Here is a 1,128,102-nt window from a genome sequence, read left to right on the forward strand (position 1 = left end):
AGAAGCAAGAAGTCCTTTTCCGTGCACTGGGTCAGTGCTGAGGGCTCGCTGGCATGTGTTAGTTAAGAGAATTGCTGCCGAAAGCCCATGGCTCACGCCTGTAATCCTAGATACTCAGGAGGCTGAGTTCTGAGGATTGTGGTTCAAAGCCAGCCCCAGCAGTAAAGTTTGTCCACCTTTTATCTAGAACTAACTGCCAGGAAAGCTGTCAAAAGCTAGAGCACCAGTCTTGAGCACGAAAGCTGAGAGATAGTTCCCAGGCCCTGAGTTCAAGCCCCAGGACCAGCACCAAAAGAAAAAGAGAGACAGAGAACTTCCTTCCGGAAGCAAAAGACAACGAGCAAGTAAAGGATGTGGAGCTTTTGAATATTATGAATTTCTGTTAGTAAAAGCTGGTCTTTGGTCCTAGATGTTTGGTTTGAAAGGGAGAAAAATGTAAAAGACTAGCAACAATCTCTGGAAAAATCTCTCTCCCCACAGAGGGACTCTACCCAGAAAGATCTTGAAAGATCTTCATGGAGACCCCCAGCTCTGGGCACTGGCCCTCAACGTTAGCCCTGAGTGTTCTCGTGGGGAAAAAAAATTCTTGACTAAGTGCAACTGGTACCATTCCAACTTCCATCCACTGAAAACACCTCCATTACCTGTTTTGCTCCAACTCTACCTGGCCCCTACCATCCATTAAATCTGACTCACAAACGCTCTGGATTTAGAGGCCACTGGGTATGGTAAAAATGGAAGTGAAACGTCAGTTACTATCGCTCCTCACAGCGGAAGTCATGTTAGTTGGCAGCACTTTTATTTCTAGACACATCTGTGACTAGACAGATTCTTTGAAAAACATCTAAAGCAACATGCTTGGCAGAGGTGAGGGACCATTGACCGGTAGCCACACACACACACACACACACACACACACACACACACACACACCCCTCCTCCTGTCCCCTGGAGACGTCCCTGTGTCCACAATGCAGCATTGTGGCCTCAGTGCAGACACAATCTCACCAGGTCCCCTGGGCTTCCGATGGCATGTTAACAAGGCTGGAAGAGCCTTCACTGGCATGGAATTTTGAGCCCTGCTCACAGCTGTGGATAAAGGCCATGCCCCGGGGAGGTGACAGCAGAGGCAGAAGCCACAGCCCTCCCCTGCCTTCTGTCTTGTATGTCTACCATGCCTGTACATTCTTGGCATCCTAATATTTGGGCCTTTGTGGAACTTCATTTTCAAATCGTTTTCTCTTCTCCATATCCCATCCACTCTCTACAATCGAGACACTTGTCCTCTCTGGACAAACCTTGGCATCCCACACATTTCCTGACATACACTAAGGAGCCCATACATGGTGGAAGGGCAAGTCAATGAATAAATAGCAAAACCTCCAGAAACTTCCTGGACACTCAGCAATGGCTTACTGTTGCTGTCTTTAGTGGAAAACCATTACCTAGTTCTCTGGATTTCTTTGGGAAGTCCCAGCCTCCTCATCCCTGCAGCCCTCTCTCTGCGTGCACCTCTCCCCCACTCACGCCTGAACTGCCTCATCCCCTTTCCAGGCCTCTTGCCCTGTGGTTCTGGTTGTGATATGCCAGTATCACCATGTCATAAACAAAGCTAACAGGAAAGTTCTGCATAAGCTTCTCAAGATGCTTTCAGAGACATCTGATTCTGATTCTTGGAATCAGAATCTTATTCGATATGTATAAATATATTCCCTATATATATTCTATATATGTATGCATATAGTATATATATATCTTATTTAGAATATATGTATATACATATATACATATATATTCAGTTAGTTTTTCATTAAATAAGTGTACATATTTGAGTACTTCTGTTTCTCTGTGTGTTCTTTTCCTCTTTGTTTTCTAACCCTATACCTCATATTCTCTCTCTCTCTCTCTCTCTCTCTCTCTCTCTCTCTCTCTCTCTCTCTCTCTCTGTCTCTCTCTCTCTCTGTCTCTCTCTCTCTCCCTCTCCCTCCCTCTCTTGGCTCTACCCCATTTACTTGTTCATCTAGTACTAAAACTAATTTAATTACTTACTCAACAGCTTGCATGTTCTCTATGCTTAGCAGTCCCAAGAGAGGAAAGTGTTTATTCATATTCAGCATGCGGGATCTAAACCGAGGAAACAGAAATTTGCCTGGTGGGTGTCTCATTCCTCCCCCACTTCCCTGCCACAAGTGTGAAGGAAAACAAAGAACATCTACAAGTTCCCCCTCCTTTCCAGAAACACCTGCAGCCCTGGAGAACCATCTTTCTATGTGCTTCACCAAAAAGGTATTTAAGATCTAATTTAGTTTTAACTTTCTCTTTTAATTTGTCTGTTTCCAAGCTGAATCTAATAAGTGGTAGTAATACAAGTAAGAGGTAGTCTCAAATTTTATCTCAATTCCCTAGAAATTACAAAAATAATAAGACAGGATCAGATAGATGTAGTCTTCATTTTCATAGCCACAAGAATCAGTTAGCTATATCCAACATCATTTAGACCTAATCTAAACAGTGAAAAATCTTTTTTAACTTTTTAATAACAATTTTATTAAAAAATCTCCTATAAAATGTTTTATAGCAATTTTTTAAAGATTCTTCCAAATGTGAAACATCTTTCTTTTTAATTCAACTTACTTTTCTGTGCAAATTTTTAGGATTTATAATTCTTTTGACACCCATTTCATTTTCTTTTCTTATATTGATCTTTATTTTCTTATAATTCTTATGCCGATTCTTACTCAACAGGTTATTCTTCATTCTAGAATTTCCTTAGGATTAAAGTAAGGTGGATCAGAATTAGCAAATAAAATGCAGCAATTAAGTCTGAATTTCTGATAAACAACTAGGATTTTGGTTTTTTGCATATTTTTTATTATACATATGGTCCTTGCAGTATCTTGGATATATTTGCACTAAAAGTTATTCAGGAACTTAAAACAACAACCAAATTATTCTCTCACATATTGAGGGGCCAGAAATCTGAACTGGAGCTATGAGCAAGGCTGGGTACAGGTCAGTCTTTGCAGGGGGAGGGGGAGAGGGAGGAGGCAGAGGAGGGGGAGGGGAGAAGTGGAGGGGAGGGGGAGGGGGAGGCCCCCTTATCTCCCAGTTTCTGGTTACTCCCTGGCCTGGCTTAGCTGTGGCTGCATTACTCTGAGATTGCTGACATTCTCCTGTGAGTCTCAAATCTCCTTACCAATAACAAGCTTTTCGTGTTTGATTTCCTGTCTACCCTATTATTCCTGGTATTTCTCATCTGGAGATTTAAGAGCATCTGAAAGATTCCTCTTTTTTTTTTAGCTACTGGGACATGACTATAAATTTAGGGGATGAGTGTTGAAACTATCACAGAGGAGAATGACTAAACGCCAAACTCCAGATGAGGGTGATAGATTCAGGACAAAACTACATATGCTGAGCACAAACTCAGCCACATCCATGGAACAGGGAGGGGGGATGGGGAGGGGGGCAAAGCAAGCTTCACTCCCTGCCCCCCCCTCCCCCCATGTCCCAACCCCCTCCCCCTCAGCTCCTCGCCCCTCACTCCCATGCAGTCTCCCCATCATGGACATGAGAATGATTCATGAGAGACATATAGTACTTCCAACTTCATTAGTTAACAGCCACTCAAAAATAAATCAAGGAATTTTCTTTTTGGGGTGCCAGTCCTGGGGGTTTAAACTCAGGGCCTGTGTGCTCTCTGAACCCTCTTTGCTCAGGACTAGTGCTCTACCAGCGCAGCAACAGCTCTACTTCCAGCTTTTTGCTGGTTAACTGGAGATAAGTCTCACAGACATTCAGTCCTCAAATCTCAGCCTCCTCTGTAGCTGGGATTATAGCATGAACCACCAGGACTTTTTTCCTGTAACATTTCCGTCAACTTTGAAGGGAACAGTATTCCTAAATAAGAATTTGTGTGACAATTAACAAAATTAAAGTGATGACAGGTTTTTTGTTTGTTTGTTTTAGAAATATGTGCCATGGCCAGGAGTGTAGCCTAGTGGTAGCATGCTCACCTACCATGCATGAAACCCTGGGTTTGATTCCTTGGTGCCACATATTCAGAAAAAGCCAAACATGGCACTGTGGCTCAAGTGGTAGAACATTAGCCTTGAGAAAAAAAAAAAAAAAAAAAAAAAAATATATATATATATATATATATATATATATATATATATATATATATATATAAAGTATCCAAGAACAGTGCCCAGGCACTGAGTTCAAGACCCAGGACTGACAAAAAAAGTAGGAAAAATATGTGTCGAGCTAATATAAATATATATGATTCTTGGAGACATCAATATTTTGATCACATTAATGCAATACTTATAGAAGCTGGCCAAAACAAATGGCTTAGAAAGTGGCTTTCAACTGCATGGGGCTTGCGATGCTTCTGCTTGGGCTGTGGTGACAGCAGCCAGGACCTCACCCCACTGCGCCACACCCAGCTGACTGGGCAGTGTGGAGGAAACAAGAAAGGTGGGAGAAGGGTGTGGAGGCGTGAAGAGAAGATTCCCAGAAAAGATGGCGCTGGTGCTGGGTGTCAAGACACGCAAGGGGGCCAGTCAAGAACTGGCTTCCAGGATAAATAACTCCGATGTGCCCAGTGTTATTTAGGAACAGGTGACAGTGTCATGCAAGCCAGAGGTGGATGGACAGCAGCAAGTCCCCGCCAGGCCTAATGATTCACAGTAGAAGACAACGCTGAGCATAACAAAAGAGAGTGCTGGAAACATAGAGCTCCCCTAGGACCCAGCAATTCCACTACTTGGCATTTACCCAACCGTCCAGAAACCAGGACATACTAAATCACTAGCACAACGATGTTCATTGCAGCACTATTTACCATAGCAAAGATAGGGAACCAACCCAGATGCCCCTCAGTTGACCAGTGGATCAACAAGATGTGGTATTTGTACACAATGGAATTCTATGCTGCTGTCAGAAAGAATGACATCGCCCCATTTGTTAGGAAATGGAAAGACTTAGAAAAGATCATACTAAGTGAAGTAAGAGATTCAAAGGAACTTAGGCTCAATGCTTTCCCTCATTTGTCAAAATCAGTAGAAACCTTGGGCTCTCCTAGCAGAGATTTACAACAGAACAAAACCTAGATACATAAGGCCATATAGTATGACGCTAAATGAAACAAAAGCCATATAATGAGTGATTGTTGTCTTTAATGGACTATGTTATCTCTCATCTCTTTTGCTGTCCCTTGGTTATCTCATATTGTTACAGTATTTCACCTTGTTATCTGATATATTGTATATATGTTTATTTGGTTATTTGAAATAGGATAGGAAGGGGGGAAAACAAGATGAGGGGCAGGGGTGGGGGGACGGAAATGGGGACCAAGACATGAAACAGGGTATCAATGTTTATGAAGTAATGCACTTTCTATCTGGTAAATATAATATAACCCTTCTATTAACTACAATAAAAAATAGGCCAGGAGTTTGGCCTAGCAGTAAGAATGCTTGCCTAGCATGCATGAAGACCCTTGTTTGATTCCTCGGTACCATATACATAGAAAAAGCCAGAAATGGTGTTATAGCTGAAGTGGTAGAGCCTTGAGAAAGTCCAAGGACAATGCTCAGACCCTGAGTTCAAGCCCTACGACTGGCAAAAAAAAAAAAAAGTTAAAAAAATATATGAAAAGAAGAGAGTGAGAGAGAGAGAGAGAGAGAGAGAGAGAGAGAGAGAGAGAGAGAGAGAGAGAGAGAGAGAGAGGAGAGAGAGAGAGAGAAAGAGAGTGCTACTGGGCCCAGAGGCTCATACCTAGAGTCCTTGCTATTCAGGAGGCTGAGATCAAAGACAGCCCAGGCAGGCAAGTCAGTAAAATTCTTACTATCAATTAACTGCCCCAAAAGCTGGACATGGAGCTGTGGCTCAAAATGATAAAGTGCTAGCCCTGAGCAAAATAAGCTTAAGGACAGTGCCTAGGCCCCGAGTTCAAGCCTCAAAACTAAGAAAAGAAAGCTGAGAGCGGTGGCTCACGCCTGTAATCCTAGCTACTCTGGAGGCTGAGAGCTGAGGATCAAGGTTCAAAGCCAACTGGGGCACAAAAGGACCTGAGACTCTTTATCTCCAATTAACTTCTAGAAAATGGGAAGTGGGGCTTGGCTCAAGGGTAGCCCCTTAAAGAGCTCAGGGACAGTGCCCAGGCCCAGGGGTAAAGTGGTAGCCTTAAGATGAAGAGCTCAGGGACAGCACCCAGGCTGGGTTCAAACCCCATGACCCACAAAAATAATAATAATAATAATAATAATAGAGAGTAATTCATAAACTGTAAACCGATTTGTTTAAAGGTGGCTCCTTTTTACAACTACTTAAGGATGGTAAAAATACAATTTTGCCAGATGGACCATGCAGGGTGGTTGGATGGTGGAAGACAGTGGAAACCATCTGAAGTTGAACAGCAAAGACGAAAAAATGACACCACCAATTTCAGGGCAAAAGTCTTCATGGTGAAAATCTCCTAGGCCTGATGCGATGCTCCCTGTAATGAAATGACACAAATCAGAGACCTGGACAAGCTAAGTAAATGAAGTAATAGAAGCAACTTCTCGGTCACATCCCTGGAAAAGAGGCACTGGATTCCTCTCTCAGGCTGGGGAAGGAAGGCCCTGGGCACACTATCTCCAGTCCTCCAAGCCTCCTGGGGATGGTGACAAAGCTGCCCCGGGACCCTTGCATGGTCATAGAGCAGGGCCTGCTGCCTTCCCTGAATTTCCAGCCTGTCTTGTTCTTCGTCATGTGAGGAAGAAGAAAGATGCCGACATCTCAATTAAACACTCACATTTGTTGTGTTTATACTTGCTCATGTGCTAACCCAGGGTAGATATTTTTAAGTGGGATATACATTATTGACTGCATTCTCCCCCTCTTCTCTTCACCCCCCTCCCTTCATCCCACCCACCCTTTCCAAGAATTCCCTTCCTGGTGTTTATTTTGCTAAACTTTGATTTTATCTTTTTGCCAAATACTATTTGAGATCTCCCTTGAGTCTACTGTATTTCAGTTAATGCATCTGTATACACTTGCGTACCAACCAAGGAGCAAGGTCGAGTGGAGGGGGGGTGAGAATGTGGAAAGGGGTGGCAGTCATCAAGAATGCAGTGGTGTTCATAAACTGCTTGATTCGATGGCAACCCCTGCCAGACACCAGTGGCTCACTCTACTCATCCGAGCTAGTCAGGAGCCTGAGTTTCAAAACCAACCACGGCAGGAATGTCTGTGAGACTCTTGTCTCCAATTAGCCACAAAAAAGTCAGAGATAGAGCTGTGGCTCAAGTGGTAGAGCACTGGCCTTGAGCATAAGAGCTCAGAGATAGTGGTGAGGCCCTGAGTTCAGGTCTAGAACCTGCAAATAACTAATAAAAATCAATAAATGGCAACTCCTTCAAAGATAATAAAAATAGATTACTTAAAGCTAATAAAAAATGCATTAATTTTAAAAGATAAGAAGGAAGGAAGAAAAAAGATACTTTAATATAAATTGTGTCACTTAATACTTATTTTTACGTGTGCTTGGATGCTGCTTTCATGTGGAATTAGTACAGTTATGTTGAACTGTAGTCAAAAAATATATAATTGCATCTTATTTTACTGAAAGCAAGTTAAGCTCAGACAGAGCTGCTCTATTGCTCTTCCGGTGGCAAGAAAAATAAGAATGGAAAGAATTATACCTTTGAAAGTATGGGAGAAAAGTAATCACATTCACAGTGATCCTAGTTACATATTAAGCCTGTTCTTTGGTTTATATTGGATTAAGCAACAATGTTTTATTGACTCCTTGTCACTGTTAAATATAATACAATTACAGACCATTTAAGAAGTATTCCTTTAATTATGCTGCCTTACACAGCAAGTTATAGAGTATTTCTCAGAGGATAGTAATGTATCTGGCTAGTATTTGCAAAGTATTACCAAGTATTTAAACTTGAGATTGAAAAGAACCTTTTCGCATTTGAATAATCCTGCCCGGTATCATTAACCTTTTGTGAGTTGAGCGAGTTATGAAACTCTGAGTCACTCAGGATCCCCCATCAAGCAAAGAGCAAAGGCCAGACTCCGCCAATGCCCCACAGGTCAGGTCTGTGTGTTCACACCTGCTTACAATCGCGATCCCTCCCTGCACCGCCCACCGGGCCATTCATTCACTATGAATCTTCAAAATTACACTGGAAATGTTCCATGGCTACAACTGAATTTTTCACTGTGAACACCTCTTCCAGTTCTATGTTCGGGAACTGAAACGTGCAACGAGCAGAAGAAAGACATAGTCTTTAAATAATCCCAATCTTCTTCCTTTACTTTGCCTACTCCACACTAAGAATTATGAGATGTGGAGACAAGGCCTTCCCTTGTTTCCATCTCTCCACTTTCCATCCCTGTGTGTGAGGCCCTCCATCCCTCGTATTCTCTCACTTTTCTCTCTCTACTGACCTCCATCTGCTCCTCTCGCTGGTCTTTGCAGCCAGGGGTTCACAGTTGGTCATTTCCATAGCTCCTTATTCATCCCCTTTTACCCCGGGCGCTCTCCAGCCTTTGGCCATTGGAAGTTCTCAAGGCTTCTAAACAGCCAGTGTTAGCTGAACCAGCACGGTTCCTTCCCCTGTGAGCTCCAGGAACGCAGCAGGCTCGTGGGGTCCACTCCACCAACAGCAAGCACAGAGGAGCATCTGCAAGATGAGCTCAGAGCTCTGACACGAATGATGCTGCCACACTCCTGATTCTGGAAGAAGTCACCGTCTCCGGTCCTAAAGCGTCCTGGAGACTTTTCCACACCTTAGTCTCCAGTGTCTCGTCAAGAAAACTGGACATCACTAGCCTGCGCTTCCTCTAAATCCTCCTCTCCTCTCCTGAATCTCCACATGTTGTCAGGGAGAGAGAGACAGAGACACAGACACACAAGATCAGGGGCTTACATGGTCATTGAATTGAGGGGCTGGCTAGGAGATCAGACACTTAAACAAGAGTTGTTATTGCTGTCTCAGATCCAAAAGCATGTCTGAAGTCACAATCCCTTCTTTGTCAGCTAACCTCACTCCTTGCTCTTAAGGCCTTTAAGTGACTTTGATAAGACTTTCCCTTCCCATACACACCCAACCACCACACATACTCTTCAATCCACTTTACCCAGAATCCACAGATTTAAATGTTAATCACACCTTTAAGAAACACCAGTAGACCAAACATGTAGGTATTGTGGCCTTGCCAAGTGACCATATACAATTATCCATCAAAATTGCTCTCTACACAATTGTTTCTTTCCTCAACACAGATGCTCCAGAGGTGCGGGGAGGTAGGTACATGACTGGAGGCTGAGACAGGAAGATCCTGACTTCAAGGCCAGCCGGGACCACATGGCAATACTGCCTCTCAGAACAGAGACAGAGAGTGAGACAGAGAAATGAGGAAGGAAATGAAGAAAATAAAAGAAAGTGTGCCGCTTCCCCGTGCACACTCATCTTCCCTCTTCCATGGTCTCCTCACATTTGCGGGTAGCCCCACCCTCTTCTACCATCTGTTTCTCCATTCTCCTTCCTCCCTCTGGGCTGCAATGGTGACTCTTCCCTTAATCAAATCCCTTGTAAAACTGGTTTCCTGCCTTTGTCATTCTACTTTGACCCCCTCGTTCCTGCTCACTTGGCTCTCTGACTTCAAATGTTATCAACTTTATGATGCTGCTACATTTTCCTGTTGGGGGATTCTTAGCCCATTCCTCTAGAAATGTACTACAGGCTGGATCTCCACATCTTCTCATCCCCTCTCCCCCCACACTCCACCCCCATTTCTAATGCTCATTTACTACCATGTTACTGAAGGGCAGAACCCATAATCAGGAAATGTGGAAGGGAAAGAAAAGGAAAAGGATCAATGACTCTGAAAGCTTGAAAATATTGCCCCAAATAGCACCAGTTATATTGTTAAGGGGAGCAAAGACTGGCGCTAAGAGCTCCCCGCCCATTGTGGAAGGCCAACAATGGTAAAGCAGCCCAGCCATCTTTGCCCTTCTAGGGAGGGGCAACCTTATCCCAATGCCCCCCCATATGAGGAGGGATATCAGCTTGGTTTGGGGGGCGGGGCCTGCTTTGTGCAGAGACAGGCCAAATTCCAAATTCCTGTGCCTATTCCGACTAAGGTGACAGGTGAATCCGAACACTAGGCTGTAACCCTACTGCCTCCCTGCCTGTGGCTGGAGCTGGCTGTGGTCCCTCTGTGTATGTGACCATCCCACTGGCCCCTGTGTGTGGCCAGGCTTGACCACATGGGTTTTACCCTTCAAACCCCAGCGTGAGAGCCGCTCGGGGTCACAGCGTCAGCTCCGAGTCTGCACTGTGTCCCTGGCCGGTCAGTCCACCCTCTGCTTCCCCAACACATTCCCTTTTTCGTATGAGACTCGCTGCGTGGTGGACTCTGGTGTGCCGTGGAATCCCCTCCCCGAGTCCACCACGCAGAGACAGTCTCATACAAAAAGGGGAATTTACTGGGGAAGCAGATGTGAACTGTCCAGCCCAGGGACATAGGGTAGAATCCCCTCCCCCTGACCCCATAACAATATTAATTATACTTGATTCAGTAGGATAAATAATCTTTGATGACTGAGTTAACCTCTCCAAGATATTACAGAATATACAGTTTACAGAATGATTTGCAAATGGTAGCTGTGACTACAAGCTGAGTGGCTGTTTCTGGGGATTCCTTCAAAACCTAATGATAGACAGATCGTCTACCAGGGGACCAGGGGACGGTCTGCAGCCAACATCAGCAAATAAGTCCATATAAAGAAAATCTGGCCGGCTCTCACATGTAATCCTAGCTACTCAGGAGGCTGAGATGGGAGTGAGGAGCGTAGACAATATCTATATATTTTCTATAAACCTATGATTAGCCATTTATATATTTTTTTAGCCATTTATATTTTTATACTTGTATTCATTTGTATCTTTATACTTGTACAAGGTTTTCTCCACTGAGCACATATTGGGTCTGTCCCTTCACCCATTAGCCAATCAGTTCAAAGCATGACAGCTTGCTAAACCGACCAATGACTAGTCACGACCCTCTTCCCGTTTTGTATTGCGCCAATCATTTAATGGAATCTTGGTGCCAGTGCTTACTGGGACCTGCCCCCTACCAAAGAATGTATTAAAGGTGCTGTAATTTTGTGCACATGGCCTCTGGTCTGCACTCGACTATCAGTGCGCAGAGACCCGTGCTCGAGCTCATCAATAAACGACTCATTGCAATTTGCATTGATCTTTGGTCTCTGGTGATCCTTCGGGGGGGCTTCAAGTTTCTGGGCATTATATTAGGATCCCAGTTTGAAGCCAGCTTGGGCAAGAAAGTCTGTGAAACTCTTATCTCCCATTAACCACCAGCAAACCAGAAGTAAAGCTTTGATTCAAACTGATAAAGCACTAGCCTTGAGCAAAACAGCTTAGAGACAGCACCCAGGCCCTGAGTTCAAGCCCCATGACTAGCTAAAAAATACAAATCTATCCAGAAGATATCCCTGATTAACATACACATCAGAGAAGATGCCTATAGTTAAAAACACAGCAAAAAAGAGCTAACGCTTTTCCCAAAATCAGATCATAGAGGTCAACACCAAAAATTCAATAGTTGCTGAAATTCCCAGAGGTAAACTTTTTTTTTCTAGTCCTGGGGACTTGAACTCGGGTCCTGAGCAATGTCCTTGGGCTTTCTCAAGGCTAGTGCTCTACCACAGCACCACTTCCAGCTTTTTCTATGTATGTGGTACCAAAAACTCGAACCTGGGTCTTTGTGCATGCTAGGCAAGCACTTTACCAGTAGGCCAAACCCCTGGCTTGCAGAGGTAAACTTTTTAATAGCTTTCTCTTTGGGTGCCAATACTGGGATTCGAAATCAGGCCCTCACATTGGCTTTTTCACCCAAGATTAGCATTCTACCACCTGAGCCACACCTCTCTACTACCACTAGCCTTTTGCTGGCTAACTGGAAATAAGAGTTGCACAGACTTTTCTTCCCTAGCTGGCTTTGAACCATGATCCTCAGATCTCAGCCTCCTGAGAATACAGGTATGAGCTCCAAGACATCGTCGCAATCTTCCTCTCCATTTTGAACTCAGGGGTATCATGAGAACAATCAAGTTCTTTTTCAAAGGGGAGCTATCCAGCAATAAACTGATGGCAGGAAATCAGTGTCCTATTAGACACCCAAGTTCACTGTGGGAGTCAAGTAAAGAGCTATTACAGGTATGCTGGTAAAAATGCAACCATTTTATCCAACACATTCTGATTCAGAGGATGTGGCTTGAAATAGCCAATACTTTGCAAATGAATCATTTATTAAAGCTCCAGTACTCTTTTGGTAACATAATTTAAACTGAATCCATGACAGCATAAAAGGGAAAAAAAGAATGTACTTCAAATTCATCATGAATTATCAGATAGTTTTGATTTAAGGTGATCTAATAACCAGTCTGGTTCATTGCAACACACCGGTCAACTGCCTGCTTTGACACAGCCAATGTGCTTCTCAGAACTTGGAGTTCAAAGCAGCTTGAACAAACTCAGCTAAGCCAAGATCTAGTTTAAATTCACTGTAAAAATAAATGAGATCAAACACTGGCACAGTTCTATTCTAAACGACATTTTGATTCTAGATCAAAGAGAAGACTTAAGTACCAACAAGAACTGAAGCTGACGGCGCCTACGTAAGCCTACTGGACTCTCATTTTTATTTATTGTGTCCAAAATGACCTCCCTTATGCCTCTCTCATTCTTATTTAAAAGTATATACACTTATCTTATTGACATTTTGTGAAATGTTCTGCCTGTATTGTGAAAGTTGAATGGTTTTGTCTTTATATAATTGCTGTCTTCTACATACAGCATGGTTTTACTTAATTGAATGCTAATGTATAATATTTTCTTCTTATAGAAGAGACCATGCCCTTTTGTATGACATGTTTTAATAAATGTTATCTGTCAATTTTGTAAAAAAAAAAAAAGGTATATGTGCTGGTTAAAGGCTCCTGTTAGGTAAAGGCAACACTATGGAGCTGGAATGTTTGTTCACAGGGCTATGTCTGACATGCCTAGAGCAGAATGGAACGAAAGCAGCTTCTAATGAATAAAAACGGATCAAATAAAACAAAGCAGTTTCTAATAAATACATCAAGACAAAACAGCTTCCAATCCATAAAACAAATGCAAAGGCTGTGGATATCAGACTATGTTCTGCTTATCCTCTTCCTGGCTGCTTCCAGCGCTCATTCTTACCTGTCACATCTCTGTGTGGAATTAGACATGGAGTTTCCACCAGTGGAGCTCTACACTCTGAACTGACTTCATATATATAACTAATTACATACACACATATATGTATATACTACACATACACAGAAATGTTTTCCTGCCGAAATTTCTGAAACTCCCTGAGTTATATATTTGCATATGTATACATATTTGTAAATGTATATACATGTACAAATATATATACATACGATATTTATATACTCACAAAGACACCTTTATTCCCAACACATTGTAAATTATACACTCAAAACCATGTCTACATTGAAGATCTAGGTCATTTATTGAGGAAAGCAGAGAGGGTGAAGGAAATGAGCACCAGAATGAAGTTCGTGGACAAGACAAAGGAAGGCAATACATATGTGAGCGACAGCTCCGTCCAGCAGGTATGGAGCATGGCCCACACCTGTAATCTCAGCATCTGGGTGGCCAAGGCCACAGATTGGCAAATTCAAAGCCCTTAGGGGCGTCAAAGCAAGATCTTCCCTTGCGAAACCAAACAAACTTTACAAAAAGAAATAATGTTCCAGCACATTTTCCAGGCTGATACTTCAGCTGTTTTGTTTGTCCTCAGGTGTGGGGCAGAATCACAAAAGTGAAGCCCTCAAAACAGGAAGGACTGGGGCTGGGAGTTTGGCCTAGTGGTTAAAGTGCCTGCCTAGCATGCACCAAGACCCGGGTTCGATTCCTTGGTACCACATACTTAGAAAAAGCCAGAAGTGGTGCTGAGAAAAAGCCAGAAGTGGTGCTGAGGCTCAAGTGGTAGAGCTCTAGCCTTGAGAAAAATCCAAGGACAGTGCTCAGGCCCTGAGCGTAAGCCCAGGACTGGCAAAAAAAAAAAAAAAAAACAACAACCAGGAAGGACTAATTCCTGCTGTGGGCTCCCCTGCCCCAAGGAGCCAAGCATGGACTCTGCCAGCCCACTTGGCCTGATGCAGCCAGTTTTCCACGCGCCTTCTCATTGCAGAATTTCCTTTACTCTGATCCTCACCGAGGCTAAGCTCTGAGCAAACTAAGACGGGGGGTGGGGGCAGGGTCCTAGGCTTTGGCGTCTGAGCCTCAAAGGCCCAAAGCTACCTCAGAAGTAAACCAATCCACCCTCTGCAGCTTCCCCTGCCTGAAATGGACCAGGCAGCGGCTGGCTGGCCATTGTCCACCCAATCTCCCGTCACATCTTCTCTCCTAAGTGAGGACAAGGCTAAATTCCTCCTGTGCCAGCTGCAGGCTGGCTGCCCACCTCCTGTGGGCTCATCACATTCCAAGGTACTGCATTCCCTCTAGATAAACTGACTTTCCAGAACCTAATTGAAACTCTCTTTTAAAAAAAAAAGTGAGAACACTGATGGTCACTTAGGTAAGATTTACGGAAGGCAGCTTTTCCAAGTCGACGCCTGGATGTGTTGGAGAAATGGCCGCTGTCAGTAAACAGGGAAACCCGGAGACCGGCGTGTTCCTACTAACACCGAGAGCTACCCAGATGCTGTTCTCTGTCCAGTCACTGCACACACACGTCTCCCATCTCCACCTTTCTCCTCACAAGCTTACACTTCAAAGAAAGTGTTTTCTCTTTTTCTGTGCCAGTACTGGAACTAGAACTCAGGCCTGGGCACTGTGCCTTGCTGTTTTGCTCAAAGCTGGCACTCTACCACTTGAGCCACAGCTCCGCTTCCAGTTTTTTTTTATTTGAGTAATGAATTGGAGAACTTCGATCCTCACATCTCAGCCTCCTGAGTAGCTGGGATTCTAGGCATGAGCTACTTACTGGTGCCCGGCTTTATAATGTTTATTTTTATACACTACTTCAGCTGATGTGTGGAAGGTGGACAGTACCAGGGCAAGAATGGAAGCAGAGATTCCCCTGGGAAGTTAGCTTCATCCCGGGAAGACAAGCAAAGAGTTTCCCAAAGTGTATGTTTGAGGACTCAATAGATTCTACAGTAGTACCCCGACAGGAGGAACCCAGTATAAAGAGACTCCCTGAGACAATCTCCACATAAGTCTTTACAGTATATCATTATGATTGCTCTCTTATTTGTCATTGATCTCATTTGCCTAACTCATAAATTAAGGTTAGCATGGGTATGCGTGAGTAGGAAAGTCCATCATATGTATAAATATGACTCCATCTGTGGTTTCAGACATCCACAGCAAGGGAGGGTCTCAGATTACCTCCCCCCTTGGAAAGGCAGGGCTACATCTACAGAGAATAAATGAAAATAAAAAGTCAAGTGACCATATATTGGAGAAGACTCCAGGTGGCTAGAGATTTCTATGCAGTCAAGAAAATTTACCTTTCACAGGAAAAATCTTCCCAAAGTCCTTCTAACTCATCCAACCAACATTACATTAACACCATAGCCATCCCCAAATGGCTGGCAGAATGATTTAAAAGTGTGGCTTCCAGTTTCAGAGGTTTCACCTTGGCTGGCTGGCTCCGTCAATTCTGGTCATGGTAAGCAGAGCCTGGGACAAGAAGCACCGTCAGTCACCTCTGGGCCTGGAAGCAGAGAAGCAGGGAGCGGAGACCAACTGTAACCTTCAAAATCAGTGGGAGAGTGACCTCTTCCACTGAGTCCCAAAGTTCTAGCACCTCCCAAAGTAGTCCCCCAGATGGAGATCAAGATTTCAGTTCATGGGCTTTCTGAGGGGGTACTTTTTATCCAAACCATAACAGACACCTGATCACAGGGGGACAGAAGCCATGACGTGTGTCTGTGAGAGGCAGAGGTAAAAGGATGACAACTGAAGTTTAGCATGGGCACAACATGGGAGCCCTTATCTGCAAAAGAAATAATAAGTAAAAAGGCTCAAGTGATGAAGTCTTGATTTCAATCCTCAGTACGGAAAATAGATGATAGCTAGGCAGACAAAGAAAGAGAAGGGTGGAGATGGAAGGAGAGATGAACAGCTTCATAATGAATATTGCCTTCATAAAAGTGCCTCATGAGAAGGCACAAATAAAATCAGAGCATGCCAGTGTGTTAAATGTCATGATCAAAATAAAGCCAAGGATGGTTGTATACCAGGTTCCTCTCATGTGGAGACGCCTCAGCTTTAGCAAGAGCCCTTGGGGGAATGGGAAATAAGGATGACTGTTTGGGCAATAAATGAACAGCAATCTGTGCCATCGTAAGGTGCGGGCTTTCCGTGAAACACAATGCTCAGCGCTCAGAAAGAACTCAATGCACTTTCAGGGAGGAGAGGCAGAAAGAAAGGCGCTACTCCACACATCAAATTCAGCAGAACCAGAGCGTGCAGGCTCGCCCTCAAGCAAGCCCTTCACCTTCTGACTCACCTAGAAGACCAGAAAAGAAAATAAGACATTTTTATCTCCTTGAACCACTGGGTCCTTGTTGGACTCACTCACAGAGAATTTCCACTCTCCTTTAACATTTGCTGCGATTGCTTCTCCCTGGCTTCTTTCTTCTTTCTTCACTACATTCCCCCCCTCCCCCCATTCATTCATCTATCCCTCTCCCCTGATCTCACTCCCCCTCCTCGTTCTGCATGTACCCATTTTCCCAGTGCTTATTTTGTTAGACTTTGTCTTTTTTCCAACTTCATTGAGTTTACTAATTCATTTGTAACCACTTGCCTAGCACCACATGCATTCACTTATAGTTTCCCAGGCATAGGCATTCCAGTTACCACACATGAGGGAAACCATGGAGCCTTTCTTTCTCTGGACCTCTCTTACTTCACTGAATACAACTTTTTCCATGTTTTTCCACTTCCTTACGAATGGTACGATATCATTCTTCTGGTAGATGAATAAAATGCCATGGCACATACTTCTCAAAATACCAGCAAAAAAAGAAAAATCGCTGACTACTAAAATAAAAACTACAGTTTAGCTCTCAAACCAAAGTCACTGAAATGAATCTCTCTGATCAAAAATTAAATTCGAGTACATTGAAACAGCTCCTCTTCTGCCAGCAGGAAAGCATCTCATGAAATAGCTACAGGTTTCCTACTGCTAAATCCAAATTAGACGGACGGATTAAAGACACCAGAATCCAGTCCTGATAATTACAATAGAAACTGTTTGCATGACTTGATTGGAAAATGGGATGATATCAAAAGAACATTGGGAGACTAAAATACATCCAAATGTCTCATAGATTTTTTGTGTCTATCTGTATATTCCAGTAATGGGGTTTGAACTCAAGGCCTAGGCACTGACCCTTAGCTTTTTAACTCATGGCTGGCATTGAGCCACTCCTCAACTTCCAGCATTTTTGTGCTTTCTTGGGAATAAGAGTCTCTCGGACTTTTCTGCCTGGGAGGATTCCAAACTGCAATCTTCAGATCTTAGCCTCCTGAACAGTGAAGATTCCAGGCAATAATCCACACCCTGCTAAGATCATAGGTTTTTGCTAAGTAAAATTTAACTTAAGGTTGTATACTGGTACTTTGGCTTTAAAGTTTGTATTTCCTTTTAAAAACTCAACAAGATATAACTTTCTATATTTCCTAATATTCTCTAACACAGGTAGAAAAAAAATCTGTCTACTAAATGTTTATCCTTTGGTCAACATCTCTAAATCCCCTTTTTGTTTCCCCCACTGTGTAACCACTGCAATGAAGACATTATTTTACTTTCTCGTGGGCTAAATATATCAGCCCCCAAATGACACTGAAGTTTTGTTCTCTGAGGCTGTTGTATAAAGCAAATGTTGCCATAGAAATAGACATCAGATATATGCCTAACTGTTACCAAAACAAAGAGAAGCAATAACAATTTTTCAAGATGATTAATCGGTCATTTCATAGTATTACCATAATCAGAAAGCAAGATGCTTGATAATCACCATCACTAATAAGTAAGACTGGAAAATCAGTTTCTGCACTTACTCTCTTATTAAAAAAGACTTAAAATTCTATAAGGTAAAAAGAAGCTTTTAAGTCTACCTATGATAACTTCAAGTGGAATTCTGTCTAGAAATAGCATTCATATATGTTTCTTAGCCTTAATTTTATTTCAAATGATGTTATTTCAAAATTAAAACTAATTTTTCTTGGAAAACTTACACAATCAATGACTATTTGAAAAAGTGTTTTCTAGAATCCTAGAACTTGCAGCTATGATGTAGGACAAATAGTAAAAAAAAAAAAACCAAAAAACCCAATTGGCTACAAAGCTGAGGGAGATGACTCGAAGCCCCTAGGAGAAAACATGCCTGAGTCCAAATATGGCCAGTTGTGGTCTTATGGCGAAGCACACCCACTTCCAACCAGCTTTTAGCAGGATCATAACTCCTGCTCAGTAGACGAGGAAGAATACTCTTAGAAACCATCAAAGCCAGGCCTGGTAACTCATGGCTATAATACTAGCCACTCACAAGGCTGAGACCTGGGACATTAAAGTTCAAAGCCAACATGGGCAAAAAAGTCCTTGTGACTCCGTCTCCAATTAACCAGCAAAATGCAAAAACGAAAGCCTAACTCAAGTAATAGAGTGCCAACCATGACCGAGAAAATTGAGTAAGGGTCCAGGACCTGAGTTCAGGCCCTGGTTCTTATACCCAAAAATGGAAGGAAAAGAAGAAGAAGAAGAAGATGAAGAAGATAGAAGAAGAAGAAGAAGAAGAAGAAGAAGAAGAAGAAGAAGAAGAAGAAGAAGAAGAAGAAGAAGAAGAGGAGAGGAGGAGGAGGAGGAGGAGGAGGAGGAGGAGGAGGAGGAGGAGGAGGAAGAGGAAGAGGAAGAAGAAGAAGAAGAAGAAGAAGAAGAAGAAGAAGAAGAAGAAGAAGAGGAGGAGGAGGAGGAGGAGGAGGAGGACGAGGAGGAGGACGAGGACGAGGACGAGGAGGAGGGAGAGGAGGAGGAGGAGGAGGGGGAGGAGGAGGAGGAGGAAGAAGAAGAAAGAAGAGGAGGAGGAGGAAAAGGAGAAGGAGGAGAAGGAGAAGAAGAAGAAGAAGAAGAAGAAGAAGAAGAAGAAGAAGAAGAAGAAGAAGAAGAAGAAGAAGAAGAAGAGGAAGAGGAGGAAGAGGAGGAAGAAGAGGAAAGAAGAGGAAGAAGAGGAAGAAGAGGAAGAAGAGGAAGAAGGAGAAGAAGGAGAAGGAGGAGAAGGAGAAGGAGAAGGAGAAGAAGGAGAAGGAGGAGAAGGAGAAGGAGAAGAAGAAGAAGGAGGAGAAGGAGAAGAAGGAGAAGGAGAAGGAGAAGAAGAGGAAGAAGAAGAAGGAGGAGGAGGAGGAGAAGAAGAAAAGGAGAAGAAGGAGGAGGGGAGGGGGGAAGGGGGAAGGGGAAAGGAGGAAGGAGGAAGGAGAAGGAGGAGGGGAAGAGGAGGAGGAGGAGGAAGAGGAGGAGGAGGAAGAGGAGGAGGAAGAGGAGGAGGAAGAGGGGGAGGAGGAGGAGGAGGAAGAAGAGGATCTAGGCACTGGTGGCTCGTGCCTGTAATCCTAGAGACTCAGAGGCTGAGATCTAAGAGTGGCAGGAAAGTTTCTGAAACTCTTATCACCTCCAGTTAAGTACCAAAAAAGCTAGACGTGGAACTGTGGCTCAAGGGTTAATCGTTCTAGCCTTGAGCACAAAAGTTCAGGGACCAAGTTCAGGCCCTAAGTTCAAGCCCCAGTACTGGCACAAAAAGAAAAAAGAAAAGAGAGAAACAAAGGGAGAAAGAAACAAAGAAAGGTGGGAAGGAGGAAGGAGGGAGGAAGGGAGGGGAGAAGGGAGGGAGGGAGAGAAAGAATAGCTGTGGGTATAGCTCAGGTGGCAAAACACATGCCTAGAAAAGTCCAAAACCCAATACTGCCAAAAAAGATGTAAACTACCAAAGTTGCTGCAGTTTACTTAATCTACAGAGACCATGATAAAATCAAACCTAACTAATCGCCCAGGACAATTATGAAACAACTTTCATTGTCTCTTAAAATATATTTTAGCATGAGCAAAGTAACCTATATGTGATAACATAATCATGTGTACCTGTTGGTAACTGCACCAGCATTCACTGAGTAGACCACCGCGTCTGCGCAGTGCATCCGAGAGAGAGGAGCAGGCAGGGACTTAGGCCTGCGGATGCCATTGGAGATGCAGTGGCCTCAGAAGATATCGCTCACTTACAAATGAGAGCATTGAAGGGTAGACATTTCTGGGGCATGGTGGCTTACACCTGTAATCCCAGCTACTTAGGACTCAGAGGTAGGAGAATCATGGTTGGAAAATAAGCAAAGTTAAGGTCTATGGGAGAGGGGGTGGCTCAAGTGCAAGGCCCTGAGTTCAAACCCCAATTCTCTCTCAATTCTCTCTCTCAATTCTCTCTCTCTCTCTCTCTCTCTCTCTCTCTCTCTCTCTCTCTCTCTCTCACACACACACACACACACACACACACACACACACACACCCAGGTGCAAGTGGCTCACACCTGTAATCCTAGCTACTCAGTAAGCTGATATCTGGAGATCATGGTTCAAAGCTAGCCTAGGCAGAAAAATCTGTGTGACTGTTATCTCCAGTACAAGCAAAAAAGCCAGAGGTGGAGCAGTGGCTCTACCAGCCTTAAAGTATCACCAGCCTTGAGTGAAAAAAGCCAGTCCATTGCATGAGGTCCTGAGTTCAAGCCTCAGTACTGACACCAAACAAACAAAAGGGTGTGTGGAGTGGGGAGATCTGGGAAAGTTTCTAACTCATCTTTTCACCATCTTTTCTACTTTAGTGTCAAATCTAAAATCAGGAGGATGGGAATGTAACCTAATGGTAGGGTGTTCTCCTAGCATGCACGAAGCCCTGGGTTCGATTCCTCAGTACTACATACTCAGAAAAAGCCAGAAGTGGAGCTGTGGCTCAAGTTCTAGCTTTGAGCAAAATGTGCCTAGGCCCTGAGTTCAAGCCCCAGGACTGGCAAAAAATTAAATTAAATTAAAATGTTTTAAAAAAGAAAAAACAAAACTAAAAACAGGTATTAACATTAGCCCATGGGTCTCCCTGCTGGAACTTCCTGTGTACATAGGCACAATAGCGCTCAACTGATCGTAGATTAAAATAGCCTGAAGACCAATGGAATAGAACCGAGGACCCAGATATTAAACCACAGACCTATGGCCACCTAATCTTTGACAAGGGAGCCAAAAAAATAGAATGGAAGAAAGACAGCCTCTTCAACAAGTTGTGCTGGCAGAACTGGTTAAGCACCTGCAGAAAACTAAAGCTGGATCCTTCTTTGTCACCTTGCACTAGAATTAACTCCAAATGGATCAAAGACCTGGAGGTAAAAGCTGACACACTGAAAACTCTACAGGAAGGAATAAGAGATACACTAGGCCTCCTTGGCACAGGTCGAAACTTTCTTAATAAGGACCAAGAATCACAACAAATCAGAGAAAGGCTGGATAAGTGGGACTGCATTAAACTGCAGAGCTTTTGTATGGCAAAGGACATAGCTAGTAAACTAATCAGGAAGCCTACAGAGTAGGAGAAGATCTTCACCAACCAAACAACGGACAAAGGCCTCATATCTAAAATATATCAACAACTCAAAAAATTGAATCACTCCAAAACTAACCTCCAAAGTAACAACCATCCCATTAAAAAATGGGCCAAAGACTTAAAGAGAGTCTTCTCTGAAGAAGAAACAAAAATGGCCTATAGACACATGAAGAAATGCTCAACATCTCTGGTCATAAAAGAAATGCAAATCAAAACAACTCTAAGATTCCACCTCACTCCAGTTAGAATGTCCAGGATCAGGAAAACGAATAATAAATAACAGATGCTGGAGGGGATGTGGCCAGGAGGGATCACTACTACACTGTTGGTGGGAGTGCAAACTCGTTCAACCACTATGGAAAGCAGTGTGGCAGTGCCTCAAAAGGCTAAACATAGAACTCCCCTATGACCCAGCAATTCCACTACTTGGCATTTACCCAACCATCCAGAAACAAGGGCATACTAAACCCACTAGCACAACAATGTTCATTGCAGCACTATTCACCATAGCAAAGATATGGAACCAACCCAGATGTCCCTCAGTTGATGAGTGGATCAACAAGTTGTGGTATTTGTACACAATGGAATTCTATGCTGCTGTCAGAAAGAATGACATCGCCCCATTTGTTAGGAAATGGAAAGACTTAGAAAAAATCATATTAAGTGAAGTAAGCCAGACTCAAAGGAACTTAGGCTCAATGATTTCCCTCATTCGTCATAATCAGTAGAAACCTTGGGCTCTACCAGCAGAGATTTGCAATAGAGCAAAATCTTGATACATAAGGCCATATAATGTGAAGCTAATTGAAAGGACCTCCAGGATAGTGAAACAAAAGCCATATAATGAATGATTGTTGTCCTTAATGTACTATATTGTCTCTCATCTCCTTTGCTGTCCCTTGGTTATCTCATATTGATATAGTATCTCACTTTGTTATCTGATATATTGAATTTATTTGTATTTGGATATTTGAAATTTGATAGGGAAGGGGGGAAAACCAAGACGGGTGGGGGGGGTTGGGGGGGGGGAAATGGGTACCAAGACATGTGAAAGGGTATCAATGTATGTGAATTAATGCACCTTCTATCTGGAAAATATCATGTAACCCTTTTACTAATTACAATAAAAAATTTTAAAAAAAAAGAGCCCTGCTGGGCTCTTTCCAAACCAAAAAAAAAATATATATATATATATATATAATCTCTGTGACATAAAGTGGCATAGAACCACATTTTGAGTTCAACCCTGCATTCCTACTTTCCCAGAGTCCCACGGTTTACGAGAGGTGGGAGCCAATGAGCTCAGGATTCGGCCCTTCCTGCTGACCTGCTCCTGGGCTTCCAGCAGTGGGGAGCAGCAAAGCCCTCCTTCCTCTGGCTCCCAACTGCGTGCCATGAGGCTTCCTCCATGACGCCTTGGGCCATGTGAAATGATGGAATTCGGTCTCAGAATTCACCGAGGAAAGGCCTCCCCCGGTACGAAGCTCCCACACAATCTGAGTTGCAAGTTTCCCAGTCAGTATTTCTGTCCTGTCTCTCCTGCACGCATCTATTTGTCCCCACATTTCTGTGCACCACCCGGGGAACTCCAGCAGGACAGGGAGGTCCCTATGTAAATCAGGACCCCAACCCTTCTTTATTGTTCAGATAATGTCTAGGGCCTCAGATGGAGTTAGGGCCCTCGCTGGGAGTGCAGTTATATACTACCATGCTTACCTTATTTGCTGAGAGGGGTTTCACTAACTTTTTGCTGAGCTGGCCTAAACTATGATTTTCTTGATCTCCATTTACAGCTTGCTGAGATTATAGGTGAGTCAGCTACAAAGCCCATCAAGGTACTTTTGGGGTGATATATTTGATTTAATGTGGTCTAGAAAATAAAGAAGCATGGATTATAGTCAGGGAAATTGCTAAGTAAGATTAAAACCCTTTGAACTCACAAGACTAAGATAGGTAGAAAAAGAGCCATCAGAAATACATCTCCTAGAGGGCGGCTCGTGCCTAGAATCCTAGCTACTCAGAGGGCTGAGATCTGAGGATCCTAGTTGGGAGCCAGCCTGGGCAGTAAAGTCCATGAGACTCTTAGACAATTAACTACTCAGAAAAGGGCAGAAGTGGCACTGGGGCTCAAGTGGTAGAGCCTCAGAGGCTCAGGGGCAGTGCCTATGCCTTGAATTAAACCCCAGAGAGAGAGAGAGAGAGAGAGAGAGAGAGAGAGAGAGAGAGAGAGAGAGAGAGAGAGAGAGAGAGAGAGAGAGAGAGAGAGAGAGAGGTCAACTTTAAGGTACTCAGAAAAAAATGACCCACTAAATATCCAAAAGAACTGAGCCAGGAATATATTTGAATCCTACCCAGCAGAGGGGTTCAGGAAATACTAGGGACTTCCTAGAAATGTGTTCCGATGGATCATAAAGCCATGCACATGGAAGGGAAAGGTGACAATTCCGTAATCGAACTATTTCCTAAAGCAAACAAGCAACTCTCACGAGAGGAAGATAACAGAGGCAATGCACATAGTGCTGTCTATAAAACAAGCTTTCTCTTGATCAGTGTAAACATCATTTGGGAAATAAGATCCAGTGAGCTTGCAAATGTAACAAAAGAAATCCATTCTAAAGGAAGAGAAAAACAGGCAGAAGCCAAGCACTGGTGGCTCACACCTGTAATCCTAGAGCCATGCAGGACGCTGAGATCTGTGGATCAAAATTCAAAGCTGAACCAGTAGACAAATCCATGAGACAGTTATCACCAATTAACCACCAAATGTCAGAAGTGGAGATGCTGTTCAAGTGGTAAAGTCCATACCAGCCTTGAGGGCAAACACTCAGGGACAGGGTCCAGGCCCTGAGATCAAGCTCCAGACTGACTGGCACAAAAAAGAAAAATCCAATATAAGATTAAATTAAACTAAATTAAATTTAAATTTAAAAAGAAAGATCTGTCTATCACATTAACTTCTATGCTCAAAATAATAAGGATACTGGGTCTAACCAATAGATGATAGGGAATTGGGTTTAACTGGTGCCATCTTGTCAGCATGGTGGTGGAAGGTGAACCCCCGTCCCCCAAAGTGATGGGCGTGCCTGGATTCCTACAGGCAGGGGCAGGGACTTGAACAATAGGTTACTAGACCTGCCAGTCATGTGCTGTGAGCTCTGGAGACTCTCCAGCTTCCTGTGACTCTGCCTGTGGACCGTGGCCCTATTTAGGCCCTGGCTAGCTCAACCACCATTTTGTGACATGCCTCAGGGCTCCTGCTCTCCTCAGGTCACCACAGCATCCCACTTCAGCTTTCCACTGGAGTTGATCTGCTTTGTTGAGATTGTTTTTCTGCTCTCTTTACTCTGCTACCCTCGTGGCTCTGTTTCCTAATCGTGTTACATGTATCCGAGGTTGCAAGTCTTCTGAAGCCCTGAATCCACCTGCAGTGTCTGGCTTTCTAATAAAGACTCTGGATTTGCTCTCTCAGAATGTGGCTTCTCTGTATCTTGCACACAGATTCCTGTGTAACATATAGACTACTTCCCTGAATGACAAACCCACCACCCCAGCACACAGGGCAAAGTTTTTCCTCTGCTGAAAGTTACTGTCTCATCAAACTCTCATCCACTTAGACGGGAGCCTTTCATCAGAGCACACACACGTCTACCAGCAAGTCCCTTGAATATCAAACGTTTCTGCTCTGATAATTCCTTACAGCCTCTCAGGAAGGCAGAAAGAAATCCCAGCTGGGGTTTGCCAGGAGACAATGTCATCTTCCATGGAAAGAAAGCTGCTTGCCTTAGAAAGGGCTGCATTCCTACCCAACATCACAGAGCCACTGTGCTTCTTCCCCTCTTCCCCTCTCCTCCCGTCCTCCCCCCTCCCTTCCCCTGCCCTGCCCAGGTAACCTGCTGTGAGCTGACTGTCTATCAGGAATGCTGACCAACTGGAAACTGAAGAAAATGTCTTCTCAAAATAGAGGATTAAAGTCGTATTCTAAAAATGGCACACAGCTGGTTGAGCTCTCCTAGTACCCTTCAGAACTGCTTTCCACACGCGGCCCTGCGTGGGGTCAGGCTGGCCTTACCACACAGTGTCTCGGGGCCAGGCTGGTGCAGCGCTGGGCACCTCAGGGTGGTTATCAACAGTGCTACCATGGTCATGGGGGCCTCGTGCCTGTGTCTCCCCACTAAGGCCCAGGTGGGGCCCTGGGTCAGGGTGGGGGGTGAGGGCTGTGGGGACCCGAGGGCCCCAGGGCCTCTCCTGATCCCTCCAGCACTATGGCCTGGCCCTGATTTCAGAGCCTTGGGCACTTTCTTGTCCAGGATTCTCAGGTCTCAGCCTCTGAAGATGCTAGGATTACAGGCGTGGTCCCTGCCCCACTTGTATTATCCGAAGCTGAGGGCACCTGTGAGCCTGGGATTATAGCTGGACAGTGCATTCAATGCACAAAGAGTGAATGCACACACGCACACACGCGCACACACACACACACACACACACATACACACAGGTGCTCATCCAGATAGCTGCCTTGTTCTTCCTCTCATTTCTTAAAAGGCCAGGTGATGGGAGAACCTTTTACATTCCTGTATCTATTTCTCCATACTTCTAGTGAAATTTCATATATTGTGCATCAATATTTCAACACAAACTCATGTAACAGAATGTCAGATAAGATCATCTTTTCCTAGAATTAAGGCTAAGTCCCCAAGCAGAGCAAAGGAAATACTAAGTGCCTGGAGTGGATGGGCTGAACCGATCCCCACAGGGGATTATTGAGCTTTATCAGGTCAGAAAAGCCCCAATCAAGAAACAAACACTCTCACTCCCCACGATGTAAAAGGAATCCTGGAGAGACCTAAGTCCAGCCTAGTAAGGCAGACAGCCCCTGCGGTGAAATGCTCTTACTTCCCTCCTCACCGCTGGAAAAAAAAAGAACAAAGAACAAAGAACAGGTGATCCATTTTCTCACCCTGGGCTGGGTAAAGGGGGCTCTGAGACGCCCATGAGGGAAGCTGGAAGAGCCAATACCTGGCAGCTTGCCTCTGGAATGGGAGCCTGCGCGACCTCCCAACTCACCAGCCCTGTTGTTGTGATAAATGACACATGGCATAGAGTTTCCACCGGAACCACTACCGAGTGTGCTGCTCCTTAGCATCAATCAACACCAGCTAATGCCTTCCTATGGAAGTATATTCAGAGGTGAAGCTGTGGCTCAAGTGACAGGGTGGTAGCCTTGAGAGAAAAAGCTCCAGGATAGTACCCAGACCCTGAGTTCAAGCCAGAGAACTGGCAAAAAAAAGAGAGGGGGGGGAAGGAAGGAGAAGGAAAGGGAGGAGGGGAGGAAGGGAGGAAGGGAGGGAGGGAGGAGAAGGAAAGGGAGGAAGGGAGGGAGGGAGGAAGGGAGGGAGGGAGGAAGGGAGGGAGGGAGGAAGGGAGGGAGAGGGCCAGTCAACAGTGCTCAGGCCTGTAATCCTAGCTACTCAGGAGGCTGAGATCTCAGGACTGCAGTTCAAAGCCAGCCAGGCAGAAAAGTCCAAGCAACTCTTATCACTAAAAAGTAGAACTGTGGCTCAAAGTGGTAGAATGCTAGCCTTGAACGCAAAAGTTCAGGGAAAGCGCTAAAGGAGGGAGGGGGAGGGGGAGAGGGGGGGAGGGAGGGGGGAGGGAGGGACAGGGGAGGGAGGGAGAGAGGGGGGGAGAGGGGAGGGAGGGAGGGAAGGGGGAGGGAGGGAGGGACGGAGGAGGGGGAGGGCTCTGTCTTGGGTCTCCTCCACGAGAACCCGGCAGAGATCCACGCGTGCAGACCGCAGTTGAGCCGCGCATTCCGCCTAGTCTTGGAGGCCGCAGGGCTGTGGCGCCGGCTGGCTGGAGGACGGGAACCAGGGGCTCCGTGGAGGTACTGGAGCCGGCAGAGAGATGAAGGCTGCGGGGGGGGGGGGGGGGCGAGTGAACGCACCCACCGAGGTGTGAGAGGTGTGGGCCCAGAGCGAGTCCTGGGGTGCGGGTGTGAGCCCAGAGCGAGTCCTGGGGTGCGGGTGTGAGCCGCCGGGCCCAGGCCCGCCTGGAAGCAGCTTCTCCGGAGGGGGCCTGGGGCCGCGCAGGGGCTTCAGCAGACCGCGCTTCTCCCCAGACGCGGGGCTTGAGCTGCCCTGCTCAGTAAACATCGGAAAGGTGCAGGGTTCTAATGAAGGGGGGGGGGGGACAAGGAAGGGAGGACGGGGGAGGGGGAGGAGGGGGACGGGGAGGGGGGAAGAGGGAGGACAGGGGAGGGGGAGGAGGGGGACGGGGGACAAGGGAGGGAGGACAGGGGAGGGAGGAGGCGGGGGGGGGGGGGGGCGGAGGGAGGCCCCTGCCACGCGCGTCCTCGCCCAGGCGCAAGCTGCTCCCCGGCCCATCCAGACGCGGCCCGCGCTCCTGCTCTGAGCCACACGGCCGTGAGAGGCCACGCGCCAGAAGCTGCCCACGGACCCCACGCGAGTCCCCGAGCATCCACGGGCCCCACGCGAGTCCCCGAGCGCCCACGGGCCCCACGCGAGTCCCCCAGAGCGCCCACAGCCCCACGCGAGTCCCCCGAGCGCCCACGGGCCCCAGGCGAGTCCCCGAGCGCCCTCGGGCCCCAGGCGAGTCTCGGAGCCCCGGAAGACTGGCCGCCCAGTAAGCCCCTTCTGTAGCAAGCCCTTCCTGGCTCCTGAGGATTAGGATGTGTTTTTTAAGTGTTCAAAGACTAGTACACAAAGGTCACTAGCTAATACAAAAAGCTGCCCCTTCAGATAATTGTTTCCTTTTATTAAACAAGAACACCTTGAAAACCTACCTAGTATCTGGTTTCTTCACAGAATTATGAAACCAGATTAGAAAACTAGATGATTTTAATTTTTAAATCATCTATGCCATTGGAAAACATCAAAAAGCTTAAACCAGAAATAATAAACACAGTTCCTAGAGTCTGGATCCCTTTCTCAGAGTACAAGTCCTTGATTCTGAGGACCCCACACAACAGAAAACAATAAGAATTAATGAACATAAAGACTAATTTCATAAAGGACGCCTCTAGTATCATTTATAAATAAAAATTGCTCCCCTAACAGACCTGCTTTTCCACCTTCAGACTAAATTATTTACTGAGACTTAGCTTTCTGCTCCCATCAGGGGAGACGGCGCGGGGCCCAGAGAGCTTTTTATGAGGTGCTTTTCCACATTTACACACACTGAGCGCCCTCTTCCATCAGGGAATAAAGGAGGAGAAATATTTCACTGCAGGATGGGAGTGTGGTTTAGCAGTCGAGTGCTTGCCTAGCATGCTTGAAACCCTAGCATGCATGATTCCTCGGTACCACATACACAGGAAAAGCTGGAAGCACTATTGCTCAAGTGGTGGAAGCTCAGGGACAGTGCCCAGGCCTTGAGTTCAAGCCCCAGGACTGGCTAAACAACAACAACAACAAAATCCATTCAGAAATTACTCAGGCTGAGCCAAGCTGTCTGTCACAAACCTTTGTGTGTGTGTGTGTGTGAGAGAGAGAGAGAGAGAGAGAGAGAGAGAGAGAGAGAGAGAGAGAGAGAGAGAGAGAGAGAGAGAGAGAAACTCAAATAGAGCTAGGAACCAGTGGCTCACACCTCTTATTCAGGGGCTAGGGTTTGAGGACCCCAGGTACCCAGTGAATGTGAACTAAAAGTGTGAGCACTTGACTAAGAGTCATTTCAGCAGAGGGACAGGCCATGGATTCAGCAGCCATGCCTCCTCAGGTGAGAAGATTTCAAAGCCTGGCATTTGTTCTACCCCTCTGAAACTGAGCCCGCCCCTTTCACCCTCTCTCACTGGCACTGGTGACCCCGTGAGTCTCCTGGGAATTGATCCCCGTACTTGACTGTGATACATCTAAGCTTTGATAGCAGAACAATGTCCTTCTGAAAGAAGCAACTGGGAACTAAACGGAGGAAGACAAAGATGTGCCAAATAGAAATCTGCACATGCTTGATCTTTTGTTTGATTTTTGTGCTTTTGTCAAGGCTGGTGCTGTTTAATTGAGATAAGTCTCACACTTTCCTGCCCAGGCTGGCTTAGACCCTTGATCCTCAGAGCTCAGCCTCCTGAGTGGCCTGATGATCTTGTTTCCTTCAACAAATATCTAGTGTACTTGAAATAAAATGTTGTTCTTGAGACAAGCAGTCAGGGTCTCCTGTCATGGAGAAATGGACATTTCAGATCGGTTGTTCTAAAATACAAAGGAAGGCAAAAGCAAAAATTGGGAGCACTGAGAAAATGTTTGTAGTCAATCTGTAATCTTCCAGATGAGCTAGGCAGGGCATAGGCTTAGCCAGCCAGAACAGGGGGCCAGGTCTCCACATGGCTTTTGATTAGAACAGAATACATACTACTAAAATCATTTTAAGATGGAGAACAGGTAAGAGGGACGTGAGAGGAAAAGGTGGGAGGGAGAGGATGAACACTTGAGGACAGGCCCACAGGTGTTCTCCACGCAGGAAAACAAAGCTGTCCGGAGCCCCAAACCAAAGGAGAGGAAGTCAGAGGCAAGAGAACCCCGCAGACCCCACCCTCCCCACACACTACAAACACAGCTTCGGCTTCAGAATCCAACAGGGCCTCGCAAAGGAGAAACAGCCAGGAGCTGGTGGCTCAAATCGGTAATCCTAGCGACCCAGGAAGCTAAGATCTGAGGATCATGGTTCGAAGTCCAGCTGGGGCAGGAAAGTCTGTGAAATTCTTATCGCCAATTATTCACAGGAAAAAGAAAGCCAGACGTGGAGCTGTGACTCTAGTACTAGAGCACTAGTCTTATGCAAAAGGATATCCCACCCAGAGTTCAAACTCCCAGGATCACCGATCAGTCAATCAAACCATGCAGGAAATGCAACTGTGGCTCAAGTGAAAGAGCACTATCGTTGAGCAAAATACCTGAGCAAGGGTGAGAGACACCAAGTTCAAGGCCCAATACCAGCACTTAAACACTGGATGTCAGGATTTGGGGGTGCAGGGGGAATCATCTTTTCACTGCTCTTATGTGATGTTCCACCATCACCCCTGCGCCCCTCCCAGCATTCCTGTGAAACACTGGAGGGCTCCCTGGCCTGGGCAGGGCCTGGCACACCTCACAGCCAGAGCCCCACATGATGCAGAGGGTGCTGATCTGAAAGCAAAGCCAGAAGTGTCATCTCGTCCACACCAATGCTCAGGCTGCCCCAGGCCCGTCTGCAGGCTCCAGGCAGTGTCCCATGTGGTCACATCCAGGTCCCTGGCAGGAGGGGCACCTCTCAGACCACACTAAAGCATCCCTGAAACTCCCTCCCACTGTGCCCCAGGCAGCCCCGGGCCCTCCTCACCAGGCAGGTGAGACTAGAAGTGTTTCCCACTCAAGAGCCAGAAAGGGTGGCTCAAGCCTGGGTCTTTGCCACTTGTGAGGTGGTGACCGCAGGATCTTGATTCAAGGCCAGTCAAGGCACAAGCGCTCTCTTGGTCAGTGGCTGTCACCCCAAGCTGTAAGGAAAGCACAGGGGCAGGCTCACCAGCATGCACCTTCCTTCCCAGCCACAAAGGGAAGACTGTAGATCAGACCCACCTGAGCCACAAGTGAGACCCCATGCAGGCAGGGACTGACCGAGAAAAGGTCAAGGATGCACAAGACCCTGAGTTCCAACCCCACTACTACCACAAAAGCCTACTGGGTTCCCACCCAAAGAAGAGGAGGGCCCCCCTTAGAGGACAGCAAGGCTGGTTAATGAAATCTTTTGCCTTTGGTTTGATTTGCTTGTGTTTGTCCATATTGGGAATTGAACTCATGGTCTCAGTGTTCTCACTTGGCTTTGTCACTCACAGTTGAAGCTCAACCATTTGAGCAATGCCTCCACTTCCAGCATTTTGCCGGGCAACTGGAGACAAGAATCTCAAATCTCAGCCTCCTGGGTTGCTGGGATTCTAGTCCAAGAGCCACCAGCATCTGACTTGAAATAACATTTTTCTCCTATTTCACCAAAAAAATAAAGGAATATTGAGAAAGTCTACTACCAAGACAGCATCCTTTGGAAGAATGTATCTGTTTGTTAGCCTCCTGCCTCAATATCTATTGACATGGCCCTTCTCCTGTGACCCCATCCCTGAAGAATTCAGACCTGGAGTGGGGGACCAAGAAGAGGCAGGCACCAGGAAGCATGCCAGGAAAAAGGAGGTGTGGAAAATGAGAGCGATCACTGCTGGCCACCACAAAACACATGGATGCAGAGCTGCGGAAAACAGCATGGACTCAGTCTTGCAGAAATAAGCCCCCTCTGTGCCCTCACACATCTCTCCCGATGAACTAAATGCTGAGTCGCTTTCCTCAGACTGGCATTTGGCCTGTGCCAAAGCAAGCGTCGTCCTCTCCCTGACTTCCTCCCTGGCTGTGACCCATGGTGGCTGCATTCTTTGTGGATGGTTCCTGTCAGGACAGCTGGGTGGCAGGGGAGGTGGCGTCCTGTCCACAGCCGTCCCTCCCCAGAGAATACAGCCTTGGCAATGACCTTGTTGGGTGTTGAGGACAGCACATGCCATGCAAACCAGAAGTGATTTATACGTGCAGTTGTGTAAACACTTCCAATCCGCATCACACGCAATGAGACACAGCAACAGTATCACACATTTGTGGATACTGCCACAGAGGACACAAAACAAAACGAAATCCTTGAGAAAAGAAATAATGGGAGAAAAATCAGCTCTGAAACACAAACTTCTTCTCACTTCCATGCTCCCCCAACTCTCAGAACATTCAACCCATCGATCTGAAGATCTAATAATGCTTTGGTACTTGTAAGTAGCAAAAGCCATCATATTCAAATCCAAAGTCAGTGTCTTCTTGGATGTACTTTGTAGCCGGACAACACACCAGCCAGCAAAGTGCGAAAGGGCTCATAGGTAAAGGCACGGGAGAGGGGAGGGAACCAGGAGACAGAAAAGCCACCAGCAGAACCATGTTCATGGCAGTACTGGTTGCCATAGCCAAGGCCTTCAGCCCAGATGCCCCTCAGAGGACGAATGATAGTGTGCCATTTGAAAAGAAATGGAAAGACCTGGAAAATTTATCGTAAGTAAAGTAAGTCAGACACAAAGAGACAAAGGACACAAGTGGAAGCTGGATTTAGCTTATATACATAAATACGTTGGATGTATGCAAGTGTATACAAATGTACTAAGCAACATGCAGTAGATTCCAGGGAAATCTAAGTAGTGTAATTCCTTACAAAGGCAAAGTCAAAGTTCGCATTTTATTCACAAGTTTCTACTGAATGGTGACTCATTTTTCAGGCCAGGAGTGTGGCTTAGGGGTAAAGTGCTTGCCTAGCATGCACAAATCCCTGGGTTCAATTCCTGGGTACCACAAATACAGAAAAAGCCGAAAGTGGTGCTGTGGCTCAAGTGGTAGAGTACCAGCCTTGAGAAGGCTCAAGAACAGTGCCCAGGACTGGCAAAAAAAAAAAAAAAAAAAAGATAATTTTTTTCAAGTTGCGTTACAGGCCCTTGCAAGGTTCCTTATTTGGACACCCAAAAAAAAGCAAACAATGTTAGCCAAAAATGAAAAAAATGCACAATAATAGCTCACAAGCCATTGCTAAGTGACATATTCTGAAACTGCCAGTCTCCCATTTGTTTTTATGAGGCTTCCCCTTTGGAATCCATGGTTAAATGGAGAAACCCTGAAATGAGTTACTATCATTGCTAGATCTGTTGTTACCAAGAACCAAACCAGCACCAAGTCAAGAAGTGAGAACCTGAATGTAGTGCCTCTACACAATGGAATTTTATACAGCCATTAGAAAGAATAAAATAATGTCAATTGTACGGATATGGGTGGAACTACAACAAGTCATGTTAAGTGAGATAAGCCAAGCTCAGAGAGACAACCGGCACATATTATCTCTGATATGCAGAAGTTAGATCTAAAACACACCAGGATATGACAAATGATACACAATTCTAGGTATCCACATACAGTGAGACCAAAAGAAGACAGTCTTTGGAGAGAATCACAAAGGTGCAAGGCCTAAGCACCTCTTCATATTTACATAAAATAATAAACATAATGAAAGAAGCTCCAAGATCTGGAAACAAAAGACTTTTTTTTAGTTTTTAGTTTTTGATGATTCTGTCTTCTTCTCTTTGTATATGGGGTATTCATGGGTATGTCTTTGGCGGGGCACAGAACTCAAGGAGAAAAGCACAGCTCACAGGACACAGAAGAAAGTCAACTATACAACTCAGGGGTGGAGACGGGAAGGCGGGACTGGGCGAGAATGAGGGAACAGAAGATACTGCACGAAAGGAAATGTGCTTATTACCTGACTCATGTCATTGTAATCCCTCTATATATCACTTCTATCATAACAATAAAAAAATTAAAAAGATGAGACAAAGGACAAAGGGTGGAGCAGTGTGTAGGGACATTCATAAGGCAGCATGTTGGAAATGAACTTTACAACTTGGGAGGGGAGAGAAGTAGGGAAAGGGGGAGAACATGGAAGGGGGTAACAACGTTTGAGAAGTAATGTACTCACTACTTTATGAATGTAACTAACCACTCTACACATCACCCTGACAGTAAAATCAAAATTAAAAAACATAAAAATAAAGAGAATTGGCCGGGAGTTTGGCCTAGTGGTTAAAGTGCTTGCCTAGCATGCGCAAAGACCCGTGTTCGATTCCTCGGTACCACATACACAGAAAAAAGCCGGAAGTGGTGCTGAGGCTCAAGTGGTAGAGCTCTAGCCCTGAGAAAGTCCAAGGACAGTGCTCAGGCCCTGAGCTGAGGCCCAGGACTGGCAAAAAATTAATTAATTAATTAAAAATAAATAAAAATAAAAATAAAAAGAAGTGAGGATTCAAGGCAGGCCTTGCCTCCCTTCTGTCCTCCCAGCAATGGAGCCTCTTTGCTCTGAGGCCTCTGTTACTTCCTTTCTGTCCTCTCCCACCTTCCTCCCCACTCCTCCCCTCTTTCTTCAATCTTCCCGGATGGACTTCAACCCATTTTCAACTCCATTTTCTCTTCCGTATTGGCTTACCTATAACCAGGCTTACATAGTTTATCCTTCCTGTCCTCTTTTTGTTTCCATATTTCCTGGGCCAGTTTCTATTTTGCCTTTTGGCCTTGTGGTGTTTAATTATCCCTACCAGCTCCTTCTCTTTAATGCTGCTTTTTTGCTACAGTCACTTTGCTGTGGTTCTTTTAATTATATGTCCCCATATGGTCTCCAAGCCAGCCACCCAACCAGCCACACCACACAGCTATTTTTCCCTGCCAGCATTTCTCTTCTTCAGTACAATCCACCTGGACACCTCTGCACTGCGCCAGCTTACCTCAGCGCAGGCAGAAGCTGCCCATGCCCGATTACATCCAATACAGAACAGTGCTGGATGAGTCCAGACTAGCAAATCGCATGTGACAGCCACTGTACCTGGAGAAGTAATCTACACGTGCACTTACAGATTTCTTTAGGAAAAGGAAAGTTCAGCCAGATGCCAGTGGCCTCCGCCTAGAATCCTAGCTCTAAAGTGGCTGAGATCTGAGGATCCAAGTTCTACACCAGTCCAGGAAGAAAATTCTATGAGACTCTTATTTCCAATTAATCAGAAAAAGGTAGGACTGGAGATGTGGCTCAAATGGTAAAGCAACAGCCAGGAGTGAAAACGTGGAGTGAGAATTCAAGGCCCTGAGTTCAACTCCAGTACCAGCATGTGGCACACCTGTAAAGTCCATGAGACTCTTTAGCTCCAATTAACCTGCAAGGAGCTAGAACCTGGAGGTGTAGCCCAAGTGGTAGTACACTATCCTTGGGTGACAGAGCTAAAAGACAGCACAAGGCCTTGAGTTCAAGGACTAAAACCAGCACAAAAAGAAAGAGGGGTAGGGAGTTTGGCCTAGTAGTAGAATGCTTGCCTCACATGCACGAAGCCAGAAGTGGTGCTGAGGCTCGAGTGATAGAGCTCTAGCCTTGAGAAAGTCCAAGGACAGTGCTCAGGCCCTGAGCTGAAGGCCCAGGACTAATTAAAAAAAAATTGAAAAGAAAGAGAGAGGGAGAGAGAGGAGAGAAAGAGAGAGCGAGCTGAGGGAGGGAAGGGAGAGGGAAGGGAGGGAGGGGGAAAGGTCCACCTGAAAGGATGGACATTTCTTTGTGTGGCTGGGCGGTGGGGTGGAGGTGGGGTGGGCACCTGGCCCTTTCTTTGTGTTTTCTATCTGAATAATTAAGCAACCAGAGCATCGTGGGTCTTACTGATCTCTTACGCCATGACTCAGGATAGCTTACGCTTCATTGTGTTGTTTCAAACTGCAAACGGAGTCTTCTTACCTGAGGAACGTAGACATCTCTTTCAACAGAAAACTCCTGCTCTTTTTGACATTATTCTGGCCTCATCAACAACCACTAGAACACAAGCTCCAAGAGTCATTGTAATGAGCTATGGTCGCCGTTCATTGGTACAGAGCTCCTGCCGAGGGACTGGTGACTTTACTTACCTCGAAGGCCCCGCTCTGATGGATTTCTGTTTAAAGGCGGCCTGGTGAGATGGGTGGGAGAGTAGCCTGGCTCAGGACTCCTGGCAGTTTCCCTTTCAAACCAGAATCATACAGAATGGAGAAAGAGACGGTACCAGGCAAAAGCAAACGAGTGTGTTCAAGTGAGGTTCCCGCCTTTGGGAGACTGAGGCCGGAGGATGGTGAGTTCTCTGAACTGCATCCTGTAAACCTGTCTCCAAATTTAAAAACAAAACACACGTGAAGCCTGTGGCCTGTGGCTCCTCCATGGGTGGCCCACACGTGCAGAGCTGGCAAATGAAGGGGAGACCCCTCAGCTCTTATTTGGATTTGTGCTCTGTATTTTCCGTTCCAACACAAGAGGGGAAATTGAAGAGTGTGGCAAAGCTGACCTGCCTACAGCCGGGAAATCCCTGTGTGGAGGAAAGGCAGTCAGTCCCTACTCTTTTCCCACTGCCTTCAAAGGCCGCCTTGCCGGCTTCTCCTCTTCCCTTCTCCCCTCTGTGCCTGCCAGATGGCTCAGACCCTGGCTGCCACCTGAGCAAATAACTCTACCGCTAAGCCTGCACCCTCGTCTGTAAGCCAGGGGTGAAGTCCACTGCGGAGCCCCGGGTGAACCCACAGAAAACACTCAGCAAAGCAACGGGGATAGCACAGGGAAACAGCACTATTTATTTAGTTAGGCGAGGCCTAATCTGCTCTTGATCGAGGCGCTCACTGATAAATATTTCATTGAACTCTGGACCTCCTGTTTGCCACACACACTGCGAGCCACACACTCCCACCAGCTCTCTTGTTGCTTTATTTTTCGGGTAGTATCTCCATTTTTGCCCAGACAGCCTTGATAATGATCCCCCACTACATCTCTCTCCTGAGGAGCTGAGATTACAGATTCATGCCACCAAGCCTGACTCACGGATGGACGCAGAGCCATGCTAATCTTTTACCTTGTTCCGCCTTGAACTACAATCCCTGTTATTGTTCTCTCTGGGGTAACTGGGATTACAGGCACGAGCCCATACCTATCCAATTAACACTTTCCAGAAATATCGCGAGACTTCTTTTCACAAAATGGTGAATGTATGTGCTCTCTTAAATGTTGCTTTCTCCCTCCCTGTCGTGTTCCCTGTGGCTGACATCTCCCCACCAGTGGACAGTGGGCTCTGTGCTGAGCCAGGAGACTGGCTTGATGATTCTTCACCATCAGGCCTCCACACCGAGCCCTGCCAGGCACAAAGGCAGCATTTGAGTAGGCATTGTAAGAGCTGACTTGACGTAGGAGACATTTGTACCTCTGCCTGTTCTGACTCCACTGAGATCTATGAAATCAACACCATCAAGACAGTGTCCCCTCCCCTTCCCATCCCATCCTTCCCTTCTTCCTTTCCCAGTCCTTCTCCTCCCTCTTCCTTCCTCTGTTCTCCCCTTTCCCCCACTCTCTTTCCCATAACTTTAAAATAACCAACTAGTTTCTTGTCCATTAGAATTGGGTAATTCTTTTCTTGGACGTCAAGAGCTGATGGAAATTGTTGGGAAAGCTCAGTGGTACTGAAATCATGCTTGTGACACTGCTTGATTAGACGTCAAGAGCTGACGGTGATTGTTGGAAAAGCTTTCTGGCACCCACAGCATGCTTGTGACATTGCTTCACTGCAGACAGTTCCCAGGATCATTGGCATTGATATATTCGAGCAAAAAATATGGCCAAGTGTAACAGTGATAGTCACATGACAATATGTTGGAAATGAACTTTACAACTTGGGAGGGGGGAGGGAAAGTCGGAGAAAAACATGGGAAGGGGAAACAATGTTCAAGCATTAATGTACTCTCCACCTTATGAAAGTAACTGCAACCCCTCTATACATTTCCCTGCCAATCAAGCGAATAAACAATATGGCCACACCTTCCACACAATAGCTCTGATTCCCATTTGACACAGGTGAAACTCTAACGCAGTAAATCCCCTGAAGAGGGGAGTGGGCACAAGGCATAATATAAATACTGGCAGTTCAGACTGTAGACTAGATGGGGAAGTGAATCTGTTGGCCTCTGGAGTAGTAACTACAGCAATCCAAAACTTTATCCAAAGAGGAAATGTTACATTAAAGGATTCAAACGATTCTTCCACGACGTAAACCTAAGGCACAAGGGTTTCTTCTCATGTTGGGTGACAGTCTGCCAAGGCACAGGAAATGTGAGTGAGAGATGGCAGGATTAATAGCTATGCTGTAAAAAGCCGCCATGGCCACCTGTGCAACCAAACCCCGCACACGGGCCTGCGTTCACTTCCACGGCCGTGGGTGAAGGAAAGTGCATGCACAGCACCAGCCTGGGCTGGGAAAGAGGCCACAGCCCAGGAGACAGGACGGGCACCACCTGGCCCGTCTCTCACGCCAGCGCCTCCACGCCCAGCAGGTTGGAAGTGCGTTCTGATGGGGAGGACTGACTCATGCACCGGAGCCCAGACACAACTGAAACACCAGCAAGTACCCTGCGAAAATGTCAACACTAACTAAATAAATGTCCCTTCAAACGATCCTCAAAAAGAAGAGAGAAAATGGAAGCAGACCTCATAAATCGAACCTTACTAATGACACTCTGCTGAAACCTGCTGGAAAAAAACCACAGCCCCTCGCCGTGGGGTCCAGAACGGCGACAGCGTCCTTGACCACCCTCCCCGAAGGCAATCTCTCCAGGAAACGAAAGACACCGTGTACAATCACAAAACCAAATTGTAGCACTTGGGGATGCAGATATCAGCTTCCAGCTGCCTTTTTGTTAAGACTTCAACAGACTTACCAGCTAGCAATTATAGTTCGTACTTGTGCTCCCTTCACGGCCCAGGCATTCTCGCAGTGATTTTACATGTGCCATTTCTAATTTTCAAAACAGCCCTCCAGGTGACTTATTAATTGCATTCATTTTACAGCTAAGGAAGGTCAAAACAAGAAGGCTTTACAGGAGGCCGGAACTGGAGGGACTGCAGTCTGTGTCCTCCTCAAATTCGGGTGTTGAAGTCTCAGCAGGCTTGTGTTATCATCTGTAGACACAGAAACAGAGCCATGGAGAGTAACTAGGTATGAGTGAGTTTGTGAGGGTGGGGCCCTTACAATGAAATGAGTAGAAAACACACGGCTCATTCTCTGTTTCTCTGTGTGTCTCTTTCTGTCTCTGTCTCTGTCTCTCTGTCTCTCTACCATGTGAGGATACAGCAAGAAAGTGTGGACCTCTGAAAGTCAGGAAGAAAGTCCAACAATGCTGATGTCCTAAACGAAGCTTTCTCTAGAATTGTGAGCCATTTAAAATACACACACACACACACACACACACACACACACACACACACACACACACACACTTCTTATCACGGAAGCTACCTGACAAGCTACCTTGTTCGGACAGCTCATAACAAGGACGCAACCCCGTCTCTGAGTCTGTCTTTCTCTTTCTTTCCTTCTTTCCTTCTTTCTTTCTTTCTTTCTTTTTTTCTTTCTTTCTCTCTCTCTCTCTCTTTTCTTCATTGTTCATGGGGCTTGAACGGAAGTCATGGGTACTGTCACCGAGCTCTTTTGCTCAAGACTAGCACTCTACCACTTTGAGCCACAGTACCACTTCCAGTTTTCTGGTAGTTAATTGGAAATAAGAGCATCGCAGGCTTTCCTGCCCAGGCTGGCACTAAGTGGACATTCTCAGATCTCAGTCTCCTCATTAGCAAGAAGTAGAGGCATGAGCCACCAGCATTCAGCTCCTAAACATTTCCTTTTGTGGAATTGAAATTGTATTGTAAAGGTGAGGTACAGAGAGGTTACACTTACATAAGTCAGGTGATGCGCACATTTCTTTTTGAACACTGTCACCCCTTCCCTCCTTTTCTCCTACTTTTTTCCCATCCTGGCCTCACCTCTCCTCCACTCCTAACATTTCTTCAAAGATGCTTAGCAATAGTTTCCACAAGTAATACAGAAGCAGGAAGTGATATTACAGCTATCTCTAGCATGTGTCTGTACGCTGCATTGGAAATACTAAAATAAAAAAGTACTTCTGGCTGCACACCAGTGACTTACACCTATAAGCCAGCCTCGCTACTCATGTAGCTGAGATTTGAGGATTGCAGTTCAAAGCCATCCAGGAAAGACAAACCAGAGAGATTCTTATTTACAATGAATTAGCAAAAAGCAGAAGTGGAGCTGGTTCAAGTGGTAGGGTGCTTATCCGTCAGCAAACAAGCTGACTACGAGTTGTCCCTGAGTTTAAGCCCCAATACCAGCGCACACACCACACATGCACATGCACATGCACACACACACACACACACACACACACACACACACACACACACACTTCAGAAGACTTCTCATTAAGAATGCACAAAAAGGCCTTTCTGCATCAGAAACCAACTAAAAAATAAGAGATCAAATAAAACAGGATAACTAGAAGTCTGACCGAAAACTCCATATGGAGCTCACACTGTGATCAAAGAGGCTGCAAACGCAGTGATGCTTGACTCCCCTCTTGGAAGAATGCAGATTGCAGACCCCGGGAGCTGTGCTCCAGCAGTCCTGGATGTCTTCATCGGCTCCTTTGCTTGGCTTTGAGTGAGAGCTGCAAGAAAGGCAACCATTTTGTCCAGGAGCAAATCCATCATTTCACACGGCGGATTCCAAGTGACTCCTCAGAAGACAGAGTTTCCCAGTGTGGCACGAGCCCCTCCCCATCCAGCCTAACACTTCTCTCCTCGGAACCATAATTCCATGAACTGTTTACTTCTATTGAACAACTTGCATGATTCCAGGAACTCTCCAGGTAATCATAGATAACAGTACTCGCACCAAAAGGGTCCTTTGCTGCTCTTTTCTGCGTGTGCATATGTGTGCATGTGTGGATGTATGTGTGTGTGTGTGTGTGTGTGTGTGTGTGTGTGGTTGCATTTGTGCTGGTTCTGGGGCTGGAACTCAGGGCCTGGGTGTTGTCATTGAGCTTTGTTGCTCAAGGCTAGTTCTCTGCCACTTGAGCCACAATTCACTTCCAGATTAAGTCAAGACCTGGGTCTCCATGACTAAAGCTCACAGTAATAAAGTTTGTGCATCCATGTGGAGAGGGGACAATATGGAGGAGCGGAATTGTGACATTTGTTCCATTTGATTCGTAGCTGACAGGAAGATTTCCAGATACTAAGCTTTTTGGCAAGCTTTAAACATACAACATTCTTTTGTGTTTTGGTCAGTTGTGGGGCTTGAACTCTGGGCCTGGGCACTGTCCATGTGCTTTTCAGCTCAAGGCTACCACCCTACCTCTGGGCCTGGGCATTGTCCCTGAGCTCTTGAGCCCACTGCTACCGCCCTACCCCTGGAGCCACAGCCCCACTTCTAGCTTTATAGTAATTAATTGGAGATAAGAGTCTCACAGACTTTAGTGCCCAGGCTGGCTTTGATCTTGATCCTCAGATCTCAGCCTCCTGAGTAGCTAGGATTACAGGCGTGAGCCACTGCGCCCAGCCAACATAGAAAACATTCTTGTTGTTACATTCTTTCTGGCTCCTCATTCTTCTACAGTCTTTCTTTGGGCCTCATTTTCCATGAAGATTTTCTGCGCTCACCTTCTGAATCATCTGCCAAAATTATTTTTTTCAACTCTAATTTTTCTCTCTGTATGTTTGGTAACATCTCCCGGGACATCGACTCTGCTCCATCTACGCTGAATGCCATGGGCTGCACAGGCCTTGCTCACAGTCACAACCAGGACACCATGGTCCCAGGACAAAGGTCTGAGGGAAGGTCATTTGCTTACATTCATACAGCTCTGCCCTAAAATTAGGAACTCTGTGTTTAATTCATTTCCATAATACATGTCTTTGCACTAAAATAGTTGGGGGGAAAAAAGTCGTGCACTGGTAACTAATGCCTGCAGTCCTAGCTACTCAGGAGGCCGAGATCTGAAGCTCAAAGCTGGAACGAAGCCTGCCCAAGCAGGCCAATCCATGGGACTCTTATCTCCAATTAACCAGCAAAAAGCCAGAAGTACAATTGTGGCTGAAGTGATAGATTATCATCAGTCTTGAGTGAAAAAGCCAAGTAAGAGGGGGAGGAAGAAAGGGAGGGAAGGAGGGAGGGAGTCTGATGTGTATTAAAATTATTTTAATATAAAATGCATAAATATTACAGTTAAATCAAGTTCAGCTTGGGAGATCTGCCAAATACTCCGCGAGTTTCACCACACGCGTCTACTAATAAGTTTCCCACTTGATCAAAAAGCTCCTTTTTGTTATAAAAGAGGAGGCATATAAATGTCCCTTTCCAGAGTCTATTTCACATCAGAACTGATTTCAGATAATGTTTTCATAATCCACATGTATGCAATTATAGTCATGGAGATTCCTAACTATTAATCAAGGGTGCTTAAGTATGTAATAGTTCCCACTGATTTGCATTTGACAGGAAATGTCATTTTACGTAAAGGCTGTGGCAGTGCAATGTAGTTATTTCCCAGAATCTAGTTGTTTTAATGTTTTTGTCCCCTTTACCCTCCCTCCACCCCCCCAATCATCTTGTTTTCCCCCTTCCTTCCTTATTTCAAATAAACAAATAAATTAATATAAAATATACCAGGTACCAACATCACCTATATTACCCACATGAGATTAACCATAAGAGGAAAACAAGAAAAAAACAAGTAATTGCACATACATTAAGAACAACAATCATGGGGCCGGGAGTTTGGCCTAGTGGTAGAGTGCTTGCCTAGCATGTACGAAGACCCGGGTTCGATTCCTTGGTATCACATGCTTAGGAAAAGCCAGAAGTGGTGCTGAGGCTCAAGTGGTAGAGTTCTAGCCTTGAGAAAAAAAATCCAAGGACAGTGCTCAGGCCCTGAGCTTAAGCCCAGGACTGGTAAAAAAAAAAAAAAAAAAGAACAACAATCACAAAGATAAACCTCTTGTATCCATATCCTAGGTTCATTTTTAGTCTCATTCTATATGACCATAGGTACTTAGCTTTTGAGCTATTGTGATCCTCTGCTAGCAGAATCCTAGATGTGTACTAATTATTACAAATGAGGGAAACCAAGAGGCCTATGTTCCTTTAGGTCTGGCTTACTTCATTTAATAGCATTTTTTCCCAAGTCTTTCCATTTCCTTGCGAATGAGGTGATGTCATTCTTTCTGATGGCAGCATAGAATTCCATTGTGTATAATAAACACCACATCTTGTTGATCCACTCATCTTCCGAGGGGCATCTGGGTTGGTTCCATATCTTCACTATGGTAAATAATGCTACAATGAACATCGTTGTGCTAAAGGCTTTAGTATGTCCTTGTTTCTGGACGATTGGGTAAATGTCAAGGAGTGGGATTGCTGGGTCATAGGGGAGCTCTATGTTTATCTTTTAAGGAACCGCCATACTGCTTTCCATAGTGGTTGAACGAGTTTACACTCCCACCAACCCCCTCCAGCATCTGTTGTTGTTAGATTTCTTGATCCTGGCCATTCTAACTGGAGTGAGGTAGAATCTTAGAGTTGTTTTGATTTGCATTTCTTTTTATGGCCAAAGCTGTGGAGCATTTCTTCATGTGTCTCTATAGGCCATTCTTATTTCTTCTTCAGAGAAGTCTCTCTTTAAGTCTTCAGCTCACCTTTTATTGGGATGGTTGTTTCTTTAAGGATTTGTTTTTGAGAGATTCAGTTTTTTTGAGCTGTAGATATATTTTAGATACGAGGCCCTTATCTGTTGTATAGCTAGTGAAGATCTTCCCCTACTCTGTGGGCTTTCTATGTAGCTTGCTAGCTCTGTCCTTTGCCATACAGAAGCTCTGCAGTTTAATGCAGTCCCATTTGTCCAAACTTCCTTTAATTTGTTGTGTTTCTAGGTCTTTATTAAGAAAGTTTCAACTTGTGCCAAGAAGTGCCAGTATATCTCCTACTCCTTCCTGTAAACTTTTCAGGGTATCTGCTTTTACCTCAAGGTCTTTGCTCCATTTGGAATTCATCCTGGTGCAGGGTGACATATGAGGGAGGATCCAGCTTCAGTTTCCTACAGGTGCTTAACCAGTTCTACCAGCACCATTTGTAGAAGAGACTGTCTTTCTTCCATCCTATTTTTTTGGCTCCCTTATTGAAGATTCAGTGGCCCTAGGTCTGTGGGTCTTAATTCTAGTCCATTGGTCCTCAGGCCTATTTTTGTGCCAGTATCAAGCTGTTTTGATTACGATAGTTTTGTAATAGAGTCTAAAGTTTGGTATTGATATCCCTCCAGTCCTGTTCTTTCTGCTAAGGATTGATTGTGCTATTCAGGGTCTTTTATTATTCCATGTTAATTTTTGGATTGCTTTTTTTTAGGATAATCTTGTAAGATCATAGGAGCTAATAGAATAAGTAGTTACTTCAGGCAGAAGAGGAAAACAATTCTTTCTGGAATGTTGCTTCATTCTCTGGAACATTCATTGACCTTTGTGAAGCTGTTTACTAACCTGCCACTGACCTTTCATCTGCTTTCCAATTCTTGGCCATTATGAGCAATATTGTAACACAAACCACACTTTACTGTGGGCAAAAATTTCAGAGAAACTGGGACCATGACATTAAATTCCCATGTTTTATTTAAGTAGTCTAGAACATAACTTTTCAAGTACATGATAGAGGCTGAAATTTTAAAAAGACAAAGCAACTTTAGTAAGAGGACAAAAAGCAAAAGCTAGATAAGTGAATCTCTGGTGATACAGTTTTCTTTTCTTTTTACTAACTCAAGGTCCACCCAAGTGCATTGAAATCCATGTCAAACTGACCCAGAAAAATCGGAGTTAGGCTCAGTGTGATTCCTAACAATTCGTCGCAAACCTAGCTTCTCATCTCCCATCCATTTTCTTTCCCTTTGTGCCAGCCTTGGAGCTTGAATTCAGGGACTGGGCACTGTCGCTTAGCTATTTTTACTCAAAGCTGGCACTCTCCATTTCCAGCCTTTTGGTGGTTCATTGGAGGTAAGTGTCTCATGAACAGTCTTTCCTCAGCTGTGCTTTGAACTATGATCTTCAAATCTCATTCTCCTCAATGGCTAGGATTACAGAGGCAAGCCACTGGTGCCTGGCTTATAGATTGGTTTGGATTGGTGAACAAGTCTAATACTTTTTTTGGTAGCATTGTTTCTTACTTCGGGAACTACTTGAGTGTAGATACATACTGATCAGTTGGTTTTCTTTGGGGCCTTCTTCAAGAGAAATGCTGTTTTTCATCTCTTGTCATTGCCTGCATGCTTGTGCATGCCCGCCTCTGGTTTCTATGTTCCTCTGAGCCTGCAGCGTGTTAAATCCCTTCCTGACATGCTCCCTCCTGGGCTGGTATTTTGACAAGCGCCTGATGTTCTGTAGCTCTCAGCATCCATTTCTTATGCAACAAAGGAGTTAGAGGGGCCCCAATTCTGCTGGTCCTTCTGTGTCCCTCCTGAGATTTCCTGGGACTAGGGTTTAAGGAGAAGCATGCTACCAAACAGCAAATGCTACTTGAAGATTCCTTTAAACACAATTTCTCTTGCTTTTTCCTTTTTCCCCCCAGCCAAAAGACTTCCTTCCCAATCAAGCTTTATCTGTGCATTCATCATTGTCAGAAAAGATGAATGGCAAAATTATCACACAGAAGATTAAAACTCTGTGTTTGAATACTTTTACAATCGTGTTCTATTATTCTTCCTGGAAACATTCATTAGGATCGTGGGTGCATGCCAACAGTAAAATTCTGCTTTGATTCAAATTCTGGATTTTCCACTTCACAGCAACCTTGTACAAGCTATGTGTGTGTGTGTGTTCTGTCTTGGTTCCTCCCATCTCATCAGGAGGACAATCTAGTTCATACCCATAAAGCACTCAGAGACTTCACTGAATTAGCACTCAATGAATACCTTCACTCAATGAATACCTATTAAAACATATATCTGAACTAGGAATCCCTACAGAGTATGAAACTGTGGAACATGCTAAGAAAAACCACCTCTCAGCTGGACCCTCATGGCTCTCAGCTGTAATCCCAGCAACTCAGGAGGCGGAGATCTTGAGGGTCATGGTTTGAAGCTAATCTGGGCAAGAAATGTCCATGAGATCTTTATTTCCAATTAACTACCAAAACGCTACAGTGGAGCTGTTGCTCAAGTGGTAGAGCAGCAGTTCTAGCCAGTGAAACAGCTAAGCAAGAGCATGGGGACTGGATGCGGGGAATGGAGGAAGAGGGAGGACAAAGACAAACCTGTGAAGCAAGCCTTGGGCCTACAAGTGGGTCCTGGAGCACTGGCCCTGCATAATGGGAGGCCATTTCTTCAGGAGACATAAAATCCCACCTACCTCGAGCCAGCCTTAACTTCCACCTCCCTCACCACAGGCAGAACAAAGAGAAGGACATACGCGCCCCTGGGAAACTCAATTGCCTGGCTCCTCTCACTCTCCCAAGCCCTTGTGGGAGCCTTCTGAGGGTTCAAGTTCCAGGAGTGATGTGACTGACTTGCACTGCCAGTGTTGGCAGCAAGGCCTGTGGCCTAATTTACCTTCTCTGTTTCATTCTCCTTTGCCAGGTTCAAGGTCCCAGTTCTAGCCAGTGATGAGAATCAAGAAGGAGGAGAAAAGATACTGAGTCCTGCAGGCCAGAGCGAATATTATAGGGCTATGAACCCACATGCCAGGAATCCCTCATTCTGTTTCCTGTCTCCAGACAGAGTCCTCTACCCTAGTGAGGGGTGAATGCCTCTATCCTAGTGGCAGGTGCCCCACAAAGGCCAGGTGGACAACTCATCATGCTTTCTATAAGTGAATGTGGAGTAAATACTTTCAAAAGACTATTCTGGGTTTGGTATACCAGTTGTACTTAGAAGTAGAGAACTTAAGGCCCTCACCTGTCCTCCCCATAACCCAAGTCCTTCTGGCCACCTTGTCACGCTGATGAAGAGAGGCAGGAGAAATGGCACCGAGACTTCTCAGCAAGTGGCACACCTGCCTCTCTTCATCCCAAACTGGGAGTCAGGGGATCAAGGTGTGGCACCAGCCTTGGCGAAGGAAGGAAGCAGACGATGGGAGGACCCTTCAGGGAGGCCTACAGCAGGAGGGCCGTGTCCCCAGCGGGTGCCGAGGTGGGGGGCAAGCAAGACCCAACCCTAAGAATAGCAGAAACCCAAGGCGGTGGTAGCTGAGCAGGTCCCCCACCAGCCTAGCAAGCTCAACACCCCAAGTTTTAAACCCAGAACCATCACAAAAACAAAAAAAGAAGATTTCCAGCCAGGTGTTGGTGGCTCACACCTGTAATCCTAACTACTCAGGAGGCTGAGATCTGAGGAGCGTCACTCAAAACCAGCAAGAAATGGACTGAGACTCCTGTCCAGTTAATCACCAGTGCTCAGGGACAGCACTCAGACCCTGAGTTCAAGCCCACAGTCAACCAAAGGGGGAAAAAAGATTTCTAACGAAATAGAATAAAAGCAATATGTGCTTTGAAATTCATCTCTACCCAGCCAGCTTGAAGATTTAAATTGACATTTTTTTTTCTCAATGATAAAGGAATAAACGTGGCATTTAAAACACAGGTTACACCCAGATTTACATTTGGCTCTTTTTTTTTTCTTTCATGAACAATCCATTTTCATTTCATTACTTGATTTTTTTTGCCAATCCCAGGGCTTGAACTCAGGGCCTGGGCACTGTCCTTGGGCTTTCTCAAGGCTAGAGCTCTGCCACTTGAGCCACAGCACCACTTCTGGCTTTTTCTGTGTATATGGTATCGAGGGATCAAACCCGGGTGTTCGTGCATGCTAGGCAAGCACTCTAACACTAGGCCAAACTCCTGCCCCCTCCATTTGCATTTAAAAGAATAAGAAGGGGCTGAGAACACAGCCTGGTGGTAGAGTGCTAGCATGCACTAGATTCAATTCCTCGGTTCCACACACACAGAAAAAAGCCAGAAGTGGTGCTGTGGTTCAAGTGGTAGAGTGGTATCCTTCAGAAAGCTCAAGAGCAGTGTCAAGGCCCTGAGTTCAAGCCCCAGGACTGGCAAAAAAAAAAAAATTAAGGGCTAGGAGTTTGGCCTACTGGTATGAGTGCTTGCCTAGCATGCATAAAGACCTGGGTTCAATTACTCAGTACATATACATATCAAAAAAGAGCCAGAGTGGTGCTGTGGCTCAAGTGGTAGAGCATTAGCCTTGAGAAAAAAGCTCAAGGACAATGTTCAGGCCCCGAGTTCAAGTCCCAGGACTGGCCAAAAAAAAAAAAGAAAGAAAGAAAGAAAACTTGGACTCTAGGATCTTTTCCCAACATAGTTCATTTGTTATTGAAATCTGAGTTTTAGTGAAGGACCCAACACAGGTGGATAATGTGAGAAGTATCTCCATTTTACCAACTGAGGCAGTGCCAGTGCCCACGCTGGACTGTGCTGAGGCAACTCAACCTGCATCCAGATCTCAGCTCAGAGACAAATCAATGGCTCCAGCCCCTGCTTGCGAAGACTGCCAATAACATAGCTATTGCAAGAGCAATTTGGGAGATGAAGGCATTGGTCTATAAGAAATTGGATTGAGAACAATTTATTTTACACAATATCCAGCCATCAAGCAATATAATTCAATCTCTATCAAGTCATGACAGAAGTGAAAAATGCTTGAATTCCCTTCAGAATAGAAATCTAGTCCTTATCTAGCTACAAGGGGTCTTTTTCTCTTTGAAAAATTAGGTTTTTTACATTGGAATATCATGTAGAGTGAGAGTCTACTTTAGAGAGAATATAGAATATGTAAATATCCTACAACTTTAGGATTTACAGTCATCAAATTTTTAAGAAACTATACAGAAGTTATTATACCTTGCTTTAGGTGACTATTTAGAATTGTTACCCTTCAAAATTTGAACTTCTCAGCCGGGTGTGATGGCTCACACCTGTAATCCTAGCTACTCAGAAAGCTGAGATCTGCGATCAAGGTTCAAAACCAGCCTCTTATCTTCAATTAACCTCTAGAAAATGAGAAATAGGGCTTGGCTCAAGGGTAGGGCAGTCACCTTGAGCTGAAGAGCTCAAGTTCAAGCCCCATGACTCCCTGCCACCCACCCACCCTCGCTCTTGATGCGGAAACTGCTCCCTGTGGTGTGTGCTGTGGGAAGAGCCAGCAAGCTGCTCTACATTATACATACGTAAATACACATACTATGTACCATTCTACTTAATATCTACCCATTAGCTGTATGATAAGCTCAGGTAATATATAATATATGTGAACCAGTAAGAATTTTTTATTATTATTTTTGGGGGGCCAGATCTTGGTCTTAAACTCAGGGCCTGAGCACTGTCCTTGGGTTTTCTCAAGGCTAGAGCTTTGCCACTTGAGCCACCACACCACTTCCAGCTTTTTCTATGTATATGGTATTGAGGACTCAAACCTGGGTCTTCATGCATGGTAGGCAAGCACTCTACCACTAGGTCAAACTCCTGGCCCAAAAAGTGGTTTTCTTTAAGGCCTTAAATCTTTCATTTTTACTATATTTTTTTTCTATTTTTTGGAGGTTTTTTTTGCTACCTTTGTCACTTTCTCTCTTTCTGATAGTCAAATCCTTTTATATTCTCTCTCACACACATATACACTCTAGAGAGTGTCTCTGTCTCTGGTATCTCTCCGTCTCTCTCTTACACACACACACACACATGCCACATATCTGTAATTACAGCTACTTTAGAGCTTGGAAGAACATAGTTTGAAGCCAGCCTAGGCAAAAAAACTAATTCCATCCTTACTCAGAATTATCCCCAGCTGCAGTATTATATTCCTATAATCCCAGATTATACAGGGGACTTAGGAAAATTCCTTTACCAATAGGTAATGACTTCGTTTCCTCTAGTTAGTTATAGCCTGAAGTCTGCCTTGTCACAAGTGAGTTTAGTTATCCTGGCTTACTTTCAGATTCAATTTTCCATCTGAATATCATTTCCCATCTTTCCAGTCTCTGTGTGTCTTTCTTGTAGGCTGTACGCAGTTAGATCTCAGCCAATCTGAGGTGGTTTTGTTGCATTTTTATGGTAAGTCTCGGGGCTTGCACTTGGAGCTTGAACTCCGGGCTTGGGTATCACTGAGCTTTTCTGTCAAGGCTGGCATGCTATCACTTGAGCCACAGCTCTACTTCTAGCTTTTTGTGGTTTACTGGAGATAAGAGTCTCACAGACTTTCCTGTCCAGGCTGGCTTCAAACCAGGTACCTCAATCTCAGCCTCTTGTATAGCCAGGATTACAAAACCCAGCTCAGTCTGAGTATTTGCATTGGAGAATGGAGACAATTTGTATTTAGTAATGAAATGAAAAGGTCCCAAGGAATTTCCTGTTTTCCTAATGTTTGACTATTTCCTAATTCTCATTTGCCAATTCACTCTGGGAGCAGGATTTATTTCTTCCTGTTCTCTTGGTTGTGTTTACTGTTCTCTTCTGTGTGTAGTGTTGCTTTGAGCATCTTTGGCAATCCTGGCATGGTTGGATGGCGTGGTTGGCAATCCTGGTGTGGTTGGCAATCCTGGCGTGGAAGGTCTTTTTTCCTCTGTGGATTCTGAGGGACAATGTGGCTATAGCAATGGAGACGGGTGCTATTTCCTCTCAGAGCCTCCATGCTGTCACCCCACACTCCTGGGAACACTGTGAGATGGGCTGCCACCCACGGGAGAGCAGAGCTTCCCACGCGGGCCGGCCAGCCTCTCTACAGCCGTCTCCCCGCTGCTCCAGTCAGTGCACCCCTGGGGCGATCACACAAGCGTGTGGTCAACATCTCCACATCTACATCTACATCTGCTCTCGCTTCTTCCTGGAAGTAGGCCGCCATGTCCTCAGCTGGTTTTGGTGGCTTTCTCTGGGTTTGGTGACGGTGAACTGAATAAAGCTCCAGTCCACAGTCACAGAACTGGAACATCAACTGTCCTATCAACGGTTCTCGATCTTTTTTAGACCTCAGAGGACACAGCTTCACAGGAGCCCAGGCCAGCGCCACATATCTAAGCCACCCCTGGAGTCTTCGCTCACAGAAGTTGAATGAGACAACAACCACTTATTGTTGTAAGCTGCTAAGTTTCAGGGAACGATGGTATGCAGGGAGAGATAATAGTCCATTCTGAGAATGACTTCTGAGCATATGCTGATCCAAGCAGGACCCCCACTAAACATGGAATCGAATGGTGCACAGCACAACAGGAGTATCTGATATCCTTTTCTTTTTTTTTTTTTTTTTTTTGCCAGTCTGGGCTTGAGCTCAGGGCCTGAGCACTGTCCTTGGACTTTCTCAAGGCTAGATCTCTACCACGTGAGCCTCAGCACCACTTCTGGCTTTTTTCTATGTATGTGGTACCGAGGAATTGAACCCAGGTCTTCATGCATGCGAGGCAAGCACTTTAACCACTAGGCCAAACTCCCGGCCCAATCCTTTTCATTTCTGCAATTTAGCCTCATGTCAATATTTCCTGATAGTTGTCAAATTTCCTTCTAGTGCTTCCAAAGATGAGTTTTGTTTTTTTGTTTTCTTATGAGACAAGTGCTTCAGAGATGTGTTGATACCATGCCACGGGCATGCTGAAAAATGGGGCACATACTTCCAGATTCTTCTTTAAAACTACATTTCCAGAGCGAGCTGTCATATTTGTTCACTTCGACACAGTTAGAAATTAGTCGGGAGACTGGGAATGAAGTCAAAGACAACAAAACATACAATGGGGACACCTGTCCTCCAGGATTGAACCACACACACTTTCCCCATAATGTGCTACAGGGAATATGTCCATTAAAATTAGACCTTTGGCAAGGAGCTTTGAGCTCAACAACTTTGATTTCTCTCCCTTGCAGACAAAGTCACCAAAAAACAGGCAGCACCCAAGTGAAATATAAAAGATGTAGCTGGAAAAATTTGACAATTAGCATGACATATTGACTGCTGAGTTATAGAAATGAAAAAAGAAACATCTAGGATGAAAGTTCTCAAGAAATCTCAACTACCTCGTTTAAAGTGATCTTAATATGACATGTCAAAAATATTCAAATGAAACTTCCCTTGTTGAGACTTTTTCTAGAGAGACTGTCTTCTAAGGCAGAAGACATTATTTTATGACAGCTGTGTGAAGTTTGTTTCATCCCATTTAAACTTTCCACCAAATAAAAACTTTAAACATTTACAAAGCAATTTAATGAATTTACAAAGCACTGGTGTTAAAACAACAATAAAAACAATGCCAGTGGTCCCTGCCTATAGCTTCTCAGGTAGCTTAAATAAGAGGATCTTTTTAATAGTGAAAAGACAGATTTTAGGATAAATCCTCAAAGCAACTTCTATGTAAGACCCTGGTACTCAAATATGACTTAGACAGAAATAAAGCTGATGTGGGGCCAGGACCGTGGGCTAGTGGTAGAGTGCTTGCCTAGCATGCACAAAGCCCTGGGTTTGACTCGCCAGTACCACAAAGCTGGGAGTGGTACGGTGACACAAGTGGTAGAGCGTTAGACTTAGAAAGCCCGAAGACAGTGTCCAGGCCCTGAGACCGAGCTCCAGGACTGGCAAAAATAAAAATAAAAATAAAAATAAAAGGAAAATAAAAATTGATTTGGGCAGTCTGTCTTATGTGCTATAGAATTACTCCAATACTGTACATCTGAGGCTCTCAGTTATCACAGCTAGCATCTTTGGTGTCACATGCAGCCTTTGGTGTTATAATTTAATTAGTTTAAAAGGGAACAGAGAACACTATGTGAAAGGAAATATACTTATTACCTGACATATGTAAAGATAATCCTGCTGTATAACACCTCTAAAACAAAATTAAAAAATTGTTTCATGCCAGGTATGGTAAGCTCAGTCCTACAAGCCAAGCTACTTGAGAGGCAGAGATTTGAGAGTATTTAAGTTGTAAGCCTGCCTAGAGAAAAAGCTCATGAGATTCACCTCAAGCAACAAAACTGTGGACACAGTAGTGTATGCCTGTCACCCCAAGTACACAGGAAACATAAATAGGAGGATCGCAGTTCCAGGGTGACCCAGATAAAAAGTGAGACACTATTAAAAAATAACCTTCTGGGGGAAAAATGTTCTCCCAAAAGCAGTCCCCCTTCACATTCCTTCTCAGTGCTCTTTGAAGCTGCACACACACACACACACACACACACACGCAATGTGACTAAGACTGAACAGAGAGCCAGGTACCACTGGCTCACTCTTATGATTCTAGCTACTTAGCAGGCGGAGATTTGAGCATTTCAGTTCAAAGCCAGCCCAGGCAGGAAAAGTCCATGAGTGTCATCTCCAATTAACCACAAAAACTGGAAGTGGAATTGTGGATCAAGTGGTAGAGGTTTAAGCCCTGAACAGAAATGCTCAGGGACTTCCCCCAGGCCACAAGTGCAAAGTACAGACAAAAATTAAGGTAAAAAATTAATAAAATACACACTCCAAAGTTGAGTACATTTGCTTTGCCAATGCAGAGGCACAGACAAATGCACACAGTAGGTTGGAGAAATGGCTAAAGCTGCTTTTGTTTCCATCTGCCTCACTCCTTCACAGCAGCCTTCTAGAAAATGGTTCTATTGAGAACTTTATTAAGCCAACTGCTGAACTCCACATTTCTAGGCTGATGCCAGATAATAAAGGGCAGCTTTGTTTTTGCACATTATCAAGAAATCAGATCCATTTCTTAGAAACGCCTGTAAAGAGTGGCATTATTGAGCAAAGGGACTGCATTTTTTTCCCATCGCCTTATCTGACAGGCTAAATAACAAATTTAAAGTATCCTTCCAATGCTTCAGTACAGGATATTAGCATGACTAAGTAGAATGTAAGCAAATACAAGCCATTCGTGCTTTCTGGACTTTTCATTTTTTTTCTTCTCATCGGTAACTCAAAAGAGATTGTATCACCTTCCTCTTATGGAAGCCTGGAAGTCTTTAGACAGGCTCTGATTGTTCCGCACTGATAACTCTAGAAATTTGATGTCTGTCATTGAAGGAAGGTTGGTCGTGCAGAAATGTGGCGAGATGTTAAAATTTAAAAACTGGGGACTTCAGAAAAGAATTGAATCGCTGGGAAATTCCAAAAAAAAGACCCCAATCCCCATGGGTACCAACGGGCGTGGGTACCGTGAGTGTCCAGGGCAGGCGCTGCCCAGCTCGGGGCGGGCCGGGAAGAAGCAGGGTGGACGGAACTGCCCCTGAGGCGTGGGGTGAGGCTTCATCCCCAGGACCTGAGTGCCATGGAGGGGCCTGCCAGCTGGCCCCAGCCACGCGGGCTATGAGAGCCTCGGCAAGTGAACATGGCATCGATGCCGCATGCAGAGCGAGGGGACAGCAGGACAGGTGCACACGTTCAGACTGTATTCTGGGAAGTTTGCACTGAGCAGTGACCTTCTCTACCCCACCCACAAGTATAAAGTACAGTCCTTGGAGGCTAGGAGCTCAGAGCCGCTGGGGCAGGACCCAGCCACTCAGAGGCCTCGCTCAGCGAGGGACGAACCTGCCCGCCCCCCAGGAAATTCACAATGCTGTCACACTGGAACCAGATTGTGTTTGCAGTCACAATCTCCTTCGGACTTGGGTTTTAGTGTTTCAGCAAATACCTTACAACAGCTAGTGAACTGGAGGCAAGTGGAACAGTTGTGAAGGCGTCTTTCTCTAGTCCACTGACACAATGGGTGCATAGCAAGTTCTGGATGTGCACAGAATTGTACAGAGCTGTGGTGAGAGCTCCACTCAAGCCACTCTATGTTGCACACACTAGCCATCACCACAGACTCTCTTAAACAAACTCTCTCCCCAGGCTCATGAAGTCTTTCCAGTTGTATTTTCAGGAAGTTCTACCAGAAGCTTCACTACGTGCACAGTGCTCACATCTCAGGTCTTGCAGGGGTGACCAAGGAGCTGCAGACGCCTGCCTCAATGCAAGGTAATTCTAATCCATGCTCCTTCCGAATCCAGCCACCATGGACTCACGGGATGCCACAGCACACAGGTGGGCGCCTTTGTCAGCCTATTTCATGAATAGACATAACGGCAGAATTAACCCACCGTCGCACTCACATTTCACAATGGAACAGCAACTTTCCTCGTCCAACAGAATCACTTGGGAAATGGAAAAAGGCAACAATTAGTAATAATCTTAAAATAAGGACAATATTGGGAAGTGTGACGAGCTAGCTGGTAGGCAGTAGCCTTCCTTATCTTCTAAATGGTAAGCACACCTACTCCTAGGGCTCTTTAGTGAGTGAACAAATCCAAGGACACAAGTCTACGTGCAAAGCCATGCTAGGGGAGGAGATTCACAGTGGAGCCTCAGGCTGTAATTGTAAGAAGCTACGTGTGTGCAGGGCGCTGGGGCACAAAAGGCCCTCAGACGGATGTGGAGACTCCAAGCAGCCTTCAGGCTGTCTTCTTTGGATGCTGTACTCTTTGAATGCATGGTTTCTGCACATTGATGCACCATCTTACCACTTCCTGGAGTGGACTGGCTCCTAACATTTGATCTTTTGCATTCTACCATCATGAAGACTTGCTTTCTGTGAGATCACTTCATCCTTCCCTATGTTAGGAATCTTGCCAACACTATACTCCTCCATATCAATGTTCTCCTAGCCAACTCATCTACGACTTCACTTATGATTAATTGGAATTGAATTTTCAGTCTTCTACCTGTGTGTACAAGGACTTGAACCCGGGGCCTCAAGCTTTCACTTGATCTTTTCATTCACAGTTGGTGCTCTACTACTCAAGCTCTGTGTCCAGTCTCAGTCTTGTATTTCTTTTCTACAAGTGCAATGCACTTTGTAAGCAAAGCTCATCCCTGAGCCGGGTGCTGGTGGCTCACGCCTATAATCATAGTTACTCAGGGGGCTGAGTTCTGGGGATCAAAGTTTGAAGCCAGCCTGGGCAGAGAAGTCTGTGAGATTCATCCTCAATTACTCACAGGAAAGAAGAAGGAAGAGGGCCGGGAGTTTGGCCTAGTGGTTAAAGTGCTTGCCTAGCATGCACGAAGACCCGGGTTCGATTCCTCGGTACCACATACATAGAAAAAAGCCGGAAGTGGTGCTGAGGCTCAAGTGGTAGAGCTCTAGCCTTGAGAAAGTCCAAGGACAGTGCTCAGGCCCTGAGCTCAAGCCCAGGACTGGCAAAAAAAAAAAAAAAGGAAGAAGGAAGAAGAAGGAGGAGGAAGGAGGAAGAAGGAAGAAGGAAGAAGAAGAAGGAGAAGGAGGAGAAGAAGAAGAAGAAGGAGTGACCACCACCACCACCACCACCACCAGGGGCTGTGGCTAAAGTGGTAGAGCGCTAGCCTTGAGCCTCAGAACTACTACAAAAAGAAAGAAGGAAAGAAAGAGGGGGAGGGGAGGGAGGAGGGAAGAGAGCAGAGGGAAGGGAAGGGAGGGAGGGACAGAAGGAGAGAGGGAGAGAAGGAAAGGGAGAGAGGGAAAGGAGGAAGGGGAGGGAGGGAGGGAGGGAGGGAAGGAGGGAGGGAGGAAGGAAGGAAGGAAGGAAGGATATATTCATCTTTGTTGAAAAAAATTGTAAAATGTCATAGGAATTGATCATGGAGAAACCAGAAGACAAAGAAACACACATCTTGTTTTGTGTCTGAGTAAGAAATGTGTAGTGACAAAAGGTGAACAGATGCAGCAGCGTCTTCACTAGCATGCTGACCGTGAACCAGATAACTTGTGGGTAGGATGGGAGGGAAAAACTGGGGAGCAAGGGAAGGGGTGCCATTGTTCAAAAAGAAATGAGCAACGGTCGATCACTAAGACTTTCAAAGAAGGCACTGAGCACTGCACACGATGCACATCTGCTTTCATGTCACCACCTGGGCTCTGGACAATCAGTGAGGTTCAGCTGTCTCATAGGTCATGTGTCATGACAACTGAAGCTGGAGCTATGGCAAGGGGAAGCAATCTTATTGAACCATGCAAAGGAAGGGATGCCTCTCCAAATTCAAAGATTAAAAAGGAGTGATCCTAGCTACTCAGGAGGTCGAGATAGGAGGATTGTGGTTGAGAACTGGCTAGCCAAAAAATGTCCATTTCCAATTAACTAGTAAGAAGCTGGAAGTGAGTCAAGTGATAGAGCACCCACCTTGAGCAAAAAAGTTGACTGAAAGGACAATGGCCTGAGTTCAAACCCAGTAGAGGCTCCAAAGCAAAAAGAATCAGTATTAGAAAACAGAAGAAATGAGCAGATACTTCACCAAAGAGGATACACAGGTAGCATTTTCCATTCCTGAAGCCCAGGCCATCATTTGCCATTTGAACATATTAAATCATCCTGCTATATCACAAAATATGTGTTGGACGAGGTAATTTAGAAAATAATTCTGGGCCAGGAGTGTGGCCTAGTGGTAGAGTGCCTGCCTAGCATGCACCAAGCCTCGGGTTCAATTCCTCAGTATCACATACACAGAAAAAGCCAGAAGTGGCACTTGGCTCAAGTGGCAGAGCACTAGCCTTGAGCAAAAAGTGTCCAAACACAGTGCCCAGGCCCTGAGTCCTATCCCCAGGACTGGCAATAATAAATATTTCTAACAGTATCAAATGTCCTGGCAAGAATGCGAGAGAGCTGGCTGCAGCATACACACATGGGAATGGAGATACAAACTGGAAATATTAAGTGCACCTACAATCAGTATCACATTTCCAAGACACACATCCCAGCAAGACTCATGCCCACACATTCAGACATCCTAGGCTTTTACCAAATATCCTTCACTAGGTGAATGGGAACAAACTGGTCCACCCATGTCAGAAATAGGAGCAATTGTTTATGCACACACGGATGGCTCTCCAGGAAACTGGGAGTGGAGAAAGCCAAGGTCAAAGACTTTGAGCTGTCAGATAAATGATCACAGTCTCCAAAGACAACATAACTTCCTCACTTTGATAGGGTATGGTGTCTGCACACCACATAAAGGAACACATTCTATTCCTCGTGGTCTCAAGGCTAGCCACACCCACTCTCCTATAGCTCATCACCACCTAAGACACAGTTCCTCACCCAGCTTCTCCATTGCTACAAAGGTATAGCCAAGGTTCTCCTTGACTGAAAGGCAGCTTGCCACTGGCACAGAGCATGTAAAGGAATGTTTGAAGGAAGCATATTTCCCCCAAGCTGCCTGGAGCCCACAGTCCTTTCAAACTAGTAGAATAATCTAGTAATACCTGTGCCTCCTGAGTCTTTTTCCTCCCTCTGGCTCCTCACTCCTGTCAGTGCCCTGGATCTATCTCTGGTGTTTTCATGTGTGTTGTCTGAGTTTTGATTTTCTTGAGATGTGATTGTGGATCACCCAGCGGGGCCGTCTCCTAGCACGTTAACACTTCATACAGTGAATGTTCTCATGTGATGCTCACCAGCAACTCTTTCATCACTCCATTCTGGGCAATCTTACCAGAGACATCCTTTCTGTAAGTCTCCCCTGAAGATTTCCCTCTGGTTACCCATCCTCCCTTTGGCTCAATATGGGATCAGGTAGGCAGCAATCAAGCCCTGGTTCCAAGTGCTAACCACAGGCCTCCTGCAGGCCTAAAGGAACACCATGGGACTAAGCTCTGCAGCCCTGCGAAAGTCGTCCTCGTATGTGATGTGGTGTCCCTCTGCAAGGCCTTTGCTGAAGGCTGGTGTCGCAGCTACGGGTCTACGGGCCCCTGGGATTCCAGCACTCAACAGTACTCAGGCAGACTCCAGAGGACGTGCAATCTACTGCCCACTGCAGATGAGGAAAAGAGGTTGGAGGAGAGGGAGTCGAAACACACCTGAGCCTAGATCCCCATCTGTGCCCACCTTGAAAGGTGAGAAAAGAACAAGTTTTCCACGTGAAAGGAAAAGATGACACAACGCCTAGAGAGGTGTCAAGAGAAATGTACAGGGAGAGGGCCGATGACTGACAGGTGACTCAGCCTGTGACAGAAGAGAAATCATACTGATGGCACGCCTACAGGATGTAAGACAAGGTGCTAAGGTGTCCCATGGCTGTTTCCTCTGCTAAGAAGAGGTGGAGACAATGGGGAAAGTGGGGTCCCAGCAGGTCACACCTGAGAAACTGAGGGAAGATCTGTAAGGGAAGTCATCCAACAACCAAAAATCCACAGTAGGGTTTACTGGTGAGAATAGCGGCAAACCCACCACACGATAGGAAAAAGTGACACCATCCTAAGAATTCAAACCAGAAGAAAAAGGAACGTCATGAACACAGGAGAACCCGCAGGAAAAATGAACCCTTCCCCATCACCAGTATCTCCAAGGATTCCTTTTGCCTAGCACCTGCAGTCAGTTCAACAACCACTCTGGATTCTGGTGCCTAATGCTATTAGATGTACACACAGCTAACCAGTGACTCTGTGTTGGCCCTTAATAAAAGCTGAAAAAGAAAAAGCCAACTCCCAGTCTGCCAACAAAGGCTTTCCAGCTTCACAAAGCTCCACAGTCTGCAGAAATGGCAACAAATAGAAAAAGTAGCTGCACATGAAAGCAAGAGGAAGTGGGCAGCCTGGCAAAGCTCAAGTCTGCTGCATGTTACTAATTTATCTTAAAATTCAGTTTGTTCTTTCAATGTAACACTAGTTTGTGGGGTTGTTTTAATGTTGGCCTTGGTCCTTTAAAGCTCATACAATTGCCATCTTGTTGCATCTTCAGGCCTCTCCCTACTCTTGGCATTCTACTACTGAAACGTCCACCAGTAACCATGACTCACACATCCTTGACTCATCTCAGAGATGGCTGCCTCCTATCCCAGCCACCTCCAAAGTCTCCATTTCTACCTCACCGTCCTGATCACCCCCTCATCTATCTCACCTCATTAAAGCTTGCTGTTTTCACCTCTGCCACCTCCTTCCTGTCTTGTATTCCTCTAACTGATTAGATCCCACCTGCTGGTTCACAAATCACCTTGGAAGCCAGGTGGGCCCCTTAGGGGCTGAAGTCTGGAAGTTCAGTAGGAAGTCTTGAAGAATCCATCTCCAAGTAACCAGCCAAAGGCTATACTAGAGGCATGGCTCTGTGGTAGAGTGCCAGCTGAGGGTAAAAACAAGTGGAATGAGAGCATGAAGCACCGAGATCAAGCCTCAGTACTGTCTACCACACACACACACACACACACACACACACACAAAGGAAAAAAAAAGTTACCAAAGTCCTCCATCCCCAAGAACTGCTTTACTAACTGCAACCTCACACACCTGCAATTAAACAGCTTGATGTGGCTGGAAAAAACCCACACCAGAGGTTTGCTTCAATCCCCTGAAGTTCACAACCACCCCAGGGACACAGCTCGGACTAAATCCCTCCATTTCCCCTTTCCACTGTCACCACATAAATTTCTTCTCAAATCCTACCATCAACTTGCTTGAGTCTTATACTATTTTCAAGTTCTGCTCATCACTGGCCTTAATTTCTTTGTACTGAATAGTATACTGTGGAATAAAGACATTACACTATGTAAGAATATGAACATTTCCCAACTGCTTTAGTCAAAACTATTGCAAACATGTGATGTTCAAATGTGCTAACAACTGAGAGAGCCAACCAGATCTCTCCCAAACATGACCGACCCACTTTAAGAGAAACCTTCAGTGGCTGGGGTTGGAGCTTAATGGTAGAGTGCTTGCTTAGTATGCATGAAAGCATGGATCTGATTCCTCAGCACCACATAAGCAGAAAAAACTGGAAATGGCGCCGTGATTCAAGCGGTAGAGCCCTGGCTTTGAGCACAGAAAGGCTCAGGGACAGAGCTGTATGACTGGTAAAAATAAAGGAGGAGAGGCAGGGAGAGGGAGGGAGAGGGAGAAAGCCTTCAGATGGTTTCATTCTAAAGAACTGCTTATCAGTTTGAAAACAAAAGGGAAGTATCACTGCCACAGTTTTAACAGTGCAACTCCAGGAAGACAGCTATCTGGAACCCATGATCAGGTGTGTTCACACAGTGACTGCTGTGTGACTCCAAGAGCTCATACTTGGAACTGGTTGGCAAATGAAGCACAATCCAGCAAAAATATTCAGATGAGCTAACAGACTCTCATGATCTCCTCCCTAATTTAAAGACCAGCTTTGGATGTTACAAGGTTTACAAGTAATTATCAAAATGCAAAGGGCTTTCTCAGGGTTCCTTCACAATGTTGGTTTGTTTTTGTTTTTGCCAGTCAGTCCTGGGGCTTGAACTCAGGGACTGGCCTCTCTGTGCTCAACGCTCTATCACTTGAGTCACAGCACTACTTACGGCTCTTTTTTTAAATAAGAGTCTCACAGACTTTCCTGCCCGGCTGGCTTCAAATTGTGATCCTCAGATCTCAGCCTCCTGAGTAGCTAGGACCACAGGCGTGAGCCACTGGCACCCAGCTTCCTTCTCAATTTCTCTATGGCCATGTAAGAGAACTGAAAGTCTTTCAACTCTCCATAAACCCAGATCTGTTACACAGTAGGTAACAAGTGTTTCACTAAATGACAGGGGAAAAAGGACTCAACAACGTGCTATCTATATACTAGCATCTTTGAGATGGGGGGGGGAGGAGCAACAGTACTTATCTTCTATTGTAGTTATGCAGATACTCAGCCAAGAACAGATGATCAAGAACAGAACAGCAGAATAAAATATGCATTTAATGGGCACTTATTAAGAGAAAATTAAATTTGAATATGGCCCATTAAATTCCTTATTAAAAAAATTCTGTCACTGAAGACTCACACATCATTGGCATTTCCAATATAATATTGCAATAACTTGATTAAAAGGGAGTATAGTTTGTTTTGAAATTATAAAATGTTAAAATCAAGATGCCCAAATGTGGCAGACACATCTATAATACTACTAGGTAAACAGCGTAAGAAATTTGACTACAAGTAAACAGTTAAGTTCAACAGATTATCCAGCTTACTAACCTTTAGTAAGAAGAACTAGTCTCCAAATTATTCAACTCATTCACCAAAAAGGAGATGGCAAATGGATTTAACTTCGGAGTTTTCAAAATTAAAATTTTCCTTTAGTTTCCAAACCAAAACTATATGCCTGGCCAATCAATTCACATAAACATAACATCCCAATCCAAAAGCGTCTTGCTCTCCCGGTTTAGAAAGACCCTGACACTTTTAACATTGAGTAGTACAATTTTTTTTTTTTTTTTTTGCCAGTCCTGGTGCATGAGCTCAGGGCCTGAGCACTATCTTTGGGCTTTCTAAACTTGAGCTCTACCACTTGAGCTACAGCACCACTTCTGGCTTTTTCCTGTGTATGTGGTACTGAGGAATCGAACCCGGGTCTTCATGCATACTAGGCAAGCACTCTACCACTACGCCAAACTCCCAGCCGAAGCAGTACAATTTTTTTTGTTGTTTTTTGTTACTTGAGGGGCTTGGACTCTGGGCCTAGGCGCTGTTCCTGGACTCTTTAGCTCAAAGCTAACACTCTACCACTCTGAGCCACAGTGCCACTTCTGGTTTTCTGCTAGTTACTTGGAGATAAAAATCTCCTGGACTTTTTTGCCCCTGGCTGGCTTTGAACTGCAATTATCAGCTCTCAGCATCCTGAGTAGTGAGCCTGGCAGTAGTACAACTATTGTATGTAAAACTAAGCTTGAAATTTAAAAATCCACCCAAATGGAATGAGAACTTTTTACCAGGTCACAGTTTGGCCCCATCTCAACTGGACTTAAGAATGATTTTGCTGGGGCAGAGCCGGTGGGTGGGTTAGCACCAGCGCAGAGGTCACAAGGAAACCACTAGCCCACACTGCCTACGGAGAGACCAACAGCTCAGGGGCTTTTTTTTTAAACCTCTTAGTAAATCTGAAGTAGATAAAAATGGAATTCAATGACAAGATACTTGGAGAAAGAAGAGCTTTGCTTAAATCTGACATGTCATCCCACTTCTAAATTTGGAGACTACAACCACTTTTATTTCATTAACTTTAGTCATATAAAAATGCATACTATATTTCAGCAAATGGCATATTTATAATTTCCATCATACTTAGAAACACTGCCTAAAAGAATACACACAGACCAAAAACATGATAGAACTAAATGAATTCTTTACACTTCTGCTACACATCTTCAAATCTTAAGTTTTGACACCAATGGATGAATACAAAACCATGGAAACAGATATGGCAGAATATTCTGAGTCTAGCATTTCAAAATTCCTAATCAGATTTTTAATTTAGTCCTTTTCCCCCGCCCTGGTGCCAGTTCTGGGGCTTGAACGGAAGGCCTGGGCTTTGTTCCTGCACGTTTGTACTCAAGGCTAGTGTTCTACCACTTGAACGACAGCTCCACTTCAGGATTTTTTGGGTCATGGACTTGCCTGTCCAGATTGGCTTCAAACCTCGATCCTCAGATCTCAGCCTCCTTAGCAGCTAGAATTCTAGGCATGAGCCACCAAGGCTCAGTCTTCCTTTTTATTTCTACATAACGATTTGAATCTCAAATTTGACTGAGCTGACAATTCAACCTCAGTAATAGTAAAGTCAATATTAAATAGCAGCTAACAACTTTTCAGATGAAAATAAGTGCCCACAGTACACATTTTAGAAATTATTTTTCTTCAACATTGCATCAGTTTTAAGCTCCATTCTGGCTCCACACCTATTCCCTCCCCCAGTCCCTTCATGTGTGTATGAGTAGGCATTAAAAAACTTCTCGGGGGGGGGGGGGGGAGGACTACTAAACTACTCTTTCGACAAGTTTAGGGTTTGTGGTGTAGGCTTGGATGAGTACCTGTCTTCAAAGGACAATACTCTAGCTTTGAATCTAATGCTGAAGCAAATGCTAAACAAAAATAATATCTACAAAGTCTGGAGCCACTTTCTAAGCTGTTAATTTTGACTAGATTTTGTAATTACTATATTTCCAGTGTTGTAGTGTATCTATTAACTCGCCAAAGAATTTTATATATTACATCAGTTCAACAAATAATCCCTTCCCACCCACCCTCCAAAAAAGAAGACTGGCATCACTTGAACTTTGGTAGGAGTCACAAAAAAATTTTATTTAGGAAAAATATTCCCTTCAATGTTTATTAGATAGTGAATTTTATTTAATAATTTGTTATGCATAGGCCAATTAAAACGTATGCCTCTTTCCTTTCATAAGCAAACTATCTCACTCTGCATGGCAGATAAGAAATTATACCTCTTTCTACTTTGAAAATTGGACTTCTCCTCATTATGAAGTAGGTATTTTTGCATGGACGCCCGTTGCGCTGCTCCTAAAAACAGTCAAGAAAACATGGACACATGGGAAAGAAACAAGAAGCGATCATACTAATTAATAGTGAGCTATATTAAAAACATTGTTTAGTCATTAAACAGAAAAATACTTCTAGGTTAAATAAATTAAGATTGGAATTTGTCATTGAAGAATCTAGGCCAATACCTCCAATACTGGGGAGGGTCTAGTGTTTAATGTTTAAACATCAAGCAGCAAAACACGCCTAGATGAAATTAAGATTGGAATTTGTCATTTGGGGATCTCAGCCAGTACATCCACTACTGGGGGTGTGCTAGTGAAAGGAGGCTCATACCACACATACAAACAGAGAGGAGGAAACACACATTAACACTGACTGCTGTTGTTTTCTGTAACACATCAAACCAATGATTGTCACTCCTTCCTGCACACTGAAAGGACACAGAGAACTTTTGAAAACAATGATGAGCAGTTCTCACCCCAAAGCAGACAGAGGCAGAAACTCCCCTACCAACTGATTCTGATGTGCAGTCGGGGTTGAGCCCTGTTGAAACACACAGGCTTTCTCCTTACTGCTCCTGGACTCAGCAGAGTCTGAAGCAGTAGGAACTAGAGCCTTTCATTCCAGAGAGGGCAGTATGGGTGCCTCCAGTTAACGGCAACCCATTGGTGAGTCAAGTTTATCAACGTGCATGTTGTTTTCATTAGATGAGCGACGTGTGCCTCCTTGTTCCCTGGAGATCTGCATTCTCAAATTCCAACACCAAGTATAGTCCAACTACTTCTAATAATCCAGTTAGACTAGAAGCACACAATTGATCCATGCATATATTTACTGAACGCCTACTAAGTGCAAGCACTGCTGTAGGTGCTGCTGTAGGACGGTCCGAGAAAATGATTAGCTTAAGAGTTTGGGTTGATTTTAAGTAATGGATGTAAAATTAATTACATGGACCTAATTCCTTCATTCTTCCAAACTGAAGAAGAAATCCAATTACTTACAAAGGGTCTGATTTAAAAACACGTGGTATAGCATATTTAGAGTTTATCTCACGTTCCATACAGTATTTCCAGACGTTTTTGAATACACATAAGGCAAATTTAAAATAGAAAAATAAACCTTGTTCAAAGTAGATGTTCGTTTTAACCACACTCTGCATCAAGTGAATTTCATATACAAGTATAAATACCAAAAGTCTTTATGGAAAGGTAGTTCGCATCCACTGCAGTAGTCCTAACAGGTAAATGTACGTGAAAATACTCCAGAGTCTATCCCTGACAATGTCCACATGGAGAAAGTTTATACAATACATAATTTGAGAACAGATTTATATGCTGAGAAATTCTAATGTGAACAAAGTGAGTTTTCTTTTATTCAGGAAGAAGGAAGTGAAAAGAAGGAAAATGTAAGCACACTGTTCAAATCTTACAAATATACTAAAGCCTAGTCATTTGAAATGCTGACTGCTTTTCTTCTGAAGTGCCCTGTGAATTCCATCTGAATTAATATCCATTTGGTATAGATTTGTATGGTTGCTTGAAAAATAAATAATGATTGCTTCTAAGCTTTATAACAGCATTAAATTCCAAAAGAAGGTTAGCTAATGTCAGCTTAGTAGATAAGAAAGAGCTAGCTGTTTAAAAAAAAAAGCTAGCTTAAGAGTCAGTAGGGAGGGAAAAAAAAAAAAAAAAAAAAAACTAAAAGCAAATGGACAGCAGTAGTTCTAAGGGCAGAAACACGGTGGGTGGGGAAGTTCCCAGCTGTCTTACAGCAGTGGAAGCTGAAGTCAGGACTCAAGGAACTGAACTAAGCTGCTCCTTGTATCATGAACACAATGCTGCCTGAAGCAGAGAAATAGTCAAATATTCCCTAAGTTAAAATATGTTTTATATTTGATAGCATATTGATACATAAAAATACCAGTGTTTCCCCCCCCCCCATCTTGTTTCTGTTCAGACACTTGAGCAAATATGTTCTTTGGTGCCTGGGAGTTCAACAGTATTTAGGGATAATGAAAGGTAAGACCAAAACTGATGTGCCTAGAAACAGAAGACTTGAAATCCTATACCATATAAAGTAACCATCAAAAGTGGACTTATGAGAAACAATAGGAAGTTAAAGATACACTGCAATAGGACTGATACACATTCTTCCTCAAATCATACTCTAGCTCCCCAATAAAAACCCCTACAAGCCTATTATGTTTCAAATCTGTTTTGAGATTTTCCAAATGGAAAGGTATCCCAGATAGAAATATATCATTCTAAGTTTTAAAATCATTAAAGTCAGTGAGAAGAATGTACATTCATTCAATATATTCATTTATATTTTAAAAAAAGGCTGAACAGTTCAACCAAAGATGAAGAATTGTTCTTGATTTTTCATTATTCCTTTTTAAATAGAGTATAGATGTAATATACATATAGGCTGACATTTTGATCCATTCAAAATAGTCACATCCCTTTTATGTGTTTTTGAAGTCCCAAAGTCTAAAATTTAATACCACTCTTTAACACAGTATTTTCAGTCGAAGGGATGGTAGAGCAATGAAAAATCAGAAGCAAGATGGCTTGGAAGCCTTATAACCTCTAAATATACACACATTTATAACCTGTATTTATTTCTAAAGAAACCAATTTTAAGTAATGCTAATTTAACCAATAGAGAAAAAACTTCTATCAAAATATACAATTTCCATTACAGACTAGAAGGCTAATATTAAAAAAATAGTTGTAAGCCAAAAGGTTTGCCGACCCAGATGGGGCCCCATCCCTCTGCCGCACACAGCGGCAGACCGTCTCAGCAGACTGCAGTGACCTTCCCTTCCAAGTTCACCCCCAGGTCAGAAAGCTGAATCTCAGTCTCTGGGCCAAGGTGTTCCACACTTCTTTATCCAGCTTTTGAGAAGAGGAGGCGACAAGTAACTTAGAATCTCAAGTGGGATTTATGCTTCACCATGTACCTGAAAAACAGGAAAGTAAAGTAAGGACAATGACAGCAGTCACTGAGCAGGAACTCGACTCACAAGAGTAGTTGAGAGGAAGGTAAGCATTAAATTTTTTCACCTACTTCAGAGGTCAATGTATCCAAGATATTTGTAAACTTTCTATTATATATCAGCATCCAATTAGACAATATTAGAAGAGGGAAACTGGGTAAGATGGTTCACAAATTTATGGAATTTAAAATGCAACTGATGAGACAAAAAAAAAAATCAGTATAATATGTAGGTCAATGCATTTTAAGACCAGAATTACCTATCCAATGTTTCCCAGAAACGCAAGAAAACTGGTCTGTCCAGATGGCGTTTATGATAGCTGAGCTCTAATACTGTGACATCCCATTTCTGAACGTTTGGATCTAGACGAACTTCATCATACTTGAGGTGGAAGGCTTTAACTATAGGAGGCAAGAAAGAAAAAGAAGTCTTTTCTAGTCAAACTGTAATCAGAATTGGGAAAATATCTGTAAAGTTGGTGTGTATATATCCATTGTTCTATTAACAAGAAAACAAAAATGGAAAAAATTCAAAAAGTTAAAAAACCCCTCAGTCTTCCTGATCTCAACTGAAGTTACATACTCATCAGAGTTATCTTTTAAACGGATGCTAAGCACTGTACTATTGTCAAAAAGAAAGTCAACTACTTAGTGAGCATTTATACAAGTCAGCCACTGGGGATTAAAAATGAAGAATAAGGTAAAATAAAATGCAAATAGCTCAATGAAGGATTTAAAAAAAAAAAAGAAGCACTATTCATACAGTAAATATAACAAGGGTAGTCAATGTCAGACTCAAAATAGTACCTTACCTAGACTCTGAATCCCAAAAAGGCTTGCATAGGAAGTAGTGTCTAATCTAAGACAATAAAGGTCAAGAAAGAAATAAGCAAGCAGACAATGCAAATGATCCAGCTAGCACAACGAGCAGACAGTTTGGTCCAGGAAACAGAAAGTATGTAATCCCCTTCTGAAGCATGTTATACAGAGTGATACACACAGGGGATAAAAGGCTAAGAACCCAGGGGTTCCAAGCAAGACTGGACTTCTAGCTTCATCACAGTATTCACTTTTGTTCAACTGACATGGAAAAATCATTGTCTAGTATTTAACAGAGTCTGCTACAATTTAGTAATCTAAAAGAAGGAGATGGATTTCTTCAACTAGGTAGAAATTATACAAAAGAGAAATATTCAAGAGAGAATTGGGGAATAAGAACAGGATTAAGTACAAATGACGAAGGGAGAAGGAAACATTCTCTATGAAAGACACTGAACCCTGGAGTGACTCACACATACATGATGCACTATTATAGACACTGTGGTCACACTGTGGATACAGTGTGATCAAAGCCAAGTGTTCATCACAGGAAGAAGACATTCCACAGCGAATGCTGGAAAAACAGGTGACATTCAGGTAGCCAAAATGCCACTGAAGAAAAACAAAGCAGGATAAGGAGATGAGGTAATACATGTGGGTGAGGAAGTTGACTAGAAGGAGGTAAATGAAAAGCATGTCTTGCAAAGACTTAGGAACATTCAGGAAGGAGTAACAGCAGCCACAAAGGTCCTGAGACACATGGAGAAGCTTGGAATAACAAATAGTTTTTTTAGGTCATAGTCTATGTGCATGAATCTGAATTTTATTCCAGAGGTAAGAATAAGCCACTGAGCAGCTTAGATCAACAAGGTAACATGGTGTGGTCTTCATTTTTATAAGACAAATCATGGTGGTACATGCTTGTAATTCCAGCACTTCAGAAAGTGAAGCAGGATAAATTCCAGGCCAGCCTGGGCTACACCGTGAGACTCTGCCTCAACCAATCCATCAGTCAGTCAATCCATAAAAAGCCACAAAATCCATATCACCAAGATCTGGGCAGATATAAGACATTAACAGACTTTATCCTGGATAATCCAGGGGATACACCCCAATTAGTTTACTATACTATACTTGCAACCCGTTTCTTCCCACGTAAGCTTTGTTTTGCATGTATATATGAAAAATGTTTAAAACCCCCCTCCCCAGATTTTATGATTACTTTACTAGCATGTAATTCATTAATTTATTTATTTTTACTGTCACTAGCATCACCCAGTATTGGGTTTTTAACAAGGAAAAAAAAAGTGACATCACTGAACATTTTTGATCGCTATTCTATGAACTGCTGCTCCATAAAGAATTCTGGCATACTAACATTCAATTCTTGATGGAGTTTAAAGTCTCCTGTGCCCAGGAGAAAAAGTACACACATGTTGTTTCTAAATTATTTGTTTTTAAACAAATCCTCTTCAACAGAGACAAATTATTCATTTAAGTTAACTAAATCAACGTGCTATATGCGATGCAGTTTGGAAACCCATTCTTAAAGTGAAAAATCGTCAATGTTTAAAATTATTAAAATTTTTGGACTAACTTTGTCACAACATTTTGCTTTTCCTATTGCTATGGTGTGCTTTTTAAATATAGTTCCTGGTTTTCTTTAAATGATTGTTTAAAATAATCTGTCAAGTGCCCATGGCTCACATCTGTAATCCTGCTACTCAGAAGTCTGAGACCTGAGGGTCACAGTGCAAAGCCAGTCCAGGCAAGAAAATCCTCCGACTCTTATCTCCAATTAGCCAGAAAGCCAGAAGTGGATCCACTCTAGGCTCAAATGGTTTTGAGCAAAAGAAGCTCTGGGACAGTGCCTGCTACTCAGCCATGAGTTCGGGCCCCAGGATCAGCACTTAATTAATTAACTAATTAAAATAACTTCATTTATAAGACTGAACTTGAAAACAAAGGTCTGCATCTTCCTTAATCATTTCATTAGATTCATTTTTATTGGCATAATTTTTTTCTACTAGAAGAGATAACTTTTTCAATTTAAACTAGTATATTAAGTCATTAATACTTTGTCATAATGAAATGAAGATTTCTCTCAAAGTGTTTTGTATACATGAACAATAGTTCCAAGTAAACTTATACCAAATATTGCCATAAAATCCTTCTTGTTAAAAAAATTACAAGTTTTTAAGTGCCTACAAATAAAAAAGATGCCAGTTATATGCTGATACAATGAATACTGAAGCAAAATATTTCACATGGCTTAGAATTGCTTCCTTTTTTTTTTTTTTGAGCGAAATGCAAAAATCCTACCAGCACTTTTGGTGGGGAGCAATGAAGCAAAAGAAATGGAAAAGGTGCCCTTTCAAATAATGTCTAGATCCACTGCCTATGGCATGAGAAACCCTGGCTACTGGATTCCACTTCCTTGGGCAGAGGCAGAACCCTGAAACCCCAGACGGCCAACAATTAAGATAAAGGCCCCCTACTTCCCTCACCCAAATGCTCACCATCTATGCCTGGAGGAACACTGAACCAGAATGGCCACAACACAGCATGCATAGCATCTGCCCTCACCTTCTCAAACAACAGGCAAAACGGCCAAGCTAGAATCTTAAGAGGAGGAGATTTGGAATCGGGGTGCAAGGAAGGGGGGGTAGAAAGAAGCTAGCAGGACTCCATCTCACTCTGCTGGACAAGGTGGTATGTGCACTACTCGGTACATCAACCTTATAATAATAAAAGATCTTAAAAAGAGTTGCCTTGAGCCAGAGGCTGATGGCTCACGCCTGTAATCCTAGCTACTCAGAAGGCTGAGATCTGAGGATTTTGGTTCAAATCCAGACCAGGCACAAAATTCCTCGAGACTCTTATCTCCAATGAGCCACCAGAAAACCAAAAGTAGCATTGTAGCTCAAGCGATAAGAGCGCTAGCCTTGAGCTGAAGATCTCAGGGACAGTGCTCAGGCCCAGGACTGCCCCCACCCCACAAGTTGTTTTGAAGCAGTTGGAAGGAAAAACAAGAGTAACAATATATTATTGTATTCCTAATGAAATCCATATAGCTGAGGATATATTTTTATATGCTGAGGGATTTTTTTTTTTAAATAGTATTCAATGAAGCAAACCAAGTATATAAGACAGGACATTTGCATTCACTGATGTTTCTGCTTTCCTTCCCCCCCAAAAAATAAATTCCTTTTAATAAAAACTTATTTCAGATACACATTGACTTTTCATGTACATGATGAGGAAATCTGATCATTAAAATATCAGTGTTTAGTACAAAAAATGAATTTTAAATGTTTACTAATACAGAAAGATTAAAATGTTACTTTTCCTGCTTTTTTAATTTTTTATTATTGGGGTAATGTACTATTTATTATTGGGGTTACATTTGCCAAATAGTAAGTACATATTGATACCCCTTCTCATGCTTTTGTCTCCATTTCCCTCCCCCAACCCCTTCCCAATCATCTCGTTTTGTTTTACTTTCCTTTAGTTTGCAATCTCGCTACATATTTAACTTCTATTTACCAATTCTCTAAACATTAATGATAACATAAGGAGCTATAACAATTGTAGTACTGTAACTTATTTTTACAAATAACAACTATTCTGAGTTGGAGTATTCGTGGCAGAATGGTGTACCAATCACAAAACTGGTTTGCAGAAAAGCTGCTCTCTCACTGTTTTGCCATGTATATCCATTCATCATAAAACTCCAGAATTGTTTTCCACTAATTCTACTAATGTTACTATTTTAACTGCATCCTCCAACTAAATAATCATTTCAATAGTCCTTTCAAGCAAACAGACTCATCAACTTCGTTGTCAGTGGATACCAATGTATTTAAAACTAAGACATTCAATCCACATACAAGGCTGTGCATGGAGGAACTTATTGCAGGTACTCTTAATGTGCTGAGAACACAGTGTGGAGGGAACAGCAAAAGTGTCTGAGGTGGTGGAGCTTGCATTCCAGCAACAGAAGGTTACGGCAGAGACCTAAGTACTGAGTCCTGTCAAGTAAGTAAAATAGCTGAAAGGGATAGCAGGAGATGGTCAGAGAATTTGCCAGACAGAACACTTGAGCTGAGGTCTAAATAAGGAGAAAAGGCCAACTGTATTACAATTATGCCATATGGTGGGAATAGCTGGCAAATGTCATAGAGCATTTTGAGCATTTGATACTATAGTTTTGGTCAGCAAAATTAGCCCAAATAAAAACTGACTTCGCCAGGCAATGATGGTCCTCACCTGTGGTCCCACCCACTTGGGAGGCTTAGATTAGGAGGCTCACAGGTCAAAGCTAGCCTGGAGAGAAGAGTCAGAGAGATCCCTTTTCAGAGAGCAAGATGCAGTGCTGTGTGCCAGATATCATAGCCACAAGGGAAAGTGTAAAACAGGATTATTCCTGCACAGGAAATCTTGAAAATGACCAACACGATAGAGGGCTAGAAGCCTGCCTATCAAGAGAGCATGATGCTCTGAGTTCAGCATTATTAATTTAAAACACAACCAAAAAAAATTTTAAAAAAATTAAAAAAAAAAAACCTCATGATGATTGGATTCATGTGTGGAAACATCAGTGAAAACCACTAACTTGTACAAGTTATAAAATGCCAACATCAGGAATGGTGGTGGACATCTACAATCTCAGCAGTCAGGAGGCTCAGGCAGGAGGACAGCAAATTTGAAGCCAGCCTGGGCTTCAGAGCAAAACCTTGCCTCCAAAAACACACAAACAAAAAAACAAGTTATGAATTTTAACAAAAATGTGTAGACATACAAACATATTAATGATTCAAGTGACCTGAAGGAATTATTAATGTTTCAAGATAACCAACACTCCCTTCTATATATAACCACACATAGGAAAAGCTTAAAAATATTCACAGGGAGTTATAGGTTACTTACAGGCAATCCTTTAATGTACTCATTTTGTATGCAGAGCCACATGTGGCTCTTCCTCAAGAAAAACATTTCTATATAGGAAAAGCAGAGAACATACAGAGAACCTTACTTTTAGCAAATATGTCAACTGGTGATCCGTCAGGCAAAAGCCATGGCCAGCCTTTGAACTGCCACGCAGGACCCTGAACAAACACTGCTACAACTCGGTCCCTGTAAGTACAAGGTGGGTGGGGGAGAAACGCAGAGTATCTCAACTGAGCTTCAGGTACTGTAAACTGCTAAGAAAATAGTCCACTGTTATTCACATGACACAGTCTCGTAGGAGGCCTCCTGGCTGGACAAACTTCTCAACATGCTGTCTCATCACAGCACATGGTGGCTGCAGCCCCTCTCAGGCTTGTTTTTTTTTCCCCCTTCTAAGCTTTTGTTTTGTTTTGTTTTTAATTATAGTAGCTGCAGAAAGGTGTTATGAGTATAATGCATCTTGGTCCATGTCACCTCTTTCTTCAATCTCCCCCATTTTCCCCTCCCACCCTTACCCCCATAGTTCGTTTTATATAGTATACATTAAACTACATTTGCTCACCTTTCCTGCCTCCATTCCTGTGTCTCCCCCTCACCCCCCAAAGTATGTTTCTACTTCCTGGTATACTTGTTGGGATAAAGAGCACATTAGTTGTTCACAGGAGGTACGTCTCTGAGCTCCTCTCCTGAGCATCCCTCCTTTAGCCAGTCTGTGTGCGTGTTTAGTAAAAGCACTGCACGCTGGCTATGTTACCATGCATTGCTGCTGTACTTTTTATCTAGCTTCCACACATGAGAAAACAGGCACCAGGCATTGGTTTTATGCACCTAATAAGTCTTTCAGACATATTCACCCAATAGTTTTAAATGATCTTCTTTTCCTTTCCATGAATTGAAGTAAGGGTGTACTTTTCCAATGAATAGGAATTACTAGCTGATTATGAACTAAAACATTTTGTTTAAAAGGAACTAACTTAAAATTCAAATATATATAGCTGGGCCTGGTAGCTCATGCCTGTAATCCTGCCTACTCAGGAGGCTGAGATCTTAGGATTGAGGTTCAAACCCAGCCGAGGCACTAAAGAACCCGAGACTCTTAGCTCCAATCAATCACTAGGAAATGGGGAGTGGAGCTGTGGCTCAGCGGCAGCCTTGAGCTGAGGCGCTCAGGACAGTCCTCAGGCCCACAGTTCTAGCCCCACGACCAACCAAAAAAAAAAAAAAAAGTTCTACTACATCCTCAATATTTTGCTTTAATTAAAATAAAGTAACTCAACAAGCAACTGATGACACCCAAGACCCTATTTTCTAATTCTTCAGATCTTCAGAAACCATCTTGACTTTTCTTTATTCAAGTGCTTCATAGACCCTGTATGTTGTACATTCGCCCCCCAATTCACTCCACCCAAGTCCTGGGCCTGAACCCAAGGTCTCCGCACAAAGCTAGCACTCTACCACAGAGCCACAATTCTATTTTTGGCTCTTTGGTAATTTGATTGAACATAGAAGTCTCACAAACTTTCCTGCCTGGAGTGGTTTTGAACCACAATCCTCACATCTCAGCCTCCTGAGAAGCTAGATTAGAAACATGAGCCATGAGTGCCCAGCTATATTTTTTTTGGGGGGGGAGGGTGGGTCATGGGGCTTGAACTGAGCACTGTCCCTGAGCTCTTCAGCACAAGGCTACTACCCTTCCCCTGGGCCTGGGTGTTGTCTCTGAGCTCTTCAGTTCAAAGCTATTGCCCTACTCTTGAGCCAAGCTCCACTTCCAGTCTTCTAGAGGTTAATTGAAGATGAGAGTCTCAGGTCCTTTTGTGCTAGGCTGGCTTCCTTGATCCTCAGATCTCAGCCTCCCGAGTAGCTAGGATTACAGGCGTGAGCCTCCACGCCTCACCTGGCTGTAATTTTTTAAAGTTGTTTTTCCAAGATTCCAACTGCTTTTCCAGGACAGAATTAATCCTTTCTAAACCCTCATACTTCATTGTCTTGTACAATATTGTTGACAAAGTATCACAAGTACTTCCATGAGTAGCTTAAAGTGGAGCTTAGAGAAAAAAAACACAGGATGGCTAACATCAGTAATGAAATATAACTAAAGCCAGTTCTACATTGGTCACATACATAAACTGAGTCTTCAAAAATCACCTATAGAATCTAATACTACTATTCTTCCATTTTCAAATGAGGAAATGGAAATGCCTTAGTACACAAGATAACAATCCAGGAAGCAAAGGTAAAGAGGCAGGAAGGAAACCAGATAATAAACCCTGGGAACTAGGGGTATGGATGGCATGGTTCCTGTTTAAGGATTAAGAGCAGCCACTCAGTCCTCAAACCTTACACTGCAGGGGGTAGGGTCTTGGAAACGCCCAGAGACCTATAGACTCCTTCCTCATAGCCACTGAACACACTACACTGTTGAGGAGAACTGCAGCCTTTAAATTCTTTACCATGCTCTGGATTTCTAAAGCTAAAATTAAACAGTAAGAAAAAAAGAAATTTTCATTCCATGGGATACATGCCCTAAACTGTCAAAAATCATCTTCAGTACTGCAGCACTGTATTACATGAATTTTGCAATGTAATCTACGCCATACACTAGTTGAAATACTATAATGGTACCATTACTGATGACTAAGTTAACAGCTACATAATCATAGTTTTCAAAAATAATACATACTGGGGCCACGAGTGTGGCCTAGTGGTAGAGTGACTGCGTAGCCTGCACAAAGCCCTAGGTTCAATTCCTTGTTGTACACAGAAAAAGCCATAAGTGGTGCTGTGGCTCAAGTGGCAGAGCACTAGCCTTGAGAAAGCCCAAGGACAGTGATTAGACTCCGAATTCAAGCCCCAGGACTGGCAAAAAATAAAAAACAATACACACATTCACATGGCGCACGGGTACGGGCACGCACGCGCGCGCGCACTCACACACAGAGGCTCTCTTACCAGTCTTGAGGCATAAGTTTAAGGGGCTGGTCTACCACTCTATAAGGTACTGTGACGCTAATGGCAGCACCCCCTGGCTGCATCTGATCTTTTCTTCTCTGTATCAGAGTTTCATTTTCTCGTTGACAACCTTGTTTCTTCTTTTCATCTGATGGGACAAACCTTTGAGTAAACAGAAAAAACAATATATCAAATGTATTCAATGTGGTGAAATTAGGAAAATACATTTTGAAATAATCTTAGAAGACTGATGTTATTAAACTGAAAATATGATACTAAATCTCTTATGCATATATAGATTGTGCTTCCTGTAAAGCATGGATCTTTCCTTTGTCAAACTCAGGTTTCTATTCATTTCATTATTGTGCAACATTTACCATTTCTACTACAGAAAACTTTATGATAAAAGAAACTTTATGGGGCCGGGAGTTTGGCCTAGTGGTAGACTGCTTGCCTAGCATGCACGAAGACCCGGGTTCAATTCCTCGGTACCATATACATAGAAAAAAGCCAGAAATGGTGCTAAGGCTCAAGTGGTAGAGCTCTAGCCTTGAGAAAGTCCAAGGACAGTGCTCAGGCCCTGAGCTCAAGCCCACGACTGGCAAAAAAATAAATAAATAAATTAATTAATTAATTAATTTAAAAAAAAAGAAACTTTATTAAATATCAAAGAGGGACTCAGGTGGCGAGGCTAGATAGGCTTCTCCACTAGCTAGCTTAGTCTGTGTCAAATCTTAACACAAGTCCACCCTTTATCACAGTTCTATGCTTAAGAAAACTAGGAAAATGCCATAAAATTTCAGTTGCTTTGAAGATTTTAAAGTAGGGAAATCAATGTATACAATAGCCCATTTTAGTGAATATCACATTAATACTATCAACTTAACCTAAATGGTTCAATTCTCTATGAACTCCAAATGGACCTTTTAAAAAAAAAAAAAAAACAATTTGGCTGTTGCGGACATCTGTTTTAAACAATCTTTTCTTCAAAATAAACATAATCCAAACAAACAGTTGAAGAGTCTTTCCACTGGCATTTGGACAATACAATCAATGCACAGAGATCATTCTGCAAGGGTGAGAGTGCTGAGCTGTGTGAGAGCTTGCTCCCTGGGGAATTCCTTGAAAAGTATCAGAGTCACATGTTGTATTCATCATACAATATTCATAACAGTCGTATTAATCAACTCTGCAGTCATTAAAGGTTTTAATACATGATGGTGATCTTACTGAAGTTTGTGTCTAAACTGACTGATTTCATATCCTTTTGAAACCTGATGAAAAAAATCAAGGTATTTATAACATCTTAAAAAAAAATGTCTCCTGTTCAAAGCCCAGTGGCTCACAGCTGTAATTCCACCCAGTAAGGAGTTAAGATCTGAAGGACTGCAGTCCCAAGCTAGCACAGACAGAAAAGTCTATGAGCTTCTACTTCCAAATTGATCAGGGTTGGAGGTATAGCTTAAGTGGCACAATGCCAGCCATGGGCAAAAGGCCAAGGGAGAACATCCTGAAGCCAAGCCTCAATAATGGCAAAAGGCAAGTCATCCCAAATAATCAGCTACTCTTTACAGATTTTGGTTTTCTTAAACTCACACAGAAAATGTCAAAAATACTAATATCCTGAGATAGATAAAATATACTGCTAAAAACAGAATTCAAACAGAAAGCTACAACCCAGAAAAAGTGCGTGTGCGTGCGTGCGTGCGTGCGTGCGTGTGTGTGTGTGCGCGCGCACGCGCGCGCAATTGAGTTCTTATACTCTTCTCCTTCCCACCCCTATGGGTCGTGGGGCTTGAACCCTGGGCCTGGGTGTTGTCCCTGAGCTCTTCAGCTCAAGGCTCCCACCCTACCCTTGAGCCACAGCACCACCTCCGGTTTTCTAGTGGTTGACTGGATATAAGTCTCATGGACTTTAGTGCCTAGGCTGACTTTGAACTGCGATCCTCAGATCTCAGCCTCCTGAGCAGATAGGATTACAGGTGTGAGCCACCATACCAGATGCTCTTGAACTTGCTCCAGAATAAAAGAATCTCACAGAATAAAAGGATCTGTCAGAAAAAGAAAAGGATGCTTTTCTGTAATTTGTCTGTATCTAGATAAAGTGAAAATTTCTAGATCAAGTGAATAGTATATGTCTAGTGTATGTCTAGATCAAGTGAAAATATTTTCATTCTTGGGCTCGGAGTGTGGCCCAGTGACAGAGTGCTTGCCTAGCATGCATGAAGCCCTGGGTTCAATTCCTCGGTACCACATACACAGCAAAAGCCAGAAGTGGTGCTGTGGCTCAAGTGGTAGAATGCTAGCCTTGAGAAAGCCCAAGGACAGTGCCCAGGCCCTGAGTTCAAGCCCCAAGACTGCCCCCCACCCCAAAAAAGTCATTCTTAAATGTAATACTAGATTTCTCCCTTTGGCTTCTGAAATATGATGAGAAAATATAAAATTTTTAATCTTTAATAATGAGTCATAAGATAAATACAGGTGAAAATATATTAAATACCCAACTAAGTCTACCGAATGCCTAATTCAACTTCTGCTGCCTAAAACGTTGTAAAGCATCTCCATGTTTACACATTGATTGGTCTAAATTTTTATTAGAATTACATAGGTTTGCAATTAAAGACAGTACTAGAATTTTTCACATATATACTATTCCAATCAAATCAGGATTAGTTCCTTAGAATAGTATAAACACTATTAGAAATAAAACACATTATTTCAAAATGCTTTTCAGTCTTGATCAGCTGACAACTTAAGGCAAACTGAGTACTTAAACTTAAATCTACTAAAAAGATGAGTATTCTACAAAAGACCAACATAAAATGTACCTGCTCACTCTATAGTAATTGTTCAGATTTAATACCCTATTCACATTATAACACTATGAAAGAAAATGACTGCCAGTTAAACTTTTATTATTATCTTATGCCCCTGCACCAAACTGGAACCATCATCCTGGAAGGAACTGGTTGCTTATCCTGACTGGGACTCCCTGTTTGGTACTTAGACAGGAAATTCTTTTGTTCTCAGAAAAAAAAGTCAACAGAGGTTCACCTAGTGGTATAGGTTCTACATAGGTACAACTACTTCATTCCATAAAATATTTTTTTAATTATTTATAAACATTGATTTTTACATCATACTTCAAATGTCATGTTTGACAAACAAGTATTCAAGAAGGGAGTCTCTATATACAATCACTGGCACATAGATTTTAGAACATAATTAAAATTAAGCTGAGGGTGAACATTACATAGACATAAAAAACTATGATGGGCTTTATACTCTATAGACATAATGTTTTATTACATATATTAATTTGTATCTATAAAATACTTGTTTTATAAGAAAACATTGAAATCATTCCTACAAGGAAGAATTCACAAATACCAAATTTATACTCCACTGCTTCATTTCAGTTCATTTTTGTACAAGCAGCACTTTTATTGACATAAAATTTACATACTATGAAATGTGCAAGTTATTTTGTTTATTTATTTATTTTTATTTTGGGGGTGTGTCATGGGACTTGAACTTGGGCTGGGCACTGTACCTGAGCTCTTCAGCTCAAGGCTACTGCCCTACCCCTGGGCCTGGGTGTTGTTCCTGAGCTCTTCAGCTCAAGGCTACCACCTTACCCTTGAGTTAATTGGAGATAAGAGTCTCAGGTTCTTTTGTGCCTGGGCTGGCTTTGAACCTTGATCCTCAGATCTCAGCCTCCTGAGTAGCTAGGATTACAGGCGTGAGCCACCGCATTTCGCTGCAAGTTAGTGTATGTACCATACTAATCACGACAAAGAATCTAACACATTAATGCATGCAATGGCCATATGCACCTGTCAGGAGTCCCACCCTAATATCTGTTTGCAACAGGCAAATACTGCTTCTATTTCTGTCACTATTCATTAATTCTGCCTGCCCTGAGAATTTAGACATACAGTAATACGGAAGTATTCCTTTGTACCTGGCTTCTTCCAATCAATTTAATGTTTCTGATATCCACCCATGCTGTGGGGCTTATCAGTACTTCATTCTTTTATTGCTGGGTAGAATCCTATGGTAATAATATACCACAATTTATCCATTTCCTGCTTCTGGGTATTTGGGTATCTTGGTCTATTTGGGATGCAATAACAAAAATACCACAGATTAGGTGACTAACAAACAAGAGAAAGGCATTCTCACTGTTCTCCAGGCTGGGAGGTCCACGGTCAAGAGGCTGGCTTCTCCCAAGGCTCACAAGGACCTGCTTAGTGGTTCAGACAGGTGTTCCTCGTTGTGCTCTCACGGTGAAAAGGGGGAAGGGAGCTAGGGATTCACTTTATAAGAACACTAATCCCCCTGCTTTCGGGGGCATAGTTTCCCAGACATAATCTTCAATGAATACCATCATACTAGAACCAACCTTCAACACACAAAACTAGGAAAGAGGTGGCGGGAATAACAAGCATGCTATGTGTTCCAGAATGGTTGCAAGTATGGGTTCTGCAAATAAAGCTAATCTTAAGTAGTACTAATATGTGCATTTATGACTTTTAAAACGTGCTTTCATATGTCTTATATAAACATGGTGTGTTTAGCTTTACAAGAAACTATGAGGACGTTTTCCAGATTAAGATGTTTTTCCAGTTTTAGTTTTTCTTTTTTGGCCAGCCATGAAGCTTGGGCAGTATCCCTGAGCTTTTTCACTCAAGGCTAGCACTTTACCACCTCTGGTGGTTCTTTGGAGGTAAAACTCTCCTGAACTCTCCTGACTGGGCTGGCTTTGAAACATAATCCTCAGCAGCAGGAGTAGCAAGGATTATAGGCCTGAGCCATAATCATCCAGCAGTCTTTTCCAGTGTTTCTGAAATACTATTCCATTATGCACTTACAGGATATTTGTATACTTCGTTCACAAAGTCTTCTGCTCATGCTAATTGCCTTTTTAATGTTGATATATGAGTCGTTCACATATTCTAGCCCAGACTGTTAGAAATATGCAATGATAGTATTTCCAAACTATGCCAGGAATATCACCTAGCCCTTATAACTCTTAAGATACCATCAACTGGCTGGGCGTGGTGGCTCACGCTTGTAAACCTCTACTCAGGAGGCTGAGATCTGAGGATCAAAGTTCAAAGCCAGCCTGAGACCAGAAGGACCTGAGACTCTTTATTTCCAATTAACCTCCAGAAAAGGGAAAGTGGGGCTTGGTTCAAGGGTAGGGCAGTAGCCTGCTCAGGGACAGCGCCCAGGCCCAGAGTCCAAGCCCCATGACCCATCAAAAAAAAAAAAAATACCATCAATTAACATTATATACCCTAATTTCAGATACATTACAAAATTTAAAAAAATGCCTCTCTTAGAAACAAAAGTACACAACTACCCAAGGGCTGGTTTGGCTACTCTAGGACATCTGTTACTCAGTGAGTAACTCCATCCACAACTTGCAAAGATGGGCTAATAATGATAGCAATAGGCAGATTAAAATAAACGAAGTAAACATTAAGCCTTGTTGCACCAAGTCTTAATGTAACACACAGTACTACTTATTTTACTCGTTGGCCAAGAAGTGTGAAAAAGTAAGTACTGTTCTCTCTACATAAATGACTGGCATTTTCTAGTCTATAAGAACAAACAATACCTCTGACATTTAAATATGTTGACATAACTTTGGTTCCCTAGCCTACTAAATTTAATTGTATCTCTGAGGATGGATTTAAACTTACTTAATTCTAAATTTAAACCGTGTGTATTATACCTTGAATCTATGAATTTATCACTTCTATTGAAAGTAGCATGTAATTTTGTCTTTTCTTTTCTTTTTTTTTTTCCAGTCCTGGGGCTTGAGCTCAGGGCCTGAGCACTGTCCTTGGACTTTCTCAAGGCCAGAGCTCTGCCACTTGAGCCACAGCATCACTTCCAGCTTTTTTCTATGTATGTGGTTCTGAGGAATTGAATCCGGGTCTTTGTGCATACTAGACAAGCATCTACCACTAGGCCACACTCCTGGCCAGTGTTTTACTACAACAATTTTCGTTAAGCTGTCATTTCTCTATCAGACTTCAGGCTTCCGGAGGACGTGGCAGCATGAAGCTCACACCAGCTGGTGTGCTGCCCCGGCTCTCCCCAGGTTAACGTGGAAAGTCAGCTTCAAAGAATTACACGGAATCGTGTTATTTAAGATTCTACTCATGAACTGTGACAATTGTATTTTTACACTCATTTTGAAAAAGATTTAAGAAGCAATGGCTTGTGCTAACATTACCAAATGATCTTTTTCTTTGCTTTTTGTTATCGTAGAGTTGATATAGAGGGGTTACAGTTATATGAATCAGGTAATGAGTTATGAGTAAAATTATTTGAGCCAAGTCTCCCCTTTCATAGCTCTCTCTCTCGGTCTTTCCCTCCCCATCTGTAAGATATCCAGTTCACTTTCCACAAAGTATCTATTGAATATCACTCCTGCATATGTCCCAGTATATAGGAGATATATATATATATATATCACTCAAAGTGTTAACTTGTAAATTTATAGGCACATTCTAGTTACTGCAAATGAGAAAAACTGTGCAACCTATGCTCTTTTGGTTATGGATTACTTTAATACAACTTTTTTCAAGTCTTTCCATTTCCTTATAAATGATACATCATTCTTTCTGATGGATGAGTAGAATTCCATTGTGTGTATATGGGGGGAGGGGAGGGGAGAGTGGGAGAAGGAGGAAGAGGGAGGGGAGAGAGGGAGAGAGAAAGAGGGAGAGGGAGAGAAGGAGGGTGGGGAAGGAGGGAGGGGGAGGGGAGAGAGGGAGGGGGAGGAGAGGGGGAAGGGAGAGAGGGAGGGGGAGGAGAGGGGGAAGGGAGAGGGAGAGGGAGAGGGAGATCTAGGTGGATTTCACATCTTGGGTATGGTAAACCAATTCTGCAATGAACCTGACTGTGTTGGTGGCTTTATTATGGACTGGTTTATGGACCATTGGATAAATGTTCAAGAGTGAAACTACTGGGTCATAGGGAAGCTCTATGCTTTAAGTCTTTTAAGGAACCTCCATACTGCTTTCTAGAGTGGCTGAATATCACCAAGGTGATATTCCTACCAACAATATAACAGGGTTCCCCTTTTGGCCACATTCCCACCACCATTTATTGTTACTTTTCCTTATATTGGCCATTCTAACTAGTAACTAGGTCTTTTTTTCTGCTTCTTATATGATAATATGACAAACTCACTAACTGGAATAATGCCTCCAAAAAAACCTTGAAAGTTATTACTAAAGTACTTCAAGATTTTTAAAAGCAACCCAATTCTTAGCAAAAAACTGTAAAGAACATTTAGGTGAAAAAGAGAACTCGGAAGTGACTCCGTGCTTCACTAGGCATAGCAAGCATTTGCAAACCAATTAAATCTAGGCTTGGTTTCCCACATCTCATTGGGCTTCTTCTAGTATGGGAAACAAAGCTCAAATCTTACCACACGCAATCTAGTCAGGGTTCCTTTTCTCATAAACAGACTCTCTGGGGTTAAAATTCAGCATAATAGTAGTACTAGAAATAAGCCCACACTTGTCTTCCTTTCTTCCCTTTCTCTAAGACATAATCTTCACATTGGCAATTGCAAAGAAAACCCGAATGTCTCAAAACTGAACTTGAAGCAAAACCAACAATATCAGGACATTTAAACCTCAAACTGGCTGGTGGCAAATGTCTTTAATACCAGCTACTTAGGATTTGGAGATGGAAAAGATCATAATTCAAGGATAGCTAAGGCAGAAGTTAGTAAGATACCTCCCCCCCCATCTCAACAAGCCTGTGATGCAAAACACCAGGGAAGCAAAAACTGTGGTCCATGACTGGCCCCCTGGAAAAATGTACAACACAACTGAAAAATAACTGAAGCAAAAAGGGGCTGTAGATACATGACAAAGTACCTGCCTAGCAAGTTCAAGGCCCAATATTTCCAACCGATTTACTAGCAAAACAAAAGCAAGACAGCCGCTCAAATGGAAAAGTTAAAGGGAGGCTTCAGGAGGTATTCAGTAAATCTTCTCTGGAGTACTCCTCACATCCACTGAAAATTCAATTTCCTCAGAAAAAATATTCCAAGGAATATCTATGTGAAGAAGCTGCAAAGGTCTTCAAGCTTCTCAGAATCATGATCGGCAATAATCCACAGATTTAATTCTAACAAATCCCAAATAAGAACCATAGGAAGGACCTCTAAAGGAAGGCCATCTAAGAACAGCCGGTGCATTTTCAAATTATCTTTAAAATAATCACACAGGGCAATTTCACTCCAACAACTAATTATATCTCAATGAAGGCTAGCTTATCATCATCAATTATGGACCTAGATGCTACTGCAAAAAACCCCTAAAAACTGTTGTATGACTTTCCAAGCCACTCTAAGTGCCTGTGGTTGTAACATGGACAGTTCCCATCATGTGAGCTTCAAGAACTGTCCCCATCCTGCCTGCTTCTTTTGGAGACCTCAAGTAGTTTCCTGATAGGCAGGAATGCAAAGGGAACCCTCTCCCGAAATTCTGAGCATTCCCTGTGCAATCTCTTCTCTGTGGACTCTGCCATCACACCCAGAACAGACATTCTACCTGGTACGTTAATTTAAAAATAATCTACAACACTTTTTTCAGGTCTGCTATTTAGGATGCCAAAAATTTAAGCCTAGTTGTATTTTTTGTTTCATTTACTTATTGATTGGAGGGGCTACAAAATTGAGGAGTCCACAATTTTATATAAAACCAAACCGAATCTAGCCAATTTGAACCCTGAGTTAAAGCCAATCCTAAAATTGTATGGAGGAGGTTTCAATTATTCATTATTACATAGCAAAGCCTCCAGCTGACTCAAGCAGTAGGGGAAATGTAAGCTGCAATGAGGTGTTAAACAATGAAGGAAATGTTTTGCACTTTGAAGAAAACTATCATAATCTACCTTCAAAATGTGGTCTATTTAATTGCTTTGCTTCTCCATATCCAGGGTTTTAAAGAACGACATTAAAATGTACTTTGTGATTTCTTTCACTATAAATACTAGATTTGTAATATATTAAGATAAAAATTGCAAAGGTTCTAATAACTAATAACAAAATTTTTCTTTTCTTGTTTTGGCCAATAAATGCTTTTTGAATCAGAAGTCACAAGCCACAACTCCTTTGCTGTAAGTCATATAATAACACCAATAATACATTGCCAGCCCAATTATGCCAGCAGATCCTTTTCATTCCATTCTCTGCACACACACAATTCTCTCTGGCCATTCATGGACATTCACTTCTCAAAGTGCCCAATAGGTCAGGAAGGGCCAGGTAAACAAGGAGGTGCAGCCTTAGGAGTCGACCAGAAGGGGTAGCCACAAGTTGCAAGTGTCCCTGGGCTTGGCCACACGCAGGCTCAGCTACAAGAGTCCAAGATTCCCACCTGTTTCTAATTAGATACCAGAATTGTTTGTATGTTTAAAGTACTTTCACTTACTACTTATACACAGGTTTTTGACCATTTTAAATATGTTAAGATAAGATAAACAATCAGAAACAGGGAAATTTCCATCGAAATCCAAACTATCTCCAGCAATAATATAGCTTCGGACATAACAAAAGCCAACAAAAAACATTTCTGCCTTGATAGTAAAAATTTTCTTGACATTTCACCAACTTACTGTGAATGCTTGTGACAAGTACACATAAAAAAAATTCATCATTGATTACTAAATATTGTAAGAAGTGAAAATCAAATTACCAAATCATGAAAATGACTTATAAGCCTCAAAGATCATCAGGCTCTAGCTACTCAAGAGGCTGAGATCTGAGGATCACGGTTCAAAGCCATCTGGGCACTAAAGTTTCTAAAGTCTGTGAGACTCTTATCTCCAATTAACCATCAGAAAACCAGAAGTGGCACTGTGGCTCAGGGGGCTCAGGGACAGCGCCCAGGCCCAGAGTTCAAGTCATACAACTGACCAAAGAGGGGGGGAAAAAGCTCATCAGATCCAAAAACATAAAGTATAAGAAACTAAGTTTCATGTTCTAAGGGTAGTCATGATATACATCAACAAAGAAAATTAAACATCATGAACTGATACAAACCATAGCACACACACTCGTGTTGATCTATTAAGTAGAAGAAATGGTTTCCTAGATAATTTGTAAATCAAGGGCAAGAGTCACTATAATGGCATCAACTCTGGACTGAATTTAAATTTGTATTACCCTAGGGGGCTAGAATTCTTTAAACAGAGAATTTAAGACACACCCCTCAACAATGTAAAGCTTTAGCTATTACTGACACCCAAAGTGGTGCTGTGGCTCAAGATGTAGGGCCCTAGGCTTGAGAAAGCCCAAGGACAGTGCTCAAGCCCTGAGTACAAGCCCCAGGACTGCCCCCCCCAAAAGATTAATAAACCACAGTCCAAATTCATAACAAACATCAAGATTAAGTCACCAGGTGCATGGTGCAAGTGTATAGCATAACAAGATCTATTTACACTGAGACATGCTGAGTATGATGGATGAAAACGTTACAGCAGAAAAAGACAGCTAACCCTTTCCCTACAGCGAGTGTTCACACAATGCACTTCACATTCGTTCCATTTTCTTTCCCCTATATGACAAGAAGCACTGGGACAAAAGCTATACCAGTGTGTGCTGATGCGCATAAAATATGCACCCTTCTCGGCAATCAGTGTATCTGGGGAGAAACCCAAATGGGAGATTCTCATTTTGCCAGGCTCATTCTAATTAATTTGACAGCATTCTGGAAGTCAACTAAACACAGTTCATTTTAAATTTTGCTATTTATGTATCAATCACTAAAAATTATTTAAAACAACTTCCACACTACCCATTTTTCTACAGAGAAAAAGTACAATCAAGTATATAAACATAAAAAAGTACGTATGAGTGGTACATGTGTATTTGTCAACATAAAGAAAAATGCTATTGAACACATGTAATCATCCTACAGTTAAACTTAAGTCTGAGGATGGCTGGAGATAAATTTATTTTATACCTATTTACCACTGTTTTTTTAGAACAAAATGAATTGTAACTCTTTAAAAAGGAAATTCTCACAGGCCAGGAGTTCGGCCTAGTGGTAAGAATGTTTGCCTAGCATGCATGAAGATCCAGGTTCGATTCCTTGGTACCACATACGTAGAAAAAGCCAGAGTGGTGCTGTGGATCAAGTGGTAAAGCTCTAGCTTTGAGAACGCCCAAGGACAGTGCTCAGGCCCTGAGCTCAAGAACAGGACTGGCTAAAAAGGGGGGGGCAGAGGGGTTGGGGGGAATTATTAGAAAAGTGAAGAATTTCAAAAAGGTAAGCTGATGCTGATGATTATGGTATATAGTTTGGATTTTATTTCTTGAACTTAGATTGCTGTCTAGGTTAAGCATCTACTCTTTTCATCCTCAGGAGAAAATAGCTGAACTTATTTTAAAATTCCTTAAGATCTTCAGAGAAGAACAAAACAATTCATTTGAAAAGAATAATGCCTTTTCTTATAATTTTAGAAGTTTCTGTAGCTTCCTCTTAAGGATCCACATATAAAAGAATGTACTGAGTGGGGAGTGGTGGCTTGCACCTGTAATCTAGCTATTCAGGAGGCTGAGATTGCAGTTCAAGCCAGCCCAGGCAATAAAGCTGGTGAGACTCTTATCACCAATAATACTCAGAAAAGGCCAGAAGTGGTGCTTAACTGGCAGAGCATTCGCCTTGAGCACAAAGAGGCTCAGGACAGCACCCAGGCCTTCAGTTCAAGCCATAAGAACAGCAAAAATAAAAAATAAAAAATAAATGACAGCTATTAAATGAAAGTTTATTTTCTCCAATTAAATAATGCTGACTCAATAAAACTAACTTCTCAGTGACATCTCAGTGTCCTAGGGAAAGAAGCTTCATAATGCACTTACTTCAGATCCTGTAGAAGGTCTTTCGCATTAAGCATGGTTATTAAAGAAGTGGTAGCAGCAGGTATTATGATAATGGGCGTCCGTGATCCTGTAAAGACCAAATTTTAAGCACAGCAAGTATATTTTTATTAGAAGCAATTATCCTTGCTCTGTCCACAAGAAAATGAAATTTTCCAAATGTATAACTAATTCTTTAGAGCTTAAAAAAATCGCGGTTTTAACTAGCAATAACAGGAAAAATATTTGTAATTGGCATGTTTTGGACCTGGACCAATCAGAAAAGGTACATACACGAATGGCACCAGCACCTGCTTTATAATCTGGTTCACCCACTTTTACTTATTAAGTAACTTTAAAATCTTACCTTTCTTCTGATTTGGAGGAGGTCTTGCTTGAGAAACTGGGGGAGAGGGGAAGAAGAGAGAAACCACATCTGTTACAAAAACCATATTCTTATCTTCAAGCTTTGACAACAAAGGCCTAAGACTGCCAGTATTCACATTACTAGCTAGAGGGCTGGGAATGTGGCTTGGTGGTAGAGTCCTTGCCTAGAATGTGTGAAGCCCTTGGTTCGATTTCTCAGTGCCACATAAACAGAAAAGACCAGAAATGGCACTGTGTTCTAGCAGTACAGTGCTAACCTTGAGCAAAAAAAGCAGCTCAGTGCCAGTGCCCAAGTCCTGAGTTCAAGCCCCCAGACTGGTATAACACCTCAGTTCAAGACCCAGTGTAGAGGATGTGTGCGAGCATGTATGGGGATATTCCACACAGACTGAAAAATAAAGATCAAAGGTTTAGCGGTAAAATTACAAAAGAGAATTAAAGTATGTAAGCACCAAGACAGGGGTGCTGTGACCCTCAAGCAAGCTTATGTTAAGCTCGATTCAAAGGAGGCAAAGAGATTAGGCGACTGTGTGCAAGAGTATGAGTCTGGCTTTTTTTTTGTTTTTGTTTTTTTTTTGCCAGTCCTGGGCTTGAGCTCAGGGCCTGAGCACTGTCCTTGGACTTTCTCAAAGCTATAGCTCTACCGCTTGAGCCTCAGCAGCATTTTCGGCTTTTTTTCTACGTATGTGGTACCGAGGAATCCAACCCAGGTCTTCGTGCATGCTAGGCAAGCACGTTACCACTGGGCCAAACTCCCGGCCCCTGGCTTTGTATTTTTTAGCGAAGATACCAGAAACCATGCAGAAAAGCTGAAGGCCCCTTCGTAGCAAGGGTCTGCATAATGCATATGACTTAAATGCATATTCCCATTTGCCACTGTCAGGAAAGTTACCATGGCAAGCTTTCCTCCTATACACAGGAATCATGGTAAGTAATTCTGACTTAAAAAAATAGTAAGTTCTTAGCCAGGTCATGATATTTATTTACAATATACTGGCCCTCCAGCTAGAGCTGATGCTAAATGTTGTTGCAGTGACTCTACTACATAAACAGAGTGATTCCGATGGCAAATCAAGAAAAAGCCCTAAGTAAAACCACTGCTGCTGCTCTGTTTGATTTAAAATGACTGCACCCTCCATTTAAGTAACATTTGTACAGAACCTATGTACAAAGCCTGTTACTATTAAATGGAAAGTAAAATAGTAGTTAAGCCTCTCTTTCAAAGGGTTCTCAGAAGACTAGGAGAGACAGATCCTATGAATAGCACACACAACAAAAATGTATTAAGGAACAAACTAAATGTGTTCAGCAAAATGCCTTTTAGATAAGAGATTTCGAAAAGGCCTCTCAATGGAAGTGACATTTCGGCTGGAATTTTTGGAGGATAATAAGGCGCCAACGCGCGAAGAACTAGTGGGTGAACTGTCCATAGGAATGTTCGCAAATCCAAGGGGCAGGAAGAGTCTGCTGTGTTTACAACCACAGAGGAGGAAAGAAGAGCAAGAGATGAACTTACATATGGAAGCAGGAAATCAATTCTCACAGAGACTCTTGTGCAACATTAAGCAAGTCTGAACTCCCAGACCCAAAGTAACCTTCTGCCTTCAAGGAGCTGAGGCAATAGGAACATAATACTATACCATTCATAAAGATGGAAGTGGGGAAAGAACAAGTAAGGTGTTTTGAATTCAGGACCTCTTGCTTTATTAGGCAATGGCTCTAATACTCTACTGCCCCCAGCATTCTTGATGTTTGTTTTAAACAAAAGTCTCTGTGTAGCTGGAATCACAAGTATGTACCATCCCTGGATTGGTATTTTAGGACTATCACAAATCCTGTAACTTCTAATCCAGAAAATGACGTGATTTGATTTTTCAAGTCACATTTTCTACAAAAGAATATAATGGATTTAAGGCCGGTAGTTTTGCCTAATGGTAGAGTGCTTGCCTAGCATGCACAATGACCAGGGTTCTATTCTTCGGTACCATATACATAGAAAAAAGCTGGAAATGGTGCTGAGGCTCAAGTGGTAGAGCTCTAGCCTTGAGAAAGTCCAAGGACAGTGCTCAGACCCTGAGCTCAAGCCCAGGACTGAGAAAAAAGAAAAAAGATAATAATGGATTTAGAGAAGAGATCAAAAGAGGAACAGTGTGAAAGCATGAAGCACAGTTAGAACAATTACAGTAATCTACAATGATGCTCCTAAATCATTTGTGGCTTAAGGACAAGAGGCTTTTTCTCTCTTTAGATTCCAATCTAAGACCAATGAATTACTTTTAAAAAAAAGGATGATTGAAGTGCTTGAATAGTATGGCAGCAATTTTCCCTTAATCTCTCTTATCTTGCTGAGGTCCAGAAACAAAAGACAGATGAACTGCCACTAGTCTGCTCACCACAATTTAAGATATTCTGATATAGATATATGATGGGTCTTCAGTTGAGGAATGAAGATGAAGCAAAACAGGTGAAGTAGATGAATGCTGTAAAATAACCCGAGAGAACCCAATGACAGACAAAGAAAGGAGTAAAGAAACATGAAGAACAAAATATGCCTGTAAACAGGAGATACTATTATAAAGGAGCAAAAAGAGAATTGAAGGGAAAATAGTTTTACAAGGTCTGTGTCACATTTAAATGGAAACATGTTAATACATAGGTTGGAGAGTCTAACTTGGATACAAACTTGGAAGTCATCAGCATGGAGATTTGAAACTACACGCTAAATGTGCAAGTATGTCAACAGTCCATAGGTTATGAACTGTATAGCTGAAGAGAAGAAATTTCATGGATCATATTAGAGTATCTATGAGCTACAAGTAGAGAAGAAAGGCTGGAAAAGTTAAGTGTGGAATGTGCGTCCATTAAAAATAATGTAGGGAAAAAACAGAGGTATGTGCAATAGTTTAAAGAGATGGGGGAAAAAATGATTGCCAGCTGCCAGTGGTACACATCTATTAAAAGTCAAACCAACAGTGCTCTGCCCTAGGTTCAAACCCCAGTATTGACACTACTCAAAAAAGAAAAGGCAGTGATGACTACAGCTTATCAAGACTTGTACTTCCAAAGTTAATGGGAAACATATGTCCATTTTTAGTTATACCTCCAAAGGAATTCTTTAAGATTGAAAAGTTTTAAATTTATCCAGGAATTTGCCCAGTACTAAATAAACATCTGATAGTGGTAGAGTGCTTGCCTATCATGCACAAAGCCTGGGGTTTGATTCTTCAGTACCACATACACAGAAAAAGGGAGAAATGATGGATGTGGCTCAAGTGGTAGAGTTCTGGCCTTAAGAAAGCTCAAGGACAGTGCCCAGGCCCTGAGTTCAAGCCCTAGGACTGGCAAACAAAACACAGGAATGAATGAATGAATGGTGAAATAAAAATTTTGAGCTGCTCAAAACTGGAACTATCAGACTCCCATTTCCAAATGACATAAAGTCTACATACCAAGCAGCAGTTTCACCATATTACATATTTACTGTCAAATGGATTTTTGATATGTGGGATTTTTCAGATTTAGAGAAATCATATAGGTGAGCACATCAAATATTAAAAGGAAATTCTTCTAAGCCAGGCAACATTACATAAGCAAATACATTTATTTTTCCAGCTGCAACACTCATTGAAATTAATTCTTAATATCAAATGAGTGCTAAAAACCAAATTTCTTACAGAATAGTAGGCCGAACTAAGGCCATACAGGAATTAAGAAGGAAGGTTTCACATGACTAAGATTATTATAAGATACAATTTTCATCACAGATAGCTTACTAGTGATATATACTACGATCAGTCTACTCACTTTGGCAGAGTAAAAGTCTAATGAGTTATTAAAAGCTGAAATGATTCTCTCCTTGATGTCTTATTCCACATTTCACTTTATCACAGAGCACACTAGTGAAAACAGCTTAGATATGAGCCTTCCCTACCCCACTACTTTGTGATAATTTTACAAAAACCTGGGTGGGTTGTAATTTTTTAATCCTTTACTCAGAAACATTCTGATAATTTTATCTCTAAATCTTATCTCCAAGTAGCCTCCAGCTAGAAGTGAGGCTGTAGTTCAAATGGTAGAGCAAACCTTAGCACAAAACTCCAAGACAGAGGCTAGGAGCCAAGCCCAATGTACTTATTATCTGATTTACGTAACTGTGACCCTTATAATACCAATTTAAAATTTTTTTTAAATTTATGTCTAAGGCCAATGTAAAGCCAGGAAATCATTCTAATTCAAGTGTCAAATAATTTTAATGCAATTTTGGAAGCACTTCCAGAAATATCTAATACTTATCATGTACAAAGTTTTACATATTTCTTGTACAGGAACATAAAAAAAATAAAAAAGGCAAATCTGCATTGTTGCTACTACAGACATTTTGAGGAATATCACCCAAACTCCTGTCAGTGCATTTCCAAGTCTTTTCATTTTCTTTATAGTCACAATGAACAGTACAATCTAGGAAAAGAGGAGAGGAAAAGGAGAAAGAGAGGAGGGGAAGGGGGGAGACGGAAAGAAAGAAAAGGGAGGGAGGAAGGAACAGAGAAAGAGAAAGAGAGAGTGGGGAGAAAGAAAAGAGGGGCGATGGTATAGGCTAGGACTTAAGTTGGCAAAATAGAAAAAAAAAAAAGTCAAAACAAATCCTAAACACTTAAATGTAGTATTGGCATCTCCATGTATCTATCTATAGACACTTTGTTGGAGAGTTAAGGTAGTAGAAAATAACTCTAAGAATACCCTTGCTTAACATATTTTAATGAAATTGCAAAGTTTTAAGTACTCTGTAACAGATATCTGAAATTCTGTATCAAAACCAAACAAATATCAGTCTATTGAAATTATGATGATGTAGTTATTTTTTTTTGGGGGGGGGTGGTCAGTCGTGGTGCCTGAACTGTCTGGCCTGGGTACTGTCCCTGAGCTCTTCAGCTCAAGGCTACCACCCTACCCCTTAAGTCACAGCACCATTTCTGGTTTTCAAGTTGTTAATTGGAGATAAGAGCTTCACATACTTTAGTGCCCAGGCTGGCTTTGAACAGTGATCCTCAGATCTCAGCCTCCTGAGTAGCTAGGATTACAGGTGTGAGCCATCACCTGGTCAAAATTTTCTTTTAACTCTTTGCCTGTATCTATTTGTTCTCATGATAACTTTAAAACTCATTATTAAAAAGCATAGTGCTAAAGAACCTATGCTAATGTAAAACACTGTCAAGTAATCTATTTCTTCAATGAGCTTTAAACCAGATTAAAGAAAATATTATTTCAGTAAAGAGTATTACAACATCCAGGTAAGCTGTTCAAATATGGTACAGGAAAAACAACAATATGCTTTTCATTCCATTATGGTTTTCTGATAAGACTATTAAAATTTTTACTGACACTAACCAAAGTTGAACAAGCATACCTATAAGCACTAAATTTAGAGGTCTGTGTCATACTGGTAGTTTATTTAAAGAAAACTGTCCTTTAGTGTGTTCTAAGTAAACTTTCAGTATCTTCTGTTATTATACATGCAATTGAAACAGAAAAAAAGTCACCGTAATGATTATGTAGAGGAAAAACAAAAATCAAAGTTTTATATTTTTTACCTGGCCTTGGTACAGGCTGGGCTGCAGGAGTTTGAGTCTTTCGGGCAGACGCACCTTCCTAGTAAAAAATAATAATAATCATGTAAGACATTAAAGTTTCTTTACATGATAGTTAAACACTTAATTACTGCCAAGAAATCCCATACTGCTCTCATTCAATCATTTGTCTAAACTCTAAGGTTTGGATGATTAAAACTAAATAAAACTATCATTAATATCATTGGTCCTAAGGTACAGGAATAAAAATTGTCAGTGAAAAGTAAATTTAAATTGTTACCATGGAAAAGTAGTTTTTAATGATTTGCTTAATTGATGACCATTTTAATATTCTCAGAAATGCCATTACCTGCTTTAAAAATCAAAAACTGGGTGGGGTGGCTCATACCTGTCATCCTTGCTACTCAGGATGCTGAGATCTGAGGATTAAGGTTCAGAGCCAGCCTGGGCACAGAAAGATCGGAGACTCTTATCTCCAATTAACTCATATCTCTAATTAACTCAAGGTAGGGTGGTAGCCTTGAGCTGAAGAGCTCAGGGACAGCACCCAGACCCAGTTCAAGCCATATCTCACACACACACACACACACACACACACACACACACACACACACACACACACACACACAATCAAGTCAAATAATTTTCCTCTAAAGAGTTCCAAAATGAATAAATGGTATAAAACCTCATATCAGCAAGATATAAGCAATGTTATTTTAATCCATTTTTAAAAACATACAAACATTTTGAATAAGCACCTTTAAAAGCAGATACAATTTGTTCTATTTGAATTATGAACTAATAACTTATTTTAACTAATGAGTGAGCAGGTAACATACAACGAAATAAGCTACAGGTTGAATTATGTCAATTATATACTCAGAAACAGATGCCTCTAAAATGTCTGCAATCACTGCAAGCAAATCCACGATTCATGGAGAAAACTCAGGCACAGAGGACTGACTGAAGATAAAATGCTAGAACAGGTAGAATATTAGTAATATCTTTAACACCTCCCATCTGGTATAATGTTCTGAAAGGTATATTTCACCTCTAACCATTCATTAAACACCCCTCCCCACCACTCTCCACACGGTACATACTCCCCTTTTTTACCTCAACTAGTTAACCCAAATTTCCGCCAGTCACATCAGATTTTTATCTAATAGATAAATGTATTAGAGGTATAGAACTGTCAAGTTGTCTGAAGTCACTGAGTGTAATTCTGCTTAATTTTTGAGATAAAAGGAAGACAGTCAGAGACAACTGACACAACCATAGACTATAAACTCAGTGATAAAAAAAATTATAAAGATTTTTGTTAATACTCGTGTTATTTGTTTATGACCAATTAGTTATAAAAGCATATTCTATTGTCATCAATTAAAGTACACAAGTTACTACATGAGGGACCTCAGAAAATCATGCTTTCATTGAATCTATTCCAAATAACTAATCTTGGAAAAGGAAATCAAAATTGTAAGACTCCATTTTCCAAATTCCAAAACTTACTAAGCTACAGTAATTCAAAACAATGTGGTCCTGACATATAGATCAATGGAATGGAAAACCCAGAAAGAAATATATGGTCAACTGATTCATTGACAAAGATGCCACAAATAGTGCTGGCAAAACTGGATAGCAACCATGACAAAGAATAAAGTTGGACCATTATCCTATCATGAATAAAAACTAATCTCTAAAGATTCAGGCTGAGTTCAAGCCCTGGAGGGGAGGGAAGGGGCGGAGAAGGGAGGGGAAAGGAGGGGAGGGGAGTGGAGGGAGAAAGGAGGGGAGGGGAGGGGAGGGGAGGCTGGCTGGCAAAAATATGTAAAGGGCTGGGAAAGTGGCTTAGTGGGAGAGTGCTTGCCTAGTATGCCTGAAGCCCTGGATTCAATTCCTCCGTACCACATAAACAAAAACACCACAGAAGTGCTGTGGTTCAAGTGGTAGCAAAAGCAGCTAAGGGACAGTGCCCAGATGCTGCGTTCAAGCCCAAAAACTGGTCATAATTTAATAAAATATGTAAAGAATCTCTATACATACACACACACACACACACACACACACACACACACACACACACACACACACATATGCGCGCGCGTGCACAGAAAACCAAAAAACACGCTCAAAAATGGGTAAAGTAAGCTGGGAGTCTAGCCAAGTGGTAGAGTGCTTGCCTAGCAAACATGAAGACCCAGGTTCCATTCCTCGGTACCACATACAGAGAAAAAAAAATTGAAGTGGTGCTATGGATCAAGTGGTAGAGCTCTAGCCTTGAGAAAACCCAAGGACAGTGCTCATGCCCAGAGACTAAGCACAGGACTTGCCCCCCCAACCAAAGAAAAAAGGTGGAGGAGGAGGAGGAGGAGGAGGAGGAGGAGGAGGAGGAGGAGGAGGAGGAGGAGGAGGAGGAGGAGGAGGAGGAGAAGGAGAAGGAGAAGCAAGGCCAGGAACAGTGGGTTATGCCAGTAATCTGGGCCTCTCAAAAGGCAGAAACCAGAAGGATCCATGTTCAAGGTCAGCCTAAGGAAAAAGTAAAGACTGCCAGATGCAGTGGCTCATGCCCATAATCCTAGCTACTCAGAAAGCTAAGATCTGAGGATCGTGGTTCAAAGCCAGCCTGGGCACTAAAGAACATGAGATTTTTACCTCCAATTAATCACTTAACATGGGAAGTGAGGCTGTGGCTTGATGGTAGGGCAGTAGCCATGAGCTTCAGGGACAGCACCCAGGCCCAGAGTTCAATCCCCATGACCCATCTCTCCAAAAAAAGAGAAAAGAAAAATTCTGACTCCCATCTCAACAAAAATACTGCACAAAACCAGCCACATAGGAAACAGTTGGGAAAACCATGCTCCCAGGCTGGTTCCTAGGTAAAAAACAGAAATCTTATCTAGCAAACTAAGAGAAGGAAAAAACAAAAACAAAAAACAGGGTGGAAGTGTGGCTCAAGTGGCAGAGCACTTGCCTAGCAAGCATAAGGCCTTGAGTTCAAACTCCAGTACTATAAAGTATAAAATAAAAACAAAAAAAATGACTTAACTAGATATTCCTTCAGAGATTATATACAAATGATGGGTTCACTATCACTAACCTTTAGAGAAATGCAAACCAAAAACCTTAGGGTACTAGGGCAAAACCATTATATAGTTATTGTCAAAACAACAACAAAAACCCTGACACTAACAAGTGTAGATGAGAACCTGGAAATTCTAAAACACTGGAGAAATTAAAATACTTTGTAAGGGTGCTAACAGTGTAAAATGCACTTTCCCTGTACATCATGTGGCAGTTATTGTGACAGTACTACAAAAACAAATCAAAATACACACACACACACACACACACACACACACACACACACACACACACAGAATCGCCATGGGTCTGCGTCTGTGCTTGTGAACAAATACTCAAAAGAAGTGGAAGCTGAGCTTCAAACAGCAACACTGTTCACCCTAGCCAAGAAGTAAAAACCCAAATGTCAGCACTGACAGATAAAGGGACAAGCAAAATGAGACATGTATATAACAGAATGACACTCAGCCTTGAAAAGAATGCAATTCTGAACGCACAACATCCAGAAGCCTTGAAGACACTATGCTCAACAAAGTAAGTCAGACACTGAAAAACAACTAAGCAACTGTTTTATAATTCCACACTTATGATATATACTCACAAAGACTGAAGACACAAGAAAATTGGGGAGGTGTGAACACAGAGTTTCAATTTGCAATGATGAAAAAAAAATATTTTTTTGCTGTTTTTTTTTTGTTTCTTTTGTTTTGCTTTGTTTTTGGTGGGTCACGGGGCTTGAACTGAGCCTGGGAAGTATCCCTGAGTTCCTCAGCTCAAGGCTACCACCCTACCCTAGAGCCAAGCACCACTTCCCATTTTCTAGAGGTTAACTGGAGATAATATCTTGGGTCCTTTTGCACCTGGGCTGGCCAGATCTCAGTCTCCAGAGTAGCTAGGATTACAGGCGTGAGCCACCGTGCCCGGCTATGGAAATGTTCTGAAGATACATTTAGTGAAGGTGGCAAAATACTTTCAGTGTAGTTAATGCCACTAAATTACGTACTTTAAAACTGTTAAAATTTCACAATCAAAAACAAAAAACAAGCTGGGCACCAATGGCTCATGCCTGTCATCCTAGCTACTTAGAAGGCTGAGATCTGAGGGTCACAGTTCAAAGCCAGCCCAGGCTACAAAGTCAGCCCAGGCTACAAAGTCCATGAGACCGTTGGCTCCTCTAATAAACTACTCCGAAAAGGCCAGAAGTAGCACGGTGGCTCAAGCGGCACAGGACTAGCCTTGAGCCACCTTGAGCCAAAGAAGCTAAGGGACAGTGCCCAGGCCCTGAGTGAAAGCCCCAGGACTGGCAAAACCAAAAATACAAAAGAAGGAAAAATTATGCTTAAAGGCATAAACCAAATTCAAGTGGCAACTCAGTGGGCTTGGTGGGGATGTCTACTCCGAGCATGACCTTCCCATTGCTGAGAAGGGAGGGTGGGACCCCACATGTGATGACATGGATGTGCTACACTTACCCAGACACAGTTCCCCCCTGAAAAGCCACAGTGAAATGGGAGAGAGCCAGATGGAGTACAAAGGACCAGAAAGCTCATAGACAGATGCAAAAAAATGACAAGTAATCATGTAACATCACAGAGAAACAAGGCAAGTTTCTGTGATTTCTGACAGCTTTCCAATTTTTCAATGTATTCTTTTAAAAGCAAAGATACAATTCTTGGCTTGAGATTTTATGAAATATTCTTATAGTATTATAGTGGATATATTTTTCTTTAACTGAATAGTTTTCTGATACCTGAAAATTGAAAGTACTGTAATCTCAATGGAAGAAAAATATTTTATTGCAATCCATTTCTATTTATAGTGATTAAAACTTTGACCTGAGGTGGGCACAGTGGCTCATACCCGTAATCCTAGCTACTCAGGAGGCTGACATCTGAGGGTAGTGGTTCAAAGCCAGCCTGGGCACTAAGAGACTCTTATCTACAATTAACCACTAGAAAACGGGAAGTGGGGCTATGGCTCCACGGGTAGGTCAGTAGCCTTGAGCTGAAGAGCTCAGGGATAGCACCCAGGCCCAGAATTCAAGCTCCATGACCGAAAACACACACACACACACACACACACACACACACACACACACACACACACACACACCCCGAAAATTGGAATACACAGTAACATTACAAAGAATCAAGATATTGATTAAAAACCTAGAATACTAGTTTTTTAATTCATCATTTAGCATGCTTTCTTGGTTTGAAAATTAACTGGTTCAACAGTAAATGATGCATCATACCAAAAGAGAAACAAGTACAAATAAACTTAAAAGAATGTTTAAAAAGACAAAAAGGGCTCATGAAAACAATCTCAGTCATTAAACACATTCTAAAATGTTTGGTGAGCCAGCACCATTTTTTATATGTGTATATTCCTCTAGTTGGCAGTAAAAGGAAGACGACTAAGATGGGGAATTGAGCTGAGTGCTGAGGGCTCAAGCCTGAAATCCTACCTACCTAGGAGGATGAGATCTGAGGATCTTGATTTGAAACCAGATAAAGCAGTAAAGTCCAGAATGATCTTACCTCCAATTAATCACCAAAAAGCTAGAGGTGGAGCTGAAGCTCAAGTGGTACAATGCTAGCCTTAAGCACAAAAGATGAGGACCTGGGTGCTGTCCCTGAACTCAGGCTCCAGGACTGGTTCCTTCTGTCCTCCACTCCACCCCTCTCCCCTCCAAAATACCTGGAGATGAGCAGACTTAGTGACTGCCCCACCCAATCCACAGTGCACCTGAACAGGAAAGGCAGACAGAGATAGCACTCCTCTGACTTCTAACAAAGAACCCATTCGATCCACCTCCACGTTCCACAGAACTCACAGTGCTACAGCTCTATGTACTCAGGCCTTAGGAGCAGAAACAATACCATTGGCTCATGTCTGCATGCAAACTGTAGACTCTGTGCTTCTAAGGCTCCATAACCATGTGAGCCAATTTCAAAGTACAGAGATTAACAGTATACTAATCTGAAATGCTCCAAACTCTTGTAAGGGCTTCTGAAAGTGTTACAGCTATTTCATGTGACAAATTTCATCAAAATACAGGGACATTAAAAGTATAAAGTAACATTATTCTCCAAAGAATATATATAATGCACACATGAAACATAAATGAACTTGTTTAGGCTTAGGTCCTATCCCTAGAACATGACATTATGGTCATATAAATATTCCAAAATCTAAAATGTGAAAAACTTTTCAGTCATTACAGAAGAGCTCTTAGGGAAGAACTAAAACTAGAGCAGCACTGGTTCGGGACACTTAAACTGGAGCAGGGTGCCTCCTGCTAATTAGGTCTCAGACAGATCCTCAACGGGATCTTTGAACCGAGCTGAAAATTAGCAGTTGGTGTAAACTGGGCCTTGAAGCACTGGTAACTTTTGTAACCTGTGCAATGGATCCCTTTCCCTTACACATAGACTCGGGGAACACCTAATCCCTCCAATCCCTTTCCTTTCATTTTTGATTCTGTTTTTGTGCTGTTCCTGGGGGTTGAAATCAGATCTGAGCACTGTCCGGAGGCTTTTCCATTCAAGGCTAATGTTCTACCTCCACTTTTAGCTTTTTGGTGGTTAACTGGAGATAAAAGTTTAAGAGATTTTCCTTCCTGGGCTGGCTTTGAACCACGATCCTCAGATGTCAGCCTCCTGAGTGGCTAGGATTACAGGCGTGAGCACAGGCACCCCATTTCCAATTCCTTTCTGAACAAGACAGTGTTCCCAACTCCTAATGTCTAACACATGAGCCTAACATACGCACAACTCTATGGTTTAAATCCATTTTTTTTTAAAAAAGGCAAGTAAAAAATATAGCTAACATTTCAGAAAACATTTGGAGCACTTTTCAGGATGACGGGAACCTGTATTTTCCCAGACCTCAATATTAGTTCTAAATAAATGTAATTTTCTTTGTTCTCAACTAGGTTGATTTTATTCTCAATATAATCTATAATGCATTAACAATGTGGCTTGTTACATAAATGATAAACATATAGAAACAGATCCTGTTTATTTCCTGCTTATTTCCTATGGAGAATGTTAGACTAAAATAGCAATTAAAATTGGGACAAAGAGAGGAATAGAAGAGCTAGGTGTGTATAATTAATATCAGCCAACAATTTCAAATAACAGGGAAGGGGGGTATTTCACTCAACTCAGTGGTAAAGGTTTGCTTAGCCTACTTCTTATCTCGGGTTCCACGGGTGGGGGAGTGGTGCAGGATTGCTGAGAACAAAAAGGAGTCTCTTAGTGGTTGAAAACTTGCATCCACATGAATGAAACTGAAACATTACATTACAAAATGTAATCAGCAGTCAGGAGTGGGCTGTTGGTTCACACTTTACAAAGCAGGTGCATGATATCTGGACAAATGATTTGTTCCCCGACCCCTTTCTGATGTACTAGAGCTTGAATCCAGAGCTTTATGCTCTTGCTTGGCTTTTTCACTCCAGGCTAGACACTCCACCACTTGAGTCACACAACTTCTAAACAATTCTTTTGCAGGGTTGGCTGAGGATTAATAAAGGGATTATCTTTCTTCACTGAAAACAGGATTCTTTTATGTTTACAGTGGCATGGATTAGGAAGGTTCACTGAAACAGTGTGTAGTTTAATGGGTCCAAATTCATGATGGAACTAGCAGGCACTGCTGACTACGCTGAAGAAACCTCATTTACAAATCTTGAGGTAAGAAACTAAAATGAGGGCTAGGAGTGTGGCCTAGTGGTAGCGTGCTTGCCTAGCATGGACAAAGACCTGGCTTTGATTCCTTGGTACCACATACCTAGAAAACAGATGGAAGCGGTGCTGAGGTTCAAGTGGTAGAGCTCTAGCCTTGAGAAAGTCTAAGGACAGTGCTCAGGCCCTGAGCTCAAGGCCCAGAACTGGCAGAAAGGGAAAGGGAAAGGGAAAGGGAAAGGGAAAGGGAAAGGGAAAGGGAAAGGGAAAGGAAAAGGGAAAGGGAAAGGAAAAGGAAAAGAAGGAAAAGGAAAGGAGGGAAAAAGAGAGAGAGAGAGAGAGAGAGAGAGAGAGAGAGAGAGAGAGAGAGAGAGAGAGAGAGTGAAATAAGAATTGCTGTTATAAATAACATATATATATATATATATATATACCCTTAAAATAATTTATCATAAAACTATGCAAATCTAAAGATAGGTCACCAAATAGGATTAACTAGATGCTAACACCTCTACATAAAAAACTGGGGCCAGTGGCTCACACCCGTAATTCTGGCTACTAAGCAGGCTGAGATCTAAGGATCACAGTTCAGTCAGCCCAGCAGGAAAGTCTCTTAAGACGCTTACCTCCAACTAATCACCAGAAAAGCCAGGAAGGGGTGAAGTGGGGCTCAAGCAGTAGAGCAGTGGCCTTCAGCAAAACTGGAACACACACGCACACAAGCACACATACGCACACGCACAAACACACATACACACACATGCACACACACACAGAGTTTAAGTCTCAGAACTGCCACAAAAGAAGGGAAGAAGAAAAAAGTGAGTACAGTAATTTCACAGATGTGCTGTACTAGTGAGTCAATTGCTATCAGTATCATTGGTATAACATGACTTTTGTGAAATGGTGAACTACTGGCAAAGTTCAGTACAGCATGAAGAAAAAAGTTCAGTGCATTCTGTTGTGAAGTTGAACTGAATAACTTAACATTTAATCAGTTAAACTTACCCATTGTGTCCCAGTAACATCTTATGTTCATTTAATTATAAAGGTTTTTTACTCATGGGGATATCCAAAGAGAGACAATCAGGCATCCAACTGAAGATAGGTACAGTGATAACACAAACCTGTAATCCTGCACCTGGGAGGTAGAGGCAGGCAGATGGTGAGTTCAAGGCCACCCTAGATAACACAGTGTAGGACTGTCCCAAGGACTACAGGATTACCACTTCTCTAGCCAGTCACTAATTTTAGAGATACTTATATTTCCCGTTAAGATCCTTAATTAGTATATATGAATTAGGCATCTGTACATAGTTTCTGAAAGGAATATATGTGGCCTTATTTTTTAAGTCAAAAGAAATTCCTAAACAATATGAGTATCAGCTCAACAACTCTGTGAAAAGTGAATGAGAAAAATAAGACAGCCAACACTGACACCTGTGGCCATTCTAAGATAGCTGGTCTGCAGTTGGGCTAATTCATCCTTTGTGAACTCAAAGTAAAAAGTGATGCAAACATCATTAATGGGCTTCTTAATACAAGGGGTAATGAATTCTGAATTTTCCATTGGGCATGTATTGTAAGATTAAAGAGCAGACTTACTGAAGTAGAACTACAAGACATTTTATAACTATAAAACTTAACCAAGTACCTGTGAGTACCCGTCTAACAAGGCAACCTGTCGTATCTACCGGGTTGATTTAACCACAGAATTAAGTTTGTCAAAAGAAACTGAAGGGGCCAGGAGCATAGCCTAGTGGTAGAGTGCTCACCTAGAATGCAGGAAGCCCTGGTACTATATACACAGGGGAAAAACAGCCAGAAGTGGTGCTGTGGCTCAAGGGGCAGAGTGCTAGCATTGAGCAAAAAAGTGTCCAAGAACAGTGCCTAGGCCCTGAGTTCAAGCCCCAGGCCTGGTGGAGAGAGAGGGGGAGAGAGGGAGGGAGGGAACTGAAGGTATTAAGTATAAGATTTTTTTTTTCTTACCATTTCTCTTGACTAGAAAGAAGCAAGTTGCTAAAAGAAGTTTTATCTCATGTCTGCTCTGTTTTTTTTAAACTTCATATATAAAGCTGTTCATCAGTTTAACTTAATTTTATTATAGATGTAATAAAATTTTATATACAGTCTGACCTACTAGATAGTGTGCTTTACACAGTACCTTTCAATATACAGAGGTAAGAAAACAGCACTGTAATAGTAATATTTCAAGGCCTCAATCTAATACTGAAGGCAATCATTAAGGAGCAGGTTAACAATCAGTTCTCTTTAAAAACTAAGATACAAAGTCGGGTGGCACTGGCTCACATCTGTAATCCTAGCTACTTAGGAGGCTGAGATTTGAGGATCGAGGTTCAAAGCCAGCCAGGACACTAAAGTCTGTGAGACTCTTATCTCCAATTAATGACTAGAAAACTGGAAGCGGTGCTGTGGCTTAAGGGGTAGGGTGGTAGCCTTGAGCTGAAGAGCTCGGGGACAGGCCCAGGCCCAGAGTTCAAGTCCCATGACTGACTCAAAACAAAACTAAGATACATAATAACATATCCAGATAGACATCTACAAGTCCACTCAAAAGGACTGACAAAGAAAGGTGCAAGCACTGGTGGCTCAGAGCCTTATCCTACCTACTCAGACCTGAAGATCACCGTTCAAAACCAGTCCAGCCAGGAAAGTCTGTGAGGTTTCTTGTTTATCTCTAATGAACCACCAAAATGCCAACAGTGGACATAAATTTTTTAAGTATTTTTGAAGTATTAGCAAAAATTATTTGTTGTAACACAGTATAAATAAGTGAGCTGTATCAAAATATCCTATGTATAACTAACACAAGCTAATCAATATTATCTCCTTTCCTGGAGAAAGAACAGAGAATTTATCTGAATCATCCTCATACTTTTAACGTTAAAATGCTGTCGGTAAGTGTAAATGTTAGTATACAGTAGCAGATTTACAGGTATTTTTTGAAAAGTGAAACTAAAAATACCGTGGCATCGAATGATTCCCATAAATGCTGTGTCGGGCATGGGAAATCCTCCGTTTCTCCAGCGGCTATGTCATCTCAATATTTAAGAGTGGATTGTAGGACCGGGAATCTAGCCTCATGGTAGAGTGCTTCCCCAGCATGCACAAAGCCCTGGGTTTGATTCCTCAGTTCCACATACACAGAAAAAGGTAGAAGAGGTGCTGTTCTCAAATGGTAGAGTGTTAACCTTGAGAAAACCCAAGGACAGTGTCCAGGCCCTGAATTCAAGCCCCAGGTCTGGCCAAAAAAAAAAAAAAAAAAAGACGGGCCAGGAGTTTGGCCTAGTGGTTAAAGTGCTTGCCTAGCATGCAAGAAGACCCGGGTTCGATTCCTCGGTACCACATATAGAAAAAAAACCGGAAGTGGTGCAGAGGCTCAAGTGGTAGAGCTCTAGCCTTGAGAAAGTCCAAGGACAGTGCTCAAGCCCTGAGCTCAAGCCCAGGACTGGCAAAAAAAAAAAAAAAAAGAATGGGTTATAAGAACAAAGAAAATCTTGCTTTGAAGCTCAGAAAGACCTCTTTCTAAATCACTCATTAGCTGACTCATTAGGCATTACCTCCTCACCTTTAAAATAATATAAACTAAAACTATCATATGGAACAAAGGTCTTTTTTTTTTTTTTTTTACAATCTTGGGACTTGAACACAGGGGCAGGGCACTGTCCCTGAGCTTCTTTTTGCTCAAGGCTAGCACTCTACCACTTTAAGCTACTGAGCCACGGTGCTACTTCCAGCTTTTTCCTTTATATGGTACTGTGGAATCAAACCTGGGGTTTCATGCATGCTAGGCAAGTGCACATCCCTAGCCAAAGGCCATTTTTATAACAGTTCATACAGTAAAAATGACTTGACCTTTGTTCCTCCATGATAGTTTTACTACACATAAAATAAATTGAATAAATGGGCAGTGCCGTCGATCTCACATTCAAATCCTATAGGAGGAGTCACTGTCAAACATTAATTTACAAAAATCTATTTCTACTTGTAGAGAGTCAGTTAAGTATGTTCATAAACAATATTCTCTTGCCTAGCTTGTCTTATTGCTATTTAAAAAAGAACTGGTAAGTGTTGGTAGTGTGAGTGACTATAAGAACTAAATGCCAGGGCTGGGAATGTGGCTTGGTGGTAGAGAGCTTATATACATGCAAGAAGCCAGGGATTTGATTCTACAGCACCATATAAACAGAAAAGGCCAGAAGTGGCACTGTGGCTCAAGTAGCAGAGTGCTATCCTTGAGCAAAAAGAAGCTCAGGGACAGTACTCAGGCCCTGAGTTCAAGCCCCAGGACTGGCAAAGAGATGGGGGAGAAAGGGAGGAGCTAAATGCCAAGGCCTGGGTTCTAGTCCTTAAAATTCAATCCAGAGTCGGGCACTGGCGGCTCATGCCTGTAATCCTAGCTACTCAGGAGGCTTAAATCTGTGGATTATGGCTCAAAAGCCAGCCCTGGCAGAAAAGTCCATGGACTCTGGTCTCCAATTAATCACCAAAAAACCAGAAGTAGAGCTCTGGCCCAGATTGGTAAAGTGCTAGTTCAACTCCAATCCCCATGACCAAAGGAAAAAATTTCAACTAAGAAAAACAAAGCTTTAGACTATGTTTCCAGTTTATAACATTTTCTCTTTCATAATAATCTTTCCACAATTTCTAGAAAAGCCACATAATAAATATTAGGATAAATTAGTTTGACATCTTTATTCAGTTGAAATAATAGGTCTTTTGTGGAGACAAGTGAGATGAAAAATATGTGTAACTACAAACATATAGCCAAAGCTCTAGCATTTCAATTTCTGAGAGCTATGTCCCTAGAGTATCAGAGAAAAACTGAGAATTTATTATTTAAAATACAAAAAAATCTGTCACTGTGTTCACAGAAAAACAAGAAACAAGTTACCAAATGCTCAGGAGACTAACCACTAAGTAGGAGTTCAGAGGACCTAATACAAAATCTATCTGTTATAGCAGGATAAGTAAACATAATTGGGTCAAATCTCATCACCTAGACCATGTTTCAATAAAAGTATATCACATATATTATTTTGTTCAATTTTATAATGCATGTACTTGTTGTTTTGTTTTGGTTTTTTTTGGGGGGGGAGGGGGGGAGTTCAGTCGTGGGGCTTGAACTCTGGGCCTGGGCATTGTCACTGAGCTCTTCAGCTTAAGGCTACCATCCTACCCCTACAACTTCTGGTTTTCTAGTGGCTAACTGGAGATAAGAGTCTCACAGACTTTAGTGCCCCAGCTGGCTTTGAACCTGGATCCTCAGATCTCAGTCTCCTGAGTAGGTAGGATTATAGGCGTGAGCCACTGTGCCTGGTTGCATGTTCTTTTAAAGAAAGAAAAAAAAAAACCAAACTGTTGATCCTAAAAAGTGATTAAAAGTAAACTTTCTTGCCTTCAAAACCACTATGAACTACAGAGAACCAAATCAGCAGACTGTCACAGTACACATGGAGCGATTCTTGACAGGCCATTTATATAAACTGCAGAATACAGAGGAGAAAAACCTAGGTTACTAATGAACGACAAAATTGTCTATGAGTATTAACTTGAACCTTATCAAAATCAGAGCACTTCAAACAAACAAACAAAAAAAACACACTTTCAAGGCCAGGCATGAACTGAAGGGGTTAACTTATTCAGCTTACATAAAAAAGTAGATATTGATTATACCTTACAGAAACTTGTATGAAACATGAGAGCCACCACCTAAGACAGAAAATATTTAGAAAGCCTATGCTTTATTTTTCAAAGGGAATTAAACTGTAAGAAAAATCATAATCCCCATTTCATAATCATTCCATTTTCATATTATCTACTCATCACTACACTTGTACTAAATATATAGGATTTTTCACATACAAGCAAAATGTCTAAGCCTCTCCCTACCTTAGGCTTTTAGTCAAGATGAATGCAAACAATCACGTGGGATCCAGCCAAGCAGTGACGTTAAATTCTGCTCTGTCAGAGAGAGCATCTGTCAAGCCCACATTTAAACTGCTCCTGCCTGTGCAGCAGCTGAGGACGCGTGGATTTCATCTTACAGCCTAAAACCCCAGCAAAACTGCTCAAAAATCCTTCCTGCAGCTGCCAGGCAACCAGGAAAGGAGAGGAAAATCCCGTTCTTTCTCCACACACCCGGAGCACCAGATTCGGCTCTGCTGCTTCCCAGTGCAGCTCAGGGTTATTACTAGAAATATGGAAACTGAGAAGAGAACACAGCACTGCATTGTCCAGCCAGGAAAACAACAGAGGTAAAAACCTTCAATGCATCAACTGTCGGAAAGAGGCAACAGTGCTCTGCTTCTTTTGTTTAACAAAGGAGAGGGAAAATGAAAGAAAGGGAAAATCTCAGAAGAGGAGGATCCATATGAGCCAGGAGGCTATAACAGATGCAAAAAGCTTCAATGCATCAACTGTCGGAAAGAGTCAACAGTGCTACAAATAGAACGGACAACTCTGGCTCTTTTGTTTAACAAAGGAGAGGGAAAATGAAAGAAAGGGGAAATCTCAGAAGAGGAGGACCCATATGAGCCAGGAGTCTAACTAGAAGACACACAGACACTGGACACTGGACACTGGAAAGCGATCGCAGACTGTGGGGGATGTGCGCATGTTCCATCGCATCGTTCTGCTGAAGTGATGGCGTGCCAAAAGTATGTTCAGTGGCATAATCCTCTCCACACAAATGGCCCGACCAAGGAAGGTACGTGGATATCTTGTATACGATACTCATTTAAATGTGTTGCCTTTTTATGGCTCTGAAGGCACTGATACTTGATAAACAAGTTCAGACAGTTCACTGCCCTTGAAACTATGAAAGGATTCCAAAATATATGATTTTAAAATCTGTTTTGTTCAGAAAACAAGCTGTCCCTGCTTTATTCAGCTAATAGATAGCTGGAAGTAATTCTGGAGTATTAACGCATGAGAAAATAAAATAAGCAGATATAGCTAAAGAATTTTCTAAGGAAATAAACTTAAAATCTGTAGCCCTTTACAGTAAACATGGCAATTCTCTATCAAATTAGGTCAAATTGAATCCTATTCTAGTAAATTAAAGAGCACTCTTGAAAATGGCTATCAAGAGACAATGCAGTGAAATTACATTAAGCAGTATCAAGTATGGTCTTTGCATTAGAAGCCTGGCTGCGAAGTCCTTCTGAAACAACATCTCAATAGTTCATAGTAATGAAGTCTCCCCCATAATATCCACCACCTCCTCCAATAAAGAAGATAGATAATAAACACAAACTAAGAACATGCTGACAAATTTTAGGTATTACTGAGCTACAAGAAAATACTAAAAGGAAAACATTAGCACAGGATCACATAGGTTGTGTGAGTTTATGCACAGCACACCACCACAGTAGTCACATGTTATTCCAGGTCCACGAACACAACTTTAAACAAAGAGATGTCAATAATTGTTCGGCTTTTTTAAGTACCCCATTTATCTTAGGTAACAGATTTACTTTAAATGACCAAATCTAAGATTATTTCCGGAGAGCATGTTAAACGTAAAATTATAACATAAAAACACTTGGATATAAAAGAAATCCACTACTAGCATTGCAAGATCAAAAAAATTCACATAAATGTAGCTAATGTCTTCTAGGCTATATTAACACACAGTAATAAACTACTGCTGTAAAAATAAAGATAAATCAAACTATGTTAGCAACAATCCTCATAAAAAAATAGGACTCAAGAACTCAGATACTATATTAAAATTTTCCAAACATATCAAATCTTGATTTTTTCCTGGCTTCATGCAATTCACTACCTTAATACTTAATTACAAAGGGCAAACATTTTAAGACACTTTAAACAATGTGTTCCAAAATTAAGATTAAACAAATTCAATATTCTCATTCATAACCACGAATGTTTATCTTAATAAAATTTAATATCAGATACTATAAATAAAAACATGGTTCTAAAAATTAAGTACTTCTTGGAACTTGATCAATGTCATAGTCACCAATTAAGCAGTTTAGCAAGCTAGCTATCTCAAAATACAGGCTCAGAAGTTTTTCTATAAAAGTAGCACTTAAATCTAGATCTTTTTTTTTTACCGAACTAAATACATTAAGTTCTAAAAGTCAAATGATTAAAACTCTGTATGTGTGAGAGAACCACATTTTATAACGGCATGCTTCTTAACTTCATAAGATATAAATACATACTGATATACTTGGAAATTTTCAAGTCTAAAAGATAAATCATAACTATTTCTATTCTAAAAAATACAAAATGCAAAACTGCTATTTTTGTATACCAAGATATTTAACTTTCACTTTGCAAGATTTAAAATACAATAGGCATTAAGTAGAAAATAAGGAGAAATAGTTGCTTCAATTTTGCTTTCTCTTTAACAGTAAAATTATGGTAAATACCTGAAAAACTTCTAACAAAACATTTTGAAGGCTAGAGTTTCACTTGAGTTTCATTGTATCAGTGGGAGATTAACAAAAAAGGCTTATGTGGATTTCAAGCCTCTTCAGACTATATTAGTAAAACAGTATGAATAAGATACATGTTAATCACATGATGCAATACAATTATATTCGAATCATAATTATACACTTACACTAAGAGTACACCTCCATTTGCTATTTTCTGTAATAGGAAATACTTTGGGACTTACTACTACTATGGTATCTTCACTAACTTCTTCAGTCTTCTATTTACTCAAATATCTGATCTTATATTTACTGCTTCTTAAAAAATTAATTTACACTTTTAAAAGACACACAAAACACCCTCAAATAGGTTCTAAACACTGCGATGACAGAAGATAGAAAGCTGATACATATGTTATGTTTAGAATACTTGAAGCAGATCAAATAAACCTGTTTCTTTTCCGTTTTAATACACAGCCCTCATATGTTCCAGTCTCTTTATGAAGGGATATCATTACTATTTACAAGACATGTCATTTTCTAATAAAAGCTTTAAAGTAATTTCCTAGTCTGGACAGAATGGTCAGGTAGTTACAAGCATAAGTAGGAAAATAGGTAGTGTTTTCCGCTTACTCGTAGCATAACAATAATTTTTGACAGACTATCCTTGGTCTTTATGATACCAATGGACTACTAATTTTTTTAAGTAAATTAATGAACAGTGAATTACTTTTTGAAACTCCAAATTTTGAAAACCGCACTATACACATTTATCAAAACTTTCCAGTAATTTTTATATTTGTTAAATATTATAATTGCTAAATGCACAATTTACTTTCAAATACTAGAAATTATCAAACGCTGGTGTCTGCTGTTAAACACTTTGGAGATGTATTCAAATTCCTACCTACTTGCTCCTCCTAGTGGCTACTGCTAGAATAGCACATTCATTCATCTACATCTAACACTTCCAATCAATATTTTCAAGATGCCTATCTTTATGCATGGGAATTTTACTCTACAATTATTCAGAGATACATGAATTTACATGCCACTGCCTAAAATAACTAATCTCAAAGTTTCATATTTCATTGAGCATGAGTCAGTATTTATTACAGGCTAACCACATTTACTTTCAAGAATAATTTCAAATAAACTAATGTTCCCATATTAAAATCTCACTAATTTCTTTTGCTCAAAGAAATAATTTTCAGTACAAAATTCAAATTAAAACTACGCATTTTTAGTATCTATCCCAAACGTTTGCTTCTCTTTCTTCCACGAAGTCAAATTCCAGATCATTTACCTCTATTACCCCACCTCAAGTTCTTGAACCAGAAAGTCTAAGAATGCAGAGAAAGAAACTGAAAACAAATTATAGACAAGTTTGTGCTGCACAGTGTAAAAGCTTTTTTTTAAGTATGGGACACCATGAACCTACCCCATACTGAATTTTTTTTTATTAGCTATTTTTAAGCAGTCTACAAAGAAGTTGCCATTTCTGACCTCTGGTAATTTGCTTTAAATATACAGTGCTTTACATGTTAGTCTACAAGAAGACTAAAAATTAACAAATTCTGCATCAAAAGACAACTTAAGAATGTTTTAAAATGTACTTTTGTGAAAATTTGATGTCTAAAACCACAGATAACTAAAGATAATCGCTTGTTATATTTTAAAATAAATCTTCAAATGCAAGGACAATGAGCTTTATATACTTCATATCTTGTTGTGGAAGGTTAAATTAGAAGAGTACTCCAAACCATTAATCATTTACTACTGTCTAAAAATCCCACCCTGAAGTTACTGGACCCTGAAATTCATTTTGACAGGTGCATCTTCTCATTGACTTTCTCAGCACAGTGGGGGCCAATGGGAAACATGCCAAGCACTGTACTGTGACTAACAGAACTCTGCTATAATCAACCTTGCACTGTTTGTCCCACGAATGACACATGACCATTTTACAAAGAAGGCCGCTGACAGAGCACCATACCATCAATGGTATGTCAAATCAATTTTAATTAATATCAATAAAATTTCCATCTGCTCTTGAGGCTTTCCTACACAGCCTCTGTCAGGAAGCAAGTAACATTTTTCTTTTCTACACACACACAACTTTTAAATCTCTAACCAAGATCAAAGGTATAAATGTCCCGAGTTCCTAAAACAATGACATAACCAGAAAAAAAAAGAGGGGGGATATTAATACTGTCCTCAGTGTGTTGCAAAAAGAAGCAAATTCCAGGCTCTGCTTCTGGGCTAGCCCACGTTCACAGCTTTAAAAATCCCTTCCTATTTGCCTTAGTTTTATTAGTATTCAGAAGCCCTTTCAAACCATTTTGAGAGATCTAGCATATTTAAACCTTTATACTTTGTCTTTACAGAATGACTGCAAGGGACACGTGACTGAATCAAAACCAGATGACAAAGAGCAGCACTGACACAGGAGAAAAAGCAGTATTCAGGACCACCAATATTTCACACACCACTACTGGATATTTACAACATGCTTCAGTGGAGAAGACGACACTGCTGCTTTGTAAAGATGACCTGGAATGCTAAGAGGTCTCTGTTCCGAACCCATCTTATTGGGGTACTTTCTCTAGTGTTTCTCTTTGCTATGTTTTTGTTTTTCAGTCATCATGACTGGCTGCCAGGCAGAGCTGGATTCAAAGAAAACCCTGTGATGTACAGTTTCCGGGGATTTCGTTCTACAAAAAGTGAGACAAACCACAGCTCTCTACGAAACATTTGGAAAGAAACAGTCCCTCAGACTCTAAGACCCCAAACTGTAACCAACTCCAACAACACAGACCAGTCACCACAAGGAGTTACGGGATTGGAGAATACACTCAGTGCCAACAGGAGTATTTACACTGAAAAGGGTACTAGACATCCTAACACTTATCACTTCAAATATATCATCAACGAGCCTGACAAATGCCAGGACAGAAGCCCTTTCCTAATACTACTAATAGCTGCAGAACCTGGACAAATAGAGGCTAGAAGAGCGATCCGGCACACGTGGGGCAATGAGAGTCTAGCACCTGGTATCCAAATAACACGGATTTTTTTATTAGGCCTAAGTATTAAGCTAAATGACTACCTTCAACATGCAATATTGGAAGAAAGCAGACAGTATCATGACATAATTCAACAGGACTACTTAGACACATACTACAACTTGACTATCAAAACATTAATGGGTATGAACTGGGTTGCAACATACTGTCCACACAGTCCTTATGTCATGAAGACAGACAGTGACATGTTTGTCAACACCGAATACTTGATACATAAGTTACTGAAGCCAGATCTGCCTCCGCGGCGTAATTATTTCACTGGGTACCTAATGAGAGGCTATGCGCCCAATCGAAACAAAGATAGCAAGTGGTACATGCCACCAGACCTCTACCCAAGTGAACGCTACCCTGTCTTCTGTTCCGGAACTGGTTATGTTTTTTCTGGAGATCTAGCAGAAAAGATATTTAAAGTTTCTTTAGGTATCCGTCGTTTACACCTGGAAGACGTGTATGTAGGGATCTGTCTTGCCAAGTTAAGAATTGATCCTGTACCCCCTCCCAACGAGTTCGTGTTCAATCACTGGCGAGTTTCTTATTCAAGCTGTAAATACAGCCACCTAATTACCTCTCATCAGTTCCAGCCTAGTGAACTGATAAAATACTGGAACCATTTACAACAAAATAAGCACAATGCCTGTGCCAACGCAGCAAAGGAAAAAGCAGGCAGGTATCGCCACCGTAAATTACACTGAAAAAGAGGATTGTTTGCTCAAGTGTACAATCTGTAAATATTGCTAAAAAGCATGTATAGTTAAGATCAATGACATCTATAGGACAAGGTTTAGTAAAAATTCACCACATAAAAGAATTTGAATTTTTTTAATTTCTGAAGGTAATTCTTAACACTTCACTGTTATGATTTAAGTACCCCAGAAGAATCTATTTTTTAAAAATGTATAAGGGGATTCTGTGTATTAACATGCAATAACAAGCATGCATACATCAAATGGGTCAAATCTTATGTTGGAGCCAATGAAAGGTATCCCCATACATTTTCCACAAAAATTTTCATTTAAAAAAAATAAAAGTCATGTAGACTTAACTTCTCATTTGAATATAAAAATTAAATGTAAATAAAACACTACCATCAATTTTAAGAAAACTTTGTAATTGTGTAAAGGACAAATTCTCAGACCTATAACAGTGTTCTGAAGATCAAATTCATGTACTAAGATTTAGTTATTTCATAAACTCAAAGTTCAGGATTTACTTTTTTTAATAATTAAAATACTCAATCTTAATTTTTTGTTAATACTCATATTTGGGGAAAGTTATTTAAATATGACATGATAAAATGTGAAAAAATGTGTCTCAGGCTCAAATTTTTATTTTAAAAAGTTATTAAATGCTTCAAAACAGATAAATTTTCTTTCTTCGTTGGTATTAAGGGGCCACTCTAGTGCTTCATGAGTTATTTGAATAGATCCAGTACTGCAGCCTTCAAGAGTACCATTATTTAACTTCATCTCTACCTGATTTCAAGTATGTTTGTAAGAACCAATCACATTCCTCAAACACACAAAAATAATCACTTAGAAAGCACCAAGAGGATATAGTGTTGAAGAAAGAATACAGTAGCAGTTTCATTCAGTATTCTGACACATATCTAAAAAGCTGCAAAATACAGGAAGTTTCTTTACTGGTGATAGGTATGCACATGCCATATTTATTTTATGGCACTGATTTCTTGCTCTAAGAGCCAAGTTTACAAGCCTAGAGCTTTTAATTTGGTAGATGATAAATATTTTACATCATGAATTAAAAGCTTCTGGAGAAGGATGGGGAAAGAGTTTAAAATGTTTGACGAGCACTTGATTCTTGGAAGGGCAATGTCTACAATGCACTTTTATCAAGATTTTAATAAAAAAAAAGTTAAAAGAGCTTTTGTTGATGAGTGTCATGATACAAAGGCTTTCACAATTTGTTTGGCTTCATTATGAATTTTAAAAATCAAGACTTACGGCCAGGAGAGTTTGGCCTACTGGTAGAGTGCTTGCCTAGCATGCACAAAGACCCGGGTACCACATACATAGAAAAAAGCTGGAAGTGGTACTGTGGCTCAAGTGGTAGAGCAATAGCCTTGAGAAGAGTCCAAGGGCAGTGCTCAGACCCTGAGTTCAAGCCCTACAACTGGCAAAATTCAATTAATCAATCAAGACTTACTAGCCTACTAACTCTCAAAAAGCATTTTTAACCCCTATAAGGACACAAATTTCTCAAACTTAAGTCAGGATCTCAATTCTAGCAACAATCACTGGTTGTATTATGTATTATACTATGGTGGCACTATGTATTTTAGCTTATAATCATGAAAATGTGTAAATATTTACTATTTAATATGTTAAATTTTACTTCTATTTATCTCTTATTTTCTAATCAATTGCCAAGTGGTCTAGTCTACATCAAGTAATTCAAAAACAATAAGCTGTGAAACTCCCAGCTACTGATTCAAGCCTATTTTTCATTTAATTTTAAATACTGCAGAATGACCAATATTACTAAGCAAAACTGATACATACAAGGATAACCCAATCAGGTCGGTACTTACTGAAAATCAGAAGACTCTATCAGTATAGAAAAATTCGCTCAGCTGGGCACAGTGGCTCACACCTGTAATCCTAGTTACTCAAGAGGCTGAAATCTGAGGACCGTGGTTCAAAGCCAGTCCAGGCACTAAAGAATGTGAGACTCTTCAATTAATCACTAGGAAACGGGAAGTGGTGCTGTGGCTCAAGGGGTAGGGCAGTAGCCTTGAGCTGATGAGCTCAGAGACAGCACCCAGGCCCAGAGTTCAAGCCCCATGACTCATAAGAAAAAAAAAGGAAAGGAAAAAGAAAATTTTCCTTCTCATTTATATCTGAAAACTTTTTAAAAGGCAATGTGTATGTGTGAGTGTATACAGGTATGTGTGTGCAGGTGTGTAAGTAGAAATAGAATGCACGTTTTATTTGTACAAAATATGATCATAATAATACAGAATCTTTTAAGAACAGTATTTTTCTTCTGTAAAAATTCAGGCTTAAGGAAAGACATAAGTCAGGTGCAATGGCTCAAGCCTGTAATCCTAGCTACTCAGGAGGCTAAGATCTGAGGATCACGGTTCAAAGCCAGCCCACACACTAAAGTCCGTGAGACTCTTATTTCCAATTAACCAAGGGAAAACCTTAAGTGGCACTGTGACTCAACGGGTAGGGCAATAGCCCTGAGGTGAAGAGCTTAGGGACAATGCCCAGGCCCAGAGTTCAAAGTCCTACAACCAACAAAAAAAGAAAGGACTTACAAAAATGAGACCAAGTCCAACATAAAAAACTAGATATGAAGTGCAAGCATAGTATCTAGTAAAGCACAAAAGTATGAGTTCAATACCCTTCACCATAAGCTTAAAAGCAGACATGAAAATCAGAATTCTTAGCAGATATTTAAAATTCTTTTTCAGATATAAATTTAAATCATTTTTATGTTCCTAATAATTCCATCTTGAAAAACAAGGGTAATGTGCTGACATTCTGAGTACTTGAAAAGCATTCGACTAGTGAAGTTTCTCAGTAAAGCCCAAAGTCCTTCATTTGCAGTGTGGTGGTGTATGCCAATCATCCCTGCACTCAAGAGGCCCAGGGACAAGGGTAACGGCCAAGCTCAAGGTCAGCCAAGCTACACAGCTATATCCTGTATCTCAAAAAAAAAAAAACTTTATTTTATATAAAATAGTCTACAATTTATTATGAAACTTCACTTTTTGCAATCTCCAAACTAACTGCTTGAGCTAAGAAAGCTAATATTTAAATATATCACCAATTGTTAACTGTGTTTTCTTTATCCTAATACTATGTAATTTTTGTATGCATAAAAACATAATTTTAAATGACAACACTGGATTTAAAGAAAAAGATTATAAAATCAATTATGTATGTTATGCTCAGAATGTGAATAGGTATTTTAGAAGGAAAATATCAAAACTTTGTTTACAATGTTAGTTTAATAAGATTAGACATAATGAAATTCTGTATCACCTCAATAACTCATACTTCTCATCTTTTTTGTATGTAGCATAATCATATATGCTGTAAACTAGAACCTTATTTATATCTATTTCCAAGAAATTCTACAAAACTAATACCAACAACCACAGAAAGACTATTGACAAATTATGCAAACAGTGTACTTGTTACTATGTTATACAGGACCTCATATAATCTTCATAGAAACACTAAGAAGGAGTCCCGAGATTGTCTTAGTGGTAGAGTGCTTGCGCCTAGCATGTACAAACACTCAGGCTCAATTCATTGGTATCATATACATAGAAAAAAGCTGGAAGTGGTGCAGTGGCTCAAGTGGTAGGGCTCTAGCCTTGAGAAAGCCCAAGGACAGTGCTCATGCCCTGAGTTCAAACCTGTGGACTGACCAAAAAAAAAAACCACTAAGATTGGAAAGACTCATCCAAGAGGTTCAAGCAAAGCTAGTAAAATCAGATTTGATGAAAGCCATGTCAAAGATTATGCTGTTAGTCGCTGCACTGTTCTATGCCACATCTCACATATGACGGCTCTGAGACAGTCACAATCTACAAAGCTAAGCACAACAGCCTAAGCGTTCCTCTAGCTCCAATGCCCTGTTCATTCTTCATTCTTTGCCAAGGATCTCCAAGCTTCATAGCTATTCACATACTGGACTATGGCACCAGATGTTAGGTAGGTAAGTAAGAGGAAGGAAGGGAGGGAGGGAGGGAATCTGTAAATAGCAAGTACGTCTCAGAAATTATAAAAGGTGCTTCTTTTGAGGTACTATTGGCTATTTTAATAGCCAAAATAGTACATTTACCCATTACACTATCCAATCATTTATCATGTGTGGTGAAGTAGTTTTAAAGCCAGATAGCTAGTTCAGGCCAATACCCCCCCATCTTGTGCTTACTGCTTGCCTAGAATATTTGGCCAATTAAAGACTTAACAAGAAAAAAAAATGGCATCTTACATAAACTTCAGTATTGTATAGACATTACTTGCAACAGACATTGACAATATACTTCAAATACTCAAGTGTCTAGACACTGTGTACTTCACAAAAAAACTGGTCATGATACAGTCCACCAACACACATTCCCTTAAGGGATACCAGGGCTGAACTACTCTCAAGATACAGAAAACGACTTCCTCTCCTTCACCCTACAAATGACTGAAGCACGACTGAAGTACCCACTTGCCTCCACATATTTACTATTTTATTTTCAAACTAAACCTCATTTAAATCTCACTTAAAACAGTATCCTAAATCCTGAAAAGAGAAAATACCAATAATCAATAGCATCACAGACTACTCAACAGAAATCTGTAACAAAATATGTAAAATCTTATGTTTTCATAGCATGTAACATAATGCTTTCAGAAATGACTTTTAAGAACTAGGGGAGTGTGGCTCCATGACAGACCATTTTTGCCCAGCAAGGTCCTGAGGTCAAACTCTCAGTACTGCCCCCCCCAAAAAAAGAACTAAAAATAAATTTCAACAGGAGTTTTAGTACTAAGTGGCCAGACTAAGACAGTCAATGGTGTTCTAGAACTCTGCTTTCATCTTAACAGCACCTCCACTCCAGTCCTGGGGCTTGAACTCTGGGGGCCTGGGTGCTGTGTCTAAGCTTTGTGCTCAAAGTTAGTGCTCTACCACTGTGGCCACAGCTCCACTTCTGGCTTTTGGGTGATTAATTGGAGATAGGTGACTCACAGCTTCCTACGTAGGCTGGTTCTGAACCACAATCCTCAGATCTCAGCCTTCCAAATAGCTAGGTTTACAGGCACGAACCACCTGCTCTTTTTTTATACCTTAAATCAAGTCAGGCCAAATCAATGTTCATTTAAAACTGGAACACTAATAAATACATTAATGATTTTTAAACGGAAATAACCACAGAAAGAAAAACAATTTCTTACTATGAATCAATACGATCAACTAACTTGATAGACAAAAAAAAAAAACTCAGAAAAATCAGCCAAAAATAAAATTAAGATAATAAACCACATAGGAACCTATTGCACTGTATGGATACAATCTAATAATTGAAGTGATGACATCAACCAAGATGCACTGCACTCAAAAATCGGCATGCTGAACTGAAACATTTCTGTACAACTACATGATGTTTAAAAGAGAAAAGAGGGGCTGGGAGTTTGGCCTAGTGGTAGAGTGCTTGCCTCGCATGCATGAAGACCCGGGTTCAATTCCTCGATACCACATACATAGGAAAAAAAAGCCGGAAGTGGTGCTAGGCTCAAGTAGTAGAGCTCTAGCCTTGAGAAAACCCAAGGACAGTGCTAAAGCCCTGAGCTCAAGCCCAGGACTGGCAAAAAAGAGAGAGAGAGAGAGAGAGAGAGAGAGAGAGAGAGAGACAGAGAGAGAGAGAGAGACAGAGAGAGAGAGACAGAGAGAGAGAGAGACAGAGAGAGAGAGACAGAGAGAGAGAGACAGAGAGAGAGAGGGAGAGAGAGAGAGGGAGAGAGAGAGAGGGAGAGAGAGAGAGGGAGAGAAAAGAAATATGACAATGAGCAATGAAAAGTTGCACTATTATAAAAATAAGATTCCAGGAGACACACTATAACTATCAAATACCAATTATTGTTAGGTTTTTGAATATGAAAGTCTCAGGAAACTAATTCATCACATCACAAAGCCAGAAAACAAATGTAAAAAAAGATGGGGGGAGAGGGAAAAAATTTTAAATAAAAAATTTTAAAGATAATTAGAATAACAATTTCTCCATCAACAAAATGCACTTCCACTAAAAATAAAAGGCCAACGGAATACATTAGGGCCTGTCATCTGAGCTACTCAGTCGAGGTAACAGAATCACTTAAGACCCAAAATTTCAGATTATAGGAAAGAGAGGAAGATTTTTCTCCAATAATGTTTTTAAAGGGGGGGGGGAAGAGATACAAAAGGCAAATTCTCTCTATTGAGAAGATAAACTCTTATTAAGAATCCCAGTTGGAAACTGGTGGCTCACGCCGGTAATCCTAGCTACTCAAGAGGCTCGGGAGGCTGAGATCTGAGCATAACCATTCAAAGTCAGCCTGGGGAATGGAAAGTCTTGTGAGACGCTTATCTCCAATTAACCACCAGAAAACCTGAATGGCAAAGTGATGCTGTGGCTCAAGGGGTAGGGCGGAAGCCTTGAGATGAAGAGCTCAGGAAAAGGCCAGAGCTCAAGACCTAGGACCAACAACAAAAAAATAATGATACTCATGATCCCTAATCTATAATCACATATACCCAGAAAATAAAAATATTTTATTTCTAAAAATCCATAATTTGTCTTATTCTTTACATTTTGGTATTTTTAACAAGCCAATGAGCACCTATCAGTTCATCTATACCTTTTACTATTATTATGTTCACTGCTCAGCAAATCTGTAATTTAATGAAATGTCAAATAAATTTAAAATATTGTACTTATCCTGCTTAGAACTAAAAAGCAAAAATCCTAATAAAGTTGCAAAAATAGACATTTTTTTGTGTGCAGGTCCTAGGATGCTATCCTTGGTTTTTCTGTTCAAGGATAGCACTCTACCACTTGAGCCACACTTAGAGCTTTTCTTTTTTGGGGGTGGAGAGGTGGGGATAGATTATTTAGAGATTGAGAAAGCCTTTCCTGTTCTACCTGGTTTTGAACTGCAATTTGGAGAACTTAGCCTCCTGAGTAGCTAGGATTGTAGGAGGAAGCCACTAGAGTACAGCTTAGACTATAAAATGTTTAAAGAATTCTTCTGTTACTCATCCAACATTTTTTAAAGTGACTACAATTTGCCAGATATTGACATCATAATGAAGGCCAGATAAAATATGGTATCTTTAGTAAGTGAAATCTGTATAACAACCATATGAAAAATAAAACATGTGTTGGCTTAACCATACATAAGAATAATTTCCACTGGTGTGATGGCTCACACCTGTAATCCTAGTTACTCAGGAGCCTGAGATCTAAGGATCGAGGTTCAAAGCCAGCCCAGGCATAAAAGGACCGGAGACACTTATCTCCAATTAAACTCTAGAAAATGGGAAGTGGGGCCTGGCTCCAGGGTAGGGGGATAGCCTTGAGCTGAAGAGCTTAGGGATTAAGTCAACTCAAACTGTATACCCCCATTACCTTTTCTTCAGGCTTTCTCTTTGCAATGATGTAAGTAATGCCACCCTTTGAGGCAAGCTGGGATGCCAGCAGCCCACTTCCCCAGGCACCACAAGCCTGTGCCCTACAGCCCATCCTCTGATAAGCTACATATTAAAGGTGAAGTCTACTCAGCACCAGAGAGCCCAACTACAGATCAGCCTTCAGTGACTTACAACCAACAACTTCCCACAACAAATGCAAATGTAATATGTAGTCCCAATATGACACAATAACAAGCATGTTTTCTAAGGCCCACTATATTGTGATCTTTATGCTGGGACCTATAGAACATTTCAAAAATACTAAGACCTAGTGGTCATTAGCAGTACTGTCAGGTGCAGATGAGGCCTAAAAGAAAGACTGGAGTCCAAGGCTAAATCTGGGCACACAAAAATCCATAATACCCCATTCCAAAAGACAAAACCCACTCCCGCTAAAAGAGAAAATGAAAAGCTACCTATAAAATACAAGTTAACTTTCATTAACTTCTGAAACATCAAAGAATTCCTTGATTTTAGTTCTCACATTTGACATATGAAACATTCTAAAAGTTGGGGGAAGGGTCAGTACTAGGAATTAAATTTGGGGCCTCCAAAGCATTCTACCACTTGAGCCACATTCCTCACTTACCTTTTCTTTTTCTCTCTTTCTCCCGTATTTGTCTGAAGCAGCTTTAGACAAAGACTCTCCCACCTCGGCCTCCCGAGCACCTGGGATCACAGGCCTCTGCCACCACACCTGGCCATTCCAGAAAACGGCACAGCAACGACCAACCCAACAAACCACTGGAGACTGAGACTTCTATCTAAAAGGACTCAACTTAAGGAAGTAAATATTTAAATGACTAGTTCACAATCTGATTTTTAAAGACTAAACCCATTCTTCCTAATGTGTAAAAAAGTTTCAGACTAAGTCTATATTTGATTTTACATATTGCAAAAAATATAAAGAACCTAAGTTTTTTTCAACAACATAATACAATACAAGCACCACAGCGACATGACTTTTATCACACACAAAAGATTTTTTTGCCAGTCTTCAGGCTTGAACTCAGGGCCTGGGCACTGTCCCTGGGCTTCCTTTGCCCAAGGCTAGCACGCCACCACTTGAGCCACAGAGCCACTTCCAGCTTTTTCTGGTACGTGGTACTGAGGAATTTAACCCAGGGCTTCATGCATGTTAAGTCAGCACTCTATCACTAAGCCATCTTCCCAGCCCCTGTCACAATTTTTTTAAATTAATATCTTAAATTTTTCCCATTCTAGGCATTTCAAATGAATGGCTCCAATTTATTTACAGCAAAGAACCATCCTAAAATTTTAAATAAAAACTTAATCTTCTAACGGATTTGTCTAGACCAAAAGCAAAAGTTTAAAAATAAGTATTTAAAATAAACATGGGAACAATCACTCACAGAGGAACATGAGAAGCAGGAAAGACAAGAAGAACAACACTAAAAGAAACATCCATCAAGAAAAAGACCTGGAAAAGAAACCAAAACTTAGAATTAAAGATCAAGTGAGGCTTGGTAGGACGGGGGAGGGGAGAAAGGAGGAGATGACCTAACTGGACAACTCCAAAAATATTACAAGTACTAACACAAAAATTAAAATAATAATTTGCATATAAGAATTACATAAAAAACTGAAAGCTCAATGAAGATTTGATTATGAAGGCATAGAAATTGATAAAACCAAGTGAAGCACAGCCTATGAGAGTGACTGAAAAGTATTCAGGACTTATATAAACACAAAAATATAGTATGTCATTAAATATACTGGAATTTTTCCTATGAACAAAAGGGTCAGGATCTTCTATCATGAAATATTTTAAAAATATAAAGATTCATATCTATTCAAAATAATAAAAGTAAATATAATTAAAACATTTGTATGTTAAATAATAGTAACAGTCTAAAAACAGATGGAAGTGGGAACTGTAATGTGATGAAATGTTTAACACAAATACTAATCTCATTAAAATTAAATTAAATAAATGTGTATCAATGCAGGAAAACAGAAAGAGACTAATAAACATTCAGGGGAAAGAGTTAACATAAAAGAAAATTAGAGTCAGGTGGCTCACTCCTATAATCCTAACTATGCAGGAGGATGAGATCCGAGGATCAAGGCTCAAAGCCAGCCAAGGCACAAAAGAGACTCTTATCTCCAATTAACCTCTAGAAAATCGGAAGTGGGGCTTGGCTCATGGGTAGGGTGGTAGCCTTGAGTTAAAGAACTCAAGGACAACGCGCAGGCCCAGGGGTAGAGCGATAGACTTGAGCTGCAGCGCTCAGGGATAGCCCTACTCTGAGTTCAAGCCCATGACAACCCCGCCCCCCAGACAAAAAAGGAGGGGGGGGGAATTAGCAGGGCAGCAGTGGCTCACATCTGCAATCCTTCCTACTCAGGAGGCTAAGATCTGAGGATCAAGGAGCAGAAAAGTCCTTGAGAGTCTATCTCCAATTACCACCAAAAGAAAGAAAGAAAGAAAGAAAGAAAGAAAGAAAGAAAGAGAGAGAGAGAGAGAGAGAGAGAGAAAGAAAGAAAGAAAGAAAGAAAGAAAGAAAGAAAGAAAGAAAGAAAAGAAAGAAAGAAAGGAAAGAAAGAAAGACACACACAGAAGTAGAGCTGTGTCTCCAGTGGAAGAGCATTGGCCTTAAGCAAAAAAGCTCAGGGACAACACCCAGGCTCTGATACAAACCCCTAAGACAAGCACAAGGAAAGAAGAAAAGAAAAGAAAAGAAAAGAAAAGAAAAGAAAAGAAAAGAAAAGAAAAGAAAAGAAAAGAAAGGAAAGGAAAGGAAAGGAAAGAAGAAAGAGGAGGAGGAGGGGGTAGGGGAGAGGGAGGGAAGAAGGAGGAAGGAGGAGGGAGGAGGGAGGGAGGAGGGACGAGGAAGAAGGTTTACTTTTGCTTTTGTACAATTCTTGAGTCACATGCCTTTGTACATCACCTTTATAAGGACAATCTTAAAAATTGAGGGCTGGGAGTGTGGCCTAGTGGTAGAGTGCTTGCCTAGCATGCACAAAGACCCACATTCGGTTCCTCGGTACCACATATATAGAAAAGGCCAGAAGTGGTGTTATGGCTCAAGTGGTAGAGCTCTAGACTTGAGAAAGGCTAAGGACAGTGCTCAGGCCCTGAGTTCAAGCCCCAGGACTGGCCAAAAAAAAATTTTTTTTGAAAGACTGGCCAGGAGAGTGAGCTAGTAGTAGAGTGCGTGCCTAGCATATACAAAGATCTGGGTTCTATTCTTCTTTACCATATACACAGAAAAAGCAACAAGTGGTGTTATGGCTCAAGTAGCAAGTGTCAGCCTTAAAAAAGCTAAAGGGCAGCCAGTACCCAGGCCCTGAGTACAAACCCAAGGACTGGCAAAAAAAAAAGAAAGAAAGAAAAAGATTCATACAAACACAATTAACAAAATATTAGTATAATCAGATTCAAATTCCATAGCATATGTTTTATGCCATTAGTATCATTTTCTATTCTCATAATAATTAATATTAAAATATTCTCAGTCACATTGATCTCAAATTTATAATTACAGCTTATCAACTGTTTTCAGATTATTCCTAGAATATGTGCCTACAATAACTTTGTTTTCGAAGTATCATACCATTAACCCTGTGATAACTGGCAGGTTATACTACACTTATTACTGAAATCATTACAACCTAGAACTAGGGTTTTCTTTTTCTGACCAGTTCTGGGGCTTGAACTCAGGGCCTGGGCACACACACACTCCAAAAGACAATCAAGTTTTAAATCTTACAATACCAGTCTAAATGTAAATCATAGAAAAGTAGTATTTCTATTTATCATGACAATTATCAAAATTTTAAATCCTAATGGTACAGTTTTAGAAAAGGCTAATAACCCAAGCCATTTCATCATTTGCATAAGAACTTCTTTATCCTGCACATGCAAGTGCGCGCACGCGCGCGAGCTCTTTCTCTCTCTCTCTCTCTCTCTCTCTCTCTCTCTCTCTCTCTCTCTCTCTCTCTCTCTCTCTCTCTCTCTCTACGTGTGTGTGTGTGTATGTGTGTGTGTGTGTGTGTGTGTGAGATGGGACTTGAACTCTGGGCCTGGGCACTATCACTGAGCTCTTCAGCTCATGGCTACCATCCTACCCCTTGAGCCACAGTGCCACTTTCAGTTTTCTAGTGGTTAATTGGAGATGAGTCTCACAGACTTTAGTGCCCAGATTGGCTTTGAACCACGATCCTCAGATCTCAGCCCCTTGGTTAGCTAGGATTACATGCTTGAGCCGCCATGCACTGCAGCTGTCTTCTCAAAGTTTTCTTCTTCACTTAACATTCAAGCTACAGCAAAAACATCAACTAGTTCTCATATAACTTTGACACTGTATTATTAAACAAGCAACAGTAAATACATTAATGAAGCTACTGCCAATGTTTACATTTGAATCAAATTTATCCTGATTTATACATTATAGTTATAAATCTACAGATTGATCTAGAATCATAAACTCATAAGGCAATCATCACTTGTTGAGTCCTGGTTTTTTTTTCTTTTTCTGTGTATGAGGTACTGAGGAATTGAACCCAGGTCTTCATGCATGCTAGGCAAACATTGTACCACTGGGCCAAACTCCCGGCCTGAGTCCTGTTTGTGTTAAGCATATTTACACATTTTCTCCTCTATTTTTATTATAAATTACACAAAACCAGTAGCAACGCTGGGATTCAGAGCCAAAACCAAATAGCTGGCATTGCCTTTCTTGAGATCAGGGATTTGAAACTCACAGTATGTATGCAGGGAGCATACATAAACCAAGGGGAGATAAAAAGAAGCAGAGGGGTAAGACCTCTGGCAAGCTAAAAAGCAAGGACAGGTGCTCAGGTGAAAAAGTGGCTATGGTTGTATGAGATTATATAACCATTAGACACTCACACTAGGTAGCTTCTTGAAAGAAACTGGAAATTCAGACTGCTGTGTAAGCAACAATTATGAAATACTTGTAAGTAAAAGGAAATTTTAAATGAGAATGACTAGCAAGTATGCTCAGCAAGACACATGGAACAACACACTGATTCCTAACTCAGAAAAAATTCTGCCAAAACTGCACTTTCAAATCTTTCCAGTTGCCATGCTCTTCCTACAATCTCAGAGCTTTTAACGTTTCTGATATTCCTAATACAGTTTTCCTGCCATCTTCAAGTTAACCCCTATGCAAATTAAAGATCTGCCTTCAAATATTACTTCACTAATGATGTATGTTAATTCCTGCAACAAATCCCCCATTTCAGGCTCTCAGGGCAAATATCCCTGCTCACACCACCGCAATTTCATATTCAAGTCACCACTAAGGTAGGTGCCTGTCTACTCTCCAACAGACCACAAGGAAACCCTGGAGGACATGTCTGCTTTTAGTCATCTCTAATGTCCCAAATTCCAGGAGAGTGAGTGGCAGGCACAAGCAGCTACTCTACCAGTACAAGTGTGTGCTGAAGGAAGAGAGGAAGGAAGGTCAGATAGAACACTGCTGCTACTACGGTTCTATAGTACTTCCACAACAGCAGAACTGAACAACAAACTCTAAACAAAGCTGAAGAAAGGAGACCATGATGAGGGGACTAATGCATGTGCTCCTGCTTTAAAGATTACAACTTGAAACCAGATGCTGGTGGCTCAGACTTTAATCTAGCTTCTGAGAAGACTAAGATTTGAGGACCGCAGTTCAAAGCCAGTCCATGCTGGAAAGGCTAGGAGACTCTTACCTCCAATTAACCACCAAAAAAAAGCCCGAAGTGGAGATATATGGCGTGGTAAAGCACTAGCCTTAAACACCAAAGCTCTGGGACACTGCTTAGGACCAGTATACATACAAATTCATACACACACACACACACACACACACACACACACACACACACACACACACACACACACACACGATGCTTAGGACCAGTATACATACAAATTCATTCACACATTCACACATACACACACACACACACACACACACACACACACACACACACACACACACACACACGATGCTTAGGACCAGTATACATACAAATTCATTCACACATAAATACATACACACACACACACACACACACACGGGATAGCACTTTAGCCCCTGTACCAGACCAATACAAACAAATAAAAAAAAAAATAAGTAACACATTTAGGGTGAAAACTACCAGCTAAAAAAAGCTCTCTAGGGGGGCCGGGAGTTTGGCCTAGTGGTAGAGTGTTTGCCCAGCATGCACAAAGACCCGGGTTCAACCACATACATAGAAAAAACCTGGAAGTGGTGCGGAGGCTCAAATGGTAGAGGTAGAGCTCTAGCCTTGAGAAACTCCAAGGAAAGGGCTCATGCCCTGAGCTCAAGCCCAGGACTGGCAAAAAAAAAAAAAAAAAAAGCTCTCTAGGGGTTCCAGGCTAAATTCAGTTGGTAGAGCACTAGCCAAAAATTGAAAGCAGGAGATAATGAGTTCTTCAAGTCTTGTTCTTAGGAAAAATAAGAAAAAAGACTGGGGGAGGGAGGGACACCAGGAGTTTAGCCTACTGGTGGAGTGCTTGCTTAGCATGCACTAAGACCCAGGTTCCATTCCTCCATACCACATACATAGAGAAAAAAGACAGAAATGGTTCTGTGGCTCAAGTGGTGGAGCTCTAGCTTTGAAAAAGCCCAAGGACAGTGCTCAGGCCCTGAGTTCAAGGCCCAGGACTGGCAAAAAAAAAAAAAAAAAAAAAAAAAAGAAAAGAAAAGACTAGCTGGGCACAGTGGCTCACACCTGTAATCCTAGCTACAGAGGATCACAGTTCAAAGCCAGCTCAGGGAACTAAAGTCTGTGAGACTCTTACCTCCAATTAACCACCAGAAAATTGGAAGTGGCACTGTGGCTAAAGGGGTAGCCTTGAGCTGTACAGCTCAGGGACAATGACCAGGTCCAGAGTTCGAGCCTCACAACCAACAGAGAGAGAGAGAGAGAGAGAGAGAGAGAGGGGGGGGGGGGAAGAGAGAGGGAAAGAGAGAAAGAGAATGCTCCCCAATAACTCAGCCATCGCTACCTCCATTCTTTTTTTTTTGACAGTCCTAGGGCTTGAACTCAAGACCTAAGCACTATCCTTGGGCTTTTTCCTCAAGACTAGCCCTCTGCCACATGAGCCACAGCACCAATTCCAGCTTTTCTATGTATGTCGTTCTGAGGAATCAAACCCAGACCTTCGTGCATGCTAGGTAAGCACTCTAGTACTAGGCCAAATTCCCAGTCCCCACAGTCCATTTTTTTTAATTAAAATTTTAATAAAAGTTGACCAGATGTCAGTTATAACAATATACGCTTTTGGTCCCAGCTAGTTGGGAGGTTAAGACAGGAAATTCCCTTGAACCACACACGAGCTTAAGGCCACGCGAGACAACAAAGTAAGAGACTCTATGTTAAAGGAAAAGTCAAACATATTAAAACTACAGAGATTTGTAACTTTAAAGATACCTAGAGCTGGATGCTGATGGTTCACACCTGTAATCCTAGCAATTCAGGAGGAAGCCTAGGCAGGAAAGTCTGCAAGACTCTTATCTCCAATTAATCACCAGAAAACCACAAGTGGAACTGTGACTCAAAATGGTAGAGTGCTAGTCTTGAGCAGAAAGAGCTCAAGGACAGAGTCCAGGTCCTGGTTAAAGCCCATGACATCCAAAAATAATAAAGAAATCTAGAATTCTATCCTTACAAGAAATTAATAAATACTACTTTTATATTACAATACCACCTTGCCTGGGTGTTTCTATAACACACTGCATGATTTTTATTAAATTGTTACTAAAATATTGATATAAAAATTGTCAATTTGGGGCCGGGAGTTTGGCCTAGTGGTAGAGTGCTTGCCTAGCATGCATGAAGACCCAGGTTCGATTCCTTGGTACCACATACATAGAAAAAAGCTGGAAGTGGTGCTGAGGCTCAAGTGGTAGAGCTCTAGCCTTGAGAAAGTCCAAGGACAGTGCTCAGGCCCTGAGCTCAAGCCCAGGACTGGCAAAAAAAAAAAAAAAAAAAAAGTCAATTTACTAATTTAGGCTTGCATTTATCTCTGATACTAAACTTATAGGTTAATCCTGGTGCAGAATACTCCAAACTTCATTAAGTTTGTACATCAACAAAGTATGTAACTCTAAAGGACAATAGCAAAATAAAATAAGCACAGTGTTTTAAGCCACAAAGCCTTTCAACAGGCATCTAACAGCTTTGTGCGTCTGGTTAGACGCTATGATACATGGTCTCCCTGCATAACACAGGCTGGCCTGAAACTCACAATGCTCCTGTTTGCCTGTGAAAGTATAGCTATGCACCAGCATACCCAGCAGCCCTGTAACCCTGTAACCAGAGAATAAAGTCAGAATCTGGTAAAACTCACAAAGTCACAACCAAGTTAAAAAAGGGGGGGAAGAAAATACTAAATTGGAAGCTTAAATTTGAGGTACACGTTTAAAAGGAACAATTATTTAAAGTTTTTAAGTCAATGAAAAGGGTAGAGTGGGTCAGAGGGGAGAATGCTAGACAAATGAAGAAGGGGAGAATGCAATAAAAAATTCAATGTATATCCTACAAAATTAAGAGATAATAAAATAGGTCTTATAATTAAATAAATTTCTCGGCTTTTTTAGAGGCATTTGTGAAAGTAAAAACAACAGTGACAGTAAAAAGAAAAAAAACGGGCCAGGAGTTTGGCCTAGTGGTAGAGTGCCTGCCTAGCATGCATGAAGACCCAGTTCAATTCCTCAGTACCACACACATAGAAAAAGCAAGAAGTGGTGCTGTTACTCAAGTGGTAGAGCTCCAGCCTTGACAAAAGCCCAAGGACAGAGCTGAGGGCCTGAGTTCAAGCCCCAGGACTGGCCAAAAATAAATAAATAAATAAATAAATAAAAGACTAAAAAAATTGCAGGGCAGGTGGCTCACACCTGTCATCCTAGCTACTCAGGAGGCTGAGATCTGAGAATCAAGGTTCAAAGCCTGCCCGGGCACTACTAAAGACCACGAGATCTTATCTCCAATTAACTACCGGAAAACTGGAAGTAATGCTGTCAATCAAGGGGTAGGGTGGTAACCTTGAACTGAAGAGCTCAGGGACAACGCCCAGGCCCAGGGATAGGGCAGTCAGTAGCCTTGAGCTGAAGAGCTCAGGGACAGTGCCCAGGCCCAAAGTTCAAGCCCCGTGACCGACAAAAAAAAGGGAAGGGTTTGTGAAGCACGTCATTTGAAATATGATGTAAAAATCAATGTTAATAAATTCTTTAATAAAAAAAAGGAATGAAGGAAGGATGAAAGGAAGGAAGGAAATTAACTTTGATGGGAACTTTTAGTTCCCCAGTAATTCACTTGAGGAATAATCAGAGGCAAGTTTGCTGTCCTCAAGAAAATATCACTGAATCAGGTAAGAGTTCAGTGAAATATTGTAGCCATGAACTATAGTTCTTCATAAAAGCAGATCCCTTAGGGTGTATGTATAGAAACAGTTACCACTTTTGCTCTCTAATCACAAAACTGAAACTGGAGGCACTAGCCATCTTGCTCTAATCTACTAGTAACCGATCTTACCCCATTTCACTTCTCAAGATTGCTCTTCTGCTGGAACTCAATAGTCACCTGCTAGAGAGGGTCTGACTACTCTCTCACAACTAAACAATATTTGGTAGGTACTTGTTGAATGAATTAATTTCAGTAATAAAAAATGGGATGACAATTTAAAAACAAGTATACATATTAACAAAACATCTGATGCTCAACCCAATTTGAAGTCTACAAAAAGAAACAAAAGTTCTAGCTTTCAGGCAGGGTCTCGCCATTTATTCTTTCTGCTCCTGGAAATGAATGAGTAAAGCATGGCAAATTCCAAACTTATATGAAGGTGTATCTTAATTCTGACAAATCACAGCAAAAATATGATTCTGTGTCATATGCAGTTTGTAAAGATCTGGTGATGCACAAGTAAATACAAAGCTAATTTTACTATTAGTAGGTTGTAAAACTAAATATAGCATTAAATATAGCTTGACAGACATGTAGAAATAAAACAAAAGAGGATCCAGCTGGGCGCAGTGGCTAATGCCTGTAATCCTAGTTACTCAGGAGGCTGAGATTTGAGGATCACAGTGAGTCTGAGAAAGAAAGGTCATTTGAGCCAGAGTGGCCAGAATGGGCAACACAGGGAGTGAGGACAAGCTGCTAGTGGAGAGCATCAGGGAGAAAGGGCAACAAGAGAGGGAGCGGAGGAAGTAGGGAAGGCACTCGTGGACATCAAGGGCATGGTTCTGAGACGCGAGTACTGTCATTATCACCCCAGCACCACCACTGCTCTTCTACACTTTTCCTTTTTCTTTTTTTTTTTTTGGTTGGGGGGATACCAAACCTGGGGTTAAAACTCATGGCCTGGGTGCTGTCCAAGACTCTTTTGCTCAAGGCTAGCACACTGTCACTTGAGCCACAGCACTCCTTCTGGCTTCTTCTCATTGGTTCATTTTGGAGTCTCATGGCCCTTCCTGCCCGGGGCTGGCTTTGAACAGCAGTCCTCAGATCTCAGCCTTCTGAGTATTAGCCAGGATTACAGGAGTGAGCCTCCAGTGCCTGGCCACGCTAGCTTTTTAAAAAGTGTAATGTATTACATTCAAAAGAACAAGAGATACTGCAGCCAAGAGCTCAGCGCAAATGACTCTAAAGCTCCTGAGTGAGCTTACAGACTACAACCATATAGCACTGCCCTAGTCCCAAGCTACTCCCAAAGCTTTTATCTACACATACTAAAGCAGAAATAGAACAACCAGGAATCAAATAATAACCACAGAGACCTATCAGCACCTCATCATTAAGTATACACATTCTGAAGAGGAAACATTAGAAAACAAAAATTCTCAACATCTGTTACTCACATAAAATGCCTCAAGCAGTGAGAATAACTTACCGTTACAGACTTCAGTGTCATGCCATGGTAGGTGCCCATTGTGTCGATTTTAAAGCCTTCCGTTTCTACAAACAAAAGGGGGGTTGTTATAAAGATTATTTCATGAAAGATAAGAAATCTCAAGTTAGCCAAGGACTGGTGGCTCACAACTGCAATACTGGCTACTAAGAAAGGCCTGAGATCTGAGAATCATAATTTGATACCAGCCCAGGCAGGAAAGTCCTTGAGAATCTTATCCCCAATGAGCCACCAGAAAACCAGAAGTGGCACTGTGGCTCCAAGTCGTAGAGTGTTAGCCTTGAGTAAAAAAAACCTCAGTGACAAAGCTGAAGCCCTGAGATAAAGCCCCAGGGCCAACTTAAAACACACACATACACACATACACACACACATACACACACACATACACACACACACACACACACACACAGAGCCAGGTGTGGTGGCTCACGCCTGTAATCCTAGCTACTCAGGAGGCTGAGATCTGAGGATCATGGTTTAAAGCCAGCCTGGGCACTAAAGACTGTGAGACTCTTGTCTCCAATTTAACATCTAGAAAAGCAGAAAAGATGATGAAGCTCAAGGGGGAGGGCGGTAGCCTTGAGGTGAAGAGCTCAGGGACAACGCCCCAGCCTAGAGTCTGAGCCCATGGCAGACAAAAAAAAAAAAAGCCACAAAGTCTAAAGTTATCTGAAATTATACGTGAAAGTCAAACATTTTTACTGAACTATAACACTGAATCTATTATGTATAAAATTTTTAAAGACACTAGCCTCAAAAATATATTTTATAGGGCTGGGAGTTTGGCCTAGTGGTAGAGTGCTTGCCTAACATGCACGAAGACCCGGGTTCGATTCCTTGGTACCATATACTTAGAAAATGCCAGAAGTGGTGCTGAGGCTCAAGTGGTAGAGCTCTAGCCTTGAGAAAGTCCAAGGACAGTCCTCAGGCCCTGAGCTCAAGCCCAGGACTGGCAGAAAAATAAATTAAATATATATATATATATATTATACACAGCAACAAGCCTATTGCACAGAAATTGGTTAAGACTACCTCTCTGACTATGTTCAAAAATTAGATTTACTATTCTGAAACCCCAAATTATTTACTAGCAATAATAATAGTACCACTAGAAAAAGCAGTATGAATAGTTCTAAAACCATAAAAAGTTGTGTCCCAAAGTTCCAACATGTTATTTATAGTTTGTAAACAGCAATGCAATCAGAGCCCCAGAACACTGCCAAGCATTCCTTGCTTGAAAAGGGTGATATCGCAAATATTTAACACTTTGCAGGCCACACTGTCACTATATCCAGTTTTGCTATTATAATACCAACACAATATAAATAATATTTTCATCTACACAAAATAGGGCAGGTATACCATAAATGGTTGGACCCGTTCCCTGGGCTGCTTTTCATGATTCATCCATAATGAAAAATTGCAGTGTCTTCCTAAATAGATTAACATCAATACACAAAATTCACCACAGGAAGGCAACAGAGTCTTTAAAGAACACTAAATAGAGATTACAGATTTTTTTTTTCTTTTTTTGTCGGTCATGGGGCTGGAACTCTGGACCTGGGTGCTATCACTGAGCTCTTCAGCTCAAGTCTAGTGCTCCACCACTTTAGTCACAGCATCCCTTCAGTTTTCTGGTGGCAAATTAGAGCTAACAGTATCACAGTCTTTAGTGTCTGGGCTGGCCTTGAACCATGATCCTCAGATCTCAGCCTCCTGAGTAGCAAGGATTACAGGAATGAGCCATAGCACCTTACCTCCATGAAACTCTTACATCCAATTAACTACCAGAAAAACCAAAGTAGCACTGTAGCTCAAGTGGTAGAGTGCTAACCTTGAGCAAATAGAGCTCAGGGACAGAGCCCAGGCTGTGAGTTCGAGTCAACTGAGATTGAGAGACAGACACACACAGAACTAGTGTTAGTAATAGCAAACAAAGGTGTTAGTAATAATAAATATTTGTAGATCGTTTCATATCAGACACCTTTTTAGAGATATCATCTTTATTAAGTTTACTTCCCAAGTATAATCCTATGAGATAGGGACTAATGCTACACACACACAATCTTTACATTAGGAAACAGAATACAGATAAAAAATAATACTAAAATTTTACACAATATAATGAACTATAACACAAGCTATCTGCTTCTAGAATTGAAGCTACAATCAAGGATTAATTTTTTTTCCTGTTAACATACTATTTTTAAGCTTTGCTTCTACATATTCTGTCTAAACAACTTCAATTGTGCTATCAAAGAACTAAAGATAATCTATAAATGAATCAACATGCCAAAAAATTTATTTACAAAAATATGAGTGAGCCAGGCCTGGTGGCTCACACCTACAAGCCTAGCTACTCAGGAGGCTGAGATCTGAGGATCAAGGTTCAAAGCCAGCCTGGGCACTAAAATCTGTAGACTCTTATCTCCAATTATCCTCTTGAAAACCAGGAGTGGTGCTGAGGCTCAATGGGTAGGGCAGTAGCCTTAAGCTGAAGAGCTCAGGGACAGTTCCCAGGCCCAGAGTCCAAGCCCCATGATCAACAACAACAACAAAAAAGTGAGGGCCATGAGTGTGGCCTAGTGGTAGAGTGATTGCCTTGCATGTACGAAGACCCAGGTTTGATTCCTTGGTACCACCTACATGGAAAAGCCAGAAATGGTTTTCTGTGGCTCAAGTAGAGCGCTAGCCTCAAGGAAAAAAAGCCCAAGGACAGTGCCCAGGCACTGAGTTCAAGCCCCAGGACCCAGGGTGAGGGGAGGTGGGGGAGTAGTGAAGCAGATTTACCCTGCAAAAGAGACTTCCCCAATTTTAATTCTTAAACATCAGGACATACTGCCTTCGAGGTCATCATTACTATAGTAAGAGGAGGGTAAGAGCAAGCAACTTGCCTTCTTTCCCTTTGAATCTTTCCTGGTCGTATCTGTTGTAGGCAGCTGGGATAGGCTGCTTAGTACGCAACGTAGGATCCTGTGGAAAAATAAATTATGAGTTACATTAATATTTAAAATACTACTTTAGTACTTATAGTTAAAGCGGGTCCTGAGGCTTGGGAGCAAAATGTCTTCAAATTACAATGCACACCAATACTTTCATTAAAATTTCTATGTATAATTGTACAAAGTATTAATGTTTTGACAAAGATTTAAAAGTAATGGAATAGTTTTCTTCACTGATTATTATGACTGCTTTACAGGGCCAATAAATGATGGTATAGCCAGAAACAAAATTAACTTATTTCGATAGAGTGCCTACGTGAATGTTAAACTATTTTGGAAATTAGGTGCTCTGATACATTATTTTTCTTCCAACTTCAATAAAAATATTTTAGTGCTGCCAAAAAAAAAAAAATGTACATTACATTCTTACCACGGGTGCTGCATTAGGAGCTGGTCGCTGTTCAGGGGCCCGCCCTTCTTCTCTGGCTTTTACAGACTGAAGAATTGCAAAAATATTCTTGGAAAAGTTCTACAACACAAATGAATTCTAGTTAACTCCAGCTAGGTACACAAAGGCAGTCAGCAGTTGGTACCTATACTTTCTTCCTCCCAGTTCTTTCCTACTGTAGCTCCAGGTTTTATCACAAATGCTATGGCTAGGATGTGGCCTGTCTCCACAGCATCACAAGCTGGAGGCCTGTTTCTCAGTGTGGTGATGCTAAGGTAGTGGGGCTTAAAAAAGGTGGGGCCTGGCTGGGAGTTTGGCCTAGTGGTAGAGTGCTTGCCTAGCACGCACAAAGCCCTGGGTTTTGTTCCTCAGTACAACATATACAGAAAAAGCCGAAGCGGTGCTGTGGCTCAAGTGGTAGAGCACTATCCTTCAGAAACTCAAGGACAGTACCCAGGGCATGGGTTCAAGCCTCAGGACTAGCATAAAATAAAAGAGGAGGAAGAGGAGGCTGTATTCTCTTATTTATTTCTCTTATTGTTTGTTTTGTTCTTGTCTTTTCCTTTTTGATACTGGGATTCGAGGATATAGCATTTGCCTAGCAAATGAGCTATACTCCATTCTATTACTGACAACAAATATTGACAGTTGTTTTCCTTGAAGAAACACTTTCTTCATTTTCAAAAAGTATCTATCTGTCAAATGCCCAAGTCTAGTTACCCGAATAATAAATGAGTTTTGCAAGAAAGAGAGAAAGGGTAAGACTGAATGAAATACATTGTAAATAGATGTGGGAAATTAACAATGAAATTCTTCCCTATAAGACTAATGTAAGCTAATCAAGAAAAAATATACCAAAAGAAATGTATTTCTAGCTGCTGGGCATGGTGGCTCACACCTGTAATCCTAGCTACTCAGGAGGATGAGGTCTGAGGATCACAGTTCAAAGTCAGTCGAGCACTAAAAAGTCCTTGAGAGTCTTATCTCCAATTAACCACTATGAAAAAAAAAAAACAAACAAACAAAAACAAACTGGAAGTGGCACTGTGGCTCAAAGTATTGAGCTGAAGAACTCAAGGATAATGCCCAGGCCCAAAGTTCAAGTCCCATGACAGACAGACAGATATATATATATATATATATATATATATATATATATATATATATATAGTGTGTGTGTGTGTGTGTGTGTGAAATTACAATAATAATTTCACAAAGTAGCTGATTCCACTAACAAATCAACCACTATATTCTGGTGTGCAGACCTGTTTTAGCCATTCCAATTGCATCACATAAAATATTAGAAGAAACAAATCATCAAGATTTAACCTAACTTCACTGAAGCCATTCCAGTGGCTAAAGAAACAACGACAACTAGCCATGTGGTACCACTGCAGGGATCCATGCCACAGGCCAGCCAGTACACCACCCCACATCAGTGAGAAATGCAATACAACCTCACTCTATTGAGAAAACTGAAGAAAAACAAATCTGCTTTACAAACAAACTGAGAGACACATCACTAGAAGAATCAATGAAAACATCATCTGCTACTTCTGCATGGTAGAATTATAGGTCATTACTTTCTTCCTTTACTGACCTTTTCCATGATCTTTTCAACAAACATACACATCTATGGTTTGAACAAGTCCTACAAAATATGTTCAATGCAACAGTCCTGACAGGTGAAATCTTGCAGAAGTGACTGCTAAGATGGCTTTAAGTGGTGACTGAGCAGGTTAAGTGGTTCGAAGAGTACCTCCTAACAAAAGCATGAGTGCTGTTTCCTTTCTTGATCAGGGGAAAGTTTCCTGTCCAGCCAGTGTCCTTTCTTTTGGATTCCACACCTCCAGAACAATGACCCATAGAAAATTCTGATCATCACATATTACTTATACTGTTATAAATAATATAATTTAATAGCATTATAAAATTGGGTTGCATTATTTGGGGTGTTTTAACATAGGTATACTAAAGAATGTATTTCTATTTCTCATGGCAATTTAAACCTGTCTTCTGTCCCTGGAACATAGAAAATAAAAAATAAAGTCCTGATCACCAGGAAGAATAATGAAGGTCTGTAAGAGTATAGTTTAACAGAAAAGAAAAACAGTATACTGAGAGATGATAAACCAGAAGTATTACTTTCTTTACAAATGTTAATACAGAATCAAACCTAGATAGCAATTATTAAACTATTAACTTATTTTTAAGTATAGTGGTAACAGAAACATTAAATTTGGACCACTAGGCTTTTGAATTGTGGGGCAATCCTGCCACCTAGAGCTTAAAAAAAAAATATTCATCTCAGTTATTTGAAAATCTACTGTTTGAGGGCTGGAAATGAGGTTTAGTGGTAGAGTGCTTGCCTACCATGCATGAAGCTCTGGATTCAATTCCTCAGCACCACCACATAAACAGAAAAGGTCGGGGGGGGGGGGGGAGAAGGGGGGAGACGTTCAGGTGACAGAGTGCTAGCCTTGAGCAAAAGTTCAGGGACCAGTTCCCAAGCCCTGAGTTCAAGTTCTAGGACTGGCAAAAAAAAAAAAAAATGCTGTCCAACGTAAAAGAAAAATAAGAAAACATCAGTTGCTTTATTTCTGTAAATTTAAAATTTCTAATAATTATCAGGATCCCTGTAACCCATAGTATGTTTCAACAATTAATCATACTATGTAATGAAAATGAATGTGCAGATCATTTGATTGTAAGTAAAAGTGAAAAATGCAAATTTTCTCAGCATCAGATTTCATTACAGTTCTAAGCTCTGGAGAATAATTCTTTACTCATAAGTCATGTATGATTCTTTACTCAAAACATCATTTATGGAATTAAAACACCCTTGTACAACTAATTCATATAAAAATAAGTTGAGCACCAGTGGCTCATGTCTGTAATCCTAGCAAATCAGAAGGCTGAGATTTGAGGATCAAGGTCCAAAACTAGTCCCGACAGTGAAGTCCATGAGACTCTTATCTCCAATTTACCACTAGAAAATGGGAAGTGGCGTTGTGGCTCCAAGGGTAGGGCGGTAGCTTTGAGCTGAAAAGCTCTGGGATAGCATCCAGGCCCAAAGTTCAAGCCCCATGACCCACAAAAGGGGGGGGGGGCAGGAGTTTGGCCTAGCAGTAGAGTGTGTAGCATGCACGAAGACCTGGGTACCACATACATAGAAAAGCCGGAAGTGGTGCTGTGGCTCAAGTGGTAGAGCTCTAGCCTTGAGGAAAGCCCAAGGACAGTGCGCAGGCCCTGTGTTCAGTCCCCAGGACTGGCCAAAAAACAAAAGCAAAAAAAAAAAAAAAAAAGATGTTGAAAGTAAGAAAAACAGAATTCTTTGTGCACTTGTTAACGGTTTATTCAGTTTGTGTGTCTACATCTTTCTTTGGGATGTTGTCCCTGAGCTTTTATTTTCTCCCTCAATGCTATCACTTGTGCCACAACTCTAATTCCAACTTTTTGGTAGCTGTTTGGAGTCAGGAGTCTCATGAACTTTCCTGCCTGGACTAGAGTAGCTAGGTTTACAGGTGTGAGCCACAGGCACAAGACGTAACAGCTTAACTCTTACTTATATGATCCAAAGAATTTAAGACTATGTGGACAGGAGGAAAAAACAGAGAGCAAAGGAAGGGGTGACACTGTTCAGAAAGAAAGGTACTCATTACTAAGTTGTGAAACAGTAACCCCTCTGTAAATCACTGCTATAATAACAATAAAAGATAATTTCTTTTTTTAAAAATTCAGGGCTCGGGCCGGGAGTTTGGCCTAGTGGTTAAAGTGCCTGCCTAGCATGCACGAAGACCCGGGGTTTGATTCCTTGGTACCATATACATAGAAAAAAGCCAGAAGTGGTGCTGTGGCTCAAATGGTAGAGCTCTAGCCTTGAGAAAGTCCAAGGACAGTGCTCAAGCCCTGAGCTCAAGCCCAGGACTGGCAAAAAAATAAAAAATAAAAAATAAAAAAATAAAAATTCAGGGCTGGGAGTTTGGCCTAGTGGTCGAGTGCTTACCTAACATGCATGAAGACCCTGATTCGATTCCTAGGTACCACATACATAGGAAAAAGCTGGAATTGGTGCTGAAACTCAAGTGGTAGAGCTCTAGCCCTGAGAAAGTCCAAGTACAGTGCCCAGGCCCTGAGCTCAAGCTCAGAACTGGCCAAAAAAAAAAAAAAGGCTGGAAATGTCGCTGTGGCTCAAGTGGTAGAGTGCTCAGTCCCTGAGTTCAAGCCCCCAGACCTGGCCAAAGCGCGGGGGGGGGGGGGGGGGGGAATTTAAGGCTAAAATCTAAAAATTCAACTATCAAAACCAGTCTGGACTAGATGCTAGGGCATATGTCTATACTTCTAGTACTTGTGAAGTAAGAGGAAGATCAAGGCTTCAAGGCCAGGCGGGGCTAGAAAGTGAGAACTGTCTCAAAAAAGGGATATATACTTTTTTTGTTTCCAAGTGTTAATCCTTTGGCTTTATAGATACAAATGCACAGAACTGTATCTTGTCCCTTAATACATAATTTCTAACAGTGAAAAGAACAAAAAGGAAGAAAGAGAAGGATAACAGAAGAAAAGTGGCAAGGGGGCACAAAAAAATGAACAGAGCAAAGTAAGACAAACTTCAAATTCCTGGGGCAAAACAAAGTAATATCTCCATTAATAAGGAACTAATAAATGCCTACCATTTCACAAGAGAACAAAACATCTAAAATAAAGACAAAAATATTTGCTGACTGATTTATGAATGTCCTCTATATGGAAAACAATTAATGCTGATTTCAGCTCTCTGATGATTCAGAAAGCCTGCAATCAGTATTCTACTATATCAAGTTTAGACAAAACTCTAACTCATCATTAAAATTAGGCCACAGTTTGATTTGCAAATGATGCATGAATCCTATTTTTTTTCCAGCTTATTCTATACTGCCCCTTGAAGATTTATATTACTACTGATCCCTTAAAGACATATAACTTGAACACTCCAAATCCAATTTTAAGCAATTCTGTCACTAAGGTCTGAGTAACATGTGTTAATTACCTTTCCTGTGCTCTGTAAGATAGTTGTCCGTGTCCTCCACACCCTCTCTCTGCTGACAATATCTCGAGTCACATCCACCTCTGCATCCACAAAACTCCTCTGTTTAAGGGCAGTTATATCATCATCTAGATCAGTCTTGATAGTAGATCTTTTCTTAGCCATAATTTTGGCTTTGATTGCAGCAATTTTTTCCACTGACATAGCTTCAGACAAAGACCTAAAAGCAATTTATTCTTAAATTTTTCCCACAGAGATTCCTTAAATATGTTTTCATATATTCATAAAATTTTAGTAAAAAGTTTAAATAGTAATTAAGATTTTCTTATCTGTAAAATTGATACACTTGATGTTCATGTAAGCACAGGTGACTTATGCATATAACTGTAGCGACTCAGGAGGCTGAGATCTGAGAATTGCAGTTTAAAGCCAATCCTAGCAGGAAAGTTCAATAGGCTCCTATCTCCAATATACCACCAAAAACTGTGGCTCAAATAGAAAGAACACTAGCCTTGAACAAAAAAAGTTCTGGGACAGTGCCTAGGCTGAGTTCAAAAAACGTTTGTTCTTGAGGTTTCAGGTAAGAACAAGAATTGTCTAAAATTGGAATAAAGGTTTTTTAAACATTGTAGCAAAGACTTCCATGCTCCCAGACTTTGAATGAGATTGATTTGAAAAGTAATAGACTAAGTTGACAAATACCTGTAACAGCTACTTGGAAAACTAAGAAGGATCAAAGCTAGCCCAGGCAGAAAAGTCCATGAGACTTCCTGTCTAATTTAACAAAAACATGCCTAATTGGAAATGTTTTCAGTGACAAAACACTGGCTGCAAACAAGTAAGCAATGTACAAGAATGCAAAGCTTAAATTTACATCCCAGTTATACTTAACACAAAAGACTGGGGCCAGGAGTTTGGCCTAGTGGTAAGTGCTTGCCCACCATGCTCAAAGACCAGGGTTCGATTCCTTGGTACCACATACACAGAAAAGCGAGAAGTGATGCTGTGGCTCAAGTGGTAGAGCACTAAACTTGAGGAAAGCCCAAGGACAGTGCACAGGCTCTGAGTTCAGTCCCCAGGACTGGCAAAAAAAAAAAAAAAAAAAAAAAAAAAAAAAAAAAAGACAAAAGTAATAGACTAATCTTCAGAGGAAATTGTAAGGAAGCTCAGTATAAAGACACTAAGGCTACAGTGTTTAGCCAAGTTAACAGAGAGAACTGTGAGCAAAAAGACTACAAAGTTCTGAAAAACTTGAACTTCCCTAAAAAATAAACTCATATGATGTCAAGCTATGGCGCAGGATGTCAACAGGCCTCCTTGACATCTACTTGATGTTGTTTCTGTAAGCATACATTATCCAAGAAGAGCTAAGGCGGCATGGAGACTTCCCCCCCAGTTTCAAAGAAAGGCCTGGGAGGTCTAGCAACCTGTGGCAGGGTCAGATCTCTGCAAACAGGGAGAGAGGGCAAAGCACAGAACAATGAAGGCAAAGCCAAAGACACAATCTCCAGAAGTTATGGAGATGCCAGGAATATGGAATGCTTGCTGCACCGCAGGCAGTACAGAGTGGCAGCCTATATGTAATATAACCTGCAAGTGGCCAGACCATCCTAGTGGGTTATCCCAGACCACTGGGGCTCACTTCCTGACACACCTACCACTGAGCTCAGACATGGCTTTGGAGGATTTAGTATTTGCCCTGCTGAGTTCTGGTCGTGCTTTGGTCCCATTCCTCCTTTCTATATCCACACTCCTTTTCATTAAATGTTCAGAGTATACATTGTGCTTTTGAAATGTTAGGAAGGCTCATTTTGAAGCGTTTGCTCTGAGTCTCAGAAGAGTCTAGAACTTGCACATTTGACAAATGGTGACTTTTGGAAATGGACTGAATTAAATTTATAATACAAAACCTACACAATGAGGGCCAAGGGTGAAAAATTAATAGTTTAATTATAAAATGACCACAGCAGATTCATGTAGTAAAGACCCGATCCCCCTCAACAGGATATTAAGGAAAGGGGAGGATTATAGTTCAAGTCCAGCCCAGGCCAACAAGGCATGCATTGTAATTCATGCCTTAAATCCCATCTATGTAGGAGACAGAGATGGAAGGACTATAGTTCAGGAACAGCCCAAGGCAAAATACATTAGACGGTGAGTGAAAATTAAGCAAAAAGAACTAAAGGTGTTGCCCAAGTGGTAATGCACCTGTGCCAAGCAAGCTCAAGGCGCTGAATCCATTTGCCCAGCACTGACATGAAAATAAATATACAGTAAGGGAATACTATGGTTGTTTGGGGTGGGGGGGGTTGTTTGGGCTTTTTTTTTGGGGGGGGGGTCCATCATGGGGCTTGAACTCTAGACCTGGGCCCTATCCCTCAGCTCTTCAGATCAAGGCTAGCACTCTACTACTGGAGCCACAGTGCCACTTCCAGTTTCTTGTGGTTAACTGGGGATAAGAGTCTCATGGACTTTAGTGCCCAGGCTGGCTTTGAACCATGATCCTCAGCTCTCAGCCTCCTGAGTAGCTAGGATGACAGGAGTGAGTCACTAGAGCCTGGCAACATCCTGTTATTTTATATTAAGGAACAATCCCTGAATCTTCTGAGAATAGCAACACAGGTATATAACGAATGAAGAAGATAAATGTAATGCAGATAGCATTTTCCATACATACTTACATATAACTTACTTAACTCATCTCCACTAAAGAAACCCTTACCTGATCTGCTCAGTCTGTACAATTCCTTCTTTATGGCCCTCCAGCCGGGCAGCCAATCTCTCTTTATCAAGGCGCACACACTCTTCATCCTGGAAATAATCACCAGTAGTGAGTAAACTTCCCATTTTTATTCAATTTTGAACAAGAGAAATCACACAAATTTTTCTTACCAAACATTCCCCACTTTGCAGTTCCAGATATTCCTGTACTTAAGCCAGTATCAAGACTGTTTGGTCACATAAAGACAGGTCATTTACGATGGACACAAACCACAGATGTTCCTTAAGAGTGTGGTTCCATTCTGATAAATCCAACATAAAAAAAAATACTAACTACTCTCAGGAGGCTGAGACCTGAGGATAATGGTTTAAAGCTAGTCTTGCAGGAAAGTCCAAAAGACTCTCATTAATCACCAAGAGGCTAAATAAAAGTAGAGCTGTGGATCAAGTAGAAGAGTGTCAGCTTTGAAAGTAACAAGGCCCCAGCACAGAGGGACAGACATGGACGGGGATACACACACACACAAGAGTCCTAAGCCAAAAACTGTTCAACCTACCTATCCTACTCCCAGCTTGACACATATACCAGTCCACCATTAGACAAAACGGGCTAGCAAAAGTCCATTCTGTGATAAAGAGGTAGGCAGCTCTTACAATTTATCAAATACCACACCAAAAGTGAAACGCTTTGTAATGAATATAGGCCCGTCAATTTTTGTACCACCTAAAAGCAGAAGAACCATCCAGACACTGGTGACTTGTGCTGTAATTTTTCCTCCCGGTTCTGGGCACTATGCCCGAGCCTCTTTTGCTCGAGGCTAGCGCTCTACCACCTGAGCCACAGCACCATTTCTGGCTTTGTTTATGTGGTACTCAGGAATCAAAAATCAAGGCTTCATGCATGCTAGGCTAGCACTCTACCACTAAGCCACATTCCTAGCCAATGCCTATAATCTTAATATCAGGAGACTGAGACCCAGAGAACCCTGGTTCAAAGCCAGCCTGGGAAAAAAAAGTTTTAAGTGATTCCATCTCCAATTAACCAGCAAGAAGCTGGAAGTGAAAGTGTTGCTAACGAGTAGAGTTCTAGCCTTATGCAATCAAATCAAGGGGTACAAGGCCTAAGTTCAGGCCCCACGTGTACGCATAAAATCATGTGCACGCATGCACACACATACACAAACACAGCACCTATCACTGACCATATATAAAAGCTTATAAACCTTTTTGGACACTGTCTCTCATTATGTTCATATTTCAGGAAACTAGAATTCATATCAATGTTAATGAAGTAACTCTAACAAGCATTTAGTGCTCAGAGCTGATAGTAAAGACAAACCCCACCGCTGCACTCCACTCCAAAAGTAGGAAACCATACCCAAAGCCCACTGCCACTGCCAAAGCTGCATTGGACCAAGCTACTATCCGGCTGTGATGGCTTTCATGGCACAACAGAGTAAAGGAGCTGTCACAGATCATGTGGCCCAGAAGAGAATATGCACCACTTCTTTCCAAACTTCTACAAAATCTAAGCCTGTATGTTTGTGTGGAAGTACTAGGGATTAAACCCAAGGTCTTTTGCCACTTGGATCACACCCACAGCCTTTCTGGTTTTACTATTTTTGAGCAAGGGTCTGACTAACTGTCCAGGTGAGCCTTGAATTCAAATCTTCCTGCTTCTACTCCAAGTAGCTGGGACTGCAGTTATATACATACTACCACATCCAGCCAGAAAACATCCCAACCCCAGATCTAATACCCTATGTTCAATAAAGGCAGAGAGAATACAAGCATTTGTCAATGGTACTCACTAAACACTTAAGCAACTTATAAGTAGGGATAGGAGAGAAAAAATAGGAGAAGAAAAGGTGACACTGTCCAAATGTACTCATTATGTGATTTATGTAAGTGTAACCCCTCGCGCCTTGATAATAATCATTTAAAAACAATAAAAAAACAAAATTTGTCTATTGCCAAGCTTGGATGTGAGAGCTGTAACTGTTTAAGCTATATGCTCTTTCCAGAAAGAAAGAGCTCTTAGAATTACTAGAATTACTATAATTCAGGTAACAGTATAAATTGGCTTTAAAATAAGGTTGTATTACCTCAATTCGTGGTTTCTTTGCTTCTGCTAAAACTTCATCTGAAGCTCGTTTGACTATTTTAAAAAAGGGGGGGGAAAGTAAATAAGTGAATGAATGTACAGCTTTGGACTGGGATTCTGGACCTTGAAAACAAAAATGTGACAAGCGTACCTTGAGTGGATCTCTGAAGACCTATTTCCAGGGGGGCACTTCTGTCTATACTTGCCGATGTTGCTGGAAAATGTAAAAACAATTTACATAAGCACATCACTATTTGAACACATATATTAGCTATTAATACAACTGCAGGGATTTCCCTAGGTAAAGTAAGCTTGAGCTAGGCACCAGCGGCTCACACCTGTAATCCTAGCTATTCAGGTAGCTGAGACCTGAGGACTACAGTTCGAGGCCAGCTGGGGCAAAAAAGTCCACGAGAGGGCTGGGAGTTTAGCCTAGTGGTAGAGTGTTTGCCTAGCATGCAGGAATACACAGATTCGATTCCCCAATACCAGATACACAGAAAAACCAGCAGTGGTTCTGTGACTCAAATGGTAGAGCACTTGCCTCAGGAAAAAGACAGTGCTCAGGCCCTGAGCTCAAGCCCAGGACTGGCAAAAAAAAAAAAAAAAAAGGGCAATTTTTGGTTATTCATGATCAGCAGAAAACTTTAAATTATCTTTTCTATTTACTTAGTTTATTTACTGCTTATCCTGGGGCTTGAACTTAAGGGGTAGGCATCGTCCTTGAGCTTTTTTTTTTTTTAAAACAAGTCCTGGGGCTTGAACTCAGAGCCTGGGCACTATCCTTGGATTTTCTCAAGGCTAGCACTCTACCACTTGAGCCACAGCACCACTTCAAGCTTTTTCTGTGTATGTGGTATAGAGAAATTGAAAATCCAGGCACAGCTTCATGCATACTAAGTAGGTACTCTACCACTAGGCCCTTCTCCTGGCCTGTCTCTGAGTTTTCTGCACAAGGCTAGTGCTCTACCACTTGTACCTCAGCTCCACTTCCATTTTTTTTGTTGCTGTCTTTTGTTTTGATAGTTTAGTGGAGATAAAAATTTCTCAGATATAGCCAGACGTGGTTGCTCACATCTATAATCCTAGCTACTCAGGAGGCTGAGATCTGAGGGTCCAGATTCAAAGCCAGCTTGGGCCCTAAAAAAAAAAAAAAAAATAGTCCATGAGACTCATCTCCAATTAGCCACAAGAAAACCGGAACTGGTACTGTGGCTCAAAGGGTAAGGTGGTAGCCTTGAGCTGAAGAGCTCAGGGACAGCGCCTAGGCCCAGAGTTCAAGTCCTACAATTGACCAAAAAAAAAAGTTTCACAGACTTTCCTCCTGGGGCTGACTTTGAACCACAATTCTCAAATATCAGCCTCCAGAGTGGCTAGGATTACAAGTGTTAGCCATTGGCACCTAGCTCAAATTTCTTTTATTTTTTAATGGACCAACATAATAAAACTATAAAAACCTACATCAAGGGGCCAGAAGTTTGGCCTAGTGGTAGGAGTGCTTGCCTAGCATGCACGAAGACCCGGGTTCGATTCCTCAGTACCACATACATAGAAAAAGCTGGAAGTAGTGCTGTGGCTCAAGTGGCAGAATGCTAGCCTTGAGAAAAGCCCAAGGACAGTGCTCACTTCCAGCCCCATGACTAGCAAAAAATAAAAAATAAAAAACCTACATACATTGAGCCAGGCATAGTGACTCACACCAGTAATCCTAGCTACTCAAGAGGCTGAGATCTGAGGATCATGGTTCAAAGCCAGTCCAGGCATTAAAAAGTCAGTGAGGGCCGGGAGTTTGGCCTAGTGGTTAAAGTGCTTGCCTAGCATGCATGAAGACCCGGGTTCGATTCCTCGGTACCACATACATAGAAAAAAGCCGGAAGTGGTGCTGAGGCTCAAGTGGTAGAGCTCTAGCCTTGAGAAAGTCCAAGGACAGTGCTCAGGCCCTGAGCTCAAGCCCAGGACTGGCAAAAAAAAAAAAAAAAAAAAAAAAAGTCAGTGAGACTCTTATCTCCAATCTCCAGAAAACCAGAAGTGGCACAGTGGCTCAAATGGTAGGGCAGTAGCCTTGAGCTGAAGAGCTCAGGGACGGCACCCAGGCCCAGAATTCAACCAGGACTAAACAAAAAAAAAGCGAAAAAAAACAAGCCTATTCGGAGATTTCAAAAAGTCCAGGCATTGGTAGCTCATGCCTGAAATCCTACTCATGAGGCTGAGATCTGAGGATCTCAGTTTGAAGCCAACTGGGCAGGGAAGTCCATGAGACTCTTATTTCCAATTTAGCACCAAAAAAAGCCAGCAGTGCAGCTTTGGCTCAAGTGGGAGAGAGCTAGCCTTGAGCTCAAGAACTCCTTGAGCTCATGCACATGCACACACGCACGCGCGCGCGCGCGTGCGCACACACACACACACACACACACACACACACACACACACACACGAGAAGACCATAAAACAACTAAAGACAAACGAAACAGGGTAAGAGTAGTCGAGTCCAAAGTTGTCTGAGTCATAAAAAGAAAAAAGGACTTGGGGATAGAACAGAAGCAAGATGTCAGAGAAACCAAAGATTTCACCAGAATTTGGGCTTAAGCAACTGCACAAATAGAGTAGCATTACTTGCTAATATAGAATGGGCAGACTCACTTATTCTGGGGTGTGTGCATGTGGGTGCAGATGGGAAGGAGACAGGACTGAGCATTCGACCTGGGACATACTAAATTTCAGATGCCTGTTAATCAGAGGAAAGGTGTAGCAATGAATGTATAAACATGGAGCACAGAAAATGGTAGATAAATGCAGTTGACACTTGAGCAACATAGGAGGCTGGGGACTTCATTGCCCAGCAAGTTGAAAACCTTTGTATAAAATCTACGTGCAGAGCCAAGAGCAGGGCCTAGCGGTCGAGTGCTCATGCTCACCTTGCATGCATGAAGCCCTGGGTTTGATGCCTCCATACACATCACAGAAAAAGCCTCAAGTGGTACTGAGCGGTGGAGTGCTAGGCTGGAGAAAGCCCAAGGATAATGCCCAGGCCCTGAGTTCAAGCCTCAGGACTGGCCAAAAAAAGAGAAATCTATATGTTGCCTACCAAGTTGAGTTTGAAAGTTTTCTACTTGATTTCTTGCTCTTTACACACTTGTAACCCTAGCTACTCAGGAGTTCAGCCTGAAGATTGTGATTTGAAGCCAGTCTGGGCAGGAAAGTCTGTGAGACTCTTATCTCCAAGGGATAATCACCAAAAAGCCAGAAGTGGAGCTGTGGCTCGAGCGTTAGAGATCTAACCTTGAACAAAATAATTCAGGAGCCAGGCCCAGTGACTCACGCCTATAATTCTAGCTGCTCAGGAGGCTGAGATCTGAGGACTGCAGTACAAAGCTAACCTGGGCACTTAAAAGTCCAGGCACTAAAAAGTTCGTGAGACTCTTATCTCCAATTAATCACCAGAGAACCAGAAGTGGCAGTGTGGCTCAAGAAGGAAGGTGGTAGCCTTGAGCTCAGGGACAACGCCCAGGCTCAGAGTTCAAGTCCCACGACCGACAAAAAAATAAATATAATAATAATTCAGGACCAGCACACACACACAAAAATCTATGTCCAAGTTTGACTACCTAGAAAGTTGACACCTTATTTACTAGAGGTTCCTTGAAAACTTATTAACACATTTTATATGTAGTACATATTACATATGGTACGAAATGCATAAAAACCAGACCTGGTGGCTCACACCTATAATCCTAGCTACTCAGGAGGTTGAGATCTGAGGATCAAGGTTCAAAGACAGCCTGGGAACTAAAGTCCCTGAGACTCTTATCTCCAATTAGCTGAAAGTGGCACTGTGGCTCAAGTGGTAGAGCGCTAGCCTTGAACTGAAGAGCTCAGGGCACTATCTCCAATTAATCACAATAAAAATGCAAGTGGCATTGTGGTTCAAGGGGTAGGGCAGTAGCCTTGAGCTGAAGAGCTCAGGGACAACGCCCAGGCCCAGAGTTCAAGTCCCATGACCAAAAAAATAAATAAATAAAAAATACACAAAAACCTGAGATCACTTTTTCCTGCAATACTATTTTAAGCAAATACAAGCATTGAGCTCATCACAGTAACAACTGGAAGCAGAAATTATATACTACACTTAATTTTATGTAGCTATAATTAAACGTATCTTTATGCTTGTTTACATTTTTCTAGACTATAAATGGTAACATATAGTAGTAAATACTAACGTGTACAAATTTTGCTAAGTTTAGGTATGTATAATCGAACTGTGAATACCTTACAGTAAGTTTAGGTATGTATAATAGATCTGTGAATACCTTACAGTAGTAAATAATAAACTAAAATAAGGCTATACTCCACATTTTTTTTTTTTTTTTTTGGTCAGTGCTCAGGGCCTGAGCACTGTCCTTGGACTTTCTCAAGGCTACAGCTCTACCACTTTACCCTCAGCACCACTTCCGGCTTTTTTCTATGTAAGTAGCACCGAGGAATCGAACCTGGGCCTTACTGCATGCTAGACAAGCACTCTACTGCTAGGCCAAACTCCTAGCCCAATTACCCACAAATTTTTAAGCAATTATGAAATAACATTTTCTTAACTTTCAGTACTTCTAGACACATGGTTTATCTGTCATTTTTTCAAACTGTCATAAAGTTCAAAAAATACTCACACAAAGTGAACTTATACAGCTCACACCTATGTTATTCACAGTTTACTAAAAGGTACAAGGTATTCAAAGCATAATAATGGAAGAGATCACCTAGAAATTTTAGAATTAAGAGAGAAAAATAGAAACTTCCAAACTCAAGATGATAGGCACAGAAGCAATCAAAACACAATGAGGTGGAACAAGTAGGTATACAGACAAGTCTGGTGGCCCAAATGCAAATAAAGTAATGTTTTCAAAAGAGGAAATCACCAACAGTACCTAATATCATGACGGGTCTAGAGAAATCAAGGATAAATCAAACTTTAAGTCAGGTGGCCTTGTAAAGAATTTTAGTTAGATGAAAAACTAGACAGAAGTGGCTTCCAGAAAGAAATGGCAGGCCATGTACTACTAGCTACTCAGGAGGCTGAGGTCTGAGGATCATAGTTCAAAGGCAGCCAGGGCATGAAGATCCATGAGGCTCTTATCTCCAATTAACCACCAGAAAACCTGAAATAGCATTGTGGCTCAAAGGGTAGAACGCTAGCCTTGAGCTGAAGAGCTCAGGGACAGGGCCCAGGCCTAGAGTTCAGGCCCCATTATCAACAAAAATAAAATAAATTGAGGAAGGGAGGGAGGGAGGGAGGGAGGGATCTACACAGAAGTGGTGAACTGATGAATGGGTCATGGTTTAAGGTCAATCCAGGCAAAAAATTAGCAAAGAATACATAAAAAGGAACAGACTCCATCTCACAACAAGCCAAGCCTAGAAGGACATGCCTGCAGTCATAGCTAGAGGGGATGGGAAGGAAAGGGCAAAGTTATAAAAGGTAACAGTCTAGGCAACAATGTAAAACTTACCTGAAAAACATAGCAAAAGCAAAAAGGAACCAGGATTGGGGAAAGGTGATTCAAGGGGCACAGTACCTACCTAGCAAACACAAGGTCCCAAATTCAAACCCCAACATTAAAGAAAAGAGTGGGAGCAATTTAAAAACTACTCACATGCTTCACCATTAAGATAGCCAAGGAGGTCTTTTCGGTCAGGTCTTCTAACCACAGGGATATTTTCAGTCTGGAGTCAACATTTGAAAGAATTATTAAAAAGATAACTACATGAAACGTCAAAAAATGCTAGATTAAAAATGTTAAATACTGAAAAATAAAAAATGTTAGACTAGAAAAAACTAAAAACCTAGAAAAAACTAAAAACCATTTTAAATGTGTTCATTGTTCATAAACTTTTGAAATTCTAGTAAGTTATAAAAGATAATTATTCAAAAAGAAGCAATGACTATCCCTATTCAGAGTACCAATCCAGTCCTTTTTCCCTTTAACTTAGTCTAAGTATTTATTCTCTAACTTCACGAATAGTAGTATTTGCCTGGAACTAACACCTTATTTCCTACTGTCGCAGTTCATAAAGTATGTTAGTATGTTCTCATACACAAACCAGACATCAAAATATTCAACTTGACCTCTCCAAATGAAGTAAATTATCCACCAAAACTAAGCTTGACAATGACAGATTCATACTGTGTTCACATAAAATAAAGTACAAGAGATTATACAGGAAAATACTAATAGAAGTGGTCATGTACCTTCTACATCAAATAATTCTTTTTACTTTTTTTATGTCCGTTTTTAGGGCTTCAACTCAAAGCTGGCAATCTACCACTTATACCACAGACGTACTTCCATTTTTTTTTTTTTTTTGATGACTAATTGGAGTTAAGAGTTTCACTGACTTTCCTGCCAGGCTGGTGTGGAACCGTGATCCTTAGAGCTCTGCCTCCTAAGGATTACAAGCATCAACTACTAGTGCCCACCGTCACATAATTTTCCTTTTTTTGGTGGTAGTCATGAAGGTTGAACTCAGGGCCTGTGTGCTGTCCCTTAGCTTTTTTGCTCAAAGCTGTCACTCTACCACTTGTACCACAGCCTAGGTGGCTTTGGGGATGTTAATTGGAGATCAGAGTCTCAGAAGCTAGCTTCAAAAAGCAATCATCTCATCTCAGCCTTCTAAGTGGTATTACAAAAGCGATCCGCTGGTGCCCGACTTACATCATTCTTTTTATTTCTTAGTGTGAATAAATTCTGTAAGCAGAAGAAATACTTTGAAAAATTAAGTCTGAAAAGAACATATGCATCTTAGAAAACTGGGTAATTTTCCTGTAATTACCTACATTAGCAATGTGTAAAAAGAGGAATAAAACATTCACAGCAAGCAGCAGCAAGCCAGCTTTGAGCTTCTGAGTATCTTTGTCACTCTCTCCATGTCATTTTTCTAATGTAAACAGTATACAATGTAAACACAGTTGGAAGTTCTTCATCATCTAAAATGACAATTATCTCATAATAGCTCCCAACATCTACACTTACTTCTTTTTTGTGTGTGTGGTTTCCATTATTTATTTATTTTTGCTTTCTATTATTTCCTTTTTTTCATATATTTTTTATTGTAATTAATAGAAGGGTTACATTATATTCACCAGATAGAAGGTGCATTACTTCACATACCCTTTCTCATGTCTACACTTACTTCTTATTGACTTGTTGAACTATTTTATCACTTGGAAACTAATCTCTAATCCTTTTTTTTTTAAATCAATTTTAGTTTCTCCTTGTACGCCTAAAAGCCCATAAAGTTTTTCTTATTTATAAGAAGTCCGCATAGAATGCTATAAACATCTAAATTAATTTTCTTTAAATTTGTTTCTAGTCTGATAATGCACTTCATCATTTACTCATGACTGAATTATATATATTATGGCCATAGGATAAAGATGTTAAAATGGCACTATAGCTGAGTACCAGTGACTCATGCCTAATCCTAGCTACTTAAGAAACTGAGATCTGAGGAATGTGGTTCAAAACCAGGCAGGGAGTCATGAGAGTCTTATCTCCAATTAACCAACAGAAAACTGGAAGTGATGCTGTGGCTCAAAGTATAGAATGCTAACCTTGAGTGAAAAAGAAAGGAAAAAAAAAAAAAACAACAAAGGCACTATAGCTAGGCATCAGCAACTCATGCCCATCTACTCAGGCTAAGATTAAGATCTGAAGATCCAGGTTTTCAAAGCCAAGTGGGACAGAAGAGTCTTCAAGACTCTCATCTCCAATTAATCAACAAAATGGTGTAGCTCAAGTGCCAATCTTGAACAAAAAGCTAGAAGTGGAGCTGTGGCTCAGGCGGTAAAGTGCTAGCCCTAAGCAAAAGCAGCTCAGGGACAATACCCAGGCTCTGAGTTCAAGTCCCAGGACTGGTAAAAATAATAATAATAATAATAATAATAATAATAAAAATAATGATCATAATATTTATTATTCTGAAAATGTGACTGTTAATATTATGATTTTTTTTAAAAACTGTCCTAAAGCCAGTTGCTAGTGGCTCACGCCTATAATCCTAGCTACTCAGAAAGCCAAGATCTGAGGATCCAAATTCAAAGCCAGCCAGGGCAGGAAAGTCTATGAGACGCTTATCTCCAGTGGACTACCAAAAGCCAGAAGTAGAGCTATGACTCAAGTGGTAGAGCACTAGCTTTGTGCAAGCCCAAGGAATGGCACGAAAAATGAAAAAAGTATCGATATCCAAGTTGCAGAATACCAAGATCATTCCACGGACTTTATATACATTTTAAACATCTGTGTAAGTGTCTGTAAAACTGCCACTGCTATCAACATTACCAATGTATTACATTGAAGAAATCCCAACTTTAACATTGTACCAATCACACAGCAGCAATAATTCTGATCCTCTAAGAGACTTTCGCAGACAGGAAACCAAAGGAAAGGAGCTATCCATGGTGAAAACATGTCTATTTATCAATGAAGTAACTGAACAAGTTTGAAAATGAGTTCTACTTACAGCTGCACGTCGAACATAAACTGGATGAGAAAGGTGCACATTATTAAGCAGAAATAAGATGGAATCCAACGTGTAGTATTCTCTGGGCTGGCCTTCTTTCCCAGTCCTGCAATAAATAAGGCAAGATTTTTTTTTTAATTAATTTATTGGCACTGGTTCTGGGGCTTAAACTTAGGGACTGGATTTTTTTGCTCAAGTCTAGCTCTTTTCCCTTTAAGCCATAGCTTCATTTCCAACTTTTTTGGAGCTTAATTGGGGATAAGAGACTTATAGACAGCCCTGTCCAGACTGGCTTTGACCTGCGGTCCTCATTATCTCATCCTATTGAATAATGAATAGCTAAGATTACATACATGAGCCACTGGCACCCAGAGAGGAAAGACTTCTATTCCCAATTCACATTCTCTTAGCTATACCCATGCAAGCTATCTAAAAATGTATTTCACATCTAAAAATACACATAAATTATAGAACCTAATAATAAGCGGACTGTCTATAGGAGAAAAAGAACACAAAGGAAGACAAAAAAAACTCCTTTCACAACTACTTAAAAACCACTTTTTTACTGCCAGGCACAGTGGCCCACGCCTGTAATCCTACTCAGGAGACTGAGATCTGAGGACCATGGTTCCAAGCCAGCCCAGGCACAGAAGTTCCTGAGACTCTCATCAGGGGAAGTGGCACTGTGGCTCAAGGGGTAGGATGGTAGCCTTGAGCTGAAGAGCTCAGGGACAACGCCCAGACACAGAGTTCAAGTCCCACAACTGCCAAAAATAATAATAATAGTAATAATGATAACAGTTTGGAAATGGCACTGTCGCTGCAAGTCGTAGAGCACCAGCCTTGAGCAAAAGAGCTCAGAGACAGCGTCCCCCCAACCAAAGAACGAAGGAACTACACTTAAGGCAGGTGCCAGTGAGTGAGTCATCACTATAAACCTAGCTACTCAAGAGGCTGAGACAAGAATTGCAATTAGCAGCCAGCCCATGTAGGAAAGTTTGTGAGACTATCTCCAACTAAACACCAGAAGTGGTGTTATGGCTCAAAGTGGTAGGGCACAGGCCAGGAGTTTGGCTTAGTGATAGAGTGCTTGCCTAGCATGCATGAAGACCCAGGTTCGATTCCCTGGTATCACATACATAGAAAAGCTGGAAGTGGTGCTATGGCTCAAGTGGTAGAGCTCTAGCCTTGAGAAAAGTCCAAGGACAGTGCTCAGGCCCTGAATTCAATCCCTCGACTGGCCAAAAAAAACAAAAATGGTAGGACACTAACCTTTGTGCTCAGGGACAGCACTCAGAAGGAGGAGGAGAAGGAGGAGGAGGAGGAGGAGGAGGAAGAGGAAATTTTATTAAAAAGTAGCAAAAATACAATAGGAAAAGTAAATAAACTCATCTAAAAAGTATGATACACTTCCTAGAATTGGACTGAGGCTCTACTCAACAGAGAAAGAAACTAGCCAATTACACATCGGAAAATATCCTTAAAAGGATCAAATCATTAATATTAAACTTAGAAGAAGTGTATTCTATGGCTTTTTAAATATAATACTGCTGAACAACATTGTTAATAATAAAACTGTTACAGTAAACACAACTTCACAGCCTGGACTCATGGCTGGAACCTGTAATCCCCACAGCTGGAGAGGTTGATAAAAGATCATGATCCAAGGTGCTCCCCCAGGTAGAGACATGAGCTGTCACCCAAACAATAACTAAAGGAAAAGGGCTGGAGGCCTGGCTCAAAAAGGATCCCCCTGTCTAGCCAACTCCAGGCCCTGAATTCAAACCCCAGTATCAACATAAAATAAAGATCAAGGTTATCTTCAGGGTGCGAAACTTTCTATTGCGGGTACATACATCACTCAAGGTTCCAATCACCATTCCTTCTACAACATAACCCAAATTTATTATCTACATACAGACCACTATAAATCAACCTCAGGTCTACTTTTCTGTTCTCTACCAACACTTCTCCTGAAAGTCCATGTATTTCAAACCACAGATCATTTGCCATTTTTTGTTTCGTTTTTTTTCTGGTGTCTGCACTGGGGTTTAAATTCAGGGGTAGTGTGCTTTCCATTATCTTTTTGCACGTGGCTAGTGCTGCTACCACTTACACATCTGTCAATTATTGTATCAAGTAATTTAAGCAGGGTTTTAAAAAATAATATAGCCTGCAAAAAGGTATTTTTAATGTTGTACTATCCATGCACCAGTGTACACCGGTACACATACACACAGAGAAAGTGAAGTTCTGTGGGAATTACTGCCCACAAAGCCTGAAAATCGCTGAAGATTCCTTGTCCACCGGCACCAATCAACTGCTGTCAAGATGTCCCCTCCAACGCTGGCCCCTGGAAGACAATTCATCTTCCCATCACCTTCCCACTCATGCACAGAATTCTTGCCCATTCTGTGTGTGTGTGTGCTGGCGGGGAGGGACGCTGTCCCGGAGCTTTCCTGTGCAAGGCTAGCACTCTTCCACTTGAGCCACAGTGCGACTTCCAACTTTTTGCTGGGTAATCGGAGGTGAGTTTCAGACTTTTCTACTCGGGTCGGCCTGGAACAGCGATCCTCAGGTATCAGCCTCCTGAGTAGCTGGGATGACCGGTGTGAGTCACCTAATTCGTTTGGGTTTTTCTGTCCAGTCCTGGGCTTGAACTCCGGGTCTGAGCACTGTCTTTGGGCTTTTGTTCTCAAGGCTGGAGCTCTGCCACTTGAGCCTCAGCACCACTCCCAGCTTTTTTCTATGTACGTGGTATTGAGGAATCGAACCCGTGACTTCGTGCATGCTAGGCAAGCACTCTACCACTGGGCCCAACTCCGGGCCTCTTATTGGTTCTTTACCGCTCATTTCTTCTCTTCGTTAGACAAGCAAACTTTGTGGGATGCAAACATCCAACCCACCGTCCCTAAGTACCCAGTAGGGTGCATTTATCATCAGATGTTTCTCTTCTGCTCAAGAGTCCTGCTTCTCAGATGAAGGTATTTTACACCTTCACGACACTTTTACCAGCACGTAAGATACACATAAAGCCAATGCACTCTAATCCCGACTGTGCAATCCCTTTACGAGGGAAGCCCAGAACGTCATTCACTCGAGGTTTCACTCAACAGTCACCGGGCACGGGACGGGGGAGGGCGGAGGAGGGAGGGACCCCCCCCGAGGGACCCCCCCACATTCTCCGTCCCATTCTTTTTCACTGACTTTCCGTCAAGCCAGGCTCCGGACCGAGTACACCCGTGACAGCGACACCCCGGGAGTGGCCCCGGCCCCCCGGGGAACCCGACGCTGGCTCCAGCTCGGGCGGCGGCGGGGGGGGGGGGTCGTCCGCCTCCCGACGCCGCCCCCCCTCCCCAGCCCGGCTCCCCGAACCCGGCGGGAAAGTTCGCTGCACCCCGCCGCCAACTTTCTCCCGGAGGAAACCCGGGGCCGGTCGGGTCCCGGCCCAGCGGTCTCGTCGGGGGGTGGGGGGGGCACAGGCGTCCGCCCCGACGACGCGGGGGCCGAGGGGGCGGCCCCGGGGGGCTCCGCACGCCCACCGCGCCGCGCCCACCGCGGGCCCCGACGGTAACTTTGTCCGCGCGCGCGCGCCCGCCCGCCCGCGGGGCCCGGCCCGACGGCGGGGACGCAGGCCGCGGAGCCGGCCCGGCGCCCGCCCGCCCCGCCGCACTCACCCCCACACCACGTAGTTGGTCTTGACGTTCTTGGGCCAGGAGAACTCGCCGAAGATCACCTCGTCCCCCTTCACCACGATCTCCTTCTTCTGGATGTTGTACTGTCGCAGGACGCTGAGCACGTCCGCCATCTTCCCCCCCCTCGCCGCCGCCGCCGCCGCCGCCGCCCGCCCCGGGCGCCGCCGCCGTCACCGCGCCGGCCGCCGCCTTCCCGCGTCGCCTCGGCCTCGGCCTCCGCCGCCGCCGCCGCCGCGCCGCCGCCGCGAGCCAACAGCCGCCGCACCAACAGCCGCCCCCGTCAGCAGGGGCAGTCGCCGCCCAGGCCGCCGAGGACCCCGCGCTGAAGGCGAGGCCCCGCCGAGGGCTGCCCGCCGAGAACGCCTGACTGCGCGTCCGTCGCCAGCGCCTCACGCCCGCCGCCAGGAGGCGCTGCGCCCGGCCTGGGGAAATGCCCCTCCCACACTCCCACGCGGCGCAGGGCGGACTCCCCGCCGAAAGCCACGCCCCCACCGGCGGCACGCGCGCGCTCTCTCCGGGAGGCGCTGGCCGGCGTCCGGCGCGCGCGCGCACGCACGCACGCACGGGAGGAGCACGTCCTGAGGCGACAGGTGCGCTAGCGTCCCGGGCGCGCGCACGGGGGCGACCCGGGGTCCCGGGGCGGGAGCGGCGCCTGGGAGGCGGGGAAGCCGGGCTTCCCGAGGGGATGCGGCGCGGGCGGCGCGTGGGCTCACGTCGTCCGGGCCGGCCGTCCTCCCCGGGGCTGCAGGGGAGCCCCGCGGAGGCCTGGTGCGCGAGCGCGGGTGAGCCTGGGGCCTGGGCCGCGGGGCCCCGGGGGCTGCCGGGGGCTGCCGGGGTGAGGGTGACCGGCCGGAGCCTCCGGGCCCGGCTGTCTGCCGCTCCGTGAACTGTGATCGGCACTGAGGCTGGGAGGGAGCCTGCCTGGGCTCGATTCCCCGGAACCACACACCGGGACAAGCCGGAAGCGGTGCTGCGGCTCCAGAGAGGCCGAGGACAGGAGCTCGGCCCTGGGTGCAGGCCCCGGACTGGCAAGGAAACAGAAAGGACAGGTGATGTCGTTACAGGCGGCGAGGGAGTCAAGATTTAGCTCGTGGCTTGCTGTCGCAGGAGGCCCTGTGAGTATCTGCAGTCACATCGGACTTCAAGTCTGATCCCCAGTGTGGAAATGTTGAGATTGCGCTAGACTGCATGAGAAGCTTCAGAAGCCACAGCACTCGTTTGTATCTAAAAACCACTTCATGGCTGTGTGGGTGACAGTCACCCTGGCACTCAGGTCCTCCTGCTCTTGCTGTAGTTGTTCTCTCGAGAAAAGCTATACTTCCACTTCTGGATTTGTTGTTGTTAAAGGAAAGCTCAAGAACCACTGAATTGTCAGCCCATGCTAGCTTTAAACTGTGGTCCTTAAATCTTAGCTTCCTGAGGATTAAAGATGTAGCAGTAAGCTGTTTAAAAAAAAAAAAATCTTCTAAAGGGGCCTGGAGTTTGGCCTGGTGATAGAGTGCTCGCCTAGCATGATGAAGACTCGGGTTCGATTCCTCAGTACCACATACATAGAAAAAAAACTGGAGGTGGTGCTGAGGCTCAAGTGGTAGAGCTCTAGCCTTGAGAAATCCAAGAACAGTGCTCAGGCCCTGAGTTCAAGCCCAGGACTGGCCCCCCCAAAAAAACTGTCTTACAGTGGATCCTTTCTGATTCAAGCAGGCCAAAAACAGAAGCCAGTCATGGTGAGAATGGTGGTCTTGCTGTAAGTTACAACAGATTCCGCAGGAGGGTCCAGCACAAACTCACTACCTACCTCCACCCATCACAGTGTAGACCTGCAGAGCCCGCACCCCCTGAACAGATTCAACCAACCTGTTTACCAACTTGGCTGTTGCTTTTGTGTGTTCATTAGGCAGTAGTGGTATCTGGCCAAAACCTGGCCTCAAGGCCACAGTAGTGCTGGCACCAGTGATTCAGGATTATACAAACATGCAGATAGAGCTGAATTACACCGAGTCCTTGGGCAGTGAAGGCCCAACGCTCTCTGGAAATCACGATGGGGAAGCCTGATTTATTCTTCAACCATGCTGGGCATGGTAGCTCAGACCTGTAATCCTAGCTACTTGGGAAACAGAAATTAGAGGACTGAGATTCAAGACCAACCCAGGTAAAAAGTTTGAGAGACTCCATCCCAACCAATAGCTGGCACCGGAGGCATACACTTATTATGTCAGCTACACCGACCACAATGGCTGGGCCATCTTCCCAGTGACATAGGGAAGCACAAGGATTGCACCCCAACTCTTCCCCAGCATAAAGTGAGACCTCCTCTTGAAAACAGCCGAGGCAAAGGGGTCCAGGGGTATGGCTCAAGTGGTGCAGTGTCTACCTTACAATCACAAAATCCTGAATGTAATCCCTCAGGAATCACAATTTGTTTTTTCCAAAAGTTGTGCAAAAATGGTCATGTAGGGCCAGGAGTTTGGCCTAGGGGTAGAGTGCTTGCGTAGCGTGCACAAAGACCCGGGTTCAATTCCTTGGTCCCACATACATAGAAAAAAAGCAGAAGTGGTGCTGAGGCTCAAGTGGTAGAGCTCTGGCCTTGAGAAAGTCCAAGGACAATGCTCAGACCCTGAGCTCAAGGCCAGGACTGGCAAAAAAAAAAAAAAAAATGGTCATGTAGGGAGGGCTAGTACTGTAGTCCAGTGATAGAAATTAGGCTTAAAGTTCAATCCCAAGCATCTAAGAATAAAAGGAGGGAAGGAGGGAGGGAATAAGGAAGCTGACTTTGGCAGCGCATGGAACCATAAGGAGAAGATTAGCATGGGCCCCATGCAAGGATGGCACACAATTTCATGAAGTGGTCCTCAAGAAAATGTGACATAAATAGACCGTGGAATTTTACTCACTTATGAGGAAAAGTGATATTACATCATCTGCAAAAGAAATGGTGGACATGGAGAGATTATGTTAAGTGAAGTAACATTCACAGGAATTCACATTTTCTATCATATGTGGAAGTTAGATCTAATTTATAAGTATATATGTAAACAAATGCACGTTGTATTGTTGTATGGGAATTCAGTAGTGAGAAACAGAGAAGCCACATTTTTTTTTGCCAGTTCTGGAGCTTGAATTCAGGGCCTGGGCACTGCCCTTGGACATACTTTGCTCAAGGCTAGCACTATGCCACTTGAACCCCAGTGCCACTTCCAGTATTTTCTAAGTATGTGGTACCAAGGAATCAAACTCAGGGTTTCGTGCATTCTCCCACTAAGCTACACTCCTGGCCCACACAAAGCTTTTAAAGACAAAACTCATATGTTCAGGGTGATGGGCTAAGCCCAACAGAAGCTGACCATACATGGAAAAGGTGAGGTACAAGCAAAACTTTCCATGTAGGTAGCTCAGGAGTCAGCTAAACTTACCATATAGGGAGACACTTAGAGGTGAGCAAATCAAACCATTTAGGGAAACAATCAGAGATAAACTGAGCAAATCAAACCATTTAGGGAAACAATCAGAGATAAACCATTCTGTGTAGCAAAGCGCTCCGGGGGCAAAACAGCATGACATCTGCAATTCAATAAATGGCCATTTCACCAGTAGAATTTTGAAGTCTCCCCCCACCACCCATCACTTAGCCAGACACCAGGATGGCTGTGAGAACAAGGCAGTGTTGCTTTGACCCAGTCTCCTTATCTCATTCCCCCACTGGTTTTATGTACATGAAATCAAATCATTTGTTTCTCAGATGGCTGCTTTGGGCCTTGGGACCATAAGCTTAAATAAGGTACTTTAAACAAACTTTATAAAGAGGCTATTCTTGTACTAGGCCTGTTCCACTGGCATAAAAACATGTTTTACCCCCTTAGGCTGTACAAGTTTCCTTTAGTTTTTGCCTGAGCTGTCTCCTCCTATAATTTAAAATCTCCAACAGTCAACGTTGGCTCTGTATGACTGATACACCCTGACTGATGCCATCAGGAGGCTTTGAGCTAAAACACAGCCAACAGTCCTTGCCCAGGTCAGGCTGAGTAAGGTTTACAAATCTATGTCCCCCAGCAAGAGTGTCACAGAAAGGAGGATCCAGGAAAGGAGTTAACAGAGGGTGACACAAAAGTCATAGTTCCAGCAGATCCAAAGTAGCCTTCCACCAGGAATTTGCCCCATGTGGAGGCGGGGGTTCCGTTCTACTTTCACCACAATGGGGATGGTCAGGTTGAACATGTAGGGTCACTTCCAGGAGGCTCTGAGCATGTGCTTCACAAACTTCTCAATCCAAGCAGAGTCTCCGGGTTGGAAGGGATGAACTGGATCCAAGCTGGGCGCCAGTAGAGTCTTCCTGACTGTTCATATGTCTCCTCTGAGTCACCTGCAAGTTCTAAACTTAAGTGAACTTAACCTAAGGCTTGGATGGAAAGCTAGCACCAGAAATAGTCAATAAAATTGTTTAGGGGCCCCAAGAGTTTTAAGGGAGCTTTTAGGCATTGCCTAGAGCAATGTATCAGGCCAACAACTCTTCTTAACCAGATTTCCTCTTGTAAGGCTAGGATTTCCTGATGAAGCTGGGGTTTGTAAGCTTACTACTGTTTTCAGGCCTGCTCCTTTCATCTATCCTTCCTCGTTTTTCCAGAAATGACTTTGGTCCCTTGATCTTAAGGAGAATTTATGAGTGAAGATCCATCTATTGTCACTTCTTCAAGCTGCCGAGGGTGCTGGCCCTGCCTATCCAGAGACCTAAAGCCCTAGCTTATTTTACCAAGGGATTGCCAAGGTCAGATGTCGTTAGGAGCAATAATTTTTTTTTTTACTCACAACTGAGAATTCTGTACAACATTTAACTTTTTACAACTGCATAGTGTTATTCTGGGGCTAGAGTACTACAACCTGTTTAGCATTCTGGTTTGTAATCTGTCCCTCATTTAACAACCTTAGCTTTTTACTGCCCACTATAACAGATGACTGATAGGTACAATTGTAAGTTCATGACCAATTAGGAAGTAGATAGGTGCCGGGGCCAACCGGCAGCAAACCAGGGTTCGCAGATTGGGGTTCCTGAAATAGGGGACAAGGACTAGGAAGAAAAAGAAGAGAGACAGACACACTAGGTCCGGGATGTCCGCAGTCCAGGCAAAGACTGACTAGACTGCCGCGTTTATTTTCCCCTCCCCCTTCTTCCCTCCTCCTCTCCCAGGGAACCTCCAGGTGTTACATTCATATGGTAATTCTCAGGTCATTTACATAGAATAGGGCCAGAAAGCAATAAGACAATATAGCCATCATCTGATGCAAGTCAAGGTACAGTTTGATTCCACTCTGGCTCCCAACATGTCCCCCGTTTTTTATTTTAAAAGAAACACAAGTGCAATTTTTACTCTTTTCTATACCCCTAATTTATCCTGTCACATTTTCCAAAAATGACTTTGGTCCCTTGGTCCAACGGGGATTTGATGGGCGGAGATTCAACTTCCGTGACTTCTTCAAGCTGACTCAGGGGCGCCGTCTCCACGCTTGACCAGGGACCTTAAGAAGCCTAGCCCGTTTTATCAAGGGGTTGCAAGGATTAGACACCAGGAACAACAATCTACTCCAAACTAGAAATCATACTTGACATTCAACAACTGCACAAACCATCCTTGGCCACAACAGCGCAGCCTACCTAGCACCCGTTTGCAAAGGCTTTTTCTTGATTGTCTGGGGAACTAAATTTCTGCAACCTTAACAATGCTTCAGTTGTCAGATCTAAACAGATTAATAGAGACACAAGCTTCAGATCCACAAACTTTTCCTGAATTTGTGGCTGGTGTCAAAAATAAAAAAATTCGCTCAATTAGGACTTTAAACTACCCACTATCACAGAAGATTGACAAGTTCCTGCCCAGTTATGAAAGGCACGGGCATTAGTAAGGCATGCTTACAAACTATTCTATGACCTCCCGGCTCTGATTAATTTGAATGGCCAAGCACAAGTGACTCTAAGATCTGACACCAACTCTGCCATCCAAGCAGAGGCTTTCCTGTCCCGGTAGTGTCTCTCCACACAGGGATAAACATCCCATTGGCATTTCACTTTGTTGGTTGCTGGATTTGAACTCAGGGTCTGGGCGCTGTCTCTCAGCTCTCCAGCTCAAGGCTAGCGCCCTGCCACTGTGAGTCCCGAGCTTGGTGCTTGAGTGCTTCCCCCCAGCTTTTCAGCTCAGAGCTAGCACTCTGCCACTTCGAGCTCCAAAGCAACTCTGTCCCAGCATCCTGCTGGCAGATTAGACACCACAGTCTCACAGGGACTTTGCTTTGCCCGGGCAGGCTCAAAACTGTGGCTTTCAGATCAATGAGTCTACAAAAGGCCACTTTACTCCAATTAGAAGCAACAAGGTGGTCAATACAGAAATAGTCTCTAAGCATGATCTTACCTGGAACTTGGTGAGGGCCAAACTTACATCTGAATGAGGATCTGCTGTCCTTCTCCATGGGCCTTCTGGAGATTGCTATAAAGTAACTTACAAGAGTAAGCTGAAATAGCAATTAAACAATTACTTTGGTAGTCCTGATTTTCCTTTTTTCTCTTTCTTTAAACATTTAAGACAATTTCACTTTCAAATATTGTTTAGAAACCCATTTCCAATGTTCTTAAAACTTTTGCTGATACTGGCTTAAACAATCAACACCTTAGCCTTTATTTGCAATTGAAAAACCTTTAAGGGCACAAAGAACTCCTTCTGCCTTCAGGCCCCCTAGGGCTCAAGTCACTCCTCTTGCCTTTTAGAAAAGGGCTTTTTTTTTTTTTTTTTTTTTTTTTTTTTTTTTTTGCAGTTTAGATTACTGTCTTAAACTCCAACAACAATTTAAACTCAAATAACAGTTTTTCCCTAATGCAAGAACTATAGACATCAGTGCACCAAAAGTCTAGGTCTGGACTTAGTTTCCTCTCTTTTTTTTTTTTTTTTTTTTTTAAATACACCCAATAGCATGGAGATAAACCTTTAAACATTCCTTTAAAATACTAATCACATTATCCACATTTTACCATCAGATTTGCAAGAAAAGACAGACAGGCAAAATTTCTGACGTTAATGAACAATTTCACATTTAAATCTCTAATACATGTTTCCAAACTTTAACTTAAAGTAATAAATCCCAAATTCCCTAACATCTCTGTGCTAAACAGGATACAATGTTTACAATGTAAACAGTTGTATGCCTTGCAATAAAATGCAGATTTCAGGATCTAGAAAAATATTTACCAGTTTTTCTTTAAGACAATGCAATAATCCTTTGAGACATAGGAAACATTCAAACCTACTAATTTTCTTGAAGTTTAGACTTAGATTTACCCAATTGCTTTTGTGTTTCAAATGAGCTCAACCATTGTTTTATACAGCATGCTGACAATTTAACCTTGAACATGTTCACTCACACCCATTCGTACACACATTCATACTCAAAGATCTTAAAGTGCGCAAAATTAATATCGGCCGTTCATTTTCCGGAAATTTTAGTACCATGAGGGTTTTTTTTGTTGTTGTTGTTTTTTGTTGTTTTTGTTGTTGTTGTTTTTGCAAAGCTTATTCTTGGAGGTGACAACCAGGTTTTTTGTTGTTGTTGTTGTTGTTTTTGTTTTTAAACAAAGCTTTCTAACAAGGCAACTTAGCTGAAATTTATTCTTCCAGAGTTTGTTTCTGATATCAGACATATTACTTTTTGCAGATGAAAGTTGGGTGGGAGTCTTAAACCTAGGAGAACTAAGACAAGTCTGTGTCCTGTCACCAAGTGTCTCTAGACTGTCACTTCAGCAGGTTGTAGGAAAAAGGAAACTGAACGAAGCCTGCAGCTGCTTTGTCTGGCCTCTGCTCACCTCAGCTGCAGCGGATTGGGAGGGGCCATACCAGGCCCAGAAATGTTCAAATAAATAACAAGGATGTGTGCTTGAGTACGCACAGAAAAACCATAAGGATCCATACTTAGAAATGGTACCAATTTTAAAGACAAAACTGGACAAGGAAAAATATGTAACACGAACAAGACAAACAGAGACTTTTAAATAATCAGACATTGACATATAACAAGAAAATTGGACTCAATCAGATATACTTAACACAAAAAACATGAGCTCAAATGAATGTTTTCACCAAACAGTTATTTTTAGATTTAGACATGTCTTGCTGGTGGGACTCTCAGGTATGCCTTGTTATTGACAAGAAACTCAGAAGGGGAGGGGGGGTCAAGGCGTCCCTTGACCACCCAGGCCTCTGTTTTAGGCCCACAGTGCACCTTTTCAAACAAACAAACAAAAATAAAATAAAATAAAATAAAACGCTGACATACAAGGGGGTCGGCCGACTTCTACTTACCTCTGGAGGCCTTTGCTTTTCACCTGGGCATCTTTTACAAAAAAGGTTATTAAGAAGAGGGCTGGTAAAGACAAAATAATGTCACATATTAAATTGTGTAGAGTCAATAAATATGTTAAAAGGTCCCTACATAATAGTAAAAGGAGGAGAAACACAGCTCATATGAATGTGTGGAACAAGTGGATCAGTAGCAGTCCCGATTGACATGCACAAATAACTCAGGTCCTTCCCACGTCGCAGGATGCACCACTGGAGGGTTGGGGGTGTAGGCCCAGTGAGTCACTGCTTGGATGGCCACTGTCACTCTCCACGATCCGAACGCAGCGTTCAGGCAGCCAGCGGGCGTCATTTTCTCCTTGTGAAAAAACACATACATGCCCTCGACCCCAGGTTAGAACAGGATCGGGTCCATGCCAAGCACCAGTTAGGGGATCCTTCCATTTTACTAAGGCAAAAGGACGCTGCGCTCTTTTTTCCCAGAATCGCTGAGCAGCAGATAAATTATTTGAATCCAAATTCAAAAAATTTAAAACAAATAAAGCATGATTAAGTATATTCACAGGGGTAGCGGGATATGACTCTCCTTTCTGTATTTTAGCAATTTGATGTTTTAATAATCCATTAGCTCTCTCCACGATGCCTTGACCTTGAGGATTGTAAGGAATGCCTGTAATATGAGTGATATTATAGGAATGGCAGAAGGATTGAAATGCTCGGCTTGCATAGCCAGGGCCATTATCTGTTTTTATTTGCGAGGGAATCCCCATCTCAGCAAAGCATCGAATGCAGTGAGAGATACAATGTTTAGTGGCTTCCCCAGCAAGGGGGGTGGCCAAGATAAAATTAGAATAAGTATCTACAGTAACATGAACATATTTTAATCGGCCAAATGATGGAACATGCGTGACATCCATCTGCCAAATGTGATTAGAAAGCAGTCCTCGTGGATTTATGCCTAAATGGGGGGCTGGTGAAAAAGGGACACAGTTGGAGCAAGTCTTAACTATTTGCCGCGCGGCTTCTCTAGATAATTTAAACTGTCGGCGCAAGGCTCGACTGTTTTGATGATGGATGGCATGTGACTGCTTAGCAAGTTCAACCTGAGTTAAGTAAACTCTGGTGGCGGAGTCAGTAACTGCATTGCCCTCACTTAAAGGGCCAGGAAGATTAGTGTGAGCTCGAACAAAGCCAAAAAAACAGGGGTGGTTGCGAGAACAAAGCAAAGTTTGTATTTGGCGAAATTGGGTCTGAATATTGGAGTTAGTAGTTCCAATAAAGGGAACAGTTTCTATGACTTGAAGAGCACGAATTACATATTGACTGTCTGAGTATAAGTTAAAGGGCTCGTCTTGTAACAGGACGAGTGCTTGTAAAACAGCCTCTAATTCCACCTCTTGGGCGGAGGAAAAACCTGTAACCCAAGATTGAGTTTTCCCATTAATGGTCAGAGCAGCCGTTCCATTTGAGGATCCATCTGTAAATACCAAAGCGGCAGAAGATAAAGGCGAGGCCTGTACTATGGAAGGAAATAGAAATGTATGACACGCAGCAAATTGGAGAAGTTTGTTAGACGGGTAGTGATGCAAAATTTTTCCCGTATAATTGGCCCAAGCAATGGCCCAAGAATCGCAATGGGCGAATAGCCAATCTTGTTGTTGTAAATTATATGGGACACAGATAAAATGAGGTTCCTGACCTAAATATTTACGGGAATCCACTCGGCACATGTGTATCAGATTAGCTACCAATTCATAGTAGGGGGTCAGCACTTTGCCGGGTGTTGATGGTAGATAAAGCCATAAAAGTGGGCCATCCTGCCACAATACAGCAGTTGGGGAGTGAGAAGTAGCTAAAATATAAACTCCCCATGGTTTAGAATAGTCACAATAGGTCACTTGTTGCTGGGAAATTGCCTTTTCTACAATTTGGATGGCCCTCCTGGCGTCAGGATTTAATTCACGCAAGGATGTAGGGTTGGTATCTCCTTTTAAGAGATCAAAAAGGGGTTTTAACTCTCCTGTGGAGAGCTTTAGATAAGGCCGAAGCCAATTTATATCTCCTAAGAATTGCTGAAAATCATGAAGAGTTCTTAAGTGGGAAGTTTTTAATTGTATTTTTTGGCTTTTAAAATAGTGTGGGCCTAATATATGGCCTAGATATGTAAAAGGGGGGTGTTCCTGAACCTTTTCAGCTGCTATTATAAGGCCAAAGAGGCTCAGATCTTGCTTTAGTTGTCCAAAGGCTTGTCGTACGACGATAGGGTCAGAACAAGCCAACAAGATGTCATCCATATAATGAACAATATAAACAGAAGAAAATTTTTCACGAGTGGAAGAAATGGCTCTAGCTACAAAACTTTGACATAAAGTTGGGCTATTTGCCATGCCCTGTGGGAGCACAAGCCAGTGATATCGCTTCATGGGTTCTTTAAAATTAACAGAGGGGACACTGAAGGCAAAGCGCTTACAGTCTTGAGGCGCCAGGGGTATAGTATAGAAACAATCCTTCAAATCTATAATAATCTTATAAGTATCCTTTGGGATTGCCATGGGTGAAGGCAAGCCAGGCTGTAGGGCCCCCATCAGTTCCATTGTGGCATTTATTTTTCTCAAATCCTGTAACAGCCTCCATTTACCTGACTTTTTCTTTATAACAAAAATTGGAGAATTCCATGGAGAGTTAGAAGGGGCCACATGCCCCAAGTCCAGCTGTTCCTGTACCAGCTGCTGTACTGCAATGATCTTTTCTAGTGAAAGAGGCCACTGTTCAACCCATACCGGTTGTTCAGAGAGCCAATTTATGGGATCAGCATGAGGGGGAGGGCAAACGACACCTCCCGTCAAGGGATACCCCAATCCTTGTCTCGTAGGGTGAGACTGGGGTTGGAGTGGCTCTAGCTCCCCCTGTGCTGCTCGGCCTAGTCCCCTAAAGGGGAGGAGGCCTTGATCAAGTAACTGCTTAGTGACCGCAGCACTAGGACTAAACATATACACTCCCATTTTTTCCATGATATCACGACCCCATAAATTAATTGGCAGATGATCCAAGACAAATGGCTGAAAATGACCAGAGTGCCCTTCCTCATCTCTCCAAACAAGGATCGCACTGCTCTGCTGTGGGTCAGTTGCTTGCCCAACCCCCTGTAGGGAAGTCATAGAGGTTGTCAGGGGCCATTGGGCTGGCCAATGTTTTTTAGATATCACAGACACATCTGCTCCAGTGTCTAATATTCCTTTAAAGGGCTTTTCTTGTATAAATATAGTCATCTCAGGCCTCTCTTGTTTTATGCTTTGTACCCAATAGATATCAGAAGATCTAAATCCTCTCTGTCCACATGGGGAATTAGCAGTCTCCCCGGGAGGTAAAGGCACAAGTATTAATTGTGCTAATTTTTGACCGGCTGGGATCGATACCACGTGTTTCGGGGCAGAGGCCATAACTTTGATTTCTCCAGTAAAATCCTGGTCAATTTTGCCAGGTGTAATCTGTATCCCTTTAAGGGCTGAGCTACTTCGCCCTAACAGCAATCCAGCCACTCCCGGGGGAAGGGGGCCGAAGACCCCCGTGGGGAGAGCTTGTGTCCCCATCTCTGGGGTCAATACTGAGCAGGTGGAGGAACAGAGGTCCAATCCTGCACTTCCTGGGGTGGCACGGAGGAGGCCGGAGACTGATCTTGGGGGGTTGTTAGAAGATGCACTTGTGGCCGAGAAGAGGGAGGGACTGCCCCATGGTTTTGCGGAGCCAGGGGCTGGCCCCTCCTCCAGTTTCCCGAAAGCGGGCGGCCATTGCGATCTGTTCTTGACCTGCAATCTTTAGCCCAGTGCTTCCCTTTACCACAGCGTGGACATGTGCCAGGTGATTTTTCTCTCTTTTGCCTGGCCTGGCGTGGGCATTGCGTCATCCAATGTCCTATTTGTCCACAAGAGAAGCAACGCCCTGGGGGTCTAGCATCCCGAGAATGCCGCTGACCTCTATATTTTAGAGACTCACTAACAGTCTTTCCTTGAGGAGCGGCGGCTAAAGTAAGGCCTTGTACATGGGAGGGTCCAATATCAGCACACAGTGAAATAAAGTCCGTGATTCCTCCCTTATTCCTATGGGGTCTGATAGCTGCCTGACAGGCGGCGTTGGCATTTTCATAGGCTATGTGTCTAACTATAATCTCCCTTGCATTCTCATCTTGTACTAGGCGGTCTGCAGTCTCCATTAATCGAGACAAAAATTCTAGATAAGGCTCATTTGGTCCCTGTTTAACTTCTACTAGATTTTTTGTACGATTGGAATTGCATAACTTTTTCCAAGCCTCTCTCGCCGCAGCATTTATTTGTAAATAGGCCTCCTTTGCATAACCCAATTGATCTTTGGTGTTTTTATAGGTTCCCTCTCCTAACAACTGATCAACAGTGTAAGGCAGGTTCTTAGACCTATTTGTTTCAATTTTAGCCCGACACTGTGCAGTGAACTCTGTCTCCCATAATAAGTACTCTCCCGCACTAAGGCATGCTCTGGCAAGCCGCTTCCAGTCATTTGGGCATGCAATACCAGCACACGCGGCCTCCAATATTACTTGAGTAAAAGGGGCAGTTGGCCCATATTGGGAGCAGGCATTTTTTAAATCCTGTAATAGTTTAACAGGAACAGGTTGATGGTATACTTGTTCATCATGATCAACTAAACTAGGGAAGCATCGAGGCCCTGAAATACCTTCCCTCTCTCTAGCAGCCTGAGTCAGGTTTAATTGCGATTCACTGTGCCTGGTTGTAGTGCCTGTTAAAAGGGACTTGTTGCTAGGGCCTTTAGGCTTGCCTAAAGGTTGAGAAAGGGATTGAGGCCGTAAGGCTGCAGCCGGAGGCGGTGGGTGTGAGGGGTAAGGTTTAGAATCAGACACCATAGTGGCCTGAGGGTCATATTTCTTTCCTACTTCTGGGGGGGCTCTCTGCTCTGTCCCCATTTTCGATAGAAAATGTAGGATTTCTTCTAACTTCTTCTCCATCGTAGCCATTCGGCCCTCCATTGACTCATCATAACTTTCCTCCTTGATATTCAAACCTGAATTCTGATACTTAATATCTACTGGTTGTTGTTCCCTTTTCAAAATCTCACTTAGACTCTCTTGGGCTGCGGCATATGGCTCAGCCTCAGGTTCTTCAGAAGGGTCCTTTAACTCATAAAGTTCCCTTAATTCAAGATTAAGTTCAGCATCTTCATGTAGAGGATCTATGTATTTACTTACTAAATTCCATACAGTAGTAGTCTCTACTGGGGTCTTTTCGGGGCCATATACATCATAATAATCTTGAATTCTTTTTCCTATCCGCTGCCAGGCTTTTTGGAATTCCTCCTCTATAGACCTCGGGCATGCCTCCTTGAGAAACTGTAGGAAGCTCTGAAGCACCCCCTCTTCCACCCACGTTCCGTGGGCTTCAAATAGGCCTGTTAAGATCGGTAGAAATAACCCATGGCTATTAGCTTGACCCATAATTTTTACTCCTGACTATACTCTCTTAATAGTCCTACGATGTGTTACTCACCACAGGGAGGGGTCCTTCACCTTCGTCCCAGATTTTCAGGGTCCCTGTTCGGGCGCCAGATGCTGGGGCCAACCGGCAGCAAACCAGGGTTCGCAGATTGGGGTTCCTGAAATAGGGGACAAGGACTAGGAAGAAAAAGAAGAGAGACAGACACACTAGGTCCGGGATGTCCGCAGTCCAGGCAAAGACTGACTAGACTGCCGCGTTTATTTTCCCCTCCCCCTTCTTCCCTCCTCCTCTCCCAGGGAACCTCCAGGTGTTACATTCATATGGTAATTCTCAGGTCATTTACATAGAATAGGGCCAGAAAGCAATAAGACAATATAGCCATCATCTGATGCAAGTCAAGGTACAGTTTGATTCCACTCTGGCTCCCAACAGATAGGCATAAGGTAGACTTGCTGATGAACTATTTTATTATGACTTCCTGGCTCTGATTAATTGTGAAGGGCCAAGCACAAGTGGCTCCGAGATCTGACACTACTCGCACATTTGAGCAGTGTCTTCCAACTATCTCTGGATGTTCCATTATTGCCAGGAAAAGTTTTATCCCAGTAGTGTCCTCTCCTCCTTAATCTGTCACTGGTCTGGAACTCAGGGCTTGGTTGCTGAGCTCTCCCACTCAAGGCAAAAAAAAAAAAAAAAAAAGGAAAAAAAACTTTTGAACGCAAATTACATATTTTTTCTTAAAGTAAGAATTACATGTATACTGGCACTGGTACTGTACTGAGTCCAAACTTAACAAACTTAAAAAATCTCAGACCTTTTTTATTTTTTATTTTTTTGGCTTTTCCAAGATGCATCGAATTGCAAAATAGTATTGACATTTAAAGTTCCATTTTTTAGTCCATGGCACTGTCATACTAACTTATACTAAGATCAAATAACACTATACAAGGGGTAGGGGTGGGGGGAGGGAAGTGGGGACTAAGACATGAAAAAGGGTATCAATGTATGTGAAGTAATGCACCTTTTATCTGGTGAGTATAATGTAACCCTTTTATTCATTACAATAAAAATATATGAAAAAAACAAATTACAGTTCTTTTTAATTCTCCTTAATGTTGGTAAATTCTTAAATAAAAAAATTTTCTAATTTTTTAATACATCCCAAAGGGCAGTTTTTAAGGATACTAATCACATTACCATCAGTTTTTCAATGTCCATCTGTAAGGAAAAGAAAGAAACAGAAGTGAAGATAGGCCACCGTCCCTTGCAATAGAATGGACGAACACCCAGCTGACTCCCTACTGCTGGATGAACAGCGCCTTTGTGCCAACTCATCCCTACCCCTTGAAAATAGGCACACTCTATCCGTGGGCATCTGCAGAGGACCTGAAGCAAACCAAGCTTTTCTCTTTATTCCTTTCTGAGATAAACACAAAAGTAGTTCCAGACAACCAGAAAGGACAATACCTTTATACTTGAGTTTCTGATACATATCCCGAAATTTTAACAGTGGAAGGAAATAAGCCATAAGTCCTACAAGATTTACCTTGAACTCAGGGCCTAAGCAATGTCCTTAGACTTTCTCAAGGCTAGAGCTCTACCACTTGAGCCACAATACCACTTACAGCTTTTTCTATGTATGTGGTACCAAGGATCGAACCCCTGTCTTCATGCACTCTACCACCAGGCCAAACTCCCAGCCCCAAGATTTATAGTTTTACTAAGCTAGATAACTTCTAATTACAGTGCTAACAGCTTTTTTTTTTAATCTTGAACATATTCACATACACATGCACAAAGATCGTTAAGCACACAAAATGAATATTGGATGTAAATTTTCTAGAATTCCAGTGGCAAGAGATACTTTTGTCAACAACCAAACAAAATACCTTAAACAAGATCTAGATGTTGAGCAAAACTTTGCTTATAAACTATGTTAGCATCCCCCAGCCTCATTTCTCCAGGTCTTGTGATTGTTAGCAAGGTACATTAGCATACCAATTGACCTTTGAATACCTTTAGATGGAAGAAGGTGGCAGTCACCTCAAGCTAAACTCTGAAGCCATCTGGTAGCCTTACTCTGTCCTTTACCAGTTCTACATGGCTAAGTTTAGCTAGGGGTCTGAACCAGGCCCTTAGCTACCCACACCCCACCTCTGACTGCAGCTGAATGGAGGGGACTCAGCCTAAGGCCTGTAACTCCAGCCTGATGCAAGGCCTTTGATTTCCCCCGTGGGAATGTCTAAAGGACAAAGAACAACAATTCAGAAAAGAAGGATCCACATTACCAATTGGTACCAATCATTAAGAAAACAATGAGAAGCCGGGAGTTTGGCCTAGTGGTTAAAGTGCTTGCCTAGCATGCATGAAGACCCGGGTTCTATTCCTCGGTACCACATACATAGAAAAAAGCCAGAAGTGGTGCTGAGGCTCAAGTGGTAGAGCTCTGGCCTTGAGAAAGTCCAAGGACAGTGCTCAGGCCCTGAGCTCAAGCCCAGGACTGGCAAAAAAAAAAAAAAAGAAAACAATGAGAAAAGATCAAGACAGAAACACAAAACCAAAGCCTGGGCTGGGAGTTTGGCCTAGTGGTTGAGTGCTCATCTAGCATACATGAAGGCCTGGATTTGATTTCTCGGTACCACATACACAGAAAAAGAAGTGGTGCTGTGGTTCAAGTGGTAGAGCTCTAGCCTTGAAAAATCCCAAGGACAGTGCTAAGGTCCTGAGTTCAAGCTCCAGGACTTGAAAAAAAAAAAAAGTCTGCTGGGAAGTCTGATTGACACCTGATCTTCTTCCTTGCAGAGCCCCAAGAGTGCTGGGCAGCCTGACTTGGGATCTTCTTCCTCAGCACCCCCAAGCCCTCCGTTCTCATCAGTAATCTAAACAGCCTGATTGGAATCTTAAGCTTGTTTGTTCCCCTTCCCCAACAGTTCCAGATGGATCAATCACCAGAAAACAGGAAAACAAACAAGCATAAAACAGGACAAAGAAAGAAAAGAGCAGAAACGTATTCTAGAGGTCTCCTAGTGACTCCAAAAATAATGGTGGCCAGTCAGGCATCCATGAGCTAGCATCCCCCCAGTCTAATTTCTCCAGGGCATGCTTTGGTTAGCAAGGCACATTAGCATGCCAGTTGACCTTTGAATACCTTCAGATGGAGGGAGGGTGGGGATCAGCTTAAGCTAAACTCTTAGCCCACCAGGTGACCTATCTTTTATTTAATTTTTCACTAGAGCACTTTACAATTTCACACTGCCAAGATTAGCCAGGGGTCTGAACCAGGCCCTTGGCTGCCCCTGCCCCACATCCTACTGCTATTGTTGTTGCATGGAGGGGACACAGGGGGCCGGTGACTAGCCCCAGTCAGATGCTTAAACTTTGATTCCCCCCACAAAGACATCTAAATGAAGAACAACAATATAGAAAACAAGGATCCACATGAACAAACTGGAACCATTTTTTTGTGGGCGAGGGTCAGTCATGGGGTTGAGTTCTGGGCTTGGATGCTGTCCCTGAGCTCTTCAGCTCAAGGCTATTGCTCTACCACTTGAGCCACAGCACCACTTCTGGTTTTCTGATAGTTAACTGATAAGAGACTCATGGGTTTATTATGCCCAGGCTGGCTTTGAACCATGATCCTTAGATCTTAGCCTCCTGAGTAGCTAGGGTTATGGGTATAAGCCACTGTCACCTGGCAAACTGGTACCATTTTTTTAATTATTATTATTTTTTATTGTAATTAGTAAAAGGGTTACATGATATTCGCCAGATAGAAGGTGCATTAATTCACATACATTGATACCCTTTCACATGTCTTGGACTGGTACCAATTTTTAAGAAACATGACAAGACCAAGACAGACACACAAAAACAAAATTGTCTGGGTGGGCCATTCCCAGCCTGAGTGGGCCTCCCACTTCAGCCACACCAAACTCTCTATTGTCCTGGGAGCCAAGACTCACAGTATGAGAGCTGGCAGAATTGGAGCCTCTTCCATTATAAGTGGGCCTCCCACCTTAGATGTACCACCACCACTATCCCCGCATCGTCACAGCCCTGTGGGTCAAGGGGTGGGTTTTGAGTGTGTCCACTCCCCTTTCCTCCAATGTTCCAAGTGGATTAATCACCACAAAACAGAGAAAAAAAAAAAAGAAACTTGCTCCGGAGGTCTCCTGAGTGATTCCAAAAATGAGGTGGCTTTGTCAGGCATTGTGAGCTAGCTGTCAGGCAGCACCAAGACCAGAGGGCCTGGCACATCCCAGCCCCTGACCTGTGGGAGTTTCCATCCCTTGGCAGCCAACTCATCAATGCCATCCACCAATGGCTTCACGTAAGCCAGGTGCCTCCCTTAGCACTGGGATCTCACTGAGGCCTCCAAACGTTGTACAGAAATTCAACTGTGAGAAACAGAGAAGCCACCTTTGGAAGATTGAATTGAAAGTCTTTACTGGAGAGCCGGCAACGGCAGATGGATTCCTGTCTCAAAGATCTGCAGCCCCTAATGGGGCTAGCATAAAGCTTTTAAAGAAAATAAATCACATATTTGGGATGGAAGCCTAAACCCAACAAAAGCAGACCATACAGGGATATCCTCAGGTATAAGCAAAACTTTCCATCTAGGGAAGTAGCTCAGGGGTCAGCTAAACTTACCATAAAGGGAGATAATCAGAGGTGAGCAAATCAAACCATTGAGGGAAACAGTCAAGGTTGTTGGGGGCCTAGTAACGCCAAGTCTAATAGCCTTCTGCTGAGAAAAGGCAAGGCGCAAAAGGCAGGGCACAAGACTTGGTTACAGATGTGTGATTGTTGATTACTCCCTGCTGGGACCTAGAGTGAGGGGATATTAGCTGGAGGGACTGCCTCAGGAGGGGGTTTTTGGAGAGAGAGATTTTCCTGCCTTGATGAAGCTGTGTGGCGTCTCTGTGCTCCGGGGAAGGAAGGCTGAGTGCGGGAGGACAGTGGGTCTCTCCTCTCACAGCTCGTCCTGATGGGGCGTGTTTTTCCCCATCCCTCCAACTAGTCGAGAAGGACTGGGGACAAAGGACCCCGACATACTGGCGCCCAACATGGGGCACGAAAGGGGCACAACTGCGAGTTGAGCCAAGTGAGAGATACATGGAGGAAAGACTGAAAAACCAGAGAAACTTGAAAGGCACAAAGAAAAAGGAGGGACTGAAAGGCCAAGGAAACCTGAAGGGAAAATGCAGGCTGAAGTTGCTCACAGGGAAAAAGAAAAAGACAGGGAGGAAGACAAGGAGAAAGAGAGGGACAAAGAGAAAGACAAAGAGAAAGAAAAAGAAAAAAGGTGGTAAACAAGAGAAAGGGGAGCAACTACCTACAAAAGTCAAAGAAGTAAGAAAAATTCCTCAAAGACTATAAAAATCCAGAGAAACCTGAAAGGAAAATACAGCAACTACCTACAAAAGTCCAAGAAGTAAGAAAAACTGCAAGACTGAAAAACCAGAGAAAAGACAAAGAAAAACCCAAAGATAAGGCAAAAGATAGAAAATTGAAAACCAAAAAACTCCTCCCAAAGCTAAGGAGAAAAAAGGCAAAGCTGCAGCTGTGTCAAAGCAGAGAGGCAAACACAGCAGAAGCAGCTAGGTGTTTTAACAGTAAAAGATTTTAATGATCATTCCCAGATCACCTCCGAAGCGCAGGTCAGTTCGGCATGGTGGAGAGGAGCCTCAAGGGAGTCTCTGGCCAGAGAAGTATAAGGGCGAGGCAATAAGGGGTTCGGAAAAAGAATCGGAATAAGGAATTTTAGAATAGAACCGAAATGAGTTCAGACCAGAACGACCGATATTAATTTTGCGCGAGTAGCATGCTAAATAATATACTTGAAAAACAAAGGCATTTGGGTAAATCTAAGTCTAAACTATGGCAACTTATACAGGAGTAAACAGTTTAAGAACAGGTGAAAAGCGTAGAGAAGCTTGGAAAAATACTTCAGAAAGAATTAAGTGGTAGTGATTTAGAAAGCCTGTGCTTGGGTGCAGAATTGCAAAATAGGGAGCCACCGCCCATAGTTAAACAGTCTAAAGCTTTTTAGGGTCCCTGGCAAAATATAGAGACAACGGCCCCGAGTCAGCTTGAAGAAGTTACAGAAAATGGATCTTCGCCCATAACCCCCTTAAAATGAAGGGACCAGAGTCATTTTTGGAAGGTGAGATAGGATAAGTTAGAGACATGGAGACAGTAGTTTAAAACAAAAAGGTGTGTGTGGGGGAATTGGAAGACTCTTCTAATTCTTCCATTGCCCTGCTATTCCCTATGGCTTGTGTGATAGTCTGTTTTTTCTATTGGCTTCAATAGTGTTGTTTTCTTAGTTAATGTTGGAATGTTTCCCTGTTTTCTCTGGCTGTTGTAGTCAGAGCCCCTCAGTATATACCAGTGCCTGTAAGGCGAAGGAGAATGCTTTCCCGCTCATCAGTAAAGGAGACTTTGGTATTTTCCTGGCCTTGGTAGTGACCATTGCCACATCTGTAGCTGCCGTAACTGCCGTGAGTATTGCCCTTGCCACTGTGGTTCCTACAGAGAATGCGTTGAATAAGCCGCACAAATAATCAGACACATGTTAATATTCTAACTTTGGGTGATTGGTTACTTGAGACTATTTTGGGACTTGAGCAAAGATAGGCAGGGTTGATCGGTTATTTTTATGCGCTAAAATTGTAATATTGCTTGCCTACAAAGTCAACACAGAAAGTGAATGCTAATGCGACAGGCATCTGCTTCCATGGAAATAGGTGCATCCCCTCAGGTCTGATTTGCTTAGATGGACGGCTGTTAGCCTATCAACCTAAGACAGGAGCCAAGTAAAAAGGACTTTGTGATCCCATGACGGGTAAGAAGATGAGCGAGCTTGGAGACACCTAAGACAGACACAGTCGATCTGATATGATGGAAGCCCCACATACCCTAGGTTTTGTCTTTTTTTCTAAAATAAAAATGGGGAAGCTGTTGGGGGCCGAGTAACGCCATGTCTAATAACTTTCTGCAGAGACAAGGCAAGGTGCAAGAGGCAGGGCGCAAGACTTGATTACCATTGGTTACAAATGTGTTATTGTTGATCACTCTCTGCTGGGACCTAGAGTGAGGGGATATTAGCTGGAGGGACTGCCTCAGGGGGGGTTTTATTGGAGAGAGAGATTTTCCTGCCTTGATGAAGCTGCGTGGCGTCTCTGTTCGTGCTCTGGGGAAGGAAGGCTGAGCGCGGGAGGACAGTGGGTCTCTCCTCTTGCGGCTCGTCCTGGTCGGGGCGTGTTTTTCCCCATCCCTTCGACTAGTCCAGAGGGACCGGAGATGAAAGACCCTGACAAAAGGTGAGAGTTCTTGGTAGCAAAGCTCTCCTGGGCTGAAAAAGCATAATATCTGCAATTCCATGAATGGCCTCTTGCACCTCTAGGCTTTTGAAGCTGGGTGAAAAGCCCCCCTCACCCAGTCAGACACCAGGATGGCTGTGAGAACAAGGCACTGTTGCTTTGACCCAATCTCCTTTCAGTATGCACGAGTTCAGAAGCATTTTAACCAAAGTATGGTACATGCAGGCGTATTCATGGTGTAACTCCTTAACACAATGATCTCACATCCTACAAAATGAATACCAGGCTACTGAGGTGTGGGGGGTGGAGGTCAACGGGAGGAGGCCATGCAAATGAAAAGAGGAACAGGAAAGTGCAGTGAAAATATTCAATATCTATTCTAAGAAACTAGGAAAATCGAGGGCATGGGTGGGGTTGAGTGGGATGAAGTAGAATGACACAGTTGACACTGATCAAGAAGCATTGTACTTATAAATGGACACATGGAATTGTGAACCCTTTGTACTACTACTCAGACAATAAAAATAAAATTAGGGGGAAAAGGGGGAGTAAGGAAGAGAGACAGAAGAATCGTGGACCAATTTGCTCCCAGGTTCATTACAGGAGTCATTTTTATATCCAAAAAGATTCCTGAGTGGTCTTATGTTGCTTATGGTCATGTGTGCTTCCTTTGATTGTTGATGCCCTGTGAAATACTCAGCAAAAGACCATGCTCCAAAAGGTGATGCCAGTTGATGCCATTAATGACGAGCATGCCTTTCTCTGTCTTGAGGCGTGGGGTTGGACAGGTTCATCACAGAGGCCTTAGTAGATTTACCTTATTTTTTTTTATTGTAATTAGTAAAAGGGTTACATGTTATTTGCCAGATAGAAGGTGCATTAATTCACATACATTGATACCCTTTCACATGTCTTGGTACCCATTACCCCCCCCACCCGTCTTGGTTTTCCCCCCTTCCCTATCAAATTTCAAATAACCAAATACAAATAAATTCAATATATCAGATAACAAAGTGAGATAGTATAACAATATGAGATAACCAAGGGACAGCCTTTTGAAGTAATCAGCTTGACTAGTCTTCTGTGTTTGGGCTTAATAATGTAGTAGAGAGTTGATGACACAGAAACTAGAGGGATGTAGTCAAATCTCAATTCTGCATGTGTACATGTGTGTGTGCCTATGTCAGTACTGGGGCTTGAACTCCAGGCCTTGGCACGCTTGCTTTGCTTTTTTGCTCAAAACTGGTGCTTTACCGACTGGGAATTTGGCCTGGTCGTAGAGTGTTTGCCTAGCATGCTCAAAGACCCAGGTACGACTCCTCAGTACCACATACATAGGAAAAAAAAAGCTGGAAGTGGTGTTGTGGCTCACATAGTAGAGCTCTAGCCTTGAGAAAGCCCAAGGACAGTGCTCAGGCCCTGAGTTCAAGCCCCAGGACTGGCAAAAAAAAACAAACCTGGGGCTTTACTACTTGAGCAACAGCTCTACTCTGGCTTTTTGGTGGTTGATTAGCCACAAGGGTTTCATGGATATTTCTGCCCGCTTCTTCAAACCGAGACCATGAGTAGCTAGGATTGCAGGTGTGGGCCCCCAGCATCCGCCATTTTTTCTGTCCTTGGACTTTCTCAAGGCTAGAGCTCTACCACTTGAGCCACAGCACCACTTCTGGTTTTTTCTATGTATGTGGTACCGAGGAATTGAACCTGGGTCTTCGTGCATGCTAGGCAAGCACTCTACCACTAGGCCACACTCTTTGCCCAAGCAATATTTTTTTTTCATTGTTATTGTTTTGCTTTTTTAAAAACAAACAACAGTACTGGAGATTGAGCTCAGGGCCTCTGCCATTTTAGCCACACAGGGTCTGATAGGAATCTGTGATCTCAAAATGTGATCTGAAAATGTAATTCCCCAGCTAGCAGGTGGCCAAGGTCCTGGAAGCAGAACACACCTGGCTGAACCAGACCTGGTCACTGGGTTTGCACAGACTCTGGAACCAGGCCTGCATAAATCATTCTAGGCTGAAACTGCAAACTTGGAAAGCACATCCTGAAACCATTTGTACCTTGCAGCCACCTTCAACTCCACCTCAACCTGGGACTCTACTTAAGCCCCTTTCCTCCTTCCCCCGGTCACATGATGTCCCTTTTCGATTCTCATTAAAGTTGGTCTGACGTGTTGAGGTCGGTATCTTTGTCTGCCTTTGGCCTTTTTCCTGACTTGGCACTTTGGTTGAATGTTTTAGTATGTTTTTCAGATTTGGCCTTGCATTAACTTTGCTGCCTTTGATTTCCCTCCCTCCTATTACCTGAGCCTCCCAAGTAGCAGGGATTGCAGGTCTTCACCACAGGTCCAGCATTAAATAAGTTTATATGTGTGAACCATTCAAATGCACTATCTGATAGACCAGTACATATGAAATCGTTTTCTCCTTTGATAATTTGATGCTGCCACCTATTTAGAAAACATATTTGCCAGTCACAGTACTTGAACTCAAAACCTGGGTACTGTTCCTGAGCTTTTCTGCTCAAGGCTGGCACTCTGCCACTTTGAGCTACAGCTCTACTTCGAGTTTTCCTGGTGGTAAATTGAAGGTGAGAGTCTCACAGAGTTTTGTCCCTAGGCTGGCTTTGAACCACAATCCTCAGGTGTCAGACTCCCACCAGCACCAGGGTAGAAAATGTTTTCTTTTCACAATTTTCCTTAAATGATGCACTTAAAAACTATCGGCTCCTGCCTGTTGGGAGCTGAGTGCAGGGTCAGGCTGGCCCGTGAATCTGCATCACTGAGTAAAATAACCACACAAAGAAATGAGCTGTCATGTGTGAACGCCATGCCTAACTTTGACCTACATTGTCGGCATTGGGAATCACTTTCTGCTGAGACTTGATTACCATTGGGTACTGCCGGGGCCTACGGGCAGCAAATTGGGGTTCCTGAAATAGGGGGCAGGGACTGGAAAAAATAGAAGAGAGACAAACACATCGGGTCCGGGAGGTCTGCCGCCCAGGTAAAAACTGCAGCCTCATTTATTCTCCACTCCAGCTTCTATCCCTTCTTGAAACCAGGGAACTTCCAGCTGTTACATTCATATGGTAAATCTCAGGTCATTTAAACAGAATAAGGCCAGAAAACAAGACAATAAAGCTATTGTCTGATGCAAATCAAGGTACAGTTTGATTCCACTCTGGCTCCCAACAGAGTACGGATGTGTTATTGCTTTATCACTCTCTGCTGAGACCTATAGTGACAGTAAACACGTGGACCTCCGCCCTGCCCACCTTTGTGCTGATAGGCTCCTGCTCTATATTAGCTGAATGGACTTCCTCAATAAACGAATTCCTGCCTTGACGGGTCTCCCTGATGTGTCTCCTCTGATCGTCTTCCGGCAAGGGAGGGCTGGGTGTGGGCGGTCAGTCGGTCCTCTTTCTTGGCTCGTCCTGGTCGGGGCGTGTTCTCTCTATCCCTCCTGCGGGTTGGAAGGAACCGAGGACTAAAAACCCCGACACCTGCCTGTTATGCTAGTTACTAAGGAGACTGAGATCTGAAGATCACAGTTCTAAGCCAGCCTAGACAGTTAAATCTTGGATAGTCTTAGCTCCAATTAGCCAGCATCTTGGTTGAACTGTGGGACACTGAGCTGATATCAGAGAATTGGATTACTGGATGTTTCAAAAAAAAAGTCTAGTCTTTAAAGTTTTCCTATGAAATAACATTGTGTTGTAATGTCTGTGCTTGTAGAATGAGAAACTCTATGATAAAAATCTTCCAGTGAGGCCAGAAGCAGTGGTCCACACCTGTAATCCTAGCTACTCAAGAGGCTGAGATCTGAGGATCATGGTTCAAAGCCAGCCCAGGCACTAAAGACCGAGAGACTCTTAGAAAACCAGATGTGGCGCTGAGGCTCAAAGGGATAGGGTGGTATCCTTGAGCTGAAGAGCTCAGGGACAGTGCCCAGGCCCAGAGTCCAAGCCCCATGGCCCACAAAAACAAACAAAAAACCTTGCAGTGAAACTCAGTAATAGTTTTAAACTAGTACAATTTCAATTACAGTGGTAATATATTTTGTGGGCAAAACATAAAGATAAGTTCAATAGAGGCTGTCAAAGTTATTTAGTGAAGCAAGGCCTGGCAAGGACTGCACCTACCTAGACAAGGGTGTGGGCACTGTAGTGGCAGCTGAGCGAGCGTTCTTCCATCAGGGATGTTTATAACATGGAAAACAGGGCACTGGAGTTATGCATTCCTTTAGCTAAGTGCTTCCTTGCCTTGAGAACCTGGTCTATCCCCAGTTACTCCTGTTGCAGTAATATTCTGACATCCTCAGTTCAGCCCAGACCCATTATATCTGAGATGCTAATTTGGGGATGCTTGCGATGTAGATTTCTGCTTTGGTGACTTTTAATGGCCACCTTTCAGATCAAAGGAGCGGGGAGGGGCCAGGCAGTTTCCTGGAGGTGTGCATGGCTGATCCCAAGGGCACAGTAAGGACTGTGAGAAAGCCTTTACTCTGTCTGGAGCGGGTCCATCTTTTCTGGCTCTTATTGTTTGTTGTTCAATGAAGGAGTGTGAAGTTTAAGAAAAGTGTGTACACTTCTAATAAGTTAACAGGAACACAATGTCTTTGCTTCCTTCCTGTTCTTTCCCCCCTCTTCCCTTTCCCCTTTCCCTGTCTTCCTCCCTGCCCTCCCCTTTTCTTTTCTTCACAGGAGGTAGAGATTCTCAGAGGATGGAGGTTTGAGAGCAACTTGGGCAAAAAGTTAGCCAAGTCCCATCTCACCGAACAAGCTGGGTCCCCATTTTGATGCTATCACAAAAAGTATAGGTTGGAGGATCCTTATCTGAGGTTGGCCTAAAAAAGCTGAGATTTTATATGAAAAATAATTGGAAAAGTGGAACGGGCTGGGATCACTGTTCAAGTGATACAGTATGTGTCCAATAAGTGTAGGGTCCTGAGTTCAAATCCAGCATGACTACCAAAAATGACAACACCCAAAATCTCTCCCTCAAATCATAGATAACATACCTTTAGTTTTTAAAATTGAATCTGTAAAAAATGATTTTGCCCCATTAGGTACTTTTTTGTAACTATCTTTTTAGGAAATAATGAACTGTAGCCCACTTGAGAGAAAGAAAGGAGGAGTGGCTGAACCAGACATCATCGTTTCCTACTTTGACAATATGAATCTTACTGACCTCCACAGGACCTTAGTGTCCAGCCAGTGCTGGCGTGGATTGTCCTTGTGATTGTTTAGCTGTACCTTTCCATCCTGGACTTAAACAAGTCGTTTCCATTGTCCCAGGATGCACAGAGAGCAATGAGAACAGTCTATTTATTATCTTGGATGAGGGGCTTGGACAAGATTTTGTTATGAGGCAAGGTGGCCCATTCTCAAAGCCATGAGGAAGTATCTCTGCGCTATTTTATTTTCTCATTTTTATCCCCCACCCCGCCTCAGTCTTGGGGCTTGAATTCTAGTTGCAGTCCCTGAGCATTTTTTACTTAAGGCTAACATTCTATCACTTGAGTCACTTCCAGCTTTTTATATAATTTATTTGGAGATAAGAGTCTCATGGACTTTTCTGCCCTGGCCGACTTTGAACTGCGATCCTAGGATCTCAGCCTCTTGAGTAGCTAGGATTCCAGGCATAAGCCAGCAGAGCCCAGCACATTTTTATCTTGAAAACAGTCTTTGTTTGCTTTAGAAGGAACACTCCATCCATACACTGTATGTAAGGCTGGTGCTCTACTGCTTGGGCCACAGTTCCCCTCTACTTCCGGCATTTGGGCGGTTGCCCAGGCTCTCTTGCCTAGGCCTGCGTTGAGCCCCACCCAGCTGGCCCCCAGGGCGGATGGCTGCCCCCAGGGTGGACACCTGGCCCCCAGGGTGGACACTTGGCCCTCAAGGTGGACACCTGGCCCCCAGAGAAGATGGCTGACCCTCAGGGTGGACACCTGGCCCCCAGGGAGGACGGCTGGCCCCCAGGGAGGACAGCTGGCCCCCAGGGAGGACGGCTGACCCTCAGGGTGGACACCTGGCCCCCAGGGAGGACACCTGGCCCCCAGGATGGACACCTGGCCCCCAGGGAGGACACCTGGCCCCCTGGGCGGAGACCTGGCCTGCGGGCGGGTAACAATTTCCAGGTGACATTCCGGGTGTTATGTCACACAGGCGCCTGTCCGGCCGCCATGCACGCTGGGGCAGGCCCCGCACCCTGCGAGCCCGCGGCCGGCCGTCTTCCCTTCCTCCCGGGTCAACGGGATGCGCGCCCCGTGCCCGCGCTGCCGCCCCGAGACCCGGAGGCTCTAAGAGCGCCCGCAACGCCCAGGGAGCCAGGAGCGAGGCTCGCAGAGCGGGGCTCGCCAGGTGAGCGGGGCCGCGGGGCCGACGTCCCCGGTGGGCGGGCCTCACGGGAACGCCGGGGTCCGAGGTCCAGGAGAGGCGCGCTCAGCAGGCCGGCGGCGGCGGCGGCGGCGGCGGCAGCGCGGGGAGCCTCCGAACCGGCCGCGCGCACCTGGGCGGGGCTGCACTCGACGGGCGTGGCTAGAGGGGGCGTGGCCGCCGGCGACGCGGACGACCAAGGGGGCGTGGCCGTAGATGAGTAGCGCGACCCCCGCGGAGGCGTAGCCAACCGCACGGCGAGCAGCCTGAAGGGGCGGGACGTGGTGCGCGAGGGCGGGGCATCCCACGATGGGGGCGTGGCCTCTGACGGCGCGGGCCTAGAACGCCAGGCTCGCGGCCGCGGGGACACCGGATCATGTACCGGTGCCGTGTATCTGCTCTGGCTGGGACCGGGCTCGTCTGGAGCGGGAGAAGCTCAGCGGGGCGGCTCGGCCGGGCGGCGGTGGCCGCCCGAGCTGCGTGGAGCACGGCCTCGGGGTGCGCAGCTCGGGGGCGGGATGGGCCCTGCAGGCACCGAGTCCCCTGGTGGGGTGGAGCGGGAGCCGGGCGCGGGAAGCCGGTGTCGCGGCGCTGGCAGGCCGGGGCTGCTGAGCGGGGAGCGCCGGGGTTTCCGGGGCGCGGCGACGGCTGACTGCTTTAGGACCGAGCTCTGCCGTTTGCATTCAGTCGTCCGGTGCGGTCCGTACAGGGCAGCCTCCGCGCTTCCGTTCACCCCGCGGGTTGGGGAGGCGCGGGGCCGGGCGAGGGCCCTGGTGGCGGTGCTCGCAAATGCGGGCTACCGGGCGCCGATCGTTTGCGGGGCCTGGAGACCCAGTGCCGGCGTCCGAGGGCCGGGCCCGGTTCAATGACCGCGTGGGGACGTGGCCTCGGCCGGGTCCCGGCGCCCCGCGGCCTGCAGCCCTGGGGGGAAGCGAGGCGGCCCGGCGCGCCCCGTCCCGGAGCCCCCGCGATCGTGCGCCCCGCCTGCGTTGCCAGACTCCAGAATCCTGGATTCGCTTTCCAGCCCGAGCCGGAGACTGACCGGCTGGAGACCGGCTGGAGCCCCGCCGGGGAGCGCCCTGGCCCCGGGCGCCCCGGGACGGGCCGGGCCTCCGCCTCGCCGCCCCGATGGGGTCCGGGGCGCTCGGTGACGGGAGGTGCGGACACGGGTCGTGGCGGGTGTGTTGTAATCCTCGTAACTGCGGCGTTAGAAAGGCACTGCTTCCAGTGTTCATTTGAGCCGGTAGCCGCTCGGGGAGCTGCAGTCCGAGGATCCCTGTCCACAGCCAGCCGGGTCGGGAGACTCCGCTCCGGTTTCCGCCCCGCCAGAAGCGCCCAGACAGCCCCGCCCGGGCCGGAGCTCCACAACTAGCACCAAGTCAATAAGTTGTTTATGTAGTTCTGGTATGGAGGCCTGAAATCAGGAACTGGGGCTGTTTGTTGTGTGTTTCTGGTCTTGAACTCTGGCCTGAGCTCTTCAGGTCAAGGCTGCAGCTCCACCCCGGGGCCCCAGCGCCACTTCTGGTTTTCTGGTGGTTAATTGGAGATAGAGTCTCAGGGTCGTTCAAGTGCCTGGGCTGGCTTTGAGCCCTGATCCGGCGGTGCTGGTTAATTTTGATCCAAGTCAGACACGTACCCGTTTTGACCGTGACCGTCACATTTCAGCCTCGAATAGCCAGTGTGGCTGCCATGAGCCACTGGCACCTGGTTTAACCTTTTCTTTTGTGGTTTAGGCTTCACACGTTCATCCAGCTCTTTTTCTGAAAGCCAGCACATCCAACTGGAATATAATTTCCCTCACTTCTGAGGACACGGGTCTTGTAATGCTTTTCTTGCTGGTCTGTTGGGAATCATCGCTGATAAACATTGGGTAATTGTAAAGTTTAGGAACAGTAGCTCCTCTAACTTGTGAAGCAGGTATATGTTACAGTTTTCTTGTTTTGGTGGTGGTAATCGGATCTGAACTCAGGGCTTCAGACTTGCTAGGTAGTAATTAACTGCGGAAAGATGCTTATTTTTGTATTTAATAGCATTTGAATTTTAAGTACAGTCATAAACAGTATCAATTTGGAGGATTTTTTTCTACCTGAGTTTTGCCACAAAAGTATCTTTCTAAAGATATTTAACCTTCATTTTCTTCTCTCTCTTTCTCCCTCCCTCCCTCCCTCCCTCCCTCTCCCTTCTCCCCTCTCTCAGCCTTGAGCACTGTCAAGGCCAGAACTCTACCACTTGAGCCACAGCACCACTTTCAGCTTTGTTTTTTCTGTGTATGTGGTACCAAGGATTTGAATCCCCGTTTTTGTGCATGCTAGACAAGCACTTTACCACTGGGCTAAACTCCTGGCCCCAACCTTCATTTTCTTATATCCTTAGACATTCAAGTAGTTCTCTTTGGAAGCACCTATTCCCTTAGTAAGAGAATTAATTTCGGGCGGGAGTTTGGCCTTGTGGTTAAAGTGCTTGCCTAGCATGCATGAAGACCCGGGTTCGATTCCTCAGTACCACATACATAGAAAAAAGCCGGAAGTGGTGCTGAGGCTCAAGTGGTAGAGCTCTAGCCTTGAGAAAGTCCAAGGACAGTGCTCAGGCCCTGAGCTCAAGCCCAGGACTGGCAAAGAAAATAAATAAATAAAATAAAATAGTTCATACTTGAAAAAAAAAAGTCTCAAGTCCTTTAAAAAAAAAAAGAATTAATTTCCCTCTATAAGACTCTTTCCCCTCTCCTCCCCTCCCCAAAAAAAGTCAGTCCTGAAGCTTGAACTCAGTCCTGAGCCACTGTACCATTTGAGCCACAGAACCACTTCCGTTTTGTTTTGGTTTTTTCTTTTTGGTGGCTAACTGGAGATAACAGTCTCACTGGCTTTTCTGCCAGGACTGGCTTTGAACCGTGATCCACAGATCACAGTCTCCTGAGAGGCTAGGGTTATAGGTTTGAGCAACTAGCTATCAGCATATATATGTATGTGTGGTAGACTAACAGACATAGACATACATACATACATACATACATACATACATACATACATACAGATAGATAGCCAGGTCATCAATAAGCAAAATATTTGAAATTTAGTGGTTATACATTTTCTGGAGTAATAGGGTCCCAAACTTTGAACAGAGTGGCTGATTTTGATTAAATGATTAAGAACGTAGAGCACTGATTAGATAAGCACACAAGTCCTTTTCATTTTAAGAATCAAGTACTTTGTTAATTGGTATCTTGTATGGATAAATGTTTTTCCAATTTTGTACGCTTGGGTATATTACTATTTGTTTCATTTGAATGAGACTCATTGGTAGATTATTATTCAGCTTTCAGTACTTTACCTTTTGGATTTTTTTTTTTTAAAGGATGGGGAACAACACATCAACACCTTTGGGGAAGTCAGCAAGTACTCCTGTGAAACTGATCCAGGTGAGTGACAGGAGAATCTAATCTGTGGAAAAAGAGTTGCTTTATACAAGTAATTGTCTAGACTGCGTTCCACCTTGGCGTGTTTAGCAAATGCCTTCCTAAACTAAGTCATGTGCCAAGTTCTGTCTCGTTTTTTAATCAAAATTTATGACATTTATTGTTAATGGAATCGCTCCTCCAAGTTGCATCTGTGAGATTGCTTTTCATTTTCCCCACTGTAAGTCTGCTGTTGATGCCTGCCAGTCAAGCTGGCCCTAACCATGGGCACTACTTGATTTTGGTCTGGTTTAACAGCTTTCTACCCTACCACAGAAGCTCTGTGCAGTAGTTCCTCCATGTTTCGCTCAGGGTTGTGGTATTCCTCTTGTGTTGATGTTTTTTCTTTTGGAATTTGAACTCAGCACCTCAGGCTTGCTAGAGCTACACTATACCACTCTAACCAGGCCTTCAAACTGTGCTTTGGGCCTGTTATTTTGAAGTGCCTAGGCTGGATTTGAACTATGATCCTCCAGATCATAGCTTCCTGAGTAGCTAGGATTATAGTCACGAGCCAGTGGTACCAGCTTTGCTTTCCTGTTTCAAGCCTTTCTACTGACTGTGCTGCTTTGATCCACCCCTGACAACCACCTGGAGTGTTGATTTGGTTCCAGACCTAAAATTTCCTGAAGGAGAGATGCTGAGAAAAAAACAAACTTCACAGGCTCTGCAGACACATAGAAAAATTCATCTCTTTTTTTACTGTTTTATGATTTAAGTGGGGGAAGGTAATGGGACTTAAATCAGAACCTGGGTGCTATTCCATAGCTTTTTTTTTCCCCCAAGGCTGCTCTACTATTTGGGCCACTGCTCTGCTTATGGCTGTTGGATGGTTAATTGGAGGTGAGTCTCAAGGATTTGTCTGCCCAGGCTAGCTTCGAACTGCATTCTTCAGATACCATCCTCCCTGGTAGCTAGGATTACAAGTGTGAGCCACCACCCTCACCAAACCCATGGTTTCCTCTCCAAAACTGAATGTTGAGAATTAAATCGGGTGTTCACTTTTGTTTTTATTTCAGCAAACAATTTCTGACAATTGTGTGGTGATTTTCTCAAAAACATCCTGTTCTTACTGCAAAATGGCAAAAAAGATTTTCCACGACATGAATGTTAATTATAAAGCTGTGGAATTGGACAAGCTTGAATATGGGAACCAGTTTCAAGACGCCCTTTGCAAAATGACAGGGGAGGGCACTGTGAGTACCTTCTCAGCATACTGGTGATGCGGGCAGTTCCCCACAGAGCAGCCCTTCAGGGTAGGGAAAGCAAGATCATGCTCTGTGAGGATCTCTTAATTGACAAATAAATGGCAACTCTAGAACTGGATTCTGGGAACGGGGAAGAGCAGAGTTAGTTCATCTCATTTGTCCATGTGGGTTGGAAGTAGCATTGTGTTCTCATAGGTGTCGCTTGTCTGAATCCCTTTGGAGTGCTTTCAAAATAAGAGACTGTTCTTCTGTTATGGTGCTAATACAATGCCTAGTGTTCTTCCTTCTGGATTCTTGAGTTTGTAGCTTGTTCCATAACATGCATAATCAGTCTTGCTGCTGCTCCTTGTTGATATGTGCATAGGAGTCTGCAGGGAGTGCATTCTTCCCTTCTAGTAAATATACAGAAGAACGCTATCACCCAGTGCTGGTTGCTCACACCCCAAATCCTGTCTCCTGAGAAGGCTGAGGTCTGCCAGCCTGGGCAAAAAAGTCTGCCAGACTTACCTGCAATTAAGCAAAAAGCTAGAAATGGAGTTCTGGCTCATGCACAGCACTAGCCTTGCGCAGAAAGATCCAGGCTAGAATTCAAAGTCCTGAGTTCAAGTACATGCAACCATTCTTACTAACATTATTAACAGTGACTATTCCATCTTTATATACTGTAGTGATGAGGATCTTGGGCAAGCTACACTCCCTCATCTTCCTCCAAAATTGCATTAAACTTGGGCTGGGAATGTACCTTAGTGCTTGCCTAGCATGCATGAAGCATGGGTTTGATTCCTTGGTACCACATACATAGAAAAAGCTGGAGGTAGCACTGTGGCTCAAGTGGTAGAGCTCTAGCCTTGAGTGAGAGAATCTCAGTGACAGTACCCAGGCCTGGATTTCAAGCCCAAAAGGACCAACCGCCCCCCCCCCCCCACCAAAAAACCAAAATGGGGCTAAACTTAGTACCCAGCAGCAGCTTCTGCCTTGTGGAGGAGTGGTTTTATGCCGGTCACTAAGGCCCAGCCTCCTGGTTTTGTTGTTCCACAGGTCCCACGAATTTTCGTCAATGGAACTTTTATTGGCGGCGCAGCTGACACTCACCGGCTACACAGGGAGGGGAAACTTCTGCCAATGGTCCGTCAGTGTTATTTAAAGCAGAGTAAGAGGGAGGAGCGTCCGTGAGGCCGCGCCCTCGCATGCTCTGAAATCCAGTGGTAATACCATATCTCCTCTTACATGCTTCAGGATGTTTGTGAATCACCTTAATGAACAGTGAAGACAACCAAAGATAAAACTGTTTGTGGAAATTTTGTCTTCCTGTCGTCTTTCGGGGCAGTAGTTGAATTTGAACCCATGACTTTAAACTTGCTATAGTTTTTCTACCACTTGAGTCATATACCTTCTGCCTTTTCAGGTAGGGTCCCAAATTTATGCCCAAGTGTGGCCTCTGGCTGCAATCCACTTATGGCCTTGTGTAAGAGCACAGGTACAAAATGTCATGCCTGACTTATTTGTTGAGATTGGACCCTGCTAATTTTTTTTTTTTTTTGCCCAGACAGGCCTTCAACCTTCCCCTTTCAAGTAGCTGGGATTATAGGTGTGAGTTTCCATGCCCAGCTTTGCCAATTCTTTTTTTGGCCAGTGCTGGGGCTTGAACTCAGGGCCTGAGCACTGTCCTTGGGCTTTCTCAAGGCTAGCGCTCTACCACTTGAGCCAAAGCACCATTTCCAGCTTTTTTTCTATGTATGTGGTACCGAGGAATCGAACCTGGGTCTTCGTGCATGCTAGGCAAGCACTCTTACCACTAGGCCAAACTCGTGGCCCCAGCTTTTTTTCTATGTATGTGGTACCAGTGAATTGAACCCAGGTCTTCGTGCATGTGAGGCAAGCACTCTACCACTAGGCCAAACTCCCGGCCCAAGGGATTATATTTTTATTATGCCATTCCTGGGGCTTGAACTCAGGGCTGAGACACTGTCCCTAAGCTTTTGCGCTGAAGGCTAGAGCTCTACCACGCTGGGTCAGTTCCACTTCTGTTATTCTAGTAATTAACTGGAGATAAATCTCGTCCAGCCTGGGCTGGTTTTGAGTCGTGATCCTAAGATCTTAGCCTCTTGTGTAGCTAGGATAACAGGTGTGAGCCACTGGTGCCTGGCGAAGAGATGGAATTTATGAAAATGGAATTGTATCGAAAAGGAAAGAATGTTTAGGAATTTGTGCCTGCATTTTACAAATAAGAGCTAGGTTTCTTTTTCTAAGAGTAATGTGTGGCTTTCCCCAAATTGCAGGCTGTTATTAGTTGTGAATTAGGCAGGATTATCCTACTGGTACAAGCACCAGCACCCTGTCCTCTGCAGAGCGAGAGAGAGATATTTGGGGTGAAATTTATCTTAGGGAAACTAGATTACTCACTGGATGACTCCCTGGTTCTGGGGAATGGAAATGGACCTATGCACAGAAGGCAAAGTCACCACTGTCCAAGGATGACCTTTGCAAACAGTCCAGCACCACGATTTGTTATTTCCTGTGGACTTGAGCCTTCCAGGTCACGCTGAATGGAAATTTAAGGGAAGTAGGTAGTTTAAGTTCAGACTCAGTGTTCCTGTTAAGGTCTGACAGGGTCTCCCAGAGTTCTTCTGATTGCTGCGGCTGGGTTGGTAAGTAATAAGGCCATGAGGGTAGATGGACGAGTGCTGTTACCCAGGGAGAAGGTTCATTACTGGAGGACAGAGTGCTGCTGACAGGATCTCTCAATCACATGGCCTGCTGGGATGGGATGCCCTGAGCAGATGCAGCCCCTTTGATCTTGCCAAGCTAAGAAGAAAACCTGTTATGCAGCCTCAGGCATTTGTTACAAAGTGAAGACAGTCCCATTGTCAGTCCAATGTCCATATTCTCTTCACTGAGTGGAAGTATGATCCAGGTGGATTTCATGCAGGATAAACTTTACAAGATATAGCCACCAGGGAGCCTCACGTTTTACAATACTTGAAAAGTTTCAAAACTTTTATTAATCAAGTCCTATTTCCAGATTCCTAAGAAAACTTCAGTGCCAGCTAGGTATTTTTCTAGTTGACTTCCAGACTCCGTGGGCATCAGGGGGCACCTCTGAGGGCTTCATCGGAGGGACACATTTCCATAGGAGAGGGCTCACAATAAGCATTTTAAGCCCATCACCATGAGCCAGCTCATTCTAATTCTAGTCCCTCAGGAAGCTAAGATGGGGAAGATCATGTGCTGGAAGCCGAGTAACGCCATGTCTAACTTTGAGCTATATCATCGGTATTGTGAATAACTTTCTGCTGAGAGGCAAGGGGCAGGGCACAAGACTTGATTACCATTGGTTACAAAGGTGTTATTGTTTATCAATCGCTGCTGAGACCTAGAGTGGGGGTATATTAGCTGGAGGGACTTCCTGAATAGGGGGGTTAGATATTCCTGCCTTGACGAACACTCCTGACACATCTGTTTGTGCTCTGGAGGAGGGCTGGGTGTGGACGGTCAGTGGGCCCTCTCCTCTGTGGGCGTGTTTTCCCTATCCCTCCTTCTGGTCCAGAGGGACCGGGGACAAAACCCCCCGACAATCATGGTTTAAGGCCAACCCAGGCAAAAGAGCTAGGGAGATCCCTTTTCGACAGAAAAAAGCTGTGTGGTGGCGGTAGAGCTGTGATCCCGACTAAATAGCCAAGTCACATTCCCAGGCAACATGGCCATAAAGCAGTACTTCGGAGGGAATGGAATCCAGTGTTTTCCTCAGAGACTTCCCTAAGAGTTAGTAGTTAAAAATGTTGCTGGTTTTCATGAAGAAATGTAGTTCATCCCAGAACTGTATTTGTTTTACACTGTGGACTTTACATAGAGAACTGCGTTGGGCTTTGACGGGTGCATTCTGGTGCCCTCTGCTCTCTCCTGCCACAAACCAGCACTGAAACAAAACATTTTCTCAGTTTATTTTGTGTTAGAGCATTTAAGTTTTTTTTTTTTTTTGTGGATGTACTGGGCACTGCCCCTGAGCTTTTGTGTCCAAGGTTAGTGCTCTACCTCTTCTAGCTTTTTGCTGGTTAATGGTAGTCATGTATTTTCTGCATGGGCAGGTTGGCTTTGAACTGTGATCCTCCAGTCCTCTGCCTCCTGAGTAGGTAGGATTATAATAGATAGGAACCACTGATGGGAATGGAAACCTGGTTTCATTTTCCTATTTTGTCCTCAATAGTGCTGCTTACGATCCATCCCATGAGAAAAACCTAGAGGGATGCTTCGGGGCTTGATTTGTGCATTTAAAACTTGCCTGACATAGACCTAAATCTGCCATCTGGCTCTCCACATTCTTAGTCTTTTTGCTCAAAGCTGCTACTCAACACTTAAGCCACACCCCCACTTACACCTTTTTGCTGATTAACTGGAGGACCATCTGGAGAGTTGTTCTGTCTAGGCTAACTTCTGACCTTGGCCCTCAAATCTCAGCAACCTGAGTGTGTGTAAGATGACAGGTGAGTCATGGGTGCCCAGCTTGGAGTAAATTTTCAGAAAGGAATCCTGTTATGACCAGATGTTGGGAGTTCACAGCTGTCAACCTAGCTACATGGAGCTTGATGTTTGGTGGACCCAAGTCCAGGCCAGCCTGGGCAGAAAAGCCCAAGAGAGCTCATCTCAATGCAAAACAAGTAGCTGAGTGTGGCGAGTGCACCCAATTTCTCAGATACAACAGGAAGCAAAACCTTTTCTGAAAAATAACCAGCCATGACAAAGGGCTGAGGGGCTAAGCAAAGCAAACAACAAACAACAAACAAAACTAACAGAAGTGGGGGCCGGGAGTTTGGCCTAGGGGTAGCGTGCTTGCCTAGCATGCACGAAGACCCAGGTTCAATTCCTCGATACCCCACATACATAACAAAAAGCTGGAAGTGGTGCTGAGGCTCAAGGGGTAGAATGCTAGCCTTGAGAAAAAGTCCAAGGACAGTGCTCAAACCCCGAGTCCAAGCCCAGGACTGGCAAAAAAAAAAAAAAAAAAAAACTAACAGAAGTGGGCCACAAGTGGCTACATCTGAGGATCACTGTTCAAAGCCAGCAGAGGCAGGACAGTTGGTAAGACTGCAATAAACTACCAAAAAACTGATAGTGGAGCTCTTCCTCAAGTGGTCTAGTACTAGCTTTGAGAGAAAAGCTTTTGGCTCTGAGTTCAAGCCCTGGGGTGGGTGGGGGGCGAGGGGAAAGAGAAGAACAAACCACAGGCTATACTTAAATGTCTATGTGCAAATCTGAGGCATTAAAACCTAACTTTACTTTGAGATTATTAGAGGCTTTAGATATAAGGGATACTATCAACCCTAAACCTCTTACTTCTTAAACGAAATAGACAATTCTTTGATGTACATAGGATTTATTTAGTACACCTATCAATTTTTGCAATAAGCTGGCCAGAAACAGTTGTCTTGCTCACCTGCAGTCTAAGTGCAGCGATTTACAGATGGAACAAGGCTTAATGAGAAAATCCAAAGCCTTACATGCTCCAGAGTTGGAACCCTTTCAAGTGCCAGCTGATGGGAAACCCACACCTGACCTCACATGACAGACAGCTTTCAAGTCAATGTGCACATACCAAAACACAGTTGACGGTCAGGTGTGTATAAAGTGTGCTGGCATATCCCCAAGGGCTCTCACATGTATGTGCAAAGAGCTCCAAAACCTGAAACCTCCCAACACTCCTGGTGCCAAGCATTTCAGATAAAGGACACTCTACTGGTGTTCAAAGTATTATGCAGTGTTAGAAAGAAGAAAACGATTTCACAGTGTTGGTGATAATTTTTATAATGATGTCAATTTAAAAATTAGAACATTCATCTATTCCTGATGAGAACACAGCAAAATTACATATTGAGCTGTCTTACTTACAGTGAAACTTGGAAGACTTAACACAACATCAGTCGGGGGACCGGCAGTCCTGGCAAAGCCCTGGAGCCTGGACTTACTGGCAGGCTCCGTTCCTGGGAAATGGAGTTTCTGTAACTGTATACCTTGCTCCAGCTTGACAACTGAAAGTGTGGTTTTCTTCTTCCAGTTTTATAAGACATTCCTACTTTGAAAGGCAAGGTAAAGATGTGATGGCAATTTTAAAAACTACAGGTCTGTATGCTTTTTGATGCAGTCATGTCAGTGTTCTGGCTCTGTCAGAATTTGCTTGTAGACTTCAAACAAAAGACCTGCCTTTTGTCTTGAAAAATTCCCTTAAAAAGCCACTATTTTTGGAACCATCATTCACAGTTAAATATGCAAGTTGGTTCTTGGAGGTCATGATGTAAGTTCAGCTTCTTGGATAATTGGTTTGATGTAAAACAATAAAAAGAAAACTACCATAAAAGTTACTGATGTTATATACAACGTAACAGTGCACCCAGATTATTCTACCCATGTTTAAAGTACTAAAGTACAATCAGATTTTTAAACAGTTAAAATTCCCGTTCTTTATGAAATATTAAAAGCTTGAATGACCCTTTGAGTTCTATACGTCCTAACTACTAGAACACTGTTAAGGCATTACCAAATGACGACCCCAGAGTCAGAAACAAGTATGCCTGTGTAGGAGAGCTAGTCACATATTAAGGCAGAGAGTCTTTTTAAATTTTTTTTAAGGCCATTAAGATACTTAAATTGATTCTATGCAGACATTATTCAGAATAATTTAAATATCAAGTGGCAAATCCTGGAAATAAAAGCCAGTACACAAAAAAACAGACCTTTCAAAAAGTGTTAAGTTTCCCTTTCCCAACTTTAAAAGGAAGGTGATTTCTGATCACATTCATTGGAGAGTTGATAATTAGAAAGTGGCAATACAAGGAAGACAATTTAACTCTTATATTACAAAGGAAGTCTACTCACACCACATCAGATATAGTTGGTATTTGGATTAAGAATGCAACCAGGTGCTGGTGGCTCAAACCTGTAATCCTAGCTACTCAGGGGGCTGACATCTGAGGCTCGAGGTTCAAAACCAGCCCTGGCATGAAGTCTGTGAGACTCTTATCTTCAATTAATGACCAGAAAACAGGAAGTGGCATGTGGCTCAAGTGGTAGAACACTATAGAGCACTAGCCTGAGTTGAATGAAGAGCTGAGGGACAAGCGCCCAGGCCCAGACTGACAAAAAAAAAAAACAAAACAAAGTGCAAAAAGACGTTTTTTCATTTCTACACAATCAGGTGTTTATTTTAAATCTAGCTTCTGTGTAAAAACTTTATACTGCTGGGTAGGGGAGGGAAATGGGAACAAAAACATAAGAAGGGGTATCAATGGATGAGAAGTAATGCACCTACTATCTGGCGAATATAACTCTTCTATACATTACAATAAGAAAAAAAAACTTTATACTGCAAACAGAGCCTGGTAAATCATATAAATCCGCTGTATTGACAGAACTTTTTTTTTTGTGCTTGAACCCAGGGGTCTTGGTGCTGTCCCTGCAAATATTTGCTTAAGGCTAGTGCTCTATCACTGAGGCCACAGCTGTACTTTTGGCTTTTTGGTAAGTAACTGAAGATTAACTTTCTTGCCTGGGGCTGGCTTCAAACTGTGCTCCTCTAATTTCAGCCACCTGAGTAGTTAGGAATATATAAGGTGTGAACCACCAGCTAAGCTCAAACATTTTAAAATTAAAAGTAGAGTTTTACTCATGTTCATAAAGCTAATATATACATGCCTAAATTATAGGCAAAGGGAACAATAAACCTACTTTCGAAACAGCTCTGTTCTCATTGTAAATAGTCACCTTAACTTCAGTAATAAAATTTTGAGGCTGGGAGTATAGCCTAATGGTAAAATGCTGGCCTAGCCACATAGAGCCTTGCGTTCAATTCCTTGATATCATATACTCAGAAGCGGCCAGAAGTGGTGCTGTGGGCAAATGGCAGTGCAAGCCTTGAGTAAAAAAAGAAGTGTCCAAAGACAGTGCCCAGGCCCTGAGTTCAAGCCCCAGGACTGGCAAGAAAAAAAAAAAAGATTTTGTAATCTATTTTCTATTATTTTCTAATAGATGTTGCTATATTTAGGGTTTAGGAAAATATGTCATTGTAGTTTAAATAGTATGCTCAGTGTACATCATTAGTATTTTAGGTAGAAAATATCAAGATTTCCCTTTGTGGTTAACTGCATAAGAATTTTTCTTTTTCAAATTTCAAATGTCATGTTTAACAAACATAAGATTTTTTCAAAAGAGAAAATAAGACACTTACTAAACACACTGAATGTCAATACAAATTATTTACAAGATTTCTCACTCTGTATGCTTTGTGTGTGTGTGTGTGTGTGTGTGTGTGTAAAAACTCAGGAAAGAATAAGCCAAAAATTCTGATAGTAGTGTTTGCAATGATGGAAACAGAAGCATGGAGAATGATGTTTCAGAGCATGCCTGCCACTCTTCCAGGAATGCTCACTTAGAGAAGCACCTTTCTAGACCTCTGATTGAATAAATACACCTATAAATGCTAACAAAGGCTGGATGATTGAGTTACTGCGCAGCCATGAAATGTCTGGACTATGCAGTTTAACTTGATTAGGGAACAGAAGATACCAATCCAGTTATTATTGCAAGATACCTACCCACTTTCAATCCAGAAAAAAAAATAATTTTAATTCTGCATAATACAAAAAAGGCAATCTTTGGATTGCCAAAGACTCACACCTGTAATCCTACCTACTTTGGAAGTTGAGATCCAAGGATTGCAGTTCAAAGCTAGACAAAGGAAGAAAGCCAAAAGTGGAGCTATAGCTCAAGTGGTCGAGTGAAAAAGTTCAGGGACGGTGCTCAGGTCCTCATCCAAGTCTAAAAGTCTTCAAGACTCTAATTTCAAACCCAAATCTGGGCAACTTTCCTGTTAATCACTTTATTACCCAGGGAGATTAGACTACAAAAAGGACAAAAGTGTGAGAAGGAATTTTTTTTTAAAACAGAAGAATTGTCCATGAAATAAGAGATCAGTACCATTCCAGGGAAACACCATGTTCCCGCACTGCATCTCCGTGTTTACACTGAGGCTCTCTGACAATTCAGACTTCAGTTTCATTTTTGCATACCTTTACTAGGCAGCACCCAGGACATTTCTGCTGTTATCTTTAGGTCGAATTAAAATAAAGGAGATAAAAATGATTTAGCTTTTATCTACTTAGATGTAGCTTTATTATGCTTTTACGGGTATTTCTCATCTAATTTTCTATACATATATATATATACATATATATATGTATATAAAATTTCTAGGTAAGCTTCAGAATATGTATGTATAGCAAAACCTAGAAAAGGAGAAAAAAAATCCTGACAAGTGGCATTATTTGTAAATGTTAGTTTAAAACATTAAGCTTTTCTTTTTTAATTAGTTGAGTTACAATTTTTTCTAGGTCTACCCAAGAGGATCTTTGATAGTTTATATATAGAAAATGGGGACACTTTAGTATCTTAACTGTGAAAACACTTTCCTTTTCTAACACAGTTTTTCAAACTGTTAATAAGAATCCTTTCCAGTAAAACATACTTTAACTTGAACTTAAGCCCTTTTTCAGTATTTTATAGACTTCAATCACTGACTCTTCATGACCCAAGCTTCTGGAGACAGCCAGATTCCATCTCCAGGGTGGGCTGGTCATCTGAAGTCTCGAGGGATGCTGCAGCATGAGACCTCCAGCAGGGGGCATTGAATTCCAGGTCCTGGCACACTGCCTGTAACAGCCTCATAAGAGGGCTTCCATGCTAATTAATTCATGTTTTAATAGATGTCACTAAAAAGGGTAAGATTACAGAATTAGGTTTTTGTTTACTAATTATTAATTAAACTTTGAAATATATTTATATTATCTAAGTAATGATGTTTATTTTTCACAGGCTTTTTATTTATTTATTTTTGCCAGTCCTGGGGCTTGAACATAGGGCCTGTGCACTGCCCTTGGTCTTCCTCAAGGCTAGAACTCTACCACTTGAGCGTCAGCACCACTTCTGGCCTGTTCTGTGTATGTGGTACTGAGGAACTGAACCTGGAACTTTGTGCAAGCTAGGCAAGCACTCTACCACTAGGCCAAACTCCCGGCCCAGGCTTATAATTATTATTTTAAAGAACAGTTCCTCAAATAATAATGTAACAGTAACTCTAAAAGTAGTTCAGAATATGAAACATCACTTTAGCATATTCTCTTTATAATGATGTAAAGACTTTGTTTTATTTTTTCTCTAGGACTATGTTATATATATAGCAACACAAGCTTATTAAAACATTTGTTGTATTTAAAGATTACTATGAATTCTAAAAGTATATACCTTCACAATCTGCTTTCCTACTCCTATAAGCAGTCATATTTCCTAGCACCTAAATAAAAGTTTTACAGTGTGGATAATGTGTTTCCCATGTTGTGAAACAAGAACACTGAATGGAAGGGAAGGGATGGGAATGGAAAGGTCGACATTTTTTTTGCCAGTCCTGGGCCTTGAACTCAGGGCCTGAGCACTGTCCCTGGGCTTTCTGAAGGCTAGAGCTCTACCACTTGAGCCACAGCACCACTATTCTATGTATGTGGTACCAAGGAATTGAACCCAGGTCTTCATGCATGCTAGGCAAGCAAACTCCCATCCCGAAAGGTCGACATTTCTAAGCAATGTTATCCAGGCCATACTGTCAGGACTCTAAAAAAAAAAATCAAATAAATATTTAAAGTTTCTTAGGTTTTTTCCAACTTTGTAGTTCCGTGCCTTGCAAATAACAATTACCTGTGGCAATGGCTTCTTTTCCTTTTCCTTTCTTAAATCATACCCTAACTCATTTAATTAGATCAATCTAAATATTTCAAAGAGGTATCACTAATTTACTTTTCGGGTGGATTCAATACTGGGTTCTAAACATGCTGCCTAAAAGTATTTTAAACAGTGTGTAATTGATGGAAATAAAATTTTACATTCTCCTTAACATCTCCATTAGGCGTTAAGAAGTTAAATCATGTTATAATTTTAGTTTTAGAAGATCCTGGATTCAAAGAATTCCTAAGTTCATATAATGTTTAGGTTCTTTAAATTGACTCAATTTCACCATACTATTTTGTGTCAAATTGACACAAAATGTTAACTTCCATGCTTGACAAATAGTTAAAATGAGAACAATCACAGAAACAATGCATATTTGACATGGACGGTACTATCTGCTTTGCCACACACAATGCCATAGGTAAATAATTATTGCTATCAGTTGCCTCCAGGCATGCTTACATGTCACCTCTAGCACTAATGTGTCGAACATATGTTTGTGTGTGTGTGTGTGTGTGTTTTGCCAGTCCCGTGTTTGAACTTTGGGCCTGAGCACTGTCCTTGGGCTTTTTCCTCAAGGCTAGAGCTCTACCACTTGAGCCACAGCACCAGTTCTGGCTTTTCCTATGTATGTGGTTCTGAGGAACCAAACCCGCAAGCACTCTACCACCAGGCCAAACTGTACTCTACCATTAGGCCAAAGTCCTAGCCCTGTGTCAAATATATCTGAAAAGAACATTTTCTGATTATTATTAGAGCCTACATTTCTGATGAAACAGAAAGAAAATACGTACACAAATTCTCACACTACCAAAGCCTTTTCCCCATATATAAAAACCTTAATCTCCAGGCACACACAAGGCTTTAATTTACACTAGTGTCTGACTTTTCATGTAACAGTGAGAAGGGTTTTACTACCCTCTCCCTTCCAAATCTCAATTAATACTGGAAGAACAATGTACATGTAAGTTATCACTGGCTATCATTACAAAATTAAAGGATATTGGCATCTTAAAACCTTCCAATAAAGAAAGAATACTTAAGAAAAGAATGCAAGCCCGGCGTAGTGGCTCATGCCTGTAATCCTCACTACTCAGGAGGCTGAGATCTGAGGATTGTGGTTCAAAGCCAGCCTTGGCACCTAAGTCCATGAGACTCTTACTCTTTATCTCCAATTAACCACTAGAAAACTGGAAGTGGTACTGTGGCTCAAGGGTTTAAGAGGTAGCCTTGAGCTGAAAAGCTCAGGGACAATACCTAGGCCCAGAGTTCACGCCGCATGAACCTCCCCCAACCACACACAAAGAATGTAAGTATAATGAAATTTTTTTTTTCTATAGACTTTTAAAATTGCTTTTTGAGGATCTAGCCTGGTTTTGGTTTATGCTATCAAAAAACATAAATGAGTAGTGGACAAGAGAGGCCAAGAACATGTTTACAAATGAGAAAATAAAATTACAGCAATTGTTATTTTAAGAGTAAGGAAAATCCTAATCTGATTATAATTGAGATTTGAATCTATTTTTTTGTTTGCCAGTCCTGGGGCTTGAACTCAGGGCCTGAGCACTGTCCTTGTCACAAGGTTAGAGAACTCTACCACTTGAGCCACAAAACCACTTCCAGCTTTTTCAATGTATGTGGTACTGAGGAATCGAACCCAGGTTTTCATGCATGCTAGGCAAGCATTCCTACCATTAGGGCAAACTCCAGGCCACTGAATCTTTATACTTTCAAGATTATGAATAGGGAACTTAAATGCGTAAAACATTTGAAGTTATTTTCATCTATCAACAGGACAAAACCCTGTGAGTAGAGAGCTAGGCTGTTGCTAAGAAGAAAGCACTTTCTTCTTAGGTGTTTGCTCCTAACAATAAAATACAATGAAATGCATCCACCACCCACACAAACCATTGAAGATTCTTGTCTTAGAGGTTCTATTACATGTTGCCTAAGTATTAACAAATTCTACAAGAAAATAAAACACAAGCAATAAAGTGTCTTTTTACTGAATAAGCTGCTCTTTATGTGATCTTAGAAAGTCTGAATTTGTAAATCTCAATCATAACTTAATCCAATGTTTTACTTTCTTTTCTTGGACCCAGTGGTATAGTAAGTCTGCAGGAGCCTTACCTCCTCTCACAGTTACATGGTCTAGTGCACTGCAGAGATTTTGGACATTATCAAGGCTGTCTTTTTCCAATGAAACATTTAAGAAAACAGTAAGCAATTCTCAAACAGGTGATATGATGTGGAATTGCACAAACTTTTAGATCTCATCTCTTAAGTACAAATGTTTGACTATTTGACAGTGTCTACGTCAAAACAGAAGTTCTCTATTATATAGAGGAAGCTACAGTATCTTGAACCTACTTCCCAAGTGCTAACCTAGTACACAACCTTGGACACCTCTTATGTTGTTCCTTCTCTCCTTTTTCCCCTTTGTGTGGGTGAAGTAAGTTCCCATTCTGCACATACTGGACCATGGTCAGTGCACTGCTATTAGCAGGGCAATAGTGACTGTTTGTAGGAGTCAAGGAGGGAAGTGGACCTCTTAGGCCACACTGGTATTTATGGTTAAATCACATCTAATGTGAAATTTCGAATTACATCCAGAGCGCCAGTGTCAAAGCCACACATATCCAACATGCCTCTGTCATCTGGGTCTGCAATAGTAAAACCATTTGATGTCATTCCACAAACAATCAGTTTAGCAGGAATATCCATTTTCTGTGGGGAAAAGACATAAAAAATAGTAAATATAAATAACACTCCAAAATTAAGACTCTACGGCTGGGATATAACTCAGTGGCAATGTCCTGGGTTCAATCGCCAGTACCAAAAAGACAAAGGGAAACTATAGTTAAGAAAAAAACACCTAAGACTCTACCAAAACTGAATTTTAAGTATTGTTGTGATTTTTGGTGCTGGTTCTGGGGCTTGAACTCCAGGACTTGGTCTGTTTTTGAGCTTTCTGTTCAAGGCTAGCCCATGCTACCACTTGAGCTACAGCTCTGCTTCTGTTTTTTGGTGGCTAATTGAAGGTAGGAAACTCATTGACTTTCCTGCCTTGGCCTGCCTCTAACTTTCATCCTCAGCTCTCCTTCTCCTAAGTATCTAGGATTACAGGCACAAGCCACAGGAGCCTGGCTCGCAAGATTTTTTATTTGTTGGTCAAAATTTTGGGTCCAAATATCAACTGCAGGAGAAAGCATAATGATAAAAGGATTTGCCTGACATTTTCTTGCTCTCCATTTCTGTTTTATGGGCTGTAGACTACAACCTAAGCAGCCTGAGGGCTTTGTGAATCAAAACCGGTCAGCATCTGCAGAATGCTAGTCATTTTATTGAAATGTCAAATGTAGGGACTGTGAAAGTATTTATCAATGTAAGCATGTACTTCTCTAGATTACCAGCATTTGCTTTACATTTTGACATGTAAAACAGAGCTTGTAACTGGAGGTCACATTTTCTTTTTTATATTTGTGCTGAAGATTGGAGCCAGTATCTGACATATGCCAGACAAGCATTTAATCACTGCATTGTAGCCACAGTTTCTTTATGACTACTGCCCAACCTCTGAACCTGGGCAGCTCAAGGCTACCAACCTACCCCTTGAGCCATAGGGCCACTTCCAGTTTTCTAGTGGAGATAAGAGTCTCCCAGACTTTAGTGCTGAGGATGGTTTTGAACCACGATCCTCAGATCTCAGCTTCCTGAGTAGATAAGATCAGAGGCATAAGCCACCATGCTTTGCTAAGAAAACTGAATTTTTGAGAAAAACTAAAAAAGGGAATTCTCAAGGCACTACAATGAAGTCTTTAAATAATGTATACAGTGTTCTTTTTGTTTGAATACACAGCCTGTGCCTGCTAAGTAGGTGCTCTACTATTTGTGCCACTCTAACAGTCCCTTTTTTTTTTATGGATCATGGGGCTTGAACTCAGGGCCTGGGTGCTATCCCTGAGCTCTTCAGCTCAAGGCTACCACCCTCCCCTTGAGCCAAGTCCCACTTCCCATTTTCTAGAAGTTAAATGAAGAGTCTCAAGTCCTCTTGTGCCCAGGTTGGCTTTGAACCTTGATCTTACAGGCATGAGCCACTGCACCCAGCTCCACCAGTCCCTTTTTATGATGTGGTCTGGCTTAAAACCTAAACCAGTATGGACTTTGATCCTTCTATTTGTGCTTACCTTTGCTGCTTGGGATGACAAGCATACACCACTGGAACAAGTTACTGGGCTTCCACTGAGGGTTTTAAGACAGGTGCAGGAAACTGCATCCAGTCATTGGCTGAGATAAGGTTTGTCTCACAAGCTTTTTTGCCTGGGCTGGCTGCACACCTCTCACCTAGTTCAGCTCATCCGCCAGGCTCACCATACTGGGCTCCTCTGGAGCTCTGGATGTCATTTATGTTTCACATGAATTGTGCCCTCCACTCTCACTTATTTTACCACACCTTTCGATACTCCCTCAGAGCCACAGCAGGGTGGACACCTCCAGCAAAGGTCTCGTTGTCAGTGAAGACGATGAAGATGTCAGCAGCTGTGCTTGTCTTCTGAGCCCAGATCATAGGGAGAGCGCAGTCAGTGCCCCCAGCCGGGATCTAACTCAGAGCACACACAGGACAGAATAAAACAGTATTCCTCCCTGTCCTGATGACATGTCTGCAACAATCCATAGTTGCAAGGACTAGTACTATTTTTTACATTATAACATTTTTTAAGAGCCAACAGATAGGCCTTCCTTAGCCTCTACACCTTTGATTTTGTGCTACTTTTGGAGAAAAACCAATCTGCATGATATAAAATTAAAATTAGAATACAAGATAACTACATTTAATAGATACTTACTTGATTCATGGCCACTAAAACTTGCTGTAAGGTCATGTCTGTAGTCACTGGACATGGCACCATTTCATCTGAAAAAGCCACTATGTAAGAATCTTTCTCTGTTCTTGTGACCACCTGAAAAATGAAATAAAATATTTTCAGCAGATATGGAGAAAATGAATATGGTCTCTTGATGTTTATACAACTTGATCATCATCATTATTATTTTGCCAGTCTTGGGGCTTGAACTCGGGGCTTGGACACTGTTCCTGAACTTTTTTTGTTCTACTACTTGAGCCACAGTGTCACTTTCTTCTTGTTCTGTTCATACGGTGCTAAGGAATCAAACCCAGGGCTTCCTGCGTGGTACGCAAGTACTCTACCACTAAGCCACATTCCCAGCCCACAATTTGAGCTTTAAAGAAAGACACTAGTCAGGTGTGGTGGCTCACACCTATAATCTTAGCTACGCAGGAGGCCGAGATCTGAGGACTGTAGTACAAAGCCAGCTGGGGCACTAACAAGTCTATGAGACTCATTTCCAGTTAATCACCAGAAAACTGGAAGTGGCATTGTGACTCAAGGGTAGGTTGTCCCTGAGCTCTGTAGCTCAAGGACAATACTCAGGCCCAGAGTTCAAGTCCCATGACTGACCCGCCCCCGCCCCCCCCCCCCCCCCCCCCCGCAAAAAAAAAAGACTGATGCTTCTAATTTGCTATTACTGTGTATGAAAATATAAAGTCATAGCAAAATAGCTACCAAAGTTCTTTTGACCAACTTTTTTTTTTTTTTGCATGTTGTAGGGGTTGAACTCAGGCCTGGGCCGTCTTTGAGCTCTTTTGCTCAAGACTAGCACTCTACAATGTTGATCCTTAGATCTTAACCTTCTGAGTAGTCACCACCACCTAGCTGCTTTTCACACTTTTACACATACACATACACAAAGTTCTACAATAATCCTTTAAGGTAAGGAAAGGTTATGATTTTCTTCTATTTTATTACATTAGGAATAAAGCTAGAATTAAGTTATGAAGACTGCCTCACACTAGGTCTAGAAAGTTTCCTGACTCTATGTATCAATCTCTAGACCTTTCAACTTTTCTGCCACCAAGTAATTTTCTTAAGCATTATTTACTTCCTAACAAATACTATTAATATTTAATGTGCTATAAAATCTAAAAGTTCAACTCTTATTTATTGGATATGCTTTCAATGTAATGAAAGCTGTTCGTTATAAAACAGTCATCAGATATAGAACAGTAATGGTTCCCATAACCTGAAATGGCAAAAGTGAAACACAAATTGCCGAGGCTGCTCCGCACGCCCTCACCATGCACATGGCCGCGGCAACTGTGCTAGCATTCAGAACGCTGCCCAAGACTCTCTGGTTCATAGATGAGCTGACGTCAACAGCCAACAAAAAACGCTTTCCAGTTGGCTCAACTGTCTGTTACACAGGAGAAAACAAAGTAAGACAAGCATTAGCACAGAAACGATGTCGAGAAAATCCCAGCACATAATATTCCCTTATTTTATTTTATTTTTTGTCAGTCCTGGGGATTGAACTCAGGGCTGGACACTGTCCTGGAGCTTTCTCAAGGCTAGTGCTCTGTCTCTGAGCCACAGCACCACTTCTGGCTTTTTCTGTGTATGCGGTACCGAGGAATCAAACCCAGAGTGCTAGGTAAGCACTCTACTATTAGGCCAGTTCCTGGCCCCTCTCTTATCTTTAATTAAAAAAAGACTCTAAGCCAGGGACGGATGGATTATTCCTGTAATCCTAACTATGTGGAAGACTGAGATCAGAAGGATCATAACGGGAGGTCAGATTAGGCAGAAGAGTTTGAGGGCGCCTCCCTATCTCGGCCCATGCCTGAGAGCAGCTGCACATATCTGTTATCCCAAGCTAGGTGGGAGGCTGAAGATTAGGAGAAGTGTAGTACCAGGCCAACCCAGGCAGTTAAAGACCATCTCCATGGAGGGAAGTTGGTTCAGTGGTGTGTCATTCCACTGAGAAGGTAGATGAACCACTCACTGCCCAGTGTGTCTTGATAGCAGAAAGAACCTATACTAAAAATAACCAGTGTAAAACAGCTGGAGGTGTGGCTTAGCATTATCATGCAAGCCTGGCAAGAATTAGGTCCTGGGTTCAAACCTCAGTACTGCCAAACACACACAGACATACACAAATGGGCCAACCAAGGTACTTCACTTAATAATTTTATTGAAATAACTCATTATCCTCTCCTCATTCTTTTTTTTACCGGTTAAAAACAAAACAGTGGCATTAGGTGTATTCAATATGTACCATTCCCTCCTTCCCTTAGTTCTGTACACCCTTCAATCTTACTTTCCTGCTCACTAAGTAGCCTACTTTACATACTTCTTTCCGTGGATCATGGGGCTTGAACTAGGCCGGGCACTGTCCTTGAGCTATTCAATTCAAGGCTAGCGCCCTGCTTCTGGGCCTGGGCACTGTTCCTAAGTTCTTCAGCTCAAGGCTACCACCCAACCCTTGAGCCAAGCCCCATTTCCCATTTTCTAGAGGTTAATTGAAGATAAGAGTCTCAAGTCCTTTAGTACCTGAGCTGGCTTTGAACCCTGATCCTTAGATCTCAGCTTCCCAAGTAGAGGATTACAGGCGTGAACCACCACCCCGGCATTTTTTTTTTTATCATGTAATCATATAAGCCTTGTGTTTTTTTTCCCCCCCACTGTCCTTGGGCTTTCTCAAGGCTAGCACTCTACCACGTGAGCCACAGTACCATTTCTGGCTTTTTCTATGTATGCGGTAAGAAGGAATTGAACCGGGTCCTCTTGCAAGCTAGGCAAGCACTCTACCACTAGGCCGTGCTCCTGGCCCTGGTAGAGTGCATTACATGATTCTCATCTAACTGGCACCTGTCTCTAAAATTATAACTAGGTGCTAGTGGCCTATAATCCTATCATCCCAGCTACTGAGGTGGCTGAGATCTGAGGACAGTAGTTTGAAGCCAGCCCAAGTAAGGAAGTTCATGAGACGTTTTTCCCCCCCAGTCCTGGGACTTGAACTCAGGACCTAAGCACTGTCCATGGGTTTTCTCAAGGCTAGAGCTCTACCACCTTAGCTACAGCACCACTTCCAGCTTTTTCTATGTATCTTGTACCAAGGAATCGAGCCCAGATCTTTTTGTGTATGCAAGGCACTAGGCCAAACTCCTGGCCCCTTTTGCTACAGACTCTTACTTTATAAATATCTGATTGTAACCTACAGTGCTGTATGCTTAGTATTCTCTTTCACAGGTCTCTTAGTAACCATGAAACTCTTGTCTCCAATAAACTACTCAGAAAAAGCCAGAAGTGGCGCTGTGGCCCAAGTTGTAGAGCACTAGCCTTGAACACAAAGAGACTTACAGACTCACATTACCCTAAATCAAAGTATTACCTTAAATGTTTTATAAAAAGCAGCATCCAATGCTTTCAAGATTTCCGCATCAGGGCACCACTTGAGCTTTCCTCTAAGCCCATGGCCTGCTTTGTAAGTTTCTAGTGCAATCAAAACATGAAAAGGATGTATATGAGCCTGGAAACAAACAAAAAAGACAAAGTAAATGCAAAATTCAAGTGATAATAATTATAGATTTTAGATTTTTTTTGTTACTGTAGCTAATAAAAATACCTAGCAAAACAGTGTAACCTTTTTTTTGTTTTTGCCAGTCCTGGGCTTGAGCTCAGGGCCTGAGCAGTCCTTGGACTTTCTCAAGGCCAGAGCTCTACCACTTGAGCCTCAGCACCACTTCTGGCTTTTTTCTATGTATGTGGTACCAAGGAATCGAACCGGGGTCTTTGTGCACGCTAGGCAAACACTCTACCACTAGGCCAAACTCCCGGCCCCAAAAGTGTAACCTTAAAAGTCAAAATGCAATTTGATAAGTAGAAGTCTCAGAACAACTAAAAATTCTGAGTTCCTAAGACTTTGGAATCCATTAAAAAAAAGACAACTGATAGTTTATTCTTTCACTTTCAAATTAAGAAGTTGTATAATGGGTTACAATTCCCTAAGTAATGTTGTAAGTACAATGCTTCTGGAACAATGTTATCCCTTCCTTCATGGGGGGGGGGGAGGCCCACAAATGACCGGGCTCATTTTTTAAATACAATGGTCCATTTCTCACCTTTCCTTCCTCCACTCCTTTGGTCTCCTTGCTCCAAAAGACATTTCCTAGTATTCTTTTGTTTTGTTCTGTTTTTTTCTTTTTGGTCCTGGTCGAACTCACCAGGCTTGCTGTTATCCCCAAGCTTCTATCTGCTCAAGGTTACTGCTCTACCCCGGGAGCCACAGTGCCTCTTCCAGTGGTCTGATGATTAACCCGAGCCAAGAGCCTCACAGACTTTCATGTCCCGGCTAGCTTTGAACTACGATCCTCAGTTATCAGCCTATTGAGGAGCTAGGATTATAGGCATGAGCCAGTAGTACCTGGCTGGCTTTTTTCTTTTAAGAGTAGTTAATTTTGGCCTGGAGTGTAGCCTAGTGGTATAGTGCTTGTGTAGCATGTATGAAGCCCTGGGTTCGATTCCTTGGTACCACAGATAGATTTTTTTTTAAAAGTAGTTAATTGAAAATTCTTATGAACTTTTTCACCTGGGCTGGCTCTGAACCACGATCCTCAGAGCTCAGCCTCTTCGGTAGCTAAGATTAGAGATGTGAACCACTGGTGTCTGGCTCCATGCGTTCTTTCTGATAAACAGTAATTTGCTCTGAAGAGTTACAACTTTGGATTCCTCCAATTATGTTTTTCCTTTGGTCAGTTTGTGTATGTATACATGTACAGAGCTGTGTATATTATCATGCCTAGCTATATTTCCTATCTGGCTTCCACATGTGAGAAAAAACATGAGCTGCTTTGTCTTTCTGAGCCTGGCTTACTTCATTTGACATCATTTGTTTTAGGTCCATCCATTTCCCTGCAAATAACGTAATATTCTTTCTGATGGAGGCGTAAAATTCCACTGTGTATACGAGCCACATTTTCTTTATCCACTCATGGTTGTAGGAGCTCATTTTTCAAATCTTTACTAACCATGGCCACTGTGAATGCATACCTTTTTTAATAGTTTTTCATTACAGAGTTTTTCACATACTAAAGACACTTCAGAATTCCCTGGTTCAAGCACTGAGTTAGCAGTCATCTTTCCGAGATTCCTTAATAATGCAGTAAGAGGCATTTCTTGTAACAATGCCTTCCACACCTACAGGAAAAAACAGAAGGAATTAAAGGGACTCTGAGAGATATAAACAAAACTATGGGAAATGAATTAGGACAACATAGCTATACCACTGATAATATTTTTAGCATGTTCTCTAAGGTTCAGGAACTTCCACACTCAAAGCAGCTAACTTGTTCTTCGTTAGAATACATTAGCTGGAGTACAGCAGATGACTGGTGTCTGTTGTTTATGATTGCAAGGAACCAGTGGTGAGGAGAACCACATGTGCTCAGGATAGAAAGAGTTTACTATTGCATTGCGGATATTTGATTAATTTTTCCTATAACTCTGCCTTTCAACAAATCTCAAATTTTCACTTTACAATGTAACTGGACATGTAACTAAAACACATTCACTTTTTTTTTTTTTTTTTTTTTTTGCCAGCCCTGGGGCTTGAATTCAGGGCCTAGGCACTGTCCTTGGGCTTTCTCAAGGCTACAGCTCTACCACTTATGCTAGAACTAGAGCTACAGCACCACTTCTGGCTTTTTCTGTGTATGTAGCACTGAGGAATCAAACCCAGGGCTTCGTGCATGCTAGGTAAGCACTCTACCACTAGGCCACAGTCCTGGCCCCCATATTCTTTTTTTAAAATATTTTTTATTGTAATTAATAAAAGGGTTACATGATATTTGCCAGATAGAAGGTGCATTACCCCATATTCTCTTTTACCAGACTTTTGGGACACTTACCTCCTGGGGTGGGGATAAAATTAAGCACAGTGCAACCCACAGCAGATAATCGCCATTTAAATATCACTGGCAATGTAGGATGAGTTACAGCTATAGGATCAACTGAGCGGAGCTGTGTTAAAGTTCCTGTGTGTACAGGAACTTTAAAGGTTTTATTTTTGAAATAAGCTAGAGCTCTACCACTTGAGCCACAGCCCCACCTCTGGGTTTTGCTATGTATGTGTTATTGAGGAATTGAATCTGGGTATTCATGCATGCTAGGCAAGCACTCACCAGTAGGCCAAATTCCCAGCCCTAGACAACTTTTTTTTTTTTTGCCAGTCCTGGGCTTGGGTCACCTCCCAGCCCCCTACACAACTTTTTAAATGCAAAAGATATATTTTCTGGAGTGGAGCTAGCATATCATGATAATTGATTTGGGTGTTATATTAGGCTGTGTTTTATTTTTATTTATTTATTTTTTGGCCAGTCCTGGGCTTCAGCTCAGGGCATGAGCACTGTCCTTGGGCTTTCTCAAAGTCAGAGCTCTACCACTTGAGCCACAGCACCACTTCTGGCTTTTTTCTATGTATGTGGGACTGAGGAATCGAACCCGGGTCTTCGTGCATGCTAGGCAAGCACTCTACCACTAGGCTGAACTCCCGGTCCCTTATTTTTTTTTTTTTTTTTTTTTGATCAGTTCTAGGGCTTGAACTCATGGCCTGGGCACTATCCCCGAGATCTTTTGTTCTAGGCTAGTACTCTTACCATTCTGATCCACAGCTCCACTTCATTTTCTGGTGGTTAATTGAAGATAAGAGTCTAACGGACTTTTGTGGCCAGACTGGATTCCAACTACAAACCTCAGATGTCAACCTCCTGAATAGCTAGGGTTACAGGCATTAGCCACCAGCATCTGGCTTGTTTTGAGTTTGTTTGTGTGTGTGCTTTTTTTTTTCCTATGTATGTGGTACCAAGGAATCGAACCCAGGTCTTCCTGCATGCTAGGCAAGCACTCAACCACTAGGCCAAACTCCCGGCCTTGTTTTGAGTTTTGAGGCAGGATCTCCTTGCAATTCTATACCAGCCTTTTTGCAATGATAGGTATGTGCTACCATCCCCAGTCATGTTACTATTTTTAATAAACATTTGTTTCAAGACCTTTTTCTTTGGTGATGCTGATATCAAGCCCAGGGCCTTACACATGAGTTTTCTCTCATGATTTACTCACCTCTTTGGACTTTAAGTGGTTTGTCAGCAGATGTTCCCTCACTAATCGATGCTCTTCTATTAGATGAATGACTTCAAGTTCATCTTTTGTTCGCTTCACTCTCTCTACAGCCTCCAGATACTTCAGTAGTTTTTCAGACTCCACAGGGAGTGCCTTTTCTTTGTATAATTCATGGACTTCTTTCCAGCCCTTTGTAATATATTTGGTCACAATGGCAAGCCCTGTAACAAGATAATGAATTAAAAAGGCAGGTAGGATTACCAAGTAAAAAACAGCACGTGGTTCTGGAGGATACATCATGATCCGCTTAATAAGATACACAGGTAAACTCTCTCAAAGTAGGCTGCTGCTTTCTGCATACAACAAGCACACTACGTATTTATGCATATTAGTAGAAGTGAACAGAATAGATAGGTCCTTTTTTTTTTTAAGATAGGTTCTTTTTAAATTGCTCGATAATTTTCTTCTAATAGCAGCAAGAGGCTTGGGGTTAAGGAAATATGGTTGTAGCCTACAAACTGTCAGCAAACGTTGCTCTTTTGAGATTCTTAAGTCTCTATATCTGAAAGGTATGGGTATTTAATTCTCAAATTCAAATACTTACGAGGAGAAAGTCAGTAGGACTATGGTAAACTGAGAAACATGCACATTGCCCTGTACTGTTGCCACATATTGGCTTAGCACTGTCAAAAATTGTACTTTAAGAGAAGTCAGAATATAAAACATAAGGTAGGCACCAGTGGGCTATTCTTGTTATTCTAGTTATTTAGGAGGCCGCGACTTAGAAGACTGTGATTCAAAACCAGCCTGGACAGAAATGTTTACCTGACTCTCCCCAAATAACCAGCAACAAGTAGGACTGAGTTGGGTGCAGTGGCTCATGCCTGTAATCCTAGCCATTTAGGAGGCTGAGATCTGAGGATCAAGGTTCGAAGCCAGCCTAGGCACTAAATGTTAGACTCTTATCTCCAATTAAGCATCAAACTCAAAGTGGGGCAATGGCTCAAGTGGCAGAACACTAGCTTTGAGCTAAAGAGTTTAGGGACAGTGCCCAGAGTTCAAGTCCCATACCAAAAAAAAGTAATTAAATTGGGAGAAGAGCAATGAGCTAATAATACATACCCCCAAAGGTACAGCATATGAAAAGATGGGCCATGACCCCAGAACACAAATGTCAAGAACAAGGTGCCATTCTCTTCACAACAGCCCATTCAAATGCGGGGAATTGGCTACTTTCCCTTCTATGTGTGGATTTTACAGTTATACATACATACTTCTTTGCATATTTTCACTGTAGGGTTTTGTTTTTTTGCCAGTCTTGGGGCTTGGGCACGTTCCCCGAGCTTCTTTTGCTCAAGGTTAGAACTCTACCACTTGTGCGACAGTGCCATTTCCAGCTTTCTGTTTAGGTATACTGAGAAATGGAACCCAAGGCTTCATGCGTGCCAGGCAAGCACTCTAGCACTAGGTCATGCTCCTGGACTCTTATAGTACTTTTAAAATAGCATAAAAAGTGATACTAATTAATTAAAATCAGTACAAGACCAAACTGTGCAATATTTATACAGTAATATATGAGCAATGTTTTTTTTATTGACCTGAAAAACAGCCATTCTGGGGCCGGGAGTTTGGGCTAGTGGTAGAGTGTTTGCCTAGCATGCATCAAGACCAGGGTTTAATTCCTCAGTATCACACACATAGGATAAAAAGCTGGAAGTGGTGCTGTGGCTCAAGTGGTATAACTCTAGCCTTGAGAAGGTCCAAGGACAGTTCTCAAGCCCTGAGTTCAAGCCCCAGGACTGGCAAAAAAAAAAAAAAAAAAAAAGCCATTCCTAGCTGGGCACAGTGGCTCACACCTGTAATCCTACCTACTCTGAGGTAGGATCTGAGGATCCTGGTTTAAAGCTAGCCAGGGGACTAAAAATCCACGAAACTCTTATCTCTAATTAACCACTAGAAGACCGGAAGCGGCCCTGTGGCTCAAAGGATAGGGTGGTAGCCTTGAACTGAAGAGCTCAGGGACAATGCCCAGACCCAGGATTCAAATCCCACAACTGAGCTCTTCAGTTCAAGACTACTGCCCTACCCCTGAGCCACAGCCCTACTTCTCATTTTCTAGGGTTTCTAGTGATTAACTGGAGATAAGAGCCTCAGGTCCTGTTGTGCCTGGGCTTGCTTTGAACCATGATCCTCAGATCTCAGCCTCCTGAGTAGCTAGGGTTATAGGCGTGAGCCACTGCGCCCGAAAAAGCCATTCTTTTTAAGGGAAAGTATGATTTTTGTAATATACAGTAAATATAAGTAGGAAAAATGCAATAATTTATAAATGTCACGTACAGTAATTTCTTTTTTTGGTGCGTCATGGGGCTGGGACTCAGCCTGGGCGCTGTCCCTGAGCTCTTCAGCTCAAGGCTACCCCTCTACCCTTGAGCCAAACCCCACTTCCTCTTTTCTAGAGGTTAACTGGAGTCCCAGGTCCTTTAGTGCCAGGGCTGGCTCGGAACCTAGATCCTCAGATCTCAGTCTCCTGAGTAGCTAGGATTATAGGCGTGTGCCAATTCCCCGCCCACCGCCAGTGACTGCTTCTTAAGGGCAGAACTCATACTTTATCAGTTTTCTGTAGTATTTAACAATATTTAATAGTTCAGACTTACTGGGAACTTTCTATCTTCCTGTCTCAGAGTTCTCTGCCATCATGCCCAGTGTATTCAACTGGGCATTCAATAATTAGATATTACTGGAAATCATGTCTAATTAAAAAAATGTAGTGTGCATACATAAATATATGCAATGCTGGGTATGGTTGCTCACAATGCCAGTAACCCTATCTACTCATGTGGCTGAAATGTGAGGATTGTGGTTCAAAATCAACCTAGGCAAGAAACTGAGATTCTTATCTCCAATTTCTCACACAGAAAGCCTGAAGTGGAGCTGTGGCTCAAACCACAGAGTGTTAGCCCTGGACAAAAAGCAGATTAGGGACAGTAACTAGGCCCAGAAAAAAAAAAAAAAAAAAGACAAGAAGAAAAGAATAGAAACAAATATCTGCAATGCTTTATTGCTTAATTCCACTGGTAAGAACATTTCCATTAAATCTTGATAATCATGGATTATGGAAGATTACTGTATACTGTATACAATACACACAGAAGAGAGAGGGACAAAGGGATGGTAATTCATTCCAGGAACTATGCTGCCTAAGTATTTTAACATACATTTCATCATAGCAACTCTAAGTGTAAATTACTTCTCTTTGTCCCTCATTTAATGAAACAGATTATAAGACCTTAAGGACACAAAGTAATGAGCAGAACTAAAATTTGAGTAGCAAAAAAAAAAAAAAAAGTCAAATTTTGAGCCTACTGACTTTCGTAGAAGCTGAAACTTCAAGTTATTCTTTCTCAGGTCTTGTTTCTAAGGACTAGTGATCACTGTAGATGCCAGTACTTATGGGAATAAAAAACTGCCCCAAGTTAACACAAATGCTTGCTAACAACCTCCTGATTAAGTCCAGCATGACTTCACGTGGCCTTCAGGCTCCTTGGCAGTTATGTTCCAGGAAGCCGGAAGGGAAAAATGAGAGACTAAGGCGGCATAGCCTTGCCATCTGCCATGTACTGACAAGCAGCTACATTGCTACAGCTTTGGTCTGTGTGGCATTCAGAACCTATGGTTACCTATGGTGGCCATTCTAGTTATTATCACAGTGACATTTAGCATGGTAAATCTGCCATGAATCGAGATGCATGTGTGAGATCTTTAGTTACAGATTGACATTAAATGTGTTTGAATTAGACAATAGATCCTGGGAATGAAAGGTAGTTCTAGAAAATAATTACACAGTATTACATGAAAATATGAGACCAGTATACTACCTCTCAGGAGGTCTTATGCTTACCTTCACTGGAAGGTTTAAGATGCGACAGTCTTAAAAGATCTTTGTGAGACCAGCCATTTCTTTGTTTGTATTTTGTAACTGCTAGCGCAAGCGCCATGCCACCTTTCTCATTGTACCAGTCTGCAACTGCCTTCCGAAGAGCACGACCCCACATTCCACATCTCATGCTCTCCTTCAGATCTTTCTTGAACTGGATAAAGGTAAAGAGATGGGTAGGGATGCGACAAACTTCAGCAACAGCTTTAAATGCTGCTTGTTTTGTGCTGATGTCAGAACACTGGGAACAAATAGCCAGGGCAAAGAGCAAAGGCTCTTGCTTTGCTGCTCTGCCTTCTTGACTGAAAGACTTTATTTCTTGTATCACTTCAAATCCTCTGCCATCTTCGATCAGTCTAATTAGCGCTTCAGCATTTTCCAGGCCCAGCTTCTGTTCTTTGATATAGTAAGTCCCGCCTTCAGAGCCAAAGCACAGGAACCGATGCAGGCGATTCATGTCAGTGACTTGCCACACACATCCACCTTCAGAGTTGGCAATTTGCTTCTCAATCAGTGGTTGCATTTGGTTTACTGACGCCTCCATTTTTCCTGTCTTTGAGAAAGCCTATGAAAAGGCAACATATTACAAGTAAACATTTACAATTACACAAGAGAAAACAATATTTATTAACTTATGCTTATTAACATTATGAAATCTTTTTCTTTTTTTTTTTTTTTGCCAGTCCTGGGCATGAGCTCAGTGCCTGAACACTGCTCCTGGATTTTCTCAAGGCTAGACCTCTACCACTTGAGCCACAGCACCACTTCTGGCTTTTTGCTATGTATGTGGTACCGAGGAATTGAACCTGGGTCTTCATGCATGCTAGGCAAGCACTCTACCACTAGGCCAAACTCCTAGCCCACATTATGAAATCTTTTTAAGCTAAGTTATCTTTAAAACTCAGTAAGTCTTTTAGTACAACATCAATCTAAATGGCCTTAAAGAAAAATTTTAAAAGGTAGGAAAAAAATTTTGACCAAGCAGAAATGCCTACTAGCTTAAGGTTTTGTTTTTTTTTTTTTTTGGTCAGGGGTGTGGCTTAAACTCTGGGCCTGGGCCCTGTTCCTAAGCTCTTCAGCTCAAGACTACTGCCCTACCCCTGGAGCCACAGCTCCACTCAGCCTCCTGAGTAGCTAGGATTCCAGGAGTGAGGCATCTTGCCTGGCGAGTTGTTTTTAAGTGTTTTCCTGGTTTTATAATCTATTTTTTTGTATGACAGTTCTGGGGTTTGAACTCTGGCTATGGATGCTGTCCATGAGCTTTTTCACTCACCACTTGAGCCACAGCTCTACTTTTAGCTTTCTGGTGGTTATGGAGATAAGGGTCTCATGGACTTTCCTGCTGAACAATTCTCAGATCTCAGCCTCCTGAATAGCTATGATTACAGACATAAGCCACTGGCACTCAGCAACTTTCATGCATGTATAATGTAGGGAAATGCAAAATACTTTAAAGCAAAAACAAAACAAAACAAAAACAATAAACCCCCTGGATTACTGCCACAGTAGCAAAGTAATCATTAATAACTCTAGTCACATTTTTCTTTTCTTTTTCTAGGTCTGAGACTGGGACTTGAACTCAGCACTTGACACTTTCACTCACTGGTTCACACTCTACCAAGTGAGACAAACTTGTCCTATCTTTGAAGAGTAGGACATAGCTTTGGATCTGCATGTCTTGAGGCCAGCCCGGACAGGGAGAGATCAAGGCGGAATAACTTGAGCACAAGTAGCTGACTGACCAACAGCTTACTCCCTTCAGAACAGTGAAGACACTTTTGGTTGCCTGCCTATCTAATGTCCACTCTTTTCCTTTTCCCTTCTTTCTGGCCTTGAAGTCGTCACTCAAAAGTTGAGAGAATTCATCAGGAACGACAAATGAGGCTAATTAAACTTTGTATGCATCAAAATTACCATAATACTAGTTCATACACAAGATTTGGAGGTTCACCTTAACTCTTGTATGACTGAGAAAGCTTCATGTGAAGTATAAGCATGTGTTCTGTTCCCACGTGATGCTGCTGCAGGACTCAATACTGCCACTAGCATGTCACAACTCACACAGCTGATGCTAGCTAGCTTCTTTTGAGGTTTTCTTCAGACCTCAGTGGGGGCTTAGCCTCTTAAAAACAATGTTTCTAGTTTCTGCTTTGTAGGTGATACTTGGATTGGTTACAGCTACTTTCAGACCACTAGTTTATGAAAAGATGCAATGTATAAGGATGGCAGGGCAGAAAAAACTAGAAGGAATCCTGGCCCTGAATATCAATGAGTTCTCAAAACTTGCTTTACTTATACATTTCCTATCACAGACTTTTTGTTTTTGTTTGTTGATAGTGGGGCTTGAACTCTCGACCTGGACGCTATCCCTGAGCATTTCAGCTCAAGGCTGGCACTCTCCCCCTTTGAGCCACAGTACCACTTCCAGTTTCGGGGTGGTTAACTGGAGAAAAGAATCTTGCCGATTTTTGTGCCGGGGCTGGCTTCGAACCATGATCCTCAGATCCTAGCCTCTTGAGTAGCTAGGATTATAGAAGTGAGCCACTGGTGCCTGGCATTATAAATGTTTCTTTATTGGATAAACCATTAAGGTTTTTATGTTATGTGAAATTAAAAGCATCCTAAATGGTTAGCATCCAGTTAACTGTGCTCACTAAAATATGACCTCTAGCAACCTTCCCTTGCCCACTTGCATCATCTGTAAAGCTATTAGAGGTAGCAACAATACCCCTTACTCCTCCTGAGCAGCAACCCATTGTCATTCTCACTAGAGCACAGCCTAAATACAACAGGCCAACAAACTGACATTTGGTTATTTGAAATTTGATAGGGAAGGGGGGAAAACCAAGACGGGTGGGGGGGTTTAGGGGGGAGGGCAATGGGTACCAAGACCTGTGAAAGGGTATCATTGTATGTGAATTAATGCACCTTCTATCTGGCAAATATCATGTAACCCTTTTACTAATTACAATTAAAAAAAAAAGATATGAGAAAGACTTCTGTTGATTTAAGTTCCTGTTCTAATAGAAAGCACATTCATCTGTGGAGGTAGAAATATGGAGTGAGTATAATCAAGTGATATGGTAGAAGACTTTTCTGTATGAGCAAGGACAAAACAATGCTCTCAGTAATCTGAAAGATGATATGGAGAATCTGATTGAAAACCTGACAGAGGTTTGTGAAATACAGCCCTGTATCTTCATAGTCTAGGGAATGAGCTGCTTATGTGTACGTACTGGCATAGCTGTACAGATGTGCTGACACAGAAGACAACTCTTGCTTAAGAACACATAGTAAAAGAAGCTCTGCTTTGAAGATGACACACATGGATGTACGGTGGAGAAAGGCTAACGAGGGGCATGGGATCCTGGGTGACTATTACAAATCAAAAGTAAAGGAGAGAAAGTCCTTCAACACAGAGTTAAAGGAAACTACGGGAGGCATTACAGGCCACAAGAGAGCGCATTTGAAGGAACAAATGGCTGGTAATGCCAAATGCTCAGAGATTAAGTGAGTAACTGAGGGCCTGGGAACTGTTCCTGAGCTGCTGCTTTTGCTCAGGGCTAGAACTCTACCACCTGAGCCACAGCCCCACTTCTAGCTTTTTCTGTTTTTATGTGGTACTGAGGAATCAAACCCAGGCCTTCATGTATGCATACCACTAAGCCACATTCCCAGCCCATAACTGAATTTGTTTTTTGGTGGGTCATGGGACTTGGAACTCTGAGCCTGGGTGTTGTTCTGAGCTCTTCAGCTCTATATTTTGAGCCAAGCCCCACTTCCGGTTTTCTGATGGTTAATTGGAGATATGAATCTCAGACTTTTATGCCCAGGCTGGCTTTGAACCCCGATCCTCAGATCTCAGCCTCCTGATTAGCTAGGATATAAGCATGAGCCACAGCGCTCAGCTCCAAAAAAGAGACCAATGTTTCACGAAACAGAAGTTTCTAGTCCATCCGAGTCAGCCAGCAGTTTCCCTACTTTAACCTAGAAGAAAATAACCCTAAATTAACCAGCCAGTTTTATCCTATTGTTTTGTTTCTTCCCTTCCATCTCACTAAGTTACACCTCAACTAATGCCCAATAACGACCACTCAAGTTATCATACAATAACGTGTTTTTCAATTCCAGAATTGCAAATAAAAGACTAAACAGAAGACAATTACCTGTCTGTAACTCCAGCTATTCAGGAAGCAGAGGCAGGAGGATCTTGAGTGTCAGCAAAATTTACGGAGACCCTATCTCAAGGATAAAATACATGGGCTGGGAATGTGGCTTAGTGGCAGAGTGCTTGCCTAGCATGTGTGAAGCCTGGGTTAGATTCCTCCATACCACAGAAATAGAACAAGCCAGATGTGGTGCTGAGGTTCAAGTGGTAGAGTGCTAGTCTATTTTTTTCCCCATTTGTTTTTCTTTCATTTATTTGTTGCTTTGTTTTTGCTACTCTGTGCCTGGGTGCTGTTCCTGAGCTCTTCAGCTATTGCCCTACCCCTGGGCCTGGACATTTTCCTTGAGTTCTACAACTAAAGGCTACCATCCTACCCCTTGAGCCACAGTGCCAAACCGGTTTTCTAGAGTCTCACGGTCTTTAGTGCCCAGGATGGCTCTGAACTGTGATCCTAAGATTAGAGTACAAGTGTTTAGCAAAAAGAAACTCAGGGACAGCGCCCAGGTACAGAGTGGCAAAAACAAAGCAACAAATAAATGAAAGAATAAAATATAAAAGGGCTGGTGCATCTAAGTTCAAGTCCCAGTGTGGCAATATTAATAAATGTTGGTAATAATTTACAGGCATGCTCCTAATGGGAATATAAATGATGCAGCCATGGTTAAAATAGTGTAGCAGCCCCTGCAAAGGCTATATACAGTTCCCATATGATTCAGGAATTATCCTATGTACTCAATAAAAATGGACACAGGTGTCGTTACAAAAACTTGGTAAGATGTTCTTATCAAAACTATTCACAATAGCAAAAAATACAAATTTCTATCAACTAAGCGATGGATTAAAAAATGTGGTATATCCACATTACTATTTGACAATAAAAAGGGACAAAATGCTGGATGCCAGCGGCTCACATCTGTAATCTTATCTAACCAGGAAACTGAGATCTGACACTCTTATCCATAGTTAAGTGAAGCTATGGCTCAAAAAAGCTAAGTGACAGTACTCAGGTCCTGAGTTCATTCACCAGTAACTGCACTGAAAAAATAAAAAGTGGGGCTGGGAGTTTGGTCTAGTGGTAGTGCTTGCCTAGCATGCATGAAGACCTGGGTTTGGATCCTTGGTACCACCTACATAGAAAAAAGCCGGAAGTGGTAGAGCTCTAGCCTTGAGAAAGACCAAGGACAGTGCTCAGGCCCTGAGCTCAAGCCCAGGACTGGCCAAAAAAAAAAAAAAAAAAAAAAAAAAAGCCAATGTATTGAATTCAAAGTAACTATTTTAAAATGTACTTTAAGATAATAAATTTAATACTGAAATTTTAACTTTTTAAATTAAAAAAGTGAACATAACCAGGTACACCTATACTACTAGCTGCTTTGAGGCTGAGATTTGGGAGGATTAAAGTTCAAGCCAATCTGTGCAAAAAGATGAAGACCTCCATCTTAATCAGCAAAACAAAATAAATCCTAAACACAGTGGTTCGTACTGTCATCTGAGCTGTCAGGGGAACGTTCTCAAGGAAGAGGGTGATGCAGGGGGAGTAAGGGAAGTAGTGGCAGAGGAAAGGCGGGGCTCATGCAGTACAGTACCAGGCAAGCAAGCACACAGCCTTGAGCTCAAACCTCAGTACTAGGACCCCATACATGGCAACAAGAAAAGTAAGAAGAGAGCCAGGAGATGGGCCCAGTGGTAGATTGCTTGCCTACCATGCATGAAGACCCGGGTCTGATTCCTAGGTACCACATACACAGAAAAAGCCAGAAGTGGTGTTGAGGCTCAAGTGGTAGAGCTCTAGTCTTGAGAAAGCCCAAGGACAGTGTTCAGGCCCTGAATTCAAGCTCCTGATTAGAGGGGAGTGGGGAGGAAAAACAAGAAGGGCCAAGGACATGGCTCAAATGACAGGACAAAGACCCAAGTTCAAACTCTAGTGCCCAAAAAGAAAAGGAAAGAAAAAAACAAAACGAGAAGTGTGTGATGTATATTTGGAAAGTAATTTAAATAAATAGCAGTGTAAGTGGGAGCAGTATAATGATACATTATAACTTTGTATGATACAATGCATTATGATATTCAGCTGTGTGTATATCTTTTATATTAGCCTTTGGAAAGTAATATGAGATACATACAGAAACTTAAGTTCTTTCTGGAGCTGTCAATATTGTTCTCTCTTGAAAGCTTAAGCTCCATACTAGTAGTTTTGAAGGCAGAAAGGCACTGAGTAAGGTCAAAGACTGGTTACTGGCTAATCCACTACTGAATAATCAAGGATTGCAAATGTATGTTAACAGCAATAAAAATACACAAAAACAGTTAATTCTTCTTTGTGTTGCTCTAAACTCTTTAAGCACATTTTTCCCACAGAATTTTTAAACAGTCCATATGAAACAAAACTTTGGTAACATTTTCAATATTTAATAATTGTCCGTTCTTTTCCTTGATTTAACTGAAAATGCAAAATGATGGCACTAGTAAAACACACTTCATAAAAATGGAGTTTCTGAATCAAGTTCATTAGGATTCCAAGAAATTTAGTACCGACCAGCAGTACTAACATAATTTTTAATGATTCCCTTATTTTTCTAGAATTTATACACATGAGCAGCTTTCCAAGGCCTCTCAATATTTGAAAATACTAATCTCCAAAAACCCAAATAATGTGCAGCTTAATTCTTTTGCACTGATGTCAGGGCTGACTTGCATGGGTGAGTGAACAGAAGAAGGTATGCTACAGAAACAGGAGCCCCAAGTTCAAACACCTATCCTGTGCAGCTGCTCATGGTAAAGGCAATCAGGGAGACCCTGGGCTCCTCAGGTAGGAGCAGGCCAGCTGGCTGCCAGTGGCTGTGGGCCTGGTGTTATCTGGTCTCACTTTTTCCAAGATCTACTGCCGGGGCCAGCCGGCAGCAAACCAGGGTTCGCAGATTGGGGTTCCTGAAATAGGGGGCAAGGACTAGGAAGAAATAGAAGAGAGACAGACACACCGGGTCCGGGATGTCTGCAGTCCAGCAAAAGACTGCCGAGACTGCCGCGTTTATTTTCCACTCCAGCCTCTTCCCTCGAGACCCAGGGAACTTCCAGGTGTTACATTCATATGGTAAATCTCAGGTCATTTAAACAGAATAAGGCCAGAAAACAATAAGACAATAAAGCCATTGTCTGATGCAAATCAAGGTACAGTTTGATTCCACTATGGCTCCCAACAATCTACAAGCCAGCTTTTCAAGTAAATTTTTAGTATTGATTTAAGTTAACAAAATGAGGGAAATTTTAATTTCCCTTTCTGATTACTTGTAGCCATTGTCCCAACTTTTAAATTTTCAGTATGCTCTTTCCATTAACCATGTGAAGTTGGACATCAAATCATTTACTTTGTCTTTAGTACAGATTTTTAAAGCACTGCACACGGCTCTGAGATCTGATGCGAAGCATTCTAGGATTGGATCATAAGGAAATCAGGCTAGGCCCTGGGAGCTCTCCCCACTTCTCGGATCAGGTATCACAAGGGTAGACTTTTAAACAGGTCCCACCTCCGCCTACAGGTGTGTTCCTTCAAGCTTCATGCAGTTTTCTTTGGTTTTAAAACAAACCTATTTTGCTATTTGGTCTCAGTAACAACAACAACAACAACCAATTTTCAACGGGTGCCCAGACTCACACCTGTAATCCCAGCTACTCAGGAGGCTAAGATCCGAGGATTCAGGTTCGAAGCCAGCCAGGGCAGGACAGTCCATGCGACGCTTATCCCCAGTAAACTACTCAGAAGGAGCTGACGGTGGCTCTGTGGCTGGGGTGGAGCCCCAAAGACGCTCGGGGGCAGGGCCCAGGCCCCAAGCTCAAGTCCCAGGACCGGCAGCCAGTGGTTACCTGTTCGAGACCCGTGTCTGGTTGAGTTCGTCACCCAGCCTTCGAGTCACCTTAACATGTTTCTAGCATTACAAGTCCGCGCTCGACCCCCTTCCGGCCACCGCACCCCGCACGCGGGCTGCGATCCTCCCGGTCGCTCCCCCCACTCCCTCTCCCACCAACGGGCCTCTCAACTTCTCACAAAGCGCCTCCGCCCCAAACCCCGACGCCGCGCGCGCGCGCAGCAGCCGCGGCTGGACCGAGGGGGACGAGGGGTGGAGGGGCCCGGTGGCCGGGCGCCCGCCCCGCGGGCTGAGGGAGCCGGCAGGGGCCGGCGTCGTCCGGTCCGGTCCAGCGTGGACTCGTCCCGGCGGCCCGGCCCCACAGCGGCGCCGCTCCCGCTCCCCGGCGGGTGGGGCGCGGGGAGGCTGGCGAGGCGTCGGCCCCGGCGGTCGCTGCGCGTCCTCCGGGGTCTCTCCGACCGCACAAAGGCCCCCCCCACACCCCGTCCCCCAGCTCGGCCCCCACACTTTCCTCACCTGTGCCCGGCAGCCGGCCCACCAGGCCCGCGCGACACGGCCTCGGCGCAGCGACGGAAAACGACCCGCGCTGCCGGCCTCACCCCCGCCGCGCCGCCCGCGGATCCCTCTCGCGGCGAGCCCCGCCCCTCCCCGTGAGCCCCGCCCTCTCCGGAGGAGCCCAGGACCCCGGATGCTGGCTCCTTGCGCGCGCGGAGTCCCCGCCCTTTCCCCTTAGGCCCCGCCCCTTCCCGGTCGGCTACGGGTCCCGCGGAGCCCGGAAGGCCTTTCGACGGCTCTCGGGTGGCTAGAGCGTCCTTCCGCGCCCCGGCGCTGCAGGAGGCGGCGCCCGGAGGCTGTCGGGAAGGAGGCGGGGTGACGTGGGGCTGACGAGTTCCGCGGCGGGTTTGCCGAGGTCGGTGGCCAGCGGCGGCGGTCCCGGCGGTGCCGCTTGGCGGAGAGGCGGCGGTGGACGGGCCGGTGTGTGACCGGGGCCATGACGAGCAATGCCGGGGAGTGGTGCCTTATGGAGAGCGACCCCGGAGTCTTCACCGAGCTCATTAAGGGATTCGGTGAGAAAACCCGGGGCCGTCCTGGGCCGGGGGACGACGCGGGGGAGGCCCGGGGCCCCGCGCCACCGCCGCCCGCGCGGGCGCCTGGCTGCGGGGCCCCGGGGCGGGGCCGGCTCGAGCCCCGCCGTACGCCCGCCTCCCGGACGCCGCGCCCCCCCAGCGGTCCCCGCGCCGCCAGGTGCGGCGCCGAGTGGACGGGGCCAGGGAGCCCGCCGCGGCGCGTCCCCTCCGGGGTGGCGGCCGAGCCCCGCGCCGCTCGGGAGCCCGGGGTCCGCGAGGCGCCCGGCGGCTCGGAGCCCCGCCGACCCCCGAGGGCGGGCCCGGTCCTCCGAGCGCGGCGGCTTCCCGCGCGGCTCCGCCTCGGACGCCACGTGCTCCGTCCTCCCGCCGCCGATCTTCCCCTTCCCCCCGGTGCCCTGCCTCGCCCGGGGAGGGCGGCGGGCGCGGACCTTTTGTTGTCGTTCGTCGCATTTCCTCGAGGACTGTTTCTAGCTGTTTTGTGACCACGCGTCCCTGGAGTAGCGTTGATGTAGACGTCCGTCGTACACGGATGAACGCGTAGCACAGCACTTAGCTTATGTTGCTCACCGCGGGCATGCTGGTCCGGGTTTGGGCAGTTTCATCGTGAGTACTGTTGGGGAGAACTGACAGACCAGAGTAATTGTTACGTTAAGAGCATGCAGAAAACAGTCAGAGAACTCAGGTCTTGGAGGCACACGGGCCAAAGGAAGAGCTTAAACAGCGATGCTGTGTGTTCCACGTCTACCTCGTAGGATGCAGCAGAGGTCAAACAAACTAAGGTCCTGGTCAGGAAGAGCAGCTGGATCTGAAGGTGACAGGGTAAACTGAGGCCGTCTACCCTTTGGATTACCCTGTTGTCACTGGGTACTTACCATCAGAGGGATCTGGATGAAACTGAAGTATTTTGAAATGAGATGGCTTTCGAAATCAAGACACGTTATGGGTGTGGTGTGCCTGGAGTGAATGAACAGGCCGAGCTGCTCACTGCGTAGACTAGAATAGTCTCTTAAAGTGGTGAGAGAAGTGGCTGGACCGTAGGAGTGGAGTGGAGGGGACAGTGTAGACTCAGCACTTTGCCGAGATTCCTTCCCCTCTTGCATGTGGAAACGCCTCTCCATTCTTTTGGAGCAGGAACACATCCATAACATGCTACATTGAAGAAGGAGTTCTCAGGGCTGCCAACCTTCCAGTAGAGGTTGAGTAGTAGTATATTTCTCCTACAGCTAAGGAAAGAGAAATTAACAGGACTACTGAATGGATGTGGGCAAGAAGTGAAAATGACTCTGGCTTCTACCTTGGGTGCCTGGTAAAATATAGTTAGAAGAAAAGGCTCAATTTTGGGGTCAGTTTTGGGCTTAAACTCAGTTTGAGATATTTCTAGGTTTAACCAAAATGTTAGCTGCTAGGGTATTTTCGTGGGCATTCACAAGTATTATAACAATAAGTTTATTTTTTTTTAAATTTGTGCATTTATTGGGTTCTGGTGGCTTAGGCTTGTAATCCTAGCTACTCAGGAGGCTAAGATCTGAGGATCACAGTTCAAAGCCAGCCTGAGCACTAAAAACCATGAGACTCTTATCTCTATTTCAGCCATAGAAAACGGGAAGTGGGGCTGAGGCTCAAGGTGTAAAGGTGTAGGGGGGTAGCCTTGAGCTGAAGAGCTCAGGGACAGTGCCCAGGCTCAGAATTCAAGCTCCATGCCCCACAACAACAACAAAAAGTCTCAGTTGGGCACAGCTACTCTGGAGGTTGAAATCTTTGAGGATGAAGGTTCAAAGCCAGTCAGGATGACCATGAGATACTTATCTCTAATTAACCATCAGAAAACCAGAAGTTGTGCTATGGCTCAAAGTGGTAGAGCAGTAGCCTTGAGCTGAAGAGCTCAGGGACATCCAGGCCCTACACCTGACCAAAAAAAGAGTCTCAGGGACCTTACTGCCTGGGCTGATTTTGAACTGCGATCCTCAGATCTTAGCCTCCCGAGTAGCTAGGATTACTGGAATGAGCCATAGCACTTAGCTTAAAACTTACTTTTTTTTTTTTCTTTCTTTTTTTTGCCAATCCTGAGCTTGAGCTCAGGGCCTGAGCACTGAGGCTTTCTCAAGGCTAGCACTCTACCACTTGAGGCCACAGCACTGCTTCCGATGAATCGAATCTGGGCCTTCATGTATGATAGACAAGCACTCTACCACTAGGCCAAACTCCCTGCCCAAAAGTTACTTTTTAAACTGAGATGCTGACACATTTATGCTTTAATTGTTATGGTGCACATCCACAGAATACATTAATAAAGATTGCCATTATAAACTGCACTAATGGGGAGCAATGAAGACTAGGTTTCCTCATAGACAAAAGGCTCAAATTTCATTTCAGGAATGAGAGAATGAAGAACACATTGAACCTAGATTAAGCAGGTGGAAAGAAATAATAAGAATCAGAATTAAAGTGATTGAAACAGAAGGGAGAAAAATAGAGAAAATCAATGAAACAAAAACAATTTCTTTGAGATGTGGTGAACCTCTAGCCAAATTGGTCAGATCGAAAGAAATCATAATGCATAGGAGTGAGAGAGGTGACAACATTACACACTCTATAGACTCCATCTCCAAAATAGCTAGCAAAAAATGAAGATGGAGGGCATTGTTAGAGCCGTGGAGTACCAGCCTAGCAAGCTAAGCTAAGCAAGTACGAGACACTGAGTTCAGCTGGTACCAGCAAAGGAAAGTAATAATGTGTCCATTTTAGGTCTGCCAGTTGGGTTCATATAATTGTGTGTGGCATTGTTTTAGGAGAGATTGAGGGCTGTCAATCCATTTTTCTCCTGTGGTCATATCACCACCATCCAAAAATCATTTGTTTATATCAGCCTGGAGCTTGAGGTGGGGGAAAGCATCTGGAGGTTTTGTGGGATGTGCAGATGCTGGGCCACCCTATTTTTTTTTTTTTTTTTTGTGGACTTCGTGAAGGGAAGTCGAATTGTCAAAGCTCTCTGTTGGAAGAGAGCTTACCTAGTTTAGTACATTGACAACAGTCTGTGAGAGTCCCTCCCAAGTATTTTTCTTGTGCTAGTCCTGGGGCTTGAAATCGGAGCCTAGATGATGGTTATGAGCTTTTTGTTTGAGGCTAGCACTGTATCACTTTAAGCCACAACTCCACTTGTGGTTTTCTGGTGATTAATTGGAGATAAGAGTCTCACAGACTTTCCTGCCAGGGCTGGTTTTGAACCATGATCCTCACATCTCAGCCTTTTGAGTAAGTAGGATTATAGATGTGAGCCCCCAGTGCCGAGCCCAGATACATTATTACTCACTGTCACAGGTGTCACGCACTGTGAACCCCGTATTTAAGAGGTTGAAACAGTAGGATTGTAAGTTCATGTCCAGCCTGGCCTACATACTGAGCGCTTAAAATAAAAAGTTGTGTGTCAATAGCTCATGCCTGTGAAGTCCTAGGTGCTTTGAAGGCTGAGTTTAGGAGGAATGCAGTTCAGAATTAAATGTGGCAGAAAAGTTCTCAAGAGCTAGATGCATTAGCATGGAGCTGTCATTCCAACAACAACTGGAACCCTAAAATCCGTTCCAACACGTGTGCAGTTTCTGCAGTTCTTTTGCTTTTACATTTTTTTTTTTTTTCAAATAGGTTCTTGAGCTTTATTCCTGTCAACCCAAGCCCCAGATTCGCCTACCTCTACCTCCCTAATGCTTAGGATTGCTGGCGTGGTACATGCCATATGGTAACCACACCTGGCCCCTTTGGTGCCTTTCTTAACTAACATACAAATGGTTCAAATTTATGAGTTTTCTTTCCAACTTGATATGTATGACCATGTATCATTCTCTGTTAAGAGCTAGTCAAGTTTTCTTTAGTTCACCATTTAAACCGGTGCAGTAACTCTTTGTGCATACATCTTAATATCAGAGTGACCACTTGATACCTGTTGAATAGTTCAAGCAGCAACACAGGATGATGTCAGTGCCTACAGCCTTGGCATTATTTTTTTTTCTGTGTGCATGTGTGATGCTAGGGATTAAGGCATGATCCCTTGAATCTTAGCTCTACTACTGACTGACAGCCTGATTTTTCTTTCTTTCTTTCTTTTTTTTTTTTTTTTAGAGCTTTCTTTGTTAGAGCTTCCAAAGCTCTCATTTAAAAGTAATCTGAATACCGTAGCCTAGTGGTAGAGTGCTTGCCTAGCATGCACAGAGCCCTGGCTTCTCTTCCTCAGTACCACATACACAGAAAAAGCTGGAAGTGGAACTGTGGCTCAAATGGCAGAGCGTTAGCCTTGAGCAAAGTGTCCAAGGACAGTGCCCAGGCCTTGAGTTCAAACCCCTGGACTGGCCAAAAAAAAAAAAAAAAGAGTAATCTGAAATATTAGTGCCTCAACTTTGGGATCAGATGTGGGTTTTCATTTCCTGGGACACAAACTAGCTGTAATACATTTAGTCAAGCTGTTCTAAATCCTCTTCATTAAATTGCTGCCTTGCAAGGGTTAAGAGAAAATGCATTTAAGCACTTTAGATAGAAGAGACACTGGTAAATGTAGTCATTGTGTTGTCTTGTGTTATACGAGCTAGCATTTAGTGGGGCCCCTAGAGTGAGGCACTGTCTTAATCTCTATTCTTTCAGCAACTGTGAGTAGAGGGAATGCAGAGGTGAATGGTCTTGGGCTAGTAATGGAGCAGGCGTGATTCAAACTGGTTTGAGGTTAGTTGCATTTTACTGCCTGTTAACTGGATTTTTTAACTTTGATCGGCACCATTCACATTTTAAGCCAGGTAATATTTTTTATTGTGAACCAAGGTTTCAGTGTCTGTTTCACTGTGTTGCCCAGGCTGGCCCAGGACTCCTAGGCCCAGCCAGTTCTCCTGCCTCCACCCACCGACTACCTGGGACTACAGGTGTGCATATCGCTGCCCCTAGTTGGAGCGCTTGTGAGGGCTGTCCAGTGGTGTGGAGGTCTCTACTCTCTAGATCCCAGCAAGCAGACCGTCCCATTCCTCCCTCTAGTGACACGAATAAGAGTGTCTGTGCACATTGCTACACGTTTTCTGGGGAAACACGTATACTTCCCACCTGTAGCACCTGTCCCAGAAGCAAAGCTTATTGGAGAGGGAGAAGTTTAGGGTACCTTGTAGTAGTTGAGAGTATACAATCAGAGTGCATCCGAACTGAAGGCATGATTTCAAAGTAATTACTGGTGACTTGCAAAAGAGAACTATATCGTAACTTTTAAAAGAGGGCAAGAATAAGGTAGGGAAAGTTTAATAGAGGAAGAAGAGATAAGGATTGAAAGGGAAAAGAAGAGGGTGCTAATGTAATGGAAATAATGGAGTTGTGAATAATAGAAGAATGTGATAAGTAATAGAATATGGCCATGAGCCTTATCACTTCTCACATACTAGTTTGTATGTCTGTGTGACTTCTTGCTGATTGTTATTGTAAAGGTGCTATACGCAGGGGTTACAGTTAAATAAGTCACGTAGTGAGTACATTTCTTTTTGAACAGTGTCACCCACTTCCCTCACTATCTCCCAGTTTTTCTCTCCTGACCCCCTCATACCAAGTTGTATAGATTTTTTTAATATTCTTTTTTATTGTAATTAATAGAAGGGTTACATTATATTTGCCAGATAGAAGGTGCATTACTTCACACATTGATACCTGTTCTCATGTTTTTGTCCCCATTTTCCTCCCCCCACCCGCTCCCCTCATCTTGTTTCCCCCCCTTTCCTATCCTATTTTGAATAAACAAATAAACATATACAATATACCAGATAACAAGGTAAGATACTGTAACTGATGAGATAACCAGGGACAACAAAAGAGATGAGAAATAGCATAGTACATTAAGAACAATAGTCACACATTATATGGCTCTTGTTTCCATATCCTGGAGGTCCTTTCATTAAGCCTCATCCTATATGGCCTATGTATCTAGGTTTTGTTATATTGTAAACCTCTGCTAGGAGAGTCCAAGATTTATACTAATTATGACAAGTGAGGGAAACCATTGAGCCCATGGTCCTTTGAGTCTGACTTACTTCACTTAATGTGATTTTTTTCCAAAAACAGTGGTTAGATGCCATGAAGTAGGTGGCAATGCCTTAACCGTATGCATATTGCCAAGCCCGAGGGCCTCTTCCATCCTTGTCAAGGTGAATGCTAACCCTCTCTCCTTTCACACAACACCCAAGTTGTATAAGTTTTTAACGTAGTGCCTAGTGAATATCTCTGCTGCATTTGTTCACCCTTTGTGGCTTTTAAAATCAATGCTGTATTAAATGATAAAGGAAAATGTGAATTCATTTCTTTTTTTTCTTTATTTTCCTTTTTTCCTGTCTTGGACTTGTGCTCAGGGCCTGAGCACTGTCCTTGGACTTTCTCAAGGCTAGAACTCTACTATTTGAGCCTCAGCACCACTTCTGGCTTTTTTTCTATGTCTGTAGTACCAAGGAATCGAAACCGAGTCTTCATGCATGCTAGGCAAGCATTCTACCACTAGGCCAAACTCCCGGCCCATGAATTCATTTCTTTTCTAAAGAAAGTAATTTTTTTTTCAGGTTGCCGTGGAGCCCAAGTAGAAGAAATATGGAGCTTAGAGCCTGAGAGTTTTGAAAAATTAAAGTAAGTAAAATGCAAGTTGTATTAGAGGTAATATTTCCATACTTCAGACTTAGGTCTGAAGTGGCTTCTTTGCGTGTGTTTTTACTGCTAAGGATTAGATGGCATTCCAGTTTTGTAGCCATGATACTGAAGCTTATGGGTAGGTAACCTGCCAGGACCATCCATCTGTGAATACTAACATCACAATGTACTGGCTGGATGATTTTTCACAATATCACTTGTAGGTAAGTAGTGTTAGGATGTAGAACAACACATTTTATCATAAGAAGCATGAATTGGGTCAGGCTGCAGAGGCATATTAATAATGGCTTGTTACAAAAGTTGTAGAACAAGTTCCACCTGTATTGACAACAGGAAGTATCATCCTCTTCCCTATCACCTCTCAATTCTGACTTCCCTGGACCTCCATATTATCAAGCCTTCACCCTGCAGCCTACAGATGGCAGTTCTCTGTGAGGAGTGTTCTTGGGTTCCTGGAACAGGGACAGAATAGGCTTTTACAAGGACGCATGAGGATCTTGGCAAGGTGGCTTACAGTGCTCAGGATAGCATAACAACTGTGGTTTAGGCCAAGCACTAATCCTAGCTACTCGGGAGGCTGAGATGTGAGGATCCTGCTTCAAAGCCAGCCGGAGCATTAAAGTCTGTGAGACTTATCTCCAATTAAGCCACCACAAAACTGGAAGTGGTGCTGTGACTCAAAGTGGAAGAGTGCCAGCCTTGAGCTGAAATGCTCAGGGACAATGCCCAGGTCCAGCGTTCAAGCCCCACGACCCACGCACACACAAAAAAGAATTACGGTTTAAAGCCAGCCCAGCAAAACAATTGTGAAGCTCCTTCTTAGTTATTCAAAAGCTAGGCTTATAGTGTTAGAGGGGTGTCTCAGGGGATAGAGTGCCAGCCAGTGATGGACAGCAGTAGATACTGAGTTGAAGTTGCAATCTAGGACAAAACCAACCAAACTGTGTTTGATGTTATGGCCTATCATCTCATCTGTGCAAATTGAGCAAATTGAGACCTGGTTCAAAAAATAACGAAAACAAAGCCGGGACCAGTAGCCCACACCTGTAATCCTAGCTACTGAGTGGGCTGAGATCTGAGGATCAAAGTTCAAAGCCAGCCTCAGCACAAATGGACCTGAGACTCTTATCTCCAGTTAATCTCTAGAAGATGGGAAATGGGGCAATAGCCTTGAGCTGAAGATCTCTGGGACAGTGCCCAGGCTGAGTTCAAACCCCTGTGACCCACAAAAAAAAAACAAACACATACACAAAAAAACCCGGAAACAAAAGAGCCTGAGTGGTAGTATTTCTGCCTAGGAATTCAGACTCTAGTAATGCCACAAACAGAAAAGGAAAGTGATAACTTAAGTGTTACTGTTTTTTGTTTGTTTTTTCCGGTCTTGGGCCTTGAACTTTGGCCCTTGTCACCGTCCCTGAGTTTCTTTTGTGCAAGACTAGCACTCTGCCACTTGAGTCACGTTGCCATTTTCTGCCTTTTCTGTTATGTGATACTGAGGAATTGAACCCAGGGCTTCATGCATGCTAAGCAAGTGCTCTACCACTAAGCCACCTTCCTAGCCCTGACTCCCTCTATTTGATATGTGTGCTGTCAGCTGTTCATTTGTAAACATTCTGAAAGAACTTTACATATACCTTGGAACTCTAATTAAGATTAATAGCTTCTGGTGCTGGGAGTTTGGCCTAGTGGTACAGTGCCTAGCATGCACAAAGACCTAAGTTTGATTCCTTGGTACCATATACATAGAAAAAAGCTAGAAGTGGTTCTGTGGCTCAAGTGGTAGAGCTCTAGCCCTGAGAAAGCCCAAGGACAGTGCTCATGCCCTGAGTTCAAGGATTGGAACTGGCAAATAATAATAATAATAGCTTCTAGCTTTGCTATTATATGTTCTTAATTTCCTACTTTTAAGTGAGGTATTATAAGGTAGAAATGAATGATGTGCAGCTTTGAGGATAAACTTTTTCTACCATTTCTATTTGAACTTAGTTGTACTAGCTTCTAAGGCATCATTCTTGCGATTGACAATAACAATCATAATCGTGGATCGTGGAGCTTGAACTCAAGACCTGGTAGCTGTCTCTGAGCTTTTTCTGCTCAAGGCTGGTGTTCTACCTTTCATTTTCTGATGAATTGGAGATAAGACTTTCAAGAACTTTCCTGTCCAGGCTGGCTCTGAACCATGACCTTCAGATCTCATCCTCGGAATAGCCTTTGAGTAGCTAGGAGCTAATATGATAATGATGGTGGTGATTAATTTTTTTGGTGTGCTCGTCCTGGGGCTTGAAGTCAAGGCCTAGGTACTATTTCTTAGCTTTTTTGCTCAAGTCACTTGAACCATACCTCCACATTTTTTTTCCCCTCTGTGTCATGGGGCTTGAACTTAGCCAGAGCTAGCGCTGTCCATGAGCTCTTCTTTAGCTCAAGGCTACTTCCCTACTCCTGGGCCTGGCCACTGTGCCTGAGCTCTTCAGCTCAAGGCTACCACCCTACCATTGAGCCAAGCCCACTTCCTGTTTTCTAGAGGTTAATTGGAGATAAGATCTTAGATTCTTTTGTGTCTAGACTAGCTTTGAACCTTGATCCTCAGATCTCAGCCTCCTGAGTGGCTAGGATTACAGGCATTAGGCACTGATTAATTACTGGCTGTAATTAATATGTTAATAGTTTGTGAAAGATTTGATGCCGCTAATTTTCCTTTTTGTTTTCTAGGCCTGTTCATGGATTAATTTTCCTTTTCAAATGGCAGCCAGGAGAAGAACCAGCAGGCTCTGTGGTTCAGGACTCTAGACTTGAAACCATATTTTTCGCCAAGCAGGTATGGTCTCTTCACAGTCTCCAGAGCCCAGGGACTTTGTACTTTTGGTGTGGCAATCAAACTTTTTGTCTTGAAGTTCTTTTACACACTTAGAAATTGCACCAGGACCAGGAAAGTGGTCTAGTATATGCTGGCCTAGCATACACAAAGCCCTGGGTTCAATTCCCTGGAACCAAATACACAGAAAAAGTTGGAAGTGGCATTGTGGCATAAGTGGCAGAGCACTAGCATTGAGCAAAAAATTGTCCTAAGACAGTGCCCAGGCCCTGATTTCAAGCCCCAGGACCGCCCCCCCCCCAAAAAAAAAAATTGTACCAAAGAGCTTTTATGCGAGTGTATGTCAGTATTTATTATATTAGAAAGTAAAACTGAAGCATTTAAAAATATTGATGACTTAATAGGAACAAAGAAGTTTTACATCTAAGTCAATAGCCATTTGTGTGTGTGTGTGTGTGTGTGTGTGTGTGTCAAATGAAGGGCTGTATACACAGTAGGCAAGAGCATTATCACCCACTAAGGTACATCTCAGTGCTAAAGTAACCCTCTGAAAATGAATTATAGACTCTAAAACAAAAAGGTTGCCTTGTTTCCAATATTTTCAAATTTCTTCCATATCTAGCTTCATAGTACCCAGCTGGCTTCTCCTCTCTGTTTCTTCTTTTCATTTAAAAGAAATCAGCTTGCATGCAATAGAAGGCCTTGAGACTTGCTGTAGAATTAAAGATAGATAGCAGAGGCTTTTGTGGAAACTATGGGAAAGTACACAATGTACCATAGATAGAGAATGGAGGTGAACAGATTTCAGCAAGTCATACTTCAGTATTGGAGTAATTAGCACCTCTAATATATAATGGATTGAATGTGAGAATGGGAGAGGAAGATATATCGACTATTTTTTCCTTAAAAGTAGAATTATTACTGAGTGCCAGTGGTTCATACCTGTAATCCTAGCTATTCAGAAGTCTGAAATATGAGGATCATGGTCTGAAGCAAGTCTGGTCAAGAATGTCTCCAAAAAGCTCAAAGGAGACCTAGAGTTGAAATGGTGGAGTATGGTAGCTTTGAGCAAAAAAAGCTAGGGATAGCACCCAGGTCCTGAGTTCAAGCTCTCAAAATAAACAACAAAAATCTTCTAGAATTATTATAATTACTGTATCCTTGTATTTATTTGGCTAGTATTGGGGCTTGAATTCAGGGCCTCCCACTCTCATGGCTTTTTCACTCAAGGGTAATGCTTACCACTTGAGGCACGCCTCCAATAACATATGTAAGATTGAACCAGATAAAGTATGTTTTGTATATTTTTAGAGACTTTTTGCACTTAGTATTAAGATTCATATGTAAGTTGTTCCTGGTGGTTCATTTACTTTGCATGCTGATACCAATTTTGTGACCATGTTGTTGTGTACTTTCATTTGAGTTTTCCATTAGAGTATGGGAAATTTGTGCTCTAAGTATTGTGAGCCCCGTTTCCTTTTCATTGCCTATCTTCTGTATACCCATAGAAGTAGAGTTAATTCTGTTAAAATTTACAGTTACACTAGCAAAGTGTGAGAGTTCAGAGTTAAATATTACAATACTTTTAGGTCTGCATAAAAGAAATGGCCCCTTTCCTTGACTCTCTCCTCTCATACCCTAGAAGTTACCAGCCAGCACCTGGAACCCAGTCAGCTAGCATGCTTGGGGGCAGTGGGCGGCCCTCCTTCCTCGGGGGTCTTTTCCTGTCCTCTGAGGTCACCTCTGCTTCCACTATGTCACTATGTCTACTTTCCTACCCGCCTACATAATCTTTCTCCTCCCACCATAATCCCTCTTGGATTCCATCTTCTGTGTTTGGAGATTTCTGGATAAACCCTCTTCTCTTGAACCAAGTGGGAGTTTCAGCAACCCTCACAAATATGTGATACTGTTGAGCTTTTAAAATTTTAACCAGCTAATTGGTTCTGAAATGGTATGTTGTCTTGGATTACATCTGCCTGAGCCACCACCACCCTAGGCTATTATAATTATCATTTGAATTCAATATAAACTCATCGTTTTGGGGTTATCAACAGATAAAGCATTTTTCTAGCTCATGCCTGTAATCCTAGCTACTGAGGAGGCTGAGATCTGAGGATCAGAGTTCAAAGTCAGCCCGGGACTTAAGAACGTGAGATTCTTATCTCTCTGGTTAACCACTAGGAAACCGAGGTGGGGCTGTGGCTTGGGTAGGGCGGTAGCCTTGAGCTGAAGAGTTCAGGGACAGCGCCCAGGCCCACAGTTCAAGCCCCACGACTGACCCCCCCCCCACCAAAAAAAAAGGGGGGGAAAACATTTTTCTAAACGAAGTCATAGCAAATTCACATTTCTGTTTTGTAGGTAATTAACAATGCATGTGCTACCCAAGCCATTGTGAGTGTGTTACTGAACTGTACCCATCACGATGTCCATTTAGGAGAGACGTTATCAGAGTTTAAAGAATTTTCACAAAGCTTTGATGCAGCTGTGAGTATGATCGTCTACTTATCCTTTTAAAGTGACCTATTTATAATAGGTCTTTTTGTTGTTGTTGTTATATTTATCTTTTTTTTTTTAACCTGTCGGTATAATGTATAGTGGGAATAGGTCTTGTCTTAATAGACTACTTTTACAATCATTTTAGATGAAAGGGTTGGCGTTGAGCAATTCAGATGTGATTCGACAAGTGCACAACAGTTTTGCCAGGTAAAAGCCTTGTGTTAAATATATTCTCTTCTCTCTACCTGTGTTAAATAAGTTCTAGTCTCTCCTTTGTTCTGTATTTCTTAATTTTGTTTGATCCTTTAGGTCTGTGTTTTCTTTACTATAGACAGCAGATGTTTGAATTCGATACAAAGACATCAGCCAAAGAAGAAGATGCTTTCCACTTTGTCAGTTATGTTCCTGTTAATGGAAGACTATATGAATTAGATGGATTAAGGGAAGGACCAATTGATTTAGGTAATCTGGTTCTCTTACCGAGTGTTAACTGTTATTTTAACTACAATGCTGCTGAAATTGTAGAGGTGAAGTTACTGTGAGGAGGTAGTATGATAGGATGGCCTTAAGCTGCTCACAAAGTAAAATAATATATATTAGAAGGACATGTTGACATCCACATTATGATTGAGGCCTTTAATTTTCACCTCTAGGAGAGGTGAACCCATAACGTGTATAGTACACATTTTCTAGGTAATTTAAAAACTGTTCTTAATGGATTCGTTGTTCTTGTCACCTTTAATTTAGTGATAAGAAGTAGTTAGCTTTTGGGGGCCGGGAGTTTGGCCTAGTGGTAGAGTGCTTGCCTAGCATGCACGAAGACCCAGGTTCGATTCCTTAGTATCCCACATACATAGCAAAAAGCCGGAAGTGGTGCTGAGGCTCAAGTGGTAGAGCGCTAGCCTTGAGAAAGTCCAAGGACAGTGCTCAAGCCCTGAGCTCAAGCCCAGGACTGGCAAAAAAAAAAAAAGGAAATAGTTAGCTTAAAAAAAAAAAAAGCTTATCATTTCTGTTTTCTTTTTTCTTTCCTTTTTTTGTTAGTCATAGGGGTCAAACTCAGGGCTGTTTCTGAGGACTTTTGTGCAAAGCTAGTAGTTTACCATTTTGAGATACAGCTCCACTTCTGGATTTTTAAGTGGTTAATTAGAGATAAAGACTTTCATGGGAGGAACTTTTCTGACCAGGCTGACTTTGAACCATGATCTTCAGAACTCAGCCTCCTGAGTAGCTAGAATTACAGGTGTGAGCCACCAGTGCCCAGCGTCTTTATTTCTTACCATCATTTTGCATTATTTTCATTCTGTTTTTTAGTTTGCTAAATATTTTCTTAATCAAAACTTTTATTTTAGTGTTGCCTTTTGTACCAGAACAAGAATAGATTTCTTACAATCACATTCCCTTTTTAACCTTGAGAAAAAACGGTGAATGATTATTAGAGGGTGGAGTCACAGTCTATGATTCTGAAATGTTACTGAAGGAATAGAACTACTAAGAATGTGTGAGTGCCAGGGATCAAGCTCAGGGTTGCGTGTGTGTTGTGCTGCTGAATGACATTCCCAACTCCGTGCAAAGGATTTCAAAAGTACTTTTTAAAAATTTGGATTTAAATCTAACAAAATTGGTTTCCTTGAATGGCATGTTACATCCTTGGTAATTTTATATGTGTTACACTTTTGAGCCAGCGCTCACTCTTGTGTAATCCTAGCTACTCAAAGGCTGAGGGGGCTGGGAGTTTGGCCTAGTGGTAGGTAGAGTGCTTGCCTAGCATGCACGTAGACTCAGGTTTGATTCTGTGGTGCCATATCCATAGAAAAAGCGAGAAATGGTGCTGTGGCTTAAGTGGCAGGGTTCTAGCCTTGAGAAAGCTCAGTTCCTGAGCTCAAGCCCAGGACTAGCAAAACAAAACAAACAAAATACCCGCTGAGATCTGAGGATCATGTTTCAAAACCAGCCCAGGCAGAAGATCTGAAGGTCTATGAGACTCTTATTTAACCACCAGAAAAATGCTCGAGTGGTAGAGTGCTGTCCTTGGGTACAGAGAAGCTTAGGGACAACACATAGGCCCTAAGTTCAAGCCCCAGAATTGGCAAAAAAAAAAAAAAAAAAAAAAAAAAGGTGGGGGGAGCAGGAGTATAGCTTAGAGCTAAATTGCTTAGTTAGATGCTTGAGGTCCTGGGTTCTTTGTTTCATCCCTTGGGGGAAAAAAGTAAAAATGTGCTCTCATCCTGGGGCTTGAACTCATGACATGGATACTTTTGAGGTGTTTTTTTTTTTCCCTGTCGAAGCTAGTACTCTACCATTTGAGTCAGATCTTCTGGCATTTTTGGTAGTTAGAGATAAGAATCTCTCAGACTTCTCTGTGCATGGCTGACTTCAAACTGTGATTGTGCAGCCTCTTGAGTTGTTAAGATGACAGTTTTGAGCTGTCAGCATCTGGCTTGCTCATACTTTTAAAATAAAATCTTGCATGCAGAATCAATAGTCTGTCTTGTGCAGATCTGTGTGCTTTTTTATTTTTTATTTTTGGCCAGTCCTGGGGCTTGAACTTGGCCTGGGCACTGTCCTTGAGCTTTCTCAAGACTAGTGCTCTACCACTTGAGCCACAGCACCACTTCTAGCCTTTTCTGTACATGTAGTATTGAGGAATCAAACTCAGGGCTTCATGCATGCTTAGCAAGCACTCTACCACTAGGCCACACTCCCAGCCCTTGTGTACTACTTTTATGTTTAAAAATATTTATCTTAGCAGGTCACAGTGGCTCACGCCTGTAATCCTAGCTACTGAGGAGGCTGAAGTCTGAGGATCACGGTTCAAAGCCAGCTCTGGCACAAAAGCACCTGAGACTCTTATCTCCAAATAACCTCTAGAAAATGGGAAGTGGGGCCTGGCTCAAGGGGTAGGGTGGTAGCCTTGAGCTGAAGAGCTCAGGGACAGCACCCAGGCTGAGTTCAAGTCCCATGACCTACAAAAAGAAAAGAAAAGAAAAAAAATCTTTTTATGTTTGACATTTATTTTTCTGTGTCTGAAAATTATTTCAATTACATTTCCTATTTGAGTCATTGGTCTGATCTCTGCATGATTTCTGCTGACTTCATTCTTGTTAGCCATTCTTAATTCATTAGAATCATAAAATATGGAAGAAGTTCTAAAACATTAGCCAGTTTAGTGCAACTTTGCTGTAATTTCTTGGAAAGAGATGGTTGAAGCACTTGAGTAGAGTTGATCTTACATTATGGCTGGATACATTATGACTTAGTTGACAAGAACTCACATTTAGTACCTGCTACTTTAACTCACTGGCTGTGGCCTTACTTCCTTACCCATGCCTCCAGCCTTGTCTTTTTCCCTTTTTTGGGGGAGGGGGGGTTGGTGGTGGGACTTGAACTCTGGGCCTGGGCACTGTCCCTGAGCTCTTCAGCTCAAGGCTGTTGCCCTACCCCTTGAGCCACAGTGCCACTGCTGGTTTTCTGGTGGTTAATTGGAGATTAGAGTCTCTGACTTTTGAGTGCCCTGGCTGCCTTGAACCATGATCCTCAGACTTCAGCCTCCTGAGTAGCTGGGATTACAGGCGTGAGTCACCATGCTCAGGTTTGTACTGATAGTGACTGACGTTTTTCTAAGCCTGAGTTTCATCATTTGTAAAATGAAGATCCTTAATTTCAGAGTTTGAGGTTTCAATGAGAGAACATTTTACTCATTACTTTCTTAAATGTTTGTTTCGTGTCTAAGAAGTCACATGATAATATGACAGTGCAGGTTAAGATAACCTCTTTGTCCTGAATGTTGAAGACATGGTGGCTCATGCCTGTAATCCCAGCTCTTGGGAGCCTGAGGTAAAACAAATATGTGTGTGAGATCAGGCCGGGAGACATCGCAGGACCCTGCCTTGAAACAAAAAGGGAAAGAAGAAACTTACACTGTCCTGAATTTGCTAAAGTATTTGAAAAACATATCTCAGATAAAACTTTTGAGAGAATGTTAATACTGCTTTTTGCTGATTTTGTTTTAACTGTTTTTACATTTCTTTCTAGGTGCATGTAATCAAGATGACTGGATTAGCGCAGTAAGGCCAGTCATAGAAAAAAGAATACAAAAGTAAATGCTCTCTTAATGTAATTGGCATAGCATTCTGACTTCTAAGTTTGTTTTTGTTTTTACTTGATTCTTTAACATTGTGTTTAATCGTGTACTTGATTGGACTAATTCATTCAGGAAATCTATTCTTTTAAGATAGGACTGCATTTTACTAAGCAGTGTGGCGCCTTGCTGGGCACGGTGGTGATAATCTCTGTACTCTACATTCGGGAGGCTGAGGATGGTGATAATGTGCTAGAGGGTGGTGACTGATGCGACACGTTTCTGCTCAGGCTGGCATCAAGTGTTCAAGGTGTTAGCTTTGTGAGTTGCTAGGATTACTAGTCACTGCCCTGCTCATTGGCTTTTGTTTTGGCTGTTGAAACCCTCGTGTCCTTTTTCTACTGTAGATGATAGACCCTGATGAGACTCATTGTCTCCAGATAGTCTCCTCCAGGCGAACATGTCCTCTCACCAGTGCCAAGTCATAGTCCTAATGCAGTCCACTTTACCTCCCATTTCCTCCTGATGCTTCTGTAGTCACATTGCTGTTATTTTTGGCCTGTGCCTACATGGTATTTTTCAGTTTCCTTGTTTGTTAGTAGGTGCTTAGAATCCCATAAAGGTTTTTGTATTTTAAGTCTGTCATCCATTTTGAAGTAATTTCATATGCATTTTTTGTGGATATGTTTATTTTTCCTTACGCATACTCATTTCTACCATTTAAACATGTCCCATGCTCCAGTGAATTCTTCTGAAATCTTTGTTAGAAAAAGACAAACAGGGCCTGAGTGGGTGATTTTTCTCCTGGGTTCACTATTTTCCTCAGATCTCAGCCTCCTGAGTAGCTAGGATTACAGGTGTGAGCCACTGCGCCTGGCACCATTTTTTTTTTTTAACTTTTTGTATTTCTGGCAGTGATACACTGACTTGATTACTGTAGTGAGTACTTCCCAACAAGAGCTAAACTAGGGAATGCTACTTCATTTCATTCTTTCAGCTTACTTTAGTTATCACTAACTTGCATATGAACTTAATATAAGCTTAATGATTACATACAGTAGTTTAATTCTGCCCTTGTTTTTAATTCTTTTTTTTTACTTCTCCATTTTCTTTTTCCCATTTTGCTGTGGGTTACTCGAAACTTTTTTTTTTAAATCCTGTCTTTATCTGTCATATTTTTTTTTTCCCCCAGTCCTGGGCTTAAGCTCAGGGCCTGAGCATTGTCTTTAGATTTTTCTCAAGGCTAGAGCTTTACCACTTGAGCCTCAGCATCTCTTCTGGCTTTTTCTAAGTATGTGGTACCAAAGAATCAAACCTGGCTCTTTGTGCATACTAGGCAAGCACTCTACCACTAGGCCAAACTCTTGGCCCCTATCTGTCGTATTTTTTAGTGTTGTTTTCTTTTCTTTTTTTGAGGATTCTCAAGCATGTCAGTCAACATTTGACCAATTTTAGAATAATGAGTGTAACCTTATCTTCTTTCCCTTAAAACACAATTGTCTCATTATTTTCTTTATATTTTAGAACATCACATAATACAGTTTTTGCTGAATGTCTAGAGGACACATACTGTCTTGATACATGCTTTTACTCTTTGCTAGTGCTTTAGGACTCCTCCCTTCATGGTTTTCCCATTAGAAACTGTAAATGATGTTGTAGCATAGGTCTTCCTTTATCTGCAAATCCAGATTTCTCCCTCCTTCCTGGCACATATTTTCAGAGGATGTAGAATCAAGCCTGACAGTCTTTGTTAGTTCTGTTCCTTCTCTCTGCCATCATGGTTTCTGAAAATAAAGCTCTTGTCATCTTCCTGTAGATCTAATGTTTCTCATGCTGTTTCAAGGACATTTTTGTTTCAGATGTCTGTCCTACGTCTTCAACTCAGTTGTAGCTGGGGCATTGTCTTGGAGCTTTTGTGCATAAGACTGGCACTCTACCACTTGAGTTGCAGCTCTACTTCTGCCTTTTTGCTGTTTAATTGAAGATGAGAGACTTTATAAGATGCCTGATTATCTTTGAATTGAGTTCCTCAAACCTCAGCCTCCTGAGTAGCTAGGATTACAGTCATGAGCCAGTAGCACTCATTAAGAATTTTTTCTTCATCTCTGTACTGAGTTCAAAGCTATAGTTACACCACACTGTGTTTTTCCTAGCAAATAGATTGATGAGAAACTCTTGAAGAGAAACTTAATGCAAAAAAAAAAATGCTAATATCTTTTATGTGTTTTCATCCATGTTTTATGGATACCTTTCTAAAGTTCAGTTCTTACCATAAATAAGCTTTTGCAGTGAGGGATTATTCTGGTTTAAGAGTAGTGGAAATTGGAACAGGGGCTTGGCTTAGTGGTAGAGTGCTTGCCTAGCATGCATGAAGACCTGGGTTAGATTCCTTTGTACCACATGCATAAGCTGGAAGTGGTACTGTAGCTCAAGTGGTAGAGTGCTAGCCTTGAGAAAGTCCAAGGACAGTACTCAGGCCCTGAGTTCAAGCCCAGGACTGGCAAAAAAAAAAAGTGCTATGTATATATGCTGGGTCCTGTGGCTCATGCCTTTAATCCTAGCTACTCAGGATGCTGAGATCTGAGGATCAAAGCCAGCCCGGGCACTAAAGTCCAAGAGACTCTTACAACTCCAATTAACTATCAGAAAACCTGAAGTGGTGCTGTGTATGGTTCAAGGTGTAGGGCGGTAGCCTTCAGCTGAAGAGCTCAGGGACAACTCCCAGGCCCAGAGTTCAAGAACCACAACTGACAAAAATAAATAAATAAAGCTGGAAATGGAGCTGTGGCTCAAGTGGTAGAGCTCTGACTTTGAGAAAGCCCAAGGACAGAGCTCAGGCCCTGAGTTCAAGCCCCAGGACTGGCCCCCAAAAAAGAAAATACAGTGTGAAAATCAAATTGAATTCTAAAATGTTATACAGTTTATAATGATAAATCATGTGAATTTTTATAATGTTTTATGCATCTGTAACATAAATATAACTATATTAGGAAGAAAAGCTACATAATTTGGAAAAAGATTATGAGTCTCAGGATATCAGTATATTAGAACACTGTTAGATGAAAAACCTATGTAGCCAGCTCAAGGCTCCAAGTGCAAGCCTGCACTGCCAAAAAAAAAATAGGCATACAGGGATGATAGTATAATTAACCCCAAAATGTTGGACCTTAGTTTCTGAGTTCTAAGTAAATGAATTTTGTTTCTTATAAATTTAGGGAAAAATAATGGAAGTTAAATTTGCCATTTCAATGAAGTACAATTAACATTTTATGATATTTTAAAATAGTTGTGAATGATAAAATTTATTTATTTGTCAATCCTGGGCCTTATACTTGGGCCTGAGCTCTGTCCTTCGGCTTTCTCAAGGCTGGTGTTCTATCATTGGAGCCACAGCACCATTTCCAGCCTTTTTCTATATATGTGGCACAGAGGAATCGAACCCAGGTCTATCATGCATGCTAGGCAAGCACCCTTACCACTAGGCCAAACTCCAGACTCAGATTTATTTTTTGCTTCACATACTCTCATATATAGACCTTGAAAAGATCAATTTTTTAATATGAACCAATTGGTAGATTTTTGTTTATCCTGAATTATATGGTAATCTTAGGGAATTATAATGGTGGCTCTATAATTTTATTACATTGTAATTTTTAAAATAACTTTTCTAGGTACAGTGAAGGAGAGATTCGGTTTAACTTAATGGCCATTGTGTCTGACAGAAAAATGATATATGAACAGAAAATAGCCGAGTTACAAAGACAACTTGCAGAGGTTTGTGGCCATATTTTGTTTTTTTTTCTGACCATTTCTTGTGTGACCATATTTAATTTTTCTACCGGGGAAAGTATTTGCTATCTTTTTCGATATTTTTTATTATTTATTTATTTATTTTTTAGGGTCATGGGACTTGAACTTGGCCAGGGTGCTGTCTCTGAGCTCTTCAGCTCAAGGCTACCACCCTGCCCTTGAGCCAAGCCCTACTTTCCGTTTTTTAGCGGTTAATTGGAGATAAGAGTCTCAGGTCCTTTTGTGCCCGGGCTGGCTTTGAACCTTTGATCTGAAGATCTCAGCCTCCTAAGTACGTAGGATTACAGGCGTGAGCCACCGAGCAACCTTTTCTATTTTCTAAACAGGTATAACAAGGTTGGGATTCAGGATGGCCTTGGTTGGGAGTCTGGCTTTGCTGTTTTCTGTTAATGAGCTTGTGGCAGGAGGCTAGTAGCAGTGACTGCTCAGGTCATCTGAGGCTCGAAGGAGACCTTGCATGTAAACCACTGGACACAGTGATTGGCAGGTGCTAAACCAGGGTTAGCAATGAAGTGTTCTTGTGATAAACAAGATAGAACACGATAGAACTGAGTATACTGTGTATATTTACATTTGCATGAAATCTTTTTTTTTTTTTTTTTTTTTTCCCTTTCTGGGGCTGAACTCAGGGCCTGAGCACTGTCCTTGGGCTTTCTCAAGACTAGCACTCTCCCGCTTGAGCCACAGCACCACTTCCAGCTTTTTGATGTATGAGGTTCCAAGGAATCAGAACCAGGTCTTCCTGCATGCTAGGCAAGCACTCTACCATTAGGCCAAACTCCCAGCCCAAAGATAAGTCTTTTTAAACATAAAAGTAGCACACAATGGTTACTTTTATGTTACCTTTCTGTAGTAAATATGATTAGAAAGCAGAACTAATAGTAGAACAAAACCATGCTTTGATTACATTTCTTAAGTGAATACCAAAATTTACTTTGTAGCTTAATAGAAACTATAGCAACATTGTATGTTACAGTCCAGTATATTCTGGGAGATAGATTTGCATTATACCAGGAGTCTGGAAAGTACTATTTATGACTTGCTCCTTTAATTTTGCGATTACTAGGCTGACACTCTTGTCTCTAATGTGCAGAGTAGGAATTGGAAAGCAGTTGGTTGCTGTGAGCCATTTCAGTGTTCTGGACTTAAGCTCGGTCATTAGGGTGTACCATTTCCTTTTCCCAAGGAGGAGCCTATGGACACTGATGAGGGCAGCAGTATGTTAAGTGCCATTCAGTCGGAAGTGGCCAGGAATCAGATGCTTATTGAAGAAGAAGTACAAAAGTTAAAGAGATACAAGGTATGATTTTTAAAACTACGTTCCTCTAATGTTTTCACAAAAATACTGTGATTTGAGAGAAGGTTTGCTGATTCCTTTGTGGCTTTTCCTCCTATAATTTACCGATTTTCAGAATAACAATTGATTTTCTGATACTCTACAACAGTAAGTAGTGTGGTTTATTTTGGTTTTTGTTTTTTGTGGTTGTGAGCTGGGAGCCAGCGATTTCTAACTGTAACCCAGTAACTACTTGGGAAGCTAAGATCTAGGATCATACAGCCCAGCAGGAAAGCCATGAGACACTTCTCTCCAGCTTATCCCCCCAAATCCAGGAGTGGAGCTGTGGCTCGTGTGGTAGAAGGCTTGCCTTGAGTACAGAAGTTCAGGGACAGGCTGGGAATGAGTACTCACCTGGCATGCATGAAGCCCTGGACTCAGTTCCTCAATACTAAATACACAGAAACGGTGGGAAGTGGTGCTGTGGCTCAAGTAGTAGAGCGCTAGCCTTGAAAAATGAAGCTCAAGGACAGTGCCCAGGCACTGAGTTCAAGCCCCAGGACTGGCAAAAAACAAAACAAAAAAGGATAAGGAGCTGGGCAAGGTAGCTCATGCCTGTAATCCTCGCTATCCAGGAGGCTGAGATCTGAGGACTGCAGTTTGAAGCCAGTTTGAGCAGGAAGGTCCATGAGACTCTTATCTCCGGTTAACCATTGTGAAACCAGAAGTGGAGCTATGGCTCAAGGTCATAGAGCACTAGCCTTTAATGAAAAAGGTTAGGGACAGTGCCCAAGACCTGAGTTCAAGCACCATGCCCAACCAACCAAATAAAATAGATCAGCCCAAACAAAAAATGACTGTTCTCCCCTCCTACTCACAGTCTCAACCAGTAAAAACCTAGAATGGTGGAACCTTGAACATAATATTCAAGGCAAGGACCAAGGTGTAATAATAGCTGGTTCTCAAAATAATGAAAGTAGACGTGGTTCAAGTGGTAAGAGTGTCTTCCTACCATCTATGAGGCCTTGTTAAGAAAACAACTGGGGGGCTGGGAGTGTGGCCTAGCATGCACAAAGTCCTAGGTTTGATTCCGCCATACCACACACAGAGACATTGAAGAACAGTGTCCAGGCCCTGAATTCAAGCCCCAAGACTGGGGCAAAAAAGGAACCAGAAACAGATGGGTCTTTACCGGGAAACCTGGTGGATGCTAGACACCAGGAAGCCAGGCTCATGGTAAGAAGTAGGGGTGACAGCTTCAATTGGTACTTCTCACATCACATATTTATCCTGGGACTTGAACTCTGGGCCTGAGCACTGTCCTTGGCTTTTCTCAAGGCTAGAGCTCTACCACTGGAGCCACAGCACCATTTCCAGCTTTTGTCTTTGTATGTGGTACTGAGGAATCAAACCTGGGTCTTTGTGCACGCTAGGCAAGCACTGTACCACTAGGCCAAACTCCCGGCCTCACATCATAGTTTTTATACAATTTTATTATCTGTACGTGGATGTGAAAAGGGATTTCAGTTCAACATGTCTGTTTTAGTTTGACAAAAGCCCCAGCTACTTGTTAGTTATACATATTTATAGTCCTCCCTCCCTCCCTCCCTCCCTCCCTCCCTCCCTCCCTCCCTTCTTCCTTCCTTCCTTCCTTCCTTCCTTCCTTCCTTCCTTCCTTCCTTCCTTCCTTCCTTCCTTCCTTCCTTCCTTCCTTTTTCTTGTCTGTCATGGGGCTTGAACTCTGGGCACTGTCCCTGAGCTCTTCAGCTCAAGGCTACTGCCCTACTCCTTGAGCCACAGTGCCACTTCTGATTATCTGGTAGTTAATTGGAGATAAGAGTCTCAGGTCCTTTTGTGCCCAGTCTGGCTTTGAACCTTGATCCTCAGATCTCAGCTTCCTGAGTAGCTAGGATTACAGGTGTGAGCCACTGTGCCCAGCTATGGTTATTATCTAATTTAAGCAACTACCTGAAATAAAATGTAAGTTCTTTTCAGAATCTAATAATGTTAAAATATTTAGAAAAGCTTTGCTCTAAGATTAGGGTAAAATGGTTCTCATACTCAAAAAAATGATCATGTTAGAATTTAACTTAATTAGTCGTATATACACCAGTGACTTATGCCTGTAATCCAAGTTACCCAGGAGGTTGAATTCTAAGTATCAAGATTTGAAGCTAGACCAAGACAATCCTTTTTTTGTGTGTGTGGGTAATGGGGCTTGAACTCTGGCCCTGAGCTGTTCAGCTCAAGTCTACAACCCTACCCCTGGAGCCAAGCCCTACTTCCGGTTTTCTAGTGATTAATTGGAGGTAAGAGTCTCATGACTTTAGTGGGCTGGCTTTGAACCATGATCCTCAGATCTTAGTCCTGAATAGCTAGGATTACAGGCGTTAGCCACCGGTGCCCGGCTTTATTTCTTTGTGGCCGTATTGGGGCTTAAACTCCGGTCTTTTTTTCTTGCCAGCCCTAGGCCTTGAACTCAGGGCCTGAGCACTGTCCTTAGGTTTCCTCAAGGCTAGAACTCTACCACTTGAACCACAGCACCACTTCCAGCTTTTTTTTTGTATGTGTTAGGAATTAAATCCAGGTCTTCGTGATGGCCATGCAAACACTCTACCATTAGGCCAAATTCCCATCCCCCACTTTTTTTTTTTTAAATGTAGTACATTTCTGTTTTAAATTACATGGAAAGAGTAACAGAAAATAAGCAGAAATGTAATTAGTGTAATTTGACGTGTTTTATTTTTAGATTGAAAATATTCGAAGGAAACATAATTACCTGCCCTTTATTATGGAATTGTTAAAGACTTTAGCAGAGCATCAGCAATTGATACCACTTGTAGAAAAGGTAAGTATCTTAATGTTAACAAGTAATTAATATGGAGATAAAATTTCTTGAAACATTTTTAGTTTTATTCTTTAGCATTTACCTATTATTTTTGTAAAATATGAGAGAATTAGTTTTGCTTAATACTGTGAAATAAAAATAATTACCCAACAATTTTAGCCAACAATTTTAGCATTAAACTAAAATTTAAAACACTGTTATTTGAATAAAATCTAAATTTAATGTAAATAGTTTAGATAGTAGACTTTTCATCTAGTTTGGAATACATTTGAATTGATATACCTTTTTTTAATATCAGAGTTTTAAACTACTGGACATGGTAGGATCCTACTTATAGGGCTAACACAAATGAGGGGAAAAATGATTTCTAATATTTGTTTTCTTCACTAAATGGCACTTAATAAAATATTTGCGTGATAAATGAAGTGCAGTTAAATCGTTTTACATTTATACTGTGAATCAGCATTTCTGAAAATGACCGTCACCGGGCATTCTTTAAAATACCTGTTACCTGGCCCCTTCCCAGATACTCTGATATTAAAGGAATCATTAATAAGTTCCCCAAGTGATTCTAATACAGCTGATCTGAGAACCACATTTTGAGCCACACTTTTGAGAAGACACTCCTAGGCAAATAACATTCTGGACCTTAATTTAAAGACCAGAACATATGGTAGGTATATTTTCCTTACTAATTTTTAAAAGTATGAAAGCAAAGCACGTGTCAGCTGTTTCCTCTGAGATTTGAATTCTTTTAAGATTTATCTGTTACCTGTGTCATGTGTTCCAACTTTTACTAATAGATTAAAAATTTATTGTGAAATATTGCTAAATCTTCTCTTCTCCACATGGTCTTGTTGTTTATGTATCTTAGAGCATTCCAAGATGGGAAACGGACTTAAGGTTTTAAATGAACAATTCAGCTCCTGTGATTCTCTGAATTGCATAAACTGTTCTTTGTATAAAACACTATGAACTGTTTCTCAGTGAAAAAAAGGACCTCATGTGCAGAACTGAGTTGAATAGGATTTAAGATTTTCTGTAACTCTGATGTCGACATTATAAATCTTAGAATTTCGCCTTAAGATTTTTTTTTTTTTGCCAGTCCTGGGCTTGAGCTCAGGGCCTGTGCTTGGACTTTCTCAAGGCCAGAGCTCTACCACTTGAGCCACAGTACCACTTCTGGCTTTTTTCTATGTATGTGGTACCGAGGAATTGAACCCAGGTCTTCATGCATGCTAGGCAAGCACTCTACCATTCGGCCAAACTCTTGGCCCCAAGATTTGTCTTTGCTATTTTTTTGTGCAAATTAGAAAAAAAGTGTTAATTTTTCATGACAGTGTTTACACTAGTATTTATTGATTGATTGTTGGTTATGGGGCTTGAAACTCAGGGCCTGGGCACCACCACCCCGAGCTCTTTTGCTTAAGACTAGAAACCTATTACTTTGAGCCACAGCTTCACTTGTTTTCTGTTGGTTATTTAGAGATGAGTGTCTCACAGACTTTCCTGCTCTGGCTGGCTGTGAATCTGAATCCTCCTATCTCAGCCTTCTGAGTCGCTCGGATTACAGGCCCCAGCTGGGGCAGTGTTTTGAGAGCATTCAGAGCAACAGATTTTCAGCTTTGTTAGAACCATAATTCGGAGGTTGCAGCCCTTTGGACACGAGGTGGAAATGTGTGATACCAAATGTTACTATGGCTCCAGCTTCATTTGTTCCTTTGCCTTTTAAACCCCCCCCCCTTTTTTTTTTGAGGAAGTACCTATTGACCTCTTTGCCTATTTCTGGAAACCATTTTGTAATAACATTGTAGAAGTGAGTGAGACTCTCACTTTACATATGTGTGTGTACAGTAGCGCCTGTTCCTCCTGGGATCTGAAGGACTTGAGACTCATCGTTAGGAAGTAATTTTTAGTACCTAAACTGTTGGGTTGAACTCATTGATGAAATACGCAGCAGTAATGTAGGATTATTTCCTCTGAGTAGCATCGATTTCCAGCCCTGCAAAGCAGTACTTGAGAAGACCCTCAGCAGATTTTATTCTGTGCTCTAAAACATCCAGCTTTTTGTAATAGATTACCTTTAATTGTTAGGCAAAAGAAAAACAGAACGCAAAGAAAGCTCAGGAAGCCAAATGAAGTGGAGGCTCTGGGATGTGGATCCTGTTGTGCGCCGTTACTCACGGAGACCTCCAAGGAACTCGGAGCCCAGTCCCGACAGACTAGTGCACGTTCGCCAGCAGTAGCTGTCTTTAATGCATGGATTCCAATCTCCCTGCCTGCATCATCTGAATAAAATGCTATCACGAGTGCTTGCTCACATTCCTTCTTTGACATTGGGTCGGGATAACTGGAACTGCAGTCATGAACATAGCACATCTTCAAATCACACTCTTCCTGGAATTGTTCCAATTAAGCCTATTGATGTATTGGTTTAAATATTTCTAATTATGACAGGTCTTAAACCAGATCACTTACGAGAAAAATTTAGTTTTTGTCTTTGATATGTTTTGAGAATCTTAAAGCCGGATTTTATCTGATTATTTGGTATTTGTGTAAACCATTGTAAGAAAAACTAAAGTACAATTTCTAGTTACTTTTTAACTTCTGCCGGCAGAAAAAGTTATTTTTTAACTGCTGCCAGTTTTATTGTAGCAAACTTTCTTCAAATGTTTGGAATTACTTGTTTGTTCTGTTGTAGAACTATTCTAGGAAATCTGGATATTATACAGATTTCAGGTTAAGAACAAAGTGTAGGCTGGAGTTTGGAGACTTTGAGTTGAAACCCTAATATTGCCCCCCCCCCAAAAAGAAATCTTAAAAGGTGTGCTGTTACTCTCAACTTGACTTTTTTCCAATGTATTCTTTATTTAAAATAATCCTGACCATGTTCAACCTATGTGCTTTAAGAAGGAAAGTGGCAGCTGCAGTAGAACTTTTATCCTACCTGAGTAAATGTAGTTCAGCCACCAGTTCCATGAGCCTTAGACAATTTGTGTACGACAGATTTATTTTTTCCCCATTGGGTTTTAAATTGTACTGTGATTCTTGATTCTATCCCCCAAAGGCATAACACTTACTCTTAAAAAGAAAGTAGCCTGTTTTGTCAAGCACATTTTGGGGGCTGATAGATGATTTTAATATTTTATTATAAATAGAATAATTCATTTTATTGAATCTGTACTCTTTCCCCCCCTCCCAGCTTCACATGAATTTCATAGGGTATTTTAAGGCATACTAATCATGATCCTGTGTAATCACTCTGAACTCCCTAGAGCAGCTTGGGACAAAACAGTGGGAAAATCAATGAGGTATTGCTTCTCCATCTTTTCAATTGCAAGTAACGAAGAATCTGTTTTTTTATTTGTTGGTGGGTGAAGTGATAGATGTTTTTGAAGCTGTGGTACAGTTTAAATTTTAAATAAAAGTATTGAGGATTATCTTGGATTAATTTAGACTTACATTGATATCATTTCTGTGCTCAGACTCCCTAAAGCAGTAACAAGGCAGGATTATTACAGAGTAGTAAGCATTCAGTAGACTAGAGGGAGAATCTGAAACCAGGTTCACATGTTATCTGATGACTTCTGAGAGAAGGAGCAGAACAGCATTCCCAGCAAAGAAGTCAGAGAGAAATTTAACAGGAGAGTAGCTGAGTATCAAAGGGGAAGCTAAAAAGAGAGATGTTTTACAGAAAACAAAAATCTGGTTTTGTTTATATTACAGAAAGCAATAACCACAAAAGTTTATCAAAACAAAAATCTTGTCATTGAAAGAGTAGTATTAAATGATGCTTTATAAAACCTCTTATAAAGTATAAGGATTTGTCTTCATCTAATTCTGGTAAAATTCTTTGATAGGCATTTCCTTACTGTAAGAATGGCTTATTTTTGTCTGCAGCTTCTTTCATAATTACAAATGCTTTGTGACACTTGAAATCACTTCTTGTGAATAAAGATTTATGTTTTGTCCTTGGCCTGCTTCATATAGTGTGGCTTTGAAATGTTATTAAGTCCGTGCTAAATACATACGAAGGATAGAAAAACAGTCGTGAAATAGAAAGTGGATGGTTTTGAGGGAATATCTCAAATGTTCAGATAATCCAGAAAGCTTTCCTGAAGAACCAAAGCTGACTAAAAATAACCTTCTGAAGGTGCACATTACTTATGTGAATTATATTTAATTTGCTGTATTTAATCTTTTATATTTTTCTTTAGTCAAGATAATAGAATGGTTCTTTTGCCTTGGAAAGTGGTTTGTAAATAGTTATGTGGAAAACTGCTGAATATTAGGATTATAGAAGAAATAAAATATCTAATCACTGTATAGTTCCAGAAACACTTTATTTAAAAATGGAGTTGTAAATGCATAACAAAATAACATAAGTAATAAATGTAATAAAAATAAATAAGGAGAATAACGTATTATATAAAATAAAAACAACATAGCAAAAGGTCAGATGTTTATAATTGAACAAAACTGTAAACAAACAATAATATACGCAGAATAGATTCTAATACTTTCTGAAGTCCTTACCTTCTACTCCCACGTGGATATGATCAGTACCCAAAGATTAAATAAAAGAGGGAACAGTGATGATTAGCTTAACTTTTTTGAAATGGACTGATCCTGTTTTCATGTTATATTTGTTCCTTCAAAGCATTCATCTTTTCATTCTTTAAAATCTTTTTCAGTATTCCTTTATTAGAGTGGGGAATTTAGCTTTACAAGGAGAACAGTTCATTTACCTTTTCAATTTAAATAAAAATACGAAATCCATTATACAAGACTTTTTGTACATCACTACAAAATGATTCCGCATTTTTATTAAGTGATCCAACAGTAAAGGATTTCTTAAAATCCTGTTTAGATTTAAAGTGTACAGCTACTTGGTTTATTAAAACAAATGTAGCACAGGTATTGATTTTTTAAAAAAAGACCATTTCATGAAGTTGCAGTTTAACCATTATAGACTGATAAGGTCATGGGGTGGGGGGTAAATCCAGGTTTACTAACAATATTGGAGAGAAGTAATAAGATTCACCCAAATTACAGTGCTCTGGAAACACAAAGATATCACTTTCTTTTAAACTCATCCAAATGAAATGTGAACATACCATGGGAGGGGGGTTGGGGGAGAGAGGTATGGGGGGGGGAGAAAGAGAAAAAGAAAAGCAAAAACCCAAGTGTAAAAGATCTCCCTTAGGCTTTTTTGTTTAGCAGCATATGCCTAAAGCCTTGGTCATGGTCTTGCAGGGTCCTTATATGTATGAAAGACTGAGACAGGATTTACTACCAGGTCCTATAGGAAACAAGCAATTAATTCATTGCTCTGGAGTGAAACTATCAACTAATCTTATGACTACTGGTTCTCCAAACTTCCTAGTGAGGAAAATTTTGCCTTCATGATCATTTCAAAGGGGGAACTTTTTTTTCCAACTGTGTCATATAAACTTGGTAACACAGGGCAGATGTACATGTTCTTAGTTTTAAAAAATACTCCACCTAACCTATTTGTCTAGCTTAATGTTTCTAGATAATTGTTGAATCTAAAACGAGAGACAAAAATCTTCCATTAAAAAAACTGGGAAAAAGTGCCAAATAGACCTTTTTGAAAGCGGAGTAAAAGAATGGGGTTAAAACAAAGTTCTACCAATTTCCTATGTACACAAAAGGCCTACAGACAGGTCCACTTGTCACTGCCAGCACGCTGCAGTGTGCACACCATCGTCTCTGCAACCCTGCAACCCAGGACTGCTGCCAGCATCTGCTTTCCAGCGGGGCTGCGTGTCCAAGAGCCCCAGGGTAAGGAGTGAGGAGGACAGAACTCTTCTCGCTAGGCAGCAGTGGCGTGGGGGAGCGAATCGTGAGGTTGGAGAGAAGCCCATTCAGGGAGCAGTTGGCACAGGGGACATGGGGCTCAGAAATGGTGTGTGGTTTGCTTGAAGGTCACAGCATGGCTTAAAAAAAACAAAAACACAAAGATCTATGAGGGGAAAGGCTGCAATGATGATTAACTGAGTTTGAAAATCACAAAACCACAAAAGGCAAAACTGCCACAAGCTACTTTCTCCTAGGTGTGCTTTGAGTGGTTTGAAAGGTTACGTCTGACATTATTTTATAGGTACAAAATAAATAAAATTAAGGAGACAAGGATCACAAGATTGTAGTTGACTAAGCTGTCTTGTTTTGTACGTCAACGCTATGCTACTCCAACATTCCTCGTCACTCCACAGGCAGTTATTTCTGAATCGAGAGAAAGTCATTCATTCCTGCACTGTAACGTCTTCCTCTTCCCCCTCCGGGTTGAACCTATTGAAATGTATACTGAAATCCGCCTCCGATTCGGCATTGTCAAACTCAGCTGAGACTGAGAGTGCAGCAGGAGGCAGAGCCCGAGCTTCTGGCTGGCACAGTGTGGGAGTCTGACCCGGGCTGCTGTGGTTATTCACAGGGCTGGACTTCTGTTTTGGTGGAGATGGCAAAATGGCACTGGGAAATCCCATGTTGTTAAGAGCCTCCAGCGTTCCGTCCGGGTCAATCATGGCATTGATGGCTACAGAAGAGAAAACACAAGGACAAGGAAAGAAAAGGAAAGCTGTGTAATTATCCACCTGCGGCTCAGCTGAGACATGGACATCGTCGCTGGCTGATGCGGGAGAGTAGTCCTCCCTCCGCACAGCTGACTCCACCACCCTGTGGGGATCTGCACCGTCGACCGCACAACCGCACAGACCTGAGGGCTCTTCTAGGTCCCTTGGTGTCCTTCAAGAGCAGGTCAAACTCTAAGACTAGTGGTGTTTGAGGATACACACACGATTCAAGAAGACCCAAGATTTGCTTTCATTATCATGAATCATGAAAAGATTTGAGTTTGACTGTAATGTCTACACCCCTGTTTATCATTCATACATATAATTCATATATAGTTCTGTTTTATCATTCATGAAATAGGCAGTAACAGACTAAGGCAGGACTCAGTTTCCACAGGCTGTTGGGCTCAGAACTCTAGTTTTGAATGTTCTGCCCACAGTGGGCTGTCATTCATACTGGCTGGGTCTTGAGGGGGACCTCAAAGCTAAATACTGACATCCAGGGAGCTCCATGGCCACAAAACCCCACCACCTCTCTGGGGGAGGCGGTCTCAGGTGCCCGTTTCCAATTTGGCATTGGACAGGATAAAGAATTGGGAGATGGAAGCACTGTAGATGTGAGAGTTATTCAGGAGTCTTTTCAAAAATATACCCCAATTCTATCACTGTGTCAGCAAGCCATTTTTTTTATTGACCCCCCCCTTCATAAACAGCATTGCATTTAGTCAATATTGTCTCAGTATTTTAAAACTATCTCCTAGAATGCACTAGCCCTTAGCTATTAGCTCCTTCTGTCTTTCCTTTTTTTCCTCCCCCGCTGCCCCCCGCCTTGTTTTAGCTCCAGGAGAATTTTGGAGAGCCTCAGGCTCCTCAGTGCTGGGACTGTTGTTCTGGGCTACTGCCCAGTGGTAACAGTCATACTCTACCGCTTTGGTAACAACTTTACCTTGTAATTGCTTTTCAACTCTTTTAAGTTCCTGTAAGATAGAAGAAATCTCCTGCAGAGAAAGCAATAACAAATATTAGCTTACTATATTACTTTCAATTGACAAAGCTTTCCAATCTTTTTTTTGTTGTTGGGGGGGCATTTTGTACTGGGAACCACATTAACAGTAATATGATATGAAATAATTACGACATCCAGTGAACAGGATTCAAATTTAGAATTTTTTTTTTTCCCCAGTCCTGGGCTTGGGCTCAGGGCCTGAGCACTATCCTTGGGCTTTCTCAAGGCTAGAGCTCTACCACTTGAACCTCAGCACCACTTCCAGCTTTTTTCTACATATGTGGTACTGAGGAATTGAACCCAGGTGTGTGTTTGTGCATGCTGAGCAAGCACACTACCACTAGGCCAAACTCCAGGCCTGAAACTTAGATTTTTTTTTTTTTTTTTTTGCCAGTCTTGGGCTTGGGCTCAGGACCTGAGCACTGTCCTTGGACTTTCTCAAGGCTAGAGCTCTACCACTTGAGCCTCAGCACCACTTCCGGCTTTTTTCTATGTATGTGGTACCGAGGAATCGAACCCGGGTATTCGTGCATGCTAGGCAAGCACTCTACCAAACTCCCGGCCCTAGATTTTTTTTTTTTTTTGCCAGTCCTGGGGCATGAACTCAGGGTCTGGACTGTCCTTGAGTTTTCTCAAGGCTAGAGCTCTACCATTTGAGCAACAGCACCACTTCCAGCCTTTTTGGTGTATGGAGTACTGAGGAATTCAACGCAAGTCTTCATGGTTGCTAGGCAAGCACTCTATCACTAGGCTATTCTCCTGGCCCAAATCTAGAATCTTTAACCATGTAACATCGTAATTTTGTCAATGACATGATAAGGTTACAAAGTACAAGATAATTTACTACTGTGGAAGGAATGATTTTGGAAAATATATATTTGGTCACTTAATAGGTTTGTAGCAAAATGTCTACAAATTTTCTTTGGAGAAATGTATAAACTACAACCTAAATACTTCTAGAAAACAATCTGTACAAATTCTTAAGTATGTTATTAAATGAAAATAACTCATCAGTTTGATATTGAAACTTTGTTTTCATTTTGAACTGTCCATTTATAATATACAATTATTGTAAGAATAAGATAGGTCAAAGTAAGAAACACAAAGGTTCCTCCTTCAGACCCTTTGCAAAATAGTCAACATTTTAGCTCTGTGAATAGTCAGCTAAAGAAATAATATCCCTCAAATCTGTACAATCCTTAAGTCACAATGTAAAGCACTAAACATCTTTCTACATTGCTGCTAAAAGGTGCGAACTTCTTCAAGGAATGGTGACATACCATGCTGGAGGTTTTCACAATGGGGACCTCGCTTTCAGCTCTCAGTTTGCTCTCTATTTCATCCCAGTTCCGATCTTTGTCTTTAAATAATATCCTGTAAATAAAAAAGCCATAAGCATTTAATGTTTCATATTTTAAAGCTCTATCTCATTTTTGTTAATATAAAATTAATGTCTGATTCATTATCTTAATGAAAATGCCTTAACTTATGTCTTAACATTTAATCTTTATATCTTTATATCACATCTTTGGGCACTGCTGATGTTTGAACTGAGATCCTTGCACTTGCAAAGAAGCATGCTAGCCATGTTTCTTTCTAGTCTTTTTTTCTTTTGGTGTCAGTCCTGGGGTTGAAGTCAGGGCCTAGGCGTCCTCTCTGACCTTTTCTGCTCAAGGTCAGTGTATTTAAAAAAAAAAAAAAAAAAAGAAAGAAAAGATGTGCTTAACAATAGAAAATATAGGGTTGGGAATGGAGGTTGGTGGTAGAATGTGGCTAACCTTTAACAAAAGAAGCTAAGACCCAGGACTGGCAAAAGTAAAGATTTTTAAAAATGCATGGTTAAAGCCGGGTGCCGTGGCTCACGCCTGCTAGATATTCAGGAGACTGAGATCTGAGGATTGTGGTCCAAAGCCAGCGAGAGCTCTAAAGACCATGGGGGTAGGGTGGTAACCCTGAGCTGAAGAGGTCAAGGATGGTGCCCCCCCCCACAAAGAGGCATGGTAAGACAGTACACGTTAAGCATTAAGCTCCCCGGTTCTTACCCCCCACTTATTAGCAGTCCTAGGCTTCAGCTCATCAGGTGTTCTACTAGTTGAGCTACACTAGCAGCCATGTTTTGCTTTATTTGGGGCCACCCTTGTACAGTGATTCTTATATTACCATGCTTGGCTTTGGAAAGACAACACAGTGAAGAGAGGAAGTAGTATAGTTTTAAGATATATAAAGATATAAGCTTAACTCTGGGCACTAGAGTAATCCTAGCCACTTAGGTGGCTGAGACATGGAGGATCAAGGCTCGAATCACCTTGACCAGATTCTGTCTCCAAAATAGCCCTTAAAAAGCTGGGCTTGAGGTATCGTTCAACTGGTAGAATGCCAGGTATGCAAATTGAGTACGCGTCCTAGGTAAAAAACCAAACACAAGCCAAAAATGATAAAACAAACACAGAAAACACTAGCTAAGAGGTCTTGTAGTATTTTAAGAGGTGGTTATATAATTTCCTGAGTCATAAAGAAACTCATATACTACCTTTCTACCAGTAAGACAAAAGTGAGTTCTTATGGTAAAAGTAGCATTTAGATTGTTATTTTACTATACTATTATTTTGAGAAGAAAATGTTCCTTATGAATAAAATTAGTCTCAGTGATTACAGCCGATAATTCTCACAAGGCTCCCACTGACTACGTCTGTCTCATGTCTGTCTCTTACTTGTGCCTGAAAAGCAAGGGACAGAGCACAGAATTGCTGCAGCGTTTCTACTGCTTCCTCCCAGCGGCAAGCATGTCTTTTCTTTTTCTTTTTTGGGGCTTGAACTCAGGGCCTGGTCACTGACCTTGCACACATTTTGCTCCAGCGCTTTGCCATATGAGCCACAGCACCACTTGCAGCTTTTTCTATGAATGTGTACTGAGGAATCAAACCCAGGGTTTTGTGCATGCAAGGCTAACACTCTACCACTAAGCCAAACTCCCAGCCCAATTTTTTTCTTATTTTAGTTTTTTTGTTGTTTTCCTCTTTCACCCCAATTCCTGTCACTGTCTTTGATTTCTATACTCTTTGTCTTCTAAGTACATTTATCTGATTTAGGAAAAGGAACGGGAAGCACAGAAGCATGGGACAAAGTGAATTAATTCAGCAGTGATGGATACTGAGCTGGAGGATGAGGTGGGAGGAAAAATGGGAGAAAATAAGGGAAGGAATGACACTGCTCAAAAAGAAATGTGCTCAGTATCTGATTTACATAACTGTAACTCCTCTGTATATCATCTTCACAATAAAAAATTAAAAAGAAACTCCGTTGTACAACTAAACACAGTAATAATAAAATTTTAAAAGTAAAATAATAAACAAAAAAATAACCAAGATGAGTGCAACAGCAAGTACCTGATTTTTCCAGCTGTTTTGTCAATGGACTGTCTTATCTTTCTAGAGAACTGAAAGACAGAGGACAGCAGGAGATTATCTCCCATGACCTGAAACACACGAAGGAAAGAGTACATTGGCTTCTATGAATTTAGTCATAGTTACTTTGCTTTCATCTTTATGCTAACTATAACTAAAAAAAATCAAAACAAATAATCAGTATCATGCTACTAAATTGAGTCAGAAAGAAATATTAACTAAGGACTTCTTTGTTGAACAACTTATGAAATTCCCATTCTTATGGTTTCCATTACTTACCCTTCAATTATTATCATCCTCAAAATCCAATCAGAAAAAGGATAATTCAAATAACTCTGAGATCTAAACTTAATATTTATTCTTTCACCAAGGAATAGTCACATAAAAATTAAAGAAACACAATGCTTTTTTGTTGTTGGTGGTGGTCATGGGGCTTGACCTCTGGGCCGGGAGTTGTTGCTGAACTCTTTCACTCAAGGCTACCGCCCTACCCCTTGAGCTGCAGCACCACTTCCCATTTTTCAGTAGTTAATTGGAGAAAAGAGTCTCATGGACTTTCGTGGGCTGTCTTTGAACCATGATCCTAAGATCTCAGCCTCCTGTGTAGCTAGGATTACAGGCATGAGCCACCACACCTGGCTGCAACTGACAATGCTATTTTTCAGACAGAGTTTAGTTGGAGAGGAATTTTCAACAATTTACTTAACACAGTAAGCTTTCACGATGGGACTGGCGCCAGCTGCTGAACCATGGACAGGAGTCAGCCCGCTCTACAAAAGGTCACGCAGCTTCACAGGGCTGTGGTCTCCCTCCGATCAGCCTCCCTGCACTGTGGAAGAACTGCAGGCAGTATGAGTGGCGGTGGTGTTATTAGGAAAAGAAAAGCAGGTTAACTGTTGGCCTCTCAGGCTGCAGTGTGTCAAGTTCTTGTCTAAATCACAGAAGGGAGAGGCACTATGGCATTCTAGAAAAAGGACTGACGTTGAGTATAGATATGGGCTCCAAATCAGCTGTCTATGTTGTAAGGACCATAGCCTGACCATAAGAAAACCTACAAAGATTGTCTTAATAGCTATGTGCTACTTGTGAGGAAGTGAGAAATCTTGTGAGGCAGTGCTATAAGAACTGTAAGCAGTTAGTTCAGTAAGGGTGACAATACAAAAGAGGTCATGGGAAAAATGGGAATAAATGACAAGAATATGAATTCACTGAAGGACAAATGGTTTACTTAAGATGTGAAAAATAACAAAAAGAAAAGGATACCTAAGTTTAATGGTATTTATGTGTCTTCAAGTACAAGTGGAACGTGGAGTTGGGTGTAGTACATCACATGGGGTGGCAGAGATCAAGTGGATCATGGTTCAAGGCCGGCTTAGGGGAAGAAAGCAAAAGCCAATCTCAACCAAGAAGGCAGACATTGTGGTATGTGCCTGTAATCTCACTTACATAGGAAGCTAGAAGTAGGAGGACCACATTCCAGGATGTCCCCCGCAAAAATTCATAACTGTATTGAAAAATAAAAGGCAAATGGTGGCGGGCTGGCTCAACTGGTAGAGCACCTGCCCATCAAGTACAAAGCCAGTTCAAGCCCCAGTACTGCAAATTTAACTAAGTCAAAGACATTCTCAAACTAGGAAAGAATGAGAAAGAGAAGGCCAATTTAAAGAAAGACTTTAACACAGAATGTGATATTTTTCTTTTCTGTTTCATAAAGCTTAGTTGTTACACTTATTACATAAACTTCTGTTGTTATCTTGTGATACCTATCAGTCTACATACTTTGACCCTCTTTGAAAAAATATAAACTTTTTAATAAATAAAACAATTTTATTACAGTAACAAGAACAGTCTCTGAAAGTCCCAGCACAGAATTAGTGAAGTAAGATTATAGAATGAGCCCTTTTCTGGAAATCAGGAACAAAGCCCAGGTGTCCAGGACAGTGAATGCATGGTGCACATGTGCCCGTGACTGGAGCTGCCCACACTTTCCCATTAGGGGAAAGACACACATCTAACACACGAACTTTCGAACTCTGTGTGTGTGTGTGTGTCTGGAGCGTGAAATCAGGTCCTAAGTGATATTCTTGAGCTTTTCTGCTCAAAGCTAACACTCTATCTCTAGAGTCAACTCTACCACTAGAGTTATGGCTCTGCTTCTGGCTTTTTGGGTGGTTAATTGGAGATAAGAGTCTCAAAGACTTTGCTGCCAGGGCTGGCTTTGAACTGAGATACTTATACCTCAGTCTCCTGAGTAGCTAGGATTACAGGCATGAGCCACATGTTCCATTCTTTGAAGCAGGAATCTTGAAGTATCAATCTGGGATTAATTCCTCTTTCTCACCTCTTTTCCTATGTACTCTTTTCACTATTTTCCTCTTGATCAATGCAACTAGTTCTGCTATTGCTGGTCATTTAAGGGGAGTCTAGTGAACTTTTCTGCCTGGGCTGGCCTTGAATCACCATCTTCCAGATCTCAGCCTCCCAAATAGCATGAGCCACTGGTGTCTACTGTTAAAAGATTTTTGTTTTTCCGAGGGTCATGGGGCTTGAACTCTGGGTCTGAGTACTATCCCTGAATGTTTGTGCTCTACCACAGCTCCCTTTCAGGTTGTTTGTGTGGTGAACTGGAGAAAGGAGTCTATAGGCTTTGCTGCCTGGGCCAGCCTGAAACTTTGCTCCTCAGTTCTCAGTATCCTGGGTGCTAGGGGCGTGAGCCACCAGCATCTGGCTAGAAGTATATTTTGATAGATAAAAGTCTTTAGTTTTAATATATTTAAATCTTTTTTTTCGGTTGTTGTTGGTTGTGAGCCTTGACTTCTGGGCCTGGGTTCTGGGCCTGGGTGCCGTCCCTGAGCTTTTCAGCTCAAGGCTACTGCCTTACCCCTTGAGCCACAGGGCTACTTCTGGTTTCCAGATGGTGATTAATTGGAGATAAGAGTCTCACGGGCTTTGTAGTGCCTGGTCTGGCTTTGAACTGTGATCCTCAGATCTCAGCCTCCTGAGTAGCCAGGATTACAGGCCTGAGCCATGGTGCCCAGGTTCAATTTGTTTCTTTTAAGTAAATAATTTTGGCATTTAACAAATTATCCCCTATTAGAATGTTAAGAGATATTTTTCTGTTCCGTCTACTACATTTTTATGGATACCCCTTGTTCACTTAAGAGAGTAATTCTTTAGAGTTAATTATCTGTGTGTGATGTGAGGTGCAGATTCAGTGCCTTCTGTCTACAGGGTAACCACTTTGTCCTCATCCCACGCACAGGGCATGTTTCCTTTGCCATATTAGGGCTAATGGCTGACTTACTTCATCCCTGCTCCAGGTTCTCCGTCTTGTTATGGTGAGGTGATCAGGAAGCTCTGCTGGTGGAGGCCTCGAATCACCAGACCGACCATTGTTTCCTTCTGGAGTCTTAGAATGAACTAATGGAGGGATTTTTCGGAAGTTGAGACTTTCGTCAAAAACACGATCAACCAACTAATGAGACAAAAGCAAACCCTGATGAGAACAGAGTGACTTTGAAAAGCTGAGACACTAATATTATAATTCTTAGAATTTGACAGAAGTTACTCCATTCTATAGTAATAGAAACATACCTTCAATAAACCAATTACTTTTGAATAAGTACTTCAAAGTAATTCCTTAATAGATGTTCAGCTACATAGATTTTATTTTCAGAATCCAACATGTGTAAATAGGCTAAATCCCATTCTTCTATGAGTAAGATTTGCTTTTTCAACTCAAAAACACACTACCAACAAAACACCTAAGCCAAGGACAAAGGTGGGCAAGAAAGTTCACTTACTCATACTGTCTTACAACTAATACTTCTTTTTTTAGTTTTCCATCTTGTTTGGCCCAATTCAAAATCAAGTGCCAAATTTCTTTATAAGACACATATATTGCATATCCTAATTAAGTTTACAAAAGGAAAAACTCAAACATTTTGTTTTTAGTCAAATAATGACACAAAAAATATGCCAGTAAAAATAATATGCTATTTATCTACAATGCCAACCAGACACAGGACTAAGTAAGTCAGGTTTACTGAAGAGGGGTGAATGCTAACATTCTGAATAAAGCAGAAGAAGAAATGGACTGTAGTGAATGAAATGCTTCATAATCTTACGGGGTCTGGGTGAATGTTAACCATGTTAGGGAAGCTTTAGTTAGAAAACAGAAAATAATATCATTCAAATGTACCAGACACATGTGTATGTCTTGTCACCAAGGAGATTTTCTTTTTTAACCAATAAGGATTTACAGTTATAGTTGATCAGGTGGTAACAAAACTCTACACAGACTGATGAAATATCACTTATTAAGTTAGACAACATATGAAAAAGAGACCAAAAGTGATTACTAAAAAACTACATGAAAGAAGAAATATGACAAAAAGCAAATGAAGAAAACAGTTTGTCAGAAGGAAACATCAGTAAGGCTAGCTGTTTTTGGCTACTCCTTTTGAGTAGTAGAAGTGTCTTCAGGATCACGGGCAGGCAAATGGTTTGTACATGACAAATGGAATCTTGGGCTCTGCAGCCAGCATTTTTGGTCTCACAGGTCTGTCCAGTCAATGGTTAATCAACTGACCATGCTATATGTAATAAGAAAACTTCAGTTATGGACCCTGAAATGTGAATTTCACATAATTTTCATAGTATGATTTATTATTTTTTTTCAATCACTTAAAACCATAAAAATGATTTCCAGTTTTTATGTCATATGAATAAAAGCCATTCATTTATTTATACATTTTTGTTGTTGTTGTTTTAAGGTTTGGCTATGCAGCTAGGCTGGCCTGGAATTCACAATCTTCCTGCCCAAACATTGGGATTAGAGGCTCATTCACAGTGGGCACACTTTTGGCAAGTGTAATACCACTTGAGCTCTGCTTCTAGACCTTTCAATTCTTTTTTTTTTTCTTTTTTTGCCAGTCCTGGGCTTAAGCTCAGGGCCTGAGCACTGTCCTTGGATTTTTCGCAAGGCTACAACTCTACCACTTGAGACTCAGCACCACATCTGGCTTTTTCTAAGTATGTGGTACCAAGGAATCGAACCCGGGTCTTCGTGCATGCTAGGCAAGCACTCTATCATTAGGCCAAACTCCTGGCCCTACTTTTTTTTTTTTTTGCCAGTCCCCGGCTTGAGCTCAGGGCCTGAGCACTGTCCTTGATCTTTCCTCAAGGCTAGAGCTCTACCTCTTGAGCCACAGCACCACTTCCAGCTTTTTCTATGTATGTAGTACCAAGGAATAGAACCTGGGTCTTTCTGCATGCTAGGCAAGCACTCTACCACTAGGCCAAACTCCTGGCCCTCAATCCTTTTAAATGTCAATTCTTTGGTTGTATTTCTGCAGGATCAAAATTGTCCATGTGGCCAGAGTACAGCGGCTACTGTGAATGGAAGGTGATTGAGATGGGAGAACACTGCATGTGCATAGAACTTTCTCTTTCATTCCCTGGTGACACAGGAGATCATCTCCTTACACAGTACTCATACTGCATTTGTATAGTGGGGGGAAGGCCACTGCATTTGATATGTGGGGTGGGAGTGTGGCCTAGTGGTAGAGTGCTTGCCTAGCATGCACGAAGACCCGGGTTCAATTCCTCGGTACCACATACAAAGAAAAAAGCCAGAAGTGGTGCTGTGGCTCAAGTGGTAGAGCACTAGCCTTGAGAAAAACCCGAGGACAGTGCTCAGGCCCTGAGCTCAAGCCCAGGACTGGCAAAAACAAAACAAAACAAAACAAAAAAACAAAAAAAAACCAGTTTGATATGTGACTAAATCACTTTCTGTAAGAGATTGAGTATCATTGGATTTTCATATCTGTAGGAAGAGGAGGGAAATTCTATTGACATCAAGGAATAAGAGACGACTGTCTGATTAGGTTTATGTAGCAGAAACGTTCTGGAACAATGCTATCCAGACAGTGCCCCTGAATTTCTACTGTACAAGGCCTTGTTGTGGGCTGGTCAACAGTCAACTATGCTAACTTATGTCCCATAGTTTACAGAAATAATCTGAATAGGCCGGGAGCATGGCCTAGTGGTAGAGTGCTTGCCTAGCCCTGGGTTCGATTCCTTGATACCACATACACAGAAAAAGCTGGAAGTAGCACTGTGGCTCAAGTGGCAGAGCGTTAGCCTTGACCAAAAAGTGTCCAAGGACAATGCCCAGGCCCTAAGTTCAAGCCCCAGGGCTGGGGGAAAAAAAAACAAAAAACAACAAAAACAGACAGAAAGAAAGAAAACAGAGTTTGAGTATTTATGTATATATGTATAAATACATTGTTATAGAATATCTTTGGTTGTATATATTGGTATTCATCAATAGGATTATTAAAGAATTGAAAACTATAACATTTTTCACTTTGTGATTAAGATATATTGCCTTGTGAACTAGCAAATGGAACTGGAGTTTTATTATAGTCAAACTTGGCTGAAACTGTTCATTCGTCAGATTTTGGTTTGCTTTTCAGATATCACATATATTCACATTTCAAGTATAGTTATGAACCACGAATTAGCAGGCAAAGTGCATATACTAATGGCTTCCTATTTTTATATTAGAAGTAGCCCAAATGTTAGCTGTTAGCCTTTACTAGTTGTTAGGAAAACAAAATGAATTTGTTAAAGCAAGTTGGAAAATGTGGAGATTCATGCAAACAGGAAGGATGGACATAAGTAAAAGAAATTAAGCAAAAAGCTAAAAGCAAAAGAAATAAAGAAAAGAAAGAACCTTATGCATTTCTCCATGAAGATCTCCTACCTCTTCTCTAGTGTCTATGGCAGAGCCAGGGGTGGTGGCAGCAGTGCTTACTGTGGTGCTAGGGGCTGTGCCCGACGATGTCACCGAGTCAATCTCTCCCGCCACGTCGTTGATCTCCCGAGCAATGAGAGCAAGATCTTGGCTGATCCTGGTGGTAATTACAGAAAGAAGTTTAATTCCTTTTAAAATTAGCTTGAGAAACACAATCATTCCAGAACTAGTTGTGGAATCAAGGCGTATGCTTCTTTGGAAGTGGTTCTAACTATTCTAATACTAAAAAGTCTTAGACCTTAACTCCCGCAATTAATGTTAATGAAAAGTACATTCTGAATAATCTACAAGATGACACCTTAACACTCTGAAGTAGACACATATCTTTAAATATATGTAACATGTTAATGACTAATGATGCTATCACAGGGAGGTGATTTGAGAGAATTCAGTAAGTTTCTGAACCCGGTTGAGATGAACCAATCATATTTTCATAAACCTGTTGGTAACGGATGCATTTCTTTCCATTACAGATACAGGACTAAACTCCAGGGGTGGGAGCAATATTGGTGATTTTTGTAACCCACAGAAATCACATTATAGTCACTACACTATTTATCTCAGACTTCATTAGGGCCACGAGTTCTTCAAACTTACTAAAGTCATTAAACTTGCCATACTGTGTTAATAAGAGAGCCTATGCTATTATAACACCTGAAATAATTTGTTAACTGTGACATTCAAATTTACTTAGAAATCTAAGGACTTTGTTGATGCATTTAGAAGCATCTTGAGGTAACTCCCCGCTTTTCCCCACCTGACAGACAGCAAAGGGACACACGGCTGCAGGCTCTCTGCGTCATGCACAGACAGCACTGTCTACTGTGGGTCTACCATCTGACTAGCCACTCCTTCTAAATCTGCCAGAGGAACAAATTATAAAAGAACACAACATGGGGCCGGGAGTTTGGCCTAGTGGTAGAGTTCTTACCTAGCATGCAGGACGACCCGGGTTTGATTCCATAGTACTACATACATAGAAAAAAGCCAGAAGTGGTGCTGTGGCTCAAGTGGTAGAGCTCTAGCCTTGAGAAAACCCAAGGACAGAGCTCAGGCCCAGGACTGGCAAAAAACAAAAAAAAACAAAAAAAAAACCCAAACCCAAAACAGAACATTTTCACTCGTGGCTAAAATTTATTTGCTTCCTTTATAATAATTTCTGTGTGTGTGTGCGTGTGTGTTTCTGTATGGGTATATGTGTGTCTTGCATGCGTGTACGCTAATAATGAGGTTTAAACTCGGCCTGGACAGTGTCCCTTAAGTTTTTCACTCAAAGCTGGTATTCTACCACTTGAACCATATCTACATTTTTGGTTTTGTGGCAACTAGAGATTCAGTCTTATAGACTTTTCTGATTGGACTGGCTTGAAACCACAATCCTTATCTCTTTGCCTCCTAATTAGTTAAGATTACAGGTATAAGTCTGTAATTGGCAGCTGTTTGGAAAATAACTTTTGGAATAAATCATGCGTCTACCTATAATCAACTTTCTTTTTTTTTGTAGGTCATGGGGCTTGAACTCCGCCTGGGCATGTTGTCCCTGAGCTCTTCAGCTCAAGGCTACTGCCCTACCCTTGAGCCATGACCCACTTCCTGTTTTCTAGAGGTTAATTGGAGATAAAAGTCTTAGATCCTTAGATCCTGGCTGGCTGTGAACCTTGATCCTCAGATCTCAGTCTCCTGAGTAGCTAGGATTACAGGCGTGAGCTACATGCCCAGCTCAACTTCCCCCCCCCCCCCACCACTTGAGCCTCAGCACCGCTTCTGGCTTTTTTCTATGTATGTGGTACTGAGGAGTTGAACCCAGGTCTTCATGCATGCTAGGCAAGCACTCTACCACTAGGCCAAACTCCCAGCCTCAACTTTCTTTTATCAGAAAATACTACATACTGCCTCTTCACAGTTGATGCTCTTTATAATGCAGACTTGACGTTATCTTGCTCTTCACAATCTGAAAAGCTATCACCAAACACACAAAATATGAACACCCAAGACCTGGCATTCAACAGCTCCCAGTATTTGGCTAGCTTTGTCCTGTTTTTAGTTAACTCACCTGGTAACTGAATATTTTTGTACTTCTTTTTTGGGGGGTCGGTTGTGAGGCTTGAACTCTGGGCCTGGGCGCTGTCCCTGAGCTCTTCAGCTCAAGTCTAATGCTCTACCACTTAAACCACAGCACCATTTTTGGTTTTTTGATGGTTAATTGGAGATGAGTCTCATGGATTTTGGTGCCCATGCTGGTTTTGAACCACGACCCTCAGATCTTAGCCTCCTGAATAGTTAAGATTATAGGCATAAGCCACCAGTGCCCGACATTTATACTTCTTTGTTTGAACAAAACATCATACATTTCAAGTCTCTAGCATATGACAACACAAGGACACATCAAACACATATATCTGACTCATCTTCATGGTCTCAGGCTAAGCACTATAGGAGTGCTTATAAATTCTCTGTTGAGTTGATGGGAACTATGTGTACAATATGTCTAAGTATATGAAAGGTGTATATGTACTTGATCGGGAACGTGTGTGCATGTATGTATGTATGTATGATCTATCAACCTATCTATCGCTTATGTCCAAGTAAATTTAATCAAAAACAGTTCTGCATGAGAATGAAAACACAGGCTACTACTTTTGCAAGTAACGCTGTCAACCCATATAAAGATAAAATACTATATACTGACTTTATCTTTTAAGCATACATGTGTATAGAATATGATTATACAGAATAGATTTCTCACATTTTCTGTTTATGATTTAAAGTATTTGAAAATAATTTTTTCTCACATAATGTTAATTTATTTACTGCCTAAATAAAAGTGTAAAATAAGTGTTGCTGTGGCTTAAGTGGTAGAACGCTAGCCTTGAGCTGAAGAACTCAGGGACAGCGCCTAGGCCCAGAGTTCAAGCCCCACAACTGCCAAAAGAAAAAAAAAAGTTAGGAACAGCTGGGTGTCGGTGGCTTACACCTCTAATCTAGCTACTCAGGAGGCTGAGATCTGAGGATCGCAGTTCAAAGCCAGCCTGGACACCTGAATCCTTGAGACTCTTATTTCCAATTGACCACCAGGAAACCAGAAGTGAGTGCTGTGGCTCAAGGGGTAGGGCAGTAGCCTTGAGCTGAAGAGCTCAGGGACAGCACCCAGGCCCAGAGTTCAAGCCCCATGACTGACAAAAAAAAAATTAATATTAACTTTCTTTCCTTCTATACTGTATCTTTCAGTTTCCTCTTCATTTTCCATGAAAAACAAAACAAAATAGGTCTCTGGTGCTACAATATGTGACTGAAAATATAGTTTGAAAAATTAAGATTTTGAAATTTGCTGCTGGCACATAGAGGGGATACTGCATGCCAACTGGCTTGTTTCTAGAGCCCTACAAGACAGATGACATGTAAAGAAGGTAGACGTGCAGTGCACGGAGCAAAACGAAATCAAGTAAACACAGTTTGGTCACTACTCACTCCTCCTTCCCTTTGGGTACCTTCTCAGAAGAATGAGGCCCTGAGCCTTTCTAGTGGAGGTACGGTAGAGAGAACCTGAGGAGTGGGCTGAGACAAGACAGAGAGTCTCATTTTCTGGGCCCTCCATGATCTTGTGCAACTGGTTATTTCCTCACAGGAAAGAGAAAAGGTGCAATAGAGCAAGATCTGTTATGAACAGTTATGCCCAGTTTTTCTCTACATTTTGTGGGTCCATGATGATCTATACATCCCACAGCCTTTTTTCTAACTACAGCAACTGACATAAAAAGGTTTACTGAATATCATAAAGATCCATTTTTTTTTTTTTGCCAGTCATGGGCCTTGAACTCAGGGCCTGAGCACTGTCCTTGGGCTTTCTCAAGGCTAGAGCTCTACCACTTGAGCTACAGCACCACTTCTGACTTTTTTCTATGTATGTTGTACCGAGGAATCGAACCCAGGTCTTCGTGCATACTAAGCAAGCACTCTACCACTAGGCCAAACTCCCAGCCCCTAGATCCATTTTTTTTTTAATAAAACAAAGATATTGTATTAAAAGTTAGGTTCTATAAAAAGTAGAGCAGAGCAAGTGAACAGTCATAAAACATAGTGGAACTAAAGACTAATGTACCAGAAAAATTTTCACAGAAGTCAACAAAAAGACATTGAACTGTGGTCCAAGTTTGTAAACTCATCTGTGGATTATTAATATATGCACGTTTACAAATACTGCCCAGCATTAAACTTAATATCCTAAAGGAAGAAGTAATTTTAGCATGGAGGCAACAAAAATGCTTAGGTAGAATAGGACATACTGCAGTAAATTTAGTATCTCATGAATATTAAACACAAATCTTACATTTAAACTAGGATTACATCAGCTTGATTATAACTACTGTTTATTATTATTATTTTAGTTTTTACATCAATTTTATTCTCAGAGCACCCCATATGAGTTAACAAACTACCACATTACCAACTACTGTAGGGGTCACACTCTTCTTCATCCTTCTCCTCCTCCTCTTCTTCCTCTTCTTCTTCTTTTTTTGGTTTGTCGTGGGGCTTGAACTCTGGGCCTTGGTGCTGTCCCTGAGCTCTTCAGCTCAAGGCTACCATCCTACCCCTTGAGCCACAACACTACTTCCAGTTTTCTAGTGGTTAGTTGGAGATAAGAGTCTCAAGGACTTTAGTGCCTGAGCTGGCTTTGAACTGTGATCCTCAGATCTCAGCCTCTGAGTAGTTAGATTATAGGCGTGAGCCACTGCGCCTGGCTCTTTACATGTGCCAAAATCTCATACTCAACAATGAGTTCTGGGTTGCAAAAGAGTATTTACTGTTGGCACCTATCTGTAAAGCTTTGTTACAAAATAAACAGCAGTAGCATTTGGCTCTTTTTCTTTTTCTGTCAGTCTTAGGGCTTGAACTCTGGGCCTGGGTGCTGTGCTTGTACCTTCAACTCAATGCTAGTGCTCTACAATTGTGAGCCACAGTGCCACTGTGGCTCTGGTGGTTAACTGGAGATGAGACTCACAGACATTCCTGCTGGGCCTGGCTGTGAACCACGATCCTCATCTATCAGCCTCTTGAGTAGCTAGGATTATAAGTGTGAGCATCTGGCACCTGACCATAGATGCTCTTTAATGTTCAATCAAAGTAGTTACTAAGCATATCTGTAGTATGAATTTTACTTTTTTGGTATATAATCTAAAAGTTAGATCAAAGTCATTTAATACTCTGAACATTCATATTTTCAAGTATTAAAGTGTTGAGCTAATTATACTTAATTCATTAAAGTGTAACAGAAGCTACGTGTGGAGGCATACATCTGTGTATTCCAGCTCTTTGGAGGCAGATGTGGGAGGATTATACATTTGAGGTCAACCTGGGCTACAGAGAAAGACTCCCCTTCTTACACACAACAACAATGAAAAGTACAAAGTATAAGAACAAAGGGAAAATGTATCTACTCTACTTTCCCCAAGAGAATAACAGCAAGGTATCTTACAGATTATTACTGTCTTGGAAGTTAAAAGAGATCAGCTTCCAGTAATGTTCTTAATTAGATAGAACTGATACTACCTTTCAAAAGTTTCACTTGCTCATCATCATCTCTATTAGAAATTTTAAAGGGAAAGAAACCAAAACCAGTTAATTGTACGGCAACATGTTCTATAGTGTGTTGGTAGCATAGTGTTGAAATATTTGAAAACAAGGAAATTTTAAAAACAAAGGGAAAAACCTCATGGAGAGTAAATGCCCCCAATATGCCTGTCCATACCTGTACACCTCTCTCCGTCCCCCATAGTGCTTATTGCTAGAACAAGTCAAGCCAAAGCTAAATCTTGTTGAATCAGTGTGGAGGGATACCAACCTGGCTATCTCTTCTCGATGAGCAGTCCAGTCGCGGATGTAGTCTTCCTGTTCTTTAATTCGGTGCTTGAATGAGGAATTAGCAGGCATTGCGGATCCAGCGCTCTGCAAGCGAGTGGTTTTCAGGGCTGGAGAAGTACGTAGACGGGTATGTTTAGGGGAATTACGGTTTGATCCAAATTCATCTTCTGAGGTGGAAGCATAATCAGTAGGAAAGCGCCTCCATCTTGAATTTACTAAATTAGTTTAATTATTAAAAAAAGAATTATTATGTTATCTTTTAAAGGAGATAAAATAAGTATCATGATTTCAAAACCACAATGAGTGCACACACAGTACAGTTGCCAGTAACTGACACACATACCTTCACATAAACTGTAAATCCACTACTCCTTAAAGATACAATGAATAATTAAAACAAAACTGAAAGACTGTTTTCTATTGTATAGTGAACAGACATTCAGATGAAAATTTCACTGATGATGAACAACTAAGCAAGCTCTAATCAATTGCAAATATTCTCATTTGCGTGAAAATATGGATGTTTTTAAAAGGACAGCAACAACATCAACACCAACAAAAATAATAACTGGGGAAAAGACTTCCTCATGCCACATGGACTTCCAACATGGAGATGGTAAAAACCCTCTTTTCCCAACAGACAAATGTGCATAATTCCTGTGGTGGAAATTATGCCTTTATGGCAGGAAAAAAACATTACCTCTGTCATTCAACATCCTGTTATGCTATGGTTGGAAAAAAGCTTTTTTACATAGTAAAACAACAACAACAACAACAACAAAGCATCTTCAATAAAACTTTCTGCGGCTTGGACACTGAAAGCATATGGTCAAAACAAACAATGGTGTAAGAATCCATAGAGTGCAGCCTGTGGCTATTTTCACAATCACATTGATGGCACTGTGAATAATCACACTAAAGAAAGTGGTTATCACTTTCTTATTTTAGGTTAGGACTTTCAGAAATGGTATTCCTGACACATTTGAAAAATTAGAAGACGATTATGTGGACATTTTACTACCGTTGATAGGAGAACCAAACATATCCAATCTATGAAGCATAAACAGAGGTAAAAAACAAGATGGCTAACTCAGGGTAAACCAGGGCAGGAAACCTGTAATCCACTAACTCATACCTAGTAGTTAGTAAACCACTAAGTATTCTTTTTACATTTTATTTTTGGTGGTGATACTTAGGTCCTGGGCTGTCCCTTAGCTTTTTATGCTAAAGGCTAGAGCTCTACCACTTAGGTCACAACTCCATTTCTGACTTTTTGGTGGTGAATTGGAAATAAGAGTATCATGGACTTTTCTGCCTAGGCTGGCTTTGAACTTCAATCCTCAGATCTCACTCTGAGTAGCTACAATTACCATGCCTGGTGCTTACAAATACTCCCAACCTAATGAGTTTCTGGATGTACTGCATTTGCTTTTCTCAAGATAAGATGCAGCATGAGATAGTTTAGGTATTTTAAGCGACAGAACCTTGGCATTGCTACTAACACGGAAAAGCTTTCTTTTCCCTCCCTCCATGTGCCTGTCTAGCCAAGACACTCAGGACCTTGATCTAAGTTGCACAGCAAATTGGTCAAGTACAGAATTCACTTGTCCGTCTCCACTATAAACTGTTATACTCTCCTTACCTTTTCTTTCCCCCTCAAAAATATATTTTTTTGCTTAGTACTCTCTGAATTAGCTTATGGAATAGAGAAATAAATAGCAAGAATATGCCATAAATCAGGACCAACCCAACTGTTCTAATTCCCAGTTCTCCTTGGAACTAGATTTACGGAACAATGAACCTATGCAAAAACCTCATGGCTCTCTATAAAAATGTATGAAAACATATAAACAACTTTAGGTAATCACAAATTTTTTTTTGAAGTAAGACTAAAATGCAAGTTTGGGTTTCAACAATGTAAGATAATATTACATAGTTAATACCTTTACCGTGGTAGAAATTTACTCATTTCCACACATATGAAAACTCTTATAAAGTTACTTTGACACTTGAAACAACAATTTTATAAGAAAGTTTGTAGATTAGAGCAAGAGGTTAAAAACATGGCAAAAAAGTTTCTACTTTCCACTAAAAGCATTTCATTAAATATGTGTTTATTTTGATATCTTATAAATAAGAAAAGGATTTTTTTGGTGTGTGTGTGGGGGAAGTCATGAGGCTTGAACTCAGGACCTGGCCACCACTGTCTCTGAGCTCTTCTGCTCAAGGCTAGCACTCTACCATTTTGAGACACAGCTCAACTTCCAAAAGGATCACTTTTTTTTGTTGTTGTTGTTGTTGTTGGTCTTGGGACTTGAACTCTGGGCCTTGGTGCTGTCTCTGAGCTCTTCAGTTCAAAGATAACTTCCTACCCCTTGAGCCACAGCACCACTTGCGGTTTTCTGGTAGTTAATTGGAGGTTCAGAGTCTCATGGACTTTAGTGCTCAAGCTGGCTTTGAAACACAATCCTTAGATCTCAGCCTCCTCAGTAGCTAGGATTATAGGCATGAGCCACCGGTGCTGGCCAAAGGGATCATTTTTATTACCTCATATATCCTGTTTTATAATTTGAAGCCATGGTAGACATATCTACAATTGAAAACTGTATTGGGAAAAAATAAACCCCAATAACATTAGAGTTTTAATAAGTTGCGCAATAAATGAAAATGTGAAGAAGTATGAATCGAGAAAATAGGGTACTTTAGAAAGAATGGCATCAATTAATAGTTGGTGAATTTCATGTGTGGCTGAGTATATAAAAGTAGAATGAGAAACTGAGTACCAAGTCCTACTCATGACAAAACAGAGTACCTTATAGAGCCACATTCAAATTAACTTTTAATAATGTGAGTACCCAGATTTATAAAACAATTAGAATTTTGAGGATGAAGAGAAAAAAACAAAAACAACAAAAAATTTTATTATCTCTGTGCTTTTCATGTGTGCGCTAGTACTGGGCCTTGAACTTAGGGCCTCACACTCTTACTTGAACTCTACAACTTGGCATTTTCGCTGGTTACCTAAAAAGGGCGTCGTAAGGCCTTTTCTGTCTGTGTTGGCTTTGAACTGCAATCTCTAGGTCTCAACATCCTGAGTAGATAGCATTACAGGAGTGAGTCACAGGCATCTGATTTCACTTAGTTTTATAGATCTACTTAGAAGTTTTTAAGAATACTAAAATATCTAGTATTATCTTTTAAAAAACAAACCAAAAGAAGAAAATATATATTTTAAAATTGGAAGACCATCTTTATAATTTCACTTAGGGTAAAATGAGAAGGTGAAATATTCTAAAACATTATTCCAAGATATTAGAAATGTCAACTATCAAAGACACTTAATTACCTTATTTATACTACCTACTATATGCACCTACTATAATACTTTATCCACTAAGTGAAAGATTATGACTACTATCTTTCTAGATTGAATACTATAAATCAACACCTGAAGAGAATCAGAATTTATGCTCCTCAATCATAGTGTGGCTTTAGGCCCACAGAGTGGAAGAGAGGATATAAACTAAAACAGCAGACTTGCAAAAAAAACTTAATAGTACAAAACTGTGATGCTGTATATTAACCTTATATATACTTTTTTTTTTGGCCAGTCCTGGGGCTTGAGCTCAGGGCCTGAGCACTGTCCTTGAGCTTTCCCAAGGCTAGCGCTCTTCCACTTGAGCCACAGCCCCACTTCCGACTTTTTCTGTGTATGTGGTACCAAGGAATTGAACCTAGGTTTTTGTGCATGCTAGGTAACTACTAGGCCAAACTCCCAGCCCACGACCTTACATATACTACTGGTAATCCAACAGATTTAAGCTGTCTTCCAGAAGCTGGCAATATATTTCTCAGAGTTCAGAGTGAGCGTGGTAGCAAGCAGCAGGCTAGGGATGAAAAGCCCTGGACCCTTGCTCTACCTGTCAGTGCCTTCTGGACAGAGCAAGTCCGTTCATATTCTGGTATCTAACAAAAATATCCTTCTATTTCTTGCAGTCCATGGATGTAATTACTTAGTATATGACTAATATATCATTTGTACACTCATAAACTTACTGCATCTCAATTTTCCTTAAGGAATTTTATTAAGGAATTCAAGCTTCTTTTTGGACACAGAAAATTTGTTAACAATTTCTGTAAAGAAGTAGAATATAAAATTAATTTTTCTATGTAAATTAGGACCTAATGGTTCTGAAACTTACTAAAGCAATCATAGTCTTGTCTTACATTAAGCAGTGAGGGAAAAAATAACTAGCTCATTTATGCAAGAGCCAGTCACCTAGTACAGATGGAAGAACTAGTCTACATTACTTGTTATCAAATAATTTATGAAGCAGCTTATGATGGGATGGAAGAATACTGACTATTTGAATGCACTGGAATGGAAGTAAGGTGATAAAACAGAGAGGCAGGAGAAATGTACAGGGAACACATCATAGAACGCAGCACAAAGAGAATGTGAGGTGAAGAGGTATTAGAGCCATAAGAAACAAAGGAAACATTACTAGATAAACACAAACCAAAGCACAATAGTTTTCAAATACGTGACCATAAATTTTTAAACAACCAAAGCTCGACATATAGAAACAAGGTTAAAGTAATTTTAAAAGTCCACAATTCTATGTTCTCCAGTTCCAGCCTGTATCCACTCCTACCAGAGTATGGCTACCATTACCAAACCCACTAGCCAACAGAGAAGGAAAGCAACAGTGAAGAGGAAGAGCAGGAACAGAAAGAGAAAAAAATACACATTCAAAATTACCTTTAGTTTTGAGTCTTGTATGATAGGTTGTAGTAGATGTAAATCAAACAAAAATAAAAGATAACTCTTAATTCAAGACTGGGCACTTAAGATGCTGTTGACTGAAAATAATAATAAATCTCCCAGTTTTATAACAGGTGAATTTTTCACTGGCCTTTTGTAGCCACACCCACAAACAAAGCTGCTTATGAAGTAATAAGGAGCATGCTTACAACATACACATCAAAATCTACCTCACTTCTTTGGTCACACATGTAACTAAATATGAAGTACATAAACAGACAAATACACCAACAGCAGTTAGATTATGGGTGTCAGGAAGTACTTTTTGGAGTTATTATACTCAATTACGGTTACAATGAAATGACAGAGTACCAGTACTTGTGACAATGTTCACAAGTAGTTAATTTCTACAGCCCAGTTTGAGCCACGGGCCCTTAGTGACCACCCATGATGTCATCTTCTTTTCATGAAATAAGTTAGTTTTCACCTATCGAAATGTTAGTATAAAAGACATTTTAAAATAAATAAAAAAACAGATTTTTATCTCTCTGAAAAGACTGAGTGTATTGTGCTTCTCTTCAGGTCTCTGAGGGCTTTGAAGTACCTGCTTTTAGAAGCACATTGTTAGTTTCTATTATGTAAACCACTGAAGGACTAACGCAGTTTTGACATAAATCCACCCATGTCACCAAATGAAAAACTGAAACTCTTAACTCAATTGAACCAGTACTTTTTGGAAGTGTACTTCTAAATTTTCCATTCACTAAGCTAAGTAGTATTATTTTTAGAGGAAGAACAGTAACTGAATTTTAACCTTTATCTTGACTATTCTGTAAAGAATCTTAATTCAAACAGAACAGGTTTATGCTATTAGAAATCTGGATCCCATTTACCTGAAGAAGAGCCATGAGATGAGGCCATACTTTTGACCTTGGAGTCTGATAGTCGAGAGATACTGTTAGCTCTAATTCTAGGAGAAAATTTATCCGATGGCACTAATCTGGCTCCACTTCTAATGATGGCTTCTGCAGTGCGTGAAGAGGCACTACTTCTGGATATTGTTGCTTCCGAGTCACTCCTGGCTGACAGCGAGCCAAGCCTTGTTCTACGAGGCTGAGCCAATAGGTCAATCCTAGAGATGTTGCGCCTTCCTGTGGGGGGTTTAGATGTGGAACTTGTGGTGGACACTTCAGAAGCAACAGATGCCTTGTCAGCATCAGCAAGTTCGCTGTCTGAAGCCTCACCAAGCCGTGCTCTGCGCAAGAGGGAAGTCCTGGTGGGTCGAGGCCTTGGAAGAGTGGTTGATTTACTGGATGAACCGGATGGTACTGGAGAAGTCTTAGACTTTGTTCCCTTGCTTCCATCCAGTTTGGAATGTATGTGCTCTTCAGTGGACGTAAGCGGAGTCCTTCCATGAGATTTGCAAGAGTATGTTTCCTGGTCAGATGACATGATATCGGAGATAGCAGAATGAGGTACACTGGACGTTTGGTCATCGTCCGTTAAGTCTACTGAAGGCTGCCTTATTCTTCCACTCGATTGTACAAATTTTCGACCATCTGCTCTCGAACCTATATCTGTGGAACGACTCTTGGTTTTCTTTTCAATTTTCTCCCGAGCACCTGAAGATGAAGACTTTGTAACGTCTTTTGAAGGAGAGCTCGTGGAACACCTATCTTTGTACAGGCTAGTGAAACTTTTCCGCTTTTGAGTGGACTTTCTTTCTGTCTCTCCAGTGACAAGACTGATTGTACTAGCTGTATCCACGTCAGATTCCGGGGAGATGGAATTGTCTCTATTATAACTGGGTGTGTCTGGGCCTTCATCTGTCTTATTATCTTCCCGTAGTTTAGCTTCTAGAAAAGCCATCACTGCTTCTGTGTCTTTCAGGATAAGAGTTGTATCCATACTGGAATCAGTCTCCACAGAGTCACTTCTGTCTCGAAGTCTGCTTGCAGACGTTAACGCTAAGGAAGGTGGGGTAGATGCTGACTGTTTGTTTATGTGGGGAATAAGTTCTATCGGGATGTTTGGGCTAGGTTTTTCTATAGTGAAGCTCCCTTGTCGAACTAAAGGCTTGGAAGATTCCTTCCTGTCTCCTCCCTTCGAAGTCTGACTTTTCAGGATTTCCTCAGCTTTTTTTCTCTTGCTCTCATTTTGTATTATCCTTTCTCCTTTGCTTGTAGAAAGTCCTGAAATTTTGTCTGGAGGCGGGGACTCTTGTTTAGCAGTTTCCTCCCTACATTTATCTATTGGACCTGATACATTTTTTGATGACAGCTTAGTAGGTGTCCACTGGGTCTGTTCCTTCTGTTCCTGTTGCTGCTGGATTTTAGCTAACGTTTGCTTTACCAAAGAACCTTCTGAATCACGTTCATTCTTCTCCTTCCCAGGAGAGCTGCCTAGGTGAAGTGAGGTTTTATTATCTCCACCAGTTTGAAGGATTTCACCATTGACTCGGTTCATTCTACTGAGGGTCCTGTCAGCATCTTGTCTGTCTTTCTGGTGTACTTGTGTAGGTGCTTCCTTCTCCTGCAGTTCTGTGTCTTGCTTCTCTCCTATCTCTGACCGGTGTGTTGTAACCTTTGCTCTGGCACTCTCAAGGGCCTTTTCCTCATTTGGAAGCTGGGGAAGAGTTCGCCTCCTCCTCTCTCCCTGACCAATCAAGGATGAGGTCGAGCCAATATTTCGCAGTGACATGCCTGATTCACCAGTATCTGTCTCTGTAAGATAAAAGCCACAAACAAGGAACCCACTGTGATTTTTTAAAAAAAGTAAAAAGTGTGTATCATGTTATAATAAATTTAGGTTTTAAGCTAAAAAATGATTTGTCAAGGTTGGAGGAATAGGAGCCGTCAATGAGCATAAAGAGTTAATTATCAAGTTCAAGTCCCAGTCTCAAACAACAATGAAAATGACTGTCAACTGCAAACTAGGTGACAGTGGTTAACACCTGCATTCCTAGTTACTCAACAGGCAGAGATTTGAGGATCGGGCTTTAAAGCCAGTCCAGGCTGGAAAGTCTGTGAGACTTTTACCTCCATTGACAACTGGGAAAAAGCTATAATAAAGGAATGTTTGCTTATGCTTTTTACTATACCAATTTAGTCTTCAAATACTGATTTATGACTGGCAAAAAAAAAAAAAGAAGGAAGGAAAGGAAATGACCATTTTCTAAAGGAAGAGATGTAGATAACTCAGTTCTCCTGTCTTCTTGATCATGCCTTGTATGATTGGCAGCCAGACTAGCCCACTGTGAAACCCAGCGCTTGCTTCCAGACGATGTGCCTTCCTAAAAGAGACAACAAGAGCATGAAAGAAGGGTCTGGACATCTCTGATTCTCACGAAAAATAATTTCGTTTAGTCATAATTATCATCATACTTTCTATAAACAAATACTGTGTTCAACAGAAAGCAGAATAAAATTCCTCCAAACCATGGGGAAATAAACATTACAATATAGGAATTGCTGTGCCTTGACAGTTTACAGGAAATGGCAAATCATAGAGGTGTCATTTCATCATCAATAAGCAATTATATGTAGGTCTCTTTACATGTCTATGAAATATGTTGGTTGCCAGATGTAGGACTCTTACTTGTAATTCAAGGAACATGGAAGGCAGAGATGGGGAAGGCCACAGTCCAACGGCAGTTTGGGCAAAATGTTTGCAAGCTACCATCTCAATCCCCTTATCCCCCCCATAAAAGACGTTGGGCATGGTGGTACAACCTGTCCTCTCAGCTATGTGCAAAGTATAAATAGGATTCTGGGTACACCAGTCCGGATATAACCTGAGACCCTCTTTGCAAAAAAATCTAAGCCACTTATGGAGGTTTATGCCTGCAGTTCAAGCTACTGAGGTGGCAGAGATCTGGAGAAATGGTTTGAAGTTAGTTTGTGGAACAATGTCTGCAAGACCCATCTCAATCAACAAAGCTGAATGTGGTGGTGCACACCTGTCATTCCAGCTTTTGAGAAGTGCAAATACAAGTACTGCAACACAGGCTGGCCTAGGCACAGAGTTATACTCTATTGGAACAAAAATGAAAACTAAAAAAAGTTGGGGGTGTGGTTTAAGTGGTAGAGTGCCTATCTATTAAATGTAAGTCCCTGACTTAAAATCCAGTATAGCAAAAAATTTTACATTTCATACAACTATAAATAAAATAAATATAAGTAAAATAGATACTTTTATTTCTTTTTTATATTTGGTATTATTTACCATTCATATATCATGAATTAACTTTTTCTGAAGACAGTTAGCATATGAGTATGAGAATTAAGAAATCAGTTTCAGATCCAGAATCTGATCCCACAAGCAACTTGGCCAAGGTGAGCCAAGGTGAGCCAAGGTGAGCCTGTATAGAGACCCTGTAAACTTCTACTTTACTTATCTGTAAATGTCACACTAAAGGCTTCCACTGAATTTTACTTTCTATTATTTAGAGGAATAACTCCTTCTGATCTACATAGATTTTTACATTGCTTTTTTGACACATAAAATGGATAGGAAATCTGATGTCACAATTATCTTGAGCAAGTTATCGTTAATCTCACATTATTTGAATGACATCCTAGCTTGTTCTACCCTGACTTATTGAGGTATGTAAGTTGTATGTATCAGAAAGTGCCTTTCACACATTCCTGGTGTAACAGATCTTTCAATTCCAGACATACACTTTCTGGGAAGTATAAGTAGTGTATATTTCTGGTTTTGTCTCTTAATGCCATTTAGAACAATGAGTATGAAAGCTTTCTTTCCCTTCCTAACAAAAGAATAATGATTTAAAAGACTAAAATCAGGAGGACTGCTGTTTAAGTACATCATTGCTGTCAGCATGAACCAAGAGTTTGCAAGAACCATCTCAGTTAAATAACAGTGCTTAAGTGTTTGTCATCCCAGCTACATAGGAAGCATAAGTAGGTGAATCATGGTTTGGACCCTCATAAGGAAAACACGCAACTCCATCTGGGGGAAAAAACGAAACAAACAAGGCTTGGGTGTGGTTCAAGTGATAGAATGCCCACCTAGCAAGCACAAGGCTATGAGTTCAAGCCAACCTACTGCAAAACAGACATATAAAACTCCTAAAAACCACAACTAAAAACAAAGCCAACATTGCTTTAGATTTTCATTTGAAATAAAAATTAGTGAAGATTTAGATTTTAAAACTGCTTTAAAAGGGGATATATCATTATTTAATGTAAGTGAAAGTAATAAACATTCATACTGTGGGCATATAAAATGTTAAGTACACAGAAAATACCTCAGAGCTGTGAAATCCAGGTGTGCTAAGTGGCTTTCTTTCTTCCATTCCTACTGAAGCTGAGCAGAGAGCCCAATCTTTTATCAGATCTTTATGCTTTTCATTGATAATGGGCCTATTATAATCCTGATTGTCATCTACTCCAAACACCTATGAGGAAAAAATTATTTTGTAAATGAAAAGTCTGAGCATCAGATTAATAATTTGGATGTTATCAATAACTCCAGTGGCAAATAAAAATACTCTAAATTAACTGTAATGGGGATTTCAATAACAAGGAAAATTTGTTTAATGAAAAGATAACATCCAACTGGAATAGTAGCTGGAGAAAACAGGCAGTTGTGATTTATGTCCAAGTAATTACTTTTTTTTTTTTTGCCAGTCCTGGGCTTGAGCTCAAGGCCTGAGCCCTGTCCTTGGACTTTCTCAAGGCTAGAACTCTACCACTTGAGCCTCAGCACCACTTCTGGCTTTTTTCTATGTATTTGGTACCGAGGAATCTACCACTAGGCCAAACTCCCGGCCCAAGTAATTACTTTTTTTTAAAAAAAAAAGAATTAGTAAATGTCTTTGTCAATTAAAAAAAAAGAAATATTCAGGGAATCTCCTTGATTTGTTGAAAGAATAGTATTGCAAAACATGACAATAATTCAGAGTTAGGAAAGAGAACCTCTTCAACATGTCTTCAGCTTGATTCTCTGCTCTATTCTTTTTGACATGCTGGGTTTGAACTAAATGGCCTCAAATCTGTGAGGCAGGTGCTCGATCTACCACTTGAGCCACATTCCAAACAACCCTTTCTCTCTGTAATTATTTTGAGGGTAGATTTTGAGGTTTTGCCTAGACTGGCCTATGATCCTCCCACCTATGTCTTCCACATTACCAGGAATCACAGATGTGAACTACTATGGCTGGGCTTAACACCATGATCTTCCTGATCTCAATCTCCTAAGAAGCTGAGGTTACAAGCGTAAAACCACTGTGCCTGGCTCTGCTCTATTATTTTTGAGACCCATGTTGAACACAATAAACAATAAACATATAACTGTTCATCTATATCATTATGTTTAACATTTAAATGAGAGTTAAATTCATATGCATTATTTTCAGTTTTGGGAGAAAAACTGTAGGGCACTCTTTACTGATGAGCTATACCTCCTGCACTAAAATTTTCTTTTTTATTTTTGAGACAAGGCTTTGCTTCCTGCCCCATCTGCATCCTCCTTTGTTAGGTTTTCTGGAAGCTAGGAAACAGGTACATAGCCAATGAAACCAGCTCTTCAGTGAGACAAAGTCTCTTGGAATGTCTTTCTGCTGGGGTTGGCCTTGAACTATTTATTCTAACCATTTCAGCTTCTGAAGTATCTAGGACTTCAGGCATGAATCAATGGTACCTAACTAAATTTATAAGTATAGTTTTTGTGTTTGTGTGTGTGTGTGTGTGTGTGTGTGTGTGCTGGTACTGGGGCTCGAACTCAGTTCCTGGACAATGTCCTTGAGATTCTTTGCTCAAGGCTTGCGCTCTATCACCTGAGCTCTATTTCTGCTTTAAATCTTTACTCAAATGTCTTTGTTTTAAGTGAAGCGTTAGGAAAAGTTTGAGAATTAAGGTGGTCACTTGGAGAAGTTCTGAATAAAAACACAGATATTCTTTTATTTTTAAATGAACAGATCCCGAATTTTACTCTTTCCAGGCACTTAAAATGCCCTAGAAATTCCTTTTAAGGAGTCAAGAGACACCTATACATATTTGCTAGAAAAGCAGTAATTTCTTTTCCACGCAGGTAGCAGGAGAGGTAGAGTAAAATACAGGGAAAGAAAAACTTCACATTTCATACGTTTTCTTTGTAATATCTTGGAAAACTTTGATAGCAATGACTAGCTTGAAATCATATTTGTTCAGTTCTGTATTTAGCTATACAAAAATATCTACTTGTGACATATTTTGAAAACAAAGCCTATGAACATTATATACTTACACAGACCTAAAAGCTAGCATATTCTTCACAATTAAGAGTACCTGCAACCTGAGATATTATCTTGAATACTCATCAGAACAAGACATAAAATTTTTTTCATCTTTCATTATAGATTCTGTCCCTAGAGATTTCATCCAAATGGAAGTCTTCATTTACTTTTCTGATCAACAGTTTGCCTATCTGTTTTCTCTCTCCCTAGTTTGTTAGTGCTTGGGTCATTATTCTCTTCCCTTTCTCACCCTGGTCAGGTCTCAATTAAGTTCCCAAACTATCAGCACAAGATGTGGGTCTCTCATCTAGCCAGTTACTTCTTCAGGATGGAAGTCTATTGTGTGGGAGAAGGTATGAAAAAGCAACAAAAAAGAGGACTTAAAAAAATTTAAACTTTCTATGTCTCCCTTCCTCCCCCCTGCATCCCAACCCTCTTTATTTTGAAAGTTTCAGGTTTGAACACAGGGCCATGGGTCATTAGGTGGGTGCTTTATCACTTGAACCACAGCCAAAGCCATTGTATTTCCTTTCTTCCCCCCTCCCCCAAGTCCTGGGCTTGAACTCAGGACCTGAGCACTTCCTTGGATTTTTTCAAGGCTAGAGCTCTACCACTTGAGTCACAGCACACTTGTGGTTTTTTCCATGTATATGGTACCAAGGAATCGAACCTGGGTCTTCATGCATGCCACGTAAGCACTCTACCACTAGGCCAAACTCCTGGCCTCCAGCCATTGTATTTCTGAGCCTTCTGTGCAGCTGTAATGACAGGTACAGGCCAGGATATCTAGGAGCTTGAGGTTGCTGAGACAGTCTCACACACTTGTTGTCCAGGCTAGTCTAGAATGGCTGTGTGTTTTCTAGTGAGGGAGGTGTGGACCACTGTGCCTAGCTAATGTCTTTCCCCTGCCCCCCTTATTTATTTATTTATTTATTTATTTGTTTATTTATTTATTTATTTAGTAGTCAGTCAGTCTTGGGGCTTGAACTCAGGTTCTGTGTGCTGTTCTTGAGCTTTTTTGCCCAAGACTTGTAATCTTATAGTTTGAACCACAGCACCACTTCCCATTTTCTGGGGATTAACTGGAGATAGAATCTCAAGGACTTTCTTGTCCAGCCTGGCTTCAAACCATAATCCTCAAATCTCAGCCTCCTGAGTAGCTAGGATTACAGGCATAAGCCACTGGCAACTAGCCCCTAACTTCTCTTTTAAAGAAAAAAAATTCTTAGAGTGGAGTGAGTATAATACTCTATTTTTTTCTGTTTGAACCAGCACAATACTCTAATTTTTAAAAATTGTATTTTATTGTATTTTATAGAGGGGTTATAGTTACATTCATAAGGTAATGGGCACGTCACTTCTCGAAACTTGATGCCCCTTCTCATGTTTTTGTCCCCATTTCCTTTCCCCCTCACCTCTTCCCAATCATCCTGTTTTCTCCATTTCCTTTCCTATTTCAAATAAACAAATAAACATATATACAATATACCAGGTAACAAAGTCAGATACAGTAACCACATGAGATTAAGCATAAGTGGAAAAAAAAGAGAAAAGAAATAATTTCACATAGTATATTAAGAACAACAATCATGGGGCTGGGAGTTTGGCCTAGTGGTAGAGTGCTTGCCTAGCATGCATGAAGACCCGGGTTCGATTCCTCGGTACCACATACATAGCAAAAAACCGGAAGTGGTGCTGAGGCTCAAGTGGTAGAGTGCTAGCCTTGAGAAAGTCCAAGGACAGTGCTCAAGCCCTGAGCCCAAAACCAGGACTGGCAAAAAAAAAAAAAAGAACAACAATCACAAAGATAAACCTCTTGTTTCCATATCCTAGAGTTCATTTCCTTTAGTCTCATCCTGTATGGCTATATGTACATAGCTTTTGAGCTATTGTGATCTTCTGCTAGCAGAATCCTAGATGTGTACTAATTATTACAAATGAGGGAAGTTAGGGAGCCTATTACAGAGCTATAGTAATCAAAACAGCTTGATACTAGCACAAGAATAGGCCTGAGGACCAATGGAATAGAATTGAAGACCCAGAAATCAACCCACAAACCTATGGTCACCTAATCTTCAATAAGAGAACCAAAAAAACAGAATGGAAGAAAGACAGCATCTTCAACAAATGGTGCTGGCAGAACTGGTTAACCACCTATAGGAAACTAATTCCAAATGGAGCAAAGACCTTGAGGTAAAAGCAGATACCCTGAAAACTTTACAGGAAGGAATAGGAGACATACTAGGACTTCTTGGCACAGATTGAAACTTTCTTAATAAAGACCCAGAAGCACAACAAATTAAAGAAAGTTTGGACAAATGGGACTGCATTAAACTGCAGAGCTTCTGTATGGCAAAGGACATACTAGCAAGCTAAATAGAAAGCCCACAGAGAAGATCTTCACTAGCCATCCAACAGACAAGGGCCTCATACCTAAAATATATCTACAGCTCAAAAAACTGAATCTCTCAAAAACAAATCCTCAAAGAAACAATCATCCTATTAAAAGGTGGGCTAAAGACTTAAAGAGAGACTTCTCAAGGGGGGGGGGGAAAGAGTTCTCTGAAGAGGAAATAAAAATGGCTTATAGACACATGAAGAAATGTTTGACATCTCTGGCCATATAAGCAATGCAAATCAAAACAACTCTGAGATTATACCTCACCCCAGTTAGAATGGCCATGATCAAGAAATCTAATAATAGATGCTGGCAGGGATGTGGCCAGGAGGGATGGCTACTACATTCTTGGTGTGAGTGTAAACTCGTTCAACCACTATGGAAAGCAGTAGGGGCATTCCTCAAAATACTGAACATGGAGCTCCCCTATGACCCAGCAATTCCACTACTTGGCATTTACCCAAATTTCCAGAAACAAGGACATACTAAAGCTATTAGCACAATGATGTTCATTGCAGCATTATTTACCATAGCAAAGATATGGAACTAACCAACCCAGATGCCTTTCAGTAACTGAATGGATCAAGAAGATGTGTTACTTATACACAATGGAATTCTATGTTGCCATCAGATAGAATGACACAGTCCTATTTGATAGGAAATGGAAAGACTCAGAAAAAAATTAAGTGAAGTAAGCCAAACACAGTGATTTTTATATTAGATGTTCAATCAACATTTAAGCTTAAAATTGTTGAAAGGGGCTAGGATAAATATTATATAATTTACCAAAATATACATATAACATAGAAATAGATCCATATTCATAGCTCCATTCTTTATAATGGCCAAAGTTTGGGAGAAAAAAAACCTAAATAAAAAAAACCAAAAACCTAAATGTCCGTGAATAGATAAAACATGGTTTACTACCCAATTAGTATTAGGCCATAAAAATGATTATTATATTGCATTACATAATTCTTGGAAAACTTTTAAATGACAGCACCTAGCCATTAAAGGACATACATAAATGATACTATTCATATGAAGTGTCCAGAAAAAGCAAACACAGAGAGGCAGAAAACAGATTACAGATTGCCAAGTGTCTGAAGAAGGAAAGAATGAAAAATTACTTGATGAGTATGAGATTTTTTTTTTTTGCCAGTCCTGGGCCTTGAACTCAGGACTTGGGCACTGTCCTTGGGCTCTTGGCCTTTGTTAAGGCTGAGTTCTACCACTTGAGCCACAGCACCATTTCTGGCTTTTTTCTATGTATGTGGTACAGAGGAATGGAACCCGGGATCTTTGTGCATGCTAGGCAAGCACTCTACCACTAGGCTAAACTCCTAGCCCTGAGTACGAGATTTTTTAGTGCAATGAAAAATTTCTAGATTTAATGTTGACCATTGTACAACAGTAGGAATGAAGTAAAAGCCACTGAATTTTACTGTACAACAGTGGGAATGAAGTAAAAGCCACTGAATTTTACTGTATACTCCAGATTGGATTAAAATTCCAATTTTCTTGCCTTAGCTTCCTGAATGCTGAGGTTGGTGTGTACTGGGCTATATAGTTAATCTCTGTGTGTGTGTGTGTGTGTGTGTGTGTGTATATGTGCATGTATGCACTCCTGAGCACTTGAGCCACTACTCCATTTTCAGTTTTTTTTTTTTTTTTTGAGGTTAGAGATAACAGTTACATGGATTTTCCTGCCTAGGCTGGCTTGGAATGGTGATTCTCAGATCTCAGGCTCCTGACGGGCTAGGATGATGGCATGAGCCACCAGTGCCTGGACAGTTTGCATATTTTTAGTGACCAGAGTATCCGGTTTTATGCTATGTGAATTCTTTCTTTCTTTCTTTCTTTCTTTCTTTCTTTCTTTCTTTCTTTCTTTCTTTCTTTCTTTCTTTCTTTCTTTCTTTCTTTCTGGTGGGTCATGGGCTTGAACTCAACTTGGGTGTTGTCCCTGAGCTCTTAAGCTCAAGGCTACCACCCTACTCTTGAGTCAAGCCTCACTTCCTGTTTCTAGATTTTCTAGAGGTTAATTGGAGATAAGAGTCTCAGGTCCTTTTGTGTCCAGGCTGGCTTTGAACCTTGATCCTCAGATCTCAGCCTCCTGAGCAGCTAGGATTATAGGTGTGAGTCACTGTGCCTGGCTATGCTATATGAATTTTATTTCAATTTTTAAAGATATCACTTCACTGTATCACCTCCTTGGGACTTCTTTCTGTGTGAAGTATGTTCTCAAATCATTTTCCTCTTTTTTTTTTTCTGTCATTCCTGGGGCTTGAACTCAGGACCTGAGCACTGTCCTTGGGATTTCTCAAGACTAGAACTCTACCATTTTAGCTACAGCACCACTTTTGGCTTTTTCTACGTATGTGGTACTGAGAATCGAAGCTGGGTGTTCGTGCATGCTAGGCAAGCACTCTACCACTAAGCCAAACTCCTGGCCTCACTTTTTCCTCTTAACAGATTTTGTATCCTTGATTCTCCTTTTGTCTTAAGAATCTCATATTCACTTTTCCCTATCATTTCCCACATCTTTTTCTAGTTGTTCATTCACTTCCTATATTTTCATCATATTCTCTTACAGTCACTTTCAATACTTTCAAAATACTCTCATTTCATCTTCCTTATAAAATAACAACATTCCGTTTTTCCTTTTGATGGCTTTCATTTGGTCTGATACTCTGTTGTTCTCATATCCATCTTATTTTAAATTTTAGCAAGCTTTGGATATGTTGCCTTTGCCTTTGATTTGGTCCTCTCCACATTAGTTTTGATATATCATGGTTCTCTTGGCTCTGACTCGGACATAATTGAACATTTTGCTGTGACCTGACCCAGGATACACATTCTCAACAAGGACTTTTTTGGGCGATGATTTGCTGCTATAGATGTTCTCTGTGTTGACTTTCTAGTTTTACTACACTCTGGTTCTGTATTTTCCCACAAGCTGAAATAGAACGGGTACAAACTATATTCCATGAGGGAAGAGAATGTGTTAGGAATAGGTGTTTTCTGTTGGAAGGTAGGTTGGCAACAGTGGGTAAGAACCAAAACATAGGACAAGGAAAAATGCTAGGGATAGGTTTTTCTCTGATAGGAAATTTAAGAGCGATATTCTTGGCAACATCCCTACAGTGATTCACACTTTTTGTCTTCATGAAATGTTTAGCTTTCCATTCTCACAGTAGTTTCTCTTGTCTAGCCTAGGAAGTAGAAAGCAGGAAGGTCTTCCTTGCTCACAATACTAAAGAGGAGTAGGAAGAAGAAATCGGTACTATGATGGGCTCTCTGGGGAGGTAGATATCATAGAAAGGTCAAGATAGGGAGAAGTGTAGGAAACTATTTTCATGGGAGGAGATGACTTTGTTTCCATTGAGGCAATAAATAACACTTTAAAAATTACTTTTAATAGGGCTGGTAGTTTGGCTTAGTGGTAGAGTGCTTGCCTAGTATACACGAAGACCTGGGTTCGATTCCTCAGTACCACATACATAGAAAAAAGCTGGAAATGGTGCTGAGGCTCAAGTGGTAGAGTGCTAGCCTTGAGAAAGTCCAAAGACAGTGCTCAGACTCTGAGTTCAAGCCCAGGACTGGCAAAAAAAATTCCTTTTAATAATAAATAGTATTTTTCCATATAGGTTTTGGTGTAAAACTGACAAAGAAGTTTTTATAAATATCAGGCAAATATTAAGAATATAAAAGCCAAGATATGATGAGGACACCTGCATGTCTATGTTCGTTGCAGCACTACTCATACTAGCCAGATATGGAAACAACCCACACACCCCACAAAAGATGACTGGATCCCAAAAATGTGGTAGCTATATACAATGAAATTTTACATAGCCATTTGAAAGAATAAAAGATCTGGAGGGAAATGGATGAATCTAGAACAAATCATGTTATGTGAGGTAAGGCAACATCAGGGAGGCAAATGACATGTTTTCCTGCATGTTGAACCTAAAATGCCCTGGGATATGACAAATGACACAGAGTTCTAGATACCCACAATATAGTGAGTCCAAAAGAGGACAGTCCCAGTGACATTTCATAGTTTCAAAAGTCCTTGCTGCTCCGAGAAGTGTAGATTCTAGTTTAAAAAATTACATAGTCATAAAAAAAATTGTGTTTGAGTTTTTTTTTAAGCGTTCGTTTCCTTCTTTTTAAGGTGTGGTATTATTGGTTCTACGCTCCCTGAAATATTACCGCTTTGTGAAAATCCAGACTGAATGCAGCACCATTCGTGTACCAAGTATGTTTCTGAACCTGGGTCTCTCATATTTTTTTGCATTAGTTAAGAAATTTGGTAGCTCAGTTAGAAGGGGACAGGAAATCTGCTGGTAGAAATGTCTGAACTAAGTGCCACACTCGTCTGGGTAAGATTTGGGAAACAAACCTCTGTACTTAAAAAAATAAATAAATAAAAAAACCAGTTAAACATCACATAGTATACAGTCATTAAATTATAAAAAAATTAATTTATGAAGAAAGACCTTTTGTACAGATTGAAAAAAAAGATTTTCATAGAGATATCTACATGATCAAGAGAGTTAATTTTTTAGTTGTGTTTTACTAGTGCCACAAACTTGCCGGTGGTAACTTATTTGTCTGGTTCAAGATAAATCTGTAGTTTTCTTTCCTAGCACTTGTTAAATGCCAAAACACATTTTTGAACTGTACATTTGATCAGATTGTTAGCTTTTTCTGTTTTATTTCTTTTGAAAACCTTTGAATAACAAATATCTAAAACTAAAGAAAAAAAAAAGAGGACAGTCCTAGGAGAGAATCACAGGTGCAATACCCAGCGCCTCTTCATATGTATATAACATAATACACATACTGAAATGAACTCTAAAAATATGGAAGCAAAGGACTTTTACTATTTTGCTTTTTCTTAATTTGTTATTTCTTTTTAATGACTGTACTCTTGCTTCATATATGGTGTGTTCATGTGCCCATCTGTGGGAGGGTGGGGGAGCACAAGCATCAGAGGAAAAATAAAGAAAAAGTACAGCAGTGGAAACAGTGGCTGCACTGGACATTGATCGAAGTGAACTATGCAATTATGTGGGTAGAGAGGGGAGGGAGGGAATGAAGAGAGTGAGGGAACAGAGGATCCTATGTGAAAGGAATGCACTTAACACGTGATGTATGTAAAGGTAATCCTGATGTATATCACCTCTGAAGCAACCATAAAGTGAACTTGAAAAAGAATATAAGAAGTAAATTTGGGGACATAAATAAAATGAAGTTACATAACAAAAATAAGAACTCTGTTGTAAGAATCTCACAATACAAGAGTAGGGAAGACGATCTCTCAACATCTTAACTGTTGGTATCAGAAAAGAAATGACACAGCATTTAAGATGGCTCTTTATATCATGAGCCATTCTTGTCCACTCATTTCTTTTTTGATGCCAAAATGGTATTTTTTCATAGTTTACTTATCTAATCAGATCTATCAGTCTTCTTTGTCCATTTTCTTTCCTCACCAATGCTAACATGGCTACGAATTTCACATTTTCTCTCTACTCATTCTATCCATTTGTCTAGCTGATTTCATCTCCTATATTCAACTTCCCTTTATTTTCTTTTAATGAGGATAATGGGGTATAAACTCAGGGACTCGTCCTTATTAGGTAGGTACACTACCACTTGAACACTCCCATTTATTTTCTATTAATTTGTAAACCTGTATTTTTTTTTTTTTGGTGCATATATGTAATGTTGTTCCTGGGGCTTGAACTCAGTGCTGTCCCTGAGCTGTTCTGCTCAAGGCTAGCATTCTGCCACTGAGCCAGAGCTCAACTTCTGGCTTTTTGGTAATTAGAAATGAGTCTCATGGACTTTTCTGCCTGGGCTGGCTTTGAACTGCAATCCTCAGATCTCAGCCTACTAAATACCTACGATTACAAGTGTGAGCCACTGGCGATATATTTTCAATCTAGATCTTTTACCTGAGATCCAGACTCTATTTTTGACTTTTCTATCGTCTAATCCATGGTACATACCTCTGACAGTAATTTGAGTGTCATTATCCTACATAAAATTTGTTTCCATGATTATCCACTACCTTCAGCTTAAAGGAAAAAAAAAAAGGAAGAAAGAAAGAAAAGGAAAGAAGAAGAAGAAAAAAAAAGACAGCAAGAAAGCCTACAACTGTAACCCAAGCTGCTCATGAAGTTGAAAACTGAGGATCACAGTTTGAAATCAGCCAGACTGTATCACTAATTAAATAGTCCCCTTCCTAAAAAAGACTGGACGGACTAGAGGCATGACTGATGTGATACAGTGACAAGCCATCAATGAAAAAGCTCAGTAAGAATGTGAGGCCCCGAGTTCAAGGCCTTGTACAATCATCAACACAAACAAACAAAGTAAAGTCCATGGTACCTTTATTTGTATTTTTTTGGTGGATCTGTGGCATGAACTCAGGGCTTGTTTGACAAGGTTCTTTACGACTTAAGCCAGGCTCTCAGCTCCTTCTGATTTCATTATTCCAAGGCAGTCTCACATTTACACTTAGGCCAGTCTTCACCTCAATTCTCCTACTTATACTTCTTTTAATTTTGTTGATTGAGTGATTGATTTTTAGTATGAAGGTGATGTACAGAGGGGTTATGGTGACTTGAGAGACATGAGAACATTTATAATTCTTACACAGTTATATAATAACAGGTATTCACAGCTATGTTTTCACTGGTTAAAATCGGGCCTCACTACATTTTGCCCAGCTAGACTGACACTACCATATTCCTCATCCTAATCTCAGGAGCTTGGATTACAGGTATGAACCACTGTGCCAGGCTCATATGGAATTATTTACATGTGAGTCAGTCTCTGAAAGAATCATGTAGTGTCCCATATTTTAGAGGAACAGCTTTCAGATTTTATTGCTGATGGTCATAAATGGTGTTTACTATGCTAATGCATATTCCTCCACAACTAACTTGTCAGGAATTTATTTCATAAGAGGGTCTCACTGAAGATGTAGAAGCTTTAGCAAGGATTTACTTTACTATAACAGGATAAAGTAGAGAGAGGTGAAACAGAGAAAATGCTTCTTATTCCCCAGAGGAAATAACAGGTAAAGACTCTGTAAGTTATTAGCTTGGTTGTTGTTGCTGCTGCTGCTGCTGCTGTTGTTATTTTTATTCTTCTCATTCTCATTCTCATTCTTTTCATCATAAAGGTATGCTGGATTTGGGGAGCCAGGAGTTTAGCCTAGCGGTAGAGTGCTTGCCTAACAAGCATGAAGACTTGGGTTCGATTCCTTGTTACCACACATACAGAAAAAGCTGGAAGTGTTGCTGTGGCTCAAGTGGTAGAGCACTAGCCTTGAGAAAGCCCAAGGACAGTGCTCAGGCCCTGAGTTCAAGAGCCAGGACAGTTGGATTTTGTTAATGCTAGGCTTACAGGCTTTACGTCACTATGTTTGACAAGTTCATATTTTTTGAAAACGCTATGTGCCACATCTACTATGTGATTAATTACATCAGCTAAGAACTAGCTCACTGGCCATTAAATACAGTGTTTATTGAGGAGACACTAAGTTTTTCTGTGATCATGGATTTGACATTTCCCTGTCTCCTCCTACCCTAGGAAAAGTAAGGAAACAAGAACATAAGCAGCAATGTATGTGAATTAATGCACCTTCTATCTGGCAAATATCATGTAACCCTTTTACTAATTACAATAAAAAAAAAGAAAAAAAAAAAAGAACATAAGCAGGAAAACAGAACAATGACAAGGCTGTGACCACAGTGGAACAGGCTGATGGCAGTCACAAGGAGTTTCGAGCAGATGCCTAAACAAACACTTCTTCTTGGAAGCTAGTAAAACATTTCCTTAAATTTCTATCTCACTGTATACTCATTCCTCATACACAAAATCTAGCACATTACTAATGACAAGGCAGTTATGGAACAAAAACGGATACACCATGTAGAAATTTCCAGACCAAAAACCAAAAACCATTTAGGTTTAGATGGACAACATCTGCCCCAATTTCTACCTCTCACACCCAAACTTCACAAGGACAAGAAGAGATGACAAACTCATAAAGCACTTTGATATGATGTCAGAATTCAGCCTGCAATCCTAGCTACTCAGAAGGCTGAGATCTGAGGATCAAGGTTCAAAGCCAACCCAGGCACAATAGGATCTGAGACTCTTTTTTTTTTTTTTGCCAGTCCTGGGCTTGAGCTCAGGGCCTGAGCACTGTCCTTGGACTTTCTCAAGGCTAGAGCTCTACCACTTGAGCCTCAGCACCACTTCCGGCTTTTTTCTATATATGGTACCGAGGAATCGAACCCGGGTCTTCATGCATGCTAGGCAAGCACTTTAACCACTAGGCCAAACTCCCGGCCCGTTCTGAGACTCTTATTTCCAATTAACCACTAGAAAACGGGAAGTGGGGCTTGGCTCAAGAGTAGAGTGGTAGTCCTGAGCTGAAGAGCTCAGGTACAAAGCCCAGACCCAGGAGGAGGGCAGTAGCTTTGAGCTGAAGAGCTCAGGGACAGCGCCCAGGCTAAGTACAAGCCCCAGGATCTACATTGAAAAAAAAAAAATGCAGTCATGTCTGTCTTAAGTGCAAATTCTTTAGATACTAATGTGTGCCCTTGGATAAATTAACTTTTTTTTTTTTTTTTTTTTGCCAGGCTTGGGCTTGGGCTCAGGGCCTGAGCACTGCCCTTGGACTTTCTCAAGGCTAGCGCTCTACCACTTGAGCCTCAGCACCATTTCCAGCTTTTTTCTATGTATGTGGTACTGAGGAATTGAACCCGGGTATTCATGCATGCTAGGCAAGCACTCTACCACTAGGCCAAACTCCTGGCCCCGATAAATTAACTTTTTAAACCTGGGTTTCATTTGTGTAAAATGGGAGAAATTTAATTAGGCTTCTAAAATAATTTTTTTTTTGCTAGTCCTTGGGCTTGAACTCAGGGCCTGGGCACTGTCCTTGGGCTTTTTCAAGACTAACAGCTCTACCACTTGAGCCACTTCCAGCTTTTTCTATGTATGTGGTACTGAGAAATCAAAACAGAGTCTTTGTGCATGTGTTATGTAAACATGGTATCAGTAGGCCAAACTCCCAGCTCAATGCGTGCATTCAGGTTTTGTTTGTTTGTTTGTTTGTTGTTGTTGTTGTTGTTTTTGGTCATGGGGCATGAACTCTGGGCCTGGGCACTATCCCTGAGCTTTTCAGCTAAAGGCTACGTACCCTACCCCTGGACCTGGGCCTGGGCCTTGTCCCTGAGCTCTTCAGCTCAAGGCTACTGCCCTACCCCTGGAGCCACAGCACCATTTCTAGTTTTCTACTGATTAATTGGAGATGAGTCTCACAGACTCATGCCAGGGCTGGCTTTGAACCTCAAGATCCTCAGATCTCAGCCTCCTAAGTAGTTAGGATTACAGGCACGAGCCACCGTTCTTAAATGCTAAAATCTCTCTCTCTCCATATATGTATATATATATACATATATATGTATATGCATATATATGTGTATATACATATATACGCACACACTCTCTCTATATATATACACACATACACTGCAAAATATAAAGATGGGGGGCGGTCATGGGGCTTGAACTCAGCCTGGGCATTGTCCCTGAGCTCTTCAGCTCAAGGCTACCACCCTACCCTTGAGCCAAGCCCCACTTCCCTCTTTCTTTTTCTTTATGGTGCTGGTACCAGGGCTTTATTTTAATTCTCTCTTGGCTTTCTTGCTCATGGCTGGGGCTCTACTGGAGATTTTTGCTGGCTAATTGGAGATGGAGTCTGAAGACACAAGAGTAGCTAGGATTACAGGTGCTAGGATTACAGCCCTAGGTGCCTGACTAAAATAATCCTTTATGGGACAAAATTCAATCATTATGAATGAAATATTTGTTTCTTTTAAACTAATGTACTCTTCAATAAATAAGTTTAGGAATTTTGTATGTACACAACATGGTAATACACTGAATACACTACAGGATACACTCTAAAATGGTATGGTTTAAGTGGTAGAATGACTGACTGCCTAACAAACAAGAAGCCTTACGTTCAGACTCCAGTAAAGCAAAGAAATAGGAGATAAAGTGAAACAAAAATCCTAATTTTTTTTTTTTTGTATCCCAAAAGGTTAGACACCGTGTCCATTTCCTGGGCAGGATCATTCTGCAAACTAATCAGCTAAGCTAGAGCATCTCAAATATTAATGTGCATAGGAATCACCTAGCTATCTTGCTTATAATTCAGATTCTGATTCAGTATGTTTGGAGTGGTCCTTCTAAGTGATGTTAATATTGCTCACCATTGGAACACACTTTAAGTAACCAGAATTTAAAGAACAGATTTTTAGCCAGGAGGTAAAATACATAGCTGGTTCTAAAGTCAATTTTTCATTAACACCGTCAAAATTGAGGAAAATGACTCCTTAAAATCATAAAATGACCATCATAATCATCAATAATGTCAAAGAAGTATCTGAAATGTAGATAACCATTAACACTCAGTGTAAATTTGTCTTAAATGGGTAGAATATACTCATTGTCTACCACCAGACAAAATAAATAGGAATAAAGAAAATAAAAATTAGGAGAAAGTTCATTAAAACAAATGTAATGTCATCTGCTTCCACCATCATAAAATCAGTATGCAGTAAACCTGTAGCTATTAGGTTTATTTCAACATAATTATAGTAACCGATTTCATTGCTTAATTTGGATAGAAATGACGGCAAAATGAAAATTCCAAAATATACCATTTTTAAAATTTATCTGAGGCAAAACTCAGACAAATGCAGATTATTAGCTAAAGGGAAAGTAGAAAGCATTTTTGCTTTACTATTAGTCTTCTAAATCCTAACAACTCTAAGGTTCTAAGACCACTGACTGCATAAGACCATTTTATTTTGAGTCTCCAGTAATTTCTACCAGTCATATATACCACACAACAACTAACATCATGCTTGCATTCAATTATTTACCTTGTCAATCATTTTTCTTGCTTCCACTTCCTCACTGTTGGGATTCTCTAACTCAATGGTATAAGTACCCTTGTCACTTTGATCATCATCATTATCCTTTTCTGAAGTGGCAGAAGTAGCTTGATTTTTTAACATTTTATCCATCTCCTGGCTTGGTCTGTGCCCAAGACTCCCTGAACTTCTTAATAATGCAGTTTGTAGAAAGGGAATTGGCACCGACGGCTCCTCTGATTTCTGTTTTAACAATTTCCCATGTGGCACACCATGCCCCCCTCTGTGATGCGCAGAGCTAGTCTGTAAAGACAAAGAAACCACTTTGGCATCTGCTGTTGTTGATTTTGCTTTTTCAAGTTTTGTATGAGGTGCTGAATAAGCAGTTTCCTGACAAAGGATCCCTGTACTTTGAGTAAAGAATGTGACCTTTTTCTGGAATTTTCTTCATCAATAAATGCAATCATGCCTGGCTTCCATGGCTCACACCTGTAATCCTAGCTACTCAAGAGGCTGAGATCTGAGGATTGCAGTTCAAAGCCAGCCTGGGCAAGAAAGTCTGCAAAACTATCATCTCCAATTAAGCACCAAAACAAAACAAAAAAGCCAGAAATGGAGCTGTGGCTCAATGGTAGAACTGGCCTTGAGCTGAAAAGGTCAGGGTCAATGCTTAGGCCCCGAGTTCAAGCCCAAGGACTGGCACTGGGGGCAAAAAAAAAAAAAAAGGTATTAATAAAAGCAGTTTGACTTACAACAGGTTGATCTTGATGTCTTTCAGTACCCTGGACCTTCTGTTGCTTTTTCTGTTCAGAGTGGTGGCGTCTTAAGTGTTCCTCCAGAGTAGCACGCTTGCTACAGCGCCTGTGCGCCCCAATATTCTCTGAATCACTCTGTGTACCATCATCATGTTTATTTCCTGGGCACAAAAGAGAAATCACATAATAGAGAAGAAAAGAGCCCCATGTAGAAAATTAGAGGCATATACAAAAGTGCTATTTGTTTTGGCTCCCTCCCCCTTTTCTATCCAAAGTCATCTGTTCTTTTTAGTAACAGGCTCTGCAAACTTCCCTCAATGGCAATGGCTACATTCAAATTTTATCAACCAACAATGAAGTCCATTATAAACAACTGAATCAGATTACTTTCCTTTCTCCAAATCTTGTCTTTATAGTTTCACCAGTACCTTAACAAATAAGCAATGTTCTATCACCTGTCATCCTTTGTATTCATAACTCAACACACTGCTTCTGCCTTCAAATCTTAAATATTTCATAATAAAAATTAGATTCTAACATTAGAAAGCAAGAAAGATAAGATAGAGGGTGATAGTACTAAAATATTATGAAAAGAGAACAAATCTTTGTGTGTGGTAATGTTGAACATTCTGAGAAGTCTTTAATGCAAAGATTCAAATTTATACTTCTTACTAGCAATAGCACAATTTTTGCATTTTTCTAAGTGTAATTATCTTGAAAATTACATTTTCAAAGCTATTCTAATGGCTAGAGAGGGCTTAAACAAAGGATGTTAAAAGGTGGTCTATCAAGAAAAAGAGTAACTGCTGGGTGGCTCACACCTTTAATCCTAGCTGCTCAGGAGGCTGAGATCTGAAGACCAAGGTTCAAAGTCAGTCAGGGCACAAAAGAACCTGAGACTCTCATCTCCAATTAACCTCTAGAAAACAAGAAGTGGGGTTGGCTCAAGGGTAGGGCAATAGCCTTGAGCTGAAGAGCTCAGGGACAACACTCAGGCCCAGGAGTAGGGTGGCAGCTTTGAGCTGAGAAACTCAGGGACAGCACCCAGGCCAAGGTCAAGGCCCACAACCTACAAAAAAAAAAAAAAAAAAAAAAGAAAGAAAGAAAGAAAGAAAACTATGACAGCTCTTTCTTATTTCTTCCTCCTCCTCCTCCTCCTCCTCCTCTTCTTCTTCTTCTTCTTCTTCTTCTTCTTTTTTTTTTTTTTGCCAATCCTGGGCTTCAACTCAGGGCCTGGGCTCTGTCCCTGAATTTTTTTTTTTTTTCACTCTACCACTTGAGCCAAAGTGCCACTTCTGGCTTTTTCTGTTTATGTGGGACTGAGGAATTAAACCCAGGGCTTCATGCATACTAGGCAAGTTCTCTACCACTAAGCTACATTTCCAGCCCAACTATGGCATCTTCAATCTTTGCACTTATGGGCAAACAACACGGGGTAAGTGTAAACAGACATCTTCAACACAAAGCATCTACAGTCAAATTACAATATTTGAATTTAGAAACATTCTTTTCAGGTTTTGCTGTATCAGAGCAAGTAAAAACCAGTAAGTAATTACTTTTAAGAGTTACTTTAAAGACTAGATATAACACTATGAATTATTTGATCTTTTATTGATTTAACTTCAATTTAAAATTTTTCTTACCTAAGTAATAATTACATTAGAATAACCAGCTGGGTATTGGCAGCTCACTTTTCTAATCTTAGCTACACAGGAGACTGAAATGTGAGAATCATGGTTTGAAGCCAATCTAGGCAGGAAAGGCTGTGAGATTCTTACCTCCAATTAGTAACCAAAAAGGTAAACATGAAGATGTGGCTCAAGTGGTGAGCTCTAGTCTTGAGCACAGAAAATGAAGGACAGTGCCCAGGCCCTAAATTCAAGCCCTAGGGCTGGCACACTGAAAGATAATCATAAATCAATGTTTAATGACTTCATTGAGCTACAAAGTCTTGTACATGGGAATGTACATTGGAAGCACATTACAAATCTTCAAAAACTAAAGATAATTGTTAAATATCTCTGGGTTATAAGCTTTAACTCAAGTGAATCCTTATTCAATAATGATAATTATTATTTTTTCAATAATTATTATATCTGACAAGATAATAGGCAGAAGTGAAAGGCTGGGAGAGATGGAGGAGAAAAAAATCCTGTCTAGGAAAAACATTGAGTTTTACTGTTCCTGGATTTGTTCCTAATCAGGTTAGAGGTTACCAACTAGTAGTAACAGAAAACAATTACCTGCACAAAGAAAGGAAAGAGGAAACTCACCAAGGAATAGCAGAAAATGGTGATGGTTTAGAAATGTAAGAAAAATAAAGATAAAAACTAAGAGACTTCGGGAGAATTCTTACCAAAGTGAGAGTGATTAAAAAAATCAAAATATAACAAAATGAAAACTCTTTGAATCATTATTCAAATTCTAATATGCAACGAAAAATGTGCTTAATTAATGAAATCCCTGCTGCAGATAATCTAGAAATCATAGGGCGCAGAGGAAAACAAAACTCAAATATAGCCCTAATACAAATACAAAATTCAGTGAGAACAGCACATTTTACCACTTACTTTACTGTTGCATTGGCTATAATGCAAAGGAATCCAGCTTGTAATAGCCAGAAATTATAAAATTCCAATTATTTCCTATATAAGACCAACATAACTCATAAGAAATTTCCACTTAAATATTTTAATGAAAAATATGATCGTGATAGAATTTACATCTTACTCCAACATAAGCAATTTTCTTTCTTTCTTTTTTTGCCAGTCCTGGGACTTGAGCTCAAGGCCTTTGCTGTGCCTGCTAGGCAAGCACTCTACCACTAGGCCACCCTCTGGGCAAGATAAGTCATTTTCTACAGATTTTTTTTTTTTTGTCAGTCGTGGGGATTGAACTCTGGGCCTGAATGCTGTACCTGAGCTCTTCAGCTCAAGGCTACCACCCTACCCTGGAGCCACATCACCACTTTCAGATATGTCATTTTCTATTTGGACCACTCTTTCTGTATCAGGGAAGATAACTGAATAGAGCTACAATCTTCTGTATTCAACACAAAGATCACTTAGAAACTCTTTCCCAGTCTCTCCCCTGCCCCTGCTGTCATTAACCATGCCTAAACATACTGAAGTTCTTTTCAGTTAGGTTAGCTTAGATGTACTTAGTCAGTAGCTATAGCTAAAAGAAGCTGCAACTCTCCTAAAGGGTGAAAGTGTATGGGCTTTGTGAACATTATTTTCCTCACTGTCCCAAAGCACGTGCACTTTACTCTTGTAGGAGCAAGATGTTTTGTTTTGCATACTTTAATTTTTTTAAAGAGGTGAAGTATAATTCTTGTAAAATTGTTACTACTTGCTAATTGTATTTATCTGGTGTCTGAAGTATATCTTTTGACATCCTAAAAATTTAGAAATGATTATTTTGTAACTTGGTAAGTAAATAACTTTGTTTAATGTAGTGATATTGTATGTGTGTGTGTGTGGACATCAATGCTTATTTGAAATTAATAGTCACAAATGTGCCCTTTCTGAAGAGCAGACAATGATAGATTTAAAAAATGCAGTGAACCAGGCACTATGGCTCACACTTGTAATCCTAGCTACTCAGGAGGCTGATATCTGAGGATCAAGGTTCAAAACCAGCCTGGGCACTAAAGTCCTGAGACTCTTATCTCCAATTAACTACCAGATAATCAGAAGTGGCACTGTGGCTCAAGGAGTAGGGCAATAGCCTTGAGCTGAAGAGCTCAGGGACACTGCCCAGGCCCAGAGTTTAAGCCCCATGACTAAAGGGGGGGAAAAAAAAAGTAGCAAATGCAGAAATTATAATAACGAAAAAAGGATTTAACCTGTATCTTAGAAAACGATATTTCCTTCCTTCCTCTCCTCTCCTCTCTCCCCCTCTTCTTTCTTTCTTTCTTTCTTTCTTTCTTTCTTTCTTTCTTTCTTTTTATTTCTTTCTTTCCTCCTTCCTTTTTTTTTTTTTTTTTTGCCAGTCTTGGGGCTTGAACTCAGGGCCTGGGCACTGTCCTTGGACACTTTTGTTCAAGGCTAGTCCTCTGCCACTTGAGACACAGTGCCACTTCGGGATTTTACTGAGTATGTGGAACGTAGGAATTCATGCATGCTAGGCGAGCACTCTACCACTAGGCTACACTCCCAGACCCTCCCTTCCCCCTTCCCTTCCTCGATCTCTCCCTTTCCCCTCTGTCTGTCTGTCTGTCTGTCTCTCTTTCACCAGTCCTGGGTACTGTCCCTGAGCCTCTTTGTGCTCAAGGCTAGACCTCTACCACTTGAGCCACAGTGCCACTTTTGGCTTTTTCTAAGTAGTTTATTGAAGAGAAGAGTCTCATGAATTTTTCTGCCTGGGCTGTCTTCAAACCATGATCTTCAGATCTCAGCCTCTTCACTAGCATTATAGGTGAGAGCCATCAGTGCCCACCTTGAAAATGGTGTATTCATAACGGATCTTTTTAGTTTATTTCTTATGTAGTTAAATGAGGTTTAAAAAAGATTTTCAACATTGTCACTTCATACTAACACTTATGAGCACCTTATGATGTTATACAGTTTTTAGTTGTCAGCTTTAGTAGTTTTCAATTATGTATCTATATTATCTAGTAAAAGTTAAAAAAACATAAAATCTGAAAAATACATATACCAGGTAATTGTGATGACAACAATGAAGTATTTTAATAATCAGAAAGAATTAGGAAATTATATCATTTTAATATTTTGAAATGTGTTAGAAGCAAATCAGGAATAAATATAAGGTTATCATTTCTTCATCACTTCACCAAAATCCTAGGATGTAAGGTATGAGTTATGTCAGTACAAATCGTGTCATAAACAGTGAAGTCATTCATTGTGCACTCAAATTACTCAATATCTATTATATGCTCAAGTCCCAGAAAAAGTGCTGTTATAAAGTAAACATGGCTCTTGACTTAAAGAATATGTTCTTAAAAACCTCATGATTTTTATGAAAATATAGAACAATCAGATTTACACAATTTGTTCAAAAGCATTATTTTATAGGTAGCTTATTAAATAAGTGTAATAGAGTAACATAAAAATCAGTGTTCAATAACTGTATAAAAATTTCAAGTGACAAAACTAATGGGGAAAAACTGATCATTTGGTACCATCAAAGTACAGATAGAAGTTTTTGTTTTTGCTTCTGTGCTTACCTTGGGGCTTGAGCTCAGGGCTATACACTATTTTCTAGCTCAAGGCTAGTGTCCTACCACAGGGGCTGGAGCTCTACTTCTAGATTTTTTGGTAGTTATTTGAAGATAAGAGTTTCATGAACCTTCCTGCCTTTGCTGGCTTTGAACTGTGATCCTCAGATCTCAGCCTAATGAGTAGCTAAGATTATAGATATGAGCCACTAGCATTTGGCAAGGATAGGATTTTTAAAAGTATAGTGGTGAAGTATTATAGTAATATGGAACATATAATAATTTCGCAAATGAACATTAAATTGTGATTATCAGTCTTAATACAAAGAAAAATTTAGATTATAGATACCATACCCAGTATTTCCAAGTAAGAAGTTACATTTTATGAGTAACTATTGAGAAATAATTTGACATAATCAATGGTGTGACTCTTTGTAAAAGTAGAACTTTTGGATCAAAACCAACAGGTTAACATTTTTTTAGAATCTAGGTATTTTTTTATAGAAGCAGTATATTGAGAATAGAATTGTATGTATCTTTTCCTTAAATCAAGAAAATGATGGTAATTATTGTCTAGGGAAGTCCATTGGTGAGCCGAATAAGTTTTATATTTCCACAGGAAATATAATTTAATGACACATTGAAGTCACAAAACCAATTTGGTTTTGGCAAGAAAATGATGAAAGACTATTTTTGAATAAGTTGTATTATGATCGACATGGATTGCTTCTGAGCTTTCAATTAAATGTAAACTTGGAAAAAGCCACTTCTATGATTCAAATATCTAATACTTTGATAATTATGAAGGTCAAAGTTTTTTTTTTTTTTTTTTTTTGCCAGTCCTGAGCTTGAGCTCAGGGCCTGAGCACTGTCCTTGGATTTTCTCAAGGCTAGAGCTCTACCACTTGAGCCTCAGCACCACTTCCAGCTTTTTTCTATGTATTTGGTACCGAGGAATCGAACCCGGGTCTTCATGCATGCTAGGCAAGCACTTTAACCACTAGGCCAAACTCCCGGCCCCAAAGTTTTTTTTTTTTAATTAGGCAATATATGAAGTTTTGAAATGATCAATTCACTTTACCTTTCAACCTTTTCAAGTATACTGGAACATCACTTTTAATACTTTTAGAATCCTCTTCTGTTCTTTCCCATACCATTTGAGGAGGGTTGTTTTGTGCTAGCCAGTCAGCTACTTTGTTTTCTGGTGCCATCATCCCAGTTTGAATTCCCGGCAAGTCTTGAGTTCCAGGAGAAGACTTCTTTGACTTGTGGCGCTGATCAGAAGCAAATTTTGTCACATGGTCTCTAATAGTTACCTTTCCTGGGGTACTGTCATCAAATTCAATGGTAAATGAAGCATGCCCTGCACCTGTGGTATGGGAACTTGGTGTGTCTTTTGTTGGGATCTCATGAATAGTGCTCTCTGTAATTTGTGATGGCTGCTGGAATTCTTTTGTAGGGATTTCAAAATAACTTGGTTCCCTACAGAAAGGAAAAAGTACTTCTTCATTTGCAGCTGCAGACTGTTCCTCAACTTGCTTGGCATTTACGCTGCATCCTAATAAGAAAAATAAGAGAGAATTCAAAATATTTGGGGGCTTCTAGTATTTGAGGGACATTGGTAATGACCATTTGCATTTCTCTCAGAGAATTAGAAGGCTGATTATAGCCTCGATGAACAGTGGCATTTGTATCATAGGAAAAAAAAGTGGTAGAATACTTGTCCCTAAGTTCAAACTCAGGTATCTATTATCAGAAAAATAAAAGTAACAGAGAAGAGGGAATCTGGATTATGAACATGGGAGAGAAGCAGCAGCAATGGCCAAGGAGAGCAAAAGTAATGGATAGAGGGACCTTGCACAGATAGCTCCACCATTTTTCCAATTTGATCTAGAAATTATCAAGATGCAAAAGACTTGAAATCAAATGGAGATGAATAGAGGTTCAGAATGAATATCGCTGGATGAATAGAAAAAGCAGGATGAGATACGGAACTCTATGAACAAATGTAGTGCTTCCAGTAGAGAACAGGTACTCAAATGAAGATTCGAGCATGAAGAAAAGGGTGAGCATTGTTTGGGAAGTAATCATCACACTTACCATTCTTTGCCATTACATTCATGATATTATGTTTAGCATGCCAAAAATAATATTACTTCTTACGTTTTATAGAGACCAAAGAATGGTTAGAGAAAATATTTCATTTGTTTGCAGCATAGCAATTGAAACAACAGTATGAAAGAATATAACATTAGAAAATTCATTTGCCAGTCAGTAATACTGAAAGAAAATTGCCTTACATTTCTACATAGCACGATGTGCTAGAGACAAAAAAAAAAATCTTTGAAGGAAAGCCAAACTGTAAACCTCAGATGAGTAACAGCTGGAAAGAGGAGCAAGCAACTATGTCTTTGTGTTGCCTGTAGACAGAAAGGCATAAAAACAGATGATTTTACAAGTAAGATACAGAGAAGTATGTTAGTGAAATAACTAAAAGGCCTTATATTGTGTGTTGTTTGTTAAGGCAAATGCACAAGAAAAAACTTAAAGTAAAAAAAAAAGTGAAAGAGCCAGGCACTGGCTGATATCCTAGCTACTAAGGAGGTAGAGATCTGATGACTGTGGTTCACTGCCAGTTTAGGTAGAAGAGTCCCCATGAGATGCTTATCTCCAATAAACCTCTCAAATGCTCGAAGTTGGGCTATGGTCCAAGTGGTAGAGCCTTGGGCAAAAGGGTTCAGGGACAGCGCCCAGGCTCTGCGATCTAGCCCCTCAACCACCACCACCATCAGTTCCAACAACAACAACAAAGAGTGAAAGAACTGTAGCTATTATAATGAAAATCTGTTATTAAGAATGAATTTAAAGGGCTGGGAGTTTGGCCTAGTGGTTAAAGTGCTTGCCTAGCATGCAGGAAGACCAGGGTTCAATTCCTTGGTACCACATACATAGAAAAAAAGCTGAGGCTCAAGTGGTAGAGCTCTAGCCTTGAGAAAGTCCAAGGACAGTGCTCAAGCCCTGAGCTCAAGCCCAGAACTGGCAAAAAAAAATAATGAATTTAAACAATGTATTTTTCCTTTAAATCCACTGTATTCAAATAAGATTCCTAGGGAAATCAGTTACAAATAATTTATTAGAAAGAAAAAGGAATAGAGAAAACTACATTGTTTCCAAATTATTTTTTTCATTAACTAAAGTCTTTTGGGTCCTGAAATACTTTCAAATATTCAGTATCTTGTTGAGATTCATTAGGTGCAATAATTGATTTCTTGACAGCACTCTGAATATGAGACAATTATAAAATTATCTGGTTAGGCTAGAGAAGAACAAAATTAACATCCATAAAATCAAATGTGTGGGATATAGTATAGAAGGCATCACTTGCCATTCTTCAAATAATAAAAGCAAATATATATTATAAAAAAAATGTAGTCTAGCCAGGTGCCAGTGACTCATACCTGTAATCCTAGCTGCTCAGGAGGCTGAGATCTGAGGATTATTGTTCAAAGCCAGCCAGGCACGAAAGTCAATGAGACTTTTTTTTTTTTTTTTTTTGCCAGTCCTGGGCTTGAGCTCAGGGCCTGAGCACTGTCCTTGGACTTTCTCAAGGCTAGAGCTCTACCACTTGAGCCTCAGCACCACTTCCGGCTTTTTTTTTCTGTATGTGGTACCGAGGAATCGAACCCGGGTCTTCATGCATGCTAGGCAAGCACTTTAACCACTAGGCCAAACTCCTGGCCCCTCAATGAGACTCTTATTTCCAATTAATTACCAGAAAACTCGAAGTGGTGCTGTGGCTCAAGGAGTAGGGCAGTAGCCTTGAGCTGAAGAGCTCAGGGACAGTGCCCAGGCCCAGAGTTCAAGATCCATGACTGACCAAAAAAAAAAAAAAACTAGCCTGGTATGATGTATCTTGACCATAAATCCCAGCTACTGAGAGACAGAGATCAGAGGACGGTGGTTTGAAGTCAGTCATTAATAAAAAAAATTGTGAGATCCCTATCCTAACCAATATAGCAGTACATGTTTGTCACCTCCTTTGCATGGAAGATTGAGAGAATAAGATAGGAGGATTAAGATTCTGAGGCTACACTTAGGGAAAAAATAAGGTCCTATCTGAAAAATAGCCAAAAGCCAAAAAAGGCTAGATGCATGACTTAGCAGTAGAGTGCATACCTAGCCTTAGTTCAAACACTACAAACCATCATCAAGAAAAAAGGAAAAAAAAATCTAAATAGAAGACAGAAGACGAAGAATATTTCAGGACAATAACTTAATATACAGATATTATTTTCGAAATGTATTCAGTGGTTGAGTGTTTGCCCTAGACTGAGTGCAAAACCCCAGAAATACCACCAATGGAAAAAAAGCTGAAGAAAAGACTAAGAATATCTCAGACATAATTTTTTTTTTTTTTGCACAGTCCTGGGACTTGAGCACTGTCCTTGGGCTTTCTCAAGGCTCTACTACTTTAGAAAAAGCACCACTTCTGGCTTTTTTTGTGTATGTAGTTACTGAGGACTCTACCACTAGGCCAAACGCCCAATGCCCAGCCCCTCAGACTTAATAATATGAAAATTACTAGTTCAAAATTTGTTTTGTTTACCTTTGGAAAATGGAAAGATTAGATTTGGAGATAAAGGTAAGACCAAAAAAAAAAAAAAAAACCCATCTATCAAGCTGGGTGTGGTGGCTCACACCTGTAACCATAGCTACTCAGAAGGCTGAGATCTGCCCTTTGCTTAAGAAGATAAGTGACATATGTAGTATATTTTAAAGAAAGAAAATTATTTCAACTTTTTAAAAAGCTAGTTGTAAAAGTAAATTAATTCAATTAGTGTAAAACATTCATTATCCTTTTCCTGACCAAAAAAATAAGTACTAGAAACATGGTCCTCTCCCAAGTGTCTACTAGAAAAGTTGTTACAGACTATAATAGAAAAACATCCTTTCTTAGAACACTGAGAACATATTCTGTACTTTTTTAATTTACATCATTTCAACATATTTTTGTTTGTGCCAAAGGAAACATACATGCTATTTGCTTATATTAAAAGCTCATTACTAATCTTAATTATTTAGATTTAAAAAATTACTTAGTAACTGGTTATTGCCAGAATTAACTATGTATATTTTATTCAAAGAGAATCAGTTGGTGATAATCTGTTTATGTTCTTCAGGTATTTCATGACTGTGTGACTTTCTAGGAATACTTGTAATATACATTACCCACAGAAAATGCCTACTGCTCTATGCTAAAACAAAATGCTAAATCAAGTCAAGGCAACGAAAACTGATTATTATGACTTACTCTGCTTCAGACACCCACACTAGTCCAGTTGAATACCTTTAATTACAGATACTGTTAAGCTGGCCAAAAAGGAATTTCGATCTGAATTTTTAGCTCTATTTGTTCAAAATTAATGTAAGGGAAATATACTACGTACGATTATGTGCCTCTATAAAATATACTTACATTTTAATTCCTTAATTGTAATGTAAATGAATGTTGAGAATAAGTCAGCAAGTAGAAGAAAAATTGCAGCTACATAAGTTGAGGATAAATTTTCTGTAGTAGTATTCAAAATATAAACATAATTTCTGGACAACTTTATTACTCTAAATATTTGCTTTTAATATTTTTTAGGTTATGTGGCATGTTCAGGACACTGTGGATACACATAGACCCACAGAGGGGACAAAAAATGATTTGGTAGTAAACACTCTGTTATTCTTTCTAGAATATTCACCTTTTCATAGTAACAGTAAGTACAGTTTTTAAGTTCTAAATAAATCAGTAATCAAGAAAGAATTGTTTGTTTGTTTTTTCCTGAGTAGTGTGATCAAACCCAGGGTCTCCTATGTGTTGGGCAATTATTTACTACTTCACATCTCTAGCCCAAAACTCCTATTTGTTTTTATTAAAAGAGTATCCTTAAAAAGCTGGAAGTGGTGCTGAGGCTCAAGTGATAGAGCTCTAGCCTTGAGAAAGTCCAAGGACAGTGCTCAGGCCCTGAGCTCAAGCCCAGGACTGGCCAAAAAAAAAAAAAAAAAAAAAAAAAAAGAGTATCCTAGAGTATAAGTTGTTTTTTTTTTTGTTGTTTTTTGGTCGGTTGTGGGGCTTGAATTCTGGCCCTGGGTGCTGTCTCTGACCTGCTCAGCTCAAGGCTAGTGCTCTACCACTTGATTCACAGGACCACTTTTTGGAGAATAAGTTTTTAAAGCAATGTCATGTGAAATACTAAAACTATTTAAATTCTTAAAAAATACTGTAATTTCAAAATGATCAAAGGTATACATTTCAAATCCTACTCTATAATATCTGCTAAATTCAGAAATTATTACAAGCCAATAAACTTTCTTTTCCATTATAAACTTAAAATAACTACAAATTATACATTAATACTGTCAGATAATAAATATGAGGAAGCAAATAAGACTCAATCAACAACAGTTAATCAGCTGAATTTGACCACTTTAAGACTATTTAACACAAAACAAATCACTTAATTTCTTATTATTCAAGACATTCACAATTTTTCTTTTATTTTTGTTGACCAATGGACTTGAACTTGGGGCCTTGGGCACTGTCCCTAAGCTCTTCTGTTCAAGGCTGGTGCTCTACCATTTTGAGCCACATGCCATTTGCAGTTTACTGGTTTTAACTGGAGAGAGTCTTATGGACTTTGGCTGGCTTTAAAGAGCAATCCTCAGATCTCAACCTCATGAGTAGACAGGATTACAGGGGTGAACCACCAATGCCCACCTGACAATCACAATTTTAAGAGAGCTTTTGATCATCTGGAAAAAATGACAATGCAACTAATGCCCAATCATTTAAAAATTTAGAAAATACTGTTATATACACCACAACTTGAAAATTGTTATATTATGCTGATATAAAAAGGATCCATTTTCGACATCTGTTTTTGGAGTTTAAATCTTTATCCTTTTTTTTTTGGTCGATCATGGGGCTTGAACTTAACACTTGAGCCACAGCGCCACTTTCTGTTTTTAGTGGTCAATTGGAGACAAGAGTCTCAAGGACTTTTGGACTTTCGTGCCTGGGCTGATTTTTTTTTTGTTTTTGCCAGTCCTGGGACTTGAACTCAGGACCTGGGCACTGTCCTTAGACACTTTTGCTTAAAGCTAGTGGTCTGCCACTTGAGCTACAGCACCACTTCTGGTGTTTTCTAAGTATGCGGTCCTGGGGAATTGAACCTAGGGCTTCATGCATGCTAGGCGAGCACTTCACTACTAGGCTACGCTCCATGCCCTGGGCTGTTTTTGAACAGTGATCCTCAGATCTCAGCCTCCAAAGTAGCTAGAATTACGGGTGTGTGCCACTACTGCCCAGGTCTTTGAACCTTTTTTCTTTCTTTCTTTCTTTTTTTTTTTGGTGGGTCTTGGGGCTTGAACTCAGCCTGAGCGCTGTCCTTGAACTCTTCAGCTCAAGGCTACCACCCTACCCCTGGGCCTGGGCGCTGTCCCTGAGCTCTTCAGGTCAAGGCTACTGCCCTACCCTTGAGCCAAGCCCCACTTCCCATTTTCTAGAAGTTAACTGGAGTTGCAGGTCCTTTTGTTCTCAGGCTGGCTTTGATCATCAGATCTCAGCCTCTGGAGTAGTTAGGATTACCGGCGTGAGCCACCTTGCCTGGCTCTTTGCACCTTTCTAAACTGCATTCTTTTGAATTTTATATGTATATGTGTATGTTTATGAGAATAATATGTCACTGAAATTTTAAGTGCTTGTTAAGAGACTGGACCCGGAGCTTTCAACCAGAGTTCAAATCCTAGCTCCATTATGTGCTAGTTTGGTAACTTTGGTGAGTAAATAAACATGACTGTGTTTTAGTTCCTTTATCTATAAAATGAACACAAATAACATTATTATCTTTAGGTAGTGCTATGAGTATCCAATGTACAGATATCACTTAGAAGAGTATCTACATAAACTAAGTATCACTGAAGTATTAGCTAAGTCATGGTTTTGTCTGTATAATATACGGTTGCATGGTTGCTCTATCCTTCCAATTCAATGTCTTTTTTTTTCTCTTTCTCATTTTCCCCTTGTTGCTCTATCCTCCCCCCATCCCCCATCTCTTGGTACTTATAGTGCTTGAACTCATGGCCTGGGCACTGTCTCTGAATTCTTATTACTCAAGGCTAGTGCCTCTACCACTTGAGCCACAATGCCACTTCTGGCTTTTTCTGTGTATGTGGTACTGATGAATCGAACCCAGGGCTTCATGCATGCTAGGCAAGCACTCTACCACAAGTCCACATTCCTGGTCCATTCTGAGTTTTGAATATTTACTTAATCACTCCACTAACAGATTTCCAGTTTACTCATCTGAACATTAATCTGACCCAGAACTTTATTCAGTCTGGCTGCCCAAGCTTATATTGCTATTACATCCCAACAAACTTAAGACCCTCAGGTTTTAAAGAAGTTGTCATTTTATACCACATTTCTGGACATAGTAGAAATAAATAATTCATATTAACATGTGTATGTGCGTCTGTCATTTGTACCTATTGTCACATTCATTTACCAATATGTTTTATTCGACATAAAAATATCCAGTTGTATCATTAATCTGTAAGTTATTATGATTTCACACACTGGGAAAAACTTTAAGTGCAAGTGTTATACAACATATTGAAATTAAGCCAGGTGCCAATAGCTCATGCCTGCAATCCTAGCTGCTCAAGAAGCTGAGATCTGAGGGTCACTATTCAAAGCCAGCCTGGACATAAAAAGTCTGTGAGACTCTTATTTCCAATTAACCTGAGAAAACCAGAAGTGGTGCTGTGGCTCAAGTAGTAGAGCGTTAGCCTTGAGTTGAAGATCTCGGGGATAGCACCCAGGCCCAGAGTTCAAACCCTACAACCAACAAAAAAAAAACAGAAAAAAAAAAAGAAAAAAAAGAAAAGAAATTAATATTTTATGTGAGAATCATAATGAAGACTTAAGAATAAAATTTCTATTAAAATAACAAGGCAAAACATTCATTGGGTTTTAAAATCAAGTAACAGAAGAATAGATCAACCCTCAGAAGTAGATTTTTAATGAGATTATAAGTGCTTGCTAAAATATTCATTAAATGACATTCATTGAATGACAACCACTGAGATATTTTACCTGATGTTCCAGTTTCATGACTTTTCTCTTCACACTTGCCATTGGACTTGAAAGTTCTCTGTTCATCCACTTCACCATCACCCCACCAAGATGGCTGCCCATATAATGGAGTGCCACGGGGCACAGCAGAAACATCTGGAAGGTGAAAAAAAGTCTGTCTAATATTGATGAAACACCACACATTTTTACATAATGCTAGAATTGTTCAGCTGGTTAAAAGTTCTCAACATTCGACAAAACTCAAAAGATTTCTGCTATGTCTATAGTTAAGAGTTTTTTAGTGTACATAACTGAGCTGCTTCTAAACCTTTGACTTTAAAGGACAGACAGAATGTTTTTCAGTGTTAAAACGAGGCATTTGGCCAGAGAAGAATGAGACCTGCCTGACCAGAAGTGCCATTAGGGCTAAATGCAAAAGGTGATGCAAAAATATATTTTTCCATGACTAGTTATTTTCTAAATGTTATAAGCATAGAGTTACACTAGCTGTTAAGCAAATACCTCTTTAATTTGAGCAGCTGTGATAATTCTATTAATTTGAGAAACTGATTTAGTTAAATATGCAAAACATTTTTTATAGTTCTTACAACTGTACTTAATCTGATGACAGGAAGATGATGCAAAAATGATTAGATCTAAAACTTTCCCTTACGTGACAGAAGAGTAAAATTACAGAGCAATTTCTTTGATAAACCCAGATGCAAAAATTCTCAATAAAATACTTGCAAAGCAAATTCAACACAGTGAAAAGACCATAAAATAGTTCCTTTTAATTTCAATGATTATAATTATGAAGAATGCAAACACAAAGTATTGATTTCATTTAAATATTTAAAATACAATTATTTTCCTAAGTATTTAAGAATATTAAGCATACCTACATACCATTACAACAATTATGCTATGTTTTCTTTTTCTTTTTTTTTTTTGCCAGTCCTGGGCTTGAGCTCAGGGGCTGAGCACTGTCCTTGGACTTTCTCAAGGCTAGAGCTCTACCACTTGAGCCTCAGCACCACTTCTGGCTTTCTATGTATGTGGTACCGAGGAATCGAACCCGGGTCTTCTTGCATGCTAGGCAAGCACTTTAACCACTAGGCCAAACTCCCGGCCCCTATGCTATGTTTTCTAACTTTGTTTTTTTGTGGTAATGAGGGTTGAAATCGGACCTTGAGCCACGCCCCTTAGCCCTTTTCTCTAGATTTATTTTGAATAGGGTTTTGAAAATTTATCCTGGAAGCTGTATTAAGATACACTGTGGAATCGTCTTCATTATAAATAATTTTTGTAAGCATACAGCCAGTTTTTTGAGAACTAGTGTACTTTCTTCCAAGACAAGTAACCTACAGTGCTTTTCAGGAGACTGGCTTACCTGTGGATTTTTCCTCAGCCTTCAAGGCCTCTGTAGCTTTGTGTGGCACTTCTGGAGCAGCATCTACAACTTTTGGATCCACACTTTTGGCACTTGCAGATTTTGACAATTCTGACTCTGAAGATTTCTGAGACAACTGAAGCTGAATAGTAAACTTCTCATGCTAGGAAACATTTAAAAATTGAGGTGATACATCGTGCATGAAACAATGCCCATAAATGTTATGTTTGTGAAAAAAGGGTGAACTTTTACCTTAAGAGCTTCTTCAGGGACCCTCAGCTCTCCTCGAACTACAGTGAAAAGATTTGTATGTAAACAGGGCTAAGGAAGAATAGAACTCTGAAATCTTGGAAATCAGCTTAAAACTACTTTAAAAGACTAATTTAGTTCAAGGACTAGTACAGTAGAATATGAATATGAAACATATTTACACACTTACAAATATAAAACACAAATATAAAAATTCATCTTAAGTACTCTAAAAATCCTTAGAGCAAGTATTTCTAAATCTTAATATTGGTTTTAAAAATAATTAGGCAATTATTCAGAGCTCAAACTTTTTAATTTTTATAAAATGACATATTTATAATGAAAAGACACCTATAATTAAGTTATAATGATAGCTAATCATGAACATGTACAAGAAGTCTGTCCTAAGTTATTACCCAACAGCAAATCCTGAAGGAATTTGATTACTCTGATTTTCATGTGGATAAAAACTAAGTTCATTTTACAAGTGTAAAAGAAATGCATTATGACAAACACAGTCACTCCTTTTACCCATGTACTGCAAACCAGGGTCACATAACATCATCAACAATAGATTCCATATAGATTACAACAAAGAACTAGATATGAATGCCTTCATTATCATTCCCCAAGAATAATGGCTGTGTGCATTAAAAATATTTACTAATGAGTAAAGATCTTATTCCCCCTCCCATTACTTAACCTGTGAAGAAAGCACCTTTAAACCATGCAATGTGATCTATTCTTTTTTTTTTTTTTGCCAGTCCTGGGCCTTGAGCTCAGGGCCTGGGCACTGTCCTTGGGCTTTCTCAAGGCTAGAGATCTACCACTTGAGTCACAGCATAATTTCTGGCTTTTATCTACGTATGTGGTAATAAGGAATCGAACCCGGGTCTTCGTGTATGCTTGGCAAGCACTCTACCACTAAGCCAAATTCCCAGCCTGCGATCTATTCTTTTGTACTAATTTAAAAAAACCCATCAATCACTTTTAGGGTAGAAAACTAATTACCATGACTACTTGGGAGAAAAAGGCAACTTTCAAAACATAAGAGAAGCAGTAAACTTATTAACAGAACTTTTAGAATTGTGATAAACTTTGGAGAATAACTATTCAAATCTGTTAATCTTTGTTCTTGTTTTACAGATAAAGAATTTGGATAATGGAGGGAGAGAAGCCAAAACAATAATGTAGTTACAGAATCCAGCCCAGAGCTTTCCTACCACTTTATACTGCTAATAGCTTTGAAATACTCAAATTTTCCTTTTCTGCCAATTACATACACTGTTCTATATCTGCTAGTATATATGAAATACACGCTTCATAACTAAAATATTTAATAAGCAACTTTTAGTACTATTTTACCCCCAAGAAATTTAAATCAGTTGGAAAAGATTCACAACATTCCTACCTTTTCAATGAAAATAATAGCATTAAAAACTGATAGTGAGCAGGTACTGGTGGCTCACACTGGAAATTCAAGCTACTCAGGAGGCTGACATCTGAGGATCACAGTTCAAAGTCAGTCCTGGCAGGAAGGTCTGAGATGCTTATCTACCAGAAAACCAGAAGTGGCACTGTGGTTCAAGTCGTAGAGCACTAGCCCTGAGCTGAAGAGCTCAGGGAAAATGCCCAGGTCCAGAATTCTAGCCCCAGGACTGACTAAAAAAAAAGGTAGTTGTTTGTTCTCCATAGGAAACAAATGTAAGTAATTCTAGTATGTTGTAAAGGTTTACCTCCTGGTAATATGAGGGTTACTGTTTAGGGCTGGTCTGAGGCATCCTGAAATCTAGACCTGTTTAGGTCAGAGAGAAACTAAGTTCAAATACTTTGCCGGCAATAGGCTTCTAGACTGTGAAAACACAGATATCTCAAAGGTTCTTATGTATGTCATGAATTTATCTGAGAACTTGAGACACTCAAGAGATTTTGAGAGAGCTTAAGCCCAATCCTTTCCTTCAAAGCTTATGGTGCTGATCTAAATTGTTTCTGATGATCCCCCGCCCCCCTAAAAAAGTCATCTCAAATGAATGATATCAGTTACCAACTAATAAAAAACAAAGGAAACAAAGATACTACAATGCATATTAGAAAACAGAATGCTGCTGGTGATAGTAGTTCACACCCATAATCCTGGCTGCTCAGGAAGCTGAGACTGGAAGTTTGAGGCCTGAAGAAAACCCAGGCAAGAAAGACTAGAACTTTCTAAGATTTGGATTTTTTTGTGCATATGATGAGTTTGGTTTGAAAATGTGGACATTTACTTGAGTACATGGTTTTAAAAAAATGTTTAAGCCCTGTAGTTAGAAAATCCTAGTTCTAATCTCATTCCTAGTTCTAATCTCATTCCATGATAAAGTTTCTTTTGAGATAGTTTTTTTTTTTTTTTAATGTCAGTTATATGGCTTGAACTCAGAGCCTGGGCACTCTCTTGGAACTCTTGCTCAAGTCTAGTGCTCTACCACTGAGCCACAGCTCTACTTCCAGTTTTTTTTTTTTTGAATATTCATTGGAGATAAGAGTCTCATGGACTTTCCTGCCTGGCTTTGAACCTTGATCCTCATATTGTAGCCTTTTGAGTAGTTAGGATTACAGGTGCAAGCTGCTGGCATCTGGCTTTGATATAACATTTTAATCAGTATATTTTAACATGCTATGCTTTAAGGCATGTAAGTTTCTAGGTTGGTTATTAAAATTAAATTTTATTTTATTTTTTGTTTTGAGATGAGGACTCAAACGCAGTACCGGATACTTGGCTTGGACTCTATCAATGGAAATATTCCTCTAATCCCCAAACTGAATTTTATTTTATTTATTTATTTTTATTTATTTATTTTTTTGCTAGTCATGGGGCTTGGATTCAGGGCCTGAGCACTGTCTCTGGGCTTTCTCAAGGCTAGAACTCTACCACTTGAGCCTTAGCACCACTTCCAGCTTTTTAATATGTATGTAGTACCGAGGAATCGAACCCAGGTCTTTGTGCATGGTAGGCAAGCACTCTACCACTAGGCCAAACTCCCGGACCCCAAACTGAATTTTAATAATCTTAGTCTAGTACAGTTAGTGCAGTAATAAACAATCCCCAAATTCCCTCCTAATAGTAAAATTTCTGCCACTGTAATAACTAATGCTTATTTATATAAAAGGTTCACACTCAATAATCAATTTAAGATAAACTAAATAGGCCTCATCTGCAAATGTTTATAGCAGTTGTGGCTCTAAGACTCTGCACAACCCCTAAGAAAGTTGTCTAGTACGAAACATTTTCTTTTAGCCAATTTTAGGTAAGATATATTGTGAGTTAGTGCAGAAAAAAATCTGCTAGTTTACTAGTAAGAAATTACTGGGCAATCTGTATAGATTATTTCTTAAATTTCTTCTCTTCTTTCTTCTGAGAGGTCCTTAACTTCTGTCTTCAGGGCTCAAGTAATCCTCCAGAAATGGGGACTGGAGACAGGTGTATACTACAGTATCCGTTTTATAAATTCCTTTTCCTTTCTTCTCTCTCTTTTTTTTTTTTTGTGGGTCATGGGGCTTAAAATCTGGGCCTGGGCACTGTCCCTGAGCTCTTCCGCTCAAGGCTACCACCTTATCCCTTTGAGCCTCAGCGCCACTTCTGGTTTTCTAGTGGTTAATTGGAGATAAGAGTCTCTCGGTCTTTAGTGCCTGGGCTGGCTTTGAACCGAGATCCTCAGATCTCAGCCTCCTGAGTAGCTAGGATTACAGGCGTGGGCCACCCTGCCTGGCTCCATTTTACAAATTCTTATTGAATTTGTATCCTAAATTAATTTCTACAGTTGTGTTTAAATCTCAATTTTAGTATTTTCCACATCTGTTTCACTAATAAAACTTAATCTGGTTGAAAACTGAACATTCATGAAGGCTTACCTGCTAAGTCTTTTAACATTATTCTTTAATGTATGTATTTTTTGTATTGGTTTATATCAGTTATACAAGGGATGGAACTCATTATTACATTTCTACATGCTCAATGCATACAATTATGTAAACATACATACATATATGCATGTACGTATGTACACATATATACATATATACGTATATACATATATGTATGTGTGGGTTGGTAGTGAGACTTGAACGCAGGAATTTGAGCTTTTTTTTTTTTTTTGCCAGTCCTGGGATTAAGCTCAGGGCCTGATTACTGTCCTTGGACTTTCTCAAGGCTAGCACTCTGCCACTTGAGCTTCAGCACCACTTCCAGCTTTTTTCTATGTATGTGGTACCGAGGAATCGAACCTGGGTCTTCATGCATGCTAGGCAAGCACTCTACCACTAGGCCAAACTCCTGGCCCCGCCTTGAGCTTTTGTTCAGCTTTTTGCTCATAGTTGGTGCTGTACCACTTAAGCCATGCCTACAGTTCTACAGATATGTGTCTTGGATTTGTCTGTCTTGACACTGATCCTTAGACCTCAGCCTCTTAAGTAGCCAGGACTATAGGCATGAACCACTGGTGGCTGGTGATACATGTAAAGATTTTAAGTATACAACCAATAAGGATTTAAGGGGTTGATATTTATATATTCATTTGGATTTTCAAGAGTAAATGAAAGATGTGCTACCATTTTTTTCTAACTTTACATTTAAATTTTTAGGATTTTACATTTCAAAAATTTTGTGTGAGTACTTTATAAAATCTAAGTGCATTCACTAAGCACCATTTCTCTAGTGGATACTACGAATTTCTCTACTAGTGATAAAATTCCATTCAACTTGCCAATGTTCAATGCATTTTCTTTTACTACTTAAGTTAAAAAATAATACAATTAGAAAAAGTTAAGTGGGTGCCCATGGCTCATACCTCTCTATCCTAGCTACTCAGTAGACTGAGATCTGAGGACTGCAGTTCTAGGCCAGACCAGACAGGAAAGTCTATGAGACTCTTAGCTCTACTTAACCACTTGAGCCACAGCTCAAGTGGTAGAGCACTAACTCTGCACACAAAAACTCAGGGGCAGTATCCATGCCCTCAGTTCAAGTCACAGGACCAGCATAATGTAGAATACCCACATTTAAATTAAATACAAATAAGTCCTTTGCACAAAGCTGCCTGCCTTGTACAAATAGGAATTTTTAAAAATAATTTCCAAATATACTTTTAATGTAAAGGTAAAGACATTTTTCTCCCATCTTAACTGTTTGGACTTGGAAGTACAAAAATAGAAACTGATTTATGAGAAATGCTTATTTTTTTCTCACTAACATATTATATAATACTATTTGAAATACAATGTAAAATCAATGCTAATAAATTCTTTAATAAAAAAAAGACAAGGAATGTTTAATTCTTCAGTAATATTCCTTTCTACTGCTGGAGCTTGTTTAAGCTACTCTATGTAGAATAATATGATCCAATCTCTAGTCAGCTATTAGACTTGGAATTTGGGGGTGAGGAGATTACTAGCATTTGAACTCAGCTCCTTGCAGTTGTTACACAGGTGCTTTATCATTCTGAGCCACATCTCTAGTCTTTTTGGCTTTATTTTTCAGGTAGGGTCTCATATTTTTGCTAGGATTAGCTCCAGACTGCTAACCCTATCACCTTCTACTTCAGCATAACTAGCATTACAGATATACAACACAATAGGCTTACGAACGGAGGGTTGTTGTTAATTGTTTCCCTAGGCTTGTACTGAACTATAAGCCTCCAGATCCCTGCCTTCTAAGGAGCTAAGATTATAAACAGTGGGTTTGCCTGTGATTTTTAAACTACAGAAATTAAAAAACAGACTAAATGTCCTGAGTATTATTACTAGAAGGCAGGTGATGATGAGTTTGACTTAAATAGGTAACGCAGATATATGCTTAAAAGACTAAGGAGAGAGATGGAGGAAAGATGGGTTGATATTCAAAACACGAGAAGGGTATCAATGTACGAGAAGTAATGCCCCTATTACCTGACAAATGTAACTGTAACCCCTCTATACTTTATCTCGACAATTAAAAAAATAAAGATAGGCTGAAATTCTTACACTCCCTCCAGGGGATTGATATGGTACCATCGTAATCTACCTGAGAATTCCTGAGCTGAATAAAAATGAAATGCTCACCAACTCCTTTCTCCTTTCTTTATGTCCAAATTATATGTGCAATAGTATGCAGGGAAACGGCTGGTGAGACTACACGAAGAGTAAGAGGAGAAAAAACCAGCTGATTCTATCAACCTTTCCACCATGATTTTTAGAAACATAGTAACTAAAAAAATTTTTTTAAAAGACGTATTATTTTAGCATGGGAAAGGATCCAATATATTTCTAATATACTTATCTTAATAATCCTTATATCTCAAAAATGTTAATTTATACCAAGCAAATATTTTGAATATATTTAATAAATGCACAAGTCATAAGGATATCATATCCAAATCTCAGCTTATCTTCAAGTTTTAAAGTGATATAAGTCTGTTCTGGAATCCTTACATCATTCACAAAAGTCTGCAAGGAAAGAAGATGTTTGGTTACATACGAAGTAGAATTTCACACGTTCCATACCATCAAGTTCTCAAACCTCATATATGTCATATTGCATACATATCATATGGTAGCCAACAGAACATGTGCATCTACCTTCAGATGCATCAGGGAGCCTACAGTATGATACATTATTCTATAGCAATCCTTTCTCAGTATTACTAACAACAAAGACCATGGTGCTGCCAAGATGAATAGGCCATTCTGAAAAATGATGCTAAGGAAATGGCGTGTGGCTCAAGAGGTAGGGCAGTAGTCTTGAGCTCAAGAGCTCAGGGACAAAAGCAAGGTCCAGAGTTCAAGTCCCACAACCAACAAAAATAAATAAATAAAAATGAAAAATTACGTCAAGAAGGGCCAGAGGCGTGGCCTAGTGGTAGAATGCTTGCCTAACATTTACAAAGCCCTGGGTTAGATTCCTCAGTACCATATACATAGTATAAATCCAGAAGTAGCACTGTAGCTCAAGTGGTAGAACACTAGCCTGGAGCGAAACAAGCTCAGGGAGAGTGCCCAGGCCTTGAGTTCAAGTCCCAGGACTGGAAAAAAAATGAAGCTAACAAATTATTATTATTATTATTATTATTATTATTATTATTATTATTATGTGAGCTACAGTGTGAGCCACTGGTACCCAGCTTAAAGTTATGTTCTTAAGTTTACCAAAATAAGAGTATAATTACAAAACCAGAAAGTCTAGGAAAACAAAAGCATAAAAATATTAATTCATTGATTTCTGTATGCAGAAGATAAGCAAGTAGTTAGGAGGAATGCCACAGTTTTGAGTCAATTTTATTTAAATCTATCTCATGGTCAATCAAAAATACTTTTACTCAAAAGGCCTAAACTAACCTATCAGATCCATTTAAAGTTTGATCGTTCAACTCTCCTAAATATAAAGCATCCATAGTGTAAAATTATCTACTGACCACTTTTCAGAGATCATGAAATGATTTTTAACATGAGGTTTGACATAAGTATTCCTTAAAGAAAGAGCTAGGAAATAAGCCAGACAAAATTTTAGCTCATGAACCTCCAGGACATGGAAGCAAGAGCTTAATTATAAGTGACTGTTATTCTTTATGTATTGTGTTTTTCTCCCTTCTCTTGTGTTGCCCTTTGGTTAATCTCATATTGTTACTGTATCCCACTTTGTTACCTGGTATATTATATAGATGTTTACCTGTTTATTTGAAATAGGAGGGGGAAAATGAGGGGAGGGAGTAGGAGGAGGGAAATGAGGATAAAAACATAAAAAAGGATATCAATGTGTGAGAAGTAATATACCCTCTATCGGCGAATATAACTGTAACCTCTATACATTGAAATAAAAAAAAAAAATTAGCTCACAAAAATGTAAGTGAAAACATCTGGGAGAACAAAATCTCCTGCGGGTCTAAAATTACAAAAGGAAGACAGAAATTTTCAAATAGCAACAAAGAAAAAGTAATTCTAATAAATCAAGCAAGAAACATGCTAATAAATTACATACAAGAAGCTAAATAGGATTTGTTTCTATAGCCATTCCATCACATCTTTCCCTCTCTCTGTATATAGGTGGAAGAAATGGGGCACAGAAAAGAGGAGTTATAAGCAAGACCTCAGATTCTAGAACAATGATTCAGACTCAGGTCTCCGAACTACAGCCCATGTGCTGGTACATAAAGGAAGCATAAGCTGTGAGAAATCAACTTACCCCATTCAGGCTGCCTAAATCTTTCACCAAATGTTCATCTGCAGCAGTATCATAATTAATTACAGCATGTTGCTTATCCACACTGCGAGACTGAAAGGAATTTTTAAAGTTAATAAATATAATTAAATATTAGAATACTTCCAAAGAATTTAAACTAGATACATTATATTGTTAGATTAGTTGAGAGAACAGGGAAATACGAAACAAAAATGCATGAAATGAGATTAAAACTGGTACTGTACAATACAAATTTGGAATCATTGCCCAAAGAAGAAATTAGCAAAATTAAAAATAAATTCTACTCAATGTACATATTCTAATTTTGAGAAATTTTAAAGTAGCAGACTTTGTCAAATACATTGCATTCATTTAAAATATATGAAATTTTTACGTAGAAATCACAGAACTTGTAATCTTTTTGTGTGTGTGTGTGGGGGGGGGGGGTTATGGGGCTTGAACTCTGACCTGGGCGCTGTCCTGGAGCTCTTCAGCTCAAGGCTACACTCTACTCCTCGGCCTGGGTGCTGTCCCTGAGCTCTTCAGCTCAAGCCTACTGACCTACCCTTGAACCACAGCCCCACTTCCCATTTTATAGTGATTAATTGGAGATAAAGAATCTCTTGGCTTCACATTGCCGGGGCTGGCTTTGAACCTTGATCCTCAAATCTCAGCCTCCTGAATAACTACGATTTATAGGCCTGAGCCACAGCACCCGGCTTATGTTATTTATTATTATTATTATTATCATTATTATTATTTTTCCAATCCTGGGCTTAAGCTCAGGGCCTAAACACTGTCCTCTCTACCACTTGAGCAGAAAGGTTAAAACAAACATCTACCACCACCACAACAAAAACCACTCAGAATGAATACTTTAGTACTCTGGAAGGCCACAAACCCAACCAAGTTTGGAAACTTATCACAGTATTAAACAATGCTTTGCGTCCATACAGATCTTTTCACACCAAATGAGGCACCAGCCAATGAATGAAAGTGTGAGATAGAGTTCAAGTCTCAGTTTCAGATCAAAAAGAGAAAAAGTATACAATTCTTAACCAACTTAACCATCAGGGAAATGCAAATCAATGTTGTGGACATATAGAAAATAGTGTTGAGACTTAAAAAAAAATTAAAAATAGAACTACTATATGACCCAGCGTTATGTTCTAGAATATACCAAAAGAAATGAAGCCTACTGCTCACAGACATTTCTGCACTGCCATGTACACTGCAGCATCATTCACAATAACCCCACTATGGAAATAAGGTAAAATAAAATGGCTCCATGCACACAATGGACAATTATCCAGTCTTAAGAAAGAGTGCAAACTTGCCATGCATGGTACTACTACATGCATTGTAAGTGAAGGATATTATGCTAAGTGAAATGAGCCCAACATACACAAATATTATATGATCTCACTTCTTTGTGGAAACTTTTAAGAACTACACACATATAGACAGAAAACAGTTGTTAGCTGAGCAGTAGGGGTAGAATCAGGAAATGTAGGTCAGAGGAGACAAAGCTGCAGATAAGTAGAAGGAGTAAGTCTAGAGATCTAATATACAATACGAAGACTATGTTACAAAATTGCACTGCATTCAGAATTCATACTAAAAATGAGATTGTGGAAGCTATATGAGAGGATGGATGGATGTGCTAATTTACTTCAACATATTAAATACCTTATATACAAAAAATATATTTCATTTCCAAAACCCCCAAAATCTTTAATTATGTTCAAGCTATAGTGGCATCATTCTAAAAGAATCAATGTAACTGAGTTTAGTATCTTTAAATATAGGTTAAATTCAGTTTTACTTCATGCTATATCTATTTTATACACTAATTACAGGGCTTATTTAAGTAATGTGCAACCTGAAATGTGTCTGTTCCAAGACATCATTTTAAAAAATACAATTCTCAAAATTTAAAACTTGTTTATAGATGACTTAAGGGCAAAAAGATGATGTTGGAATTAAAAAATGAGACAGAGGGCCAGGAGTTTGGCCCACAGAAAAAAGCTGGAAGTGGTGCTGTGGCTCAAGTGGTAGAGCTCTAGCCTTGAGAAAAGTCCAAGGACAGTGCTCAGGCCCTGAGTTCAAGCCTGGCAAAAAAAAAAAAAGAGAGAGAGAGAGAGAGAGTTTACAAGTAAACACTGTGGCTCTCTAGTCCTATCTAAGTGAATCTCCTATCTAAGTGAGTAAGATGGCATTTTGTCTTTTCTGGGGTGAGTAGTAGCATACAAAAGACAGAAGCATACCTGTAGCATGAGCTCGCAGTCATCTCTTCCAACAAAAATCATTTCCCGAGGCAGCCTGTGGCGAGTGCCTCCACTGCTTACCAAAAACCAGGATGTTAAGCTCATTTTCTGCTTAGCGTCTGAGTCTTTGGCAAAGCTACGTCATCCTGCAATAGGGAAAGAAACACACATTCAGATATACTTAGCTATAGTGTCTATTCACAAATCCTGTAAGTAGGCCTGGCCACAGTACTGCAATCATCAACCTTTATACCCAATATATATTTAGTTGTCATCAGTGATATAAGCTCACACATTCCACTGAGTCCAACTAAAAAGAAAAGGATTAAAAAAAATAGGTAGTCAGTAAAGTTTTACCATATTTCTGAAAATATGCTGGCTTTAAAATAGCTATGAAAGTCTATAATCTTCAAGTAAATGTCCACCTTAGTACAATGTTAGCATCAGAAAATAGCTGTGCTGTACAAATAAATGTCTATTTCATAGTTTTAAGGAGAATAAATTCAAACTAAGTGTACATATCTAATTAATAACTATGGAGGCCCAAAATGGACCATTAGCCAGGCACAGTGGCTACTACTAATTCTACGTTTTTTTTGACACACAGATCACAGGATTGCAATTAAAGACCAGGTGGGTCAAAAAGTTAACCAGCCCCCATGGCAGTCAATAGCTAGAGATAATAATATATACCTGCTGTCCCAGCTACACAGGAAACACACATACAACGACCATGGTACAGCCTATCATGAGCAAAAGTATGAGACTCCATTTAAAAACAACAAAGCAAAAAGGGTATGAGAGATAGTTCAAGAGGTAGAGTGTCTCTCTCAAGAAATTTTGATTCAACCTCTGTACACCAAAAGAAAACTTCCCCTCTTATTTTCTGCAAAACAACATCTAATACTCAAAACGTAAATTTGTTGTTGTTGGTTGTGGGACTTAAAACTCTGGGCCTCGGGCCAGGAGTTTGGCCTAGTGGTAGAGAGCTTGCCTAGCATGCATGAAGGCCTGGATTCTATTCCTCAGTACCATATACACAGAAAAGGCCGGAAGTGGTGCTGAGGCTCAAGTGGTGGAGCTCTAGCCTTGTGAAAAGTCCAGGGACAGTGCTCAGGCCCTGAGCTCAAGCCCCATGACTGGCAAAAAACAAACAAAACAAAATAAAAAACAAAACCAACAACTCTGGGCCTATGTGCTATCCTTGAGCTCTACAGCTCAAGGCTACAGCCCTACCACTTCAGCTAGAGTACCACTTCCGGTTTTCTGGTGGTTAATTGGACATAAGAATCTCATGGACTTTTGTGCTCAGGCTGGTTTTGAACTGTGACCCTCATATCTCAGCCTCCTGAGTAGCTAGGATTACAGGTGTGAGCCACCTCACTCAGCTAAAATGTAAAATTTTAAATTCTTTATTGGGACTTGAGATGATGCAGCAGCTTCAGTTCTGTAAGTGGGAATGTAATATAAAACTGCTGTTTTTTCATATATTTTTATTGTAATTAATAGAAGGGTTACATTATATTTGCAAGATAGGAGGTGCATTGATTCACATACATTGATACCCTTTCTTATGTCTTGGTCCCCTTTCCCTATCTGCCCTAAGAAAGCCTTCCTGCCACTTCCTCTGTTTTAAAATTCTTTTTATATACTAAATATTACTAAGACCCAGCATGAATAATACCACACCTGGTTGTTTTTTTGGAGATGCTAAGGTATGTCCAATCTAGATTCCTGTAAATGATAGAAGAAGCCCAGTGCTGGTGGCTCAGGCCTGTAATCCTAGCTACTCAGGAGGTTGAGATCTGAAGATAATGGTTCAAAGCCAGCCTGGGCAAGAAAGTCCAGACTCTTATCTCCAATTAACCACCTGAAAAATGAAAGTGGTGCTGTGGCTCTAGGGGTAAGGCAATAGCCTTGACCTAAAGAGCTCAGGGACAGTGCCCAGCCCAGAGTTCAAGTGCCACAATCAACCAAAAAAAAAAAAAAAAAAAAGGAATAAGAAATAGAAGAGACCTTTGGTTTGAACATGTATATGACACAATCCAAGTTTCACTGAGATGTGAAAAGAGTTATATTATTTTTTAGCTTTCACATTAGTCAACAAGATATGGAAGTTACAGTATACTTTCTGCATTAAAATTATAGTCATACTTCCTATGTGACTGTAATGCATATACATACACACACAAAATATCTGTGATATGAGATTTTATAATACATAACTATATAGTAGCAATATATAATTAGAATTTATAATATACAACTAAATAATCTGCATTATTTTTGTATATAGAATGCTTCTACAATTCAGGTAGTTTATCAATAAAAAGGAAGAAATCAATCAAATACACAGAATTAAGAAAAGAGTAAGATGTAACTACAGAAAATATCTGAAGAAACCATTTTGGAATTTTGTATTAAAATTAAGTTTCAGCCTTTTCCATAGCAATAGTTACTATCATGCATTTCCCATCCACTATGCCAGTAATGACAAGGACTCTGGAGACAAGACAGGAAATAAGGACCTAGTCTTCAAAGTGCTGATCCTGGAACTTGATCAGGGCTGAGCACTGTTCCTGAGCTTTTGTGCACAAGGCTAGAGCTCTAGCACTTGAGAACCACAGCTGCACTTCTGCCTTTTTGGATATGTCTCACAGATTACTGAGGGAATGGCATAAAGGCTGGCCACCACTCTTCAACCATGATTGGCTTCTGTAGCACCCAAGGGATTCATAAAGACAGTATGTGTTCATTTTTCTTTTTCTTTTTTTTTTTTGTCGGTCATGGGACTTGAACTCTGGGCCTGGATACTGTCCCTACACCTTGAGCCACATTGCCACTTCTAGTTTTCTAGTAGTTAATTAGAGATAAGAGTCTCACAGACTTTCATGCCCAGGCTTTGAGCCCCTATCCTCAGATCTCAGCCTCCTCCTGAGTAGCTAGGATTACAGGTGTGAGCCACTGTTCTTCAGTTTTCTTATTTTGGAGCATCTATTAAATAATCTTTATTAGTTCACTAGCTGAATGAAGAGATAGCAGGCCAAACTTTACTGATGACACAAAGCGATTATGCAGCTAAGATGATGCATAGGCCATAAAGGGAGATTTCAGGCCTGGGTAGGGTGGCTCACGCCTGTAATCCTAGCTGCTGAGGAGGCTGAGATCTAAGGATCAAGGTTCAAATCCAGCCCAGGCACAAAAGGACCTGAGACTCTTATCTCCAATTAACCTTTAGAAAAGGGAAGTGGGGCCTGGCTCCAGGATAGGGTGGTAGCCTTGGGTTGAAGAGCTCAGGGACATTGCCTAGGCCCAGGGGTAGGGCAGTAGCCTTGAGCTGAAAAGCTCAGGGACAATGCCCAGGCTGAATCCAAGCCTCATGACCCACATAAAAAAATAATAATAAAAAAATAAAATAAAGAGGATTTCAACTTTTAAATAAGATTCAATAATAGTTGAAGATTCTATGGGAAAAAATCTAAATCTGATTCTTCAGATACATATTCAGATCATTATACATCTTGAAGAATTTCAACAGAACTCCAAGAAGAAATAAACTCAGAGATCCCTACATGTTACAAAGTATCAAAACCTTAAAAAAAAATGAAACTTTGAAAACAGAACTCTAGGCACCAGGGACCCTCAGTAAGACCAACAGATTTCCTTTCATAAACTATGGATTTCACAAAGGAAAGGAGATGGCACCCACAAAGTCCTGAAAGAAGTGATTACCAACCAAATTCTAGATCTAGCAAAGTCATCTTTGAAAAATGAATCAGAAATTAAACCAGAAGTAGTAATTCATGCCTGTAATCCTAGCTACTCAGGAGGCAGAGAATGAGAGCACTGCAGTTTGAGGTCAGCTCAGCTATGATAGCAAGCTAGATAGGTCTGGTGGCTCACACCTGTAATCCTAGCTACTCAGAAGGCTGAGATCTGAAGACCAAGGTTCAAAGCTAGCCCAAGCACAAAGGGACCAGAGACTCTTACCTCCAATTAACCTCTAGAACACAGGGAAGTGGGGCTTGGCTTCAGGGTAGGGCGGTAGCCCTGAGCTGAAGAGCTCAGGGACAGTGGGGCTCTGGACAGTGCCCAGACTGAGCCCAAGCTCCATGACCCACCAAAAAAAAAAAATAAAAGGTGAGCGCAGCACCTACTTTGAGTCAAGCCCTAAGACTGGCACAAAGATAAATAAAATTAAGATATTTCTAGTGAAATAAAAGATTGAGTTCATTAGACTTCCTTAGGGGGAAAAAATGTAAAAAGGAGACATTTCGGAAAAGCAACAACAACAATAAAAATGAGTAACCTAAAACTACAGAAAAAAGTCAGTTAAGTATAAGAAAGTATAAAATAAAGTTAATACGGGCCAGGAGTTTGGTAGAGTGCTTGCCTAGCATGTATGAAGACCTGGGTTCGATTCCTTGGTACCACATACATAGAAAAAAGCCGGAAGTGGTGCTGAGGGTCAAGTGGTAGAGCTCTAGCCTTGAGAAAGTCCAAGGACAGTGCTCAGGCCCTGAGCTTAAGCCCAGGACTGAGAAAAAAATAAAAATAAATAAAAATAAAGTTAATAAATACAGTGTTGCTGTATGTTTCTTTAATAAACTTTCTTTTTTTTTGGGGGGGGGTCATGGGGCTTGAACTCTGGCCTTGGTGTTGTCCCTGAGCTCTTCAGCTCAAGGCTACTGCCCTACCCTTGAGCCACAGCCCCACTTCCCATTTTTTAGTGGTTAATTGGAGGTAAGAGTCTCACAACTTTGGATTACCAGCTTTGTATTAATGGACTAGCTTTGAACTGTGATCCTTAGATCTCAGCCTCAGTAGTAGCTAGGATTACAGGCATGAGCCATTGGGCCAGCTAATAAACTATCTTTTTAAGCAGAGCTAGGGACAGAACCGAAGGCTTCATACTAGCTAGACAACTACCACTGAACTATACCACCAGATCTGTGTTACTGCACTTTGGACATAATTTGTAACATTTCTTTTTTCCTGAATGATTTGATAAAGGCAGAAAACAGAAATCATAAATTGATTACTTGGTAAACAATCTATAAAGTTAAGCCCATAACAACTGCAATACAAGGATAGAATAATGGATACACCCAGAAATAGAGAATACTGAGTTGATATTACTTAATCTTGGTTTATAACTTTAAGATATTAATTACAGCATGTAAGAAAAAAATCCAAGTTATTAAGAAAACAACTAAAATATACAGAGAAAAGTGAAACAAAGGAATAAAATACTAAAGTACACAATAATTAAAAATTTTAAAAGGCAATAATGAAATTTTTGGGAAAACTGTAACATTTATAAAACTAAACAAAATTGAGGTAAAACCTTTATCAGAAATCATATTAAATAGAAAATTTTCTACTAAAAGACAAAGACGGAATAAAAGAACAGGTTCTATTTATACACTGCAAAATTTACTTTCTGGTTTCAATTTCAGTTAACATGGTATTCAAATATATAAACTGGAAACTTTCATAGACCAACACTTCAGTTTTATTTTACATGTATGTATGCATGCATGCATGCAGGTATGTATGAATAACATACATACAGGTCTGGGAATTGAACTCAAAGAGTAGGCTCTGTCCCTGAGCCTCTTTGTGCTGCTCAAGACGAGTACTCTACCACTTGAGCCACAGGACCACTTTCAGTTTTTTGGTGATTAACTGGAATGAGTGTCATGGACATTCCTGCCTGGGCTGGTTTCATGCCAGGATCTTCAGATCTCAGGCTCCTGAGTGGCTAGAATTACAGGCATGAGCCACTGTTCATAAGTTGTAAATTACTAGTGTGCTGAGAAACTTGGTTTTTCTCTTACTTTCTCCATCCCCTGCATCATTCACCTTACCCATCTTCTCACACAGGTACTGCAGCATCTTACACACCACAGGGGAGGGCAGGACACAACACCTGACTGACTATATTCACATGATATTTTCAACAGTATATTGTTAGAGTTGCTTTATTAGAAACTTGAAAGGTTCTAATGTATAAATTAAGCTTTATGCCATGTATGTATATATAGGAGAAAAACACAGAATAGGAAGTGTTTGATACCCTCCATGGTTTTAGGTATCCAAGCAATATCTGAGGATATATTCTTCACGGGAAAGGAGCACTTCTGTATTTTATGGCAGTTTCAAACATTTTCATTTTTTGTCACTGGAAGTTTGAACTCAGGGTCTTATACTTGCTAGTCCCGCATAATACTGCTAAAGCCACAACTCCAACACTTCAATGTAGTTTCTAAAAAAGTCACTCAGACAGTCTCTGCTTTATTTCTCTATTTTTAAATAAGGTATGTAAAAAAAAAAAACCAAAAAATCCACCCTCATTTTGTTTTCTATCATTTGATAATCCACTTATAATAGGGAAACATGAACTTTACTATGTTCAAACATGCATACATTCAACATGAACTATACTTTGACTTTGGAGATTTTCCTACAATAGCGATATGCAGTATAATTCTATCTATGATCAAGATGCATTCAGTAGCAAGATGCACTTTCAGACAGCTCTGCCACACTGAAACAAACAACTGAGGTTAGAGAAAAAACACGTGATTTTTGCCTTACGGGTCTCTTCAACTTACTATGAAATTAATCTTTAGGTGAATACTATGAAGTGTATTTATACAAAGACAGCTACAATAGCACCAGGCAATACAGCATTAAGGGACCATCACTGCATAAGTAGCCAATAATTGACAAAATGTCATTATTTGGAACCAAACTTCATGTGTTTTTGTCTGCCTTAGCACAAGCCATACTAGACACTTAAGAGTTTCCTGAAACCTAACAGTTTTCTCTAAATTAAAGACGAAGTATGGTTTAATAGAATTTTCTTTCTTTCTTTCTTTCTTTTTTTTTTTTGGTTGGTTGTAGGGCTTGAACTCTGGGCCAGAGTACTGTCCCTGAGCTCTTCAGCTTAATGCTAGTGCTCCACAGTTCCAGTTCAGGTTTTCTGGTGGTTTACTGGAGATAAGGGTCTCATGAACTTTTAGGCCTGGGCTGGCTTTGGACTTCGATCCTCAGATCTCAGCCTACTGAGTACCTGGGAATACAGGTGTGTGCCACTGGCGCCCCACTGGTTTAATAGAATTCTGTTGGACCACAGACATACTTCTCACTTTACAAAGGAAGAGTTAAACAGATTAACAAAGGCTATTAAGCTCCAAAGCCGAAGTGTGTATAGTACAGATACCAGTTTTCAGTTTTAGCACTTTGGGTAAAATAATTTTGAATACATTTTATATTTATCTTTTCAACTCAAAATAATGAATTCTAATAAATTTTATTAGTGGTTCATAATCATTACTAACAACCAACCTATGTTGTAAAAAACAAACTCTACGTGACTTCCTCAGAAATTAATATGGAGTAACAATGTACCTATCCTAATTATATATTCCATATAATTATATACAAGATACTTTACTTGTGTTCTTCATGGTTTTGCTTTCCTCTCTTATCAGCAGATTCATTGTAACAGCCATGCTTCCTCCTGCAATGCCTGAAAAATATATAAATGTACTAAAACTAGACCTACAACAAACAAATAAAACCCAAACACATTTTTTTGTCGTTTAAATTACAGGTTGGGCATCCCTAACCAGAAAACAGGATTTCCAGCATGATTTTCAAAGGGTTTCATATTTTGGAGCACAGTTTCAGATTTTAAACTTTCAGATTAGGAATGCTTCTAGACCAAAAGTCCCAAATCCAAGAAATGCAAACTGGAAACACAGTGGTGTTCAGTATTTTGAATAAGGGATATTCAGCCAGTATATGTAGTCTCACAGGCTGTTATGACATAAATATTGCCACTCTGATGACTTTAGGTGTGCTATTTTTTGTTCTTTAGTTGGTAGGCACAATTCTAGAGGTGAGATGTTATTGTAAAAACAAATGTCACTCTTCCAAATTAAGTAAAAAGATTTACTGCCAGGAGTGGTGGCTCACACCTGTAATCCTAGCTGTTCAGGACACTGAAATCTGAGGACTGAGGTTCAAAGCCAGCCCAGGCACTAAAGTTGGTGAGACTCTTACCTACAATTAACAATCAGAAAAGTGTAAGTGGTGCTGTGGCTCAAGGGGTAGAGCAGTAGCCTTGAGATGAAAAGCTCAAGGGTAGTGCCCAAGCCCAGAGTTCAAGTACCATGACTGACCAAAAAAAAAAAGATCTACTAAATTCAAGTAAATGGATTTGTTGTAGTATCTAGGGTACTGCTTTTGCTATCTACTGCAACAGAAGAATTTTATGCAATAAATAATTTAGGAGATTAAAAAATAGCCCAAAAACTTTAAATTAAGTTTCGGGATTTGAACCACATAGTATTGACTCATTACTCTTTAAAATTAATCCATGGGGCTGGGAATATGGCTTAGTGGTAGAGTACTTGCCTAGCATGTAGGAAGCCCTGGGTTGATTCCTCAGTAGCACAGAAACAGAAAAAGCCAGAAGGGGCACTCTGTCTCAGGTGACAGAGTGCTAGTCTTGAGTAAAAGCAGCTCAGGGACAATGTCAAGGCCCTGAGTTCAAGTCCCAGGAATGGCAATACATCTGTGTATGACTTAGAATGTTAACTCTAAACACATGCAGGGTCTAAGAGTTTCATAATCTGTGTTTATATGTGCATATGTATATGTATGTATGTGCATCCCTCCTCCTTCCCCCCCCCACTACCCCTACTCTCTCTGTACAAGTCTGGGATCAAAAGGCAAAGTACTCTTGACTCCATGGCTTCAGCTGAGTTCAGTTCCTGGGCTTGACAGTGGGTCACTGGAGTTATGGATTTTTGAACTGCCATTTGTCAGATCCAGTAAGACTGAAATCAGCTCTGTACCTTGGACCAGCATAAAGCAACAGCTTTGATGTCTGACCCCACCATGCTTCAACAGCTAGGTGAATGTACATCTTTATCAACTCTAGTTTTCACCTAGACAGCAAGATCTCTTAGAACTCTAAGGTGATATTAATTCTTCGTAGCTTCCTGTGGCCTAATATTATTACTTAATGTCAGTAATTAACATTGGAATAAAAGACTGCCATTTGGCTGATGGCTATCAAGCAAATTAGTGCCAACAAAATGCGTGTGCATTTATTTGAATTTCAATAAACTATGATATGGTAGAAAGACACAAGTACATCCATCCATTTATGTTTTCCACATAGCTTACTCAGAACAGATGGTACCCCTCCAAATTAGAAGAGGGCTGACATACAGACATTGCATCTCTGTATTTTGGAGCTGACAGCAGTATCACCCATGCCAATATTGGACAAGCTATTTTTGAGGGGGAAGGATGGTGGGCCAAGTAGCTTGAACTCAGTCTGGGCCTGGGTGCTGTCACTGAGCTTTTCCGCTTAAGGCTAATGCTCTACCACTTGAAGCAACTGTGCCAGTTCCGGTTTTCTGATGGTTATTTAGAGATAAGAGACCCACAGACTTTCCTGCCCAGGCTGGCTCTGAGCTATGTTTCTCAGTTCTCAGCCTCCTGAGTAGCTAGGATTACAAGTGTGAATCAACAATCTTTTTTTTTTACCCCCTAGTCACGGGGCTTGAACTCAGGGCCTGAGCATTGCCCTTGGGCTATCTCAAGGTTAGAGCTCTACCACTTGAACCAGAGCACCACTTCCGGCCTTTCTTATGTATATGGTATTGAGAAAGCTGAACCCAGGTATTTGTGCATGTTAGGCAAGCATACTACCACTAGGCCAAATTCCCAGCCCCCACAAAGCTTATTTAAATGGATGAATGAATAGTTCTGGAGTTGATACATGTCTGGAAGTTCGGATAACCTGAACATTTCTAGAAGCAGGTTACCAACCCTTTACAGTTAATCTAGCCATTAAACATTAAGTCACAGACCTCTTGGAGCACTCCTTTATTTATCTCTTGAGAACATAGGCTTTCCCTCATTCAAAAAAAGGAAAAGTTTAAAGCTCAACATTTAGAGTTCAGACAAACATAAAACCAACACATTTTCACTGTTTCATTTCCATGTTCCTGACATGTTTAATAATTAACTCTTCTTGGAATCACAGTACACTTCAGTTAATTAAAAGTTTATTATTTATGTTTAGATCTAAAAAGAGACGAAACGAAATCCATGTAGTTGTTAAGCAGAGCAAACAGCTTTACTTACACTCTAGGTTTTAACAATGTGTATTTTACTGCTTTTATTTATGTTAAAGAATATTGGTTTTGGTCATATAATTCAAATTGAGGAATGATGGGAAAAGGGGTTTGATAATAATTAGTGTAACTTTAAAGTTATGAGACAGGTAATGACATTTCAGCCATGAAATACTGGATTACAAAACCCATGGCAAAAAAGATTACAGACATGGTTTGTAGAACAAATGAATACAAAATCAATGTATTCAATTCCTTGAGCTGAATCACATGTTAAAGACAGTCCACTCTTAAAATCAGCTGGCTGACTCATAAGAGGGCTTTACAAAGAATAAATTTCTTAGACCGTTATTTCTGCTACTGCACATTAAGACGTGTTCTCACATTAGAACTCTTAAGTGTACACAGTGGAAAATACTTTCTTATAACCTAGGTATTTTTATTTTAATAAAGTATTATCTACTTCTGCATCCATGTGACAACTTTTCTTCTTTTCCTCTGGAGGCAGGAAAGAGTGATAATGATCTCTACGTATCTGGCTCAAAGCTTACCTCTATTTCCCAAATGTGATTTTCCCTAATAAAACAAGTAAAAATGTAAACAAAGGGAAAGAAAATGATAAATGTTGTCATTTCAGCCAGCAATAGGACTTATAAATCACAATAAGCTCACTGCTGAGCACTGGTAACTCACACCTGTAATTCTAATTACTCCAGAGGCTGAGATCTGAAGTTCCTGGCTTGAAGCCACCCAGGTAATCTGAGATGTGGCTCAAATGTCAGTGTATTAGTCTCGAGCAGAAAAATCTAAGTGATAATGTAAGGCCCTAAACTCAAGGCCCAGTTCACTGCACATGCATGTACACACACGCACCCAAAACCCTCTCTTAGAACTTCATGAACTTTACAAGTTTTTATAATTTCTCTTCTCTCTGGTTTTTTTTTTTTTTTTTTGGGGGGGGGTTGGTCCTGGGCCTTGAACTTTGGGTGTGGGTGTTGTCCCTAAACTACTTTTGCTCAAGGCTAGCACTCTACCATGTAAGCCCCAACACTACTTCTGGCTTTTTCTTTGATTAATTAGAGATAAAAAGTCTCATGGACTTTCCTGCCCCGCTGGCTTCACATCTCAGTCCTCAGATCTCAGCCTTCTGAGCAGCTAGGACTACAGGCATAAGCCATAGGCACCCAGTTTGTACTGTCTTTTTAAACCAAGTACCTAAAAAAATAAGTGAAAAAAATTTAAATGTGTATTTCAGAATTTCCATTTCACATTTTCCCCATAGTAAGTCCTTAATAGAAACTATCCTTGACATTAAACTTTATTTTCTTAAATCATGTTTTTGTTAAAGTAACTGAGGTTACATTTCAGCATGATAAATGTAGATCACATTGTAAAAGCAAACATATAGTTTTCTGTAACCCCTTTTAATCATATATATGAAGGGAACATATGTTTACTATTTTATGCATAACTACATAATTGTTTTTAATTAAAATTATGCAGTTCTTGGAAATGAATATAAATATTAAGCACTAATTACGAAAGATTCCAGTGTTATACAATCATAAAATGAATTAATCCATTTTCATTCATTTATAATTACTACACATTACAGATATCAGGGAAAGGATAAAGACCAATATAAAAAAGTCGCTAATTTCAGGAAAGCAAAAACAGACAGATAGTTAAATAAATGACCATTCAGTGGCACTGGAGAGGAAAAAAAAACAAACACAAAAAAACAGAAAAAAGGATGACATTGTAGCTTAGGGCAGTGCTCTTTAGGCTGGATGGTCAGAGGGAATGTCTGAGAAATTGACATGCTTAGAATACTTGCAAAATTCATCTTTGCTGTATCATTAACTTGATCTGGGACAGATAATGAAATGTTCTCCTGGGAAAACTGGTTTGTTTCTATCCCTGCCCTCTTCTGTACATCTGAACAGTTACTCCCAAAAAATAAATTCACAGCTGTGCTTGTTTTGGATTTCTACCAAGATTTATACTCCATGCTAATGTGAACAAATTCAGCACTGGGGAAAATTATGTGCTCATATAGTCATGATAATTTTGGAATAATTGTTTTAGAGTGCTTCAACTTTTTACCTTTATCATCTGTCATACACACAATTTTTTTACAAAGTAGTTAAAATGAATGTATCAATAAGAAATGGAATTTACAGTTGAAACCTGTAATAGCATTAATGCTAAAAAAATTGCTTCTCATAAAAAAGTGAACGTGACCACTTATTCCATATCAGCATGGCAGTTTTACAATTCTTAAAAAACAGATTTGATGAAACTAACAATGTAATGAAACATTTTTCATAAAAACATTGAAATAAAATGCTTAAAGAAATTATTTTAGGGGAAAAAAGTTACACCAGGACTGGCAAAAAGAAATTCCTTTTATAAAGACATCACAAATGTACGCTGCTGTATAATATGTTGCTCATCATTAGCTTAAACTATGAAAATTTTATTACTTACAGACAAATTATAATGTTTACAAATAGCTTTATATTTCCCCAATGCAAGACGATGGAAATGTTCTATGTTGCATAGTCTTATAAGTTGACCACAAGCCACATGTTAACTATTGAATACTTGAAATACGCAACTGAGATTTGTATTTTATTTAATTTTAATTAATTTGAACATGCAAGCTTACACATGGTTAGTGTGTACTCTAACGCTATACAAATAGAAACCCACAGTTATTTACAATCAAGATGGCTTGGTAGAAAACGTGCTTTGTCTAACTAAATGAGAAAGGTAGCATCAGGATGATTTACAAAAAAAAAAAACTAGTTAACAATTAAGTCTTACTTTTTGGTTAAAATTTTTCAATAAGCACTTCAACTGTTATTGAATTTTTAAGTCTATTCTTTCAGAATACTTTGTTATCCTCATTGAAATATCAGGTTTGTCCTTCCCAGAATACCATGAGGCATGTAAAAATTCACTGAGTACATTCTGGAGTGTGATTATTTCTAATAAAGTGCAATACATGAATTCTGTCAGTGAAGATCACCTCCAGGCATAACTAGCCTGAAGAATTCAGATATACATACCATTTTCTTTGGGAAAAAAAAAACTTCTGTAATTTGTAGAATAAAAAGTAGTTATAATAGCTAAAAGATTCCTGGTATCATCAGTGTGACATGAGGAAACAATGCAAATGTCTATGTATGGACTATTTTTTTTTCAAAGTGAGATAATGTAACAATTTCCTAAATTTCCTAAATTGTGTTAACTATTATAGACAATATAGAGATGGTTTAAAACATACTGGGGGATGTGGATAGGTTTTATGCAAATACTATCCTTTTTTTTTGACTGTAAAAGTTTTATTATTGCAAAAGTGATGTACTGAGTGGTTACAGTTATGTAAGTCAGGTAAAGAGTATATTTCTTTCTAGACACTGTCACCCCTTCCCTTTCTGTCTCCCACTATGCATTTGAAAGAACTGGGTATCCAATAATTTAATCTTCCTTGAATCCTGATGGGATGATGAGGACAGAGCCCAAGATCTAATCTATGCTACGTACAGACTCAGTCATTGAGCCCTCATCTGCCATATTTTTACTACTGCCTCAAAAAGCTTCCTACCAAAAGCCATCTATTTATAACCAATGTTTGTTTTTTCACCAAAATAAGTATTTTATACTTTACGCCATATCATCAAGTAGGTTCCATTTCCCCATCCTATGGTTTCCTCTTGTCAGTGTTTTAGATGGCTGCCTTGAATTCAAGAGTGCTAATCAGCTTGTAAGATTTGAGTTTGTACATTTTCTTTTTTCATGTAACATTTTATAAACATTTATGCAATACCATCCATAGAAAAGTCTGTTAAAACAGAAACATTCTTGTTGATCTACTTAAAAAAAAAAAAAGAAAGAAAGAAAAACAGAAGCAAAAAAATCCAGTATGTGGGCTTTCTTACTTTTTTACTGTCTTCACTTTCATTATTTAGACACTGTTTAGAAGTAAAAAGAGAGTTCAAGATTGGAGGAAAGTGCTATCTCAAAGCTTGGTTTTTCTTTCCCTCTCCTAGTATCAGGCCTTTTGCTCTACTCCCAATTCTATAAAATGATATGCAAAACTGACTTGGACATGGAATACACAGGATGTAAAAATGATTTCTACGGTCAGAATGAAAAGTATTTTTCTCACTATAGTCAACACAGTTCTTTAACAATAACATTGATGAGATAATACCACATTTGGAAAAATAAGGTAAGATCCCTATCTGTAATTATCAATCTCATTTGGTCATCACAATAAACCTCTAAGGTGGTTTCTCTACTATTACTACTTTTAATTTATAAATAAAACAGAGCTGAGATTAAACAACACAGTCAATACCACACAACAGTAATACTATGTCAGTTCCTGATAAATTTTTATGAACTTTACAGCCTTCCTGTTGAAATTTCAGTAGCAGCCACTGGCCATGTACAAAGGAAACCACAGTGACCTATTTATGAATACAACTTTGCTCAGGCTTTTAGATTTAGGAATTTCCAGAGAAGAATAATCGAAAATTCCTGTTGATAAACCAGAATGAAGAGCTTTCTCAGAGACCACTGACAAATACACCTTTCTTAACAATAATTCAGATAACTGGGCACAGTGGCTCACGCCTGTAATCCTAGCTACTCAGGAGGCTGACATCTGAGGATCCTGGTCCAAAGCCAGCCCAGGCACTAAAGACCGTGAGACTCTTATCTGGAATTAACCACTAGAAAACCGGAAGTGGTGCTGTGGCTCAAGGGGTAGAGTGGAAGCCTTAAGATGAAGAGCTCAGGGACAGCGCCTAGGCCAGTGTCCAAGCACCATGACCATGACCACCACCAACAACAAAAAGAATAATTCAGGTGATTATAGTGATGGAGGTGACTTACCTACCAGTCCTTCTCTAAAAGTACTTCCTTTTTTGGCTTCTGGGGCACTCTTTCTAGTTTCTTCATACCTTTCTGCTATCTTTCAGTCTTTCCTGATGGCTTCTTTTGCTACTTTTTCAATGGAATCAGGTCTCAATCCCTTAAAGCCTCTTCTCAAGTCTACAGGTAGCATTTAAAAATCTGTCTTCAACCTGAATGTCACCTCTGAAAGTTTATATATCGCATTGCCTACTTGATATTTCCTCTTGGATGTAAAAACAATTTCTACAGTCAGAATGAAAAGTATTTTTCTCACTACAGCCAATAGAGTTCTTTAAAACTAACACTAATGAGATATTCCTAAACAATCTGAAACAATCACCATGGTTGTCCGCTCTAAACAATGTCCTAAGTCTATAGCAGTCTAATCATTCCTTAGCTCATTTCTCCTGCACCCCTGTAACTTGCTATCCATGAAAAGAGCCAGAGCCATCCTTCAAAAAGCTTTCAGTGAACTCTATCAGCACTTACAGTTAACCAATAAACTCTTTACCCATTCTCAATTGCTACTCTTCTCTTTGCTTACTTACCAAACTCCAATCAACTGTAGCCTCTACTCTCTGAATTCATTCAGCCATCCATATGAATAGAAATTCTTCACTTAGTTACACAGAGAATAATCTCCACCTAGATACATACATGTATTGTCAACTTTTCCAGTATAAATGTGCTAAATATTATCTGACAGAAGATAGGAGGGGAAGGAGGGAGAGGAAGATGCTCCCAACCACATGAAAATAACAGATGTAGAGGCAATCTTTTCTGTGAATGAGGAAAGAAGATTTAAGAACACCTGTTTATTTGCATTTGCTTGAACTGAAGGATCTAAAAAAATAAGTTACTTATTGGATCAGGAAAAAAGGTCACTGGGTCACTTAATACAAAGAATAGGAGTGGAAGGAATTTCATTTTGTCTTTTAAGAAAAATGAAATTTTTTTGTTGCAGCAACTTCACTGAAAGTGAAAAGAATAGACTCTCAGTTGAGAGGGGTTTCAAAAAGTGGACCTTTTGAATCATTTGACTGTATCAACCCCCGCCCCGTAGACAAAAAAAAAAATGCAGTTTTCCATCTTTCACTCTTACTCTGAATAATTTTTCTGCACAGCATCTATTTCTACTTAACTTTAACTTTGTATCTAGAATATGTAATTTTACATAGCACTCAACAAAGATGTTTCCTTTTCTTTTTCTTTTGGTGGTATTGGGCTTTGAACTCAGGGCCTCACTTGATCCAGGTCCCCACCCCTGAGGTCTTGCTTGCTGCCTAGTTTTTAGGTTTCTTGTTGTTGCTAGGTCATAAGTATGAAGCACAGTGTCCAGCTTCTCTATGGAGATGGGAGTCTTAAGAGACTTTTCTGGCTAGCCTCGACTGGAACTGTGTCTGTCCTCTGAGATTCTGTTTCCTGCATAGCTTGAACTGTCAGTAATGTACCACTATGCCCAGCTGTGAGTTGGAAAGGTTGTTATGAACTTTTTTGCCTAGGCTGGCCTTGATCCTCTTCCTGACCTCACCCTCGCAAGTAGCTAGGATTATAGGTATGTGCTACTTGATGATTAGCTAGCATGCACTAAACTTGAAAAAAAAAATTCCCTCCAAGCTTTTAATTTCATCCAGGTCCTTCACTATTAAGAGAATGTAACAGTTTTGTTCTTAACCTTATATAATAATGTGATTATATATCACCTACTAAACTTTAATTTCATCCAAAGTTAAAAGAATTTTTAACTATTAGAGGATACAAGAATATTATTCTTAAATAAAACAAAGCTATACAAATGATTTTCACTATCTTTGTATCACATCCCTCCCACTCCCCCAGTATGATTTGTTTATATAACATTTGTTCTATTTATAAGTCTGCATGGTTTTGTCCTGGGCTATATCCAGTAGGCCACCAGGATGAAGACATTAGAGATCTGGCTTGTTAAATTTATAAATGTCAAAAGGGCAGGAAGGGAAGCTAATCCCTTGGATGACAATCATGACTCAAAAAGATCTCAATAAATTTGACTGTGGCTACATTCAACAAGATGAGAAACAGTGGAGAATAAAGGTAAACTATGGTTTCAAAATATAATTTAAACAGAATGGGAGAGATCTAAGTAAATGAGTACTTCTTAATAATTTTTTCTAAAACCAAGGTGGGAACCATCATAAGGTGCTTCTAATCTGTGATTTAATACTAAAACCTTGGGCGTGGTGGCTCACACCACTAATCCTAGCTACTTAGGAGGCTGAGATCTAAGCCAGCCCGGGCACAAAAGTCTGTGAGACTCTTATCTCCAATTCAACACCAGAAACTGGAAGTGGCACTGTGGCTCAAGTGGGAGAGCATTAGCTTTGAGCTGAAGAGCTCTGGGACAGTGGCCAGGCCCAGAGTTCAAGCTCCATGGCCAACCAAAAGCAAAAACAAACCAAAAAGAAACACCAAAGCAAAATAAAAAAATGACAACATCAAAAGAAGCTTACTACTTGCTAAAAATATAATTTCATAAACATGATAGCTCCTGTTTAAAATCATAGTTACTGGGGAGGCTGAGATTTGAGAATTAAAGTTCAAAGCCTGCCTCAGCAGAAGAGTCAGTAAAATTCTTATCTCCAATTAGCCAGTAAAGAGCAAGAAGTGTGGCTCAAGTAAAACACTAGCCTTGAGCAAAAAAGCCAAGCAAAAGTGTGAGGCCCAATTCCCAGTACCAGCACATACACACAGGAAGTAGATTTCCACTAGAGAAGCATAAGCAGAGAATCTAAAGAAAAAAAAAATCCCTAAATACATAAATTTAACTTGGAAAGCCACAGAACACTTTTCTCCTCATTGTTTTTGCTAAGAAGTAGGAAAGACATTCTTTAGACTGTAAACCCTAGTGTATGGCTAGAAATAAGAGACAATTTCAGGGCTGGGAGTTTGGCCTAGTGGTAGAGTGCTTGCCTAGCATGCATGAAGACCCGGGTTCAATTCCTCAGTACCACATACATAGAAAAAAGCCAGAAGTAGTGCTGAGGCTCAAGTGGTAGACCTCTAGCCTTGAGAAAGTCCAAGGACAGTGCTCAGGCTCAAGCCCAGGACTGGCAAAAAAAAAAAAAAAAAAAGAGAGAGAGACAATTTCAGTACACTCTGCATTCAGGCCATAACTACAAAACAAAAAATATAGAAACTAGATCATAATAAAGAATAGCATTGACCAAAGTGACTGGCTCCAATTACAGAGGTAAGAAAGGCAAAGGAAATCATAGTATATGAAGTTGCAATATTTAATAAGGTAAGAAGTATTAGTAGAAAGCTAATATACTGAAGGGAAAAACATTCTAGTGATAAAACTGCTACAAATGGGAAGAAGTTGAGCAGAAAAACAGTACCAGCTTAATTTAAGTAAGGTTTTGTAACAGGGATGCCTTTGCTCCCCTTGAAGGAACCAAACAATTGGACCAACTCAGATTATGTTCATTGCCTGTTCAGAGTCCTTCCTAGTTTATCTTACATACCAGGAACAAAACCTTTGCTACTGAAAAGAAAGGACAGAAACTTAGCTGCCCCCCAAGTAATGATGATACTCTTGAGTCAGCAAAAACCTAGTGGAAGCCAATGCTCAATCAGCACACAGTCAGACCAATACTATGTGACTATGCTTGCTTCTGCTTCCCCTACCTTCCTCTTTCCTCTACAGAACCTTAGGACTATGACCAGTAACCACAAAGACAGGACCCTGGGATCCTTCCCAGAGTAGCCATCGGAAATAATTCTTTCTTGCTTCATCACCAGTCACTACTCTTAAGTTGACAGATAGCTGAATCTAGTCTGTTGGCAAGCCATCAGTCCTAATGCTCTAGTAACATTTTTTTTTTTCATTAACCTAAATGGGCTTTCTCTCATGCTCAGGGAAAGAATCACGATGAAGCCACATTCAAAAACATCTCTGGAGCAGAGGAAGGAGGAGGAACAGTGACAGAGGGGGTGAGTCTGATCATAGTATATTGTATGCATCCACGGACATGTCAAAACAAAATCCCCTTGATTGATCAAAAAAAAAAAATTCCTGAAGAGAAAAGTATCAGGAATAGTAGTGGGTTGCAAGTTGTATGAGCAACTTGTAAAGTTTCTTCCAATTCTAACTTTGAATCAGAGGAAGAGAGTAAGTATTTGCCCATTTAACTTCTAATGAAAGATGGGTAGAAACTTGGCTTTGGTCAAAACCAGAAAGGTTCAATTATAACTTGGTAATATGCCACAGAAACAATATGCCACAGAAACTTATTCAGTAGCTTTCGTGTCTAAAATCTGTTCAACTTCAAATGTGTATAACATACATAAATAATGACTCGTTTTTTGCTATGTCTGACTTGTTTTTAGATCTATGCTTTTTGAGAGATTCTTTCCCACTTCTATGTAATACTTATTGGTATATAAGTAATTTTTATGACATTTCCTTTAATCTTTTCTTTTTTCAGTTTCTTTTTTTTTACCTTTGATATAAAAGTAGGCTTTGCATATGTATTAGCTATTCTTTCATGTTGGCTTTCATGTATAATTATTTCAACCAAACTGGCCATAACCAGTTTGATTAGCAACTTATTTTCTTATTCTTTTAAATTTTTTGTTATTATAAAGGTAATATACAGAAGTTACAGTTACATAAGTCAGGTAATGAGTACATCTCTTTTTGGACAATGCCCCTCTCTCCCCCCTGCAAACTATAGTTTATTTTCAATAAAATAGTGAGAACCACTGCTGTATATGTTCACTCTTTGTCCTCCCATTTCTGTGCCTTTCCTTTCTTATTATTCTTTTTATACTTCAAAATATCTAACTTGTTGCTGAACACACTCCTCACAATATATTTAAGTAAATAAATCCCATTTAACAAAGGGTGGTTATTATCACAAATTCCCATGACTAACAAGTTTAATTTTTAAAAAGATGATCTGAGTTTTCCTCATTAAGCATAAACCTAATTTTTACCAAAACAGATGAATGTTAATGATCACAATGTTACATCACCTGAATGCTAAAATAGGACACTGAAGAATACTTATTATTCCATCCAAAATAATTTTACAATAACATGGGATTGACCAATAAAATACATCTGAATTCTGACTGAATATGTCACATATATAGTTCACAGAGTATGTTCAAGTTGGTTGAAATAAGTTCTACAGAAAATGCCTAATACAACTTAAAAAGAGTCTTCTCTGAAGAAGAAACAAAAATGGCCTATAGACACATGAAGAAATGCTCCACATCTCTGGTCATAAACGAAATGCAAATCAAAACAACTCTAAAGATTTTACCTCACTCCAATTAGAATGGCCAGGATCAAGAAAACTAATAACAACAGATGCTAGAGGGGATGTGGCCAGGAGGGATCACTACTACACTGTTGGTGGCAGTGCAAACTCGTTCAACCACTATGGAAAGCAATATGGCGGTTCCTCAAAAGACTAAACATAGAGCTCCCCTATGACCCAGCAATTCCACTACTTGGCATTTACCCAATCGTCCAGAAACAAGGGCATACTAAATCCACTAGCACAATGATGTTCATTGCAGCACTATTTACCATAGCAAAGATATGGAACCAACCCAGATGTCCCTCAGTTGATGAGTGGATCAACAAGATGTGGTATTTATACACAATGGAATTCTATGCTGCTGTCAGAAAGAATGACATCGCCCCATTTGTAAGGAAATGGAAAGACTTAGAAAAAAATCATATTAAGTGAAGTAAGCCAGACTCAAAGGAACATAAGCCCAATAGTCTCCCTCATTTGTCATAATCAGTAGAAACCTTGGGCTCTCCTAGCAGAGATTTACAATAGAACAAAATCTAGAGACATTAGGCCAAACAGTAAGACACTAAATGTAAGGACCTCCAGGATAAGGAAATAAAAGCCATATAATGAGTGACTGTTGTCCTTAATGTACTATGTCATCTCTCATCTCTTTTGCCATCCCTTGGTTATCTCATATTGTTACAATATTTCACCTTGTTATCTGATATATTTTATATGTGCTTAATTGGTTATTTGAAATTGGATAGGGAAGGGGGGAAATCAAACTAAGCGGGGGAGGGAAATGGGGACCATGTCATGAGAAAGGGTATCAATGTTTGTGAAGTTATACACCTTCTATCTGGTGAATATAATGTAACCCTTCTATCAATCACAATAAAAAATTATATTAAAAAAGAAAATGCCTAATACAGTAAAGTATAGCATTAAAAGGCTAAAATCACACAGGTCAACATCAAGAAACATTTTATTGTGAAACCAGCATAATTTAAAAAATAAAGCTATGTTTTCTCAAATGTAAACCCTGGTTTAAGTTGAAAGTCATATATATATATATAATTTGTTAATTGAAGAAAGATGAATATTATGACTTCTGTCTTGTGGACATTTTAAGTTTGCAATAATTTGGTTACTACTAAGTGGTGGAAGCCTTCCAGTAGATAGTTTTTTAAGAAAAGCACAAATTAAGAACATCTTTCTTTAAGTTACTTTGTAAAACTACATATTCTACTTCACAAAGACAAAGACTACTTCAACACAACTATGTGAATCAAGTTCAAGGATATCAACAACTTACTGTATCAGCATAGCTTTCCCTACAATTTTACAAATGCAAGACTAGAGGAGACAGACCTATGTTTCATTTGGCTATGTTTTCTCAATAGTCTGGCTTGCAAAACTTTCAAACTTTGTCTTCCTCTGTCTCTGCCAAGTACACTTAAGACTATCTATCCTGTGGCAGGGAAGAAGGGTGCTGCCTGTAATCCAGACCCCAGGGAGGCTGAAGTAGCAGGATCGTGAGTTGGGAGGCTAGCCGGGACTACAAGGTACAAACTGTGCCCCAAATGAACAAAAAGAACAAGACAAACAACACCAACAAAAACCAGACTAAATTTCAAACTTCTACAGTACTTACAATGTCAAGAAGAACTAAGGGCACTTTAGTTCCTTAAAAAAAAAAAAAAGAAGAAGAAAAGAAAGAAAGAAAAAGAAACCCAGGTTGGGTTGAAGCCACACGTTCCAGAGGCGAATCCCCCAAATCTGTGAAGCATAACTAGGTAGGATTATATGAGAGAAGTTGTAGTAGAGACTGTATCACCCACAGTAACTCTCAGTTCGCCCATTATTCTTCCACCTGCCCCTCCCCTTTCTCCTCCATCCTCTCTTCCGCTTGCTTAAAGCAGAAACGTCAGCAAAGGACTGTTAAGCATTGAAAGCCTCATTTTCAAATCATTTTAAAAGATGCCTTTCCAACCAAATATACCCATTGCTTTTTAACAAATTCCCCTCAGATGGCTGCATTTTCATGAACAGAATAAAAAAAAATAAACTGCAGAAACAGAAAGAGGCCAGACCTATTTTTTTTTAATTGTTTTGATTGCTTAGATAACGAAAGGGAAAGATGTTTCCTAACCTATTCCCTTAGGAACAAGAACGGATTCGATGGGGGGGGGGGGGAGGAAAATAATGATTGTGCTGCTTCATTTCCCTGCTGCACAACAGCCTGTCAGCCCCATTCCTCCTTCTGTCTTCCACGTCACTTAGCAATCTTGCATCGATCACCTTGATCTCTGCCTTCTTTACATTCTTGAAAAATACACCAGTAAAGCTCTGGCTGGAAGGCAGGGAACGGGAGCAGGAGGTTCCGGATCTAAATCCGTCTTCCCGCCCAGTGTTAAGCAGCTGCTATGTATTTTCCGCCCCCCAACCCCCCGAGCATAAAATAGCAGAGAACTGTACCGAACCCTACACGGGAGTCTTAGGACAATGCAGCCGCCAGGAGACCCCGTGTCTCCCCCGGCCTCGCGTGCGAGGCGCGGCCTCCCGGCGGGGTGCGTGACGCCGGGGCGCCCGGGGCCCGGTCCTCCGACCGCGCGGACGCCGGCCGTACGAAAGGGCCGGGCGCCGGGGTGGTGGCCGGCGTCCGGGACAATTCCTTTCCGCAGCCGCCGCAGCGGCGCGGCGCCCGCGCCCCGCACGCAGGGCCACGGCCGAGGGGGCGCCGCACAAAGCGCGGGCCGAGCCCCGGGCCGCCCCACCCGCCCCGCCCCGAGCGCGGGGCGTCCGGAGGGGACCCGCAGGGTCGCGGCCCGGCCGGGCGGGGCGGGGTGGGGGAAGGGAGCGCGGCCCTCCCGGGCCGGCCGGGGGCCCCGGGGTGGCGACCGCGCGGAGCGTCCGGGCCGCGCCCCCCGCCCGCCCGCCATCCCGGAGGAGGAGGAGGAGGACGACGACGAGAGGCAGCGGCGGCCGCCGGGAGCCACCGGGCGCATCACTTACCCCTCGCCGTGGAGAGGGACCGGACGGGGAGGCGGGGCGTGTCGCGTCCCGTGAGTCGCCGGCGCGCCGTCCTCCCCCCACCCCGGCGGCGTCGTCGGCGTCGCCGCTATCGCCGCGGCCGGGTTCCGGGGCCTGAGGCTCCGCCGGGCAATAACGTTATTCCACACACGCCCCACACATAGCGGTAACGGCAGCGAGCGGCCGCGCAGTGCGCAGGCGCCGGGGACAGGGCGAGGAGCCAGGCCCGCTCCCTCCGCCTGCCGCGGCCCTGCGGAGCCCAGTGCGCAGGCGCCGGGCCCAGACAATGGAAGGGGGCTTCGCCGAGGGTCTCACCCCCGCGCTGCTCCGCTGCCCACTGCGCACGCGTGCCCAGGGCTGGCTCGAACAATAAGGCCCGTCCCGGCCTGGGCCCGGGCCCCCGAGCGAGGACTGCTGCAGCTCCCGCTGGAGGCTGGCTGGCGGGGCTCCGGAGGACTGCGGGGCCGGCCGTCTTCACGGCCGGGCTGTGGGGAACATTCGGAAATCCTTGTTGTGGAGGATTTGGCTGTTTGGACAGACAGCGCAACTAGACTAGGGCTCCGGCGCTTGTGATGGGCGTTCTCGAGGGGCCTCCGGGGACAGCTGCGTGGCCGCACTCCGGGAAGCGTCAGAGCCGCCCGAGGGCGAGCCCGGTCCGTCCCCCCGCCGGTGGTCCGGTCTTCAGGAGGACGGGTGGAAGGCGGGACTAGGCCAGGCTGTGCTGGAGGGAATTGGCGCGGCCTCCTCGCCCGTCTCCTAGCAACAGGCTTCGGCGACCCAACGCCAGTGCGGGGCCCGGAGCGTGGAGCCTCCTGGGAGTAGTAGTGTAGCCGGAAAGCCCCGCGTATCCTCAAGGCTGCTGGCCTCGAGCCTGCGGACTACAACTCCCGACGTGCACCTCGAGGGCCAGTGGTTAGGAAGTGCCCCTGAGCTGGGTTCGGGACTCCGGGTCCCTGGGTGACAGCGGCGTTACAGAGCTGGCGGGCGTCGCTCGGTACTAGGCCTGGCCTCCGAGGGGCGTGCACTGGACTTTCCGCTGCACAACTCGCACCTCTGGGCCCATGGCGAAGTCCCCAGGGCACTCTGCCCTGGAGGAGAGTCTGGGGCAATACCAGCGGAGTCTCCGGGGTGAGTTGCCCCGGTACCCAGGGCGCAGCGGGCGGGAGCGGACAGGTGTCTTTCCTAACATCTTATTTTGGCTCCAGCCGGGCTGCCAAGGCAGGAGAATGCGGCCCACACGCTTTGGACTTGTTCTTAGGGTTAAGCTGTTTCCTCCGAGTCTCCCAGGTCTTGCCCTGATCTTGGGGATCCTTCTTAAGTGCCAGCCAAGATTCTTGGACCACCCAATGTCAGTTTTGTCTTGTTTCATACTCGGTGGTTAAATACAATCAGTTCCCAATTCCCACTTGCATATTCAAATCATGGAGTAGGGGGTCCAGTGTGACTTACAAGACCAGCGGCAGAACACGAGTCATTCTTGGGACATAGCCACTTCTATGGGTTGGGACTGGCTTCTTACGTACAGTGGATACTTTACAAATTACAACCACCTTATGAATATCCCCATTTTACACCCGGGGAGGCTAAAGCTCAGAGTGGTTAAGTTATATATAGGCCAAAGCCCACACTAACTGGTTAGTGATGAACCAGATATGCAATTCAGGCCGGTCATTCAAAGCCTATGTTTTCCTTCATTGATCAAGTCAAAGGTATTATTTCGTTATTTCAAATTTTCTCAGGTTAGTACTCATATGAATGATTAACTTGGAGAAGTGATATCTATATTTAAACGTTGCTATCTCCAACAATACATGTATCCTTTAGAAATGTCCATTCTTGATATATAGAAATTGTACGTTCTGGGCTATTAGAGAAACAAATGTGTAATGCACACAAAGCAGCAATTTTCAGACTTGTGACTATTGTTACCCATGGTAAAAAAAAGTCAAGACTGCTCAGCGTTGAAACACTCACCCAGTACTGAGAAACAAAACAAACAAAACGATTTTATGTGGGATACATCATGTAAACCAGAAGAAAAGCTTCAGGAAGGATTTTTTAAAATTGTAATACCATGTTTTCTATTCTGTTGTGTTTTGGTAACGTCCATAAGTTGTGACTAACAGTAAAAACTGAAATATTAAAACTCAAAAAATTCAGCACATATTCATTCAGTGCCTACTAGGTGTTAGTTTTACCAGGAATGAGAGTAAGGAATAAGATAAATTCCCTGTGTTGTAAAGTCTCCAGGTTCATGGGAAACAAAGATCAGAGGCAAAGTAATTACATATAACTGATAGCAAAGGTAAAGATCAATACTTGGTACATACATGCTCATTAATTTTTAGCTGCTGTGTATATTTGATACTTGCTGCAGTATGAAAATTTTGAGATTAATAAGTATGAATGACTACAAAGTTTATAAACTTTGTGGGATTTATGGTAGTGCTATAATTGTCAAAATTCTCAGTATTCGTACTATAAAAGTTAAAAGACTAGGTCTTAATTAGTATTTGTGTTGCAAGAACTTTACATATCGAAATAGCCACTTTTCATTTGGAAGCAAAGGCATTGTGCACAATGCTGTGAGTGAATATATTTACTCTTTTTAGTCTGTTAATTTTTTGTTTCTCTCCCTCTCTCCTTCTCCCTCTCCTTCTCTCCTCCTCCCCATCCTGGGGTTCAAATCCAGGACAATGCACTTCCTAATGAACAAGTCCTTTTCCACTGAGCTACATCCTAGCCCTTTATGTCTCTTTTGATCTTTCTTCTCTGACCTTATTTTATTTATTTATTTATTTACTTATTTATTTATTTTGCCAGTCTTGGGCTTGAGCTCAGGGCCTGAGCACTGACCTTGGATTTTCTTAAGGCTAGAACTCTACAACTTGAGCCTCAGCACCACTTTCTGCTTTTTTTTTTTTTTTTTCTCTATGTATGTGGTGCCGAGGAATCAAACCCTGGTCTTTGACATGCTAGCTAGGCAAGCACTCTACCACTAGGCCAAACTCCTGGCCTGTCTGACCTTATTTTAAATCTGAATGTATTCACTGTATGTACTAATTTAATAAAATTTTTGTGTTTCTGGTGATTGAACCCAGGATCTTGTGCATTCTAAGCAAGCATTCTTCCACTACCAACTTGATGTAATTTTTTTGGGAGGGGGAGTGGTGTCATGGGGCTTGAACTCTGCCTGGTCACTGTCTCTGAGCTTTTCAGCTCAAGGCTACCAGCCTTCCGATTTCTAGAGGTTAACTGGAGATAAGAGTCTCAGGTCCTTTTGTGCCCAGGCTATCTCTGAACTTTATCAGATCTCAGCCTCCTGAGTAGGTAGGAATACAGGCCGTGAGCCACCGCACCCTTGCGAACTTGATGTAATTTTATAGTAATATGTATAATGCCATTAATACTGAATTTAGTCATTACAAAGTTTTCAAAGTTAACACTTTACAATAAGTTTTAAATTGAAACTTAGTGCAATAACTACAAATTAGTCAAAAAATTTTACTAGTAGCAAATAAAGAAAAATGATAAACAATGAAATGCTTAGACAAAATTTTAATAATGAAACACAAAGTCAAATCTGACATTTTTATGGGTTTTTAGGATTTGTTATTTTTAGTAGCATTTTGTTTTTACATTTTAGTTAATATAAGACCTTCTAGAAATAAAATACAATGAATTCTGAATTTAAGCACATTTTTAAATAGCATAGTCTATTTAAAATAAAAAGCTGTGGCCGGGCGTGGTGGCTCATGCCAGTAATCCTAGCTACTCAGAAGGCTGAGATCTGAGGATCAAGGTTCAAAGCCAGCCCAGGCACAAAAGGACCTGAGACTCTTATCTCTAATTAGTCTCTATAAAAGAGGAAGTGGGGCTTGGCTCTAGGGTTGGACTGTATGTAGCCTTGAGCAGAAGAGCTCAGGGACAACGCCCAGGCCTAGGGGTAGGATAGTAGCCTTGAACTGAAGAGCTCATGGACAGCATCCAGGTGGAGTTCAAGCCCCATGACCCACAACAAAAATAAGATAATAATAAAATCAATAAAAATAAAAAGTTGTTCCTTAATAATCCAAGTATGGTAGATTTGGTATGTTGAGCCTCATTACTTTGTCCTAACAATTGTGTTGAAAAAATATTTTGCTTAATTCATACTTACAGAAGGCTAATAATGTGTTGGTCTTTCCTTACTTTTTTTTTATTTAGAGAGTACTTTATTCGCTTCTGTAATCCCATGGAAATAAGATCTTACATATTTAATACAGTATATTTACTCCTGTACAATGGAAAAAAATAAGTTTAACGTTTTAGTTATTTTATTTAACATTATAGCTGTTTTATTCCTGTGAAATTTTGCTAACTCAACACAGTAAGTTAGGATACTTTTTCAAAGTTGATAGCACAGCTGAAGTTTCTAAAACTTCACATATGTATGCATGCACCAACAAAAGTATTCTCAGACTTTTTTTTTCCACACAGGAATTTTTCGCTCCCTCCAAAGGTTTCTCCTTTTTTTGTTTGTTTGGAGTATCTGGCAATACTCACCACTCCATAAAAAAAGATTGTGTGTTCTCAGACATCAGATACTTTGGGTTGCCTGTGCCTTTTGCAAGAAATTGGAGAAATTAGCCAGGCATAGTAGATCATGCCTATAGTTTGAGCATTAGCAAGATTCAAACAGGATGATAAGTTTGAAGCCAGCCTGGACCAATAGCCAGACCCTATCTTAAGAAGAAAGGGAGAATAGGTTAGGTTAGGATAGGATAGGATAGGATAGAATAGAATAGAATAGAAACAGATGGGGAAAAGTCAAAGAAAACATTGATTCTGAAGGAAGAGACAGAAGGAGAGAGGGAAGGAGGAAATGGAAGAAAGACATGTAGAGAAGGAATGAAGAGTTGAAACAGAGGGAAGGAAGGAAGAATCAGAAGAGAGGAAAGGAGGGAAGGAAGGAAGGAAAGAAGGAAGGGAAGAGAGGAAGGAAGGAAGGAAAAGTTGGAGTAAAGCATGGTTCTCTTTCAAAGTGAGAGTTCTGACAGAAAACAGGAATGGGTTCGCTGCCTGGAAGATGGGTAATAGTATTCCAAATAGTATATGACCTGGAAGTTTCCAATGTAGTGAAGTGTAGGTTATGTCCTTGGTGTTGTGGGAGGCAAGGGGTTCAATTCAGGACTAGAAGTGATTTGGGAGTCTCCTGGCAGTATGATTAGATGTACCTTTACTCTATGGGGAGTAATCATTCAAAACCTACTGTGGCTGAGAAATATTTGTAATTGGGAAGAATGGTAATGCTCTCTAATTTGAGTGTACAGAGACATAGTTGGTAGCGGAACACTGTCTAAGGAGAGCAGGGCTCTGTGTTTTATCCCTAGCACCAACAAAATACATAAATTCATAAATGCATCATTTTACAAGTCAGGAGACATTCTTGACATGTTGGATCTTCACAGCTAGAGATGGAAGAGACTGCCACTGACATTCAATAAATAGAAACCTGGGATGATGCTAAACATACGTAATTGAATCCCTTTCAACAGAGTTATCCTGTGTGGAATGTCAATAGCACTGAGGTTAAGAAACCATGACTTAAAGCCATAAAGACCTTGTTCACATCCCTTGATTTTCAGGAATCATGCTTGATAGTAATTGCACTTAAGGATATAGACTATATTGGCTGGTGATTTTGCCCACCGTGTTTTAGCAGCCAATGTAGCATTAGTGGACGAGACAGGTATAGATGTTCTATCAGCTGGTGCAGAAGAAAAGACAGGTGTAGCCCATGAATGGATATGGATTGTCCTTTGCATTTGCTCCTTCCACTTATTATTAATGATCTTAATGATCTTCTAAACACTGCTTTTTTTTTTTTTGCCAGTCCTGGGCTTGAGCTCAGGGCCTGAGCACTGTCCTTGGGCTTTCTCAAAGCTAGAGCTCTACCACTTGAACCATAGCACCACTTCCAGCTTTTTTCTACGTCTGTGGTTCTGAGGAATTGAACCTGGGTCTTTGTACCACTAAGCCAAACTCCTGGCCCCTAAACACTGCTTTCTCAACATGTTTATGTTCTTGCTCAGATTATCTTTTACTTACGATGCCTACCACTTTAATATGTCGTCAGCTATTAGAATCTTACAATAGCATCCTCAATAGTGTTTTCACTTCTGTAATTGCTATTTACAGAGTTGGCTTTGTCTCCCTCTCGGTTATGCTGTTTTACCTTGATTTTGCTATCTGCCAATCTTCTAGGAAACCGTGGCAGCAATAATTAAAATAGGCTGTGGTCCAGTCAATAGCAGATAAACACATGTTGCTCTTTTCTTACTGTTGTCTTATTTTCCTGCTTGTATGCTATTGTCTAAGCTGATATCCAAAACAGTAGTACATCTCCATTTTGGCCTAAGGGATAGTTTTCTCAGAGACAGCTGGGCACTTTGGGAGAGTGGCTCCCTTTCGCTGTCACCAGGGCCATTCTCTTTCACATCTTCCAGAACAGATGGAGAATGTAGAGATTAATAATTCATGCTATGTATGCAGTTGGTGATCCTTCCTAGACTGAAATATACCTACATTTTGTTAGAAACTTTCATCTTCATAAAACTTCACCCATGGTGAGAATAGGAAATGGATGGAGAAAATGGATAAGTGAGACTTAAAGTTTGCCAGCATTCATAGCTCAGTAGCCTTTTAAGTGCTCATTGTGCTGATTGGTATTTGGGTAATGGACTAGCAGAAATATTGTTTACTTTCATTTATGTTCATGTGATCTCTGGGACTCACTGATGTTCTGTTTGTATTCATACTTATAATTGCTTATTCAGTCTGTGGTTGGTGCTGTGGAGAAGTCAGGATGCATTCTGAAATGTGCTGCTGTCCTCCCTGGGGAGAAGAGGAAGTGAGTGTTCTGTCTCTTGGTTAGATAAAGCTGTGTTCCATTAGCAGTGGAATGGGAAATAATTTTAGAGCCTCCTGTCAACTCTGATTTCCTTAAGCTTCAGCAGCAGATAATGCATCTGGACACTGGCATTCTTCATGAGGCGCAGGGTGGGTTCCGTTCTAATGTCTGCAGTTGAAGAGTGGTGAGATTTCACCTGGAATCTTCTGAATGTTATTATTATTCCTAAGGATTAACTCAAGTTGTGTGATGGTGTATAATTATGTTACTATGCATATATCTGAAGATCACTTTGCATGTTTTGAAATGTAATGAAATGGCTTTAAAATGTCATTTACTTCCTTAATTTAAGGTGCTTCAACTCTGGGCCTGGGCATTGTCCCTGAGCTCTTCAGCTCAAGGCTAGTGCTCTTCTACTTGAGCCACAGTACCACTTCGAGTTTTCTGGTGGCTAATTGGAGACAAAAGTCTCATGGAATTTTCATGCCCAGGCCTGCTTTGAACTTCCATCCTCTACCTCATGAATACCTAGGATTACAGTTGAGAGCCACTGGTGCCAGCTTGATCTTGTATAACATAGTTCTTACGGATTCTGTCTCTTCTCTGATCCTCATAACTCAATCAGTAATTGAAAAAAACCTTCCCTCCCAAAAGCCTTATATCACTTTTCTTTGAGGGTAGTTGCTATGTTCCATAACTCATTATAATATTATTTTCTTAGTGAAATTTTTGCAGGCATTCTTTGAATGTTATGAATCCCTAAAGATTAAATAAAAGTATTAGAAAAGGAATATTAAACTCTGCCATCAGCCATTTTGAGTCTTTAACTCTCAGTTCCTTTCTGGGGAGGAGGGTATATTTTTCTATTTCTCCCTACTTTAGCCCTATAAGACTCAAATAACTTGCTTAAAATTAAACAAACAAACAGAAGTTTGTCACCAGGCTGAGGTGCAATGCATCAAGTGGTTTGGCATTTGTCCAATATTCACAAGACCCTTGGTTCAAAAACTAGAGAAGCCAAGCTCTGGTGGCTCCTTGAAATCCTAACGATTCAGGAGGCTGGGCTCAGAGGATCCCAGTTTAAAACCAGTGTGGGCAGGAATGTCTGTAAGACTTTTTTTTTTTTTTTTTTTTTTTTTTTGCCAGTCCTGGGGCTTGAGCTCAGGGCCTGAGCACTGTCCTTGGGCTTTTTTTCTCAAGGCTAGTGGTCTGCCACTTGAGCCACAGCACTACTTCTAGCTTTTTTCTATGTATGTGGTACCAAGGAATCAAATCTGGATCTTCATGCATGCTAGGCAAGCGCTCAACTAGTAGACCCAATTTGTGGCCCGTCTATAAGGCTTTTATCTCCAGTTATCCACCAGAAAGTTAGAAGTAGAGCTTGTAGCTCCAATGGTAGAATGCTAGCCTTGAGCAAATAAGGCGAAGGACAAAACCTAGACCCTGAGTTGAAGCCCCAAGCACTGGACAAAACCATAAAGCATCAACCAATCACTGTCATCACCACCACCCAAACCCTGTTATCATTACAATCCGATGAAAGGACTCTACTGATGGCATTTCCAACTATGCAGTATTCATTCCAGATTTCCTCTCTTTTTCCTAATATAGCTTATTAAAGTTTAGTCAAAGTACGTATAAATAAGTAATTATCCTTTGTCTTAGAGGTGAAGTCAATTGATAGCTCATGGAGCATACTCTTAATGTTAGTCAACTCTGTTTCTGTTCTAATGGATGTCATAAGACAAATGAATTCTTCATAGATTTAAGAGCATAAATCTAAAGCTCTGAATTAAATTGCTTATCATATAACACTTTGCTTTTCCTTTTCTATTGATAAGTCTCTCTAGAAAATACTGATTTACTGGGAAACAATTTCTGCTATTTATACCATTTATTGACCAAAGTTGGAATGTATCTTACCTGCTCTTCCTTTAACTCAGAATGAGGAAGTGGAGTGGAAGCTTGGTTAGTACTCAGCACCACATTTGTGTCAGAAAGATGTGTGTGAAAATAGCATTGGAATCAAGAAAAATGTAGTAATAAACTAAGTCTCTTGAGTAGTCAAACAATAGAATTATATTGTTTAATCTAGACTTGGAAGAGCTCTTTAATTAAAGTAGAAAATGAGTTGTTATCGGTAAAGAAAAGATTGCCTATTTTCTGTTAAGTAATGTGAATATTGTTTTAAATTTTGAAATTAATGAACTGAGAGAAAATTGGGTCTGTTTTTCAAGGTCCTGTAGAATATATGTTCAAAATATATTTTTATCCATGAAAATCATTATTGATTGGTAATAAATTGGTCCTTTTTCCTGCAACCTCATGTACTGGAGTCTTCTTGGGCTGCTGGACTAAGTGATAGAAAGGAAGATTGTAGAATGGTAGGTAGCAGCCAGGACTTTTCCTTCTCTGGACAGTCTCAGTGCCTCAGTGTACATGTCCTCCCCACAGGTCTTTGCAGCAGAGTGGCCAGCTTCTAAAAGTAAGCATTCCAGATCAGAGAAAGCAGAAGTAGTCAATCCTTCTAACCATGACGTCGGGTTCATGGCCGAGCTTCCATTGCATTCTGATGTACAGGCCTACTCACTTTCCAACTAGGAAGTGAGACTGGGTGCATGGAGCTATGTTTAGAGATGAATTGTCACGGTAAAATTACCTTGAAGGTGGGCCAGGAGCGTAGCCTAGTGGTAGAGTGCTCTCTTAGCATGCACAAAGCCCTGGGTTCGATTCCTTAGTACCACATACTCAGAAAAAGTTGGAAGTTGTGCTGTGGCTCAAGTGGCAGGGTATTAGCCTGTGCCCAAGGACAGTGGCTAGGCCCTGAGTTCAAGCCCCAGGACTGGCAAAAAATAAAAATAAAATAAGAAAAGTCCTTACCTTGAAGGACTTTGTCTTAGGAAGTTTATATTATATGTGTGCTGGCAAGTTTAAGCTTCTGTTCAAAAGGTGGTCAGCTGCTTTCACCAAGAATCAGCACATGATCAGTGGTCAGTACAGTACATAAGCAACATTAAGTAGAATCTGCCATCATAACCTGTTCAACTCTTGGTCAAAACTAGGCCAGAGTGGTGCGCCCGTGACTCTTGCCTGTAATCTTAGCTACTCAGGAGGCTAAGATCTGAGGATCATTGTTCAAAGCCAGCCCAGTATGAAAGTCTGTGAGACTCTTATCTCCAGTTAACCAGTTAACCACCAGAAAATCGGAAGTGGCACTGTGGTTCAAAATGGTAGAGTGCTAGTTTTGAGCTGAAGAGCTCAGGGACAGTACCTGGGCACAGAGTTCAAGCCCCACTATGGTCTAGAGCCCAATGGCTCATGCCTGTAATCATATCTATTTTGGTGGCTGAGATCTGAGGATCATGATTGAAGCCATCCTAACCAGTAAAGTTCATGAAACTCTTATCTCTAGTAAATTACCAAAAAAAGCCAGATTTGGAGCTGAAGCTCAAGTGGTAGAGTGCTGGATTTGAGCAAAAGAAGCTCAGGGACAGTGCCCAGGTTCTGAATTCAAGCCCCAAGTCCACCAGAAAAAAAATTAGGATATAATAATAATAATCTAGACTAATTAGTTTGATTTCTTTTGGTGGGGCAGTGGGGTATTAGGTTCTCAGAGTCAGTGAGGCTTTCCTATGCCAGAATTTGTTGTGATCTTCCTTCTGGCTGGTTCTACCACTCACCTTATGTCAACAGGTGGAGTTAGCACATCTTAAAGCCCAAGGGGAAGCAGAGTGCATTGGGGTGGGAAGAGCTCTGCCATTCCAGCCTCTGGACTGGTGGTGCCATACAGAGTGATTATCAACAGTTGTAGTGACAGGAACCATATCACAAAGTCTAAAAGTCTAACCTCTAGCAAGTGTTGCTGGAAACGTTTTATCAGCTCAGACTTTTATTTCGGGTTTATTTTTTATTTTTTAAATTTTTTTTATTTTTAGAACGTGCCAATAGAAGCATTCACCAACTGAAATGTGCCTTTAGAGAAGGTGAGGTCACTGTTGAAGAAGGTACACTGGATCCCTCCTTTAATGTCACTGTAGAAAATGAGGACACTGGGGCGGCTTGGCATGAGCTTCAGCACAGCCATGCTGGTGAGTATGAATGGTGAGTGGTGTAATGTATTTTTATGAATTCACAGAAAAATGACCTCATCCATTCTCCATTCTGCTGGTGGAATGTTATTTCTGAAACACAAAGCAAGTGATATTAGTCCCTGATTAGTGGTTTTTGTTTTTGTTTTTGTTTGCCAGTCCTGAGGCTTGAACTCCAGGCCTGAGCACTGTCCCTGAGCTTCTTTTGCTCAAGGCAGCACTCTACCACTTGAGCCATAGTACCACTTCTGTTTTTTTCTGTTTATGTGGTGCAACATTGAACCCAGGGATTCATGAATACTAGGCAAGCACTCCCACTAAGTCGCATTCCCTGCCCCCTGATTAGTTTTTCATATTTGATGCCCTGTCTAGGGTCCAAATTCTTTAGGAAAAAAAGTGTTTTTCTAAGATTACTGCAGCCTACCTCCTCATACTGTCAAGTTGTCCTAACAGCTCTTTTCATAAACCATGTTCTTGTCATAATAACCTATTTGTGCCTTTGGACTTGTAATGACTCCTGACTCACCCTTTGTGGCCTGGGGAACCTCTGTTCCTATTGTTGCTGTTAGCTCCTCAGTGCAAACAAGCACAGTTTCATGTTTCCCCATCTTGTGGCACTATGCATACCTATTAAGTCTGCTTAAACGCATTTAGGTGATACTTGGGTTTGAATTGTCATGGCCTTGTGCTTGCTATGCAGGCATTTTCCTGATGAGTTATGCCTCCAGACCAAACTTCTTATACAAATAGCTCTTTACTCTCTTATTCTTAGCTCTTACTCTTATAGCTCTTTCTATAGCTCTTTTGCCCACTGAATTCTTAGCTCTTACAAGGTCTTAATGCTTGGCCTTGTTTTTCCAGTCATTGTCATAGTTGTTGCTGCCTAGTAGTAATTTAAATTATTTCTGGGATGCATAGAAGGATGAAAAGTTGATGATAAACTTGTTAGTCAGCTTTTCATTACTGCAGTAAAGATCTGTGATAAATAAATATATAAGAGAAAGGTTTATTTGGGCTCACAGTTTTGGAAGTTTCAGGCCATGATGAATTAACCTTGTTGCTCTGGGGCTTGCTGAGAGCACATGGAAGAATGGAAATTGGTTTGCCTGGTTGGGAATAGAGAAACAGGGCAGAGGACTAGGTCTGTCTATTCCCCTCAAAATCATACCTCTCATTCCCTGAAGATTTCCTACTTAACCCATCTCTTGAAATTCCCATGACCACCTATAACACCAACCTAGGGAGTCAGTCTTTGACATATGGTCCTTGGGGAACATTTGTGATCCAACCTGTAAAGTAAACCATGGATTCAGTCAAGCCAGTTAATAAGTCCATTGGGTTTGCTTTGCAGTTAATCAGCTGAAAGCCCTGCTGCGCCAACAAGCCAGTAAGGAAAATGAGGTATCTCCAACAAGAAGACGAAAAATGTCTCCTTTGGTATGTATCAGCTTTTGCAAATTGGACTAAAGCCTTTATTTTCTAGTTTTTACAATGTTGTTTAGGAGTGCATGTTGTACACTTTTCTGATCACAGTAATAGTGCAAAGCATGAGAAGAAATTCTATCCCCTCTTGAGTGTTTTGGCTGAAGAGAAAGGTTGTCGTGGTGAAGGGAATCTTGATACTTTCTATTCCTTTGCATATAAGTAAGTAAGAAAACAGCTTGGAAAATTCATTTTGCTACTGATAGCAAATGTACTAAAAGGGGAAGTAACTATAAAGCATAATGTTTTATTTCCTTTTTAGAAAACCATGTCTATATTCCATCACTTTTTGGAGGTTTTTAATGTTTTACAATACTATTGGAATGTTCAACTGAAGCATGTGCTATTATTCTACATGTAAACATTTGTGGTTCTAAAATGTTATATGAGAAGCTATGCTCTATTGCTGAGGTCAATTTTCCTTTTCCTCCCTCCCTTTCCTTTTGCCTTTCCCTTTCCCTTTCCTTTTCCCTTCCCCTTCCCCTTCTCCTTCTCCTTCTCTTTCCACTTCCTCTTCTCTTCCCTCTCCTTTCCTCTCTTTTACCTTCTTTTCCTCCCCTTCCCTCTTCTTTCCTCTCCTGAAGTCAGGGGCTCTCACTTGCCTACCACTTGAGGCACACTCCAAGTCCTTGGAGTTGTTTTTTTGTTGCTTTGACACAATGTACTCATGATTTCAAGAGTAAGGGGAAAAAGTGTATCATAGTCTAGGCTTCAGCCCTGCATAATGCCTGGAACATACTTGAAACAAGCACCATTGTTCCTGTCTCATAGTCACTTTGCCACCATACTCAAATAGTACATATTTAGAATCCTTTAGAAATTCATAGCAGCAATAACCACCTTCCATTTCTAGTGTGTGACAGGTGGCTACACATCCTATATGCTGGGAACAGTGAAGATGTGTCACTTGCCTTTTCTTCCTTCTAAACTGTCATATTAGCTCTTCATTCCAGCTTGACAGATACTACTATTCTTAATTCCTATTTTAGAGAAACGTATTTTATCCACACATTCAATATTTGTAGATATAGATGATAATTTTGATAAAACATTTTATTGTTCAGTGAACTTATTGCTGTTGACATCTGGTTTCTAGAATGCTCTTAAACATACAGTGGGTGGAATACTTTAAAATCTATTCCTGCATTTGTTATATGTTCATTTATGCTTATTGGATTTTAAAATAAAATTGAGCAGTGTCATTAGAGAACTTAGTGAATCAAGATAGGTAAGAAGGCATCCATTACAAGAATCTGTTTAGTACATATGTGTGTACAAATGTCAGGGTCCTTCGTCCCCGGTCCCTCTCTACTAGTAGGGGGGATGGGGAAAAACACACCCCGACCAGTCCACGCCACAAGAGGAAGGGGCCCAGTTCTCCCGCACTCAGCCTTCTTACCCCAGAGCTCGAACAGAGATGCTTTGCAGCTTCATCAAGGCAGGAAAATCTCTCTTTCTCTATTCCCCAAATCCTTCCTCCTTATATTGGGAGCCTATCAGTATAAAAGATAGACAGGACAAAGAGGTCCACGTGTTTTATCCCTATTACAAGCCTCAGCAGAGAGTGATCAGGACATGGCTTTACACGGCTCCCAACATACAAATATACAGCCTTATTTATGAAGATATGTGAAAGAACAGAACTTAGACTCTACATGTGTATAGCCTATCAGCATTTTTTTAAGATTGTATCTTTAAAATGCACTCTCAGTCAATATGACATCTTAGAAATTCATAGGTGTATTGAGACATGAAATGGAGGCATTGTTAAGAAAAAATATGCAATTATTATTTTAATATGTGAATTTCAAAACCATCCAGAGTATGTATAAATTGTTTATGAGCATTTTCTCCACAGTATTACCTTGAGATTTTTTATTTTTTAACTGATTTTACTTACATATGCATAGTGATGTTGTCATCTTTCAATATTCATTAAACTTACTTCCAGGACTCATTTGGATACCAAAATCCATGGAATCTCATATCCCATATACATATACAAAAGGATGTTATATTTGTCTATAACCTATGTGTTGTGCCCTAAGACGGGGTCCCCAAAGAAAACTACTGAGATAGAGGCGTCCGAAATGCAAAAGCAAGGTTTATTGTGGGTTACAGGCCAGGCAGGGAACTAGTCCACATGCAGCCAAGGCAGTGAGGTGGGAGGAGGAGTTGTTAATCAGGGTTTACACAGTCTTTTTAAAGGTAAAAGTCACAGGTTTACACCCATCAGGTGGTGGAGTGAGATGAGATAGGGATTAGGGAGCTTCCCAGGCTGGTGGAAACTGATGGAAAGGTCTCATGCCAGCTGTCAGAGAGTAGTTTTATGGTTTGGGAAACAAATCCTTCTGATTTTGACACAAAATAGGTTAGTTCCTGGAGCTTATGGACACCTGTGTGAACAATGGCTGACTAGGGTTCAGAAGTTCCTGTTTGTGTAGCTTCTGGGTTTACTGAAGGGGGTGGGTCCGGAGATAGTTATCTCTACATATTCATATCTTTTCACTTGCTTTAAATGACCGGTGGATGACTTAAAATACCCAATTCAATATAAATGTTGTATAAATAGTTGTTACATTGTTTAGGAAATAATGACAAGAAAAAGAGCCTGTACAACTTCAGTACATTCTTTTTTTTTTTCTCTTTGTGGGTCATGGGGCTTGAACTCTTCCTGAGCACTGTCCCTGAGCTCTTCAGTTCAAGGCTACTGCCCTATCCCTGGACCTGGCATTGTCCCTGAGCTCTTCACCTCAAGGCTACTGCCCTACCCTTGGGCCTGGGTGTTGTCCCTGAGCTCTTCAGCTCAAGGCTACCGCCCTACCCTTGAGCCAAGCTCCACTTCCTGTTTTCTAGAGGTTAATTGGAAATTAGGGTGTCAGGTCCTTTTGTGCCCGGGCTGACTTTGAACTTTAATTCTTAGATCTCAGGCTTCTGAGAAGGTAGGATTATAGGCATGAGCCACTGTGCCGGCCTTCAGTACATCTTTAAATACTTTTTTTTTTTTTTTGCCAGTCCTGGGCTTGAGCTCAGGACCTGAGCACTGTCCTTGGACTTTCTCAAGGCTAGAGCTCTACCACTTGAGTCTCAGCCCACTTCTGGCTTTTTTCTATGTATGTGGTACTGAAGAATCGAACCCAGGTCTTCATGCATGCTAGGCAAGCACTCAACCACTAGGCCAAACTCCCGGCCTTAAATACTTTTTTCATCCATAATGAATCCTTGGATATAGGACCCACAGATACAGAAGACTGAAAATACTTAATTTATTTTCCTACCTTCTGGATCTTGTTAATGTAAGATGATCACAATTGCTTTCTGCTACCACAGATAGATCATTTAATTACAACTTTTTTGGAACTGGGAGTAGAACTCAGCGGCAGAGTTCTTGTTTGTGATGCATGAGGCCCTGGGTTGATCCCTAGTAAAAAATATATATATATAGTTTAAGTTACTTTGGCTTTTAAATTTCTTAAAATGTCAACAAAATCTCAAAGCTCTGCCATAGGAACTTACTCTTTGAGGACAGTTTTGGCAAAAGATTCATGAGACCCCCAGGTCAATCCAAGAGTGTGGTGGTATATGCCTATCTTCCCAGCTGCACAGAAGGCTAAGATCAGGAAGACTATGGTTTTAGGCCAGCCCCCGGCAAGAACATTCACGAGATCTCATCCTGACATAAAAGGCTGGATGTGGTGGTACAGACCTCTCATCCCAGCTATAGTGGCAAGTGTAAATAGAGGGATTGTGGGCATAGACAAAAAGTAATGTCGTATCTCAAAAAGAAGCAGAGCAAAAAAGTGCTAGAGGTTTGGTTCAAGTGGTAGAGTATCTGCCTTGCAAGCATGAACCATGAATTCAAATCCCAGTATTGGAAAAAAAAAGGCATATATGATATGATTTTATAAACTATTTCACAATCATTTCAAGGTAAAGTAAGGTATGTATTAAAGGTCACTCTAGGAATGCTGTGGAACTAAGTCACATTGGAACTCCTTCTGAGATATCTTTGGTGGACTCTCTAGAGTTTATCTCTCAGGTTTGAGTGGCTCTGACTTAGAGATCTAGTCTTCACTGTTCTGTGTACCAGAATAGTAATAGTTTTCAATGCCTGAATACTAGGTCAAAAATGTAAACAAAATTCATTTTAATATGAAAAAGAATTCACCTTACTGTCACACATTTAGCCATATGCCCTGTCTAGGAAATCTCTTTCTGTTGAGTGTGGTGGCACTTCCCTGTAATCTCAATACCTTAGGAGGCAGAGGCAGGGAGATTATGAGCTTGAGAACAACCTGAGATACAAGGTGAGATCCTATCTAACAAAAATCAAAACAACCTCAAATATACAAAAAACAAGCGATATAAACCATAGATGTCTCTAGCGAGTTGACCTATAGTCTCGGCTGGCAGCCTTCTTCCATGGGTATTGTCCAGGAGGGACTTGTCCCCTTGTCCCTCAGCATTTCTGAGTGTTCACATAGACAGTCCAAGCCAGTTCCACTTGTATGTGTTTCTCATAACACTATCTTTTAAAAAGTGATATTCATATCCTGAGTCTTGTATATTTGTGGAATTTAAAGACTAGAGATATAAATACTATTAGCTACTCCGATAGCTATCCTGTGTTTATATTATGTGAGCAGTGCACTTGAGTGTTGAGAGAGTTGTTGCTCATTGGTGCTTCCTTTGTCCTTTCTGCCTCAGAGGTCGTCAGAAGGTGAGGAGGCCAGCGCACCCACACTGAACAACCTGGTTCCCATCATTAATGATCAGTCTCAATACATTCATCATTTGGAAGCAGAAGTCAAGTTCTGCAAGGTATGTGGTATGTCTTTCATTAAAAATGTGAATGTCAATGAATTAAAGCTTATACCAATTACCTCATGTAGATATTTGCTATTATTGTGACTTCATGTTTATAACAATAACTGAAAATATTAATTTATGTCAGTACTGGTCTTGAACTCGGGGCTTACATACTATCACTGACCTCTTTTGTTCAAGGCTAGCATTTTACCACTATTTGAGTCATAGCTCTGCTTCTGGCTTTCTTTGGGTAACTAATTGGAAATAAGAATCTTATAGATTTTTCGTACATGGAATGGTTTTGAGTATGACATATCTGATTGCTTAATTCCTGTTTAGTCCATTATACTTTAATGATTTCAGACTGTGTTCCAAGTTTCAGCACTTTTCTTTTCTACTTCAGTTACTATAGAATATATAAATGTTTTGGAATTCTAATACCAGTGATGCAACCTCTTTGTCGTTTCAACCTATGGAGCTAAGGTACCACAATCAGCAATTCCAAGCTATAGACTAAATTTGCCTCAGTATTTGTATTAAAAGTCTAACCATGACTGTGAATACCCATGGAATACTCACTGTAGATAGTAATGATCAAGAAAACTGATGCACACCTATAGCTTGTATGCTACATATAAGTGATTTAGATTATATTTCTTCATTATATTCAGTTTTTTCATTATCATTGCATAAGGTAGTATGATTATATTTTATTTTCTTTTTGTTTCTTTTAATGCTGCAGATTGAGTTGTATACTTTGTGGGTTTTTTTTTTGTAGGAATTGATACTTTTTGTAAGACTGTATTATTAACATTTCAGTTGGTCTCCTAAGGTATAAGGACAGTATGTAATTTAATGATTTATCTAGAGTTTATAAAAGAGCTCATGATTTAACATGTAGCTTTCTACTTGTTCTTGGAGGGCATAATCATTACATAGACAGTTATTTTATGATTACCACTAAAACCAAAATGATATCCTATAAATCATCAAGAAGAATCTGTTAGCTGGGCACCTGTGGCTCATACCTATAATCCTAGCTATTCAGGAGGCTGAGATCTGAGGATCATGGTTCAAAGCCAGCCCGGGCAGAAAAGTCCCTGTGAGATTTATCTCCAGTAAACCACTCAGAAAACCTCGATAGTAGCGATAGTGGCGCTATGGTTCAAGTGGTAGAGCGGTAGCCTTGGGCACAATGGAGCTCAGGATCCTGCCTTGAATTCAAGCACTACAGGCAACTAAAAGAAGAAGAATTTGCTAATCATTGTAGTATGTGGATAAAACTTAAATAATAAATTTACCATCTGGTTTAGATGACAGAATTATTACCTGTCTTTTAGTCCATGGTATAACTCTAAATTTAGCATGATAAGAAAGTTGTGAAAAGCTCATATCTTACAAGTATTTTGTTTATATTTGTTTTTGTTTTGAGACTGTGTCTTGCCATGTAGCCCATGCTGGTCTTGAACTTGTGGTTCTCTTTCTTCTTATGGCTTGTTGCTCCAGTAAGTTCTGACCTTCAATATTTGCCTGTCTCTTTGATTTGGGAGCAGTGGTTTTCCCTGGGGCCACGATTAAGATCTTGGCTTTTCAGTTTACAAAACATGTTTCTTGTTGCAAAGATGAAATTGATGCTGCATGTCAGATTGAAATTTGAAATTCTGAAATATGATTTTATATTATACATTTCAAGTACAGCTCGTTCCTTTCTTTGCTTTTCTTTTTCTCTTTGGCAACTGGAGTTTGATCTCAGGACCTTATACTTTCTTTATAGATGATCTATTGCTTCCCCCCCCCACTCCCCAGCCCTTTTTACTTTAGTTTTCATATAAGGTCTTGGACTTTTTGCCTGGCTGGCCTCAGAGCACAGCCCTCCTCCCTGTGGCCTCCTCTGTGTGGCCCGCTGTGTAGGAGGAACACCAGACATCTATCCTGGTGGTTCCAGTGCAGGCTGGCTGATAGCTGGGATTTCCCCCTCCTGGGTAGCTAGGGTTTTGTTCCTAAAAAAGTAGTTGCTAGGAACTTGACATTACATAACAATTTTTTATTACACTAGTAGTGAATATTATTTTATTACCTTAGTAATTAATACTCTCAAAATAAGAATCGTTATATTTATTGATTCTTCTTGAGTAGTGGTATTTTGGTTTGAACTCAGAGCCTTCTACTTTCTAGATAAGTGCTTTACTATGCCAGTCTGCCAGGTTTCCATCCCTTTTTGCCTTTTATTTTCCTAGATTGGCTACAATCTTCCTACCTCTACTCTACATAGTGGGGCTTACAGATGTATACCATTCTCCCTAGCTTGATTGTTGCGCAGATGATTTCTTGTTAACAGGCCAAAGGAGAGCTAAGAACTTTCTACCAAACTGCTTTTCTTACAGTTCCTTTCCATCTGCTACAAGTTCATTAAAAAAATATCATCACACATTTTAATGCTTTAATCTCACAGTCTCCCTCTGTTCTTTCAAATTACTGACATTTGATCTTAAATAATAATATATCTTAACCTTAGTGTTCAGGAATTATGTACTACATTCTTAAAAATGTCTGAGATAGGGCCAGGAGTTTGGCCTAGTGGTAAGAGTGTTTACCTCGCATGCGTGAAAACCCAGGTTCGATTCCTTGGTACTACATACATAGAAAAAGCCAGAAGTGGTGCTGTGGCTCCAGTGATAGAGCTCTATCCTTGAGGAAGCCCAAAGCCAATGCGCAGGCCCTGAGTTCAAGCCCTGGATCCGGCAAAAAAAAATATGAGATAACTCAGACCTTTTTAAAAAACCTCACTCTGTGGCAAAGGAATTGTCAGGATCTGCACACTTTATAATAGACATCAGCAGAGCCTCACCCAAGCCTTCTCTTTGTTATCTAATGTTTATATAATTTTCCTCACCTACATATGATTTCAATATTTTAGGAACATGATAGCATAAGTCTTCCATACCTTATATTGTTCTGGATTGTCTAGTAATCAATGTTTAAAAATATTTAACAACATATTTTGATTTCTTCTTTTTATAGGAAGAACTCTCTGGAATGAAAAATAGAATACAGGTGGTTGTACTTGAAAATGAAAGTCTCCAGCAAGAGCTGAAGTCTCAAAGGCAAGAGGAGACAATGAGGAAACAGTTGCCCCAGGATGCATCTGTGAGCATGTTCTCTAACCAGAAATTCTATTTTCCTTTGAGTGTTCCCTTCTGCCCTTCCTCCCAGTCTTCTGAACTGCTTAATTCTCTCCTAGAAGTTTGGCCAAGGTACTGTGCTGGCCTTTGCCTGATGCCTCAAAAGTCAGAATTCACGGTGGCAGAATAAATCATGCTGTGAAAAGGACTGATAGTTACTCTCCTTTTTGAATGGTCCACTTGGCCTTTGTCAAAAGTTATATAGAAAAGTCTTTGTTAAATCTAGAAACTGTTAAGAACCTTACCTTAGATCTCTGTTGTTTGTCCTTCCTTCCTTCCCTCCTTTCTTCCCTCCTTCCTTCCTTCCTTTTTTTCCTTTCATTCTTTCCTTTCCTTCCTCCTTTGTTTCCTTTCGTTCCTTCGTTCCTTCCTTCCTTCCTTTCTTTCTTTCCTCTCTCTCTCTCTCTCTCTCTCTCTCTCTCTCTCTCTCTCTCTCTCTCTCTCTTCCTCCCTCCCTCCCTCCCTCCCTCCCTCCCTCCCTCCCTCCCTCTCTCTCTCTCTCTCTCTCTCTCTCTCTCTCTCTCTCTCTCTCTCTCTCTCTCTCTCTCCTATACATACATATGTATATATTTGTCCTAACATTAGTGGCTAAAATTTCATCTTATCTATTTTAGTGTCAATTTGAAGAAATCATCATATAAAACTACATAGCTCATTTAAAAGCATATTTTTTTGCTTTCCTTGTAAATATGTAATGACCTAAGGGTGAGTCAATTATTCACAAAAGTGGGATATAGGGGAAGGGAACTGAGAAAGGAAATTGGGCAGACCAGTGAATCACAGGGCAGGGGAAGTGAGGGAGCAGAGGAAATGGCAGCACAATCTCCTTGCAGTGTGTTTGGCAAAGGGACTTTGTCAGAGAAAACTACAGTCCTAATTGTAGAATGGACAAGGTTACAGAGGGGCCCTGTTGTTGATCTTAAACATTCATTTGGAGTTGAATGTCAGACAGTAACTAAAATGATAGTTGCTGCTAGATTAAGTGATTTTGATATTTAATTAATATTAGTCTTAATTTGTTTTTTCCTTTTGCCTGTCCTGAATCTGAACTCTGGGCCTGGGAACTGTCCCTGAGTTTTTGTGTTCAAGGCTAGTGCTCTATCACTTTAGCCACAGTTCTACTTCTTTTTTTTTTTCTTTTTCCCTTTTTTAAAAATTTTTTTTATTGTAATTAGTAAAAGGGTTACATGATATTTGCCAGATAGAAGGTGCATTAATTCACATACATTGATACCCTTTCACATGTCTTGGTACCCGTTTCCCTCCCCCCTCCACACCCCCCACAGTTCTACTTCTTGTTTATTGGTAATTAATTGGAGATAAGAGTATCAGGACTTTCCTGTCTAGGCTGATTTTGAACCCTGATCCTCAGACTTCAGCTTCCTAAGTAGCTAGGAAGCCACCGATGATGACCAGCGACTTTTGTATTTTCATTATTTTATAACTGTACTCCCACTTTTTACCTTTATAGTGAATTGATGCGTTTTATAGACACAATTTTATATACCTGCTATTATATTGGAGATTCAGTATAAGTAAAACTTTTTAGAGTATCTTGAATATAAGTGAATCAATCAATCAAGAGATAATACCTTTTTTGTTAAAGGAGACTTTAAATGACTTGATTTAGATGTTGTCTATTATCAGTGCTATTACATCATTTGAATATATATATATATATATTTTTTTTTCTGGTGAGTTGTGGGGCTTGAACTCTGGGCCTGGGTCTTGTCCCTGAGCTCTTCAGCTCAAGGTTATGGCCCTATCTCTTGAGCCACAGGGCCACTTCTGGTTTTCTACTAGTTAATTGGAGAAGAGTCTCACAGACTTTTTAGTGCCCAGGCTGGCTTTGAACTGCTATCCTCAGATCTCAGTCTCCTGAGTAGCTAAGAATACAGGTGTGAGCCACTATACCCAACTTGAATATATATATATATATTTTTTTTCTAGTGTCTCCTAGTGTCATCTTTTTGAAAAACTAGCTTTTTGAAAAACAACCATAAAATCATAAGGAACATTTATTTATGACCTCATGGTTATATGTGTCTGCTGTTTTGTCAGGCACATTGTTTACACTGTATTTGAACATTGTCAGAGCAGACACACAAATCAGGTGTTACTATCTGTTTATTATTACAAGCACAACAGTAAAGGAGCCTAAAGAACTGGTCTAATGACACAGATCTATAAATTGGTAAAGCAGTGATTTAAACTGATTCTCTGAGTCCTCAAATCCCTTTACCTGCCCTTTTGCCGAAACTAGAAAGTTAATCAGTGTTGAACCAAACAGTTTTTCCAGAAACTTGAAGCTTTCAATCAGAAAAAATATGGACCTGATACTCGGTGTCTCTCACTGTTAACTGTGAACTGGGAGGACAGCCAGCAAGATTTTTTTGGCTTTTGGCCTCATTTATAACCTAGATGTTGAAAAAGGAAGCTGATTATTTTTTAAACAAAAAATTTCCAAATATATTTCTTGTCTATTTTCATTTTTCATGGCTTTTTTTATTCTCATGAAATTTCTCTTCTTGGAAAGCTTCATCTAAAATTAAGAATTTTAGCCAGGCACTGTGGCTCACACCTGTAATCCTAGCTACTCAGGAGGCTGAGATCTGAGGATCACAGTTCACAGCCAAAGACCACTAAAGACCACTAATGACCACTAATGACTGTGAGACTTTTATCTTCAATTCCTTCCAAAAACTGGAAGGAATCAGGGGTAGGGTGGTAGCCTAGAGCTGAAGAGCTCAGGTACAAGGCCCAGGCCCAGGAGTAGGGTAATAGCTTTGAGCTGAAGAGCTCAGGAACAGCACTCAGGCCAAGGCCAAGCCCAAGGACAGACCAAAAAAAAAAAAAGAATTTTTAGTAATCCTAAAAATGTGCCATTTATCAGAGATGCTGGCATGTGTACTTATTTAAATATCTAGAAGTTAGGTGTGTGTGTAGTCAATTGGACATAGGAGTATCACTAACTTTCCTGCCTGGGCTGGCTTTGAACTATGATCCTCAGCTCTCAGCCTCTTGAGTAGCTAGGAGTATAGGCATAAGCTATTAGCACCTGACGTTAGAATATTTTTTAAGTTAAATTTTATTTTATTATTAGGGTAATATATGGAGGGGTTACAGTTACATTTGTTAGGTAGTGAGTGCACACATTGATACTCTTTTTCATGTTTTTGTCCCTGTTTCCCTCCCCCGATGTGGTACCAAGGAATTGAACCTGGGTCTTCCTGTATGCTAGGCAAGCACTCTACCACTAAGCCAAATTCCAGGCCTTAAGACATTTTTTTTAAGATTCATAGATTTAATATTTTGTAGTTTTTAATATTATGTAGTTATACAAAGGGATATGAATTCAGTAAGTCAGAATATGAATAGATCAATATCACCCCTCTTCCTCATTTTCTCCACTTTCCCAGTCTTATTTTTAGTCTCAAAATACATAGTACCATTCTTTTTTTTCATATATTTTCATTGTAATTAATAGAATGGTTACATTATATTCACCAGATAAACGGTACATTACTTCACATATTGATACCCTTTCTCATGTATTGGTCCCCATTTCCCTCCCCCCACCCCCAACCCTCATCTTGTTTTTCTCCCTTCCATATTCAACTTCAAATAACCAAATATGCATATATACAACATATCAGATAACAAGGTGAAATACTGAAAAAATATGAGATAACCAAGAGACAGCAAAAGAGATGAGAAATAACATAGCACATTAAGGACAACCATCACTCATTATATGGTTTTTGTTTCAATATCCAGGGTGTCCTTTCAGTTAGTGTCGTACTATATGGCCTTATATATCTAGGTTTTGTTCTATTGTAAATCTCTGCTAGGAGAGCTCAAGGTTTCTGATTATGACAAATGAGTCTGGCTTACTTCACCTAATATGATTTTTTCTAAGTCTTTCCATTTCTTTACAAATGGGGCAATGTCATTCTTTCAAACAGCAGCAGAGAATTTCATTGTATATAAATACCACATTTTGTTGGTCCACTCATCAATTGAGGGACATCTGGGTTGGTTCCATATCTTTGCTATGGTAAATAGTGTTACAATGAATATCTTTGTGCTAGTGGATTTAGTGTGTCCTTGTTTCTGGACAATTGGGTAAATGCCAAATAGTGGAATTGCTGGGTCATAGGGGAGCTCTATGTTTAATCTATTGAGGAAGCCCCATACTGCTTTCCATAGTGGTTGAACGAGTTTGCACTCCCACCAACAGTGTAGTATGATCCCTCCTGGCCACATCCCCTCTAGCACCTGTTGTTATTAGATTTCTTGATCATGGCCATGCTAACTGGTGTGAGGTGGAATCTTAGAGTTGTTTTGACTTGCATTTCTTTTATAGACAGAGATGTCGAGCATGTATTCATGTGTCTATAGGCCATTCTTATTTCTTCTTCAGAGAAGACTCTCTTTAAGTCTTTGGCCCATCTTTTAATCAAAAGATATGAGGATGGCAACTCCAACCTTTTTGTGGGGGCCGTTAGCTTGATAAACTTTATTCCAACCTCTCACTTTCAAAAAATATTTGTTTTTTTGGGCAAGATGTGTCTCTTAAGACAGCAGAATGATGGATCTTGCTTTTAGTTCCAACTTCATAGTCTATGCCCTTTAATTGGAGAGTTAATTCCATTGATATTGAGTGTTAGGATCGAAAAATATTTACTAGTTGCTGCCATTTTTAAAAGCTTTCATTAGGGCCTGTGTCTTGGCAGTTCTTGTGGTACTTAGCTGGTATGATTTTTAGGTGCCATTTCTGTGTCAGTATTATGTTTGTATTGGTTTTCAATGTGTAGAATATCTTTGAAATTTTTCTGTAATGCTGGTTTGGTTGGTAGGTAATGTTGCAACTTTTCCTTGGAATGGAAGATTTTTATTGTTCCTTCAGTTATGAATGAGAGCTTAGCTGGGTACTCTATTTTTGCCATTGACTGTTCCATTGCCCCTTTATATTGGGTGCCTAAGACATTTTTTTAAGTATAAATTTTCAGAATCATTTCTTTGTGCTTGTTCACATTTCCTCTACTACCAGTAGTCTTCTGAATAAAAAATAAGGGATTGTAAATGATATTTAGGGATTGAATATTCATACTTTAAAAAAAATCTTGGCTAAATATACCATTCAGGTTTTTAAACACTATCTATGGAAAAACAGTGTTCGTTGGAACAGAACGTTTTTCTAAACAATAATAGTACTGAGTTATGAAATGTCAGCCCCTCTGTACAACATCCTAATAGCAATAAAATTATATTAAAAAGAATAGGGCCAGGAATGTGACCTAATGGTAGAGTGCTTCCCTAGCATGCACGAAGCCCTGTGTTCAATTCCTCGGTACCACATACACAGAAAAAGCCAGAAGTGGCACTGTGGCTCAAGTGGTAGAGCACTAGCCTTGAGAAAAAAAGGGTCCAAGGACAGTGCCCAGGCCCTAAGTTCAAGCCCCAGGACTGGCAAAAAGAAGAAGGAGGAGGAGGAGGAGAAGGAAGAGGAAATGGAGGAGTAGGATGAGGAGGAAGAGGAGGAGGAGGGGGGTGAGGAGACTTTATACTATAATCCAGTAATCTATGGTCTACAGTATTTCTCCATACAAAATTTGTATTCCCATTCATTTTGACCTTAAAAGCAAGTTTGAATGCAATCCAATGTTGAGAGATTTGACCCTGCCTTTGGAATCAAGTACATGTTCATTGGCATAGCATGCTGTGTTACCCTTACTACCCTTATTTGAGTATCATGCTTCTTGTTCTGGCATGCATAACATAATTTCAACTGAAATAATGGGGGATTTCCTGTGATCCCAGCAGTCACTATGCTCTTCCACATTTCTGAGGTTCCTCTTTCCCCTCTAAATAGTACACGAGGGCCAGAACTTCTCCAGAAAGTTTACATTTTGATTCTTCTGGCCTAGTTCTTTATGCACATCACTGACTGGCTTTGCACAGCAGTTGTTATGATAGTATTTGTGTATTGCACTGTAAACAAAGTATTCATTAAATTCCACTTACCCTGCCTCTGTGACCATCACTAAACTGTAAGGGAATATATGAAGTAGTATCTGGCACATAGCAAAGAGCATGCATGCTTGAAATTATTACTGTTATTAGCTATGCAGCTCTGAAATGTGGGAAATGACAGACAAGACAAGGCAGAGAATGTGTTCCAAAAGTCTGTGTCTTCAGAGGAGTAAGGGATAACCACTATGTTGAATGCTCTAATATCCAGCCCTCTTAGTTCATATTTGACTTCCTAACACCTGCTGTGCAATATGACACTAATAGCCCCAAAATGTAAAATGAGTTCCTGTAGGTTAGAATCTTATGCTTTCTTCTCCTTCCAACATGCATAAAAAATCAGCATTCCATTTATAAAGTCTGCATGCTTATTTAAAGTCAAATGCCATTTATAATTACTAGCACATTTTTCTTTTAGGGAAATATGGAGAATTTGTGGGTTAAGACAGGTGAAGATTCTAGGGTGGATAAAGCTGCCAAGAGACCATTTTCCCTGGGAGATGCAGACATGGGCGCAGCTGCATGTGCTGGGGAGGCTGGGAAATGGATGCCGGAACTGGTGAGTCCTGATACATCTCTGTCTTTTTTCTCTGTACTTTTTTTTTAACTTGTAGGAAAATACACTCAAATGTGAAATTTGTCATTTTAAATGTTTTCAAGTGTATATTCCAATTTGGTGCAGCCATCAACACTGATTTCTGTAACCTTTTTCATCATCTTAAGTATAGTAAAACCCTATCCCCCCTTTTCTCCCAAACCTTAATAGTTGGCAGTTTATTTTCTATTTCTGTCAGTTTGTTTATTCTAGGTACTTCACCTGTTTGGAATTAAACAATATTTATCCTTTTGTGTCTGGTTTATTTCACTTACTATAGTGATTTCCAAGTTCAACATGGCAGCATGTGTTAGAATTTCACTTCTTTCTCTGAACAGTACTCTGTTATATGTTCATGCTACCTATGTTTTCATTCATTAATTTGCAGCCCTAGGGTTGTTTGAACCTTTGGGCTCTTGTGAATAGTTCGGCTGTGAACACTGGAGTAGAGTGTCTTTTTTTTTTTTTTTTTTTTTTTGCCAGTTGTGGGGCTTGAACTCAGGGCTTGAGCACTGTCCTACTTGAGCCTCAGCACCACTTCCAGCTTTTTTCTAGGTATGTGGTACTGAGGAATCGAATCTGGGCCTTCGTGCATGCTAGGCCAAACTCCTGTGTCTTTTTAAGTGCTTCTTTTGAATTGGTGGATAATGTGATCATTCTTTTTTCTTTCTGCTCTTTACATTCGATCATTTTGGTTTCCCATCTCCAGTGTGATTGACTCTGTTCTGTCTTCTCACATCTGTTCTTGAATCTCTTTAAAAAAAAAAAAAAGATTTCCTGCCTGGCATCGGTGGCTCACACCTTAGCTACTCAGGAGGCTGAGATCTGAGGATCATGGTTCAAAGCCAGCCCAGGTACAAAAAGGTCCCTGAAACTCTTATCTCCAGTTAACCACTAGAAAACCGGAAGTGGCACTGTAGCTCAAGTGATAGAGCACTAGCCTTGAGCTGAAGAGCTCAGGGACAGTGCCTAGGTGCAGAGTTCCAGTCCCACAATGAACCCCCCCTCAAAAAAAATTCCTGTCAGTTTATTGCAATTTTTTCTGTCTCAGACTTGCTGTGTGGTTACTTTTTTATAGTTAGTTTTCCTGATTTCCTATACTTTTTCTTTTAGCTCTTTGAGGATATTTGTCAGTTTATTCTGCTCATTACCCTACATTTTTGATCTTCTTCATTCCAAAAATTTCCCAAACAAATTTTTTATTCATGAAACATTCCATTTTTGTTTCAATTGAACTTTAGCCCCTGAAGTCAATCTGTTCCTGTGTGGTGTGTGTGTGTGTGTGTGTGTGTGTGTGTGTGTGTGTGTGTGTGTGTGTGTGATCACTGGAGCTTACCTTTGGGGCCTGGGCTCTGTCCATGAGCTTTTTGTTGAAGGCTAGGGCTCTACCACTTGAGCCACAACTCCACTTCTGGTTTTTGGGTGGTTAATTGGAGATGAGTCTCTCAGACTTTCCTGCCCAGGCTGACTTCAAAATGCAATCCTCAGATATCAGCCTCCTGAATAACTATGATTACAGGCATGAACCACTGGTGCCTGGCAGCTGGGTGTTTTGTGTGTGTGTGTGTGTGTGTGTGTGTGTGTGTGTGTGTGTGTGTGTGTGTGTGTGTGTGTGTATGTGTGTGAGTCATGGGGCTTGAACTCTGGGCCTAGGTGTTCTCCCTGAACTTTGGCCCAGGGCTACTGCCCTGCCCTTTGAGCCACAGTCCCACTTCCCATTTTCTAGTGCTTAATTGGAGATAAGAGTCTTTTGGACTTTATTGCCTGGGTTGGCTTTGAGCAGTGATCCTCAGATCTCAGCCTCCTGAGTAGCTAGGATTACAGGCATGAGCTACCGCACCAGGCTTATTTTTTTTAATTTATCTTTCTGCATGTGGCAGAAGTTTGTTCATTTTCTCTGGTGTGCCTACTGTATGAATGTCCCACAACTTATTTATCTATGCACCGAGATGAATGTTTATGTTGTTTCTGATTTGGAGCTATTGTGAACATTGCTGCTGTGAACACTTTATATCTATTAATTGATATGTTCACTTATATTTCTTGGGGTAAAATTCTTGGTCATGGGATATGTCTGTGTTCATACGCATTGTCAGTATTTTAAGGTCTTACTAACAGCATGAGTCCCACTGTCATTCTGTGTCCTTGCCAATTTTTTTCTGATGAATTTTCAGTTCTATCTTGTGATTTTCTATTGTGTTTCTTTGATTTCACGTGTGATTAAATATTTTTTCATATGCTTGTTGGGCATTTGCTTATCCTTTTTCTGAGAGGCCCATTCAAATTTCTGTGCCTTCTTTTTCTTGAAGTGTGTGATACTGGAAATTATCCTTCAAGTACTAATTCTGTGAAGCTTTCTTTTTGGCTTGGTTAATTAAGTGTATGTAGGTCTTTCTGAGTTTGTGTAATCTTCTGCATACCTCACTATTGCAAATGCATGTAATTGAAATTGTTCACTTTTCTTTCTACTCTTCCTAGAAGATAAGTTCCTCAAGATTTGAAAGTCCTTTGATTTAGATATTCAGTAAATATGTGTTGAAGCAAAGAATAGTTGGAAACAGCAGAGGCTGGTCATTATCAGGAAGTTATGGTTGTTTTTTTCAGGGGTAAGACCTACAGTGTGCAATTTTGAAAGAAAAAAAAAAAGATCAGTTGTTGCCATTTGATGATTAAGTAGTTCCCTGGAATCATGTATACTTAGAGCAAGCTCGAGAAAATCTTTCCTGAAATGTAAAAGGAGAAGAAAAGTTTAATATGTATTAATAACTTTATGTAGAAACTAAACTTTTGTTTTTTTTCTAATCTATAGGAAAAGCTAAAACTTATGTATGAGGCTAAGAGTGAAATCCTTGAATCTCAGTTGACGTTTTTGAGGTAAAGCGAAATCCTCTATTGATAATTACAACAGTAGCATTATAGCCTTAAGCACACATGAATGCTTAGTGTTCTGTGAGTTTTGTTCAATATTAGAATTCTTGATAATGTTTCGTATGCAGTGTAAAAATTTCCTCAGATTACTAGTGGGTGAATGAAGACCAAATAGTATTTTCTATGTGTGTGGTACCAAGGAATCGAACCTGGATCTTCGTGCATGCTAGGCAAGCACTCTACCACTAGGCCAAACTCCCGGCCCTCATATTCTTTTTTTTAAATATATTTTATTGTAATTAATAGAAGGGTTACATTAATAGAAGGTGTATTACTTAACAATCATTGCTACCCCTTCTCATGTTTTTATCCCCAGTTTCTTTCCCCCCACCCCTTCCCCTTATCTTGTTTTCCCCCCTTCCTTATGTAAATCTCATTTTCTAAATCTCAGCTAAATTGTAAATTCTATCCCATTGTCAGTTATGTTTGCTTGTAGATAAAAGCATTACTAGCTGTTCTTGTAAGTTATTCTTTTGTAGTAATATGGTGAAAATGGAGTACTTCACATCTAATTTTATATTTGCAGCAATAATACTAAAGTTTTTATATGTGTGAAGAATTTGATGAATGTTCATATACTTTAGTAAGGACTAAAGTATCAATCTACAACATATAGGTGTTATAAATCTCCATGTAGCCTATTTATTATAGATTAACCATTAATGATTTATTTGTACTTAGAGACTTGTTTTGTTAAAAGTTATTTTAAAATAGTGGTACTTATAGTATTTTCAGGATAATACTTTGTAATCTCAATAGTATTTTCAAATTAAATAGTTTTATGATTACATTTTAATAAATCCAATTTAAAATAAGTATTAAAATCTTGTAGCCCATCTCTCCCAACTAGCTACAACCAGAAGATAAGAATTAGAACTCATAGCTAGAGTCCTAAGACATCTAAGATTTCCCTAACCCTTGCCTATGCTGGAATCAGATTTTCTATTTTCTCGTCTCTACTTCCTGAGTAGCTGGGCTTATATACTTGTGCCTCCATGCCTGGCTTGATGCACTCATTTTTTTTTATGCACTCATTTTTAATGCACTTTTACACTTTTCTTAGTTTTCTCTGATGAGTTTGAGGATTTTGTTAGATGTTTTTACTTTTTCATAAAGAAACTTAACATTTTAGAACAATTTAATGTTTACTTTCTTGCTTTCATATTTTTACTTCATTAGATTTTAATACTTATTGTGTTTTGACTCTTCAGGACATATTTTGTCTCATTCAGAATTCAACTGTCTCTTCTTTAGTTACATTAAAATACCAGTTTGGAATTAATTATATTTTTTCTGTATTCTTGAGTTTATTTTCCTTTAGCATAATTTAAGATTATTAAACATTTTCTTAAAGAAAAAAGATGAGATCACTTTTCCAAAACTCTGGCTCTTCTTTTTACTTTTTCAAGTTTGCCATGTCCACTAACCGAATCTATACAAATCTGAACTTGACAGAAAAGAAGTCCTTTGGACTTTGGAATTTGCTTCCGAAGTTAAAAACATATTTTTTGAAAGTCAAACTTCATGTCTCAGATACTGAAAAGGAAAACTCACTGTGTCAAAGATGCTATCTTGGAAACTGGGCAAAAACTCTTCCTCTTTTATTTCAACTTTCCCCCCAACTTTGAACTGTCACTATATTAGGTTTGTCCTTTTTTTTTTTTTTTGTCGGTCATGGTGCTTGAACTCTGGGCCTGGTCTCTGTCCTTGAGCTCTTCAGCTCAAGGCTACCACCCTATTCATTGAGCCACACTGCCACTGCACCACTTCTGGTTTTCTAGAGATTAATTGGAGATAAGAGTCTCACAGACTTTTTAGATGTTTTTGTGCCTGGGCTGGCTTTGAACCTCAATCCTCAGGTCTCAACCTCCTAAGTAGCTAGGATTACAGGCATGAGCCACCACTCCAGGCTTAGGTTTGTCTTTGAACTCTTCAGTTTCCTGGAGCTGCTAAACCCATATGTTGCAGATATTGTGTTGCAGCCAGCTGTCTTGGTTTTTGGCTCCTCAGCAACAGTGCCCTCTGCATCTCCCCTGCATGGAGGGGGATCCTTAGGGAACTTGTAGTGGCTACCAAAACAGTCTGAGAACTTACAGCAGTGCATTTTCCTTAGCTAGGGACCTGGCTTTTAAAAAATATTTAGTAAGAGCAAAGCGATGTGGTCTATACATGTAATCCCAGCCACTTAGGAGGCCAAGGCAGGTGGATGGTGAATTTTAGGCCAGTCTGAGTTGCATAACAAGACCTTGTCTCTCTCACACACATGAATATACACACAGACACACACAAACACATACACACATGTAAACATACTTTCCCCCTACACACACACACACACACACACACACACACACACACACACACACGAAAGGACATCTAGGCAATGAAGTTCAGTTCCTCAAGTTGATTGGAAGGAGAGGAGAATATGGCATAGGGTTATTCAATTCTTAAAAGTCTATGGATAAAATTGCATGGGGGGTTCAATCATAAAAATGAACAAAAATTACATACCCATATTTGCACATGAAAACACAATTTTCTAGCTTTTAATTTCATATTTCTCCATAATAGTGGACAATAATATATTAGTCATGTTCTTTTTGTGTATGTGATGGTACTGGATTTTGTTGTTGTTCAGTCATAGCTGACATTCTACCATTGAGCCATGCCTCCAGTGCTGGTTTGTTTTTGTCTAGTTGATTGAAGATAAGAGTTTTTTTTAATTTGCCTGGACTGACTTTGAATAGTGAACCTAAGATCTCAGCCTCCTGAGTAGCTGCTAAGGATTTTAAGTATGAGCTCTCTGTGCCTGGCAAAATCCACATTTTTTTAATGTTAACTTCTTAGACATTCCCTATAAATTTTATGGGCTAACACTTGAAATAAGTATATCCCTTAAAGAATACTGTGTTATATGGCCCTGCTCCTTTGTTATGATAAATTATTTAAGATTTATATTTGGACTTTTACTTTTGTGAGTAATAGAATGTTAACAGAAGTAGGATTCTATTAAAAGATAACTAATCTGTATTAAACTCTTACAAGAAATTGAATTAGTAAGTACAATTAGGTCTCTATATTCAGTGTCAACTAGAATAACCACAATAATCTTTCAAGGTTGTGGGAAGAATTAATAAGACATTGTATAGAAAGCACCTCATAGGTTAAACACCCATAAATGATCGTAGTAGTCATATACTCTCATCAGGCCATGCCTTCTTTTTAGAAAGGACTTGGCTGAAAGTCAGAAGAATTGTGAAGATCTTAAGGGACAGCTGAAACATAAAGAGTCTCTACTTGCTGCTAATATTCCCAGCCGCGTTGGTGGGCTTTGTTTGAAGTGTGCTCAGCATGAAGCTGTTCTCTCCCAGACCCATAGCAACGTCCACATCCAGACGATTGAACGACTGACCAAGTGAGTATGCATCCGTGCGTGGAATCTTTCCAACCAGAAAATTATGTCTTTGGAGGGCCTGTGCTCTTCTGTCCCATGCTGACTCACATGTGAAGTAAAGCTTACATGAAAGAGGATTTTGAAGATTCCTTCATTGTAGCTGCCTTGAAAGAATGGGGATGTTCTCCCATCTGTAGATAATTATGTAGCTTTGAACCAATACATTTTTTTCTTTTGCCAGAATTGGGCTTTGAACTCAGGGCCTTGCAGTCTTGCTCAGCTCATGACTGGCATGCTACCATGCAAACCATGCTTCCACTCTGGCTTTTTGTTGGTTATTTGCAGAGAGAGTTTTAAAGACTTTTTATTTATTTATTTATTTATTTATTTGTCAGTCCTGGTCTTTAGCTCAGGGCCTGAGCACTGTCTCTTGAACTTTTCTCAAGGCTAGAGCTCTTTCACTTGAGCCTCAGAACCACTTCCGGCTTTTTTTTTTTCTATGTATGTGGTACCAAGGAAACGAACCTGGGTCTTTGTGTATGCTAGGCAGGCACTCTACCACTAGGCCACACTCCCAGCCCTTGAAGACTTTTTTTGCCCTGGCTGTCACCAGATCTCAGCCTCTTGAGTAGCCAGGATTATAGGATTGAGCCACCAGGCACCCAGTTTTGACAGATATTCTTTTTAGTCTCTTGGTTTTAGTCTCTTCTTGAAGTAAGAGAATCAAAGTCATTTTTTTTTTATTTGCTGGATTTTGAACTCAGGGCTTTGAAGCTTACTAGGCTGGCATTCCACCCTGGTAAGGGCTGTGCCTCTGGCCCTACTTTTTGCCTTTTTTCTTTTTTTTGAGATGGAGTCTAGTGAAGGTTACCTGCTTGTCTTGGAATTATGATCCTCTAGATCTCAGCTTCTTGAGTAGCTAGGATTGCATGTGTGAACCACCAGTACCTGGCTAAAGTATATAATCTTTATAGTTTAATTCTAGGTCTCTGTATCTCCCTCATTTATTTGTTTGTTTGTTTCTTTGTTTGTTTTTTTAAAACAGGTTCTCATTAGGTAGTGCAGCTGGCCTGGAACTTGTAATCCTGCAATCTCAGTTCCCCAAGTGTTGGGATTGTAGGTGTGGGCTACAATACCTGGCTCTCTGGCACTATTCCTAAGAAACTGAGTATGCTAGAAATAACTTTGACTTTACCATATCTTGAGTTTCCCTCCTCTGTTCAGATAGAACGTGTTCCCCATCTTTATCATGTATCTGTCATGAAGAATCCTAAGAGCAGACAATGAGAAGTAGTGATGCTATGGCAGTATTACTGTTTGAGGGTTGCTAAGGACTAATTATAAGCATGCTTTCAGGCTGTCACATTTTCATTGGGGCTAAATTACTGCAGCTCTTTGTTTGCTCTTCTTTCTATTTTCACTCTGCCAGGGAAGCTGTGTCTGTGGCAATTTTGTTCAGGGGAAGTTGAAAATTATTGTTTTGTAATACAATCCAAAAGATTTGGGGGTGTTCTCCTTTATGCCCTATTTTTCTCCACCTTCTGTTTTGCTCATTTCAGTAACTCAAACATTATTTCCTCTTAGAAGTAGTCTAAATGTACTAAGCCTTGTCTCACTTGCTCCTTAGCCAGCTTAGATCTCTTTCTGCTGTGATTTCATAACATCATGTATAGCAAACTGTATTTTTTTTTTTTTTGCTGATCTTGAGGCTTGAACTCAAGGCCTAAGGACTGAGCACTGTCCTTGAGCCTCTTTGTGCTCAAGGCTAGTACTCTACCACTTGAACCACAGGGCTACTTCCAGCTTTTTCTGGGTAGTTTATTGAAGATAAAGAGTCTCGCAGACTTCCCTGCCGGCTGGCTTTGAACTGTGATCCTCAGATCCCAACCTCCTGAGTAGCCAAGGGTTACAAGCCATCAGTACCCCGCTCAGCAACTGGATTTTGGGTGCTCCTGCAGCACACAGTGTTTATATTTGCTGTGAGGAAGCATCTGTAGCTTCACAGTTAGAGAACCTTCCAACTGAAACCCATGAAGAAGCGAGGAATGTCTGTAGACCAGTATTGCTTATGTCTTGACCTTCAGACACATTACTGCTCTCAGATTTCTGCTGTTTGGAGATGTGATAACCCATCTCTTGATGATATATTGAAACAACTTCGTCTTGTGATCTGGAGCAGCACGTGTGTGTGTGTGTGTGTGTGTGTGTGTGTGTGTGTGTGTGTGTGTGTGTGTGTGTGTGTGTGTGTGTGTGTGTTGGTCCTGAGTCTTGAACTTAGAGCCTGAGTGCTATCCCTGAACTTGTTTGCTCAGGGAAAGCACTCTACCTACCACTTAAGTCACAGTTCTACTTCCAAATTTATTGGAGATACAAGTCTCATAGACTGGCCTGCCAAGGCTGGCTTTGAATCATGATTCTCAGATCTTAGTTTCCTGAGTAGCTAGGATTGCAAGTGAGTCACCAATGTCCATCTAGCACTGGCTTTTTAAGCAGACTACTTGATTCCAAAGCCTCCAGACTCCAAGAAGAGTCAGTGTATCAGGTAGCTGTGGCAGCCACAAATGAATAACTTGGTTGCTATATGAAAGCTGGATTTCCAGTATAGACTGATTGATAGTTCTTAGGCTCTATGCAAAAATGTTGCATTTTAAATTTATTAAATGTTAAATGTTGCATTGTTCAAAGTATTTAAATTATTTTTATATATATATATACATATATTCAATATAACTGATAAGTATTGGACATAAATGAACGATATTTTCACATCTAGCTATACGTAGTGAGCACTCACTGTTTGATAGGAGTCATGCCATCAATTTAAAAACAATCTCTTCTAGTCCTAAGCATGATTATTACTGTGTTTATATTAGAGCTAGGGAAACTAAGGGCCAAACAAGTGAAAAAATTATTTTTATTTGGGAAAAGAATTGAAGTATAAAAAAGAAAAGACAGTTTTAAAAATCAAATATAATTCAGTCTATAAAATATTAGAAGTAAATTTAAGAATTATATTCCAAGCTTTGATTTCTTTTTTTTTTTTCTTTAGTTATTTGGAGGGCCTGAACTCTGGGTCTGGGCACTGTCCCAGAGCTCTTCAGCTCAAGGCTAGTGCTCTACCACTTGAGCCATAGCGCCACTTCCACTTCCAGTTTTCTGAGGGTTAATTGGAGATAAATGTCTCAGACTTTCTTGCTGTGGGCTCATTTTGAACTGCGGTCCTCAACCTCAGCCTTCTGAGTAGCTAGGATTAAAGATGTGAGCTACTGGCACTGGCTGAGCTTTGACTTCTTATGGTTTTACATGTGTCAAGTTTGAGTCCTTTATCTTAGACAGAAACAATGAATAAACAAATTCATGAATAGGCATGGTAGCGTAACCTGTATGTAGTTCCAATGTTCAAGAAGCTGAAGCAGGAGGAGTAAGGGTTTAAGGCCAGCCCAGGTTATATCACAAAAACCTGTTTCAAAACATCAAGGACTAGGGCCGGGAGTTTGGCCTACTGGTAGAGTGCTTGCCTAGCATGCACGAAGACCCGGGTTCGATTCCTCGGTACCACATACATAGAAAAAAGCCAGAAGTGGTGCTGAGGCTCAAGTGGTAAGAGTTCTAACCTTGAGAAAGTCCAAGGACAGTGCTCAGGCCCTGAGCTCAAGTCCATGGCTGGCAAAAAAAAAAAAAAATCAAGGACTAGGATGGAGCTCAATGGCAGAACATTTCCTGTGCCTGAGGCTTTTGATTGATTTCCAATATTGCTGAATGAAGAAATGAATGAAGGAATGAAATGTACCATAATGATAGAGCACTTGCCTAGCATGCCCAAGGCTCTGGGTTTGATCTTTCTAGCACTGCGAGAAGTTAATTTATGATAAAATAGTACAAATTAATTTAAAAGATTAGGAATAATGTTTCTATCAAAACAAGTGGTTGGTACCATATATAAAGTATTGTTTCTGAAACAAATAAAAATGGCAAACAGCCCAGTTGCACTGTGAGAGTAGGAATTGGGAAGAAACAAAAGAGGAAGATGTCAGCGCAAGAAAACATTTTAATTTTGTTTGTATTCAAGGAAATCCAATCTAAAGCTAACTCAGAATATTGGTGAAAATAAAGAGTATTGATGATTCCAAATGATGATGAGGTCATGGAATAAGGAGTGTTTTCATGCCTGTCTGGTGAAACTGTCACTTTGTGCTTTGGGGGTAGTCACTTTGGGCTTTAGCACTATCCATTATTATTTAAATTATATATAATATTTAATGTTTGCCCTAAAGAAAAACTCTGATGTACAAGGCATGTGCTTTTGTAAAGCATCATTTGTGAACAACTTATTTGTCTATAAAGGAGAGTAAAGTGCTTTGGTTTGGGATGTGGCTCAGTGGCAGAGCAGTTGCCTTGCAAGAATGGAGCCCTGGGTTCGGCCAGTATAGCAAACTAAACTGTGCTTTGGATAAACTATGATATGTAATGGAGTATAAAAAACAAAACAAAATAAAACAAACAAACAAAAAAACCTTTCTGGGACTGGGAGTTTGGCCTAGTGGTAGAGTGCCTGCCTAGCATGCATGAAGACCTGGATTTGATTCCCTGTTACCACATACATAGAAAAAAGCCGGAAGTGGTGCTGAGGCTCAAGTGGTAGAGCTTTAGCCTTGAGAAAGTCCAAGGACAGTGCTCAGGCCCTGAGCTGAAGCCCAGGACTGGCAAACAAAACAAAACAAAACAAAACATGGGCCGGGACTTTGGCCTAGTGGTTAAAGTGCTTGCCTAGCATGCATGAAGACCCGGGTTCGATTCCTTGGTACCACATACGTACAAAAAAGCCGGAAGTGGTGCTGAGGCTCAAGTGGTAGAGCTCTAGCCTTGAGAAAGTCCAAGGACAGTGCTCAGGCCCTGAGCTCAAGCCCAGGACTGGCAAAAAAACCAAACCAAAACAAAACAAAACCTTTCAAAATGCATTTTTAAAAGAAAATAACAAAATGGCTAAAGTAAAACCGTATGAAATCATTTGTGTTTTCTAACTCCATCTCTACTATTTTTTCTAGGCTCATGCATAGGCATAGAAAAAGAAAGATTTGAAAGAAAAAGATAAAAAATGTAACAGTGATTAACTGGGTAGGTAGAAAAAGGCATTTAAAGTGAAAAAGGGGGAGGGGGCTGGAGTTTGACCTATTGGTAAAGTGCTTGCCTAGCATGCACACAGACCCTGATTTGATTCTTCAGTACCACACAGAAAAAGCTGCAAGTGGGGCAGTGGCTCAAATGGTAGAGCTCTAGCCTTAAGAACGCCCAAGGAAAGTGCATAAGCCCTGAGCGGAAGCCCAAAACTGGCCATAAACATAAATAAATAAAGTGAAAATTTGTGTTGCAAATGTTTTTAACCATGTTGACACCTAATTTTGCAAGGAGAATATAATGAAAAGAATAGTTCAAAAAAGGAATAGCATTCTATGTTACATGATTTTTTTAATTTAAATTTTATGTTACATGATTTTTTGTTGTTGTTGCCAGTCTTAGGACTTGAACTTAGGGCCTAGGCACTGTCCTTGACACTTTTTGCTCAAGCACTCTGCCACTTGAGCCACGTACCACTTCTGGCCCTTTTGGAATGTGTGATATCAGCGAATCCAGTCCAGGGCTTTGTGCATGCTAGGTGAACACTCTACCTCTAGGCTACACTCCCAGCCCTATATAATTTTTTTTTTAAAGGCAGTGTTTAAAACTAGGAGGATAACAAAACCAAGAAACTAATAAAATCTATTTTTGACCCTATCTTATCTTGCATATTTTCCTAGATCATCAGAAAAAAACCCAGATATCTGTTTTTTTTTTCTTTCTTTTTTTTTGTGGGTCATGGGGCTTGAGCTCAGTCTGGGTGCTGTCCCTGAGCTCTTCAGCTCAAGGCTACCACCCTACCCTTGAACCAAGCCCCACTTCCCGTTTTCTAGAGGTTAATTGGAGATAAGAGTCTCAGGTCCTTTTGTGCCTGGGCTGGTTTTGAACCTTGATCCTCAGATCTCAATCTCCTGAGTAGCCAGGATTACAAGCGTGAGCCACTGTGCCCATCTCAGAAAAAAAACATTTTAAAATGAAGTTACAATATTTACATTGATCCCAAATCTGGTAGTCAGTTGGAAATTAGATTCTTAGTTATGTATTCTTTTGGCTCCCTTCTAAATTCGATCTCAGCTGCTTTAAGACAGTGTCAAGTCCACATACTTCCCTTTGCTGTGTCAGCATACTTTTGTCTCATGTTCTGCTTTAATAACAGAAGAGTGCAAACTTTGTTTGCATTATCAAAATTTTTTTTGCCCATTTAATTCCTTTGGCTTAAGCTGGCATTCAGGTCTGTCCAATACTTTTTAGCTTTGGATTCATATATATACATACATATATATATATATATATTCTTGTTACTCCCTCTACCCCCCAGTAATCTGCTAGCATAGTACTGACTGCAGAACCAGAGCTTTAGGGAGGAAGTTTTAATAAGCGTATCCTACATAAGAGAAATGAACTGCTGGCTGTTTTTGGAAATGTGGTATTTATGACACAGCTCAAAGCTGTCCCATTTCACCCTCTGGCATGTGTTTGAATTTGTGGTACAGAATGACCTTGTGTCATTGACAAGGGGTTCAGGCAACAGCTTGGTGACCAGACGATCCTCACATAAGTTTGTGGCATTTGTAAACCCCTGGGGCCTCATTACTGATTATTAACAACTGCTGCTGATATTCAGTATCGTTTAAGGTTGATTAAAAGTGTTTTAGAACCTCTGTCTTCCACTCAGGGCTCTTTATCCAGAGTTTCTTCAAGTGACAATCTAGATGTAACTACTCTATGTTAAATTCCTTTTGATAGTTCACAGTGACTCTGAGAAATGATTGCTACCTTCCTGCCCTGAGACTGCAGTCAGACTGGTGATTTTTGAGCTAGTTCATTGTCAGTGTTGTGCACTGGTGTTAAAAGACTGTATCGGGAACTTCTCAGAAATGAGGAACAAGAAATGTTGTAGTCAGCCTTCTAAATTTTCTTTTTAAAAATAGTAATTGGGCCAGGAACATGGCCTAGTGGTAGAGTGCTTGCCTAACATGCACAAAGCCCCAGGTTCCATTCCTCTGTAGCCCATAGATGCACAGAAAAAGCTGGAAGTGGTGCTGTGGCTCAAGTGGTAGAGTACTAGCCTTGAGAAAGCCCAATGAGTGTGCCCAGGCCCTGAGTTAAGCCCCAGGACTGGCAAAACAAATAAAAAACACTAACAATAATAATAATAATAATAATGTATATGCATGGTGCTTTGTAATGCTTAAAATTGATAGTAATTTATGAAGTAGAACATTTTGTAGGTACTCCATATTTCAAGATCAAGCTTATGCCAATGATCTCTCCTCCTTAAACAATCCTCTTTTGCTTAAATACTTGATTGGAATTATTAAGGAATCCAGGATTTTTCCTGCTTTGATAATTGGACTAAATTCCTTAAATGTTAGTGTACTTGTTTTTCCAGCTCAAAATGGACACGCCTGCTCTTTTCATCATCTTTCTGCTCAGTAGCCTTTCATCAGGCCATTGGAATGTTGAGAGGTCAACACTGGTTTTCTTTCTTTCTTCAAGAAACTTCTTAAAACAGGATGGTTTTAAGCAATTGACAGAACTTTTGCCTTGGAAGATAGTGATTTGAGAACTTCTTTCTGATCACATCTGTACCTTTCCTGTTCTGAGAGTCTCCTTCAGGCCTGGCCCTAGGCCCTAGGCAACAGGTCTCGAGCAGGGCTACAGCGGCTGAGGAGGGAACCTGGCTGACTGCATTGGATGACTTACAACAATGTGAGGGCTATGTGTGGGGCTGAAAAGTGAGAGCCAGATGAGCAGGGGAAGGGCCATGGGAACAAGGTCAGATGTGGATGAGAAGGGCTGCCAGAGGCTTTGGAGTGTTTGCTCCTTGGTGTGCAGCTTGCTAAGTGTCAACAAACCAAAACCTAAAAAACGTAGTGTGTAAGTGGAAGGTCTTCAGTGGCCAGAGCCATTCCAGAGGGCCAGTGCCTGACGTGTTCTGTCACATAGAACGCGCAAGTGGATCAGTCCAGTGGCTACATACACTTACAGTCTAATTTTTTTGTAGTCTACAGAATGATGGGTTTAACAAAATACGTTGGGGTTTATTTCTAATCATTTTTGTCTGCTTCAGTAGTATAAAATATGAGTTTATACTTAAGACATTTCTGAGCCAGCGTAATGAATTATTTACTTTCCAATTCTAAGTAGTCATATGGTCTTTTTGAGTTAGAATATTAGAATTGCGAGGGTTCCTCACTTATAGTGTCCTCCTTTTGTGCATTTATTTATTTATGTTATTTAGTTATTTATTTTGTGGAACATCTACTATGTAGCTTGTATTAATCCTGATAAGATGATATTCTAGAAAGATTACATTTTCCAAGAGGGTGAGCTGTTTCTGACTTTGTGATTTGTCATAAATACTGAGCTAGTTTTTTTTTTTTTGAGCTAGTTTTTCTACTTTTTTTTTTTTTTTTTTTGGCCAGTCCTGGGCTTGGGCTCAGGGCCTGAGCACTATCCTTGGACTTTCTCAAGGCTAGCACTCTACCACTTGAGCCTCAGCACCACTTCCGGCTTTTTGCTATGTATGTGGGGTACCGAGGAATCAAACCCAGGTCTTCGTACATGCTAGGCAAGCACTCTACCCCTAGGCCAAACTCCCGGCCCATCTTTTGTTTATTTTTTAAACAAAAAGAATTTTTAATGAAACATATGATGATTGTAACATTGTTCAGTTTTACCTTTTTTAGCATGTGGCTGGTTTCCAAATATCACACATAGTTTATTATTATTTTTTGCACTACTTCCAGCTTTTCTGGATGTGGTACCAAGGAATTGAACCCAAGTCTTCATGCATGCTAGGCAGGCACTCTACTACTAGGCCAAACTCCCGGCCCAAATTATTTCACTTTAAAGATGTTTTTAGATGGAGTCATTGGTTAATTCAGGAGTTGACTAAACTTCGTATTCGTTTCATTTAATTTTTTGTAGGTCATGGGCTTTGAACTTAGCCTGGGCACTGTCCCTGAGCCCTTCAGCTCAAGGCTACCACTTTACCTTTGAGCCAAGCCCCACTTCCTGTTTTTCTAGAAGTTAATTGGAGATAAGAGTCTCATGTCCTTTTGTGCCCTGGCTGGCTTTGAACCTCGATCCTAGATCTCAGCCTCCTGAGTAGCTAGGATTACAGCTAAACTCAATAATTATAAAGTACACTATAACTCTAAAGTTGGATGAGTTAACAAATCAGACCTCTTTTCAGATAGATTAGAACATGACAATTAAAACTACAACATTTTTTTTCAGCAGAGTCTGAAATTAAAATTTAACTTCTTTAATAGAGCCTACGTAGCATTTAAAATAGTCTGAAGTACTTGTGTTTTTATTACTTTATCAGCTTTCTGCCTGACCGTACTTTTTTTCTGTCTTCTGAACATCTGTACTCAGATTTGGTGATGTTATAAATACCTTGGAAATTTGATAGGGGCTTTTTGTGTGGGTCTGTCAGTTGTAGGGCTTGAACTCAGGGTCTGATTCTCAAGGCTGCTACTCTACCACTTGAACCACAGTTCTACTTCTGGCTTTTTGGTAGTTAATTGGAGGTTACAGTTTCGTGGATTTTTCTCTCCAGGGCGGCTTCAAACTGTGATCCTTACATCTCAGTCTCCTGAGCAGGTAAGATTCCAGACATTATCCACCTGCAATACCCAGGATTGCAGTTAGCTTGTAAAATTGGATCCTTACTTTTTTATATCCAAAGCATTTTGGGCCTGACACTGATGTCTCATACCTATAATACTAGATACTCAGGAGACTGAGATCTGAGGATTGAGAAGCCAGTCTGAGATTAAAGCCAGTATTACTAGCAACCCTTTATTTCCAATTAACCAAAGAAGCTAGCAGTAGAGCTGTGGCTCTGCTGGTGGAGTACCAGCCTTGAACAGAAAAATCAAAGGAACAGTGCCAAGTTCCCTGAGTTCAAACCCCTATATGGTCATTAAAACAACAAACAGGGGTCGGGAGTTTGGCTTAGTGATAGAGTGCTTGCCTAGCATGCACAAGGTCATGAGTTTGATTCTTTGGTACTATGTACATAGAAAAAAGCCAGAAGTGGTGCTGAAGCTCTAGCCTTGAGAAAGTCCAAGGACAGTGCTCAGGCCCTGAGCTCCAGCCCAGGACTGGCAAAAAAAAACAAAAAAACAAAAAAACAAAAAAAAAAACAGTTTGGTAATTGTTTTCTTCGATTGCCAGTTAACAGTGTGGCTTAAAAGACTTGTAAGAATTGCTGAGGAGGGGTACAACTTGGCCACAATGAAACCCAGTAGGTTAAAATTGTTCAAAAAATATGTGCAAGGAGCCAGGCGAGGATTATGCCTATAATCCTAGCTACTCAGGAGGTTGAGATCTGAGGATCAAGGTTCAAAGCCAGCCAGGGCACAGCACAAAAGGACCTGAAACTCTTATCTCCAATTAACCCCTAGAAAATGAGAAGTGGGGCTTGGCTCAAGGTAGGGCGGTAGCCTTGAGCTGAAGAGCTCCAGAGGACAGCATTCAGGCAGAGTTCAAGCCTCAAGACCCTCCCCCCCCCACACAAAATTACTCTGTGTGTGTGTGTGTGTGTGTGTGTGTGTGTGTGTGTGTGTAAGGTCTCAGCACAACTGAAATAAAAGTCATGAAAGAATGAACTTCTGGGTTTGATTATCAGTAGGTGAAAGAAAAGGCCAAACAGGAATTGTAGAGGAAGATAGAAAGCAAATGGCATATAGTACTTCTAGCAAATGAGAGAGGACTCAGTGCCATAAGCACAGCCTTACTAATTCTTTAACAGTACAATGGTATACATCTTCCCCCCCTCCCTTTTTCTAGTGATTAATTGGAGATAAGAGTCTCAAGTTCTTTTTTTGTGTGTGTGGATCATGGGGCTTGAACTTGGCCTGGGCACTGTCCCTGAGCTCTTCAGCTCAAAGCTACTGCCCTACTCCTGGGCCTGAGTGTTGTCCCTGAGCGCTTCAGCTCAAGGCTACCGTCCTACCCTTGAGCCAAACTCCATTTCCCTTTTCTAGAAGTTAATTGGAGATTAGAGTCTCAGGTCCTTTTGTGCCTGGGCTGGCTTTGAACCTTGATCCTCAGATCTCAGCCTTCTGAGTAGCTAGGATGACAGGCGTGAGCCACCTGCCAGGCTACATCTTTATCTTTTACTTAGTCTTGCCTCTAAAATGATGGCTTCTACTTTGAGATTAAATGCCCATTTTTGTACTATGTTGCTTTTTTTTTCTTTCTAGCTTCTTTTTCCTTTTTCTGACTAGTTATTCTTTTCGGGGCTTTATTTAAGGCCTCACTGTGCCAGTTCTGTCCACAATAGGTTCCTGTCCCACACAGATGAGGCCTGGCCAGGAATGTGCTCAGCCTTTCTGGCTTCTCCGCCTGCCACCCGCTTAGTGAGAACAGAGGGTCATTCTCTGAATTGTGCTTTAATATATGCTGAGCTAGCCTCCCTGGCTCTTTTCCTGGTGCTTACTATTAGTTTTTTTCCCCCCGCACTCCTGATTTATGAGTATATTCACTTGATCATCTCTTGTTTTGAATGTTCTTTTTGTGCTGGCAGAGAAAGAGATGACTTAATGTCTGTGCTGGTTTCTGTGAGGAGCAGCTTGGCAGATGTGCAGAAAAGAGAAACAAGTGCCTATGAACAGGTGAAACAAGCAGTGCTAATGACTGAAGAAGCCAACTTTGAAAAGACCAAGGCAAGTCTAGGAGGATGAAAACAAAGATAAGAGAATTGCCTTTCCCCCCCTGAGTATTTCCTTGGCTGCATTATAATTCAACCCTTTTCCAAACACACAAACTTAATGCCAATCTGTTAGTGTTGACTTTTCTAAATTTTTTTATTTGGAGGATTTTTACTCTTCCACAGATAGACTTGTTATGTCACTATGCAGAGATTGTAGTACAATATGGCAAAGTACCTGGATACTTTTTGCCGTTATGAAAATTTTAACACCTATGGTTGTTGGTTTGTATATGTTTACTTATGACTAAAAGCAAATGCTTTTTTTTTACCAGGTGTGATGTGGGAAATTCTAAAAACATATAAATATGGGGAAGGTAATGTTACATGTATATTTGGTAGCATCTTTGGTCAAACATGATAGTGCTGTCAGTGGTGGAGGTGGTTGGCTTGAAGTGATGGGGCAGTGTTAGTTAATCTAATTGACACACTGGCCATCCTCCACTTGCTGCATAGCTGCAAGTAGCCAGTAATGGCCAGAGAAGTGAGTGCAGATGTGGAGCATTCTTGTCATCACCCAATATGGATCGACAGTTTGAACATGAACTGCACTAAAAGCTGAAGTGCAGTGAAATCTAAAGTGCACTGAAATAGGAAACTCTCACTCAAAAAGTTTTGGATTTTGGAACATTTTTGACTTTGAATTTTTGAATTAGTGCTCATCTAATGAAATCTATGCAAATACTATATTTCAACATACAGAAGCCTCCAAAATCTGAAGAACTTCTACCCAGACATTTTGAAAATTGAAGAAATATTCAACCTGTAGGAACATCCCTGTTTTATTAAAATATTAGAGTTGTACAATTCTCTATTCTCTTCATCATCATCTATTTTTCTCTGTTCAGTGCTTCTGTACTCTTCCAGATCATTTCATTTCTAACTTAATTACCAGTTTCTCTGTTTTTGAAACTTCTGTTTGGTTCTGAGCCTTCTCTGTACCCATAAACACAACTAATTTCTCCATTTGTCCTAAGCTCTGTCTGTCCTTTAGTGTTGGTATGAACCTCAAAATCTCCAATGGAAATCCCTTTTGCAACTCACAAGGCTATGACAGAGGAGTCAGCATTTGTTTCCTTCTTACTGCCTTTGGCACCTGCTTCTGGTTTTTGTTACTCTTTGAAATCTGGTTACCATTCCTTTTGCAATCTCATTTTTTTCCCCTTCTTAATCTTAGTGAATGAACTCAGTCTAGACAGTTTAAGAGCTCTGACACCTGACCCTTTCTCCCTCCATTCTGTTTCCTTGTATCATTCCTAAAACTTTCAACATCCATGTGCCAACATGTGCAACACCAACTGTCTTTGGCCTTCTTAACTCTTCATACCTTCATCCTACCTATTGTAACTCCCACTTAAACCCAAGTGTCTCTAAGATTTCCAAAAACACATACTCTAGCACAAGTCTTTTCTTCTTTTCCCTCTTTCACTTCCCATTCTGTTTTGTAATCTTCTCCAAGGTCTCATTCCTGCCTGAAACCTCTTCTCTTCCTGTCCTTTGCTCTGTTGTTTCCAGGTTGGATTTCAGCACTCTCTCTCTCTCTCTCTTTTTCTCTCTTTGCCAGTCCTGGACTTGGGGTCAGGGATTGAGCACTGTCCTTGGCTTTTCTCAAGGTTTGAGTTCTACCACTTGAGCCACAGCTTTACTTCTGGCTTTTTTGTATGTATATGGTACTGAGGAATTGAACCCTGATCTTCGTGCATGCTAGGCAAGCACTCACTAGGCCAAACTCTTGGCCTCTCCAGGTTGGATTTCTTTTTACTTTATCATGGGTTTTGTGGTTTGAAATAGAATTCTTTATACTCTCTTCTAAACTCCCCCAGCCCTGGCTGAAAGACACCCTTCCCCATGCCCATCTAGACTGGGTACCTGAGCATCATTACCTCTTCCTAAGTGTAAGTCAGACTCAACATTTTTTTTCCTCACTAACACTTTTCTCATGTGGCAAATTTACCCAAGTTGAGGACCCCCTCCTATAGCAGCTATCAACAGTGAGGGCTCGCCCCAGTAGACTTGCTGTTGAGTCACGTGGAACTAGTGGGACGCCTATTCCTCACTGGTGTCCAGAAATGTCTACTAATAGGACATCACTTCTGTTTTCACCAGCACTTGAGGATTCCTTGGTCCTGACTTAACTTACTTTTCTAGTTGTGAGGGAGCGTTGAGCCCAATTACATGTCAATTGTTCTTTTGCTGTTTTCATCCTACCAGTCATTGCTGAAGTAACTAGCTGAACTTCCCTGTAAGAATTCCTCCAGTGATTATAATGGCTGCATAACCCTTCTTTTCTCTGTGGTCAGCTACACTATGTACTTACACTGCCCGTGGCTCTATACTCACCTTCCTGCTTCTTCTCCTCACATGTATGTGACCCTTCTCCTGGAGATCTAGTCAAAGGCTAGAGCCCCCTCTGTGCTTCCCATCCCTAGATGTCTTTTCTATTCTTTTCCCTCCCTTCTCTTCCCTTCTCTCTTCCTTCATTTCTTCCCTTCTCTCTTTTTCTCCTTCTCTTCCTTTCTGGTCCTCTTGTTCCCCAGTTGTTCCACAGTCTCTAAGTTCTTGGAGTCCTAGTCTATTTCTCATCAGTTGCTCCACATTCCTCCCTCGTCTTTCTGTCTGTATGCCAGACATTTTTCTTTTAAATAGAAAGCAGGTTTCACACAATCAGCTTCTACTCAACTTACCATTAGTTCATTCTTTTCCTGGTAGATTTTGCAAACAGTTGTCTGCCCTGGTAGCTATCCCTTCATTTGTAACCACATTTTACACTAATTTGCCCTTGAATTCCTCACTTCCAAACGAGTATCCTCATTGCAATCTTTATAATACTCATGCTCTGTAATTTTGAAGTCATAGTTCAGATTGCTACAAATGAATGTAGCTTATATGAAAGCATGAAGTGAAAGACAGTTAGAACAGAGCCAGACTGAAAGATTTGGAAGGTCATACTAACACCTTTATTTTATCATATCATGACATATATCATATATCATCTCGTTTTCTTGATTTAAGTGATATTTTTACTTGTATGGATTCCCTTTTTATGGCTGTTGTCTACTTTTGGTTTACCTTGTTTTTCATATCCCTTGAGTGGAGACATTTGTGAATGCTAGTTCCTGGCCCTCCCCTCATGCTGCCCTGTTTCCTGGCTCATTTCTCCACTCATGTCAAACATTTATCTTTGTTTGGACAGACCCACATTGTGGCTTTCTTAAGCTCTAGACCTACTTTATTGTTGTTGTTGTTATTATTATTATTATTATTATTATTATTATTATTGCCAGTCCTGGGGCTTGAACTCAGGGCCGGGGCACTGTCCTTGGATACTTTTTGCTCAAGGCTAGTGCTCTGCCACTTGAGTCACAGCGCCACTTCTGGCTTTTTCTGAGTATGTAGTACTGAGTAGAACCCAGGGCTTTGTGTATGCTAGGCAAGCATTCTATCACTAGCTATGCTCATGACCCCTAGACCTATATTTTTTGCTGCTGCCAGAACTCCTTAAAGTAGATTATGTTCTGTCCCCTACTATACAACTAAGTTGTTAATTTCTCCATATTCCTTTCTACTACTTCTTTTTCCATCTACTATTTTCTGTATTTAAAAAAAAATAAAGACACCCTTATCTTCCCAACAATCTTGCCTTATATCCTTTAAATATCTTAGTTCCTCCTCCTCAGTTAGTCTTGAAATCAAATCATTTGCCAAGAAATCTCCTGTTTTGCTGCTGCTTCCTACTCCCCAGGCCCTTCCTGCTCTGCTGTGCATGTTCATGGGCTATCATGATGGCCTTCTGATTGGCTGCCCTCAGATTTCTTCCAGCTCCCCATATCTACCATAGTGCTGCCTTACACTTCCTGGATTGTAAATCTCTCTGGTCAGGTAACTTCTGTGGTACAGCAAATAACACATAAATCCTTAGAATTGTTTTCTAGATCTTTCAGTCTAGCTCTGCTCTAACTTTCCTATAATTGTCTTTCACCTCACTCTCATATACAATGTGTGCTCATTTCCAGTGCACAAACTGCAATCAGCCATTTTCATGAATCTGCTCAGCCAGTGCTAATCTCCTTTTGTTCATGTGTGAAGTACCTATTCAGTAAATGGGTCTCCATCATTTCTGAAGTTACCCTAGTCTCTTTTTCTTTGTGTTACTGTTTCTCCCCTGAATCCCCATTGACACCCCAATGGGTGTGTACATCACGTCTCCATGGAAATCAGATCTGTGACATCTATCACTATATCTCTTACATAGCCACTTATGTATTAATTACACAATGTTTGCTGAAAACAAATTTGAATATTAATGTAAAATTTTATTAGTGCTTTTTCAAAATTATCAGTAAAGAATGATCAAAGCATAGCATATTATGAATCTATCATTTTCACTGGATTAGTAATAATGAATGCAAGGACTGACTACAGAGCAGCTTATGAAATATAATTCAGGTCTAGCAATTTTATCTTAAAAAATGAGAGAACATATGTATTTTGATTTTGGAATCTTATTACTGAGCTAGGATACTTTGTTCTTTAGTTTCTTGACATGTTTCGCCACCTAGTGTTCTATTTGTGTCTTGCATGACAATTTAAAAGGACCTCTTTGTGTTGTACTGTATTGACAGTAGTGGTGGCAATGCCTGAGGATTTTATAAGGAGGTAAATGTATAATATGAGAAGGTGATGATGTTCTTCCTAGATGCTTTTATGGTACTGCTTTAGACCAGATCACTTGGACAAATTATTTTAAAATGTTCAAGCCCTGGTTTCTCTAAGTGATAATAATAATTTTTTGTTTGTTTCTTAAAAAAAATTTGTAGGAGGGCCAGGAGTTTGGACTAGTGGTAGAGTGCTTGCCTAGCATGCACGAAGACCCTGGTTCGATTCTTAGGTACCACATACATAGAAAAAAGCCAGACGTGGTGCTGAGGCTGAAGTGGTAGAGCTCTAGCCTTGAGAAAAATCCAAGGACAGTGCTCAGGCCCTGAGCTCAAGCCCAGGACTGGCAAAAACAACAACAACAAAAAAAATTGTGGGAGTATTTATTCACATAATTTAATTTTTCTTGATAGAGCTAACTAATTAATCCATGTAAACCATTCAGCAAAATATCTAGCACATAGTAAAGTGCTAGATAACTGTTACTATTTGGAAATTTCAAGTTATTACACTAGTAGAAAGTTTTATAGTGTCATTGGTAAAGCCACAAGAAACAGGGTATAAGGGGAACTGGCCTTCTGCTGCCTGCTTATGTTGAAGAAAAACCGGAGATGTCTACTAGAGGACCTTTCTAAAGAAAGTTTACAAAACACCAACCTGAAGAGTTAACTATGTATCTCCCCTCCCGTTTCCCCCAACTCTGGTGGCTCACACCTGCAATCCTAAGTACCCAGGAGACTGAGATTTAAGTATCAGGGTTTGAGGCAAGCCTGGGCAGGAGATCCTGTGAGACTCTTTTATCTCCAAGTAACTCTTATCTGAAATTTAACTACCAAAAAAAAAATCTTGGCCTGGACCTGGCTTAAGTGGTAGATCTCTAGCCTTGAGCAAAAAAAGCAGAGATGGAGCCTAGGCCCAGCCTTCCAGCCCCAGGACTGACACAAACAAGCAGACAGCCTTTGTCCCACTTGTATTATCCAAGTTAATTCGGGTTTTTTTGTTTGTTTGTTTTTCAGTAGTAGAATCAGAAAGACAGGAACTAGAAACTTGGAGTAAAAAGAAAATCAGAAAAAATTGAACATTGATTGTAATCACAGACATGGAAAAAAAATGAATGCTCCTTTACATATACATTATCTGCTACAGAGTAAGAGCAACTTTTAAAGTACAGCAATATACCTCATAACAACATTTGGTCAAGGACAAGACCACATATACATCAGTGGTCCCAAAGATTGTCATAGAACCACAATACCTACCACTTTAGTAAGGACATAATACAACACATTGCACACTTGTTTGTGGAAACAAACCTACTAGGCTGCCATTTGTATAAAAGTATAGCACATACAGTCCATAACCCTTGATAATTTTTATTGGTTTATATGTTTACTACACTGTGCTATTTATCATTATTTATGAATTTATTCATTATGTCTGGCTCCCGTGGCTCATATTTAGGATCCTAATATTCATCAGACCTGATGATTGCAATTTGGAGCCAGGCTAGTAGACAAATTCTCAAGACTCATTTCTGATTAGTCAGCAAGAAGCTGAAAATGGAGACACAATGCAAGTTAGAGCACCTGCCTGAGTGACAAAGCCAAGCAAGAATTCAAGGCCCTGTTTATATTTATTATAACTTTTATCAGAGGGACTTATACAACTGTGGATAAAACAGTGCATACCTCCACCATTTCCCTCTTTATTACCAGCAAATGTGGCTGTCAAATTTGTGGTCACATACTGTGTAGTCATAGACCTTGGCATTTTTAAGCATTGTGTTTCTTAAGTCCTATTCATTAGGTGGGTATTACTCACAAAATATTGTGAATATGGCCAAAAGAAAGTTGTGATCTCTGAAAAGTGCAATTATGAACCTTTAGCAATTGGAAGTTGAGCATTTTGAAGCTTCATAAAACGAGGTAGTGCATTCTCTTTTGTTACTTATTTATTTACTTATTTTGCCATTCCTGGGGCTTGAACTCAGGGCCTGGGCACTGTCCTTGGAACACTTTTTGCTGTAGGCTAGTGCTCTGCTACTTTAGCCACAGTGCTACTTCTGGCTTTTTCTATGTATATGGTACCAAGGAATTGAACCTAGGGCTTTGTGCATGCTGCGCAAGCACACTACCCCTAGTCTGTGCTCCCAGCCCCCCCTTTTAAATTTTTCTTGCTTTGACTGAAACTTAATTTTTACATGTATGTTTAAAAAGAGAGTAAAGTAAATCTTAGTTGTATTGAAGAAGTTATTGACATAGTGATAACCAATAGATGTCTTTGTGTAGTGAGATATAATATTCAATATATCATTAAAATATTTAATCTTTATTATTTTAAGTGTTCAAGTAATTTTTAATTATGAGGAGAGAAGGAATCAGTTAAGGTCATACATTGGATGCATCGGGATCATGACATGTAATTAAAAATACAAGGGCAGCTTATTTTTTTTAGCGTCTTTCCAAACTGAAGCAAGATCTGCTCCTGGAATTTCGTAGCTGACTAGTTTATATACCCTTCATTGTGACTGTTAAATATGTGAGTACCTGTAACATTTGGATACTGTTTTAAATCATTCACTGAAACCGATAAACATAAACTCATTCTCATAGACTTTATAATGAGTCTTAAATATTTTAAATAAAAGTGAGGCTTAAGTGTATCATTTCTCCTTTATTTTTCCCCCAAATATAAACTTGTCTTTCATCTCTGTTCCTGGCAGGCTCTGATCCAGTGTGAGCAGCTGAAGAGTGAGCTAGAAAGGCAGACAGAGCGACTAGAACGAGAACTTGCATCTCAGCAAGAAAAACGGGCTTTTGAGAAGGAGATGATGAAAAAAGAACTAACCAAAGAAAGGGAGGAGGCGGAGTCAAAGGTATGCTGGCCTTACTCTGGCAGCCAGTAGCAGAGCTGTGCTGGAGGGAGCCACTGTGTGGTCATGCTTTTTAACTACTCACGGTTTGTGATGTTGTTGTTGGTTTGTTTTTCACAGTCCCGGGCTTGAGCTCAGGGCCTGAGCACTGTCTTTGGATTTTCTCAAGGCTAGAGCTCTACCACTTGAGTCTCAGCACCATTTCTGGCTTTTTTTCTATGTATGTGGTACTGAGGAATTGAACCCCGGTCTTTGTGCATGCTAGGCAAGCACTCTACCACTAGGCTAAACTCCTAGCCACTAGTCATGTTTTTGTTTGTTTGTTTTGTTTTTGTAATTTAGAGTTCATTAAGAGTGGCCTATTTTTCCACATGTTTGTTTCTCAATGAGGCATATTCTCTGACTTTTTAAAGTACCTACTTAGGTACTATATTATGAAATTCTGCAGGAAATCTCTGTTTTTATCTTTCTCTCTTTCCCCACTCCTTTTCCTCCCTTCTCCCTTCTTTCCCCTTCTCTCCCACTTTCTCACACACATTGGCCAGAGGAGGAGGCATACTCTGAAGATAACCAGATTTTATATGAACTTTGACCAAATGAAAGAGAAATGACTCCTCTATTTTATCCCCTTCCCCAAATTAAGCTTGCATAAGATAGTGTGAGAAATTGATTAGGCAAGGTAAACTGAATATATACACACAGTATGAAATCAATTCTGACATATTACATGATGAAAATAGCCAGAACCACATGAATAACTAAAAGGCAAAAGGAATTAGGTAACCTGAAATTTGTAGTGTATTAAAGAGCACATACTAGAATTGTGCTGAGAGTAGAATCCAGCTTTAAAAGTGTTGCAATAGAATGAAATTGAGCAAAAAGTAACCAAAACAATTCTTTTATGTTTCTTTTAAAGGGGATGCAAGGCTTCTTCCCTAAATGCTGCAATAATATGGTGATGCGTGGTAATTATTAGATTCCATAGCAAATACATATGCATGTCTGCTATGTTCAAGGCAGTGTAAAGAAATTTTAAATAGAAATCCCACAGCTTCTGTCCAACCAGCTTTAACTCTGATAGGTACACTGAGGTATTTACTATACATTCCTACCTCTTATCCTTTTAAAAAGTGATAGCTGTCTGAACCCTATGGTAGCTCAATCTAACTGCTCCTCTCAGTGGCCTGGACTAGTGATCTCAGTGGGTGACAATCCCTAGCAGGTAGCGGCTATGCACACTGGGGTCCTCAGTACAGCCACACAGTCCTGGACTTTCATACTCTTCAGCAGAGATTATGGGCGGGAATAGGGTTGTGGTAGTCACAGTCCAACGTAATTTTCTTCATGAAGCTGGCATAGTCTTGTGAGAAGTAGACTTTGAACCAGTGCTTTCATCAATGGCTTTCGTCATAGTTGTGAAAAGTCTTTGAAGGCTCAATAGAGATACTTCAAGACTGTGTATAGGGAATCTGACATAGCTTTAGCAGTCGTGACAGACTTTCCATCACAAAGAGAGTTTTGAAATGAGAACTTTAAGGAGGAGGAAGAGAGAAATTTTCATGTACAAGGAAAAAAAATATATGTCCAAGACATGCTCGGAAGCACTGTGGTTTCTGGGAAGGTGGAGAACACTGGGGCATCCGGGACCCAGAGAGGGAGGTGCTGAGCAGTGCAGGGCCAGCGAGGGCACGTACATAGCTGCCACAGCATAGATGGCCAATGCACAAACTTAAATTTGGTTTAAAATTTCATCCAAAAACGAATGGAAAGCCATTGAATGGATTGTACCGTGAGTCTTCCCTTTTATTCTTCCTTGTTTTGGTCTCCAGTCTCCTCTTCTTTCATTTTTCTTCCTTACATCCCCACTATTCCAACTTTCTGTACTTCCCTAAATATACAAATAGGTCAAAACCATGTGGATTTTCATGCATAGGTGACCTAACATCCTTATTCTTTGGATTATTTTTCTCACATTAAATCTTCTCCAAGATATGTTTCTTAGACAAGTGAGGGGATGACATATAAGGAAGAAAAACAGAGGGCCTCATGCTGTTGGAAAGACAAGACTAACAGGCAGAGAGTGCAGAGAACTGATTCTTTTTTTTCATTAAAGAATTTATTAACATTGATTTTTACATCATATTTCAAATGACATATTTAGCGAACAAGTCTTCAAGAAAGGAATCTCTATATACAATCACTGGCACTTAGATTTTTAGAACATAATTAAAATTAGGCTGAGAGTTTGTATGTCATAGATACATATTAATCTATGTTATAAAACATTGTGTCTATGGAGTCATAGATTTTTATGTCTATGTGGTTGTGTTTATATTTCCAATACCATGTCCATAGCATTGGGTACGCAAATATTGAGTCTTTGCTCTTGTACTGTGTGGATCTAATAGCCACATATTAAGGATACCATGCGCTTTTTGTTCCTTTGGTCTTGACTTGTTTCACTCAACATGATTTGCTCTAGATTCATCCACTTCCCTGCAAATGCCATTATTTTATCTTGTCTGTTGGCTGTGTGTGTGTGTGTGTGTGTGTGTGTATATCACATTTTTTGTATCCATTCATCTGCAGTAGGGCATCTGGATTGTTTCCATCAGAGAATTGATTCTTTTGTGCAGAAGAAAGTGGAAAGATTTGAAGACAATAGGATTTAGAAATAAGGACAATGGTAGAAAGAAGCTGCTCATGGCTAACCCAAATAAGACATAGAAGGAGATAAAATGTGGACTAGATGTACTGTGTGAGGGGATGGTAAATTAGCAAGCAGAGGCTATAGCAGAGTTTCCTTTGAGGGAGTGCTTAATGGCAGCCATTAAGCTTGCTAGGAAGTTTTACAACATAAAAGTATGTTAATGAGGCTTCCTGATAAGAAAGGCAAAAAGGATATGGCTGCCCCTGTATCAATTGCATTCGTATGTAACAGAATCTCTAAGACTGCCAAGTATTTCATGAATAAAGGTGGCAACTAAAATAGAGCATTTTGGATCCTGAGACATTTATGTATATTTTGTCTCCCTAAAGCTTTGGTGGACGTTTGGACCTAACATTGGAAAGATATGTGAGTAAAGACTTGGTATTGGCACTAGCACTTAGGCAACTGTTCCCCTCAGGGAAAGCAGCTTTAGAGAAGAGGCATTCTGGCTTGAGTCCAAATTGACCATCAGGTGACCTTGACCCCCCCCTTTTTTTTTGTCTGTCCATGGGGGCTTTAACCCAGGGTCTGGCTTCTGTCCCTAAGCTCTTCAGCTCAAGGCTAGTGCTCTACCACTTTGAGGCACAGTGCCACAACCAGTGTTCTGGTAGTTAATTGACGGTAAGAGTCTCAGAAACTTTCCTGCTGGGGGTGGCATTGAGCCTTGATCCTCAGATCAAGGGTAGCTAGGATTATAGGCATGATCCACCAGTCCCCAGCTTGACACCTAAAAAAAAAAAGCTTCTGTATGCTTCAGAAGAATGAAATTGAAAATACTTCAAGGACTTCATGAGATTAATGTTTTGTAGATTAGAATGCTTGGCTTAAAGTGGGTAGTGAATAAAGTTCAATTTGTGGCTTTCATTGTTATTATTATAGAGAAAGACAGAAACAGCTTTATTGACTGGCTTCTTGGACCTTCATGTTAGTAAAAGCAGATAAATTTAAATATAAAGCCCAGCTCTACCATTAATTATTTTAAGTAAACTTGAGTTTATGCTTAGTTCTTGAAGCTCATTTCAGCTGAACTGAAAATTAATCCAATATAAGTATATACTTCAACTATATTCATATCAAGTTGAATCCAACATAATTCCTTCTTTTAAAGAGAGACTCTCTATTACATTGCCTAGCCCCAGAGCAGTCCAGTAGGGAGGCAGATTGATTACCATAACTAGCTGGGTGAGGTTAGAGCAGGCTACCCTGCTCTCCTGACAAGAGGATCAGGACAAATATTGAGTGGCATGGATTGTCTTTCTTTCTATGTGTGTTTTTTTTCTTTTCTAATATTCTCTCTCTCTCTCTCTCTCTCTCTCTCTCTCTCTCTCTCTCTCTGTCACACACACACACACACACACACACACACACACACACACAATATTTGTGTAGAAAGCTCTAGCAGAGCATGGACCTTCTCCATGCCCAAGTTTGCATCATCTTGCCTTTATTACTTGCTGCGAGTTTTGTCTGGTGCCTTTAGTAATGATCCCATCTACACCGAGCTTACACAGGTGTGTTAGTTCATTAGTCATTCATCATGTATTTATTTGACCACCCCCTATGGTCCACTCATTTTCTTAGTTGGTTGTTTTGACATCAACACATTACTAGAATTCTTAATTCTTGTATCCCTTCTATAAGAAGTACAGCTTCATACCGTATTCAGTACACAGGAGACTTGCTTTGCAGAAATTCCTGTCGAGCTTGCCCAGCCTTGGTGTCTTTGTCTTTTCTTTGCCCCTGTCAAAATATAAAGAACTTCCCTGATGTCAAAGTCCTGGACATCCAGCCGTGTTGCAGCTGTCTGTGCTCCTTCTGGCTCGGCAACAGATGTGGATGGAGAAGCTCCTGCAGTGTTATGCTGACATCCAGATGGTGGGCAGGGGGACAAGAAGGCAGGACGACAGGAGGGAGCCTCCAGAAGTGGAGGGCCTAGGAAAGAGGTGACGGTGGCAGTGGAAGACACTCCGAGGTCAGGGGAGCAGTCAGGTAGATGCCTGGGAATAGCAGTGGACTCAGAATTTATCCTTAGCCAAATAAATGTCTGCATAGTTGCTTGAAAACTATAGGCACTGTTCATATTAAATGTAACTACCAGGTTTGTCTCCACATTAACATATCATATAATTTTTAATAGCAGGTCATTAAAATTTGTTTCTGTTGTAGAGGTCCAGTAAAACCTATAATTATACATTCATCATGAACTTGAATTTGAAAATTTAGGAAATTAAATTGATACTCATAATTAGTTCCATTTATCTTGTTTTGACCTTTGATTTTAGATTCAAGTAGTAATTATACACAATGAAACTGTATAGCTTAATGTTACTAAAACTAATTTTATGTGAAAATGAAATTTATAAACAACCTTATAATGATAAGGACATGCAGACAACCCTAAGTCAAATATGGCATTTATCACAATTTTCAGAAATTAATTTATTCATCTGCCTAAATTATAAAATAGCTACCACGATCCATCTTTTTCACACAGGTCAGCGTTAGCTATTTATATAATTCAAAGACAGCTCTTTTTGTTTTATTTCTGTGAAACTTGTAATTTATCAAAACTTTGCCTCAATGTCTTATTTTTTACTTGGTCCTGGACTTGAACTCTGGGCTTGGATACTCAAAGCTAGTGCTCTAGCACTTAAGTCACAGCTCTACTTCCAGCTTGTTTGATAATTAATTGGAAATAAAAGTCTCATGTACTTTCTTTTTTTTCAGATATTTTTTATTGTAATTAATAGAAGGGTTACATTATATTCGCCAGGTAGAAGGTGCATTAATTCACATACATTGATACCCTTTCACATGTCTTGGTCCCCATTTCCCTCCCCCCACCCCCACCCCTCTTCTTGTTTTCCCCCCTTCCCTATCCAATTTCAAATAACCAAATACAAATATATCCAATATATCAGATAACAAAGTGAGATACTGTAACAATATGAGATAACCAAGGGACAGCAAAAGAAATGAGAGATAACATAGTACCTTAAGGACAACAATCACTCATTATGTGGCTTTTGTTTCTATATCCTAGAGATCCTTTCATTTAGCATCATACTATATGGCCTTATGTATCTAGGTTTTGCTCTATTGCAAATCTCTGCTATGAAAGCCCAAGGTTTCTACTGATTATGACAAATGAGGGAAACCATTGAGCCTATCTCGTGGACTTTCTTAAGCCCAGTCTGGCTTTGAACCTCGGTCCTCTGATCTCAGCCTACTGAGTAGCTAGGATTATAGGCATGAGGTTCTAGGGCTTGCATCAATGCTAATTTTTATCCCAGTTTAGTTTTTACTTCATTGATAAAGCTGAATTTATATATGACTGGGTCCAAGTACCATTATTTCTGATTACTCTAATTTTAACATAAAAAAGTTAATAGATATCCCTACATGTAGGTTCACTTAAAAACTGCTAATTTAACTGAGAAATTAAAGAGTCCAGAAGAAAAGGAAATTGAGTAGAACACATCAAAATGTAATTATAAATAAAAACTATGAGAGATAAGTCATAAGACTTAGGAAGCATTTTTTTTTTCTTTTTGCCAGTCCCGGGGATTGAACTCAGAGTCTGAGCACTGTCCTTGGGCTTTCTCAAGGCTAATGGTCTGCCACTTGAGCCACAGTACCACTTCTGCCTTTTTCTATGTATGTGGTACTGAGGAATTGAACCCTGGTCTTTGTGCATGCAGCACTCTACCACTAGGCCAAACTCACGGGCCCCATCATTTTTTTTTCCAGTCCTTGGCCTTGAACTCAGGGCCTGAGCACTGTCCTTGGGCTTTTTCATGGCTAGAGCTCTACCACTTGGGCCACAGCACCACTTCTGGCTTTTTTCTATGTATGTGGTACTAAGGAATCAAACCCTGGTCTCTGTGCATACTAGGCAAGCACTCTACCACTAGGCCACACTCCTGGTCCTTCCCCCAGCATTTTTAATCTGAGAAAAAAAGCCCAGTATTTGATCTTTACAGAGTTCCTCTGCAAAATCAAGTATTCTGATTATTTATTCACCCATTCCTAGCATATTCATTGGCTTTTAGTGAGCAACATTTAGCTAGAGAAATTTAGACTAAAAACAGTCTAAAAATTAAAAACAGTCTTAATTCAGCGCTATGGTAGAGCCTGGGACCGTGTTCTAACCTGTAATCTTAATGACTGTGGAGGTAGGGGCAGAAAGATTATGCATTTGAGCCTAGTCTGGGCAAAAGGTAGTGAGACTACCTCAAAGACAAAACTAGAAACAAGGAGCTGGGAGTTTGGCCTAGTGGTGGAGTGTTTGCCTAACATGTATGAAGACCTGGGTTCAATTCCTCAGTACCACATACACAGAAAAAGCCAGAATGGTGCTGTGGCTCAAGTGGTAGAGTTCTAGCCTTGAGAAAGCCCAAGGACAGTGCCCAGGCCCTGAGTTCAAGCCCCAGGACTGGCAAAAAAAAAGAAAAGAAAGAAAGAAACAAGAGGTAGGGTAGGGTATAGCTGAAGGGGTAAAGTACTTGCTTAGCATGTCCTGAGTTTAACAGCTCTGTACTGAAACAAAAAAATCAAAACTTAGTAACTAAGAGTGCTGTGATAGAGATACCCTGAGGCTGAGGGTGGAGAGGGCGCATTCTAGGGTGTGAGCAGTGGGGCACGGCAACAGTGCTTAGTGTCTGCGAGCTGCAGGCAGAGGCCTGAGCGCCTGGCACCCGAGCTGAAGGCCAGCCCAAGGAGGTGGAAGGCCACCTGTGTGCTGGGAGCTGATGTCAGGGAAGAGTCCTCAGAGGAGAGGTGACAGTGACAGAGGACAGAGGAGCAGCAGATAGCATGAGGACCAGTGGAGGAGGACGAGGAGCACTAGATGGCATGAGGACCAGTGGAGGAGGGCAGAGGAGTATTAGACAGCGTGAGGAGTGGTGGAGGAGGACAGGGGAGCACTAGACGGTGTGAGGACCGGTGGAGGAGGACAGGGGAGCACTAGACGGCGTGAGGAGTGGTGGAGGAGGGCAGGGGAGCACTAGACGGCGTGAGGACCAGTGGAGGAGGATATGGGAGCACTAGATGGCATGAGGAGTGGTGGAGGAGGGCAGGGGAGCACTAGACGGTGTGAGGACCAGTGGAGGAGGACTGTGTGAAGGCAGGTGGGCCTAACCAAGGAAGCCACAAAGAGCCCCTCTCTGTTTTGAGGGAAGGAGGATGACTATAAAGCTGTCATCCTCGTGCATTCTTCCATCCGTGCCTTCGTGCTTTCCGGGTGGAAGAGCGTGTCTGATTTCTCCAGGCCTCATGTGAAATGCATGCCTGAATCCATTCCATAACTTCCTAGAGTGTCTGATATCTGTCATTTTGGGTCTTCAACCAAAACGTAGGTTCATCATCTTGTACACGTTCTGTAGTAGGTTAGAGTTCAGAGGAGGAGAGGATGAGCTGAGGGAGCAGCGGGAAAGTGGACGTCCCCACCCTAGAAAACCAACGAGCCCAGTAGCTGTGCAAGACCACTAAAGAGACAAGGTTTTAGACTGTGTTTGGCACTTTCATCTCCCTGTACAGATGTTGCTCCTGTCTCAGAATATTGCTCAACTGGAGGCTGAGGTGGAAAAGGTTACAAGGGAAAAGATTTCAGCTCTTAGTCAACTAGAGGACGTTCAGAAGCAGCTTTCTTCACAAGAAATGGACGTCACAAAGGTACACAATGATTCCATAATTCCATTATTACTTACATGCATATTTGTGTTATTTCAATACTAATGCAAGTTTACTTAGTGATCACCGAGCAGATACTCACCTGCTAGATACAGCATATAGGGACTGCAGACTCAAAGATGCCAATTAGATTCAAAGAATGTCTTCCATTGGCTTATGATTTAAGTGCCAAAGGCAGACATGTAAATACGCGTTAGATAACTCCAATTATTGAATATTTAGGAAAACTTGTATTTCTGAAGTCTTTCCCCCACCCCAGAGTAGGGTTACTCTTCATAGTAATTGTCAAAGGTATCTATTTACAGTTTGAAAAGTATTCTTAACATAAACGATCTCTTTTCCACTTATTTTTCATATCTGCCCAGATTCTAGTGTCATTCTCGTTTTATCACAACACCACAGAATTTGTGCTGTGTGTATCACTGACTGGTGAATAAAGTACTAGATGTTTAGCGGGTTTAACTGGACAAGACTAATATATAACATTCCCGTTTTTTTAAGAAACACCACAAATTTATCTAGATTTCAAGTCTATTACTTTCAAACTAAGAATCTAAATGAGATCATGCATAATATAGTAAATTAAAGCAACTTATTATTCTCTACTACATACACAGTTTGTGTAAGATACGTGTATCTCCCAGAGTTTCCTAAAACTTAGTTCTTTTTTTTGCCAGTCTTGGTGCTTGAACTCAGGGCCCGGGGCACTGATTGGAATGGTGATAATTAAATGTAAATGGGGTCCCTTTAATCTCTTAAATTTCTGTCACTACAAGTTGCAATATTTTGGGGGGTGGGGCGGTCCTGGGGCTTGAACTCTGGGCCTGGGCACTGTCCCTGAGCTCTTCAGCTCTAGGCTACCTCCCTACCCCTGGAGCCTCAGCCCTAAATCCCATTTTCTAGTGGTTAATTGGAGGTAAGAGTCTCACTTTCTTTAGTGCCCGGGCTGGCTTTGAACGTGATCCTTAGATCTCAGCTTCCTGAGTAGCTAGGATTACATAAAAGTTACAAATTTTATAATAAAATTATACAACTAAAGGATTTTCATATTTATAACTTGTTTTGTCTTTTTTTGGGGGGGTACTGAGGATTGAATCCTCAGGATATTGCACTTACTAGGTAACTGAGCTATATCCCAGCCCTGTGGTTGTAACTTTTTTTTTTTTTTTGGTGGGTCATGGAGCTTCAACTTGGCCTGGGCACTGTCCTTGAACTCTTCAGCTCAAGGCTTACCACCCTACCCCGGGGTCTGGGCATTGTCCCTGAGCTCTTCAGCTCAAGGCTACCACCCTATCCTTGAGCCAACCCCCACTTCCCTGTTTTCTAGAGGTTAATTGGAGATAAGAGACTCAGGTCCTTTGGTGCCTGGGTTGGCTTTGAACCTTGATCCTCAGATCTCAGCCTCCTGAGTAACTAGGATTATAGGCATGAGGCACCACACCCAGCTATGCTTATAACTTTTTGACATGGGAGAATCAGGTCAGAGGTTGAAGACAGCTTTCTAGTACAATTTTTAAAAAGTATTTCCTTCTCCTTTTTGATGGCCATTTGGGAAAAGCTTACTGACTTTATCTCTCCTTGTCATGATACTTTTAAACTCCAGTCGCTTTATTTTTTTATTTTATTTTACTTATTTTTTTTTGCCAGTTCTGGGGCTTGAACTCAGGGCCTGAGCAATGTCCTTGGGCTTTTTAAAGGCCAGATCTGTACCACTTGTGCCACAGCACCACTTCCAGCTTTTTCTGTGTATGTGGTACCAAGAATCAAAGCCAGGGCTTGTGCATGCTAGGCAAACATTCTACCACTAGGCCACACTCCTGGCCCCACAATCCCTCTATTTCTTTAAATACAATATTCAAACACGTTTCTACGAAAAAATCATATAGGCTCTATATCTTAGCATACACGAATGCCGCATCAGTGATGACACTAATTTCTAGAGTTTCAAAATCATTTAAAAGCAAAGTAGAGAAATTTCAGACAAGTATAATTAGTAGATATATATGATGCTTAAAAGTCTGTTATAAATTATCTTGTGATTTAGTTGATCTCTCTAGAGGTTCTCAGTAATTTCAAAAGGCCCATAATTTCTTTATTTGGATTTATCTGTTAATTGTACTGTCAAAGTATATGTCTACATTTGTAGGAAAAATGCAAATTATGTAAGTAATGATAAACAACATTTGAAATGTTTTCTTAATAATATATGGAAATGATTTCATGTTAGATACACATGTTCTTTTCATAAGTGCTAGTCTATGACTTTTGCCATCATATATTTCTTGACTTGAGTGATATTGTATACTTACTAATGTAAGACTGATGTTGTTTGGACAGTAAACACTACTACAAACCAAAATACCAATCAGTCTTCCACAGGAAACTAAGGCAGAAAAATGCCTGTATAAATTTCCTTACATAAAAGGTGTTGAAATCTTCAAAGGAACATTTTTTAATATAGAGTGAATACTAAACCAGAAAAATTGGAAGGAGAAAGAACATATGTGAATGTTTTAATTATTCATTTTTACCTAAAGGTTTGGACAATAATTTTAGTTGATACTATTCAATGGAAACTATTTTACAGAAAATAATCTTTGAGAATATCACTTAAATTACTTAGTTATGTATTTCTTTATCTTTATGTGAAATAATTAGATTTAACAATGCAGAGCTTACCAGGCTATATTATATTGACTATTCTACTAGATATTCTTAAAGAAAAGCCTGTTGTCTTTCATACATATTGCCTCTAGGGGGCACCAAAAGATCTAATTGCGGACATTAGAGGATTCCAGTGGCTATTCATTTACTTTTTCTGATGGAACAGGTGTGTGGAGAAATACGCTTCCAGTTGAATAAAACCCAAATGGAGAAGGATGAGGCAGAAAAGGAGCACAGAGAATACAAAGCAAAAACTAAAATGGATTTTGAAATTAAAAATAAGGTAAGGAATGACACATTGTATACGCAGCGATCTAAGATATAAGTAATGTTCTTTCTGAAGTTGGTTCAGAAGTTATTATTTTGCTTATTATTCCTAACTAATATTGTTCCTAACTAATGTGTTGATTCAGTTTACACTATTAAAAGAGTTTCATTTATAGTTGCTTAAAATTATCACCTTTCATAGGGAAGTAGTGAGACTACAACTGTATGCATATAAAATTCCAATATGACAGGTCATAAATATACATTTGTATATGTGTATCTATTACTTACAAAAGTTTAAAAAAATGTTCTAATGCACAGTTTGAACCTAAAATATACGTACATGAAGTTTTTGAAAGATGACAACTTGCATCCAATTTTAAATGAAAAAGTTTAAAATTTGTAAGATGAGATGAGTTGATATGTAAATATGTCAATCAAGTTGATTGTTGGCAGAGTCAAACCCGTTTTAACTAAGATAACCATGAATACGTTTTCTCAGGAAGCCTAAATACAGCAAAATTTAAAGTGCTTGGGAAGGAATGGTGCTTGCTTTAATTTCAGTTTGAACAGATGTTTTACATTGTAACTTGGTTGAGCCATATAGATGCTCCAATTTTAATTAACAATATAGATAAAGTTTTTAGAAAGCAGTTCGAATAGGCTAATTGGTTCTTTTTTTATATTATAATACAGGCCATTGAAGGCTTACTTTTTTTCTTTTTAAGCCAAAGGCGGCAAGTTGTTTATTCTATTAAAATAATCAGACTGAGTTCTTAGTGTATTTTAAAGAAATATGTATAATTCAGATGTGGATGGTTCGCTTCAAATACATTTTTCAAACATGTTTCCATTCAAGGCTTTAAAAAAGTCATATATTTCAATCTTTTTTTCCACTTTCAACCCAATCAACTCTTTGTTATAAATGCCATAGAGACAATTGGGAAAGTGTTAAGAGATTAAATGATAATGAAGTTTAATACAAAAAAATTCCAAGTCATATTTAAAATCTTTAGTACTAAATTAAAATCCAGATCATTAGAATAAAATTCTGCTTTTATACCACCCTATTCAAGATGCTACAACCAATTTTACATTTTTAAAAGCTTGCTCTTTATTAACTTGTACACATGAGGAAGCTACTATTTCCTCCAGTTGGGGGCGTTCTTGATAGTGGAATGGGAAAATCTTCTGTTGGGCATGAAGGCCCAGGACTAAGTCAGGTGCAAGACTTTGTTCTTTTCTGACATTCTGCAATTTTTTAAAAGCTGTACTGGCTTACCTTCTACGTTATTACTTTTTATATGACGATACAGTCTTCTGGAAGCATACTATTCTGGACTAAACTGGGAAAAATTCAGCATCAATGATTCTGAGTAATTTAAAAGGAAATTATAATGTTTTAGAAGAAAACAACCTCGATCAGAATAATAAGAATGAATCACATGTTTAACACTATTTGTAGTACTTTTCTTTTAGCACTGTATCTTTTGTTAATTAACCAATAATAGTTGAAGGCTTAGATTGTGGTAATCTGAAGGAGTAGTTTTCATTTGTAAGTATTTCCCAGAAATAGTGAAATAGTCACAGTTTTCTTAATGATTTTTTAGTGATAATTAGATTCTTAGACAGTCTAGTAATTCTTGAATTCTTTTTAGAGGGCCACACTTATTAGAAAGAAAATCTTCGAAGAATTACAAGATGTTATTAATTACAAGATATGCTCAACTTTTTACCATTTTTGCTTGGGCAGGCTGAGGGAATTTTACAGATATTCTTTGTAATTACTTTGGTTTTAGGAAAGTGGTGGGGTCTTAGTCTCTGGATAACTTGGAATGGCAAAGCAGTCATTGTTCTTTGGTCTTTGAGCCATGACCTGACCTTTTGCTGTAAGACCAAAGAGCTATTTTGCTTGGCCCCCATCTGCACTCAGAGAGAAATCTGCATTTAACTTTTAAGAGCTAGACATATTGAACATCGATTTGAAATATCTATAAAACATGCATATTTAATTTTAATGTGTTATATAATTGAGCATAATGAGAAGGCTATCTCTTGGTTTGCAAGCAGGTGTTCTTCATAATATAGTCGTTTTATTTCTATTTTAGTGACTCTGACAACTTGATAGATTTTTAAGTAGGTGGGAAACCGAGATGAGAATGTGCTGAGCCCGAGAGCTTTCTGATGTATACAAAGCATGGCGAGCATCTGGGCCACGGCGACATGTTTCCTTTCAGCCTGAACCCTGACTCTGGCCTGGTCAGAAAGAAAGGTTAGGAGAGTGACAATGGCAGTGTCTCCCACCCATGTTCTTCCTTTCTTTTTTCTGTGTGTCAGGAACTTCCTTCTCATCAGCTCTTTTGTATCTTTTTAGCTTAAAAAACTGTCAGCTACCGAGGATACTTTGTGTACCCATAAAGGGGGAAAATGATTTAGCGGGTGGGGAAGACATTTGGTATGGAGGAGAGTGAGGCATTTCTGCTTTAATTTTTATTAGAGATTTTTTTTTTGTAGGCTGTATTCTGCACACATACAAGCACACACACACACACCACCACCACCACCACCATGTGAATTTATACACAGATGAGGGTAGGACAAAGCTATTTCTTCACCTATGTCCACCATTTGCTGTGTCAATCCGGCTGCACCTACTTTACATCTTTTCTCTCAACTCCTGCGGCTTCATTGTTGTCATCTTCATCTTTTGTCATCATCTTTTTCTTTTCCATTTTCCTCTTCTTCACTCTCTCCTTCCTCTACCTATTCTCCTTTTGAAGAAATATTTAAAGTATATCTCAGACATAATGCTTATTATTTTACCCACATATACTTTAGTGTGCATCCCTGAAGAATATTTTGTACATAATTAGTATGCCATCATCATATCTAGCAATACCAACAATAATTCTTTAATAGTAAATAATGCTAAACCAAGATTCAAATGTCTTTATCTTAAAAATATTTTGAAGTTGCTTTATTTAAATTAAGAAAATATATTTTAGAATATATATACATATATCTTAGTATTCCACAGTTATATACTCTTTTAAAAGGAAATAAAGAGACTGTTACTAAAATGTCAACTTTCTTTGTTGTTAAATTAATATGAATGTTTTCATTGTGCTTTGTAGTTTCAAGTGACTTTTTATCATTATAAAGAAATATGAATGAATCTCTGGCAAACTATTTAAAGAAAATGACTACCCCAGCCACTGCTGATCATCATGTCTTAAAAGTAGCTCTGTAGAGCCCTAAACCCAAACCTATGGTTTATAGCCTTATATTTCAGGCTAGGCTAGCCTTGGAACTCACTACATAGCTCAAGATGTCCTTGAACTTACCATCTCCTGCTTCAGCCTCCAAAGTGCTGGAGTTCCAGGCATGTATTACCATTTCTCATTAACCTGGTCTATGGACCTGTACTGACCTCGCACTTGCCATAAGTGCAGGAAGGTGGGGATCTGCAGTGCTGGTGCACTTACAGACACTCCTGCCCGAAGGAACAGACATTTACCTCTTTGCTGTGCCCAGGCACTGCATGCCCGGGGCCCATGCATAGAGTCCTCACGAGATATGGAGGATAGGAGCTTGTGGCCAACCTTTCAGAAAAGCTCATGAGACTATGTCTCATCTAATAGCTGGCCATGGTGGTTTGTACCTGTTATCCTAGCTCGGGAAGATAGAAGATAGAGGCCATCCTAGGCAACAATGTGGAAGGAAGCTAGTCACAGTGGTACAAGCCTGCTCTCAGAGCTACTTGGGGAAGCAGAAAGATGTTATTGCAGTGTTGGTATGTTCCTGGGCAGGAATCAAGACTGCATCTCAAAATAACAGCACAAAGAAGAGCTGCTGGCGTGGGTCGCAGCATCCCTGATGCTGCAGGAGGAGGTGCAGCAGAGGCCATGCAGTCCTAAGAGCCTGAGATCTCTATTATCTCATCCTTCTCTGAAAGAGCTTCTAGACTCTCCCTACGCATGGGATGTAAATTTCTCTGCCTTTACTGGAATGGAGAGCTTTGATCTACCATTTAGTTTTAAAATGTTTGTGGTAAATGTGCTGCATTCCTGATCTTTTATTCATCTAATGGCATTGCCAAATGAACATATTCTGGCTATAGTATCATAGTTTTATTGTGTCACATATGTCATGACTGGCTATTGTGTCATTGCTTCTTTTGTGGCTTGGGTGAGAGTACAAATATGGCATTTACACATTAGTTTTTAGTTTAGTATCAACTTTTCAGAGAGTATTGTGCATATTATAACTTTTGAGCTTTGGAAAGCAGCTGAGAAAAAAGCACTTATCTTCAAAATTTCTACCCTGGTATGATCAAAGTAGATGCTTAAGAGTAGCATATGGGGGGCCAGGAGTTTGGCCTAGTGTACCACATATATAGAAAAAAGCTGGAAATGGTGCTGTGGCTGCAGTGGTAGCACTCTAGCCTTGAGAAAGCCCAAGGACAGTGCTCAGGCCCTGAGTTCAAGGCCCAGGACTGGCCAAAAAAAAAAAAGTAGCATATGGGGGCTGGTAGTTTAACCTAATGATAGAGTGCTTGCTGAGCATGCACGAAGACCTAGGTTCGATTCCTCGGTACTGCATACACAGAAAAAGCCAGAAGTAGTGCTGTGGCTCAAGTGGTAGAGCTCTAGCCTTAAGAAAGCCCAAGGGCAGTGCTCAGGCCCTGAGGTCAAGCCCTAAGATTGGGGGGGGGGGGAAGAGTAGCATATCTACAAAAGAAATAGATCAGAACATTTTGCATGCAAAGGTTAAGGCCAAAAAGACCCTGGATTTGAGTGGCTCAAATCCACAGCACTGTGACAGGCAATTTCAGTACAAGCAGAAGCCTGCAGTGCATGGGCACAGAGATTCTTGACTAAACTCTGTTGACTCACTCAGGCTTTTGAAAGAAGGGCATCTGTTTTGTACCACTTTGTGTAAAAATGAGAGGAAATCCCCAAGTCCTAAGAGTCAATCAGGCCAGAGAAATAAAATGAATAAAGAAAAGCTTAAGAATTGAACCTTTTCATTTAGAAAAGACACATACACAATGCTTCACTGTCTTCAAGTATTTGACAGATTTTTCAAGGAGAAAGTTACCTGATCTTTTATCTTCTACATGGGAAGAATAGGAAACAAAGCAACTTATAACAGCAACTAGAAACTACTGCAGTCTGAAGGAAGAATTTTCTAATAGTAAGACGATCAAAGTAGCTTCTGCAATAGGCCGTGGGACCTTATTCCCTGAATTTTTTAGTTTTAAAAAGTACCAACAGTATGAGGTCCAGTGCCTTCTATTAGACTCTGAAAACATCCTTGCAGTGGATCACCATATCTGTTAGTATTAGTCTTTTCTACTTGTGACTTGGCACCTACAGTAGATTAAAATCTTGGGAAGTTCTGTTCTGTGCTTTGTGTCTGCAAAGCTGTGTGCTCTTGGGCAGGCGGAGAGAATGGGTGAATCTTGAGAGCTAGACTCCAGACAGAGCCTTACCCAGCTACCACCTGCAGTCTCACTTCTTTCTTTCCAGTCTCTTCTCGGGGAGGGCCACTTGGGCATGCCTGTGGCGTGTGTAATCACTCGGTCCTGGTGATGACAGAGCTTCTCTCCAGCACTCTTCACACCCTCCCCCACTTCTGTAGGTTTTGCACATTCCCATCCCTGCTCCTGTCTTAGATGAGAGCTTGACTTACCCAGACCCTGGTAGGAGACTCTGGAGTGGGGCAGACTGGAAGACCAGGCCTTGCCCTTAGGGAGTTTATATTCTAGATGAGGAGTTGGGGTATACATTTGTACATGCCCAAAGAATACTTGCAAAGCAGCATATCGACAAGTGCAAATTAATGTAGTGTGAACTTCATGCTGGCTACAGCCCACCAGAGGGGGAATCTGGTTCCATGTGTGTGATGCAATAAAGCTTTTTCTTTTCTTTCTTTCTTTTTTTTTTTTTTTTCATACCATCTTCTCTAAGTATGCCCTAAAGCATTGTTCAGCATACTTAGAGGAATTTGTGCTCTTATCACAGCCTAACCAAGATTTCTGAGAAAATTCTTCAGCCTGGCGTATGGCTTTAACTCAGCATCTTTTGTTCTTGTCCTTTGTGGTGCTTGAGTGTGTCAATAAGATTTATTGGACTATACAAATAATTTAAAATATATTCACTTAATAAAAGTCTTGGATTATTGTACTTTCCCCCCCAAGTCACCATGTCAAATTAGTTTTTTCATTTTGGTCATTGTGTTGGTTAAGTCACAGAATAGAAAAAAAATAAGTTCAAATCTTTTTCCTCTCCTAAGGAACAGTTCCCAGTAAATGCAGTGAATATTAGCAAGCTACAGATATTCAGGGCATGTAGGCTCAGTAGCTTAGCAATAATTTGGGCAGGTTTTTTTTTTCTTTCAGTGTATTACATATCAATTCATATGCTCAGAAAAAGAGTCTGGTAGTTCTTATTTGTAATCTGATTTTTCTGAAAAGATGATAATTCTGTTTTTTGTGATTTATTTTTTAAAAATCAAAGCAATGAGCAGAAACAGTATCAAGATAATTGAAAATGTAAATTTAGGTGTGTTCCCCCCAGAACAAATGCAAGAGCACAAATGCAAACAAAACATGCCAGTGTACAAGTCTTGTGCCTTGTGGGATGAACAGCAAGAAGAATGTGGGGTTTTTTTTGTCTTTGGATAGGAATATTAAACTAAACTGAACTCAAAGAATATTTTCATGTGTCATAAAATTCTGCTACCGTCTTAAAAGAAGTTTCTGTACTTTAAATTGGTGATAAGTATTTCAGTTATTAGGTTTTTGGGGACTTTTTTTAAAACATGTTTACCTTGGCTTTAAGTGTGGACACACCAGGCTCACTTGCAGCCTTGCAGAGCTGTCTGCAGAGTGTCCAGGTCTGCTGTGGTGCTGCTCTGGGGTTTCAGTTGTTCTCGGAATGTGTCCCTGTGTGCAGGCAGGCTCAGAGAGACATCAGACACGGGCTACAAATGCTTTTCCTTTTCCTCCTCTTTCCACTCTTCTTTCACCTTTCTCTTCTGCTTTCTTTTTGTGTGCTGAATTCAGGCCCTGAGTAGTATCCCTGAGTGTTTTTTTCTCAAGGTTGGCACTCTACCATTTGAGCCATAGCTCTACTCCCAACTTTTTTGTTAATTGGTGATTAGACTTCATGTTTGAGCTGTCATCAAACCATGATCCTGAGGTGGTAGTCTCTTAAGAACTTATGATTACAAGTGTAAGCAACTGGCACCTGGTTACATATGTTTTTCCATAGTCCAGAAAGATTAGTGCCAATATCCAGTATGAATATTACTAATTCAGATGTGGGTATACACTGAAAAACAATGTTTATTGTATAAACATTGCATGTTAACAGGAGCCAATACTTTCACCATATAGTAAAACAAATTGTTTTCATCTTTTTGTTTTACCTTTCATTTTCTGCCCATATGCATATAGAAGATTTGCAAATAATAAACATACCCTGGAAAAATTTTTGTTTTTATTTTCTTGCCCAGTGGTATCTTAATCAGTTTTGTTTGCTACTTATTTACAGTGATCACTTTAATATGAGTGTTTGCATATAATTTTAAAGGAAAATGGCCTCATTTTTGCTGGTACCAGGGTTTAAACCAGGCCTCATGCTAACTTTCCCTGCTTGCTTGCTTGCTTGGTGCTCAGTAACTTGAATCATGCTTTGAGCTGATTATTTTGGAGATGAAGTCTTACGGGCTTTTCTGCCTACTCAGTCTGTGAGCCATGATTCTCTGGATTGCAGCCTCCTGAGTAGCTAGGGTTACAAGAGTGAGCCCCTAGAATCCAGCTAGGAAAATGATTTTTTAAAGTCATATTTTGAAGAAAGCAAATGTATGACAAATTTAGAACTCTACCCTGAACTTCATTGGTTGTTTTAATTTAACATCCATATATGTGTGTACAGTATGGGTCTATAGTGAATTTTTGTCAGAGGGGAATATGTAAGATAGATATGCAAATAAATTTAAGTCAACATCAATAAATGTAAGGAACATAGTGAGTATCATACAAGTGTCCATGGATTTACAAGAAGGATGGATGGCCTCCTGTCAGGGTGGTTAGGATGAGAGCACATAGATAGGAGAAGGCATTTGGCTAAAAGGTCCACCATGGTGGATTGAGCAAAGAAATCGGGGCCGTGAGAAAAGACGCACTTACAGAGCACATGCTTCTTTTGATTCCCTAGTACTGAGTCACACACAGAGAGGTCACATTCTGTTCTGGGAGTATTTTCTGATGATCTTCATTTCCTTTGTGTTATTTTCTGGGAAGACATCCATTCAGTGTAGGGATTGAACGAAGACCTCACACACACGGGCAAGCACTCTACCACTGAGCCCTCACACCACAAGAACCCTACTGCGTTGCCCGGGCTGGTGCTCCTAGGCAAAAAATGACCCTCCCACCTCAGCCTCAGAGTAGCAGACCATAGTTATTTGCCACCATGCTGAGCAGAACAGTTTTAGATTTTTCAGGTAACAAACTATATCATTTTATTTGCAGTCTTAGAGTCAAACAGGCTTTATTTCCTAGAAAGAACTGAGTTATTTTCAATCATGGAAGACTACCACATGATTCATAAGGGAAGATAAAACATAGATTATGCAAGAGTACAACTTTACTATGCACTGTGAGTTCAAAGACAGCTCAAGTTTTTCTCTACGATTTTTCCTCCTTGCTTCCATCCTTTCATTCTCCCTTCTTTCTCTTTTCCTCTCTCTCTCTACCTTGCTTTGTCCTTCTTCTTTCTCCACAGTAATTCTGCAGGTTTACATTAGCCTGCCCAGGTGTGATTAGAAGTTTCCTTTAGGGCTGAGAGTTTGGTCTAGTGGTAGAGTGCTTGTCTAGCATGCACGAAGACCCAGATTCGATTCCTCGGTACCACATACCTAGAAAAAAGCCGGAAGTGGTGCTGAGGCTCAAGTGGTAGAGCTCTAGCCTTGAGAAAGTCCAAGGACAGTGCTCAGGCCCTGAGCTCAAGCCCAGGACTGGCAAAAAATGAAAGTTTCCTTTAAAGGTAATGATTATATAGTCATGGAGATATTGGCAGTCAAGGGAAAGAGGGAGGTAAGATAAACATACCAGGAGGGCTTGAGTGAAGAGAAGAGGAGGACTGTCACTCCTCTGGGAATGCCGCCTCTTTTGTTGGATTTTTCTTTGACTTGCTCAAAGAATTACCTGCATAGTCATCTAAGTCTACTCATACTGAAGATGAGTGTCATAGCCTGGTGTGTATTTAAAAGAGTATCACTTTTAACTTCTTCCTCTTCTAGTAGAATAATAGGCTATCCAATGTATACAGTGATGTAAGCCTTAGAAGGGTTTGCATAACAAGATTTAGACATGTATTAGACACAAGGAGGAGTGAAAGATAGATAAAGATAGAAAGGTTTGTTCTGGCTCAGTTCTGGAGATATCACCCCATGGGGAATAAGCTCTATTGATTTTAGGTCTGCAGCAGAAAGCACAGAACGCTGGGAGTGTGTGAGGGAACAAAACAGGAAGAAGAGAGGGGCACTGGGGTCCTCAGCGATCTCAGGGCTTCTGTTAGAGATCACATCTTAGATGGAAGAGTGCCAAAGGTTCTGCCACCTGTCAGTAGTGCCCTAGGCTGGGGATAGGCCTTTACCCAGGGAGCTCTGTGGGATCTTAGAATCCAGACACACCAATGAATAGACCCAATACCATCTCTAGATAGATGTGTCTATCTATATACATTATTGGTGTGTAACCAAGAAGGGAGACATACTAATGACTTGGGGGGAGGGGGCTAAATCTACTGTTTACAGTGTCTAAATGCTGAATTTAACATACTTCCGACAGCTCAACAGCCAAGAGAGCAAGAGAACTCTAGCATTCCTAGATCTAAAATTAAGAAGAACAGAGAAAAAGAAAAAAGTGTAGCAAGGAGAAAATGGGAACGATTTTAGCAAAGAGGATACCAAGAATATGTACCCTAAAAACAAGAATTAGGGCTTGGTCACTATTTTTATTTCTTCAACATTCAACTCTAATTCCTGCGAGACAACCATGACCACAGAGCCATCACTGTAATTCAATGTTTTCCGAAGGGAGCTAGAATAATGGATTTATAAAAACTATAATTGGTATAACTCCTTTCTCTTCAACTATTGCTAATTAAGAACAAATTCATATATCTTGGCATTTTTTCAGAAGATGCTTTTTATTTTTTATTTATTTTGTATTACCATAGTTATGTATAGAAGGGTTACAGTTACATTTGTAAGTTAGTGGGTTCATTACTTCTTGAACAATGTTACCACTTCCTATGTTTTTCTCCCATTTTCCCTCCTCTCACCCCTCCCAAGTTGAAGAGTTTATTTCCAACATATTATCTTATGAATATCATTGTTATACTGGTTTATCCTTTGTCCTTTGACTCATCACCTTGTTTTTCCCCTTCCCTTCCCTGATTCAAATAAGCATATATATATATATATTTGTATATTGTGTGTATATATTGTGCACACTGCACCAGGTACCAAAGTCAGATACAAGAAGATGCCTTATAAACACATGGCAATAAAGTTTATGAAGTGGGAGAGATATGTGGCCTAGAAAATTTATCTTTAGTCCTTTTTATTTCATTCTCTACTTAGAAAGGAATAAAGAAAGCTTCTCATATAATCATGAACAATGCTTTAGTGGGTCAAAAATGACCAACCAACGTACTCTACCCTACCATTCAATTCGTGGATTAGAACTCTGACCTGGGCACTGTCCCTGAGCTCTTCAGCTCAAGGCTACCACCCTACCCATGGATCCACAGTGCCACTTCCTGTTTTCTAGTGGTTGATTGGAGATAAGGGTCTCACGGACTTTAATGCCTGGGCTGGCTTTGAATCACGATCCTCAGATCTCAGCTTCCTGAGTAGCTAGGAATATGGGTGTGAGCCACCACACCCAGCACTTACCTTATTCCTATGCATCCATTTCTTGAACTGCTATGTCATATACAAATAAGCCTAAGGATTGCAATGAGAAATAAAACACATGTGCTGTTCTTGAAGTTCTCTTAGTTTGAGGAGTAACAAATTTAGAGAGCATTCAATGAAAGGTTTGGCTTGCTATGGAGGTAGTGAGTTCAGAAAGTTTTTATAGAGCTGAGTGTTATTGTTCACATCTATAATCTCAGCCACCTGAGAGGCTGAAACAGGAGAAATATGAGTTTGAGGACAGCCTGATATATAGCGAGATCTTACTGTGAAACTCAAGAAGATTATTGGGAGGGAGTGGGGGAAAGGGAAAGAGGGACAAAAATATGAGGTGTATCAATGCTTGAGAAATAATGTACCCACTACCTGACAAATGTAATTATAACCCCTCTACACAATACCCCAACAATGTAATACAATAAAAAATTTCTAGACATTGTAGCAATTAATTTTCAACAAGATCAGGGAAAAAACTCAGTAAGAAAACTAATAGTCTTTTCAACAAATGGTACAAATAAACAATGAAGCTTGGGGAGTTAGAGTGTATTCAGTGACAGAGAATATACTTGGTGGGTATGAGGCCTTGGCACCAAATTAACAACAAAAGCACAAACACATGGAGTTGGGTTCCTGTTCTGACTTTGGATTAGTAATAGTATTTTTAGATTTAACCTCAAAAGCACAAGCTACATATACAAAATAAATCGGATATTATCCAAAAACTGGAGCTTCAAAGGACACTATTAAGAGAATGAAAAGACAGTCAACAGAATGGGTGAAACTTTTAGTAGATCATGTATTTTTACCTTGTACCTAGGACACGTAAAGTATGTTTACAATTTAATAATTAAAAGATAATCCAAGCTGGGAGCCGGTGGCTCATGCTTGTAATCCTAGCTACTTGAAAGTCTGTGAGACTCATCTCCAATTAATCATCAGGAAGCTGGAAGTGGCTATGTGGCTCAAGGGGTAGGGTGGTAGTCTCAAGCTGAAGAGCTCAGGGACAAAACGCAGGCCCAGAGTTCAAGCCCTATGACAGACCAAAACCAAACCAAACCAAAACAACAACAACAAAAAAAAACGCCCAACTTTAAAATGGGCAAAATATGTGCATAGATCTTTCTTCAAGGAAGATATCCAAATGGCAAATAAGCATGAGAAAAGACAAGATGTCATTCTCTATCAGAAGAAACTAAAGCAAAACCAAAATGAGATGATAACTTTATACCTAATAATGATGTTTCTATTCATAGGACAAGTGTTGGCAAGGGTGTGGAAATTTGAGATCCTTATGCATGCTGGTAATAATATAAAGTGAAATAGCTGTTTTTGAAAAGGCAGGCCATTTCTTAAGATGTTCAGCACAGTTATTATATGTCCCAGCAATTCTCCAAGTGAAAAGTGAAAACCTGCCTGTCCAAAAACTTGTATATGAAAATATAAGCATAATGTACAGCATTTTCAAATACTGGCATACTCATGTCCCTGTCAAATATGAATGAATAAAGAAAATATGATCTATTTGCCTGCATATCTATTTATCCAATTTAAAAGTGAACAGTAAAGTGCTGATACTTTTTGTAACATGGATGAAACTTGAAAACATCATGCCAAGTAATTGAAGCCAATCACAGAGGCAGCATGTTGTTTGGGTTTATTTATATACAATTTCCAGAGTAGGAAAATCTATACAGAAATAGTGGTTGCGTAGGATTGAAAGGATTGGGGGCAAAAAAGAGAAACTGCTAATGGGCATGGAGTGGGAATGACAAAATATTCTAGATTTGTTTGTGGTAATAGTTGCCCAATCTATTAATATACTGAAAATCATTCAATTCTGTACTTTAAGTGGTTCAATTCTCTAGTCTAACTGATATCAAGAAAGCTGTTATTTTAGGGAGAAAATAGTGACTGTGAATTTCACTTAGCACCAGGCGTCAGTGGCTCACACCTGTCATCCTAGCTACTCAGGAGGCTGAGTTCTAAGGATTGTGGTTCAAAGCCTGCCCAGGCAGGAAAGCTCATGAGACTCTTATCTACAATTAATCACTAGACAAACTGGATGTGGTGCTGTGGTTCAAGTGGTAGAGCACTAGCCTTGAGCAGAAGAGCTCAGGGACAGTGTCCAGGCCCTGCGTTCAATCCCCTGGATCGGCATAAGAAAAGCATTCATGTTAGCCTAATGCGGCATGATGGTCATATAAAAGAGAGACTAGGCAAAGGCACTATTGTACTGGACAGCACAAAGGGACTCAACAGATGAGAATGGGAAACGGAGCTCAGAATCCAAGGATCACTCACCAGAAGCATCTGTAGCGCACTCTGGAGTCTGGGTCCATGTCTATTCTTTGCTGTGTCTTTAGTGATCCCTTCCCTGGCTATCATATTTTAAATCAGACAGCATTTCTACCCTCTTTCTGCATTATTTTACTCAATCCTAAGACATTAGTGTTGTTTATTATCTGTCTTATATCATCACAACGTGAGCTTTGTGAAGGCATGTCCTCTTCAGTCCATACTTGACATATTTGCAAAAGCAGAGCGTTTTTCCATTTAATTTCAGGATAGCACTTAGAAACCTTATGTCCATACTCCTTTCCATAGTTTATAAGACCCAGTATAAATTGACTATTACCTGTCCTTCCACCTTTCTCATCCAATCTTCCTCTGTGTCTCCACTCCCTAGAGTCTCATTGCTTTGCCTTGACCTTTCAAATGTGCCAGAACCTTTGGACAGTCATCTGTCTTCTGTTCTTCCTATATTGGTTCTTTCTTTTAATGTTCATGCAAATGTCTCTATTTCTCTAACCACTGGTAAATATTTTACCTTCATTATTTTATCATTCATAGTACCTTGTTTCTTTCCTTCATTGAACTCATTATAATTTAGTTGCTATTTGACAATGGAAATTGACGACAGGCACCCATACCTACCTATCTTAAGCACTGTTGTAAAATCCTGGGCTCCAATGCCTAGCCTGTGATTTGTCATAGGAACTTGGGTGGATGGATGAGTGGATACGTAGCCAAGAGTCCAGACCTCTGAAAGACTACCTGATTCTCATTTTGTGACTTACTGCTTACTTAACTCAGAAAAACTTCTTAATTATGCCCAGGCTTTGGTTTAATTTTATGTAAAATGAGGATGGATACAATTCCTCTTTCTTAAGGTTCTATAGAACTTTGGGGCAATCTGTGTTAATCTTATAGTACAATTCATCCCATATAATAATAGTTCAATAAATGTCAGTGATTATAATTTTGTCAATTTTAAGATTCTTATTGTTCACTCTCTTTAGTGTCATCTCTCTCCTGTGTTCCTGTCTAGTTAATTTCCAAGTCATGATAGGAACTCAATCTGATACTTTTGATATGACCTGAGAAGAAGGTATCACTCAAACTTACATTCACCTGCTTTCAGATGGTACATTCAGTCAAAACCCCTAATAATCCTTTTCTGCTGCCTCCTATGGAGAGGAACATAGAAGTGGACTACCCCAAATTCAAAGTTTTCCTCTCAATAATATATAACCGAGCTAAATTAGAAATTTAGGGGATTAGAATCTGTCCAGCTATCCCTTAAGGTTTCTTAAAGTGTTCTTCCCTAGTCACTGTCTGAAATCTATTTGTTTTTTGTTATTTATCTTTAGCAAAATGAGTAAAAGGAATAATTGTGTGTTAATTTTCGCAGACTATATATTTGATATGTATATAAAAGTTTTATGAAAAGCTATAATAAATGGTCAGATAATTGAATGGATGAGCTCATGCTTTGTGTGTGTATATATGCTGTTAACTTAGAAGAATTACCCTTAAAACATTTCATTAACTAAAGCAGAGACTTCATGCTTGGGAACTGCTTGCTAAAATTAGCTTAAAAATAGGTCACTTTTTTAAAAGTTAAAACTAAGTGCAATAAAATCAAGTTCCTCAAATAGAATTTACAGAAATATTTATATAACCCATAGCTAAAGCGAATTCTCTAAGAATTCCCCATAAGGTGAGATCACATACACTGTGTTTCAATACAGAAGGATTTTTCCCCCAATCAGTATGTCTCTAAAAATAAACCTAGTTTTGTTGTTAAAATTTGCTGTTTCCTCTTCACATATGAACAACTCGCTAATTTTGGCAAAAACCTTCCAACAAAGCAGGGTTAAATTGTCCAGTGTTTCAGTGGAAGAGGATCCGTTTTGTGTCACCAGTGAACAGGGTAACAGCCAAGAGGTGAGTTGAATACATATGTGCTGTCCAGGTGTCAAGATAGTTTGAAGCTATTCAAGAGTATTCAGACAAGAGCCTGCAGGCTCAAGTTCTTTCGGTATGCTCTCGTAATGTTCTCAGGCTTCTGCTGTTGATCATTTACAGAAGAGCATTAGTATGGATGCCTCCTGCTGTCCGTGGGGACAGGCAGAAGCAGGCACTGGCTGGGTAGAATGAGTGGTGACCTCAAGAGAGGTCCAGCATGTGTATGTGTAGAGAAGAGGAGCCACTACACTCCATTCTCTCTTCCTTCACGTCTCCCAGACAACATAAATGGGTTTCATTTTTCTCCTCTGATGGATTCAATAACAAATGAAAGTATACTTTCTTACAGTATAAAAGCATTCAGGTTGAAGTGGAACCCTACAGATCTTGAATGGGTAAAGTGCTGCAGGTTGTCTTGCTTTGAGAGAAGGAAAAAAATATTTAACTCAGCTTCTGCATCAGATGGAGTTTTGATTTAAAAAAAATGAAACCCAAGAAAATGTATTTTTTCTTAATTAAGAAATAGCATATATTGTCTTAGGAAGTTAACTTTAAAAAGTCTTAAATTTAAATCACTCAGATTATAAGAGACTGACAGAATTTAACAAAAAGATACACAGAGATAAAAGAAAAAAATTCTTGTTGAATAATATTTGTCACAGGAGAAACAGATGATGTGGTTTCTTTATTGCATTTAAAAATTAATTATTGCCAGTTGAAGCTTGCTTATACTTGTGACTAAGTTACTGTTATTATTTGGCATTATTCTATATTTGAAGGGAGATGAATATGACCAAAATTGGGAGACTGGTTTTTAGTGAGTGATTTGATTTAGTTGGACACTGGAACTTTTCATCTGCAAAATGGAGGGGAAGGGGTAGATTCAGATAATGACTGAAAAATGATCAGATCTCTGGGCTTACGCTTTCTTCCTGCCATTCCTGCTTCCCTCTCCCTTCTCTTCTTCCTCCCTTCTTTTTTGTTTTGTTTTGTTTTGTTTTGTTTGTAGTGCTAGGCATTGAGCCCAGGGAAAATATATATGCTTGGCAATGTATGGCCTATTTTCAAAGGCCTATTTTTTTTTGAGGGTTGCAATTTTTATTAAACAACCACACAAAATCTTGATAGAGATGTCTTGATAGAAATGTCTTACAATTTCACTTTAGAAAAAAATATAACTAGCACAACATTTAATAAAAAGTCATTTTTTTTCTTTTCTTCTCTTTTTTTTTTTTCTTTGGTGGGTCATGGGGCTTGAACTTGGCCTGGGCGCTGTCACTGAACTCTTCAGCTCAAGGCTACCACCCTACCCTTGAGCCAAGCTCCACTTTCTGTTTTTTAGAGGTTAATTGGAGATAAGAGTCTCTGGTCCTTTTCTGCACTGGCTTTGAACCTTGATCCTCAGATCTCAGCCTCCTGAGTAGCTAGGATTACAGGTGTGAGCTGCCATGCCTGGCTAAAGTCATTTTCTTTTTAAAATTTTTTAATTTTACTTTATTGTTATTACAGAGATGATGTATAGAAGGGTTACACTTATACATGTCAGGAAATAGGTACATTTCCTTTCATACAGTGTCATCTGTTCCCTCATTCTCTCCATTCATCCCCCCATGTCCACCCACAAGTTGTATAGTTCAGTTTTATCAAAGTCCAGTGCGCTCCACTGCTACACTTAGAAAAAGGCATTTTTATTTGCCAAATGGAAATGAATATACATTGGATTCCTGAAAGTTAAGTGTAAAAATAACCCAGAAGTTTTTTTTTGTATTCCCTTTAGGAATCAGAATATTTGACTGATTATTATTATATTTTTAGCAACCAAGACAATATTTATTTAATTTTATCCAAATTCAGGTTTTAGGTCCCTGAGAAAAATTATAAAGGCTTTTAACATCCAATCACCTAGCTTGTAGAAAGTGACCTATGTATGTAGCAAATCCTTAAGTGTTCCAAACGTATCTTCTCAAGTCCCCAGGCTGAAAGATGACACAACAACAAAAACCAGTACAAAGACTTGGATGGGAGCATGTGTCAAGATTTAACTGATTATTTTGCAGACAGCTAGAAAAGCTGAGTTTTAGTTTATGGTAGTAGAAAAGTAATAAAAATGTGTGCATTCTGTAGAAGACAAAATTATTTTGCCAGAATAGCATGTTTTACTGATGAAGAACAAATGATCCATTTTGTTTGTTTGTTTTGTAAAGGTTTCACTATATAGCCTAGAGTGGCCTCATACTCTCTCTATCCAAAGCTGGCCTCAAACTTATGATCTTCCTGCCTTAGTCTCTGTAGTGGTTGGATTACAAGACTGTGCCTCCATGACTGGCTTCCAGTTTCCTTTTTTCTTTCTTTTTTTTTTTTTTTGTAAACAGTAATTTTTATTTTTTAAATGTTTAATTTATTTATTTTTGTTGTCATTGGGCATGAACTCTGGGCCTGGGCAGTGTCCCTGAGCTCTTCAGCTCAAAACTACTGCCCTATCCCTCCCCTGGAGCCACAGCCCTACTTTCATTTTTCTAGTGATTAATTGGAGATAAGAGTCTCACAAACTTTAGTGTCTGGGCTGGCTTTGAACTGCAATCCTCAGATCTCAGCCTCCTGAGTAGCTAGGATTACAGGTGTGAGCCAATGCACCTAGGTAAACAGTAATTTTTAATAGCTGACAACTGAAAAACTGTACTAAGTGGATGAGTGTTAATTTCATTTTCTTTGGAAATTGTGATATTGTGGCTGCTGGTTTTTTTACATCTATATTAAAACTCTTTGAAAAGCACTTTACACTGATAAACCTATTATAGTATCAAAGAAAGCATGACATTTGCAGCATGAATGAAAGTGTAGTAAAGTATTTAGGCTGCTATTTATTTTCAAGTTTAAAACTAAATGACTTAAAATTACAGAGAACATCCTTGCTGCCTTGTATGTATTTTTAATCTCATTATGAGAAACTGAAAGTCCTGTCAGTAACATTAACTACAAAGTTATCTTCAAAACTGGCAATATTAAAATTAAAAAAATTCGTATGTTTAAATTTACCTACCAAGTTTTTCTATTGCAAAATCACATATAATGTTTGGAACTGCAATATTCTCATTTCAAATTAATTTTCTTTTAATAAATAGTGTGAACAAGCCTCAAAAATTCCCTTCCTACTCTTATTCATAAAGTTGGTTAGTATGGTTTTTATACTCACGCTGGAAACATTTCTACACATAGAAGATGCTGTAGTAGCATCACTGTGACTCATTGTTGTTCTGCTCTTCTACTTCGTTGTGTTTTCAATTGAATTTTCCATTGGAAATTATTAATAGCCTTAATGGAGATATAAAATGAATATCCTAAAATGTAGTATACTGTAAAAATGATGGGTTTTCTTCATCTAATATGATTTCTAGAGCCTTTATTCATATTTATATTTCTGCTATAAAATTATTGAACAATTCTGTTCAATAATTTCTATTTACTGTGATCCAGATTTGAGGAAGAAATAAGATAAATGACATGTAACACTGAATTTGCTTTCTCATCAAAATGATAAGGTATCTGTTTTAATAATTATTAAGGATAGTAAGAAAATTAAATATTGCACATGTATGTATGTGTATATATGTTTATATGTGTGTATAGAAAATTGGCCATTTGGAATATGCGTGTGTGTGTGTGTGTGTGTGTGTGTGTGTGTGTGTGTCTGTGTGTGTCTGTGTGTCTGTGTCTGGTAAGAGCCACATAGTATGTATTGAGAAACGTGCTGAATTGTGGGTTTGCAAAAGATTATTTTTCTTTTATCTAGAGGCTTTTTCCTTATTATAGTGTTCATGTTTAATAGAAATGAAAAGCCCATGAAACAGTTTCTTGATCTTTGAAAATACCACCTTTTATTTGTTCATTTGTTTTGCTAGTACTGGGACTTGAACTCTGACCCTAGACACTGTGCTTAAGCTTTTGTCCTCAAAGCTAGTAGTACTCTACCACTTGACCCACTTCTCCACTTTAGGCTTTTTGCTGATTAAGTGGATATAAGAGTCTCCTGGGCCTTTCTCTCCTTGCTGACTTCAAACTGTGATCCTCAGATTTCAGCCTCCTGAGTAGCTAGGGTTATGGGCACAGTCTTGCAGTGCCTGGCTGAAGAGATCACCTCTCATACAGATTTGAGCCACTGCGCCCAGCATTGTCTTTCTTTTCAATCATAGTTTGTGTTGCTGTTACCAGCTAACCTCTGCCTCTCTGCCAAGGGATGGTGATCCCACCCAAGGGAAGCATGGAAGGGGTCGCAGCTACTTCTTGGCTCTCTCTTCTCTCTGTTGTCCCAAGGGCTATTAAGTAGCAAAAGTCAAGCTGAGTATTTTTATATATGGTTAATGTATTCATAAGTATATAATATGTAATATGTATATTTAAATATATGTTTGTTTTGGATATATATAAATATATGAGTATAAAGTTAATTTTTTGCTAATCCTGGGCTTTGAGCTGAAGGCTGGAGTACTGTTCTTGAGTTTTCTCAAGGATAGAGTTCTACAGCTTGAGCCACAGCACCACTTCTGTTTTTTTTCCATATATGTGGTACTGAGGAATTGAACCCAGGTCATCATGCATGTTAGGTAAGCACTCTACTACTAGGCTAACCTCCCAGCCCTAAAGTTAACTTTATATTAGCATTTTAAGTATAAAATATTTTCTTCTTTTATTAAATTGGATTATAAATACATTGCTGGTATATAATTTCTTTCTGGAGAGAGATGCAAAACCTATGACCTATTTTGAATCTTTCTATGTTTTACATGTACTTCAAGTAAAGAACAAAGACTTAGCTGGGCAGGCACGGTGGCTCACGCCTGTAATCCTAGCTACTCAGGAGACTGAGATCTGAAGATCAAGGTTCAAAGCCAGCCCAGGGCACAATAGGACCTGAGACTCTTATCTCCAATTAACCTCTAGAAAATGGAAATGGGGCTTGTTTCAAGGGTAGCATGGTAGCCTGGAGCTGAAGAGCTCAGGGACAGTGCCCAGTCAGAGTTCAAGCCCCATGACCCACAAAAAAAAAAAAAAAAAGAATAGTGATCTGCATTAATCATGTTCATTATAGTCACTCTACAAATACAGTTGTGTGACTGACATATGTAATTGTTTCAATACAGTGTTTTATGGAATGTGAAGTAGAATAAATGCCATAGGGTCACCAGCCCTGTAAAATAAGGAACTTCCCCCAATTCTGAGTGTTTTTTTTACTAACCCCATTAATAGGGAACTTACATTGTGGCTATGGACAAAGCTTAGAGTTGTTCTCTCGGGTGGTTTGCACCAGGACTAGGACACTTTTGATTGTAGAAGCATTAATCGGTGATTTTCTAGTAATCAGGCATCACTGCTTTTGTACAAGTGTGTGGGGGGTGGGGAAGGGGTGGGTCGGAGTCATTAGAATGCTGCTGTCTTTGTAGTTATAGCTGGCCCTTGACCGTTGTGGAGAACAATCTCAAAAGGTTTAAAGGTTTATTTTGTGTTGGTCTTAATGTACTATGTTATTTCTCTTCTCTCTTTTTTTTTTGTCCTTATGGTTAATTTCATATTGCTACTATATCTGACTTTGTTACCTGGTATATTGTATAAATGTTTATTTGTTTATTTGAAATAGGGAAGGGAAGGGGAGAAAAACAAGATGATTGGGAGGGGGTGAGGGAAGGGAAACAGGGACAAAAACATGAGAAGGATATCAATGTGTGAGAAGTAATGCACCTACTACCTGACCAATGTAACTGTAACCCCACTATATATTACTCCGATAAAAAAAAAATATCTTCACAAAAGATGACAAAGCAAAGAATTCCTCCTGTTAAGTATTGTAAACTACAACTGACCCACTTAACCCTTTAGATGTTTGTACATATAGAACAAAATCACTTATTATGCCATTGAAGTACATTTACTAAAATAAAATCTCATTATAGTGAAATGTCATTTCAGCAGAGGATTATCTTTAAAATTACCCTTTAAAGGTCAGTCTTCCATATGATCAAAATTATTCTTGAAAAATCTCGTAAGTTCCTCATTACTTAATAGTCTAGATGAGTTTGTATGCATTGATTTTTTATGTGATTAGTGTCATATATTTTTCTTACCACATCAATATTTAAACCCTTTCTCTAAAATTTAAATCTACCATCTTCCACAGTTGACATTGATTGTTTGTTAGACTACCAGATAAAAAAGATTTATGTTTGGAAATATTTTTTGTATGAAAAATATCTCTGTGTTGTTGGATATGGTGGTACATGCCTGTAATCACGGCTTCCTAGATGGGTGACAAGAAAACCTATAGTTACAAGCAGCTTGGGCAAAATTAACTCAGCTCTATCTCAAATAAAATAAAAAAAAACACAAGGTCAGGGACATGGAGTGGTAGAGTACTTGCTTTGGTAGTGTGAAGCCTCGATTCAGTATTCACACACGCACACACACACACACACACATTATGCCTGAATCTTTGATGACACGGCACTTAGTATGCTGGCACACTCACACCATGTGAATTTGTATGACTATCCTCAGGCCCAGCACACATGTCTGCTTAGTTAGGTTGAATGTTGAGCTCTCATCAGCACTTTGTCCATTTCTCTCTCCTTGTTACAACTCTATTGCATTCTCCTGTAGCAGTGATGCTCCTTACAAGCCCAAAGTGGAGATAAGAATAAAGTATAAACCAGGCGAGGTGGCTCATGTCTATAATCCTAACTACTCAGGAGCCCGTGATCTGAGGATTGCAGTTCAAAGCCAACCTGGGCACTAAAGACCAAGAGACTCTTATCTCCAATTAACGCTAGAAAAGCGAAAGTGACACTGTGGCTCCAGGGGTAGGGCTGTACCCTTGAGCTGAAGAGCTCAGGTACAGCATCCAGGCCGAGAATTCAAGCTCCATGACTGACCAAAAAAAAAAAAGAAAGAAAGAAAGAAAGAAAGTACCACAAGGCCAGATGTGAGCGTGCACTATTGAGGACCATTGCCAGATTCTAGATAGAAACACGGGAACTTGGGCTGGGAGTGTGGCCTAGTGGTAGAGCACTTGCCTAGCTCACACGAAGACCCGGCTTCCATTCCTCAGTACTACATACATAGAAAAAGCTGGAAGTGGCTCTGTGGCTCACGTGGTAGAGTGCTCGTCTTGAGAAAGCCCAAAACAGTGCTAAGGTCTGAGTTCAAGCCCCAGGACTGGCAAAAAAAAAAAAAAAAAGGACACTTCAGTTTTAAAAAATAAACTTTATGTGTAGCCTGATATTTTGTCTAAGATAAATAAAAACTTAATCTTCATGAGAGGAAAGAAGCTGTTCCTCATAAAGCATTTCTTAGCCAGTTCAAAAACATAGGGCTCTCTTATGAACTCAAGTAATCTGATCACTAATTACTACTTTTGTCCTGCATCTTGTGACATAACAGACCGTGATATAAACTTGGTTTAAGCAAATAATCTGCTGTATGGTCACAATATAATACAATCAATGTCCTATCAGATGTCTTGAAATCTTTTCTTCTTTAGACACACGCTTTTAGAAAAGCACTTCCTTCCTGCTGGCAGCCCCATATCATCTGCTCTTAGTGTGTTTTGGCTTAAAGAAGTGCTTTTGAGTGATCAGTTGATACTACTTCTGTTAACATCATGCAGAGGAAACAAACACATTTCTCAAATGTCTTTAAGTGATATGTGCCTGTAACAGTAGCTTTCATACATGATGGCTCAAGTGTGCAATCCTAGCTTCTTGGGAGGCAGAGATTGGGGGTCTGGCATTCCAGGCCATCCTGGTTAAAACTAAAAGTTCCCCAAATTTTCATCCCTAATGATGGCCAAATGCTTGTTATCTCAACTACAAGGGACATGTAATGGATGCATATGTGGCCTGATGTTTAAGCAGCATAGAGAAGTATAAATAGTAGAATTGCAATACATGCTATTTCTGGGTATAAAGGCAGACCAATTTTCAAAATAACCAACACAAAAGGGGGTGGTGGACTAGTTCAACGGGTAGAGAGCCTGCCTAACACACACACACACACACACACACACACACACACACACACACCCAACACAAAGAGAGAAAGTAGGGGAGTGAGGGAAAGAAGAGGAAAAAGCATTGGAAATAGATTTTCACAAAAATATCACGTTTGATTGAGGCTAACCTGTCCCATGTTTGGCTCATTCTGGTATGGATATTGTAAAAAAAAAAAAAAAAAGTTGACTATGAAACCTGAAACCATTAACCATAAAGTCTCAGAGACTTAAAGTACTTCCTCAAAGTGTACCCTGCCGTGGCTTCGAAGAGGGAGATTTGGTCCAGGCCATCTGGATTACCTCTCTCAATGTTTCTGTTACTTGTGACTTCTACTTATGCCAAATTATAAACCGGGTGAGGTTTTTGAAAGCAGACTATATGTCATTTCCTCATTATTTTATGTTGTATCTAGGTTTGTTTGGGTAGAGGATATGGTATGGTAGAAAGATTATGAGACTTGAAGGCAGCCTAACCCAGTTTTGAATCCCAGCGCCGTCACTGTATAATCTTATATAAGTTACTTAACATCTGTGAGCTTCAGTTTTCTCATCTGTAAAACAGAAATAGAATACTTATTTTTACAAGGTTGTCATGAACACAAAATGAGATTTTAAAGTATGAAATGTTAAGACAGTGCCTGGAGCTCAGTGAGCATTCAGAAATCATCCATGGCATCGGGATGGCCACTAGGCCACAGTAAATTCCTGTCAATTAATGTGCTGTGCCACTACCATGACCTGTGAACAGGAATGCAAGAGTGTCCAGTAGCTTCCTGCATCCACACCCCTGGATCAATTGGTAACCTGCTTGCCTAGCAAGCATGAGGCCCTGAGTTCAATCCTTGGGACTACAATAGGTAAATGAATGGATGTATGAGTAAATGACTAAATAAATAGGACAAACCAAATTTCACCCTTTCAAAAATGATTTAGTTACAAATTATAATATCATCTCACATAGGCTGGCTTCCTAAACTAGTTTGGAGTGTTATGCTTACGAATAAATATGTATGTATTGAACACCAATAGACTTGTCATCTAATAGAACTTTATATGTGAGGATGAAAATATTTATATTTTGTATTTGTACTGATCAGTATGGATTACTCATCCTATGATTAATGCCACTGATAAATTATATTCTTTATTTTGGCTAGCTGCAGTTTATTTTTTATTGTTATTTTAAAGGTGATATACAGAGGGGTTATAGTTTCATAATTCAGTTAATGAGTACCTTTCTTTTTGTACAATGTTACCCTTTCCTTTGATCTCTCACAGTTTTCCACTCCCATCCCCACCCAAGAGTCTTCATTTTCAACCTACTGTCTTGTGAATACCACTGCTGCATTTGTTTACCTTTTTTTTTTTTTTTTTTTTTTTTTTTGTGGGCACTGTCCCTGAGCCCTTCAGCTCAAGGCTACCGCCCTACCCTTGAGCCAAGTCCCACTTCCCATTTTCTAGAGGTTAATTGGAGATAAGAGTCTCTGGTCCTTTTGTGCCCAGGCTGGCTTTGAACCTTGATCCTCTTATATCAGCCTTCTGAGTAGCTGGGATGACAGGCGTGAGCCACCGCATCTGGCTCCACTTCTAGTTTTATTTTTGGTTAGCTACAGATAGGAGTCTCTCAGATTTTTCTATCATGTCTGGACCCTGAACAGTGATCTTCAGCTCTCAGCCTCCTGAGTAGCTGGGATTACAGATGTGAGCCACTGGTGCCTGGTGCAGTGGGTATATTTGTTTTTAGCCCACAGAACTTCATAGGAACTTCTTCCCTAATGATAGGTTGTTATGTTTCAATTTTCAGTATCACATGCAGTCTATGATCTCCTTGGTTTCTTTTTCTTTTTCTTTTTTTTTTTTGCCAAGTCCTAGGCCTTAAACTCGGGGCCTGAGCACTGTCCTTGTGCCTTCTCAAGGCTAGAACTCTACCACTTGAGCCACAGCACCATTTCTAGCTTTTTTTCTCTGTATGTGACACTGAGGAATTGAACCTGGGTCTTTGTGCCTGCTAGGCAAGCACTGTACTACTAGGCCAAACTCCCAGCCCCACAAACATTGGTTTCTAACTGGTAAATTCACTTAGTCAATTTTATTGACTTCAAAACCATAATTCTTACTAATTTTTCCATATTATAGCCATGAACATGTCATCAGCCAAATGAAATCATGTGACTAATCCTAAAGTCTTTAGGGAAAGATGTTATGTTCTAGTACCTGTAGGAAGGGAAATAGGTGAGACTATTTAGTAAATGTAGTCTAAACTATCATATTGCACAGAAGTCATTAGATGTTCACCTTTGTCTACCACCTCCAAATATGAAAATAAAATATGTGTTTGAACATAATGGACTGTCTAAAATAGTTAAATGGCGTGGGGAAAGGGAAGCTTGCTGTGTTTTGAGAGTCACCTTTAGTGGTTTATGCTTTAGGCACTCATTCCTCAATGTGACAGTGTTGGTAGAGGGGCTTAGTGGTGATGATTGGATATGTGCCTTTCTTGCATGAGTTTGCACTATGGTAGAACTGTCTTGTAGCTGCAGGAGGGGGTCATTAGAAAGCAAGGTTGCCCCTAGGCTGCTCATGCCTCACTTGCTTCTTTACTTGCTGCCATGAGTTGACACAACAGTAGTGCCTGAACAGATGTGGCTGCCATACTTGGATTTCCTCAATCCGGAACCATGGGCCCGAATGAACCTCTTTTCTGTGTAAATTACCCAGTGTTAGGAATTCTACTTCATTGGAGACAAGGGGTTAAGACAAACCTGGAAAACAGTGAGAAAACACTGAGGATCTGAGGATGATGGAATTTGTTTGTTTGTTTGTTTTGTTTTTTGAAGCTAACCCCGGCAGACAAATCTCAGAGACTCTTATCTCCAGTTAACCAACAAGAAGCTGAAATTGGAGGTGTTGTTCAAGGGGCAGATGGTCAGCCTTGACCAACAAAACTGACCAAGAGTATAAGGCCCTAAATTCAAGTCCTAGGAAAAGCGCGCGCGCGCGCGCACACACACACACACACACACACACACACACACACACATGCGCACGCACGCACATGCATTCTGATATTCTGACACTCGTAGTACTTGATTGACTTCTTTGTTGTTTCTTTCTGGAAATAGTGATTATCTCTTTCCTCAGTCCTTTTGTAATGTTATGGTGATGGACCTTGGAACAGGCTCCTTTTCTTTTTTTTTTTTTTTTTTGCCAGTCCTGGGCTTGAGCTCAGGGCCTGAGCACTGTCCTTGGACTTTCTCAAGGCTAGAGCTCTTCCACTTGAGCCTCAGCACCACTCCGGCTTTTTTTTTGTATGTATGTGGTACTGAGGAATCGAACCCAGGCCTTTGTGCATGCTAGGCAAGCACTCTACCACTGGGCCAAACTCCCAGCCCTCCTTTTTATTTTTCATGCTATGTTTTCTATAGATGCTTTCCAATCTCTAGGCTAATTTCTTTGAAGATTTTTTATTACTATTTTACAGTATTTTGGTGTCATACAGTTCCTGAAAAGCAAAAATAAAATAGAGAAGCGAATGTCGTGTGTGTCTGTAGTCAGCTGCTCAGGAGGCTGGAGCAGCAGGTCACTGAGTGTATAACCAGCCTGGTCAACATAATTGAGACCCTCTCCCGTCTCAAAAGACAGAGAAGCCCTGTATAATCAACCCCAGAAATATTGAAGTAATTTATCAAAAGTAAAGAAAGCAATGCTTCTTTCTGTAGTCAGCAAATGTTCCATAAACATAATGTAAATTAGCTAGTAATGATTGAACGAAAATTCTCCTATAAGAGCATGAGTTGGCTAGGAGTTGGATAGTGATGTCTAGGCCACAGTGAAACGCTTAGGCTCAAGTTATCCTTCTGCCTTGCCTCCTAAGTATCCCAAACAACAGGCACACACCAGAGGCTGCCTGCCACTAGATAACTCACGAGGCTCAGTATACCTGTGAGCGTGCATGTGTGTATGCTCAAGGTTAGGCTCTTCCACTTGAGCCACAGCTCTACTTGGCTTTTTGGTGGTTAATCAGGAAGAAAAAAAGTGTCATGCATGGGCTTTCCTGCTTAGGCTGGCTTGATCCTCAGATCTCAGCCTCCCAAGTAGCTAAGATTATAAGCATTAGCGACTAGCACCCGGCTGATTACATTTTTTTAATTAAACAGCACCTGACACCTTACATTGCAAAATCAAGAAATAGCAATATCAGTATGTGATTTTATAGTAGGTTCAGTGTCAGGACTGCTGAAGTACCTTAGGGATTCAATTTGGAGATAAATATAAGGTAGGACTTGGGCACTGATCTTCTTTGCTATGATCCTTTGAATATTATTTGACTTAAATTAGGTGATTACATTGTTAAAAACATTTAATCAAGAATAAAATAAGGATATCTATATCTGTGGTTAAAAATGTCTTCATTGAAGTCTATTGTTTTTCATGTCTCTGCTACTATTCTTCTGAGGTAATTTTTTTAGATTGTCAGGGTGATGAATAGAGGGATATATATCTACACCTATATCTATATCTATATATCTCTCTCTATATATTTGGGGCTTGAACTCGGGGCCTGGGCACTGCCCTTGGACACTTTTTGCTCAGGGCTAGTGCTCTGCCACTTGAACCACAGCACCACTTTCAGCTTTTTCTTAGTATGTAGTACTGAGGAATGAAATCCAGGGCTTTGTGCGTGCTAGCTGAGCACTCTTACCACTAGGCTACGCTCCTGGCCCATGAGGTAAATATTTTAACAGCTTCTACTTTAGTTATTTTGGTGGTTATGTTTATTTGATTTTATTTTGTTTTGGTGCTGGGGTGAACACCCAGGGGTTTTGCACATACCAGTGGATGGTTTTTCAGTGCATTATACCCCTCATCCCTGTAGTCCTGGTTTGAAGTCTGTTTGTTAAGGTGTGAAGCTATCTGGCCCTGCTTTTGCCCAGTTGGCCAAAAGATGGCCACCTCAAACTACTTTGAAGCCATGCAGGTTCACAGTGTGCTTTGAGAGCAGTGTGCAGTTGGCCTATGGCTGCTGTGGGTCTTTCATCCCTGAGCCACAGTAGACAGCCAAGGTAGCAGCCCTGACCTACTTGGGTGAGGCAAAGGGTTAGCTTGCCAGTGGGAGCATGGCATTTCTGGCAAGTGATTTCTCTTCTAACTGTTGGAGTTGATGCCATGGCAGATTTTCCTGACTCGGGAGTAGGTGTTGAGTCCTGGTCCAGCTGGTTAGATTATTTGTTGGTTTTGATTATCTGCACCAATAAGCCCTTTTGCTGGCTCAGATAATCAGAAGCAGGGAGTCATTTTCCATTTTCCCAACAAAATGCCTTCTTACATTTTGAAATTACAATAGAAAAAAAACCTTAATTCCATTTCTACCAAGAGACTGTTGTTTAGAGAAGGGGGAAATTGTATTGAATTCAATCCACAACTTTTTGTTGGTTTTGATTTCCGGCAACATTGAGATAGAACCTAAGGCCTCAAGCATGCTAGGCAAACACTCTACAACTGAACTACATCAGCCCTAATTTAGAAGACTTTTGAGATAATCAGTCATATATCTTTTGATAGGCCAGCTTTCAACCTTCACAGGAATGCTCTCATCTGTGCCAGGCACTGAGGAGAAGGGCATCGTCTGTGTGGTCTTCAGAGCAGTCTCGGGAGCATTTGCATTAGTACTTTGAATTGAGGCAGAAGACGCTACAGGATAGTTGGGTGACTTGCCCAAGATCTTGCAGAAAAAAAGTGGCAGAGCTGAGTGTGCAGACTTGACTTGTAATCCTCCTCAACGTGGGCTTTTTACCACATGGTTAGCTGTCTTCTTAATCAGCCTCCGGCTTTTTATTTCATGAAATAAGAAAGCAGCTAATTTGAACTTAAAGCCTAGTCATGTCATTAGTGGGTAATGCTGACAAGAATTATAGTTATTCTTTGTAAGAATGTTGAGGATTTTCTGTTTTTTAATTCTGTCATTCTTTTTATCCCCTGCTCAGTTCAACATTTTGGAGTCATTTTTGTTCTCCACACATCTTTTATTCCATAAAATCACACATTCTCTGGATATTTTGGTTTTAGGTCGTTCTATTCCTCCTGTCTAGATAATTGCTGCTGGCTTTGCATGATTTTCCTTCTGTTATCCCTTGTCACCTGAAATTGATCATGTACATTGATCCAGTCTTTTGAAGCTCGGCTTTTGTCTCATTGCATATCTGTGTAAGCCATTAATGTCTACCACTATTTGTAATAAAAATAAAGTTTTATTAATCTCCAAATCTTTCATGGTGTGGTGTAATCTGTTGTTCCACAAAGTACTGTGGCCTTCTCTTCTTTCTCACTCTTGTCCATGCTAATTTATCCCTCCTCTGGCCACTGAGCTGTGGATTTTCCTTACAATTTATTTGTTGTGTATGTATTATATTTTGATAGTTTTTAAAATATGTGTATGTCTCATTTGTGCAGATGACTTATAATTCCTGAGTGTAGAAGTATCCATTATTAACAAAATTTATAGTAAATATCACTTTGAAAAAAATAGAGTAGATTTTTGTGGTTTTAAAATCAGCATACAATTCTAATTCTATATATCTTTGGTATTGGTAATTTCATAAAGGTTGGAAAAATACAACAGACCTTTCTATTATATTTTCCATCTTTAATTATATTGAACTGTAAGATTGGAAATATTAGCATGACTGCAATAACAAAGTATGTTAAAAATAAATGTTTGTATGTTTTGGTCTGAAGCACACAAAAAAATCTCCTCTGAATCAAAGTCATTATTCATCATGAGGCTTTTAAATATAAAACAATATTTGAGAATTTATAATATATTGTTTTATTATACTGTTGGTAAAGTAATTGAATATAATGTTATAAATATATAAATTATGATTTGTTTATTTACATGGTGATTTGAACAGAGTTGGAGACTGTTCAGAATATCTGGTAATGACATGAGGGAATTAAAAATATATTTGAAAACTAAGTTTAAGATGATCTGCTTAGATACACTTTTATATCAGAATTGCTTAATGTTTTCTGGTTTTTGAACTGGCAAAATACATCTGCCCTTCTTTCACTCTTGTTTTACACATGCAACTCATATTTTGTTTTGTGTAGTTTTGCAGATATTTTATGATAAATAAATATTCTATGTTAATATGTAAGCAATTTAAAATATGTTCAGTATAAGGCATTTTTGCTTTGAAATATTTGAAGTTTAGTAAAATAGGTAAATTTATTTCTGAGACCAAACAATGCTGTCATAAAATTTCATATATTTATATACTCTTATTTATTTGTCTTAGAGTGCTCTTGTTGCCTTTTAAAATTAAGATATCATTATATTATTATTTTACTTCTGAAATCCATGCACTTTTAAGATTAAAGCTTCTCATGAGTAGTTTTCCCTAAATTACTTTGTCTTTCGTATTTCACATTTTTCCAAGAGATAAATTATTTTTTCTTTCTGGTTTTTTTTTTTTTGTGACATCCAGTTGGGATCATAAATCTTGCCTATTTGATGAAAATCACTGCATGTATCTAATCAGATCTCTTAAAACAAGAATGTTATCTTTTAAAGGATGTGGCATTTTAAGTTGTGATGACTTTTTAAAGGGCACAAGCCTTAGAATGAAAGTCTGCATTTGGACTACTCTCATTTAATCATTTTCTTTTTAAAAATCAGACTTCATCTTACTTAGGCACCCTCACTAATGTGCTTTTGTGGCTGTGCTAATCCCTTTTGTCATAAGGCAGAGACTAGCCTGAATTTCCTGCTAGCTTTTCATTATGTTAACATTTATGGCAGAAATAAAAGTGAGCTCATTTTGAATTCAAGCACATATATTTGACATGGATATTTTCTCCTTCTCTCTCCCTAAGGAAATGGAGAAATTGAGAGTGGAACTGAGCGAGAGCCGGCAGCACGTGGAGGAGGAGCAACAGAAGGCAGCCCGGGCCAGAGAAGAGTGCCTGAAAGTCACCGAGCTGCTGGGGGAAGCCGAGCGCCAGCTGCACCTCACCAGGTATGCCGGGGTCCACACGCTCGCACCGTGCCGGCACCAGGTCCTTCCACTGCTCTGTGCCACAGGCTTCCAATCCGTCAGTAGACTGAGTCTTAGCCGTGCAGTTGACACGCAGCTTTCATGCATATTAAGAAAAGTGGGGACGTGGAAAGCAAAGCACCCAGACTTGTGAAGGCTAAGCGTGGCAGGGGATTACTGACACATTACAAAACGGTTCCTTCACAGTGCTGAAATGTTGAGGCGAGCCTCCATCAATACAAGGAAAACGGCATATTCCTCCCCCACTTCCACTACCTCTCCTGTTTACCCTATGTCTAATACAAATGTCGGAATGGAGGATCTAATAAATAAAATGGAGAAAATTTTCTCAGTGGAGAAAATTTGTCAGTGGACAAAATTAAAAGAAATTCTAAGACACAAATTGAAATGCAGCTGATATGAAATAAGCAGTCAGTATCCTAAAGAGATGTCAGATTTAGAGACAAAATAATTGATTGGCCGGCACTGTTCATATTCAGATCATTACCATTAGCATTACTTCAGGTTTCAAATTGCAGTTTGCAATACGAGGTACTTCCAAGTGATCATCAGAATATAACACAGTCATAAATAAGACTCTCTAGATTGGTATCGCAGTGACTTTGCTGTATCAGAAGTATACATGCACATAAATTTATACACAGCAAGAACAATCCACATGGAGCTAGAGATATTTCACTTTACTGTGTAAGTGGCATCTTCTCATTTTGAGTTTCAGTGCATTTTTTTAGTGTTCAAATCAAGCCTTGAGTTTTCCTCAGCTCTTAAAGTTTTTCAGTTTTTAGATAAAATTTTGTTTAAATACATATGTAAGTTTATGATGTTGGATTTAGTTTATAAAGTAGGAAAACACTGGTCTTCCAGTTACAGAGCTGTGTTGAATTTAAACTATGAGAGGGGACTGATCCCTTGTACATTAAATATGACAATGTAATTCTGAGCACGGTATGATAACAGATGGAGAAAGGCACCACTCGAACAGCCTGCATTTTGGAGAAAAAAAATATTCTAGAGGTTGGTGAACCTCCCAAAGTTTTGGGTTAGTGTTAAGATGCCTCTAGTTCTGTTAAAATCAAACTTTGTTAAAGCATTTTGTTATGATAATACTCCAAATGGTTTGACACCTTCCTGTTTAAACAGTGAAAGTAAATGAGAGGGAAGAGAAAGAGGGAAGAGAGGGAAAAGAAAGCATTATGCATATGATATCTGGAAAATCTCCCAGCAGTTAAGACACTTTTATGAGGAAAAATTGCTTAATACTGCAGGATAATAGCTGTTCTTTTAGTGCCTATTTGAAGTGTTGTCATTGTGGAACTCAGAACACAATATTAACGTGGTTCCCGTGGTGATTTAATCTTAGGACTATTAGAATTTGCCTTCATCATGATAATGTTACTAGTTTTTCTTTTCTGTCAGACTTCTATTGAGAACCAACCATTTGTGTGCTAAGCACTAGTAAACCACCGAAATAGGACAGCTTTTAATGTCTCCCTGTGGCTGAGCTTCAGCAAATAAATATTAATGCTGAGTTTGCCCCTTTTGCAATTCTGTCTTATTCAGAGACTTAATTTCTGAAGTCAGAGTCTGTAGTTTTCTGAGCAGGATCAATTTGTACTGTTTGACAAGATCCATTTCTTATAAGTAGAGCGTATTAAGATGCAATCACTGCTGAAAGCAACGAGTGGTAACCAGTTCCTTTGTTCTTAAGAAAACTGTTTTGTTAGCTTCCCTAGAAAGCTCTTTTTTTTTTTCCTGTTGAGCTTTATTTACCCCAGTTCTGCAAAAAGTTAAACCTAGGAAGTGAAAATGAAACTTAATCACCTATTTTCTAAATGTTGTGCTTTTGTGTAAGCATTATGCTTAATTTTATTTCATATTTTATAAAATCCACATTCATCAATTTACAAGTGACCAAAATTCAAGGAATTATATTTTATATAATATATGTATACATACACACATATTCAATATATGATTTGATTGTTGAGCTGTTTCTTTTTTTTGTTTGTTTAAGAGTTTGCTAACTCTCACCATTTACTGATGGAATATACTCAGGTGTGTTGCTGGAAAGTATTCCCTTTTTCTTTCTTAGTGTATCTAAGCTGAAATATACAACTCCTATGCACACAGCACCACTCTATTCAGCGTCAGATATTTTGAACAACATAGTGTAAACTAAACTTAAAATGAAATATGAAAACTATGTTGTAAGGTAATAATGAAATAAAGGAGCTAAATCCCTAGGGGTAAAACAAAGTTAAAAACTATAATAGAAATATAAAGGAAAAATACTGTTGTATGCTCTGATGTTTTTTCTTATTTGGATCTAAATTATATTTAAAGTTGGAAAATAGAAATTCAGCATTTATTATGAGACTCAGTTGGTGAGTGTAACTGCCACTTAGTCAACAAAATTATTGAGCACCTACTGCCTTTTCTTTTTATTAGCATATATTAATTCCACAAAGGGGTTTCATTATGATATTCCTATGTGTGCATGTAATGTACTTTGATCAAATTCACCCCATGACTTTTTCCTTCCCTACTTTAAACTTTTTAAAAAAAACATTCTGTTATTCATTCACTCATTGTTAATATATGTCTATAAAGTAATTTGGCCATATTTCTGTCACTCATTTCTTAATCACTAGATTCTGAATAAGAAGGAGAATGTATGATATTTCTCTTTCTTTAACTAGATTATTTTGCTTAAACATAATCTCCGATTCCATCCATTTTCCTCTGACTGATACTTTATTCTTTTTTATGGCAGAGTAATACTCCATTGTGTATATACCTTCTTTTTTTTTTTGCCCCTTCAGCGATTGATGGGCACCTAGGCCGAGTCTATATACTGTGAACTAACTTTGGGGTACTCTCCATGGCCCTAGGCTTAGAGAAAAAAACTAAGACTCAGCTTCCACATTTAGGTTAGTCAGCTTTTACCCTAAAGCTCACACTCAACTGAAGGGAGTGATCTCCACGTGCAGTAGTGCAGGCACTGGAAGTAAAGATAGTCACTGAAGCCCAGAGGAAGGGAATGGTTTTCCTGCACTGTAGATGTAGAGGATAGTCAATCAAGGAAAGCTGGTAAAGACAGTGGTAGTGAGATGGCTGTTGTGTAGTGATCTTGATTAATGAGTTTGGGGGTAGGAATTTTAAAGGTGGGGTAGGTACCCCAGGTGAGAGCCTTGGTCTATGCATACACATAGAGATGGGAGACAAAATCAACTCCATAGTCAGGTCAGGTGTTTGGTAGGTGATAAGAACGGAGGAAGGGACTTGTAGGCTATACTCTGTAACTGAGTCATTCTGGGAGCAATTGGTTGTTCTTGATGCATTTTAAGCAGGCTGCCAACACAGTGGGCTTTCTGTGTTGGGATTCTGGCTCAGGCAGCCATGTGGTAAGTAAACTTAGAGAGTTGATAGAGGAATTAAGAAGACCAGTTAGAATAAGGCAGAAACCAGTGGATCTCATCAGCTGTTTCTGTTAGGATCTAAGAATGAACTTTTTTTTTTTTTGGTGGGTCATGGGGTTTGAACTCAGCCTGAGTGCTGTCCCTAAGTCTTCAGCTCAAGGCAACTGCCCTACCCTTGAGCCAAGACCCACTTTCTGTTTTCTAGAGGTTAATTGGAGATAAGAGTCTCAGGTCCTTTTGTGCTTGGGCTGGCTTTGAACCTTGATCCTCAGATCTCAGCCTCCTTAGTAGCGAGGATTACAGGTGTGAGCCACTGCATCTGGCAGAATGAACTTTTATATTCTTTATTAATTGAAAATAATATGCAAACCATAGACTATATAGTTTTGTGTGATCCCACTATGATCATCTTCTTTTGTTTGCTTTGACTCTACCACAGCTAAATTGAATGTGGTCTCCAAAAATCTAAGCTATTTATTAGCTGACCAGTTCCTTAGATAGGAGGTTAGAGATAGAAGAAACTGAGAGACCCCCAACATTAGCAAGTTCAAATGTGTATCAGAAGATTATTTCTTTTAATAGACAATGGAAAAACATTGTGAAAATAGGTTGGTGATGGTTCCAAGGCTCCATTAGAAGGGAAGCACAGTGTGAGGAAGTCCTGGGCCCTGGTTGTGCCAGCTCAGCCAGTCGAGTGGTTGGGAGGTCGTGTTCAGAGACCCTGAGAGCAGCAAGTAGGAGAACACAGAATTAAAGGTGACTCCAATTTTCAGCCTCAATTGACCGTGTAATTCTTTAATCCAACTATGGAATTTAAAAGTTGTAGAGAGTGTTAGTGAGTGCTGGCGTGAAAGATATTCAACACCTGAAGTATTATATAACTGTAGCCCCTCTATACATCCCCTTTACAATAAAAATTAAAGTAAAAAAGATGTGGCTGAGAAAAGTGATACATTTTAGAGATGTCCAATATAGATTTTATCTGAGGAGAAAGGTCCTGTCCACAGGCTAAGTTCTGGCTGCTTTTAACTTGGAGGCCTGCCAGGAGGGAGCAGGTTTTTCAGGATGCCTTCTGCCCACTTTGAGGGACATTTAAGGTTAAGGAGTGAACCATCTTAATATCTGCCAGGGGAAGAAGAAGAAAGGGAGTAGCTGACAGGTGAGCAAGTGTTCTGAGGCAGTGCTGCTTCCAGGAACAGAGGGAATGCTTTCCTGTGTCCTCTGGCAGTTCCTCTAGATGCAGACTTGCACTCTCCCTGGTTCACAGCTGAGGCAAGTAGGCCTGAGAAGTAAAATGAGTCATCTAAGGTCACCCAGCTGATCTATGATGGGAGCAGCAATTTGCCTGCAACACTTATCCCTATCCATTAGGCTGTAATTCTATGTAAATTGCTGGGGAAATGGATTAATGTGATTATTCTCCAGAAGACAACTGGGGAAATGAGTACCATAGATTTGTAATAGAAGTGTTAGCTATTCTTTAATATTGATCAAGATACACGTGGGTGAATTTTGGTCTGTACTTAGCCGTTTCCTGTGGCCCTTTATTTGCCTTAGTCTAATGTATTTTATGCACAATATTAATGACCAGCACAAACAACAGTCATTCTCTTTTACTTCCTTGTTACCAAGAGGAAACAGGCTTTTATAGAAAAGTGGCTGTTGCTTTGCAGATTTGTTTTTAACATGTACAAACATCTTTGGGGCCATAGCATTTGCATGCCTCTCACATGACTACCATTTGCATACATGGTATAGGTTAATTTATGATCTAGCTCGCTAAAACACAGATTTCTGAATATATGAAGTACTTCTCCCACAAATCTATTGTACTTGTATTGGAATAGATTCTTTCAAACCCAGCATCCTTTTCTCATAAATGATCAGGATGGCCATGATTGTGGAAAACCATATTTTCTGGAAAAGTTAGAATTATCTGAAGTGCAAAAGGAAGACCATCTTGTCATTTAAACTTGAAGGCTTCATTTTCTTCTTGCATAAATGATCTTTTCAATAATGTACTTCAAAAAACTTCTCAAAGTGGGGAATTTAAGCAAGAGGCCACAAGAAGAGTGTTAGACTATGGCCTACTTTTGAGATCCTGATGGGAAGATCTGACCTCTGACTTAGAAAGGTAGCAGACTGAGATACAGCATTTGCTCTTTATGAAAATGAGGTAGGACACACCAAGGGAGTCACAATGTTATCCTCTTAAGATGAAGAAATGCATAGGCAGAGGAGATAGCAGCTTTGTTTCCAGAGCATTCCAGGACATGTAGCTTCTCTGTGGTCACTATCTGAAATCCTCCTTTGAAATTCTTTCTTTGATCACTCAGACTTCCAGTTTGAACCAGAATTTTTATTTTTTTGGTTGAGATGTCAGAAACCTTAAAAAGAGGACCTGATTAGTTTTTATCTCCAGATTATGATTTGCCTCAGTGCAGCTGATTTGGGGGTTTCTTGAACCAGGGAGTCACATCAACATGAGTGTCCTGTCAAAGTTGAACTTTCTATCACAGAGCTCCACTTCTGTCTACATGCTGGCTCATCATCTGAGATTCTTCCATATCATGGAAGAATCACACACCCTTTAGTCTGAAACTGAATATAATGGAGATGCCTCTAATTTCAAAATGTGAGAATTGGATTTCTTCTCTCCTCCATCTCCAATGTAAAAATCTTTAACTTTAGGTTCACCCCTTGGAAACAAATCAAGTCATGCATACATGTGCCCTTTGGGGTGCTACGGGGATTTCCCCCATAGCCACAGGTGGCAAGAGAAGAGAATTCTGCTTGAGAATGTCCAGGGCAGCAGACAAAAAGACCAATAGGCTAATTGCTGTTATCACCCCTGCTATTTTAAAAGAATATAAGTTTTCCTTTGGCTAAGAAATGATTTAGAGTAGAAAGAGCAGAAAAAGAACAACTAAATTGCATGTCAATGGATCACACCTGTAATCCTAGCTATTTGAGAGACTGAGAATGGAAGGATTGCAGTTCAGTGAGGCTGGTTGAGAAGTCCAGAAGATTCCACCTCAATGGAAGAAGGTAGGTATTGTGGGCATACCTATAATTTCAGCTATAGTAAGAAACCTAAATAGATGTATAGGCAGCAAGTAAGATCCCACCTCAAACTAACAGCCAAGAACAGCACTGGAGGTATGGCTCAGCTCAGAAGTAGGCCACCTGCATAGCAAATATGAGGCCCTGAGTTCAAACAGCAGTATTGTTAGAAACAAAAACAAAAACACAACACAGCACTTTTCTACATGTGTGTATTGGAGCCTAACAATCCTGGATGCAGCATGGTAGAAGTCCCAGGAGGCAGGGTCCATTTATTGTCTACTTCAGAGAACTCTGAGTATAAAAAGAGGCAGGTGAAGGATGAAGGATGCCTGGAGGGTTCCCCATGGAAGTGCCAGCTGAAGTCCAGGATAGGTGGCAGCTACTCGTCTACTGTGTCAGATTGCTTATTTATATATTTATTCATTTATTTAGCACATGCTACCTCTAAATTAAACCCAGCTTCTATATCAATTTTACGTTGCTACAATTTATAAGCGTACTGTCAGAGAGCTTTAGAAGGAGAAATCTTAAAAAAATCATTTTGGTATAAAATTCATTTGCATTGCGTGTTACAAAGCTAGGCTTTGCAAAGGATCAGAAATTCAAAGAGGTTTATGTTTGACTACGAGATGAGTGTACTGCTCCATTTCTCAGTGCTTGTGGGAGCTGGAGGTGAGGAAGTTGTGTGTAGAAGGTGAAGCCTGAAGCCACACAGCCGTGAGAGAGGAGAAGAGAGTCCATCCGATACCATAGTCACACAAAAACATGGAAAAATGTACTTCAAAACTAGATAGATAAACTTTACGGGTTGTAAAGTGTCAGTTCCTTGGCCAGAAAACAGGGTCCCTACCCCCCACCCCGACCTGTATCCTCAGCACCAAGCTTGGCACATGGCATTTAGCAGGTTTTCTAGAATTGCTGAATAAATTTGCCTCGGCTATTTATTGTTAGGGAAAATGAAGAACAAGCTGCCTTCATCAATTACCCTGGATCAGAAAACCCAAACTTGGACTCACTCTGTTCTTTGAAGAAGATAGTCTAACCCTGGAGTGCTTTCCTGCTATTCCATAGTGAACTTTATCTGTTTTTTTCCTCCTGAGTTCTATTCAAGAATTTTTAGCCTAAAGTTTCCATTTAAAAGTTAAGCTCATTTTTTCCCTCTTGTACTCCTTTCATGAATAAATTAAGCAGAAAATGTGTCAAAAATAATTTTAAATGGATATATGTGCAACCAACATCTTCAAGGCTCAAAATAGATGGCCTTGGTGCTGTTATAAATTGCATCCTCTTTTCCTTCCCTCATCTACTATCAGAGAAAAACAGACTGTCAGAGAGCCAGGAAAGAAAAGCACTTCCTTTTGCTCTGGTGGACACTGCTGCCTGTGCCCGCTCTGCTCCACCTGCTTGTCAGGCGAGGCACCGTGGCCTCCTTGTGGCCTGGGGCAGAGAGGTTAGCATCAGAGGCTGCCAGGAAATGTGTGTCTGTGGGTTCTGCTTAACGGTCCCTGGCTCGTCTCCCCTCAGTGCTGCAAAGCCCAAATGTGTGTGCAATGAAAATCTACACCGGGGAGGCTCTCTTCTCCCCTGCCACACAGGCCCACAGCCTGGAGCATGGTGGTGGCAGCAGCCAACTCATTTTCTGAGGAAACTAAACAAGTATTGCCCACACCATACCATTCGCCCAGCTCAGCAACAATGAGTATCAAGTTCAGTAAAAACAGAAGGGAAAAAGACAAAAACATGGAATTCCTACCAGAATAGACCCATCAATTTTCTAAAAGAAAATTCTGTTCTACCATATTATTTTAATATCAACTTAATGATATTTCATTTTCCCATAACCCTGTTGTCCTAATTGGGTGTGTTTGTTATTTAATATTTCCTTGATAACCACAGTTTATTACACAACAAATTAATGGTTGATAGAATCATTAAGGATCCTGAGGAAGTAAACCCCTAGGAGAATATCTGATCTCCTCAATGACACATCCAGAGGCATGCCTCCGGGGAACCCATTCAAGTAAACTCATCTGTGTCACTGCTGATAAAAAAAAAAAAATCACTGTAGGTGGAGGTCACAGTAGGTACCAGGTAGGCTAGTATAAGCTCATCTGGGCTCTGTGTGGCCTCTCCCCAACAGGTACAGTCACCTGGGGAGGGCTGGGCATCTTCTGCCCCAACCAAGCCATGGACTAGAAAGTGAGAGAGAGGAGGCTTTGTCTCAGAGTGTCAGAGTTTCTTCCTTCTCCAGAAAGGGCACCCGCCTATAAGCAGTGTAGCTCCCAGGCACGTTGGTGTGTCTACCAGAAGACTGTGTCTGACCAGACATGACAAAAGTATATACCTAGAGTTAGAGGAGCAGTTGTAAATGTAATTCCACCAAAGAAGACATACACATGGTGAAGTAAGAAGTCACTGTTGGACTATGTGAAGGATGAGAGTGGGGAGTATTCAGCATGAAGCACTCTTGTCTCTTTTCTACTTATAGTTGTCAAGCATGGTTGGTCAGGCTGAGTGTTGCCTGATCCTGACCCTCGTCCCAGTCTGTTACCTGGGGAAGATAATTCTACCTTACTTTATTTCCTGTAATTCTTAACTAAGATTTCATGAGGATCTATGCCAGTATGTACAAGCACTTTAATGCATTAAGGCTTCTATCATTGTGAAGGGACTCCAGTGACTTTAATATGAATTAATGTAAAATAAATTAATCAGCTGTCACAATGCATTGATCAATCTAGAAAACTTCAGGGCAATTGAAGACATGACCCAACTAGTACTTTCCCTTTTTGGCAAGGTTGTGCTGTTGACAAATTAGGGGCACAGAGTATATCATTAGATACATGACTTCCTATTTTCTACCTCCCATGTGGTCCTCTTTGTCTTGAGAGAGAAAACTGTCTTGCTGTCTTGCTATTCTTGATGCTACCTCTTCATCAAAATAGTATGTAATGTTGACAGACCTGCAACTAGGGCTCCATCAGCTCTGCACCGTGCACTGGTAGCCATTCTGTGCTTCAGCTGCTTCTGAAAGCAGGCATTTCTTCAGATCATTTGCTGTGGAGTTGGTCAGCAATGTTTGGGCTGAGGAAAGATGATATATTAAGACTAAGGTTCCTCTATAGTGAAAGGAGCCCTTCCCAGAGCTGTGGAGGGACTCAAATTCAGATCCTGTGTCTAGGGCAATTTGAGAAAGAATTATCTATTCAAAGTAGAAGGAAGAGTGACAGCATGAAACAACTCGGTAACTAATAAACTTTTTAGATGCCATTTCATATGTTTGCTTTTCATTAAATTGAGGAATGGTTGCGACTATGTTGTTGTGATTCAGTCAACATTTATTCCTATCTGTTTTTCATATACAAAGGCGTAGGGGTGCCAAAAAATAAACTGTTAACGGAGAATTAACTTCTTTGGCATGATTTCATACTTATCTTCCAAATTAAAGAAAATGAAATGGGCAGAAACAGAGTGTAGATTACCTCCTTTTTGTCAAAAATGGTGGGAATTTGAAAATTAATAATAAAAAAGGGAACAGATGCAGTAACATGCCAGAGGGAGATTAATGTGGAGAGTAAAATCTGCGAGCAACAAAACTGAAGCAAACTGAATCAGTGGGAGGTGGTTGTACAATCAAAATCAGGATAAAAGAGAAATTACAAACAACCCTGCACTTGTCAAAGTAGTAGTAATGAAATCCTGACTCTGCCAGCAGTGAGAACCTGTGTTAGCACTTTGGGGTAAGGATGGTAGCCGGGTGCCAGGTAGGAGGGCAGTGTTAGGTTGCTGGGCAGCAGCCATCTTGTATAGAACAGATGGCACCGAAAGCTGGCAGGGGAGGGGCTCCTTAGCAGAACTAATCAGACAGTAACAGATAGGGCAGCTGGGAAGACTGACCACAGAGAGGGAGTCTGCGGGGTAGCCGAGTGCCATGATGTTTGCAGTGGTGTGCCCATTGGTCTGAGATAAGACCTTGCAATGTCTTTCCCATGTATGGAAGAGTGGAAACTTTTGTGTGAAAAGGAGAACTCAGTTGAATTGTGTCAAACTCAGAGGATTGTGAGGGGCGGGGGGGGGGGAGGGAGTGTTAGCCGAGAGACTGAGAAAGGAAGATTTGTCCATCTCTGGGTTTCTTCTGGGAGTTTTCAGTCTCAGCTTCCAAGGAACTTTGATTTTTTTTCCCTGCCCGTGTGGCTCTGCCATTCTGGTATATAGTGTGGCACATGGAATGATCACTTTGTGTATTTTATGCATCAGAGAACTTGCAATATGGAGGCTATAGTTAGAATTAGAAAAGATTTTTTTAATGTAATTTCTACCACATGTCCTTCACAAGTGCATTTCTACTTAATTCTTTGTAACCTAATTGATGCTCTTTGATTCACAGCAGCCTGCCCTTCCTTTTTTACCCTGTGTAACTCTGGATGAAACTTCAAAATATATGTCCAATTTAGAGTCCCAAACTATTAAGTGAAAATAAAATAATTCTGCAAGAAATGAAAAGCTGACCTACTAAATTTAATTACCTATTAAGGAGCTGTTGTCCTTTAAATATAGAGTTGGGACATTCATGCTAAAGCTGAGACTGACAAAGAAATCCAGATCTCTTACATCTGTTTTTGAACTTGTGTATTTGTCTTTCTTTGCATAAGGTTTATAGCTTGGCTCAATTTATTCATTTTGGAGGGGGAGGGAGAAACATTACCAGGATTTGCAATAGGTGGTATAACATAGCCATATGCTATTTATGCAGCAGTTTCTGCAATAAATCTAATTTGGTGCTGTCAAAAAATTAGACTTATTTGATACAGCAGCACATTAGTAAATGATTGTGGCAGATTTAAAGTTGTCATTTAATCTCTTCATACTCTTAAGAGAATCGAAAATCCATCCCCCCACCCATCAACACTAAGAAATATGAAAAAGTCTCCGTTCTTTGTCCTGCAAATATTTCCACATCTGAAAGAAGATCTTGCCTGAGGTAACTGAGGACCAGACTGGGGGAAAATGTGTATCCTCTGTGGTTAAAAGACATCCTGAGTATATCGGCAGACAAAAATAAATAAGCCAGAGAAAGAGAATAACAGTTTCCTCAGTTGCAGTTCTTAGAAGTGGGACTGTTATGTTAGTCTCATTCAGAAAGTGGATAAATTAAGGCCGGTGCCTTATTAATGAGCTCTTCCATCCTACATCCATATGCTGTTTTAGGAGCACTGGTATTAAAGAACGTGAGCCACAGCAGCGCTCATCCGCACCTTGCAGTGCCCTCCGAAACTGCTTTCCTCTTCTGTGCTGTAACCTGGCAACATTACCGCAGTGCCTTTTTTCTTCCAGTAAAATTTGTGTTTCAGGTGTTGATATCAAACTACACTTTTTCTTAGTTTTCCCGTTGAAAAGATCAAGTAAGCATATTACACCTTCAACAGAACACCACTCGTTTTCTCTGAGTTCCTAAATTAGTCCATGTGTGGAAGTAATCATGATTCGCTCCCCTCTTCTTTTTCTTATACGTTTACGGAAGGGAATATGTGTGTATGTGCACCCGTGCATCCGTGTGTGACTGTAAGTGATGTTAGAACTGAGTGGTTTTTTTTTTTCTCCTTCATTTGTTTATGTTCTTATCAAACCAATTTCCAAAAGAAGGCTCCAGTGTGTTTTGGAAACACAGTTTAGTAAGAACGGAGAGTTCTTTCACGGTGACTTACACTGGCATTTTGCTAATGCTTCTTTCATGTAGCAAATCAGACACTAGAAGTGATGAAATTACCAGCACTCTTTCAATGCCATTCAGAGCAAGGGGTCTAGCTGACCAAACTATTATCAAGCTCTAAGGGAAAAATATCCAGCATAATATTGACAAATTTGCTAGGTAAATTACATGGAACTTTTGAGATTTTCCTCAAAATGAATAGAAATTATTTTTAAAAAGAATATACGTCTTTGAATCTGTATGTTAAGGATAAAACTATATATTAAATTGAATTGCATTATATATTTTACAAGAGGGATTTATATGGAATAAAATATTTTGAAGGTTAATAATAAAATGAAAATTATGAAAAAGAATATTTCTCCACTTGGATTTTAAGCTGTAGAGGTTTTTTTTGTATTTAGTATCACAATTTTATCAAGTGCAAAAAAAAACTGCCTTGATAAGAAAATTTAAAATTATGAATATTTCATTAATTAGAAATCTCAGATTTAAAATTAAAATTCCATGTTTTCTAGACTGCTTTTATTACTGAAACTAGCTGTCAACTTTATGTTTTCATGAAAAGCCTTTATTTCTATTTTCTAAAAAGAAATTAGAAAACTTTACAAACCTCATGGATTTTATTTATTGTAAGCATAATATGCTTAAAGATTAAGATAATCTTTGCAGTCTTAAAGCAGCCCATGAAGGACTTTATTTATTTTATTTAAAGTATGCATTTGTGATAAGATTAAATTTGAGGATAATTTTACAAAATGTTAAATCAGCCTTATTCATGAACTGCCATTAAGTCACATTTAGCCTCATATTTGTATCAGTTAAATTTTTATCATGTTTCTGCTTCTGAAAAATAATCTTTTCTTTGGAATGTCAGTTGAAAAATTGTAATTTTAAGTCATTGATTTTTCCTTTTCCTAAAGAATATAATTATCTTAAAGTACTGACAAATAATTCAACATAATTTTTTGTCTGCTTTATGAAGTAAGTACCTAATAGCTGTAGATGATACTGAATAAATTCACTTTGAGAGCATATATTTCACCTAATTTCTAAGAATTGTTTTTTCCCCCACAGACCTACTGATGGAACTTATATTTTTGTAGGTAGATTATATGGATGTTTTTGGCATCACATATTTAAATATTTCTTATGTAGTACCTCCCTTTTAAATGTTGGAATTTAAAATACACATGATTTTATTTGTATATTATGAGTTAAGTTTTTCCAAAGCAGTAATGGAACCGTGTGTTAATCTATAGCTTATAATTGAAATGGTACATACATATTTGTACATTTTAAGCCTTTCAGACTAAAATTTCTTCATTGGAATACTCTCTCCCTTGGCTAATTCATTAGTGAAAATATTTATCCCTCATGTTAATGCTATAGAGTATCAAGCAATTTTTACACAGTGTAAACTTGTTTGTGATATTTTGATTTCACTTTAAAACTTTTATTTAGCTTCTTATACATATAGTTCATACCCAGTATAATGAGAAGTGCAGAGACACATGAAGAAAATACATATCAGCTGTCTGGTTTTACAAATGATCATTAAAACAACCATGCTTTTACTACTTTGACTCCAAATTATTGTCTTCTCGAACCCCAAAGTAATTTTCACAAGTACATTACACAACAGAACTTCATCTTGTGCTGGTTAGCAGTAGAGGATTTAAATCCATGCCGACAGTTCATTTGACAATGACCTTGAGGGGCTTTGCTTCTTGAAGAAGAAAGCAGAAGCTTGCGGTAAACAAAGTTCACTTCTGACAGATGGATTGAATGACAGAAAGGTTGCGAGTGCCAGAATAGCCCTGGCAGAGGAGGAAATGTTCAGTGGAATCCAACAGGAGAGGAGGTGTGAACAGGTGCAGGGTTGCTGACGGAAGGGGAACCAGATGGAAGGAGCCAGAGCCAGTTTATTTAAAGGAAAAGGCAGAAAACATTGAAAGGCTGTGCGATCAGTGGCTAAAAGTGTTCATAGAGGAAGGTAAAAATTCACAAAGCAAAACTGCACAGTGGGGTAGCTAACACTTAGCATAATGGTAGTAATTTGTGAGTTTAGTTTGGAAGTTGCAATTGAATTACATTCATCTTGGCTCTTGACACCATCAAGTGTAGATATTTGAAAGTTGTTTATTTTTTAAGTTCCTAAGATTTTTTTATCCATCCATTAACTTATTTTTTTTTTCAAGCTAGAAGCTCTGTTGCAATAATACTAAAATTGTGTCGTCAACTAGGGAAAGGAAAAAATTAAAGTGAAGGTTAGCATTCCATTCAGATGGATCCTGTGATGCCTTGATTTTGTTCACATGTGGGAAGCAAAGGCACACACTGTTTGTTGGATGACATCTGTAATGTCTAAGAAATTTGCAAAGTTAGAATAGATGCTGTTGGTTGCTTTTGTCATTTTGAGTTTGTTCATTTTGAGCTGTCCAGTGTGATCACTTCAGTAAGAAGAATGTCCCTGCCATGACCTCTCTTCAGGTTAATTCTGCTGACACTGGCCTAAGATTCATGGCCTGGTAGTGACCTGCCTCCTAGCAGACACCCGCAACGACACATAAAATTTACACAAGGAGTGGGCAAGAAAAGAAAACTTCCTTTTTTCCTGAGACCTAGTAAAATTAAACTTTCTCCTTTGCAAGCCAAAGGCAATTATCTTTGCCGGGTATCATGTGCACATCACCTTTGGGGGCCCTTATCACTACGTTATCCTTGGAAAGTTTTCTGTATTACAATACCAACAGGAGATGACAAAGGAAAGATAACCATTAGGAAGCAATTGCTAAGAAAGATGATTAAAAATGCACAATTTCTTTTGAGTTTTTTAAGGACCTGGTAATGTACCCTCAAAAGTTTCCTTACCCTTTCACAGAGACTAAACATGTGGAGGAAAGTAAGTGAGCATCCTTCCACACACCCCCTGTCTCAGAGCCTGGATCGGTCTTCCATTAAAACTGGACATTTTGCATTTAGAGATGATGTCTGTCTAGGACCCTTGACATGTGTGTGTCATGGATATTAAGAATTGGAATCTGATTAGCAGCTACAGAATATGTGTATTTGATTCTATTTTTTTAATGAAGGTCAACATTTTTAGTCTTTTTGTATTTGTTTTTGTAGTTTGGGTGAGACTCCATATAACTGTATTTTAGAGGAAATAGTATATGGTTTCGTCAATAAAGGAAAATAATAACTTCTGTCTTAAAAGGTCCTCTGGAATCTCTTTTCTCCCACTTACTAGGTTTTCATCCAGTTAACAATTCTTACAGGTCTAAGGTTATACTTGAAGTTGATTGGAGCATACTTGCTTCAGTTGTAACAGACTGATTTTCCCATCTTCTGCGGTGGTTATTAAACACCCTCATTTACTGATGACAGGAGTATGATGCTTCTTTTCTGTGTAAAGTAGCAGCTCTCCTCGGCTAGGGGACACACACTAAAAGGGAAAAGCCAAACCTTCCGCAACAAGTAGTGTTATCATTTGACATCCACACAGATTTAATTTCAAGAGCATTCTAGCTAGAACCAGTAGCTTCCCAGAAATACATAAGTTTAGTTGTTCTCAGAACAGTGCCTGTCATTATAGGCCTGTTGCATTGTTTTCAATGAAGGGACAGTGGTCTGACTGCTGTTAAATAGGTATTCACATCTCATGAACTGAGCCTGTCTATCCCAGCTTAACTCAGATTAGTTGACTGGATGAGCAAAACTTTTCCAGTGCCACTTTTGTTGGTTTTTTTTTTTTTTTTTTTTTTTTTTTTGCTCAGGCTGCTCTTGAAGCATAATTCTCCCTTCTTTGTCCCTAAGTAGTTGGGGTTTGTGCCATCATGCCTAACTCACCTGGTTACCAGTTCCTGAAAGAAAAAGAGGAGCTTTCACTTGCTAACAGCATTTACCAGACACCGTCTCTGGAACACTCATTCTGAAAAGGGTGGTACAGAGGCTCCCATGCACTGTTGCTGGCTGACAGGTAAGTTTCCCTTGCTAACCCTAACCCTAACCCTAAGCTCACATCATTCCACACAGCACTGCCAGCTGGTTTTCTCGTGAGCTCTCTCTTTACAGAGAGGCAAGCCAAGGCAGACAGAGGTCAGTACCTTGACCACTGTCCCTGTGCTACTCAGTGGTGGGATTGGTTTTGGAGCCTGGGCTATCCTGCTCCAGGCCACAGTCTTGTTACCCTTTATGACTGCAGTATACTTCCTACAGTGGATGTGGCACCACCACCACCACCAACAACAACAAAAAAAGGGTTTTGTATTTGTTCCTTCTGGACGGTTCTTTGACAGTCGAAGCAAGTTCTTCACCATAGGACTTCTCAGAGCCTTCAATGAATGAGTGCTCATTGTCAATCTCTTAGAGAGCAATTTAGTTTGCAGTGTGTCCCAAATTTAGCTTATGGAAGCCTTTCCATTGAATCTCTGCACCTGTCTCAGGAGCCAGGGTTTTAGAAACATCTGAAAATTGTCACACGGGTTGATTCTTATACCTCATCTGTGCGTCATACCTTCTGTTTCTTTCTGTGGACTTTACTTTTAGGGTAGTGCTCATGGATCATAAAAAGAGCAGGTTGGTATGGAACATTAAATTGAATCCATCCTCTGCAAAGGGCTGAAGGGTGGAAGGAACATCTCTGACCACTGTCTGAAGAGTGCCTCCTACTTCCCTGGGTCAGTACAGGGTTATCACCTCTGCCATCCCAGCTTTTCTTTTGTGTGTCAACAATCATTCTTAAAGTAAATTAACATTTAAATACTTAGAGGTCAACTTCTTAATTGAACTTAACCAACAACTTTTTCAAAGTCCAAATAAGATTGCCTAGATTAAGATATTAGTATGGGTACTTACATATATAAACCCTTTTAGACAATTTCCTGTCAGGAATTATTGACCCAGACTTAACTGTAGGCCCCTAAATGAGATAGTGCAATGGCTTTTATTTTCTTCGAACTGTGCACATGCCATTCTTCCTTCTTCCTATGTGGAACCTTCCTTCTTCTCTGAAGGAGTGGAGCAACTCGTGGGCAGGAAACTCTAGAAGTGGAAAAGTTTCAACACTTGTGATGTGTTAATCTTTCTGCATGTATAATTTTAATTATTTCAAGCCGCTTAGACCAGTGAGGTTTTCTATAAATCGCCATCTTGTAATGAAAACAATTAGTGTTGGGATTCTCAAAGGAACTTACTCTGTGTTGTCCTTTTCTACATACTCTGTTTTCTGGAGTTTTAATTTCTATTTTTTCCAAGAAATCATCACCAGCAATTTTTATAGAAGTTTGAAACCGTCTTCTTTCTATTCCTCAAGATGCAGATAATTTTTGCATGGAATGAAAATTACAAAAGCAATAGATTAACTCAGATTAACTTATCTCACAGTTTATTAACTGACTGGCAGATTAACTATGTGGTTTTTTGAACTTTGAAAGTGTTAGTTTCTTACTAGAAATAAGTAATGAATGAAAGGAATATGATAACTGGAAACTGAGAAAGAAATTCATGGGAGGGAATTTCTCAGATAATCTTTTGTTTCACATTTTTAACTATGGAAAAACTAGTGATAAAGATTTTCCAACTGTGTTAGGAGTTTGTGATCCATGTATACAACTGGGTATTTGTGCATAATTCACTGTAATGAAGTAACTATTTTTTTCTTTTTTTTTTTTGCCAGTCCTGGGCTTGGACTCAGGGCCCGAGCACTGTCCTTGGTCTTTTTCTCAAGGTTAGACCTCTACCACTTGAGCCTCAACACCATTTCTGGCTTTTTTCTATGTAGGTGGTACTGAGGAATCAAACCTGCGTCTTCGTGCATACTAGGCAAGCACACTACCACTAGGTCAAGCTCCCAGCCCATGAAGTAACTTTTTTTTATAGGCTTCCTAATTTAATTTTAAATATTTTGAGAGTTACTTCAGACAAGATTTGAGTTACCCAAAACAAAAAAAAAGATACCATTTAGTCCGTGTGTGTGTGTGTGTGTGTGTGTGTGTGTGTGTGTGTGTGTGTGTGAGCGAGCGAGAGAGCGAGCGAGAGAGAGCGCTTCTGGGAATGAGACTTGGTAAGAGCCTCTGAGCTACACTCCCAACCTTCTCATTTATTTTTCTTTTAAACTTTTTTTTGGTCTTTTCTATGTAGCTTTGGTGTGTCAATATCTTGTCAGAATTCTTCTCCTTTGTTTCTTTTTAAAAAATCATGACTGACTTAAGTGTAAACATTAATGTGATTTGAATTGGCTTTGCTTTTGTTAAAACTAAGATTCTTTTTTTTCCCCCCAGTTCTGGGAACTCTCAAGGCCTGGGCACTGTCCCTGAAATTTTTCTACTCAGTGCTGCTGCTCTACCATTTAACTAGAACTCCACTTTTAGCTTGTTAGTCTTTAGTTAAGATAAGGATCTCAAGGACTTTCCTGCTTGAGCTAGCTTTGAACCACAGTCCTTATATCTCAGCATCTTGAGTAGCTAGGATTACAACACTCAACAAAACTATTGATCTTTGCTATCTTGAGGAAGCATTGGAACTTAGTAACTTGGTACCCTAGTAATAATGATAGCATTATTTTTATTTGTGGACCATCAGGATTGAGATGCTGTGGTATAGATTGATAGATTTGTATTCAGACCACTGCTAGCCAGTAGAAATATAGTAGAAACCCTGAAATGTAAGCCACACATACAACTTACAATTTCCTACTCACCACTTTTTAAAAGTAAAAGCAAACAGGTAAATTAATTTTAGTTTATCTAATCAATGTGTAGAAAACAATGTAATTTCAACATATAATCAGTGTGACAAGTTCTTAGACGTATCCTTGACTCTCTTTCCTCTGTCTGTGCTCACATTTCCTACTGCACTTAACAGCACAGTCCTGGTTCAGTGTGGCCACATTGCAGATCTGTGGCAGCCTTCTGTGTCCAGGGGCCAAAGTAGCTCCAGTTGATTCTCGTGAGCCTAAACTCTGATTTTCATGCCAACCACTAGGAGAATCATTAATAAACAATGGATAAAGGGCAGGCAGGTAAGCTTCCTGGTATAGGAGACTCTTATCTCTTGCTGTCCCACGTCTGAATATTAGGGCTGGTTGAAAACAAATTTGAGGACTACAAAGCCCATGACTTAAGTCCATGGTGATGCAGGCCAGGCAATGTGGCTACTTTGTGTAGGTACTTCTAGAACCCTGAGAGTGTCACTGCACACCATCAGACACTGAAGCTGACACTCAGATGAAGTTCTGCTTCCACATTATACTCGCTGGTCCATGCAGAGCCAGGACCTAAGCACAAATGCACCATGCCATACCACCTCCCACCTCCCCCATGGAGCTCATAGTGCAAGCCAAGCATAGTTTTAAATTTTTCCTTATGGCTGATGGTTTTTGAATTATTATATTGATTGGTTTACTTTGAATGGCTATTTTCTAGAAAATAATTAGAAATGTTGGTGATTGCTGGTTACCATTTTAGAACTTACCATGTGGTGATTTTTTTTTTTTTTTGATCAGTCATGGTACTTGAACTTTGGGCCTGGGTGCTATCCCTGAGCTCTTTAGCTCAAGCCTACTGCCCTACTGTGTGGTGATACTTTACCAAGAACATTTTATGGGCATATCCTCTCATCGGTAGAGGTACGATAGCTAACCCTCTTATCCATTTGAGGAAATTCAGTCATAGCGTTTGTGGCTCACTTGTGGCCTGGAGCCAGTAAATGGAGGAATGGAGGAATTGGGACTTAGATGCCAAATCTAGTGGACAGCAGTGCTGTTCTCTTAGCATCTGCCTTCTCCCAGCTTTCTGTATATATAGGAGCCACACCACCTTACTAGTGGTGAGATAAAGGGACAGTGGCCTCAGGTACGCCTTTTTTTTTTTTTTTTTTTTTTTTTTTTCCTGAGATGCCTTAAGACATCAGTTGCTTATCTTCCTTTATCAGGTCATGGCTCCCTCTAACTTGAATATGCCAAGTGTTAGGTGCCTTGAGGAAATGAGTTTAAAGCTAGATTGAAGATAAAGGAAGAAGTAGGCCATCAGCAAAAGAACAAGTATGCCTCAGTAAGAATGGTGAGGACAACGACTGAGAAATAGCTAGAAGAGGAAAACCCAGCAAGCATTCATACAAATGCAGACAGGAATTATGACAAACAGGAATTACAAAGCCACATGTTAAGTACATTCATTCTCAAAGTAACTCAAATGCAGAATGTTCTGATGATGACTGAGACCTGACTATTGTGGCTGTAACAGTGGCCTTCTCTCCTGCAAGAGTGAGAGTACTGCTGTGAGAAGAACAAGCTCGGGTCAGTTTTCTATCTTGAATTGTAGCCCTCTTTACTTCCATAAATGGAGAGGTGACAGACATGTCTAATAAGCTTTTAAAATGACTTGCTATTCTTGTTACTAAGTAGAACACAACTCAATTCTATACTCAAGCGGATGGGATGCCTGACCTACAGTGCTCCATTTCTGCAATAATGACTACTGTCTTTATTATAGCAATACCCACTTACTCATACTAAGACTGTTGGCTTGTCAGTCATTTGAAACATAACTGTTAACTGGTTCATAAATTCAAAAGCCCATCCATAAATTCAAAAGTACATTAGTGGTCAATGTATGTGAATTAATGCACCTTCTATCTGGCAAATATCATGTAACCCTTTTATTAATTACAATAAAAATATATAAAAAAAACCCATAAGGATATAAACCTATAAAAAAAAAAAGTACATTAGTGGGGGCCGGGAGTTTGACCTAGTGGTAGAGTGCTTGCCTAGCATGCACGAAGACCCGGGTTCAGTTCTTCAGTATCCCACATACATAGCAAAAAGCCGGAAGTGGTGCTGAGGCTCAAGTGGTAGAGTGCTAGTCTTGAGAAAAAGACCAAGGACAGTGCTCAAGCCCTTTAGCTCAAGCCCAGGACTGGCAAAAAGAATAAAGAGTTATTAGCAGACCAATGTGCTTCTGTGTTTTTGGTTCTGTTTAAAAAGCATCTGAAACTTTTCTCATAATAAATACTATCGAGTAATTTATGTTTTTAGTATGTTAGGAATTAAAGACAAAATAATGAGGAGGCATGGTGGGTGATACATGCCTGTAATCTCAGAACTTGGCAGCCTGAGGCAGGAGGTGTGAGTTTCAGGATAGCCTGGGCTATGTAGCCAGACCCTGTCTAAAAACTCCATACCTTTCACAGAAATGTTTGAAAATATATAAAATAAGGAAAGCAACAAGACAGAATAGCAGAATGAAATAGCAGAAAGAGGTCCTCAGATGCAACTTTTGGTCCTTGATGTCAGTGAGAGTTGTTTTTGATGTAGTTTGCTTAAGAAGGTAAATGCAGCTGATATATATATATATATATATTTTATCCTGGGTCACAGCCCCACTTCTGCTTTTCTAATGGTTAGTTGGAGATAAAAGTCTCTCCGTCTTTAGTGCCAGGGGCTGGCTTTGAACCTCAATCCTCAGATCTCAACCCTCTGAGTAGCTAAATTTATAGGCATGAGCCCCCGCACCCTGAACAGCTGTTAATTTTCTATTGCAAATGGTCAGAACTCTGTTGTCTAGAAGCTTTTCTCATGTGAAGCTCCTGTCTCCTAACACTTCAAGCAAATGAAACACTACTCTATCATATTGAAAACATATACTACTATAAAATTATAATTATAAATTATAATTTATAAATTATAATTCTTTCTCTTATAGCATATTGCTCAAAAACTTGATAGCTACAAAGAAGCCAATATCCCTCCATCCCGTTAGTTACTGGTTTTATAAATTAATTTCAAGAGCATTTCAATTCTCCATCCAATTAGTGTCGGAAGCATACTCCATGACAGGTACACATCAGTCCTACTGAGGTCTGATTTAAATTCCTCATCAGAAGATTTGAGTACTAGGGTCATATAAATTGATACTTATTTCAGAAAAGAAAGGCAGGAATGGTCTAGTCCTTAGTTTCTATAGAGAAATCAGAGATAGAAAATATGATTTATTTGACAATGTGCAAATACAGGGGTAAAATTGCAATGTGTGGTTTTTTTTAGGCCTATTAGATATTCAAAGCTAGGGAAAAACCATAAACTAAAGGTAGAAGATGGGAGAAATATGTGTTTGATGGCGGTTCAGCCTCCAGGTCTACCTGAGCCTCTCCATAGCTAAAGAACCTTTGTAGAAATTGCTCTTACTATTGCTGTAGTAATAAGTGCCTTCCTTGCTTCTAATGTTGTCCCTTCCCCATCTGTTCCCAAGCTGCAGCCAGAGTGATCTTTCTCAAGCATGAGTGTGATCACAACACTCCCCTGCTTAGAACCCTGCGTTGGCTCCTATCTCTCTCAGGATGAAGGCCTTAAAAATAGCTTCAAGTTCTGGCTCCTGCCTCTATCTCTAGTCTCATCTCTCATCAATAATCTCCCCTCCACCAACTGCTCACTACTCCCCCTCCCCATTCCAGCCTCCAGTCATACCACAATTATTGCAGTTTTCCAATGACACCTGGCTATCCCTACTTCTTGGGTCTTTGCACATGCTGTCCATTTATCGCAATTTTCTTCTCAACCCCACTCATATTTTAAGCCTGTAAGTTTTTAGACCTCCTAAAATCCACCCCACCCCCACTGTCCCCAGCTGCTCCTTTACTCCTCTCCTATCCACCTGGTGACAGCAAAAATTTAACCCTAATGTAATGTCTTCCGGACTCTAATAGTTGCCTTTTTTGTTTTGAAATGCCCTTATTTAGTTCAGTGGATAATAAACTGTGTGGGAATGGTATGTAGCTTGTGTACAGATACATCTCTATACTTTCATGGTTGGCACAGAAGTAGCTTAAGTATTTGTTGTATGGACGAGCATTACACTTTTGGATTAAACAAAGCCCCCATGTGAAACAGTACCGTGGGATAAAAAGAACACTGGACTTGGAGGGAGAAGACAGGTCTGGTTCCAGCTCTGTCACTTACTTACTGTGGCTCCGAGCAAATCTCTTAATTCCCTGAGCTTATGATGCTCTCTGAGTCACACGGGGATGTCTGCTACACCTCCCTGCCTCCTGGATTTGTTTGGAAGACAGGAGAGGTCAGTGCATTGGAATGTGTGAAGGATTAGGGGTGGGAGGGAGAGTCTGGGGGTGTAGTTCAGTGGCAGAGCTCTTCCCTAGTTGGATGTGAAGCCTGGGATTTCCTACCTAGCATCTAAAAAAATGGCTGGAAGTAAATACGAGTTGAGCAGCTGTGATCAAAACAGAAAATACCTATGCACACACCCGCTTCATGTACATGCCTTTGAAAGAAGTTGGCCTCCTTTTGGCTTTCTGTTTTCTCTCTTAGACATGACTCATGCTGGGAGCTGAGATCTCATATTCCAACATAGCACGTAACGTTCCGACATAGTTTGCAATGAAGAAAAATAGAAGTAATTGCCTCTAGGAAATATGAATGATGCCATTGAGTTTTTTTTTTACAGTATTGAGGAAGTAGGGGTCATAGAACCTGACTCCTTTTCCTGCTTGTTCCTTCCCAGTGGCTCTGCATTGGCTCGAAGATGAGAACATAGTCCCTCCTGGCAGTAAGCAATCCCAGGATACTTGGTTCTCAGCATGGGAAGACATCACAATTATTTTGTATTGTTATTTTCAGTGATAACTAATGTAACTAAATTCTTGGCTAAAGTAGGAATTTTCTCTTGTAGCCCTTAGTCAGAAGGCTGTATCTATGGGGTACATAGGAATCCCTGTCTCTTAGTAGCTATTCATTCATTTGGTTCTTTATTCATCACCCATTTATTGACTGCATTGTTGCATGGCAGCTGCTGTTCTAGGCTCTTGGGTTCAAGATCCAGATTCTCCAGGCATTTGCATTGTAGATAAATGCACATGCTTCATCTTTCCTAAGAGTCTCTGGGCAGTTTTAAGCAGATGCATTTGTGGTTCCTTCTAATGTTCTTGCAAAGTTTATCCATTTCTTTGAGGAGGATACAGCTGACCGTTAGTGTCAGGGCAGGAAGAAGAGATCCAGTAGCACATGGGACAAATGGGAAGGAGAAAGGTGACTGGTTTGAGGTTTGGCCTTCTAGTTGGATGCTGAACACTTAGATAACTGAACACTTAGATTTTAACCCTCACTTACTTCTCTGCATCTCTTGTAAGTCAGAGATGAAAGCAAAGTGTTCAGTGTGTAGACGTCAATCAGAGATCCAGGGTTTCTTGGCTACATCTTTAATAACTTGGGAACTTGTGTAGATTGCACAATTTCCTTCAGCTTTAGTTTCCTCATTTACAAAGTGACACTAGTAAGACAACCTAGCTTAAAAGATTGGTAGGAGGGTAAAGAAAAGAGCATATGGAATATGCTTCACTTATGGTAAACATTAATAAATTGTGACTTAGTAAAGTGATCTAGCCTTTAAGATTTTGTTTCATTTGAATAAAGGACGTAAGATTAAAAGGATAATTTCGCTGGCCCGTAGTCATGTAGATAATAGTCAGTGTTCTCTGGGCTCTGGCTGTGTGAGCTGTGTATTGTTCTCAACTGTCTTCCAAGACCGTTTTCCAAACGTGCAAACAGAATCAACTGCAAATGGTATGTGTGCATTTGTAAAAAAGAAGGAAGCAAAACAAAACTATAAATTTTTAATTCTAGTTACTGGTGGATTTGCCTTCTGTAGATGAGAAATTTTAAAACATTTTACAACTTCCAAGTTTGAACAAGTAAACATATTGAAGAGACTAGGAGTCAAGTTTCTTACTATTGAAAAAGAAATTTACAATTTCCATAATTTTCTGTGTTGTTAAATTATAGTGGAAAGTATTAGTATAAATGTATATGTCTCTATATAATGTTTATATTTGTATTCCAGAGCCTAGGCTCTGTCCTTGAGTTTTATTGCTCAAGACTAGTGCTTTACCATTTGATCCATAGTTCCAGAGGCTTTTGTGGTGCTTAAATGGAAAAAGAGTCTCAAAGACTTTCCTGCTTGGGCTGGATTCAAACCTGCAGTCTTCAAAGCCCAGCCTCCTGAGTAGCTAGGATTACAGGTGTGAGCCACTAGTGCCTGACTATATTTTACTCTTAAAATGACCTAGAAGTAGCATATTCACAGTAGCAATGAGCAGAAACTATTATTGGCTTCTCCAATAAAATGCACAAATGGACAAAGGCTGAGTTCAAACCTGGTGCATGTGGTAGTCACAAATTGCACAGGAGATATACCACAGGAATCAGTTGGAAAAGGTCTGTTTTGGAGCTTGCAGATTCCAATATGAGTTGAACATTAAAATTTTTTCTACTGCTGTGTGTCAGTGCCTCATGCCTGTAACCCTAGTTACTCATGAGTCTGAGATCTGAGGATCAAGGTTCAAGGCTAACTCTTACTAACTACTAAATTAACTACTTTAAAAAAAAAGCCAGAAATGGCACTGTGGCTCAAAATGGTAGAGCACCAGCCTTGAGCACAATAGCCCAGAGACAGTTCTAGCCCCAAGTTCAGCCCTAGGACTGGCACCCATATGCACGCATGCGCACGCGCGTGCGCACACACACACACACACACACACACACACACACACACACACACACACACACACACACACACACACACCAGACAAACCCTGTGGATCATAATGGAGCATAACCCATTAAACAAAAGAAGAATGAAGAGCTCTATGCTGATGATAGTAAATTGTTAAATGAGAAAGTAATATTCTTCCATACAGGACAATGTTAACTAATGTAAGGAAAAGAATGATGGAATGAAAAGTAAATGATCACTAGTTGAGAGTGGAGTAAGATGTTGGTATATCAGCCTCTTCTAATAAGTTACCTGTCAGTTATAAGGGGTAGCTTCATAGCAGTAACTTCACAGCAGAGAAGCCTAGCAGAGTTCACCTGCCCTCCAGTGTACTGGAGCTGTGCCAATCAGCCTCTCTTGCAAATAATGCCTTTTTCTTTCCAACTTGATGTTTAGTGTTGTCACTTTGGTAGTTTAGAACAGGAGAATGATGGAAAGAATGACACTGGCCAAGAAGCATTGTACTGATTCGTTGAATTGAAACTCCTTCGTACAAATACTGAAAGATAACTTTAAAAAATGACTATAATGGAAATAGCTCTACTTATCACTACAAAAAAGGGATTAGTTGACCCCCAACCCCTGAGACTTGTTACTAAACACTTCTTAGCATGCTGGGGATATCAACCAAGAGATCAAAGGTAATATAACCAGAATTGGGACAATTGAACTTCATGTTATCATATGCCTGAAATCCCACAGCTTTCTCTCTATTCCTTCAAGAATAGTTTTCAGCTAGTATATTATATATCTCATGGAGGTTTACTTGTTTAGTAGTTGTAGGGAGGGAACACTGATCCTTGTACATTCTAGACAAGCACTTTACCACTAAGCTACACCCCTACTCCTTTTTGCAATTTTGGTTTGTCCTATAGGTAGGTTAATATGCAAAAGTGATATGAATGATATTTTATGAATGAAACACACTTTATGGGTTACTTGAGTAGCAGCAGCAGCACTTCCGACCTCAGTAAAAAAGTGAATAGAGGCCGGGTAGGCGGGTGGAATGCCTGGTCACCAACACTGCCACTTGCCCATAGTGAGCACGTTGAACTCAAACTAGAGGCATTCAAGTATTCAACAATAGTTGAACTTGAGGATCATCAAATACTCTTGAGCCTTCAATCTAGCTATAAAATTTAAAGTAAACTTTAAAAATCTATCCAACGAGTTATATTTGCGTTGTTACCTAGACATTCTGCTCTTGGTTTATGCATATGTCTTGGGGAGCACTCACTGGCTCTTTTGTTGCTGGAGTACTAGTACTGTCTTCTAAGACTATACTACAGTCTCTTTATCCATAGGGGATGGGCTTTTAGCTTGTTTGTGGTTTTGCACCACTGTGACCCATTTTAATAACTACCCACTATTCCTCTTTACCTCCATTGCTTTATTCTGATTTGTAAAACAGAGCTAACTACTTGCTTGGTCAGATGCAATTATCAGTGTGTTGACTGAGAACTAGAGGTAAACCAGTCCCAGGAGATTGGCCTTATGGCCCTTCTCTAGGTTCCCACACAGGGTGGTCTCTTATTTTCCTGCACGTTGGTAGTTTTTCCCTTATACCTGTCTTGTTGACTGTTTTCCCATCACCTCTTTTATCTGTCTGTTTATCCATTTTGCACATACTAGTAGGAGCAAGGATTATACCTTACTTTTATTTAACCCAGTGCCTAGCATGGTGTCTTTTACATAAGAGGATCACAGTAAATACTTAATAGATTGATTTGAATTCTTTTCTTGTCCTTTCCTTGGATCCCGATATTCCTTTTCTTTTTTGGTTGCTTGGTGTTTGTTTTGTGCTGGTTCTGGGCCTTGAACTCTGGGCCTCCCACTCTCACATGGCTTGCTCAGTCAGAGTTGGAGCATTACCACCTAGTCATGCCTCCAGCCTAACTTTTTGCTGGCTAATTGGAGATGAAGTGTGGAGGAGTTTCCTGTCCATGTTGGCTTCGACCTCGATCCTCCAGGTCTAAGCTACTGAGCAGCCAGGAGTAGGTGTGAGCTACCTGACTCAGCCTCTAATTCTTTCAGTCTATCATTATATCACCTTTAGAGTGTTTTAAAACTGTTTTTTTTTTACACAGCCTATGAGTGGATTCTAAATTCTTTATGGCCGTTGGAGCTTTAATGTGCCTGTTTGTTGTCGCTCAACTATAAAGTTAGGAGGTTGGATGAAGCAAATTTGAGATTCTCTCTCATTTGTAACATTCTGAGGTTTTATGGAAGTCTTTCCAGGCAGAAAGAGCCTGCAAGGGGAGAAGGTAATATGAGAGTGGAAGGCAGAGAGAAGCAGGTCAGAAGGAGTAATATGCCATGTTTAGCTTGGCTTCATTTCTCAGAGAGAATGTAAAGAAGAGTAGGAGAAACACAAGGTTATGTATGACTCAGTACTTGTGGACAGAGGACTTTGAATTGGTTTTATTTTATAAGTACTCCTTTTTTCTAGTAGATTTAAAATGTTTCAGTGAGACTAGCAGCACTTTATGTTGGGGATCTGTAAGTCCCAGTTTGTAGCTGATAGTCTCAGATCTGACTATTATTTTGGCATAATTATTAATAGTACCTATTTCCCTTTCCAATATATTAGTTTTTTGGACAGTGAATTTTATGGTTGCCCAATCATGAGGGATCTCAGAGCCTCTCCTGTTCTCTTTGCCCATATGCCCATATGCACTAGCTACCCAGTGGATGCATATACAGAGTTCCTGTGAAGCTGCTTTCTTCAGCTACAGTATCTCCAGCTATTAGTGCTCCCCTCCCAAAAAAAACATCTTGTGCAAACACTCATGTGAGGTATGTGAAAAATTTTGCTCCTGTCATGTAAGTCTCATGCAGATTTTCCAGGTTCACTTACTCTGCACCCTTCTCCCCTATGGAAAGGGCATAGGAACATCCAGTCATTAACATTCATTGCCCATGCCTGTATGCTACATACTGACATGGGCTCCAGGTAGAAAGATCAAGGTGACAAAGGATAAACATCTTTGTAGGATGTTATAACATGTATTGAGGTCACTAAGGGAAGTCAGTTAATTCTGGAGGAAGAAGCAAGGAAGGGCAGAATTTCGAGGAAGGCCCTAAAGGAATACCATACATATGCAGAGGCTAGATCAGTGGGTGAGGGCATTCAGGAAGAAGAGGAAGAAGAAGAAGAAGAAGAAGAAGAAGAAGAAGAAGAAGAAGAAGAAGAAGAAGAAGAAGAAGAAGAAGAAGAGGAGACATGTGCAGTGATCTCCAGCCAGACAATTTGTGGTGTGATGGGGAAGGCAAAAAGTAGCCTTGTCTGACTCTCCATTTGTTGCAATATACTGCTTTGGAACTGAGTGTGAGACAAGACCTTGGACCACTTCCAGGGGGGTGTTGCTGTTAAAAGTACCAGAAGGGACCTTCTTTCACATTTAGCATGGACCCCTGATGATTCCATTTGAGTGAGGTGTGGGTGTATTTTCATTCTGGAATTTTACACTACAACATTACCACATGCATTGACCAATTTCAATACAGGCTTTCCTTATGTTGCTTTATAATTAGGAGCCAGTGAATTGAAGTTCCACAGCGGTACATAGACTGGTAGTGATAGCTTTATGGAATTGTTTATTTTTAGTTTGGCAAAGGCTAGGCAGTAAATATCTCAATTAGTAAACTAAAACAGCATGGTTGAGAAATGCCCACAAGGAGATCAGGAGTTAGAAATAACTAAGTCCCTTAATTGAAGGAAACCCTCCTATCACTTTCTCATGAATAGAGCTTGAAGAACCAACATGGCACGTGGTTGCTGATGGCCTTCCCCCTTTAGGAGCCACAGGGCTGAAGTGTGGATTGGCAGGCTAGAAGTATGTCCTACCTCCGTGGACGGTGGACTGGAGGCTGTCTCTGATTGGGAAGCTTCTCACCCTGCCATATCTGTTATCACCATCTAAAGAGAAATTTTACTGGGAAGTGTTACAGGCATCTTTTGGTTTGTATCTTTGTGGTTGTATTGTGTAAGCCTGATGTGTGAAAATACTTTGTGCACACACACACACACTCACACACATGCACCCACTGCAGAACCACTTGCTGGCCTCTAGAGAGGGAGGGTCTCCTGCATGGCAGTTGAGATTCTGTTCTGAGTGTCAGAGCTGTCTCCAAAGCTTAGTTTTAGAAATCTCAGTTTTCCTTAAGAATTTTGTTGTGTTATTTCCAGAATAATCTTTAGGAAATATTGACCACTCAGAAGAAGAAAGATTCATTGCTAGTACATAACAGTAAGAGTGTTACAGTAAGAGTGTGTGTGTTTGAATTGTCATGTTTTCTTCACTCTATAGCTCCGTCCCTCTTGAGTCAGTTCTGCCACGCATCTCTGGCTGCATGAGGAAGCCTTGGATTTCTCTCCCTGCCGGGGTTAGGAGAGCCATGGAGAGAGAATTCTTATGTTTAACAGTTCTCTTTCTGTCCACTCTTGTGGTCTGCAGGGCAGTGCGTAGGTCTGGCACCTGCAGATCCCATTTCTGTGTCTTCTCTCTGTTTTGCAGACTGGAAAAAGATAGCATTCAGCAGAGCTTTAGCAATGAAGCAAAGGCCCAAGCCCTTCAGGCTCAGCAGCGAGAACAGGAGCTGACACAGAAGATACAGCAAATGGAGGCGCAGCATGACAAAACTGGTGGGTGGTAGGGAGCGATGAGAGCCTGGGCATTGGCTCACCAGCCAGGCCCACGCCTTACTGTGAAATGACATCAGGAACACCTGTAACCTTTGGCTGGCCGAAGGGAGCAGATGCTAACTACACCGGAGATTCCGAATTACATATTAGTTAGCGTTTAAAAGAGAAAATGGAAAGTAGTGCCCACTGTCTGTTGATTTCAGAGTGCTGCTCACACATCTGTTGCACCATCTGGATTATGAGTTTATTTACCTGTGTTCAAGAAACGTAAAGCTGAGAGAGACCACAACAAAGTAGAAAAACAAAGGGCTTGTTTTTGGCTGGGTTTTCAGGCACACATGTTATATAAAGAAAATAGCATCAGAAGCTCTGCGGGAAATGCTCTGAGCTTACAGTTAGAGTCTCCTGAATAGCACTGAACAGTTCCCACAGTACACACATTATAGCTACTCTAAAAGCCTAATGAGTTTGCTTCAGCATCCAAACTGGAGAAAAGCTTTAGCCATTAATCGGTTCTTAATTCACTGTCGCAGCTGGATGTAATTCAGTGGCTCCAAATTGATATGTTCCTTTATTTAATCTTTGCAGCTTCGTACATTTTTAGCATTTGTATGATTTCCCCACCTCCCCCAATCCAATCTCGAGTGATGTTTAATCCTTTGCATTCTTCAAGTTCTCACAACTGCTGTTAAAATTCACTAATACAAGGCACTGACCACAGCTGGCAGCTTGGCGAAAAATTGCCATCTTTCATCACATTGGCAATGTTCTGCAGACTGAGTTGGCCAGTAACTCTTTACCTTTAATTTGAAAGTAAAATGCACTTTGAAAATAGGCGGTTTGATTTGTTCAGTCGGAGCATTCTGTGGTTCCTTTCACTTTTGAGTTGTGTGTTCACAGACAGTGTTAGTCAAAACACGACAGTGTCAGTCATTATAATTCCACACCACATTTTCTATGCCGTATACTATTAAAACAAAAGTTTAATTGATCCTGTCTCTTCCAGAAAGATGTTGCTTAATTTTAGTGTCTTGATTTATTTTGCTTTTGTATATTACATGTTTTTTGCCCGTCATTAGCTAATTACTTAGAGGTAATTTTCACATGATGTAATGTACATTATATTCATTGATATATTAAAATATTTCCTCTCCCATAAGTGAAAAATCACTAACATGAATCCATTAAATAATCTATTTACTTATAAAAAGCAGATGATATAATGACTCTTCAGCCCTTGCAATGGAGATTTTTTTTTTCTCACAGTATTTGGCCAGAAAAAATGAAAAATCACCAGATTTAGGAGCAGTGTTTCCACTAACAGTCACAGAAAGGAAATTAAAGGTTAAATTTGCCTGCAACCACCAGAAGAATCCTAGTGACCCCAAGTTTATGGGCAAAATATGAGCAACAGATAAGAGGTTTTAGCTGCTAAAATCCTCTCAAGAACACTTCCTATTTTACTGTGTGCACACAACAAGTATACGTTTTAGTTTTTTAACCAAACATTCATTGTCTTGGCAATGACACAGTATTGACAATAAAGTCCACTGTAAGATCATGTATTTCACCTTCATAATTTGGAAAAGTATGTAGAATTCAAGGAGGGATGGTAGTAAATTTTGTGCAAAAATGAAACAAAGTGTGAGTTATAATCTCAAAGAGAATTCCTTGATGATTTTAGTTCAGAAGTATCTAGTTGTGAGAATTTTGACACTGTTTATAGTAAAATTGTCAAAGTACAAATATAATATCTTGCATATTACAAAGATATAAGTATCTATGACTTCACTTGAGGTATTTGACAATGTTATGAACAGGTTAAAATGCTGTATAAGCTGATATGATCAGAAGCGTTGCTGGTATATAATTTTATTATGAAAATAAATGTCTCACAAGAAACAGTGTCTTACCACATGATACGTTCTTTAACTTTGGACACTGAAAGAAATGTAGTGGCTTCTAAGAAAAAGGTTGTGTTCAAAAACTACTTTACTCTTGTGGAAGTCAGGACACTGCACAGAGAGAACCTTAAATGTCTCATGTTGATATGTTTATTGTTATTTCCAGAAAATGAACAGTATTCATTGTTGACCTCCCAGAATGCATTTCTGACAAAGTTAAAGGAAGAGTGCTGTACATTAGCAAAGAAATTGGAAGAAATCTCCCATAAAAGCAGGTAGGTACTGTGTTACATAATACTTTGAGTACTGCTTGCTTGATTACTTAATTTTTCCTTAAAAATAGCATTTATAGTGTGTTCTCATCTATGTTAAAATGAGTTATCTGCTGATGAAAGTTTCCTGTGCATATTTTTTTCTATGAGAACATTTTCATAACTATTCATGTAGACACATTTATTTGTTTGTTTTCTAGTGTGAGGTGTGGAACCCAAGGGCCTTGTATGTGGTAGGCAGGCTCAGCCCAGCCTAGAAGTTTTTCAGTAATTACATATGCATACTGTTATCTGACTTTTTTATTTTCAGTGGATGGATAATCCATTCTTCTGATGAGGTACAATGGTGGTCTGTTTCTTTTTCCTTTTCTTTCTTTCCTTTTTTTTTTTTTTTTTTTTTGTGGGTTATGGGGTTTGAACCTGGACGCTGTCTCTCAGCTCTTCAGCTCAAGGCTACCACCCTTGTTATACCAGATAACAAGATTAGCTACAGTAACAATATGAGATTAACCATAAGGGCACAAAAAGAGAAGAGAAATAATATAGTATGTTAAGAACACCGGTCACACCAGCTCTTGTTTCCATATCCTGGAGTTCATTTCATTTAATCTCATCCTATATAACCTTCTGTACATAGCTTTTGAGCTTTTGTAATACTCTGCTAGGAGAGTCCTAGATGTGTGTTACCTGACTTTTAATGTTTAGAACTGAAATGATAAAATATCAGAAAGCAAATATCAAGATGGCAGTTTTATTATAATAGCAGATACAGAAATCTTCTGATAATAGAGTTAACATATTTTAATCTATTATAAGATATCTTTAGGTCAAATAATTAGAGAAATTGAGACAAAGGTGTTTCATACATGCATTACTTAATTCCCACAGTAGCTTGAGACAGGAATTATATTCTTTTATAGGTAAGGAAACCAAAACTGTTTCAACAATAGTTGGTGAGTAGGTCTATCTAGAGGTCTATCTAATCTAGGTAATTCTAGTTCTATGTTTGTAGACTTTCTTACTGTAGTATATTATATTCAGTTCTGCCAGAGGTAGAGAAATGAAGCCAAGCTCCCAAATCTTAAGAAGCTAAAGCAGAAGTTTGCTTGAGCCCAGGAATTTGAGGCCAGCCTGGGCAGTGTAGCCAAACCTCTATCTTTAAGATGAGAGAGAAAAAAAAAAAGGAAGAGGAAAAAAGAGAAGAGGACAGGAGAGAAGAGGACTGGAAGGAAGGACAGGGGAGGGGAGGATAGAGAAGAGGTAGGGGTGGGAGAAGGAAAAACTGGCTACAGTAGCTATGTGGGAAAGGTTAGGAAGGGAAAATTAACCTTTCAAGCCTGTGGAGAAGTAGTTGTTCCTGGCATGCAATGGTTGCACTGTGAGCCAAGGTGAAGCTCGAGTCTGTGCCCTTTTCTTCCCTTAGACCTCTACGGATAGAGAGAACTTGAATCTCCATGCCTCCTGTTCCTCTTGCTTTTGATTCCTCCAGCTACTGACCACTACTTTGTAAACTTAACATGCGTCTTTGTATCTGACACATAGATGGCACCCAATGCATGTTTATTGAATGAATGGTGAATGAATGAAATAAACAGGTGTGCTGTTATACCCCACATGCTGATCTGATTTCTGATGCCAGCCTGTTTCTTTCTTGATGACAGACAGGCTACAGAAAAGAACTCTTTGCAATCCAAAAATAAGGAGAAAAGCATATATGTGTGTGTGTGTGTGTGTGTGTGTGTGTGTGTGTGTGTGTGTGTGTGTGTGTATGTATATATACACATCTCCCTGTGTGCATGCGTGCCTGCATACCCTGCCATCTTGCTGTATCCACAGGGGATTAGTTGGTTCAAGGACCCTAGGATACCCAAATCTGCAGATGCTCAATCCTTTATATAAAATGATGTGATATTTGTATCTGTATGTGGCTTAGACACATTCTCCTTTATGCTTTGTCTTCTCAATTTTTGCTATTTTTTGAATGGAACCCATGACCTTAAACGTGCTATACAAGTGATCTACCATTGAGCTACTTACTCAGTTCTTTCACACATACTCGAAATCTATCTCGATTGCTTGTAACACCAGATGCAATGCAAATGCTCTGTAAATAGTTGTTATTCTGTGTTATGTAGAGAAGAATGACCCCAAAGAATGCATGTTCAGTAGAGACTTGGTATTTTAATCCACGGTTACTTTCACGCATAGGTGCAGAGCACAGATGTGGAATGCCAACTGTGAGGCACCTAGCCCAGTTTTTACCATGTAGCAATAGACCCTGTGCTGTTGTTGTCATTGGTTCTCTTATGTGAAGGGCCTTAACTGGCAATTTCTAACTCTTCACCAAGCTCACATTATTTTGGCCAGTGAAGATCTGAGTGCCATTTTCTCACTGACACAAAAGCCTGTGTATCACAGTGAAAACCTTTTCAGGGGTAAAGCACCACTAGAAAGAGGTAGATGTGGTTGTGGTATACCTACTTTACTAAGTCTGATGACTTAAAACAGGCAGCTACAGTAGGTGATTAAAAACTAAGGCCTGGGCCAGGAGTTTGGCCTAGTGGTAGAGTGCCTACCATGCACAAAGACCCAGGTTCAATTCCTCAGTACCACATACATAGAAAAACAAAAGCTGGAAATAGTGCTGTGGCTCAAGTGGTAGAGCTCTAGCCTTGAGAAAAGCCTAAGGACACTGCTCATGCCCTGAGTTCAAACCCCACACCTGCGTGTAAATTACTATTTACTACTTTTTAAAAAAAGATTTTATTAACACTGATTTTTACATCATATTTCAAATGGCATGTTTAACAAACAAGTATTTAAGAAAGGAATCTCTATGAAATCATTGGCACATAGATTTTACAACATAATAAAAATTAAGCTGAGGGTTTGTACGCCATAGATACTATCATTCTATAAAATATAACATGCCTATAGAGTATATTGCCCATCATAGATATTTTTGGCTTTTTTTGGGGGGGGGCCAGTCCTGGGCTTGAGCTCAGGGCCTGAGCACTGTCCTTGGACTTTCTCAAGGCTAGAGCTCTACCACTTGAGCCTCAGCACCACTTCTGGCTTTTTTCTATGTATGTGGTACCAAGGAATCGAACCCAGGTCTTCGTGCATGCTAGGCCAGCACTCTACCACTAAGCCAACTCCCGGCCCCTTGTCTTTTTTATTGAAGAATTTATTGACATTGATTTTTACATCATAGTTCAAGTGTATTGTTCAACAAACAAGTATTCAAGAAGGGAATCTCTATATATAATCACTGGCACTTAGATTTTAGAACATAATTAAAATTAAGCTGAGGGTTCTTATGTCATAGGTACATATTAATATATGTAATAAAACATTGTATCTATAGTATATATAACCTATCATAGATTTTTATGCCTATGTAGTTATGTTTTTATTTCCAAGACCATGTCCATAACCTTGGGTACCCAAATATTGAGTCATTGCTCTTGTGCTGTTTGGATCTAATAGCCACATATTAAGGATACCATGCGCCTTTTGTTCCTTTGGTCTTGACTTGTTTCACTCAACATGATTTGCTCTAGGTTCATCCACTTCCCTGCAGATACCATTATTTTGTCTTGTCTGTTTGCTATGTAGAATTCCATTGCTTGGCTATTGTGAATAGTGCAGAGATGAACATGGCTGAGCAGGTGTCCTTATCATATCTTGGGTTATGATGTTCAGGACAGATGCCCAGGAGTGGTATGGGGGGAACGTAGGGAAGGTCTATTTTCAGTTTTTTAAGAAACCTCCAAACTGCTTTCTAGAGTGGCTGAACTAGTTTACATTCCCACCAGCAGTGCAGTAGGTTCCTCTTTCTCCACAACCCCGCCAGCATTTGTTGTTGTCTGAGTTCAGAATATTGGCCATTCTTGTTGGGGTAAGGTGGTATCTTATGGTTGTTTTTATTTGCATTTCCTTTATGACCATGAATGATGAGCATTTTCTCATCTGCTTTTCTGACATTTTAACCTCTTCTTTTGATAAATCTGTCTTTAGTCCCCTTGCCCATTTAGTGATTGTTTTGTTGGGTTTGCAGGGGATTAGTTTCTTGAGTTCCCTGTGGATACTGGATATTAAGTATTTGTCTGATGTATTATTGGTAAATATCTTTTCCCAGTTGGTTGGCTGTCTTTCTACTTTAGTAGTTATACTTTTATCTGGGCAGGAACTTTTTATTTTTAGGTAGTCCTATCCATCATGGATTTTTATGGCTAGGTAGTTATGTTTGTATCTCCAAGACCATGTCCATAACCTTGGGTACCCAAATATTGAGTCATTGCTCTTGTACTGTTTGGATCTAATATCCATATATTAAGGAGAGTACGCATCTTTTGTTCCTTTGGTCTTGATACTTTTTAAAACTTGAAGAAGTTCGTAAAGTTTTCAAAAGGTGCATTTTGTGTGCCTAACAAGAAAGAAGAAGTAGTATTGTTGGTTTGTTGATTTCTTATCAAAGTCTCAATTCTGTCTAGTTTCCTACTATGTGATAATTCCAACAACTCATTCATGCCAAATTTAACATTCCATTTTGATGTTGCTGTCTCCTATAAAACCACCTATAAAACCTAGAGTTCAGAATGTTTCTTTATGTACTTTTTTAACTTTAAATTTTATTGTTATTGTAAAGACATTATACAATGGGCTTACAGTTACACAAGTCAGGTAATGAATACATTTCTCTTTGAATAGCATCATCAGTGTTTCTATTGATGATTAAAAATTATAGTAAGCCTTAGTAAGCCCTCCTGTATACTAAACATTGGGCTAAATAATTTCTACTGTGCTTCGATGCAAGGAAAATCTTAGCACTTTGTCATTGTGAAAACTCGGGTCCAAAATCATTATTTTATCCATATGGTAATTTGGGCCCAGATTTTCTTCCCAAGTACAGTGAACTTTTTCCTGAAAGTAGGTATATTTATTTTATATTGGTTACTAATTCAAAACACATTTCCTTTGCCTCCCTTTCCTTACTAACAACACTTCTGTGAGCATTTTTTGCTATTCAAGTGACATACTAAACAAATGGATTCAGACCATAGCATTTTTTTTTTTTTTTGCTCTGATCTGGGTATATCGCTGGAGAAACTGACAGCCTGGGCTCACTGTGTCTGTATACTCCTCCTCTCCACCCAGCCACATGTAATGCTACTCTATGAAGTAGTTTGAAATGGTACCGTGTGTGTGTGTGTGTGTGTGTGTGTGTGTGTGTGTGTGTGTGTGTGTGTGTGTGTTGCATGTGCTTTCTCTCCAAGAAGGCTGGACGTTGCATTGAGAACTGCTTTTGCTCTCATGCAGCCTTCTTAATGATTAGCACAGAACCTTCTGCCCTGTGTGTGCTCTGCACTCTATACGTAGTTGTGTCTGCAACCTAGGGGGCTGTGAATGGCATGTCACACACTGAAACTAAAAAGGACCTGCTGATTCTGTGTTTCTGTAGCTCATGTGTGATCATCAGGCAAGAGAATGAATGCCATCTTGTCTGTAATTGGCACCAGGCAGACGACCTGGCTGATTTTAGTCAAAGCCACATGAACTTTAGCTCTCCCTTCTTTTGCATCCCCAGTACTCTGAAAGCTGATTGCAAATATGAAGTTGTCCTTGGGTGAGCTCAGTGCAGATATTTAAGTATCTTTGTTATATCTTTACCAAACTGAAGGCACTGCCTCCTCTCCCCAGACAAGATATTAACAGTATGATTTGCAGTGGGATCTAAAACCCGCCTTGAATGTAGCTAGACAAGGCTGATGGTGACTGGGAGAAGTTCCCTACCAGCCTGGAAGAGGAGCAGCCTGGCCCTCACCCACAGGCCAGGTCATACCCATGCTCATAGGCACACCGAGAGCAGTGGCACAGAGCTCAGAACCAGGGCCGAGTGGTTTCGCTTCTCTTCTTCCCTGTCATTGTCACTTTCTGGGTTGCTAAGCTTACAGATTGATGTCTAACATCGCCCATTGTGTATTTGTGATTTGCGTTTTGTAATTAAGAGGAACAATGGGAGTCCATGGGGTCTCGTTATATATAATGGTTGGTTTAATTTGTTTCACTTCTATCTTGTTAATTGTAAATTGATCATTAAGATTTGAATTCTAATCTGTCACCAGGGTTGTGAGCATTGAGGCTAGAGCAATCATCCTGGTTTTAATCACTGATGATGAGAAACAAATTTTATAATTTTGGTACATATTGCAGTTCATATATTTTAACACTGTATTTTATGGTGTTATAAATATTGTTAAATGACTTTTAGTGTAGTTTTACTGTGTGGACTATAATGTATAAATTATATTACTGTTTTGGCAGCAGTAGGTCTCCAACTGTGTGAGTTTAATTGAAGTAAAAGAACATACACCCGGTTGAACTGTTTTTTGTTTTTGGGTTTTTTTTTTCTCCCTTGCATGGTTAATGACGTTAGGTTGGAATACTGCAAAAAATATATTACACAAGAGAAGAGTGATATCAGCCTTATGCTAATTGTTACCAAAAATCAAACTATTATCCAAAAGAATAAAAAATGAAAGTGTCACATTTGTTCTTTAAAAGAAATGATTATTGTAATCTGAATTATAGTAGTAAAATGTCTTACATTTCATGCAAATGTAATTACATATAGCTGATTTACAAAATAAAAGGCAGGGGTAAGTTCATGCTTCTATAAAGCCAGAAATTACCTAGGAAAATACATTACAGTCAGTTCTTCTTTTATAGAATACAAGCATCAGCATGTCATAATGTATCTTAAAAACTAACCTACAAACTTGTAAGTTTACTTTGGGGATTCTACAAGTTATATGATGTATTGTGAGCTCTGCACAGATGAAAGATGGCATGTATGTACATATGCCAAATTGTACTGAACAGTAGAAAGTGATATGCAACTTCCCCCATTTTAAATAAGGGGAAAATGCAAAATTGCAAATAATGCAAGAGGTTGTTAGAGTAATACATAGTATATTAATGAGTACTTTCTAACAATAGTTATATTTTGTGATTAGGTAAGCCTTGCTCAATGTAGAGAATTTGATAAATATAAAGAAGAACTAAGGAAACATTTTCCTGTGATGTTACCATCCTGAGATAACTGCTGTTCCCTTTTGACACATTTCTTTCCAGTTATCTTTCATGTGTATGCAAATATGTTCCTTTTATATTGTGATTGAGATTATGCTACAAACACAGTTTTGCCACTACTTTATTCTTGATGCTATCTTTCTAATTAACATAATTCTACATCAGTAAATACTCAGGAAACAAAATTGTAATTAAATAAGTATGCATTCATGATACATTAGATATTTACAAGTTTTAAAAAATTTTTATTTACTATAAATGGCAATGTGAAAATAGCCTGATAATCCCCTTAGTAGAGATGTCTAGAATGGATCTCTGCTCCAAAGGCTCTGAGTTTGCCTAGGGCTAGTCACAAGGACAATGCTAAGTTCTGCTCAGTAAGTATTTGCCCCTCTCAGTGTGTGACATCCAAAGCTGAAACACTGAAGAGGAAAAGGAGAGGTAGTGTTTCAGATGGGGCAGGATACTCCTTCAGGCTGGTCTGGTTATTCACTGTTTGGGTCACCTAAGGCAAATATCTAAATAGCACATTTACCTCATACAATGAACAATTACCCTCTAGGTCAATTGAAATCATTAAAGGACGAATTCTACTGTTTGGATAGGCATATGATAAATATTAGACAGTAGTATTCGGTTTTATTTTGCATTTATTTGGATGAAATTGGCTATTATATAAATATATTGGCCATTTGTATTTCTTCTGTAAATATTTTTTATAATCCTTGTACTCTTCTAAATTGTAATTTTGTTATTGGGATACTTTATTTAATGATGCTATTAATCTTGGGTTGTTTTCTCATATTTTTGTAAATATTTTCTTAGTTCTTTGTATTTTTAAATTAATTACTTTATTTTGAGAGCAGTTTAGTAGAAAAGAGGAAGAATTGTTACATAATCCCTGTTCTCCACCACAACTTCCCCCACAACTCATTATATTTAGTTTTAATATGAATTTTCTTAAAATAAAACTAATTATTAAAGAAAAGTACATCAGGAGGGGAGAAGGAAGAAAAGTGTGATATCAGTCAAGATGCACTGTGTTTGTAAACTGACTTGCTAAAAGATTGTCCCTTTGTACAGCTACTTAAAAGATAAGAAAAATACTTTTTTGTGTGTTTGCCAATCCTGGGTCTTGAATTCAGGGCCTGGGTATTGTCTCTGAGCTTTTTTGTTCAAGGCTAGTCCTCTACCACTTGAGCCACAACTCTACTTCTGGATTTTGTTTTAAAATTAACTGGTTCATTAAAGATAAGAGCCTCACGGACTTTCCTGCCCAGGCTGCCTTTGAGTGGTGATCCTCAGATCTCAGCCTCCTGAGTTTCTAGGGTAATAGGCATGAGCCATCAGCTCCTGGCTAAAATACCAATTTTAAAAAAGGTTAAAAAAATCATTACATGTCCATTGTAAAAATTCATAAAACAAAAAAAATTCCTAATCTTTCCACCAGAAATAATCAGTACTAATGTATCTATAGCATATAGGTCAAGATAATTAAATTATGAAATTACATTATGCAGACTCAGTATTTACCATTTCTTATAAATTAGTAACAAGGTCACTTTAAAAGTCAGTAAATAGACTAATCAGCTCTCGAATTACAAGAACAATATCTTGGTGTCCATTATGTAAGCCATTTAACCAGTTTACTTTTTGTAGATTTCTGGGTTAAGCCATCCTCTGAACAACTTGATTTTTTTTTCTAGGAAAAACAAACCTTACAAAGAATATTCTCACATAAACATGAGTTTTGGAACTATATGACTTCTATATGTGAATGCTTTACATTTTTATATTGTAAAATTTTTTCTCCTTGTAATTTTCCTTTTTAAAGTGCTTTTTCTTGGAAAAGACTTGAAAGTAGATAAAGGTTCTTTTGAATTTTTTTTCCTATTTTGATTTGAGGATTTTTTCTCCTTTTATTTGTTTTTAGTATAAAATGGGGAGAAATGCTAAATTAAAATTTAGCATTCTTGTAAATTCTTTTATACTGTAAATGGTTCTGAATTATAAGTCATTGTTAGCTCATTTAGACTTTCAAATTGGAGTGTTTTCTTATTAGGAGTATCAAGTACAGATTATTTGAGCTGAGTTTAAAAACGAGATAAGTTGGGGCCAGGAGTATGACCTGGTGGTAGAGTGCTTGCCTAGCATGCATGAAGTCCTGATTCCATTCCTCAGGACCACATACACAGAAAAAGCTCAAATGGTAGGGTGTTAGCCTTGAGAAAGTCAGTGAGAAAGGACAGTGTCAAGACCCTGAGTTCAAGCCCCAGGACTGGGGAAAAAAAATGTGATGAGTTTTGTTCTTACATGTAATCTAGCAAAAAGGTAACGCGAAGACTACAATTCACAGGAATGAACAGTAGACTAATATATGCATAAAAGCTAGAGGATTTAGTGAGATCTGCAAACTGAGACTTGAACAAGCTTCTTTTGGAATGACCCTTGCTCTAATATGAAAAGAAAGTGAGAACAAAGAGAACTGAACTTGGCCCTGCCCCACCATGCCCTGTTTCTTAATCTTCAGGAAACAAACAGATACTTGCGGTATTATCATATAGAAGGACTATATACTTTCACTTCCACTTAGCACAACATTAGGGATGGTGGCAGCGACAACAATTTAACATTTAAAAGAAAGATACAATTTTCTTGAATAGGACTCCCTTTTGATCTGCCAACTTTGAGATTTGAAATTGTCCTCTAAGACACTGAAAACACAGCATATGTCTGAAAGGACCTCAGTCATCAGCCGAGGCAATGGTGATGCCAGGAGGAATGGGTGAAAACAGAAGCAGGGCAAAATGACGTTTGACTGGAGAAATGTCTGAGTTTACATCTACAGAGAGGAATAAACACATGTAAAACAATCCTATTTGAGCTGGGTGCTGACTCAATGCCTGTTATCCTAGTCAGGAGGTTGAGATCTGATGATCGAAGTTCGAAGCCAGCCCAGGCAGTAAAGTCTTATCTCCAGTCACCAGAAAATGGGAAGAGGTGCTGTAGCTCAAAATGGTAGAGCACTACCTTGAGCAGAAAAGCTCTGGGACAGCACTCAGGCCTTGAGTTCAAGCTCCGTGACTAACCAGCCCATCAGCCAAACAAACAAACAAACAAAAACCTAGCTAATCTGCTGTCAGAATCCCAAGAAAATTTAGAGAATGGGGCAGCACTAAAACCCAAACCCACTATTCCACCTTCAGTCCTTGCAGCCAGGCACTGCTTTTGTTCCGTGAGGAAGACTCTGGCTTCCTCTCTGAAGAGACCAAGCCAGGGAATGCTGACTGTGCCAGGGGCACTGGTGTTAGAACAGAGGAATTAAGAAAAGCCTGGATCCTGAAGTGCAATATTCCCACCCCCCTGTACACTGGCTCATAGACCTTGGACAGCTACAGGTTCCTCCTCTGGAGAAACAGTGACCAGAGGAAAGCATGTGGGAATCAAGCACTGGAAAGGATGGCTTGCTACTCAGTCAGCCTAGTCTCTATTATGTAGAAGAGATTGAGCGTACTCATTTGTACCTATAATCATAGTATTTGGACAGCAAAGACCAGGTGTTTATTGTGATGTAACTACTGGTCTTAGTTGAACTACAACTGAAATATTGGTATTTACATTGAAGCTGGGAGTGGGGGAAGAGCTCTGGGAGGGAATTCAGGCTCTCTGTCAGGTTAGCAGAAACATCTTAACTAATGGAGTAAGAACTAATGATATGAACACATCTATGAATATGGAGGCAGTTGCCAAGAAATATCTTTATAAAAGCTAAAAGTATTTGTCACTGAATGGTTTGATTATGGAGTCACAGGGTAGGAGACTTCTATTTTTCATTATTAGTCTTCTGAAAGAATTCATTTTAACCAGGGTTCTCCAGGGAAGAACTAATAGGATGTCTTCCATTGGTCTACTGATTGGTCTATTGATACAGATCTACATCAGTCTAGGTCTAAATAAATGGAGACTTCTTTTGGCCCACTGGAGAGACCAGGAAGGGTTGTAACTCAAGTTGAAGTCCAGTCTACTGGCAGTAACCCTTTTTTCTCAGAAGTTAGTCTTATTCTCTTAAGCACTTCATCTATTGGAAGATAACCTGCTTTACCCGGAGCCCACCAAGTTAAAATGCAACCTCATCTTTAAAATACCTTCAAGAAACACCTGTAATAATATGTAGCCAAATACCAGGGTACATGGTCCAATCACACTGACACATGAAATAACCAGTATAGAATGATTTGATTTTAAGGCACATGATGCTAAATTGGTTACACTAACTAAAGGAGATTGTGTTATAAAAAAAATTAGTCCTAGGGTTTAGCAGCATGGGACTGGGCTACAGTAAGCATATAACAATTGTCTTTTAAAAGAGATTTGATCAGGCCGGGAGTTTGGCCTAGTGGTTAAAGTGCTTGCCTAGCATGCATGGAGACCCAGGTTCGATTCTTTGGTACCACATATAGAAAAAAGCCGGAAGTGGTGCTGAGGCTCAAGTGGTAGAGCTCTAGTCTTGAGAAAGTCCAAGGACAGTGCTCAGGCCCTGAGCTCAAGCCCAGGACTGGCAAAAAAAAAAAGAGATTTGATCATTATCACCTGTTTCTTATTGCTTGAACCATTTCTAGTAGAGTATGTTGTTCCTATTCCTTGATCCCTATAATGTACATATCCCTTTGCAGGGATCTTCTGAAATATTCTCATATATAATGCATATATTAAATATAGTACTTGGATTTTATTACATAGTTAATGTTTAAGTATAGAGCTTGAGATAATGCTATACAACAAAAACATGCCCTTGATGTAAAAAATTTGCAAGACCCCACTTCTGCTGATAACAAAAAGCTAGGCATGTGGCAGGCATCTGTCATCCCAGTTACTGTGGAGACATAAATAGGATAGAAGGATCATATTGGCTCTATCATAAATAGAATAATCTATTTTAAAAATAGTAAAAAGAAAAAAAGAGGGCTAGGGTGTGACTTGAGTGGTAGAGCACCTACCTAGCAAGTGGAAGGTCCTGAGTTCAAACCTCGGTACTGCTGAAACAGCATTTAAAAATTTATTTAGAGCTGTGCACTGGTGGCTCATTCCTGTAATTCCAGCTACTCAGGAGACAGAGATCTGAAGATCACAGTTCAAAGCCAGATGACACAGGAAAGGCTGTGAGAGTCTTATCTCCAATAAACTACCAAACTACTGGAAGTGGAGATGTGATGTGGCTCAAGTGGTAAGAGCACTAGCTTTGAGCAAAATGAAGCCCCAGAACAACAACAACAACAACAACAACAAAAGTATATTAGTCGTAAGAGCCTTGACCCTCTCTTATTTCTGTGTTTCTTCTTCTAGATCTGAAATAGCTCAGCTGAGTCAAGAACAAAGGTACACATATGAAAAACTGGAACGGCTGCAGAGGAGAAACAGTGAATTGGAGGAGCAGTGTGTGCAGCACGGCAAAGTGCATGAGTCCATGAGGGAGAGGTAACAGATGGGCCATGGTCAGATGTGCTCTAGGTATGGCAGAAGCCGTGCACTAGGTGACAGTTAGTGTCACTGGGCTGTCTGAGGGGTGGGGGGAAGAATACCAGATCATTGCATTTAGAGTGTTCTTTTTTTTTTTTTTGGCCAGTCCTGGGGCTTGAACTTAGGGCTTGGGCACTGTTCCTGAGCTTTCTCAAAGATAGAATTGTGCCCTTGAGCCACAGCACCACTTCTGGCTTTTTCTGCATGTGTGGTACTGAGGACTAGAACGTAGGGCTTTGTGTATGCTAGGCAAGCAGCTCTACCACGAAGCCACCCCCCTGGCCCTCTCTTTCTCCTTCATACAGAATTGTGATTCACAAAATTTCCCCTGAAAGATGTAGGTTTAAGAGCACATAAGCGTATAGAGGGAACCGGGCCCTGTCTCCGAGGTGTTGCCTTGTTGTGTTCTCTTATCTGGCTGTGTACTGTCTCCAACCTGCAGTGGTCCTTGTTGTGCTGTCACTTGTACCCATCTACATTGTTTTTATTTGTGTATTTGTTTTTGGTAGTACTGGGGTTTGAAATCAATGTCTTGTGTTTGCTAGGCAAGTGCTCTACCACTTGAGTCACATTCCTGGATCCAAAACATGCTTTTCTGATATACAATGTTTTGTGTGAATGATGTGCATAAAAAGACCTTTGTCCAAAAACATGAAGCTTCTGGTTGAAGTGAAACAAGCTAGTAATAAATGTAAGTTTGGTAATTCTTCTATAAAGTAGTCTAAGGATGAGCATTACCAAATCCTTGCATTCTGATTATTCTAATGGAAATTTTATCCTTCATAAGACAGTGTGAAAGAGAAAAGGTTGTTTGGCTCTATGTTAGAGGTTTCATTCACTGATTGGCTGGCCCCAATTTGGGGGTCTGTGTAGACACTTGGTATGAAAGTTTGTAGTAGAGGGGCTCAGCCTGTGAGGGCTGTTGCAGTCAGCGTTTTCACCACTGCAACAAAACAGCTGAGAAAAACAAGAAAGAAAGATTTCATTTTAAAGGAAGAAGATTCAGTCTGGTTCAAGGTTTCAGTCATTATTGGGTAACTCTTGCTTTGGGGGCTGTGGTGAGATAGCATATCATGGCAGAAGGATGTGCCAGAGAAAAGCTACTTAGTTTGTGTTTCCAAGAAACAGAGAAGGGAAGGATGGATGGGGCAAAATTTACCTTTCAAGGGTTTTGCCCTGGTGATCTACTTCCTTCACCTGGGCCTCCCTTCCTTCTGCCTATGAATTCATCAATGGATTGGTGTATTGATGAGGCCAGTGCTCTCATGATCTAATCACAGTGGGGAAGGGAAGGAAGACAGAGAAATCAAGCAAGAGAGAGAGGAAGGGAGAGAGGGTGGGAGGAAGGAAGGAAGGAAGAAAGGAAGGAAAGAAAGAGGGAGGGAGGGAAGGAGGGGAGGGAAAGAAGGAAGAGATTGAAGAGAAGCAGCTGGGAATTCGTTCTTTGCGTTGTGACTTGCCTCTGTTGACGTGACAACCTCCTACTAGGCCCCACGACTTTCCAATAATGGCAGTCAGGGTCCATGACCTTAATATGGGTCTTACAGGATACTTTGTTTAGATTTGAACAGCATGTCAAAGCATGTCAAGTAGCCTTGGAAACCCCCGAGGACAAGGAAGGGGAAGAATGTCTAGAGACTGCTGTCCATTGGCAGTTGGATGTCCTAGATGTTTTCCTGATTTCGTGTGCACTCTGATTTCTAGTAAGCATAGATCTTGCTGATGTTAGGTTTAGGATAGTAGTATTAAAAGCAGAAAACCTGTCCCTGAGATAATTTCTTGAAAGCAGAAGCGTCATCACAATTAGACCATAACTCCTGGGTAGTGATGAACAGGAGACAGTCTCAATACTTACGGACAGATTTAAAGCCTATTATGTGAACATTTGCAAAATAAAATTTGGTTTTTATAAATCAAAACAACTTACTGAAAATGCTGGTATAATATTCCATTGGCTGCTTCTTTGTCTTAACAAGCTAGTATGATTTGTGGGAAATACATTTAGTTATTATATTATCAGTGTTATACTGAGAATGTTTAGGTTTTCAAATGCTGCTGTTTTTGCTTTTAATTACAAATTTAGCTTCATCATAATAATTTTGTTTGTTTTGGTATATTTTGTTAACCTCCTCCTGTAGTGCAGTATTCCATTCTTGTTTTAGCCATGAAATAGTTTTCTGATAATGACATTTCAAATTCAGTATGGATTATGATTCAGAAATGAATCATCTGTATCTCTAGCTAAAGCAGATGGGTATATAATCTTTGCCTCCTATTCCTCCATATCACACATTTTCTGAAGAGAGGAATTCCTTTTGTGATATGCCACTTGCAAATTGCTTTTATATATGACAGCATACTAATAGAAGGAAATTTTTTAAAATGACTGAGTTTAGATTTATATGCTGTCATGATATAATATTACTTCTTCATTACATGTAATGCTACATTTCTTCGCTGTTACTAGAATTTATTTTGCTGGCCATGGACTAGTGTGGATTAGGTCAGATGCCTCATCTGCAGATTCCAGCAGCTCAAGCACAGTCCAGGCCCTGAGTTGAAGCCCCAGAACTGGCCTGGAGAGGTTTACGCATCTCCCCCAGATCATACATAAAGTATACTGTTGAGGCTAACCATCTCTTCTAAGCATTCAGGGCAATGCAGATAAGCCCCTAAGAAGACTGGGAGCTCTGTGTTTTTGTTTGTTTGTTTGTTTTGCCAGTCCTTGGGCTTTCCTCCAGGTTAGTGCTCTACGATGTGAGCCACAGCACCACTTCCAGCTTTTTCTTTTTATGTGGTACAAAGGAATTGAACCTGGGTCTCTGTGCATGCTAGGCAAGCACTCTACCACTCGGCCAAACTCCCAGCCCTGGGAGCTATGATTTACTAGACTTTACTGCTCTCCTAATAATACAGGAAGTTTCCACCCTATGTATTAGCTAGTAAGTTATTTTAAACAGCCCATATTCTGGAATAACAGAGAGGAAGGGAGGGGCCCAGAGTCCCATCACCCTCTTCAAGGACGTGCCCCCAATGACCTCTCCACTAGGCCCCCCTCAGAAGGACTCCACCATCCCGGGTCCAGCGTTTAAGACATAGGCCTCTGGAGGACATTGAAGGTACAAACTATAGCCACTGTTGTGTGTCAGATCAAGAGCACTGTGGGAACGCACGTTCTGCTATGAAGCCCTAGAGTGGAAGCTAGAGAGACTGTGCATTGCAGTTAAGAGCATGCATCCTAGAACCAAACTTTCTAGACTTTCCATAGTTGACTGCTTTCTAACCAGGCAGTCAGGAACACATTTTTAGCCTTAAATTTTATCTTCACCACTTTCTTTTCCTGAAAAATGCTACCTTGGTTAAGTTATGAAAATTCCTTAAAATCCGTAGAACATCTTTGGAACAGCACTTGGCACAGTTGGTCCTCAATACATGTTTCCCACTATGACTGCTTTGAAATCCTTCATTCATGCAGTATGTAGCAGAGCTTCAGATTCTCTCACTAGAAGGTTGTGTACTTACTCAATAGGTCAGCTATTGTCCCTCAGAATATTATTTCTGAGGGGAAAATGCCTTATGAAATTTTGACATAACTTTTGATTTTAAACATTTTGGAACATGACTTGGACTATGCCTGTGATGTTGTGAGTGTGTGTGTGTGTGTGTGTGTGTGTGTGTGTGTGTATGTGCACATATTGAATGTATTTTATGTCTATAAGTGTAAACCAAATACAAATAAAATTTCAAAGTGGATACATTTATGTGTTCTCACATTTTTAGGAGTATTGAGCATTAGGAACACATTTTTCCCCCTTCAAAGACTTTAGTTTTCAGAGCAGTTTTAGTTTTAGCGGAAGTGAGAGGAAGGTGAGAGTTTTCTCATAGACTTGTCCCATGAGAGTAGCACAATTTTTGCAATGAGTCGGCCTGTCTTGGCATCCATGTATGTTAGGGTTCACTGTTAGTTTTTCTGTTCAGTGGGTTTTCCTGCTCAACTCTAGAATCAATTTGAACATCTTTACTGCCCTGTGAATTCATCCCTCATCAGCCCCAGCTTCTGGCTACCACCGATATATCCTCCCCATGGCTTTGTCTCCAGAATGCCATCCACTTAAAGTCAGGCAGTAGTACATAAAACCTTTCCAACTGGCTTCTTGTACTTACTAATGGGCATTTTGGTTTCCTTTCACAGCTCAATTCCTTTCAGTGCTGAACCAAACCCCATTGTTTCTATGTACCATAACTTATCCATTTCCCTGCCTCTTGGTTGCTTTCATGTTTTGGTAATTGTTAATAAATATAAGCATCTGTATGTAAGTTTGGGTGTCTTACTCCACTATATAGTGTATGGTTAATTTTATAATCCCAAGCTGATTTGTGGTCGCACCATTGGCTTTCAGTGAGCAACAATGAGTGGAGTTTCTGTTGCTTCACTTCCTCTCTAGCATGTTGCTGGTGTTTGTAGTTTCTGGGCTGCTGTCACTAGTTCTAGTGGCATACTGGTTTCTTATCGCTGTGGTAAGTGGCATTTGCCTCATCACTGTGGGGTGGACCATCTTTTCATGTGTTTTTCAGTGTTTTCTGCAGGTAAGATTAAGATCTTTTTCCTTCAAAAGCATGAGAAGGGGTATCAAGGTTCGAGAATTAATGTACCCATTACCTGACGAATATAACTGTAACCCCTCTATTCATTACTTGACAATAAAATAAAAAAAGTCTTTATCCTTTACTTTTTTGATGCCAGTATTGGGGTGTGAACTGAGGGTCTTGTGCTCTTGCATGGCTTTTTACCACTTGAGCTACAACTCTGCTTTTGCCTGCTTGTTGGTTAGTTGGAGAAAAGAGTTGATCCGATTTTCCTGCCCTGGTAGGCTTCAAATTATAGTCCTCAGATCTCATCCTGCTGAGTAGCTAGGAACACCATCAAGATGTGAGCCACCATTGCCCAGCAGACCGTATGGCTTCGTACGGTTGACATTTAAGAGTCCTTTGTATAGTTTGGATTAAGGTCTTTATTAGATGTGTCCCAGTCTACAGTATTACTCAATAGTTGAGAGTATGCATTTGCAAGACCCTGTGTTCATTCTCTAACATTAGGGGGAAAAAAATCAAACAAGTAAACAAAAGCTTTGTAAAATTCAGATATTGCCTTTGGAAATATTTCTCCTTAGTCTGTGGTTTGTCTTCTAATTCTTTCGGCATTGTCTTCTGCAAAACAGTTTTTTTAATTGTCATGAAATCCAGTTTATCAAATCATTTTAAAAATGGATTGTACTTTTGATGATGTATCTCAAAAGTCATTGCCATATCCCTGGTCCTCTGGACATCTGTTATCTTCAGATGTTATCTAAATTTTTGGCAAACCATCTGTAGCTACCCAGTTTTAATGGTTTTTATAGTATTTGTCATTTTTGTTGTTGGTATTATCTTTTAGATGTTATGTTTGGTGTCTTACATTTAAGTCTGTGATCCATTTTTAGTTAATGTTTGTAAAAGCAGTAAAGTCCACGTGGAAATTTCTCTTTTTTCCTTTTCCTTCCTTCCTTCTCTCTTTTTCTCCCTCCTTTCCTTCCTTTCTCCCTCCCTCCTTTTTTCCCTCCCCATCCCCCCCTACATATGGATATTCAGTTGTTCAAGCACTATTTGTTGTAAAGACTGTTTTTGCCCCATTGGATTACTATTCCTGATTTTTCAAGGCAGATGACTACTCTATTTATCTGGGAGAATTACCTTTTTTTGATCATGGAACCACTTGTGTAAAGCATGGTATTTCCACACTCATACACAGGGTGCTTTGATCATATTCACACCTCTATTATTATATCTTTTGGTTTTTTGCCAGTCCCGAGGCTTGAACTCAGGGCCTCAGCACTGTCCTTGGGATTTCTCAAGGTTAAAGCTCTTCCACTTGAGACACAGCACCACTTCCAAGGTTTTCTATTTATGTGGTATCAAGGAATTGAACCAGGGTCTTTGTGCATGCTAGGCAATCGTTTTTACCACTAGGCCAAACTCCTGGCCCCTCTATTATTATATCTTATAATAATTCTCTCTCTCACATTTCTCTCCTCCACTGCCTAATAGCTTACCTTTCACTCTCAGGTCCTTGCCCATCACATTCTACATCTGAAAGAACATATCATGCTTGCCTTGGTGAAAGAGCCTCATTTTGTTTAACATTGTGCTCTTCAATTCCATCCACTTTCCTGAAAGCAGCACGGTTGTATTCGTTTTCTGGCTGTATATAGTCCACACTGTGTTTAAACAGACATCTGCACATGGACACTTCAGTTTTTTCCCCAAACTTGGCCACTCAAGGAGTCCTAGCTTCATTTACCCTTTTCCTTAGAAACAAATGCAGCTAATAGAGTTTAATTTCAATTTTCTGAGAGGGAAAACATTATAACATTTAAAAATTAAGGAGAAAAAAATGATAAGAACATAAGGTACTAGGAAATAACTAATGCCTGTTTGGAGGCAAATTTTTTGACAAACCATCTGTAACCAACCAATTTTAATATTTATAATATTTGTTATTTTTGTTGTTCATATAATTAAGCTTAGATAATAAACAGTGTTCAGCTAGTACTAATGAAAGTCATGGGTATAACTCAGTGGTAGAGTGCTCACACAGCATGCATAGTGCCCTGGGGTCAATTCCAAGCACCAAAGGGCCATCGTATCTCATGCTGGGATGACAGCTACTCTAAATATGGAGATTAGGAGGATTATGGTTCAGAACCAGCCTGTGCTAAAAGTGAATAAGACCACTTTCAACCAATAAAGCTGTGTATGTGTGTGTGTGTGTGTGTGTGTGTGTGTGTGTGTGTGTGTGGCACCTGAAATCTGAACTACTTGGAAAGTTTGAGTAGGATTTGCTCTCTGGGTTGACCTGGGCATAAATGCTAGACTGTATTTGGAAAAATAGTTCCCTCTTTCCCTTCCCTCCCTCTCTCTCTCCCTTCCTTCCCTCTTTCCTTCCTTCCTTCTTTTGTCTGATTTAAATCAGAGTTTGACTAGTACACTGTCAATTGAGTCACCCTTCCAGCCCTTTTTTGCTCTGGTCATTTTTTTTTTTATTGTCGGGATAATGTATAGAGGGATTACAGTTACATTCTCCAGGTAGTAGGTGTATTATTTCTCACACATTGATACCCCTTCTGATGTTTTTGTCTTCATTTCTCCCTCCCCCCTCCCAATCATCTTTTTTCCCCCTTCCCTTTCCTATTTCAAATAAACAAATAAACATATACAATATACCAGGTAACAAAGTCACATACAGTAACAATATGAGATTAACCAAAGGGTAAAAAAAAGAAAAGAGAAATAACATAGTACATTAAGAGCTCTGATCATTTTTGAGATTTGGTTTTTTGGTTTTGCACAGGCCAGCTGGGACTGTGATCCTCCTGGCCACTCTGACTCCATAGCAGTCTTGGCTGCTGTCCTCCTATATGCTTTTCTAGTGGCCATTTACTCTTTGCAGTGCCCAGGGGAAGGTAAATGGACTTCATTATTTTGTCTTGAGGGATATATGCCATGTTTGGGCATTTATTGGTTATCATGCGACCTCAGATTTCTGATTGTCTTAAGAAAAATTATGATTTGGGAAATTATCAGGCCTTTTCTCATTCTGAAGATGAGAGTGACTGATGTGTATATCTATGTATGTGTATGTATACCTGTATACTTCTACAGTCTGAGAAGTAGAATCATTAGAAATTCAGTGTGGAAGTCATTCTCTTGTTTGTTTATTTATTTTTGAGGCATTTCTCTAAATATCCCTGAAAGGCCTTGAACTCTTGATCCTCCTGCCTTAGAAAAGTTGTTTCTCTTGAATTGTATTTTAAAAGATGCTTAGAGTATGTTCAGAGCACTGTGAAAGGGATCCATTGAAGAGAAAAGAGGCATTTTGTGCTAAACTGGCCTCGTACTAGGAGAGCCTGCGTAGCTTCTGGTACCATCCTATCTGCCACATACCATCTGAGTAACCACTTCTCACCAGTCAGGTTACTTATAATGCCCTGTGCTTTATTGCTTTTGTTACGTTTTTTTTTACAGTCATTTTAAGATGAACTAACCAACGAGGTAGGTGATTCCAATGAAGATTTTGCCAACATCTTCATTTCTGTTATCGTTGAACCCGAGCAAAATTCAGGGCCATTTTCTTTTTCAGTCTGTGTTCCTCGGGTACACAGTGGGAGGAAAGTAGATGGGGCTTAGGAAGATGGAGGCAATGTCAGAATATGGTACTGCATTGACTGTGGTCGCACTTACGCCACCAGGCCAGACCTTACAGTTTTGGGACTGGCTGTCCCTGGAACTGTGCCTGTAAACAGCTCCCTGGAGAGAGAAAAGGAGAGGAGGTTGATATGCCCAGGTCTTCCCCTAGCCCTAAGATTATGTCAACCTTTTGGTGCTCAAGTCAGAAACTGAATCCTCAATTCTAAGATTTGGCATATTCCAAGTGACAGGAGAATCTACAACCTGAAACGTGCGTGGGGAGCCTCAGGTGGCAGAGGCAGGGAGACCACCAGGGAGTCAGTGACCACCGCAGTGGCAGCGGCGAGGACTTGAGGACCCAAGGACCTAAGATAGTTCAGTGCTCAGTGAGCGTGGTGCACCTGCTGCCGCATCAACCAGTGCTGTTTCCCTAAGGGCCAGCCCTGGAGACCCGATCCTTTGTGAGCATCCATATCTCTCCAGTGCTGCCTCTGTGCAGAACCAGTTCCCCTCCTCTACTGTAAGCATTACTGATGATTGCCTTTGGTAACTATCTGTTTTCTTTACCTCATTCTTCTCCTGAAATCTCTACTTTGACTTTTTCCCAGCTCCAAGCAACCCTGACGCCACATTTTGAGCCTTGGCACAGGCTGTCAACAAATACCCATCAGAGAGAGCAGTTATTTCTCTGAGGATTACTGTTTATCTACTATTTCCTGCACTCATATATATTTGCATTGCAAGAGCTAGCGTGTCTTTTATGGAGCTATGGCAAATTGTAATAAGAAGAAACTCAGATCAGTAACGAAAGCTTTGAGTTTCTGAATGAACCATGTCCCTTGCTATGCCATGATCTTGTAAATGTTTAGCCTAACTTCATATTGATAAAATTGGGACTGAACATTACTGAAACGTGCCTTCTGGCTCTCCCCTGGGTATAGCCAGACTAAACGAGCTTCTAGAAGACTTCTTAGTTAGTAGTGGAGCAGGTGGTACTTGCTGGTGAAAAAGTGCCTTTTCTGCAGTCTCTCCCTGGGTTCTGACCCCAGCCCTGCTCTTGACCTTTGGCAATTTACTTCACCTCACAGTGTGTCACTGCCTACTTTGTGAACAGAGGAAAGGAGAGTTTTCACTCAACTGTGTTGTCTAAAGGTTTAAAGAGCTTATCAGCACGGTCTAGGAAAACAATGCATGCTTTTACTAAATAAAGTGATGTTACTGGATTTTGTGTTGCAGTTGCAGTAGTACTAAAGGGAAAGAGAAACAGGACAGGACTTCAGAAGTGTTACTTTTCTAGGGAAATACAAACTTTTTCCTAAGGTCAACTTTTTCCTTTTCTCTCTCTCTCTCTCTCTCTCTCTCTCTCTCTGTCTGTCTGTCTGTCTGTCTGTCTGTCTGTCTGTCTCTCTCTCTCTCTCTGTCTCTCTCTGTCTCTCTGTCTCTGTCTCTCTCTGTGTGTGTGTGTGTATGTGTGTGTGTGTGTGTGTGTGTCTGCGTGTGCATATGAATCCTGGAGTTTTAACTCATAGTCTATACGCTGTCCCCAAGCTTCTTTTGCGCAAACCTAGTGCTGTACCACTTGAGCCACAGCTTTACTGCCAGTTTTTTTTGGTAGAGAGTTGGAGATAAGAGTGTCACAGACTTTCCTGTCAGGCTGGCTTCAAACTGTGGTCCTCAGATCTCAGCCTTCTGAGTAGTTAGGGATACAGGTGTGAGCCACTGACCCTTGGCAAGGTCAACCTTTTGTATCTGACTAGAGGAGGAAGATGGCACTCCATGCCTGTCTGTGAGCCTGTGGTCCATTCAAGGACTAGGTGAGGTCTAGAGAGGCTTTGTCTTGGTCTTGGAGCCCTGGGCACTGCCTGGCTGGCTTCAACAGTTCCTTTGCTCTTTAGCTTTTTGAAGTTACACAAAAGACTGAAATCCAAACTCACCAGAACACAGTGAATTACGTCCTTTGTGGGATGCTGGGCCTTTTGACATTTCTTTGGTGAGTTTTTTGAACAAAATAACTTCTGGGGGAGTTCCACCGGGCAGCAATGTCTTCAGTGCTTTTCACAAGAGTTTTTCCTTGTCTAGTTGAATGCTTAGATTAGGGAAAAGCAATTTGTGGCATTGTATTGGGCATGTATAATACAGGTTTGCAGATAATAGAAGTTTAGCAGATTAAGGAGCCTGGTTTTATGACAATATCTTGATATATAATATTTTGAAATCTTTTGTTTTCTAGAAATTAGTTGGTTTAGAAAAGGCTGTTATCTATAAACTTTTTTTGTATATGAACACAGGAATATGCAATTTTGCCTTATAAGTCATTCAAAACACACAGCAGTATAAAGAGCAGGTATTTTAAGAACATTTTTATGAATGTCAAAACGTGTTTGAGTCACTAAATGTAAATTTTAAATGTAAACTTGCATGCTAGGCAATGCATCATTTTAAGAAAGCAGGCATCCATTTGGCTGGTCTTCGGCCAACCCCAGGTGTGAGGAAAGACCCATGCAGTCCTCTGCAAGTTGGGCTGAGGTGGGCACTGAGGAGTTAACACATCTGGCCTGCTGTTCGTGCCACACTGTTTTCTAGCTAGCTAGTTCTACTTACCTGCCATTTCTTTTCCTCCTCTTTGTCTGATGTTTTCTTCACATTCTTTCTTTCCATCTTTGTTCATGGGTCTTTTGGTTTTGTTCTGTCCAGAATCTCCACTTGGTTTCCAGAATGAAGTTGTGGTCAAATTTATACTATCATACAATAGAATGGTACACACTGGATGTGACATTCTATTAACTTTCATGCCAGCAGGCTTTTATCCAAAATCTTATTCCTGCTAACTTTGAAATATGCAATTTTTACCAACCAACTAATTGCCAGAAAATTCTGTGTTCTTTAAAAAAATACCTAGATATATCATGTAGACTTTGGGCTACCTTAACAGTCAAGTTGTTTTATAGAAGCCAGCTCAGCACTTAGGAAGAGATCAATCATAATTATCAAAGATAATAATTCATATCCTCTCTACATTTTCCCAACTTTAGTATAGAAAGAAATGCCTTATATTTAGCTTCATTATTAAGCAATATAAAAATTCATTCAAGAAAGTTTGATGGCCCATGAAAGAAACCTTATTTTAACTATCCAAATGTTAAGTTGCAATCAGTATATTGCATCTATATGTAGGTCTGTATTAAGTTTTCTATGTCAGATAGAAAGGCTCTGTCAAGTCTGGAATTACCAAAACCTTATATTTTCAATTCCTAAAATATCTCACACTGATAGCAATAAAAATAGACCCACAGTAGTGAGTAGCGAAAGTATCAGTTGGACTGTACAGTAAATGGTTTGTCCTGGGATACTAAAGGTGATTTTTTTTACTCTTAGATAGACTATATTTCTTGATACTGAGGGTTTGTGGGGAAAGAAATCTTAAAAGGCTGGCAGTGTGAGGCAGATGTGTCTATACCTCTGGCGTCTCTGGATGTAATTTAACTCTAGAACTGTTGCAACCGTCTGGGTAGCAAAGTATCTGAGGTTTGCCACAGCCTGCAAACTAAGTGTGGACTTCATAGATACTAGACTTTTATAAAGGCCATTGTCAAGCAATAACTTTGTAGCATACGGTGGCCTGTGGCTGTAGCCAGCTTCCTGGGGTGGCCTTTCCATAGATAATCAAGGATAGCGTTCAAGTGTGTCACAATGCCACTGGATTTTATGTCAGTTCTCCCTTCAGGCTAGCGTCCTGATTTCATGGTTAATCTAATCTGTAGGGGGAAAAAATGAAAGAAGGAAGAGGAGCCACATAGCCTTTTCTACTAATTTGTGAATCTTGCCCCCCCCATTTTTTTAAAGAAAAATAAACAATTCAGAGTATCAAATTTACTACTATTGAAGGTTGAAGCTGATTTTTCTCAAGTTGGAGAAATGCTTACAAACCTTTTTGTCCCACTTTAGGATCAATTCCTTAGACTATTTGTCTTTCTGATTTGTGTAAATGTTTGGCACTATACCTCTAGTTAGAGCTATTAGAGTTTTTGCTGATTTGCTTGGCATATCTCCAGCAAAATAGGCCATTTAGATTCAAATCCTTTCCCAATAATTGAGACAATCAATTTACGTTAAACAAGGCACAATTATAATTTTTGTACAATTTAAATTCTATAGAAAATAATCAGTGTGCAGTAAAGAGAGACACTTATTTTGATGCAGTGGGATATTTTTATAGTCCGCACTAAGCAAATCTTTCATATTTTCACAATAGTCCCCTCATTATCTGTGATGTGGAGCAGCTCCATTGTGTTGTCTTGAGCAGGATCGAGTGTGTATCCCAGGCTTCATGTTTGATCAGCCATATGAATTTCAGTGGCATTGACATGGATAGGGTGAAGACAGAACAAGGAAGTGCTGCTTGATTTTGAGCAATTCTTACAAAGGGGCAGACGGAGCCTGTGCATGCTAAGTTAGTTGCCTTTGTGACAGCGTTAGTGCAATGGGCATCATTCATTCAGCATTGCCCTGTTGTCACAGACTAGGTAGCCATTGCTGCCAGGCCTTCTGTCCTGTCTTCAAAAGATTGTTTAAGGGGCCTGGGGAAAGAAGGCATGAGACAGGGGTGAAGTCCCTTGGTAGGGTGTCTTTGTGTCAAAAAGTTGGCTGGGAAAGCTTCAGATCCCTGTGAGAAGCTCCCCAAGTAGTCAGCCCCTCCCCCCACCTCACCCAGTTCTCCCTTGTAAGCTGTTAATGAGATTAGTATGGTGATCAGAAAGTCTAAAACACTGGAGAAATATTATTAGGAAGAATACAGTAAAAGTAATGACAAGATAGAAAACAAATCCCTTCAGAGACCAAGACTATATTTGGCTTCTGCTTGCTGTGTCTGTCTGTTGCCATAAACAGTCCAGAATAGAAACCGGATGTTTAAAATGATTCTCCCTTCCACATGCTCTCCTCCCCTCCTGTCTTCCTTCCTCTTCAGTATTAGTAGACATACTATTTTTATTATTTTTATTTATATTCCTAGTTTTCAATATTTTCCATTTGTGTGGATAACACATTAATTTTTAATGAAATATTTTCAGACTCTTGGAACTCTTGGAATAGTTGAATCATAAAAGAAAACTTGTAATTTGATATAGACTCTAAGGCAGCATATAAACTGAAGATGATACTCACGTTGCTTTTCCTACTCACAAATGGAAAGTGATTGTTTTAAAAGATTACATGCATTTGGATGTAAGTCTATGATCTTACCCAAGTCTAGTTTGCTTTATTTTGTGGTATAATGTAGGTACTATTTTATTAATAATTAAAATGAAATAGTAGAGCAATATGCTAGCCTCCAATAAGTACCGTTTTTTTTCCCTAGAAACATACATTTTGATAAGTTGATAAAACAGTTCAGTGGGGTTTAAATTGACCTTTTTCCCTCCTTTTTATTCTGGTACAGGTTAGGTACTAGAGATGAGTGTGTTAGACAACCATTGAATACACCCCAAATCTTCTAACTTGAGTCTTGGGTTTAACTTACTGTTTTTTTTTGCCAGTCCTGGGGCTTGAACTCAGGGCCTGAGCACTGTCCTTGGACTTTCTCAAGGCTAGAGCTCTTCCACTTGAGCCACAGCACCACTTCTGGCTTTTTTCTATGTATGTGGTACTGAGGAATCGAACCTGGGTCTTCATGCATGCTAGGCAAGCACTCTACCACTAGGCCACATTCCCCGCCCCAAACACAGATGTCTTAAGGAACCCTACATAACACACGTGAGCCAAGCTGTAGAGAATGGCACGTTAGAAATCAGCAGAAAGCCATCGAGTCCACTCCTGCTCTTGTCATCTATGTCTACTGCTTTGCAAGTGGGGAATCTGAGATGCAAGGAGTTATATTCTATCTTTTCTAATTTCTGGTCTCATGCTTTCTACTGGACTTGCTCAGTAATTTGTATATTCCAGGACTATGGAGGCAGCCAGCCTAGCTCTATTGAGCTAAAGGAACATACTGAATGGACACAGGACAGCTTCAACTGAAGTTATCTATCTTATACAGTAAAGTTGAGACCAGTACTTGGATTGTTAATTCGAAGCTTAGGAAATCATTAAAAAAGGATGCATACATTGGACCAAAATGTTTTCTTCGAATCTAGATAGCCTGTTTGGAGTACCCTCCCTCTTTTTTTTTTTTTTTTTTTGAATAAACTGCACCCAACTAGCACCTTTGGTTGCCCCGACTTTGATTTCCCTAAAAGCACATAGACACACCTGGACAGCAGCATCCATGCAGAGTATCCTCAACAAGTCTCTCCCAATGTACCCTATTTTGATCGGCTAATTTCGTGTGTGGGGAAATTCAATTTTGTTGACTCTTTCTAAATCAATTTATTTTATTTTCATAAAATCAGTAATGTTTTCTAAACCTTTTCCATATTTTGTGTGTGTGTGGTGGAGGTCATGGGGCTTGAACTTGGCCTGGGCACTGTCTATGAACTCTTCAACTCATGGCTACCCCCCTACCCTTGATCTAAGCCCCACTTCCCATTTTCTAGAGGTTAATTGGGAATAAGAGTCCTTTTTGTGCTGAGGCTGACTTTGAACCTTGATCCTCAGATCTCAGCCTCCTGAGTAACTAGGATTACAGGCTTGAGCCACCATGCCCAGCTTCCTTTTCCATGTTTTTGAGAGCCCTAAATATTTATTTAGATTTACAGACATAGTGTGTTCCTTGAGAATAATAATGTAACTGGAGGGAGCAAACAACACCTTTGTGCTCTGGAGCAGCAGTCAAGGGCCCTGAGTTGCCAGTGTATTTGTACTCAGAGTGTGCCACCAGCTTCTTTCAGTCTGATAGAGAGGAGACAAACGTTGGTTCATCAGGAGAGTGTGGTCCATTTGAGCACTGTTCCTGCACTAACTCTGTTACTGTTATTCTACTAGAAGGTGTATCACCACAGTTCTGGTCAGAATGAATAGAGAGTAAGTGCCCACCTATCATCTTCAAAAAAAGCTAATGGGTACTCAAAAGGGAATTCTGTGTTTCTGTATTATTCCTTCTCAGAAATCGAAATCTTTTTCTAAATATAAATTGAGAAGAGGAGATTCATGTCCCTTCACTTATTAGCTCATTCCTTACTGCTTTATTTATCTTATGATATTTACTGAATTCTGACTATGGTAAGACAGACTTATTGAAGACATCGAGATTGAAAAGATACAGAAGACAGGCCTGCCTCTTGAGCGTCCCACAGCCTTCATTACCCTCCCCTTTGCTGATTGAAGAGAGACCTTGTATCTCATGTCTCAGTAGCTACCTTCCTCCTTTGCTTTCCTTGTCTCTTTGATCTTGGAACTTACTTTTGAACAGCTAGCCTGGAACTTGCTACATTTCACATGCTGGGCTTGAATTCTGAATTTTCCTGCGTCTGCCTCTTAAGTATTGAGCTTTTAGAACTGAATCGTCATGCCTGGCTTATTTGTTGAGATGGGGTCTTGCTAATTTTTTGCTCAGGCTGGCCTTGAACTGCAGAATGCATGTTCTTTATCTCCTAAACAACCGGGAGTTACAAGTGTTCATCACCACACTCAGTGCTGTGTGTCTCTTGCATGTAATACAGGGCCTGGCACTTAGAAAGCACTCCCTAGATCTACTAGTGATGTTTTATTTTATTTTTTTAATCATCTTTTCTAGTCTCTTAAAATTCTAAGTAAAAATGAGACAGAAGCAGAATGTGCTAAACCTACCCACTGTCTGTGTATGTAATTACTATCATTAAGTAATTAAGCTCAATTTGATTGTATAATGATGTACACCCAGTAGGCCCTCAATTCATATGAACAACTATTAAAGATGCTTTGGTCTTATTAAGACTGTCCTCTCTATACTCTGTACTTTTGGTCAGGGCTAGTACTCTACCACTTGAGCCACTTCCAGCCTTTTCTGTGTATGTGGTACTGGGAAATTAAACCCAGGGATTCATGCATGTTAGACAAATACTCTACCACTAAGCCACACTCCCAGCCCTGTGTGGTTTTTTTCAGCTAAATTTGGTTTTTTTACGTAAGGCCTTTGCATCATAGATGGAGATATTGTAGAATTGAGCCTTGGAAACTGTCTTTTACTTCACTAGGAAAAATGACCCTTTGAAGGTGATCTTTGAAAAGAGATCATCATATATTCACCTTTTAAATATTTTAATTTTTTAATGATTAAAAATATACTGATCACAATTTATGGATTAGTTAACAGGTATATATATATATATATTATATGATTCCAACAGACTGGTTATATTTAAATCACTAGCTCCAAAGAAGCCAATTAGAAAACTTCACCTTCTATAAATTGTAAAAAAAAAAAGAGGTGTTATTACATTTTCATTACTGAGAAATGGAAGTGTTACCTGTCTGTTCATTCTCCTTTATGGAAAGCTTTTTTTTTATTAACATTGTACAAGGGAAGGGTTTCATTGCCATGTACATGTACAATGTATAATGTACAATGTACTCTGACCAAACCTGCTTCCTCCATCCATTGCTCTCAGCAGACTTCTGTTCTGTTTTATATAAACATAGAAAATACTCCAGCCATACTCATCCACCTTTCCCCCTTCTGTTGACCCTCTTTCCTGCTGGTGTTCTTATTCAAACCAGGAATCTTGAACTTTTGTATCTCTTCTACTGTAAAGTAATTATTTTTGTGTGCCAGTATTTCCTCATGACTGTTAGCACATTGTGCTAATGATATGTGTGCTCTATGTTTCTCACTTGAATCATGCCACTGTGTCCATGGGCAGGGCTAGCTGCTGCTTAGCCCGTCTGGATCATGAAATTCTGCACCTTTTTTGGCTTTTTGCCTGGACTAGCAAAACCCAAGAGGCTGCAAATAGGGCAAAACTCAGGTAGCCCTCTGGCCCTTTTCCTTCCTCCCATCTTAGGCTCCTGCATCTCCCTACTTGAATTCAGGTAGCAAATGACTGTGTGGAGAGGCTGGATGCTGTTGGGCTGAGTGCTTGTTACTCCTTGAGAGCTACAGTGTCACATTGAAGTCTTTCAGGCCTATTTGTGAGGGGAGGGTTAACAAAAACTTGAGTTCTTAGGCAGTACCCCTTGACTCTACAGTGTTGATAACTTCCTCTACTTCTAACTCATGACTTCATGGTCTTTTGTTCCTTCTGTTCTGGGTGAAATGAGAATTTTCCATAGAAAGACATGTGTTACGCATTTCCACAGTCCCAGTATGAGAAACTGTATTGAACCAATGAGTGGACATTGCTTTCATTTCAAAGTCGTTAGGGAGTGAGTTAATATAGGTTGACTCCTGTGTTTCTTTGATTCCTTTGGAATTTGAACTCAGCTAGCCTTTTCTTTAGGCCTGGGTGCTGTCCCTGAGCTCTTCAGCTCAAGGCTAGTGCTCTACCACTTGAATCACAGTGCCACTTCTGGTTTTCTAGTGGTTAATTGGAGATAAGAGTCCTAGAGACTTTAGTACCCAGGCTGGCTTTGAACTATGATCATCAGATCTCAGCCTTCTCAGTAGCTAGGATTACAGGTGTGAGCCACCAGTTCCTAGCAAGTTACAGTAATCTATTCAAAACCAAAACAAACCCCAAAGTCAAATCCCATTCGGTGACACAAATTCTGCAACACAAAATTAAATTAAGTGCTCATTGGCTCCCAAGAATTCTTGTTCTCTGAGAGGACAAAGATAGGTGGAAGGGCCTTCTGTGCCCCCCTGGCCCTAACCTCATCAGAGAGGCTCACGCAGCAGAGGCACAAACCCGGGTTTGCAAGTTTGGGGAAACGTCTCAAAGGTAGAGAAGCTGCACTCTGGAGGACATGCAGTGAGGTGTGCCCGGAGGAGTGGAAGGCTCCTCCTCTGAAGAAGAGGACTGGTCCATGCAGAGTCTGTACAGGGCCATGTTGGTGGGGTGGAAACAGAAGCAGATACATCTGGAGAGCTGTGTAGAGACCTGGCCCTCCATACTGCAGGTACTGGGAGAACAGGGGAGGATTTTAAATAAGGCCTCCCAACAGATTTTCACTTTGAAAAGTGCACTGTGGCAGAAGCATGCAGATGGATTTTTGAGAGCAAGATTGGAAAACCATTGGACGGAAATTACAATTACTTGATTTTTGTTGTTGTGCCAGTCCAGGGCTTGAACTCAGGGCTTGAACACTGTCCTTGGGCTTTCTCAAGGCTAGAGCTCTACCACTTGAGCCACAGCGCCACTCTTGGCTTTTTCTGTGTATGTGTACAGAGGAACTGAACCCAGGGCTTGCTAGGTGAGCACTCTACCGTGCTCCTGGCCCCAGTGCAGTGTGTGTCCTTTTTTGTTTTTTCCGTGAATGCTGGGCTTGAGCATTGTCTCTCAAGGCCACAGCGCCACTTCCCGCGATGATTTGAAACCAGGAGGAAGAGGAGGGACTGGAGAAATGTTGAGGAAGTAGAATGGTCTTACCAGCGAATGGTACACGAAGGTGAGGAGTTCAGTGGAATCCAGTGGTTTTGTTTTTCTAGTGACATTCTCTATGTTCCTGGGAATGAGCCTGTAAAATCCCTTCATAGCCAATGATCTCAGTCTAATATTTGTTGGTCATGACACGTGAGTCATTTGATTTCGCTTTTACTGAAGCAAATCTATGTTTTCATTTTCACATGTATATATCCCTTATTTCTGTGGCTAAACTCAGTTTATGGACTTTACAAGAAAAATCGTAAACCCCAAGAAATGGGTATGAAGAACTATACCAGAAGATGCTCTGGCTCTGGCTCCTGCCAGTGGCCATTCACGGCCCCTCACTCTCAGCCAGGCCCCCCGCCCTCCTGACAATGCAGCGGCCACTCCTTGTGCACTTGGCCACTCTGGGGACTTGGTACTAGGAGACACATGAGCTCTTACAGGGCAGGAGCATAAACAGGCAAGAACATTTTGTGTAAGAAGGATGTTAACATGCCTTTTTGGCCAGGTATACTAATCCTTGACTCCCAGGATATAGCATTATTTCTAAGAGGAGAATACTGAAAACATGTAGATGAAATTGTAAACATTTGCTTTCTTTTTTGCCGTCCCAGTGCTTGAACTCAGGACCTGAGCACTGTCCTTGGGCTTTCTCAAGGCTACAGCTCTACCAGTTAAGCCACAGCACCACTTCTGGCTTTTTCTATGTATGTGGTACCAAGGAATCGAACCTGGACCTTCGTGCATGCTAGGCAAGCACTCTACCAATAGGCCAAACTCCTAGCCCTTAAAAAAATTTTGAATCAGGATGAGAAGTGTAAATCAATGGTAGAGCCCCTGCCTACCAAGCACTGGAACCTGAGTTTAAATCCCAGTATGACCAAAAAATTAAGACTAAAATATTAAATAAAAATGATTAAAATGTATTATACCAAGAGATTACGTCCACAAGCAAATTATATAATTTTCCTTTAGTTGGATTCTAAAAGATCTAGAAAGTTACCAGTTGAAGAGTATTTTTTGATGTGACAAAATATTTTAAATATGTGTTCAAGGGGAAATAGTCTGAAATGAATACATCTATTTTACTCCACTGTTTTGTGCACATAAAATATAGATAGATGACCGCAAATATTCATGTTTTGTCTTCTTCATCCTCCAGCTTTCACATCACACATGTGGACTTAGATTTCACCCCATAATGGTTTGCAAATAGATCTCGTTTCAATGAGCTCCCAGGAGATTCCCTGTGCTCCAGAATGCTGCTAATCAGAATGGTCTTCTCTGAAGTTACTATGGGAGGTTGTCATATCACACTTAGTTCACAAGCAATTTGACAATGTCCCTCCAGACCCAGTTCTTGCACTGTAGTCCATTCCTGGCTCTTTATCTGCTCTGGAAGTTTATCTCTCCTGCTCACCCTTTACCTGCTTTCACTTAGCTACTCTTTGACATCCCCTTTTTTTGGAACTATACATACTTTATAGTCCATATGCAGAATGATATAACTCTACCCTTGCTCTTGCCTCAAATATGTTTACTCAAAGTCATGTGTGTTCAAAGTATCTTGGGACATAGTAGGAGGTACATTGGGCATCGAAACATGGTACACATGCTCACATGTGCAAATACATGTACACACACCGATATTCATACCAGAAGAAAGTTGAATGAAACAGTTCTTACTGAAATGTATGTTTTCTCTATTTATTAAAAAGTTGATGTGGCCCACTATCTTAATTTTGTGACATACCGATGTGCCATCGCCGAGAGTTTGCAAAGCTGTGCATAGACACTGCTTGATGACTTTTTAAGTACTCTTGTGGAATCTCACTTCTCAGATTACCAAAATATTTCCTCCAAACACCTGGTGAGTACAGTTTTCTCCATCTTATTACACAAGCATGCGCATGCACATGCATGCACATACACACACACACACATGACAACACGCACCCCAGGATGCAGAACATTAGCAAACTAGGCAGGGGAATTATTGGCATGTTTTCTCTCAATGCAATTTCCAATGATTTGTAAGTTTTCTACACTGAGCACATGTTCCTTTGGTGTAAAGTAATGTAAATAATAAAAAGCAGGCTCAGTCAAGGCTTTGCTCTTCTAGGAAGCCTTCCCTGAGTAACCCACCCAGTAGGTTTTCTTTTATCTTTTTGACATTTTAATTTCTCTTCAGCTCTGAGTATACATTGTTGCCTTACAACAGTGTTTTTAAATCATGTTTTCTTCCCAGTTCTTGATGGCTTAGGTAGATATTTTCGTCACTGAAATAGACTCTCTCTGCATCCTGAAATGGGATTCTCAAGCTGAAATCAATAGATGAGCGTTTAACCTTTGGAACTGTGTGCAGAATTTCATGTTTTGTTCACTTCTTTTCTAGGAAGAAAACAGACCTAATTATTTTCTGAGTATTGTGCCATGCCAGGATCTAGGTCTGAGCCTTCACAGCCAATGGAGACATCTAAGAACTCCCGAGCCATCTTTCTCTAAACACGCCCCCCCCACACTAATGTGCTTTTTGCCTCTAGAATTACACTACAAATGAGCCTTAGGTGAGGACCTTGCCCACTTAGCTTAGCAAGGGTTTTCTGGTGCCTAGAATTATTCCTGGAATGGATTGTGTACACTGTGTTGAGTGGGCACTGTGAGGCAGAAAAGCCATTGTGTTAGTCTCACTGTTCATACTTGATTAAATATCACTATGTTATGAGAGAAAGCAGGGAACAATCAAGAGCATCCAAGACTGTGGGAATTCAGAGCTGGGGGTTCTAAGTTTGGTCTTGGAGCAAGATTTCCTTTGGCATACCAGTGGGTGTCTGTCTCCTTGTCCTACAGGCAGGACTGTGGGCACCCAGGCCCTTTTTGATTCCAGTCACACTGTTCTTGGCTGGCCCAAGGCCCTGGCAGAAGCCTGCAGGGCCAGTGACTCTTGGGTTAGAGACTGTGGCAGCGTTCCTGGGTTAATCTCCCTTGGCTTCACTTAATGTGGCTCATTCTGTTTCAGAAGGTGGTTTGTTCCATAGAAACCAGACAGGGTGTTGTTGAAATAGTAGGCTGATGTCTCAATGTAACATATTGGCCCACTGAGATCTGCAAGGGTGTGAATCACAAGCCCGCCTCTGTACATCTCTGGTGTGGTGTGAATGTTCTGATGCGGAAGAAAATCCTGTGAGGCATGATCAGGTTATCTCATTTTGCCACAGTCGTATTTTGAAATGTTAAGTTGATGGAATAACTGCTGTTCCTGGCCAACTAGATTCTCTCAAGCACAGAAAAATAGTTTTTTTAAACCAGGTAATTGAACCTCTAATCCAAATTGTACTTGGTTTGTTTTTGCAGACTCTTCGGACTATGTATTTAAAGCTCAGCTCAGTGTGTGGTTCTCCTGTGGTGATTCAGTACATAAAGTAAGATGATTACAAAAGCCGACCTGAGACTCACACTCTGCAGCCATTCAGCAGCAAATCTCCACTTTGGGTATTTAACAATAATTGTGAGCTTTCTATTGGCTTTACATAAACTCAGATTAGTAGTAAAATCTAAGTACCATCCCATTTGGCAAACTCTTACACTTCAGGCAGTTACAAATCTGCTTGTGATTGTGCTTTTCATTCTCACCTAGCTCAGATTTTTGCCTGATGCTTTTTTAAATCCTCTGATTTACATACTGTGGTAAATTTAAAATGAGAACAGATGAATGCTGCTAAACTTTTCTATTTCACTGATGAATATGGTATTTTGCTTCAACTATCTAGCTGTTATATATTCAATGACCTTTAAAACATGACATAGATACTTCATTTTATATATACTATGCAAGATGGATTATTAGTATTATCTTGATCTTGAGATTCTAATGCTAAGACACAGAGGCTAAACAAAATGTCTGAGAACTAACTTCCACAGGACTGACATTCAGAGTGTCCTCTTCATGAAGCCTATACCTACCTCGTCATCTGGGCAAATGCTCATGTGTGGCCATCTTGGAGATATAGGAAGTGACGTGTGTGCAGTGAATGCATGTCTCCACACCCTGCCGTCCCAGATGTTTGTGTTACTGAACCCACTGCGAGAGTGCTCTGGATTAAACACTCCCTAAAGGCCCATCACATACTGACAGCTTACTTACCTGTAGTACTGCTGGAACGTGGTGGGACCTTTACGCTGTGGAATCTAGTGGAGGACTCCGGGTCATTAGGGCTGCATTTCTGACTGGGTTACTGAGACCCCAGCCTCTTCCTCATTTTCTCTCTTTGCTTCCTGGCCATCATGAGGTGAGCAGCTTTGCTTCAGAATATGCTGCCTGATGTGATGTGTAGCTGGGCCACAGGCCCACAGGCAATGGGGCCCAGCACTCAGGGACCGAGACCTCTGAAATCCTTAGCCAAAATTAATCTTTCTTTTTAAAGGTTGATCATTTAAGGGGCCGGGAGTTTGGCCTAGTGGTAGAGCGCTTGCCTAGCATGCATGAAGACCCAGGTTTGATTCCTCAGTACCACATACATAGAAAAAGCCGGAAGTGGTGCTGAGGCTCAAGTGGTGGAGCTCTAGCCTTGAGAAAGTCCAAGAAAGGTGCTCAGGCCCTGAGCTCAAACCCGGGACTGTCATAGTAACAATGCAGACTGTTAGTGCAAAGATGGATAAGAAAAGAGATACCATTCTTTGAGTGGTCAATCTGATTTGGCTCTAGCTGACAATATCATTGTATATCATTTGTTACCATTATTATTAATAATAGTATTTTCCTCCAAAAGAGCAAATTAAGACATGGGGACATTCAGTAAGTGAGACACTTCGAGTCCATGTTCTCTCAGTACATGCACTGACTCCTCGTGACCTGTCACGCTCCCTTCTTGACAGTGACCTGCTTCTTGCATGGTAAGCAGTGAGCACTTCACAGCAGATGGTCGGTCAGGCTTCAGTACACATGATAATGTGCCATCCACTGTGCTGGGCACCTAGGTGGTACAAAGGCAGAAATGAAATGCTTCATGAAGTAGAGAGGGATCTGCTGGGTTTGGTGCACTCCTGTAATTGCAGCTCTTGGGAAGCCGAGGGAGGAGGATTGTAAGTTCAAGGCCAGCCTGGGATACGTAAGAAGACCCTCTCAAACAAAGACATCTAAAAAAAAATGAACCCACAACTCATCATCTCATAATTTGGGGGCGGGGGCGGTCATGGGGCTTGAATTCAGTCTGGGCGCTGCTTCTGAGCTCTTCAGCTCAAAGCTTCCACTTTGCCCCTGGGCCTGGGTGTTGTCCCTGAGGAAGGCTATGGGCCTACCCTTGAGCCAAGCCCCATTTTCCGTGTTCTAAAGGTTAATTGGAGATAAAAGTCTTAGGTCCTTTTGTGCTTGGGCTGGCTTTGAAACTTGATCCTCAGATCTCAGTCTCCGGACTAGCTAAGATTATAAGCGTGAGTCACTGCACCGGACTCATAATTTTTTAGTGTTCATTTTGGTTCCAAATCCCTGTTACAATTATACTTACTACTTAGATTTAAAATGCCATTTGTTTATAGAACGAGAATAATCTAAAACATTTTCAAACTGACATACAGCAGTTTTAAAAGGAAGGAATCTTTAATTTTGGGAGAGGTATTACCAGGGTTTTGAAATTAAGCCTTCATGTCTGCTACATAGCACTCTATTGCTTGCACTTTGTCTCCAATCCCAGTCTTTCTATTAAAAAGGAAGGACTTAATTTTTTTAAAGCTTTAACGGAAAAATTTCTAGGAGATTTTGAGATTTTATTTTACCCTGCCATTAAAAGGTGGACCAGTTGCTAAACACTTAATTACTATATTTCTATCAACTTGATCACACTCAATTATGCTAAGACACAAAGACTCTGAAACTTAATAAATGATCCTAATTCAGTGACTGACTCCAAATCCAGCTAGATAGAACATCAGGCTCTTGCCACTCTATTTCACTTCAAGCAAAAGCAATATATTAAATTGAAATTTATAAAATGGATTAGTTAAGTGGTCATTCTTCACTTAGCAACCTAATTTGTGGTAGTAAACGTCCCCTGTAATGTTTATAAATGGGGATCCATTTATTAGATCCATCAGTATTTGCCACGTTCAAGATCAAAATAGATTGAAGTATTACCAACAAAGCAGCATTTCCTGGAAAGCCCATCGATGGGTCTGTGCTCAGGCGCACGCGTGTCCAGAGTGGGGGTCCGGTGGGATAGGGGTGCGCATGGCAGGAGCTGAGGCAGCCGAGAGCAGGCAGCTCAACGCAGGCTCCCTCCGCTGTTTGTGTTGTCCTGGTTTTCCTTGTCTTCCAGCTCCCTATCCATTGAATGGACCAGGAGGTGCCTGGTTTGTCAGGGTGGAAAGCCCTGCTCCTCTGCACTCCGTCCATGGTTGTGGTCATGGCTAGGGAAAGCCTGCAGGGATCAGGGCTGAGTCCGAGGGGGAGGGTTTCATCCTGATCCCCTCCACAAGCACACAGCAGTACCCGTGCCTTGTTTGTTCTGAGCAAACTCCCTGGATCCCGTTACCTTACTGAAGGGTCCGCCTAATGGGACTGCTCAAATAGTCAGACCACAGCTAGGAAGATGGAATGCTAGAGTGAATAGTTTTTAGAAAATGAATGTCTCCAATTATACTTATCATAGTTGATAAACAAGTTTTGGAGAACTGGCAGACTGACCTGTTTATTGTGATCATAATTATCATGTGAATACATAAGGAAAACTAGTCTTTCAAGTTTTTTTGGTTTTTTTTTTTCCTGGGGCTTGAGCTCCAGGGTCTGGACACTGTCCTTGAGCTTTGTCAAGACTAGGGCTCTACCACTTGAGCCATAGCACCACTTCTGGCTTTTTCTGTGTATGTGGTAGAAGGAATGGAACCCAGGACTTCCTACATGCCAGGCAAGCACTCTACCACAAGGCCACACTCCTGGCCCTTAGTTGTTATTTTTATACTTGTTTGTCCCAGTCATAGTAGGTCACTGACACGATTTAAAATACAGGAACATAGTTTCCTTGTTTATTTTTACTATGGGGAGTAGGTTGGTTGGTTGGTTGGTTGGTTTCTTTCTTTCTACCCTGAAGCCAATCCTCCATCTTTCTCTCTTAAGACTTTCTCAATACACATTTCGTAGGCCTTCCATTCCAATCATAATTAGCTCTCTATTGGAGAACTGAGCTAGAAAATCTCAAATCACACCAAAGGTCTTCAGGTAGATGCTATATTTAGCAAATGTTTAGTATCTTCATGACACTGTTCATAGGAACATTTATTTGCTAAGCTCATTTATCTGGGGAATAAAAAAGCAACCAAGTCTGTTTTAGTTAAATTCAAGATTAGTGGGAGCAGATTGTCACAAAACACACAAAAAGGGAAAAAAAGGTAGAGAAAGCATAGGTGCTTTTCACACATGCTAGAAATAGAAATATTAGTGCTTTCTGAGTAACAAATGAACTGTCTAGTCTCTTTAGGTTGGATGCATCCTATTTTGCAGTAGTTGACTTGTCAAGTAATTTATAGTTTTTTCTTTATGGAAAAAATAGAAAATATTAAGACCCAGCTTGCTTCTCTCCTGCTTTCTTGTTTATTTGCTTGGTTATACCAGGGTTTGAACTCATGGCTTTGTGCTTGCTGAGCCACATGTCTAGCCTGTGTTTGTGCTGGTTGCTTTCCACCTAGGGTTTTGCTTGCTGCAGGTGTGTGTCTGGATACAGTTTAGGTTTCTCATTATAGCTAGGGTTACTGACACACGTCACTGTGGCCAGCTCTTGGTTGGCACGGGGGGGTCTCACCAGCTTTTTCTGCCCAAGCTGGCTTTGAACCATTATCCTTCCAATCTTAGTCTCCCAATTAGCTAAGATTCTAGGTGGGAGCCTTCAGCTCCTGGGTCTCTGATTTAAAGATGCATGAGAATTTCATTCCCAGTGTCATCTCAACAGAGAGAGATCATCAGAAATCCAAAAATGATGCCTTGGAAAGTTCATGCCCAATAATTGGTTTTAGATTCTAAGCATAGTTCTTTCCTTTTAAATCTATCATTCCGGATAGTTATTTTGAATGTAATATAGGATTCCTGTAAAAAAAAAAATTACATGGAACGGATACATTTTAAGTAAAAGGGTGTCTGGTTTGCTCAGCCCATCAAGTCTTTATAGTCACAGCAGCTGGCTGGCATCATGCCTTGAGGAATACTTCTTCAAATGCATTGTTTATTTCTGAACTCGCTGCTGGTAGCAGTTCTTGTTTAAACCTGATGTCTGTAACACTGATGTCTATGTACAGTACTGTAAGTCCATTTTTAAAATTTCAGTTTATGAAGCTTTTGCCCTTAATCTATTGATTTAAGCCACTGAGAATTTATTCTTAAAGGAGGGATGGCTTAATGCATTTCCATAATTGCAACCTCAGGCACTCATTCTCCATTTCAGCCTGTACCTTCCGGCTCTGCTGCTCCTAAGTGGGTGACAAAGGTGGCTATTCCTGTTTATGACACAAGGAAACCAAATCTTACTGATCTACCCCAGCTGGCCTGGGAGGAAGCACTGCTGTTATTCTGTTGTCATGTGCTTGCTTCTGCTTTCTAAGTAGATGACAGAACATGGCTGTGGTGCCTAAGGTACCTGTTCTTGTCAGAAGACCAACAAAGAGCCCTCACCCTTCGTCCTCACCGTCACCCGAACGACCCACCAGACCATCCCAAGTGAAGGCTCAGGAGCCAGGACACTGAGTTCCAGCTGTGCTTGCTCTTGTGGGAATTACTTACTGTGGGAGTGTTGTTATGCCGACTGTCTGAAGACCTTGCTGTCAAAGAAACTTGACGGTACTTTTAGACGCTCAAGACCCCGCCCGGTTCATAGGACAGGAAGGTGTTCACATGTGCCCACTGGGCAGAGGTGAAGGCAGAGTTTATTGGGCTGCCTCAATGTGGAGCTGGCCTGTCAGCTAGTCCAGCCCACAGTAGCTTTGCATGATCTCCTTAGTGAGGAATCAGGCTGTGCTGGGCGTGTACGATGCAGCAAGATAGAGGCCTAAGGCTCAGCAGGAGCCAGAGTCCCTGTAAAGCGTAAGCAGTGTCACAAGAAGGCCAAGTGGAGTCATCCATAAAAGGAAATCAAGCAGTTCACTGCAGGAAAGAGTGGGAAAGAAGGCAATGCATTAGGAATCTGGTAAGGTTCTGATTAGTTACCACGTGCTTTTCCATGCTGGTATTTATGACCACTCCCTGATGACACAATAATTGAAACTTTTTAGAACCTACTTGGTAGTAGGTATTCCAGTGACCCTAGGGTCTACTGCCCATGTGTCTGCTTTTGTTTGTTCTTTTAACGCTTCTCTGCTTTCCTCCTTTCGGTTACCACAGCAATATGAATGACTCCAGTCTGGGTGAGGTGGGATGCTCTAGCCCTTTGGTGTACACAGATGTATAAGGGACCTGCTCAGATCGTTATACTGGTTGTTAATAGGCACAGATCCTCTCATTTGTCAGTAAATGTCAGTAAAGATGTTCCTCTAACAAAATGGAAGGATTCTTTTTTTTCAGGCACAAAGATTGGGAGCAAACCCTGCTTTATAAGGCAGGTGTGGTGGGAAGGGTGCACAGCAATGTATTGGGATTTCTCTGAGGTGAACTGAGAGGACAGAACCCTGGGCCAGGTGAGGCTGCTCCAAAAGTGGACATTGTGAGTGAGACTGGACATTTCCAGTTGTCAGGCAGGTGAAACGGATCAGCCTTGAAAAAAACACCTGGCTGGTCGTGTGGCACAGATGAAGGGGACTCTGAAGAGGAAAGCTAACGGGGCTGTGAGGAAGGAGGTGGGCCACGGAGGTGAGAGACTCCCTGTCTGTCACTGATGCTTCACCTCCCTGGCCTCTCCCTCCTCCTGTCTGTACGCGCCTCCTCCAGATGAGTCCAGCAGTTTCTACATCTCAGGTGGTGCAATCTGTGGCCCCTTGTCTGGAGCCTCCAGCCCCCCCGGACAGGAACCAGCATTCTCTGCAGGGCATTGCCTGTTGTGTCTTTGTGCTTAATTATTATACCTTTTTAATGCTACTTAGAACATTGTCAGCTGTTGAGAAAAGGTAATTATCACTAGTCAAATGAAAAGCCCTTTCCCGGCTGCCTTCTGGATACACATTTTATTGGTACCTTGATACATAATGAAGCCTGATAGCAAAACTTTTGCTTGTCTCTTCTTCAAGCCACAGCTGTTTCCCTGCTAAATTCATCCCATCTGTCTTCTCTTCCGTAAAGCTGTAGGCAGTATAGCATAAGTACAGAAGCAGTTCAGTGCTATTTTGGATAAACATAGCTGAAATTTGAATCTTTGCCATTTGCGATGCACACATTTTGTTTTACTGCTGTAAAGAGAGCTGTCAAAATACAACTACATGGATAATTTACTAAAATACAGTCAAATATAAGGTTGATCAAAAAGAATGTCCCCAGGGTCAGTCTGACCATTCCCGTGTAAGCTGTGAAGGGCACGCCTGGCCTCAGATTCCCATGACATCCGGCTGGGGCAAGCGGCACCTGAAATTTGTGTTCATTCTGTAGCTCTCAAGAGTTAACAGTTCCTTGTACCTGCGTGTGGCGTGATTTGCAGTTTCTAAGACATTCTAAAAGTCTACTGATTTTAGTCTTCAAAATGATTTGCATTAATGAAAAATGTTTTCTTCTTGGTGCAACCTGGCAGTATTATTCATATGTTTTGAAATTAATTGCATCAAAATGTTTGTTACCAGTGAGTCCTAATCCTTATTTCTGGGTTATTGGAGTATCTAAGGGAAGGGTGCTATTGCATTTTTTTTTTTTTTTGTAATGTGTGTGTCAGTCCTAGGTCCTGGACACTTACGACTTGAGCTACAGCTCCACTTCCAGCTTTTTTAAAAAAGGAGTTTATTGGAGATAATAATCTCACCAACTTTCCTGTCTGGGTTGATTTCAAATCTTGATCCTGAATTCACAAGTTTCTGAGCAGCTAGAATGACAGGCATGAGCCACCAGTACGTGGCTACACCAATTTTTTTAAATCAATAGAAATAGTTGCTTGTATGAATTTATTTCCTGAATTTGAAAACTGCTCATTCTACCTAGACTACTCCTGTTACGTATTTTCTTCCTTTCCCTCCTTTGGTGTTGGGAACCAAACTCCGGTCCTTTTACTTGCTAAACAAAAGTTCTTCTCGAATCGAAATCCTCAACTCTTCTTTTCCCTGTGGGTGAAGCCTTTTTCTAGACCAGGTAGGCTGTAATCTCTTGGAGTAGAGGTAAACAAAGAATCCAATGAAATCATAGATGTATCTTGTTTCCTCTCAGCCATGTCTCACCAAGCAGTAGAGGGAAGAGGAACGGGGTAATGCTGGAGGCCAGGCTGGTGCAGGTCACCACAAACCCCACGTTCCAAAGAACCCTCAGAGCAAAAGGCAATTTAGGCATAGAGAGAGGAGACAGACAGCAGATGCCTTTTAAGTCAGGGACTGTGGGTGTCGAAAGTGGGGACTTCTGTAGATGCATCCTCATTAACAACTCCTACAGGGAGTGAAATCTTGTCTTCTCCAGTGTAGCCCTGTACCTAGCAGAGAGCCATTGTAGGTGCTCAGAATGTTCGTTAACAAATGAAAGAATGAAAAATCGGTGACACCGATGTGTTTTTTCCATACTCGCCTTAAAGCTCCTGCCTTGGAGTCTCATCTGTACTGTCCTGCAAAGTCCCCAAGGCATTACCCTCTTCCGTCCAGTTTTCTTTTGGGGAGGAGAAACCCATGTTCTTCAGAAGGCAAAAGCAACATGACAGCCCCAGACACAGCCAGCTCTTCTTCAGCGGAAGGTAGAACAGCTTTGTCAATGGTTCTTTGGAAGCCATTTATGTGAAAAAGAAAACCAGATCTGCACACCTCCCCGCTCTGTACCATCTGGTGGAGCGCCAGGAGGTGCTTGACAGGCCCAGTCAAGTCTATGTGAGCCCATCGTTAACAGGCACCGTTTACTCAGCATGTCCACTGTCAGGCTGTGTGCTGGGTTCAAAGTGCCGCCTCATAGTACAAGGTATGGAGAGAGCCATAACATGGGGAGAAGTTACATAGGGAGGACAGGGAAGGCTCCCAGTGGCCTCTGACTCCTAAGGAGGAGTGCAGGGTGTGCAAGATGGGGAAGGCAATTTTCTTTGAATTGCATATTTTAGAAACTCCCTTTGGATTTAAGACCCAAGGTAAGGAAAAAAGTATGACATTTGCCCGACTCCCCTTCTATGTTACGCTTGGTTCTGTGCCACCCAGGCCGAGGACTGTCCGTGATAGTCCAGGGTGAGGGAGAGCAATGCGTATAGCAAAAAGTGCTACATAGAGTAATGCATTTTTCAAGCATTTCCCAGTGATATCTTAACATGTTCTCTGTGTTAATGATAAAACCTGGTCCCTGCTTTGAGTTCATTTGCATGGACTCACATATTCTTGGCCACATCTGATTGGGAGGGCCGTTCCAAGGGGCCCATGTGTAGGGGCTGTTTCCACAATGTTATGTACCATTCCTAGGAGAGACAGCAATGGGAGAACAGAGCCCTGTGTGGAAAGTGGGGTTGCCACTCCCAGGGCCCCTTGCTCCCCAACTATTAGCATGGTTGGACAAAATAGTGGTTGCTGAGGAGAACAAAAGTGGCCACTGAGATCTAGCATGCCCCTGATTCTCAGAGTGGTATTTGGTCTTCATAAATGCTACTTTTAAAGCCTGTGGTAGTATTTTAAATTATCTTTTTTTTTTTTTTTTTTGGTGGGTCATGGGGCTTGAACTCTGGGCCTGGGCGCTGTCCCTGAGCTCTTCAGCCCAAGGCTATTGCCCTACCCTTGAGCCACAGTCCCACTTCTCCTTTTCTAGTGATTAATTGGAGATAAGAGTCTCATGTTCTGTTCTTTAGTACCTGGGCTGGCTTTGAACCGTGATCCTCAGATTCAGCTACTCCTGAGTAGTAGTTACAGGCATGAGCCACCACACCCAGCAAATTATCTTCTCAATATTATTTACTTAGACTTCCCAGCTACGCTAGCTGAGTTGATCTTCAACCTATGCATTTGATATGCACCAGAGGTCACAATCTGGTGCTTTTACTCTTTAAGTTCAGTATACTCATCGAGCATGAGGTAGATTTGGAAGAGATGTAGATCAGTTTATAGTTGTCTGAGCTTATACTTAGTATTTCAGTGGGCAAATGAGTCAACCAGCAGCCAAGGAGTTCCTAAGAAACCTAGCAGGCATTATTAAACATATTTACACAGGGAACTGTTTCAAACCAGTAATTCTGGATTAAAGACAAAATAATACTGTGTATTTACATAACACCATAACACCTTTCATTAGGAAAATCTCAAGCCTTCACTAACTAACTAAACTGTGCAGCACCCGGGAGGTGTGGAGGAAGGTAAAGCCGTCAACAAGCTGCTGGAGGAGGGGTGGGGCAGGCATGGAAGGGAGGAGGTTTCTGGTGGCCCCTAGGCATTCAAGGTGGCCCACAGGCAGACGCCCGAGAGGAAGAACTGGGGAGCATCAGTGCCTCTGGAAGTTTGGGTTATTGTACTTTCCCTGGCATTGACTAGCCAAAGGTTCAGGGTTGAATTCACCTTGGCCATTTGATCCATTGCTTAGCCTCACGTAAGCACAACTAAACACAATTTTTCTTCTTAGCCAGAACTTTTCACTGAGGTGTGACAAGTCTATTTTCTAGAAATGCTAAGAATGATCAGATACCTTCTGGTCAATGGGAAAGGCATGAGTGGATGTGATCTTTTCTAAGATGGGTAGGGTTGATGAAGACATATTTGAGTATCAGGTCTGCCTCTGTGGCTCCTAGGCCCAACACCGTCTCCCACAAGCCTGGCACAGCCCAGTGAGTACAGAGAACTTAACCAGAGCTGATGAGGCCCACAAGCAAGCCTGAGGTCCGACGGGCATCAGTGTGAGCGCAAATATAGCAGGGGAGCAAGGGGAGTCGTGGCTTCTATATTTGGAATTTTTAAATGGCACAACAGCCCTTGAACTCAGTGCTCACTAGGTCACACGCCCCATCAGATGTATTCACCTGATCCTTTGGAAAACACGACAAAATAAGACAAGCTTCCTCTCCATCTTTCTCACAGTGAAGTCTGTATTTTGGCTTAACCTCTCAGATTTTCAGATAATTTAGGTGTCACAGATACCCAGTATAACTGGTTTTCAGACACTATAATTTAAATGTCTCTGAAATGTAATAAATAGAGCTTCGTCTGGGTTTGGAGAAATAATGTTGTCTTCCCAAACAGCTGTTCGTTTGTATTAACAATTTTTTTCTGTCTCTAGAAGCCAGGCAGCGTGTCTTTTCATCTATAATGTCTTCCTCCTTTTTCATCTATTCACTGCGTTCAGCCTGTTGTATTTTTCATATTCCTGCAAGTGTGCGCACATATCCAGGCTGACCACAGGGCCTTGCAGACGACTTAGCTCTTGTTGGGGCTCTCATGTAGCCCCTTTGCCTTCTGTGCCATGGGCTGGCTGCTCATCGTCTTTCCATTCATCTGAGGCCTTTGATAAAAGCAGGCAAATGTCAAATGCAGTATGAACAAATTGTCATCCTCTCTTTCATTGGCAAGCCAAAGATCCTTGATGTTTTACTCAAGGCTCCACTTAGCACCCAAAGGATGGCAGTGCATGTGGCTGTGATGGCACCGGTGATAACTATTAGGAGAAGTGGAAGAAGGAATAGGCTAGACTAGTTCTCCAACAGGCGTGGGCTGTTTATTGAGGCACAACAGCAAGTGGCACAACTTTCCTGCAGGCATGGAGGTTGTGCAGGGAGGTGGGGTTGGAGTTAAGCATTTATGGGGTCTGAGCAGGGAGACAGAGGTTACTTTAGTTCAGTACAGGGGAGGCGATTTAAGATGTGAGCAAAAAATAGGGTACATGTACATAGTGATAGTTAGCTTCCTTATCCAAGGTCTCAAGCTCTTTAATATTCAAACAGTTCTATATCTGTTTTGCCTTAACCTTCTCAGCCTCTGGCATTCCAACCTCTTAACCCTTTCCTGGTCTCACAGTTTGGCCTCAGAGTTCCCTACAGGTTAGATCCCTAGTGGAATGTTTACAGTCAGGCCTAGGTGGATTGCTCTGCCTACCTGGGGTTTTGCCTCATGTCCCCATGCACCTGGGATAATAGGGTGGGGGTCAATCCTTCAATAACTAACACTTAGTATATATCATATCAATATTTGACAAATGTGGTTTCCTCTCAACCTGTGGGTGTCCTATCGACTTAGTGGGAGAGGTATAGTCCTGGACTCTCTAGCCTATAAACTCCATGAAAGACAAATGATTTTAAAGGTCTGCCTCTGAGACAGAGTAAGTCTCCAAGGGATAGGAGGACTGCAGATCTCTACCCGGGATGGGGTCCAGCTTAGTAGTGGTGCATTCCAGAGCCTTCAAGATTGTGCCCTAGAGATTGCAACCCTGGAATGCCTTGTACTTAAGCCAGCCAAGCTTCAGGCAATCTACCTCCCTTCGTCATCTCCTGGGCTCAAGCCCCTTTCTGGAAGTTGCAACTGGTGGTCTGATAACAAGAGCACAAATTTATAAATTTGGAAATATGAGAGTGACAGCAAAGGAGTTGGTTTGTGCATTTGTTTTGAGTCCTTTCCATGTTGGACAGGAATGGTGTGAGTGTGTGGTCTCAGGACGTGGGCTGACATAGGGAGGGAGAGAGAACAGAGTAAAAAGAAAACCCACCTGAGATGGCAATCTCCTCTTTTTTTTCATATATTTTTTATTGTAATTAATAGAAGGGTTACATGATATTTGCCAGATAGATGGTGCATTAATTCCCATACATTGATACCCTTTCACATGTCTTGGTCCCCAGGCAATCTCCTCTTCTCAGAAATAAGATGGAAGTTCAAAAGAGCAGTGGTGGCTTTGTCGGGAGAGTATTCTTCAGTTAGCACATATGTGAGCCCTTAATCCAGGTCTGAGCCACTCTGCTCACTGCTGACTATTATCATGACAGGCAACTAATGACTGTTTGCAATGTTAAATCAGATTCTACACCTTCGGACAGCCTTGCGCTGTGTGTGTGTGTGTGTGTGTGTGTGTGTGTGTGTGTGTGTGTCTGTTGCAGTGAGTCCTAGTGCCTATGTCATGCTCTCCTATCTTGTAAAGAATGCCACCTTCCTTTTTAATTGTCTTGAGAGCACTGAGCATGCTGGCTGTAGTCAGGTGTGTACAAGCATGCCTCTGGTGCTTGACTCAAGAACGTTGGAGAACTGTGACACTGTCCAAAAAGAAATGTACTCTTTACCTGACTTATGTGACTGTCACCCCTTTCTACAGCACCTTTACAATAAATATTTTTTTAATGCTGGAGAATTTGCAGGCATGCACAGGAATTTAGTAAAGCAGGAATTTTTGTGCTAGGAATCCTTGCCAGATGCCCAGTAGCTTTCAAGTATTTTCCATCAAAGACAACGTAGTACAGACAGAAGAGCACTGTATTTTAAACAAAGTTGCCTTTTTATACTGTTTTCACTATTTTCCAGCCATTTTAGTAGGTTGTAACTTGTGCTCCCAACGACTGCAAATTTAGGCAAAGTTTTGACAGTATCTATTAGCCTCTGTCTTGTTACCTGTGAAAATGAGCATTACAATCAATGAGCATTATCATCAAGATCCAGGGCTACAATTTAAAATGTCTACAAGTGTTTAGCACAGCCGCTGCATGTGGAAAGTGTTCGTTCAGAGCTGGGTGTGGTGACACACACCTGCAGGGGTGACTACTTGTGAGGGTCAAGCAGGAAGATCCTCTGAGCCTGGGAGCTGGAGAACAACCCGGGAAATAGAGTGAGACCCTATCATCTCCAAATCAAACAAACACAATGAGAAGAAGGAAAAGAAAAGAAAAAGGCTTCACACCAATTGTTTATTGCCTCAGTCATTTTTGATATTGAATCTCAATTACCTCATTCATTAGATAGAAGAAACACTTCCTGCATTAACAGAGCTGCTCTCAGTTGAATGAGCTAATAGAAAAGCACTTTATATGCTCTGAAGCACCCTATTAAAATAATAACGATAATCCATTCATTTATTGAAGATCTACTAGTGCCAGGCACTTTAAATACTGTCACTAATCCTTACAACACTCCTGTGAGACACATAGGATTATTTTATATTGCAAGTGAAGAAACAATCTTACAAGAATTTGCTTTGGATATTGCTCAGATTCAACCTAGGCCTGCATGGTTTTAAATTCAAGTTCATTATTCTACATAGCTACAGCGCCATGTTGTACTTTCTTGTTCATGTTCATCCCACCATTTGACTCCCCATGTCCAGTTCAGGCTGCGTTACAATACAGTAACATAGTAAGTGTGTAATTTTGATGAAAGTCACTGAGTGCATACTCATTCACAAACTTGACTGTGCATCTAACTATAGAACAAGGGAAATGGCATTTGCGTAGGCCTCAGGCAGTGAAAACAGCTCCAAGAACTTCTTCAGTCCCGGTGTTTGAAGGGCAGCATGTGTGTATAAAGACACATCTGTATGGATATGTGTACTCTATGTGCCTATGTACTGATCATCACTTCAATAGTCAGCGTCTCTGAGGTTAGACCTCATGGTTTTCATTTCATTCACATGAATTTTTATTTGTTTGGTCAACTGTAAGTAAACTGAATTTGTTGTTTAATGTCCCTGCCTACATACTGACAATGGCTGGCTTTGTGCTCAAGAACTGACAGCATCTGATGGATATATTGGATTTGGGATACAGCTGTGCAGTGTGTATCTTTGAACAGCTATTCCTGCATCCTAGGACCTAGTGTTCTGTCCAGAGGTAAGCATAGTTTTGGGGGGGAGGGAGGCAGTTGGGGGGCTTGAAGTCAAGGCTGGGTGTGGTCCCCGAGCCTCTTTGTGCTCAAGGCTAGCACTCTACCACTTGAGCCACAGTGGCACTTGCAGTTTTTGAGTGGTTAATTGGAGATGAGAGTCGCTAGGATTACGGGTGTGAGCCACCAGTGCCAGGCAAGCATGGCTTTGGAGTTTGGTCCTTTGCTAGCTCTACCACTTTGCTGATTTTTTTTTAACTTTTAAAGCCTCAGTCTTCTCAGACACTTACATTCATACATTTTAATTTTTGTCTGTTCTTTGTCTAAAAGAGTAAGGCTTTTGTAAGAGTGAAATATTTGCTTTTCATTTGACTGTGTCATAGTTCAATGACATGGAAACCCATGTTGGTCCAAACTGATTTACAAGAAAGTCTGAGCTCTCCACCTGAGGTGAAGGAGGGGGGTGGGGGTTGCTGAGAGAGCCAGACAGCCAGCTGCCTCTGATGTGGCTGAGGCATAGTGCATCTCTCCCCCCTCCTTCCTGGCCTCCCTCTCAGTCTCCTTCCCTCCTACCTCTCGTGTTTGCCCCTGAAGCCAGCCTCTTCCTTCATCTCTCACATGTCTACCAGGTACAGCAGTTACTTCAGAAGAAAGCTGCAGTTTTAACCTGTGTGTTCTGACCTCCAGTCTGATAACAATTTTTCTAATGTACCCCAATTCCCGGACTGCTCCAGGTTGCAACTAGCCAGACTTCAGTCATCAGAAAAGAATGCATGATTTTTGCAGCCAGACTTCAGTCATCGGGAGAGTAGAATGCATGATTCTTTTTGTCTCACTGGGGGATGGATTCCAAGGAGGCAGCCCATTTGCTCACAGGCCAGGAGAGCCAGGATTTTTAACAGTGTCAACAATCTTTGCTCCCCACACTAAAAAACCCTGTGTCTGTGCCGGCTCATTAGCATACAGCCGAGATGCCTGGCTAACAAAGCAGTTTCTGAGTTCTGCTCCTTTCTCAGCTTGTCTGTTTTCCTTGACCAAAAACTGGAGAAGAAATGGCTTCAGGCAAGGGCTCTGTCCCTTTCTGGTAGAGAGAGCTTTAAAGCGTTTTAAAGTGATCAGCCTTTGGAGAAAAGAGCTTTTGTTTTTCTGATCTTGTATCAAATCGTCAGCAGAATCCCGCTGCCACCCCCTCAAACAGCTATGTCGTGTTCATAAAAATTATTGAGCCCAGAGTGATTCCTGGTCAGCTCTTTTATCTCCTTGTGTTGGGAGGGTGCTTTGGGAGACCTGGCCCTCTGGGCAGGGTGCACAATGCCCTCCTCCAGGGCTGTCTGTCTCCCGCCTTTGTTGGGGGATGGCGGGAAGGAAGACGGCACAAGCAGATGTGCTGCTAGATCTACAGGCTTCTGCCAACCATATGGCATCTTAAAGAAAGATGGTTGGAGCGTCTGGATTAGCAGAGTCGGGATGGGAAGCCATGTGTCGTGTTGGTACAGGCAGTTGTTTGAGCTCCTCTAAATGGCTTCAGGAGATTGTGTAATGGAACAAATGGTCCTGCAAGCAGGGAGCAGCCCGCTGCTGCTGGAGAGGCGATTGGCCCTGGGGCGGGGCTGCTCCCCCCCTGCCCTCAGCAGTGCGCATTCTTCTTTTCATGTTCTTTGAACTCTGAGAAGTCACTAGAACTTTCCAACTTATTATGCCTAGTGAGCTGTCCTGCCCCCAGGTCCAGTGAGCTCTTCTCTCCCCCACTCTGCTTCCAGGAGCTCAGCAGACTTCCTCTGTGTGCTGAAAGCCTGTAAGAACACTGGACAGGGGCTGCTTCTCCACTGGAGGAGCTGGGGACGGCAGCCTGAGAGTCTTACAGGGTGTTGGGCATAGTGCAAGAGTGCTTTACTCTGTTTTAGACTTCCTGTGTAGGTTTTTAAAAATCATGCTAATTGCATAATAGTGAGCTCATTGAACTCACTGGACTATGAGACTACAATGCATACAGAGAACAATCCGAGCCCCCAGATTCCTCTCCCTAGGACACGCTTGAAACATGGGCTAAGATGTGAAGTGTGCTCGCCTTGAACAAAAATGCTCAGAGACCACACCCAGGCTGTCCCCGGGTGCTGTCCCTGAGTTCAGACCCTATGACACACAGAAAAAAAAGGCAAGCCAGTCTTGCCATTACCACCACCACCACCACCAGCAGCAGCAGCAGCAGCAGCAGCAGCAGCAGCAGCGCAGCAGTCATCAGCGGTCAGGTTCTCAGACCGCTGCAGGGGAAGCCCAGCCCTCCTGGCTGGCCCGCATGGAGCTGGAACTTCAGTCTTAGACAAGGCCCTGGGGCATCTCAGCCGCCTTCCAGGACAAACACATCTTGTGTGGTGGTTGTTTCAAGGCCATCGCGCACATGGTGCGGTATCTTCAGTTGCTAGAAAAGTTAAATCTGCATTCTTGGGGACCGATAACTCCAGGGCCACCCAGTGTGTCATCAAGGGTGGTTAACGGATGGTAAAGTGGCTGACGGATCAGCCTAAGATCCATGCCTGAAGTAGATGAAGGGAGCCTGCGGGAGCCCGCGCCACCCCCCCTCCTCCGCCCCCCTTCCTCCCCCTCCCCCCTCCTCCTCCCCCTCCTTCCCCCCCCCCCCCCAGGCTCAGCTCCCGCTCTTCGGCGAGGCCACCCACGCGCCCCGCGGGGTAAGGAGGAGCCGGCGGCCGGGGTGGCCGCGGGCGGGCGGGCGCAGGCGCTGGGAGCCCAGGCAGTGCGCTCGCTCGTGGAGGTGCTGAGCCCGTGCACAGGGAGCGCAGCCTGAGGGCGCCCGGCGCCTCCCGCGCCGTCCTCGGCCTGCGGCGGAGGCTCACGCGGTCGGCACTCCTTCCCCTCGGCTTCGCTCCCCCACCGGCCTCCAGGGCGTCCGCCTCGGAGGCTCCCGCGACGGGGCAGCCGAAGGCGACCCACTTCCGGGCGCTCCAGTCAGTCCTCCCCCGCGCCCGGTCCCCTCCGTCCGCCCTGCCTGTCCGGGGTCGGCTCGGGCTCGCTTCCCAGCTCGGCGGCTGTGCCTGGGAAGTGAGGCGGAGCCGCGCGGGCCCTCGAGCCTCCCGCCCCTGCCCGCCGGACCGGGGCCTCGCTGGGTGAAGGCTCCGCCACCGTCCTTCCTACGCCGCCCCCTCGCTCTACCCCGCTCCCGAGTCCGGCGGGGGCCAGGAGGTTCCCGGGTTTCCTGCTTGGGGCCGCCCTGGGCGCTGCGCCTCGGCGGGGCGGGGGCGGGGTCGGGGCGGCCGGGGGCGGGGCCGGGCGGCCGGGGGCGGGGCCGGGCCTCTGGAGGGGGCGGGGCCTCCGGGGAGGCTGACCTCCCGGGGCGGAGCCGGGTCTGCGGGCGGCCCTCCGCCCTCCCCTGCGGGGTGGAGGGGCCCTGCCCGGGGCCCCTTGGCCCCCATCTGCCCGCAGCCCCCGGCGGGGGAGCCGTCCTCATGCGCCCCACCGCCTGCCCTTTACTGACGGTGTCCGAACCCAGAGCCCTGCCCGGCTCCTCTAACCGTGGGGCCGCCGCCTCCCCGGCCCGGCCCGCACTGCCACTGCCTGCAGCCAGCAACCCAGGGCCTCCGGTGGGGGGCCTCCCAGCCCGCTCGGCAGGAGGGGCCGTCAGGGCCGCCCGGGCCCCCGCCTGCCGAGGCCCTGCGCCGCGCGTGGACGGGTTCTGCTGGCCGGAGACCCGCGGAGGGATCTCCAGAGCGGCCTAGAGGGGCAGGCACGGCGTGAGTTCATGCCACTTGAAAAAACAGCAAGGACGAGAGCCGGACGCCGGCACAGATAATTTTGCCATTCCTAAAGAGCCACATTTTTAGGCCAAATGTTTTTATTTCAAATGCCTGAGCTCCTTGCTTCTCCCGACGGTGTCACACTGAACAGGATCTGGCTCTTAAATCAGAGCCCACTGGACACCAAGCAAGCCTCCAGCAGGCCTAACTGCTGACCTGCCACGCACCCTCATATTTGTGCTAACACTCACCAGCACTGCGTGGAGGTCCCCCTTTTACAAGTGAGTTATTTCTCTTAGCAGAATTCCTCTGGCTGCAGATCTTGTTTCAGCTCAGTTGGTCTCCTTCAGTTACTGTGGTAACCAGCAGATGGGGGTCTTTGACAAGGGTCAGCAGGGAGACTGCCTTGGTAGAGCCTAAGAAGAGCTAAATAAAAAGCTTTCCTCAGTGATAGTTCTGTTGTAGATGGCTAGGAGTTTTTTTTATAAAATTATTATTTTTAAATCAAATTGTTTGCATTAAAACTTAATTAAGATAGGTGCCAATAAATGGCACCATAGTGACTGTGTACTTGGCTGCCTCGGGCTGGCTCTTTCCAGGTCCTACCTGTGTGGGCAGTTGGCCACGCAAGGCCAGTGCCCCGTGAAGGAACTTGCCGAGGCTGACATGATGCACACATGGAGGACTGTAGTCTCTGAGAGCAGCAGGAGGATTCCGTTAGACTGGCATCTTCCTGACAGCCCAGGACTGTCCCCCAAACCCAAGGCAGCAAGGGAGTCCCCCACCTTCCTGTAAGATGGCAGAGGGGTGAACTGCAAAGAACATTTATCCAAAGGAAGTTTGTCTTTAGCTGCCCTGGACTAAAGAAATCCAAAGAGACTTGGCAGCTTGGCAAAAAGGATTTTTGTCTGGAAGGGCCAGAAAGACAGTGTTAGTTCAGTTGACAGCATTGGAGTTCAGTAGTCAGGTAAAGGTATCGGAGCAGTACTCGACTTCCTGCAGTTGGTACTTTGCTAAACTAAGGTTTTACAAGACAGGAATGGCTTTGCCTTGAGGAAACTCATGGAGCAGCAGCTAGAGGAAAGGGCACTGGGCCAATCGCTGTCAATGGCTCTGAAAACAGCAGAGCGGAGAGAGGGGCCAGTGGATAAGGCCTGCCAGGTGCAGCAGTGCACCTATACCAGCTACTGGGGGGGGGGGCTGAGAACACAGGATCAACTGAGCCCCTGGGAGTTCAGGACAGCCCAGCCAACAGAGCAAAACCAGCACCGTAGTAGCATTGGTGTAAGCTGGACATTGTCTCCAAGCACACGGTTAGAAGCCTTTTTTAAGGACTGGCTTGGAAGCGGCTGGGGCCGGAATGGGGCGTCAGCAGAGCAGGTGCTCTTGCCACTGCTTCTCCAGAGCTTTGAGCCCCACACAGGCTGGACTTGACTCCAAAATCCTGATTTTCAACAGCCATTTTCCGCTGCTTTTTCTGCACAAGATGCTGTGCTCATTCCAGTCCTGCTTTTTAAAGAGAGCTGGTTAAGATGAATTCAGATTTGAAGCAGGTGGCCTTCTGGGGTTTTCAGAGTCGCCCTCAAATTGCTTTGTGCAGGGCTGGGCTGAAACACAGGGCATGGGGTGCTGAGTGCACATGTAGAAGATGGTTCTGATAAACTATCTTTAAAGGGCCTGGGCTGAGCTGGGGTGGCCAGGGCTTTGAAATGCTCCATGGAGCTTAGATTTTGACTGGAGGGACGTGAGCTCACGACAGGTGCATGGCATCTGGGCGCCACTCGTACTCTGTGCTTCTGATGCCCCTTAGCGCTGACGTGACGTGACTTCTTTGGACAGAAGGGCAGGACTTTTCCCCTTCACTGCTCTGAAGCCTTCCAGCTTTCCCTCTGTAGGCACAGGCCTCAGAGGGGTTCACGCCAGTGGAAAACAAGAAGCTGCGCAGGGAGGGACACAGATTTTCTTTACTGAGGGGTGCACTCTGCACCATCTCATGTTCCTGTCAAAATTAAATGGGGACTCTATGAGTAAGGGTTGTGTGAACGACAACTGAGTGAGGAATCCACAAGGGAGGACTCTGATTGAGGACTGTGAGTAAGGAGTCCAGAGGGAGGATTCTGTGAGTGATGAATGAATCTCGGAGGCCTCGGAGAATTCCATCAGGGAAGACTGCGAGTGAGGACTGAATGAAGATTCCATGAGGATTCTGTGGAGGAGGACTCCATGAGGGAGGAGCCTTCAGTGAGAACGGAGTCCAGGCTGAGTTCCACACTCAGAGCGCATGCCTTAGTCTCACTGAGTGGCTACAAGCATGACATGGAATTGTGCAAAAGGCAGCAACAGTCTTTAAGTATTAGGACAACTTGAACCTAGCAAAACTAGTTACCTAGTATAGTAATTGGGGAAGTTGGGTCCCTACCACTTGAAATGGTGTGTTTTAAGTCTGTGGCAAGTGACATTGGGAGACAGTGACACCGTGAAGTTCTGTGAATCTGTGGACTGTGGGGTGAGAAGAGCCACTTGGTCTTCCTCGACCCAAGCCGGGAAAGCTTGCTGTCCACGGCCTTGGGCCTTGTTTCAGGTTTGGCTGGAAGAGCTCTGCTGCAGCAGCCACTTGACTGAAGGGCATCGTGCACACCACAGGGGCGGGGGTTCACTGACAGCTTATGTGGGTCGTGCTGGCCGGGTTTCAGTGTTCACAGATTAGTCCCCTGACTTCTCAATCATTTAACAACTTTTTTTTTTTAAATAGGAAAGCTGTTCTCACATGCAGAAAGTACAGAAATGAACAATGGGCCAGAATGCCTTGTTGATTGGTTGGCTCGATAAAAAATGGAAAAGTATTCTTTGGCTTCCATTTTGTAAGCACAGCTGAGAGTGTGAGACAAGGTGCTGTGCTCCTTACCCAGAGACCTGTCGGCAGTGCCCGACGATGTGTGCAGACCAACTCTTCTAGAGCCAGCGCTTCGGTGGAGGTCACTGAGCTTTGCAAATACAGAGCCTGACCCGAGATTGCTCAAGGCTGTGGCCTCAGATAAAATAGTCCTGATGTGACAGGAGTTTCAATCCTCTCCAGCTAGGAGAGACTTTCAAATTTAGGAAAGAAATGCAGACAGGATTGTAGAAGGAGTTCTGAAGGTGTGGAGGGAAGCTGAGCCATGGTACTTTGAGAGGCCGAAAGGAGGCAGGTGAGAGCAAGAGAAGAAGCCAGCCTTCTGTGGGGAGGCAGGGGCAGGCTGAGCACAAGGAGATCAAGGAGGTGTGGGAGGCGAGGAGATGGTGGAGGTGTGGTAGCTAGGAGATGGCGGAGGTGTGGTTGATGAGATGGTGGAGGTGAGGTAGTAGGAGAGGGTGGAGGTGAGGTAGGATGAGATGGTGGAGGTGAGGAAGGTAGGAGAGGGTGGAGGTGAGGAAGGTAGGAGAGGGTGGAGGTGAGGAAGGTAGGAGAGGGTGGAGGTGAGGAAGGTAGGAGAGGGTGGAGGTGAGGAAGGTAGGAGAGGGTGGAGGTGAGGAAGGTAGGAGAGGGTGGAGGTGAGGTAGTAGGAGAGGGTGGAGGTGAGGAAGGTAGGAGAGGGTGGAGGTGAGGTAGGTGAAGAGATGGTGGAGGTGAGGTAGGATGAGATGGTGGAGGTGAGGTAGGTAGGTAGATGGTGGAGCTCTCTTCATGAGGTTTGGTGGCCATTAGGGCAGAGGTGAGCGGGAAGCTGGAGGTTAAACCCAAGCCAGGAAGTCAGGGTGTTTCCCGGCTTCCATTTTCCTGGTGTGACTGGCCTTCTCTGCCTGGCCTGTAACCACGGCCCTGAGTCCTGGCTCTGGGGTTACATTGCTGGAGCAATGCAGAAGCCCCCTGGGCACCCCGGAAAGGCTCAGGTCACATGGGGAACCGAGGCTCGCGTGTTGGTCACAGATGGCACCCTGGGTCCGTGGGCTGTGTGGAATGTGTCCTTTCCCGGGTGTGTCCCCGTCCTGTGTCCACGCGTGCCCGTGTGCTCGAGGACACGGATCTGAAAACATCTCAGAGCCAAGGACATCCGCTTCCCCTGTCCCCTTTCGGTCGAACACACACAGGGTGCAGTGCAGGCTGTGTGGGGTGGCTGTGTCCCCAGGGGCTGTTCCCGAGAGGCGCGGCCCTGTTCACTTGGCAGCCGAGCCTCGGCCGCCGTCCCCGGCCACGCAGACACATTTCCATGTCTCACAGGCGACATGCACATTTGAGTCTCTGTGTTCGCTGCTTTCACAGTGTTCATAGCAAATGAATGTCTGAAGCCCAGGACCGAGCTGGCAGCCTGCGCTGCTTCTGCTTTGCATATTTCCCAGCCCACTCAGCTTTGTGATGTCGTATGTCACCACTTGCTCTGTCTTATCTGGAAACTGTGTGTGCGCGTGTATGTGCCTGCGTGTGTGTTCATCTGCGTGTGTGTCTGCGTGTGTGTGTCTGTATGTCTGTGTGTGTCTGTGTGCCTGTATGTCTATGTATGTCTGTCTGAGTGTCTGTCTGTGTGTGTGTGTCTGTCTATATGTATGTCTGTGTCTGTGTCTGTCTGTCTGTCTGTCTGTGTGTGTCTGTCTATATGTGTGTCTGTATGTCTGTCTGTGTGTCTGTGTCTGTGTGTCTGTCTGTGTGTGTGTCTGTCTATATGTGTGTCTGTGTGTCTGTGTTTGTGTGTCTGTATGTCTGTCTGTGTGTCTGTGTCTGTCTGTGTGTCTGTCTGTCTGTGTGTGTGTGCAGTGCGGGTTCTGACAGGGCGGGGGGTGTCGTGGTGCAGGGGCCCCCCTGGAACCCCTGTGGGCTCGTCTGGCCCTGGCCCTGTGGCTTCTGCGGACCTCAGCCAGCGTGGACCGCCGCTGTCCCCTCCTCCCCCCCCCCTCCCCCCCCCCGGGCTGAGCCAGGTCCTCCAGCCACCCCACGGTGGTGCCCAGGAGAGGAGGGCGGGAGGGAGGGGGGAGAGAAGGGGAGAGGGGGGGAGTCAGGGGGAGGGGGAGAGGGAAGGAGAGGGAGGGGGAGAAGGAAGGAGAGGGAGGGGAGAAAGGGAGGAAGAGAGGGAGAGGAGAGGGGGAGGGAGGGAAGAGGGGGAGGGAGGGGGGAAGTCAGGGGGAGGGAGGGGAGTCAGGGGGAGAGGGAGGGGGAGGGGCCGGGAGCCCGCCGCGTGCCCCGCCGCCTTCGCCGCTCCCCATCTCCTCCTCCGGGAGCGGGCGCGCTGGCCCCGCGCGTGGAAGAACGCCGGGAGTGGCGGAGCTGGAGAAGGAGCAGGACGGCGCTCAGCCCGGGACCGGGCGGCGGGAAGCGCGGGCCGGAGGCCGCCTTTCCCGAGGCCGCCTCGCCGAGGCCTCTGCGCGTGCGCCCGGCCGGCAGGGGGCAGGGCCAGCGGGCGGGGGGCGGGGCCAGCGGGCGGGGAGGTCGCGGGGTCGGGGGGCGGAGGTCGCGGGTCGTCCTGAGCCCGGGCTCCCCGCAGGCTGCAGCAGCTGGACGCGCACAGCCAGGCAGCGGCACGGCAGCTGGCGCAGCTGCTCCGCCGGCAGAGCCAGCGACTCCTGGAGGGCGGTGTCAGCGGAGGAGGAGGAGGAGCGGGAGGAGGAGCAGGCGGCGGTGGCGCGCAGGTGAGCTCTCCCCCCCACCCCTAGGACACCGAATTCACTTTCTAATTTGACTTCAACTCCTGCCTGCACCCAGCCGCCATTCAAGACCTCGACGCGCCTCCTCACGCCCTAGGACTGGGGCGGAGCTGGGGAAGGAGCGGGGGGGGGGGGGAGGTGAGGAGGAGGCCTGGAGCCGTGGGCCGTGGATCGGGGGCCGGGGGACGTGGGGACCGGCGTGGGCCGGGGATCGGGGCCCGGGGCCGCCTACCTGCGGGGCAGATGGCGCCCGGCTAGAGCCGCGCGAACCCCGAGCTGCTCCTGAACCAAGATTTTCTGGAAGGAATTCTAAATAGATGAAAACAAACAATTTGATCTCCACCAAATTGTTGTTTTTTTGTTTTTATCCTGATTTTCACCCGAATTGTCAGCCTCAAAAATAAACACTGATACATTCCCAGAAAATATTTTTCAAATAAAAACTGACTCTGTTAAAGTTTGCCCTGATTCTTTCAAAACTGTGTACGAGACACTGTCAACCAGAGTGACTTGCATATTTTTTTAAATAAACGTGAACATATGCAGCTAAAATGTCATTAACTCCCTGCTGCCGGGGTGATTTTAGAGAGTGACACGGGGGACCCCGCGCCGCGCGCTCACGCTCGGCTCCGCGACCCCGGGGAAGGCCGGGAGGACGAGCGGTGGCGTCCACGGCTTCCCGTCCCACGCCTCCCGGGGGTTCGGGACGATGCACGGCGCAGTGCACATGCACAACCGGGATTGTGCAGGGAGCGCCCTGCTCTAATCCAACTGGACAAGGGAGCCAGACGCTGAATCTTAGATGCCGCGGCGCAGACAGGACCAGAGTTCCACCACCCCGCACCCCACGTGGCAGGGCTGCCTCCGCTGCTTTCCAGCCCAAGGCAGCCAGCGGACCAGAGGAGCCGCTCCGGGCTGCTGACACCGCGTGTCCCGTCCACCACGGGAGACCCAGACACCTCCTGTGCAGAGCGGGTGCCCGGGTGTGGGTGTGTCAGAGAGAGAGAGCTGGGGGAGAGGGGGAGGAGGAGACGGGAGAGGGGAGAAGGGGGAGGGCCTGGCAGCACAGGTAAGGGGCGCTGGTGCCGGCGGGGGCCCAGGGCACAGCCACACTGCAGCCCTCCCCTGTGCAGTGTGAGGCCATGGCAGGGCCAGAGCTGCCCGTGACCAGGACTGGCTCTGTGTCCTGGGACTCTTCAGACCAGGGACTTGAGCCATTGAGGAAGGTGGCGACCAGGACGGGACACAGGTGAGGGCAGCGCCAGGATGGGCTGGGCTCCTCTGGCAACAGAGACCAGGCGGGAAGGGGCACACAGGGAGTTGGCCGTGGGGGTTGACAAGGGCTGCACAGGCCAACCCACCTTGAGAACAGGACACAGACCCGGGTGGGAGGGCTTGGCAGGGCTGCGGGGGTGGGGGCACTCAGCCCCCCGCCCCGGGGGCCACATCCCAGGGAAACCCCCATCACCAGGGCCTCCAGGGGGGCTGCAGTAGTGGTCTTGGGGCGAGATGGGAGGCAGAGGCCTGGGAGATGGTGGCCAAGCTCAGGTGACAGCTCCAGTGGGTTTCACCCTTCCGGGCAGGGTGGAGGCCACCGCTCCAGACAGCAAGAGGGATGGCCCGGACCGCAGGGCTGGCTGGTGTCATGGGGAGACCATGCGCTGAGATCTGCCAAGCTCAGTGTAGCACGGTGAGGCTGTGGCAGCCTGTCGGGGATCCAGGCGGCCCAGGGGACCTGCACGGCTGAGTTCTGTCATGTTACACGCAGGCAGCAGGGAAGGTGACACTGACGATGCTGCCGCCACTGTTAGCAGTGGAGATGATGGCAAAGAGGAGGGGGATGACTGGGCAGGTGGCCTGGCAGCGCAGGGCACAGCAGGGTGAGACCTGTCTGTCCTGGAGCTGAGCTGAGGCTCTGCCAGGCCTCACCCCACCTCACAGCGAGGCCTGGGAGACGTGAGGACTTCTGCCCCAAGCCACTAAGAATGTGATGCATGCCTGCAGTGCCTGCTTCGCCTCAATCCGTCAGCTCAGACTCCTGTCTCTGCCCCTGGTGTGGAAGGCATGCAGTCGCTGGGCTGGGCTCTGTAGAGCACAGGAGCCCGGGCTGGGGTAGGTGAGCTTGGACTTGGCGGCTTTGGCCGGTGAGGCCGGGGAGGGGTCACCAGCCTCAGCACCGAGTGGACCCGGCCACATTGTCACCAAGTCCATAGTGCTTGCCCACACAGCTATCTGAGGCTGTCAGGAGCAGATTTCAGCCTCATTCACTACATGTGGATGTCTTTGACAAGGGACTCCATGGGGGTTCCAGACCCAGGCTCTCTCCTGAAGGTGGCATCTGCCACAGAGCTGCAGCTCTGCACCCGTGCTTGTTGACCTGTGCGGTGGCTCAGGCCCAGCTTAAGAAAGGAGGCAGTCCTGCAGCACAGGACAACCGCTCCACCACGACCCCATGCCCGGCGGCTTCAAGGGAGCAGCCAGCCTTCCGTCTGCTGCATGCGCAGCCCCCCCCCCCCACTTGTTTTGAAATGATGCATCTGTTTAAAACCACGCGGCACTTTCCTTCCTTCACCTGGGGCGTTGGGGGCACTCTTGGTCTGTATTTTCCACTGTAATAGATTCCCACCCGGTCAGGGTCTTCATGGGAGTAGGGACAAGGCCTTTGGCCTCAGAGTGTCACACACCCATCAAGACCAAGCTGCCACTTCCACTTCAAACTTAACCCCAGCTTGCATCCGCTGGGGGGGGGGAGGGAGGCCTTCCACATAGTGGCTCACAGGTGTGTGTGTGTGGGGGGGGGGGGAGAATGGACCTTCCACACGGTGTCTCACATATAATTGGGTTGGAACTCAGACCTTCCAACTCAATTTTTTCCACATTTTTAACAACCAAAGTTTTCCCCTAAAACTCGTAATAATCCTCGAATGAGAACCAGTGAATGAGAAGACATATCCGCAATCTACTTAAACTTGCATTTTATTATCACGTTTTCCAGTTACCCAGCATGCCACAGTCTGATAGCCGACCTGGATGAAACGGTGAAATAATGATTTACAAAGAGATATTTACATTCATCTGATGGGTACTGAGCAGACCACCACACGTGGCGACCCTGGCAGGCAGCTCCCGCTCGGGACGGTCATCACGCCACCGGCGTTCCTCCTCCTGGGATCAGCCCGAGCGGACATCTGAGCCAGAGGAGGAAGCCCCCGGGTTCTCGGAAATGGCTTGAAGTTACTGTTCTTAAGTCTGCTGCTTTGTATGCTAAGTTATACGCAGGAATTTGATTAAATGGTCTTTTTTAAAGCCTTGAATTGTAATGTTTCCTTTCAACCTTGTAGTAGTGAACAGAACACACCAAAAAGGCACATATTTTAACTAGGCGTATTAAGGACCAAACTTTTCTCCTGCCATTCAGTGTTCATTCCCTCTGGGTTACCTCATCCTCCCTCATTATCTACCTTAATACACATCCAGTGTCCCTCCTCTTACTGACGTGCACTCAGGAAGCACTGTGGTTTGTACTTTCCACTCTGTGAACAACAGACCAAAAAAAAAAAAAAAAAAAAAAAGCATCTTTGGCTCAAGAGTGTCAGATTCTTTTTCCAATAGCAGTATTTGAGACGAGCCTAAAAATGTACACAGTGAAGTTAGAAAATTTAGTCTACCGAATGTCTCTGCAGAGATGCGCCTTTGAGTCCACGCAGTCCACCTCGGAGGCTCCACCGGCATGGCGAGGCCCTGGCTGAGCCCAGCACGGCAGCTGCCCGCCGGCACCTCAGCCCGGCGGCTGGGACACGCGTGGCCCGCGGGGGTGGCGCGGTCCAGACAGGGACCAGGTCAGGGGTTCAAGCCAGAGCCAGCAGCCCCTGCTGCGGATGAGGTCGGGTGCGCTGGACCCAGGGCTGCCATGCCTCGATGACACGATGGTCTGGAAATAATAGCACCTGGAGGGAACGAGGGCGGCCACCCACCGGCCTCGGCCTCCCGGGGTGGTGGGCAGAGGGTCCGCGGCCGCCGCGGGCTTCATGAGGTAAGCTCGGGGATTCGACCACAAGGAGGACCGGGCGCTCTGGAGCTGTCTGCGGAGGGGCGGAGGGACGCGGCGGGCCGGGCCACGCGGCGGCCCGCGCGAGGCCGGACGGCCGCCACTAGGACGCTACAGGGAGGCGACGCGACCACGACCACCGACCCACGTGGAGGCTCGCGTTTATTTAATAAATACTTTACACTTCATGCTTGCCTGCCCGACGGCGGGGAGGGGCGGGCGGGCCAGGACGCCACGCGGGCCGCCCCGCCGGTCCCCCCCCCCCCGGGCCAGTCCACCCAGGACAGGAGGGGGCTGGACACCCGGCCCGGCCGCCTCACGCTTCAGGAAGCGCCCGGCCACGGCCGCCACGCGCGTGGACGGCGTCCCGCGTCCTCCTCCTCCTCCAGCAGGTGCCAGGCGCGGCCGCGAGGACGGAGTCCCGGCCGCCCGCGCGCGGGCCCCGGCCGGGGGGCCCCAGGGCCGCCACCGCCAGCAGTGGCTCTGGAGCCTCGACCCCACGCTGCAGCCGGAGGAGGCCGCGCCCCGCCCGCCCCGCCGGCCGCCGCGCCGGGAACCAGAACCCACGCCGCGGCGCCCGCGCCTGCTCCGGGATCGCCAGCTCCTAGCACCGAAGGGATGGCGTGAAGAGGCGGGAGCCACGCGCGGGGCGGGCCTGGCCGGGCCGCGCTCCTCGTCACTAACCAATAAATACTACTGCCGCGGAGGCGCCGGCCGGGCGGACGCTGCCCAGCGTGGCCGCCTCCCACGCCGCCTCCTTGACGTAGACACAAGTCTCCACGCCCAGCAGCGCGGGACGGTACCTGGAGTCACGGCGTCCCCGCGCCCCGGAGGGAGGTCCCGCACACGAGGAAACTCGTGGACGTGGCGACAGCAGAAGCAGCAGCAGCGGCGGCAGCAGCAGCGGCAGCGCGCGACCGCGGACGGAAAGACGACTTCATGCAAAAACAAAACCCGGTGCACGCGCGTGTGTGCCTGTGAGCGCGCGCGGGTGTGCACGGGAGCGAGCACGGGAGCGAGCACGCGCGCGGGGCGAGGTGGCGCGGAGAAGACCTGGGCTGGGCTGGGCTGGGCGGCGGCGGAGGGCCCGGTCCGGAGCGGAGTGGAGCGGACGCACGGGGAGGGAGGCGGCGGCGGCGGCGGCGGCGCGGAGGAGGCCCGGTCTCTATTCCCGTCCACTGGCCGAGTAGGAGAACTGAGGGAAGTGTGGCCGCCGCTCGCTGTCCACGCCGTCCATGCCGTCCTCCTCATCTGTGGACGGGAAACAGGCAGCTCAGCGTCCCCGTCGCCCGCCCTGACAAGGGCCCAGCCTCCCCCCAGACTCCCCCCACGGGGCCCAACCCCCCTCGACGGTCCTCCCCCCGACGGGACCCCCACCTCGACGGGACCCCCTCCACGGGGCCCACCCGCAGAACCGACAGGCGCTGCTCTGTAAACCAGGCACTTCGCACCGACACAGGCTGTAGGAAGCAGCAGCCAGTGGGCCCGCGGCCTCGCAGCGCACACCGGGAGAGCACTCCACCACCGGCCACGCTCCTGGCCCCGGGGCTTAGGTGTGACTGAACGATTCTAGTTTCCCAGGCCAGCTTACTCAACACGCTAACATCTTCCTCCATGGCCTGTTCTGTTTTCCTATGATTCAACTTCCAGCCAACACAGAGTTTAAGACGAAGCCTAAGGGAAAGCGGGGAGGGAGGACCCCCTGAGCTGCTCCATGCCTGCCTGCCCCCACAGAGGCCTAGGCGCTGCCTCCAGGGAAGCACTCCAGTCTTTCTCTCCTGGTGCTCTCCCATTCTCTTCTGCAGGCATTATCTAGGCTCCACCACCAGGCGCACCTGAGCAGGCCCAGGAGCAGAGGGGCTGCCCCTGCCCCTGCAGCCCCGCGTCAGCAGCAAGCCCCCCACACGCCCTGCACGGCAAGTACTCTGAGCAGTACTTCTGCCTAGGAGAGAGCCAGGAGTTGCTGAGGCATGGCTGGTGAGTTAGGAGAGGCACTGGAAGCCTTGTTCAGATTCCGACCTGTGCCAGTCACGTGCTTCACAAGCAGTTTGCCCGCTGCCAGCTTCTTTGCTGAGTTTGAGCAGCAAATATGCCACAAGCTGTAACAGCGTGCAGGAAGCCCCACCGGTGCCACCACAGCCTCTGCAGGCCTCCACCAGGCCACCTGGCTCTCCACAGGGCAAGCTCTAGAGGGGGGGTGGGGGGGAAAGATTGCTGGTGCCAACTAAGATTGGTGGTGAGAACTAAGACCACCTTCCCTGTCTTGCAGTAACGTGCTTATCACACGGCTGACTGGGAGCAAGTCTAAGCTGCACAGACAGAAACCTGTGAGCACCTCACACGTCCATATTCTTGCACAGGTGGAAAACTTTTCTCCTGCCAAGCCACTTAGATACTTCCAATGCCTTCTGCAGGCCACACATGGTTATCGGCCCCGGCAGACGCTCTCCAGCAGCTGGGAGAAGCGTATAAGGAGCGCGCATGCCCGATCCCACTCCAGGATGTGTGTGGGCCTTATGTGCTGGGGCCTGATGTCCCATCCCACAAGGCAGCTCCATCCCTGGTGCGCCAGCTCCTCTGTGCACCCAGGCGTGGTGAGGAGGGGGAGGGCACGAGCTGAGACTGGGGAGGGTACAGGGCAGGGAGGGGCAGGGGCCTAACTCCTGGCATGAAAGGCCAGGTGTAAAGGTGATGGTGAGATGAACGCTATTTATTCCACACACCCTCTGCACTGTGCCTCAGCCTCTGGTCCAGGCCAACTCAGGGGCCGCTGTTCTTAGTGCATTTAACAAATGTAATTAGATGGCAACCAGATCTTAGAGATATTCTTTTTCTGTAGAGGAAGGCAAGGACCACTAATGGATATAACAAAAGACAACACATTCCAAAATCTGTTTCATTAATTAGCACCGGGAGGACAATCTGGTGTCACTGCAGCTGCTCTAGAAAATGAAACATTTGCTTTTCTTTTATAACTGCTGATGTGTTCTGAAAAATAACTCAGTTCTGCTTTGGAAGGGCAAGGTGGTGAGGGAAGACACTAGCTCCCGAGCACTCGGGGCTGGACTCAAGGTCTTGAGCAGCTCCTGTCCCCAGAGGCCACAAAAAGCAGTGGTATCCAGTGGGCCTGGGCCAGGCCTCACAGGCTCTCCAAGTGTCCCTTAAGGAACTAGAGTGGCCCAGGGCCTCACACCCTGAGCAGGGTGCTGGTGGTTCACACCTGTCATCCTAGCTAGGCAGGAGTCTAAGATCTTAGGATCGCAGCTCAAAGCCAACCTGGGCAAGAAAGTCTGTTAAGACTCATCTCCAATAAACCAGGCAAAACTCAGAAACAGAGTTGTGGATCAAAGTGGCAGAGCACTAGCCTTGAGCAAAAGAGCTCAGGGATAGCACCCAGGCCTTGGATTCCAGCCCTATAACCTACCAAAAAATACGAAACCACATACAATGAAAATCAGGCCTTCAGGCCTGGCAGAGTCTGCATGCCCACTCTGCAGGTCTTTTCCTCCAGCAGGGCAGGGGAATCGCCAGGCCCTGTGCCCCATTCTTACTCTGAAAGGCACAAGCCACACCGTGAGCTCCTGCCACACAGGGGCAGGGCTTTGGAGGTCACTGCAGGCACACAGACAGCCAGAGGCTTTCCCACATGCCCTACCTCTGTCTGCAACTGGGCCTGGAGTCTTGGAAGACCCTGACCATGTTCAGCGTGATGTGTCTGAAATGGTACACCTTCCTTTACAACCTCTACTAATAAAGTATGACATGCCTGGAAAAGTACTTGGATGGCTTTTATATTATTGATTAGTGAGGATGATGGAATTGTTTCCAATTATATTATGGAAACAGTGCTGAGGAACTTGGGCCATTCTCAAACACTTCAGTTTCATCCAAAATTTTAGAAATAGAGTAAAACGCAAACTCAGACTGGGGTGTGTTGGGGCCTAGCCTCCATCCCTGAAGCCTGATTCTGGCTCAGCTGCAATTAAAGGGCTTTGTCTAGGCATTCGGTCCTTTGCATACCTCTCTTAAGGCATCTCTGTGTACGTGACTCGATTGAACCCCCCGCAGTTTCGCGGGTCTCGCAGCAGCTCAAGTCTCGCGAGCTTTCCTACACCTGTCCTGCCCAGTACCTGAAAGCCCCACCCAGACCCTTAGTGGTAGCACAGAGGCCCTCCTCCTATTGGCTAGCTTCCCAGTGCCCACCTTCTCCTACCCTAACAGTATATAACTAATTGACGCAATAAAGGAGGAGAGCATCAGAGAGAACGAGAGATCAGCAGAGATCAGCAGAGAGATCTGATGCGCTTCCATGGTTAACACTGCTTCTGACTCAGCGTGGTTTTTTCTTCCCCGGTGATTGGGGGAGGGCTGGGTCTTCGACACTTACCATCTCGCTCAGCTCCCGGGGGACTACAGGCTGGCCCTGTGTGTCCCTCCCCGTTCCCGTGTTGCTGCCCCGGAGAGGAGCAACAGGGGTGCAGCTCGGTGGTAGAGCACTTGCCTAGCATGCATGGGCTTGGGTCTGGGGACAGCTGTGAGATGAGCTGTTACCATGTCCTGTCCTTGGCTCACGGGCTGCACACTAGAATCGACAGGCTGCATCACGAAACGACTGACCTGCCTGGGAGCTGTGCACATGCACTGACCAAGTACAACCGGGCTTTAAGCCTCAGCTTTCCAGTGTCAACTTGCTAGTGTCACTCTCCAGTCAGTCTCTTCCTCATAGCCTCCACATACCCTCACAGGCTCCCCCCAGGCCAGTCTCTATCGTCCACACACCCTCACAGCCTCCCCCCCCCCGGCCAGTCTCTATTCTCCATACACCCTCACAGGCTGCCCCCCCAGCCTCCATCCTCCACACACACCCTCACAGGCTCCCCCAGGACAGTCTCCATCCTCCACACACCCTCACAGGCTCCCCCAGGACAGTCTCCATCCTCCACACACACCCTCACAGGCTCCCCCAGGGTGATGCTGGCATTGGGCTTATCTAGCCCTTTTGTGCAGCTGTCTCCCTCAAAACCAACTCTGAGGGCCAGTTAACAGGTGATGCTGGCCTTGGGACTTCCAGGTCCTTTCCTAGAGATGCTCTTCAGGCACCTGGGGTAAACAGGTGGCCCTAGAGATGGTCTAGCCCTCCGTCTTCCTCTCCTTTCTATATCCCAGAGTTAGGGAGTGGCGGGGAGAGGACAGGAAGCAGTTTCCTGGCCAGGACCCAAGGCTTTCCATGTTTCCAAATTGAGATTTTTGCCTTTAGCCTTCTGACATAAAGTTGTCTTCTCACAGCTCTATACACGATGTCAATCTACTTCTGTGACTCCAAAATAACACGTCCTAGAAGCCCAAACCCACAAACCCCACCGCTGTTTAAGATAGGATATTGGAAGAGCTCAGGCCAGGACCAGAGATATGTCATGGCCTTCTAACCATGCTTGACAGACAAGCTCATGAGTTTAAGGGGAGTCCAAGCTATTTAGCAAGACCCTTCTAAAAACCACAACTGCCTTATCTGAAAGTACACTGGGGATGCAGAGTCAGCCTGACCAGGGCTGGGAGAGACAGAGTGGGGCCCCAGGCCCTGAGCTCCATGTCTCCTCTCACCTCCTGTTTCTTGGACATCTTCCCTGGGATAGGACCAAGTGAAGTGCCGGCCACACCATGGTCACAGAAGACCCTTCCTCTCAGAGCCACTGTATTCTAGCACAAAAAGAACACACGGAACCAGAACTATACTGGCAGGCAAAGGGGCTCTTAGAAGACTAAGAACTAAGGGTGTGGTCCTAGGACTGGAAAGCCAAAGGCAGCTCTCCACGAACACACAGAACAAGGACATGCTTGGCTGAGGAACAGCAAATACCCAACTCGAAGGCACAGGGAGCCCTGGCAGGTCCACAGTGCAGTTGGAACACAGGACAAAAGCAAAAGGAACCAGGAAAGGCAGGAGAGCTAGGCAGGGCCTAGGTGTGAGAGGCAGGAGAGGCAGGCAGGGCCGAGGTGTGAGAGGCTGGGAGAGCCCCAGTGACCAGGAAAGGCAGGAGAGGCAGGAGAGGCAGGCAGGGCCGAGGTGTGAGAGGCTGGGAGAGCCCCAGTGACCAGGAGAGGCAGGAGAGGCAGGAGAGGCAGGAGAGGCAGGAGAGGTAGGCAGGGCAGAGGTGTGAGAGGCTGGGAGAGCCCCAGTGACCAGGAAAGGCAGGAGAGGCAGGAGAGGCAGGCAGGGCCGAGGTGTGAGAGGCTGGGAGAGCCCCAGTGACTAGTTTGGATGTGGGGCACCATGGGAGTGTCCAGAAGGTGTTGAACTAAAGAATGAGGTGATTACCATCAGTGTTTCATCCAAATGGCAGAGCCCAGGCATAGCCAGGCAGGGTAAGCGGACTCCATGCCGGGCCTGGGGCCAATGCCTGTGCCCAATCTACATCTACAGCTCTGTCCTCACAATGCCACAGGCTCTCTGATGGTTAGACTCTGGAATTCTACCCACAGCACACACGCTCTTCCAACAGGATGACAGCACAAGCCGCTGGGCACCAGCCTGGTGGCAGGCCCTGGGTGTGGGACCTTCAAGTAGCCCATTCTCTTTAGGCTTCAACTTCTTCACTTTTAAAATGAAACGTTAAGAGGTTCTTAACTTCTTCTGAATTTAAAAGAAAGCAAAGAAAGGCAGGCACATAGGCACCTGCAATTTAATCTTCAGTCTCATAGTACACACAATCTTCTTGTTGCCAGGGTACAGACCCAGATTAAGAACTCTTAATTAAGAATTAAGAATAACCTAGGTACTCCAGAAACTGAGATCCAGGTTTGAAGCCAGCATAGGAAGACAAATCCAATTAACTAGAAAGAAGTCTAGACTTGAGGTATGGCTCAATTGAGAGAGCCAGCCATGAGTGAAAACAAGAGTGGCCATCCCCAAGTTCAAGACCCACTATCAACACAACAAACAACAACAAACTCCTAGTTCAAGTCTCGACACTCAAGTCCGTTGAGGACGATGACTTAGGGAATAGCATTTCATTCCCATCTCCTTTTCCTAGATAGCGTATGTGACTGCACATATGCAGAGGGAATCAAAAGGACAGAAACACTAATATGAGTGGGGCGTGGTGGCTGTAACCCAGCTGGAAGCGGGGTGGAGGTGACAGAAATCAAAGTTCAAGGCCAGGCCAAAATGGCATAAACAAAGAAATGAGGGCGAGGTGACGTGATCAAGTACCTGCCTAGCAGGCTCAGTGCCCTGGGTTCAATCCCCAACACCACAGAAACAATCAAACGAAACCCCACTAATATGAGGCTATGTACGAGCCCCATGTGCACTTTGAAGAATTCCTCTGGCTATCCAAACAGCACCCCAGTCTCGATTTTGTCCTCATTCTCACATCAGCACAGAGCATGTTAGCAGGGGACCACTGTAGCTGAAAACAGCCTGCTTCCTTCCACCCATCCCACTTGTTCATGCCATTTCTCAAATGTGGGCACATATGATGGGGACTGATTTGCAGAAATGAATGAATATACAGTTTAATAAATTTATACTTCAATGTATATGTACCAAAAATTAATAGCAAATGAAATTATGTCTTCATAGATATAGGTATTTAAGCACAAGCTACTTTAAAGGAGTAACTCAACTTAAAGTGAACTCAGAAACTTCTAAGTGAGGTGAGGAGGGGCAGATGGCTGGATGGCACGAGAAAGGGCAGGCTTGTAACGGGGACATCTCCTGATTCAAATCTTCTCAGCCGAGTCCCACGAATCTACTGCAGAGTAGTGAGAGGGACTAGTTACACTGTGGTTTGGTTTACAGGTTTTCACATGTAGTTTTTCTGGTCTAGCCCCACCCCCACCCCATCCTAAGTCCCCTCTGTCACATCCACTTAGCTCTAATTTTTAACACAATGCCAGTGACCATCGTATGCCAAGTTGCCAGGGTCACTCACATCTCTCAGGCGGCGTTATGGTGATGGTTTGTGCTGTGAACTCCTCATCGAAACACCTCGTGTCCGTCTCAGAGGTCACCTGAGGCTTAAAAGGAGGTACAAGCTGAAAGAAGGAAGAAAGAACACCATTAAATGATTTCAGGTCAGGAAACTGCACTTCTAGGGAAAAATGCAAGAGTGACCTGGAGGTGAACAGTGCCAAAGGCTAGAAGGCAGATCACTGAGCCCTGTGAGGACAGAGTTGTTTGGTGCCCCAGTCCAGTCTAAAGACAGAATGGGAGTGCATAAAGCTGGAAACATTAGGTGAAATGGGATACAACAGGGAAACTAGACGTGAAGGTGGAGGAGGATACTGAAAGAAATCTGACCCAGGTCTTCTACTTTAGCAAGCAGACATGCGGCTTCCCATAGAGGCCAACCACCACTGTTTGTCCCAGAAAACAAAGAGGGCCCTTCCCAGGGTGCTTACTCACCCACCAAAACACCAGCGTGGTTAAGGACCCGCTCACCTCATGCGTCAACTACCAGTCCTGCTGCTCTCTACATTGCCCTTTCTGCTCACACCCAGCAGTATTCTTTCTGCATGTGTGTGTGTGCGCGCACACACACACCCTACCTACATCACTGCACTTCCAATAAAATGCAATTTTTTTTTTGCCAGTCCTGGGGCTTGAACTCAGGGCCTGAGCATGGTCTTTGGGCTTTTTCCTTAAAGTTAGCACTCTGCCACTTGAGCCACGGCACCATGTCTGGCGTTTTGTATGTACGTGATACCGAGAATTGAACCCTGGTCTTCATGCATGCTAAGCAAGCACTCTACCACTAGGCCAAACTCCTGCTCAAAATACAAATGTTTTGAGGCATGAATGACACCCACTACTTGTATACAATTTATACATTCATATCCATGAAACTGTCTCCACTGTCAAAATAGCAATCATGTTCACCATTTGCAAATATGTATGTGCATGTATACACACACAAATGCACGCATGCGCGCGCGCGCGCGCGCACACACACACACACACACACACATATTCGGCAGTGCATGCATGCTAAACAAGTGGTCTGTCACTGAGTCACATCCCTGGTCCACATCTGTGTCACTCTCTCCTCTCCTATTTCCCTACAGTGATTCACATGCTTGCTATTGTGAGAAATTCAGCTGTTATTTCCTAGAATTTTATGTCTTTTGTCTGGCTTCTTTCATCCAACCTGATTACTCTGATGTCAACCATGGTACTGCATTCATCACACGCTATACCACCTGACTGCTGGGTAATATCCCACTGTTCCGACACGTCACGATGGATCCATGTCTGTACATAGCTATGTTAACTATAGTTTGCAGCTACTACAAATAAAGCTTCTGCATAGCTTTATGTAAAAGTTATTGGTAGCCAGACACTGGCGGCTCACACCTGTAACCCTAGTTACTCAGAAGGCTGCAATCTGAGAATGGTGGTTCAAAGCCAGTCTGGACAGGAAAGTCTTAATTATCTTTGATTAATCTAAAAAAAGCCAGAAATGGAGGTGTAGCTCAAGTGGTAGAGTGCCAACCTTAAGATGACAGCTCAGAGATAATGTCCAGGCTCTGAGTTTAAGCACCCATGACGAAAAAAGTCTTTATTGTAGTTCTAACACTTACTTTGTTTTAGACAAATACCAAGGACTGGAGTGGCTTTCAGCAAAACTGCTGAGCTGCTCCTGAAAGATTTCAGCACTTCACATCACTGCTAGCAGCCCAGATTTCCTGCAATGTGCCCACGATGCCCTAACAGCTTTTCAACATGTAACACTTAACGTGAAGGTGCCTTGCTGTGTTTTTGAACTCACAACTGTCTGGTGAATAATGGTCACGAATGCCTTTTCTACAAGTTTACTTTTCAGATGTTTGCCTTTTTGTCCTAGCCATTAAAGGTACAGCATCCTTCATATACCCCGCGTGACTATTCTAGCTCAGATTTGTAATTGCAAACACTCTTCCAGTTAATACAGCTTCTCCTTTTATTTCCTTCTTCCTGCATTTGAGGAAAATAAGTTCTTTATTTGGATGAAGTCTGATTTATCAGTTTTCCTTAATGAATCATGCTTTTGATCTTATTTTAAAAATATTGGCAAAACCCACTAATGCTGGTAGTCTCAGACCTCAAACTGTATTACAGAGCTATAATAACAAAAACAGCTTGGTACTGCACAAAAGTAGACTCAAAGATCAATGGAATAGACTGGAAGACCCAAATATAAAACCACATACTGGGTGGGGGGAAGGGAAATGGGGACCAAGGCATAAGAAAGGTATCAATGTATGTGATATATGAAAAAAATAAAAAAATAAATAAAATCACTACAATAAAATAAAAAAACCACATACTTACATTAATCTGATATTTGATAAAGGAGACAAAGATATATGTTGGAAAAAATATAACCTCTTTAATAATTGGTTGGGAAAACTGGACATCCACATGCAGGAAACTGAAAGTGGATCCCTGTCTGTTACCATGTACAAATATTAAATCAAAGTGGGTCAAAGGCCTCAATGTCAGACACAAAACTGAAATTACTGCAAGGAGATTAGGAAAACACTAGAACTAATAGGCACAGGCAGAAACTTTTTGAAGAGTCCTAGGGTACAGGAGATAGGAAAGAGATTTGACAAATAGTATTATATCAAAATGAAAAGCTATGCGCAGCAAAAGACACACTAAACGAGACAGATAGCTAATGGACAGGGAGAAGATCCCTACCAGCAACATATCCAACAAAGGTCTATTGTCTAAATACACAAGAAACTAAAAAAGCAAAACCAGGGCCAGGAGCATGGCCTAGTGGTAGAGTGCTTGCCTAGAATGCATGAAGAGCTGGGTTCAATTCCTCGGTACCACATACATAGAAAAAGCCAGAAATGGTGCTGTGGGTGGCTTAAGTCGCAGAGTGCTAGCCTTAAGGAAAAAGCCCAAGGACAGTGCTCAGGCCCTGAGTTCAAGCTCCAGGACTGGCAAGAAACAAACAAACAAAAAACAATCATTAAATGAGCTAAGGAGAAACTTCTCAGAAGAAGACATAAAAATGGCAAACATGATGAAATGTTCAACATCTCTGGCCATAAAAGAAATGCAAATCAAGACAACTCTGAGATTCTATTTCACCACAGTTAGATGGGCCAACATGAATTCAAACAACAACAAATGCTGGCAGGAAAGTGGGGGAAAAGGAGCCCTATTGCATTGTTGGTGGCAATGTAAACGAGTAGAACCATTCTGGCAGCAGTCTGGAGGTTCCAGCTAAATACAGATCTACCCTATGACCCAGCCATACCACTCCTGGGCACCTACCCAGCACATCACAAGCCAGGATACAGTAACTACACTTGCATATCCAAACTTACTGTTGCAGTATTCACAATAGCCAAGTTATACAAACAGCCCAGAGGCCCTACAGATTTCCTGCCTGGATTGGCTTCAAATCAAGATCCTTAAATCTCAGTCTCCTGAGTAGCTAGGATTAAAGGCACTAGCCACCGGTATCAGGAATTGGTGAGATTCTTTTAAAGAACCATCAAGTTATATTTTTCTTTGAACCAGATTTTAAGGCAATTTTCAAAGCTTACATTATTTACATTTCATAACATAGTTTATGTTAGTTTTGACATTTATCTGTATCCTTTTATAGTTTAACTAAACTATTTTATCAAAAGAAGACATTACAATGTTTAACCATCTGATGTCTAGACTATAATTTTTATTGGACACTACTATCTTTGAATTATAAATTTTAAAGACCTTTCTCTTTTCTGCTAGTTTCATTACATGAAAACATTAACAACCACTAACGTCTGCATGGCAGCCATCAACCACCAAATAAAATAAAAATTTTAGCTGGTTCTACTGTAACATCTTTACCATGCTTCACTTTTGATATATCTTGCAAAAATATGTCCTTTTTTGTGTCTTTGTTAAGGACAAAACACTTGCAAGCACTCTACTACTGAGTTACACTGCCAGCCAGCTTTGACTCTGGACATGGCTGTTTTCCAGTACTTGGTTTCTGTGCTCCTATTCTTTTTCCTTTTCTACCCACTTGTTATCCTCCTTCTAAGGTTAATCATTTTCTACAACTCTAATTAAACTCAGTCACATTCATTTCTGGTATCTCACAAATGTTGGTGTTGTATTTCTGGACCTTAAACCATTTTCCTCTGGACTTCAACAGTACCCAAGCCAGCTAAACCGCCCTCCTCAGGTTCCCAGCTCACTTCACCTAGCACATCCATGGAACTTGCACTTGCTCTGTTGTACTTATCAGCAACGTAACATATAACATCACAGAAGGTTTTGTTTTTTCCCCCCCTAACTCTTTTCCCCTAAAACATGCCACCAAAATGTGAAGGGTTCAGATACAGTGTACCACTTCCTCCCTTCAGGAACAGCACTGCTCTGGTGACAGGATCCAGAATTTGTGGAACCCTGGCTTTCAGGAAGGCACAGTGTACTAACAAGCCTCACAGGGCTTTCTCCATTCCCTTCCTTCACTGCAGACTCTGGGGGCCCTCCCATCATCAAAGCTTCATGTGTGTTACTTATTACTACTTTATTTTTTCTTGCACTGTTCTCCTGTTCTTAAATATTTCAATTATTTCCAGTCCTGTCTTTCCTGAAATTCATTCTTCTTTTCTACAAATCTCTCTGCACTGAAGAAGAGCAGAAGAAGCCTTAAGAGAAAGGCCACTGTAGATCATTAAGGAAGACTATTCTGGTGCCAGGTCAGTGCCTGGGCCTGTATAAAGGAATGCAATGTGCTAGAAATGGAAAATACATAGCACTTTTAGTCACTTTAAAATATAAGTATCTAAGCCGAGCGTGGTGGCTCACGCCTGTAAATCCTAGCTACTCAGGAGGCTGAGATTTGAGGATCAAGGTTCAAAGCCAGTCCAGATACAAAAAGATTTGAGACTCTTACCTCCAATTAACCTCTAGAAAATGGGAAGTGGGCTTGGTTCAAGGGTAAGGTGGTAGCCTTGAGCTGAAGAGCTCCGGGAAGCGCCCAGGCCAAGTTTAAGCCCCATGATCCTCCCACCCTAGCCCCCAAAGTATATGTAATTATCTAGGGCTGAGATGTGACTCAGTGGTAAAGTGCTTGCTTTGCATATTTGTAAGGCCCTGGGTTCATCTCCAGCATTAAAAAAATGAAAAGCTAATATATAACAAAACCAAATTGTGTATAATGTGACATATACTGACATGTGAGAGAAAAATGATAGCATAAAATGGAAAGAGGAAACACTAAGAACAGTGAACATGATGTAATTATATAATTAATGATGGTAAATCAACAAAAGATGTACAGTTCAAAGTCTAAACACAACCCCCAAACAATAAAATAGATATACAGAGTACCAGGAAACAGAAACTATTTTGGGGAGGAAGAGAAGTAGGAGCACAAGAATAGAGGGAGGATGGTGAGCAAATGCAATCATTATATTCTGTGTATATTATGTGAAGAATGAACTATGTAACTTGAGGGTAGAGATGGAGGGGACACATGGGAGAGAATGAAAGAAGAGGTGACACTGACCAAGAAGCATTGTACCCATAACCTAACTTATGAAACTGGAATCCCTTTGTCCAACCACTTAATAACAGTAAATTAAAAAAAAAAACAAAAAACCTCTGCATAGGCTGGGAGTTTGACCCAATTATAAGAGTGCTTGCCTAGCATGCATGAAGACTGGGGTTCGATTCCTCAGTACGACATACATAGAAAAAGCCAGAAATGGTGCTGTGGCTCAAGTGGCAGAGTGCTAGCCTTGAGGAAAAAGCCCAAGGACAGTGCTCAGGCCCTGAGTTCAAGCACCAGAACTGGCAAAAACAAAAAACAAACAAAAAAACCCTGTGCACATGCCCAGGAATGTGGCCTAGTGGTAGAATGCTTGCCTAGCATGTACAAAGACCTGGTTAAAGTCCTCAGTACCACATACATAGAAAAATCTGGAAGTGGTGCTGTTGCTCAAGTGGCAGAGCACTAGCCTTGAGAAATCCCAAGGACAGTGACCAGGCACTGAGTTCAAGCCCCAGGACTGGGAAAAAACAAAACAAAAAACTTATGCACATAACTTATCAGATAATAGAGAGCCATAATTCATAGGAAATATTTCTCTACTATCTCTCTTACTTTAAATAATACTAACATAAATTTTGCTGTAACTCAACAAAGGTGATAAAAATGAGCCATTAAAATATTCAATAAATCACAACAAAGTAGACAAAGAAAAATAGATTAAAGTAACAGGAAGATGTGTAATTAAACCCAATCATGCCAATGAGAGCATTAAATGAAAACAACTACACATAACATTTCAGTAAATCATGTACTAGCTAAGAAAAAACTACAGAAAGTCCACTTGACTACAATTTATATGGATAAATTAAAGTAAGATGATGAGGAAAGACATGCTACAGAATATTTATTCTATATGTATTCATCGACAACATCAAAAGACAGCTGAGTGCTGAACACTTCAGAAACAACAGTTAGTGCCATGGCAGAGGGAAGACATTGTACAAGAGAAGCAAATCCACTGAAGATACAGAACCCCAACTGCACATGCAGTGGAGCCGCTGGAGCTCTGAAATGCACAAGGCAGCTGCTGACAGTGCAGCTTGGTAGTGAGCTCTTCCCTAGAAAACGCAATGTCCTGGCCTTGCACCTTAGCACAGGGGAAGAATGACGCAAACTTGAAAAGTAAACACATCCCCAGTAACAGTTGAAGATCACAAAAATCTCTGTCAGTAGCTCACAGTAAATTAGTCAAGAATACACAGAAGCTTGGTAGGATATAGACACAAACTATACCATCTGCCATCTTGACGGAAACATCTTGGTTATGTGTTCCTCAGTAAATGTTGAATCTAGATTCTTTTCAAGGTATAGAGAACACATACCAACACAGAATACCTACCAACATTTCCTGGACCATAAGAGAGATATTTATATATATTTAAAAACATTAAAATCATCTACAAAAGCGTTAAGCTAGAATCAATAATGAAATAATATGTGAGAAGTTCATTTACTTAAAAATTAAACATACTTCTAAATATCCTTCATTAAACACCAAGGTAATTTCAAGTGTCAATTCATATAAAAACCTGAGTAACACTGATAAAGCTGTAGCCAGACTGATCAAGAAAATGATGGAAGACATAAATTACCATTATTAGGAATGACAGAAATTATCACTATAAAAATGAAAAAGAACAATAATGGGAAATTACAAATTGTCCCTGCCAATAAATTATAGATGTACAGGTCAAATACCTTGAAAGACATAAAATACCAGGCAAGACTCATTCCAAAAGAAAGGGAGCCAAACGAGGTGGCTCACGACTGTAATCCCAGCTACTCAGGAGGCTGAGACCTGAGGATCATGGTTCAAAGCCAGCCTGGGCACAAAAGTCTGTGAGACTCTTATCTCCAATTAACCATTAGGAAACTGGGAGTAGCCCTGTGGCTCAAAGGGGCAGGGAAGTAGCCTTGAGCTGAAGAGCTCAGGGACAGCGCTCAGGTCCAGAGTTCAAATCTCACAAGAGACAGAGACAGAGAGGAAAGAGAGACAGAAAGGGAGGGAGGGAGGGATGGAGGAGGAGGGAGGGGAAGAGAGGGGGAGAGAGAGAGAGAGAGAGAGAGAGAGAGAGAGAGAGAGAGAGAGAGAGAGAGAGAGAGAGAGAGAGAGAGAGAGAAATTCACAATTAAATTCCTCACAATAAAGTAAAAAAAGTTAGGCTCAGACTGGTAAATTCTACCAAACAAGTAAGGGATGAATAAGAGAACTCTAACACATACCACCTTACAAAGTTGAAGAGAAGGGAGTGCTTTCCACTCCTGGAAAAATGGCCCCTTTCCCAGTGTTCTTCCTGGGGGCACATATGGCCCCTTCCCTAGAGCCCAGACCAGCATTCCTAACACAGATGACTGGCCGCACCAGGGGGGCAGTTACCTCCCCTATCTCATAGATCACATCCTGAATTTCCCCAACGCACCTCCTTCCCACAGTGACTCTGAGGTCTCATCCATATCTCATGGCCATACCTCCTCCCTCCTCCTTCCTGTATTAACCCCAACCCTGCCCCCAATCTTCACAAGCTACACCAAGTATGGGCTAGCAGTTGGGAAACCTCTGGTACACTTTCTTCTGCTTGAGGATCTCATGGTAGACCCTTCTGCAAACCTTACCTGTGGTGCAGAGCACCTGAGGAGGGGGCAGTGTCAGGAGTTGCTGGATCCCTTCTATGTTACACTTACTGAGAGCTCATCGATGGATTTCTTGAGCACCACTCACAGACTGCAGCCTTTTAACCTCTCCCTAGAGGCCCTTCCTACTCTCTAGAGGCACTCCCCCTTGCAATGGGTCCTCTGAGACATCATCTCCTAGATGTCCTTTGGCTCAAGGTCTCTATGAAGTCAAGCACTTTATTTTCTATTGGCCAAAAAGACCAGATCAGAGATTTGGATAGATTTTGCCCTGGCAATGACAGGGCTCTCCTTCCCTCTGCCAATCCTGCCCAACTTTCTCTGTTCCGCCAGCATGTGGGCAGCCTACCCCTGCCAAGTCACTGGAGATCCTTGAGGTTACAGAGACACAGTGCAAGTCCGGCTGAGTGATGGGAACAGGCACATCCCCGGCAGCTGCCCACCGGACTCCTCAGAGAGGTACACCGCATAGGCCATGCTTCAAGGGAGGCCAGGAAGGTCTCCCAGGGAAGCTTTCCCTGCTCCATGATCACTACCTGGACCCTGCCCATAGACTGGACAACTGGGACAGTGAGGAATTAACTGTCCCTCCATATCGCCCCAAGGTAGGCCAGTACCTCCCACATCCCACCCTTGCAGGGAGAAGACATTCTGCTTGGCTACAGAAGACCAACAAGTGTCAGGGGCCAGTGGTCTACAAGAACATCACAGTGGAAGAGCCCAGGGTGTCTTTTCAAGTCGCTAGTAAGCTTATATCCTTCCTTTTGGATATGGAAGCCAGTTCTCCAGTGCTATATCTCATTATACAGGCCCGACTTTTCTCTCCCAAATCTCTCTCTCTCTCTCTTTTTTTTTTTTTTTTTTGGTTTTTGGTCCATCTTGTGGGGCCTGGGCACTGTCCCTGAGCTCTTCAGCTTAAGGCTACTGCCCTACCCCTGAGCCAGAGAGCCACTTCCCATTTTCTAGTGATTAATTAATTGGAGATAAGAATCTCACAGTCTTTAGTGCCTGGGCTGGCTTTGATCAGAGATCCTCAGCCTCCTGAGTAGCTAGGATTACAGGTGTGAGCACCCAGCTTCCCTCCCAAATCTTAGTGGTGGGCATAGACAGCCTTGTAAGATAGAAAACGTTCCTTTTTCCACATTCTCCTAATCTTACCCCACTGCTCCACACCCCTCCTAGGGACAGCTTGTTCTCCAAATTCCTATTCTTTCTCTCATTCCATATTCCAACACCTTATTTATTTATTTATTTATTTATTTATTTATTTATTTATTTGTCAGAGGCTCGAACTCTGGGCCTGGGCACTATCCATGAACTCTTCAGCTTAAGGCTCACACTCTACCACTTGAGCCACAGTGCCACTTGCAGTTTTCTGGTGGTTTTATTTATTTATTTGTCAGAGGCTTGAACTCTGGGCCTGGGCACTATCCATGAAATCTTCAGCTCAAGGCTCGCACTCTACCACTTGAGCCACAGTGCCATTTGCAGTTTTCTGGTGGTTAATTCAACTTTTGTGCCCAGGCTGGCTTTGAGCTGCAATCCTCACATCTCAGCCTCCTAGGTAGCCAGGATTACAGGATTAGAGCCACCAGCACCCAGCACCTATGCTACTTTTATCCTTAGGTGAATCTCTACTCCTAACCTCCCAGCCATCTCCTGTTGAAAGGTACCTTCCCTTTCTTTGTGGAAGTTTGATCTCCTCTCTCCTTTCTACTCTCTCCCTTTCTCTTTGTCTCTTCTCGAGAGCACCCACAGTGTCACTGCGTGCCCTGCCTTTCTGCTTGTTTGTCTGCTTGCTTTCTTAATGAAGCTCTACTAAGTTTTCTTATCTTCTGGACTTGGTTTCTGCCATCTTATATCCACATGGTAGGTTTTCTTGGGACCCCCCCCCACCCCTTCTAAAATGTGTTCAGAAGTCAAGTTGTATGCTAATCCAGAAATCTGACATCTTGGCCACGTGGTAGCCATCTGCCCAGGAAGTGTTCAAAGGATGATTAGGAAACATAAGAAAAAGAAAGGAATTGGAACAAAAATGGTTTCTTTGGAAAAGATTAGGGAAGTAAGAATTGTCTTATGTTATTCCAAGAGCTTATGAATAAAGTTAGTAAAGTTGGTATGTAATTAAGTTGGTTGTGATTTAAATTTGGTCAAGATTAATATACTGACGTAAAACCAGCATCTCATTCTCTATGTTCATCTATGAAAGTAATTGTTTGTGTACTGATAAAATTCGTCAAGTTTTTAATATGTTTCCTAAGTATGTTAGCCAACCTGGATACAGAGCTGACAATGGTTTCAATCTTAAAGTGGTATCCTAAAGTGCTATATTTAGTTAAGTAGTTACTATTTTAAAACTCTACTGAGTTTTGTCACTGCAGACTTTACGCTCTGCAGCACTTAATCAGACCTACAGAGATACTTCTCTTGCAAATCTTCATTGGTCATTCTTAACAAGTTTCAGGTAATCCCTGCTTAAAAACTATTTCTAGGTGATTTTTTTCCTCTGATTGAAGAAATAATGATATCCTGAACTACCAAAATGATAAGGAGGAGGAGGAGGAAGAGGAGGAGGAGGAGGAGGAGGAGGAGGAGGAAGAGGAGGAGGAAGAGGAGGAGGAGGAGGAGGAGGAGGAGGAGGAGGAGGAGGAGGAGGAGGTGGTGATGGTGGTGGTGGTGGTGGTAGTGGTAGTGGTGGCAGAGGAGAAAAGTAAATCCTTTGACAATATGGAATAATGATTCAAGAGGCATTTCAATTATATAAGAATTTGTGCTAAGGAGTCTGCTGGTCACTTAAATGCCAACAGTATAACTGTAGAAATGCTGTAATCTCCTGGAGTTCTCTTTCCTGAGTTTGTAGTCAAAACTCATGGCAGAAGCAGGGTGTACCCCTACCCCCACAACTAGGCAAGCCTACCTTTTTGTCATACACATCCTGCCAGTTTACTCCAGAAAAGAAACTGTGTCTCATGATTTCTTTTGCATCATCTGGTCCTCCCCCAAGGCTGTGAGGACAGAAACAAAGTTGAATGAGTATAAGGCATTTTTAGAAGAAACATATTAAAAATCTTTTTTGTGGAAATACAATTTTCAATGTGATAGTCTTTTTTCTTTTGATAAATAGTCCCCCAAATAAAAAGCTTTGCTATAAGATCTAATTTTCTCAATATGCTGCTAATAAAAGGACAAATCGAAAAATGGCATGGGCAAGTATTACTGGCATTTTGGAGAAGTGTGGCAACAACATGGGCTAAAAGTCAGCATTCTCATTTTTCATTTGTAGCATGGGCACATCCACATCTTCCCAAGGTAATAGAAAGAGTTAGAAATAGAGGCAGTACTGAGCAAACAAATGGCAGCCATTATTACTATTAATCATCTAAAAACAAATTCCTTTCAGGGTAACTCAAGTAAAAAATGTACCTTTGTTCACTTAAATTCTGAAATAATTTGTGGATCATTGCTAATGAAAAACACTCATGAATTATTTCACATTTCAAGATAATTAAACAGGAATCCTATGTTAGTCTATGAAACAGCATTAGAATGTAACTTGTCATACAACCCACACCAATGAATAAAAAATTTAAAAATGTGCCTCTGTCTTTGAAGATATTCTTACTTAATTAGTATCTGGCATAATAGGAATGTGCAAGTCCTTTTTGACTACCTCTGTTTCATTAAGTACCTTTGAGTCAATAAAGAAAAACTAGGAAAAGCAAAGGAGAGAGGAAGAATGGGGAGTGAGATGAAAAAAAAAAAAGATAGTTAAAAACAAGAAATGAGGAAAAGTAAGGCAAAGCCAGGAGCTTAAATCTAAACTTAATGTCAGATTTATTTTAGCTGCTCATGGCAAGAAATTATGTGTGCTGATAAATACATAGAAAACCATGTGTGGGTGATACAAATTATTATAAAGTAATTGACATAGTTAAAATTAAACACAATTTACAAAAATATATTTCTGCTTTAAAACAGAAACTCACTAAAAACTTGTGGTAGTTTTTGTTCAACTCTAAAAAGTACAGTGGAAACATCCTGTTTGATGTTTTGGTTTGTTAAGGTCACTGATGAAAGTGACACAACAGAGACATATATCAAACTTCATTTTTTAGTTATGTGAGTGACTTCTTTGATGGCTAAGTAAGTTGTGGAACAGGGCAAGAATATGTAATGTTTTTGTGCCATTTTCAATGTAACAGACACACACACACACAATATACTTTAAAATTTTATCCGAACTGTTAACATGCTCTCCATCACTTTCTTAAACCTAAATCGAAACAATAACCCTGACTTACACTAGTTCTGGTGTTACATATTTTCTTCACCAGGGCTAGTTTCAAGCTGTTGGAGTAGCTGTCAACACAGCCTCCATGAAGGTGGACTTCAAACACAGAAAACAGCAACTAATGCAACTAAGCTAATAGGGAGTGATACATTTTGAGTATTTAGTACTTCAATTCACTCTTCTTGGTTTATGAATTTATATAATTTAAATTTTAATAATCACAATTATATTAAACATCTAGCTTACTACATTCCTGAAGATTTATCCATTTGTTTTCCTAAGCTCCTACCTATTAACTATAATACACTACTAGGAGAAGGGAAACCAAACAGGTCATGGAAAATGGACAGTTACTTCTCAGGAATTCTATTGTCAAGAGTAAGAAATACAGGATATACTGTCACGATAGAAAATCAGATAACCAGTTAATTATTGGCTATCTGCTAATGAGCAATTCCTACAGAGGGGTCACTGCTATACCCTAGATGGAAACCTCCTAATGAACTATATCACAGAGACAAATTTTAAGATCACTTCAGGTTACAGCTGTCATGCTCACATCTGGAAGTTTTTGTCTGGCAATTCTCAAAGCATTATGTTCCCTCTCACTCTATCTCAGGTAAGCTTATCTCTTACAATAGGTTGGGGACTTCTAGGATCAATGATCAGTACTGGCTTACCCAAAGGTGTTCTAAGTCCACATGAGGGAAAAGGAGAATTACCAAAGCACTTGTTTCTGAAAATAACTGAATATTTCAGAGCATAAAACAAGGGAGGCTGTATGAAAAAAGTCAGAACTCCATGTACTTTCTGACACAGGGTCACAATTTTACTGATTATAATACTACCTGCATCTGATGTGTGCTCGACATCATACAGGAGGTGAGAACTGAGCACAGAATTGCAACCATTTCATAAATGACAAGTTTTAGTCTAGCTTGTTATTCATTTTTGAATAAAACCCAAGTTCTTTGGTAATAGCTTTGTTTGGGATATAGCTAGTGTAATTTACCAATATATACATAAAATATTGCTCAAAAACATGAGCAAAGGGACCGGGAGTTTGGCCTGGTGGTAGAGTGTTTGCCTAGCATGCATGACGACCTGGGTTCAATTCCTCGGTACCATGTACACAGAACAAAGCTGGAAATGGTGCTATGGCTCAAGTGGTAGAGCTCGAGCCTTGAGAAAGCCCAAGGATAGTGCTCAGGCTCTGAGTTCAAGGCTTGGACTGGCAAAACAACAAACAAACAAACAAAAAAACCCCAAACCACTAACAAAGTCTAAGATTATAAACTTTGATTGATTTTTTTAGAAACAGAATTTTTTTTGTTGTTTTCAGATGATTGGGAAGGAGTGGGGAAGGGAAATGGGGACAAAAACATGAGAAAGGGTATCAATGAGTGAGAAGTAATGCACCTACTATCTGGTGAATATAACTGTAACCCCTCTAAACATTACAATTAACAAAATTATAACAGAGTGGCACTGTGGCTCAAGTAGTAGAGCTTAAGCCATGAACAGAAAAGCTCAGGGACAATGCCTAGGCCTTGAGTTCAAATCCCAGTAAATGAAATAATTAAACAAGGAAAAAAAAAAACTTTTGTCAGGCATGGTGGCTCACACCTGTAATCCTAGCTACTCAGGAAGCTGAAATCTAAGGATCAAGGTTTCTAGCCAGCCCCAGTACAAAAGGATCTGAGCCTCTTATCTCCAATTAACAGCTAGAAAATGGGAAGTGGGTCTTGGCTCAAGGGTAGAGTAGTAGCCTTGAGCTGAAGAGTTCAGGGACAGCGCCCAGGCTAAGTTCAAGCCCCATGACCCATTAAAAAAATTATAATAGACAAAAAAAGAAACAGGAGACATTCATTAGTACAACTTCAGAATATGAAGCCTTTGACACTCCCAAACGTCAAGAGCTAAGGTACAGCTTAAGACTTCAACATAGTATCAAAACATGTACCAGGCCAAGACATTTATTTTCCCCCAAAACATTAAACTTCAATATCAGAATATCAAACTAAATCCTTGCGACTTATAAATCTATTTTTTTTTTGGGAGGGAGGACCAGGGAGAGGGAGAGGAAGTACTAGTGTTTGATACCTTGATCATGAATTTGCCTGCCACATGGTTTACTGATTTAGCCATACCTCCAGCTCTTTCTGCTCTAGTTTTCTTCTCTCAGTTTTGTCTCCAGCTGGGCTGAACCATGATCATCCACCAAAAGCCTCCCACATAGCTGGAGTAACAGGTATGTGCCATCTCTTAGTAAGATGGAGTCCTGCTAACTTTTGTGCGGCTGTCCTGGAACTGCAATCTTCCCTGTTGTTTCCTCCTGAGAAGCTGAGATTATAGGCATGGGCCACTGTGCCCAGCCTATGTATACTTTACTATTAAAAACACCACAGATTTCCTATTTTCCTAGTGTACTAGATGCAGATGAGGCATGTTTTTCCTGTAAAGTGCAGGGGAATACAAAAGATTAACAGAATGTTCACAAAGTAACAGAGAACAAGAAACTTAAGGAAATTACTGTATGATAGAAATGAGTTCCATCCTCAGCACCATGCAAGGAAGAACACCAGAAACACCAGGCTGAATGTAAAGATCCTGACCAGGAAAGGAAAGCTGTTTGTGGCACTGGTATCTGTTGATGTTCCTCAGACCTCCCAGGGAGGGTTCCCTGATGGCTTTCTTTTCTTACCTATAAGCTTGGACATGGCCCTGAGTTCTGCCTAGGCCCTCTTCTCTCTACAATGTTCTTGGTTCTAGGTGCCTCCAAGGGAGCAATGCATTCAGGACTGGTTTCTTTTAAGTGCTGCTATTATCCAGCTGCTTGCTTGTGGTTAGCTCTTCAGTTTACTCCAGAGGCCTCAGACTTGGTGTCAGTTTGTGCTCCTTGAGTTAATAACTCCTCATTCTCTAAACTAATCACCCTGAGAACTTCTAGCTATCCCTGACTCCACCAACTTCATCATTTCTGAATAATCATTTACATTCAGGAAGGACTCCAATATTCATTATTATTGTTAAGGGGAGCTGGGATTTGAACTCAGAACCTTGTGGCTTGCTAGGCATGTACTCTAACCTATGGGTTACTCTTCCTGTCCTTTTGTTTTTAGCTAATTCTGAAATAGTATCTTGCTTTTGCTCTGGTTATCCTCATCTTTTTTTTTTTTTTTTTTTTTTTTGCCAGTCCTGGGCTTGAGCTCAGGGTCTGAGCACTGTCCTTGGACTTTCTCAAGGCTAGAGCTCTACCACTTGAGCCTCAGCACCACTTCCGGCTTTTTTCTATGTATGTGGTACCGAGGAATTGAACCCGGGTCTTCATGCATGCTAGGCAAGCACTTTAACCACTAGGCCAAACTCCTGGCCCTGGTTATCCTCATCTTATAGCTCACTTTTTTATCTGAAATGACAAGCACAATTCACTATGCCTGGCTACTGAGAAGGGGATCCAAGTAGCTAGGATTACACCAGCATTTATTTTCAGAATTAAACTTTTATAATACAAATCATCTTTTGCTTTACAATACCTCCTTGGCATCTCACCATTTTCTGAATAAAGACTAAATATCTTCTAAGAAACATAAGGTTCTTATAAACTAGTATTTCAGCATCATCTCTGATTGCTGAACTTCATCTGCAACCCGGCTGTACTTTACATGTGAGTTTATCTTCTGGAATGTCATCTCTCATCCTACCTCTTCCAGACCTCACTGACTGTCCTGACAGCACCGAGCCCCCGCCAGTGCACACGGGCACATCTTAACCTCACCTTTGTACAGCGTCTATGGCAGGGCCCTGCTCATGCTGGGTCTATGTCCTGGACACTGCACAGCTACACGGTGGGACCAAACACATCTCTTCTTTTTACAAAGTAAAACAGCAAAAATGGGAAGGCCAAGGGAATACTGTGTGGAGGGCCCTCCTCACAGCTCAAGGTCAAGTAATGGACAACCGGGAAACTGGTCATACAGAATGTGGGCATTTTGTGAGCCCACATACAATTTCTACGAGAAGAGACTTTTGTGAAATTTCTAAATGATCTATTTTATGCAGTTAAAACAATTCATTATCTCAGTGGGAAGATGTCGACACTGAAAACATTACCTCTTGGAGTTAGTTTTATTTGAACTGACTTTCATATATCGCGATTTTTTTAAGGTGTCAATCAATTTAAGAACTATATTCCTGAGGGTCTGGGGATAGGGCAGGTGGGTGTAGAGTGCTTGCTTAGCGCACACAAGGCCCCAGGCTCCATTCCCAGGGCCCCATGGATCAAGTAGTAGGACTCCCAGTGTCCTCATGCAAGGCAGGCGGCACAGTTTTCCCATCATGCAGATGGAGAAGCTAAGGCTCAGAGGCAGGCAGCCCACAGTGAGATGACCCACCACGCTGGTCTTCTTGACCTTAGCTGAGGCTCAGAGGCAGGCAGCCCACAGTGAGATGACCCACCACGCTGGACTTCTTGACCTTAGGAGCTCACCTTCTAGGAGATTCTACCACCATATATCACGATTTTAAAACTATACTCATCAGTGATGCAGCATGATTTGAAGCTTACCGTTTATTTGGATCCTTTATCAAGAGCCCTGAAAGCAATGATTTTGCATCTGAAGAGAGTGTTCGAGGAAATTTTATATCTTCCATTAGTATTAGCTCAAAAAGTTTCTCATGATCTTGGTTGTAGAAAGGTAACCTTCCACACATCATTTCATACATGACAACACCTAGGCCCCACCAATCCACTGCTCTGCCATAGTCGTTATCTTCCAACACCTAAAAAGAAACCAGCAAAATGATTCATTATTGACTGCATGCTAGCCTTTCAAAGGACAGTGAAAAAAGCAGGCTGGCCAGAAAGTGAGCCCCAACTTTCAAGGCTTAGATACATCTAATTCTAACTCTTTTTTTGAAAAATTAATTAATTTATTTATTGTGATTACTAGAAGGGTTACATTATATTCAGCAGATAAAAGGTGCATAACCTTTAAATTATGATACATCCTATAGAAGATGTAATGGCAATAAATAAGTGCCATATTATAGAAACTGTCAGTATACTATAAAGGGAATACACACACACATACACATGCACACACATGTACAACCTTGAAGTAAATGTGCATATCCAAGGATAAGTAAGAAAATGCACCAGCAAAGCTATATATGTTTGCTAAGGTTGACTCAATTTTTCATTCTGAGTCTTACTACTGTGGACTTTAACAACTTAAATTAGATACTGCTAGAGACAAAAATTGAAGAAAATATAACGATGTATTTTTTGAGCTGTAACAAGTTTTATCAGTCTCAATAACTCAAAACAAAAAACCTCAAAAAATTAAACAAAACCCAAATCCCAAACTTATAATCTGTGTGGTATGTGTCCTTACATTTGTTTCTCAAAATATGTAAGATGCACTGTGTCCAAGTAACTCATGCCTTTAATTCTAGTTCCTCAGGAGGCTGACACGTGAGGATCAAGGTTCAAAGCTAGCTAAGCAGAAAAATCTCCGAGACTCTGGTCTCCCATTAACCAGCAAACAAAAACAAAAACAAAAATCTACAAGTGGGAGAGCTCCAGCCTTGAACAAAACAAACAAACAAAAAGCAAGTAAGAGTGCAATTGGCCCTGAGTTCAAGTTCAGTATTGGCAGACACAAATACATCAGATGTAGAAGTTTTAGACATTAGCCAAATATCTGTGGCTCATGCCTATATTTCTAGATTCTCAGGAAGCTAAGATCTAAAGGAAATTTAAACTAGCCTGGACACACAAATCTAGAAAAACCAAAGTGTAGGTGTGACTCAAATGGTAGTGCGCCAGGCCTTGAGAGGAAAAAGCCATGCAAGTGCAGGAGCCCCTGAGTTCAACCAAGTACCAACTCCCCTCACCCAAAACAAGACAGTAAAGAAAAAAAGAAGTGACATGAAAGCATAACTTTGGTTATGTTAGAACAATCTATTCAAATCAGAACATGTTCATTTATAATTTGCCTCATTCTTCTGTTATTTGTTTCTTACTCGATGAAATATTCCTCATAAGTAGACAGTTTCAAGTAGTTTTAGATGAGTGTGCTTTAAAAATGTCTAAGCTTACTTATTCAAAGCTTTAAGGAAAATCAGATAAAAAAATCACAAACATGAAATTACATCAATTAAAAAACATCCTTGGTTTTTACTAAAACTGTTGAATTGAAAATAGTTTTAACAGTTACATCACTGTAACCTATAAATATACTGAAAGGCATCTTTGCAGAGAGAATCAAGATGAAGACTAAGATCTCAAGAGACAAGTATGTTACTTAAAGATCTATTCAGTAAGCATTTTTGGAATAATGTAATCTTTAAGAATTCAGTGGTGAAAATGTTTCATGGCTAAAAAGGTCTAGGAACAAATGCAGCAATGGTGATCACTAGCCACTGTTGAAAATGGATTAAACGCCCTGTGGGTGGGGATGGAAGGGAGAACCTGGGAGGGAGCGAAGAAGCAATGTTGTCTAAAAGGAAATGTACTCTTTGCCTCACATAACTGTAACCCCTCTGTGTATCACCTTTATAATAATTAAAATATAAATGAAAGAGGCTGGGAATGTGGCTTAGTGGTAGAGTGCTTGCCTAGCATGTATGAAGCCCCGGATTCAATTCCTCAGTACCAAATACCAGAAAAGCCAGAAGTGGTGCTGTGGCTCAAGTGGTAGAGCTCTACCCTTGAGCAAAAGAAGCTCAGTACAGTGCCTAGGCCATGAGTCAAGCCCCAGAAAGACTGGCGAAAAAAGAGAAGCATATGAATATGTATGTATATATATATATAAACACATACATACACACATGTATATGTGCACATATATATTAATATATATAAGATATATACTTATTTATATATTTATATATATGTGAAAATGCCTGTAAGTCTAGGAAATACATTTGTCACTTAGACAAGTCAGGTTACTGTTTATGAAGAGATTTTTTCAAAACTAAAAAATATTCTGAAGTAACAAGAAATTCTAGTTTTCATCACTGGCCAAAACATATTTAAAATTTCTATTTGTTTGAAATGAGAACATGCAGAAATCAAGAAATACCCTAAGATGTGTAAGGAACTCTGCTCTGCTCATCAGTCACAGGAATGCTGTTATGTATCAGTAGAACATCAGGCCTGACTCATGGTCAATTAGTAGAATGTACTGCTTTGTGAGAATGTATATAACATGACACAGGATTCTATCTAGCAACCAAACAAAAAATTTAAATCTAAGTAATCTTTAACTGCATCCCTATAACACCAACAAAACAGTGGCACACACAAAAAGAAGCCAAATATGGGTTTTAACCTCTTTTTTTCACACAAGCATAAAAGCATAAAAGCTGGACTAACTGCCTCCCAAACCTACATTTCAGCAGCCGGGTTCTCATCCCCAGCTGGCAAAACTGGCAATCCATTATTTTTGTTTAAATACCTGGTCTGCAGCCAGAAGAGAAAGTGAGCACATAAAAAGAGACTTTTTATTTCTAAAGAGAAATAAGCAACAGAAAAATAAGAAAAAAAATCTATTTTTTACGATCAACTGTTTCATGTAGTTCTGTAAAATAATCCGATTCTCACAATAAGCAGCTTTGTCTCTGCACATCCCTGCTTCAGTGGGCATACACATACACAGGACTGTCTGCTGAACCTTGCACCTACCAACACTGACGCAACAAATGCCTACAACCCAGCCATGCTCTCGACTTAACAGATTTCGCTCATCAATGAGAAATAATGATTTGTATTCAACTCCTATCTTCTGATAGCTATATGGAAGGTGAAATTTATAAGAAATAATAATAAAACTGACTACAACATTTCAGCTTTTGGAATATAATAGGAACCTTCTTCCCTCTACTCATATTATTTTTTCTTTGTCCTTAAATCTAAATTATTTCAAAATACAGTATTATGAAATACTGTGAAAAACCCCCAAATCAAATTATTTTAAACCCAACTGTCCATTTTGTGTTAGTTTCTAAAATTATTATTGTATTTCATTAAATTGTTAGTATAAAGGTGATTTACCATTTCATAATTGAGGTGATAAGTACATTTTTGGGAGACAATGTCACCCCTTCCTTCACTCTGTATATTAGCTTTAAAAAATTACATAGCTGTACAGGTTGAGTACATGCTTCCTCATTTCTCCCACACCCTCACTCACAAAGTTCATTTTTACATAAGGTACATGAGCACAAAGACTATACTTTCTTACCCTTTCTTCATTCCTGTGCCCCCCACTTTTAGTTTTAGAAGATAACGTTCCTCACTGAAAGGACTTCTAAAATTATAGTAACATGTACATTTCATCTTCTTGAATGTCAGTGCTGCAATTCTTTCCAATTGTTTTTCTTAGTGAAAAGGCCCTTTTTCTCATTGTTATAAAGAAAGCTGATGTCAGGGATAAAGTAGAGGTACAAAAATGGTCACAATGTTAAAGTCATTTCAACTCTATTAAAATATCATTTATCATATCATTTGGATATAAATAAGATGAAAACATGCTTCTAGACAAATCAACATACTAAAAGACATCTTGATGAATTAATAAAGTGTCTCTTCTCTGTAAATTCAATGTTTTGGGCTTTCAAATGCAGTTCACAGCATTATTATGAACAATGACATCTGATAATTTCCTTCTTTCTCTGTTGTAGCTAGTGACCCTAGACGTAGGTCATACTTAATACCAACATTTAACACAAACGTCTAAAGGACAAGAAAGAATTTGTAACACTAAATGAAATGCTAATGTTATTTAGACATGAGAGTCACATGGAATAAAAAACAGTACAAACTTCAAGAAACAGGCTGTTTTGATGTTTTCTACCAGGGTCAAGAAATTGCTTTACTTCAAGATATAGAAAAGACCCAAATCTAAGGAAGACACAGTGAGCATCAATTAATGCTCAATATTATGTAATATTTGCTAAGTTTATTTGCATAAAAGTAGGTAAAAAAAACCCTAAAACACCACGAATGAACTCCTGACTGTTTCCTAGTTTCAAAGAATGATGCTACATAATAAAATATGTGTTTTAAAATGAGACTCTCAATTAAAAGTCCAATATAAATATTTATTTGGTAATAGGTATTTCAAAAACCATTTTCATCCAACATGCTTTTACCTGTCAGGATGTGCTGGGAGACTGAGGGACACCTTTCTTAGCTTGTACCTTAGGCCAGCAATTATAGGAGGCTGTGTGCCCTGGAGTGGCTCACTGTTCAATCAGTAAGCCTGACAGAACAGATGGGGGAAATTAAACATCTAAATAAAGTGTCTACACACCTACGTCGTGAAAGTAAACTGCGAACTTGGATGAACCAGTTTATACTAATTTAAGTGTTTTTCTGGTTTACACTTCAGGTAAATAATATCTATGTGCTTTATATATAAATGTAACTATTAGTAGTACTTTATACTTTATAGAATCCTTTTGTAAATTCTTAACATCACAGGTATTTTCTAAAAAATAATAACTTGTAATTTTGCCAATTCAGATTTTAAAATAGATTGACCTTCCAGGGGAAAATATATGTCAGGCCTTGAGATTTATACATTCCTTGTTTCCTCAATATTTTCTTCATAAATGTAACTGTTTCTAGACTGATGTACTAATTCTTCAGAGACTAACCTCCTACATTCACAAATGCTTTGTAGTCAGCTAAAATCACAATCTCTAAAGCAATCTTACCTAGAACAAGAAAAATTCTCGAACAAGACAAAAACTAAAAAGGTATCACCATGGTAGTAAAATCACACTTAGACATACCTTCCTATAGATTGGTGTGCTTTTAAAATCATAAAGTAATAAACATTGAATTCTAAGAAACTGGTTTATTCTAACCCAAGTAAAAGCCACCCTAATAAAATAGTACAGGCCATTATTAGTGTTTTCAGTTTATCTAAGTTTTTAAACCCATTCTCAGGATCCAGAGGGTTTAAATTAAATTTTGTGCTTTAATTGGAATCCAAATCCATCAAATCAAATATTCTGATCACTGATGCCAAAAACCACCGAAGTGTATGTGACAAATAGCTACTCTAAGAAATTATAGCCCTCTAAGTAAGTAAAAGCTACTTCTTACATTAATTCCTAAGACATTAATTTCATCTTAGTTCACATTCAAACATCATCCAATTATGGGACAAGATGGAATAGCTGCTAATGTCACCCAAAAATACTATAAAATAGCTTTACAGTAAAGAATTAAATTAAACATCAATGAAATAGTAAGCCACCAAGCTTTTCAACGTAAGTTCGAACTATGACGCAGGTAACTTTATTTGAATTAATTACTGGACCCTCAAGACCCCTCTTAATATTAGTGGTGAGACCTCTCAGAACTACCAGGAAGATGGAGGCTTTTAAAAATTACCTTTGGGGAAACAGGCATAATATGCAAGTTATTCAGCTCATTTTCAACATAGTGTCCAGTATCACAAGCATTTTAACAAATAAAAAGTGTTGAACACTGTTTTTGAAAGTGAGTAAAATGACTCTTAATAAAAGCTTAGAAGTTTGAGATTAATATCATAACCAGAAGCAATACAGCAGAACTTTGTCAAAGATTTAATAAAAATATAACTATGTTACTGTTTTACCTGTAAAGGGAAAACTATGTGTAACATTAGCCTCTTTTACTTCTCTTAAGATTTCTTAAAGAAAACAGGCAAAGAAACTACAAAATGACATATTTTACATTTGCTCTTTGTTAGTGTGTTTCAATCACATTAGTCCTAGATACCCTCTATTTACATACATTACTCTATGCTTTCTTCAACTTCATAAGAAATTAATGTGCATCCCTGATGTGAATTTTATAAAGAATTAATTTCTGTTTGTGCTTTGATTTAGCATAGTGAAACAAATCTCTGTAACAAAATAGTCATGAAAATATTCAGATGTTATTTCAGATATTTGCAATGTTATATATGAGATGTTAAATTTAGATTTCAAAAGAAAATGAACTTAATAATAGCAACTGAGTGCTTTCTAAATTAGAAATGGAATTCTAAAAACTAAAACAAATACATCAGAAACTGCATTTTACCTACAGGAAAAATTATTTTTTACTCAGATAAAATTATATACTTCTTCCACAGCAGTTAACACTAGACAGTAGGTACTTCTCAACAATCAAGTCATTTTTAACCATCTTTTTGTTAGTTCTAACTTGATTATCAAATAATTTTTATTTTTTCATGATTACAGAAGTGCATTTCTCTAGGTTTCCAAAACCACCTTATTCAACCTTCCCCATCTGTCACCATCTGCTTCTTTTTAGCGTGTACTTTTTGTGTGATCACATAAGCATGTGAAAAATAACTAACATTCAGATGATTATCTGCTGGTACATTTGAGGACTGGGCATAATAAAAGTGAACTGCCAAAACGTACTTAACACTTTTAATTTTGTTGGGTCTTGCATGTAAGCTACATTTGATTTTCAAACTGTTTTACAGTTGGAAAGTTGATCAAGTACTGCTAACTCAAGAGCAAAGCTGAGACTTTAAATAATTAGCACTGCATAAAATGGTTTGGACTCAACTGGAGCCGAATCAGATAATAAAATTTAACAGTGAGAGTTTATATGTGACTTCTAATTTCTTTTCTATATTCTAGGTGTGAAAGCACAGCATAGTCTGCAAAAACAGATTCCTTTCAACATAGCTTATGGCCTATAATTTATTAGAGGATTAGTGCTATTTCCTTCTAACACAAAAAAGAAAGCAGACTCATTTATACATATGCATATAATGCATTTCTAAAGATATAGCATCTCAGTGCAGAACATGCCTGCTAGGACTGATCACTGCAATCTCTCACCAAAATCAAACAAAAAAACTAAATCGAAAAATGACCCAGTATATATTTTTTCTTAGCAATAATGACCCACAATGCTTCATAATAAGAAAATTTCATTGTGAGCCCCATGCTTTATCATAAGAGGTAGAGAGAATACATTAAAAAAGATTCTTTTTTCCAACAAATGGTACTTTACATGAGAGATTTTTTTTTCCTGGTGGTGTTTACCACAGTAAGCAAGCTGAGCAGTTTATGTACAGATCTGCTAGGAGTTGAACATGAAAACCATTTAGTAAACTGGCTCTGTGGCTTTGAAATTTAACAGCACACCTTTCTTACCCGAGTCAAACAAGTGTCAGGTAATGGTGAACTGGCGCTAGATGAGTAGGGGCTACAGCCAGATCTCTGCTGGCAGTCACCAGACCCTCACCAGGGCAGAAGGGAGCTATTCACAGGGAAGCAGTCAAGAATGTCTTCGTCTAGGTCTCAAACATAGCTCAGGCTTATACTGCTGCTATACAGAAGAAAAGACTAGCAATAAGAATGGTGCTCACTAGAAATTTCAAGGTTTAAAAAGCGACAGACAGGGCTGGGAGTTTGGCCTAGTGGTAGAGTGCTTGCTTAGCATGCACGAAAACTTGGGTTTGATTCCTCAGTACCACATACATAGAAAAAAAGCCAGAAGTGGGCTGAGGCTCAAGTCGTAGAGTGCTAGCCTTGAGCAAAAATAAAGTCCAAGGACAGTGCTCAGGCCCTGAGCTCAAGCCCAGGACTGGCAAAAAAAAAAAGACAGGCTGGTTTCAGACTTGCCTGTTCCTCCCTAATCCTGACCATGTCAACTGCTTTAGATAACCTCCTTGCTTGAAACTCACATTGACTCCTACCCCAAGATACAGCTAAATGCAGGCATTCTACTCCCTCCCCTGATGACGTCTTTTCTTCCACAGTAGTAATGCATGGTAAGCATCACTATCTGTACATCACCACACTGGACTGCACAGCCATTGAGAACAAGAATGGCTTTTTACTGTTCTCCTATGTGTACACTTGATAAATATTCAAAAAATAGTACTTGAATGAACAAATGAGTGGTCTTCAGTGAATGGCATGAATTAAAGAAGATGAGCTATTATAAAGTACAAATACTGAAATTAAAATTAACTACATTTATTACTTTTTATAGAAATAAGGTGTCAACATTTTAATTCTCAACTAACCTGTATCATCATGGATGGAGATATATAACCAGCTTTGAAACCAGACCTATATGATATTTACAAAAAACTATAAAGAAATGTTCTGTTTTTAAAATAAAATTGATAATTTCTTAGGAATTGTAAACTTTCTATTAAGAAACCATTGGAAATTTTCTTGTATTAAATTCCCGGTTTTGTTCTTTAGTTGAAAACATTTGCATGGAAAACAGGTGATTATCTGTTTCTGAAATGAGACCTAGTTATCTTCAGAAATAACTTCCCTAATTGTGACACAACTAATTTTGGTACTCTAAATATGGCACATTACCATTCACAGAAAATATAGGCAGAGTAACTGAACACCGAGAAACAAAGAATTTGTTGGTTATGACAAAATAATCCTGGTTCTAGAAATTATGATCTTGTAGTTGAATAAACAAAGAATAGTGTTTCTGAAATTTTACCTAATCCATCCACAAAAGTAGAGAACTTTAAGCCCTAGGCTACTGTATCAGAGAAAATGATATTTTGGCAAGATAATAATGACTGAAAATTCATGATATTTTAAATACTAGCATTTATTTATAATGACAACATCTTTGAAATGTAAGTTTAATTCCTACTTGAAAAATACAATTATAATTAACCAGAGTGAGTTACTTTGTAGATGGGAATGTCAGTATGGATGTGAATTTATTATTCTTCCTAATTTCTTCTGACTACCATTTCCCATTAAACATTTGTAAGACTTCTAAAATTATAATCACTTCTGCAATTATCCTTGAATATAACTTTCTTGGGCAATTATGCATGTAATTATAAATGTAAATGTGGGCTTTGTGGTCAGAAAAATCATCTCTACCACCTCCTAGTACAGATTACTTAAAAAAAAAGAACATCTAATATTTTACCTTTCAAAACCAGATCAGGTCTGCTATACAAATCATAAGACTTTATTCTAAATACCTAGTGAAATAATCTTTAATGGACAAGAATTTCAATGTAATGAAGCATTCAAGATTACTAGTGTCTTCATATATGATTCCAGCCACAGTAAACCTTCTCCTTAGCTGGGAACTGCATTCACAGAGGAGCACACCAGGCAGGAGCTCTACCACGTATATCACACCTATAGCTCTTCTGTTTGTGGTTTTACATTTTTTTTTCCGGGGTTTGAATCTGGGCCTGGGTGCTATACCTGAGACCTGAGCTTTTTTGCTCAAGACCAGCATTCTACCACTTGAGCTACAGCTTCACTTACGGAGCTAATTGGAAATAAGTCTCATGGACTTTTCTGCCCAGACAGATCTCAGCCTCCTGAGTAACTAAGATTACAGGTGTCAGCCACCACACCAGCTGTATTTTGCTTCTGAAATAGGAGTTCTCTAATTCTGTCTGGGCTGGCCTCAAACTTTTGATCCTCTTACTAATGCCTTCTGAGAGTCTGGGATTCCATGACTGGGCACACTAACCTTCTTGCAATATGAGGGAAAAATCAAATTGTTCTGGCCTCAGTTTTCTCACTGGCTGCTCTCTCTGCATGCCCACTTCTCCAGTCTTTGTGTGGCTCACATCTCTGATCATCACGGACAACCTCTTTCCTGCTGTTCTACAGTGGGAGGCAGAACCTTACTTCTACCCCTTAAATTTGTGCAGGCTGGCAACACCTTCTAGCAGTGTGTCTGTGGCAAAAAGGAAGTATCACTTCTGAAACAAGGCCACAAAAGGAGATGCAAACATGAATGTTTACAACAGCATAAGTTGTTAACAGCCAAAACTGAAATATCTTCCAGCTACTGAAAGAATCAACATGATGTGGCTAGACAGCCATCTGAAGGAACATTATACTGCCATACAGAGAAATGAAGTGGCAATCACAGGGCACAACAGGGGATGAGCACAGAAGACAATCTGGTGAGTGAAAGAAGCCAGGCACAGAAGACCCCACGCCCCACAACTTCATTTATACAGAATGTACCAGGCAGGATGCAGAACTGCAGGAAGTACACTAGACACTGCCATACTGCGCCGGGGGGAGGGGGGGAAGGGGGCACTAATTGAACAAAGAAAAAACCAGACCTGTACATATTTATAAAAGAATTACAATAAAATCATAAGACATAGCCTATGAAAACCTCCGGACAGTTTAGCTTCTAACTTGTTCCTAGGCCACTTACTGTTAGAGCTCAAAGCCAAAGCACTGGGTTGTCCTGGTAAGGAACCCAGGCCACATGGAGAGGCCTCATGGGAGGCCACATGAGGAGGCAGTATGGAGAGGCCACAGGGAGAGACTACACGGAGAGGCTGCATGAAAAGGCCACACAGGGAGGCTGTATGGGGATACCGTATGGGAATGCTGTATGGAGAGATCGTATGGAAAGGCTACCTGTAAGGTTCCTGTCAACAGCCTCAGTGAGGTGACAGAGGAAAGAGCATTGAGGGGCATCCTGCAGCCACCTCCTCTGTAATCGCATGTACGAGTGGTGAGATTTCCAGGGGCTCCTGACTCTAGCTAGTCACCTCTCACTGCCATCTCTCTGGCTCAGGTGACCTATACAGGCACATACTGTCTCACAACTCAGATCCAAGTAGCATGGTGTCCCTGCACACAGTCTCCATGACTTCCATTCTCCCCACAACCCCATGATCCCACAGCCTCCTAGTCCCTATGGCCTCCACAGCCTCCAGAGCCCCCGCAGCCTCCAGAGCCCCCACAGCCTCCACAACCTCCAGAACACCCACAGCCTCTACAACCTCCAGAGCCTCCAGAGCCCCCACAGCCTCCAGAGCCCCCACAGCCATCAGAGGCCTCACAGCCTCCACAGCCATCAGAGCCCCCACAGCCTCCATAGCCACCAGAGCTCCCACAGCCTCCACAGCCATCAGGGCTCCCACAGCCCCCACAGCCCCCACAGGTTCTTGCATGAGCAAGAAATAAGATGGACAGACCAAAAGTAAAACCTATTTAACAACTTTAATTAGGGAAATCATAGAAAGTTTATACCTTCAGGTATATTCTCTAGTCTGTCATTAGCCAGCCAGGCATACTGGCTAACATCTGTAATCACAGTTACTTGGGAGGCAGCGATCAGGACAACGGTGGTTTGAAGCGAGCCTGGGTAAAGACTTAGCAAAATCACATCTCAACCAATAACGTGGGTACACACATGCATGTGTACCATCCCAGCTACCTGGGAAGCACAAGTTAGAAGAACCCAATCTAGTCCAAACTGGGCAAAAAAACATAGGACCCTATCCAAAAATAAACATGGTAATGACTAGCTCAAGTGGGAGAGGATGGAAGAAGCAAGCATGAGACCCTGAATTCAAACCTTATCCTACAAATGAAACCAAACCAAAAAACCACACTAAACAAGACAGAGCAAATAAATGAAATTCAGGGTAAAGTAGCAATAAGTACTGTAAATGCTTTCATGTTCCTATTTGTAAAACACTGTACTACTACTACTTTTCATAACAGGAACTAAAGCCTACCTCTGGTGCCAGGTACTCTGGTGTGCCACAGAACGTCTTCATGGTAGCTGCATCTGTGATCCCTTCTTTGCAAAGTCCAAAATCTGTAATTTTTATATGGCCATCTTTATCCAGCATCAAATTCTCCAACTGTATATTAAGAAGAATGGAAAAAAAAAACCCAAGTTATTCTACAGTTTTCAAGTATAAGAAAATGCTATTGTGAAAAATTCCTAAATGTTGAATAGGCTATTTCCAAAAGGGAATACACTTTTAGCTCACAGAACTTTTAGTACTTACATATCTATAGCTTTGCATATAAAGGAAAACATGTTCATTTTGTTGATCGGTTAGTTTGTTAATTTGTTTATCTGTGCTGGTACTAGGGCTTGACAGGGCCTCCTATTCACTTGATTGACTTCCTACCATTTAAACTAGATTTTTGTTAATTGGAGATGGAGTGTCTTATATCTTTCTGATGAGGCTGGCTTTGAACTTTCAGCCAGGCCACAGCCTCCTGAGTAACTAGGATTTAAAGGAACCCTCAGTGCCCAGTTAAGTGAAATATTCAACCAAATACTTCATAATGATAAAATTATTGGAAATAGTGATATAGTTTTATATGTACAATTATTGGAAAACAGTGATAAGTTTTTATAATGGTATAATTCTGTAGAAGTACAGAATGAATCATCAGAGACAAATTAACAAGTGGGTGCGGTGGCTCACGCCTGTAATCTTAGCTACTCAGGAGGCTGAGATCTAAGGAGGATCTCCATTCAAAGCCAGCCCCAACACTAAAGTCCACGAGACTCTAATCTCCAATTAAGCACTAGAAAACTGGAAGTGGCGCTGTGGCTCAAGGGGTAGGGTGGTAGCCTTAACCTGAAGAGCTCAGGGACAGAGCTCAGACCCAGAGTTCAAGCTCCATGACAGACTGTATGCCTCCACCTGCCCCCCCCTCCAAAAGACAGATTGTCTAAGTTCTGAGAACTAAAGTTTAATCAACTTTTAGAAGCACGTATCAACCTCTTAGCTTTTTTTTTTTTAAAACAATACATGATTAAACAAGACCCCAAAGATGCATACAGTATGTATACAGATGCATACAGTCTTGTAGATGCATACAGTATGTTTTCTATAGTTTCTCCCAGGGAGCTACTGCAATAAGACATTTATTTATTTATTTATTTATTTGCCAGTCCTGGGCAAGCCCAGGGCCTGAACACTATCCTTGGACTTTCTCATGGCTAGAGCTTTACCACTTGAGCCTCAGCACCATTTCTGGCTTTTTTCTATGTATGTGGTACCGAGGAATCGAACCCGGGTCTTTGTGCATGCTAGGCAAGCACTCTACCATTAGGCCAAACTCCCGGCCCAATAAGACATTTATTTATAGAAATGCTTTTTAGTGGTGGCTATAAATAGAACCTAAATCTCTTTCTGTGAGATGGAAAATCATTCAAAAGTTAATGAACACTTGCCTTCAATTTGAAGCCAAGTTATGATTATCATTACACAAAGGTATGCATGAATTTTAAACTGTGCTCAAACAACATTATACAGAAGAAATACACAAAATGTAAAAAGTACATATAACCAGATGAGGCTTAGTTGACTTTTTCTAAAGGAATATTTATTCTAGTCTCTAATTTAAGGGTACTTCCAAGTGTTAACTTCAACTCTGAAGTAAACAGCAGATTTACAGCCAAATGTAAACACATCAGATAGCAATCACGAAAAGTATAATGATAATATATATATTATCCAATGTCTTAAAAAAGTAGACAATGTTGGTAAGACCTAAGACCTGACACAACATTTCCACATACTACCTAAAATCTAATGGAACTAAACATTCTAAAACATATTTCAGTTGTGGCACACATCAGAAATGTCAGTCTTTAGTCTACAGAAAGCTGAATGAACTGTGAAGTGGTATACATCATTCACCACTTCTTTCATTTTTGTCAGTCTTAGGGCTTGAACTCAAGGCCTGAGCACTGTCCTTGGGCTTTCTCAAGGCTAGAGCTCTACCACTTGAGCCACAGCACTTCAGGTATTTTCTATGTATGTGGTACAGAGGAATCGGACCTGGGTCTTTGTGTATATACTAGGCAAGCACTCTATTACTAAGTCATACTCAGGCCTCTCCTTTACCACATTCAACAATACAAGTTTTAAATTGTATCCAAATTCAGATGTCTCCTATCTTTTTTAGGCTTTTCCACCAATTAGATTCTAGAAATCAAGACTAATCTGCACAAATGATGGCAAATACTAAATCCAACCTAAAGCATCAATAAAGATTCTCTCTTATTTTTCCTGTCTTTTCCTCTTCCCTTCTTATTCTTCAAGTCTTTCATTTCTCTCCTTTTCCAAGTGTTTCAAATACACTTCTTTCCTTAATTTGCCACAATTAAGTACAACAAAACCTTACATTGAAGCTTGTATTCTTGTGCTTAATAATAATATGCTCTAAAATTTTAAAATATGTTTATTATTTTAATGTAAAAATGCCACCTCCTAGCCATGTGCTAGTGCCTCAAACTTATATTCCTAGATACACAGGAGGCTGAGACCTGCAAGATTGAGTTTTGGGGCCAGCCTGGCAGAAAAATTGGAGAGACTTCATCACCATTTAACCAATAAAATGCATGGAGGTATGGCTCAAATGGTATACATTCATTCCTAAACAAGTTTATGCCTTGGCATTAGCACAAAAAACCTCTCTTTTGTTAACACACAAACATTTGTATATAAGCTTCCAAGAGCACATACTAAATAAGATGTACTGACATGCTTCATGTGTACGTAAATCTATGGCACATAAGATCTCGCCACTTTCTTTCTTTTTTTTTTTTGGCCAGTCTTGGGCTTGGGCCAGAGCACTGTGAGCCCTGTCCTTGGACTTTCTCAAGGCTAGAGCTCTACCACTTGAGCCTCAGCACCACTTCCAGCTCTTTTCTATGTATGTGGTATGGAGGAATCGAACCCTGGTATTCGTGCATGCTAGGCAAGCACTCTACCACTAGGCCAAACTCCCGGCCCAATCTTGCCACTTTCTAAGAGCTATTTTGAATGGCTATATGTAAAATACATGAACAATGATTTTTTTAAATATTAGGTAAAGTATATGTTTAAATAATCCCAACTTGAACCTAATTATCTATCTTTGTAGCTCAGCTCTGAACCTTATAAGACTAAAAGATGAGGAATAAAAGAAAGAACAAGAACAGGGCCATCCAAAAGAAATGTACTCATTCCTGACTGTTACCCTCTGGATAACAGAGGGCTGGATAAGAAATAAGATGTAGCCCACAACTGTTCTTAGATTGTCCACAGCTGAAGGAGGGTCTTTCTAGGACACAGGACTTGAAAGTGGTCTAAACAGCAGACCTGGGCAACCTAAGACACTTGGTCATCCTCCTTATTTTGTAAGTCAGCTAAAAAAAAATTACAATGATATAGTAAGAAAAATAAAGTAAGCCTTAGAGTAATTAAGACCAAGTATGGGTCATGACAATGGGAGGCAGTAGAGAGTTAAGTAGGTAAAGTATATAGGTACAAACCTGAGGCTTACACTAAATTTACTAAATTTACACTAATCAACTGTGTGGTAAGAGGTAACAACCCACGAAGAAGCCGAAAGGAGAACTTTAACTGTAAACAAGAAGAAAATGTCAAGAGGGCTGGGAGTTTGGCCTAGTGGTAGCGTGCTTGCCTAGCATGCACAAAGACCCGGGTTTGATTCCTTGGCACCACACACATAGAAAATAGTCAGAAATGGTGCTGAGGCTCAAGTGGTAGAGCTCTAGCCTTGAGAAAGCCCAAGGACAGTGCTCAGGCCCTGAGCTCAAGCCCAGGACTGGCAAAAAAAAAAAATAGACATAATTATAAAAGGGAAGCCAGGCCCCCACCCATCTGCAAATTCCCTATTCCATGAAATACAATAGAATTAAACATATGTAGGACTTTTAGAGTTTAATTTTATTCTAGGCACCAGCAGAACTGGCAGGGTCCTAATTTTAGTGATTTATGATTTTTGTCCAGAATACAGAGGACAAGATTTCAAAGTCTGCCATTACTTCATATGTACACTGAGTTAAGATCTCTGTCAAGTAGTGAATGCCTATCTGCCCACTTTAAACTCTATTGGCAGGCCAGGAATAATTAGGATTATAGGCATGAGCTTCTAGTGCCTGCCTTGAATTGAACTAGGTTATTACACTAGCAATGTTTTCATCCTAGTAGGGGGACTGAACACAGGAAATCACATCTTCTAAGCAAGTGTTCATCACTGAATGACATCCCCGGTTTATTCTTTTTTTTTAATTTTTCAATGTATTTATTTATTTATTTTTATATTATATATTTTTTATTGTAATTAGTAAAAGGGTTACATGATATTTGCCAGATAGAAGGTGCATTAATTCACATACATTGATACCCTTTCACATGTCTTGGTCCAAGGTTGGCTTTTAAGGAAGTAAGACTAGAACATTTAGAATTTGTTCAAAACATGCCACGATGCATGGTACAAATGTCCTTAATAAAGGACATTTATAAAGGACTCATTTATAAGAGTGATGGGAATTATTACTAGCTTACAACATTGTGTTCCAGGGATCTGCAAACTATGGTATGTACACCAAATCTAGATCATTACCTGTATGTATGTATGTATGTATGCATTTATTTGTAAGTCCCAGGGCTTGAACTCGGGGCTTGGGCACTGTTCTTGGGCTTTCTCGAGACTAGAGCTCTACCACTTGAGTCATAGCACCACTTCCAGCTTTTTCTGTGTATGTGGTACAAAGGAATCGAACCCAGGTCTTTGTGCATATGCTAGGCCACTAGGCCATACTCCCAACCCCCCACTACCTGTGTTTGTAAATAATGTCTTATCAGGACATAGACAAACATATTTAGTTACATAATGTATACAGAGCTGAGTGGCTGCAGCATAGACTTTGTGGGGTGGAAAGATGAAAGTATTTATTATTTTTACAGAATGTCTGCCCAATCTGGGCTGTCCTTGGAATCTTATCCTATGAAAACTTAGATCAAAGCTCTTATTATCAATAAAATACACACTATACTTTTATGAATGAAAAGCTTAATGAAGAAAAATAGCCTATATTAAAATGCATCTGGTATTTAAATCTACCAAAAAGTTATTAACTATAGGCAAGGTGAATACTTTCCTTCTGTCTTATTTATTGTAAAAGCTCCTTTATAAACACTAAAGGATTGTAGAATAATGAAACTTATTTGAAATAGGAAAGGGAAGGGAGGAAAACAAGATGATCAGGAGGGGGTGAGGGGAGGGAAATGGGAACGAAAACACAAGAAGAGGTATCAATGTGTGAGAAGTAATGGACCTATTATCTGGCAAATGTAAGTATAACCCCCTATATAAGTTGCCCCGACAATAAAAAATAAAATTAAAAAAATGAAATTTGTTTGAATATGTCACTTGCAGACTTATTTGACTTTTACTGAGATGTTCAATTTTTTTTCTCCTTGCCAGTTCTAGGGCTTGAACTCATGGCCTGGGCACTGTCCTTGAGCTTTCTCAAGGCTAGTGTTCTACCACTTGAGCCACAATACCAGTTCTGGACTTTTCTTTGAATGTGGTACAAAGGAATTGAACCCAGGTCTTTATGCATGCTAAGCAAGCACTTTACCACTACGCCACACTCCCGGCTCCTCAAAAAAAATTGTAACATGTATATATAAATGAAACTACTGGGACTGGGAGTTTGGCCTAGTGGTAGAGTGCTTGCCTAGCATGCACCAAGACCCGGGTTCAATTCCTCAGCACCACATACGTAGAAAAAAGCCGGAAGTGGTGCTGAGGTTCAAGTGGTAGAGCTCTAGCTTTGAGAAAGTCCAAGGACAGTGCTCAGGCCCTGAGCTCAAGCCCAGGTCTGGCCAAAAAAAAAGAAACTACTATTGGTAGATCAGTTCATCAGAATCATCAAGAAGAAATTATTTTGCATACCAAAAAACTCAAACATACAGAAGCCCCATGCACATTAGAAAGTGGAATTTCCTGTCAAAAGTAGCAGGACATTCCTAAAGAAAGCGCTTTTTTTTTAAAAATTTTCTGAACTAAATCTGCTTTTCTCAAAATTGTGTAACTTTTTAATTACTTTGTTTGTCCCTATAGTCTTTACAGACAACAAATTTTGATTACATTTTTTTTTTACCTTGAGATCACGGTACACAATCTTTCCAGAATGTAGATAGTCCAAGGCAGAGACAATTTCTGCACCATAGAAACGTGTGCGGTCCTCAGAGAACACTCGCTCTCTCGACAAATGGAAAAACAGCTGCAGGGTAAACAGCAGGGACAGGATTGTAATAATTACTGATTTAGTGGGGGAAATTAACACAAACATAAAACACTTCTCACTGCCATATTGTGATGATAGAGAGTGTACTCTCCGTGGACACTCAGCACTCTTACACAGCAGCTGGCTTGTCTTTCCCAGGTTTCCAAAGGGAAACCAAGAGCTGTTAAATCAGCCTTTTAATCAATATACCAATCTTGTTTAAGGCATTCTGCTTGCTACCCATTTAACCTTTACTTATCAGAGGAGAAAAGCATGCACCATTAGACTGTACTTCCTCTCATTACCCTGCCTCTTTACTCATACAAGGAGTAGCTACTGACACAGAGAGGAAGGAGGAGGGGAGAAAGCAATTCACCATTCAATGCATAGCCTATAAAACTAGGAAAACTGAGGGCAGGAATTGGTTTGGAGGGATGGGGGAGAAATGTACTTATAAAGTGATTTGCTGAATGGTAACCCCTTTATACAACTACGAAAAGATAATAAAAATATAATAAAAAGTAACAAGTAAACATTACGCCTATACTTGTACCCATTTTTAACAGATACAGAATCTGATGTTTTAAATCTACTTGGAGAATGTCCAATGTGAACTGAGAAGCTCTGTTATTCCTGTTATGATCTTCAATACAGTCATTAATTTTCAATGTCTATACCAATTTATCTCTTATCATCATTTAAAACTATTTTCAACTATTCTTTCATTATCTACTGTTCACTTGGAAACTTACTGTGTCCAAGTACCTAGATCTCTACTTCCTGTAAAGGCTGGGAGTGAAATGCCTATAAATTCCAGTTACTTCAGAGGCAGGAAAGAGGAGGACTGTGGTTTGAGGCCAGTCCAAAAATAAAGCTAATGACACCCCATCTCAACAAATAGACCTGGTGTAGTGGCTTTATAGATGTAAGAAGAGAAGGTAGGAGGATCATAGTCTGACATTGGGCAAGAGTGTGAAAACTTACCCTCAAAAAACTAAAATAAAAAAGGACTAAGGGCAGACCTCAACTAGTAAAAAAAAAGTTTGCCCTGCAAGCACAACGTCCTGAGTTCAAATCCTAGTAGTGCCACACCAGAAAAAAAATGGAGGGAGGGGGAAAAGACAGACAAAAGGAAATGTAGATGTCTTCTCTTCATTTCTACCATGTACAAATCTGGTATCTTGACTGGGGGTGGGGTAGTCTTCTTTCCTAACATGCACAAGGCACCTCAAGGAAGAAGAAAACCCCAAACCACATCTCATCCTTCAGTCTGACAACATAATAGAGAAAGAGCAGAACTGGGATATCTGGAACTCAGGAATTACACACGAACTATCAATCCTTGGTCTGTTTCAGTGTATTAAGAAACCTGTCAAGAACAAGGAAGAAGTGTCACAGTGCTAAATAGACTTCTAGCTGTCACTGAGGTACTCAACATGTGTCTATGATTGGAGAAGAAACAATAAATGTAATGCATGCTAGACTTCAAGTTCAGAAATTCATAATACCTTCACATGCCTCCATAAAACTATTAAAATTTTTCACACAACAAATTATCATCTGAAGAATAACATTAAAAAGTTCACTACGTGATTTTTGTCCTTAATGTACTATTATCTCTCATCTCTTTTGCTGTCCCTTGGCTATCTCATATTGCTACAATATTTTATCTTGTTATCTGATACTTTATCTATATATATTTATCTGGTTATTTAAAATAGGATAGGGAAGGGGAAAAAACAAGATGAGGGGGGAGAGGGAAATGGGGACCAAGACACGAGAAAGGGTATCAATGTTTGTAAAGTAATGCACCTTCTATATGGTAAATGTAATGTAACCCTTCTATTAATTACAATAAAAATATATGAAAAAAGTTCACTACAGTTTCCTTCTTCTCTTTTTCCCATTACTTAATAGTCTATTATTGTTTTCTTTGTCGGTTTTGTTGGTGTTAAGGATTGAACTCGGCTCTGCACCACCTAAGCAGGTATTCCCATTGCCTAAGCCTTGCCTCTAGTCCTTTTTGTTGAGAGGGTCTTGTTTCCCCCTCCCAGTCTGGCCTGGCACCACGATCCTCCCAATTTCAGCCATCCAGGTAGCTGACAGGAGAAGTGCACACCCTATACCTAGCTATTGATTGAGATGGGCTGCTGCAACAAGGAGCAAGACCCTTCCAATCTCTGGTACTGAGTGGCTGGGATTATAGGCAGAAGCCACTGTGCCTAGCTATTATTGTTTTAATACAAATTTCAATGCATTCCCTATTAGTTCCAGGAAAAAAATTGTCAAAAATATTTGAATATTATATTAGAATTAAAATATCAGACATATATTCTCTAAATTTTAATACTTACTATCTTGTTCCCAAAATGCCACCATATTTTGGCAACCTAAGGTGCTCAATTGATTCTGAGTTACGATTTTATGTAATACCAAGGAAGAATGTTATTAACTAAAATTACAATACATTCTGTAATAAAAATGCATTTTGACTGCAGAATGTGCTGTCTTATAAGCCACAGAATGCCAAAAATCAAACCAATTTTTACAATTATTCAGTGACAATAATTATTTTAATGCATTGGCATGTGCAAAAGAGCAGGGAGTAGAAACAAGCATGGGTTATCAATAAGCCACTGTGAACAACTTCTTCTGTCATCTAGATCACTGGCTTCGATGAAGGAAGCCCTATGGTGGCTATCCAGAGTTATGGTGATCTTCTAATGGGAGAAAGATAGTGATTAAGTATCTACTTTTTCTTAGAAGAAGGTTACTCTAACCACGGTTCATCTACTTTAGAAAGGGGCTATAGACCCTCCCCCACTAAAGTAGTATAATATATTCATGATTCTAGGTCTTTATTTAGATTATGTATCTTCAATTTGTCTTCCAGCCAATTTCTATAAAAGTGTCAGCTAAAATTTTAACTTATAGAAAAATTCTACATGCTTCTCAATCCACTGCCATCTGATGTCTACTCTTGCTACTTTATGGAACTTTTCTTTTTTCTTTTTTGTTGCCAGTCATGGAGCTTGAACTTGGGGCTGGGTAACTCTTGAGTGTTTTTTGCTCAGGACTAGCATTCTTCTATTTGAGCCACAGCTCCACTTCTGCTTTGTTTTGGTGGTTAATTGGAGATAAGAGTCTCATAAACTTTCTTGCTCTGGTTGTCTCAAACTACATTTCTCATATCTCAGCTTCCTGAATAGCTAGGATTATAAATGTGAACCACTGACACCTGGCCATGTCCATGTTTATAAGAGCATTATGAACATGAGCCAAAATATGGAATCAATGTTTAGGGGCCCATTAGTCAATGACTAGATAAGGGAAATCTTACATATATACACATGTACATATGTATATATACCTATATATACATATACACACAGAGTAATATTCAGCCATAAAGAAAAATAAAATTATGCCAGGTATAGGAAAATACTTGCAATTAGAGATCATCATGTTGTGTGAGATTAGCATATTAAAATAAACGTTGCCCAGTTTCTCTTATATGCTGACTTTAGATGTAAAAATTAATAATATGGCATTATTATAGAATGTCGACAGGTTTTTTAGGGGGGAAGGTGAAAAGCCAGTAGTATGGGTCAAAGAGAGAAAGGAAAAAAGAGGGTGATAAAGGTGAATATGACAGATACATAGATGTAATATATATGAAATAGCACAAATATATTCCATTAAACCTATTTTTAAAAGGTTGGAGATCAAATATAAAAGATTAACAGAGGTATAAATTTAATCAAAGTATATTATATGCACGTACATATATATAGAGAGAAATATCACAATAAACACTTTATAATCAAGCTTTACTCCTAATTAAAAAAGATTAAGAATCACTTGCTATGTGTGAGGCCCTAGGTAAGATTCTTAGCTTTGCCATCCCACCAAAAACGGACCAGTGGCTCATGCCTATCATTCCATCCACTTGTTATTTAGAGACAGAGCAATGGCGATTTAAGACAAGGTCAGGCAATGGGTTGGTGAGACCACATGTCAGAGAAACCATGTGTCAAACAGTCTGTACATATTGTTGTGTAACTTGTAACCCCAGCTATGTTGGAGGCATAGGTAGAGGATTATGGTTTGAGGCAAAAGTACTAGAACCTATTTGAAACTATAACCAAAGCCAACAGTGCTGGGGCTTGAGTAGCATTGATAGGCAAGTGCAAGAGCTGAGTTCAAACAATGAACAAATGTTTAAAGGTAGGAAAAGGACAAAGAAGAAAAAGAAGTAAATTGAACCCAAAGTAACAAAAAATAACAAACAATAAACAAGACAAATAAACAAGAATTAACCAACCAGGCAATTCAAAATTAACAGAGGAAAAAAATCCTGTGAAATTTAAAACTGGATCTCTGATAACATCAATAAAAATGCCTAAACTTCAGGTGAGTTAAACTCAATATTAGAAACAATGCAAAAGTTATGTACATCTCCTACAAACATTACTGAAATGAGAGACCGTATTCACAACCACATGTACAAGCTGAAAAATCTAGATAAAATGTACAAATTCCCAGGTATAAACAAACAATCAAAACTAACTCCACGAGATGAAGTACATGGCTCAATCTATGCATATATTTATAAATTTAAACTTGTTAAAATATTTTCCCACAAGGACAATTCTTACTAACAACATTTGTTGGTGACAGTGTACTTCAGTGGCAGTTCACTTGCCTTGCCTGTCTGGGGCCTAGATTCCTGCAGCCAGACATGCCATACACACTCTCCCTCTCCTGCCTCCCTTTATTTCTCTCCTTTCCTCTCTCTGAATGAAAGATGCCAGAAAGTAGTATAAGTAGTGCTTCTGCTCATTTTAAGAAGTGGGTATTATCCCAACTCCAATCCCACAAACATTACTCTGGACAAAGGAAAGATGCTCACAGAACAATCTTCATAATCATCACTAGACTCACAATTCCCAACAATATTTTAACAAGTGGAAAACAATATTATCGAAACGGAAGTGTTTATAACCAAGTGGAGTTTACCCACGAAATGAGAAGTTGATATTAGCAATGATGAAAAACATGACAGATACAGAAGGAAGTCCTTTGACAAAAATTAACAACTTCTATGTCACAAAATATAAGTCCACAAACTAAGAATAAAGGGGACTTCTTCAACTTCATGAAGAGCGCTGATGACAAACCTTTAGGTAACAGCACACTCCAAGTTAAGTGCACAGATGCTTTCATTGTTAAATCAGGTACAAGGAGGTCATCTTCTTTTCCAGCAACTGGTGATGCTAAATTACTACATATATTGATGAATGAAGATGGGGGTGCAGTACCAAGTACAATGTGCATCCTACAAAATCTTCACTCATATTCAGAAACATGAGAGAAGTGGGGGTGGGGGGCTGGGAGGGATAGGTAAGAATGATGAAAGGTGTGACACTGATGAAGATGCATTCGATTCATAAACTGCTTTCTTGAATGCCAGCTCCTTTTAAACTATTAAAACTATTTTAAAAAGAATCTATACCTAAAATATATAAATTCTGACAAGTTGATATCAAGAAAATATCATAGACAAAGAGCTAGGCACCAGTGGCTCATGCTGCTTGTAATCCTAGCCACTCAGGAGGCTGAAATTCAGAGGAATGCAGTTCAAAGTAAAGTCCATGAGACTTCTCCAAAATACAATGTTGCTGAGCATAAACAGAGGAAGTATTATGGTCCATCTTTTATGTGGAACATAAAAGACTAAATCATGTGGTTTTTGACTACAGTTTTAAATACTATTTTGTGTCAGTATCTTCAATCATATGTGCGGTATATGTTGTTTGTAGCTTGTTGAAATGCTTACTCTGAGGTAAAATACCCTCTGTTTGAGAGGTCTAATTATTAATAACTTGCTGTTCTATGCTATAACTAGAAGAGAGGGAGAGAAATCATGAAAAAAGTTGCTGATTGGTACAATTCCAGGAAACTCATCTAAAAAAATACATTTGAAAACATCTTACACATGGAGGCAGGTTGAGTTTTCTCATGTTGACTTTAATTGTAATGAGATCTTGGTTTTATGATTCATTTTAGGAACTGGCCTAGAAATATTATACAATTATAAACTAAATATGGCATATAAAATAAAATTTTAACTTACTTTGGCTTGAACTTTAGATGCCAATGTGAATATTATAATCTATCTTTCTTGGCTTGGAGAATTTTGAAAAAGATTGGGGTGAAGGCAATTGAATTTTGATATACCCTACATAAAAGTTTGTAACTGACGCCTGACAATAAAGATATTTATATACCTATAAATTTAGTAAAATTTAAAAAAGCATCACTATGAATATGAAATGAAGTGTTTTAATGTAAAAATCACCCAAATCACACCTCTATAAATTAGTAAGTGAAACTCAAATGCTGACTGCCGGCACTTCTGTCTTATGTGAATTTAAAATGAGATGATTTTGGTTCATAGAAGACAAGATGCTAGCCAAATAATAAGAAATCTGAATAAGAGAAGATTTCAAGAATGACATGAAACTGAAATTCATATGCAAAAATCTGAATTTTATCAACGAAATCATGCAAAGACTATGTAGTATTAAGCGAAAATATTAGGTTCATTATACCTATATAAATAATATAAGTATGTATTTGTTAGGTATATAACAAGTCTACTGTAGTTTTCCTTCATTCCTTGTGAATCTCTAACTTCTAGAAATTTTCAAACAGGTAAGAGATCATAGAAATACAATTTACATGCTCAAAATATAGATGTGAAAAATATTTTGGGGAGAATTTTAACTAGGGACTTTCTAAACCAAAGATTTTCACTTGCAACCCTGGACATTGTTCTGCTTCTGATGCAAATTTAGTAACATCAAAGCTATTAAAAGAGTGGCAAAATGTGTCAGTAGCAGTGTGAGTGATCACATTATTAGAAATATTTTATTGCTGATTTACTGCCCACAAAATTGCACTGAACTTACTTTCCTGAATATTCCATAATAATTTTGTACATTCTATACTTTATCCAAGGGACATGCCTTGCACCAACTTACAGAGAGCACATGTGTGATGCAATTCTCCATTATTATTCACACAATGCTACTCCCCTTAAATTCTAAGGCTTCTCCTGTGTAATTCCTTCTGCCCTGTATCTTGAGTGAGAAACCATATACAGTCTGTACATCTAGCAGCTCTAGTACCAATACAGCATCCTAATGCAATTTTTTTTTTTTGCCACTCACTCCTGAGGTTTGAACTCAGGGCCTGAGTACTGTCGTTGGACACTTTTTGCTTAAGGCTAGCACTCTGCCACTTGAGCCACAGTACCACTTCCGGCTTTTTCCTTTGTATGTGGTACCAAGGAATCAAACCTAGGACTTTGTGCATGCTAGGTGAACATTCTACTACTAGGCTATGCGCCTGCCCCCCTAATGTGATTTCTTTTCAGTAGCCCTGATTCAAGTAGTGACTCTATACCAGTTTTTTGCAATCCGATTGCTGAAAACCTAAGGTATAGGCCTCCTAGTATCTTCCCTGATCCCATTTTTTCCTCTTTAGTTTAACCAGGTATTTCTAAACATTTATTCCAAGAAATTCTCCCATGATGACCCTTCTGCCTTCAGGATAAAACCTAAACCCCTCTGTAGAGAACTAACCCAATGTGGCCCTGACTTGTGATATTCCCTTCCTGACTAGTCTGCAAGGAAAGCACCTGCTTGCTTCTGCACATTCTAAAGATTTTGGGAAGAGTTTTAACTAGGGACTTCCTAAACCAAAGATTTTCAGTTTCAACCCTTGACATTTTTCAAACCCAGGTTTGAAGCTAGCCCAGGGAGAAATGTCTTATTTCTAATTATGTACCAAAAACTTGGAAGTGGAAATGTGGATCAAGTGGTAGATCACCAGCTCTGAGAAAAAACTTAAGGGATAATGCCCTGAGTTCAAGCCCAGTACCAGCACTAAAATGCTGAGCTGGAAACATGGTTCAAGTATTAAAGAATCAGCCATGTAGCTAGTTCTGGGCCCTGAGTTCAAACCCTGCTACTGGCAAAAGAAAGGGGCAGGGGGCAGAAGGGAGGGAGGGAGGGAGGCTGACAATGACTATGATAAAACACACTGATAAAAGCATACTCCTTTTTGGTGTTGGACAAACTAACCTAACACAAAGTACATCTGTTAATCTTAAAAGAATTTTTTAAAAATCATGAGATTATATACATAAAGAAGTCCACTTATACTAAAATGGTTCCTCCCTTCCCCTATATACAGCAATGCTGTAACTCTTACCTTTGCACTTCAAAATAGTGTCAGATACCATTTTTTTTTCTCCAGCTTCAAAGTAAGAAATAATTTAGTCCTAATCTATGGCCTATTACCAAAACAAAAGAAAGCAGGGAAGGAGAGGTAAGTAGAAAAGGCATAAGACATGTCAAACGAGAAAAATAAAATGCTTTTTTAATGCAAAAGGAAAGCATTTGGCTTGGGTTGGGAGATTGGCTTAGTGGTAGAGTGCTTGTCTAGCATGCACGAGGACCCAGGTTTGATTCCTCAGGATCACACAGACAGAAAAATTCAGAAGTGGTACTGTGACTCAAGTGGTAGAGTACTAGACTTGAGAAAGCCCAAGGACAGTGCTCAGGCCTTGAGTTCAAGCCCCAGGACTGCCTAGAGAGAAAGGAGAGAGAGGAGAGAGAGAGGAGAAAGGAGAGAGAGGAAGAGAGAGAGAAAGGAGAGAGAGGAGAGGAGACAGAAGAGAGGAGAGAGGAAAGAGAAAAGAAAGGAGAGAGGAGAGAGGAGAGAGAGAGGAGAGAGGAGAGAGGAGAGAGGAGAGAGGAGAGAGAAGAGAGAGAGGAGAGAGGAGAGAGAAGAGAGAGAGGAGAGAGGAGAGAGAAGAGAGAGAGGAGAGAGGAGAGAGAAGAGAGAGAGGAGAGAGGAGAGAGAAGAGAGAGAGGAGAGAGGAGAGAGAAGAGAGAGAGGAGAGAGGAGAGAGAAGAGAGAGAGGAGAGAGGAGAGAGAAGAGAGAGAGGAGAGAGGAGAGAGAAGAGAGAGAGGAGAGAGGAGAGAGAAGAGAGAGAGGAGAGAGGAGAGAGAAGTGAGAGAGGAGAGAGAGGAGAGAGAAGTGAGAGAGGAGAGAGAGGAGAGAGAGGAGAGAGAGAAGAGAGAGGAGAGAGAGGAGAGAGGAGAGGGGAGGGAGGAGAGAGAGGAGAGAGAGGAGAGGAAAGGGAGGAGAGAGAGGAGAAGAGAGAGAGGAGAGGAGAGAGGAGAGAGAGGGGAGAGGAGAGAGAGGGGAGAGAGAGGAGAGGGCTCCCTTGGTGAGCCATGTATGTACCTATTTTAAATTATTAAATAATATCTGCACATGGTACAAAAAATAAAAGCTAAAGAATACATAATTGAAAAATAAGTCTTCCTACTACCCTGCTTCCAGCCACTCCTATTTTCTACCCAAACACAAACTGTAATACCTGTAATACCCAGTGCACAATCAAAGATAATGCACATAACAAACATACATGTATATACACATGAACATGGGCTTATTGTCTTTTAGCACAGTACGTCAAACTTCCCATCTTGCTTTTCTCACTCTTATTAGTGCAGACTGAGCTGCCTCATTGTATTTAATGGATGTTGATTCAGATTCTACTGCATGGATTCAACACTATTTACCTAAGAAGTCTTCTTATGGAATATTCATTTCAGGTAATATAATGTTGCAGTGAATGCATTTATTTATGGATCATGCTATGCTATATATCTAGATCTATAAAGAAATGCCTGGAAGTGAAACTGCTGAGTACAAAATATGTGCATTTAAAAAATCAAAATACTGATATAAATTAAATTAATGAAGTATCCAGAAGTTGTTATCCTCTTAAGTAAACTACAACCTCCATGGGAATGCATCCCAAACTTGTATCCTGCTACTTAATTTCTATTCTGTGATACTGCCCCCCCCCGGTGTGTGTGTGTGTGTGTGTGTGTGTGTGTATACACACATAATTTTTTTTGTTCAGCTGTGGGGCTTGAACTCTGGGCCTGGGCATTGCTCCTGACAACTAGTGGTTTTTAGTGCTGGGCTGGCTTTGAACTGTGATCCTCAGATCTCAGCCTCCTGAGTAGCTAGGATTACAGGCAAATATACTGCTAAGAGAAAATTATAGATTTTTTCATGGCAAGGGTAATGTCTTCAAATATTAGGACAAACTCGTACTCCCTACACATTCAAAATGTGTTTAGTAAATGAAACCTTCAAATAAAGTAATTCCTACATTAAAAAATGTCCATGAAAGTATTTATTTTGGTAAATAATAATATCCATGAGATATGGATCTCTATATAATAAATTTATATCAGAAAACTCAATATAAAATATTTCCAGTTAACCATTTGAATAAAGTGCATTTCCCTTATATTAATTTTGTTCAAAAATATGGAAGAGAAAGAATAAGAAAACAAATGAAATGTGCTAACAGTGACTGATTTCTCTTCAAAACTGAAAGATCTCTTACATCTCTTAAGTTTGGTCATAATGCTATAACTGCTATACAAAAGAAAAAGTTTGACAATTTACCTAGAAATACTGCTCTTAGTTTAAAATAGGTAAAATAACTTACTAACATAGAAACAAGTTTCACAGCAAACCTACTTGATGAAAAACCTTATAAAACATAATAAATTTTATATTTCTGGTTTTCAAAATTTAATAACAATTCCAAAAATGATATTGTGAGAAGACTTTATGATAATTATAGGAAAAGAATAATTATCTTTTCCAATATATAAATGTATTAATAAAAATCACTCATAATACTTCATTAGAAATTATTAAAGTTTCATACTCAAGAGAAGAGAGAGTGATACAAGTCTCTATCAGTTAGTGAAGGACTATGACATCTATTTTAAGTAATGTTTAAAGCTCTAATGAAAATGCTAGGTTGGCTTTTGACTCACCTCTCCTCCATTAACATATTCCATCACGAAACACAAACGGTCTTTTGTCTGGAAGGAATATTTCAAGGACTTGAAATGAAAAATAAAAAAAGTTATAAGCCTACATTCTCATCATTATAATAGTATAAAAAGAGAACATTTAAAAAAGGCAAGCATAACTGATGAAACAACACTGTTTAGGAAACTGACAAGGAGCATTTGGAATTAAGGAACATGACGTTCCTTCACAGTCTACTGTGGTCTTACAGAAAAGCTGATAAGAAACACAAAGCAAATTGTGTATGGTCAGGGGAAAACTAAAATTATAAATAAAATTAAACTGACAAAGACAACTGCTCAATCCATTACACCATCTATCTGAAACTGCTGACAAAGTTCTCATCCATGTAACCTCAACATATGGCCTACAAATTACTCTAGGAAAAGAGTTCCTGTTGACATGTTGGAGTTTCTAAGGCTGTAACACTGGACAATAAACACGTAGTAATGGGACACTCTTGAAAGTTTCTATTTCAGATATTTCTAAATCTTTATTAAAAGATTTCTGAAAGTCTATCATTCATAATCTGAATGAACTTCACTGAAATCATGAACACAGAGAACTTTGTAACTGTCCTTGTATCACAATTACATGCATTAAGGTGTATGCATTAAAACACAGCTCATACTTTGTCAAGGGAAAAAACTGTATGATGACTTATCAACATTTAATATTGGCATAATTTATGATTTCTGGCTTTTGTATTTGAAGACAATGTTACCAGATCATTCATTTATCTGAAGCCAATAAGCAAAAGAAACAAAATCTACGTTTAATATTTAAAAGCTCTTTTTAAGTCTACCATTGTACCAGTGAATGCTGTAAAATGCTACAACCCATCTGCTCTTGGTTATTATTTTTTTATTTCTTAATGGCAAAGATAATCATGAGAGGGAAAATAGTTTCAAAAAGGAGCAGTAGATAATGGGAATGATTATATATTTATACATATGATAAACTTAACCTATGTATTCCAACAATTTAAAAGACAATTTATGGTCTTTCTACACCTAAATAAATGTTATTTACAAAGTCTGGTATCCCCAGGCACTTACGGTTAAAAATGGATGCCTAGTGTTCTTTAATACTCTACTTTCAGTTAGAGTGTGTGCCACTTCATCCTAAAGAGAAAAAAGCGATATATTAGTACATGCTGTAAGCATTATCACCATTTTTCCCAAAATCAGAAGCAGGTATACTCAGAGGTACAAAACACACTAGCATACTTCCACTGTTGCACGTAAGAATCACCACCTTTCAAAGCACAACAGTAATAATGTCAGAAGAAACTCACATCACTCACCCATACTTGAGCAAAGTATATTAATAATGATATAAAATAAACACCAAAAATATCATACACAGAGAAAATGAACTAGCTAATATTTGAATATGGAGTAGTTAGTATTCCCTTGCTTTCAGGGGACACACAGAATGTAGGTTAGTAAAGATATCCATCTTGTAAGTCTATGGAAGAGAAAAACCAGCTATCGAAAAAGGGATCACTGAGTATACACAGAAGACTTAATCCTACATTATTCATTTTACAAATAGTAACAGCTCAGTTGTTACTTAATTAGATGCTTTTATTCTGCTTAATAATTTTCTCTAATCTGACCACAGGTCTACAGTGATAACAGTCTTTCAGGGGTTGACTGAAATATATATATATATATTTATATAAATATATATATGAGATGTTTTAAAGCATTTGTCTCCTTTATCTTTCTAAATCAATAAAAAGGAGACTGAGTAGAAGAAGGAGATGAGTTCAAGAGGGCAGCACACTTATTTCATTGGTTTAATGTCTCTACAAGCCAGTGTACATCATGGAAAATGATTATCAATACCAACACCTATAGATTGGCATATTGGCATATTCTGTCTCTTAATTCTGGCAATAGTTTCTGTTGAAATGCAAAAAATATTTTAATTTCCTTCATTTCTCTTCACCCATTCTTCTGTTTACTTGCTAGGCTACTGAGGTCCTACTGAAAAACTACTTAATTATTTACACCTATATCTTATAGTAGTTTTAAGGTTTCAAGTTTTACATTAAGATTTTTGATCTGCCTGGAGGTGATTTTTGTTCAGGATGGGAGATACAGGTCTAGTTTTCTGCATGCAGATAACCAGTTTCATGAAAACTTTTTGTTGAAGAGGTTGTCTTTTCTTCAGTGCTTTGGGCTCCTTTCAAAAACCATACAGTTAGTTATATAGTTTTATTTCCGTTATATTGGCCTTCCTATCTCTTTTGTACCAGTACCATGCAGCTTTTGTTAATATGGCTCTGGAGTATAACTTGAGGCCAGGATTGTGCTCCCTCCAGTTTTGTTCTTTTTTTTTTTTTATTGGGGGGGGGGCGTCGGTCGTAGGGCTTGAACTCTGGGACTAGGTGTCGTCCTTGAGCTCTTCAGCTCAAGGCTGCCATCCTACCACTTGAGCCACAGTGCCACTTCCCAATTTTGGTCTTTTTGCTCATGATTGCTTTTAATATTTGGGGTGTTTTAAGCCTGATATGAGTTTTAAAACAAATTTTTCCATTTCTGGAAAAAAATTAACATTTTGATAAAGATTACCCTAAATCTCTGGATTGCTTTCAGTACAAGGGCCATTTTCACAGTATTAATTTCACTAATCCATAAACATAGGTCTTTCCATTTTCTAGTGTCTTCTACGGTTTCTTCAAGGTTTTATACTTTTCATTGTAGAGTTCTTTCTGCTCCTTGGTTAAATTTATACTCAAGTAATTTTTGTTTTCTCTAGGCTATTGTAAATAGCATTGTCTTCTTGATTTCTCTACCAGTCTCTGCATTATTGATGTATTGAAAAGCTATTAATTTTTGTATGTTAATCTTATATTCTTCTAACTTGTCAAAGTTATTTATGATTATCTTGGAGGTTTTGGCAATATCTTTAAGGGTCTTTTAAGTAAAGAATTATATCTGCAAATAGATATCACTTGAATTCTTCCTATTTGGACCCCTTTTGTTTCTTACTCTTAGTTATCTGGCTAGGAATTCTAATACTCTATTGAACAGGTGTGGAGAAACTGAACACCCGTATCTCATTCTTGATTTTAGGGGAGTCAATGCTCAATATCCTAACATTTAATAATTCTATATTATTTTCAGTTTCCAATTAGAGAAAGTAGAAACAAAAATTTCTTACATGTATCTTTGTGTGTTCCATATTTTAAAACATTTTATTATTATGTATTAGTACCTTCAAATCACATAAATTAAATGTTCTTGCAAAAAGCTCAAAAATGCTGACTAGAAGCAATCACTAGACTCTTGAGCCAGAAAATTTCCAGACACATAAGTACAGAGAGACAACTACTGGCTCGCTCCCAGACATAAATGGAACTTACTTGTATGACTAAAGGATAGAACAATCTTATAACCTGAGATACCTGCAAGTCTTAAATAATATCAAAGAAATAAGGAAAACGTGTTTCAAATATTTCCACAATACTAATTAGCTTAGCAAGAATGTGCTGCTGGAGAAACACCAGATGATTCTCATGGTGTTCAAGGGTGAGGATTCCCTCTTTTAATTCCTTCCAGTAATGAAGCCAACGAGAGTCCGCCATACACTGTCACCAGGTTCCATGTCCCCAGGAAAAGCCCTACGAGTTCTCAGCTGTCAAACCAACACAGTACTTTGTGGATGGAGGAACATCAGTTCTGTGACCGACAACAACATATTTGGAAAGCTTCCACACTTTGATTGATAATATAAAAAACTAACAATATTTAAGGGCACTCAAATGTACGCTGTTTCTGCACAGTGCTAGGAGAAACAAAACACGGATAAACAGGTGGCCAATTTTCAGGTTGCAATGAATGGATAGAGGGGGCTATCCTGTAGTCCTAGTCCAATTTGGGCCAGCCTGTGCCTTCTGAAGGTGAAAGGTCTTTACTATAGGTATCTGTAAATTAATTACCTGGTGCTGATATGGCAAATTATTAGCAACCTGATAGGAAAAACATGTATTCTCTGGTAGATCCGGAGACCAGAACAAAACAAGACTTTATCTTCAACTCTTATTATCAGTTACCTTTGCAATTATGACTTCTTTCTTCAGAATCTTCATAGCATAATATTTGCCACTTGCCTTCTCCCGAACCAAAATTACTTTCCCAAAAGTGCCTTTACCCAGAAGTTTCAAATAGTCAAAATCATTCATTGTCTGAAAAATACAAATTAGAAAATCTGTTATAAATTATTTGATACAAATATAAATATATATGTGTAATATACTGTAATATATGTGTATATATACACACATATTCATATATATATACATATATAGTAAATATATGTGTAATATACATTGATCCAAATATATATATATGTGCAATATCCACTCAAAATAAGTTTTACCCATTTCTAAACAATCGTAAATAAAAAGAATCAGACTGCCACTGGCTGTCTCAGCAGCAGTTATGGGTATAAAAAATAAGTAGTTCTCAAATACTGGACAAAATCATTTTGAACTTAGAATTTCTCAACAACAAAAAATTTTCAGTAAGTGAAAAATTTCAAAGACTCAGGTTTTCAAAGATTTAGTAATACTGATGCCCTTAAGAACATCCCACACAATCACGCCTAAAGGGACAGCACTTTGGAAGGAGATATGTGAGTGCATACTCCAGCAAAATAAAGATGGCATCCAAGAAAGAAAAACATATTTTAATATATGTTGAAAAGATCTGGAGCTCAGTGGAAAGTTATCTAACCAAGATAGCAGTTGTGCCTTCCTAGAAAACAACTTGCAATGGGTCAGCAGCCCTAGGCAATATCTAATAAATTTGCTTTTTTTCAGCTTTATCATTAGGATGTATAGGAGTCAGGTGATTTTTGAGATTTTTGCCAGGTGTATCTACTTGCTCTCTACAGCTATTTCATCTGGGTGTGTGCCTGCTTTACAGATCAACGTTTTTCTACAATTGTCAAAAATTTGAGCAGTATGTATGTCCAGTAATAAATACTCTTTACACTCTAATTTTCAGTTTTGGAGTCTTCTTGAAATTCTGTTACTATTATTTTAGTGAGCTTTTTGGCTACAAGAGAATATTTATTGTTCACTTCCTTAGTTTTGAATTCAATTTAAAGGTTTGTGAATACAGATTAGGCATTTGAGTTTTATCCTACAAAGTGAAATCGTTAATATCATAGTAACCTGCAACTTTTATTTATCAAGCATCAGAGGTAAATATGTCAAATAAATTGAATTCCGCTTCTGCTTCAGAAAACAAAGAAAAAATAAATTAATCCCTAAGAAATAATAAGAAAGGACATGCTAAGGATTCAAGTAGTAAATAAAAAATGTTTTTAAGAGCAAAAGAGTACAGAAAAAGCAATGAAACCAAAAGCTAGGTTTTTTTGGCAGGTCAGTAACAATTGATAAATTTCTAGTCATACTGATTAGAAAAGTAAAAAGATACAAACTACCAATACCAAGGATGAGAGAGGCAAAATCATTACAGACACCATAGATAAGCTTGTTAGATGAAAGAATCTAACAAACTATTTTAAGCAGGCAAAATGGCCACAAGAGAAAACAAGCAAATTCTTTACACATATCAAATGACCAAAGTTCACTGGAGAAGTAATGGATAATTTGAATAGCCCTACTTTTATAATTAAAGAAAGAAGTGAAAAGAAAAAATACCTATCAATTCATTCGAAGAGAACAGAATTACCTTGATTTCAAAATGAGACAAATGTATTATAAGCAAACTATAAACTAGAATTTTTCACATATATACATGTAAAAATTCCAGACAAAAATGAAAATTAATACCTATATTCATTTTCATCATAATTTGCTGTCCATAATTTTGTTTCTCCAAATATCAAGCTCTAATATGTTAACTATTCAGTATTATTTTGAGTTCAAAGAAAATGGTCAAAAGCAAAAAGGAAAAACATGACTTTAAATATTAAAAAATTAAGGAGGTTGGGAGTTTGGCATAGTGGTAGAGTGCTTGCCTAGCATGCATAAAGACCCAGGTCTGATTCCTCAGTACCACATACATAGAAAAAGCAAGAAGTGGTGCTGTGGCTCAAGAGGTAGAGCTCTAACCTTGAGAAAACCCAAAGGCAGTACTCAGGCCCTGAGCTCAAGCCCAGGACTGGCAAAAAAAAAAAACAAAAACAAAAAAAACCTGGAAGTGGTGCTGTGGCTCAGGCACTCCAGCCTTGAGAAAGTCCAAGGACAGTGTCCTAGGATTGGCAAAAAACAAACAAACAAAAAAACAAAAGGAAAAGTTGCTTTCAGTATTTGCAGCAGTGGAAAGCATTTCTAATTCCTCCTAACATCAGGTGTTCCTTATTCTGGAGCGCTGTTTTTCTCTTTAGCTCTGCAGCAGCCACATTCAGATGACGAGTGGGGCACAGCTGCCCAGCACTGCACAGGGAACACAGGGGAGCCTTTCTACTTGGGCTTTCAGCAGAATACAGAATGTCAATGCAAAAGGATAAAATATTCAGGGAAAACATTCGATTTCCAAGTTCATAAAAATGAAAACGAGGGGAAATGCAACTTATAAAGCTGATCACTGCTGATCAATTATTTGGTCTAAATGAAAGGAGTTTTAGGTTGATGTGGATAAATCAATTCCATACATGTGCATCTTAAGAAAAGTGGGTGGCGCTCCCTCTCAAATAGTTTTTTTTTATTGTTTTTATTTCCATTTCCTGGAGTTCCAACAGCAATTATACCCTATTTTACCTCAACAAATGTATTCAGAGCATTAAGATGCCACTGTCTTGTACCTTTCTTTTGTGGTGGGTTGTAGAAGCATCCATCTCTTCTTCTCCTATATTGTCAATCTGGGACGTTGGACTACAGTTCATTCTTTCCTCTTCTTGCCTCTGCAGTCTGTCTGCCACAGCCTGGATAGCTTCTGTCCATTCTTCCCTACAGAAAGGAAGGAGTAAAAGAAATTCTCCATGAAATGAAGATGAAGAATGGTGTTAATATTTTATAAGGATACCATATTTAAATCAATAACAAAAAAGTGTATTAACTGCATGGCTCTTTGTGTTCTTCCCCTATCTTTCTTCTATTAGTTCAAAGAGGAAAAAGCATTTTGACTGTAGGTCTAAAATCAAGTAGCATTTATTTGAAGGTATGTTGAAAGAAAAGTGAGGAAAGAATTATTCTTAAATCCAATTAAAAGTCACTTGAAAGAACAGCCAAATTCTGTTTGTGCATATTCTATCTATCAAATAAGCTGGTCCTGAAAAGTCTGTTACACTTTTTTTTTTTTACAAGTTTTATTTAGCCACTTCAATCCATCATAGTCTTTTTCAGGATCTTCATGTTACATGGCTCAACAGAAGTTCAAATATATTATTTTCCAATTATTATTATCTTTAAGTAGTTGTACAAGGAGTTGTCACTTAACAAAGCAGTTTATACATCCCAGGCAATGTCACCACTTTCAACACTCTCACCCATCCCTCCTCTACTCCTTCCCACTCACTGAATTATTCACTGCATTCTCTCCCTATTCCTTTCTCCTTGACTCTACTCCATTCAAGTAAAACACCCTTTCCCGATGTTTTATTTTGCTGAACTTTGATTTTGGCTTTCTAAGGAATTACACTATTTGAGGTTTCCCTTAAACATACCCTATTTCAATTAATACACATGTATATACTTGGATATCACCCAATGTATTTACTTATAAGTTGATAAGCTAAGTCTAGTTTCCACATATAAAACATGCATCCTTCGTCTCCCTGTCTTGACTTACTTAATTCAATTAATAAATAGGCTAATGAGCTAAAGCAAATCTTCTCAGAAGAAGCAAAAATGGTCAATAGATACATAAATGTTCAGAATCTCTGGCCATAAAGGAAATGCAAATTAAAATATTTAGATTCTACCTGACCTCAGTTAGAATAGCCATTATCAAGAAAACATATGGTGGCAAGGATGTGGCCAAAAAGAAACCTTGTTGGCAGAAATGTAAACTTTGTTCAACCACTCTGGAAAACAGTGTGGACTTTCCTCAAAAATTAAACATAAGGGCTGAGAAAAATGTGTATTTTGTACATATTAGGTGAAATATTTTAAAGATGTTTTTAAGTACAGACGATCTGTAGAGTCATTAAATCTGACGTTTCCTTGATGGGTTTTTTTTTTTTGAATCAGGATTGTGAGAGTAGTGCACTAAAGCAAATACTATTATTGTGTCAGGGTTTGTTTTTGCGCATATATCAGTACTGGGCCTTAAACTCAGGGTCTTACATTCTTACATGGCTTTTTAAATCACAGCTGGTACTCTACCACTTGAGTTAGACCATCCAAGTCCAGGACTTTTGTTAGTTACCTGGATATAGTCTCTTGGACTTTTCTGCCTAAGCTGGCTTTAAAATGTGATTCTAAGATCTTGGCCTCCTGTACAGCTGCATGTATCAACATTTGATAATGTTTAGAATTTTTGTATCCTCCAGATGGACAATATGATATGATCCTTGTCTTTTCTACATAATTTTTGTTTGAAGACTTCTCTGTCAAATAGAACATAAATATTTCACTGGCCTGCATTTGCTTGTAATATCCTTTTCCACACTTTAAGCCCTTGTTTGTCTTTGTCAGTGTAGTATATTTTCTTGTAGGCAACAAAGGCACTAAGGTGTATTTTCTGTTTGTAATCCAATTTTTGAATGAAGAGTTAACACTGGTAACACTCAGTTGTTATTGAAAGGTATTTTGCTTTTGTAGGGCTTTATTCTTCCCTATTCCTCATTGGTAAAACTATCTAATAAGATTTATTTCCCAGATGTTCATGGCTGTGCTTATCTTCATCTTTTGTGTGTAAGATTCCTCTAAGTGTCTTCTGTTTTTTTTTTTTTGGGGGGGGGATTCCTTTGATTTGTGTGTATCACATTTTAGTTTTTCTTTATTTAGTTATTTTGGTGGGTCACAGGTCTTGAACTCTGGGCCTGGGCACTGTCCCTGAAATCTTCAGCTCAACGCTATTGCCCGCCCTTCCCCTTGATCCACAGCCCCATTTCCCGTTCTCTAATGGTTAACTGGAGATAAGAGTCTCATGAACGTTAGTGCCCTGGCTGGCTCTGAACCGCAATCCTCTAATCTCAGCCTCCTGAATAGTTAGGATCACAGGGGTGAGCTACTGTGCCCAGCTCTTCTTCAATTTAAATTAAGATTTGCTTTCCTAGACACAAGTAATATAGGTTGGTAGTTATTTTATTTTTAACACTGAAATGCATTATTTGATGCCTTCCTTGATTTTTTTACAATTTATGTTGAGAAATTTGCTGTTAGTCTGATAGGTTTACATCTCTTGAAATTTTTCAATATATTTTTCTTTGCTTTGTTTGACTGATAATTTAACTATATTTGTTATTGGCAGGAGGTGGGAGGGAGAAACCTAGGGAGGAAGGAAAGGAGGGAGGTTGACTGGTTACTTACTAAGTCAAAGAACACAGTCATGACATGCTTGTATGAAAGACACAGATATATATATATATATATATATATATATATATACAAATCAGTATAGACAGAGAACCTACCTACCTAGTCTACAGAAGTCAGCTTTTTGCGGGGAAATTTACCATTTAAGATCTGAAAGACTGATGGGAAGAAACTCGGCCATGATTCTTGACCTTGTTACATGAAGGGTGCAGTGCAGATGAGGAGTGGGGGAGAGTGGGAATCAGGCAGGAGTATGGAGGACACAAAGCATGCTATGAATATCAGAAACACAGAAGAGAGGAAATTACCATGCTAAACTCAGTTACAGAATTATAATTATGAATAATTTCTAAATCTTTTCTATTTTTTTCTTTTCTGCATTTTCTCAAGTAGTCAAACATTATACTATAATCATTATCAAGATAATGTTTTAGAAGGAAAAAATAACTTTAGGTAGATCTAGGAAGAACAGTTGTCTTTCATGTGCAAAATCCTATGCCAACCCTTAGCTCTACAAAAAACAAAAGTAAATAAATGTTATCTTGAGATTTCCAGATTATTTTTGACTTAACTAAAATCTTAGAAGACCATTATAAGAGGGTGGAAATGTGGCTTAGTAGCAGAGTGCTTGCCTAGCATGCCCTGGGTTTGATTTCTCAGTACCATATAAACAAAAAATAAAATAAATAAATTTAAAAACAGAAGCCTATTATATTTGAAAATGAGGCATTTTACTTGGACAACTAAGATCCAATATAATAACGTATGTGCAGAAAATCATTTTGTGTTTGCAGTCCCCAGACCTAAAGCGTGAGTCTGCCAGATAAGAGAGTAGTAAGCCAGAATTAGAAGGAGGGAAGGTGTTTGTCAACTCTGAGTGCAGATCAAGAGGATGCAAAAGGACCTGGCAAGTCAGTGAGCTGGTTGTGAATGTACTACAATTCAGACCAGATAGTCATACTAGTCAGGCTTGCCCTCCCCACAGACCGCAAGACCAACCCCAGAAGGCCTGTCAACTCCAAGCCGACACTACCATTAATATAAAGGGGCTGGCTTCTTGAAACTCTCCACCATTCTATTTTCCTACACAATCAAGTCTATGATTTAGGAAAAAGTTAGTTTAGATAATGTCCTACTTTCACTGAAGAATTCTATCTTACATTATGCTGAGCAATTCTGGTTTAGCATTTTTTAAGATCCAGGGTTTTTTATTGTATGATACAAGAAATAAAACACATATTTGTAATGAATTCAAATACAAACACATCTTTAGATTGCTGTTTTCATGCAACATGGATAAAACAAGTCTCTTACCTTTCCTCTGGCGTATCAACATGAAATGTTCTCTCTATAACAGTGGTCCACTGTAGACATCTGATTATAAACGTGTTTGGCTTTGGTCTTTCTGTTTTCATTAACTGGCATTCTAGAAATAAAACAAAGAATTTCTTTAAATATGCAAGTACGTCAAGCCATGAGTTAAACTCTATGCTATACAAAACAGTGCAGCCTCACAGCTACAGAAATCTTAAGAGTTCCTTCCCTTCCACTGTAACTATTCTTCCCAGTTCAACCAGCTAAACTGTATGATTTTCCCCACACACATCTTGTTTTTCCTCATATTTAACTTTGGCTATTTATTTAGCTATATTTAACTCCAGCTGTTACTGCTATGTTTAATGCCTCTCATTTATTTTACTCCCACCCACATACAATCTTTATCTGTCAAAGTAATCTTTTGAAGTCTGTATCAAGTCCCACCCCTTCCATGAAGCTTTATATAAACCTGGGTCCTAAACTAACAATTTTTTGTCTATTCTTATTTGTTGTTACTTATCCCTTATTGGGCACTTAGCACTGTATTAGGGTACTCTTTATCATTTTAAGATAATCCATTTATCTCTACCATGTGTGGGTGTGTATGTGTGTGTCACACATGTGAGCACCAATCCCTAGGGCTTGAACTCAGGGCTTGGGCTCTGTCCCTGAATTTTCTTGCTCAAGGATAGCCACTTGACTCTACCACTTGACTCTACTACAGTTCACTTCTGGTTTTTGATGACTAATTGGATATAGTAAAAATCTCACTGAATTTTCCTTCCTAGGCTCGATTTGAACCCTAATCCACAGATCTCAATCTGCTGAGTAGCTAGATTTAGTCATGAGTCATTGATGCCTGGCAATTTCTACCTTTTGATATCATACATTGCCTGTAATTCCTAATAACCATATTTAATATGGGACTTCTATCAGTGAACATCTAAGACTTCAAAGTTAGTAAATGTATGCACTCTGACACAAGTGTACTAGGATTTGATTTTTTTTCTAGTTATAAAAACTTGGATAATGTCATCTTTCTAGCTTTCAGAAGTTGAATGGGGAAAATGCAACAAACTTGATAGATAATAGTATTTATTATATTTAAATGTTATAGATAATGTTACATACTTTTGAATTAAGAAAGTTAAAAATGCTGGGGCTGGGAGTTTGGCCTAGCAGTAGCATGCCGAAAACCTAGGATCAATTCCTTGGTACCACATACATAGAAAAAAGATGGAAGTGGTGTTGTGGCTCAAGAGGTAGAGTGCTACCCTTGAGGAAAAACCCAAGTGCAGTGCTCAGGCCCTGAGTTCAAGCCCCAGGACTGGCAAAAAAAATAAAATAATATTAAATATGGTATTCTAGTGTGTAGTGCTTAATTAAACATGGAAACTTTAAGATACCAGAGGTATTACACTAACTTATACCAATCAAGAGTGACTTCATATGGCACATCTTATTCTTCCTAGTAGTTTTGTTTCCTTTGAACACTATTTATTATTCCTTCCCATCCCTCCCCCCCCCCCAAAAAAAAAGTCCTATTAGATGTCCTACTAGCTCACCACTCTAGGGGTTGGGGATTTAGCTCAGTGGAAAAACACTTGCCAGCCAAGTGCAAGGCCCTGAGTTTTGTCTTCCACCAAAGTAACCAGTTCTGTCCTAAGTGCTTGAGCTCCTAGTTAGTCACTTTAAAGGGAAGAATCCTGTGACAGGATACCAAGGACATAGTAAATAATGACTAATCCATTGACTGACCAGCATTTTAATGCAAAAACAAAAACAGACACACCCAAGAAGAGAGGCAGGTCTGACAGAAATATTTCAGAAGGCATAAGCAGTGAAGAGCATTAGGGAAAAAATGAAGGATGGTGCTCAGTCTATTCTGGTTTTACTTAAAGTTCTCTTTTGATAAGATGTAGGTAATTACGGTGAGAAGCTCTGAAATTGAACTATCAAACTCAGATCCAAGTCTATGCCTACCATTAGCTATGTAGTCCAGCCCCCAGATTTCTCATCTTTAAAAGCACTATAAGGAATTAAATTAACATTTCAAAGGGTATATATCTTCAATACCAAGCTAAATAAAGTTAGAATATGTGCAATTTAAAAAATTTCTTAGATTCAAAGGTGTGGCTCAGATAGAGAAAAAGTGAAAGATATCAAGTTCTAGTTCTAATCTTGAACAAAAAAATTTAAAAAAGATTTTTCAAACCTAGAATTTTTACAGCTATTTAAAATATTATATAGTCAGATTCCAAGTGGTTATAAGCTATAGTGATTTTTGAGAGAGACACAAAGAGAGAAAGGGAGAGAGAGACAGAGAGAAAGAGAGAGACAGAGAGTGAGTGAGTGAGTGAGAGGGGGCTGAATGTTGAGTGCTGTTTCTGAGCAGGTTTTGCTCAAGGTTAGAATTCTACCACTTGAGGCATAGCTCCACTTCTGGCTTTTGAGTAACTAATTGGAAAGTCTGTCTCATGGAGCTTCTTGTGTGGGCTGACTGTGAACCTCTATCTTCAGGTAGCAGCTTCATGAGTAGCTAGGATGATAGGCAGGAGACACGCGTGCCCAATCTTAATTGTCATTCTTAAACAGACCATGGAAAAGAAAAGAAAAAAGCACTTGTATTTCTGTATGGAGTATCTTAGGAAAGTACTAAAGTAACAATGGGATAATCAAAGTACTCTGTACAAACTAACCATTTTGAATAAATTTATTAATTAGTCACAGACCCATAACATATGAAATATTAATATTCAAGTACTATTCAAGATACTGAGCACATAAAATGAGGAAGAATCTGAAAGTTTACAGAACAACCATATTCTACTACTTATCATTTTAACATATATAACTTTAAATATTTGCTAATGTTCTAATAAATCAGGTTTTCTAATAACTATAGTCTAACAAAAATATTATATGCACTTATAAACAACTCAGAATTTATCAGTCTTAGCACAAATCATTATGTTAAATGAAATTAAGTCAGGCTTAGGCTCAGAGAGACAAAGGGTGCGTGTTTTCTCTCACATGTGTGAGTTAAATCTTAAGTTGTAAACAATATATACAGGGCCTAGATAGGCAAACAAACTGACTAAAACATGGTAGGTACAAGGGAAGATTCCAATGGTGTAACTTCTTTGAACAACCAACTTAGAAGTTTAACAAAATGAATTCCAGGAAACTTTGTCAGAAGAGGGTGAGGACAAAGGGAGTAGAGTAGATGAATGGAGAGGGGAAGGGAGGGTAAATACAGTCATAATATTCAGTGTACATGTGTGGAAACAGAAACAGGTAAATTGAGGGGATGGGTGGGGTTGGGAGAGATGGAGGGCTGGAATGATGGAAAGGGAAAAACTAATCAAAATTCATTGTACACATAAACTGACATGTTAAATTGAGACTCTATGTATAACTACTTAAATGTAATTTTTGAAAAAAGGAATCAGATGCCTCATCTTATTAACAAAAGGAAAGTAGGTAACAAAAAGTCCTAAAGCCTTATCACTTGCTAATTAATATACACCATATAAACTAGTCATATCAGTCATTGGATTCACTTATTCAAAGAATTTATTGAAATAAATCTTTATAAATATTATTTTGCTTTCAGATTTAAGTACTTTAACATAGCAGAATTAATTAAAATAGTCCAATTTTCTGGGAAGTAATGCTCTGAAAATATAAAGGCATTGAAGTTGAATTGCTTAAGCATGTTTTCTCAACATTTATTTCTGTCAACTTGCTTCCAACACTGAATTACCATAAAAATATTCTACCATGAATTATGTTTTAAATTAATACCCATTAGATTGTGACTTTATAAAAGAAGCAGCTACTAACACATTCAAGTGGTAGCTGAAACATACCAAGATAAAAAAATGTTCCAAGTGGGGCTGTGGCTCAAGGGATAGGGCATTAGCCTTGAGCTGAAGAGCTCAGGGACAATACCCAGGCCCAGAGTTCAAGTCTCACAACCAAAAAAAAAGTTCTGTCTCAGGGTTTGTGCTGTAAAAAAACAACCACAAGTGAAAGAACTGTATCCAAATATAAACTGGTTGTGACTTTAAAATTCCCATGATAAAATAATTGACTAGGAAACAGAAAATGGAATCATGAATATCTCTTACAGCTCTGTAAAATGAAAAAAGTGAAAACTGAGAATGTTTGTGACATACATCAAAATAGTCTGGAGACTTCTTAGTGAAGCCGATTCTCAAGAACACGATAGTTAATAAGTAGGATATTCTTTGAAAGAATATTTTCTTTTTAGTTAGGTAAAGAGTCCCCAAACAAGTCAAGTCAGTTTAAATCTTAGTAACAGAAGTAGAAGCTTTGTATAGAGATTTAAAAAATACTAGTCAAACAAACACAGCCTATTCAATTATTGGTGCTGGCAAAACTGGGCAATCACATGCAGAAAATTAAAAATTGCTCCTAGCCTTTCCCCATGCACAAGCATTAACTCAAAATGGATCAAAGTCCTCAATATCAGACCTGAAACCTTGAAACGGTTACATGCTAGAGTAGGAGAGACACTGGAACTCAGCACAGACAAAACTTCCTGAACAGAGTCTCAGGGTCATAACAGATTTGAGAGAGACTTAACATATGGGACTATCTAAAAATAAAAAGTTCTGCACAGATAAAAGCATAGCTACTAAAGTAGAAAGACAGCCAAACCAACTGGGAAAAGATATTTACCAATAACACATCAGACAAATGTTTAATATCCAGTATCTACAGGGAACTCAAGAAACTAATCCCCCCTAAACCCAACAAACCAATCACTGAAAGGGTAAGGGAACTAAAGAGAGACTTATCCAAAGAAGAGGTTAAAATGGCAGAAAAGCAGATGAGAAAATGTTCATCATCCATGGTCATAAAGGAAATGCAAATAAAAACAACCCTAAGATACCACCTTACCCCAACAAGAATGGCCAATATTCTGAACTCAGACAATGACAAATGCTGGCGGGGATGTGGGTAAAGAGGAACCTACTGCACTGCTGGTGGGAATGTAAACTAGTTCAGCCACTCAGAAAGGTAGTTTGGAGGTTTCTTAAAAAACCTAAAAATCGACCTTCCCTATGTTCCCGCCATACCACTCCTGGACATCTGCTCTGAGCGTCATAACCCAGGATATGATAAGGACACCTGCTCAGCCATGTTCATCTCTGCACTACTCACAACAGACAAGCAATGGAAACAACCCAGATGCCCTACTGCAGATGAAAGGATAAAAAAAATGTGGTATATATATATATATATATACATTGGAGTTCTACATAGCCAACAGACAAGATAAAATGATGGCATTTGCTGGGAAGTGGATGAACCTAGAGCAAATCATGTTGAGTGAAACAAGTCAAGACCAAAGGAACAAAAGGCACATGGTATCCTTAATATGTGGCTATTAGATCCAAACAGTACAAGAGCAATGACTCAATATTTGGGTACCCAAGGTTAGGGACATGGTCTTGGAGACAAAAACTTAACTACATAGACATAAAAATCTATGATGAGCTATATACTCTACAGACATAATTTTATTACATATATTAATATATATCTATGACATAACCCTCAGCTTAATTTTAATTCTGTTCTAAAATCTATGTGACAGTGACTGTATATAGAAATTCCCTTTTTGAATATTTGCCAAAATGACATTTAAAATATGATGTAAAGATCAATATTAATAAAATCTTTAATAAAAAAACTAGTAAAAAGTTTCTGAAGTGATGGGTGATAAATGGTTCTTACATAAACTGTAGGTAACTCCTATTACATGGTGTAATACTTTTGGTATTTCCTCATTGGTACTTCCATTAGACAATTATACAAGTTGCACTCCTGAGCAACTTGGCTAAATTTCAAACATTCTGCTTACAGATGACAAAGTTTATTTGAAACTGTAATTACTCTGCAAATGTGAAAGCCAGTCAACAGGACTGCATGATGCCAGATCAAAAAATACATACATACCCAAGGAAATTTTTGGCGATCATATATTCAGAGTTTGTTAAAAAGTTTAAGATTTTGATTTTCTTTTTGTCAGTCTTGGGGCTTGAACTCAGGGCATGTGCACTATCCTTGGGCTTTCTCAAGGCTAGAGCTCTATCACTTGAGCCACAGCACCACTTCCGGCTTTTTCTTTGTGCATGTGAGGTAAGCACTCTACCACTAAGCCAAATTCCCAGTCCCTAAAAAGTTTAACATTTTATCGCAACTTCTTTAACCTTTTAAATACTAACTTTATCTTTAAAAATTGATTTTATTATAAAAATGGAAAAGAATAAAAGTTTAAAAAGTATAATGTAAAAATAATACATTCTACTTGTAATTATAACTTATGATAATTGCAAAATAATCCAAATCATAAGTTATAATAATTACAAATCAAGCTTCTTTTTTAAGTTCCTGAACATAGACTATTAGACACTCTTGCCTCTGCTGCAAATTCTTAAAAGGGAGAAAAAAAGTACTTATGCATTGGGTCATTGCATTTCTGTGACCACAGGCCCTTGTATTTGTTAGGCAAGTATTCTACCACTTGAGTCATGCCCCCAGCCAAGAATATCAAGAATTGCACTTCTGGTGGTACAAGGGTTTGTGCTTAGGGCTTCCTGCTAGCTAGGCAGGTAGGTATTCTACAATTTGAGCCGTACTCCCTTTCTTCTATTTCATGTTCTCACTACACAGAGACAAGAAGTATGCCTAGCCCAAATAAGACACAAAACATCAGCCTTAAAGGGATCTTGGGTTAGGCCGTGCTCTGACACAGCACTGCAACATGAGATCAGAGGACTGGCATGTATAGACACTATACTCACAGTTCCTAAATGGTTCCTGTTTAATTCAGAGCCCAAACCTATCATCCAGCTTATGAACAGGCAAATTTGTAAGATCAAACAGGCCAAGTTACTTGCCACAAAACTCAGGTTGTAAGAAACTGTAAAAATTTTACTCCAGGTCTATCTAAAGCAAAACCTCTTGTTCCTTTGAAAAAGAATACAGGAGGAAGAAAACTACTTTAAAAATTTAGTAACCTCTGAGAGCAAGTCTTTCCTCTATGCTTTTCCAGTATTTTCATCCACCTGTGATCCCCTTTCCCTAGGACGAAATTCAAGAGGCTTCCCCAGTGAGCAGCACCAAGGGTGGAGAGGCATAGGGTGGCTCTGACCACCTGCTCACACAGAGGCTTATCAATGGACACAGAGTGAAGCAAACAGGATTCCTACTCTCAATTGTAAATACAAGCAAGAACTACCCAACAGGCAAAACCAAGGCCCATCTTTAATCAGCTGTCTTCAATGCTGCTTCTCCTCTTAGTCTCCTCTTCTTCCTCTTCATTTCACTAACTCAAAAACCATTACATATATGAGGGTCCTTTATTTGTTACCTATTTACTTGATCAGTGAGGGAAGTAGTGGTCTCTCCTTCTCATGAGATATTTTCTTTCTTCTCACCTCCATTTTATTACACTTGATGATCTTGACTGATTTTACTATGGAAGTTTTACCACGCACTAGCTATTATTTAGTCTTTCTTAGGGGCTCTTCTTCTAAATGGAGCTATTTCCATAAGCTTCAGTTTTTGTGCTGTGTTTTCATTTTGTGATAATTTTTCCCTAGTAAATTTATAAAATAATTGAGCAATTTATTATATCACTGAAGAATGCCAGGGAACAATCCAAATAAAAAAGTCTTTATGTTTCATGCAACATATTTTATTGAACAGGTGATTGTTCAAGTAATAAATAGGTAAAACAACTTATAACATAGGTACTCGTCAGTACCATACTGTGAAAAAAATCGTAGGAAGGACAATTTGTCAGGGTGACAAGGATATTGTACTTTTTTGGTCCTTCTCGGAGCTTCAACTCTGGGCTTGGGTGTTGTCCTTGAGCTCTTCAGCTCAAGGCTAATAATGCTCTACCACTTGAGCCACAGTGCCACTTCCAGTTTTCTGGTGGTTAATCAGAGATAAGAATCTCATGGATTTTTGTGCCTGGGCTGGCTTTGAACTATGATCCTCAGATCTCAGCCTCGTAGGTAGCTAGGATTTACAGGAGTGACCACCAGTGTCTGGCTATTGCACTATTTTTGAAAGACAAGGAATGAATGGACAAGGGGCCAGGACATTAGCTTAGTGGTAGAGTGTTTGCCTAGGATTCACAAACACCCAGGGTAGATTCCGCAGTACCACATATATAGAAAAAGCCAGAAGTGGTGCTATGGCTCAAGTGGTAGAGCTCTAGCCTTGAGAAAGCCCAAGGGTAGTGCTCAGGCCCTGAGTTCAAGACCAGGACTGGCAAAAATGTGCTTGACAAAACAGGCTATTTCTTTTTATGAGTAAGTGTTATGCCTTTGGGGGATAGAATCAAGAATCATAGTACATGATTTTAGGGATTAGTTTCAGGACCTTACATAAGCCCTTTATCATTGAATTATATCTTCAGCCTTTTCTGGAATTAGTACTACCTTGGAATTTAATTCCAGCTGTTTTCTTCACATGAAATTTGTCTTCTTTATCTTTATCCTAGTTATTTCAGGTTTTCTCTCATTTTTCCACTCTAAACTCCATGAAGGTCTACTGTGCTGTGCATCTATGTGTTGATGGAATAGTTTATGTTATGATTCTATCTCATGTAGATCTCCCTAACTATACTATAACTTCACGGAATTTGGAAAAATTCTCATAGGTTCTTTTTAGTCCTCACACAATTAAGTATATAGAGATTGAATCTTAAAAAAGATTTCAGAGACTACTTCCGATACAAGGGGGAAAAGGAGAGAAAAGATAATAGAAAGGGAAAAGAAAAGGAAGAAGGAAAAATGGGAGTGCAAACTATATGGACAGGATAGGGGGAAGGAAGGAAGAGAAGAGAAAAAAGATGGAAAGAATATGCTTTAAACATGGATAAAAATATTATATATTGATATATAATAATTATATATGTTTATGCAAGCTTCAAGAGCATAATTTGAAAAGAAATACATCATATTTTTCATTTCAGAGTATCAGTTCTAACATTTAAGAAACACTCTTCTCTGCGTAGAGAAAGATTTAATTTATGGAGTTTTTTGCCTTTGAAGAAAATAGAAAGTAAATGATAAACCCATCTATACACAGAAAACTGTAGAATTGATTAAACAATGCATTTAAAGAATTATAAACAAACTGAATGCCATTAAAATTATATTAAAAAGCCAAACAGTCATTATTAGGATCTGACAACCCTAGAAAACTGCTAGATGCTTTAAGAAAGAATAGGTGTGTGTGTGTGTGTGTGTGTGTGTGTGTGTGTTTAAATGGAAGTTGTTAATTTTTTAAAGCAAATAGCTAAAGTAAGAATTGCTAATAAATTAGAAAGGAAGGTTCAGCAAGACGTAAGAGTAAATTGTAGAACAGTAAAATGATTTTGTATTCATATAAACAACAGAAGAAAATTTGTTTTTGTTTTTTATTTACTAGTTTAAAAAAAAACAGGAACACAGTCCACTTTATTTTCCAATAAAGTTCACATAAAATTAAATGAAGAGATTATTTAGAATAATCAGCTCATTTGTTCATCTCTAGAATACAAAAATAAATTTCTTATCAAATCTTTACCAATTTAGGGCAGTAAGGTAATTGCTTGCCCTTGTATTCAGGTCAAAAACGAATTTTTAAGTAATTATGCAATATGTAATTATTTTAGCATATTATTACTTACTTCATCACAACATTAAGACTTCATATACATGCCGGGCATGATGGTTCATATTTGTAATTTCAGTTATTCAGATAGCAGTGAGTGGGAGGATTGTACTTTCAAGCAAGTTGGGTACCCTTCAAAAGATTAGCAAGACTCTGCTCAATTACTAAGTGGGTAATAGTGATACTTACATATAATCCCAGCCAGAGGGATGTCTCAATAAAAATGTGAGAACCTTCCTGTAAGATAACTAAAGCAAAAAAGACTGGGACCTAATTCAAGTGGAAGAGTGGCTATCAAGCACAAGGCTCTGAGTTCAAACTTCTCATTTAATCTTCAATAAAGTTCTACAGTATGGCAGAACTGGTTAAGCACCTGCAGAAAACTAAAGTTGGATCCTTCTTTGACACCCTACACCAGGATTAACTTCAAATGGATCAAAGACCTCGCGGTAAAAGCAGATACACTGAAAACTTTATAAGAAGGAATAGGAGATACACTAAGTCTCCTTGGCACAGGCGGAAACTTTCTTAATACGGACCAAGAAACACAAATCAGAGAAAGTCTGGATAAGTGGGACTGCATTAAATTGCAGAGCTTCTGTATGGCAAAGAATATAGCTAGCAAATTAACCAGAAAGCCTACAGAGTGGGATATCTTCATTAGCCATCCAACAGACAAAGGCCTTATCTAAAATATATCTACAGCTAAAAAAATTGAATTACTCCAAAACTAATCTCCAAAGAAACAACCATCCCATTAAAAGATGGGCCAAAGAGAGTCTTCTCTGAAGAAGAAATAAGAATGGCCTATATGGGCCGGGAGTTTGGCCTACTGGTAGAGTGCTTGTCTAGCATGTACGAAGACCCAGGTTCGATTCCTCAGTACCACATATGTAGCAAAAAGCCAGAAGTGGTGCTGTGGCTCAAGTGGTAGAGCCCTAGCCTTGGGAAAATCCAGAAACAGTACTCAGGCCCTGAGCCCAAGCCCAGGACTGGCAAAAAAAAAAAAAAAAGAATGGCCTATAGGCACATGAAGAAATGCTCAGCATCTCTGGCCATAAAAGAAATGCAAATCAAAACAACTCTAAGATTCCACCTCACTCCAGTTAGAATGGACATGACCAAGAAATCTAATAACAACAGATGCTGGAGGGGATGCCGCTAGGAGGGATCACTACACTGTTGGTGGGAGTGCAAACTCGTTCAACCACTATGGAAAACAGTATGGCAGTTCCTCAAAAGACTAAACATAGTGGGGTCCCCTATGACCCAGCAATTCCACTACTTGGCACTTACCCAATTGTCCAGAAACAAGGACATGCTAAATACACTAGCACAACGATGTTCATTGCAGCACTATTTATCATAGCAAAGATATGGAACCAACCTAGATATCCACTCATCAGTTGATGAGTGGATCAACAAGGTGTGGTATTTATACACAATGGAATTCTATGCAGCTGTCATCGCACCATTTGTAAGGAAATGGAAAGACTTAGAAAAAATCATATTAAGTGAAGTAAACCAGACTCAAAGGAACTTAGGCTCAATGGTTTCCCTCATTTGTCATAATCAGTAGAAACCCTGGGCTCTCCTAGCAGAGATTTACAATAGAACAAAACCTAGATACATAAGGCCATATAGTATGATGCTAAATGAAAGGACCTCCAGGATATGAAAACAAAAGCCATGTAACGAGTGATTGTTGTCCTTAATGTACTGTGTTATCTCTCATCTCCTTTGCTGTCCCTTGGTTATCTCATATTGTTACAGTATTTTATCTTGTTATCTGATATATTGTATATGTGCATATTTGGTTATGTGAAATAGGATAAGGAAGGGGGGAAAACAAGATGAAGGGTGAGGGTAGAGGGAGGGAAATGGGAACCAAAACAAGAGAAAGGGTATCAATGTTTGTGAAGTAATGCACTTCTATCTGGTGAATATAATGTAACCCTTCCATTAATTACAATAAAAATATATGAAAAAAAGAAGAGCACAATTCTGTGGCATTCAAGGTGTCACATTCAATTTTTCTTGACATTTTTCATCATGCTCCAATCCAACCTATTCTTTCTAATTTTTTAAGAAGTTCAACCTGATATTTCCTTAATCACTAAGAACGATAATTATTTAACACTATTTGTTTCTCACACAATAAAATAACCCTATCATTAAAATAGGAGTTTATGCTAAAAAGATATTTTTGTATTGTTAATTATAAATGGGATTCTCACTGTTTGTGAATCATAATAAATATAAACTCTTATTTTAAAAAAGTTCTATGGCATTTTCATCATTTCCAATTCATGATATTTTATGTTGTATAATTTTTTATTTGCCATTTATACATCTAACAGGACTAATAACCAAAATATACAGGAGCTCAAAAATGTTAAAACTAGCCAGGTGTGGTGGCTCACACCTGTAATCCTAGCTACTCAGGGGGCTAAGATCTGAAGATCACTGTTCAAAGCCAGCCTGGGCACTAAAGATTGAGAGATTCTTATTTCCAATTCACTACTAGAAAACCGGAAGTGGTGCTGTATGGTATCATAAACATGTTTAAATTGAGATGTAGAAAGTGGTAGTGGTAGTGGTAACAAATAAAAGTGGGCAAAAATGATGAATATGACCATTAGATGAATATGACCACTATATTCTATGTGTAAAAGAAACAAGAAAACTCATGGAGACTGGTTTGGGAAAGGGATGAATAAGATGGATGGAAGCAGTATCTCTGATCCAGATGCATTATATCCATCAACAAACAAACTAAAATGGAACACTCTTATACAAATAATTTATGTTAGTAATAATTTTAAATCATTTGTTTCAAATCATCAATCAGTAAAATTTGAGTCTCAAATTAGGTTTTCTAGCTCTAAATTTTTCATATGCTGTCTTAAAAATGTTGCTTGCTTATAAGACAGAGAATAATGTTTTATTTCTTTATAACAAGCTTTATATATTTTATTTGCTATTTAAGGCAAATAAACTGAAAGTCGATACATATAGTATTGAAATATTTTCTCCCAGATAAAGCTTCATCTTTGCCTTAGCATGCATGAAGCCTCTGGGTTTGAAGCCAGAAGTAGTTCTGTGGCCCAAGTGGATTATCCAGGTTAGTTTAAGCCAACTATGTTCCTTAGTCATACAAAAAATTCAAGAGTAAAGAGCCACTGATAGGAAAGAAATAGATGTATAATTTTGTAAGGTTATAGAAATTTCAAAGAATTTGTAAGATAAAAAATGAGTCTGTAAAAATCCAGCAGGACAAATGTAAAATATCATTTCTCTATGTGACTTTTAAAAGGAATAATGCAACCCAATAATAAAAGAAAAAAGAAAAAAGGAATAATGCATATGAAATAATAATGTACGTTAAGTTATAAGAAGACCCTATAGAAACAGAAACTTACCAGTGTGCTTTTGGAAGTGATAACTGTTGCTAGTTGGACAATTTAATTATCATGAACTATTCTGGCATGTTTCAAAAGCACAGGCATTTTACAAACATAGAAAATGTCTAAAAATGCAACCATAGTAATAGATTCTGGGTGCATGGGTTGGGGTTGAGGGAGAAAGACAATGACAAATTGGTCCAAAAGGACACTGAGACTTTATAGTTGGAAGACCATTGTGCTGACAATTAGTAACAGAGGAAGCAGAGTACAAAACAAATGAATGAAAAAGGCTGAACTTGCAATGAAAGACCTTATTATAGTGCAAAAACATCATTGTAATGAAGAGGCAATGTACTCTCCTCTGCGAAACTTCCAAACAGGCACACCACACTCTTTTCTCTTTCCCTGCATTTCATTTTTGTCATTAGCATCTGCTTGATTATGCACTATTTCCAACCCACAGCAATTCCTCTACATCTCTAAACTCCAAAGATGAAAGGCCTGCTTCCTTTCACTTTGGCCTTATGCCTTGTTTAACAGTATGGAAAATCTAACAAATGCCTTTTTAATAAGGATATAGAGGAGAAAAGTCATAAAGATAGCGATTTAGTATTAACAGCTCAGAAGAAGCAACAAAATGCAATCCTTGAGTCTAATTTGTTAAAAATGGGATAATTGTATTTGATGAAAACCATCCAGATGACCTTAACCTCTAATAATTAGTGTTTGTACTATACTCTGTTATATATAATTAGAAAATCAGTGCTCAAATTGTCATATACTAGTGATTCTTCTATATTAAGCTTCAGTATCTTTACTCAAAGTAACCCAAACTTTGAAATATATCTTAATGTCTAGACAGAAAGACAAGATCTGATCCATGATACTGACAAACTAGACATAAAGGCCCATACCTTCTAATTGCTCACACTAGAACAGCTTTCACCTAGACCCTCAAGTAACTAGATATAATTTGATTTGGCATGAGGGGGAAAAATGTTGGTCTCAACGTCTGAAAAAAATGTAGGCTTTGCTAGAACCATCTCTTAGGATATATGCTAGGAAATTCCATGAGCTAATTTCTCCAGCTATAGAATAGATCATTTCTTAGCAAAGATGTCAAACAGATTAATAGTATTATGTATACAGTACATAATAGTATTCATGTGTAGAGCTGGGAACAGAGCCTAGAGATAGAGTACTTGCCTAGCATGCATGAGGACCCGGGTTGGATTTTTTAGTACCACATACACAGAAAAGGTCAGAAGTGGTGCTGTGACTCAAGTGGTTGAGTGCTAACCTTGAGGAAAGCCCAAGGATAGTGCTCAGACTGTGAGTTCAAGCCCCAGGACTGGCAAAAAAAGCATTATATGTATATAACACCCAAATGCTCAACAAGTGCTGACTTACTATTAGTACTTCTCAACACACTGAATAATTAAATTACTGCTGGTAAATTACTAAATTTCAGTATAAAGGACTTTACAGACCCTTCAATATCTTTTACATATGAGAAAACTGAGTCTCCAGATAGTTTCATTACTGGCTCAAAACTAGGTACCACATCTATATTTGCCCTGCTTCAGTCCAAGTATGCTTCACTGTATACAAAATAAACTATTAAGCCACTGTATACAGCACCTGGCTCCCCATTCTGTTTCTGTAAGTATGACCTCCGAATTTCTGAAGAGAACTGTCATCTAACTCACACATGATTGAATGCATTCAAGCCAGCTATCACACCAGAGCTGTGTGTGGAGGGAGAGAGGGGGTTGCACACATGTGTACCATTACTGGGGCTTGAATTCATGGCCTGGGTGCTGTCCCTAAGTCTTTTTGACCAAGGTTAGCATACTGCAGCTCCACTTTTGGTGTTTTAGTGGTTAGTTGGAAATGAAGAGTGCCACAGACTTTCCTGACAGGACTGGTATCGAACCACCATCCTCAGATCTCAGCCTCCTGCACAGCGTGGATTACAGGTGCAAGTGAGCAATGGTACCTGGCTTCATGACCTCACTTTTTTTTAAGTAGATGACATTTGTTTCATACAGTTCTTATGACCAATGTGCTCTTAGTACATAGTAGCTTTCTGAAAAGGCCATACAAATCTTTTCTCTTGCTTCTGAAAAATCCCTCCTTCTGCCCATATGCTACTCTCAAGATGGGGCTAAAGCACTACCTACAATAATGGTTCCAATTACAATGGTATAAAGAAACTACATAGACGGGCACAGGTGGCTACACCTGTTATCCTAGCTACTCAGGAGGCTGAGATCTGAGGATCATGGTTCGAAGCCAGCCTCAGCAGGAAGGTCTGTGAAACTTTTATCTCCTATTAAATCACAGAAAAATTGGGAAGCAGTAAAATGCTAGCCTTGCATAAAAGAAAGAAACTATGCACTCTATTTCCTAGATACTAACAGTTTAAAAATGATTTACTGAGAAAAAATAACAAGAAATAAATCAGGTTGGTATCTACATTCCACAAAGAAAAGATGTAGATATTTAACCAGGTCACAAATAAAAATTATAGGAAAGACACACAACAGAATTATTTTTACCATTCATCCATGAAAGGCTGTCATGGAAGATTTAAAGTGGTGCAGTCAGTAGTAAGGTAATATATAATAGGAAGTAGCGTTGTGGTACAAGTGGTAGAGTGCTAGCCTTGAGCACAAAAAAGCTTAGGGACAGTACTCAGGTCCTGAGTTCAAGCCCCACAACCATAAAAACAAAGAAACAAACAAAAACCCGGAAAAGAAAAGATAATGTAACAATACCAGGATCATTAGCATTAGCCTGGAGTCAAAGGCCACCTTTAAAATCTAAGGTACACTGACCTATTAGTAAACAATTCAATGCAAACATATTTTACAATAAATCGATCACCTGAGCCCTATCACACACAGGGTACAAGTACAAACCCTTCTACCTCTCCTACAGCAAAAGAGTAAGGCTTAAAAGAGATCAAGTGCTTGTCACCCTGAAAGCCACATTTTAAAACTTTTTAAAATATAAATAATTGCCTTTATGGTATGATTTTAGATAGATTATTTGTGTAAAAAAATGTTACATTCTCGGGCTGGGAGCATAGCCTAGGTACTGTAGGGTTCAATTCCTCAGTACCACATACGCAGAAAAAGCCGGAAGTGGTGCTATGGCTCAAGTGACAGGGCATTAGCCTTAAGCAAAAACTGTCCAAGGACAGTGCCCAGGACCTTAGTTCAAGCCCCAGGACTAGCAAAAAAAAAAAAAGTTACATTCTTTTATAAGAGAAGATGAATATCAAGGTTTTTATAGAAACTACACATAAAACATCAGGTGAACCCGGTACAGTGGCTCACGCCTGTAATCCTAGCCACTCAGAAGGGTAACATCTGAGGATCTCGGTTTAAAGCCAGGCGAGGCACTAAAAAGATCATAAAACTCTTATCTCCAATTAACCACTAGAAAACCAGAAGTGAGCCAAAGAAAGAGCTGAAGGACAGAGCCCAGGCCCAGAGTTCAAGACCCATGACTAGGAAGGACGGGGTGGGGGGAGGAACCATCAGGTGATTTGTAGGCTTTCTAGTGCTGAACTTTGACCCTAGGAAAAGCAAGGTATCTGCTATGATGAAAGCATTCTGTTAATTATTGTTAATTATTTCAAGGGCCACATTTACTTCTTTCATGTATCCTCCTCTCCTTTCTCCTCTGATATTTTTTCATTCTATATAGGAACCAGGAAATAACATACCATCTGGAGTTTTCATTCATCCCTGAGGATTTCATAAGCATCTAATTCAAGAGGAAGATAGCCAAAGTTTCACAGAAATGGTTTTTTAAATTAATACTCTCAAAAATTTAATGCTCTCATTGTTAACTGAAATCTACTTTATCTTTTGACATATTTCTATTTTTCTGAACAATCTCAATTTTCTAAGATGCTTTGGGTCTGGAGGAGGTTTTATTCAGTAATAGGGTTCATAGTAAGATTTTAATTTTAAGGAAAGCATGCATATTAGATGCAGAGTTTGATGTAAAGATGAAACCTTTAGGCCCTTCCTTCAAACTGTAGACCTGGGAAGCCATAAGTGGCGTCTTCTGTTTTAGGAGTGAATTCTCTTCTCAGCAATTTCTTTCTGATCAAATCCTTTTACCTTTATTCTCCCTGTCTCTATTCAAGAGTGGGGAACTTTTGTTTTCCTTCCAAGTTACATTTAAGAATTATAACATCATCTGTAGGCTTTAATTTATTAAATTTCAAGTCCCATCCTTGGCTGCAAGGCAGGGCCAGAGCAAATGATCTTCCAGATCTACAAGGCCCAAAGCTCCCAAAGAAAAGTAGAACCATGCACATGTAGAGAAGATGTAATCTCCTTCACCTCTTCAGACCTCTTCATGGTGGAAGAAAGGGAGTTCTTATCTAAGATTCTAATATGGTTAGTAGTCTTATGCAACAAGCTTGATTACTGTAATCTTTCTTGGTTGACAAAACCTAAGACTTAGTAGGACAAGCCAATGGCAGTGGCTCACACCTATAATCCTAGTTACTCAGGAGGCTGCCATCTGAGGATCCCAGTTCAAAGCCAACCCAGGCACAAAAGTCTGTGAAACTCCTACCTCCAGTTGACCATTAGAAAACAAAAACTGGTGCTGTGGCTCAAGTGGTTGACCACTAGACTTGAGCTGAAGAGCTCAGGGACAGTGCCCAGGCCTAGAGTTAAGGCCCATGATCGACAGAAAAAAGAGAAAAGACTTACCACGATAAAGAATAACAGCAGAGGTTTTTGGAAGCAATATTATACTACCATTTCTCTAAGGTCAGAATGACTGACTGATGATAATGCCAAGTCAAAAGTTTAACTACAAAGTATTTATAATTTTTCTGAGTAGAACCTTTAGCCGTATTTCTATAATTTTAAAGCATTACCTGAGATATAATTTTAATACACTGGATAATTGGAAGAAACTCAATATTAAAATTGAGATGCATTTTCAAGTAGATGTCCGTTAAAAATAGAAAATTATTTTGGGATCAGTGTGTGTGTGTGTGTGTGTGTGTGTGTGTGTGTGTGTGTGTGCCTCTTTAAGTGGCTACCATACAAAACTCAAGAGCATACAAATTCCTCTTTTTGTCATGAAAGCGACTTTAGTCATATAAAATAATTTCCCTTCAATTTGCACATTTGTAAACTTTTCAAAAATATTAGCAAATTGAAGTTATGCTTCTCTGGTGGGACACAATTAAATGACTCTATGTTGGCTGTGTTATGTTTGATGATCAAGACTTAAGACTCAAAGTATTTTAAAGGCATTATTTCTAGTATAATAGGCATGAAACTGATGAGATCCACAAATTAATTAATTAACTTCCTTCCCTTTTTTTGGTCAGTTGTGGGGCTTGAACTTATCCTGGGCACTATCCCTGAACTCTTCAGCTCAAGGCTATTGCCCTTCACCGTGAACCACAGTGCCACTTCCAGTTTTCTAGTGGTTAACTAGAGATAAGAGTCTCATGGTCTTCAGTGCCTGGGTGGCTAGATCTACAAATTTCTGAGCACAGCCTGTAAATGCTGTCACTTTTTGTAGTTTAAAATGTATAGTTTGGCGTTTTAAAATTTACGAAGCTATAAAAGTTGTCCAACTAACTAAAGAAAAACATGAGATATGTTTAAAGGAGGGACTGGAATCTCCAGAAGACTAGTATTTTTTCTTCTAATTTTAATAATTGAAATGTCTTCCTTAGTAAATTGTTATTCTTAATGTACTATGTTATTTCTCTTCTCCTTTGTTGCCCTTTGGTTAATCTCATATTGTTACTGTATCTGACTTTGTTATCTGGTATACTGTATATATGTTCATTTGTTTATTTGAAATAGGAAAGGGCAGGGGGCAAAACAAGATGATTAGGAGGGAAATGGGGACAAAAACATGAGAAGGGGTATCAATGTGTGAGAAGTAATGCACATACTATCTATCTGGCAAATATAACTGTAACCCCTTTATTTATTACCTCGATAATAAAAAATGGGAGAAAAAAGGAATAGAAAACATGAAAAAGAAAGTATTTAAATATGCTTACTGCTCATTCTGCTAATTGTAAAATGCTTAAGAACTGAAACCCCTTGGGTTATAACTACGTAAAGGTAATTATTAAACTTTTAAAATTAAAATTAAAAAAGAATAAAATTTTGCTGAGCACTGGTGGCTCATGCTTATTATAGTAAATATTCAGAAAGCTGAGACCTGAGCATCTCAGGATGAAGACAGCCTGCAGGTAGACAAATCCTCCAGAGACTCTTTAATCTCCAATTCACCAAGAGAAAGTTGGAAATGAAGGTGTGTTTCAAGTGGCAGAGAACCACCTTTGAGTAGAAAAAGTAGGGCCCAGAGTTTAAAATTAAATACTGGTGTGCATGTGGGTGTGTGAATGCATGGGTGTGCACGTGTATGCGCATACACACAGAAAAAATAAAGGAAAGAAGGAAGTAGTAAATCAAAATCTATATATTGACTTTTTAAAATCAATCTTGAGGTTGAAGTCCCATAATTTTCTTACATTTCTTGGAAGAGGGAGAGAAATAAATAGGAGAAATATATATAAAGAAAATATTTCACTTCATTTTGGGAATGACCTCGAAATGCAGACTGACCTATGTTTTATAAGACAAAATAAAAAGAGGCTTTGGAGAAAGCTATTTTAGTTAGGCCAATATTTTGTAGCATATAGACAATTCAATTCTAAAAGGTGTTCTTGGGGCGAGGGCTGGCATATCTCCCTTCTCTCTCTCTGACAGAGAGGAAAAAGAAATCTTTTGGAAACAGAATGAGTCCAAAGACATACAGGCAAGCTCTCAAGTCCCCCATAGAATTATATCCCACTTTTAGTTGAGCAAGCTAGGAATTCAGGGAAAAGAGAGTAACTGTCAAAATGTCAGAGGCTACAACTACTGAATAGTATAAAGCCATTTGGTTCAAAGTACCTTGAAGCACAGCCTTGAAATAATATGCACATCCTACACTACTTTTCCATCAAAAACTTTGTTTTATGTATAGCAATGATCTGAACCTACAATCATTAGAGATTGCCAATGCCATACATGTGGTCAGAGATGAAGTTTCTCTCTATGTATAAGGTACATATAGAAGGCATCTTCTCATATGGTTCATAGTGGATCTACACAAAAGAAGGATAAAGGCCAAATAGCTATAATTCTGTAGTACTTGGAAAGTTTCCCATTCTGCATGCCAAAGGGTACTTAGCAACTCAAGTGTTGGAGATTTGACCTGAAATCAGGTCTCATTACTCTAAATCTGTGATCATTATCTGATGCAATTTGCATCTCAGAAGCCCCCCCAAAGGCTCACATGCTGCACACACTGTCCATAGCTTGGAGCTCTTGGGAAGAGCTATAAACTTTGAGATGGGACTAGTCAGAGGTCCATAATTCACTAGAGGAATGTCCTTGAGCGGAGTGTGGTTCCCTGGTCCCTTCCTTTCTCCTGGTAATGAAGGAACCTGTTCTGCTTTGGCACATGCTCACACCTTACTGTCTCACCATACTGCAAAAACAAGAGAGCCAACTAGAGCCAAAATATCCTTTTTCTCTTCTCATTATGCCTCTATCTATGTCTTTCTCTTCCTCTTCTTCTTTGAGGTTTCACTACATACTCATGATGTAGCACATGCTGGCTTCAAACTAATGATCCTCCTGCCTCAACTTCCTGAGTGTTGGGAATATAGACATATGTTGCCATGCCTGGCAACCTTTTCTCTTTATAAGAGAATTATCTTAGCTGACTAACACAATGCCATTATATGAAGACAGGAACATAACATTTAAATGGCAACAGAGTAATATAAGTTTTAATCAAAATACTGAACTACCTACCATTACATTAAATAAACCACTGACTTTCCAAATGTCTCAATTTTTCTTAGCTAAAAAGAAATGATTTTAGATATTCATTCAAGAAGAGATATTAAAGGCTGGGAATTTGGCCTAGTGGTTAAAGTGCTTGCCTAGCATGCATGAAGACCCGGGTTTGATTCCTCGGTACCACATACATAGAAAAAGCCAGAAGTGGTGCTGAGGCTCAAGTGGTAGAGCTCTAGCCTTGAGAAAGTCCAAGGACAGTGCTCAGGCCCTGAGCTCAAGCCCAGGACTGGCAAAAAAAAAAAAAAAAGAAGAGATATTAAAGGCATAATATGTTGACATTAGGAGATATAAGATAAATAAGACTAAGATCTTTTCCCTAATAAGGATGGAGGATTGTAAAGTGGCTCATGTGGTACAATGCCTGCCTAGCAACTGAGAGGCCATGAGTTCAAATCCCAGTGCCACCAGAAAAACCCAAACCAAAACAAAACAAAAGATGAATGGATAAGATCTAGGCATGAAGATGATAATCAAAAAGCAATGTGATAACAACAGAAGATTAAAAGCTTTGAGGGAAAAAAAGGTATCATTTAGAAAGAATGGGGAGAAGAACTTAAACTGAATTAAATCATGGATGAATGGAACTTAAAATGTAAGACAAAAAAGAGACAAGAAGAATACTCTAGGCAGAGAGAAACCAAGACTGAATAGAAAAGCAGCTACGGTTGGATATTAAATCACAAAGTACGGTGCTTCTGAAGCAGATCTGCAAAGCAGAAGAGACATGAAGCAACAGTTGAAAGAAGAGGCCAGATTGAAGAGATCCTTATATATTAAGAAGCTGGACGTTATCCAGTAGGCAATAAAGTTCCAAGGCAGGGCTTTCGGAGGCAAGTGGCATAGTTAGGATGTAATTTTAGAAAGATCATTTTGACAGCCATGCAAAGGAAGAACATGAGTGATACAAACTAGACACCAAGAATCTAGTTAAGAATCCACAGCAGAGATGACAAGTACTCATTCCAGGGTGATTATAGCAAAAGACATAACAGTTTGAAAAAATAAGAAACCAATCAGTAGGACCAGAAATGGATTGAAAGTGGAGTAAAGACGTGACAGGAAAGAAAAAGAATGGAATAGATCTAAAGTTCTGCTTATACATACAGAGATAGAATGATACTGAATATAAGGGAATCAACAGAAAAAATTATCCTGAATTCAATTTAGGACATGTCAATTCCAAAAAGTCCACAGGATGGTGAGGTGGTACAGTCAGGTTAATACGTACCCTAATGCTCAGAATGGCAGCCTGTCTGAGGAAGCTGCACACTGTTACTGAAACATTAAAGCAGTTATTGGAACTACAAGGGAGAAGCTATAAAAAAAAGAGAATGTAGGATTCCTGTGCCACTGAAAAGGAAGAAAAACTAGATGACAGCAATATAGAACACAGAAGGAGAGATCATCTCAAGAAGCAGGTCTTCATCACCAGGGTAGGCTATGGCCTGGGTGTAAATCAGGGGAGGTGGGGGAGAATAGGGGAGTCAGGGTGGGGGAGGACCGGGGGAGTGAGGGTGGGGGAAGGAAGAGAGGGAGAGAGGGAGAAAGAGAGAAAGACAGAGAGAGAGGTAAAATGAGAAAACAGAAGAAGCAGGAAGGCCCTTTTCATCTTCCTCCTATCCATTTCCTCTAGTGCAGGTCACAAGACCTAGGAGACTTTCCTTTGCAGTAGGTATTAGCTCTTCATTTGAATGTTATATTTACTGCTCCCAAAGGAAAGACTAATTCTTTTTCTCAGATATTTTTATTGTAACTAATAGAAGGGCTACATTATATTCACCAGATAGAAGGTGCATCACTTCACAAACATTGATACCCTTTCTCATGTCCTGGTCCCCATTTCCTTCCCCCCACCCTTACCCCTCATCTTGTTTTCCCCCCTTCCCTATCCTATTTCAAATAACCAAATAAGCATATATACAGTATATCAGATAACAAGGTGAAATACTGTAACAAGATGAGATAACCAAGGGACAGCAAAAGAGATGAGAGATAACATAGTACATTAAGTACAACAATCACTCATTATATGGCTTTTGTTTCTATATCCTGGAAGTCCTTTCATTTAGCGTCATACTATATGGCCTTATGTATCTAGGTTTTGTTCTATTGCAAATCTCTGCTAGGAGAGCCCAAGGTTTCTACTGAGTATAACAAATGAGGGAAACCACTGAGCCTATGTTCCTTTGAGTCTGGCTTACTTCACTTACGATGACTTTTTCTAAGTCAGGAAAGATTGATTCTTATCTGAAGGCACAGAAAAGGAACACACAGAACTTAACACTGGCCTTACTAAGTTCCTCATTAGTCACCACTGCATTATAACCCGATTCCAGTCACATGTCCCATGATTATCATTACCCCTAAGTTAAAGAGTTCTGCCCGGTGGGATACTATGACCCACCAATGGGAGAGGAGCTGGTAATGGGCAAAAATCATGAGATTCTACCTGAAAAAAAATGAGTGAGTAAAAAGGGCTTGGGTGTAGCTCAAGTGATAGAAAACCTGCCTAGCAAGCATGAGGCCATTGAGTTCAGTTCAGATACTGCCAAAGGGGCCGGGAGTTTGGCCTAGTGGTAGAGTGTTTGTCTAGCATGCCCGAAGAGCAGGGTTCAATTCCTTGGTATCACATACACATAGATAAACCCAGAAATGGTGCTGTGGATCAAGTAGTAGAGATCTAGCCCTGAGAAAGTCCAAGGACAGTGCTCAGGCCCTGAGTTCAAGCCCCAGGGCTGGCAAAAAAAGTGGGTTCCCCAGTGGTCTAGTTGGGGAGGATTCAAATACTGCTCAAATAAACATACCCCCGACCCTGTACCAACACAGAGTAAAGAAGGTTAAGGTAAAGGTTAAAGTGGCACTATTGGTGAAGTAACACTGTTTTGTCCCATATGCTATCTAAAAATATTCTGTCCCAAAAAAAAAAAAAAGGACCCTAATGTTTGCAGCTGGGAGCATGCCCTGGTGGTAGAGTGCTTGCCTAGCATGCATGAAGCCCTGAGTTTTTGATTCCTTGGTACCACATACATGAAAAAAGCTGGAAGTGGTTCTGTGACTCATGTGGTAAAGCACTAGCTTTGAGAAAGCCCAAGGACAGTGCCCAGGCCCTGAGTTCAAGCCCCAGGACTGCCAAAAAATGATAAAACTAAAAACAAAAACTAAATTCTGTTATCTGAACTCTCATTTCCACTATTCTGATGAAGGAATTCAAGCTAATGTCTGTGAAAGTCATTCTTACAACTTGTGCTACAGTTGAAGCTTCACTAATATCATTCCCCTGAGTTCATTATTTCCTTAGGTTATTACTAGTTTTAGAAGAATTTATGATCATAATACATTCAAGCTTTAAAATAATAAAATAACTTACTTACTCTAAGATTCACCCTTTAATAAGATTGAAAACTTTGTTACCCTGAGTCAAGTATGATATTAGTTACAGAAGTCAAGACTACAGATGTCAACTAATATATATTTTGTAAATCAGATGACTGTCAGTCACTGCACAGGATCTCTCCCCAAGAGTACAGCATTTATTTCAGCCTCTGCCAGTGGAAGTGTTAGAGCAGATGTTGGCAGACTGTGACATACAGTCTGTCTTTAAAACTTGTTGGGGTGTGAAATTGCATAAGGTCAAGAAATGTTGCGTTTTAATCAGCAGATACAGGCGTTCTCTACAGTTATAAATGATTTCAGACAAACCAACAGAACTGCTTATAAACTAGACAAACTGAACTAGACTAATATATGCTGCTAATATTTCCAGATAATGATTATGCAAAAGACTTTTAGAAGGAAAATAGGTTTTAAAATCAATAATGAATACAAGATACTATTTCAACTATGAGAAAGATTTTATAAGTTTCCTACTGAAAAAAAGCCATTACTATCTACTAGTAGATAGTAAGGGAAAGATGTTCTCTTAAAATATACTTAGGAGATGGGTTTATTATCTTTAAGTATTTACACAAAGAGATTTCAATTCAATATGTCAAGTTATGAGTATAAATATATCTTCCAGTGCCTTTCCTTCTATCTTTCTCCTTTCTGTCCATCCTAGCCTGAACAGGATCTACTAAAAAACAAAATTTTCTTTTTTTGCTAGTTAAGAATCCACTTATATAATCATGACCATTCAATTAGTTCTATAAAAAAGTTTAGTTTATCTTAAAAATCATTAAAATAGTAATAAAAAAGACTTCTGGCTCTTACAGTAATATGAAAATTTTGACATTCAAACATTATAGTTTGTAGGATTTGGTTTTTATTTAACTGAGTTTTTAAAAACCTTCAATTTTCTAAAATATTTTTCCAAACATAATACCATATCCAAAATAAAAATTAAGGTAATTCATTGAGTTACACTTTTCATCTAAATTACACAGTTAACAGAAGTTGAGTTAACCTGAACTTTAAAAGTGCTTTACTTCTGAATTAACATAGAAAAGTCCTTTTACTGATGAATCAGTAGATCTTAACAGTGTTAAGAGGCCTGGGTGTTACATAATTTTAATAATTGTTATTATCAGTCACCTTCTAGTTAATTTGGGCTATGTTTAAGCAAACACAATATTTTTAAAAATAACGTTTTTGTTATATATTTATAAGTGTAACTACAAATACAAAATCTTTCAAGAAAATAATTTCTAATGATTCTTTTCCTTAGACTTCTCAGACATCACAACATATTTCACATACAAAATTCTAAGAAAAAGTAAATGTGAGGTGAATCACATAACAGACTTACTTGCCACTGAAAAGTTGTTGAGGGGATAAGGTAAGTCCACATCCTGAGGTTTCTCTTTATATCCTATGAATGAGCCGTCTGTCTTCAAAAGGAAGTATCGTGGCCTCCAGTTTTTTATATATTCTCCTACATGTGGAAAACACACGTGTTAATGGTAAAAGAAAATGAGTAGTAGCTTTCATATGAAAAGTAAGTCATGGTACAATGTATGTCCTACAACATTGGCCTCCAAAAATTTAGCTAGGCAATTTTCTTTCAACTAAGCTTACAAAAGAAAATACATAAACCTACAATTAAGAGTCAATTAAAACCCAAACATGTTTTGTTTTTAATAATTCCACACTTTGATAATTCATTTGCACTATTATTCCTCTAGAAATCATTCATCTGAGTAAGCATTTTGTTTGGTTTTCAGTTTATCAGATGATTGTTAGAGTACATTACATTTCCCAGCAGTTTAAAAAGCCTTGGTAAAATCAAGCACACAATATCTATGGGTTTTGGTGAAAAATATTTGTAAGAGTAATAATTAATAGGTATTTCTCTTTCAGGTACCATTGACTACTTGTGTTATTTTTTTTTTTTATTAAAGCCAAAAAATTATGCTGGTGTTGGGTCCTAAGCTTAGGGCCTAAGCTTTTTTGCACAAGGCTAGTACTCTACCACTTGAGCCACAGCTCCACCAAAGAGGTCAGTTGGAGATAAAAGTCTTTTATAGACTTTGCTGCCTATGTTGTATTTGAACCATGATCCTCATAACTCAGTTTCCCGAGTAACTGGGATTACAGGTGCTTGAAATCTAATAGCAATATCAACTATCCAGTAGAGGACTAGAAAATGGAACCAGATGGCCATGCAGTTCTTGTGGTCTCACAGAGCACCTCTGTTGCTTAATGTTAGCAAGGTCTGTTTGGGTTGGCTACCTGCAAGTATGTGTAAATCTAAAAACATACACATTTATTGAGATATATCATGGTCCATTAAACTGTGTTATTAATAATTGTATCTTTGTATGTGTATTTGTATATAGTTTTAAGCTATATTTAACCTATGCTCTTTCATTTTCTTGACTTATAGTTTTTATTTATGAAACATTATTTCCCTATTAAGAGTAAGGTTTAGTCAATATTTAACAATTAAAATTGTGCACGGAAGCCACACTGTCATCTCGTACTTGCGAGGCTGAGGCAAAAGAATCTGAAGTTGGCCGAGAGTTTGGCCTACTGGTAGTGTGCTTACCTAGCATGCTTGAAGACCAAGGTTGGATTTCAAAGTACCACATACATGGAAAAAGCCAGAAGTGGTGCTATGGCTCAAGTGGTAAAGTTCTAGCCTGGAAAAAGCCCAAGGACAGTGCTCAGGCTCTGAGTTCAAGCCCTAAGACTGGCAAAGAAAGAAATCAAGTTTGGGCAATATAGTAAGACCTGTCTTAAAAAAAAATTAAGCTAGGCACCAGTGGCTCATGCATGCAATCCTAACTACATAGAAAGCTGAGATCTGATGATCATGGTTCAAAGCTAGCCCTGGTGGGAAAGGCTTTAAGACTTATCTCCAATTAAAAAGCCAAAGTAACCAGGCGCTGATGGCTCATGTCTATTATCCTAGCTACTAAGGAGGCTGAATTCTAAGGATTAAAGTTCATAGTCAGATCAGGTAGGAAAATCCCTTACACTCTTATCTCTAATTAACCACTAAAAAGCCACAAGTGGGGCTGTGGCTCAAGAGGCAGAATCCTAGCCTTGAGCAAAAGGCTCAGAAAATATGCCCGGGACTTAGTTCAAGACCCAGAACCAGTACACACATGTACGTACACACACACACACACACACACACACACACACACACACACACACACTTACTTCCTCTTCCAAAGTTATTCTAAAAACATTCATCAATATACATCCAAAATTTGTCTACACTCAAAAACAAGTAAGCACACTGTGACACTATAATCAACTTTCTATACATCTTAGCAGGTGTTCTATTTGTTTCTTTGGCTGGACGTTATTTAGAACTACTTTATCAGCAATACCACAATATACCATCATGTGCTTAACCGCAAGAAGTATTCTGAGAAAAGCATTTTTAAGGCAATTTTGTTGTTGTTGTTTCTGTTTTGTCAGTCCTGGGGGTTGAACTCAGGGCCTGAGCACTGTCCTTGGGCTTTCTCAAGGCTAGAGGTCTACCACTTGAGCCACAGCACCACTTCTGGCTTTTTTTTTCTATGTATATGGTACTGAGGAATAGAACCCAGGTCTTTGTGCATACTAGGTAAGCACTCTACCACTAGGCTAAACTCCCGGCCCTTTAGGCAATTTTGTCATTGTATAAACATTGTGATACAGCTTGCACACATCTAAGCACAGGTTTGCTGACTATCACACACAAATAAGGAATGATTTGAACTCTGACTAAAATCTTAGCAGACAACAGAAAATTTTAAGCTGCATTATGATCTCCTGGGACCATTCTTCAATATGGGGTTGGTCACTGACCCAATCCTCATTATGTGTGCATAACTGCATTTCATAGCAAGGATTTTGGTAGTGTAGCATACAGACTAAGCTAAATGATGCATCCTACAAAGAACCATTCATCCTAATCTTTGGAACATTATTCTGGTAAAAGATGTGATTAAGTTAAAGATTTTGAGAAAGAAATTCTGCTAGATTATCTGAGTGAGCTCTAACCCAGCTTTAAATGTATGTGTATCACTGGAGTGATACATAGAAAAAAGGTAATGTAACCATGGAGGCAAAGGATGGAATAATACACTATAAGCTAAGTAATGTACCTACAGCCACCAGAAGCTGTAGGAAATAAGGAATTGAACCCTAGAGCTTTCGGAACGAGGTCCTGCCACACCTGGTTTTCTAAGTTTTAGTCTACACAAGGACAGAATCATGAATTTCTGTTGTTTTATTCCATGTACCCTGTTATACTTTGTTACAACCACCAAGGGAAATACAACTTCTAATCACTGTAACAGAACAACAACAACAAAAATCTAATTCAGGGGCCAGGAGTTTGGCCTAGTGGTAGAGTGCTCGCCTAGCATGCACAAAGACCCAGGTTCAATTCCTCGGTACCACGTACATAGAGAAAAAGCCAGAAGTGGTTCTGAGGCTCAAGTGGTAGAGCTCTAGCCTTGAGAAAGTCCAAGGACAGTGCTCAGGCCCTGAGCTCAAGCCCAGGACTGGAAAATAAAATCTAACTCATTAGTTCTTGTCATGGAATAATATACAAATTCACTTTATATCTCCTGAATGAAAAGGGCAAAATCCTTACACCTTCTATAATACTGAGAGAATCTAATATGTGAAATGTGGAGTTGAAGGTGGTTTTCTAGAGTGCAGAGTACTACTTATAATGACTAGAGTTTGGACTTTTGCCAAGTTTTCCACACTAGTTAGAATTCATTAAAAATAAACATATGGTTTCTTTTAAGGCTAGGTTGTGTTGAGTCATAACTCTAACTTCAAGAGAAGTAGAAAGCTAGATATGAGATGAACTATGTACAAACTGCTGTTTAGTTCATCTATTAGAGACCTACTCATGTATTAGAATCCTATGCTAAACTAGACTATGCTAAAATCATAATTAGGTAGATTAACTTATATTTTACTAGAAGAAGCACAAACATAATCCATATGACTATGGGTCCACATTTACGTACTTATGTAGACAAAAGTCACTTTTTTTTTTTTTTTTGTAGATCATGGGGCTTGAACTCAGCCTAGGTGCTGTCCCTGAGCTTTTCAGTTCAAGGTTAATGCTCTACCCTTGAGCCAAGCCCCACTTCCTATTTTCTTTTCTTTCTTTATTTTGTTTTTGCCAGTCCTGGGCCTTGAGCTCAGGGTCTGAGCACTGTCCTTGGACTTTCTCAAGGCTAGAACTCTACCACTTGAGCCACAGCATCACTTCTGGCTTTTTTCTATGCATGTGGTACCAAGGAATTGAACCCAGGTCTTCGTGCATGATAGGCAAGCACTCTACCACTAGGCCAAACTCCCAGACCCCACTTCCTATTTTCAAGAGGATAACTGGAGGTAAGAGTTTCAGGTTCTTTTGTGCTAGGGCTGGCTTTGAACCTTGATCCTCAGATCTCAGCCTCTTGATGGCTAGGATTATAGGCGTGAGCCATTGGATCGGCAAAAGTCACTATACTTAAAATATGTTACTTGCTTAAATAGAAAATAAAAGATCCTAGAGAGTAACATTTGTAAAGCAACCAAACTGAAATTTTGAGTTTTCTAAGATGCATGGAAAATAAAGGTTTTTAAACTACTGCTGGCCATTCACATTTGTTATAGGTAACACTGGATTTAAAAACTAGTTACCCTATAAGGAGAAAAGTATAAACTTTCTCAAATGTTTCTTCTCTACTCCACCTCATAGTTTAAGTTCTCTTATGTAGCCAGACATGAGGGTATACACCTGTAATTCCAGCACAGAGGAACCTGAGGTAGAAGGAAGGAGCGAAAGCTGAAGACAATCTGGAGTACATAGAGAGAACATATAACACATGTGCTAGAACTCTTGACTTTACCACTGATTAACAGCATGAATGCATCCACTCTATTATATTTACCTTCTTCATCTGGAAAATGGGAGTCATATCATACCTACATAAAGAGTTTTTGTAAGGGCATACTGTCAAAGTCCTCAGTATATCATATTTAACAAAGTGTTTAATTCTTTTAATTAAATGGAATTGCGAATTATGATAATATAATTTATAGTAGTATTGTGATTAGTCAGCAGTATTTATATATGTACTAAATTAATAAAAATAATCCACCCCCTGGCTGGGTCTAGGGACTCACATCTGTTATCTTTGGAGGCTGAGGCTGGGATGAGTGTTATTCGAGGCTAGCCCTAGCAAAGTGTTCATGAGACCACAACGTCAACAGAAAATGTTGTGCGTAGTGGCATGCTCCTGTCATCCCAGCTACAGCAAAAAATATAAATAGGAGGGTATAGACTAGGCCAGCCCGGCGAAAATGAGACCCTATCTCCAAAATTAAAAACATAAAGGGCTGGGGCACGAATCAAGTGATAGTGCACTGAATGAGGCACTGAATTTAAATTCCAGTACACTCAAAAAAATTTAAGACAAATAAATTAACAACTGGCCTTTCTGAATTTTTACTAATATACACCAATGTCATGTACTAAGAAAGCAGAGCTTAAAACCAGAAAATGGTAGTGTTCAGTAAAAATAAATGTAAATGCTTTATGAACCTATCTATCTTCAGCAATACTCTTAAATAAAAGTCTACTTTAGACAGATTTAGTATCAGTATGAAATCAAACTGATTTCAGATTTCATACTTCACAATATAGTAAACATTAGATATTTGTTGCCATTTGCCAACCAAGTTTACACATATGATACCTCAATAAAAACATGGCTGGCTTTTTCCCACTAAGTGACTTCATAAATAAACAGCACTACAAACAAATGCTAAAATATAATTTGTAATTGTATATGATTCCTTATATTAAAACCAAATATTGTTACAAAAAGGCATAATAATAACTATAGTAAAACACCTTAGATCTTTAAAGCTGCCTGGCATATTTTTATAAAGAGGAGTCCTCTAAGTGCTAATGGAACCTGTTCACATCTCTCAGAAAGCAATAGGAACATGCTTTTCCCTGTACTGATTCTATTTGATACATGTCTCAAAATTAATACTAACATTGTATCTTACACCGTTTATACTGAACTACTGTAATACTTTTTCATTTGCACCAAAGAAATATGAGATGTAACTTTAAAAAGGTGGAAGTGCTTTGATCCTTATTAAAATATAGGTGATATATACATATATGCGTATTTGTCACATATATTAGTGATATGTATGTAAAATATGCAGCTTCTGTGAACTTACATGTTTAGATTATCATTTATTTTTCACCAAGTCCTTCAAATATGTCCTTTTCTTTCCCTTCATTCAGTTAACATGCTAAATTCTGCTGTGGTATTAATGCAATGTCATTGACTATCATCAGCCAGTTTTAGGTATGCTGCTCTGAATCACTGAATCACTGAAAATTAGGAGAGGTATAAAACATACCGATTCCAAGATCACTCATTCAAAGACGCTGCTGAATGAACATTATAGGTCAAAGAATATGTGTTTAAAAATACACATTAAGAATTGAGGAAAGCTGGGCACGGTGGCTCACGCCTATAATCCTAGTTACTCAGGAACTGAGGATCAAGGTTCAAAGCCATCCCGGGCACAAAAGGACCTGAGACTTTTATCATCAATTAACCCCCTGTGTGAACTGGGGCAGCCCTGGGTGACAGCGGATTTGCTATCCTTGGCATTTCTCTGTGCCTGGAGAAAAGGGCATGGTTCCCTTGTACAGAAGGACTAGGCAGATAGCACATAAGATCCTGCAGTACTTCAAGATGGGGTATTTCCCAGCCCTCTTTGAGAGGTCTGCCTGCTACTGAACTGGTCACTATCACCCCACAACTGGCCACATGGAAGTCATTTACACTTTTGCCAATCTGCATCTGTGCTTCCTTCCAAGATACCTTAAAAACTTTCCAGATGTAAACCCATTCTTCTGTTTACCACATGTCCCGTCATGATTCTTTTGAAAGGTGTATCATAGTTAAGAAATTGCTCCACTACATAATGCATGAACCTGTCATTTCTACCTTAAGTAGCTTTCATATTTACTTCCTAAAGAAGGCTGAGGTCCATGTTTTCCTTTGAAGCTGATGCAATGAAAAGAAAAATCTATACATTGAATACTACAAGATGTAAGAAGCCAACTTCTCAGTGTAACTGGTCTGTCAATACTTTCTCTGCATTGTCATTTCCTTTTACTTTCCTGAAACTTCATAATTTACTTTCTACTTTAAGCATTCTGGTATTTGTTTCAAGATATTCCACATGTTTTTAGGGAGTATTAGACAAATCCAAAAAGTGTTAGTTTTATTCTTTTAAACACAGCAACACTGTTACAGAATTATAGTGTCAAGTTTTACTCTGGGGGAAGAAAAAGCCACATAGATGGAAAGAGGAAAAAATAGGGATGGAGAAAGGGAGGGAAGGAGGGAGCGAGAAAGGAAGGGAGGGAGACAGAAGAGAGAAGGGAGAGAAAAGAGAAGGGAGAGAGAAAGAAAGAGAGACCAGGAGAAAGGGAAGGAAAGAGGGAAAGAGGATAGGAGGGGGTAGAGGGAGAGAAGGAGGGAGAGAGGGAGGGATGGAGGGAGAGGGAAGAATGGAAGAAGAGAGGGAGGGAGGAAACGGGAAGAAGGAAGAAAAGGAGGGAGAGAACATAGAAACATTCACACAAATCAGCCAATGGAAAACAACATCCTGGCAATTTGATGAAGAATAAACCATGAGATTAGTTTACATAGCAGTGGATATGTTGTGGAGAATTACTCAATCTGTACTCAGCTTCCTGCTGGGTAAATGTGAGCTAAATTATTATTTTGCTTACATTTACACCCTTGTAGGTTGTGAAAGCAAAGCTTTCTTTTTAATCTGCTTTCTGCATAATAGTAAAGTCTCTGTTTCTACATACTACACTTCAATGAATATGAAGTCATTTCAACACAATTTTAACAAAGTGTGAAGTATTGAAAGAGACAAACCAACTTAAAATTTTACTTTATTCTCCATTTATCACACCACATTCTCTGAATATAAGTAAATGTAGATTATTACATTATATAGAAACTGCAGCTGATAATCTTAATATCAAATGCAGAAGCAATGTGTCCACAACTGACCTGACATGTATCTCAAGTACCACAGGAAAGACGGGCAATAACCACTATCTCAATAAATAAATACCACTACTCAAAATTACAAGAAATTTCAAGCAGAAATCCCACTATAACACATTACTACAGCTTGATTCACTTTTTGTGTATGGTAGAGAGTAGTGCAGTAGGCAGTGTGAGGACTGGCCAACAAGGAAGTAGTCCCTGCTCATCAAGAGGTCTGGTGCCTGTGTAACAAAAATTAAGGGAACAGAGTAGGATTAATCTCTGATTCTTATCAAGAGGTCTCTCCTATCATACGTTCGGTTCCAATGCTTTTGGATCCAAAACAGATACTGCATCAAACCTATGGGCTGATTATTCTAAGAATAACTGTTTGCCTTAGACAGTAACTAGAGACTTGCACTACAGCAAGTTAAAGGTGAAAGGAAGAACTGGTGTGGCTGAACAAGAAACAAGTCAGCCCTGCCCTGTGCTCAGGCTTTAACCACAAGAGACCCGCTTGCTGTAGCACTGGGGGAGGCAGGTGCCTCAGGATCCTGAGACCCTCAGACAGCGAGCAGTCGAGCAGTCAGTCAAAGGCAGAGTTGAGATGAACACAGGCCATTACACTGCCCTGCCTTGGCTCAATATCATGCAGCAATAGGGAGTGCAGTCTTCAGACAAACTGCCCAGAATCAAACGCCATTCTGTCACTCACTAAGTGTGTGGGTATTAGACAGGCATGCTCTCAGTCTCTAGAATCCTCTTCTAAAAACTGGAGGCAATAATTATGAAATTAATATTTATGAAACACATAGAATAACATCTGGCTTGCATTAAGTATTATATAAATATTTGTTAATTGAAAAAGATATAGTATGGTGAAGGAAAGCTAAGATTTAATGAGTGCCTCATAATATAACAGACTACATTAAGAGTACAGCTTTCAAAATAAAATGAAGTTTGTTCATCTTCTTCATTAAAACTTCCCCATCAGTTGAACAAAGGAGAAATTTTTGTGGATAAAATTTTAATTTTTGTCATCCTTTTATTTATGGCTGCTTTCAACTACCATTATTGATAATAATAAATTGTTTCATGATTGGTGGCTCACCCCTGCAATCCTACCTGCTTAGGAGGTTGAGATCTAAGGAGCACAGTTTGAAACTAGTTTAGGCAGGAAAGTCCAAGAAACTCCACAAGTGGTAGGATACTAACCTTAACAGAAAAGCTCATGGACAGCATCCAGGTCCTGAGTTTAAGATTTAATAACAGGACAAAATAGTCCTAACATAATGATGATGGGTAGTGGTGATGATGATGACGACAACAACAATGATGGTAACCAACTGCATCTTTCTTACGCTTAAGCAGTTAAAATTGCTACTTAAAAACAGACAACATTCCCTGAAATCCTCTTTCCTAACTTAGCTATGATTCTTTAAAAATTAAAAGTACTTAGGGGCCAGGAGTTTGGCCTAATGGTAGAGTGCTTGCCTAGCATGCACAAAGACCAGGGTTCAATTCCTCGGTACCACATACATTAAAAAAAAAGCCAGAACTGGTACTATGGTTCAAGTGGTAGAGCACTAGCCTTGAAAAAGACAAGAACAGTGCTCAGGCCCTGAGCTCAAGGCCTAGGAGTAGCAAAAAAAAAAAAAAATTAAAAGCACTTAAATTGAATTTGTTATTAAACACTGTAGTATTTCTTTCAAACTGTCTCATGAAAAAGTAAGAATAGAGAAAAAGACATACCTATCTCACTCACTCTTTTTCACTATACAAGTGGATCATCACTTAAACTGTTAGATATACTAAGCCACACACTACTATACCACTACTAAGCGTTTTAAAAGAGAGTAACAGTGTAGTTCAATAGGTGATATATTCATATATATAATCCTTTACATATCCAGTGAATTATTCTTGTTTTTCTTTTTTGCCAGTTCTGGCCTTGGGCTCAGGGCCTGAGCACTGTCCTTTTGTTTTCTCAAGGCTAGAGCTCTACCCCTTAAACCACAGCACCATTTCTGGATTTTTTCTATGTATGTGTTACTAAGAAATTGAACCTGGGTCTTCGTGCATGATAGGCAAGCACTCCACTACTAGGCCAAACTCCCAGCCCAGTAATTATTCTTTATTCACATTTTAAAGATATAATTAGAGAATATATGCTTCCATCCCAATGAAGGCTGCTAAATATTCAAAGGTAAGACTGTAAACATTTTTAACTATTAGAATATTACTAATAAAGAGAAAAAAACCCATCCAAGTAAAATCTTCTTATTGTCTCCAGATAATTTTCTTATACTCGTTGTAAATCAGTCATTATGGTCAGTCAGCTGCTAATCATTATTTTAGAGAACTAAATGTGCCTAAATGGTGCCATCAAATTCAGGTGCACACATACACTTAACAGTTTAAAAATAATTGGACATATGAAAGAAATGCAACCAAAAATCAAACATTATAACATTATTCAATTATTCAAATAAGCCCATTCTCCTCTCCAAGCTTGCAGATCAGTTAAGTAACAGCAACATTACTTCTCTCAACGTTAAAAATGAACTTACTTACCTTGGCCCTCTGAGGGCAGTGTTACCTAACACATAACCAGAAATTTTAGACTGCAACCTACCATTCTAATAAAAAATAGTAATTCAAAAGGTGAAATAAATCTTCTCACTACACATAAGCATTTCTAGCTTCATGATTATCTGACTTCCACAGGGATAACAGTACTTATTTTCAAATGGTTCTAATACTGTTAAGAGAAAATATTCTTAAAACCAAGACATTTGAAAGGAAAAAGCCTTCAAAGTCTTAAATCATGGAAATCATCCAAACTGCCATGAAGTAAAAAGTTACACAAATCATTCTATACTGCATAAACATTTAAAAAATATCTAATGGTGTATTTCTTGTATAATAGTGTATATGCTTGAAAATTTTTGAAAAAATCAAAATGTTCAATCATGAATGAAGGAAGGCTACTCCTAATTTTGTTGTTGTTGTTGTTGTTGTTAAAAGGTACAATTGGGATCATTTGTTACAAACCACTTGTTAGTAAAAAAAAACTAATGCAAATAACACACTGGCAAATATGCAGTAGTATATACCCCTAGTTTGCACAACCGAGAGTATGAAGTATTTGTCCAGGGCCTTAGTTATCAACTTTCTGTCTATCATTTGCCTCATGCACAGAAAGTAGAAAACAAGTTTTCTGCAGTTTACTTAGTCACCATTTATGCCAAACATAGAGTAACTGGCAGTGTATTATTCAATGGTATGACAGACTTTTCATTGAAGAACATAAAAAGTGCTAATCTCCCTGTCAGAGTTTTATATAGAAGTAAAACTGGTGATTATCCAAGTCTAAACTTCATATCACTAACTCTTTACAAAAAGAAAGTGAAAAATATACCTCAGTGTAAAAAATGGATCCATCAGAGAGAAAAAATTTTTCCAAGGAGGTAAACATCAGACTTACTTTTATACAACTGCTCTGACATATGGCTGACATTTAATCAAAATGTACTTTTATTTAGGTTTCATATGATTTTTAAAGTCTTGTGTCTAAAACTTAAAATATAATTCACTCAAAACTGTCATTATTTAGTATAACTTTGAGTAAACCAGGTGTTTATATTTTATTATTGTAATTAAAATTTTTATTCTTTTTTTTTCTTTATTAACGTTGATTTTTACATCATATTTTAAATGACAGGTTTAACAAACGAGTGTTCAAGAAAGGAATCTCTATTTACAATCACTGGGACTTAGTATTTAGAACTTAATCAAAATTAGGCTAAGGGTTTGTATGTCATAGAAACATATTAATTTTAGAAAATAAAACATTATGTCTATAGTCACAGGTTTTTATATCTATATAGTTATGTTTCTATTTCTATTACCATGTCCATAGCATTGGGTATGCAGATATTGAGTCCTCGCTCTTGTAATTTTTATTCTTTTAAAAAATAAAAGCATTCCTATTAAAAAGGCTACACATTTTCCACTACAAAAGTACAATGAGGTATGTTAGCAGTCAGCTGACCCTAGAGCAAATGCAGAAAAGGTCATCTTATAAAACTCTTGGGTATAGTTTGTATACTTAAACTTCAATATCTTTTCAAAACGATGCCAAGAAGCAACAGCTGCTGTTCCACACACTTTCACTTAAACATATATAATCATGAACTTGATGCTGAGTTCCAGTCTCAGACAAATAAGTGACTTCCTTTGCCGAGGGAGAGCGAAAGAGAGAGCGCGAGAGGGAGAGAGAGGGAGAGAGAGGGAGAGAGAGGGAGAGAGAGAGAGAGAGAGAGAGAGAGAGAGAGAGAGAGAGAGAGAGAGAGAGAGAGAGAGAGAGAGAGAGAGAGAGGCGCACACACACACACACACACCCCCCCAGCTCCTTCATGGTATAATGCCTTTTTTGCCTTTGTAGCTTAATCATCTTCTGTTCTAAGAAGTGCTCCCAAGTTTACCAACATCTTTAATCAGATTTTCAAGAGTCTAAAAACACATTAAAACTTTTAAGCCAAAATATGTCTGAAGCAAAACGCCTTAAAGAATATGTCAGACAGTGAAATATTCTTCTGTTTTCAACATACTGGCCAATATTTTTTTTAAAAAACTCACTACTCATACAAGATTATTCTGAGGCACAACTCAAAATATATCTATATACTATGAAAGCTAGAAGCTCCTAGGAGAGAGGGAGAGAGGGAGAGGAAGAGAGGAAGAGGGGGGAGAGGGGGAGAGGGAGAGAGAGGGAGAGGGAGAGGGAGAGGGAGAGGGAGAGGGAGAGGGAGGGAGGGAGAGAGGGAGGGAGGGAGGGAGGGAGGGAGGAGAGAGAGAGAGAGAGAGAGAGCGAGCGAGCGAGCGAGCGAGCGCACAAGCTAAAGGGCTAGAAAGATCCTGATAATATGCTAAGTGCAGTTTCATTCATTTGTGAAACTATCCTCATAATATTTTTAGATACTTTTATCCTCACCTGTTACACAACAGTTCATAGGCTATGGCATATTCCTTCTTGTTTATTATGTAAATTGTTTTTAGTAAACATAGTATTATTACTTTTTAATTAGACTGTAACACGGATTTTGGCATCTGTCAAATCATTAAGTATTAAAATATCCTTCAATGGAACTAGTACTGCATTCATTTTTCTAGTATTACTGGTCTACTCTTTGAAACCAAAACGGAATTCCTCAGTAGATACTCATTTCTGTGATTCTCTTAAATGCCTAACGAAATAAGCTGCAATCCCAGGTGCAACATCCCTTGACATTTCTTTCTATACTGAATAATACTGAAAGCTGAAAGCTTGACAGAAACAAGTTAAAAAGAAAAGCTTTAAACCACCAGCTACATCTGTGTAGGAATGAATTATACTCTGTGCTGAATTTACTGATGGCCTCAGGTCAATCAAAGCCATCTACAGATGACTCCTCTAGGAACATACTTCTGTTTGTCTCAGCAGTTCCTGTGGGAACTTGATCAGTGTTTTCATTTGCAAAATAAAGATTCCTAACAAATAAACAATGTTTTACAACTTTCTGAGATGAAATACTTTTTAGTGTAATTTGCTTACTCATCATCATTACATTTGCTGTTTTAAAATCTTACTGTAAAAATAAATTCAACTTAAAAATAGCTTATGTATTGGTCATAACAGAGAAATGGAGCTCTAAATTAACTGAGATTAATTCTGTAATCATATTTTTAAGTAAATTTTTAAGTAAAATATATTTTATAGAACATGAAATCACCAGTAATCATCACAATTCAAAATGTTTATATTCAAGTTTTGTCTATATTCTTTTTAAAAACTACTTCCTTCCAGATTTCTGAAACAATTTTAACTTATTAAACTGTTATTTTGTTATATTCCTTTAAAACAGTCTGTATAACTTTGCATGGTCACTTTGCAATAGTCAGAGTATTATATGAACACTCCAGTTTCAACAGTGACAGGCTTGAACTAGACTTGCCTAACAAAAATGGAGTATCATGAACTGCAAATGAATTTGCTCCATATGATCTAAATACATTAGCTCATTTAGTTCCCTCAAAATCCTCTACAGCAGTGACTGTTCACCTCTTTAACTAGATAAATTCATATTTAAAATACTCTCATAGCTGTCATAGGCTGTTTTCATAGCTGCATAGGTTGTTAACTTTAAATCTTCAGACACCCTGCCTTCAGTATTACCGTCATCTTACTATGTATGTATGTAGATACGCACGCACATATGTAAATATATTTACTTGCCCACAATTAGCAAATACTGCTGACAAAATGAGAGTAACAGACACGGGCTGTCAAGTTCGCTTTATTCCAGCAAGCTTTGTAGCTGTTCATAAACATGGGAGCCACTCTCACTTCAAGGAAAACGGTGCTTCTCTCGCTCTGCACATGAAAGGGATATCAGGACTGACTACAAAGCAGTATGTACATTATTCTACAAAAATATGGACATATTTATGATTTTCCAAATAAAAGGAAATAAGTGCATAAGACAAAAAGGAAGTCCAGTGAAACAGAAGATTCTCTAGGACTGTCAAACAACTATAGGTTCCAGTCACTGAAGAATGTGAAATAAAAAGTTTTCCTACATTACATTTGTCTTTTTGAAAAGAATAAAATAAAATAATAAATAGTAATAATAAAATAATTAAAAGACATTGCACCTTTTACCAAGCTCTGTTGGTACACTGGTATTTCAATTACATTTTGAGTATTTTTCCTTAATAATCATGTAACAAACCCTTAAACATTTTAGGGAAGTATGAATAAGCAATTGCTTACCCAGAGTAAGAAATTTTTAATTCTTTTTTTTCCCATTCAGCCAAGGTTTATTGAGTGTCTCCTATATACAGGCAAGCCTCCAAATACTGGAATTTATTTATGAACAACGTGGTAAGCAATTTTCAATTCTGTACACATTTTCTTTTTTCTTTTTTTGGTAATATAAATCCAAATGAAAAAAAAAAGGCAACAAAATCCAGAGCTTCTCATTTTCTTTGGGTTTAGCTTTGGAAGTTTTACAAAAAAATGAGCATATGTTAGGAAATCTTTACCTAACATCATTTATTAAAATAAAGGTAAAACAGAAAAATTAAGTATTTACCTCTATCTAACTATAAATGTTTCAACATTTAAAAGCACTCCAGGTACATCAAATATACCCCCAACACTTAATGATAAAAATGGACCAGAAGGAATTATACAACTCTTCCACACTTAATGAAAATGTAGGTCTGTCATTAGTAGAATCAAGAAAGAGATTAACCAAAACGGCCAGGTTACCCCAGATAACTTACAACTATAAATATGTAAGTTCAACTATCAAGGAGCTACTTAACAAAATAAACTTAGTACTCTGACCCTTAGCGGAAGTCTATAACAAATCATTTCACTCATTTAGTTCCAAAAGATAGTTTAAGAACTAGTTGAACTGTTCATGTAAGTATTTAAAGGCATGACAGTTCAATTGTTACTTAACCAAAAGTTCCCAGTGCATGTTAGCAAACCATATCTAACATTAACTGAATGACCTACCATCTATATGGGAAAATAAAGTTGGTGTTGCAGTTTAAGAAGCTGCTTTCTGAAACTAGATGTATACAAGGGAGGGAAGAGGAAGTATTAAACTCCTAAACTAATTAAGGAAATATGTGGAGGGGGCATGCAGGAAAACAATGATAATTAGTATGTACCCTCGGTTAACCAAATCCACACACACATTCATTCTGTATATGCACACACAGCAGCAGCATCATAAACCGTCTCAAGTTCTAGCCATTATTCAGTTCGACATCTGCACATGTTTATGCGTCTCTCCAAACAACCTCTTGAACACCCTGCTGGAGCTGTCATTTTTTTCTTCTCCCTATCTGGCAGATGGCAAGTCAACAATCGGCATCAACAGCAGCCGAGTGTCTCCCCCTCCATGGTACCCCCCCCAAACAGACACAATAATAACTTCTTTGTGCTTCCCTACAATGCAGCTGCTTAAACCATTTCGCTACAAGGCTGCTTTGCCTTAATAAAAAAAAAAATCCCTTCTGTCAAGTCTAAAAAGCAGCATAATGTTAAGCAAGCTAAAGCCACAGCACAGCTGCAAGCGGGCAGACGCATTGACAGCTCCTCCCTTAACAAAGCCCTGTGAATTGAAGGGGGTTCATCTGAGGCTCACACAGTAATTAGTATAAAAAAGTCCCACAGCCTCTATTATGCTAAGGGAAAAAAAAAACTGGACAGAACTGGGCTGCTGTTTTGCGTCAAGAGTTCTGTTGCAGAGTAGATAAATCATGTTGGGTTTTTTCCTCTCTTTTTAAAGACAGTAATAAGGAGGATGAGAGAAGCTAATTTGAAAACTTGGACACAGTAATTGTACCATATGGTGAGCATTTATCCTTTCTGAAATGCACGCTAACAGTCACTTACATGCACATTGCTTTGTTTTACAGTTGTTATTCTCTCTACCGTATTCATAAAATGGATTTGAATATCTGATAGTCAAGAGAAGTTGGGTGTAATTAGCCTTAAGTTTAATTTATTGGCCTTGCACTACAATGTAGTAAAATACAAAACAAAATTAAAACACTGTCCACTTTGTAAAATGGTTTTTTCCGTAGTTCAATTAAAAAACCTAGTGAATCTAGGTTCACAGGAGGGTTCTGAGTCATTAATATTTTTTAAAGTTCCAACAGAATAAACTATGACTGTTAATAAGACTTCTGAGATATGTACTTATTCCTAAGGTGTGTGCATGTGTGTAAACATGGTTTTATATGTGCCCTAAAGCACTTCTCAAGAAATGCTGTCAACTCAACAGTTATTAGGAACGTGTGCCATGTATTCTGGAAGGCATGGCAAAGATGAGGCAATATAGTAAAGTTTTCAAATGTATTTAAAAAATTCTAAACATGAACTGACAATATTTTTGACAACTCCAAAATTTAAAACAAAATTTGACTACTATCTGAAAACGAAGACTTCAACAGTATTACGGCACCAAGACCAATATATACCAAAATAACTTTCTGGGAAAAAACCTGAGTTAGTTGGATAGTTTAAACATCATCTTAATGTCAATGGTATTGCCTTTTGGATCAAACTGTTGTATATCTACTAAATTAGGTGTTGACTACTCTGACTTTCAACCAAAACTTATAGAACTCCTTGAAGTTTCATGTGACATAAATCATTAACCTTTTATTATTCATGTGTAGTAGAAATTGAAGACAGTGAAAGTAATTTAAGAATGTCAACCTAGAGATTAGAATTCCAAATTAAGTTTGAATTAATTTGTCTTAATAAACATATATATGAACAGTAAAAGTATCTGAACATACCTCTAGAAGACTGAGACCGTGCTTCCCCAAATCAGAAATAACAACATTCACATGAACAGGAAATCCCATCCAACAAGTACTTTCTATAATAGCTGAAAAGAAATGCACTTTATCACCCACTACTGGCATAGTGGCTTCCCTCAATACTACTAGGATTAAATTATGAGACCAATTTACTTCAAAATAATTTGGTTTTGTATACTGCTTTACAGTTCACTGAAAATCTCATTATGTTGGATCAGGATTGGTTTGACATATGCAGATGTTCTGTTTGGAAAATATTTAGCCAGTAACACATGTCCAATTCTGTAAACTTTTAAACCAGGTAAATCCTACCATAATAACAAGTCATGACACAATCCTATCATAACAAGGTCATGATACTATGACACTACATACTCTTAAGCAAAAAAGAACATCTATCTACAGAAGGTGTAAAAATCTTACTAAAAATGTGCTATTCTAAAAATTCTGGTTAATGAGAAAAAGGAGAGTTGGCAATGTTTAAAAAAATGGGTTCATACTGTTACAGTATGTTACCTTGTTATCTGATATATTGTATATAAGTTTATTTGGTTATCTGAAATAGGATAGGGAAGGGGGGAAACAAGATGAGGGGTGGGTGTGGGGGGAGGGAAATGGGGACCAAGACATGAGAAAGGGTATCAATGTTTGTAAAGTAATGCACCTTCTATCTGGTGAATATAATGTAACCATTCTATTAGTTACAATAAAAATAGATGAAGAAAATGAGTTCAAAGATACAACAAGAGGGGGGTAACAATGTTCGACAAGAAATGTACTCATTACCTTACTTACATAATTGTAACCCTTCTGCACATCACCTTTACAATAAATTTTTTTAAAAAATGTAACAAATGATTGATCTCATCATCACTATGATGACTTTCAGAAACAAAAACTTGATTTTATTTTAAAAATCATATGGAAGATATGTATTTTTTCTGAAAGCTCCATTTAGTTACATGTTAGGGTGAACTACTATAGTATTTAAAAATTTAATGGAATACTGATAGACTTGACTTCTGAAATGGTTTTGCTGTCTCATTTTCTATGCCCCATAAAATTATGTTGTACTATGTCAATGGCTTAGTTGCAAATTTAACTATCCATCGTGATGAATTCATATTTTAGAATTTTCTTTTAATAAGAAGCACTTATTAGGTTAAGCTTTATGTCTCAGTTATAATCTCAGCTACCTAGAAGGTAGACACTGGGAGAATTGTGATCCAAGGTTAGGTGGAAAAAAGTTAGTGAGACTCATCTTTTCAATAAATAAGCCAGGCATGGTGGTAGTTGTCTGTATTATCACTATGTGTGAGAGGCCCAGAAAGGAAGATCACAGTCCAAAAACGATCCAAGGCCAGCCCAAGTAAAAAGTATGAAGTTCATCTGAAAATAATTAAAGCAAAATGGACTTGGGGATATGGCTCTAATAGTATACTGCCCTGAGTTTACCATCCAAAGAAAAAGGGAAAAAAATGGCACAATTAATTTTTAACCTTTTTTGACATTTTAACATTTGACAAATAATTTTAAGAAGAATATGGCCTTCATATAATCACAATCCCAACATTCTTTATATAAAGGATGATGAAGATAAATCATTTCTGATAGAGCAAAGCTGTAAAAAATAATAGTAACAAACATGACTCTAAGTGGTGCTGTAGCTCAAGGGATAGGTGGTAACCTTGAGCTGAAGAGCTCAGGGACAGCACCCAGGCCCAGAGTTCAAACCCCAAGACTGACCAAAAAAACAAAGCAAAACACGGCTCTTGGTCTCACAGCATTTCCATTCTGATTTACGTATAAGGAATCTTTTAAGAGCTAATGTATCTTACAAAAGAATAAATCTGATGTTTTCTTATTAGATGTGAATATCTGAAATTCTCAAAAGATGTGTGCAAGTACAAAATGTATGACATACTTAAAAATATGTGGTCAAAATTGTGATAGCACTAAGAAAATAATGCAGTGGTCTACTGGCTTACTACCACATGGCTTCCTGACACACACACACACACACACACACACACACACACACACACACACACACACACACACACACACACACACACACTAGCAAACTCCCATGAACTTCCTCAGGAGAAATTCAAGCAAAGTAGCAGCTGACTACAGACTTTTCATTTCTATAATAAAAAGCAAAGTAACAAAGAGGGTAGTTAGATTGCTGGTATTTGTGGTGCATCATTCCAAAGAGATCTCTGTGGAGGAAAAAAAATGGACTCATGACAACCAATTTAGATGTACTGCAGATGCTGAATTCATTGTTCCCAACTTCTGCTGCCACCTTTCAACAAATCTCATATTTTTACCTACAACTGCAATTAGGCATGTTCACTTGCATCTTGCTTTTTGATGGTCTTCTTTTCCCAAAATGAAGGGTAAGAAAAGGAAAAGGAGCTCACACAACAATTTCAACAAAACTGATGATAACACAGGTCTGACTAAAACGTCTCCACAATAATTGAATTGCATTATGTATACAGTGGAATTAAAAATGCTTCTTTTTGAATTTTGGGGGATAATTTTTTTTTAAATAAGTAAGATCCTACTAACATTGTAGTGACAAAGAGATGTGCAAATAAGAGATTCATAGTCCAACATGGCCCTAAGCTTAACACAAGACCTTATCCCCAAAATAACGAATGTAGAAAGGGGCTGGTTCAAGTAGTAGAGTACATACTTAGCAAGCATAATGCCCTGTGTCCAAATCCCAGAACTTCCAAAACAATAAAGATATAAGAGAGAAAAAGAAAATACACTTGTCAATAATAATTGCTTTAACTGGAGAATGAAGTCACTTTAAAAGGTAATCTCTCACCCTCCCATTCTCCTTCCCTTCTTTCTTCTCTTGCCTGGGTCCTGTCCTAAGCTTTCTGACTCAAGTCTAGCATTCTACCATTTAAGTCACAGTCCTACTTTCAGCTTTTTGGTATCTTAATTGGAAATATGAGTCTCACAATTTCCTGCCCAGGCTGGCTTCAAACTATAATCCTAAGATCTCAGCCTCCTGAGTAGCAAGCATTACAGGTGCAAGCTACTAATCCCAGCATGAAAGTACCATTTAAAATTACAAATCGGATAAATGTTAAAGGTTAAAGCAATCTAGGGCCAAAAAAGTACATTAGGTTTTTGCTCTTTTCTTTTCCATCTATATCTTCTTAGATGGTCCAATCTCTAAATGTTCACAGCATACCTCGGAAAATGAAAGCATGCTAAAGTCAACCTTAATTTTTTAATTGGTATTATAAAGATGATGTTCAGAGGGATTATACTTAACAATGTAAGTCAGGTAATAAGTACATTTCTTTCTTTCTTTTTTTTTTTTTTTTTTTTTGCCAGTCCTGGGGTTTGAACTCAAGGCTTGAGCACTGTCCTTGGGCTTTCTCAAGTTAGAGCTCCACCACTTGAGCCACAGCACCACTTCCAGCTTTTTTTCTTTGTATGTGGTACCGACAAATCGGAACCAGGTTTTTCATGCATTCTAAGCAAGCATTCTACTACTAGGCCAAACTCCCAGTCCCGAGTACACTTCTTTTTGAACAATGTCACCCCTTCCCTTCCTCTCTCTCCCAGTTTTTCCATCTCTTCCCTATCTACAAGTTGTATAGTTCATTTTCAACCTAATATCTATTGAACAAAGTCACTCTTTTAAATTATGTGCCACAACCCATTAAATGGGCAAATTGGGCTGCCTGATACAAATTAACACTACCCTTATAATTCTTGAATTTTCTCTTTTTTACAACATGGCAAGAATAACCTGGGAAAATTTTTTAATGTAATCCTAACATTGATCCTTCCTATTATCAAAATCAAAGAATATCAGTACTATAAAGAACAGACACTAGTGGAGAATAAAATAAAATTACTGTTGTTCCAGGACAAAGTAAATCAAAGGTAAGACTGTCCTCAGATAATTCTTTTTGTTTAACAATCCTAGGGCTTGAACTCAGGGCCTGGGCACTATCCTTGAGCTTTCTCAAGGCTAGAACTCTACCACCTGAGCCACAGCACCACTTCAGACCTTCTTTCATTTTTTTTTTTTTTTTGTATTTGTGATACTCAGGAATCAAATTCAGGGCTATCTGTATGCTAGGCAAGCACTCTATCACTATGCCACACTCCCCGCCTCAGCTACTTTTCTTTTTTTTTTTTTTTTCTTTTTTCTTTTTTTTAATCACCAGTCCTGGGGCTTGAGCTTAGGGCCTGAATAATGTTCTTGGGCTTTCTCAAGTCTAGAGCCCTACCACTTGACCCCAACACTACTTCTAGCTTTTCCTATGTATGTGGCACAGAGGAACTGAACCCATGTCTTCGTGCATGCCAGATAAGCACTCTACTAGTAGGCCATACTTCCAGTCCCCTCAGGTAACTCTTTTTATAAAACAAATTAGAGGTTAAGATTTCCCTACATTCTTTTCATGAAGTAAATCATAGGTAAGATTGCCACATGATTAAATATTTAAAGTAGACTAGTATGATCTGGTTTTTGTTGTTGTTCTTGTTTTGTGGGGATAATGTATATATAGTCAGGTAATGGGTGCATTACTTCTCAAACCTTCATATCCCTTCTCATGTTTTTGTCTACTCCCTTCCTTTCCCCCCACCCCCTCTTAATCATCTTGCTTTCCACCTTCCTTTCCTTATTTCAAATAAACAGATATACAATATACCAGGTAAGAGAGTCAGATACAATAATCACATGTGATTAACCATAAGGGGGAAAAAGAGAAAAGTGATTACTTCACACAGTACATTAAGAACAACAATCACAAAGATAAACCTCTTGTTTCCATATCCTAGAGTTCATTTCATTTAGTCTCTAGTATGATCTTTTTACCTTGTGTAGCAAATATGAATTTCTAAGATTTCATAAGATATCCAACAAACAAAGTAAACATTCCAAATAATTTCTAAACACATTTCAGAAATAAGTACACTTCAATTTTATTAGTTAATAAAATTTATACAGCTTAAAGTTCATATATTCTACATTATTTTATTATTCTTTTTTTTGCATTTTTTATTGTAATTAGTAAAAGGGTTACATGATATTTGCCAGATAGAAGGTGCATTAATTCACGTACATTGATACCCTTTCACATGTCTTGGTACCCATTTCCCTCCCCCCCCACACCCCCCACCCCTGTTGGTTTTCCCCCCTTCCCTATCAAATTTCAAATAACCAAATACAAATCAATTCAATATATCAGATAACAAAGTGAGATACTATAACTTTAATTGTATTTTATTGTCAGGTGATGCATAGAAGGGTTACAGTTACATTCATCAGTAGTGTGGGTACATTACTTCTTGAACACTGATACCCCTTCCCATGTTTGTCTCCTGCTTTCCCTCCCTATACTCGTTTCCCTACATTATTTTAATGTGCCAAATGTTTAAGAATAGTTCAGGCTGAAAGTGGTGCTATGACTTAAGTGGTAGAGTGCTAGGCTTAAGAAAGTACAAGGACAGTGCTCAGGTCCTGAGTTCAAGCCCCAATACCAGCCACCCCAAGACCAGCCCCCCACCCCCCAAAAAGAATAACTCATACATTTTGTAACATCTTCTATACGTTTCCATATTCCAAGCATTATACTGATGGCTTAAAATTTTATTATAGTATATTCACATTGAACTAGTTACTGTAAGAATATACATTTAAAAGAAAAACTTATTTGTTATTTGAAATAGGATAGGGAAGGAGGGAAAACAAAATGAGGGGCAGAGGTGGGGGACCAAGACATGAGAAAGGGTATCAATGTTTGTAAGGGAATGCACCTTTTATCTGGTGAATATAATGTAACCCTTCTATTAATTACAATAAAAATATAAAAAAGATAAACAGAAAAAAGAAAAACTTATTCAAACTGAAATAGCAGCAGCTTAAATTTACTTAATACAAAGTCATTTTGTAAAATGGTACTACCTGAATTTTGGCATTTCTAAAATGCCTTTTAAAATGCTTATTTGTGAGTATGTGTATATGGATAAAAAGCAAAGGAGAAAACAACATACCAAATATTGTTTTACAAAGGATATTCTCATCACAAAACGATAACTGTTTTCAGTGATCATCACCCCACCACCAAAGCCTAAGATCCTCAAGATCCTCACACTACACAATTTGTCAACTTACTAGTTATCAAATTCTTTCAGACTAACAAGTAGAATAAATTCTAAACTAAGAACCCTGGATGAGAACAATCCTCTCAATTTCTCCTGGAAAATGTAGATTGATTGATTGTTTCCTTCCTCTTCTTTCTTTCATAGTACTAAGAGTTTGAATCCAGTGCCTCACACTTGTTAGGCAGACATTCTAACACTACCTAGACCTTGTCTGTTGTTTGTTTACTTTGTGCAGGTATTGAGGCTTGAAGTCTCGGCTTCATTCTCCAGCTCAGCATTTTTTTTTTCTTTTTTCTTTTTTTTTGCCAGTCCTGGGCTTGAGCTCAGCGCCTGAGCACTGCCCTTGGACTTTCTCAAGGCCACAGCTCTACCACTTGAGCCTTAGCACCAGTTCCAGCTTTTTCTATGTATGTGGTATGAAGGAATAGAACCCTGGTCTTTGTGCATGCTAGGCAAGCACTCTACCACTAGACTAAACTCACGGCCCCAGCTCAGCTTTTTTTATTCACAGCTGTCATTCTACCACTTGAGCCATATCTCCAGTTCTGGCTTTTTGCTGGTTAACTGGAAATACGGGTCTTAAAAATTTATTTACCCAGGTTGGCTTCAAACCTTGATTCTCAGATCTCAGTCTTCTGAGTAAAGATTACAGGCATGAGCCACTGGAGCCTGGATTTTTTTTTTAAAATAGGATCTCCAGGCACTTCCCAGATGTGCACCTAGGCCACCATCTGTCTTCTTGAGGTTTTCTGTTAGTGGCTGGGGTGACATGAGCACAGTACTATGCTGAGCCACTGGTTAAAAAGACTCTGGGGTCTTTTTTCTCAATGTGGGATGACCTTGAATTACAATCCTCTGATCTCTATCTTCTAAGTAGCTGAGATTTCAAACTTTAGCTGTCACATACCCAGCTAACACTTATTTTCACTTAAAATGTTCATGGCAAAAAAATTGACGTGTATATATTCTCTAAAAAATAGATCAGTTTACAAGAAATAACAAGATCAAAATAGCAATTTACAAAAACATATTATGCTCAAAATAAACCATAAATGTTTTACTTAGCTCTTATCAAGTCCATTACCAAGAAGTAGTATTGCGAAGTAGTTGAAAGTTCAATCTGAATATAACAAAAGTAATGCTGGCTGGCACAGGAGAGTGTTGGAAGTACTTTCTGAATACCTCAGTCTCACACTCAGATCAGAAGCATCTGTCCACCAACTGTCAGGGTAACATCTAGCCTAGGAGTTTTTCTAAATTCATCACTATTCATACATGCCTGTCACTACTCAAAAAGAGGGAGGGGAAGAGAGGGAGAGAGAGAGAGGAAGAGGGATAGAGAAACCATACTTCTGAAATTTTTATTTTCTATATGTTCTATGAGATATGAATACACAATTTATTACTTTAAAAGCTAGCCTACTCTGAATCAAGTGTCCCTCCATCTCCAGGTCCAGAAATCCAAGTTCAATGAAAAAAAAAAAAAACTGAAGATCACTTATCATGATGCATTGTATTTTTTAATCAGTACAAATTCAAGAATCTGATTCAAAAAACTCTTGGTTCAAGAATCGGATACCTTTATTCAAAATACAATCTAGCCATCAACCCTCTTATGGAGAACAATGCAAAGAAAAATCATTTTCATTGGATGCTTTTTTAGGTAACACTGCGAAATTCAAGTTAAATGAAGTTGTTTCCCATAAAACATCCTTTAAAAAGTGAACCCTATAGGGGCAGGGAGCATGGCCTAGTGGTAGAGTGCTCACCTAGTGTACATGAAGCCCTGGTTTCCTCCATACCACCTCCACAGAAAAAGCTGGAAATGGTGCTGTGGGTCAAGTGGTTGACAAAGGACAGTGCCCAGGCCCTGAGTTCAAGCCCCAAGACTGACCAAAAAAAAAAAAAAAAAAAAAAAGAAGAGAAACCTGAACTCTACAAAACATAAACCCTTAGTTTCTAAGTCAGATGCAACAAATCCCATTTTATAACCCATACATAATCCTCTAATTACTGTGCATAAAAGCTTTTCTGCAACATTTGTAAACATCGCTATTCAAGACAGAAGAGAAAAACTGGAGGTCTGATTCCTGAAGTCCTTGAAGAAATGTCTACCCTAAGAAACCACAAGACTGGTAGGGGTGGAGGTCAGTGGGGGATGCTTCCTGAATGTGTTCACGGTCTGGGTTTGATTCCTAGTGCCTCAGTGAAAAAGGTAAAGGAAAAAACAAAGGAAATATCTGAAATAATAGAAGACAAGGAAAAAAGCAAAAGAAATGTGGTCTTTCAAGAACACCACTTTTTGGAGTGTACACAAATGGTATTTGGCACTTTACAAAGTAGCCAATTCAGCTGGTTTTAAGTTTTAATTTTAAACAGACAAACATAGGTGTGCATGTGTATAGACGTGCGTGTGCTCGCACATATACAAATTAGCAATCAAGCTGGGTACTGGCAGCATAAGCCTTTAATCCTAGTTATCCAGGAGTCTGAGATCTAAGGATGGCAGTTCAAAGCCAGCTCAGGTGAAGAGAGACTCTTACATGTAATTAACAACCCCCAAACCAAAAGGAGAGCTCTAGCTCAAAGTGACAGAGCACTAGCCTTGGGCAAAATTGCTCAGGGACAGTGTCCAGGCCCAGAGTTCAAGATCATATTCTGTGAATCACCAAGGTAATTTTCAAAGATATATTATTTCAAATATAAGAGGGATTTTCCTACACTATAAAAAGAGTAAAGTAACATTAGTTACATTATGATAAAAATGTGTTTTAAATACTTATAAGCTGAAATGCATTCATTTGAATTTTCATCACAACTTAAGCGAGCCTTAAATTTTATAACTTACTATGTGTACTTAATATAAGTGTATCCATCTTCCAAGACTCCAAATCTAGAAATTCTAATTCTAGTTTCTGAGAAATTTTACTTTTAATAATAAGCATTCCAGGGGATTTTGAGATGCATGGCCTATAGGCCACTCTTTAAGAAACACTAACTTGAGAGAGGAAAAAAAAGAACAAAACTTCAATTTAAGTTAGAATGTATATGTTAATCATTTAGCAAATCTCTGGTCAACAAAATACTTATAAGGAATGGGTGTGAGGGGGCTGAATGAAAAGAAATTACTATTCTAAGAGTTTCCAGTATAGATGGTAAAATTGTATGCACAAGTAACAAAGCTGTGGTACACATAATAGGAAAAGTTCTGACACTTCTGGGTTAACTGGTTATTTTCCTATGAGAGCAAGGGAGAAAGATAAAAGAAACAAAACATGAAACTGCAGCTATACTTTGAAGACTAATGGATAGGTAGGACTTCACTAGCTGACAAGAGTAGAGTAAGTTTTCCATCAGAGGACACAGATGCAATGCAAAAAAAGTTATGCCATTCTTGGGGAAAAGGTGACACTTTGTTGAGTTAATGGAGCAACAAAGAACAGATTTTTTTTTCATGGGCCTATACAATACTGCTTATAGCCTGGGGTGATGATTATAAGAGCTGAGGGCAGACACAGGACCATGGAATCAGGTCTTCCAACAGCAACTAAATAAAATGCTTCAGAGCATGTACCTGAAACTTCTGGCTTAAAAAAAAAGCATGTAAGTACAGATTTATTTTAATTCTTCCAAAATCAATGTCAAGAAAACTAAATAATGAAAAGCATACATACACCACATACAATGTGGCCAGAAAAGTCAAAATTAATTCAAAGAATGCAAATAGGAAATATTTATTTACAATTAAGTAAAATGCTTGCCTAAAATTTTATAAGTACTAAGCATTTGAAATACTTGGTTATAAGTTCAAGATAATAGGTACCATGCAGGCAGGAAGTTTTTACAATCACTCATATACTAGGGAAATTATGTCCTTGCTGAAAAAAATCTGCAGAGGGCAGGTGTTGAGTTTGACACATCCAACATCATGTATGCTAACAGTTTTCTCATCTCTTATTTTTATTTCTCTATTGCCATACATGGTAACAGATTTTTAGTTTCAGGAATTGCAAGTTACAACTTGAACACAACCCATTCCTCAAAATAAAAGCCAAATCTATTTTTAATACTTATAAAAGGTAACAGAACAAAACTGATTTACTATGTATTAGTACATGATTAAATAAATTCCACTTGCAAAATGGTTTAAACTATGGGAAAAAAGTGAGGTTAAATCACTTGACTTTCCTATACAATGTAAAAACATTTTATACAATAAAATGAACTGAATTTAGGAAACGCAAAAATATAACATATATATAATAAAGTCATGTAGTTATATATCTAAGTTACAACAGTAATTTCTTTCATATAGCAAGTATCAAACTTCCTGAAGACAGGCTGTGTTTGCCCAGCTTTGCCAACCATACTGTCTTTGTCATGCCAAGTTCTTTACAGACAAATCTTCAGTACAGTTTGACCTCTTTCACTGTTCTCATTATCTTTGAAAAAGCAGGGAATTCCCAAGGGGGAAAAAAAACTGGAAAGGATTTGATAGACATAGGTTAGAGAAAGCAAAAACAAAACTTGTTTCACTCTGACATCCAGCTCTAGCAATATAAAGTCAAAGTCAAAGTAAAGCCATTATGTTTCTACCAATCTAGTCTTTAGGCGGTGATATCAAGCGGCCCGCCAAGGCTCCCAGCCTGCTGGAGGGATGTCAGCATTGAGCGAAACCTGCCTCCTCAGCCTTCCAACACCACAGGTTATGACAGAAAATGTGCAGTTCATGTCAGCACAACTCATATATGACTATATACTTCTAGGCATAGCTGGGATGAGGCAGCTCAGCCTGGCACCCCATATGAAGGGAGGAATAGGGAAGGGCAGACAAGGAAAGAATTCTAACTGGTGGTCAGTTTGCACCAGTCTCCATTGGTAGGTAGACCAGTGTAAGGGCTCCTAATCATTTACAACTGCTGAAAATGCAAACCTGAAAACCTTAATCTTCTACTTAAAACCAAATTTCACATACGAATTTCATGTAAGATATTGCATTATGTAAAAGGAAAAGAACCTCTACCTTTATCTACACTTATATTGAAAAGCCTTGTACTGACCCCCTTCACACAGAACTAATTCTCAAAAAGTAGAGCTGTGCTCAAGTAGTTGAGAACAGCCTTGAGTGAAAAAGACAGAATGTGAGGCCCTGAATTCAAGGCCTGGTACCAGCAGAAAAACACAACCCTTTGGTTCTCAGAATATATTGTTAGATTTCACGTATACAAACTATGTGATTCACAGAACACACACACAAAAAAAAGAACCCTAAGTATTAAACACATCTCTAGACGGTAAAACCACAAATTTAGTTTCATCTCTCATATATTTTCAGTATCTACCTCCCTGCTTATCTCTTTCTAAGAGCATTCAACATTTACATGTTTCACAGCTTTAAAAATATCTGGATAGTTCATTTACTAATTTATATCAAAAATTAAAAACAATCAACTTGTAGCCAAAAGAATTCAACGTCCTACTGTAGATATTATAGAGTAATTCATTTGCAATCTTTTTTCCATCCATTTAATTTTGTCAGTGCTGGGATTTGAATTAAAGGTTTCATTTAAGCCACATCTCAGCTTGTTTTTCAGATAGGATCTCATACTTAGAACTATTATCTCCTATCTCCACCCCTAATGATCCCCTTTACCAAAACTTCACATAACTGGAATTACAGATGTAAATCACTGTGCCTGGCTTATATTTTGAGGTACTGTCTCATTTTTTTTTTACCTGTAATTGGTTAAACAACCCTTCTCCTAACTATACCCTCTCAGTAATCTTGGATTTCAAGGGTGAAATTACATATCTGTACTTTCAGCAACAATAAGGCAATACAGAATAAAACTCCAAGAATTCAGAGAACACTTGTTATGCAATGCAAAGAACTGAGGGCACAGGAGCGGAATCAGAAAGAGCTAGTCCCTCTGAAGGATGCCCTCAGTAGAGTGGCCAAGAGGGGAATACACAGACACAGACTTGGATTAGCTGCCACCGTCTTTTCAGTCATTAGGGAGATTATCTAAAATGGCTGTTTCATGAAGAAAAGGAGAAAAAAGAACTCAAGGCAAGAGAGACAATTTTATACTTCAGTTCACTTGTAAAGGTAGGGTTTTGCCTTCAACAGTAGTATCTTTTGAGTCGGAAAGCTCTAGGCTGGAATTCTTGCACTAGGGGTTGCTAAGTTGTATATCATAACTCAATGACCACCCTATCCTCAGGACCTTCATTTAGTTTGAGTTATACTAGTCCTATTTGTAGGACTGTAGGAAAATAACATGAAATCAGAAGACAGAAAGCTGTCAGAACTGTTTTAGCTTCCTTTCCTGTACTTCATTTACTTATCAGTTGCAGTCATACCCACATCACACTTGTATTATATAACAATTAACGATTTCATTTATATATAGGCTTGCATTTTTTCCAAAAATCAATTTTGTTTTAACTTAATGACTCTCAATGAAAGAATGAATATTGAAGCAAACAAAAGCTATATATGATACAGAACCCTGACCCATAGCCAAGCTGGAACTGGCCTGAAAAGCCAAACAAGTTCTACAGTACCAAGCATTTACAGCGGCCAAGTCCAAGGCTATAGCTACTAGCTTTCAACTCAAGATCAACCAGAGAAAGTGAAAGATTCTCCCCAAACCAGCCACAGAAGATGTCCTATCCCAGCCTCTCCATGCTAGTGGACTCCTTCCCCTTACTCCAGCGTTCCCCTGCCTTACCTCTGTTTCTACCAAAGTGAGGCCCTTATGTGAGCTCCAAACAAGGAGATCTTGTCTCTATTGTTGTCCTCACTTTGACAGGGCAAATTGGATTGGCTATTTATATTCTACCACCATATAAAAAAAAACCATAAAATTTACAATGCTTCCCATGAGCTACCTAAAATCTCACCCACTATTCTGTGGGAAATGCTGTGCAGTACTGGCCTTATAGACAAGACTGGCCAGCCATGTGTAAGATTCTCAAACTGGCCAACAATATCACTTCCTGCTAAAATTCAGTAACATCAATACATACATACAACACATGATGCCTACTTGTAGGTTATAAAAGGTTAAAAAAAGCTTTTCAAATCCACATAAAAGGGTCTTCTCACTGGAGACTATATTAAAAATGAACTATACAACTTGTGGGTGGGATGGAAGGGAAAAACTGGGAGAGTAAAGAAAGGGGTAACACTGTCCAAAGGAAAAGGTACTCTTTGCCTGACTTAAGTAACTGAAACCCCTGTGTTTTAAGCACGTGGCGGGGGAGGGGGGGAGGGGGGAGCAGGAGGAGGAGGGGAGCAGGAGGAGGAGGGGAGGCAGAGGGGGAGGAGGAGGAAGGAAGGGTCTTTTCCAGTAATATTGCCAAAGTAGTTTCTTAGATTTGTCGGTGTTTGGGAATGCTTTTTAGCAGTTAGAAGGAAAACCACACTGAGGCTCTAGAATCTACTTTATTAGGGTCAGGCATGGAGCATGAGTGTGGTAGAAGCAGGAAAGGACATAACCTTAGCCTTAAGTTTCCAATGTATTACAAGAAGCTCAAGTCTGAAGTTTACATAATCCTGCACTGAACAATCTGAACTCATACTATAACTGTAGGAAATACGGTTTACAATGTGGATCTGTAGGTCTTACACCTATAGTTATGGTTTTTTGATGTAAGAATATTCATTGCAGATTGAATTGAGTTAGCCAGAGTTTGAATGTTTCTCAACCTTTGAAACTACTAAATATGTCAAATGTTTCTTAAATAATTAACTCAGACCCCTGGTCAAGAAATTTGAAACATTAATTAATGGTAAGTTACTTGGAAGAGATGCTAAATAAAGGTCACTAGAAAGAACAAAAGTTTGTGTACTGACAATGAGAATGTAACTGAAATAACTGAAGTTTAGAAAATTAAAGAACAAACACACGAACAGTCACTGCTTTCAACAACTCTATGGATATAGGTGATCTACCTACTGCTCTGTGTATTTGTCAACCAGTATTGTTCTGGTTAGACAAAGACTCCAGTGCACCAGACTGGAGCTAATTATGTATATTCAAGTGATTAGCAAGCACTTGTTGCCTCTTTCACACCACCCTCCAAACAGCAGCCTTTGAGAGGAGAATAGACTGCAAATTTATTGAGAACACACTGTTAATCCTCTGGGGAGAATGTAAATGTAAACAGGACTACTCCACATCAAGGTGCTTTGACAACAACAATCATCTGCATAAACACATGCTCAACAACAAACAGGTGTTCTGTTTCACAACTCGCACCCATTTGATGCTTTCAAGTAGGCATTATGCACAAACTGTTAGAAGTACTTTGAAACCAGCTGCAATTACTATAATTAGCTGCTTTCCTATACTTTATTTCCCTTTACCTGCTCAGCACTGTGCTATGACAATTCACCACTGCAAGCACAATGACCAGCTCAGAACATTCACTCTTAAGGCACAGGAAGAGTCCATCCAATCAGAATCATCTTTCTGCAACTAGCTGAAACCAAAATGTTGAAAGAAAAACTCAGAACTTCTGTTTTAAAACTTCTACGTCTTTTTCTAAAGTTGTCTCAAGTGTCTCAGAAGATAAACATTATTATAGAATTGACTGAATAGAAGAGGAAAAGGACAAATATCCTAAAAGAATGCCAACTGAAGAGTAAGAAAATTGGAGTGCTACATGGCCATATATGGAATAGTATGCGGTAGTAAAAAAGCATAGACTATCAATAGCTATAGTTATACCAACATAGCATGAACGGAGGATATAGACATACTATGAAATAAAATTTCAGATTGCACAAATGCAAAAGCTAACCATCATAAAATATACGCAGTACTCAAATAATTTATGTAACCACAAATTGGGAAGTCATGATTTTTTTTTTTTTTGGGCCAGTCCTGGGCTTGAGCTCAGGCTTGAGCACTGTCCTTGGATTTCCTCAAGGCAACAGCTCTATCACTTGAGCTTCAGCACCACCTCTGCCTTTTTTCTATGTATGTGGTACCAAAGAATCAAACCTGGGTCTTCGTGCATGCTAGGCAAGCACTCTACCATTAGGCCAAACTCTCAGCCAGAAGTCAGGATTTTTAAATGCATTAATACAACGCAGAAAAAGTACAAAAGTCAAATACGGTGTGAGCTCTCAAGAGGAAAAATAGGTTGGTCCAATATCCAATCCATTGACAAGATACACCATCAAACCCTGGAGGATGGGACTGTCATTCATATGTGCACTGTATCTCCTATACCTTCCCAGCCTACAGTAAGCACTAAGTGCGTCACTGATAAAGGATTCACAAAGGAGGAAGGGTGCTGTGGCTCTAGCAGTGGGGCATTGGCCTTGAGCTGGAGTGCTCAAGGACAAGGCCCCACGAGGTAGCCTTGAGCTCCAGTGTTCAAGTCCCACCCATGACCAACCAAAAGAAAAAAAATTCATGAATGAGTAGTAAATATGTCAATGAATGCTAACAAGCTGAAACCTGCAATATTGTTTACAAAAACAATGTGAACTAGAAAAAAATTTATTATTCCATTATCTAAAAATATTTATGAAAATATAATTTTATAGAATATTCAAAACTTTTAACCACAGAATAGTCATATTGAAAAGAAATAAGCAATACTATTATGGTTGTTGTTAGTAATGCTGACCTCATAAATACTAGCCAAACATTCTACCACTGAACTATATCCTAGATAAGAACAAAGTTTTATAGTTCAAAACATTATTTTCTTGTGTTCTTCTCCAAATACTTAAAAAATTTCCACATTACTGGAGACTACTATAGCATATCCAGCAACCAACCCCAGCATGTGAGTGGCCATGTCTTACCATCACTGTCATCAACATTATTGTCCACATGTTCCTGTTATTATTAGCTGTTCAGCAATCTCCACCCTTTCTGTAATATGTTGTACCAAGCCCTGAGTTCAAGCCCCAAGCAGGTGTGTGCACACATGCAAAGAAAGAAAAGAAAGAAAGAAAGGAAAGAAAAAAAGAAAGAAAACAAAAGAAAGAAAGAAAGAAAGAAAGAAAGAAAGAAAGAAAGAAAGAAAGAAAGAAAGAAAGAAAGAGAGAGTGGCGAGGGAGGTCTGGAGGGAGGAAAGAGAAACAGAAAGAAAGAGAAAAGAGAAAGAAGAGAGAGGAAGGGAGGAAGGAAGGAAGAAAGAAGGGAGGGAGGAGAGAAAGAAGGGAAGAGAGAGAAACAGAAAGAGGGAAAGAGAGAAAGAGTAAGGGAAGAAGCAGAAAAAGGAAAAAAGAAAACAGGAAAAATTAATTCAAGTACAAGTGGAAAAAACTTATGATCTAAGTAAAAAGTATGTATTTTGAAGTTAAAATACCTAGATTCAAAGCTGGGCACTGATGGCTCACACCTATGTTCCTAGCTACTCAGGGGGCTGACATATTAGGCTCATGATTCAAAGCCAGCCTGGCACAAAAAGTCCATGACACTCTTATCTCCAATTAACCACTAGAAAATAAGAAGTGGGGCTATGACTCAAGTGGTAGGGCAGTAGCCTTGAGCTGAATTTGCTCAGGGACAGCACCCAGGCCCAAACATCACGCCCCATGGTTAACCAAATAAAAAGATACCTACAACCAAATTCCAGCTCTGCCATTTATTATCACTGTAAACTAGACAATATTGATCCTTCTGAAACTTTATACTATATATTTCACTTCTTTTATTACAAAAATTGAATAAATAGGGCAGACACTGGTGGCTCAGCCTGTAATCCTTGCAATCAAGAGACCAACACCTGGAGGAATAAGCTTACAAGCCAGTCTGGGCAAAAAAGTCCTGTAGTCTATTTCCAATTAACTAGAAAAATGCCAGACTAGAAGCATGGCTCAAAGTGATAAACCACCAATCATGAGCAAGCAAGCTAAGTGAGAGTGACAGACTCTGATTTCAAGTCCTGATACCAGCACACACAAAAATAAAAAAAATAAAAAGGCCAAGCCTGGTGGTTTAGATCCTTAATCTCAGACGGAAGAAGATTCAGGCTCAGGCCTGTCAAAGATGGCCAAGCCAAAGCATGAGGGTCTATCTGGAAAGCAAACTAAAGCACAAACGAGAGCAGCTCTAATAATATAAGGCTGACTGGGGTCTGGGAGTTTGGCCTAGTGGTAGAGTGCTTGCCTAGCACGCATGAAGACCCAGGTTCGATTCTTTGGTACCACATACATAGAAAAAAGCTGGAAGTGGTGCTGAAGCTCAAGTGGTAGAGCTCTAGCCTTGAGCAAGTCCAAGGACAGTGCTCAGACCCTGAGCTCAAGCCCAGGACTGGCAAAAAAAAAAAAAAAATATATATATATATATATATACATATACACACACACACACATATATGTATGTATGTGTGGATGACTGGTAAGCCTGAGACCCTGAGTTCAAAACTCAAATGCCACCAGAAAACAAACAAAAACAAAAAAGTCCACCAAATAAAGCTATGTTAAGGTTTAAGTTTTATTATATATTAGCAATTGGTATACTATTTGGCATTTACTGTAACAAGTAATCTTTATAAATTAGAAATTATTATCAGAAATCACTAAGTAACTGTAATAATCAGCCTTCAGATTCTAAACAAAACTCTAGGTCACAAAAAATCACAAATGGTCTTAAATGACTATTTTTTGCTCAATGCCACTGCAATTAACTAGACCAAAAACCAAACAGTAAGGTATTAAAAGAAAGTCAAAGGAAGCTACCCTGGAAGATTCACAAGTTAGGATAACAAGAATGGCATAGCTATTTTGTGCTTATAGCTATTTTAAAGGCAAAACAACAAAAACAAACAGAATGAGAAATATAGTACTACAGGGCGATCATCAATAAAACAGGAACCCTATAAAGTTCTACATGCTAACTAGGGGTATGCAAAGTCAGGGTATATCCCCAAACTGCAAACTAACAAAACGAACGGTTCCAAGGCTTTGGTTTAGACTCATCCACTTTTAAAAACCTCAGTCCATCAGACTTCATTCAGATGGACTCTACTACAGCATGCTACTTTCTTTCCACTTGCCAACAGAGTGGACTCATGTAATTGCACTTTATAGACAAACAAGTATTAGCTGGCAATACCGTAGGATACTTAAATAGCAAATGTAAAATATTACCTGAAAGCAAAGCAGCTTCCTCACACGCTCATTTCTTACTAGTCTACAAACCCATCTTCCCTCCAGAAAAGTGTGCTTCCTCTTTCTGTTTAAGTAACTTCACTCAGCTCAATCGCCACAGCTCTTCAAAGCTCTAAGTGGCTCTGTCACATACAATGTTTATGAACTTGGATAGCCATCACTTCTCTGTGCCTCAGTATTCTCATTTGCAAAATGGGGTAATAGTATATATACTTCATAAAGCTGTAGTAGAGAAGTGAGAGAATTATTATAAGGTATTTAAAACTGTGCTTGCCACATATTAACTACTCAGTAAAAATATGGCCACTAATTTTAGTCTCTAACATCACGAAACACTTGAAGTATTTTGGTCTCCCTTCCTATAAATTAGCTATTCACTTTAACTTACAATAGCATTATGAACAGAGATTAAGATAACTAATATACTCAAATTGTATCAACTACATCTAAGGCCTAGAGAGGTTAAATAGAAGAAACAACAGTGAATAGACTCTTCACTAAAAAAGGAATGTTTGTTTTGCAGGTTAGCTCCCCCATTTTTTTCTACATTTTTTTCCCCCACCTACTACTGTCTGTTCTTCTTTCTCTCTTTTCCTACCATAGCATATACAAAAATATAGACTCAGGGCCAGGAGTTTGGCCTCGTGGTAGAGTGCCTGCCTAGCATGCACGAATACCCAGGTTCGATTCCTCGGTACCACATACATAGAAAAAAAAAAAAAAAAAAAGCCAGAAGTGGTGCTGAGGCTCAAGTGGTAGAGTTCTAGCCTTGAGAAAGTCCAAAGACAGGGCTCAGACCCTGAGCTCAAGGCCCAGGACTGGCAAAAAAAAAAAAAAATGTAGATTTACACACACACACACACACACACACACACACACACACACGCACTTATTACTGAGGAAGATGAGAATATAGCACACAAAAACAAAGAAACAAAACAAGATCAGGCCCTGATGGCTCATGCCTGTGATCTTAGCTACTCAGGAGGATCCAGGTACAAAAGCCAGCTCTGGCAGAAAAAATCTGTGAGATTCTTTACCTCCAATTAGTCACCAGAAAACAGGAAGTGGTTCTGTGGCTTAAGGGGTACGTCATTAGCCTTGAGCTGAAGAGCTCAGTGAAAGCACCCAGGCTCAGAGTTCAAACCCCACAAACAACAACAAAAAAGAAACAAAAGGAAAACTGGATACTCAGGACAGATTAGAACAAAGAGAAAAAAATGCAAAGGGGATTTCCTTCAGACATTAGAAAATACAACTCAACTCTTGTTTTAAGGATTTTAGTAGCTCTCCTCTTTAGTCTACAAAGATTCTTCACTAAATATAACATGTCCATGACAGTCCACTGGAAAATATGATTCAACAGCAGGGTGACAATATTTTGTTATAAATCAGATGAAATAACATCAAGAGGAAAAGGAATGCTCCATCCTAACTGGGTTATATGAATATATATAAAACCTGATCTAGACAACAAAGTAGGAAACACTTAGCAAAGAAGATCACAGAACACTAGAAGTACTTTGGTTTCTCTTCCCACAAATTAGCTGTTCATTTTCAACTAACTTATAATAGCATTATGAACAGAGATTAAGATAACTAATATACTCAAATTGCATCAACTACATGTAAGGGCTAGAGAAGTTAAACAGAAGAAAGCAACAGTGAATAGACTCTTCACTAAAAAAAAGAAATGTTTGTTTTTGCAGGTTAGCTCCACCATTTTTTCCACATTTGCATCCTAATAGTTCTACTTGGTCTCCCCATTATGCAACAGTCCTTTACAAGACAGCCAGCTCCCCTGACAACTGGGCTCCCCTGCCAGGGTGGCTTTGTCTAAATCCTAAAGCTGTGTTTGGCTCTGCACTGAGCCCAGGGCTGGCCTGTGATCTGAATGCCAATGGAGAGCACAGACCCTGCTGGCTAACGAGCTAAGAGACTGAAAGGTCTCTCTGGGGTCAACAAACTGTCTCGACTACTTTCATAAGCTTAAGAGCCTGGAAAATGAAGCTAGAAATGCATCTTTCTTTCTTAAGAGGACAACAGAGAAGTACCAAGCATTTAACAAGCATCAGATACTTTAGGGTTCAGTTTTCAACAGGGAGGAGCCTCATAAAGCTTCCCATGTAAACACTATTTGTTCTTTTAAACATGAATATACTTACTCTTCACACAGAGAGTAAAAGTGAATAAACTCCACAGTATTAAATTTGAAAATGTCTAGCTAATTTATGTTTGGGGAAGTATGGGAGTTCTACTTGGAAACTAGTAGGAAATGGGCAGATAATGACAAAGAAACAAAGATGGTAACCATCATACTCTAAGATGTTATATGCACTTACAATCCAAGATATACAAAATTTAAATTACATAAGAGCAAACCAAGGTGTATAACTATTAAAAAGAAAATACTAATACTAAAGGAAAATTCAAACAGTAACTACATTGTTTTTATTTGCAGTGAAAAGTGCACCACTTGCTAGTTTGCATGCCTTAATTTGCTATTTCGCTACGACACACTTCCTTGTATTTCAGTGCTTAACAGTTCCCTTTTGCCCCTTATGAGGAACTCGCCCACTGTCTCTTGAAGCAAATGCCCAACAGGCCTGCTTCCAATTCTCTGGGCTGTGCCACCCCACATCCTATCAGGATATCTCTGTGGGCAGTGGGACAATAGATATACAACTTCACCAACAGTTGTAGTTTAGAAGTTCCTCAAACTAGATGCTTCAGTTAGACTAGGAAAACACAACAGGTAAACACAAATTGAAGTATTTTATTGAATCAAACATCTAAAACATGATTGTTTCAACATGGAATCCATAGAAGCATTTTAGATATTTTGTCTTCATATAATGAATTCAAACTTCATTGTACCGTTTACATCTACAGAACAGCTCCATTAATGTCAACAGCTAAAGTAAAAAGCAATTCTATCAAATTAAAAAATATTTTAAATTGTTCCAAATTTTAAATTCAAATTAAACAATATTTATGACCTTGTTCTTTAATCATACTAGCCACATTTCCAGAGCTCATAGATTCACGTGGCTCATGGTTGCTTTTCTAGACAATGAAACTAGAGGGCTAATTCTTGCCTCTTCTAACTCAGATCCAACATATGAAAAGGCAAATTATTCAGATCTTAAAGACTTTAAAGCCCATCAACCCCTTCTCATTAATCTCCTGGCAGACACCTCTTCTCTTTGAGCCTCCACAGACCCCAATTGCGCTTTTTCCTAGGAATAACAATTTATTAAGTCTTTCTATGTTGGGATGAATTTCTGCATGTTTATTCATTCACTTGCAAACTCTCTTTTTAACCTCATCCCTTTCAGTAGGCCACCAGCTCACCCCTCAGGTTTCAATCTTCTCTTCACCTGCAAGCTCAGATGAGAAGGGCAGGAAAAAATGCTGCTCCTGCTCACTGTTGCAACCTCTGCTTTATCAAAATGCCTGGCATTCCTGACCCTTCAAAAAAGAATCAACAATTCTCAGTTCAATCTGACAGTAAGCCATACTGACAGCATATCTGAACATCACAGGTAGCAAGAAATTGGGAGATTCTAGTATCACCAGCTAAAATGGGCTACCAAAAAGGAAAATTGTCAGAAGTGATACTCTGATACCAAGACTCACAAAATGAACAAGGCCACACTAAAGCTACCAGCACAACCATGTTCACTGAAGCACTGTTTACAACAGCCAAGATACGGAATCAGTCCAGATACCCCTCAGTAGATGAATGGATCAAGACAATGTAGTGTATATGCACAATGGAAATTCCATGTTTCCATCAGGAAGAATGATACTGCACCATTTGTAAGGAAATGGAAAGACTTAGAAAAAACTATACTCAAAGAAACGTAAGTTGCATAGTTTCCCTCATTTGTGGGAATGAAAATGTGTCTATAAATCTACAAGTAAACACAATGGATGGTAGAAGACAAAAAAAATAGATTTGGATATGGTAAATTACACAGGACTTTAATTCACACAATGGACCAAGGAGGATACCTGTTATCCTCTTTTGGATAGGATCACAAAGGTTCAGTAGCTGTGTGCATATGATCATATAAATTGTTTATCAAAACGAGCTCCAAGAAATGGAAATAAGTTTTTTTTTTTTAATTTCTGGTTACTTTCGTGCCCCCCCTCTCTCCTCTGTCTCCTCCCACCCTTCCCTCACCCTCTCCCTCTCCCTGATTACTGTACCCTTTGTCTTATATATGTTTATCTGTTTTGGGGAGGGTAAGGGGGAAGGCAGAAATGGTGAGACAGAAGATGAACAAATGCAGCAGTGGTACTAACTAGACAATTATGTTGAAAATGAACTATACAACTTGTGGAGCAGGGAAGCTGGGAAGGGAAAGCACTGGGAGAAAAGGACACTATTCAAAAAGAAATACACTCATTACAGAACTTATGTAATTGTAACCACTTTGTACATCACCTTTACAATAAAAAATAAAATAGGGGGAAAACATTCTCAAAATGGAAATATAAAGCATGAACTAACACTTTATTGCCATAGATTCTTTTGAGTCCACTGAAAGGGCAATGTATCTGCATATCAGACTGTCCCTTATGTCTTAGAAGGGAAAGTTAATTAGTATAACTCCAAGTTTCTATGTCTTTATTCAGTGTAATTCTGGGGAGACAGGCTATTTCTATTTGGAGAGAAAAATCATGTGCAGAACTGAACTCAGATCCTATTCTTCCTTTTGAAGCTAACGGGATGCAGAAAACAAGTTTGCCTTTGTTCCTTAGAGATCAGCAAACATACACAAACAAAACAAAACTAGAAGTTTGTATTTTTAAATAAAGTTTTATTAGAACATAGAAATACTCATGTTATCTATGGCTATTTTTTTGTATTACAATCACAAAGATGGGTAGCTATAATTTCAACAACAAAGCTATAATCTGCAAAGATATTTAGTACCTGGCACTTTACAGAACAAGACCCTCAACTCTATCGTACGGTTTTAACTTATATGGTCTGCAACACGCTTGGGAAAAGTCTGCCTGATTTCATAATATAACAGCAGGTCAGAAGGTTGTCAGTACAGTATCAGTACATTTATCCCCTTATACATGGCTTTAATTTCCATGGAGAAATACATTTATGCAATTTATGCTTTAAATTATATACTGTTCTGATACATGTTAAACTCTTTCACCACCTGCCTATCCATCCAAGACATAAATCATGCCTGCTTATCTAGCCAGGATGCAAGTTTTCCCTTTGTCCCATACATCTTTACTGTATGTACAACACACCCATTAGTCCCTTAGTACCTATTTCAGTTATTCTGCCAACTGAAACACATTTTTATATCATGGTATTGCAGTGATAACCGTTGCTCAGTACCTAATATCTACAGTATTCACCTTGCTTCAACTTCATCTCTGTTGGAGACATGGCATCTTCTCACATGAGTACAAAAATGACAGACAACATAACAAAACATTGTGACACCACAATTCTTAACATAGTACAGTATTTATTATTAGTTACTGGAGCTTAGCTTTCTTTTTGGTGAGTCATGGGACTTGAACTTAGGACCTGCGGTTATTTGCTCAAGGCTAGTGCTCTACTGCTTCAAGCCACAGTGCCACTTCCAGTTTTCTAGTGGTTAATTAGCGATAAGTTTCACAGATTTTTCCTGCTTGGGCTAGCTTTGATCCCAGCCTTCTGAATAGCTAGGACTACATGTGTGAGTCCACAGCACCCACTGATTGGTGCTAATTTCTAAATTAAACTCTCATAGGTAGTAAATATACAAAAACAGTACCTCTACAAGCTTCAGGACTATCTGTAATCTCAGCCCTATACTAGGTGTCTCAGCAGATACTGGCCATGGAGAAGGTGGCAGCTAAGAGTGTACTGGCCTCTCTCTCCCTCTCTCCTCTTCATATTGTATCTAGTATTGTATACAAGACAAAGCAGAAAGAATAAAGGATGTCCTCCAGAAACCACAGTAGTACTTTTATATAAACTCTCCAAGCATATTTATTAAATTTTCGTTCACAAAATCTAAAGAAAAAGGTCTCAGTCATACTGTGAGGTACTTGAAATATGCTTTTTGAAGAAAATGTCAGCCCTTCACTTGGAAAATTTAAACCACACATATAAAACTGTATTTCTATATACTGATAAGAAAGAAAACAAGTAGTATAAACTTGGCCTAGTTCTTTGTATTTTCATGTTAGGTCTTTTGTTTCATGAAGACATATGTCTATATTTTACTGTAGAAATTCTGCTGGTATTCTAACACTAGGGTTTCTTTCTTTTTTTGTAATGGAACAGTACTGGGATTTGAACTCCTGGCCTTGCACTTGCTAAACGGCTGAAATAACATTGAGCCATGATTCTAGCCCTGAGGTTTGCTTCTAGAATGCCTCTGTTTCTTCCTAAGTATCTTCCTGTTATTATACAACGGAGATTATGAACTGAAGCTTATTTTGGGTTGTTCAACTTCTCCCTAGAACAAAATCAACTATAACATATAAACAAGAAACTTTTAATGAACAATACTGTTATTCAAAAAAACAAAAATGAGAAAAATTTGAAAAGGATTGTATTTCCCTAAATATTTTTCATCCAAGTTAGCTATACTTTGTATTCAATGTCCAAAAATGCTTACAGAACACAATCTTTTACATAACCCTCAGTCATATGCCTCCCTGTGACAACTGTCCCTTTCCTAAAGGAAGAAAATACAAAAAGAAAATGGAACTAAATATTTGAAATGACTTAATGTTATGAAAATTATGAGATTTAATGAATGTTATAAATAAGAGCTATTCTCATTTTTAGTAGTATAATAAAGCAAACTTTTGTTCTTTTTATTTTCCTGGTACAAACCAGTTTTTCCCCATATTCTTAAATCTTGTCTTTAAGAAAGGCATCAAGCCAGGATTATAAAACTCATGGACATAAAATATTTTAAGATTTCCAGAATGTCTTTAAAAGATACACATACACATATGTAGACCATTTACTGAGATGAAACGATTAGGTCACTTAAATGAAGACTGCTACAATAGACAGTAACTTAAACACATAAAAATTCTAGAGCACTGACATGTTCACCAAAACAAAGTAGCCAAGAGAAAGATCACCAGCTCTTACATGCCTCTTACATATTTCATAGACCACTGGTCAGAAATTAAGTACACAGAAAGGCAGTAGATGTGAGGGCAAATGGAGAAGTCATATGTGTCTACTACAAAAACACTGCCCACAGAAGCTCAAAGTAGTGTTAAAAATAAATCTGTAACTGATAACTAAAACTAAAATTAATTAAAAAGAGATCTAGCTGAAATTATCCTCTCTAAAATGTTTAGTAACATTTTCCTGATGGGAGAAAAACAATTTGTTTAAATTACTTCATTTTATTTTTCAAATATAGTTTCAATAATATAACTCTTAAATATATAGGTATCTGAAAATAATTTTGTTCAAAATATAGCAAGTAATAAGACTTCTCAAAGAACTTCATCATTAAGTGATTAAGCTAAATGTTTAAAACAGTATCTAATCTATCATGTCTCTTCTTGTCTGTCTGTCTGTCTACCTACCTACCTACCACCTACCTACCTATCTATCCAGTGGTATTTTTGGAGATCCAATCTAGGGGCTCCTGCAAAATAAACACACATTTCATTCAGCTATATCACTAGCACAGGCTTAAAATCTTTTAATGCAACTTCTATACATTTTAGTATTCTAAATGGCAAATATATAATGGGCTCAATTTTATTAGTCACCAAGAAAGTACAAACTAAAACCACAATGCCAGTCTGACAAGGTGGACACACTTTTAATTTCAGCACCCAGGAGACTGGGCATGAAACAGAGCCTGTGATGACAGCCTGGGATACATAGCAAGATACTGTCTCAACACACACACCCATACTGACACACACACACACACACACACACACACACACACACACACACACACACACACACCCACCCACCCCATACTGATCTCAATGCCTTCATGCTTTCTCACTACAGATCTATTTAAATACCTGGAATGAAAAGGATAATCATGTTAGTAAAAAAAAATGAAAGAAGTCCATAAACTGCTATGGGAACTTCAAAAAGTTAACACTTCAGGAAAGCATCTAGCAGTATCTGTAGATGCTAAAGATACGCAGACTCAATGACTCAGCAGTCCCATTTCTAAGTAGACACCTGGCAGAAATGTGTGCACGTCAAGACAGTCAAAAGTCTAAGTCAAGTGCCTAATGGTAGAATATATAAATGAATTAGGGTCTAATTATAAATGGAAATATTATATAGTGATGGGAATGCATGAAGTACATACAACATGGGCAAATCTTACAAACATAATACTGAAAAGCCAAATGAGTCCATAATCTGAAAATAGGCAAACAAATATGTGTATAGTATAGATATTGTCTTGTTAGCTTGGTGAAACCCAGCAACTACAAAAAGGAAGTGAATGTTTGTAAGATAATGAATAGTATTATTCTGTTGGTTTTTTTTTTTTTGTAAATTGCTTTTACCTATTTAACTGCTATACTCACTGTGACAATTTAGAGAGTCACAATCTATGATTCTTTTACTTTTTGAGTGCAGCTCACACTTCAACAGTCTGCCTTAAGAAATTATAACAGAGATGGAATTTCTTGGTTGCTCTGCTCTGCAATTCCAGGATTCTTGACTGGGCTACAGTCACTTTTGACATGGCCATTCTTTTCACCACAGGAGACTCAATCAAGCTGAGGAGTGCTCAGGAATGCTTGCTCATTAATTTCCTTTAATTTGTCAAAAAAATGTTCTTTTGCAAGTATAGGAGAAGTTTTACATTTTTCTTCTTACTTTTTGGTGGGGTTAAAGCCTAGCCAGGGGTCAGTAGCTAGCCTTGAGCTGAATAGCTCAGGGACAACACCCAGGCCTAGAGTTCAAGCCCCAAGACTGACAAAAAACAAAAACAAAAAAATAAAAAAAACCCTAGGGCCTTACACATACGAGGTAAGAACTCTACCAAATAACACCTGCAGTACTAAAATGTCCAGTAATGTTCATGCTAATGGGTGCAGTTCTAAAATAGAAACAAGAAACATCAGTTTTTATGAAAATAAGACATGACAACCAAATAATATTAATTTGAAAAGAAATTTAATTATTTTAGAAATTATTTAGGTCTCCCTCTTTCCTACCAAAACAAATGTAGAGAGCTTGCTTGCTTTTACAAGAAGGGCCTAGTAGATCACACCAGCCTGGAACTTACCATGTGTAGCCCTGGCTTGCTCTGAATGAGATCGTCCTGCCTCTGCTTCCCAAGTACTTCAATTATAGGCCTGCACCACCATACCTGGTTTACTTTTCCTTATAATAAGGGCTGTTTTCCTATTTGCCACTAGCAATATAAATGTAAGTTTTATTGTGTGAAGGAATTTTCCATAACCTCCTTTTGAGATTGGATTTAATTAATTCAAGACACATAATTATTATATAAAGTAAGCATCTGGAGTACTGATAGTATTCATTCTGAAAATTTCCCAAAACTATCCCCAGCTCCCACCCCTACAGTGTTTTAGGAAGAGTACTTCAACAATTAATTCAATAATCTCTGCACTGACTCTGGAATACACGTTTAATACAAGTATCAACAACTGTAAGAACACCATGTTCCAATGTAGAATCAAAATGATCATTCAGGTTCATCCAGTTGTATATAAACTTAGCCTTTTTTAATTTCCATTTAACTCTATTTTGATGCTTACTTTACTAAACTAAAATATATATTCTAACATGTTATACACAGACACAGACATACACACACATATATGTATACGGACACACATACAGACACCCATATACACACACACACACATTAGTCTCATATCTTTTTACCTCTTTCTCGATCATAGTTATTATATATATTCATAACATCTAATTCATATCCAACTTCATTGACAATTTAAAATATATTATATTTTTACATTTCACTAAACATGCTTAATTTTGAGCAATTGTTCCTTTAAATATTACTACATACCTTTCTTTGATAAAAGCTAGTTAATGCTAAAACAAAAACTTGGAAGAAAATTTGTCAACCAGTATGCCAATAAATAGATAAGTCATTAATTGCTACTTGCTTGGATTATTTGTGCCTTCATTTTATTAACAGAGCGCAGGTGACACACACAATGAAATTTCCAAGATTAAAGAACTAGATCATGGGCAGCCTACATTTTTAAATTTTTATCTATTATCAACATACTCTTTTGAAAAGATGAGTACTGATAACTTCAACAAATTTAATTCTCTGATATCTGAAAGTTCGTAGTTTTTTGTTTTTAAAATAAGAAGTATATTGGGAAAGTGAGGGGGGACTGATGTTTCTTTTGACAGTCACCAGTAAGCTTATGAATATGCTTGATGCCTAGAACGAAAATGAATTCAGAGGAATAAAGGACAAAGAAGGCATCAGCAATCTTCAGCCCTGTGTGTTACCTCTGGAGAATTCTTATTGTCATGAAGAACATGAACGTGAGAGCTGGGACGGCCAGTACAGGGAAGGAACAACTGCAAGCTGCCATGCTGAGTTCAACAACAATCATCAAAAGGGGCTTTGGGAGCTCACCAGCTGCAAAGTTTTTGTACTAGGCTGTGATTCCACTGGGAGGATGGGAGCTCCTAAATAATGATGTCAAAAGGGTTTTCACATGCCCACTATGCTATTTCAAGCAGACAAAAATCTACATTTGTTCCTAATGGAGGTTAAGGCCCTGGGGATTAGAGATAGAGTATAGACTTGTATTATCTAAATAAATTGATTGTTCTTAGCACAACAAAGGAATATATTCCCCAAAAGAAATATGTAATATTTTCACTGTAAAACTTTAGAGAAAGAAAATGAAAAATTTCTTTCTCCAAATAAAAAAAATGTTAGAACAAAGCTTCATTTTGAAAGTTACTTCACAACCTGAACTTGAGAACAAAACAGGGCATACGAAGTAATTTTGAGAGAAATTTCATTAATGAACAATTTCTGAACTACACTTTAATGCTTTTTCTAAATCAGTCTATAACTTAATGACAGCATATTATATATAGTGTATATATATACTAATGTATACTAATATACACACGCACACTATATATTGTCACTGTTTATACAGTATACACACATACTATATAGTACAAGTATATATAGAAATAGGTACTTAAATACCTTAAATTTAGTCCTAAATGTGATGAAAAACCAAGTGTCAAGTTAAGGAAGACTTTTATGCAATGTGAAGGCAAATTTCAATGGCATCTTCTGCCTACTACAGTTATTCCAAACAATGCGTGTTTTCTTTTCACTGTAGCTTATCAATCTGGGGCATAGCTTCCATGTTTGAAGCAAAGAGATTTCCTGATTAGCATTTGTTTTTATATAGACTATAATAAGCAAGTAACTTTCTAACGAAAAGACAACGCATATTGGGAGACACCACAAAAAAACACCTAAAGTAAAGTATAAACTACCTTTGTATGTAATCACAGTAAAAATGAAACGGAATACATTATGACAGTTTAGAAGAGGCAGTTTTTATTCCAACCTGACTACCAGATCATAATGACAGAGCATTAAGTGAGTCAGCAATGACAGTAGGCATGTAGAAAACACTAGGTAGGGTATGTGGCTAGACACACCACAGGTGAAAACTATAGCAATATGCTACAAATTGTCTTATGTCTGCAAATTGTTTTATGTTGAAACTCAACCATTCTAATAATGCCACATAATCTCACATCTATCCTGTATCTGAAGAAGAAAAATTTAACAAATGAAAATATAAGGATATAAATATACAGTTTCTGGATAGTGTTAAAATACATTTCTAGGGAAGTCAATGTATTTGTCTGTTTTGTGTAGGTGTTTAAATGCAAACAATTCAGCTGGTCACACAAATGGCTCATGCCTATAATCATAGCAATTCAGGAGGCGGAGATCTGAGGGCAGCAACCCCAGGAAGGAAAAAGCCTGTTGACACTCTTATCTCCAATAACCATCCAAAAAAAAAGCCATAACAGGCGGTGTGATGGCTAAAGTGATGGAGAAAGAGGAGAGACAGGGCAAGGAGGGAAGAAAAGTAATGGGGAGGGGAGAGGGGGAGAAGGGGAGAAAGGGGGAAACATTGAAGAGGTGAGAATATGAGGAGTAGGGAAAGAAAGAGGGGGAATCAGGAATAGTGCTCAGGCCCTGAGTTCAAGCCCCAGGACTAGTACACATATACACAAAACAAACTGTTCAGAGGCTTTGAAAAAATGACTGAGAAACTTGCTGGTAGCAGGAAACCTGTCAAGCTTTTCTAAACATGACCCTTCGTAGACTTCTTTCTAATACAGAATAAAATATGGACTCACAGATTTGATGTGGATATGCATAAGCTTGACTACTTAAGAAGTGAGTGTACCTTGATAACTGCATGCAAAAATTTCTTAGTCCTCATATAAACAGAACAAATTTAACAGACAAATAATTTAATATGAAAATAAAATTCATTGATATAGAACTTTAGAAATTAAAAATTAAAGTTCAAAGGAGTAATAAATATTACTATTCATGTGATTAATATAGTAAAAAAAAACCACAAAGGCAATGTCAATCACATGCACTTTTCGAATTTGCTCGCTTATTTTCATTCTAAAACAGTAGTTCTCTAAAAGAAGTTGTATAGCTGATAGGTCAAGATAACAAAGTGCATAAGCCCTTAGTGATTACTAGTAACTGCCTGGATAGAATGAGCAAAGCCTGGAATCTTAAGGTTAGACTGACCGTGTGAGTCACAGTGACATCTAGTGGCAAATTCACTGAACAGCGAGTACTTTATATTTCATTTCTTGTAATAAAATGGTTTCCCTCATTTGTAATGATTATTACACATCTAGGACTCTCCTAGCAGAGGATTACAATAGCTCAAACTTATGTACATAAGATCATATAGGATAAGAGTAAATGAAAGGATCTCTAGGCTATGGAAACAAGATCTTTATCTTGTGTGATTGTTGCTCTTAATGTACTATTTCTCGTCTCTATTGTTGCCCTTTGGTAAATCTCATATTGTTACTGTATCTGACTTTGTTACCTGGTATACTGTATATATCTTTATTTGTTTACTTGAAATAGGAAAGAGAAGGGGGAAAACAAGATGAGGGGAGGGAAATGGGGACAAAAACATGAGAATGGGGTATCAATGTATGAGAAGTAATAATGCACCTACTATCTGGCAAATGTAACTGTAATCCCTCTATACATTACCCCCGACAACAGAAAATAAAATTTTAAAAATGTAAAAAAAATGAACACTATCTAACACACACTTCATTACTGTTGCATGAATAGTCTACCTTTGACACTTTAGGCTAATACTACAATTTCATCACTCCAAATCAACTTCTCTTTCTTTTCCTTACCACCTTCAGTCCTTTATTCTGTTTCTAGCTCATTTTCATATCATCAGCCTATACATTTTTTTCATTTACTCTTTCTTGCATTGTATCCATATTTTAAATCCTCAACCTAAGTATATATAATCGATTTTCACTGTTACTCTTCTAAGTACTGCTAAATTAAAAAATAAAACTCGAGTTAAATAAACGTATCTTAATTTATGCAACTCTGGAAGTATCTCGAGGTGACTTAATCACATGATTATTTTCCTTTAGAAAAACATGCCAGATCAATTTCACCTTACTCAAAATCTTCCTTCTATATCATTACCCTACCTCCCTGGAGAAGGAAAACAATGAGTCTAATTCCAAAATTTTAATTCCCTATTTGACATACTCCCTTCCTCATTTACATTGTCCTTTTCATATACTAAATCCTTTTCTGGTCTCATTTTATTGTTACTTTTCTCTAGGATTGGTTATAGCTGATTATATCTTTCTGGAATCTTCCCTCTGCATTCTGCTGCCTTCCCTACAACCTACAAACTTGCTCAACATACTTCTACTCCAAAGGATCTCCCCCCTCCTCTTTCTCTCTCTCTCTGTTTCTCCCTCTCTGGTCTACTGAAGTATATTTTCTTTCCTTCTGTCAAAAAATATCTCAAAAAAAGTGTCTGCAACAACTGTTCCCATTTCTCCAACATCCTTTCCTTCCTTAGTTCCTGGCAAACTGTTCTATTGGCACTGATCTCTAGAGTAGCCGATGAGGTGGTATCAGTGGTTTCATTCTCCTTACATGAGAATTATTTCTTTCCCTTGGCTTCTATAGTATAGTCATCTTTTTATTCTCTTCTTACATCCTTTCCAACTCTTCTTCATGGTCTTCATATAAACTTTAGCAAAATAAGGTAGCAAAGATGTATTTGTATAAAAAAAGCAGTTCAGTTAAAAACTAAAAATTAATGTCTTATAAATTTAGCCAGAATTTATATTATAGTAATTAATCTTTACTTCCTTCAAAATACTGCTTTAAGATACTTCATTTAAACTTATCCTAATTTTTCCAATCATAATTCAGTGTTTCTATTACACTTTGTATTTGCACACATCTTGTCAATTGTAGATGTCCTAATATCTTTTTAATGTTATACCATGTTCACTTGCAAATACTGTATGCCCTCTACCCAATCCAACCTCAGTATTTTTCAAGGGAATCAATCCTATGCACTTTTTCTCTAATTCTAGGTATTTCTTCAAAATGGTCTCAACTGAAACCTTCTTCCTTTAAAAGAAAAACTCATGGCCTCATACATGTTCAGCTTGCTCAGCTGGTATTCTACGATGCTAGCCCAGTTTTATGCTGATACTTTGGAGATGGAGTCTCTCACTTATCTGCCTGGGCTGGTTCTGAAGATCACAGCCTCTGGAGTAGCAACCATTACAGGCATGAAGCACTGGTCTCTAGCTAAACAATAAGCTTTTTGTTTGGCTGTTTTCTTTTCTTTTCTTTTTTTTCTTAGTCTAATGAAGCAAAGGTCTGAATATTCTACATGGGTATAGAGCACTGGCAAATCCAGTCCACAGTTAGGGGACACTTTAGATGGGAAGAAGCCAGATTCAGAAATGCAACATGGGTAAGGAAGAAACATTTATTGTTGAATGAACCTTTGTCCAAGGCATAGGCCTGAGGCATGCATGGAAGAGTTAAAAAGAAAGCCCAGCCATGAGAGAATAGGACTTGCAGAGGCAGGAGGGCTACAAAGAAGAACAGAAAAGCAGCACAGTGACTGAGGTTCAATTCTTAGGTATTGCAAGAGTTCTAGGAGGCTGGCTGGCTGAGGAACTTCAGCTTTGGAGTTATAACTGTTTAAAGACAGTTTGATTAACCACTCTGCTACTTGCATTGATTCTGTCTCCAACCAAAGCTTCACTAACAATAGGAAAAGGTAGGAGAAGCTTCAAGTCTGAAGAGCCATTCAGACAGCTGCTGAGCTGGGTGAGTGCTGTGTACAGGAACAGTTAAAAGACTTCCTTATTTGACACAACTGAAAGTATCTCTTACTTCTGGTATAAAACCAATAATCATTCATTGGGCAAACATTTTTCGTTAATTCTCAATTCTGAAAATGACAAAAACATGTATATATCAAAAGTCAAGCATACATGTACCTGAAAGGTGCACCCATTTAAGTGACAGGGCATTGTAATTTGAAATATCTTGAAACAATGAATGTGGTGCTTGCCAAACAGCTTTGGTTCCAAAAGGAATATACTTTCTATTTGATAACACTAATCTGGCCTTCTGGTGACTGATTCCATAAATGATACAAAAACTGTATACTATCCATGTTCATTATCTAAATTTCACATAATAGGCTTGTTAAATTAATTTTACCTTAAAATAGATAAAACAATTATTCCTCACTAACAATCCCTACCAAATCTAACTTTTAAAACAATCTTATTTCAATTATATATGTCTCATCTGGTATTTTAGCTTTTATTACTTCATACTCAAATAGAACTTAATTTATTTCCTATTGGTGGGTAGTAATGGGGCTTCACAGTTGCCAGGGCAAGTGCTCTACCACTTAAGCCAATCTATCAGTCCTTTTTCTGATTTGGTTATTTTTGACTGATACCAGTTTTGTTTTAGTAACCAGAATTAGGGAAGTGTGTGTGTGTGTGTGTGTGTGTGTGTGTGTGTGTGTGTGTGTCTAAATATATCCCTAATTTATATATAAATATATATACGGAATCATACTTTACTTTCTGTACCTATATACTGAAAACTAAGTTAGCATCAATACCTCATTCCCAACCAACACCAACAAGTTATTCTAGCTTTCCCCCTTCTTATTTGTAACTTTAAGTGAGAAACTGAGATCGTTATCTGCAATTCATTATTTATGTGATCTGTCTCACGTTTGTAACCAAGCTCTCAGTCGTGTTAGCCAAGTCTTTGTAGTACTTCCTTGGTTGAACTTAAATCCTTGCCCTCTGCAGTGCCTGCAGCTGCCTTTTTTCTTTTGGCATCAAGCCTAAGAGTACCAGGAAGAAAAGAAGCATGTCACATTTCAGCGCAAATATTGGAATTCAAAAGCTCATGCCTTAAGGAAACATTTAAAAAAATTAAGAAAGATCAAGAGTGAAGGTAGTATGAAGGCCTTGAAACTGGTAGTAAAAGATTATGGGAGAAGAGTATGCATTAGGGGCAGGCAGGAATTCTGCCAAAGGCATGTCTGTCCCTTTCAGGCATGTACTCTAGACCAGTTCTGTGCCTGAGGAATGGGATTACAAACCTGAACACTCTTCCCTTTCATTGTAAAGTCCTAGATTTAGGCCTGACACTGTAGCCCTAAACCTGATACTAACCAGCTTTGTTTCGATTAGTTAAGTAGATCTTTGTGACAGTTCCTTCAAATTTAATAACTATAGCAGCATTGTCTAGAACAGAGAAAAGCATTCTGAGTGCCTAACATGCTATTAGTCAACTTAAAGATCAGACCTTTCATTATAAACTAAGGAGCTACCTGCAAAGTGTGTTTTCTTTTTCTTTTTTGTTTTTTTGCCAGTCCTGGGCTTGAGCTCAGGGCCTGAGCACTGTCCTTGGGCTTTCTCAAGGCTAGAGCTCTACCACTTGAGCCTCAGCACCACTTCCAGCTTTTTTCTATGTATGTGGTACTGAGGAATTGAACCCGGGTCCTTGCGCATGCTAGGCAAGCACTCTACCACTAGGCCAAACTGCTGGCCCCCAAAGTGGTTTTTGATTACTGAAAAATTTAGTCCCACTAGCAGAATGTGAGACAATCCACACATGAAAACATTATCAATAAAGACTGGTCTGGCAGGCACAGGCTTATAATCCCATCACTTAGGAGGATGATGAGCTCAAGAAAAACGTATATTACAAAGATAAACAAAGGTATTAGCTCTATGATGTTGCTGCCCAAAATGTACAACCTTTATTTAAACATGAAGAAAGATCAGTCAAATTCTGAAAGGTGGGACATTCTATCAAACAATTGGCATATAATCATGAAAAGCAAAAACATCACAAAAGATAAATCGTGTCATTACAGTTGAAAAGAATAAAGAGCTCTGGCAAGCAAATGTAAGATACTGAAGTAGAATTCTGCAATAAGGAATAGAAAAATTTTAGAGTCTCATAAACACATAGCAGTGATTTACCTATCAACACTAATTTCTTGCTTTAGCTCATTTACTCTTCTTTCTTTCTTTTTTTTGTAGTTGTTTTTTTAAGTCCAAGACTGGAACTCAAACTTGGTACCTGATGCTTTTTGCTCATTGCCTTAGTATTCTACCAACTGAGCCATGCCTCCAACCCCACACTCTTCTTATATGATACAATATCCTTCCATGCAAATGCACTAAAGTATTCAGGAATAATAAAGCATCTTACCCTAAAATGAGTAAGAAAAAAATGATAGTCTCGCAACTTCTAGGTATAAAATTATTTAAAGGGCAGGAGGGAAAAACTGGGAGAAAATGAAGGAGTGACACTATTCAAAAAGAAATGTACTCATTACCTGACTTATGTAACTGTAACCACTCTGTACATCACCTAGTCAATGGAACTTTAAAAAATTATTTCAAAATACAAATTAAAAATAAAGTGAAAATGTCTTTACAATTATATTGTACATTTTCATTTTATGCAGATTTATCTATTTCACTGTTTAAACTCTTTACAGGCTATGATAGTGTATTTCCTTCTTTCACTTCCTATCCATTCAACAAATATTAAGTGCCCTACTTTTTTACAAGCACTAGAAGCATGGCAGGGGAAAAAAACAAAACAAAACAAAACCCCTGCTCCCTCAGGTTCATCTTTTGATGGAAGGCAAATGAGTAGCATATTTAGGATGTTAAATGCTAAGGAGAAAACTATAAAATAGAAAAGAAGTGAATGTGAAGCTTTGGTAAGAATCCAAGTTTTAGATTACAAGGACATCAAGGAAATCTTCAATAAAGATTAATGTCAATAGCATAGAGAACTTTCCTATATAGGAAGTAGTGAAACTTGGAGATGGGGAAAATGCTGATGTGTCCCAGAACACAAAAGAGCTAGAATGGTAAAACACAAAGAACAGAGAAGTTGGGAAGAAAATGAAGCCAAGAAAGTGATGATGGGCCAGATCCTTTGGACATGTGGATCCCAGAAAAGGCAGAGTAAGATAGTAAACAGGGGTTTGGGGACAGAGCAGCTGCATCCTCTAAGTTTAACAGATCGCTGAGTTGCTGCCTAGAAAACAAAATAAAAGAAGAGAGGGACAGATTCATTAAGAAAAGAGTTAACAATGACTAATATCAACTTATCCAAGATGCCCAGTCTCATTAAACACAACAGAAGAGTGGGCGAAAAGTGTTAACTTAATGATTAGTCCACGTTAGTACAGGCCTTGTTTTCAATACCCAATAAATAAACAAAAAATTAAATATTAACAAAATATTAATATAATGTTTTGCCCAGAACTGGGAGCAAATGCCTGTAATCCTAGCTACTCAGGAGGCTCAGAGTTTAAAGTCAGATCAGGCAGAAAAGTACACAAAATTCTACCTCCAACTAATCAACAAAATTCTTGATCAAATATATGGTTCAAAGTAATAGAATATCACCTGTAAGCAAACAAGCTGAGTAACAGTGTAACCCCCTGAGTTTAAGCCACAGTGTAGGAGGCAGTAGGCTTAGGGGTGTAGGGGGGTATCATTTTGTACATGAAAAATGTCATGATGTCACTAAAAAAAAATACCAAGTGAGCTGGGGTCTAGTGGCTCATGCCTGTAATCCTAGCTACTCAAGACAAAGATCTGAGGATGTGGATCAAAGTCAGCACAGACAGGAAAGTTTATAACACTCTTATTTTCAAATAACCACACACACACACACACACACACACAGCCAGAAGTGGCTCAAGTGGTACCTGTAAGCCTTGAACAAAAAGGCTAAGAAGAGCCAAGGCCCTATTTCAAGTCCCAGTAGTAGCCTCCCCACCATCTCCCCCCAACAAAGTACAAAGTACATAACACCACTGTACAAGCAATACTTGCTCATGCCTATAATGCTAGCTACTCAAAAGGCAGCCCAAGCTTAAACATGAAAAGCCACTCAGTCAGTAGACTGACACAGTGGCACACACCTGTCATCCCAACTACTCAGTAAACAAGTGGATGTACTCTTGAAACTCTGTTCACAACATAATGAAGGCAAATAAAAGGGGGACTGGGATATGGCTCAAGTAGCAGGAATCCCTATCAAGCAGATGGAAAGTGCTGAGTTCAATCTCCAATACCTAGAAGAATAACCTCCACATGTAATGTTTTACTCCTGACTAGTGACTCTCAGTACAAGAAGCTTATGATGTGCCTTATGCAGAAAATGTATGCTGCTTAAATGAGCACCACAGTCATCAGTTACAGTGGTGTTACCATATATCAATATTATTGGATAAATAATATTAATTAAATAGCGACAAACATAACACGAAGTTATGCATTGCTCAGTTAATGAAAATGCGGAATCTCACCCAGAATTTCTTCCAGAAGCCATCGTTCAGTATTCATGGCAATTTATATGATACTATGAATATCAAGAATCAACAGTATTTATAAACAATACAGAACAAGCGAACACCCCAGGAGTTAAGACTCATTAGAAAAACTACAGAAACAGACCTACAAGGACTTTAGACACTGAAAGCAAAAGCATTAGATACAGAATGTAAATAAAAGCAACTATGTTTAATTTGTGCTTAAAAAGATAAAAAGCCAAACATGAAATTTTCAACAATGATAAAACTGTGAGTTAATAAAAAAATACAAAAATAAATTTGAAAACTGAAAAACATTATGCCAAAAACCAAGAACTTGATAGACAAATGCAGTATATATGAGACAACCAGAGAAAGAGAAACAGTGAACTGAATAACTGAAAGTACAGAGGCTAAAACACAAAAAAAGTTGTAAGAAAATGAAAAGATTAAAAAAAAAAACATATTGAGTGAAGTAAGCCAGACCCAAAGGAACAAAGACTCCATGGTTCCCCGCATTTGTAATCAGTACACATTCAGAATTCTCCTAGCAGAGGATCACAGTAGCTCATAGCTCAAAAGCTCTGTATATATGGTCCTACAGAATGAAACTACACGAAATAAACTCTAGGATATGCTACAAGAGGTTTATCTTTGTGATTGTTGTTCTTAAGTACTATGTGAAGTTATTTCTTTTCTCTTTTCCCCTTATGGTTAATCTCATATTGTTACTGTATCTGACTTTGCTACCTGGTATATTGCATATATCTTATTTGAAATAGGAAAGGGAAGGGGAAAAAAACTACATGATTGGGAAGGGGGTAGGGAGGGGAAGTGGGAGAAAACCATGGGAAGAGCTATCAACGTTCCAGAAGTAATATACCCACTACCTGATGAATGTAACTGTAACCCCTCTATATGTTTCCCCAACAATAAAATACAATAAAAAAGAAAATAAACAGGTTTTCTTTTTAAAAAACACACAAAAAAGTTTAACAATGAAATTCTTCCCTATAAAATTATGTAAGATAATTTTAAAAGCAACAACAAATATGGATACAGAAGATTATCTAGATAGAGTACACATATAGGATATTTTACAAGTTTTTAATTGTCATCCTAGATTGGAAAGAACATAGGTTAAAAAAATTATTTAAAGAGTTAATGCCTATGAATTTTCTTTTTTTTCATATATTTTTTATTGTAATTAATAAAGGGTTACATGATATTTTCCAGATAGATGGTGCATTAATTCCCATACATTGATACCCTTTCACATGTCTTGGTCCCCATTTCCCTCCCCCCCAACCCCCACCCCTCATCTTGTTTTCCCCCATTCCCTATCCAATTTCAAATAACCAAATACAAATATATCCGATATATCAGATAACAAAGTGAGATACTGTAACAATATGAGATAACCAAGGGACAGCAAAAGAGATGAGAGATAACATAGTATCTTAAGAACAACAATCATTCATTATATGACTTATGTTTCTATATCCTAGAGATCTTTTCATTTAGTGTCCTACTATATGGCCTTTTGTATCAAGGTTTTGCTCTATTGCAAATCTCTCCTAGGAGAGCCCAAGGTTTCTACCGATTATGACAAATGAAGGAAACCATTGAGCCTAAGTTCCTTTGAGTCTGGCTTACTTCACTTAATATGGTCTTTTTCTAAGTCTTTCCATTTCCTAACAAATGGGGCAATGTCATTCTTTCTGACAGCAGCATAGAATTCCATTGTGTACAAATACCACATCTTGTTGATCCACTCATCAACTGAAGGACATCTAGGTTGGTTCCATATCTTTGCTATGGTAAATAGTGCTACAATGAACATTGACTGATAAAAGATATCTATATGTTAAAAGATAGCTAATGAGGGGCCGGGAGTTTGGCCTAGTGGTAGAGTGCTTACCTAGCATGCACGAAGACCCGGGTTAGATTCCTCGGTACCACATACATAGAAAAAAGCCGGAAATGGTGCTGAGGCTCAAGTGGTAGAGCTCTAGCCTTGAGAAAGTCCAAGGACAGTGCTCAGGCCCTGAGCTCCAGCCCAGGACTGGCAAATAAATAAATAAATAAATAAATAAATAAATAAATAAATAAATAAATAAATAAATAAAGATAGCTAATGAATACTGAGCATAAATGGAAAAAAAAGCAGCATAAGTAAAGGAGCTAGAGAATATCTCCCAAGGTATAACAATTATTTTTACAGTTAACAATTCAGTAAGCATACTAGTAACTAAATTACAGGGGTGACATCCTCAGGGAGTATAAGAAAATAAACCCCAATTTAGACCTCTAATGGAGGCAAAGTGGGGCATTGGTGGCTCATGCCTATAATCCTAGCAATTCAAGAGACTGAGTTCTGAAGATCATGGTTAGAAGCCAGCATGGGCAGAAACTCTTATCACCTATCAACCACTCAAAAACTGGAAATGAAGCTGTGGCTTGAAGTAGTTAAGAACTAGCCTTGAGCCAAGAAAACCCCCTCAGATCCTGAGTTCAAGACCCCCAACTGACAACAACAACAAATTTCGGCAAAATAAATACCTTTTCACACCAATAAAAACTAAAAGACATTTAGGAATGAATTGAAAAATAAAATGTGATACCTGTATATACTTGTATTACTCAGCTTTAAAAACACTCTTCTTCCTCCAATGTGGGTAACTTTGAAGGCATTATGCTAAGTGGCTTAAGCCAATAATAAAAGGTCAAATACAACAGGAACCCACTCAGCCATCTAAACAATTACATATAAATAACACAGCACAATGTCTGATAAGCAGTAAGGAGTGAATGAATGGAAGAAGTAACAGTTCACTTAAATGCATTTGATTTTATAAAAATAGCATAAATGCAATAATTCTAATGTATTTTAAAGAGCATAATACATATGTACTTTAAGAAATATAATCAGTATTTTTTGTCAAAGCAAAAGTAAACACAATTTTTGTTTCTTTATCCTATGAACCTCTCTGTTGTCTTATCTACTGACAGCAATCAAAATTTTCTACCTTATAAGAAATTATAACTCTAAGATATTTCTTAAAAGTCAAACAGATTTTTTTTTGGAGGGGGGAATGCCTGTATTGGACAAGAACTCAGGACCTGGGCAATGTCCCAAAGTGAGTCAAAGCTGTACTTAGGCTTTTCTGGTGCTTAACTGGAGGTAAGAGTCTCACAGATGTTCCTGCCTGAGCTTGTTTCAAACCACAATCCTCAGATTTCAGGCACCTGAGTAGCTAGAATTGCAAGCATGAGCCATTGGCTCCTGGACAAACTGATAATTAAAAAAATTATTTTTATTAGCACATACTATTTGGACACAAAGGTGTTCAGTCTCTTCACTATTTTCTTCTATTTTTCTGGGCCTGAAATAAGGGCCCAGCTTTTTTGCTCATGGCTGTTGCTCTACCACTTGAACCAATACCTACAGCCTAGCTTTTTGCTGGTTATTTGGCAGATGGAGTCTTGAAGACTTTTTACCTGAGCTAGTATCAAACTGTAACTCTCAGCCTTCTGAATAGCTAGAATTACCGGCACCATTAACACCCGGTGGCTTCTGCCCACTCTTAATATGGCAATAGAATTCCTGGGCAGAGCAATAGGCAAGAGAAAGAAACAAATAGGACTCGAATAGAAAAGCAGAAAGTCAGAAACATTTTTTTCAGATATCTGGCAACTATAAATGATTAAAATCAACTAAAATTCCCCCTAAACTTCTGGGGTAAATTTAATTTTCATAATAATTAGAGCTTTTGATTAGTTTGGCATGTATTTAATAACTAAATCATGTGACATAGATGGACTTAAAATGTGTTTATTAAAACTAATCTTACATTCCTAGAGGGAAAAATAATCTTTATTCTCAGATTAGACTGTGGATCATCTGTTCTTAAGTTTTTTGTGTCAACAGCAAAACTAAAATGAAATCATACAAAATACATGCAATATGTTTTTAATTGCTCTATTTGGATGCCTTTCTAATATTTTCATCAAAGTAATGTTTTATAAAACACAGTACTTAGGTAACGAAAGATAATATCAAAATTATCTTTTTTATCTAACTAACATATAATCAATGATCTGTCCACTACAGATAGCTATAAAAGCATACAGAAACCTGCCTCTCTATGACAGTGCATCATGTGCCACACAAAATGAACTGCTTCCATACTAGTAAAAACATATTTAGAATGCTTTCTCTCAAACTGTTCTTTTCAACCATTAAATCCATCAAGACATACAAAGTCATTTCAGAATTGACCTTGGCACATCCGACAACATAAATGGCAAGGTCAAGAACATTTACAGGTATATGTAAAATGTATATCTATTGTCCCTCAATTTACTTCCTGTTCCAGAACTTTACCTACAATGAGGCCAAGTGCTTACAGTGATTATCTTTCACATTGGCTTACAGACCTGACACTTGTCATCTACTAAGTGTATGACATAACGACAGACTTATCTGAATAAAAAACATTCAAAAAACTATGAAAGCAAAATGATCTTTAAATGAGGATTTCAAATGTGAAATCCAACCTAATTTATTTCACTGTGCCTCTGAATGGTTGAAAAGTTTACATCTTTATATAACATATAAGTTTAAATTTATATTATGATGACATAAGAATTATATAACAATGTATTAATACATTCTGAACAAAATTTTATTATATTATATATTATTGTAATTTACTGATTTGTTACAAAAATGTATTAACACATACCATAAATTATATACATATAAATTGAACATTATAAATATATAACATGTTATATTACATATTGCATATTTGCAATATATTTTAATTTATACTATACATTTATACATATGAAACACTGAAATTAGAAATGTAAAATCCAACCTTTACAAAATAAAAACAAACTGTAAGTCAAGGTGTTATGGTATTTCTTTGGGCAAAATTTTTACTTCAAACTATTCTTTACCAAGGTGTAAATATAATAATAGTATAAAATCATTTTGATTCCTTTTTAATTGGTTGTCTTTATCAAGCAACAGTCAAGAAAGATACATCCATGCTAATGTATCTCATTCAAGAAGGAAGCAGTATAGTGACTAAATATAAGTCTGTTCATTTAATACTTAATTGTATAAGTGCAATACTCACGTATACTGGAGATAAATGGTTGCATTTTTTTTACTAAAGAATTTATTAACATTTTTACATCTACTTCAAATGACAAGTTTAACAAACAAGTGTTCAAGAAGGGAATCTCTATATACAATCACTGGCACTTAGTTTTTAGAACATAATCAAGATAAGGGTTTGTATATCATAGATACATATTAATTTATGAAATAAAATATGTCTATAAAGTCATAGGTTTTTATGTCTATGTAGTTATATTTATATTTCCAATACCATGTCCATTACATTGGGTATGCAAATATTGAGTCCTCGCTGTTGTAGTGTTTGGATCTAATAGCCACATATTAAGGATACCATGCACCTTTTGTACCTTTGGTCTTGACTTGTCTCACTCAATATGGTTCACTCTAGATTCATCCACTTCCCTGCGAATACCATTATTTTGTCTGTTAGCTATGTAGAATTCCATATACAATCTGTTTTGACTCCGGGATTCTGTTCAGGAATCTATTGCCTGTGCCTATGAGTTCCAGTGTCTCTCCTACTCTATCGTGTAGCAGTTTCAAGGTTTCCAGTCTGATATTGAGGTCTTTGATCCATTTTGAGTTAATGCTTGTGCATGGCAAAAGGCTAGAGTCAAGTTTTACTTTTCTTCATGTGGCTGCCCAGTTTTGCCAGCACCAATAATTGAATAGACTGTGTTTGCTCCACTGTATATCTTTGGCTCCTTTGTCAAATACAAGTTGACTATAGGTATGTGGTTCTATTCTGTTCCACTGATCTTCTGGTCTGTTTTTGTGCCAATACCAGGCAGTTTTTGTTATTATGGCTCTATAGTAGAGTGTGAAGTCTACTATAATACCACCAGCATTGCTCTTCTTGCCTAGAATTGTTTTGTCTATTCTAGGTCTTTTCTTGTTCCATATGAACCTTTGGATTATATCTTCTATTTCAGTAAAGAATGTCTTTGGGATTTTGATGGGGATTGCATTGTACTTGTCTATCAATTTTGGCAGCATAGCCATTTTCACCATGTTGGTTATCCCTAGCCATGAGCATGAGATGTCTTTCCATTTCCTAGTGTCCTCTTTAATTTCTTTCGTTAGGCTTTTATAGGTTTCGTTAAATAATTCCTTTATATCTTTAGTTAACTACTAAGTATTTTATTCTTTTGGGGGCTATTGCGAATGGGATCATTTTCTTGATTTGGCCTTCGGTTTGTTTATTTGTTGGTGTACAAGAAGGCTACTGACTTCTGAAGATTAATTTTGTATCCTGCCACTTTGCTAAAGTAGTTTATTAATTCTAGGAGCTTGGGAGTGGAGTTTGTTGGGTTACTCAGGTAGAGGATCATGTCATCTGCAAATAGGGATAGTTTAATTTCTTCTTTCCCTATGTGGATCCCTTTGATGTCCTTTTCTTGCCTTATTGCTCTAAGGGTTCCAGCACTATATTGAAGAGAAGTGGAGAGAGTGGACATCCCTGTCTAGTTGCTGATTTTAAGGAGAATGGTTCTAGTCTTTCACCATTTAGTATAATACTGACTATAGGTTTTTCATATATGGCTTTCACTATTTTGAGGAATGTACCTCTTATTCCTATTTTTTCTAGTGTTTTCAACATGAATGGATGTTGTATTTTGTCAAATGCCTTCTCCGCGTCCAGAGAAATTATCATATGATTCTTATCCTTAGCTCTATTGATGTGATATGTATTACATTGATTGATTTGTGAATGTTAAACCAGCCTTGCATGTGTGGGATGAAGCTTACTTGATCATAGTGTGTAATTTTTTAAATTTGTTTCTGGTTTCTGTTGGCTAATATTTTATTGAAGAGTTTTGCATTTGTTCATTAGAGATAGGTCTGTAGTTTTCTTTTTTCATTGGGTCTTTCCCTGGTTTGGGGATGAGAGTAATATTGGCTTCATAAAATGAGTTTGGTATTGCTCCTTCTGCTTCTATTTCTCAGAAGAGTTTCAAGAGTGTAGGTGTTAATTCATCTTTAAACATCTTGTAGAATTCCGCAGTGAAACCATCTGGACATGGGCTCCTTTTGGTTGGTATTTCCGATTGCTTCCACAATTTCACTCTAAGAGATTAGTTTGTTCAATTTGTTTACCTCTTCACTGTTCAGTGTGGGTAGCCTATATTTAAGAAATCATCCATTTCTACTAAATTTTCTTTGACTATAGGCCCTGGTAGTACTTATTCATGTTATGGACTGAATTTCTTGGATATCAGTTGTGATTGTTCCCGTGGGGTCTCTAATCTTGTTTGAGTCTCCCCTCTCCTTTTTATTTTTTTGATTAATCTTGCCAGGGGTCTATTTTGTTGACTCTTTCAAAGAACCAACTTTTTGATTTATTAATTTTGTGTATAGTAGATCTTATTTCAATCTCTGATATTTCTGATTTTATTTTTGCTATTTCTGTCCTCCTAGTTATTTTAGAATTAACTTTTTCTTGCTCCTCTAGCTGTTTCAGTTTCTTTTTTGGGTTATTTATATGCTCTTCTTCTGTCTTTTTAATATGTGCTCCTAGTGCGATAAATTTGCCCCTTAGAGCTTCCTTTGCTGTTCCCCATAAGTTCCTTTGTGATGTCTCTTGATTGTCATTACATTCAAGAAGTTTTGAATTTCTTTTCTGTAAAACAGAAGTTATTCAGAAGTGTGTTGTTCAGCTTCCAAGTGTTTGAATGTTGTTTGACTTACTGCATTGTTCAGAACTAGTCTGACTCCACTGTGGTCAGATAGAATGCATGGGATTATATCAGAAAGCAGTCCTCTTGTATCTGCTTAAGTTTTTTGTATGAACTATTACATGATCTATTTTGGAGTGTGTTCCATGTGCTGCTGAGAAAAATGTAAAAAGTTTCGCTGTTGGGCGGAAGACTCTGTGTATATCTGTTAAGCCCAGCTGGGCTATGGTGTCGTCTAAATACATGGTGTCTTTGCTTAACTTTTGTTGAGTTGACCTGTCATTTGTTGAGAGTGATGTCTTGAGGTCTCCCACTATGATTGTGTTTGAGCCTATCTTGTTCTGTAATTCTAAGAGTTTGTTTGACGTATTTGGGTGCTACAGTGTTGGAGGAATAAATGTTTATAACTGTAATGTTTATACTGTTTGTACCCTTTACTAATATGTAGTGGCCATCTATATCTTTATGTACTGATTTTACTGAGAAGTTAATTTTGTCAGAGATTAAGATTGCTACTCCTGCTTTTTTGCATGGTGCATTAGAATGGAAAATTCATTTCCATCCTTTCACTTGGAATTTGTTTCTGTCTTTGGCAGTGAGGTGGGTCTCTGGGAGGCAACATATGGATGGGTCGTGTTTCTTAATCCAGTCTGCTGCTTTGTGTCTTTTGATTGTTCAGTCCGTTCACATTTAGGGAAATTATGAATAAGTTGTCAGTGTCCACTGTCATTATTTTTACTTCTAAGTTTCTTTCTCTTTTTTCCCCTTTTGTGCTTAGTGAATTATAGGTAATTGCTTCTTGATGGGGGCTCTTGATGTTCTGCCATTTGTTCTCAATTAATTAATATTTTCTGTAATGCTGGTTTAGTGTGCATGTATTCATATAACTTCTCTTTGGAGTGAAATATTCTTGTTTCTCCCTCAAATGTAAATGCTAGTTTTGCTGGATATATCAGTCTGGGTTGGCAGTTGTTGGTCTTCAGGACATCAATGATCTTTTTCCAAGCTTTTCTTGCGTTTAGGGTTCACGTGGAGAGGTCTGCTGTTATTTTAATTTTTTCCTGTTGTAGTGTAGCTCTTTGTTTTTGCATCATTTAAGATCAATTCCTTGGTATTCGGGTCTAATATCTTTACTATGATGTGTCTAGACGAGAACCTTCTAGGACCTTGCCTGTTTGGGGTCCTGAAACCTTCAATAATGAGTATTTTTCCTTTTAAGGTCGGGGAAGTTCTCTGCTATGATTTAGGTGAATAAGGGTTGCATTCCTTTGTCCTGGAACTCGGCCCCCTCATCGATCCCTATTATACGAAGATTAGATTTCTTAGCTGTGTCTGCCAGGTTCTGGAGTTCTCTTTGGTGAATTCTGACTGATTTCTCCAGACTGATGATTCTTCGTTCCAGCTTTTGTGTTCTATCTTCTATTCCTGATGTCCTATTCTCCATCTCAGTCAATCTGTTGTTTAATGCATCCATTTTTGCTTGAATTGTGGACACTAAGCTGCTCATGTCTACTGAGATGGTATTAATCTTTGCTTCCATTTCTCTTTTGAATTTGAGGAGCTCTTTGGTAATTTCCTGCTTATGTTCCTGGAATTGTTTTTGTAATTCTGCTTTAATTTCTTTAGTCATGTCCACAATCATTTCCTTGAATAGAGTCATATTTCATGTCTCTTCAGGTGTCATTTCTTGGGATGGCGACATCTCTCTCATCTCCTTGTTCTTGTTTCCTTTTGGGTTTTGTGTGGGACTTTATTTATATATGTCGTAATATGTCGTTGTGCTTTCTGAGGCATCAATGACTGTTGTAGGTTCGCTCTGTGGTCGATAGGTGGCGGTCTTTACTTGGTTTGGGACTGTTGGTTCTGGGAATCTTTGTATACTTGTGGTTTTCAGACAGATTGGTTCCGCCACTGACCAGGTCAGAATTTGTAGCTTTTAAAGGTGTTCGGCCTATTCCCAGAGGCTGTGTGCAGCTACACGGCTAGGTTTCAGCCCAACCAGTGCCCCCACAGTGGGCCGTAGGATGGAAACGTGCACTTCAGTCTCAGCTAGCCCGGCAGATGGCTAGTTTTCCTGGCCTGTTCCCACGGGCAGGGCCCAGCCGAGGGGATGGGGTTTGGGATTTTCTGGTAGCTCTCAGCTAAATCTGTCTGAGTGGTTTCTGCCCCATTCCCAGGGCCTTTCTGGCTCTCAGGGGTCAAACTCGGCCCCTACTGGTCTGCCCTTCAGTTCCCCGCTGTGTTTCAGCCGCTTCAGCAAAGAGTCTGTCTGTGACACTGTGGGGGCCCCTGGTGCTGTCTTGCTGTAGACTCCCAGCAGGAGGGTGCCTTGTTTAGGTTAGTCAGATACTGGCTCCCAGACTCCCGTACACCCCCACCCGCTGTTGGAAGGCAGGTTCACAGTGCCCCTTAGTCTCCAGTTTCAGTGGCCTGAGAGAGAAGGCTGTTGGGCAGGTGCGAGTAGGGACACCTCTGTCCCCTTTGGTAAGGTGCTGGGTCTTAGCTCCCACCAGCCTGTCAGTCTCCAGTCAATGGCCTGAGGGAGGGGGCTGTTGGGAGAAGGGACAGGATTCTGAATTCCTTGCTCCCTGCACTTGCCAGTCTTTCTTGGGTGGTGTGGAGGGGTCTGGGTTAAGTTCTGTAGCTCGCCACCAGCTCTGCTTTCCCAATGGGTTTGGGGGAACCCACTGGGCTACTTACTGACGGAGTTAGATGTGAGCTGCTCTGCGGTATTGGTGGGTCATTCGCTTCCCGTCTGGTCTCCGCCCCGGTCTGTGCAGATTCCTGTGTCTGGGTTCCGCCTCTTGCTGGCATTGCTGGAGTTCTGGGTTTCCTGGGGCCGGCGACCTCTGCTGCGCCTTTCGTGGCTTGGAGCTGGAGGCGAGGGGTGGGGGAGGGGTCCTCTCGTTTTGGATTCTTTGAGAACGTTGGATATAAGCTTTATCTGGACTTCTTTTCCGGTTTGAGTATTTCTCTGCTGCTTCTTGAATTTGTGGTTGTGGATTTCTTAAGGTAGTTGGCTCGTGGGATTCCCTGATTCTCTCTTTTTGTGGGAGAGAACTAGGCTGGGTCCCTATTGTCATGGCACCATCTTCCGACCTCAAATGGTTGCATTTTTAAAGAAAATTCCACTGTGCCAAATTAAAGAGAATTACGTATTCATGTTGCTAACATTTTAAGTATAAATTGTTAATTCCTGAGTACTGACCTTTAGAAAACAGTTACTTTTAAAATACACAGTAACAAAGAATAATAATGAAAGAAAAGAAACCAAAAGCCTCTCCTGCACTGGTGTTCAGTCATTAGAAAGGTGCCCATAACCACCATATGTTCCCCAAATATGTTATCACACCTACAGTTTCATCAGATGTCTCCCAAGAAATTAATTAGCTCTAACTTTTTCAACTTTGACAAAAACGTCTGCATCAGTCAGATTACTAGCTGTTGCAAACATTTCAAAATTCAAAGCTTTCTTCAGCTTGTATTTAACCTTTTAATTACTATTAATCATTTAGCAACATTTAGAACAGCATTCATTAGACAGATGTCTAATTCTAGAATTCTGAATAATGTAAATTCATTGACACATGTATTTATTTTTGGTGCATATCTGCTTAGTGATTTAAAAAAAACAAAACCAATCTAAGGTCTAAAACTACTTACTGATACATCATTTCACAGCTGTATTTAGACTAAAGGAAAAAATACTTAAAATTTTTACTTTCCAAAAATACGGGAAAAATTATTTGTTTAGATCATATAACTCAATGGTTATAAAACTCAAATTTAAAATTAGAAACCCAAGAGAACATGATAACTTCCAAAGACTACAAACTACCAGCAATATAAAAAACAAAAGTGACTGTGAAGGACATTTTCATAAATCCTCACTGACCACCCAAACTTGCAAGCAATGAACAACCTATCTGTTTTGATTCTCAATCAAAAGTCCAGGTGTCCTCAACAGTATAAACAAACATCCACCTCTACCATTTCACATTGTTATGGCTACGGAGTACTTGGTACATGTTCATTTCACAAGTATTCAGACCAACAACTTAGACAAAACTCCTGCTCATGCACATGCTAGTGGGATTAGAGAGAGAATATAAGCATGGTAAGTCTATTACACAGTATATATGGTAGCTCTAAGTACTAGTGCCTCCTCAATCCCTGGCTAACCAGAGTGTAAACAAGACTTGCCCTGACTTCTGTAAAGCCATTAGAATGTTACTTAATCTTTCTTTGATTACCTCTGCTACTAAAATTGGGGATAAACAAGAAATAATCTCTACGCAGTAAGGAATTACATTTAAATTCCCACACTACTAGTCTAGCTAAAGTAACTGTTGGCAGTAGCTCAAAAGGAGGCATCCTTAGTCAGGACAGTCAATACATTCCAGCTGATGGCTCAGTCTTGTCACTGCAACCACCCAGGTTTTCCTTACTGCCACAGAAAATGGTGCATACAACTTATGATAGCCTTAGAGCTATCATAGTCCTTCACTTCTCCAAAGAGACAAACATTTCATTCTTTACTTTCTAAATTCTATAAACCTTTGAGAGTACTTTTATTGTGTATGCACATACTGCTACCCACTTGGGGAGGGCCAGCCACGCATAGCCAATACATATTTGCAGAGCCAGTAGGAATGATGTTATTTCTCTTTGTATTCACCAAACATATTGTAAGTCTATCACAGGAGTTTGTCTGGTACTATTTTAGAAAGATCAGTTTTGTGCCACAAGAGAGTAAGAACAACAATCTATAGTCTGTAACGTTTGTTTTGTTGTTGCTTTTTTTTTGTCGGTCACAGGGCTTGAATTCTGGGCCTGGGCACTGTCCCTGAGCTCCTTGGCTCAAGGCTACCACCCTAGCCCTGGGCCTGGGCAATGTACCTGAGCTCTTCAGCTCAAGGCTACTGCCCTAACCCTTGAACACCACTTCTAGTTTTCTAGTGGTTACCTGGAGATGAGTCTCACATTCTTTAGTGCCTTGGCTAGCTTTGAACCGTGATCCTCAGATCTCAGCCCCCTGAGTAGCAAGGATCACAGACATGAGCCACTGCATGCGGCTAGTCTGTAACCTTTGAGAGTACTTATATTGTGTGTATGCACACTGCTACCCACTTGGGGAGGGATATCCACTCATAACCAGTGTGTATTTACAAAACTAGTTTATATTAAATATACAAAAATGAGTACAGCTGACAGACCCTGCCATCGTAGGGAAGAAATCAAAAGAAAAAAAGAAATGACTTTAAACTGACATTTTTTTCTATTAGAGAAATTATAGGGCACATTCACAAAAGCTCTTACCTACATTTGGTTTCCAAGATATTAAAGTTACTCTATATAAAATTCACTGAAAGGGAAAGATAAATGTATAAGCAGATACATTATAATATATTAAAGTAAAGGTGGTGGTTCAATTCAAATAACATGTAACAAATATTACAATGTTCCAAATAATATGGCACAAGCCTCTGAAGAACTTGAACCCTTATGAAGAAAGACATGTAGGTTTCATGTGGTGGTATATACCTAGAATCACAGATATTTAAGAGGCAGAGACAGGAAGATTAGTCTGCAATTAGACCTGTGCAAAAACATAAAGTTTTACCTGAAAAATAAGTAAAGGAATACGAGTTGGAAGTATGGCACAAATAGTAAAGCACCAGCCTAGCAAGCATACGGCCCTGATATGAAACCACAGTACTGACAAAAAGGGAGAAGATGAAAGGAGGGAAGAAAAGAAGAATGGAGAAAAGCATAAATCAAAAAAACAGTAAATGCCTCATCTTGACTGTGGAAAACACATGTGGTTTATGGAATGAAAGAGAAAAAAAATTAGCCAATGAAAAACATGTTAACTTTCTTAAAGGAAGAAAAGGCCCAGAATAGGCAGATGTCTGAAAATGCAAAGAACTTACACAACATGAAGAAATACAAAAAGTACAAGAACAGCACATACCTGTATGGGAGGAAGTAGAAGGTAGGAATGTTGCCAAGCAGTGATTTGCTCACATAGATGGTCCCATTTTTGAGAATATGTCCATGGGAAAGGGGGATCCTTTCATTTATGTGTTGCTACAGCTGCACAAATGGAAAGCCCCCAAAGGTCCCTGTGTTACATGCTTGATCCCCATGGTGGAACTTTGGGGAGATACTTAGGAAGTTGGGGCCCTTAGAAGGTCCTTGTGTCAGTGGGGTGCCCCCAGAAAGTGAATTGTAGGCTTCCACTCTCATTAATTTAACCACACTTCCCCACCATATATGCTATCCTCCTGACAAGAGCCCAGAGCAATATAGGGCCTAGTCTTGGACCAGAGCCTCCAGAACATGAACCAATATAAACCTTTTCTCCTTATAGGCTTATTGCCTCCAGTGTTTTGTTACAGTGACACGAAGCCAACTACTACACTACTTTAAGAAACATTTGGGATTCAGTAATTCACACACAGCATGTATAACCAGGACATAAGAGCTAAGAATCTACACACAGGACAAGAGATACTCTAGAACAAAGTAAAGGTGGGAAAGCCACACGTTATGAATAGTAAAACCAATTAATAAAACAGCACACTAATACAGGGATGAATTAGACAAGCCCAAAGAGCTATGCTTCAATAAGAAGTCAGTAATCAATAATTGTCAATAACAGTCACACTCACACTTGGAAGACAAATTAAGAGTGTGGTGACTAGCTGGGCATGGTGGCTCACACCTGTAATCCTAGCTACTCAGGAGGCTGAGGTCCGAGGATTGCAGTTCAAAGCCAGCCAGGGCACTAAAGTCCATGAGACTCATCTCCAATTAACCACCAGAAAGTGGGAAGTGGCCCTGTGGTTCCAGGGTAAGGTGGTAGCTGATGAACTCTAGGCCTGGGTGCTATCCCTGAGCTCAAGTCCCACAACCAACAACAACAACAACAAAAGAATATAATGACTACCAATAGAGATGAGTTTTCATACCTAAATCCCAGTTATGTCACTGTCATGGGATATGCAGAAAGGCTAATTGTAAGCCTTGGCATGGCAGCTCACCACAAAATCCTAGTCAGGAGGACAGATGAGTCAGGTTCAAAGCTAGCCCACCCCACCTCACAAAAATTTAAGATCTCATCTCAACTAACAAGCCATGCCTTGTGGCTCACATATATAATCCTAGCTGTGCAGGAGGAACAGGTAGAAGGATTGTAGTTGAGGCCAGCTGGGCAAAAATCTTAAAAATAACTTAAGAAAAAAAGAACTGAGGGGTCAGAAGTTTGCTTAGTGGCAGAATGCTTGCCTAGCATGCATGAAGACCCGGGTTTGATTCCTTGGTACCACATACATAGAAAAAAGCCAGAAATGGTGCTGTGGCTCAAGAGGTAGAACTCTAGCCTTGAGAAAGCCCAAGGACAGTGTTCAGGCCCTGAGTTCAAGGCCCAGGACTGGAAAAAAAATTTTTTTTTAAAAAGGACGAGGATGTACATTAAGGGATAATACAATGTTTGCCTAATAAACATAAGGCTCTGAGCTTTTAGTATTAAAAAATTCCTAATAATACATAAACCATACTTGCATGGGATCAATTTTATAATTTTATAAGCACACTTAGTATTAAAAGAAATAATCAACCCCCCGGAGATTATGTGAATTGCAATGACTATTTCTATAAATAAGTGATTATTTGAAGTAACCTTTTCCCATAAGAAAAAGGTTCCAGGTTCAAAAAGTAACAGCCTATAATTTTTACAGAATTTTTGTCAATTAGAAGGGAAGGAGGGTAGAGAAGAATGAAAAAATGAAAGGGGAAATGTTGTCATAAGATTCAATATATAGCATAGAAAATTAAGAGAACTAAGGAAGAGTGGAGTTGGAGGGATGGGTGAGAAAGATGGAAGGGGTGACATCAGTCAAGATACACTGGATTCAGAAACTGCTTTGTTGAATGCCAATTCTTTTGGACAACTACTTAAAGATAACAAAAATATAATTTGAAAATAATGCAAGCTGGGTGATGATGGCTCACACTTATACTCCTAGCTATCCAGGAAGCTGAGATCTGAGAATCAGTGTTTTTTGTTTTTGTTGTTGTTGATATGGGGCTTGAATTCCGGGCCTAGGTGCTGTCCCTGAGTTCTTCAGCTCAAGGTTACCACCCCACACCATGAGCCACTCTGCACCCGGCCTGAGAATCAGTGTTTAAAGCCATTCTGAGCAGTAAAGTCTTTGAGACTCTTTATCTCCAGTTAATCACACTGAAAGCTGGAAGATGAGCTATGGTTCAAGCAGTAGAGAGCTAGTCTATGGTTCAAGCCCCAGAACCAACACACACTAAAAAAATCCAAAATGATATAATGTCTGAGATTTGTTGAAAAATAGTCTGGGGTAAAGGAACAGGTAGAGAGATTAAGTAAGGTTGGGACTGGCCATAAGCATGAAGATTTTGAAGTTCGTGATAGCTGCATTGGCTGCATGGTTATACCACTATACCTCTGTGCTTGTTTGAACTGTTTCTTTACACGTTAGCTTTATTTTGGAACAGGGTCTCTGTGTACAACCCAGGCAGTCCTATTACTATAAAACCCAGACAAACCCAGAAATCCTCGTGCCTTGGCCTTCCAAGTGCTCAGCTCTGGGCATCATAGGAGCCCATCTGAGTATTTTCTTAATAGAATGGTTTATGACCTCACAGCAAACAGATGTCATAAACAATGCTTAACTAGGTTCTGAAATGAACTTCAAAACTGTCAAGAGGAATGCAACTGTGGAATTTCTGTAAGATGAAAGATCAGAAACTTGGCTTATAAAATATATTAACATAGAAGATTTTAAAAAGTCTAGAATCCTGGAATTCAATTCTGGTTTCACAAAAAAATTTAAGTTATAGGGTGACAGTCTCAAATGCATATATAAAGAATATAACCACCCCCTGTTCTTCCCAGATACTATGACAAACACTTCTCATAAGTATAATCATATTGCTTTTGCTCTCCATAACATAACTAACTTAATTAAAGCCATAGGTCTGACAATCACACAGGGTTACAGAAGGAACACTTACACCTGTTACAACTAATGGGTTGCTGTTGTGCTGGTTTTTCACCTTAAGCAGGTCTCTGCTGCAACACTATCTAGTTCAACAGTCTCTCCAATCCTATTCCACGCCACACTCAATCCTGAATCCAGTCACAGAACCTTTCCCTACAGCCATCATCCCAACAGTTCATTTTACTTAAGCTCCCATCTCTTTTTAAAGTTGAGATTTAATTCACATTTCATAAATGTCATCTCAAAGCATACAATGCAGGATTTTTAATACACTGATGTGTGTGCATTATCACCATGAATTTTTTCATCATTGAGCACTGTATTCTTCCAATTTCTCTACTCCTCTTCCAACACTATCTTTTTTCTGCAGTAGTCATTCTAGCAGTAGTGTACTATGTCAAGTGAACTGCTATGAACAGAATTCTCTGTGACTAATGGTGTTGGGCATGTACTCCTGTACTATTTGCTATATGTACTAAATGTATATAGTATTTGTACTATTATGTATGTATCGTCAGTATGGAAGGACTAAGATCCTTGGCTCATTTTCAAAGTAGGATGTCTTTTTATTGTTGATTTTTATTTTTAAAATATTCTCTATACTCAACTCTTTCCAGGTAATGTCTCATGTTTTTGCCTAGACCAACCTCAGATTGTGATCCTCTGGTCTACAGCCTTCTTCATACCTGGACTCACAAGAGACATAACACCAAGCCCAACTTATTGAAAGAATCAAAGGTCTCGTTAATTTCATTGCTTAGGCAGACCTAGAACTGAAGTCTTCCTGATCTCCACCTCTTGCTTACCTGGCATTACAGGACTATCCTACGGAACCTGGCCATTTGGTGTCTTTTGTCAAACAAAAGTTCCTAATTTTTACAACTTCAGTGCCCTTGATGCCAAACCTAAGAAACTGATACATAATCCAAGTTCCCAAAATTTACTCCTGTATTTTTGCTTCCAGTTTTATTTTAGTCCTTACAAATTATGTCTGTGATTCACTTATATGAGCGTAAGACAGGATTCCCAACTCACCCATTTGCATGTAGAATCCAGTTGTTTCACAATTATTTATTGAAAAGATGATTCTTATTAAATAGTCTGGTCATTTATCTAAAATCAATTGATCATATATGAATACGCCTATTTTCTGAACTTCTGATTCTGACCCAATGATTTAGGTATATCCTCTGTTTTTCTGATTGCAGATAGTACAATATCTGAAATAGCTCAATAAATACCTGAAGTCCTCAATAAAGGTTTTCGGTTTAATAACCAACCCTGAACTGAGAAAAGCCCTAGAGAATATTATCCTTTTTAGTAACACAGTAACAATTTTAGGAAGTGTCTGATTTTTTAATTTAATAAGTAAGAAAAGTGAGGGCAACAGAAGTTAACTAATCAGTTCATGGCAAGGAACAAATACATTCAGAATGGGATCAGAATTCAAGGCTCCTAATTCCAGTGCAGGCTCTTGCCACAGTATCCTGTTGTTTCTCAGGTAAAACAGGGAGTTTCTCTGGTAAAACAGACTTTTAAGATCAACATGTGCCTGCCTATGAGAATCTGTGAGCACATGGAAAGATAAGGAAAGGTAGCATGAGTGCTAGAACACAGTAGAACCTCTCATAAGCACAACTCACCAAAAAGCCTTATAATACAAACCAGACAGAAAATAAAATATCCCAGAAAATGTTTTCCTCATACAACTATTCCCTAATCTCTAGATCAAGAACCTAGGATTTCTCTTCATCTTCACATCATTCAAAATTAAAGAAAACATTTATAATAGTAAAAAATGGTAAAAAGTCATCAGGTTATCTGATGACTTCTATTAGCCTGGTATCTTCTGCATCTCCTACCACAATTACAGTCTATCACTCACCAAAAAGTGTCTCAAAGAATGAAGAATTACCATCCAGTGTGTTTTGTGAAAAATTATCCAGGACTCTAGATATTCACATAGTGAGACCAAAGGAAGATACCCTTAGAAAAGGATCATAAAGGCTCAATCAATAGCTATGGGCATATGATTATATAAAATTATATTTATGGAAATGAATTCCAAGATATGGAATTTATTTTTTTTGCTTTGTTTTCTTATATATGACCTGTTTGGGGAAGGGTGCATGTTTATCTGTTTGGGGAAGGGTAAGGAAGGAGCACAGAAATGGTGGCAAAGGGTAAACAAATGCAGCAGCGATACTAGACACTATAATGAAAATGTACTATACAACTTAGTGGAGAGAGAGCAGTTGGGGCCGAAAAAGAATAGAAAGGGAGAAAGGGAAAGAGTGACACTGTTCAAAGAGAAATGTACTTATTACCTGACTTGGGTAATTATATGCCCTCTTGTACGTCACCTTTATAATAGCAATATAACAAAAAGCATGCAGAAATAGAATATTCCTGATTCCAGACACTAGGAAACTACCAGCACAGGTAGGAAAATCTATGAGACTCTTACTTCCAATTAGTCACCAAAACAGCCAGAAGTGGAACTGTGGTTCAAGTGGTAGAGTATTCCCTGAGCAAAAAAACTCAGGAACCACATCTAGGTCCTGAGTTCAAGCCCCAGGGAAGGCATAAAAACAAAGACAGACAAGTAACAGCATCAGCAGCAACAATAACAACAAAAACAACGTTAAGGCCACACATGGCATAATCCATGTTATAGCCCCTCTCTTCTTCTTCAAGATATAGCAATTAGGATTCATGTAAAAGTGAGATATGCAAATTGCTAATAATATAATGAACAAAATATTGCTCAACAGTATACCTGCAGGCTTTCCCTTCTTCATTGTATTTCCCTTTTTAATGTTATCACATACTCTCTACTAAGGAAGAGTAACTTTTTTCCAATACTCTAAGCAAAATTGATTATGATTATGATGATGATGATAGGCTAAATATATCACTTTTTGTATTTCAGGCATAATGCTGCATTATATCATAAAGTATTTTGAAGGAAATATTAGTGGTGTAAACTGAATGCTTGTGTTCTTCCAAAATTCACATTTTGAAACCTAATCTTTAACATGACTCAGTCAGAAATGGAACCTCTAGTCTGACACCATGGTAGGTAAGATTATGAAGATAGGGCCCTTGTATGGGGTTTGTGCTCTTAGAAGAAGTGGTCTAAGATAGCTTCTTCTCTTGTGAAAGCAGAATCCATAGCCCTCACTGGACAGCTCTCATGCTAGTAGCTAAGTACTGAGTATGTTTTGTCATTTCCTCATCTTACAGACAAGGAAATTATAGTTTAGACTAAATAACTTCTTTAGAATGAATCAAGGAGACAGTGATACAGGCAAGATTTAAATCTAATTTGTGTATGTACATGTACTATTAGAGGAGCTTAAACAGACACTTAGCACTGTCCCTGAGCTTGGTTGCTCGAAGCTAGAGCTCTACCACTTGAGTTCCACTTTCAGCTTTTTGGTAGTTAAAGGAGGTAAGAATCTCACAGAATTTCTTGTCCAGTCTGCCTTCAAACCATGATCCTCAGATCTCAAGATTACAGGCATGAAGCACTGGTACTCAGCTTCAAATTCAACTTTTAATCAACAACTCTTAGATGACTGAGCACTTACTTATCTATGTGAGCTTTTTAAAGTGGAACAAATAGAAATAAGTTTGCACCAAAGGAATTCAAAACCTAATTAAATAGTACAAAGTATATACTGCCAAAGAATGAGTTTCTTAGAACTTAGAATCCAAGCAATTTTTATTGAAATAAAAGTACCATCACATAATGATGATGTGGTAAGTGGTAAATAATTAGATCAAAGCAAATAACAAAGGTTTGTAGGAGGGAGCAAGTAGCAGACAGTTAAATCAAACGAAGTTTTAAAGAAGTTATAAAAGAAATAAGTCAGGTGCTGGTGGTTCACGCCTATAATCCTAGCTACTCTGGAGACAGAGATCTGAGGGTCAAGGTTCAAAGCCTGCCCAGGCACCAAAATCGGTGAGATTCTATCTCCAATTAACCATCAGAAAACTGGAAGAGGTGCTGTGGCTCAAGTCATAGAGCACTAGCCTTGAGCTGAAGAGCTCAGGGACAGCACCCAGGCCCAGAGTTCAAACTCCAGGACCAACCAAAAGAAAAAAAAAAAAAGAAAACAGAAATAAATACAATGCAGCCAGAATGAATTCCTAACACATAAACTGTCTTTTGAAAGATGAATAAAATTTCATTGTTGGAATCAGAGAATTCTAGGTTGAAGGGACTATAATGGGTAAAAATCAGGCAATTTTGAAAATGTGCCTGCCCATTTGTATTTAATCCCTTATTCAACATTATAGTTTACAATACTAAATGTCTTAACATGTGTTCTATCTCTTATCTTCTCCTTTTTAAAAAATTATATAAAGCTTTATAACGGTAATTAATCTGGAACAGATCAGATCATCTCAATTGTTTGTTGAAAAATATCCTATAACCCTATTCTGCCTATGGAATAATATTTAAACCCTTAAACTGGAATGTTAGACATCTCACAATCTGTCCCTGTTTTTCCTTTTTCCCCTGATTCACCTCTAGTCATGAATCCTCTATGCAGAAAAGATCCCATATTACTTGCTGCTTTAAACAGACCATTAAAATATTCCCATCTGGATTCCATGCCCACCTTGAGGACTGTCAGACTGTCTCTGAAGATATAACTATGTCTATTATCTTAGTCCTTACACTGTATCTTATAGTACTTCAATTCCCTCATTTCTCTCTCAATTTAAGACTATAAGCTGAAAACAAGTTAAATACAAAATTTTAAAGATCATGAGCTCCAAAACTTAGATATGTAAGGCCATACAGGATAAGGCTAAATGAAAGGACCTCCAGGATATGGAAACAAGAGCTATATAATGAGTGAATGCTGTTCTTAATGTACTATGTTATTTCTCATCTCTTTTGTTGTCCCTTGGTTATTCTCATCTTACCTTGTAATTTGGTATATTGTATATACATTTATTTGAAATAGGAAAGGGAAGGGGGAAAAACAGTATGAGGGGAGGGGGTGGGGGAGGAAAAGGGGGAAAAAACATGAGAATGGGTATCAAGGTGTGTGAATTAATGCTCCTTCTATCTGGCAAATATAACTGTGACCCCTCTATTAATTACAAGAAAAAAAAAGAAAAAAAAAGATCATGAGCTATTTGTAACATGGCACCTCTCCCAAGGCAAACATATCCAAGAAAACAGAAGCAAGTACAATAAAAAACTTTTACAATACAATATGACTTAAAAAAAAAAGATGAGACAATAACTCAACTTAGTCTCACAGAAACCCAGGACACATTTTCTGGGAAAATGACTCTTGCATATGGCTGGGCTCAGATCTGAAATCCTAGCTACTCAGGAAGTTGAGATCTGAGGATCGAGCTCAAAGTTAGCCCAGGCAGGAAAATCCTACAGGCCTTAAGTCCAAGTCTAAGACCAACATCAGAAACAAAAGAAGAGTATGACGGAAATCATTTATTGAAGTGAACAAAATATGCAAAAGCAATGTTCTGTGCAGAGAAGAGCTGCAGGAAATTTAAAACCAGTAGAATGTCAAGGGTAGAGCTACTAGGGCTATTACTTTTGTGAGACAGATAATGATTTTACTTAGTAAGTTAAGAATATTATACTGTAGACTAGTGATTTGGAAATATAAAGCATAAGTGTATGCTGCATCACACTAGGTTAAAATTGTATTGAATTAAATGAACAGCTAGCACATTTACATGTCAAGAACCAAACATTAAAAAGCAGATAATAAAAACCTTATCACACTTCTGTCATTCACCCAGTTTATATTCTACTTCTTTTCCCTAAGTAAATTATTTGTTTTTCCTTTCAAAGTTACTTCATAATCCAAAAAACTATGTAAGTGATTCGTTCCTCCTTTATCCAAAATTCTTCAAAATGTCTTTTTTTTTTTTTGGCATGGGTCTTGAACTCTGGGCCTGGGCACTGTCCCTGAACTCTTCAGCTCAAGGCTACCTCCCTACTCCTTGAGCAACAACACCACTTCTGGTTTTCTAGCAGTTAATTGGGGATAAAAATCTCATGTTTTTTAGTGCTCAGGCTGGTTTTGAACCGCAACCCTCAGATCCCAGCCTCCTGAGTAGCTAGGATTACAGGCGTGAGGCACTGAGCCCAGCCGAAATGTCATTCTTAAAGTACTAAATATTTAAGAATTCCTAAAGCCAACAATAGTGATGTTTGGACAGTTAACACTAAGGATTTTTTAAAATGTTTCTGTATTACACATTTTTTTGTGATAGACACTATTTCCTCATTTCATTAGGAAAAAGAATCAAATTTTTATATTCTATGAAATAAGCAAAAATCTATCAGGATTTTTCACAGAACTTGGCAAAACAGATTCCAGAAGAAATTGTGTGTGTGTGTGGGTGTGTGTGTGTGTATTAAAATAGATATCAACCATTCCTCTTCTAATACTCCTTTAAAGACAAGAGTACCAAGTATCAAATATGAAAAACAAAATGGTGAGACTTTCCTCGGGAAGACCAAAAGCTGTTATAAAACAGCATAATTAATATAAACATAGGCTAAAGGGAATGTCTTGAGTGTTTGGGGCACCTGTAACAAAAACTCCATAAACTAGGTAGCTTATAAACACAGGGGAAGAAACATAACCATTATTCACAGTCCTGGATACAGCCCAGTATTCAGGTATCCAAAGATTTAGTGGTAAAGAACTGGTTCTTGTAGCTGGTGGCTTCCTGTTCTACCTTACTGAAATGGAAGGAGCTAGTCAGCTCCCTGTTTTTTAAGAACAATCTCATTCATTAGGGGTCCTTCCTCAGGACTTAATCTCTAAAAACACTGCCTCTTAATATCGTATTGAGGATTGGTTTGAACAGAGACATTTCAAAGTTGGGAAACACAAATGTTCAGATTGCAGCAGAGAAGTACATACCTCAGAAATAATCAATATATAAATATCAATAATCAATATATAATTGGAAGAGTGGTGATGAATTACACAAAATCAGACAATTATATCTTTAGAAGAAAATACTTGATTCCCTTATATTACACATACATGCACACCATTCCAAGTACATTAAAAACCTACATCTTAACAACCCTGAAAGAATTACACAAAAACATGAAAGAGACAGAGCGACAGAGAGACAGAGACAAAGAAACAAAGTGACACATAGACTCTGGCAGCTAGCTGAAGCCTGTGACACAATAGGTACTTATCTAATCTTCATCCTGGCTACTAGATTCTTAGCCCAGAGTTCTCTAAACTCTTGGAATTTCCTGAGTGTTAAGAACCTCTTTTATCATGAAATTTGGCCTTCGTTACCTTTTCTAACATAAGGGACCCTTAAAATCTCCAGAGATGACTCATGGCTGGGGTCCCCTTAGGAAAATATGTCAGCCATGTGAACACACTGCCCTTAGAAGCAAATCATCTAGCAAGCCTTAAACCCTGAGATGACATATGCCCAGGTTGATAGCTCAACTGCAATGTCCCAAGAGATCAGGACCTATGTTACTTAGTTCCATTGTTCCTATCTTCCTGACTCACAGAAACACACAGGAATAACAAAATGACATTGCCTTCATCAGAAAAGATAACTTGTTTTACATCAATAAATAAATGCTTTGCATCAATAAATAATTTTTAAATATATCACCATAACCCTCAATGTAGAGAAAGGAGTTATTAAATATAATACCAAAAGCAAAACCATAGAGGTAAATAGGTCTGCATTAAAATGAAAAATTTTCAAAGACTGAATAATAACCTAAGAAAAAGCCAGAAACTGAAAAAAGCTATTCACCACTCAACAAATTATTAACATCTAAAATACCTGAAGAAGCCTACAGAGAAATATGAAAAAGACAAATTTCCCAGTCTAAAAATGTTATGGAATTGGGAGAAAAATGCTAGAAAAATAGCAATGTACAAGAGGAATCAAAAGGCAGTAAAAAGAATGACTCCACCAGTAATGAGTAAAATGCAAACTTAAAACACCAAATACCATCTCACACATCAGACTGAAAAACAGTATGTACAAAATAAAATGATGGCAAAGTCTCATCAACTGCTGGTAGAAGTAAATGGCAGCAAGTATTTCAGAAATCATTACAGAGAGACTAGTAAAGTTCCAGTGCAACATACCTTAGTACCTGGAAATTTCCTGTATACAGGAATTTCTTGTGTATAATGATGTACAATACATGTGTGTATGTATACATGTGTGTATGTATACATATGAAGTATGTATGTGCATGAACATCCATTGTACAGGGGTGAAAAGTGGCAACCACCTAAAAGCCTCTCAATAGAAAGACAGCTGAAGTGTATTTTATCCCAGCAATACCACACAAATATTAATCAGACAGGAGTGGTAGCTCAATGACAGAATGCCTGTCTTAATGTATATGACATCCAGGGTACAATCCTAGCAAAACACACACACACACACACACACACACACACACACACACACACACACCCCATTCATACAAATTGATAAGTGGGCATCACAAAATAAAAACTGCACTGGTGGGATAAGGGAGCAACTAGGTAAGAAGGATTATACACCCACCTATGTAATCCCAGCTACAAGCAACAGAGATTGGGAGGACTGAAGTTCAAGTTCTGGCTAGGGAAAAAGTTAGTGAAACCATCTCATCCAACAGGCTAGGTGTGGTGGTGCATGCTGTGATCAAGACTGTACAGACTGCATCCACCTATACAGAAGGATTATGGTTTGAAGCCCATACAAAAATGTAAGACCCTATGTTAAAAAAGGCTCTAGTGCTATAAATAGTAAACAAGTAAATAAACTAATAAAGTACATGACAAAACGTCCAAACAAAAGTCCTTAGCAATTTCTTATTCAACAAATATCTGCTGAGTTTCATATGGAACAGGCAGTCTCCTAGGCTCTTGTAACACAGCAGTGAACAATACAGATCTCAGATCCTAAATTCATATGCTAACACGTGGAACAGGGAATAAAAACAAACAAAAAGCAGGATGGGAGTAAACAACACGAGAACAAACAGGCAGCAGACTATATTAGACTGTTCAAGGACATTTTAGAAATCTATCCTGAGACTTGAGTGATGAGAAGCTAAGGAAAGAGTATATCAGGAGTGAGAGGCTAAAGTATGCACCAACACATCAATGGAGGAACAAAAGACGAACATGTCTGGACTTTGGGGATGAGAAAAAGCATGAGACAGCTAATGCAGCAAATTAGACAATTCAGAGCGATCCAGGTTTCAGTTCAACTATAATCTTATACAAAAAGGGACACAAAATTATGAAAAAAGAAGCTGATTCTTAACTTCAATATTTATTTGGAATAGGAAAAGAAGCTACATCAAAGTACCAATATTTTTCTGTATTGACAATCACATCAAAATATTTTTAATAATTAACTCTCTAACACTTTATTTTAATTGTCAGGGTGATGTACAGAGGGGATATAGTTACATACATAAGGTAGTGAGTACATTTCTTCTTTAACATTGTTATCCCCTCCCATGTTTTTCCCCCACTTTCCCTCCCCCAACTTCCATCCTCCCTCCAAGTTGTAAAGTTCATTTCAACATATTGTTTTGTGAGTATTGCTGTTATACTGGTTCATCTTTTGTCCTTTGTCTCACCATTTTGCTGTTTCCCCTTTTTCTCCCTAATTCAAATAAATGTGTATACAATACACCAGGTACCAAAATCACATATAGCAATGATAAGGGGTAAGCCATCAGGTTTTTGAACAAAAAAGAAAGAAAATAGAAATAAATTCATCTAGTTCACTGAAAATAAGAACCACAGAGCAAAGCCTCTTGTTTCCATATTCTTGAGTTCATTTTCACCTAACATCATCTTATATGGTCATATGTATGTAGCTGTTGAGCTATTGTGATATTCTTCTAGGAAAACCCTAGGCATATACTAGATATTACCAATGAGGGAAACCATTGAGCCTATGTTCCTTTGGGTCTGGCTTACTTCACTTAATATGATTTTTTCCAAGTTTTTCCATTTCCTTACAAATGGGACGGTGTTCTTTCTGATGGCAGCACAGACTTCCATTTGTAATACATTTTCATAACTTTCCCAGTACCTGACTTCTTTTTAGTATGTCAATGGTTTTGTAATATAATTTTCTATAGCAAGACTAGAGAAAATAGTCCTCATTTAGAATGAAATTGAAAATTTACTTTTCCTTACTAGTGGACTTAAACTTATCTAGAGTTTTTCCAAACTTCACAACTACTTATGAAGTGGTGAAAACTGTTTCAAATTACTCAATTTGTAAGAACCTTTCCATCTCTTTCATATTTGTCAATGGTGACTTTCACATGCTTCCTGTGCTAACCGGAAGGCTTCAGATGACCTGGCAGAGCAGAAAGATATGAGGTTCCTGGATCAGCTACCAAAAACTACTACAGTGAACTCAAGTGACTGAAAAATTCATGTCAATGTATCTCACTTCTTTTCTGCTTAGGAGTCTCAAGCAGCTTGTGCCCATCTCAACACAACCTGAAGTGACAGGCGGAAAGTTAAGGTGTGATAGCGGGGAAATCAGATTTTAAAAACTACAGTGAATATAACCCTGAGATCCAGCTTCAGAAAGGTGCTGTGTGAGTGACAGGCCTTAGCTTTTTACCTTTGTAGGAAATCTATGTACCTCTGTTTTGATCATTGTGAGCTGCAAACAGTTCAAATTCTTTTCTTCTACCCGAGGTGGGAAAAAAGAACCAAAACAAAACAAAACCAAAAAAAAGGTTTTAATCAAAGAATTGAAATTGCCTTTTACTAAGAATACACTAAAAGAATGCACTGACATAAGGCTGCCCTCTAGGGTTAGTCAAGCACAAAGATGAACAAATACCTATCCTTTTATCTCCTGAAAAGTATGAACTATCATTTTCTACCTACCTCTGGATTTACAAATCTTATACCTCAGCCTTTCCCCCTAATAACTTGTATTTGAAAATAAAAGTATCTCAATCTATAATATAGTAGCTAATCAATATAGTAAAGAACAGCAACCTTCAATAGCAGGATTCTCAAGTTACTAATCACTCCTGTTCAGTTATTTTAGAAATAGAAGTATTTGCAGGGCATCAGTGGCTCATTCCAGTAATCTTAGCTACTCAGGAGGCTGAGGTTCAGAGGATCATAGTTCAAAACCTGATCCGGCAGAAAAGTCTATGAGACTCCATCTCTATAATAACCAGTAAAAGGGAGAAAAAAGAATGGGAGAGGGAAAAGCAGGGGGGAGGAATGAAAGGAGGGGAAGGGATGGGGTAAGAATGGAGGGAGGAAGTAGGAAGGGGGAGAAAGGAGGAAGCGAGGGACGGGGAAAGGAAGGAGGGAAGAAGCACAGCTGCTAGCTATGAAGCCCTGATATAATTAGCCTAGCCTCTCCACAGGTTCAGGGATACTCTCAGTATCATCAATAAAACATTTGTGCATAAATTAACAAAACTTAACACCATTTTTATAACCAATTAAGAACTCTGAATCTGGTAAGTATGTGGTAAGTAATAGTGGTTCATGAGCCCCACAGCTATTACTTCTGGGAGGTGCAGATGGAAAAAATAAGCAGTAAACCAAAAATGCTGGAGGGTAATGACGCTCCTCAACCCCTGCACTTGTGCAGGGTCTCCCTTCTGCTTGGCCCTTGTATCTACAGTTGAGCAGATTTGTTCTAAGAGAAGCACAACAGCTTCTCTCTGCAGCTATCCTTGCTACTGAGAATGCTACAGGCACAGTTAAAAGGACAAAGGAAAGGCTCAAAATGAAATAAAATAAAGAGCTCCATGTAAGAATTGATTTGTGACCATTTCATGATGTAAACCACATGGAACAACATAATGCAGACAGAATATTTAAGTTTAGGAATAGGGAACACAAAATAAAAGTATTGCTGGATTAGGTTATTTGATTCAAGCCTTGGTCCCAGAGTGGTTGACAAACACAGACTGCCAGCCATTCCCTCATTCATAAGATCTTCCTAGCTAAAAGATAATAATGTAGATTGACATGTTTCAAAATCAATAACACTGTGGCCTCAAAGCTTTTTTTCTAATCTACAAGAAGGAAACAAGTGTTACACAAAAGTCCTCTCTCCAACATTCCATTCCTCCCAAAAAAAGCTTTCTCTACTTTAACTAGCGACAACCTAATGTGAAAGTAAGTTTATCTGTTTCCTAGGTCTAGAAGGTCTACACACATCCCCACCACATTTCAATATAGTTTTATCTTAACTTTTGAATAGATCAGAATTTAAGGTTTATATGATTATAACTGCATAGAGTATTCAAAGCTGAGCTAAGCAGTAAACATTAATTCCTCTTTCTTGAATATTTTGTTTTCCTCAGAATAACTGGTCTCTCATTTCATTTTCTATACACTTGTCCATCTAGACTTATCTACTACTACATAATTGAGTCAATTCATCCCAGACTCTCTGGTCTGAGAAATTTCCTTTGCATTTATTCATCCCTGTTGAGTTTCTATGGATTTCATCTCTTGGAGGAAGTGCCTTCCATCTTCTGACCTGCTCCTGCCTGGACTAGGAGAGGTCAGGTGCACAGCTACCACCTTGAATGTTCCCCTGGCCACTCTTCTAGATCTTCCTCCCCATTAATAAGATTTCCTAGTTTTGACTGACTATATTTCTTGACTTCCTGAGGTACTGTAGGGGATGATTTTTGAGATCTTGTCTCTCTGATTCTGGTGGTATGTTTATTCTACTGTACCTTGATTGATAGTATACTAGTTTGGATAACCTTTTTTTTTTTTTTTTTTTGTGGGTCATAGGGTTTGAACTCCACCTGCCCGCTGTCCCTGAACTCTTTAGCTCAAGGCTACAACCCTACCCTTGAGCTAAGCCCCGCTGCCCATTTTCTAGAGTTTAACTGGGGATAAGATCCCAGGTCCTTTTGTGCCAGACTGGCTTTGAACCTTGATCTTCAGATCTCAGCCTCCTGAGTAGCTAAGATAACAGGCATGAGCCACCGCGCCCATATACAGCTTAGTTTGGATAACTTTTTATCAGAATTCTCTAGGTAGTGTATACTGCTTCTACGGAAGTCAAAAGTCAATCTGAGTCCTGATTTTTCTTCAGTGGGTGTACCTAAATTTAATAATGATGAACCTTCTTGTGGGTCTTATTAACAATCACCAAGTGAACCCTTTCATTTTGAGAAAACATACATTCTTTAGATCAAAATACCTTGATTTATTTCACTAAAGTTTCCCCTGGCTTCTCTTGGTTTCTTTAAAGTCTATCTTTTTAATTTAGAAACTTCTATACTAGTTTTCTAATTTGGTGGGGGGGGCTCTTTTCCTTTCATTTTTCTATCTCTTTTCATTCTACCTCCCATAAGATGTTTCTACTTTATCTTCTAGCCTCTCCAATTATTTCTAAGGTAACTGGGTAAGAATGGAATAATTTAGCATATGAAAACTTACAATGTCTGGTATACACAGATCTCTTGATAGTTCCCATCATAACATCAAGTAGAATAAAAGAATAACAACACAAGAAACTCCTGACACCAATCATGTTCAAATTCTTTCAACATTTATTTATGTTGCTGAGTATGACCATGATAACTAAATCCTACTAGTTAATACATGTCAACTAAGTTTTATCTACATTATTATTTAAACCTAATAGATTAATACTTTTCATGGACCACATTTCTAGTACATAAAGTGCACACTTAGAATTCAGATTTGTCTAACTGGAAGAACACAAGCTTTTAATCACTGAGACAAACTACCACATAAACACCAACACGTTTTCATAGGCCTACTGCCTAGATCCCTAGTAGTCAAATAGGGATATCCAAATCCTGTGGATGAGATCAGAAATAAGCAGTGCCACTTCATGATGGCCCACTAATGTATCTCCTCTGGATGGTCTTCTATGAACTGTTTTCCTATTTTGGCCTTATGCATATGAGCATGTTAGTAGGAGCTACTTGCAGAAGATGGTGGAGCCATAAGATAGAATGAGCCTAGCAGTCAGTACCACCATGCTTGGCTTAGATTTTTTGAGCAAGAAATAAAATTCCAATTAAGTTACCCATTTCATGTTAAAGAAGCCAACCTTAACAGTCTACTGTTCCAAGAAACATAAGGTAAGTAAGGTATATTAATAACTATCACAAATAAGCTGCACCAAAAGAGTAGAATAAGGTTCTATGCACAGAGAAAAATTACATGCTCAGAGAAAATAACCAAATTATTACATAATTTAAGTAACTTGTGTTGATGGGTGAAATTTAGGCATATACTTATATGACCAAAAGATAATTAAAAGTACAGAAACTGTTGGGTGCTGGTGGTTCATGCCTGTAATCCTAGCTACTCGGGGGAGGCTGAGATCTGAAGATCAAGGTTCAAAGCCAGCCTGGGTAGGAAAGAAAGTCAATGAGACTTTTTTTGTTGTTGTCAGTTTTGTCTGTCATGGGACTTGTACTCTCGGCCTGGGCATTGTCCCTGAGCTCTTCAGCTCAAGGTTAACACCCTACCCCTTGAGCCACAGTGCCACTTCTGGCTTTCTGGTGGTTAATTGGAGATAAGAGTCTCACGGACTTTAGTGCCTGGGCTGGCTTTGAGCAGTGATCCTCAGATCTCAGCTCCCTGAGTAGCTAGGATTACAGGCTTCAACCATTATAACTGGCTAAGTCCATGAGACTCTACCTTCAATAAACTCCTTAGAAAGATCTGGAAGTGGCACTGTTGCTCAAGTGGTAGAGTGTTAGCCTTAAGCACAAAGAGGCTTGGGCGCAATGTACAGTTCCTGGGTTCAAACCTCAAGACCAGTCTCCCGCTCCCAAGCCCCCCAGAAAGTACAGAAACCAAGTAAACTTTTCCTTAGAAATGATATATGATTGTATCCTTTGAAAAGAGCACATCCTATCAATTAAAAAGTAGTGAAAGCCAGGCATAGTGACTCATGCCTGTAATCCCAGCTACTCAGGAGGCTGAGATCTGAGGATCAAGGTTCAAAGCCAGCCCAGGCACAAAAGAACCTGGGGCTCTTATCTCCAATTAATCTCTAGAAAATGGGAAGTGGGGCTTGGCTTAAGGGTAGGCAGTAGCCTTGAGGTGAAGAGCTCAGGGACATCACCCAGGCCAACTTCAAGCCTATGACTCACAAAAAAAAAAAAAAAAAAAAAAAAAAAAAAAAAGGTAGTGAAGTCTGAGACTAAAAAGAAGTAAGATGTAGGCAGGGAGTTTGGCCTTGTGGTAGAGTGCTTGCCTCGCATGCACGAATACCAGGGTTTGATTCCTAGGTACCACATACATAGAATAAAGCTGGAAGTGGTGCTGAGGCTCAAGTGGTAGAGCTCTAGCCTTGAGAAAGTCCAAGGACAGTGCTCAGGCCCTAAGCTCAAGCCCAGGACTGGCAAAAAAAAAAAAAAAAAAATGGGGCCAGAGTATGGCCTAGTGGTAGAGTGCTTGCCTAGCATGCAGAAAAACCAGGGTTGGATTCCTCAGTACCTCATACATAGAAAAGCCAGAAGTGGTGCTGTTGCTCAAGTGATAGAGCGCTAGTCTTGAGGAAAAAGCCTAAGGACAGTGCTCAGGCCCTGAGTTTAAGCCCCAGGACTGGCAAAAAATAAAAAATAAGATGTACTAGTGTGTGGCACTAGGACATTTGGACTACTTTCCTAAGCAGACTAAAGGAAAATCCAATAGAAATCATATTGCCACATAAATAATAGTAGTAGAGCATGGAAAAGAGCAAAGAATATAAAAATATGTACCATATACATATCACTGACATGATTTAAGCACTTGGTAAATATTACTGGTCACACACTTCCGTGAATTTAAGCCACATGCCCACATGAGTGAGGCAGGGCAGAAAGCTAATAAAATCTTAAGGAAAATAAAGGCAGTATTTACTCATAGCAGCTGAGCATAGGATTGTGTGAAACAAATGAAAAGGTCAATAAAGATTGTTCAAGCTTAAGTACCTAGAGAAGTAAAACTGCATACTGACAGAAAAGCTATAAGGTAAGACTGGGCATAGTGGTAAAGGCCAGTAATCTCAACTACTCAGGAGCTGAAAAGTAAGAGAATAACAGCCAGCCTGGACACAATCAACATTAGGCCCTCACTGAAAAATTAACTGAAATGAAAAGGGATGGACTATGGCCCAGAGTTCAATCCCTAGTACTATAGGAAGGACAGGGAATCTAGAAGGCATACATTACTAACTGCCTTGAAAGAAATGATTAGTCTGCTTTGAGACAGGCTGAATTAGGGTGAAAGATTCCACTTCTTATGTTTCAACCAAAAGACCAAAGCCAAATATGCGACATATTAAAGAATAAGAAGCACAGACAGTCCATAGCAAATGTCGGACTTCTGAAACAGCATTCAGAGGGATGAGGTGGATAATAGTACATCAGCCCAAATCCTCAACCTACATATGTTGATACCACTCTCTCTCCAGCAACTAGTCCCCTCATAGCCCAACCCAAGTTTCATTGGGATGGAAGGATACTCCAAATGTGTAAAATCTTGCAAAATATACTGATTTTTGAATTCTACAATATAAACTTTTTATACAACTACAGCTGAACTAAAGAAATTCTCAACTACGTTTGAACTAAAGAAATTCTCAAATTTCAATTTTCTTTCATCTAAAACTAGTAAAAAAATAGTTTGGCAAATGGTACACAGGACATTCACTACTTGACGGCAGGAAATGTCAAGCTTATGGCACAATTTATGCTGAACCATACACTTCCATATACAGGTTTATTTAAGAATAGATGCCACATATCTTTATTGTATTCTAAAAATACCTCAACATACGAAGAATCACCTTACCCTAAGTTTATGATGACAATTTATAAAAAGTCCATAAAATACTGGCCAGGAATACAGCCTAGTAGAAGAGTGTTTGCCTACAATGCAGAAAGACCCGGGTTCGATTCTTCAGTACCACATACATAAAAAAGCCAGAAGTGGTGCTGTGGCTTAAGGGGTAGAGCTCTAACCTTGAGAAAGCCAAAGACAGTGCTCAGAACCTGAGCTCAAGCCCCAGCCTCGCAAAAAAAAAAAAGTGCACAAAATATCATAAACTCATTCTATGTGGCTATACCTATTATCCTAACTCCACGTCTCTTTGTTTCCATAGTTACATCTAGCCTCAAAGGGAATACTTTGAAGACACCTCTGACTTGTTACATCTTAAGCATAGTACTCATAACAGAACATTAAGCTTTCTATAAACCACAAAGTAAAACATGAAGGTAAGTCAGGTATTGAAGATTCATACCTGTAATCTCAACTACTCAGGAGGCCGAGAATAGGAGAATAGTAGTTCTCATCCAGCCCAGGAAGAAAATAAATTACTGGACACAGTGGTACATACATGTATGTCATCCCAAGCTACGAAGGTGGTAGAGATGGAAAGACCAGAACAGCTCAGGCAGAACAAAGTCAAGAGATTTTTTCTCAACAGTGAGGAGCTGGGAGTGACAGTGTAGCTGTGATCCCAATAATAGAAAGCCTTTCAAGTAGGTAAAGTCTAGCTCTGAGCACAATGGGCAGTAAAAAGATATACTATGCTGAAATCAACCAGCGAAAAATAGGGCTAGAAGCATGGCTCAGCAGTATGGTACTGACCTTACTAGTAAGCAGGAAGCACTGAGTTCAAAGCCTGGTACCACCAAAAACAAAAATGATGGTTAAGTTATACTATTCAATATGGTTATTATAGTATGAGCACAGGTGGGGAAGCATATGCTTTATACTAGCAACAAGAATTAAAACAAAGGATAAGTAAATGGTGAGGAAATCCTCTTCCCTGCCCTCAACAATTTAGGTGAACCTAAATAAGGAGCGTCATTTTTTCCAGTCCAGTTGGTTCCCTTCGTAGAAACAAGAGGAAGAAAAACATGCTGCCAGGGGCAGGATAAAGAACAATCTGTGCCCCTCCAGGCTCCATTCAGTAGCTATGGGTCAAATGAACCAACATGTTTATCTGGTAGTACAGCCAAGCGCATTTTAAAGTGCTGTGCACTTGAAAACTTAAAAAAAAAAAAGGCAACTAGCAAAAGTTACAAAGATTTTGTTTTTGTTAACAAATTCATTAGGCTCATCTTTTATGAATGCCAAAAATTAAGGAATAAACCTTCTTTTGTGCCACAATGTTGCTTCTCAGTTAAAGAAGATTTAAGGAAACTCAGGCTCTAAAACATTTGTCAAGGACAGTCTGACTTGTTAGCTCTGCCAACAATTTTTAAAAGTTGCTTCCTGTACTAGAGAATGTCCACTGTTCTTGCTCAAACAACAATAAAAGTCATTTATACAACCTTGATTTAGTCTTCCCTTTTAAGTTCACTGTTCAGTAAAAGCAAACATTACAATGGTAACCCGAATAAGCAGGTTGAGGTTTTTCCAAACTTTTTTTTTTACTATTAATTGCAAGAGAATAAAACTAGATTTCATGGCTAAGACTATTATTATTATATAGCCAAACACCCACTATCATTCCAGTAATTTCCAATTATCTCAAATCCTCCAAACATTAATTTGAGCATGTAATAGTAAAATTATCAGAAGCCTCAATATCCATATGTTAGGCCATAAAAAAAAAGATATCTTAAACTTCACAAAGATCAGGGTCATAAATGCATGGTCAGGGCCATACAGAATCTAAAGACAGTTATCATCTTATAATTAAAATTCGAATTTGCGGGGCCAGGAGTTTGGCCTAGTGGTAGAGCACTGGCCTAGAATGCATGAAGACCAGGATTTGATTCCTCAGTACCACATAGAAAAAAGTCGGAAATGAGGCTCACGTGGTAGAGCTCTAGCCTTGAGAAAGTCCAAGGACAGTGCTCAGACCCTCAGGAATAAGACTCTAAACAGAGAAGTTCCATATAACACATCATTCATCTCGCTTCATAGCCTGACCTCATTTAACTCCCTATGATCGTCCTACCAGCAATATGATAGCACATACACTGATAATGAGAACAATGTGCTGGGAATAAAGCAAAATTAAAAACACTTTTGCAAGGTGCTAGTGGCTCACACCTGTAATCCTAGTTACTATGAAAGCTGAGATCTGAAGATCAAGATTCTGGGCAGGAAAAACTGTAAGGCTTTTATTTCCAATTGACCAGTAAAAAGCCAGAAGTATAGCTGTGGCTCAAGCAGTACAGTGCCACCCTTGAGTGAAAAAGCTTAGGAAGAGTGCCCCAACCCTTAATTCAAGCCCTAGGACTTGAAAAACAAAACAAAACAAAACAAACAGTATTCACTTTTAACTGGACTGCATGTGCTTCAAGACATGATGTTCCCCCTTTAACATATGCCACCATGTATTAAATAAAGAAAAATAATATTTATTGAAACTCCAATGGGTCTGAGTTAGGGTAAGTGGTTTCATGATTTGATTGCACTTAATTACCACTGCAACTACCTTCCAATTACACACTGATACTCATCTTACTAAGATTAGATAATGTTAAGTAATCAAGCAAAGGATATGCAATAGAAAAATGGCAAGCCAGGCGCTGGTGGCTCACACCTATAATCTTAGCTACTTAGAAGACAGATCTGAGGTCTGCAGTTCAAAGCCAGCCCAGACAAGAAAATCCTTGAGACTCTTATCTCCAATTCACTACTAGAAAATCAGAGGTGGTTCTGTGGCTCAAAGTGTAGAGCTCTAGCTTTTAGAGAAAAAGCTCAGAGAAAGCACTCAGGCCCTGAATTCAAGCCCCATACTGACAAGAAAGAAGGAAAAAAAGAAAGAAGGAAAAAAAGAAAGAAAGAAAGAAAGAAAGAAAGAAAGAAAGAAAGAAAGAAAGGAAGAAAGGAAGGAAGGAAAAGAAAGAAGGAAGGAAGGTAGGAAGGAAGGAAAAGAAAGAAAGAAAGAAAGAAAGAAAGAAAGAAAGAAAGAAAGAAAGAAAGAAAGAAAGGAAGGAAGGAAGGAAGGAAGGAAGGAAGGAAGGAAGGAAGGAAGGAAGGAAAAGAAAGAAAGAAAAGACATTTTTCCTTCACAAGAAAATACAAAGTAATCAGAGCTTCCTGAGATGTCACTAGTGTTCATTTAATTGCTGATGAGATCTTTTAAAGTTTCACTTGGGAATCTACCATTTGTTACATTCCAAAAAGAAGTACCAAGTAATAATGACTATCTCATTATAAACATTATTCACTTTCTCTTATTACACATGTAATATCCATACCTCTTTCACTACCATCAGCTTCTTGAAAATGTGCTTTCACCATAACTAACTGGCTGTCAATCCTTTACCACAGTAATTGCTTTCTCAGCAGTCAGTAAGGAGTGCCACTCTTTGTCACTCATCATACTGCCCCCATTTCCTTTAACTTCTACACCTTCTTTCAGATGACTTAAAACTATGTTCCTCCTTAAAGGATGAATGGAAGGGGGGAAAAAAAACCCAACTGTGATGCCAAAATCTATACTGATTACTTAATGCTGAATAATAATTTATTCCGAAAGTTAGCATTTAAAATACAGTAAACTTGTACAGTTACTGTAGGACTGGCTGACTGTACAAGTTTTTTAAAAGATTTTGGGCAATTTATTGGCTAAGCTATAGTCATAAGGCTCTACTTGGGTTGGGCCTGCTCTGAAGATGTCTTAATCACAGAGCTAAAAAGTTTGTGATGGCTTTTGGCTTACTGTAATTGTATTTGTGATTTTAAAGAAAAGAGAGAGGAACTGAATGCCCTTTCCATCCTTACATAGATCAGGATAAAGATTTTTTTCCAAATGTTCATTAGATTAATACTGCTGTCAAGCTTACATATCAGCTTGTTATCCACAACAGTTTTAACGAAATATGAGCAACTTCACTGCCACTTAATGAGTAACACACAAAATTGTGGTAAAATGATCAAGAGCTGAAGACACCTCAAAGAGGGATACTCTGACCCTTTACCACTAAACTAGTCTCAAGGTACTGATGTCAAAAACAGAAGGTGGTGACACACCTTATTGGTTCTGACACTACTTTTATCCCTACTAATAAACCTGTAATTTATGTCCTCAGGAAAACAATCTTTAAAAATTAAGAAATATAAAGTATCAAAAAGAAAGCTAGAAAAATAAGAACAGCAGAACTAACCCCAAAGTTTTTATGAAAAGAACATAAATGTGAGTAACTGAAAAGAAGACAAACCATAGCTTGGTGTGGCAAGACACACCTGTAATTCCAAGCTTTGTGGGCAGAAGGAGGAGGATCACAAGTTTGAAACCATGTGCAAATTTAGCAAGATGGGGGAGGGGGAAGGAGGAGAGAGGAGAAGAGGGGAGAGGAGGAGAGAGGAGAAGAGGAGGAGAGGGGAGAGGAGGAGAAGAGGAGAGAAGAAAAGAAGAGGAGGAGGAGGGGGAGTGGTGGAAGGGGGAAGGGGGGAGGGGGGGAGGGGGGAGGGGAGGAGGAGGAGGAGGAGGAGGGAGGAGGGAGGAGGAGAGGAGGAGAGGAGGGGAGGAGAGGAGAGAGGAGAGAGGAGAGAGGAGAGAGGAGAAGAGGAAAGAAAAGAGGAGGAGGAGGGGAGGGGTGGAAGGGGAGGGGGAGGAAGAGGGAGGGGAGAGAAGGGGAGAGGAGGGGAGGGGAGAGGGGAGGAGAGGGAAAAGGAGAGGGGAGGGGAGAGAGAAGGGAGTAGAAGACTATAAAAGGTGACAGAGGAGAGAAGGGAGAGGGGGAGAGAACAACAGGGAGATGGGAGATGGGAGAGGGAGAGGGAGAATGCACCCTGGGGGAAGGAGAGAGGGAGGGAGAGACAGAGGGGATAGAGAGAGGGAAAGGGAGAGGGAGGGGGAGACAGGGGGAGAGGAGAGAGGGGGGAGAGAGGGGGAGGGAGAGAGAGGGAGGGAGAGGGAGGGAGAGGGAGGGGAAAGAGGGAGGGGGAGAGTGGGAGAGGGAGGGAGGGAGGAAGAGAGGGAGGGAGGGAGGAAGAGAAGGAGGGAGGGAGAGTGGGGGAGAGGGAAAGAGGGAAAGAGATGGGGAAGGGAGAGAGAGGGGGAGGGAGGGAGTAGGAAAGAGAGCAAGTGAGCAAGCAAGCAAAAAGGACTGGGAGCAAAGCTCAAATGATAGAGCACTTGCCCAACAAGGGCCAAGGCCCTGGGTTTGATTCTCAGCACTACCTCTACTCCACACAAAAGATGACAAACTAAAAATTCAGGGAAAGGGGACCAGGAGCGTGGCCTAATGGTAGAGTGCTCACCTAACATGCACAAAGCCCTGGGTTTCATTCCTCCTTAACACATACATAGAAAAAGCTGTAAGTATAATGTGAAGCTAATTGAAAGGACCTCCAGGATACTGAAACAAAAGCCATATAATGAATGATTGTTGTCCTTAATGTACTATGTTGTCTCTCATCTCCTTTGCTGTCCCTTGGTTATCTCATATTGGTATAGTATCTCACTTTGTTATCTGATATATTGAATTTATTCGTATTTGGATATTTGAAATTTGATAGGGAAGGGGGGAAAACCAAGACAGGTGGGGGGTGTGGGGGGGGGAGGGAAACGGGTACCAAGACAAGTGAAAGGGTATCAATGTATGTGAATTAATGCACCTTCTATCTGGCAAATATCATGTAACCCTTTTACTAATTACAATAAAAAAAAAAAGAAAAGAAAAAGCTGTAAGTGGTGCTATAGGCTCAAGTGGTAGAGCTCTGGCCTTGAGAAAGCCCAAGGACAGTGCGCATGCCCTGAGTTCAAGCCCCAGGACTGGCAAAAAAAAAAAAAAAAAAAAAACTTATAAGGAAATCAATGATATGAAAGATAGTCTGCAAACATCAGTATGCTACTGCGATGGACTAAAAGTGGCAAATTCATTGCTATTTTTCCTAACAAGAAAGGGACTCTTGCAATCTTGATGAGTAGCTCATGAATTTTTTGCTCAACAAAACTATTAGAACAATGCTGTGCCATTTTTCAAACTAGTGTTTACAGAGGCTAGTAGCTTCCACTCCAGACATCTATCCCATGATCCACTGCACTGTCCTGTGGGTTGCTCTTCAGGGAAAATGCAACATGGAAGAAAACTGAGGCCCTCTCAAAATGAAAGCACACGTTCTAGAATCTGCCCATTCACAACCAGCTACCTTAGTCAACCAACAGCAACCCTACTTGAGATCAACAAAAGAACCATGGAATTAAAACAGAATCATGAAAAATAATTAATCATTGTTCTTTTAAGTAACTGAACACTGGATGATTAATATAGTTACAATGATCTATAATACTGAAAAAATTAGTGTCCCTCTAGTCCCTATATAACGTACATTATATAATGTAAGATGTTTGTATCATAAGACAAATATGCCAAGGGTTGGGGCATGGCTTAAGTGGTAGGGTGCCTACCTAGCAAGTTTGAGGCCATGAGTTCAAACTCCAGCACCACCAAAAAGAAAAACAAAACAAAAAACGAAGTATGAAAATTTCAATCTTAAAACAATTTAAAACAAGCTTATTTCAAAAAACCCAGCTAAAGGCAATAGCCTTTCTATTTCTATTATTCACTTACTATACAAAGTATTCAAAAATTGTATTTGTAGATTAAGTCAAGCATAAAAACATTAATGTATCCTCAAATTTTGCTAAAAGATGTTTTAAGTAGTTTTAATGGAGGTTGGGAATGTGGCTTAGTGGTAGAGTGCTTGCCCAGTATGCATGAGGCCCTAGTTCAATTCCTGCAAACCACATAAATAAAATTAATAAAATAAAAAAGAGCTTAAAAAAAGAACAAGAAAGGAAAAGAAACAGTCCTAAAAATTCTGCTTATGAACTAAGCACCAGTACAGTAGCTCACATCTATAATCCTAGCTAATCTGAGGATGATGGCTTGAAACCTGCCCAGGCAGAAACATCTGTGAGACCCTTATCTCCAATTAACCACCCAAATTGAAAATGGAGGTGTGGCTTAAGGAGTAGCACACCAGTCTTGAGTGAAAAAAAAATCAAGTGAGAGGGCAAGGCCCTGAGTTCACGCCCATACATCACAGGCACACACCTATGCATGCATGCATGCATGCATACACACACACACAATCCTATTTGTATTCTTATATTCATTCATTCATGTATACTATAGCTTTTGAGGACTTAACTATACACTAAGTATCAGAGTGGAAAAGATAAATAAGGAAGCTATCAAACAAAACTCAGAGTAAGTTAAAATTTTATGCTTCCCCTAACTTCCAAAAAGTTAATTTCTGGCTTGTCTGTATTTCTTTTTTCTTTTTTTGGCCAGTCCTGGGCCAAAACACTGTCCTTGGCCTTTCCTCAAGGCTAGTGTTATACCCTGAGCCACTGCACCACTTCTGGCTTTTTCTGTATATGTAGTGCTAAGGAATCGAACCCGGGTCTTTGAGCATGCTAGGCAGGCACTCTACCACTAGGCCAAACTCCTGGCCCCCTTGTCTGTATTTCTAAAGCACTTTATAAATATCTCTACTTTGTAGAAATAATAACAACACCACCTAACACTTATGGAATATCAACTAAATATCTGGAATAATTTTAAGCCTTTTCTATTACCCAGTGCATCCACATAACCTTCAATAAAGGAGCTTGGTGCCTACCTCATTCCTTCCCTCCCCACTTCACAGACAGAGGACGTGATTCATCTTAAATCTTTTACTCTAGGGAGACTAGATGTGTAAGTAACCAACCTGTCTCTGCATCTTGGTATCACCCCTCATCCCTTAAACATGTTTCTAATAAATACAGAAAATTGGTTAGAAATGGGTATGCTCATTTACTTTGCAAGAATGATTTTCATTCTCTCTTCAAAAGCATAAAGCAAACATAATCTTTTTGGACTTAAAAAATAAAGAATAAAAAAAGTGTCTCCAACTGGTAAAAAAGAGGATAAAAGTGTATCAATTCATTGGTCAACACTATTATTAAAATCTAACTTTTAAAAACAAGTCTATTCAAAACAACTAATGTACTGTTTATCAAAATGAATACACGGAAGTGGAAACATGCTTTTGGGGGATGGGCAAAGGGTGGACACAGGAATGAAGGAAGGAGGGGGTGAGCAAATACAGTAATATTCAATGTATATTATGTAGAAAATGGGGGTAGGGACAGGAGAGGGAAAAGGGGAAAGACTGAAGGAAGGGATGGCAGAGACCAAGAAGCAGCACCACTGCTTAATAATAATATAAAACAAGCCTAGTTTGATAGTAATGTATTCCATTCAAAGCTATCTCAAGGTTAAAGTCTAAAGTACCACAATGACAACTATATAAAATGCATCAAGTTTTTGATGTCTAGACAGAAGAATAAAATACCTATTAAAATAAACAGATTTAAGAAAATATTAACACCAACTTGAAACTAATTTTGGTGTCAAGGATTCATTCAGTATTGCTACATTGGTGGAATTGGAATTATCAGCTATAAAAGCTCTGACTTACTCATGTTGTTTCATTTTCTGAGTTAAAAAACTCTTTCTCACAGGCAATTATGGCCAGCTCTGGACAATAGGACATAAAAAGAAGTACGATAGTGAGCTTCTGAGAAAGCTGTGGCTTTCCTGGTATTGAGGCAGTGTAGCTGTCAGGAGCCATTTCTCAGGTAAAAAAGTATTGCTTGCTACTGTTACAACTTTGCAGCAACAGGTACAATAAAAAGCCAACAAAGTTAAAGAAGGTATATCAGGAAGAACAAGCTTAAACAGTCTTGATCTCCTAGCTCACAGATTAACTGCCCATCTTTGCCCTCAAATGAAAACAAGTAAATTCCTATCTGTTCTGTTACTGCTGAGTGAATTTCCTATTTTCAGCAAAATGCCAAACCTTAAATATTTACAAACATTTAAAGAATATAGTGCACAATTCCTGTAATTAAATTGTAGTTCTAAATACAGGCACTGGTGGCTAGGCCTATAATCCTAGTTATTCCAGAGTCTAAGGACTCAGCATCACAATTCAAAGCCAACGTGGGCAAGAAAGTCTGTGAGAGTCTTATCACCAATAAACTACCAAAAAGTTGGAAATGGAGCTGTGGCTCAAGTGGTAGAGAGGTAGCCTTGATCAAGAAAAGCTTAATCAGTGATAATGCTCAGGCCCTGAGTTCAAGCCCTGGGACCAGGACACACATATGTATGCACTTGCACGTATACAACATACTCACAAATTTTTATACTTTTACATATAAAAAGTATAAGTAATATATATTTTGTATAAATAAAAATAAGTCATATTAGTGTGAAATAAACATGACAAATTGAGTCTAGGAACTCATAAGCATTTTCCCTTGATAGTATTTTTTTTTCACAAAATGTATTTATAAAATGTATTCATATTAGGAATCATACAAAACACTAAAGAATATTACACAAAATTTTTACTCTCTAGAATAAGCACTTTTAGTATTTTGATATCTTTCTATCCAATCACTTTATACACATATTAATTCATAAAAGTATTATTTTCTTCAAAATTAGGACATGTAAAATAGACTTAATTACTAATGTGTAGACAAAGTAGAATAATACACTCAGAAGAATATGTAAGATAAGACGTAAAACTAAGAGTATTGTCCACCACTCATATACAATGAAGAATACAGAAAAAATGCTAGAAATTGGAACTTCAATAATAATTACTGCAATGTAAAATTTTATGTTATAAAAGATGAGGCCCAAGTTAGAGAGCATAATATACAAGACAGCAGAAACAAGTATTAATTTCAGTTTTATACTCATTCTCTCCAAGTATGAACCGGAAATGAAAACACTGAAGCCTAAAGTCACTATGTTAATTGATTCCTGTTAACATCCATAATCTTTAATCAACACAAAAACATCAATTATGAAAAGAGTACATGAGAATATAGCTCAGTAGTAGAAGGCATACCTGGGATGTATGAGGCACTAGGTTCAATTCTAGCACAGCAAAAACAAAACAAAATGAAAACAAAAATAATTAAAATTAAAAGTTAAAAGTTTTAAAAGGACAAATATCCTAATTTTTATGGAAGAAAGTAATGAATCAATATACTAAATTTACCAATAAAAATTTACTGCCAAAGCTAGTAGTATTCTTTTAATAAAAATAATAGCTACTGTTTATTAACTAGTAAGTTTCATACACTGTACTAAGAGATAATTATATATTATGATCTTTAATTCTTATGACCATATAAACATGCAATACCACTCCATGACACATAACAAACCTCAGGTATACCAAGTATTCTGCCCAGGGTCACTAGTAAGTCACTAACAAGTGCATTTCAAAGACACACACACACACACACACACAGCTTGAATTTTTAAGCTGATGGATGAGAACATATTCACTAAGAGCAAATAATGTTGCACTAGCCACTTCTTTCGAGATATCATATTAAAAGAACAAATTTCTAAGACATGATGCTATTTACATAAAGCTAGACAAAAAAGACAAATGCTTACATAGAATAAGGTAAACAAGTCTCATTTCTTAAATTATTCCCTCTTCTTGGGTCCTGTCTAATCTCTTTAATCTCAATTTCCAGCACAAGGTGATTACTCTTTAAAGATTTGACCTATTTTTCTGATTCTTATATACTTAAGAAAAATTCTGGATATTTATGTATCACATTTCACAGAAATTATTTCTGAAAAATAAAAACAAAGAAATCACCAGCATACTTTGTATATTTACTATCTGCACTTTTTTTTTTTTTGCCAGTCCTGGGCTTGAGCTCAGGGCCTGAGCACTGTCCTTGGACTTTCTCAAGGCTAAAGCTCTACCACTTGAGCCTCAGCACCACTTCCAGGTTTTTTTCTATGTATGTGGTACCAAGGAATCGAACCCGGTCTTCATGCATGCTAGGCAAGTACCACTAGGCCAAACTCCTGGCCCCTATCTGAACTTTTCCAGAGAACCTAAAATAGTAATTTAGAAACAACAGCAGAGAGGAGATATTAAATGCTGCCTTTAAAATTGTAAAAGAGACAAAACTATTACTTCAGAAGTTCTATATGCAGTAAAAAAACATCCTTCAATAATAAAGATGAAATGAAGACATTTAAATCTTTCCAGTGAGTATAGTGCTCACCAGTAGATGGGTTCCAAGACAAGTGTGGAGGAAAGTTCTTCAGATTCAAGAAAATACATCTCAGAAACAAATCTTTGGGAGAAATTTTTTAAACTTCAAGTATATAAATATAAAAGATTATATTTCTCCAGCTGGACACTGGTGACTCATGCTTGTAATCCTAGCTACTCAGGAAGCTGAGATCTGAGGATCGCAGTTCAAAGCCAGCCCAGGCATAAAAAGTCTGTGAGACGCTTTATCTCCAATTAACCACCAGAAAACCGAAGTAGCACTATGGCTCAAGTGGTACAGCACTAGCCTTGAGCTGAAGAGCTCAGGGACAACACCCAGGCTCTGAGTTCAACCTCAGGACCAACCCCTCCCCCTCCCCCCAAAAAGATTATTTTTCTCCTGTTCTTAAAAAAAATGTGGCTTAAGTAAAAATGATCTTATGTGGTTTGTAACATGTAACATCACAAAGCACTGAAGAAGTGAGGGCAAATCTAACAATAGTGTAAGTAAAGGTTATATATTCTGAATAAAGTAAAACAAAAACTAAATATAAACTAATAAATTAAGAATGTATATTGTAACCCCAAGAACAGTTTCCCAACCTTTATCAATACTGACATTTTGAAGTGCAAAATTTGTTACAGGTGACCAAGACATGAGAAAGGGTATCAATGTTTGTAAAGTAATGTACCTTTTATCTGGTGAATATAATATAACCCTTCTACTAATTACAATAAAAATGTATGAAAAAATTTAAAAAGAAATTTAAAAAATTTATTACAGGTAACTATTCTGTGAATTACAGAATGTTTAATAGCACCCCAGTCTCTACCCACTTGATGTTAATAGCAACTTCACCCTCACATCATGTCAATCAATAATGTCTCCATACACTGTCAAACACACCTGGGGACAAAAGCATCTTGCTTGAAAGCTATTATTTAGAAACACTTTAAAATAAAAGAAGCACAAGTTAAAATGGTAGCAAAACAAAGTTAGTCTAAGTTCTGTCCATATTTCCGACCTAAGGAATCTCTTTAGACTTTCTCCCTCAATCACTCTTCCCTCTAATCATGTCTACGAGTTCTTTGGGTATTCTCCAAGAACCAATTACAGTTTTGGAGAATTCTCGCTCACAGTGAGAACATATACTGAGAGAAAACTGTGCTTTAAAAGAAAATAAAAAAGTGAAGCCATGGAGCTTTTTGCTACTAGGACTAACAAAATAATTAACAGTAGATCAAGTTACAGTTTGTTCCTAAAAGGCCATTCATTAAAGGCTAGGTCACTAGTCTGTGGCCCTACTAGGAGGTACTAGGTTAGGAAATGGGGCCTAGATAGGAAAAGAAAGCTAAAACACTGCTAGTGTTTCCTTGAAGGGGACTTTGGGACCCCACGGCTCAGTCTATCTCTCAGTCTCACAACCATGATAAGGTGAGCAACAGCCTTTTCAAGGCCTCCTACCACAGGCTCTAATGGTCACCGCAGGGATAAATTACCATGGACTGAAATCTTTGAGATCTGAGCTGGCATAAATCATTCCTAGTCTTAGGTTGATTTTCTCAGGTAATTTGGCATAGCAATGGAAAGTTCGTTGACACAAAACCTAGACTCAATTACAGCAATAATAATAAACTCAAAACAATATTTAAAAAGCAACAGCATAACTGACAAGCAAATAGTTGACACCAAATATTGAAATGATATTAAGTCATTATAAGAAAGCAGGGAAAGGAAACAAATAAGAAATGCCCCAAGTAGGAAATTGAGTCATTAAACATGAATGACCTAATTAAAAGCTGACTTTCAAATTTATTTTTAAAAGCAGGACCTACACACATGTAATCTGTAAGAGAAACAGTTTAAATGAAAAACACTGAAAGGCATTTTTTGCTCGCACTGTAAAAAATGCAATGATTTTTTAAAATCTGGAGTGGCCCTACCTACTGACTTGACTCTTGCATTTCAAGACTGCCACTAAAAACAGGATACATGGAAAGAGCTGATTGTGGTGGTGAATACTTGTAATGTCACTTATCAGACGTGGAGGTGGGGAAGATTTTGGTTCAAGGGCATCCTAGGAACAAAAAGTGAGTCTCACATATCTGTTAATGCCTGCTACTCAGGAGGCATAGGAAATAGGATCTGGATTCAAAGGCTGGGATACATTGTGGGAAACCACAATGGCTAGACACTCAATACATATCTGTCATGTCTAGTGACACAGGAAGCACATCCTAACCTAAAGCAGGCCCAGACACAAACCAAAACACAACCTCAAAAATAACCAAAGTATAAAAGGCCTAGAGGTATAGCCTTTATGTAGCAAGATCAGCAGCCTGTGATAAATACAGGATATTAGGAGTTTTTTTGTTTTGTTTTGCTTTTAAGTTTAAAAACGTCATCTGGGCTGGAAGTTTCATAGAGTGCTTCCCTAGCATGCACGAAGACCCGGGATCGATTCCTCAGTTCCATATACATAGAAAAAAGCCAGAAGTGGTGCTGAGACTCAAGTGGTAGAGTTCTAGCCTTGAGAAAGTCCAAGGACAGGGCTCAGGCCTTGAGCTCAAGCCCAGGACTGGCCAAATAAATAAAAAAGAAAAGTCATCTAAGTTGCTAACTAAAGAAGTCAGAAAAAAAATAAGAAACTAAGATCAAAAGTAGTTACACAAAAACAAAGGATAAAGTTAATAAAGCACAAAGTTGGCTCTTTGAAAGAATAAGAAAACAAACTCCTGAAAAGATTATTTTTTTAAAAAATCATAATATACCAATACCAGTTATAAGAGAATATTAAAAGAATATGCAAAATTAAAAGGATAATGGAATATTAAGTAAACCTTTTTAAAATAACAACTTTATGTTCAATACTAACATAAGCAACTTAAATGTAGACAATCTTTCATAAATACAATTTGCCAAACTGACACAAAAAATAGAAAATATAACCCATTTATGTATGTATGTATGTATGTATTTATTTTTGCCAGTCCTGGGCTTGAACTCAGGGCCTGAACACTGTCCTTGGACTTTCTCAAGACTAGAGCTCTACCACTTGAGCCTCAGCACCATTTCCAGCTTTTTTCTATGTATGTGGTATCAAGGAATTGAACCCAGGTCTTCATGCACGCTAGGCAAGCACTCTACCCACTAGGCCAAACTCCTGGCCTGCCCCCATATTTTTTAAAGGAATAAAATGTATTATCAAAACCCTCCCACAAAGGAAACTCCAAAATTTAATCAGAAATTTAAAAAGAATATACTCTAAAATACATCACCATTAAGTTATTCCAGCAACGACTATAATTCATATTAGTATATCAAAAGATTCTAAATTAAAAATTGGTTATTTCAGCCATCCCTGGTGGCCCACACCTGTAATGCTAGCTCTTCTCTCCAATTAACCACCAGACAACTAACTGGAAGTGGCTCTGTGGCTCAAAGTGGTAGAGCAGTAGCCTTGAGCTGAAGAGCTCAGGCACAGTGCCCAACAAAAGAAAAAAAAGAAAAAAAAAAAAAAGATGATGACGATGAAAAAGAAGATGTAACTTTGGAAAAAAAAAATGAGCAACCACTTCACAAAAATCAGCAAGTCAGCCAGACATGGTGGCTTATGCCTGTAATCCTAGCTACTCAGGAGGCTGAGATCTGAAAATTGTGGTTCAAAGCCAGCCCCAGCACTAAGTCCATAAGACTCTTATCTCCAATTAACCACTAAAAAACTGGAAACGGCACTGTGGCTCCAGGGGCAGGGCAGAAGCCGGCTGAAGAGCTCAGGGACAGCGCACAGGGCCAGAATTCAAGCCTCACGACCAAACAACAACAACAAAAAAAAACAGAAAGCCAAGAAGGAAGCTTTTCAAACAAAAGGTGTTCCTGAAAAGGTGTTCATGAATAGGATATTTAGTGGCAAAATAAGTGTTTTCCCATTAAGATGAGAAATAAAAGAAACCATGTCCATTCACCACTTCCATGTTATGTTCTACTAGAAGTCCCACCCAGAAAAAAGTAACCAGAAAAAGAAACTGTAAGTGCAAGGATTGGATGGAAATACAACTGTGGCTCTTCAGAGGCAACCTGAAGATCTATGCAGAAAAAATTTAAATAACTAATATGAAGGGATATTAAAAAAGTATTTCCTTCAGAATGGGTTATTATACACTACCTGTTAAATCTGTACCACTTTCAAATGAGTAGCATTATGAGCTAACTACTAAGATGTTAAATTTTGTTATCAAGGAACTGACCACATTAGAAGATACTCCTTAGTGCTATGGTTTAGGTGTAATGAGTTGTCTCAGAGTCCTTAGTGCCCTGGGTGGCTCTTAGGGGAGTTCAAGAAACTGCTGGGGAATTGCACCTATAGGGAAGTCTTTGGATCCACTGAAGGCGTGCTCTTAGAAGATCGTTCTTAAAGAGGATTATTATAAAAGGGATAATCCTGACCTCTACTGTGATGGCTTGTGCTATATGCTACCTACCAGCTACTAGGGGACCTTCACCAGAACTGGATGGCATCATGTAGGTGCCATCCCTTGAACCTCCAAAACAGTAAGCTGAATATACTTCTCTTTATAAAGTATCTTCACTCAAATATTTTATGATATAAAAAAAACAGACTAGTACATTTAGGTTTTGTTTTTAAAAAAATATTAAGCAAATTAAGTTTCACAAATTAGTATATACCTTTAATATTATTGCAGTTCACTGAATTCTATCATTTAGAATTTGAAACTGGTGAAATGTGAAATGTCCTGTTTTATTAACAAACTAAGTATCTTCATAGCAAATATCACCTATAGCTATGTAAAGCAAAGAAAACTAAGGAAGCAAAACACGCATGCTCAAAGAGAAGCAAACAAAGTACTTTCCACATTAACATGAATCTTAATACAGTCACTGCAGTGTCTATAAAATTAAATATATACTTCTTATAAAGTTAAACATATACTTATCATATGACCCAACCTCATTCCTAGATTGTTACCCAAAACAGATAAAAACATACCGTTCATACCATACATGAACTCCAATGTTCAGAGAAACTTTTAACAATTTGAAAACTAGAAGCATCCCAAACATCCAACTGTTAAAAAAATAGTGATATATCTAGACCTGGGAATCCACTGAATGATAAAAAGTAACAAATGATCTATACAACCTGAATGAATATTAAAAGTGTTATGCTACGGCAAAACAAAAAAACTAAGACAAATAAAGACTATGGATGGATTTCATTTAATTGAAATTCTAGAAAAAGAAAATTAAGAGTAGAAGAAAGCAGATTAGTAACTGCCAGAGGCTGAAGGACAAACACAGGAGTAAAAGAGGCAGGAAAGGAACTTTGCAGTGATGAAAATGTTCTATATACATTTTCATTTCATTTGTTTGTGACTCTACTGTAAACACGTGACACAACTCATTAAAATAAACCTAGAATTATTTAATTTTGATGTATATGAATTGTAACTCAGTAAGGCTGATTTGCTCAATAAATGCCTATATTTGATTTATTGACAAGTTTTAAGGATAGGTATTACTGTAGATCTTTAAATCACATTTAAGAGGTAACTTTTAACCAGAGGATATACACATAGAAAGTAAAATGTTCTGAGACTAAAAGGATTCTCATCCTACTTTTGGCCACATGGGTAAACAATGGTTGCTTAGCAACTAATCAAAACTCTACATTCTACACATTGAGCATGTAAGCAGGTGCCCTGACAGATTATCAACTAAGCTTTACAGTAAAGATTTCTTTCTTGAATAATAAATATGTATAGTTATTTATGTAAAATAATATGAACAAAGTATTAAAATTAGACAATGAAAAATTTAAATATGAAATCAATATCACACACCTACTCCCATACCCACCCCCCCCCACACACACACAAGCAAAACAGAAAATCCTGCTCCTTACTTGGCTTTTTACCTCAGAATTTCACTTACCTAATTTACTGTACTAGGGTTTGTAGGTAAACCTTCCCCCTTTACTATTTCAAATCCTTCCCTACCTACCCAAACTACCTTAACCAAATACTTTTATTTGCATATTTTTGTTATTAAATGTATACAAGTGACTTTTCCTAGATTTTAAATGGTTCTCAAGAGATCCCTCTGAATTATAAAATCTGAGGATACCACAGAAAATATACCAGTAACATGCATAGGCACAACATATCAGAGTAAAATCTACTTTCATAACTAGATTAATAAATTATTGTTGTTAACTTTGAAATGCAAGGAAATGCCTAAAGAAGCAAATCCTTAAAATACATATTGAATATAATTTCTCTCCTGCATCACAGTTCACTTTAACAGCATCAGAAAAAGTATCAAGACACCAATCACTCACTGTTCTGCATTCCTACCAACATTACTTTCCGTTTTCTTGAGCACTTACCCCGCTTCTGAACCCAACCTTCTTTCACAATGGTCACATCGCTCATGATGGCTCCCGGCTGAGCCCCAACTGAGGAGAAACCAGCTTTAGGGTTTGAATTCTCTGCTGCTGCCCTTCCCGCTCTCTAGTGATGACTCAGCCTGGAAGGAAGTATTGAAGAAAGAAATTTCTTTTTTTATGTTCCATTCTTGCAACTCACATAGCAATAACACACAACTAATTCTTTGTAAATGTCTTCCACCAAAGTCTGGCTCTTATTTAAAGTTCTAAATGGATGATTTGCTCTGGTCTTGAGACAGATTTCAAATGACAGTGAAACTTAAGAGATTACACTAAAATGTATCTTAACCTCTGTTACACTTATACAAATAGTACAGAAAATGTGTGAGTCTGAACTGAAAAGGGAAGAAAATGAAAGTTAAGTACTCAAATCCCTATAATTTCAGAAAGAGTTATGTCAAAGCCACTGTGAATATTTTAATTGCTATACTTTATGTAAAATACAATGTGCCAAGAAACCAATATTTATGTATTCTTACTCTGATTTGTTCCAAGAAATATTTTAGGTAGATTACATGAAGTTTATAAGATTATTTTTGAAAGTAGACAGAGAAAGTGAAACAAATGGAATATGAAAGTAGAAAAGAAAATTAGTATCCAAGATGAGCCAAGAACTGTTTCCGGTGCTTACCTCTATCTATCTCGTCTTTAACCCTCTCAGGTACTATTCACTGCACTCACAGAGAGGAAATCTGAGTCTCACAGAGACCAAGCAATCTGATAAATTTCAACATAGGGAATTCAGGCAAAATGTGAACCCAGGCTAAATTACTCCAGAGCTTTTTTTTTTTTCTTTTTTGACAAACTGGGTTTGAATTTATAGCCTTGTACTTGTTGCTTAGCTGGTATTCTACCACTTGAGCCCTCCAGTTAAGCTCTTTGCTTTTTGAACATAAAGTTAGCAACCATTTCTGTCTGGGAAAACCTTGAAGCAAACTCCTCAGATCTCAGCCTCCACTGGTACCTGGCCAGAGCCTGCATTCTGAATTTCAAAAGTATATACAAAGCATTAAGAAAAAAGGGAGCTAAAGTAAAACTTTCCATATTTCTCAAAAATGAGCAAGATATATGTCATGAAGTTTTCAGGAAAATGATGTAAATAAGGAAACATGTTAAGTTTCAATATTTACAGTATTTGTAATCTCAAAAAGAAAAAAGTTGTTCCAAAGAAATATAATGATTCTGATCATAAAAACCAGACATTTATCCTGTGGGTCTTCTTAGGATATCTATAGTATAATAAAAGCCTCAAAGCAGACATTGGATCTAATATGACTATTCCTTACTGTCTCCTTCAATAGAAAATGGTACGAAAAAAGTCAGTGAGAATATTTCTACATTTCCAAAAATGTCCAGTACATACACCATGTGGGCCAGTGACCAAGGCATAGATTTTAGATAACCAGAAAAACAGGACTATTCAGTCAACAATGCACAGCACTAAATTCAAGGTTAAACTTCCCCAAAAGTCCTACAGTTATTACAGGTCTTTTCCAACAAAATTATGGATGATAATGCTCTGTGTAATTTACATATTAGAATCAGTACTAATCATCCTCTAAACAGCCTGACAAAGACTCAACAGACAACCCTCAGTTGGTCAGGGGGCAGAGGCAAATGCCTATAGGCAAGGCTAGGTCAATTCAAAAATCATTAGAATTCTGCTAGTACAGCAATATAGGGATAGTGCTATAACATGTGCCTACCATATGCAAGGCCCTGAGTTCCATTCCCACAAGAAAATTAGAAGAATCTGGGTTATTTTCCCTGCGTATGTTTACTTCACAGGATACTGAATTAAAGAAATCTGAAGCCAGGTGCCAATGGCTCATGCTTGTAATCCTAGCTATTCAGAAGACTAGGATCTGAGGATTGCGGTTCAAAGCCAGCCCAGTCACAGAAGTACATGCAACAATTATCTCCAATTAACCATCAGAAGTGGCACTGTGGCTCTACATGGTACAGTGGTAGCCTTGAGCTGAAGAGCTCAGGGACAATGCCCAGGCCCAGAGTTCAGGCCCTACAACCAAACAAAGAAAAAAAAAAGAAATTTGAAGAAAAATAAAGCTGAAGAAGAGACATTCTTTGTTGAAATTTACAAAAATTTTACAAACCATGTCCTTTTCTTGAAACATTTTTACTAACGTATTTATCTGAACTAAATAGATATAACCTAACTTATCCCAGCAAAGTCTAAATACTTCCATAGGAAATGGTCACATAAGATCATGGCTATATAAACGACATGAGCCATCTCCTTATTCTGCATCAAGAGTTGTGCGTTAAATCTGGGGAACACTGTAAAATGGTGTCCTCAGAAGACCTGCACTGGAGCCCTTCTCTCTGGCGACACCTGCAGCAATATACTCTACATCTGTTTCTTACTATGAGAGTATATAACATGAATAAAAGAATTTATAGCTTTGTTCTTGGTACAAAAGTGGAATAGAGATCAGAATAACAAAAACATAAACTTCTTATTAAGATGATTTACCTTATGATCTCCTTATGAGAATAGTAGGGGGGAAAAGTATTTTTAAAACATCCCAATTCTTAAATGGATATTAACATAATCTTCCAGCTTGAGGGACCTATGCTTTGTAACTAAAATAGAAGCCAAGGGCTGGGAGTTTGGCCTACTGGTAGAGTGCTTGCCTAGCATTTCCCAGATTCAATTCCTCAGTACCACATATACAGAAAAAGCCAGAAGTGGTGCTGTTGCTCAAGTGATAGAGCTCTAGCTTTGAGAAGGACAGTGCTCATATCCTGCCCCAGGACTTGCAAAAAATAAAAATAAAAGGAAAGAAATAGAGGCCAAGACAAGACAGATGGAATAGCTTGCTAAAGACCACAAAGCCTTGAATGGATAGCAAAAGGAGACCAGACATCAGGTATGTTCCCTCCATCCACTGATCTCACTACTAAATACACTCAGCACTAACGATACACCAAAATACCCCACCAAACCAATCAATGGATTTTTGTTTTAAAATGGAACTATTTCTGAAAACAAATTCAAAAAATTGTCAATGCTTATGTATTAATATTAAACTCTTAAGTGTATACTAAGTAGGAAAAAACTTATTTTAGAAATGATTTTATCTATTTGAACCTTAAACTATTACCAAAAACTATCTATAAACAATCACAATTTTCATCTTTCAAAATTGTTCCTTGATCTTTTTGCCTAAACTGATTCCTTCTTTGACATCTAAAATATGTCATGTTATGGATATTCTATTACCAACAGCTTTATAATAAATGCTGTCTTTTATATAAAAAACCATTGATCCCCTGAACAGTAATTCATGCTGATTTAATTTTCCAAAATGGCAATGCTCTTGCTCCAAGTCATCTATGCTTTCACTGTCTTCATGTTTACTTACAACACCAGTCCAAAAGATGAGCTGAAATTCTGCCACTGTTCTAAGGCAGAGCAAATATTTCCTTCTGCAAACTCGTCTAGAGATGTATTCTACCCTGTGAGTTACAAAAACAAATTGGTTTTTTTTAAGTCTTTTGTATTAAAAACACTTATTTTCCCTTTTTTATTAAAAAAAATGAACAGAAAGCCAGGCACTGGTAATTCATGCCTCTAATCCTAGCTACTCAGGAGGATGAGATCTGAGGGTGTCTTTAGATTCTTATCTCCAATTAACCACTCAAAAACATAGTAGTGCTGTGGCTTAAGTGGTAGAGTGCTAGCCTTGAGCATAAAGAGGCTCAAGGACGGTGCCCAGGCCCTGAATTCAAGCCCCATAACCCAAACAAAACAAAAAATAAACAAAATTCATAGCAGACTCAATTTTAAGACAAGTGCCAATGGATCAATTCTAGATACTTAGGAGGTAGACATCTGATGCTCATGGTTCAAAGATAGCCCAAGCAGGAAAGTCTATGAAACTCTCATCTCCAATTTACCACCGAAACTCAGAGGTGGAGCTGTGCACCAGCCTTGAGCTAAAAAGATCAGAGAGGACAGTTTAAAACCCAAAGTCAATTTTTAATTTATACATTTATGTACACTAAGGATAACTTCATTCACTACTTAAGATTTTGATGATTAAAAACTGTATTTGAATTATACTATCCAATGTACAAAATATTTCACATCTTTAATTCTAGTCAATCGCATAATATAAATGATTAAAGCACTGCACTTTGTTGTTTAATAAATCCAGAATGAATGAAACACAAAAGGAGCAAAGATATAGCTTTTAATAACTAACAGAATAAGCTAAGCAAGCAAATCATGTAAATCAACAAAGAGAAGAATCTTGTACTATGTTAAAAGCTCAATTTAAACATTAAGGAGGTGTTAATACATAAATAATTAACTCTAGAGGTAAGAATACAATTAAAATTATAATATACTTCCTGTCTGTTTAAGCATATTACTTCAGATCACCATGATTTCCAAGGATTAGGATACATTCAAACAGTCTATTTTTGATGCTTGTGCCAGTACCACAGCATTGTACTCAAGACTGGTGCTCCACTCCTTACCTCTACCTCACGCTCTTTACTACTTAATTGGAGATAAGAACCTCTGGGATTCATCTGCCTTGGCTGTCCTCAGATCTCTGCTTCTAGCTAGGATCACAGAGGTGAGTCACCGGCACTGCACAAAATTTTTTTTCTTGACTTTTTGTGTTGAGATCATTAAGTATCAACTCAAATAAAAACTATTATTCATTGTGGGAAGAATGGAACAGTAAGGTATTTTAATACTTCAAAGAACTTTTTAAAAGGTATTTGCTTACAACCATCAATCATACAATTTTAAGGAAAAAACTAAACGGATGGACGGACACATCTCTGTGTATGTGTGTGTGTGTGCCAATAAATATATGATCGTCTACTCTATAACAATAATGAATTACAAGGATATAAGACAATGTTTTTTGTTTGTTTGTGCCAATCCTGGGGCTTCAATTCAGGGCACAGTAGCTATTCCTAAGCTTTTTTGGCTCAAGGTTAGTGCTCTACCACTTGAGCAACAGATCCATTTCTGACTTATTGGTAGTTCTGACTTATGAGACGTGGGGAGTCTCAGAGACTTTCCTGATCTGCAGGTCTGTGTCCTGAGTAGCTCAGTATTAGTAGCATGATAGGTGTGAGCCACTAGCACTGGCAAACTAAGTATTTTAAAAGAATTTTAAAATCCTATAGTTTGTTATCCAAGAGCTTTTTACTTACAGCACTTTGACTCTGACAATAATCTATATAATAACTAACAGCCATAGTCGCAATACTAGAAAAACTCTGACCATTCACTACCAATGAGAACACTCTCCCACAGCTTTCAAGTCAAGTTGGTAACAAGCAGTAAGAATGACTACTACCACAAATAAGATTTCCTATCAGTTTGGTATGTTCCCTAGCATTTACTCTAGCATGAACTCTCAAATATATGTAATTATCACTTGCAAATACTTATGAACATTTTCTCTGTTATGTTACCTCCTAAAAGTCCAGGAAAGCAAAGTGTTTTAAGGTAGTATATGTGAATACATATGTGTGTTTATGTGTGTGTGTGTGTGTGTAAATTAATGTGTCACAAATGAAATCATAAAAAGAGAAAACCAAAAGTATAATTGATATAAGTTCAAAAGTACCCAGCAGGGGCCAGGAGTTTGGCCTAGTGGTAGAGTGCTTGCCTAGCATGCATGAAGACCAGGGTTCAATTCCTTGGTATCATATACATAGAAAAGCCATAAGTGGTGCTATGGCTTAAGTGGTAAAGCACTAGCCTTAAGGAAAAAGCCCAAGGACAGTGCTCAGGCCCCAGGACTGGCAGAAAAAAAAAAAAAGTACCCAGCAACTCTTTTCAAACAAAGAACAAAATTCACAAGTTAATAATTTCCTACATGTTAATTCTAAGTTAAAAGCCAAAATATAACTTTCTCTGAACTACAGACAAACTCTGGATGCAATACTGTATACCACTTCTCCTGTTCTTCAAGTAATTCTAAAGCGGTCTATCCTTTTTAAGAGTTGTAGATCTGTTCAAAAGAAGAAATCATACAGAGACGTAAGCCACCTAAACTACCAGTTCCTTTTTTAAATATGTGTGTATGTCAGTCACACATCTTGAACTTGGGGCCTGAGCACTGTCTCTGAGCTCTTATTCAAGGCTTGTGCTCTACAACTTTGAACCATAGCTCTACTTCCAGTTTTCTGGTGGGTAATTGGAAATAAGTGTCTTACAGCCTTTCCTGCCAGGCTTGGGTATGAACAGCAATCCTCAGATCTCAGCCTCCAGAGTAGCAAGGATTACAGGGATGAGCTACCAGTGACATGCCCTAAATTGTCAATTCTTAAAAACCAACTTTATCAACCTGAAAATCAATCAATAAAAACGCACCACTTAAGAGTATCACAGTGCCATTTCAAGCACATGTCTTTTACTAAAAAGAAAAATTAGTATACTATTCTAATCTGAAACACTAGGAAAAAATGCTTAACAGATGCTTACCACCTAACCCCCTAAACAAGCTACTGATAAAATTTTAAATTATCCCACTTCTCATATAAACGTCATCTCTATGTGAATTCACCTATAACATGGGCCGACTGAAGGCTGGAAGAAAGGAGGGACAGGGGGTGGAGGGGGATAGAGGAGAGGGAGAAGGAGAAGAGGGAGGCTGGAGGGGGGAAACACATTTACCTGTGGTCTACTGAATGCCCAGCTTGACAACTTTTATCTCACTTAAGCAGAGAGTTAACCAGTGGGTCTAGAATCCTCTAACAATTATCATCTCAAAGATGCATTAAAAAATGCAACAGAGGGGCCGGGAGTTTGGCCTAGTGGTTAAAGTGCTTGCCTAGCATGCATGCAAACCCGGGTACGATTTCTTGGTACCACATACATAGAAAAAAAGCCGGAAGTGGTGCTGAGGCTCAAGTGGTAGAGCTCTAGCCTTGAGAAAGTCCAAGGACAGTGCTCAAGCCCTGAGCTCAAGCCCAGGACTGGCAAAAATAAAATAAAATAAATAAAAAATGCAACAGAAAAAGATGAGGGTGGGGGAGGGAAATGGGGACCAAGACTTGAGAAAGGGTATCAATGTATGTAATGCACCTTTTATCTGGTGAATATAATGTAACCCTTCTATTACTTACAATAAAATATGAAAAAAAAGATGAGGGGCGAGGGTACGGGGAGGAAAATGGGGACCAAAACATGAGAAAGGGTATCAATGTTTGTGAAGTAATATACCTTCTGTCTTATGAATATAATGTAACCCTTCTATTAATTTCAATAAAAAATATGGAAAAAAAGTTCAACAGAAACCTGAGTGCCAGTGGCTTACAACTGTAATCTTAGCTACTCAGGAAGCTGAGATATAAAGGATCACGGTTTGAATCTCTTACCTCCAATAAACAAGTCAGAAAAAGCGAGAAGTGGTGCTGTGGCTCAAGTAGTTAAATGGTAGCACGAAAAGACTCAATGGACAGCACTCAGGGCCTGAGTTCAAGCCCTAGTTCCAACAAAAAAAGAAAAAGGCAAGAAAGAAGAAAAAAAAAAGAGCAATAAACAGAGCAAGAAACTTGTTTGTCTGTTCACAACTGTCCCATCCACAGCAATATTACATAAAATCCCTTTAATTTTCTGTACCACAATTTCTTCAGCCATTAAAAAAAAAAAAAACAAAAAAAACCTGTATGTGGTAGTGCATGCCTCTACTCCCCGTATTTAGCAGGCGGAGGCTAAAGCAAGAGGATGAAGAATTTGTGATCAGCCTATTTGCAAATTACAGGCCAGTTTGGGATACAGTATGAGATCCAGTCTTCAATAAAAAGGAAAGAAAGGGGGCCAGGAGTGTGGCCTAGTGGTAGAGTGCCTATCATTCATGAAGACCAGGGTTCGATTCCTTGGTACCACATACACAGAAAAAGCCAGAAGAGGTGCTGTGGCTCAAGTGGTAGAGCACTGGCCTTGAGAAATCCCAAGGACACTGATAGGCCCTGAGTTCAAGCACCAGTACTGGCAAAAAAAAAAAAAGGAAAAGGAAAAAAGTGAAAAGAAAAGGAAAGAGAAAAATGAAATGTTTCAATGCTTTATAGCTCTCTTCTAGAGCTACTATTTATGATTCTTCAAGTTAAAATCTGCTGAGTACTTCATATACCAATGGCACCATAGGTAAATTATTACACATAGTTCCTCTCCTCCAAAGTTTTAGTTAGGAAGATAAAACATTAAAAGATTCACCTCAGACAAAATGTGAGCGAACTCTATTACTAGAAAAACATTTCTTCAGTTGCCCTCATTCTACAATCACCTGATTATAATAAGAGCCTATTTTTACTTAATATAGAGGAAAAAAATCTCATTTAAACATTTCCCTGAGTTTTCTAGTAAACCTTCTCTTTCCATTCTTTGCATCAGTAAAATATACCCATTTAGAAATGTGAAAAAACCTGTATTTGATGGTAAATACTGAAATATATTGAATGTTTAAATAATTAGTGAAAAGAATTAAAAATACACACATAGATCACGAAGAAATCAGAGGACATTTACATCCAACTTAATAACAGACTAAGATGATACAATAAAGTATGTAAGCAGCTGATATATAAAACTAATTAAATGAAAAAGGTTAACCAACTTTTTTTTTAACTTGATTCTGTGGAACTCATTGTATTACTCTACCCAAATATAGCATTGTCTCAGTGAGCTCTAAGAATAGGCACAAGTAAAACACTACAGAAAAAAATGTGTTTCACAATAAGAAGAGTTGACATGTATTTCTGTGCCCTGAGAAGTATTTCTCTCATGAAAACCACATTCCCAAGTGTAACAAGACTTATAAAGATTAAATTAACCAATACATGGAAAGCACACCTAAGAGTGCTCACCAGGCCGTGGTAAGTATCAATGGCAGCCAAACCCAATGGCACTGCATCCTATTGTTAACATCAAGAACATGCAGATTGCCTTTCCAGAAAGCACAGGCTGCATTCAGGACACCAGCACCGAGTACTGACCCAAATGCTGACATATGTAGGAGGGAGCAATTTTAAATGACGAATGTTTTAAACAAACTTCCAAGTATTATTAATTATTAATAATTACATTATTAATTAACTTAAAAAATTCAATTCAGATTACAAGACTGATTTGATCAAAGCAAAATGAGTAGCATTTTCCTATGCTTATAGTCGGTTGTTCAAATCTAAAATAGCATTAAATCATTTTTCAGTGCTATAAGCAACTACTATAAATACAAAATCCTAGCAAATCATGGTAAAGATCCAGTTAACACACTGGATCTTGAACTAGAAGTTAATAACAAGAAAAGTAATATCGGAAGTAGCGCTGTGGCTTGAGGAGTAAGATGGTAGGTGGCCTTGAGCTGAAGAGCTCTGGGACAATGTCCAGGCCCAGAGTTCGAGTCCCACAACTGACAAAAAAAATTAAAAAAAGTAAAACCATGCAAAGTTTTAAGTAAAAGTTTTAAGTAAAAGTTAAACTCCCATTAAAAATAGATACCTACTTTTAAAGAAGCCCAAGTAATTGGAAAAGTCTATATTTTTAATAAGTTCTATTTTAAAAATCTTAAATTCCTATGCTACCCACAATGTACTAAGCACAAAGATCTCATGACAAGTTTGACCAGCCCATTTATTTAGATTTGCCACAAACTCTTTCAAATGACAGTGATATTCTGAATGAAATGTAAAAATTTCTTACTCAAACTAGCATCAATACGCACTTGAATATTCGCTAAATAGATCAACTTTAAAATAGAAATACTGTATTTATAAAATTACATAGACAAGGCTTGCATAGTGGCACACACTTGTAACCCCAACACTGTGGAGGCTGAAGGTAAGGATTATGAGTTTGAGGACAAGAAGATACTGTCTCCAAAAAAAATTAAAAAATTAAACTGCATAAGTTGAAAACAGAAGAGTTAAGTGCTCTGACAATCACAACTTAAAAGAAATATTCATTGTCAAGATTAAACTAAAACTAAAGTTGCAAAACAATTCAAAAATCACTTTTCCCTAAAAACCTAAAGGGCAGAATGAACACAATTACTATATCAACTTTTTTGCAAAATTATTTAAAATACTGTTAGAAAGCATACCACTTGTAAATACAAAATACAAATTTCTTAATATGGGTCAAAATTGTATTGACAAAGTAAAAAAATTCCAGTCTTGATACATATATACAAGTATATATATGTGTGTGTGTGTGTGTGTGTGTATCTTACATAGTATGCATTTGATCATATATTACTCTAAGAAACTTGGTATCTAAAAAATAAATGTTTAATAAAATCGTTTTAGACAACCACCTCCTGGAATATTCTGTTTCATTTACATATTTCAGATTTTCCATGAGTTAGAGCATTATTGTTCAATTTAAGATCAGTAGTTTAACAGTGCTGACAATGATTCTAAGTTGTACCTAGATATTTACAAATCCTAGATCCCTACTTTGTACAAGACTAAACTTACTATCATACAGCAAGTTTAAGGAACAGATTTGCTGTGATTCTAAACCACAAATTCTTTCTCATGAGAGCAAGCTCAATGATACCCAACTTCAAGACTAATTTTCATTTCCTTAACTCATCTTTTCATTTCCCTAAACTCTTACAACATTTGCTTTTTTCCAACTTTTTCCTAGGTGAATATAAAACCTAATATATAATGAAAGGGGTTTTTTTTTGTTTGTTTGTTTTACCAAAAACAAAGCACCGTGGTTATCTCTTGATAGAGCTCTACTGGAAGTTATAAAATGACTAGTACTTTTCCAAACATTTAATATTAAACATGTTTAACTAGTGAGATGTGACAACCAGCAATGCAATGACTACGAAGTCATTATTTTACGCCCTTTAGCTTCAAGGCAACCTAAAAACAAAGGGTGACCGTTTGTTTTATTAGAAGAAATTGATCGATACAGATGTGTGTGTTTCGTTGTTGGAATTCTAGTTGGAAACTTTTATCAGTTGACATCCACTGGGATTTCAACCCAAATATCAGGCTAAGTGGCAAGTGTTGTATTTTCCTGACATTGTTTGGATGGAGAAATGCGACTTGTGGGTGAGGATTTCCTCTGCTTTCACAAGATAAACAGTCAACACGATGCTGAGAAAACCTGGCCTGGGTGCAGCTGCCCGGGAATCCCACGCGCGAGGCAGGCGAGGCAGGCGAGGCCCCCGCCCCCCCCCCCCCCCCCCCGCCCCGAGGCCCCGCGCCGCGGCCGTGCGGAGGGGAGGCGGGCGGGACGGAGCGGACTGTTTACGCGGCGGCGGCGGCGGATCCGCCGAGCCCAGCATCTTCCGCGCGGTTCTATTCTTAGCTCCCGCTCCCGGGCGGCTCCGGCCCCGCTACCCGGAGAACCGCAGACGGCGGCGCGTCGCCCACCTCCCCGCGCACCCCGGCCTGCAGCGCCGTCCCCGGCCGCGCGCCGGCGGCGGCGGGGCGGGGCGCGGGGCGGGGGACGGAGACCCCGGGGTGCGCCGAGCATCCGCGCCCTCGCCCCGCCGCGCGCGCGGACCGCCCCGCACCGGGCGGCGCAGCCCCCTCCCCCACCCCGCCCGCGGCCGGCGGCGCCGCGTTACATAACCGGGCCCGGCCCGGCCCGGCGGCGCCCCCTCCCCACCGCGCGGCCCGGCGGGCGGAGAGGGAGCGGCGCGGGCCGCACGGGCGCGGGAGGCGCCCGCCCCCCCGCCGCCCCCGCCACGCCGCACCGCTAGGCCCGGCGCGCCCCCCCTCCCGGCCCCGCGGAAGGCGAGGGGCATCGGCGTCGCCCGCGCCCGGCGTCCGCGGACGTCCACCCTCACCCCCGCCGGCCCCCGCCCCGGCGCGGTGACAGCCCGAGGACCCCGCCGCACCCCGCCGGCGCGCGGGCCGGGGGAGCGGAGCTGGGCCGGAGCCCCGGGGCGCGGCGGGCGGGCGGGCGGGGGCGGTTACCTGCAAAGGCGGCGGCGGCGGCCCCGCAGCTGCTCGCGCGGTGGCGGAGGATGGAGCCGGGGGGCGGGGGGAGGAGGGGGCGACTCGGGGGTCCCCCTCCCTCCTCTCCCCTCTGTCCTCCCCCCACCCCGCAGAGCCTCGGCCCCAGGAGCCCGGAGCGGCCGGCGGGAGGGAGGCGCAGGGCTGCCGGGAGGAGGGAGGGAGCCGGGCGGGCGGCGGCGGCGGCGGCGCTGGAGCGGGCGGCGGGCGGCGGCGCGGGGAGGAGGGGGCGGAGACTACGTGGGAATCGGATGCTGGCCACACACTCAGTTCATCCCCGGACCGCCGCGCTCCGGAGGGGGCCGGGCCGGGCGGGGCGGGGGTCCACGGCCTCCCGCGCCGGCCGCCGCTCCGCCCGGCGCCCAAGGGGCCCCGGCGCCGCCGCCACGCCGCCCCTCCGCCCTGCTCCCCGGCCGCCGCCGCCGCCGCCGCCGCCGCGGGGCTTGTTGTTGACTTTGAGGAAAACTCCTGACGTCAGGGCGGGCGCTCGACGCCTGGCGGGAGCGGCTTCCCCGCGTCCCGGCCGGCTCGGCCCGGCCCTCGTTCGCAGGCTTCCCCTCGCCCCCCGGGCCCGCCGCGCCCCCTCTGCTCTCGCGAGAACGGCTCCGGGCGGGAAGTCCCGGGCTTTCCCCGCGCCGCGTGGCCCGCGGCGAGCCCCGAGGCCGCCGCCTCTGCGCGTGCGCGCGCTCCGCACCTGAGAGCCCGCGCGGGTGGGGCGGGTCTCGGAGCCCCGCGCCGCTGCCCCCGCCGCCCCGCGTCTTTTGACGCTCCTGGCCCCTGAGAGCCCTCGCCGGGGCCCGCGGCCGGAACGTGTGCGCGTGCCCCCAGGCCTCCCCGGGACGGCCGTCTCCGCGCAGCCTGCCACGTGGCCCAGCCCGGCCCTTGAAGCCCCTGCAGGCCCGCTCCTCCCATCCCTTCCCTCCGGGAGTCTGGGGAGCCAGCGCAGCAGCCCGGCCGGGGCCCTGCCCGGCCGCCTTTTGCTCTACTTGGGTGGAGAGCCCAGTAGGTGAGTTCTGCGTCGTGCTGGGTGCCCGAGGCCCAGAGGCTGAGGCGGCGGGCTGCGAGGCGGCCAGCCTGCTAACCGGAGGCTTCCACGCCGGGGCTAGAGGCCCGGCCCAGCCCACTCGGTGCTCAGGTGCTCGGTGGGCGCAGCATCCGCTAGCACCACGGTGCTAGGAGCTTGGGTGTCTTCACCTTCCACCCTTAGGGCCTGCGGGTTCCCTGGAGCCCTGTCAGCAGCCCTCACCTTCTGCCTTCCCTGACCGGCCTTCCTCCCAGGTCTTCTCAGCAGCTTCGAATGCTAGGACCGCCCCGGCTGCCTCCTCTTCCCGATGCCAGGTTAGCCCCCCAACCCATAATGACGGTCATAAGCAGGCAAGCGAAGATCATTCAAGAAGCCCTTGATTAGACCTGGTGCTGCAGCCAAGGAGAAGGTCTGCTTGTTGCTTCATAAATGACCTATTTGTGATATTGCTGGTAATGCAAATGAAATCAATCATGGACAGCTGCCTAAGGGCTAATCACCAGTCCTTACTGAATTATTTAGGAGGAGCTCCCTTTGCCATCTTGATTGAGAAAAGCTGTAGAGCTATCTAAATTTCCCCCAAGCAGAGGCCACTGTGGGGGTGCTGACCTGGAATCCCAACACCCCAGAGGGTTCTAGGGCAGCCTGGACTATGTAGCAGAACTCGGTATCATGAGTTTTGGGGATGCGGCTCAGCAGTACACTTCAAAGGCCCCGTGTTCAATCCCTAGCTCTACAAAATAAAATTCCACCGAGGTTGAGGCCATGATATTTGGGGCAAGGCCTCCTGAAGCAGGCATTCTGGGCTTCAATTGCAGTGTTTTGTGCAGCTGGGTTTGTAGCCTTCTCAAGGCAGGTGTCAAAGCAGCCAGGCTGCCATAAGGACAGTCCCACTGGTCCCCAAAAGAAGGGCTGTCCAAGCTCAGCAGTGGACACAAGGGAAGAGTTTGGCAGCTGTCAATCAAATGGTCAATTTGCTTTTCCTCCCAACACTTAGGTCATTTGAAGGGAAAGTAAACATTAAAGCGGGTGCTTACTAAAATAAAGCCCTGCCATTAACATTCCTAACACTATTTAACAGTGTTTAACTCCTTACAAAAATGCCCCTAGGAGGACTGAATCCCTCAATAACCAGTCTCAGCATATCTCTTTTTCTATTGGGACTGTAGACAAGAGTAGAAAACCTACTAAGAAACAAAAAGGTTTCTACTTTAAAAATTAGGATTTGCCATTTAGAAATCAAACTTGTTTTGCCTCTATTCTAGAACAAAATTTGGCATTTTAAGGCATACCTCAATGACAGAGGATGTATGTGTGCAAGGCCAAGTGCCAACTTCACAAAAATAATAAACAATGCATATGCGAGCATATGTGCAGTCCTCCATTACTGCCTTTCCCTTTTTCACATATTTCACAAGGAAAGGCCACGTGCTGACTAATAAACACAGACTAAGTCCTAATTCTATTCAGTTTGCATATAAAATATGCACGGTTTGTTCCCATGATTATTAGACCTCTAGCTATAGCTGTTGGCAAAATCGTTGGGTTACAGGTTTCTTGCTATGAACAAAATAATGGGTCAGAATTTTATTCTAAAATAGCCAACCCACTTTTCTATCTTTTTTTTGAGTGTGTATGTGTGTGCTAGTCCTGGGCTTGAGCTCAGGGCCTGAGCACTGTCGTTGGTCTTTCTCAAGGCTAGAGCTCTACCACTTGAGCCTCAACATGACTTCCCGCTTTTTTCTATGTATGTAGTACCGAGGAATCGAACTGGGGTCTTGGTGCATGCTAGGCAAGCCCTGTACCACTAGGCCAAACTCCTGCCCCCACAACCCACTTTTTAAGAAAATAACCCATTAAGAAAATAACTCGTGCTGTAACAAGTGTCAATCTTTTACTTGTTTAACAGAGTTGTGATGCTATGAATTATCGATGAGATCTAATCACTGGCGGATTTGGTGTGTGATGAAGGACTACCTTCCTGACTGAGAGTGTCTTCTCATGGTATCATCAAGGAGTAACCCCTCTAGGGCTTTGTTTTGGCATATAATCTAATACTGTATCCCAGCTGGGATTATAAGTATATGCCATTACACTAGGTTAGGGGCAGGAGGGTGTTGTTGTTTAACTATAGGGAACAAAGCCAGGGCCACTAGCTAAGTGAGTGCTCTTCCACTGAGCTACATGGCCTCTTTATAATCCCATTTGTAAGAGCTCCAGCCTTATCACCTTTGGGATGTCAATTTCAACATATAAATATGGGAGTATCATAAGAATTCAGAATATCAGGTAAAAATAAATAGTATGCTTCTCTTGACTGAATTGTGAGGAAATCTTGTCCAAGGAGAGTGTGGCACAAAAATTAAAAAGCACAGAGTAAGTATTTTAAAAAATTGATGAATGAACAAATAGAAGACAAATGAATCTATTCACTAAGTGCAATATGCATAGTATTTTTCTCTTCAAATACAGCATGGTTTGTTGCAAAGAACACAGATGCTTTGGAGACTCGAAAAGTTGAGTCTACACTATGTGTCATCTCAGGCAAGTTAATTTTTCTAAGTCTTCATTTCCTCATTTGAAAGATGGGAGTAACAACTGCTTGAACAATTTATGTGAATTAAATTTTATGAAATATTAGCACCCAAAACAGACTAAGTAGTTAACAAGCCAAAAATTCTTTACTGTAAATGTTAACATATTCATATTTGTGCAATAATAGCCATAGCAACAAACAAAAATCTACCATAGAACAAGAGAAGTATATTTCTCTTTCCTGTAAAATCCTGAATAACAGACACATCTCCATGGAGAATTTATTGATGGGTACAACTTCCTATTCGAATTCTAACATATCTAGCACATAATCACAACCTCAAGGGAAAAAAAATGTGGATGAAGGCTCAAAGAGCCGAGCACTGGTGGCTCAGGTTTATAATCTCAACTACTCAGGAAGCAGAGATCTGAGGATCATAGTTTGAAGTCAGATTGGACAGAAAAGTTTGAGAGACTTGTATCTCCAATTAACCAGAAAAATAAAACTGGAAATGAAGATGTGGCTCAAGTGGTAGAGTCAGCCTTGAGTGAAAAAGCAAAATGTGAGCATGAGGCCCTGAGTTCAAATCCCAGTACACCTCCCAAAAGTAAGAAATCTCCCAAGCCATCAAACTACAAGGCAAGCCACGAAGTGGAATTTGGGCTCAAGAAGAAGATCTTGGCCTAGGTATTAGTCTTCCAAGCCTCCAGAATTATAAGAAACAAATGATTTAGAGAATCATTAGTCAGTCTCTGAAATAACCATCTTAAATCTACAGCTGTAATTAATGATTAAATGATTAAAGAAATTTTGAAAAGCATAACTCAGGTAGAGGTACAAGTAAACTGCTGGATGCCAGTAGCTCACACCTATAATCCTAGCTACTCAGGAGGCTGAGAACTGAGGAGTGGCTCAATGCTACCCATGTAGGAAAGTGTTTGAGACTCATCTCCAATTAAATACCAAAAAAGATGAAAATGGAGCTCTGGCTTAAGAGATAAAGTACTAGCTTGAACAAGAAAGTTCAAGGACAGTACCTAGGACCTAAATTCAAGTCCTAGAACACACACACACACACACACTTGCGGATTTTTGTCTCCCCAGAACTCATATTAATCTTACTGTGACAGGAAGTGAGGCTTTGGAATGCCACAAGGTCATGAGAGTGGAGCCCTATGACTAGGATTAGTGCTCTTATAAGAACAGACACCATGGGAGCGTACAGGCTTTCTCTTTCTCTCCCATGAGAGATTATGACAAGAATTTTGCCATCTGCAAGTAAAGAAGCCAACCCTCACCAGATACTGGGGGAGCTCTTGGTCTTCCCAGCCTCTAGTACTGTGAGAAACAAAATTCTAAGTCACCCAGTCTAAAAGACTTGTTATAGAAACACCAACTAAGACACAATAGAACAGTCTATTGCAATAATTACTAGTTATACTTGTCCTTTTTCTCTTCTTTACATATTTCCTTCTTAAAGCATCAGCCAAGTGCCTATGTGGGAACCAGATATGATACTAACCTGGTGCTATATGAAACTGATATGCCTACAATCTGTGAAAACCCCTCTTCATTGTCAGATTCTTTTGCCCAGCTGTATTAATAGAATAGGAATGAAATTTTTCTTTACTATTTCTCCCCGTACACACATACACACAGAGCTAAATCTGTTAGCAGCTTAAGTAATTCCTAAGCAATCCATTTTCTATTTCATGACACTTAGGTCACAGAGAGTTACCGACCACAAGTAAATAACTGCTTGTGAAGCTTCCAACTAGAAAGCGTGTTCCAATTCCAAAGTGGCAAGCATACATAATTATTATTCCTCACTGTGCACCAGAATCATGGTATGCAATAAAACTAATGCATACATATTTTGATCCCAGAGCTTCTTTTTATTATATAATTTTATCTTTCTGAGTGGTGCGCATTTCCAGTTGCTTGAAGTCTGCTCTATCCAACACAAGTTATAGTACAAATAACACTAAATTTCCAACCTCCACCTGGCTGATTACCTTATCTTTCTTCAGTTGTCTAAGATAAATAGCAGTCCTATTCCGGAATTTTTTGCTAATAAAACTGAATGGAAAGAAAATGTGATTTGAAGTTAGAAAGTTTCAAATCAACAGGTGACTTTTTTAAAACTCTTTTTACTTATTATAATGTCTTTCAAATGCTGGCTATGTGCTATTGCATTAAATGATATGGCTGGATGTTTTTAGCAGAAAGTGTAAAGCGCAGGATGTGTCCTCAGAGGCTTTCAGGCTGGCCTGGTCCTGAGTTACTACACTGTTGTCGTCATCATGGTCATCATCTTCACCATCTTCATCAGAGAGTACCAGAGTTTAATAGAATTGGCAGTGCTCAGTGTCTTGCTCTTACCTAGCAATTGTTCTGCCATATGAGCCATGCCACTAGCCTCTGAGTGATTCTATCTCATAAAACAGAAGCTTTCCCAGAACTATAGTTTCCAAGTGCCAGTTGTAAGACAGAATGACTTGGTAAATCATTTGGGCAAGTGAATGCTCAAAAGATGGACTCACAGGACTTACTAGGAAAAAAGTCACTTGGCTTACATGTCACTATCATATGGTCACTTATTTATAAAAAAATTACCAACTTAACAAATCAAATTAAGTGACAGGGATTTGGATGCATGGATGTATCAAACCATATCAGAAATACTAGACCTCGCTTGTAAAACACACCAAACTAAGCATGAAAATCTGTATTTGCCTCAGCTGCACATATATGCAATTTGGAACAATACAGAGATTATCATGGCTTCCACACAAAGATGACACACAAATTCATGAAGCATTCCATATTTTCATATTGATAAAGATGCATTATATTTATAGACTGCTTGGTTAAGTGGCACCTCCTTTGAACAAGTACTTAAAAGATAATAAATTTTTTTGGAAAACTATGCAAACCCTTCACCCAAAACATATAAAAGCAAGGGCCCCTCAGACTACACATGGCAGCACATACCTACACACTTATTCTCTTATCAAATCACTGTGTATATTAATCACCAGATTGCCAGCCAGCTAACCCCTGCCTCCTTCTTGGCAAGGCTCACTTAAAAACTGTAAAGCATCCTGATCCTGCCTACATAGCACTGTGACCTGCTGACTCTGCTTCCAGTTGTTAAGCCCTTGTCTGACCATCTGAAATGACTGCCTTTGTATCAGTTCTCCATCCTTGCCTCTTTAAATCCTGTGGCCATTTTTAACCTTGTTTTCAATCTTTCTATTATCTATATAACATGTATGGTCTGAGTGTTGTTATGATTAAAATGGAATAAAGAACTTGGAATTGTCATGTTGCAGGTTATTGAGCAAAAGCAAGAATACTCAGCAAAGTAAAAGACAATGAGGCTACCACAGCTTGAGAAATTATTCATATTCAATAAATTATATGCCCTTCAATAAATGTATTGGTCCATGTTTCTGGCATAACTTGCTCATAATAGAAAATCTAGTCTCAGAATTTTTCTTTTAACCTTTAGTTATTAGACAGAACAATGGCCACTTTAGGATGTAAACACAATATCAACTGGTTAATGAGATTTCAATCACACTTCTATCTTAGAATTTGAGTTTTCTTTAGGCTAACAGAATTAAAAGAAAGGTATGCATCTTCAGCTCTCCCATTTCTCCATTTTGATTTCCTCTTCAACTGCAAAAGCCAGTCTCTTCATGAAAGATGAAAAGTCCTTACCCCGTTGGTACCATTATTACATTCTTATCCAAGTCTTACCACTATTAGCCTGGTTCTACTCTCTCAGCCTGGCATATGGAGTTACAGAATTTCAGGGCCTAGAGTAAAGGGAAAATGTCAGGTGCCTTGCTAGACAGGAATTAGGAATTTCAAGGAGAATAGAGAGAGTGGACATCTTTGTCCCATTTCTTATTTTAGAGGAAATAGCTTTAACATTTCATTAAGTATAAAAGCTGGCTGTAGGTTTGTCATATACAGCCTTTATTACACTGAGGAATGTTCCATGGATTCCTAGCTTCTCCAGAGTTTTTATCATAAAGGGGTGTTGGAGCTTGTTAAAAAAAAAAAAAAACTGCTTTTTTTTTCTGCATCTATTGAGATGATCTTGTGGTTCTTGTCCTTGCACCCGTTGATGTTTTGAATTACACTAATTGACTATGTATATTGAACCACCTTTACATCCCTGGAATGAATCCCATTTGATTATAGTATATGGCTTTTTTGGCTACTTGTTGAATTCAGTTGGTCAGAATTTTATTGAGAAGTTTTACAACAATGTTCACCAAAGAGATGAGTCTCTTTCTTTGATAAGTCCCTATCTGGTTTACGGATGAGTGTTATTCTGGCTTCAAAGCATGAGTTTGGTAGTGATCTTTCAATTTCATTAAAGAGTTTGAGGAGTATTGGAGTGAGTTCTCCTTTGAAGGCCTTGTGGAATTTGACTATGAATCCATCTAGTCCTGAGATTTTCTTGGATGGGAGGTCTTTTATTGTCTTTCCATTTCATTACTTACTATGGGTCTAGTTAGTTGGCTTAAATCTTCTTGGTCTACTTTATTTGTTCAACCACTCTGGAAAGCAGGAAAGAGGTTCCTCAAAAGTCTAAACATAGAGATTCCCTATGACAGAGCAATCCTATTCCTAGGCATTTATCCAAATGACCACAAACCAGACCACACTAAAGCCACCAGCACAACCATGTTCACAGCAGCATTGCTTACTATAGCTAAGATACAGAATCAAGCCAGATGCTCCTCAATGGATGATTGGATCAAGAAAATGTGGTATATACATAATGGAATTCTATGCTTCCATCAGAAAGAATGGCATTGCCCCATTCATAAGGAAATGGAAAGACTTGGAAAAAATTCTAAGCAAAGTAAGTCAGACCTAAAGAAAAATAAGCTACGTGGTTTCCCTCATTTGTAATAATTAGAATTTGTCTATAAACTTACAAGTAAACCCAATGGATAGTAAAAGGAAAATAATTATACTTGGACATTATTAATTAAACAGCATTCCATAAACATTCACACAGTGAGATCAAAGTATTATATTCTTAGAAGAGGCTCACAAGGGCTCAGTAGCTATATGCATATGATCATATATAGTGATGGTTATCAGAATGAACTCCAAGAAACGGAAACAAGAGGTTTTTACCTATAGTGTTTGCAGTTATCATTTTTCTTTGTTTATATCTTCGTTTCGGTCTCTTTCTTTTTCCTTTGATTCCCTTTTGTTGCTGTTTTTGATTTCTGTACCCTTAGTTTGTATGTAAATTTATCTGATTTGGGGAGGGAAAAGGGAAATCACAGAAACAGTGGGACAAAGGGTAAATCAATTCAGCAGTGATATTCACTAGACACTATGTTGGAAATGAACTATACAACTTGGGGTGGGAGAGGAGTCAGCAGAGGGAAAAACTGGGAGAAATTAAGGGGGGGGGAGAAAATATATTCATTACCTGGCTTATGTAACTATACATCACCTTTACAATAAACTTTTTAAATTAAAAACAATTTCAGATAGTGTCAACCATGCACCAAGCCAAGTACAGGACGTTGTTCCCTGCATGTGCACAAAGTAACTGGCATGTGCCTAAGACTGCTTTAGAATGTTACTCCTGCCTCCTCTCCTTGCAATCTCTATGACATGGATGTTGTGCTTCTTCTAGTTGTATACTGCTCATTGCCCTCAAGCTTCAGTTTCCTTAGCCTGTAGCAGTCTTCTCACCTCTGACAGAAGTTCTTATACAAGATTCAAGATGGCTCCAGGCCATCTCTCTTCTCCTTAGAAGTTGATCTGGGCCACAGGAAACATTAAAACAACATTTGTCCCACAGGCCACTTTCTCCCTCTCTTGTTACTACTTCATGGCAGCATTTAAGCAGCTTATTCCCCAACTGCCTGATGGGAAGTCAAGATCCCAAACCACAGAGCAGCTCCACTGCAGGAGATTCAAAAATTCTCCACATTACGTTGTGAAAGCCAATGGAACTCCTCTATCTAGAATTTTCTCCACAGATATTCTTAAAGTAGGTGACCACATTTGGGTCAAAATCTAGGGGTTTGAACTATTTTCTTCATAAGGGATACTTTTTAGAATTTGATTTGAAACTTTAATTTTAAATTCCTGTTGAAAAACATATTCTACCTGGGCCATACATATTTTCTCATTTATTATTTGGTTATATCCTTGAGTGTATAAAAATTAGAAGCTATTATGAACAAAATATGTTTAGTTTAACAGGTGTTCAATGCTCAAAATTAATTAAAAGGTTATCTGTGTATTTGTATTTTTGTTTGGCAAATATATATATATAAACAAATTTCCTTTTTTGTATATTATTACTTATATTAAAGGCTCTTGCCCTTGACTGATTTCTCAAAATTTTCTTAAATTTTTTTAATTGAACATGATGAAATCATCTCTGGAGCTCCTGAGACAAATGCCAGAAAACAATGGGTAAACTACAGAATTACAATCTATAAGCAAGTCAGTCACTTAGACAAGGATTACATTGAGTCATGAAAACCCCTCACATCTGCATGAATCAGGTGGACATATGAAAATGCAACAAAAGACTATCTTTTCTATGATTGTTAACAAGGAACTACCTTCCTTTGTTCCTATATCAAGATATTAAAATTCAAAAGGGGCTGGAAGTATGGCTCATGTGGTAGAGAACCTGCGTATCAAACACTCTTCGTCCAGACCTAAAACAAAGCAAAAACAAAATGTTCAGGAAATGATTTGTGTTTAAGTGTTTTATTATTCCATCTGTAGTGCAACTATGAACCCTGACTACACATACAACATTCAGAAAATAGTAATTTATAAAACAAATATCATGCTTGCATATTTCAGGCCCCCTTCTGCCTCTCTTTTTTCTGAAATGTTGCTTCTAGCTATGGCCTTTCTCCAAATATCTGAGAGGCCTTTATTTGTGTGTAATGTAATCCAGAAATACTACTTAAAAGTGAAGCTTCTGGATAATTCTTTGGGAAAATTTAGAAAGATGGGTTAAAGAGGAAATCTTCCACTTCTGTTAGTCCTAACACACTTTCTCCTTAAAGATGGGTTATCAGAACCTCTTCTCTCAAATCTCCAGTCAATGTTTCATAAAACTTATTTGCATATTTACCTAGTCCCACTCACTGTCTTCCCTGATAACAAGTTTCAAGCCTAAGACCATCTGGTTCATAATGTAACCACTCAGACCTTAGTTCCGTAAACTTAATTCCATAAATATTTATTTTCTTCACAGACAAAGACCTAGAAAGAGATCATATCCTGCAGTATGGTTACAAAGCCTATTCAAGATGTTTCTTCTATGCAAGAAATCCAAATAAGTAAATAGCTACAATATTAATAAGGGATATGAGAACTCTCGATAAGGAACAATTATAAGTAGGATGAGAAGGACAGAGTCAAACTAAAGAGATTCTAATGACATTTCAGATGAATGTGTGAGGTTAGAAATCAGAGCAAAAGTGGAGGTATACCAAGGACTCTAAGAAGACAAAATGCATACCAGGAAGGTTGCTGTGATAGGAAGACATATGACCTGGACTTGAAGAATAATCATGGGTGGAAAGAGGAGACTGTGAGTGCAGAAGCAGTGGAGGTGAGAGAAGGAAGCCTCCAAAATATGTCTTAGAATTCAGTAAAAAGAGGATTGAAAGATGGTACCTAGAATTATTCTTCTCAGCACTGGCAGGAAGCATGGATGTGGAGAGAGACAAGGAGGAGGAGGAGGAATAAGAAATAGAAGAAGTGAGAATGCAGACAATATGGTATTGCTTATTTTTGATAAGTTATCAAGAAGATCTATATAGATGTGTGTTAGGGAAGAAAACACTTTCATGATAGTAAACACTAGACTGGAGAATGAACATGCATGCCAACATTCAGTGAGCTTGTGAACACTTCACCCAGAAACCACAATGTAGCCTCTTTGTGTATGGAAGCAGTCATTCTGGCCTACCTGTTCTCCTTACACTGGAAACTCTGAATGGGCTAAGTGTCTAGTTCATTCCTAGCCCCATATACCCCACTGATACTCTTGGAAATAAGGGAATGAAGGATGAGAGTGTCAAGGAGTCTAGCTTTGACACACATGGAAGCAGAGGGCGGGAAGAGTGAAGATTGCCCCTTTCAGAACTATTCATTCACTGAAGTGGCTTTCCCTAAGCCTTCCCTCTTTCATTCCTATGTTTCCAAGTTGCTGGGCTTCTCTTGGGATCCACATGAACAGTGGGGAAGAGGGACTGATTTTAGTCTCCTAGTTCTACTATGGAACTTCTGGAAAGCAAAGCAAAGACCATGTAGTGTTTTGGTGGCTCTTCAGGGTGATGAATGGCAAGTTAAGAATGTCAAGGAAAGCTAGGCCCCAGTGGCTCATACGTATTATCCTACTTACCTAGGAGGCTGAGATCTGAGGATCCTGGTTCAAAGCCAGCTATGTATGGCAGGAAAGTCTGAGAGACTCTTATCTCCAGTCAACCACCAGAAAAATCAGAAGCAGTGCTGTGGCTCAAAGTGATAAGAGTGCTAGCCTTGAGCAAAAAAAGCTTGAGGAGAGCACCTAGGCTCTGAGTCAAGTCCCATAACCAACCAAAATAAGAAAAAGAAAAAATGCCAAGGAGGATAATACAAAGAAAAGCACAGCAGTTTCAATGGAGAAGCGTATAGCTCTGGACCTATAATGCAGTTCCTGCTTAAGAAAGAATGAGTCACAAATGGAATCTATCCTGACTCCCAATCACTAGATTCAAATAATTTTTCCTTTATTCCCTGAATTTTGAGCTTAATTCAAAAGATTCATAAAGAACCAAGAATGTTGGCTCTGTTACAAAGAAGAATTGCATCAGCATTTTGCTAAAATCAGTTTTACCATTAACTTATTACATTTTATTACTAAAAGATAAGTATGCTAAATGAATCTTGTATCAAAATATCTATTATAGGTTTGTAGTGGTGGTGTTCAGAATGACACTATTTTTTTATTAATGCCTATTTTAAATTACTTTAATTTGACCTTATCCTTATTTTACCCCAAATTATCCTTTGAAATAAATTTTCAAGCTTAATATCGTCTTAAGGACGGCCCTGAAATTTTTCAATAGCAAGAAGATAGTTAACATTTAGTTTGATTTGAGAAAGAAAAGCTGAAGAAAAATGTGCCTCTTTGACTAGTCAAGTGTCACATCTTACAAATTTCATATTAATACACTTCTACTTCGGATCTTAATTCTTCTTAACCAGAAATAATAAGGTTTTCAGACTACACACCTTTTCTCATCCGTTTGAATCAATGTTAGCAGTTTTTTAAAACTCATGACTTCATGCTTGCTAGGCAGGTACTCTACCCCTTGAGCCACACTGCTGGACCTTTTTGTGCTGGGTATTTTTGAGATAGGGTCTCACTTTTTACCTGGATCAGCCTAGACCTTGATCCTACTATTTTATGCATCTTGCTGTAGCTGTGTTGATAGGCATGTTGCCACCATACGTACTATTTTTTTGTTGACATGGGACCCAAAACCTGTTTTGCCAGGGATGGTCTAGAATAGCAGTCCTCCTGATATCAGCCTCCCATGTAAACTGGGATAACAAGTATATATCACTGAAATGCTGGTATTTTTTTTAAATTGTATGAATCCACCATTACTTGTCACTTGCCCAGCGTTCAGCTTATCAATAAAGTTTTTAGGCACTTACTCTAGATTTCATACAAAAATAGAAGCTAACTCAGACAATGACAGTTGTTGGCGGGGTTGTGGAGAAAAAGGAACCCTACTACACTGCTGGTGGGAATGCAAACTAGTTCAGCCACTCTGGAAAGCAATGTGGAGGTTTCCTAAAGAACTGAAAATAGACCTTCCCTATGATCCCACCATACCATTTCTGGGTATCTATCCTGAACATCATGACCCAAGATATTATAAGGACACCTGCTCAGCTATGTTCATCTCTACACTATTCACAATAGCCAGGCGATGGAAACAATCCAGATGCCCTATTGCAGATGAATGGATACAGAAAATGTGGTATATATACACAATGGAATTCTACATAGCCAACAGACAAGATAAAATAATGGCATTCGCAGGGAAGTGGATGAATCAAGAGCGAATCATGTTGAGTGAGACAAGTCAAGACCTAAGGATCAAAAGGCGCATGGTATCCTTAATATGCGGCTATTAAATCCAAAGAGTACAAGAGCGAGGACTCAATAACTGCATACCCAAAGCTATGGACATGGTAATGGAAATACAAACATAACTGTATAGACATAAAAACCTATGACTCTATAGACATAATGTTTTATTTCATAAATTAATATGTTTCTATGACATACAAACCCTTAGCCTAATTGTGATTAAGATCTAAATACTAAGTCCCAGTGATTGTAAATAGAGAGTCCCTTCTTGAACACTTGTATGTTAAACTTGTCATTTAAAATATGATGTAAAAATCAACGTTAATAAATTCTTTAAAAAAAAATAGAAGCTATGCAAACGTAACTTTTCACTTTTTATAGGGGCAGGAAGAAAGAGGCCTTTACTGCCCCCGCCTACCCATTCTGGGGCATATCTGACATACAGTAGGTAGTAGGTAACAGAATGCTTGAATGCCCTGTGCTCAGAGGTGATGATGAGTTTGCACTGAGCTATTGACACTCATACCTGGGCCTCTTGTGATCAATGACATTCAATTTGGAGATGGCTGACTGGGGTTAATGGTGCAATCTGTGACTTGGAACAGAGTTCTTCTCAATGTGAGACTAATTGGCCCATATGGGGATTAAACTGGTAGCAATGTCCTCATTTGTCAGCACATCTACTCAGCATTTGACTCCAATTGTGGCTGAAGACTGCTGCAAATTCAATCAATGTCTTTGCAGATCACCATAACTTGGGTGAGAGAAATAGGCAGGTTTTAAATATACAAGTTATTTATCAACCCAAATAACACCAAGAAAATTGTTTTACAATAGATAACAATTACTTATAAAGGAATATCTTGTGCTGTGGAACAGAGGAGGTATGTCTATGTACCATAAAGTACATTACTCCACCCCTAAGTCCAAACTCACTTCCAAAATTGTCAAGACATACTTTCAGATACCCCCCACTGAGAGACGACTGGTCCCAACCCTGCCACGCGAGCTGCCCAGCTTGTCACCAAACATCAGACTTAGTGAAACTAGACTTTCTTTCCTTTACATCATTTCTCCCTGTTTCTGTATTCCCTACAGATTTTCTTTCCTCTTGACTTATAAATATTTTCTAAGTCCATTTACCAATTAAATGATTAACATCTTGACTTTGCAGAAGAAAAAAACAATACTGCATTAGCCCCATAATAGAAACCCACTCTTTAGCTCTGACTTAAAAGGTGCTTCTCAAAAGTGCAACAAATTCAAAATTTTCTGTTTCCCAATGCCCTTCTCTAATTCAATTGATATTAATATTTGACTGGCAGTAAAACCAAGCCCCAAATTACCAGTCAAGTGTGCTGTAGTAGAGCATATAGTAGAATGGAAATGAACAGCTTAAGTAGGAAGCCAAGTGGGAACTGTGATAACACACTCCTATCCAGCAGAAAAGTATTTATCATTTCTCTGTGTCAGCCTGACTGGATCACAGATCCAATATATTGCTAAACAGTATTTCTGGGAGTGCTTGTGAGTTATTGGAGGAGCACATCAAAGCAGATGGTGCCCTCCCCGTTGTGAATGTGTTCTACCCAATTAAATAAAGGCTTTGAAACAATAAAAAGTGGAGGGAAAAGGATTCTGTCATTCACTGATTTATCACTTGATCAGGATTATGACTCCACACTCTAGGTCCTTGGACTTTCTGACCAGGATTGGAGACTACACCATTTCTCTGCTCAGAAGATCTTATACTATGCCACTGGTCTTCTTAAGTCTCCAGACTGCAGAGTGTAAGTTGTGGGACATTTCAGTCTCCAGATGTTTCATAAACAAATAACCTAGTAAAGGAAAGAATATGTTCTGCAATTAGTGTGCATAACATGTTATATTGAAAAGTGACATAGATACACAGAAACAGACACATACAAAGCAAATTGATATATATGAAGTTTGTAGAGGTTGGAGGTATGGCTCAGTTGACAGCGTACTACTCAATGAAAGAAAATTTCAGGTTCTGAGTTGAGTCCCAGTCTCAGATCTAAAACAAAACATGCCTGTACACATGAATTTTTAAATTCTGTATTGATTTTTTTTTTGTTGGTGGTGGTCATGGGGCTTGAACTCTGGGCATGGGCACTGTCCCTGAGCTCTTCAGCTCAAGGCTACCACCCTACCCCTTGAGCCACAGCCTCACTTCCAGTTTTCTGGTGGTTAATTGGAGTTAAGAGTCTCATGGAATTGAGTGCCTAGGCTGGCTTTGGACTGCAATCCTCAGGTCTCAGTCTCCTGAATAGCTAGGATGATGGGCATGAGTGACCATGCCTGGCTTCTGTATTGATTTTTTAAATAATCACTTTTAAGAATTGTGAAGGGGCTGGGAGTGTGGCCTAGTGGTAGAGTGCTTGCCTTGCATGCACAAAGACCTGGGTTTGATTCCTAGGTACCACATATACAGAAAAAGCCAGAGGTGGTACTAAGGCTCAAGTGGTAGAGCATTAGCCTTGAGGAATGCCCAAGGACAGTGCTCAGGGTCTGAGTTCAAGCCCTGGGACCGACAAAAAAGATTGTGAGATGTTGGTACTTAAGCAGAAACATAAAACATACATGTATGTTTGCCAATAATTTTAAAATAAGCACATATATAAGTATCCATTCAGGCCCAGAAAGCTAAATCCTGCTTGTCTTTCCAGTGACAGCCCTTCTCTCCTCAGGAGTAACACTGCCCTGTGTCTGGGATAATCCCTTCATTATGGTGACATTCAGGATAATTTTCATGGTGTTTCTTACAATGGAAGAGTCCACAGGTAAATTTATGTTTGGCCTTTCCTTATTTTCATTATTGTATATCTAAGACTTACCTATAGCAACTGTATATCATTTATTCCTGCTGTGTGATATTCCATTGTATGACTATATCATGATGGTGATTATCACCGGCTTGTAGAAAAATTAAATAATATTTAATTAAGATACATCACTGAACAAATTTGGTATATAAATTTGGTATGAGAATAGGGTCTGAATATTGTTTGTTGACCCTCCCATTACTCTAGGACAGTAAGGGTCCTAATATACATTAGAGTTCAAATTTTGTATGCTGTAATTTCTAGTATAATAATAAACAAAATTAATTTCCTTATCAATAGATAACCAATGATTTTTTCAAACTGATGGGTTAAGAGGAAGTTATGAAGAGAGTCCGGCTAAGGGGAATGCACAGATCCCAGGTCAAGGTTGCAAAGTCAGGCTCATCAAAGAAACTAAGAGAGACAGCAGCTGAAAAGCACCACCAGACTCCATTTCTTGCCATTCCACGAAAAGACTTGCTGGAGGAGCTATGCTCTGGTAGAAGCACCCTTTCCACATGCTTATGAGGGAACTGGAAGCAGGCAGGGTCACTACAAAGTAGACTTTGTCTAACAGGAGGGACTTCCTAGCCGAGGCGGTAGCTTACTGAAAGAAGAGTTAGTGAAGTGGCCGATAGCATAGAAGCCAACTGAGGGCATTTGCCAGAGGCTTTTTGTCTTTTCATTGAGCCACGGTCTTCCACATGGATATCTCATTCAACCTTAGACAGTGGAGGTGGGAATCATCTTTCAAAGAGGAAGAAGGGAGAAGAGAAGAGAAGAGAAGAGAAAAGGAACAAGTAAACCACAATTTTTGTATTAAATGTAAATGAACAAAATCCTTTACTTAAAAGGTACAATTGTCAGACTTCACTTTTAAAAATTCATGCAAAGCGTAAGTGTACTGAAAATGAAAATCATTCTCTCTTTTTTTTTGCCAGTCATAGGGCTTGAACTCAGGGCCTGAGCGCTGTTCTTGGACTTTCTCAAGGCTTGAGCTCTACTACTTGAGCCACAGCATCACTTCTGGCTTTTTCTGTGTATATGGTACCGAGAAATCGAACCCAGGTCTTTGTGCATACTAGGCAAGCACTCTTACCACTCTTACCCAGCCCCATGAAAATGATTCTCTAAAAGTGAAAGAATTAGGAAAAACACTGCATGGAAATGGTAACTCAAAGAAAGCTGATACAACCACTCCATACAAATACATTATGTCTATATATGTGATAACCAGGTATGCATGCATGTATTCATTTATATACAAAATATTTTCATCCATATAGGTATATATCTGATGATGTAACACATGTCTGATGATGATGGTGTTACAAAAGAACAAAGAAAGAAACCCTGTACAACCAGTTACATAAAAACATTCCACACGGGCTAGGGTCTAATTTAGTAGTTCAGTGCTTACCTAACCAGCATGAGACTCTGGACGCCATCATCCCTTGCACCACTATACAAACAAACAAACGAATGAATGAATGAGTATATAATACACACCATTAAGAACAATACTTAATACCTGATAATAAACCATTGCCACTACTGAAGTTCTAACCTACTATGTCTTTATTTGAGAATACACTCCTGCTGGTAAACCAAAAGCTTACTATAACACCACATGCATCCAATGTTTGCCAACTCTTGATCATATCCTTTTTGCTTAAACTTGATCAAATCTCATGTTCTGTTTGTCATGGCCCGGGGAGCAATTGGCTCTCTCACACACAGACCCTGTGTAGCCTGGGGAGGTAGTAGATTCTCCCAGCTTGGTTTATGCACACATGTCCTGTGATGTTCAGCTCATGATGAAACAACACATTTCTCAGACCCCAATCTCTTAATGACGAGCAACTGTGCCTTTAATATGAGACAAAGCAGATATTGTGGTCAAAAGCACTACTGGAGATAAAGAGGGCCTCTTCAACATGACAGAAGGTTAAATTTACCAGGAAGCTACAAGAATTATAAATGAGTATGTTTATAAAAACATATCTGTAAAATACACAAACTGAAAAGTGATAAAACTTCTTTAAAAGGACACAAATTCCTAAGGATCAGAAGGCGCATGGTATCCTTAATATGTGGCTATTAAATCCAAAGAGTACAAGAGCGAGGACTCAATAACTGCATACCCAAAGCTATGGACATGGTAATGGAAATACAAACATAACTATATAGACATAAAAAACCTATGACTCTATAGATATAATGTTTTATTTCATAAATTAATATGTTTCTATGACATACAAACCCTTAGCCTAATTGTGATTAAGTTCTAAATACTAAGTCCCAGTGATTGTAAATAGAGATTCCCTCCTTGAACACTTGTATGTTAAACCTGTCATTTAAAATATGATGTAAAAATCAACGTTAATAAATTCTTAAAAAAAGGGGGGGGCGGGAGTTTGGCCTAGCGGTAGAGTGCTTACCTTGCATGCACGAAGACCCAGGCTCGATTCCTCAGTACCGCATACATAGCAAAAGCCCGGAAGTGGTGCAGAGGCTCAAGTGGTAGAGGTCTAGCCTTGAGAAAGTCAAGGACAGTGCTCAGACCCTGAGCCCAAGCCCAGGACTGGGGGAAAAAAAAAGACACAAATTTACCTCAGAGTGAAAGGTCTTCCTGTTCCTCTCTCAAGGTTTGACAGGCTATGCAGACAAAAATTGGTGAAGATATATGTTCATCCTAAGATATGGGTGTATATGTGTGTGTTGAGACTTGGGCTTCAACTCATGGTCTGGCACTCTGCCATTCAAACCCTACCTCCACTTCTGACATTTTCTCACTAATTGAAGGTAAACATTTCTAAGATTTCATCCTATGAAGCTTAGGCTGGCTTCAAACTCTGATCTTCAGATCTGTTATAAACGTGAGCCACCAAAACCAGGAAGATCATGTAATTTTTAAAAGAATATCCTAGTGGATATATACAGAACAATTTATATCCAACTACAGTAGATATATCCCTTTGAAACACAATTATAGATCTTCATAAGAATTAAGCAAAAGTTGGTCGGGACTTTGGCCTAGTGGTAGAATGCTTGCCTAGCATGCATAGAAGACCCAGGTTCGATTCCTAGGTACCACATACATAGAAAAAAGCCGGAAGTGGTGCTGAGGCTCAAGTGGTAGAGCTCTAGCCTTGAGAAAAATTCCAAGGACAGTGCTCAGGCCCTGAGCTCAAGCCCAGGACTGACTGGCAAAATAAAATAAAAAAAAAATGGGCTGGTAGTTTGGCCTAGTGGTAGAGTGCTTGCCTAGCATGCATGAAGACCTGGGTTCAATTCCTTGGTACCACATACTTAGAAAAAAGCCAGAAGTGGTGCTGAGGCTCAAGTGGTAGAGCTCTAGCCTTGAGAAAAATCCAAGGACAGTGCTCAGACCCTTAGCTCAAGCCCAGGACTGACAAAAAAAAAAAAGAATTAAGCAAAAGCTTAGACATGAAAGGAAGCATTGCTGTATTTTTAATTTTGAATCTAGTATATAAAGAATATTTCCATTTGGGGGAGTTAAGAAACAGAATTCGAAAAAAAACCATCATAGTATAAACATCATTTTAAATTAAGAGGCAATGAAGATAGTACATTTAAAAGTACATGAGCCATTAGGAAAACATTGTAAAGCCTTGCATATACACTGAAAAAAGAAAAAAAGCTAATATAAACCTGTTAATCATTTATCCCAAGAAGTTACAATCACAACCAACACAAACTGAAAAATGAAAACAAGAACATGGTAGTAATAAATACATTACAAAATAAAAGTAGCAAATAAAGATAGTAACTACCCTGATGTTATACTTAAAAACCCTGGAAAAATGGGCAAATCTCTGGGCAAGAGAGAACAAAAGAGAAAACGAGCATAAATATTCAATATAAAAAAAGTGAAAAAAGAGGAACATTACAGAATCATAGACATCAAAAATGAGAAGATACTATACAAAGAAACAATATTTATTATGATGATGATGATGACGATTAGTATTCGGTTTTGAATACAGGGTCTCACTAAGTAGTCTGGATTGCCTCAAAGACATGATATCCTGCTCCCATTTGCTGTCTGCCTTAGTGTTAACAGATCTTGTCCATCACACATTCCCCTCGTGAGGTCTTGTGCCTCAATAGGCCCAAAGCACTAGAAACTGAAAGCTCTGAATCCATGAGCTAGAAGACGTTTCCTTCCTTAATGGCTGAGTTTTCTCAACCATTAAGCTAACAAGTTTCTCAGTAAATTTTGACAAAGCACACCGACTGATGCCATCTTCACCTAGTTCATTCCTAGAAGATGTCCTCTAACCTCCCTAAAGCCATCACCCTTCTCCACCAAGCTAACAGCACTCCTAACACCATAAACCAGTGTTGTCTGTGTATAAAATGCATGTAGCTGGAATCTGGTGCTTGGAGCCTGTGGTAGCATTGCATCTCAGGTAGAACATGTAGTGGGTAAGTCAGGTCCACCTCATGGGAGCCAGAAAGAGAAAAGAGAAAGGACTAGGGCCACACAATCCCTTCCAGGGCACATTTCTGAAAACCTAACCTCCTACTAAGCCCCGTCTTTTTAAGGTTTCACCATCTCTTATTAGCACCACGCCTGGGAACCGAGTCCTCTACCCAGGGACCTCAGGAAAACATTATCCAAACATATTACAACACATGACTATATACTACTCTTCTTTAGAAAGGTGTCATGTTTAAATATAAAATCCAGATTACTGAAGATGGCCAGTTAAACTGATTCCACTTTGGGACTGTTAAAAAATAATACTTCTGGGGCCGGGAGTTTGGCCTAGTGGTAGAGTGCTTGCCTAGCATACACGAAGACCCTCCTTGGTACCACATACATAGAAAAAAGCTGGAAGTGGTGCTGAGGCTCAAGTGGTAGAGCTCTAGCCTTGAGAAAGTCCAAGGGCAGTGCTCAGGCCCTGAGCCCAAGTCCAGGACTGGCAAAAAAAACCAAAACAACAACAAAAATAATACTTCTATGAACATCCTGAATGTCATTTGGTACACATATGCATGCATTTTTGGATAAAAAATTAATAATGGGAGTGTTGGCCATAAGATACGTGTACTCTCAACACTGCTGCTAAAATGTCCTCAAGAGGAAACCTGTCTCTCCTGGAAACTGGAACTTCTGCTATTACTTTGCATTTTATAGCAGGAGCCTCTCTTTTTTACAGAATGATTACTAATGCATACTTAAAAATATATTCCGAACTTCAATATAAATTTTGTTAAACTCTAAATTTGTTTTGAGTACAGTAACTCTATAGCACATATGTGTATGCATATTTATGAGTGTAACAATTTACAGATAAATTGTTATATTTGTCTTATTAGTGAATATTATTTTGCATTATTTTGCCATTTGATGAGGAACTCCTTTTCCAGTAACTCAGTTTCACTAGTGTGATATGGAATGTTTTTTCTGAAGATAAATACTGGCTAATAATATTATTTTTTTCTTTATACTTTTGCTGCTGTCAGGGCTTGAACTTAGGGCCTCACACATTTGCTCAGCTTTTAAAAATAATAACTGGCACTCTAACATTTGAGCCATATATCCAACACAGATTCTTGTGCTGGTTAACTAGAAACAGAGTGCAGTGGATTTTTTTTTTGCCCAGGCTGACTTCAAATCATGAATCTCAGCCTCCTGAATAGCTGGGATTATAGAGGTGAGCTATGAGGGTGTACCTTATGCCTTCATTCTTTACAAGATCATGGAAATGAGAACCTTAGCAATGTTACACTTGCTAACAACATGTGGTATTAAAGAGTGAGAAATTCAGTGATCCACAATGTGTCCCTCCACTGAAAAACAGATACAAGAAAATGTGGTACATATACACAACAGAATACTATCCAGCCACAAAAGTCTGTCATTTGTGACAACATGAATTGAACTAGAGTTCAATAAGTATGTTGAATAAGATAAGACAAAAGAGTATTGCTATCTCATTTGCATATGTAATCAAAAATGTCAATCTTATATAAATTGAGAGGAAAAAATAGCCATTACAAGAGTGTAGGAGAGGTAGAGAGGAGGTTAATCAATGTGATTACAGTTAGGGGAGAGCAAGAAGCTCTGGTGTTGTAGTCACAGTAAAGTGACTGGAGTTACCAGGAATGTACTGCATATTTCAAAAGCCTGAAGGAAAGGACTTTTCAAGTTTTTACAAATAAAGAAATCATGTGTTTGACCTCATTTAAAAATTATATAATGTGCACATGTATCAAAATATTACACTATTAATGTTTGGTTTTGTTTTAATATGTTAATGTAATAGCTTTATGTTTTAATGTACCATTAAAATAAATATGGGTAAGAAATAGGTTTTAAAAGAAGTAAGAGATTATAATGTTGTGATTCTTAAGGATTCAACTTGGAGTAGGGAGAAAATTTAGGAAAGACATCAAAAAAAGAAAGGTCACTAAGAACTGGATTTAAGAAGGGTATTTTACTACCAATAGACTTAAGGCTACAGCTGGCAAACAATGGCCAGGAAGGGCATGATTCTTGTCCTTTGCTCATAAATTTCATCAGAGTTTGGAAGAAGAATGAGGATTATTGACTTATTTTCCAGAAAACTCTATAAATAATTAAACAGCAGAGTAGGTTAATAAAGGATTTAAAGAATTGGAATTTGTGGTTGACTCCTTCATTTTTTCTAGGAATCTGGGAAAAATCTTGTCATCTGTAAAAATAGAGAAAATATCAGTACTTAAACCATGACTGTTGAAAAGTTAAGATGAGAAGCTTCTCAAAGTGCTAGGCATGAGGGTCACTTTTCATGTGTCAGCTTGACTGGGATAAAGGATGTCTAGATGACCACAGAGCATTATCTCTAGTATTCCTATATGGTTGATCCCAGTGTATACTCAGTAGAGTGGATCTTCACTAACATGCACAGGCAGCATACAATCCTGCAAAGGCTGACTGACTTAAAAGTTGGAGAATGAGAAAATTCACTCACTTATTAATTCTCAGGTCTTTAGACACAAAGACTTACACCAGCCTCCCTACCCCTGCTCCAAGCCTTTCCTTGCCAGGCCTCCAAGCCTGACTAGGATTTGCAACTTTAGTTCCAAGGATTCTCAGGCCTGAAGACTCAAACTAAATCATCTCACTGGATTGACAGGCTCTCTAGTTTACAGCTAACAGATTGGAGCCTGCTGGATTTCATGATCTTTCTGGGAACTTGACAAATATACTCAGTAGACAACAGAGCAAAATTCTAGGGCAGATATCTATTATTATGCTCTCCAGATGTCAGACCTTTGACCTTCAACTCCCCAGACTCCAGAACTATAAGATACAAACTGCTGTTCTTCATAAATTATCCTAGAAGAATGAAGGAAGGGAGGAAGAAAGGAGAGGAAGAAGGAAGGAAGGAAAGGATGAAGGGAAGGAAAGGAAATACTTTTAAGTTTTCTTATGGCTAAATACTCATTTGATTCTCTACTTCCCCAAATTCCAAGGTGACTATACATAAATAAGACATCTAACCTAACAAGACCAATGAAAAAGAAAAAAAAAAGATAGAACGGGGGGAATTGATTCCATACTTGGAGAGTGGAAAGATAAATGACAAAGGTAATAAAGTGTAATTGACTAAAATGTGGGTAGAGAGGGACCTACCAAAGTTGTGGATAATTTCCCACAGGAGTATGGAGAGCTCTCTGCTCAAGCTTGAGAGTTTATGACATAAAGGCATAAAGAGAAACCTTGGATCCCATACTCCTCCACTGTGAGACAATGCCAGTTGTCTAAAACTGCTAAGTTAGGGGAAATCTTCTTATCCATTGGTAATTAATGCATAAAATCATGCACCTGTAGTGCAGCTGTGATAATAAACCCTCCACATCTGGCTTATTTGTTGAAATGTGGTCTTTTCCCCCACCCTAACCTTGGGCTGCAATCCTTCCAATCTCTGTTTCTGGAGTCGCTGGATTACAGGCCTGAATCAGAGGGCCCAGCCTATTTTTGTTTTTGTGGATTCTGTCTGCCTTTTTTTGCTTACTCTTTGGTCTTTGAATAATAATTATTTATGTATTTATATATCTCTCACTGACACATGAGCTATTTATTAACAAAAACAAAAGGCTTAGGCAATAAAATTAATTTTATTCCATGATCCAATGGTGGATTTTTAAATGTGGACACATTTTAATATCGTAAGCCTATTCAAGTAACGGTTTTAAAAAGCGACATTTGCAGTAGGTGAGAGATTGGTCTGTGGCATAAAAGCAAAGTGGGGGTGCCGAGTGCGCATTCGCGTTCTAGAGTTTGCAAGCGCTGGGCTTGCAGGGCGGCCCGGGAATCACCCCGTCCTCTCCGGGGCCGCAGGCCTGGTGGGCTGCGCAGCACTCCCCTAGGTGACCCCGGGGACCAGACGGCGCACAGCCCTCGCCTTATTTCCCACGCACTCGGACAGACGTACAGTAACGCGCGTCAAATTAATTCTCCGCACGTGGCAGCTGCCTCAGAACCAACCCGGCCAGGAGCTTCCCGGCTGTGTGTGCGTCACCGCGGCGGCGTGGCGACGTCACGGCGGGCGACGTCACGGCGGGTGACGTCGAGGCCCTGGCGCAGCGTGAGCGGCCCACAGACGCGGCGCGGTGCGCGCGAGGCCCGCCAGTATGCTCGCTCCTGCTCTCGCTGATTGGTTCCGTGCGGGGTGGACCGCCGAGCCTTCCCGTCTCCGAGGTACGGAGCTAGGCCCCAGCCCAGGATACGAGAAAGACGTGGGTGCGCAGTGGTGGGGCCTGGACTCGGGGCTCTTCCGGTCAAGGCTGACGCTTCGCTCCACTTCCGGTCTTCTGGAGGTCACGTGGGGATGGGAGTCCCTCGACCTTCCCGGCCCGGCTGGCTTCGGACCACGAGCCTCCTGACAGCTAAGGTCACAGGCATGAGCCACCCACACTAGGCCAGCTTATAAAGATCTTAAGTTGAGATTTCATTTCCTTTTTAAAGGCGGTGTTGCTCTGGAATGATAAAAAACTTATTTCCACTGCTCACCCTCATTGAACGGTTCTCAAGATTTTGGTGCATTTGGGGACCATTATCCTGATTGGAAGGAAACTGTACAATTTGTTCTGTATTGCCTTCGACCTAAGTGCTTCCTGGCCATTTTTTCAGGAGGAAAACACTTTCTGGTTTTCTGTTTCATTATGTGTTAGTTGGATTGCATGATTGTCAGATAATTCCTTGGGACTTACTGAAATTTGCATTGTGGTCTAAGAAATGGTTGTTACTTTTGTGAGTGTTTGAGAGCCTAAGAACTAGGAATTGATGTTGATTTTGGTAATTAAAAAGGTGCCGGTAAAGCCACCTCATTGACTTTGGTCTTGAGGTCTATTCCTTTCCTAAAATGTTTAGCCCTTTGACCATGGTTTGAGAAATCTTAGTTTCAGAAATGATTGTTGAAAAAAGGTGTTTAAAAAAATATGACAAAATGAAAGATTTAGAAAAAAAGAAAATCAGGGTCATGAGGGTGTCCTAGTGGTAGAGTGCTCGCCTAGCATGCAAGAAGCCCTTGGTTCGATTTCCAGGAACCACATGCACAGAAAAAGCCAGAAGTGTTACCGTGGCGCAAGTGGCAGAGTGCTAGTATTGAGCAAAAAGTGTCCAAGGACAGCGCCTAGATCCTGAGTTCAAGCCCCAGGACTGGCAAAAAAAAAAAAAAGAAAGAAAAACACTGAGGAAAAAAGCAGGAGGAACACTTAATAAATCATGCTGTAGGAGATGTGGGAGATGGAAAGTGAAAGTTTACAGCTAATTTTAAAGAAAGGACAATGAGAATTTGGAAGAAAGGTACACAGAGACAGTAACCTCCTCCCCCCCCCCCGAAAAAACCCCAAAACCCAATACGATAAAAGCATTAAAACATAGAAAAATACTTTATAATGTCAAAGGCAATGATCCCAGTGGAGTTGTAACAGCCATTAATATTTATGTATTCAATAAAATAGTAAGGTTTTGCATGTACCAGAAACCACAGGCTATAAAGACAATAAAGAGAACATGTAAATAATAGAAGAATTTAGCAGATTCTTTCCTTTCCTTTCCAAGTATAACATAGATGTTCTCTTTATTTGCTCTTGGATCCTGATCTATTTGGATTTTCTGTTTACCATTTTATCCCCAGGATTTGATCTTGTAAGAGAGATTTTAGATTATTCATTTTGAGTCTATAAGACCCACACTGCTGCATTAAACCATATTTGCACCATTAGCCCTTGTTACAGTGCCACCTCCTTGTACTTATTCACCTCTCTCTTTTCTGGAAGCTTCTCTTCAATTCAGCTGTTCTTAGATTTTTGTGGTTCTTGTTGTGTGAGAGCTACTAGAAAGCTCATTTATCATTGTTCTGTTTCTTCTAAGCCTACTAGTGACATTGCTCAGACCCCTGAGTTGAGGGTGTTTTATACTCAGAGGATTAGGGAGATACTTTATCACCAGGTTTGTCACTAAGATCACTTAGAGGTCTTTTATTTGCTAACCTAGTGGCTCTTTTTGGTTTTAGGGGAAATTAGGGAAGTTGAATGTGCTGGTTCTGCTGCCACTTTCTCACACATTCTTGTTCTTTCTAATGTTCCATTTGTGCCATCTTAGACCAGTGGAAGCATATTCAATCAGGCTTCTCTTTCATTTACGCAGGATGCTATTAGTTCTTTGTAGTTTCTTTATGACACAAGAGACATTTGAGGCTTGTACATATTTGATCCAATCTTTGAATAGGCATTTCTCTTTGAAGAACCCATTTTAAAATTTAAAAATCCAGTATCGAAGTTTTTTTAACATTAAATTTACTCATTGTTGAAGGCAGATAGGGTATGCATGCACAGGAATGTGCTCTGGCCTGAGAAACTCCACTGTAAAACCCCAGATGTCACACATCTGTGCTCATGTGCTGGCCCTCAAACTAAGATAATGGCCTTATGTGCTTTCAGAGCTCACTCTGCAGAAGGCTAAAATGGAAAGGCAGAGACCATCAAATATCACAGCCAAATAGTACTTCTCACACTAGGTAGGCTCTGTACAATGGCCACATTATCTGAAAAGAGACCATAGGAGTATCCACTAGGTTGACATTACATTATGATTCCATTACACTGGAAAAACAACAAAAACCATCAAATTCCCCACAGCTTCCATGCAATCAGTCTTTACCTAAACTGTCCACTTCATCCCAGAAGGTATGATTCTGCCTTCTTACTAAATATCACTATTTACAATGTTCTTAGTCTTTGTGGTTCTTTTTGCTGCACTGAAGACAACATAATAATCTTAGATGTTGTACTCAAGACTAAGGACCATCTGGACCACCATCTGAAACCACCTGTAACATACCTGTTTAGACTATAAAGAATTATCTGGAAAAACCTGAACAGGTCCTAAGAAGGTTTGTTGTCACAAGAGGGTAGATAAGGGCTTTCTGTAACTTCCCAGTTTCCATACAGAATCAAAGATCCTTGAGATCCACTCTTGAAAAGCAATTCAGGTAACTCTCCAAAAGGCTCTCACAAGGTTAAAGTTTTAGCAAGGATTTATTCTAGTACAACAGGATTCAAGTAGGGAGAAACAGAGAAATGTTTCCTGCTCCCCCATAGGAAATGGGACTTAAACACTCAAAAAAATGGTCATTCTTACTTTTAACTTATATATTTTCTGAGCTAGGCAAACAAAGGCATGTGATCTAGCAACTGGTAATCCTTAGACAATAGTTTGGGGTGTAGAAAATAAGTGAGGCCCACCCAAAACACAGGTCATCTTCAGGACTTCCCTTTTGCTAGATTCACCTCTTACAAGAACACTCATCCTATCATCTTTAATCTTGATTAGCTCTTTATAAACCCTATCACCAAAGACACTCAGATTAGGAGTTAGGGCTTCATTGTATGAATTTTAAGGGAACACAACTCATTCAGAAGCACAAAATGGGAGTCCTGCCCCTCCCCTATGCCCCTATGCTGGGACCCACAGGGAAGCATCTCACTGTCCCTGAAGGAAATGTGACACCCCTGGGGAATGGAGAGAAGTACCCTTCAATGACATTAGGTTATCCAGGTCTTGCCTGATCAGAATGTAGGAGAGACATGCCGTCATGTTGTGAGAGGGAATCCTGGCAAGGAACTGTACTTGGCCCCTGCTTGTCCATAGCTACCCTGCTGATAGCAAGCAAGAGAAGGGAGCCTTCGTCCTCTCACTGCAAGCTCCCAGTGAGCCAGGAAGAGGAGTTACAGAAAGGAACGCTTTTCTGAACCTGCTCACACCCTGACTGCCACCTTGTAAGACTCTGAGATCAAAACTCAACTAAGCTTGCCTGAACTCCTGACCCACAGAAGGTGTCAGATAATAAATATGGTGCTTTAGCCACCATTGTTGATAGTCTGTTACAGTGCCATAGAAAAATATAACAACTCCAGTTTCTAAGTCTTTCCTTAAACAAGGGATACACAGAAACATTTTTGGAGTCTGTTTAATAATTTCTTTACAGTAAAACATTATTTAAAAAAAACAGTGCATCGCTTGCCATATGAAGTAAGTAAGCTTATCAGAAAAGTCTCCTCTGCCAAAGTTGGAGGAATTAACAAAGGGTAATAGAATTTAATATGGGAGGATTTGGGAACAGATGGACTGTAGGCTTTTAAAGATGACTGGAACCTCTAAGGTGAATGAATCCTTTATAACTAACTATGGAAGACAGGTTTTGTAAGTATATAGAAAAATGGCAAAGTTGAACTATCATGAATAAAATTGAAAATAAAAAAGTTAAAAGGCACACATCTATGATTAGCATCCTAAAGTACATCTGTGCCAAGCAGCTAATCAAAGAATAAAATAAAACAGTTTTAATAAGGAAAATAGTAGGAACGAAATGTCTTCAAATTAAGAAACACAAAAGGCCAGGCAAAAATCACTATGAAGCAAATAATGATAATGCTGGCATGGGTGCTAAAATACCACCGAAGAAACAAGTTTCCAGAAGCACAAATATGCCAATCATTTCTTGCCCATTTCAAAATTCCAAATGAAGTTGGGTCCAAGATACAGCATGAGTCTCCTGCTAGCCAAACATCATATTATTTTCTCCTCAATTAAATCTTCTTGGTGAGCTACAAATGGTTCTTTTGTCACTAACCACTCCAGGTGGGCCTTGTTAGCTCCCAGTTTACTGCCAGATTGTTAAACCCACTGCTCAGCTGAGTGCTGTCACTTCCTCCACTTCCTGCATTTTCTACCTCCCCTCCTCAATCACAACTGCTTAGCACTCCCACGCTTCCCTTGTAGGCCACCTCCTCGTGTGCACCCACACTCACATGTCCCTGCAGGCTGGAAACAGCCTTCCCTCACCATCTGACTTCACCTTTCCTGCACCCCTCCCCGAAGCTCAGGGCTTCTCTGAATGTGTTTTGATGACAAATTTAAGTAGCATAGAATCTTCTGATCAATATAATCTCTCTTTGATATGAGAGATCTCAATTCTCTCCTTAAGCAGAATTTGCTCCCTTCATCGCTCTTTGGGTCTTGATCGCTGAGCAAAACTGAATTGTGAGTTTAAGAGATAGACACGATGCTAGCAGACCTAAGTCTGTCTTTTGCCGGAGTGGAAAAACCAAGGCTTGGGAGACAAGAGTAGATGGAAAAGAAATCTGTTGTATTCAAATAAATCGGTTTTATTTGAGAAGGTGAGTCGTGGGGAATCACTGCTCACCAAAAAGACCACCTTTGGAGAACTCAGGCACATAAAAGTTACTGTAGAGAGAGAAAGGGGATGCCTTGGACACTGGGAAGGGTCTTCTTTATCCAGTGTGTATCTCTTTCTTTGAAGGGACAGTCACACTTGATCTTAGGCGTTTCTGTAAGCCAATTTGAATATGTTCTAGATGGCAGCTCTCCTGTGTTTGGAGAAGAAAAGACGATTCCTAGCTAGCAGGGGAAGGACAGTCTCTAGTTTGTTGATTCAATAAATGCATCTTACATTTTAATTACATGATAGATATTGCTTAGTGCTGCTTGTACAGTTGGGAAACACAGTGGGCTTGATCTCGAGGCTTTCTGTGAGCTGGGTGTGTATTCTACCATTGAGCTATATGCTTCCTTTCCTTACTGTTCTACCATTGAGCTACACCTATCTCCTTTCCTCATTGTTCCGGTTGTTTGTGAATAGGGTCTTCTTGCTGCCTGGACATGCTCCTGGACCTCACTCCACCTATTTGGCTTGTCCCGAGGCTTGAACTCAGGGCCTGAGCACTGTCCTTGGACTTTCTCAAGGCTAACACTCTACTATTTGAGCCACAGAACTACTTCCAGCCTTTTCTGTGTATGTGGTACCGAAGAATCAAATCCAAAGCTTTATGCATGCGAGGCAAGCACTCTGCCAGTAGGCCACACTCCCTGCTCCTTGTCATATTTTTATACAATGCCTTTTTTATTGTGGTGCCTTTATACATTTTAAAGGATAATACAGTTGGGCCATACTAGAATAAAACGTAAAGAACTGCACCCAACTAAATACAGTGTCTTTGTAATTAATTGTTTATAAGCTTTTTCACTATTCTACTTTTCCTTCAGAATTCAAAAGGGAAGGAAATCAAGCCTAGTCACATCTCTTGGTGTTAGATTACTTCTATGAGAGTTTGAGATTTTCAGATAGGTTGGCACTAAAAGATTTGTTTTTTCACTTGAAAAACTCAACAGTCCTCAATTAAAGGTGATGTTATTAATCTGTCTGATTCCACTGTACCTCTGTGTAGGTTTGCATTAAATGTTTGTGGGCACTGACATGACTGTGAATTCAGCTGCATTAGGTCCCTGTAGACTCTTTCAGAGCATCTGATGATACCAGCTTTCAGCCTCTACGTTGGTAAGGTGTTTTCCCAAAGAATTTTAACAACTTTCCCTTCAAACTTAAAATTTTATCTTCAAGAAAAGATGTAACCACACGATTAACTTCCAAGTTTTCTTTTCTAGAAAAGGTGGTAGCCACACTATTAACTTCCATATGCTAGTCACAAGAATCTTGATGCTTTTCCCCTTTGCAATTAAGTGTTTTGTCATTGGTCTGACTTCTTGTATTATTCCTAACTGTCTGTCCTTTATAATTTCTGGTTTGTGCACTGTCCTGTTGGTGGCCATCCTTCATGCTTACATGGAAAAACTTCAGCATGACATTCCTGTGTTACATCTGCTGGCAAGCCACCACTGCCTTGGATGCAAAGAGGACTTTATTTAGTCCCCACAGCACTCTGAAGCAGGCTGGACACAGTGTACTTGCTCAAGAAGGTTTGCTAATCATTAAATAATGCCTATGCCTATCCACTTGAGGCCCTCTATGGTACTATACCTTCACCTTACTCAAAGTAAGATCTGCTTGATGACCATAGTTGACACTTGCCAAACTCTAAAACAATCTAGGTAGTCACTTCATTGTAGTTATAGTTTAGTAGATGATATTTAACCAGAACAATTTTCTGGTTTTAAAGATTGTGTTAAATATTGAAATAGTTCAGAAGAGTGACACTAGAAGGTAGCAGTCAGTTTGTGTTCAGGTAGTGGAGCTTGAACCCAGGGACTGGGCACTGTCCCTGAGCTTTTTTTGCTCGAGGCTAGCACTCCACCACTTGAGCCATAGCTCCACCTCTGATTTCCTTGGTACTAACTGGAGATTAAGAGTGGAGTGGTCTTTCTTGCCAGGGCTGGCTTCAAACCACAATCCTCAGTTCTCAACATCTTAGGACTACAGGCATGAACCACTGCCACCTGGCTCTGTGTATAGTTCTGAGTAAAGTAGATTTTGCAGCATTGCTTATGTATATGTTATCTGTTTCAAATTCCACTCCTTGGCAGTGACTTAATATTAAACCATCCATGTATAAACCCTATGTCATACTAAAGAGTTAAGATTTTTTTTTGTGGGTCATGGGGCTTGAACTCTGGACCTGGGCACTGTCCCTGAGCTCTTCAGCTCAAGGCTACCACCCTACCCTTGAGTCACAGCCCCACATCCCATTTTCTAGAGATTAATTGGAGATAAGAGTCTCAAAGCTTTGTAGTGCCCTGGCTGGCTTTGAACCTTGTCCTCGGATCTCAGTCTCCTGAGTAGGTAGGATTACAAGCATGAGCCACCATGCTCGGCTAAGATTAACAAAATTTCAGCACAAAATTATTAAGCTTTAATAAATATTTTAAAATACAATATAGTCTGAGAGGAGGATAAACTTTATTTTTCATTTATTAGAGTGATGCACACTCACTGACTCATGGTTCTAACTTCCTTAACTGATTTGGAAAAATTAGTTTCTCTGTGGTGACTTATACATTACAACTAAAGGTCTCAGGATTTGATTTATATATTAGTGAATATTGTCCATAAATACTAATATTTTCTCCCAAGTTGGAAATTATTTGTATGATTATTTGTATGATATATGATTATTTGTATGATATACTTACCACCCTCTCCATGCTGCCCAAGATGGTCTGCAGCGAGGGATTGGTTACAAATCTGGATGACAGTCCGATGTGCAGTGGGCTTCCTTGTGATTTGCCTCTCTACTTAAGCAGAGAGAGTTTTAATTTCAGGAGAAGTGTGTACTGGTGTTTGAATTTAGGATCCTATGCTTGCTAGGCAAATACTCTACCACTTGAACCACATCCATATCCCTGTTTTTTGCTTTAGTTGGTTTTCTGAATGGTCTTGTGATTCTTGCTGCCTGGGGCAGCTCATACCTCACTCCTCCCACCTTTACCTTCCAGGTAGCTGGGATCATAATCTTGAATCACCATACCCAGTTTATAGGTTGAGATGGGGGGTGTCCTATTAGTCTGGCCTTTGAACCTTACAAGTAGCTGGGATTCTACATGTACTCCACTATACCAGCTCAAGCAGAGAATTTTATTGGGATAAAATCTGAATTCTTGAATTCAAGAGTAAGTTTTTGGCTAAGACTGTTTTCCTTAACAACATTTGAGATATCTCACTCCCTACCCTGCTCATATGCCATTGCTAAACAGACTTTCAGAGAGGTGGGAGCTGTCCTGTCCATAAATAGTCCCTGGAGATGTGGACATCACAAACAGTAGTTCCCACATACTTATTTTCCTTCTTTCAACGTGTGTGTGTGGGGGGGGGCTAAGAACCAGGGCCTTGTGCAAGTTAGGCAAATATTCTACAGAGCTACATCCTTGTTTTTTGGGTTTTTTCCCCCTAAATAGTTATTTCCCTATGTTAGGAGTGTGGAGGGGAGGGTCTTCTTAAGCTCCTCACATAAACAATTTTAAGCATAGAAACATTTTTTCCTAAATTTCAAATCACAGAATTTCCAGGATAGTCTTCTTGAAATTTTATTAGAGCTGTTCAATGCTGGTGCTTCTTAGAAGCCCTTACCACCCACCATGTTATGGTGGAATGGATGAGGGAGTGAGTAGGAAGGAGGAGGGAGAGTGGAGGGGGAGGGAAAAGAGGGAGAAGAAGAGCAGGGAGGAGGGAGAGAGGGAGCTGTTTCTCTGAGCAATATGGGTCCAGAAACTAGATTTCTAGCAGAAAAAGGAAGGAATGAAAATTCAAAGTGGCTGACTTTGACCTGGGGGAGCTGTGGGCACAGCATTGGGGACCACCCGCTGCCTACTTACCAGCCTCTCCATGCTGCCCAACATGGGCTGCAGCGAGGGATTGGTTACAAATCTGGATGACAGTCCCATGTGCAGTGGCTTCCTTATGATTTGCCTCTGAGGGACTTTAAGGGTGTGGAGCTGAACTCCTGAGGGAATTCTTCAGCGGTAGCTGCCTTCTGGTGTGAGCAGAGCCACTGTGAGTCCAGTAGCTAAAAAGTAGTTGCCAAGAGCCTTCATGCGCTAAGTCTCCCTGTCACAGACTGGAGGCCAGAGGACCACTGAGAAGGCAATCCAGTCACAACATCCAGGAGAGGGCTTGGTGTTGCTTGCTGCCTGGTTCCAGGTGGATTTAGGGTTGTTAGCTGTTCCTCAAGCAGTACTTATTAATAGTGAATGGCAGAGCAGTAAATGCTCAGGGTGGATAGCAGTTGAGGAAGTGTGCAAGGGCAGCAGAGGTTTATCAGGACCAGCTGGGCTGTTTGTTCTTTCTCTATCCCTGGGGAAACAGATGTATTGATCTGATGTTTAGATATGCACAGCCTGTAATGGGCTTCCTGTGCTGATGGGCTAGCTGGCCAAAGGATGATGAAATACTGCTGACACCGGAGGCCAAGGGCAGGCTGTGACATGGAGAAGGCAAAAGACATCAGGGTTGGGATCTGGCTTCGATTCACATAGCATCTAAAGTAGTGTTGATGACTTTGTGTATATATTACTCAGAATCATTATAGTCTAGACTTAAGGGTCACTGATGAAGAGTCTTAAAAGATTAGCCACCTTTTCCTTCCTGGTCTAACACTGTAAAGGTGACCAAAGGTTAAGAACATTTGGTACACCTATGAAATTGACATGAAATGTACTGATGGTTAAATAGGGAATGAAAGGCCATGCATTTGTATGTGTGCAAACTGACATTTCCTGCTCTATTTTTTTGCTCTTGGCTAACCCTGTACATAAGAAACACACAAGTGGGTGTAAATCCAGAAATTGAATTTATTGGCTCATACAACTGAGAGTTTTGGGGTCTAGCTTCAGGCTAAGCTGGATCTAGCTGAATGATGTTACCAGGATTATTTTTCATCTGTTTTGTTCTGCATTGTCTTCACTACTGATGGTTCTGAGCAATTCTATATTTTCAGTCTTAACATAGTAACTTCCAAAGAAAGCACCCTGCTCTCTCCCAGTGGCTTTAGCCAAAGTCCTGAAGTGAATCTCATTAGCCTGACATGGGTCTGGGGCTCATCCCTGAACCAATTACTGTAACCATGGGGATGGAACGTGTCAGGCAGGGTCTGGTCCAAGTGTGCATACATCCCCAGAGTGAGGGTGACGGAGAACAGATAAAGGGCCAGTTCCCAAAAGGACACCAGCACTCTATTTTGATGGAAGGAGATGCTGAGCATGAAGACAACAGGCTTCTACTTCCATAGGTAAATATATTTTGTTTCTGTTTTGAACTCCAGGGCTTGAATAGGGCCTCATGACTGCGAAGCATGTGTTATACCACTGAACTATATCCCCAGAATTATGTTCGTTAAAGGGTAGAGTCTTCTTTTTAAAAAAGCAGTCATTTGTGGGCCGGGAGTTTGGCCTCGTGGTAGAGTGCTTACCTTGCATGCACGAAGACGGGTTTGATTCCTTGGTATCACATACATAGAAAAAAGCTGGAAGTGGTGCTGAGGCTCAAGTGGTACAGCTCTAGCCTCGAGAAAGTCCAAGGACAGTGCTCAGGCCCTGAGCTCAAGCCCAGGACTGGCAAAAAAAAAAAGCAGTCCTTGATAGTCAAATACAGCTTAGAAAGCTATCTGCTTATTTAACTTAAGTTGTCTTTGAAACAGTGTGACTCTTGTAACTCCTCTTTTTGAATTGCCTCTGAAGTTTAAAAGCCATAAAATAAATTTCTCTCATTAATTCACAGTTGCACAATATTTTAAACCAAAATATCCTCCTTTGCTCTATAGATCAGGAGTGTGTTCCACTGTTTTGAGAATGACTGTGCAAGACAAGACAAAAAGGAAATTTCAAAGATGTAATTTTTAAAAATTATCTCAATAGAGGAATGGTTGGGTTAAGAACAGAACCTCCATGGCACTATTTCTGAAGGCACACATTTATTTGCAGAGACCACCCATTCCTCTACCCCCACCCCCAAGAAAGCTTGGTTTTACTGTGTTTCTCACTGTATATGCAAAAGGATCCAGGATTTTGATGAGCTTGCTTTTCAGACGGAGCTGCTTCCTGTGTTTGTGGGGAATGGACTGGTTAAAGATTATGGACCGACCTGTCTACCAACATCAGCATCAAGAGTGCTGGCTCCTCCACCCTCAGCACTGCCCAGATTTGAGAAGGGCGGCCCTGAGCAGATGGTTTGACAGACTAAGGCATTCGTTTGCTGATCCTCTGTGCTTGCTAATTAATTCTTCAGTTTACTGGGGTTTAAAGTGATTGTTTAAAACAAGACATCTCTGAAAAATAAATGCTAGGTGAAAGTCTCAACATGGTATTGATGATTAAGATAGCTCAAACACCTGAAGGTTGTCAGTAAGGAGCAGAATCGCCCAGTTTTCTCTGTTGGTTTAATCAAGCTGTTTTCAGTTTGTAAAAAGATTGTCTACAGTTTTAATATGCATGTACTTCTGGATTGTGTTTTTCAATTTTTGATCTAAAATGGTAAACAGAATTCTCTAGTAGCTTTCATTTTACAATTCAGAGATATAATATACTTGGCATTTCTTACTAGGGATATGAAGGAGCTCTGTATTGTGAATTGAATGTTGTATATCTTAGCATTGACACAGCTGTTTTCTGTGATGCACGTAGCAGCAAACTTCTGTGCTTGCCCTCCTGCCAGGAAAGTAGGACTCATCACCTACCTGTCTTGTTCAGAGAGAGAGAAAGAGAGAGAACCATGTGCTCTGAAGGATGTTGAGATCTACCAACACTCTACCAAAGATTATGAAAGGAAATGGAAGGGTTAAGATTTTTATTGTATCAAATTTTAAAAATTTATTAAAGGGCTTTTCATATTGGAATCTTAATAGTGGAATTGGGTATGGACCATTATGAACCATGCAACTGTTTATTTACAACACTGCAGGAAATCTCAAGTGTATCTCTGTAATAAGGCAGGCTCTTCACATGTATATCATTTTCTCACACTAGCAAGTACACTTCAGAGATGTTATCATTTGGACAGGTTAATGCTTTAAAAGGAGCACAACTACTTAATAATAATAATAGTAATAATTTAAAAGGTATTAGGGGGCCAGGAGTTTGGACTAGTGATAGAATGCTTACCTAGCATGCATGAAGACCTGGGTTCGATTCCTCGGTACTACATACATAGAAAAAAGCCAGAAGTGGTGCTGAGGCTCAACTTGTAGAGCTCTAGGCTTGAGAAAGTCCAGGGACAGTATTCAGGCCCTGAGCTCAAGCCCAGGACTGGCAAAAAAAAAAAAGGCATTAGGGTAGTAAAATTGGCAGAATCTGGGGATGTGATTGGGTTTAGGATGAGGAAGCATAGCTTCTAGATAGAAACAGGCTGGTTCTTTCTAGGAATAGATAATAAATTAGTAAGCATCAGAGAAGAAGAAACTGATTTGGAAGGCACTGCTGACTCTGGATATGTTTGGTATTTTGATATCTATAGGACCCCCAGGATTGGGCTAGCAGGCAGTTGGATAGCAGGTCCAGAGGAGATAGAGATTGGCTCCAAGGACTGGTAGACTTTAGGAACAAGGGGCCTGAGGGAGAATGAGACAAGAGGTTAGCCAGGACTGGGCCAAGGTAGGTAGCCAGTGGAGACTAACATGACATCACCAGGCAGGTGTGTCCCTGGGAAACATCTGATGCACTTAAGGCACTCATATCTTATACATTCATGAGACAGTTTGCCTCTCTAAATATACTTAATACTGCATATATTTGCATCTCAGATTTGGATGTATGTCTGACGGCTAACTCTGTGAGTTGTTTGCCTCTCTATCTCTGGGCTGTCACAGGTACAGTGTGTAGGCATGGCTGACAGAAGTAAAAAGGAACAAGTACAAGCAATCTTATTTAACCATTTCTTCCACCAGTTCTTCATCTATTCATTTCTTTTGCCACCATTTGCCATACTACCAAATCTATTAGTGGGTTATTTCATCATTTCTAAGTTTACTACTTACATCTTAGTAATGTCTTTTCTTCTGAAAGTTTTTTCATATTTTTAGGTGCATTACAAAACAAGAGCAGGACATTCCCAGACCACCATTTCTTATGTTGTAAATTATAATTTAGTTCTATCAGATTTGAAAATTTTAAGCAAAATAGAATAGAAAATACTTCAGCATATCACATACAGTAAGAGCTAGTTTTGTTAAAAAATGTATTTTAGCTATGTTGACTGCCTGACTGACATGTATGTGTGCCTATAAGTATGATATTGGGTTATAAAGTCTATTTCCTGTGTCGATTGTAATTCAAAAGTTTTGGCTCAGTTGCATCTGGGTTTATCCATACTAACTTTGACCCCATCTTAGACCTTACCATACTGTGAAGTCTTTTGCCTATCTAGGTATTTCCAGATTTTACTACAGTGCCTTACATGGAAAAGACATCCAAAAAATACCCATAGAATAAATAACTGGATGAGTGGTTGAGTTCTAGTATTAGCATAGCATGGGTTAATTTTCTCTGAACTCATTATCCTACATTTGCTGGATAGGCTGTGATACAGCGAGAAAATAAGGACAAGAAATCAACCCAGTCCCTCCAGGAGCTTTAAAATAGGAAACCTGATTTAGACAGAAACCATTATTACACATTTCAGCCACTCTACTGGGCAAAGAATGCTTGAAATGCTAAATGGAAAGGCTATGTATAGCACATTTATAAAGTTTTCAAATATCATACAGCCACAATCCTGTTCATCCTATTTATAGGAACTACATCACTTAAAAAAACAATCTTCGTTCTTTTAAGAAGCCATTTATCCTGGTTGCTGAGCGTTTTGCCTAGTGAGTATCTAATGATGGCCAGGACAGAGTCAGATATTCTGATGCGGGTTTTCTCTTCCACGGTGAGCAGATCTGTAGCACTTGCACATCTCAGACACTTAGGTCATGCATGAGGCTTTATCCAGTGACACCTTCCCAGGGGGGAGTTGTTCTTTCTGTAATGAGCTAAGTTTAGTCAAGTCCTCAGGTGGAACTGGAATGCAGAGAAACTCACAGCTAATAGAAATGGAAAAGAGCAGGTGAATCCCACACCTCCAGCAGAGAACAACTGAAATGACTTGTGCTCCATCCTGAGAAATGGAACACACACTGGGGGGGGGGGGGGGGATTATATGTCTTGGGTTTTTCTGTTAGCTGTTTAAAAAAGCATTGTGTCATAACCAGTGCCTGAAGTTAATGGTAAAAGCATTAGAGTCTTTCATCAAAACTCTTAAGCTAGGGCCAGGAGTTTGGCCTAGTGGTAGAGTGCTTGCCTAGTATGCACGAAGACCGGGTTCGATTCCTCGGTACTACATACGTAGCAAAAAGCCAGAAGTGGTGCTGTGGCTCAAGTAGTAGAGCCCTAACCTTGAGAAAGTCCAAGGACAGTGCTCAGGCCCTGAGCCCAAGCCCAGGACTGGCAAAAAACAAAACAAAAACAACAAAAAAAACCCTCTTAAGCTGTGCTAGCTAGTTTTGAAAATGCAGAATTATGTCTGGCTCACAGGTGGCTGCTTGCATTTTCCAATGGAAAAGCACTATTTGAGGCTACTATTTTACTTGGTTTATGCAATAATAGTGTCTCTAGGTAGGAAGAATTTACAGATCACCATAAGGTATTGGTACAACACTGAAGGAATATTTTGTCTTTATTCTTTTTCTTCATCTTCACTTTTCTTTCTTGCAGTATTGAGGATTGAACTCAGGGCATTGTTCTCTTGCTAGGCAGGTGCTTGAGCCCATATCTATAGTCCTTTAGTTTTTATTTTGTTTTTGAGACAATTTTGCTAATTTTCCCCAGGCTACCTTTAAACTCTTGATCCTCCTAACTTCACTTCTTAAATACCTGAGATTACAAGTGTGCACCAACATACATGGCTTCCATTTAGTTCATAATTTGCAGGACTGTTCTTTGGCCTGACGGATTATAAGTCTTATATTGTTTATGTACTTACCCATTTATTTTTGGTCTAAGACCAGCTTGAACTTAGTACCCGATACTTTCGTTCATTGGCAGGCACTCTACCAACTGAGCCATGTCTCCAACCCTTATTCATTTTGAGGCTGGGGATGGAACCCAGGGCTTTCTTTAGGCTAGGCAGATGCTTTTCCACTGAGCTACATTCAAAACGAATCTCATTCTGTTGGTGTTAACTCTCTTCATTAAAAAAATGAAATGACAGTGGCAGTTTATTTATTTTTTTATTTTGGGAGAAGTCCGTTCTTAAATAGAGACAACTGATCTATTCTAAGCTTTGAAACACTGCCTCAATTCCTTGCAGAAGCAAAAAATGTTCCATTCCAGGGGACCATGCATCTGGAGAGACCCTCTCAGATCCTGCCCGTCAGTGTCTTTTAGGTCATTCCAGCCCTCACTCTTCACTGAGCAGGGACTTTCTCCAAGTTCGCCATAATGATACGATTATGAATTTTGTTCCTAAGAGGAAATAGAAAATATGCAGAGTGGTTTCTTTTTTTGATAAGGCTTTCTCAAATATGCAGTGTTCTAGATTATTTAATGATCCTCTTTACAGTGTGTGTGTGTGTGTGTGTGTAAGAAAATTGTTAAAAATGAACCAATCTCTGTTGAACCAACTTGCTTCCTGTCCATGCAAATGACTTTTTTTCAGTTCTGAATAATTCATCCAATGAAACCAAATCCCCACAGGAGATAATTGAAGCATATTTTGAGTTTATTATAACAGTATTAACTTGTACTTGAGAAAATAGGTTGACAGTAATTTCAAGCGGCCATCCTCTGCACTGTGATCTTTAATCCTGACATGGTGTTAAATTGTCATCATAGTTACTAATCCCTCCCATTGTAGAGTCTTTTACAATATACAAGGCTGGTTCATCATGGCCTTGATTAATCCTTGTGATAATTCTGTGATATACTCAGGGCAGAATTTTTAGACATGGTAGAACAGAACTGAAAAATGGCAAATGATTTGCTTATGCCTCAGCAAATTGGAAGCACCAGGACCAGAGTCCTGACGGCAAATCTAGAGCTTTCCCACCAGACCAGGATAGCCTCTATTCAGGCACCAGAATTAACTCTCTTCAAGTCTGCGAACATCTGATGTTTAATCCACTAGAGAGAAAGCACATCAAAGAATACCTGACCAATGTTAAATCTCTGGTAAACAAACTTGTCCTGTCTAAATAGAGCCAAACAAACAAGGCAGGCTTTCTGCTGCTCTGTGCATATGATCTCCGCAGTAAATATTGTTGGCAGAGTACTGGGGCACAGTTAGCATGTAAAACATACAAGAAAAGCATGATACTTCCTACCTGATACAAACCCAAAAGCATCTAGGAAAATTCTGTGTGCGTGCGTTTGTGTGTGTATGTGTGTGTGTGTGTGTGTATACATTTGACTCTGTGTATTAGTGGCACATAGAATTTTTTCACTTATAATTTTGAGTGACCAATTCAAAATAAGCTTTCCTCTCAGTTTTTTTTCTTTCACAAGAAAGTTCAGTCCAGAATAGTAATGGCAGTTAGTATTCTGTGAGCAGCAACCCGGTTTCCACTGCAGCCAGACGCCATATGACATGAACTCATTCTTTTATTTATTTATTCTAAATGCATGTGGTGTCTGCAACTCTATGGCTCAGGATTGTGGTTATAAGGGTACAGTGACAATATCCTCCAAGGAAAATGGTCACTTTGCTTAGCTGAACTGTGAAGCTACTTAAAAGCAGGCTACTATGAAATACAGAATTAGCTTATACTTTTACCTGCTGGCTCTAGCAAGTTAGCTATGTTCAACAGTTTCTCAAGGACAGAGAGAATTCATTTTGGCTTTATATCAAGCAGATGACTCCAAATAGAGAAGAGAAATAAACGCAAGAGCAGAACCAAGAGATAAAAGAGCCCTTGTTAGTGGACCAAAGTGGTTGCTACAAATAGGACAGCGGAAGGAGAGTTGGGAGGGGGAAGAGTGAAGCAAGGTCAAAGAAGGATGATATCAATAGAACATCTCCAAATAGCACAGAATGCAGCAAGAAGTAGCGGCAGATGTCAGTCCAGCCCAGTGTCAGCCCCCGTAGAGCTATGTAGAAAGACTTGGAAAGAAACAGCATCGCTGCTGTTGGCATTAAGGGTAAAGAGGCAGCAAATGACACCTTTCTCCCTGTGAGTGGAAAGTTACGACTTGTCACAGGTCATAGCCTCATCTCTTTCCAGACCAGCCCCACTGAGGCGTTTGTTCCTCCCCCCCCCCCATTTCAGATCTTGACTCCCTCCTTTTCTTTTGGTTTCCTTCCCTTTTTCAGGTTCTGGCTGCCAATTCTGATTCTGATCCTCACCCCGCTGTCTGCTTCTTGTCTGTGCCACCAGGTACCTGCTTCTAGATGCTAACCCTGGTCTCTACCATGTTCCAGAACTAAGGATGCAGCACCCAAAAGATTCCCATCGTGAGTGTAGACATTGCTGGCATGGATTGACTTTCATAACTGTGGAGAAAAGCCAAAATGTATAAAGGAAGTCTGTTTTCAGAGTTCCTATCCCTTAATTTTAGTGAATGAATGTGGGTGTGTTGAAAACTTCGTTTCTTAAGAACTGCCTAAATTTCATAATTATTTCATTTTCATCCGCTCACAGATGGCTTTGCCCTGGGTGTAAAAATTGAAGAGCCAATGTAAAATGATGCTACCTTTACTCTGGCAGTTACATTTTAAATTTCAAACCTTGATTTTCAGAACCTTGGAGAGCATCAAGCACAGCTCTCCACTTCCCTGACTGGAGAGAGCAAGATGTAGGCTGAATTATTTCTCCTGTGAAAATGAGAAACGGGGAATAATGAGAGAAGTTGACAGGAAGATTATGAACTTCTCAACAGAAATGTTTTCTGCAGTGACCTATATTTAACATTGCAGGGAATACATTTCGTTGTATTTGCTGTGCCATGCCCATAAAGGTAAGCGTGTTGACAGTAAGACATAGGTTCAAAGCTAGATGCTGCTAATTCCTCACAGTATCATCTCGGCAAGCCCACCTTCCTAAACCTCAGGTCTTTCCATCTGTAAAAGTGGGGATACGAATAGTAGTTTCCTTTCTTCCTACTCTTTTCCCTCTTTTTCTTTTTCCTTTGTTTTTCTTCCTTCCCTTTCCTCTCCTCCTATCTTTCCTCTCTCCTCCTCCACTAGATCATATGTCTACTTATTTTTTTTTGTCAGTCATGGGGCTTGAACTCCAAGCCTGGGCATTGCCCCTGAATTGTTAGCCCTCCAATATTTGAGCTACTGTACCACCTCCTCTACCTCTCCTTGTAATTACTGATCCTTACCCAGTGCTTCAGTGGTTTATCACTTCTTTCTGAGTGTACCATCTACTGAGTCAAAAAGAAGCAAGACATAGTTGCTGCCTGCAGAATCATGTCTTTCTTACAGAGTGGGATGCAAAATTGCCTGTCTCTATGATAGACAGAATATAGGTTGAGAACATCAGGTTTTGAACTCATTTTGCAAATAGAGATGTAAAGGAGCTTCATAATTGTTCCATTATTTTCTTCTTTCCCCTCCCCCCCTCTCCTTCTTTCTTTCTTTCTTTTAATTTTTTTTGCTCGTCCTGGGGCTTAATATTGGCCTAGTCACTGTTCCTGAGCTTCTTTTTGCTCAAGGCTAGCATGCTATCACTTGAACCACAACACAATTTCTGGCTTTTTCTGAGTAGTTTATTGGAGGTAAGAATCTCATGGACTTTGGGCTGGGAGTTTGGCCTAGTGGTAGAGTGCTTACCTAGCATGCACAGAGACCCATGTTCACTTCCTCGATACCACATAAATAGAAAAAGTCGGAAGTGGTGCTGTGGCTCAAGTGGTAGAGCTCTAGCCTTGAAAAAGCCCAAGGTTAGTGCGCAGGCCCAGAGTTCAAGCCCCTGGGCTGGAAAAGAAAAGAATCTCATGGGCTTTCCTGTTGTACTGACTTCGAGCCACAACCCTCAGATCTCAGCCTCCTGAATAGCTGGGATGACAGGCATGAGCTGCTGTCACTCATCTTGTTCTGTTCTTTAATCTGTGCATTGACTCTAGGCTAAAGACCTTCTTGTAGCAAGATGAGTCTGTGGTCCCCAGAGATAGAAATTGAGGCAAAGTCAGCTAATGACTGATTAAAGACCACAGTGATAATATGATGGAAGACTGAGGATTTGAACCCACATCTAACTGACTTTGAGCAGTTACTTCTAAAACCTATGCTGTCCCTTATTTAAAAAAAAAAGAGTGAGGACTCCACTGATAGTGCCATGTGCTGATTGCATGAAATGATGCCTATAAAACCTATAGCAGCTAGTAGGTATTCACTGCTTTCTAAAGAGTTGCTTTCCAAAATCCTTTTGCAAAGCCTCAAAGAAAACAAAATACCTAGGAATTATCTTAACTAAGAATGTAAAGGACCTTTTTGATGAAAACTTTAAAACCCTGAAAAAGGAAATTAAAGCCGAACTGAGGAAATGGAAAAACCTCCCATGCTCCTGGATTGGAAGAATCAACATCATAAAAAATGGCAATCTTGCCAAGGGCTATCTACAAATTCAACGCAATACCCATCAATAACCCAATGTCATTCTTTAAAGAAATAGAAGAGCCAATCCAAAATTCCATATAGGATAATAAAAGACCCCGTATGGCAAAAACACTTCTTAGCAGAAAGAACAGCACAGGAGGAATTTCAATACCAAACTTTAGACTCTATTACAGAGCTATAATTATCAAAACAGCTTGGTACTGGCACAAGAACAGGCCTGAAGACCAATGGAATAGAACTGAGGACCCAGATATTAAACCACAAACCTATGGCCACCTAATCTTTGACAAGGGAGCCAAAAAAATAGAATGGAAGAAAGACAGCCTCTTCAACAAGTGGTGCTGGCAGAACTGGTTAAGCACCTGCAGAAAACTAAAGTTGGATCCTTCTTTGTTACCCTGCACTAGAATTAACTCCAAATAGATCAAAGACCTTGAGGTAAAAGCCGACACACTGAAAACTTTACAAGAAGGAATAGGAGACACACGAGGTCTCCTTGGCACAGGTCAAAACTTTCTCAATAAGATCCAAGAATCACAACAAATCAGAGAAAGGGTGGATAAGTGGGACTGCATTAAACTGCAGAGCCTCTGTAGGGCAAAGGACATAGCTAGTAAATTAATTAGGAAGCCTACAGAGTGGGAGAAGATCTTTACTAACCATATAATGGACAAAGGCCTTATATCTAAAATATATCAACAGCTCAAAAAATTGAATCACTCCAAACCTAATCTCCAAAGTACAACCATCCCATTAAAAGATGGGCCAAAGGCTTAAAGAGAGTCTTCTCTGAAGAAGAAACAAAAATGGCCTATAGACACATGAAGAAATGCTCGACATCTCTGGTCATAAAAGAAATGCAAATCAAAACAACTCTTAAGATTCCACCTAACTCCAGTTAGAATGGCCAGGATCAGGAAAACGAATAACAGCAGATGCTGGAGGGGATGTGGCCAGGAGAGATCACTACTACACTGTTGGTGGGAGTGCAAAGTCGTTCCACCACTATGGAAAGCAGTATGGCAGTTCCTCAAAAGACTAAACATAGAACTCCCCTATGACCCAGCAATTCCACTACTTGGCATTTACCCAACCGTCCAGAAACAAGGGCATACTAAATCCACTAGCACAATGATGTTCATTGCAGCACTATTTACCATAGCAAAGATATGGAACCAACCCAGATGCCCCTCAGTTGATGAGTGGATCAACAAGATGTGGTATTTATACACAATGGAATTCTATGCTGCTGTCAGAAAGAACGATATCAACCCATTTGTTAGGAAATGGAAAGACTTAGAAAAAAATCATATTAAGTGAAGTAAGCCAGACTCAAAGGAAGATAGGCCCAATAGTCTCCCTCATTTGTCATAATCAGTAGCAACCTTGGGCTCTCCTAGCAGAGATTTACAATACAAAAATATCTAGAGACATTAGGCCAAACAGTATGACACTAAATGTAAGGACCTCCAGGATAAGGAAACAAAAACCATATAATGAGTAACTGTTGTCCTTAATGTACTATGTTATCACTCATCTCTTTTGCCATCCCTTGGTTATCTCATATTGTTACAATTTTTCACCTTGTTATCTGATATATTTTGTATGTGCTTAATTGGTTATTTAAAATTGGATAGGGAAGGGGGGACATCAAGATAAGTGGGGGGAGGGGGAGGGAAATGGGGACCATGTCATGAGAAAGGGTATCAATGTTTGTGAAGTTATGCACCTTCTATCTGGTGAATATAATGTCACCCTTCTATTAATCACAATAAAAATTATTTATAAAAAAAACAAAAAATAAAGAGTTGCTTCCCTTGTTAGCAACAGCCATGAGCACCAGTACAGAGGACGTGGAGCTCTTTGCTTTGGTCCCTTGCATGGGGATCTGGAACTCTAGGGGAAGTGATATTGCCAGGCTTAGTTGTGTCAGTCACAGCTTTGTACTATAGGATAGGAGACTCTGTTTGGACTCACGTACTACCTAGCATATTCACTGAGTATTCATTTGTTTGCTTGTGTCCATTGAATTATCAGGTACAATTATATTTCCTTGCTTTTTCTTGTAACCTTCTCAGTAAAAGATGGATTGTATATGCAGTTGCTTATTAATTTCATATATATTTATAAACATCTACTTTCTGTTCAGTAATTTGCTAATGTGTAAGAAGAATGAGTGATAAGGAGAACATTTTTTTCCTCCTAGAAGGAAACCCCTCACCCACCAGAATATTGGTGCATATCAGAGCATCCTGCACCCCTTCAGGGATCTGAGAGGCTGGATCATTTCATAGTCTTCCATGTAGCTGAGGCTCTGGCTCAATCTAGATTCAAAATCAGGCTCAAGTTAGACTGGACTGAATCAAGATGAGACTAATCTAGATTCAAAATTCACTTGCCCGCCTCTCTGATCAGACATGTACACAATGTGAAACCAGCTTGTTCGTGGCTACAGTGATAGCAGCCAATCTCAATTTCCAGGGACTCCAGGAACATTGGTGTTGGCAGCAGGGTCTAACCCAGTGTTGACGATGCTGAGGTTCCTGTCTGCTATGACCTGCCCTGGACTAGCCAGGCTGATTTGGTGGCATGATTTGGGCTATGATTCTGTCTGCATAGTCTCCATTATTTCCTCATGGCCATTCTTGTGTCCCTTCTGCAGAGTCTATTCACACAGGTTCTTCTTTTTGCTAAAATTGCCTAGTCATTTTAGTTTCTCAGCTAAGAGTTTTGACTACTTTGCCAGAGCCTGCAATAATTCTAGACTAGTATTTAAAAGTTGGTTGACCTTGGTGCATGACTTACTATCCCTGAGTCTCAGGCTTTCCACTGCAGCAAATGGGTAACACAGAAAGTGCTTCTCATATCACCTCTGGAACATAGAAAATTCACAATATATCAATAAGCTCTAAAGATAACAAAGACAAGAGACACAGAAAGGAGATAAACTGTGAGTGAATATCTTGCCTGTACAGTATATTACTTGGTATAGTTTAGATTTTGAATGTCCTCAAATGCATTAAAGGCTCAGTCTCCAGAGTAAGTATTGGGGAGTCATAGAGACTTTAAGGGACAAGGCCTAACAGGAGGCCTTAAAGTTACTAGAGGGGGCTATGGAACCCTGGCTGCTATTCTCTCCCCCCCCACCCCCTCTCTCTCTTTCTCTGTGATGGGCAGTTTTGCTTTGTCCTCTGTTTTCTCCATAATGTACTATTTTGTCATAGGAAAGAATACAGCAGTGCCAAGCAGTCATGAACTAAAGACTCTAAAATGATAATCCAGAATAAACCTTACTCTTCAAAAGTAAATTAGCTCAGGCATGTTTTTTATATAGTGATGGAAAGTTGACACATACTTAAATCAGAGATAAAATCCTGGTCACAATTCTTTTAAATCATTTCAGAATGATTTGAGAATATAATTTGCTATAAAGAGGAAGACAAATTTTATACCAATAAATTTTAATTTCTTTCTGTGTTCAGAGCATTAAATGAAGTCTTGTTTTTTTAAATTTCATATACAGAATATATTACAATGCTTAATTGAGTTTTATAATTGCAGCTTGGTATTTAAATAACACACATATATAGATACAGAATCTTGTGTTATCACAAGATTACAAGAGCCTGTGTTTCTCTAATACAGTTCTAAGCATTCAAATTTGCCTTTGCTGTTCATCAATGTCTACATTTGTGATACACACCCTTTCGCCAAAAGAACTGAGTGTCCGCTGTTGTTTCAGAGGCTTCTGTAGTAGTCTGTGATTACTCCTATACCTTCTTATTGGAAACGTATGTCTTATGTCCAAGCTAAATCTTTTTTATAGCTAACAGAACCCATGTGTTTTGTACTATTTATGAGCAAAGTCAGTTTGGCCCAAGAAATGTTGGTCTTCTAGGATGTTACTTTATGAGAACCATAACGGATAACAGAGATAGAATTTGTATAATAATCTTTTGCACGAAACTAGTATCTTGCAATTAAAAAAATCTATAGTACAAAGTATTGCTTTGTTTTTTGGCATAGCTGTTTGTTTTCTTGAATTTTTTAACCTAAGGATCTATATATAGCAAAAGTAGACTCCTATACTTATCTATATAATTCTTCAAACATTTTATATACATGCCTAGAGCTTAGGCGAAATTACCATAGTATCAGTTCTCCCAGAAGCATCTAGAAGTATCACATTCTTACTACATGCCCAATAGTCTTCAGTCAGATTAATTTCTTTTTCGTAGCTAGCACTAGGTCTGAAGAGCTTGGTTAGTGCACACTGGAAGATAGATGAGCTGTAGAAAGCATGATTTAAAAAGCTGGACAAGGGACATGGAATGAAAGTTGTTGCTTATTGTGCATGTGTAGGTGCTTCTTGCCTTGGTCTCATGAGTTCAGGCACACATTATGACCGAGAGAGTTTTTCAAAGGATGAAGCCTCTGTGGTTGTAAATTTTGCATTACTATGACTAGATCCCTGAGAACAACAGCTTAAAGAGAGGAAGGTTTATTTTGGCTCATGTCCATGTACAGCTAACATTAGCTCATGGTGAGGCAGAAGGGCATGAGGGAGCAAAGCTTTTTACCTGCATCAGCCAGGAAGCAGGAGCAAGAAACGCAGGAAGGTTTCAGGGCAACATATACCTCCACAGACCCTCCCATAGAGAGCTACTTCCTTGAGCTACGGCCTACTTTGCAAGGTTTCCAGACCCTCCCAGAACAGCACCACTAGTCCCTTAACACTTGAAGGATATCAATCTCTCAATACACAAGCCTTCTGGGAGACAGTGCATATCCAAACCATAACACTGCTGTTTTAAAATATCACTTTTCTGCCAGGTGCCAGTGGCTCACACCTATGATCCTAGCTGCCCAGAAGGCTGAGATCTGAGGATCATGATTTGAAGTTAAAGGGCTAGGAAAGTCCATGAGACTCTTATCTCTAACAAACTACTTAGAAAAAGGCAGAAGTGGTGCTGTGGCTCAAGCGGTAGAGTGCTGACCTTGAGCAAAAGAGCTCAGGCCCTGAGTTTAAGTACCATAACCAAAACAAAAAAAAGCAAAACAAAAAACCAACCCCACTTTTCCTACTTTGTTAATTGCATCATGATATTTAATACTCTTAGAACTGCAGAAGAATTTTATGCTCTTAGAACTATATAATAAAATATAAACATTTATAAGAAATGTCTACATTCCTATTTGCCATGTTGTAGTATCCTCTCTTAATCTCTGTATATTTTTTTAGGTTTCTTTTATTCAGGTGTTATCTCTTTTACTCCAAAACCCATTTCTACCATTATTCCTATTTTCAATAGTGTAGCTTGAAAATACCCTCTTCTTTTAGACAAATTAGTTTTTTCAAGCACAAAAACTTCTCTGGGGCGGTGATCTATCAAAACAGCATATAGAGGTAAAAGCTTCAGGGTATTATTTATTAATGGGACCTGCATGTCAACTAGTATAGGAAAATTTAATAATTATCCTTGAAGAACAGCAGGAGTTTAAGCTAAATTCAGATAGGAATCCACATCAACACAGTTTTCTTGGAAAGGATTCAGTCAAATGCAGTTCTACAAGAAAGAAAAATCCATGTAATAAAAATACTGCCTATTCTGTGAAGGATGCAAATTAATTTTGGTTCATGCTTCTAATCTCAGCTACTGGAATGGTTAAGATATGGAAGATCACAGTTCAAGGCCAGTACAGGTAACAAAATAATACGATCCCTTCTCAACCAATAAAAACTGGATATGGTAGCATGTGTCCCAGCTATGGGAGAATCATGAACTGAAAGGCTATGTCAGGGCAGCTTAGGCTTAAACCCTATTCAAAAAGTAGTGCAAAAATGGCTGGAGGCTTGGATCAAGTGGTGGAGCACATGCCCAGCAAATATAAGGCCCTAAGTCAAACTCTAGTAATGCAGAAAGAGAGAGAGAAAGAGAAAGCATGCAGAAGGCTTTATTACATTTGCCATTAAAGATCATATGACATAACAAGCACACTCTAAGGAACCGTAACACTCTCAGGGCTTCTTTTTCCTTGGGGGATGAGGGTATGGAATAGTGACAAAAGGAAATGATACTAGAAAGGGTCTGCAGTGTGACATCTACTGTTGCCCAGCTTTCACAATTTGTAAGGCAGGTACTGTTGCCTCTGTGTGCAACCCAGATCTTTCAGAAGGAAAGACCTAAGGACTAGTACATGGCAGACCCCCTCATTCCAAAATCAAGACCTGTTCTGCCTTACATGTCGGACCTGGACCTTATGTTTATTTTTATTTTCTTCAAATGACTTCGTGCATGCAGTGTTCTTTTCTGTGATTTAAGGTGAACCCCTCATCATTTGTGTCCCCACTGACTCTCACCAGTGTGCTGCCGAGGATGGAAGGAAACTGGAGGAGCATGCCCCTCCCAGTGGGGACCCTTCTGAGGGATAAATTTGCATTATTTCTATTAGTCTTTGAGTGAATCTGTGAAGTAGGTGATTTGAGCATTTATGCTTTCAATATATTTTATTGATGACCTATGTGTGAGTGAATGAGATAAAATTCTTGCCCTCACTCAGCTCAGGTTCTGCTGAAGAAGATGGACTAGAAACTAGCAAGAAACTATGGTTACAAAAGTTACAGGTGGGAAATATTCTGTGGGTGACATTGTTGTGGATGACAGAAAGATAAGGAAGTAGAAGCCAAATGAGGCTTTGAGTAGGCCAGCCAAAGCCATGGGTGGCAGCACAGCACCCAGTCAGGGGAGCAAACCTAGAGTGGTCAGGGACAGGATGTTCCATGAGGCTGAGAGTCGGGTCAGGGGGAGATCCAGAGCCGTTCAGGTGAAACATGTACATCTTGATACATAGGGGTACAGGAATGTTGACAGACCCCTAGGTGTTGTTGTCATTGGTGGAGTAGACAGTAGTGAAGTTATCTACTGAGAAGTGGTTGATGAGGGGAAGTAGACTTGGAGAAGAAGACCCAAAGGTGTACTTATGGGTGTATTCCCTCTGAGACTTACTAGACAGTGAGTTATTGGTGATGATTCAAGGTCCTTAGGCTCTGTGATTCAGGAGCTTGGAGAGGAGGTTAACACTAAAGATAGTGTATGTGACAGAAAGATTGAGAGATATTATATACTAATACGTATGGATTTAGCAAACGATTTTGAAGACACAAGGAAGCATACATTCTCTCTGGAGATACCTGTAAAAATAATACAATCCAAAAATATCTGTGGTTTCTGTTGCTGAAATAGATATAAGTATTGCTGCTGTGATTTTTCACCCAGTTGTATTTCGGTTTGAATGTGAGAATCCTCCATAGGTATATGGGTGAAGGCTTGATGCCCAGCTGATGGGAAGTGATAGAGGTGGGTCCTAGTTGGAGACTGTAGCTCACTGGGGGTGGGGTATTGTCCTATAAAGATATGCAAGGTCACCAGCCTCTCCCTGTAATTCCTGGCCACTTCTTGGTAGCCATGAGAAAATCAGCTCTCCTCCACAGGCCCTCTACCACATTCTACCTCACCACAGGCCCAGAAACAATTCAGTGAGTCTGCATGGCTTCAAACATCGAAGCCAAAGTAAATTTTTAATTATTTCAGCTGCTTATCTCAGGTATTTTGACACAGGGACCTTCTCCTCTCTCCACCCCCCCCCAAAAAAAAAACCCACAAGGTATAATATTTCCTAAGTTCCTGAATTCTCTCCTTGAATGCTTTGTGTGTCTTTGGACCCAGGGTAGGAAATGTAGGGTTTTGTTTGTTTGTTTGTTTGTTTTGTGGGTCATGGTGCTTGAAATCTGGACCTGGGCGCTGTCCTTGAGCTCTTCAGCTCAAGGCTACCACCCTACCCTTGAGCCAAGCCCCACTTCCCATTTTCTAAAGGTTAATTGGAGATAAGAATCTCAGGTTCTTTTATGCCTGGGCTCACAAAATGTATCCCTCTACCTATTTCTTGTTACTATTATTTTCTATTGTTTTAATTATAATTTTATTGTCAGGGTGATGTAAAGAGGGATTACAGTGGCATACGTAAGGTAGTGAGTACATTTCTTGTTGATCATTGTTAGCCCCCCTCATTTTCCTCCCATTTTCCCTTTCCCCAGTTCCCTCCCCCATCACCCAGTTGTTATTATTGATGATGATCAAATCCAGAGCTCTAGAAGGTAATGAAACACTGTTTCTTTGGTCTCTGCCTGTACAATAGGTAGAGTAGGGCTTTGCCTCTCTGCCCCCTCAGTAGCTCCTGGGAACTGGGGGAATTTTTTTTCTTGGTCATTCATGGGGCTTGGACTCTGGGCCTAGGCATTGTCTCTAGCTCTTCAGCTCAAGGCTATGGCCCTACCCCTTCAGCCCTCAGCCCCACTTTTTGTTTTCTAGTTGTTAATTGGAGATAACAGTCTCACAGTTTTTAGTACCCATGCTGGCTTTGAACCGTGATCCTCAAATCTCAGCCTCCTGAGTAGCTAGGGTTACAGGCATGAGCCACCGTGCCTGGCCAACTGGGGTGATTTTTATCAAGAAAGTAAATATGCACAATATAAACATATGCAGTAAGGATTGGTTATTTATTTATTAATGGTCCTGTGACCATTTCATTGAAAGCTGTGCGTTGTGAGGAATGAACCTGTAGCCGCCGGCATGCTAAATAAGCATCTGTGCTACCATTGAACCACATTTTTAAAACCCCTAATTTCATTTGTTTAATCATGAGCTGAATCACTTTCCCTCACCACAGTTTTCAGCCTAACATGCTCCAAAAGTCTTAACAGATTGGTCTGTTCTTCTGAACTATGAAGGTATTCCCAGGAACATGGTATAGTACATCAGGCATGTCACACAATACCAGGGTGACACCCTGTAGACAATCCTTTCTTCATCCATGAACTGAGATGGATATGTGCTTTTTGAAGCTTGTCTTTTACTGCATGGTGTTTTAGTTTCATGTAGATGCTTGACCAGTTACTCTCAGACTCTGAATATAGATTCAAAGTAGCCCTCCTACTTGCCTCAGTCTTCTCAGTAGCGGGGACTGTGGGTTTCTAGCTATTGCCTTACTTTCAAACCTCCCTGTAGAGGGAACTTCTGTTTTATTCTGGTGCTGGTCCTGGGGTTTGAACTCAGGGCCTGAGCACAGTCCCTGAGCTTTGCTCAAAGATAACCCTTTACCATTGAAGCCACATGTTACTTCCATCTTTTTTGGTAGTTTAGTGGAGATAAAAGCCTCATATACCTTCCTGCCCTGGCTGGCTTCAAACTGTGATCCTCAGATTTCAGCTTCCTGAGTAGCTAGGATTACAGGAATGAGCCACTGGAACTGATGTAAAGGGAACTCATTTAGGGGAAGGTGGAACTAGTGAAGGGATGGAAGCTATCCTTGAAACAAGAGACCTTCTGCCCTGGAAGACTCTGCTGCTGAGTGTACTTTGGTGAAGACTGAGACAACTCTCTCCTTTTCTCGATTTGGTGTGTGAACTCCCAGTTAGAATGGGAATAGATGTGTTTGTTTAGAATGACTTCCTGTGCAGGCTAGGAGGGGCCTGTGCTGCTGACAGCCACAGCAACATGTGATTGCAGTGAAGAACATGTGCTTGGTAGCCTCCTTTCCTCCAGGGCCAGCCAGCCTCCTTCGTTCCTCGTTTCCACATCTGTAACATGTTCCTGCCACACAAGGATGAAAGTGCTATCTGAGGGCTGGGATGTTGCTCTGTGATAGCAGGAGTCGTTGAAGAGCAAGCACCAGGACATGGGCTCAGTCCCAAGAACCACAAGAAGGTAGTGCTTTTTGTAACAAGGGGAAAGGAAACAGCTGGTGTAGAAAGGTTTAAGAAATGAGGACATTAGGATTTTATAGGAGTGAGCAGGAGTGGGTGGAGGAGGCAGGCAGCCCCCCTGGTTTCCACATACAGCCAGCACCACCTGGTCCCCTTTCCCACACTGTGCTTCCGCAGCCCTGCCCCACTGCATACACCCCCTCCTGCAGTACCTGCACGTGGAGATGAGGGTGGAGCCCCTTGTGCCACACAGGGCAGGCAGGCTCAGGCAGGGCATTGTGCCTGCCAGCTGAATGGAGCTGGCTGCTTGGGCTCGCCTGGCTTAGCCTGCTTTCCCATGAACTACAAAAGAATGCCTGGATCTGGGATGCTGGTCGCTCAGGGCCCATGGCACCAGAGCTTCCCGGCTTGCTTCAGCCTTTTCTAGTGTTTTTCCTAATCCTTCCTGTTTACACCGTGAGCCTGTAGGCAGCCGGGCTGAAGCTCTGCACTTCAGGCATTCCTGAACAGCTACATCTTCTGTGTGCTTTCTCTTTTTTCTGTTTTTTTTTTTCTTTTTCTTTTTGTTTTTTGGAAGGAACACCAATGCCTCCCATTTTTTCACCCCTGCATCCTCGTGTGACATACCTTTGTTTTATTTCTTGTTTCTCCCCACAGTCATCTTATCCTCCTGTGTGAAAAGAAAACAAAGGATTTTCTGGATTGTATATTCATAATTGTTCAGACATGTCTAATCAGATAGCTCAGTCTCAGGAAAAAAAATGGCAAGTTTCTTTAGGAGATCTAGTCACTGTAGATCTCTGTGAAAATGTACTTAGGAACCTCCAGGTATCATCTGAGGAACACTCTGCTTATGGGGAGGTGCAAGGGAAAAGGAGTGGGACAGGCAAAATTCTAGCCATTGCTTAAGAGTACACAGAGGGCCAGCTAGAAGGCCTGAGCAGGGCTTCCAAGAGCAAGGGGCACTGAAGTGTGTCAGCAGTGCAGCCCGTGCTTCGAGTGCTTGGAAGGAACCTGGTGCTTGGAAGGAATCACTGAGTCAGGAAACCCCCATGCTAGGGACCAAACCCAAGGTTTACCACATTCCACACCAGTATTCTGTCTCTGAGCTACACTCTCCTCCCAGAACCCATACTGACAAGTCACTTAGCCGGGTCCATGGTGCTGAGCCAGGTCTTTGGTCCAGATTAAAGCATATACAATGGTGGTGGTTGGGGGAGAGATGGTTTGGGGTGAATGGGATAGCATTTACAAGTAGAGCAGGGCTGACAGTTCTTATTTGACCCAAAGGTAAGTAACTAAAACAATTTGTCCCCAAAACATATATATTGTATTTCTGAAACAACTATATAAAGAGCCTTTACTACTAGGTTATCATCTTTGCTTGATATTTTTATTACCCTAATAGAAATCAATTTTATTGCATTGGGAAAAACATACCACAATGCTTGACTTTTGACCCCTTTCCAACAATACACACACACACACATGAACCCTCCCCCCCACACACATTGCATGAATGTATCTAGTTACCATAATGACAGGTACCTGATTTTTATGAAATGTCTCATGCAAAGTCTTAGGTAAAAGGTAAATTCTTATGCTGGACGAAGGCTAATATATTTAGCAATAGTGTGCTTTAAATGGAGGGCTGTGTGCTTACTTGGCTGGCACTGGGCCAGTTGAGCCATACCTCCAGGTCCCTTCTCTGCTGGCTATCTTTGAGATAGGGTTACCCCTTCTACCAGGGCTTGCCCTTGGCCTGTGACTGGCCCAGTTTCAATTTTTATCGTTATGAGAATCATGGCACATGTTACTATCTCAGCTTCCTGCAGTGGCGATGGGGTCTCATGGACTTTCTGCTAGGGCTGGTCTTCCATGTAGCTTTGGATGACTGCTTCAGGGTTGTGCCACTGAGCCTGGCTATGAATTGAGGCATCTTATATGCATTTCTATTCCAGCTGGCCTCAAACTGTGATTCTCCAGTTATCTTTCAATTAAGCTAGGATCACAGGCATAAACCAATGCACAGGTAAAAACTTGCAGATACATTATAAAGATAGCCAGGTCATAAGACTTTTCATGCAAATCAGAATGACAGAAAAATGCTTGAGAGCCAAAATTATTGTACCAGACAGGATTTTAAGCAGCAGAGACTTTCCATTTGAAGTTTTGTGATGAGCTGCTGATACTGAGTGCTAAGAATGGGGGCACTTACAGGGGGAGATATTAAAACATTGTTTTATTTCATAACTAAGACTTCAAGCCTTCTGACAAATACAGATGTAATATGTTATCTCTTCCTTACCCACAATTCATTGCTGATTGTTTTAAAGAAGTAATTTCCCTGTCTGTGTTATGATTTAATTTCACACCTGCATGCAAAGGTTTCCTAAAATTTGGGCTGAGGTGTAGCTCAGCACTAGAACATGTGCCAGCACAAAACCAACAAAATACTCACCTCAAATCTAACCTTCCAGAGGAACCTTTTCTATTTAGTGTTAAGGAGCTTTAGCTGCATCTTCAACAGTTAGATTTAAATCTTTCTCTCAGTAAACTTTTGGACCAAAAGTTCACAATTGCTCAGATTATAACTCCATTAGCATATTCAAATGATATAAAATAGTATTTATCAGTAGCAATAAATATTAAATAGCATAAATATTTAATAAATAGTATTTTTATAATGCCTTCCCTTTTAGACCCCTAAAAGTCCTATTTGTACTGAATTCTACAATGCACATCCAGAAACTGAAGTAACATGAAGTACATGAAGTAACTCAAGCATGTTTCTCAAATACACATGCTTTTTCATAGATTGAAAATCTTTTGCCCTCTTATCAGTATTTTTTGCATGAAAACTCTTGAATTTCTTTTTTTTAATTCTGAAAATCACGTTTATTATAGTGGGTGGGGGGAATTAAAAACTCTTGAATTTCTTGAGTGGTGAATTTCTGGTGGTGAAACTCCATGCAGACTGCCTACATAGAATGTGTGAGGTGCTGGATTCAGTCCTAACACCAAACTAAACAAATAAGCAATCAAATGGAAGGAAGCTGTTCAGTGATCCCTTTGTGAATCACCTCCTTCATTGGTTTAGGACACATGCTTTTTTACCAAAGGACATGAGGGCTTAGCAGCTATATACTCTGTTGGATCTGCCGATAGGGACTTACCTACACCTTTTGTGATTTGTTTTATCCCAGAATCTGTAGCTTTTGCTTGGCTCTAATATGGCTCCTTCACTGAGCAACTGTTGTCTATGGAGTATATGAGAAGTGTTGAAGGTGGAGCTAGGGGTCTCCTTTTGAGCTACTCAAAGGTGTACATCAGTATCCGTAACACACAGTGAAGACTTGATGGGACAGTCAACACATGAAAGGGAAAAACTCTGATGTGAAGCAGAAAGGACAGTTAAGGATGCAGACGTAGTGTTTGAAGGACAAGGTTGTGTTCAGCTGTGGGGAGGAATAGTATGAACAAGTGCAGGACAGGGAAGGACAGCACATGGCTGCCCTTGGATGTCACTGATGAAGCGAGACTCCAGAAAGAGCATGGCAAAGTCTGGAGGCTATTCTTCTCAGGATTTGCTTCCAAAGGACCAGCAGTGGCAGGTGAGGGAGTCTGGTGCGTGTTGCCTGGCCTCAGAACAGGGTACTGAGTAGAGATCTCAAAGTGTGATAACGTACAGACAGTATCACCAACAGGCCTCCAAAGAGGCTACCTCGTCTGTCCATTCTTACCACAATCAAACTTACATTTGAAGAACAAGAATAATCGAATTTTTTTTCCTTTTCTTTGATGGGATCTTGCTATGTAGCATAGGGTAGCCTTAAACTTTGGATCCTCCTTCCTCATCTCCCCTGGGTGCTGAGATTACATTTGTGCACTACTCTACCCGGCTCTAGTTTAGTTTTAAACATGTCTTTTCTCTTTCAAAAAACTTAGATATTTTTGGAAGCATCAATCTGTGGTCAAGAAGAAGTTGTCTAAAATTCAGTGATAACTATCAGCTTTACTTCAACTTATTTTTCCTAGTTAAAATTCAAGTAAAATTTAATGTTTTAAATAATGTAACACAACTACTTCACTTTTATTACTAGATTATTGCTTTCTATCTAATTCTCCATTCTATATCCATTACATAATTATAATTATGGCATGAACAATGTTAATCAATTGTTAATATGGTTGGTTCTGGGCACTGGGATTTGTGGTATTTGTTATTTTTCCCCGTGCATTTAAAAAACTGCTCTATTAAAACTGATTTTCTTAAAATGTAAGAAAATGAGTATACATCATCTTGATAAAAACAATTTTGCTATTACTTAAATATATATCTGGTTGGGGCTGGGACTGTTGGCTACTGGTAGAGTGCTTGCCTAGCATGCATGAAGCCCTGGGTTCCAGTCCTCAGTACCACATAAACAGAAAAAAGATGGAAATGGCACAGTGGCTCAAGTGGTAGAGTGCTAGCCTTGAATACAGAGAGGTTCAGGGACAGTACTCAGGTTCTGAGTTCAAGCCCAAAGACCAGCAAAAAAAAAAAAAGGTGTATCTAGCCAAAACATGATGGAATCATGGGATCAAAGGCTATTTAAAAATACAAGAAATTAACTTATCTAATGATCAGTTTGCTGATAGAAAATCCAGGCTAGGGGAAGGGAGTTTGGCCTAGTGGTATAGTGCTTGCCTAGCATACACAAAGATTCGGGTTCTATTCTTCAGTACCGCATACATAGAAAACACCGGAAATGGAGCTGTGGCTCAAGTGGTAGAACTCTAGCCTTGAGAAAACCCAAGGACAGCACTCAGACCCTGAGTTCAAGCTCCAGGAATGGCCAAAAAAGAAAGAAAATCTGGGCTTGCTTCTTCCTAGTCAATATTATAGCCATTAGATTGCATGTTTTATAAAATTTTCCCAGCTGGGTACAATGGCTCACATCTGTAATCCTAGCTACTCAGGAGGCTGAGATCTGAGGTTTGTAGTTCAAGCCAGCCCAGGCATGAAAGTCCCTTAGACTCATCTCCAATTAACTACCAGAAAACCAGAAGTGGTACTGTGGCTCAAATGGTAGAACACTAGCCTTGAGCTGAAGAGTTCAGGGACAGCACCCAGGCCCAGAGTGGTGCACACTTGTAATCCCAGCACTGAACAAGCTGAGGTAGCAAGACCGTGTTTCAAACACACACACACACACACACACACACACACACACACACACACACACACACACACACACACACCAGTGACCTTTTATGGAGGTCCTGCAGAGCCTGGAGGTAAAAGCCACCACATTAACAAGAAAGAGCAGGAAGAAGGAAAGATTGGACTCCTGATTACATAGACCTGGGTCTAATCACTGATGAATCCTAAAACTCTTCTACCTACAGTTTGATATTTGGATAATAAACACTGAAAAGCATAAGGCTCATTTAGGTATGTTCTCTGCTCCCAGAACTGATGCTTTCTGGCACATAGGGGCAGAAGGGAGCACTGTGATGCACATATCAGACTCTGGGGCAGAAAATCGCATGGTTCTCTTCTGCAGTTGAAGCCTAGGAAGAATGAGAGAAATGTTCTGTTTTTCAATTTCATGAGTTCCATTTTAGCCCTACCACCAGGCAAAGAAGGCTGTTGTTTATGAAAAACACACTCTGTGCTAAGAACTTTATAACAGCAGTCTCTGTAACAATTGTAGGCCTCCCAGCATGGAAAATCTGAAGCACAGCAATTTCAGGGCAAGATCCTGCAAGGAAGTGGGGCAGCCAGGATGCAACATGGGTTAAAAATTCATTCCACACATAAGGCCATATAGTATGACACTAAATGAAAGGACCTCCAGGATATAGAAACAAAAGCCACATAATGAGTGATTGTTGTTCTTAATCTACTATGTTATCTCTCATCTCTTTTGCTGTCCCTTGGTTATCTCATATTGTTACAGTATTTCACCTTGTTATCTGATATATTGTATATATGTGTTTTTGGTTATTTGAAATAGGATAAGGAAGGGGGGAAAACAAGATGAGGGGTGGCGGTGGGGGGAGGGAAATGGGGACCAAGACATGAGAAAGGGTATCAATGTTTGTGAAGTGATGCACCTTCTATCTGGTGAATATAATGTAACCCTTCTATCAATTACAATTGCAATAAAAAATATATGGAAAAAAATTCATTCCACTTGCGGCCATTGCTTCTTCATTGTAGATTGTTGAGACATGCTGCACCATGTATCCATGAGCCATGTATTAGTGATAGCAAAACCTGAGCAATGGAAGAAACTTCACAAAGGCAGATTCAGGACTGTGTGCATAGAGTCACTCCGTGCTTGCTTTCTGCTGGGAAAAGTGTGATACTCTTTCTAGCACTTAGGGAATGGTGTCTACCCTGCCTTGTCCCTCTTTGTGCTCCACTCCCCACCCCATCTTTAGGAGAGAACCATCACAGCAGGTGCTGCAGGGTGTACTGTGTCCCCCTGAGCTCATGACTTGGTGCACTGGGAGGTGGGGGCCTTTCAGTCATGGGAGCACGGCCTCGTAGAGCTTCTGCTCTCCCCTCCCCTCTGCTTGTATTTTTAGCATGATGGCCATGTGCTCCTGCTGTGCCATGTTGTGCACCAGCACAACGCAATGGGCCACTTACTCATAGACTGCAGCTTTTCAACCATGAGCCATAATAAGGCTTTTCATTTGTAAGTCGGTTCTTGCAGGCGTTTCTTACAGTAGCAGAAAGCTAACACCGTGGAAGAAGCTTGAACATCCTGGAAGGATGGTGTTAGGAACACAGGACCCTTGCTTCCAGCTGGAAGCTAGAAATACTTAACTTACCAGAGCTCACTACCTAATTGAAGGGGTTCTGGTATTGTGACTTCAAAATGAAATCTGTAGCCTGTGTGAAAACTCACAACAGTTCATCCACACACATACAAGAGTTGGTGTCACCTGGTTATTCTACAGCACAAACTAGAGCATTGCCATGGTGTACAGGGCACCAGGTAAGGATAGAAACTGGCTTTCTGGGTGCCATGGCACAGTTTCTGTGATGAGTACATAGAAAAAGGGCTGAGCCCCAGGAAACACAACCTGGCTTTTCCTTAGCTTGATACTACCCAGATGTAACATGTATCCAGAATCCTCAGTTGCACCCTGGAACTCAGCCACATGTTAGAGGCCCTCAGCACAGAGCGAAGAAGTCTGGGGCTCCGTAAGCAGGCTGAAACCCCTTGGAATGCAGGCATTCCATAGACTATTCCATGGTTTTGCTTTTTCCTGCCCTCTGGAGGAGCTCTAGGTCACATTATATAAACTCAATGATTTTTGCTGGTTTCCACTCTTTTTAAAGACTGTGGTAAAAATACTTAATATAAAAGCTCCTATTTTAACCATGTTTAAGCATACATTTCTGTGCCGCTGCATGCATTCATTAGTCATGCGTCCACCACTATCACTCACCAGAACTTTCCTATCACTGAAACTCTGGTCCCATTAACAGGAGCCCCCTCCTCCTCCCCAGAAGCTATGGCCGCTGTTCTGTTTTGTGTCTTAGTGGAATCACACAGTACTCTCCTTCTGTGACCGGTTCATGACTCAGCAGGACATGGTCAAGGTTCACCAATTTTGTAAGGTTCACCAATTTTCCAAGCCTGAATAATATGTTGTTGTAGTGCACATCTTATTTCTCTGTGCAATCTGTAGATAGATGCTTAGCTTTCTCCTGTTTTTGGTGTTGATGAGTAATGCAGCCATGAATATGGGGGTACAGATACCTGTTTTGAGGAGATACCTTTTAGAGTGTTGATCTTTCGAGTTCATATCCAGAGTTTTGGTGGTTTCTTATTAGATGCTTTGGGCTTTCCTCTGCCCTCTGTAGAAGCCTGCGGAGGCGGGATATGCTCACTCATTCTCCCTTTGCTTCCCTTCTCGCTCTCTTTAGCGGCGGCTTTGGCTCCTGGTAATCAGTAGGCTGAAGCGCTGGTCTGGGAGTGGAAGGAGCCGGATAACTTTCTCTCAGAACCAGGGTCTATCAGTGCTTTGCCTCTGGGGGCTTGTGGCACACCATACTCAGCCCCGGATGCTAGCATTCTGTTCCTGGGTGGGGACCAGGCAATACCAGCAAGGGGGAGGGGGGTTGGCTCTTTGGAGGTAGGGCTCGTTCTTTTTTAATGACAACACTAAACTGGCCCTTGGGAGCTGATGGAAGTGCAACTTGCTCCTTTGCAGTCTTTCTTCTCTCAGGGCAGCCATCTCCAGTTATCTCCTGTGTTTAGATTTGTACCCTGGAGGAGCCAGACACCAACCCCAATTTCCCTGAAAGATTTAGAAGACCCACATGAAACTAGCAGGGAGGAATTTGTCAAGTTTCTTCTCTCTCCTGTCAGTACTGGGGGTTGAACCTAGGTTCTCTTGCGTGCTAGGTATACTACTGCCAAGCCATGCTTCTAGTTCTTGTGGTGTCTCCTCTTAGTTGCACTTAAAGTGGGGCAAGACCTCTCTTCTCACTTGAGCTGCGTGATCATCAGTGACTTTCTCATCTGCGGTTGATTGCACCCCTTTTTACCTCCCTTATATGCCCCCAGATTTGTGATGACTAAGCTGGTGCCGTCAGCCCCACGGACCCTGTCTTTCCTCAGAGATGGGTTAGAGTCTTCCACTAGGGCAGTGTGTCTTCACCACAGTGCTCCGGACACTTGAGGCTGGTTGGTTCCTTGCTGGGAGCAGTTCTGACTAGTAGCACAGCAGCCCTGGCCTCTACCCACTCCACTCAGTCTATCTTCTCTCCAGCGGGGACAGCTAAAAATGTCCCTTGGGACCTTAATCGCCCCTGTTGAGCATGGACTGCTTCAGTCCAGGAAGCTCTGAGCTCTCATCACCCAGTCGTGCTGCAGCTGGCTTCCCACCTAAGAAAGCAAGGCCACGGCAGGCTAGATGTGCACTCCAGGAAGACCTGTGCTCAGTAAACCGTCACCATGGCCATTTCGCTTATTCCCTCCTTATTGTCTCTTTAGAGAACTCTCTTTCCCTTTCTCTTACTCTTTCTCTTTCTCTTTCATTCCTTCCTCCCTCCCTCTCCCCCCACTGTTCTTTCTTTCTTACATGGTAATAGGTTTGAAGTCAAGGCCTTGTACTTGTTAGATGGTGCTTGGCCATTGACTCATGCTGCCAGTTCTTACTTTTCTTTTGTGCTTTTTTTTCAAAGTTTTAAGCTATCTTCAGATAGTTGTACAAGCTGGGCACAGTAGTTCACACCTATAATCCTAGCTACTCAGGAGGCTGAGATCTGAGGACTGAGGTTCAAAGCCAACCCAGGCACTAAAGTCCATGAGGCACTTATCTCCGATAAATCACTAAAAAATGGGAAGTGGGACTTGGCCAAAGGTAAGGTGGTAGCTTTGATCTGAAAAGCTCAGGGACAGAGCCCAGGCCCAGAGTTCAAGCCCCATGACCCCACAAAAAAAATAGTTGTACAAAGCATTTCAGTTCAACATGTCAGCTGATGTATACATCATTCTGCTGGTTGTTTTTTTAGATAGGATCTCACTTCCTTCTGTCAGGGTCCTTCATCCCCGGTCCCTCTCTACTAGTAGGGGGGATGAGGAAAAACACACCCCGACCAGTCCAAGCCATGAGAGGAAAGGGCCCACTGTCCTCCCGCACTCAGCCTTCTTACCCCGCAGCTTCATCAAGGCAGGAAGATCTCTCTCTCCATTCCCCAAATCCCTCCTCCTTATATTCGGTGCCGTAGCCTATCAGCACAACAGGTGGGCAGGACAAAGAGGCCCACGTGTTTACCCCTACTACAGGTCTCAGCAGAAAGTTATTAGACGTGGCGTTACTCGGCCCCCAACACCTTCCTACAATATGTGGATCACAGTTCTAGACCACCACACCATACCTGTATCACAACCCGCCAGTGCTGGAAACACAGGATGTCAGTGTCAGAAAAACATCGACACAATACAGGAGAGACAAGGGGGATCTTGTTCTACCACACCAGCCTTCATGGACTTTCCTGCCAGAGCCAGCCTTCCCTTCCCAGCTTCCCAAGTATCTAAGGCTACAAGTATGAGCTCCCGGTGTCTAACTCAGTGAAGTCTTGTGTATGTGTTGCCCATGGTCTCGGCTGTCTTTAAGGTGTGAAGAGGACGGTGGAAGTATCACAGTCTACTGACCAGCCCCAGATTGTGAGGACCCTGATCCTCAGCAAGCACCCATGGGAAGGAACATGCGATCTAGGTTTCAGGAGTCCACCGCTTCCTACACAGAGGACTTCCCTTCTTCTTCAAGTCAGGACCATCTGAGTTTCTCTCTTTCTCCTTAAGAACTTAGTGGCTTACTTAGAGTGTTCTGTAAGGATCAGAAAAGCAGTACAACTCAAGGTATAGAGCAAAGAGGGTTTAGTGAATTCCACCTCAAGTTAGAGTCGTCTCTGACCCTGAACAGGCTGGCCCTGCCATGAAGCAGGCGAATGGAAAGAACTCAGTTCTTGGGGGAGCTGGCCAGCTGAGAACCCTTCTTTCAGTGTAATTGCCATTTAAAAACTCATTGCATCTGACGATTCTTCATGGGAGCTAAGTGAGGACGGAACACTTGTGAACAGAAATCTGACTGACTGCACAGCCTATCATAGGAGCTCTGAGTCCTGATCTCTAGCCTTTCTGCTTCACTCTTGCTTGCTACTGAGAGAAATTGCCCAAGACATTAGTCTTGCTGTGGCAGCTCCAGTCTCAGAGACTAAAGTCACAGCTCAAATTGTTGACTACACTCACTTGAATTTTTAACATTTTTCGTGAGTGTATATATATTCAAGTGGAATTCTTCAAACATGGGAGATGACAAGAGAGAAGGCTCAGAGAAAAGCATAAGTAACAGAAATGCTGTCAGAAAGATGAAACACAGAAGAATGAAATAATAGGGAATGCCTGGAAAAACAAAAATGAGATGGATTTTCCTTATAATACCTATCTGTTTACAGCTATTTTACACTTCCCCAGGATGGGACCTGGCCTAAGAGGTGTATAATTGAGACAGTTTCCTTTCCTCTCCAGTATCCATCTGCCCATATCCTCCCCACTAACAGCCATGACCCATGATTGGCTGATTCCCCTCCCCTTTTTTTTTGTTTAATGAATGGACTAGGTGGATCTAAGACTTACTGTTGCCAATAGGATTAAAAAAAAAAAACTAGTAAAGACCAAACCTGTTATTACCTCTGTCCCTTTCTTGTATACTAGGACGTCAGTAAGATAATGTGATGCCAGAGCTGTTATTAGCCATGTTTGGATTCTGAGCTGGCAAATATTAACACGAAAATAAAATATTCATAGTATAGTGAGACAGGAAAAGAAGAGCCAGGGCCTAAGAGGGGTGAGCCTCCATCTGGGAGCCACCACCTTCCAGGCTCCAGAGAGAGTATCTGGGAGTCATATCTGGTTGTTTTACTGTGCTGGGAATAGAATCCTGGGTCCTCTAACCACCAGGTCATACTCCCAGCTCCATGGCTTAAGCCAAGGTAAACTGTTTTCTTCCTCATGACCTAACATGGGAAGAGGATTCTCCAACTCCTACATGTTATGTTCTTTTATTTCGTGTGGTTTTCTTTTCAAACTTAATTTTAACTGGCACATAGTAACAATACATACTTGAGGGCACTTGAGTGCAGTGCATAATGACCAGATCAGGGTAATTGACATATCAGTCCCAGCAGCCACTTGTCATTTCTTTGTTTTAGAAACATTCAGGATCCTCTCATAGCTATTGCAAAAGATCGAATTAGTTGCTGTCAACCATGATTCTCTTGCTGTGCTATAGAATGTTTCCTAGTTCTTTAAATGGCCTCTTAAACCAAATTCTTAGGAAATGACTTACACTAAAAAAAAAAAGAACAACAACAACCACTTAAATCCCAAGAGCTGAGTAAAAGGATTTGGAAAAATAGAATTCTTTATAAAAATAACATGCTTCATTCTTGTTTTGCTTGGTATTGCTTAGAGAAACATTGTATAATATCTGGTATTGTTGATCTTGGAGTGGTTTTCTCATACCCTATCCAATGATGCGTCCCCACTGAGAAACAGTATGGACTTTTACCCCTTCTTGTTCTGATGATGTTAACAATCTCTTCTTAACCACAGACACAGAAAGAAGGCAGGGGATAATGGGAGATTCATTCAACTCACATAAAGATTTAATGAGTCAATCTAAATTACAAACCCCTCCCTGGCAAGGTTATACCCTACTTCCATTATTGTGTATTTTCTCTATGCCAACACAGTGGTCACTGGCTTTCGTGTGACTTGTTGTTTGTCATTCGAAGTTTAGTGGGATCTGAGGTTTTGTTCTAGTTAGGTATTTTCATGCAGTTTAAATTAATAAAGTATGAAAGAATTTCCAGTATGATGCGTGTGTTCTTTGCTCTTTGAGTGCATATTAATTATATGCATACATCTCCCTTCCAAGAATATGGAGTGACACAGCTCTAGGCTTTCACTTGTGGACCAGGTTTCCTCTTGACTCTTCCTCTAGTTTTTTCTCTTAAGGAGAAAAATAAAGTTAGGGACCAGAACTTCAATTTTTGTTGTTGCTGGTTACAGGAAGGAGCAAGGCTGGCAGAGCTTGGGACTGAAGGTCACGCTGCCTGGCTTTGTGGGGACAGATGGTCATCGCTCATCGTGTTAGCAAGAAGCTTGAAGCGCGCTTCTGGCCATCAGATGCTCACTATGTATACTAAGTGATAATTTAGCTTCAGGTGGCCCTAGCCCTGGTGCTTGTCTGGCCTGCCACCTTAATGGAATATGTTTGGACAGCAATGCTTCCTTTCTTGTGTCTCTCTATGAAACAAAATCAGGCTCTTCTACATAGCAAGTGAGGATAATCCTCAGTGCTATCACACTCCATTGCTAGGACTTAAGCTTTGTCAACCAGTTATTCTGAATGTAGAATCATGAATTATTTGGAAACAGAAGTCAAACAAACAAACCAAACCAAACCAAAATGAAGCAGTGGTGGCCCTGGGTGGTGCAGGTAGGAAGGGGCAGAGCGGGGCAGGGTTGGGGAAATGCAGTGTGCCATTACTTGGCTTCAGATGAGTATTCATTTTCTTTTTTGCTGTGGTCTTTCTGTTACATCCCCATTTTTTCAGGAGGTTCCAACTGTAGCAATACAAAAACCTTAACTAATACCAAATGCCAGAGCAAGCTTCCAACTGCAAAGAGCAATGTCTACAAGTGACTGAAGTCACCCCTCTGCCTATGCCAGAGTGTTCCTTGTAGAGGCATTTCTTCTAGAAATGCTCCTGCAGAGGTTAGATTGTCGGTTATTGGCTCTACAGTTCCAGGGAAGCATTTGTTCTCAATTCTCCATGTTTCTCTTCCCTGTGCACAAGGATCTCAACTCAGCCATCCATGACTGTTTTCCTCAGACACTCCCTTTTAAAAGCTGGGGGTATGGGCTTCTTGAAAACCTCATCATGATAGCTACACAGACTGGACCTATGCAGTGTCCAAAGAGACAGTTGAGATCTTTAAGTACAAAAGAGTTGCCATTCAACAAAGGAGTCCATGAATACAGTGTGTCTCTTTATCAGTGTCAGCCTTTCCTTACTCTCACCCACCCCTCCCAACTGAACCCTTCCCTCACTTTCCTTAATTTTTCGAATATGTATGTTTTTAGCCATTTAACAAAGCAGTTTATGTATATAATGCATCTTGATCTGTGTCGTCTCTTCATCTTCACTCTGCTTAGACCTACCTCTTCCCTTATTTTTCTCAGTTCTATGGTATATACAATGTATTCTTGTCTGCATTCTCCTACCTTCCCCTCCATTCTTTTACCCCTCAGCTTTTGGCCCCACTCCCTTCTTGCAAGTACTCTTTTCCTGGCACATACCTTGTTGGGCTTTGACTTAGGGTCTTCTTTGGCTGTTTCCATGCTTGACAATGGAATAGTTTTTTTTTTCTCCTTAGACCAGAAAATTAGACAGAGAACCAACATGATGCTTAGTAATTTGTTTCTAAGTTAAGAGGGAAACCTGTGGGAGACAACCTAAATTCAGTGGCAGAAGAAAAAACATTATGAAAGGGTGATGAGGCCTACTTGCAGTCAGAGCTTTTCCAGTGTCCTATAACACATAGCAGGGGTGGAGGAGTCTCTGAAGAGTTGCCATGCACATGGGTGCCTTTCCAAGGAGATGGGTGTAAGGCCCCCACTCTGTAGCGACTAGAACAATGTGAACATATTTTTAGAAAGTACTTTCTACTTTGCAAAGAACTTGACAAACACACTTGATTCTCACGCCATTCCTGAAAAGTTGACAGTGATCACCCCTCATTCTTGATAAAGAACTCGAGGCTTGGAAAGATGGCAACACTTGTCCAAGGAGTAGAGTTAGACTTTACCTAAACAGCTCTGTTCCCAAGGGCGTGGCCACTAACACGACAGAAAAAGAGCAGTACCCAGTAGGGCCTCTCCATTCAGTAGATTCTGGGGTAGATGTTGTTCAGTATAGAGCTCTTGCCTTGAGTTTGCCTTGCACATTCCATCCCTGCACTCCAATGGTTCCACCACCTGCATTATAGGAATAGTAACATTGTATATCTCTCACCCAGAAAACTGAGGGGAGTGAAAGGAAGGATGCCTTTGAGAGAGTTAACCAGAGCTGGTTGCTGCATTAGTACCCTGGGAAGGTTGATGCAAACCTTCAGCCCGTAGAACACTCCAGCAACAGAAGATTCCACCCGAACTTCTCTGTTCTCTTACTCCCCAAGTTTTGGACCAGTTCCTGTCATCCTGAGCAAGGAGTCAGTCTGAGAGCTAATTCCCATTCTCTGGCATGGGAACTCTTGGGTTCTCACTGTTATTTGACCAGAGGCACTTTTCACTTTTAAGGCTCAGGAAGTGTTTTGCTTTACTGACTGGAGTGGGATGGGTTCCTGTTGCTTTCTCAGGCCTCAGCCCAGGCTAGGTCCTGTCCTTCTTCTTCAGAATGCATCAGTGCGCTTGAGCAGAAGAGTGTGGGAATTGTTACCCTGGGCTTTGTGTGTGTGGTGGGTGACCCACTGGAATCCCTGCCTCCCACCAGGGCTGTGGGGAGCACACTCAGAGACACAGGAGCTCTGGTCCCTGAGCTCCTTGAGGATGGCCCTAGTGGAAAAAGAGGCAGAGGCTGGAGAAAGTTCTGCTCTTACCTCGTCTCAATTCTCTCAAGCCTTTGAAGACCTCCTCCCTGCCACCCCAGCACTGGAAAGCTGCCCCAGTGGCAGGGGGGCAGCTCCCCAGTAGCCGGCGTCCAGCTCGGCATGGTGGCCCAGCCCTGCTCTTCTACCCACTGGGACTTGGGAAGGGAATGCTGGGCTCATCCTCCCTTTCTTGTGAATGTTTGAGGCCTGGCTAGGTGCAGGGCATCTGGGCTATAGTACTGCATGGGTAAACACTTTCGGGAAAATGCAGAAAGAAAACTCCAAGCCGTGTGGGTTTTTGTTTCCACAATGGGATTGTTTCTCTCCCAAAAGCCTTTTGGTGACTTGTCTTCTGAATAAGAGTAGCCGTGGACCCAAGGCCTTGCAGGCACCCTACCCTATCTGTCATCTCACAGGAAAAGGGACTGAATGGAGTATGGGTGTGACTAGAATCTCCATCTCCTGCTTTCACTGGCAGCCACAAGTGAGAAAAAGCCACAAATTTGGATCTTCTATTTTTGTTTTAGTTTATTCTTTTAGACAGTCTCATCATTTTGTCCAGACTCAAGGTACTTCTGCCTAAGCCTCCTCAGCAGCTTCTCCTCCATGGTGTCCACAAAGCCTTAACCAGCCCCGCCCCATACACACTGAGGCAGATACTCCCAAAGCCAAGGTCCTGACTGGACACCATGGAATCCTTTCCTACAACAAAAAACAAAACCAGCTGAAAACTATCCTCTAGGGTTTGTGGATAGGGGGATCTCCTTTTCTGTAGAGCCAGTAATAAGACCTCTTTCTAGTTCACTTTTCCTAGGGCTGCTGATTAGGACCAGGTCAAAGAGATAAGAAGGCTGCACCTAGTGGAGACCCTTTGTGGAGAGGCAGCAGTTCTCAAAATGTAATCTGAAGCCCTTGGCAAGGGGTGGGGATTGGGCCTGAAGCCCTTCTGTAGAATCTACAGACGAGCTCTTTGTCACAACAAAACTGCAATATTATTTCTCCTTTTGTATTGTACAGTAGTCCTTCCTTATCCACAAGGTTCTCTTTCTATACTTTGGGTGACCAGTCAGCTTCAGTGCAAAAATTCACTGGAAATATTTCAGAAGTAAACAATTTATATCTTTTAAACTTCTACCATTCAGAGCATTATGGTGAAATCCCACACTTTCCTGCTCTAGCCTTCCATTCATCCAGCGTGTCCGCATGGTTTCATGTCTATAGTGTCAGAGTGCTAACATGATAGTGTCATCCTGATTCTCTGTTTATGCTGTTCATTTGGTCTCATCTTACACACATTGTAGTGTTTTACACCATCACAATGAGAAACATAAGTATAGTACAGTTAGCTTCAGAGAGAGAGAGGAAGAGAGAGAGAGAGAGACATTCACTTATTTATTATAGTACATCATTATGATTGTTCCATTTTATTATTATTGCTTGTCCTTTATTGTACCCACTTTATAAATTAACTTTATTGTAGTTGTGTCAGTACCCAGACATCCACTGGGGCTTTTAAGAGCACATTTCCCTTGGATAGGAGGAGCTGCTGAATTGATTTTTACATCCACAAATAAACTGGGTGAATATTGTGGGGGATAAAACTGCTTGTACCTCAGCAAGAACCAAGTAATGGCATCAAACTGTCCCAGAGACTCTGTGTGCGAGTGTGCTTTTCACCACACACGCATCGTTAATACAGCATAAAAATTAAAAATCACTTATTTCACTTGATGATATTGATATTGTTAATACAACATAAAAATTAAAAATCATTCATTTCACTTGATGATATTCTTGATGAAGCAATGAAAGTTATTTTGAGCCAGACTTAGTGGCACATGCCTGTAATCTCAGCATTTGGGAAACTGAGGCAAGAGGATAATGAGTTTGAAGCCAGATTAGGCTAAGTAGAAAGACCCTGTCTCAAAACAAAACAACAAAAGTATTAATTTTATTAAACCTCAACCATTGAGATATACATTGTAAAGATATTTTTCTATGAAAATGGGAAGCGTGGATCTGGGGATATGGCTCATGTGGTTCAGTGCCTGCCTAACAAGCACATAACTCTAACATCAAACCCTAATGCCAGTGAAAATAAAAAGAAAGTATGTAAGTCAGATTTCTATTGCTGTAGCAAAGATTTGAGATAAACAACTTACAAACAGTCGAGGCTTGTTTGGGGCCAAGTTTCAGAGCTTTGAGCCCACAGTCAGTGGTGACGAGCCTAGTGGAGCAGAGCTGCTCATCTCATAGGATACAAAGAAGAGAGGAAGAGAGAGAGATGGCAGCTGGGTCCCTTCAACATCATCTCACAGCACCTAGAGGCCCCTCCTCTCCAGTAGCAAAAGGAGCTGTGGACTAAGCCTCTAAACAAGCATTTAGGGGGACATTCTAAACTGAAGTTGGGAGGATTAAAAAAGCACTTTTACTAAATATTATGATACGATATGGTATTTTGGTATGATATTTCAGGAAAGTACTTGTATAATTATTTGAGTTGCCAACTAAACTGGCAGCATTTACAAGTAAGCCACTTTTGCTTTTACAAGGTAATAGATGGAAAATTATTCTATTGAATTGGATAGTTGGTAATTTTTTTTAAATTTTTATTGTCAGTGTAATGTATAGAGGGATTACAGTTACATTCACCAGACAGTAGATGCATTACTTCTTACACATTGATACACTCTTCTCATGTTTTTGTCCCCATTTCTCTCCCCCTACCCCCTCCCCATCATCTTGTTTTCCTCCCTGCCCTTTCTCATTTCAAATAAACAAATAAACATATATACAATATACCAGGTAACAAAGTTGGATACAGTAATAATATGAGATTAACAATAGTTGGTAATTTTTCTCAACAATAAGAATGAATGAAGCAAGGTTGTTATTTCAAGGAAAATAATGGCAATATTAATTGGCAATAATGAAATTTAAGCTTGCAGGTGAAAAATTAAAATTTTAGAAAACTTTTATCTTCCATTTTGAACTTGACAAATTGCTCTCCTATTCTGATAAGGTCAATGTTGATGTTAATGATAGTTTTTTTTAATGAAATCTGGTAGAAGTGTCAACATTCAAGAGATCTGCATAACTCTGTGAACTAGAATTTTTCTACATCATCAATGCATAGTGTTACAAAATCAGAAATGGGTAAAAGATCCATTCCAAGTGTCTTTGTGCCAATGGATTTTAATGCACTCAAGTAGAAAAGTACATCAATGCAATTTCAGATTCCACATTGACACTAATGGTTTGAGGAAGATTGAATATCAAATGTTAGTAGAATAGCAAAGAGGAATCATTACAAGTCTCTGAAAAGGGCTGTTATCTTTTCCCAACTATGGAACTGCACACAGCCAAGTTCTTTTCCTTTACTTCAACCAAAGCACTGTATCCTATCAGACTGAATGATGGTGCTATGAGACTATTTTCTCTCAGGCTAGACATTATAAAGAATTGCAAAGTCATAAACCAATACCACTCTCTTCACATTTGTTTTAGACAAATTTAGTCATTTTCCATAAAAATATATGGTTTATGTTGGCATGTAATAAAATTTTATTGTTATTTGAAATGAAAGAGCAAACTTTAAATGTTTTCTGTTTTAATTCCTTATTTGGGCATATTGGTGAATTGAGCCCACATAAACCAAAAATCTGCCTTTTTAAAGTATATCTGAGGAGAGAATGTGTGTTCTGAGATTCAGAGAAAGAGTACTGCCTGAAGGGGAGTCCAAGGGCAGAGGGTAAAGGTGGCAGGGCTTGACATCTGCGGTGAGCCTGGCAGGCACACAGGTCTGCGGTGCTGCTTCTCTTCGGTGAAAAGTGCACGTGGAGCTCCATGGCATAATGCCTGGCTCAGGGGGTGAGGCAAACTCCCAATTGGAGGCAGGTTGGCCAGGCTGCAGGGCAAGGGGCTGGACGCTGCTGCGAGCAGCACGGATGCAGACTTGGCCACTGGCAGCTGTGCCATGCCACTGGGCAGCTCAGTCACTCACGTGCAGCTCTGTCTCTGGTTTTTCTTCTAGCTGTTGGACTAGGTGTCCAAAAAGGCACCTTTTGGCCCTGGTTCTCACAATGATTTTTTTTCATTCATTTCATTGTATTTCTTTTATGCTATTTTTTATTGTCGGGGTAATGTATAGAATGGTTACAGTTACGTTTGCCAGATATTGGTGCATTACTTCTCACACAATGATGCCCCTTCTCATGTGTCTGTCCCCATTTCCCTCCCACCAGTCCCTCCCAATCATGTTGTTTTCCCCTCTTCCCTTTCCTATTTCAAATAACAAATAAACGTATATACAATATACGTGGTAACAAAGTCAGATGCAGCAACAATAAGAGATTAACCAAAGGGCAACAAAAGAGAAAAGAAATAACATAGTACATTAAAAACAACAATCACTCAGGATAAAGCTCTTGTTTCCATAGCCTAGAGATCCTTTCATTTAGTCTCATCCTATATGATCTTATGTACCTAGGTTTTGAGCTATTGTAATCCTCTACTAGGAGAGTCCTAGATGTGTATTAATTGTTACAAATGAGGGAAACCATTGAGCCTGTGTTCTTTTGGGTCTGGCTTACTTCAATTAATATGATTTTTTCCAAGTCTTTGTATTTCCTTACAAATGGGATGATGTCATCTCTCTGACAGCAGCATAGAATTCCATTGTGTATAAGTACCACATCTTGTTGATCCAATCATCTCCTGAGGAGCATCTGGGTTGGTTCCATATCTTTGCTACGGTAAATAGTGCTGCAATGAACATCATTGTGCTAGTGAATTTAGTTATGTCCTTGTTTCTGGACGTTTGGGTAAATGCCCAGGAATAGGATTGCTGGGTCATAGGGGAGCTCTATGTTGAGTCCTCACAAAGATTTCTTTACGGATGCATTTCAGACAATGTGGAGACCCAGTACCCAGCCCTATGCTTGCATCATCTAAAAGCTTGGTGAAGAATGACTGAGGGAATTGTGTTTAAAGAAAACATAGTATTGTTCCAGGTATGATAATGTATGCCTGTCACACCATTACTGGGGAAACTGAGGCTGCCTGTGCACTGCAAGTTGAATGAAGAAAAAATATATATATACATATATATATATATAACATACATGAATCAACAAGATAAAAAGATTCGTCATTTGGAAAGACTAATCAAAAGACATAAAAAAATCAGGAATCAAAAGGGGACATGACTCTATATCTTCACATATTAAAAAGAAAATAGAGCCACGTACTAGTGGTTCATACCTATAATCCTAGCTACTTAGGAGGCTGAGATTTGAGGATCACAATTCAAAGCCAGCCAGGAGCAGAAAACTCCCCATAAGACTCATATTCCAATTAACCACTCAGAAACCAGAAGTAGGGCTGTGGCTGAAAGTGATAGAGCAACCTTAAGCCAAAGAGCTCAAGGACAGTGCCCAGTGCCTGAGTTCAAGCCCCAACAACAATTAAGCAAGTAAATAAGAAGAAAGGAAGGAAAGAAAGAAAGAATAAAAGAAAAAAGAAAGAAAATAAGCCAAATGTGTGGTGGTAGAGTCCTTGGGGGGTTGCCCAGTCCTGAGCTTTGAGCAGCCTGGATTACATAGAAAGACCCTGTGTCAAGCAGCAAACACATATCGTGTTCCATTGAATATCCCTGTGATTCATACCGAGTCTGTGGAGCCCAGAAATGTGTAGTTAGAAGTACCAGTCTGTGTCCTCACATCCCCAGACTTGATTCTAATAAATCCAATGAAGAAGATAGCTTTAGTAATTATTTACTGTAGTTATATATTACTTACTTATATATTACTTGTGGAAAGTATAAATCTTTTTCTTTTCTTTTTTTTTTTTTTTTTTTTTTTGCCAGTTCAGGGGGTTGAACTCAGAGCCTGAGCACTGTCCTTGGACACTTTTTGCCCAAGGCTAGCACTCTGCCACAGCACCACTTCTGGCTTTTTCTGTGTATGTGGTTCCAGGGAATCAAACCCAGGACTTTGTACATTCTAGGCAAGCATGTTACCATGGGGCCATGCTTGAGGCCCAAAAGTATAAATCTTCCAAATCTGCTAAGTTGTTTAATTTGCTTTCATGAAAACACATATGGATTACCAGTAGCAATTTCTCAGGTGATTTCTTCTTTGACTTCCTCACTGAAGGAAAAGTGAACCATTGTTTTCATTTTGGAAAAGTGAACCATTGTTCCGTGCCCTGAGATAAAGACGGCCAAACTCCAGGGTGCTGTCTGTACATTTGTAACCACACTATATTTTCTTACTTTATATGGATTGTCTTAGTGAGGTTAGTCCTGAGCAGTGCTGTACTTAAGAATGGGTTCAGAACATCTTGAGCCTTGGGGCTGCCTGAGAGAAGAAACATTTTTCTATAAGCTGGTATGAGTATGTGGGGAAAAATTTAGTCCCCATTCTCTCACGCTGTGCAGCAGGATGACAAGAGGGAGTGAATATCACAAGAAAAGAGAGAGGATAACATGTTTCTTGCAACATGGTGTAGTAGTTTTCTGGTGATGCTGGGGATTGATTGAGCTCAGAATCTCATATTCACTAAGTGAGCAGTCTACCATTTGAGCCACACCCCTACTACCTCTTTGCATGTTATTATTTTTTTTTTGCCAGTCCTGCAGCTTGAGCTCAGGGCCTGAGCACTGTCCTCGGACTTTTCTCCAGGCTAGCTCTCTACCACTTGAGCCACAACACCACTTGCAGCTTTTTTCTATGTATGTGGTACCGAGGAATCGAACCTGGGTCTTGGTGCACGCTAGGCAAGCACTCTACCACTAGGCCAAAGTCCTGGCCCCTTTGCATGTTATTTTTGAGGCCGATTCTTGCTTCATGCCCAGGGAGGCCTCGGCTGCCTTCATCCTGACTGTGCTTTACAGGGGATGACACGCTTGAGCCCTAGTGCATGCTAACATGCCGTCATCTCGAGAAGTCTTAGTCATTTATTTATATTTCTGTCCATCCCAGGGCTTGCCCCATGCTAGGCATGAGTCCCCCTACTGAGACTCACAATATTTGCCAATAACACTGTTTATCTCTGTGTTACTCAGGCACTCATCACATTTTTGGCAGTGCTTGGATTTGAATTAATGGCATTCTGTTTTACTTAGCTGGTATTCTACTATTTGAGCTATTATTCTAGTCCTGCTTTTTGGAGTCTCATAGAGTGCGTGCGTGTGTGTGTGTGTGTGTGTGTGTGTGTGTGTGTGTGTGTGTGTACATTCATGCGCACACATGCGCGCTCCTGTGTGTATGCCAACTTGAACTTGGGACGCCACGTTCTTGCTCATTAGCTTTTTCTGCTTAAGCCTGCTACTCTATCCCTTGAGCCACATGCCTACTTCTCAGAGACTTTTGTAAGAGGCTTGGCTTTGAACCCTAATCCTCTGGATGTCAGCCTTCTCTGAGTAGCTAGGATAACAGCCACTGATGGTGGCCAGCTCAGCCCGTTTTGTGTATGTCATGTCGGGGTGTGGGGGGGGGGTGGAGGGGTCATGGGACTTGAACTCGGGGCCTGGGCACAGTCCCTGAGCTCTTCAACTCAAGGCTACAGCCCTACCTTAGAACCATAGTGCCACTTCCAGTTTTCTGGCAGTTAATTGGAGATAAGTCTCACAGACTTTAGTGCCCGGGCTGGCTTTGAACTTTGATCCTCAGATCTTGCCTCCTGTGTAGCTAGGTGAGCCACGACGCCCAGCCAGCCCATTTCTTATAAAATTTCCTTCTCTCTTTGTAGACAGTTTTATTGCATTTTTATTTTTGTTTTAGTAGAGTATTTCCTTGTAGGTTTATAGAAAGAGAACAAAATAGAATTTAAAAACTAAGGAGGAATATTTTATAAGAATTCTCACATAATAAAAATATTTTTAGTTTGCTTCTCATATATTAAGAACTTATTGTCATGTAGTAAAAGAATAGATCATCATTTTTTTCCTAGAAAGTCTGAAGGCATTACTCACTGATTTTAAGTTGAGGCTAGAATGATACCATCATGTTTTCTTCTCTATAAAAGGCAAGTGCTGTGTGGCAATGTAGCTTGGTGGTAAAACACTTGCCTGGCATGCATGAGCTCTTCTGAGTTCGATTCACTGCATTGCAGAAAATAAAAATAAACATAAAATAGGAATGCTGTCTTATATGAGAGTTTTAAGAATTTTTATTCTAAGGAAAACTTGTCTGGAATTTTCCAAGTGCTGTCTGGAACTTTTTGTATAATGCATCTCTCAACTTCTTTTTGAGAAGTTAATATTTCCAGTAAAATGTTTAAGTAATTTGAAAATAAACTTAAATGTGTTTAGAAAGAGCCTGCCTCTAAGACATTATCTTCCCAAGGGGTCTAATGATCTTTCTGTTGGTTTTGCTAGTGGTATTGGGGGTCACACCCAGGACCTCACACCTGCTAGGCCCATGCTCAGTGATCAAGTCACTCTCCTGCCGTGTCCATGGCTCCTTACTGGGACCATACTGCTCTGGATTGAATCTGTCCTTCATGTCAGCCCACAGGGACAAGGGACTCAGAGTGGGCAGAACACCCATGCCTGGGAAGAGAAAATGCCTCTCAGAGGGCATCTTCCTCCCTCCCATAAGTTGTGCTTCCTACAGTCCTTCTGTCATGAAGGAAGCAGTGGGGCTCATCTATCCTTGTCTTCTTTGGATAGACAGAGCCAGGAGGTACCGCAGAGACTTGGAGTTTAGTATAAAGAAGAACATACAATTTGTGGTCCATTTATTTTCACTTCATTCATTCTCAGGGATGCCTGGTTTTCACCTCATTGGCTTTCTGGGTTCATTGACTTGAAGCCTGCTGTTTATGGGAGGTCGCGTCTACCCAAGCCATCTTTCTTGCTGCCTTTGGCTGCCCTCTGCCTTTGCTTGAACTAGTTTGAACTAATCCCAGTAGCTTACCTACTAAAACGACAATTGCCTTTTTTATTGTATTTTATTTTTAGGGCGATGTATAGAGGGGTTACAGTTACATTCATCAGGTAGTGGGTGCATTACTCCTTGAACATTGATACCCCTTTCCATGTTTTCCTCCCACTTTCCTTGCCCCCATCCCCTCCCAATCATCTTTTCAAATAAACAAATAAACATATGTACAATATACCAGGTAACAAAGTCAGATATAGTAACCACACGAGATAAACCATAAGGGGGGAAAAAAAGAAACGAAATAACTTCACATAGTATGTTAAAAAACAACAATCACAAAGGTAAACCTCTTATTTACCTATCCTGAATTCATTTCCCTTAGCCTCATCCTATATGGCCATATACACACAGCTTTTGCCCTGCTATGATCCTCTGCTAGGAGAATCCTAGATGTATACTAAATGTTGCAAATGAGGGAAACTATGGAGCCTATGTTTCTTTAGATCTGGCTTACTTCACTGAATATGATTTTTTTCCAAGTCTTTCCATTTCCTTATGAATGAGGTGATATCATTCTTTTTGATGGTAGCATAGAATTCCATTGTATATATAAATACCACATCTTCTTGATTCATTCATCTACTGAGGGGCATCTGGGTTGGTTCCATATCTTACCTATGGTAAATCAGGCTGCCTTCATGAACACTGTTGTGCCAGTCAGTGGCTTTAATATGTCCTTGTTTATGGACATTTGAGTAAATGCCCAGGAGTGGGATTTCTGGGTCATAAGGGAGCTCTATGTTTAGTCTTTTGAAGGAACATCATACTGTTGACACTTACCATTTGAGTAAAGTGTTGTATGCTGTAGATTCTCTTTTATAATGTTAAGATATGAAGTGATCTTACAGTTGATTCTGTAGTCTAGTTTTTTCATATGAGGATATCAAAGACTGGGCAGTTGGGAAATCTGTCCATGGCCACATAATGCAGCTAGAAATGTGGCACAGCTAGTACTTGCAAATAAAGAAAGAATGGGCTGGAGGTGTCGCTCTGTTGGTAGAGTGACAGTCAGTGAGCAAAGAGTCGGGTGTGGAGTTCAAATCCAAGATTTGCAACAGAAAAGAAAAATAAAGCACAGAGCGGGGAGGAAGGGCAGAGGACATCAAGATACATCAGCTTGGCTACTTTGAGCGACAAGTCTTTGGTCATCGTGTACACCAAGGAGGCCTGAGGTAGGACTGGCTCCAGGTAGACACCTAAGATTAACGCGTGGGCTCCACTTCTTGCTCCTAGGGTTCTACACCCTTCGGTCTGCATGTGTCAGAAGTAGAGGTACGATGCACTGCAGTTTGTGGGGAAGAAGAAAGTTGAAGAGTTGGGAGGAGCATTCTCATAGCTCCCCTCTCCAGACCGATGGAGCTGACTGAGTCAGACACAAGCCCCTAGCAGACTCCAGTTGCTCGAGGTGGCCATCCTCGTAATTGGCATTCCTAGACTAGTCTTCGCTCTACAGTTCATTCCAGTCCATCCGTACCTACCTTTGGAAAGGGAGGGGGCCTGGTTTCCTAAGCATAACTTGAATTTCGCAGAGGAAATCTGGATGGGGTGCTCAGGAAGGAAGACAGGAGGAGTGGCTGTGGTGGGGTGGCAGTGAAGCATATCCTCCGTAGCAGAAACCATGAAGCAGTCATTTTCCTAGGTAGAGCACATGGTTACAAGCCTGCGCTCAGTGGATGTGCACACAGTAACAACCATCTCTGGGTTCTATTCTGTTGGCTGTTTCTAAGAGCCCAGTGACTTGTGGGTAACTATATCACTTGGATTTTACCTGTACTGTTGAGGAGGGGATAAAATGGGAAGGGGGCAGGCCATACCTTCTCCTTCCTGTAGAAACTATCCTATGATGACAGTGACCAGAACGAAAGCAAAATGTGGAGGCATCTGTATCTTGTAGAAGAGTACCTGTCATGGGTCAGGGTGGGTAGGAAGCCTGCCTGGTGGCCCAGGCAGAGTAGGAATGCCAGTGGGAGCTGGAATCCTACTGCCTGGAAGGGACTTTAGGGCTAGCACAGAACCAAAGAAAGATTGGGGGATTCCTCTGAGAATCCTCTCCTGAATTCACCAAAATCCAAAACACAAAGAACAACAACAATAAAACATGCCCTTTCTAAGTGAGGCTGGCAGCATGTCACCTGTCAGAGTATTGGTAATGATAAGATTAATCCCCTATGCTGTGCTTTTGGTAATGATAAGATTAATCCCCTGTGCCGTGCTTTCTCCTTCTTTCTGAAGCTTTTATTTATTACTCTCATGAAGGCTGGTCTAGGGGCAGAGTCCCCCCATCAACTGCAAAGCATTGTTTTGACTTCAGGCTGCTGCTGGAACTTTTTACTATTCGGAACACTCATCTCAATTTATAGTCCTGCCTTCTGGGGCTCCTCCACTCTACGGGTTTGGTGGGGAATGCTTTGAGGTCTGAGAAAAGCGTTTTTTGAAAAACTTGCAGTTAGGTAACATCACTGATTTTGGTGATCCCTTTTTAAGCATTGCCACTGTCTACATTAATCATCCTGTTTTTGATGCACAGACAAAAGCTGTGGAGCTGTTAGTGGAGGGCTTGGGGCGGGAGGGGCTGCTTCTAGGAGCCACTTCACTTCTCCCAGTCTGGAGAGGCGGCTTCAGGCTGAGTTGTGGGGGCGGTGCAGAACAGCTTCTGGCTCCTGAATTACAATAAGGATTTGAATCAAGAGAGCCCACAAAGATTCTGCCCATAAAGCTGTTTCACTCTCATTTTCTTTTTTGGGAAGTGAGGGCCCAACTATTAATGTTTTCTCCCCACTGAATACAATTTTGTATGTGGAGTGCAAAAAATAAGGGGGGTCTGAGAAAGTATTCTCCACCCCCCTCCCCTGCTGAATCTAACTTTCTTGAGCTCTCAGGATCTGAGTTAGGCAATTCTGTTTCACACCTGTGGGCTCTGTCATTCCTCAGGTTTGTCAGGAGAGCCTGATGGCCTGTGAAGTCACTGTTACCATCCTGCTGCCTGATGGCCTGTGGTCTCTGCTGTCCCGGGTACCACTCTAAGTCCTGGTGATGGAAACATGTCAGCAGTCCACAGACCCAGTCACCCTGAGAATGAAGTCAAAATGCCTCCATATTCAGAATGCCCTGCTGCACCAACCACATCTGCTAACTTTCTGTGCCATCCCCACCAATGTCCTTCACTGGTAGCCAGCTCCAAGGCTAATCCTGTTCTCGTGAGCCCTGTGACTCAACCCCCAGGGGCTTCCTTCTTTGTTCCTGCACCTGATCCTCTAATGGCCTCTACTGAGCAGAGTCCTTCCCTGAGCCCTAGCCTGCTTAGTGGATTTACCCATGCTGTATGTAGCTTTTGCTGGGCTTTCTCCCTGGAGCTAATCCATGCCTTTCCCTCCCTGTACTTGGTCAGCAGTCTCAGCATTCACTTGGTTTCTGATTCCTGAGGGTGTAACTTCTGCCTGGGTTTGTCACTGCATGGAGCAAACCATATTGACAACTGTCTGCACCTCGCTGAGTGTCTAGTCCCTTTGACCAGTGGTAAGGAGCCAAGGTCTGTCACTGCTGGGACAGTGCTAGAGTGTTGCAAAGGAGACAGGCATCCATCTGTCCACCGAGCCTTGTCTGGACTGAATGTAGAATGTCTTATATAAATACACTCATTATATTTTGAAAATGTGTGTGGATGCTTCTGTGTCTAATTTAATTAGACATAGATCTGTTTCAAAGCATGACTGAAATTTTAACAACTTTTTGCCATGGCATATCTTCTCAATCAATCAATGGATACCCAAAATACCAAGTCCAACACAGGATTATGTTGAAGTCTAAGAAGAGCTGCTTTAGCGGTCTTTCGGCCCTTGCTTGCCCTTGCCAATCTGCTGATTCCCTTGGGTTGTGGTACTCTGCCTACAGTGGCAAAACTCTGAAGGAACAGGTGATTGTGCATTAAGACAAAGCTTTGCTAGGAGTATTTCCTGCCAGCTCTAAGGAGGATTGTTGAGTTAATAACCTTTCTTGGTGGTCTCCATAGTGACCTCAAGGAACTTTAGTTACAGAGATGACCTGGCCTAAAAGGCACTGGGCCTGTCAATGACACCTCAAGGTGACAGTACTCTTAGCTGCTTGTTGGAAATGTTCCCTAGCTTCTGGTTGGCATTGTTCCTATTTGGGAGGGTCATTCCCAGCATCTGGTGGTACAGGGAAGTGGAACCATTAAGAGGTAGGAACAAATGAGAAGAAGCTAGACCCTCAGAAGCATGTCCTTGAAGGAGCTCTTGAGGCTCTGTGCCTTCTCTCTGGGTCTCCATGTCTGTCTGTCTGTCTCTGTTTCTGTCTGTCTGTCTCTGTCTCTGTCTCTGTCTCTGTCTCTGTCTGTCTGTCTGTCTCTCTCTCTGTCTCTCTATCTCTCTGTCTCTCTCTCTGTCTCTCTATCTCTCTCTCCATCTCTCTGTCTCTCTCTCTGTCTCTCTCTCTGTCTCTCTCTCTGTCTCTCTCTCTGTCTCTCTCTGTCTCTGTCTCTCTCTCTCTCTCTCTCTCTCTCTCTCTCTCTCTCTCTCTCTCTCTCTCTCTCTATCTCTCTCTCTCTCTCTCTCTGTTTTCTAACCACCATGAGGGAATCAGGTCTCTGCCACTGGTTCCCCCGATGATATTCAGGGCCCACAAGACCTAAAGAAGCAGGGCAGAATGCCCACAGACCAAATCCTCTGAACCTGAGCCCCAAACCCTTGTCCTCCTTTTAAATGAGTCAGGTGTTTTGTCACAGTGACTAAAATCTCATGAGCCTTTACTTCACATCAAATTCTGAGGAGCTCCATATCTTTAAAGGCTAATATAGGCCCGTGCTCCAGAAAGTCCCAGGACACATGGGAGCCTCGCTTTGTTTCCACTCATCTAGAAAGGGAGCTGCACCTTGAAGAGACTCTAGCCAGCATTCATCTAGTTATCCATTTCTCCTGGGATGAGTGGAAGGAAAAGGAAACCAGAACAAATGACTTCCAAATTACTCTTCACCAAGAATAACCAGATTGAATGAGACTGGAAATTCCTGAGGGAGCCTGGGACTCCCCTTCTCCACCTATATCCCATCTACCCATGCCCATACTGGATCCCAAGGGAAGTCCCTGAATTCTGGGTTAAAGAGAAGCCTGGCCTGGAATCAAATACCCACTTCTAATGGATAACCTCAGAACCACCGAGGCCATCCTACTGGTTTGAAGAGGTGACAGAGGAGATCCATCAGGGGGCTGAGCCCCAGGAACCTTAATCAACCCCAGGACATAAGTCTTCAGCCTCATCAGCCTTAGAGGAGCTGTCCTGGTGATGACAAACCATCTGGCTGGAAGAGCTGTGTCAACAGAGTCTGGGGACTCCCTTGTCCCTAGTGGAATAGAAGTGGGGCTCAGGGAACCCCTCTGTGTGCAGGGCCCTTGGTCAACCCTACTGAGCAGGATGAGGACAAGAGCCTGCTGGGGAGCTGTGGGTAGGAGAAAATGTGGGAACATTGGAAATTGTACCAAGTGACCTGAGAGCGTCAGGGAAAGCTCCTGAACTCTGAAAGAGACAATGATAGTTATGTTCTTTGCTTCTGCGTGGTTCTGAAGTATTCCAGAACAAGTCTAGGACCAGGGTGGTCTGATCTCTGTGTGCACTATGGGAAAAGCCATCCTCTCCTCTGCACTCTGTGATGGCCATGGTGCCTACCTTCGTGGGATTTGTGATCTAAAGAAGGGCACTGAAAAAAGAGAAACAAATATATCTGAAATTGCGTGCTTGCACAGAAAATGATAGCAGATTTCCTTTAGGCACTTAAGAGGATCACTTATAAAGAGATCATATTTAGTACTGAGTTGTGAAGGGTAAGAAGGACTCAGCTTTACTCGTGGATGTGGGATAAGTGCTTTGGGCTGGCGAGGTGAGGTGGTGCTCCTGTATTCCGAGCACTGAGGCAGGAGGACTGAGATTTTGAGTCAGCCTAGACTACATAGTGAGACTCTTTCTTAGAGAACCCAGGGGGGGAAAGGTGCTTTACACTGAGGGATCAGTGAGTTCAAATGCCCTGGGGTATGAAAGAACTTGCTCCTGGCATGAATGTGAATAGTTTCTCAATGAGATGAAGTCAGAAGGGTGACTCTCTCATCACTGCCCTGTGGAAGACGATGGAGTAGTGATGGGCTGAGTTGTCTCAGTGAATCCATTGCTAGGGACATGAAACTGCCTAGGAGTCTCTTCTCACCGACTCTGAGTTCTGTCTAGATGTTTTTATTGTAATAGTAATATATAGAGGGGTTACAGGGAATAAGTGAGGAAATGAGTACAATTCTTGTCAAGCATGTTACCCACTCCCTTGTTCCCTCCCGTCCCTCCTCCTAGACTCCCCTCCCCTCCAAGTTGTAAAGTTAATTTCCAATATAGTGTCATATGAGTATCACTGTTGAATTGGTTCTTGGGCATTTACTCAAATGACCATAAACAAGGCCACACTGAAGCTATCAGAACAACTATTTTCACTGTAGAATTATTTAATGAATGAATCAAGAAAAAATACACACACACACACACACACACACACACACACACACACACACACACACAGAAATTCTATGCCTCCATCAGAAAACGATGACATTGCCTCATTCATAAGGAAATGGAAAGACTTGGAAAAAATAATATTAAATAAGCCAGGCCCAAAGAAACATGGGCTGCCTGGTTTCTGTCTAGATTTTTTATTAAGACTCAGTAGTGCTGAATTTTTTTTTACTACAGAATAGAATTCTACTTGAATCATGACATTGTGCCTTTAAAAATAGAAGACAGCTATATTCTCAGTGGAGGGAAGTGTCTGGAAAGAGGATGTGTCAAGACAAAGAAGTGAGCCAAGACAGGGACCAGGCTCTTATCTGCACAACCCCAGATTCTAGTCAAGAAAAGCTGAGCAAGATCAGAACAGTCTTAAACTGTGATTAGCAGAGGCAGAGGCTGAGGGTTGCTGTATGTGATGAGACTGGGAAGAGCCTAAGAGACTGGATTTGGGGAGTGGAATTTTCTAGGCCAAGTTGGGCCACCTGGCACCGAAGGTAGTCTGAGAAGGACTATGATTGTATAATAGTTCCATCCAAGACCAGAGAGAGACACTAGTGTGGGGACCAAAGGCTGCCGAACGTCTGTACGTCACATGAAGAACATGACACCGTGGCCGGTGTGACCTGGATAAGCACCCTTCCTGAGCCTCAAAAAAGTCCTGGGCAAGCCACGGACCCCAAAATCCTGTGTCTGGTTTACTTCCATGTCCCTCTGCCTGTGGCACAAGACTCACTTCTGCTTGCATAAGATCCTCATACAAGGCCATATGCCAAGAAGTAGAAAACAATGCATTGACCCTTGGTCACTGAGTGAGTCCCTGCTTTGGTGGTGGCTAAGACAAAGAATGGCACCATCAGAGCTGATGACCAAGGAGGCCACCAGGGCGAGGCTGGAATTGGCTACAGTGGAGAAGAATGAAGAGGCTTGCTTAGACTCCCCAGGGGATGGGAATACCTTACAGCACCAAGTACAACGTGTGATGAAGTCTAGAAAAAACAAACAATATTAACTAAACCAGGCACAGGCCCCTCGGTCCCGTCTGGCTGGATGAATAGTGTAGTGACAGGAGGCCCTGGTTCTCAGGGCCTGGCCTTGGCAGCCCGGTGTCCTGGGCCATCATCTCCCTATGGACATCCAGCCTGTGGTCATCCTGCAAAGCCCCTAAACTCTAACGGGGAGGCCTGGTCCATAAGGGTGTTTTCTGCCCTGAAATGCATGATCATAGAGGTCTTTGTTATGGTATTCATTTACTTATTGTAGTTGTTCTTTGGAGAAGATAATTCACATAAGAAATCAGACCCATTTCCTCACACAAAAGTACGTTGAGAGAAAAGTGAAGTACTGGAGAAAAGTGAAGGCAGGGATGACGTTTTTCAAATCGGAAATGTGAACTGTTAACCTCTCTGCACAACACCTTAATAATCACAACAAAATTATATTTGAAAAAAAAAAGCAGAGCTGTGGCTGAAGTGGTAGCCTTGAGTGAAAAAGAAGCACAAGGACATTGCCCAGGCCTTGAGTTCAAGCCACAGGACTGGCCAAAAAAAGGAAGGAAGGAAGGAAGGAAGGAAGGAAGGAAGGAAGGAAGGAAGGAAGGAAGGAAGGAAGGAAGGAAATATAGGAAGTGGGTAGTTTCTATATGTCAATTCACACACTCAGTGAGAGTCCACTAACTCAGATCGCATGAGGAATAGCAAGTAACTCATTTGAATGACTTCCGCTAGAAGTACGCATGAGAATTTCAGTTAAGATTAGCTTAGCAGAGGTATGTGTTGCCATAGGTGATGTAGCAGGATGCTGTCCAGTAGGATTGGAGAGGACTTAGATTGGAATTATGTCATACTTCATGGTAGAAAAATTGACTGCCAATTTATTCTTGAGTTCTGCTTTGGTGAGGAGCAAGGTACAGGAATGCTGACTTTGAGAAAGCCAAAGACTGGCTGTCCTCCATGTTTTGCTTTTGGACTATCCAAGTGCCTTTCTATCAGCAACAGTCACTCAATAATAGCTGGAGAGTTAGTGATATCTGTATTTCAGAGGGCCATAATTCATTTGGTTCACTCAAGTTCCAGTATCGATGAGAAAAGGGAGGATTATAACTGTGGAAGTCCAAACAGGGTATGGGCTGGAGGAACAGAATGTTCCATGTTGTTTTGAAGGCATGGATATAATGCAAGTATTAAATAATACATATGTGTATTCTATAATGTATAGTATGGATATTATCTGCATGTTATAATGTACATATATGTATATGTGCAATACATATAATAAATACATATTATATGATACATATGGAATGTATATTATACCATAAAACAATACAGTATTTTATTTATTTATTGATGGACACGTAGGTTGATTCCATGACCTGGCTGTTGTATAGTGTACCAGCAAATATGGGTACACAGATATCTCTACTAAGACACACACACACACACACACACACACACACACATACACACACACAAACACACTCGCATGCATTTTTTATTACAAAGAATGAAATCCAGAAAACTGCAGCTTCCTTTTGCTCCCCCTGACTCCCTTACCTCTCTTAGGTTGCTTTCTTATTTAGAAGTAAAAGGGGTCACAGGTGTAGCTCCAGTGACAGAGCTGGTACTTGTCATAGATGAAATTCTGATTCTGTTTCTAGCACAAAAATAAATAAATAAGGAAACAGAAGAGAAAAGTAAATAGGATCTTTGTAACTGAGATAAATGGAGTAGGTAATACCATTCTAGGTTAGAACGGGCCCTGGCCCAAAGATTAGTGTCCTTAGGAGAAGAGGGCAATTTGGACACACACAAAGCCACAAACTGAGGCACGCAAAGGATTTCTGGCAGTCACTAGGAGCCAGGAAGGCCGGAAACATCATCCCTGGCACCTGCGGAGGAGCATGGCCTCATGGACACCTTGAAACGAGACTTCCCAAACTATGAGAGAAAAATCTCTGTTGCCTTAAGACGTTGCGCTCGTGCTGTCACTGCAGTCCCAGGCACGTGTGCACTCTCGTTTCCCTAAACTTGATCGTGAGATACCGAATCTCTGTGAAAATAGTTACACTCCGATGGAGGTGCTGGTGTTAAGCCCTAACAAAAAGTAAAGGTGGTAGCCTGCAAAAAAGGAGGCCTGGAGTGCATGCGCCAGAAGGTGTGGCGAGAACGGGCAGGAAGACTGGCAGGTACAGCTTTCACCAAGGTTACAAAGAGACCCTCTGCCGGGGTACCTGTCCAGCAACTGCCCATCCAGCCCTGGACAGGGGCCACCTTTGTTACTGACCCTCATATCTAAGGACATGTGTCCATCTGCAGGAAGACTCACTGCGACACGTGCTTCCCCACAGAAGGCTCTCTGCCCCTTCTGATGCTGATTGAACCTATCACAGTGCTGTGTGGCCCAGACAACAAGGAATTCCAGGAGAAAGTCAGTCAGGAGAGTGCAGCCTGTTAACAGGGTGGGGCCCAGACTTCACAGTCCTGCTGCCCTGAGTTTCCACCAAGGGAATTATCTGGTCATCCTGGAACACCGTGACGATTCTGTGCTCACTTAAGGGGCATCAACAAAGGCTGTCTTGTTTATCCCCAACTAATAGCGCTCCTTGGGTTAGCCCCTGGGTCAGTGACTTCTATAAAGGAAATAGTGGTGAAGTAGGGAGGTCAGGTCTGGCTGGCGCCCTATTGGCCACATGCTGAATAGTAGGGTGTGGCATCTCGTCTTCGTGCTGGTGAAAGGTGAAACCACCACCTCCTAGATGAGGGGTGTGCCTGGATCCCTGCAGGCAGGGGCTGATGGGTTATTAGGTCTGTCAGTTCAGTGCCTGGTACTGGGGGTTTTCCTGTGACCCTGCCTCCTTATTTGACCAGCTCAGGCACCATTATCCCATGCTACGTGTCTCCATGTTCACATCTATGTCCTGTCTCCTGGCTGTTCTCTGGTCATCATGGCATCCTATTTCAGCTCTCTGTTGGAGCTGAATTGGCTTGTTGGTATTGTTTTTGTTCTTTCTTTCCTGTTTCCTGTGTTGAGTATTTGCAGGCTGCAGGTCTTTGTAATAACTGGTTGCTGGTGGACGACTAGTACTCTAATAGAACCCAAGATGGGCCAGGAGTTTGGCCTACTGGGAGAGTGCTTGCCTAGCAAGCCCAGGAATTTGGCCTACTGGTAAGGTGCTTGCCTAGCAAGCCCAAAGACCTGGGTTCAATTCCATGGTACCACATATGCCATAAATGGTGCTGTGGCTCAAGTGGTAGAGCTCTAGCCTTGAGAAAGCCCAAGGACAGTGCTCAGGCCCTGAGCTCAAGCCTCCAAAATCTGACCTCTCAAAATATAGCTTCTTACAGCAGTGACACTTGGCATAGTTTTATTGCTTCATAATTTGTGATTCCAAGTTTCACCCATCAGGAGACCCATTGTGTCTCCCCACTCACACCCAAGAATGCCCCGCACCATTAGCATAGGCTATGACATGAGGGCGGGAGTCGCCAGTGGTGTCACCACTGAAATGACTCATGTTCTGTACGTACAGTAATACTTTTTTTTTTTTTGGTGGGTTGTGCAGCTTGAACTCTTGGCCTATGTGCTGTCCCTGAGATCTTCAGCTCAAGGCTTCTACCCTACACCTCAGCCACAGTGCCACTTCCTCTTTTCTAGTGATTAATTGGAGATGAGAGTCTCACAGTCTTTAGTGCCTGGGCTGGCTTTGAACCATGATCCTCAGATCTCAGCCTCCTGAGTAGCTAGGATTACAGGCGTGAGCCACCGCACCCAGCTACAGCACTACTTTCGAAAGATAAATGAATAAATGGTTTGGAGACACACCTCAAACCTGCTTGTTTAGAAAGCTTCACTAGTGGGTGGTACTGACATTTAGGTGGTTTGTCAAGCTGGAAGCCCTGTTCTCATTCATCACTGCACCAAGCCAGCTTCCTCTTACCTCCCTGAAACAAGCACAGATGTCTGGTCTCCCACAGTTCACTGACAGCATTGAGTCAGGTACAACCATTTCAACCTAACAGATCTACTGGAAGAAGCTGCTGCCCTTATGTGGTCTCTGATGGTCTCCAGGTGTCAGAGCTCTCTGCCCCAGGGAGGATGGCACTGGAGTCTGTCTGTGTACTAGTCTTTGATCTATAGGCATCATACTCAGTATATCTGAGGAAGAGGAAGCCCCTTGATGAAGTCAGGGTACTGAGAGGGCACTGTACATGCTTGGCTGTGTTTGTTTTGTAAGTTGTTAATTTGTTTAAATAAAGGCAAATAGAATCCAAATAAGGTCCTTATCACACAGTACAGCACACTTAAGAAAGCAGCTGCATCCTAACACCTACGTAGGTGCCTCCTGGCAGAATCTTAGGCCAGTCCTCCAAAGACCACAGGCCTTTTCCCAGTGATACCATTGGCTAACACACAGACTGTGGTAGAAGTACTTTGGTTCTCTATGAGAGTGGCCCCTTCATGCTTGCCTGTGTGGAGTTATAAACTTAGTTATGGATGGTACTCTACAGGGAGGAAACTGGAAACCATCTGGGGATTTCTTCATGTAATTCATTATTATATTAACTTACTCAGAGATGATATCTTTCCTCAACATTCTGGAGTTGAACAAATACTCTTTCTGCTTTGAAGCAGTGGACTCCAGAAGGAGGAATGATTGTCTCAATGTTTTCTTCAAAAGCATCAAGATCATGGGAGGATCTTAATTGGCCTTACTTCCCATTATGGAATTCATTACATAAAATAGAATATGTATTCCCATTTTTTTTTCTAAACAGTGGCAGCTTTGGGTTCTCCCTGGACCTACAGAAGCCTGCTTGTCACTTCCCAGAAGCTCATCAAGATGGGTCACCACCTGCCTGACCTTCCAGGCTGGCAGTGTCTCACCATCAAGCAGAAGGCCAGCACTGTGTGAGGGGCTCCTCTGCATCCCTGGATCGGCCCTTGCCTGAGCCTTTCTCTCTAGCCACTGGACCGCTTCTTAACCAACCACTTTGAGATCCTCCCAGGCCTGGAACCGGGCTTGTTTGTTTACAGAAAAGAAAAATAACACATGAGGCCTGGATGGTGGCCCACACCTGTAACTCCACATCTGAGGCAGGAGGATCACAATTTCTAGGTCTGTTCAGCAAGTCTTTCTCAAAAAGTCAAAGTAAGTAAATAATGGCTGTGGAAAGACTGCTCCAGATTAAAGACATTGCAGAGACAACCAATTAATTATAATGAGATAGTGTTGTGGTGCTCATAACTGAGCCCAGGGCCTTGTGCACGTTGGACAAACAGTCTACCTCTGAGGTGCAGGGCACCAGCCCGTGATGGCTCCTTAGGTGGGATGAAAGTAGTGCAACTGTGTGAGAAAAAGCCTCATTTTTTTCCTTAGGAGTGCATGAACATGTATGTAGAGATAAAGAGACAAGTCCCACAGAGCCAAATGTAAACAATTCGTAAATGTAGATGAAGGGGCATTTATACTTATTGTATTATTTCAGCTTTTCAGTAAGGGACAGTTTGTTCAAGAACTTGCTAGATAATTTGTTACCCAATATTTTTTCTAAACATAAAAACTTTTTCACAAGAACAGATTGGAAAATTTAACATAAAAATCAAATCTTCTTGATAAAAATTTTATATTGGTAGCGTATGTTCAGACAGTACTGTTCTATGATTTGGACCATTTTAAAGTGTTTTGTGCACTCTCGCTTCTACTTCTCTGATGGTAATATTCCTATGTTATGATGGAATTACTGAATAAACAAACTTTCTATATAAAATTCTTGGCAATTAAAGAAAAATTCTGATCTTGCAAAAAATGTGCTAGAAACAAAATACTATCATTCCCTTCTTTTTGTGAAATTACAAACATAGGTGATAATTGTTTCATATAAAATACTTCCTCTTTTTGAGACAGGTCTCACCGTGTAGTCCAGGCTGGCCTAGAACTTACAGTGCTCCTGCCTCTTGTGTGCTGGTACTACAGGTGTATGGCGTCATTCTTTGTGTGTGTGACCGTTCTAGAGATTTGCACTGCTCCACGGCTTGGTGTTTATTGTTCTGCATGCTCCATGTTCTTTACCACGAGGCATGTACAGAAGATTGGATGTATGTGCGTATGGTCAGTGGGCTGAGGCTGCTAACGTCTGAAGGCAACTAGCCCAGCAGCTCTGGCTGCCCCTAGAATAACGGGGTCACTCTCTTGGCACCCTCACAAGCCATCTGGGCTGCACAAGTGTGCCATGGTCCATAGGCGAGGCAATTCTTCCATGCAAAAGAAATCGCCATGCATAGCTTTAAACATGATTTGAAGCATTCGCCTGTGAAGCGTCGTCTGTAAGCTATGGAGTGCCACTTAGGATGGTATGACAAGGTTTAGCAAGCACTGAATACTTGTGATTGCACTGAGTCCCTCACAGTGACCATCTCTCTGACATGCTTTTGTCTGTGTCATCACTCATCCAACACTTGTAATGATAGATCTCGAGTTGTAACCAGGCTAGCAATGAGGCAGACTCCTGCAGCAGCATATGGAGCTCAGGGGCTAATGTTGCATCTCTGGCTTTGGTGATTCAGTCCAACTTGAGTGGATTGAGGTGGAGCAAGAAATGCCTGGGGAACAGAAACCTAGACAGGAGAAGTTAACCCAGTTTTATCCAAATCTTTTAAGTAAAGGAACATTTCTGGTCCAAAGCTCGATAATCTGAAAACCTAAGCATTTTACATGTTTTGCTACTTCGCTGTTAGGAAACTGCTTTTTGCTGTTGGCAATGGTGCTGAGGACAGAACCCAGGGCCTTGTGTGTGCTAGGCAAGTTCTTTACTACTGAGCTGCAACCCCGCCATAGGATGCTTTGGTGAAGAAGAAATCCTGATTAGCTTAGAAACAATGTTATTTTAACCCTTCTTGTATATCAGAGTAGCACAGTGAGTTCTTATAAACACAATATCACTGGGGCTCGAGCGTAGCTCAGTGGTAGGCACGTGTTCAGTATGTGTTTCAGGGTTTGAGTCCTAGCACCCCAGCAAGCAAACAACCTACACAGACCTATCTTCATCATTCAAGGATTCTCATTCAGCTGGTCTGATATTCTATTTATAAAGTTAATTGGGTGCTGGGGATTGAGCCCAGTACTTAGGCATGTCCTCTGATAAAGCATGCCTCCAGCCCCTGACAGTCTGGTTTATAAAAGTCCCATACTCCATTGACTCTATTGAGCCACAAAATACTGACTCAGAAGGCAATAATAGAAAACTGAGAGACATTAACTGTTCATATGGGATGGATGTGTAGTTCAGTCTACAGAACTTACCTAACATGCTTGAAGTCCTGGGTTCAATTCCATCCCCAGCAACACACACACACACACACACACACACACACACACACACACAGACTTTAGAACAATGAGATAGTTTTTTGCTGGAACTGCTATAATTGCTTTCTGGTTTTAGTTTTCCCCTAAATTTCCACAGTGACTAAATTCCTGTGGTATTCTCCTTTCTACTGCTCAACAGGAACTCACATACCTGTGGTTAGCCAGAAGAAGTATCTGGAAAGTACCTGTATAAGCACGGGTGAAGGTGCTATTGGTGGAGAATGTACTTTCTTTCTGAAGCCAGATAGCAAAACTATTGTCTAATTTATGAGTCTAACTCAATCATAGCTCAGCTTTCTGCCATTAACTTGGGCACCTTGAAGTTGTTGTAAAAACAAAAACCTGCAAATAAGACGGTTCTGTCGCCTAGAATAAAAGCATGGCTTAAAATTCATGCTAACATATACAAGACTTAGGTAGCGTGCTCTTGGAGAAGTTCAGATCATGGGTTCAAGTATGGCAATTCTGATCCCAGGCAAGGCCTGCTGATGTGGAGTGTTTACCGCCGGTAGACCCCATTCTGTAAACTTCATTCCTGCTCCCTCACTTAATGCTCACAACTCTAGATTAGACTGATATTATCACTGAAATTTACAATTCTAGGCTTGATTTGCCATTATTCGTCTGTGTATACTTGGAGTCTTCAGTTTCTGGTTGGATTAGTGGACCTATCTTTAGGACTTGGTGGTTCAGTTCAGTGTCCTTTGAGTCACAAATTCTCTTTGTTTCATGTAAGAAAGACAATCTACTACTTCTGCCCACTGATCTTACTGGTTTGGGAAGTGACTTTTTTTTTTTTTTGAGAATCCTACAGGCTGAACTCAGGGATTAGGCACTGTCCCTGAACTTCTTTTGCTCAAAGCTAGCACTCCACCTCTTAGGGGTTTTTTTTCCTATCCTTGCTTTACTTTGTTTTCTGTCCATCTCTGTCCTGCTCCCTCAAGCTTCTCTACATTTTAACAGGCTTCACGATGTCGATAGCTTGTCTATATCTAGCAACTCCAGGCTCTAGGACTGCTATGCCAGAGCCAGGTGCAAGTCTTGGAAGTCTTGTCATCTTCCTGAAAAAAAAAACACACATAGAACTGGGTGAGAAAATGGAGAAATCAACAACAGTAGCCCAAGTACCCAGTGTGGCCAGGACACTTGAATAAAGAATATCAACTGTGCAATCACTACCTGTGACTCAATGAGAAATAAAATAGTGTACTGACCACAGCTGATGATGTCACAGGCAAAGTCCATAGTTTCTTCTGCTTCCAGAATTGAGAGTGTGAACAGTGAGGCTGGGAAAACAGGGAGACATGGTCTAGGCACTCAGGAAGACTGAGGTTCCGTTTACATCAGACAGCTCGGTGAAAGGACAGTATTTCCATAAGGTGCCTTTTAATATCAGAAAAGAGATACCTAAAGGAGAAGTTAATTGTAGTAGAATATTTCAAAACACTCAGGTCTTCCTCTCTGCTCTGCCCATTGCAGCCCTGAATATGTGATTTTCTGTGGTTTATCTGCAAATCTGAAGGTTCTTCTGGTCACCATATTAAGCAATTACATAAAGAATCCAGCTAGATGATAAAAAAATATTCTGAGCTGTCTATGCCCACCTGGCATTTTGAGCACTCAACTCTATTTTACATGAAGTTTGTGGATTCTTCCAAGTGTTCAAATGACTCACACCAGTGAAGGCGGTAAATATGTTGGACCAAAACACCATCGGAAACATCTTTGTCAGCAGGGAGCATAAGTTACATTAATTAAAATGTACCAAGGACTGTACAGGGTGCACTCCCAACGAGTCACAAAACTATTTTAATCCTAATTAAGGACGTTCATTCCTTCCTGGCATCTTGAGGCACAGGGAATTGGAATAAAAAAGTTGGTGGCATTTCTAGACATAGGGTCGGCAGATTCAGATTCTATCTCCCTAGGTAGATTGGGCATATTTTGATAGAAAGCTACCATTATCATGAATGGATACTTATTCACCTCTCCTGGTTCAGAGTAGGCTCAGAAAGTGTTGAGAAATGGATAAAAATTGGGTAGGCCAGTGAAAGCCTTGGGATATGGAGAGATAAGTATTGGCTCTGTAGAGTTTGTGGGATGGTGAACCACCAGTTCCTGGTACCCTCATTCTCATGTAACAAATGCTGTGCTTATTGTCCACGTCAGAAAATGACTCAAAAGGGTTTGAGTTAAAAATCCGGAGATTAAAATTAGGGTTTCTTAAAAAGACCAATTGGAATGACAAAAGAGAAAAATGTTGTGGTTTGTGGTAGGGTAGAATATTGAAATTATAAGTATGAAAATACTTTTATTTTTCAATTTTCAGGCTGGAAGAGCATGTGAATAAGAATGGTTTGTGTTGGCACAAGTGGAGTTGACATTTGGGAGAGAAGAGAGAAGCTAGATTCTAGCTGGCGGACAACCTCCTCGGTGGCTGATTTCTACCAGAAAGTGGAAAGTAGGTAGGTCTCGCCTTGCCACCCATGTGCACCCTTGGTTAACAGTCTCTAGAGCAGAACCCAGAAAATGGGAGGACGACATGGACATTAATCCGCACACATAATTCTGTCAGTTAAAAGACCAATAAACAGGGCTGTTTAATAGGACACATGCCAGAGAATGCTCTAATCGGCTTACCATATTGATTTCTGAGCATTCTCAATTTGTTTATCAGAACAAAACTCATTCTTTTTTAATCACTTTGCCAATGTGTTGCTGAGCTCCATGGCTTTTGCAACATATAGTTTTACATTTTAGGAAGTTCTCTACAGTGATTGTGTGGACGTGGTTACCATGAGCTGGTTTAGCACGCTGAGAATGTTGACCAACATCACATTATTAGATGGAAAGTTGGGGTTGCAAACAGGATGGCTAGATGGACATGGCATGATGGTAAGGGGCATTTTGTTTTTGTCCAGATTCAATCTAAATACATCTCAAAAAATTGTAAAATAGAATCTACCAGCTAAAACTAATGAGCACAAAACTGCATTGATTTGGCCCTGGGTGGACAAATCGAACATCTGGCATATTTGGCACCAGTGACACAGCTGGCATTGTTGGAAACGTTTCTGCAGAAGGTACAGATGCAGAAATGGGAGAATTGGTACAAACAGTGCAGATGGAGCAGTTGGAACAGATGACAGTGGGCAGAGCTGGCGATGCTGGCACAGGTGTCGTAACCTCAACAGCTGGCACAAGTTGTGACAATCCTGGGATTTCTTAGTACAAGGCACATGTTCATTTTGGCTTTGGCTGCAGAGAGATAAGAGCATTTTATAATTAGTAAATGTGCCATTTAAAAAAGAACTTCTTTCCCCTCCATCCTTAAGGACATCCACCTCCAACTGTTAAAGCTTGGAAAGTAGAGCATTTTTGCAAATTAGAATTTCCCCAAGAAAGTCATAATTGATAAATACAGATTTCATAGAAGAGGCAATTAGGGTTTTTTTTTTTACTCTCATATAGATAAAATTCATGAATGGAATTTCTTCATAGGAGTTGGGAAATAAAGGTCAGAATTTTGGAAGTCAAAGTGCGCTTTGCATTTAAATGAAATTTATTTGTTATCAGATTAGAGGGTTATTTGTTTCTGAAGAGAAGCGAATATTTCTCATTCATATGAAATTTCCCATGGAATCGCACTTGAAGATAGGGTACAGAATTGGAAACCTATCTACAGAACAGGTTGGGAAAAGAGAAAAAAATACTGGAGTATAAAATATGGAGAAATCATGATGTTGCCACTTAAAAATACCATAGGGACTTGACTCCAATTGCATCAAAAATGCTATAATTTGGGGCTTGAATTAGAAATACAATATCATTTAATCTGAAGGTCATAATGTATAAGGCTAGATGGAAAGCTGACAGGACAAAGCAACATGTCTGTGTCACAAGTCATCTTTTACTCCTAATATTTGTATTGTAATCAAAGCATGCTCTTATCACAGAAAAAATTTAAAAACTACTCCCTAACCATAAAGTAATAAAACCTTACAAGGGATTAAATCACAGACTTAAAGAAAATTAAACTTGTCTTTTTGAACCTAGTAGTGGTCCTTAAATTCTTGTTGGATAAATGAATAACAATATTCAGAATATTTTATATGCAATCATCATTCTCAAGATTCATGAATAATCTTTTATTAAGGGAAAACAAAGCAAACCAGGGCCTCAGATTTTCTAATAGTAAATGTGTGCATGTACTTTAGCTATCTTCTGTCTCCAGAGAGAAATCCTGAGTGGATGAAGCTGGTTTGCTATTGCCTATTCTTTCTCCCTCAGGTAAGTCCAGAATTCTTTAAGGTTTCCAGCTCATCCTGAACTAAAATTAGCATAGTAAATAACTTCACTTCATAATCAGTGCAGCCCAGAGAAAGGTTTGTAAGAATTCTGAGATTTGGAGGATACCATTACAGGAAGAGTTCATTGTTTCTCTCTGGATATCAACTTGGTGACCATTAAAAACATGTTGGCTTTGTTCCCGGACACCACCGCACATTTTTACCTGTTCTTTATAAAAGCAACTGTTTAAAGTCCTTGTACCATATATGATTTCAATTTCTCCCCACTTCCACTTTGTAATAACCTCATGTTGAACTCAACTGCACTATTCTTGTTATTCAGAACTTTAATTCTAGCTCAACTTTAGTTCCTTTTTTTTTTACTGAGCTGACAAAAATGTTTCTGCTTAAAACAGATAAAATGCATTCATGTGTTCCCTGTATTTTTGTGACAAAGAGCAGCTAAGAGCTGGCGGAGGAGGCAGGAGGGCTTACTGTTCCCTCTGTGCACAAAGATGGTGACAGATGGGTTAGTTCACAGAACAGGCTGCGAATGTCCGTCTTGACTTGGTTGAAACACCACTTCGTGGCTGAGACTCAGCTGAGCATTGCTTCTAATCAATAAGTACTTCGTGAAAAACAAGCAACTCAGGGGTGTAGCAAACAGCGATATTTCTAGGCTTTGGCATTCGAGGGATGGGCAAAAGTTTTTCTGAAGGATAAGGATGAGAGTGAGTCATTCCTTTGAGCCTCTGCCTTCTTTAGGAATTAAATGAAAATTAAACATGAAAGATGCAATCTGTTGCAGCGATTTGTTTCCTCTGTCGTTGTACCAGGCTCAGTGCATCCTAAGCACATTGAACTTCCCAGTTTTTTGGCGTCACATCTAATATAAATATCCTTTCCCTTCTCTTAGCTCCAGGACATCAGGGGGTGCTTTTACATCCACCTTCAAACATCTCTCTGCATTGTGTCTGTGTGCTCTCCTCCAGAGCTTTGGAGGCTGTGAGCACCAGGGACTTCTGGGATAAGGGTGGGGCAGGGGTTCTTTCATTTAGGGTACATGACACCTTGAGATACATATGTTTCTTGGGCTTAGAAAGTAGCTGTTATGTTGGGGAGGTAGCAGTGTCAAGCAAAGAAAGAAAGAAAGAAAGAAAGAAAGAAAGAAAGAAAGAAAGAAAGAAAGAAAGAAAGAAAGAAAGAAAGAAAGAAAAGGAAGGAAGGAAGGAAGGAAGGAAGGAAGGAAGGAAGGAAGGAAGGAAGAAAGAACCTAAAATAAAACTATTTACAAGTATGAACAAAATCCAGGGGAAAATTATACATTAAATTTAAAGCTGGGGAGAATTGTTTTATTCAGCCATAGCTTCTTCATTTCAGTGGATTCTCCAGGTGGGTCAGCCACTGGCCCTGCACTCTCTCAGAGGCAGAGCCCCAAGGTGTGTCAGCAGTGAGCTTATTTGTGTGCAGGCAATGCGTTCCCGCCCTCATTCCACCTTAGAAGCTGTGCCGTGCCCAGGGCAGTAATGGTGCCATTCATGGGAAAGCACTAACTAAAAAAATCACCCACTGACACCGTGCTGACCACTCTTGTTGGAAGTGGGAAAGGCAGGAAAGAGAGACAGGGCGAGAGTTAGGTGTGCAGCTGGTCTTCTGGTAGTAACCAGAGTAGGCCTGACTGGAGATGAGTGACAGTTTCAATAGACTTGAGCTTACTATTGGTGATTTGTGATCCAGGCCATGAGGTAAGGGGCAGGGGGAAGGGCAGGACTGTACTCGTAGTACTTCAGAGGCTGAGGCAAGAGGACGGTGAGTTTGAGGCCAGACTGGGATGCTACACAAGGTAATCGCATGCTCCATGTGTCCAGATCTCAGGCCATTTGCAGGTTGACTAATGAGAAACAGCTTAGGTCACTAAATGATTAGTTAGCAACTGTGGAACTCAGAATGAAAGTTTGTGGTCTGGCTCTTTTCTGTTACATTTGCCAATACACTAGGCCAGTTCTTCATTGGTATATAACCTGTGCACAAGTAGTTGGTACAGCTGACTTTACTGACATACTGTTATGCTGTTCCCTGCTTAGTCATTCACCATTGTGGTTGTCCAGTGTTTCAGGATTTCAGTACAGCAGATAGTACATCACTTGGGTTTTTTATTATTTTTCATCACTGGCAGAGAAATAGAATATACAGGAAAAAATACAGAAAAATATTTGGGAGCTAAATGATAGGGCAATTCTAAAGTACAGACATCTAGTCTATGAAAAAAATAATGAAGCCAGACACAGTGGCTCAGGCCTGTAAGCCTAGCTACTCAAGAGGCTGAGATCTGAGGATCTTGGTTCAAAGCCAGCCTGAGCACTAAAGCCCATGAGACTTTTATCTCCAATTAACCACCAGAAAACTGGAAGTAGCACTGTGGCTCAAGGAGTAAGGTGGTAGCTTGGGCTAAAGAGCTCAGGGGCAGCTCCCACACCCAGAGTTCAAGCTCTACAACTGACAAAGAAAAAGAAAATTTTAATAGTAGAACTATATTATATATTAAGACATTTAAATTATTTTAGGTGCTAAAGACAAACCCCAGGGACTTACGCTAAGCACATGTTACATCTCTGAATTACATTCCAAAACTACCAAATATTTTAAATTGATACTTGACTAGGATGAATAAGTACAACACAGAATCTTTCCTCAGAAGAAAAAGCAACCAGTAACACACATTATAGTTTGGGGTGAAATGAAGTTTAAGATGTAAGTCCCTCCCGTTCTTTCATTTATCCTTACTGCAACCTGAGGAGAGAAGATATTTGAATAGATGAGAAAACTGAGAGTCAAAACACTCAAGTACCTATGGGTAAAGATTGACACAAAAAGGCAAAGCCAGACCCACTTGTACATAATCTCTTTTGTTATAGGGGAAACAGTTACCTAACTTTTACCTGCAGATATTTGGGCACTATAAAAGCATCCAGTTTGAACCTTCTCCACCTGCTTTATGGTTACAGGAAGCTTTTAACTGTCCAGATTCCCACGATTAATTCCAATCTACTTGGCAGAGGACACATTCAATTGACTCCGTAGTCTTACCTCCCTTCGATTCTTTGAAAATCCCTATCTATAAACCACCCACACTTCTGCTCACTCAGAGGAAAGCTGGCATTATGCATGGGTTTATCTTGCTTTGTTTTCATGAAAACAGGACTTTGGAGAATAGCAAAGTGCAACATACATATCAGGTCCACTCCTGTGATTCTCTTCTCCCAATCCTCTCCTTTTAAGAGATGGGTTTCTTTCTCCTTCCTGAGGTTTGTATAACCTCTGCTAGGAAGGATTGCTTCATTAAACACCACAAGTTTCCAATGTGAGTTCAAACAACTAGAGACTTGTATTTTTTGTAAAGAAAAATTGCCTTTCTTATTCTCCTTCTCCCATCTTTAAGCAAACACATTTAATTAAAAACATTCTGATTAAATGTTTATTTAAAAATGGAGAGGCATATTGCTATGCTTATGACCTTTTCTTAATCATATGATTCAAGAACCATGCCTATTAAACTTTAGAAATAATGTTGTCTTATTGATTAGTTTCCCATTTGGAGCCTTTTTTCCGGGTATGGAAATGAGACCATTGCTACAGTGAACTTAGGAAAAGATTAGGCCCAAAGCAGAAACACTGTAAGGACACTTTTGTGTCTTCACAAAGGCTCTTCATGACTTTGTGGTTTGTAATCATTATCAAATCAAACTTGAGGGGATGAGTAGGGAAGAATAGAAAGGATTAGGGGTGAGGGGATGAGTAGGGAAGAATAGAAAGGATTAGGGGTGACACTAATCAAGACACATTGACATGCTGAAGTGGAACCCCTTTGTACAACTGTTTAAAGATAATTGAAAAATTAAATAATGACAAATACGAACCAAAGTTAATATATATCAAAATCATGTTTTAGGGAGGGAACTATTTAAATCTTGACAACAAAAAACTGAAGTAATAACAGGAAAAACTTAGAGTAAGCTTAGAGTTTAAAAATCATCGTGTGAGAAATTGGATAGGGAATGGGGGAAAACAAGATGAGGGGTGGGGAAAGGGGGAAGGGAAATGGAGACCATGACATGTGAAAGGGTATCAATGTGTGGGAATTAAGGCACCATTTATCTGGCAAATATCATGTAACCCTTCTATTAATTACAATAAAAATATCTTTAAAAAATCATAGTGTGAGAAACCCTTGGAGTCTCTAGAAAAACCCACACCACTGGCCTTGACCATTGGGTTTTGAGTAGTGAAAACCACAGGAGAGGGCTGCAGGTTGCCGGAGAAGCAGGATGCAGCTTGGACTTCTAGGACTGTCTTTTGCATGCCCCACCCTCTATTCCAGCCCTCTTCCTCAGAAGAGTGGAGACCTTCTTTACCATGTAACTAAATTTGGGCCATTTATCTTTCCTTTTTCCTTTTTCATCCTCCATCTTTACAATGACAGACTGCATTCAATAATTGCTGTCTTTTGTAATTGTTCTATCTCCAAATTGGCTGATTAGGAGAGAGACACAGCTGTCCATCAAAATGGTGTGAAGCGGCTGAAGCATCTATTCCATGAGCTGGAGAAAGTTAATTGTACTTTTTGAGGCTACCCCAGTAAGGAGGATCCAAGAAGATGCTGGGTATTTTTTTCCTGCACATGTTCATTTGTAACCTGGGAAAAATATAGTAGCTATCATGTTAATTAGATTTAGAAATGAAATTAAATCAGGAAGCATTGGAAACATACTAGTGAATAGAGAGAAAGGCTACACAGGGTTTTGGAAGTTTAAAAATATGGAAAGGATATAATGCCATGCTTTGGAGAGGGGGAAAGTTACCAAAGTATACAACAAGAAAGAAAAATCCAGAACACAATGATGCCGGCGAGACCAGAGGGTCAGTAAACAGCAAATCAGACGTGCTCACAAATGCCATGAAAGCTGATGTGATTTGGAGCTGTTTGTGTGGAGACACGACACCACCAGGGAGAAGTGGAGTAATTTGGCAAAACACACCTAGAATATTATGTCCAGCTCTCCCTATCTTGGGAGCAGGTAGATATAGAGAAGGGAACTAGCCGGAAATCAGCAGAAAAGAACAAAAGAAGCTAGCTTGTAATGAGCTGATTCATTGGGAAAAAATGACTGCTTGTCCTGGCTTAAAAAGAGTGAAGAAATAAAGCATTCTTGACTCTTCCTTAAAAAAATAAAAACCTGGGCTGGGAGCATGGCCTAGTGGTAGAGTGCTTGCCTAGCATGCACAAAGCCCTAGGTCCCATTCCTCAGTACCACATACACAGAAAAGGCCAGAAATGGTGCTGTGGCTCAAGGGGTAGAGCACTAGCCTTGAGAAGGCCCAAGGACAGTGCCCTACATACCCTAAGTTCAAGCCCTAGTAAACAAACAGAATAAAAACCATCCTGAAACAACTAAAGCAGAAAGGGGCTGGGGGCATGGCTCCCGTGGAGAGCACTGCAGTTGAAGAGGGAGTAGAGTACGTGCTATGAGGTAGCCATGAAAGGCGAGCCATGGGGGGAGGATGCCAGTGTGCTTTCTGATCATACTTTCTAATCCAAAGCTGGCAGATGGGCTCCTGGTCACCCTCGACAATAAGCATTAAAAGGAACTGCTCTGCTTAGAACCCCGGATTCTCTACAAATTTCCCCTCAGTGAGAGCTGTTTTACTTGGTCACCAATGGCTCATGCCTATCCTCAGGTGGCTGAGGTCTGAGGATTACAGTTGGAAACCAGCTTGAGCAGGAAAGCCCATGAGACCTATCTCCAACTTACTACCTAAAAGCCAGAAGTGGAACTGTGCCTCAAGTGATAGAGCACTAAGCTTGAGCTCAAAAACTCGAGAGGGCCAGAAGTATGGTCTAGCGATCGAGTGTTTGCCTAGCATGCACGAAGACCCAGGTTCGATTCCTCAATACCGCATACATAGAAAAGCTGGAAGTGATGCTGTGGCTCAAATGGTAAAGCACTAACCTTGAGGAAAGCCCAAGGACAGTGCTCAGGCCCTGAGCACTGACAGGAAAAAGAAAGAAAAAAGAAAAAAAAAACTCAGGGGCAGCACCTGGGTCCTGAAAGCAAGCCCAGCCCCAGGACCACACACACACACACACACACACACACACACACACACACACACGGTTGTAGCTTTTCTTGTGTAGATATTCTTGATGGCTGCAGAAGGCGGTGACCTAAGAAAGTCATTGGTGTCTGGTATAGTATTTGAGGTGCTGGGAGCTGTCATTTTATCTGACTGACTTCTGGTGGCAAAGAAAGGATAACTGCAATCGAAAAAGAAAAAAAATCAGAGTAATAACTGGAGGAATAGCATTTTGTAAGCTAATTAGGCTAATTTGTTCTTAAAATACAAATTGTTTTGCTTCTTCAGTTAAAATTCACTTCCAGTGTGTAAACATAGAAGATATAGCTGTGGAAGTTAATTCAATGCGTGCTGTTGAGCTTTGATTTATCTTTCTTTACTTCTGATTTAGAGTCCATTTTAAGAGATTATTATTCCAGAAAGTTGGGGAGAGTGGTACATCCTGGCTTTGATGATTTGGAATTATCATGAGAGAGTGAATTTTTTTAAAATCAGCCCTTTCCTTCTTCCTGGGTAGAGGTTATATTATAAAAGATGTTGTGCTAGAGATTGTTCATGACTTGGGATGTTTTGATCTCATCTGGAAAACAAACTTGGAGGAGTATATTGCTTTCAAAGTAAAAATACAGTGATAAATACTCTATTAATGTCTCAATACTTAATTAAATCTGCCTGAGAAAAGGTTCTTATTCCCAAATCAAAGCATGTCTTCTTTCTGCGCACAGTGGTGGGCAAAGGGATTGTTCTGTGGTCTTTCTACAGAAAATCAATATCCTACTAAAATGATCAGAGAAAAATCTCTAGATAAAGCAAACAATAAGGGGAAATACTTGGCTGGATGCTGGTTGCTTATGTCTATAATCCTAGCTCCCGAGAAGGGAAGATCTGAGGCTCAGGATTCAAAGCCAGCCTAGGCAGGAAATTCCTTTATCTTTTACTCTCATCCTATGAGACTCTTATCTCCAGTTAGGCAGCAAAAAGCCACACTTGGAGACGTTGCTGAAGTAGTAGGGCACCAACCTTAGATTAAAAAGCTAAGAGATGGTGCCCGAGCCTTAATTCAAGCCCCGGTACTAGTACTAGTACACACACACACACACACACACACACACACACACACACACACACACCTCTTCAAAAACTAGGTGGCATTTATTTTCTAAATATTGATCTCTTAGTTTTTAGTTTTTAAAATAGCAATTTGGGCCACCTTCTAGAAGAAATAGACACCCTCTTAAAACAGGCTGTAACACTAATGTTTATCTGACCAGACCTGTAGGGCAGTCATCTGGAATCACACGGTCTGGGCCAGCTGGGGGGCTCACGTCTCTCCTGCACAGTCCTGTGAGATTCCACGTCTTCATAGTGGACACATGGCTGCCCTAGCCTTACCTCAATTTAAGACCAGACCATGGCTCAAGGAAAAAGCTATAATAGTGAAACAACTGATAAATCATTATTTTTACTGTAGGTGTAACACACTAATTTTCCCCACCTACCGATTGTCCATGTGAGCTGAAAGTCACAGGTCCCTCAGACCCAGGTGGGAGTGGTGAGAACCACACCTACCCCAGCAGCAACAAGAGACATAAGGCAGGTAGATTCTGTCCCTTCTCCACGCACGTTAAGCGAAGAGAGGGCACACTAGGAAGGATAACGAAAGCAACTTGGAACAGCAGGGAGGCGCATTGGGTACCCCACTCACAAGACAACAATTGTGAGCAGAAGCCCAACAGGATGACACAACCTGCTCAGCGTAGAAGGAAGTAGAAAGGCATGGGCCCTGCACACCTTGAAGGAAACTCAGCATGTCCGCAACATGTCCACCTCCACTCAGTGAGTGTGGATACGGGAACCTCTATCCTCCTCCATCCACCTCCACGCAGGGAGTGTGGATACGGGAACCTCCATCCTCCATCCACCTCCACTCAGTGAGTGTGGATATGGGAACTTCCATCCTCCATCCACCTCCACTCAGTGAGTGTGGATAGGGGAACCTCCATCCTCCTGTCCACCTCCACTCAGTGAGTGTGGATACGGGAACCTCCATCCTCCATCCACCTCCACTCAGTGAGTGTGGATACGGGAACCTCCATCCTCCTGTCCACCTCCAATCAGTGACTGTGAATACGGGAACCTCCATCCTCCATCCACCTCCACTCAGTGAGTGTGGATACGGGAACCTCCATCCTCCTCCATCCACCTCCACTCAGTGAGTGTGGACACGAGAACCTCCATCCTACATCCACCTCCATTCAGTGAGTGTGGATAAGGGAACCTCCATCCTACATCCACCTCCACTCAGTGAGTGTGGATACGGGAACCTCCATCCTCCTCCATCCACCTCCACTCAGTGAGTGTGGATACGGGAACCACCATCCTCCTGTCCACCTCCACGCAGTGAGTGTGCATACGGGAACCTCCATCCTCCTCCATCCACATCCACACAGTGAGTGTGGATAGGGAACCTCCATCCTCCTCCATCCACCTCCACTCAGTGAGTGGGGATACGGGAACCTCCATCCTCCTCCATCCACCTCCACTCAGTGAGTGTGGATACGGGAACCTCCATCCTCCTGTCCACCTCCACGCAGTGACTGTGGATACGGGAACCTCCATCCTCCTCCATCCACATCCACACAGTGAGTGTGGATACGGAACCTCCATCCTCCATCCACCTCCACTCAGTGAGTGTGGATACGGGAACGACCATCCTCCTGTCCACCTCCATTCAGTGAGTGTGGACACGAGAACCTCCATTCTCCATCCACCTCCACTCAGTGAGTATGGACACGAGAACCTCCATCCTCAATCCACCTCCACTCAGTGAGTGTGGATACGGGAACCTCCATCCTCCATCCACCTCCACTCAGTGAGTGGGGATACGGGAACCTCCATCCTCCTCCATCTACCTCCACTCAGTGAGTGTGGATATAGGAACCTCCATCCTCCATCCACCTCCACTCAGTAAGTGTGGATACGGGAACCTCCATCCTCCATCCACCTCCACTCAGTGAGTGTGGATATGGGACCCTCCATCCTCCATCCACCTCCACTCAGTGAGTGTGGATACGGGAACCTCCATCCTCCTGTCCACCTCCATTCAGTGAGTGTGGATACGGGAACCTCCATCCTCCTGTCCACCTCCACTCAGTGAGTGTGGATACGGGAACCTCCATTCTCCATCCACCTCCACTCAGTGAGTGTGGATACGGGAACTTCCATCCTCCATCCACCTCCACTCAGTGAGTGTGGATACGGGAACCTCTATCGTCCTCCATCCACCTCCACCCAGTGAGTGTGGATACAGGAACCTCCATCCTCCTGTGCACCTCCACTCAGTGAGTGTGGATATGGGAAACTCCATCCTCCTGTCCACCTTCACTCAGTGAGTGTGGATACAGGAACCTCCATCCTCCTGTCCACCTCCACTCAGTGACTGTGAATACGGGAACCTCCATCCTCCATCCACCTCCACTCAGTGAGTGTGGATACGGGAACCTCCATCCTCCTCCATCCACCTCCACTCAGTGAGTGTGCATACGGGAACCTCCATCCTCCTGTCCACCTCCACTCAGTGAGTGTGCATACGGGAACCTCCATCCTCCTCCATCCACCTCCACTCAGTGAGTGTGGATACGGGAACCTCCATCCTCCTCCATCCACATCCACACAGTGAGTGTGGATACGGAACCTCCATCCTCCATCCACCTCCACTCAGTGAGTGTGGATACGGGAACGACCATCCTCCTGTCCACCTCCATTCAGTGAGTGTGGACACGAGAACCTCCATCCTCCATCCACCTCCACTCAGTGAGTGTGGATACGGGAACCTCCATCCTTCTGTCCACCTCCACTCAGTGAGTGTGGATATGGGAACCTCCATCCTCCATCCACCTCCACTCAGTGAGTGTGGATACGGGAACCTCCATTCTCCTCCATCCACCTCCACTCAGTGACTGTGGATACGGGAACCTCCATCCTCCTCCATCCACCTCCACTCAGTGAGTGTGGATACGGGAACCTCCATCCTCCTCCATCCACCTCCACTCAGTGAGTGTGGATACGGGAACCTCCATCCTCCTCCATCCACCTCCACTCAGTGAGTGGGGATACGGGAACCTCCATCCTCCTCCATCTACCTCCACTCAGTGAGTGTGGATATAGGAACCTCCATCCTCCATCCACCTCCACTCAGTGAGTGTGGATACGGGAACCTCCATCCTCCATCCACCTCCACTCAGTGAGTGTGGATACGGGAACCTCCATCCTCCATCCACCTCCACTCAGTGAGTGTGGATACGGGAACCACCATCCTCCTGTCCACCTCCACTCAATGAATGTGGATACGGGAACCTCCATCCTCCTGTCCACCTCCACTCAGTGAATGTGGATACGGGAACCTCCATCTTCCTGTCCACCTCCACTCAGTGAGTGTGGATACGGGAACCTCCAACCTCCTCCATCCACCTCCGCTCAGTGAGTGTGGATACGGGAACCTCCATCCTCCTGTCCACCTCCACTCAGTGAGTGTGCATACGGGAACCTCCATCCTCCTGTCCACCTCCACTCAGTGAGTGTGCATACGGGAACCTCCATCCTCCTGTCCACCTCCACTCAGTGAGTGTGGATACGGGAACCTCCATTCTCCATCCACCTCCACTCAGTGAGTGTGGATACGGGAACCTCCATCCTCCTCCATCCACCTCCACTCAGTGAGTGTGCATACGGGAACCTCCATCCTCCTGTCCACCTCCACTCAGTGAGTGTGCATACGGGAACCTCCATCCTCCTCCATCCACATCCACTCAGTGAGTGTGGATACGGGAACCTCCATCCTCCTCCATCCATCTCCAGTCAGTGAATGTGGATACGGGAACATCCATCCTCCATCCACATCCACTCAGTGAGTGTGGATACGGGAACCTCCATCCTCCATCCACCTCCACTCAGTGAGTGTGGATACGGGAAGCTCCATCCTCCATCCACCTCCACTCAGTGAGTGTGGATACAGGAACCTCCATCCTCCTGTCCACCTCCATTCAGTGAGTATGAATACGGGAAGCTCCATCCTCCTGTCCACCTCCACTCACTGAGTGTGGATACGGTGACCTCCATCATCCTGTCCACCTCCACTCAGTGAGTGTGGATACGGGAACCTCCATCCTCCTCCATCCACCTCCACACAGGGAGTGTGGATACGGGAACCTCCATCCTCCTCCATCCACCTCCACTCAGTGAGTGTGGATTTAGGAACCTCCATCCTCCTGTCCACCTCCACTCAGTGAGTGAGGATACGGGAACCTCCATCCTCCATCCACCTCCACTCAGTGAGTGTGGATACGGGAACCTCCATCCTCCTCTATCCACCTCCACCCAGTGAGTGGGGATATAGGAACCTCCATCCTCCTGTCCACCTCCACTCAGTGAGTGGGGATACGGGAACCTCCATCCTCCATCCACCTCCACTCAGTGAGTGTGGATACAGGAACCTCCATCTTCCTCCATCCACCTCCACTCAGTGAGTGTGGATACGAGAACCTCCATCCTCCTGTCCACCTCCACTCAATGAATGTGGATACAAGAACCTCCATCCTCCTGTCCACCTCCACTCAGTGAGTGTGGATACGGGAACCTCCATCTTCCTGTCCAACTCCACTCAGTGAGTGTGGATACGGGAACCTCCATCTTCCTGTCCACCTCCACTCAGTGAGTGTCGATACGGGAACCTCCATCCTCCATCCACCTCCACTAAGTGAGTGTGGATACGTGAACCTCCATCCTCCTGTCCACCTCCACTCAGTGAATGTGAATACGGGAACCTCCATCTTCCTGTCCACCTCCACTCAGTGAGTGTGGATATGGGAAGCTCCATCCTCCTCCATCCACCTCCGCTCAGTGAGTGTGGATACGGGAAGCTCCATCCTCCTGTCCACCTCCACTCAAGGAGTGTGGATACGGGAACCTCCATCCTCCTGTCCACCTCCACTCAGTGAGTGTGGATACGGGAACCTCCAGTCTCCTGTCCACCTCCACACAGTGAGTGTGGATATGGCAACCTCCATCCTCCTGTCCACCTCCACTCAGTGAGTGTGGATACGGGAAACTCCATCCTCCTGTCCACCTCCACTCAGTGAGTGTGGATACGGGGACCTCCATCCTCCTCCATCCCATTCTACTCAGTGAGTGTGGATACAGGAACCTCCATCCTCCTGTCCACCTCCACTCAGTGAGTGTGGATACGGGAACCTCCATCCTCCATCCACCTCCACTCAGTGAGTGTGGATACGGGAACCTCCATCCTCCGTCCACCTCCACTCAGTGAGTGTGGATACGGGAACCTCCATTCTCCATCCACCTCCGATCAGTGAGTGTGGAAAGGGGAACCTCCATCCTCCATCCACCTCCACTCAGTGAGTGTGGATACAGGAACCTCCATCCTCCTGTCCACCTCCACTCAGTGAGTGTGGATACGGGAAACTCCATCCTCCTGTCCACCTCCACTCAGTGAGTGTGGATACGGGGACCTCCATCCTCCTCCATCCACTTCTACTCAGTAAGTGTGGATACGGGAACCTCCATCCTCCCGTCCACCTCCACTCAGTGAGTGTGGATACGGGAACCTCCATCCTCCTCCATCCACCTCCACCCAGTGAGTGTGGATACGGGAACCTCCATCCTCCTGTCCACCTCCACTCAATGAATGTGGATACAGGAACCTCCATCCTCCTGTCCACCTCCACTCAGTGAGTGTGGATACGGGAACCTCCATCCTCCTCCATCCACCTCCACCCAGTGAGTGTGGATACGGGAACCTCCATCCTCCTGTCCACCTCCACTCAATGAATGTGGATACAGGAACCTCCATCCTCCTGTCCACCTCCACTCAGTGAGTGTGGATACGGGAACCTCCATCCTCCTCCATCCACCTCCACCCAGTGAGTGTGGATACGGGAACCACCATCCTCCTGTCCACCTCCACTCAGTGAGTGTGGATCTGGGAACCACCATCCATCCTCCTGTCCACCTCCACTCAGTGACTGTGGATTCGGGAACCTCCATCCTCCATCCACCTCCACTCAGTGAGTGAGGATACGGGAACCTCCATCCTCCATCCACCTCCACTCAGTGAGTGTGGATACGGGAAGCTCCATCCTCCATCCACCTCCACTCAGTGAGTGTGGATACAGGAACCTCCATCCTCCTGTCCACCTCCATTCAGTGAGTATGAATACGGGAAGCTCCATCCTCCTGTCCACCTCCACTCACTGAGTGTGGATACGGTGACCTCCATCATCCTGTCCACCTCCACTCAGTGAGTGTGGATACGGGAACCTCCATCCTCCTCCATCCACCTCCACACAGGGAGTGTGGATACGGGAACCTCCATCCTCCTCCATCCACCTCCACTCAGTGAGTGTGGATATAGGAACCTCCATCCTCCTGTCCACCTCCACTCAGTGAGTGGGGATACGGGAACCTCCATCCTCCATCCACCTCCACTCAGTGAGTGTGGATACGGGAACCTCCATCCTCCTCTATCCACCTCCACCCAGTGAGTGGGGATATAGGAACCTCCATCCTCCTGTCCACCTCCACTCAGTGAGTGGGGATACGGGAACCTCCATCCTCCTGTCCACCTCCACTCAATGAATGTGGATACAGGAACCTCCATCCTCCTGTCCACCTCCACTCAGTGAGTGTGGATACGGGAACCTCCATCCTCCTCCATCCACCTCCACTCAGTGAGTGTGGATATAGGAACCTCCATCCTCCTGTCCACCTCCACTCAGTGAGTGGGGATACGGGAACCTCCATCCTCCATCCACCTCCACTCAGTGAGTGTGGATACGGGAACCCCCATCCTCCTCTATCCACCTCCACCCAGTGAGTGGGGATATAGGAACCTCCATCCTCCTGTCCACCTCCACTCAGTGAGTGGGGATACGGGAACCTCCATCCTCCTGTCCACCTCCACTCAATGAATGTGGATACAGGAACCTCCATCCTCCCGTCCACCTCCACACAGTGAGTGTGGATACGGGAACCTCCATCCTCCTCCATCCACCTCCACCCAGTGAGTGTGGATACGGGAACCTCCATCCTCCTGTCCACCTCCACTCAATGAATGTGGATACAGGAACCTCCATCCTCCTGTCCACCTCCACTCAGTGAGTGTGGATACGGGAACCTCCATCCTCCTCCATCCACCTCCACCCAGTGAGTGTGGATACGGGAACCTCCATCCTCCTGTCCACCTCCACTCAATGAATGTGGATACAGGAACCTCCATCCTCCTGTCCACCTCCACTCAGTGAGTGTGGATACGGGAACCTCCATCCTCCTCCATCCACCTCCACCCAGTGAGTGTGGATACGGGAACCACCATCCTCCTGTCCACCTCCACTCAGTGAGTGTGGATCTGGGAACCACCATCCATCCTCCTGTCCACCTCCACTCAGTGACTGTGGATTCGGGAACCTCCATCCTCCATCCACCTCCACTCAGTGAGTGTGGATACGGGAACCTCCATCCTCCTGTCCACCTCCACTCAGTGAGTGGGGATACAGGAACCTCCATCCTTCCTCCACCTCCACTCAGTGAGTGTGGATACAGGAACCTCCATCCTCCTGTCCACCTGCACTCAGTGAGTGTGGATACGGGAACCTCCACCCTCCTCCATCCACCTCCACTCAGTGAGTGTGGATACGGGAACCTCCATCCTCCATCCACCTCCACTCAGGGAGTGTGGATACGGGAACCTCCATCCTCCATCCACCTCCACTCAGTGAGTGTGGATACGGCGACCCCATCCTCCATCTACCTCCACTCAGTGAGTGTGGATACGGGGACCTCCACCCTCCATCCACCTCCACTCAGTGAGTGTGGATACGGGAACCTCCATCCTCCTGTCCACCTCTACTCAGTGAGTGTGGATAAGGGAACCTCCATCCTCCTCCATCCACCTCCACTCAGTGAGTGTGGATACGGGAACCTCCATCCTCCATCCACCTCCACTCAGTGAGTGTGGATACGGGAACCTCCATCCTCCATCCACCTCCACTCAGTGAGTGTGGATACGGGAACCTCCATCCTCCATCCACCTCCACTCAGTGAGTGTGGATACGGGAACCTCCATCCTCCATCCACCTCCACTCAGTGAGTGTGGATACGGGAACCTCCATCCTCCATCCACCTCCACTCAGTGAGTGTGGATACGGGAACCTCCATCCTCCTCCATCCACCTCCACTCAGTGAGTGTTGATACGGGGACCCCCATCCTCTTCCATCCACCTCCACTCAGTGAGTGTGGATAGGGGAACCTCCATCTTCCTGTCCACCTCCACTCAGTGAGTGTGGATACGGGAACCTCCATTATCCTGTCCACCTTCACTCAGTGAGTGTGGATACGGGAACCTCCGTCCTCCTCCATCCACCTCCACTCAGTGAGTGTGGATACGGGAACCTCCATCCTCCTCCATCCACTTCTACTCAGTGAGTGTGGATACGGGAAACTCCATCCTCCTGTCCACCTCCACTCAGTGAGTGTGGATACGGGAACCTCCATCCTCCTCCATCCACTTCTACTCAGTGAGTGTGGATACGGGAAACTCCATCCTCCATCCACCTCTACTCAGTGAGTGTGGATACCGGAACCTCCATCCTCCGTCCACCTCCACTCAGTGAGTGTGGATACGGGAACCTCCATCCTCCATCCACCTCCACTCAGTGAGTGTGGATACCGGAACCTCCATCCTCCGCCCACCTCCACTCAGTGAGTGTGGATACGGGAACCTCCATTCTCCATCCACATCCAATCAGTGAGTGTGGAAAGGGGAACCTCCATCCTCCATCCACCTCCACTCAGGGAGTGTGGATACGGGAACCTCCATCCTCCTGTCCACCTCCACTCAGTGAGTGTGGATTCGGGAACCTCCATCCTCCTCCATCCACCTCCACTCAGTGAGTGTGGATACGGGAACCTCCATCCTCCTGTCCACCTCCACTCAGTGAGTGTGGATACAGGAACCTCCATCCTCCATCCACCTCCACTCAGGGAGTGTGGATACGGGAACCTCCATCCTCCATCCACCTCCACTCAGGGAGTGTGGATACGGGAACCTCCATCCTCCTGTCCACCTCCACTCAGGGAGTGTGGATACGGGAACCTCCATCCTCCTGTCCACCTCCACTCAGTGAGTGTGGATACGGGAACCTCCATCCTCCTCCATCCACCTCCACCCAGTGAGTGTGGATACGGGAACCTCCATCCTCCTGTCCACCTCCACTCAGTGAGTGTGGATACGGGAACCACCATCCTCCTGTCCACCTCCACTCAGTGAGTGTGGATCTGGGAACCACCATCCATCCTCCTGTCCACCTCCACTCCGTGAGTGGGGATAAGGGAACCTCCATCCTCCCTCCACCTCCACTCAGTGAGTGTGGATACGGGAACCTCCATCCTCCTCCATCCACCTCCACTCAGTGAGTTGGATACGGGAACCTCCATCCTCCGTCCACCTCCACTCAGGGAGTGTGGATACGGTAACCTCCATCCTCCATCCACCTCCACTCAGGGAGTGTGGATACGGGGACCCCCATCCTCCATCCACCTCCACTCAGTGAGTGTGGATACGGGAACCTCCATCCTCCATCCACCTCCACTCAGTGAGTGTGGATACAGGAACCTCCATCCTCCTGTCCACCTCCACTCAGTGAGTGTGGATACGGGAACCTCCATCCTCCTCCATCCACCTCCACTCAGTGAGTGTGGATATGGGAACCTCCATCCTCCATCCACCTCCACTCAGGGAGTGTGGATACGGGAACCTCCATCCTCCATTCACCTCCCCTCAGGGAGTGTGGATACGGGAACCTCCATCCTCCTCCATCCACCTCCACTCAGTGAGTGTGGATACGGCGACCCCATCCTCCATCTACCTCCACTCAGTGAGTGTGGATACGGGGACCTCAATCCTCCATCCACCTCCACTCAGTGAGTGTGGATACGGGAACCTCCATCCTCCTGTCCACCTCTACTCAGTGAGTGTGGATAAGGGAACCTCCATCCTCCTCCATCCACCTCCACTCAGTGAGTGTGGATACGGGAACCTCCATCCTCCATCCACCTCCACTCAGTGAGTGTGGATACAGGAACCTCCATCCTCCATCCACCTCCACTCAGTGAGTGTGGATACGGGAACCTCCATCCTCCATCCACCTCCACTCAGTGAGTGTGGATACGGGAACCTCCATCCTCCATCCACCTCCACTCAGTGAGTGTGGATACGGGAACCTCCATCCTCCTCCATCCACCTCCACTCAGTGAGTGTTGATACGGGGACCCCCATCCTCCTCCATCCACCTCCACTCAGTGAGTGTGGATACGGGAACCTCCATCCTCCTGTCCACCTCCACTCAGTGAGTGTGGATACGGAAACCTCCATCCTCCTGTCCACCTCCACTCAGTGAGTGTGGATACTGGAACCACCATCCTCCTTCATCTACCTCCACTCAGTGAGTGTGGATACGGGAACCTCCATCCTCCATCCACCTCCACTCAGTGAGTGTGGATACGGGAACCTCCATCCTCCTGTCCACCTCCACTCAGTGAGTGTGGATACGGGAACCTCCATCCTCCTCCATCCACCTCCACCCAGTGAGTGTGGATACGGGAACCTCCATCCTCCTGTCCACCTCCACTCAATGAATGTGGATACAGGAACCTCCATCCTCCACTCAGTGAGTGTGGATACGGGAACCACCATCCTCCTGTCCACCTCCACTCAGTGAGTGTGGATCTGGGAACCACCATCCATCCTCCTGTCCACCTCCACTCAGTGAGTATGGATACGGGAACCTCCATCCTCCTGTCCACCTCCACTCAGTGAGTGGGGATAAGGGAACCTCCATCCTCCCTCCACCTCCACTCATTGAGTGTGGATACGGGAACCTCCATCCTCCTCCATCCACCTCCACTCAGTGAGTGTGGATACGGGAACCTCCATCCTCCATCCACCTCCACTCAGGGAGTGTGGATACGGGAACCTCCATCCTCCATCCACCTCCACTCAGGGATGTGGATACGGGAACCTCCATCCTCCATCCACCTCCACTCAGGGAGTGTGGATACGGGAACCTCCATCCTCCATCCACCTCCCCTCAGGGAGTGTGGATACGGGAACCTCCATCCTCCTCCATCCACCTCCACTCAGTGAGTGTGGATACGGCGACCCCATCCTCCATCTACCTCCACTCAGTGAGTGTGGATACGGGGACCTCAATCCTCCATCCACCTCCACTCAGTGAGTGTGTATACGGGAACCTCCATCCTCCTGTCCACCTCTACTCAGTGAGTGTGGATAAGGGAATCTCCATCCTCCTCCATCCACCTCCACTCAGTGAGTGTGGATACGGGAACCTCCATCCTCCATCCACCTCCACTCAGTGAGTGTGGATACGGGAACCTCCATCCTCCATCCACCTCCACTCAGTGAGTGTGGATACGGGAACCTCTATCCTCCATCCACCTCCACTCAGTGAGTGTGGATACGGGAACCTCCATCCTCCTCCATCCACCTCCACTCAGTGAGTGTTGATACGGGGATCCCCATCCTCCTCCATCCACCTCCACTCAGTGAGTATGGATACGGGAACCTCCATCCTCCTGTCCACATCCACTCAGTGAGTGTGGATACGGAAACCTCCATCCTCCTGTCCACCTCCACTCAGTGAGTGTGGATACTGGAACCTCCATCCTCCTTCATCTACCTCCACTCAGTGAGTGTGGATACGGGAACCTCCATCCTCCATCCACCTCCACTCAGTGAGTGTGGATATGGTAACCTCCATCCTCCATCCACCTCCACTCAGGGAGTGTGGATACGGGAACCTCCATCCTCCTGTCCACCTCCACTCAGTGAGTGTGGATACGGGAACCTCCATCCTCCTCCATCCATCTCAACTCAGTGAGTGTGGATACGGGAACCTCCATCCTCCTCCATCCACCTCCACTCAGTTAGTGTGGATACGGGAAACTCCATCCTCCATCCACTTCCACTCAGTGAGTGTGGATAAGGGAACCTCCATCCTCCTGTCCACCTCTACTCAGTGAGTGTGGATATGGGAACCTCCATCCTCCTCCATCCACCTCTACTCAGTGAGTGTGGATACAGGAACCTCCATCCTCCTCCATCCACCTCCACTCAATGAGTGTGGATACGGGAACGTCCATCCTCCTGTCCACCTCCACTCAGTGAGGGTGGATACGGGAACCTCCATCCTCCATCCACCTCCACTCAGTGAGTGTCGATATGGGAACCTCCATCCTCCATCCACCTCCACTCACTGAGTGTGGATACGGGAACCTCCATCCTCCATCCACCTCCACTCAGGGAGTGTGGATACAGGAACCTCCATCCTCTTGTCCACCTCCACTCAGTGAGTGTGGATACGGGAACCTCCATCCTCCTGTCCACCTCCACTCAGGGAGTGTGGATATGGGAACCTCCATCCTCCTGTCCACCTCCACTCAGTGAGTGTGGATACGGGAACCTCCATCCTCCTCCATCCACCTCCACTCAGTGAGTGTGGATACAGGAACCTCCATCCTCCTCCATCCACCTCCACTCAGTGAGTGTGGATACGGGAAACTCCATCCTCCATCCACCTCCACTCAGTGAGTGTGGATAAGGGAACCCTCCATCCTCCTGTCCACCTCTACTCAGTGAGTGTGGATATGGGAACCTCCGTCCTCCTCCATCCACCTCCACTCAGTGAGTGTGGATACGGGATCCTCCATCCTCCATCCACCTCCACTCAGTGAGTGTGGATAAGGGAATCCTCCATCCTCCTGTCCACCTCCACTCAGTGAGTGTGGATACAGGAACCTCCATCCTCCTCCATCCACCTCCACCCAGTGAGTGTGGATACGGGAAACTCCATCCTCCATCCACTTCCACTCAGTGAGTGTGGATAAGGGAACCCTCCATCCTCCTGTCCACCTCTACTCAGTGAGTGTGGATATGGGATCCTCCATCCTCCTCCATCCACCTCTACTCAGTGAGTGTGGATACAGGAACCTCCATCCTCCTCCATCCACCTCCACTCACTGAGAGTGGATACAGGAACCCTCCATCCTCCTGTCCACCTCCACTCAGTGAGTGTCGATACGGGAACCTCCATCCTCCTGTCCACCTCCACTCAGTGAGTGTGGATACGGGGACCTCCATCCTCCTGTCCACCTCCACTCAGTGAGTGTGGATATGGGAACCTCCATCCTCCTGTCCACCTCCACTCAGTGAGTGTGGATTCGGGAACCTCCATCCTCCTCCATCCTCCTCCACGCAGTGAGTGCGGATATGGGGACCTCCATCCTCCCCTCTTCACCTCTATTCAGTGCAGCTGGGGGGACCTCTGTGGTTGGGGGACCCTCCCTGTGCAATCTAGTTAAGATAGCATACGTATGTGAAACAACCCAAGCAATGTAAATAAAAATTTTTGGCAGTCTTGGGCTTGAGGTCATAGCCTAAGCACTGTCCTTGTCCTTTCCCAAGGCTAGAGCTCCACCACTTTAGCCGCAGCACCACTTCTGCTTTTTATCTGTCCATGTGATACTAAGGAATCGAACCTAGTTGTTTGTGCAGGGTAGACGAGCACTCTACCACTTGGCTAAACTCCCAGCCTAAATAATACATTTTTAAGTGGCAACTTTTATAAGAATAAATATGCAAGCACTTTATTTTTAAGCTCTTTAGAATTAAATGCAGGCTTTCCTTCTTACTTTCTTTTTGGTTGTGGTACATAGATAAGTAAAATTTGCAGTAAAACTTACCATCTTATCTAGGGACCATCTCAGGAGCCTAACATCTGGAGAATCAAATTTCACTAGATTTTTATTAGGAAAAAAAAAGCAAGAGGCTACGAGTTTTGCCTAGTGGTTGAAGTGCTTGCCTAGCATGCACAAATACCCTGGTTCGATTCCTTGGTACCACATACATAGAAAAACGCTTGAATGGTGTTGAGGCTGAAGTTGTAGAGCTCTAGCCTTGAGAAAGTCCAAGGACAGTGCTCAGGCCCTGAGCTCAAGCCCAGGATTGGCAAAAAAAAAAAGAAAAATGCCAGGCCCAGGCTGCAGATTGGCTCTGTGAAAACATGAGGCCCTGAGTTTAAACCCCAGTACAATCAACACCACCAAAGCAAACTTAAAGCTTACTACTCTTGAGCTGTTTTTGAACGGACGATTTTGTGGCTTAAATTGTACTCTTTTTTTTTTTTTACTGCAAATGAGGATGGGTGGGAATTGGGTGGATTGGGAGAGCAGGTAGCTCTCCATCAGGTGAGGCTGACCTTGTGTTCACACCGAAGGCAAGGTAAAGATAGGCCTGTAGCATGCCATGGTCTTCTGACTTCCTCATCTAGTATGCAGGGAACAAAAGTATACAGAAATAGTTGCTCATATATTTCTGGCTGCGTGGGTACAAAATGAGTTAGCAAATAGTAATTCTGGTCAATATGGAAATTTAGAATTAAAAATCATGTATGTTAAACTAATTCAGATCTTGGGGGTCATTTTATAATCTATTTGTAGTTTTTAACACATGGAATTAAAATTTTCCCAGAGGTTGTGTCAAACAATGGCTTGTTGAATATTAATCAACAAGTGCTGTTAATCAGCATTGCTTTCAGTCTTTTAATTTGTCTATATAATGAATGGCCCATTTCTGTGAAGGTGACAGTTGCTCTATCATCTACATGCTGTTGGAACTGGCTTGGCTACTGCAAGTACTTTTTTCCCAAAATGAAATGTTGGGGCTGTGGATTTAGCTCAGTCAGGTTACTTGCCTTCCACCTTCAAGGCCCTGAGTTCAGTCCTTGCTTGGAAAGATAAACTAAAATGTTCTATGACGATTAACTTTATAATAACAGAGCTATGACCTGCATATTATGATATGCCATTGTTTTCTAAAGGAAATGCAAAGCCAAACAAAACAGAACAAAAGGAAGATTCCTTGATGGTAACTTGAAATTCTGATGAGAGTTTATTATAAAGAACTCTAGGATAAAGCACAAGGAGCAGTGAATCGAACAACGAGGACAGAGCCCTGGCCCGGAGTTCAAGTCCCACAACCAAGAAAAAAAAAAGAAACAAAAAACAGTATCTGTGTTACCCAGGCTGGTCTTGAACTCTTAGGATCAGGCCTCCCACTTTAGCCTGCCTCATAGATTAGAGTAGATGTGACTACAGATATTTTCTACCATGCCTGGCTTAACAGTTATTGAAGCATGTTTGGATCATAGAGGTAAAGACAACTTAATTTTAGTTCTGGCTTGATTTAAAATCTGTCACTCCTGTGACCTGGAGTTCATTTTTCTGTCTCCTAAATAATCTTGTTTTCTCTGTGAGTTCCTCCTCCCACAGCCCTCAGGTACTATTTGCATTGAAAGGAGTGGTTTCTGTTTTCAAAGAGAGATTTTACAAACAGTGCCTCACTTTTATTTCAGCTTGAGCTGTTTTCTCCTGGGAAAACAGCTTTTTGCTTGGCAAAAATGGATGTGAAGCATTGGCGAAAATGAAAGGCCGTTTCGTTGCAAAGAAAACTGCCTTTTGCTTTTGCCAAAAAAAGCAAAACATATGAGACAAAAACCACAATATTTCCCTGTTTGCAAACCTTGTGAAAACGTGATTTTTCACCAGTGGTGAGAATATTTTCCCACATAACTCTTCCCATTTCTAAAAATTACAGTTTCAAATTATAGAAGTCGTGTTATACCTAAACCACCTTGTTACTGGAATTGAATACCGTGAATATTATTATTAAACATGTTAAATATCTTTTCCATCAGTGTGATACTGGAGGAGATATGGCCCTGACCCATAGTAATAGTCTCAACGAAGCCAGAAGGAACTGAGTCCTAGTAGAACAGTGACCCTGGAAAATGAAGGCCAGAGTAGAAGATGTTGGAGGTTCCATGTGGCCTGAATGTGGGGATGTCTGAAAGAAGAGACTTCTTAAAACAGTGAAAGAGAACTGGTGGGAATGACAACATAGACTATTGTGGTGTTGGAGACCTGAAGAGAAGACGGAAGTGGTGTTGAGAGAACTGGTCGACCCCGAAGAGCAGGTCGGCTGCCTGCCCAACTGCTGGTGTGTCAGTTCAACGATCTGGGTCCCAGATCCCAGTAGTGAAAATGAGAGGGAGGATTCCATGAAAGACCATCTATAATTCAGTAACCAAAAATACATCCGTCGTGACTATCTAGGGGTTTCTGCTAATTGACTCCCTTGATGCCAGAGTAGCCTAGTAAAGTCAGATGATTACTTTGGTTTATATGAAGATGGTCACTTCACAAATTTATTTAGAAATTTCCTGTACTTGTGAGTGCCTTTAATATCAGTATGCTTTTCTTCATAGAAGTATGAAGAACTAAGCCCTTCATCCTGGAAGTTCTTCTCATTATAATATTTAAAATAATAATATAGATGTGACTCAACTCAAGCAGATTTGCTCAGGGAAGTGGGGGTATAAATATCTTTGTGATATGTAGTCATGTTTTGAAAATATGTGTCAGATTCTGGACTCTGTATATCCATTCCATTTATCACTTGTCACTTGTTACTAGCTGGTGTTAGTTGCATTCGATACTCTCCCTCCTTCATCACTCTAGGGAGTCTTGGTTATCCCAGGTCCCAAATCCTCCTACAAGTAGAGTGCTGGTACAGGTGTTGTTCCTCAATTCCCTGGGGCAGAATCCCCTCCCTTCACAGAGTGGCTGATCTCTTTGTCTCCCAGGCTCCCACCCACTCTGTGGCATCTTTATTGTTGTTGTTTGGTACTGGAGATTGACCACAGGACTTTGACCGTGCAAACCTGGTTCTCTACCACTGAGCTTACACCCTGGTCAGCGGACAGGAATTTTTATGTATGTATGTGGTTTATTGAAAAAATAATATTAAAGATGGGCATGGTTGTTGCACATCTGTAACCTTAGCACTTAAAAGGCTGAGGCAAGACAGCCTGGAGTTCAAACTTTTTGAATAGTTTTCAAGTGTACAATTCATGGATTTCTACTTAGGACATTTCATAGAGAGGGAATCACACAGTATGTGACCATTTATGACCGTCTTCTTTTACCGCACAATGTTTACAAGGCTCATCTCTTCTGTTTCCTAGTCTCATCTTACTTCTTTATGGATTAGTTTCCCTTCTCGCAGAATTTTTTCAAGAATTCTTTCAGAAATATAAAAAATGTATCGTAACATTTCCTTATATCTAAGTATCTGAATGTCACTTCACAGTCGTAGTCAAATAAAACACTGATGAAGCCCAGCGCCAGTGGCTCATGCCTGCAATCCTAGCTACTCAGGAGGCTGAAATACAAGGATCAAAACCACCCCAGGCACAAAAGCCTATGAGACTCTTCTCTCCAGTTAACCACCAGAAAACTGGAAGTGGCACTGTGACTCAGGTGGTAGAGCGCTAGCCTTGAGCTGAAGAACTCAGGGACAATGCCCAAGTGGTAAAGCGCTATGCTTTAGCTGAAGAGCTCAAGTACAATGCTCAGGCCCAGAGTTCAAGCCCCACTACTGACACAAAGTAAAGATTGATGAATGTAAATGTTCAGTCTCCAAGTTCTTTATCTTCAATACTTTAAAAATATTTCTCCATCACTAATCACTATCAGGGATTTTGGTATCAGTCTGAGTCCTCTACCTTTTAAGGATTTGTCTATTTTTGGGGTGTGTGTGTGTGTGTGTGTGTGTGTGTGTGTGTGATATTAGAAATCAAACCAAGGGCAAGGGCTTTGTATGTGTCAGGCAAGTGTTCTTGCCATTGAGCTGCTCTCTAGCTTCAGATTCTCTGATTCTTGTTAGTTAATCTGCTTTTAAGACTTTTCTCCCCAGCACTGATGTTCTCACATTTCACTATGATGTATCTCGTATTTTTCCTATCCTTTTCAATCTTGTTCAACACTAGGAATAACCCCTACAGTCTGATGCGTTCTTGCTCTAACTCTGAAAAGCTATTTCACCCAATATCATTCAGATATCCAGGTGGTGATAGTTTTACTTCTCTATTTTTGTTCCATTTAATATCTCTGTCTTCTTTTGTTTTCCTGATGCTTTTCAGGATTCCTTGACTTGGATCTTCTAGTTCATTCCATCTTTTTTCATAGGCATCAATTCTATGATTTAATCTGCCCACTGGCTCTACTGCTTGGAAAATTTGGGTGTTTTTCTGTGTATGTAGTACTTGAAATAGTTTTAATTTTCACAGCCACTTACTCTTGATGTTAGAGGCCATTAGTTATACTTCCCACAATTAAGATTGCAATAATAATAACACCTGTGCCAGGCAATGGTGTCTCATGCTGGTAATCCTAGATACTCAGGAGACTGAGACCTGAGGATCACAGTTCAAAGTCTACTTGGGCAGGAAGATCCATGAGACTCTTATCTCCAAAAGTTGACCACAGAAAAATGAGAAATGGCACTGTAGCTCAAAGTGGGATGGCTCTAGCCTTGAATGGAGGAGCTTAGGGAAGTGCCCAGGCCCGGAGTTCAAGCCCCACTCTGACATCATCACCATATCACCGCAACAATAACAATAAATTCCTGTTTATTATAGCTATTATCATTTTTACTGGGTATTGAACTCTGAGCCCCCTGCAGGCCAGGCAAGGATTCTATGCGAGTTTAACATCCCAACCATTTTCCTGTTATGTTTGCTTTCTCTGTATTCTTTTTGTTTTGTTTTGTATTTGTTTTTTCTGTTGTTTGTACTGTGAATTCATCTCTATTGCATGGAGACAAAATGAGTTCCTATGTCAGAATGTCAGAAAGGCAGACAAAAGGCAGGTAGACAGGAGAAATTACTGAGCCCATGGTATACAAAACACTGCTACCATGCAGGTAAAAAAAGAAATGTTTTCCAAGAAAAGAAGCAAAGCATTTGGTACACATGGCACAGGTAGGTGTGAGAAGCTGAGCGTGGCTGTCAGGAGTCTCTAGGCACAGAAGCGAGCTGGGGCCAGCAGCAGGAGGCAGAGCGCTGGGGAGACTGGGAAGAAGTGCTGTTTGTGCTTTCCAGGGTAAGTTAGGTGTGCAGTGTGCTGCTGCTCCAAAAGTGAGCCGCACTCAGCCATTACCATCTTCCTTATCTCGGGTGATGCCTGTGTACCACGGAACCTTCCAGCATGACTATCCCAGAGAGACAGTCCAAGAGGACAGGAGGATGCCTGGTCTCCTGCTAGTCTTCCCTTCCGCCATGCTTCTAGTTCAGCAGGCACCTGTGCTGCCCTCGTGTTACCTCCCAGCCCCAACCTCCCTAGGCCCTGCACTGTGCCCTTGTACAGGATGGGAAAGGAAACAAAGTTAATAAAGAGTCCAGTGCCTTTGGCCTTTGGCCTCTGGAGACCACATCCCCCTATGTTAACTGCTGAGCTCATCCTGGGGTTATCAATCTCCCTTCTCTTCTGCACTGTCTCTTCACGGGGCAGATTCAGGGGAGTAAGCTGATAACCCATATTATTTTTCTATTTTTAATTTGTTTTTCTAAAAATGGAAGAAATATTAAGTTCACTTAAACCAAGGCCATTTTAACATTTGATTGATAGGGAATTCAACCAAAAACTTGCAAACCATGAAATTTTAAGTGTATTTGGACAGTTTTTATGTACAAATGAAACTATTTCAATACTCAATGATCTGATTACTATTTCATCTCAATAGGAGCCCAAACACAGACTGGGCCCAAGGAGTTACACTGCTTCCAGTCTGACAGGACTTCCAAATACAGAAAATGAAAAGGTACTTAATTTCCAAATATAGAAAATGAAAAGGTACTTACTTACTAGGATTTCTGGCTGTGCACTTGCCAGCTTTCTAAAGCAGCTCATTAATATAACTGGTAGAAAAGAAGGCATGGGGTAGGAAAGGGTAACTTTGAGACATTATTGAATTGAATCAATGAAATTATCGTTTTATACTGAATATATGCTAAGATCTTCATAAGACATTCTTTTATGTGTGGGGTACCCGTGTGTGTGTGTGTGTGTGTGTGTGTGTGTGTGTGTGTGTGTGTGACTCATGCACACGCGAATGTGATACTGGGGCTTAAACTCAGGTCCTCACATTTATTCAATTTGCTTGCTTGCCTTGCACTCCACCATTTGAGCCACGCCTCCAGCCCTGTAAGTCTAGAGAAGACCATGTGGGAAGGAGGGGAGCCATGAGGGGTGTTCAGTGTAAGAGAGGCAAATGAAAATGAAAATATTCAGACTTCCAAGGTCCTAAGTGCAGAGAAGTAAAATTATATACCAGGACAAATGGAATCTGTTAACTAAGTTTTTTTAAGTAGCACAAAAATAAATTCCTATAACTGAAGCCAGTGCCTCATGCCTGTGATCCTAGATATTTGGGAGGCTCAGATGTAAGAATCTTGGTTTGAGGCCATTCTGGGCAGAAAAATCCTCTACATCCCTCCCTTCTCCACATACACCTTAGTGCAGTTTGGCATGCCAGTCATGCCAAGCTCAGATAGGGAGGCTGATGGTACCAGGACAGGCTAAGCATTAAAGTCTGTAAGACTCCATCTCCAGTGGAGAAAAGCTGGGTAGTGGTTGATGCCTGTCATCTAGTGATCGCAAGAATCCTGAATGTAGTCAGGATACAGTGTGTGCCTGTGCCACGCAGCAAGGGAGCTTGTATCCTAAAACGAACCAGTCAAGAAATAGGGCTGGAGGCACAACTCAGTGGTGCCAGGTCAATAGAACAAGCACGAGACCCTGAGTTCAAACTCCAGTACTGCCGAAAACAATATGTAAAATTAATCCTTATTAAATATTATTTTTTTCCAGTCTTGGGCTGAGCTCAGGGCCTGAGCACTGTCCTTGGACTTTCTCAAGGCTACAGCTCTACCACTTGAGCCTCAGCACCACTTCTGGCTTTTTTCTATGTATGTGGTCCAGAGGAATCCAAGCCGGGTCTTCATGCATGCTAGGCAAGCACTCTACCACTAGGCCAAACTCCTGGCCTTGAATGAATGATTTTTTTAAAGAAATGAATGCATGAGATTAAAAAATCTTTCCCTGAGTGGATTATGAAGGGAATATAAACAGGTTTTAGATGGACTAAAAGAGGTGCCCAGGACACTGGAGCATAGAACTTGACTATTGCTATAGCATAAAGACCCTATCAGAATTCCACTGATGGCTGGAATCCTGCAACGATGTGTCATACTGGTTACTCACCAAGCATTGTGGGTGTCTTCCCCCTCTGACCCTGTAGCAGGGATGAGGCAGGCTGGGGCCAGGATGCTATTGTTTGGGTCTTGAATGACTCCCACATGCCCACTGGGGATTGGTCTGGGCCTGTGGCACTCCTGGGAGCAGGGAGAGCCTGTAGGAGAGGGGGTGAATCAGTGGGTGGGAGTTAGGTCATTGGGGGTTGATACTAGGATCCCTGCCCCTTCTCTTCTTCCTTTGCTTTCTGGTCACCATGAGTAACAGAAAACCGAATACATGGGCCATCCAGGACGTGTTGGAGTTCTCTGCCTTTATCGTAAAAGCAAATTAACAAAGTGATTTGAAGACCTGTGGGGCATATAGAAAGGCCATCACCTCTCAGAGTGAAGGAGGCAGAGCAGCCACAGACAAGACAACTTCTGGGTGATGGGCAGAGACTTGGACTGGGGGGCAGGAGAGTGGTACAGCAGGAACTGGAAGTACTGGTTCGAGGGACATTTTAGTGGTCAGACAATCACTAGGACATGATGCTGAATTCAATATGGAGGAGAGGAAGTTGCCAGAAACTGCCTCTAGATAGCTTGCTCAACTAGAGAACTGGCAGTGCCATTTACTGTGAGATAGAATCTCAAAGATGGTGAGTGATACATGTGGTAGTTACAGGTAGGCTGTTTCCTCTGCTTGCAGTAACAGACTCTTTGAAACTTCCACATGTGTCTGATGGCCACATGGCTCAGGGCATGGATGGCTCAGAGCCTGATCTGGCAAAAAAAAAGTCCAGACTAGGATGGAAAGGTGTTAGGTAAAATAATCAGGAGTCCTACACAACTACCAGGTTCTTCTCCAGCAGTGGTGGGAAGGGAGGAATTTATATACTTTAGTCGTAGAAATGTTTCATTATGAAAAAAGAAGAAAGAAATGTATCATTATGGCTACTAAGCCACCAGAGTCAGCCTTTCTGTCTTGCACAAGCTCTTCTCTATTCCATACCTCCTTTCACACATGTATGAGGGGGCTAACATTGTGTGTGTTTTAAATGTCCTTCCCTTTCATTTTTTTCTGGTTCTCTGGAACTTCTGAACAGAAAAATGTCAGAAAGGTACACACGCGGGAAGACAGGGAAATGTACTGAACTCATGGCATACAAAATTCACTAGTATCTTGAAGAGGCAGAAAAGAAGAGACGCGGACCTCTGGGTCCGCATTGTGGAGTCAACTCATGAGAGCCAGAGGCATGTAGTGGGTGTCAGGGTCTCCAGGAACAGAAGTAGGGAGCGTGACAGAGGGAGGTGACGGAGCCCCTGGCTTCCAGTTTAGAGCTTTTGGCTAGCAGGCACTAGCATTGAGGATACAGTTTTATACACGTTGACCACATCTTGCTATTTCATGGGAAGGAAGTCATCAGCAAATGGGCCAGGGACATAAGTCATAAAAATTACAAAAGCACAACTCTCTGCAAATTTCCTTTTCTCTAATTTATAAGATGAACTTTATACATGAAACTATTCAAGTGGAATGGACTTTTCTTTACAGAATGTTGGGTATAGACTAAGAAGGTACAGGCTTTCCTTCACTACGAGATTAACAGAAAACAGAGTAGTCAACCCCAGAATGGGGTCTAGGACTTCTGCACTTTTTGAGCGATGTCATGAAGTTATATGGATTATGATTGTGAGAAACCAAAGCAGAGACTTAAATAACATTCCTGGCCATGAACTGTGTGCTTCTGTCAGAGGCTGATACAGAGGTCAGTCATGTAATCATCACAGCACCCCGTGAACTAGGTACCATGACCTCATTTTATACAAAAAACACAGACGGTCAGAGGCATTGCTTATAATGCCAGGGTAGCACAGAAGCAGTCACGTTCTTCTGGGTCCTAGATCCTGTTTTAGTATACTGTCTTGATGTTCTCAGACACTCCTTCACTCTGTGTGTGTATGTGTGTGCTTGTGCACGTGTTTGTGTGTTTGCATATGAGAGAGAGAGAGAGAGAGAGAGAGAGAGAGAGAGAGAGAGAGAGAGAGAGAGAGAGAGAGAGAGAGAGAATGCCTTGAAAGAATCACTCCTCCTGGGGTGGTTGTAGTGTCACTTGGAACTTGTTCTCAGATTCTACTTCAGATCCTCTGCTTTAGTCCTTTTGTGCTACTGTAACACTTATAACCAATATGAATTTGTTTCTCACAGTTCTACAAGTGGGAAGTCTTAAGAACAAGACACCCTACACTGAGTGTCTGTCTGGTAAAGATTGCTTCCTGTGCATAATGGCGTCCCTTTTTGCGTCATCAAATAGTGGAAGGGATGAAGTCTGTCTTTTCTAAGGGCACCAACACCATCCTTGAAGGGCTTCCCTCATGACCTAATCACTTGCTAGCTCATATCACCTAGTATCTCCCCAAGGGGTAGGATCACAACATGGGAACTGCTGGACACAAATATTCGGAGTATTGCAGTGACCAGGTGTATAACTCTGGAGTGGGGCCAGCAATGACAGTTATTTGGAGAAACCAGTGACTTAAGGTATTCCCTGAAGATCTTTACCAGGCCACCCCCATGAAGCACTCTAAAGGAATTCTGGAAAGTGATCAGACACTTGCCAGACTTTGAAGGGAAGGTGGTATCATTTCCAGAGGAACTGAAAAACCAGTTTCTCCCCAATAAGAGAGGAACTGGACTGGAGTGGCACAGCCATAGGATCTACAGAAGCACCAAGAAAAGTCTCATTTCCACAAGTCAGCTGGGCTTGGCTCTCTCTGGATGTGACAGCATAGGCCAACCCATCTTTCCAGGTTGTGCAGTGGTCTGGTATTACAGAAAATCTGGCCTGGGCTTCTGGCTGCCATATTCCCCTCTGTCTCAGTTCTTGCCAGGAAGCTGGGCTATGGGGGGCAGTGAGCTGCTCTGGAGAGAGGTCCTACAAGGCCTTGGGTTTGAAGGAGTCAAAGAGCTCACGCCTTGGGGCAGGGCGAGGGGTGGGGAGTGGTGCCCAGGCTCTAACAGAAGACAAGGGAAGGTACAGATGTTAAATGTTGGCATCCCAGGCACTGAGTGCAAGAAAGCAGGGAGGAGCTGCACACACCAGTCTAGCTGAGACGAGAGAGTTGGAGTCCTTCTGCTGTCACTTGCACCAGTCTAGCTGAGACGAGAGAGTTGGAGCCCTTCTGCTGTCACTTAGGTCCAGAGCATCTCCCACGGCCCTCGTTCCCCACTTTGAAGCTACTGAGGTTGTGGGCCTGGTGAGAAGTCTTTAGATCAATGATTGTATGCCCATGAAGGGAGCTCTGCGACCGCAGCCTCTTCTTTCTGCCTTTTGCTTCTGGGCCAGCAGATGAGCAGTTTGCTCCACTGTTAGAGCCCACCAGGACGCGGTGCCCACACATGGGTCGTATTTCATTGTGAGTAAGAAGTGTCTTTCAGTGCGTCTGAGTTCATGTTATGAGGTGACAGCTCAAAAGCCCCTAAAGTCTGAAGCTAGTTGCCAGAGAAACCAGCCATGTACACATAGGGCCAGCCAGCATTCAGCCCCACTTCTACAAGGAGGGAAAGGAACCAGAGACTGACTTAATCACCAAGGGCCAATGATTTCACCAGGTAATGCAATCTCCTTCAAAACCCTGAAGGTTGGTGAGCACGGGGAGGCACTGGTCTATCAAAAGAGGCCCCTCTTCCCCACATCTGGCCCAATCCACCTCTCTCACCTAGCTGTTCCTTTATAACAACACAGTAAATGTAAGTTAGCATGTTCAGGTCTGGTAAGCTGTTCTAAGTTACTTAACCAAAGTAGAAGTTAGTAACTTCTTAATCTGTCAGGAGCTTTCTAACCCCGTGATTCAGACCAGGCTAGCAGTTAACATCTAGTAAGAGCCAGCCATCTTGTGGGACTGAGTCCTTAACCCAAGACCTTTACTCACTCCAACAAGTTAGTATCAGAACGAGCTAGCCTGTAGGACACCCAGAATTGGCAAAGGGATAGTATGGAGCTACCCACACATGCCCTGGGGTCAGTAATGAGTATGTGTGAATAGAGGGAAATCAGTGGGCTCCTTCGTACTGTCACCCTCACGTGCTCTTCTGTTTTCCTTTCTAACTCTAGATTCCTCCACGGATGGGACACACACACACACACACACACACACACACACACACACACACACACACACACACCATAGAGGCTTTTGTGCATTGCCTCTCACTCGTGAGCCTAGGGTTTCAAATGTGACCACCTACACTGACAGTACGTGGGTTCTGTTGGTTTCCAAACTAGATTCACAAAATGCTGACACACAACTTTATGTAGATAAAAGAACAAGACAGGGTTGGAGGGGGATCTCCTGGCCCCATTCTCTTCTGTTTAGGATCGATGTAGGCACAACTTGCCTCCAGTCCCATAATAGAAACTGTTGTGTTGATGGCCTTGACCTTCCATTATTTTTAAGTAGCTGCAGCTAAACAAAAGACAAATGAAAACTTTCTCTGGGTGACATTAGAAATATTACTGGCATGCTCAGTGGTAATTCATTAAGGAATTCTCATTCATCAAAACAATTCATTTTTGTTTGGAAAGGCTGAGTAAGCAGTTTCTTCCTGATTTTGCTGTTGGCCTCTCTGGCCACATGTGGCCAGATCATTTGCACTTCTTCTTAAAATATTTTAAGTCAAATTGGGCTGCTTTAATTAGATAAATTCATACAGCTTGTCTTCCCTTTTGCTTTATCTTTTACCATTTTAATAGATACAGGACTTACATACAATAACTTTTCTAAAGGCTGGGAACATAAATACCAAGTACATTATTTTTCTATAAGTTGAAATATACCCAACTGATTTGACTCTACTTCTGCCCTAAATGGAGGACAATGGCCTCGGGGTAATTTTTTAAAATATTTTCATAATATGAGAATCTGTTGTTCTAGAGTCTCTTAGAATCTTGAACACTAATGTTTCTAAAGGTACGATTTTTAAAATTCTTTATTATAAAACATCTAGTTTGTTCTCTGCGGTACAATGTTTAATGACCACAGAAATATGCCTTCAGGTTTCCCAAGGGTTTTTTTTTTTCCTCAAAAATCTTTAACCGGGATTGTTTCCCAATATCTAATTCACATTATCCGTCTAGTAGACTTCATCTTTAGAATGTCTGTGCTCCTTTCTCCTCCTCCCCAGTCTCCTCCATAGGTCAGTGCTGATAAACCTGGAATTGCTAACTGAGATCAGACAGGCTATTGAAATGTGTGGGCAGGCTGGGTGCAATGAGACAGAAACCAAGAGAAAATGGCCTCTGTCCCTCCAGTTGATCCTAGGAAAGATTCAAGAACTGCTGGGTCATTCACATCCAAGAGGTGCCAGAAGCCTGGATGTTAGTGTGAAATCTTTTCGTTTTAGCAGTGGTTGGTTATTTTTAGTGGTTAAGGTCATCCATCTCTAAAGCCTATAAACACACGGTGGCTACCAGAAACGGTTCCTTGGTGCCTTCACCCCATTTGCTTCCGTTAACATCTAAAAATGCAGTGCTCATTGTCATCCCTCCCCGACCTCCTCAGTTCTTGGCCAGTGGTTTGGGAGTTCTGATGTTAACTTAGAAAACATCCAGTATTATGTGCATGTGGTGGAGGGGCAGAGGGTCCTGCTCCTTCCCAGGGTTAAATTAGGCTTTGGACCAGAACAGAAAAAGAGTGAAGCGCAGCAAGTTTCTGTGGTCCCTTCACATTGCCTCTGGTCCCCAGACAGTGGCTTTGGAGATAGTTGGAAGTCAGGAAACAGTGGATCTGCTGGAAATCAAAAGAACAGTCCTTGTGAATGGAGTTGTTTCCTTGATTTCTTTCCCTGTCTATTTATTGTTGGTGTATAGAAAACCTACTGATTTCTGAATATTGATTTTATATTCATTCTGCTACTCCACTGGAAGTGTTAGGAGATGTAAGAGGCTTGGGGCAGAATTTTTAAGGTAGGAGATCATATCATTTGTAAATAAAGATAAATGGAATTCTTCTGAATCCGTTTCATTTCTTTCTCTTGTCTTACTGCTTTGGCTAGAAATTCTAGTGGAATATTGAATAAGAGTGGAGAGAGTGGGCACCCTTGTTTTATTTTTTTTTCCTGACTTCAGTGGAAATGATTTTATTTTTATTTAGTTTGGTTTTTCTCCACTTGGCACAATGTTGACTATAGGTTTGTCATATATAGCCTTTATTATGTTGTGTTTAATTCCTTCTGTTCCTAGTTCTTCACATTTTTTTTATCATGAAAGGATTTGAATTTTCCTTTTTTATGTTGATCCTGGGGCTTGAACTTAGGATCTGGATGCTCTCCCTGAGCTTTTGTGCCCAATGCTAGCACTTTACTATTTTGAGCGACAGATATATTTCTGGCTTTTCAGTAGTTAACTGGAGATAAGTCTCATAGACTTTCTTGCCCAGGCTGGCTTTGAACCTCAATCCTCAAATCTTAGCCTCCTGAATAGCTAGGCTTATGGGCATGAGCCACCATGCCTGGCAACATGCTGAATTTGTGAAATGCTTTTTCTACATTTATTGAGATGATCGTATATTCTTGCCCAGATTCTGCTATGTGTTGCATTTATTGATGTTCACATGTTGAACCATTTCTGCATCCTGGAGTAAAATGAAACCAATGTGATTGTGGCTTATGATCATTTTAATGTGTCATTAGATTCAGTTTTATTAATTCAGTTAATTAATTTTAGCATGAGTTTCATTTTGGTATTTCCATACATGTACACCTTCTCTACCCTGTTCCCATGCCTCCCTTTTTGCCACTTCCCTTGATAAGTTTCATTATGCTGTCTTCATGTACTATCCTTCCATCCTCAGAGCCCCTCAGTCTTCCTTCCTTCCACCCGCCTCCTCCTGTTGACCCATTCCTAGGAAGATCTGCACATATCTTGTTGAGAATACTTTATTTATTTTTATCAAGGAAACAGGTCTATCACTTGTTTGGGGTAGGGGAAATATCTTTACCAGATCTTTACTGGCTTTGCACAATGACTTTTTATAGTATTCTTTCCATTTTTATATATATATATATATATATATATATACTTTCCATATGTGTGTGTGTGTGTGTGTGTGTGTGTGTGTGTGTGTGTGTGGTTTAAGGAGGATTGTTGTTCTTCCTTGAGGGTCTGGTAGAATTCAGCAATGAATCAGTTTAGCCCTGGACTTTTCTTTGTTGGGATAATTTGTCCTTACTGTCCCATTACTCATTATAAATCTCTTTAAGCTATTTATATCCTCTTGATTCAGTTTTGGTATGTCATATGTGTCAAGAAATATATCCATATCTTATCCTACTACCAATAGTCTCAAAAAACCCTTAGGAATTAATAATTTACTTAAGGAAGTGAAAAACATCTACAATAACAATACAAATTGCTAGAGAAAAAAATTTAAGAAAGAACCAGAAGATAGAAACAGCTTCCATGTTTATGTGCTGGCAAAACCAATACTTTGAAAGTCTCTATTCTACCAATAGCAACCTGTATAATCAATGCAGTCTCAATCAGAGTTCTAGTGACATTCATCACAGAGGTAGAAAAGTCAGTCCTAAAGCCTGAAAGACCTCAAAATATCCAAAACAGGCTTGAACAAAAATAGCAACACTAGAGCTATCATGATATATGACTTCAGATTACACTACAGAGCCATTGTAACAAAAGCAGAACGGTACTGGCAAAAAAACAGACATGTAGATAAGGGTATGTAATACAAGACTCAAATAAAAACACACACAGTTACAACTGGCTGACTTTTGACAAAAGGTACCAAAAGCTTGTGTTGAAGAAAAGACAGCCTCTTAAAAAAATAATGCTCAGAAAAATGGATATCCGCATGTAGAAAACTTTAACTGGATCCTTGTCTCTTACCATGAACTAGTATCAATTCAAAGTGAGTCAAATACCTTTAAAATAAGACCTGAAGCTTTAAAACTACTATGTGAAGAGGAACATACAGGTATGTGCACATTTATTAAATTAGCAAATGAACTTAACAATTTTAAAAGAATTACAAATGATCAATAAATATTTAGAGAAATACCCAGTAAACCTAGCCATTAAGGAAATGCAAATCAAAATAACACTGAGGAAATGGAAGTGTGACTCAAACCTGAGTGAAAAAAATGACACTGAGATTTCAATTTATTCCAGGTAGAATGGTCGTCATAAAAAACAGAAATGACAAATGCTGGCAAATGTATATGTATGCTGGGAAAGATATATTTATTTTGTTAATTATTTCATCCACTTTGGAAAATAGTATGGTGATTCCTTTAAAAAAATCTTTAAGAATAGAGATAATTCACCCTTGGGCATATATCTGAAAAAAATATGTCAAGAAACAATGGAGGTGCTTGCACAACATATTTGTTTCAGCACCATTCACAATAGCCAAGGGTGGAAACAATCCAGATGCCCTATGGCTAATGAATGGATCAAGAAAATAGGGCATGCACATGTACGTACACACACACACACACACACACACACACACACACACACACATGCATATGCAAGTGTAAAGGTGTTTTATTTCACTATAAAGAATGAAATTACAATATTTTTAAATGAATAGAACTGGATACCATCGTGTTCAGTGACTTAAGCTAAGTACCAAGGATGTATATTTTCTTTCATATGTGGACCCAGTCCTAAAAGAAAACACATACACAGAATGTGTTTATAGTTGTGATGATGTTTGGAGGATGAGGGAGTGGGAAGAGAATGTTGGAAGGTGAATAATGTTGAACACATTATGTCTATGCATGAAGATGGATGATATAAAGAAGTTCATGTTGAATGGTAGAGGTGTGGAAGACAGAGAAAAGAGGACAGTAGAGTGGGTTCATTTGATGGGAGCAGAACAGTTGAATGCATGAAATGCCACAGTGAAATCCCTTTGTACAATTAATATACAGTAATAAAGATGAATGACAGGAATATAAACAGGTTCTGTTAGGGATGGGTGCCAGGGGGAGGAGGGTGAGAAGAGAGAGGAGAGTAAATGAGGATAAGTATAAAGTACTTTATATGCATGTATGGAGACAACAACAAAACCTGTTGAAAGTGGGGAGATTTAGGGGAGTAATAGAAGGGGTAAATTTGATCGAGGGACATATGTGTGTAGAAATATCACAATGAAACCTTTGTACAAACAATATATGCTAATAATCAATGTAAGAATAAATAAATGAGAAAGGCAGCCAAATCCCAGTCTCTCTTTTTCTCCTTCCTTAGTCATCGTTCTCCCTCCTTGCTGTTGTCACAACAGCAGGAAAGAATGGGCATAGACATAGGCCATGTCACACAAAAACACACATAAGCACATAGATGTAGAAACACACAAAGATATATGTATAGACACATGGGAACATATAAATAAACACAGATACAGAGACACATAGATATACATGCACATATACAAACCGATTTAAATATACATCCACACATACAGATAGACATTGATACCTAGACACACAGAGACACATAACGGCACACTCATGGACATATGCATACCCACCTGTTCATTCACAGAAAGAAACATATCTGTACACCTAGACACATCCAAGCACACAGACACAGACCTACACACACAGAGAAACACTAAGACACAACACATTCATCTATACACACATCTTCAGATACACACACACACACACACATTTACAGTAATACTGGAATATACATCCAGACATGTTCTGTCTATGCAGAGAGGAGCATATCCACACACACAGCCTTGCACACCCCCACAGAAACATGCCCCCGTGCACAGCTGGCATGGACTGTCTCACTTTCTTCTTTCCTGCTCCTGATGTTCATTTTCCTGTATGAAAAATGTGGCCCGTCTGAGATTTCTTGGACTGTGAGCAGGACTAAAGAAGCAGTAGGTGAAATGATGCAGCCACCCCTGGACACCCAACCAGGCTCCCCTTCCAGCAGGACTTGGACACTGCACAGAGCTGCTGCCCTCACCCACCCTCTGTCAAGCTGGGCTTGACCCATCTGAGGATGTTGCCATGGAACTTGGGCTTAGTCTTGCACCTCTAGCCTCTCTGCTCATCCCAAAGGCTGTAAGAAGCTCAGCTGCCTCTGAGTCACCAGACTTTTCACTCTGCCACTGGACACCACATACCTGGAAATTTTATAAACCAGCTCCTATTTCTTTAGAATATAAGCAATACAGTTTTAATAAAGCTTTCTCTGTGGAGAGTATGCCCTACAACCAGAAAAGAAAAGGTAGTTTATATGGGAGCAGCCCAGATGTCCTTGAATAGACGAGTGGGTCCAAAACATATGATACCTACGCACAATGGAATTTTACACAGCCACCAGAAATATTGTTTCATTTTCAGAGAAGTCGGAGGACCTAGAACAAATCATGTTAGGTGAAGTTAGCTGAACTCAGAGATGGAAATAGCACATGTTTTCTCCAATATGTGGAAGCCAGATCTAAAACACACTGGGGTATGACCAATTATGCAGGACTCTAGGCCTTCACACACAGGGAGGCCAAAGGAGGACGTCCTTAGGAGAGGATCACAAAAGTGCAGTGCTTATATGCCTCTGATCCTATAAAATAACATTTAGTGAAATGAACTTCAGGAAATGGAAAAAAGGGTTTCTTTCATTGCTGTTGTGTTTTCTTTTTGTCTTGTTGGTTCATTTATCTGGCTTTGGGAGAGGCAAAGGGTAAACAAACGCAGCCGTGGTGCTCACTAGACACTGTGGAAAATGAATGACACAACCTGTGGGTAAGGCCAGGAAGGAAACACAGTGAGAGCGAGGGAAGGGGTGATATTGTCCAAAAAGAAATACACGCATTACCTGATTTATGTAACTCTAATCCCTCTGTTACATAATCTTTATAAGAACAATTTTCAAAATTCACAAAAGAAAAGGTGGTTTATGCTTTGCCATGCCAATACATTAATTAGTCCTCCGATTTGGGTAATGAGAGTTGGCTGAATTTTAATAATTATGCCTGATATTTGTATAGTACTTGTGTATTTTGTGAAATAGTTTATTGAGCAGAGGTCTATGCATTACATACACATATTTTAAAGCATTTGTCAGGTATCTCCTCCTTGTTATTTTTACAACCAGCATTATATAATGTACGAAGACATCAAACTCACAGAATACTGCTGAATGGTAGAGGTGTGGGACAGAAATAAAGGCAGTAGAGGGTATTTATCTGACTAAAGTAGAATATTTGCATGTGTGAAATCCTTTTGAACAATTAATATACAGTAATGAAAATGAATGACAGGAATATAAACAGCTTCTGTTGGGGTTGGGTGCCAGGGTGGTGGAGAGAAGAGGGTGAATGAGGATAAATACGGCTGAAGTACTTTATATGCACGTATGAAAACCAAGCAACAAAACCCTGTTGAAATTGTTTTAAGAAGAAGAAAGCAACAATTAGGGAGAAAGAAGGTGAATTTGATTGAGGGACCTATTTTCATGGCCCTTGCGAGGAATTTGTAATAGTATTTATGTTATTTTACTGCTAACTTAGGATCTAGTAAGATCTTTTGGGAAGTGGTATCCAAATGTTTTGGATGACAAGAAAGAAATCAATATAATATTTTTTAACTGTGTGTGATCTCTTTGGTCCAATGGTCAAAGCTGTAACAACCTTAAAAAGCAAAAGTTAGCATTGGATAACATAATGTATAAAATATTCCTGAGCTCATCACTCTATTCTGGTATAAATAGATAATTGCTTAATAAATAAACCAAAGAGAAAAGAATACCTTCCTTGTTGAAGAATTCCAAGTAATTTATGTAACTCCTCTTCAGGAATAATAATTTTTTTCCCAGGAGTGCAGGTATAGAAAGGGGGAAAGTAAATTTACAGGAGATAAAACTATCAAGACTTACCTTGGAGCTGTGCACAGTGGCTCACACCTATAATCCCAGCTACTCAATGAGGATCTCTTTTCCTTTCCTTTTCTTTTTTTTTTTTTTGGTGCCAGTCATAGGGCTTAAACTCAGGGCCTGGGTACTATCCCTAAACTTTTTCACTCAAAGCTAATCAATGCTATTACACTTCGAACCATAGCACCACTTCTGGTTTTCTGGAGTTAACTGGAGATCAGCTTGGGCTGGCTTTGAACTTTTATCCTCAGATTTTAGCCTTCTGAGTAGCTAGGATTACAGTTGTGAAATATGCACCTGGCTAAAACTCTTATTTGCAATTAATCACAGAAGAAGCTGGACATGGCACGGTGGCTCCAGTGGTAGAGCACTAGACTTGAACAAAGAGCTCAGGGACAGCACCCTGGCCCAGAGTTCAAGACCCAGGAAAAACAAACCAAGAAAACCCCTAAAACATGGCTTGGACAGCAGGCGAAGGACAGTGTGAACATTGCAAGACATGGAAGTAGGCACTGCATGGTTCAGGGGCTCGCTGTCCCTGAAAGGCCATGCGTTGGAATCCTGGCCCCAGCTTACCGGCGCAGTGTGTGGTAGCGTCTTTAAGGGTGGCTCCAGCACAGGTCTTAGGTTATTGGGGATGGGCCTACAAAAGAGATCTGGCATCTTTGTCTCCTGCTCCTTAGCCAGGAGATAAATGGTTTTCCTTTACCCCCGCCATGAAATGCAGCTTTGGTACAGGCCCAAATTCAGTAGGACCAGCTGGTGACCCCTGAAACCTGCAGGTGGAAAGCCAAACAGACCTTTCCCTTCTCCACACTGATGGCACAACTCTCTCAGGTGTTTGTCACCTGTGCCTTTGATAGGATGTGAGCATGGCACGCTGCCCCCGTGGTCCTCCTCTCTGAAGGCCTGTAACCCCCAAATAACCATGAGAAACCCACCAGTCAAACCCCAGTAGAGGATGTCCCACAGAATATTCCTCCAGCATTTCTGAGGACCATCAGTCCTCTAGAACTGTGGGAGAGAGCTCGTGGTAGGAGGGGACAGCCTGAGACAGGACGAGGAGTCGAGGGCGGCCTGGTGTGATCCTGAAACAGAACACTTGGCACAGCCACAGCCGCCTGTGTGAACTACAGCATTGGCAATAGCACATAATATTGGGTGACCTCGTATTTGCAATAAGCACATACGAATGCAGGATTTTAAGAAGGGAAGTTGGGTAAGAGAGATAGAGGAACCCTAAATAGTATCATCACTGTACACGAATGTGTTACTAAAGCCATTCAAAACTAGAAAAATATTTTTAAAGTGTCTTCTTCCCTGAAAGAGAGGCATATGGGACAGGCTGGGGTGGACAGGCTGGGGTGGACAAGCTGGGGTGGACAGGCTCGGGTGGACAGGCTGGGGTGGACAGGCTGGGGTGGACAATCTCAGGTGGGACAAGCTGGGGTGGACAGGCTCGGGTGGACAGGCGTGGGTGGGACAGGCTGGGGTGGACAGGCTGGGGTGGACAGGCTGGGGTGGACAAGCTTGGGTGGGACAGGCTCAGGTGAGACAGGCACAAGGTAGGACAGGCACAAGGTAGGACAGTCATGGGTCAGGCAGGCGCAGGTCAGTGGACTGTGGGGATCAGAGCAGCTTCAGCAGCTCAGTTGCCTCCACGCTCTGCTCCAGCCAGAGGCCCTCCTCAGATGGCCCATGTGCTTGTAAGCAAACAGCAGCAATGCACACTGCACAGGCCGAGGCGACAATAGTGACAGTGGTGTGCACCTCACAGGCAGACACAACGACATGGCCCAGCCCACCCAGGCACACACCACACCGCAAGGACAGGCGCCGTCATGGTGATACACACTGCACAGGCAGACATGACCGTGTCTCCTCAGAGAGGGACAGAACCACTGGTCAGAGCCGGGAAATGGTCTGCTTCTGTCCTGTTGCTGACAAATGAACGAGATGACCAGGACAGCGCCTGGGGACCACAGCAGTCTGGAGTCCAGGGGTGATGGCCGTGGGGCCCACTGACCTCTTCCACCCCTTTACAAACCTGTGGCCTGACTTGGCTGGTGGTTTTGCCTGCTCTTTGCTGTGCTAGCTAAACACACCATCCGGTTCCTACTAAACTCTACCCTCCCATGTAAGCTGTTTCTTAGGTTCTATGTGAAGATGTCGGTGTGTTAATCTGCTCGTTTTCAGTGGCGGCATGATGGTCGTAGCCCTCCCTGTTGCTCTGCTCCTCCTCAGAAGGAAGGGGGACGCTGCTTGGCCCTCTTCCCTGCCATGCGTGGGTTTGTCAGATATTGTAGGGAGTGCTGGTAGGGCACTCCCTGCTGCAGCTGCTCAATAGAAAGTGTAGATCCTGTGTAAGGAACAGACCCCCACAGGTGTCCACACATGAACTGTCCTGTCATGCTCCGGCATCTTCTCCATTTCCTTTTCTCCAAGTAGTCAGTAATGTTAAGTTAGAGTGCCAGCTTTTCCAGCTATAGTACTGGAGAAACTATTGGCAAATAACTAGAATTGGTAATCTAGGTCCAATGTCTTTTTCGGAGGTAAAGTGAGGGGGAAAAACCTTAAAAGTAAAGTAAGCCTTCTATCCACTCAAGTAAAGAGTAAATAGTTCCTTGCTTTCTTAAAACCAGGAGGAGGACATAGAAAAAGGAGGAAGAGAAGCAGAAGAGGAAGAAGAGGGAGAAATAAGGAGGAGAGAAGAAGGAGGAAGAAGGAAGAAGGAAATAGGAAGGGGAAGAAGAAGAGGAAGAGATGAAGACAGAAGAAGGAAAAAGTTAAGAAGCAATACTATGAGAATGAGTATGAGTTGAAGACCTAGATCTGAAAAGTATGCTTGTCAGAGAATGTCACACCTACTGTAACAGGAGCCCACTAGGCTCTGAAGCAAAGCTACCCTCCAAAGAAAGAGAACTTTGTTCAGCAGAGTCTTTATTCCAAATGGAAAAGTCCCAGTGGATATTGGACAGTTCCTACCGAGTGTCATCTGTTCACTGGGGAAAGACAATGATGACTACGCGTGAATAGTCACCAACTTAGTCACCAAGTTTCTCTCACTTGAGAGTTGGAGAACTGATTTACAGCACATGGAGTTTCTCATTTTTTAGTCAGGAGCAAATATGTGAAACCTTTTTTTCCCAGTCCTGGGCTTGAGCTCAGGGCCTGAGCACTGTCCTTGGGCTTTCTCAAGGCTAGAGCTCTACCACTTGAGCCTCAGCAACACTTCTGGATTTTTTTTTTCCCTATGTATGTGGTACTGGGAAATCCAACGCTGGTCTTCCTGAATGCTAGGCAAGCACTCTAACACTAGGCCACACTCCCAGACCCTACGTGAAACATTTTTGAAAAATAAGTGAAAAGAGTTGATGATGGGGCTAGAGAGTTAAATCTAAGGCTAGTGGAGCTGCAGGGAAAATGGAATGATCAAGTGCAGCCTAAAATCTCAGCATGGGTAGGGAAGTGGGAACTTGAGACTTGAGATGGTGACATGTGGCTTGGCCACTCAAGGCTCTGAAACCTTGAATGCAGAGGGGGCACCTCTCTGTTGGCTGCTCCCCACAGGGCCAGTGGTCCTGACTTCCAAGAGGGAAGAACCTGCTGTGCAAGGTAGGGTGTAGCACCTCCCCTCCCAGGATCCAGCCCAGGACCAGTTCCTACCACCGAGGAACCAGGCCCAAATACCAACATTACTTGGTAATGGAAACCAATGGAAACTTGATAATGGTGCAAACACGTGCTGGCACAAACTGGAAAAGTATGTATGGAGCAAAACCCTGACCACTGAACCCAGAAAATCCATCAGCTGACTGTAATATAGGAGGCCTCAGAGGTCATACCAAAAGGTTAAAGGCAAATTCTGTGAGGCCCCAGACCCACCTGGGTATGTAGCCATCCAGCACTTCAAGCCATGCCAGGACATATGGAGCACATCAGGGAGAGGGCCTTGAGAGTCCTGTGTGGAGAAACTCAGGATTGGTGGTCCTCTGGACCCTGGCCGATCGTGAATGAACTGCTACAGATCCCAGTGTAATAGAGGCCAGACGGGTAATTAGCCATCAGAATCAAGGTGGGTGCACGTGATGAAGTGTGCTTGGCACTCCTGTGAGCAGAATAAATGACAGCTGGCATAGGTATTGCTCAGTCTACATGTCAAAAAGAATCACCAATAGGCTAGGTGCAGTCACCATACATAACAAACCCTGATTTCTTACTGTGTTTCTTGTGTTCAGATCTGAATTCTTCTAGCCAAAACCAAATGTGGGACCTCAGGAAGACAGATGCTTCATCATTACAGAAGCCATACATGAAAATGATCTCTGTTATTTCCAAAAGAGGGCCAGAGGAAGAAAGACCCTTTCCTCAGGTGAGACACGGTGGAAAAGGAGACATCCAGTCACTTCCCGAGTTGGACAAACATTCCGAATTCTCAACTCCTAGGAATTTTCCTTCTGTTGGAAGCAGAGCATGTTGTGGACTGGGTCATAAGTAGACTCGGCCCTGCACAATTTAGTGAGCCTTGGTCTAGGAACCATCCCACGGGTGTTTCCTTGGTCTGTGATTGTATTAGTAGGATGGACATGTGTATTTGGTCTTCGGCAGAACTCTACAGTGACTCTGGTATGTGAACTTGTGGCATCACAAACCAAAGAAAAGAAGGTCAAAGAAGAAGAATCAGAACAGCTCCCATCCCTGGCCAAATGGGGCCCAGAGCAGGAACAGGGGCTCAGGTCAAGTTCATGTCAGGTGAAGTGGTGACATAAATGGCTGTATGAGTGTAGCAGTGATGAAGAGACCCTCTGCCATTACAGGTATCTGTGGTGGAAGGAGATGGCACATGGAGTCAATGGCAAGCCAGTGGAGACTCAGAGACCCCTAAGGTTCTGGAGCCCGGCCACGCCATCTGTAGCAGAGAATTGGTTATGTGGGAAAGAATAGCCCAAGCTGATTTGGAGTGCCTAACCAAGGGATATCAAGTGCCCATGTGGCCAGAACTGCCTGTATAATCTGACTTCTGTGCTACCCCTCAAGTCGAAAGGTGAGAGGGGACCAGGAGCATCCATTACAAGCTAGAAATTGTCACCCATACGAGAACCATGGTGGGGAGGTCTCTTAGGATCAACTAACGAATGAAGAAAGGAAAAGGCCAAGCTTAGTTCTCGGAGGAGTCAGGCGAGAGAGTGGGTCCCTCCGCATACTTCAGAGGGGAGTGTCCCCTCTAGGGACTCGTGGGCAAGGACAAGGGAAATACCGGGGACAAAGGCTTGGGGGAGGTATGTGGCTGGAAGGACGGGAGGACTTTATCTGTGTTGTTGTGTCCACAGGACAGAGCATGGCGCCTGTGCATGCTACACCAGCTCGCGGTCTTTGAGGGAAACCTTCCCATCTCTACTGCAGAGGAAAACATGGACACGAGAATGAAATGACTCACGGTCAGCACATGAGCAAGGTGCCCTCCCTCCAGGCTAAGGGGCCCTCCAGGTCCCCCTCACACTGCCCAGCCTGCAGCCTGCAAACCACAGAGCCACAGGCCTAGCCACATGGGGAAAACCAGACCCCAGGACCCGAGGCCCGCGAGCTGGACTGTGTCACACCTCGTCTCCAGGAGGGGACATAGGCCTGCCAGCCTGGGACCCACAGACCATGGCACTGCTGTGGGCAGGACACATGTGCCTGTGGACTGTGCGAGACCGTCCAGTCCTGGGGATGACGCCAGTTGAAGACCAGCCATGGTGGAGCCCGCATCACAGATGATTGCAAGGCAGGACCCCGACTCTGTCAGTGACCTTAAGGTCCCAGTAATGGACGGCATGGATCTGGGAAGAGGGCACTCTGGGGCGGAGCTCACATCACCACATCCCCCCACACGGACTGCCAGCTCTCGTGGGGTCCCTGTGTTCAGGGCCGTGGCCAGGGGAAGAGCCAGGCTCTGCATACCTGCCACCTGGTGACCCCCATCTGCATCTGCCCCTGCTCTCCAGGCCCAGCAGCATACCCTGTCATCCTGGTCTCTGGAGAAGGAGAGACCCCGGGCAAGTGCAGGGACAGACAGACAACTGACAGACTCATAGACGGGGAAGCCTTCCTTTTCCAGCCAGCCAGGTAACCACATCCATCACTAATTCATCCCTTTTTGTAGAAGTTACTGAAGTTTGTGTTTAAACTTTGCTAGCAAGAAGCATCAAATAAAATCTCAAAACAGTTACAGTGTATACTCTTCATTTATACTCTTAATTTTTAGTCCAATTCCTGTGATTTTAACCAAAATCAAATGCTGGAGAACGCAGGGGAGAGTCTTTCGGTTCACCTAGCGGGTTCCATGGAACAGGCATTTACAAATCCCAACTTAGTAAACAAGATTCAAATTCAGAAACTTGCCATTGAGTGATGAATATTTCTAACTTTTTTTTTTGCTGACAAAACTTTGGATTTTTTCCCCCACTTTTTCCACCCCCAGCAGGAAGGCACAATCATTCTAGAATACTGCCAAATATAACAAACGTCTACAGATGGGTTGGTCTGCAGCTGGAGGCTTTAACTTTGTAGTATTTATTTGGAATATCCAAGCCAGCAGAGCAAGGCTAACGCACAGTGGGCACAATTCACAATGTTTTGGCTCCGGAGCAAATAGCAGTTGAACTTGGTTTTTTCAGCTAAAATGGAATTTATGCAGATGTGCTTTGCACTAAATTCATTAAACAATTACATCCTGGTGCAGTTTTCACATTTTTTGTAAAGGATCTGCCTAAGCACTAATTAGATCTGAAACAATGTTACTGGCAAATTGCTCGCCCAGCCTGAATTCCACATCTGCCTCACAAAGATGATGGTAATTTAGGTGCAAGCGGTACAAATGCTGGGTTTTGTTACAATGACTAGAAATATTTATTTAAAGCATACTATAGATTAATTGATAATGTAACCATTTTTAAAGAGCCTCGGAAATGTTTTCCCACGGACATTTAGTGGTAAAGATTCAATGTGGGGAAAAAAAAAGCAGTAGCTGAAATTTCTCACAATTACTAGCTGGTATTTTCTTCAGTGGGATTCGCTATTGAAAGGCAACTTTGCATTTCATTTGGCTTCAAGTGCAAGCTGGGCTTGTGAATTACAGCGGGGCCTTTCACAGTAGGCATTTGATGTAAAGGCCCACAGACTGTGGGCACCCCCAGCCAGGGAGGCCCACGCTGCCTCCTCTTTGGTCCCCCCTTAGAAAGGGTGACTGCATTGGAAAACTATTCAATGGCCTAAGTAGCTCAGACATTTTCTCTCATGTTTGTCTTCTTTCTATTTGGTATATCATTAAATGTAGAAGCCATATTAACATTTAAACATAAAATCAACTCTGCAGAGGAAAGGGCATTCCCACAGGGTTTCTATGGCAACTTTGAATGCACCTACTTAATTCAAGGCCTGCTCCAGCTCAGAAGTCACCCCCATTATCACCCTCATCCGGGACATTCTGCACGGCCAGCCCTGCAGCTGGAGCCCTGAGCATGGATGATTCTGCCCTCACCCAGGACAGGCTGCTAGGAGCAGCTAGCCGGGGAGGGAGCCAAACGGTGAATCGGTTTGGCTTCTGGTGTTTGCAGAAGCACTCCTCTGGTTGGACTTTTATGGTTTAATGGAGCCAGTCAGGGAAGGTCTGCCCAGGGCAAGCCCCAACCTGGATGATGGCAAAACTGCCGAAGTCCAGGGCCAGCTGTGAAATCCTGTGTGTGGGAGTGCCAGTATGAACGTCCAGCCCAGCCATGCCCCGTGCTCTGCACTTCTCACACAGTGCCCCAGGATGGGCGCTGACAAAATACTCTATGTAATTTCTGAGGAAATAATCACATAAAACAGCAGAGCTCTTGGAAAAACTGATTCGATTACTCTTGTACCTGTAGCCAAAAGGAATTTCATTTGTGTTCCATGGGTCCAGATTACAGAATTTATTCTTCCTAACTCTCTTGTATGTCCCTGGATAGTGGTACCTGAGGGGTCTTCTTTCCTTTCTTCTGGGTACTGAGGCCTGAACTCAGCTCTCAACCACATGAGCCACACTCCAGTCCTTCTGTTTTAGTTTGTTTTTTAGCTGGAGGCTGGCCTCGAATGGAAACCCACCCACTTATACCTCCCTGGTGGTTTGGATTATAGGCATGAGCCATTATGCCCAGCTTGCTTTTGAGATCAAGTCTTACTAACACTTTGCCCTGGACTTGCCTAGAACCTTCTGTCAGCCTCCTGTGGAGCTGAGGTCTTTCTTGGCTCCATGTTATCCCTGTTCTTTTTCCCTAGACTTCTTCCACCCACTAAGAACCCCAGGATTCTCTCTCCAGGCCAACTGTCATGTTAAGCCCTGTGAGCTCTGTGAGCCTGAAGTCCTGCCTTTGTGGAATTCACAGTTCATCCTCCAGGAGGGCTCAGCACAGCTTCTGTCCGGCAAGGCACACTCTTACTTGGTTCTGATTAGCGTAGGGTGTTTGGGAGGGGGGAGAAGATTCAAATTGAGGCTGAAGTCATTATGAAGTAACCCTATCTTCTTATTGGGCTAGAATCTTGAATTTTACTGGTCAGAATATATTATCCCGTAGAACTGGATACACACACACACACACACACACACACACACACACACACACACACACTGACCTACTTATGTCCATCCAAGAAAATGCAAACTGTAATTGATTTGCTGAAGAGTTCCTCTGTCCTCTGAAATGCCTCTCCATATGGCCCTGTAGAAATTGACAGAGTCCTCTCTAAAAAGCTATTCCTTTAACCAGTTTAACTTTATATTAACCAGAGGAAGGCAATGCTGGCTATCTGAGGACCAGGACCCACAGAGCACTAGAGAAAGCTTACAGGAAGACTACATATTTTTACGTACCCTACCCATAGCTCCAAGTCTTTCCTTAAAGCACTCAACAAAATGCATGTGTTAGGAAGAAATTCAGTACTGAGCTAGGCTCTCAGCATCAGATTTGGGCACATTGTAAGCACCTACTGTGTGCTGGGCTTGTGCTATGCTTGAAGGACGTTATGTGATTCCGTAAATGGTGCCTTCCCACCTCCAAATGCATCTCAGTGAGGCAGGAACCATGTGGCATTTGTCCTCATGCCTCGGAGTAGAGCCTAGAACCTGGCACATGCTGGGTACATATTATTCTGCTAAGGAGACAGATTCCCAACTAGATAACATCACTATAAATTGGTAGGTAAGGAAACAACAAAAATCCATAGTACAGGCTCTTGGCCCAACTTCTTGATAGCCAAACTTTTTTTTTTCTTTTTCCACTTTTTTGAACCCAGGATGTTGTACTTGCTAGGCAAGCACTTTACCACTGAGCTACATCCCAGCCCTTTTTGCCCAGCTTCCTAAGAATTAGCAGGGGATAACTGTGGAAAAAAGAAAAACTTGAAGTGGGCTTTTGGACCAAGGGAATGGCAGGGAAGACCCCAGGGAGGTATGAAAGACATGGTGATGGGAAACTGCAAGCACTGTGTGCTCAGAGCTGGGCGCTCAACGGGGTCCTAAAGGGCAAACCCGAGGGAAACACAAATCAGATTTGTGTCCTGTGGGCTATCAGAAGGGGAGTCACATGAAGGGACTAAGTGCAGAGCCCCTCACCCGCCATGTGTGCCCCTCCTGTGTGTGCCAAAGGCACCCATCTCAGTGCCTCCTCTGACCTTGGAGGAGAGACAAGACAGGTAGATGAAGTAACAACAGAGCCATGCTGATGTGGCACTTCCATGCAAACCCAGCTGAGCAGGGACACCAGCAGAGATTTCACAGAGAAGGATAATGCCAGCTTAACATCCTTAGTCATCAGAAGACACAAACCATAACCACCAGACACCACTGTACCCACTCAAGTACAGTGAATTTTTGAAAAAATGAGATAATATGCATTTGAGAGATAGGACATGTAAAAGAGCTCAGCTGGCTTGGTGGCCCGGGTTGATGGCCCTTGCCAGGCATGCGTTCTCTTGGATTGGGTCCTTCACAGGAAAGTTTAAAAAAATTCAAAACCTAATCACTAAATATTTCAGCAATGAATTGAATTCAGGATATTGACTAGCTAGATCTTTACCTACCCATGTTCATACGAATCCACAGTAATTCATGGTCAGCATAACTCACAATAGTCAAAAACCAGAAGCAATCCGAGATAAATGGATAAAACAACAAAACAGTATATCCATGCAATGGCATACCATTCAGCCTTGCAAAATGAAGGACTTCTGATATATAAATGCAACGTGGATGACCTCGAGGCTCTTGTATTAGATGAACTAAGCTAGCCACATAAGTTCGGATTGTACGCTCACATGCGGTAATGGTATAGTCAAATGTATAGACAGGGAGTAGAATGGGACCTGCCAGAGCTAAGGAGAGAGGGACTAGGAAGGTATTTAACTGATACTGCTGACCTGCCTCAAGTTCCTACATGCTCCATTTTCCACGGTGATTTCTCTAAGGATTTTTCTAGGGATAGGAGAGACCTCTTCGTTCAGTGGGGACCTCAACTAAGGAGGAGCATGCCTGTTGTTTTGTGTCTCATCTATTAATGCCACTTCAAAAAATATAGGTTAGCCAAGATGCAACAATTCACCCATGTTCTTGGCTGCATTATTCTCAATAGCCAAGCAATGGAAAGATCTCAAATGTCCCACAACTAAACTGATGAATGGATCAAGAAAATGGAATAGATATGTACAATGGAATACGACTGAGTCATGAAGAAGAATGTATTTATGTCATTTGCTGGGAGAGGGATGGGCCTGATGAGGCTGCTTGGAGACGGAGAGGGCGACTGATGGAGATGCACACGCCATGTCCACAGATGGACATGTCAGGATGAAGAGGCAGGCTGGGCTGGCCTGGCCACTAGCGTGACCTCAGATAATGGCGCTGATAGACTCATCTCCTGCTTTGCCTCCTGATTATAGCCGGCTCCAATCAAACAAAAAGAATGGGTGAGTGGTGTCACTTGTTTTCTGCCTCTTACTCTGTTCAGTGACAGCCCCCCTCCCTCTTCCCCACAGTGGCCCTCAGAGGCCTGGTTTTCCTCTGAATCAGGGAGGACAAGACCAAGATCCCAGGTCCCAGGAGGAAGCCTCGTCTGATGGGATCTGCATGAGGCAGCGTCCACCTCCGTCCCTACCCTTCCCTGAGAGTCTGAGCTGTCCAGCGGGATTCAGGACAGCTGGCTCCACGCACTAGTCACCCAGACTTCCGGGGGTCCATGCTCCACCAAAGCACAGTCCACTGAAAGGGATGTGGTGGGAGTCACAGAAAGAAAGAAGACATGAAGGAAGGGAGCAAGGGACGGAAGGAAAGAAAGCTGAATTCCCAATAAACTATTAGAATAATTATGTTTTAATTAATAAATGAACACTTTTTTTGCCAGTCCTGGGCTTGAGCTCAGGGCCTGAGCATTGTCCTTGGACTTTCTCAAGGCTAGAGCTCTACCACTTGAGCCTCAGCACCACTTCCGACTTTTTTCTATATATGTGGTACCGAGGAATCGAACCCGGGTCTTCATGCATGCTAGGCAAGCACTTTAACCACTAGGCCAAACTCCCGGCCTAAATGAACACTTTAATATTGCTACTGGAAAGGGGAATTCTTTCTTTTGTTGAACAGTGCTGGGTTCGAGGTCTGGTATGATGGTGCAGACCAGCTACTCACACCCTAGGAAAGGGTATATGATTTTGTTTTTAAAACAGAGCTCTAATATTTTGGGGGGGTTAGAATCACAGCAATGCAACAGCCCCTTTGCTGCCCTGTGGAGCTTTCCATGAGGCCACTCCCTGCCCTGAGATGCCCCTGTGAGCAAGCATCAAGTTCACACAAGGGACCCACTGTGGCTCAGTTGTGAGAGAAACTCAGGCCTGAGCCTTCCAAGAATTCAGATTCTATAGGGAGGGGCTTTACCTTCTACAGGCTATGGATTTGGGGTACTGTTTCTAGAGGTAGCAGAACTCTGTGGCCATCGGAGTGTGTTGTGTTGAACTGGCTGCCCCTCTGTAACTATTGGCCTCCTGTAGGGACATCTGGGGCTGAGACAGAACCACACCATGATTACATGAAAACATAATGCATTCGCTGCCTGTCACTATAATAAAATACCTGATGCAGGCAACTGGTAAAGACAGAAGGCTTATTTAAATACATGCGTCTGGATTTTCAGTCCAAGACTGGATAGACCCTTTCCCTTGAACCTCTGATGGGCACCTAGAGGGCAAGGAAGGCTTGATGGCACAACCTGCTCACCCCATAGCCAGTAAGAGAGAGAGACAAAGATTGGCACCAGGCACCAGTGGCTCTCACCTGTAATCCCAGCTACTCCGGTGGCTGAGATCAGAGGTTTGTGGTCGGATGCCATTCTTGGCAGGAAAGTCTTTGAGATCCTTATCTCCAATTAACCAGAAAAAAGGCCAGAAATGGAGCTGTGGCTCAAGTGGAAGAGTGTTGGCCTTGAGATGAGCCAGGGTCCCACAGGACCCTCAATGACCTGAGAAACCTGAGCCCGCCTGGTAAAGCTTCAGCTTCCCCCAGTGGTGGCACCCAGGACCAGGCCTTCAGTAGATGGGTCTTAGGTACCATTTTCACCAGAACCATGGCACATAAACACGATTTGCCCTGTTATGGCAGCTGGACCTTTTCGTCAGAGCTCCCTGTGGACTGGGTCTGGCTGATGTTTTCATACATCTTCGGTCTGCATCTCAGCCCATGGCTGAGGGAAGAATCCTGCTGTCATCATAGCTGGTTCAGTGGCTCAGGAGGAATTAAAAGCCACGAGTCTGCTGTACCCTTAGTTTGAGATCCCCCTGAAAGACCACCAGAGACCACGACCAACGCAAGCCGCAAAGAGCCATTTATTAGCAAGCTCGAGCTTGGTCCTCTGCGCCCATGAAAGCCAGTGACGCTTGGAGGCTCCGAGCACAGAATCAGCACAGTTTTTACAGTACAGAACAAACAGGTCTGGGGAATTTCCATTCTCACAACATTATAGTTAGTTAACCTTTACACTGATGGACTCCTTAACCCCTTTCTATTATTATAGTTTAACCGCAAACAGTTGTGAACCACAGCTGCTGACTCGGGGGCAAATTCCAGATGTCCCACAGCTGCTGGCGCGGGGACAAATTCCAGATGTCCCACAGCTGCTGGCTCGGGGACAAATTCCAGATGTCTGGACTAAGTCTCCGAGTAAATAGCTGATAAGGCGCTTTGTCGTCCTTCTGAGAAGGGGTTAGGGGAAGTCAGTTCCTAGATGTCTACAAGATGGAAGTAGCTTCAGCAAGATGGATTCTGACTAGTTACAGTTTCTCAGCTTCAGCTCTTTATTCTTAGCTACAGCTCTTCATTCCCCCCTTTTAGTTATGTACCCTGGTGGGCCAATCCTGGCCCAGATGGTCCAGATGAGCGCCCTCAGTGGGGACTGGCTGATAGGCGGTTTTTAATAACATTAACTGTACCGTGTTTACTCTATTTTTAACAAAAGCTATAAGTCTATTTACTACAAAAGGGCCTAAGGTGAGGATCAGTAAGAGAACGAGTAGGGGTCCAGCCAAAGTGGATAATAGGGTCGTAAGCCTATAATTAAACCACGATCCTAAACAGCCTTCCTGATGCTCTCATTCTTTCTTTCTTCTGGCCAACCCTTCACGGACGTTAGCTAGGGATTCTTTCAGTGGTGAACAGGATCCGAGAAGCTGCTGAAGATCCTCCCAGGTGGGCTGGGGAGTAAACATCTCACTGTCTAAAAGAGAAATCAAGTCTTTGGGGGTTATCAGAGAATCGAGCATTCTGACTTTTCCAGTTATATAGGTCACTGGTAGAGAAGGGCCAGTACTGGAACCTTGGGCTCCCAGTTTCATCTGGCAGCCCGACCTCTCACAGTGGTATAGCCATGGTCGAGGCGGGGACTGGCACCTCTCTGGTTTTGGCTGCGGGGCCTTCCTGCCGGCTCCTCCGACCTGCTTTCTGGCTCCAGCCCTACAGTCTCTTGTTCAGCAGTCTCCTCTTTACAGCTGCCAGGCTATCTTTTATTACTCCAGTGTGGTTCACCCAAAAGCAATATTCTTCTCCCAGGGCGACACTCAGTACTCTAGGAACAATATATCTAGTCCTCTTCTGTTCTGGAGGACAACTTCAGCTAGGGACCCCAGTGAGTTCTCTGGGAATCTGAAAGTCCAAAGTCCTCATGCACTGTCTCCACCTAGGAGCGATAAGTCCAATAGCTCTTTACTGGAAACCAGCTGATGAACACATCCCAAAACCAACTTGTAAGGCCTGAAAGGGCTGGATTGAATCATGGTTAGCACTATCAGCTAGTTCAGCCTCCCCAAGTATTCCTTCAAATGACTCCTGGGGCTGCCTCTGGATACCAGAGATAACACATGGCCTGGGGGGAGGTGTCAACAATTGTTATCAGACTCAGGCAGATAGCATTCTTTGGTTTGGAGGGGCATACAGTGTGCCCTCCCAGTTCTGCACCCAAGAAGGCCCTCACAATTGGGAAATATACATCCAAACATAGCAACTCCTTAGATGGGCACCAAGAATGGTTCCACATCAGTGTACCAGTCCTGACCTTGTTTGTATTATGGATAACTCAATTACATGCCAATTTTACTTGTAAGCTCCATTCTCAAGACATGCTCATACCATCTACTGCATACAGGAACTCTCTAGGATTTGTCTTTCTCCCTTTTTGTAGAAAATAAGACAATTCTTTCCAGATCCTTTCTTAGCCATAAACTATTCTTCTGTTTTCTCAATTTCCTTCCCAAGATTCTTTACTAACTCTTTTCTTTCTTTTTCATTATTTAACTATAGCCCTCCTTTATATTTAGCATCTCTCACCTTTAGGCTGTTCAGCACTGGATGGAAAATTCCCTTAACCCATCCAGAGTCACCATGATGGCTGCAAAAGTTTTCTTAGGAGCAGCCTCCTTCATTTTCTACTCACATGAAATCACACTATTGATTTCTTTGTAAGAGAGCTGAATTTTCGTCTGAGCTTTTCTCCCCTATAATTTCGTTAGGGGACTTTGAACTTAGCACAGATAGAATGTCCCAGGCTTCTCAGGAAGCAGCTGTGGGGTGGATGAGATCTGTAGCAGCAGCCTGATCTCTCAGCAGCTCCTGCTGGGTCACCTGCAAATTTCTGCTCAGACTGGTTAAAGAAGCTTAACCTAAGGCCTGACTTTGGCAAAGTCTCCCAATAATTTCCTGGTGACTTTACTTGAGCACACTCATTTTTGCATGCTGGCACTCCTTGTTTTTTAGGATAGTATAGGGCTGAGATTCCAAAGTAATACCAGGGTGACAACTTTTAGTAACCAGATTTCTTTTAAACAAGGCTAGGATTTTCTAGACAGATATAGAAGACTTGAATCTGTAAACATTTTCCACAAGTGCAGTTTCCACTCTTGCACACCTATTACTACTGTTACCCATGCCTAACTTTCCAAAAATGACTCTGGTCCCTTTATCTTAAAAAGGGGGTGGGGGTTGATGGGCGAAGATCCATCAACTTCTTCAAGCTGACTCAGGGACGTTGTCTCTAAACCGAGCTAGGAACCCTAAAAGCTTAGCCTATTTTACCAAGGGGTTGTCAGGATTACATTTTAGGAGCAATACTTTATTTCAAACTGGAGATTATATAACAACTGCATAAACCTTTTATTTGGCTACAATAATGTAGTTTTCTTAGCACCCATTTGCAAAGGCATTTTCTTGATTGTCTGGGGAACTTAATCTCTGCGACCCTAACAATGTCTAAATTACCTCTATAGGCCTATATACAGATCAATAGGGACACAGCCTCAGGTCCACAACCTTCTTTCCAGAATTTTGTGGCTGGTGTCAACTCATAATTTGCTCATTTTGGGCTTTGAGCAAACACGGGGGTCAGGATTGTAAACTACCCACTGTTACAGATGATTCTGCCCAGTAGAAATGGACATTAGTAAGGCATGCTTACAAACTATTCTATGACCTCCCAGCTCTGATTAATTTTGAATGGCCAAGTACAAGTGACTCTAGGATCTGATACCATCTCTGCCTTCCAAGCAGTGGCTTACTGCATCTAGATGCTTCATTTCTTTTGTCCCAGTAGTGTCTCTCCACACAGGAATAAATGTCCCATTGGCACTTCACTTGGTTTATTGCTGGACTTGAACTCAGGGCCTGGGCACTGTCCCTCAGCTCTCCAGCTCAAGGCTAACACTCTGCCACTTTGAGCTCCAAAGCAACTCTGCTTCACTAGCACTCTGCTGCTAGATTAGACACCACAGTCTCACAGGGACTCTGCTTTGCCTGGGCTGGCTCAAAACTGCAGCTTTCAGATCAATGAATCCTTTATAAGGCCATGTTACTCCAATTAAAGCAACAAGGTGGTCAACATAGAAATAGTCTCTAAGCATGATCTTACCTGGAACTTGGTAAGGGGCAAAATTACATCTGAATGATGATTTGCTGTCCTTCTCCATGGGTACGCTGGAAATTGCTATAAAGAAACTTACAAGAGCAAGCTAAATAGCAATTATGCAGTCATTTTTGGTAATCTTAATTTTTCTTCTTTTCTTTTGGAAACAAACATTTGGGACAACTTCACTTCCAAATTTTGTCTAGAAACCCATTTCTAATTTTCTTTAAAACTTTTACTGATTTTTTTTAAACATTTAACACTTTAGCCTTTATTTGCATTTGAAGAACTCTTAAGGGCTCAAAGCACTCCCTTTTGCCTCCAGGCCTCCTTTTAGAAGAGGCATTTTTTTCCTGCAGTTTAGGTTACTGCCTAGAACTCCAATATCAGTTTAAACTCAAATAAGTTTTTCCTTAATGCAAAAATTACAAACATCATCAGTGCACCAAAAGTCCAGACTTAGTTTCCTTCTTTTTCTAAAATACATCCAATTGCAAAGTAACATGAAACCAAATCATAAGGAGATAAACCTTAAACATTCCTTTTAAAACCCTTTTTCCCAATTTAATACATTTTAGGGGACAGTTTAAGAAATACTAATCACATCACCTACATTTTACTATCAGATTTCCAGTGTCAGTTTGCAAGGAAAAAAGGACGAAGATGGTCCATTCAGTCCATCTGACCAGGTTTAGATGAACAGCCTTTGTACCAGTTTATCTTCTTTTACCATGCGTGGACCCTCCCTGAGGGCCTTTTCCACCATGGGAACCCAGAGCTGCATCTTTGCCAGTTCACCTCTTACCCCCAAAGATGGTCACACAGGACTATCCTAAGTTTTCCTGTCCTTTCTCTTGGCATTTGATTACCTAGACAGTTTTAAAAGACAGACAGGCAAAGTTTCTGACATTGACAAACAAATTCACACTTAAATCTCTAATACATGTCTCCAAACTTTAACTCAAGGAAATAAATTCCAAATTCCCTAATGCCTCTGGGCTAAAGGGGATACAATCTTTACAATGTAAACAGCTCTATGCATTACAATACCAGATTTTTTAAATGCGGATTTCAGAATCTTTAGAAACCTGTTAACCAGTTCCTCTCTAAAATAATGCAATAATCCTTTGAGACATTGGAAACATTCAAACTTAATAATTTTCTTGAAGTCTAGACTTAGATTTACCCTATTGCCTTTGTGTTTCAGTTATAAATTCATCCATTGTTTTACATAGCATGCTGACAATTTAACGTTGAACATGTTCACTCACACCCATTCACACACACATTCATTCTCAAAGATCTTAAAGCAAGCAAAATTAATATCGGCTGTTCATTTTCTGGAAGCTTTAGTGTCAAGACAGTTTTGCCAGTTTAATTCTTGCAGGTGAGAACCAGATTCAAAACAAAACTTTTTACAAGGCAACTTAGTTGAAATTATGATTTGGTAAGGAGTCTTCCAGCACCAAATTTAGCCCACCTAGAGCATAACTCTAGTCATTTTCCCAATTTTGACTAGGCCAACTCACATATCAGTTTACAGGACCAAATTCAAACCTGGGGAAACCAAGACTGATGCCTGTGTCCTGCCACCAATTGTCTCCGGAATGTCACTTCAGCCAGGTTGTTAGGAAAAAGGAAACTAGACTAGGCTTGCAGCTTCCCCGCCTGACCTCTGCCAGCCTCAATTGAGTGGGAGGAGCCATGTCAGTCCTGAGACCTAGAAATATACAAATAAATAGCAAAGACATACGCACACAAAAACTACAAGGATCCATATTTGGGACTGGTACCAATTTCGAAAACAAAATCAGACTAGACAAAAAAACATCTAACAAAACAAGACAGAGAAGCAGCAAAAAATGATCAACGTGACACAGACAATCACACAACAAGACAAAACATTTACCCAGACAGATCACATGCACCCCGACTGTCAATGAGGAAGAGGGGATTCCATGTCCCTCCAAGACAGTCTGGGTAGGGCTATCAAGCTCGGCCGCAATGTGCCTGTTCTTGAGATAGCCTTCTCCCTGAGGGGCGCAGGGGACGTCTCCCACTGGCCCGTTGGCTGTCCTATAGCACGTCTGCCAGGACCTCTTGCCAGCCTGAAAACCGAACCTGCAGGCAAACACAAAACCGAAACAGGCGCTGAAAAAGAAATAATGACAATTGTCCTTACTTAACGGCGGTTTTCTTCTGGCCCTCTGATCAGGTGTCTGGGTGGGCTTATAAGGGGGATCCCGGATGAGCCCCCAACTGTTGTACCCTAAGTTCGAGATCCCCCCGAAAGACCACCAGAGACCAAGACCAATGCAAGCCACAAAGAGCCGTTGTTTATTAGCAAGCTTGAGCTTGGTCCTCCACGCCCATGAAAGCCAGTGATGCTTGGAGGCCCCGAGCACAGAGTCAGCACAGTTTTTATAGTACAAAACAAACAGGTCTGGGGAATTTCCATTCTCACAACATTATAGTTAGTTAACCTTTACATTGATGGACTCCTTAACCCCTTTCTATTATTACAGTTTAACCGCAAACAGTTGTAAACCACAGCTGCTGAGTTGGGGGCAAATTCCAGATGTCTGGACTAAGTCTCCGAGTAAATAGCTGATAAGGCGCTTTGTCGTTCTTCTGAGAAGGAGTTAGGGGAAGTCAGTTCCTAGATGTCTGCAAGATGGAGATAGCTTTAGCAAGATGGATTCTGACTAGTTACAGCTTCTCAGCTTCAGCTGTTTATTCTTAGGTACAGCTCTTCAAGTCTGTGATCTAAACAACGGTACCACACATCCCTCACAGACATCAGGACTGTGATGTTGCTCTCCGCCAACACCGCTAGGAGAGGGACATCCAGGCCAGCCTGCTGTCCCGAGCAGCCGAGCAGAGGGTAAGAGTCCACAGCTCAGTCCACCACCCAACAACTGGAAAAACCACACACGACCACACACTGAGCCGTGAGAGCGCACCTAGTTAAATACTTTGGGGAAAAGCGGAAGTAGGAAAGAGGAAGAAGACAGGGCCAATAGAAACATAACCACAACATTGTCACCAAGGGCCAAGGCAGGTCTCAGGTTAAGTCGCTAGGTGAGGTCAAGCGGGAAAGCCCACGCGTGAGCTAAGAGCATGCGCGGGAGAACCCAGTTATGCCACGTGAAACAGCACATGAGGTCATCTCGACCAACGCCCAGTAGTGGCCATGAACCCAAAAGAGGTGAAAAGGTCCCAACACTGTAACAGGCAAATACAGGGTGGGTACATACAGCCAGAAAGAATTTTCTCTTTGAAAATGAGGAATCCTCTTCCAGAGGATTAAGCCACACCCCGAGAAGCATTAACTTCCCATCTGCGGTCACTTTCTTCTCACCCAAAGTCACATTCAGTGGAGTTTTATTTTTAAAGAATCAGCAATTAAAGAGGGAGCTTGTTGCTCCAACAATGACATATTTTAATGGAAGAATTTGAAATTAAGTGATGTTTATAAGGGTAAACTGAATTTCTAGAATTTAGAGATCATTTACATTATAAAGGACTTCCTTACTCTTTTTCTGTTCATGAATTGGCTTAAAATATGGTGATGACTACTATTGTTCACAATAGCACAGCTCTGACTTACAACAGACAAAATGCTTAAAATCACAAATTAATTGTTAATGAGAATATTGCTCTGAAAGCGTTCAGTTGTTCATAGAAAAGGCTGTATGTTGTCAGCCTTTGGGGCAGATGAACAGAGCCAGCATCCAGCCATGTCCTCTCAGAGGCCCCTGCTTTGTACCAGATAGACATGAAAGGATGTAGAGATTGCAATGATGAAAAAAATACCTTGCCAGGGCACAAATGTGGCTCAGTGGTAGAGTATTGGCTTAACTCCTGTAAAGCTCTGAGTTCCCACTGCCAGGGCCTCGAATAAATATTAGTGAAAGTCCTGCCAGTGTTAGGGGAAAGGAGGATCAAATACAGAGATTCTTTTTTGCAAATTCAGGTGATTTTTATGCATTTCTCCCTTGCTCCCCCTCTCGTCTTAGGTGCCAGGCTCCTCGTGGAAAGTCCCAGCTGCACCTGCACCGCACTGGGAAGCACCTGGAGCCCCGAGCCAGGTGGGTGTCCCCAGGAGGAAGTGGGGGACAGCCACACCTGGGGCCAGCTGCGAGGACAGAGAGGAAGAAGGGGTACACACATGGGAGCAGATGGCCCTCTCTACCAGGGAGCCCTCCACCCTAGGAAATCCAGTCCCAATCGATCAAACACCTCATCCCAGAGCCTGGGACTTCTCGTCTCCTCTGAAAAATCTGAGCAAACTCAACCTTTGTTAATAGCATGAGGCTGAGTAGATTCTGTTATACTAAAGAAAAACAAGACAAAAATGCAAAAACTCAGTAACCTGCCCCCACAACAGACTGCTGACGGATGGCCACTGAGGGCCACAGAGGGCCAGGGGACCTGCCACCATGGTCTTCCCGCCGGCCCTTATGCCTGCCAGAGGACGAGGCAGGGGAGGGGGGCTGCCGCCTCGTCCTCCTCCGACCTGCCCCTTCTCTTGGAGTAAACACAAAGAATTGTGCTCTGAGTGTTGGTTTGCATCAGCATCCTCCCACATGACACGAAACACAGTGGGCTCTGGCCGCCTGGCTTGTGTCCTGGTGTCCCTCAGACCTGGTGCAGGACAAGGGTGTGAAAGTTCATCAGCGCCTTGCTGAACAACCAGAAGGTGAGTGATGCATTCTGCCTGCATTGGATGCATTCTGCCTGCATCTGTGTTCCGCTGCAAGAGGCCATTCTCCTCCCCTGCCCCCAATCCCCCAGCTTCCTACTGCAAGCCTCTGCCCTCCTTGCTGAAAACAACAGGACTCAGATAAGACATAGTTGTGTCTCAGAGGTAACTACGTCTGGCGTTCGGTTCTTATATGGGTAGCAAATTAGTCTTCTGATACATTTCGCATTACATTTTGGGACCCCCACCTCACATCTTTAGCCAACCCATTTAGGGAGCCACGTTTTGAAGGCATCACACTCTGAACACCATCAGCAAGCACGCTCCTGTTGTTTTTCTTGGAGTGGTAACAGACTTGAGCTGACCACACGTGGCCCCTCCTCATGCTAAACTCCACACCCCACGGGAGGCCTGGGAGGCCGGCAGCCACTGCCGGAGTAATTCGGCCTGACTTCATATTTGGTTTTGGACTTCTTAGAACACAGTCATGAGTGAGCAAATGGTCCTTGGCTGGACTCCTAAAAATAGCTTGTTTTGCCGGCTGCATAAACATCTGACAGCAAAGTTGGTGATGTATATTATTAAGTAGCTGTGAATGTAGCACACACACAAAAAATGTGTTGTGGCTTATGCCCTGCTAATCTTATGCCATGGTTTCAACACACTCTCTGGAGGTTATGTGTCGTCCACACACCCGTGAGTGCTGTGCTCTCTTCCTGCGTGGAATGGCAGGCAGGCTGTGGGCTTGGTGTCACACAACAGAAGCTTTGTAAGTATGTGGTCATATTCTCGTCTGTGCACAGGCTGCCCCCTTGGGGTTTGAACATTAGCATTTGCTGATTTTTTTTCTACAGCATAAATTTAAGTGCAAAGAGTTTTATTTAAACATACAAAGGCCCTGCGGTGGGGAGGGGGACCAGTTTACAATAATGTCCTTGGTATATAGAAAAAGATAATAGACATTTTTTGTGGACTATTTATAAACTCCATTCCTATTATTAGGATAAGGTGAGCTAAACTCAGACATTATTCAAGTTTAACTCATCTAAATAAGGACTCGATAGATACAAATCACTATTTCAAAAAGAAAGCAAGCCATTTATATACACATATATGTATATATACATACACATGTACACACATGTGCATATAGAGACATGTACACATATACATGTCCACATATGCATGTGTATCTATACATGCATACATGTGTATATGCACATGTATATGTACATGCATATATACATGCATATATATATATATATCATGGCATAATCCTGAATAGTCTTTTCTTTTTGTTTTTCCTTTTTATCTGTCTGTAGTTTATTGGAGCACTAGCAATGTTCTTGCTAGGAACCTATAAAATAATGATCCCACCTTAGTTATTTGATAGTCTCTGAACTGCAGTCCACTGTGTTGACATTAACTGGCCTCTTGTTTGAAAGTGTCTTTGGTTGTAGGCCAGATTGTTCTTAACTGGGTATAATCTACTTTCTGAGTTTTCTAAATGAAAACATCTCATCATGATATACCAGTTATTTACCAAGAAATGCATTAATTCTTTTGCTGATATTAAGTGAGAATCTGGACTGCTGGATACAAGTTTTCCAAGTGTTAATAGCCCACCTGCATCTCCTCAGCTTTTCCTTTTTGAGGATTCATATGTTCGCAGGAACACGCTCTACATGCTCGGAGATGGCTTAGTTTTCCGTTCAGTGTCACCTGATAGATGCCAGGCCGGTGCCTGCCTCCACAGTGTGGGCTGGGACTTGAGTGCCATGAGCATTTTACTCACGAGCTCACAGTTACTGGCAAAGGAGGTTCTGACCAGGTCCACGCGGGCCGTGTTCGCTCGCATTCTGAGGCTCTAGGACTCCTGAGTTAACTTCAGAAGCAGTTTATTTTGCATTGCAGTTTCTGCAGTTTTACTCTGCAGTTGCTTGGAGCAATTCTTGCAGGTCAGTAGTGACACACAGGACATCGTGTGAGGAAGTAGTTTGTGGTAGAAGAGCTGCTCAACTATGGCAGCCAGAGAAAGAAGCGCGCGCGCGCAAGAGGAGCGTGAGCGAGCCTGGGGCCCACAGTCCTCCTCAAGGCCACAGCCTCAGGGGCCTGCCTTCCTCCCATAGGTGCCACCTCACCTTGTGTGCATACATATATATAAATCTAGAGTTGCATATGCACATGTATTTCTGGTAGAATTAGGTCTTGAGCCAGAGTCTTATGCACACTGGGCAAATATTCTACTACCAAAGCTATAGCGTAGATCAGGTCAGGGCTCAGTAACAGATTCAGGAGCGAGGCTTTGAAGGCCAGCACGCCCACATGCCGTGCCCAGGCCCTTCCTTTGGAGATCTGGATGCAGCAAGTCTATGTCAGGCCCTGGCATCAGTGCTTCGGCAGAGCTCCAGGGCGCCTCTGATGAGCCTCAGTGGCTGTAAGCTGGTAAGCAAGGCAGTGGCCATACCTCCAGCCCTGAATAAGTGGAAAGAGATGGGGGAAAGAAGAAGCTCCTCTACTCTGGCTCCTCGCAGAACACACGTGAGGGCCAAAGGATTTTGGACCATTTCCCTTCAGCTCAGAGCCATGGTTAGCTAGCTGAAAACCTCTTCCTTCTTCTCTAAGCCACAAACTGGCAAAGCTGCGAGCTGTCCTGACAGTACAGGGCTGTGGGTGAGCTCAGAATTCCCTGGTAGAGATCTATCCTGCACATGTGCTTGTCATGCTGGGGTTTTCTGTGTCTGGGTGAGATTCCTGTGGGGTCGCAGGCCCGGGATTTCTGGCCCTCCTCCCACTGCTCACCGAGCATGGAGACCACTGGAGAGGCTTCCAGGCTGCACATTCATCAGTCAAAACCTATCTGAGCAGACACAGGGCCCGCCTCGGAAGTAGGTGGCCCCGGAAATCCCAAATTCGATACCCTCCACATGGGGTTTCCTTGGATCATACACAACCAACCCTATCAAAAGCTGTCTTGTAGCGTAAAACTGTTCCTGGTTTTACAGAAGCATTTTCTGTACAATTTGTTTGTATAATTGCTTCTTGTGTCCCATGTAAGCATCAACATTGTTGGTTTCCCTAGTGAATACAAAAACTAAATTCATTTTACATTTCTAATGAATACGCCAAAGTATTAAAATTTACACTTCATTCAGGAAATAGACAATCCCCATCCCCCCAAGAAAAAAACATTTTACCTTCTGGGCCCAGAGCTTAGCCTAGTGATAGAGTGCTTGCCTAGCATACACAAAGCCCTGGGTTCAATTTCTCAGTACCACATACACAAAAAATACTGGAAGTGTGATGTGGCCCAAGTGGTAGAGCTCTAGCCTTGAAAAAGCCCAAGGACAGTGCCCAGGCCCTGAGTTCAAGCCCCAGGACTGTCAAAAAAAATTTACCCTTCTATCATAATCCCCAAACCTCAAACCTTCAAAATTTGAAAAGGAAAATCAAACAAAACAAAGCATCCCATCAACATCTTGTAGATAGTTCTGAAAACAGAAGTTGTAAATATGAAATTCACGAGTCTTGCATTAGCTTTCTCTTGCTATGACAACATTCCTGAGACAATCAGCTCACAGGAGGATATCCTTTGGCTTGTGATTTCAGCTAGTCCATGGCTAGCTCTTCCAGAGCTTACAGACAGGTGGTGAGACAGAGCATCATTGTGGGAGAGCACGTGGAGGAGGAGGCTGCTTACCTGATGGCAGCCAGGAAGCAGAGAGAGAAAGAGGAGATGGATGGATGGATGGACAGATAGACAGACAGAGAAGAGAGGACCAGGTCCAAATATTCCCTTCCGTGATAGGGGACACTACCTCCAAACAAGGCCTGACTTCTAAAGTTTTTACTATATCTCAATAGCACCACCAGCTGGGGACCAAGCCTTTAATACAAGCCTTTTGGGAACCATCTGGTCTGGATCCAAATTATAATAAGTCTCATGATAAATGTGACAAAATAATTTGTCTTATGATGCAGGCCACAAACACTACTAAGTTAAAATGAAATCCTGGACTCCGTTCCTCTCGAATCTGATATTTTTTTGTTTCTTTTATTCTTAATACTGAATCCATTATTTTTATCCCAATCACTTCTCAAATAACTTGTCTTTAATGTTGTTCAGCACCCCACACACACACCTTCTCTCCTTCCCTCCCTCCTCCCAGTCTGTGCGCCATCTGTCTTTGGAGCACCTAGCCCTATTAAAATACCCCAGATGATTATGATTAAGGTCACTTTAGCATACACATTAAGACCTGTTCTTAATTAATACCTGGATGTGGTGATGAGTTCCCATGAGCTATGTGAAAGGCTGATAGTGGGAGAATTGAGGTTCGGGGCATCATAGGAAGGAAAGTCCAAGGAACTCCATCTCAGTGGAAGAAGCCAGATGGGTTTTGTAGCCATGGTAGGAAACAAGAAACAAAGGATTGTGGTCCTGGCATGCACCTGATCAGAAATTGAGAGCCTATCTCAAAAATAACCAGTGCAAATAAGGGTTGGAGGCGTGGCTCTGCATTAGAGTGATCAAATAGGTGATCAAATATGAAACCCTGATTTTACACCCCAATACTGTTTAAATGTATAAACATTCCAAGTGAATTTGTTTCACCTTATGAGATAACCACAATCACAATAGCCTATAAAAGTTTACAATAACCTATAAAACTACCTGTAGAACTTATAAGAGAAAATCATAGTTTCCTCTGCTTCGGAGATCAATTTTCGTCTCTACCACTGCACTGTAAACCACTACTTGAGTGTGTTTTGATCAACTTAGAGTCCTGTGTACTTTTCTTAGCATCTTCTAACATTACCCTCATGTAACAGCACAGAAACATGGAGTGGAAAGTTCATCTGCCTTCATCAACAATGCTGACAAGTGGAGCTGTGGCTCAAGTGGTAGGAACAGCACCCAGGCTCTGAATTCAAGCCCCAGGACCAACACACATAAATGCTTGAGAAATAATTTTTTTTAATTTGAGTAATGTTTGACCTTGAGATATATCAACATGCAGATGACTTGGAAGGACACTAGTGTAGAATGAATGCATATTCCAAGCAGAGATATCAGAAACACATCTGCTCTGCCTTTCTTTCTGAGAACATTTGCAGTTAGTGTGGGGCCCTGTGAATGGGTTCTGGGCAGTGGAGTGTTGCAGATTATGTGTCAAATGCCACTTAGACCTAGACTATTTAAAATCTCACGTATATGATTCCACCTGCGATCTGAGGTACTCTTTTTCTCTGTGAGGACTTGAGAGGACCTGTGTGGAAAAGGATCTGAGTTCTGAGGGTCAGAATAGTAAGGCCTGATCACCAACGGATTGCACAGAACCAAGACTGGCCATACTAGAAATAAGCCTTCTCTGTAAAAATGAACAATTAATACCTATTTTTAATTTTAAAATGCAGAAAGATTTTTTTAAAAAGTCAACCGTATGCCCTTACCTAGAACTAAGTTCATATGTTTGCTTGTTTTTTTAAGAAAAATAAAATTAAAAGAATTTCTTTGGCCGGGCGCAGTGGCTCATGCCTGTAATCCTACTACTCAGGAGGCTGAGATCTGAGGATCAAGGTTCAAAACCAGCATGGGCACTAAAGACCATAAGACTCTTATCTCCAATTAACCACTAGAAAAACTGTAAGTGGCACTGTAGCTAAAGGGTAGGGCAGCAGCCTTGAGCTGAAGAACTCAGAGACAGCGCCCAGCGAGTTCAAGCCAAAGGGGAAAAAATATTCTTAGTTACTTTTTTAAAAACTTGATTTATATAGTGAGCCAATTACCATCATCAAGCGGACATCCATTTCTGTCTATGGTTATGATGTGTGTATGTCTGTCTTGAGCATATGGTGAGAACGCAGTAGACTGTTCTCTTGGTGCCATCTCAGGTGCAGACCGCAGCACTGTATTGCAGTGTTTTTAAACTAGTCTCCATGGTATCCACTAGATCCACACAATTCATTGATCCTACACAATTGCAACTCTGTGTCCTTTAATGGAGACTAGCCTGAACCACCCCTCCATAACTACTGTTCTGTTCTCTGCTTGTCTGAATTTCATTCTTCTTTCCTTCTTTTCTTCCTGTCTGAATTTCACTTGTTTTACACTCCACATATAAGAGAGATTATGTGGCACTTATTTAACTTAACGTGTCCTCTAGCTTTATTGAGGTAACAAATGACAGAATATCATTTTTAAGGCTATATGGTATTCCAGTGTGTGTGTGTGTGTGTGTGTGTGTGTGTGTGTGTGTGTGTGTGTGTGTGCGCGCGTGTGAAATTTTCCTTTCTCATTTGCTGACGGGCACTCAGATCCTCCTGAATTCCTGTGAATAAGCTGCAGCGAGCACTGGCATGCAGACAGCTCTGTGGACACCGACATCATTTGTTTGGATGTATATCCAGAAGAGGCATTGCCCAATCTTATGGGAGTTCTGTTTTTAACTTTTTGAGGAACCCCCATACTGTTTTACATAATAATTATACTGATTTACGTTTCACCAACATGATTTATTTTTTATAGAAACCAATCTGGGGGTTGGTCAGCAGTCATGGGCTGGAAAGATTATGTAGGAAGTCCTCAAATTCAGGAGAACCTTCCAGATCATCCCCCACCTCCGCTTCAATACAGTGAGCTCTCCTCCTCAAGGTCCATGGTGACAGCTTAGCTCCAGTCATCACAAAACGTATTTCAGACAAGAGAGGATAACAAAAAAGGAAGCAAACGAGAAAAGAGCCAAAGGCCAGTTACCCGTTATTAATGAGGCTTCCTTCCTGCAAACTATATAAACCACTTGCTTAGAATTTAATTATTTGGCATAGGGATGTTTCTAGTTGCAAAGGAATCTGGGAAATGAGTTTTATCAGTAAACAAAGAGAACTGCCATTGGGATAGACAGAAATACTTTCCTAGTTAATAAGTATAAAGGAAAATCAGTGTCTGCAAAATGCAATTTTAGGCATACAGCTGTATACATAGACACACTTTCTTGTTTATGTTTTTTGAAATATGGGCATGAGTATGGTTCAGTGGTAAAGTACCTGCCTAATATGTATGAGGACCTGGTTTCAAACCTCAGCACAGGTAGACAAATGTATATAAATATGTGCTGGGTATGGTGACACAAAGCTGTGATTATAGCTACTTAGGAGGAGATTAGGAAGCCCCAGTTAGAAGTCAGCCTCTAAGGATATTCTTGAGACTCCCTCCCTGTCCCTTAATGGCCAGGCCCAGTGGAAAATCAAGTAGGGGTATCAAAGTCCAGGCCTGATGGGGCATAAAACAAAATCCTACTTGAAAGTAACTACACCAAAAATAGGGCGGAGGGTGCAGCAGTCGAGTGGTAGAGCACCTACCTTGCAAGTTTAGGCCCTGAATTCATTCCCTAGTACTGCCAAAACGTGTAAATATTTTTTTAAAAAACAAAGATTATATATGTGTGTGTGTATATATATATATATATATAACTTATCCTTTCCTTCTTAGTCTTAGCCCACCAGAATTTCTTTATAATCAGTGAATTGGCTTTTCTCCAGTGTTTCAGGCAATATATGTAACTACATCAGATAGGAAAGAAAAAAAATGAAGAGACTTTACATTTGGGGCATCAGCATACACAGAAATAATTATACGTGTAAGAGCACAAAATAACAGACTGCAATTGCTTCAATATAAGCAAGGCTAGTATGGATCATTGCATTAATTTGTAAATACTCTATTCTGAGCACGCACGCACGTGTGTGTCTGTGTGTGTGACTGTGTGTGTTGGTGCACATACACGCATGCATATGTTAGGGTTTGCTGAAAGAACTTGCTGTACCTTTCTTTTCTGTAATGCATCCTATTAAGTAGAAATATGGACAAATTCTGCTAATACAAATATATAATAAATAACTTTCTTTAGGTTAGATATATGATTGATACCTTGATCTGTTTCCTTTTGGTGAACTGTTTCATAAGTACACACACACTCCAAATTTCACCCCATTTGCCACAGCACTAGGTACAGGCTCCCCCTATGATACTGTGTTAGCTGTGGTTAATTGTATCCCTCCTTTTCTTCCATTCCCCATCCGTGTAGTCACTTCCCACCCTGCTCCCACGCTATCCTAGGGAAACAGAATGAATCCTGGGGGACTTTGGAGCCCTTTGGCTTCAGGTGTTTGGGACCATCCCCAAATCGACTGTTGGGAAATTCAAGCCACTGCCTGCCAGGCCGGTCTGGAGCGCATTCCTTTATAAGAACCGTCCTTGTCCACTCTCTGTATGATGAAGGTATGTGCTCTGATTGCCTGGCCAGTTTTTTCTGCAGTGGAAGCCAAGGCTTGGGTGGTAACTTGGTTACTGGTAGGTAGCTGTGGGCAGCCTGACACCAGATAGGCTCTGTCCCCAGAGTCCATGCTTTCAGTCATATGACACGGCCTGGGTCATATGACAGCAGAGCCGGGGTGTCAATCAGATGTCTTTGTGGGCTGCTGCCTTATCCCCTGTGCTCTGTCCAGAGATGCACAAGAAAGCCTATTTCCAGTTAGGAAAATAGCATAATAATAAAGAACAACTTCTAGACCAAATCCCCTATCCTGAGCACTCTAACCACCCAACACAGCAGCAGCCTGGACCTGCAGCAGAAGTAGAAAGCCTGGTGGCCTTGGCCGCTGACATTCTTAGTGCATGGCTTGCCTCTCGGGACAGCACAGGTGGATGGTACGGTGTTGGGCTGCTTTACTTCATGCAAACCTCACCTTGACTGGGCCGTAACCTTTTACAGATGTACTCATGTCCTCCAGGCCCCACTCACCTGCAATCACGTTTTCATTGTTCACGTATTCTGAGCTCTGCAAGTTGGTTCACTTAAAGAAGAAAGCAACTGATAGATTGTTAATGTATCTCTTTGTGCATAAAAAGAACTCCCCTTTTCCCGTCTCACGCTGTCCTTAATTCCCCCTTCCTCCTCAAAGTTCTACTTTTCCTCAGAATGTCTGTGCATGCCATATGACAGTGATTTTATGCAGTAATTGCTTTATTCTTCGATAAGAACCTTTACAATAGCAAACTCCTACAATACTTATGTGTAAATTCAGGTTGTTCCAAGGCAAAAATTGCACATCGTCATTTTCTGACAGTTTTTTAAAAAATTCCTCTTCAATATGAGTAGAACTTTTTGACTGATGCTGCCCCAACCATTTTTAAAAATAATACTAATTCTCTCTGCATCTAGACCTTCCTGTGTTTGGTTTTGTGCCATGGAATCCCAGCAAAGACGAATCAGTAATTCATCTCAGTGGAGTCAGCTTAGCAAGAAAAAGTATGCTCCATTCTGCTTTCCACAAAAGTCTGTGGAAGTGTATGTAAATGCAGCTTCCGAATGAATGGACTCCAGGACTCTATCAAAACTTCTGCAGAGTGTGGCTATGCAGGGGAGGGTGGGGTTGCATCCAGGCAGCAGGGCCAGCCTGTGGGTCACAGAACATTCCTTCTGTTGGGCCCCCAAAACAACGAATGCTGGTGGCGATAGCTCCATTCGCTCCCTTGCAATAAGCAACAACAGAGGAAAACCGTGACGCCCCCCCAAGCCATCTGTCCTGCGCTGTGCAGCACAGCTCCCCTCATTCCACAAATTAATCTTTCACACATTCTTTAACAAAAAAAGTGTTAATGTTATAAAAGAGAAAAAAAACAAGGAAAACAGAAAGGGCTGTGTAGAAAATAAATTAAATTTAAATTCGATGGCAGTTATGACTTTTTTTATTGACTATAAGAGCAAACAGTCACATCAAATTGGTGCCACTGGCATATAATTAAAACTACAGGGCACCCTTAATGGTCTCCGACAGTGATCGCATGGGTTGTTTTTTTTTAAATATAGCATGCACATTTTGTCCAATTTGGACTCTTTTTTTCCTGTTGCTTTTGTCCTCTTTTCAAGTGGATATTATTCATGAACTGAGTCTTTATTATCTGTTTGGCCATCTGCATAGTATTCGCCATTGGCTCCTGTTTTGTCATTTTGAGTGAAAAATAAGGACTATTGAAGATTGCAACCCTAAAAAAAAAAAAGATACTCATATGCATCAAGAACTCAAACAAAGAAAGCATAAGAAAAGTGTGTGGGCAGAGGTGAGGGGCACAGGCTCCAGGTGGGTAGTAGGAGAGGTTACTCACTTAGGGAGTGGGTCTGATGTGCACAGACCAAACCAATGCCTACCGCATGGAGCAGAGCTCCTGTGTGCTCAGTGACTCTCGGAGGACAGATCGTCTTCTCTTCCTGGCCCTCTCCTGCTTCAGAAGGCACACGTCTGCTGGGGAGCGGGGCCTCCAAACCACAGCACAGTGTCCTTTAGCTCACAGCCAAGATTTTCAGCTGCTAAACCTTCCCGTCTTTCTGTTTAGTGAGGGGAGGTTTTTCTAAAAAGTCAAAATATTAGAACACATTATGTCCAATTTTTACGAAGTTTGGAGGCTAGGGTAGAGCTGGGTGGCAGAGCACTTGCTTGGAAGGCTGCTCTGGCCCAGGGTTCTATCCTCAGACCTTACCAAGAATAGATGGCCCAAAAATATGTTTGCTGGGAAAAAGACGAACTGAAAATTTCTGAAATGGTTTTATTTCTAAAACTTTTACCTACCTTAATTGGATTCTCTTCATCCTCCTCTCCCCTTTTCTGATTTTTCTCCTTCTTCCTGACATTATCCTCATCTTTTTCTCTTTCCTTTTATCAGATCCTTCCTGCAACCACTGAACAACCATCAAAATCAGTTGATTGAGGGGTAAATGTAGATTGACAAACACATTCCTAGAAAAATAAATACATAAGGCTATCATGTCACTTTAGTAGTTATAACCATACATTGTTCTCTCAAATGAAAATGTATAATACTCCCGTTTCTTAAAGTTTCTTGGGTTATTTTGCTTTATGTTGATGCCTATTAAGCTATGAAGATATACAGTTAAGGCTATGTGTTTCCTCTCCTTTTACACACACACACACACACACACACACACACACACACACACACACACACACACACACACACTGCTCATGGGCTTACTACCAAAGCAAGATGAATGCCATCAATTACCTCATTATTTAGAAAATGAGTTATTTACTTGCACTTAATAGTGGCTTAAAATAACTTTCTGTATTTGTCTTTCCCTCCAAATTAGTTGCTGTGTGTGGATAGAAACAACCTAGATGGCATAATATTTTCAAATTTGGAAAGTTCAAGCTAATCACTTTAGTATCCATATTGAGTTACCTAAAAATAACGAAGAATTTCTAAAATCAGGAGTGATAGCCCTGTTTCAAAAACAACTTTGGTGTGGCTCATATTGAGTAGAATTTAGGTCACATAGTTTTTGCTTATTAACATAAATGAATAAGCTATTCACAATGTATTTAACTGTTTATCCTGTATGCTGGTTTATCTAAAAAAAGGTTAAGTTTTAATTTGTTACTTTTTGTCTTAAGAACACTTTAATTATAGATATGACAATGACAGGATGCGTTTCTATCCCCATTAAGTAGCAAGCAATTTCAACTGGATTGTAAAATATAGTAATGTAATATTCTGCGTGAAATTTGCTCCAAGTAATAATGCTGTACATTATTTTACACCTATGTTTTCAACCATATAGTTCATTTCCATGAAATTGGTACTGTGGTCATTCATATTTTCAAATCTTATCAACACTTTCCTAGCATTTGAAAGACCTTGGGTAAGATGTCTCTTCTATTTTCTGGCCTGTTTCTTTTTCTTATTTTTTTCATTGTTATTATAAAGGTGATATATAGAGTGATTACAGATACATAAGTCAGGTAAAGAGCACGTTTCTTTTTGGACAATGTCACCCTTAGACCTCTTTCTTTTAACATGAAAAACAGACAAAATTTTCCATCTACCACAAAATTCCAATTTGTTCCCCTACAAGCAGGTTCATAATTAGGAGCATGCACAATTGACAATGCTTCTAGTCTTATAAGAATAAAGTGATTTAAAATCATGAGTTAAAAACGTTAGCAGTATGATATAATAGATATTAAGAGGCACTATACTTTTGTGAAATGTCTGCATGGGCTTTCTGTGGTACTGTCCCTTCATCTGCATCCCCAGTTTCCCTCGTGCTAACCACCACATGGTAAGAAGCATTACCTCCTCAGCACACCTCCTAATTGCTCAGAGCCTAGCCAGAAAACTCAGGTCAGAGCAGTGCACATGGCTTTTCTTTCCACGCATTCCCATTGTGACTGAGTTTAGACTGTTTAGAAGAGCAGAATTGGAGAGAGGCAGTACTAAGTTGCTTGGACAAAATATTTTCCTTCTAGCCTATTTACATAGCTGTGTTTAAGTGCCACAGATTGATAATCTCAGACACTGGGTTAGAAGAAAGATTCTCAATCACATTTCTGACCAGATCTCTCCTTCTGGCTGTAAGACTTTAATTTTCATTTAAACAACAATAAATAGAGGCATAAGGGTTTGAAATGAATTATGTAAAGCCCTTTAGCCATAACCATTACATTCTGCCACCAAATGAGCTGCTGTTCCCACTTTGTTTTATGGGCTCTGTGTAGCTTGTGATATTATATCTGCCAAATAAAACTTAGCAAACCATGCAAATGAAAATACACTCTTTTCTCTTGCACCCACACAGAGGTTTACCGGCAACTCTGTATCAGATTTACTGCTATCAGGATCTGGTGTCTCCCAAGGATCATAGCAAGGGAAAAAAACTCTGCTCCAAAGACCTCCTCGTTTATACCCATCCACAACAACTGTGTGTGTCTTTAGTTGAAGCTATACTTGAGAAGTCAGGACTCATTTCTTTCATTATATTTTTAGCTTGTCTGCCTCATTCAGTTGGAATCATGGACTATTTCTTTAATAATAATTATTAATAATAATAATAACCTGGTTGAGAGTCTGGCCTAGTGTTAGAGTGCTTACATGAAGACCCAGGTTCGATTCCTCGGTACCACAAAGAAAAAAGCCGGAAGTGGTGCTGTGGCTCAAGTGGTAGAGCTCTAGCCTTGAGAAAGCCTAAGGACAGTGCTCAGGCCCTGTGTTCAAGGCTCAGAACTGGCAAAAAAAAAGACAAAGAAAAGAAAACAATAATATATATATATATATATAATTTTCCCCTAAAGCAAGATCCTAATTTGTTTTAAAACAATGAGGCTTTTGCTGTTTCCGCACAAATTCTCACTTCATTGACCAGGCTAGTCTGCAGGCACCTCCTAGACTGAGGGCCAGAGGCCAGTGTGCGAGCAGGGCTTTCGTCAAGTTTCTGAATGGCCTAGATGCCTGCAGGTCAGCAGCTGGTGGGCTAACGCCCCGGACAAGGTACGTACCCAGCCCTTTCAATATGCTTCTCCAAACAATAAAAATAACAGAACAACAAGGGAACGGGAGTCAAATAAGACATGTATAAAGGTGAGGTTTTCACTAAAGAGAGAGGATCTGGCGATGTTACCCAGGCTGAGTGATCCTCTCACCTCAGCCTGAGTTGCTCTGATCCTACCAGAAGCAAAGCGTGTGCCACATCTATGTGGGCCACTTCTCCGTTGACGTGGAACAGCCTCAAGAAGCGGGTAGGCTTTGTTTGTTTGATATTTCAAACAAGCTCTGCCTCTGGCATAAGAAGAGGGTGGCTGAAATGCAGAGCACTGCCTTTCCTGGCAGCCTGCGGACAAAATGCAAAAGTGTAAACCATTGTCCATGCCTCCTCTCCCCTGGTGTCTTCTTCTTCCATCCCTTCCTTCTCTCCTCTCTCTTTCCCTTCCTACCTATTCCTTGAATGGCTGTGACATGCCGAGCAGCATTCGCGGTGTTAAAACCCAGCTCTTCATCTCATGCCAGCGGAGCTCAGGCCTTGCCCAGGAAGATGGGGAAGAAGACACCATCCAGGGGCCAGGACTGGGGTTCAGTGCTAGAACATTGCACGAGACCCACAGCTCAAGTCCAGACTGCTCATGTTCCACCTCGTCAGAGACCCAGTGCTCAACCTTGTCTCTTGGCGGTGGTAATTTATGCATCTACTTGGCATGGAGGCCAACTTGCCAAGCACCAGCCCCTCTGTGTGACAGGCTTTGGGAGACTGAGGAATGAATAAATGTATTTCTAAGGTGGCATCAGTCAGGTCACTGAGTAGCTCATGTTCTTCATGCAGTGTTGGGGTCCCTTAAGATTACATAGCGCATGTGCATAAAGTTCTGACCCTCCCCACATGAGGAAATTTTAGTTGTACCCATTCGGCCTTCCCAGAAAAACTCACCTAAGGCCACACTGTGTCCTGATCACACACTTACACAGCGCACACACACACAAGTACACACAAGTGTGCTGCACACATACACGAATGCCCTGTCTGTGACACTTCAGGTCAGGGAGTTGTGACCGTGTATATGCTAGTCCTTCTTTACCTTGGGTCAGCAATTTCCTGAAACATTACTTCGGGACAATTAGCAAGTAGTAGTGAGATGAAACTTAATAGCATAGATGAACAGAGCCCAGGCCGAAGTTCAGATATCCCTGCTTTATTTATGTCACTGCTGTCACCCCCCCCCCCCACACACACACATACACGCACAGAGCATTCTCCTCCCTTGAGATTCTTCCTTCTCTGTCACTCTTCAGTTAGCTCAAATTCACCCTCTTCCCACCTTTCCTTTTTAAAGCTCTCCTCCTTTTCCATCCTTGCCCGGCTCTTTTCAACCTGTCTCTTATCTCTATCTCAAGAGCCCTGTTGCTCTGTCTTAGGGACCCATGTCCCTGTGTCTGTCCCATAGTCTCAGTGTCAAAGCAGGCTGGGCAGGGTCGGCTGTCTGTCAGTTCAGTATTTTTTTGTTGTTGTCAAGTTTGGCCTTTCTTTTTTTTTTTTTATGACCTGTCTGAACAGCCTCAGTTTTGTCAGACAACCTCTGAGCGATGAGTTGCCAACACATCAGCAGCATACTCAAACCAACCCTGGAAGCTTCTGGTCCCCCGGAGGCTCTGTTCTGTGTCTCTGTTCAAGTGCTGCATTCCCTATTGTCCCATCCCCATCACCGTGGATTCAGTTTCAAATGCTTATTTTTACTGAGTTTAATTTAGATACACATTTGCATTGTAAAATGGGTACTTTAAAAATAATCATTTTAGTCTTAAGCATAAATACTAGTTCTTTGTCAGGGAAGTAATTTCCTGAGTTGCCTGTGATCGCGAAGGGCAAAGGAAGTTTCTGGAGTGAGATTTAACCTTCTGTCTGCTCCTGCTACTATGAGTATTTTGAATTTGGTAGGTGTCTAGACTTTTTTCTCAAGTATATAGAATAGATATTTTTCTTAACCAGACAGCTTTTAATTGAGAATTTTTGAAATAAGGTCTGGGATTGCTATGTATTTATTTGAGCGCAACCATCTTTCAGCCACTGAAAGAAAAGTCTCGATTTTGCCCATTGGCTTCACACTTATACATAATAAAGATCAACATAGAGGGGGTGGTACGCTGATGTTTGTCATCTGGCAAGTGGCAGAGGTTTGTAATGGGTTGCAAGTTCATAGGGAATGACTTCAGAGATGGATGGCTTCCTTTTTTGCTGGGTGGGGTCCGCCAGCACACACAGGTGCGGTGTGCAGGGTCATGTGTCACGAGGAATGAGTGACTTCTCCATGCTGCGCAAGGTCCACCCAGACGCTGAGTCTTCTGTGGGATGGAGACGCTGCACCTGCACGGTTCTGAGGTGTGCAGGCCCACAGGTGAGGGCTCACATCTGTTCTTTGTGCTGACTTCTCTAGCAGCACCCTGAATTCCCACAAGTCCCAGATGAAGCAGCTGACTACAAGACTGAAATTAGTGTTTCAACATATTACTTTTATTTTGAACAAGGCAAATGCCTTTTATCTACCTCATAGTTTACATAATTGTCAAGCCAGTCAAACTACTGAAATATACTCTCTTGATCACATACAATGTATGTGCACACACACATATACACATATTACACACTGTACATGTATACATGGACAGTTGCCCTAACTGTGGCACTTCATGTCAGGAACTTATAAATACTTAAAATAGGAAGGTATATGAATATCTTAGGTTCTTATTAAATCTATCTTTAATAGAACTTTTACTCATCTGGAAAAGTCATGTTTCTATTTTTTTTAATATTTTTTTAAAGGCCCTGGGCTTGAGCTCAGGTCCTGAGCACTGTCCTTGGATTTTCTCAAGGCTAGAGCTCTACCACTTGAGCCTCAGCACCACTTCTGGCTTTTTCTATGTATGTGGTACCAAGGAATTGAACCCAGGTCTTTGTGCATGCTAGGCAAGCACTCTACCACTAGGCCAAACTCCCGGCCGTTTCTATTATTTTTAAAAATTAAATCTAGAATAAAAGCCTACAGCTCAAATGAATGTATCTTTCAGTTATCCAAATTCAGTAAATTCCAGCATATAGTTTGGGGAGTTTCACTGTGGTTTCCAAGGATGGTACAGCTGTCTGTATCAATTTATTTTGTTTAGGATAACATTTTAATCATTTTTAACTGGGCTGGAAGCACAGAACAAACTGTAGAATGACTGCCAAGCAAGCATGAGGCCCTAAATTCAAATTTCCAGCACCACCAAAAAATAGATGGTAATTTTCTAAAGGACTGATCTCTCATGAGACTTCAGGAAGCACTTTTGTGTATCAAGGAAGGGAACTAACTAGCTTATGATTGAAAAATTGTCTTAGTTGGGCCAGGGTGTGGACAGCAGGCAAGACCCTGAGTTTTGTGCCTAGCATAGAAAACAAAAAGAAATTTTTAAAAAAGTTAAATATAAAAAGCACCATCATTCCATCACATAATATACTTTATTGATACAGAGATAGGGAGCAGGAGAGGGAGGGAAGGAGGGAGAGAGAAAGAGGGGGGGAAGCTGAGAAACAGGTGTAGAATGGCACCTGAAGAAGCTTTTTTCTAGAGAATCTAGTTCTAACTACTCTGAAGAGGTCTGCTTCCTTCAGCCATTCTGCTCTCTGTACAGTGCTGATTTATAGGAAGCAGCTGAAACCTGGCCACACGGGACAAGCGGTTCTGGGAAGCCTCTGTGCCCTTCTCACTCCACAGGCTTGAATTCCTGGAGGCTCTTCCTGACCTGGGCAGTCAGTGTGGTGAGGCCGGGCTGGTGGAAGTGTCTGCCGACCTGAGGTGGGTCCCCTCCAGTGCGCGGCTTCACGTAGGACAGAACCTGCAACCCCAGGAATGACTGGGCCTGCAATGGGATCTGCAGAATTTGAATTTTTAAAGACCATGCTATATATGTTAAGAGAAGCACTCTGTTCATTATTGTGGCATGTGTTTTGATTTGTTTACATTTAAGTGATTGTCTCAGTTATGTTTCGATGCCTGCTTCTCCCTTTAGACCACACCCATCGGCCTGCTCATTTCTAAAAGCTACCAATGAGACCCGGAGGAAGAGGAGGAGAGGTGGGGTGGGGGAAGAAAAGAGAAAGTCCTGTTGATTTTTATTCCACAGGTTAGAAGTCGGGATTGGGCAGAAAGGTGACTCCCAGCTACTGGCGAGGCTGAGGCAAGCACATCACCCGAGGGCAGGTTAAGGCCAGCCTGGCAGTGCAGAAGCCATCGTCTCAAGAACAGATGAGCTGGGCACTGGACTCTCACACCGGCGATCCTCGTATTCAGGAAGCTGAGATCTATGGATCGTAGTTCAAAGCCAGCCCAGGAAGAAAAGACCATGAGACTCTCATCTCCAATTAGGCGCCAGAAAAGCCAAAAGTTACAGCTGTGATTCAGTGGTAAAGAAATGGCCTTGAGCAAAAACACTTCAGGAACAGCGCCCAAGCCCTGAGTTCACTCCTCAGGAAAGGAGCATAGGTGCACACACACACACACACACACACACAGATAGATGAATAGATAATAGATAGGTTAACTTCCAGTCACAACTTTGTTTACTTACAGTTTTTATCAATATCACACCTTTGCATCTCTAATTTTTGAAAAAAAATTCTATGTGACATGTATAAGTTTACACGAAGCCAGTATTCAGAACTGAATCTTGCCAGGGATGGTGGCTCATGCCTGCAATCTTAGCTACTCAGGAAGCTGAGATCTGAGGATCAAGGTGTGAAGCCAGCCTCAGCAGCAAAGTCCCCAAGACTCTCCAGTTAACCACCAAAAAGCCAGGAGTAAAGCTGTGACTCAAGTGGTGCTAGCCTTGAGCAAAATAACTCAGAGACAACATACAGGCCCTCAGCTCCAGGGTTGGCATGTGTGTGTGCTCACACAAACACAAACTGAATTTCACAGGTCAGTTTTCAACATGACTAACTGCAACAAGTGTAATAAAATCACTGATGGTTTTAAAGATCTAACTTGTGGCCTCACATTTTAAAAGTCAGACATATTCATTTTATGGAGCTGCCTATCAAATTTCATTTGATCTGTCACCACTTAATACAGTTCTATTGTTATAGGTCGACATGCATATTATTAAAACATAAAACTTACTCCCATGAGTGGTCAGTTTATCTTGTTCCCTGTCCCCACCTCCAATTTCAGGACTCTTAAGAAAGAGGGGATTAATTGAAATTGTACAGGAATGAGATGTTTACAAAGGGAAAGGAGTGGTCTTTTTTTTTTTTTTTTTTTTTGCCAGTCCTGGGCTTGAGCTCAGGGCCCGAGCACTGTCCTTGGACTTTCTCAAGGCTAGAGCTCTATCACTTGAGCCTCAGCACCACTTCCGGCTTTTTTCTATGGATGTGGTACCAAGGAATCAAACCGGGTCTTTGTGCATGCTAGGCAAGCACGCTACCACTAGGCCAAACTCCCGGCCCAAGGAGTGGTCTTATTTTTGTAATAGTTCTATGCCCACATTTTTTGGCATCCCTTTCCCCAATCCACTCAGTGTGGGAGAAAGAAGAAAGTAGATTACTGGCTTTACCACAACCAACTTTTATTATTATTGTTATCGTAAAGGTGATGGACAGACAGGTTAGTTATATAAGTCAAGTAATGAGTGCATTTCTTCTTGGACAGTTGCTGAAGCCAGCCAGGAGCAAATGGGGATTCCTGATTTAGGGGGTGAGGACTTGGAAAAGAAGAAGACAAGAAAAAGATGGGGTCGGGAGGACTCCAGCTCAAGGCAGCAGCCCAGGAAGGCTGTGAGCTCAAGACTGCAGCCCCGTTGATGTCAAGTTCCAACCTTAAATGCTTTTCTTAAAACCAGGAAACTGCCAGGTGTTACATTGGTACAAAACAGCAATCAAATCTCAGATAAATTAAATGAGAAGCGATTGACATAGCCCAAAGTCATCATGATAACAGCTTACTTCCCATGTATACAAGTCCTGCAGGGCCAAGGTCACTCTGACCCCACCCTCGGCCCCCAACAGACAGTGTCACCTCTTCCCTTGCTGTCTCCCAGTTTTTCCCTGCCATCCCTGCCCACAAGGCATTTAGTTCACTTTCAGCACAGAGTCTTGTACTACTGCTGCTTTTATCTACCCTTTGTCCCCTCAACCGACTCTGGCCTAGCAACTTGGCATCCTAGTTAACTGGCTATACCTGTTGTATATGCAGACTCCAGTAGCAGGGTCTTAGGGAGGGGGATAGACTCTGACAACCTAGTTTTACATCCTAGTTCCAATGGATGTTGAATAAAAAAAAAATAGTAATCACTCTGTAATACAAGCCATCTCAGACACCAATAACACTTTGTTTTGCGTGCTGACTTTCCAAAAAGAACTGAAAGTATTGTACAAGTTTATAAGGGTTTTAAGTGAGGACAGAGAAAGAAGCGAAACTACTGTTGCCCCAGGGACCTTGGATACGATGCGGGAGGGGCGACTAGCCTCTTTAAATGTCGTTAACTCTGTCTCGGGGCCACTGGCCTCGCTCCGGGCTGTTGCTGTACTCCAGGTTACCCCGGTCCAACCTGCGGGCGGCAGCTGCGGCGTGGACTACCTGAATATCCTCAAGTCGCCCTCAGCCCTGACCCTATCCTCCGCCGCGCTTCCGCACCCGGTTACTCCCCGGCTCTGTAAACTTTTCCTCGGTTGAGGCTCAGCTCTGAAAACGCGGGCCCTTCCCGGGGGCTTTTGCTTTGTTGTTTTGAAGCGCATTTCACCCATCGGGAGCTGAAACGCGTCCGGATGGAAGGGGCCCCCTCCCCGACACGCGGAGGGCGCGCTGCGTGGAGGCCCCGGTCCGCGCCGAGGCCGGGGAGAGGGGGGAGAGGGAGGAGAGGGAGGCGGGAGCCGGGCGAGCGAGCGAGCCCGCCCGGGGCCGGGCCGGGGCCGGGGGGACCTCGGGGGCCAGCGAGGCCGCGTGCGCGCCGCGGGACGGGCGCCGCGGGACGGGCGCCGAGCGGAAGTCTGCTCGGGGAGGGCGGGCGGCCGCGCGCCTCCATCTTCCCGCCGCCGCGGGGAAGCCGCGCCTCGGTGCCCGTCCACTCGGGAAAGCGCTCCCACGGAAGCGCCCTGGAACTCGGCTGCTGGGGAGAAAGTGCCGCGGGGCGCGGGGCCGCCCCGACGTGCACCTGCGCGCGGCGGCCACGGGCGGGGGGCTCCGCCGTCCCCGCGCGCCCCGGACGTCTCCAAGCACGCAGTCGGCGGTGTCGGGCCCGCGGAGGCCGCGGAGCCCGCTCGCCGCCCCCGGGGCGCGGCCCTCCCCGCGCAGCTGTCGCCGCCGCCCGCGGGCTCCTTTCACTTTCTCACGGCCAAGTCACCCGGGGGGCCGCCGCCGCCGCCGCCGCGCCGGGAGTCCCGCCCCGCGCCCCCGGAGCCCCGCCCACCCCCAGAGTCGGCCCCTGCGATTGGCCCACGCGGGCGGCAGCTCCGGCTCGCCTCTCCCATTGGCCAGTTTCCTCTGTCAGTCCGGCGTTTGCCCGCCGCCCCCTCCGCCCTCCCGGAACGCTGCCTTCCTATTGGAAGAGTCCGCGGCTCGGGGGCGGGCGGGGAGCGGGTCCCGCCGCCCGGGGTCCGCCGCAGACGCCCCGCGCGGGCGGGGGCGCGGAGGAGAGGGGCGGGCCGGGGAACATCTGGCCGGCGCCGCCGCGTGCGTGCGTGGTGCGTCCCCCGCCCCTCCGGCCCCCGCCCCGCCCCCCGGCCGGCGGCCCCGCGCCCGCTCCCGCCCGCTCCTCCTGTGTCTGGCAGGCTGCGGCCGCCGCTGGGCTGCTGCCATGGGGAGCCGTTGAGCGAGGGGCCCTCTCCGCTCCGCCGCGCGCCTCCGGCTGCCAGCGGGGGTGGGTGGGAGGGAGGGCGGGCGGGGGAGCGGGCGGCGGAGCCGGGCGCGGGGGGCGGGGGGCGGGGGGCCCGCGGAGGAGGAAGCCCACCAAGTCCGGCGGCGGCGGCCGGGCGGCGGCGGCCGGGCGGCGGCGGCGGCGGCGGCGGCGGCGGCGGCGGCGGAGGACGCGCGGCGGCGGGGACGCGGGGACTTCGGGCCGCTCCGTGTGAGTCCCGGCGCCGGCCCCGGCCCCTGACCCCGCGCCCTGCGGGCCCCGCGGGCGGGGACGCCAGCTGTGCGGCCGGCGAGGCGGGCGGGCGGGCGGCCGGGCCGGGCGCCCCCGCGAGCGGAGTTAGTTTGCGGGGTCGGAGCTGTCGGGGCGGCGCAGCTGCGGGAGGCCGGGGCGCGGAGACGGGCGCCGCCGCAGCTGCGGGGTCGGGCGGGCGCGGGCGCCGGGCCCCCTCCCCCGGCCGGTGCAGCTGCGGCGCGGGGCGGGCGCGGGCCGGTGCAGCTGCGGCGGCGCCTCCCGGGTGCGGAGGGCGGGGGAGGGCGCGGGCCGCCGCAGCTGCGGAGGCGCCCGGGACGGCCGCGGCGCGGGGCACCGGTGCAGCTGCGGCGGCGCCCGGGGAGGGGCGCGGGCGGCGGCGGCGGGGCGCGGGGGCCGCCGCCTCCCCCCTCGGCCGCTTCTTGCGACTTTTCTTTTGTTGTTGTCGTGACCCGGGTCTGGTTTCCGCGGCCGCGCTGGAAGGTGTTTTCCTGCGGCCCCGGCGCCCGTCCTCCGCCGCCGGCCCGGGCCTCCCCGGCCCCTCTCCCCGTGCGCACCGCGCCGGGCTTCGCCGGGCTCCCGCGCCCCGACCCCCGCGGGACGCCGAGGGCAGGCGGGGCGCAGGACCCTGCCCCGCCGCCGGCCGATGGGGGGGACGTCTGGGCGGCGGGCGCGGGGCGGGGGCGGAGAGCGCAGCGCGGCCGGGGTGGCGGGGATCTCGCGCGGAGCCCGGGCCGGGCGCCGGCGCCGTGCCCTTCCCCGCCAAGTTGGAGAAAGTTAGGTCGGCGACTCTGAGGAAGCGAGGGCGGGACGGGGCCCCCGGGTTGGTTCCTCTGCCGCCGCGCCGCCGCGGTTTTCCCGGGAGACCCGAGTGGTGGCCGCCGCCCGGCGCCGCAGGCCGGGCCGCGGGGGAGGCGGGTCCCAGGCCCGGCTCCGTCCCCGCCTCGCCGGCCTGCCCCGAGCCGTCCTCGCTGCGGACACCGAGCGGACCGGGGCGGGCGCGCGGGCGGGGACCCGGGAGGACCGGGGCGGGCGGCGGCGCCCGGCCCAGCGCGCGTGTTGGTTGGTTCCGTGGCCTGGAGGACTTTCCAGGATTTGAGAAAGTGCCGTCTCCGCCGGCTCTTGTCGAGGCTGAATTTGCATGGGCGGGGGGGTGGGGGGGGGTGCGGTGGCGCAGGTGAGGGCGGAGGGGAGCCGGGCCGAGACGGCCGTGGAAGTGGGGTGGAGGCGTGGGACGGGCGGGGTAAAAATATCCCCGGGCCGCCCGCCTCGACGCCGCGCCGGAGCTCGCGGAGGGGAATCTGGGTTTCCTGAATCGCGGCGGGCTGGGGAGTGCGGTCGGCATGGAAGCCCGGCCACCAGCTCGAGGCAGAAGTGTCGCTCTTCCATAAATACTGCAGAACTCCATATGCCGAGCTCGCCCTTCCTTGTGTTAGAAAGTTTGGGGGGAAAAGGAAGACTTTGAAGTATTTTGTTTATACTAACAGAAGAGAAAAGTTCTCCTAAGAAAAAGCGGGTGGCAGGAGTGTAGAGGAGTAGCATATGGCATTAAAAGGAGCACAGCTGGAGGTAGCATTTCCATCTGAGCATGATGTCAGAGCAGCTGACAGCCTGCCATCCCTCAGCCTTTTATTCTAACACACAGACAGGGAGCCAGTGTGCGCGGTCTGTGGTGGAGAAGGTATCGCATTCCTCTCCAACATCATCTCCACTCTGCATCTGTCTCCCTTAGTCTGCTTGTTTTCCACCGATGTAACAGACCTGGAGCCAGCGAGACTCCGAGGAAAGGACTTAATCAAGTGTATGTGTCCTCAAGGTAGGCGTAGCAAGAGACCGGATCGAGTCTTTTCTCCATCTCCCTTGGCGTTTTATTCAATTTTTAAGAAGTCGCATTTCTTTTCTAACCCAGTTCACGACTGATGTGTGGACTGAGCAGTAAGAGTATCTTACTGGAGTTGGAAGGCTCGGGCTGACTTACTTAGTTTTAATTTTTACTCCTCTTACTTGAGCAAGTAAAATAATTCACAAATATTTTGAGTTTAAAGCTGTTAAGTAAGGCTTTGAAATACAGCTTTTTGAGATGACTTTGGATTAAAATGCCTTTTTGTTATTCATTGCTGTTTAGATTTCTTTTGTTGGGGGGGGGAATTTAGGAATAGTAAACTGTCTGGAATCCAGCATTCAAACTGATATGATAAGATGATTCTAGTTAAAAAGCGAAGTGGTTGTGTAATTAATTCCACTGTGAAACTTTATTCTTCAAAACAGCAGCACTGTTGAAACATACAGCTGGAGTGCTTTTGAAACCCGAGGTTTCTTAAAGGGGGAAAAAAAAAGAACTTTTGTCCCTAAGAGAATAGTTTGACTAGTTTCCTCATTTTTCTCTTTCAGATATGTATTTAAGAGATCTTTTACTTCAGCATAACAATAATTATTTGCAGGAGTTTTTGTGTTGGCGACTAATTTAGAACTTGTAGATGTGAGCTGCCTGAATTGGCCAGACAGCTGTAACCGCACTCCCCCGTTCTTAATCTCTTTATCTGGGCAGCAGCTGCCATATGGCCGCTGTCAGCTGGATCAGATGTTTATAAGCTTCCTTCTCTGTCCCTCTGTCCTCTCAGCCTCCTAATTTGATCACGGCTACCTTGCGAGCTGCCCTCCAATCTTTATTTTTAGCCCTCTCAAGGATTAGGATTGATGCTAGCTGTGGGGCACTTAAAGTGATTGTATTGTAAATCTTGGGGTGTTTTCTAGCAGTGGCATCTTGCAGGATGTGTCTGGGGTTGGGATGGAAGTTTGAGTCTGTCTCAGGCAAAGTGTAGAAGGGGAAGGGAGGTCATTTCTGAGTATGAACTTCACACGCCTCCCCAGAATGCTTTTGTGAGGCGGTCTCCAGAGGGGAAGTGGGGGTTCTCTTTATCTTTGGAAGGGCTTTGCCCACTGCAACATCTTTGTCTTTCTTTCCCTGACCAGAAAGCCAGAAGGCAGAGAAGCACAGTTGAGACCATAGAAGCTAGTGGGAAAACAGAATATAGCCAGTTAGGTTGAAACAAAGTATTTTCTGCTAGTGAGGTAAGGCAGAGCCAGGAAAAAAAGAAAAGAAAGTTTCTTTTCTAGAAAGAGGTTTTGTTTTTGTTTTTTTTTTCTAAATGTTGAACCTGTACAAGTTTTGTAGTTTATGCAAGGAAGGGCTTACATTTATTTTTAAAGTTTGAGTAAACTGTAATAGGCTTGTTTAGATGAGGGTTTTCAGAGGTGAGTGAAGGTCCCTCTCGTTGCTAACACTGGAACTACAGAGCATACAAAGAAAGAGAACCTTTTTTTTTTTACCTTCTCAATTCATTTAAAAAAAAAACACCTTTGGATTTGTACAGAGTAAGGCTGATCTTTTCCATCTGCTGGTGCAGTTCCTTCTGATCTCATGCATGTGTGCATACCTGCAGATTTCAGGCACTAACATCTGTTTTTATACACAGGGCTTTTGTTGTTGTAACACTCTGACTTTAAAAGTAAGTTGTTTGCTGATTTCTGGTCTAATTATGCAATTTCATTTTTTTTTCTTGATTCAGCCAAATGTGTATAGATTTAAACTGCACTTTCAAAGTAAAGGCAGGTATCAAAAGTAATAAAGCAAGGGATTTTTTTTTTTTGTAATCTTTCAGAGTATATCTGGGACTTTCTTTTGTTCTAGAAGTTGCTCTTATTGAAGTTAATCCTATCTGCAGGTTTTATTAGCTATAGTTTGATGAGCAGAAATGGCTAAATTTCTCCCAGAAGAGCTGAATGCTTGTTTCTATAAGAGGCTGTGGTGACATGAAAGCTTGAAAAACTTGACCAGGAGTTTGAGGAAGGTGGAGAGGCTGCTTGGTGGGGACTAAGATGTGGACATTTTCCTCTCGAGCTTAGGTCTTGTGTGTGTGATTTGGTAGTCCTCGGGGCGTGACCCACAGCCGCCAAAGCCGACTGGTGGTGATTACTTTCTGTGGGGTCGGAGGGAGGGCTGTGGTGTGCTCCCGAGCAGGCTCTAACGAGAAGCTCTTCTCTCCCCAGGTTATGAAGACAGCATGGAGTTTCCAGACCACAGTCGACATTTGCTGCAGTGTCTGAGCGAGCAGAGACACCAGGGCTTTCTTTGTGACTGCACCGTGCTGGTGGGGGATGCCCAGTTCCGCGCCCACCGCGCGGTGCTGGCGTCCTGCAGCATGTATTTCCACCTCTTCTACAAGGACCAGCTGGACAAAAGGGACATTGTTCATCTGAACAGCGACATTGTCACAGCCCCCGCCTTCGCCCTCCTGCTTGAATTCATGTACGAAGGGAAACTCCAGTTCAAAGACCTGCCCATCGAAGACGTGCTGGCAGCTGCCAGCTATCTGCACATGTATGACATTGTCAAAGTCTGCAAAAAGAAGCTGAAAGAGAAAGCCACCACCGAGGCGGACAGCACCAAGAAGGAAGAAGATGCCTCGAGTTGCTCCGACAAAGTGGAGAGCCTGTCGGATGGCAGCAGCCACATGGCGGGCGACCTGCCCAGCGACGAGGATGAAGGCGAGGAGGAGAAGCTGAACCTTCTGCCCAGCAAGCGGGACTTGTCCACAGAGCCCGGGAACATGTGGATGCGCTTGCCCTCGGACTCGGCTGGCCTGGCCCAGGGCGCGGAGGCCGAGCTGCACGCCACGGCAGCTGGAAAAACAGTGGCCAGCCCCTGCAGCTCCTCAGAGTCTCTGTCCCAGAGGTCTGTCACCTCCGTGAGGGATTCGGCAGATGTTGACTGTGTGCTGGACCTGTCTGTCAAGTCCAGCCTCTCGGGAGTTGACAATCTGAACAGCTCTTATTTCTCTTCACAGGACGTGCTGAGAAGCAGCCTGGTGCAGGTGAAGGTGGAGAAAGAGGCGTCCTGTGATGAGGGTGATGTTGGCACTAATGACTATGACATGGAACATGGCACTGTGAAAGACAGTGCGGGCGCCAACCACAGGGTACCGTACGAGCCGGCGCACCTGGCCCCGCTGCGGGAGGACTCGGTGCTGCGGGAGCTGGACCGTGAGGACAAGGCCAGCGACGATGAGATGATGACCCCTGAGAGCGAGCGCGCCCCCGGGGAGGGCGCCATGGAGGGCAGCCTGCTGCCCTACGTCTCCAACATCCTGAGCCCTGCGGGCCAGATCTTCATGTGCCCGCTCTGCAACAAGGTCTTCCCCAGCCCGCACATCCTGCAGATCCATCTGAGCACGCACTTCCGTGAGCAGGACGGGCTCCGCAGCAAGCCCGCCGCTGCCGACGTGAACGTGCCCACGTGCTCGCTGTGCGGGAAGACCTTCTCCTGCATGTACACGCTCAAGCGCCACGAGAGGACGCACTCGGGGGAGAAGCCCTACACCTGCACCCAGTGCGGCAAGAGCTTCCAGTACTCGCACAACCTGAGCCGCCACGCCGTGGTGCACACGCGCGAGAAGCCACACGCCTGCAAGTGGTGCGAGCGCAGGTTCACGCAGTCGGGGGACCTGTACAGACACATCCGCAAGTTCCACTGCGAGCTGGTGAACTCCTTGTCCGTCAAGAGCGAAGCGCTGAGCCTGCCCACGGTCAGAGACTGGACCTTAGAGGATAGCTCTCAAGAACTCTGGAAATAATTTTATATATATATATAAATTATATATATATATACATAGATATACATAGATTCTATATAGTCGTGGTACGGTCTAAAAGCAGTCTTGTTTCCTGGAACTAAGAAGTTGGGATCTTAACTTGTTTTTGCACTTTAGAATAATAGCATGAGACTCTCACTAATTTAGCATTCTGATAAAAGAAACTTTAGAACAAGTCAGAGAATAGAGGGGTTTCTTTTCCTTTGAAGGGTAGGCAAGGAAGCCACCAAGAACCTTCTCACAGATGCCCTATCACAGACACTCTCATGGGCTTGACTTTGTCCACACCGTATTGTCTTTTTTTTTTTTTTTTTGGTATTTATGTCCCACATAATTTTTTTTTGGTTGTTTTTGTTTTGTTTTGGGTTTTTTTGTTTTGTTTTAAAGTAGAAATCCCCTCCAGTTTTATTAGCCTCTTCCTATGTCTCAAATTGCATGCATCTTTTCTGGCTGTTGGAAACCTGAATGCTTTTAGACCCAAATGGAAAATTTCTGAAATGCTGGATTATCTATTTTTAAACAAGCAGTTGACTTAAAACTTTCTGTGGCAACTTCTGGTTTTCTGACGGTTCCCAGCACAGGGAAATCTGCAAGTACACTGGGGTCGCTGGGATGCTGTCTTCGTGAAGGTTTGCTTGGGATGAAAAGGATATTGCAGCTTCAGCAGTGTTGAAGTGTGTGTTTAAAAATGTGAATTACTGTTCTTGTATACTGTAACTGATTACACGGGCTGGGGGGGGTCAAAGAACTTGACAGGTTGTGTTGATGCTCTTAGTTGAGTCTTGAAAAGTAAATATTAACGCTACAGAAATGCATGAGTTTCGATATATTTTTTGTCTTTGTTTGCATTGTATAACTTTAATGAGTGAGTTTAAAATTATTTAATTTTCTTAGAAAAATAGCACCGTTTGGAAAAAAAACTGGTGTTATGAAGAACGCAAATGCACTGTTTTTATTTTTATTTTATATAATTTAAAATTGACTTCCCACTGTCTTTAAGTTGAAACTGTTAAGCTGAATAAAAATTTAAGCTGCAAATTTGATAACTTTGCTACTTAACAAGGAACATATAAATGTTTACAAACGGCTTAAAGATTTGCATGAGCAGTGTGCGTTTATAACAAACTCCTAATTGCACAGGATCCATGCCAGCTCAAAGTTTAGATGTACACATTTACCCGGTTGAGCGTTCTTAGAATAACTACTGCACAAATTGACAATAGGTCATTCTCTCTCTCTCTTTGTGCTCCTTTTCTTTTTCTCCTCTTCTTCCTTACCCTCCTTTCCCTCCTCCTCCCCCACCCCACCCCAAACTCATGAAAAGATTCTATGGACTGAAAAAGCCCCAGGCTGAAAGGACTGGACTGCCTTGATTGACGGGGAAGGGGGTTAGAGTTTGAGCTGCAGCCCACGTGTGGCTTGAGTGACCTGCACGCTGGGCGAGAGTGTTTTGCACAGTGTTTGTTTTCCTGTCTTGCACTTACAAATATGGTCTATGGAGTAGCATGGAAAACATTTGCTGTTTTTCCCTTTTTTTTTTTAATTGCTTTTGTTTAAAATTTGATCGCCTTAACTACTGTAAACATAGCCTATTTTTGTGCTTAAGATACTGAATGGAAAACTCCATTGTGTGTTGCTGGACTGTTTTGGAAATATTTGGTCAAATGCGTGTTAATTTGGCTGTGATGGCATTTAAAGCAAACAACAACAAAGCTGTGAAAATGGCCTTGGCGCATTATCTTTAGTTACTTGAAGAGTTTCTAGGTTTTTTTTTTAATGCAGTTTATGTTAAAGTAATTTTTATTAATTTAGAGAAGACAATCAATGTCTGTGAGAAAGCGGACTTTCCTTGGGATTTTCTTTCGCGGTCCTTGTGAGTGATTGCTTTTCCTGTACTTAGGTTCGCATTCTTCCTCTGTTCAAAAACTTAGACTGACATCTAGCCTTGACAATCATAGTATGTTTTATTTTCCTGAGGGGGAATAACTTATAATGCTGTTTAGTTTTGTACTATTGGTGTGTTGGTGAATTTTTAAACTGTGTGCTAACTGCAATAAATTATATGAACGGACGATCTCCTGTGTGCTGTTTGTTGCCTCGTGCAGCTTCTGAGGAGACATGGGGACACTCCAGGTTCCCGTCCATTCTATGTGGACTTGATGAAATGCATACAATCAGCCGTTGAAGGAGATACTAACGTGCACATTTAAAAAAAAAAAAATGGCCCATTCTGTGGAGGACAGGTCAAGCATGCTAAAGTGATTTCCTAGAAACTTGTGGGTCCATGTGCTCATGCTGGCAGCCTGGGTGCTCAGGCCACTGTGATTGCACTGACCTGTACACTGCCAGCCGGCTTCCGTGTGTAATTTATCCCAGGTTGATTGGGCAAACCTGTTGTCCTGTGTTCCAGTTAAGGTGGAAAATTGAAAGAGACCTGAGTCTTGGCTAACGAGTGGTGTTCTAGGCAATCAGATTAGCGGGCTTTCCATTGCGCGGAGGGAGCAAGGTGGCTGCACCCTTTCTGTTGCTGGGAGAACAGGAAGGTTGAAGGTTCCCTGTTTTAAATCTTCTAGGCAAATTTTAAAATGTATTTGGATAGTGTACCATTTAAAGAATCCTGCTCTCCTTCACTTCCATCCCACTTCGGTGCCTGTGGGGTTTGTGTCACGGTGGAATGTTGAGGTGTCCTTGCACGTATTCCTGGTGGGAATGCCGGGCCGGGCACTGGCCCCCACATCTCACAGCCCTGAAGACCTGGGACAAGAGTTGTTGGACATTACCACTCTCAACATGATTGTCCCCTTAGATAAAATGGCTTGTGGTCTACAGAACAGACTAAGAGACCTGGCGCTTGAGAGCGCATCATCTGGGTGTCAACATACATGTCGCACAACTGGAGAAACTGGAGACTGACAACTTGGAGTCTTCCCTTTTTAATATACAGCTCAACTTGATTTTAATCAGCCAGATATTCCCATGTAGTGTATGTCAGGCTACACACAACTTGCTGAGCACTTCGCTTCCGAAGGGAAAGGGCTCTTAGACTTCTGAAAGTCAAGTCTGCCCCTGTGCCCTGTGCTCCCAGGAGAGGTTGCTTGTGTCACCTCATTCACTTGCTTCACCCTTGGGAGCTGGGGGGACTCATGCAAACTATTTTGACATGCTATTTCCTAATAACTTCTTATAACGTTAAAAAAAAGACAATTTTACAAATTTCCATATATTTGAAAAGTGGGATTCCGGAACCACTTATTTATGACACTGAAGAAAGAAAACTGGTTACTGAATCATGTTCAGAACCGTTAGCACTGATTCTCTCCATTGACATCTGGCCAGTCCAGAAATGTGGTGTCACCTTTGAACACATCTGTTTCTTTCAGATAATCCATTAAGTTCCAGGCCCAGCATTTTGTGTTAGGTGTACCCAAGAGGAGGATATACCAAAAAGAAAATGTTCAGGATGTTGGTTTGGATTGTTATTATCATCATTATGCTATCAAATTAATAGGTGAATCAAGTAAAGTTTAACAGACCTGTCAAACAGGTTTTGGGGAAGTTAGAAAAAGGTGAACACTGTATCAAGATTGTATAGTAAGTAGTTCGTATTAGAATGACTGAAGTACTCATTTTTCCCCCAAATACTTTGTTTTGAACTTTCTTTAAAGAAAATAGTTGATTTTTTAAAATCCAAAAAGCAGTTTTACTTAAAAAAAACCTTGAGCTTCCAAATTTTAAAGATAAAACATACACAAAAAAGATATTCAACACTTAAGAAAGGCTGTTGATAAGAATTTTGTAAATGTCTTACAAAAGACCTTTGTAGGAATGAGGCACTCATTCCTATAAGACTTACAATATTCTCTGAAACTTGTACATGCCAGGGTTTTAGGAAAGTCAGGTAATTTTCTACTTTAATTGTGGATACTGATAGAATTTTTTGTTAAAATTGTTTGTACGGATGTTGAAATTGCTGTAAGATGCATAAATAAGTGTGAATTTTAAAATACAGGATAGAAAAGGCTTCATTCTTTTTATTAGTTCTTTACTATTGAAATGTTACAGATTATGTCACCTTTAAGAATAAAGCAATAGTTTTATTTATTTTTTTGCAGCAAATAGCTCTAAGGAATTTCATTTTGGCTAGAGTCCAAGTTTATTACACGGCCAGGGTTTTGTCCCTTATGTTAAAATCTACCTTTTGCCTACAAGAAACATGGCACCCTACAAGAACACCCTTCTACCCTGGCTTAATTTTTTTTTTATATTATAAAAGGATAACAAAGCAGTCAGATCTTATTGGTGACATGAGAGTTTTTAGAAGTAGTAATTGATTTTTACATGCTTTAGAAATTAAATTTCAGGGGTTTGGTGTTTTGTTTAGTTTTTTTTGTTGTTGTTTGGTTGGTTTTTTTAATTTTGTTTTTCTTGTAACCCAACCATTTTAGGAAGAATCCTTACTAATTAACTTACATAATTTCTTGCAAAGGAAGCTGAACTCCCCATGCAAAGCATATTGAGAAGGAAGGGAGACGAGACGGGGAATGTGTCAGTGGCATGAAAAGTTTTTTTCTTCTTCAAATCCAAATAACTTATATCTGTGTATGCCATATAAATTGACTTAATTCTCCCAGTAATTCAGACATAGATAACAGTTTCTCCTAAAATATTTATGCCCTTGAATGAAATCAACATTTTTAGGCAGGGGGAATGAATCATTCAGTTACATTTCCCAATTCTAAGACTAATTTACTGTCCACCACCATTCTTAGCCTAACACTTAAGGTGTCTCCTTTTCTAATCTTTAGGACTTGGTTACAGCTGAATTTGCCATTTGCTATAGGATGTTATCCTCTGTAGTTTGGCAGAAGAGGAACGGAACCCAATTTAGCTTTTAAATGTAGCTCTTTTAGGTAGGAACAGAGGCCGTGTGGCACCCCAGACAGCCCATTCACGGAAATGACTGCTTTCGGTTCATTATCATCACCGTAGTTAATCATTAAATCAAGTGGCTTTTATTAAGCATAATAGGCATGCTCAATACCAGTATAGGAATTTTTTAATGTCCTGGTGCTCTAAATATTTAGGTTACTAAAAAGTGTATTTGTGCCTAGTACAAAGTAGAAGAAGAATATATTTGAAAACCAGTAAATGTGTGGGGTAAATTGAAGGCTTCAATGCATAGTGCGTATGTAATGACATTGAACTTGGGGGAAAAAATCGCACGACCTTGGTTATACTGGTTATCTGTGCTAGCGCGGACAGAACCAGTTCACATCTATAAGCTGGCGATTCAGAAGGCTTGTATCTAGAACGAGTGTGCACAGCCAACCAGGGCAGTGTCTCCAACTCACCACCCGACAGCCGGAGGTGGAGCCGCGCATCGAGTCGTGCTGCGGGCCAGGCCCCGGGACTGGAGCAAGGCAAGCAACATGAACGCCACCTTTGCGCGAACCCCGAGCGCACGCGCTCGGAGTCACTTCGAAGCCTGTCCGTTCCGTGTCTGCACTGGTAACTCACCCGGCCCTGCGCCCTGCAGGGCCCTGGGCGCCGCGGCCGTCGCTCCGGAGCGCTCTTCTTGGGGGTCAGAAGGTCCGCAGGCTTCTCCCCGGCACTAGGGAGCGGTGCCCCTCGAGAAGGTGGACCCGGGCGGGTCTGGGGACGCGCCCGCAGCCACCGCTCACTAGCACGCGGAAGGCCCGGCCCACACCTCCCTCCCCAGGAGCGGGAGGCGCGGGCGGGGGCGCGGGCGGGGGCCCCACCTCCGGCCCCGGGCCCGCGCCGGGGACGCCGCGCTGAGGGCGAGGACCAGGACGCCGTCCTCGTGACGCCGCGGGCCCGGCCACGCTTCCCACGCGGCACGAAACCTCGAGCTTCCCTTGAGAGACCCCGGATGTGACCCCGGGGAGGGTGTCGGGGAGGGGGACCCGGATGTGACCCCGGATGTGACCCCGGGGGTGGGTGTCGGGGAGGGGGACCCGGATGTGACCCCAGATGTGACCCCGGGGGTGGGTGTCCGGCCCCCAGGCCGGCCGGCGGCGGCTCCTCGGGGCTCTCCCGTGCGGCGGGAGCGCGGGCAGGTCCAGTCCGGGCTCCCGGCGAGTCCCCAGCAGGCTGGCGTGGCCGGCCGCCCGGGCCTCTCCTTCCGCCCCGCCAGGCCCCGCCGGCCGCGCTCGCCCTCGGGCCCCCGAGGTGGCCTGGCTTCCAGAAGGTTCTTCGCTGGGGCCGCAGGCGCCCTGCCCGCGCCGCGCTTCTCGGAGCGAGGCGGCGAGGTGCCAGCTTCGCCCCAGGTCCAGGCCCGCCGGCCGCGCCCGCCGGGGGCTGGCTGCAGTGGTTTTCCGGCCTGGATTCGGGGGCTGTCCCGGAAGCTGCTTCCGCGTGGTCTCGGGATGGGCGCAGGGTGAGCAGGAGAGGACCCGGCCCACCCGACCCGGCCGGCTCGGTGCACTGGCGCGCGTGCGCGAGCCCGGGGTCCGGCCGGGCCCAGCCGCTTGGGGACGCGGGTCTCGAGGCCCTGTTCTGAGTACTCTGCGGGGAGAAAGCGAAGCTGCCCTGCACACCGGCGCCCCAACACGGGGAGGGTGACCCGGGCAGACGCGCTGGACACCGGCGCCCCAACACGGGGAGGGTGACCCGGGCAGACGCGCTGGACACCGGCGCCCCAACACGGGGAGGGTGACCCGGGCAGACGCGCTGGACACCGGCGCCCCAACACGGGGAGGGTGACCCGGGCAGACGCGCTGGACACCGGCGCCCCAACACGGGGAGGGTGACCCGGGCAGCCGCGCTGGACACCGGCGCCCCAACACGGGGAGGGTGACCCGGGCAGACGCGCTGGACACCGGCACCCCTAACCCCCATCACGGGGAGGGTGACCGGGGCAGACGCGCTGGACACCGGCACCCCTAACCCCCATCACGGGGAGGGTGACCCGGGCAGCTGGAAGCCCCGAGCGCCAGGCCCCGGCGGGTCCGTGCCCGGCGGGTCTGTGCCGATGCGGGCACACCCAGGGGAGGCGCGGGCGAGCCGGGCCAGGCTCCCACCCAGGCCCGGTCCTCGCCCGTCCGGCTCAGGCTGCGCTCGGCTGCTGTCTCTCCCCCTTCCTTCCCGTTGTGTAACCCCGGCAGAGTTTCCTCGGCAGCAGAACACGTCTGACCACGCACAGTGCTTGTACTTGCTGCATGGAAGAGTTTTGTTGAAAGAAGTTTTAAAGACCAACAAGAACCACCAAGAAAAAAGAAAGCACCCCCCCCCAAAAAAAACCCACACACTTCTCCCCTTGGCGCCACAGACAGGAGTCCAGAGCACATTAGCCGCTCGGGCGCACAGGCCGCTCGACCGGCCTTTCATCGACGGAGCGGGAAGGGCCGGCGACCGCAGCCGTTTCCGCCGGTCCAGATGAGCGCAGGGGCCGGTGGGGAGCCGGGCCGCGGTCTCCCCGGCCTGCAGAGCCGGCACCTGCGTTCCTGGCCGGGCCCACCTATGGGAGCTGGGCGGAGGCGCCATCTCCGGCCCTGTCCTCCTGCCAGGCATGAATCATGCAGCAGGCGGAGCGGAAGCACTCCCTTTGTTGACAGCTCTCCATCTGGACTTTGGATACGACCGATCATTCACGTAGAGCCTTGCCTAGCGGGGAGAAGGGGCAGCGCCGCGAGGCAGCTGAAGGAACCGGGGCTCGAGCCTGGCCGGGCACCGTCCAGGACCGGGCTCCATCCAGGGCCAGAAGCCGTCCAGGGCCGGGCTCAGTCCAGGGCCGGGCACCGTCCAGGGCCAGGAGCTGTCCAGGGCAGGGCTCAGTCCAGGGCCAGGCACAGTCCAAGGCCAGGAGCCGTCCAGGGCCGGGCTCAGTCCAGGACCTGGCACCGTCCAGGGCCAGGAGCCGTCCAGGGCCAGGCCGAGAGCGCTCCCAGGCTGCTGAATGTGTATGGAGCCCGCTTTCACTGAAGGCCTTAATAGTCAGTAGGATCATTTCTAGCCTCATTCAGATAATCCGGCTGGAGGACACCTGAATAAACACATTAAGCTCAGGTGGCTAAAAACTAACCCCCTTTGAGATGAATAATTCAAAACAAAACAGCACGGCGCATTTCAGTTTGTCATGTATGAATGTAAGAAGTTCTATCAAAGATGGGGGTTTATGGTGCACACAGGAATCTGATGGCTATGTAATACTCCCCCCCCCAAGTTATTAAGGGAGGAAAGAAAGAAAGGAAGGAAGGAAGGAAGGAAGAAAGAAAGAAAGAAAGAAAGAAAGAAAGAAAGAAAGAAAGAAAGTAAGTCATGGGATAAGCTTATGTGATATATAGTGCACCATTCTGAGCCTGGGCCACTGCAGATTTTTCTTTTCTATTCTTTTCTCTTTTTTTCTGAAAGATTACTTCTTGGCAAACTAGATATGCAAACGCCAGAATACAGTAAAACCACATTTAATTGGACCTACTTGCCAACTTCTTGAACACAGCTTGGATTATTTCACTGGAGGCTGCTTCTGTTAAAAGCTGGGGGAGGAGGAAGTGGCATCTTGACAGGGCCCCCACCACTTCTTTCTCTCCACTCGAAGTACAATTATGCAATGAGCCAAGTTTGGAAGTATTTTACTATGTTTAATAATTATTATTAAAGATATTGTAAAACATATGCATTTGTTAAGTGGAATGTAATGGGAGTAGAAATCATGTCATAAATTTTACTTTGGATTTATTTTCCTATTTTGTGTTTTATTTGACAGCCTTCCAAATTGATTCTAGCCCAAACGGTGCACTCTAATACATAGCTTACTTGATATCAGAGTGACAATATGGGTAATTTATAGAACTCGAGTGGCAGTACTGGTCTTCTAGCCAGCCTACAATGGACTTGCCATCTCTGTTCAGGGAGTGACTGATGCAGCAACCAGACGAGGGAGGGGAGCGGGGAGGCAGGAAGTCCTTCACAGGCTCGGGTGCCCAGTCTCCCGGGCTCCCCATTGTTCAGAGATCCGGGTCAGCACGGGATCACCAGCTCCCCTGTGTGGGTCTGGAAGCAAGCAGACTTGGCGCAGGTGATGCTAATACCACCACCCCTCACCTGGAAAGCTGACAGCAGTTTCTTACACCTCTTGAGCTTAAACAAATTAATCCTATCTTTATAGTGCTCCCCTACTGAGTGCCAGGATGAAACCCAGGGCCTTGCCCAGGCAAGGCCAGCTTCTCCACCTCTGCCACGCTGTGTCTTCTATCATTTATAATACATTATTGTTGTTGTTGTTGTTGTTAAAGTACAAAGAGGTTACAATTCCACGAGTCAGGTTACAATGTCTCGTTGCAAGAGGGAAAATTCCTCCCAAGCCCACTTTTCTTGGAATGGAACAAAGGTGCTATCTCTAATGATTAGCCAGGCGCTCTGGGTTGTTTGTGCCGACTTCCACCTGCTCTGTGAAATCCCGGGATTTTCTCACATTCCCACTCAAGCTGCCGAGCATTTGGGACCCTGTTTCAAGTGTGGTGTGTCAGCATGGCTTCTGTGTGCTCTGTCATTCATTGTCTCCTCCTGTTGCACACAGTGAAGGAGAGGGGTGGAGGCTCTCAGGTGACCCCCTGTCTCCTTTCCCCATCCAGGCCTGGATTCCTCCCTGCCGCCCGCCCGATCCCATCCGTTCTGCACTGTGTCTGTGGGAGCTGCTTTGGAGCTCCTGGGCTCAGGGCTGCCTGCTGCGGCCGGCCTGCCACATGCACCCAGACTGTGGCACTGTGAGGCTGTGTGCAGAGGGGACCTGAGGACATCTGGATGGCGTCCCTGCTCGCTGCCAGGGCTCCTGCCGCAGGCTTTGAAAGCTCTTCTGCACCAACCCCCAGAGCCTGGAACTTTCTCCCTGGAGAGCTTGGAGGAGTCAGGGCCCTTGATTCTTTTTAGACACCCACAGCCTGGCCGCAGACAGGGCTGTCAGGAGCAACGAGGTGGGAGAGCGGGTCTGAGGGGAGATGGTGACGGCGCGACCCGCAATCTGGCCCCCAGCCCCACGGCTAACAAGCTGTGCCATCTTAAGTAAGTGACTTCATCATCTCATCTTGAAAATAAACCTTTGAGCCAAAGGATTCTGAGATTCTTTACAGCTCTTGTTTTCTCCCCCCCCCCCCCCCGCTTTTTTACCTACTTACCTGAAATGCTGATTGATCTTGAACAAGGAACTCTTTTCCCCAAAGAGTATCCGTGGTGACTAATGCACTTCTCAGGGCAGACAAGCCAGGCGTGGGCAGGGCAGGCCAGCACGCCCCACCAGCCCGTGGGGCTCCAACACTCAGCCGTACTTTCTGCACCTGCCAGCCATGTGCCAAGCACACACTTTCTCTTCTGTGGCCCCGTGGCCAAGCCGAGTGGGTTCCGTGTTCAGTTTTATGTTTTCTTAGGAGAAAGCCTAGAGATGCTGAATAAACAAGAGGCACGCCCCTACCTTGCGCGCCCATCACTTCTGCGAAGGGGTGTTCTGTCACAGCTCCCTCAGAGTTTTGTTTGGACAGCTTCCAGCCTTCTTCCAGGAATGGGCCGTGTGCACCAGGCTCCTTCTGAAGTTTGCACAGGTCAGAGCTTCTCAGAGCCCACGGCTTGTTTGAGGCAGCAGGTGGCTGGGCGCGTCCAGGGCAAGGCTGCGGGCCCGTCAGAGGCCTAGCGTCTGAAGAAATCACATCAGATGGCTTTGAGAATTAGAGAAGACAGTCATAAAATGCACCATGTTCCCGTCGTCAGCCTGCCTGCCCACTGACCCTGCATTTCCTGCATTTCTAGAATACACTTACTCCAAGATGGAGAAAACGCTACCAGAATATTTGTGTAAAACCAGCCCCAAAAAACAATTAGACGAATTTGTGCAGAAGCCTAACTTTTTTTTTTTTTTTTTTTGCCAGTCCTGGGCTTGAACTTTCTCAAGTCTGGAACTCTACCACTTGAGCCTCGGCACCACTTCTGGCTTTTTCTATGTATGTGGTACCAAGGAATCGAACCCGGGTTTTCAATTCTACTCTACCACTAGGCCAAACTCCCCACCCCTGCAGCAGCCTAATTCAAGTATTTTCACTGTGTGTGCTTGTGCATGCACCTGTGTACATGTGTATGTGTGTGTGTGTGTGCTGGTACTGGGGCTTGAACTCATGGCTTACACACTGTCCTTTTGCTTATTTTGCCTAAGGCAGGTGCTCTACCACTTGAGCAACACCTCCACATCTGGCTTTTTCTTGGTTAATGGGACGTAAGAGTCTCGAGGCCGTTCCTGTGTGGAACTGGTGTGGAACCTCTGTCCTCAGGGCTCGTCCTGCAGAACATCTGGGATTACAGGAGTAAGCCACCCGACCGGGCCTCACTTTTATTTTCACGGAGTAAAATGATTTGAGAGCTTCATAATTAGCATGCGAGTGAGGCTGAAATAAGACTACACTCTCATATTAGTTAAAATTCTTTTGCTTGCAAAAAAGAAAGAGAAATCCAACTTAAGCTAGTTTAAGCCAAAAAAGAATTTTTATCATAAGGCTACTTGGATTCAATGGAATCCAAAAGAGGAATATGGCAGGGCCCGGGGAGCCGGGACGAGCTCTGCGAGGCTGTCTGGGTTCGCTCTCCTCCCCTCGGCCCCAGTCTCTCCTGTGATTGGCATTTTCCCTTCCTCAGCCCACATGGTTGCAGCCGGGCTGCCAACTGCTTCTGCATCCACATGTCTTCATGTTCAGACACCCAGGGAGACACTGACTTCTTCCTGTCAGTTACAGGTCTCAAATCCAGGGGGAGGACTCTGATTGGCCAGTTTGGATCAGGTGCCCACCTCTCGCCCAATGGCTGGTGCCCGAGGCGAGGCCCATTGTGCCAACAGGCAGGCTGCAGCAGTGCCATATGCACGTGGAGGGCTGTGTATTCAAGGGGCCAGGGCAGGGAGCCATTCCCAGAAATGAGGCTGGTGCAGAGCTGACAAAACAATAGGGGGCCCATTATGATTCTAGACTGAATTTGAAGGCAAGCTCTGAGCAAATACTATTGATTTGGAAGTGAGAATAATATATTCTCCCTCTCGAGCTAACAGCAGTTGACTCCGAATTCACGGTCAAGTGATTAAGTGTGTTTAGGCCAAGTGATGAGGTGTGAGTTGTTGTTTTTTTAAGCACCGTGGAATCTAAATTAATTTCTGGTTTGAGTTGGTTCGTGTGCCCCCTCTCTCTTGTCATTTGATAACCTGGAGCACATCCACAGACATTTCTTCCCCGGCTCGGGCCTGGTTCAGCCTGTCGACAGCTTGCAACTGCGCTGTGATTGGGCTCCTCTGCTCTTCTGTCCCGGAGGCTGCACAAAGAAGACATGTTTGCCTTCCTCCTCCTCGGGTCCACATGCAGGTTTCGCATTCAGGGCAGGGGAAAAGTGGGCCCTCCACTCAACAGCCCAGGGACCCCTGCAGGTAAAATGTGGAAACCTAGGGGTGCTGTGCTCGCTGAATGAATGGACTGTGTGGGTCTCAATGTCAGTGACCATCAACCAATCAGAGCAGAACGAAGCTTCGTCTCAAACTAAAAATCCTTCCCCGAGCCTCTGGCCACGGCTGGAAAGGACTGTGTCCCCTTCCCCAGGTAGCAGAGGCCGAGCCCCAGGGAGACCCAGCAGAGGGCCACGCAGGCTGTTCTAAATGGTGGCCTCAGGCTATGTGTGGCTGGTCAGTCCTTAGGTTCTCCAGGTCCTCTTGCTCAAAATGCAAATTAAGGCACTGGAAGAAGCCCAAGAATAGTGTAGTTCTCAAGGTCAAGTGAATTGGTTGAGGGCATCACAAATCCTGTAATAACAGATGGGTATTTCAGACACCCAGATTTCACCCATGCTGCTGGTGCTTAAAGACTGCAGTTTTTAAAGTAGGAGCTTCGAGGACAAACAAAGGATGCTGTCCCTTTCCCAGCCTGTCACCTTCTCCTGCACCTGGCTGCCGGGGCAGGTCTCAGACCCCATCTCACCTGGTTACGGTTGTATTGAGCTTGGGTGTGCACACTCCTTCATCACGGTTCAAGTCCTGATTCCCTCTTGGAAGAACTGTGAGGATGACGACTTTCCAAGTAGAGGAAACATTTCTCTGCCAGGAGCCTAGCAGTCCCCGCACTGAAAAGAAGCAGAGAATGTATTAACTCCGTTACCCTGGGGCCCAGGGGGGATGATGGAGGGGCAAAGTGGTGGGGGGGCAGCTTTAGGGGCTCAGATGCTGTTTGTTCTCTCACTCTTCCCACTCCATTTTCTTAGGTTTGCACCTTTATTTGGTAGGGGCTGGAGGGGAGTTGGACATGGACCAAGATCACATCCCAGCTGGTAAGCCTGGAGGAAGCGGATGACAGCCTCTAGAACATTCTAGAAAAGCCTAGACAATATGTCTTCCTCAAGGCCATGCCTGGGTGGACATGTTGGGGACAGGCATGCTCTAGCTCCAGCTTCCCGGGGGCAGCGGGACCACTGGATGTTTTGAAGGGCTGAAGATGGAAGAGGTTTGTCCAGGAAATCAGGGACGGCCCCTGTTCCTCTTTCTGTGTGTGTGTGTTGGGGGGTGGGGGTGAGCAGCTGAGTTGCAGTGGAAGGGAGGGATGTAATGATGTCACCGAGAGAAGTGATGTAAGGATACAGAACAAACGTTTGCTTTGTGATTTCTGAACTCATGGCCCTCGGGTGGACATGGCAGTCTCTGCCTTCCCAGGGCTTTTGGATCCACTAATGAGACAACTGAACAATATGAAAGATTGTGACAGAATGCCATGAGTGCTACGAGCTTTTACAAGGACATAGTGAGCAGGAATACAGCGCTGGCGCCGCCTGGCTGAGATTCTTCCAGAAGCAGAAGGACAGGGAACCACCACACAGCTGGGGCCCAGGGAGAAGCCGGGACCCTGGGTGGGGGACCAGAGACCAGGCAGCCCCAGCGGAGGCATCCTGCCCTGCTCTGCCTCCCTCACTGGGGGCCGTAGGGCAGGAGTATTGCTTTCCAAGACCTGATGGATTCAGAGACCAGAATTGTTGTGTCGTTTCAGAGACCAGAGCCCCAAATGCAGGCGCGGGCAGGGCGCCCTGCGGAGGCACACTGCCTTTGGGTCCTTCGGGTAGCAATGGATCCTCCAGGAGCTGGGCCTGGGAGGTGGAGTGAATGTTAGTTTGTAGTTCAAGACTGATTGCCGAATTTGGCCTAGTGGTAGAGTGCTTGCCTAGCATGCATGAAGACCTGGGTTCGATTCCTCGGTACCACATACACAGAAAAAAGCCGGAAGTGGTGCTGAGGCTCAAGTGGTAGAGCTCTAGCCTTGAGAAAGTCCAAGGACAGTGCTCAGACCCTGAATTCAAAACAAACAAACAAAACGGATTGGTTTTCAGGGAAATGGATGGACCTAGAACAAATCATGTTAAAACAGTTAAGCCAAGGTCAGAGATAAACGGTGCATTTTCTTTTTTGTCATATGTGAAAGCTAGACCTAAACTTTATGGGGATGTGACGAATGCTACAGGACTCTAGGCATTCACACACGGCGAGAACTCTTAGGGGAGGAACACACAGGTGCAGGCCTATCGAATAAAATAATGCTTATCAAAATGAACTCCAGGAAATGGACGCAAGATTTCTTTTCTTTTTCTTTTTTTTTTTTTATTTTGCCAGTCCTGGGCTTGAACTCAGGTCCTGAGCACTGTCCTTGGGCTTTCCTCAAGGCCAGTGCTCTACCACTTGAGCCTCAGCACCATTTCTGGCTTTTTTCAGTGTATGTGGTACCGAGGAATCGAACCCAGAGCGTCATGCATGCTAGGCAAGCACTCTACCACTAGGCCAAACTCCCGGCCAAGATTTTTTTTGTTGATGTTTTTGTTTTCTTTTTATCTGTTTGGGGAGGGTAAGTGGAGGCACAAAAGTGGAGGGACCCAGGCTGAACAAATGCAGCCGTGGTCCTCATGGACACTCTGTGGAAAGGAACCGTGCAACTTGTGGGTGGGGACAAGAAGGAAGAACAGGGAGAGGGTGAGGGAAGGGTGATATTCTCCAGAAAGAAATGTACTCCTTACCTGACTTATGTAACTGCAACTCCTCTGGACATCACCTTTACAATAACAATGAAAAAGAAAATAAACCTATTGCTCATGTTTCTTGTTTCCTGAGCCTTGATTCTTCTCCAGAAGAGATAGCACACTAGCTCCCCTGGGGCTTTGGAGAAATTAAGTGACAACCCAAACGTGCGACATGAGCACCCACCTGTGCTCTGTGTTTCTCTGTGGTTCAGCTGTGCCCTCCTCCTCCTCCTCCTCCTCCTCCTCCTCCTCCTCCTGTCACATTTGTTTAGGGGCAGCTGCCCCAGCCCGCCTGCTGCCCACAGAGAGTCCTGTTCCCTGTCCTGAAACCTCCAGGACACAATCCTCTCCCTTGTGACTCCTAAGTGGCACCATCTGTAAAAGCAGCTCACTGGCAAAGGTGTGGACTCGGCTCTGAGACCGGAAGAGCCCTCTAGCTTAGCCCTGCTGCCATGGCTTCCTAGGGACCCCACTGGGGTACGTGGGGGGGGGGGCAGGGGAGCCAGGAGAGCGTGAGCTGGGTTCTGTCTCCAGGTGACAAGCAGATGTTGCCACCTTCAACCAGCCCGGCCCTGCTTTGCCATGGCCTGCATGCACTCTCGTGTCTCCCCCACCCCCACTCGTAGCTCTTGCTGCACTGAGCTGCTTCCAGGTGGAAATGGGCATACATCTAGTGATGTGTTAGGCCTGGGAGCTGCGGGGATTTTCCATTCTTTCTGTGGGGGTACTGGGGTTTAAACACAGGTGTTGGGCAGATCCCCTACTGCTGAACTGTGCCTCCAGCACATTTTTGAGACAGGATCTTCCTTCCTGTCCAGGTGTGTACCTGGCCTGTGACGCCCGTATTTTTTCACCTCCCACTGTAGCTGGGATGGCTCGACTGTTACTATGCCCGACTTCTTCCTCTGAGATGAGGCCACACAGACTCTTTGGCTGCCATGACAGGCACACGGCTTGCGCCACTGGTCACTTAACGCACGGTGATGTCCTGTTTGCCACTCACCGGACGGGGCCCATCTAAATGGAATGGCCAGACAAGAGCACTCCTCACCACTGGCAGCAGACTGGTGGAGGCCAAGCCAGGCAGGGCGGAGGCTCAGGGTGCAGGGGGGCGGGGCTTGCTAGTGGGGGGAGGAGAGTCCCACCCTGAATGTGGTACACGTCACTAGAGGTACATTTAATGTCACTTGTGTTTTATTCCCATAAAAGTAATTTCTTTTAAGGAGAGAAAGGAAAAAGCTATTTCCAGGGCCACTTAACATTTTGGAAGCTCTTTGTAAGATAAAATAAAATCTCTCAGAATGCAATCAAAACTTGGTTTTCAAATGTAGAGGCGTACCCAGATTTTGTGAGATGTGAAGTTTACATAACTGGGGGCAGCAAGACAAAGAATGCACACATACATTGCTGTGGTGAACCTCACAAAAACACAAGATGCGAACACTTTTCTGAGACCCTTCCCACGGGAAAGTGCCACTCATGCGAGTGGGGAGCCCTGGAAGTCAATCCTGACTAGTTCCATGCTAAGTCCTCCTCCAGGCCTAGGCCAACATCCTGCCGGAGCAACAACAGCAGAGCAGGTGTGGAACTGGGCTTAGTTCCTTACCCGTCATGGTGCTTAGAAAATGGTTGCTAAGTAGGTAGAGTAATGTGCGAGCCCACCTCTCTTCCTCACATGGCCCTTTGCTCTGTGTCTTAGTTCTCTCTGTACTCATCTTTCCTCTTCCACTCCACCTTCCTTGAGCATGCCTTGGAATTTTCCAGTCCATTACAAAGTCTACTCCCACATCATGCTTGCTTGGAGAGGGCATTCCATCCATCCACTGAAGGAATGGTGGATGAGTGAACGGTGGTGTATGAATCACCTCATTAAGCAGGAAGTTCATCGTTAGACTCACCTAGAACTCCACTGCTGCTTAGGAAAGGCTCTTTTCCCAGAGCCCCATCTAGGGAAAAGTGCTTCTCTGTTGACCTCTCCAAAGGTTCTTGTAAAGATTAAATGGGGAAAAATTCTGGAAAAGTACTTCATGAACCACAAATGCCACGGAAACATTCTACATTATTGCTAGTGCTAGGGCCATGTGGGCCCTATGACTCTTCCTCCCCTCTTCTCCCTCCCTTTCTTCTTATGGCCTCTCAGGTTCCCTAAACAATCATCATTCTTCTACCCATACATGTATTTCCAGGCCCCGTTGCTCCGTGCCATTCGCTCTCTGTCTAGTCCTCCCATCCGGGCTGTAGGAGTCGGCCTCCCATCGCTGCAACAAAAGACCCATGGCAATCAACTTGAAAAGAAGAAAGGCTTGTTCCGGCTCACGGTTTTGGAGGCTTCAGTCCTTGTTTCTTGGCCCCATGATTTCTGGACCTGCACCAAGGCAGCAGGTCATGGCAGAATGTGGGGCAGAGGAAGCAAGTTCATCTCATGGCCCACGACAAAAAGAAAGACAAGAAATGAAATAAGAGGAAGCAGTGGGAGCCCCACACTCCCTGCCCCCCACATGACCTAAGACCTTCCACGAGGCCTTCCACCAAAGGTTCCATTCTTTCCAACAGTGCCTAGACAGAGACGGAGCTGCCAGCACACAGGCCTTTTTCCAAAGCCCCAACCCAATCAACTACAGTGCAGAGGTCACGGAGTGCAGAAGGTGGCTGACCCATCTCGGTCTCTGCACGTAGTTTCCTGCAGGCAGAGGAGCCTGGTGAGTGCTTCCTGGGTGGAGAATACTCTGATGGCAGGAAGGTGGTTGGATCACTCAGGGCATCTGCCATCCTCAGTGGTGTGGCCTGCCTGAGCGGGGTGCATTTAGTTCCTGTTAGCCCTGCGGTTAGTAGGGCTTTAAGTATTCTTGTTACTCTACTAAATTAAAAGAAAAAGTCTGGGGCCGGGAGTTTGGCCTAGTGGTTAAAGTGCTTGCCTAGCACGCATGAAGACCCGGGTTCGATTCCTCGGTACCACATACATAGAAAAAAGCCGGAAGTGGTGCTGAGGCTCAAGTGGTAGAGCTCTAGCCTTGAGAAAGTCCAAGGACAGTGCTCAGGCCCTGAGCTCAAGCCCAGGACTGGCAAAAGAAAAAGGAAAAGTCCATTTCCCTCTGGTGGTGCCTAGATGGCAACCCTGCCCTGCCTTTTGGGGAGGAAAGTGTCAACACTCACAGGCACCCGTTTACCTAACAACGCCCTGTGACCCTGGCATCTCCCTCTCAGGACAACTGTGCTTTTGGCAGAGACCCCGGTACACATTTATTAATCAACATTGGTTAAAGGCTCACAATCAGGAAGTGCTAGGACACGAGAGGGCTGGTCAGGAGATGCTACAACAGTGGCAGGCTCCTTCCAGGCTTCGCCTGCATTACATGTGGGTTTTCACTGACAGCAGAAAGAGTTCTAGACCTGTTTTCTGAATTCACCTTCCTCCCTCAGAGACCCACTCAAGTACGTTTCCAGTCTCTACTGACATTGCAGTGGCTTCCATCCTGCTGGTCACAGTTGAGTTCAAGTTCAAAGGGGAAGGCCTCAACTGGGCTCGCAGGAAGAAGAACCATGGCTGCCTCGACAAGGACCCACACAGCTCAGGACAAGCACAGATTGCGTGATCCTTCATTATTCTGCGCTGGGGGAAAGCGTAGGGCCTGGCGTAAGTAGCTATGGAGTACATAGTGAACAGATAAACTCTGTCTTGGACTACTGGAAGACCACTGTGTTCAGTGAGCCTTGGCTGTGTATTTGGTGCTGTTTAGCTATTTCTCATGCTGTATCTAATCCTCGACATAGTCAGTAGTTTGACTCTGGAATATTCCCCACTGGCCAAGGGCTAAAGGGTTCTTTCCCTTGGTGCTATGGAAGCCTGGAGAAGTAGGGTCCATAGGAGGTGACAGGCCACTGACAGCTTGGGCTGGAAGGAGTTGTTCTCTTCCTTTCTGTGCCATACACATGAAATCATGTCTACCTCACTACAGGCCAAAAAGCAATGGGGTCAATTGCTTAAGCCTCCAAATCCGTGAGCCCAAATAAATTTTTCCTCTTTGCATGTTTTCTCATCTCATGCAGTTGATACAGTAAGGGGAATCTGACCGACACAGGTAATACACATTATCAGTATCATTTTGCACGCAAGAAACTTTGCAACTCACAGTTGGTAATTTGCCCTAAATAACAAAGGTTTTTTAAAGAGAGAATTTTGTATTTGTTTCATGAAAAGCCTTAACGTTATTCTAGTTTAAAATCTCTTCCTTTTATTTACTACGTTAATTCTAAGGTGGGTGCACGCGCTCTGTTTCTCCAGTCTCTTCCGCCTCGTTTTCCTTGGGGACACAGAGGCCCTGTTAACACCTCATAATCAGCCTCTCCTAACGGAGTCAGGCGGAACTTTTGGCTTAAAGAGTTCACTTGTGAGGTAATCAACAGCCCCACACCTTCAATGACTGCTCTTGACAAAGCAGCATTTCACCCCAGAGGACAATAAATCCAGTCCTGCAGAGAGGTGCTGAAACCAGTTACCACTCCGTCTACCACGCAGGCCTTGTAGGAAGGAATTCCTAAGGAAGAGGACTAGTGTCCAGTCCCCACAGGCTTCCAGATAACCATTGTTTACTCGGACTTGATCGTTAATCAACTCCACAAACGTTTATTTAGCACTTACAGTATTCCAGGCATTATGCTATTCACAATGGGAGAACGTAAGTGAACAAGAGTTCCTGCTGGTAAGACGCTCAGCTAACCAGATAATTAATTATTTGACAGTGTGTTGAGTGAGCTGGTGGAGACTCCACCAGAGGGGTGAGGAGCCCAGAGAATGGGAGGGAGGCTGGGAACGGCTCAGAGGCAAGCTGCAGAAACCAAGGCAGCCTCAAACAAAGCTGCTTCCGAAACAGTACTTCCAAGTGGTCAAGTTCACGGGCTGAGGAGTCCACCCGGAAGAGAGATAACTTCTCTAAGCCTTAGTTCACTTATTTATAAAGTGAGCTAAGAGCAGCATTTGCCTTAGAAGCTTTTAGTAAGATAAACGAAAGGAAGAGAGAGAGAGAGACAGAGAGAGAGACAGAGAGACAGAGAGACAGAGAGAGGGAGGGAGAGGGGGGGGGAGAGTCTCAAAGCGCTTAGCATAATTTTGGGCCTCTGTGGACCATCCAGGGCCGCTGGATGCTGGTGGTTTAGGTGATGGAAATGCTGGAAACAGCATCCTCAGCTCTGCTCATCATTCTTTCACTCGTACAGTGAGTATTTGGTGAGTGTTTGCCATAGGTCAGACTCCACGGGGAAGAAGAATGGCAAGACACATACTTGGTCTCTTTAAAGGCTTCCATTTAGTGTACAGGGGACACATGGATAGGTTATTACCTTTCCCCTCAGATCCACACAAGCACCCATTAAGAACGGGCCTTGAATTGTGCAAATCAAGACCCCCCCAAAAAAACATTGTCTTTCCTGGTCCCCAAATCTTTCTAGTTATTTGTCTCCCATTTTTCCTCATTTGGTCTGTTGGGGTGGGGCACGCCTCTGTCTGCGCTGGCCTCTAGCTCACATTCATACATCCAGGGCTGATATGTCCCCTCAGATCACGTGATTTGCAGCCATCTCCCTAACAACACAGGTGAGAGCCTGTCCCAAACTGCGTCCTCAGAGGTGGGCACGAAGGCAAAGCAAAGCCCAAGATCGAAAGGACTAAGCCGGGATGGAAACATGCCATGGGAGGCTCAGGAAAGCCCGGCCCGGACTCTTCCTCCCTGCGCTTGGGGGCCACAAAGCAGCCACGTCCTGAGATGGCACTCAGGCGTGGACAGCTCTGGGCTCACACTCGCTGGCCCCTGGCCATCCCAGGCCCTCTGCACACACACCGCTGGTCCACACACGAGAGGGCCCCGACGCCAAGTCAACGGTGCCTAAAACTCCACCAGTTTATTTCCTAATTAGAGCCAACTAGTCTCCGCCATAGGAAATTAGAAGCTAATTTTTCAATAAGCCTCATCTCCAGGGATAGTCCATAAAATCAAAGAGGAAAATACCTGGCCAATCTAATTTATTATCACAATTAAATAATGCTAAGTGGCTATTTGAGGGTTCAGCTTAAATTAGGGAATTCTATTAGAAGCTCTAATTGTCTGTGATTATTTAATATTGACCGTTTTTTAATTGTCTCCCACTTTGAGGCCATAGATCGGATTGAGATGGATAGTACCCTTCTTTAACTCCCTCTGCCCTCAGACAAGCTGGCTGGCCCCCTTGGTCACTTCAGCACTGCACTCACCCAGAGCCCCGCCACAGTCCCTGTGTCACGTCAGCCACTCTGGGTCTCGAAGTCCTCACTCATAGGTAGGGAAGAGAAGGCTGGTAGAATTGCTCACAAGTGATAATGGCCAACATTGACTGAATGCTCACAAGGTTTTGGGGACACCTGTGAATTCCTATGGCATCAGTAGATTTATTTATTAACATTTAATCTTCATAGGACTGTAGATGGATGATTTTACTATTATCCAATAGATAATGGATTTGGCTCCAAACTCTGCACATTAGTAGCTGTAGTTCACACCTAACCTCCAGGACACCTGGCCATTCAGTGTCTCTTAACTCAGGGTTCTGTGTGTACTGTGCTCAGGCATCAGAAATGCAGCAAAACACAGGCGCGCTTCCAAACTCCCCTTCCCCCCTTCCCTCCCAGATGTCTGCCCTGTAGCTGAGACTGGCATCGACCTTGTGATCCTTTTGTGGGGTTACATGCAGGAACCACCATACCCCGCTGTCATTGCTTTTAAACATCGCCCAAGGCTTAGGGGGCTCTATGAAAGCACTGGGCTTTGAGATACTAGAAACTGAGTGGGGTGTGTGTGTGTGTGTGTGTGTGTGTGTGTGTGTGTGTGAGAGCATGTGCATGTGTGCAAGGACAGAGTACATGATTCTACAGTGGCCATAAGCAGCCTTGGGTCTGAGGATGTCACATTCCTTCTTCGGTCTTCGTGGAGACCCTACCGCAGACCTGTTGGTGGGAGCCAGCGTGTAACTCTGGTCAGACCGCCCTCCGTCTGAGCCATCGGGCTTGGACATACCTTTTTTGGGAAATACTGGTGGGTAACAAAGAAACAAAGTCGGAACAGTTGGTGAGTTAATATCTCAAATGCAATGCAGATGAAGTCATATCTAGATCCTGCCAATTTTCAATTGCTTCCAGCATCTTAGACACCATGTGCCAAACCCTCCCATCACCTCGCACACCAAACACCTCTGCTCCCCAGTCACCACGGCTCGCAGCCCGTCCTCCATCGTCCACGCAGGGCATCGGTCAGCAAAGTCCGGGCGGCCGCCCACACCCTCCACACTCCTCCTGGGGCTGCCACGTGGGGATTTCACCTGCGGCCATGCCGGCTGCTCCCCTCCTCCATCTGCTCCATGTGGCTCTCTACCCTGTGTGCGTGGCTCACAGCGTGCACACATCGGTGTCCTCAGACTCAGGTGCCCTTGCCTGGACCCCTCCTCACCTGCCTTTCGCCCTGCAGACCAGGTCCTCCAGGCCCCCGACCATCCTGTGCTCTCGTCTCAAATGGCTCACCATACATGTGTGCAGTCTGCCTGGATCGCCTCGCCTCTGCACCTGCTCCATCTGTGGGCTGTATCAAGACTCACCTTGGTCTTCCTTAGAGACCGGCCTGCCTCAGCCCTGGCTGTCTTTCCCTAGGGCCAGCTCGCTCTTGATGAAGGCCCTCGAAGCTTCCTGCTAACTGGCGGATGCCTGGGAACAGAGCCAGCGGCCAGGGCCGGGGCTGTGGGCTTGATGGGGGTGGGGAGGGGGCAGCCATTTGCCCAGGCAATCACTGCTTGTCTTTGGAAAAATGTGTGTCTCTGCTCACCTATGGCAGTACAGGCTGTCCCCACCCTGCCAGCAGCTAGGGAAAGCCTTCCCCCCACCCTCCCAGCCTGGGACCCAGCCATCCCAACGCTGTACTCTCAGCAGTAGGCTGCTTAATCTTCAAGTCTGGGATTCCGGCTGTGTGCAGCAGTCTCCATCTCTTACCAGCCTCTTTCTTCCTGCTAACCTCTTGCAAATGGCTCATTTGAGAGAAGCTCAGAATAGTCTCCCCATGTCTCCTGGCTTGGCCCTTCCGCTCCCACACAGGGCTGCATGGCCAAGTCCAGCCGTCGCTGCTTGTCCGCAGCTCTGTCCTCGGTGTTCAGTTATCTACAGTCCCAGAAGTAAGTGAGTCAGAAGTTTAAAACTCCAGGACATTCGGACTGAATACCATGATGGCCGTGCAGGGGTACAAGCCTTCCTTTTGTCCAGCGTAGCCCACTGCACACACGGCTGGCCACCGGGAGAAACAGCCACTCCTGTGGTGTTTTTGTTTAAGTAACCCTGGAGTAGGACTCGGCCACAATGCTGAGCCTCTAGCTTGCTGCTGCTGTGCTCCTCCTCCTCCTCTTTCTTCTCTCTCTCCCCCCTCCCCGTCTCTGTCTGTCTGTCTGTCTGTCTGTCTGTCTGTCTGTCTCTCTCTCTCTCTTCTCTCTCTCTCTCTCTCTCTCTCTCTCTCTCTCTCTCTCTCTCTCTCTCTCTCTCTCTCTCTCTCTCTCTCTCTCTCTCTCTCTCTCTCTCTCTCTCTCTCTCTCTCTCTCTCTCTCTCTCTCTCTCTCTCTCTCTCTCTCTCTCTCTCTCTGACTCCTCTGGTACTAGGGGTGCTCTCAGAGCTCACAGTTGCTGCGGCACGGTCCTCTCCGGGCCCCCCCAGGCCTGGCTTCCTCTCTGCATAGAAGCTGTGTCGCCTCTCCACAGGTGACAATGGGATATTCTAACAGAGAACTTCCATTGCAGTGTATGGCTCCCGGTGTCTCATTTTACGATTGTTACTGTGGTTCATCCCCTCTTGTGTGCCGTGTCTGACTCAGTCTTTCTCCCGGGTTGTAGGGTTTGGTACTGTGGGGTTTCCAGGGGTGTGCTGAGGGTCTAAATGCATGCCCTGTGGAAGAAGGGGTCCTGGGGCGACCAGGTGAAGGCAACTTGGGTGGTTCACAATGGAGAAGGTAAGAATGCACTGGTTTTTTCACCTAAGGCCCTCATGGACCTGGGGTCTGGGCTCTGGGTGTAGCAAATGCCTTCTCCTCCCGCCGTGGTTCTTCAGCAGTGAGGCGGGCACATGGCGTTCCTTCCATAGTATAATTAATACTCGGAATGGCACACATGACAGAATCCGCTGGCAGTCCCGGCTCAGTTTACGAGCTATTCAGCTGAGGGCATTTTCTAGCTCCTCAGAACAGGTTAATTAAGCGGAGTTGCTGGAGGGGAATGGGGGGGGGCAGGCAGCGTTTGAAGACCCCAGCACTGGCTGGCATCCTCCTCACCCAACACTGGAAGGCTCTTTGCTTCCCAATAAAGGAGCCTGGCCTGGCTTCATGCTGTCTTGGCTCTGGGTGGCTCTCTCAGTCTCCCCACCAGCGTGCTGAGGTCCTCCGGGGCCTTCTGTCCTACTGCAGACGCAAAAGGAGGGGCGAGGTCCTCTCTGTTCCATGCTGAGTGGGACGAGGAGAAGGGAGAAGGGAAAGAGACGCTGGCTGTGTTTTGCAGAATTAATGGTTAGCGTCTGCTGAGGCTATTTGTACTGTAAACCAAATTAAACAACAAAATCAGAGATGAAGCAAAACAACCCAAATGATCAAAAAACATTCTGGTGTGGGTGTAAAGCACGCTTCCTCTCGGCAGTGTGAGTCCAAGTGTGCAGACTCAGTAGGAAAGACACTGTCGAGTAAGATGGAATACTGCGTAGTCACGTTCCAGTGACACTCGTATGTTGCGAAGGGAACACGTGATTGGTGGCCCTGGGTCGTAGGCCGCATGGTTCACCCTCGGGGGAGGACCCGAATCTCTGACGGAAGCTGCTGAAGGGCCAGAGAAATTCTCAAAAGGGGTGAGTGAAACCTGTTTCGTTTTTATGCCAGTCCTGGGGCTTGAACTCAGGGCTTGGGTGATGTCTCTCAGCTTTTCTGCTCACAGCTGGTGCTTTACCACTTGAGCCACAGCTCTATCCTAGGCTTTTTTGGTGCTTGCTTCGATATGTGTCTCATGGATCTTTCTGCTCAGGTTGGACTTGAACTGTGATCCTCTCAGCCCTCTGCCATGTGAATAGCCAGGATTACAGGCATGAGCTACCAATGCCCCGTGGAAGAACACATCAACCATCCCTCTGTCTCATCCAGGGAGGTTATGGTTGACTCATTCCATGCTGGGTTTGCCTACTTTTCCATCTGCTGTGGTAATGGTTAGTAACCACACTGCCTGATAGTGGGGGCTGCTGTCGTGTCAGCTGGTCAGTTCTGAGAGGGGTTGGTCAGTCCTGGGGTGCTTAGACGGCTTGTCTCCCGGTACCACATGAGAGCAGTCTCTGGGTAGGCCGCTACCAGATTTTAAGGAACTGTAAAATCCGCATTCACATGTCCTTTCTACAGCTCACTCAGATTGCCCTGACGTGCGGCTTGCTTTGAGAGCTCAGCTTCCTCTCCTACACGTGGATGTCAGACACCAGAAGTTTTTGCCGCTGGCAGCTCTACCTTTCTGCTTCTCGGGCTGGAGAGGGCTCCTCTCTGATGAGGCTGCATCCCCGGGTACAGGGTTTCGGAAGCTCCCAGGCCACAGTCTAGCCAAGACAGAGGGTTTTTAAATTTTGGAGATCAACCTAGAAATTGTTATGCATATTAACCTTGTGTCCTCCAACAACCCCAGGACCCCGCTCAGTTTTGTAAATATATTTTTTGGCTGGTCCTGGGGCTTGAATTCAGGGCCTAGGCACTAACCTTAAGCTGTTTTGCTCAAGACTAGTGCTCTACCACTCGAGCTACAGCTCCACTTCCAGATTTTTACTGACTAATTAGAGATAAGAGATTTATAGACTTTCTTACCTGGCTGGCTTCAAACCATAGTCCTCATATCTCAGCCTCTTGAGTAGCGAGAATTATAGGCACGAGCTGCTGGCACCCAGCTCATTTTTTGCATTTATCTTTAGAAAGTTATTTAAGACTAAACCAAGTTTTAAAAACAATCTGAAGATTTCATGGACTCGTTGAGGTAATTAGATTACATGTATTTTTAAAAACTAGAACCCCAGTGCTGAGAGGCAAAAAGCAGAAGATGGAAATAGATTTCCACTTTATGATCAGAACAGTGGCAGGTACTTTACAAATAAATACATTAGAGCCTTAACACATTAGCATGTATTACAGGGGATGCAGCCATGCAAACATTCACTTTATCCTCTCTCTCTCTCTCTCTCTCTCTCTCTCTCTCTCTCTCTCTCTCTCTCTCTCTCTCTCTCTCTCTCCTCCCTCCCTCCCTCCCTCTTTCTCTCTCTTCTTCTTTCCTTCTCCCCCTCTCCCTCCTCCGATTGATGAAGTTTCCCCTCCCTTCTGGCCTGCCTAACTCATGACTTTATGTCTCAATATAGTCTATGTTAAAGGCAGAGACAAAAGAACCCAAGAAAATAATCTTAAACCAGCCAGAAGTGATACCATGAGTATGGACGATACAGTACTTGTGGATGCTTGGTTTGCATCCTCACCTGCGAAGCAGAAGTTACAATAAAAACAAGGCAGCCAGATCTGTCCAGTGGCTATCATACTCGAGACTTGGCTAGTGACTCACAAGCGTCGTTTCACTTTATCCTCCCAGCATTTCTACAGATGTCACTCGATTGTCCCAACCCAGAAACATCCTGCCCACAGGATGTTGACTTGTCAACTCCGGCATCTGTGCTTCCCAAGCCTGCATTCTGCTCTTCCACTAGAGAAGGGGCCTCAAGACACAGGTCGACACTGGAGTTCTTGCTGACTGCGGGTCTGTGAGAACCTCAGTGGTAGAGGCATCTGGGTTAACTTTGACTTCAAGTATTCTGAAGATAACTGTCAAATAATTTAGACTGATTAACATTAAATCTTCTTTGATACTTTTTTATTGTTCCTCGAATCTCAAGGGTAGGTAGGTATTCGGATTATTCTCATGGCTTTCTTGTCCCCCCACACACACACTAAGGTCCACAAATCTATACCCTAGTTTCAGTCACCTGGCACATTATAGTGTGTCTTGAAAGGATTTTTGTGCTTATGTGTGCTGCTCATACTAGAGTTTGAACTCGGAACCTGTGCATTGTCCTTTAGCTTTTTTGTTCAAGGCTGGTGCTCTACCACTTGAAACACAGCCCCACTTCTAGATTTACCTTTTTAGGGGTTAATTGGAGATAAGAGTCTCAAGGACTTCCTACCTCAAATCTCAGCCTCCTGAGTAGCTAGGATTATAGGCGTGAGCCACTGCCACCCAGCTTGCTTTAGAGACTTTTTTTTGTTTTTGTTTTTTTTTGCCTGGGCTTAAGCTCAGGGCCTGAGCACTGTCCTTGGATTTTTCGCAAGGCTAGAACTCTATCACTTGAGCCTCAGCACCACTTCTGGCTTTTTCTAAGTATGTGGTACCAATTAATCGAACCCGGGTCTTTGTGCATGCTAGGCAAGCACTAGGCCAAACTCCTGGCCCCGCTTTAGAGACTTTTTATCTTTGTACTACAAGCCAGGAATCTCTCCCAAGAAAGCGATTCCTATCCTATTATGGTACCTTTTGACTCTGCATAGCCTAATTGTGATGTTCCAACCTTTCCTCTTTTTTCATCCCTGATATCTCTATTTACCTTTTTCTTTGTCTCTCCTCTATGTGGAGCAGGGAGGGGAGAAGCAGGGCTGGGAGGGGAGGGCGCACATTGAAAACTTCTGATGGGGACAGAAAAGCCATTGGGGTGGTTGAACACTGTGCAGTCCGTGAATTCCAAGAAGTGTTCAGGACTCACATCCCGGGCAGGTGGGGCCGGCTCACCTCTCCTTCCCACCCAGGCTGGGGGTGGGGGAGAGGTGGGGGAGGGGGAGGGGGAAAAGAGGGCAGGGGGGACATGCTGGTGAGGAAGGCATCTGCTAGTGGAGCTCAGGTTTTCTGGGGCCTGGTTTTTAGGTGCAGAGTTCACAGCCTGTGCAAATGGGGGTGGCAGAGGCCCTGCTGTTCCTGACCTGGCCTGGCTGAGCCCCTTCTCTATTCACACCACGAGGAAGGGTCACCCCCCCATCTCCAGATCACAGGCTGCCTCCAAATCTTCTCTTTACAGCCCAGGAAATGAAGGGGGAGAGACAGGAAAGATAAAGGCCATGCATCACACACAGGTTTTTTTGTGTCCTTTTAGTACCCTTGCCCAACCTCTGGTGCTGGGACTTGAACCAAGGGCCTGATGGGCTGAGCACCTGCCTGGTGACGGAGTTCCACCTCCAGCCCTCTATGATTGCTTTCCTGGGAGGTTTTCTTTAGCTGACTATAGTTTCAAATGCTAAAGTTACTGTAACTAATTCCTGGCAGATGATGGATTTTTTTTAAAGCACAATTAAATTAAAGCAGATTTGCTTTTGGTAAACTATTTTTAGCAGAATGCATAGGATTAAAAAAAAAACCTAACTCAACATTAACAATATGCTCAAGCTGGATGTGAAAGTATGTTGTTAACTGAAAGCATTATACACATTTTATTAATATTATTTAAGAAATGAACTGGCTTATTAGTCTAAAAGAAATGTAATCTTGCATAAATATGGACAGGAAAGCCTCATGCCTCCTTATAGATACTATTAAATGTTAAAATAGCCCAGTGCCAATGGCTCACAACTGTAACACTAGTTATTTAGGAGGCTGAGATTGGAAGATCTAGCCCAGGAAGGGACTAGAAAACCAGAGGCTAGAAAACCAGAAGTGTCACTGTGGCTCAAAGTGGTAGGGTGGTAGCTTTGAGCTAAAAAGCTCAGACCTCTGAGTTTAAGCCCCAGGACCAGCACACACACACACACACACACACACACACACACACACACACACACACACACCCCGCACAGGCGTTAGGATTCCCCTACGTTGTCAGGCTGGCTTTCTACTCCTGGGCTCAGTGATCTCAGTTTCCAGAGTAGCAGAACTCCAGACTCACCGCGGTACTGGCTCTCCAGCATTCTTTCAAAGCCGATTATAAGTCACTCAACAACCCATTATCTAGTCTACATGGTGTGGTTAGGAATTCAAGTGCCCAACTACATGCTTATCAAAGAGGGAAGGCAGGAAAGCCCTTCATTAAAGGTTAATTTTAAAATCAGCTGGGTGCTGGTGGCTCATGCCTATAATTCTAGTTACTCAGGAGACTGAGATCTGATATCATGGTTTCAAGTCCTTGAAATTCTCATCTCCAATGAACCACTAAAAAGCTGGAAGTAGAGCTGCGGCTCAAGTGGCAGGGCACTAATCTTAAGCCTAAAAGTTAAGGGACAGCACCCAGACCCTGAGCTCAAGCCCCAGGACTGGCACAAAAATAAACAAATTAATTAGTTAACATTAAATTAAATGAGAAGTGCTTGTTTGATTCAAACTCCAAATGCAAATGGTCTTGACCCTCCCTCCCTCCTCCTCCCCCGTCCCCCCTGCCCCTCCCTCCCCTCTCTCTCCCTCCCTCCCTGCTTCCCTCCTATCCGCTGATGAAAATTATGAGTGAGAAAGTGCGACCCACTGAGAAGCATGCCCAGGTTGGCACTCCTGACTTGATTTATTGCCCTGCTGCACTCCTTCTCTGGCAAGAGCAAACCCACCCCTGCCCGGTCCACAGAGCCACTGCCTCCTCTCAGCTCACCAGGCCCCACATCCGTTACCCTCCACCCAACAGCTGTTTCTTGCCTGCTTTCCATGCAAGGTGAGTTTTTAAAAGCCTTTTTATTTTCAAAAACTGAAAATGTTTCTATAATTTCCCTTTTTGGATCTAACAAGGATTGCTATTCTTCCTTCTCCCCAACCTATGCATCTGGTGTCTCCAGTTAACCTCGCAGGGATCTGGACAGGCAGAGCCCAGTCACTGGGGTCGGGATCCGGGCCAGTCCTCTCGACCTTGGCCACAGGGTCACCTCCACAGCCCACATGAAGACCAGGGAGCTCTGGACTGTGGAGGCATGACGCCTGCAGCTTTCCTGGGCCACAGTCCCTGGAACAACACAGGCTGCGGCCTTCCCTCCCTGTCAGGCAGGCGGGAATGGAAAATGGAGGATTCTTAGAAGAAAATGGAACAGCAACTATGTCCAGTAGCTGGATAGCCCTCGAAGAGACCCGTTTGATGGGAGGACACGGACTAAAGGGAGAACTTATCCGTCACCTCCACGGCAGAGTTCCCCTCAGAAATGAAAGCAAGCCTCACTGTCTTGTAGCTGGGCCTTCATATGTTTGTTAAATATTCTTTTGATTTGAAGCAAAATTCCTCCTTTTCACCATTTCCACAAGGGCACGTAATTGGCCAGGAACTCTGTCTGTTTGGTAGATTGCTGAGACACAGCGTGAAGTTATTTTCCATTAGAAGCAATAGTCAAGCTAGGCGCTGGTAGCTGGAGCCTGGAATTACAGTTACTCGGGAGGCTGAGATCAGAGGATCCTGGTTCAAAACCAGTGTTGGCAGGAAAGTCCACAGGACTCTTGACTCTAATTAAACAGCAAAAAGCCAGAAATAGAGATATGATCCAAGTGGTGAAGCTCCAGCCTTGAGTGGAAAAAGCTAAGAGACAGCACCTAGGCCCTGAGTTCAAGTCCCAGTACTATCATACCTCACACAAGCACACACACACACACACACACACACACACGCTTGCATGCACACATGTACACAGCAATCGTGATAGAATGTAAATCAGAAATTTAAGGGTGATACAGACCTAGGGCAGTTCTGTCCAGGTTGTTGAAGTACAGAGGACATGGCAGAACCCGTGTCAAAAACAACCCAAGGAACTGGGAGTCAGTGTTTGAGTTCTCAACTTCCATTTTGACCATTGAGCCCCACAGACAATAATCTTTAAAACAAGCTTTGTCACACTAATCCTACAAGCTCATGAATCTTGTGGCATTTTCTTGACTCACCCTGAACTAGGAAGTCATATTTTGGAAGATTTGGCACCAGACCTGCCAGGTGAGATATTTTTTTCTCTACCTTCTTGTGGCCTACTAGCCACATTTTTATGACCAAAAGTTATTATTTTAGTGCCTTGGAAAATTTTTATTTTGTACTTGCCAACAACACAACACCACAACAAAAATCCCAAGAGCTGGAATTTACACCATCTCTGTGGCTTTGGAATTGTGCTTTAAAAAAAAAAAATCTTTGAATGTTAACTGTCAAAAATCAAATCGTAATCCTGCCTAGTTGGCAAATTGTATAGCTATCTAAAGGTTTAAAGCAATGCAGATGTCTGAGCCAATAAGTTGATTTGGTGAGAGTGAAATGCTAATGAATCTTTGATCCGTGCAGAGGCCAGTGAGCTCCAAGCGCACAGCCTTAGCCTGCACCCCTCACCCTGCCAGCTGTCTCACAAATCCCTGCCATTGGTCACAGGGGCCCAAGCTCACTGGGTAGTGGGACGGGATCCGTGCAAATCCATCATCACTCCAGTGCCTGCTCCTGGGCCTGACAAACCAGCAGCGTTAGGGAGATGCGTGTGGCGAAGTCAAGAAGTGTTATTTTAAGAACAGCGGTGTTGGTTTGAAAACATGTAAAACACGTTGGAGATAGGTCTTGTGTGTGTGTGTGGTTTCTACGGCATGAGTGGATTTGGGAGGTGCTTGTGTTGTTAAGGTGCTGCGTGTGCAGCAATTCTGGGTGAAGTGTTCAGTCCTTGCTGAGTCCCAGGGGCTGGCGGGGTGGTGGTGGTGGGGCGGGGATGGCGGGGTGGGGGTGGGGGGGTCGGCACACAAAGTCAGGGAGGAGCAGCTGGGCTCCAGGGCGGCTGAAGCAGCCATGGCAGCTGGACAAACGCAGGAGGTCAGGCTGTGTTTGTGGATGCTGACTCCTCCCTGGGACCCCTGGATGGGAGGAAACATCAAAGCCTGCACCCAGGAATACCGTTCAGGGGGCGCTCGGGGTTCTAGGCATGAGCCCTTGCTGAGATGCCGGCTCAGGACAACAGCTGGGCTCCAACCTTCCCAGGGTGAGTTACTTCCAACATCGATGCACTGGCTCTACAAATAGATTCTTTGGTGGAGAGGGAAAGGACCCACATTCCAGTTGTATGGAGAAGGTAAAAATTAAAAATAATTTTCCTTTGCTGTCTCATCCATCTACTTAACATTTGTGTTTGTGTGCATACCGGTACCGAGGCTTGCACGCGGGGCCTCACCCTCCTGTTTGGCTTTTTCATCCAATCCTGGCCCTCTACCACTTGAGCCACACCTCTGCTTTTAGGTTTTTGCTGGTTAATTGGACGTAATTGGAAAGGTTTCATGGACTTTTCTGTCCAGGCTGGCCTGGACAGAGGTCTCAGCCGATGGAGCAGCTGGTATTACAGACATATGCCACCAGCACCTGACGACTTGATTTTCTACACAGATTTTATGAAGTATCTGCAAGGAGGCAGTGAGGGCAGAACAGAGGCAGACTCCCATGGTGAATTGTGTCGTCGTGGGTTCGATGCTAGCTCCCTAGGACACCCCCTTGCTTGCATTAGAGCATATGTAAGCTTGTAAGAGATTCGTTTATTAACAAAGAAGCCTAGTTAGTAGAAGAAAGGCTAGGAAGGAACATGCAATGTTATCTACAGCCTCGACACCAAGACCATCGTTGCTCGCATTGTTGATTGTTCAAGAAGACAGGACTGAACAGATGCAGCCGCCCCTTGTGTGGGAAGAGGGATACACACTCCACAGCCATACACAGAGGGTGAACAGTCAGTTTGCCCCAGTCCACGCTCCCATACTGTGCAGAAAAGGCTCGAACCCCAAACAGGTCAGTGTTGCCTCTGGCCTGCTACGTGTTTAAGCGCAGGGTACCCTTTCTAAGTAAGTGATTTAGGCTTCAAAGCCTAACTTGGGGTTTGTAATACTCTGCCTTGGAAGAATATAAGGACTAATCAGGAATATTCTCCACAGTGGGGGTTCCATGATCACCCTTGAAAACACTCTTTCGGCTTTCCAGCGGCCTGCGTCTCTGCAGCCGGACCCTCACCTCAGCTGGCGGCTGCTTCATGGCTGCTCATGACTCATGCTGTTCCACCACATGGGCTCATAATTCCTTAGTCCTGCCAGGCTGCTCTTGCCTCAGGACTTTGTGTTGGGTTCCTAAGTCTGCAGGTGGGTCCCCTCCATCCAGAGATGATGTAGCTTCCTGTCTCTGCTCCTCAGAAAGACCTCACTGAACACAGTCATCCGCCCCCCCCGCCCCCCCAGCCCAGAACCAGCTCAGCCTATGTCATCCCCCCTGTAGCCTCTTCCTGTCCCCGCCAAGCCACTGATAATTGTGTTTAATGCGATTCTCTCCTTCCAGAAGGGCAGCTCCCAAGGTCAAGATTGTCTATTTTATTCTCTCAACCTAGACTAGTGCTTGGTACAAAGCCCATGCCAGGAAACACATGGCAAACGAACACGGTGGGGAAATTCCTATTTTGGCCCCTTTGGTTGCAGTGAACTTGAGTTTCAAGGCCGACTGTGAGGCTGTGAGCAAATGGCAGGACCAAATCCACTTCGTCCCCTGGGAAGGATGCTTTCTCAGCTCCCCCGGGACCCTGCTGGCTTTCATGGCCTGGCTTCTGCTTCTACATCCCTTGGCAGCTTTGCTGTCTACGCCCCGGATTTCCACCTGTGTGGCCAGGGTTGTGTTACTGCTCCTTGAAGGTCCTTAGTGCTCTCACTGCCCATGGCAATGATGGAGACAGAATTGGAACCCTTTTGGGGGCCCACTGCCTGCCACTTACTGCGATGATGGTGGCAGAGGTGATGGTGGCAGAGGTGTTGGATGGTATTTCCACTGCAAGCCTCTGTCACTTCTGTCTGCAGGTGGAGGAGATCAGATCTGAGTTTGTGTGGGGAGGGGGCTCCTGGGGTCCGTCGGGAGCCTTGTGTGTGCTATGGGCTGGTGTGGGCATCTGCTGTGCTCAGGCTTCCTTCTGATGACCAGAATGTGAACGTGTCTTCTCTGTACTACCTGAGAAGGATGGAGGCGTTCTGCCATCTGCTGCTCCCATAAGGTTCTGCCATAAGGGAAAGGTAGAGGGGAGTCTGCAGCCATGGTGTCTCCATTGCAGGAAGGAGAGGATGCATGGGGGCTGCAGAGCCTGCTGCTGCAGGTGTTCCCCCAGACTCCTCCCGGGCTCAGGAAACAAGTGCTCGCCCGAGCCCAGGGACCTCCGCGGGCCTCTCAACCCTCATGCTCGTCTTGTAGCCTGGGCGCACATTGACATTTAAATTTCTAAGTTAAATTTGCAGGCTTCTCTTTACAAATCCTGGAGTCACCTTTGAAATTTTAGACAAGGGCAGATGTCACTTAATGTGACTGGCAAATGTTCCACACGCCATTTGCTGCGGGTGGTCGTTGTTTTTCCTTTTGCTTCTTTCTTCTCCCGCCCCTTCTTTTTTTAAAAAAAATTACCATCACACTAAAACCAATTAAAACAAACTTTTCAAAGACTCTTATTTCCTGGCTGTGATACTTCAACCTCTGACTTTTTCTGAAGCATGAGATAAGACATTCTGATTAACTGGGGGTGGGATGTTGATTCAATCTGTTCGTTTTATACATTGCAGATACTGCTATTTAATTTTCATGCCGTGTCAGTGGCATATATTTCCCCAAATTAATAAATACAATACATACTACCAATGTGTGAAATGAAAAAAAACATAAAACAAACCAGATTTCCATAGTTTGACATACAAAAAATGTACTCACACACTTTTGAAATCTACTGTCAAATCATTTCACATCTGTACCTAAAGCAAACAGACATAATGCTAACAGCTTGTTAGAATTCAGAAATGCCACCCGCTAATCAACCCACCTGTAGCATTCTCAGGCCATCTTGCAAGCCGTGTAGCTTGCTGCCAAGAAGTCTGACAAGAAAATGTATATCACGTTATTGAATAAGATTGGAAATATTGTACAGTGTGTGATAAAGAGAATGCAGACTGTACTGTCCCCACCTGATGCCTGCTGGAGGTCACCTCGCCTCCCGCCATTGGCTGTGAATTAAGAAGTGACTGTTAAGTCTCTGGGTGCAAAGTCAGCAGCAAGCTTTCATTGTTTCTCTCAGGTTTTTGTTATGTGCCAAGAACAAAACAAAACGTGGAGAGCAAATTCTGAGCCCAGTTGGACACAAACAACCCTATTTCCATCAAATCCTGTCCTGCCATTTTTGAGAACGCACAGTGAAAATGATGTCAGTCAAACCCAGTCGCTAGGTATTACTTAAACATCCTAGAAAAATGAGCTTTTATTCTTTCTGGGGGGAAAAAAATTACCCCAAATGCAAAAGTGAAATTAAACTACTAAGATGGCTGGAGCAGACCCAGGCAGCACATTCTGGAATAATTGGCCGTGCCCTGTGTTCACACCCGAAACCAAGGAACTCAATCCTCATATGAGCTATGACATTTCTACAAATGACGATTCCTATAGACTAGAAACTAATGTGCTCCCCAAAGTATCTTCTGCTCTGGGGGGTCGGTGTGCAAGAAATGTTAGTTTAGCATCTGTTCTTTTAAGGCTATTTGCTCTGGGAAGGCAGTGTGTTTTGCCATAAATTTAGGTCATTAATTTGTATCTGTTCTTTGTTTATTTAAGAAACAGGACAAAAGGGCAGCTGCTGAACCATTTGGCTGTGCCGAAGGGTAGTGGGCCTGACATGCTGGAATTCTGCACATGACCAGCTTGAGTTTGTATCCACAGCTACAGGACAGAACTTTATGGAAACACTTTGCCAAGCCATGTGGCGCTCGGCTTCCCTTTGCATCAATACCCTTTTAATTACCTGGTCCTGAGGGGGGAAAGTTAGAGGAAGTGTCTGTGCAAGAGAGCCTACGAATATCCAACAGTCTGATCTCCCCCACCTCCTCTCTCTGTCTCTGTCTCTGTCTCTCTCTCTCTCTCTCTCTCTCTCTCTCTCTCTCTCTCTCTCTCTCTCTCTCTCTCTCTCTCTCTCTCTCTCCCTCTCTCCCTCTCTCTCTCTCAATTGTGACAAATGCCTGAACAATTATACAATTATTCTAGAGAATGCTGATGTAAATTCTGTTGCTAGCCTGGAAAGGTGACACTATGACCTATATAATTTTGTATTTATAAACAGAAGCACAATAATTCCCAGTAAATTGATTGTAAACAGCATTTAATGCTCAGAAATTGGCCATTAAGTACAGAAGCGCTTGCCAGGCTGCGTTCTTGTTGTTGTGAAGCATTGCAGAGGTTGGATTTATGATCATACACCTAATGGACCCGGTAAATTAGGTGCTTTTTAGAAAGGTCTTTGGCTGCTTGTTGAGAGTTCAAAGCAAAACAGAGCAGTGCTTTCCGGGGGCTTCAGATCCCCGGATCGAAGCTGCCTCTGAGAGCAAGTACATGGCTCAGAGGCAGAGTAGCACAGAGTTCAAATAATTGTAAGCATGGAGAAGCAGCGTCAGGACCTCGGGAAGACTGTGTATTGAAATTACCTTTTCTGTTCTGAACTACAGCTTAGAAATTAAAGAAGTAAAGAAAATATCACCTCAGTTGAGTTACAGGGGGCAGAAGACTTTGCCCACATTGGGTTTCTCATGGATTAAACATGATTGCTCTCCTGGCATGCGATCTCAGATTCTTGGCGGGTCCATGGGGGTGAAAGGGTGAAGTCCCTAGAGACCTCAGGGATTTGCTTGTGCCAGCCATTGAGAATGGTCTCGATGCACACGCCATGTGCACTGATGATAGGTTAGTGAAAGGTGTATATATATATATATATATATATATATATATATTTAATTGATACTTAGCTAGAGAGGAGATTTAAATTTTTCCTGTAGAATATATTTTCCTGTGAATAGAAGCTGAGTTTTGTTTTTAAGATTTAAAACCAAAATTTAAATAGAAGTTGTAACTCATCCAGGACAAATCCCCTTGGCAGGTGCCTCTCTGGATCTTTCTGGAAGACCCAGGCACTTACAGGCACAGGTAGCGTGGGCCTGCCTGGATGCAGCAGGTGGTGTCTCCAGAGAGTGGGGACAATCTGTGACGCGTGACAAGGTTGGAAGAAGGGCATTTTTATTTTCTCCGGCCCTGTCTTTGAATTCATCATCAGGGCCCACGAACCCCACTGTCTTGCTCTCAGAACAAATGTTCACCTGGTCCCAAGGAAGGAGGCACGGTGTCCTGTCACTGAGTAGTGCTCGGGTGGTACCGAGAAGTGTCACACTGCATTATTCCCAGACAAACCTAGAAAAATCCTTTTTGACATGGGCAAAAAAAAAAGGTGGGGTGGGGAGAGAAAAGCAAAATCAATTATATCTGAAACTTGTAATTCCCTGTACTCAGAGACTGTGTTTGGAGAAGAAAATAGCAGAAAGAGGCTCTCTGCATAAGTGCACAGCAGTCACTTGGTATTGCATGTGTGCTCCATTACAGTCACGAACAAATGTTCAGATGCCATCCAGGCCTGGAGTTATCCAGAACCTTCTATAGGTAAAGAAAAAGGCACCGTATTGTAATATGCACCATCTGGGAGATAAAATAATTTTTAAAGTCTTATCAGGAATTTTGGTGTACCAGGAATATATCTAGATTTTGATGTCAATTACAAAAAAAAAAAAAAAGATTATTCCAGAACAAAGGCAGAGCTGGCCGGTACAGATCTGCAGTCCCCCTACTGGGGAGGCTGGGGCGGGAGGGCTGCTGGAGTTATGAGTTTGAGACCAGCTTAAGCTACCTAGTAACCTAATGGAAATGAGAAAGCGAGTTAATAAACATCAAGTTAGTTATTGTGTAAAATGTTTCAAAAGAGAAATGATACCAAGAATGTATCTGTCTTAAGGGAACTGATCACGGATGATCACTGAGTTGGAGACAAAACCCTTTGTGAGGGTCCCAGCCAGCCACGGCACTCCATCTATTCATGCTCTCTCTTTTCTTTGTTCTCCACACAGTCTCCTGCTCAGCAAGGGTTCAGTGAATTAAAAAAAAGAGTGTGTACGTACACACACACACGCACACACACACACACACACACACACACACACACACACACACACACACACACACACTGGAAGACATCAAAGGCCAAACTCTGTAGCATAGTCAAAAGGTATCTATCCAGTTCTTTACTGGCCTCTCCCTGGCTATAAGAAAAAGATGATTTGCATGTATGACAGAAATGTAGTATTGACCTAAGATATCGATGGTCCCGTCTTCTGTCCTGCGTCCAGGGTTTGCTTGCTGTTCAGTTCTCTCCCAGCACCCCTCGTCTGCCTCCACTTCTCTCCATGTCTCTTTGTGCTTAACCCAGCACACACGCCCTCCATGTGATCTCCCTTCCCAGGGGAGCTGTGGCCTTTGGGATGCAGGTGTTAAAGACGTGATTATTCATTGTGATTTCCAGGCTCCAGAGCCCCTCCGCTCCTTATAGAGGCTCTGCTCCCCAGAGAACACTTTGGCAGCATTTTTCTCAAAGTGAAATAAAAATGCATCACACTAAAAAAAAAAAAATTAAACCCCACATGGCATCCCTCAGGAGGTGTTGCACAGGTTCCATTTCTGTCAAGGAAAGGAGTGATGAGTATTGGGGAAGGCCTGCTAAGACCCCAGACCCCTCTCTGGACCTCTGCCTCTCTCAGGGTCTCAGGTCGGGTCCCCACGGGAAAGCCAGAGGACAGGACTTGCTGACATCGAGTCTTTGCAGTGCCTGGGTGTAGGAAATGAGTCCCGGATGGGAGAAGGACTGTCCATCAAACCAGGGTGGGAGGGAGGTGAGTAGGAAAAAACTCAGCTACCACCTTGGCTATTTCTGCTACAGGCCAAAACCATTCAGTCCCCTCCCTCCGGGTGCTGCACTGACTCCTGGAAGACCATAGAACAATCCTTTAACATGCAATCTCCCTGAAGAAGCTAATTTTTTTAAAGTTTGAAACCAGTATTCTTCCTTTTACAGCAATATCTGTGCAGTGAAATGCAACAGGTGAGAAATGGCCAAGCTCATAATTTTATCTCTGTGGCTTGGGGCACACCACACAGGATCCAGCACAGTCTGACAACTTAATTTAAAGAAGAAAGTTTTCTTCAACTTTTTGATTCTATAGCTGTAGTTAGATTAATGCATAATTCTATTAGCTATATATAGACTTCTATCTATAATGTATTATATATGTATTTAAATGTTTAAATCATACATAATTATAAATCTATAACATATACATATGTAATATAATAGAATTTTACATTTTATATATGTAATTATAATTTAAAAAAATAACACTAGGAGACCACTTTCCTGTTTGTTTCAATAAATATCTCATGGTATGTTGTGTTGGTGAGATTTTCATTATGGAATTTCATTTTAAATATGCTTAAAAAAACTTAGAGGGTCAAAAAAAAACCCCAAAGAATGAGCAAAGGGGCTTCTTATTTGCATAAGGCAGAGAAAGGCAGAGGCGGAGGTGGGTGAGGAGGCAGACAGACGTGGCTGGTCAGCAGGTCCAGGCACAGATGCCGGGCCGGCCAACAGTGCCTTACCACCACCAGGCCCGGAAAATGCCAGAAGCTAACACCTGCGGACCAAAGCTGCTGTCCTAGCCCTGGGAGAGCGCCGTGCCTCAGTGACGTGACCTAGGAGTCCTTTAAAGATGCAGGTGACCCTGCACCCCCGCCCCCAGCACAGAACTAACCTCGGTGTGCAGCGAAGGCTCTGCCCTGTGCCTGAGGCTCCTCACTCAGCTCCAGTGTCAGCCTACACTTGGGCCCCGGTCAGAGCCCAGCAGGCTCACCTTCCCTCCCCGCCCCCCAGCTCACCTCCAGCCAGCCCCCCTGCTGCCCCCCTCACAGCAGCCTTTCCTGGAAACTCCTGTTCAGGACTCTGTCCTACTTATTCTCTTCTTTCAGAGCCTCTCTGTCTTCCTTGCCTCCTCGACTGGGTCAGCGACCCGATCTCACCTGTCCCTCCTCGGACCGGGCTGGAGGAAGTGCTAACACTCATCATCAGGACACAATGGTTTGCAAAACGGAAGCTGAAGCCCCGTGGGTGTGGCAGGACCATCTTGGGGTCGTGTCAACCACGGTCCACGCACACCTCTCGAGGGTCCCAGGAGGGTGATGGTAGGTTGTCAGGAAGTCACTCAGGCACCAAAAGGAATCAGACAGGGTGTCACCAGGTTCAAACCCCACACCGGTGGTCGCATGGGTTCTGAGGATACACCAGGAAGCTGACTTTCATTCCTGGTAATTTCCCAAATGTCTAAAAAGATGTATTTGAGAATCAAGCCTAGGTATCACTGAAGTGACAGTAACTAATATGACTTCTCCCTTTTGTGATTTGCACCCGTTAGTTGTACAAGCCAGCTCCTGTTGATATATCCATCTGGGCGCACAGTGGGTCTTGTCCAGATGCACACCCCATCCTTTCTCATTCCCCCTCCCCCTCCCCCTCTTCCTCTCAACCCCTCACCCTTTCTCGCTTATCACCTCGTTCCCTCACCCTCTTTCTCTTGCCTCTCACCTCTTCCTTCTCTCCCGTCACCCTCTCCCTCTCTTCCCAAACAAATTCCAGGAGGCTTGCCTTTTGTCACAGAGACAGACGAGCTGGTAGTATGGAGGGCTCACGGGTGCCAGCAGTGCACTTGGCCTTTTCCCTGTGTAGATCACAGTTTTCCTAATAAATGTTTCTGAGGAAAGTGCCATGGGTCCCATCTGACTGAGCAAGTTGCTGCCGGCCCCAGCAAATAAAGCCATGGTCAGAGAAGGGAGCAGAGCCTACCCTGCCATGTCACTGTCACCATGGCACCCGGAGAGCCGTCGTAAAGGAGTTAAGACTAGTTTAATATCTACTACAGTGGCATGAAGATGCTGGGAGATACAAATCTCAAATCTCCCACAGTGAAAACAACTGTGCTGGACAGAAGAGGACGGTAGACGGGTGTGAGGAAGAGGCCGGCGGCCCTGGGTCTCTCCTTACAGGCCAGGTGATGAAGATGATGGGCACATGCTTCTCAAATACCATTCCGAGGATGGGAGATTGGCAGGATAAGAAGGATTTAGGAGTTGGGTTCTGGTGGCTCACGTCTGTAATCCTAGCTACTCAGGAGGCTGAGATCTGAGGACTATGGTTCAAAGCCAGCCTGACAGAGAAGTCTCCATGAGACTCATCCCCAGTTAACCACCAGAAAACCAGAAGTGGCACTGTGACTCAGGTGGTAGAGTGCTAGCCTTGAAAGGACAAAACTCAGGGACAGAGGCCAGGCCCTAAGTTCAAGACCCACAACCAAGTGGGGCGGGGGGAGGGAGAGAAAGAGAAAAGGATTTAAATTAAATATGAAATATTTTCCCAAATTCCTATGTGTCTTGAAGGAAAATGACAAACTGGAGCCTTTTTTCAAACCTGGAACAGAAGAGACACCCCCCCCCCCACCAAGGAAGGGCCGGGTCTTCTGTCCCCCGGAACTGTGTAATTCCGCAGTTCTAAACCACCCAGGCATTATGATTGTCTAGCAATAAGTCACTTGAAATCACGGCGGCCAGGTGTATGGACCCCAAAGAAGAGATTGAGATTTCCCCCACCTTAGCCTGGAGCATAACGGCAGAGGAAAAACCCTGGGGCTCAGCAGGAATCCCGTCAGAGCAGTTGCTCTGGGTTTAATATTTGTTCACTGAATACAGTTCCACCTGTCTCTTTTCCTGTCCAAGAAGCCACTGTCAAGCCACTGAAAAGAGGGAAGAAATCCTCCTTTTATTGTACCTAGAGGAGAAGTAATTAACTTTTTAATGAACATTCATTAGTTGTAAAGTGGGGTTCCACAGTGGCATTTCCAAGCACCCACACCACACCACCATCACTCTCCCCGCTCCTCCCGTTTCAAGAGGCGTCATGGCTTTGTTTGCACATGGCTTTGGCCATATTCATCCTGTTACCTCTTCGCCCTCCTCCCTCCGTCTCTACCCCTGACAGAGCCTGTTTTACTTTGCTGCCATTCTTTTTTTTTCAGTGTGCATTAATTGCACCAAGGGGTTTTACTGTGGAATTCCAGACGTGCATCTATTATATTTGCTGAGGTTCTCTTAGGTACAATTTTTAAAAATCATTCACTGGTTTTAAATTTGTAGCTCCCTCTTCTGAATGATGAAGAAATAAAATAGTTTTCTGAAAAGCAGGCTTTAACATTTTTCATCTTGAAGTAGTTAACTATTAATCAAAGGGAAAAATCTCTATGCACACAGCAGTTAAATCAAGATGCCAAGACCTACTTCAGTGACTCATCGTAAGTCTGGGTTCTTTGGGGAGAGATGGAAGGATTTACCATGATAAGTCAGGTTAACACATAGGGTCTGTTTAAAGATTAATTTTGACAAAATCTGGAACTCTGATCCACAGTATGTGTGTGCATGCGTGCGTGTGTGTGTGTGTGTGCGTGTGTGTGTGTGTGTGTGTGTGTGAGAGAGAGAGAGATTTGTTAAGGCTCTGATGCTATGAGGGCTTATGGTTACTGGATACAATACATGACTATTTTCACACAGAAATATGGTAGTCTGGGGAGATCTTGAGGATCAAAATTGCTTGTGGACTAGTAGGTCTAGCTCTTAAAACTAATTTACTGTAAAGGGCAATCATCTTTTTTTTTACTCTTGATCATAGAAAATATTATTTTTTAGGCACCATGAATACAATAATGATTTTTTTAAGTAATCAGGAGCTGGTAGCTTAGCCTAGTGGTAGAGTGCATCCCTGGCATGCACGAAGACCTGGGTTCGATTCCTCAGTTAAGCCAGAAGAGGTGCTGTGGTTCAAGTGGTAGAGCGCTAGCCTTGAGAGAGAAACCCTAAGGACAGTGCTCAGGCCCTGAGATCAAGCCCAGGACTGGTTAAAAAAAAAAAAGTAATTAGTAACAGCTATAATTAGCTCCAGACACACCTCAATGCATTGTTTTAAGAGGAGTATGCATGACCTGTGGGCTCAGGTTAATCCAGATTATAAATCCAATAGTCTGGCTGGGGGCACAGCTTGGTGGAATATCACTTGTCTAGCATGCACGAGACGCTGGGTTCACGCCCCAGTACTGCAAAACAAACAAACAAGCAGACAAATTCACAAATACATTTTAAACAATTTAACAGCAGCTGAAGAACGTTTGCTTTGTTTGGTCATTCTGTGCTGCCTTCCGGGTTTCAGGTCTGGGGCCTGTCCCCATTGTTTCCTTCAGTGATTCAGTCTTGTGATGGGAGGCTGGAGACTGATAATCCAGCTTTTTATACAGCACGACGATTTTTCCCCATTTAACACATCGCGGAGAACTGAGTGTCAAGTTTCTATCTCATATGTTCTGCAGTTCTGTGTTGTGGTGGGATGCTGGCAGAACTAGTGTCATTTGAGACAAATAGTGATCTTTCCAAGTTTCACAAAACAAAATGCTTATAATTTATAGGGATTAGAAATGCAAATATTGAAATGCTTCAGACTGGCACATGGTTACAATTTTTTTATATAATTTAAAGGCAGGGAGTGTTAAACTGACCCAATCTCCCCTCAAATTACAGTTAAGATTCTAGATTGTTCTGACAATAAATAAAATGGTTTCAGAAACAAGATGGAGGAAGAGAAAATACCCACCTCCCTGTCACATGCTTTGCTTTTGGCTCAGAAAAGGGAGCACAGGGCTCGTAGATGCGATGCGTCTTCTCCAATGTCCACTCAAGATTGAAAAATAAAGCAGCATGTAGGTGAGTCTAAGCATCGTTCTGTCCGTGGTTACAAGTCTCCACCCTGGATGCCAATTGTGTTTTCCCAAATGTCTTAAAAATCTGTCTCAATAAGAATGTCAAGCACTCATGAGATTTCTGCTGTTGTGGGGGCATTTGAGGCGATCCGCATTCAGAGACAGCATCCGAAGGACCTGTCTGTCTCCCACGATACTTTGCTCACTCATGGTGTGATCGAAGCGTGGAAGTAAACGAGTGGGTCCCGTTTAGCTGGCTCGCAAGGCAGACTTCTCCCCTCATTCCTGAGCCTGTCACTGATCAACAATCCACTGCTGTTTCACCTGCAAGGGTTCCAACAGTCCCTTGTGCCCTGTGCTGAGCCAAATGTATCTGCTTGTAACTTCCACCTGCTCTGGATTTGGGAAGGAATCTATTGCCTTTACCACAGAGCAAACAAGCCTCATATTTTTAGGCAGTTAGATAACTGCCCTCCTTGGGGCTTCTCTTGAATAGTATTTCCCAGTTCCTTTGCATTTAAAAAAAAAGCAAAAGCAGCTAGATGAATGCTTAGTCTCCTTCTGTTTGGCTCTAACTGCTGCCATTTAAAAATGGTGCTGTCTTCAGTGGAACCCTTAATCACCACAGTCATTTATAGACTCCTATATAAAATGGTACGCTCTCATCCCTCTGCTTGTCTGCTGGCGCCTGAGGGAGAATCAACCCCTCTAAAAGTTGTGGGGTGTTGTGGGCACAAATGAGACTACTGCCACAATATCACATAGTTTTTAGCTAATCCTTTAATCTGCTACCCTTTCTGTGGATGCACCTACAGTTTCTCATTGTGTTCCTTCAAATATAGATGCTCATATGAAATTACTGTTCACCCATTATTTCCTTGGACAAAGTACAATAGAAATGAAAGGGAAAGAAAGACTTGAATTCACATTACTTAAGATCCCTCATGTTTTAAAATAACTCTTTCTCTAGTTCAGTTCCAATAACCCCATCAGACATGTGTTATACAGGTCTAAAACCCTTTGAAATTTGGAACTGTTTATTCATGGCATCAATGTCAAATGGACTTTTATTTTTTCCACTTCATCATGTGTCCTGCAATCCATTACTCCCATCTTGGGACCCTCCATTTCTATCATTAGAGAATCAGATGTTGGAGACACATTTTCCTTGGCTGGAGCACAATGTAACTCCTGGGAAGCTTGGAGTAGCTTGGGGCTTTAGGTTTTCATTTTCCTTTTCTCTCACGTCTAATTGTATTTGTTTTATACTTACGCAACAGGCTTGGGAGAACCTAAACTCAAGACCTATGCCAAGCCTGAAGTGATTACACATTACTCACACCCAATGCCTGATTAATAACTCATTCAAGATTCTCCTGGGGAACAGACCTCACCGTTACAAACCTTTAATCTTGCCATTATCTTCCTACCTCCTTTATGAAAATGGAGACATTTGTCTGTCTTCTGCTACCTCCTCCTCTTACTTTCTCTCCTCTTCTCTCCTTCTGCTTTCCCATTTCCCTGCCCTCCTTTCCCACCCAAGGAAATGATTAAATACAAACAGCTAAGGGTACTTACGGAGATATGAGCCATGATCACTCATTCCATGAGATTGAGAAGAATTGTGACAGGTGCTAGGCACTCACTGGTGACAAAAAGGAGAGTGATCCTTGCCCTGTGGAGTTCACATGGGGCGCGGATTCCTCAGGGAGATCAAGAGTAACTGCTCTTGGGAGAAGTGGCCTCAAAGCCACAGTCTGAAGCATGAAGAATTGCACAGCGAGTGAAGTCTTTCCCAGTGGAATCCTGAGATTATATTTAGGTCTTCTTCCAGAGCCTGACATGCAGACTTCATTTTTTTTAAAGCTAAATGCATGAAGCAAAGTTCCTTCCTTACTCGGCCTGATTGTCAACTATCTGTTGGTGGTACCTGTGGGAGCATTTCAACTATCAAGGCAACCCTCCCTCCTGGAGAAACTAGAAGTCAAACAGTAGTAAATTTCTCTAAGCTGGACGCCAGTGGCTCACGCCTGGAATCCTGACTACTGTGAGGCTGTGATCTGAGGATCACAGTTTGAAGCCAGCATGAGCAAGAAAGTCTGTGAGCCTCTTAACTCCAATTAGCTACCCAAAACACTGAAAGTGGAGGTGTGGCTCAAGGGATAAATCACTGGCCTTGACCACAAAAGTTTGGGGCCAGTGTCCAGGCTCTGCGTTCAAACCCAGAACTTGCACACACACACACACACACACACACACACACACACACACACACACACACACACACACGGTGAGTCATTTTTCTCACCCACAAGGACAAAGCAGATCCCTTTTGCTCTCCATCTCTATGTTACTGTGGCCCGGTGAGACGTTTCTGTCATTCTCTGAGATGCCCTCTCTGATATGGAAGCTGTATAGTGGCCCATAAACTACCACCTCCTAATTCCTACCATCTGCCTCTTACTTAATATAAGGAAAGAGACCTTGCAAACGGGGTTGAGTTAATGATGTTGCAGTGGAAGGCTATCCTGACTCCTGAGTGTAATCCCGGTGTTCTTTGAAGAGGGAGGGAGAGAGATTTGACACAAATGGAAGAGGAAGAGGCAGGTGAGCTACAAGACTGTAGGTGGTGGAGGGGTCATCTGAAACGGCAGTGGATCTGAGGGAGGGATTCTCCAGCTCCTGCAGGGGAGTGGACAGCTGACAGCACCTTCATTTCAGCCCCGTAATACTGACTTTGGATTGATGGCCTCCAAAACCATGAGTAAATACATCTGAGTTGTTTTAAGTCGCGAAGCTGGTAGTATTTTGTTATAGCAGCCGTAGGCCGTTGATGCACCCCGTTCCATTTGTAAAGATATTCCTGAAACAATTTTGCAGCCTCTTTCACTTCTGTGCTGTTCCTCTCCCTTTCTTACATATGTGTCATGTATGTTCCTATCAGACACAATCCGCACGCTTTCCTATAATCTCCCAGCTCACCAAACTGCGACCCCTGTATCACTGTGCTTCCTTTAAATGTTATTGTTTTGAGGTTAGAAAAATTTTTTTAAAACCCAACATTGTTTGGACAGATAGATAATGCGTTTCAAATGTCTTTCTTCTAGGAATTTCCAATATCGGTGACCCAAGAATGCTTATCTGTTACTTCTTAAATCCCAAGATGTTTTGCTCAGCAAATTAGAATGTCTGGGCTAGAAATCTTATTGATGCTAACAGACTTACGGAGCTAATGGCAGCAGGGAGAGGACAGAGCCAGTAGACACAGGGCGAGCCCTCTCTGCTCTCAGCCCCTGCCCTGCCAGCATCCGGCCAGGTCCTGAGGGCCCTCACCCAAGTCTGCTGCCTTACGCAGGGTGGATCCTTTACTGTCTCCTCCGAGCAGTCCACTGGACCTGTGTAGTCGAGTAGATCCCAGTGCCGCTGCAACAGAAATGTCATAATTACTTCTTTTCCTTTGAAAAAGCATTAGCTTTCCATCACTGTGATTAAAAAAATTTTTTTAAAAAACAACACCTAAAAGGAGGAAAGTAATATTTTGGCATGGTTTCAGACAATCAGCACATGGTTGTTTTATCCTGTTGGCCTACGGCAAACTAGCATACTCTGGGAGAAAGAGAGAGTGAGAGACAGAGGGAGAAAGGAAGGGGAAGGGGAAAGGGAGGGGAAGGAAAAAAGGATGGAAGGAAGAAGGGAGGGAGGGAAAGGAAAAAGAGGATAGAGTTCCACAGTTCCTCTCAAGGCTACCACCCCAATGACCTAACTTCCTCCCACTAGGCCCCACCCCTAAAGGCTCCACCTCCTTCCTCTAGCACCATAAGATCAAGCTTTCAACACATGGGCCTTTGGGGAATATGTAAGTTCCATACTGGAGCTGAGAGATATTTCTTATTGGCTCATGTAGTATCCAAAATAATCAAATCTTAGGGAAAGGATTATACTCTGGAAGAGCCCAGAACAGTGTGTATGCCTGTTCTAAGTAAACATATACATAGAAAGGACGTAAAAAGGGATTCGCACAGAGGAATAATGTTTTGCCATCAAATATACTTAACTTTTGCTCTCAGGATGAAAGCACCATTACAAGGAGTATGAGGAGGAAATCTGAGCAGAAAGGAGGGAGAAGTCACTGGACAGGACTGCAGAGAAGAGGATACAGACAAAGAGAGAAGGACACACAGAGGAGAAAGGAGACAGGTTCGACCTAGATTCCCAGCTGCCCGCTCCTGACTATCAGAGCTCAGGTCAGTGTTGCCAGAGGAAGGAGGGGCAGAGAACAGAACTTCCAGGAGCCTCAAGTCCAAAGGCCCACATACCCCATTCTACTCATTTTCCAAACAGCATCCTAAAGTCCTGTTTCTGGTTCGCAGGAGCTCCTCTTCCAATGGGGTATGCCTTCTTTCTCTGCTGAGATGAAACTAATTTATTCTGCTGCATGCTTCAGAAATGCTTAACCCTGTGATCCCAGAACCATGTGCTTTTGCACAAAGGAGGAACAGTTGTCTCAGCTATTTTGCACAGAGGAAGAAAGGATAAACTACGGACTCCTCACCCTTCAGGAAAGGCCCGGCACTGCTCACATGAGCTTGGCCTCCCCTTGAGTCACCACCATCCAGTAAAATTGCCAGTGCCCAGGGTGTGTGTGTGTATATATATATATATGTTCCTGAGAAGCTTCACCTTAGCCTGTTTGCAGACATATTTTCTTTTCCTTTCTTTAATTCTTTCTTTCTCCTTCCATCCCTCTTCCTTTATCCCCACCCCCACCCCCAATGCTGAGAATTCAATCTAGGACTTTGTAAGTGCTCCATCAATAATCTACATTGTCATTACTATTTGTAGATAATTTTCAAAGCAAAAATAACAGTGAAAGAATGTGGGGATTTCTGAGTATTGGTTTTTCTTGTGCGTCTGAACGGATATTCTATAACTGCATGTTGCTGCCTTAACTGAGGGCCAGCTCTTGCCTTCTGGAATGCTCACGGATCCTTACAAATCACCTACTAAGCAGAGTTTTTAGCATTGTAAAGTCTTCAAAATAAGATCCTTGGTCTTGGAAGAAAAAACAGTCTTACAGGTGACCAGCTTCTCTCATGGCAGCGTACCTAACACCAAGTTGAGTTAGACCAGTCATAGAAATGTGGATCCATGTGGGCCTGAGGGCCTCTGAATCTCCATGAGGCTTTTCATGAGGCAAAGAAACCACAAAAAGAACTCTAAGGATCTTGAGTAGGGGTCCAGAAGGACAGATAATAGGATCAAGTATAAAGGTCAGGAATTTCATTTTCCAATTCAGGTCCTCAATGAGGAGGCAGGGGAGGCCTTAGCCTGTGACTTGAAACATCAAGAGATATTAATCGTAGCTACTGGGGAGATTGAGATCTGAGGATCATGGTTCAAAGCTACCCTGGTTCATGGTTCAAAGTCCATGAGACTGTGTTGGGAGCCAGATTGAAATCAAACTGTACCTTGATTTGCATCAGACAATGGCTTTATTGTCTTATTGTTTTCTGGCCTTATTCTGTTTAAATGACCTGAGATTTACCATATGAATGTAACACCTGGAAGTTCCCTGGTTTCAAGAAGGGATATAAGCCTGGAGTTGACAATAAACGAGGCAGCAGTTTTTACCTGGGCTGCAGACCTCCGGGACCCGATGTGTTTGTCTCTCTTCTATTTTTTCCAGTCCCTGCCCCCTATTTCAGGAACCCCAATTTGCTGCCAGTAGGCCCTGGCAAGACTGTTATCACCAGAAAACCAGAAGTGGAGCTGTAGCTCAACTCAAAGTGGTGGAGTGCTAGCCTTGAGCAAAAATGTTCAGGAACAGTGTCCAGACCCTGAGTACAAACTCCACAAAAGTATGATTAATATTTCTGATTTTCCCTTTCCCCCAGGCTCTACAGAGAACCCATACACGAGAGGATGAGCTCACGGAGGGAAATCAGGGATCACTGGAAAGGTAATGATAAAGGAATGAAAAATTCATGTAATTCTTTCAGGTGAGCATGGCTGGAGCACAAGGCCTGGATGGAGGAATACTGAGACATGAGACAGAATGAGGAAAGGGAGGTGCCAGGGCCAGCAGAACCCGATCATCTGTGTGGGAATAAGGTGAAGGCAGAAAGGAGCAGAAAACTATCTGCACTATTCTGGGAGGACATTGGCCTGAACCTCTGGGAGGAGTCTTGGCAGTGCCTGGCGTGAACGAGTGCCAAGGGGTGGGGTGGAAATCAGTGGGGAGGTGGATGTCGTAGGGGCATGTGGGAAATCCCACCTCCGTGGAAACAAAGGGCTCTTGAATAGGGGTTCTGAAGTCATAGGTGAGGAATAAATAGAGGTCAAAGATTTGATTTCCCTGGGGGCTGTGGGGGGGGGGAGGGAAATGGGTACCAAGACATGTAAAAGGGTATCAATGTATGTGAATTAATGCACTTTCTATCTGGAAAATATCATGTAACCCTTTTACTAATTACAATAAAAAAAAAAGATTTGATTTTCCATCCTGTGCTTCTCAGGGTTGTAGCACAATTTGTCTTTTGGCCGAACAACTCTATGTGATGTGTTGAATTGTTCCCCATAGAACAACTTAGGGCTGGTTGCTCCCCCCGCCCTTCTCTCCTTTAATCCCACCAGTACTTTCCAATCACTGGGACAACAGGAAAAGGCCCACATATTTTCAAACTCTGCCCTATGGTGTAGCTCCTTGTCCTCTAACCCAAGACTATGGAAAACTCCTGGGGAAAGAAGAGAATCTGGATCCAGGGAAAACGTTGTCCAAATTATGAAGAAAAAAAAAACCAGCATGGTAGAAAATTCAGGAGTTGGGCGTGGTGGCTCACGCCAGTCATCCTAGCTACTCAGGAGGCTGAGACCTGAGGATCAAGGTTCAAAGCCAGCCAGAGCACAAAAGGACCTGAGACTCTTATCTCCAATGAACTTCTAGAAAATGGGAAATAGGGTTTGGCTTAAGGGTAGGGCGGCAGCCTTGAGCTGAAGAGCTTAGGGACAGCACCCAGGCCAAGTTCAAGCCCCATGACCCACAAAAGAGAGAGAGAGAGAGAGAGAAAGAGAGAGAGAGAGAGAGAGAGAGAGAGAGAGAGAGAGAGAGAGAGAGAGAGAGAGAGAGAAAGAAAGAAAGAAAGAAAAAAGAAAATTGAGAGGAAAACCATTTTCAGTCTCAAATGTGGTCGAAGAATAAAGATTCTCTTTCTTTACCAGAAGAAAATGGAAATGTGTTTCTCACTATGCCTTTAATGATTCAAAGGAAGGAATGAAGAAATAAAAAAAAGGCAGAAAGAAAGGAAGGAAGGAAGGAAGGAAGGAAGGAAGGAAGGAAGGAAGGAAAGAAGGAAGGAAGGAAGGAAGGAAGGAAGGAAGGAAGGAAGGAAGGAAAGAAAGAAAGAAAGAAAGAAAGAAAGAAAGAAAGAAAGAAAGAAAAGGAGAGCTGTACTACATGGCCAGAGATTGTACAGCTCTATTTCTCCCCCAGGGAGGAAGCAGTCTTTATGATACAGTAGTATTCTAAAGTTCATTCGGTTATTCAGTTTGTGAATTTAGCCCTAGCATGTGCATCGTTTGTACATTTGTCTGTGTATCCAGGAGGAATGGTTGTATTCTTGTTGTGGTTCTGTACCCATTCAGCCGTCTGTGATGCTCTCAGCTTGTCACAGATAAACTTAACCCTCACTCTTTCTACATAGGAAGAATGGTTTTGTGGATGTGTGTGGAAAGAAAAGGGCAACATCATCATTTTGAAATGAATTTGCCAAGCCATAAATGGTAATTTTTAAAATGAACTATAATTAACAAGCTGCCATGAGCTTCTTCCTTAGCAGTCAAACACCTTCAAACATGTTTGAGCTCTGGCCTCAACTGTCTTTTTGTTCCCAATGTGTTCTGAAGCGTGTATAAGCTTTCATTATGTTTTTGTCTTTTAGAGTATTCTCTGTGGGAAGGAAAATGGAGAAGGTGTTTTGTTCTGCATCCTGCTTAGGCTAGTTTTACAGTTGGACACTTGACTTAGCATATGGGCTCTGGATGGTGGAAGTTTTGTCCATTTCCACTGAATTCTGGTGGCTGTACTGAATCGAATCTGATAACATTCTGTGAATGAGCATTCCTATCAAAAATCTTCCTAAATTGTTGGTTTGAGAATATGGGCACACTGTGAGCCCAACTCATGTTTGCCTCAGACCGGAAAATAAACTGTGGAATAATATTTCTCAACATAAACTGCCCTTAAAGGCTCTTAATTCCACTCTCTGACTCTCATACTGTTAACAAAGGTCTTTTTTTGCTTCTCCTAATGTTCAGAGGACCTGCCCCTTTATGAACGCCTTGAGACTGTGCACAGAGCGAACGAGGAGAGAGCAGATGCCTTGTCCAAATCCAAATAGAAGGAAATCTGTTGTCTCAAATAATCCCTAAATTCAGACACTTTCAGACAGCTATTATCAAGAGACCACATTCTAAGAGCAGATGTGTTATTAAGGCTGAGAAATGTTATGAGGACTTCGTGATCTGACAAATGATTTCAATCTAACATTCCAACATTTCATCTTTTAATAAATTAGAGATTGAAATATCCATTTTGGAGAGAGGAGTAGTGTGAGGTACTTGGGCACATGGGCTGTCACAGATACTTTATTTCTATGTGACCCCTCTGGAAATGGCACTAGAGACTGACCCGTGTTATATAGAGGCTCTGGGCATTGGACTCATCAATTATCATGTATTTTAATCTCTGCACTCAGCCCTATGGCTCCTTTGGAACAGATAGGAAACATACTTCTGGTTCTCAGTGAAGAATAAAATACGAATGCACGCATTCAGCCTTTACTTGCCCCACTACATGTATGCGCCCAATCATTGCTTTACATTGTTAAGTTCACCTGCATGTGGTCGCTGTATTTGCAGCATCTGGGAAGAGGCAAGGATGGAAAATTCTGTTGAGAGCTAATGCTCTCCTTTTCTTATGTGAGTGTGGTCACTTTTAGTCCCTCTCCTGTCCTGTCCTGTCCTCTCCCCTCCTCTCAGATCTTCCTGTCCTCTCCTCCTCCTCACTTTCCCTCTCCCTCCTCCCCAGTCTGTCTCTCTGAGAATTTGTATTCTTGGGTAAGAGATGCTCCTGCTGGGTTCAAGCGAATGTTTTCACCAGCACGTTCAGAACCACCAGTGACAAAAATGCACGTCCCCTCCACCTCCCAATACTTCTTCCCTGGCTTGTGCATCGACCTGAAAGCGCTCACCACTCCAATGTCGGGTGAACATCCATTATGGGAAATGTCACCAAGAGCCACCACGGAAGCACCTCAAGTCAGTTCACTAGCTTGTCCCTCCTGTCCCTAGTGCCACACAGACTGGAATTTCTCGTTCACCTGACCCTCACAAGACAGACAGGAGAGGGCCTTGACCTGGTAATCCTCAGCAATCCATCCCCGGGTTCAGCCTTTGTAGCTGTGGCCTTGCTATGAAAGGCAGAAGTAAATTATCCACTAATAGTCTCCCGAGATGGGTAATATTTTTATCTTTGACCTTAAGAATCAGAATTTGGCAGTTAGATTTTGAAAACAAATGACATTTACATTATAATTTTTTAAATGTCAAATTGCTAAAATGTTAGCTGTGGAAATGCATCACAAACAAAAAAGAAGGGCGCTGCACAGCTGGGCGGAGGGGCAGCTGTGCTCTTCCCACCAGGGAAAGCTTGATTGGGGCTGTTAATTTGTCTTTTTAAGACAGTCGTATTCTATAGCCCAAGTTGGCGTTGAACTCATGACTTTTCCAGCCTGTGCCTCCCTAAATACTTGAGATTGCAGGTGTGTGCCACCAGGCCTATTGTAAGCAGACAGAGACGAATCAGTAATGAGGCACCGGCTGCTTCCAGGGCTCACGGAAGCAAGATAACACCACCATGTCAGCATGGGTCTTGGGCTTGCAGGTATAGGAGGCAGAACTCTGTTCCAGGTAGATGAAGGAAGCACACGAGAGTGGGATAAAGGGGAATTTTTTGTGAAACTCCAAGCACTCTGGAAGGCTCTAGTTCTGCATTTGTTTCTTACTGAGTTATCATCACAGAAGCCTGGAGGCCCAGAGAAAATCTGGAACCACGAGCTTGTAATGGAGAGAGACGGGATCGTGATCTCCTTCAGAACTCTGAGTGGACACAGACTCAGCCAGGCAGAGGGAAGGAGGCTGGTGATAGACAGAACGAGCTGGGCTCCACAGTGAAATACAAGGCATGCAACGATGGGCTCCAGGCTGGGGCCGAGTGAGGTACAGCATTTTAACAACATCTCGTGACAAAGGTGGACGACAAGCTGGGGTCCCTCTAGCTTCAAGTTTCTGTTCTTTTCATTACAAGGGAAAACTTATTTAAACCAAAAATAAAGGACAAAGTGCATTTTGCATTGTTTTTTTTTTTTTTTGTCAGCAGAGGTGTGTGTGTGTGTGTGTGTGTGTGTGTGTGTGTGTCCGTCCCAGAGCTGAGCTTTTTGGATCAAGACTAGCATTCTACCACCTGAGCCACAGCTCCACTTCCAACTTTATGATTGCTAATTGAAGATAAGAGTCTCACTTACTTCCTAGCCCCGGCAAGGTTCAAACTGATTTTCAGATTTCAGCCTCCTTAGTAGCCAGGCTTTCAGGCTTGAGCCACAGATACCTGTTGGGAAGGAAGGTTTTTCAAAATATATCGTGGTCGGGCCGGGAGTTTGGCCTAGTGGTTAAAGTGCTTGCCTAGCATGCATGAAGACCCGGGTTCGATTCCTCGGTACCACATACATAGAAAAAAGCCGGAAGTGGTGCTGAGGCTCAAGTGGTAGAGCTCTAGCCTTGAGAAATTCCAAGGACAGTGCTCAGGCCCTGAGCTCAAGCCCAGGACTGGCAAAAAAAAAAAAAAAAAAAAAAAAAAAATATATATATATATATATATATATATATATCGTGGCCCAGAGGTGCCACCGCTCACACCTGTAATCCTAGCAGCTCAGGAGGCTGAGGTCTGAGGATCATGGTTTAAAGCCAGCCCAGGCAGAAAAATCCATGAAAGTCCTACCTCCAATTAACCACCAGAAAATCAGAAGTGGTGCTAGGGCTCAACGTGGTGGAGCGCTAGCCTGGAGCAAAAAAAAGCTCAGGGACAGCACTCAGGCCCTGAGTTCAAGCCCCACAGCCAACAAAATATATACACAGAGAGAGATCTATATAAGTAAATATATACACATATGTTGTGGTGACATTGTTCAAAAAGAAACGCACTCATTATCTGGCTTATATAACCGCAGCCCTTCTGTACATCACTTTTATAATAACAATAGGAATAACTATTTTTTTAATTGTGTTTGGTTAGCCAGTTTTCCACAAGTGTGACAGAGTGGAGCTACCTCCGCTTATAAAGAAGGCGAGAAGACTTACTTGGTTCACAGTTTTGGAGATTGCCATCCATGGGGGTGGCCCCATTTCAGGTGGACCTGTGAGGAAGGTGATGGTGGGCACAGCCTCAGGGTGGAGCTTGGGACATAGCACACCGTTCAGCTCATGTCCAAGAATGAGGGAGGGGGAAGGACAAGAGGGGGAGGGGGAGGAAAGGAAGGAGGGGAAGCGGAAGACGCTGGAGCTACAGCCTCCTTCTGAGGCATGACTCCAGGGACCTAACTTCCTCACCTCTTAAAGACTCCACCACCTCCTAACAAGGCCGAGGAGAGATGGGACGAGCTGAGGACCGGGCCACCAGGGCAGGCAGTGCCTGTTCTGAGGGGTGTTCAGAGCCAACCCTGCACTCATCTGGGCACCCATCCAGTCCTGCAAGGCTTGTTTGTCCTGAGCTGTGAGTTCACAGTTCGCCTCTTCACCTCTTGGTTAAATAAGATATCAGCCCAGGAAAGCCAGAGCCACTGACCAAGAGCATGGGCCAAGAAAGGACCAAAGTGACCGGTCACGTTGATGCTCTGAAAAGCCAAGGGCAGCGCCAGCTCGTAACCTGCAGAAGGTGATTCCGGGATTTCAAGTATAAAATGGCTCTTTTGAACTCAAAGCACAGATCTAACATTAAGGGTTTCATTGAAAGCCCCAATTATGTCTAGAGTTTTGCACTAAGCTTATTTTAAAAAAATATCTTGAAAAGCTGGTGGTCCAAATTTTCCCACAGACTTACACATGATGAGAATCTGTCTCTTTATATTTAGCTCCAGGCCACCTAACAAGTTCTCAGGCAAAACACAGTATTTTGCTAGCACAAGAAGAATAAATACTGTATTTGGAAAGTTCCAACGTGCTTCTTTAAAATACTGCTGTTTCCATAGCGATAACATAATGTACTAAGAGGAGAATAGTGCTTCTTTAGAAACCACGTGTAGGGACCCACGTTCCCGCTAAGAGCTTTGAGGCCTTCCCCTGCGTGGGGCCAGGGCAGGGCCTGCCTGGAGAGCGGCGTCGGTGCAGGGGACGGCAGCCAGACCCCACTACACTGCAGGGGTCGAGTGCTCTCCAAACGTGTGTGTGTGTGTGTGCACGCGCGTGTGTGCGCGAGCATGTGAGTGCGTGAGTGTGTGTGAGTGGGAGCCCGTGAGTGTGAGCATGTGAGAGCACGTGTGAGCATGCCAGAGTGAGCTGTGAGAGTGTGTGTGAGCATGTGAGAGTGAGCTGTGAGAGTGTGTGAGTGTGAGCGTGTGTGAGAGTGAGCCCGTGTGAGCATGTGAGAGCGCATGTGAGCATGTGAGAGTGAGCTGTGAGAGTGCGTGTGAACATGTGAGAGTGAGCTGTGAAAGTGCGTGAGTGTGAGCATGTGAGAGCACGTGTGAGAGCATGTCAGCATGTGAGAGTACGTGAATGTGAGCATGCGTGAGTGTGAGCATGTGAGAGTGAGCTGTGAGAGTGCATGAGTGTGAGCACGCGTGAGTGTGAGCCTGTGAGTGTGAGCATGTGAGAGTGAGCTGTGAGTGCGTGAATGTGATCATGCGTGAGCGCGAGTGTGTGCGAGTGTGCATGAGTGAGTGTGAGCATGTGTGCGTGTGAGAGTGAACTGTGTGAGTGTGAGAAGTGTGAGTGTGTGCGAGCGTGAGCATATGTGAGCACCTGCAAGTGTGTGTGCAAGCGTGTGCGTGTGTGGAGCTGAGTCTGTGTGTGTGCGTGTGCACGTGTGGAGCTGAGTCTGCATGTGGGGTGTGCGCGAGTGGAGCTGAGTCTGCATGTATGCGTGGTGTGCACGTGTGCTTGTGTGCGCTAAGTCTACATGTGGGGTGTGCGTGGGGGGGGCTGAGTCTGCGTGTGTGCGCGTGTGCGTGTGTGCGCTGAGTCTACATGTGGGGTGTGCGCGTGTGGAGCTGCGTCTGCGTGTGGGGTGTGCGCGTGTGGGGCTGAGTCTCGTGTGCATGTGTGGGGCTGAGTCTGCGTGTGGGGTGTGCGCGCATGCGCTGAGTCTGGGCTCCCAGGCCCCTGGGTGTGACCCTCGCTCGCTCTCCGGCTTGGGATTCGCCTATCGGTCCCGGCCATGCGGAGTTCAGCCGTGGGCCCCGCCAACTGCAGTTCAGCCGTGGGCCTGCCACGCCGGCTTTGGTGGAAGAATTGGGGGCTCCATAGCCTTGCAGTGTCCATGGCGTCCACGGTGTCCACGGTCTCCACGGCCTCCACGGCGTCCACGGTGTCCACGGCCTCCACGGCGTCCACGGCCTCCACGATCTCCACGGTCTCCACGGCCTCCACGGTCTCCATGGCGTCCACGGTGTCCACGGTCTCCACGGCGTCCACGGTCTCCACGCGTCCACGCGCACTTCGCCCTCCCGAGCCCGGCCGCCCCGCGAAGGTCGCCCCGCCCCGTTGAGCAGCGTGTGGCCCCTGGCGAGGGTCGGGACGCGGTCACCCGTGTCCCCACGCGGCTGGGCCCCACCACAGCCCGCAGCTTTGTCCCCACTCGGGGCGTGGCGGAGCCGCGTCCACCCCGCCGTCCACCTGCTGGGCGCGGACGGCCGCGCTCCCCGAGTGGGGCGCAGGACCTGAGAGGGCGGCGCGGGAACGCGGGAGGGGGTCCGGGGCTGCGTGGCCCTCGACCCCGGAACTCCACGACCCGGCCCGAGGCTCCTCTGCCGTGGCCAGCATTTGCTCGCCAGTAGTGGCCGGCTGACCAGGCCGCCTCCATCGCTGCTCGGATCCCATTCCCATTCTCACTCGCAGAGTCCCGGCGCCTCCTCAGCCCTGCCCGCCCTGCCAGCGCCCGGCGCAGTGCACTCCGACAGCGGCCAGCGGGCTCCTGGGCTCCCTCAGCAGCAGCAGCAGCAGCTGAAGGCGGGCGGGTGGGGGGCAACCCCCCCCCGCCCTGCATCCCCCGTGCCCTGCCGCCCCCGTGCCCTGCGCTCCCCTCCGTGCCCTGCGCCCCCTGCAACCTCCGTGTTCTGTGCCCCCCCTGTGCCCTGCACCCCCTCCGTGCCCTGTGCCCTGTGCCCCTCGCGGCCCTGCGCCTGCTGTGCCCCCCGCCCCACTCCGTGCCCTGCGCCCCCCGTGGCCTGCGCCTCCTGCGCCCCCCCATGCCCTGCACCCCCTGCGCCCCCCATGCCCTGCGCCCCCTGCGCCCCCTGCTCCCTGTGCTCCCCTCCATGCCCTGCACCCCCTCCATGCCCTGCGCCCCCTGTGCCCCCTGCTCCCGGCGGGCACTCCCCTCTGTGCCCTGCGCGCCCTGCGACCCCTGTGCCCTGTGTCCCCCCGTGCCCTGAAACCCCCTCCGTGCCCTGTGCCCTGTGCCCCTGGCGGCCCTGTGCCCTCCACGGGCTGGCTGGCTCTCAGAGGCCTCTTGAGATGGTGGCATGGTTGAGCAGGGGACACACGTGTCCCCGCTGGTACACGCAGGAAGGAAACTGAGGCTGCCAAGGGCGGCAGCTACATTGATAAACCAAAGAAGAAAACTTTAGAAAAGATGCCTCCCTGCTCACGTTTGCAGGTACCATCTGAGCCAAGAGACAAACACTGAGTAACTGAAGGGGAGGGGGCTGAGAGCTGAGGATTGAGTATCGAAGTCCGCCCAGGAAGGAAAGTCCATGAGATTCTTATTTCCAATAAAATACCCCAAAACCAGAAGCGGAAGTAGAGCTCAAGTGGTAGAATGTTCACCTTGAGCAAAAATACTAAGGGAAGTGCCCAGGCCCTGAGTTCAAACAAAGGAAATGAAGGGAGAGAAAGGAAGAGAGAGAGAAAGAGAGAAAGAAAGAAAAAGGAAGAGAGAAAGAGAGGGAAGAAGGGAGGAAGGAAGGAAGGAAGGAAGGAAGGAAGGAAGGAAGGAAGGAAGGAAGGAAGGAAGGAAGGAACAAGGGAGGGAGGGAAGGAGGGAAGGAAGAAAGGATGGACTGGAAGGCACTATCAAAAATTTTGCAGTCATCCCAATTTTATAAAATACCAATTGCAGCTGGGCGCAGTGGCTCACACCTGTAATCCTAGCTACTCAGGAGGCTGGGATCTGAGGACCGCAGTTCAAAGCCAGCCTGGGCACTAAAGCCCAGAGACTCTTATTTCCAATTAATCACTAGAAAATGGGAAGTGGGGCTGTGGCTCAAGGGGTAGGGTGGTAGTCTTGACCTGGAGAGCTCAGGGACAGCACTCAGGCCCAGAGTTCAAGCCCCACGACCCCGCACACACTCAACCCCTAAAATACCAACTGCATATCCTGCAAGTAAGAAACTATGAATTTGAGTAAGAAGATGTATTATAAGCCTTAGTGGAAAAAGTGTTTGATAAAGCAATGTGCAGCTGCTCAAGTCCACAAGTGGTGAGTACTGGGGAGAAAATAAGTGTGGTAACCCACACTGCACGGCCTCCATGCTGCCTGCCCCTTGGGCCTCGAGGCTGTGAAACAGAAAGACAAGACGTCTGGCCACTCTCCGTGTCATACATGAATAACTAATTTCAAGACATGTGTTTCCTCCTCCCAGCATATCAGCCTTAAAAGTCGACCCTCCTAAATACAGCAGTCATTCTGGCAGAAGCAATGCCTGCGCTCCCCAGGCTCCAGGGAGCTCATGTCCCTGTAGAGCTCTTCCTGGCTGTGCGTTTCCTGGTCCCGCTCCACAGCCACTCGGTCCTCCAGAGTTCACGCAGAGGAAGCAGCCCCGCTACTGGTGTCTGTACTGTCCCTAGGGCTCGTTAGCAAGTGCAGCATGGCTGAGCTGACTAGCTGCGGTCCTGGGGCTTGAACTCAGGGCCTAGGCTTGTTTTGCTTCAGGCTGGTGCGCTACCACTTGAGTCACAGCACAATTTCCCACTTTTTCTGAGGAGTTTGTTGGAGATCCGAGGCTGGCAGCCTTTGCTAACAGGGCCATCCGCCAAGTGCAGTTGTTAGATCTCAGCCTCCTGAGTACTGAGGCCTGCAGAGGCGACCTCAGCACCAGCGCACACCACGCTCGTACCTCCTTAACTATCACCAAGAGTGCTCCAATTCATAATAATGTATTATATAACATATAATAAACATGACAATGTATCGCATTATATAATTATAGAATACATACTATACAGCCATCGTATATATTATAGATATGTATAATGGCTTGTAATACGTAACATAATTTTGTCAATTATGTATTAGGATGCATATTAATAAAGGTGACTATATATTGATATATACTTTATGTATTGCATGATAACTTTACATATAGGTATACAAATTATATAATTACAGAATTACATGATTGTTTAATTATATATAACCACATGTAATTATATGGTTATATAACTATATGATTATATAATTATAACTTAAAATTATAGAACCACATGATTATATATATTAGATTGCATTATCATATTATATAGTATATATTACATCATGTCATATAATATATGTATTATAGTGTATGATGTTACAGCACATGATTATATAATTATATATTATATAATTATGTATGATTGTATATAAACATATAATCATTACATATATAGTTCTTTAAAGCACATTATAATTAAAGCAAATTAGAATAACTAATTTGTAAAGACTACAATAGTAATTCTAATTAATAATTGTATAATAATTATTATAATATTTTTTTTAGTGCTTGACGTCAAACCCAAAGCATTCTAGTCCATGTCCCCGGGCGAACAGCCTCACTTTCAGGGAGCCTCAGGTCAGTCCGGGACACCGAATAATGACTTACACAGAGAGCTCTGCATCCTAGTCTTTGAACTTAGGAGTTTCTGGCCCTTTGGGGCAAAAGATTAAGGTGAGCATCTTGAGCTGGAAGAGGAAGTGAAGGAGGGAACCAAAGAGCCCAGTGTGACTGCAGGGAAGGGGGGTTGGTGTGATCTGAGGATAAAACTCACAGTGGCTGGCTTGGGAGATGAGAAAGGTCATGAAAGGTCACTGAAGGGCATCTTGAGACTAGAACTGGCCAGTGAAAACCCCAGCAAAGCCCCCAGAAAAGCTGTTCGACATCCTGGTTCTGCCCCAGTGTGGCCAGCACCGGACCTAACCCTCAAAGAACATGACCAGAAGTGTGGGGTTTTGTTTTCAGTCACTAAGTCAGCGGCAATCTGTTGCAGCGGTAATACGAAATCAGTTCCCTTGTGGTACAAATTCCTACTTTATTTCCGAGGATTCTAGTTGAATGCCTCCGGAGCCCATCAAGACTCAAACCAAGATGGAGAGGCAAATGGATATGGGAAGATGAGGCGTGTCCTAAATGCTAAGTGTAACAAAACAGTTTATCATTTTGATGATATTTTCTGAGTCCCTCAGAGGAAGCTGTGATTTTAGCTTCATGAAATGGTGTATCTCGGGTTGCCATTGCTAACACTGGGTTGTTTTCAGAATTTAAAGAAAATGACAGGGTGCTTTCACATGGATGGTTTAGCCAACAGAACACAGAATCTGAATTTTAATGCCTCCATTTTTGTTTAATGTGGTTTTATCTCTTGACAAACTCATTAGATAATGGCAAAATTGATACCTTTAATGTTAGTTGGCAGACATCTTTTAAATCAGTGGGGGAGGTCTGGATCAAACAGTTCCTTTTTGTTTCATTCTATTTCATCAGGGAAGTTCGAAAGGAAAAAGATGCACTAGATCATAAATTAATGGTGCTGGGTGAATGCAGATGTGCTTGCTAATTAATAAAGGACATAACAAAACAGAAAGCTTGGGTATGTCTAGGGATCTTTCAGTCTGGAAGACAGACTTATGAATTACTTTGCCTCTAGATAAAATGTGTTTGGGTTTTGAACAAAAATTGGATTGTAAAATCTTGACCCTCAAATCTCAATTGCAGTCCCTCTTTCTAAGCAAATTGCCTCACTGAGGGTCAAACAGAGCGACCTCAAAGTGGAGTGGGCAATCTCAAACCCATGCCTCTGGGCTGAGAGATCAGCTCTCAGTGTAGCCGGACTCTGCAGCTACTTCTTGCTCCTCCTCAACGCTTTGAGGGTAACCTCTTTCCTTCTAGGGGGCTCCAGGTACACTAACGGAAGCTCTTGCCCTCAGAAAAGTTGCATCTCGGGTTAATGGAGGTATGACTTCACAAAAGAGGGCCCTTAGAAACACACCCAAGGGCAGAACATTTGTGAATGCAGATGCTGAAAGACTTCTCCCATCCTCAGAAACTACCCAGTATCGTCTCTGCCACGCCCTACTGGTCACACTACTTCTCGTGGATGCGCACTGCCCAGGGGGATGAATGTTAGGGTGGAGGAGTCTGGAAGTCCATCTTAGAGGCTGACTGGCACTCGAGGCTTGCTGGGGTGGGGCCTACAGGAGCTGTGAGGGCAGAGCATTGAGCTCATTCCCTTCTTCCAGGCTGGCAGTGACCATGATCGAGCTGTAGGGCCTTGAATGGAGAGATTAACACCACTGCTATAGAAACAAATATCTAGCAACTAAGTCAAACCCACTGATAATCTCCTGTTATGTTTGAATCTGGAATGGGCCCCAAAGGCCCCTGTGTTTAAAGCTTGGTTGTAGCTAGTGGAGGACTGGAGACTTTTAAGAGATAAGTGGGGCCTAGGCCCTAAGGGCATTTTTTTTTTTTGCCAGTCCTGGCTTGAACTCAGGGCCTGAACACTGTACTTGAGCTTTCTCAAGGCTAGAGCTCTATCACTTGAGCCATAGCACCACTTCTGACTGTTTTTTATGTACGTGGTAACCGAGGAATCGAACCCATGTCTCTGTGCATGCTAGGCAAGCACTCTACCACTAGGCCACACTCCTGGCCCCTAAGGGCCTGTTCTTGAAACTGATTAGCTTCTTCCTCTCTGTCCCTCTGTCTCTATGTGTGTCTTCCCCTCTCTGTCTGTCTGTCTCTCTGGCTTCTCTGTGGCCTCTTTGCTGTTTTGAATTGAGCAGCCTACTTTACCATTTTTTTCCCACCATGATATACTCTGCTTACACATTGTCCACAGCAACAGGGCCTGGAGTTTATAGCCTTTTCTCATTGTGTCACAGCTGTTCAAAAGCTGATCGGCACTTTTCTGTGCTCTTGAGAGAGTATTCCTTCTTTCTTAGTGCAAATGACAAAACTTTTAACCAAATACTCAAGTCTAGCCACTGGACTTATTATACACATGAAGAAAGAACGTCGTCTTCTCTTGTATATCCTTGGTAACAAGCCTCTTTGACCGGCTTTAATGCTGATGAAGTTAAGCGTTGATCAGCAGTGATTGACAAGTCAAGACGGTTGACAAGTCTTAGAGGTAAGTCCGTGCCAACACAAAACCAACAAGACACCACGATACGTTGCACTGCTTTAGTTCCCCAAGAGGCAGAACCAGGCTCCTCAAAGCCAAGGAAACAAGTGCTGTCCAGGTCAGACTTTAGATAAGTGAAGAAATGCGTATGACTTAGAAACCCTCACGGCCTTTGACATTTCTGAAAGGGACTGGCACCATGAGAATTCTCTAGCACTCTCCGGTGCTTCCCGGGGCCAAAAATGAAGAGCTCAGCGCACTGGAAGATGCCTATAGCTATGTTTCAGGGCAATGGTTGGTCGGCCAACCATTAGCCAAGGCCTCCACGGCCCTTACTAGACGATAAAAGAAAAAGCAGATGATTTGGGAGTGGATAGCTTTTGTTGACAAGTATACTATTCCAAAGTTGCTTCTTTGATCCAAAATGCAAGTCTCTGGGCTCTCCCAGGATGTGTGCTTTCACAATTGTGTGTGGACTCTGTAAGCAGCTTAGAGAGATAGAGGAGCACAGAAGCTTTTGTGCGGGAGCCAAGTTGCACTTGGAAAGTTCCAGCTAAAAGTCTCTCCCTGGCCTGACCTGTCAAGAGGGCAGCAGGAATTTGGGGGGCCTAAGTCTCCAGGGGCTCCCCGAGATGTCCAGTACTGACAACACAAACAAAGACATGTCAGGCTTACAATTTTTTCCTCACCGCAGTTCCCCCAGCTGAGTATGGGCTCATTTAAAAAAGGTAGAGGCACCACGCTAATTCTTTTTTATTACTGCCTATAGGAAACCAATCTCTTGCCAAATCATGGTGATGATTATTATTTTGGCTTACCTGACCATGCAAGTATCCTCTGTGACCTTGGGCTTGTTTCAAGTAAAATGATGCTATAACACCATTGATATCAAATAAAAAAAAACAATGATCAACATAGCTCAAAATTGAATCCAAGAAAAACAATTTTCTCCCAAGGTGCATCCATAAAACCTCTATCTTGCTGTATTCCATGGGAGGTATTCCAGAACTGGAGGTATGGCTCAAGTGGTAGAGTGACAGCTGTGAATAAAAAAAAAAAAAAAAAAAAAAAAAGCTGAGCTGGGGCCAGGAGTTTGGCCTAGTGGTTAAAGTGCTTGCCTAGCATGACGAAGACCTGGGTTCGATTCCTCGGTACCACATACATAGAAAAAGCCGGAAGTGGTGCTGAGGCTCAAGTGGTAGAGTTCTAGCCTTGAGAAAGTCCAAGGACAGTGCTCAGACCCTGAGCTCAAGCCCAGGACTGGCAAAACAAAAAGGAAAAGAAAAAAGATCATTGAAGAAATGACTGAATGAAAGCATGAGGAAAGCACCTGCACTAAGCCGACTACTACAACGCAGGCAGGAGAGAGGGGAGGTTAGCACGTGACAGACAGAAGTGGCGCCAGGGCCTCGCGTCTGTGCTGTTGACTGGGTGTGTGAGCTCCCTGATTCACCCACACCTTGACAACTGCCATCCCTAACTTGTTTGGGGCAAAAAAATTGTTCTGTGCTTCCAGCAATGAATACTGACCTCAATTTACAGTACACACACTCACTCACACACACACACACACACACACTCACACACATATGCACACACACTCACACTCACACACACTCACACACACACACGCACACACACGCACACACACCATCAATTTTAGCTCAACTTAGTCATGTGCTCGCCAGAAAGCAAGCCTTTCTTGTAAACTTCCCTACTAAGATTTGCATTATCTTTGGACACAAAATATCATTTTATTAAAATACAACACACACACAGAAATTCTGGCAGGACTTGGCATCGTTGCAACCAAATAGTCTTGGGTAATTTACACTTAGATTAATAAGCAAAAATGTTGCCAGTGCCCTTTCTCTTTGAATCTCTTCAAACATTCATCCCAAAGAAGGGAAATTACTCTCTGGACTTTTAATGGCATAGATAATTTTGACTAGGTCATACTTTGATAAATAAAATTGCATGATATTTTTATCTTTGGGCATTTAGAATGTACTGCCTGAATCACTATCTTCATAAGTGTTGTGTGTGTATTCAAAGGTGAGAGTGCAAGTTCTGTTCTAAAATGTACTGGTAAGGATCAGCAGATGCTGGAAGAGTGTCTTGGATAAAAGGCATTAAACTGGGTGCTCCTGACTTACTCAATTCACCCGGGGCCAAAAAGGATGCAGACTGAAGACCTTGCTACAAACTTGTCTGAAAATGAAGATCACGTTCTATTCTAGTCTCCATTCCCAGACACTATTCTCTATGTGTGTGTGTGTAAAATTTTTCTAGGTCAATCTATCACTGCCTAATTTAACCACCATTTATGAAGACGTGACTGTGAAGAAAACATCAGCATTTTGTCCCATCTTCGTACTACTGATGGAGGTTTTTCTAGACTGGAGTTTACTTGTTGCTGGCCTTTTGAGTTTATCTGAAAGCTACTTAGGCCCCTAGCCTCTTCCTGAAGCTGGGTAAATGTGTCCCATTAATGACTGTGTGGCAGCTGGGTTTTTTTATCCTCTTCTCTCCAAACTAGAAAGTACTCAGCTGCTGTAGCACTGTTACACCTGTGACAGAGTCCACATTCCTTTTTTGTTTGTTTGACAGATCACCGCTGGTAAGTCTAGCTCAAAGCCAAGGCAAGAGATCTGCCACTCAGTCCATGGGGAATAATTTTCTCTCTTCCTTTCTTTCCACCCCAGCCTGCTGTTGAGTGTTTCATTCCCCAACATCCTGCTTGCCCTCCACTACCCCTGAACACTCAGCAGAGAAGCAAAGGGGTTGTTCTGAGACATAAGGACCAAAGCCATTGAAATGCATTCTCCTCATGGAGCCTGCTGGGAAACACTGACCTGGCAATAGCCCGAGGTATTCCCTGTGGCTGGTCACCTCCAAATAGCCACAGACAAACCCTGCTAAGTCACGGCATCACAAGCTGCTGAGCAGGCATGAGAGAGTAGGAAGAGAGTGGCAGAGGGACAAGGGCGGCTGGTGGACAGACAGTCTGCAGCACAGGAAACAAGCAGCTCTTGTCATGGTGGGCAGAGCCTCAGATCTGTTGCACTTCACTGAGAATCAAGGTTTTCTGTGCCCAGCTTCCATTGTTATTTTTACTCAAGCCAACTTGGTGTTGGACATGGGGCCAGACCTGAGACTCACATCCCACACGCTAGATCGTGCATCCATCTGGCTTTCCATTGCTAACTGCTTTGGAAACTTCGTCTCCTGTAGGCAAAGAATCAAGAATAGCAATGCAGGATTCACAGGGTAATTCTGCTATATGCTGAGACTTCCTTTCTTTTTTTTTTTAACTGGTTGTGTGACTTCACCTCAGGGCCTGGGCACCACTCTGTCACTCTGAGCCACACCTCTACTCTGGTTTTCTGGTGGTTATTTGAGGATAAGAGTCTTACAGATTTTCCCGCCCATGCTGCCTTTGAACTGCAATCCTCAGATCTCAGATAACTAGGATTACAGGTGTGAGCCACAAGCACCCAGCAGGACTCTTTCTTAACATTCATAAAGCAGTGGATCGCAACTACACTCCAAACAAGAGCACTAAGCCTGAGACCCACACCTTCAGTGTACTGGCTCAGATGCAGTTGCTTCCGGCGAATCCAGCTGCACTGTGGTGGTTTAGATGAGTGGGTGTGGTAAGGAGCGCAGAGGGCCCTGTAGGTTCGAGGCTTCTCTTGGGTTTGCCTGTGGAGGTGGCCGTTAGCACTTTGTATGCAGTGCTAAGGAGTGACTGCCCAGCTTCCTTGGTTGCCATGGCAGCAATGACAGGGTGTGGGCTTGGACCCACAGACTTTCTACAGCTTAAACAAAGACGACAGGACAGTATGTTTTTGACCCTTTGCAGGAAATCCTGCCCGACACACATAAGAATACAGCATTTCCTGGATGGCTGGGGGCTCGGATCTGTTCTCCAACCTGGGCTGGAGTCAGTCCAGAAGAAGGTCCCGTGCTCTCAGCCAAGAAGAAAACTTGAGAGCCATTACCGGGTCTCAGGTGCTCAGGAATTCCCAGGGCCTGTGGCATGTTTAGAAATAAATAAGTAATGCCTCCGCATCTTAAAGAAGGTGAGAAGGGAGAAACACACACCTGATCTTGACCTGCTGGTTCTCCTGCTCGGCTTTCAGCTTCTTACACACTTTCTGGCAACTGAGCCTCTCAGGTCTAGATGAAGGTGGCATGGAATGACCTAGAAAGGCGAGTGCTTTCTTACGTCAGGACCTTAGGAACAAATTTTCATTGCTCAATGTCCGTATTTTAAAAGCCCGTGGGCTCGAAACTAAGAAAAAAGTGGAAACTCTGACTTCCTGCCCAGTCCTGGGTGAAAGGCAGGAGGACAGGCAGTCCAGCCACGCTGCTGGGCCCTGGAGGCCCCCTCGGAGGGTGGCGTGGAGAATGGCGGTGGTGGCTCGGAGTAAAAAATGCGGAGAGAACATCTGCCTGCTACTCTCTTCTCCAGGCAAATGGCACTTGCAGTTTTTATTTTAGACTTGGAAGTGTTCCTCTGCAAAAACAACTTTGGTGTTACCGCATCTCCTTTGATTTCGGGATGTGGTTATTGCTTTTCCTTTATCTGTAATTTAAGACCATTAAAAAACAAAGATGACAAATGTAACAAAATGCATGCAACTCTCTCATCGGAGATTGGCAAAATGAGGTGAAGAGAACCGTGTGTGGGGGTAGGGAGGGTGCTTCTTACACAGGAGCGGAGAATTCTGCATTTTCTTTTCATTTTTGGTGCTGGCAGTCGAACCTAGGGCCTGCACATACTAATATGTGATCTACCATATTGCTTGCTATACCTCAACCCCCTTTTTCGTTTTCCTTTAACAGAAATTAAGACAAATCAGAAGTGCACACCTATAATCCTAGCTGAGATTTAAGTATCCTGGTTCAGAGCAAGCCATGGCAGGAAATTCCAGCGGCCTCTTACCGTCAATGAACCATCAAAAAGCTGAAGGAGAACTGACTCAAGTGATAGAACACGGCCTTGAGCAAGAACAGGAAGGGACAGTGTTCAGGCTCGGAGTTTAAACAGGAGCACTGGCATAGACCGACAGAAACAGAGGGAGGGTCGGAGAGATTGAGAGGACACCTTCTTTCCATTCTCCTGCCTTACTAGGAGATGTGAAAGCCAGGCAGGCCTGTGGGTGGTGCTCAGAATGTCTCTTGCTTCCCAAGGGCTCTACCACTGACAGCTACTGCCTAAACTGACTGAAAGCACCAGCCCTGTGAATGCCTTCTCTCCAAAGGGAACTCTTGATGTCACCTCAGCCTCTGAGAGCCAGAATTATGCCAAGGAACGATCAGGTGAGTATTGGGAACCTGGGACCAAGAGCCTGTAGGAGTCAGGTGAGCCTGGCTCCCGCCAGCTCAGCAACCACGGGGAGATAACCCTGGGGAAATCTCAGTTTCACATCTATTGTGTGAAAAGACAGACCAGGGGGAAAAAGAAGATAACTCATAGCATTTCGGAAAACATAATTTTTAATGTCACACACACACACCAGGCATTGAAAACATTATTTTTAAAATCTTAGAGTTCTGCCAGTAGCATATTAGACAATTCCCCTGTTTTTCCAAATAAAACTTGAAATTATCCCTAAAGGAAGTGCTTTGGAAACCTAGAAAGCTCTCCTTCAAAGCCATCGAAGTGGCCTCCACCAAGTCCACTTTGGGGATCCTGCCTTGTCTTGTGTTTGCAGGGTCCCGCCAGGGCGCTCGCTGGCCACCGGGAAGATGGACAGAGGGATTCTCTGTGAAAAACAGGAGAGTTATTTAAGCACTCAACCAAGAGAGCCAAGATGATTGATACTTGCTTTAACACCAAACCCGGGGATGAGGAACTATTGGAGACAGGATGGCCACTACTAATTAAATTGACAGAAGTGTCCAATTGTGCCTGAATCTGTCTGTTCTGTGATCAGCAGCAACCATCTCACCCCCTACACAACATCTTGCCAAGTGAATAATCTCCCGAACTCAATTAAGCTGTTAGATATGGAGACTGGCTTTCTAGAACGCTTATTACATCTACTTTAAAAAAAATAGCGTAGGTTAGTTGCAAAATAAGTTTCATTTTGACATTTCCACATATGCATCTAATAGACTTCTCCCTTCTCCCACCACCCTTCCCTAGAAACCCTCTTTTACTTTCAAGTCCTTTCCCACCTAGATCCAACGCATGAGAGATTTTGTCTACACAGGATTTATTTCACGTAACACGCTGATCTCCAGTTCCACTGTCCCTCAACAAACCACCCATGTCTTTCTCCTCTAGGCTGACTAGAACGCCATTGTATTCGGAGGCCCCTTTCCTTTATCTGTTCATTCTCTGATCAACACCTAGACTGTTGTACTCTATTCTGATATGAGTTAGGGTTTGAGTCTAAGGCCAAGGAAAACGTTTTGATAACTGCTTTGGTTGGAGCTTGTCTCTTAATTTAGGTCTGCTAAGCATTTGAGTCCATAACTCACCAGTGCAATCTTCCTTACCATGTTCGGGGTCTATAATACGAATACAGCTAAAGGAATTCATTTACTACTCAGTAGAACTATGGAAAAACTGAGACCAACACTGCCATCCAGCAGATAAGTAAATGCACAGTGAAGTATTGGTTCTCAGCGCCTGCTCTTTAAAGAAAGAGGGGAGGTCACGAATGCATGCAAATGCTTGACTGGCCCAAGGTGTTTCCAAATCATTTTGGCAAAAAGTGAAAGATGCTATTTAGACCATGAACTGGTGGTTCATGCCTGTAATCTCAGTTGCTCAGGAGGCTGAAATCCAGAGTATCTTGGTTTAAAGTCAGCAAGTCAGTCTGGGCAAAAAAAAAAAAAGTCCACAATACTCTGTCTCCCATTAACCAAATAAAATAAAATAAAAATGAGAGAGGGGGAGGGAGAGATGAAAGGATAGAGGCTGGGAGGGAGAGGAAAGGAAGGGAGGGAGGAGGGAGGGAGGAAGGGAGGGAAGGAGGGAAAAGGGGGTTAAAAAAAAACACACAGATGGATATACAGCTCCAGTGGTAGAGCACTAGCCAAACGAGCTGAGCAAACTCAGGGCCCTGAGTGCAGGACTTGAGTTCAATCCCCTGTACTGTCCAATAACAGTGCTGTTATTCCATTATTTATAGCTAAAACAACAATACTGCCATTTCATTCTTCATATCTTTGAGCATCTTTATAGGAGGCTTGTGTGATCATTTCAGCAGCTTATAGTAAAAGCATAGGTGTAATGCCCTAATTACTAACATAAGATCCAAGGAAAAGAGCCCCGTGCTGCTAGACAAGAAGGGGCTGGGCAGGTGGAGGTGTGGTCAGGGGATTCTGCTGAGAACCGCCATGTCCCGTCTCTAGGGATTCTTTTCATGCTCATCTTTGGTAGAGCTGAGTCCATTTGGGCAAACTTCTTTCACTCCGTGTTTTGTAAAACGTGAACAGGATTTGCACCTTCGCTGTGTGTATCATGCTCAGAACGACGCCTAACACATAGCACACTCCCTCTCTTTCTTTCAGAGTAAGCTTAAAAAGGAAAACACAAAAGAATGAATCAAGAATTGCAAAACTAGGACTGCAATCGTGTATGTACACGTACAGAACTTTGAAAGAGAAGTGTTGCCCGTTCTCGCCACAGCTTTGGGGATTCAGGAGGTAAACTACTGACCCCGTGTTCTCATTTGAGAAAATGGATAATGAAAGCTACCTAAAGTAGACAGTCTTTTCCTTCCTTTATCTCCACGCAGTAAATGCCTGTGAAGGTCTCTCTGTGATTATGATGCTGCCATTTGACCTTGTCTGACCTACAAAAACTCAAAGGTCAAAATAGTCCAGAGTAAAGGATGACTTTCAGTGGAAGAGAAGCAATTTTGCACTGAGAATGGATGCTTCTGGATGATTTGGACACGAGGTGGCTTCAGAAGGGGGCAGGAACTTTCCAGTTTGTTCACCTTTGCCTCCTGTTAGCCGTGATACCTTCTCCATTTCACGCAAAATAGAACGTGTCCCATCATCCTTCACTTTGTAGGAGAGCCGGGAAGGCGGGCCACGCGTGCTCTCCTCCACCTCACCACCACCGAGCTCCTCACCTCTGGGATCAGCAAGGTCACCAGTGTCATAAACACAGCAGACAACAGGCATTTCCTGAGAACCAGTTGCTGGGCCAAGTGCCTCACATGCATTCACCCCTCCCTCCCTCTCCCTCCTCTCCTCTCCCCCCCCCCCCCCGGGTTTGATCTCAGGATCCAGCTTTGCTAGGTGGATGACTCTTAAGCTGTGTTTTCAGCCCTTTTCCTCACATTCTCTTTTTTTTGGGGGGGGGGGCTAGCCTAGGACAGAGACCCCTGCCTGTGCCTTCCCGCATTGCTGAGACTACCAGAGGGCCTCACCACTCCTGGTGCCCCACATGGCCTCTTTGAAAGGTGCAGGGAGGGGAATTTCTGCCTCTGAGGAGTTTGCAGCTCAGAGAGGGGCATGGCTGCGTGCCCTCCATGCTGTCTGAAGACTGAACATGCCCGGTCACAAGGACTACCCCTGTGCCAACACCGCCTGGGGCGGGTGTGCTCTGTGACCCTGGTCTTCGTGCTGCACTGCTGTGGCACCAGAGTCGCCTCCACACTGAGGGTGGAAAAAGTGAGGTGCAGAGCAGTTATGTTGGGGCTGCATGGAGACTCGAGCCTCGTCTGCCTGACCAAGTCCCATAGTGAACTCGAGACTGGCAGGCCCTCTGGCCTAGACATGGCTTGTTTTCTCTCTTTCTTCTATTGCCAGCTTGTCTGCTTCCTCTGCCCTCTCAAAGTCCCCCTTCTTGTTACCATCCCTGGTGTCAAAGGCAGCTGCAGTGAGGACAGGGGTGGCCAAGAATGGAGGAGGAAGAGGTGACTTCACCCAGAACCATGCAGCCACCATCTCTAGACAGACTCTCATGTTGGAAACTTTCACTGTCTGAGAGTATGACATGACACAGCTCTGCGTCACTCGATGCTAATGCTTTCCAGCTGTGCCACCCCTCCCCTGACAGCTGTGGGTCTGAGGCAGAATGAATTTGAGGGGTGCTGCTAGGGTCACACACCGCACAGCCGAGACTCACGCCCACAGACTTTGAGTTCTAGCCTACGGTTCAGCCCTCTGGCCTTCTTTCCATGCTAATATGAGTGGACAACTCATCCCCCCCCCACAATGAGGCAAGTTCTGGGCCACCAAGGAAGAGACCACTCATACATGGCCTCCAGGACACCCTGCAGAACCCCTGGTGGGAAGGTGAGATGAGAGGCCACTTAACAAGCGAGGCTGTGGTCTCCTCACAGACATGGCAGGCTAGTTGGGTGTCCCATGTTTGATTTACCTCTGAAGCACTGAATCCTGAGGAGAAGGTAAGCCAACAGGAAGGACTTCCGACCAACAGGTGGGCTTCCAGCTCCACACACTCACCTGCTCGTTATGCCCTGCTCAGAAGCCTGTGCTGTGGGAATGGGAGTTGAGCCCAGGGCCTTCAGACCAGAGACCCCCACACTTCAAAAGCCAGCTCCTCGTCAGGGTGACTAAACCAGGATATGTTGATAGATGAAAGTGAACCCAGGGCCCACACTTCTGAGGAAAAGGCAAATGGGCTCCATTCTCCTTTAACTGAGATGGGAGAGAGCCAAGAAACGACAGGAATTGGAAGTTTTATTTATTTTCCCACATGGCAAGTACAGGTGGTTATGGGTTCGCAGCTTGGCCCAGGTCAATACTTCCTCTCTATAGATACATATAGAACTTTCTAGAACTTTCACATAGGGTGGATACTTCCCATGCTCAGACCTCTCCAGCTTTCAGAAATGGTTTCCCCGTGGCCAGCTGGGTTAGGAATAGCTCCCAGCTAACATAGATCAAAAGGGAACAGGCCTCTAGAGACCCTTTGTCACCCTAACTTCATTTGGAGGTCTCTTAATTCCTGTTATCGAAAGGAACTCTAGGGCTGGGTGTGTGGCTCAAGTGGTAGAGCACTAGCCTTGAGTAAAAGATGCTCAGGGCCCTGAGTTCAAACCCTAGGCCCTGAGTTCAAACACCAGGACTGGCAAAAAAAAATCTCTAAAACACCAGGAATGCCAACACTTGTCGTCATCATTTACTACAGATTCAAACTTACTCTGACCATTATACATGTCTAGGTGTGTAGAATTAGTCACCGGATTACTTCCAGAGGCCAGGAGTTACTGGCAGAGCAGATGTCTCCATGGGGTCTTGTCTCAGGGGCCATAAAAACTTCATAAGCACAAAATAATAAATTTTAATATTCACATGATCATAAATAAACACCCAAAGATGTTTATTATAGTAACTTCTGTAACTATGAGAATCCCCAAATCTCACATCTGGCAGTAAAGGAGACCCTATTCGCTCTCAGGCTAGAAGGCAAACATCTGAAAACCTTACTGTAAATCAAAGTTGATAAAGTTGAGATGCCATCTTTTACATAAGGTTCAGAGTCAGAATTCCCCACTTCTATAATTTGTTTCTTTAAGAAATAATCACAAAGTATTTACCATGCTTAATATATATGTGTGTATGCATGACAAATGTTTAAATAAAACAAGAGTTACTCATAGGCACTAGGATATCATATCATTTCAAGTGTTTCAAACTTAGATTCCTTTTAATCGTGTGGGAAATAGTCCGTGAAAGAATTGCTTCTGCTCTTATTCCTTTGATAGCATCACATCATGTTCTAAGAGGCGCTTCAGATGGGGGTCTGTACTCACCCCAATCCACTTCCTCCATTCATAGCGTCTTCAGAGATGCCCACAGAGGCACTTCACCGCTCCGTGTAAGTCAGATAAGAGCAGGACTGTTGAATCGCTGATTTGGAAGTATTTTCTTTCCTTCAAATTATTTCAGATATAATCTTCGCCCATTTGACATTAGACACATTTAGCCCCACTTTTCAAACGCCGTAGGGGCTGAGTGCGGTGCATGAGAGCACTCGGCATACACTTGTGAGGCCAATGCTCAGAGCCAGTCTCACCCACGGGTCCACACAAGCTGAAAAAGCATCATCTGTTAACTCACTTATTCCCGTGGTGTTCTGGGCCTTCCTTCAGGCCATATCCTCATTCAACAAACACCTTTGCACAGGTTTTAGCTCTTGGATGGTTCTGGGCACTGGGGAATGTGTTAGAGAACAAAGCCGACGTGGCTGGGTTCTCATACCAGGGGAAAGCCAGTCATTGTCCCCGTGATTACACCAATGCTTGGGTTACATGTCTGGACGCAGGAGTCAAAGAGACGTGCAGAGAGCCTGAGGGCGTGTGAGTCTAAGAGAAGAGGAACCCTCCTGAAGAGACTGGAAATAGAGGGACAAAGCGTGAAGAGTCACTGGACACTGCATGGAGAATGAGCTGTACAACTTGGGAAAAACCAATAAGTAATATGCTCATTACCCAACTGCAACCCCTCCGTACATCACCTTTCTAATAACAATAAAAAGTAAAAATAAAAGCTGATACAGAAAGAAGAGAAGGCATCGGTAAGCTAAAGGAGATGACCTTCAGAGGAAGAGGAACAGAAACACACGTTTCTGGAATGTTCCTCACTAGATGACAGCTTTGCCCTCCTACCCAGCCCTAATGCAGCTGTCACTCAGGAACTTCTATTCTCTCTCCAGGCAGCGACATGGAATATCTACCTACAATACTCATTTTAAAAATGTCAGACAAGGCTCAATTGTCTTTGAAGCTTGCTTAAGACATGGGATTTCCTTACCATTCAATCTATCATTACGGGCCATCTTCCTTTAAGCATAACCTTCTGCTTTTTTATTTTATCTCATAGAAGAATTTATACAACCTTCCTGCCTACAAGTGTGCCGTAAAACATCGTCTTCACTGCTGCTGGGATACCTTCCGTGAAACATGTATTTCAACAGGAGATTTCCTCTCTTCCCTTGCTAGCTGTCATTCCTCAGATGAGGCTGGCTTCCCCTCAGCCACAGCCTCTCTGCATACTCTGCACAGCCAAGGCCATCAACGCTGTCTTGGTTGTATGCAGTCAGGCAGGCCAGACTTGAGAAGTACGGCCAGTCTAATAAAAAGCACTGATGCAAGTTCTCAGGTTGTCTGGCTCAGGAAGGCCAAAGAACAATCGTGATTTACCCAAGGGGTCTCTTGTCTACAGACTCAGCATCATGGCTCTACTGCCCAACATCCGTCCACTGGCCTGTCCCAGCAGACTCACGGGCTGCCAGCGGCACTGGTTCATCTTCTGTCCACCGGCAGCCTGTCCAGCAATGGGGGCTCTCTGTACCCTCACTGGACAAAATACGGCCAAAGGCTGCCTAAGACAGAGCAGGCGCCCACGACCCAAGGTAGCAGGAACATGTTGAACGATGGTCTTTAGAAAGCACAGCCCACAGCTCTCTGGAAGTCGCAGTAGAAATCAGACCAACGCCACCCTTAGCCTTCGCTTGCCATTCATATATCTCAAGAGTCAGAGACTGGGAGGTGGGGAGAGATTTGAGGAATTGCGAACAAAAAGTTTGAGAGATTCCATCTCAATAATCCCTGGCTGGGTATGGTGGCACCTACCTGTCACCTCCACTGACACCGAGAAGTGCTGAGAGGGGGATCAGAGTCCATGCTGGCCCAGGCAAAATGCAAGACTATCTCAAAAAATAGCCAACCCAGAATGGAACCAAAAATCTTGAAGGGTCGACGGGGATGGGGCAAGTGGGAGGGGTAAGAATGATGGAAGGGGTGGCACTGATCAGGTCCATTACTCTCCTGAACCCTCTTTATACAACTATTCAAAAATAAACTAATAGCTGGACACCGGTGGCTCACGCCTGCAATCCTAGATACTCGGGAGGCTGAGATCTTTGGATCGTAGTAGAAAGCCATCCTCGGCAGGAAAGTCCACGAGGTTCTGACCTGCAGTAAACTATCCAAACACAAAGCCGGACGTGGAGCAGAGGCTGTGGCTCAGTGGAAGAGTGCTAAGCTTGAGCAAAAAGGTCAAGCTCTGGGACCGTCACTCACAAAAAATACTAGTATTGTAAGACTTAAGGTTAAATTTTGAAGTTTTGTCTATATACATACACTCATGTATGTATATATACACATACAGGAGGAGTGGGAAAATTCCAACATGTAACCAATATTCTACTTTCACATTTCAATTTAAGCATGCAATTGAAATTATTAATTTGACTTATGAATCTAAGGTACAAGAGAGTTTTTCTAAAGTTTTATGCAAGACAGAAAAACCTAAGAGTCATCATATATAGATGTTTCTTTTAATAGTAGACACAATATGGGTACGTAAACATTTTAATAAGAAATCAAGTATATTACTTTTTAAGTAATATTTAAGGTGATTTAATGACAAAGTGAAAAGTTCTTAAAAGTAACTGCAAAATTTACAAGATTTATAAATAGAATAAATGATTTATAAATAAGGCAACAAGATTTGTAAGCTGAACCTAAAAGTTGAAGGGAAATTAGGCTTTTGATTTTGTGAATGTTTAATTTGGTAAGTCAAATTTTAATTCTTAAGTCCTTTAGACCCCTTCAAGAACCTGAAAACCTCACATTGAGAACGGCAATTATCAGTGATTTATCAATATTCCTTGAGGGCGGTCAAGGGTCAAGTCTCCCCAAAGTAATTTTCATTCATTGCTTTTGTCTTAGGAGTTCATCTTTGTATGCTGAATGGTATGGGAGGGGAGATATTTTCATTGATAGGAAAACACTCCAAAGTCTGTGATTATGCAGTCATGTAAAATTTTACACTGTTTGCTAGTGTTGTGCAGCTCCACAGCGGGCCTGCCCCCTGAGCGGCAGAGCTGGACGTGGAGTGCGGGGCTGTCTCTGTGCAGAAGTGCCTGCCGACCTTGCACAAGGCTCCCGCTCCAGCCCCAGCTCTGAAAAGTGGAATATAAAGGGTACGGGGCACGCGGGGCGGGCAGTGGATATGGCAGGTGGACGGCGGGGTGGACGGCGGGGTGGATGGAGGGTAGATGGCAGGTGGACGGAGGAGTGGATGGTGGACAGCGGGGTGGATGGTGGGGTGGACGGCGGGCTGGACGGCGGGGTGGATGGCAGGTGGAAGGCAGGGTGGACGGCGGAGTGGATGGTGGGTGGACAGTGGGGTGGACAGTGGGTGGACGGCGGGGTGGATGGTGGACGGTGGGTGGACGTAGGGTGGATGGAGGGTGGACGGCTGATGGACGGCAGGGTGGATGGTGGATGGTGGGGTGGATGGTGGATGGCTGGTGGACAGCGGGTGGACGGCGGGGTGGATGGTGGACAGCGGGGTGGACGGCGGGTGGAGGGTGGGGTGGACGGCGGGGTGGATGGCGGGGTGGACGGCGGGTATACGGCGGGGTGGATGGTGGATGTCTGGTGGATGGTGGAGTGGACAGCAGGTGGACGGCGGGTGGACGGCGGGGTGGATGGTGGACGGTGGGTGGACGTAGGGTGGATGGAGGGTGGACGGCTGATGGACGGCAGGGTGGATGGTGGATGGTGGGGTGGATGGTGGATGGCTGGTGGACAGCGGGTGGACGGCGGGGTGGATGGTGGACAGCGGGGTGGACGGCGGGTGGAGGGTGGGGTGGACGGCGGGGTGGATGGCGGGGTGGACGGCGGGTATACGGCGGGGTGGATGGTGGATGGCTGGTGGATGGTGGAGTGGACAGCAGGTGGACGGCGGGTGGACGGCGGGGTGGATGGTGGACAGCGGGGTGGACGGCGGGTGGACGGTGGGTAGACAGCGGGGTGGACGGCGGGTGGACAGCGGGGTGGATGGCGGGGTGGATGGTGGACAGCAGGGTGGACGGCGGGTGGACGGCGGGTGGACGCAGGGCGTGGCCCTGAGGGTTGGGCTCTGCAGGCCCCCGCCTCCCCCCCGCCTGGCTGCTCTGTGGCAGGAAGTCGCAGGGCCGCCAGCTGCTTGGTGCCACACAAGTGTGACAGCTGCGATGGAGAAGAATGGCCGGAGCCGCCCCAAGGGCGTGCCCGCTGCACACAAGGCCGCCGCTGGGGACAGCTGGGGAGCCTCGGCGGGAGGGGGAGGGGGGCCTGGGGAGGCTGGGCCCCGGAGGGGGGTGGGGGGGACTGGGTCCCTGGGGAGGCTGGGCCCCGGAGGGGGGATGGGGGGCTGGGGGGCGGGGGGAGACTGGGGAGGCTGGCTCCTGGAGGGAGGGTGGGGGGGACTGGGTCCCTGGGGAGGCTGAGCCCCGGAGGGGGGCTGGGGGGCTGGGAGGTGGGGGAGACTGGGGAGGCTGGCTCCTGGAGGGGGGGCTGAGGGGGGGCCGGGCCAGCAGCTGCCCCTGCCAGCCCAAGGGCCTGTGAAATGGCCAGGACAGGGACTGGGGCCACATGGTGCTTTCTCCCCCTGGCTGCCCAAGGAAGCGCTCTGAAGCCCCACAGGACTGAGGCTGGAGGGGACACCCCTCCGCCCCTGCTCTCTAGGCCCCAGAGCCTCCCTCCTGAGTGTCAGGGTCAGGTGCACCTCGGGGCCTGGGCTCTGCAGACTGCTTCCTTCTGCTGCCTTGCTGCCTTCTAAGTCAGGTCCCATCGGCTCCCACACCGCCCTCCTGACTGCCCTGCTGACGTGGATGGGGACACGGTGAGGTTGTTAGTCCTGGACAGTTTGTCCCCCTCATTCAGTCAGTGCTGTAGCTTGGGACATTTTTTCCAGACTCAAGAGTCATTTTTTTCCCCTACAGTACTCCAATTGCATACACACACACACACACACACACACACACACACACACACTGAGGTCCTGAGACTTGAACTCAGGGCCTAGGCTTTTCTTGCCCACGGCAAGTACTCTGCAGCCTGCTGAGTGTCCGGTGGAGGAGGAGTCTCCTGGCTTTCCTGGCTGGGCTGAGCTCTGAGCTGCCCTTGGGCGGGCGTGTAGGGCTGCAGACCTGAGCCACCCAGGGGCACCGGGCGGGCGTGTGGGGCTCACCATGCTCCTACCCCATGTACTTCAGCAACTCCGCGGCTGTCTTCCCCAGGTCAGAAGAGCTCACCACTAAAAAATAATCACAATTAAAAAATGAGAACTCCTGGAAAAAAGAAAAAACAACGCAGTGACATGTTTGAAAAGAAAAACGTTGAGGGGGGAAATGTACAGCAAGAGGCATCCGTCCTCCGGAGGTTTCCTGTTCGCCTTTTGGCTGCTCATCTGTGTCTCTTCTGGAACGCTGAGGTGTTCTTTCTTTTGCTGCCGGCATCTTAGCCCTCTGCCTCCCTGCTTACCTCGCCCTCCAGTCCTACCAGGCCACAACTGCCAGGCTCCCTCCTACCTGGTTTTACTGATAAGAGACCCGAAGGTCGGCTGTATCTTTGATTAGCCCTGCTGGCAAAGTCCAAGCCGGGCACCTGTGGCTGGGACCTTTCGGAAGGGCACAGCGGGAGGAGGGCAGTGGGAACGAGAATGGCTCCACCAGAGAGAGCCTCAGGCTTCCGGGGCCAGTGACCAGGTCTTCTCTCCTCCCACCCCTCCCTGGCAAGCCCGGTGAAGTGATGGCCTACCGGGCAGATCCTTAGCTAATTTCTGCTTTACCCAGCAGGCCTCAATGCTGGTCAAGTGGGGTCTGTCTTCGTGGGTGTTTTGTTTTGTTTTGTTTTTTGTGGGTCTTGGGGCTTGAATTCGGCCTGGATGCTGTTCCTGAGCTCTTCAGCTCAAGGCTACCACCCTACCCTTGAGCCAAGCCTCACTTGCTGTTTTCTAGAAGTTAATTGGAGAAAAGAGTCTCAGGTCCTTTTGTGCCCGGGCTGGCTTTGAACCTTGATCCTCAGATCTCAGCCGCCTGAGTAGCTAGGATGACAGGCGTGAGCCACCTCACCCAGCTCTTTTATTTTTTAAGGTTTTTTTTTTTCTATAGCTTTTTTTAAAATGGTAATTAATGGAAGGGTTAAAGTTATATTCGCCAGATAGAAGATGCATTACTTCACACACATTGATACCCATTCTCATGTTTTTGTCCCCATTTCCCTCCCCGACCCCCTCCCCTCATTTTGTTTTCTCCCCTTCCCTTTCCTATTTCAAATAAACAATTGTATATACAATATACTAGATAACAAGGTAAGATGCTGTAACAATATGAGAATAACCAAGAGACAACAAAAGAGATGAGAAATAGGGCCGGGACTTTGACCTAGTGGTAGAGTGCTTGCCTAGTATGCATGAAGATCCGGGTTCAATTCCTTGGTACCACATACATAGAAAAAAGCCGGAAGTGGTGCTCAGGCTCAAGTGGTAGAGCTCTAGCCTTGAGAAAGTCCAAGGACAGTGCTCAGGCCTGAGCTCAAGCCTAGGACTGCAGGGAGAGAGAGGAGGGTGGGGGAGAGAGAGGGGAGAAATAGCAACAATTACACATTATGTGGCTCTTGTTTCCATTTTCTGAAGGTCCTTTCATTTAGCCTCATTCTATAGGGCCTTATGTATCTAGGTTTCGAGCCATTTTAATCCTCTGCTAGGAGAGTCCTAGATGTGTATTATTACAAATGAGGGAAACCATTGAGCCTATGTTCCTTTGAGTCTGGCTTACTTCACTTAATATGGTCTTTTTCTAAGTCTTTCCATTTCCTAACAAATGGAGCAATGTCATTCTTTCTGACAGCAGCATAGACTTCCATTGTGTATAAATACCACATCTTGTTGATCCACTCATCAACTGAGGGACATCTAGGTTGGTTCCATATCTTTGCTATGGTAAATAATGCTGCAATGAACATTGTTGTGCTAGTGGATTTAGTATGTCCTTGTTTCTGGATGATTGGGTAAATGCTAAGTAGTGGAATTGCTGGGTCCTAGGGGAGCTCTATGTTTAGCCTTTTGAGGAACTGCCACACTTGTGTGCTTTCTTGATCCTACAAGTCCAACAGCCCGGACAAAAATCCCGTAGGCGACCTGCCACTAGTGATGTGGAGAAATCCTCACTCTTACCCCAGTCTCACATTAGCTAACCACACTACCCCATTCCTTGAACAAATGAATCTGCCATTCTAGAAGCTAGCTAAAACAGCAGGAAGAACACAAAGCCATGTATGCAACAGATGAATTTAACAGGTGAATTAAATACTTACAGATCAAACCAGAATAATTAACATTTCTATCTCCTTATCATCACTTTGTGTTTGGTCCTACCAGCTCATTTCTTCTTGTTGTTCTTGAAACAGTAAGGTTATTGCAAGCAGTAGTTACCTACCTCTCAATGCTACAGAACACGGTACTGCTTGTTGTTTGCTAATAGATACTTTTTGGTACCTGCAGTTCAACTTCTGAGAGTAGAAGCAAGTTCATAGTCTTGACCCCTAAGACTAAGCTGATCTCTGAGGAGCCAAACTGACCACTTATGGGCCGGGAGTTTGGCCTGATGGTTGAGTGCTTGCCTTGCATGCATGAAGACCCGGGTTCAATTCCTCAGTACCACATACATAGAAAAGCCAAAAGTAGCCGGGCATGGTAGCTCACCCCTGAAATCCTAGCTACTCAGGAGGATGAGATCTGAGGATCAAGGTTCAAAGCTAGCGAGGCACAAAAGGACCTGAGACTTTTATCTCCACTTAATCTCTAGAAAATGGGAAGTGGGGCTTGGCTCAAGGGTAGGGTGATAGCCTTGAGCTGAAGAGCTCAGAGACAGCGCCCAGGCCAAGTTCAAACCCCATGACCACCAACCCTCCCCCCCCAAAAAAAGCCAGAAGTGGTGCTGTAGCTCAAGTGCTAGTGCTAGCCCTGAGTTCAAGCCCCAGGACTGGCAAAAAAAAAAAAATACAGACCACTTACTCTCCCTTCTCAGCTTCCCCACTACGGATTACACATTACAGTGAAAGCCAGGAGAAAGACTCCTCAAATGGACTAATGAGAGATGGGCACAGAACAGGATAGAATTCAACTCTTCAGACTGGGAGAACATGCTGTGTGTGTGTGTGTGTGTGTGTGTGTGTGTGTGTGTGTGTATACATGTGTCTCTGTGCGTGCACCAGTGTGTGTGTGAGTGTGACTGAAAGCAGGGGCAATGAAGTGAGTAGCGTCCGACATTTGCATTCCCTGCCAGTGTGTGGAGTCTGAGGGGGCAGCTGGAGAGAGAGTTGCCCAGGTTAAGCACGGTCCTTTGACCTCTTGCTTTGTGGGTGGCCTGAGTGGGGACTGTGACCTGAGGTTTTCCAGAAGAAAAGGGAATAAATGAGAAGGTAAAAGAGTTGCGCTGAACTTCAGCTTGAGGCCCTTCAAAAAAGAGGCCTCTGAAGCATATTTCTTCCCTGGTTAATTAAGCATGGACAGGGAATTTATGAGGCAATTGTGGCAACCAAGCAGCCATTTTCCATTATTTTTTTCTTACCTATGGCTATGGCACAAGAATGTGGTGGGAGCAGGGGTGTCCATAAATAGTCTGGCTCTGGCTCTGCAGAGGCGAGGCTCTCACAATCACAGCTCCCGCTTGTGCTGGAAATGACAATGCCATCCTCTGTCAATAGTTCCAGGGAGACCCTTCATTCCTCGTTACAGCCATAAAACCGCTGGTGGGTGGTCCCCGCTACCGGGCGTCTTCATTACCATTTCATTGTGCTGGGGCCGGGCACTGTGAATTCTCAGGCATTCTCAAAGCCATTCCCGCACTGGCCCGGCATGACATTCACATTTATACATCTCTCTTGCGTGGTAGCACCATTGCAATCTGCAGACCCTCTGTGCACTCAAGGTCACACCCTTGGGAGTGGGGATTGTGACTGACCCTGACAGCCTCGAGCCACCATAACTCAACTGGGCAGCCCGCATTCCCCGTGGGTGCGTAAGGCTCTGATTCTTGGTTCCAAGTCAAAGTTGAAACCCAGAAGGAACTTGGTGAAGTAAGAGAATTTGGGTTTACCTTAAAGTGAACACGTAGACTTTCACCACCCTTGAGACACATCCCTTCTTCTGATGCTTAAAATGTAATTCTTCAGTATACTCTCAAGTCAGGAAGTCAGTTTATGAGTACGATGCGCCTTGATCCATGTCATCCCATCTCTCCAATCCCACCCTTCACTGTTGCGCTTCCAAGAAAAGGTGGATTTGTCTCGACCCCAACACCCATGGTGCCACACTCAGCTCCCGCCCCCTCGGTCTCTGCGCTGTGGGTGATTAGCTCCGCTCCGTTCTATTGGTGAAATAGCTCTTCTTTGAATCCCACACCTTCACTTCATCCTGGACCCCTAGGCTTGTTCCTCTCCCTACTGCCCTCTATTCTGTAGAGAACAAACCCAGCACCCCTTTGGCAGTCCTCCCTGTGGGAGTAAATGGCAGAGTCCTTAGTACTGCCAGAAAGACTTCCAGACCTGGAGCCTGTGTCCCTCAGCATCCCCCAGCACCCTTCCCTCCCCTTCCCTTCCCTTCTCTCCTTCTTCTCCTTCTCCTTCTCCTTCTCCTTCTCCTTCCCTTCCCTTCCCTTTCCTTCCCTGAAGTAGGGAGGATGGGAGGGAGGCCTTACTCCTTCAACCTCTCCTTGTCCTGCACTGCGTGCTCTCTCCTCTTTGGGCTGCCTTCTAGTTCTCCTTGAGTTCCCAGCATCAACTTATTTCCCTCCTGAGCTGTTTCCTTTTGGAGTCCTGAGGGGATAAATTAAATACCCCCCCCCCACTTCTCTCGACCATGCTAGCCTGCATTCCTCGCGGGACTGTCGTGGATTTGATGGCCTGGGTTTCTCGTGGACCTCAGCTCCTCCTGCTCAAGACTCTTCTTTTTCTGGATCCCCATGGATTCCCCAAGACTGGCTGATGGAGAACGAGCAAATTATCATTGAACAAGTACCAGATAAATACTGCTAAATCCCACTTGAATAATCCGTCAGGCTGATGGAGGATAGATAGCCAGAGTCTGCACCTATGGGGCAGTCCCTAGCCTCCTGCCAGCCTGTGGTTCACAGAGGGGACAGCGGAACCCGGAGACGCCAACCGGTGGCACTGCTTGGCACTTGTGCAGTAAAGCAGAGCACACAGCTGCCTCAGTTTGCTGGGGTACAGGATGGTTTGTCTGCTTTCTTTTAGAGCTCATTTGCCATTTCCCTCCTAAGAAATAAAGGGCGGCATCAGAAATCTTCCCTCCTCCGAGGCCACGGATGGTTCCAGGAGATCTTTGCACCAAACAGCCTTCGTGGCAGCGGGCCCACGGCAGGCAGGACGGGAATGGTGCGGCCCCTTCCCGCAGAACTCCCGCAGCTCACAGGGATCGCTTACTGCACTTGGTTTTGCCGGAGGTTTCAGGTGGCGTTTTGAACTCCAGTCCTTGTGCCTGCTAAGCAGATGCTCACTCAGAGCCAGGCCTCCAGCTGTTGCGTGTGAGATGGGCCTGCGTCTATGGGCTTGCCTACATGCCACCCACCTGTGCTGGAGTCTCATTTCTTGTCCCAGTGCCGGGCAGGGCCCACCAGGCACCTACCACAACATCCAGCTCTTCGTTGAGAAGGGGTCTCCAAAACTTTTCTACCCAGGATGGCCTTGAACCATGATTCTAACAAGCTCAGACTCCCAAATAGCTAAGTTTACCAGCGGGACCCACCACACCCAGACCCCAGCCATACTCACTGATTAAGTGAATAACCAAAAGATGTCTCTGCTGGATCTTCGAGAGCTTGATATGGCTAGGAAAAATACCTGGACAGGAGAAAAGAGTGAGGTCTGCTGGAAGGGCGGGCGGGAAGCGCCCCGTCATTCGCTGCCCCCTGGAGCTTTGAGGGGAAGGCTGGCTCTTGGTAGCCTTTCACTTGTCTTTAGGTAGGGTTGGGTTTTGTGTGTGTGTGTGTGTGTGTGTGTGTGTGTGTGTGTGTTGTAATTTAGTTTTGTTTTGTTCTTTAAGCATTACGTGGGCATTTTCAAGATTATTCCAGTGATTTCCGAAATATATTTCAGGTATAACTGTACGTAGCATGTGAACCACGGCCCCGTGGCCTCCCTGCTCTGTGCCCGGCTCTGGCTGGCTATTCTGACAGGACAGGATGAGCCACAGATCTGCAATGGCCGCTGCTGTGTCACTGGGAAGGCTCTGTGGGAAATGCCTGGCAAATACCCTCTGGTGCTGGCCTCCCAGCATGCTCCAGGCTTGCTGACCCAAGGTCAGGGCACCCCAAGAGCCTCCCCAGGACACCCTGGTAGGATTTAACAGGAATGTTTAAAGCCCAGGATAAGACTGGATGGAGCTCTTCTAATGCCGTGCCTTCTCTTCCCCTGGTGCACAGCGAGCTCTCACTCACTTCCCTCTGGGCCCAGAGGGCGGTAAGATTCCTTGAATGCTTTACCTCCTGCCTTTCCTCCAGTCAATCCCTTCATTTGTAGGTGTTGTGGAAAGTGCCCTAAGCCTTCCCCGGGGCCCGCTGGCCTCCCCCGGGCTGGTCTTCTGAGGCCATGGTTGCCCAGACCTTGCATAAGCCTCCCTCGGCTGCAGCATGACCCAGGGAGGTCCCTGAGGGGTCCACACATGGAATCCTGCGTGCATAAAGTCAGGCCCGAATCCCCGGAAGATGGGCTGAAGTGACCCAAAGCCAAGGAGGGAGAAGCATAGCAGCCAGCGTCCATCTGATCAAAAGCTTGCTAGGGAGTGAGGATGCTGAGTGTCCTGCTGCTGTGTGTGGAGCGTCCCCTGGGATGGCTGCTCAGCAAACTTCAGACCACATTCAACCGCTCCCTAGCCGGCCAGGCCTCCGCTCACGTAAGCACCGTATCATCGCCACCACACAGACTCGTCCATGTTTTCTCTACATTTTACCCCGCCTCGTGCCCTGGGCGTTTTTGTTTGCTTGGTTTGTTTTGCTTGGTCTTGGATGTATCACCAGGTAAACGATTCTATCAATCCATTTGTTTTACGAAACCATTGTAGTAAAGAGTTTCAGTGGATAGTGGAAAGATAATCTCAGCCTTGGATCTGTGCCCTATTACAGTCTTGTCTTATAATGGGGAGAGGCAAGAAGCAAATATAGGAAAGAAATGTGATGTTCCCACTTCTCCTTTGAACCCTATGAGATAGAACAGGACATAGGAGAGAGGGGCTGAATGTTGGGGTGCCAGGCGGTGTTGCTCCATGAATGGGGGCCTGAGGAGGCAGAGGCGACATAGCCTCCCCGAGATTCCCAGAGAAGGCCGGGGGTGGCAGCATTCAGATCTGAAGATGTTTCGTGTTCTATTTGGAGAGTGACTGAAAGCCAACCAAGATCTTTAGGGGAAGGAATGCACTGACTGATTTATGCTATAGGAAAACAGCTCCATCTGTCCTGAGAAGAAGCACAATAGGCAGTATCAGGGAGATGGAGAAATGGTTTGAACAAGAGATGAGGGGGGCTGAGACCACAGTCACGGCCATGGAGGGGGGAGACAGTCAGTTTGGAGACGTACTTTGAACAGTGAGTCAACAACAAGAAGTCAGGAACTGGAAGCAGAGTTCCAGGGCGGAAGACTCGGTGGACTCTCAGGCTTCTGGTCTGAGTGTTGGCCGGTGGCGCGCATGCGGGGAGCGGGAGCAGAGGGGCTCAGCCGTGTGGGGCAGAAGACATCAAATGAAGACGTCAGCCGGGACGCGCAGCCAGGAGCCGTCAGTCGTCTCAGTGAGGGGCGGGTGGGGTTGAGGAGTCCACTCCAGCACTCAGGATGTCAGGACTGGACACACAGACGTGACAGCCAGGGATGCCTCAGAGCCACAGGGCGGAATGAGAGCTGTTAGGAAGTTGGAGCAGATTGCAGGGCCCCCAACCGTGGCTGAGGAGGGGCCTAACGCAGCGGGAAGTGGCCCAGCAAGCCAGGGCAGCATCCTCAGGGCAAGGCAGGAAGGAGGTCAGAAGAGGCTGCGGGCCCACAGGGCAGAACACTGGCACTTGGCTTTGACCTTGGCGGCAGAGGTCATTTCTATGCGATGAAGGTGACAAAGGTTGCAGGGCAGGAGGAACGCAGCAGAGTCTGAGAGGTGAGGACATGGAAAGGAAGGAGAAACACAGCCTCTCAGATTCCCGATGGAGGGAGGCTCAGACTCGGCTGCTTCTTCACTGGAAGAGGAATCCAGACGCTCTTCTTGAACATGGGTGATAGCACGTGTATTTATTCACTGGTGGAAATGAATAGAGAGAGGAGTTGAGAATGAGAAAGAAGACATAATTACAGGAGCCACGTCCTTGAGAAGCACTTCTGACCTCAAGTGGACAAGTGGACCTTTACACGGAGTGGGCGAGCTTCTCCTTGGAAGGGGTCGGGCCCTCAGAGGCTGCATCCCAGGAGGCCTGCGTGGGGAGGGACAATCGCCGAGCTCTTCCTCCAGTCACAGGAAGCTACTTTTCCCGGAGTCTCAATCTTCTCGCACCCCTCGCTGGCACTAGGTTCCTCCGTCCTCTCCACTCACGGCAAGCATGCTAGGCGCCCGACCTTCTGGAATGTCAAGAACTCCACAGGAAAAAGAAGAAACTCAGAAGTTAGAAGGTTGGAGGCCAGACATTTTGGATGTCTGAAAAGCAAATACTGTGCACGGCAGTTCCTCCTGGGTTCTACACGGTTTGTTTTGTTGTATAGTTTTTGTCACTGTTCATGTCTAGCAGGGGACACACTAAGTCACCAAGCCACTTCCTCATGTCCACAACAGTAAGGATGTGAAATGAGACACATTCCAGCATTGAGTTGTAATGACAAATCTGTAGCCTTGTAAACTGGCAGAAGCCAAGAGGCAGAATTTTAAGAAAGTGCTTACGAAAGAAAACGGGTTCAAATGAAAGTGATTTTAATACTATAATTGGATACATATAATCATATAGACATACATATAAATAATGCACATTATATATAAATCATACACAGGTATGATATATAGATATAATGTGTTTCAGTCTTTTCATTAAATTCATGATTACATTTAGGTAAATGACATTCAATTCAAGCAAAAACGTACTTTGAAAGAAAAATTTGAGTCTAAGTAAACTTGTCAGTATGGTAGAAGCCTTGTTCTGCCGGTAGAATCAGAATCCTTAGTTTACATGGACTAGAGACTTGTTTAGGTTAATGGAAGGACACCATGTGTCCAGTGTCAGTGGATTTGAACCAACTTCTGCTGTTACAGAAAGCGATAGGAGGCCGAAACTGGAGGCTAATGTGAAGTAATGGGTCACTTGACTCTTGTAATGATTAAAAAACTGAGGAAGTTAGCCACAGAGATGAGCTGGCAGAATTACCATGTGGATGGCACAGCTCCACACAGCCTTCCCCAAGCCTGTATGTTCAGCATTTCCTAGAACAGTACCAACGGCTACGAGTCGCCCTCATACTCCAGGCCTTGTACCCCAGCCACAGGACGCAGAGGCCTTGGTGAGCAAGTTCCCACCCACCCAGCTCCTGAGTGGACACAGCCCTCCCCGCCTCTCACACACAGCCATGCCTTCTTCCTCTGCCTTGGGGTGCCAAGATCACCTGCAGTCCTGCCACATCTTGCTCCTCCAGGCCAGAGCTGGCTCTTTTCCATCATTTTGGTCTTGGACCTGATGTTGTTTTCTTAAATAATTCTTCCCAGTCAAACCACTCCCAAGATTTTTGAGAAATAATTTGTAAGTAAAAATGCAACCATTCAACCAAGCCTGGTGCAGTGGCTCATGCCTGTAATCCCAGCTATTCAGAAGGCTGAGAGCTGAGGAACATGGTTCAAAGCCAGCCCGGGCACTCTTATCTCCAATTAACTCCTAGAAAACCGGAAGTGGGGCCTGGCTCAAGGGGTAGGGTGGTAACCTTGAGCTGAAGAGCTCAGGGACAGTGTCCAGGCCCAATCCCCCCCCCAAAAAATGTACAACCATTCAGGGTGTGAAACTTGATGTCTTGGTATTTATATATATTGTGAAATGGTTGCTACAAATCCAGCTAATTTTCCATTCATTCTGTGAAGACGTTATATTGAGAGAAGGGCAGGAAGAAGGGAGAGCAGGAGGGAGGGAGGGAGGGAGGACAGGAGGAGAGAATCTCTAAGATCTACCGTCTTACCATTTCCCAGTAGACACCACATTATTATTAATTACAGTCACCACGCTGTCCACCAGGCCTCCAGAACCCAGTCATCTACGATCGTGAGCAGGGATCTTTTGCTCACATCCTTGCATTTCTCACTGCTGGTAACCAGGAGACTCCGTTTCTATGAATTCTACAAACAAATGAGATCACGCGACATTTGTCTTCTGAGTCTGGCTTGTTTCATCTAGCATGACGTCCTCCAGGTCCACGCGTGGGCCTCCAAATGGCAGGGTTTCCTTTTGTGAAGGCTGAATACTAAATACCGCCTTGTGTGTGAACAGCACATTTTCTGGATTTACCTGCTGATGGACACCTCAGTTGTTTCTGCATCTTGACTGCCATGAAGAATGCAGTAAGCGATGTGAAAGTGCAGTGCTCTGGGACATACACGCTTTATTTCTTTTGGATATAGACCCAGGAGTAGGACCAGCCAGTCCTGAATAGCTCTCCTACTCTTCTTTTCTGTGTGCGTGTGTGTGTGTGTGCGCGCACACATACGCTCACATGTCAGTACTGGGACTTGAACTCAGCTCCTCACCTTCTCATTTGCCTTTTCCACTCTAAGTTGGCCCTCCACCACTTGAGCTACACCTCTGCTCTGGCTTTTTGCTGGTTACTTAAGATGACTTTTTCCCCAGACTGGCTTTAAACCTTTATGGCATGAGCCGCTGGCACTCAGTGCGTGCTCGCTCTCTCTCTCTCTCTCTCTCTCTCTCTCTCTCTCTCTCTCTCTCTCTCTCTCTCTCTCTCTCTCTCTCTCTCTCTCTGCAGTAAATTTATTTGATAATTGCTTTTTTTCTCATTGTCCTCTGGAAGGTAGTAAACTCCATGAGAGCAGGATTTTGTATTTAGCAAATCATAGGTGAATAGTAATAATAATAATAAAGAACTAACAACAAATGAGTTGATGAGGGAGTGAATATATCCAAGAAATATCATGACATTCTTATGATAATCCCCACAGCAATAATAAAATAAGTTTTAATTACACCATGGATTTGCATGCGTTTGCAGGGCTTGGAGCTTTTGAGTGGATCTGAGTGATGGTCTTATAATACTAAGAAGATGGAAAGGCTTGTCCTTATAGACCACAGTCTCCGAGTCGGTGTGTGAGCTCGGTTCAGGCTGAATGAAGACAAGGTTCACTCTTGTTCCTTGCTCTCGGGTACAGAACGGGATGGCACAGGGGAGAAGGGGAGAGGGCTGTTCAGTGGCCGCTTCACTGAGAAGGCAGCCGGTACAGGAGACCCCTCAGATCGGAAGGCTTCCACGCACCTGTCTCTCCGGGTACCCACCGGCCTCCTCCCCAGGGAGGGAGAGACGGCAGGGTGAGATCAGCCTCCTTCCAAGCCCTCTGGAACACAGGTTCATGAGAGAAGCCGCCCACCACGTGGGAACCCACCTCCAGAATGCCACCTCTCCTGCCCACAGGCACAGTGACCTCTGCCTCTTTGAAGGCAAAAGTGGATCCATGAATGTTCTCCTGTGTTGGTTTCATAAAACATTTGGATGGGTCCTTCTCCACAAATGAATAAAAATGAGTGAAGTCCTCGGAATCAAAGGAAAGCCAGGACTGCCTTCCAGAAGCACGAGGCAACCCAGAGCGTCCATCTGCAGCCAAACCAGGCAACAGACCCAGACACAGCTTAGAGGCTGGCAACAAGGCTGCCTGCGGGCTCTGCCAAGGAGCCAGATGCTGTTGCTTCCAAAGCTTGGCATCGGGGCCCCTGATTGCCATCCAACAAAGAGGAAAAATAGGGATGATATAATGTGGTGGGATAAAACACATCCCACCTCAACCTTTTTTATTACTCACTGAAAAAAATATGGAAGATATTTATGGGAAAGTACCAATGTTTTTGGAAATATTGTACATACATTAGCTACAACACCATTTTTGCCAAATGGGAAATATATTTAAATTATGCAGTCTGCGTTGGTCTAAAAATAAATTGTCATCTTTTCTGATCAATGTATATGTCCAGGATATGGAAATGACTCTGCTAATTGAGGATGCTGTCAACCAGAGCACTGAGAAGTTACCAAGAAATAAAGTTGTGAAGAAGTCTGTCTGTGGATGTGCATAAAATAGCAATTAATGTTGTTGTGATGGAAAGTGAATAGAGGAAAGACTTGGAGAGGGAGGAACTAGCCAATGAAGGTGGGGAGAGGGATTTCGTGGTTATCTAAAGTATTAGGAGTTATGTTAGGTTGGATGAGATAAGATGTTTATGAGAAAGTAGAATGCGAAATGAGATGGAGGGTGGTGCCTGCCAAGGCTCCGGGTTGTATTAATAACTCACTGTATATGACAAAGTACTGGGAAGAACTGAACGTTGACTGTCATGGCTTCTCATCTGGGCCTGAAATTAGCAAGTGAATGTCACCTTGGATCACCCCGATGAGGTTTCTATTGTTTGGAAAGTGACTCAGAATTGTACATCTGAAATTTGGAAGAATAAAGCAGAAGAGATGGTGTCTCATGTGTGAGTGAGTGTGTGTCTGTGTGAGAGAGAGAGCGCGCGAGAGAGCAGAAGGGGCACCATGACACCTCCCTTTTTTAGGGGACTCTGTGTTGATCTGAAACTCTGGAAGTCGCCGCAGGGCCCCGCTGTGCAGCCAGCCCTGACTCCAGTCGGCCTCCTCTAAGACGCGTGTTACCGCAGGCAAATTTCTTATCCAGGCTTGTTGACAGGCCTTAGAAACCCGGGGGGGCGGGGGGGGGGGGAAGAATCTGAGAGTGAGCCAGCAGCTTGGAGGCATGGGGAGGTGAGCCTGGGGCTCTGGACCATAGCAGAATGACGATGCTCTGTCCAAGATGAGATCCTGGGGAAAGGCTCAGCCCTCTCCTCCCTGCCTTGCCTGACTGGAGCGTTGTTGTATTTTCTGTCTCAAAACCAAGTAGCTAAGGCAAATATCTTTACTATAAAAAGGGTACGGTGGGGGACTGTCGTTGCTGCCTGTCTAAGACCCCCCTTTAAATGTAGCGCGGCTCCGATACTCATTCTTGCTGAGCGTGGTGAGGGACTCCTGTAATCCCACCTCGAGAGGCTGAGGTAGGAGGGAGAGCAAAACACTCCTGACTTCCCAGGACTGTGGGGGAAAGACGGCGCTGTTCTCATCTCCCACTCTGCACCGGATGAAGAGAATTGCCACGATGTGTGTTATTGCCCACGGGTCCCCTAAGAAGTGGAAAAGAGCTTCTTAGTATAACACCAGCAGAACCAAAGGGGTTGAAGGGAAAAAAACAACCCAATAGTGATAAGAAGGTCCTCTCCGTCCATTTCCAAATTGGAGCAGGAGGTCAGGTGGCGCCCAGGTGAAACATGTGGTGGTAGCAACATAAATTCATCACGTCGCAGTGAGCACGTCAGCATTCCCGGTGCCGGGCAAGGACCAGAATCTGCGTGGCTGCCGAGCGTGATAAATCACAGCCTGGAGGAGAATAACCACAGTCGCCACCGCTGCTGCATGCAGAGGAGCTCGCGATGCACCCCGATCTCTTCCAAACGTGGTTTACATTTATCAGGGGGTCCATGATGGAGAGGCACAAATGGATATTAATCTTTGCTCTCCCCGGGCTCGGCGGGCTCTGGGCTCCTGTCCCCTCCAGGCCTACCCATCCCTCCCAGACTTGTGCTCAGCTCTGGTGGTGGGCAGGCTGTCCAAAAGCCATCACACACCAATTTCCAAAGAGAAAGAGTGTTTCACACACACACACACACACACACACACACACACACACACACACACACACACACACTGTGTGGTACTGACTGTGTACCCCAGGCAGAAATGAATGAGACCCTTGGCTCTGGAGCGGAGGGGCAGGCAGATGGAGCCCCAGGGCGCTGCAGGAACCTGGCTCTGCTGAACGAGGCCTTCTGAGCCGGAGCTGCTGTGATCACTTCCGAGACCTGGGGCTCTGAAGAGCAAATGGGGGACTGTCCCCAGATTCAGACAGAGGAGCTCAGGCCAGGGTTCCACTCACATTCCCCCCCTCACCCCACCCTTCCACACACACTCACACCGCCCCAGGTCCTGCACTAACGATGGAAGGCATTTTCTTGACTTTGAAAATACATTTTAAAATTGTAACTTTGCTTTGGAAATCTTTTGAATGATTTCTATTATGGTTGGCGGTGGTTTGTTGGCAGCTCTTGTGCCTACTTAGTAATTCTTGTAAAAAAAAAAAAAAAGAAAGAAAGAAAGAAAGAAAGAAAGAAAAAAGAAAGAAGAAAAATCTCTATGCTTTACCAGTCCTAACTGCTTATTAAGACAACCAGCCCTCGTACCTGCAGGTTCTCTATCTGTGAATCAGGTTCAACCTTGGACAGAAAAATACTCAGGAAAATACCCATTGTTCCCGCTCCAGACTCATGCAGGGTTTTTATTTCTTGTCATCGCTCCCTAAGCGAGCAGCAAGGGCTGCGGCAAAGCCTGCTCCATGCAAGAACCAGCTGCGCTCTACAGGTAATTTGAAGCACGTGCGTGTATGCACGTGAGCCACACTTTACAGAGCAGACTTGAACGTCTCTGACCCTGGAGTCCCGGAATCATTCTCTCATGATCACAGAAGGATGACTTAACAGTGAAGGGATCGAGATCCCAGTTTTTCCATAGGTTCCTCCCAATCGAGCGCCCCACCTCATCTGTGGCCAAGCGGACTGTGGGCTGCTCCGGGCCCAGGGCTGCACACGGTACACGAATCTGTCACAGGGATAGCTCCCAGGACCAAAACACAAGACCAGCCTTGGTATGCGCTCCTGATTTTTGAGCTCTGCGTCTCTGAGATGTGACAAACATTCTGTAAGCCATCTTTCTAGACGTGAGGAGCCATTTTGAATCGATGCCCACTGCTCAGTGGAAAGTTTCCTTAGAATTTAAGCCCTAGACACAATCCCTCCCATATTTCTAACCAGTAGAAACTGAGAGAAGGTGAAAAACTCTACTTCTCTATCTGGAGAGGGGTCATCTCCACATTTTACCTGTACAATTCTGCTCACAGAACTGTACAAAGAGATGCGACCTATGATAAATAATAAGTATGATAAATAATAAGACATCATAATCTATAAATTAACAATAATAAAAATATGATGAATAAATGCTCTAACTACCCTCTCATTCAGTATGGGGGGGTAGTTAGAATAAGAGTTCTTCCCTCTCCCTTTCTCTGTTGATGAGGTTCCCTTCTCTGGGTACCTCTGGGCCTGTCTGCTGGGTCTGTTTCTTCCTTCCGGCCTCAGGCAGGACTCTGAGTTGTGATTCTGACCCTGTCTGCTCAGCCTCCTGTCTTCCTGAGTGTCACAGCATCGCTCTTCCTGCTGTGTGTCCTCCAGTCTAGGCCCAGTGTGAACCTCACTCACCACCATCCACGGGGGTGCACAATGACAAAGCACGTTCTAAAGGCAATTCTCCCAGGCGTGGTGGCTCTCATCTGTAACCTCACCAGTAGGATTGGGACATTACAGTTCAGGTTAGCACAGGCATAAACTTACACGCGCCTCCAGGTCAACCAATGGCTGGGTGCGGTAGGGGTGGGGAAGCACAGTGGCCACGTTCGGTGGCACACCTGTCATCTCCAGCTACACAGAGAGGCACAGGGGGGGGGGGGTCCCAGCCCACGCATTACGATGAGAACAACCACACAACACAGAGCCGGAGACAGGGCTCAAGTAGTAGGGTGCTTGCTTAGCAAGTGGGAGGCCTTGAGTCCAGTCTCCACTACCCCAAACCCATAAACAAACAAGTAAGTACAGGCAACCCTCCACGCTTTCTACCTCAACTATTGAAACCCCCTTAGCCTTCTTCCGTGCCTGCGTGTCTCTGTCTGCTGCCACTTCCCCTGGAGGTCATCCTGGTATTTGTGGTTCGGCCTTCCCCCCACCCCCTTCTCACTCGCTCCAGCCCCCAGGGACTGCTGTGTGCGCGGTGTGCAGCTTCACAACCTCAGCATCCTACTGCCTTTTACTTCTGGAAATTCCCCATCACCGAGCAAGCAAGCAGTCAACCAATCCATCAGTATGGTTCCCCCATATTCCTGACTCTCACTTTGTCCTGTTGGGCTTTTTGTTAGTAAGAGAGAACAGTGATCAGGATGCATTGTGCTAATAACCTGACTTATGGAACTGAAACCTCCTCATTCAACTACATAAGAATAATAATAGCTGGAGAATATAACTGTAACCCCTCTATACATTAAAATAAAAAATAACAATACATACATAAACAAATAGCAGCTTGTATTCATTTTATCTATTTTTAATGAAGTAATGTTTGTGGCACTGAGGATGAGACTTATGGCCTCAAAATTGCTAGATGGGTACTTTATCACAAGGCCTTACCTCAGTCCTGGCAGCTTTTGACCTACAGTATAATTCACTTCTTTATTGTAATGTTGTAATACATATTTTTAAATTCTTCTTACCAGAATGTCAACTTTACAAGAGCAAGGATTCCTGTCTGTTTGTTCTCTGATGTAACACAAATATGTAGACCATTTTCTAATACATAATAGATATTCAACAAATATTTGTTGGACAAACAAATGAACATTTCTTCCAGTCCCTAAGGTAAAGGTTGATATAAAAATCTCTCCTCACTGGCACTATAGACTCTTGATGTTAAGTGCTCACATTTATAAAACACACCGTAAGAATCTCATCTGAAAGTCTTGTGCAGCCTCTCAGGTCCTTTACATTCTGGTCAGACTCTTCCGATTCGGTCATCTCATTAGCTGTGTAAACATCACAGATGAGAGAAAAGCCATCACACAGACAGGGACCAGCGACGTCTGATACAGACATAGGTTCCTCCATCCCAGATGCCTGGTGCTTTCCACGAACATACCCATTAGCTTTCCCACTCCACTGGAACACGGCTTGTGTAACTGAGAATTTACTAATGGAAAGAGTAGCCACAGCAAATGTAACAGTACTTAACAATACATATACTTTTTCAGTGAACCTTAAACAACTTATAAAAATGTCTATACAAGAGAAGACAAACCCGAGAGACTGAACTGTGACAGCAAAGATTCCATCTTTTTTGCTTGACTTCTAAAATTTCAGAAATTTCCACCACAGGAAGATGGATCAAGAACGTTCCAACAATGAGATCTACTTAGAAAACGAGTGCATGTCTTGAAGATACAGGGCTGTAGGTCCTAGAGGAAAGCGTGGCCAGGGCTGGGCCAGCACTGCCTGTTAGGGGTAACATAGAGGATACACCAGTGATGAGTGAAGAGTCACAGGGGCTGACCTTGGAGATGCCTTGGACTGTGGGTTCTGTGGGGTTCATGAATCAATTCCCCAATCCCTGGAAAGGCCAGGGATATCACCTTAGCTCACCAATGAGCATTAAAGCCATGTATTGAGAGCCCGCTCCCCAGACCTGCCATGCTGAAGGGATGTGGAACTCTTAGGATGGGGCCTGGGGGAGGAAGCGTGAGACCTAGCCTTCCCCTTTCCCCCTCCCCCCCCTCCATCACCAGGGAGAATACCTGCTCCCACTATGATCCTCTCACTCACCACAGCCCACGGACAAGGGGCCAAACAACTGGGCTGAAACCTCAGAACTGCTGAGCTGTAATCAACCTTTCCTGCTTTTAGGTTGAGTTCCTCAGGTATCTTGTCATAGTAACAGAAAGTTGACTAGCATCAGGAGTAAACTGAGATGTGCAAATCCGAACAGATGACCTGAATTTTCTGAGTGAAAAATTCATGAAAAGAACACCCATATTTCTGAATTCCATTTTCCCTTCCCTTCAGATATAATTAGCTTTCAGAGTGAAAAGTATCAATCAAATGTGAAGGGCAAGGCAGAAATATTTCTGTATTATTTCTGCTTGGATTAAAAGGCTTCAGCTCTCCAGTAATCAAAATTCACTTGGCAGAAGCCAAAATTAGGTTGAGATAATAGAATGGGATTAAGAAGCCATTTTTAATTGCCTCTCACCATAGTAAAACATGTTCCCAAAGAGAGAAGGTAGAGAACATGTAAGGTGAGTGTCTGAGGTCTCCCATGAACAGCAGAGACTCACAGGCATCGAGCATTAGAATCTCTGATTGTGAGTTGGTTGAAAAATGCAGTCAGAGCCAATATGAATCACTGATATGGTGCTTCTTAGATAGACGCTTGCATTGATATTTCCCATCAGCCCCTTCTCTCTCCTAAGCTCGTGAACAGTCAGGTAAGGTTATTTTGGAACCTGCCTCTAGAACTCGACCTGAGGGACACAGCTAAGGATCCGGACAGTTCCAAAGATCCCATGTCACCATTGTCCCTACCCATCCCACTGCTCTGGATGGAGTGACAGGGCTGGACCACGCCAGGGCTGTTGTGGGTCTTCCAGGTGCCATTGCTGGAGTGGTCCGAATTATATAGACTTTCGTTTCAGAACCGGAAGGGGTGATGTCCTCTTACTCTTTATCTTCTAGATAGTTACAAGGGAATGCGACAACATGGACCCATTTGGAGTATTTTTCTTTGGGAAATCTGGGCTTCAGTGTTTTGAAGGCCACTCCTCTTATGAGAGAGAGAGAAGACTCATCAGTGAGAAAGATGTGATCCTGAAGAAAAACATGAGATTCTGAACCTGAAAACTTTGAAATCCATCCGTCCAGATCTTAAGAAGCTCTTTTTCTTTCCTTATGTTTTCTACCTAAATTATTTTTTTAATTTTTCTTCCTCCTCTTCCTCCTCCTCTTCTTTTCCTTCTCCTCCTCCTCCTTCTGCTCCTCCTCTTCTTCTCCTTCTCCTCCTCCTCCTTCTGCTCCTCCTCTTCTTCTCCTTCTCCTCCACCTCCTCCTCCTCCTTCTTCTTCTCCTTCCTCTTCTTCTTCTTCTCTTCCTTGGCGGTGTCTTGCTATCTAGCCCAGATTAGGCCTCACACTTTTGATTGTCCTGCCTTAGCCTTCCAAGGACTCCTGAGATTACAGGATGTGGTAGCACACAGAGCTAGAAGTCCTTCTGAGAGTTAATGAGTGATGGATCCTTGGCTTCCTACCAGTTCTCCCTCCCCATCTTCCCCACACTGGGGGCCAGGCACCTTGAAGCTGCTAACTGAGGTGGGTAGAGCTGGTTTTTCCTCAAGGGAGTGAAAGGAAGAATGATTTTATCTGTTGGAGGAATCATAAGGGTGATTTGCACGGAAGCAGAGCCTTAGCTGCTCTGCTGACCTGAACTTGGGAGGATGACGTTTTATTTCTGAACCACCAACTGCTGGCTCTAAACTGTGGGTATGTTTGAAGAAAAAAAGCATCTCACGGACCACACACCTCAGCACTTTGTGGGGCTCAGCAAACTATATCTCGTGGGCCAAAGTGGATAATCCTACAAACTACTTTTTCAAATAGAGTCTCGTCAGAACATGGCTGCTACATTCAGTTGTCTGTGTGCTGTTACAGCTGTGGTGGGGTTATATGTGTGGGCCATATGGTCCACGGCTATAAAATATTTATTATTTAGCCCTTCAGTGACATTTTCTGCCCTCTATCAGTACTGTGTGAGCGCCATATGGTAGAAATAGCTATTGCAAGGAGTGGGAGACTCAACAGCCAAGAACCAGATGCGTCTCTACCTCTTTAGATACCCATGATTATATTTCTCCTCCTCCTTGTCTTCATTCTTCTTCTCCTCATCCTCCTCCCCTTTCTCCTTTTCCTCCTCCTTCTGTTCATTCTTCTTTTTTTCCTCTTCCTCCTCTTCCTCATTCTTCTTTTTCTTTTCTTTCTCCTCCTATTCCCTTCTCCTTTCTCCTTCTCCTTCTCTTTCTTCTTTTCCTCCTCTTCCTCCTCTTTATACTTCCTCTTCTCGTTTATTTCCTTCGTTTTCCATCATTAAAACAAGAGCTATCTCCTGAATGTTCTTGAAGCTTCTCTCCAAGCACTAAAATGCAGCCGTGTGTGTGGAAGTCATTTTTGCCATGTCCTTGGCTCAGCAGCTCTAGGCCAGCCACAGAATTCCAGAAATTTCCAGCTCTGCTCTCTCCTCTGTTGGGGACTTCTCTCATAGTCACCCAGCAAGCCCCCTCTGTCTGGAGGGGCTCTCTTGGGCTGCCCCTCCCCAGTTCCCATCGTTACTGAAATACCTGAATTTCTTCAGGTATTTCCCTGTGACTGGTGGGGCAAATGGAGCTGACCAACCCCAGCTGGAGCCACCCAGCTCCAGATGTGCAAGCTGGCCATGGCCTCCACTCATGGCTCCAACTCAAAATGGCAGAGCAAATCTCTTCTCCTAAACTTAGAGAACAAACCTCAGAAGCCCAACAACCACTAGCAATGTTTACCATCATCTTCAATCACCACGAGGCTGGTTTGCCCAGGGGGAGCTCTGCAGTCCAGATGTGCCAGACTCGGGGGCACAGCTATGCCATGGGGTGGTGGGAAAGTGGACTGTGTGAGTGCTCTCCTCTCGTTATGTGTGGAAGTCTTTGTGGAGTGTTTTTTCCATGTCTCAGTAATCCCTAGGTAGGTCCCTAGGTGGTTTCGGGAGCGAGGAGAGCCGGCCTCCACGTGCCCCAGGAATCCCTGTCTCCTCTCTGAAGACACAGGAGCACTGAGGATGGGCCCACTCTCATGGATCCATACAGGAGTCACTTCTCCACGGCCAGGACAAAACCCACGGGAGAAGCAATGCAGAAGGAGGAGGAGGTCTTGCAGTGTGTGGTCCCGGTCACCTGGCTCTGCTGTCAGAGGAGGGTGGCAGGAGCAGGACAGAGCTCACTGCAGCAGGGATGTGCGGAGAGGAAGAAGAGGCTACACCCCAGCCATCCTTTAATGCCACCCCACCACACACTCACACACACACACACACACATGCATCATATGCACACACATATACCACACACACATATCGCATACACACATGCATCATATACACACATATCACACACATACATACACACATGCATCATATACACACATATCACACACATCCATACACACATGCATCATATACACATACATATGCACACACATACACCACACACACATATCTCACACACACATACACATCCATACACACACATGCTCATATACACACACATAACAGCACACACATCCATACACACATGCAACATATACACACATATGCACACATATAGACCACACACATATACCACACACATATCACATACACACATGCATCATATACACACATATCACACACATACATACACACATGCATCATATACACACATCTATACACACATGCATCGTATACACACACATATGCACACACATACACCACAAACACATAACACACACACACACACACACACACACACACACACACACACACACTGACCTAACGTCCTTCTGCTGGGCCCCAGACATTAAAGGCTCCCTCCCTCACCCCACAGTGTGAGGGGCTGGGACTGGGCCTTTAACACAGCTTCTGAGGGGCACTCCCAGACCATGACAGATAGCTGCTAGGGTCAGCCCTAGAGACTATTAAAAGCTAGAATTGGGCTTCTTTCCTAGCTGGAAGTTACAGTGCCTTGTGGATCCTCAATTATTTTCTTGCTGAAATTGATTTTTTTGCTTTTGGCTTCCTAGACGGATCTAGAGACTCCCGAAAGGGTGAGGTGCCGTGTCTCCCTCGTTTCTGGGCTGCATATGTGGTGCCTGACACAGGGCAGGGCCATAGTCAGGAGGCAGGGAGGGGTGACAAAACCCAATGGACGTGTGGGTCCAGGGGTGTGTGAGTTCACTGAATGACTACTGCAGGAACAAGCGTACACACACTCACCTCTTCCTCCAAACAGAGCGACCCAGAGGGACGCTACAAAAGGAAAGCCACTTCCTGCCCAAGCTGGAACTAGAGGCAGTTTAAAGTCCTCGACTCTAAGTGGTCCAATTGTCCAGGCCTGGACTCACAGCACAGCTCCCACTGAGACAGCAGACCTCCTGGCCTGCATTGCCTCACAGCTCCTCTCCAGGAGCCCTGCCGCCTTCCCTTCCATTGCAAGGGCCACGCTTCTGTCCTTAGCCCCTCTGTGACACAGGAGGCAGTGAAGAGTTGTTGGAAGGCAAAACGCAAAGGCAAGGCCTTTCCTTCAGGCTCCGGCGCTCTTCTGCAATGGAGGCTGCTTGCCTGCTCTGTGTCTGGAGTTCTGGAGGGCCTCTTCTCTCTCCTGTGTCCATTCACACTCAGCCCAGGACCTGTGCTCCATAGCTGGGCCAAGCCCTGTGATGCTGAAGTTGCCTGGCGGAGCGGGGCTCCTTGGTTCTGTCTCCTGGCTGAATTTGAGAAAGAAGCCAGGGCTTCCTGGGCACCGGGCAAGGGCTCACCAGCGAGCCCACCAGGCCTCGGGGCAGCTCTGAGTGCACAGCCCCTCTCTGCTCCGGGATGCTCCTATCCACATGAGGCCTTCATGACAGGAGTCCCTGTGCCAGGGCAGCGAATCAAATGGCTCAGAGGCCTGCAGTCTTCCAGGCCTCCCGTCTCTTTGGTGTGGGTTGCTGAGGGGAACGATGGGGACCTGACCTTGGCTCTGCCTCCACTAGCTGTGTGTTCACCGAGAGAGCACAGCTGTTGCACTGCACTGCAGTTATCATATAGGGAAATACGACGGCCACCCTGCTATCTGCAGAGCTGCTACAGGAGTCCAGCGAGGTCAGGAAAGGGAAAATGCTCTGCGAACCACCTCAAGGTATACAGTGCTAAGTGATCGGTAGTGCTGTGTACCAGCGCCAAGTGATCGGTAGTGCTGTGTACCAGAGCCAAGTGATCGGTAGTGCTGTGTACCAGAGCCAAGTGATCGGTAGTGCTGTGTACCAGAGCCAAGTGATCGGTAGTGCTGTGTACCAGAGCCAAGTGATCGGTAGTGCTGTGTACCAGCGCCAAGTGATAGGTAGTGCTGTGTACCAGCGCCAAGTGATAGGTAGTGCTGTGTACCAGCGCCAAGTGATCGGAAGTGCTGTGTACCAGCGCCAAGTGATCGGTAGTGCTGTGTACCAGCGCCAAGTGATCGGTAGTGCTGTGTATCAGCGCTAAGTGATCGGTAGTGCTCTGTACCAGTGCCAAGTGACTGATGGGAGAATGCTACTACCTAGAGCCAGTAACTGGTCTTTTTTGTTGGTGGTGCTATTCCTAGGGATTGGACCCAGGGCCTGGCTGCTCTCCTTCAGCTTTTCGCTCAAGGCCAGTGCTCTACACTTGAGCTTGCACTCCCAGCTTTTCTTTAAAAAAAAAAGTGGGGGCTGGGAGTTTGGCCTAGTGGTAGAGTGCTTGCCTAGCATGCACGAAGACCTGGATCCCATTCCTCGGTACCACATATATACAAAAAAGCCAGAAATGGTGCTGTGGCTCAAGTAGAGCTCTAGCCTTGAGAAAGCTCCAAGACAGTGCTCAGGCCCTGCGCTCAAAGAAAAAAAAATGGGAGGGGTGCTTAGAGATAAAAGTCTTGCAGACTTTTCTACCTGGGCTAGCTTTGAACTGTGATCCTCAAATCTCAGCCTTTCGAGTCTCTAAAATTGAATGTGAGTCACCAGTACCCAGCTATGCTCAGTTATGTGCTTGTTTTTTAGCATTTGGGTACATTTATTTGTTTATTTGAATCAGGGAAGGGAAGGGGGAAACAAGATGATGAGCCAAAGGACAAAGGATGAACTAGTGTAACGGCAATGCTCACCGGATAACATGGGAGAAATGAACTTTACAACTTGGGGGAAGTGAGGGGGGAAGTGGTAGACAAACATGGAAAGGGGTAACGACGTTCAAGAGTAATGTACTCACTACCTGAGGAATGTAAATGGAGCCCCTGCATCCATCCTCCAATAATAGTAATTATGATAACAGTGCCCTTCTGCAGAAAGATTAGTTGGTTCTATCTTCATATAATCCAGAAGTGAATGGTTGTCTGCTTTTAGTCCGATATGCTCGGTAATTTAGTACTTCAAAGGCATTAAACTCTCGGGGGTAAAAGAAGACAGTCCAGGTCTGAATGCTCTCCCTGAACTCTACCTCTACCTGTGTCCTGCCTGCGGTGCGGCCCCTGCTGTCGCCTGCATCTCGGGGGTCAGCCGCAGCGGGGGTCTCCGACCCCCGGTCCTTTCTGGGCCAGATCCCTCTGGAAATGGTGCTGTGGCTGCTCCCAGCCTCCTGCCCCCAGAACACGGAGCCAGGTGGCAGGGCTGTGGTCAGAGCCTCCCCTCCAACCTGCCAAGGGAACCCTGACCGCGAGTCTGGAGAAGACCCAGGCTCCACACATGGCAGAAGCAGGGAGGCCTTCCTGCCCCCTCCTGCCCTGAGGGCTGGGGCTGGAGGTCAGCTCGGAGGAGCCCATGGAGCTGGCTGGGAGCTGCGGCGCCCCTCTGTGCCACTGCACTGGGCAGCAGGTGTGGGGAACTGGGCCCTGGCCAGCCTCTCGGTGTGTGGAAGCACGCTGGACCACGGGGGAGGAGAGGAAGCAGGCGGGAGCCAGGCAGATGGAGACAAGAGTGTCAGGGGAAAGGTGAGTGGAGCAACAGGAGGAGGGGCTGGAGGGGAGGGCAGACTTCCTGGAGGAAATGAAAATGGTAAACATCCCTGGTGTCCACAGAAAGCTTCATCTGTCCACACCTCCAGCCCTGCACATCAGGGTTTTTGTCCATATCTGGGAAAACCAAATGATGGCACAAAGTGAGGATGGTGAAAATGTTCTCGTGTTTCAAGGGAAATGGAAATGAACTTGTCCAGCATAAGGAAGGAGGGAGGGAGGGAAGGAGGGAGAGAGGGAAGGAGGGAGGGAAGGAGGGAGGGAAGGAGGCAGGGAGGGAGGGAGATAACTCAGAGAGGTAATGCAAAAGGGAGAAAAGAAGAGAGGGCCTGGGGTTCACATCTGTAATCCTAACTGAGGAGGTTGAGATCCGATGATCTAGGTTTGGTTCAAAGCTAGCTCAGACAGATAAATCCTTGAAATCTTTGTAATACTTATTTCTAGTCACTCTGCAAAATAAAAGCAAGAAGTGGAGCTGTGGCTCAAGTGGTAGAGCGCCTGCTTCTAGAAAAAAAAAAAAAAAGAAGATCACAAGGCCCCGAGTTAAAGCCACAATACCAGGATCAAAAGAGAGAGGGGAGGTAGAGAATGAGGGTGTGATGTGGGCAACGAGAACTGGGAGGACCCAGAAAAGAAACAGATCTAAAATTCCATCAGAATGGAGTTCCGAGTGAGGGTCACTCTTCTCCCATCTCTTTCCTCCCTGCCTCCAGGCCTCCACTCCAGACCACCAGCTCTGCCTATAAAAACAGGGGAAGCGGGGCCGGGAGTTTGGCCTAGTGGTTAAAGTGCTTGCCTAGCATGCATGAAGACCCAGGTTCGATTCCTCGGTACCACATACATAGAAAAAAGCCAGAAATGGTGCTGGGCCTCAAGTGGTAGAGCTCTAGCCTTGAGAAAGTCCAAGGACAGTGCTCAGGCCCTGAGCTCAAGCCCAGGACTGGAAAAAAAAAAAAAAAACAGGGGAAGAGAGGAGGGGGGAAGAAGGGAAGGGGGGGAGGAGGGGGAGGAGGAAGAGGAGAAGAAGGAGAGGGAGGAAGAGGGGGAGGAGGAAGAAGCTTGTGGGACATTGGTGTCTCAAGCCTATAACACTTACTAATCAGAAGGTGAAGATCTGAAGATTACAGTTCAAAGCCAGAGCAAAACCAGCAGAAAGCCAGAAGTAGAGCTGTGGCTCTTGCAGGACCAAAAGGCTTCAAATATTAATTAATTAATTAATAAAACAAACCAGTCTCTGGCGAGCCATGCCTATAAATCTAGCTACTCGGGAGACTGAGATCTGAGGATCACAGTTTAAAGCCAGCCTGGGCAGGAAAGTCCATGAGACTCTTACCTCCAGTAAACTCCTAAGAAAAAGCAGGACACAGCATTGTGACTCAAGAACACTATTATATACATATATATATATATATATATATTTGTTTTATATTTTTTATTTTCTTGTCAGGGTGATGTACAGAGGGTTACAGTTGCATACATAAGGTATTGAGTACATTTCTTGTCAAACATTGTTACCCCTCCCACGTTTTTCTCCCACTTTTCCTTCCCCTGAGGACCCCACCCCCTGCCACCCTAGTTGTAAAACGCATTTCCAGCAAATACTGTCTTGTGAGTATCTCTGCTGCACTGGTTCACTCTTGGTCCTTGGTCTCACCATTTTGCTGTCCCCTTCTCTGCCCTAACTCAAATGAACATATATGTAATTCCCCAGCTACCATCAGCAGATGCAGTGACGACAGGAGAGAAAACAAACAACAAAAAAAGAACTTCAATAACTTCACAGAGTACACCAAACAACAACCACAGAGGAAACCCTCTCATCTCCGTATCTGGGGGTTCATTTCACGTAGCATCTTCTATCTGGTCCTATGTCCATAGCTACTGTGATCAAGAGCACAGTTGTTAAACAAAGAAGCTCAGAGCATGAGAAAGGGTATCCATGTTGTGAAGCAATGCACCTTCTATCTGGTGGATATAATGTAACCCTTCTATTCATTACAATAAAAATATATGAAAAAAAAGAAACTCGGAGACAGTGCCCAGGCCCGAATTCAAGCCCCGGTACTGGCATATGTACACACGCACACACACACACACACACACACACTCATACACACACACAAGTTTACATGTCTCCTTGATGCCTTTTTCACCTTAACTGAGAAAGACAGTGGCGCCACTTACGATGAGGGGCTCTCAGTTGCAGGAGAGCAGCCCCCCACCCTGTGCTAGGAGAGCGGGGTCACATCCCAAGCCCAGGGCCCCGCTTTACCCTGGCAGCAGGCCCCTAGGCCCCAGATCCAGCAGTAGCTCTAATGGTCCAGCGCAGAACATCCATAACCTCTCCACACAGTCTCTGGCAGAGCGCAGAGCCCAGGGAGCTCTGGAAGCTAATGACCTTGAGACTCTCCATTTATCTTGGCCTTTCCCCCTCCCTGAGAGAGAACACACACACACACACACACACACACACACACACACGCCTCTCTCTCTCTCTCTCTCTCTCTCTCTCTCTCTCTCTCTCTCTCTCTCTCTCTCTCTCTCTCTCTCTCTCTCTCTCTCTCTCTCTCTCTCTCAGAAAAAGAATGAGCACACCACAGAGCCAGGCCTCTCTCTAGCTTTTCCTCCTGGGCCGGACCCAGCGCTGGAATAGCAGCAGGAACCGGAGGGCAGAGGAAATCACTCTTGATCATTCCTGAATCCTCCACAAAGGGGAAGAGTGCTCACCTGAGTTCTGCGGCAAAGCCCAATGTCTGCCGCTTCTCCATAAATCTTCATAAGTAGACAGCGCTGCTTGCTAGCAAAGCTCCCGCTCACAGCCAAACCCTGGCGACAGCTCTCCCAGCCTGAGCCCTGCTGGCAGCCAGTGGTGGACAACACAGCCCCTGACGACCCCCAGCCTCCCTCCGAGGGGAGGAGAAGGATGGACACCCTGAGGAACTGGAGCCCCTGAAATCACTGGTTCACTTGCCCAGCATCTGCTTCTGCTGCCCTTGCCCTGGCACAGGGCACTGGCTCCCCACCGGGCCCCGCCGAAGCCAAGAGCTGGCACTGCGAGACTCCCTTTGTTTATGGCCTGGGCCACTTGGGTGTGAGTTCCCTCCTCTCTCTCTCCAAGCATTCAGTGGGATTTGGGTTAAACACCAAGGCGTGGGCCGTGGCTGGGTTTGAGAAGGCAACCTGTCTCCAGCCTGGAATGCAAACAAACACGAACTCCAACAATCAACGGAGGAAATAAAATGGCTTTGTGTCTGGAAAGGGAAAGCCTGGTGTCAGGACAAGGAGACCCCTTGCCCCTATCGCCGTGTCTTGATCTGGGGCACTCTTCACGTGTTCCATGGCTTTTCTTTTGCTCTTCCTTCCCTCCAACGTTAGGTTGCTTCAAGCTAAATTTCTCTTCTTCCAAATCAGAGCACATCGAGGCTCCTTTATCATCCAGCTTTCTGGCATCACTTCTCCAAGGCCAGCCAGAGGAGATGAGGAGAAGTCATTCTGCGAAAACATCTTGAGGTGCAGGAACAGGATGACATGAGGGGCTGACAGGCCTACCCCCATTCAAGGGATAAGTCTGTCTCTTTTGAGTCAATTTTTGTTTGCCTCTTTTTGTTTTTATCCTTAAGTCTGGTGTTACCCATAAATAATTATATGTGTATTACGTTGTATAATTACATTTTATAACATATACTACATATACTATTATATGTATATTTATACACTGTAAGATAAATCTATGGTTATAGTTTAAACCCCAGACTGCCTTGCATCCAGGAAGAGGTAGGTTAGTTTGTTTGTGACTGTATTCTCGTGTGAAAAAATTAATCCTTCCATATGATGTCTGAATAGGTTATTATAAGGTGCTTAGAAATTTGGCAGGCTAAGTCCCATCTTTCTTTCAAGATGTTAAGAAAATAAATGTAAACGCAGGAGACACGGCGTGTGGGCATCTGCTATCCAACTTTACCATTTGAATGTCAGAATAATATTCAGGAAAAGTCACCCAGAGAAACAAAGGGCACAGAGCTCGCTAGATTCTTCTGACCCACTGGGGAGTCTCAGTGGATTCTAAGAGACCTGAGACTTGATCACCTTCCAGTTTCCCCACTCTTTTGTCTTATTTAAGACTCTTGTTTTCTAACAACAACAACAACAAAAAAAAAAACCCTTCACCTACTTTGAACCAAGAGGGGAAATTATTTAAAAAAAGTTACCAGGTCATCTCACAGGGTCCAAAGGCAATGAGCCTTTCCAGGAGTACAAAACAGGAGCTGGAAAGACATCAAGATTCCAGCGGCCCTCTTGCTCTATTTGTTTTTCTTTGTGTTTTCTTTCATTCTGCTCTATCCTAGACGTTGGCTTTCTCTACACTGCATTCATACAGGAGAAATGGCAAGCCCCGCTCACTCCAGAGTTTCTAACTCTACCCTGTAAGAGGAATACAACAACCCCAAGTTAGAATCACTTTGGTAGTCAAAATTACACCTACCATAGCTGAACTCTTTCTTGAGGCCTCTTTTGCACTGGTGTCTATTTGCTTTGTTCCTTTCTCAAGCAGCCCGATCTTGTTCTATCAATCATGTGATATTTTCCATCTCTTTGCTTGGGATAATGAATGCTGCTGCTTATGTGATTATCATTTTTTTCTGTTCCCTTTAATTCTTTCTTTCTCTTTATCAGAGTTGGCTTACTGGGTTTGATTTTGCTTATTTTAGTTTCATGCTACCCATTAAACCCCAAGATCAGGTTAACTTTTCCTATTTCAAATTAAGTGGAAGAATGACCTAATTGGTGTGTAGGTAGGTGGTGCATAGATACCTTTTGCCGATATATGGTCCATTTCCTGTTCTTTCATAAATGAAGTATTTGGGAAATTTGCAGAAATGGTCATGATTTAGCAAATGGCAAGCTTTGCTTCAGAAGAAGCAAAGGAGACTTGGCCAAGTAGGGCAGCAGATTTGGGTGTGGGGGTGCTTCTAAAAGAAAGAGTAGAAAAGTATTTCCCCTGAGATACTGACATCCACCTAGGAGCCCTGATTCTCTTTAGACTGTGTCGCTTCCTAGAGATGGGCAGAGGAGGGAAGTATGGTTCAGTGACCGAGTAAGCAGAAGTGTCTCTTGGGCGACTGTCCTCTTGGGCCTGGCCTCCGGGTTATCTGGATCAGGGGTCTCATTCCCCTCTCAACGTGTCCTTAGATTCCATGAATTTGTTGAAAGACTTTATGACATTTGTCATTAAATGTTTATCTTTATATTTGTGGATCTATTCCTTGACACTTTATTGAAGTGTCAGGAGAGAGAAGAGAAAAATGCTTGTGCCAGGCCAGGATTGTGGCCTACTGGTAGAGGGCTTGCCTAGCATGCTTGAAGTCCTGAGTTCAATTCTTCAGGACCGCATCCACAGAAAAGGCCAGAAGGGGTGTTGTGGCTCAAGTGGCAGAGCGCTAACCTTGAGAAAGCCCAGGTACAGTGCCCAGGCCCTGAGTTCAAGCCCCAGGCCTGCAAAATAACCAACCAAACAAAAAAGTGACCATTTTGTCATCTTGAAAGGGTAATTAATTAATTCTAATTTCAAATTCCAAAACATATAATCTTATTGGCTAGATCATGTGACATCTCTAGTTTAATCAAATTAAATAGGAAGGATTTGTGGTTGCCAAGGTAGACATGAAAGCAAATCTCAGGGAAAGGAGGAAGGAGAATTTGTGCACCATAGAGATGTCCCTAAGAAAGCCAAGGCACCCTGTGACATTTTATCTTATAACAGGTGAGTTCCGCAGTGAACTAGAAAATATTTAACAATGGAAGAGAGGGAATCCTTTATCAGAAGCCTTGGTTGGTTTCTGTGTTGCAGACATGCCCTCCACAGTGGATTTCAAGCTACAGGTGTGACATTGGTGAACTTGGAGTTGGGGAAATAGGCGCAAAATCAAGCTGTGACTGTGTATGCAGGTTGCCACCAGCACACCAGTGACGAGGCCAGGTCAGATTCTTTTACACAGTTCCAGCTAAAGCAGATCTATCAACAGGTTGGTAGAGTTGATCTCTTTGGTTATAAGGATCAGAACAGACATAATTAAATTTAGCACAAAAGAGTACTGTATTGGAAGAGCCATGAAGAACCCAGGAAGAGCCAGGGAATCCCAGGATGGAGGAGCACTTGGGTCTTAAGATACTCCAACATTTCTCTGGTGACCCAGACACAGCACTTTCTGGACCTCCTCTCCAGTGGTCCGCCATTTGGTGACTAGACTCCTGTTTCCAGTCTTCAACTCTAGGTGCAATTCCTGAATAATGAAAATGTGAGGCCTTTTGTTCAAAACTCATCTAAAAACTTCCATGACAATTCAGTAGAGCATGTAACCAAGAGCCCTAAACTCAAGCAAAGTATCGCTGCACAGGTGAGGAGTCCCTGGCAGGCTCCTTCCCACAGTCAAATCGCGCTATCTCTCCTGGGTTCCCTCTTCTTCCTCTTGAATATTCATGAGAATGTCATCAGGCAAACCTGTGAGCAAGGAAGGAAGTAACACCTCTTCTCCCCCTTCACCCAACCCCAATAAGCTGTGGGTGACCCCATCAACCTCGTGACTTGGTTAATCCATGCCTGGATTCCTGACACCCAGGAACTGTGAGATAATGAATGTGTGCTGTTTGAATGTTTTGAGGAAACTCATTACCGGATGATAACTGACACAGTGCTATCATTACTTCTGGCCTGTGGAGATGTATTGTAATTCACATGTGAACAGCTGAGCCAGATCATAGGTTATATCATTGAGTTTTAGTTATGTTCACCCTCAAAAAAAATGGACAAGTACTTATAAAAATTCTTACAAAGAGCTTGGCACCAGTGGCTCACACTTGTAATCATAGCTACTCATGAGGCAGCAATCTAAGGACTGCAGTTCTAAGCCAGCCAAGGCAGGCAAATTTGAGAGATTTTATTTTGCCAGTTCTCGGATTTGAACTCAGGGCCTGGGCACTGTCCTTGGGCTTTCTCAAGGCTAGTGCTCTACCACTTGAGCCACAGCACCACTTTCAGCTTTTTCTGCAGTACCAAGGAATCAAACCCAGGGCTTCATGCATGGTAGGCAAGTATTCTACCAATAGGCCACACTCCTAGGCAATCTGAGAAACTCTTATCTCCAATTAACCAGCAAAACTTTGGAAATGGAGCTGTAGCTCGCATGGTAGACAGCCAGCCGTAAACAAAGAGCTAAGCAAGAGTGTGAAGCCATGAGTTCAAGCCCAAGTACCAGTACCAAAAAACAAAGCCCCATAAATGAAACAGAAATGGAAATTAATGTTGATAAAGTAAACTAAAGCCCAAGAAAATGGCTCTTCATCAGATATATTTTTGTGGGCAGAGGGTGGGGGGAGAAAGGAAGAAACTATGTCATCAGATCTGGCAAGAGGATGCCCCAAAAAGGTAGCATGTGGTAATAAGTATTTACGTCTACTTAGAATGTTAGCTAATGATGGAAGCTCACGTATAAAATGATGAGTGAGCAAATATTTATATGCTCATGCATACTCAGAAGTAATTCTCGGATGGGTTGCACGATGAAGAGTCTGGTAACTGCTGAGTCTCTGGTGGAAATAGACAGTAGAGAGGACCCTGTCCTCAGGACCAAGACTAGTGGTTACAGCAAGATCATTGCAAATGCTGGCCAGGCCGTGGCCTGGTCAGCAGCTAGGAGTGACCATGAGGAAACCTAAGGGCATCCCGTGGCCGGGGAGGGACTTCGGTCCCCACAGGATGACCGATGGAGAGAAAAAAGGGATTCCAGCCACCTGGAAATCCTTGAGAATACTCAGCAGAATACACAGTGAGTTTCTTCAAACAATGCTGCAAATTAGAAGGTTCACTCAGCAAAGTTTAATATGCATATGTGCAAAGTAAAGATTAACACATAGTAACCCCTTTTACCTGCTGCCCAAGAAAGAGAAGGCTGAATCTGCCTGGTCACCTTTCCCAGTCAATCCTCCCCTCTGATTGTGACTTTTACAATAATCCTGCTGTGAAGGCTTTACCATACAGGTTTTTGCACATTATCTTCATTAACTATATGGTTCAGTGTTACCTGTTTTTCATTTTCATGGAAGGGAAATCCTATTTTCACGTATTCTTTTGCCTTGCGCCTTTTGTACGACACTGTCAAAATGAGAACAGTTCAAATAGGCATACAGTTGAGTTGGAAGAATAATTTCTAATGTAGGATAATCATGACTGATGGTCATTGATGTGATCTTCTGAAACAGCTCTTGGAGACGATTTTGAAAGTTCCCATCACAAAGCAATAATGTCTGGAGTGTTAGATATGCTAATTGCCCTGATTTGGTTATTGTACATTCTATACAAGCATTGAAATGTTGCACTGTACCCTACAAATAAATACAATTACTAAGTGACAAATGAAATTTAACTAATATAGTTAAGGTTTAACTGTGATGGGACATCTCTGTGGCCCAGGGACAGGAGGCAGAGGTGGAAAGTTCACTGTCCAAGACCAGCCTCAAACAAAAGAATGAAATCCATTCTGGAAACAAGCTGAAGAAAAATGAGCTAGCAGCATGGACCAGGTGAAAGAATAATTGCCATAATCTTGAGTTCTGACCTTAGAACAACCAAAAAAATATTTTAAATAAAATTAAGAATATGTTATGTAGTCATTCTTTGTAAAAGGACATTGGCTGCGTTTTTGTAAGCATTATTCCCTACTATGTCAATCCTCACATGTATATGAGTTTCTCTAAGATACAAGAAGTACTGGGAGCCCTGAATCCTAAGCTGCACACAACTTAAACCATTGAAGTCAGGCCAAATGATTTTCGGAAGCAATCTCACCCTTCCTCGTCTGCAGTGAAGGGCGTTTGCCCTGTTTACCCACCTTTACCAATAGCTCCTAGCAACGTCCGCCCGAAATTCTTGCCTATCTGATCAATGTTATCTCTGCGGCACCTTTTTGTTCAGGCTGGCCTTGAACCACTGTCCTCTTATCTCTACTTCAAACTAGCTGGGATTACAGATGTGAAGACACTACACCTGGCCCCATCTGTGTATGTTACCTCAGAGGAGCTAACACCATACTGTAACTTAACTCGTGGCATCTGGTAAGTTCTCCTACTTCATAGTTTTTCTTAAAAAGAGCCCGGGAAAGTGTAGTCCCATATGAATTTTTAGTTTAAACTGTTCATTTCTATTTTAAAAAATCTTGCTGAGATACTGATTTAAATTAGGATACATTGTATCTATGAATTAATTTGGAAAAATAAATTTCTTTCCACTACTGGGTCTTTTCTTCCATGAATATGGTCTATTTCTCCATTGGTTTAGGTTTGCTTTTGTGATATTGCATCTCTCTCTCTCTCTCTCTCTCTCTCTCTCTCTCTCTCTCTCTCTCTCTCTCTCTCTCTCTCTCTCTCAGAAACCGTCATCTTCCCTCTCTCTCTGGCTTAGAATGGAACATAAGGAAATTCTCTGCGCCACTCTTATCTGTTAGCGTGTTTTGGCTTCCTTTGTTCAGGAGGGGTTCCTCTAGCCAGGGAAAAGCAGTGCTGCCGAGAGACTGAGAGCAATGTGAACACGCAAGCCGTACCTGGGTTCCTCATTCTCCACCAGACTATTAGCCATCGTGCCTGGTCAACAAAATCTCTGTAGACGCCAGGAAGACCAGGAGCCCATGCTTCTCCTCCCCTGTGCACTTTGGAAGATTCCTTAATCAATAAACCTGTACACCGACATGTGGCCCTGCGTCCTGAGAGCCGTTCACACAGACAGATGGGACTAGAGGAAGGGATTGTGGGAACTCTGACTTTGAGCTTTCAGAAGCACAGTTAAAACACAGGGCTTGGGGGCCAGAGCGTGGCCTACTGGTAGAGCGCTTGCCTAGCATGCACAAAGGCTTGGGTTTGATTCCTCATTACCACACACATAGAAAAAGCCTGGAAGTGGTGCTGTGGCTCAAGTGGCAGAGCTCTAGCCTTGAGAAAGCCCAAGGATGGTGCTCAGGCCCTGAGTTCAAGACCTAGGACTGGCAAAAAAAAAAAAAAAAAACCCACAGGGCTTGTGACTTGCCTCTAAGAGGTAGGTGGGGACCTGTCTTTGGCTGATCCTTCAGCCTGTGTGTTCTGGCCTTGCCTCCAGGAAGAAGGAGCAGAAGTGCATTGAGTTAGGCGAACCTGTCCAGTGTCTAGCACAGGCATGCTTGCTGGCCATTTGGTGAGGAGAAACGCCCGTGCCTTTGGGGGCTCCAGAAGGAATCTACTCTGAATGTGCAGTCAGAAAACCTGTGTCCGAGTTGGCTTTTCTTCTGCCTATGAGATCTCTCGAGATAGTGTCAAACATTTTGCCCGTATAGGTCTTCTTGGTGGTCTTCAGAGTGTTTCATGTGGGTTGCTCCCTATCATTTATAAATGGTGGTGCTGAATGGCAGGCTTCAGCAGAGTTGGGCTAACGTCATTGCATGTCCTCTGGTTTGGACCTGGAGGCCCCCAAAGCCCACATGTTAACTGATTGGTCCCCAGCTTGGCTTGTTGGGAGGTGATAGAAACTTGGAAGAGGAGCAGAGGTGTTGGCTCATCAGGGTGCTTGTCCCTGAAGGGCTCTGCGGGACCCTGGGGCCCCCTTCTCCTCCTCTTTCATGTCCAGGCATGTGGTGAGCAGTTATTTACTCTGCCTTATGCTCCTTATCACACCTCAGGCCCCAAAATCAGGGAGCCAGCTGACCATGAGGTGAATGAAACCTCCAAAACCGTGAGTCAAAAATAAGCTTTTTCTTAGAGGCAGGTTCTTTGAGGAAGTAGACACATATAATGTCTAGCAATCTTGGTGAAGTCCCTTATTAATTAAAAAATGAGCCTGTGTACCATGTTGGGTTTTCTGTTAACACAGCTTTGTTGGTCATTCTCATGTTTGTGTGAACACCTTGTATTTTGGCAATGCCAAAAGCTGAGTGAGGAGAGACTCTACACATAGATTTGGGGGCATTTGTCGACTAGAGAACCATGTGGATGGTCTGTCTCCTCATGGAGTGCTTTACCACAGCAGAAGTCACAAGCTGTGTGATCGCTAACTGCCAGCCAACAGGACAGGTCTGGAGGGCTGCGAGGAAGGTGGAGAGGCCTCGAGGAGGCAGCAAGGGCACAGAGCCACAGAGGATATTCTTGGGCTTCAGGCCCATCACAGCCACCATGAAATTCATAACTGAATTCATTTGAATTCCATATGTGTGCTTGCATTGGTGTGTGTTGTATATGCCTGCATCGTTACACTCCTACTCCTCTTGTTTGGAAAATCTGTACCCTATATAATAACCCTGGCCTGTCCACCTGGCCAGCCCTGTCTCAGGACACTCTTCCCAGCCTTGCTATGTTCTGGTACTAGAAATTTCCAAGCTTCTCCTATTTTTTCCACATGGAGTGCTCTTTCTACCCTCCCTCCCCCTGGCTGACCCCTCTTCTCAGTCTGTCAGGTCTTGGCTCAGATGTCATTTTCTCAGGGAAATCTATCCTTACCTTCCACATTTTGCTTAGCTCCCAGGAAGTACATGATCCAAACACCTGTACTTTCCCTTAATAGCACTTACTACAATTTAACTCCCATGTTATTATTTGATTAGTCATAATCCCTAATGGATTGTGAACCCCAGAAAGGTGGTAACTGGCTGGCTTGCTCCCAGCTGGAGTCCAGCACTTACCACATCTGGCACCGACCAGGCCTGTGATCCCTCCTCCCCGAATGGAAAGCTCTGGACCCTACCAGCGTCACCCTTCTTCCCAGGAGCCCCCTCTTTGCATCAAAGCCCCTGAAAAACCCCAGTGACCAAAGCTAGGTTTATCTTGCAAAGTACCAGACAGATGTAGACACAAATATGCCTTAGCTTAAATACGTGAATAAATTCAAATGAATAATAAACAAGCGTGGAGTGTGTGTGTGTGTGTGTGTGTGTGTGTGTGTGTGTGTGTTTTCCATGAAGCAATCTCTTAAATGAAGCTAACCTATCCTGTTTCAAATTCTTGATACTAGTTTGGGAATTAATCTCCCTTTGAGAAGACCAGCAGTAGAAAACACGTGACATTGTGTATTCCAGCCAGTCGTGAACTGTGTTCAGTTGTGGGTGGGCTGCTGCTATGTGTGCCATGGGTGGCTGTGTATGTAATAGAGCTCATACATAGATTCTTTTCTTTCTAAAAAAACTTACAAAAATAAAGAAAATGTCAAAGCCTTTTAAAGGGCGCGATCGCACTGAGTAATACAACCCTTCCTTGATTCTTTTTTTTTTTACATTATTTCAGTAGGAGATGTTTTTATGGCTCTTACTAAAAATAAAAGACATTTCAGAGTTTCTCAGTAAATGAAGCATTGCAGACTTTTCAGTTTTGTTGTTTCCCCTAAAATTAATATAATTAATTAAAACTCAGTGTTAGTCTGGTTTACAATCTGTGAGTCAGTGAGTCATAGCATCTTATGCTAATAGGGCAGAGTGGGGTTCCAGGGCTCTCAAAAGCAAACCGAAAACTGTGTCCCAACCACATCCCAGCAAAGGGCAGAGAGCAGAGGGTGGCAGAGGTACCCGGAGAGAAAGACCCTCCCTCCTCTGCTGGGAGTCACTGGAAAGAGGAGTGCTTCTTATCAAGTGTGAAGACTGAGTGTAAGGCTTCCTGTGAGGCACAGGAGCAGCTGGTGAGGACTGCTTTTGGTGCAGTCTGCTTTCTGGGGAGCCACACCTCCACCCAGCTGCCTGGATGGGATCCCATCCCAGCTTTACCTCTGTGCTCTGTTCTGCAGCCGCACAGTCCTCTCCTGCCTACAAGGGGGGTTCCAGGCACGGCCCTCAGGTCACAGATCTGGCAGGCTTGCTGTCCTCTGTGGTTCCAGCAGGACCCCATCTATTTGGCCCCAGCCAGGGTGCTTCTTCTTTTTTTTTGTCTTTTTTTGGGGGGGGGGGGGCGTTGTTGTTGTCTTTGTTGTTGTTTTTGCCGGTTGTGGGACTTCAACTCAGGGCCTGGGCGCTGTCCCTGAGCTGTATTGCTACCACTTGAGCCACAGCACCACTTCCAGCTTTTTCTAGGTATGTGGTACTGAGGAATCGAACCCAGGACTGCATGCGTGCTAGGCAAGCACTCTACCATTAGGCCATGCTCCCAGTCCCCAGGGTTCTTGTGCATGACGCCAGCTACCATGTCACGCAGAAATTGTTGACTTCAAACACTGGAAAGCTTTTATCAAGGCCAGAACAGGCTAAATAAATAAATAAATAAAGGGGGGGAGGTAATGAGGTTCTATTACAGTAAGCGGTCGAGGGGAATGCATGTCTGCAGCCACGCTACATGAGAGCAGTAGGGAGTGAGAAGGTGGGCGGAGACGGACACAGGGGAAATACATGAGATCCCACCTGAACAAGAACCAAAGCAAAAAAGGGCTGAGGTATGGCTCCATGATACTACACACCCGCCTTGCAAGTGAGAGCCGCCGAGTTCCCTCCACACACAAACACATACACTGACCACACACACACACACACACACACGCACGTGCACACACACACACACACACACGCACGTGCACACACACACACACACACACGCACACACACACACGCACGCACACACACACACACACACGCACGCACACACACACACACACACGCACGCACACACACACACACACACACACACACACACGCACGTGCACACACACACACGCACGCACACACACACACACACACACACACACACACGCACGCACACACACACACACACACACACGCACGCGCACACACAGAGCAGAGGGAAAGAATTGGAAGTTCTTACATTTCTCCTGTCTGGCCAGGCCACTTGCTCTGGAAACCAGAGGGGATTTCTCCAATTCCCCATGCAGGACCCCACTCAGAACCGGGGCGCAGGGCCTCTGCACGGGGTTTCCACGTCAGCCCTGCAGGGGAGGTCAGCGCTCACACAATCTCAAATGGCCGCCTGGTGCAGGGTCCGGACTTTGGGTTGACCCTACCATGAGTTCCTTCCTTTGGGTTAAGGTTTTTCTCTTGATAAAATATCTGTCTTTGTGGAATGTGTGAGACTTCTGCATCATCTATACTCCAGCATTAATGAAGGTACAGAATTATTTATAGGATAAAAGGTTTTCATAGACAGATGGAGAGAAAGAGTGAGGTGCTAGAAGATAGAGGAGGCTGAACAAGGATGGGGGAAACGGCGTGGGGGTGTCCAGGCCAGCTCTCACTGTGCTCTTGACCTCTCAGCTGACCCTGAGCCTGGGAAGCCAGTGGCATTCCCTTAGCCTCCTACAAACCCCTAAACCCCAACTCTGAGATTTGGGTGACTCCTGGAATTTCTTCCCTCATGGACAAACTTTCTGGAGCTCTGGCTTATGAGAAAGGTCTTATCCCCTGGAAAGCCACTAGACGACAAGGTCCTCTGATCGAGGAGCTGGCGGGGGGGTGGGGGGGCTCCTTTCTCACAGAGGCCATCCAAGCAGCAGGGCACTGCCCAGCTGAAAATGCAAACTCTCTGACCACCAGCCCAGCCGCCTCCCCACATGCACTGTCCGAGAAGCCCATGGACATTGAGGTTGGAGACGTGAGCACCTTGTCCACTCTCCCCCCAGGCAGTTCCACCCAGAACTGGGGAAGGGGTGCGGGCGCGGGGGGGCTCCTTTACCTACTGGAAAGTCACCGCGCTCGCTGTTTCTACCTGAGGATCGGATGACAGTGGTCGAGAGAGAGGAAGAGGTCAGAGAGGAAAGGCACTCTTGCTTGCTAAGGCTACCCATACTTTCTCTCCTTACGCCCGTCCACTTCCTTCCCACACACGCCAAGCCAGGCCGGGCAGCATGAGATGACAGGAGATTGGTTCTCAGATCCCAAGAGAAACCTCGACCTGGCCTCCACTAGCACCAGAATCACAGCCAAAGCCAGGGGTGATTCCAAGGCAGAGGCCACCACAGCTGGGTCTGTTTGAGGGGAGGTTGGATGACTTAGTAGGGGAAGGAGAGAGAGGTGGGGCAGGGTGAATCTCCATGCTTTATCCTCTTCATCCTTGTCGGAGGCCTCTCGATGCACCAGATATTCTCCAGTACTTGTCTACAACCAGGTAAGACCAGGGCATGGTTCTGGGAGCCAACTAAGCTGTCCAGCAGAGGACATCCAAGGTCACTGCTTGGCTGGCCCTTCCTCACCCCCTCCCATCCTGCTGTGTCTTCCTTCTCCAGGCTGGATGAGAGCTGGCCTGTCTGTTCTCTACCACATACCTGGACAGCTCCCTGGAGTCAGGGCATGACACGAGAGGTCAGCCAGGCATGTGCACATAGACCCCATGAACTGCTCCTGCCACGGACACTGCGTAGCCACTGGCCCTCTGCTACAATAGTTCCCAGAGGGGACCCCTGGGTTGGCTGGCACCTCCTAGCTTTCTCCACCTCTGCCATTCTGATGCCTAATGATGAGCTTGCAGAGACAGAAAACAGATGGCCCGGACTAAGACTGAAGACCCTGTGCCGGCGTTCCCACTCTTTTTCTGGAGGCTTCTTTATTACCACTGACTCGGGGTCAGATGAAAGGAAAAGTTCCCTCCATAGGGACTTCATCTCTTTCAAAATTTCTATTTCATGAGAGTCGTCTGTGTTATTGGCATGGATTGGAGGGTAGAAAGTCCCCTACATTTATGCAACTCTTCATAAATGTTGATGAAATTTCGGGGGGGATCCCAGTATCAACACCTGCTGCTCACACTGGGCCTGGTTCTCTAAAGTGGGGATGGAGGATGCTCAGGAACGAAAAGGTTACTCGGCTGCTCAGTGAGCATTTCGTGTATTGGTTTGGTTGTTTGGGAAACACTGAGATTTGAACTCAGGACCTTGTGCTTGCTGAGCAGGTGTTCTACCATGAGTCACGTCTCCGGCTGTTCTCGCTGATCGTTCTCGAGCTCGTCTCACTTCCTGCCTGGAAATGCACCTGGGCAGAAGCCTGCCTGCTTTGGGCCTCCTGACCTTGCTGGGTGCCATGTGCTGACCCCTTCCCACAGGGCTCCTGGCCCCTGGGAAGCCACAACTGCAAGTGCGGATCTTCCAGGCCTGGCTGGACGCCGTGGCTCTGACCCTGCACACAGCGACTCTCAAACTCCAGGAAGTGACGATGCCGTTGAGAAGGGTCTCTGATCTTGAAGGGGGCAGGGCTGTTCCATGCCTGGTCACCAGCACCGAGCCCCATGCCCCGACTGGAGCAGCTACCACCGCTGTGGATGATGGTTTCTCAACAGCACGATTGTCCACAACCCAATCCAACAGCCTTGTTTCTAGGCTGTTCCTTGCCTATCAAATGCCTTTCTGGGTTAGATCACGCTGTTCCACCCTGTTATATCTATGACCACATGTGGGTGGGGAGAGGGCCAACTGGCTGCAGCCCTGGCCTCGGGGTCAGATGAAAGGCTCACAAGGTCCGCCTTGGAAGGCAGGATGGTGGCTGAGCCCCTGCACAGCGCTGGCTAGGAGGGGCCCTTTAAACACACTCACACACACACATATGCACACACACACACACACACACACACACACGCGCGCACACACGCACACACACACACACGCACGCACAATGTTTCCTCTTCTCTGCAGCTCGACTTGCCGCTCCACCCACGTGAGAGCTGCTCACTGAAGTGTCTCGGCCAGGTGGTAGAGTTGTCCTGTTGTCCTGTATCTTGGCTGGAAGCGGAAGATGACCCGTATAACAGAGAGCAAATTCCAGCAAAAAGTGCCCAGGCCTTGGTTGGCCATTACCAAGCCCAGCAGGCTTCCCCCTGCCATCTGGCCACCTTAGAGAGATCACAGCCGCTCTGCTCCTCGCCCACCTGGCTTCAGCTGCCTCCCAACCCCAGTGACAGGGCAGCGTGGCCAACACTGGCACAAACTGGGCTCTGATTTACCTGCTTTTCTGCTCCGGGGATTCTGGGACCAGGTCTCCTGATGTGTCTGTGGCCTAGTTTTCCACTGAATTAATGCTCCCCCCCCATCCCTGAGGGCAAGCCATCTTTCAACCTTATTTACAAATACTGAACATTTCAAGGCTCTGATCCACTAGTGGCATCCGAGTGCTAGCATTTGTCAGGGCCCTCGATAGAGATTTCCAAAGGCATTAAGCAAAGGAGAGTAAGCCCTGAACTCAGGGAGCAGCGGGGTGCCGTGTGCACCCCACGCCAACATCTAGAAGGCCTCGGGTTCTGACATAAAACAAGATCCAGAGATCGTCCAGCACCCGGCCAGGAAGCACCTGACATCAGCTGCCTTGTTCCTTCCTGCAGATGAAATGCGGCCAGGTGACAGTTTAGCACGCTCTTACACTTACTGCTGTCTCACACACTAGCTTCTCCCACACGTGGATTACAAGAACCTACACGAGAAAATGTGAAACTGCAGACCTACGTGAAAAACCAGAGACAGCACGCTTAGAACAGAAGGAAACATCTGGCCTCCCATACTCGGATCGCAGGGGTCCCCAGGGAGCACAGCAGGGAGGGAGGAGGGAGAGCCAGTGAGTGCGGGCAGGTGACCCAGCACCTCCCACCTCCCCACAGCCTCGCTGGTGTTGGGGACCCTAACCAACATCCGCCTGGGTGGCAGCTGCCTCACCAGGAGCTGAGGTGACTCCTGACTCCAAGCAGTGCAGGTGGGGCAAACCAAAGGAGGTTCTCTCTGGGGTCCTACCCAAGTGACTTCTCTTCCCCCTCACCCTTCCCCTCTCCTGTCTCCTCTCCCCTCCTCTCCTTTCCTCTCCTCTGAGTTCTCTTGCCTTCTCTTGCCCTCCCTTGCCTACCCTCTCTTTTCTCCTTTCCTTCAAACTTTCCTCTTTCTTCCTGCCCCTTCCTTCTTCTTTTCCTTCCTTCCTTTGTTCTTTCCCTTTCCTTTTCCTTCCTCCCTCCCTCCTTATCTCCCTTCCTTCCTTTCTTGTTTCTTTCTGTTTTCTTTTCTTTTTGGCTAGCACAGGACTTGAACTCTGGGCCTGGGTGTTGTCCCTGAGCTCTTCAGCTCAAGGCTATCACCCTACCCCTTGAGCCACAGCACCACTTCTGGTTTTCTGGTGGTTAATTGGAGATAAGAGTCTCATAGACCTTAGTGCCCAAGCTGGCTTTGAACCGAGATCCTCAGATCTCAGGCTCCTAAGCAGCTAGGATGACGCGCATGAGCCATGCGCCCGGCTTTCCTTCTTTCTTTCTGAAGCAGGGTCTCACTGTGTAGCCCATGCAGGCCCAGAACCCCACGTCCTCCACTGCTGCCTCTGTGCCCACCCCCATGTTCTGCAATGCGTGTGATAAGGAGAAAGAAGGCCTTCATGAGTATGTGACTGGACTGGGACAGTGGTTGGGGACAGTGGGGATTCTGGAGCTGAGTAGCCCCTTCCTGGTGATCCGAGTGGATGTTCACCCCAGCGCCCCTGCTGTCACCGCTGGTCCTGAGATAGCCCTCCTATGTTCACTTAGGCTCACAGCGTCTCCCCAAGGACTTGCTGAAGCCACAGAGTGCTAAGTGAATGCATAGATTTGTGTATGTGCCACGTTGATTTGAAGCACAGCTCCATGACAGTATCCGGTGAAAGAGGGCTAAACTTTCTCACCCTGAGGTTTTGGGGTCATGCAGGAAGGTGATCCCTGGAAGGGAGTTCTGGAAACCAGTGCAGGGAAGAACGGAAGGAGATGCCGCCATACCTTCTTGTGGTGCTAACGCTGATAGGGTGATGGCAGCCACGTAAGCAAAGCACACTGCTCACGTGATATGTATGCACTTGAGTTTCCAAGTACAGTACCCTGGACTTGGGTCAGCAAATGCTGGAGAGAAGTCAATTCTGTCCGGGCCTTCCAACCTCACCCTGGGTTTGTTCTGACATCCTTCTTCCTCCCTGGCACCCAGAGATCTCTCCCTTCCATTGACTTTCTCATCTCCTCTTCGATGGCCCCCTCCCTAGAATGCCACGTCATTAAGCATGACTGCCAGGACACACTAACAAACACAGAGCAGGGAAGAACATGCTGAGACTCTCAGAGCTGACATTGAATTATTTCAGATACAATGGAAGGCTAGTTGTTGGTGGTTGTTTTGCAGTTTTGGATTATCCAGAATCTTCCTATGTCTTGGAGGAGAACAAGAAAAGCTTACCCTAGCTTGTACTAGAGTTTAAAGCTTCCTTCCAGGTTTCTTGTCATTGAACTGCAGTTGGGAGTTGCTATAGTTTAGATCTAGAAAGATTTCCCCCCCCCCCCCAAGACCCATATACCAAGGGTTTGTCACCCATGGTGCTATTGGAGAGGGGTGGCTAAGAGGTGAGGCCAAAGCAGAGGAAGTTAGGGTATTGGAGGTATGCCCTCAAGGGGTAGTGAGGCCCCTCTTTCTTCTCTGTTTGCCCCCTAGCCACTGGATAAGCAGCATGGCACCATGACAGCTGTCTTCTTGTTACTCCTCTCAGTGGGCGGTGGCAGCGAGGGACAAGCATTGAGCCCAGATGTGCCCCACGTGCTTCAGGCCTCCCTCCACAGGCCAGTAGCCTGCCCAGCACACAGAGCTGGGCTCTCATTCTGGCACAGCCACTCCGTTTCTGAGCCTCCATGCTCCCATTTACAAAGAGGTTCCTAACAGCACCTTTGCAGAAATCCAGGAGGCTAAAACAAAACAGTACGCATGAGACGTTCTTGGGGATCCCTGACGGGCCATCTCCAGGGTGTATTTTCCTTTCTGCCATCACTTCCAATCACCACTCATTCTCACCACTCAGCCCGGCGTGGATGGCTCATCCCCGGAGGAAGGCTGGCCCTGGAGCAGCCATCGGACTGGGGAGCCGTCCTTTCCACCAGCCCTGGCTCTGCATCTTGGACACTTGGCTGGTGAATCCCCATCACCTCATTCAAAGGGACAGCAGCTGCTTCTCCCCTGGGCTGCCAGGAGAGCAGAGATGGCAGAGGAGGCGACGAATGTGTCTAGGTTCAGTGATGAGTGGCTCCCCCTCCCTTCACCATTTCGTCTTTCCCATGTCAGAGTGATTGTTTTGCAGCACAGCCCATGAAAACCATAGGCACCACATCTGCCTCACATCCTTGTAGCACCAGTCCCCTTTCCCCGGCTCCATTCTCTTTGGGCTCTCCTAGTTCACACTAAGTATTAATCACTTAATCAGACAAGCTAATTTATACTCCTCTGTTAATCAGTTAATGGCTCTTTCCTAAGTATTTACATAATGTCTGTAGCTGTTGAGGAGAGCAGGGAGTGTTCAGGGGAGCAGGGACTGGCGCCATCCCGAATGCCTAAGAGTTCCCTGCCCCATTGTGGAAGGTGGACAGTGGTACAGCCCAGCCACCTTTGCCCTTCCAGGGAGGGGTAATCTTGACCTTCTCCCCATCCCCCATGAGGAAGAATATCTGCTTGGGTGGGGGTGGGCCTGCTTTGTGTGGAGACCTGCCCAATTTGCACGCCAACTCCAACTAAGGTGATAGGTAAATTCAAACACTGGGCTGTAACCCTATTGGCTCCCTGCGTGTGGCTGGAGCTGGCTGTGGTCCCTCTGTGTATGTGACCATCCCATTGGCCCCTGTGTGTGGCCAGGTTCCACCACCTTAAAAACCCAGCGTGGGAGCCGCTTGGGGTCACAGTGTCAGCTCCCGAGTCTGTACTGTGTCCCTGGCCATCTACTTTTCCAGTAAATTCCCCTTTTTATATGAGCCTGTCTCTGTGTGGTGGACCCTGGTGGGACGTGGAATCCCCACCTGGAGGAATGTGGAATCCCCTCCTCTTGACCCCATAACATTTTTGGTGCATTGGCAGGGAAGAGTCCTTAACCACAGGGTGACACGTCGGTTTGAGTCCTACCAGTGGATGTGGAATCCCATCGATAGCGTCAGACCCAAGAGAACCTCTTGATTATCCTCGAGGAATTCTTGACCATCTTTTCGGGGGAAGTCGCCGGGTGAAAAGTAAAGGCCTCCGAAGGTAAGTAGAAGTCGGTCGACCGCTCTGTATTTCTGTACTTGTATCTGGAAAGTGCACTCTGGCCTAAAACAAAGAGGAAAAAGCTGGACACAGCAAGCTCTCCAAGGCTGGGGTGGTCAAGGGACACCTTGACCCCCTTGTGGAGGTTCCTATCGGAGGGTTGTGGAATCCCTCCCTGGAACCATCAGATCCTTGGCGGGAGGGATGTGAATCCCCTCCAAGGACTGAGGTGATACTGAGTCTTGCCAGAAACGAAAAACTCTTGCCCCCCTGATAGCAGTTTTTGCAGGTAGGATGGCCTTGGCCAGCCAGCTGCCAGAGAACGGAAGTCTCCACAGGAGAGGCGCCCCTGAGAGTTTTCAGGGCCCCAGGTGTCTTCCTCACTCTGACTGCTGCCAGGCATGCCATCAAAGTTTAGGGGTAAAGGTCTCTGCTTCTGTCTTGTTTTGTGAGGTGCTTTCTGTCTTGTCTGGTTTTGTTTTTGAAATTACCAGTCCTAAATATGGATCCTTGTGATTTTTGTGTGTGTATGTCTTTGTTATTTATTTGAACATTTCTGGGTCTCAGGCCTGGTATGGCCGCTCCGCATGCCTGCAGTTGTAACAAGCCCTGGAAAAATTCCAGCTAAGTTGCCCTGTAAAAAGTTTTTGTTTTGAACCTGGTTCTCACCTGCAAGAGTAAAACTGGCAAAGCTCTCTTGACACAAACTTCCAGAAAAATGTATGGCCAATATTAATTTTGCGCTGTTTAAGATCTTTGAGCATGAATGTGTGTGTGAATGGGTGTCAGTGAACTTGTTCAAGGTTAAATTGTCAGCATGCTGTGTAAAACAATGGGTAAATCTAAGTCTAAACTTCAAGAAAATTATTGGGTTTGAATGTTTTCAAATATCTCAGAGGATCATTGATTTGTTTTAAAAAGGAACAACTACTTGAAAAAGCATCTTTCTAAAGATTCTGAAATCTGCATTTTAAAAAAAATCTGGTATTGTAATATATAGAGCTGTTTACATTGTAAACATTGTATCCTGTTTAGCCCAGAGGCATTAGGGAATTTGGAATTTATTTCCTTAAGTTAAAGTTTGGAGACATGTATTAGAGATTTAAGTGTGAATTTGTTTGTCAATGTCAGAAACTTTGTCTGTCTTTTAAAACTGTTTAGGTAATCAAATGCCAAGAGAAAGGACAGGAAAACTTAGGATAGTCCTGTGTGACCATCTTTGGGGGTGAGAGGTGAACTGGCAAAGATGCAGCTCTGGGTTCCCATGGTGGAAAAGGCCCTCAGGGAGGGTCCATGCATGGTAAAAGAAGATAAACTGGCACAAAGGCTGTTCATCTAAACCTGGTCAGATGGACTGAGTGGATCATCTTCGTCCTTTTTCCTTGCAGACTGACACTGAAAATCTGATGGTAAAATGTGGGTAATGTGATTACTATTCTAAAGGAGTGTTTAAAGGTTTACCTCCTTATGATTTGGTTTCATACTAGTTCGCAATTGGGTGTATTTTAGAAAAAGAAGAAAATTAAATCTGGACTTTTGGTGCACTGATGATGTTTGTAGTTCTTGCATTAAGGAAAAACTTATTTGAGTTTAAACTGTTGTTGGAGTTCTAGGCAGTAATCTAAACTGCAGAAGAAAAAAAAAATGCCTCTTCTAAAAGGAGACCTGGAGGCAAAGGGAGTTCCTTGAGCCCTTAAAGGTTTTTCAAATGCAAATAAAGACTAAAGTGTTAAGTGCTTAAGCAAATATCAGTAAAAGTTTTAAAGAACATTAGAAATGGGTTTCTGAACAAAATTTGAAAGTGAAGTTGTCCCAAATGCTTGCTTAAAGAAAAAGAGAAAAGGAAAATTAGGATTACCAAAATGATTGCTTAATTGCTATTTCAGCTTGCTCTTGTAAGTTACTTTATAGCAATTTCCCACAGGCCCATGGAGAAGGACAGCAATCCTTACTCAGATGTAACTTTGGCTCTTACCAAGTTCCAGGTAAGATTATGCTTAGAGACTGTTTCTGAGCTGACCACCTTGTTGCTCTAATTGGAGTAAAGTGGCCTTTTGTAGGACTCATTGATCTGAAAACTGCAGTTCTGAGCCAGCCCAGGCAAAGCAGAGTCCCTGTGAGACTGTGGTGTCTAATCTGGCAGCAGAGTTGCTTTGGAGCTCAAAGTGGCAGAGTGCTAGCCTTGAGCTGGAGAGCTGAGGGACAGTGCCCAGGCCCTGAGTTCAAGTTCAGCAACCCACAAAGTGAAATGCCACTGGGATGTTTATCCCTGTGTGGAGAGACACTACTGGGATGAAAACAATGAAGCATCCAGATGCAGTAAGCCACCACTTGCCTGGCAGAGATGGTGTCAGATCCTAGAGTCACTTGTGCTTGGCCATTCAAAATTAATCAGAGCCAGGAGGTCATAGAATAGTTTTTAAGCATCACTTACTAATGCCCATGTCTATTTACTCCATAACTTGGCAGGAACTTGTCAGGCATCTGTAATAGTGGGTAGTATACAATCCCAGCCCCTGCCCCCGCATTTGCTCAAAGCTCTAGCTGAGCGAGATTTGGGTGGAACACCAGCCACAAGTTCAGGAAAGAAGTCTGTGGACCTAAGGCTGTGTCCCCATTGATCTGTATATAGGCCTACATAGGCAACTGAGGAATTGTTGGGGTTGCAGGGATTAAGTTCCCCAGACAATCAAGAAAATACCTTTGCAAATGGGTGCTAAGTAATCCACACTGTTGTAGCCGAAGAAAAAGTTTGTGCAGTTGTTAAATGTTTTATATGATCTCCAATTTGGAGTAAAATACTGCTCCTGATATGTAATCTTGGCAACCTCCTGGTAAAATAGGCTAAGTTTTTAGGGTCCCTAGCTAAGGATAGAGACAATGCCCCTGACTCAGCTTGAAGAAGTTATAGAAGATGGATCTTCGCCCATCAACTCCCCTTAAGATGAAGGGACCAGAGTCGTTTTGGGGAAGTGAGACAGGATAAATTAGAGGTATAGGAAAGAGTAGTAACAGATGTGCAAGAGTGAAGACTGCACTTAGGGAATGGCTACAGGTTCAAGTCTTCTATACCCGTCAAAAGAATCCTAGCCTCGTTTAAAGAAAATCTGGTTACTAAAAATATAGGGTTGGAATCTCAACCCTATACTATCCTAAAAACCAATGGAGTCCCAGCCTGCAAAAATGAGTGTGCTCAGGAAAAGCAACCAGGAAATCACTGGGAGACTTCACCAAAGTCAGGCCTTAGGGTGAGCTTTTCTAATCAGTCTGTGCAGAAATTTGCAGGTGACCCAGCAGAAGGTGTGACATTCTATTGGAGCTACTGAGAGACAAGGTTGCTGCTACACATCCTGTCCTGCCTGATTCCACCACCCCACAGTTGCTTCCTGAGAGGACTGGAACTAAACCCTTGGTGGTGGGACATTCTATCTGTGCTAAGTTCAAAGTCCCCTAGGTCATGGGAGAGAAAATGAAGTGAGGCTACACCTAGCCTTTTGCAGCCATCTTGGTACCTCTGGATGGGTGAAGGGAATTTTCCATCCAGTGCTGAACAGCCTAGAGGTGAGAAGTGCAAATGTAAATGAGGGCTATGGTCAAATGAAAAATAGAGAAAGGTTAGTAAAGGTTTTGGGAGAGGAGTTCAAAAAAGAAAAAATGCTTTCTTATGGATAAGAAAGGATCTGAAAAAAAATCGTCTTAAATGATTGTTCTACAAAAAGGGAGAAAGACAAATCCTAGAGTTTCTGTATGCAATAGATGGTATGAGCAAATCCTAGAGTTTCTGTATGTAGTAGATGGTATGAGCATATTTTAAGAATGGAGATTACAAGTAGAATTGGTATGTAATTGAGTTAGCCATGACGCAAGCTGGGTCAGGATTGGTACACTGATGTGGAACTATTCTTTGTGCTCACCTGAGGGATTGTTAAGCATGCTTCCCAGTTGTGAGGGCTTTTTCTTGGGTGCAGAACCGGGAGGGCACGCTATATGCCCCTCCAAACCAAAGAATGCTGTCTGCCCGAGTCTGATAACAATTGTTGGCTGCCCGAGTCTGATAACAATTGTTGGCCTCCCAAGCCATGTGTTAGCTGGCACTATTAACCATGATTCAATCCAGTCCTTACAGGCCTTACAAGTTGATCTGGGGACATGTGCATCTTCTGGTTTCCAGTACCCTGGCACTCAAGTGAACCTGCACTGTGATTCCCAGCACTCCAACCACTTTGAAGGTAGCAGGAACGAGCTACTGGGTTCATCACTCCTAGGTGAAGACAGTGTGTGAGGATCCTGGACTTTCAGACTCCCAGAGAACTCACTGGGGTCCCTAGCTGAAGTTGTCCTCCAGATCAGAAGAGGACTAGATATATTGTTCCTAGAGGACTGAGTGTTGCCCTGGGAGAAGAATGTTGTTGCTTTTGGGTGAACCACACTGGAGTAATAAAAGATATCCTGGCAGCTGTAAAGAGACTAGATGAGCGAGAAAGGGAGAGACAGGGGTCCCAAGAATGGTATGAGAGGCTGTACAACTGGTCCCCCTAATCCTCAGCCATGATTGACCCACTGGTGATTATTTTAATGTTACTGTTGATTGGCCCATGCGTAATTAATGAAATGATGTCCTTAGTAAAAAAAAAAAAAAAGGGATCAGAGTTATAAAACTGATAATCCTACACACCTGGTCTAGCCCCGTTTGTACTAAGGTAAACTAGTCAAGGATTTGACTAGGCTAAAGGAAAAGGGGGGAGTGTTAAGGGGAGCAGGGACTGGCGCTGCTACCTCGAATGCCTAAGAGCTCCCCGCCCCATTGTGGAAGGTCTGCAATGGTAAAGCAGCCCATCCACCTTTGTCCTTCCAGGGAGGGGCAACTTTGACCTCCCTACCCCCCATGAGGAGGGATATCTGTTTGGGGGGGGGGGCGCCTGCTTTGTGTGGAGACCTGCCCAATTTGCGTACCAACTTCAACTAAGGTGATAGGTAAATTCAAACACTGCTTGTGGCCGGAGCTGGCAATGGTCCCTCTGTGTATGTGACCATCCCGTTGGCCCCTGTGTGTGGCCAGGCTTGACCACATGGGTTTTGCCCTTCAAAACCCAGCGTGAGAGCCGCTCGGGGTCACAGCGTCAGCTCCCGAGTCTGCACTGTGTCCCTGGCCGGTCAGTTCACTGTCTACTTCCCCAATAAATTCCCCTTTTTATTTGAGACTGTCTCTGTGTGGTGGCTCTGATGGGACCTGGAATCCCCACCTGCAGGGATATGGAATCCCCTCCTCTTGACCTCATAACAGTAGCCAAACACAAAACTAGAAAATTCAGTCTCCTCAAGGCTCGTAGAAAATACATCTGAGCTGAGCCTGCCATGGCCAGAGACAGTAGCCACCTTCAGTGGGTCAGGTGCCCAACAGCCGCCTGTCTGCCTGAACCTAGAGGAAATGCTCACAGTTGCACACAGCTGCCCCTTGTCTGCCTCAGACACAGCACAATACCTGGCCGAAGCATAGCTGACCTGCACCCTCTGAGTTGGCTGGAGGGGCATCCGAGACAGCTCCCAAGACCGGACACTGCTCCCATGGCAAATGCAAACCTGAGCAGCAGGACCAAGGGACAACGGTGATAAACTAGGAGGGGGGGTGCAGAGTGTGAGGTGCATGTGTAAAATGAAATGACTGCTGGGGGTCTACATGGGTGTAGAGGAGGCCTACATGTGTGTAGCAGTAAGTCTGCATATGTGTGATGGGAGGAGAATGAGTCAGGGTCAAGTTTAAAGAGCTGGTTACTGTAGCACACTGTGACAAGGCATGAGAATCTGGAGGGTCCTTTGTGACCTTGACTGTGTAGACCTGTGGCTCGGTGCTGCATGGCTTTGATCAGTCGTTGGAGAAGGGGTTAATTCTTCTCATGAAGGAGGTCATTATGCAATCAGCACATTTTCAGAGGTCTATTCTGGAAAAAAAAAAGTCTCATCATATTTTAAAACAGAAGGGGCGGTGGAAATCTGAAAGAAGGCAGGTCAAAGATGGACAGAGGCCAGCAAATGATTGACAAACATATGGGGGAGCCTCTCGGGGGTTAAGCGAGTCTGCTTCTTTTGAAAGGTAAACCACAGATTAGTGATGGGGCAGGGATGTTTAGCCAGGCAAACATTCGGAGAAAGCGTCACCCAGAGCAGCCAGGGAAGAAGTGCTTAATGCATATCTGCAGAGAACAATGCCGATGTCTGCTGCTGGGTCAGAATGAGGGAGAAATGAAGAGTCTCACACTGTCCTGGCATGTTTGCCAGGGCCACAGGGAGGGAGGCCCTGGAGCTGGCATGGCCTCCTAACATCTCAGCACTCTGGATGGGAAGCAGGCAGTGGTTGGCAAAGGTGGGTGTCTCCATGGCTAATCATCTGATCAAGAGCCATCAATTCATTGTGGGGTACAGGCTGAGAATGCACACAGAGGCAGGACCGGGGATCTGACCGAAGAGGAGGGCTCTCGGATTTATATTGAGTCCTTTTGTGCTGATTTAGTCATTAATCCAATGATTATCTCTTGTTGGCAACAGAGAAAGCTTGAGGAGAAGATGGAGGAGAGGAGGAAAGGAGGAGATGTGTAATAACACATGTTATTACAATGATATAGAAAGATATATCTTTCACTCCCACTATGAAACTCATAAGGGAGAACCATGTAAACATTTCAGCAGAATATTGCACTAATAAATGCTGTCTTGGGTGTTTTGGAAATACAGGACCTGAGACGGTGCACAATAGTCTGAGGAATTCCATTAATGTTTCACTGAGGAAATGACATTAGAGCTGCATCCTGGTGGGGATAGGAAAAGAAGGTGACAGCTTTAAAATCAGTCAGAATGTACTCCTCGCCCTAGATCTGATTGCATAACCCTGCACTGATGTTGACTCTTGATAGGCCTTGTTTTCTCCATCCTCAAAATAGAAATAATAACGCTACAAAATGGTAAGGAGTATCAGAACTGGGAATGACCTGTGCTAAGTGTTTGGCAAAAGAATAACAAAAAACAAGGAGTGGCTTTCCTAAATGTTCCAGTTAGGGCTGTGAAGAAGGCAAAAGGGTTATCAATAAGAAAAATGGCGATGTAGAAAAATGGCATGGTGGCTCGGAAGGAGAGAGAGAAATAATAGGAGACGAGGCTAGCCACCTCTGCTGGAGTCCATTATTGTCTTAGGTGAGCGGAAACCTTCAGGCTTGTCTGCAGATGCTCCACAAAGGGCTCTGGGCCGGTCTGTTTTTCTAGATGACTCCTCCTCTTCCTCCTCCTCACCCCCCCCCAAGCTCTACAGCCCAGTCATCTCTGTGCTTCTGTCATCAGCTTACCTCGTACTCGTTCCTCCTTCGCTGCTGAAAGGCATTCCTAGTATTTTTCCTGCAGGTGCATCTCCAGCAAGAATGTCCCCAGAACATGAAAGTGCCAGCACACAAGCAAAGAAGTGGCAGGCCTTGGCAGTGCCAGGGACTCGTGGCTCTCCAGTCTCCCCGGGGGGCAGTGGGGAGAATAAGAGTGCCAACCTCACAGGAGCTTCACATAATTAAGTAAGTGTTTAAGCATGTTTGCTATTTACTATTATCATCATTATCTTATAAAAGTAATTTGCCATTCAGCACACAGGAGTGCTTGCTAGGTATAAAGCATCAGCGTTCTTTCACAAATACAGAAACTTTCAGGCAGATACATTCTGCAGAGAAGAAAGCACACACATATGGGAGCGTTGCAATTTAATCATCACCTAATTAGCCAAACTATTTAAAATAGACCTCACAATGGTGAGAAAACATTCTCACTTCTAAATGCCGGAAGCTGCTTCTTCCTGTGATTCTCTCCCTTGGAAAACTAAGAGGAGGGGCCACCGGCTTCTGTGAAGCTCGGTGGTTCTAGTCCTATCCTCTCCCTGCCATTAGATGAAAGAACCTTCTGCTATCTCTCCTCATCCTTCCAGCCATACTTCCCTCAGTGGGAATTGTTCTCTGTGGAGACGAGTATGAGTGAAAGTGTGATAAGAAGAGCTAACAGTTGTGAAGACAACTCCACAGCAAAACTCCTTCCAGCACTTCCAGGTCAATCCTCCCACCAAGTCTGTGAATGAAGCCAGCGCAATAGGAAACCAACGCCAATTTCCATTTACCAAGAGGAGCCATGGTTCCAGGTGGCTAAGTCATCTGCACGAAGTCTCTCCACCAGCCACCGTGCAGCTGAGACCCGTTCTCACCTAGGCTTAGAGTCAGAGTCGGCACACCAGGGGAAGAAACCTTGGAGCTCCGACGCCCAGTGGCTGTGAGCTGAGCCCATGCTTACTCTGTGTCGCCTCGTTAACTGAACCAAAGCTTTTCTTACACAGCCTAGAACAATGTGTTCCGAAAGCTTAACAGTAAAAAATATGGACGCCAAGCCAGGATAATAATGTTCAGTAGCAGGTTCTTCCAACAGATGACGGATGAAAAACTGCTTTGACAGGAAGGCCAGAGAGACTCAAAACTGGAAGTGAAAGAACCTTTGAAGTCTTTGAAGGTGAATCAGAAAGGAAAACTGCAGTAAACACAGAGAGAGCTTGTCAGCTGAGACCAAAGGGCAGGAAGGTCAGCGGGAAGGCCGTCGGGAGGGTTCGGGCATTCGGCGAACAAATGATCAAAATGGTTTTCTAATTCCCCAGATGCCAGTCTTCAGTGAGTAATACGTTTTCGTTTTTTTTTTTTAATTTCCAGTTATAATGCTTTCAGTTTCATGGAATAATTCGCAGTAGTTCAGCACAGTTCCATCTGCCTCTTAAACATTTCCACACCCAGGCTCCCCTGGGCCCTGATCTCTCTGCATCCCAAACCCAACACATGGGTTCCACCGTTCCTTTTGTTCTGTGTCTTCCCTTCAAGGATGGTCTCACCATCCCTGGCCACCCCACGTGACGTTCCGTCTCCCCTGACTGCACCCACCTCTTCAGTCTCCACATCCAGCTCGTCTGCATGCCGTCAGCAATGCCACCAACATCACCCCCCTTTTCCAGGTCACTCCTGCTCCGTGGGTAGTAGTGACTCAAGCTACAGTGACTGTCGCAGTGCAAACACACAGAGATGCGAACAGTCCTTCCTCTGAAATAGTTCCCATCCTGGCAAAGAAGGCATACACACAATGCCTAGCTCAAGATACTGTGGCAAGGTGCTGCTGGAAGCGGAGTCAATGTGTGCTAGATGAAGATGTAGACAGCACTTAATCTCTCCCTGAACACAGAGGGCTGTCAACCCTCATTCCTCCATTGTGCCACCCTCCAGCTCCCTCTTCACATTGCAGCCAACATAGCCCTCCTCTCTTTACGTCACTTTGTGCCCTAGGACTGTGGGTGGCTTATGCTTGTCCCTGGAGAGGTCAGTGACGAGAGCATGTCTTCTGAGTTGTGGTTGAAGTGATGGGACTTTTGAGCTTGTTCAGACAAAGTATGTGGAGCAAGTAAAGATGAGAATGAGACTCTGGGAAGACCAGCAAAAGAACTAGTAAAAAGCCTAAAGCAAAATATGGAGCTCAGGGGTAGAGCACAAGTAGGAAGCCCTAGATTCAGTCTCACCACTGCAGGGCTGCGAGATTGCTCAGAGAAGTGAGATGGGAAACAGGAAGGAAAAACAAAACAGTGTATGTGATACTAGCTTATGAGAAGCTGAGGACAGCCAATCAGTGAGCAGAGCTGGATGCTGCCAGAATCTCCAGCAAGAAGAGAACTGAAGACAGGCATTTGATTGCCCATAGATTTGGAGAGCTACATGTTGCAGTTGATTAGTGCAGATGGGGATGAGGCCTTGATGATTTGAGGACTGACTGTGAGGTTCGAAACTTTCGAAGCTTTTAAGAGGGCTGGAATAGAAGGGATATATTAGTAGTCATTTGTATTCAAACTGAGTCTAGGGAGTTGCTTTAAGTGCAAAGAGCAGAGATTGTCTTGTTTGCCCTTCTGTCCTTTCCCACGCAGAAGGTTCATGAAGACAATATCAGTTTTTTGTAGTAAGCTCTTCTAAAAATACTTGAAACTATTTCTTCCACAGGTGCTTTCAAATACTGTTCAGGAGTTTTCTTGTCCTGATCATCTCTGTTCCCTAAGAAGCAGCAGCTATGTAAATATTCACAGACTCACATTTGAGGTAGCAACTTATCATGGCTCAAATTAGGATCATCTTTGGACTTTTGGCAGTCCATGAATGTGATGTGTACATTGACTGATAGGAAAACAAGATTTAGATTTTTCTTAGCTCACAGCACCACAAAGAAAATTAAGAGACCTCTCGTTGGAACTCCTGCCACATAAAGCCAAGTTCTGCTGGCACGCCACAGGCTCGCCAGACGCCATAACAAACTTTATGACTGATTTGATTTCCCAGTGCCTGATATTTGATGTTCTATTCAACACTAGATCCCATTGGCTCTGCACACAATTTCACAAGGGATTTTTTTCACAGAGGAAATTATAATTTCCTATGAAAATATCACAGGCTACCTTCTTTGGGCATTTATTTATATTATCATTGAATGGTCGTACTAAAGGGCTTCAACTCCACGTCAGTTTGTGAGTACAAGGCATCTTGTACTTCATGGTTCCCTGGTTCTCCCCATCTCTCCCAACCCACACAGCCCCTCAGTTTACCTGGCTCCATGATTGCACGTGTATATTGAATATTATAAATGCATTCACCCACCCTTCCTCTCTCCATTTGTGTGTCCCTCTCTGAACACGTGTTCCCGCTTTCTAGTGTTGATTTTGTTACACTGCAAGTCAGTTGGTCAAGGGAGTCAGACCGCACTGCACAGAACACCCTTTAGTTAAGATGTCTGCGTACTTATGCACATGACCCAGGCTAACTTCTTAGCCATCCAGTACCTCTTCTCTAGCAGTGATTCCTGATTAGCCCAGGGTATTCTGGAAGTCTCTGCAGACATAAACCTGGTACCCATCTCCTGTTCTTAAGGAGTACTGTTTCTCTGGCCCAGGCCTGGACCTGGTCAAATTCTTCGAACAGCTCCTGAGCCTCTCCAAAGTGGAGGGCGGCTCTGCCCATGTAGAGCGAGCATTCATCAGGCCTCCTTTGCTCTGTGCAGATTTGGCACACATGGCTGGGCTCCGTGGCTGGGGGCAGCCAGTTAGCAGGGCCAGCCTCCCACAGCCGAGTCTCTGTGCACAGGCCATGGGCCACACTGGCGCGTCCCTGTCTCTCCAGGGCACAGGGAAGAAGAAAGGACACACTCCACGTGAGTGTGGATGGCACTCCAGGGCCCAGGAAGCAATGGAGCTGAAATTGGCACCGGCAAGAGGTAGGAAAGCAGCCATGACGTCCTCTGCCTTCTGCCTCCTTCCGCGCGTGCACGAGCTGGGTGTAAACTCACCCAAGCTCAGAAGCCTGCACCAGGAAGTCATCTTGTTTGTCTCCATGCTGTAAACATGGCTACGTTGATGTGAAAGAACATGTTGAGACATGCCCGCAACCACCAACCATTCTAACATTTTCCTGAATTCCTTCTTGAACCAAGTAGTCTTGGGAGAAGTCGGGGGTGGGGGGGCTTGGCCTCTGGAGGAGGGCCTACATTTTTTTAACTGACATTTCAAAAGGCAGCTCCTTGCACCCACTGTCAACCTACCGTTACTTGCCCTTGCCTTGCCAAAGAGGCACTTAGTCATTTCTCCTCTTGTCCATCAAGACAGGCTTTGCATCCAAGACATTACCCAACCCAAATCCTGTAATTCCCTCTAAGTCCACCCTCACCTTCCAAAATAAGCTTGTTGGTTTAAAATAGCCTTGTAAATAGCACTCACCAGCTCGCAGCACAAATGATGACTTATACCTCAGGGGGGAAAAAAAAAGTAGGAAAAGGATAGCATTTGGCTCATCAAGGAGGAAAGAGTGATGCATTTATGGACCCATTTTTGAGATCTTTAGGATCTTTAAATCTCTTGTTCTTGTTGTTCACTGTGAGATGGAAATGTGATGATGAGAAAGCATAGCTACAGCAATGAAATAAATAAAATGAGATGGCCTCTATCACACAATGGAAATGAAGCTTGTGCTAGCATTCTGGCCTGGACGCTTCCTTCCGAGGTTTCCTTCCAAAGTTCACGGCAAAGGTGAGGCCCCAGTTCTTTCAGCAAGGACATTGAATATTTAGGCAAAATGGCTGTCAGGAAAGAACGCTGAGCGCACGGGACAGTTTTAGTCACTGAAACCCAACCAGCCCTGTGGACTGTCGGGTCATGTTCACCGGGTTCAAACCACAGTGGCTTCACCTGAATTCCATGCTGCAGCTCTGGGAGGAGCCAGAAGGACTTAGCATAAGTCAACCTGTCTGTTGATGTCTGTGGGTCCTGAATCAACAGCAGAGCCAGGACACAGGGGCTTCGCAGGGCAGCAAGAGACAGAAGAGCAGGCTCCATGTGGTTCTCCCCCCCTGGACAAGAGACCCCGCATTCTTCCCACCACACTCGGATCCTGTGGTTGTCCTGTGCTGTGCAAAGGGGGGGAGGGGCTGTTTATTTGGCACTTAGCCAAAGGCCATTTGGGCCCCTTTCAGAAACATTTGATGGGAGAGGCCAATTATGGCAGCATATACTGTGGAGAAAGGAGGTCCATTTAAAGAAAGTTTAGATAAAACAACGGCACCACCAACAAAGCCGCCTCTTTCAGGGGCAGAGATGTGGGCCCAGGGTTTCGAGGGAAGGGACGCTGACCCCATTCCCTTGAATGTGCATAAAGAAGCTCACCAAGCCCCTCATTCATAAGCATGAAAGAGGCCTCCTGCCTCCACCTCCTGGCTGGGAACCAGAGGCTCCTTCAGCCTTGACACAATCAGCCCATTAATATGGAGGGCTTAGGACAGCAGCGAATTCCTCCGGCGGCAGCCAGCTCCCCTGGGACAGTCTGCCAAGGCTGAGCTGGGTGAAGTTTGCCCTCTGGTTGGAAACATCAGCACTTTGAGGGGGGGAAAGGGAGAGAAGTGGAACTCGCATTTCTGAGCTCTTGCTAACTGCAAAGCATTCCCTGTGGCCTCCTTCATTTTATTTTGTTTGTTTGTTTGTTTGTACCATCCTGGGGCTTATGCTCGGGGCCTCCAGCTCTCACTTGGCTTTCTTGCTCAAGGCTGGTGCTCTGTCTTTTGAGACACAGCTCTCTTCTGGGATTTCAGTGGTTAATTGGAGATAAGAGTTTCTCGGACTTTTCTGTCCATGCTGGCTTTTTACTAAGATCCTCAGATCTCAGGATCACAGTTCGAAGTCAACCAGGGCAGAAAAATTTATGAGATTCTTATCTTTAATTAACCACCAAAAAGCCAGAAATAGAGGTGTGTCTCAAATGGTAAAGCTCCAGCTTTGAGCAGCAAACCTAAGGGACAGTGTGCAGCTCTGAGTTTAAAACACTACCCCCCTCCCCCATACTGGCACAAAGAAGAGAGAGAGAGGGAGGGGGGAGGGGGAACGAAGGAGGTTGGGGGGGAAGGAAGGAAGGAAGGAAGGAGACAAGAAGTAGATAAGACATTAAGACACTCGGGGTTTGAGGGAGATAAGGTCTGCCCCCCCCCAGGGTTGCCCAATCCCCCATCTTCTGTCCCTGTTCTGGCCACGCTTCCCTGGCCAGGACTCTGGCCGAGGTGCACACTGGGAGGGCCTTATCCGCAGGACACAGATTTGCAACTTTCCAGGGGTGGGGCCGGTGGCCCTGGGCCATCTGTGCCCTCTCGCTGGACCCCACAAGGTTTTACCGTGACAGCTGAGCAGGGCTAAGATTGCAGCCTTCAGCACTCTGGAAAAGACCAGCTGCTGCGGTCCCCGACGCCTGGCCCGGCCTCCACTGGCCAGGGGGACATTAGGGCCTTTGTTATGCACGCAGCAGGCAGAAGGGAGGGAGCCTCCGGGTATCCCGCCCCGCCTGCCGGTACAACGGAGGAGTGAGTCACTCACTTCTGCCCCGTGAACTGCAGGTGAACCCAGCCCTTCCTCAGATTCGGTCTGCAGCCGGCTCCCCATTCTAGTAAATGGATTCCTGAGGAATGGAGGAACAGGTCTACCTCAGCCTCGTGCACCATAAACCCCGCTTTCTGTTTGTGTTGGCAACATGAGAGAATAAGAACAGGAATGAAAAAGTTCAGGTCTGGGAAAAGAGCAAGAGCCTGAGCACATTGGTTTACCCGGAAAGTGTAAGCAGCGCGAATGCCTGGGGGCTGGCATTTCACCCCAGGGGCACTCAGGGCTGGGCTGGGCCAGAAAATGGCACAGAATGGAGCCACATCCCGGACTGAGGAGGAGCTGTAGCTGATCCTTTCGTGGCATCTGTGAGCCTCAGGCTCTTTCCTTCCTTCTGGTCTTCCTCAGTCTGCAGTCCCCAGGCCAGCAGGGCCAGGCTTCCTCTTCAGCCCCTCCGAGGGAGCCCTCCCTCACCGCTCCCAGGGTCTGCCTCTGCAGGCAGAACCTCGTGACTCGGGGCAGAGGCTGCACCACCCTTCTGATAGTGTCTGCATTCAAATTCCCACTTCTAGAGCGCCAGGCTCACCAGGGCAGGGCTGGGGTGGCAGCTGGGAAGCAGGGAGAAGCTCCTGGCCTCAGTTTCTTCATCTGGAAAGGGTGTCCGGAAGGTAGCAAAAGTGCTTAGCACAATCGATAACCAGGCAAGCCAGGAAGCATGGAGAAAAGACACGTGTGTCCATGTGTGCATGTACACATGTACACCTATGTAGATGTGCACAGTACACTTATGTGTGGATATGTATGGATGTTCACACACCTAAGGATATGCATGCCTCCACGGCCACATTCCTGTCTATTTATTATAGACACAAGCCTTCCTATATGTGCATGTGTGCACACATGACCACCGGGTGAAGAGCCTCGGCTGGGTGGGGGGAAAGAGTGCTGAACGAGACGTAGGCAGAGGAAGGGTGCAACCTCCGTGCCCACGCCAACCCGTGGGTGCAGGGCTGTGGGAGGGAGGCCCTGGATCAGGTGGGCCCTTTACCAAAACAGCATTGTTCTATCACATTGTCTAAAATCTCCAAACACAGAAACCAGAGGCTCAAGCTGCTGCCAAGACCTCTCAAGAGGAAAATCCAGGGGAACGCAGAAGCTAAAGCGCCCCAAACAAAAACACATTGTGCCTCTCTCTCTCTCTCTCTCTCTCTCTCTCTCTCTCTCTCTCTCTCTCTCTCTCTCTCTCTCTCTCTCTCTCTCCCTCTCCCCTTCTCCCCCTCTCCCCCCTCTCTCCCCCTCTCCTCTCCCCTCCACCTCTCTCTCTCTCTCCTCTCTCTCTTCTCTCTCCCACTCCTCTCTCTCTCTCCCACTCCTCTCTCTCTCTCCCACTCCTCTCTCTCTCTCCCCTTCTCTCCCCCCTCTCCCTTCTCTCTCCCACTCCTCTCTCTCTCTCCCCCCTCTCCCCCTCTCCCTCTCTCCCCCTCCCTCCCCCCTCTCTCTCTCTCTCTCTGTTCCCAGCCTGAGGGTGGGTGAAGGCTTGGCAGGGTGTGGAGACTGAGGGAGGAGGAGCCCTGTGCTGGCACAGGGCTGTCACCAGGACACCACACCAGGCTGCTGCTGCTGCTTCACTTCTGTAGGCTCCCCTCCCACTGACTGGGGGAGTCAGGTGCCGCCCCGGAGGCCAGCCTGGGGGAGGGAGGCGGCATCTGCTGTCTGTCCTACAGCTCTCCCTGTGTTTTCACCCTCTGTCCCTCTCTGGGCCTCCCCTCTAAAAGTGAGCCTGGCATCAAGCTGTTCCCAGAGGGAGGGCACAAGATGAGAGATGCAGAGCCGAGTTCCTGGGGCAAGGCTGCTCCTGCTCAGAAAGGGCCCCGGGGCCTTTGCTCAGGACCTTCAGTGCCACTCCCGGGCTCTTCTGAGGGTCTAGCACAATCGTCAAGTTCACAATTGGGACACTACCGCCACACCGCTCTGCGCCTGGCCTTCGGGGACTTCACAGGCGGGGACATTGGCTCTGGGTTTTTGGTGCTAACGCGGGTGCAGCATTGAAGATGTGAAGAAACTTCCGGGAGTGGAAGCACGCACCTGTACCATCCAGAGCTTGCTGGAGGTGAGACAGGACGGTCTCAAGTGTGAGGCCAGCCTGCGCCAAACAGTAAGCCCCTATTTCACAGAACAAAAAGTGAGCACGCGCCCGTACGGCGGCCCTGCAGTGGAGTGGAGGTGGATTAGCAAGCTTAAGGGCACAGGGGGATCTGAGCGTGGAGTCCTGACCATGGAAATTATTATGTTAAAAAAACACGCAATCTTGTTTTAAACCTGGGTAGTTCATCATCAGAGACCTGGAGCTTCTGTGGGGGCTGGGTGCTGGCAGCAGGGAGGGCCAGCAAGGCGTGACCTTCCAGAATGTGGACGCACACACCAGGAGCAGAGGCAGTTCCAGGGGCACAGGGCAGGTGCACAGGGAAAAAAATCTGGGAGCAGCGGATGGGACGTCACGCCTGGAACAATGAAGAGGAGGCGCCGGGCTGGCACACGAGCTCCCTCCCTCCCTCTCTCCCTTGAAGGAGCAGAAAACCCACACTGAGAGCACTCCTCTCCCTGGCCCAGAGTTCTTAGCTAAACATGAAAGATAAAATCAATTCCTGCCCTCATTCACAACCACAGATCTTTCCTTTGCTCTCTAGTCGCAAAATCTGGGCCCTTTCTGGACCCATCTCTTCCTTTTCTCGACTCTGACCTTAGAACTTCCTTTTGGCACCCCTCCCTCCCCCGACCCTGGAGGCCCTGAAGGAGGCAGCCAGGGTGAGGAGGCTCCAGTGTGGCTGCAGGAGATGGCATCCCAGGAGATGGCAAGGCTGCCATCCGCCTGCCCATTGTCTGTAGCCAGACACACACCGTGCTTCCTGTGGGATCTGCCAGACTACAATACCTGCCTTTGTGACCCGGAGGTGGACGCCGCAGGGACAGGGAGGGCAGGAGAGCAAAGCCTCACCAGCCTCAGGGACTGAGACCCAGGTCATAAATGTCCCACATCAACCAATTCGCTTCCTTGAGGTTCTTTCTGAAATTAAAGAGAAAGGCTAAACGGGGGATGTGAAAAACACCAATCTATATAGAACAAAATGGCCAGTAACTGCACTTTACTCATGGGCAGAGACAGAAGACACTAACCACAAAGGAGACCCAGTAGAGCTCTTCTGTTGGGGTGTGTGTGTGTGTGTGCCTGTACTGGTGCTTGAATGCTGGGTTTGGGCACTATTCCTGAGCTTTTTCACTGAAGGCGGCTCTCTACCACCTGCACCACCCCCACTTCTGGTGTTCTGGTGGTTAACTCAAGGACTTTCCTGCTCAGGATCGCTTTGAACCAGGATCCTCAAATCTCAGCCTCCCCAGGAGCTAGGATTATGGGCCTGAGCTACCAGCTGAGCTCTTGATTCTCAATGTGCTCATCTCTGTCCTCCAGGCCCCTGGGGTTTCCCCAGAAACCTCTCCACTGGTCACCAAGATGCAGCTGTAAGGACAAAGCCCCGGGCCTCCCAGCTCACCAGGCAGGCAATGCCCAGAGCTGGAGCACTGGCGTTGGGGAGTGAAGGGGTCCCTTGTGCTGTACTTCCCAGGGCCAGAGTGAGCTCTTCCAGGAACTGAGGCTGCACCTGGACCAGCTAGGACCAGCTAGGTCCGTACCACACCTGGACCAGCTGGGTCATCCGCTGGCTCATTCCCGTGTTTGGATCGGCCCTGTCTGGGTACTAGTACAGGACATTTGCTTCATTAGCCCCGCCGTCAGACCCTGCTGAGGTAGACCCTGTCATAGTGCTCTGGGATGGCCTGAAGTCCTGGCCAGCCCTGGAAATGCTCCAGATGTGACCTGAAGGAAATTCGAGTAGAGATGGACTGAGGAAACAGGCCCCTCGCTGCCCGGCGTGCACAGCACACTCTGTGAGGCCAGGGGAAGTGAGGAGGCTACTGAGCCATCGAGCCCTTCAACAGGCCCTGGGGAGGACGGGGTCTTCCTCCCAGGGCAGAGTGTGGCGCTGCCCTGTCAGAGCAACAAGTGGAGGGGCCAGAGTGTGGGGCCAGGGGGGCAGGTTGGGCTGAGAAGAGCCGCCGACTCGTGCCCAGGCCAGGCACCTGTCACTCAGGACTCCCGAGGCTGTGACCAAAGAAGGAAACAGGCTCTGATCCCCAGCCAGCCGGGAGAGAGCCTCGCCCCGCCCAGGAAACCTCACCCACAAGAGCTCGAAGGCTGCCCGGCCTACCAGAGGCCACTGCACACAGCAGCTGGCAGAGAGGGAGGGGGACACAGCGCTGTCACTTCCTGCCACCCTGCGGGGCCTTCAGGCTGGCAGCAGCCAGGTCCCTGTGAGCTGTCAGCGCCCGCCTTCCGCTCCTGTCCAGGGTGGCCACAGCCCAGCAGGTCGTGCACACAAGAGGGCAGCAAGGCCCACCCTGCAGGCCACCGTGGGAGGGGCAGAGTGAAGCCAGCAGAGGCAGGCAGCTGACCTGGCAGTGCCCCTGCAAGGTTCTCCCCCTCTCCTCCTCTCCTCCACCTCACCCCAGAGGAGCAGGGCGCATCTGAAGAGCAGAGGGAAGTGTAGGAGGGCTTATTTTCTTAATCTCATTGTTGGAAATTCATCCCTGCAGCCACAGCAGGTCTTTCTCATGATCCTTGTCTATTTAGCACACACAGACGCACACGCACGACCCTCACACAGCTACCCTGGGCGTATCTCATACTTACACTGACGTATGCCGCGTGCCAACACCACGGCCAGCATGAGTCCCCTGCAGACCACCGTCGTCTTCACTCCACACTGCAAAACCCACGTGTAGACTGAGCCCCGCCGGGCGGGCGGAAGGCTGGTGTCTCCTTACACCTTTACGCTGGGAAAGACGCTGTTTCCATTGATTCCTTTCAGATCTCAAACCTGTGCCCCACCTTGTCCCCAGGGGCTGGGAGCCCCAGGGGACAAGGCCGCTTTCCAGACCCATGATGTTTTGCACACTGCCAGACAGGTGATTTGGGGAAACTCCAATGGTGCCCAGCGCGCCACACCGTCCCAGGCTCTCCTGCTCGGCAGGCAGTGTGGGCGGAGGTCCTGGCTCCCGCATCCCCTTAACATGGATCTTCCGACATGGAGACCAAGGTAGCACAGGCTGAGTCCTGCTTGTGCAGGCAGTGTCTTGAGGCTTCCCAGAGGAGTGGGGGACAGGGTTGATGGGGTGCCAGCGATCTGGGGGTGGGTTTGATGTTTCCAGGCCTCTGACCAACACGGTGTTTTCACAGCTGTTCACAGATGCAGTTCCCTGGGGAGCCGTCCTGGCTTACTGTCCCCCGGGCCCCTGCCTTTGGCTCTGGTGGAGTTTCGTTGGTGCAGCTGGGCTGAGGTGGGTAGGAGGCCAGCGGGGCCTGCCCCAGGCTCTGCCCTTGGCAGGAGCTCCCTGCTCTGGTGAGACAGTGCCTCTCTCCAGCCCTCACCTACCCTGGGCTCCGTTCTCATCTTCAACCCAAAGCCTCAGGTGGGAGCAGCTTCCCTCTGCTGAGCCGGGTGCTTCATCATCCCCCTTGTTGGGTTCCTTAATCTGTTCACACTTTTGTTAATAGTCCCTGCAATTACGCCCTTGAATGAGCCATCTGTTTCCTGCCAGGATCCCAGGCAAGTAAATTTGGGGGACATGTTGGAAAATTTGCAATGCTTATTAGTATCTTAAGGCTCCAAAAAGTCCTACAGAAAAGAAACTCTTTCATTTTGTTTGGTCTATGGAAAATAAAGCTTCCCCCACCCCGCCCCCATAGACTACCTGCCAGTCCCTGCAGAATACAAGAGGCACTGTGGTTCCCCAATGGTCAGTTGAGGTGGGGTGCCCCAATGCCTTTGGGGAGGATGGACGGGGAAGAAAAGGCAGCAGGCAGTCCAAAAGAATCACGGGTAAGTCTCCAAAGGCGTGAAGGTATGGCTCGGGTCCTGGGAGAAGGCCGATGGTCTACTGGGTTTCTTCTACCTATGTCCATGGCACACCACAATCCCAATCACCCACCCCCAGAAGGACGGACCCTCTGTCAATGGCAGGTCCCGTGACCTGCGCTCCAACCCTCTTATTGTCATCTAATTACCTAAGTTCATTGCATGAGAATCCTTATTAGGGACACAAAAATACTACCTACTATCCAAAAAGTTGAGAAAGTCCAACAACAAAATCTTCCCACGAAATCCATACAGCTCTTTCCTCTTAGTGGCTGTAAAAGTCAAAAACAGGAATATATCCAATGAGAAAACCTGCTTTTTATCACTATGATGACATGGCATTAAAAAGGACTCAAAGCAGGGCATCAGTGGCTTACGCCTGTGATCCCAGCTTCTCAGGAGGCTGAGATGATTGGGGATCCTGGTTCAAAGCCAACTCAGTCAAGAAAGTCTCAGGAGTGGAGGAGCTATGGCTCAAGGTGATCAAGTGACAGATTCAAGCAAAAAGCAAAGGGACATTGCACAGGCCCTGAGTTCAAGTCCAAGTTGTTGACCAAAATATAAACCAGGATGTTGAGAAGTAAACTTGGGAAGCCATTACTAGGCCAACCCCTGGTCTCATGTGAGTGTGGAACCACTCTTCCCTTACCACCTCCTGAGTCAGGGGTCGCCTGTGTCTATCCACAGAGCTGGCAGCCCCAGGCTCCAACCAGGCCTGTGGTGAAGTTGCTGTCATCAGTTCCCAAAGACGTGCAACAAGGAGAGGAAGCATTCGCTGAACTCCAGAGGACTGCGGGACCTCTGCCCAGCAGGGCTGATGTCGCAGAAGACCCATGGACCATTCTCACAGTAGTTCTTGGTCAGAAGCATGCTCTGAGTGGTTTGAGTGCAGCCGTCCTAAAAGAAGATTGTGGCGATTATAAAGACACAGTGCAAGTCTTCAGTGCCAAGACAGCTGTGGGCGGCGGAGCCGGCTAAGGCTCTGAGGAGAGGATCCCTAGAACTGATGGGCAGAAGGATCTGCTCCCGGTGACAGACGTGCCTCTGCAGGCTCATAAACTGCGCCAAAGGTAGCCTCCGCTCCGGTGCCCGGATAACGGGTGGGGAGGGGAGGGCCTACACAGTCATCCAGGCAGAAGACAGGTGGAACATCTCAGCTCCTCTGCACTTAATTTTGCTATAAACCTACAACTGCTGGGGTCAGGAGCTTGGCCTAGTGGTAGAGTGCTTGCCTAGCATGCACAAAGACCCAGGTTTGATTCCTCAGTACCACATACACAGAAAAAGCTGGAAATGGTGATGTGGCTCAAGTGGCAGAGCACTAGCCTTCAGAAGCTTTCTCATGCCCTGAGTTCAAGTCCCAGGACTGGCAAAAATAAAAATACGATAGACTTGGGCTCAATTTTCCTTGAGCTGAAGGAAACTTCTGGCATCTGTGACAACGTTCGGAGAGCACAGAATAACAGTGCTGAGCTGTCTGTCACCAAGAGTCTATTATGGATCCTTTCTACCTGTGCTTCAGTAGACAGCGGCTGCTCTTAAGTCCCCAAGCAGGAACAGGGACCAGCCTGCCCATCCATCGTCCATATACAAGATGGCCAACATGAGAACAGGAAATGAGAGGGGCCGGAAAAGGTTCTCTTTTCTTTTTTCCAGTTGTGGGGCTTGAACTCAGGGCCTCAGCACTGTCCTTGGACTTTTCTCAAGGCTAGAGCTCTATCCTTGAGCCACAACACCACTTCCAGCTTTTTTCTATGTATGCGGTACCGAGGAATTGAACTCGGGGCTTTGTGCATGCTAGGCAAGCACTGTACTACAGAAAAGGTTCTCAAGAAAAGTCAGTACCTCCAGGTGAAGTACAATTCGTCCCTCGTGGGGCTTATAAAAGGGCTCCACTCCTTTTCTTCTCAGGAAAAGGATGGATCAATCTTCAAATTCTGAATCGTGATATTGAAAGGTGCTTGGTGAAATAGCCAGTCCTCTGATCTTGTCATTGGGAGTTTACAAGCGCCCTGTGAGGAGAGCGCAAGGAGAGCAGACCATTTGTTGAACACATAACCAGAATGTCCACACTCATCAACTCAGTGGAATGTGCACACACACACACACACACACACACACACACACACACACACACACACACACCAATCCTTCTTGCAAAGTAGGATTTGTAAGCAGAGCCTAAGCTCTTCCTGGTTCCCAGACTACAAGTTGATCGTGCCGACCAGATGTAGATGACAAAGAAAATGGGAGATTTAAACCCCTAAACACCAATTTTCCTTTCAGACTTCCAAACCACAGAGGCTGAGGTGCCACACATGAGGTTGTTGCTGAAACCTGGGCTGGAGAACCATCCAGTTAGGTGACCTCCCATCCGCTCTTCTAGTCTCTGTCCAGCCTCAACACCTGATCTGCAGCCATCAAGAGTTACCAAGAGGGCCCGGGAGTGTGGCCTAGTGGTAGAGTGCTTGCCTAGCATGCACAAAGACCTGGGTTCGATTCCTCGGTACCCCACATACATAGCAAAAAGCCGGAAGTGGTGCTGAGGCTCAAGTGGTAGAGTGCTAGCCTTGAGAAAGTCCAAGGACAGTGCTCAGGCCCTGAGCTCAAGCCCAGGACTGGCAAAAAAAAAAAAAAAAAAAGTTACCAAGAACCAATGGGACTGATAGCCATGCAGTCTTCATCTCGTTCTATTCAGACATGCATCGTGTCAGGCCGCTCACTCACCTTCCGAGGTGCTGCGGTGTGAGAGCATCCTCCGGTCTCCAGGTGCTGGAGATGACAGGCAGCATCTGTATGGGTTAGGCCTGATGGCTAGATTAATGGGGCCATTGCAAAGTGAGCTTCTTGTCACCCAGTGCCCCATCACAAGACTGCATTTGGTACGGGGATGGCTTCTGCCGCGCCCTCCGGCTTCCTGTGTGCAGGTCTCCACGGGGAGACACCCCAGAAGGCCTTGGCCTGCTGCCATGATGAGAAATAAGCTTCCTTCCTTTACAAATTATCCAGTCCAGGATATTGTGATCCTAACTCAGAAAAGACCGAGATACGGGGGAAGCCCAATCGGCGGACGTGGATGGGTTTATGGAGGGGAAAGATGCCTGAAAGCTGGGAGTGCACACGTACCTAAAGCAGAAAGAGAAGACAGGCTTCCTGGACTGTGGTTCTCTGTGGCTGTCCACCATGGAGGTCTGGAAGCCTGAGCCTCACCTGTCGTTTTCCAGCCAGGTAGAGCGGGCGCGGGTGGGAACAAGTCGAGTCTGCCCAGGTGACTGCAGGACAGCCTCGCAGCCTCTACTCCTGACTAGGGCCAGACCACAATTGAACTGGAGGTTGGGCAGCAGGCCCCCAAACTCCTAGGGCCGGGGGAGTGTCCGGACCAGCTACACAGCCAACTGGAGGAGGACAAGATGGAAGCTTGCTCCTAGCCCGGCGTGCCCCTCGAATCCCTCATGAGCCAGAACGGACGGCTCCGCACGGCGTCCTGTCCCCCTCCTCGCTCAGCCTCCGCAGCCACACAACTCAACAGAGATCTGAGGTCTAGATGGTCCAGGGCAACCCTAAGACAGGGAACCCGGGAACCCTCCCAGGAGGAGGAGGAGCGGGGAACCCTCACCACACCCCATCAGTGGAGGAGGACGAGGCTGGAGGCACGGGGCTCTGTCTCCCCCTCTGTGACTGGAATCGCCCATGGAGCCTGCCTGAGCTGCAGCCCTGCCAAAGCGAGGGGGGGGACCCGCCTGGAGGAAGCCAGCGCCCCGAGAGCCGGAGGAGAGCAAGCATTCCATGTGAACACGGGAGGGAGGACCCGGGGGAGTGAAACGAGAGCATGTCCTCCTGCAGGCCTGGCGGGCCTTCCAGGTTCTCAACAAGCGATTTGCCAGGCCGAGGGCTGAGGCCGGAGGTCGCCACGACGACGATGCCGGAACGTGAGGCAGAGGGCAGGGGGCAGAAGCAGCAGCACCCAGCTCAGGCTGGCTCCACCCTGATCCCCCTCCTCCCCGCAGGGCCTCCTCAGGGTGCTCTGGATGGCGCCCGCCTGTCCTGACCAGTCCACGTCTGTCTGACACTGGGCCATCTGGTGGCATGTGCCAGGACACTGCCGCCCTGCCGGACGCTGGCCCGGCTGTCTCCTCCTCAGAAAGCCCTCCTTGACTGCTCCGACAAGCCTTCCCCAAGAGACGCGTCAGGTGTGTCACACCTGCTTGCTTTGTAATTGGGGTCCTGGGAGCTGGCAGGGGCGAGGGAGGGGGAGGGGGCCAGGGCCCCCCCCCCCCGGCCCCATCCACTTCCATGCAGCCTCAGCGGGTGTGCTCGCAGACTCACCTGGGCACACAGGGGGCTGCGCAAAAAGCCATGTCACAACCACAGAAAGATGCCACAGGGCAGTGAAAGATGCCTCAGGCTCATGAACAGGAGGAGGAGGAGGAGGAGGAGGGGGGGGAGGAGGAGGAGGAGGAGAAGGGAGGAGGAGGAGGAGAAGGGAGGAGGAGGAGGAGAGGGGAGAAGGAAGAGGAGGAGGGGAGAGGAGGAGGAGGGGAGGAGGAGGAGGGGGAAGGAGGGGGAGGAGGAGGAGAGAGGGAGGGGGAGGAGGAGGAGGGGAGGAGGAGGAGGAGGGGGAGGAGGAGGGAAGGGGGAGGAGGAGGAGGCAGCATCAACCACACCATGGGGAACAAACCTCACTCCTCCCTTTCCCATCTTCTGTGGCTTCAGTCCCAGTGTCAGCCCACTTTTTTCCTGAGGAAAGGAAGCTATCCAGAGAGTGGTCCTCTGGCTCTGGACATTGGTGGCAGAGCAGCCCAGGGCTCTGTCTGGGAGCCTGGCCAGTCCCTTCCCCTGCCGCCCTACCCAGCGGGGTACAGGAGTGTCATCATGGGTCCCCAGATGTCCCACTACGCTCCCACGGTGTTAGGTACCTCATTCTACAGGTGAGGACACTCGTCCAGTAAGGAACTGGGCTTGCAGGTGGAGGGGGACTTGAGCCCAGTGACCCCACAGCCCTGGGCCTGGCCGCCTGCAGTGCAGCCCTTCCAAGGGAGTCTCTGGAGCAGAGGCCTGGGGCCCAGGCCCGACGGGACTGGACAGCCGCACACAGGGCCTGCAGGGTTTCTGGCCTTCCCCTCCCCTCTGGCTGCAACAAGTGTGAGCTCCGCCCCTCCCCCTGCTGAGCGGGGCCACAGAGCAGCTGGCACAGAGCGAGCAGAGCACCTGCGTGCCAGCTACTCCAGCTGCCTGGTGACATGCGAGCCGTCACATGCGTGTCCAGTTGCTACACAGGGCAGGTTAGAAGAGAACTTTCCATGGCAGGATTTCAACACACAGCCCCCTCCTTTGTCGTCTCCCACCCCAGCATGGCGGGGGGGAGCAGGGACGGGGTGGGGGCTCCTTACGTGTTCCCAGGGCTTCTCAGCTTCAAAGGACCTGTTGGGCTACTCAGTGCACATCTGGGTGAAATGTGTGAGAGTGCTGGGGCTGCAGGCTGTCCTCAGAGCTGTGCACACACACACACACACACACACACACACACACACACACACACACACACAGGAGCCTCAGGCTCCTCTTCTGTCTCCAGAGACACATTCCCTGCCACAGTCACCTCTGGGGCTCAAACAGTTGGGGGTGCATGTGGAAGAGGGGTGAAGAAACCGCTATACAGATGCCAATGGGAGGAGGGAGGGCGAGGCAGCCAGGAAAAAGCCAATCACATCTGAGTGTGAACTCACAAAAGTGAGAGGCCACCATTGCGCGCAACAAAGTACCGGGCCTTGAGTTCAGAGCCTCTCACTCTCACTCGGCTTTTTCATGCTCAAGGTTGGCACTCTACCACTTGTGCCACACCCCCAGCCTTACTTTTGCTAGTTCATTGGCGTTGAGTCTTGTGGACTTTTCTGCCCGTGACCTTCAGATCTCCGCCTCCAGAGCAGCGAGCATCACAGGCGTAGCCACCATGCCTGGCTACATGGATTATTCGCTTCTGGTTTATCAGACACCGGAGTCTCACTACCTGAAGAGCCATTCCTATCATTGTCCCCAACTTGCAGATGAAAAGGTGAGCTTGCAAAATTAAGACATCTGCCGAAGAAAAGCTGTGAGCCCAAAGCTGAGGCCCGGACCCCCCTGAGTGGAGGGCCGGAGGTCCGGCCGGCTCTCCACGCCACGCCACGCCACTCCGCGGTACCAGGCCTGGGCAGAGCGGGGTGCGGGCTGCACCCTCCCCCCGGACAGGCTTAAAAGGGACACCTGCATGTGCCTCTCCCTCCCCAACCTCCTCCCAGTGAAAACAAAACAACGGGGAAATTCTTACACTAGAAGTCCCTTCACGTAGCTCAAAAATCAGATCTTGCTTTGGTCACCTTGAAGAGAATGACCCGGACGGCGTGCGTGGCCCATCCCTGCCCGCGCCACGTCATCGCCAGCGTCAGCCCTGTCACCGCACTACGAGGCACTTGCTCGGTCCTGTCCAAATGTAATTTTCACTTGCCCTTGGAAAATCAATGCCGCCAGGTTCTAATTCTCCAGATCCCACTTTTCCAATAAAAACGTGAAAATGAAACGCCACAGGATTGGAGACAAAATGCTTCCCCTTCTCCAACACCGCAGCAGCGGGGGCTCCCCAAGCCCTTCAGACTGCTTCTCCTGGGGCGGATTGGGTAGGAGAGGAGGCAAAGGAGGACGGAAGTGTCTGCAGGACGACTTCCCAGTTCACGGAGTATTAAGAACGCAGTGGTACTTAGTACCAGGCATGTCACCAGGCACGGGCAGCGGCTGGAGAAGGTTCACGAAGAACCCAGCTGCAGGGGAGTAAAGCCCGACCCATCTTCTCCAAGTCCCCTCCCTCAAGCATTTCCTCCACCGGAGGGAGGGGGGTGGACTCACAGGGCCCTGAGTTCCACTCCGGGGAGATGCCCGTGGTCAGCTCTCAACAGGGTGAACTTCCTTCCTGACAACCCCCGTGTCCTCTCCCTCCAGTTTGGGCTTAACAGCTGGTACCCCCAGTACTTGATGCCCCGATACTTGGTACCCCCCGGTACTTGGTGCCTTCAGGACTTTATACCTTCGGTACTCCATGCCCTCCGGTACCATGGGGAGCACTGTGTCCCCCGTGGGGCATCATGACGCTGCCCTCAGCCCCAGGCTGTCACCAGAGACCCCTCAGCACGCCCTTCCACCCCCACCTGGGCTCTTTGGACTTGGACGGGGCCTGGGCAGGCGGACTGATCCATGGCCTCTGGCTGCTCCAGCATCCACAGCCATTGGGTCGGCTATCGGCAAGGAGCACTGTGGCCCGGAGCACTCAGGCAAGAAGCAGATGAGTCAGGGGAGCCCAGAGGAAACACAAGGGCCAGAAGGAGCTCCGGCCCATTGTTTCCAGCCCGGCTACCCAGGGTCCCGCGGGAGGTGGTGTGGACGCCGAGCCGGTGCCCGTCCCCTCGGGTTCCTCTGCTCAGTTTCTTGGAGGCTTCCATGCCAACCCAGAATGTCTGGGGACCGTGGGGCTCCAAGGTGAGGACGAGGAGCAGAGGGGGGGTCAGCTGGCCCAGGAGCGGTGGAGGGCAGAGGGGAGGTCAGCTGGCCCAGGAGCAGCTGTAGACGGGGGAGGGGGGTCAGCTGGCCCAGGAGGGTGGAGGGCAGAGGGGGGGTCAGCTGGCCCAGGAGCTGGTGGAGGGCAGAGCGGGGGTCAGCTGGCCCAGGAGCGGTGGAGGGCAGAGCAAGGGTCAGCTGGCCCAGGAGCGGTGGAGGGCAGAGGGGGGGTCAGCTGGCCCAGGAGCGGTGGAGGGCAGAGCAGGGGTCAGCTGGCCCAGGAGCTCGCGGGCAGGCGCTTCCAGGACGCCCGGGTCCGCTGGGGTCCATGTGGCTGGACCAGAGCAGCCACACTGCAGACGCCGTGAGGAAAGGGCAATGGGAGCCGCTGACTGGCCCAGCGCCAGCCGGGAGGGCTGCTTCTAGACACAGCCGGAGCCCATGCACGACCCCTCCAGGCCCCAGACGGGAAGGCCGGCGCCCCTAAGGCCACAGAAGGCACCTGAGAACCGAGCCCCTGCCCCAGCCCCCACTCTTCGGGTGGGTCTCTCACAGAGCCTCACCTGCCCCAGGTGTCTTCAGAGCTGCACTGAGCACGGTGAAGGGAGTCCTTTGAGGGCTGCCACCGGCCCTGGCCTGGCGGCTGCTGTCTGCTGGTGTGTGGCGAGAAATACAAACTCGGGCGAATGGAACAGAGCGGGCATGCAGATATTATGTTGTAAATGAACTTTACAACTTAGGGGAAGGGAGTGGGGAGAGGTAAGCAGGAGAAAATCAGGGAGGGGAACAATGTTTAAAAAGATGTGTATTCGGGGCTGGGAGTTTGGCCTTGTGGTAGAGCGCTTGCCTAGCATGCACGAAGACCCGGGTTCGATTCCTTGGTACCACATACATAGAAAAAGCCAGAAGTGGTGCTGAGGCTCAAGTGGCAGAGCTCTAGCCTTGAGAAAATCCAAGGACAGTGCTCAGGCCCTGAGCTCAAGCCCAGGACTGGCAAAAAAAAAAAAAAAAAAAAAAGTCGTGTATTCACAGGGTGAAGATGGCTCACACCTACCTACTTACTGGTCCTAGCTACTCAGGAGGCTAAGATCTGAGGATCCCTGTTCAAAGCCAGCCTGGGCTCGAATGTCCGTGAGATTCTTATCTCCAGTTAACCACCAGAAAATCGGAAGTGGTACTGTGGCTCAGGTCCTTGAGCTGAAGAGCTCAGGGACAACACCCAGGCCCCGAGTTCAAGCCATGACCGAAAAAAAAAAAAGACACATACTCGTTGCCTTACTTTTAGAACTGCAGCCCTTCTGTTTAACACCTTTACAATAACTCAAAAAGAAACGAAAAGGAAAGCCCAGAGTGTAAGAACAGAGTGGAGGGCGGCAGGGGCTCTGCTAGCTGAGGATGTCCAGAATGTCCTCTCTGGTAAGATGACTTCTGAGAAGAGACCTGAGAGAAGAAGAGAGGAATCAAGCCATGCGGACTCCACAGAAGAACATGCCAAGCAAAGAGCAGTGTGTGCAAAGGTCCTAAGGTAGAATTTGCTCTGTATATCTCAGAAGATGAACAAGCGTGGTGGCTGGAGCAAAGCAGTCAAAAGGAATCTGAAAGAGAGACAGAGAGAGAGAGGCAGACAGGCAGGCCAGTGAGGCTACAGGGCCAGGTACTGCAGGACCCTGTGGGCCATTGTGAAAGCACAGGATGGCATCTTGACACGGATAGAAAACTCCAGAAGACTTCTAAGCAATTACAGGCGTGATCTAACGTAGTAAAGCTTCCCACACACTCAAAACAAGGGGAGAAAAGAAAAATACCAATAATTGAGAATGATGAGGTAGAGGTGAAACAAGGAGGGGAAGTGAGGGTTGTGGGTTTTCTCCTTTGCGAGGCAGTGATTCAGCTCAAGGAAGCCGGCGTGGAAGTCCCCGTGGTGAGGGGCCTCGCCCTAGGCCATCCCCAGCTCTTTCCCTGCACCTCCGTAGTGGCAGACAGCCGGGGAGCTCCTGGGGTCACCCATGGGGCCAGACCACGTTCACCTTATCATCAGAGGCGTAAAAACGCATGAGTGACAGACATGGAAGCCAGCGACCGTGGCTCTGCTCTGTCATCTGAGCGGCTCAGGAAGCTGAGATCTGAAGATCACAGTTCAAAGCCAGTGCAGACAGACAAATCCAAGAGACTCTTACCTTCAGTCATCCACAAGAAAGCCAGAGACGGAGCTGTGGCTCGAGTGGAGGCACGTGCCAGCCTTGAACAAGAAGGCTAAGGGACAGGGACAGCGTCCAGGTCCTGAGTTCAAGCCCCAGTACCAGCACGCTCACACACACACACACACACACACGGGATATCTGTGTGCCACCTGTTTTACTCATGTTTACAATGTCTCGTGCAGATCCTCAGATGCTGTTATTACCCTCATCTTACTGTTCAGGAAACAGACCTAAGGAAAAGCACTGAACTGACCTCCAGTGTGTTAGCTTAGGGACAGAGGTGGGATTTGTTCAGTCCGTTTCTCCCTGGAGATAAACCCCTGGGCCCCGGGCCGCCCGCCTGCATGACACCGTGCTGCACTGGAGACTCCCAGGAGCTCTGAGGTCACACGGTCTCCGGGAGCGGGGTAATAGTGTACGTGTGTGCAGAACCAGGAGGCATGGGAGGGAGGGAGGGAGAGACAGACAGACAGACGGACAGGAGACAGAGGCCGAGCCTGCACCCCAGTGGCAGGACCGAAGTCCTGTCACCCTTTGCAGAGCCACATGGGAAAATCACCGTCAGAACAAAGACTCTGCTTCTGGCTCTGCAGCCCCCGGCCGGGCAGGTGCTCAGGGTGGGCCTCTTGGCCCAGCTGCCCGGGCCCGGGGCAGCAGCTGGACCCACACCTCCCCCGCCTGCATGGCTCAGCAACTTCAGCCCACCAAGGGCGGCCACCTGCTGTTAGCCTCTGGCAGTCCACCCCCTGCCCCGCCCGCAGCTCAGGCCCGTGGCAGATGGGTACAGCTCTCCTGGTCCTGGCAGGGCTCTCGGCGTCCCCTCATGGAGGCTTGGGGGGGGATGCTGAGCTCACCAGACGTGGACAGGCCCCTGGACATCCAGGCCCCAGAGCCTGAGCTGGAAGTTGAGGCACATCCATCCATCCTGAACCGAGCAGCTCCCAGTCCGCTTTTAATAGGGGAGGCAGGCAGAGTGGCTCCCATCTGTCAGCCTAACTGCTCCGGAGGCTGAGATGTAATCACTGCAGCTCAAAGCCAGCCTGGGCAGGCAAACCTGAGACTCTTACTGCCCATGAGCCAGGAAAATAAGCAGAAGCAGGGTGTGGGTCCAGTGTGAGAGTGCCAGCTTTGAGTAAAAAGCTAAGGGACAATGTCCCGGCTCTAAATTCAAGCCTCAGTACTGGAACAAGAGGGGAGGAAGAGGGAGAAGAGAAAGGGAATATTGGCTATACGTAAGGATGGTGAAAGGCTGTGTCTGTGTAGCTTGGTGGGGAACTGGAATGCTTGATTTCTGTGAATCAGCTGAAGTGAAGGTGGTCTGAAGTGTTGAACTTTTTCCGTGTATTACAGAAGCATACAGAAAGAGGCGAGAACCTCATGCAAAAAAGAACTCATATGTCAGCGCTTTATATTGCATGGAGAGGCTTCCTGAAAGACGTGAACAGAGGCCTGACTGTGAGAATCCTCAGGTGAGTTCGTCGCTGCTGCTTTTCTTTATGCCTTTTTTAGGGGGGAGGGGAAGGACTGCACACTGTCCCTCAGCTTTTCCACCCAAGGCTGGCATTCTACCACTTGAACCACAGCTCCACTTCCGGCTTTTTAGTGTTTAACTGGCGCTGAGAGTCTCGCTTGTTAGACACCTTGTGTCAAGCAGCTTCTGAGAAGACTGTTCTAATAAACATGATCAATTTGTACTTGCCAGATAAATAAATGTCTGAAATAACTAAATGGGAACATTCAATTTTGCTCTTGATGTTTCCTGTCAGTCTGACACGTGGTTCAGGACAAGGTCATGCTGTATAATCTACAGTCATCGGACACCGCCACCTCCCTGTAATGCAATGGGCTTTCACACAGGGGCTTCTGAAGAACATTCCAGATCCAAAGTACAGTACCAGGGGGAAGATGGAGGGGCTGAGGAGGAACTGTCTCTGTGTAAAGTTTCATCTCCTCGTTTGAATGGCTCATGCCCCAAACACTTCTTCCTAAAGCTCACGACCATTTCCGAAGGAAGGAGGGCAGAGGAAAGGAATTCCATCCGTGCACTGTGTGGCTTCCCCACATGAATGGGGGAGCCACAAAGCATGGAAGCCTAAGGGAGACAAAAAGGTTTAGCAAGCAATTGCAACACGTCCCACAGTGGCTAGAAACTTAGGAGACACACTTGGTGCCGGGGTAAAAGTTACGAGTCCATCCTGCCAGTGTGAGCCATTTTCCAGTTAGTTCACAGCCAGCCTGGGCCTACAGCAACATGACAGCAGAACAAGAAACACTGAGTCCCACAGCCTGTGGCACCCATGCTGGTCTTGACTGGAAGAAAAATGAGATAACAGTGTCATCCTTTTACTGCAGTGCCATGCTGCTTAACAAAATCATCATTGTACCTTACCAAGGCACATTCACTGGGCTCATGCTTGAGCCGTATTCATTTATGGCTTTATGTTTTTGGTGGATCCTAGGGCTTGAATTCAGGGCCTGGGCACGGCCCCTGAGCTCTTCTGCTCAGGGCTAGTGCTCTACCACTTTGAACCACAGCTCCACTTCCAGTTTTTGAATGGTTAATTGGACATAAGAGTCTCACACACTTTCTTGCCCAGTCTGGCTTCAAACTGTGATCCTCAGATCTCAGCCACCTAAGCAAGTATGATTACAAGCGTGAGCCACTGGGGCCTGGCCTCACTTACGGCTTTTAGGGAAGAGATTCCTTTTCCCTTTCATGTATTTTTGATAAATGACAGCTTGACTATTACTGGAGGCTGCTTAGATTCTCTTTTTCCAATGATTTCCAGTGATGTAAACAATTGCACGTCCCTTCCGGCCCCTCTGTCTTTACACGGATCTGTGCTCTACTGACCTACTTAAAGAACAGTCTGGAATGGGCCTGGCATCACCACGGCACATAGCAACAAGTGCTGCCAGCAGCTTCTTTGGGGAGCTTTCTCTCGGTAGATGTCTCAGCAGTTAGGGCTCTGGTTACAGCTCAATATGCACATAATTCAACATCCTGGCATCTACAACAGTACTTTCCAAATCATTCAGAAGCCACGACCTGCTTATAGCTGCTGGTATTATTTTAAATTTATGAAAGATAACCCAGTGTGACATAAATCTCAGGAATGGATCTGTAAGTGGGAGGCAGCTTTCTAAAGAAGAGCTTTACTCCATCCAACCGGATTCGGCTTCCACTTGGTTCTGACCTTCAGGTCATATAAAAATGTTCCTGCTCATAACCGGTACTCTCCCAGCTCGAAAGTGGAATACTATTGGTTTTTACTTCTAAGTACAAAAATCTACCAGCAAAACAAACTATGCACATTCAAAGAAGAGGCACCAAGGGCTGAGTTCGTTCCCCAAAACTAAGTAAGCCAAACAGGAATGGCTAGCGGGAAACAAGGCATTACTAGCAACGAACATCCGGCTGCAAGTTGTAGTTGCTGTTTTCAGCATTGCGTGAGAAAGCCCGTTATTCCTATTTGGAGAAAGATGATCTTTATGAGAACCAATGAAGTGTCTTCTTGGGAAGAATGAGTGTAAGAGGACAGTGCTGTTGGTTTAGACCTTGACTGTTTCCACCAGCTCCTGGGTTCAAGTCTTGGTTTTCCAGCGGTGACACTCTTGGGAGATGCTGATAAGTTTTGGAAGTGGGTTTAAAGGGAGGAAGTGGGGTCACTGGGGTGTACCTTCCTAGAAGCCCCGGCCCCTCCCTCCTTCCTCTCTCTGCCGCCACAAGGTCAGCAGCTTCCTCTGACACGTGCTCCCGCCGTGAACTGCCTTGCCACAGTCCCCAAGGATCACAGTCACGTGGCCAGGGACCACAACGCCTGAGACGGAGCCAAAATAGCCTTTCATCCAGGCACCAGGATCTCATGTCTAGCTTCCCGGGAGGCTGAGATCAGAGAATCACGGTTCAAAACCAGCTAAGCAGAAAAGTCTGAGACTCCATCTCAAAAAACGTGTGGAGGTGTGGTTCAAATCAGTCAAGCACGAGATCCTGAGTTCAAACCTCAGGACTGCCAAAAGCAGTGTGTGTGTACACATAGCTCCTTATAAGTTGACTTAGTCAGATATTTTGTCACAGTAATGGAAAGCTGTCCAACACAGATGTGAAAGACTGGCTCTTCCTCTGCTCGAGGAAGCAGGTTTTCCATGCTGGGGATCTCGCTCCAGAGCCTGTGTCCTTACCCACCCTGCACTGGGACGTTCTCAACAGTGAGAGGGAGGGGACAGGATGGCGGGTGGCTGCCGGGGAGGGGAAAGAAAGAGGTGCCTGAGAGCCCTGGGCAGCCACGCTGAGACAGTGGGTGGGGAGAGAACCTTGTCCGCTCACGTGTAGAACTGAAGTGAGAAACAAAGCCACAGCACCCATGCTCAGAGCAGAAAGGCGATCGATGGAGCAGCCGCCTCAGGTGTGGGCCACCGGGCTATCAAAAGAACTTCCCGCAGTGCGCAGTCCAACCACCTGAGGAGCAATCTCAGCTGTCCCCACTGTCCCCTCTGTCCCCTCCCCCGCTGCATGCCAGCCCAAGAAGACGATCGTAGTATTGCAGAAGCCTGCATCGTAGAAATCACAGTTGCACAGCCGGCCAAAATGAAATTTAAAAATTTGCATGTCATTTATTAATATCCTCCTTGTCTGTCAAATGGTCTTCAAAAACATGTTTTCCTCCTTCAGAAGGGAGCAGGTTTTAATGAGCTCATCTATGCCAAGGCCCCCAGACCAGACCCCTCCCCGCAGGTGTTCAGAGGAGTCCGTCCACGAGGGACACACACCCACCCAGGGCACCCCGTCCTCGCCCCTTAACCTGAATGGTCTCCAAATCGGTCTTCTCCCCAGCAAAACCTCACCCGAAATCAAAAGGATTCTTCAAAATCCTCCAAGACCCCTTTCACACAGGGAGCTGGCAGTTATTTGGTGGGGCTAGTGGGGGTGTGAAAGAAAATGTCCTTCCATTGTAGATGAGTCTGAGACATACTGGTAGTTGTAACTGACCTATGTTAACCAAATCTTTGCAATAAATAAAATCAATATGGTGCCTGGGCACCGTGGCTCACACCTGTAATCCTAGCTACTCGGGAGGCTGAAATCTGAGGATTACAGTTCAAAGCCAGCCAAGGCAGGAAATTCCATGAGACGCTTAACCTCTAATTAATCACCAAAAAGCTGAAAGGGAGGTGTGGCTCAAGTGATAGAAACCTAGCCTTGGGGGGAGAAAAAAAGCTCAGGGACAGTGCAAGCCCAGTACCTGCACACACACACACTTACACACACACACACACACACACACACACACACACACACACACACGTCAAAAGGGTAAAATGCTAATAATCAATGCATGCAGGGAAAGGGTTGACCAGTGTCCATTACGTGTTTCTGTGGTTTCAGCAGTTCTACCTCCGAAGAACAAGATGCTGAGAGGGCACCAGTCTTCTGCTAGCTACAGCCCCAAGCCAGCTGCAGCCCCCTAAACCAGCTGCAGCCCCCCAAGCCAGCTTCAGCCCCCCTAAACAAGCTGAAGCCCCCCAAGCCAGCCCTCAGCCCCCCTGAGCCAACCCTCAGCCACTCTGAGGGAAGAGAGGGTAGAGGAGCCACTAAGCTGCAGCCCCCTGAAACAGCTGCAGCCCAACCCCCCCAGCCAGCTGCAGCCCCCTGAGCCAGCTGCAGCCCAACCCCCCAGCCAGCTGCAGCCCCCTGAGCTGGTCCTCGCCCTATCCACTCAATCTGGGACCTCAACACTCACAGCTGGTGAGGGGACAGTGACAGCTGTGACCTAGCCAGCATTGTTGAAGCTTTGTGTCACCTCTCCTGGGCCCCAGGACAAAGATGCTAAGAGGTGGCTTTTATTAGCTCCTTTTCTGGAGGTGGGAAAAGCCCCAGGGGGTATCCCTGAGGCCACCAGGCTAGGAAGTACATGACCAGGTTTTGTCTGGGGTGTTACTAGGTTAACCCACCGGGGCTTTTTCGTGACTGGAGTCACAGTGCTTCTCGTGGAGGAGGGCTCTCCTCGGGGACACACGCAGGGTGAGTTGCTCCGCCTCCTCTCTTCCATTCTCTCCAGCCTGCTTCTTCACAGGCAGCGGGCTCGTGGGGACTGACGCATGTGCCGTGTCCCTGGAAGAGAGGGTGGACGGTATGCCCGAGGCCTGCGCTCCTTCTGGACCAGGCTGCGCACACTGGTGCTAACATCTGCCTGAATCCAGGCGGGAGCCCCTGGCTCCAGCGTTCCCACGTGGAGCAGGGTGGAAGCCCAGGCAGAATTCCTCAGGGACGTGGCTCTGTGAAGCACCAAGGCTAGGGGTCCGGCACAGCACAACAGGGACAAGTCCCCAGGGCCGCCCAGCCTCCGGGAGCCCCTACCCCTGCCACGCAAGCCGCCTCCCTCGCTGGTGTGAAGTGAGGCCGTACCTGCCTGGGTCTGGCCACAGCCCCTGCCATCGTGCATCACAGAAGAACTCAGAGGCCTTCAGCAGCCCAAAGAGCGCGTGGCTGCCGATTCACCGGGAGCCAAAGAGCGCGTGGCTGCCGATTCACCGGGAGCACTTTCCTGCGCTGGTGATCAGAGAAACAGAAATTGAAACACCAATAAGATTGCCCTTTCTTTAACCAGGCCATCAGAACTTCCCCAGCTAACAGCCAGCACTGTCCTGAACAACAGGGGAGAGACAGACGACAGACAGACAGACAGACAGACAGACAGACAGACAGACAGACAGACAGAGACAGTTCTTACCATCTTTACATAATTCTATTACCTGAAAAGAAACATTTCCAGAGCTGAGAGTACTTGGGAATAGAAAATCAGTTCACGTGTGAAGCGTCTGTTATCTCATGCACTCGGGAAATGTTTGTTGAAGACCTAAGAGTCACAGAGAGAGAAGAAGAAAAGGCAAGATGCTGGGTGCTGGCTGACTGTTCTGTGCAGGCTGGGATGGGGACCGAGCGCCCCTTTGAAAATGCGAGTCTTGCTTGAGGCTCCATGAGATGGAAGACACAGCATGCTCCCTGCCTTCTGGAAACTTCTCATCTTGGAAGGGACAGAAACAGCTCTAGTAACCCCCACTGGGCCACCAAGGACTCAAACCTCCAGGGACTCAGGCAATGGTAAACAAGAAGGCCGTGCCTTGGTTCAGGCAGCGCTGTGCTCAGGGAAATGTTCCCATGGGTCACATGGCTGAAAAAGAAGAGAGGCGTGGAACCAAAGAAGCAGAACATGATAGGAGAGGATTACTGGGGCAGGTCAGCCAAGAAGAAAGGCCTACGCTGGGTCCTTGTGCCTAGAACTCTAGCTCCTCAGGAAGCCAAGATCTGAGGATCATGGTTCAGAGACACCTAGGCAGGCAAGTCCACGAGACTCTTATCTCCAATAAACTTCTCAGAAAAAGCCGGATGTGGCACTGCGGCTCAAGTTGCAGAGTGCTAGCCTTGAGCAAAAGCAGCTCAGGGACAAAGCACAAAGACTGACAAAGGAGAGAGGGAGAGGGAGAGAAGAGAGGTAGGGGGAGAGGAAGCAGAGGAAGAGAAGGAAGTGGGGGGGGGGGAGAAGGAGGAGGAGGAGGAGGAAGAAGAGGAAGAGGAGGAACCGGAGGGCCTAAAGCATGCTCAGGAAAAACTACCAGAGAAGAAACAAAGGAAACAAATCCAAGCCTGCATCTTCACAGCCCTGCTGACGTTCTGATGGAGTCCAGTAGGGAAAGCCAGGAAGGCCAGAGGGCCTGCAACTCGGCGCGAAGCGAGGGGCCAACACGTGTGTGCTGTCCACGCAGCATGGGGTTTGGGCTCTGGGTCTGAATGAGAGTTGAGAACCAAGGCCTGGATTGTGGCATTCTTTGCTTTGAAGTGACTGAGAGAGCTCCATAGGCCAAGTCACTGCAGAAGGCAGAGAAGGAGGGAGACAGCCACCATGCCAGCTCCAGGGTGGCAGAGGGCTGAGCCCTGGGGAAGAAGCAGTTGTGTAATGCCGGAATTGTAATCTCCCCGCAGTGCCAGCACCCAGCCCTCCCCAGAGAGTTTCCAATCCGTGGGCCACTGAAGAATCGAGGACTGAGACCCAGCCAGGAACCCAAATATTTGCTTGTGTGAGCAGGGGCTTCATTCTAAAAATGGAATAAAGTTGTCTTTCTTGACGAATTGTTAGAGTCCCTGGCTGGCTATTGACACCGAGGGGGTCTTTTTAAGAGGAACCATGGGATTTTCTCAGAAGGCTGAGATCTAAGGACTGCACCTTGAAGCCAGCCCAAGCAGAAAATTATGTGGAAATATTATCTCTATTTCATCAGCACAAAGTCAGAGGTAGAGGTATGGCTCAAGGGATAAAAATGCCTGCCTTGGGTGAAAAAGCCAACGAAGAGCTGAGGCCCTTAGATCAAGTCCCAGTACCACACACACACACACACACACACACACACACACACACACACACACGCTCCTCTGCAGCTCATGGAACACCTGACAGTCCTAAAAAAAAGTGCATGCACATGAAGAACGCCATGTGTGGGGGCTGGGAAAGCCCAGAAGAACTGCAGCCTTCAGGGGAGCCTGCTTGCATCCACCCCTTCTCCTCACAGCCTGGGTCACAAGCACGAGTCCCAAAAGCCTCAGAGCCTCTGGCCAAGCAGTGGGAAACAGCTTCCGTCCCTGGTCCACGTCGACCATTGTACCCAATTCAGCTAGCAGAGTCTTCCATTTCAGCACCCTTCTGACAGGATTCTCTGTTTAAATGGAGCAGATAAAAGAGAAGGATTCTGATTGAGCCAACTGAGAATTTTTCTAATTTCCACATCTGACTCCCATGACTAATTCATGTGGGAAAGGGCAAAGTCTGTCTAGGTAGGATGGTGTTTTGCATAAACTCTTATGCATAAAGTGGCTTGAGACAGGAGCCAGATTTCAGAATCACTCTAACAAGCACTGCACTAACTGTAGTAAGGCTCATTTAAAAAAAAAAAAAGAAAGAAAAACAGGGATGAGCCAGGTGCCTGAGTCTCATGCCTATAAAGCTATGTACGCAGGAAGCAGAGAGCCGAGCACTGTGGTTTAAAGCCAGCCCAGGCAGAAATGTCTACGAGACTTTTATCTCTAGTTAACAAAAAGCCAGAGCAGAAGTGGTAAAACACTAACTTTGAATAAAAAATGCTCCAGGACAGCACCCAGTACTGGGAAAAACAACAACAAACACCCAGACTCTGGTTGAACTGCAGCTGCTGACTTTGTAGGTTGGACAGACCCGAGAATGGCATTTCTTACCACCAGAACAGGCTGTGGACAGTTAAAGGTCATCAGGTCCACAAGGATGAGGGAAGCAGGTGCACCGCCAGTGCCTTCCACTCCCTTAGTCCATCCAGGACTTCTGTGGGGTTTTCTACCCTTCTTTCTTCTCCTGACAATGGCTTTTTCTTTTCTCTCCAGGGAAATGGGCACATGGCTCAGTTTGGGCTAACAGTCCTGTCTAGCAATGATGGATAATGGGTACATGGATGATGGATGGATGGAAGGGTTGATGGATGATGGATAGATGGATGGATGGTGGATGGATGGATGGATGGATAATGGAAGATGTAGGATGGATGGATGGATGGATGGATGATGGATGGATGATGGGTGGATAGATGGATGGATGGATGGTGGATGGATGGATAATGGAAGATGTAGGATGGATGGATGGATGGATTGATGGATGGATGATGGATTGATGAATGGATAGATGGATGGATGAGGGGTACGTGGATTATGGATAGATGGATGATGAATGGATGGATAGATAGATGGGACGACAGCAAGCGGAAGCAGCCTCTCTTTTCCTTGGGTCTACCAAACTGGGACAAGCCTTGAAGTTTCTGGTGGATTTCTTCCTTGACCTACACAAAGGTTCCACCTGCAGTGACAGAGGATGAGTTGGACCTACATAGACAATTGAAAGAAGCATAGTCACATGCTGTCTGAATTCCTGGAGCCCGTCATGCCTGAGGCCCATTCACTCCAGCCTCGTCAGTCAGTAATTGGCTTTTCCACTTAAATTGAGTAATTCTCTGTTGCTCACAAATTAAAGAACTTTGATTTATCTAGTAAGTGAGGCAACTTGAAGTAAAAGCAAGAGGAAGGATTCTAACGCAATTTCCAGAGGCCAGTTTGGAACCTGTTTGTACACTAGAATGTTTGTTCGGCCTCTGACTGAAGGCCAAGCAGCAGGACAGTAGCCTTGGTGTTTTCAAGGGGCTCCACAGCCTCGTGAGAGCCCATCATCTTCACCATGTGGTGAGGTGGTCTCAGCACCCTGGCCAGCAGAGGAAGGACCCCTGCCAGTGGAGTACAGAAAGGACACTGGAAGCGATCAAGTGATCACAAAATGTCTGACTCCAAACCACAGGTAATGCCACGAAAAGGAACTTGAGCTCCAGCAACAAGCAACGTTGACTAGCGTTTCGTGGTGGCATTCGGATACTTCTCAGAAGCAGTGCTCGTCCCACCTGTTTCTTCCTTTAAATAGGTAAAGCTTAAATTAACATGGGATTTTTTTCCAAATCAGAGTCATAAATGGCCTCATCTCCACTCACAGCCATTGACGTCACCTCTTCGAGTCCTCGTCCTGGCCCATTAGGGCCAGGCAAACGGCCTGCATGAAAATGCACCAAACTGGCAAAACCCTGCTTCTTGGAATCGGGCTCATCACATGGTGAGTAAAGAGGAAGAAGGGAGAAGGGGTTCCTGCTTTTCCTGGTGACTTCCCTGTTTCAGACAGTGCCCATCCCACACTCTGACACTCAGGTTTCGACCTCAGGGCCTTTCAACTCTTCTCTCACTGTTAACTCACGAACTAACTCATACCCACCTCCTCTGTGAATGTCAGTCTGGAGTAGGTTATATTTCCCAAAGACGCCATCCAACATTGCGCAGTCTTTCTGGTCTCGCCATGTGACATGGACATTCTCTTTCATCTCCTGGAAGCCAGCAGAAATGAGGCTGTGCGTGCTTCTTCCAGGGTTAGGGGCTGAAAGCAATGGCATTTCCCCCTGGTTTTCTTGGGGAACTTGTCAAGAAGATGGCATTTAAGAGGGCCACCATACTGTAAGGAAGCCCAGGCCACGTGAGACCCCACGTGCAAAAATTCCTAATGTGAGGCTCTGACTGACAGCTGGGGATCTGAGGAAAGAGATCCCTGCACAATTCTTACCTTAGTTGACCCAAACCTTTGAATTTTCCCTATTAAGTCCTTGAACATCATGAAGCTGTGATCTTTTTCATCCCAGGCTTGTGAGCGTGGTGGGACGTGACTGAAGTGCCAGCCACTCAGAAGAGGGGGTAGCAAGCAAGATCATGGTCGAAGGCTGACCCAGGCAAAAGCATAGGACCCTTGTGAAAACAAACTAAAAGCAATGAGAAGGGAATAAGGGTGGGTTCAAGGCCCTGAATTCAATCCAAACTAGTAGACAGAGAGAAAGCAAGAGACAGGGAGAGAGAAAGACAGAAAGGAAAATAGGTAGAAACAGAGAGAAAGACAGACATGAGAACAAGAACACACAAGAACACACAGATAAGCACCTGGCCAGACTCTCACAGCCTACCTTTCCCAGGACTTTCTGAGATAACTTCTCTGTTTGGAATAAAATAAAACAAGGCAGTCTGGTTTGGCGAGAGCAAATCTCAAGTAATGATGCTGAGCCAGCCAGGGGTAATTTGTTTCTATTCTTTTCCATGTGGCTAGCAGAGGTTATCCTGGTTTTTATTAATCCAAACTTCTCCTTTTCAAAAGATAATTCTTTGAAATCTTCTGGGAAATTAACATGGCTCAGTCTGGCTCTGACTGGCCACCACATGCTCACAGAATTAAGAGAACCTGAGATTTTTTAACCCCTTGAGTGACGTCTGTGTGTATGTACACCGAACTCAATGTACCTCTACAGCTGTGTTATTTAATGGGCCATAAAGAGAAAATCCACACTGAATGACTATAAAGACTGAATGACTTTATCATGGAAAATGTTTCATCTAGATGTGTTCTAATGCAAAGGTTTTACTTCCTGAAAGATTTAGTTGCAAGGCAAACTTACCGAGGACCTTTCTCTTCAAAAAAATATCAGAGCTGGAGCCAGTGGCTCATGTCTGTAATCCTAGCCACTCAGGAGGCTGAGATCTGAGGATCACAGTATGAAGCCAGCCCAGGCAGGAAAGGCTGGGAGATTCTTATCTCTGATAAATTACAAAAAAAAGACAGAAGTAGAGCTTCAGCTCAAGTGGTAGAGTGCTAGTCTTAAGTGAAAGAAGCTCAGGGACATTGCCCAGGCCCTGAGTTCAAGCCCCAGGACCACCAAAAAATATCCAAGACTAGATAGTGATTAAAACACTACTTTAAAATATTCTCTTAAAAATTAATTCAGAATTACTAATATAAAATACAAGGAGATCTTAAATTCAAATTCTGTTCCATGTTGTGGTCAATTAAGTTCGTCTTTATTCATTTTGATTTTTTTCCTAATCAGAAACATTTGGAATATTTGTAGCGTCATAAGGGAAATAACAAAGTGACACAATATAGGTCACTAGATCCTATAGTTTAAGCATTTCCAGATCTACATTTCTAGTGGTTAAAACGTTGCTTCCCTCCAGGAAGTTTGGTGAAGGATTGGTGGACAACAAGCCCAGTGGGTTCTCAGCCTTGCTGCTGGGACAGAACACCGCAGACAGACAACGTACAAGAAGAAGCGATTTGTTTTGGCTACAGTCTCAGAGGTTCCAATCCATGGTCACGTGACTTAGCTTTGGAGGGGTAGCTGAGCAGAATATGATGGCAGAGGGATTGTGTGGTAGAGGAAACGGTTTACTATGAAGCCCTACCCCTCCCAAAGCAAACTTGGGGACTAAGTCTTCAGCACATGAGACTTTGAGGAGCACCTCAGGTCCAAACTGTCCCAGCCCCAGCCCTGCCCCTCCCGCCCCCCCCATGGTGAAGGCTGCAGTGTTGGGGCCCTCTGCTCCTTCCCTAGGCCACGCTTCCTTCTGTGGTCTTTAAATAAAGAACTAAACCACACACAGACTAGTCAGACCCAAGTGTGCATTCCTGAAGGAGGGGGGGTACTGAGGTCACGAGGAGAGGGTGCGCACTTCTTCAAGGGCTACAAGACAGGTGCTCGGCCACTGGAGCCACACCTCCATCCCCTTTCTGCTTTAGTTTTGTTTTGTCAGTCATAGGGCTTGAACTCAGGGCCGAGGGGCTCTCCCTGAGCGCTTGTGCTCAAGGCTAGCAGTTTTCTGGCAGTTTACTGGAGGTAAGCGTCTCACGGACTTCCCTGCCCGGGCTCTGCACGGGGATCCTCAGATCTCAGCCTTCAGAGCTGCGAGGATTGCAGGCGGGAACCGCTGGTGCCTGGCTGCATTCGTTATTTTTAAGGCAGATCTCGCTTTGTGCCCAGTCCTGCCGGGGTCGTGATTCTCCTGCTTGTGTTTGGGGGGATGGCACGTGAGCACCACTGTGCCCCGCCATGGCAGTGCCCCTGTAGCTGTCACCAGGTACACGCCACCAGCCAGCCAGACCACGTGGGGAGCAGGGGAAAGGAAAGGGAAGAAGATGGCAGCCACGACATGAGAGGAACACCATCCGTCAGCCCATGGTGGTCCAAACAGAGGATGAGGAAAGCGTCGTTTCACAGTCTCTCTGAGCTGGGTCATCAGGGTCTCTGCCCTTAGACACTGAACTCACACTGAATCACGGCACACGTTTCTGCCTGTCCAGCTTACATGTGGCAGGGCAGGGACTTGAGGCTCTATAATTGCAACAGCCAATCCCATCACAAATCTGCAGATCAGATAGTCTATATCTTTTTCTATGTGTATGTGTGCTAGTCCTGGGGCTTGAACTCAGGGCCCAGGAGCTGACCCTGGGCTATTTTTGCTCAAGGGTAGCACTCCACAGCGCCACTGACAGCTTTTTGGTGGTTAATTGGAGAGAAGTCTCATGGACTTTGCTTTCTGGACTGGCTTTGAACTGTGATTCTTAAGTCTCAGCCTCCTGAGTAGCACGGGTTACAGGTGTGAACCACCAGGGCCCGGCCTATGCATCTTAGTTGGTTCCTCTCTGAAGAACTCTTGACTCAGGAAGAAGGAAAGCCCTCCAGCAGTTGTTGCAACTCAGGACTAAAGCCTTGGATAGCAAAAACAAAAACAAAAGAAACCCCAAAACCTTGAACAATTATAAAATCTCTGGTAAGGAGAAGGAAGTATGGGCAGGGGTGAGGTGAAGTGGGAGAAAGAAAACATGAACAAAAGTCTCCCACTCACATAAGCATGCAAACCAATTAAAATCCCCGACATCAAGAAAGCAAACAACAAGGAAATGAAGACAGTGGAAGCCGGTTGGTTTCTCATTATATAATTGTATGGAACAGCGTGGAAAATAGCTTTTAAAGGACATTTATAATGTTCAAAGGCATAAGTGAAACATTTGAACAGACCAAGACTGTAAGGAAGGGGAAAAAAGCAGATGTACATAGTAAGAATCAACTACAAAGCCTGCAATATTAAAATAGGCGTTTTTAACGTTGTGGTTTGGTTAGGCTGGTGTTGCTCTCTACCCTGGCTAGCCTGGAACTCACTATGGGGCCCAGGGTGAACTTGAACTTGCGATGCTCCAGCCTTCACCCCCTGACTGCTACTATTACAGGCCTTGGCCACCACACGCAGCTTAAATTCAAGGTTGTTTGCCAGTTTGCTTGCAGCTCTGACTTTTGAACTCGGATCCTGTCAGGCAGACTCTCACTTAGGCCAGGCCCTTGGCCCCCCTGCTTGTATTTGAATCAGGACTTGAATTTATGCTAGGCCAGCCTCGACTGCAATCCTATTCATTTTTTCGCCATTACTAAAAATGACCGGCATATGCCAGTTGCTGAGCTTATCGCTGCTTGAGTTGGAGTCTCACAGACTTTTACCTGGGCCTTGAACCAATATCATCCCACTTTCTGAGGCCTCTGGAGTAGCTAGGCTGACCTTCCAGCCTTGAATGTGTTTTTAAAAAATCAGTTCATGAGATTAGTCCAGACTAGACGCAATTTTAAAAGAATATGCTAATGAAAGGGAATACTAAAGAATTATTCCAGAACAAAAATCAGGAAAGTAGACAGAGATAGATGATAGATAGATAGATAGATAGATAGATAGATAGATAGATAGATAGAGATATTCAAGTGCTATAGGTAACAATCATATACTGTTTTTACTACAAAGAAATGAGAAATAGTTGAAAGGGTAAATAATGTTTGCCCTGAGTTATACATCTTTGAAACATCCCATAGAACCTCAAAATAAGTACCATTTTTGTTTTTACATATTAACTACTATTTGCACACAACATCTGAAAGATTCAGGGCTACATTAAGAAATTCCTAGATACATTTTATAAGATTTCAAAAGTAAATGCATAGCTCCTCGGTGAGCCAGTGGCTCGCGCCTGTCATCCTAGCTACTCAGGAGGCTGAGATCCGAGGGTCAAGGTTTGAAGCCATCCTAGGCAGAAAAGCCCATGAGACTTAGCTCTCATTCACCAAAAAAAAATGAGAAGTCCAGGTGTGGTTCAAGTGGTAGAGCTCCAGCCCTCAACAAAAGCCAACTGAGACTGTGAGGCCTGAGTTCCAGTCCACTAATGGTGCTCATGTGGGCACGCACACATGCAGAAAAGCGGCAGGTGGTTCAGAATCTGAAGAGCCGCTGAGTCTGCTGTTCCAGGGACACTGTGATATTGGCACAGGACTGGACGAACAGAAAAGAACAGAAGAAAGGCTGAGAAACACACCGGCCCTGGATCCAAACACTTTGACACAATGGCGCTTTGAATTTAGTCTACACACAGAACTCTTAAAACTGCTGCATTTGTTCTCCCTTGTCCTATCATTTCTGTGCTCCCCTTTGCCCTCCCCGAAATAAATTTACATACAAGCGAAGCTACAGAAATCAAAAACAGAGACAAAGGAGGAAGGAAAGAGAGACAGAGACAGAGACAGAGACACACAGAGAGAGAGAGAGAGAATAAAAAAAACCCTCTTCTTCCCATTTCTTAGAGGACTGAGAAGGAAAAACTAGGAGAATATGAGGGAAAAGTGACACTGTCAAAATGTAGTCAATGCCTGACTTATATAATTATAATCACTCTGTACATCATCTTCACAATAGCAATTTTTAAAAAGTAATAGACTGGATCTGGAGCCTCTTTATGCAAGCATTTAAAGAGAATAAAAAAAATTTTTAAAGAAAGAGCTCTTAGGGCCGGGAGTTTAGCCTACTTGGTAGAGTACACGAAGACCACGCACAAAGACCCACGTTCAATTCCTTGGTACCACATACATAGAAAAAAGCCAGAAATGGTGCTGTATCTCAAGCCTTGAGAAAGCCTAAGTACAGTGCCCAGGCCCTGAGTTCAAGGCCCAGGACTGGAAAAAGAAAAAGAAAAAAAAAAAGAGCTCTTAAAATACATCAAAGGACAGGTAATACAATTAAATAACTTGAAAGAGATGGAAAAAGGCATAAATGGACATTTCATAGGAGAAGAGCTACAGATGGCACATGCACATGTTGGGAGTTTTTAGGGGAAAGAACAAAGAATATCACTGCTCAGCTGTGAGAGTGGCTAAAATAAAATAGACTGACAACCCCATGTGTTGGCAGGGCTCAGGGGAAAAGCTGGCACATACCTGGTTATGACTCTGCCCTCCCTCTCGGGGTGCTGTGGCGGTGTTTTATGCTTGTCTTGTGCATTTTCTGGTGACTAGTGAGGCTTGCTACCTCGTGATGTGCCTACTGCCCATTTGGTTTAGATCTCTTGTCCATTTCCTTGTTGAGTCATCCATCCCATTCTTCTCAATTTGCAGGGCTATCTTTGGTTTTGATAAATACTAGCTCAGTCCCTACTTCTCCCACTCTGTGGGCTGCTTCCAGTGTTACAGAAAAGAGATCGAGAGGGCTGGGAGTTTGACCTAGTGATAGAGTGCTTGCCCAGCATGCACAAAGACCCGGGTTGGCTTCCTCAGCACCGCATACATAGAAAAAAGCCAGAAGTGGTGCTGTGGCTCAAGTGGTGGAGCTCTAACCTTGAGAAAGTCCAAGGACAGTGCTCAGACCCTGAGCTCAAGCTCCAGTACTGGCAAAAACAAATAAATAAATAAGATGGCAGGAAGGAAAGAAGGAAGGAAGGAAGGAAGGAAGGAAGGAAGGAAGGAAGGAAGGAAGGAAGGAAGGCGAATGAGGGAGGGAGGGAGGGAGGAAGGGAGGGAGGGAGGGAGGGAGGAAGGAAGGAAGGAAGGAAGGAAGGAAGGAAGGAAGGAAGGAAGGAAGGAAGGAGAGAAAAAGACGAAAGTCTGGAAGGCCATACCAGAGGTGGGCTCTAGAAGCTACTGTTGGGGAAAGAAAGTGCAGCATGGGGAAAATGCGAATAAGACACATTCTTCTGTCCTTTTGCTCTTTTTATTTTTTTGCATAGTTATTTGCATTTTTTTTTCAAAACTGGATAGGGCAAATAAATAAGGAATGCTAACATTTTCTCTAATCATAGTCCAAAATGGTAATGGTAACAAAGAAAAGGCTAAGGTGCTCAGTCTGCCCTTGCCAGACCTTGCACAGAACAACCAGGCCCAGTGCTCCATTTCAGGGACTCTGTGCTCTTGCATTCTAATGGAAAGGAGGTGCAGTATCCCACCAAGAGCCTCCTCAACCTCTATATACAACCTCAGTGAAGCTTCTTGGTTTCTCTATGCCTCTACCAGGGACCTCAGCAGTTCCCGAAGTGGGTGACAGGCTCAGTGAAGTGGGGCAAAGGAACCCTAAGACACTGTTAATGGGAATGCAAACTTCTTCAACCACTCTGGAAAGTAGTATGGAAGTTTCTCAAATAACCAAAAATACAGCTACCCTCTGATCCAGCAATTCCACTCTGGGAATTTATCCAAAAAGTAACAAACCAGGATACAGTAAAGCCACTAGCACAACCATGTTCACTGCAGCACTATTTACCATAACCAAGATATGCAATCAGCCCAGGTGCCCCTCAGTGGACAAATGGATCAAGAAAAAGTGGCATATAGAGAGAATACAATTCACTCACCCATTAGAAAAATGATATCACATCATTTGCAATGAAATGAAAAGACCTGGGGAAAAAATACGTTAACTGAAATAAGTCAGGCCCAGAGAGACAGAGAAGAAAATGTATGTTTTCTTTCATATGTAAAAATGAGATATAATTTATAAGTATACGAGTAAACATAGACAGGATTGTACACAAGTGCCCTCACGTGTATTAATCAAAAAATGGTATTTGCAGGGGAGAGTTCAAACCATATGATTCCTTAGAAAAACTCATGTCTAACAAGATGAAGACCAAGAAATGGGTACTTGAGAGCCTGGGGAGGAAGACAACAGGATGGGGATAGAGAAATGAAGATAGAAGAAGGGGAAATGCAATCCTAACAGTTAATATATATCCTACAAAATGAAAAATATGGAAGGGTTAAGGCTGAAAGGGATAAGGAAGAATGATGAAGGGGTGACAGGGATCAAGATGCATTACACTTATAAACTAATTTGTTGAATAGTAACTCCTTTGTACACATCTTAAAGACAATAAAAAATATAATTTAAAAAAGTTACAAGCTGGGAAGTGGCACTGTGGCTCAGGGGTAGGGCAGTAGCCTGGAGCTGAAGAGCTCAGAGACAGTGTCCAGGCTCAGAGTTCAAGCCCCATGACCCACAAAAAAAAGTATATGTATATATATGTATATATATATATGTGTGTGTGTATTATATATATAGTAAGCCTAGCTAGTTTGTTATTCTTTGTTTCTAGTGCTATGGTAAATAAAATATAATAAATGCAAAAACATAAAAAAACTACAAGGCTAGTGGTAGAGTGCCTGCTAGCATTCATGAGGCTACTGGTTCGACTCCTCTGTACCACATACACAGGAAAAGCCAGAAGTGATGCTGCGGCTCAAGTGGCAGAGCTCTAGCCTTGATAAAGCTCAAGAACAGTGCCTAGGTCCTGAGTTCAAGCCCCAGAACTGGCAAGAAAAAAAAAAGAACCACCTAGATAACTCAGCACCAAATATAACAAGGAGTCAGATTTTTTTATATTATAAGGAATTACAGAGCTGGGAATGTGGCTTAGTGGTAGACTGCTTGCCTAACATATACAAAGCCCTGGGTTCAATTCCTCACTACCCCACACAAAGACGCAAAGCTGGAAGTCATGGTGTGGCTCAAGTGGTAGAGTGCTAGCCTTAAACAAAAGAAGCTTAGGGACAGTGCAGTGCCCAGGCCCTGAATTCAAGCCCCAGGACTGGCAAAGTAATCATTACAAATCTTTCATTAAGATTGCCCCTTCAAATAAATATTTTAAGAAAAACAGACCTGACTCTTCAGGCCAGACTATGGAAATCACCCATGCATACCTTGTCTTACACTCTGGAAAGCAAGCTCAGTGGAGAGCGCTGCTGTGGGGGAGCCTGCCATGCTCTGGAAGAGGAGAGACCCCAGGGCATGGCCCCAAAATGCCTCTCATGACCCCCCAATGCCTCAGGAACACATGGCATGCCAGGCATGCCCCTTCTCCCTCCCTGCTTTTGTAGGTTCCTGTTGAGAATGAATTGAGGGCTGGCCCCAGAAAGAAGAAGTCCAGACACCAAGAGACCCACACCTCCCGGGACAGGCAGGAAGGCCACTCTGTCTCACTGTCCTGTAACTGGATTCACTCTACACAGCGTCCTGTAAGTGACTTCACTGCATGCCATATTGTAGGTGACCTCACTCGGCATGCCATGCTGAGACTTCCCTCTGCACACTGTCCTGAGACCTCACTGCACACCATCTTAAAAGTGACTGCTACACACCACGTCCTGTCTTCGCTCTGTAAGTGACTCTGCTGCACACAGTCCTGTGCTCTGAGTGACCTCACTGCCCGTGAGAGACCACGTCACCTCTTGGCTGTTGTCCTCCTCCACCCAAGGGTGAAAGCCAGGCCTGGCCCTGGGGAAAAGCCATCTGCTTCTCTAAGACACCCAGCCACAGAGACGGCCTGGCGACCTTGAACTTCGCAGAGCCAGGAAGGCAGTACGGCCCCCAAGCTCTAAATGGTGTTTTTCTGTTCACCAGTGACATTGAGTGGAAGAATGGGAAGTGCCCCTCCAGGCTCCGCCCACACCCTGGCCACACCCATCCCCCCCCCCCCCCCCGCCCCTGCACCTTGTGCAGTCACAGTCTGGGCTGTGAACCCTCCTGAAACCCTTCTGACATGGTCTGGAGTACTCAGTCTGGTCTTCAGAGTTGAGACCTGAGGTACACGGCTTCTTTTCTGTTTTTTTTTGTTTTGTTTTGTCTTGTTTCATTTTTCATTTTTCATTTTTCTGGGGACAGAGCCCAGGGCCTCCTCCTGCCCCTCAGGCCCCTGGACTGTCATTTGTAAAGAGAACATGGGACACAAGTGTTCGGATAAAAGGTCTTGCCACCCCTGGAAATATTCAACACCGGACAAACATTTATTGGGGGCCTAAGGCCTGGACTGGGGTTCAGCCGGTGACAGAGGATGATCCCTATGCAAAGGCTAGTGTTCTAGGCACCAAACCACTCTGGGTTGGAGGACTCAGGGAGATGATGTGGTACAAGGCCTGGCAGAACATGGTGTCAGACGCCACGAGCCAGCAGGGCCCGTCTTAGATTCCAGCCTCCACTCCTCCCCGTCCAGCTTTCTCAGCGCCCTACCTACCGGTCCACCGTGGAGCACATGTGGGTTCAGCCCCCAGCCCAAATTTGTATGTGATCCCTAAAGTGCAGGCATTTGGAGACAGGGCTCTTGAAGGGAGACCCCGTGGCCAGGATTATGCCCTTCTGAGAAGGAACCAGAGACCTGACTTTCTCCCTCGCTATCACATTAAGGGAGAGACAAAGCAGGAAGGGGCCCTCTCCACACACTGGATCCAAGGACACTTTGATCCCAGACGTCCCAGGGCTGTGAGAACCAAAGCACCATACAAATACATCTCCTTATTCGGGTTGTCCGGTCCCTGGCTGTAAACACTGAGAAATCTCCTTATTAAGGTGGTAGGCACAGAGCCTGGCAGTCTGGCACAGGCCATCCTGAAAAGGGTGACAATACTCCTCTGCTTAAGCCAGGGGCAGGCTGAGGAAAAGTCCAAGGCCAAGTCCTGTTGGTTTTCCTCAGTAAACTTACGTCCTAAGGAAAAACTGCAGGTATGCTCGTTCATCCATTTCCATGTCATGACTGAGACAGTCCAGCTAATGTCTCATGACTCCCGAAGACCAAAGACTGACTGTGGCGCTTTGCATGCTGGGCTTCTAATGTAAATGCCCACAAAACTGATGCCAGACATTGTCTTTTAGCTCAAAATGTCCATGAACATATACGAGGCTTAGCAGCTGGAATCAAGACCCCAAACGAACCTGGACGCTGGACACAGGAGGCCTCTTTCTGGATGGCCTCTGGCTGCTGACCATAGCCTTAACACAAATGACAGATTTAAACAAGACTTGTATGTGCATGAGGTGTGAGTGTGGGGGTGTGGGTTCTTGAACTCAGGACCTCATGCTCTTGACCTTTTTCCTCAAAGCTAGCACGGAACCATGCCTCCACTCCTGGCTTTTTGCTGGTTAATTACATCTAGTATATCATGCACTTTTCTGCCCTGGCTGGTTTTTGAATAAAATCTCTCAGGTATCAACCTCCTGAGTAGCTAGAATTACAGCCTTGAGCCATCCGCAGCTAGCCAAAATAAGGTGCTTTTTCATGTCACTAGAAATAAGACTGAAGTCTAGCACTGGAGGCTCAAAGAATCACAGTTCAAAGCCAGCCTGGGCAGGAAAGCCCATGAAACTCTTCATCTCTAATTGACCACCAGAAAACTAGAAGTGGTGCTGTGGCTCAGTGGAAGAGTGCTGGCCTTGAGCAAGCTCTGAGTTCAAGCCCCATGACCAACACCCCCCCCCCAAAAAAAAAAACAAAATAAGACTGGTTAGGCAGCTCAGTGGTCTAGCCATGGGTAAGGGTCTGAGTTCGATTCCCAGTGTTGAAATAAAACAAAGCCAAGCATTTTTTGTAGTTGCGGGAGGAAGATGGCGTGGAAGCAGCATTGAAGAGGACCACGGCTCTGCTCTAGGCCCTCAGGCTGCCATGATTAGATGTGCGGCTGGGGCAGTGGCCTCTTTCCTGGAGCTGGTGCTGTATTTACAAAATCAAGCTCTGTTCAGATCGCAGCTCAAGCTCCTCCCCTCGGGAGCCTGCTGTTTTGGTCCTGGTAATCTCTGACATGCCTGTCCAACTCCAGAGCTCAACATGAAATTCAAATGTGAGGCCATCTCCTCAGCCTTGCCAGGCGCCAGAATTAACATGCGAAGTGCTTTTGATTCTCCAGCATTGTAATGACATTCGCCACGGTAGTCATTTATCACCACCTCTCCTTCCAAATAGATAGATTAGTGGAAGTCCCTCCATCCAGCCAGCCGTCTGTGGCCCCGGACAGCTGTGGATGGAACCTTCAACTTGAATTACGTAACCATGGCAGGGACAGGCAGGTCGGTGGGCTCTCTGAAGCAGCGTGACCACGCGAAACTCTCATCAGCAGACACAGCAAGGCCGCTCCCCGGCGGAGTCACCAGTGCGTGGTGGCCAAGCGGCCCAGGCAGGACTGCCAGCAATCTTCGTGTAATTGACAGCACCGGGAAGTAGCTCGTGCAGCATCAGGCCCACTCTCACCCCCGGAGCCCACAGTGAGAACCACCTTCCAGAAGCTCACGATCCAAAGCCTGCTTATCCCCTTTTGTGGCAAGTGGGCCATAATTCCCATCCAGAGCAGTGACCCCCCACTGTCAGCCCAGGCTTGCAGGTCAGCGGCTGCTATGCGCCGCCCTCGCCTCCCTCCTGAAGTTCAAATGCCAGCTTGATTTCTCTCTGGAAGTGTCCCAGCCCAAACACGGAACAAAAGTTCCCTCTGACAAGCCTGCTCGGGTTCCAAAGTATGTTTTTATGTTTGTTGGCAAATAGAAGCGTCACCAGCAACAATGACGCCAGTGTTTGCTCTCGACTGAAGCGACTTCATTTCTTCCCATTTGTCCCAGAAGTGGAGCTGGACAGAGGCTGGGCAGCTGGCCTGACCCCCCAGCCACCCAAGACAAACACAGAGGTGAACGGGGAGGCTTATTTGTTTGAACTAGCTTGCCCTGGATTGTTTTTAAAAAAGAAAAAGAAAAACAAACCTCCCACCATCCTGTTAGTCAATGGAGGCACTGATGGATTTTGTGTTTTGTGTTTTCTTTCTTCCTTCCCCTCCCCGCCCCCCACTTGCTTCATTTCTCCCTCTACCAGAGCCAAGGGGGGGGGTGGGGGGGGGTGAGGCTGGTTTGCCATCACTGAGGTTATCCTGCCATCTTGTGGCTACACTGGAGACACACAAGCTGGAACAAATCTCCAACTCAGGACAGCACAAACTACAGGGAGAGCTCTTCAAAATATTTAGGCATTACTTTGTTGACGACATTGCAGAAGCTATAGAATATTGTCTGCAGAAAACACAGACTTGAAGCGGTTTCTAAATTCAAGCAGTTGACAACTATCTGTGACATCACACTTAAGCGAATCCTATTTATGGACCTGTTTTCCCATCTATAAAATGGAGGGGTCACCACAAATATACGATTATTAGGCTTTTGTGGAGTTTATACACAATAATGAAAAAAGTGACATTCATGGTGAGATTATAGCTCCTGCTTATGTTGCTTCTTTAGTCTGTGAACCAACGCCTTGGGTTCAATCCCAGCATGTGCACACACACCACGCACGCACGCACGCACCACACATTAAAAATCCCTAAAGAAATTCTATGCTTCCATGAGAAAGAACGATATCGCCCTATTCTTAAGGAAATGGAAAGACTTGGAAACATCCATATTAAGTGAAGTAAGCCAGACCCAAAGGAACATAGGCGCCATAATTTCCTTCATTTGTAATAATTAGCATATGTCTAGAATTTTCCTAGCAGAGGGTCACAATAGCTCAATAGCTACGCCCAGATGACTCTATAAAATGATGCTGATCTCAATAAACTACAACATACGGAAACAAGAGGGTTTTTCTTTTTTTCTGTGCACAGTTTGCAGTAATCCCTTTGCTCTTTGGAGCTTTCCCCTCTGGATTAATCCCTGTGGTCACCAGTTCTCAGTGCCCTTTGTCTTGAATATAAGTTTATCTATTTTGGAGAGGAGAAGGGGAATCACAGGGCCAGCCAATGCAACAACGGCCCTCATTAGACAATGTCAAACATGAACTTGACAGCTCGAGAGGAGGGAGATGGGCAGGGAGGGAAGGAAAGCAGGAGAAAACGAGGGAGGGGGTTAACGCGGCCTGGCAAGAATTGTACTCATCACCTTACTTATGTAACTGTAACTCTTCTGTGCATCACGTGTACAATAAAATGTTTAAATAAAAATAAAAATCCCTAAAGAAGTAGATTCATTCATCGTTCCTGGTGAACTTCTTCGGAAGTGTGTTTTGATGTCTTACCCTGACAGAGCATGAACCCTGATCAAAAGAGCCTCACACTGTCAGATGCCTCCTAAATGCTCATGCAGCTGTCAGCTTGCCTTTTCTGATGTAAGGAGAGTTTGTGTCTTTGGTCTTCCTACCTAAACTTGGCAAATAAGCCATTGATCTTTGGGAGCTAATAAGTTTGCTTATGCAAAACAAAATCTCCAAAACAATGCTCATTGGTGTTGGAGACTGGAAATGGGGGGGTGGGATTGCTGGCTAGGACACTGGCCCTCTAATATCCAAAGTACACAAGGAGCTCAAGAAACTAACCTTCCCAAAGCTAAGAAACAACCACTAAATGGGCAGGGGAGCTAAAGGGAGACTTCTCAGAAAAAGAGGTAATAATGGCAAAGAAAGACATGAGGAAACACTCATCATCCCTGGCCATAAAGGAAATGCAAATCCAAACAACTGTGAGATTCCATCTCACCCCAGTTACATTGGCCAACATGAATTCAAACAACAAATGCTGGTGGGGATGTGGGGAAAAGGGAACCCCACTGCACTGCTGGTGGGAATGTAAACTAGTACAGCCAGTCTGGAGGTTCCCCAAAAATAAATATAGACCTTCCCCACACCCAGCGTACCAATCCTCGGCATTTACCAAATCATCACAAGTCCAGGACACCATAAAGACACTTCCACATTCATGCTCATGGCTGCAGTCCTCACGATAACCAGGTTATGGAAAGAGCCCAGATACCCTGAAATTTTACGCAGCCATTAGAAAGCATAAGATTATGTCATTTGCAGGGACATGGATGGACCTAGAATGAAAGATGTTAAGTAAGGGAAGCCAGGCTCAGAGAGACAAATGGTAACTTTTTTTCCTTGTATGTAGAAGCTAGATCTAAAATACATGGGGACATGGCAAATTATACAGGCTTCTAGACATTCACACAGTGAGACCAAAGGAGGCTCACAGGGACGGACACAAAGGCACAATGCCTATGTGTCTCTGATCTTATAAAATAATATTTATCAACATGAACTGTAGGAAATGAAAACAAGAGGGTTTTTTCTTGGTTGCTTGCGCTTTCTTTTTTTTTCTTTCTTGTTCATTTATTTGTTTGGGGGAGGGTAATGGTGGCATCAAAATGAGTGACACTGCCGGGGGGGGGGGGGGGGAGAATGGGGACCATGACATGAGAAAGGGTATCAATGTTTATGAAGTAATGCACCTTCTATCTGATGAATATAATGTAACCCTTCTATCAATTATAAGAAAAAATATATGGAAAAAAATAAGTGACACTGTCCAAGAAGAAATGTCCTCTTTATTTAAGTAACTGTAACTCCTTTGTACATCACCTTATAATAACAATAAAAATATTTATTTTTTTGCCAGTCCTGAGGCTTGAACTCAGGGCCTGAGCTCTGTCCTTGGGCTCTCTCAACGCTAGTGTTCTATTATGTGAGCCACAGCACCACTTCTGGCTTTATCATATATGTGGTACCAAGGAATCAAACCCTGGTCTTCATGCGTGCTAGGCAAGCACTCTATCACTAGGCCACACTCCTGGCCAAAATATTTAATTTAAAAAAAAAAAAAAAAACAGGCCCTGTGAGGACTAAGTGTGCGCCCTACCACTGAGCTACACCTCAGCTCTACTTCCTTATTTTTGTTGTTGTTTGTGCTGACCGTGGGGCTTGAATTCAGGGCCTCATGCTCTTACTTGAACCACAGCTCCATTTCCAGCTTTTTGATGGTTAATTGCACAAGAGAATCTCAGTTTCCTACCCAACCTGGATTTGAACCATGATCTTCCAATCTCCGCCTTCTGAGCGGCTAGGACTGCAGGCGAGCGCCCCTGTGCCCGGCTTTCTACCTCATCTTTGGAACCAGTGATCCAGACAACCCTCCAGGATTGTGTGCCGCCCATCGCCCTCAGGCTGACTCGGAGCGAGACGGCTCTGGCCTCTGTGCCAACCCCAGAATGTGAACAAACCCAAACTTCACCACTCTTGCTAAGTTTTGATTCTGCTTAGGTCGTGGGCCAGCCAGTCAGTGCCAGGCCTGCCGCCAAGTCCCAGGACGCCAGCCCACTCGGGGCTCCAGGGCAGGGCCTGCTCCGCCCTCAGCTCCCTGCTGCTGTGTGACACCGTGTCTGACATCAGGATGGATCGCTGTGCACATCAGCCAGCAGGGCTCAGAACCTGGCTGTGCGTGAGACAGATGACTCAGGCTGTGCCCTGCTGCCGGCACCTCACCTGGGTTTCAAACCCAGACTGAGTCACCTTCTAGAAGAACCACACTCTGGTGCAGGGTCTGCAGACCTGCAACTCGCTGGTACGACAGCCTGGCATCCAGCGGGACAGGTGCTCGATGCTCACACCTCAGGGCACAGCCAGGTGCCACCTTTAGGGTGGGGGACAAGCCCCTGCCTGGAGCAAAGTCACGTTCACAGCAGGAAAGCAGAGGTGTTGTCTGTGCACGCATGCGCACGTGTTTACTCAGCAAGGCCCCTGAACACTATCAAACTTCATCTGTGTGGGTGCACAGGTATGCACGCGCGTGTGTGCGTGTGTGTGCGTGTGCGTGTGTGTGTGTGTGTGTGTGGTTTCTTTGCCCAACAGAAAGCTAGCTGGGCTGGGTGCCAGTGGCTCACCCCTGTAATCCTAGCTACTCAGGAGGCTGTGATCTGAGGATCACGAGTCAAAGCCACAATTCAAAGTCTGTGAGACTCTCATCTCCAATTAACCACCAGGAAACCAGAACAGTACTCGTGGGAGAGCTGAAGAGCAAGGGAAAAAGAAAGAAAAGAAAAGAGAGAAAGAAAAGACGGGCGGAAGGAAGGAAGGAAGGAAGGAAGGAAGGAAGGAAGGAAGGAAGGAAGGAAGGGAAGGAGGGAGGGAGGGAGGGAGGGAGGGAGGACGGGCGAGCTGGGCATGCCCAGCAGTCTGGGTGACCCGGGGAAGATGACAGGAAGCAGGAAGCCACCCCTGGCGGATCCCCTTCTCACTGGATGGCCGGCCCTCAGGCCGTGGCCGCCCTCTGCGGTTTGGGAAACGAGCTCAGCTGGCCCCGGCTGGCTGCAGCCTACCTGGTATGAAAGTCTGACTCAGCCTAGTTGAACTGCAAGGCTCAGGCAGGCCTGTGGAGTGGGGACCCTGCCTTCTGGGGTCCTGGGCACCCAGGACCAGGTCACTGAGGTCACCAGGGCAGCACTGACAAGCTCCTGCCCCTGCAACCACCATGCTTGTCCCCACAGCTCCCGCCATGTCCCCACCAGGCAGTGGCTGCCAGTGGGGGCTTCAGGTCGAGGACTGCACCCCTAAAGCCAGCCTTGTCTTGCTTAAGCTGCCATGGCGCCAGCCCTCACCGGCCACTCACGGGTACAACTGCTGTGGAGACGCGACTGTGAATGGCTAGCGTCCTCACCAGGCTGGTGAGGCCCCAGGGTCACATGCCGGCTCTCTGGGGTCCGAGCTGCGACTCCAAAGCCATTTCTGAAATCCTGCTGCTGGCTCTGGGGCAGAGGAAGGGCGAGGACGCCTCCGTGTTCTGCCCGTGTTCGATGCTGCACGGCCTCTTGGGGGCCAGCTTTGTCTGGGGGACAGTAAACTCCACATGCAACCAGGCCCGGCTCATACTGAAAAATGCACCTGAGAGTGACACAGCTGCTTAGGGAGCTGTGGGGGGCTGGGTGGGCCACCAGCGCTCCCTCCTGGAAGAGCGAAGGCAGGGGAGGCAGCCTCACTTACAAGGCCTTCCCCAGCTGCCTCCTCATCCCTGGGTGGGTGTGGCCGACCTTGCCTGACCTTCCCTGGACTGTAGCAGGTGCTGGCCTCTGGCTGGCTGTCATCGGAGAGATCAGGACTGCCTGCTGACCCCTCCAGCCCAGCTGCCACGGCACCAACCCTCACCAGCCACTCACAAGTGCAACTGCCACAGCCATTCCCCTCCCCAGACACCTCCTCAAGTGTCAGCTGGCCTGGGCACTTCCGCCACAGGGGATCCTGGCACAGACAGCAGCTGGCACCGGGCTCTGGGACCCATGGCATTTCCCAGCTCCCAAGGAGGCCGCCAGGCACGAGTCAGAGCCCCGCCTCTCTGGGCACTGTGGGAGCTGTCCTGATTGGCCATGCATCTTTTTACCTTTGGCAACTTGGTTGGATTTCTCTGTAGCCTCCACGCTGTCCCTCTGAACTCGGCAGGGCTGGCAGGCACCAGCTGAACACCTGGAGCTCTGTGGGGACCGTCATTAGGAGAATGGGGCCAGGTGTGGGCTTGGACCAGAGGCCTATTGGAATCGGGAGGAGCTCGCACTTTCCAAGTTTGCTCAGCTCAAGTTAGAACAATTAACCTCCTTTCCCCTTCAGACAACTGTTCTCCCAGGCCCTCTGCCGCAAGGCCAAGGTCACCGCACCCCAGGGCCTCTCCACCTCACATCCTCAAGGGAGAACAGGCTTGGGGCCTGTTGGGAGCCTCTTGCTGCCACTGCACCCCTCTGTCCTCACTCACGTCACCCCTTCTCCCAGGAAGATACACTCCAGAGGGCAGGAGTGTCGTGTAAGGCGGGTCACCACAAGAGGGCTGCAGAAGATGGCTCCGTTGGAGTTGGGACCACACGGGCACCTTTTGACATTGACTACGCTCAGGAGAGAGCCTGGGCACATGGCACGTGGCTTGTAGCCTGTGGCAAGGTTATTGCCAGACCCTGAGGATCCTAGCCTGTCAAGACAGAGCTGCTTGCATGTCCTCCTTCTCAGGCTACATAGCTCACACACACACACACACACACACACACACACACACACACACATGCAAACACTCATGTATACCCGTGCACATGTGCACACACCCATGCACAAGCTCACGTGTGTGCATGCTTATGCATGCATACGTATATTGTACATGTGTGTGTACATATACATACGCACTCACACACACAAACCCATTGGTGACATAACCTTCAGGAAATCACCCAGCTCTTCTTACATAACCCCATGGCTCACATGAACACTTATTCCTTGTTGGGCCCAGCGCTGGTGATTTTCATGCACTAATGACTTCATTCAGTCCCCACAATTAATCCTCCAAAGAAGTATGCAGGGTAAATTTGAGGCTTAAAATCTAGAGCAAGCAGCTCAGGTCCACAGCTAGTAGGTGGCAAAGCCAGGGCCGGAGACCCAGTCCTTCTGACAGGAGAGGGTGAGCTGTGATTTGGGGGCTCAGCCCCTGGCTATCTGGCATACACCACCCCAGAAGGCAGCTCCCATCCACCAGCCTGCATGCGCTCTGCTTTCCCAGGCTGGCAGGCACGGCAGGGCTGGGAGACCTCCACCCCCCATGTCTCCACATCATGGGAATTACCTGCGCACAGAACACTGGGCAGCCTGCTGGAATTACCTGACCAGTGGCTTTCAAATATGCTCCATGTTAGATAACCAAAGAACTTTTAACTCTAGGATGTCTGGCTGCTTCCTGTTAAGGGGTACATGGAAAAGTTCCCCCAAAATTTATATATGAAAACTGGAATCCCCAGTGGGATGGTATGAGAGGTAGTTACATCAAGAGTGACATAAGACACACCAAAGAGTGTGCGCGCGCTCTCTCTCTCTCTCTCTCTCTCTCTCTCTCTCTCTCTCTCTCTCTCTCTCTCTCTCTCTCTCTCTTTCTCTCTCTCTCTCCCTGCCTCCCTCCCTCCTTCTCTTCCTCCACCCCTCCCCACCCCCGTAGACCCTGAAGAAATATAGATTTTCGCCCCCTTTTGTGCGGGGACAGTACTGGGGCTTGAACTCAAAGACTCCTGCTCTTGTGTAGCTTCTTCACTCAAGGCGGGCTCTACCACTTGAGCTCCACCCCTCTGCTTCTGCCCTCTGGTGGTTCACTGGAGATAGCAGTCTCCTGGGCTTTCCTGCCGGGGCTGGCTTTGAACTGTGACCCTCAGATTGGATGGGATTACAGGTGTGAGCCACCACACTGGATAATTTGCCACTGCTGTGGCCTCTTTCTCATTTCCTCCTTCCTGGTATTCCTGAAAGTGTGAACAAAAGGGGGGAACGTCCTCGGAATAGTTGCTCTAACAAACTAGCAGCAGAGAGAAAGTGATCTATTAAAAAAAATACAAAAATAAGAGCCTGCTTTTGTTTTCTGGGGACTAAGGGCAAGTCCCCAGCCACGGGGCTACATCTCAGTCTGGGAAGCCGCTTCTTGCCTGTGGTTGTCGGTCAGGACAGGCAGCAGCACCTGACAGCCTCCTGCTGTGTGGTGACGCAGGCGACAGACACGGAGAAGCCAGAGACATCCGGGTGAAACACAAGAGAACCTGAGTTATAAAATCCAGTCCCGGGGACCCGCGCCTGGTCCTGCGGCCGACGTGATTACCTCATGGGCTCCCAGCTCCCCACCACCACACTTCAACCTGGGCTTCCCAGGGGCCCAGCATCCTGGAGATCCATGGAGACGGTGAGGCCCCGGGGTGAGCTGTAGTCACAACGCAGGTGCCACGCAGCCTGGGCAGCTCCCCTGCCCCCAGCACCACGGCCGGCAGTCCTAGTTCACCCACGACTCCCGAGGAAGCCAGGAAGCCGGGGGCTGGAGAAGGCAGCAGGGCGTTCCTCTGCCCAAACACCTGGGAGGACGTAGGAATCAGAGCCGGCAAGGCTGCACCCCGGCTCTGAGCTCCACCAGCACGTCTGTGCACCAGTCATGCAGGGGGCTAAGTCGACAGAAGGCCCAAACCAACCTGAGGCAGACAATCTAAAGATGCGTTAGAAGGGAGCTTTGGTGACTGGGGAAGGCATAGGCCTTGCCCGAGATTTTCTGGACTAAAGAAAGAGTGTCTGGCAAACTATAGTTTGCAATGGCAGAAGAAATAAGCGTCAGAGGCAGGCATGGTGGTACTGTCTCATAGTCCTAGCTCATCAGGGAGCGGGGGAAGGACGATCAGATTAGCTTGAGTTTGGGGCTCACTTGAGACTGGAGCACCTCAGGAAGACAGGGCCTTGAACTCTCCAGGCTGATGTTCCGCCATTTAACTCACTCCTCAGCCCTGCTTTGTGCTTTTTGCTGAGTTGCGATTGCTATTGTTTTTTGTTTGTTTTTTGTTAGTTGTGGGGCTTGAACTCTGGGCCCGGGCACCGTCCATGAGCTCTTCAGCTCAAGGCTAGTGCTCTACCACTTGAGCCACAGCGCCACTTCCAGTTTTCTGGCGGTTCATTGGAGATAAGAAGACTGATGGACTTTTGTGCCCAGAATGGCTTTGGACTGCGATCCTCAGACCTCAGCCTCCTGAGTAACTAGGATTACAGGCGTGAGCCACCAGCGCCTGACTGCTATTGTTATTGGATGGTGCTTCACCAACTGGCCTGCCTTCCAACCTTCTTTTTTTTTTAATTTTTAAATTTATTTTCTAATTGATACATAACAAAAAATTATACATGTTAATGGGATAAATGAAATGTTTGATCGTACATATATCTATATATTACATAATGCTTAAAGCAAATTAAACATACTTATCTCCTCAAACACATCATTAGTATGGTGAAAACTCTGAAAACTTTGTTCATACATTCTTAAACTCACAATATTTTCCATTTTTCTTTTTTTTTAATTTTTTTATTGTAATTAGTAAAAGGGTTACATGATATTTGCCAGATAGAAGGTGCATTAATTCACATACATTGATACCCTTTCACATGTCTTGGTACTCATTACCCTCCCCCCATACACCCCCACCCGTCTTGGTTTTCCCCCCTTCCCTATCAAATTTCAAATAACCAAATACAAATAAATTCAATATATCAAATAACAAAGTGAGATACTATAACAATATGAGATAACCAAGGGACAGCAAAGGAGATGAGAGACAACATAGTACATTAAGGACAACAATCATTCATTATATGGCTTTTGTTTCAATATCCTGGAGGTCCTTTCAATTAGCTTCATACTATATGGCCTTATGTATCAAGATTTTGCTCTATTGCAGATCTCTGCTAGTAGAGCCCAAGGTTTCTACTGATTATGACGAATGAGGGAAACCATTGAGCCTAAGTTCCTTTGAGTCTGGCTTACTTCACTTAATATGATTTTTTCTAAGTCTTTCCATTTCCTAACAAATGGGGCGATGTCATTCTTTCTGACAGCAGCATAGAATTCCATTGTGTACAAATACCACAACTTGTTGATCCACTCATCAACTGAGGGACATCTAGGTTGGTTCCATATCTTTGCTATGGTGAATAGTGCTGCAATGAACATTGTTGTGCTAGTGGATTTAGTATGCCCTTGTTTCTGGATGGTTGGGTAAATGCCAAGTAGTGGAATTGCTGGGTCATAGGGGAGCTCTATGTTTAGCCTTTTGAGGCACTGCCACACTGCTTTCCATAGTGGTTGAACGAGTTTGCACTCCCACCAACAGTGTAGTAGTGATCCCTCCTGGCCACATCCCCTCCAGCATCTGTTGTTATTAGTTTTCCTGATCCTGGCCATTCTAACTGGAGTGAGGTGGAATCTTAGAGTTGTTTTGATTTGCATTTCTTTTATGACCAGAGATGTTGAGCATTTCTTCATGTGTCTATAGGCCATTTTTGTTTCTTCTTCAGAGAAGACTCTCTTTAAGTCTTTGGCCCATTTTTTAATGGGATGGTTGTTACTTTGGAGGTTAGTTTTGGAGTGATTCAATTTTTTGAGTTGTTGATGTATTTTAGATATGAGGCCTTTGTCCGTTGTTTGGTTGGTGAAGATCTTCTCCCATTCTGTAGGCTTCCTAATTAATTTGCTAGCTATGTCCTTTGCCATACAAAAGCTCTGCAGTTTAATGCAGTCCCACTTATCTAGCCTTTCTCTGATTTGTTGTGATTCTTGGTCCTTATTAAGAAAGTTTCGACCTGTGCCAAGGAGGCCTAGTGTATCTCCTATTCCTTCCTGTTTTACCACACGCTGGAAGTTCAGCTTTACTCAGACCAACAAAGAAACTTCGTTCCCAGGGGGCCAGGGCCTGGCCCTGGCTCCTCCAAAGTGCAGGAAAACTCCCTTCCACCAGAGTAGGTTGTGCCTGGAAAACGATACCCTGCTGCCACCTAGAGGCCACCGTTTGCAAATTCAGAAATGGATTAGAGAGTTTGAACCAGATCTGCAGGTTAGAAAGCCTGCAGTGACCCACTGCTGCCAGAAACAGGGAAACAGGCCTGCACCAGATTTGCACAAGGCAGAAAAACAGACCAAACAGGCTGTGGGAGGGAGCCAGGACTGGCCAGGGGTTCTAAAGCCTTCCTCTCTGGGGAGAGCAGCCCTGGGGAGACTGCCCTCTCTCCAGCCCCAGCCTTCAAAGCTGGTTCTACAACAGATTTACAAATCATTGGCTTGTCAACTCTTCCAGGAAAAGAGAGGACTAGCACTGCTTCAGGTGACAGTTGACCTGGCAGGGTTGCCACTGGCCCAGGGTAGCAGACAAGCCTACCCTGCAGCCTGTGGCAGGTTTTCCAGTAACTTATTTTTTTTTCTCTAATGGCTCTGAGACTTACAGCACACAGAAAGATTTGACAAGTTGGGAAAACTAGAAATTAAAGTAAAGCCAGAGCTGGGAACCAGGACTGGACTTAAAAAGTCAGAATCCCAGAATCTTTCTGTACTCAATGACCTAATTTGCATACATCATTCTTGAAATATTTTAATTTGTATCTGTCCTCTTAAAAAGGTGGAGTAAACCTACCAATTCTGTGCAGGTTGCTGGGTCATGGGACCTTTCTAATGGCTAACTTTTCCCCTGCCCTTCTTTTTTTTTTTTTTTTTTTGCCAGTCCTGGGCTTGAGCTCAGGGCCTGAGCACTGTCCTTGGACTTTCTCAAGGCTAGAGCTCTACCACTTGAGCCTCAGCACCACTTCTGGCTTTTTTCTATGTATGTGGTACCAAGGAATCGAACCCGGGTCTTCGTGCATGCTAGGCAAGCACTCTACCACTAGGCCAAACTCCCGGCCTCCCCTGCCCTTCTTTACCTCTGTCCTGACTTCTCATGTTTTTCAGTGCAGACAAACCAGGTCTTCTCACCCAGTCTATAGCAGCAACTCTAGAGTTTTGATTCTGGAAGAATGGGAATTTACCCATAGCTCAATGGCCCTCAATAGCCCTCTTGACTTACATAAGGAAAAAGGCCTCCTTGACCCCTTGGTTACCAAGTCTAGGGCTCCCAGCAGAGTTCTGTGAAGCCCAGAGAGGAGGGCTGGGAAAGGCCGTGGAAAAGGACTGGGTGGGTTCTGGAAGGAACTTGGCTCCTTAAACATCAGATTCAAGGCCGGTGAAGACATGAAGAAAAGGACCATCCACAAGCCAAGAAAGGGAACGGAACTATCTTCATCCACATATGAACCCCTTGAAATATGGGTAGTGGGTCTAACTGGCACCCTCTTGGCATCTTGGTGGATGCTGGGGACTTTCTGAAACTCTTGGGGGTGACGTCTCACCCTACCCCCAGGTGATAGGGGTGCCTATTCAGAGGAGAGGACTTGGATAATAGGTTACTTGATCTGCCAGACCTGTCCCAGAACTTGCATGACTCTGTGAGATCTCCCTGTGATCCTGCCTCCTGACCACCTGAACTGTCATTTGTACCCTGCCTTGTGTCTCCTGACTCAGGCCACCATGACACTCTACTTCAACTCTCCAGTAGAGTTGATCTGGTTTGTTGAGATTCTTTTTCTGCTCATGACACAGTTTCCTAAAAGTATTAAGTGCATTTGAGGTTGTAAGACATGCATCCACACATAGCTGCTGGTTTTCTAATACAGACTCCCATTTTCAGTGTCTCATGATCAGATTCCCGTATTATACCCTCTACAGTTGTTTCCCCATCCAACATTTCTATGAAAACAAATGGTAAGAATAATAATAGATTGGTATTACTGAATGAGAATTGCTAAACATGCTTCTTAAAAGCAACTTTTCTGGCAGGGAATGTGGCATAGTGGTAGAGGGCTTGCCAAGCATGTGTGAGGCCTGGGTTCGATTCCTTAGTATCACATAAACAGAAAAGGCCAGAAATGGCTCTTTGGCTCAAGTGGTAGAGTGCTAGCCTTGAGCAAAAGCAGCTTAGGGACAAGAGTCCAGGCCCTGTGTTCAAGCCCCAGGACTGGAAAAAAAAGCAAAAAAGCAACCGTCTATGCTACAAGAGTGGATGAAAGCACTTGCTTCAACAGCACAACTAAAATTAGAACAATACAAAGACCACCTCGTGGCCCCAGCAAGAGCTGAAAGGGAGGAATGCTAGTTTCCTGAAATTCTTCGCTCTTTTCTTCTGACAACTAGTTTTCTCCATGCTCCGGGGTTGGCCACTCGAGTGTCACTGCACATTCAGCTGGTGGTCTTCCAGCTCCTCACAGTCAGGTGATATCAACCTCCTGTAGTTCTTGCGCTTATCCAGACTTCCTTCCGCCGGTACACAAAGGCAGTGTAACAGTGACAACACCGCCTGTCCATCAGCACTGAGCGACGGCACAGATGACTCCATCTGGCTCACCAGAAACCCATCTCCCATCCCTGCCCCTTCGGTGAGCCCAGGTCCTCTGGTTGCTGTGGATTTAGCCACCTGTGCCCACACAGCAGCAAGGGTGCGGCTTACTGACCCCTGGGAGAGTTCACGAGATTCCACAGGCCTTCCTTCTAACTGGATGCCTTCATGACTAGAAACAACCAACATTTTATCTGAGAAAATAACTACAGGGACCACTTGAGACAGACTGGGAAAACATCGTTAAACACAGCAGAGATCCGGGCTTTTATTCTTCACGTGGGCTTAGACTCTTCTTCAGTTGGTGGATTCTGGGTCTGAAAAATATCTCAAATCCTAAACTTGGACATAAGGTTGCACTATTTTATCGTGGCAGCTGCCCTCATGTACCCTCTAAGTTGCATAAACTGAGTGATGTCTAGATTTGGCATTCATGAATCCACAGTGCTGCGGGAACACTGGCTTCTGCTCCTCACCTCCTGAGTTCCACCCAGGGCCAATGTCAACTCACCCCCTTCTTGTCACTTATCAAAATCAAAGCGCCACCTTCCTTCTGATAGTTGAGTGTCTCTGTTATGTTAGGATCCTACCATCCTTGCCATCCACATGTTCAGCTCTCCAATCTGTACAATCGGGCGGGAACAGAAAAACAAGACTAGAACTGAAACAGGAGGTTATCTGACTGCTGACACCACTGTCTGGCTAGTCCCACAATGGCCATCTCCACTGGGCAGGGTAAAGAGTCAGAGAAAACAGCAGCTGCTCAGTCTAGGAAGCAGGAGGTCTCCAAACAAGGCAGCCATGACGTAGCCCAGTGCAAGGTCGAAGCCAGGAGTGCGACATACAGAGAGGATGACATAGGCTAAAAAGAAAATAACAAAAATACCCTTTCCAAAAGGTTAACCATAAGCCACACAGCCTCCTCTGCCTTTCTGTTCCATCTGGCCAGGGCCCGTGCTCTGTGCAGGGCAGGGCAGGCCCTCCCCTTGCTTCCAACACACACTCCCACCTCCAGAAGCCCCTTCCCAGACACGCCTACACCTAGGAGGGCCTCACCTCCTAGCTAGGCTAGCTCTCTTTCAATCCAGTCAAGCTGAGCTGCCCAGCTTTCCCACCGCCCTCCTTCCTGACGAGCAATCGGTGTCTTGCAGCTCTCTGGCGCCTCTTCCAGCCCTCCTCACCATGCTATTCTCCAGAGCACCCATCTCTCTGACCCTTCTGATCTCTCCCTCCACTTTCTATCCCAGCAGTGAAGCACTGCTGCAGCAGTGACAGACTCGCCCGTTCCTGCCGATGTTTGTGACAGCGGTTTTAGTCCCAGGTCTTTGGTGCAGATCACAGAGAACGAATTCCAGGACAAGTCACCATGGTAAGAAAACCTGGAGAGC

The 1,128,102-nt window shown here is 42.5% G+C and overlaps 9 protein-coding genes, 2 long non-coding RNA genes, 3 other non-coding genes and 2 pseudogenes across 40 annotated transcripts; 9 read left to right on the forward strand and 7 right to left on the reverse strand.

Moving 5' to 3' along the window:
• Window positions 1-5,820: 5,820 nt before the first annotated feature.
• LOC150058599 (uncharacterized) lies at window positions 5,821-46,723 on the reverse strand. Of its 2 annotated transcripts, XR_016536896.1 has the most exons (6): window positions 46,564-46,723; window positions 40,709-40,844; window positions 39,042-39,282; window positions 15,733-15,810; window positions 8,455-8,870; window positions 5,821-6,505 (listed from the first exon to the last, which is right to left on the reverse strand). It is a non-coding gene; the product is annotated as an uncharacterized LOC150058599 (long non-coding RNA). The 2 variants fall into 2 exon arrangements; XR_016536897.1 differs by lacking the exon at window positions 8,455-8,870.
• Window positions 46,724-64,184: 17,461 nt separating this feature from the next.
• Window positions 64,185-157,976, reverse strand: Cdc73 (cell division cycle 73). Its single transcript, XM_090341482.1, has 17 exons — window positions 157,828-157,976; window positions 154,151-154,256; window positions 151,285-151,354; window positions 145,791-145,853; window positions 145,641-145,693; window positions 143,537-143,625; window positions 140,818-141,034; window positions 135,774-135,872; window positions 135,296-135,374; window positions 132,381-132,445; window positions 94,001-94,058; window positions 88,393-88,428; window positions 88,029-88,116; window positions 76,127-76,288; window positions 73,263-73,363; window positions 67,669-67,810; window positions 64,185-67,373 (listed from the first exon to the last, which is right to left on the reverse strand). Exons 1-17 carry the CDS (start codon window positions 157,956-157,958, stop codon window positions 67,337-67,339), a joined length of 1,596 nt encoding a protein of 531 aa, XP_090197608.1. The 5' UTR covers window positions 157,959-157,976; the 3' UTR covers window positions 64,185-67,336.
• On the forward strand, window positions 107,791-114,528 carry B3galt2 (beta-1,3-galactosyltransferase 2). The gene is made up of 2 exons (XM_090341481.1): window positions 107,791-108,502; window positions 112,589-114,528. The coding sequence occupies exon 2, from the start codon at window positions 112,711-112,713 to the stop codon at window positions 113,977-113,979; it is 1,269 nt and encodes a 422-aa protein (XP_090197607.1). The 5' UTR covers window positions 107,791-108,502; window positions 112,589-112,710; the 3' UTR covers window positions 113,980-114,528.
• Window positions 157,977-160,608: 2,632 nt separating the features above from the next.
• Window positions 160,609-160,702, forward strand: LOC150058602 (U6 spliceosomal RNA; annotated as a pseudogene).
• A 24,513-nt stretch (window positions 160,703-185,215) lies between these two features.
• On the forward strand, window positions 185,216-191,321 carry Glrx2 (glutaredoxin 2). 3 transcript variants are annotated; one of them, XM_090341485.1, is made up of 4 exons: window positions 185,216-185,349; window positions 188,716-188,779; window positions 189,835-190,011; window positions 191,062-191,321. In XM_090341485.1, exons 2-4 carry the CDS (start codon window positions 188,717-188,719, stop codon window positions 191,194-191,196), a joined length of 375 nt encoding a protein of 124 aa, XP_090197611.1. In that variant the 5' UTR covers window positions 185,216-185,349; window position 188,716; the 3' UTR covers window positions 191,197-191,321. The 3 variants fall into 3 exon arrangements, with proteins under 3 accessions (XP_090197611.1, XP_090197609.1, XP_090197610.1); XM_090341483.1 differs by lacking the exon at window positions 185,216-185,349 and adding an exon at window positions 185,679-185,862; XM_090341484.1 differs by lacking the exon at window positions 185,216-185,349 and adding an exon at window positions 186,485-186,521.
• A 10,794-nt stretch (window positions 191,322-202,115) lies between these two features.
• On the reverse strand, window positions 202,116-225,347 carry Ro60 (Ro60, Y RNA binding protein). Of its 2 annotated transcripts, none has more exons than XM_090341486.1 (9): window positions 225,244-225,347; window positions 216,661-217,261; window positions 212,763-212,983; window positions 210,696-210,842; window positions 209,038-209,175; window positions 206,944-207,060; window positions 205,635-205,748; window positions 205,241-205,387; window positions 202,116-203,514 (listed from the first exon to the last, which is right to left on the reverse strand). In XM_090341486.1, exons 2-9 carry the CDS (start codon window positions 217,238-217,240, stop codon window positions 203,362-203,364), a joined length of 1,617 nt encoding a protein of 538 aa, XP_090197612.1. In that variant the 5' UTR covers window positions 217,241-217,261; window positions 225,244-225,347; the 3' UTR covers window positions 202,116-203,361. The 2 variants fall into 2 exon arrangements, 1 of the variants encoding a protein (XP_090197612.1); XR_016536898.1 differs by having other exon boundaries at window positions 203,439-203,514; window positions 204,975-205,387.
• A 225-nt stretch (window positions 225,348-225,572) lies between these two features.
• Window positions 225,573-252,095, forward strand: Uchl5 (ubiquitin C-terminal hydrolase L5). 4 transcript variants are annotated; one of them, XM_090341491.1, is made up of 11 exons: window positions 225,573-225,794; window positions 232,379-232,442; window positions 235,173-235,278; window positions 237,637-237,762; window positions 237,920-237,981; window positions 238,106-238,236; window positions 241,807-241,870; window positions 245,524-245,626; window positions 246,849-246,962; window positions 249,688-249,786; window positions 250,313-250,450. In XM_090341491.1, exons 1-11 carry the CDS (start codon window positions 225,719-225,721, stop codon window positions 250,319-250,321), a joined length of 954 nt encoding a protein of 317 aa, XP_090197617.1. In that variant the 5' UTR covers window positions 225,573-225,718; the 3' UTR covers window positions 250,322-250,450. The 4 variants fall into 4 exon arrangements, with proteins under 4 accessions (XP_090197617.1, XP_090197614.1, XP_090197615.1 ...); XM_090341488.1 differs by lacking the exon at window positions 250,313-250,450 and adding an exon at window positions 251,881-252,095 and having other exon boundaries at window positions 225,579-225,794; XM_090341489.1 differs by lacking the exon at window positions 250,313-250,450 and adding an exon at window positions 251,881-252,095 and having other exon boundaries at window positions 225,580-225,794; window positions 246,852-246,962.
• Window positions 226,910-227,040, forward strand: LOC150058606 (small nucleolar RNA U109). Its single transcript, XR_016536965.1, has one exon. It is a non-coding gene; the product is annotated as a small nucleolar RNA U109 (small nucleolar RNA).
• On the reverse strand, window positions 231,882-232,007 carry LOC150058607 (U6atac minor spliceosomal RNA). The gene has a single exon (XR_016536928.1). It is a non-coding gene; the product is annotated as a U6atac minor spliceosomal RNA (small nuclear RNA).
• Window positions 252,096-255,950: 3,855 nt separating the features above from the next.
• Cep170 (centrosomal protein 170) lies at window positions 255,951-349,553 on the reverse strand. Of its 10 annotated transcripts, XM_090341493.1 has the most exons (21): window positions 349,392-349,552; window positions 333,456-333,530; window positions 325,994-326,139; window positions 323,730-323,819; window positions 321,916-321,997; window positions 315,545-315,600; window positions 315,293-315,455; window positions 313,924-314,058; window positions 305,860-306,336; window positions 299,597-299,760; window positions 298,854-299,147; window positions 283,503-283,652; window positions 281,402-281,525; window positions 279,127-280,956; window positions 273,449-273,683; window positions 267,529-267,706; window positions 264,094-264,264; window positions 260,772-260,860; window positions 258,666-258,759; window positions 257,326-257,377; window positions 255,951-256,342 (listed from the first exon to the last, which is right to left on the reverse strand). In XM_090341493.1, the coding sequence occupies exons 3-21, from the start codon at window positions 326,096-326,098 to the stop codon at window positions 256,053-256,055; spliced, it is 4,779 nt and encodes a 1,592-aa protein (XP_090197619.1). In that variant the 5' UTR covers window positions 326,099-326,139; window positions 333,456-333,530; window positions 349,392-349,552; the 3' UTR covers window positions 255,951-256,052. The 10 variants fall into 10 exon arrangements, with proteins under 10 accessions (XP_090197619.1, XP_090197623.1, XP_090197618.1 ...); XM_090341497.1 differs by lacking the exon at window positions 333,456-333,530 and having other exon boundaries at window positions 273,449-273,575; window positions 349,392-349,553; XM_090341492.1 differs by lacking the exon at window positions 333,456-333,530.
• Window positions 272,342-272,459, reverse strand: LOC150058609 (small nucleolar RNA SNORA40; annotated as a pseudogene).
• On the forward strand, window positions 292,045-310,542 carry LOC150058610 (uncharacterized). Its single transcript, XR_016536899.1, has 3 exons — window positions 292,045-292,129; window positions 306,673-306,843; window positions 310,426-310,542. It is a non-coding gene; the product is annotated as an uncharacterized LOC150058610 (long non-coding RNA).
• A 695-nt stretch (window positions 349,554-350,248) lies between the features above and the next one.
• On the forward strand, window positions 350,249-539,221 carry Sdccag8 (SHH signaling and ciliogenesis regulator SDCCAG8). The gene is made up of 18 exons (XM_090341503.1): window positions 350,249-350,537; window positions 360,237-360,389; window positions 361,741-361,826; window positions 366,579-366,692; window positions 369,702-369,827; window positions 376,314-376,454; window positions 379,300-379,364; window positions 382,645-382,833; window positions 394,472-394,610; window positions 402,033-402,185; window positions 410,431-410,565; window positions 413,414-413,530; window positions 444,671-444,813; window positions 475,130-475,257; window positions 477,328-477,436; window positions 489,872-490,003; window positions 535,748-535,892; window positions 538,903-539,221. The coding sequence occupies exons 1-18, from the start codon at window positions 350,471-350,473 to the stop codon at window positions 538,939-538,941; spliced, it is 2,181 nt and encodes a 726-aa protein (XP_090197629.1). The 5' UTR covers window positions 350,249-350,470; the 3' UTR covers window positions 538,942-539,221.
• Window positions 539,222-541,021: 1,800 nt separating this feature from the next.
• Akt3 (AKT serine/threonine kinase 3) lies at window positions 541,022-749,774 on the reverse strand. Of its 7 annotated transcripts, XM_090341510.1 has the most exons (15): window positions 749,588-749,773; window positions 737,591-737,730; window positions 662,495-662,610; window positions 630,834-630,959; window positions 605,050-605,161; window positions 601,059-601,203; window positions 598,336-598,467; window positions 595,328-595,393; window positions 594,233-594,301; window positions 583,160-583,282; window positions 576,966-577,094; window positions 565,001-565,215; window positions 559,060-559,147; window positions 547,890-547,992; window positions 541,022-541,206 (listed from the first exon to the last, which is right to left on the reverse strand). In XM_090341510.1, exons 5-15 carry the CDS (start codon window positions 605,148-605,150, stop codon window positions 541,121-541,123), a joined length of 1,257 nt encoding a protein of 418 aa, XP_090197636.1. In that variant the 5' UTR covers window positions 605,151-605,161; window positions 630,834-630,959; window positions 662,495-662,610; window positions 737,591-737,730; window positions 749,588-749,773; the 3' UTR covers window positions 541,022-541,120. The 7 variants fall into 7 exon arrangements, with proteins under 7 accessions (XP_090197636.1, XP_090197630.1, XP_090197631.1 ...); XM_090341504.1 differs by lacking the exon at window positions 662,495-662,610; XM_090341505.1 differs by lacking the exons at window positions 662,495-662,610; window positions 749,588-749,773 and adding an exon at window positions 741,492-741,510.
• A 6,140-nt stretch (window positions 749,775-755,914) lies between these two features.
• On the forward strand, window positions 755,915-756,018 carry LOC150058613 (U6 spliceosomal RNA). Its single transcript, XR_016536950.1, has one exon. It is a non-coding gene; the product is annotated as a U6 spliceosomal RNA (small nuclear RNA).
• Window positions 756,019-930,447: 174,429 nt separating this feature from the next.
• Zbtb18 (zinc finger and BTB domain containing 18) lies at window positions 930,448-938,272 on the forward strand. Of its 5 annotated transcripts, XM_090341513.1 has the most exons (3): window positions 930,481-930,511; window positions 932,283-932,366; window positions 934,601-938,272. In XM_090341513.1, the coding sequence occupies exons 2-3, from the start codon at window positions 932,354-932,356 to the stop codon at window positions 936,181-936,183; spliced, it is 1,596 nt and encodes a 531-aa protein (XP_090197639.1). In that variant the 5' UTR covers window positions 930,481-930,511; window positions 932,283-932,353; the 3' UTR covers window positions 936,184-938,272. The 5 variants fall into 5 exon arrangements, with proteins under 5 accessions (XP_090197640.1, XP_090197639.1, XP_090197641.1 ...); XM_090341514.1 differs by lacking the exon at window positions 932,283-932,366 and having other exon boundaries at window positions 930,448-930,511; XM_090341515.1 differs by lacking the exon at window positions 930,481-930,511 and having other exon boundaries at window positions 931,819-932,351.
• The last annotated feature ends 189,830 nt before the right edge of the window (window positions 938,273-1,128,102 follow it).

The sequence above is a fragment of the Megascapheus bottae genome, chromosome 10, assembly GCF_031878675.1.
Source record: "Megascapheus bottae isolate mThoBot1 chromosome 10, mThoBot2.hap1, whole genome shotgun sequence".
NCBI lineage: Eukaryota > Metazoa > Chordata > Mammalia > Rodentia > Geomyidae > Megascapheus > Megascapheus bottae.

Coding starts and splice junctions, on each gene's coding strand:
- Akt3 (XM_090341504.1), bottom strand. CDS start 737,636: ATGAGCGATGTGACCATTGTGAAAGAAGGTTGGGTTCAGAAGCGGG. Junction 577,095..583,159: donor TTGTGTACCGTGATCTCAAG/GTAAAAAAAAAA, acceptor CTTAATATACAG/TTGGAGAATTTGATGCTGGA. Junction 565,216..576,965: donor CAGAGTACCTGGCACCAGAG/GTAGGCTTTAGT, acceptor GTTTCTTTTTAG/GTGTTGGAAGATAACGACTA.
- B3galt2 (XM_090341481.1), top strand. CDS start 112,711: ATGCTTCAGTGGAGAAGACGACACTGCTGCTTTGTAAAGATGACCTGG.
- Glrx2 (XM_090341483.1), top strand. CDS start 185,741: ATGTACCGGTGCCGTGTATCTGCTCTGGCTGGGACCGGGCTCGTCTGG. Junction 185,863..188,715: donor GCGTGGAGCACGGCCTCGGG/GTGCGCAGCTCG, acceptor TTTTTTTTAAAG/GATGGGGAACAACACATCAA. Junction 190,012..191,061: donor AAATGACAGGGGAGGGCACT/GTGAGTACCTTC, acceptor GTTGTTCCACAG/GTCCCACGAATTTTCGTCAA.
- Sdccag8 (XM_090341503.1), top strand. CDS start 350,471: ATGGCGAAGTCCCCAGGGCACTCTGCCCTGGAGGAGAGTCTGGGGCAA. Junction 382,834..394,471: donor ACGATTGAACGACTGACCAA/GTGAGTATGCAT, acceptor TTGTGCTGGCAG/AGAAAGAGATGACTTAATGT. Junction 394,611..402,032: donor CCAACTTTGAAAAGACCAAG/GCAAGTCTAGGA, acceptor TGTTCCTGGCAG/GCTCTGATCCAGTGTGAGCA.
- Ro60 (XM_090341486.1), bottom strand. CDS start 217,240: ATGGAGGCGTCAGTAAACCAAATGCAACCACTGATTGAGAAGCAAATT. Junction 205,749..206,943: donor TTGCCGCGGCCATGTGCATG/GTGAGGGCGTGC, acceptor TTCATTTTTCAG/GTGGTCACAAGAACAGAGAA. Junction 205,388..205,634: donor TTTTAGTGGCCATGAATCAA/GTAAGTATCTAT, acceptor GCTCTGAGTTAG/ATCCCGGCTGGGGGCACTGA.
- Cdc73 (XM_090341482.1), bottom strand. CDS start 157,958: ATGGCGGACGTGCTCAGCGTCCTGCGACAGTACAACATCCAGAAGAAG. Junction 88,429..94,000: donor CCAGCCTGTACCAAGGCCAG/GTAAAAAATATA, acceptor CCTCTCCCCCAG/TTTCTCAAGCAAGACCTCCT. Junction 73,364..76,126: donor AAACTTATGCCTCAAGACTG/GTAAGAGAGCCT, acceptor TTGTACTTACAG/GGACCGAGTTGTAGCAGTGT.
- Cep170 (XM_090341492.1), bottom strand. CDS start 326,098: ATGAGCTTAACATCCTGGTTTTTGGTAAGCAGTGGAGGCACTCGCCAC. Junction 280,957..281,401: donor ATCTCTTCCTTTAGAAAATG/GTCATTTCCTTT, acceptor TTTATCTTACAG/AGACAGATACTGGTGAATCA. Junction 264,265..267,528: donor TTCATGGAGAAATGCATAAG/GTTCTTTCTTTT, acceptor TTGTCTCATTAG/TTGGTTGATCGTGTTTTTGA.
- Uchl5 (XM_090341488.1), top strand. CDS start 225,719: ATGACGAGCAATGCCGGGGAGTGGTGCCTTATGGAGAGCGACCCCGGA. Junction 225,795..232,378: donor CGAGCTCATTAAGGGATTCG/GTGAGAAAACCC, acceptor TTTTTTTTTCAG/GTTGCCGTGGAGCCCAAGTA. Junction 235,279..237,636: donor CCATATTTTTCGCCAAGCAG/GTATGGTCTCTT, acceptor TCTGTTTTGTAG/GTAATTAACAATGCATGTGC.